The following is a 1,153,433-nucleotide window of genomic DNA, read 5'->3' as shown; positions in this document are numbered from 1 at the left end:
CACCAAACTTATCCAGGGAGAAGAAATCACATTTCATCAGAGAACAGGTTTTCCATCTGATTTGTGCTCAGAACATGTAAAAAACATAGCAGATTGCATGCTGCATTGACTTAGGAACATACATATGCATTTAAATCACTTATGTTTTACTTTTTTTATGATGCATTGGTGAATTGTATTTCTTTTGCATTTGCAATTAGGAGGTGGAACAGATGTGATGGCTTCATCTAAAGTGATATGTCCATTAAAATACCCAATACTACCAAGTAAATATTTCCTCTAACAAGGGAGGCTGTCCATGGCAGTGCTGTTTTTGAGCCAGTTAAACAGACAATGAGGAAAAACATGTGTGTCTTCAGGAAATGCAGATTAATTATGGAAGTCAGAAATTTGTGGCATGGGGTTCAACTGTTTATATCGATGTGTCAGTTACTGCTTGTTTTTGTTTCTTCTTTTTGTTTCGAGATGTGCCGTGATGCTCAGTTGCTCGGTTGTGTTTGACTCTTTGTGACCCCTATATGAACCCTATAGGTTCTCCAGGCAAGAATACTACAGTAGATAGCCATTCCCTTCTCCAGGGGATCTTCCTGACCAAGAGATCAAATCCACGTCTCCTGTCTTCTGCATCTTCTGCACTGGTAGGCAGATTCTTTACCACAGAGCCACTTGGGAAGCTGTCTTATTTGGAAATGGAACATTATCAAAGGAACATTCATTCCTTCAACATCACTTTTTGTTCTCAAACTGAGTCAAATAATCAAACCTATCTGTATTTCCAAAGAGACCAAGACCTTTTTATTTTAGCAAGCTGCAGTCCAGTAAAACCAAATACTCAGCTATCATGCGCTTGGTGATGAAATATAGTTGACAGTAGCACCAGCTCTTTTAACCTAAATAAAATGTAAATTTTTATTTTGATCAATAGCAGCTTTCTGGAAATTTGCAGTTATGCTTGATTGAGACAGACTGTAACAGCCAACGCAGTAGCTGGCAGATAATTCTTTAATATATGAACTCAACTGACCCAATTACCCACCTACAGCCTCAATGCAAATAGCATCTGCAGCAACATTTTCACCATTTTATTCTTGCAACGTCAATCCACTTATAATAAAAGTTTAAATAAAATTAATCTTTGTAGAACAGGTGCATATTAATACCTTGTACTGCTATAATTAAACAACTGTTTTTGAGTCACCAGTGTTTGTAGACACATCCTCAAGTTCAAAGTTGGCATTTTCTTTAAAGGGAAATTTAATAACAGGAACACTACATGGTCTGTGTGTAGCTTAAAAAGACAGTATAGTTTCATACAGATTTCATTTAAGATACATTATTGCCAAAATAGAATATTTTCTTGACATAAAGCATGCAGAAAGGGTTTATATGGGAAGAAATGTTGCAATGAAATATGTTAGATGATTGTGACATCCAATCTAATAAGTTAATAAGTTAGGTTTTTGTAGAGAAGAAGGCTATTGTAAGCCCCAAGGACGCTAGTATCATGCCCTATAAACCAGGTGGAAAGAATATCCTTTCAAACTCCTCCAACCACATCCCTGAGATGGTCAGCTAAGTTGTACACTGTAGCTGAACACTAACAAATGTATCTTGACACTTACTTCTCTTGGCTTACTGGTTTTGTAGGGAACAAAAAAGTTTCCCTCGACCTTCTTAGGGTCCCTGACTGGGTCTGAATGTTAAAATAACAAAGAGAGATTAACAGGAGAAAAGTACACAACTTTACTATATATGTTTTAAGTAACATGGAAACTTTCGTAAGGAGATGAAGGCCCGAAGAAACAGTTAGACCTGAGAATTCTTATACTGGGTTTGATGCAGGGTGGGCAGCTGGGCAGAGCTGGGATGGGTTAGGGAGTATGAGGTAAGCACAGTCACCTGGGGAAACTGAGCAGGTCTATGTGTTTGGGCAGTGTCCCCGTGTCTTCAAGATAAAGATGCTCTCCTTTCTTCCAGTGTAGGGAAGGCATGTCTCACATAGGGTTTATGATCTGTGTCAGGGGAGTAGGTTGGGAGGAAAGTTAAAGTGAGTTTCCTGCTTCTGCTGTTTTCTCAAACTTCTTTGGCTTAAAATACTCAATATGCCAAAGTGCCATATTTTGGGGTAGTGTGTTCGCATTGACTGAAATATTAAAAATGTCTAGTTTTCTGTTTTTGCTGTGGAAGTTATCACTATTTCATGTTTTCCTTGTTTCACTAGTCATGACTTCACTTTCCTATTTCTAAATATCATAAACTTATTGAATGTACACTCTCCGTTGACAGTAACTCTCAAATTCTATTTGGACACTCTATTTGGGCACTCTATTTTAGACACTCTCAGGTCAATAATGGTGAACTGATTTGACCAAGAAAACAAAGCCTTTGATTTTTTTCCTACCTGCTAATTTTCCATTTGCAAAAGAGAAATAATGATATATTTTCTTCAACTGCATTATACGGTTTGTGTGTCCCTATAAATTCATATTCTATAAATGCCTTAAAGATTTATTCGAGATGCCAATTAAGTTGTTGGCAAATGATGGACAGATATTAATAGTAAGCATGTTGCAATAAGAATAATAAACTCAATTTATTAAATTGATATTCTACTGGTTAGTTAATTATTTCTAGATATCATGTAAACAGACACCATGTTAGGGAGTTTCTAGTCCACAATAGCCGAAAATGCATAGATGGTTCAGTACTCTATAAAGCTTACAACTGCTCATAAATCCAATTATATAAAATATCATTATCTCTTTGAAGCTCAGAGGATTGGGAAATGAAAAGGAAGAGTTTAAAGACATTTCTGCAGTCAAGGAGGAAGTTGTCTTTCGGGGGCCCTTTCAGTGAGCGCCACTTCCCGTGGGGTCACAACTGTGAGCCTGGCAATCAGGTGTGCAGATTCTGCCCTCAGCAGACAAGGTCAGCCCTGGGTGGTCCCTGCATGTGGTCCTAACCAGGGATATCTAAACACAAGTGCCGTAGGTCAGCCTTTCGCAGAGAGAAACAGAAAGAACAGACTGTGCAATGTACCAGTGAGAGTAGTTTTATAGTATGTTTGTATCAATGTTCTATCATGCATGGGATGAACCTAAGAAAAAACAATGTTTAGTAATGTAACCCCTACTGTTCTTTGATTTAAAGTCTGCCGCTTCCTGGGAGAAAGAGGCTAGGTTGAATCACTTCTAGGGCCAATACTCAATGTAGCTGCATTTGAATTTTTTTCTTCAAATTTTATGAAAACACATTTGTTTTCCTTAAAGAAAATTTGAGGCTAACAATAGCTAGTAGCAACTAAGTTCTTTGCTTTTTGATATTTTTATTTAGATTTACTATAGCTAAGAAGAAATTAAGATTCCTTTTTCCTCTTCTGATAATGCAAGTAAAAATGGATCTACTTTATTGTCTAGAACAGGGGGAATCCTTTCATCTGTTCCATTGAAAATATGATTATTTAAATGGATACACTTGGATTTTTTTCAAGGTTCTGGAACAAATATGGTGGCTGGGTAGAGATTTTTCAACAAGTAAAAGCTTTTCTCTTACCTCTCCAAAGAATGCACCATCTACTTCTCTTTTGACCCTAGATCCTTAAATGCTCTCTGCATCCTTTGCCCAAACCTCTCTTCTGTTTTTCTATTATTTCTCTTGGCAATTCAACCTCTCTTGTGGTTCCAGTGATGATCCAAAATCTATATCTTCAGCCTTACATCTAAGCAAACTTTTCCAGAAGCCAGTATGTTATACACTTCCAAAGACTGTGTGCATATATACACATATATATGTGTATTAATACATATATAATATATATCAGTTCAGTTCATTCAGTTGCTCAGTTGCCGACTTTTGCAACCCCATGAACCGCAGCATGCCAGGCCTCCCTATCCATCACCAACTACTGGAGTCCATCCAAACTCATGTCCTTCAAGTCAATGATGCCATTCAACCATCTCATCCTCTGTCGTTGCCTTCTCCTCCTGCCCTCAATCTTTCCTAGCATCAGGGTCTTTTCCAATGAGTCAGCTCTTCACAGCAGGTGGCCAAAGTGTTGGAGCTTCAGCTTAAATATCAGTCCTTCCAATGAACACCCAGGACTGATCTCCTTTAGGATGGACTGGTTGTATCTCCTTGCAGTCCAAGGGACTCTCAAGAGTCTTCTCCAGCACCACAGTTCAAAAGCATCCATTCTTCGGCACTCAGCTTTCTTTATAGTCCAACTCTCACATCCATACATGACTACTGGAAAAACCATAACCTTGACTAGACAGACCTTTGTTGGTAAAGTAATGTCTCTGCTTTTTAATATGCTGTCTAGGTTGGTCATAACTTTCCTTCCAAGGAGTAAGCGTCTTTTAATTTCATTGTTGCAATCGCCATCTGCAGTGATTTTGGAGCCCAGAAAACTAAAGTCAGCTACTGTTTCCACTGTTTCCCTATCTATTTGCCATGAAGTGATGGGACCAGATGCCATGATCTTAGTTTTCTGAATGTTGAGTTTTAAGCCAACTTTTACACTTTCCTCTTTCACTTTCATCAAGTGGCTCTTTAGTTCTCCTTCACTTTCTCTCATAAGGGTGGTGTTATATGCATATCTGAGGTTATTGATATTTCTGCCGGCAATCTTGATTCCAGCTTGTGCTTCATCCAGCCCAGTGTTTCTCATGATGTACTCTACATATAAGTTAAATAAGCAGGATAACAATATACAGGCTTGACATACTCCTTTTCCTATTTGGAACCAGTCTGTTGTTTCATGTCCAGTTCTAACTGTTGCTTCCTGACCTGCATATAGGTTTCTCAAGAGGCAGGTCAGGTGGTCTGGTATTCCCATCTCTTTCAGAATTTTCCACAGTTTATTGTGATCCACATAGTCATGTATATATATATATATTCCAATTTACTTGTCTACAGTTCTGTATCTCCAATCAAATTGTGGTTGCTCTAAAACCATACTGGTCCTCATCCTTCCTAGATCTGTTTTTCTACTCTCTTCCTATTTCTGCAATTAATTCCATCATCCCATCTTCCTAGATCCCAATCAAAATCTCCTGGTGGTCTCTCGGCTCTTCAGTTCTTTTTTCTTCCCCCGCTTCCCACAGCAAAGCTCTCTGCTGAGTCCCAGTGGCTTTACCTTTTCAGTGTCTCTCTTTTCTGACTCTTCTTCTTCACTCTCCTAGTCTATAGCACTGGGCTGTCAGCCATTCAGGTCTGATTCAAAAATCTTTCCTCTTCCAATTGATTATTACCTGACTTCCAGATTAACATTTTTCAAGCCCAACTATGATATTGTTACAGTGTTGTCAAGATATTTCAATGGCTTTCCTTTGCATCCAGCCTAAAACCCAAGCTTGTTTTTTGGCCTCAGCCTATACTTTCAGTCTTTACTCCCACTCTGCCGAACCTGGCTCAATTGCCTTCCTGCAACTGTGTGCTTGACATACTCTACCCACTGTGAAAAACACTCAGCTCCTCCAGCTACATGTGGCCATTTTCCACTCCAAAGGCCATTACAGAAGCTACCTAGATGCCATTGCAAAAGTCACCTAGATAAAGCTTTCTTCAAGGCTCCCAGCTGGAAAGAAGCTTCCAGTTCTCTGAATTCAAGTAGTTTTTTTTTTAGTCCATTTTATTAGTTTACCAGAGCTGCCATTGGAGAATTTAAACAACAGAAATGAATCTTCTCGCATAGCTGGAGGCTTAGAAGTCTGAGGGTAAGCTGTTTCCAGGGCTAGTTTCCTCTAAGGCCCCTCTCCTTGACTTAGAGATGGTGGTCTTCTCCTGTGTCCCCACACGGTCTTCTCTCAGTATGGATCATGTCCTAATCTCCTTCTCTTAAAAGGACAGCAGTCATATTGGATTAAGGTCCATCTGAATTACCTCATTTTAACTTAATTATCTTTTTAAAGAACCTCTCTCCAAATACAGTTAAATTCTGAGGTTCTGGGGTTTAGGGCTTCAACATATAGATTTTAGGAGGCACCATCCAGCCCTAACACCCATCTCTGCAGCATGTTTCACTTTTTTGTGTAAATATCATAAATTCTTGAACTTATTCTTAACATTAAAGGGCAGGGTCCACATTTGCTCCATGAGCCGTCTACACAAACCCTATAAACATTCAACACAGTACCTTGCACATAAGAGATATGTAATACTTTTTAAAAAAATAATAGGAGATTAAACCAGTCAATATTAAAAGAAATCAACTTGAATATTCGTTGGAAGGACTGATGATAAAACTAAAGCTCCAATATTCCAGGCACCTGATGCAAAGAACTGACTCATTGGAAAATGCTGGGAAAGACTGAAGACAGAAAGAGAACGGGACAATAGAGAATGAAATGGTTGGATGGCATCCCTGACTCAATGGACCTGAGTTTGACAAACTTCAGGAGATAGTGAAGGACAGGGAAGCCTGGCGTGCTTCAGTTCACGGGGTCACAAAGAGTCAGACGCGACTTAGTGAGTTAGTCAGACGCGATTTAGTGACTGAATGACAACAACAAAGAAAACAAACTGACTTTTTCTTCAAGGAACATCTGATATGTAAATAATAAAGACTACATTCAGCAAACTGATTTGGGTAGGTGTCAATTGTTTGGATAATTATTGCAAATACAGCTACTGAGAAATATGAAGACTTTTAGCTAGAATTGTGCATATTGTTAGCATTAGTTACACTAAACAACTCACTAACTAGCTGATGCTTATTCTGCCACAAAATGTATTCTTTGGTCTGAATTATCTGACCAGAATTCCACAATGAGTATTGCCAAATGTCAGATCAGGCATGGACTATAGAAAAGCTTAATTTTGTCTAATGGCCGATCTCTCTGGTATAGAAACTCAATTCTTGCATATAAATACAAATTGGTATGTTGCTGTGGTGAATGAAAGATTCCTCAGGATTATTAAATATTTGGTAGATAAAATCAATGACAAAAAATGACAGATAATTAAAGATGGGCTCATGGAATACCTTCCCTTTAAAATCAACACACATAAATCTTTTGAGATATTATCCATAATTACCTTTGGAAAATTTGAACAAAAAACCCTGCAGAATTAAGGAATATAAATTGGTGCAACTGGTGTACAATAATGTTTCTGATTTTTGCAGATGCCTATATTAGGATAATTAGCCAAGTCAAAGTAGCCAGAGAGAGAGAGAGAAAGAGAGAGACTAAGAGAGAGAGAACTTTTAGGCTCCTGTCACTAAGTTTCAGAGAAGCTGAGCCAACATCAATTTTCCGACTCTCGCCACCCCCCTCTCTCCTATCTCTTTCTCCCTTACTTCTCAGTATGTTTGTTTTCATCAGCACAGAAACAAGATCTCCCCGGTGGCTCTCCAGACCCTTATTAATCATCATTTTAGAAGGAGAAAGAAACTTTCTCCTCTGACATACGTTATCAGTCCCCATCTTCAGGACACTGAAAAAGGGCAGTGTATGGAGGTGGGTCTCCTGACGACAGGTCCATGGCAGGTGGGGAGGAAGTACGAAGCCAAAGAAAGAGAAGTGCAGGTGAGGCAAAAAAGTAACAGATGCCTCCTGCAACTGCCGAACTATTTACAAACAAAATCTATTTAACCTCTCTCTTGGGAAAATTCCCATTTTTTTAAACTCAAAATACATCAGAGTGGCAGATAATCCTTTTAAAGATAGGAAGGTCATAAGAGAGTAAAAATTAATACAATACAGTAAAATGAATAAAGATAGGAAGTCCAGATAGTATTGATATTTTATAATTAAAGTAAATGCTGTCACATAATAAAAATATTAGGTATTGGATGTATTCCGGCCCTCCAAGCTGAGCTTTTAAAAATGGTGGTAATAGCCAGGTACATTAGAAACCTTAAAAGCTTCGGGGCAAAATAAACAATCTGGGTATGTTTTCTGGCTCCAAAGTTTACTCCTGTGCTTGTTACTGAAGTCTTTCATTTCTTTCTTTTTTATTACTTGAGCAAGTAATACACTGAGTGGATTTCTTTGGATTTTCCTATGTTCACTTGTCAAATGGGGCTAATTACTCTTTTCTTGGATGGTTGATGCAAGGATTAAAGAGACGATGCACATAAAGCAGGCATCATATGGTAGATCCTCAATAAAGGGTAGTTTTCCAGCACGATGTGCACACTTACAGTTAAATTGATTCCCCTTTCTCTTTATTAGCCACTTTTTCCCCAGTTGACATTATACAGTACAAATGGAAGCAAAAGTAGTTTGTTCAGGTAGTATGGATTAGGAGCTGAATTAATGATAAACTATACTCAACATATTTCTGGTAATGAAAAAGACAAGCATATTAATTACACCTTGTCACATGTCAGAAATCCAGTTGAAAGGAAAGACAGAGCTGGACACCCACTGAGTCACGATCATGGTAAAGCGAGCGTTTTGATGGGACAGAATATCGTACGTCATGTTGTCGCCGTCACTCTGTCAGTCATTGGCGACTGTGGCCATATGAGGCCCCCAACCACATACAGCTGTGCAGCCCAGCGTTCAAACCCGAGGAAACAGCAAGGCCTTAGATACTGAGCCATCATTTCAAAAATTCAAAATCACGTTTTCCTTTCACAGTGGAGAAATGGGTTGAGTTCTTTACTCTGTAGCTTTGGATTTTGTGTTCAGTGTTTAAAGATGGCATAACTTCCCTATATTTTTATTTCTCAAAAATAGATGACTGGCAGGCTGAATATTCTCTTAATATCTCTGAGAAAAATTCCCTTCCACTTGTAAAATGGTAAACCTCTCTTATAAGCCTATGGAAAGAGTATTTAAGGGAGAGTGTTCAATAGTGTTAGTTTTTTCTAGCTATATCTCCTTGGGGCCCACAGTTGAGATGAAATGACAGGTATGGGATTTTCATCAGAAGAAATCATTCTAGAAATTTGATGAAAAGCAGGAAAAAAAAAACCTGAATTAATTTACACAGCCTAACATATGATCATAATTTTCTTTGCACATGTTTATTGTTGTTAAAGTTTAGAAAAATTCATATTTTAATCCGAAGTACAGTCTCATGAAATGTACATGGTTGTGTGGGTAAATGTTTATGGGAACTTTTCAGTTTTTGCTGTTCTGCCTCCTTTCAAAATATTCAAATATATTTGGCTTTTGTAACTTCACTAATTAAACCTTCTAAAACAGATGGAATTATAGAAATTAGAGGGTTAGAAGTATCATTTTAATTGGTTTACGATCTATGTGACACACAGTGACATTCATACTGTATAAAATATATACGAATGGCTTAAAAAAGATAGCTCACCAATTAATTTTTCTTTAGCTCATTCAATTAAATCTTGTTGTCTTTGTTATTTAATCCCCTTTCCGTTAGCCTGGCTCCGTTAGCCTAGCTCTGACCAACTCTAACTGTGAAGATACAGGTTGTAACCCGAACCATATTGGAGAGTTTTTTCCAGGATGACTGAAGGTCGAGGAGAATCTGAATGTACCTTCTTTCTAAATAAAATATATCAATTTAAGAAAAGCCTATAAGCCTGTGTGTGGCAGCTTCCTGGCATGTTGCATAGATTAATCTTTCTTTTTGAAATATGATTGCTTAATGTATGTGAGCAACCACAGTCCTCTGATTTTCTGGAATAGACTTGATTTCAAATATTTTATTTTACCATCCCACTAAGGACTCCTGCATCTATCAGACCTCAGGTTCAGATGTTTGAGTTGAGCTGGGGAGCTATAATCTCTGTACATAGATTTTTGGGGAGATCTGTATAGGCTGCTTCCTGTGTGTCTATGTGCCTGACATAGACACATGTGTCTTCAGCCAGATTCTTCCCCGGCTGAAGGTCTTTCCTGGTGGTTCAGTGGTTAAGGCTTTGCCTTTCAATGCAGAGGATGCAGGTTTGATCCCTGGTCAAGGATCTAAGATTCCACATCCCTTGAGGCCAAAAAATCAAAACAGAGAATATATCTCAATAAATTCAATAAAGATTTTTAAAAATATTTCACATCAGAAAATCTTGAAAAAAAAAAAAAAAAAAAAAAAGAATCTGGTTGAAAAAAGCTCATCCCAACCTTCAAAGAGATTAATTTTAAGGCCCACAGTGAAGGTCTTAATTAAATGAACCTGCTCTATCCAGTAAAATAACATGCTGTTTTAAAAAACAAAACGGTATGCTACCTTCTTTGGGCTACTGTTGGCTAATAAAATTAAACTGAAGTACTTCTTTCAAATATCTCAGTTTGCCATTTAGATGTGATTTTAAACATACTCTTCCCTTTTGTTGCCATGGTAACACGTTTGGGCCCTTAGGAGTAACAGGAAAGTATCACAGGACTGGTTCCTGTTTGAACACACTGCTCCCTGGGTCTTGCCTTGCAGTGGGAGGACGGGGGAGGCTAGAATCACTGCTCTTCCCACAGTCAGGTAAACCCATGCATCAAGTCACACTCAGAGCTGGGGAAATCACCCACAGCAGGGACAGATTACCTCTTACAGTCACGATGGAGAATGATTCAAATTCTAGCTTTAATGATCCCAGATAGAGCCCTTCTCCACCCCACCAATGTGACATTTTGCAGACATTTTATATATCAAGGAAATATCTAATTGAAACGTGCTTCCAAGAATGCCTACAGAGCTGGCTCTAGGAATCTTCCAACTTTGCTGGGGTCAATTAAAAGAACCGATCAATTGTTTTTAAAACTTTAAAATATTAAAAAAAAAAAAAGGTGGTTGGTAAAGAAAGTGGACAAAAACTAATGTTAAATAGCATGGAGCATGACTAATGGCGCTAGCATGTTAAAATCATTGGGAAAATGTCCTTGGAAGACAAATGAATTTTCAGCAGAATAATTAACTTAATTAACAAATTTGCATGCATATTCATCAGGCTATTGAAGTCTTTCCAGCCCAGCTTGATGAGCGTTGGTGTAATAATTGTCTCATTTACATTCTGCAATCTACTACAATTTAGGGCATGCAAAAAAAGCCGACCTCTTCCCTTTGACTTTCTTTAGAATACACGCACTCCTAATAACAGGGCCATCACCCACTCAGTGACCTTAAGTTCTGGCCTTTTGAGAGAACCACCCCACATGCCCCACTCACTGCCTGCCCCCAGGAGAGTTGACTATGGTCTCCCCAGCCCCCCAGCCTTCCTCTTCCTTTTTCTTCTTCTCTTTTATTATTTTTTTTTTTCCTTTTGGCCCAGGTTCTCTGTTTTTGCCTCTGCTTGCTCTCCTGGGTAAATCTTGGCACCAGTTCTGACTTCAAATCTCCTGGGTCGCCAGACTGCATCATGTAAAAATTGCCATTTCCCTCTATCTCTGCAGGGCAATCTTTAAAGCCAGTAAGGTGTGACGCTCCAGACTGGCAGCTTGGCAAGATGCAGCCCATGGATACCAGCACACGGGAATCTGGACCGTTCACTCTGACAGCAGTCAGCACCGGGAACAAAAGGAACGGCGCAAGAGAAAAAGCGCAAATGTATTTTTACATATTGTAGGCATATGGCCACAAGACCAGCAGAAGTATATTTAATTACCAATTGCGTACATTCACGAGAAAAACAGCGGGAAGGAAAAAAAACTGTGTACACAGGATATTATTCTACTTTAACTTTTCACCTCATTTTTGTTGTTTGTTTGATTTTTTTACACAAAGATAAAAGGGATGTGTATTAGAATTGCTAAGGGTTATCTGCTGTAATCCTACCAAAGGTGATACAGATTTTGTTTGATGTGCTTTTCTGAATAGCATAACTTTACATATGGAAATATAAAAGTTTTTAAAAATTACTTTAATTAGAAAATAACTTTATGAAGTATTTTGAGGGGTCTATGGAGGCCTATGTGAAATACAATTAGACAATCTTACTGTCCTGTTAAAATTATACTTCTGATGTTAAACATTCCTTTAGATCTTAACAAGGAAGAGGCCACCTTTGAAAATTTATAGTTTTGTTTTTTCTTATAAAATCACAACAGTTCCTAATTGCCTGCTTCTTGGCCATCAGGCACTGTGCTAGGCAGTGGAGGGGCAAGGATGAACCAGATCTATTTCCTACACTCAAGAGGCTCATAGTCTGATGGGAGACAAACATACATATGTATGATCATACTACTAAGTTATTAAGTATATTAAAAGTATAACCAAAATTAAAAATATATTTATAGTATATATAATAAAATATGTGTAATGTAATGATGTAGATATACTGATCCAGGGACCAGAGAGAATTGACTCTTACTTTAGCCTGGGAGTTACTCACCCAGGAAGGCCAGGGATGAGTTCATTAACTCCTGGAAGTTAATGAAAAGGAGCTTTTGGTCTGAGCAAGAGTGTAGATAAATGGTATCATGGTATCTGCTGACCCTGTTGATTCTGTTTCATCAGTCATCAACCTGTTGGAAAATTATCTGAATCAATGTGTTAGAACTTCCCACTACCCCAATCTCTAGCAGCTGCCGAGAACGGGGTTGGACACTTACTGGTACCACACATACCCCTTTGAGTCATCTGGTTGCTGCGGGACTGGGGCTGATGGCTAGAGTTCAGAGCCAAATCCAGTGAGAGTCTGTGTCAGTGAATCACAGGCCTCCCCCTCCGAGTGCTGGGGAGGGAGACTTCAGCAGCAGTAGATGTAGCAGTCCCAGCATCAAGGAAGGGTTGGGAGACTTTGCTATATGACCAAGCTGGTAGCCAAGGACAGTAGTCAGGAAGAGGAATCCCAAAGATCAAGGCAGACAGACCTGATCCACTGAATTAGTGGCCAGTTCTTGAGTTTCCCAGCCCTGATTGATGATACCTGGCAGGTACGCCTCTCAGGTTGACAATTCTGAGAATCCTGTGGACAGTTCTCTTCTTGTTCTTGCTGGCCTCTGCAGGGTTTATTGGAAGGACAGATTTAGAAAGGATTCCAAACCCTAGGCATGTTATAGTTGTGATAAACACCAGAAGCTAGTTCCACCTTCTATGGAGCAAGTTTGGTTTATTTAGAGCTTGGCCCTGGAGAGGTCAACAGCTAAGAAAGAGGTGAAGCTCATTGAAAAGCTTCAAGTGGATCCCATCTGAGCACATGAGTTGTCCTAAGTAATTGGTGAATTCAAATGTGCTTGGGTAGAAGTTGTTTTTCTGTCTCTAAGTCATGTCTGACTCTTCGCAACTCCAAGGACTGCGGCATGGCAGACTTCCCTGTCCTTCACTATCTCCCAGAGTTTGCTCATATTCATGTTCATTGTGTCAAAGATGCCATCCAACCATCTTGTCCTCTGCCAGCCTCTTCTCCATCTGCCCTCAATCTTTCCCAGCATTAGGGTCTTTTCCGATGAGTTGATTCTTTGAATCAAGTGGCCGAATTACTGGAGCTTCAGCTTCAGCATCAGCCCTTCCATTTAAATATTCAGGACTGATTTCCTTTAGGATCAACTAATTTGATCTCCTTGCAATCCAAGTCAAGAATATTCTCCAAAAAAAAAAAAAAAAAAAGAAAGAATATTCTCCAGTACCACAATTCAAAAGCATCAGTTCTTTGGTGCTCAACCTTCTTTATGGTCCAACTGTCACATATACATGACCACTGGAAAAAACATAGGTTTAACTAGATGGACCTTTGTTGGCAAAGTAATGTCTCTTTTTAATATGCTGTCTAGGTTTGTCATAGCTTTTCATCCAAGAAGAAAGTATCTTATGCAGTCACTGTCTGCAGTGATTTTGGAGACCAAGAAAATAAAATCTGTCACTGTTTCTATTGTTTCCCCATCTATCTGCCATGAAGTGATGTGACTGGATGCTATGATCTAGTTTTTTGAATATTGAGTTTTAAGTCAGCTTTTTCACTCTCTTTCACCCATCAAGAGGCTCTCTAGTTCTTCTTCACTTTCTGCCATTAGAATGGTATCATCTGCATATCTGAGGTTGTTGATATTTCTCCTGGCAATCTTGATTCCAGCTTGTGTTTCATCTAGTCTGGCTTTTCACATGATGTACTCTACAAATTCAAGGCTATGTGCCGGGAGCCAGCACACGAGATCCCACCCATGACAAGGTCATGAGGGAGAAAACCTGACGGGCAAGGCGGATCAGGTTTTCAGGGATTCCAAAAAGCTGCCCCCGGTGCTCACCTTAAAGGTGATATCTGTCTTTCTGATGCTTGCTTCAATAGACTACTTTCTAATTTCTGTGACACAGGCAGACGGCCTTCCCCGATCTCTTTCCAATAAGAATCAATTTAGAACTTAATCAATAAGTTTCCTGGGTGGTGGTATTTTATGAGATTATCCAGGGTGAAAGGAGTGCTTTAATTTAAACTCCTTTGCTGGTATTTTAGTTTGTTTGGCAAATGCGTTTATGCCCTTGGTACTAATATGCATGATTGTTTTATAATACCCTAATCATAAAACAGCATAAAGATCCTGATCACATAAAGGCCCTAATAGGCACAGAGCCCTTCGGGGGTGAGGAAGCCCTATTAGAGAACATAAAAATATTATTCTAAAAGTGGTTATAGTTAAAGATTTAGAAAAATAAGAGTTTAAAATTGTTAATTTTAACCAGGAATGCTAAACAGGGGCTGCCTCACTGGAGCTGCAGAGTCTTTGTGTGGTAAACCTTTTAGATAAATTTAACTGATAACTTCTACAAAAGGAATGACATTTGTGTTCATTAAAGAATAGATTACAGAAAACAGCTTTGCATTCACCTAGGTCATAAAATGTCAATAGGCCCCAAGGCCAGAAGATAATGTACAAGACTCTCATAAACCATAAACAAAGAAGTATGCAGAAAACACCCTGGTTTCATGAAGAACAAGCTGATGTAATGTTAAACTATCTTCCCCTTAGAAATGTACTAATTTAGGGTATAAAAGCCACGGTAAAAAAATAAAGCGTTGCCAGACTCTGCCAGACCCTGCAAATACCCCCGTCTGGTCATTCTCTCTCTCTCTCTCTCTCTCTCTCTCTCTCTCCCTCGCAGACTTGGCCCTATCAAGGCTGGTCTCACGTGTCTTCTCTCTCTCTCTCACTGACGCCGTTCATCCCGAGGGTATCCCCTGGATCCTGCCGAGGTTGGACCCCAGCAGCTATGGTTTTTCCAGTGGTCATGTATGGATGTGAGAGTTGGACTATAAAGAAAGCTGAGCGCTGAAGAATTGTTTTTGAATTGTGGTGTTGGAGAAGATTCTTGAGAGTCCCTTGGACTGCAAGGAGATCCAACCAGTCCATCCTAAAGGAGATCAGTCCTGGGTGTTCATTGGAAGGACTGATGTTGAAGCTGAAACTCCAATACTTTGGCCACCTGATGCGAAAAGTTGGCTCATTTGAAAAGACCCTGATGCTAGGAAAGATTGAGGGCAGGAGGAGAAGGGGACGACAGAGGATAAGATGGTTGGATGGCATCACTGACTTGATGGACATGGATTTGGGTGGACTCTGAGAGTTGGTGATGGACAAGGAGGCCTGGCATGCTGCGGTTCATGGGGTTGCGAAGAATCAGACACAACTGAGCAACTGAACTGAACTGAACTCTACAAAGAAGTTAAATAAACAGAGTGACATTATCCAACCTTGACATACTCCTTTCCCAGTCTGTTGTTCCATGTCTGGTTCTAACTGTTGATTCTTGACCTGCATACACATTTCTCAGGTGACAGGTAAGGTGGTCTGGTATTCTATCTCTTTAAGAAGTTTCCACAGTTTGTTGTGATCCACACAGTCAAAGGCTTAAGCATCGTCAATGAAGCAGAAGTAGATGTTTTTCTGGAATTCCCTTGCTTTTCATATGATCCAATGGATGTTGGCAATTTGATCTCTGGTTCCTCTGCCTGTTCTAAATCCAGCAGGAAGTTCTCAGTTTACATACTGTTGAAGCCTACCTTGAAGGATTTTGAGCATTACCTTGCTAGCATGTGATATGAGTGCAATCGTGGGATAGTTTGAACACTTTTTGGTTTTGCTCTTCTTTGAAATTGGAATGAAAATGTTAGGGTAGAAGTTAAAAATGTTGATATCACCATGGAAATTATCTTCCTATAGCCCAAATTTAAGGTACTTCGGGAAAATAAAGAGACTGCATCAAAAGATTTCTAAAGTCTTTCACTCATTCACTCATTTATTCATCCATCCATTCATTTATTTATCAGATTTATCCAATATATACTATGTGCCTCCTACTGTGCCACCTGTTGGAGATACAATGGTGAATGAAATAGACACAGTCTCTGTCTTTCCAAGGCTTCTAGTCTAGTAATGGAGAGAGGTGATCAAGCAAGCAGAGATGACTAACTCTCTATGAGTATAAAAGATCAAGGGAGTGCTGAATGGGAAGATCTAACCCAGAATAGAGGGACCAGGAAAGTTTTCTGAAGAAAGTGAGCCTAACATTAGATGTTTTAGTCCAGAAAAGACAGTTAGGAGACCAACAACAACCATCCATTTTGGGTTTATGCCATGATCCACACTCAAATGACTTGCCCAGGGACACTCTGTAAGAGGCGGAATCTAGATCTTACAAAACCAAATTCTTTGTTCTTATTTACTTTTCTCTGTTGTCAATATTGAAATTATTATTTAAAAGGCCCAAATGCTGGTCCTGAACACACTGGGGACCAGACCATAGATTTGGCTGCTCAACTGACAGCATGGACTTTGGAGATCCAACTTTTTAACCAGTAGAAAAAGCCGAATTCAAATTGTTGGCTAGTTGGGGGGCTCAGTTTCTTACCTGCATAATACAAATGTTGTTTATACTCCAAATAACATATTCAAAACAACTTTCCTATTGTTTAAGTAAGTTACTCCACTGATTTACAATTTGGCTAAAACATGCACATTTAGTTGATTTTGTAAACCCTAAGTGAAGTTTTTAGGTTTTACAGATACCATGTGATACTTATTAAAGCTTGTAAAAATAAAGATGATACTTACTACTACAGGTCTAGAACAATGCCTTGATAAATAAGACACCTGCTTTTAAATTAATAAAATTTGTGGCACCAAATACATGTATATTTACATTTCTGTTTCCCAGAAGCATATGTAATATCTTAAAGAAATGTATTTTAAAAGTTAAGATTCACAGGACTATAAAGAGGAATTTCAATTTAAACAGGAATATGTATATTTTTTCTGAGCTTCCTAGAAACCAAAGCAGAACAGGTAACATGAAAAATTGCATATTTTTCATTATCAAAAAAGAAGCACATTCTCAGGGAGAAAAGATATTCCCTAAAACACAAATTCTGAAAGTAATTTAATATAGACTTCACTTCTGAAAGAAGGAAGGAACAGTTTAATGTGTTTGTAATGGATTGGATTATAGTACAGTTTAAGAACTGTAATAAAATGTACCCTTTCCTTCAAACCTAGAATGGGGGAAGCGTTCCTACCAAGGCACCATTAGTGGAAAATCTGAGAACCACTACACCGTGATGCACCCAGATCTGGGTTCAGAATGCAGCACTGATTAGTCTATTTGGTTATGTATTCATGAGGCAAACATTTGTTGATTACCTGATTTGTGCTGTTCATGTTTTTAGGGCTGGAATTGAGTGATAAAAAGAAAAAAGAATCCCTGCCCACGGTTCAAATTAAAATGATTCCAGCACATTAATATAAAATTTTATAGTTTTAATTGTTCCAATAATGTATGATAGATGACTTATGGGTTAATCAACTTACATGATGCTTTATGAAAAAATATTTTCATACATTATTATAACCTACGCATCCTTATTGGAATTTTCCAGGTATAACTTTAAATTCAGATTTAGACTGATATTCCTGGTTACAGAGTCTTAATATATCATGAAAGTATTGTTTGTGTGTACATTTTTCCATTAGAAAGTATATGCTTGACAGCCTATTTCAGAACTTGGTAAGAAAATCTGCTAGTTAATGCCACAATTGACCATAACATACCATCATGTGTTTAAGACTTGAATGTTATACTGAGTTACACTTGGTTTAATGAACATCTTACTTTTCTTCATACCCCATGAAATATGGCAGGACTTTTGGCAAATAGTAAGATCCTTGTGCAAGGCACTGCTAGGAAATATTAATAATTGTTCAGTGATAACCACTTGTTGGTATCTCGAGATGAAGATTGCTAGTCATATGGTCCACTCAGGCTCTCAGGCCCTTTATTCTCCTTCCTCAGCATGCTTATTGTGCACAATGGGTGAAGAATCCTGCTTCTTTTCCAGTTAATTAACCCACAACTAATGATGCTGTTCCATCTTTGGGTAATTCAGAGCAACTTCCACCTGCCTGCCTCCTGTCCATAAGACGGAAGTAGCTGTACACGCCCAGCAGTGCTGGCAGGCAGTGTGCTAGGTGGGGTGACCATCTCAACCCAGCTTGCCCATGACTTTCTTGGCTTTAGTGCTGAAAGTCCCAAGTTCCGGTAACCACCTCATGCCTAGGCAAACAGGACCAGGATTGGCTACCTCAAGTGCAGGGAACCATCTGGACAAACAGAACAACAAATGAGCATCTCTATCACTGGGTAGCATAGGTAACACTGGTTGCCTTGGTTTGGATTCCCCTGAGAGTCCGTTAGTAGTGGAGAAGAATGAGGATATAGAGCACTGTGAGGAGCCTCAGGGTCATAAGGGTGGATCATTGGAATGAGATGTAGTGTTGGCCTGCCATGGAGAGGAAAATGAAGCAGGTGGCTCAGCTTGGCTTGTGTCTTTAAAGTCAATCCTGTGTCTTTAAAGTCAATCCAATGTCTTTGAGTATGGTTATGAGGCTGCTGGGACAGTTCTCCGTATTCTTCAGTTCCCATATGTAGCCTAATAAGCAAACCAGTAAGTGGAAAAAATCTGAGTGTCCCTGTCTACCTGACTAGCACATATTTTATATATTTGAAATTGCTTCTTACCTTTCTAATTTAAGCTAAAATATTTAAATTTCATTGATACTTTTTATTCTCACAAATTCTTTGAATAGGTCTCGTTTGCCATGTTCTTTCTCATTCTGTTGTTTTGCCTTTTAGAATTGGTTTGTTTATTTAATTTTTTCACCTTTGTTGTATAATTGTCAAATAAAATTGTAAGGTATTTAAAGTGTAAGATATGATTATTTTATATAAGTATAAATTGTGTATTTTTACAACTTTAATAATAGTTTTATTCAAAATATAAAGACTCATAGACTTAATTTATCCTTTTCAAGTCCTCCGGCCTAATAGGCCTTGGGTAAAGGGAGCAGAAGAGTGTTGGATTTAGCGAAAGATACAGATTTAAATCTTGGCCCTGAAATTTACTGTAGATGTGCTCAGGGGCAAGTTACTTAATATTTCTGAATCCTAAATAGGGATAATAATTATTATTAACAATAATTTTATCATCATTATTGTTATTACCCCACAAGAAATAAGACTGTGAAATCCTTTCTTTGCACCCATCCCTGCCTCCACATACAGTCTATAAAAGATTGAGGTTTGTCATATTAAAAAAATTAGATCTAATAGCAAAAAGAAAAGAATAAGAGCCAAAAACATGCTAAAGGGAGAAGAGATAAGTTAAGAATGCTTATTATAATTAAGCTTAAACCTTACTGGCGAGCTTCTTGGAAACAAAGCTGAAACACCATAGTTATATCCTACTCCAAGAAAATAAAATATAAAATCTTGTAAAGTAATAAATATTGTTTTAATTATAATATGAATTATTACAGGATTCAGTCTATCAGAGGCTGTGAAATGCAGAGTAGAAATTTTATCATAAATAGAGAAGAGTCTCTGTGTCCTACTACTTCTACTGACGGCAAATTAAAAGCAATGAATGTAGGATTGTGTTGAAGTTTCCTTGAAGGCATTCTGTAGAGAGCGGAGAGAAGATGGCCCAGACATCTGTTTGCAAATAAAATGAAGAAATGCATCAGTATAACCTCAAGTAACTAGAGAAATTTGCTTGCTTTATGTCCTTTCTCTAATCATTTTCCAGTGTGAGTTGTCATGGTTTACCTTGATATTACATCAGCTTTTTTTTTTTTTGAATACATCAGCTTTTTAACTGGTCTCCTTGGCTCCAGTCTTGCCCGTCTTGACTCCTTTCTGCCCGTCTTGACTCTATATTGCAGCCCCAGCAGTATTTCTGAAACTATCATTGTGTTATCCCCTGGCTTTAAGTTATTTCCATAATCTATTCCTAAATTATTTCAATTTCTCAAATATACCATATATGTGCCCTCTGTACATTATTCTTTGCCTGGAATAGCCACCTCTGTTAACAAACTCCATTCCTCCCCACCCCTCACCAAATTGCCAATACTCACCCACTAGAAGTTGGATCAGACGTGGCTACTTCTACCCTGACATCCTCAACCTCCTTTTCCTGAATTAGTTTCCCCTTCTCTGTGCTCCTCAGCACACCACTACATACTGTTGTTACTCTGTGTTTACTTACCTAGACCTCCCAATAGACTGAAGATGTGTAAGGCTGGAATGTCATTGTCAGAACTTCAGTGAGCTTTCAGTGTTAGCAGGGGCCCTGGCACATCGTAGAGGCCTCATACTTACATGATAAAGAAATGAATGTGTGACCTGATAGAGGTCTTCAAACCAACAGTCATCATCAAGGTCGTAGCCAATGGACATTTTCCCTAACTGGGTCTCATGAAACACTGCTTCTGAGAAATATCAATAGGAGTCCTGGACTAAAGACTTCTATGATTAAGAATGTAGAAAATGTTGTATATTTTCTCTCTCAAAAATTCACCATTTTTATTAGAACATTAAAGTTTCTGTTATTTTTTCAATTAATACATTTTACTATTTATGTTTCTTCTACTTTTAGGGGTATTTTGTGTGTGCACACAGTACCTGCTGGAACTAACCCCAGGCAACAACATTAGTTGCACTATAGGATTTTACTTTAAGTTAACTAATAAAAATAAATGGAAAAAAAAATTTCACAGGAAATTAAGAATGAGAAATTTAAAAAAAAAAGAAAGAAATGAAGCAGGGATGCATTTGTCTCCATGATTACTTATGTCATTCTGTAGAGGTTGAACCAATGCAGTAAGACCTAAAAGGAAAAAGAAAGGAAAGAAAAAAGAATCAGCAACAGTACAGCGAGACAAAAATGACTATTTTGCAGATAATATGAATCAACTTCAAAAAGATAAGAAAATTAACTGGGAAAGTCTATTCAATAACAAGAAGTGTAAGTGAGGTTAAGAAAGAAATATATTAAAAACTGACTATATGTACTACATAAATGGAGAAGGAAATGGCAACCCAGTCCAGTATTCTTGCCTGGAGAATCCCATGGACTAGAGGAACCTGGCAGAATACAGTCCATGGGGTCGCAAAGAGTTGGACATGGCTAAGCGACTGATGCTTGCAACTTGCAACTACATAAATAGTGGTGATAAGCTTAGGAAATATTATGCACAAAGAAAAGAGTTCTCACTAACAAAATACGTGAACAAATTTATAACAAAATATAATGAACTAGGAATAAAGCTCACATAAATATATATGACTTACATAGTGCAAATTAAAAAATTAATATAAAGACAGTCCATAAGTCAAGAGATCTACTACATTTCTGAATGAAATCATTCAGTGTTGTATACTAAGATATTGATTAAACATAATGTTATTTAAAAATCTCAATTTGGAACTTGATAAAGTGTTTCTAAAGTTCAGCTGGAAGATAAATAGGTAAAAATAGCCCAAAGTGTAATTAAGAGCAATTAGGGGAAACCAGCAATGTTAGTTATTTAAATATATTAAAAGTTTTAAGTCTCAAAACCTTACTGTACCATGAAAGAATAATTCAAAGGACACCAGAATAATTCAAAAGTATAATTCAAAAGATGCTATAAAACTAAAAGTGATTTTATACCTAAAGACAATGTAAAATAAAGGTAGAATCATACATAAATGTAGGATTGGGTGATGTTGCAGAAATTGGAAAACAATTTTAAAATTAAATTTAGTTCCTCATTTCATACTATATACAATTTCCAGATGGAGCAAGGATTTAAATGGAAAGAAACAAAACAGAGGAGAACCAAGAGAAAATAAAGAAATTTTGTTTGTTTTTTAATTAATAGTTGCTATATTTTAGAGTTTTTTAGGTTTACAGAAAAATCGCACAGAAAGTACAGGATTTCCGTATGCTCCTCCCCACTCTTCCTCTCATCGTTGCTCCTATTCATAGCATCTTGCATTGGTACATTTGTCATCATTGATGAACCCATATTGGTACATTATTATTAACTAAGTCCATATGGAGTTTACATTAGGGCTCACTCTTTGTGTTGTATAGTTATTAGGATTTTGACAAATGCTTTAAGTCATGTATCCACCATTGTAGTAGAGTACAGGTAGTCTCACAAAAATTCTCCTAAGCTGCACCTGTTCATCCCTCTTGATCCCCTGGAAACCACCGAATTTTTTTTTTCCTACCTATATAGTATTGCCTTTTCCCAGAGTGTCAATTAGTTGAAATTACATGATATGTAGCCTTTTCAGACTGACTTCTTTCATTTAACAATATAAATTTAAGATTTTTCCAAGTCTTTTCATGATTTAATAGCCCATTTCTTCTTACTAAAGAATATTGCATTGCATGGTTGTACCATAGTTTATTTCTCCACTTACCTATTGATGGACTAGATATTTTTAAAGAAATATTTGTCTTATTCATTAAAAATAAAACACAACATTTATTGAGAGGCTACCATGGGCCAAGCCTTTTTCTTGAGTCTTGGGATTTATCAATGAGCAAAATGTGCAATGGTCTTTGTTCTTGGGAAGATTCTATGAACATGGGAGGAGACAAACACACAGAAAATAAAGAAGAGGAACAATAAACAGATAAATTTTAACATATAGAAGAATGTGGTAATTGCTATGATGAAATATAAAAAGAGTAAAAGGAATTGGGAGTTGGAGTGCTGATGAGGGCAGGCGGCTGGTGACAATTGTGAATAGGGTGTCAGAGCCCCACAAGAAGATGATGATAACCCCCAGAGTTGGGGGAGGTCAGTATAAACAGATAGTCTGTAAATGTAAAAATGTTAAACTCACTACTAATAAAAATGGCAGATTTAAGCAATGTTATAATATTTCACTTATTAAATTGGCACAAGCTTTAAAAAGTACAGGGTCAATCATGCTGAGATTTCACACAGTAGGAAAAAGTATTAACTTCTATAATCTTACTGATTATAGGAAATGGTACAATATGGAATTTGGAGTCTTAACAATGTTTAAACATAGTCATCCTACATCTACAAATGCATGGTAAAAAAATAATCGGGATGCTAACAAAATTGGTGTAAAAGTTATTTAATTCTAATTTTAAATTTGGAAATAACTACAATTTCTATAATGGAGACACAATTAGAAATTATTATGGTACATTCAATTAACGTAATGCTATGCCATCTTTAAACATAATGAAATCATTTTTGAAGAATGTTTAATGATTTGGGAAAGTGCTTATGCATAGAAAATGTTCCAAAAGAAATATACCAAATGTTAGCAGTAGTTATAAACCTCGGGTGGTGGGATTATGGATGCTTAAAAATAACTCCTTTTTGATATTTATGTATAATGCATTATAAAATCATGCATAATACATATATGTTATAAAATACATTATTAAAAATGAAAATTACAGAAAAGTGAAAAAATTAAAAATGGTTTTGGCTGATTTCTCCTAATTCTATTTGTTGTTTTACTTTCTTCTTGTTGTTGTTTTACTTTCTTCTTCTTTCTTATCACTTGTCCTTTTACTTTGTTCCTTCCTCTGTCCCTCTCTTCTTGCTTTTATCTCCTCCTCCAACTTCTGCTGGTACTTCTGATGTTCATGGGTCAACCTGCTGCTGCTGCTAAGTCGCCTAAGTCATGTCTGACTCTATGCGACTGCATAGACGGCAGCCCACCAGGCTCCCCCGTCCATGGGATTCTCCAGGCAAGAACACTGGAGTGAATTGCCATTGCCTTCTCCAGTGCATGAAAGTGAAAAGTGAAAGTGAAGTCTCTCAGTCATGTCTGACTCTTCGTGACCCCATGGACTGTAGCCCACCAGGTTCCTTCGTCCATGGGATTCTCCAGGCAAGAGTACTGGAGTGGGTTGCCATTGCCTTCTCCGCATGGGTCAAGAGGTATTCACATATTTTATTCCCTGCCAGCTTACACTCCTGAAAGGCAACTATAATTTTACCCACTCTCTTCACCCTCACCAGCACTTTACATATAATTTAACTTTCCTGTTTTGCTATTTGGATCAATGAAGAGTTATGTCTTGTTTTGAATTGCATTTCTCTAATTTCTACTGAGAATGAACTTCTTTTTGTGGTCTTAGTAATTTGGACTTCCCTTTCTGTGAATACAGTTTCCAGATCCCTTGCCCATTTTCTGGGTGAGTTGTTCATTCACTTACTTCTCCCTCCCTCCCTCCCATCCTTCCTTCCTTGCTGATTTGGAGGCGTTCCTTACGGTTCTGGATGGCAATCTCTCATACATTTAAGCAATTCAAATGTTTTCTCTCAGTTTATGCCTTTTTTGTGAACTTTGCTGTGCTATCCTCTTTAGAAGAAACTCTTGAATATTGATCCAACAATCTTTACCTGACTCACCAATATTTTCATGTAGACCTACCACTTGTAACATCAGTTGATCTTTGCGTTTTTGCACCCATCATTTTTTCTCTCCATTTCCATTTTTGTCGTTTCCCTCTTTGTTCTATAATGAATTCTCAAGTTTGTCCTCTATATTACTTATTCAGTATGTCAATGCCAATTCTGCTATTTCTGCTTTAAGCAAGGGCTTCATTCTGCCTTTTGAAAATTTCCTTTCCATATAGTCATGTCTTACTTTAGTAAACCCTACTTTCTTCTCATCTTATTCCTTATAGTTCTATTTTATTACTAACCTTCTTTTTCCATTTCATCGCATCATCTATTGAAATAAAACAATTCTTTTTTTTTTGCTTATATAAGCAAAAATGTCTAGAGTTATCATTTTTCTGAGTCTTTCAGGAAGTGTTACCTTTCTCTTAATTTCCCCCTTACTTTTCAGTTTGCTCCATCCTTACCAGGGAAGCCAGTGGGAGGGTAACCCAGCCCCTGTGATCTGACCGCTTTTGTAGTGGCTAAATCTCTTTCCTGGAGTCACAGATGGAAGGTAGGTTGGTGAGCCCAGCACCTCACACGTTTCCTGTCTGGTTCTGCTCCCTCAGACAGAAATGGGATCCCCTCCTACGTCCATCGTCGGCTCTTAAGCACATGAAACAGATGGACTGCATGGAAAACTATAGCCCTGGTTTTACTGCTTCTATTTCTATCTTCTCCCAGGCCTATTTTGTTTTATTTATGGAGACTACTATGCTGGTAGCCCACAACCTAAGTCTTGTCCAGGTGTTTTCTGAAGAGTTGAAGTCTCTGGATGTAGATAGGGGCGAGGCGGGGGTGAGTGAAATGAGAAATCACCATCTGGCTGTCCTAAAAAATAACATGAGCTCCGTGAAGGGCTAGATGACTAGTTTTCTGGTGAGTACAGTTCATGTGTTTCTCAACTAAGAATCATACAGTGGAGGACATAAAAAAGATTTTTCTTCCTTCTTTCAGGTGTACTTTTAAAATTTTATTTTCTTAAGAAACAAAACTCACAGTGTCCCTTGTTGTGGAGTGATGCTTATGAGTCTGGTTATAGGGACGTTAAAGCTAGATTCTCCTGGTATTTGGAAACAAGCTCATTGTTCTAACTTTCACAGATGCAATGAATTTTTATTGTTGTGTGCCTTTAGAGATATTTTAATGAGGCATTGAGAAAGGTATCACTTAAAGTTGATTCATTTATTTAAGAAACCACAGTTTTATTTTTGTCCTGGAGCAGCAGTGATTCTGCACAGAAAATTCTTCAAGACAACCTACGACAGGTCAGGCTACTTCTCAGAGGATAACAGGCTGGAAACTACACCAAGTATTTGAGCAAACGATTCTTGATGAAAGAGAAAAATTCGCTTGAGAGTTTCTGAAGTTTGATGTTAATAATGTCCACCTTCACCATATAAAAAGTTTTAATATGACTTCTCATAAAGACACAAACTTTAGAGACATTGCATATTGAGGAATCCATTCTAGTAGATAAAAATACAGAAATGAATAAAATCTAGTTGTAAAGATACAGAGTGACAGAAGAGAGCAAAGAATAATATAAATGTGATCCATAACACCTGGGCAGTGCTATATGGGTTAGCATGGTGTCCTGTGGATGTACTTATTTGGCAGTTTTTTGTTTGTGGGCTGAAGGTCAAAGAAAATCAATAGATCTTAACAGTCCTTATTTCAACATGATAAATACACCTGCTCTGTATAAGGTTGCCAAATAAAATAAAATTTGCTCAGTTAAATTTGAATTTCAGATAAACAATGAATAATTTTTTTAGTATGCCCCAAATTTACAGGATTTGCAAAAGGTGGTGTCTGAACATTTTTAGTGATTTCTTGAATATATCAAAGTGTTGAGGCTGAGGAGACCAGGTAATAGAGTTTGGTGTCTTCTCCATTGTCCCTACCCTCATGGGGGAAAGGAGGGTGTGTTTTCTTCTATAAACCTCTCCTGAGAAAGGCCTGAAGAACTTGCAGCCTAGAGGTTGGAGCTGGTGAGGTTATGTGTCCGGTAGACTCAAGTTAAAGGCTTGTGGGGCCATTGCGTTGTGATGGGCAGGCAGGAGAGGGTGTGCTGAGAGCAAGCTGAGCCTCCCTGGAGGGCGGGACAGAGGGGCCTGTTTCTCATGGATTGGACATGAGTCTCCTGGCAGGGGCTGGATCTGCAGGTTATTTGAAAATGAGCTCCACTCAGGAGGGCTCCCTTGCAGATGAGGAGACTTCAGCAGGAAGAAACCTCCCAATTGGAGGCACCAAGGAAGGGCGCCAAGGTGCCGTCTGGAGGAGAATTGAGGGAAGTCAAGGCTGATTCTCCCGGGAAGAACTTTCTGTGAGATTTATGGAAGCGTCCCAGAGAAGTAATCCTCTAAAGGCCAGGGAGCAGCACTGGAGGGCCTTCATTCAATCATGCATTCGTTCACTGTTTATCTGAGATTTGTACTACATGCTGGGTAGGCCCTATTTTCTGTGCTTTGAAAACAGCGGAGAACATACTAGAAACAGATATTTGCTCTTAGGGGCCAAAGAGTTGCAGACAAGAACTGAACATGATGAATACAGAAACAATAGAGTCTGTTAGAAAGTAACGACTATTCTACTCTTTTCTTAGAGGAGAGTCTGGGTCTTGGGAGTGCCAGGGGTACTGAGGGGCAGGCATTCATTTGTGAGGTAAGTACTGATTGGAGTGCTCAGGGCTCCTAGTGGAAGTCTATCATATCTTATGTGATATGTCAAGTGAACATACATTTAGTTCATTTAAAATCACCAGGAATAAATAACGCATATGACCAGCAGTCACACATCATTCTTAAACATCTTTTCAACTGGCCTCAAGACAGTACAGTCATAGTAAAGCATAGTTCCCCAGTCAGAACTGTCATTTCTTATAGAGAAAGCCAACAGAGACTCAGAAGAAAAAGTTGGGGAAAAAGTAAATGTCAAGTTTCCTTTATGGCTCCTCCAGCTACCCGGCTCCTGGCTAAGATAAGGAGGGATGTGAGTGGACAGAGAATGAAGATGAAATCAAAGAACGTATTCTATCGGAAATGGAAGAGAAATAATAGAAAGAATGACATAGAAAGGGGGGAGGGTGTCAGTAAAAAAAAGATAAAAAATTCTAAAGGCAGATTTGAATGAGAGTTAAACAGGAAAAAGAATATATGTGAAGTATTTAAACAGCTTTTCAGTTATTTTAATTTATCAAAATAGTGCTTCCCTGAATATTATTCCATGCCAAGACTGACTTCAAAGTTAGAGAACAATCTCAGTTCATGCATGTTACCAAAGGTCATAGCAAGATGGCTTGAACGAGTTGGAGATCAACAGGAGAATGTATAAATGAAATGTGGATATACCATTAGCAATAATGGACTAAGTGTAGATGGAGCACAAGGATAGATTTTATAATATGGGGTGGCATAAAAAAAGGGAAATGATTAATAGTGTAACACCATGACAATAATTAAATACACACACAAAATAACTTCTCTATTTTATGCAACATGACGTCTACACAGATATATCGAATGTAGATTCAAAGGTTAAATAATGAATATACTAGAGTGGTAAGGAAAGGAAGGGAATTAGGAGTGGAAACGGGAGAGGAACCGCATTGAACAGCCAGTGATATTGTCCCATGTCGGAGTCTGTGGGCAGTATTACAGACCATGTCTCCTCAGGCAGGGCCACTGCCCATGCTGCTCCAAGGCCCAGGTACTTTGTAAGTGTAGGCTGCCTCTATTGATTCAAATGAATCTGTAGCCTAGTGTGCTCCTCTGTAATCCCATGTATCGGTGAAAAGCAGTGAGGAATCTGGGTTGCCAATGCAATTCTCTGAAAGCAGCAGGGTGAGCTTAGAACATGGTTTTATAATATCAAAATGTATGCTAAATTCTAATTTTTAGTGGTACCTCTCTAGTGGGCATCCCTTTTTCTGGTGATCAAGGAGAGGCTGCAAGAAAGATCAGACAGGCTCTGGAAAGCCCCACCAGACCCCTTCCATTTAGCACTTTGCAAATGCCCTACACTGCAGGGACCTCTGTAGAGGATGATGGTGAGAAAATGCACTGGGTTTCAGCTCCAAAATTCCTCAGGGAACCATAAGGCCAAGATTATGTAGCTGAAGCAAAGAGCAAGATTCAACAATTACACAGGTTTTTTTTTTTTTCCCCCCCTGGTAGTTTAGGAAGTCTAGGTGAATATTTTAAACAAAATATATGCATTAACCTTTTTCTATGATTGAAAGAATCCTATATCAACCAAGCCTTTATCTAACCCTTTTTAAAGATGAGAATTGATCCCTGTGTTGATCATTTCTCAGCCTCCTACTTTTCCTTCAGTGTGGAAAACAATAGCATATAGCAGTTAAATATGCAGGCTCTGAAGCCACGCTGCTTGGGTGAGACCCCCAACAAAGACTATTAGCCGAATACCATGGTAGCAGAGAAGTGACTGCTTGAAAGAAAAATAATAAAAGGAGAGGTGTCTTAGTCCATTTGGGAAGGCTGCTATTACAGAACACAATAGAAAGAGTGGTGTAAAAACAACAGAAATTTGTATCTTATAGTTCTGAAGCCTGGGAGGTCCAAGATCAAGATGCTGGCAGATTTATGGTCTGGTGAGAGTCTATGTTCTGGTTCACAGACAGTGCCTTTTCACTGTTTCCTCACGTGGTAGAGGGGTCAATTAAGCTCTCTGGAATCTCCCTTAGAAGCAAACTCTAATTGAACAATATGGGTTTGAATTTTGTGGGTTCAAATCACTTATGCACAATTTTTTTTCAATAAATACATACTACAGTGCTATACAACCTATGGTTGGTTGAATCCTTAGTTGCGGAACTGTTGACACAGAGAGATAACTATAAATTTATATGCATATTTTTGGTTTCTAATCAGTTCTCTGGACTCATTCTTTCATCTTTATTCCACTTTAAGCTGCGAGGAAGCCCATATAACTGCCATGTAAAACAATTCAAATCCAAGGGCTGATTTTTCTTGATTGCAGATTTGGGTGGCAAATTACAGTTGTGAATGTGATATTTTATTTTCCATACTAAATCCTTCCTCTTGACCTCATGTAGCTGAGTATTTCTCTAGCATCTCTCTTGATATTTGTTTCCTCTGATTTTTTTGTGGTCTTTTACAGTAGAGTATCTAGGAGAATGATCTTTTAGAGTTATAATTTAAATATTAAATTTAAAACAAGGTGATAAGCTTGTGTGGTTCATATTCAAAAAGCGTAAAATAATAGGCAGTGAAAATTGTCTCTCTATCCCTATTCCATCCCCTAGTTACCCATTTCCCTCTTGAAGGAAGCATGAAGCAGCATTATTGAATTTCTTATGTATATTTAAAGATATAAAGGATGCATATACAAGTAAAGAAGTCACACACACATATGCACACATAAGCAGATGCACATATTTTTTGTTCTTTTTTTTACATAAATAGTAGATACCATATGCCCTCTTCTGATCTCTTATTTTCTTCCTTAACTATATATCTAGGAAATTATACCATAACAGTACATAAAGATTTTATTTTATTTCTACTTTTTAAACTGAAGTAAAATATACATGCTATGTATGTATGTATATATGCACAAATATCATAATTATACAGTTCAGTGAATCTTAGTGTGAATGTATATGTGTTATCAAAATTTGGATCAGGAAATAGGATATTATTGATGTAAACACCTTAGAAGGCCCTATTAGCAGGTATCCCAATTACTGCTATCTCTTCTACCACTGTATCTGTTAGATACACTCCAAAACTAAGTGGCTTCAGACAACAGTCACTTACAATTCTGTGGATTGGCAATTTGGGTTCAGCTCAGCTGGAAAGTTCTCTTGATCTGGATATGGCTCAGATAATCTTAAAGGGGCCCCGGAGATTTGTTCCTGCATCAGAAGGTGGTTGCTAGATTGCCTGGGGGCAGGTTGGCTAGAGTGTCAAGGTTCTCCTCCATATAATCCCTTCAACAAGCCAACTGAGGCTTGTTCTCCTAGTGGCAGAATTGCAACAGTAGCAGGAATAGAAGTTGCAAGATTTCTTCAGGCCTCAACTCAGTACTATGGGCTTCCCCAGTGGCTCAGCAGGTAAAGAATCTGCCTGCACACAGGAGACTTGGAGATGCCAGCTTGATCAGTGGCTTGGGCAGATCCCCTGGAGGAGGAAATGACAACTCACTCCACTGTTCTTGCTTGGAGAATCCCATGGACAGAGGAGCCTGGTGGGCTACAGTCCAAAGGGTCAAAAGCGTCAGATACAACTGAGCAACTAACACACACAGGCTCAATATTGATACCACTTTGTAACATTTTATTCATCAAAGCAAGTCACAAAGCCAGTCTAGTTTCAAGGGGTGAGATTCTACCTCTTGATGCAAGGGTCTTCAAAGTGTTGAAGCCTTTATTTTACTATTTTTTCATTGGAGGATAATTGCTTTACAATAGTGTTGGTTTCTGCCAAACATCAACATGAATCAGCCATAAGTATACTTGCGATCTTCCTCTTGAACCTTCTTTTCCCACCTCCTACCCCATCCCACCCATCTAGGTTATCACAGAGCACCAGTTTGAACTCCTTGCATCATACAGAAAATTTCCACTGTAAAGCTATTTCTATAATCAACCAAAATCACCTTTAATAGGTTTTGCCCATTTTTGATTTTTACGTAAATGAAATCATATATTATGTACTATTAAAAAATTTTTTTCATTCAACATTTTCAGTTGCTGTGTATAGCATTAATTTGTTATTTTTAAAGAATATACTATAGTTTATCCAATCTACTATTGCTGGACATTTGATATATTTACCTACTTTAGCTTATTACGAATAGTACCAATATAATATTTTTGTCCATGTCTTTTCGGAAACACATATACACGTACTAAGAAGCCGTTTTCTCTGTGTAATCAACTCCTCTGTATACTTTAGATCGATTCACAAAACAAAACAATGCAGTTTTCTCAAGCAACAAAGCAGGATTTAGCTACTAATTAAAATGCACAGAGTAAGTTTTGTCTGGCACTGTTAATAGAGGAAGGACCCTCACACACATGGCTTCATGCTCTATAGTATTGTAACATTGGTGGTTGAGAGAATTCAGCAGAAACAATTACCTGCTCAAAGTTTTATAATTTGCCTTTTAGGGAGAAAGGTGCCAGGTCGAAATGAAGACACTGAGTATTTTCTCCTCTTGCCAAAAATTTCTTGATTGGCTCTTCTTCACTCCCATCACTACTCATTACTTTTCACCAAGCTCCCCTCTCTTAATGCATGCTTTCTCTCAAAAAAAAAAAAACCCCAGGCAAGACTTTGCCAAACTTCCCTTATCTGAATGCATTATGCCTCTTATATTTTACAGGTAGCTTTGACAAAGGCCAGGGAGTGAGATGACGAATAAACAAATTGGCTGAAAAATCAGAGTTGTTGTAAAATTGGCAGCAGTAAGATAAGCAAGCAGCAAAAACTGGCAGTGGTTAAGTAAGCAAACAGTAGTGTCGAAATGGCTGGGCTCAAACTGGCCTCTTTAGAACTTTCTGGCTTTATGGACAAAACCAAACGAAGGGCACTTCTTGTGGGATTTAGTCATAAGACTAATTTCAGGGAAAGTTTCCTGTCTTTCATGGTTGGCTGGGTTTTGTCATGTCTTTGTGGGTCCTACCCACAGTTTTTAATAGCACTCACTGGTTTTGCATATGCTAAATTAAAATAAATGGTGGGTCAGAGAGTCCATGAAAGAAAGATTGTCATTCCTCATGTCAGTCACTCCATACTGGCCTCCTTGTTCTTCTTCAAGTGTACAAAGCACTTTCCCATCTTAGTTTGAACACTTTTTTCTCTCTGCCTAAAACCTTCCCCAAATACTTAGAGTGTTTTTACCCCTCATTTATTTGGGTTTCTGTTCAGAGAGGTCTTCCCTACTGCCCTTTTCTAAACTATCTCACAAAATTTACTATCCCATTACCCCACTTATTCTTCTTCATGGTTCTTGATTCTTGGCACTATGTTAAATGTTTACTGATATATTTATCTGTTCACCAAACTTTCAAGTTGGGAGTCTTGTCTTTATGCTTTGTTAGCACCTCTACGGTGCTACTTGAAACAATCAGGACATAGAATGTTAAGCCTCTAAGTTTCAAATGCCAAACACTGGCTTGTGAGGAAGGCACTGAACTCTTGACTGCTGCGTCTCAGATACACGTGGAGCCCCTTCTGTGGGCCAATAACAACTCAGGATTCTGGAAACAAGCTGCATCCCACTTCTCTGCTTTGGTTTTCTTCATAGCACTTCTTTTCTTTCTAGCATGTTATGATTTGTTTACTGTCTGTCTCTTTCCCCATCTTCCAGAATGTAAATTCCACTAGGGCAGATATTTTTCTCTCTTTTGTCTGCTGTCATATCCCAGAACCTAGAATTGTGCCTGGTATGGAGAAAATGCTTCAGTTCAGTTTGTTTCAGTCACTCAGTCGCATCCGACTCTTTGTGACCTCATGGACTGCAGCACGCCAGGCTTCCCTGTCCATCACCAACTCCCGGAGCTTGCTCAAACTCATGTCCATTGATTTGGTGGTGCCATCCAACCATCTCATCCTCTGTTGTTCCTGTCTCCTCCTGCCTTCAATTTTTCCCAGCATCAGAGTCTTTTCCAATGAGTCAGCTCTTAGTATCAGGTGACCAAAGTATTGGAGTTTCAGCTTCAGCATCAGTCCTTCCAATGAATATTCAGGACTGATTTCCTTTAGGATTGACTGGTTTGATTTCCTTGCAGTCCAAGGGACTCTCAAGAGTCTTCTCCAACACCACAGTTCAAAAGCATCAATTCTTCGGCACTCAGCTTTCTTTATAGTCCAACTGTCACATCCATACATGACTACTGGGAAAACCATAGCTCTGATTAGATAGATGGACCATTGTCAGCTAAGTAATGTCTCTGCTTTTTAATATGCTGTCTAGGTTGGTCATAGCTTTTCTTCCAAGGAGCAAGCATCTTTTAATTTCATGGCTGCAGTCACCATCTGAAATGATTTTGGAGCCCAAGAAAGTAAAGTCTCTCACTGTTTCCACTGTTTCCCCATCTATTTGCCATGAAGTGATGGGACCCGATGTTATGATCTTAGTGTTCTGAATGTTGAGTTTTAAGCCAACTTTTTAACTCTCCTCTTTCACTTTCATCAAGAGGCTCTTTAGTTCTTCTTCACTTTCTGTCATAAAGGTGGTGTCATCTGTGTATCTGAGGTTATTGATATTTCTCCCGGCAACCTCAAGAAAACACTTGGTAAATATTTATTGAAGAAATGAATGGGGATGAGTTGAACCTCTGTGCTTTTTAAAAAAGATACTTCTCTAATATTATTCCATATGGTATATTTTGCTCATTTCTTCACAAGATTTTAATTTTTTTTGCTTTTATACTCATTTCTTATAGTTTTTAGCTTCTCTTCTGTTCAAAAGAAAAGAGCTGTTACCTAAAAATGTGTTTAAATTATCTTCTGATATTGTTTGTAGCTAAACCAGCTTCATTAAAACACACATGAGTATGCACACACACACAAACACACACACACACTCCACCACCACCAAGCAATGCATTGCAGTTTTATAGCAATTTTCGTAGTTTGTGCCAGGAAAATAACAATCCCCTGTGATCAGAGCTTTATTTTATTTTTTAATGCTCAGCTGTTATTAACATAAGTGTTTCCTGATTAGCTTTGTCAGTTTAGTATTAGATAAGGAAAAAGAAGAATGGGATCCAATTTTAACTTATATAAAAATTAGACATTTAAATCAAATTGAATTTTGTGTGTGTGTATATAATCAGTGGCTAGCTGTGGTTTTACCAGAGAGCCCAGTATTTGGGCTGGATAGCCTAGGAGATCTGTCCGTCTTGCATATTGTTCCCTTTACAGGTCCCAAATGCGAAGTGGAGCTCCCTTTATCTTACCCTTATTTCCTTTTCTAATTTATGACATGCTTTCTTATTCCTCCATGCACTTTCCTCCAGAAACCTGGAATGCTGCCTACTTTTCAGTAAGAAAAGTTATGTAGCAATGTCCTATTTCTCTTTTTGTCATGGCTGCCAAATTAGAATTCCCAAGTTGAGTTTAAAGTTTGTGAGTTTATGCATATCAATGTTTTTGCAGTTTCCTTTTTTCTATAGTCTTAGTTTCATAGTCCTTTTTATTTATTCTTTTTTCAGTGATTTTCGTTACAAACTAATGTAAAGTCAAAGGAAAAGACACAAGTTATAAATAAGCCACGTGGGCTCCAAAACTACTGTGGACCATGACTGCAACCATGAAATTAAAAGACGCTTGCTCCTTGGAAGAAAAGTTATGACCAACCTAGACAGCATATTAAAAAGCAGAGACATTACTTTGCCAACAAAGGTCCGTATAGTCAAAGCTATGGTTTTTCCAGTAGTCCTTTATAGATGTGAGAGTTGGACCATAAAGTAGGTTGAGTGCCAAAGAATTGATGCTTTCAAACTGTGGTGTTGGAGAAGACTCTTGAGAATCCCTTGGACTGCAAGGAAATCAAACCTGTCAATCTTAAAGGAAATCAGTCCTGAATATTTATTGGAAGGACTGATGCTGAAGCTGAAACTCCAATACTTTGGCCACCTTATGCAAAGAGCAGTCTCATTGGAAAAGACCCTGATGCTGGGAAAGATTGAAGGTATGAGAAGGGGGTGACAGAGGATGAGATGGTTGGATGGCATCACTGATTTAACGGACATGAGTTTAAGCAAACTCTGGGAGATGGTGAAGGACAGGGAAACCTGGCGTGCTGCAGTTCATGGGGTCGCAAAGAGTGGGACACAACTAAATGAACGACAACAACAGGAAATTATAAAATTTGACAGTACATGTATGGGCTTGTCACTGTAATATTCACAAGGGATGAGGAGGAGGATCCAAGCAAAATATAAGACCTTTGGTGCTCTTGAAGTGTTTACATTAATATTTGTTGAGTGGCACCAGTGTGAACCCAAGGAGCATGAATATGCTCTGGATCATTCATTCCCTGTCTTAGGATTTCAGAAGCTATGATGGCTGTCAGCTACTCTGAAAATGAGAAGCTTACAGCCTCTTCAAATATGAGAAGTTACTTTTCATGTCATACTTTCATACTGTTCATGGCAAGAATACTGAAGTGGTCTGCCATTCCCTTCTCCAGTGGACCACATTTTGTCAGAACTCTCCCCCATGATCCGTCCATCTTGGGTGGCCTTATATGGCATGGTTCATAGTTTCATTGAGTTAGACAAGGCTGTGGTCCATGTGATTAGATTGGTTAATTTTCTGTGATTGTGGTTTTCAGTCTGTCTGCCCTCTGATGGAAAAGGATAAGAGGCTTATGGAAGCTTCCTGATGCGAGAGACTGACTGAGGGGGAAACTGGGTCTTGTTCTTATGGGTGGGGCCACACTCAGCAAATCTTTAATCATATTTTCTGTTGATGGGTGGAGCTGTGTTCCCTCCCTGCTATCTACCTGGGACCAAACTATGGTGGAGGTAATGAAGATAATGGTGACCTCCTTCAAAATATCCCATGTATGTACTGCTACACTCAATGCCCCTAACCCTACAGCAGGCCACCACTGACCCACACCTCAGCTGGAAACTCCTGGACACTCACAGGCAAGTCTGGGACAGTCTCTTGTGGGGTCACTCTCCTTTCTCCTGGGTCCTGGTGCACTAGGTTCTGTCTGTGCCCTCCAAGAGTCTATTTCCCAGCCCTGTGTAAGTTCTGGCAGTTCTGTGGTGAGGTTAATGACAACCTCCTCCAAGAGGGCTTATGCCATACCCAAGTCTGCTGCACCCAGAGCCCCTGTTCCTGTGGCAGTCCACTGCTGACCCGTACCCTGACAGGAGATACTCAAACACAGTTCTGTCTCAGTCTCTGTGGGGTCCCTGGGTCCTGGTGCATACAAGGTTTGTCTGAGCCCTCTGAGCATCTCTGGCAGGAATGGTGTTTGATTCTAAATGCTGATTTGCCCCTCTTACCATCTTGCTGGGGCTTCTCCTTTGCCCTTGGGTGTGGGGTTTTTCTTCACAGCTGCTCCAGAGTCTACCATCCTACTGGGGTTTCTCTGACCTTGGACATGGGGTATCTCTTCACAACCGATCCACTGAAGCACAACCGCCACTCCTGATCTTGGATGTGGGGTATCTACTCTCAGTCACTGGCTGCTCTAGTGCCATGATTACAATTGCTGGGAGAAATAGCAATAACCTCTGATATGCAGATGACATCATCTTTATGGCAGAAACTAAAGAAGAACTAAAGAGCCTCTTGGTGAAAGTGGAACAAGAGAGTGAAAAAGTTGGCTTAAAGCTCAACATTCAGAAAACTAAGATCATGGCATCTGGTCCCATCACTTCATGGCAAATAGATAGGGGAACAGTGGAAACAGTGACCAACTTTACTTTCTTGGGCTCCAAAATCACTGTAGATGGTGACTGCAGCTATGAAATTAAAAGATGTTTACTCCTTTGAAGGAAAGTTATGACCAACCTAGATAGCATATTAAAAAGCAGAGACATTACTTGCCAAGAAAGGTCCGTCTAGTCAAGGCTATGGTTTTTCCAGTGGTCATCTATGAATGCAAGAGTTGAACCATAAGGAAAGCTGAATGCTGAAGAATTGATGCTTTTGAACTGTGGCATTGACGAAGACTCTTGAGAGTCCCTTGGACTGCAAGGAGATTCAATCAGTCCATCCTAAAGGAGATCAGTCCTGAATATTCATTGGAAGGACTGATGTTGAAGCTGAAACTCCAATACTTTGGTCACCTGATGCTAAGAGCTGACTCATTGGAAGACCCTGATGCTGGGAAAGATTGAAGGTGGGAGGAGAAGAGCACAACAGAGGATGAGATGGTTGGATGGCATCACCAGCTCAATGGACATGAGTTTGAGTAAACTCTGGGAGTTGGTGACAGACAGGGAGGCCTGGCGTGCTGCAGTCCATGGGGTCATAAAGTGTCGGACATGACTGAGCAACTGAACTGAACTGACTCGTCATGTCAAAAGATGCTGGAGACTCTGTACTAGTCATCATAGGCTAGGGTAAGTGATAATAATAAACAACTTTAGAATGTTAACAGCTTAAAGCCACCAATTTTATTTCTGGATCAGATCATCCAGAAAGATCATCCTGAATCCATGAAGGCCTCTGATCATCATGGTTGCGCTGGCTGACAGGCTGATAGAGCAGCCATCATCTCTGATTACAGAAACAGAGGGAAGAGTGGAGCTCTGGAGGGTGTCCCACTGGCCATTAAAGCCTGGTTCAGAAGTGACAATCATTTCCTTTCATTCGCTAGAACTAGTCATATGCCACCACAAGATTTGCAAACCTAGTGTGGGCTGAGAAGGAGAGAACTGGAAATATTGGTAAATGGCACTAATGATTGCCACAGATGTGCCTGTACAACAAGGTTGTCAATTTTTAATATTTGTTATTTGTGAAAATACATAATGATAAGAAATTGCTATGCATTTGAGTAACACTTTTAAAATTAATTTATATTACATTAATCTTATTAATATCTAAGGAAATGTAGCAAGACCGAGACACTTTTATCTAAGAGTTAGGCTAGGAACAAATAGCATTAATACCAAGATTATTTCTAGGGAGAGAATTCTCTTTGGGAAAAGAGCCTGATATGTATGTGGGGGCAATGGTGGGAATGTGGAGAACAGGAGAATAGGTTGGTCTGAGAAGTTTGGAGTTCTGGGAGGTAATACAAGAGGATGAAAAGAAGGAGGAATGTAGGAAAGAAGGCAGAGGTGGAGGGGTAGGCTAGCAAATGGGGAAATGGATTTGTTCCCTGGAACGACTCTCTCCCTTGGACATTCACCCATTCATTGTGGACACTCATCCACAAATTTCAATAGTTTAATAAACTCAAAAATGCATGATGTGAGGGAATTTTGGTTGTGAACATTGAAGAAAGAAGTTTCATGCTGGACTGAAGCCTTAAACATCTTAGACAGTTAGGATGCAGAAGAGGACTAGAGAACACAACCTTCTCAGAAGTTTGCAGAGGTCTTAGAGAAAGTTCTAGGTGGCCCGACCAATTTTATGTACTTCTTGAAGGTTCCTGGCTGATATTTTTGTTAGCTAATACTATTATAGTTAATTGATATTATTTTTAAATGCACTAATCCACTTGTACCTTGATTTATTCATTTAATAATATGTGTTGAGTATAAAAAAGATAATGAATAACATCATAAACAAGGTTCCCTGTTACCCATAGAGATTACTATCATTCAGGAGTGGCAGAAATTAAACAAATACATATGGAAATAAACCTATTTATTCAGTCTAAGACAATGGTTATAGATACATAGAATCCCTATGGATTATAGGGTCTGTGAGTTGAGAGCAATAGTACTAGGAGTTGAGGCTATTCTTTAACATGGAAAGAACTAATTAGAACTACAACAAATTTAAATACTTCTCTTTTCTGAAAGTGTGCAGAGATTTATTAATTTTTAATGCCATAAGTGATCCATGATAGAATGTTGGCAGATATATTAGAGAGAATTTACATTTGAGGAGCTAAAGAAAATATCTCAATTAGAATCAGAAAGAAGAGGAGACTCAAACAATCATAAAATTGGTTAGAGAGTTAATTAGATGAATATCTGCCATTAAAAGTATCATAATCCAGATAGCATAGACTTTGAAGAAAATTCTGCTTCACAATCATTTATCTATTCTAGGTCAAATGAAAGAACAAAAACTTCCTAAGTCATTTTCAGAAACTAACACAATATTGATGTTGAAACCTGATAAGATAGACTGAATAGGAAAACTAAAGAATGAGTGCACTTAAATGTCAATGAAGTCAATCATAAGAGACTTCCCAAATGGCTCAGTGATAAAGAATTCACTTGCCAATGCAGGGATACAGTTAGATCTCTGGGTCGGGAAGATCCCCTGGAAGAGGAAATGGCAACCCACTCCAGTATTGCTGCTGCTGCTGCTGCTGCTAAGTCGCTTCACTAGTGTCCGACTCTATGCGACCCCATAGATGGCAGCCCACCAGGCTCCCCCGTCCCTGGGATTCTCCAGGCTAGAACACGAGTGGATTGCCATTTCCTTCTCCAAAGCATGAAAGTGAAAAATGAAAGTGAAGTCGCTCAGTCATGTCCGGCTCTTCGCGACCCTATGGATTGCAGCCTACCAGGCTCCTCCATCCGTGGGATTTTCCAGGCAAGAGTACTGGAGTGGGTTGCCATTGCCTTCTCTGTATTCTTGCCTGGGAAATCCCATGAACAGAAGAGCCTGGCAGGTAACTGTCCATGGGGTCTCAAAGAGTCGGAGTACGCATGCACACAAGCAACTATATACTTGTTCTTAACCAAAAGGCCAAGAAGTGATCACACAAGCAATTATAAATAAAATATTTCCAAATTAAGTAGAGCAATCCACCAGAGTAATAATACAGCATAGTTAGGCTTTATTCCGGAAAGAATAGCTTAGGTTAGAATATTTATGAATTCCCTTAATCAACAGATCAGAACAGAAAAAAAAAATCATCACCATAGGTGTTTCCTGTAAGCATTTAAAAATATTCAACAGCACTGATAAAAAATTCTTAGAAAAATTAGAAATAGTGGCAAACTTCTTTTGCCTCATTAAGAATATTTATAAACAACAATAAGACAAAAATTCTTATTTCTAGGTTGGTGCAAGTGTAATTGCAGTTTTTGCATTGTGAAATTTGCCATTTGATATTGGAATACATTCTTAATAAATATAACTGTTATACATAATTTTAATGTGCATTTCTTGTTTTATATATATATTTGCTAATGATTTATTACTTGCTCTTTAACTGATATTTATTTTAGACTCTAGAAATGATGTTGGACAAAAAGCAAATTCAAGCAATCTTTTTATTTGAGTTCAAAATGGGTTGTAAAGCAGCAGAGACAACTTGCAACATCAGCAACATTTTTGGCCCAGGAACTGCTAACAAACATACAGTACAGTGGTGGTTCAAGAAGTTTTACAAAGGCAATGAGAGCCTTGAAGATGAGAAGTGCAGTGGTTGGGCGTAGGAAGTCAACAAGGACTAATTGAGAGCAATCATCGAAGCTGATCTTTTTACAACTACATGAGAAGTTGCCAAAGAACTCAATGCTGACCAGTCTATGGTCATTCAGCATTTGAAGCAAATTGGAAAGGTAAAAAAGCTCCATAAGTGGCTTCCTCATGAGCTGGCCCAAAATCAAAAAAATTGTTGTTTTGAAGGGCCATCTTCTCATTCCATGCAACAAGAATGAGCCATTTCTTCATTGGATTATGATGTGCAATGAAAAGTAGATTTTATATGACAACTGGCAATGACCAGCTCAGTGGCTAGACTGAGAAGCTCCAAAGCCAAACTTGCCCCCCCAAAAGGTCATGGTCACTGTTTAGGGGTCCACTACAGCTTTCTGAATCTCGGAGAAACCATTACATCTGAGAAGTATGCTCAGCAAATCAGTAAGATGCACCAAAAGCTGCAATGTCTGCACCCAGCACTGGTCAACAGAAAGGGCCTAGTTCTCCAGAACAGTGCCCGACCACACTTTGCACAACCAAAGCTTCGAAAGTTGAAGGAGCTGGACTACAAAGTTTTGCCTCATCCACCACATTCACCTGACCTATTGCCAACCCACTACAACTTCCTCAAGCATCTCAACAACTTTTTGCAGGGAAAATGCTTCCACAACCAGCAGGATTCAGAAAATGTTTTCCAAGAGTCCACTGAATCCCGAAGCACAGATCGTTATGCTACAGGAATAAATCAACTTATTTCTCATTGACAAAATGTGTTGATTGTAATAGTTCCTATTTTTACTAATAGAGATGTGTTTGAGCCTAGTTATAGCAACTTAAAATTCACAGTCTGAAACCACAGTTATTTTTGCATCAACCTAACTATCATCTAGCACTTTGGGGGAAGTCTAATCAATCAGCAGGTGTGAAATAGAAATAAGATTATTATAAGGGAGGATATAGAATACTCCTTATTTGTAGATAATGTGAACTTCTACCATGAGAATTAATAAGATCATTCTAAACCAATATATTTAAATAATACAACAAGTGAGGAAAATAATTGTAATAACTTTTCTCTGAACTGAATTTCTCTGAACTGAATTGTCAGTAGAATAAATATGGGGAAAATGGCCATGTTTAAAATAGTGGAAATGCAAATTACCTAGGGAAAACACTAAGAAAATATTTAGGACTTCTGTGGGGAAAGTCAGCTGAATTGAGTCTACTTCTCTGAGGTATAAGAAGGACTTCTTGAAACAATTCAGGGAAATCTGAATGTTAAAGAGAGAAAAATCTCTCAAAGCAAGGTGTAAGTACTGCAACATAAAATGAAACTTACTATGAGATTTAGGGGAGTGGTATCTGGGTAGGACCAATAAAATTATTTTTAAGATAGCATAGAGTAATTAGTAAGTGCTAGCTGTCAATAGCATTTCTGGGTTAAGCATTTTTATATATTACTTGATCATCACAAAATTTTAAGTCTAGACTTAGGCTCATAAAGGTTAAATAATTTTCGAAGTGTTACACAGCTGAGTGGAACTGGGACTCCAACACAGTTCTGATGGCCTTATTCCAGAAGCTGAGATCTTTAATACCCATGTTATATATTGTAAGAGCAACAGCCATTTAAGTTTTTTGTGTTATGAATCATGTCTAGCCTATTTGAGGAAGAAGCAGTTTCCACTAAATAGTGTTACTCACATTCCATTTACAGATTATTCAAAAAGGGATATTCAAAGTCTTTCTTTACCTACACTTAAAATAGTAGTCTTATGGAAAGCTGTTCATGATATATGTTTAAATGAAAAAAAAAATCTCAAACCCCAAAACACATTGCAGTGAAGAATGATCCAGTTTAGCACAAAATATCCTTACATATATATATATATATATATATATATATATATATATATAGAGAGAGAGAGAGAGAGAGAGAGAGAGAGAGAGAGAGAGAGAGAGAGATTGAGAGAGATCAAATCAGTCAACATTAAGGGAAATGAACCCTGAATACTCACTGGAAGGACTGATGCTTGAAACTCCAGTATTTTGGTCATCTGATACAAATAGCAGGTTCATTGGAAAAGTCTCTGAAGCTGCAAAAGGTTGAGGGCAGAAGGAGAAGAGGGCATCAGAGGATGAGATGGCTGGATGGCATCACTGAAGTAAGGGACATGACTTGGGCAAACTGGGAAGCGGTGAGTGACAGGGAGGCCTGGCATGCTGCAGTCTGTGGGGCTGCAAAGAGTCGGACACGACTGGGCCACTGAACAACCACCACCACCAAATGTACATATTCCTTTTATATCAATGACATGATATTATTATCCTAAAACATTAACAAAGACTAACTCAGAATAATTTTTCTTTGTTTTGTCTGTATTTTTTACAGTCAGTTCTTTAAAAAGTTGTAACATTTCCCAAAACAAAAGAAATAAACACTCCCTACCCCCAAATCCCCGCTTTTTTAAGTGGAAGAATGCAGGGAACTAAATTCATTCCCTAATCTAGGTTCACAATGATCAATAGTCAGTATTTTTTACTTTCAGTCTAAAAATAGTATTAATAAAGTTATTCTGGGGGTTTTATTTGTGAAAACGGTCAAGTCCAATTAGCTTGATCTTTTCCCATTACCTAAGTGTAAGGTGAAAATAAATAACAATTTCAGTATGGTAATCAGGTGAAATTATACTGTGTGTTTATTTTAGAAATGGGTCCCGTCAACTTCCGAAGCAGTTACCACAAATCCTGGATTTTGAGCTCACATCAGAATGTGGTCCTGTGATCGCGGGGCTTCCGAGCCCCTCGCTTTCCCCTCAGCACTGCCTGCTGACTGGTGCACCCGGGGACACTGGATCGCTCCACTAATAAGCGGTATCCCTCTCACTGTCGTGTTCTGCTCGGTTGTCTGCGGATGTCCGGCGACTCTTGTTCTCACCATGCAATTCTACATTTAACATGCATCTTAGCAAGACCTTAAATACTGACTTTCTAGCAGCCGCATTTCAGCTTGCACTCTCAGTGTTTCCTTTTTGTTTGTTAGATATAAAACCGAGCAAATGGGACTGAGGGACTCTGGCACAGCTCCAAATCAGAGTGAAATGCATCCCGAATTGGCCCTTTGCCCAAAGGTATAATTTTCAGCTGTGAGTTGTCGTTAATTTTGAAAATCATTTTTGTAGCTTCAGATTTTTCAGAGGAGTACAAGCATTGTGTCGGCTCTCCAGGCAACCAACATTTAAAAACCTAACCAAAATCGCAGTATTTTGCCTTCTCTGCATCAGATAAGACTTCTCTAGCTAACGGATTCAACAGCATTCAAGTATAAATTATATAAGTATCTTGTGCTTGCCAGCCATACACACCTCAATAATGTGCAGATTTCTTTAGGTTATTTCATCTTGGAACAGATCATTCTTTTAAGTTTGATACCTGAGGTATTTTAAAACTATATTTCTTGCATTTATACACACGTAAAATTACTTAGCATCAGTTTCAATTATGTTAGTGTAAATAACAAATTATTCTGTGATTAAGGATAACAAGTGACAATACATGTATTTTATAAACATGAGTGCCAGTGTGTATAAAATATCTACGATATGCTAATACTATAGAGCATAGGGACTTGCCAAACAGCAAGTTGATATTTATTTCTTTTGTTCTATGGATAATGTCTTCTAACATGTCTTAAACTCCATCAGGCATGAATATGTTGTCCTACTCAATAGAGATCTTTCCTTCTTTGTAAAGATAATGCCTGTAAGAACTTGAAGAAATTTTGTAGCTGCCATTTTGCTTTTTGCATCTATCAGAAGTAAGATGTGTTATTTTTCTATTTTAACAAGTGCAGCTTACAAAATGTAGGTTCTAAAAAAATCTATTGAATTACATCACCTAATCTTCTATATCTTTTACCTCCCAAATTGAAAACTAAATGCACAAAAAATTAAAAAGAATTGTATGCTATTTCTTATCATTAGTTCTGTGACAAATACAAACCACAGTCTTTGGAATCAGACCTGCCTGATTTTCTAATACTCCAGTAAAAGGATTAAACCTGTGCAGAAGATATGAGTCACGCCAATGATCTCTTATTCTCTTTTTGAATCAAGGCTTCAATTTCCTTAACTAAAAACATAAGGAATTATGCCTTTTTTTGTAAGACTGTTGTTAGAAGTCAGGAGATAATATGTGAATAGATTTAGTACAGGACCTGACAAAATTTAAGAGTATGATTACTCTGTATGTGTGTGTGTGTGTATGTGTAGATGTGTTGCTTTAGATTATGAAAGGACTTTAAGTGTATTATATAAAATAAAAAATAAAAGTAGGTAAAAAGATCAACATTACAACACCATCCAGTTTTTTGCTGGCCTTTTTCCTACCATCGTTTTTGTAGTTGAAGTAATACTCACTATAAAATTTTAGATTCTGCCTTAATTCAATGTACTTTATAACACCAACATTTTCTCATGTTATTACAACCTCCTCATAAACATCAGTTTTAGTGTCTGCATAGTATTCCATCATGTTGTTTATTAACATTTTCCTATCACCAGATAGGTTATTTCCAAAGCCTTGTATTGAGAATTGTGTCATAATAAACACCTTTGCTTCTAACTTTTGTATTTCAGATTATTCCTTCAGTATGGATTATATTTATCTGTATTTTGTTCCATGTTTCTACCTTTTCCGTCTTCATGTGATTAGTTTTTCTGTGATTCCATTTTATCTCTTTTATTAGCTCAGTAAGGCTTCCCTGGTGTCTCAGTGATAATGAATCTGTCTGTCAATGCAGGGGACACCAGAGTTGTAGGTTGGATTCCTGGATTGAGAAGATCCCCTGGAGAAGAAAATGGCAACCCACTCCAGTATTCTTGCCTGGGAAATCCCATGGACAGCAGAGCCTGGTGGGCTACAGTCTATGGGGTCGTGAAGGAGTCAGACAGACTTAGCAACTAAACAGCAAAAAATAATACTCTGAATTGGCTTGTGGTAAAATTTTGCAAAGTATTGGATGGTATAAACCCAACCCACCACTGTTACTCCTACTGCTACTTCTCCTACTCCCCCTTCTTCTTTGTAAATATCCATTTTTCATTGAAAAGTGTTACATGTGTGTTTAATGAAAAGCATTTAATCAACATGAAAAGTTCAAAGATCTGCCTCAAAACCCACTACCCAGAAATCATGTGTTAATATTTGAACATCACTCAGAATTTCTCAAAGGACACACAGAATAATGAGTAGAAATAATTTTATAGAGTTTTTGTTATCTAGCTATGTAAGTATTATATATTATATATCATTACATGACAATATAAATGTTGATCAGACCTTTTAAAAAATGTAAACAATATCAGCAATTTGAAATTAAACTAATGCGTGCTCTGAAAAACTCTGACATATGTTTCTAGGTCCTTCTCATATGTGCTTTCCGTCTCAGCCTAGGGAGTATGGGCATAATTGTAGATGCCCTGTTTCATGCTGTTCTGTATTCTTGGATATACCTAAATAGTTCCTTATTATTATAGATAATCTGAGTCTATTTTCCACAACCTAAGAGCATGGAAAATGAACCTAACTTACTATACCTATTTGCCTCTTTTTAAACCCTATCTAGCCACCTTTGTGTAGTAGTTTTCTTAAACAAGAAGTAGTCATTCATGATTTATCACATATACTAAATTTATATTTATAACAAGGTGTTTAAGAAAACTTCTTAAAAATTGTGAAGATAGTTTTATCTGGACTAAAAGTGATAGTTATAGTAAAGGGCAAATGATAAAAGTATTCCCCATTAGATTAGAAACAATAATATTATCTATTGTCATCATTATGTTTTAAACATTCTGAAGGTTCAAGCAAATGTCACAATACAAAAAATAAAGTAAGCAGTAAAAATATTGGAATATAAAAGAAATTATTAAAAATATTAGTAGTTGATATGATTATATGGTTATATAGCTACAAATATAAGAATATCAGTTATAAAATTATTAATTTAGCTAAAAGATTTATTACATTAGTAGAGTACACAAAAACACACAAAATCAAAACTTTCCCATTTCCTAGCTATAACCAGCAAAGATTGAAATGAAGGAATTAAGATTTTATTCATAATGAGTATAGAAACTATAAACTACTTGGGAATATATTTAATAAGAAAAATCTACATAAATAGAAATATAGTAGAGTCATATCATATGCCTGTTAATCATACATGAATTTTCAATTAAACTTACTCCATGATGCACATACTTCATTTTTTTTAAGTTATGTCTATTTCATGCAAGTCCTATACTGGGTGTTCAACTTAAGAAACAGCAATCTGTTTCAGTACTGGAGGAAAAGCTGACTGTGTTGAATTTATTGTAAGATGTTACATCTATATACAGGTTTTCAGGGAGCAATTTAAAGACTTTTCAAGGATAATTTTTGACTATAAGCAATTGTCACCTTGAGTGCTGGTTTTGGAAACCAACCCTTGTGTACGAGGAGCCGCCACTGTGGTATGCAAGTTTTCTGAAGGAGGTAAAGTAAGACCAGAATAAATGGAGTTTGAGGTTATAATAGTATTAAACATTTGGTTATCTAATATCAAAATAAAATGTGCAGAAAAATCAAAAGAATCAGGAAACTGTCAAACTATGCTCCCTCCCCCAACTCATTCTTGGAGGCCAAATGCTTAGAACTGCTACACATCTGCCTATGTTTGATGCTTTTCTTCCTGGCTGAGTTAGAGAATGTCCATTACTAAGGAGACATGGCTGCCTGCAAACTTTCAAACCATTACACACCTCCATAAATAAAACTTCAGGTAGTAAACGTGAAGCATGGTCGATTTCCTTGAACCAGCTGTGTCTGTTGAGAATAGTAGAAGCTAGGTCTGGGTTCCATATTGGCTGCTAATGTGTGCATGCATTGATGTATGAATTATGAGATCATGAAGGTGTAAGGGCTCACAAAACTGGAGAACTCCTGGGATGAAGTGTCGAGGAAAGTCAAAGTTCTCCTGAGACACGGCTCCACTGTTCTGCCCCCTTTTGTGGGATATTCGTGTATTATACTGGGAGAGGCATGCTACCTGATTCCCTCTGTCCTACTGACTCATTGGAAAAGATCCTGATGCTGGGAAAGATTGAAGGCAGGAGAAGCAACAAGAGAGGATGAGATGGTTGAATGGCATCACCAACTTGATGGACATGAGTTTGAACAAGCTCCAGGAGTTGGTGATGGACAGGAAAGCCTGGCGTGCTGCAGTCCATGGGGTCACAAAGAGTCGGACATGGCTGAATGACTGAACTGAACTGAACCTCTCCCATGAGTATAACCAAAGCCCCTAAAATTTATCAATCAGCTGAATTAGCCTGGGGAGGGTACCATAGCAGGCAAAAATGCAGTGACTATCACCTGAAACAATGTAATTCAAATGCTGATCTTTCCCAGATGAATACTGACGTATAATACAATTACAATCAGAGTCCCAACTGCATTTTTTATTTCTTTGTCTCTGGACCTGGACAAGCTGGTTCAAAATATATGACAATTGTCAAGAGAATTTTAAAGAAGAACTAGTGGGAAGCATTTACTCTATCAGCCATAAATAGACACTAAAAATACTGCAATAAAAATCCTGTGGTATTAAAATAGAAATAGTTAATAAGTTGTGAAAACATTAACAGTAAAGACCTAATTGCAATCATTCAACAACAAATAATTTATTGGACGTGTGCTAAGTGCCAGAGGCTATGGCTGTGAACAATATACAGCCACTTGCCCCCATTATAAAAGGAATATTCCCAAAGTCTGAGAAATGTCAGGGAGAATAAAAGGTGCTATGAAACATAGACCTGAGTGATGGATCCTAGTTGGGATCCAAGGGAAACCTCCCTGAGACTGAAATTCTGCTGAGTCTTGAAGGATCATCAAAGTTAGCTAGGTTAAGAGGGCTGTGGCAGGAGGATATGGCTTGGAGGAAAGTACCCCATGTGGGAGCAGTCTGGCATGTCTCAACAAAGGGAAAGCTTGTCACTGGCATGGAAGAGGGCATCAAAAATGAGTTTAAGAGCAGATCATGCACAAGACTTCCCTGGCTGTCCAGGGGTTAAGATTTCACCTTCCAATTCAGGGAGTACAGGTTCTACCCCTGGTTAGGGAACTAGATCTTACAAGCCTTGTGGCCAAAAAACCAAACCATAAAACAGAAGCAATATTGCAATAAAAACTTTAAAAATGGTCCACACTAACAAACAAACAAAGAATCTAAAAACAGATCATACAGAGACAAGGATAGGTTGAAAAAATTTCTAATTTTACCTTAAGAACTATGGAAAACCCTTAAAGTTTTTATATAAATTTCTTTGTCTTTCAACTCAAGCTGCTATATATAATTCAATGCAACACTGATTGGTAAATAATATCTCTGTATCTCTGATACAGAATAACACTTAAATATAAATATCAATAAATATTGCTTATCAAGTAGAAATGAACTAGTATATTATCAATGAAAAACATCTGTTTCCTTTGATTTTTCTTTTCTTTGTTTGAGCTAGCTCTTGGGCTAGTTTGCTGATTTGATTTTAGTTTTGTAGCAAATGTATAGGAATTTAGCTTCGTCTTTGAGCAATCAGAATTTAATAGTGTTTATAACATGCCTTCAAAAATAAAAGACTATGACTATGCTTTTATTTACCTTCTAATTGCATTCTCTCAATTATTTTAATAACCTAGAGTTCTAGTTTCAGTTTATTTTGACACGCTATCTTTGACATTAAGTTTCTTTCGTATATTTTTAAATAATTTTTTTGTTGTGGACCAGTTTTTAAAACTCTTTATTGAGTTTATTACAATAACAATATTGCTTCTGTTTATGTTTTGGCTTTTTTGGCCATGAGGCATATGGAATTTTAGCTCCCTGACCAAGGTCTTAACCACTGAACCAGCAGGGAAATCCCTAAGGTTCTTTTTTAAATAACAGCAGTAAACTTTACAATTTCATTAATTGCAATTGTTTAAGCTTAGTGTTAAATAGTTTAGTAGGTTCATTGCCCATCTCCGTATTTTCTTTTTCCTTCTCTTGAGCTCTGCAGAGTCATTTTTGTTGTTGCTGTTGTCGGAGTGATTGAATATATTATTTTCCTTAAGACTTGATGTTTTTTCCAAAAAATGAACATAGGTGGTACATAGTCAATCTTTAATGTCCACAAATGTCATACTTTCCCTCTTGTTTGAACAAAAGCCTGTCTGAGTACAGAATTCTAACAGGAAACTCCTGTTTCCCTATAACTCTGTGAACGTTTCTTCATCATCTAGTATTTAGTTCACTGCTCTTCTGGTTCACTTGTCATTTACCTTTGGTATTTGGAAATGTCGTTATGATATGACTAATGTGTGGTTTCAATATTCCTGTCCAGGACCTTTTAGATCTGGTGACTCAAGTCTTTTTCCATCTTTCTATTTTTGAACTTTGTTTCCCCTCTGTGCCATCAAATTCAGCTTTCTAGAACTCCACTTTCAGGGACTGTATAGAATCCAGTGTGTAGTAAAAGGCTTTGGAGATGCCACTCGTTTTGTGGGTCTTACACGGCCATGTCTGTGTTTTCTGGCCTGGATCTGTTCTGGTTATCCAAGGTTGGTCACTTGGCCCCAGCTGGACCAAGCAACATCTTTCTCTAGGACTTTTCTTTTCAACTGGAATGAAGGGGAGTATGTTAGTTCTCCTGAGTAGTAAGAGAAGCAAACTGTAAAGTTTTTGGCTTGTAACTGAACTACTTTCTGCCATGAGGAACATCCCTATTTGCAGTGAGAAAGAGTGAAGCTCCAAGAAAAAAAGGAAAACAGATGGTGGTATTTGGAAACCTGGTTCCTGACGTTTCACTTTTAAGAAGAGTGTCATTGATTTTAAATGACCAAACTGGCACCAAGAGGGACTAAGAGAAAGGAGGGAAGGAAACCAATTGAGAGAATACATTAATAGTTCCCATGAGAGGTGATTATAACCTTTTTTAAAGTCTTTATTTATAGAGATGAATTGAGAAATATAACTGGGAGTTATAGTTCATAGACCTGTTCATAGGTTAGATGTGAGAGTGAAAAGAAAGGTGGGGAACTAGAATGAGCTAAGCTTTCTTGCATGCTCGACAGATGCAAGTATGAAGTAGACACACAGGCAACAACCACGTATAAAAAATTACATACTGTATGATTCAGGTTATAGAAGCACAGTGCTAGGCAATACCAATCTATGGTGTCTGAAACCAATTTGGTAGATGGAGGGCAGCAAGATGGGCCATTAAGTGGCTTTGGAGGCCACTGGTGATGTTCTGTTTCTTAATCTAGATGCTGGTTAAACACGAGTGTTTATTTTATGAAAAACAATATTGAATGGTATGATAAGGACATGTTTCTGTATGAACTTATTACTGCAGCAAAAATGTTAAAAGCGAGGGTAAGGGAGATTGGGGGTGAAGAGGATGACTACTATTTGAAATATTCTGAATGTGAGGTATCTGTGGCAGAGTGGTTCTCAAAGTGTGGTTCCCAGGGCAATGTCTGCATCGCTTAGGAACTTGCTAGGAAAGCAAATCCTTGCGCTAATATCAGTTGTATTAGGAGTCAAACTTGCTGGTGGCAGTGTGAGAAATCTGTGTTTGAACAAGTTTCTGGGTGATTCTAACATACACTAACACTTGAGAAAGGATACTTAGGATATCCAGATGGATCTGTTGGGCGTATAGTTAAGTATGAGTCTGAAGTTAAGTAGAAAATGGTTTGGGCTAGTGGTATAGTTTTGCCATTGCATCATTTTAAAATTTTACATTGGAGTATAATTGATTAAGAATGTGTTAGTTTCAAGTGTACATCAGAGTGATTCAGTTATACGTATATATGTATCTTTTAAGCGATCCTTAAAGTCATGAGAATAGATGAATTTCCTCAAGGACAATACATACAGTAAAAAAAAGAGAGAGAAAAAGAACCATAGGGAACTGGAGAATTTTAGGGGTAAATAGGAAAATAAGATACTGCTTGAAATGACAGCATATACATGCAAATAGTATTCAGCTTTAAAAGACAACGGAAATAAACATTCACATGGAAAGATTTTTGTGATGTATTTTAAGTGAAAGAAAATAGACAATAAAAGGGCTCAAAACTTACATCCCATTGGCATACATTGATTATCTTTGAAATGTGCAATTAAAACTCTATTTTTATTTTCTTCATTTTGCTTATCCTTTCTAATTTTTCCTAATGTGATGATGTCTTGCCTTTTGTAAATAAGGAAAAACAGACAAAATTGTTTTCAAAAGAGAAAAGATATCTTGTATACGTGAAACTAGATAAAACAGACACAAAGAAAATGCAATTTTAAGACTTGAGAAGTCTATATGAAGATGAAAATCGCAATTGCAAAACTGTAATACAGGCAGAGAATTGGGTGCTTCAGAAAATTGAATTACATCAGATGAGTTCAGTAAATTCTTTTGGAATGCAGAAGAAAAGGATATGGAGGAGAATGTAATGGGAATTGAGTTAAGAAATATAAAGTATGGGCCCAAGAGAGAGCTATGCCCCTGCTTCCATTGCTGTTTCTCCCAACAGTAGCTTAGAATGATCTGTTGATAGTATAAATCAGACTTAAATCTTTCCATTGCATTTCAAATGAAATACAACATTTTCCACTGGCTACAGAACTGTCCACTCTCCTCTTTAGCCATCTTCTATCTTCATGCTATCAACACTCTGGCTACACTGACAATCTTTCTCTTCTATTGAGACCAAGTTCTTTCTCATCTCAGGGCCTTTGAGAATGCTGCTGCCCTCACTAGAAATATTCTCATTCTCATTTCATTCATTCTTCAGGTCACAGCTTAAATTAAACTTCCTAAGTGGTCCTCCTATGCTATACTTTCCCATGAAAGTTTTAGTCACTCTGTCATGTCTAACACTTTGCAACCTCATTGACTGCAGCCTGCTAGTCAACTCCGTTCTTTAAATTCTCCAGGTAAGAATACTGGAGTGCGTAGCCATTCCATTCTCCAGGGCATCTTCCCAACCCAGGGATCGAACCCAGGTCTCCTACATTGCAGGCAGATTCTTTACCATCTGAGCCACCAGGGAAGCCCCATCTGTCATAATACATAGTTATATTATTTCTACATCTTCCAGTATAGGATAAACTTAGTGAGAGCAGGATCCATGTCTAATTTATTCACCTTTGTTAGGCTGAGCATAACAGGGTCTCTAACACACAGTAGGTGCTCAATAAATATTTGTTAATAAAGGTCCATATAGCATTGAGCTATGGTTTTTCTGGTAGTCATGTATGGATGTGAGAGTTAGGTATGAGTCTGAAGTTAAGTAGAAAATGAGCACCAAAGAATCGATACTTTTGAACTGTGGTGCTGGAGGAGACTCTTGAGAGGCCCTTGGACAGCAAGATCAAACCAATCAATCCTAAAGTAAATCAACCCCAAATATTCATTGGAAGGACTGATGCTGAAGCTGAAGCTTGAATACTTTGGCCACATGATGTGAAGAGGTGACTCATTGGAAAAGACTCTGATGCTGGGAAAGATTGAGAGCAAGAGAGGAGGGTACAGAGAATGAGATGGTTGGATAGTATCACAGACTTAATGGATATGAGTTTGAGAAAACTCAGGAAGATAGTGAAGGACAGGGAAGCCTGGAAGGCTGCAGTCCATGGGAGTCGCAAAGAGTTAAACATGACGGACTGAGCAAAGCAACAACAAACTGATGGTTACATATGTTCTCCTATTGGTGCACTCTCAGGCTGTTTAAAAGAGAAGTTTGAAAACGCATCCCCTCACATCCATGTTTATGCTGTCATCTTACACAGACATTGCAAGTTGTGAGTATTTAACTGCAGTTCCGTCTATAATATAAACTGATTTCTAGAAGTAAGCTAACTAAATCTTAGAAGCTATGTTGTCCATTTGGAGTTTCCATGTGAGGTGTCCAGATGGCCTGGAAGAATGAAAATGGCTTCAAAATCTGCCTAGCATAATCTCAGTGAGTAGTTTATGCATCAATAGTCTCTAGTTCAATAAATGGTAGGGGCAATCTTTTAATTATGTTGTTTTCATTCTGTCACCTAAAGTAGTATTGCACAAATTGTAGGTGCCTTATACATGCTTACTGATTTAACCCTAAATCAATAACTGTGTTTTCTTGCACAATGATAGCTTAGTATTTCTTAATTTAGTGATCATTTCCTATTGCCAAATGGAACTCCCTTTCCTACCAAACTGATTATCTCCCCAAATAGGAAGATCTAACTCCTTGTTGAAAACAGTAATTGAAATCATGATGCTTCCAAATATTTCTAGCAATGTTATGTGTTTAACTTCTTTTCTTCTCATAAAATTTGTGTTGATTATCTATTGCTGTATACCAAATTATCCCCAAGTTTAACAGCTTAAAATGACAAATCGGTACCATATCATAGTTTCTATAGGTCAGGAAGTCAGAGCAACTCAGCTAATCCTCTGGATCAGAGTCTCTCACAAGGCTGTGGTCATCTCGAAACCTGATTTAGGGAAGATTCCTATTCTGGGTTTACTCATGGCTATTGGCAGATCTCAGATCCTCCCAGGCTGCTGGCTGAAGACATCATTCCTTGCCACTGGGCCTCTCCATAGGGCAGCTGACAACTGGCAGCTGGCTATTCCCAGAGGGAGAGCAACGAGAGAAAAGAGAAACAAGTGATAGTGTGGCAAAAGTCCCTATGTTCTCTAACCTCAGAAGTGATCTGCCATCACTTTTGCCCTATTCTGTTCATTAGAAATAAGTCACTAGGTCCAGCCTACACTCAAGGGGAAGGGAACACAAAGGTGCAGGTACCAGGAGGCAGGACATTTGGAGATTTCTCAGGAGTTGCCTAGAACAGCATTTTCTCTTATTACTTAATACCTGAAATTGTGTCTTATTTTCTTATGGAAATTTGTAAGAGTATAAAATAAGGTATCTTATTTTCTTATGGGAAATTGTAAGAGTATAGAATAAGGTGTCTTATTTTCTTATGGAAAATTTTAAGAGCATAATAAGCAATCATACATCCATACCTAACTTCAACAATTGTTAACATTTTGTCATACTTGCTTCATTAATTTTCTTGTTCTAATTAAGTGCTTTTTGTTAGTTATGGACATCATGACATTTCACCTAGAAAAACTTCAATAGTCATCAATGAAAAAGGGGTCCATGTTCCTATGTAATTTTTGACAAAATCATCAATAATTCTCTACTATAATACTCAGCCCATTTTCAAATTTCCCAAAATATCTTTTGCAGCTGTTTTGTCTAAATCAAGTTTCTCTGACCCTCACTTCTCTTTGAACTGAGATCTTTGGCCTGCTGCTGCTGCTAAGTCACTTCAGTCGTGTCCGACTCTGTGTGACCCCATAGACGGCAGCCCACCAGGCTCTTCTGTCCCTGGGATTCTCCAGGCAAGAACATGGAGTGGGTTGCCATTTCCTTCTCCAATCTTTGGCCTATAGTTCTGTATTATCTTGTTTTCCTATGCAAAATTATTGTTATACATCTGTGTCTCAACAAGAAACACAATCTGAAAGAATTCAAATAGAACATAATTCAAGGATTCCTAAGTATGCCATTTATAGATTTTGATCCTAAATTACACACATACTATGAGATTTAAATATTTCTAACCCCAATCGCTTTCGGGGTAGCAGGAGAATGCTTTTTTTTATTTCCCAAATTACATGCTGTTACTTTAGTCATTTCTATGTTTTAGTCAAATGAATTATTATTACTTTAAAAGTGTTAAACATATGAAATTATTACCAAATTCACATTAATATATTAAAGTTGAAAAATATATGATCATCTCAATAAAAAGAGGAAGAATAAGTGAAAAATGAAAGTTTCTCAGTTGTGTCTGACTCTTTGCGATGCCATGGATTGTAGACCACCAGGCTCCTCTGTCTATGGAATTTCCCAGGTAATAATACTGGAGTGTGTTGCCATTTCCCTTCTCCAGGGGATCTTTCTGATCCAGGGACTGAACCTGGATCTTCTGCATTGCAGGCAGATTCTTCACCACCTGAGCCACCAGGGAAGCCCCCAAAACAATGGCATTAATAAATTCAATACCATTTTATTATTAAAAACCCAGGTAGTCAGGAAAATCTTTAGAAACCTGTGGAGAATATCTACCCCAAATTTGAGCCAACATTGTTCTTTATAGGAAAACTTTACAAGAATTCCCTCAACAACAGGAAAAGACAAGACTGCTCATTCTCATGGTTTTTATTTTAGCTTGTTTTGGAAACTAGTTGGTGGATTAAGACAGGGGATAAAAATTAAGTCGTAAAAATTAGAAAAGAAGAAACAAAATTATCACCATTTGTGGATAGTAGGACTGTTTCTAGAAAACACAAAATAATCTACAAATTATTAGAAATTATAAGAAAATCTATTAAAGTGTTTGTATTTAAGATCAATACACAAAAATAATAAATGCCAGCCACAGTTTAAAAGTGCAAATAAAGATAAGTAAACATTATCTTTTTACCTCAGTTTAGGCAAAACATCTTTTTTACTTTTTTAGATGAAGCATAAAAACAGTGTCAATATTAAAATGTAAAATTTATTAATTCATAAACACTATTAAGAAAGTGAAAGACAAGTCACAAATTCAAAGATGCTACTGCTGCTGCTAAGTCACGTTAGTCGTGTCCAACTCTGTGTGACCCCAAAGACGGCAGCCCACCAGGCTCCTCTGTCTCTGGGATTCTCCAGGCAAGAACACTGGAGTGGGTTGCCATTTCCTTCTCCAATGCATGCATGCATGTTAAGTTGCTTCAGTCATGTCCAACTCTGTGAGACGCTATGGACACCAGCCCACTAGCTCCTCCGTCTACAAGATTCTCCGGGCAAGAGTATGGGGGTGGGTTGCCATTTCCTTCTCCAATTCAAACATATATAACATTTAATTAGTAATGTTATATATGTGCATCAGTTCAGTTCAGTCTTTCAACTCTTTGCAACCCCATGAACTGCAGCATGCCAGGCCTCCCTGTCCATCACCAACTCCTGGAGTCCACCCAAACCCATGTCCATTGAGTTGGTGATGCCTTCCAACCATCTTATCCTCTGTCGTCCCCTTCTCCTCCTGCCCTCAATCTTTCCCAGCATCAGGATCTTTTCCAATGAGTTAGCTCTTCGCATCAGGTGGCCAAAGTACTGGAGTTTCAGCTTCAACATCAGTCCTTCCAGTGAACATCCAGGACTGATCTGCTTTTATTTCTATAAATCATTGAGAGAAATGAAACAAAAGACATAAAAACATGTATTTTAATTTTATCTTTGACAAAGATTTTAGAAATTAATAGACAATATTCCTGTTGCTTCAAACCTTACTTTGACCCATCTTATTTCTTAATTTATTAGAAATCACATGAAATTTTGTAACACATCTTGAATCTCTAGATGGTTTGGAAGTAAATTTTTTTAATTGTGGTAAAATATATATGCCAGATGGAGAGGGAAATGGCAATCCACTCCAGTGTTCTTGCCTGGAGAATCCCAGGGATGGCAGAGCCTGGTGGGCTGCCATCTATGGGGTCTCACAGAGTCGGACACAACTGAAGTGACTTAGCAACAGCAGTAGCAGCATACATGCCAGAACATTTGTCATTTTAAAATGCATTAATTCAGTGCTACTGAGAACTATAGCCATTATCTCTATTTCTAAAACTTTTTCATCATACCAAACAGAAGCTCTGTGTCCATTAAGCAATAATTTCCCATTTTCCCTCTCTTCCAGTCCTTGAAAACCCCTACTCCACTTTCTATCTTTATGAATTTGTCTATTCCAGATAACTCATATTAGTGGAATCATATATTTGTCCTTTTGTGCCACGTTGTAGCATGTACCAGAATTTCATTCCTTTTTATGGCTGAGTAATATTCCATTGTAGGTATACACCACATTGCATTTATTCATTCTTCTGTTGATGGACATTCAGGTTGTTTCCACTATTTGGCTATTTCAAATAATGCTGCTATGCGATCTGGGGTACAAGTATCTAAGCCCCTGCTTGCAATTCTTTTGGGAATATACCTCGGAGTGGAATTGGTGGGTCATAAGGTAATTTTATGTTTAATTACTTGAGGATTCACCAAACTGTTTTCCACAGAGCCTACACGTTCCCACCAGCAATGAATTACAGTCCTAGTTGGGAGTATCTTTATGTGTTATCCTATCTTATTTTTAAACACACAAACAAAAAAAACATGCAAAGATTAATTTTCACCTAGAGGTGAAAAGCAATAGTTAAATAGCAAAGCTATGAGACATTAAAACCTGAAATTTGTGAATTTCCTCTTGTTTGGCGGACTTTTCAGGAATCCGCAAGTGTTGTTGGCACAAGCTTCTTTGTCAGTAGGTAATGTGAAAATTGAATTTGTTGTTGGTGATAAAGTTCACGTCTGCTTTCTTTGGGGGGACATTGATTTGGGAATATAGTTTACTGTAACCTGGTAATTTCAGTAATGCAAATGCAACAAAATGTTACTTAAAAACAAAACATAAATTCAATCGGGGGTGGCAAGGCAATTAAGGGGAGCTCTCTCCATTCGGTTGTCCTTCTGGGGCATTATGGCAGCTGCAGCCAATATTGAACAGGGAGGTGCAGCTGTTTACAGATGCATTAGGAAGGAGAGATTTTGGAACTCGGTTGCAGAATTTCTCCTGTGCAAAAGAAAGGCCAAAATTGTAGGAGAGGGAGGATATCTAGGGATATAAGTAAATTTAATTTTCAGCAAGAGCTTGGGGTGCTAACACTGAGCCCTACAGTTGTAATGAATCAAAATTTCAGTTTTGAGTGGCCACAAGAAAGTTTACTAGGTTCAAAACAGTCCAATCGTGCCTTCATCCCCCAATGTATCCATTACTCTTACACAGGCCCACAAAAGCATACCAAAGTATCTTTCATTTGGAATATTAATATAGCTCCTTTATACTAAACAACTGTTAGCCTTCCAGTCATCCATAAGTTGCAAGGCTATCCAATTATACCACAATAAATTCAGTGATTATAGACAGATACTAAAGCATCGTCTTCTAATATTTGATTATCGTTAACATAATAATCTTTTGATAATAAAAAGAAATTCTTGTTGAAAACAGTGTAACTTCAGAATGGAATCATGGGAGCATTTATAAACCCATGGCTCCTGATTTTGACTTGTGACTGGATGCTTAACAGGTGGACTGCCACTTGGCCTTGTGACTGTGGTGACATCATCTCTTTGCCGAGATGCTGAAGCTGCCTGAACACATACCCAGAGCAGGAGCTACTTCTGTAATTTAACAAATTATATTTATCATCTCATTTGGCTATATCCAGTTACCCAGGAGTATGACTTTTAGTCATTATTCTTCACCATATATGTGGTTGTCATGTAAAAAAGACAAACAAAACAGTCACAAAATCAATTTGTTTCCAGGGAAGAAAGGGGGCTTAAAGGCATGGAGAAGGACCCTAATCCCTTTGGGAAAAAAGCAGAAAGGTCAATTTGGTTTATTAAAGAGCTGATCTTTTTAGGTTCAGGATATAATACACTTCCTTTAATGCCATCTAATAGGAAATCAGAAACAGTCCAAAAGCATACTATTCCCTGAGGAAGAGTCAACACAAAATTAGTATCATCAGGCCAACTCCAGCGCCTTCTGCAGCCTTAAGCACAGAATCCTGCAATGCAAATGTCATTTTAACTCCTTGAAATCAAATTTAAGGCCTGGTGTATAGAGGTGTTCTGGTAGGCGCATATATATAAATAAAGTAAGGGCATGTAAAGTGTAATTTAGAATGGCCTGGAAGATTTTTGATAAAGCTTAAAAAGCACAGATAAATGTATTTTTCCTATAAACAACACACTAATGAACATACCCTAATTGGTACTATTGCCCAACACTCGTAAAGGTAGGTTACCTGAGAAGATTCCTCAAAGGATAAAGAGCTGGGGCTCCAAATTAGGGTCCCAGGACCAACGAGAGCGAAAAAAGGGCTTACCTAAGGTAGGACACCTGGTCAGAAGTGTGGTTCATGAGGGCAGGCATTCATCAGTCTGTGGTTAGAATCAAACCTCAAGGGCACAGAAAGAAGGGGCAATGATTCGAACTGGATGATAAAGTGTTGGTGAAGAGTAAGAGTGCTTGTGGCCTCTGTGGCTGGTGCCTGCTGTTCAGCAAAAAAGCAGGTACAATGGTTTCAAGCAGGTACAACTGGCACACACACCATTGGGGATGGGTACAGATACGTGCAACATGAAGTTCTTCTATTCCAAGAACTCCAGTGTAGCTGGGCTGACTTGATCCCATGATGAAGCAACCAGAGAATGATTCAAAATAGCAAATGATGAAGGATTAAATATCAGGTTGCTGATTGGCTTTGTGATATTCAGAGAGGATAGTCAGGGAAATCTTCATAGAGAAGGGAGCTCAAGCAGGTGTCAATAAGCTTAGGGGAAGGGAGATGGATTAGGGGCATCCCATGCAAAGTGATGGCATGTGCAAAGGCCCTGAGGCTGAAGGAGCATGGCAGATGCATGGATCATGGGCAATTAGCCCATAACAAACATAGCACTGCACAGACACAGGAATCTGGCCTCAGGGGAGCAAATGGTACCCTGTAAGAACCAGTGGGAACTCCGTCTGAGCGCAGAAGCTTGAGGACCAGCAAGGGTTAGGATGAAGTAGGAAACAGAGAGCCCTGAGAGCAACATGAAAAGAACAGAAATAGGGAAAGAGCGAGAAGGAAGAGACAGCCTGATGAAACCACATGGCAGCCTGCTGATGAAGTGGCTGAGCCACAATGTCCAGTTTAGAACCTAGAAATGGGACAAGGGAGGAAAACGGTACATCGGGACATTTAGAAGGAAAATCAACAGGCTTTGTATTTTGTACATAAAGTTTGTACAAAAACTTTGTATATAAAGTTTAAAGAAAAGAATTGGGGGAAAGCCCAGAATTTCAAGTCTGAGTGAAAGGAAGGTTGGAGAAAGGAAACTTTCCAGGTGAATTTGGTTCTTGGAAAACTGACAGTGTATGTAATATTGGGCATGCTGATGTTAAAATAACATCTAAACATCTGAGTGGAAGTCCAGTAAACAGCTAGAGAGATGGGAATAAAGCTAAGATTAAAACATAGGACAGGAAATACAATTTGATCATATGCAAAGTAATTCTCAGTGAGTTGTATGTTCATATATTATGATCCTAAGAGGAACTATTTTCTGTATTTCACATGGAGTATGAATTTATGTCCTGGAATTAACTGAGTACAGTTTTCCCTTTATTAGCAGAAGCAGTAAAATAAAGCAATCTTCTTGGTACGAGAAGGGAGAGGAGACAAGTCTGCATACAATCTAGAAATCTAATAATTCAAACTACGTCAGCATTTTAAGTGTTAAGATGCTTTAACCATTATTTGAAGGTACAATGAAACCCATCAGAATGCCCATCAACATTTTAAAGCTTCTACTGGAAAATTCAACGTAACAAGCCAGAAGTAATTTTTTCCCACTGAAGCCCAGCATCTTGGTCTGAGTATCACTTCGGAATAGAACTCCTTTCATGGAAACAGGTTGCTTTCTTTCCTTAGTGTGATGTTCTCTTCAGAGAAATCTGCTGTTTAGTGTATACAGGTTGATTTGGTAGAATGATATTTGTGTGTGGTGTTATGTAAATAGAGTTATAGCCCGTCTTTCTGATAGTAAAATAGGCTATAATTAGGGTGCATGTGTATGTAATGATGGTGTGGGTGTGCATGTGTGTGTGTGTATGGGCACATGTGCTTACTGAGAGCAGGGGGTATAGTGATGTGTAAGCAAGCCCGTGTTAAAGTTCTTGATGTAAAGAAAGTCGCCAATTCACAAAGGACTTTGATTACCTCTATCCATTATACACACACAGTGAGTGAGCGTGCTACTCACCATCTGTCATCTATTTCATTTGCATCACCAGCACCTGGCCTGTTTATCTGCTACATTCGTTTCTTTGCTGAATTCTTACACTGCTTTAATAAAATACAGAAATGTTATTGTTAAAAACCAATTAATTTACAATCCTCTACAGAGATAGTATTACTTATAATTCAATTTGGCTTTTAATGATCTGCTTTCTTGCAAAATGACTTAATTCTTGTGTCAAAGATTAGTTATTAGATATTACCCTGCCGTACGAGTCATGTACTGCTGAGGTAGGCAAAGCAGCTTGGAATGTCCCTGGCCATTAATCAGAAATCTGAAACATGTTCTTGTTTAACTCCTTCAAGAACCTGGCTGTAGGCATCATGCCTTTAACTATTCCCCTGACCAAATGCTCAGACAATGTGCTTCTTACATGAGGTTAGGTCTGGTACCTGGAGATCTGGAATTTCCAGGGAAAGGGTTTGGTCATTAAGAACTTGAATAAACACAGATAACTTAAAATTCTCTCCAGTTCCACGTATCCATATACATTTTTTATTTGCCCATTTCTTACAGTTTCCTTTCCTCTCCAGCCATGGTATGAGTGAGATATGATAAGACTGCCTCCTCTCCTAAACCCAGACTTTGAAGTGACTGTGGTTAGATCTCTCATACAATGACGACGCTGGGTGTCATTTTCCTTATTATTACAGTGTTATCCACACTCATCATGCAGGCCAACCTGCTCACACAGTGGCAGTCTGGCAGCTCTCAGCCACCTTGTCCACACATTTCAAGAATGGAATCACTAAGCATATGGCTATCGCCAGCACATTCTAGAAACATCAGCTTGGCCCAGGAGTATCTGAGACAAAATTTATTCTTGCAGATTAAAAATCTTTACATGCCTTCAAAATTTTTTTTTTTCAGTATAACATTCTCAAGCTGCCCATGTCTTTACTTTTTTAATCTTCTGATATAACCTAGAACTTGGTGTAGAAACTATTTCCTCTCTTGATTTAATTTTGGTTGTATTAATAACACATGGCAAGTGATATATCCTAACAGTGGAAAATATATATACCTGTATATTTTTGTATTTTATTTTCCATAGGTACAGAATTTTACATTTAAAATTAAGGCTATATAGGACTTCACTGGCGGTCCATTGGTCAAAATTTCACATTCCAGTGCAGGGGGTGCAGGTTCAATCCCTGGTCAGGGAACTCGGATCCCACATGCCTTGCAGCCAAAAAAAAGAAGCGAAACATAAAACAGAAGCAATATTGTAACAAATTCAATAGAGACTTTAAAAATGGTCCACATCACAAAAAATATTTAAAGAAACTATTAAAAAACTAAAAAAATAAAAAAAAATAAAATTATGGCTATAAAAACTAGAGTCCGTTCTGAGAAAAATAATGAATTGCTATGCAAAAATGAAACCACAGAAATAGTCATTGGAGATTAGTAATAACTGAGTAAGGATACTTCTAAAATCTTGAAATAACTCGATTTGCCGAAGCTGAAGATAATTCAATAGCACAGACTGAAAGGAGAATATCATTTTGATGTGAAAAGGGGAAAAATCTTTTTTTGTGATGTCAATTAGCTAAAAAGCCAGCATTCTACATTTACAAAAATCTATTTTTTCAGTGATGCATTTGTTCTGCTGATACATTTTTAGCTCTGTGAGACACACTTGCCTCTAGCTCTGGAACACGTGCACACATGAAAACTACAGGGGGCTACGAGGGCAGTAACAGTTTAGTGTGACTTCTCCGGATGGAACCACAGTCAAAGCATGAGGTGCTCTTTATTTCACAAAAGCAGAGAAACCAGCTTTGCGATCCACACAGACAAAACTTGAACAGCTGTCTTACAAGAAGCATCTTCTTTTTTGTACATTTATAATATCAAGGGAACTTTGCCTAGCTCCACACATTTTGCCTTATATAACAGGCTTTCTATAAAATGATCAGACTCATTGGTAAACTCCAGATCATCTGATTTCAGTTGTATGGCTCATCGTGAACACTACTCTCTGGATACTCAGTCCATTTAGGTGTTATTTTAACTAGCTAGTCCTGTCTATTTATATACATTTTTTACACTCTTCTGCTATTAAAACTAAACATGAAAGGTGGTATTTAATATGAGTTTGTCCTCAAACCTGGAAGATGTAAAAATTGGATTTGAAGGGGGCAAAGGGAGAAAACTACAGGAATAAAGATGGACAAATGGTCCTCAAATCTGTTCCCTGGAGTCATCGGCTCAGCCTGATATGATTTAAAAACTTCTTTTGGAACAATATACACTTCAAGTCCCTGAACCATTGCTCTATGTGCAAAGTAGGGATGGGAACCAAATGCCAAGATATGTCCCCCCGAAGAAAAATTCCCAAATAACCATATTCTTCAAAGTTTATTCTTCAGATTCAGACAATACATCATCAACCTCAGAAACAGGAGCTGAGCCAAGCAAGCTGCAATCAAATATGGAAATATGTCCTGGCCACGGGACTGTGTCATTCTTCTGAATGGGATCACCTGCACCCATCTCTCGTAGGAGAAAATTTCAAACAGAGTTAGCTCCTTAAACCTTCTAATTAAAATGAGAAATCCCCAGGCTTCCATGACTCAGCCTCAGAAAAAGATTATTAGGAATTTAATAGGGAAAATATAGCAGCTCAGACCATCTGTGACCCAGTGCTCTGTGAGAATTTAAAGAAAACTGGAGGGAGGCAGCGCACACTCCAATGCACGCTCGAGGAGTACTTTGTAGGAGCTGCAATAAATCAACATAGTTAGAGTACAGCCTTTTTCAGATTTAATTACTGTTACATAATTATTAGCAAAGCATTCTCCTCTGAAACTGTAAAACTCATTACATCAAAAATCCCCAAGCTCCTGATGGAATTTATGAACTAGTTACTTTCTTCCTAGCTCTGGGAAAATAGTGGAAGAGAGTCCAGATTTGTCTCCAGCTTTTTAGAGGCAGAGGAAGATTTTTTTTCTCTGTTTTGTGTCATTTTAATAGGTTTCTGAATTAATTTTCTATGAATCGTTTTCTCAGACATCTATCATATATTCTTACTTAAATACCTGTTTAAATGAGCTTCATTCAATGGGAAAGGGTACTGAGGAAGAAAATTTCATAGTATATGGACAAGGAGCTGACTGAGTTTCAAAACAGTGAAGGATAAATAATTTTTAAATATCTGAATTTTTTTTTTTTTTTGATGAATCATGAAGAGTCAAAAAAATCACAGCAAGTCATGAGACTTGTGTTGGAAAGTCCAATGTCAACACGGAAATGATCTGTAGGCAATGGTTCACTGGCTTTGGCTGGGCTTCTCCTTCCAATACCACATACAGGGGCATTGCACAGAGAGATTGAAATCAGTAGTGGTGGGGTATTCACAATACAAAATCGGCAAATGATACCATCTAGGCATATTCCCTGCAGAGTCTGCTGTTAAACTCTTACTAGTACAGTACTGTTACTGTGTTCACCAATGACACAAGTGTAAATGCCATCTCTATTGTCTACACTACTCTATCCTAGGATAAATTTCTCACTGAAACACTGTTTTGATCAAACGTCAACAAAAATAGGTTTATTTAAAGTCTGACTTGGGTAGGATGTTTGTTCCCAGAAGCAGGAATACTGTAAGTGAGATTCCTTTGAAAGACAGGTAAATGCCCTCACCTGTGGCTAATTAGCTTCTTATTCTAAAGCATTACTGAGCTTAAGATGGGGACATTCCTTCCAATGTGGGTCAGGCAGCCTCCCTGGATTCTTAGCTCCTTACCTGCAGAGAACTGCAGCTGCTAGAAAACAGTTTGCTCTTACTCCTACACTCAGAATATCCAGCCAGATGTTTTCTGTTGTATTTGTAGGCTCTCCTGGGATTAGCTCTCATCAGAGTGAGAGGAAGATAAAGGCAGCTGAGGCTTAACCAGTCAGCTGCCTTGGACCTGCTCCCTCTGTTGCCACATTTCCGTTTCTGACTCTTTGCCAGCCCTGGGACAACCTTCGTTTCTCCCTGGCGACCTCCTAATCCCTACTTCCAGCAGGATCTCCCTCCATTCCTGCTACTCATAACTGACTTGCGGCCAGTATCAAATGACCACCCCCCCCCCCCCACTGCCGCCCCGGCCCTGAACATGTCCTATGCTCTTCCATGCTATTTCTTTCCTAATGGAAGAGATGGTGACTAACACCGCTTGAACATTGTTTTGTTTTAGAGTTCTGTTTTGATGTTCAGTGCATACATTGTACACTTCAGATCATCTATTGATTTTTTTCCTAGCAATCTGCTTTAACTGATAAGAGTTCTCATTGATTATTTTCCTTATAGTAGCCTGCTATTTCTTTTTAAATGTATAAAAATGATAGCTTTACAAATCTTTTGGAGAGGAACATATTACCAATTTTCTTTTGTTTTCAGCGTTTCTTCTGTGATCTCTGGATATAGTTCTTCTGTTTGCTAAATATTGTGTCTCTTTCATGCTGGAGATTTTCTTGGATGTTTGGTGATTCTTTGTGGTCTGTTCATATTATAGATGAGGATCTAATTTAAACAATGTTATTAGGAAGAGTTATTTCCTCCACTCAATGGAAACTTCCTATCTCTCCCAGAATTTGTGTTCTGATTTGGAAAGCTTTGCTTCTGCTGGCTGGATGGAGGAAGAGGATGTGGTAGGGCTGGTCAAGCTTTCTTTTCAGGTCTATAGGTGGTTTTTCTTGCAGGTTATGAAGACAATTTTCTCAGTGACCATATGTTTATTAAAATGTTCCATGCTTCTAGAGCCCCATACCAATCGCTGCGTGTCTCTAGTCAGAATTCTGAAACCAGAGAAGACTCCAGAATTGAATCCATAGCCAAATGCCACATCCAGAAGCACTAAATGATAGAACTGCCCTAACATTTTTATTGCCACTTAATTCACTAACTAGCCAGTCTCTTTTGCCTTCCTTTTAGCCTCTGCTACTTCTGGGTTTGGAATTATTAGAGTTTCTGTTGGAAAACTCACCTGGACACAGAAAATTGTCTTTTATTTGAAATGGTTGTAGGTTTTTCAATTCTATTTTCCCCTTTTCTGTTACATATTAGAGAAAATTTCTCTGCTCTGATCTGTTGGTTCTATACTGCCTAGCTTTTGAGCACCTGTGTACTTCATTCTTAAACTTCTTCCAGCAGTTCAGTGAAATTTGGGGAGAGAGTGGTCAAGTGAACCTGAAATCAGCCTTGGTGAACAGAAGTCTCCCTCAGTTCTTTTTTAAAGTATTTCTTTCTGGCTCAGTTTTAACTCTACCTATAACTTCACAAAACAGAATTTAACTGTAGCACTGTCCACACTTGTGACTGGTGGCTTGTACACACATGTTTAATGAAATAACATTAATCACATAAAATACTAGGGGTCTGTATTTTAATTAGGATACACAACTATGGACCTGCCCATCTGTTCCACATTTCCTGACTCATCATTTAGGAAAATGTGACTTTTCAATCTAAGCCTATCATGAGGTACAAGGCATACTGAGAACTACCCCATTCTTATCTCTTCTTTGTGTCTGAATATGGTTTAAATTACATCTATTAATTTCTTTTGTATTTTAGTAGGAAAATGTTATTAAAAAACCCACGAAAGCTTATGGTGCTAATAGTCTTTTTAAGAAATTTTTGTGCAATGAACATCACATGTTATTCTCTAGACAGTCATCGAGTCTATAGTTGAAAAATACTGAGCCTTTTGCTTAATGCCAGCATTTATCGTTTATTTTTCTAAAACATCATTATTGTTGTGGGCCCAAAGCTAATTTTTCAAGGAAAGGAATGTGTTTTAAAGATAAAGAGGAGAAATGTTAATATTTTCCTACTATAAGTTGCTAATTTGCAGTAGAGTTGCATTAGAGCAGAAAATTCTTAAATGTATATTTGTGAATATCAGTTACAGTACCTGGAATTTTATATTATCATCACATGGTGAATCTGTTTTATTGCTATGACAATTAACCACTTAAGATTTATTCTGTCTTTGTAATTCTTTTCTATGTTTTTTTCAGATGGATGAAAGTTGCTTGGTGTAAATCTAGAATTCAAACATCTGACGGAGAGAATAAATGCTGTGCTTTAAATTGGTCAGCATAGCAATGCAGAGAAATCCTAGAGGGTTACAGATGATATCAATCACTTGCTACACTCATGACTAATTTAATCTCCTTCTTACCATGTTCTCGCATCAGCCGAACACCACATGACCTGTCAAAGTCTCTGCCACAGTGTGACTGGGCCAGAGATGAAACAATTTGTTCAGCCAAACCTATTTGGCTAATATCTGATTTGGTTTTTACAATAACTCATCCTGGCTTGTTTGAAATGAATTTTATCATGGACTATAAGAAAGTGTTTGATTAATAAGATACAGGTGACATGAATTCAGCACTTACTCTGGGTCAGAATACAGCATTTTACAAGTATCACCTTATTTAATACATCAATACCATGAGGCAGGTGCTATTGTTGGGTTAAATGTCCAAGCGAGAAAACTGAGGGTCAGAGAGAGTAAGTCAACTGCCCAAGTCACACTTATGATATGCAAGGGATACAGGATTTGCATCTACATGGGGTTAATCTACAGGCCATGTTCTTATAACCTCTTGCTTTTAAAAAAAAAAGTTTTTGTTTATAATTGAAGGACTGTATATTAACTATCTATATGTAAATATAATAAATGGCCCTAAAAAGTAAATGGATTGTATCTGATTAACTGAAGGATTTGTATACTTAAGGGCTTCCCTGGTGGCTCAGTAATAAAGAACCTGCCTGCCAATACAGGAGATGCAGTTTTGATCCCTGGGTTGGAAAGGTCCTCTGGAGAAGGAAATGGTAACCCACTCCAGTACTCTTGCCTGAGAAATCCCGTGGACAGAGGAGCCTGGTGGGCTGCACTTCTTGGGGTCGCAAAAAGTCAGACACGACTGTGACTGAGCATGCGCACAGGCAAGTATTGTTGTTGCTCAGTCGCTCAGCGGTGTTCGACTCTTTGCAACCCCGTGGACTGCAGCACGCCAGGCTTCCCTGTCCATCACTAACTCCCAGAGCTTGCTCAAACTCATGTCCATCGAGTCAGTGATGCCATCCAACCATCTCATTCTTTGTTATCCCCTTCTCCTCCTGCCTTCTATCTTTCCCAGCATCAGGATCTTTGCCAATGAGTCGGCTGTTTGCATAAGGTAGCCAAAGTATTGGAGCTTCAGCTTCAGCATCAGTCCTTCCAATGAATATTAGGACTGATTTCCTTTAGGATGGACTGGTTGGATCTCCTTGCAGTCCAAGGGACTCTCAAGACTCTTCTCCAACACTACAGTTCAAAAGCATCAATTCTTCAGTGCTCAGCCTTTTTTATGGTACAACTCTCACATCCATACATGACTACTGGAAAAACCATAGCCCTGACTAGATGGACCTTTGTTGGCAAAATAATGTCTCTGCTTTTTAACATGCTGTCTAGGTTTGTCATAGCTTTTCTTCCAAGGAGCAAGCATCTTTTAATTTCAAGGCTGCCGTCACCATCTGCAGTGATTTTGGAGCCCAAGAAAATAGTCTTTCACTGTTTCCATTGTTTCCCCATCAATTTGCCAGGAAGTGATGAGACTGGATGCCATGATCTTAGTTTTTTGAATGTTGAGTTTTAAGCCAGTTTTTTCACTCTCCTCTGTCACCTTCATCAAGAGGCTCTTTAGTTCTTTGCTTTTTGCCATAAGGGTGGTGTCATCTGCATATCTGAGATTATTGATACCTCTCTTGACAATCTTCATTCTGGCTTATGCTTCATCCAGTCTGGCATTTCGCATGATGTACTTTGCATATAAGTTAAATAAGCAGGGTGACAATATATAGTCTTAACATAATCCTTTCCCAATTTAAAACCAGTCCATTGTTCCATATCCGGTTCTAACTGTTGCTTCTTGACCTGCATACAGGTTTTTCAGGAGGCAGGTAAAGGTGGTCTGGTAGTCCCATCTCTTGGAGAATTTTCCATGGCTTGTTGTGATCCACAGAATCAAAGGCTTTAGCGTAGTCAATGAAGCAGAAGTAAATGTTTTTCTGTAATTCTTTTGCTTTTTCTATGATCCAGTGGATGTTGGCAGTTTGATCTCTGGCTCCTCTGCCTTTTTAAAACCCAGCTTGAACATAAGGAAGTTCTTGGTTCATGTACTGTTGAAGCCTGACTTGGAGAATTCTGAGCATTACTTTGCTAGTGCATCAAATGAGTGCAATTGTATGGTAGTTTGAACCCTCTTTGGCATTGCCTTTCTTTGGGATTGGAATGAAAACTGACCTTTTCCAGTCCTGTGGCCACTGATGAGTTTTCTAAATTTGCTGGTGTATTGAGTGGCAGCACTTTAATGGCATCATCTTTTAGGATTTGAAATAGCTCAACTGGAATTCCATCTCCTCCACTACCTTTGTTCATAGTGATGCTTCCTAAGGCCCGCTTGACTTCACATTCCAGGATGTCTGGCTCTGGGTGAGTGATCATACCATTGTGGTTATCTGGTTCATTAAGATCTCTTTTGTAGAGTTCTTCTGTGTATTCTTGCCACCTCTTTTTATATCTGCTGCTTCTGTTAGGTCCATACCATTTCTGTCCTTTATTTTGCCCATCTTTGCAGGGAATGTTCCCTTGGTATCTCTGATTTTCTTAAAGAAATCTCTAGTCTTTCCCATTCTATTTTTTTTTTCTGTATTTCTTTGCACTAATCACTTAAGAAGGCTTTCTTGTCTCTCCTTGCTATTCTTTGAAACACACAAATATACCTAGATATTTTATTGAACTGATTCAGCTCATGTATGGACTTGAAAGAAAACAAAGCATATTTCTATTAAATTATCTGTTAGCCAAATATTTTCTTAGTTTATATTGACTCTTGTTTTAGTCTTCCATTTAGACTCTTCTATTAGTCTGAATTATTTTGACTTTTACTCAATGTTCATACCTTCTAATCTGATTTAAAGAACACCTTCCCTATCCCTTTAAATTCTCTGCTTGTCACTGACTTTCTGGATTTAATCCTACCTGCAAGGCTGAAGACTGCCCACCTTTGCAGATTTGTTCCATCCCTGAACCCAGAGGCAGACCTAAGTTTGTAGAACCTGGAGTTTATATGATGGGGGTGAGAGTGGGGAAGAGGATTTTTAACATAAAGAATGCAAAATAAAAATTACAAAATTAGGGCCAAAATAAGTGTTTACTTATGGTGGAGAAAAGAAATCACAGCACATTACAGATTTTTTTAAAAGCTGGAAAATACTACAAACATTAAGAAATCCAAAAATACACACTCATACAATATTTTTAATAGTTAACTGGAGTACATGCTAAGTTGCTTCATTATGTCTGACTCTGTGACCCTATGAACTGTAACTTGCCAGACTCCTCTGTCCATGGGTTCTCCAGACAAGAATACTGGAATGGGTTGCCATGCCCTCTTCCATGGGATCTTCCCAACCCAGGGATCGAACCTGCATCTTTTATGTCTCCTCCATTGGCAAGTGGGTTCCTTATCACTAACATCACCTGGGAAGTTTGACAACGTAAAAATACCTTTCCCCCAACAATTTTTTTGCTCCATATTCACTGACCAATCCTTCATATAACAACAATTTAGTAATACAATTTTTAATAGAGTAGAAAGCTAAGCCAGTTTTTCCTCCACTATAATTGATCACAATATCACTTTTTTTAAATGGTCCATTGTTTTTATCCAAATTGTATGTGTGTGTGCTTACAAATAAATTTAATTATTAGCAAGAAGGATACATTTCACATATATTTAAATCAGGATTTTGTTATTTCACACTTGTTTTATTCAACATTTCAAAATAACTTTACAAACGGCAGTAAAAATGATATTCCTTTTAGCTCTATCTATATTATTGCATCAAAAAAGGTGGTTCATTTATACTTGAATATGCTGCTTTATCAGAAGCCTTCTTGATAGAAGAGAACTCCATTTGGCCAGATCTGGATGAGGCTGAAAGATCCACTTACGATTATACGGATCTGATAATTGGAAGGATTTCCCACTACCAGCTTCCAGCTTCTTATTTTCCCCCATTAGCACAATGCCAGGTGCTATAGGATGCACTCTATTGTGACACAGGCTTCCCTGGTGGCTCAGTGGTCAAGAATCTGCCTGCAATGCAGGACATGGGCTTGACTTCTGGGTCCGGAAGATCCCCTGGAAGAGGGCATGACAACCCACTTCAGTAGTCTTGCTCAAAAATCCTGGTAAAATCTAAGCTTCATGGTTTTAGTAAAGTAATGGTAAAAATCTTGCTTTAAGGATGAGACAAGTACTACTTGTATATTTCTAACCCTGCACCATATTATTTGTGCTTTATGATTTTAAAAATATTTTATGACTTTTAAGAATATATTTCCTTGAAAGTTTCACTATGAACCTAACTATTTAAAATCTTTTCAAATATTATTCACTACAATTTTGTAAAGTAATTAGCCTTCAACTAATAAAAATAAATAAAAAAAAGATTAATCTATAAAAAAAAAAGTAAACAAAAAGAATGAAGGGTTCATGTGATTGCATCAAGCCCACATGGCTAATTACCCCATCTTAAATTCAAATAAAATAAAATAAAATATTTTCAAATATTTTAAACCTGTTTATCAATTTGAATACAGATTCCAGACCATGGAAAATGCTATACCTTTATAGAAGATTTGAGGAGTCACTGAGAAGTTTGAGAGAATTACTGTTGGATCTGGGAAAACCTTAGGAGAAAGAAAATATGAGAAAGAAAATCTGAATCATGGATTCCCTCTGCTCTCCCCAGTCTCCTCCCTCTTGAATTTCTGGGATGTTTACTCCATCACCTGGCCATATTGTATTTATTCACTTTATGAACTTTAAGAATTCTATGTACAAGTAGACCTCCATACCTGAGGGTTTGGAATCTGTGGGTTCAACCAACCATGTATCACAAATATTTGGGGAAAAAATTCCAGAAAATTCCAAAAAGCAAAACTTGAATTTGTAGTGCACAGGCACCCATTTACATAGCATTTACATTGTACCAGGCATTAGACATGATCTAGAAATGATTTAAAATATATGAGTATGTGCATAAGCTGTATGCAAGTACTACACCATTTTATCTAAGTATGTTGAGCATCCATGGATTTTAGTATCTGCAGGGGTCCTAGAACCAATCACTTAGATACTGAGAGATGACTGTATATCTATGTAAAGGCATATGCTCTATAAAATTATAAATCCTGGTTATATTGTTGACCCCCACAGCACTCATTATAGCACTTGTTACAGTATCTGGCATACAGCAGGTACTCAATAAATGTTTAACTGGATTCATTTACGTTGTATGCAGGAAGTACCCATGTGTTTACCAAGTGCTAATTCTGCCCTAGAAGATTAGAATGATTAAGCTGTGTTTAGTATCAGTTGGAAATGCTAATTTCCTGGTTTCTGAATATCAAGCATCCAGGTCACAATGTGGACCCAGACATAGAGACAGTGAAAAAAGGCACCCCACCAGGTGAGTAAAAGACAATACTTTGTGTGTATTATTTTCTGCAGGAGACCTCAGAAGGGAAGAAAAAAACCAATCTTTTTAAGACCTTCTTATATGTTTGGAAAAAGCAGGCAGTGCCCCTTTAAGAAATCACTTCTGTCTGAAGGTTGGTCAGAGGTCAGGCTGTAAAACGACAGGATTAGTGCAAAGTACTGAGAGTTCGCTTTCCTGGTTGGTTGTTAACGGAAGGAAAGTCTCAGCCTCAAAGGGTGGAAAGCTAGGCAGGAAAATAATGAGGTGGAGGAAAATTACTCCCTTCTGATTGGAAAAGCATCATTAGCAGGGAGTCACACTGAGGAGCCTAGTGGAGCTCTGATCGCTCCCTTCCAGTTTCTCCTGAGCAATGTGGGGCAGAACACCACGTGGACCTGAGAGCTGAACCAAATGTCAAGCCCACTGCCTCTTTTCACAGAGAGATAGGGGCCCTGTGTTTGGACAGAGAGCACTGAAGAGCAAATACTAGGAAGAGACGATCAAAGGTACAGGTTCCATCATCTACAGGGAATGCTGACCTGATCATCCTAAAGCCTGGATGTTCAGGACAGCCTATTAGAATTTAAAACTGTGGAACCTCAACTCCTTCTGTCCAAGTCTGGACACAGAAGGAGACAGAATCAGGGTTTAGGTTAAGAGGGGACCAACGGCAGGTTCTTGATAACAGTTGACAAGTAGGGAGAAGCTATCCGATGGTTTACGTGATTATATTCCTAATATAATTATCCTAATTCTATCATTCTCTAAGTGTTATATAACAAATAATAGTGCTTAGAATTTTAAATAACTGTATGATAGAAATTCACCATCCCACTTAATGTTACTGCTTCTCTTTTCCCAAAGACAATAATCTTTTTCATCTAAGAAAGCATTCTTTTTGCTGATATTGCAGATTCTAGCTGTGTAATCATAAGTGTACTGATTACCTGACCCCACCAGCCCCGGGTGGCCTTACTCTGTGAGGTATATGGTTTGCTCCATCTCTCAGCAGTGGCAGGAGGACCGTATTGTTTATTAGTCTCAACCATGGTGACCAGGTGCCTATCAGATGAGCAGCAAGCTGTGCTTCCTACTTGCCCAAGCCCCAAAGTCTGTGTTCTACTTTGTCAGGTCATTTTTGCCAAGAGCTGGGGCAGCATTTGCTGCATTTTTTCTGTCCCACAGTCCGTGTGAGACAGGTTGGGACCTGGGACCCTTGGCTGAAGTGCTCACACCTAGACAAATGTCTCCTCAAGCAACAAAATACAAAGAAATTATGCATGCATACATGCTAAGTCACCTCAGTCGTGTTCAGCTCTTTGAGACCCTATGTACTATAGCCTACCAGGCTTGCTGTCATTGGGATTCTCCAGGCAAGAATACTGGACTGGGTTGCCACGTCTTCCTCCGGGGAATCTTCCCAACCCATGGATTGAACCCCTATCTCCTATGTCTCCTGCATTCAAATCCCATCTCCTATGTCTCCTGCATTGCAAGCAGGTTCTTTACTACTGTGGAAGGACCATGGAACTGGTTTTTACTTTTTTGTGTATTTTATTTATTTATTTTTTAATTGGAGGATAATTACAAGGCTGTGATAGTTTTCAGCCATAGATCAACATGAATCAGTCATAGGTATACATGTGTCCCCTCTCTCCTGAAGCCCCCTCCCCTCCCCGCCCCACCCCATCCCTCTAGGTTGTTATTGAGCATCAAGTTTTGGTTCCCTGTGTCATACATCAAACTCCCTCTGACTATCTATTTTGCATATGGTAATGTCTCAATGCTGCTTCCCCTACTGTGTCCAAAATTCTGTTCTTTATGTCTGTGTCTCCTTTGCTGCCCTGCATGTAGGATACCATCAGTACCATCTTTCTAGAGTTCATATATATGCGTTAATATACAATATTTGTCTTTCTCTTTCTGATTTACTTCACTTTGTATAATAGGCTCTAGATTCATCCACCTCATTAGAACTGACTCAAATGCATTCCTTTTTATAGCTAAGAAGGAAATGGCAATCCACTCTGGTATTCTTGCTGGCAGAATTCCTTGGATAGAGGAGCCTGATGGGCTACAGTTCATGGGATCGTAGAGTCGGACATGATTAAGGGACTAACACACATTCCATTGTGTATATGTACCACAACTTCCTTATACATTCATCTGTCGATGGACATCTAGGTTGCTTCCATGTCCTAGCTATTGTAAACGTTGCTGCAATGAACATTGGGGTACATGTGTCTTTGGAACTGGTTTTTTAAAGAGTTGAGTCCAAGTTAAACTCTGTTACTGCTAACTGAGTTTTGGTGCATCACCTAACTTCTCTGCTTTTCCATATCCAAGACTAGCAATTACATCTATTTCCTGCAATGTCAAAAAGTTTGTTGTGATAATCCACATAAAATAACACTTAAAGATATTGTTCAGATGAAAGACATCACTGTTAGAACAAGCTTTGAAATAAGCTCTTGGGTAGAGTTTGGTTCCTGTTTCCTTAGCTGTTAACAGTTATCAATGTTGTGTTTGTAATTTTCTGTACTGATCTTTATAGAATATTTCTTCTCTAGTTTCTCTACTTATTCCTAGCTTAGGATCAAACCCCAAAAGTCTTCTACAGAGATGTGCACCTTTACATTGGTTGGAGAGAACAGAAACCCTTTAGAAACCTTTTGGGTTCATTACCTCACATAACCTTGGTCCCCTTTCTGGTGAGACAATACGAATGAGAGCCAAAGTGTATTGCCTTTTTGCATTCTCAGCTCCCGTCTTCCTCCACCTCCATCACCCACCCCTCCTGTAAATAACAGAAGCAAAAAGGTGCAATTGCCAAATATAAAGTTGAGAAATCTTTGTCACTATTTTTTTTTTTTTCTGAATCATAGGTTTCCCTCATTTTAACTTTTAAAAGTGGCAGTAGAACAAATTTGGCAAGACTTAGAGAGTGAAATGGAGTGACTAAAGCAGAGACTTCACCGTGATGGATGAAGAGAGCCATTCCAGGATAAATTCTGGGAGAAAAGTGATTGATTTGTCTGATCTGTTCAACCAGCCTTCATGCTGGGAATGATGAAGGAAGAAAAACAGTTACCCACACAAAGTACTCTGAGGGGGTCTGTGGAGACCCAAGTTCCCAAAATAACAAAACACTAAAGGAAAATACAGGTGAGAGACATAGTCCCTACTCTTTAGGGGGATTGTTCTCTTTTAGGCTTGAGACATGAAGTACAATTATGATGTTTATTTCTCATTGAGAATGATGCAAGTTGTGTATCTCATTCATTAGTGAACTTGAACTCCTTTTAATAGAGGCATGAACTCTAGTTATGAAACCCAGATGACATATCATCCTGGTAGGATCATGAAGAAGGTTTAAACTCTGAACAATTATTTTATGTCAACTTTCTTTTGTGTGTGTGTGTTTCTCCTCCTTGTCTTCATCCTCTAAGGAAAAACAGCAAAAAGAAGAAGAAAGCTGAGAAACAAGAAAAGCAGATGAGCCTTGTTTAGCATTGGAGATTATGTGCTTTGGGTTTTCTCCATCACTAAATCTCTTAGTAATAATAAGCCTATATATTTTAAAAAATATTTGTTTAATATGATAAAGATAAGAAATAAATCAAACCTTTAATTCCATAGTTTGAAAGTCAAAGCTTCATTGCTTAGTTCAAGTGCCCCCTGATTAGACATGCTGGGCTCTTCTGTAAATGATTCAATGGAGTGACCAGAAACCTAAAATTGAAGCCATATGGAAACTTACTGTGCATATTAAATTGCGTGTAGCAGTGTTAACAGCATCTTGATTTGTGACTGCAAGTAATAAATGAATTATATTAATTTTGTAGCTGCAAGCTAATTTCTCCAGAATTACTTTTTAATAACCAAGCATCATGTTCACTGGTAAGATTTAAATACATTTAGGAACAAATTTGTAGACTTTTAAGTAATGCTAGATTATCATTTTGAAAGCTTAAGAGTTCATTTACTATTTCCCTTAATACCAAATTTTTAGAAAGAAAACAATTTTGCTCAAGTTGGATAACTGGGTTGATAAAGAATCGCTGTGTCACTTGTCAGTAACAGCCAGTCTCCTGGTACGGCCAGGTGGGAACTAAGCTGTTGCAAATGTTTTGTCCCCTGTTTTATAGGTGACGTCTTTATCATATTGCTTATCATTTTACTCTCCTCTGCTGGATAGAATCTAATCATACTTTCATGTCAGTGCACAACTTTGACAGTTCTGGTTAGTTGTCTTATCTGAGGCTGTTTAGTTTGGTGTGGAAAGTGTGGGGTCTGGAGGCAGACTCCCTTGGATCCAGTTCTCCCCATCACTTCTCAACTGTGGAAACCTGGTTAGTTTTCATGTTTCAGTTTCCTGAGGGATCTAATAACAGTATATGCCACCACCCCCCCCCGCCCCCCCCCAGTTTGTTGGGAGGATTAAATGAGAAAACACAAGAGAAGTGCATAGATGAGACCTTCCTCAAAGAAACATCATTAGTTGAGCTACTGTAATTCTCTGGGGGAGAATGGGGTTCATGAGGAGACTGTGAGGCTGCTGTCAGAGAGACCTGGGTTGAATTCCGAGTTCATCATTCATCGCTTGGACAAGTTGCTTCACTGCTCTGAACCTTAATTTTTGGCTGAAAAATGAGATTCTCATAATAAACTAATCTCCTTGCATTGTTGGGAGGAATATATAAAATGAACTATAAAGAAGTATAACATAGTGTTGGTCCTACAGTAGTTTCAATAAACATTCATTAATATTCATTTTCCTTCTCTTCTGTGGGAAGTAGCTTCATCTCTATTATTTGGGGTGGATGGTGGGTTCACAGCTAAGTCAGATGGCCTAGTTCCCTGCTGTGTTCCTAGGCTCCATATCAAAGGGAACTTCTGACAATAGGGAATAGTGATATGAAAAATCTATATTCACAAATAATACAAAAAATGTTTATATATGACTTTAAATATGTATTGTTTTGGCTACATATTTTTCTTCCTAATTATATTTGGTATCAGATAATATTACAGTTATCTGGCTTTCCCGGCATAACACAAGCTGGCAATGAAAGGAGGAGATAGAAAAGAGAAATACTAACTTGTACTTAAAAAAAAGTATTACGGGTAATCTGCAAGTGAGTAATTGGAATTGTATCATCTAAATGTTCAGCTGCTTCACACATAATAATACTATTATTTATTGAGCACTCACTATGTGTCAGTCATGCTGAGTAATTTACATACAATATCTAATTAAATCTTCCCCTAAGTGCTACCAAGCAATTGTGATGGTTCTCACAATTGCAAATAAAAATACTGAGGATTAGAGAGGTTTTAAAAAATATTCCTGTCACTTCCTAAACTGATTTTTCAGCTTAAGAATAGAATAAAGTGTAAGTGGCCAGTTTCAGCCTCTCCTTGTTACCATCAGATTTCATGACACAGAACTTTACAACAAAGAACTTAAAAAAAATTAGGAACCATGTTTTAATTTCTCCGCATGTTCCTTATTAATCCTATCCAGAAATCAGAGGCCTGTTTTGGTACAGTTACGCTACGTGTCCTACAGCAGTTTTGAGAGGAATCTGGGATGACAACTCCAAAGGCAAACAGAGAATTGTCCTGTGGCATATTTAGCACTGGAGGGGACTGTGCTTCAGTTCAGTTCAGTTCAGTCGCTCAGTCGTGTCCAACTCCCTGCGACTCCATGAATCGCAACACGCCAGGCCTCCCTGCCCATCAGCAACTCCCGGAGTTTACTCAAACCTGTGTCCGTCGAGTCGGTGATGCCATCCAACCATCTCATCCTCTGTTGTCCCCTTCTCCTGCCCCCAATCTGTCCCAGCATCAGGACTGTGCTTAGAGAAACATCATTAGTGCTCTAGTCTTACTCCTGTTTTCTTTTCAGAACCCACAGTCTGGTTTAGGTCTATTCATACCCCTAAGTTTAGAGCTGCAGCTCAGACTTCTGAGCTCCAGGCTTTTTTTTTTTTTCCTACCACGCTGTGTGGCATGTGGGATCTTGGTTCTCTGACCAGGGATCGAACCCACATCCCCTGCACTGTAAGGGTGGAGTCTTAGCTACTGAACCACCAGGAAAGTTTCCTGAACTCCAGACTTACAGAGCTGTCATTGAACCATCTATACATAACTGAACCATGACTGTCCACAAGGCATTTAGTTTCAACCAGTTAAAAACTGAGAGCTTTCTTATCCCAACTTGCCTGATCCAAGTCACAGATGTGTCACCGTTTTTCTTCAGTTTCCGGGTCCAGCAAATATGTACTGTGGTTTCTCTCTATTCATCTCCCTTTAGGTCTCTCCCTTCCTTTCTATCCCATCGTTGCCTTTTATTAGAACTACCTTCTGATTGGTTTCTGAGTTCTGGTTGCGCTTCTCACTTTGTAACCACAGCAATAAAATGTAAATTTGCTGATGTCCTCCTCCGTGTAAGATCCTTCAGCAGACTTCCCCTGCAGACCTGCAAGGCTTTCCATGGTGTGGCCTTAGCTAATCTAGGCTCACCTCAGACCGATCCTTCCTTATTCCAGACATCCTCTTCAAATAGACTTGCAACCTGAAAGAGATTTGCACTTCCCCTCTCCAGGTGAACATTTCTGCCTGATTCTCCCTTCTATTAGAGTTTTGGGGGAGGGGGTTCCCAATAAGTAACATCCACTTCCCCTTCAAAACCAACTGGTTAATAAGATAAGAAATAAGGCAGATGGAAGCCAAAGATCAAGTCTATAATTGAGAAAGTTAAGGTCAGAAAATGTTGCTCAGAGTGTGAGCTAAATGAGCTTGCTACACTCAACCCTAGAAAGGGACAGGCTGTTCCTAATAATCACAGAAGACCCTGGACCATGGCAGACCCCCCGACAGTTCCTCAACTGGGAACTCTTGGGAACACACAAGAGCAGGCTGCCTGGAAAGAAGGAGGAGCTGAGCCAAGAACTCCCAGTGTTCTTTTCCAATATCTTCCAATCAGATTAAGACAGTTCTTTTCCAGAGAGAGGGTTTAGGAGGTTAACGAGAAGCCAAGGATATCATACCTCCATCTGAATGGCAATGTAACAAGAGAAGAAGCATCACTACCTGACACCTTCTCACATCAGTCCACCTACAAAATAAATGTCTCTAACTCACCACAGCCCAGCTCAGGTGTCTCCTCTGGAAAACTCATCCTGCACCCTGCATAGTTCTATCACGGAGGCAGAGTGGATTATGCCTCCATTTGTGTCCACTCTACTAAAGTTTTTCATTTACTAAATTACACTCACAGCTACGACGGTGCACAGGCGCGGCGGCTGCACCAGATGCTGCCGAGAGGAGATACTCCAGGCCCGAGGCCAGGGGCGGCAGCCGAGAGGAGCTACCCCATGTCTGAGGTAAGGAGCAGTGGCTGCACTTTGCTGGAGCAGCCGTGAAGAGATACCCCACGTCCAAGGTTAGAGAAACCCAAGTAAGATGGTAGGCACTGAGAGAGGGCATCAGAGGGCAGACAGACTGAAACCACAATCACAGACAACAGGCCAATCTGATCACAGGACCACGGCTGTGTCTAACTCAATGAAACTAAGCCATGCCGTATGGGGCCACCCAAGATGGACGGGTCATGGTGGAGAGGTCTGACAGAGTGTGATCCACTGGAGAAGGGAATGGCAAACCACTTCAGTATTCTTACCTTGAGAACTCCATGAACAGTTTGAAAAGGCAAAAAGATAGGACACTGAAAGAGGAACTCCCCAGGTTGGTAGGTGCCCAAAATGCTATTGGAGATCAGTGGAGAAATAACTCCAGAAAGAATGAAGGGATAGAGCCAAACCAAAAACAACACCCAGTTTTGGATGTGACTGGTGATAGAAGCAAGGTTTGATGCTGTAGAGAGCAATATTGCATAGGAACCTGGAATGTTAGGTCCATGAATCAAGGCAAATTGGAACTGGTCAAACAGGAGATGATAAGAGTGAACATCAACATTCTAAGAATCAGTGAACTAAGATGGACTGGAATGGGTGAATTTAACTCAGATGACCATTATATCTAGTACTGTAGGCAGGAATCCCTTAGAAGAAATGGAATAGCCATTATAGTCAACAAAAGAGTCTGAAATGCAGTACTTGGATGAAATCTCAAAAACAACAGAATGGACTCTGTTCATTTCCAAGGCAAACCATTCAATATCATGGTAATCCAAGTCTATGCCTCAACCAGTAATGCTGAAGAAACTGAACAGTTCTATGAAGACCTACAAGACCTTCTAGAACTAGCAGCCAAAAAAGATATCCTTTACATTATAGGGGACTGGAATGCAAAAGTAGGAAGTCAAGAAACACCTGGAGTAACAGGCAAATTTGGCCTTGGAGTACAGAATGAAGCAGGACAAAGGCTAATAGAGTTCTGCCAAGAGAATGCACTGGTCATAGCAAACACCCTCTTCCAACAACACAAGAGAAAACTCTACACATGGACATCACCAGATGGTCAACACTGAAATCAGATTGATTATATTCTTTGCAGCCAAAGATGGAGAAGCTCTATACAGTCAGCAAAAACAAGACTAGGAGCTGACTGTAGCTCAGATGACGAACTCCTTATTGCCAAATTCAGACTTAAATTGAAGAAAGTAGGAAAAACCACGAGACCATTCAGGTGTGACCTAAATCAAATCCCTTATGATTATACAGAGGAAGTGAGAAATAGATTTAAGGGACTAGATATGATAGACAGAGTGCCTGATGAACTATGGATGGAGGCTCGTGACATTGTACAGGAGACAGGGATCAAGACCATCCCCATGCAAAAGAAATGCAAAAAAGCAAAATGGCTGTCTGGAGAGCTTTACAAATAGCTGTGAAAAGAAGAGAAGTGAAAAGCAATGGAGAAAAGGAAAGATATTCCCATTTGAATGCAGAGTTTCAAAGAATAGCAAGGAGAGATAAGAAAGCCTTCCTCAGCGATCATTGCAAAGAAATAGAGGAAAACAACAGAATAGGAAAGACTAGAGATCTCTTCAAGTAAATTAGAGATACCAAGGGAACATTTCATGCAAAGATGGGCTCAGTCAAGGACAGAAATGGTATGGACCTAACAGAAGCAGAAGATATTAAGTAGAGGTGGCAAGAATACACAGAAAAACTATGCAAAAAAGATCTACATGACCCAGATAATCATGATCGTGTGATCACTCACCTAGAGCCAGACATCCTATAATGTGAAATCAAGTGGGCCTTAGAAAGCATCACTATGAACAAAGGTAGTGGAGGTGATGGAATTCCAGTTGAGCTATTTGAAATCCTGAAAGATGATGCTGTGAAAGTGCTGCACTCAATATGTCAGAAAATTTGGAAAACTCAGCAGTGGCCACAGGACTAGAAAAGGTCTGTTTTCATTCCAATCCCAAAGAAAGGCAATTCCAAAGAATGCTCAAACTACCGCACAATTGCACTCATCTCACATGCTAGTAAAGTAATGCTCAAAATTGTCCAAGCCAGGCTTCAGCAATACGTGAACCATGAACTTCCAGATGTTCAAGCTGGTTTTAGAAAAGGCAGAGGAACCAGAGATCAAATTGCCAACACCTGCTGGATCATCGAAAAAGTGAAAGAGTTCCAGAAAAACATCTACCTCTGGTTTATTGACTATGCCAAAGCCTTTGACTGTGTAGATCACAATAAACTGTGGAAAATTCTGAAAGAGATGGGAATACCAGACCACCTGACCTGCCTCTTGAGAAACCTGTATGCAGGTCAGGAAGCAACAGTTAGAACTGGACATGGAACAACAGAGTGGTTCCAAATAGGAAAAGGAGTATGTCAAGGCTATATATTGTCACCCTGCTTATTTAACTTATATGCAGAGTACATCATGAGAAGCCCTGGGCTGGAGGAAGTACAAGCTGGAATCAAGATTGCCGGGAGAAATATCAATAACCTGAGATATGCAGATGACACCACCCTTATGGCAGAAAGTGAAGAAGAACTAAAGAGCCACTTGATGAGAGTGAAAGAGGAGAGTGAAAAAGTTGACTTAAAGGTCAACATTCAGGAAACTAAGATAACGGCATCTGGTCCCATCACTTCATGGCAAGTAGATGGGGAAACAGTGGAAACAGTGGCTGACTTTATTTTTTGGGTTTCAAAATCACTGCAGATGGTGATTGCAGCCATGAAATTAAAAGATGCTTACTCCTTGGAAGGAAAGTTATGACCAACCTAGACAGCATATTAAAAAGCAGAGACATTACTTTGCCAACAAAGGTCCGTCTAGTCAAGGCTGTTGTTTTTCCAATGGGCATGTGAGAGTTGGACTATAAAGAAGGCTGAGCGCTGAAAAATTGTTGCTTTTGAACTGTGGTGTTGGAGAAGACTCTTGAGAGTCCCTTGGACTGATCCTAGAGGAGATCAGTCCTGGGTGTTCATTGGAAGGACTGATGTTGAAGCTGAAACTCCAATACTTTGCCCACCTGATGCAAAGAGCTGACTCATTTGAAAAAACCCTGATGCTGGGAAAGATTGAGGGCAGGAGGAGAAGGGGCGACAGAGGATGAGATGGTTGGATGGCATCACTGACTCAATGGACATGGGTTTGGGTGGACTCTGGGAGTTGGTGATGGACAGGGAGGCCTGGTGTGCTGCGATTCAAGGGGTTGCAAAGAGTTGGACACGACTGAGTGACTGAACTGAACTGAATTTACACTCATCTAAGTGTCTATCTTCTGACTTGCACTCCTTGATCTGTTCTTGGAGAGTGGTGGAGTCTTTTTCACTTCTGTGTTTTCCACATCTAATGCAGTTCCTGGAAAATAGCATTTGAGTAACAATTTGTTGAGTGAACAGGTGCCCTTTTGGCCTCGATTTGTCAGGATCCAAGAGAGCAAGGACCACACCTAGCCTGCTCACCACTGTGCTCACCCTTTTCATGGCACCCTCTTAGTAGCACATGGTGCAAGGTGGCACTGCTGAACAGCCTCTTACCTGGGTGAGGACACACGGGCGTCTTCACCACACCAGAAACTCCATGAGATCAGGGAGCTTGTCTCATCTTGTGTCACTGTATCCTCACTGCCCAGAGCAACAAAGAACTCATCAGAGCAGAGACACAGTCAGTGATTGTTGAAAAAGCAACTCTCATTGAATCCTTCATTTTTCTCCTCTTGTTGGTACAGTAAAAGGTGAAGGCCAACACCTACTTTATTGGTTTTTGTTTTTTTTTTTTTTAAGTAGCTAGCCATCAGTTCAGTTCAGTTCAGTTCAGTCACTCAGTCGTGTCCGACTCTGCGACCCCATGAATCGCAGCACGCCAGGCCTCCCTGTCCATCACCAACTCTCAGAGTTTGCTCAAACTCATGTCCATCGAGTTGGTGATGCCATCCAACCATCTCATCCTCTGTCATCCCCTTCTCCTCCTGCCCCCAATCCTCCCAGCATCAGGGTCTTTTCTAATGAGTCAACTCTTCACATGAGGCGGCCAAAGTATTGGAGTTTCAGCTTGAACATTAGTCCTTCCAATGAACACCCAGGACTGATGTCCTTTAGGATGGACTGGTTGGATCTCCTTGCAGTCCAAGGGACTCTCAAGAGTCTTCTCCAACAACACAGTTCAAAAGCATCAATTTTTCGGCACTCAGCTTTCTTCACTGTCCAACTCTCACATCCATACATGCCTACTGGAAAAACCATAGCCTTGACTAGACGGACCTTTGTTGGCAAAGTAATGTCTCTGTTTTTTAATATGCTATCCAGGTTGCTCATAACTTTCCTTCCAACGAGTAAGCATCTTTTAATTTAGTAAATTACATGATCCTCATGGAATTACTATATCAAGCACTATATCCTAGTGCTGATATGAAAATCCTCTATTAAGTAAATCCCACCTATATTTTTGAAATATTGTACTTTTCTAAGGATTCACTGAATGCTTATGAGTCTTTCAGCTATCAAACTGCAACTGTGATTCAGGTTCCTTTTATTTTCAGCATGTTTCCAACCATGCAAAGTAGTTTAGTTGGCAAAATGGGGGACTGTGTTATGATGGTGTTATAATTACTAAATCATCTAATGCTGGAAGCATCATCAGTTAGAGTAGAATCTTTAAAATGTAAATGACACACCCTTGAAAGTTTCAAATATTAGAAGCAATTTTTCACAGATATTCCTTTAAGGAGCCAACAGCATTGATTTGTTGAATTAAAGAAAACCACTACAATATTGTAAAGTAATTAGCCTCCAATTAAAATAAATTCATTAATTAAAGAAAGAAAATGAAACCTCTAGGAATTCATAAATATGCCTTTTTTAAAGGCATACAGCTATTACAGAAGTGTTGCCCTAGTGTTTTGTAAGGAAGCTCAATGCCACCTTTCTCCATTGGCATTGAGTCACATACTAATTGAAATCCATGTCTACAGAGTCCTGAATATATAACAGGGAAGGTGAGATTCTGGTACAGTTTCCTTTTTTTGACTACAATTCTAGTTTTCTGCTGGTGCTGGTCAGTCTACATTCCTGTCTAGATCCTCTTTGATGTCACATGGGACCCCCTTGCATGGTTACTCAATGGGAATTTGCAGGTCTCCAGATGCAGTAAATAATAAAATTTTAAAAATTGGTTGGGGAGATAACTCTTTTATTTTCCAAGTCCATAAGACATTCTTGGAGAACATGCACAAAGGCCAATTTATCCATTATGTGCATGTGTGCTAAGCTTCTCAGTCATATCCAACTATTTGCATCCCTATGGATTGTAGACTGCCAGGCTCCTGTCTCCATGGGGTTTTCTTGGCAAAAATACTGGAGTGGGTTGTCATTTCCTCCTGCAGGGGATCTTCCCAGCCTGGGGATCGAACCCCTGTTTCCTGCATTGCACATGGATTTTATTACCCCCTGAACCACCAGGAAAGCCCTATGCATTGGGATAATCCCACAATCTTTTAAGATACTGCCATGAGGAAATCTGTATTTAATGCTCCTGTATTCAATGCAAGTCTGTTTGTTATCACAAAAGAGGAGGGACAGTCTCAGGTCAGGATCCATGTGGATGTCCTCTGTTATCCTGGGTTATGTCTTAAACACACAAAAAAATCCTTCATGACTAATTTTACTTCCATTATATTTTGAGAAGAAATAAATACAGAATGTTCAGCAAGGGGGATTTAAGAGTGCATGTATTTCAAAAGTGTACCAGGAAGAATGCCAAAATAGTTGGGTACCATTGCTCTCTCATGGCTTATCTCAGGGTCTTCTACGTGTTTATCCAGCTTTTTGCCTAGGGTGCTGACTGCTCAAAAGTTGGAAAGAAAAACAACTTCTGTGTCTCAGCAGATCACACACCTGTGATATTCCTGACCAATGCTGCTGTACAAAGGCTGAGACTCATGTTGGAACTGCACTTCCTTTCTTCTTTGACACAAACACTAATGTTGTTCAGTTGTTCTTTGTGACCCCATGGACTAGAGCACTCCAGGCTTTCCTGTCCTCCACTCTCTCCCAGAGTTTGCTCAAGTTCATGTCCATTGCATTGGTGCTACTATTTAACAATTTCATCCTCAGCCACTTTCTTCTCCTTTTGTCCTCAATCTTTCTCAGCATCACAGTCTTTCCCAATGAGTTGGCACTTCGCATCAGGTGGCCAAAATATTGGAGCTTCAGCATCAGTCCTGCCAATCAATATTCAGAGTTGATATCCTTTAGGATTGACTGGTTTGATCTCCTTGCTGTCCAGGGGACTCTCAAGAGTCTTCTCCAGCACCACAGTTCAAAAGCATCAATTCTTTCAATTCATCAATCAATCACCAAACACTAATGGGCACCCAGAATTCTTCCTCTTCTTAGTTCTTTTCCATAGTCTGTATCCAACTATCTTTCTGAGAGTTGAAAAGACATTTCAGCTTTTCTTTCATTCATCTTTACCCGACATTTGATGTCATAAAATACATTGTACTCTATGTGTGAGAGAGTGTGTATATGAAACAAAGTTTCAGATGAACCAGTACTTACTTTTACTATATGCGAGGAACTCCATTTTTTATTTTATTAACAATATATTGATTAAGTTCACTATACTAAATTTGTATCACAATGCGCAACCTCAGTCAAACTTGTACTTAGAAAAATATTCATACTGTTCAGATTTAGCAGGAGTTAATATGTTTCGGGGGGCTTCCGTGGTGGTTTACATGGTAAAGAATATGCCTGCAATGCTTGAGACCCGGGTTTGATCCCTGGGTCAGGAAGATCCCCTGGAGAAGGAAATGGGAAACCACTCCAGTATTCTTGCCTGGAGAAACCCATGGACAGAGGAGCCTGGTGGGCTATAGTCTGTGGGGTCACAAAGAGTCACAAACATACCATACCAATGTCTCTGGTATTGGCATTCCATGGATGTATGTGGACCAGGTGATGAAGTAGCAAAGGATTTAGTAAGAGAGATGGAACCTGAGAACTGATGTTCCAAAAAATGACCTCTGGGTGATTTTGATGCAAAACTTGAGAATCCTGACCTCCAAATCTAGGACTTGATCGGATTCTTGTAGGCAATTCTGATGAATCCTTTAAACTTTTTCTTTTTTGGTTCCTACTTTTTATTCCAATGTAAATTCTCTGCACTTATTTGGGCCTTCCTCCCCTTCCTGATATTAAAAAGATTCTTCAACATCTCTTCCTCAGAGTTCTCATTGCAGTACTGCCTTTTTCAAACTTTGGAGAGAAACAAGGTATAAAAATATGCTTATACCATATTTGTAAGGGAAATAATAGCAGTTTCATCAGCTGCTTGCTTAATTTGAATCAGGAAGTGGGCTAAGCACTTTTCATAAAGATTGTATTTTATCTTCACAACCCTATGACATACGTGTTATTCTCACTTTAAAGGTGAAAAATCTGAATCTTACACGGTTGCTCAGTGTTGTTGGATATGAAAGGTTTGTGCTGTTTTACCTTTGAACTGAGGTTACTCTGTAATAAAACAAGAGCTTATAGCACTAATTACAATCAATGAATCAAGAACTTAATGAGTGCATGCCCCATAGAGACACAAAGAGGATTAAAACATTACCCCTGCCACATAGAGTGTACAATCTAGTCAAATCTCTAACTTAAATAGCAAGGCATGTTTACATGTATATGTATGGCTGAATCCCTTTGCTGTTCACCTAAGACTATCACAACATCGTTAACCAGTTATATCCCAATAAAAAATAAAAAGTTTAAAAAAATAGCTGTGTATGACCTAAATGAGATTTTGTCTATAACATGATGTCTAGACAGTGAGCATTTAGTTGACAACTATGTGATCCAAACAATAGAGCTGTGACTTCAGAGCAGCATGACGTCACTACACACGAGAGGGAACTGGGAGGCTTCATGTAGGTGGCCTTGAAGGACACATGAGTTTGAAATGGTAAAGAAGAGAAATGAGGACGTCTCAACAGCTGGAGGATCAACATACAGTAAACATGTTCAACCAGGATGTATACCTGTAGGGACTTCCCATGTTGTGCTAGTGGTAAAGAACCTGCCTGCCAATGCAGGAAATGTAAAAGATGTGGGTTCAATCCCTGGGTCAGGAAGATCCCCTGGAGGAGGATGGCATCCCACCCCACTATTCTTGCCTGAGAATCCCATTGACAGAGGAGCCTGGCAGCTACAGTCCATGATGTCACAAAGAGTCAGATACAACTGAAGCAGCTTAGCTTGCAAGCATGTATGTCTGTAGAGTAGAGGTTGTTTAATCTTGCTCCTCAGAGATATCTCAGGAGCTAGGGCAGGGATGGGGAGTGTCTTGGTTCTTGGTAGGTAAAGACCTATCCTTACCAAGGTCAGAAACATTTTCATGTGTATACTAGCTCCTAAGAAATCATCTGAAAATAAAGGGTACTGATGCTTTAAAAAAAAAAAAAAAGTGGGTGAAAACCATTTATATAATGAAACAGGATATCATGTTGGAAAAGAGGACATGAGACCTTAGGTGCTCAACTAAGAGGCAAAAATCAGAACTGACTTTGTCCACTTACGTCTGTGGGCTCTGTGCCCATGGACGAGTGATATGACTTGGCTGATTCTGTTTCCAATAAAATAAGAATCATAGGGATTATTATCACATGATAAAGTTCCCAGGATTAAATAAGCTGACTACGTGAAATGTGCTTTATAAATTCTAAACTCCTATATGAGGTCGGCAGTTGATTTAACTTTCAATATGGAGAATTTAGATACATGAAAAATTTTTATCATTCATCAGATAGAAAATGAGAACTGTGAAAGATGTTACTCCAAGGGATTTGAGTGTTAGAGTAGTTTGGGAGGATTAAGCCGACCTTGGGAAATTGGCTGGAAGGAGAAAGGGTGGAGTAGGGGTGATTAGCTTGGTGGTGGTTATTCAGTCGCTAAGTCATGTTCGACTTGTGACCCCATGGACTGTAGCCTGCCAAGCTCCTCTATCCGTGGGAATTTCCCAGCAGGAAAACTGGAGTGAGTTGCCATTTCCTTCTCCAGGGGATCTTTTCAGACCCAGGAATCAAATCCAGGTCTCTTGAATTGCATGCGTATTCTTTACGACTGAGCCACCAGGAAGTAAATAGTTTGGAGGTTGGTAAATTAGTCTAGATGTGAAGGGGTGAGGGGAGTCAACAGAACCTGAAGACTAACCTCAAAGGGCAATGGCCAGAAAAAGAAGGAAACATAAGAAACATTTTTTCTTTTAAATGAAATGTTTTTCACATTCGTGCTCATTTAAACAAAGAAGGCTCAGAGACTTTATTCATAGGAAACTTCAGTAATGTTCTGGATTAAGGCTGGCAGGAGTGGGTAGGGTAGTGTTTTGGAGGGGGAGTGTTTGGGGGTAGTGTTTCATTATAGACAGTTTGTTTCAGAAGACAATGGGATACTCAAGTGAAGACATTTGGTGGAAGTAAGTGCAGATCTTGTAGTTTTCATATAGAGGGGACAGGAGGAGAAGTGGGGTCTGCAAGACAAGGAAGAGGTACAAAAGGGTGAGAAAAGGTGAGAGGAGGACAGGCTTGTAAAGCAGACAGAAGGATAGTTAACAAAGTGAGAGGAAACCCACAATAGCTTGGGAGGGCAGGAGCAGCCAGAGAGACAGCAAAGAGAATAAGGATTGAATGAAAATCATCGAATATCAGCAAACCGTTTCTTCGTATCGACCTTATTTTATCAGAAACTAAGAATCTGCAATATCATGCGTGTTGCTTGCCCAGGGGCGCAAAGCTAATGGAAGTAACTGAAAAAGCTGGGCTCTCAGCCTTAACACCCTTGGGTGATCTTTGATATTCTCTGCCTGGCCCCCAGGGCCTTGTATGATGAGAGCTGTAGTCATCTTTTCCAATTTAATATCTCAATTCTTTTTGTCAATGGTTTTTACACACGCTTCACCACCACCCCCTTCCTTTTTCTTATTTATTTATTTACCTATCTGTCTAAACCCTCTCTGGTCCAGGATGTCCACCTCCTTCCTTGGCCCGCACTGCCCAACTAGCATGTGGAGCCACATCATTTTCTCCCAGCCCTTCGCCTCCCAGAGGCACCACAGGGGCATTGCGCTTGCCCCAGGGCTGGTTCACTGGCTGCTAAGCCCATGGCAGCTTCTTGTTGGCTGGGGCACAGTTCTTTCTTTGAAACATTAATATGTTTTGTTAAAAGGATATTTTAGGGGTAAAATGTTCAAATACATGGAGCCTCGGGTGGTAGAGTTGAAAGAATTGCTACAGCAGATTAAAGAGAGAAGGTGCTAGAGAAGGTGAGACATTCTGGAGACAAGTACTTATTGCAGGACTTTAGCTAGGAAGGAAAGAGGGGAAAAGTCTAGGTAGGGGCTTTACAAAGACAAAGGGTCTTTTGTTGCTGCTTTGGTTTGATTCTCCAGTTTGGAAAGAAAGCCTTATATACACAGTGCTTCCCAGGTGGCTCAATGGTAAAGAATCGGTCTGCCAATGTAGGAGAAGCAAGAGAGGCAGGTTCAATCCTTGGGTCAGGAAGATCCCCTGGAGGAGGGCATGGCAACCCATTCCTCTATTCTTGCCTAGAAAATCACACGGATAGAGGAGCCTGGTGGGCCATAGTCTGTGAGGTCACAAAGTCAAACATGATTGAGCACACCTCATACACATAGCTGGGTTTCCACCTAGGTTAGAGCATCATGTTAATATACTTTAGTATAAGAGTATAGAGTATAGACCTCCCCTTCCTATGTTCCTGGTATACAACTGCTCACAGGAAGAACTTGAACCTTGTCCTATTTGGGGTTTCCACTGGAAACCTGATCAGTAAATAGGGTCCCTGTTGGAAAGGAAGGATACCCCACACATACGGAATGGCTCAGATGCATTGAAGACAACTCAATATCGGGTCCAAGGAGAGACAAGCTGCAGTAGCTTTGAAAAAACAGGAGGCCATGTGTGAACCCACCCAGACCCATCTCCCTGTGCCTGAGTGCCTTGGGACCAAGAGAGCTGGGTGATTAAAGCAAGAGACCCTTATCAGGAACTCAAGAACTCTGCCCTCTCTTCAAAATATGAACATATTTTTCCTTATAAGCCAGAGACCCACACAGAGGTGAGAGAGAAGGAAAGCAGTTTCAACAGAGATCACAAATACTCAGAAGACACTTGATGGGGGTCAAAGGTGGGTCAGTGACACCGGGTGGGCTACACAGTATAACTTCAGCCACATAATGCTTCATTGGAGGTGGCACCGGCATAGGCAACCTGTGCATGGGGGCATGACTGAGAAGAAATGCTCTCCTTAAATGTTTTCAAAATCCAGAGAGCAAGAGACTGGAGGTCTTGCATTTCGCAAGGAGAGAGGAGGAGGACTGGACTTAAGAACAAATATGCTTAGAATCTATAAGCTGGGAAAGCCAAAGAAACCATTTGGTAGCATGAACGTATGTAGTCAAAGAGGAAAGAGATAGTAGAAACAGAAAAAAAAAAAAAAAAAGAATACTTAGGAAAAGTATAAGATCTCAGAGAAGAGAAGAAGGAACTGGTGAACAGCAGAGTTAAAGGCATTGGTCCTGGAAAGAGGTAAGCAAACCATACAGCTGGGAAGGGATGGAGCTTACTGTACTAAACCTCTTATCTGGCAGGCTAAACTCATGTGAGTTAGGCAGGTGATGCCATGGGTGGCACGAAACTGTTATGTTGGAGGCCAGGAGCAGTGCAGTGTGGGGATATAAAGGTCAGTGTGATTCAAGACAGTCCCTCAAGGGGTACTGATGAAGGATGGATGTACTGCATCAGTGGTCCGGTGGAGATCTGACATGCAGTGTATCTCATTAGCACACAGATTGAAGACATGTCCTGAAATGTTACCCACCCGAACCATCATGAGGATTTTTGAAACAATTGAAAATTATAATGAATACCTATGATGTGCAAGGCAAACTACAGAGGAGGTCCTTACAGTGTATAAGGTGAGGTTCAAACCTTGAGGCTTCAGAATTTAGAGGAGATGCACAGCAGAGATTGCTAGATACTAGATGCTTAACCATCATCCAGTTTCTCCTTTTTGTTTTTCTTATTCACAGGGCCTGAATTCATTCCAGGTGGCACTATGTTCTGATAAAAAGAATGTATTTTGCAGCTTTTCTTAAATCTAGAAGTGGTCAGTAAAATGTAAGTAGAGTCATTGGGGGTGGGCTTTCATAAATATTCTCTAAAGGGATCTGATCAAGTAGGAGGCATATCCTTTTGCCACCCTCTTTTCTGCTTCTTAATTGGAATGAGGATGCAATGACTAGAACTCCAGCAGCCATCTTGGGCCATGAGGTGAACTTGAGAATGAAAGGCCCATACTAAGTTTAGTGGAGTAGAAAGGGAGATGGAGCCTAAGCTTCTGGTGCCTTTGGACAGTCATACAGGTCCTACATTACCTACTTGCTTCTGTTATATGAAAGAGAAATGCATCTTTACTTTGTTAAGACCACTTATATAGATGTGTGTGTGTGTATATATATGTATATATATATATATATATATGATGTGTATGTGTATATATATATATATAATATATACTAATCCTGTTGAAGGAGAAAAGACAAACTTTTGAGAAGTTAAATATGGGAGTCACATAACAGCTCAAGAGAAGAGATGCTTAGTCAATTTGAAAGACAGTAAAGACCTCTTATCCTGGGAGGTAAGGAAAGTATGAGGTCAGGAAGTGAGCAAGGAGCTAAGTTATCCTGACCTTAAGCCTCCTGGGTGCTGTGTACCATCTCACTGTGGCTGCAATAACAGGTTAGCAGTGAGGCAGCATTTTGACCAAATCTGTCTGTTTCCAGGCCTTCCTGATCCTAAACTGCAGTCTCTGTTCTATACTATTTCCTCTTCCATTGGAGTGATACGATAAAAGTATTACTTAAAAGGATTCTGCAGGGCATTGCATCTGTGATGTTGGTGTATGAATGAACAAATCATATGATTTCTGGGGGTTGCAGTCAACAGGGAACAGAGTCGGCCGTACTAAGGAAGAGAACTGATACTCTGCCCTTGGTGAGTGTAAAGGGGGCAACTGGGTGATTCCAGGAGTCATCTGATATCTGAAGGATGATTAAGTCACAGGAGTCAGTCCCACACACCTTGCTCACACACAGCACAGTATCCTGGATTCCATCAGTCCACTGCAGGAGAGAGCACACATCAGATTTGTGCATCCAAATTACGGAAGAAATTTCATTATCTCTGGGGTCTTTGCCTATAGTCCCACTCTTGCTTGAATTTCATGTGAAGAAAGCTCTCAGATGAGACGCTTTTTCTGAATGTTTGCTTCTTCCCCAGACATTCAGCCAGCTGCTTTGCTTTGTAGCTCTCCCATATCACCAGAAGGGAGACAAGAGAACACATCTCCTGTTGCAGTCTCTACTTCCAACATGAGTTTCTGACCGTGGAAACTAACAGTTTTCAAAGGTTTTCTGGACCAACAAGACACTGAGAAGGCTCATTGCGGGTCACCTTGGAGAGAACAAGGGTAGGGAGGAGACCGCACCTATTCCACTAAAGGCTAAACAGAACTGCCTGTTTTAAAAATCAAACACAACAGATTCTTCTAGTTCCAGATGCTTCCTCACTTTCGTGCTCTTTGCTCAGACAGGGTGAGCAATGATCAGACTCAACGTCTGGGGGGCCTTAACGAGGCCAGGCAGTCCAGGACACAGTCTCAGGGAACGGCAGGTGTGCCAGGATGCCAGCAAGCAACGGCGGCCAGTCACTCCTGCGTCCGCGACATACAGGGGACAGGCGGCTGGCTGCCTCTCTACCTAAGGCAAACTTCTCTCTGTCCCTAAGGGGCACTCGGCTTCCCCCTTCCCGACTCCTCTGCCCCTGCCTTCGAGGGGGTTGAAGGAGCGAGTGCTTTCATCACCCGTCCAGTCCCGCGCCAGCGGCTCCTGGCACCCTTGCCCCTGGGAGCGCAGCAGCCGTGCGCGCCGCGGGACGCGGTGCTTAAGGCAGGGGGAGCTTGGGGGCCGGGGAAGCTGCGTCTCTCGAACTTGGCTCAAGAAACCCCGCCAGCCGTGGAGCGGCAGGATGAAGCAGGTCTTTAGCCGAACTTGGGCAAACTGGAGCGGTCGCCGCCGCGCGTGCCTCGTCGCGCAAGCGAAGTGGGGAACCCTTTTCCCACCTTTCGGGACCTGGTCGCCAAGAGGTCACCTCCTCCCGGTTCGGGGCAGGGTCTGGCGGGCCCGCCCCCGAAGGTGGTGAAGTCTCTTTCCCGGCCACACCGGTGCGAGAGCCGCGGCCCCAGGCCCCAGGGCGCCCACTGCGGGCCGCACCCGGGCAGTGCAGCCCGTGTCCCTGAGCTCCGGTGACCGCAGGTGAAGGAAAGCCGCCTTCACCCCTCGCCGCGCCTCCGGCGAGGCGCCGTCGGGCCTGCAGGGCACGCAAGCGGGCAGCGTGGGCGCAGCCCTGGGCCCCGGACCAACCAGCCCCGCGCGGTCCTGCCACCTCTGGACCCATTTCTAGTGGCCTCACCAGCCTTCGCAGCTGTCCCCATCTTCCTCTCGGGAGGCAACCTGAGCACAAGGGCATCTGGAGTGAGGTCACTGCCACCTTGATTTTTATTTTGGAAGGGGCTTAGTTGTGCTTAAGAGGGTGAGCTGCTTTGCGTTTTTCAAGTAGGGTTTAAACTTACACTCACACAGAATTTAGCCTCTAATCGGCCAGACTTATTTAAAAGGCACCGAGTAAAACCTTCCAGTTTTAACATCCACTCTGGTGTTTGCTGGAAATTTGCCACCAAATTTCGGCTCGAGCTGAAGGTTACCAGGATTTATCATTGTTTCCCCAGGATGTTTAACCCTCATGGGCACTTCTTCTTTCATTTAAGATACTTAAAAAAAAAAAAAAAAAAAAAATCATGTAAGCACTTTGGCCATTTTGTTTAAGAAATTTGTTTTATCTCTTCTGATTTTGAAATCCAGAAATATTTCTGAAATGGGGAGGAGGGAAGGTTGGAGACAGAAAGCAGCTGTGTACCAGGAAATAATAAGTATCATGCAAAAATATCACAGCTAATAGATGTCCTTTAGGAGTGGAAATATCTATTTAATTGCTTTAAAAATGTGGGTGGAAAAACACAATTAAACATTGTGATAACAAACCTGTACAGATAATTTCTGAACAATACAAAACAAGTGCTGAAAATTTTTTGTTTAGGATTGAAATAATTGTTCCAAATTATGACACCACCTACCCAAATATCACGTTGCCCCATCTGCAAATCCTTGAAGAGGAATAGTTACCAATCCAAAGCATTTAGACTCGTTCTTAATAAAAAGAAAATTGCATAGCTTTTTATACTGTTGTACATCCTCAAATGCATCTTCCAATATCATTGTCAGCTTAGTGCTATTCTCGATTTTTTAAATGTTCGATTTTCCAGAGATACATAATATATAAATTCCTAATAATTATAAACACATTTTATTCATTTGATTTTAATAACATGCATTTTCATAATTACTGTACAACTGAAGTAGACATTGAATTATTCTGTGTGCATGTTTTTATTCAACAGTATATTCTTAGACACCTTGCTCAAACAAATTAAATGAATTTAAAAGAAAATAAAACATGAAAAATAAATCCTTCCAGTAGAAACAGAATCACAGTGCTTTACAGAACAAAAGGAAAGGAAAAGAAGTTCTCATAGGAAAAGAGATTTATTATTACATAGAAAATTCTCACAATAGTTGAAACACACTCCAGAAACTAGTAAACACCTTAGATAGAGTTGTGCCAATTATTCAGCCCACAAGCATCTGCTTTGTCTTAATTAGACGGGGGAGGTGAATGACCACTGTTTATTTTCATTTTCCTCATTAATTATGAAAAACTGCATTTAATTCATCTTGCATGGTGAGAGATTGGCTGCGCAGATGTAAGTCGTAAGGGAAGTGGCTGTCGGTGGGCAACCTGAACATGGCACCCTGCCCAAGGGGACCCCTGGGTGGCACTGCACAGTAATGCATGCCATAATTGTAATTTTTGCCATAGTCCAAGGTTTCTTCTTGCTTCAGGGAAAATATCCCATTATAGTTAATTGGGGGAGGACTTAAGGGACCTTCAAACTGAGGGCTGGCACACTCAGGGGAAGTGCTTTCATAGAAGGATTCATACGCACTGCAATAATTGTAGGGTTTCATGGACTTGGAATTATCAAGAGTTCCATGCCCTGGGGGAGTGGTGAGCTCAGGGCTGTGGTAGGGTGGGTAGAAGGTGGAGTAGGGTGACCTTGTGTGGTGTGCAGCCTCCCCGCCCTGACCCACCAGGAAACTCCTGGCATTGAGCTGCAAGCAGCCTGCCACCAAGTTTGTAGTTGGCTGGGAAAGACCTTTGCATAAGTTTTGGACGAACGTGAGCAGATCAGGTCTCTTGCCGATTCTCAGAATTTCAGAAAGTGCCCAGATGTAGTTTTTGGCCAGCCGTAAAGTTTCTATTTTGGACAGTTTTTGGGTTTTCGAGTAGCAGGGGACCACTTTTCTCAAATTGTCCAGGGCGTCATTGAGGCCGTGCATCCTGTTCCTCTCCCGCGCGTTAGCTTCCTGTCTCCTGAACTTGACCCTCTCCAGTCGGAGCTTGGGTGTCTTTTTTTTCCTAAGACCCCTCCTTCTGGGCAAACCGTTTTCATCTTCCTCCTCCCTGTCTTCCTCCTCTTCTTCTTTCTCAGTCTCTTCTCCAGGGGCCCTTTTGATGCTCTTTCCTCGAAGGACAATCTGTTTGGAAAAGCTTTCTGGTTTCTTAATTTGCTTCTGGTCCTCGCATTCTCTAGAAAACTTTCTGCACATCTGGGATTCTGGCATTACAACAGACTCATCAAACGGTAGTGTTAACATGGTTCTCTAACCTTAAATTACCTGAAAAAATGCCAGCACAATATTTAAAGTGTTTTCATTTTTGAAGTTTATACACGTAAAACATATTCAATGACTTAATCATAAGAATACGAAAACATAAGAAAAAACTGATTCCAGGACTAATTTTTTTATATTAAATAAAAATTTTGAGTTTGTGCAGCCTAGTAATTATAAAAAAATTGACACATGCAATAGAATTAATGTATACAGGCAAACTATCAAAAGAAAATAAAACATAAAGTATTTATTGTAATACCACCACTATCTCCATTTCTCTTTGATTTTAAACTGATTTTTAATACACAAAAAGGACCGTGGAATTCAATCAAATGCAAAACATGATATAGCAATGCAGAATTTCATTAATTCCAATTCCCCTGAGTGCAAAATGAGAAGAGACACCAGTTTTTAAAAGAAAAAGTGCTGTTTCTCCATTAGCTGAAAAATTTGTGGAGATTTTGTTTAGGAAGAAAATAAGCCTTAACTTTATTTACTGTATTTTATAGCAGTGAATTTAGGTAGTAGCTGTAGAAATACACAAATTTAAGGAGAAGATTAATCAGAGTCAATTTAGAAAACTGCTTTCTTTCTGATCAGTAAAGAAATATGTAAAAGAGCACTATTTTCCCAACCTTTACAAAAAAAAAAAGTGGGGAGAGGATTAGGCTATTTTGGGATAAACTCTATAAATAAATTTTCAAAATCACTGGCATTATTTTAAGTTAAAGAAAATAGTGAGACTCCTTTTCTATTTAAAAATTTTCTCAATGTAGCTGTTTACTGCTATTCAAATCATCCTGACAAAAACCAGTCTCGTAGTGTTTTTGTTCTACGAACCACAGAAGTCTCCCTCTAGCTAATATCTGACAGGAACGGTCCAAGGATTCTGACTGCAACTGTGCACGTGTATTCAGAATCCTGAATGAAACGGAAAAATAATTTGTGTTTCAAATGCAATTTTGGCTTTTGTTTGGTGAAGCAGCAAGTATTTTCATCTAAAGTCTTCAAACAAATAGGCATGATAAAACAGAGACTTTTTAATTTAACAATTTCTAGCTCCCTCAACACACACACACACACACACACACACACACACACACACACACACACACACAAACTCTTAGTAATGTCCACATACTTGCAGTTACATAATAGCAGTGAAAGTATGTGATAATTACATCATAAGAATGAAATATGATAAGAAGTTATAAATGACAAAGAGCATATAAATACTATAAGACAGTGACACTGTATCTTTAAATACTTGCATGCAAAGCCAGCATCAATTGAAGTATATCTTTATTTATATTACCTTAGGTTTTAATTTCATTCAATAATCAGTTTTCATTTTGGATCTTCCAAATCTTTTCAGGCTGAGTGTCGCATCGTCTCCTGGAGTCTCTAGATCTGTGTGTATCTGCACTATCTCATTGATCTCTAAAAAGTGACATTGATGCCAACTGCCAGAGCTGGTACCCATGCCATCTGCTAGTGACGTCACAGGGCAGAGAGAACCATGTGATCCTCTCTCTTGGGACCTTCATTCTGCACTGATCATCTGGCATCCCTGTAAGTGGGTACCAGCATTCATGCATCAACACAGAAGGTTAGACTGATAGGAAAAAAATCTGCACCAGCCTTGCACATACAGTAGGTGCGTTTCTCCTCGAGCTGCTTCGGCTTCACTGGCAATCTGTAGAAATAGCTGTGTTAGTGTTCAGCTTCTCCCTGCCAACGGTACAACTATTAGGCAGTCGTTAATATTCCATTCATTTACAAGATGGGCTTTTGTGTGAGCGAGAGAGGTTTTTTGTTGTTGTTGTTGTTATTGTTGATGTTTTGTAAAGATCACCATCCCGTTTGTGCACCTGGGTACCCAGGGAAAAAAAAGGCAGTGAAAAGGAGCTGAAATCAGGAAAATGGTCTTGAGATGCTTAACCAAACTAAGATTTGTGTAAGCGAACGGGGATCAACAAAGGTCTTCTGATTTCCTTGTTTTGTTTCATGGCATGAAACTTATGGGTGTGTGTCTGTGTGTTCTCTTATTAACATGTAAGACTTCTGTGCTCCTTAAGAATTTGGAATAAAAGAACAGTTTCTCCATCTGGGGTCTGTGAAAGACATGCTCAGATGCTCCCCTTTCTACACTTGCTGGTATCTTTCAACAACTTTTCAGAGAGATTCTTTGTGTATCTGTATAAAATGCAGAGACAACTGCAAGCCCACTGTGAAAGACTTCAAACTGTATTCTCATGCCCTCTTCCCAAAGTCACAACTTTACTCTTATTGTCTGTCTTTACAGCCTTCACTGACCTGTTCCTCATTTCATTTCATAAACAATAAACATAAAAATGATCACTTAGGTTTTTATCTTTCTCTCTCTGACATTCTGCTGAGTATTTTAATCAAAGTTTAGCTTTCCTATTTTTTAGAGCTTTCAGATTTTTTTTTTCTGTTCTCCTAAAAATCATCCCTTCACATTTTTCCCCTTGTAGATCAAAATCAATTTAAATATCTTCTCATCTTTATACCAATATCCAGTTATTTTTCTCTGTCAGATTTTTTTCATATTTATCTTTTTTCTCCCACTTTTCCCTTTTGGTTTCTTAACAAAAGCAGGGTAGAAACAGTTAAGTAAGGCTGGCAAAGCCTTATGGATAAAACGAACTGTGAAGCCAGAGGCAAACCTCGCCTTCTTTTCTCTACTCCCCTGCCACCGTCACCCTCAACCCCTGAAATAAGAGGACATTTTATTTCAGGATTGCCTGTCAACTAAAGTTAAAAATGCACTTAAAAAAAAAAATAAAAGTTTAAAAATAGACAAACACAACCTTTGCTGTTTGACAACTGAGTAATCTCTTTCTATAAAGTGAGACAGTATGCTTTTGGTATTAAAGTAATCCCTGGCAGAGTTGTAACTGTTGAATCTGTGTTAGCATTCCCCTTATAAATCCCAGTTTTGAAAGGTTTAAAATTCTGCTGCTTTAATGCATTTTAGTTCCAAATTGGCATCGGGGGCCTCAAGCTAAACGCAGCTTTTCTCCTGTCATACCCCACTCATTTCCGTCTCCTCTCAAAGTTACCTGACTTTTCTTGGACTGTTTTAGAAAATTTGGAAGAAGTTGACAAAAAGAAGAATCATGCTAAGTAAAGGAGGGTTATTTTTTTCTCTCAATGGTTTGGTTTAAAAATGCAAATTTAAAATAAAAATAAAGCTATACACGCGTAACTTAAAATAGGTGGGTAGGTTGGCCTAGCTCATGTGTTTTTTTGTTTTTTGTTTTTTTAAATAAACCGACATGCCAAAGGCATTTCAAAACGTGTTGTTTAAGGGGATAGTCCTGGTAATGGGTGCCTTGAGTCTATTTCCTATAGCTTGTGGTTCAGAAACTACATATACTTTTTATATGATCGCAGAGAATTTCTATAGGAAGACCAGGTGCAGATTTTGTTTGTTCTCAAATATAGTTTACTTTTCAAAGGTGAAGGAGCGTAAGTATCAGAATCACAAACCGCAGAGCAGCCAGCCTTGTCGTGAATTTGCATATTGCACTGTATCCTAAAGTTACAAAGTCTCCAGAAGCCACATTGTATTACAGGCATCACAGACATGAAAATCAAAATTCAAGGAACAGATAATATGGCGTGTTGATAGAAAATTATCACCGATGTAGCTCATCCCAGGGATAGATTTTATATTTTATCTTTGCTATGTACAGACAAATGAGAAACAGCTTTCCATGAAAACATTTGGGGCTGTTCTATTTCTGCCTTTGAACATGAAATAAAATTCTTTGGTGATGGTAGTGATGTGCTGGGGTGGGGGGAATAGAATCTGTGTTGAGGTTTTCTGAATATTAATCTATTGTTTGATAGTCTTAGGTTTTTTTTTTTCCCCCCCAAAAAAAGAGGAAACAAAAAGTTATGTTAAGATTTAGCAAGGATTCAGTATGTTTGTACAATAATCTTTCAAATAAAATTTCATTATGCATTTTCTACTATAGTTCAGATATGCAAATGTCTGTGCTGTTAATATGCATTCATAACATACACCATAACGGCTGTTCTACTCTCTGCTAAGAAAGCATGTTAACACCAATACTCTAAACAGAAATACATTCTGAGTTATAGACACATACTCAGAGTGTGGGGCATGTATCATCCCCATTTCTAGAACCTATTTTCTCATTTTACAGCAATCACTGCATACCAAAGTTTACATCTATAACTCAATTCGTTATTAATTGAACTGATATGGTCTTTGCTTCTGGGGCCATGACATTTTATAATAGATTTTTTTTTTAAGTACCCAATGTCTGTCTGTCTGCCTCTGTCTTGCTTTCAGTGGGTGAATGTTCATATTTCACTTATAAAAATGACCCAGAGGAAATTTAGATATAATTTGACTCAGTTGCAAGGCAACAGAGACTGAAAGTCTAAATTAAGGCTCAAGTGTTATTATTTTTAGGTCATTCAGTTGGTACCTGTGTTTTAGCAAATGGGAATTCTGTTGACTTTCCTTTTCACAATCCCGTCATTATTTAAGAGATCAGTTTGGAACAAGACAAGCATTTTCCTTAGCTCTCCAAGGGTATAAGGCAGCAGAATGGAGACCTGCCCAGGATTAGGCAGCAAAACCTCAGGACTGGAGTTTTTTTCCTCACAAGTAGGGTACTTCCTGAGAGAGATATTGGACAATTTTCTCTATTGCCTTTCTTTCTTTCTTTCTTTTTTTTTTTAAAGCTCTTAGACAAATGCTTCAGGGCAGCCTGGAAGCCTGTGAGCCTGCCAGTGTTAATCCCTAGAGTTTAACTCTGTGATCCCCATTGCCTTGAAAGAGTTTTATGGCTGTGGCAGAGCATCCCACTTTGGAAAACAGCCCTTGGGATTTAAATAAAGGTATTTAAATTATAAGACAAAAACACAAAACAGTCTTATTTCCCTTGAAGCTTTAGAGGATTTAAAATATAACTTAAATGAAGATGTCTTAATAGTTTGTCTACATGTATATACGTGAGGATGACCTAGACTAAACAGATAATCTGGAAATAAAGCAACATTTGGATTGTTTTTTAGATTTCTTTCAGAGCAAAGGCTAGATTAAATGGTACTGTTATTATGCAATAAAATGCATTGTTGTTTATGCCACTCACAAAACACTGCAATATACAGTCTTTGATTTTAGCCTTTACACAGAATAACACTGCAGTCCTTTCTAGAAATACATTTCTTATTTTTCTTCCATGAAGCTTACTTTTTATTTTAATCACAAAATTGCATTTATTAAATTCTTTTATTAATTTGTTATCAAATAAGGTCACCTAAATCTGCCAGTGAAAACTTCTACCAGTATGAGAAAACCAGTGTCACTAGACTGAGTTATTAAATTTCCAGCCATTAGTAAACAAATGATGTTTTATTAACTTTTGTGATCTTATTGTAAGAAAATGTAATTTTCTTTAGTCTTTTATAATATTGAGTTATTGTCCCCATTACTATTTTTTATGTTACTGAATTCAAAATTTTTGCCATATCCCACTAATATGTATTGTAATCATTACTTACAAACATAGAAAACAGAAGTGCAATTTGTCTTCTTCCTGTTGTATGAATCTATTTTGTAAGATTGCAGTGGGTACTTCATAAGGAGATTTTTATTTTTTGCAAAAGTACATTCAAACCGCATCTTGAAAATCAAGTTTTATGTTAGTTGCTTGTATGATATGTAGGCTCTCTTCACACAGGGGATTCCTGGATGGGTTTCAAGAGGTTCTCAAGCCTCCTAAGATTGTGTAGAAATTTGGCATGTACATACATATGTACATTTTTCTAAAGAAAGGCTCTCTCTCAGATTCTAAAAAGTTGAGAATCACAGCTAGAATTTTGTTGGCCTACTAACCTTGCTTTAAGCCTGATCCTGCTGTTTAACAGCTATGTGTCACTCACTCATTCATTTATTCATCTATTCAACAAAGGTTAACTGAATATTTATTTCAGAGTAATTCTTAACTCCTCTTTTTCACACTTTAGAAGCCAAAGGTCTGCAAATTTTCTCAGTACTGTCTTAAAATTATATCCAGAATCTAACCACTTCCTGGCAATTCCACTACTCCTACTGTGGTCCAAACTGCCTTCGTCTCTCACCTGGCCTAAATGACACCTGTGCTTTCACTCTCGACACCTTATATTCCATACACAGTCGTCAGTTCAGCATCCTGAGGCATCTGGTTAAAATACGAATTAGATTGTACTTGTCTGTGCTCAGAAATTTTCAGTGGCTTCCCCTCTCCCTCACTTGAAGCCAAGTCTTTGGAGAGGCCCAGAGACTTTCTCTGGCCTTTCCAGTCTCACCTTCTACTGCTCTCATCTTCATTCATTCAGCTCTGGCTGCACTGAACCTCAGTTCTTCCTCAGACTCTCAGGCATGTTCCTACCTCAGGATCATTGCCCTTACTCCTGCCTGAATCTCCTTCCATGGTTTATTCTCACATTCTTCCAGTCTCTGCCCAAACGCTCCTGTCAGAGAGGCCCACAGTACCACCCTAGTGTATACTGTACGCTTACCCCCATCCATCCTTCTCGATTCACCTCCCACAGTTTTGCTTTTCTCAATAGGGATTATCACTTGCTAACATAATACATTGACTTATTTATTGTGTGTATTAATCTACAGTTCTAGCACCTGCTCATGAAAGACCATAAGTACATACTTGAATTAAGATAGTTGTTCCAGACACTGAGTTAGTGGTGGCTATTCAGTGGAGTGTAGAATAGCCATGGTAAAGTTGTTGAGGTGGTTATAGTCTAAATAGTGTATAGTCTATAGACAGACAATGGCTTTATTGATTATGCCAAAGGCTTTGACTGTGTAGATCACAACAAACTGTGGAAAATTCTTCAAGACATGGGAATACCAGTCCACCTTACCTGCCTCCTAAGAAATGTGTATGCAGGTAAAGAAGCAACACTTAGAACAGGACATGGAACAACAGACTGGTTCCAAATTGGGAAAGGAGTACGTAAAGGCTGTATATTGTCACCCTGCTTGTTTAACTTACATGCGGAGTATATCATGCAAAATGCTGGGCTGGATGAAGCACCAGCTGGAATCAAGATTGCCAGGAGAAATATTAATAACCTCAGATACACAGATGACACCACCCTTATGGCAGAAAGTGAAGAGGAACTGAAGAGCCTCTTGATGAAAGTGAAAGAGGAGAGTAAAACAACCAGCTTAAAACTCAGCATTCAGAAAACTAAGATCATGGCATCCAGTCCCATCACTTCATGGCAAATAGATGGGGAAACAATGGAAACAGAGAGAGACTTTATTTTTGGAGCTCAAAATCATTGCAGATGGTGACTGTAGCCATAAAATTAAAAGACACTTACTCCTTGGAAGAAAAGCTATGACCAACCTAGACAGCATATTAAAAAGCAAAGACATTACTTTACCAACAAAGGTCTGTCTACTCACAGCTATGGTTTTTCCAGTAGTCATGTATGGATGTGAGAGTTGGACTATAAAGAAAGATGTGAACCAAAGATTGATGCTTTTAAACTGTGGTGTTGGAGAAGACTCTTGAGAGTCCCTTGAACTGCAAGGAGATCAAGCAAGTCCATCCTAAAGGAAATCAGTCCTGAATATTCATTGGAAGGACTGATACTGAAGCTGAAACTCCAATACTTTGGCTACCTGATGTGAAGAGCTGACTCATTGGAAAAGACCCTGATGCTGGGAAAGATTCAAGGCATAAGGAGACAGGGATGACAGAGAATGAGATGGTTGAATGGCATCACTGACTCAAAAGACATGAGTTTGAGCAAGCTCCAGGAGTTGGTGATGGACAGGGAAGCCTAGCCTGCTGCAGTCCATGGGGTTGCAAAGAGTAGGACATGACTGAGTGACTGAACTGAACTGATTGGTGAAGAATTTGGAATTTCTTTCAAAGGAGGACATTGGAGTGTTTAAGGCAATTTAAGATTTGAAAAGATCATTCTAGCTGCTATGAAGAGAGGAGTTGAAGAGAAAAAAAGAAGTAAAAGGGAGAGGATTTACAAAGCCTATGGAAGTGGACAGAACAAAAGGGTGGCCTAGATTAGAGAGGTGATAACGGAAATGGAGGTGGCTTAGACAGTAAAAAAATCTGCCTATAATGCAGAAGACCCAGGTTCAGTCTCTAAGTTGAGAAGATCCCCTGGAGAAGGCAATGGGTACCTACTCTAGTATTCTTGCCTGGAGAATTCCATGAACAGTGCCTGGGGGGCTACAGTCCACGGGGTCACAAAGAGCCGTACACGACTGAGTCACACACACACACACAATGAAAATGGAGAGAGAAAGTTTGGAACTATATTTTGGAGATACAATCAACAGAACTTACTGATGGATGGGCATAGATAGATGTGGGGAAGTTTCTCAACCTCTGGTCCTGGTGATAATGAACAGAAATCTTTCATACACAATCTGGCAAGAACCAGCCTAAATGCTTCATTTACAGTTGACATTTGAACAATTTAGGAGTGGGAGGTAGAGGTGCTAATCTTCCTCACAGTCAAAAATACATGTATAACTTATATTTGGCCCTCCACACACACAGTTCCTTCATGTCCGTGGTTCTGCATCCTTGGATTCAATCAACAGTGGATTGTGTAATACTACAGTCTTTGCTATTGAAAAAATTTATAAGTGTACCCATACAATTCCAACTGTGTTGTTCAAGAGTCAACTGTCTCATGGAATCCGTGCAATAAGGTAGATGTGACTATCTCCATCATAGACTCTTTGAAACTGTGGTTCAGAGAACTCATGTACCCACAGCTGCTCAGTTTTTAGGTGAGAGAATCTTGATTAGGACCTAAGTTGGTCTGAATCCAAATCTTGATTTCTTAACAACTCACACTTTACTGCTTAGAGAATTAAATGATCAAATAACAAATTGTCTAGCACTGTTTCTAGTACAAAATAAATCCTGACTAAATAATGAATATTGGATGAAGTAGAAAAACTTAACAATGAATTTATTCATGAAATGAAGAATTATTCAATTAATATATCAGGTGACTTAAGCTTTTTCATGCTAGATATTTGTTTTTTGGATCCATGTATATAGACAGGTAGGTCAGTAGACTACCATGTATGACATAATCCTCTAACAACGATTATCCTCATCATGACAGTGAGCTTCTGTTTGTCCAGAAGAATTGGAGATTAAATTGTTTACTCTTTTATTATTTTTCATTCCTTCAAAAAAACACTTGCTTTCCTGTTTTACCACTCTAGATATTATGACGAAAAGTAAAGATAAATAACAGAGAGCCCCACCTTTCAAGGAAGTTAAAGTTGAATTAGCGCATAAAACATGTCCATGATATTCTAACGAAAAATCATGTGAACTTACTAGGAGAAGAGAGTTCGTTCGTTGGTCGGGAGTGAAGAAAGATTCTGAGTAGAGTTTGCAAGTATGTGGAGAGTTATCGTTTTCATTGGAAGTGTAATAGAGACGGAAAAGCATGCATGACAATAAGTACACAGCTCAATTAATTTTGACAAATTGAACACCTCTGTGTAATAAGATCTTGATAAGGAAATAGAACATTACCAGAAGCCTCCTTCCTACCCTTTCCAGCTACCCACAACTTTTCCCCAAGAGAGAGAACTCTCCTGAATCCTAACATCATTGCTTGGTTTTGCTCAGTTTTGTACATTATATAAATGGTATCATTCAGAATATACTTTTGAGGGGTCTGATTTCTTTATCTTAGCATTTTTGTTTGTGCAGTTTATCCATGTTGTTGCACATAACTGTAGAATATTCACTCTCATTGCTGTAGAGTACTCAGTTATATGACTGTAGTATAATTTGTTTCTCCACTCTGTTGTTGACAGGAGTTGGGATAATTTCCAGTTTGGGGCTATTATAAGTAGTGTTATTCTAGTACAAATAACTTATTACACACACATATATATATAGTAGGTGTAGCCCATTCCTAGGTATATGACCAACAGAAATGCATACTCATGCATATATTCTGCATGTGTAATTTTAAGAGAAATCTGGACTAGGACATTTAGAAAGAGTTCGTCTTTACTATCTGCCTACATGATAGTCACATACTTTCTAAGATCATTAGGGCTTTCCTGGCAGCTGAAAGTTTTTCAGTCTGCTACCAGTCTACAAGTATCTATTGAATGATACCTTCGAAACAAGCCTTGGTGATGTTGGAGAAAGACAGTTGAAGACACAATCCTTTCCCTCAATGACTCAAGTCAAGAGTCCTGTTGAGGAATAGAAACTAACAAACTTAAAGCAGTGAGATACATGAGGGGCAGACTATGGTATAGCTGCTGTTGCTGCTGCTAAGTCGCTTCAGTCGTGTCCGACTCTGTGCGACCCCATAGACGGCAGCCCACCAGGCTCCCCCGTCCCTGGGATTCTCCAGGCAAGAGCACACGGTATAGAGTATCAAACAAATGAATCTGCTTTGTTTATGTAATATCCTTTAGGAACATAGTGCAAATTTATGATTTTGTAAAATGTTTACTAAGAATATTTCAGAATACCTGCACTTAAAGAGTACTCTAGTTGATTTTAAGTTTTAAAGCATGATGGCTAAATTATTGACTAACATTTGATTATGTTTATATTAATACTTATAGTTAGTCACCCAGTCGTGTCTGACTCTTTGTAAACCCTTGCACTATATCGCACCTGGCTCCTCTGTCCATGGAATTCTCCAGTAAGAATACTCAGGTGGGTAGCCATTCCCTTCTCCAGGGGATCTTCCTGACCCAGGGATTGAACCCGTGGCAGTAAAGAATCTGCCTGCAATGCATGAGACCTGAGTTCAAACCCTGGGTTGGGAAGGGAATTGCTACCCACTCTAGTATTCTTGCCTGGAGAATTCCATGAACAGAGGAGCCTGGCGGGTTACAGCTGTTCATGGCAAAGAGTCAGACATAACTGAGCAACTAACACTTTATGCATAAGCAGATCAGCCTGGCATACTACAGCCCATGGCATGGCAAAGAGTCGGACACGACTAAGCAGCTAACACTTTATACATAAACAGATCAGTATGTGGTATCTGGAACCAGAACCCCTGGTTCTGCCACTTTCTTGCTAGTTGACTCTGAGTAAGATCCTATGCTTTAGCTTGTTCCATCAAATAGGGATAAATGTATTTTTGTCTCATAGGTTGTCAGATGTACATGGCTATTATATTAGCTAAGCCTTGCATTATTATTTGATGAATTATTTTAAAATAAAAATGGGGGAAGGCTAAAAATAAGGCATTCTTTGTGAAGGAAAGGCTCATGTCTCTGGCACTGTCCTCTGGTTAGCCTAGTATTTGGGGTATAGAAAGAGAGTACATAATATGTTGTCAATGAAATCAATTATTTTGAAAATATTATATCCTCTTATTTACAAATTTTGCTGCTTGGGCCAGGGAATATAGCGGAATTTTAAAATAACATCTGAGGGAAGCTTGAGCCAGGCTTCAGATATTTAAGGAACTTGCGCTTCTCTCCTATGAACACTCCATTTCTTCCTTGCAGAAACAGGGCTTTGCCCTTTGTCTCCACCTACTTTTGAATTTCTTAGTGGCTTTGATGGAAGGAATACATTGCACACCAGAAGATAAACAGACAGAAAGCATTTTTAGCCCTAGTATTTACATGCTTGCAGACATAAGCCCATGAGATGACTGAAACTAAAGCATTAGGTTGAAAGGCTAACTTTGTTCATGATGTGGATTCAAACTCACACAGGGACCACTCTCATGTGTCCTGAGATCCGCCATGTGCAGGTAGATCTTATAACTCCTAGATCACACTAAAAAAAATTAACATTTACTACCTATAGCAATAAAATAAGCAGCAAACTAATTCTGCACAAAATGAAAAAGCCCAAATCATTATTTGTCGTTTTGTATTTTAGACTTCTGGTTGGTTTGCTCTGTTTGGCGGGCAGATCTCATCTAATTACAATATATTTTTCATTTGTGTTTTAAAATAGCAATCCAAACCCACTGTTATTATAACATATGTGGTAAGTTGTTGTTCCTGGGGTGGTAATAAATTCGTGGCGATCCATTCACATCCTCATGGGTTGGAATTAATCTTTCTCCTCTGATTTCCCACTACACTTTGTGCTTCTATTATTGTGGTTAGCATAATTTACTTTGTAGTGGAGCTATTTGGGAATGCATCTGTCTCCCCAGCTAGATCATGAGGACAAAAATTATCTTGAATTTTTGTCTGTTTCACTATTTTTTGCAGTACCTACATCACACAGCCCACTGATTTGTACTTAGTATGGACACAATCAATATTGATAGCGGAATCAAGTCGATCACTTGCACATTTGACTGCAGAACACCTTAGAGCAAAGAGGCCCATCTGTCAATAAAGCTATGGTCTTTGCTTCATTAACACCAGGGCTAAACAATGAGGTAATATGTTAGTGACAAAGAGCTTCATGCTCCACATACCACACGTTAGATGGTAGATTATATAATTCCTTAAGCAGCAGAAATCTTTTGCTAAGCAAGAGGCTCTGAGGTGGCAATACAGATCCATAATTTTATTTAGTCTATGTAAAGACTTGAACCCAAATATCTTCCTCCTGGCTTTTTTTTTTTAATCCCCAAAGTCTGCTCCAGTACTAATTATTTTTTTCAAAAGCTAGAGTGTTTCACTAAGCTGTTTGCTGTTCATTTTGGCCATCAGTACTGGTACAAGATCCAGTCTAAGACTGTGGCACATGGCTTTGATTTCTTTAATTGGCCAGTGTTATTTTCTGCAGAAACTATATCATTAGTCTTTTGACTCAAAGATTAAGCATTCATTCTCCAGGCTGGATTTTTCTACCATTCACAGGAGATAAGTTTGGCTTGTTAGTGGCAATGATAACTTTCTGTATGCTAGCTCTACTTTTCCTCTGTTACATTTTTGGGAGATGTTGACATAAAAAAGAATGGAAGGGACTGTCCTCCGTCATGCTCCATCTGGCCCTGCTGGTTACTTGGCTGCTGAGGCAGCGCATACATTTGGTGGACTGATAAGGAATGGGAAATCCACGATATTAATAACGATCCTCTTCTCTGAGGCAGAAATCCTTCCAGTTTAGCATGTCTCTTACAAACAATCCATGTCGGGAGGGGGCTGAGAGAGACTCAGTGGAGAAAATAAAATAGAAGTGACTACATTATGCATCTGGAATTAAAGACCAAACAGAACACTTGAAGATGGCATGTTCTTAACAGCTGCAATTATTGAATGTCTAGTATGATAAACCAATAGAACACGGTGCCCATTCTTAAGAGGCTCTTGGTATTTACGGACTCAGCTCCAGTACTTTGGCCACCTCATGCGAAGAGGTGACTCATTGGAAAAGACCCTGATGCTGGGAGGGGTTGGGGGCAGGAGGAGAAGGGGATGACAGAGGATGAGATGGCTGGATGGCATCACCAACTCGATGGACATGGATTTGAGTAAACTCTGGGAGTTGGTGATGGACAGGGAGGCCTGGCATGCTGCGATTCATGGGGTCGTGAAGAGTCAGACACGACTGAGAGATTAAACTGACTGACTGACTGAGACTCATGTAGAAATATTCCTATAAAGTAGCTGGGTAAGAGTCATTTCTAAAACTCCATAGAAGAAGTCTGTCTCTTTTAGGTTGGAAGAGACCCAAGACATTTTGGTAGTGATAGCAGTAAAAACAGAATAGCCCATTGGAAATTTGGATGAAATTAATAAGCTTGCCTGGAAGAATTATGATTTTTCTACAATAGGAAAGAGCAAATTGAAAAAGAAATTCTGAAATGTAGCTCGGAAGGCCTTTGAATACTTGATTTTTAACTATTCCTCAAGAGAGTGAAAAACTCATTTTTATTTTCCATGGGAATTCTAGTCATAACTAAATAAAAAGTGAGAATTATATGGATGAAGTGGTGTGGTTTTTAATTCAGAAATTCTTGGCAGCATGGAATTATGACTTTTGTGGGCCCTAGGCACCTTCCTTCTTTAGGGCCTGTCCACCAATAAAAAATAATGCAAATTATCAAAATTATACTTGGTGACTGTGTTCCTATATAAGAAGTATAATCCAAGGTAGTTTATATTATTATTATATCAGTTCAGTTCAGTCGCTCAGTCATGTCTGACTCTTTACAACTGCGGGACGCCAGGCCTCCCTGTCCATCACCAACTCCCAGAGTCCACCCAAACCCATGTCCATTGAGTCAGTGATGCCATCCAACCATCTTATCCTCTGTCGCCCCTTCTCCTCCTGCCCTCAATCTTTCCCAGCATCAGGGTCTTTTCAAATGAGTCAGCTCTTTGCATCAGGTGGCCAAAGTATTGGCGTTTCACCTTTAAAATCAGTCTTACCAAAGAACACCCAGGACTGATCTCTTTTAGGATTGACTGGTTGGATCTCCTTGCAGTCTAAGGGACTCTCAATAGTCTTCTCCAACTATATTATTTATATGCTTATATATAGAATAGGCTTCCCTGGTAGCTCAGCTGGTAAAGTATCCCCCTGCAATATAAAAGACCCAGGTTCTATTCTCAGGTCGGGAAGTTCCCCTGGAGAAGGGATAGGTTACTCATGCCAGTATTTTTGAGCTTCCTTGGTGGCTCAGATGATAAAGAATCTACCTGCAGTGTGGGAGGTCTGGGTTTGATCCCTGGGTTGGGAAGATCCCCTGGAGGAGGGCATGGCAACCCATTCCAAAATTCTTGCCTGGAGAATCCCATGGACAGAGGAGCCTGACAGGCTACAGTCTGTGGGGTCTCAAAGAGTCGAACATGACTGAGTGACTAAGCATAGCACAGCACAACGCATACAGAAAAAAAAAAAAATATATATATATATATATATGTATATAAGAGTATATATGTTTATAATTTTTATTCTTGTGTACTGTGCCTAATGGATGAATCTACCTACCTACCTGTCATTGGAGGTAGGGCCTGGCCAATAGCACTTTTAGACCTCCAGGTGGTTGAGAATCTCTGCTTTGGGAGTTACCCCTAACCCCCAAGGACCTTGGAATAACTTTTAGAAGTGTCTGCCTCTTTCGTTTCCTTCATCTTCCAGTTTTCATAAGCCACCCACTCTCCATATGAAATACACCTGGTTGGGGGACATGGCAGAATGGGTATACTACTAAGATTGCCAGATTTAGCAAAAAAGAATGCAGGATGCCTAGATGAATTCGAATTTCAGACAAATTTATGTGTGGGAAAAACTTGTACTAAAAAGTATTTATTGTCTCTCTGAAATTCAAATTTAACTAGGTATCCTGTGTTTTACCTGGCAACTCTATGCTTCATTTATTCTTGGAAATCAAGTTACTTTTTCCTCATAAGCTACACTTTCTGATTAATATACTATGCACTTTTACAGTGTTTCCCAATGAATACTCTGTAGACTGTTAATGGGACTCACAAAGAAAAGAATTGCCTGGTCTAAGGTATTTTTTTTTTTCAAGGGGACTCTCTTGAATTCTTCCATATGACAAAGCTCATTATGACTTTCCAAGAGCAGGAGGTAGAAACATGTCCCAAATTTGTTAAACTACCATGAGTGACTTCCTTTCTCCTGGAGTATCTTGCAAGACTGAGGCTTCTGATGGAATACATACAGTATCCTGCCAAGGGTGCTTTTATTTATGAAGAGTCTGATGGATATTTTGAACCTGCCTCACTGATCTACTTTTCTTTCCCTTTTTGCTCTTATTGACTTCTGTGATGACTAGTACATTGCAGGGTGAAATTCAGCTTTCTCTTTTATCTCAAGTGTTTTGTAGTCTCTTTTTGTGACTGGGGTAAGATTTAGGTAGAGCTGGATTTCACAGTGTAGGGTCTGTGGAATCAAGGATTTTACCTTTTAAAAAAAATTTAAAATTTTTTATTTTATTGAATATAGTTGATTTACAATGTTGTGTTATTTTCTGCTATACAGTGGAGTGATTCAATTATACATATATACATTCTTTTTCATATTCTTTTCCATTATGGTCTATTATGGAATACTGAATATAGTTCCCTGTGCTATACAGTAGGACCTTGCTGTTTGTCCATTATATAATAGTTTTATTCTGCTAATCTCAAACTCCTAATCAATTTTCCCCCCTCCCCTCCTCCTCCTTGGCAACCACAAGTCTGTTCCCTCTGTCTGTGAGTCTGTTTCTGTTTTTTCTGTTTTGTAGACATGTTCATTTGTGTCATATTTTAGATTCCGCATATAAGTGATGTCATATGGTATTTGTCTTTCTGACAACTTAGTATGATAATATTTAGGTTCATCCATGTTGCTACTAATGGAATAATTTTCATTCTTTTTCATGGCTGAGTAGTATGCCATTATATGTATGTAGCATGTCTTCTTTATCGTGGATTGTATCTTATTTTTGAATAAAGGGCACCTGAGGCAGGTGTACAGGGCCAGCTACATAATTAGTGGGGCCAAGAATAAACTGAGGATGTAGGGACCCTAGTTCAGAAATTATTAAGAATTTCAAGATGGCAACAGGTAGATCATTAACCAACTATGAAATCCTTCTATGTACAGAGTCCTTCTGAGCGAGTGCCCACACAAGTGGCACACTCATGAAGTCAGCCTTGCAGGAGCACCATCCTCAGTGCCAAGACACGAAGAGTCTTCACCCAGGGAACTCCAGGAAGAGTTTTCAAAGCTTAATAATCAAAACTATTTTCATAGTTACCAAGAGGTCATAAACAGATGCAATATAACTAGATTAGGCCCCAGAAGATATAGAATTTTGATATTTTATTCATTGTGGATTTTTGCATTAATTGTGAATTTTATAAGCATTGTATTAAAATGTTATTTATATTGATTTTGATGCTGTCTTAGTCTGCTCAGGCTGCTATCACAAAGAAACCTAGACTGGGTAGCTTAAACAACAGAAATTCACTTCTCCCAGTTCTGGAAGCTGTAAGCCCAAGATCAATGTGCCAATTTGGTTTCTGGTGAAGGAGGACTCTCTTCCCAGCCTGCAGATGGCTACCTCTCACTGCGTCCTCACAAGACCTTTCTTCGGAGCACAAACTGGAGGAGCGAAGGAGACACACACAGAGAGATCTCTTCCGCATCTCATAATGCCACTAATACTGTCATGAGGGACACAACCTCATGACCTAATCTCACTCTATTTACATCCCAAAGGTTCTATCTCCAAAAACCATCGCACTGAGTCAGGACTTCAGTTACAAACTTTTTGGAGTGCAGACATTTATTTAGTTTATAATAGAAACGTGTGAATGTGTTAGTTGCTCAGTTGTGTCCACCTCTTTGCAACCCCACGGACTGCAGCCCACCAGGCTCCTCTGTCCATGAAATTCTCCAGGCAAGAATTTTGGAGTGTGTAGCCATTCCCTTCTCCAGGGGATCTTCCTGACCCAATGATTGAACCTGGGTGTCCTGCATTGCAGGTGGAATCTACCATCTGAGCCACCAAGGAAGCCCCCGCTTTATAATAGGCACCCCCCTAAAGTTCGTTCTAGGGTGAATGCTTATTCACATGCCCCTAACCCTAGCCTAGCAAATGGTGATGAAAAATTATGATCTATTTTATTTACTTTAAAACATAGTTTAGAAAGGGAAACATTTCCTTCCTTTATTTCTGTTTTACAAGTCAAACACAGAGCTACATATATATTACATAGATACACACACACACCCCCAATGAATAAATATGATTCATGGAAATAGTTGGCACAAAAATCTAGAATCATCCTTATACGAATGCTTCAAATAGAAGTGAAAAATATTAGGCCAAACTATTTGTGATTAGAATTATACTTATTTCCTATGAGTGGTTTTTTTTTTCCTAAGAAAGGCAAATCCTAAAAAATACTTGTGGCCAAACATGTTTTATCTGCTAATTTATCTGCTATATTTTTTTTATTTTCTCCATATGAAAGCAGTTACTTGGTTAATCATAACATCTGAAAAATGCAAAAGAGGCTGTTCTTATTTAACAAATTACAGCTTTAGTTATTTTCTTAAGTTTCTGGACCACTGTTGATTTATTTATTTTTTCTTTTTTTTTGGAATTTTTGCTTACTTGTAGTGGCCATCTGTTTCCGAGTGCCAAGAGTCATCTCTGTATATTTTGGCAAAATGCTCTTCTTTTCTTTGGCAGACGAGCCCTGTTCAGCCCACATGCTTTCAGTGGTCCTAAATTCACCTCCGGAGATAGGTTAGACCCAGGGCCCAATTCAGGCCAGTCAACAAATTCAGTTCCCTGAATGGAGTGCATGCTTGGGGATTAGTATGTGACCCAAGTGAGGCCACTGATAGTCAGTTCCAGGTTTCTGATGAAACTATTGGAAAAAAACACTTTTTTTTTTTTTTTTAACCACTGAAGCTGCAGAGCTGGGTGAATGTCAGTCTGGAGCTGCTCGTGCCATCCTGACCACTCCTGAGGGGAAGCTGATAGAAGAAGCACACACCAAGGGAGAGAGGCCAAGACATGGTGAGGATCCCTAACGGCATTTTTTGAACCCCTGGATCAAACCATATCTGAAGCCAGATACCTCAGACTTTTAGTTGTGGTAACAATAAATTTAAAAATTCTGGGATGGACTGGGAGTTTGGGGTTGGTAGATGCAAACTCTTACACTTAAAATGGATAAATAACAAGCTTCTAATGTGTAGCACAGGGAACTATACTCAATATTCTATGATAAACCATAAAGGAAAAGAATATAAGAAAGAATGTATATATGTATATACATATGCATGTGTGTGTACGTATCACTGAGTCACTTTTGCTTTACAGCAGAGACTGACACATTGAAAATCAACTCTACTTTAATAAAAAATGTAAAAAAAAATCTGGTTTAAGTTTCTGTCACTTAACACCAAAAGTACTGACAAAATTTAATGCACAAAAATTTCAGAATTGGAGATGTGATGATTATATTGCAAAAGTGGCCTTTTAGAAATACCAGAGTCAGTCTGAAAGCTCATTAACTGATATCTTCCTTAGACTAAGTTAGATGCATCCATATAAATACCTGGACTGCTATTCTTTCACAAAGAATTGTAAGTACCTGCTCACCTGTCTGTCTCTTCTCTTGGACTGTGTGAGTTCCTTTGTGGTATTTGTTTGTTAGTTTGCTTTTTGGCTGCATGGCATGTGGGATCTTAGTTTCCTGATCAGAACTGAACCATGTCCCCTGCAGTGGAAGTGGGAAATCTTAACCATTGGACCACCAAGAAAGTCTGTGATAGCCCCTCCGGAGACTGCTTTGGGGCCAAAGGGCATTCATTTGAGGTTTACTGCTAGGCTCTATTGGGTGCTTTATTCCATTATTCAATTGTCACTACAATCCTATGCTAAATCCTATACTAAACTATCTCTGCCTTTTTTTTTTTATTATTGTATCCTTGTGCCTGGCTTGTATTGCTGTGTGTCAGGGGTCAACTATGCAACTTGCAGTTTTCTGAACTTAATTCTCTTTAGAATGCATATTAAAACTGAAAACAACTGAATCATTTCTTTAGAATGGAGTTGAATAATCTTTTCTCTCAAAGGGAGGATGGTAAAAATTTATAAAAGCTTTGCAGGTTATATAGGATCTCTTGTACTGTTGTAATATGAAAGCAGCCTTATACAATATATAAACAAAAGAGCATGACTATTTTCCAACAAAATTCTATTTATAAAATTCTAATTTCATACAGTTTTCACATTATAAAATAGTAATTTTTCTCTTCATATTTTTCAACTATTTAAAAAGGCAAAACCATTCTTAACTCTTGGCCTGTACAAACAGGTGGTGGACTGAATTTTGCCTATAGGCAGAAATTTGCGTGGTTTAAACTTAGACCAACACTTTCTAATAGGAACATAATGTGAGCCACATATGTCACTTAAAATTTTCTGGTACCCATAGTTTAAAAAAGGCAATAAGAAACAAGTGAAAGTGATTTCAACAAGATATTTGAATTCTTCCAATATAACCAAACTATTACCATTTCAATTTGTATTCAATATATAAATTCATTAATGAAGGGTTTTGCATTCTTTGTTTTTGTGTTGTTCGATACTTGGTGTATATTTTACATTATAGCACTCTCCCATTTGTATGTTAAGTTTTCACCAGGAATACTTGATCTGTATTTAGATTTCATAAAATTTACAGTTAAAAAGTATTTTTACATACACAAGTTGTTAGAAAACATTTTAAAAAGTTTTCTGGTAGTTGAAATTTTAAAATTTAAGTTAATTAACTTTAAATTAGAACTTAAACATGCACAATTTAATTTCCCAATTACTCCAGTCAGTTTCAAGGATTCCGGAGATGTTATATTGAACAGCACAGACTAAGTACAAGAGGTTTTTTTTTTTTTTTTTTTTAATGAGAGTATTTTCACTGGCATGGTTTAGAATTGCTAGTAAAATGGAGATTATAGAAAGCAGATTGAATATGTCAGTGTTTTAAACATTTTAAAAATCTCTACCAGGACTTCCCTGGTGGTCCAGTGGTTGAGACTTTGCCTACCAACGCAGGTGGCATGGGTTCGATCCCTTGTCAGGGAGCTAAGATCCCACATACCTCTCAGCCAAAAAAACAAAACATAAAACAGATGCAACATTGTAAAAAATTCAATAAAGACTTTAAAAATTGTCCACATCAAAAAATTGTCAAAAACAAATACATTTAAAAAAAAAATTCTCTACAGACAATGTATCCCCTCTTGCCTGTACTCGGGCTTGGAACGTAGCGACCAAGTAAGAGAAAAATACGAGAGATTGCCAAAGAGGCATCTAGCTGTGGATCATGTATGGCCTGGCAAGCCTTGGTGAGGATTTCAGACTTTCTCTTAAGTGTGACAGGCAGTCACTGGAGGGCCTGGAGCTGCTGTTGGAGAAGAAAATTTATAAGAGGGCAGAGGTATGGTGGTGAAAGTGTTAATCACTCCATCATGTCCAACTCTTTGTGATTCCATATACTGTAGCTCACCAGGCTCCTCTATTCACAGAATTCTCCAGGAAAGAATATTGAAGTAGGTTGCCATTCCCTTCTCCAGGGCATCTTCCGAGCCCAGGGATCGAACCTGGGTCTCCCACATTGTAACAGCAGATTCTTTACCTTTTGAGCCACCAGGGAAGCCCTTGGCAACCCACTCCAGTATTCTTGCCTGGAGAATACCATGGACAGAGGAGCTTGGCAGGCTATAGTCCACAAGGTCATAAAAAGTAACACATACTGAAGCGACTTAGCATGCATGCATGTATGGTGGAGGAAGTCTTGAGGCAAAAGTGGTGTCGGGTGAGAGACATGGTGGGTGCAGAGCTGTGATGGTGGGAAAGTGAGTGGGGTACCTGAGATTCTAAGTTGAAGGAGGCACTCACCCTTAGGGTCATGTGTCCAATCTCAGGGGTGGTCATCTCCTTATATTTTGGCCCTATGATGGCTTGGATATAGGAAGTGAGGGAGGTCACCAGAATTTGAATCTATTTCAAAGGAAGGGCTCACAGAATCTACTGCCAAATTGGATATGAAATATGAGAAAAATAGGGGACTGAAGCTGACACTACATTTTTTATTTTCAGTGTAAATCTGGCCAGCCCCCAGGGTAGCCTGCACTGCTCTTCCTGCTTCATTGCCAAGTTTACCAGAGCACAGAGTACTTTTGAAAATAGGAATTTCAACTAAACACATTTTGCAATTGCACAGCCTCAATCTCCTTCATTGTAACAAAGATCACACTGTATATAAAGCTGGACAGTTTATGGTTCCACTTCATTATGAACCAACACAGAGCTGGCTTGTCCTTAATACCACTTATAAAAAGTCCCAGGGTACCATGGCTGCATGAACCTGTTTTCACCCCATTGAATACAAGGCTGCTCTGACCCATCACCCCGTCAAATGGGGCATCAGCCCATCCCCCCTGCTCTAGGTCTGTAATGGAAATGCACACTTGTTCTTATCCCCCTCCCCCCCACCATCTCCACCCCTCTTAGATTCCATTTTACAACACACAAAGCAGATAGCCTTTGTTAAAAAGTTTAATGTGCTTAATTAGTTAAATTGGTTGGGCTAATTAGAATACCAATTAGAACTGGCAGGGCTATCGTTAATTTGAAAGTGCTGTGGTCTAGTGTTAATCGCTATTAAACCTTATAGTTTGTGAAAGATAGAGAGAGGATGAATTCACAAAATACTATTTGAAATGTTAGAGGTCGGTGGTCAGAAGGAGCCTGCCAGTCAGTGAGGATTCCAAGGAGGCAAAACCCACAGAGAAGTGCAGTTGCTGAAGACTTGGGCCCTGCATGGGGCATAAGTGCTTCCCTTTTCAGAAAAAATGTTAAAAGCCTGCAGTGTGTTTTACTAAAATAGCCAAAGTGTTTAATTCACCTAATGGACTAGTGATCTGGAATGATTCTTTTAAAAATTCAGTTTAAGTTAGCAAGGCACACAAAAAAGTTTCTGCTGTTAGCAGAGCTGTGTGTCCCTTCTGGGTTGTAACTTTCTAAATATAAAGATCAGCCCTCACCAAGAAACCTCTTTTGTTTCTGATCACTGTCTGAATAGGAAATTAAATCACAAAAACAAAAAATCGAAGCCTTAGTACAAAAGAAAAGCCATGTTTGGACTGTAGTCTTGCATGAGTCTGTATTTTCATGTCTCATTTGGAGATGGTTAAATGGATAAGCAAATCTTAATTTATGTCTTCCGACAAGTTTAAAAATCACTCCTCGTTTTCTCAACAAGCAAATATGGAATGGACAATTATAGCTATTCCTGCCGTACATTTTCTGAGATACAACTTGATTTTCCCTCTATTCCAGTGATAAAGACAGAAGGTATTGCCATCCATTATCGTTGCTGGTCTCCTCTCAATATATCTGTGATACATTTCCAAAAAATAAACCATGCAGTTTATAGAAACAAATAGAAAGATATATTTCATCATATGTATTATGGCACTGTTAGGAAACAAGGAATCTTTTTAAACGGTGAATTGCTCTACAAAGGATATAAAAACATTTAACTCAATAGCTACCTCAAATCTTGGAGGTATATGGAGAATAAATTTAAAGCACACAGACCAACAAATACATGAGTGACTGAGTACCTACCAGTTTAGTATTTGTGTATAAAAATTTGTAGGTGAAGAAAAAGTTTATAACCAAGAATTTGCTCTCAGTGTGTCTTAGGATCTCTGGTGACATCTGTTTAGGTATTATAAAGTTCCATCTAGTTAAGTTCCAGGGGAGCTTATGAAGACCCGTTTCACCTTGATCAAATGCCCTTATATTACAGCCATTGTGCTAGATGCTTGCCCTAGGAACAGGAGAGCACATTGTTGAAAAAGACCTGGATAAGGTATACCAGGAAAGCCTGTAACGGACAGCAAAACACACAAACAACAACAAAAATTGCTAATGGATCAAAATGGACTTGTTGCCTTTCATCATGGATTCATACCACATTAAGGCTTTGCCTCACCACTAATATCTCTTACATTTTTTTTAACTTCTTTATTGAATTTGCTATATTATTGCCTCTGTTCCATGTTTTGGCTTTGGGGCCACAAGGCACTTGGGATCCTAACTCCCCAAAACAGGGATCCAGCTTGCACCCCCTGCATTGGAAGGTGAGGTCTTAACCACTGGATAGCCAGGGAAGTGTCTGCATTTGTTTTTAATCGAACTCACCAGCTCCAGTTCTTTAGGACTACTGGTCATATGTTAGCTTTAGGTTATGGTTGAAAATAACATTCAAGCTACTTGTTTAGTCTTATTTTGAATGTCTATGTGAAAAATAAGTAATTCTAAGGAGGTAAAGTCCTGGGTGTTCTTTGGAAGGTCTGATGCTGAAGTTGAAACCCCAATACCTTGGCCACATCATGCGAAGAGTTGACTCGTTGGAAAAGACCCTAATGCTGGGAAGGATTGGGGGCAGGAGGAGAAGGGGACGACAGAGGATGAGATGGCTAGATGGCATCACCGACTCGATGGGCATGAGTTTGAGTAAACTCCTGGAGTTTGTGATGGACAGGGTGGTCTGGCGTGCTGCCATTCATGGGGTCGCGAAGAGTCGGACATAACTGAGCGACTGAACTGAACTGAACTGAAAATGCCAAAGAGTTAAGTACCAGAGGGTTTTGTTTAAGCACTGAGAAAGGGAGAAACCAAGACAAGGGAAGTGCAGATCCCAAGTAAAAGTTTGAACTGGGGACTGTACCGATCCTCTGGTCATTTTTGTTTTCTTTTGTCTTATTTGACTGCATTTCAAGTTACTTATTTCTTTGCATATGTTTTGGAGCAGCTTTTTTACCTTGTAGGCACATTTCTTGATGAATGTTTTCTATAAAGTAAAAGCAAAAGTCACTTAGTAATGTCTGATGCTCTGAGACCCCATGGACTGTAGCCTGCCAGGCTCCTCTGTCTTGGAATTTTCCAGACCAGAATACTGGAGTGGGTAGACATTCCCTTCTCCAGAGGATCTTCCCAACCCAGGGATCGAACCTAGGTCTCCTGCATTTCAACTGGATTCTTTATCATCTGAGCCACCAGGGAAACCCATCAAATCATAAATGTCTTCATTAATTCATCCATGCAGTGATTTAACACGCATTTATTTTTTATTGTATATCAGGTAGTGTGCCAGGCTCTAAAATACAAAGATGCAAATATAAGATAGCTATGTCTAAAAAAGTGATTGGTCTAAGAAGTGAGGTGAAGATATAAGAGATAGTTAGAATACTGCCTGTCAAGCAGTATGCTGGGGCAAGGGCCAAGTGCATTGGAGGACAAAAGATGAGTTCGCCTGTGGGCAGAGTTTGGGAAGTGAAGCCTGAGGGAGTTTTGAAGGGCAAGTAGGGCCACTGTAGGATGGCTGTCCCCTGGAATGTGCCAGGCAGAGGCCCTGTCTTAGGGTGTGTGGTCAGGGAGGCATCCGATGTTATTTGAACATGGAAAATATAGTGCAAAAAAAAGATGAGATGAATAAAAGTACAACTCTAATGTAATATGCATGTGTATTTCCTTTCTAGAATCTCTCTAGTTTACAAGGACAGGAGTTGACCCTCAACATTACTAATTGTGTGGTTTAGAAAGTTATCTAATAAATTAACAAAGCTCAGTGGTAATTTTCATCTACAAAAAAATGGGTAGAATTGAGCTAAAGTGACGTATTTTCAGAAATTTCTCTTGAAAGTAAAAGTCGCTCAGTCGTGTCCAAATTTTTGTGACCCCATGGACTATATGGTCCATGGAATTCTCCAGGCCAGAATACTGGAGTGGGTAGCCTTTCCCTTCTCCAGGGGATCTTCCCAACCCAGGAATCGAACCCAGGTCTCTCCCACATTGTAGGCGGATTCTTTACCAGCTGAGCCACAAGGGAAGCCCAAGAATACTGGAGTGGGTAGCCTTTCCCTTCTCCAAGGGATCTTCCCAACCTAGGGATCAAACCAGGGTCTTCTGCATTACAGGCGGATTCTTTACCAACTGAGCTATCAGGGAAATTTCTTTTACCTTCTGTAAAAGGTAGATGACACCAAGGAAAATATAAACAATTCATTTCAGTGTTAGAAAGTATGTTAACAAAACAAATGAAATAATTTTTATTCCCCTTTTGGTTTGACTTGAGGCTAAATGTATCTGTTATTACTAAAGAAATTTCCCAGCTGGCTCAATGATAAAGAACCCGCCTGTCAATGAAGGTGACACTTGTTCGATCCCTGGGTCGGGAAGATCCCCTGGAGAAGAAAATGGCAACCCACTCCAGTGTTCTTGCCAAGAAAATCCCATGGACAGAGGAGCCTGGCCGACTTCCCTCCATGGGGTCACAAGAGAGTCAAACATGACTTAGCGACTGAAAACAGCAACAGAATCCTAAAGAAGGCATTCTCACCGAGTCAAGCTCTCTCCAATTGCAATGTGCATCCTTACCCTGAAAATAGCTTTAGTGAAGTCAAATCAATCAAGATGCTGTTTATCATTCGTCCTGATTCCCCAACCTTCCTGGAAAATTTTTGAGCAGATCCCTCATTTTACTATGGGTTCTTAATGTCTATTATTTGAAGTGTGTGTGTCTGCATGTCTGTGAGTATGTTTCTAGTTTATTTGTCTCATGTCATCTTGCAGAAATGGATTCACTCAGTCAACTAGCTAGGAGAGCTTTGAGCTCAGCTATCAGCTGGAGAAACAAAGAAACTGCAATCAGAGCCCCCTGAAGGGAAGGTAGTGTAGCCTGCAGTCCCCTGAGGGGCTTCATCAGCACTAAAGAACTGTTTTGACAGAACCACTGAATTGGGTGCAGGAGTCAGATTCCTGGGACATCAAACCAGGACAGATTTCTCGTTCACCCACAAACAACACAGACCCCTCTGCCTTTGGGGAATAGGAGGAGACCCGTCTGAGGGGCGTGCTGAATTCCAGGGTTGGTTGGAATAACTTGCTGTAGGCAAAAGGGCAAGGAACATTGAGTAGCAGAAATGGAAGCAAATAATTTACAATTTTTTTTTTTTTAAATTGTGAACCCTGATGTCTGGCCCCAGATATTTGAGCATATTCTCCATTCTTCTAACAAAAGAAACACACATGCTTATTCCACCCTTTTCCGCCTCATCTGGCAGCTGCTTTCTGGTCCAGCAGACACTAACATCTAATGAGTCAAACTTCTCATTTTCAGACTAATCAGTCGGCTGCACTAATTGCAAATGCAAATATGCAAATTTATATTAATTAATTACTCTGCTAATTAGTTCTGCGGTCTTTTTTGGGTAATAAATCATTGTGCAGTGGAAGGGAAACAAGTCCTGTCCCATTTCGCTCCACATAAAAATTTAATGTACTCATGGAAAAATATATATATATAAAAGACACCCCAAGTTGATCACTGTGCTTCCACTGACGAGTCCCCTCCAGAAAAGGTGCAATTGTGAGAGGGCTTTCACATCTTCAGCAAATGCCATCACTAAGGTGCCTGTTAGCAATTTAATTATCACATTATGAGCTTCAGAAAAAGCCAGTTTGCTGTGCTGCAGGCTGTGACATGGAGCTCGGCAGTTCACCCACTTTGCAGCAAAACACTTATAAATAAAATGAGAATATAGAGATGGAATCACATTTCTTTGCTGAGAAACTATAGCTTGGAATCCAACATTTTCAACGTTTTTGTTGTTATTGTCATTGGTTTAAGCCAAAGTTACCACCTTGTTTTTCATGCCCTTGAATGAAAAGTTTCCTTTCAGGTGTAGAGACCCAGTGGACTGTGTGGTGGGGAAGGGGGTTCAGGACAAGCTCCTGGAAAGGAAACCATCTTTCACAATTTCTAGGAGGTATATTGTGCCCACTCAGACTTATTTATTTAGTAAATCTTGCTGGTGACGTACTATGTTTCCAATTACTTATCTTGGGGGATAGTGTGATATGTAAGTGAATATGGGAAACACTCTCTCCCAAATAGCCTGTGAATTCTTTGAGGATAAGAAGCTGTGTTGGATTTATCTCCCTGTTCTTTGCCCAGATGGAGCATTCAATAAGTATTTGCTGAATGATTGAATGAATGAATGGCTGCAGCCTTCAAGAACCTCAAGTCTATTGCAGGTGACCATAACTGTTATTCATGTACAGTCTTGCCTTTGTTATTAGGTAAGTGCCAAATGAAACTCACTGATTAGGAAATGAGAGGAGGAGCCATGGAGGTTGAGAGTTAAATCCTCATGTATTAAAGGTCCCTTCATTTCCTTCTTCTCAACCAGAAATTTCTATTTTAATTCCCCATGCTGTTTCTTCTCTATTGTTCCTTCTCCACATGGGATTGCCCTATTTTATTTGAACAATAACAAGGGAACTGCTGTCATTATAGCTGGGCAATTGGCATTGGAACTCTGGCTCACCCATTACTGGTTTTGTAATCTTGGGCAAGACATTTAACCTCATGGAGTCAAGTTTCTCTACCTGTGAAAACGGAAGTGGTGGGTTCCTCATCAGGTTTATAGTCAGGAGGCTCAGCACCCAGTCCTCACCCCCCTCAGCTGTTCTCTATGTGACTTTACTTTTTATTATTTATAAAATTTATTTACTTTTGATATTTCTCAAAAAATTTGAGATGTAGGATACACATATGTGATATAGAACTCAAAAAGTATAGTCTTTTTCCTTGACCCCTAGCCTCTCTGTCCCCCTGGGGGCAACAACTAATTCCTGTGTGTCCTTACAGATGTCATCCCTTGTGTGTATTTCCCCACACACAAATGAATGAATGATAGCATACCATGATCCTCGTCTGCATCTGACTCATAACCTATAAGTTGGATGCTTTCCATTGTATAAGAGTACGGGAATTTACTTGTATTAGCCACCGGTTGATGCACATTTCAGTTTCCAATTTTCAACTCCTATAGATAAGGCTGCAGTTAATATTCTCGTACATACAACACATCACCCGTATGGAGGTAGATCTGGAGGGTGATACCTCAAAATAGAACTGTTGGATGAAAGAATACATGCTTCTCAAAATCTCAGTTCCTCAGTTTTCTTATTGACAAAATGAAGATAACAGTGCTCCTTTTCTCAGACCTGGTTGTTGGGAAGAACTGAGATATTTAACGGAAAGTCCTTAGTATTGTTATTTGTTATTTTTGTTCTCAACATCAACATTAGTAGTTTTGCTTTCACTACCTCATGGCTTTATTTTGAGGGCAAAAGGAGATCACAGTTCTGAAAGTATTGTGTATATATATAGAGCTATGCCAGTGTTAGTCCTATGTTAGTCAGCAATAGGAGCCTGGTTTGCTTTTCCTACCTTGTTTTCTCAGGGTTTTGTGCCATGGTGGCCTCTTGTACTAAGGCTTCACATTGTTTCAGTTCATAGAAATATTTTGTGAGTGCTTTTGAAGGTTTTTCTAAAGCTCCAGATATTTCCGTACATGTAACACGCTTAATAAAAATAAGACTAATACTAACTTCATTCCCCTAAATTAGTCACATGCCTAAGGTGTAGAACAAGAAAAAGTTAAAAACATGAGTGATGGGAAATGAGAATGCAAACCAAGGAACTAAATGAGGGAGACAGGAAGTGAAGAAAAGAACCAGGGATGGAGAAAAGGGAATAGGAAGGAACCTGGGTAGATGATCAGTTGGATTGCAGGGCACCAAAGGGGAAGGTGTAACCAAAGTCCAGGACCCAGAGAGCTGCCAGCAGAGGAGATGGCTGAATGGATGATCTGAGCATTTGATTAGCCTAGAGCGTGCACAAATCCTCACTGCCCTTCTGGATCATATTGCCATTGTTCGCCAAGCAGTGGGCCTCCTTCCTGTTTCTTCTTTCCACTCCATGCACGAGTTGATTCCAGGACTTCTACTTTATCCCCTCCTCTACTCTCTTTGAACTTTCCCCACTGTGTTCAATATCTTCCCAAAGTTTCAGTGTCCACTAGTAGGTGACTGTCTAGCTGAGCACCTTAGTGCTATGTTTTAAGTCACCAACAGAGCACTGAAAAGTCATCCTTAAATGATGTGTTCATTTCCAGTACAACTTACCTGCAATCAATCTCATCCTCTCTCTGAAATGCCTTTTCCTTATTATATTTCCATGGATGTTAATAAACTGTGAATAACTTATGCCTTTGCATATGCCCCATCAGCAAGTACAGCATTGTGCAGTAGTCTGTACATAACAACTGCTTGTCCATTGACAATGGGTGAATCCCAAGTGTTTCCCATGCTTGTGACAGCCCCCACCTTCTGCAGCACAGCTCACTTCTCTTATTTTCTATTTTGATATGAACACAATTTGGAGATTACTTTCTCAAAAATGAGACAGTCTTTTGAATGTTTCAAGGCATGTGCTGGATGATTAACAATTCTTCAGCAGAATCCTTCAATCTGCTGGTCTCAGAACAACCTTGGGAAAGGTCAGTTGAGCCACTTACCAAGTGTGTTTACATGAATGGGAGGATTCAAACCCTTCCATTCTGCAGGGCATATAGCTCTGCTATACAGGGCCCATAGCTCTGCTATACAGGGCCCAAAGGGGAGAGCTGGGCTAATTGTTTATTTTATGTGAGAGCCTGAGTGCACTATCTTAGAACATAATTAGACTGATAAAAATGAACTGTGATGCAGATTTTAAGAATATGAAAGGATATGGCTCAAATCTGGAGAACTGAACCTTCAAAATCCCCTCTGGAAAAAAAATATTATTAATAAATTCTTTATGAAGGTGAATTGGAGAAAAGCATAAATATATTTCTTCAGATAATTAAATTAAAAACCCTATGCCACACACTAGATGTATTTTGTATTTGTCGGGCTTTTTAGAAAAAAAGAAAACTTTTTCAATAGATTGTTTTTCTCTAACCCCTGTTTTAGAAAGGAAATTATTCAGTTTTGTTTTTTGTTTTCAGTCTCACATTATTTTTTAACAATCAGCTGTAGTTAAACAATGATACTAGTGAAGTGGGATTGAATATTTCATGTCCCCAAATGACCAATTGACTTATTGTTAGAAACTATGTCCTCTGTATGCCTGCATTGTAGCCATCTCCTCTGAAACTATATGCCACTGGATGTGAGAAGAAATACATTAGGTTTCCAGGAAAAGTAATTTAAAATCCTTACCCCTTTAAAACTATTATTTTATATTCATGGTTTATAGTTGTTGTTCAGTCGCTTGTCCAGTCTGACTCTCTGCGACCCCATGGCCTGCAGCACACCAGGCTTCCCTGTCCTTCACCATCTCCCAGAGCTTACTCAAACTCATGTTCATTGAGTCACTGATGCCATCCAACCATCCCCTCCTCTGTTATCCCATTCTCTTCCTGTATTCAATCTTTCCCAGCATCAGGGTCTTTTCTAGCGAATTTAGCATAAGGAAAAATAAAGATCACCCTTAATCTTACAATCCAAAGATTACCACTGTAAATATTTAGGGTATAACCCTTCCCGACTTTTATGTATAGCTACATCTAGAACTGCTAGTGTCTATATACATTCATGCTTCTCCACAGATATATCTCTGACATTTCTGGGGTTTGCACTGATGCTGCAACTGGACCATTTGTTAAGGCTCGTTCTGATTGGTTAGAATCAGTACTATATAGATTGATAAATACTTTGAGTGTCACCTGGTATCTGTGTAACAAAAGTGGAGTCAACCTCTCCATACAAGGGTGTGTATGTATATTTGCACTTGTTAGTGTCAATTTTTCAAAACATACAGTATTATTTTTATGACTTCAGAATACTTAGTTGTGGGTATAGTTATGCCGTGATTTATTGCAACTAGTTTCATGTTATGGGATATTTCGAATTGCTTTCAGTTCAATCTTTTTTATATTTATATGTCATACTATTTTGTGTCAATCTTCCCTTTCCCTTTGTTGTCTTTGTTGCTTACACTTCTTTCCAGTAGTGGTTTGAGATTTCTACACTTCTTATTCTCAAATAGTCATTATCTTTTTTAATGAAAGTATTTGAATCAATCTCTGGTGGCTCAGACGGTAAAGCGTCTGCCTGCAATGCAGGAGACCTGGGTTCAATCCCTGGGTTGGGAAGATCCCCTGGAGGAAGACATGGCAGCCCACTCCAGTATTCTTGCCTGGAAAATCCCATGGACGGCGGAGTCTGGTAGGCTACCGTCCATGGGGTCTCAAAGAGTCGGACACGATTGAGCGACTTCACTTATTGGCATTAGGGTTTCAGTTTCTGCTAATTTCCCCAACTCCACTTTCCTGTGAGAGTGTATGTCAAGATTTCTGCTTTTATTGTCTCCTCCCATCTTCCCATTCTCAGTTGACTTTAAATAATTTGGGGCTTTTAAATTCACTTTTCAAAATACAATTTATATCTCTTCTTTCAAGAATTATGTTTGACATTTGCATTGTTTATAATCATATTAGCAATTGTTTAGCTGTTAACTTTACTGTCTTAATTGCTCACTGCCATTTCTTTTAAACAACATTTTACACGTACTTAAATTCATCATTTTGTTACCTCTCTCAGTGAACTGAAATACTTTTTTGAGGACATTTTCCAGAAAAAGCATTGGGTGATAAACATATTTTGCCCTTGCTAATCAGGAGAATAATCTTTTTCTTGTCTTCAAATATAAATGACATGCAATTTATTTCTGTTATTCTTAAATTTTCTTTACACATTCCCCTCAATTATTTTCTGGCTTTGAATTCTAATCTGATTTTTTTTCTTACTACATTACCTTTTAAATATATATATTATACACACACACATATATAAATGTATATAAAATGCAGATATATAGTTTTCTTTGTCTTTCAAATGGAAAACCATCACTAGAGTTTGTGTTTGTGTATGTGTATTTACCTTCCTTCATTACCTTGTGTACTGGACCCATGAACTCCAGTTTCAGCTAGCTTTTTTTTTTTTTCATCACAGGAATCTTTCTGTTGTTATTTCCGTCTTAAATAATTAAGTCTCCTGCATGTTTCTATTTTCTGTATTCTCCCATCGTACTCATACTACATCTTGTGGATCAATCATCTATGTTACTTACCTTTCCACTTATTACTTGTTCTATTTATCATCTTGCACTGCGTTCTATGGATTAAGCTCTAGTGTTGTAATTCACAGATTCTGTTTTCTGCACTCTCTATTCTGCTATTCACCACTTCACTTGTACTTTTATGTTTGAAAATCCTGTTTTTCATCTGAAAGAATACTCTTTTGGAAGCAAATTTTTACTTATTGCAAAGATGCACCTCTGAAAGATACTGAATTTGTGACACTATATATATTGTCATGTATGCTTAATGCACAGCTTCAAATATACAGATTTTTAAAGTTTCTCGTCAGGAATGTACAGCATTTGGGGGATTTGACTCTGCTGCTTCTATTGGTCCGGTAAATCTTTGCATATGTTTGGTGAATCTTCACCTTTGGGAGCAGGAGCAGAGATAGATGTTTATTTAAGTATTATGATGGTTTCTTTGGTGATTTTATAGATCCCTGTTTACATATATTTTAGTTTCAGACAAAAAAAAAAAAGATAAAAACAGCTTATATTTTCTGCAGTTTTACTTTGACAGATAAAGTTTCCAGATGCTTAAGAAAAAAGAGTAGGAAATATAGCCAGAGGCAATTCTGCATTCTGGAACCCATGACTTTCTTCCCTTGTCCGTTAGTATCTGGTCTGCCACGTGTGGTCCAGGCTGCAGAATGACGTCCACGTTGGTCCCATTTGGACTTTCTGAAGCCACTGAGAGGGACCATCGTTTCACCCTTTGGGGGCTGCTGTGTCATTCACTCTTTCCTAGTGATCCTGGTTACCCCATATTGGAGGCAGGAGACAGATTCCTAAGCCATCCTGGTTTCATATGTGTCATTTACAGCTGCTCCAGACAGGCTTAGCCGTCCAACTAGTCAAGCATAAGCTAAGACAAGCTGTGCTGCTTAGTGATATCATTCATAAAATTTGAGATTTGTTCCCACCGCCTACCCTTTACCCCAGCCCTGCTCCTGTCAGTCTGGGGGTGTTTGTGAGGATCTGCTTATAATTCACCTTCTTCATAGGAAAGTGCATCCTTTTACAGCCAGAAATTGCAGCCTGGTATCCCATTTCTCAGTCTGGACCTCATTGGCATTATGTCTGGCATGTAGTTTGTGACGTTCTTGGCCTGTAGCTGACAGACCCTCACCCATTTTTATTTTCAGAGTATTTGCATAGTTGGAGTAGTATTTCAAAATTATCAAACCACTGTAAGGACATTGAGAACCATGACAGATTCCACCCAACAACCCTGTTGGTCTACGGGACACAGTAGTATCTGAATGAGCAATTCATTAATCACTATGATCTACCATCTCTAAGATGTGACCCCCAAATTCAGGTTTTGAATTTTTCTTTTTTATATTTGGCTTCATAAAACTATAGCTGCCACCTATGGATCCTGAAGATCAAAAGACATTTTCCCCAAAGTCTAAAGATCTTTCAGGCAAAGGTACATTTTAATGTAGTTGGATTGATCCCGACTCTTGGGACTCTCTCTTGAGTGCTTGTAGAAGACCTGAAATAACAGTTTGTTTACAATTTCCTTTCAAGTTGCTTTGATCTCACTCTCACCTCCCTTCTTAAGGCACAAGCTGAGCTTCACAGTTCATAATATTTAGAATATTTATTTAAAGTTTAGAATATTTATTTAAAGGCAGTTGTGCTTCCTGCTTTTTCTGGAGCGATGGGATCAATATGTTACTAAATTCCCAAATTTTATTCACATTATGGTCGTGGCCCAGTCTGCAGGGAGCCAGCCTAATAAGGGGCATTGTCCCCCTGTTGTTTAAAAACGGTTTCCTCCACGAACCTTTTAACTCCGCAAGTTTGCAACCATTAATTCTTAAGGGTTTTGACAAATCTCCCCAGTTAAATATTAAATAATAAATATGGTCCTGTTGGTAACAGGGCTTTGTGAAGTCTGTTTGAAGTGTCCTTTAAAATATTAAATTCAAATAAATGATTGAATCAGAACAAAGGATATATCTTAAGACAAATTCAGCCAAGTCTCTTTAACCTTTGAGTGTTCAACATAGATTAGAAAGCTAGGGCAGCACATGCTTTCATAGCAAATTGAAATGGGATTTTTGAAGCAGGTCTTGCAAATACAGGTAACCCATACCTAGGTTTGATCTGCCTTTGCCATTTTGGGGGAGAGATTTTGCTGCTATTGTTTGATAAGACTGTGAGTTTTTTTCTTTTTCTTTAAACACTTACATTCAAAGAAGCAAATCCTTGAAAACACTAGCTTTGGGTGCTATGTTTATTCCTTGTCAATGTCTTCCATATGAAATCTGTTCTGCTTATAATATCTACCACAGTTGGAGCCCTGAAAAAAAATCTGTTTCGTATCTGCCCTTTGCACTTAGCTTATTTTGTTTTACACTTCCCCCCGTGTTATCTGCCTGTAATCAGTCTTGCTTACACGCATGCAGTCCTCAGGGAAAAAGACTTGGGGAGATCACCCTGCATTTAGGGGGATCCTGGATGCCTGACACTTCCGCCGTGCCTTGTGTATGTAAGGAGTAGGTAAAGGAGAAGGGCGTGGCTTCACCAACTGGGATAAAGAGATAAATAAGCCAAATTCCATCTCCTTCTTACTCCCCTGTCCTGTCCCAGGCTGATTTGGCACCCAGCATCTCTATTCTCAGGTTTGGGCTCTGCCTCAGGGACTCTGTCTGCTCTGTCTGCTTCCTCATCGCTGAGCAACCTCCCATAGCTCTTGATTGAAGCTGCCCAGAACAGTGACTGCATATACCCAAGTTTCCAAGTGACACGGTTGGCACACGGCACACCCAATAAAGAAACCTTGTTAAAATAGGATGTAGAACAGTCTGCTTGGCTTCATGGGGGCTGAGGGCGTGTGCTTGTCAGACAGACACCCACCAAACATCTCTGGAATGAACACTTGTAGGCTGCAAGGGCTTTGGAAAGAAGCAGGAATAAAACTCCTGCTTCTCAAATTGCTACAGTGTAGGAGGCCTGTGGGCATCTGTGCCCAGCCTGGTGAGAAGGTGCTCCAGCACAAGGAAGTCTGATGATCTGCCCCCGTTTTGATGTAGACTTTGTCCCTTGCTCTCCCACCCTTATTGATGCTTCATCTAAGGGACAGGGGTTTCCCTTACTTCAGAAATTGATGAATAAAGTAATTAGCCAATACAGGAAAGATTGGAAATTATCCACACCAGTAAAGGGAGGTTTAAGATCCAGAGGGAAACCTCCTTTGGAAACCTGGGAATAAGATGCTCATCTTTCCTCTACAGGAAAGAGAAGTGTCATCTTTGGGGCAGCTCCAGGGTGTGGAACCACCCTTGATGGTTTGAAGCCAGCGTGTAACCTGCTAAGCTGAACTTCTCCCAAGAATCCCCATGCAGACTCAGACCTCACACCTCTTTTCGGAATGGTGTCAGGTTGTTTAAAGACTTTGGTGGCAGTATGTCCATCTTGTTCACACCACTAGGGGTCCTCCTTGGTTTGCTCTGGACAGAGCCAAAGCCAGTTTTTAATATAGAAACCACCAGAAGGAAACTTCGATTTGGATTGTCCGCTGGTTTGGGGCTGTGTGGTTTCAGGCAAGATACTCAGTGCCTCTGAACCTCTGATTTCTCATTTTTAAAATGGGATGGTCGAGAGATTCCATTTTTTTTGAGGACCTACTGTGTGCCAAATACTGCTTTTGTTTTAGTTGAAATTACTCCAAAAACAAAGTCCAAGATAAGCACTTGGATATAGCCACTTATCTGGGAAGCATGGATCACAGAAAGCAGGAGTGAGGGTCAGAGGGAGTGTGACAAGGGAAAACCAATACACAGGTATGTTATGGAAGGGTTGTTGAGGACCTCAAAGTCCTGATTCCAATGAGACCTCGTCAGAAGGGTCCAGAGTGTGCTCCCAGATGTATCTAGAAATGTCTGGAAAGGTTGCCTCATTTCCCCACTGGCTCCCATCCCATGTGGGTTGTGGATTATCTCCGAGGGTGATATGCTCTCCCACAGAGCAGAGAAGGCTCTGAGACAGAAGGTGGAGACACATGGTGTCTGAAATCAGGCGAGCTGTCTCTAAATCAGACAGAAGCCACAAGATGTCATACAGGAACCTGGCCTATGGTGTTCAATGATATACAAATGTGTGGCCTGCCAATTCATTTGGCACTTGCAAGGATCTAATGGTGCTCATATATATATGTATATATATATACACACACACACATATATTATAATATATGTACATCATTATTATGGTACATATTATCATTATTATTACTGCACCTGATGCAGGGGAGGATTTAACCAACAGAGCTCGGCTGCCTGTCGGAACAAGGAGAGTATATCCTGTAACAAAGCACAGCCCCCTCCCCTGGGGACCAGTGTGCTTTGGGAGAGGAGGGAGTGTTAGAAAGAAAGGGACCGCCTACCAGTGAATCATTTGGGAGCCATTAAGCTATTCCTAGAGTTGCTAAAACCATCCTCAGTGGGCACTTGTTAAATGAATGAATGTAACCATGGGATTTCTCTTTGCTGACCTGAGTAGTTGCAGGATCCTGGATATTTTTGAGATAATCAATTGAAACACCAATTGGCTGAAAACCTTCACCATCATGTAAAATACCCACGGAAAGTGCCTGGCACTGAATTTGTGTGCACGTGGATATTAGAGGTTTTTAATGTAATTATTACTACATTCCACAAAATGATACATTTTCTAATCTACATAAGTAAACCCGTGTTAAACAAATATTCATTGAACGGACTCAGGCTGAAGCTGAAACTCTGATACTTTGGTCACCTGACTCTTTGGAAAAGACTCTGATGCTAGGAAAGGTTGAAGGTAGGAGGAGAATGGGGTGACAGAAGATTAGATGGTTGGATGGCCTCACCGACTCGATAGACATGAGTTGGAGCAAGCTCCTGTAGTTGGTGTTGGATAGGGAAGCCTGGTGTGCTGTAGTCCTTGGGGTCGCAGAGAGTTGGACACGACCAAGTGACTGAACTGAGCTCAAATAAGTAGTAATTTGATAACATGCCTTCATTAAAAACTTTTTAAGTTTTTATCTAGTGGAATATGTTATGGGTCCATCAGCAGAGCAAAGTTTTAAGTTGGTGGCTGGCATAGCTTCATTGTAGTCAATAATGACCAATGTGTTTATTCATTAAGGCATGACTATACCTAGACTGCACACATTTATACTTCTACTTGTTTTATTTAGTCACTAAGTCATCTCTGTCTCTTTTTTGACCCTATGGACTGTAGCTTGCCAAGCTCCTCTGTCCGTGGGATTTCCCAGGCAAGAACACTGTAATGGGTTGCCATTTCCTTCTCTAGGGAATCTTCCCAACCCAGAGATCAAAGCTGTGTCTCCTGCATGGGCAGGTGAATTTTTTACCACTGAGCCACCAGGGAAGCTTAGGATTAACTGTACTCCAATTTATCTGCAATGAACTGCCTCAAATTTTTAGTGTAATTTCCCAGAAAGTTTACGGAAGTCTGATCATTTGCCATCTCTTGTTTAGCTTACTTCTTTTGGAGCTTGCAAACAGCAAAAGATATTTTTAGTGAAAGTCTTGACAGCCTGTATGCCAAAATGTCCTCAGAGCCTCTACCTCAGTTCCAGCCATTCTCAGCTGTCAAATTACCATAACCTTGCTGTACCGGTATCTGCCTCTCAGCTTCTGGTCTTGTCTCTGTTTCAATCCAAACCCCTCCTGCCCCCAAAGGGATCCTTACAAATGGCAGATCTTGTCATATATGTATTTCCTTTGTTTGAAATCTTTCAGTAGCTCATTTTTCAGAAGAAGGTGAAAACTTTGACCTTACATGGTAGCGCTTCCCCTCCTTTTCAGTCCGCTCCAGTCCCCACATGTTTCTGTAGTTCCAGACTACAACGGCTGAGACACTGCACCCCAGGTCTGCGTCTTAGTTGGAAATGTTCCCTCTGCCCTAGCCTGCCTCAGCACCTCTGCCTGGTCCTCCCTCCATGTTCATCTCTGCTCAGTGATTTTGTGTGTGTTCGCCTGAACCACAAATGAAATAAAAGAAGCCTGCTTCTTTCTGAAAAGGTGATTTGGTCAAGCTCTACGAGGGCACAGAGAAGTGGCAGAAAGTTCTAGGCACAGGAAAATAAAGAAGTGATATAATTCCCAACTCTTCCTGAAGTGTATTCACCATGTGTTTAAATTTTTTTTTTAAAAACTGACTTCTAGGAGCACCAGACCTGTGCAAACATTTAAATATATAAAAATTTGAAAGTTTAAGCAAATGCTATGTATGTGATTCTTGGGTTTTCACCATTTTAAATTATCTGATACCCTTTGTTATAGAGAATGAGATTTGATTGGCTATCTATAACAGATGTGTTTGTGTTCTAATAAGCTAATTGACACAGGCATTGAATCTTTGCTATTCAATACAGTAAGACTTGACATATTTTTCTCAAGGTACAGTGGAAAATGGACCTGATCTTGGTTGAATGAGGTGTCCTAAAGCTAAGCTCTTAAAATTTCATAGGTTTAAAAAATATGACTATGGTTATTAAAATAACTTGCTTACTGTATTTGCCTTATATGAGAAATTGAAGACTTTTTAAGACCCCTTTCTTTAAAAAATGTATAATTTATGCTTCCAGTTGCAAATTTAATCTACATTGTGGTGGCTTAAAACAGAAAATCTTGTATTAAGGTTTATTGTTAGTAAGTTGCTTTCCAGAGAGGTAGCCAACCCATGTGAAAGTAACCTTTATTTAGCGAGCATGTTTAAACAGTCTCCTCTTCATCAGTATACTAATAATACCAAATATGTATTGATGCATTCACTCACAAATCCATTTAATCATATTTCAAAATGTTTACTGAACAGTTATTATTTTTTATGCCAGGCATGCTGTGATAATGAACTTCTTAGGGTCCAAATGACGAGTTGATTTTCTACCCTCCATGAGAAGTGCTTTGTTCAGACTATCCCTGATGCTCAGGATAGGCAAAAGTAGTTTCTATAGATGATATTTGGAATAGAAGGGCCAGTTCTAAAGTGAAGCATTCACCTCAGTTTTAAGAGGTGCATCATCATCAGGGATGAACAAAATGTGGCCCCCCTCCAATTTTTTTTAAATTTATTTTTGGCTGTGCTTTGTCTCCATTGATGAGCACAGGCTACCCTCTAGTTGCGGCTTTCAGGCTCTAGAACATGGGCTCCATAGCTGTCGCACACAAGCTTCGTTGCCCTGTGGCATGAATCTTTCCTTGACCAGGTGGAACCCCTGTCCCCTGCATCAGCAGATGGATTCTTAACCACTGGTGGTGGGGTGGGGATGTCTACTCATTCAATCATGTCTGACTCTTTGTGACCCACATGGACTGTAGCCCCCAGGCTCCTCCATCCATGGAATTCTTCAGGCAAGAATACTGGAGTGGGTCACCATTTCCTTCTCCATTTAACTGCTGGACCACCAGTGAGTCCTCAAATTTTTATTTCTTAAGTTTTGCACCAAAATATTTATCTTAATTGTTGTTTTTTGGTTACTGAGTCGTGTCTGACTCTTTGTGACCTCATGGACTGTAGCTTGCCAGGCTCCTCTGTCCATGGGATTTCCCAGGCAAGAATACTGGAGTGGGTTGCCATTTCCTTTTCCAGGGGATCTTCCTGACCCAGGGGTCGAACCGGCATCTCCCACATTGGCAGGCGGATTCTTTACCAGCGGCCCAGCAGGGAAACCCTTATCTTGGTTACGTAAGGGTTTAGTTGGTGTTGCTGTTGGTTTGTGTGTTTGGTTTTACACCCACGTCTGAACGACTGATGTGACTTAGCAGCAGCAGCAGCAGCAGCTAATGCCTTCTGGGACTTCCCAGGCGGCTTTCCAGGTGGAAAAAAGATAAAGACACGATAAGTAACACAGAGGTCTCTGTCTTATTTGTTCCCAGACTTTCCTGCCTATATATTTTACACCCACATTTATTGCCTCATGAGGCTTCCCAGGCAACTCAGGGTTTATCTGGAGTCTTTGTTCTTCCTCTTTATCCTAAATCTGATCCTTGGAAAGAATCAATATTGGGCAACTCCTTAGGAGTGTAAATGAAAATCACCCTTCTATCTTGTCACTGACATGTTAAGTCTAGGATCTGAGTCCAGGTCGATCCCAAGTGGTAGAAATGGTAGAAGCAGAACTTTTGGGGTAGTAGCATTCATATTTTCCACATGAAGTATAAAGGATTTTTTCTTCCATGAGGAGCCATGGACATAGCTTTGTATTTGTAAAATACAGCTAACTTTAATGGACAAGAACAAGAAATTTAGAGCTAATGGTAAACATCTGTCCATGATTAAGCTCACTTGTACTTAGAGATTAGACAATTGCATCATTTTCAAATTATAATGTTATCTTCAAGTGAAACTGGTCATTCTGGGATCTTGGTCTCAAAAAAAAGAAAAAAAATGCTAGTAGTCAGTTTTAAATTGCCAGAGTTTTGCAAGATATTTCTTTATAACTATACTGTTTATATTTTTAAATATTTGAGTTTGTGATTCCTTTGTCCCCCTAAAGGAATTAAATAAAATAATTCATTTTGTTTTCCCCATTTTCTAATCAAGGGAATATTTAAGACAATCCAAGTTACATGATTTAACCAGTCTAAATACATAGTATTTTATAGACAATAAAATGACCTGTTTTTCAATAACAGAAACTCTATATCCTGCAGCTCTTAACATACAACATTGGTAAACTCAGAAAACTTTAACACAGAAATCCAAGCTCAGCCTTTACCTCAAGATTGAAACCCATTTAAATTCCAAGAATAAGTAGCTGACAGAGATAATTTTCATAGATTAACATTTTTCACCTGGGTTTTATATTTCTGGAAGAAATATACACTGCATTGGTTATGCATTGATCAAACTTTTATTGTGCCAGCTGTACTTCATAGACCTGAAAAAGTGATTCAAGCAAAACAAAAGAGAACATAAAAGCACAACTATAATGGTTTTAAATCCCAAAGAGGCAATTACAAGTTTGATTCCAGTGATGCAGCTGGACTCCATTGGAAAATGAAACACCTTATCCATATTAAGTAGTTATGAAGGCTAGGGCTCGGGATGTAAATAATAAATTTGCACTGCAGTCATATTTGTAAAGTACATCCCTTTTAATAAGTGGAAAGAATATGGTAATAAATTTCACACTAATTCATGTGCAAAAGAGAATTTTACAGAGTTCAAATGTGTTAAGGCAGGTAAAAAAATTGAGGTACGAAATAACTAATTATTGGGATAAAACAAATGAGAAAAGATTATAATCATGGGCACACGATTGGATTGTAACTCTTCAACCACTTGGAGCTGGGTTCAGCCTAATGCAGCTTTTTGTATGCATGATGTTTCTCTGCCTCTTTTTAAAAGAAAAATGAAAGTAAATGGGGCATTGTGCGGCTTCCCAAATTAATTCATAAAAGCCTAGGACAAGACGCTTCTAGAACTAATTATTGCATAGCTTGGAATATCTTTCTCTTCCTCAATTTTTAGATATCAGGATGAGAAGAGTAAAGTATTTATACAGGATTCCATTCAGCATTAAGCAAGCCGGCTGGGGTTCATCCAAGCTCCCCTCCGAGTGCTCCAAAAATGTTCATTAATTCTTTAATCTGCCAAACATTAATGTCTATTACATATCAGGTGCTAGGGATATAAAGATCAGAAGGCTGCACCAAATCTCAATGTCCCACAGGTTAGTGGAGGAAATAGATGGGTACATGGATATTCCCAGAATAAAATATTGCTAAAGTAGGAAAATTCATTGTTGGGTTGCAGAGTGAAAGACTACTTACCTCTTTGTCTTGGGGAAAGAATTTCAGGCAAAGGTTCAATAGAAGAGTGAAATTTGAGTCGTTTAAAACCAAGTTTTAAAAAGTTTTTGCTCCAAATCTTTCAAATTACTGAGGGTTACCCAGCCTTACCCCATTTTTCCTCAATGGGCCATTCATAAAATTCGATCCCCATTCTTACCAAGGAGAGTCTGATGATTAACCACAGAGTAAAAGATAAAATTGGATTCTTTCCTCATATTAAGCATAAAGATGGATTTAAAGATTAAATGCAAGAAGCCAAATGTTAAACATTTAGAAGAAAATATAGGATGATGTTTTAGGAAGTTGGAGTAGGGAAAAAAATTCTTAATCAATCCTCCCAAAAAAATGCAAGACCAGATGGAAAAGAGAGATAATTTTAACAACATTAAAATTGAAATTTTCTTTTCATCAAAAGGCAAAAAAAAAAAAGAAAAAAAAATCTAGGAAGACAACCCACAGACTAGAGAGAGATTTCTAACTTGTATAACCAAGATAGCATTAGCATTCTGAATGTATTGCATTTATAAAACAATAAGAACAAAATTAAAAAGTAGAAAAATGAGTAAAGAAATGAAACAATAGAGAAACACAGGAAAAGACGTTCAACTTCTTCTGTAATCAGGACAAATGTAAATAAAAACTTACATTTCATACATATCAAATTGACAAAAGTTAAAAAAAAAACCTGATGGTACAAACTCTTGGCAAGGAAATGGGGTTAGAGATACTCTCATATGCTGCTGGTGGGAATGTCAACTGGTATAACTACTTTTTGAAAAATAAAACAGCAAAATCTTGTAAGGATGAAGATGTACATATTTTAGGGCCCAGCAATTTTACTTCCCAATGAACATTATAGAGAAAGTTCATAGACACACACACACACACACACAGCATATGTCTGGGAAGGACATATTTTGTCTGCAAAGGAGCCAAAATATCCATTAAAAGGAGACTTGATAAATAAAATGTGGCATGCTCATATAATGAAATACTACATGGCAGTGAAAACTAATTAACATGCAAGATATGGAAAGAAAAAGGGACATAGTAAAAATGAAAAGAGAAATGAACCATGAATATAACAGAGAAGCTGAACTGGGACAGTGCTTGTATTTTTTTCATAATAGAAGATCTTAAGGTGGGGAATGGAATTTGAATGTCTACCCAGGACAGAAGATGGGCTACTTACAGCACATGCAGGACAGGAAAGAAAGACCAGAGCTCCACATATGAAGTTTCTAGCTTCAAAATCTTCATCATCTGGAAAATTTCCATACACTAGTCTGGTGAAGGGGCAGAAAAGTTTGCTTTGGGAGAGAAGGAAGATATCCACAAAGACTTGAGATCCTATGCCTGCACCACAGCAGTGAAGGGTCCCAAGTGTACCAAAAGCATGGTGAGGAAACTCCACATGGAGTAATCAACATAAGAACTATCCTCAAGAACTATGAGTTAACAGAATTCAACCAGCCTTTACAATAATGATACTCAGCTTCAAATCAGCTAAATACTGATATTTAGAAGCAAAATAAATTATCTCTGGAAGAAAATAACATCACTCTGAGCCTTGATTTTTTTTTTCTATGCACAATGCCAAGCATTTAATAAAAATTATCAGGCATATCAGAAAACAAGAATAAAGAATGAGAAACTAAGAGAAAAAAAGAAACAAGCTTCTAGGTAATCCTGATATTGAAGTAATCGTGTGCAGACTTTTAAGTAAGTAATAAATTCAAGAAAATATATAGATGAAGAATTTCAGCAAGCAATTGTGTGCACACAGGCACACACATGCACACACATAATCATACGGGAATTCTATAATTTAACAACAATAACTTAAATTATGAAATAGATAGGCTCCATAGATTAGATACAGCCAAAGAAAAGATTAATGAACTGAAAATTAGGTCAATACAAATATCCACACTAAAATGCAGGGAGAAAAACAGATGAAAATCACCGGGAAAAAAGCCCCAACAACATTAAAAAAAAATAGGAGACAAAATGGGTGCTTGAGGTGACACATTGTCAGACTGTTTGGGAATTGCTTATCCAAGCTGCCCATTAAGTCAGAGATGGGCCTGGAGCATGTGGCACAAGATACACAAAGCCTATACTATAAAATACAATGGTACTTATACTCCAATTAAAATATTATGAGAATTATCCAAGTAGATTGAAAAGCAACAACCATATGCTACTTACAAGAGAAACAACTTTAAAATAGTGATGCTGAAAGTAGAAATAAAGGGATGAAAAAAGATATATTCTAGTGCAAACTTTCATAAAAAAATAAAAGGAGCAACCCATTTAGAAAGATGAGGTAATTCTATATTTTTATAGAATCAAAGCAAAAGTGATAGAAATAAAGTTAATCAGGGAAGAATGAAGTTAAGCTAGTCATTGAATAATCTCAACATATTCATGTAGAGAGTATGCACTGTGATGCAATTAGAGGCAAATGTCTCTGAGGTGTGAATATGGCAGTGCCAAGTGGCCCCCACCTTGCCTGTAACAGTACCTAGAATTCTGCATATTGAGATACGTTCCTTAAAGACTTTTTAGTCTTGGGACTGTGTGGATAGCTAGAAACAGAACCTCCTGAATGAGAATATCATGGGAGTGGGGCTGGGAAGGAAAGAGAACCCAGGGAAGGGGTCACAGTAGATTGATTTTATTATTTCCTTATGTCCACCCTGCTGTTTATACCTAGAATCTGCATAGCCAGCTATTTTTCCCTATACCTTTATGACAAACATTTGTACCTGCTTTGCTTGTCGTTTTTAGTTTCTTACAAACTCAGATACAGTCCTACACTTATACCTATTTGCTTCTGAACATCAAGTGGAATGACTGTTCACTGCTCTCTTACTTAGAATCATTTGGGTCTTAGAATTAAAATTTACAATGTTTCCACTTCATAAGGCAGCAACAAACAATGACACCTAATTTCCTATGGCTGTGTTCTTTGTTGTCTTGTAAAGCTGAAATAAACGTTTCTGATAGGATTGTACACCATTACTGTGTTAAAGTACATATAGCAAGTGTGCATGCATTGTGTTAATGCACATCTTGGGGATTTTTTCAAACTTGAAAAATGCCAGTTATCTTTAAAAAGTTTTTGTTAGCCTGAAGCCTTTTCACCTGTCCCATCTAATATGATGGAGACTGATCTATAAAAATCAAAAGTTATTAATGGATGCCATAAGCTCGAGGCAGAATAAATTATGTTATCATGTCCTTTGACTTGGATATTCAGTTGAAAGGAACATCGTGGCTTTAAACATAGGCAAGAGGCAGTCCTGCATCTTGAATCCAGTGCATGAGGACCCTGTCAGAGTGGCATTACCCATGGGAAGAATTTTATCTACCTGTGAAGGGTTTTGTTCTTGGAGTGCAGAACAGTAGAGCATAAGTCTTGACTGTAATATACCAGCTAACAGTTGTTAGGCAAGGCATCTAATTTTCTGAGCCTGTTTTATTCATGCATAATATGGGGGATGATTTCCATCCCAAAGGATTGTTGACTGACTAAGAAAACTCATGTAAAACCCAGTACAAGCAGAGAAGTTGAAATCTAGAAGTCATTACCATTCAGAGACTAACCAGGAGGGTCTGTGCAGAGGCCTCCCAGGAGGAATTTACACCAAGACAGGAGAGATGTTAAGGGTAGTTTCGAGATTATTGTCCAAGGGATGATTCTGGCTAAGTGTAGTGTCCATCACATGGGCCGTACTGTGGTGGATGAGCCCAAGCCTCATTACTTCTGCCTAAATCTCAAGAGGAGCAATGCAATAAGAACAAGTCAAAAGTGGAACTGAGGGCATTAAGATAACTGCAAGAAGAAGTCAGCATTGTGTTGCAGCCCATGTGTCATATGTGGTACAAGTAGTTGCAGGTTCACCCATGCGCTGAGTGATGGCACAAATCATGGGCATGGTAATGAGCTGGGGGAGGCTTGGGGATACGTCACTTAAGGAACTTTGAACCCTGTCACAGCAGACATCCCACTGCTGCTTGAGGATGGAAACAAGTTTGACTCATGCATGCACTCACCAGAAGGACCCATCCTCAGAACCACTATGGAGGTATATGAGGCAGTGCTCAAGTTTCCACTAAGAACTAGGGAAGGGTGGAGTCAAAGAAAAATGTGCTCTTTCCAGGCTGATCTGGCTGTGCCACCCAGGTTATCTTCCCATCCTGGTGAAACCCCATGGAACTCTGCAGTCCAGATATCAAATTCTAATTCCTCTCTGGTTGCTTGCCATCAATTTTTTACCTTTTCTGTGTTTGTCTATGTATCATTTACATCATTCTTAGGATATGACTAACCATGCATCATTCCTTTGGACATATTATTAGTTGGATTTTGCCCAACCTTTATAGTATTAATATATATGGTTTTCATACTTTCACGCCTTTTTCTCTCCTATTCCTCAGACTTGTTCCTTTAACCCCTCTCTCTGGGTATTTTTGGTTCTCCCTTAATACTTTCATTTTCCTCCAGCTTTTATCACCCACTCTTTGTGGATGCATGTTTTATCATCCATTATTTGCTCTTATAAAGATGCTTTTGCAGATCTAGCAGCGTCCATGCAAGCAGACTTATGTATCAATTGTTCACTTTTGTCCCCTGCTGAGGAAGATTTGAAAATTATTCTCTTACATATTTTTACATTGTGTTTCCCAAAGTGCTTTTTAAAGATTTTTGCTTTTAATGAGATTTTTGTTAGTTAAAATGTTGAACATATTTTTAAAATTTATTTCATTTTAACTAAAGGATAATTGCTTTCAAGAACATATTTTTAAAAAAATCCTTGGTATTTTTAATATTAAATGATTTTGTTGGAGAACCAAAGGAATGAAAAGCACCCATCAAACTGAGATGGCATTTTAAGGCCAAAAATAAGGCAGGCAGCTCCATATAATCAGTAGATCAGTTTATTATACAGTAACTTACTCCCCGGGAGAGAGCTAAATCTGGTGGACAACAATCCATAAGCTGAATTCTGCAATACCAAGGGGCCATTAGGACAAATTTATATTTAACCTAGGGCATGGAAGTAGGAACTTGGAAATGAGACATTCATTCTAAGTCAGGATTTATGAAGTGGGTAACTAGTTTTGTGGCTAGTACGAATATGTCAGGGAAGGTTTTCATCATTGCTTTGGGACCAACAGAGTGTAGAGGCTGCCTGATCCTAATGATCATTAAACAGTATCTATTAACTACAAAGCCCTTGACTATACAGTGTATAGAATAGTGACCCTGGGTAGGGTCCACAGAAGGACTGGAGAAAGTTTAAGGGCCCGATACAGTGTTAGTTGGGCTTCCCTGGTGCCTCAGCAGTAAAGAATCTGCCTGAAATGCAGAAGAAACAGGAGATGTAGGTTTGATCGCTGGGTTGGGAAGATCCCCTGGAGAAGGGCATGGCTTCCTACTCTAGTATTCTTGCCTGGAGAAGCCCATGGACAGAGGAGCCTGGTGGGCTTCAGTTCATAGGTTTGCAAAGAGTCGGACATGACAGAAGCGACTGAACACACATGGCCCGACTCTCTGCAATCCCTTGAACTACAACCAAGCTCCGGCCAATTTCCTCCATCCATGGGATTTTCCAGGCAAGAATTGGAATGGTTTGCCATTTGCTTCTCCAGAGGATCTTCCCAACCCAGGGAACAAACCTGGTTGTCCCACACTGCAGGCAGATCCTTTACTTTTTGAACCATCAGGGAAGCCCAACAGACATATAGACGGCTTCAACAGTGTCTTTACCAGGAAAGTGAAATTTGGTGTATCTATAATAACAATCAAAAGGAACATTTTTAGAAAACTGGAAACTCTTGTTTTCAAATCCAGAATGAGATTGGGCACACATTATATTTCAAAATTAGTAGCTTTTTATTTATTAAAAATTTATAAAATAACATGAATAAAGAATGAGAGAAAGGTCAAGAAGAAGGAAGAAAGGGAGGGAAGGAGGTTGGGAGGGACTTTTTTATTTGAAATCAGATTAATTTCATAGTCTTTCTCAAAGGAATTTATAAGCACAAGTTGCAACATGGAAACATTCTAAAAGTCATGTAAACAGCTCCATGACTATGCCTTATGAATTCAGTAACCATTCTTTTTGAATAGTTACTATGTGCCATGTGGGGATGCTTAGTCGCTCAGTCATAAACTATAGCCTGCCGCACTCCTCTGTCCATGGGATTCTCCAGGCAGAAATACTGGAGTGGTAGCCATTCCCTTCTCTAGGAGTTATTATGTACCAGGGCACTGTATTTGGCTCTAGAAAGTGAAACACTTGACTTCCATTTCTGTATTTTCAAATGTAACTTTAAAACAATGTTTACACTCGGCAGTCCTATAAGAAAGAAATGTCTTTTCAAACAAGATAGCAGATGCTTCTGCCTCAAGGATTTGTGCTGAGTTATTTTTCTAAATGAGGGAAGGTTTTGTGATGATTTACTCTTATCTTGTGGCATTGTGGCCAAAGGAAATGGTTTGGGCAAGAGAGTTTTGTTGCAGAGTAGACATGTGGTTGTTGGCTGTGAAACATAGTGAAAACAAGAAAACAGGGTAGAACAGTACAAAGCAATAGTCTGAGCTCATAACTTCATTCATTGTCTTATGTCTAGATGAGTAGCTACACCATTGTGGTTATCTGGGTCATTAGGATCTTTTTGTACAGCTTTTCTGTGTATTCTTGCCACCTCTTCTTAATCTCTTCTGTTTCTTTTAGGTTCTTACTGTTTCTGTGTTTTATCATACACATCCTTGCATGAAATGTTCTCTTGATATCTCCGATTTTCTTGAAGAGATCTAGTTTTTCCAATTCTATCGTTTTCCTCTATTTCTTTGTATTGTTCATTTAAGAAGGCCTTCTTATCTCTCCTTGCTATCTTGTGGAACTCTGCATTCAGTTGGGTATGGGTATATCTTCCTCCTTCTCCCTTGCCTTTCACTTCTCCTCTTTCCTCAGCTATTTGTAAAGCCTCCTCAGATAGTCACTTTGCCTGCTTGCATTTATTTTTCTTGAGGATGGTTTTGTTCACTGCCTCCTGAGCAATGTTATGAACCTCTGTCCATAGTTCTTCAGGCACTGTGCCTATCAGATCAAATCCCTTGAATTAACTCATCATCTCCACTGTATAATCATAGGGATTTGATTTAGATCATACCTGAATTGCCTAGTCATTTTCCCTACTTTCTTCAATTTAAGCCTGAATCTGGCAATAAGCAGCTCATGATCTGAGACCTAGTCAGCTTCAGGTCTTGTTTTTACTGACTGTATAAATTTTTCCATCTTTGGCTCCAAGGAACTTAATCAATCTGATTTTGTTACTGACCATCTGGTGATGTCCCTGTGTAAAGTTATCTCTTGGGTTGTTGGAAAAGGGTGTTTGCTATGACCAATGTATTCTCTTGACAAAACTCTCTCAGCCTTAGCCCTGCTTCATTTTGTACTGCAAGGCCAAATTTGCCTGTTTTTCCAGATATCTTTTGATTTCCTACTTTTGCATTCCAATCTCCTCTGGTGAAAATAACATCTTTTGGGGGTGTTAACTCTAGAAGCTGTTGTAGCTCTTCATAGAACTGATCCACTTCAGCTTCTTTGGCATCAGTGGCTGGGCATAGACTTGGATTACTGTGGTGTTGAATAGTTTGCCTTGGAAATGAACCGAGATCATTCTGTTGTTTTTGAGATTGCACCCAGAGGGCTACTCCATTTCTTCTAAGGGGTTCTTGCCCATAGTAGTAGATATAATGGTCATCTGAACTAAATTTGCCATTCCCATCTATTTTACTTCACTAATTCCTAAGATGTCACTGTTCAGTCTTGCCATCTCCTGCTTGACCATGACCAATTTACCTTGATTCTTGGACCTAACATTGCAGGTTCCTATGCAATATTCTTTATAGCATCAGACTTTACTTTCATCACCAGACACGTCCACAACCAAGCATCATCTCTGCTTTGCCCCAGCCACTTCATTCTTTCTGGAGCTATTCATAATTGCCCTCTGCTCTTCCTCGGGGCAGGGGGTGCTGGCTCATCTTCAAGTGTCATATCTTTTTGCCTTTTCATACTGTCCATGGGGTTCTCCAGGTAAGAATACTAGAATGGGTTTGCTATTTCCTACTCCAGTGGACCACATTTTGTCAGAACGCTTCACTATGACCTGTCTGTCTTAGGTGGTCCTGCATGGCATAGCTCATAGCTTCACTGACTTATGCAACCCCTTCTCCATGACAAGGAGTGATACATGAAGGGGTGAAATGAGATAGTACATGCAAAAATAACAGCCCACATTTGTGGACTAGACACTACTCTAAGCACTTTACATATTATCTTATTAATAACAATCACAGGAGTAAAGTGCTACTTTTGTCCCTTAGCAGATGAGGAAATGGAGGCATAGGTAGGCTAGTAAGTATTAGAGCTGAATTTTGTTTCCCAAGTCTGCATTCTTAAACACTCTTTTTATTTGGAGCATCAACTTGAACACAATAAACTCCTACTTAAGGTGAATTAGAAATATTATTATTATTCCTTAGCTTTCTTTCATTCCAAAGTTTTTTGTCTTCTCAAGGTGTCTTTTGAAATTCTTACAAAACCAGAATGAGTGATGTCAAAAGTCAATTTGTGCTTGCAGTGCATTTAGGAGTACATCTAAACATAGGTCAGGACTTCCCTGATGGTCCAGTGGGTAAGAATCCATGTCCCCAATGCAGGGGCCCAGGTTTGATCCCTGGTCAGGGAACTAGATTCCACATGCAAGAGTTCATATGCCACAACTAAAAGCTCCCACATGCTGCAAATAAGACCTGGCACAGCCAAAATAAATAAACATTAAAAAATAAAAGTAGGTCATATACATAAGTATAAAGGTCACCTATAATAAAATGATTGTGAAATTACTACCTCCTGATTATGATATAGAGATTGAAATGGTGCTGATGAGGGAAACATTTTTTTTACCTTCCTCCTGAAAGTTAAGGATATTTATTTACTTATTTGTTTGTTCATTTATAGGCAGAATGGGAATTTTTGTTCAGATTTCTGATATTTAATTGAGGAGTCAGAAGAGTATTGCCATTAATGTAGTAATCACAATCTTTAAAAACAAATTTCCCATTGTCAGACAACCAAATTAACTGGCATAAACGTTTGACAAATTGTAAAACAGTTGATTAAATCAGTTGCCAAATAGAACTCCATTCAGATAACTTAATGTTCAACACATTTTAGCACAGATTACATGAAAAATCTTTATTTAGCAAAAGCTGAGATCAAGATTGTTGTCCTACTTTTATTTTCTCAAAGACAATGTGATAATAATAATTTGACTATCTTTGGTATGAACAATTTCTGAGTTCAGTTCCCTAGAAACTGTGTTTATTTCTGCCAGTAAAGGATATAATTCTATACTGGAAAAGGCTGATAGGTTAGAGAGTTTTTTTTAAAGATGCCTTATGTTGCAGGTGATGACCACAAAAGTCAACTGATATTTGCAAGGCTATACAGCAAATACAGGGTCAGAATCCAGGACTCCTGCCTTGCTGGCTCTTGTTCTTCCTATAACAATAAATTGCCTCATTATCTTTTTTGAAGATGTCTCATGTTTTCTAAATCCATAATTCCTTGGACATACGCTCCAGTAGAGACACTCTATGGCCAGATTAGTGCTAGAGGTGCTTCATTCCCAAAGCAAGGGCAAGCCTGGAAAAAGCACAGGGTTGGACTCCTCCGTCTGCCTGTTACCAGTGATCTGGTCCCGGTGCCATGTGGGTGCCTCACCTCTCAGGCTCAGGTCAGCGCTGCCATTGCTACCATCTTCCCCTGCTTTATGAACTGCCATAATGGCAATCTTCTCTTAAAGTGATCCTGATTCAATTCACGCTAAGTAGCAGCATTGAAAATGAAGGCACCATTTTCCCCCCTCCTTTCCAAGAGTTGTTATTTTTTGCTTGCTAGAGCTTTTAGAAAATGCTGAATATTAATATGAAGATGAACATTTTGATCTTTTTGATTTCAAGGCACTAATGAAGTATGTGCTATCTCCCCCCAGCCCTTCACTAATCCAAAATGGGACTCAATCGCAGAAATTTTTCTGCAGAATTTGGACTCTGTTGATACACTACACTTGTATACCTCATGGCTAGTCCCATGAGCTATGGTAAACTGGTAGGAATGAGCAGAGAGAAGATCATTTGCCATTCACACTATCGAATTTTTCTGTGTGTGGCAAGTGTTCTCTGCTATCCCATATCTACTTATGAATGTATCTGATTTTTTTTAAAACCAAGATTGAATATTTTCAGCATTTCCAAGATGATTATATGCTTTTCCTTGTTTGTCTATCATTACAATGAATTACATTAATTTTGAAATGTTAAATTGTTCCTAAGTTTCTGGCTGAACTATTTCTTGGCTGTGGTATATATACTTATATATATATTTTTAAAATTTTATTTATTTTTTTTGGTATCTACATTAGCAAGTGATATTTACCTTCAATTTTGTGGCACTCTATTTTAAAACCATGTTTTAAGTATCAGCGTTTTTCTAACTTACATCCTTTGAGAAATTTTCATCTCTTGCTATGCTCTGGAGTTGTATAAAATTTATCTGATTTTTTTTTTTACAGGGCCTACATTTCTGCCTATAAAACCATCTGGGCTAAGTAAGTTTTGAAATATATTTTCAATTTTGTTCATAGTTATTAATATATTGAAATTTTCTTCCTCTTCAGTTGGATTTTGGTAATTCACACTTTCTTAGAAAATAATTCATTTTATCTGTATTTTCAAATTAAGTTTCAGAGTTACAGCCAGTATTCACTTATGATTGTCACATTCTCATCTATATTCTATAATTCTAAATGTCGCATTTTTTTTCTTTCTTATCATTTTTACCCACTTTAGAATTGCCTATTTCACTGGTCTTTTCAAAGTATTAATTGTTGTGTTCATTTATTAATTCTACGAACCTTATTTTTTATGTTATTCAGGTAGAGATTTTTAAAAGCTACTATACTTCTATAAAATATTTCTCTATTGATTTCAATTTGTCCCATGTTTCAATATACTTTTATTTCTTACTTTTATTTATTGTATCACTACTGTAACATTTATCCTTTATCAGTATAATAAGACCCTCTTTATTCAGACTTTTCCTTTTACCTGTGTTGTCTTATATTAACATAGGAATATGTTCTTTTGTGTTAATACTATTGTTCTCACACAATGTATTACTTTAAGACATTTTCTGTCTAGAGCTGTAACCATGAGTAACATGAGTAGCCTGAGTAACATGCTAACAATGGATAGCGTTATGAAAGCCAACTGGATGAACAAACTGCCAACTCTAACACAGTTGGGATTCTGTTAGTGAGCTAGAGAGGGAAAATTGATGTTGGATAGGTAGTTAAAGTCTTTCCACATTCTTCTTTTAGGGTCTCTTCCTAGGTTAGTTGAAATATATCACCAAATAAGATTTTTTAAATAATACATTTTAAAATTTGAAAGTATATTTCCACGTTTTTATTTGTGAAAACCCAGATTTGCCTTGGATCATAAACTTTCCCACTCAAAATCCTGTATTTATTTATTAAAGCTTTATTAAGATACATTTTACATACCATAAATCCACCCATTTAAAGTGAATAGTACAGGAATTTTTAGCATATTGATGGATTTATGCACCCATCACTACAATCTATTTTGGAACATGTTCATGAACCTAAGAAAACTCCATTCACACTAACAGTCACACCTCATTCCCCTCTCTTCCCAGCCCCTGGCAAGCACACATCTACTATCTACCTCAATGGATTTTTTCTATTCTAGACATTTCCTGTAAATGGAATCATAATACATGGCCTTGTGTCACTGGTTTTTTTCACCTAGTGAAATGCTTTCAAGGTTTGTTCATGTTGCAGCTTGTATAAGTACTTCATTCCATTTGTTGCTGAATAATGTTCCCTTATTTGGATATACCACATTTTGTTTATCCTATACAATTACCATACTGTTGATGGATATTTGAATTGTGTCCACTTTAGGGCTATTATGAGTTATGCTGCTATGAACCTTAATGTCTAAGTTTTGTTTGAATGTGTGTTTTCATTTCTGCTGAGCATATAACCATGAGTAGAATTATTGGCTATTAGGGTAACTCTATGTGTAACTTTTTGAGAAACTGTCAAATTTTAGACAGAGTGGCTGCGCCATTTCACATGCCCACCAGCAGAATATGAGAGTTTCAATTTCTTCACATCCTTGTCAATACTTTATATTGCCTGTTTTTTTTTTTAATCATAGCCATTTAAACAGGTATGAGGTATATCATTGCAAGTTTATGTTGTATTTCCTTAATGACTGATAATGTTGAGTATCTTTTAAAGTGTTTATTTGGCATTTGTATCTCTCCTTTGGAGAAATGTCTGTTCAGAGACTTTGCCCACATTTGATTGGTTGTTGAGTTATATGAGAGGTATATATGTATATTGGATACAAGTCTCTTGTTAGATACATAATTTGTGGGTATTTTATCCTATTCTATTGTCTTTTCAATTTCTTGATGGTGTCATTTGATGCACAAAATTTTATAATTTTGTTGAAGTTTATATTGTCTTTTTTGTTCTGTCACTTAAACATTTGGTATTGTAACAAGAAAACCGTTGTCTAGCCCAAGGTGACGAAGATTTGATTCTGTTTTACTTTTGTAGTTTTAGCTCTTACATTGAGGTCTATAATCCATTTTGAGTTAACCTTTGTGGATGGTATTAGGGAGGGGTCCAAATTCATTCTTTTGCATGGGGATAGTTCATTGTCTTAGAACCATTTGTTGATAAAACTATTTTTTCCCAATTGCACTATCTTGGCACATTTATTGAAGATCAGTTGACCATAAGAGGGTTCATTTCTGAATTCTGTATTTCATAATTATTCATCATCATAGACAAATATGCCTATTTGTCTATTGTTACCATTATATTATCTCAATTTCTAGAGTTTTATAATAGATTTTGAAATCAGTAAATATGAGTCCTTCAACTTTCTCTTTTTCAAAATTGCTATTCTTAGATTTCTTCTTGCCTCTGTATCTAACTTAAGTGCTTTATTTTGAGGGACGTTTTGTAGAAGGCAATGTACCACTCAGCTCTTTTCTCTGCCTTGCAGTTTTCTGGAAGTTTCAGTACCCATGGATATGAGGAGATTGATTCAGGGAAGAGATCAGGGAGCCATCTTTCAGCCATCTTCTGGAGTACTTCAAGAAGTGTAGTAGATGAATGGATGTCTCATCCTTCCACAGATGTAGGTCCCACATCTCCAAGTCAGGGAACAGATTGGTGGGGAGAGATTTTTTTTTCTTCTTTTTTTTAAATCATGGTATCATAAAATCTCATTTACTGAAGTTGGGTAGGTTCCTCTCAACCTCATTCCATCTGTATCACTGAGGTTGATGATTAGCCAACACTCTCCACTATGACCATTAAAGTTGTTTGTGGCTAGCATCTGTGATGCCTGGATGAGAAATATTTTTTAATAAGACCCTGCTTATCATCTATGTCAATTCCACTAGATAGCAAGATGTGATTCCTTTTTAGGTTAAACTTTGCTGGTGTCATGACTTTTCACTTAAGTTGGACTTGAAGCTGTAAGCCAGGTGCCACTTTGCTTTCCAAGTCTCCACGGGATGAGATATGAAATTCATGGCATAGCTGCAGTTTTTCACTGCAACTGAATAACTTCATTTAATAATCATTTTGATTTTCCCTCTGTGTAACTTTTTCCTGAGAGGAGGTTAGACTCTTTGGGAGTTGAATTCACTGTTTCAAATCATTAAGGTTCCGGTTAGTGCTCTGCAACTATAATTAATTAAACTATCCTCAACTTTCCTAAAAATTAAATTTCCTGTATCCCTAGTGAACATTAAGCTCACACTAAATAGAACAAGACATAAATACACCAAAACTTTGGTCTTTCTAAAGTCTCACTTTACTTTTATTTTTTTTGCCTCTCAATCTGTCTTGATGGACGTAGCTTGTGAGTGGGGATATGATGAAGCTGACATTTCATTTCTGCTTTTGTATTTTACAGATTTCTTCCTTTTTTTTTTTTTTTTTTGCTAATCTAAATATCTTATCTGGTAATAATATCTGAGAAGAGGGTGATAGACAGTAAAAGGAATAAGTATTCTTTATTTTAATTAAAATGCTAACATAAGGCATGATCGTTGAGTGATTGTATTACAAAGCAGCTACTTGCTCTGCCATAGTTAAGTGTGATTTGATGCATCCATTATGAGCCTCTATTCTCAGGGGTTTATATCTTGGCCAAAATAGTCCCTCCAGGCTGCAACTTGGCAGACATCTTAGCCTAATTATAGTCATTTTCCTTTTTGGATTAAGAAAATGGAATTATTACAGTGCCTTAAGCCTACCCACACCCCTGTTTTCAAAGGTCTGTATTTATATTCATGTAAATTGTGGGTTCTTGATCATTTCAAATAAAATGGTAACTTATGAAGAACCAAAGTAACTGTGAGCAACTTGATTCAGGCATTTCATGGAGAGGGACTCATCCTTGCTCAAGCAGTTGCAGCAAAGAGTCAGGATATCACTGTATTAACAGTGAGGTATGTGGGGATGTCAAGGAGGCCAGGGCTGTGGGTTTTGCTGCCTTCAGCAAATAGGTGGGGTGCATCTCTTGTTCTCAAGTCATGGGGCTACACCCACCATCACATTCCTCCCTTAACTTTCAGCTGTTCCCCTAGAATTGTCCTACTACACATCTGAGCTCTGTTTTCCTCACCCATCTTTACGCATCAACAGGGGTGGATAAATTCCAAGGGGTTTAGAGGCAGTTAGAGCATCTCTAGTGTAATAGAAGAAATCCTCAGTCAGTGATCTCCGAAGTGTCTCTTGCATTGTTCTCTTGGGGACCTTGTGGTAACATTAGTGGCTTTACCAGGCTGTAAAGAACCAGGGAACTGACTTGTTTGCTTCTCTAAAATACAAGTGTATTACTTTTGCAGGAGTCATTTGAAACATAGACTACTGTGGATAGTACTAAAATTTTCATCACATCTTAGGTGCAATAAGTGAGGTTTGACTTAAAATTCTCCATCTTACCTTTTACATCCCCTGTTTGACATTCTCAAGTTATACTTGAGGCATGTCATATCCTCTTTCCAGTGTAAATATTGTAGTAGATAGAACGGTTTTGCAACACTTAGATAGCTTCCCTGACAAAAAGCATGATCTGTAATTTGCAAACTTTTGTGAAAAAACCAATGAGGTGTCTGCAGTTTACAGCTTGGAATTCCCTGGGTTCTTGCTTGTAAATCTATCTAGATATATGCCATGAATATGTAATATGCAAACCCATGCTGAATGTAGCGCTGCACAATATAAATAGGCTACACAGGCTTTTCGAAAAAGCAACAGGAGCTGGTAAAAAAAATTCTACACTGTGCAGACCATTAAAGAGACTGCAGAATCAAAATGTTGAAGATTCTGGGAAGAAAATTTTGCTGAGTCAGTTCCTTCTAAGAGACTGGCGCGAATGAGTCACGTTGTGTGGAGGGATGAGACACTGAGGCATACCCAGAGCTGTCAAGGATTTCATTTACTTAGAAGGTCTGGTATTTGTGTGAGTGTCATGAGCAAATAAAACATGTCAATGGTACATAAAAATGAAGCCTACAGCAATTAAAAACTAAAAACGTTTTGAGTAGTAGAACTGAATACATTTTAATTGAACATAATTCTATGGAAGACTATTAAATTACCACCTTGGAACAGAAGCACAAACAATGTGATAATGAGCTATGGAACCAAAATTTAGAACAGATAAACTGAAAAAATTACAGGTACCCTAGTGTAGGAAACACACAGTGCTGATGATATGAAAATATGAATTATTTATATCCTCTTTAAATGTAGAATGTAAATTTGCTTGGAATTAATTTCTGTTGGGAAATCACTGCAGAGTAAACATAGCTGTCTTTTAGGTTAATATTTTTTTCCTCTAAAATATTATTATTGTATTATTATTGTTATAATAATAATTGTTGTTATATGAGGAAGAAATAAGATGAAAAAATACTCAAGATTGAAAACTGCCAGATTATACTTACATTGGAAAACCACATCGTTTATTTGCAGGCAACATGTAATGTTACGAAGTAATTTTTTCATATTTTTCAACAAAGGATAGCCAAACTGGTGTTATGGGCTTAATTGTGCAATCAAAATTCTGTGCCAAAGCCCTAACCTGAGCATGATTGTATATAGAGGATGGGTCCTCGGCAAGTAAGTAAAGTTAAATGAGGACATGAGATAGGGCCTTCATCGAATAGGACTTGTGTCCTTACAAGAAGAAGAGGCATATTGCTTCCTCTGTCTCTGTGAGTATAGAGGAAAGGCCATGTAAAGACACAGCAAGAAGGTGGCCAATTGCAAACCAGGAAGAGTGCCTTTGCCAGCACTTGAACTGGCCCACACCTGGATCTTGCACTTCTGGCCTTCAGAAATCTGAGAAATAAATTCTATTGTTTAAGCTGCCCAGTCTATGGTGCTATGTTAGGCAACCTGGACAGACTATGACACTGAATAGAGCTTACTTTTGAATTTAAATTGAAAGACATTTTTATATTTACTCATGTTCTGGCTCAGTGGTAAAGAATCTGACTGCCAATGCAGGAGACATAGGAGACAAGGGTTAGATCCCTGGGTCAGGAAGATCCCTTGGAGGAGGAAATGGCAACCAACTCCAGTATTCTTGCCTGGAAAATCCCATGGACAGAGAAGCCTGGTAGGCTACAGTCCATGGCATCACAAAGGGTGGGACACATCTGACCACGTGCATGCGTGCACGCACAAGTGCACACACACACACTCACACACACCCCTGCTAAAGACCATAAAGACTTTTGTTCTTTCAACCCTCTGAACTGTGTGCGTGTGAATATCTGTGTGTATTTTTCCTTGATTACTTCTGTTTATTGATTTATTGAATGCATATTTTTGTCTCTTCAGAACTGGAAAAAAAATCTATTGGAGGCTTGAGGGTTTGAGAAGGTCCAGATTTAGCCAGCACCTGCCAATAAAAATATATCTTTTAAAATTTTTCTAGTAGCCATTTTAAAAAAAGGAAAAGACAGAATTGATTTTGATAATATATTCTTTTTTAATGCAAGGTAGCCAATATAATTTCAATGTGAAGTCAATATAAACATTATTGAGATATTTTACATTCTTTTATCCTGTTAAACTTTCAAACTCTGGTTTGAAAAATTTTACATTTTCAGCACATCTTAATTCAGGTTAATCACATTTTGGGTACTAATAATCACATGCTAGCTAGCGGCTAGCATATTGGACAGTGCAAGTTTAGACTGGTTTAAATTATTTTCTTATGCAAAAGTAACATGGAATAAGTCTACCATATCTGTAAGAGAATATTTGAGAGATCAGACAATAAATTCTTGAATCTTCTTATATAGATACTCTCATACTATCTAATGTAGTCTATGACTAAAAGGGAAAAGAAAATAATAGCATTTATCGCACAGAGTTACTGTGAGGATTTCATAAGTTAATACATATGCAGCATTTAGAATAAAGTTTTTCATCTCGTAAGCACTCCATAAGTGTTTGCTCTTTTTATTATAGATAGTTCTTGGGAATCATGTACCACATTTCATACTTCTATTACTCTCTTGGCATTCAGCCCTGTACCAAATGCATCATAATAGTTTTAATAAATTGTTAATTAACTAATTCCCGGCTTCTTAATAGACTCTGATACCTGATGGTTATGGTAGTTCTGAGTGATGTGGGCGAATCTTGCAGCGTTGTGTGGAGTTAAGCACACCGGTGCACCAGGCACCCCGGGTCCAACTGCTGAGTCTATCAGTTTTTAGCTATAATACCCTGGGCAAGTTATCAGTACAACTCCTCGAGTGAAGTTTTCTCACTTGTGTAATGGGCATGTTTTAGCACAATGTCTGGCACCTGGTAAGAACTTCATAAATGTTAGCTATTATTATTCTCCTCTCATGTCTGCCTGAGGTCATGGGGTTCGTGTCTGTGGGTATGGAATTAGGACAGAAGGTTGGTTCACAGAAATTCTGGCTTCTGGCCTGGGGAAGGGAAAACATAGACATGAGACCCCTCCCCGTTTGTGGCTTTGGGTCCCAGACTTCTGTCTTGACTAACATCTGCCTCCTTGCCTACCCTTCCCAGAGAACCTTCAAGTAGCACTGTAGAGTTCAGAGCTGTTTTTGTATGTAAGCAGCCAAGGATGGTCATAGAATCCCTCAGTGTCCAAGCTAGACAGCATCTCAGCTGCCGCACACCCCACCTCATTTCACAGGTGAGGAGACTGAATCCAGAAAAGGACGGCAATCAGTTTGGTCAAATCACACAGGTAATTCCTAGTAGAACTAGGACCAAGACCCAGATCTTCCAGCTGTCTATACACTGATCTTTACTAAACCTTGGCTTTTCTGAATTGGAGTCAGAAAGCCTTTGTAACCTTTACCAAAGTAGCCATACCACACAACATGGGTAAATCACCCATGGGGAGAAGTAGAAAACAGGAGCGGAGGGATCTGAATGAATGAATTTCATTAATTAATATAAATATGTGTAATGCTTTTTCTTATACTCCCACTCAAGACACTGAGAGCCAAACACTCCCTCAATATATAGGAGAATATGCGAGGGTCTTTGTCAATAGTGAGGGGTTCACTGTCCCTAAGAGCCAGTCAGACCTGTATGGTGTCTGACCAGCCAGCCTCTCTGAACCTCCCTGATGTCAACTCCTCCCATCTCCTCTCAGCTTTACCTGGACTTTCTTCCACGAGGACCTCTTATTTCCTCCATGCCCAATTCTCAACATTCTTCCAACTCAGCCACCTTTTATCTATGCCATGTCTTTGCACCTAACTTTCCCTCTGCTTGGAACATTCTTACCACTCCCCTCTCCTCCCACCCAACAACTCTCTTCACCTTCTCTTGGTAGTATATGAACTTGGATGCCAGCTCCTCCCTGAATTCTGAATGCTCTGAGCTCCTCCAGCATCTCGTTTGGACTTGTCATGTTACCATAAGATGTGTGTTATGTCTCTCTTCCCTGCCAACAGTGGGCTCCTTCTGGCCAGGGACTTGCCTTACTCACTTGCATATCCCCATCTCCTAACACATGGCCTGGCACATAATAAGTGCTTGTGCAGACTGGTTTGATAGATGAGTTAACAACCCTGCCCACATCTGACCGCCATTCGTACCATTATAGCTCCAGAGCACTTTCCCTTCTGTGTTTAGAGTTTGGAGCTCAATTAGGTTTTCAAATGTAAATTCCATCTTTTAATTATGAACTGTAGAAAAATATATGTGTGAATGTGGGTGTATTTTTAACCTTGGACGCCTGCATTCTTTCTACCTTTGCCTGTTTTGGAAATCATTGCCTTCCCTGTGATCACACCTCTCTCCCAGTAAATGGACATGACAGTGAAGACGTGAATATTTTTATCTGACATTATTTTGGAGCATTGCTTTCCTGTTTGCTGCTGTTTCCTTTTCATGGACCATTAGCAGCTTCCAAAGGCAATATCCTTTCACTGTCACACTATGCCATGGGGGGCCATTTCAACAACTTCAGACTAGGGCATTAAGTGCAATTCTGGATGAGAGTCAGCACATAACCAAATAAAAATAATAAAGGGAAAGCTTGTAGGAGCCATTTGGAACGCTGTCCCGTGCTGAATTCATTTGCAGCCTTGCAGAAACCTACCCATCACCAGTGATCAGCCCCGAGCCCGACCGTACCTTATTTAATTGTAAAGTATTTCATATCCTCAGAAACAGCCCTGCTAATTTGCTTTTCCTTTTTTGGAGATTGTCTTAGTGGAATGCTGAGATTCTAATCAGTGGGAGAAGAAGAAAACACAGGTTTTGATTTCAGCAAGCAAGAAAAAAAATGCACTTCTTGTAGCTTTTCTTTCCCCCTTAAAATGAGCATTTAGGAAGCTTCTTTGGAAATTTGTCTGAAATAGGTGCTTAACACAGGGGACAAGGAGGCAGAAAAGTGAAGTGAATTAACCTCAAGTACCTAATCCAGCATAAGCCACTGCCACCCCCAGTCTCCACGTTTCAGGAAGGAATTGGGGAAAACCAAGCATAGGAAGTCATCTCCAAGTCAGTAACACTGATGTTCAACCAACTGAGAGTCCAATGAGTCAAGGGAAAATCTTAAGTCTTGTATGGTCAGGGAAGACTGGCCTCACTTTCCTGACATCACCGCCACTGGGGAAGGTAGGTTGATATTGACTCCCAGACATTTACCACTAAAAATTCTGATGTAGTCAACCTGGGGTGAGCAGTGTGAACCCATATGAACAGGCAAGTTAGAAAACTCTGCCTTTATTAATTAATTTATCTATCCATTCTCTAAATTTTAAATTCCAATTGATAACCAATTTTGCACAAGGTAACTATGGGGATAGAGCAGAAATAAGCATGAAATCTGCCCTCCAGGAGTTTATAGTCTATAAGAGCTTGTGGTACTTCCAGAAAGCTGCGAGTTCCTGCTTTTGTCTTCTGCTTTTCTACAATTTGGTGCCTCAGGTGAATCAGCACTGGTTGATTCAATTATCATCTAGTCAAGAAACGCTCATGCAGTGTTTGTGCAAGATACTACACCATTCCTGGGGCCTGAAATGGTCACATCTCAGAGCCAGTCCTTCAGTTCAGCCTTCCTGAGGACAGAGATGTCCCATGAGTCTGCAGAAAAAGATAACACAATTATGAAAATTATAGCTGGACTTCCCTGGTAGTCTAGTGGTTAAGAATCCGCCTGCTAATGCAGAGGACACCGGTTGGATCCCTGGTCCAGGAAGATCCCACATGCCGTGGGGGATCTAAGCCCATGTGCCCGAACTACCGAGCCTGTGTACACTAGAGCTGGTGCTGAGCAATAAGAGAAGCCACATCAATGAGAGGCCTGTGAATTGCAACTAGAGTAGTCCCCACTCACTGCAACTAGAGAAAGGCAGTGTGCAGAATGAAGACTCAGTGCAGCCAAAAATTAATTAAATCATAGCTGACATTTATCATGTACTTATTATTAGCTGAGCTTGGTAACCCATGGTTTTCCTCTAGGGTCCTTTTGTTAAGCACTTTGTTTACTTTGTTCATTGTTATATCCCAGGCTTTCAGGACAGGATCTGGCACATGATAACTGTTCAATAAATAGCTTCCCTAGTGACTTAGATGGTAAAGAATCTGCCTGCAATGCAGAAGACCTGGGTTCAATTCCTGGGTCAGGAAGATTCCCTGGAGAAGGGAATGGCAACTCACTCCAGTATTCTTTACTGGAGAATTCCATGGACAGAGGAGCCTAGAGGGCTATAGTCTATGGGGTTCCAAAGAGTTAGACATGACTGAGTGACTAACACACATTGTTAGTTTATTTAACTTTTAAGACAGATATCTGAGCTACATATCAAATACTCTTAGATACTATAAAAATCTGGGAGGGAGTCCACAGAATCAGTATTTTTATCAAGCTCTTTGAGAGATTCTCAGACTGGGAAAGTAGAAACTCAGGACCAATGGATATTTCAATCCCCCAGGCAGCATGGTAGTTCAATGTTTTCTCACCTTTATTTGAAGACAAGGATTCATCTCTTACGGTGCCCCTTATCATAACCTATACCAAAGTCTAATTATTTTAATTATTGAAAAGTTTTTCCTCATGGTTAACTGAATATTATCTTTGTATCTCTTTTACCCACTGTCCATATTTCCTCTCTAGGAAAAGGACTATGCCTACAACATTCAGCTGTTGATCATGGGGCATAATAAAGATTTGAGGTCATACTATGATCGAGAGACAAAGGCAGTGTTGAATCCATGGCCTGATCCCGTATGAGAGGCTTAGGAAATGACACTGTGCTCTGTGTTCAGGTAGAACATGGACACAAGTCCCATAAACTTAGATTTGAAACTTGACTGTTTAACATCCTAGTCCAATGACCTTACTTTAGATTCTCTGAACTTCAGTTATACCATGGGTGACATGGGAATAACAAAATATCATATCATTGTGAGTATAAATTACGATAGCTAACAATGACAAAAATAATTCCCACATATAACAAAACAATACAAATATAAAAATTGTGCCTCATGTGTGTGCCTCTTGGATATGCCTATTGGCACATGTGCCTCTTGGATGTGCCTATTATGTGCTAGACAGTTTCCCTCTAAGCTCCTATGAACTGTTTTGTTTCGTTCATACCTAGGATAGTGTTGGACACACAGTAACTACTTGATAAATATTTGTTAAATAAAGGAACCCAATCTTGGGTTCAATCTATGGGTTCAATCTTACCTAACCTTCAAAGTAGCTCTCTAAGCTAAATGTTACCAGTAACCCTATTTTGTGCTTTCCTGGCTCAGTAGTAAAGAATCCACCTCCAATACAGAAGACATAAGAGACGTGGGTTTGATCCCGGGGTCAGGAAGATCCCCTGGAGAAGGAAATGGCCACCCACTCCAGTATTCTTGCCTGGAGAATCTTATGGACAGAAGAGCCTAGCAAGTTACAGTCCATGGGGTTGGAAACGACTTAGCGGCTGAGCACACATGCAACCACCATACTTTACACATGAGAAAACTTGAGACTTAATAAGATTAAGTTACTTGCTCAACCAGGAGATGAAGGAACAGCAGTCCAACCCCAGACTTGTTCCTTGTGCCACCTACCAACTAGCGGTTTCAAGTCTTTGCCACTTATTGATTGTTAATAAAACCTAGCTCTAGATCTGTGTCATTATGTGTCACAGTATCTGTTGCTGGAGAGAGACTGCATTTACCTGGCTGTGATATGTGATCTCAGTCCTGTCATGACTCCATCCTGTGGATGAATGTGCATGGGAGGCTAGGAGCTGTGGGTCATGGTAGCATTCCTTTTGTCTAGCATCCAGTGGCCTCGTTGCCTGCTTTGTGGAAGACCATGCTTTACTCAGAGTCTTTGGTTGTATTTTCCTCCCACTGAATTGTCACTGGGAAAAGCAAGAACTCTAAAACTGCTGGACTGAAAATGAAATATGCAATGGCTTCAGGCTACATTTTCCCTTTGCTGGGAAGCACCGCCATGATAATTGTTTCTACAAAAGGAAACTACAACTCTGGCAAAAAAAAAAAAAAAAAATTCAAACCCTCTGTTTGCTTGAACCTATCATAAACCATTGCTGGTAATTATAGAAGCTGATTGTGAGACAGTTTAGTTTAACTTAATTGGCATTTTTTTTAAAGCTGCAACACAATAAAAATAGTGAAGAACAAGTCAGGTTCTAGAGACGGAACATTTAGCTTTGGTGAAATGTCAAAGATCTGCACAGGCTGCCAAAGGTGTGGGAATATAACTCTCTGCTGTCAGCTCTGTTATTTAAATCTTTGTTCCTCGGGTTTTACATTCCATTTGCTGAGTGCAGAGTCTAATGTGGGCTTTTATCCTGTTGTGGCTAATCAGGTCTTTAAATGGCTATGGGGAGAAGTGTGCCCTGTAAACCAATTTAGAAACTTGAGACTCCTGTGTCTGGAAGAGATGGCTTATGCAAGACCAACTAGAAATGCCCCATTAAAATTTAAGTATAATGGCTTTTTTTGAGGGTTCATTTTGCTTGATTAAAAGAATGGTTAAATCTTTACCTCTTTTTCCATCACTAGGGATAGTCTCATCTTTGTCTCCCTTCCCTTGGTCTTCTCCTCCAGCATCATGTTCATCATATCATCTCATTTTGTTGTCATCACCATCATCATCATCATCGGGTTGTCTTAATATAATAGTGATAACAGCTAGCCCACTAGCTATGATCACTTCCATAGGCCAAATGCAAGGCCAAGTCCTTTCTGTAGATCATCTTCTTTTAGTCTTCACAACAACAATTTTAAAAGCCATCCATTAGAAAGTGATAGAGTTTATACTCACACTCATGCCTGTCTGGCACTAGGGTATGTGATTTTTACCCATAATGTTATTCTGCTGATTTTAGAATTTTGTTTAAAACCAGGCTCCCACCTCTGGAAGCTCAGCCTAGTTCTATAGGAAAGGCAGAAAATAGAGCAAAACCTCAGGGCCACCATCCAGGGAGGTTTGAAATTGGTTTTGTCACCAATAGAGCTGCTGCACTTAATATGTCATCAAATTTGGAAAACTCAGCAGTGACCACAGAACTGGAAAAAGTCAGTTTTCTTTCCAATCCCAAAGAAGGGACGTGCCAAAGAGTGTACAAACTACCATGCAATTGTGTTCATTTCACATGCAGGTAAGATTCTGCTCAAAATCCTTCAAGAGAGGCTTCAGCAGGACCTGAACCAAGAACTTGCAGATATACAAGCTGGATTTGGAAAAGGCAGAGGAACCAAAGATCACATTGTCAACATTCACTGGATCATTGAGAAAGCAAGGGAATTCCAATAAAACATCTACTTCTGCTTCATTGAAAGGCTATGTGAAAGCCTTTGACTGTGTGGATCACATGGAAAATTCTTAAAGAGATGGGAATAATAAACTGCCTTTCCTGTCTCCTGAGAAATCTGTATGTGGGTTAAGAAGTAACAGTTTGAGTCTTACATGGAACAACTGACTGGTTCAAAATTGGGAAAGGAATACAAAAAGGCTGTATGTTGTCACCCTGTTTATTTAACTTCCGTGCAGAGTACATCTTGTGAAATGCCAGTCTGGATGAATCACAAACTGGACTCAAGATTGCCAGGAGAAATAACAACTTCAGATATACAAATGATACCATGCTAATGGCAGAGAGTGAAGCGGAGCTAAAGAGCCTTTTGATGAAGGTGAAAGAAGAGAATGAAAAAGTTGTCTTAAAGCCCAGCATTCAAAAAATTAAGATCATGGCATCTGGTTTCCATCACTTTCTGGCAAATAGAAGGGGAAAAAGTGGAAACAGTGACAGATTTTATTTTCTTGGGTTCAAATATCACTGTGAACAGTGACTGCAGCCATGAAATTAAGAGACACTTGCTCCTTAGAAGGAAAGCTATGACAAACCCAGACAATGTATTAAAAAGCAGAGACATCACTTTGCTGACTAAAATCCATATAATCAGTGTTAGATTTTTTCCAGTAGTCATGTACAGATGTGAGAACTGGACCATAAAGAAGGCTGAGCACTGAAGAATTTATGCTTTTGAATGGTGGTGCTAGAGAAGACTCTTGAGAGTCCCTTGGACTGCAAGGAGATCAATGCAATCAATCCTAAAGGAAATCAATCCTGAATATTCACTGTAAGGACTGATGCTGAAGCTGAAGCTCCAATACTTTGGCCACTTGATGCAAAGAGCTGGCTCATTAGAAAAGACCCTGATTCTGGGAAATATTGAGGGCAGGAGAAGAAGGGGGCAACAGATGAGATGGTTGGATGGTATCATCAACTCAGTGAACTTGAATCTGAGCAAACTCTGGGAGACAGTAAAGGACAGGTCCTCACAGTACCCTAGAAGGTAAGTTTATTGTTTTCCCCATTTTCCAGATGAAGATAGGAGGTAGAGAACAGTTTATGGCTTACCTAAGCCAGAAGGACACCAAAAGTCTATAATCTTAGTCGCACTGCTATGCTGTGATGTCAAAATAGTGCTATAAATGATTTAAGGAACCAAACTTCTGAATTGCTTCAGAGAAACACAACAGCTTCCAGGTAAATTGATTTATGAAAAAATGCCTTGGCTTCTAACTTTGTAACCTGTAGATTAAAAACAAAAAAATTATTTATACAGCTAAAGTCTAGTTTGATTCCATTTTTATTACCTTCCCGTCTTCTCTCTTTTCTCCTTCTTACTCTTCGTAGATTCGTTGGTAGTGTGTATCTTCTCATTCCTGTTTACATGTTTACCACACGGTGTGTGAGCCCATGGGCTTCCCAGGTGAAGTGAAAGTTGCAACCCCATGGACTATATACAGTCCATGGAGTTCTCCAGGCCAGAATACTGGAGTGGGTAGCCTTTCCTTTCTCCAGGGGATCTTCCCAACCCAGGGATCGAAGCCAGGTCTCCGGCATTACAGGCGGATTCTTTACCAGCTGAACCACAAGGGATGCCCAAGAATACTGGAGTGGATTGCCTATCCCTTCTCCAGCAGTTCTTCCCGACCTAGGAATCGAACTGGGGTCTCCTGCATTGCAGGTGAATTCTTTACCAACTGAGATATCAGGGAAGCCCTGATATGTTTAACACATTTAAAAGAATTCAGTGTTTTTTTGACTTAGAAAATGGGACTTTAAATGCAGATACAGGTTTAGATTCATTATTTTAAAAATAAATCTATTTCCATTCCATTAGACTATTATGTAAGAGTAAAATTTCTTTTCTGTGTCAGAGTAAGTAGAGTCACATTTCTTATATCCTCAGAATTGAAATTGCAAGCAAATTTGGATGTGCAGTTGTAGAATGATGAAAGATTACCTGTTCTAGAAAGCCTGGGTTCTGAGCTATAACAGGGATAATCCTGAGTAATACTCTTTGATTTCATGACTCCCTAACCTTGTTTTTACCCATCCTTTGAAAAATGTGTTGAATAGTATATTTACTATTTAAGTTAACGAAATGTTTTCTGTTGAGGGAAGTTATGTTTTCCTTTGTAATAATCAGAGACAGTGCTGAAAGTCAGTGTCTTACATACAGGGGTTTCAAATTCAAATGGACACTGAGGTAATTACAAAGTGAAGTGAGTTGCATTTTCTTTAAAACACATTAGAATAGCTTTTATTTTTACAAAGAAAGATAATTTTTCATTAAATATGTGGCCCATTGCTTGCCATTGTTGATGGAGACCCTCTTCTTTTAGCAGAGAAATAGTATAATGATGAATGGCATATATTGTGTGGCCTTAGGTCATGGAGACAGTAGGGAATGATGAGGACTCTGGTGGGGTCCAATTTTCACCAGGTGGGAATCGAACCCAAGGTTCCTAGGTCTTGTGAATTTGCATGAGAAACCATTAGCCTGTTTTTTTTTTTTAATGTTGAAATAGCCTACATTTTATTTATTTAAACAATTTTTAAAGTTAATTTTTATTGGAGTGTAGTTAGTTTACAATATTGTGTTAGTTTCTGCTGCACAACAAAGTGAATATATATGTATATGAATATGTGAATATGTATGTATAAAGTTATACATACATGACCCCTCCCTTTGGATTTCCTCCCTATTTAGGTCACCACAGAGCACCAGGTAGAGTCCCGTGCTGTCCCATGGGCCAGTAGTTATCTGTTTTATACACAGTATCAACAGCATATGTATGTCCATTCCAACCTCCTAATTCATCCCACCCGCTTTTCCCCTTAGTGTTCTTACATTTGTTCTCTACATCTGTGTCTCCATTTCTGCCTTGCAAATAAGGTCATCTATATCATTTTTCCAGATTCTACTATATGCATTAATATGTGATATTTGTTTTTCTGACTTACTTCACTCTGTATGACAGTCTCCAAGTCCATCCACATCTCTGCTAGTGACCCGGTGTTGTTTCTTTTTGGGGCTGAGTAATATTCCATTGTAAATATGTACCACATCTTGTTTACCCATTCCTATTGACGGTTGGAAAGTCCTACCTTTTAAAGTAGATCTTTTAAGAAATAATCTACAGAAGAAATGAGACATGAATGCCAACCAAATCCAGGAGGATCACAAGTAGTTTGTAATTGCTACTTAGAAAAAGACCACACAGATAGTTAAGGGAAAGCAGTTTCAGTGAGACATCTGATATGAAGACTAGCTCTTTCCTCGAGTGAACTGTTATCCCTAAAAGGTAATGTGAGTTGCTCAGTGAGTGTGTAGACAGTAGGGTATCAGAAATCTATTTGGTTGAATGAGACATGATAAAAAAAGTACATAACATTTTTGTGATGGAATATTGAGAGTTGAAGTCCTGTGCTTGGAACAAGTGGGGAAGAAAGCAGCCTGGAAGCCACCATGAAAGAAAGTGAAAGTGAAGTCGCTCAGTCATGTCTCACTCTTTGCGACCCCATGGACTGTAGCCTACGAGGCTTCTCCACCCTTGGGATTTTCAAGGCAAGAATACTGGAGTAGGTTGCTATTTTCTTCTCCAGGGGATCTTCCTAACCCAGGGATCGAACCCTGGTCTTCCGCATTGTAGGCAGATGCTTTTACCATCTGAGCCACCAGGGAAGTCCCGGAAGCCACCATACCAGGTGGCAAAGGGCACCTTGGTTCCATCACTAAGGAGTGAATGGGGCTCCCAGATAAAACATCAGGGCACAAGATGGGATGATACAGTCTAGCTGAAGTGTACCAAGTCTCTGTGAGGCAGAGACCAGTCAAGATGAACTCCTTTTAAAGGTGATTTTTCTAATATCAGCAGGTGTTAAACAGGGCATTTCTGTTTAGGATAGTTCATATAAAGGTTGGCTTTAAAAGTCAGTGTTTCCGAAGGCTTTTTTGTCTTGCGCCATCTCCCTAGCAATTGCCATTCTCACCTTCCCTGTTGGTGATGCATCCCACTTTTCCATTCTCCTGAAAGAAGTATATGAGAAGACTCCTTAAACTCTTGATGGTCTCACCATTCTGGTTCCTGACCCACAAAGCTCATTGTGGCCAATCACCTTTCTGTACTTCTAGGCTGAAAAAGAGCAAACACCCTGCACTCATAGTTAGGAGGTTCATACTACTACATGTATTTCTTCGAGTTTTTCTTTTAGCAAGGACTTTCCCCATGTGAGAAAAAGAAATTTGTATTCACACTGCTTTGTCGAGTTTTAAAATGTGTTTTAGGGGGATACAATTCAAACACTAAAATAATCCATTTCATGCATATTAATTGATTTTTACATGAAAACAATTCCCATTTGCATGAGAGCTTTGGCAAGTTTTGAGTCTGGGGAAGATATTATAAACAATAGTGGGGAAAAATAAAACTAAACGTTGCACTATTTGGCAAGAGCTTAGGGAAACAAGTGCACTTATACTAGTCTTCCTTGGTGTCAGTGGCAATAAGTCCATGGATCCTCCTGGCTCCTGCCTGGCTCCATTCACTCTCTATCCAGAGTCTCAAGTTTGTAGTTCTTCGGATTTGAATCCTGAGCATTTTCTGCTCTCCAGTGACTGTCTTTCTTTAAATAAATTCATTCTATCCTGTGGATTTAAAACCTTTGTGTTTCTGTCTCTCAAATTTACTTCTTCAGGCCAGATCATTCCCTTGGTTTCCACCTCATTGACATTCCCCTTTGATATCCCAGTGACATAGAACACTCATCTCCAAATGATTTAGATTAAAAAAACATCTATTGGCTCACATATCACATTGAAACAAAAGTGGGTGGCCACAGTCAGATTAATCCAGAAGCTGTGGATTTTGTCTGCACTTCTCGTCTCTCCTCTCCCCCACCATGCTAGTTTTGTCTTTCAGCTGGCAGTGAGCTAGCTCCTGCAGTTTCAGACCTTGGGTCCTCACTTTGCAATGTCCAAAAGAAGAGTGAAGAATGCTTCCTGGATCCACTCATAAGAATGAGAAAGTTTCTCTCTCCAAAATCCCCAGAAAGGCCTTTTTTGAGTTTTCTTGTTTCAAACTGGGATATGCTCATTCCTACACCTGTCCTTCTAGGACAGTTCCTATGGAGAGATTGGTTTAGCCAACAGGGTTCACAAAGGGCCTGATTTGTGAATCCCTGAAGTTTTCAGGGATTTCATACAGAGGACAAGCCTGAGAGTGAATCTATGGGTACCCGTTTGCAGGTATAATTGGGTAGAACATTCAGATGCTGTCTGTTAGTTATATTACTTGTTAAGCAGACTGTGTGCAGATATGTCTGCTCTATTGATAATTACTGTGAGCCTGGAGATCTTGCCATTTTTGTTCACTACTATATCCCCATTTTTTAGCCCAGTGGTTCTCCAATTTAGCGGACATCAGAATGACCAGGATGATTTATTGAAACAAAGATTGCTGAGCCACTTCCAGAGTCTTTGATTCAGTAGGCCCGGCATGGATCTGAGAATTTGTAGTTCTAACAAGTTACCAGATGATCCTTCTTACATTAACCAAGGTCCAAAGATCACAATAAAAAAATCACTGACCCAGTATATGTGAAGAAAGGAATTATTCAATTAGTCGACAAATACTTAGAGGGTGTGTTGGTGTCAAGTGCAGTACCCAAGTCAGATACCATCCTGGCCCTCAGGAAGGAACATTTAAGTGAGGGAGAAAAAAGTGAAAACAGTCAGCATACTCAAAGTGGGGAACTAAAGAAAGAGGAAGAGAGACTGCACAGGCATGAACAGGGATCTTAAAACCGCAAGGATGTGAGGCACCCAGGACATAGCAAAAGCTGGAAGCCCTTCTACCTCTGGCTGATGGGGCAGGGCAGGGAGCTGTCGCAGAAACAGCGGCCGCTCTAGACCTGGGAGAAGGGCAGCCTGGCAGGAACTGTAGTCTCAGGTAGAGGATCCCAGAAATGGCTCCACTGGAGGCCCTGCAGGAGTGGGCGATGGGGCAGAGAGTCTCCCCCTTTTTCCTCCCTATCCTTCAGTCTCCTCAGTAACCCCCATGTAAGATTTCAGATAAAGTACAGGACACCCAGCTAAATTTGAATTACAGGTAAAAAATGAATTTCTTTTTAGTATAAGTGCAGTAGTAGGAGGTATTTCTATTATTATTCTTTGTTATCTGAAATTCTAATTGGGCGTGTTGTGTTGTTATTGTTGTTATTAAATCCAGTTACCCTATCTCCACGGGAAAACTTAACTAGAAGCCAGAAAGCAGGGGTAGTGAGAGTTTCAGTCCATAAAACTTTCAGGGCATGGAGTCAGGTATAGACAGGGGATCTGGAGTTAAAGAGGGGTTCTGAAAAATCGGAAAATGATCATATGTTTACATGATTTTGCAGGAGAGATGGAACACATCTGTGAGAAGGCTTAGAGAGGATCATGGACTTGTTGTCCATAGTAACAAGACTAAAGGCAGCATATGTGGGCACAGAATCTTAACAATGGCTAACAAGCTCTACAGGATCTCCCCCATCCCTCCTATCATTTTCTCCTCATCTTATATTACTTTCCCCCTACCATTCCTGCTCCAAAACCATTGGCCTCCTTGCCATTTTTTTATATAATTTGATAAGCAGAAATTAAAAAAAAAAAATTACTCTGGATGCTCACATGGATTTATCTGGACAACAAATTAATTGGAGCTCTCATGGACTTCCCTCATGGCTCAGCAGTTAAAGAATCGGCCTGCAATAGAGGAGATGCAAGAGACATGGGTTCAATCCCTGGCTGGAGGAGATCCCCTGGAGAAGGAAATGGCAACCCACACCACTATTCTTGCCTGAAAAATCCCGTGGACAGAGGAGCCTGGGGGGCTACAGTCCAACAGGTCACAAAGAGTCAGACACAACTGAATACACAAGTTCCTGGGCAGGAGAATCTGTCCCAAAACTTGCTTCACATGGACTAATGGCTTCCTTCCCCTGGCAGGAGCGGGTAAAATTTCTCCTGGAATCCAGGATGCCCAGATGTTTTCAATAAACACCAGGAACTTCAAATTCCAACTGTCTCACTCCAAGCACTATTTCTTATCCCACTAGGAAGGTCACTCTCAAAAGTTGGAGAAATGGGATCAGAGGGAATCATAGGAAGATAGGTTTTGGAGAATGGATTGATAGGACTCACTGATGGATTAGATTTGGTAGTTAAAGGAGAGAGGAGCCCAGGGTAACACTCACTGTGAATGGTGGAATAGATGGAATTTCCAGTTACTGGGCTGGGAAAGGCTTGTGGAGAAGCAGGTTGGTATGGGTTAGGAGGAAAATCAAGAGTTTGGGCTTGTGTTTGAATATCTGTTATACATCTAAGTGCAATTGTCATGTGAGCACTTAAATATACTAGGTTCAGTTTTCAGGGAAAGGTCATGGTGGAGATAGAAATTTGGGTGTTTTATATTGTTTTTAAAACCAAGGGGCTGTTTTAATTCTTATAGGGAAATACATATTAGTAGTGAAAAGAAGAGAGAGTTAGAGAGAGGTCCTATGACACTCCAGCATTTGGAGGTCAATCAGAAGAGAAAAAGAAACAAATGGATTGAGAAGAAATAGTCAGTGAAGGAGGAAAATACGAACAGAAACATGTTAAATCTTGAATATATAGAGAAAAAAGTGAGAATGTAGAGTTAGTTGTTATTAATTTCAGAGGGAACATAGCAATATGTGCATCTTAAAGATAATTATACTTTTTATTAAGTAATTCAACTTCTAAAAATAGTCTATAAAATTCTAAAAACTATGAAACAAGATTTATGCACTAGAGATTTTCATTGAAACATTATTTTATAATAGCCAAAAATTATGTAGAACATAAATGTCCAAAAATAAGACATTAGTGAAATATATTGTGATACAGCCATACAATTGAAACTTATGCATCCATTAAATTATGTTTACGGAGAGATTTTAATGAGCTGAAAAAATGCTTATAAGATGATATAATGTTGAGTGAAAAAACAGCATACAAAATTTTATGTATAATATCATCTCTATTATTTAATTATCCATGGTGTTGTTCATTCAGTAAGTCGTGTCCAACTCTTGTGACCCCATGGACTGCAGCATGCCCGGCTTCCCTGTCCTTCACTATCTCCTGGAATTTGCTCACACTCATGTCCATTGAGTCAATGATGCCATCCAACCATCTCATCTGTTGCCCTCTTCTCCTCCTGCCCTTAATCTTTCCTGGCATAAGGGTCTTTTCCAATGACTCAGCTTTTTGCATCAGGTGGCCAAAGTACTGGAGTTTCACCTTCAACATCAGTCCTTCCAATGATTATTCAGGATTGATTTCCTTTAGGATTCACTGATTTGATCTCCTTGCTGTTCAAGGGATGCTCAAGAGTCTCCTCCAGTACCACAGTTCAAAAGTATCAGTTCTTCAGCACTCAGCCTTCTTTATGGTCCAACTCTCAAATCCATACAGGACTACTGGAAAAACCATAACTTTGACTATGCGCACCTTTGTTAGCAAACTGATGTCTCTGCTTTTTAATAGCTATCTAGGTTTGTCATAGCTTTTCTTCCAAGGGGCAAACATCTTTTAACTTCATGGCTGCAGTCACCATCTGCAGTGATTTTGGAGCCCGAGAAAGTAAAATCTGTCACTGTTTCCACTTTCCCCCATCTATTTGCCATGAAGTAACCATTTATACTCTTTGAAAAGTGCTAAAAATAAATATGTTAACATGTTAATCTAACCCATAGATTATAGTTTATGACTTGTTATTTTATTTTTCTTGGTTTTTAAAATTTCCCCCTTATCATTATGTACTTCCTCAATAAGCAGAAAACACTGGAAAAAAATCTTTTTTCAGTTGAGTTGAAATCTGTCTCACTCTTATGAAATCAACTAGTTCTTACTGTTCCAGATGAGCAAATCTAACTTCTTTTATCTGTGACAGCCTTCAAGTATTTGAAGAGAGCTGCCAGCTAAGAGTATTAGCTTTACCTGTGATTCCACATCCCTCTGCCTTTCAGAATCTCAAGGAAAGAAATCATCTGTATCTCTTTCATAGTTCTTAATAGAGAGTCTTTTGCACTATGCATCATTTGTTCTGTGATTAACCTTTCTAAACTTCAGTTTTCTCACATGCAAAATGGGAATAAATTGTTGGGAGGGCTACATTTAGTACAATACTGTATGCAAGTGACTTTTATAATCTAAATACCTTACAAATTTGAAAGAGTAGATGCTCATGAGAGGATTACCAGTGAGAATGGAAAAAAGAGGGAGAAGAGGTGACCTGAACATTCCCAACTCTGCCTCTAATTACACCAACAGTACTGGTCAGCCACAAAGACTCTCCTTCATCAAAAGAATTATGACAGCTTTCTGTACTGTCTACCAGAGTAGTTAGGAAGAAGTGAGGTGAAAAGTATAAGCACCACTGACACGTGAAAAAGCACAGTGTATATTCAGAAATATATTATTTCTACACTGGGATATTCTTCCTCAGCCCACATCCTCCATGCCCTCACGTGATAGCGCCCACTGGGGACTTGTGATGCTGTCTTGGGTTGACGTCATATCAAAGCAGACTTGAGTCCTAACTCCCTGACCCAGTCTCCAAATCAACATATTACCAACATCAAGATCTTAGTGTGTGCTAGTCACTCAGTCATGTTTGACTCTTTGCAACCCCATGGACTGTAGACCACCAGGCTCCTCTGTCTCTGGAATTCTCCAGGCAAGAATACTGGAGTGGGTAGCCATTTCTTTCTTCAGGGGATCTTCCTGACCCAGGGATCAAACCCAGGTCTCCAGCATTGCAGGCAGATTCTTTACTGTCTGAGCCAGCAGAGAAGGCCCAAGATCTTAGTCATGAGGCTAATTCTTGTCCTCTCCCAACCCATTCAATTCCTACATGCTCTTTATGATTCTGGTTAGCTTCCAACTCTTCCTTGAAGCTAGGCATACATTAGTTCAAATAATTACTTTCACATTGACTTGCCAAATGACTCTAAACATATTATTAAATTTCCTGAAACTTAATTTCTTCATATACAAACTAAGCCTAAAAATTGACACTTGCTATGGTTCTGTGGATTAAGTGATTAACACATTTAAAGTTCCTAACATAGAATCTGTTACATAGGAGGAAATTAATAAATCTTAGTTTTCTTCTTTCTTCTTCTTCCCTTTTCTTTCTTCTCCTTCCTATTTTCCACAGGAATCTATTTTTGAGAATTACTCTTGCTATTATCTTCTGCCTGAAATGCTTTCTCCTAATTCTCTGAAAGCTCAAGTTCTATTCATTGTAAATGACACTCAGCCCTTGAAATTTCACTTGAAACACCTCCCTGAAGTGTTTCTTCTTCTATCGCACACTCATAGAGTTTATTTATTCCTCCCTTTTGGAACTCATTAATTTCTAATTTACCATTTGTGTTTGTATTTATTATTTCTTTTTACTGCCTAAAATTAAATTTCTTGAGAGCAGAAGTGACCTATAGTACAGTGAATCTGTAAGGGCTTGTAATCTACTGCTGCATCTTCACTTTAAGTATGAAGAAACTGAGGCTCAGTGATGTGAACTAGTACTCCAGTGTCTTATGTTGTAGATGGAGGCAGAGCCAGGACTGGGGTTGGATTTTCTGATTACTTTTACTGTTGGCTCATACTGCTGGAAGTGAATGAATTGCTGCAGAGCTCCAAGAGTGTTGAATACATACTGGTGCTGAGCTGTGAAGTCTTCCTTAGGTCATTTCATGACTGTAGATCACTAAACTATTGGTCATATCCCCACCCCAACCCTCTCCTGTATCAGTTTCTTACTTTCATCTTAAGTGATGGTTCAGCCACTTGGGCAAGAAGGTATCATAGAGATAAAAATTGTCCCCCACTCCCACTTCAAGATTTAAGGACAAAACAGTTATCCAATTTGGTCAAGCGAATGGTAAACTGACTACTTTTGGTAGGAAGCTAGGTTTTTGATCAAATGTCTTTTCCTGAGTTTTCTATTAAATATTTTCCTCTTGGTTCTACTTTCCTCTTGAGCTGGTGTGTTCCATTTTCCTCAACTGATGACTTGCAGTGTTTTTTCCATTTCCATAAAAGGGTTTTTCCCCAAATCTGATGCCAAAAATCTCTTCTGCGTAATGTTGGTCTATCAGACATCTTATCGATTATTTGCAGGTTAGGGCCCAAGTACCATTGCAATTTTATTTTCAATCTGAGTTTTCTGTCTTCTTTAGAAGGGTTCTCTAATTAATTGGCATGCAAATGAGGCATCAGAGCTATGGGTTCATCAAGGACTTCACATAGTTCTCAAAGACTTTCTCATCTCATTTTTGAGGCAATTTGCATACTTTCACTCATAGTTCTCCCTACATTTTTCTTTGAAGAAAGCTCTTATGCCCGTGGGTGCTCTGTGTATACAACTCCCTTGACCTAACACTTGTGCTTTGCTTTCCCCTGAGCAATGACATTGCCTTAGGCAAAAATGACACATTTCCATCACTGATGAGCCTCCTAAAAGACTCAGAGTGTCTTGGGTACTGGCTTAAATTTATCTAGATCTGGGCTTGTACATCCTGTTATCTTTAGAGAGTCCATGCACAAATTAAAGGAAAAATGCATTCCTCCATGTGAAAAGAAATAATAACCCTTCATAAATAAAGTTTCTTTCTTTTTGTTTTGCTAATTAAATTTAAATGAGTTTGGTGAATGATGGGTATTCTTTTCTTCTTCACCCTTACTACTCAAATGGCCTGAAATAATGTTGTCTTCATGAAAGGTAAGTTGCTCTGCCTCTTGATCTGCATTCTGAAATCATTCCATTGCTTCAGAAGAAGGGAAATACTAGCCTGTTTCTGAAACTGAGTTTGGTACTTACTGGTCATCACATCTCATAAAGCAAAAAGCAGATCTCTTTGAATGTTGAAATGTCCATCATGTCCTTCATTCATTTTTTATTAAAAAAGAAAATACACATTGAATGACATTACATGTCAGACATTCTGCTGGATTCTAATAAAAGACAGTCTGTCTCTAAAAGCCTGGTGGCTTAGCATCAGCACTCTGGTATCTAGAAGAGGATGAAGTAAGCCAAGAATTAGGAAAGGTGGATTATGGTTCTGGGTTAGTCATTTGTGACCTTGGACATGTCACAAGTGAGGAAATGGGGTTCAAATTGTAATTCCCTGTTTCATCCATTTAAGATGCCATTGGACGTAAGATGAACTTTGTATTATGTATGACTAAGGTAAAATAAAAACTGCTTAATAAACTATGATAAAATACTCTTATCCAACTGGAATTTTCATTTGCTATACTAAAGTAGCTCATACATTTTTCTCTTTGGTATACTGTGCAGAAAAATTCAAGCAAAATAAAACTTCAGAGTTGGAGTCTTCTGAGTCAGTTTTCCACTTTGTTGTTCATGCTTTTCCATTAGCATCATTTTCTGTATCATCAAGAACCCTGGTGATGTGCATTTCTTTGAAACAGCACGCCACTTTTGGTTCTGGTCTTTTTCTTCCTAATTTACTGATATCCATCCTGCAAATTTTGACACTGAAAGTTTTTTGGCCTTACCAGAATGTGTCAGCTAGTGGTTTTCAGGCAACTACTAGAACTTGCAGTCTTCCATCAAATGTTTTTGTTCTCTACCCTTTTAAGTCAGGCCTCCCTGTGCCTCTCACCCCAGGATCTTCCTGTCTGGTGTCATTCAGGCCAGTAGAACAAGAACAAATTCAGTTCTAAAGCAAAGGAAAGCTTGTTCTTTTATTTTTTTTAATTTAATTATTTTTGACTGTGCTGGGTCTTCATTGCTGCGTGGACTTCTCTCTAGTTTCAGGGAGCAGGGGCTACTCTTTAGTTGTGGTTTGCAGGCTTCTCGTTGCTGTGGCTTCTCTTGTTGCAGAGCACAGGCTGTTACAGCCATCAGGCTTCAATAGTTGCAGCTCCCAGGCTCTAGAGCACAGGCTCATTCATTATGGCCACAGGCTTAGTTCCCCTGCACGGCAAGTGGGGTCCTCCCAGACCAGGGATCGAATCCATGTTTCTTGCATTGGCAGATGTGTTCTTTACCACTGAGCCACCAGGGAAGCCTGGAAAGCTATTCTGTGATCAGAGAATGGAGCAGTATGTGAGGTATGTGCTCAGGCTCTAGAGCACAAGCTCTCCCACTCTTCCAACAGGCTATGGGAGGGGTGCTTTAAGGGTCTTTGTCAGCAGAGGAGGGGGTGGAGGCCTCACAGTGGGGAGGCGGGGCGGGGCAAGGTGCAGCTGTGTTGCTCAGGCTCAGATTGCAGTGCCAGGAGTATCTTTGCACATGGCCCGCCACCAACATCTTGAGTTGAGTGTCCTGCTCAGCGCTTCTGCACAAGGTCCCAGAGCTGAAGTGTCGGTGCAGTGGTTCTATGCTGGGAACTCTAATCTGACATTGCAAGGCCTCTTCATGTGGCACCCTATGAGCAAGTGGAACTATGCCAAGCACAAAGAAAAGGAGAAAAAGCGTCAGACTTTATTACCCGGATTCTAGTTTTATTTCTTGGGAATTATTATGAGCTTTGCCGGTCACACCAGGCTTCCCTGATGGCTCAGACAGTAAAGAATCTGCCTGCAGTGTTGGAGACCCAGGTTAGATCCCTGGGTCAGGAAGATCCCCTGGATAAAGGAATGACTACCCATTCCAGTATTTTTGCCTGGAGAATCCCATGGACAGAGGGGTCTGGTGGGCTACAGTCCATGGGGTCAAAAAGAGTCAGACACAACTAAGCAACTAACATTTGCCAGTCATAAATCCTTCTCTCATGTGTTGCTCCTCGTTCAAAAGAGGTGCTGAGGGGTGATGGTCCATGTGTAATTACTTCTTGCTGAGTTTTGGGCATCATCATAACCTCAGCTGGCAAGGAACAGAGCTTCTCCTCAGCTGCCTTTAAATGTATGTGGTTCAGGCCTCAGCCCTAATTGTTCGCATCCCTGAGTAACCACGATCAGCCTAACCTTTAGGAGACAAAGGATGCCAGACAGTTTAGGGTATATGGCCCAAATATTAGCAAGAGGACAATGATCACATGTCAAATTTTCCTAACAATGAAGGTATCTAGGTCTTTTGACTATAGGTAAAATTTGTGCCCTTATGTCAAGGCTCAGCACTGTGGCCTGAATATCCCTGGTCATACACTGGCTTTTCAGGAGAGAAGCTTCAGGTCAGATAGATGTTCATGTGAGTGGTCAAGGGGGGTGTTGCCCTAGACTCTCTCTCCAGAGTTTGAGGCTCGGGGCCCTTATCACTAGAGTGTGTTGAGTCCACAGAGTGATTCCCTGCAACTTCAGGACAGGATGGATGGTTACGATCACCAAGTGGGGTCCATTTCACTTCAAAAGGAGCGATCTTTCAGACTGCTGGTTTTCCAGGTTTATAGGTTCACCCATTCTCTTGACTGGAAGTGGCAAAGGGCCAGGTAGGTGAGTGTGAGCAGCACCTGGTTACCATATTCCATGAGAGCATTCACGGTTTCTCTTGTCTGAAGGGCATACTCAAGTTGCTCTATTCCAAGGGAGATAAGGTGTGTCTTCTCTCAGGCTTGGAGAATGGGTCTAGCATACCTGGGTTCAAATGCACATAACTTTACCTTATCCCTTGGGGCTGATCATATGGGGAGCAGGGCAATCAGAAGCAACTTAATCCAATGTTCTTCAGTTTCCTGACACAGCTTGACTAAGGCCCGTTTCAAGGTCTGATGGGATCCCTCTACTTTTCCCCAAAAGCTTTAAGAGCAGTATCATGGCTAATTCCCTTCCCCAGTCTACTCTGCAGAGTTGGTACCAATCTTTGAACTCTCAAATAAGACATTACTAAAGTAGTGGCTTTCAAACTTCCAGACATTTTCACTTATTCACTTTAAGAACTATGCCTTGCATTAGTTCTAACTGAATATTTCATAGAACTCTACTCACCCTTCCTGTCGATCTCATTATATTTTATTCTTTTCTACCATATTTCATTAGAAAAAAAGCAGTGTGACCTACTAACATGATTTCATTACCTACAATGAATCATGACTCACAGTGGGAAATTCATGAGTACAGTCTGCTTTCACTCAAAGGAAAGGGAGTGGGTGATATTAGGAACAAAGTTGAAAAAGGGTATCTCTGGTCTTCAGTGAGGTCAGGATTACCTATCCTCAGTGTAGACACTTGACTGACCTGTAGACAAGAGCCCATAGATAGTAGAGTGATTCTACTCTCCTCCCTCTTAAGGACATGGAAGATTCATCCTGTGGGGAAAAAGAAATGAGAAGGAGCAGCGGCAACAGTCACATCAGTGATTTGGTATAAAAACAAACTATTGTTTGCACAACAATCATGGCAAAGTATTTTTACAACAGAACAAAAAATTAAAGTAAAAATATTTACCACATTTTCTTTCACATGGGCTTCATATGAAGAAGATTTTGAGAGGATTTAAGAAAGGACCAGATTGCTTTCCTTAACAAAAAAGATGGTCACTGTCTAAGTCCATTTGGGCTGCTATAACAAAATACCACAGCCTGAGTGGCTTATAAACAATGGAAATTTGTTTCTGACAGTTTTGGAAGCTAGAAGTCCAAGATCAAGGTACCAGTGTGGTTGGGTGAGGGTCTCTACACAGTTGCAGACTTCCTGTTGTGTACTGACCACTGAAAGGAATGAGGGAGTTCTGTGGGGTCTCTTTCATAAGGTTACTAATCCCATTCACGAAGACTCCACGCTCATGACCTAATATCCTCCCAAAGGCCCCAGCTCTAACACCATTATATTAGGCAGTAGGATTCCAACGTGTGTATTATGGGGGATGCAAGCATTCAGACCACAGAAGACAGAGAAGAAAATAAACAGAAAGGAGACCACAGGACCAATGAGAGAAAGGAGAGGAGAAAGAGTTGACAGTGGAAGTTTAAGAAAGAAAGTGGGCTGGGAAACCTGCTACGCAATTAAGAAGGTTTTTTCATAAAATTTGGATATATCAAATATAAGCCCTCCTTTCACATACTACCCAATTCTAAGAAAACCTTTAGAAGGATTGGTTTAGTCACTAAGTCATGTCTGACTTTTTGACCCCATGGACTGTAGCCTGCCAGGCTCCTCTGTCCATGGGATTTTCCAGGCAAGAATACTGGAGTGGATTGCCATTTCTTTCTCCAGGGGATCTTCCCGACCCAGGAATTGAACCCAGGTCTCTCGCATTTGCAGGAAGATTCTTTACCAACTGAGCTATGAGGGAAGCCCTTAGAAAAGTGTTATATTACCCTTTAAAGCTTTTGTAGACATCGTGTATTTGTGTGTGTGTGTGTGTTTGTGTGTGTGTGTGTGTGTCGGAGTATGTATATTTTGTGTATGACGAGATGAGCCTGAAGGCCATAGGGGGCCAGTTTAATTCGGATTACAGCTGTAAACTGAAACAACAGTGAAAACTGATAAGTTGAATCTTTACTAACTGAGCAGTTGAGGAAGAATGAGTGTTATTTGCACTCAAAAGTATTTGCATGCAAGACAGTAGATGTTTCCCTATGAATATTTTCCCAGCAAGATCCTAGTGGGCCCAGTGAATGAGGTGGTCCTTGTATGTTTAAAATTTTTATATGGCTTTGGAACTTTCTGAAGTCAGTTGGCTTCTGAGATCCATCAGTGGTCTACAGGGTCTGATCTCACCTAGTTCAAAGTCTTAAAGAGAAACATGATTTTTTTCATTTTCATGAAATTGAAAGAAACCTGTAGAATATTTCCACATAGCAGGATACTCCCTACTCTATAAAATTAAGTTCTCACAGGACCTCAATTGACTAAGAAAACTTAGCATTAGAAGGGAGGCTGAAGCAGCGTTTCAGTGACTTGTGGGGGAAAATTCTACAACACACCATGAAGTTGAACCAACCTATGTTTCCTAACATAGAAAAACTGGGTATATTCAAATGTTAAGATTGTTGAGAACTGTCGCATCATTGAACTTCAAGTTATCAAAAGAAAAATATTTAGTGAACTTCCCTTGAACTTGAGGGTTTGATAAAACCTGTAACCCCAGCATTCTAAGGAGTCCCTTAACTTTCCTTGGCAGAAAAACTATACCAAATGAAGTGGCATAATAACAGTGTAATTATAGTGTTCCTATAACAGTGTAATAACAGTGTTCCTAGAGCAGTCTCCTTACAAGTAAGGTTTTATGAGTCATGATGAAGAACTAAGAAGATGACCCACCTCCACCTCCCCAGAGACAATAGATGAATTCCCACCATGCTCTTGAACATTCTAGTGCTCTCAATGGAATCTGAGTAGTGGGTTCATAGCCTTCTCTTTAGAATGCCCCGGTAAACACCCACAAAAATCATTTTCTTCTTTTGCTGTACTATATGAATTAGTGAAATTGAATGTGCATGCAAAATTAGAGTCTTAGCACCTGAAGTAATATATGCTGGTAGCTAAAGAAAATGAACAATAGGCAAATCAGAACTTAGAGCAGAAAATAGAGCATTATTCTTTTCCTGTCCACTGGTAATCATTGGAAATTATATTTCTTTTATTATAGATGTCATAATTTTCTTAATCTTTCAATGGGATGTTTCTACAACCTTATTCTCTATGTAAAGACTACACCCATTATACTTTGCTCTTCTCTCTCTAAACCACTCTGCCACTACTTTCAAGAGTTCAGATCTCCTCTGTGTCCTATTCTAGTCTCACTTTCAGCTTTGTAAAATGAAGGACTCAGCCAGCTCTGGTTTTTTTCCCTTGATTTTCAAATCCCCACCCCTGCCATCCTCCTGTGGCATGCTGGGATCAGCTCCCACTTGTCCCCACTGGCAGCTCTTTCCAGCTCTGCATTTGGTAACATTAGATTGGTAGCTTGGAATCAGTCATGGCAGGAACATTATCATAGAAATTGGCAAATACAAAGTCAGAGTGCTTTTATTCCTGGAAAGCCAATTGTTAAACATGTATCTGTACACACTACATGTCTCTCAAACTCAGTTCTAACGTTCAGCCTGATGGATATAGTTATTTGAATTTATCATGGTCATCTCAAACTCTGTTGGCCAAAACTAAAACATGAGTCTCAGATGTGTTTCTCCTCCCCTTCTCTATCCTTTGTCTCTTTTGAGAAAGGAACTACATATTTTTCAGTCAGCTATGTATAAAATCTTGATATTATCTTTGTTTTATCTCTTTACACAAACTGAGGGTATGCAGTCTTAATGGTTGTTCTTTTGAAGTTGTTCATAAAGCCACCATTTTTCCTCATTTCCTTTGCCAAACTTCGTCATGTCATACCTGAATATATACAAGAAACTCTCAGCTTTCTTTTTTTTACTTCTGTCTCTCCCAAGCTTGTAAATAGCAAAAAAAAAAAAAAAAAAAAAAAAAAAATCTTAAATCCTATCTTCACCCCCAACAAAAATTTCATGGCTCTGAATTTCTGATCATATTTCACGTCTAACACCCTCTGCCTGGTTTATAAAACTCCTGTCAGTCTGGCACTATGTCAGCCTCTCACTTTTTTTTTCCTGCTCTATCCCATCCCTCTGTTACAATGACGCTTCCTGTCATGTCACATAAGCCTCATCTCCCAAGCTGTTCTCTCAAGGACTCGGGACACCCTTGCCTGCAGCTGTAGGAGAGAAGTCAAGGCTGTAACAGCTGCTGGTGCAGCAGCAGATGAACCTTCCTGACTTCACCTTACATTGGACTGCTCTGAGTCTGCTCATGCTCCACTCCCTTGGGCTTCTCTCTTTATCCATCCAGCTTAACTCCACAGGCTGTAATTGCCTTGTTGTTCTGACTTCTTTGGGAATGTTAAGGTGATTCTGAACTGTTTTCAGTGATTCTATTGGCCCTGCTGAGAAGAGAACCCTAGAAGATGATGGCTAGGCTCTGCATATGATCTGTCCATATTCTAATATTCCCACAGCTGAAAGTCCTGGGCCCTAAACCATATGCATGGAGAGAATAGGCAAGATTATTTACTCCTATTGCTCTCTCTCTTCATTCATTTATTTGATAAAAGTTTATGAGCATATACGAATCAGGCACCATGATGGCTAAGAGAGATGCAAAGCTGAAAAGGTATAATCACAGTTGTCCAGGATAGGAGTTGGCAAATTATTACCTGTGGAGCAAACCCAGTTCACTGTCTGCTTTTTTACAACCTGTGAGCTAAGGATTGTTTTCATGTATTTAAAGAGTTGGGAAAAAATCAAAAGAAGAATATATAAAATTTAGATTTCAATGTTGATAAGTAAAGTTTTATTGGAACACAGCCATTCCCATTTTTAAGGTACTGTCTATAGCTGCTTTTCCACTAAACACCAGAGCTGAGTGGTTATGGCAGAGACTTAATGGCCCACAAAGGTTAAAATATTTACTATCTTGCCCTTTAAAGAAAAAGTTTGTTGACTTCTGTTCCAAGATTTCAACATTTAGTGAGTGAGATACATATGCAGACAGTTAATTATAATATACTTAGGTGACTAATTTGGTGGCAGTAAAGACAAGAGGCAATAGTTGGAGGGGATAAAGCTCTTACTAGAAAATGTGTCTAAAAGGTATGAAATAGTATGGTAGGTAAAGAGGTGTTCAACATCCAGTAAATAAGGGGAATGAAATGATTAAATGTGTTTTAAAAACTAACTTCAGAGTAAGAGATGGATAATGGAGGTGTGAGAGTGAAATCTTTAGAAGGAAGATGAATGATGAGTTACAGGGATGCCTTATGGGAATAAAACAATTCTTCTCAATTAATGTAGAAATTGATTTAACCTTTCCAACATCCTAAACCACAGGTCATGTCAGAAAATAAGAACATTCTTCTTAGTTCACTTTAGCCTTTCATTTCCAAAAGTTTATCAGATTAAAATAAAAGGGCATTAATTCATTTTAGAGCAGTTATCAAAACCAGTAGATGTGCTCATTTCTCAGAATTCTAACCTATCACCCTTCTTCACGCCCTTAATTTCTAACCTTACTTCCTATTTCAGAGAAAATAGAAACAATCAAAAGAGAATCTTCTCTTCTCTCACTCCTACTCACCTATCTCCATCAGTGCCTGTATTATCTTCCTCTCCTGCTGCTTCTGCTAATGCTTTCAACTCAAACTAACCACTCTGTTTGTAACCTGGATTCCATCCCTCTATCCCTGCTCCAGGAGTCATCCCACTACCCTCTGTAATATCTTTATCATCACCTCCCACTCGCTCCTGGATCATCTTAACTGGCATATAAATGTGCTCCAAATTCTACCACATCCAAAAGGATTCTCTCTTGAACTCATATCCTTTTTGAGCTAGCCTTTGGGCATTGATCTGCTAACTTTTTCAACAAAACATCTTAAAAGAGTTGTCTCTAGTAAGTCTCTCCAATTTCTCACCTCTTGTTTTTTTTTTTCCCTTAAATTTATTTAAATCAGACTTCTGCCAACACCACTCCACCAAACTGCTCATGTCAACCTCACCAGTAACTTCCTCATCGCCAAATCCAATGGTCTGTTCTCCATTCTTATTGTACTTGTTCTAGTAACAGCTTTGGACACAACTACTCTCTCTTCCTGGTGATACTTTCTTCCCTTTATCTCTAGGACACACTACTCTCTTGCCTTTCCTCCCACTTCATTGGCCAATTCTAATTTCCTTCCTTGTTCTTCCACATCTCCTCATTCTTTTAAAAATGTAGCACTTAATCCTGGAACTTCTTTCTTCTCTGTCTACACTCTGGCTCTAACTGATGTATTCTGGCAAGGTGACTATAAATACCAATCATATGTTTATGAATCTCAAATTTACCAGATCTTTTTTAGATATTTTCTCTTTTAGACTTTATAAAACCAATTTTCTATTTAATTTCTCTACTTAGATGTCTAAGACACAACTCAAACAATGTGTCCAAAACCAAACCCCTAAAGCCCAAACCCATAAACTGCAATTGGCTCTCCTGGGAGCTTTACACATCCTTGTGAGTTATGACTCCCTCCTTCCATTTACTCAAGACATAAATCTTGGCATCTGTCACTGTCTCCTTTAATAGTCTATATTCCTCATCCAACAAGCCTGTAACCCAACACTGGAAAAATACTTCTGGAGGACATGAACTATATTTAACAAAATAGATTTATACCATGTTCATGAATGGTAGGACTCAATATCCACTTTTAAACAATTATCCTAGGGAAATTTTCAGTATGTCTATGAGAAGATATGTGTTAGAATGTCCATTGAAGCATTGACTATAACAGTAAAAAATCTAGGAAATATCCAAATGATCAACAGAACAGACAAATTATGATTTAACCATGCAATGAAATCATTGTATGGATATATGGATAACTTTCAAAACCATATTGAAATAGCAGAATTACATCTTTTTTGTAAATTTAAGCATGTTTATATACATACATATAAATAATGTGATACTTATATATGTATATATATATTTATGTATATATGTATGTGTACATGCTAAGTCACTTCAGTCATGTCCAACTCTTTGTTATCCTGTGGACTGTATCCCGCCAAGCTCCTCTGTCCATGGGATTTTCCAGACAAGAATACTGGAGTGGGTTGCCATTTCCTTCTCCAGCATATATGTATACATGTATATATATGCATATATGTATACATATATATATATATATGTGAATGATAAATACCAAATTCAAGATAGTCACTATTTTTGAGAAGGATAGAAAATAAATTTGAGGATGAATATCCCAGAAATGTCACCTGTACTGAAATATTTTCTCTCTTTTAAAAACTTATGAGGCAAGCATGGCAATTATTCCAACGATTATTAAAACGAATTCTATGTTCACAGATTCACATTGATTATTTCTAATTTTTAATATATTTGAAATATTTTTAAGTAAAAAAGTGATTTAGCTCTTTACTTAGAGTTGTTCATAGTCAACAGTTTAGAGGTGGAGAGTGACATGCCTGCAACTAATTTGTATTTGGAAATTTTTCGATGACCAGAACAGAGAATCTGTCAATGTAGCTTTCAGATGCAGACATTTATCATAAAGTCACACAAAGGAAACATTTAGTGGAATCAAAGTGCAGAAAATCAAAGTAAAGTCAGAACTCCTGGAAACTGAAACTGAGAACTGGAAACTGAACAGGAGCCTGGGCTACTTTCTATAGAGGCAGTAGGTTTGCACTTGTGTGCACGTTCTGATTTTCTCTGAGAGTGTGCTTTAGTCTCTGCTCTCTACTTCCTCTTGATTCCTGTGATTTATCTGTAAGACGCAACATGAAATTGCCCTTCTATCACTGCTGGTCTCATTTGTAACTCTGTTCAGATTTTAAAAGAGCATAAAAATTCATAGAGATCATCATTTCAAAACAGGCAACACAGGTCTTCCATCCTTGGCTGACGTCATCAACTCAACGGACATGAGTCTGAGCAAACTCTGGGAGATAGTGAAGGACTGGGAAGCCTGGTGTGCTGCAGTCCATGGCGTCGCAAAGAGTCGGATGCGGCTGAGCAATTGAACAACAGCAAGTCCATGTAGAGGTCACTTCCCATGCTTAATCTCTTGTTCAATCTTAGTGTCCATTCCAATGCAAACAGCAGCCCAGGGCTGTTTTCTTGAGTCAAGGCTTTGGGAAGTATCATTCAGTACTCTTAACACTGCTACTACCACCACCACTAACCCCATGTGCTTCATAGAGCAGCCCTATGAGATGATACTGTCATCCCCATTTTACAGATGAGGAAGAAGCTAAGTAATTTACTCAAGGTCATATTGTAAATGGTAAACCTAGGATTCAAAGGCAGTCTGAGCATAGCTGGCAAAGTGAGTGACATTTCTTGTTCTTTATTTCAGCCAGAGCAAAGCCCTGAGTTTCTCAACCATGTATTCCAACTCCCAGGGTGGGAATGGGGGCTCTTGATCAGTCCAGAGCTGTTGGAGTGGGAAGTTGTGTGGGGGAGTTGTTCAGTGGGAGTTGGAGGGAGTTGTCAATACCAATAGTTAAAATATTGAATATACATACATGATATTTAATCCCTTCACTTTATTTGATCTTTTTAACTTGATGTCATGTACATCTTCTGCAATTACATCTCTAATAATAAAACTTTCGAAATATTTTTTCTAATTTTTCTTTAAATAGTACTGCCTACACAGAGCAGGAAAAAGATTCAAGTGAATAAAAAAGACATAGATTTCTCCTGACTTTTATCCTTAGTCCCCTGGTTTTCTTCCTATTAGGCAACCACTTTGCCATTTGCTTATATATCCTTCTAGAGAACAAAGAAACTATTGTAAATTGGTTGTGCACGCCCCAGCCATTGTGTCTTCTATCTTCGTCCCACGGGGGTGGGGTGCTCAAGGCATTAGAATCTGCCAGGGTATAGAATAAAGATGCTTCCTGAACTCACACCTTACTCTTGCTCCCGCTGTTCGGCCCTCTCTCTGTTTTTCCACAATCGCGAGTTCCTTCGTGAACGACCAGATCAAATGTGCCCTGCCCTGAGACCACCTCCCTTCCCACCTGCCTGCTGCTCTGCCTCTCCGGGAGGAGCCCATTGTCTCCTTAGAGAGCAGTCTGAGCACGCCGCACAGACCAGTACTCTAGCCTGCTTCCAACAGAGCCATTGTTTGAACGCTCGCCCTCCTCCATCCCTGCTCCCTATAAATTCCTTGATAGCAGAAACCCTTCCTTACAACTCTCTGTGACTTTACATAAAAGAGTGCTTATCACATAGTAGGGGCTCGGAACACTTTTGATAAATAAAAGAAGACACACGCAGGACCTTCTGACTGGTGAGTTGAATCTAATTGAGACGTGATTGAATCCCAGGAGGAAATCCTGGTTGGGCTCCTTCTCAAGAAACTGAATTCCTCACTGCAGCTCTCCAGAGGGGTCTGCTCATCGGGGCTCAGTGTGTGGTCTCGAGTCATGTGCACTGACATATTGCAACGCTGTATTTTAATGATGCCTTAGGTAGGAGGCAGCGCTGTCACATATGAAATGGCTAGAGAAAGACACGGCTCTTCCTATTCCCATTTTGAAAGTTATCAGATATGTTGGAGGAAGATGCAAATATCAAATTCCTTTCAGACACACAGACATGGGCAGAGACACATACGCACACGGAAACGCTCTGTCTTAGCTAAATATAACCCTTTGTAGCGACAGTATCTCAATAATTTTCAAGTGAAAAGATAAGGAAGGGGAGCCAAGTCTTTCATAATGAATGCAAGCCTATAGCTTTTAAGCAGGGCTAACATATGGGCCACTGATGTGAATGTGAATGCAAATTAGATATTTTTGATTGCTTGAAATAAAGTCAGCAGAATCAAAGCCTCACACAGCAAATGGTGCAGCTTTAACTGCGTCGGTGCCAGGTTGAACACAAGAGCTCTTAACACATCCTCAGGAAAAAAGGTTTTCAGACTGACATTTTGGATTGAGGCCTATCTAGGTAGGACAAAGATAGGGCCTGCCCCTTCCCTTTATTGCCATTCTGGTTCTTTTATAACAGAATCTTTCATTTTTATTGCACAGAAATAAAGATCTACTTTGACCTCTGACCTTTACAATTTATTATTAGTCATCCAAAATCTTGAGATAGTAAGAAGCCATTAGAGTGTTTTGTTTTGTTTTGTTTTGTTTTGTTTTGCCGCACTATGTGGCATGTAGGATCTTAAGTCACCCAGCCAGGCGTTGAATCCACGCCCCCCTGAAGTGGAAGCACGGAGTCTCAACCACTGAACCGCCAGGGAGGTCCCAGAGGTCATTTTCACTTTGGACAGATAAAGTCACAGTCACTATGGAAGGCCCTGTCCTAGGTACTGGAGATCCAGAAGAAGAATATAGTCACTCAGCTTAAGGAGACTGCTGAATTTTGGAGACGTGAGATCCAAAACCTCCCTCTGGAGTAGGGATGTGATGCTTGCTTTGTGGAGGTGAGCCTAGAATGCTATAGGAGCACAGGCGTGGGGCATCTCCTCTGGGTGTGTGTGTGTGTGTCTGTGTGTGTGTGTGTGTGTGAGAGAGAGAGAGTGGTTCATGGAAGGCGTGCTGGAGGAGTGATCTGTGATCTAAGCCTTAAAAGGTAGAGTAGCCAGGCAGTCGGAGGAAAAGGGACAAGCCTACACAGAGGCACAGGGGTGAGAGTGAGGCTACCGCAGTGAGGTGCAGAGCTCTTTTGAGGCAGAACGGGAAAGGACAGTGGGTGAGCACACAGTGTAAGCAGAGACATCCCTGTTCCCAGCATACCCGGACCCCTGATGTGATTCTGAGAGCTGCAAGTGCAGCAACAAAGCCAGGAGAAAGCCTTTAGTAATGAGAGGCTTTACCCCATCAAAAGAATGATGTCTGTCAACTAGGCTGGACCATTCAGAGGATTCTTGCCCAGACTCAGGCAAGTAAAACATGAGAATCAGGGCTTGTCAAGTGGCCCCTGGACCCCTGTCCTTTATTCTCAGGCTGAATCCCAGCCTCCATTGCTTACCGTTTGTAGGGACTTCCACTGTCAAATGAACTCAATATTTCTGTCCCTTCTAATCATACAGAATTTCCCCCACCATTCCCCTACTCTTTAGCACAGAGTTCCTCAATCTCACTGCTATTGACATTTTGGACTGATACTTCCTTGCCGTGGAGGCCTCTTGCTGTAGAATGCTTATTATCAGCATCGCTGACCTTGACCGACGAGTTTCCAGTGGCACCCTCCACACATACCAGGTGTCAAAAGTCCATTCAGATATTGTCAGATGTTCCCTGGAGGTTAGGGTGGGGGCAAAACCATCCCTATTGGAGAACCCTTCTGGGAGAAAATAATATAAAATATGTGCTATATATAAAATGTGTCAGTTCCTGACACAGAGCTTCTAAAACCTTATAATTTCCCAAGTGATAAGAACACTAGGCGTCTTCTAATATCTCTTGTTCTAATGTTTGCCTTTGACCTCAGCCCTGACATGAACTCTTAAAAACATTTGTAAATTCCTAAATGATAAGAGTGCTAGGGGTGTCTTTTGTTCTACTGAGGCTCTAGATGGGCTCCTGGATGGGGACTGGCCACCAGGAAGATCAAGCCATGGTTAGGTTAGAATTCTCATGCCCACTCTTCAACCTCCAAAGAGGTATGAGGGACTGGAAATGGAATTAGTCATTTATCATGCCTGATAAGGCATAAAAATCCTCAAATAAAGGAATTCTGAGAATTTCCAGGTGGGTTGAACACATCCACATCAGTGGGTGATACACCCAAGCTCGACAGGACAGAGCTCCTGTGTTTGGGACCCTCTCAGACCTCACATCATGTCTTTAATAAACTCATAAAAGTAAATTAGTGCTTTCCTGAATTCCATGAGCCACTCTAGTTAATTGAACTTGAGGAGGCAGTTGATAGAAGCTCTGATGTATAGCCAGCCAATCAAAGGTTTAGATGATAACCTGAGCTACGACTGGCATCTGAAGTGAGGTGGGGTAAGGCAGTCTTGTGGGACTGAGCCCTTACCTGTGAGATCTGATACTAGTTCCCTGTATATAGTGTACACGTGTGCTAAGTCACTTTAGTCCTGTCCAATACTCTGCGACCCTATGGACTGTGGCCCACCAGGCTCCTCTGTCCATGGGGATTCTCCAGGCAAGAATATTGGAGTGGGTTGCCATGTCCTCCTCCAGGGCATCTTCCCGACCCAGGGAAGCTCCTGAATCTCAAGTTCTGAGAGATTCAGGACTTGAATCTCCTGAATCTCAAGTTGTGAACTATTGGATCTCCTAAGCTCCTAAATCTCAAGTCCTCTGCATCTTTTTCCTTCCAATGTCTAGGAAAGCCTAGTCTTCAGATGAACCTAGTCTCCAGATAACCATGGATTATACGAACAAGGCTTTGTCTTGATGCCATTTCCTTCTCCAGGGGATCTCCCCAACCTAAGGATCGAACCCAGGTCTCTTGCATTGCAGGTGCATTTTTTACCAGCTGAGCCACCAGTCAAGGTCAGGGTAATTATGATGATCTGCTCCAGACCTTCTCTATTAGGCCTATCTTAGTTCACGACCTGAGAATAAACACAACAAAGTATTGATAAATCAGTCTTTCACTATCATTGATGTCATCATCATCATTACCATTAATATGGTTAATTTTATTATAATGATTAGTTTTTTCATAATATCCCTTTCTTGCTTCAAGGCAATTATTATTAGTGTAAGTTTAGTGAGGTCTTTGCCTTGAGATGGTAGAAGTTGTAGCTTTCTATCTCGTTAACCTGAGTATTCTAAGTCCATGTTCCCTCAGGTGACAGTGGCAATGACATGACATTGTTGCTGCTCTTTCTCTGTCGACTTATTGTATCACATGTCTGTAGGTATGCTGAAAGCCCAGGCTTCTCACTCATGGATCACTCCATGACCTTTCAGTTCAGTTCAGTCACTCAGTTGTGTCCAACTCTTTGCAGCCCCATGGACTACAGCACGCCACGCCTCCCTGTCCATCACCAACTCCCAGAGTTTACCCAAACTCATGTCCATTGAGCTGGTGATGCCATCCAACCATCTCACCCTCTGTCGTCTCCTTCTCCTCCCGCCTTCAATCTTTCACAGCATCTGGGTCTTTTTCAGTGAGTCAGTTCTTCGCATCAGATGGCCAAAGTATTGGAGTTTCATCTTCAACATCAGTCCTTCCAATGAATATTCAGGACTGATTTCCTTTAGGGTGGACTGGTTGGCTCTCTTGCAGTCCAACGGACTCTCAAAAGTCTCTCCAACACCACAGCTGGAGAGAAAAAACATCAATTCTTCACCACTCATCTTTCTTTATAGTCCAACTCTCACATCCATACATGACTACTGGAAAAACCATAGACTTGACTAGACATACTTTTGCTGGCAAAGTAATGTCTCTGCTTTTTAATATGCTGTCTAGTTTGGTCATAACTTTCCAAGGAATAAGCGTCTTTTAATTTCATGGCTGCAGTCACCATTTGCAGTTATTTTGGAGCCCCAAAATATAAAGTCTGCCACTGTTTCCACTGTTTCCCCAACTGTTTGCCATGAAGTGATGGGACCAGATGCCATGATCTTAGTTTCCTGAATGTTGAGCTTTAAGTCAACTTTTTTACTCTCCTTTTTCGCTGTCATCAAGAGGCTCTTTAGTTCTTCTTTGCATTCTGCCATAAGGGTGGTGTTGTCTGCATATCTGAGTTTATTGATATTACTCCCGGCAATCTTGATTCCAGCTTGTGCACAATCCAGCCCAGTGTTTCTCATGAGGTACTCTGCATATGAGTTATGACCTTTGGTGAACATCATTTCATCCTGTTCCTTGTGCTCATTGAGGACTATTTGTTGTCCTTTGATTGTACTTGTGTGCCCTGTTCCTTCCCCAATTTTATTTTCCTTGTGGGAAAAGAATCCATTTGGAAGGAAGAGTGACCTTCTATTTGGAATCTGAGTTAGAAAATGATTCCCTGTTGTTTTGCACTATGGAAATTTCAAGTAACATCTCCTTGGAAACAGTGGCAACTGACAACCCAGTTAATCACTTATTGCTAAGTATCAAGTAATGGAATTATTTTGGTTTATTTATTCTTGGTTTAGAACTCAGTACTGTGTTCTAGAGAGTTAAAGAAACTTGGCTAGAAGTCTGACATCTGAAAAAGCAGAATGATATCCTACTTTTCTACAAGGTTGCTCTTTGAATTATAGAACATTCTGAGCAATAGGATGAAAAGTGCCTAAGTTAAGGGTTTATTATATGTACTAAGTGGCAGTTAGTATCATGTTAGCTCCAGTGGAAACTGATATGGGAGGTTCAAAATGATGTGTTAGAAGAGTGCTCAGCTAAGACTTAGAAAACATATTTTGTGATACAAGTGTTTCTATTTATTCATTGCGTCACTTTAACTTCTCTTCTCCTCTCATTCATGTTGACTTGAACCTTGACTATTCAAGTGAGATTATTTATATAAAGATTCCTGAAATTTATAGGGTATGATCCATATACAGTATAGAATATTATTGCATGTAGTTATCTAAAAGGAAGGCAGCACACTTGCAGTTCTCAACTTACTTTCTTGGCTTCCTAGATAATATAGAAAATTAGAAGTTAACTTTAACTCATGTGGACAGGTAGGTGAAGTAGAAAACAAGCTCACGGGGAGATGGAAAGGAATCATCCTTGAGAAGATGAATAATGATAGAGGAAGGCAGTTGGCAGTGGGCTGTATTATGTTCCCAGGCCTTACTGATTCTGGCATAGTCACCTTGAAGAGTTCCAAAAATTTTAGAGCAAACACTTAAATATATGACAAAAAAGCAAAGGTATTTGAGGAATGTGATAGTATAACTTCAAAGTTAACTTAGCAAATTTTTAAAAAGTGGAGCCTATTCACTTGTAATTAACATGCTAAAGTTTTAAAATACCCTCAGAAATATAAAACTGATAGATGAGGAAACCAACCCAGAATTTGTTCAAGGGTTTGAAGTGAAGTTGCTGAGATGCTCTTTAATGCTGGGATTTTGGGTCATTTTGAATTGCTAAGTGATAGAACCAACGCCAAGTGACATATGGAATAAACTAGTACAATCAGTTCATGACCAACATGGTAAATCTGAGTTTCAAGATGATAACCCACTTCTTCAAGGTCACACTCTTAAATCTGTACTGTCCTATCTGGTCAACGTTAGCCATACATCAATATTGGAAACTGAAATGTGACTAGAGAAACTTAAAAAAAATGAGTATTAAATTTTATTTTATTTGAGTTTCCCCTCACTTCATGGCAAATAGATGGGGAAACAGTAGAACCGGTGACAGACTTGATTTTCCTGGGCTCCAAAATTACTGCGAATGGTGACTGCAGCCATGAAGTTAAAAGACACTTGCTCCCTCGAAGAAAAGCTATGACCAAACTAGACAACATATTAAAAAGCAGAGACATTACTTTGCCGACAAAGGTCCATCTCATCAAAGCTACGGTTTTCCCAGTAGTGCTGTGTGGATGTGAGAGTTGGACCATAAAGAAAGCTGAGTGCTGAAGAATTGATGCTTTTGAACTGTGGTATTGGAGAAGACTCTTGAGAGTCCCTTGGACTGCAAGGAGATCAAACTGTTCGTCCTAAAGGAGATCAGTCAATCCTAAAAGAGATCAACCCTGAATAATCATTGGAAGGACTGATGCTGAAGCTCCAATACTTTGGTCACCTGATGTGAAGAGCCTACTCATTTAGAAAAGACCCTGATGCTGGGAAAGATTGAAGGCAGGAGGAGAAGGGGACAACAGAGGATGAGATGGTTGGATGGCATCACCATCTCAATGTACATAAGTTTGAGCAAATGCCAGTAGATGGCAAAGGACAGGGAAGTCTGGCGTGCTGCAGTCCATGGAACTGCAAAGAGTCAGATAAAACTGAGCAACTGAACAACAACAATATTTGGTTCAGTTATTGGAAATTTTTGATTTAATTTAATTAGCATACTGAAAGAATGCTCAAAAAGTCCTGCAGGGTGAAATGAACTTTCCTTACTTACTTTGAATGAGTAACTTTAGACAATATCTCAAAGCTGTATGAAGAAACGGGTTAGCAATAAAAGTAAAACATGGGCAAATTATAGAATCTAGTATTATTTTAACAATGGTTTGTAACTCCACTTTTTGTTTCTTATGTGATATAAGAGATCAGTTTAAAATAATTTAAAATAATTATTTTAATAATTCAATAATAATTTAAAATAATTATTAGTTTATGTTTTAGGACACACCATCTATAAAGTTGTAATTTTGGATCAAAAAAGACTGAGATGGGTCTGTAAAGAAGCAGTGTTTTATATGTTATCGAAGTTAAGTTGACATAAATTCAATTGGCATAAATTCATAAATGTAGTACTCATGGTAACAACAAAGAAAATAGATATAAAATATACAAAAAAGGAAATTAAAAAAATGTTTATTTTACTCCAGAAAGTCAACCATACACAAAAAAGATGATATGCAGGAACTGAGGGACAGAAAAGCTATGAGGCATATAGAAAACAAACAGCAAAATGACAGAAATCTCTTATCAGTAATTATTTCAAAAGTAAATGGATTAAACTGTCCAATCAAAAGATAATGAACCAACTAAATTCTATCTAGAAGAGTACAAGAAACAAACATAGATTGAATGTGAGCACATGGAAAAAATTTTCTAAGCAAATAGTAATCAAGAGAGCAATGTGGTTACACTGACATCAGACAAAGTAGACACTAAATAAAAAAAGTTAAAAGAGACAAAGAAGACATTGTATATTAATAAAAGGGTCAATACAGTTAAAAGATATACCAGTTCTAAACATTTGTGTACCTAATAAAAGACCATCAAAATACATGAAGCAAAAATTTATAAAATTAAAGGGAAAAATACAGACCTACAGTAAAAGTTGTAGATTTGATATTCATTCTCAATAATGCTAAAATAACCAGATAGAAGATAAATAAGGAAATAATGAATATATACAACATAATAAACCAACTAAATCTAACAGATACATATGGAACATTCTGCCCAATGCCATAATACACTTAATTCTTAAGTGTATTATTCTTAATATACTTAAAGAATTAATTCTTCTTAAGTGACGGGTATACTCCATGCTTAGAAGGGCCCCAAACTTAATTTAATGCATGACTGTCATCATCTTGAAATTCTTATGTTTTTAACAAAGATCTCTGCTTTTGCATTTTGCACTGGGCTTCACAAAATATGTAGCTGGTTCTGGGTATAGGTAGTGGAAGTAGATGGGAATTAATATTTTTTAAATGTTTGGAAAGATGAAGTCACAGTTGAGGCTTATATCTGGTTGAATATGAGAAGTGGGACCTTTGGAGACAGTTTATCACACACTTCTACCTAGACTGAAATAAACCAGTATATATAGTACATATATTTAATTAGCTTTCCTTTTAATCATGACACAAATCTATTCATACGGTATGAATATATGAAGTATACAACAGTATGGTGTCTCCCTCCCCACAACCAGTCCTATCTCATCCTTGGCATACCGGTAAAGTGCCTGCCAGGCTTCTTGCTGTTAGGGCAAATCTCTGACTCTCTCTGTGGTCGTCCTGCAGCCAGATAATTAATAATGACCACAGCATTGTGCACTTGGAAGAACTGGTTTATCTGCCAGTGTTCTCTGCCCTTGGGCCTTTGGGCAGAGAGCTGTGAGTTTGTGTGCATGGAGGCTGTGTGTCATCCATCCAAGCGCCATGACCATGTAGGTGGTAAAAGCAAACTCAAAGCAACAAAACACCCTAGACTGTGCCCAGTCCCTCCAACCACCTGTCCTTGCTCCTGGCCTGGTGGCTTTAGGTTCTGGACTCTGAATCCAACTCGGATTGTTGTATCCTTTGACAACTTTTCTGCCTCTGTTTACTTCTTGGTCTTCATCTGGTTCATGCCTGTGGCTTTTGATGTTAAATGTTATCATGTGGGGTTCTTGCAACCTAACTTCATGGCCACATAGAGTTCTAACCCTGACCATGGTAAGCCTATTCTCCCTCTCACTCCTGCTGGGATGGGGGCAGATTCCAGTATTTTGTTTATGGATGTTGTTGGGTCACCTGCCTTGGGGAAAAGTATGAAGTTGCAATCATTTTGCCACTCCCTTTGCTTGAGAAATTCAGTGTGATAGGGAGAAAATACAGCCAGTATCATCATCCAAATGAGAGATGAGTTTAGCCGAACTGACGCTGAATTTACATTGGCCACTGCATGCAGTGTCACCACCACCGTTCCCAGATTCCTACTCTTGCACTAATTCTGAAGTAGTTTTGGTAAATTTTAGGCTCCCAAGCCAAAGAGGTAAGGGTGGAAAGGATGAGCAGTTTTGCCATCATTCTGCTTTGTTAGAACAAGACAAATTCAACAGCCCCTCTGTGATGGATTCTATCTATAGCCTGATTCTCTGCCTCCCAGAGATGTAGGCTGGTAAGCTAATTCATTACTGAATTCTGCCAGACTAGTAGCAGGACAAATTATCAAAGCTTTCAGAGTATCCCTTTAGAGGTCTTGTTGGTCCATCTTATTCACTGGTGGTGTGAGTAAAGGGCTGTGTGCATGCTCAGTTGCTTCAGCTGTGCTTGATTCTTTGCGACCCTATGGACTGTAGCCCACCATGCTCTCCAGGCAAGAATACTGGAGTGGTTTGTCATGCCCTCCTTCCACGGGATCTTCCCGACTCTGGTGTCAAATGCACGTTTCTTGCATTGCAGGCAGATTCTTTACCCACTGAGCTACCTGGGAAGCCCCAAAGTGTTTTGTCCCAGATATTCCTGTTTCAGAATTTGTACTTTAGGAAATTACTGGACAAGTGTATGAAAGGGCAACTAGGTAATTATAAGGATGCTGATGGCAGAATTGGTCATAAAAGTAAAAAGCGAAGGAGGAAGGGAAGGACGGAAGAAAGAAAGAGAGAGAGAAAAAACTTTAATGTCTCATAGTACAGAACTGGTCCATGATCCATCTATAAATAAAATACTCTAATACTGGGCAGCTTTTAAAAAACATTAAATGTAGTTACTAGCCTGGAAAATGTTCTCCCTATATTATTAAGTTAGAAAAATCAGGTTACCAAACAGTCTCCTTTTAAGGATATGCACTAAATGTTAACAGTGGTTATTTGTGGGTAGTGTAATTTCAGGTGACTTTTAAAATTTATTTTTGTTGATATGCTTTTTTTGAAGTCATCTACAAAAACATGCATTACTTCTGTAATTAAAAATCACAGTGAAGGATAAAAGTAACTAGTCGAGTAACTGAAGCCCCCAGCCTTTCTGAGCTCATTGCCTTTTGTGAGAAGTAACAAGCACCACTGGGACCTAGACACATCTTCCTATCTTTGAAACAGTGGTCTCTCCTGGAGTCAGTATGAGCAGAGAAATATGGATGAGAACCTCATACTTGCTAGGTATCGCCTCATGTAAATTCTTGGCTTTGGCAATCCTAAAACCACAGTAGAAGCCCCATTTGGGGGCCAGCTCCGCGGAATGAGCTTTCAGGAGCTCAGAGGTGGGCCACCATCCATTTCACTGAAGCTTCTGCACAGCGCCACCCAGAGGACAATTAAGGAAATTCAATGGTTCCTCAGCCCTTCAGACCTGTTTCTGATCCCAGGACGAGAGGCTGCAAATCTCTCTCAGTCCACTAAAGTCCAGTGCCCAGCCACCCTGACAAACGATGCCTCGCAGGAGCAGCTGGGTGTGCCTTCGGGAGCCTTGTCCCAAATGGGATCAGGATCTTTGTGGGTGGTGCCTAGGAATCTGTATTTTAAACAAGCCACTTAAATGCCACTTAGCACACAGAGAGCTGGAAGACTGTTACGTTGTTGCCTGCGCGCCCACCCTTTTTGTTCCCTTAGAAACTCATGCCAATAGAGCTCAGACGGGGGAGCCTGGTGGGCTGCCATCTATGGGGTCGCACAGAGTCGGACACGACTGAAGTGACTTAGCAGCAGCAGCAGCTCCTTTCTCTCTATGCAAGGTGGTGGAGTGTGTGGGGATTCAGAGAAGCTGAATCTCATAACTTTCTGAATTTCTTCCTTCATTGTCTGACACTGGTGGTAAACAGAAAAGTCAGGGCTACCACTCTCAGGATCATGCAAACAGAGGGGATGCTGGCACGTAAGTAATTAGTTATTGGACAGTGTGATGGGAGAGTGATTAGAGGTCAGAAGCACAGAAACCAAGATGTGACAAGGTGTAGAATAATCAGAACTGGTAGAAAATCTGTGCTTAGAGCAGCAGAGGCAGGGAAACAAAAGGCTGTAGAATTAGTCAATGAGAGATACATTGAGCCCATTGAACAGCTGAGAAAACAGAGGAATTTGGGGCAAAAGTTATTTGCTTTTTGATAATGTAGGGAATTTGGGTTAGAAATAACTCTTTTCTCCCCAGGTTAAAATGCTGGCTGGGGTTCCTACCACCTTTTTAGATTGCTAAAAAGAGAAAAGAGAAATCGTACTCATTAGATCCTAATTATTTTGATGTTATGGATCCCTTTGAGGATCTGATGGTATATACATATATGTACACACACACACACACACACACACACACTTGAAAAATTGCAAGTGGTTTATTGACCCCTTTCTGAAGCACTTCTGTAATTTATAAAATAAAAACTCCTAACCTCCAGTAAAAGACAGAAAGAGGCAGGAAGGGTTAGAGTGCACAGAGCTGAAATCTAAGAAAACATTGTCAAGAACGTTTTCCTCATCACTGGGAGAAAATGCCTTGCTGAAGGGCAGGAGGAAAACAGCGAGATGAGTAGGCCGTGTGACGCGCTGCCAGCAAAACATCCCAAGTGATGACAGCTGACGTGCTCACAGTATTTTAGGATCTCTCCACCACTCGCACAGTTTTCCTTAGATACACTGACAAAGGCCCACAGTACAGATTACTGACTCTTTTCCCATTGAGGCTTTGCTACTGAGGCATAACAGTATCAAAGTCATGGTCCTGGGAAGCACAAGCTACTGGTGCAATGAACACTACACAGTGTATATTAATGAAATTATTCAGTGCTTTTCCCACAGGATTCTGGAACTTTCTTACCTGCCTCTTGGTAGCACAGCTTCCTCTGCAGTGTTTCTCTCCTAGACATTGCCTTGATGCTACCAACAGTGTTTGCCTAGCCAGGCCTCTGCTATTAGGGCTTTGTTCTGTTAAATATGATAAACTCACTCTCAATAAAATGGCTGTTCATAGTGTGGTGAGTGGCCCTGTTGAAATGACTGCTGAATTGAAACTTCACTTTCAAGACCTCAACTAGGAATGCAAGAATACAAAGGATGAAGACAATTTGGTTCCATGGCCCTAAGATCACTGAGCTTATCTCTGATACTGCCATTCTTGACATCTAATCTGAAGTCAAGTTAAAAAGTGCTTCACAGTTCAGTTGCTCAGTTGTGTCCGACTCTGCAACCCCATGGACTGCAACATGCCAGGCCTCCTTATCTATCACCAACTCCCGGAACCTACTCAAACTCATGTCTATTGAGTCGGTGATGCCATCCGACCATCTCATCCTCTTTTGTCACTTTCTCCTCCTGCCTTCTGTCTTTCCCAGCACCAGGGTCTTTTCCAATGAGTCGGCTGCTTGCATCAGGTAGCCAAAGTATTGGAGCTTCAGCTTCAGCATCAGTCATTCCAATGAACACCCAGGACTGATTTCCTTTAGGATGGACTGGTTGGATCTCCTTGCAGTCCAAGGGACTCTCAAGAGTCTTTTCCAAAACCACAGTTCAAAAGCATCAATTCTTCGGTGCTCAGCTTTCCTTATAGTCCAACTCTCACATCCATACATGACTACAGGAAAAACCATAGCTTTGACTAGACGGATCTTTGTTGGCAAAGTAATGTCTCTGCCTTTTAATATGCTGTCTAGGTTTGTCATAGTTTTTCTTCCAAGGAGCAAGCATTATCATGGCTGCAGTCACCATCTGCAGTGATTTTGGTGCCCCAAAAATAAAGTCTGTCACTGTCTCCACTGTTTCCCCATCTATTTGCCATAAAATGATGGCACTAGCTGCCATGATCTTAATTTTCTGAATGTTGAGTTTTAAGCCAACTTTTTCACTCCCCTCTTTCACTTTCATTAAGAGGCTCTTTAGTTCTTCTTTGCATTCTGCCATAAGTGTGGTATCATCTGCATATCTGAATTTATTGATATTTCTTCCCACAATCTTGATTCCAGCTTGTGCTTCATCTAGTCTGGCATTTTGCATGATGTACTCTGCATATAAGTTAAATAAGCAGGGTGACAATATACAGCCTTGACATACTCATTCCCAATTTGGAACCAGTCTGTTGTTTCATGTCCAGTTCTAACTATTGCTTCTTGACCTGCATACTGATTTCTCAGGAGACAGGTCATGTGGTCTGGTATTCCCATCTCTTTCAGAATATTCCACAGTTTGTTGTGATCCACACAATCAAAGGATTTGGCATAGTCAATAAACCAGAGGTAGATGTTTTTCTGGAACTCTTTCTCTTTTTCAATGATCCAATGGATGTTGGCAATTTGATCTCGTTTCTCTGCCTTTTCTAAAACCAGCTTGAACATCTGGAAGTTCACAGTTCATGTATTGTTGAAGCCTGACTTGGAGAATTTTCAGCATTACTTTGCTAGTGTGTGAGATTGTGAGTGTGAGTGCTAGTGAGTGCAATTGTGCAGTAGTTTGAGCATTCTTTGTCATTGCCTTTCTTAGGGATTGGAATGAAAACTGACCTTTTCCAGTCCTGTGGCCACCGCTGAGCTTTCCAAATTTGCTGACATATTGAGTACAGCATTTCACAGCATCATCTTTTAGGATTTGAAATAGCTCAACTGGAATTTCATCACTTCCACTAGCTTTGTTCGTAGTCATGCTTCCTAAGGACCACTTGACTTCACATTCCAGGATGTCTGGCTCTAGATGAGTGATCACACCATTGTGATTTTCTGGGCCATGAAGATCTTTTCTATATTTTATTCTGTGTATTCTTGCCACCTCTTCTTATTATCTTCTGCTTCTGTTAGTTCCAGACCATTTCTGTCCTTTATTGTGTCCATCTTTGCATGAAATGTTCCCTTGGTATCTCTAATTTTCTTGAAGAGATCTCTAGTCTTTCCCATTCTATTGTTTTCCTCTATTTCTTTGCACTGATTACTGAGGAAGGCTTTCTTGTCTCTCCTTGCTATTCTTTGAAACTCTGCATTCAAATGGGTATGTCCTTCCTTTTCTCCTTTGCCTTTTACTTGTCTTCTTTTCTCAGCTGTTTGTAAGGCCTCGTCAGACAACCATTTTGTCTTTTTGCATTTCTTTTTCTTGGGGATGGTCTTGATCACTGCCTCCTGTAAAATGTCATGAACCTCCGTCCATAGTTCTTCAGGCACTCTGTCTATCAGATCTAATCCCTTGAATCTATTTGTCACTTCCACTGTATAATTGTAAGGGATTTGATTTAGGTCATACCTGAATGGTCTAGTGGTTTTCCCTACTTTCTTCCATTTAAGTCTGCATTTGGCAATAAGGAGTTCATGATATGAGCCACAGTTAGCTCCCAGTCTTGTTTTTGCTGACTGTATAGAGCTTCTCCATCTTTGGCAGCAAAGAATATAATCAGTCTCATTTCAGTATTGACCATCTGGTGATGTCCATGTGTAGAGTCTTCTCTTGTGTTGTTAGAAGAGGTTGTTTGCTGTGACCAGTGACAAAGTGCTTAGACCAGCTCTAAGAATATTTGTTCTGTGGAGTTTGTCCTTTTAAAATGTTCCACAGATGGGACCTCAGTTGGCAAGTTTCCTCATCTCGGTGATAGGAGTCCTGGAAGAGACCTTTAGAGAATCTATTTATAACTTTCCATTTCATATCTTACAAGGTATAGATTATTATTATTTCTGCTTAACAGATGAAGAAAGAGAGTCATCTGTAGTGGAAAGAGTAGGATTTGGTACATAGAGTTCTGGATTCAGTGGATCTGAATTTCAACATCCTTAACTATAAAATGGGGATAAAACCTATGCTATTCTACATTATTACAAAAATTAATCAACTACTTTATTGAGAGTGCCTAACATCAAGTGAGGTAGAGAGTAGGTGCTCAAAAAACTGTTTTGTCTTTTAACCGACTGGACCAAAGTCACTCTTGTGGAAAATGGCAAAGCCAGGTGTTCTGACGGCAAATCCAGTTATCAGTCCATGCGTGCTTTCTTGCCCTGCCTACTCTGTCTCTCAAACCCAGTGTGGAAAGAGCTTCACATTCCCATCTGGAGACTTGGAGATTCACCTTCATGACAAAGATTTCTGCAGAATTAATTCATAGCATTGCTAAGGTGGGGTGGCGGAGGATGTGAGTGATTTTTTTTTATAGTGTTACAATAATTTATCATCTTCTCTCCAGCAGCCGTACTCTGGCTGGCAGCTCTAAAAACCCTACAGTCCACGAGAGAGCAGTGAACAGAAATATTTTCAAGAGCAGATGGGACGTACCTTCAAAACGCAGGATTGTCCCACTGAAACTGGGACATCTGGCAACCCTAAAAAAGCCTAAACTAGATGAAATAAAAATTATGAGATGGAGAAGCAGAAAAATATGTCTTTGCATTGATTAGCAGGGAATGTAATTAATCTCCTTCAACTCCCTTTTCAGTCCTGTGGTGTAAAACAAGAAGAAATCGCAGTCTTACTGTGTTCCCCTGTGACAATTCTTACGTGATAATTTCAAAGTAGTGTGAGTTTTAAAACTTCATAGTAATGCCTCCCCTTCTATTGTTCAGAACTGTTCAGGGGGTGATAAAATTCTTGCCCGAACTTCCTCAATACAATACTTTTCTTATTAGCCTGGCCAACGTGGGGTGAGGGGGAGTGTGGAGAATGTTTGGCTGACTAGCATCAGGCCAACTTTTAGTTTATTAGGAAATTACACAAACAAATCTTTCTCTGTTAGGAGACTTTATTCTGGGTTTTTCTCTTTATGGGATACAGAGGCCAGAAGGGGAGAGCTGACCAGCCCCATGGAAAGCAGGAAGATTTTCAGCTGTCCTTCTCAACTGTACTTCCTTCCTCCTTTTTCATTTTGGGTTTTAGCGTCTACGTTATTTTGGCCACATATTTCTTACCAAACCTGTTTCCCATTTAGACGCAACACCATTGGACTGGACACCAGGGTTACTGAGTGACTCCGCTCCTTTATCTTTTTCCTGCCCTGCTTTGCTGTTGTTCAGTCCTGTCTGACTTTGCAATCCCATAAACTGCAGCATGCAAGGCTTCCCTGTCCTTCACCATCTCCCAGAGCTTGCTGAAACTCTTGTCCACTGATTCGGTGATGCTAGCCAGCTGTCTCATCCTCTGTCGACCCCTTCTCCTCCTGCCCTCAATCTTTCCCAGCATCAGGCTTGGGTCCGGCCCAATGCCTGAAACACTATAGGTAATGAAAAGTAAAATCATAGCCCTTGGTCTCTTACTTTTAAACCTTCTTATCATCTTCACCACCTTTTGCCTTGTGATTTAATTTATGCAGTCAGTTATCCAGTCATATCTAAATTTTGCAGAATGCCCTGTGAAAGTCAGTAAAGCTTAGTGGTAAAGACCAAGGACTCTGGTCCCGAGTTCAAAATTTAGTTTTGCCACATGCTTACTGTATGATATTTGCCTAGTCAGTTAATACATTTGCCTCAGTCTCTTCATCAACAAATGGAACTAATGATAGCATTTATCTCACAGGTTATTTGAAGGTTATCTGAATATACATACATGTGTGTGCACACATTCACATGCACAAATTTACTGCTGGTAACACAGTAAGCACTGTGTAATGACAGGCATTATCAGTATTTATTGCTATTTTATTAATACAATTTCTGGAGAAGGAAATGGCAATCCACTTCAGTATTCTTGCCTGGAGAATCCCATGGACAGAGAAGCCTGGCAGGCTACAGTTCGTGGGGTCACAAAGAGTGGACCCAACTGAGCAGCTAACATTTATTAATATAATTATTATAATATTATTATGTATCAACTTCTAGGCACTAGGGATACAAAGAGCTCTTTAAAGAGTTCACAGTCTAGTGGGGAAATAGGCGTGTAAAGATAATATGTAAAGATAAGTCTTTCTAAGTGTTTTGAGAGCCCAGCTTTCTCTAGTCAGGAGAAGTTGGAAAGGCATTTTACATGTATGATTCATGCTGCTCGGTCTTGATAGAGGGTTGGAGTTTTGCAGGTTGGTGAGAGGGAAGGGCATTTGAGGAAGGGTTTGCAGATTTAAATAGTCTCAAAATGGCAAGTTATGTTTGGAAACTGGGGAGGTGTAGTGTAACCAGAGCATAGGCCACTTCCAGGGAAGGAGTGTTGGGGGAGGGTGGGAAAGGGGGAAAGAAAGAGCTGAGTCATACTTGGAAGTTCAGTCCTTTTCTTACAAGCTTTTGGAAATTGGAGAGTAATCCGCTTAAATGTCTACTCTAGGAAGATCACAGTGGTGCAAGGTGCAGAGAGTTCTAGAGCGAGGGTAATTGCAGGGGAGAATCAGTCAACAGTCTATGTAAGTGTGAACTCAGATCTTTGTGAGGAATCTAAGACAGAGCGGGTTTGGGGAGAGAGATTAAGAGGCCAGAAATGCAAGACTTGACAGGGCATGGGGACAGATTTGTTGTAGGAAGAAAGGGTGAGGGAAAGATTGAGGATGATTGATTCTTGGTTCTTAGCCTGAGCGTCAGGATCAATAGTGACTATAGGAGTGAAGACTGAAGGTAGAGGAGGAGGAATTTGCAGTGCCTCTGGCCTAAGTGTAGCGACAACAGGAAAGGGATGGAAGGGACAGTCTGGGCTCAGAGGAGAGACCTAAACTGGGGTAAAGGTCTAGGGGATTCCTCAAGCCTGTCGATAATGCTTGAATCTGTAAGAGTAGCTGCGAATACCCAGGGGAGGGTGTCTGCCATAGTTGGATGAGAGTCAGAGATCTACTGCAGGGATTCAAACCTGAGCAATTATGGTAAAGTTGGGAGGTATCAGTGACAAAGTGTATTTTACTTGTTTGCTGTCTGCCTTGTCCACAAGATTGTCAGTTTCTTGAGAATAATGTCTTTGTGTTCTGCAAGGAAGGCATTGGCATGCATGCCACTAGTATTGTGTGGTGTAAATATAAACTAGGGTGCTTGGGGAAAATATTACCAGCAAAAAGGGGATAAGTGTACATGATCCTCCATGGTTTTATTATTCCAGAGAAGGTACCCAGGTAAGGAACACATTAAAATAGCTCTGGTAGAGAGAAATCTTCCTCTGCCCTGACGTATATATTTATAACGGTGGAGAGAGGGCGACCAGATGACAGCAGAAAACTCCTGGTAAAGTGTCCTCATTAGAAAAGCGGAAACTCAGAGCCCCACGTCCCTGTCCCAGTGAATTAACTCTCCTTGTTGGACCACTGGAGCAGGAGAGGTGAGCCTCGAGGGCCAAGCTATCTTCTCTCCTCTCTCGGGTATCCCAACACCTACAGCAGTGCTGAGCACATAGCAAGTGGTCAGAAACAGTCACTAAATAAATGATGCATTCCACGAGCTTGAGCAAACTCCTGTAGATAGTGAAGGCAGGGAAGCCTGGTATGCTGCAGTCCGTGGGGTTGCAAAGAGTCAGACATGACTTATAGCAACTGAACAACAACAAAAATGTCTAACAGTGCTAGGTACACAGCAGGTGCTCAAGGAATGAGCTTTCTTCTATCTTCCAGATGTTTACAGATGCATGTTTGCACGCTTAGTCACTCAGTCGAGTCTGACTCTTTGCAACCCCATGGACTGTAGCCTGCCAGGCTCTTCTGTCCATGGAAATTTCCAGACAAGAATACCAGAATGGGTTGCCATTTCTTCTTCCAGAAGATGTTCCCTACCCAGAGATTGAGCCTGTGTCTTCTTCATCTCCTGCATTGCAGGCAGATGCTTACAAGACTGTACTAATTTCTAACTTATTTCTGGAAGCCCTCTTCTCTGTTCATACATTCCTTGTGGGGCTTGCTTCTCCTCAGAAACCCCAAATATCTTGGGGCTTAGAAGCCTTCTTTTTCTCTTCTGTCTCATTTACTGGACCTGTACCCCCATTCTTTTATCACTTTCCTTTTTACTGGATGTAACACTTTACAACAATCTATTAATAATAAGATAGGAACTGTGGCTGTTATTTTTCAGTAAGGAAACTGAGGTTCTCAGGTTAATGGCTTGCCCAAGGTTACAGAGATGGGAAGTTGTAATGTGGAAACATCTAAAGTTTTTGCCCAAAGCTCTGCAGTTGCCTTGTAAAAGAAGTATGTGATATTCCTCACAGTTGTCCTTCAGCAGATCTTTGGGAGAAGATGATGAAATGATCATCACATTGCTCTTCCAGAAAAGCCAACCAATGTAAGCTCCTTAGAGTGGATGATGGAAATGAGTGGAAAGAGTTCTCTTAGTCAGAAGAGCTGGGTCTCAGGGTCAGCTCTAATGCTTAGCATATGTGTGAGCTTAGGCAAATCTCTGCACCCCTCTGGGCCTCAGTTTTCACTTCTGCAAAATGGGAATATTAATTCCTGCCATTTATACTTTATAGAATTGTTGAAAGAATCAATAATTGCATCATGATTATGCAAATAAAATGCAAATGCAAACATAAAGCATAATGTGAGTGAAAATGCATAGAGGATTTTAAAGTCATCCATAGTATCAGGGATTCTCTCTTTTTCATTATAAAAATGGTCAGTAATGAAAAGAGTGCTCTTTAGGGTCTCTAAAGATTGAATCACAGTATCAATTATATATTAATTCAGATGCTAATTTATTTTCTCCTAAAAAGCACTATGCATGTTTGAACTGTGCTTTATAAACTTTCTTTTAATCAGCCAGACTAAATTTCTTATAGTTCATTCTGGCAGAAATAATTCATTGTCACTGCCATCACTTCAATAAACAGTGTTCTAAAGGCTTAAAACACCTCCAAGGAGAGAATTGATATTTGCCAAGGGATCTTTTGGTCCATGAATCTCACCGCTTTGCTCCTCATGTAGTTATGTGAATGAGGAGAAGGCCCTGGCTCTTGGATCTGGGACATCTGAACCGACTCCTGCCAAGTGGCAGGGACAATTTTAGTGCTGCTAAGAATCTGACTGCTGTTTCCGCCTACTCCCGCCTTCCTCCTTCCTCCTGTCCTTGAGACGCAGATGCTGCCTGCCTTCTGCTCTCTCCTTTACCAGTTTCTTGTATTTCCATTTCTCCTTGCACCCGTTTTCCTCTCTCCAGATTCTCACTTATCACTGTGTTTTCCTCCTTATCCCTCCCCATCCCCCATGTGTGTGCGTGCTAAGTTGCTTCAGTCATATTCAACTTGTTATGACCCCAGGGACTGTAGCCCCCCAGGCTCCTCTGTCCATGGGATTCTCCAGGCAAGAATACTGGAGTGAGTTCCCATGCCCTCCTCCAGGGGATCTTCCCAACCCAGGGATCGAACCCACGTCTCTTATGTCTCCTGCAATAGTAGGCTGGTTCTTTACCACTAGTGCCACCTGTGAAGCCCCGCTCCCCACCATTGCCCATGCACAGTTCTATATTGCTTGGTTTTTCCAACAAATCTTTATTATGTCTTTCCTTATTCCAGTGAGCATGATCAGACACAGCCTGGAGGTGACAGGGGTGATCTTCTTCTTCCCCTGAAGCCTCAAAATGCCAATGATGACATCCTCTCCAAATGTGGCCAGCATCTTTACTTTCTTTTTCTTCTTTTCCCTGGATTGCTGTGCGCTTCCATTAACTGCACATCTGTCCACAGCTCTGTCCACCCCTATCTACCAAATCACCCTACTGCATTCAGAGTGAACCTTCCAAATGTTAAATCTGACCGTGTCACTTCTAGAATCCCTTATAACTCCAGATAAAATCTGCATGCCAAGGTTATGTGTCATTTATCAACTTCATTCCAGGTCATGTATCCCCTGTCCTGTCCTTACTGCTGGGAACTTTCTCATTTCCAGCTACACATGTGGCACATACTTGATGTTAATCTCTGTTGGCATTGTCAGTGAATGAATGAACGAGTGAATGAATGAATGGTAGATGCTCAGCATAGGATGTAGTATAGTGCAGTAGAAAGGCTAGACCTGTGTTCAGGTCTCAGTCATCAGTTCACATAGATTAATCGCTATGAATTAAACTATGATGGCAAATAATAGCAAACATGTCTTCCTCAGGGACTAGGCTAGGAAGAGGTGAATAAGGAATTCCCTTTGGATGCAAAATTTAAGGGGACATCAAAAAATTCAAGAATCAAGAAAATATTATTTTAATATAATATTTTTAAAAATCAAAATTAATGCAAGAAATCCATGATGAATGCAATTTCAGAGTTTAATAAAAACGGCATCTACTCTGCACTTAACGCTAATCACTCACTCTCTTCATCTTGCCCTTCTTACAGGATTACCGTGAGGACTCAGTGCAGGGTGTTAACAACCACCTTGTCTAGTGGCTGGTCTTTCGTCTGACTTCAGTTTTCTCTACAACAGTGATGCCCTGAGTGTGGTTCTCAGACTAGTGTTGATCAATAAACTGTTGTTAGTCTATAAGGAGATAAGTGCAGAAATGAAAGTGTTTATTTAATGTATAGCAATGGGACAAAGTGATTTTATGTTCAATCTACTTACAAATTTGGGCATTTATTTCACATATCTTCTAGGTTTTTAATTTTCTCTTTTAGCAATTCATTTTTATTGTAGTTTACAAAAGTTCTGGTGAACAATGGCTTGGAAATAATTTTACAAAACTGGTCCTTCACCACAGTTAATTTAAGAAACACTGACCTTAAGTCTGAGGCAGCTCAAAAAGTCTGTGTTTTTCCAGAATTGGCTTATTTGTTCCTAACAAGATATACCACACTGGATGGATGCGGTCTAGGAAATGCTAACTCCAGGGGCCCCAGTATCATTGTAGTCTGTGCAAATGGCGCCCCCTGGTGTTCTGAGTATTGCAGCTCTGTGTGGGTCCTACTCCTCCTACCAGGATCACTCCTCTCCTACCTTTCAAATTGTATTTCATTTTCCCTTCTTATTCCTTGCTTACTGTTGCATTCATCTGGACAGTGTATCCACTCATCTATTCATTCATTCAAGAAATACTTATGAGCCCTTATTATGAAAGTGAAAAAGTGAAAATGTTAGTCACTCAGTTGTGTCCAACTCTTTGTGACCTTATGGATTGTAGCCTGCCGGGCTCCTCTGTACATGGGAATCTCCAGGCAAGAATGCTGGAGTGGGGTGGGTCACATTTACAGATACTGAGAATATAGTGATGAAAGAATCATGTTACCTACTTTACTAGCTTACTGTCTATAACACAGACCAGATGAATAATTACACAAATAACTATATCAGTTAAAGCTGGTGATGTGCCATAGAAACTAAACAAAGTGCTTTGATGATTTAAAGAGCAAGGCTTACTTAAACAGGGTGTTGAGTGAAGCCCTTTCTGAGGATGGGACCCTGGATTAGGACAAGGTCTTAACCACGCAAATGGCAAGGAAGAAGCATTTATGGGAAGAAGGAATGCAATGCATGAAATACAGCGGGGGGAAAAGCCCACTGTGCTCTAGGCCATGAAAGAAGAGCAGTGTGATTAGAGAAAGGGACACGAGATGAGATTGGGAGGTGGCACGCCACGTCACGTAGCGTCTGTTGGCCGTGTGAGCTGTTCACACTCCACTCTAAGTGCAATGGAAGTCTGTCCCCAGGTTTACAACTTGTGCCCCATGTTTGAATTGTGTATTACTTGGAATATGAAGTGTGATTAACACAAATTGATTCAACCTGGTTTGTTTTTTGTCATTTAGTCACTCAGTCATGTCTGACTGTTTGTGACCCCATGGACTATAGCCTGCCAGGCTCCTCTGTCAGTGGGATTTCCCAGGCAGAAATACTGGAGTGGGTTGCCATTTCCTGCTCCAGGAGATCTTCCTGACGCAGGAATTGAACCCACGTCTCCTGCGCTGCAGGCAGATTCTTTTACTGTTGAGCCGCTGAGGAGCCCTTGATAAGTCTCCGTTAGCTGCTGTAGGGAACATTGTTCTTCATCGGGGCAGAGCACTTCCCCCACCACCTCCATGACTGCTCCTCCCTGCACTGTCACTTTATGCTCGTACAGATTCTGATCTTAGGGAAGTAGGCTAGGCAAGCATAATCTGCTTGGACTCAGGGACTGGTCAAGGTAAGAATGTGTGTCAAAAGCCAAACTCATCAGGTTACCTTTCTGAGGTTTATTCTATATAGAACCAACAGGAAATGGTGTGTGTCTCTTTTGTTGGACTCCAACTGCCTGTGACTACATTCTCCACCTCAAGGTGAACACTTGTGTGCATTGAAGTGAATGGGGTCAGAAAAAGGAAGAGTGATGAACTTCCCTGGTGGTCCAGTGGTTAAAACTCCACACTTCCAATGCAGTGGGTGCGGGTTCCACCCCTGATTGGGGATCTGGAATCCCATGATGCAGTCAAAAACAAAAACAAAGAGGCAGACTGATATAAAGGGTAGATGAACAGAAAATTGAAACAGTATCTGCCACATGTCCCAGTCTCTGACCCTTTACACTGCTCTGGTTCCTTCAACACCCTGCTGCTAGAAACCTTCTAACAAGTTCTTTTTACTTATTGTTTTGCCTAAGCTTGTTTGAGTACAGTTTCTGTGACCTTTAACGAAAAAGATTTTACAACTGCAGCCTCTCTAACTCTTTACAACCTCCAGGGTGCATCTGTTGCCACACATCCACCTTGCCTTGGACTTAATCTCCCTTCATGTAGTTTAAATACAGTGAGGGAAAGTCCATGTTTCCCAAGGTGGATTTGTCAGAAACTTTCTACCATTGGAAAACTGAATTTGACCATTTCTCAGTTTTTAAAGATGTCATTTATCATAGCATCAGTTAGAGAATAGCAAGATCACAAGTGAATATTCTCCATAGCTTCTCTGAGTCTCTAGTTTGGACATATACATACCATATCCTCTTGGATATGCAAGCGTGCACACACAGATGCACACACACAGACACACAAAGGAATACATGCTGGAGTGCATTCTTATGGATGTTCAGGGTATTTTCAGTTGTTGCTTTTATGATCAAATAAAAGGAATATCATTTCTCTCAACATTCTATAAATGAAAGGCCTTTTCTTGGGCTCTGGGTCAGTTTTGAGTTCTTCAGAACCATCTGGAGCACGATTTTCTCTCTTCTTAACAATTTCTTTGTGCTGTTTTTCTTTAAGCTCAACTGTAGTAAGGGGAAAAAAAAAACTTCTAAAACCAAGCCAAAAATCGGTGTGAATCCTGACAGCAGGCTCCAAAATGCCAAGTGGGAGAGAAAGAAATGGAAACACTGACTTTTTCCAAAGCCATATAACAATTCATCCTTCAGCAGATATCCATGTGGTCCTAATGTGTCTAAGCCTTCAGAGGCTGGCCTGGGCCAGCAGGCGCAGTTTGTCTTGGTGGCTGCTTATTGTCACATGCCCATCGATCCATCTCCTTGTCCCGCACTGAATCTGGTGACCTTTAGGATATGCTGCAAATCCAGATGTTCAATCTGGCTTAGAAACCCCCAGAGGACTAACTACTGGTATGTCACAGAGGTGCAGGTAGATATTTTAAACTGCAGAGGATAAGTTAATGAGGAAGGTGGGCATGTAGAAGTCTTGCAATGAATGATCTACTGCTGGAAATTGGATTTTTCTGTGGCTTTCTCCACTTTTAAGAATAAATTCTACTGTTAATCTTAGATTCATACTATATCGCTCACACAGGTGGTGTCATGACTATGAATACACCCATTTTGAGAAAATTCTCAACTCCAAGACACATTAAGTTTACACTTGTTCTTTGAATTTCAAAATAATTATATTAATATATTTTTCTGTTGAATGATTCTGATAAACATCTACCTCTCTCACTTCCTTTAAGATAGATTATTTGTGACTACTTATACACATTTAGGGAAAAGTCATATTTTGAGTAACATGGAAGATGCTTGCTCTCTGAAACAAAAGTATTAACTTGTAAGGTTTAATCACATGGTGTTCCCATTAATAAGATTTGATGATTATCTTCATCATTTTATGTCTTGGGAGGATTTTGCACTTCATGGAACTCCATGTCTGAATTAAAGATTCCAGTTGGCTATTTGTTGAATGTGATGGATTTTGTGAGAGGTTATTGAAGCTGGTCCCTGGAAAATATCCTTGAATTCTCTTTTCCATCTGCCTGCTAGGTGACAATGATGGGATTGGAGAACTCTAGACTTGGAGCCAGAAACTTCATTTGAGATTAGCCTCTGGTGATGACCATTCACATTGCCCTTTGGCAAGTCATTTACTTCTTGGAGCTTCTGGTTCCTGATTTGTACAATGGAAGTAATACCTGCCCAGAGTCTCTATGTTGTCATGGGATTTAAATGAAATTATACATGTGAGAACACTTCCTAATCTATAAAAACATCACACAAACATTAATTATTGTATCGATTTTGCCCATAAAATAATGATGTTCCCTCTGTCTGGAAAGGTCTGCCTCTGCATCTTCACAAGATGTTACTGTATCATATTTCAGCCAGAAGCAGAATTCATCCCAAATGTTTTGGCAGAGAGACTATTCTGTGGGTTGGATTGAGGGGACAGATAGAAAAGGTGTGAAACTTAGTATCCTTAGACTGTAAACAGTAAATAGTTTACAGTAAACAGACAGTAAACAGTATCCTTAGAGAGTAAACTTAAGACTAAGGATTCAGAGGAACTGGGACTGGAGTGGAAGGACCCGTGTTACTGGACCCCACCTGGAGCTTGGACCAGGGAGGAGCTCCTCTGTAAGTGCTGCCTTGGAGAGGACCAGTCTCCACTTGTCTGATAAGGCTCAGGTTCTAGGCAAGGCAAGACTCACTCACTCGCCCTCCTCCTGCCCTCCAGTGTCTCACTGGCTAAGTCCCACTGGAAATGAGCTGGGAAGGGACTCAGAATGGAGAAAAGCAGAAAATGGATGGGGGCAAGTGGAGAACCCCCAATTCACGTGGCTTCTTCTTATACCATTTCCACCCCCTCAGAATGACTTTCCTTACTATCCAGTCTAAAGGAACTTTCACCAGTCCATCTCAACTCCATAACCTTGCATTTTCTCCATAACACTTATCACCACCTAGAATCATCTCACCATTTATTTGCTTGCTTATTTATTGCTTATTTATTTATTTATTATTGTTTCTCTCCCCTTGTTGGAAGGTCCATCCCATGAAGTGAGAGTCCTTGTTGGTTTTGTTTCTACCTCTAGAGCCTGGAGCATAATAAAACTTTGTTTAACCTGTTGAATGAATAATGATGGTAGAGTAATTGAGGAAAAGGTAATATGATTAAAGACACCATCAAAAGAATACCCGGGCTGTAACTCTACTGGCAGAAATATCTTTACTCCTGACCTCTGGCTGAATTTCTAGTCAAACATTCTCCTTATAAAGAATTCAGGATGCCCACTCCTGCCAGAGGCTGGGGAATGACTTTACCTCAAAGACACTTTGTTCCCTCATTGCTCTTTACACATTGCAACAGAAACAGCTTTTACAGGACAAAGTGGCAGAAGAACCAAGGCCACTCATTTTCTACTCACATCTGGAAGTGGTGACTGTACATTCCTTATCATTTCAGCAAAAGGGGAGTTCATGTTGATGCACAGAAACCCCTGACCCCAGAGTCCTGGATGCATCATGGCAATGAGGACAATGCTAGAAATTCCTTACACTTGTATAAACTTCTTTGGAGATTAAAAGGTACTTTCATAGTCATCATCTTTTAATCCTGACACTAATGCCTAAGAGAAGTGCTACTTTCTTGTTTCTTAAATAAGAAAGCTGAAGCTCAAAGAGTTTAGCTGAGTTGAGGCCAAATGGACCTTGGACGCAAACTCAGTCCCTTTGGGAGCTGTTTTCCCTGTCAATATCACTGAAAAAAAAAAAAAAAAAAGAAGAACTCTACATGCAAAACCTTTCATTGACAAGGGAAATCCATGAGTGGTAAATCTGCAATAATCCTTAGCAATTGGTATGGATTCATTCATCATCTTCTAGTTGGTTAGGGAGCTCGAGCAAGTAACAGAGTAAGTAACGTGGATTTTGGACTCAGACTTAAGTGTAAGACCTTGCCTTGGAACACATTTGTCTTTTGATTTTAGGTTAAGTCACTTCGCTCTGAGTCAGAGTTTTCTATTCTCCTAAATGATGGCTTATTTGACATGTCTTCTAGAGTCATTTGAGAATTAACTTGCCCCGAATCACACTGTTAGCAAAGGGTGAAACCAGAATTTGAGCCCAGTGTCACTAATGCTCAAGTTTGCCCTGTGAGATAGTAACAGTGAAAATGAGACTGGAAATTCTTCAGTCCTCCTAAGTCTCATTTGCCCACTGAGCCAACCCCCACTCATTGCTAGAAAAAATGACTGAGGGAGGCAAAAGGCCTTGATGTAGTGCATCTTTGACCTCCAGTAGGTGCTGAGTCTGAGTAGAGAAAGCAGAAGATAGATGCTGAAACAGAGCATCGACCCACATTTGTCTTGATACAAAATTTATCTTGAGTAATCCAGGACTCAAGTCTGTCCCTTCCAAATATAAAAGAAAAAATAATCCAAGATCTTTAGCACAGGATCCTCTCCCTTACTTTCACTTTCCAGTGTGCTCACTAAGGGGGACATAGAAATCCTGTGGCTCCTTTTGATACAGGCCATGGGGATCCAGAAGAAGCCAAGGACAAACAGCTGTCTTTCTGCTCAGCAGCAATAAACAGCCACCCACTTCCCAAGGGAAGTGACCCTCACTGCTGATGTGAGCATAAACTGCCCAGCCTACCAGGGCTGCCTCCCATATGCCAACAGGGAGTCCTTGCTGCTCAGGAGGGCAAGTGGACTTCGCAGTTAATCAAGCAGCCGAGGAGACACTGTAGTTAATCATGTCAGATATGGTGGCATCGGCTCTATTTGAAACAAAAGCAGGGCAGGGGTCACTAGCAGTACCAGGCAAGGGGAATGGCAAGTAGTGGAATGTTTCAGCTGTGAGCTATTGTTTCCAAAACAAGGGGGGAAATGCTGGCTGTGATATTAATGTGGGTCAAGGTTAACGGGGATATTTGTGGAAGTTATTCCTGCGAAGCAAAATCAGCAGAATTGGAGACCTGGATTCACTCTGAGAGAGGGGATCTACTGCCAGAGAAACTGAAATAGAAATCAGCTGCCTTGGAAAATAGAGAGCTCCCCACTTCCGTTCACATGTCCAACAGAACCCCGGTGACCATTAGGTGAAGATTTGGAGTGGTTTTAATCACTGAATGGAAAGGAGTGGATTAAAGTGGCTTGGATGATTTAATGTTATTTAAACTGTGCGTGGGCTTCCCAGGTCATGCTAATGGGAAAGAGCCCACTTGCCAATGCTGCTAGACATAAAAGACATGGGTTTGACCCCCGAGTCAGGAAGATCCCCTGGAGGAGGGCATGGCAACCCACTCCAGTACTCTTGCCTAGAGAATCTCATGGACAGAGGAGCCTGGCGGGCTATACTCCATAGGGTTGCACAGAGACAGACATGACTGAAGCAACTTAGCATGCACGCACACAAACTGTGCATGGGCTTCTCAGTGAACATACCCATATAATGATAGCAAGAATTGTATCCCCAGTGCCTGGCGCAGAGAAACTGCTCAAGTAATGAGTGCATAATAATAATAATAATTATATATATTCATACTTTTTTCAATCAAGTGCCTGCAATATACTAGGTGTTATGCTAAGAGATTCACACATCTTTCAGTTCTGTCCCCAACCAGTGAGTTGTGATCAAAAGATTTAAAACCTGTTCCCTTAATGTTGATGCTTTCACACAGTATCTCTCAGTAACTGTTCTCTGTAGGGGCCTAGTTGGTTAGTAAATGTTAATCCAACAAGCTGACTCACACAGTATTACTAAGTGCTATTATTGTCTTCCTAAGGGCCTCTCTGGGCTTCCCAAGTGGTGCTAGTGGTAAAGAACCTGCCTGCCAAAGCAGGAGACACAGAAGACACTGGTTCAATCCCTAGGTTAGGGGATTGCCCTGGAGGAGGGCATGGCAACCCACTGCAGTATTCTTGCCTGGAGAATCCAATGGACAGAGGAGCCTGGTGGGCTACAGTCCATAAGGCTGCAAAGAGTCGGACATGACTGAGCAACTTAGCATGCATGCACAAACAAGAGCAGTGTCTTCAATGCTTTAACACAAATGTTCATATACGAAGTGTTTGAGCACCTTGGAAACCTCATAGAGGTTTGAGGGAGCATGAGAGAGTGGCTAGCTACTCAAATGGCTAGGTGCTTGTTGGAGATCTGTCCATTCTGAGTAGGGTCTAACCAGGTTCATTGCATGTGTGTTAGTCACTCAGTCGTGTCTGACTTTTTGCAATCCCACGGACTGTGGCCCACCAGGCTCCTCTGTCCATGGAATTCTCCAGGCAAGAATCCTTGAGTGGGTAGCCATTCCCTTCTCCAGGAGATCTTCCTGACCCAGGGATTGAACCTGGGTCAATGTGAGCCAGCATGTTCATTATCATACTTGAAAATGCTTTATGAGCAGTGGATCTTCAGGAAAAAGGAGACAGGCACTCTGCTAGGCATTTGAGTAGAATTATTATTTAATATCTAATACCATGAAACACATATTGTTATGTAAATTCCTGTGGAAAATGAAACCAAAGCTCAGAATGATTAGCCAACTTAACGGAGGCCACATAACAAGTAGTAGAATCTGGTTTTAAATACAGATCTTTATATTTCCAGAGCCCCCAAAACCAAAAGATTTGGGACTAAGTAATTTAGTCCATTATTTTAAAAATTTCTTTAGGTAAAAAATCTGATTCCCATGAGATATTCATGAGGGTATTGTGAGATATTCAATAAGATGGGAAATACTGCTTATTTCACCCTGAATTTGGAGATTCTTGGTCCACACTAGCTCAGTAGAGATCCTGAGAACTGTTGCTATAAGAACTCTGTGCTTTTTTCCCCCCATTTATTTTTATTAGTTGGAGGCTAATTACTTTACAATATTGTAGTAATTTTTGCCATACATTGACATGAATCAGCCATGGATTTACATGTGTTCCCCAACCCAATCCCCCCTCCCACCTCCCTCTCCATCCCATCCCTCTGGATCTTCCCAGTGCACCAGCCCTGAGCACTTGTCTCATGCATACAACCTGGGCTGGTGATCTGTTTCACCCTTGATAGTATACTTGTTTCACTGCTATTCTCTCAGAACATCCCACCCTCACCTTCTCCCACAGAGTCCAAAAGTCTGTTCTGTACATCTCTGTCTCTTTTTCTGTCTTGCATATAGGGTTGTCGTTACCATCTTTTAAAATTCCATATATATGCGTTAGTATACTGCATTGGTCTTTATCTTTCTGGCTTACTTCACTCTGTATAATGGGCTCCAGTTTCATCCATCTCATTAGAACTGATTCAGATGAATTCTTTTTAATGGCTAAGTAATATTCCATAGTGTATATGTACCACAGCTTCCTTATCCATTCGTCTGCTGATGGGCATCTAGGTTGCTTCCATGTCCTGGCTATTATAAACAGTGCTGCGATGAACACTGGGGTACACGTGTCTCTTTCAGATCTGGTTTCCTCAGTGTGTATGCCCAGAAGTGGGATTGCTGGATCATATGGCAGTTCTATTTCCAGTTTTTTAAGGAATCTCCACACTGTTCTCCATAGTGGCTGTACTACTTTGCATTCCTACCAACAGTGTAAGAGGGTTCCCTTTTCTCCACACCCTCTCCAGCATGTATTGCTTGTAGACTTTTGGATAGCAGCCATTCTGACTGGCATATAATGGTGCCTCATTGTGGTTTTGATTTGCATTTCTCTGATAATGAGTGATGTTGAGCATCTTTTCATGTGTTTGTTAGCCATCTGCATGTCTTCTTTGGAGAAATGTCTGTGTAGATCTTTGGTCTATTTTTTGATTGGGTCATTTATTTTTCTGGAATTGAGCTGCAAGAGTTGCTTGTATATTTTTGAGATTAATCTGTTGATTAATTTATCTGTTAATTAATTTGAGGTTAATCTGTCTGTTTCTTCATTTGCTATTATTTTCTCCCATTCTGAAGGCTGTCTTTTCACCTTGCTTATAGTTTCCTTTGTTGTGCAAAAGCTTTTAAGTTTCATTAGGTCCCATTTGTTTATTTTTGCTTTTATTTCCAATATTCTGGGAGGTGGGTCATAGAGGATCTTGCTGTGATTTATGTCGGAGAGCATTTTGCCTATGTTCTCCTCTAGGAGTTTTATAGTTTCTGGTCTTACATTTAGATCTTTAATCCATTTTGTGTTTATTTTTGTGTATGGTGTTAGAAAGTGTTGTAGTTTCATTCTTTTACAAATGGTTGACCAGTTTTCCCAGCACCACTTGTTAAAGAGATTGTCTTTTTTCCATTGTATATTCTTGCTTCCTTTGTCGAAGATAAGGTGTCCATAGGTACGTGGATTTATCTCTGGGCTTTCTATTCTGTTCCATTGATCGATATTTCTATCCTCGTGCCAGTACCATAGTGTCTTAATGACTGTGGCTTTGTAGTAGAGCCTGAAGTCAGGCAAGTTGATTTCTTTAGTTTCATTCTTTCACAAGATTGCTTTGGCTATTCGAGGTTTTTTGTATTTGCATACAAATTGTGAAATTATTTGTTCTAGTTCTGTGAAGAATACCGTTGGTAGCTTGATAGGGATTGCATTAAATCTATAGATTGCTTTGGGTAGTATACTCATTTTCACAATATTGATTCTTCCAATCCATGAACATGGTATATTTCTCCATCTATTTGTGTCCTCTTTGATTTCTTTCATCAGTGTGTTATAGTTTTCTATGTATAGGTCTTTTGTTTCTTTAGGTAGATATACTCCTAAGTATTTTATTCTTTTTGTTGCAGTGGTGAATGGTATTGTTTCCTTAATTTCTCTTTCTGTTTTCTCATTGTTAGTGTATAGGAATGCAAGGGATTTCTGTGTGTTAATTTTATATCCTGAAACTTTGCTATATTCGTTGATTAGCTCTAGTAATTTTCTGGTAGAGTCTTTAGGGTTTTCTCTGTAGAGGATCATGTCATCTGCAAACAGTGAGAGCTTCACTTCTTCTTTTCCTATCTGGATTCCTTTTGTTTCTTTTTCTGCTCTGATTGCTGTGGCCAAAACTTCCAAAACTATGTTGAATAAAGTGGTGAGAGTGGGCACCCTTGTCTTGTTCCTGATTTTAGGGGAAATGCTTTCAATTTTTCACCATTGAGGGTAATGCTTGCTGTGTGTTTGTCATATATAGCTTTTATTATGTTGAGGTATGTTCCTTCTATTCCTGCTTTCTGGAGAGTTTTTATCATAAATGGATGTTGAATTTTGTCAAAGACTTTTTCTGCATCTATTGAGATAATCATATGGTTTTTATCTTTCAATTTGTTAATGTGGTGTATTACATTGATTGATTTGTGGATATTAAAGAGTCCTTGCATTCCTTGGATAAAGCCCACTTGGACATGATGTATGATCTTTTTAATATGTTGTTGGTTTATGTTTGCTAGAATTTTGTTAAGGATTTTTGCATCTATGTTCATCAGTGTTATTGGCCTGTAGTTTTGTTTTTTTTTGTGTGTGGCATCTTTGTCTGGTTTTGGAATTAGGGTGATGGTGGCCTTATAGAATGAGTTTGGAAGTTTACCTTCTCTTGCAATTTTCTGGAAGAGTTTGAGTAAGATAGGTGTTAGCTCTTCTCTAAATTTTTGGTAGAATTCAGCTACCAAATTCAGCTACCAATGGCTACCAGTGAAGCCATCTGGTCCTGGGCTTTTGTTTGCTAGAAGATTTCTGATTAGTTTTGATTTCCATGCTTGTGATGGGCCTGTTAAAATCTTCTATTTCTTCTTGGTTCAGTTTTGGAAAGTTATACTTTTCTAAGAATTTGTCCATTTCTTCCAAGTGTCCATCTTATTGGCATAGAGCTGCTGGTAGCAATCTCTTATGATCCTTTGTATTTCAGTGTTGTCTGTTGTGATCTCTCCATTTTCATTTCTAGTTTTGTTGATTTGGTTCTTCTACCTTTGTTTCTTAATGAGTCTTGCTAACGGCTTGTCCATTTTGTTTATTTTTTCAAAAAAACAGCTTTTAGCTTTGTTGATTTTTGCTATGGTCTCTTTTGTTTCTTTTGCATTTATTTCTGCCCTAATTTTTAGGATTTCTTTCCTTTTACTAATCCTGGGGTTCTTCATTGCTTCCTTCTCTAGTTGCTTTAGGTGTAGAACTAGGTTATTTATTTGACTTTTTTCTTGTTTCTTGAGGTAAGCCTGTAATGCTATGAATCTTCCCCTTAGCACTGCTCTTACAGTGTCCCATAGGTTTTGGGTTGTTGTGTTTTCATTTTCATTCATTTCTATGCATGTTTTGATTTCTTTTTTGATTTCTTCTATGATTTGTTGGTTATTCAGAAGCGTGTTATTTAGCCAGCCTCCATATGTTTGAAATTTTAATAGTTTTCTTCCTGTAATTGAGATTTAGTCTTACTGCATTGTGGTCAGAACAGATGACTGGAATTACTTCAGTTTTTTTGAATTTACCAAGACTAGATTTATGACCCAGGATGTGATCTATTCTGGAGAAGGTTCCGTGTGCACTTGAGAAAAAGGTGAAATTGATTGTTTTGGGGTAAAATGTCCTATAAATGTCAATTAGATCTAGCTGGTCCATTGTGTCATTTAAAGTTTGTGTTTCCCTGTTAATTTTCTGTTTAGTTGATCTATCTGTAGGTGTGAGTAGGGTATTAAATTCTCCCACTATTATTGTGTTATTATTAATTTCCCCTTTCATACTCATTAGCATTTGCCTTACATATTGCGGTTCTCCTATGTTGAGTGCATATATGTTTATAATTGTTATATCTTCTTCTTGGATTGATCCTTTGATCATTATGTAGTGTCCTTCTTTGTCTCAAGACTCTGTGCTTAATTTATGTTTCCCGAAGGTATTTGACCACCAAGTCTCTTCCCACCACCATTCGTCATTGTTGTTGCTATTCAGGAGATTGTTCTTTGTTTCCATGTAATATATGTTAATATACCATGGACCTTGGATTGTAACTCATGAAGCCATGGTTTATTCTGCTCTGATAGGAAATCAAAGTCATAGCAATTATTGATACTCAGTGTGTGTGTGTGTGTGCATCCATGCATATAAGAACCTGAGAGAGAGACAGCAAGTGTGCGAGCCTGAGTCCTATCAACATGTTTAATTGGGAAGAAGGGAGCAGGTAAATATAGATAAATTCTGACACTTCACTTGCTTTTCATTACAAGTAGGCTCAATCATTGCCCCAACTTTCCTTCTTATGCATTATCATGTGCATATTGCAGATGGGAATTTAATGGAAAATAATTTTGGGATTAGCATGTTTTCCTGAGAGTGGTAGGAATTGGAAGGGGTTGTGGAGTGGAGTAGCTTCCCAGGTGGCACTAGTGGTAAAAAAAAAAAAAAAAAAAAAAAAAACCTGCTCCCAATGCAGGAGACATAAGAGACACGGATTTGATCCCTGGGTCGGGAAGATCCTCTGGAGGAAGGCATGGCAACCCACTCCAATATTCTTGCCTGCAAAATCCCATGGATAGAGGAGCCTGGCAGGCTACAGTCCATGGGGATGCAAAGAGTAGGACAAGAGTGAAGCAACTTAGCATGCATGCACACATGTTGGGTGGAGTAGGAAAGCAAGTAAAGGTAAATTCACTTCTTGGTGTGGACAGATGATGCTATAGTCTTGGATATGATGGAATGTACCAGCTTCTCTTAGGAAAGCTGGCAAGTAGAATGCTTATATAAGTAGCTGGAATTACCAAGGCCAGGAAAGAAGAACCATAATTCCCCTTCTAGTGGGCCATGACCATCTGTGCCATCTAGAATGGCCTCACATTTTAGATTGAGAAGTGAAGTCAACAAATGGAGTCTGAACAAAAAAGGGGGGAGCTATCCCTTCACCCTGTCTGAAAATAAATATGAGAATTACTAGACCTCACCTTTCCTTAAGGATGGACAATAATAGTAAGAAAACAGAATGGTGACTATGAGAGAAAATAACCTCCAAATAGGGCACTTGGAACATCACTGGAGAAAATAAGAAAAGGATTGCTACAAATCATCCACTCATGATCCCAAATATGTTTGGCACAGAACAAAAAGTCATGGTCTCTTGTGAAACATGAACAGACACAGTCATAAAGAGAGAGTAGATTGAGATTAAAAGGTAGATGTGTGGAATTAAAATGGACTTAAGTGAGATAATAAGGGATTTCAAAGAATCTTAAAATATAATAGCAGCATTAAAGTTTGCATTGAAAGAAAATAGAACTGATATGTGAAAAAATTATCAGTGATGTGAATGACAAATTTGTAATTTTTTTCACAGATGCAGAGGCAATATGCAAAAAAGAGAATAATGTTGAGAGAAATGTTTATAAACCCTAAGGACAAACATTGATGGCCAATTTGCAAATAAGCATTATTTCTCAATGAAAGTTTATAAAAAGTAGGAAAGACATAAAATTATAATAATAGAACATTTTCTGCAAACTCTATGTGAATTCAAAGAAATAATACATATATCTAGACATTTTGATAAAGACAAACAACCAGGATAAAGATAAAAATCAATTATGGATTCATATAAGAAAAACAGATTTCCTGCAAAGAAACAAACAGTAGTTTAGCTCAGTTTCTCATTTATAACCTAAAGTGTCAGTACACAATAAAGCATTGTTTTTCTCTCTCTCAATGAACAGTTTTTAGACTCAAGAATTTCAGACTCGGACAGCTGTGAGAAGGCAAATAGCAGCAAATTTTCTGATAAACGGAATCTCATACAATATACCAACGATATACCTACTTTACCTGATAAAATGATTTACAGATCCATTCCAATTAGCCAGGAAGTAAAGTAAAATTCAAAGCTCAAGAATGAAAAAGTCACAATATAAAAGGAGTGACTGAATACTAGGTGGCCTATTTACACTGTTCTTTACCAGAACAAATGCATAAATGCTATACATAGTATATACATTTAAATGAGATACTATAGAAACTCCAATCAATCTTAAAAGACTAAAGTACCACTAAAGTTTACATTGGAAAAAAGTAGAACTGACATGTAAAAAAAATTATCTACTGTAGATATACAATTTAATATTTTATATGTACATAAAATAGGCAAGGTTATAGATGATGTGAATAATATCATTAATAAGATGACTTTATATGTATATATATAATCTCACATTTACATTCTTACAAAACTGAGAATCTAAAATTTCAATGCCCATAAAACATGTATGCAAATCAATATATATGAGCTAATTCCTATGAACAGTATCAAAAATTCCAAACAAGCAATAGTACAGACCTCAAAGTCTTGATCTCTGGCACAATGCAATAATAACTAGAATTTAATAACACAAGATGGATTTATGAAAGCATCAGCAAATTAACAACAACATTTCCAAATAAACCAGGTTGAATTTTTGGATTTTGGCTTCCATCTAAAGTGCTAAATTTGGAAAACTCAACAGTGGCCACAGAACTGGAAAAAGTCAGTTTTCATTCCAATCCCAAAGAAGGGCAATGCCAAAGAATGCTCACACTACTTCTCAGTTGCACTATCTCACACACGAGCAAAGGAATGCTGAAAATTCTCCAAGCCAGGCTTCAACAGTACATGAACCATGAACTTTCAGATGTTCAAGCTGGATTTAGAAAAGGCAGAGGAACCAGAGATTAAATTACCAACATCTGTTGGATCACTGAAAAAGTGAGAGAGTTCCAGAGAAACATCTACTTCTGCTTAATTGACTATGCCAAAGCCTTTGACTGTGTGGATCACAACAAACTGGAAAATTCTTCAAGAGATGGGAATACCAGACCACCTTACATGCTTCCTGAAAAATCTGTATGCAGGTCAAAAAGCAACAGTCAGAACTGGACATGGAACAACAGACTGATTCCAAATAGGAAAAGAATTATGTCAAGGCTGTATATTATCACCCTGCTTATTTAACTTATATGCAGAGTACATCATGTGAAATGCCGGGCTGGATGAAGCACAAGCTGGAATCAAAATTGCTGGGAGAAATATCAATAACCTTGGATATGCAGATGACACCACACTTATGGCAGAAAGCGAATAAGAACTAAAGAGCCTCTTGATGGAAGTGAAAGAGGAGAGTGAAAAAGATAGCTTAAAACTCAACATTCAGAAAACTAAGGTCATGGGAGGTAGTCCCATCACTTCATGGCAAATCGATGGGGAACCTGTGAGAAACTTTGTTTTGGGGGGCTCCAAAATCACCGCAGATGGTGACTGCAGCCATGAAATTAAAAGACGCTTGCTCCTTGGAAGAAAAGCTATGACCAACTGAGACAGCATATTAAAAAACAGACACATTACTTTGCCAACAAAGGTCTGTCTAGTCAAAGCTATGGTTTTTCCAGTAGTCATGTATGGATGTGAGATTTGGACCATAAAGAAAGCTGAGCGCTGAAGAACTGATGCTTGTGAATTGTGGTTTTGGAGAAGACTCTTGATTTTTCCTTGGACTGCAAGTTCAAACCAGTCCATCCTAAAGGAAATCAGTCCTGAATATTCATTGGAAAGACCGATGTTGAAGCTGAAACTCCAATACCTTGGCCGCCCAATGTGAAGAACTGACTCATTGGAAAAGACCCTGATATTGGGAAAGATTGAAGTCAGCACAAGGGGCCAGCAGAGGATGAGATGGTTGGATGGCATCACTAACTCAATGGATATGAGTTTGAGCAAGCTCCGGGAGTTGGTGATGAACAGGGAAGTGTGGTGTGCTACAGTCCATGGGGTCACAAAGAGTCGGACATGACTAAGTGACTGAACTGAACTGAACTAAAAGTGCTAAATGTTGGAAGTCTTTGGAAGATGAATGTTGTTACTTGATTCAGTCTCAGATTTGGATAGGTGTTAAATAAGATGTCACATTACCGGCTTAAGGAAAGGTCAGTTATTTAAAGCAGATTGGACTTTTTTTCTTAATAGCTTTTATTACCAAGTAGTACTTCACCCTTCAGATCAAATTGCTTTTGTAGGAAATGTAAACTATTTTACAAACCTGAGAGGAAATTTGACTCCAAACAAGCCTAAATTGTCCTATAAAGCCTGAGATAAGCATAAAATATTTGCTAAGTTGGGTATGTGCTCAGTCACTTGCCCCCACCTCTTAAGAACATTCCTTTCCTGCCCTTTGAGGGTGAGCCTTCAATAATAAGAGAAATACATACCACCAAGCTCTTTTGTTCCCCTTCTTTGGCCTGCCTTTAACAAGCTTATCTGAATTATTTATTCTTTGCTTAAGTTGAAAAACCAGTCCCGTGAAGACTGTAAAATCTTCCCAGAAGTTCAGGCCTTGATTCCTGGCTCTTCTCCAAGCCCTGCACAGTGGAGATGCCTGCCATGTGGGCCACTGACAGTACCACCGAGGACCCTTTGTCTGTGCTCAGACCCAGTGGATGGGGTTGATTTTGCTTTCTTTTATAGCTCAGATGTTCATCAGCTTTGTGCTGTGGTCTTGGTGTGTTGTTCCATAGCTCAGAAGCCTAAAGGGAAAAATTCCACAGAGTTTTTCAAAACAGAAAGATGTATTTGACTCTTAAGCTGCTCTTGAGCACGATGCTGATACATCCCTACTCTAGAAAGTTATAGAGATTTGGCTTTGTTGAACCATACTGCTCAGTGATTCATATAGTGAAAAAGAATATCTTAAACTGGGTTTGAATTATAGTGCAGGTCCTATTTCTGGGTCCTATGCTGGAACTTGGTTAGGTAGGTGCTGGGCCTCCAAAAACAGGAAGTGGAAATGACAATTTTTGCCCATGACTGGCTCTAGTTGCTCATATTTTGAACTTATCTTCTAACAGAGACTAAGGAAGATAGCAAACATCTAGTAAATATTTACTGAAAATGTTGGATCCCAAGAACAAGGTATATCGTGACAATGCTTACTAGATTTTTCTAGAACCTTTTTTGTTTTAAATATTCTGTATCATGCATAGAGATATAATTTTGTTTTGATTATTGATTGAAGAAATTTGGCTCCTTTGGTCTGGATTTCGGATAGTTAAAGAAAGATAATCTGTTGACCTGTGTGAAGCAACACACTTTAAACACTTAGCATATCAAGGAAAGTCTTTCAGCTCTGGAGTGATAAAGATATAGGTTTGCACTCCATTTTCACCATGTACAACTTGTTTGGTCATGGGAAACATTGATATAAAACTAGGTTATGTATTGTGGTAGGGAGAGTTGATGTTTCCATGGCCACAGTCATAGAAAAAATATGGAGGGTGGAGAGGGAAAGTACTATGAGGTCATATTTCCTGGGACAGAAGGTCAGAAACCTTCATTTCCCTAATACTGCACACATTCATAGCACCTCCAACTCTGCCTCCAGCTCTATTTCCATGAAAAGGGTCAGGTTGCCCACAGTTGTGTTCCCTTCTGGTAGGGAGAAGAAAATCCAGAAATCCCTCTCTACCTTTTAGCTACGAGGTTTACTGCCACTCCTGCTCTGTCAACAGACCCAGGAGGATATTTGCAGAGTAGTTTGCATTTCTTAAGTTGTAAAGAAATATTTTACTCAGCAGCATTGTTCTGTGCAAAGGTTGTGAATTCATTCCAGTTTGGTAGGGGCAGGAAAGGAGAGAAAGCAAGCCTGTTGCTTATGGGAAAACCTTTCACAAGTAAAATTCTATGATAACGAAAGCCTTAGAACAGCCTCCTTATTTAATTGGGTTAACATTTTTCCTTTCTCTGGTAGAAGCACAATACATTCTCTCACAGGCAGAACTTCTCCGTATCTCACTATGATAGAATAACAGCTTCATAGCTGAATTCCACCTGTACCATTCTCTCAGCACAACGTTTGGCCAGTGGCCTAAAATACTTGGCTGCAGAAGTGGGAAATTAGACTGTGAGAAACTGGTGTGATTAACTCACCTCTAAACTCAGGGTAAATGAAAATCCCTTTGGTGAGAGGAAGGGGTAGAGGTTGTAATAGTTACAGCATTTGTTTTCAGCCCTGAAGAAGAAATTAGCAAATTGACTTGAGTCCAGTGATTAGGAATTCATCAGTAATTGAAAAATAAAGGACCAGATCCACATATGCAGTCTGATCATGTTCAGAATTTAGAGATACCCTTAGCTGGTCAGATGGCAAAGAACCTGCCTGCAATGCAGGAGACCTGGGCTCAATCCCTGAGTTGGTAAGTTCCCCTGGATAAAGGAATGGCTACCCACTCTAGTATTCTTGCATGGTGAATCCCATGGACAGAGGAGCCTGATCAGTTACAGTCCATGCAGTGGCAAAGAGTCGGACACTACTGAGAGATTAACACATACCAGGAGCTACAGGAGTCTGATATGGCTGGAGAGTGAAGTGGCATCTCTGAATGACTGACTAACTTTCTTATATCTATATGCTTTATAAGCTGGTCTGTAGAACACCATAGGTCTTTTTTCCACAGTCAACTCCTTTTTAGACAAGTGCTAAGCTATCAATACAATGCATTTGGACTATTGTAAAGCCAATGAATATTTATTAACTATTTTGTACCTCAAAGCCATTCTAGAGTCAAGTAGGTATAATATTAATATCCACAAGTGTGAATATAGCTTCAGAGGCCTTTCTGTCTGATGGGGATTCCCTTATCCTCTCCTACTATTTAAGCTCCTATGGACATATGGAAGGATATAGGCTTCAGCTCTTTCCTCAGTTTCATATCACCAACTGAGATGTCCACTACATCCAAGGGAATGTGAACTCAGAGGGAAAAATCAGAAAGATATCTAAGGAGCAAACCACACTGAAAGGGAGAGAGCAACTTGAAGAGCCTATACTGGATAAAGGAATATTAATCAGCCAGAGAAAAACTTTAAATGACTCCATATATGGCAAGGCATTACCTTCATCAAATTATTAAAGTTAGCATTACCAGTGGTGGGACTAACTGACTTCATATAACTTGATTTAATTCACTGAGAATAACTCAGAATCACTTTAGTGTTATTTCTGCAAAAATGCATAGCCTGAATCTAATCATGGGGAAACATTAGACAAACCCAAATTGAGGAATATTCTGCAAGATAATGCTTCAAAATGTTGCTGACATTATACTCAAAATATTTAGGAGTGTTCCAGACTAAGAGAGAATAAAAAAAAAAAAACAACATAACTGAATGCAGCTCATGATCCATCTTTTGTTACCTCTGTCTTTTGTTATAGAAGACACTATGGGGAACAAAATGGGTGAGTTCTGAATAAGGCCTATAAATTCGATAATAATATTTTATCAATGTTAATTTCCTGATTTTGAACACTGCATATTAGTATCTAGGGGCTTCCTAGACACTAGTGGCACAGTGATAAAGAGCCCGCCTGCCAGTGCAGGAGATGCAAGAGATGCAGGTTCAATCCCTGGGTAGGGAAGATCCCCTGGAGTAGGAAATGGCAACATGCTCCAGTATTCTTGTCTGGAAAACCCCATGGACAGAGGAGCCTGGCAAGCTATAACCCATGGGTTTGCAAGGAATTGACTGAGTTACTGAGTGCACACACACACACACATAGTAGTATTTAGGAGACTACTCTTGCTTTTAGACATTAAACACTGAAATCTTTAGGGATAAAGAGGTATCATTTCTATAATTTACTCTTAGAAGATTCAGACCTATATATCTGTATCTGTAGATAGATCATCTATACCCATAGACAGATAGAAATACACACACACACACACACATACATACAGGGGTTTCCCAAGTAGCTCATCTGGTAAAGAATCCACCTGCAGTGCAGGAGACCCCTGTTCGATTCGTGGGTTGGGAAGATCCCCTGGAGAAGGTATAAGCTACCCACTCGAGTATTCTTGCCTGGAGAATCCCAATGGACAGAGAAGCCTGGCGGGCTACAGTCCATGAAGTCCCCAAGAGTTGGCCACGACTGAGTGATGAACCATAGCACGGCATATGTATATATACACACACACATAGAGAGAGGGACAAAGGCAGAACACAGCAAGTATGGTAAAATATTAAGAATAAGAAATTGGAGAGTGAATGACATGTATACATCATTTGTACTATTTTTGTAAGCTTTCTCTAAGAATGAAATTTATCAAAATTAAAAGTTTAAAAATATGACTCCACACAAATTTTTGGTCCCTTTCCTTGCATATATTTCTCTTCTAAACTTATTATCATCTGACATTTGTTTGATCATTTGCTTGTCTGTCTCCCTCCACTGTAATATAAATTCAATGAGACATGTTTTATCTGAGCTGTATTACCAGCATGGAGAATAATACCTGACATATAATAAGTGTCAATGCAACAAATAAATGGATAATAACTACTCAATAAATATTCTCAAGAGAGGATATTTACTTTCAGCCTTTTTGTGTAATAGCTACAACCTGGAACAAGAATTCATAAAGAACTTTTGAAGATACAAATGTAAAATATATTGTAGTTACACTATAGTGATATCTAAGAACATGAAAGAAAAAAAGAAAGTCCTGAAAGCTTCTGAGCAGAAAAGATCACATACAGAAGAATGATAATCAGAGAGACATCAGATTTCTCAATAACAATTCTGGAGGCAAGTATATAATGGGATGCAATTTCAGACGATTGAAGGGAAAAATCATTGAATCTGAAATTTTATATCCAGCTAAATTCTCATTTAAATTTGAACATTAAAAAAGATATTCTCAGAAATATAAGGAATATCAGAACTAATAGCTATACAAAGAACCCATAAAAGAGAAATTTACATAATTTTAATAGTATAAAGAGAAATCATAAAAATTGAAGTACTAGGCATCAGTCAATTTCAAATCATCAACCAACATCACACAAACTAAAAAGAAATCTGCAATGACTTAAGAGAAATCTTATGATTTTAAATATATAATCAATAAATATTGATTAGATAATTAGATAGATAATTAGGCAAATAGATAATGATCTAGATAACTATCTAGATAATTAGATAAAACAAATTATCTAATATAGAAGGTGGATATAAAGCAAAGAAGTTAACCCTTAAAAATGAGGAAGGAGGAAATAATTAATTAAGATTTGAGCAGAAATAAATGGAATAGAGAACAAAAGAGCAATACAGAAGATAATAAAACCAAAACTCATATCTTTGCAAAGATTTATAAACTTTAGCCATGACTAATCAAGAAATTTTAAAACATTTATCTATAAAATATTTTGGAAAGTTAAGACATAACTATGGACAAAATAGAAAGCTTGTAAAGTTTAAAATAATATGAACAACTACAGGAAAGAATTTGGAAAACTTGAGCCAAATATATGAATTTCTATAAATATACTAAATATCAAAATTGGCACAAGACAAAATAGAAAACATGGATAAATCATATAATCAAAATAACAATCTAAGGTCTTTTGCCTGCTTTCACCAACAGAAAGCCCCAGGCCCAGATGGCTCTAAATGAGAGTTCTATTCATTTTCCAAAAAAAAAATTAAAAGAAAGTTGATTAACTTTTTTCTTGAGGCTAGAATATTTGTAATTTTAAATCTAGGTAGAATAAGAAATGGAAATTGTACAGACATTTCACTTAAAAACATAGATTAAATAAGTCAAATTAGATATTAGCTGAGGCTTCTCAGGTGGCTTAGTGGTAAAGAATCCTCCTACCAATGGAGGAGGCATGGGTTTGACCCCTAGGTGGGGAGGATCCCTGGGAGAAGGAAATAGCAACCCACTGTAGTATTCTTGCCTGGAAAATTCTATGGACAAAGGAGTTTGGTGGGCTATGTTCCATAGGATTGCAAAAATGTCTGAAACTACTTAGTGACTAAAAACAACAATGGAATACTTAGTGTCTTTAAAAGATGATACATTACTCCAATGAGGATTTATCTCAGGAAAGTGGTACATAAAAGGAACACTTAAAAATGAGTAGAAAACTAAGACTAAAAGATAGACTCCTTGCCTTGATAAAGTGTGCATATTAAAGATATCCAAAAGCATCACTTGCATCAGAAACATATAAACTTGAACCTTTTAATGAAAGGAATAAGACAAGGATATGCCCTCTATCACTACTTCTGTATTATTTAAAACACTGTTAGATATTTTAGCCAATATAATAATAAAAAATAAGTGCAAGAGGGAGAATAAAGAAAAGGTATGAAGATAGACATTAAAGGGGCAACATAGGTATTGCTGTGAATTATATTATCATCTGCATTGAAGGCTTAACAGAATTTTCAATATATGGTAACAGGTGAGTTCAGCAAATTGTCAGACACAAACTTTTCATTCTTCTATACTTGTATTAGTCAGAGTTTTTCAGAGAAATAGAACCTATAGGGTGTGTACATGTGTATATGTGACTGTATCTGTGGATATCTCTCAACAGAGAGATATATACAAAGACATATACATGATATGGAAACAGATATAGACATACACACATAAAGAGATAAAAGACAGAGACAAAGAAGGATTTGATATACTTATATCAATTTATAAATAAATGCCACCACAAACAGGAGTAAGGAGAAGTGAGTTGACTGAGGATTGTTTAGTGGATAGTATTCAAAAAACTGTTTCATAATATACATAAGATAAGTTTAGGTCTGAAATGTATAGCATATCTAAAGTGAACTCCGAAGATATAAATGACCTAAATATAAAAGGTAAAGCTATAGAATGAATGGGAGAAAACATGCTAATTTTAAAAATCATTAGGTTGGAAGTACTTCTTAAATAAGAACCCCAAATCACAAACCATAAGGCAGACGTTGAATTTGACAACATCAAAATTAAAGACCTCTGTTTAGTGAACTGCTCTATAGATTATGTTAACATATGGGTGGCAGATTAGGGGAACATACTTGCAACTTCAAAAACCAACAAGGGATTAATCTAGAAAATACAAGGGACTCTAATGAATCAACCAGAAAAAAAAAAGTGAATGCGATAGAAAATAGACAAAGGTTATGACTATATAATTCAAGGAAAGAGCATTAAAGGATAATAATTATATAAAGAGACTCTCAATGCTGTTAGTGAAAGTGTGGTAAGAGAAGCAAAAATTAAAAAATTCAGACACACTGCTTTATACTCATCTTGGTGAAAATCAGGTAACATCCAGAGTTAGCAAGTACTTGGATGATGAGACCTCTCCTGAACCACTGGTGGAAATACAAACAATAACACACTTCTCAAGAGTAATGTGTCAGAACGAGGTAAAGTTAGGAATGCATAAACTCACTGTGGTAGGCAATGGCCTGACTGATCTGTGGAAATGAATATGCATTGCAATGCCATAAGGAAAAAGCAAACAAAGAAGCAACTAGATTATTCAGTTCTGTTGTGGCGTAAAATTCCCTTTGTCACTCTAAGGTGGGCCATTAATGTTACTGTTTCCCACCAACCCTACATTCCCACCCAAAACATTGAAGAAGGTAGCCCAAGATTCTGCTCTGGTATGACCTTCACTCTTTGAAGCTAACTAAGATCTCCAAAGCCTTTGACTGTGTGGATCACAATAAACTGTGGGAAATTCTGAAAGAGATGGGAATACCAGATCACCCGAGCCACCTCTTGAGAAACCTATATGCAGGTCAGGAAGCAACAGTTAGAACTGGACATGGACCAACAGACTGGTTCCAAATAGGAAAAGGAGTACATCAAGGCTGTATATTGTCACCCTGCTTATTTAACTTATATGCAGAGTACATCATGAGAAACGCTGGGTTGGAAGGAGCACAAGCTGGAATCAAGATTGCCAGGAGAAATATCAATAACCTCAGAAATGCAGATGACACTACCCTTATGGCAGAAAGTGAAGAGGAACCAAAAAGCCTCTTGATGAAAGTGAAAGAGGAGAGTGAAAAAGTTGGCTTAAAGCTCAACATTCAGAAAACTAAGGTCATGGCATCTGGTCCCGTCACTTCAAGGGAAATAGATGGGAAAACAGTGGAAACAGTGTCAGACTTTATTTTTTGGGGCTCCAAAATCACTGGAGATGGTGCTTGCAGCCATGAAATTAAAAGATGCTTACTCCTTGGAAGGAAAGTTATGACCAACCTAGACAGCATATTAAAAAGCAGAGACATTACTTTGCCAACAAAGGTCCGTCTGTTCAAGGCTATGGTTTTTCCAGTAGTCATGTATGGATGTGAGAGGTGTACTATAAAGAAAGTTGAGCGCCGAAGAATTGATGCTTTTGAACTGTGGTGTTGGAGAAGACTCTTGAGAGTCCCTTGGACTCCAAGGAGATTCAACCAGTCCATCCTAAAGGAGATCAGTCCGGGGTGTTCATTGGAAGGACTGATGCTGAAGCTGAAGCTCCAATACTTTGGCCACCTCATGCGAAGAGTTGACTCACTGGAAAAGACCCTGATGTTGGGAGGGGTTGGGGGCAGGAAAGAGAAGGGGACGACAGAGGATGAGATGGTTGGTTGGCATCACCGATTCGATGGACATGAGTTTGAGTAAACTCTGGGAGTTGATGATGGACACGAGGCCTGGCACCCTGCGATTCATGTGGTCACAAAGAGTCTGACACGATTGAGAGACTGAACTGAACTGAACTGAACTGAAGATCCCTAAACTTTGGAAGTGTCCCCTTGAGTTAAAAAGAGACCCCTGGGAGCTATGATCATTGAAAACACCCTAAATCCTTGATCTTAAATATATCATTTACACAAAAGCAAAGTAAAATATAAGCTTAGCCATGTCAGAGTCATCATTCTCACCAATCCTGACTCTGGACAAACCTTGGTGACTTTGACTAGATGACCTTGATCTTAAAATCTTACTACTAGGTATGTTGCCCTGATAAACTCATATACAGCATTATGCAATATTAGTCATGAAAGTGGAGAAGGAAACGGCAACCCACCCCAGTATTCTTACCAGGAGAGTCCTGTGGACAGAGGAGCTTGGTGGGCTGCTGTCCATAGGGTCAGCACAGAGTCAGACATAACTGAAGTGACTTAGCATGCATGCATGCATTAGAGAAGGAAATGGCAATCCACTCCAATATTCTTGCCTGGAGAATCCCAGGGACAGAGGAGCCTGGTGGGCTGCCGTCTATAGGGTCACACAGAGCTGGACACGACTGAAGCGACTTAGCAGCAGCAGCAGCAACCATGAAAGACATGAACAAGAATGAACATTATTTAATTGCAGGTGATTGGGTAGCACTAGAGCTCAGTTGAGGTTTTATCAATGGTAGAATGAGTAAGCAAAGCAAATTGAGTTGAGCTTTATATGATGAATAAGAACTACATAGGCAAAGAAGTAGGGGAAGTTTATGACAAAAGAGGAAGCAGGATCTGCACAGGCATGATGTATGGAAAAAAACTTTTGAGCACTTCAAACAAGGTGGCTGAGAAAACTCAGAAAAGAAATGTTCAATCATAAACAGGTAGTGTTGGTGGAGACAGAGAAGAAAGGAAAAATCTGAGAGCAAATTAGGAAGAATTGACAAGGCTTGATTGTGCTGAGAATAAGGAAGACGATATATGCCTATACGCCGTAAATAACTCCTGTGTTTCTGACTTGGACTCTGAGTAAATGGTTACATCATTTATTGAGATCAGAAATACAGAGGATTATTTTCTGGGATTAACAAGTGCAAGGCTATGAACAAAGATAAGTTATTGGCTCAACTGTATAGCATCTTCAAGTTCACTGGATAAGAAAGTCACATAGACAAGTGATATTATAATCATGTACACAAGATGCATTAAAGGCATTCAAAAGAGATATGAAACTCTAAGATGCTAGAAGGAGAGGGAGTCCAAGTAGAGGCAGGAGACAGAACCTAGGAAAGCCAGGTGAGTACAAGAGAGGTCAAAGCCAAGGTGGAAGGAAACAAGTCAGTTTTATGAGGTGATGTCCTGGTCAGGACATTGGAGGTGGCCAAGGGCACATGGACATTGTGCCATCCAAAATCACTTGAGAGCTCTGGAAAATGGTCAGGAGTTCCTGGAGACCATCCAAACAATACACATTATTGACTGTGGACAGCTCCCTTCTAAGGAAATGTCCTCAAGCAATGGTATTGCAAAAGGGTACTCAGACTTGGAGATAGAAGCTGGCATTGTGGTTCAGATTGTGTGACGTTGGACAAAGCAAGTCACCTTTCTGAGTGTTAGCTTCTTATATATTAAACGTCAGTCAGTCAGTTCAGTTCAGTCGCTCAGTCATGTCCGACTCTTTGAGACCCCATGGACTGCAGCATGCCAGGCCTCCCTATCCATCACCAGCTCCCAGAGTTTACTCAAACTTGTGTCCATTGAGTTGGTGATGCCATCCAACCATCTCATCCTCTGTCATCCCCTTCTCCTCCTGCCTTCAATCTTTCCCAGCATCAAGGTCTTTTTCAATGAGTCAGTTCTTTGCATCAGGTTGCCAAAGTATTGGCGTTTCAGCTTCAGCATCAGTCCTTCCAATGAATATTCAGGACTGATTTCCTTTAGGATGAACTTGTTGGATCTCCTTTAGTCTCCAAGGGACTAAATGTAGAAGAAAAAAAAAAAAAAACTTTCCTGCCCTGGGTAAGGGCAAGTCTACAGAAACAAAGTAACAATAATGTATGTGAAAGCACTTAATGAATCTGTAAGGCTAATACTAATGGAGCATATTATAATCATTAATGTGAATTCACCAAGGAAGAAATGTTGACAATACAACATGCTTGCTAGTTCAAGCGTTTGCCAGTCTGTGGGAACAGGGAAATGTCAAGGACTGAGGTCTGTCTTAGGGATAAAATTACCAATTCATTCCACCTTCCTTTCAGGGTTCTTATGACAATTAACTTGCCAAGTTTCAACCACAAGACCATATGTTTGTTCAATCACGTGGGGAAATGTGGTTTATCCTGATGTTTGTTTGTATTAACATTATTAGTGCAATGCTTCATTTATTATGCTGACCCACATTCAATCTGTCAGGAGGTTTCTCAGAACACAAAAGTATAAAAATATGTTAAGTGCAAGTGCTTTTTAGGCCAGGAGAACTAAACACCTCCTCCCCAGCAGATCTTGTGGGCTATCACCTTGGACCTTCCACAGAGTTGTATTCATGCTGATCATAGTCCCAACCCTTTCTAAAGCCTTGAAGATCATTCCAAAATGTCAAAGGAATATCCCCATGTGCTAATGACAGCTTTAATATTTAACAAACTTTAATTATTCTAATTATTTGGGAGTTGGTATTTCAGTGCTCTAATTCAAACTAAATCATTTGCCCAACCAAACCACTCATTTTCTGAGAATACAGAGTAACTAAATATATGTTGAACTCTTCCCTTCAAAGTTTCCCTCTCACAATTACAAATGATAAGCTGAGTTCAGACACTAAAGTATAGAATCGTTATAAGTAGCCAGATTCACAATTATTGTTTTCTAAGTCGTAAGTCAGCCCACCAGGTGAGAATTCCTTTTTCTTCAGCCTTATCTTTCCCCTTTGCTACCCCACACTCTGCATTTCAGCCATACAGACAACTTGCAGTTCCCCAAATGTATCACCCAGTTCAATAACTTTGTGCCTTTGTTTATGCATTCTCCCCACAGCTCCAAGCCTAGCTCAATCTTTATTCATCAGGAAAGCTCCTAATCATGCTTCAAAACTCAGGACAGGCATTACGTCCTCAGTGAAGTGAAGCCTTCTCAAGTTCCCATTAGATGGTACATCCCTTCTACCTCTCAGTATTGCTCTCAGTATTGTTCCATGGGAGCCACTGGCTGTGGCCCTCCAAAAGCATCAAGCTCCACTGGAGAGGGAAGAGTGATTTATCTTCTCATTTCCTTTTCCCAGCCCATGGTCTGGCACAAAGTAGATCTCCAAAAATCTTGTAGGGCCAAGGAATGCAGGAAGTCTCCTCTAGTTTGGTTCATTTGTCTGAAGGAGTTTCACTGTCTAAGTTCCCTGTTTCAAATTCTTCCTGATATAAAAGATCAGGAAAACAAGTTCCTCCCCCCCACCTTAGGACAAATGGGCATGGATTATGAAAATGTTATGCAAGATTAGGCAAATGCTACTGACTTTCCTGCAGGAACTGTCCACCTATACAACTTTCAGACTGTTCAGCAGTCGAGCTTTTGTTACCGGTGGATGGGGCTGGTGGACAGGACTGTGACAATCGATTTCTTTAGGGGATAAACTTTTCTTGCTCCCTCAGCTCTACTCCAACTGAAGGAGGTAAGACTGTTTATCAGAATCTTTTCTTTGTGCCATAGCAACCTGAATGCTCTCCCTGGTCTGTGAGAGGAGAGACACAGGAAATCAGCTTTCTTTCTCTCTTCCTATTTGTAAGAATCTTTTGACTGAAACTATGCTAACAGGCTTGAGTTGAATGAAGGTGAAATTGAGGGGACTGCAGTTGTTAGAAAGAAACAGAATGATGTTAAATGTCATTGGTGATGAGGAGGTTGAGGAGTTCACTGAGGAACAGACAGAAAAAGGAGAATTAATTCTCTATGAAAAAAGTGAAAAGTGAAAGTTGCTCAGTCATGTCTGGCTATTTGTTTGTATAGTCCATGGAATTCTCCAGACCAGAACACTGGAGTGGGTAGCCTTTCCCTTCCCCGGGAAATCTTCCCAACCCAGGGATCGAACCCAGGACTCCTGCATTGCAGGCAGATTCTTTACCAGCTGAGCCACCAGGTAAGCCCAAGAATACCGGAGTGGATAGCCTATCCCTTCTCCAGTGGATCATCCTGACCCAGGAGTAGAACCGGGGTCTCCTGCATTGCAGGCAGATTCTTCACCAATTCATGGATGGAAACAAATCGAAATGAGATCTGGAGTTGCAGCTGAGATTTGACAGAAAAAAAAAAATGTGGTCATGAGCAGTAGCTAATTCCAGGAAAGGAGAGAGGTGGGAGAGGTGGGTGGGTTTGGGGAGAGAAAGTGAGAGAGATAAAGAGAGAAACTCCAGGAGGTAAGAACTGCTTATAAGTACGATGCTCCATTTCTGATTTCCAGATGGTGATATTTTTCTGTAAGGTTGTCATTCAGAAGAATATTCAGAATGCTATAATCAGAATGATATTTTAGTACCTCAACTCTATTTTAAGCTGCTAATTAATGAGACATACTAAATACTAATGAAATTATTTTAAGAAGACAATAGAACATATTTACATATATATATTTATATATCAGCATATAATTACTTTATATATATATATGTGTGTGTATACACACACACACACACACACAAATAGGTGTGCCTTCTGTTTGCCGCCCCCGCCCCCTGATTTTTGGATAGAGGTGTCCACTCTGTTGGATAATGAGAGAAAAGCATATACATGGTAGACAGAAAAATGGTCCTCATCCCAAAGTTGTCAATGTGTTACCTTACAGGTCAAAAGAGACTTTGTAGATGTGAACAAATTAAGGATCTTGAGGTGGGGAGACTATCTGGGATTATCTGTGTGGGCCCAACGTGACTCTAAGCTCCCTTATTGGAAAGAGGGTGGAATGTCAGAGTCAGGATGGGAAAGGTGGTGTCAGAACAGAATGTCAGTATCAGGGAGAGATTGGAAGATGCTGTGCTGAAGCTGGAGGAAGGAGCCAGGACTGGAAGAATGTGGGTAACCTCTACAAACTGGAAAAGGCAGGAAACGGATTCTTATCAAGAGCCCTCAGAAAGGAACGCAGACTTGCTAACCCTTTAGTTTAGCCCAGTGAGGCCCGTTTTGGATTTCTGACCTCTAGAATTTTGAGATACTATAATTTGCGCTGTCTTAAGCTACTAAGCCAGAGAAGGCAATGGCAACCCACTCCGGTGTTCTTGCCTGGAAAATCCCATGGACGGAGGAGCCTGGTGGGCTGCTGTCTACGGGGTCGCACAGAGTCAGACACGACTGAAGCGACTTAGCAGCAGCAGCAGCCTACTAAACTTGTAGTAATTTGTTGCAGCTCAATAGAAAACCAAAACAAAAGGTAACAGGTTCTTCTAGATGAACTTGATGTTTCAAGGGATCTGTGTCAGTGGGAAATAGGAGTAGGAAAACTGGAGAATGATGCTGATTAAGAGATGGCAGAACCACTGATGTGGGAAGGGTCTCAGGGTTTGACTTCAAGATGTGCAAGTGACTTGTCCTTTTTCATCATTCTTCCTTACTCTCAGGTCCAAGGAAACAGCAATGTAATCATAATGACACACATATAGCAATATCCTTGCTTCATCACATAGAGTATTTTCTGCATATTACAGAAATTTTTTAAAGAATAATTTCAGTATGGCCTTAATGAAATAATTATCCTCATATTTAATCCTTCCATAGTTTAACCACTCTAATTTGTTGAAACCTTTGTAAATTCTCAAGGACAAATTTAACTACAAAAAATAAATTATTTAAAACCCACAGTGAAAAGGCTTTCTGAACCAATTCCCACTGAGCAGACATTTCCTGAATCTCAATCTTCCATCATCTTCCAGAAGACGCAAACGAAGAAGTTGGGCAAGTAACGTAATTTCCCTGGAGTTCTTATTTTGTGAAATTATGCCTAATTCATTCAAATGGGTAGAGAATGTTGAATCTTAGACCTGGAAGGAACCCCAGAGATGGAAGTAGCCCAGATTCCTCATTTTGCATATGAGAAAACTGAATCAGTTACTTGCCCAAGATTTCCCATTGCATTGCCCTCTGCCTATGCCCCTAAATGAACAACATACCAGCCTTTGTTCTCGACAGTAGCAATACAGAAGTGACAGATTTTTTTTTTTTTTGTCCTTAAGAATTGTGTAATCTAGGAAGGAAGACAGACAAATAAAATAAATATATAATATTTTGTAAATACAATGATACAATAAGCATCAAGAATTGGTTAGGTTGAAGGAAGGGCACATAGACCAGATAGGCATCACTCATCATGGATATTCATTGATTTTTAAAATAAAAGCTATTATTGGCTTGTTTTTATTTTACAAAAGCAATTGGTCCTTGGTCGGTTGTTTTTAAAATACTATCAGTAAAATGAAAGTAAAAATTGTCCATAATCATATTATCCAGTGAGAACTACTTTTTTTTTTTAATTGGAGAATAATTGCTTTAAAATGCTATAGAGGTCTCTGCTGTACCTCAACACGAATCAGTCATAATTGTATATATGAACCCTCCCTCTTGAGCCTCCCTTTCCCTGCCATTCCACCATTCCTGTGTCACAGAGTACCAAGCTGGGCATCCTGTGTTATATAGCAGCTTCCCGCTAGCAGAGATAACTACTCTCAGCATTGTCTTATACATCCTAAAATGTATAGTAATGTTCGATCTACATAGATATATCCACACAGCCATGCAATATGTTCATATTTCTAGTGTGTCTCTCTCAATATATGTACAATTTTAATGGATATATATGCATCTTTCTGCAATTTGTCACTTATTTCTAAATCACTGAATATGAGGGTTAGAATAAATATACTGAGTACCATCTTGTCCAGCTGCCAAATAAATAATTTTTATAAATTTTTAAATAATTTAAGATATACAGAAAAATGTAAAGATAGTACTGAGAATTCCCCATATCTACCTTCCTCTATTATTAACATCTTACATTATTAAGGTAATTTATTACAATTAATAAATCAATATAGATTCATCATTATTAATTACAGTCCATACCTTTGTTTCCTTAGTTTTACCTAATGTTCTTTCTCTGTTCCACAGTCCCATCCAAGGTACCACATTATGTCTAGTTTTCATATCTTCTGTGTCTCCTCTTAACTGTTAGGATTTCTGACTTTCTTGTTTTTGATGGCCTTGACGTTTTTGAAGAATATTTATCAAATATTTTGTAGAATGTCAACTCTGTTGAAATTTATCTGGTGTTTTTCTTATAATCAGGCTGGAGTTATGAGTGTGAGAGAGGACGGTCACAGAGTTAAAGGAGCATTCTCATCACATCACATCAAAGATACAGACGGTTAAAATCAACATGACATGACTGCTAATGTCCTTTTGATGACATGACTTGATCACCTGGTTCACATATTGTTTTCAGATTTCTTTTCTGTAAAGTTACTCCCTCTCACCTTACTATACTTTATTATTTGGAAGAAAGTCACTATATTAATCCCATATCCAAGGAATAAAAGTTAGATGGTGTAGTAGCTAAATAAATTATTTGCAGTTCTGCACAGGAGATTTGTCTATTCTCCCAGAATTATTTATTTAAGTAATCACTCTTTTGTATCAGTATGGATTCATGAACATTTATTTTAGATTTGGGATTGTTATTCAATACGGTTTTATTTCTTGTGTGCTCCTATTGATTAATAAGAGCTTTTCCAGCTGGCTCTTGTATCTCTTTGACATACCACATCATTGTATGTGTGTGTGTGTGTGTGTGTGTATGTGTGTGTGTGAGTGTGTATTTAGCACTCCCTTACTTTAAGATGTTACGAGTTTATCACATATAGTCCAGCCATCTCTCAAGCTGCATTGGTTCCTTTCACAGAAGAATATTAGAAACCAAGTTCTAGGTACTATGCATATGCAAGTTTATTACTATTGGGTGTTTTGTTTCTAGACCCTCTCACCTGACAGAGAGAGGAAATATATATGTGTATGCTAACTCATCCATATAAACATAGCTATAAATATTTCCATATGTAACCATCTGTATGTATGTTAAGCTAATCGTGAGTTAATACTGATGTCCTCAACTCTAATCCATTACCACCTGGATTGTTCTAGCCTCTTCCCCTTGTTTATGTGTAAATTTCCACTCCAACTGTGAGAAACCTGGCTCCCACTTTGTTTGTTTCTTTTCCCTTTTGCTTTCACTTAGCCAAGCAAAGGAGTCATCCCTTTTATGATCTTTTCAAATAACCAGTTTTTTGGTTTCATGGATTTTTTTCTATTGTTTTCTTATTTTTAAGTTTCATTGATTTTTTTGCTCTTATTTTTATTATTGTATTTTCTTTGGCTCGCTTTAAGCTTATATTGCATAGGCTATAGATTTTAGATCTTTATTATTTTCTAAAATATGCATTTAATACTATAAATTTCCTTTTAAGCACTGCTTTTGATACATCTTACAAATTTTGAAAATTGTGATAGGTTGTATTTTCATTTAGTTCAAAATATTTTTAAACATCTTAAGATTTCTCATTTAACTCAAGTGTTATTTAATCTCCAAATATTTTGAGATTTAATAGTTGCTTTTTCTGTTACTGATGTCTAGTTTGATTCTACTGCAACATGAAAACATAGCTTTGTGATTTCTAATTTTATAAATTTATTAAGGTACATTTTTGGAGAAGGAAATGGCAGCCCACTCCAGTATTCTTGCCTGGAGAATCCCATGGACGGAGGAACCTGGTGGGCTACTGTCCACGAGGTGGCAAAGAGTCAGATAGGACTGAGTGACTTCACTTTCACTTTCAACTCTCAGCGGAGAAGACTTTCAGCTCTTGTGTTTGCTATTGATTGTTTTCCTGAGTTCTCAAAGACCTGTGACCATATTTTTTTTTAAGTTGCCTGTTTTCTAATCACATCACTTTACACACTGTTGTCTAATAATATGTGGTATTTAGAATGCCTTCTTAATTATTTTGAGCAGCCATTACCTGTATTTTCTTAGCACCTCCTTGGTTTTCTTACGTGAACTCATCTGACAGGGAAATGAAGCTTTTTTGTTTGCCCTCTCTGCATACTGGACCATCTGAGTCAGTGTTCTAACTAATCCCTGATGGTCTCTGAGCTACTGTTTTACCAGACTCAGTAGTTATGTGCTTCAGGAATTTTTCAGTAGAATTGGTCCTATTAGGAGACTCTTGGTGTCACCTTTGTTATCTTAAAAGCTGGTCCCTTTGATGAGGCTCTTAATTTTTTGAAAACTTGATGCTATTTCAGCTGAAAAAAATTGGCAAGACTATTTTAAAAATTGAAGCCATTTAAGAAATTGAAAAGTAATCACAAACAACATTGGATAGTTGTGACTTTCAGTTCTGTATAAGTTGAATTTTCATGCTCTTTTCCCTGTGTACATGGTGGTTCTACTTTTCTCCAATAAAACTTTTTATTTAAAAAAAAATTTATTAAGGTACATTTTATGGCCCAGAATGTGATCAACTTTGTTGAATATTCTTTGTGAGCTTGAGAAGAATGTTTATTCTCCTCTAGTTGAATGAAATTTTTTATGCATTTCAACAGGATCAAGGTGGCTAATAGTTGGTTAATAGTATAAGTATCTTCACTGATTTTCTACCTGTTTTGTGTATCAGTTACTGAAAGAGGGGTGGTGAAGTCTCCAGTTACAATAGTGGGTATGCCTGTTTCTACTTTCAGTTATATTAGGGTTCACCTCAAGTGTGTCTATACTCTTGTGTTAAGTGTATACATTGCCCAGTCCAAGAACATACTCCTCACTGCTTAACAGGCAAATAAATTAAGAGATAAGTTGTTGGGGCAAAGGAATAATGATTTTATTTGAGAAGGCAGCAGGCAGAGAAGGTCGTAGACTTTTGAACCGTCCCACCTGGGTTAGAAGTCGGGCTTCTTTTATGCTAAAAGTGTGGCTGGTTATCTCAGACCTCTTGGTGCCTGCCAGACTCTGGAGGAGATGTGATAATTGTTCTTGCAGTTGTCGACACACATCTGAACACAACATTCAAAAAGATGAACGAATGTTAAACCTTCAAAATGTAAACCTTCAAAAAGATGAATGTTATTTTCCGTTCTGCAGCTTATCATCTTTATATATATATATGTGAAAAGAGTTATGCAACGTGGTAGACCTGGGTTCGACCCCTGGGTTGGGAAGATCCCCTTGAGGAGGGCACGGCAACCCACTCCAGTATTCTTGTCTGGAGAATCCCCATGGACAGAGGAGCCTGGCAGGCTACAGTCCACAGGGTCGCAAAGAGTCAGACACAACTGAGGGACTAAGCACATACATGCCTTAAAGTCAAGCCTGGAAGGCAGAGCTTTGCCAAAGGGTTGCTATAGGCAACATCAGTTTACTGTTTGATGAAAGAAAGGTGCAGAGCCAGTATGACTAAGCACAGGCAAGAGAGCACAAAGGTTAGAACTAAAGGAATGGATCAAATATGGAGTCAGATTTGTTTTCTGTTACACATACACATTTAGAATTGTTGTGTCTTCTGGAGAATTTGGCTTCCCCAGTGACTCAGTGGTAAAGCATCCACCTGCAGTGCAGGAGATGCAGGTTCAATCCCTGGGTCGGGAAGATCCCTTGGAGGAAGAAATGGCAACCCACTCCAGTATTATTGCCTGGAAAATCCCATGGACAGAGGAGTCCAGTTGGCCACAGTCTATGGGGGTCACAAAGAGTCGGACACAACTGAGAACACACGTTACCAACAACAACCAACTGGAGAATTTATACCTTTATCATCACATAATGCCAAATTTTATCCCTGCTAATCTTCCTTTTCTAAAGTCAGCTTTGTTTGAAATGAATGTAACTAATCCAGTTTTCTTTTGATTATTGTGGTGTATCTTTCTCCACCCCTTTTAATCTATTTGAGTGTTTATATTTAAAATGGATTTTTTATAAACATCAAATTTGGAGTTTTTTTTTTTTTTTTTTTTTGCAATGCTCATGAACTTTTATTTAACGAGTCAGTCAAAATTTTGTTTGTTTGTTTGTTTGGTTGGTTTTTTTTTGGAGTTTTTTTTAACCTTTTTTTTTAACCCACTCTGACAATCTCTGTCTTTTAATTACTGTATTTCAAGCAATCACATTTAAAGTGATTATTGATATAATTGGAATAATGTCTCCATGTTATGCCTACTGTGTTTGCAATTGTTTTCTATTGTATTTGTGATTTGTTTCTTTTATCCCCGTGTGTGTTTTTTTTTGTTCTGGTTTTACTGTCAACTTATATGGCTCTATTCTCTATTCTCTCTTAGCATGCCCTGTACACTTATTTTAAAACATACTCTGTGGTTTCCATAGAGTTTCTACTACTCATTTTTAACTAATCTAAGTTAAATGTATTCTTCATTTTTGTTATAGAATTTTTTATTTCTAGACTTCTCTTTATATTTTTCTTAGCTTCCCTTTCTCTGCTTTTATTACCCATCTTTTCTTGCATGATGTATACTTTTTCCATTAAACCTTTAACATATTAATCTTAGCTATGTTACATTTCTCACCTGATAATGCCAACATCTGTGTCATAGTTGAGTTTGGATCTAATAATTGTCTCACCTCTTTATACAGTGTTTTTTCTTGCCTTGTAATTTTTGGTTGTTCAAAGTCACACATGTTGTATCAGGTAATAAGAACTGAAGCAAATGGCCTTTATTATAAGAATTTATGCTAATCTGACCAGAGATTGGTCTATATTAAATGTCAGTCATGGCTAATGGATGCCAGAGGCTTTCAAATTCCTCTAGTGTCCTGGTTTTTATCTCCCATCTTATTTTTGGTTTTCCCTAATTACTCCCCAGAAAGAGAGAGAAAGAGAAGAGAGGGGAAAAGAGAGATTATAGATCTTTCAGCTGTAATCCACTACTATTATATCAGGACTCTGCTGGTGTGTGAGTAGAATGTGGGAAAGAGACTGCATTCTGGAATCTTTTAATTAGATCTTGGTGTTTTAGTGGGCCTCTAGAACACTGAGGCTGAGACTCAGTGCTTGGGGTTGGACTTTCACAAATGTTTCTCCAGTCACATAGCTTCTTCCCTCTTGCCCTATTGCCATACTTGGAAGAGGCATTCCCGATCCATTTCCTTAAAGTACTGACCCCAATTGACCATGCTTTTTCTTAAATGAGACAAGAAATCTAAAGTGGTCTGTAACAGGAGGAATGTTCTTCCACAACTGGGGTAAGGTTCTGGCAAAGCATTTTCTCTTGGAGACCAGACCTTTGTTATGGAGAAGGATCTGGTCATATTAATATTTCACAATGATTACTCTTACCCTATGTCTCCCAGAGCCATGAGAGTCTTTTTCTACATCTTCATTGTGAGGACCTATTGGGTTTCCTGAAATTAAAGCTCACAAAACTGGGAAAGATTCTCTTGGACTTCATTCTTGAAAGATCTTAGATGCTGCCCAAGTGTGCCATATTCACTCTGTTCATGGTGTGGAATAGTAGAGCTTTTTGCTTACTAACTCTATGAGGTTTTCTGATGTAAATGGTAGCTGTAATTGTGTTGATTCTTCTTGAACCATTGATGAGCCTTTTGGATTAAAAACGGCTTGGAGCCATTAGTGTAGACAATACTGAGTAGTTTCTAGGTTAGCAGATCCATGAAAGGGAAATGACAATGGACAGTCTAGGAAGTACATGTTAGTAATATAGTTAACTATTCAGTAATGCCAAAATTGTTGAGTACCCAAGACAGTGTATAGACAAGATGAGCACACTCACTGTTTTCAGTGAGATGTCACTGGATATTAGGTACTCTGTCTCCTAATCAAGGGGCTTCCCATGTGTTGCTAGTAGTAAAGAGCCCGCCTGCCAATGCAGGAGACATAAGAGATGCAGGTTTGATCCCTGGGTCAGGAAGATCCCCCTGGAGGAGGGGAAGGCAGCCCACTCCAGTCTTCCTGCCTGGATAATCCCACAGACAGAGAAGCCTGGCAGGCCCCAATACACAGGGTCGCCTAGAGTTGAACACAACTGAAGCAACTTCACATGAACACACTTCCAATCAAAAGTGTGGTGAAAAAGGGGAAAAGTCAGTGCCCACTGCCTCTACTACTGTCAAGGAATCCTGTTCAGTTTATCAGACATTTACTGAGCAGTTATTTCCTGTGAACAAAGTAACTGGGAATACTGTCCAGCTGCTTGGACTGTCCTAGATAACTTACCATGAATATCATTCATTTGCATTCTGAGAACATTTTATACCTCAGTTACAGCAATGAGCAGTTCACAATATATGCTATTGTTTTGAGTCATGGCTGGTGGTCCCATTTCAGGATTAAAGATTAGAGAACTGCCTCCTTTTTGTTACTTTTCTATATGGTCAGATTTAACATAATCATTGTTAAAAAGCAATTTCAGCTCCTTATTGACTTTTAGCTACTCTGTAGAGTGTGTAATCTGAGTCATAAGAATGTATATTTTCCCCCATGGGGATCAGTAAAGAGAGGTAGTAAAGAAAGTTTCTTTGTTGCCAGCAATAATGCAGCCCATAAACTTTTAAAATATATCTTGAATTGCTCTGCTTCTAAAAAACTTTATTCACCTATCTTCTGTTATCTTAGGTTATTTTACATGGTATTATAATTTTTGTTTATGACTCTATTTCCATCCTAAAAAAGAGTCCCTTAATTCAGGGAGAATATCTCATTTTTATATCTATAGTACCTAGAAGAATGCCAGCCCAGAGATCCTGTGCAATAAATACTCATTGAGATGAAATTAAAATGAGTAATATTCTAGTTCAATTTGAAATTCAGCCTAGATTTCATGATTGAGCTCTAGACCTATGTATCCAAATTGCCTCCACAGTTATTACTATTACAATCATCATTATAAATACAAGCTCAATGCATCTAATGACAATTGTATTCAGTTTATAGGCCATTTTTAAGGCATTATTGCTGTGAACCCTACAACATTCTGTAAGGGGAGCATCTGTAAAATAAGTATCTACATTTTACTGATGAGAATATTCAGATTCTGAAATTAAGACCTACCCAATGTCTCATAGGTAGTAAATACTGGAGCCAGAGCTGAACTAAGCACCTGTGACTCTAAGTCCTAAGCAATTTATGTCTTTCCTTTGTCCTACAGAGTTTTTTCAGTCTCAGTGCTCTTGAAATTTGGAACTGAACAGTTATTTGTATTGGAGGGAGTGCTCTGAGTTTTACAACATGCACAACACTGTCCTTGGCCTCTGCCCATGAAACAATAGTAGTATCCTTCATCCCACTGCAACAACCACAGATGTCTTCAGACATTGTCAAAGGTCCCCTTGGGGGCAAAATCAGTTCCATTTGAGAATCAGAAGTCTAATAGCAGGCACATGATGTTAGGTGCTCCGTGACAAGCATAAACAAAATGAAAATAATATAGGGGAGTCCCATTCCTGGTGGAGGCAGCATTTGATTTGGATCTTTACTGTAGAAAGACTGAATTAACCAGGCTTTGTTGTGATAAGAATGAATACCAATATCTGTGCACAAGCATGATGTGACAAATCTAACTCAAAGGGTTAAATTACAGTATAAGCATAATTAGATATCTCAATAAGTAAAATGCCATCTTAATGTCCATCTACTGGAAATTAAGAGTTATTTGGAACATGGAGCTATTTGGGGTCAGTTAATCTCATGATATGCATTTAACATCTCAATTTATCATATTATCTACTAAAGATTATAGGAAAGAATTACCTCTCATTTATTTTTGTAGCTTATTAACCTATAAATCACCCTAATCATCATTTAATTGAAGGGTACATGGAGCTTATATATTCTAGTATGTTTCTGGCTCATTGGGAATATTCAAAAAATATTGAGCCTGAGTGTCTTTGCATCAATGTAAAAAGAAGGAAAGCTTACCTTTAGCTCTCATCTGTGTTTAGCTAGGGCTTTTGGAACTGCTGAGAAACTCTCACAACACACATGATAACCAGTTCTTTGACTTAGCTTGCTAGACACAGAATAACTAGGCTAAATCTACTTCCTTTTTATTTAAAATAATTGGAAAACCAAGAAAGATTCTGACAACTCTGAAAAAAAAAAATGCTCTCTTTTTCTGAACTAACCATTTGGAAAGTATATAAGAGCAATTTTTTTTGAGTGCTAAGAAGAAAACATATATATATTTGCATATATATATAATTATTAATCATATGGATTTGGAAGTCAGATAGATCTAACTTTGCCTGACTCCTGGGTCTATCCATTATGACTTGTGTGACTGGAGACAAGTTGTTTAATATCTGTGAACGTCAGTTTACTCATCTATGAAATAGGAATAATAATAACTTACACCAAGTAAGAAAATGTACAACTTTTAGTGTGGGATTTAGCACAAGTCAATAATAAAGGAGAGCTATCATTATCATCATCTTATTTTTGTCACCACAGTTATGTGCAGAATTCCTATATGAGAAGGACTCAGCTGAAATGAGAGTGGGTATACCTTTGAATTTGTGCTGACATAATCCTATTTAGAGGATCAGAAACATTCAATTAGTCTTAGTAAAGAATGTGGGTCTGATGAGATTCTAGGGAGGCTGAAACTCTATCTCCCTATCCCAGGCTGTGTCTCTGATCATTAAAAACCATCACCACCATCATCACTAACATGTTCTCTGTAAGAGACATTTTCAGAGGATATAAGTGGGAAAAGTAAAAGTGGGAACAGTCCCAACGAGCTGGAAACATACAGGCAAGCACAAGCTCCACGCACAGTTCAACAATCAATATATCTTTTACTGTTTAGTAATAGAGGGTGAGTACTTGTGAGTAGAAGAACAATGTCAAGAAGCACCAATTAGGAGGACAGATGCACTAACTAGAAACAATGATTCTGAAATGCCGCCCTTTGGAACTCGCTACATCAGAGTTGTTTTGGAGAACTTAAAAAGGCAGATTTTCTCATCCTATCCCAGACCTACTTACTAAAATCTCTGGCACTAGAGACTTCCATGCACATTCAGGTTTGAGAACCCTTGAATCAAAAGTCTCAAATCTCTGTCATGTCTCGATTTAATATTCAACAGTTCAAACCCACTAGACATTTCAGCAATACAACTGACTGTAATCTAGACTTATCAAGCAACCTGATGATTATAATTTGGCTTCTCATGTAGATCAAAGGTTTCAGTTCTCCAGAGCTTACAAGCCCACTTCTGATTTTGACACTCTTATTTCTTCCCTTCACCTTGTCTGCTACTTGGTTTGGACCTCCTCTCACTGCACTCCTTCCTGTAGTGAACTCACTTGTCACCTTGGCTTCAGTTAGAAGCTATTTTGTGACTGAAGACGCACGTGAACCTAGACTTCATTACTGAACATTAGACTCATGTATTCATACTGCATACTGATATTTTTCTTTGGTGTTTCCACAGGAACCCCTAACTCTACATTTGCAAAACAAAACACACTAGATCCATTTATAAATGTATACCTCCTTCTGTAACACCTGCTCACTACATGAAATGATACTGACCAGTTGACCAAGTTGGAAATCTGAGAAAAATCTTTGACCACTGTCTTTCCTCACTTTGTAGATCAGTTAATAAGATCTGCTGATTTTCTTTCTCCCACGTGGTTCTAAAGTAACTCATGTCTTTAACTCTGGGCCATGGCTGTGGTCATTAATATTTCTCACCTGGTCTTCAGTCTCCTGTCTTCAGTCATGTTCCTTCCACTCATTCCATTCTCCATTTTAAAGCAAGAGGAACTTTTTATAATATAAATCTGATCATGTCACTTCTCCACTGCTCTCAGAATTAAGTGCAAACCTCTTAATAGACTGCAAAATCCTTTATGATTTGGTTACTCCTTTTCACATTTGAATCACTTGACATTGACTCTATATATTATTCAGTGTTGTTGTTTTTCAGTCGCTAAGTTGTGTCCAATTCTTTATGACCCCATGGACTGCAGTAGCCATACTTAGACTCTTGCAATTCTTCAATTATACTATTTCTCTCTTGCCCCCAGACCGTTGCATATGCTGTTCCCTCTCCCTGGATCACCCTCCATCTCCCCACCCCATGCAGAGTATAGGGGCCTGCATTTATTTACTGACACCCTTAAGAGGACTACTCCAGACAAATGGGACTATAAATGATCTCATTTAATTGGAAAGACATTAAAACTGTGTCTCTTCTTTTAGCCTATTTTCCCAGGATGACATATCAATGGTAGAAGAGTTTTAGGTAAGGAATTCCTGACACCTTCATTCTAGTGTCTAATATATCAAAAATTCATTTTGTGATATTGTCAAATGACATAGTTTTCTGGGTCTCACTTCCCCTATCCCTGCCATTGTGTTACAGGATTTCCAAAGAGATCAAAATTATTAGAATGATATATTTCTTGAAAATATAGAAAATTCATAACATTAACTTTGTCAATCTCATTTTATCCCCTACCCTCATCTCCCTACTAATTGGAACTTCCCTTTAGCTTATTTCCTTTCTGCTTCACCTCTGTTACATTTGTATTCTCCCCTAGAATCAAGCTTAGACTCTGTATTTTCCAGGATGGTTTTTTCCAAACCCTCAATGATGAGCTGAGGGTTCTAACTATGAAATCCCATAGAACCCTATCCTTTTACCCCTCTAAACTTAGTAACTCACTTGTCATTTTGATTTACTTTATTGCCTTCTTCCTTAGACAGTGAGCTAATTCAGCTTTAACTATTTCTTTATTACTAAGTAAGATATTATTCTGCATGCTGGGAAACAGAACTGGAAGGAAAGTGTTTATTTGGAAAGCTGTTCTTAGAGTAGCAGTGTACTGGCTATCTCCCACTGTTTCACATATTTTGATATAGTCTATGATATCTTATTTAAATATCAATAACCTCAGATATGCAGATGACACCACCCTTATGGCAGAAAGAGAAAAGGAACTAAAGAGCCTCTTGATGAAAGTGAAAGAGGAGAGTGAAAAAGATGGCTTAAAACTCAACATTCAAAAAACTAAGATCATGGCATCCGGTTCCATCACTTCATGACAAATAGATGGGGAAATAGTGGAAACAGTGACAGACTTCATTTTCTTGGGCTCTGAAATTCATGCAGAAGACGCTTTAAAAAATTCAGTGATGCACACATAATTTTTCTGAATTAACTGTGCCTCTGAAGAGGAATTGATTTTCCCAGGACCATTTTAGTAGCAGCTTGGTTAAGATCCAGTCCTAGCCTCCTAATTTCTAATGCAGATTTCAATACACTGTACTGCAACCTCCCAATAAGTTATCTACATAAACAATACATATATAACTAATGGCTAACTAAAATACGAGTAATTGACGGTTTCTTTGTGGATGCAACTACATGCTTACTTTTATTTAAAAATCACTTATTTTAAAATGAGAACTTAAAATATGGACTTCATTTTCCAAGTGTAGTTCTGGATATGATAGTTTCGTTACAGCATGCCTTGTGAGTTAGCCTTTGTCAAAGACCAAGTTTCTGGTCTTCTTAGGGTTAAATGGGCTGTGGATGCCCACGGGAGGAAAAGGAGGCTGTGGTGTTACCTCAGGTCTCGAGAGACTCCTGGGCTTCTGAGAGTAAGGATCTCAGATGCTGGTGGTGGAGAGGTGAGAGAACCCTAAGTGACGAGGGTTTCTCCTAGGATAGGTTCCAGACCAGTTTATAGGGCTGTTCAGATTCTACTCATTGATACTAGGAGCTCTGCAGAGGAGCTGTCATAGAGGTAGAGGGAAGACTCGATGAGGCCCTGTCACTTTATTCCCTTTGAAAGTAACCTCAGCACTTTCCTTTAACATATTGGGGCTCCTGTTTGTTTGAAATTAAATGTAATTAGAAATGCACACACTCTTCTCCATCACTGAAAGCTTTGCTAATGCAGCTTTTCAAAATGAAGAATATTTGCTGGCAGGCATAACTCAAGGATAGAATCATTTTTAGGGAATGCTTTTAGCATTATGTCCTTCACAAGAATGCATGCTGAACGTGACTGTGAAATTTAATTTTTTAAAATGAGACTGATAATGTGCTTATTTACCTTTCAATAATGAAATTGTCTGATCTTTCAACTAAAGTACTTCATAGATACTGAAATACCATGGAGGATAAGACTGACTGTTAGCCCTTAGAATTTGGTCCTCTTCTTTATGGGTTTGGAAGTATTTGTGTATATTTATGTTCTGTTTGCTCTGAAAATTTCCAATAGAAGTTCTTGAGAATTGAACCTCTCCACCCAGAATATCAAGTTCCACTGTCCTCATTTCCAATGATGGTTTGCAATGCAAATCATCAGGTTGTTAACACTCAGTACCCTAACCATGGTAACCATGGTAACCAAATGAAGACAAGTTTGCTTTACTTCCTCAGTGAAGTGCTTTCCAGTCCTGTATTCAGACTTGATGTCACTGCCAGCAGGTCAGAGGGCATTAAAGGGACAGCAAGAGGATTCATAGAAACAAAAACACAGCTGGAACCATTGTATCTATTCCCCACACACTCTTTTGAGTCCAGGACATCTTACTAATAACATCTTCTTTTACTCACTAGTACTTTCTTGCTGCTTTCTTTCCTTAGAGGGGAGAGTAAAGAGAATCACTATATATCTTTATCCCCACCTTGATCATGGATCTTGGCAAGCAGACTGTCCTGACTTTCTATGACTACTTTTAAATAGGCACAAATAGAAACCTAGCTCACAGATCTGTGGTCACAAAGACTATTCATTGTTAGAAGCTGTGATGCTCAAGGAGTCAGGAAAGCATACAAGACCTCTCCAAACACTTTTTGAGAACGACTACAGCAAGTTAACTCCACAGGCCACTTCTCTGCTGAGAGTCCTTTCTTCTGGTATAGTAACTTTCATAATTTTTTTGTTTCCAGCCTGTAGGGGAGGGGGTATTAGTTCTCTGTTCTCATTTTCTCTCAGTAGGAGTGAAAGGGCAGCTGTGGCATGTTCTGAAACTTTTTTTTTTTTAACCTGCAGCTGTGTGACTGGGTAATTCCTAGGAAGAAAGACTATTAGCAATAAGGTAAGCAATCTAATTGTCATGGTTTCTGGCCTGGATGATTTCTGCGTCCCTATGACTTCCTGTGTGGCTGCCATTAACACACAAAGGTCTAAAACACAGGGGATGGGAATGCTCTAGGCTCAAAACGGTTAGCTTATTCTCCTGTATCATGAATATTGTTTCAAGCAATGTTCATAAGTTGAGATACAGAAATTATATCTCCTTCTTTTTGTATCTGTTGTCTGCATCTTGGATCTTTTGTCATTTTTACTGATTCTTTTTTCCCTTACTATCTGAAGGAAATTTAATACATTAAGATAAAGCCAGAACTCTTTGGCCTTTATCTAATCAGTGAATTCAGTGAATATGAAAACTGAGCCTAATGGGCTTGGGCCATGCGACCTTTTTTGGTATGGGTGGAAACTGCTGTAGAAGTGAAAACTTCTTTTGCAAGAGTAGAGAGGGAGAGGGAGGCAGGAGGGGGGATTGGGATGGGGAACACATGTAAATCCATGGCTGATTCATGTCAATGTATGGCAAAAACCACTACAATATTGTAAAGTAATTAGCCTCCAACTAATAAAGATAAATGAAAAAAATAAATAAATAAAGCTTCAATAACCAAAAAGAAAAAAAAAAAGGAGTAGAGAAAGTTGATCCAGGGATAGGCTTGCCAGACACCCTGGTAAGCTTGAATTTTAAATAAATAGTAATTTGTTTTAGTATGACTATGTCCTAAATAATTCAGGATCCATTCTTATACTAAACATTATTTATTTTTAATCCAAAATTTAAATGTAACAAAACACCTTGTATATTTAGTTGCTAAGCCAGACTGTTTGATTTAGGGATGAAAACTGAAGACTTATAAGGACAAGAAAAAAAGAGTATTCATTTTTCTCACTACAAACCTTTTGCTCTAAAGTTTTGTTGAAAGATCACCTAATTATCATTTTCTTACTGTATATACCAAAATAGGAAATGATTTACTATTGGGATTCAAACCTTAATAGGAAGAAGGAATAGTCAAAAATAATCATAATGAGGCAGGTATTCTCACTATAATGAATTCTATCTGAGAATCTAATATGGTAACTTATTCTCCTTTTAGTTTTCATTTTTCTTGAATATTAGTAAGATTTATTACGTTTATATTTTTAGTCATTCATACATTTTCTGTTTCCGAATTGCCTGATTATTATACTGCTTCTACTTCCATGTATATATCTTTTGATTTCTAATTGCATGCCATACGTTAATGTTATGAAAACTTTTAATGTCACATATACTGCAAGTATTTTTACATTTTGTAAACATTTTGACATGTTTGCTATGTTTGCTAGAGTAAACTTTAAATTTTTATCTGGCCAAATCCATCATGATTTCCCTTCATTGCCTTTGGTGTCATTTCTCTCTAGACTTATACCACCTCAAGATTAGGAGAATGTTCACCAATAGTTTATTCTAGAACTGTTTCAGTTTTCACATTAAATCCTTAATGCTATTGAAATTTATTTTGATGACTTCTTTAGGACTGTATTTTTCTTTTGTTCATTGATTTTTAATTAATATTTAATTTAGAAACAATTATATCCTGACATACAATTGTATAAAATAATACAAAGGCTTCCTGCCTTAATGCAGAATCTTTTTAAAAATGCATATATAACCTATTTCTGCATGTGCACGTTTTACACAGGAAGATTTTGTCTTCCAAACATAGTCAATGGGTACAAAGTTGTAATATCATGATCATTTCTTAAATCCATTTATAATGACTAGGATCTACTCCCTTTGCTACATTCCCTGAGATTCTATGGTTATGATCACAGTGGGAAAGGAAGAATGATGATGATCTCTCTGATATCAGAAGAGTAAAGAATACTGCTAGAATTTGCCTCAGTAAATAGTCTGGAAGGAAAGGGAATTTAGACACAGGAGCTGGCTTAAATCTTGATGCCTTCACTACCAGCTCACTTATGTAATTAAAATCTTTACCATCATGATAGTTTTCTATTGAAATATAATATGATGCAAATTTTATTGTATGACAACGTAGTTTTAATTTGAGATGTGTGCACCTGAGGATCTTAAAGCAAGCTGTGGGACCTGTCATTTTGCAAAGGTATTAAGAATGGCAGGGCTTCCCTGGTGGGTCAGTGGTTAAGTATCCGCCCGCCAATGCAGGAGACATGGGTTTAATCCCTGGTCCAGGCAGATCCCACATACCTTGGAGCAACTAAGCCCAGGTACCACAACTATTGAGCCTATGTCAACAGCCCACAACTACAGAGCTCATGCGCCACAACTGGTGAAGTCCACAAGTTCAAGAGCCCATACTCCACAACAAGAAAACCACCGCAATAAGTCTGTGCACAGCAATAGAGAATAGCCTCCACTCACCACAACTAGAGAAAAGCCCATGCAGCAATGAAGACACATCACAGCCAGAAATAGACAAAATTATATATATATATATATATATATATATATATAAAGAAAGGTAGATGGAAGGAAAGTGTGATAGAGCCCAACTAAAACTACTCTTCAGAGAAATAAACATCTGCATTGGTCAGAGAGCTCCAGAGAAATGAAATAGAAGGTAGAGAGACAGAGAGATAGACAGACAGACAGATACAGACATAGATATATGTAGAGACAGAAACATCTATATTTGCATCTATCTATCTGTCTACGAAGACATTTGTTATAAGCAATTGGCTCACACAGTAATGGAACCTAAGAAATTCCATGATCTGTTGTCTGCCAGTTGGAGAACCAGGAAAACTGGTGGTGAGGTTCCAACCAGAGTCAGAAGCTCGTAATGCAAGAGTGCCAATGGTGTAGATCCCAGCTTCAGAGCAGGAGTAGACTCAAGTCCCAGCTCAATAAATCAGGAAGAGAGAAAGAATTTTTCCTTTACCTTTTCTAAACTCATCCACAGTGGGGAGAACAATCTGCATTTCTCAGTCTACTGAGTCCAATGCTAATAGTCTCTTCTGGAAACACTCTCGCAGACACACCTAGAAATAATAATTAGCCAGATATTTGGGCATCTTGTGGCCCAGTGAAGACAACACATAAAATTAATCATCACAGCATCAGATAAGACAACACAAGATTTCAGTAAGTTAACATTGAAGAATATCTGCTTAATTGTTGCAAAGGCACAAGGTAATTGCCCTTTGGTAAAATGTATGCTATTATTATTCACGTGTATTTTAAACCACTTGACTGGAATGCTTGCCTACCATTATCCCATCTTCAAGAGCCAGAGTTAATACTTTTGCTTCAAAGAAGCCTTTTCTTATGCCCCTAAAAGAACATTTTCCTCTTTTAATTTTTGTGAACAGCTGTATTGTACTTCTTTTAAAATGAATATTCTGCTTAATGATATTTAGTTAATAAAGACTATGTCTTATACTATAAGCTCCTCAAAGTTTCTTTGTACACAGTAGATAGTAAAACATTAAATTGAATTAACAGATGTCATTATTGAATTTAACTTACAGTTCATTTATATCATGTGCTTTTATGAGCAACTACTAGTGTATATTACCTTGCCTGAAATGATGGAGACTACAAAGATGATTAAGTCACAATTCCCACAATTTTGAACAAAGACAGAGTCCAGGGTCAAGTATTAATTCATTCATTAAGTGCTTATTGCTCATCACCTCTTATCCATGCTCTAGACTAAGTATCAGGGATACAAAAATGGGTAAGTCATGGTCTTTGTTTCCCAGAAGTCCATTTATCTGAGTGGGAAAGGCAGAAATGTAGATAAACTGCTTAAGTATGAAGAGTGCTACAATAAGGAGTTACACACGTCGGTGCGAGTTTCAGAAGCAGGCTGGGTTGGGAGTGGAGAGCGATATGAGAAAAAGTTCTACACAATGAGTTCTGTTTGAACTCAATGAGATGGTATCCATTAAAGAGAAGGGGCAGAACTGTAGAAGGATCTGCACCCAGTGGGAACAGAGACAAGGACACATTTGAGAATAGCAAGTAATTCTGTGCAACCAGAATATAATGAACATGAAGGAACCTAGATTGCAATGGTGTTGGAATGGAAGACCCGAGGTAGAGCATCGATGCCCTACATCCTTTCATTCTCCCTCCCTAGGATGAGGCAAAGCAAATGTTGAGAAGACAAGAATAGAAACGATGACAAAAGAGGGAATCACTGAGAAATAAAGACCTCTTTGAAGTTGAAAAGGGATTGGCATGGACAGAGCTAGCTGTAGGTGAATGACTTGACCCAACCCTACCAGCCTCAAAGTCATTTCAGGTTTCTGGGAAGTTGTGTATATGGTTCTTGAAATAATAATCTTTTAATTATTTTCCCCAACAAAAGAGGAAAACTCCAAGTCCAAGAGAACTGACTTTGGGTTCCAACTTGGGCACAATTGCCTTGTCTTTAAATCCAGCTTGCTCCTAAATGGCAGGAGTGAACACCCTTCACATATTTCATGGTGGGAGGAAACCACCCACAGAACAAGTCATCCACAGACTGCTTGTTCCTCCCAACAGAGTGTTGACGGAACACTCTATTCCCCAGGCTCTGCCTCTACTTCACTGAATCATTTGAAATCTTTACAAGTGTTTGCGGGACTTTAATACTTGGATAGGGATGAAGAGCAGAAGGGCATTCCTGGCTTGGGTTTGTTGTTTGAGTTTTTGAGTGGTCTTTCAAACTTATGAGTAACAGGAACAATGTTTTATTCTTCTCACTTTTATAGTTGTGATCAATATAACTTTAAAATATTTTAAAAATGTGAGCTCCATTGGTCAAATATCAGTCTATGCAGAGGCTAGAAGCTGAATAATCAACTTAGGAAATTATCTCATCTCATCCAATTCTCTCATATTATTCAAGACAAAATTACATTCCAAGAAAACTTGAAACTACATGTCCAATATTATATACAAATTAACTATCTGTTGATTAATTATAATTTTTATGTTCCTGGTGATGAATCAATATCTTTCATCTGCTTGTTAGCTGTTGGAAGGCTCATAAGAGAATGTTAAAAAAAGGTATCTACTCAGATAGTTTTGGTCAAAATGGCAGAAAGGGGCATCAAGTGATGACAGAAAATTCTGCTTCAAAATGGTGATGTTATATGTATGTATGTGTGTATATGTGCATATGCTGAAGTAGGAAATGGCAACTCACTCTAGTATTCTTGCCTGGAAAACCCATGGACAGAGGAGCCTGGTGGGCTACACTCCATGGGGTCACAAAAGAGTCAGACATGACTGATCATGCATGCACATGCACATATGTATGTGCATGAATACACATACAAAACTTTATCACTTTTAAAATTCAGATCCATAATGCACTATTCCCTGATTATGTATCCCTATTTCTGATAAGTTGTTTAACTGCTAAACCATTCTTAATGATTTCATAACCAGATTTTCTTTGATATTGTCAGTGCCTTGTTGGCAGTCATTCAATCATTCATTCAACAAACATACATTGAGTATCTTTTTCATTTCATCTGGAGAGAGGGCAAGTCTTCCTGGAGCCCATGGCTCTATGTAGACTTCTCTTAAATCCTGCTACTAGCGAAGGCATTACATATGGAGAATGGAGGAGAGCAAGGCAAGCTTGAGAGCCTATGAATGCTTGAACAGAGGCTGTAGTAACAAGGATCCATAGAGAGGCAGAGATCATGAGATCTCTTGTGAACCCAGAGTACCTTGTGGCTGTTCTTTCATTATGAAGTTTTCTTCTTGACCACAAGGCTTATTCAGAAGTGGTGGCCAAGGCTAGAGCAACAGCCTATAATTATAACCTTGAAATTAAATTCATAGTTAAAGGAATTTCCAAACTCTGATATGAGCCTCTAACTAATCTCAGGGAAGTTTTCATACTCATGGTCACATAATTATGTTATCCTCATACTCGTCAAATACATCTTCTTCTCAACTATCCAAACTAAATAATTTCAAGATGACATGCGTTATCTACAAACTAAGGGTGTCAAATTTATATCCTATGAGAAAAACTACTGCATTGATTGGTGATTCATCTTCTTGACAGTTCTTGCCAGAACAATGAGAGGCAATATAGAAAAGAGAAGGAAAAAAAAACCTGACCAATATGGAAAATTATTATTCTGTATACATTTTTCATTAAATTTTCCCAACAACCCTATGAAGTTATTATTTCACACTCATTACAAAGATGAGGAAATAGATTATCAGAAGAATTTGAGAATTTCCCCTAGGAAATGTCAGAAAAACAGCAGAGCTGATTAAAATTTGGAGTTATCTGACCTGAAGGCATTTGTTCTTTTAACCACATAGAATGTGAACTGAGAATGCTGGCTACACCAAAAATGCTGGCTACACCAACTGCATGTTCCTTTCCCAAATAACCAAGCAACAGGTAATAGTTAAAAGATTATTTACTCTGGGTAAAGTGCTGTGCTGGGATCTCTGAGGAATACAGAGATTTAAAAAAAGAAAAAGAAAACACAGTCCTTATTCCCCAGTATGAACAACCAGTTTGATCAGGCAAGATATTTGCATAGAGGTGCACAAGTTAAGTAACTTCAGAGGACAAGAATGTAATCATTATTGCTGCTCTGAGTATCAAATTATCTTATTTCACTGTGTGCTGAAGGCTTCACAGTGAAAACAGCCTGTATGTTTACATTTGCTCAAGTGAAAGAAAATGTGATGTAAAACAACTGTATTAATAACAAAGCCACATTTTTCTCATTTTAACCAGTTAAAAAATTTTGAAATCTTGATAACATTTCAGCACATTTCTTTTTGTCTCTTCAATTTCATTTTTTGTTTGTTTGTTTTATTTTGCTTTGTTCTTGCAAAATAGACTTCTTGATGCATATATAGCATCCTCTTGTTTGTGTGTTGTTAAATTTGATAATATTAGGAATTTCCTGTGTTATACACATACAGATTAATGATATAGTAATCAGAATACAAAGCTTCCCTGTGGCTCAGCAGTAAAGAATCTGCCTGCCAATGCAGGAGATGTAGGCTTGATCACTGGATCAGGAAGACGACCTGGAGAAGGAAATAACAACCCACTCCAGTATTATTGAGGCTTCCCTTGTAGCTCAGTTTATAAAGAATCTGCCTGCAATGCAGGAGATCCGGGTTCAATCCCTGGGTCAAGAAGAACCCCTGGAGAAGGAAATGGCAACCCATGCCAGTATTCTTGCCTGAAGAATTCCATGGACAGAGGAGCCTGACGGGCTACTGTCCATGGGGTCACAAGAGTTGGACATGTCTTAACTACTAAACCAATACTCTTAGTTGGGAAATCCCATGGACAGAGGAGCCTAGCAAGTTACCCCCCCCCCCATGGGGTCACAAAAGAGTGAGAGGACCTGGTGACTAAACAACAACAACAAGAACAACAGTGATCAGAAGATAAGGAGTCTGAAGAGAGAGAAGTATCTCTCAAACACAAAAGACAAAGCAATCCAGAATGAGAATTCACTTTGGGTAAGTCAGAATTGGCAAGACCTAGGTTCCAAGTGGTCCTGGGGACACAGGGTTTACTAGGGGAGTCAGCAGAGGCCACATGCCATAACTCTGCCCTGTCAGTCCACTGGACTATTTGAGCGGGCCACTTGATCTGTGGGGCTTCCTGGGTGGCTCAGCAGTAAAGAATCTGCCTGCAACGCAGAAGGCACAGATTCCATCCCTGGGTAGGGAAGACCCACCGGAGGAGGAAATGGCAAGCTACTCCAGCATTCTTGCCTGGGAAATCCCATGGACAGAGGAGCCTGGTAGGTTACAGTCCATGGGGTCACAAAGGTTTGGACACGGCTGAAGCAAATAAGCACCATGGTGCCTGATCTGTGTCCTTTTCCAAGAGACTGCCCGGGGGGTCAAGCCAGAGAAAGATGCCATAGCAAGGTCATTCAAGCATCAGAGAATACATTTCCAGAAGCAGATTTGTTTACTAACTGGGAAGGCATCCACTAAAACAGAGGGAACAAAAGAATTTTTCTTTACAAATCAGTCCCTGACCCTTGTTTTTAGCAAGGGTTCCCACTTTTCTTGGCAAGCTTTTTCCTACTCTAAGGCCAAGTACAACTGAGCTGGCAGGGAGCATATCCTCACTGGCTGTGCAAGGCTGGTGGCTGAGGTCATACATGTCATTGTAGAAAGGAAATTAGGGGGTGTATGTATAAAGCAACACCTTGATCTAAAGTTTTGATGATTTTTACAGTATTAGATTTGAAAAAGTAGTCAATAGGTGAAAATTCCACTGTATAGGACAGAAGCAGCAACTTGAGATCAGAGCTGCTTAACACCTCCTGTTGCCACTACAAAGCAAAATCTTTTTGCTACACAGAAACTGACTTTCAGCTAGGTCAATGAAGGAGCAAGATTACTTGGGGAATCTTACTGTTTTGTCATACATTATTCTTTTCTTCAAACCCTGATCCTTTACTGAGTCTGATATTCCATGAATGTTGTTGAACATGATTTGGGGGGTTTCCTCCTTGTGAGATTTTGCAGTGTCAAAGTTGATGCTTTTATTATTTTTCACACATACAAAATGCAAGGCATTGCCAGAGAGAACTTTTTTACTCAAAAGTCAAATAACTAAAATTAAATGTAGTTTCTAAATTTTATTTTGCCATATTATGGGTTCTAGCATATGAAATAATTCTATAGAGTTTAGAAATATAATCACCTCTGTAAAATTTCTCTTATGTTATCATTGAAATTTTTGTAAATGTTTATTTACTCCCAGAGGACATTCCTAAAGTTAACTTTCTAAAATTAGCTGGCTAAAAGGCCCACCATTAATATAGATATTAACTGTCCACCCTCTGCCTTTATTTTTAATTAATTGAGATTTCTTAATCATTGCTTTTTAAACATAAAGTTAGCAGTCATCCCAAATTATTTTTGCAGTTATTTATTATTGCAACAATAATTGTATATTTTTACAAGTGAACAATAGAATCTTAGTATATAAAGCATGTAAGAAGACTCTTATTGCCAGTTACTCATAGAATGCTCATCTATAATTAAATAAAAATATTCAAATGTTCATAATAATCTGAACAACTTGACTTATTAACACACTGATTAGGAATGATTGTCTCCATGTAATATTATCAGTGATTGTGCAGAAGTTTAGGGATTTAAGACATGATGCTGAAGTAGGTATTTGACTATTCAGTCATTTCTTTAAACTTGAAGAATAAACTAACACAATTTCAGGTAGATGCCTGGAAAGAATTTAGTCAAGTTTAATGGTTTTGTACTCTGGCCTTGTTACTTTAATTTTTTAACATTTTGTTTTGCATTAGGATATAGCCAATTAATAATGTTGTGATAATTTAAGGTGAACAGCTCAGGGGTTCAGCCATACATATACATGTCTCCATTGTCCCCTAAACTCCCCTCCCTTCAGGCTGCCACATAACATTGAACAGAGGTCCATATGCTATACAGTAGATCTCTGTTGGTTATCCATTTTAGATATAGCAGTGTGTACATGTCCACCCCAAACTCCCTAACTATCCCTTTACCCCATCCTTCCTCATCCCCAGCAACTATAAGTTCATCCTCTAAGTCAATGAATCTTTTTCTGTTTTGTAAGGAATTTCATTTGTATCATTTTTTGTTTCCACATATAAGGGATGTCTGTTATGTTTCTCCTTCTCTCTCTGACTTTCTTCAATCAGTATGACATGGAGTGAAGGTCCATTCATGCTGCTGCTAATGACATTGTTTCATTCTTTTTAATGACTGAGTAATATTCCATTGTATACACTTACCATGTCTTCTTTATCCACTCCGCTGTCAATGGACATTTTGGCTGCTTTTATGCCTTGGCTATTGCAAACAGTGCTGTAATGAACACTAGGGTGTAGGTATACTTTTGGATCATGTTCTTTTGCAGACATATGCCCAGGAGTGGGATTACAGCTATCATATGATAGCTCTATTTTTAGTTTTTAAAGGATCTTCCATACTGTTCTCCATAGTGGCTGTACCAATTTGCATTCTCATCAAAAAGTGTAAAAGGATTCCCTTCTCTTCACATCCTCTCTAGCATTTATTGTTTGTGGAATTCTTTTATGATAGCCATTCTGGCTGGTGTGAGGCTATCTCTCATTGTAGTTTTGATTTGCTTTTCTCTAATAATTGACAATGCCTAACGTCTTCCCATGTGCCCATTCACCATCTGTATATCTTATTTGGAGAAATGTCTATTTAGATTTTCTGCCCACTTTTTTGAGTGGGTTGTTTGTTTTGATGCTGTTATAAACAGCGTCATGAGCTGTTTGTAAATTTTGGAGACTAATCCCTTATCAGTCAGGGCTTCCCAGGCAGTGCTAGTGGCAAAGAACCTGCGTGCAAATGCAGGAGACATAAGTGACACAGGTCCTATCCCTGGGTGGAAGATCCCCTGTAGAAGGAAATGGCAACCCACTCCAGGATTCTTGCCTGGAGAATCCCACGGACAAGAGCCTGGCGGGCTGCAGTCCATAGAGTCACAGAGAGTCGGACACTACTGAAGTGACTTAGCACAGCACAGCCCAGCACCCTTATTGGTCACATCATTTGCAAATATTTTCTCCAAACCTGCGGGTTGTCTTTTTGTTTTGTTTATTGTTTCCTTTCCTGTGCAAAAGCTTTTGAGTTTAAGTAGGTCCCATGTGTTTATTTTTGTTTTTATTTCCATATTCTGGGATACAGATTGAAAAAGATACTGCTGTGATTTATGCCAGAAAGTGTTCTACCTATGTTTTTATCCAAGAGTTCTATAGTCTCCAGTCTCACATTTAGGGCTTTACTCCATTTGAACTTATTTTTGTGTATGGAGTTAAAGAATGATCTAATTTCATGTTTTTTTACATATAACTGTCCAGTTTTCCCAGCACCATTTGTAGAAGAGACTGTCTTTCCAACAATGTGTAGTCTTGCCTGCTTTGTCATATATTAATTGACCAGAGGTTCATGGGCTTATTTCTGGGTGTTCTATCTTGCTCCCTTAATCTATGTTTCTATTTTTGTGCCAGAACTATACTGTTTTGATGATAGTAGGTTTGTAGAGAAGTCTGAAGTCAAGGAGCCTGATTCCTCCAGTTCTGTTTTTCTTTCTTGAGATTGTGTTGGCTATTCGGGGTCTTTTGTGTCTCTCTACAAATCTTGAGATTTTTTGGTTCTAGTCCTGTGAAAAATGCCATTGGTAATTTGATAGGAGTTGCATTGAATCTGTACATTGCCTTGGGTAGGATAGTCATTTTGATAATATTGATTCTTCTAATGCACAAACATGGTATATCTTTCCATCTGTTTATGTCTTCTTTGATTTCTTTCATCAGCATCTTATAGTTTTCAGAGTACAGGTCTTTTGCCACCTTAGGTAGGTTTATTCTTAGGTACTTTATTCTTTTTGAGGTAATGGTAAATGGAATTATTCTTGAATTTCACTTTCTGATCTTTTGTTGTTAGTATATAGAAATACAAAAGGTTTCTGTGTATTAATTTTATAACCTGCAACTTTACCAAATTCATTGATGAGTTCTAGCAGTTTTCTGGTAGCATTTTTAGGATCTTCCATATGTGGTATCTTATAATCTACAAACAGTGACAGTTTAACTTCTTCTTTTCCAATTTGGATTCCTCTTACTTCTTTTTCTTCTCTGATTGCTGCACTTGCTGTTTTAATTTTGTACATATTTATTTAGCACCTACTATCTGCTGATAATTCAAATATTGACAACCAGCTAGTAAAGAAGGAGGCCCTTGTTCTCAATGGTCTGATGGTATGAAGATTTTAAACAATTTACACAACTGTCCTAGGCTTCTGTCTCTTTTCTTACTCTGTCTCCTTTCTTATGATAGGAGATATTAATAAAGGTCATGATGATATTAATAAAGGCCAAATGAGGTGATGGGGACAGGCTATATTTCTTGTATCATGTGCAAATACATTTATTAATATCCCAATTGTCTCAACCATCCTTTAGGGCAGATGAGCATGAATCTGCATGCTCAGTTGTGTCTGACTTTTTGCAGCTCTATGGACTGTATCCCACCAGGCTCCTCTGTCCATAGGATTCTTCAGGCAAGAATAATGGAGTGGGTTGCCATGCCCTCCTCCAGAGGATCTTCATGACCTAGGGGTTGAACCTGTGTCTCCTGTATTGCAGGCAGATTCTTAACCACTTGAGCCATTGGGGAAGCCACACATACAGTTTAATAGTCATGGGAACATGTTTGGAGTCCAAAACCTGGGTTTGAATCCTGTTTGTTGTGTGACTTTGGGTATGCAACTTAACCCCACTGCTCTTAAATTTACTACAAAATTGTGACAATTAGATTATTTCTTTCAGGGAACTTGCTTGGATAAATGAGCCAGGCTCCCAGAAATTGTGGAGCTGGATCCATTCACTGGACTGTGAGCCCTCTGGTCCTCTCCCTCTTACTGAAAGAAGACTGGAAGCTGAACTTATTGCGTCTAATTTGTTTGTGTGTGTGTGTTTTTTTTTTTTTTTAATTAGCATACTGAATTACTCTCTTATAATGGAGGAGAAGTCACAAGGAGGCCAGGAAAAGAGCAGGAGAGACATATTGAAATCTACCAAGCAGGCATGGGCTCCCCTGGATGAGCAACTGCCCCCTGGCTCTGAGGAGGAGGACCACAGTCTCAACACTCCCATGCTGGGTGAGAACAGGCCATCAGGGCTATTTGAAACCAACCTACTGTGAGTGGTGAATGATGTGGAGCTTTGGGCTGGGGACAAATGATTTTGGAACAAGGGCTTGCTGTGAAGATGCCACGTATTGCTGGTATGACAACCAAAAACTTTTATGAAATGGGCACATCTGACTTCACCTACAGACACTTAAAATAAAAACCTTCTTAATGGAAACAAACCAACTAAAGAATGAATCCTGCTTCCTTTCCACTCCAATGTCCCCTCATTCTAAGTCTCCTAGGACCCCAAAACTGTGGAGTTCATGTCAGTGATATGAGGCTTCTTGCAGGACATCAATCATCTTATTGAAAGGCTCTTATTTGCAGGTCTTTGCACAAGATGTTGCTACTAATTTTAATTGTTTAAAGAGTAATAAGTAAGGAAACATTTGTCTTTTCACTATGATTTCTTATTTGCTTGTTTGTGATGTTACTATTTCATGGCTTTTCTTCCTTGCCACCACCAATTTATTCTATCCCTTCACAGTAACCCAGTTGAAGACTAAGCACCTCCCATGTCCTTTTGGCCTTTTTGGTTCACCAGACACCTTGTGAGGGAGTAATTCGGGTATCTTACTGCTTCTTAGGATAAAGTCAGAGAAAATAAACCCAGAGTAACTTGTAACCAACCGGAAAGGAAGCAAATATTTACAGGAAAAACTGCTTTTATAGCCTTTCCTTTTTGCCTCTTGACTAGTTTGTTGAGCCAGTGACAAAGATCCACCTTAAAAGACTGGTGCTTTTATAACACAGGGTGCCTTTGGCAATTCTGGGACTGTAGTGCAATTTGCCCTAGAATGAATGCAAATTTACTTTCTAACCTGGCAGAGAACTCCTTGCAAATAAACATCACTGGCTAGCTGCCTTAGGTAAATGTGATTCAGTAAGGAGAGTCTCCACGTGATTTATACTCAACAAGGAAAGGCAAAAATCTCCCATGCTTTTTCAGCCTTTGTATCATACCAGGTAATTTAAAAATTATTCTAACATCTCTTGCTCTTTTTTTCCTTTTAACATTTTCTTTCTCTTTAAGTTATAGTCTTTTGGCAAGTTTATACTTTATTCTCAGGAAAAGCCAATTATGGAAAACAGGAAGTTTTGCCTTGGGGGAAAAATGACTCTGCTTATAGAAACATGTGATTAAATACTAGGAAATGGACCTATTGTGTAGTGGCTAAATAATGGGGTGATATCTCTTCACCTGGTTATACTTTGACTGCTTTGTTTCTCATTTGCAGAAGATTCCAAACAAGAAATTATTCAGCAGTGGCTGGACTCTGGATTCTTGTAAGTGTTTCTTTATGTCCTTGCACATCTTTCTTGCAAAGATCCATGAAAACATGTGGGTAACCCTTCTGGGACAAGGTGTGACATGTAGGAATTTCCATTTTAACTGGGTGTTTGAAGGACTAATCTTTTATTGCAAAGGTTATATATCACTTAAAAGTACAAAATAGAATAATACTATTTCAGTCCCCTAGCTGTTCATTGATTTCTTCAAGTCCTCTTGTCATAAAGCTTAGCTCTTCATTTACTCTGGTCTGTTTAATTAAAAAGTAATTTAGCATAATTTCGTTGTTTGACTCACAATACTTTTGTTTCTTTATAGTGTCTCTGTAAATGAAAATTTTCAGCCAGTCGTCGACCACATTGGTAAGACAAGAGAACCCAGAAGCAGTTATGCTTTGTGTACCTGAGTAGATGTATTAAAATGTTTGTTTGACTAAATCTTTTAAAAATGAGAACTACCAGAGGTTCCTAGAAATGAAACAGATCTTGGAAACCATTCAGCTCAATCACTTTGTGTAATAGGTAAGACAAGTTCAGAAAGGATAGGTGTTATCAAGCAGCAGATCGGGGGCTGGAAACCAGAACCCTTGCCCATATTGTTAGCTCAGACTCTTAACAGAAAACTTGCTGGGTCTGTAAAGACATTTTGCAAGGATGTGATTATGGAAATGAAACTGCTAAATATTTCCTTACACTGTATTGCATTTTTATTTCTAAATCTAGTTTCTACCCTTCAGTCTTAAAATTATATCTTCTCTTTCTAATGATGCATTTGTTCTCAAAAACAACAAATGACTGAATTCTAGAGCAAACAGTGCACATATCAAGTATGTATTTCCGAGGCAGAAAATGTGGCACACTTGTTACATTGAGATTTGATAAGAACATTATAAGAAGAAAAAGAAATTTATCTACAAGTCTCACAGTTTCCATCTTCACTAAATCAAATATGGTATTTCCTAGAATGTAAGACTCCTCAATTGTAAAATGCACCCACATTTTAAGTACTACTCAGATAAGAAAACAAAACAACCGTCCATGTCGATTATAATTAGGCATTATAATAGGCCACACTGACTACCAGACACATCCTGATTTCATAGTTGTTAAAATGTGAAAAAAAAGTGTGCTTTAAAATTGATGAAATGCCCTAAATAACGTATGTAAAAATGACATAAAACAAAAATTTAATGATTAGAGGGAAAATTATTAGTCTAATTGTTACTTACTTGGCTGGTTTTAATTATTTCACTTTCTTCACTGCCATTTAAATTAATATTGACCATTTGCTACAAGCCAGTTTAAATTTCAGAATTTTTACTTTAAAATTTAGGTATATCATTAAAATTTCTTCCTTCTCCAAGCTTATTTTTTTTTAATATGAAAGTTTCATGATGCCAAAATCTCTAAAGATGCTTGCCAATAAGTTGAATTTAAGTACCTTTGTTATTGATAGTTCATTCTCAAGAAAAGACAAGAAGTTAAGAAATATAGCCAGCATTTCAGATCCCTCTGATATTTCATCTTTCCCAGTTTTTAGTGGGAGGTCTGGCAACCAGTTCTGGGGTTGTCAGTAACTGTATTAGAAGCTTCACTTCCCAGGAATTAAGACAAAACATGGCCCTTCCTCCTCTGAATCAAGTCAATGAAATAAAGGCATGAAGTGAAGACCTGGAGGAAAGAAGGGGTAACAAAATGACTCTCAGATCAGACACACACAGTTTCTATTTCCCGGGGTCTTTATCTTTAGTGAGGTTTTTAATAATAATGGAACAGCTTCTTACAAGTTTAACTGAGCCATCACTTTTACAAGGCCCTTCCTCATCTATCATATTTTAAGCTCAGTAACCTAGCAAGGCTGGTGTTCATCTACGTTTCACAGGTGAAGAATCTGAGTGGTCAAGTGCCACAGTTTTTAGTCACAGCTGGTTAGAGGTGGGCAGAGGAGCCTGCAGGCAGGCAACCCCTCAGCCCCTCTGTGTGCTGGTTCTGCCACAAAGAGCTCAAGGCATCCCAAGTCTAGGGAAGCCAAACACAGCACCAGGAAGTGGAAACTACAACAGTAGTAGTAGAAACTGGAGACCTGAAGGTCATGAAGAGTGTTTCAGAGAGAAAACTATGGTGAAACCAAAAGGAACTGAAGTAGAGAAAAGAAAGGAGTCTCTGCTGGAGCAGAAATCCTGAAAAAACTCCCATAATCCCACTATGATGTAGAGTGGTGCGTTCATTCTTAGGGCAGCCCTGAACAATTACCACAGAATTGGTGGCTTAAAAACAGAAATTCATTCTCTCACAGTTATGAAGGCTGAAGGTCTGAAATAAAGTGTCAGCAAGGTTATTCTCTCTCTGAAGGCTCTAGGGAAGAGGCCTATCCAGTCTCTTTCTCGTGGGTCCCATCAACCTAGGCATCCCTTTCATCCTTGCATCCTCCGCCTCTGTCTTCACACGGCTGACTTTCCCCACTGAGTCGTCTCCTCTTCTCTTAAGGACACCAGTCATTGGATTTAGGGTTTAAGCCTCATCTTTACCCAGTATGACCTTACCTTTACTAATTATATCTGCAGAGACCCTGTTTCTAGATAAAGGATATCTTCTGAAGTGAAATTTCAAATACTGAAGTGAAATTTGGGTGGATACTATTCAACCAACTACGAGTAGAAATCATTCTGCTGTTTGCTTCTCTCAGTGATAATTCTAAGGCTTTCTTCATTAAAGTAGCAACAACATCCAAGCACCTTCTTATCTTTTAGGTGACCCCGTACCTCCCATGGAAAGCATTCCATGGGCCTCAGATAAAATGAAGAAGTGGAATAAGGTTTCAGTGGCCCTGTTGCTGATTTCCTCCTCTGTCTTGAGATGGCCAAGGTCAGGTCTTGGCTTCTTATGTTGATTCTTTGGTTTTCATGATGTTCTGTGGCTCCCTAAATTCTAATTTTTATTCAGCTGGAATCTGGTTGGCCCATCTTGTTCACCACCATTATGCTAGGTAAAGCCCCCTTACCCTTGGCAGTTCAGTGTCTTCAGTAAAACTCGGAGAGGAAAGAAATTAGTACATGTCAAGAGCACACAGGCTAGGTACTCTATATGCATATTATTTCATTTACCAGAACCATCTTCTGAGGTGGATATCACCATTATTAACTTTTGCAAAGAGATAAATGAAGCTTAGGAAGGTTAAGTAACTTGCTCAAAGTAACCAGTCAGGAGGAAAGTGAGTTGAGATTTGAACATGGGTCTGTCTGACTGTGTAGCCACATTGGCTCTCTAGACTACAGTATGAATTACACTCCATGTTATGCATGGATGCCCCTGGGAGTATCCTGGGAGGAGAGCTCTGCCTCAACATCCCTGCTGCAAAAGTCAAAGCATGAGCAGAGGGGGTCAGCTCCCTGGCAACCACTTCCCCTTCCAGCTCTTCTGACTCTTGTACCAGCTTTCAGAGCCACAACTCAGTTCTCTTGAATTTAATTTTTTTTAAAGTGGGACAATGCTAATTTTTAAGTGTCAATCAAGTATCTGCAGAAATACAAAATGGTCACATCTGGATCTTAAAATTAAAATAAAAAAGATGCATCAAAGAATTTTCTGGCAAGTCATAAGTCATTCTTCCTTAACTCTAGAAATTTTAAATCATAAGAAACTAAGCTCTTAGAAAATTGACATGACTAAGGAACTAATGCTTAATAGTTGGGAAATTCTTTTTTTTCCTGAGGCTCACTAGGTTTCTGATCTCTATACATTTCAGTCTCAAAAGTGATAATAATGCTGATTATTATGAGTAATAATTATCATATATCGAGTGCTTATTGCATATTTGAAAACTATTGTGACATACTCCTCAAACAAGGTGATTGATTAATTTCATTAAATACTGAAGAAACAGACACTCAGTAAAGTTGAGAGATTTTCCCAAAACCACTTAAAGCCAAAGAGGTGGAAACGTGATTTGAACTCAAGTCTGTTTGATTTCGAAGTTTATGCTCTTCTTACCAGAAACCAGTATACTGCATACTGGTATAAATCTATGGCCATTAATTTTCTCCCTAGACTTTCCTTATTTCTGTGAACCAAGCTTGGATAGCAAAAAGGGACACTTCCTAAATTTAGGATTTTTTTATACTGATAAAGCCTTATTTCATTTACACTTGAGGTACATACAGATTTTTTAATTATTAATTTAAAAAAAATATAGAGGAAGATGTAAAAAGGTACTCTGAATTAATCTATAAATAACTCCTATAACTTAAATTTGCCTCAGGTTTCTTCAGCCTGTGGGTAAACATCACATTACAATGAAATTAGTACACCAATTCTGAGAGATCATTGCCTTTATCTTGGTGTCACAGGGTCCCTTGTAAAGTATCCCCTGTAAATATTAGTATTTCTGGAAGTCAACAGAAGATGCCTCACATATTTTTATGAAAGAGTTGACTTCCACTGTCACTGCTGCTACTCTAACAGAATTTCCTGGGTGTCAACATATGGACAATTCATGTCTCATCACTTCCTGAGTGTCTTTCTTCTTGTGTTCCTCTGGTGTTCCAATTCTTACAGAATTTATGGAGACAGTCTTTTCTATTACACTGCATGTGCTGACCTAGGTAGCATTACTAATGTTCTGGGTCACACAAAACTCATGATGGGAATCAACTTTCAGCTTCTTCCTACAACCCGTATCTTTCTTTGAGTCTTAGACTTAGTCTGGAGACTAGAGAACAAATATGCTATCAACTCCATTTCCATGGCCTTAAGCACACAAAACTTCTGATAGATTCCCTTTTATTCCATTCTCCAGTTATTTAACAAATATGCATAGACTGCCTCCTACAAACTGGATACTTCATTAATATTGGAGATGCTGAAGAAAGAAGATGCAGTGGAGATAGATACAATAAACAAATAAATATATAATATGCCGGGAGTATAGACAGTGAGGTTAAATGTCTGATAAAGTACCTTTGAGCAGTTACCTGAACAAAGTGAAGGGGTGTGACATTTGCTTATTTGTAGGATGAACTGTTCAAGGCACATGAGACAGAATGTGCAAAGGCCCTGGGATGAGAATGTGCTCTCTGTATTCTAAGAATAGCAAGGAGGCCTAAAAGGTTGCAGCTAAGTAAGCAAGGAATACAACAAAGTGCTATGAGTTAAGAAGTATGCAGAGGTCACATAATTTAGGGCTATATCCCTGTAAAAATCTTCCTTTTTCTCAGAGGGAAAATGTTTTATACAAAAACATTTGTATAATTAATGTTTTATACAAAGTAGTGACATAACCTTGGTTCTTTTTAACAGGACAACTGTAGTGGCTACTTGGAAAATAAATTCTGTTGGAGAAAAGGTGAAACCAGGGAGTCCCGTTAGAAGGCTAAGGAAATAACTTATGGAAAAGAGGATGAGGGCATAGACCAGGGCAATAGCAAATGTTGCAGAGAGTAGTGTTAGATTCTGGATATATTTGGAATATAGGTAGGATAGGATATGCTTGTGGATGTAGAATATAAAAGAGAGGAAGAAAAGCCAAGGATGACCGCAGTGAATTTTGCCCAAGCATTTGGACAGGGTGCATCGTCATTTATTGGAATGGGAAGAACATAGAAGAATCAGGCTTGAGGTAAGAGATGCAATTTTAGGCATGCTATGATTCAAATACCTAATAGAAACCCAAAGAGATACTAACAAATAGGGATACATTAGTACAAATTGGAAATACAAATCTCGAGTTCAGGGGGAAAGTCCAGGAATTAATAGATAACTGTTTGGGTCTAGATGGCATATAGATGATGATAACCCAAAAGTTCAAATAAGGTCACCAAGCAAGTGCATAGAGACAGAGAAGAAGCCTGAGAGATACGGAAAAACCAGCAAGGGAGGAAGATGAGGAGAAGGTCATGAAGTAAAACAAAGAGAAAGAGAAAAGTGTCTGGAAGATGAGTAAAGTTAAGGTGTCAAGGAGGGAATGACCAGCACTGTCAACTGTAATTAACTGGTTATATATGATGAGGAATGAGAAATGGCCATTAGGTTTGGCAATTAGGTCACTGGTGACCTTGAAAAGAGCTATTTCAGAGGAATAGTTGGGGAGAAAGGCTGGTTATACTACCTTCAAGTGAAAAATTGGAAGTGGAAACAGAAAAGTATTTGGAGGAGTGATGAGGTAAAAGGGAACGGTGACTAAAATGATAGCTGGAGGAGAGGTAGAGACAGAAGAAGATATTCTTTTTCTGGGGATGAGAGCTGTTGCAGACAGGTGTGTTGGCTGATGGGAATGATCCAGTGACCAAGATGTACTGAGGTGATTGTGACACTTTCCCTGGCTTCCCAGAGCCATCAGCAGAGCCTGGATCTCCCCTCTAGGACCTTGTCTCTTGAGGCTTTGAAGTCTCTTTCATTGAAACACTGCTTACTCAGGATCACTGACTGATAGAAATCATTTAGGCTTCTCCTTTTATGAAAATTACCTTAAGGACCTTGCCCCTTCTTTCCATATGAATATCAAGAATTACAAAAAATTGGACATCTACCCATATTACTTACATCCCGAGTCTTCTCAAAGGGTGGTTTTCTACTTTCTGCCCTGTCTTCTGACAAACATTAGGGCATATTAGCGGAGTGGTCCCGCAGTCTCCTTTTTATGTATCTTCAGGGAACCATCTGATCAGGGCACATGGATAACTTACAGGAAAGAGCCTCATGGGCATCCTTCAGTTTCTTTCTCTTTTTCCTTTCTAAGAACCACCATCAGTGGACGCAGACTAACTCCTCTTGGTCACCAGCTTCACAAGCAAACAAGTCAGATTCTTGGCTTGAGCTCCATAAGGATCCACAGACCTTCCTTTAACCACAGACACAGTACAACATTCAGATCCTCTTTGGGGTCACTGGTGGTGCTACAGGAATCATGGTCATGGATGTTAAGGGTCCTCTTCTTAGGCTGCTGACTCACCCTTACTTCCAGATTCCACTGTAAAACTGTGTATAAGAAAGCTTGGAGAGAGGAGCTGATGTGTGGCAAACCCAGGGCCATACAGAGAACAAATCCGACATCAGCTCTGTCTGCCTGTGGAGCACACCATCCTGATGCTACAAGGGCAGACGCGTACACCAAAAGCATGAGCTGACATGTAGTTTTATATATCATGTTCTTGTTTAATAACACATTCACACATATCTGCGAGTGAAAAAACTAGAGCCAACTTCAACAGCACGAGACAGGTTCTGTCAAAGTTTGGCTCAGTGCCATAGATTACACGGTGGGTACTTAGTTCATTTGTCATTTTTACTATTTAGACATTTCTTCCCTGTTTCTCAGAGAGGCCCCTGAAGAGTAAACCTATCCCTTTCCAGAGGAATTTTTTAAATAATAAGAACTTGCTAACTCAAGTTCTGACTTTGTGATCTATATTATAGGAATAGGTTACAGTAAATCCAGTGAAATATAATAGATGTTCCCTTTGAAAACATTACTAGAAAATGTGTTAGGGATGAACATATTGAAAAATAATGCTTTTCAAATGAAAGCATTCAAAGCAGAGAATTGTGCAAGGTGAAGGATGCAAAGATGTAAAATATGTGACTCCTGCTCTCAAGTATGTTACTCTGACTTTTCAGGGCCATTACAGTATGAATATAACCTATACCAACTTTCTACAAGACTGTCTAGTCTTATCTCCTCTCATTACATCCCTAGTCCATTCTCTTTGTTCATCCAGTTCTTCCTGTCTTAAAGTCTTCCTTTTCTGTTTACCTCTTGTTCTTCTTTTGAGATCTTACCCAAGTCCCATGTCCTCTGTAAGGCCCTTCCTGACATCTGCCCCAAGAGACTCAAATTGTCTTCTGAATACCAGTCATACCCATCATGGATTCTATGCTTATGACACTTGGTCTGTACACCTCAAATTAGTAAGATATGATTGGTCTTATTAACAAAATTGTAAAGATCACTGAAGTAAGAATCATCTCTAACACAGCTGATTTCCCTAAACCTAGTCAACAAAAAGATATCTTAGTAAAAACTGGTCCATAATAAAGATGATTTATTCAGATTGGGAAATCTCCAAAGAAAAGGTGAGACCTGAGCTAGTCAATCCAAGAGAGGTATAGTTTTGCAAAAATAGAGAGACAAAACACGATAACGTCATTTCCTGGAACCAAAAGGAGCTTGAACAAAGGCACAGAATGAGAAGCAAACTGAATGTGTGCAGGAAAGCATGCAGAAGATGGTACAACTAGAGAAATGGTCTCATGCTAGAGAGCAAAGGGAGACATTTTTCTGTCAAATAGGGTGTGATCAGTTTATAAATACCTTCAAATCCAGAAAGAGAGTATCACCCTTTCTTAGCACAGACATGGCAAAGACATATCATCTCAGGTTCCAGAGAAAGGATGGGTAGTGCAGCTGGGGTCTGTGTAGAGTAGAATTGTGAAGCCATATCTTTGTTCACCTGAATAGAGAGTCATGAATAATAACTAATAACTCCACTGGTGTTGCATTGGGGAACTGAAGCAGGTGTCTCATATTTGCCATCTCTATTGTAATGAGTTATAAACGGTTTCTGAGAAGAGAAATGACAGATTCCAGTGTTCATCCTGGCAATGGGAAGAGGTTGCATGCTTTGGGAAGAAGTTAACCTCAGGCTTGAGGTGACAAGGGCTTGATCTGGGTGTCAGCAGAGGAATAGAGAAGAGTCCACAGCATCTGTAAAATAGATAACTATCTAGTTGAACAGAAACATAGTATCACAACTAGCTTTAAAGTTCTGAGCATGAGGGTCAGGGAGAATGTCAGAGTCTCTTCTTTGTAAAAAAAAATAGTTTAATAAATTGCCAGCTGAGGCAAACAAACCCTTTAAAGTGCCTCTACTATCTTGGTCACGCAGGAGTTAAATATACAGAAAGCTGCAGAATGTTATTATTTTAGAGCCCTGTGAAAATGTAATTTGATTAGTCTATTGGACGATATTCCAAAGAACCAAATGTCTTCCATGAATCAGTCAGAAATGCTTAGGAAAACCAAAATAAAAAATGCTTTCCAAGCCAATAAAGGTGCTAATTAGTGCCTTCTGCATATCTCACTACATCTTCTCCAGTAATACATTTTGCAGGGTTAAGTGCAGTGTCTGCTGCTTCAGATGGCAGAAGTCCACCTAACAGTAGGGAGGATGGCTGGAGACTCAAGTATCTGAAAGGGAATCAGAACTGGCATTTTAACCCATGCAATGGGATGTATTCAGTAGAGCAGGGAAATTTTTTTCTCACTTTAATTTTCCTTCAGCTCAACCCTTAGGGATCTTGAAAATAGGAGGGCCTCAATTTTTTCTTTGTTGCCTCCATGCCTTTAGAGAGTAAAATCTGGTTTTAAAAACCTGACAAGAGTACTATCTTGGAAGGACAAAGAAATGGAGAAAATATAGAACCAAACAGACAGAGAAGCAGCCAGAACTGAGGAGGCCCAGCAGTAAAAAGTCTTCCCAGGTGGCACTAATTGTGAAGGACCCGCCTACCGACGCAGGAGACGTAAGAGACGGGAGTTCAATCCCTGGGTTGGGAAGATCCTCTGGAGGAGGAAATGGCAACCCACTCCAGTATTCTTGCCTGGAGAATCCCTTGGACAGAGGGGCCTGGCGGAATTCAGTCCATGCAGTCACAAGAATCAAACAGAACTCAGCAACTAAACCACCGCCAGCAGCAGGCTTATGTGGTGAACACGGGCCCATCTGTAATAGCCCCACTTCTTCTACCTGCAGAAGCTTTGAGGAACACTTTGTAACAGGAGCAGTTTGTTTGTCCCATGATGGCATTCCCTGGGTGTCAAATTCATGCTCTGATTAGAGGTCGCAGACTCCAGTGCTTCCAGAAGCCAGGCAGGTGGGTGCTAATGAACCAGGCAGACTGGGAGAGACTGCAGAGAACTGCAGAGCACGTCGTCTAACAGAGAGGCTGCCCTGAAGAGAACTGCACTGGGGCTGCTGGACCTTCTGGGTCTTAATGAAAGTCTAACAATCCCAGTGCTGCTGAGAACTAGACTACCAGCTTCTGGCTCATTATTGAAAACAGGCAAAAATGCAAGGGGCCGACCCTAACAAGCCTGTCTTCAGGTTCCAGGAAATTTACTTTGTAAACCAAAGAAGTGGAAAATAAAAACAAAACTAAAACCAAAAAGCCCTCAAACAAGCATAGAATAATAGTCTCACACTGTCCTGTGCAAGTTTCAACTGTCTGGGTCCAAACACTGGGAAGGCCAGTTGCTGCTTCCACAGTCACAACAGGAGGTAAACACATAATAACACTGAAAATGCCCCTTGGTCTCCTAGGACACAGGGAGCCCCGAGGATGCAACATGGAGTTGAAACAGGTGAAGTTAATTAATTTCTGATCATTGTATTATAATTTTAAAAGTCAGGCTTATCTAGTGAGTTTAAATCTGAGCTTGGCTGCAGAGAAGTCTACACATCTGAATATATTGGATACAGATTGACGTTTGTGTCATTTTAAACAAGATCAAGACGAAAGAAGATGATGAGTCTAACAAAAGATATAAAAACTATATCTGAACATTAGTGAGAGTGGGGTTCGGGTAAGGAGAATCAAACATCTCGCCCAGCCCCTAGTCATCAGCAATATCTGGGCCTTAAAAGGAACCATAAAGCAGAAGGAAAGAAAGCCTTTCCCCTGCTGATGCTCTAACTGTGTAAGGATTTCATGTGTATGTCATCAGACCATAAAACTCCCCCACTGTGAACGAGCAGGTCCACTTTGCACATTTCCTAGAAAATATGTTATCTTTAGGGGCTCCTGTTCCCCTGTGGGGCTTCCCTGGGTTTCCTGGCAACCAGATCAGTCCTGAAGCTAGACAGCAGAACTGCGAGGTGTGATCTGTGGAACATTGCCAGTAAATCTGTGTGGACACTAGAATCCCATGAAGAAGCCCTGGGTGAAGGGACATGGAAGTTTCTGGATGACTTAGATTTTCTATGGGGCTACAGTTTTTGAAACAGTGGAAACAGTGTCAGACTTTGTGTTTTGGGGCTCCCAAATCACTGCAGATGGTGATTGCAGCCATGAAATTAAAAGATGCTTACTCCTTGGAAGGGAAGTTATGACCAACCTAGATAGCATATTAAAAAGCAGAGACATTACTTTGCCAACAAAGGTCCATCTAGTCAAGGCTATGGTTTTTCCAGTGGTCGTGTATGGATGTGAGAGTTGGACAGTGAAGAAAGCTGAGCACCAAAGAATTGATGCTTTTGAACTGTGGTGTTGGAGAAGACTCTTGAGAGTCCCTTGGGCCGTAAGAAGATCCAACCAGTCCATTCTAAAGGAGATCAGTCCTGGGTGTTCATTGGAAGGACTGATGTTGAATCTGAAATTCCAATATTTTGGCCACCTCATGCAAAGAGTTGACTCATTGGAAAAGACCCTGATGCTGGGAGGGGTTGGGGGCAGGAGGAGAAGGGGATGACAGAGGATGAGATGGCTGGATGGCATCACCGACTCAATGGACATGAGTCTGGGTAAACTCCGGGGGTTGGTGATGGACAGGGAGGCCTGGCATGCTGCGATTCATGGGGTGACAAAGAGTCAGAACCAACTGAGCGATTTAATTGAACCGAACTGAACAGCTTTTGTTCAGTTTGTTAGCACGCAACAAGGCTGTGCTAACTCTTTTCATCGATACCTGAAAACGGGTCATTTCCTCTCTGACAGTTTGAGCAATTTACCGTGACAACAATGTCAGACCCCTAGTCTGGACATATGCATTCATTCACAAGCTCCAGGAAATCCAGCGCAATAGCCAACAACCAGAGAAGACTAATGTAATGGCAAGAGAGGTGGCACTGGCAGAATATGAAGCCAGATATTCTAGGACTCTACAATATTTTCTGTGAGAAATGCTGCTCAGAAACTCCAGAATTTTCTGGATAAACTAATTAGGCACAAATGGAGCCTGACTTTGTGAGATACATGCCAAGCAATAGATGAAAAGAGGGGAGAGAAATAGAAAAAAATAATTGCTTAAAATGATAAATATTTATTTTAACCTTTCATTTTGGACAACGTATTATTTAATTCATCAAGTCATTATAACATGACTGCCAAAAATTATACCATGCTTGCGTCTATAATATGATTAATAAAGCGGCAAATAGGCTTTCTCTCCATGTGACAACTTCAATCAATTGGCGTTGGCTTTGTGATTTGAAAAGCGTTGAGGCTGATTTCAGTGAGCACGAGTCCTGCAGTGGGTTAGCATTGCCTTCCAGGTGGCTGTATTAGGACTTCCCTGATATCTCAGTTGGTAAAGAATCCGTCTGCAGTGCAGGAGACCCCGGTTTGATTCCTGGGTCAGGAAGATCCACTGGAGAAGGGATAGGCTACTCACTCCAGTATTCTTGGGCTTCCCTTGTGGCTCAGCTGGTAAAGAATCAGCCTGCAATGCGGGAGACCTGGGTTCGATCCCTGGGTTGGGAAGATCCCTTGGAGAAGGGAAAGGCTACCCACTCCAATATTCTGGCCTGGAGAATTCCATGGAGTGTGTAGTCCATGGGGTCACAAAGAGTCGAACAGGACTTTTATGTCACTTCACTTCCAGGTGGCACTAGTGGTAAAGAACCCGCCTGCCAATGCAGGAGACACAAGAGACAAGGATTCAATCCCTGCGTCTGGAAGATCCCCTGGAGAAGGGCACGGCAACCCACTCCAGTATTCTTGCCTGCAGAATCTCATGGACAAAGGAGCCTGGGGGGCTACGGTCCATGGGGTCACATAGAGTTGGACACGACTGAAGCGACTTAGCATGCACACACACCGAAGTGAGAGGTTTGAACAGATGATGTTTTCAAACTGTGGATCTTGGAGGTGACTCACAGGGTGAAAGAAGAGCTAAATGGGAATCCACTCTGTCCAGAACAACTCTCCTTTTATACAATTAAATTACTGGAAATTTGTAAAAGAATTCCTCTGCTAAAACCCATATTTTTAAAACTATAGATATAACAGGCAAAAAAGACAGGAATTTGGAGTCTATGTTCATTTCTAATTTGGTTCATAAGTTTGAGTCAGATAAGAAATGTCACATATTTACTATAATGGTCATTTATCCTTGAAAGTGCACACGCCTGCTACAAGATTACCTCATGAAACAGGTTCTGAGTACTGCATCGGCCCCTGAATAGGCCTCTTTGGCATCCGATATGTAGCTCTTCTATCCTGTCCTCAGCACCACTAACCAGGCAAATGGACTTTTGGCATCATCTTTCTCACATGTACTTGTTTGCTGAAAAACTTTTTGTGGTTTTCTATGTCCTGACACATACCTATAAACTCTTTTTCTGACTTTCAGGTAAGTTACAAGACAGTCTGTTGACAGTGTAGTGTCTTGAAACAATAGCAACAAACAAAAATAAATTGTTGCATCCTACTGACCACTGGAAATTCACTTACTCTGAGCCTCAGTTTGTGTCTGTGTTAAGTAAGGATGAATGATACTTGTTTCATGGATAAATTTTGTGCATGTAACATGCTTAACACATTGCTTCACACAAAGGTAATGTTAAATAAACAGTAACTGATTATTGTTATAATGAGCTTCCCAGGTGGCTCAGTGGTAAAGAATCCACCTGCCAATGCAAGAGATGCAGGAGACAAGGGTTCTATCCTTTGGAGTAGGAAATGACAACCCACTCCAGTGTTCTTACCTGCAAAATTCCATGAACAGAGAAGCCTGGTAGGCTGCATCCTTGGGTCACAAAAAGAGTCAGACACGACTAAGCATGCACCCACTTATTATCACTGTAATACATAATAAAGGTAATGATAAATTTCTGGATCTGCTATATTTGACTGTGTGACCATGGGCTCATTACTCAACATTCTGTGAGTCTTAATTTCCTTATCTGAAAGATAATAATAAGTGCTAAATCATAAGACTGTTGTAAGGATTAGGTGGTACAGGTTAATGGAAGATACTCCAGGTATGCTGCATCCTTCATGTATTGTCTGTCCTTGTTCCTCAATCTTATGTACCAGGAGAGAATATCCCCAAATGTCCTGTGATCTAATCAGCTTAGCCCTATCACTATGTTTAGCCTTGCTATAGACCCTCTTCTTTCATGACAACACCTCTTCCATTTATCAAATTATTCCCATTCTGAAAAATCCAAGACAGGTACTTCTTCCTCCATGAAACCTTTGCTGACTACTCCCTTCGCCACTGTCTTCCCTCTTCACTGAGCAAGTACCCCATTTCCTCAAGGGCTTGTCACACAATTTAGCCACTAGTTGCATTCTGTCTTGTTTGCTACAGAGACACCTTGTATCTCATGTTGATAACAATCTTGGATATGGAAACCAATCCCATGTTGGTTCAGTTGAGGGTGAGAAAAGTATTCCATGAGAAAACAAGGAAATTAAGCTCATCTCCTCTTTTTTGTTGCAGTTCCTTTTCCTGAAAAAGGAATGGTTCAAATGACTGTGAAAGACTTCATGAGGTAGGTGGCAGGATTGCTGTTTCACTCTGGGGTTTTACTGACACGTCTTTCATAAGTGAAATGGAAGTGGGGAGGTCTCTTAGTAACGCCATGGGTCTTGGCATCTTGTCACTGGTTCAGCTAGAGCGCATAGACTATTTTCACCAGCCTTGATAAAAATAGAGGTTCTTTAATTGTCCTAAAGGAGTGAGCAGATTAAATCAGTAAGTGCTGACTTAGAGGGAAATTTAATGAAAATATATTCCTAAATGGTATTCTACTAAAATTCAGCTATTCATGAGAACCTGTTCATAGAACAGTTACATTCATATTTTCATATTGCCAGTGTCATTGATCATCATGCTATTAACTAGATAATATTACATATAATTTCCAGTGTTAGGTAGAAAGCAGTCTGAGTTTCCTAATATGAGGATAGACTGTCTCAAAGTGGTCCCAATAGCAGCAGCAATAGCACCTGTGAACTTAATAGAATTCCAAGTCACCTCAGAACATGCATCAGAAAATCTGGACCTAAGGGTCAGAAATCCATGTTTTTGTAAACCTTTCAAATATTCTGAAGCACACTCTGGTTTAAGAACCACAGGAGCAGAACGTGCACATTGGAAAACTGGGAGCTCTGCCTCCTCTGCTGTAGTCATTCTTGCATTCTCCAGATCATTCAAACTAGTTGCAAACCAAGTATTCAATACTGTATTCTTCCAACTCGTATCAATTCACACCTCAAGTGTTACTTGGGCTTAATTTTTCCCTCTTAGAAGATTATATGTTTTTGCTACTCACAGAACCATATAGAAATAGGGACCACAGAAATTCTTCAGGCAACTCCTTTTGTGGAGGAGGAAAATAAGAGTCAAGGCCAAGGACTCACCCATGCTCTTCTAGCTTCCTTAAAACTGTGGCTATACGTGGCTTCCCCTGGATCCAGGTCCAGGTCAGTGACTACTGAACATTACAAAATAAAGTATGAATCTCAAACACAGAGTGAAACAAAAATTGTAGCAGGCCTAGAACACACTGAGAGGACGTAGTAAGTGAAAGGTATCTTCTGCCTGTCTTCCAAGAAAAGTGAAAGTGTTAGTCATGTCCATCTCTTTATACCCCATGGACTACAGCTCACCAGGCTCCTCAGTCCATGGGATTCTCCAGGCAAGAATACTGGAGTAAGAAGCCATTTCCTTCTCCAGGGGATCTTCCCCATCCAAGGATCAAACCCACATCTCCTGCATTTCAGGTGGATTATATACTGTCTGAGCCTATGCATTGGAGAAGGAAATGGCAGCCCACTCCAATGTTCTTGCCTGGAGAATCCCAGGGACAGAGGAGCTTGGTGGGCTGCCGTCTATGGGGTCTTACAGAGTCGGACATGACTGAAGCGACTCAGCAGCAGCAACAGAGCCATCAGGGAAGCCCCTCCAAGACCCCCAGAAAGCTCAATCATCTATTAAAACAGAGTCTTTATTTTTCAGAAATGTGCACTTTCTCAGCCTTAGGGCAGAGAAGCAACTGAACAAAGAAAAGGTAGTACCCAGCTCTTCTTACCAAACATGGACAGGACTAAGGCAAATTCAGGAACCCATGTATGATAATTTGGTCTCCTTGGGAGAATTGATATCAACATTATATTCTTCAATAAATCACAATTTTTTGCCAACTTTTATTATATTTGATGAAACTAGATGAGTTATAGTATATCTAAGCTATATAAAAGTGAACTATAACAATCCTATTCTGTATGGAAACACTTTCAAGTGACTTGTACTGCCTATTAGGATAGAGAGACACACCCTTTTGCTTTTGCCATAATAAAAGGAAGCCCAGGTGGCTCAATAGTAAAGAATCCACTTGCCAATGCAGGAGACACAGGTTCAATCCCTGGGTCAGGAAGATCCCTTGGAAGAGGAAATGGCAACCCACTCCAGTATTTTTGCCTAGAGAATCCCACGGACAGGGGAGTCTTGCGGGCTACAGTCTATGGGGTCTCAAAAGAGTCGGGAACAACTAAGAAAACTGAGCACACATGCAGAATAAAGGAGTTTGCTAGTGTTGCATATGGATGATAGCACCTAGAGAGTGTTAACTATGCAATATGGAATCCTCCACCTTTACGGAAATTATTCCAGAGATGCTTCGGTGACCTCTGAAAGAGATGCTTACCATGCCTCTTTCGTCCCATAATCTTAACTTCTTCCTGAAAGTTGGTACCTCGCAAAGCTGTATTCCTGAAAGGTTCCCCAATGATTTGCCATCTGTCAAAAGTGAGACATTCTGTCACCTTAGTAATGAGCACTAGTGAGCACCTAACACCTAAATTCTCACACCTTCTGTAACACAATGCTCTTGAAGAGAAGAGCAATTCCTCCGCTGCATGCAGTCTCTTCTTTGAAGGTGTGGCCATTATGAGATGATGAGAAATGAAGAGGAAATGCAAGTGTTTGCTCTGGAAGGGAAAGAGTCACAGTGACCTCCCAGGAGACTCTAAATCAACACATTTCATCAGTGGTATTTCCCCCAACTGCAGATCTCTGCATCCGTTTTCAGAAACTCCCACTCTCTCCAGAGGGACCAGTTTCAACTCTTGCCATTCTGCTGCCAGTATACCCCAAAGGTATGTGATTTCCAGGCACTTTTCATCCAGAGAAATCATTCTGTGCAACAGTGGGTTTCATGAAATTACAAACAGGCACTTGAGAAATACTTGTTGAATGAATCGGTGAGAGAATGAATAAAGGATTTCCAAACTCCAACCTGCAAGAACAATGTGAGTCAGTGAAGTTGGACTAAATATCTGTCATTGGGGAAATGGCCAGATAAACTATTGGCTCACCCATTTTATGGAATTCTATATAGTGATAAACAGAACAGACAGAGACAACTTTACCAACTTAGAATGATCTTTAGGTTACATTTTAAGAGGAAAAAAATCAAGATGAAGAAAGATAGATAGAATATGTTACTGTTTATAAAACTGACAAGTGAAAACTATAAAGCATATATGTAACTACATTAAAAAAATGCCTAGGAAGATACACATAAATTCAGTAGGAAGGGAGTCAGGACTGGTAGGGGTAATAACCAAGGGGAGAGAGACCCTTATCTAAGATATTACAATTTGTAACAAGGTGAGTGTATTTTATGTTTTTCTTACATGGGTAAATATAGATAAAAAGAGTTAATGATATAGAAAATATTTTTAATGACAAATCAATCAATACCTATATTCTTCGCCATGAGAATGTGAGCCATTAGAAAACAAGATTATGTTATTTTTGTTCTTTTTTGTGACTTGGGTGCCTAGCAGAGAGCCTAGAACATGACAGACATTCAATAAATATTTGGGCAAATGAGTAAGATAAAAATTTGTAGATGAAGTCAATAAATAAAAAATTAAATCTTTCATTCAAAATTTAGATTTTTTGCAGGAATTTTTTCTCCCTCAAATTTTTTTCTATATTATGATATGAAGTGATTGGCACCCCCAGTTCACCAGTTTTTTCCAATGATTAAAAGATCCAGCCTGAGCCATTTAAGCCCCACAGTAGTAGTTCTTGGCTTATCTTTTCTTCCTTGGTAGAATCAGAAGGCAAAGCACAAGATCTCTATGTCACATAAGAAAGTGTGAACTTGATGTTGGAACATGATGCTGGGTGGCCTGCCAACTGAGACTATAGGTGGCTATTGTTGAATGTGTGGATGGCTAAATAAATGAATTGTAGTTAATCCAATTTAAATGCTGGCATCATGAAAGTAAAATTATCCAAGCTATCTCAAATAAGCTCCCTAGACTTGCATGTAAAGGTAAACAGAAACTTTTAAAGATGAACCTAGGAAAACCTGATAAAAAGTTCTGGTTCCCATGGAGTCCATGAGTTTTAACAAGTTATTAGCTGAGTCACTAAAAAGTTCAGTGATTAGGAAGTGAGGTGGTATATATAAATATAATTTCCAGATAACTGAAGGGTATCATTTTAAGTGCCAACACTGAATAGAAGAACTTGAAAAATATTTCTTTTCAGTCAAGTCCAAAAAAATACAGAACTTATTTTAACCCCACCTAGGGACTTAAACTCATCATTTGTGATCAGTCTTGCAGTGTCCATTTAGTGATATCTTCAACAAATTTGTGTGACTAGGGATGCCCCAGACTGATACTCTTTTTCATTATTTTAATATTTAATAATTTAAATATTCTTTTAAAATATTTTTCTTTTAAAATATTCTACTGTTTTCAGGATTTTTTTCCTTCTGTCTCATACTGACATCATCTACCATTTTTTGTGGGTATCACTCCCATAATCTCCCTGGCTTTTGTCCCACAATCTCCCTGCTCCATCTAATTTAACATTTCCACATTGCAAAATGGAAAACCTGTTAAGTAAATTCATTGTAAAGTACAGACAAGCAGTCCCTGAGTGGGGGTAATGGACTGTCCTTTGAGGAAGTATATATGAACTCTAGTAAATACACCATCTGTTTTTGTCTATTCAAACTCCTCCTTTACTTAATATCTGGAAGATTGAGTGGGTAAAGTGACTGGGGAAAAAATGACTTTTGGTTAAATGAACTGTTACTGGATAAAGATATTCATATTTTCACTGCAGCATTCCGGAATGGCTGGAATTTTGGGAAAAAGATCCAGTGGAGATTCTCTTGGATCTGGGGTTTGGTGCTGATGAGCCAGACATCTGCACTCGAATCCCAGCCAGATTCCTGGGTTATGGCTCAGCAGCCAGAGGAATCAACATCCCTGTTTTTCTTGAAGCTCAAAAGCAGCGAATGGACACTGAGAACCCTAACTTGTACAGTAAGTGAGGGCCACTTGGCATCAGAATCTCAGCAGTGGCTGGAGAAGTCAGAAGAACCACAGTACTGGGAGGGATGGGCCAGGAGATCTGTGCAGGAGCAATCAACCCTCAGAGCTCAGCAACTTCTGAGACAGAAACAGGCTTATGTCTTGATCACTCTCCATGTTCACTGTGGATGGGTATATACATGAGGGGGAGGATGGGCTTCCCTGATGGCTCAGATGGTAAAGAATCTGCCTGCAATGTGGGAGCCTCAGTTTCAGCCCCTAGGTCAGGAAGATCCCCTGGAGAAGGAAATGGCTACCCACTCCAGAATTCTTGCCTGGAGAATCCCATGGACAGACGTGCCTGGCTGGCTACAGTCCATGAGGAGGAAGAGGGATCTGTTCCATGATGTTTTCCTTATCCATGGACTTGACTCCACTGTCTGCAACATACTGGCTGGCAATAACAGGGGAAAGGTGGAAATAGAGAACCATTTGTTGTTGTTCAGTTGGTAGGTTGCATCCAACACTTTGCAACCCTATGGACTGCAGCACACCAGACACTAGGTCGCAAAGCCTCCCGCTCAGAACTTACACATATCAAGTGTGTTCAGATTTCATTGTCCAAAGTAAATCATGTGGCCACACTTAACTCCAAAAGGGTGACAATGTGCAGTCCTACTACATGCACTGAAGATAATACTATACTGGTAAATAGCACTAATACACACTGTAGCTGCATACCCAGAGGTCAGAAAAACCAGAATTTGGCCACTAAGTGAAACCTTAATTTTCTCTTCTATGAGGCTTAGACCACTCTTATTCCACCATGAGCTGTGATTGGTAGTTATAAATCTGTCATATCTTCAGATTTGTGAACTAACTAGACTTCCCTGGTGACTCAGACGGTAAAGAATCTGCCTGCAATTCAGGAGACCCAGGTTCAATCCCGTTGCTGAGAAGATCCCCTGGGGGGTTGGCTACCCACTCCAGTATTCTTGCCTGGAGAATTCCATGGACAGAGGAGCCTGGAGGGCTACAGTCCATAGAATCTCAAAGAGTAGGACATGACTGAGTGACTAATGCACACTTAAATCTTATAGTTATCATGCATGCTACAATTTTTTTTCCAACTGGTGGTCAGTTGGAAAAAAAACTGTCTAGGACATGACTGAGGTTATTCTTGGGGTATGTATACTGTGCTCAAACAATTTGGGAGAAAGATGGCTTGCAGTTAAACAAGTTTAATTACTGCAGTATTTGTTTAACATGCTGAGGGGCACTCTCAGTTTCCTGGAGGGAGTGCAGTGCAGTGTTTTCAAAATCATTTCAGTACAGAACCTCTCTTAGAGGAGCCTTGAAGAACATCTCCTCCATGGAATAGTTTGAAGAATTCTGGACTGGGAGCATGCCAAAATTCTATTAATGAAATAAACTCTTCTAAATAAATTCACTGAAAGAGAAGTCAAGGGAAATTAAGTGTTTCTCTCAAATAGATATCTGGAACAGAGGTTTTGCTTAGATCTTTCATCTCAGTTTCTGTTTCCTCTGTTTTCATATGGGTAAAATGGGTGTCAGAAATCTCAGTAATAATATTTTTTAAAGAGTATGCAAAACTGCAGGTGTTGCAGTAAAATGGTTCTTTACCTTTAGAAGAAATTAATATCATTCTTTGTTGTCTCCTCCTCCAAGCTGCACAGAGATGCAAAATTCTTGATCTATTCTTTATTTGGGGAGAATAGCAACACTTACTGATATTTGAGGACTGTTTGAGCTGATTTGTGAAGTAAACATTTCACAGATGAAATTGACACTTAGACTATAGGGAAACGAGAAGTCGGCCCCTGATCCTGTAACTGCTGGCCCCCTCTTATTTCCACCACTTAGCCCTGTGCTAACAGTGCATGGTAACTATTCTCACTCAACACTTGCAAGTACACTTTCAACTCAAGAAAGCTGAGAAGGTCAAATGCAAAATAAGCAATAATAAAATTAGTTGGTTGTCCCAAAGACAGAATGGAAAAGTATGTCTCATTCAAGGTCAGTACAAAAAGTTCAAACTTGAAGGGATGAGAACAGGTTCATTGTTCAGTGTGCCCCAAAGCAAAACAAACAAAAATCCTCATCCGACACTTCACGCTGTTATGTTCTCTGAATTACCTGAACCAATTAAAATTGATAGGCTTTGTCTAAGTATTAAAATCTTCTATCGAATGGATGCTAACACAATCATAAAAGTGGAATGATGATTAAATCATGTTCTTACGCTTACAACTAAATTTAAGTTGAAAGTGTAATCAGAATGTTTCTGAAAACATCTGGAACTCAAGAGTTTCTCTAGGTCTCAACAGAATATCATCATCCTCCATAAGAAGCCCATCACATTGGACTAGAAGGATGAATAGTCAGTATCTTCCATTTTCAGGTGAAGGACACAAATAGGCACAATGATTTGCTGGTAGAGAAGTCTGTACCATTGCTATGATGGTGCAAACAGAACAGAGAACAGTTTCTACACCAGTAGAAACTGCTGAGCTATGCAACCCTGCATGTACCACTTGGGTTGAGAGAAGGTTCTGTAATAAAAACAAAGTGCTCCATTTCCATTACTGTGGTTTTATTATCTGGAGATACAAAAATATATTTTACAATTTTTTCTAAATAGCCCCAAAATAGCCCTTGTTGCATTAGATCTCTCTCACACTAATTAAGCCAGTTCTTGTATATTGCCTGGATGAGTGAGGACAGATCATCCAGAAAGACTTATAAGTCGAGGAGCTGGCTTGCTTGGAAAGGTAAATGGATTTTCACATTAACGATTATCTTCTGTTAGAAGACTAAAGACAATATATTCCCTTTCTAAGCTGGGCACATTTGTAATTTTAGCTGATATCTATTTAGCATTGTGCTTTTCACAACAGATGTGAGAGATACATAAGACTGGTACTATTACTTCATTCTCCAGATAAGAAACTGGTCATTTACTATGTGCCAGGCACAGGGCTAAGCACCATGAATCTATTAATTTATTCACTTTGTGGTCATACTTCCAGTGATTGGTTGATCTGGAATTTGGATCCAGGCCTTCTGACTCCATATGTCATGATACTTCCACACTCTCAGGTGAAGGGTGTAGAATTCAGTGGTCCCCAATCTTTTTGACACCAGGAACCAGTTTTGTGGAAGACAGTTTTTCCACATACCAAGGCAGGGGAGGGAGATGGTTTCAGGATGATTGAAGCACATTATATTTATTGTGCACTTTATTTCTATTATTAATACATTAGCTCCACCTCAGATCATCAGACATTAGATCTCAGAAGTTGGGGACCCCTAACGTAACTGGAGATGATGGAGGTAATGATGATGATAGTGACTGTCTCAAGCTGTGGAAGAATCTTCAAGCTTACTTCATATGAAAGAACTGAGTTCACTCTTTGCCATTTACTTAAACACATGAGTTTAATCTCAAGATTCATCCTTGTCTGTAGTTTTTATAGTTTAACACATAGGAATTATTTGAATCTATATAGTTATGTATATTCAACTAAATATAAAAGGTATTCACTTTCCCTATAACACAGTAATACTTTGTTATATAGGGGAATCTTGTCCACAGTAACCAGTGATAAATATTAAGGGAAAACTTGAGTTTCAGGAATGTAAACTCCTTCCCATCTTGAAAATCATGTGTGTTCAATCTCTTCAGTTTTTACTACATTAATGCAGCTTCATTGAAACTAAAAATTGTGTATTCTTTGAATTATTCAGGTCGTTTCCGACAGCTAGAAATACTGGATCATGTGGCTAGCGCTTTCTCGTCTTTGCTGAACGATGTTAACATCTTGCAGAACAAAGCTGAAGAGAAAGATGAAGGAAAAGGTGTGCAAAGAACCTCAGTGAGTGAAGCCAAAGAACATCGAAGAAGAATAGGTGAACTTTTTAGGAAAGGTTCAAAGCAGAACATTGGAAAGGATTATAACCTGGGAGCATCAGAGTCACTGAAGACACCAGACAAACTTTCTATCGCCTCTACAGACACAATGGAGTGTGGAGCACAGGTACCAGCTGTGACAAAGAAATATGCCCAAAGTCATTTGTCTCCTTCGGCAGAGCATTGGTCTCCTCAAGCCTGTGACAGTTTGACACCTCATCATCCTCCCCAGGCTCTTCTGAGCAAACAGTGGCCTCAGTCATCCATGCTGACCAAGCAGGCTCCTCCTTCCTGTGTGGCTGAGGGGTCAGTCAAGGACAGAACTCGAAAGGAGAATTCAATTCAGACTAATAAACTCAAGAACTTGTCCTGTTTTTCAGGCAAAGCACCAGACTCCTTCGAAATGGAAGAGGTCAGTCTGTTCAACGTCTAAGTGAGATAACTCTCACCATGGCATCTTTCACCTTCCAGCCCGCGTGTAACCCTTTCATCTTTCAGCCCCTCAGCAGTACATGCTATCATTCCAAGCTTCTATTTGGTCTGAGACGTTTAAGGTCATTCTTGTTGCTTCAGTCAGAACTCAACTAGCATGAAAACAGCCTTTGGTTTCTCCCATTTCTTTTCCTTTTCTTGCTCACAACTGAATTCACAGGTTATTTTTGACTTTATTTTTCCTCAGTGTCTTATGTGTCTCAGTATGCTTTTATCTGCTCTCTAGCTTTCCATGTCTTACCTTCTTTGAAGGTCAATTCAACTACTTCCCACTCGGCGAAGCTTGCCCACCAATCCTCTTCTGTATTCTTATAGCCTTGGCAGGGAGAGCTTGTTACAGTAAATATTGTGTGTGTGTGTGTGTGTGTGTGTGTGCGCGCGCATGTGTGTGGGTGTTGATGACACCTCCCCTGTTGGACTAAAAGCTCCTTCAGGATCAGGTTTTATTCTCAAGGGAATATGTCTTAAAAATACTCCCTCTGCAATGCCTACTGCAGAGCCTTGGACGAAACAAGTAGGGACTTGGGTTTAATAGTATTTTGTTTGCTTGCTTTGGGATTTAATGATACTGACATAGCTTGACCCCCATTTCACACATATTCTTTGCCTCTTCATCCCATATTCATTCACACATGCTAATTTTCGTCATTTAGATGGCCTATCCAAATGTACTTCTAAGTCTTTTTACAAATAGATACATATTTTCACTCACTTCTCTGATCTTTAATAATTACAAAGAAAGTAGAGAAGAGCAAGTCCTCCCCTCCCCCTTTCCATGTAAATTGTTTGGAAGTGGGGTAGAATATTTATATGCCAGTCCTAAGGTCAGGCCAGTTTTCTTCAAGCCCTCCGAGTGTGAGACACTCTACATGTGAGCCCATGACACTGATGCTCTGGGGCACAGACTCTGCCTCAGGGAAGCCACGGTGCCAGGCAGGGACGCAGAAACCAACAACATGGTAGGGGTGGAGATAGCTCTGTCACCAAAGCAACAAGTTTGAACCAGCCATGGGGCAGACACGATCAAGGAAACTAGGATGTTGAAACTTGACGATAACTTTAAAGGAAGACTGAGCTAGGTGAATGAATAAGCCTATTGGTAGGTCTCCCCATGCCACAAAGAGATAAATACTGCCTCGGTTTATAACTGTTAATGATCCGAGCATCTATCTATATTTTTGCATGCATACATCTTGTGTCAAAAATTATTTTAAGAGCCTTAAAATATTAATCTCATTTAAAAACAGTAGCAGAGAGACTTCCCTGGTGGTTGAGTGGTTAAGAAATCACCTTCCAGTGTAGGAAATATGGGTTTGATCACGGGTTGGGGAGCTAAGATCCCATATGCTTCATGGCCACAAAACCAAAACATAATATGGTAATATGGTAAAAAATTCAATAAAGACTTTAAAAATAGCCCGCATCAAATAAACTTTAAAAAAAAAAATGTAGCATAAAAATGAACACAAATTATAAATGGAAAAAAAAAAAAAACAGAGCTTTGGTCAAATGCCCTAATTTGAGTATAAACGGAGATGGCTCAAAAAAGAGTACATTGTTTTATTCCATCTTGCAAAACTTATTTAAGTACCAAGCTAATAGTTAAATTACTATAAAGAAAATCAAGACAGTCAGCCTGCTGCCTATTTTGTAGGATCTAAACAGGAAATTTCACCAAACTCCAGCCTCTTGACAAGTCCCATTAGAGTCTACTGTCTCCTTTCTAAGTTTCTTCTGCTTCAGACAAGGTTGACTTTGAAAAAACCAAAATTCATTGTATGTCATCTAATGTGAGAGTCCAGGCAGAAATGAATACCATCATAGTGAACATAAAGAACTAAGGAAAGAATGTTGGTCCCTGCATGACATACTTTCAAATATTCATTTATGACAAGTATGACAATTATTCAAGGAAAAGAGATATATATATAGATAGATACAGATATAAGTATATATAGGTATAGGAAGGAAGAACACACTAAGACACTAAAAAAAGCCTAAATTTTAAAAAAAAGCTCACATATTTTTTGGTACATAGTGGGAACTTGGTAAACACTTGTAGATGAGTAAGATTAATATTAGAAGTATTTGATAATATTAATTTAGTCTATGACTGGCTTCTGTATAAAGACAGAATATCCTGTTGAACTTTGAAGCCAACTTTGTTTTTGATGTTTCTTTAATATTTACCCAGATTTGTGTAAAAGGGTGTATGTATATGTAAAGCAAAGAGAGCCTTCAAAATGACATTAAAAAACTACTATTTGAAGTTTGTTTTCTTAAAAAATGTATTTAAAATACTACATCTTCATCACACAGGCTGGGAAAAAAAATATTTGTTTCATTCAATACCAATATATGATTAAATGAAGCTTGGGTAGATTGTAGCTTAAACAGGAGCTAACGCCAGATTTAATAGTCATTTTTAATGGCAAATTTAAAAATCTAATTATGAAAATTGTGTGCAAAATTGGCAGATTTTCATGGCATTTAAAACATGAGCCAATGTACTTAAATATCTACCTATCAGAATTTCAACTCTGATTAGCCAAATTGCCTCCAGATCAACCTTTGATGTTTTCATTAAAGTACTACTAGAGACTGGATATGGCAATATTTGGCTCACTTCTCAAAATTATGATTCCAACAAAGGTGTACGTAGATGATTTTAATGCAAAAATCAACATATTTTTGTGTTTAGTTTTACCTCAACTAAGTCTGTTCCTTTCTTTTTTGATTCTCAAATATATGAAAAGAATTTAATACTTATGAAATTTCTGTAATTGTAGACTCTCTTAGGGTGCTTCTTTGTGTCTGCAATGTAACATCTTTAACCTTCCCTCTTGCTTATATACAAGGATCCTTCTCTCTGGAACTCATGTATGAGAATGTTACCCATATTATTAAATAATGCCAGTCAGCATCTTATTTAGATGGGAAATGTTTCCAAAGCAATCATCATTTCTTTGCCTGACTTTTTAAAATTTATTAGTAAGTTTGGCCCAGGTGGAATGACCCAGGAATATACCTGGTTTCCACTTTAAATTATTGGGACTTTTTTTTTGTTCTTTTATTTAATAGATGAATAGATACTTTACATTGCACTAAGTGGATTTTTCTCCAGTGTAATGCTCACAGCAAAAACATTTTCTTATACTGAAAAATGTACCTGGTACACACTGATTTGAGTTACAAAACCAATAAAAATAGTGTTAAGAAATATGTCTACTCAATTATAAGTGTGAAGTAACTTCTCTGAAAAAAAGATATGAAAGATTAAAACAGAGGGAATAAATATTTCTTCTTACATTGCTGAGCCATTTCCTCATGTCCTCTGTTATTCGTGGGTTAAAGGTAATTTTTGGCCAGGTATACCACAATGTTTAAAATGTTCATATTATTTGATTTAGCCCTCAATATTCATAAATCAATCACATATAAATAATACAAAATGTAGAAATAGATTTTAGTTGCTAAGTCATGTCGAACTTTTTGAGACCCCCAAGGACTATCCCCTGCCAGTTTCCTCTGTCCGTGGAATTTTCCAGGCAAGAATATTGGAGTGGGTTGCTACTTCCTTCTCCAAGGGATCTTCCAGACCTAGGGATTGAACCCGTGAATTTTGTGTCTCTGCATTAGCAGGTGGATTAGATTTAGGTACAAGGAAACTCATCTCAGCAGCATTTCTGTTTGCAAAATTCAGAAAATATTCCATCATTAAGAGAAACATTAAGTAAATCAATGTACATTCAAAATATAGCCTATTGTGTACTCATTAAAGATGGTATTTTCAAAGAAATTTTACAATATGAGGGGAAAAGATCTTTCCAAGTTTTGATTGAAAAAATTTGAGTACATTACTCTATCCAGAATAAATGTAGTAAAAGAAAGTCTGCAAAGATACACTCCAAATTATTAACACCAAACATTTTTTTACCTTCTTTGACTTTTTATATTTATCAAGTTCCAGTAGTGAGCTGTTATTATTTTTAAAGAAATTATTATTATTTAGTTTTACCAATGATTTATTCTCATTAAAGAGTAGTATTCATTAATTTCTAAAAAGAATTTTTAAAATAAATTCAACCCTGTTAATTTGGAAATCATATTTTCTTTTAGCTTTCTAAGATTTATATAGCAACTGAGTTATGAATTTCCTAAATTGCTCTCCACAAATTTACCAAGTTGTAAATAAATCCCTTAGAAAGCTAAAATTAAATATGGGAAATAACTTGCTTTCTCCAAATACAGTTAATGCTCTTTAGGAGCCAAAAAAAAAAAAAAAAGCTTCCTAGGTTAATACTAATAATATTATATAAGTTTAGCTCAAATGTCACATCTCCAGGCAGGGTCTCTATTCCTCCCACCCAGACATAATCTTTCCCTTTCCCTTTTTTTTTTTCTTTTGAATAAAGCTTTAGAATTTTATTGACATAAGAGGCTTGATTGAATGGAGTAATGTATTCTGTAGCTATCAATGCAAAAACATTGTAAACATGCAAGTGCTTCCCAAACTGATTTGAACATTTATCCTAATTCCAATTATTTACTTCTCTTTTAACATTTGGCCAAGCATGAGGGATCTTATTTTCCTGGCCAGGGATGGAACCCACACCTCCTGCAGTGAAAGTGCAGTCTTAACCTCTGGACCACCTAGGAGGCCCTCCTTTCCCTCATCTTATCTCCTTTAGTTCTTCAAATTTTTGACATGAGTGCCTTATACATGCCACTTGCCTGCAGCAGACTGTTAGCTTTTTGAAGTCAGAGATCATGTTTAAACCTCTTAGTAGGAGCCAGTCGATATTCATTATATGTTGATTAAATAAATTAAGTGAATTTATTATGAAAGCATTTCTAATAAGGTTGATACATTTTGGTGTCTCAGGTCCAGAGCTTTGAAGAAGAGACCAGCAATCCTCTCGACATGACTTCAGGAACTGCAGGTAAGACTTCATCAAGATGTACAATTTCATCTTTCAGAAAGAAAATATAATGAACTAGTACTCAACTTTCTTAATATGTAGAGCTTAAATTATGTTTAGGAGATGTGATACCTACTATTACTACTATTTGTACCTAGTACTATTAAACACCTACTAGCAATGCATATGGAGACGGCAATGGCAACCCACTCCAGTACTCTTGCCTGGAAAATTCCATGGACAGAGGAGCCTGGTAGGCTGCAGTCCATGGGGTCACTAGGAGTCGGACACGACTGAACAACTTCACTTTCGCTTTCCACTTTCATGCATTGGAGAAGGAAATGGCAACCCACTCCAGTGTTCTTGCCTGGAGAATCCCAGGGATGGGGGAGCCTGGTGGGCTGCCGTCTATGGGGTCGCACAGAGTCGGACACGACTGAAGAGACTTAGCAGCAGCAGCAGCAGCAGCAGCAATGCATATGTACATGAAAATTTCAAAATAATTACTACGGAAATGTTCGATATTTCTGGTGCAGATATAGTTTGTGTTCTGTCGAACAAAAACACTATATGACCTGAATAGGCTAATGGAATGGATTTCACACAGAACTGGGACTGAGTGACTATGTTCTTATTCCTACTGACAGCTGCTTGCTGTTGCACAAGTCATACCAATTTAGTGGACCTTAGTTTTTCCATCTGTGGTAAAGATAGAAGTGCAGATGATTTCTAAGTTCTCTGCTGGCACTTATAATCTAAATTAAGTGATTCTATAGCCATCATATTAAACTCAATGCAAACAAGTTGCCTAGATATAACTTTCCAAGTCATCTCTTGGATTGATGTTATATCATCCCAAACAATAGAGTAGGAAGTCTCTCTACTGCTAGGTCTTATGCTGCCATTCAGCCATCACTATGATTCAGCATTTCCATGATCCTATAACAGAGCTAAAAGTAGACAGGGTTTAGTGAAGCAAAATAAAGCAGATGAAGCTCGTGCGTTTCCTGGAAGAAAATATGCAAATTTTAAATTTAATTCAGTGTGGTGTCATCTTTTTCATTACAAAGTGTATGTATGGGCCTCATTTTGCTAAATGCTGTTTAGAAATTATGCATTAGTAATTACAGGGTCCTGCTGATTACATAAATTGTTATCCTGCTCTTCGAAGTAATTACCACCTAACCTACACTGAGGTTTATAAGACAGAAATAAGCATCTGTTTTCCATCTAATTGAATGATTCTCAGTGAAGCTGGAGGTCCTCTTGCTGATAAGAACTGCCTTCCTTGACATTCAATTAAGAGGTCCACTGATATCATGTAAGTCACCTCAGTCATTCCGAAAAATGATTTGGAAAGTTAGGCAAAAGTGCTAATCTACATTTAATCTCAGATTCAGAGAGCAAATTAAGATGGTTGAAGTTTAACCTAATGGAGAAAATATGAATTCTAGTAAAGCAAATGTGATTTTATTACTTTCAAAATCAGTGTTGTTAACCCAAGAAAAATAGGACTGAGACGAAATAAGTAAAACTAAGTTGATTAATGGGGAAAGGGGAAACTATTACTTTGATATATATATATATATATATGAATGGATTATATGTACATAAATTGTATATGCACATATTATATATATATATATTTGCACATATGAAATAATGAATATTGACACAAAGTTCAAAAGATGACTTTACACAAAAGATGAAGGCACATGGATTGTTTGACCAATAGGATGTGGAAGAAGTGATGCTGTGCCTCTTCCAAGCATATCCTTTAACCCATCTGACTGCCTCCTGGCTCTTGAGATACCTGCTCTTGGAACAGTTCTTCTGAGAACCTGGGCCTCATATTGTGTGAAAAGTGCAACACTGGGTATGCCACGTGTGTGACCACTTTGAATGAGTATCCCTCTGAATACACCATCCTTGTTGCCCAATCCAATCAGACTTTCAAATGACCCAGATGCTATCTGACTGCACCTGCCTGAGACAATCCAAACAACAAATGCATAGCTGAGCTGAATCAGTCCATGGAACTGTGAAAGTAATAATAAATTGTAGTTTTAAGCCACAGGTGTGAAAGTGAAAATGTTTATCCCTCAGTTGTGACCGGCTCTTTGTGACCCCTTGGATGGTAGCTCATCAGGCTCCTCTGTCCATGGAATTCTCCAGGCAAGAATACTGGAATGGGTTGCCATTTCCTTCTCCAGGGGATCTTCCTGACCCAGGGACTGAACCTGGGGCTCCCGCATTGCAGGCAGATTCTTTACTGTCTGGGCCAACAGGGAAGCAACAATAAATTGTAATTTTAAGCCACACAGATACACACAAATAGATGAAGGCATGTAATGAACTCTTCAAATATCTTTAGCACTTAGTTTAAAGACATTTTATACTTTATCTATTCATGTACAATGCTCTGAACATTAGCAGAAAAAGTGTATTTAGGCATTTCCCTAAATAAGTGAGCAAAATTTCTTCTTATGAAAGGTTAGGACCCAAGGCCACAAACGCACCATCCTCCCTTTATCACTGAAAAATTATCACTGGAATGACAAAGAATATAAATATAAGAAGGAAACAAATAACAATGTGATTATAAAATTGAGAACGAAATCAATCATTCATATTCTAGAATCCTTGAAGTTTGTTTGAGATATATTGTGAGTGAAGTTGCAGACGAATCTATATTAAGAGTTCACCTAGGTTTTAAAGAGTTAAGTGTACTTGTTATGGTTATAATTTTCAAAAGAATCTGAGTTAACTTTCAAATTAGGCAAAGTATACCTTTCCTGTCACTTTTTAATATCAGCAAACACAGAAAAATTACCACGATATCTAGTAGTTCACAATTACAGGCTATTTCAAGAAATGCCCACAAATGAAAGAATGACTACAAAGAATCATTAAGAATCCTCAGAAATGACTATCCTCAGTGAGATGTATAAAGACACTGCTTCTATGTAAGAGAACAGCCTCTTGTAAGTAACCATTCCTTTTAGGTAAAATACACAGTGTCTAATTCTGTTTTTGATCATGACTAAGTAACCCCCAGTGGCCAACCCTCCCACAGATAACTCTGAATTTCTCATCACAACAACCTAAAGTCACTAAAGAGTGACCAAAAGCAGGCAGACTGTGCAGAAGGCTTCAACACTTGGGATAAAAGAATGCCACTGAGTGAATTTCCTGTTTTGGTTTTTTGTTTTTATTTTCGTTTTTCTTTTTAACTCATTTAGCCTAAAGCAAGAGCTAATTTACACCACTCTAAAAATTTTTATATAAATCATCAGTCATACTAGCTAGAAAAATCAGAAGACAGAGTTTAGGGCAATAACAAAAGCTGGAAAGTGAGGGGAGAAATCCCAGAAAAGAGAGAGGCTAGAGGACAATCTTCAGAGTCCGAGTAAGAAGTCTACTCACATTGCTGCTGCTGCTGCTGCTAAGTCGCTTCAGTCGTGTCCGACTCTGTGCGACCCCATAGACGGCAGCCCACCAGGCTTGCTCTTAGATTCTCCAGGCAAGAACACTGGAGTGGGTTGCCATTTCCCTCTCCAATGCATGAAAGTGGAAAGCGAAAGTGAAGTTGCTCAGTCGTGTCCGACTCCTAGTGACCCCATGGACTGCAGCCTACCGGGCTCCTCGGTCCAGTCAAACTAAAGATGCGTGAGGAAGACTTTAAGAATCTCAGCTAAAGCTAAAAGAGTGAAATGACATTTCCAATTGAACTTTGATTCTAGCCAGTTTTCCTGACTGCTAAAACATCATATCATTTACAATGTCTGGGTACAATAAAAAATTACTGGAAAATATAAGAAAAAAATAAGAAAATATAACTTATGCTGAAGAAATAGGCAATTAATGGAGACAAACTGTGAGAAAACCAAGATGTTGGAATCAGCAGAAAAAGTATCTTAAAGAGCTTATTCTAATCATGCTGAAGGATGCAAAGAAAAAATATGCTCACAATTAATAAACCAAGAGAAAATCTAAAAAGCAAAATAGAAATTATATTAAAAGTGAAATGGAAATCCTATAAGTGAAATCTATAATTTCTGAAATACAAAGCTTACTGGATGGGTTTAACAGCCAATGAGCTTTATTTTAAATGAGAAAATAAAGACTTGAGAACTTCATACCAATAGAAAGTATCCAATAAACTGAAGAACAAGAGAAAAAAAGACATTAAAAATTCCATGAAAAAAAATTATCTGAGTCTTAGGAGCCTGTGGGACAACATCAAAAGTTCAAACATACATGAAATTACAGTCAGAGAAGGAGAGAATGGAGAGAACTGGGCTGGAATAAAATCTGAAGAAGTAATTATGGAAAATTTCCCAAATTCACTCAAAGATTCACATTTACAGATTCAAGAAGCTCAGCAATTCCCAAGTATGAAAGTACCCAGAAAACTATACTTAGTGTCAAAATTATAATGAGAAAATATTCAAACAGGGACATAAAAATTATATGGTGTATATAAGGGAATAAAATTTGAGTGACTGAAAACTTTTCATTAGAAATGATGGAAACCAACAGGCAGTAACTGTCAACCAGATTCTGTACATAGCAAAATGTCCTTCAGGAAGGAAAATAAAGATAAAAGAAATTTTAGAAAAAGAAAACTAACATTATCAGCATACTTGTACAGTAAAAAATGCTAAAGGAAGCTCTTCAGACTAATGATAGACAGTGAACTGTGATGTTTATACCAAACACCAACATAATACCTATGACAATTTTAGCTTGGAGGATGGAGAGGCTGGTAAATGGATCAATACAACTCAGGGTTTTTACATCTTATGTGAAATGGTACAATATTAAATTTAAGTACACTGTAAATTTGAGGTTATAAAGCAACCATTAAAAAATATAGTTAAAGCAAAATGCTAATAGAAAAATTAAAATATAATTCAAAAAATACAACGAAGACAGTAGGTGACAGATTGAATACTAGAGAAAAATAGCTGAATAAAAAGTAGGAGACATGTGTGAGAAATTATTTAAGAATCAAGTAGAAAAATGGAATGGATATAATAAACAAAATGTCAAGGAAGACAGATCCAAGGAGTATATTATATAGACGTAACAGGTGGTTAGAACTGGACTCCTCCCGTCTTAGTTTTGACTGAGGTTCTAAAAAAGATAGATATCAGATACAAAGTCAGTATGTGACAAATTTGTATATGCAACTTTTCTAAGGAAATTGTAGGACCCAGTTACACAGCTCATGAACCCATCGTGTATTTTAAGAGGGGCCAAGTCACAGAGAGAGAGAAAAGACTGCTGAAGATATTTCACTGGGGAACAGTAAGGCCCAGCTGTGTGGCCTTCCATCATTTGGAGGAGAACTAGAGATGCTACTTTGAGTATCAAGCAGCAAGAGACCCCTGAAGGAGACCACTCACAGAGCAATTTCATTAAATTTAAGGAAAACAGTCACAGTGTGACCGGTACTGTCCTGGGTATTTCACATGCATTACATCTTTTAATTCTCAAAATAACCACTGAGTTGGGCATTATTACTACTTCTAAATATTAGATGAAAAAACTGTAAGACAGAGACGTTAAGTATCTTTCCATAGCCCCACAGTAAAAAGGAGTTCCAGGTTTCAAATTTAGGTCAGCTAGTCCCAGAGTCTGTACTCTCAAATACTGTACCATACAACTTTGAAATGACTCCTCTGCGGTTGGAAGACATACGGTTGATACATGAGAATAATAACACAGGCTGTAAAATGGATTGTGACTTGAGGCTGAAAGCTGCTCGGGAACCAGTCAAGAAGGCAAGAGGAGAGTTGACAAGAATATTTTCTCAATTTTAAGATGAACAATTTTTCATTGAAATCAAGATATATTTTACAATTGATGGCAGGTCATAATTTAATTGGCAGATGGCTCTTTTTCTTTTTGAGTCATACATAAATAATAGAAGTCTTAAAGTGAGTGGTATCTAATACCATTTGGTGGCATTGGGCGTAGAGAAAAGTAAATGCCACCTGGCCAAACTACAGACTCTGCAGTGACTCATGTTTACACAGCCACAACAGTATAAATGCTGTGGATCGGTTTTCGGCTTTGAGAATCAACAAATAGGCAAACACGAGGCTTAATTCTGGCACATAACAAGTTGGAAATATCAAACTGAACATTTTGAAGGTAGGATTATATCTGTTGGTAGTGATCAATGAAAAGTCTGAAGACAACATGAACGAAAGAAAACGGACTTTCCTCCAAAAAGAAAACAGATGGTACCTAACCTAGGTGACCGAGAAGTGGTTTCTATAAACACACGAGCAAGCTTAAAACCAACAATGAATGGTGTCAAATTCTAGGTTTAGAAATTTTAGGGAGAAATTGCCACTCTCAGGACTGCAAGGGCAGGGGAAGGAGTAGTGACTAAAACCTGGGACAAAGAATTACGTAGAAAGCTGTGGCTTTTTGTAGCGGGAGGCAACCCAACTATGGGTGACCCAGGAGGGAGGCAGGAGGAAAAAGAAACACTCCAGACTCCTTCCCTTGCCGTTCTCCCATCTCCGGGGCCAACTCAAGATGATACCAGGTATCAAGGAAGCTCATTGATTTCAGTCCATGTGGGACACACAGAGTAGGGTGGAAAAGAAAAGATACTAGCTCTGGGGAAGCAAATAGAAAACATTAAGTGCACTAATGTCTTTACCTTAAGTAGAAATCTGGCAAGATACTGAATAAAGCTGATTGAGCAAGGAAATTTTAGACAGGTGATAGGCAGATAGATAGTTACATACATACGTATGTAAGGACAAAGGGCATGGAGTAGCAATGTAAATTAGCTAAACTGTATTGTTTACAGTGGAATCAGAAGGACTTGGATTCAAATTCTACCTATTTCCCTGCTTAAAATGGCTAACCTAAAGCAAGTCAGTCAAACTCCATGCTTCAATTTCCTCAAAAGCAAACTAACAACAATATAATTTACAGAGGTGTCGTGAAGATCAAATGAGTTAATTCATGTGAGGGAATTGGAATATGTTAAGCACTCAATAATATGTTATTGAAAATTAGTCAAAAATAGAGATGAATTATATTATTTAGAAATAAACTGTGTAACAAGAAGAATCACACATAGAAAGTGTTAAAAGCAATTAACCTTTGGGGAGTTTCATTATATGGTCTTTGGTACTATCTGATGTTTTTAATGTGTAAGTCATGTCTGCATGCTTAGTTGCTCAGTCGTGTCTGACTCTGTGACCCCATGGATTGCAGCCCGCTGGTTTCCTCTGGCTCGTGGGGATTCTCCAGGCAAGAATACTGGAGTGAGTTGCCACGCCTTCCTCCAGGGGATCTTCCCAACACAGGGATCAAATGCAGGTCTCCCACACTGCAGGCGAACTCTGAGACACCAGGGAAGCCCAAGAATACTGGAATGGGTAGCCTATCCCTTCTCCAGGGGATCTTCCCAACCCAGGAATCGAACTGGGGTTTCCTGCATTGCAGGTGCATTCTTCATCAGTTGAGCTAACAGGAAAGCCAATGTGTAAGTCATACTTTAAATAAATCGAGTACATAAATGAAATGAGAACACCTAAATATCACAGTGAAATGTGTGAAGTACAAAATAAGCTAGAGAAAGGGGTTATCCACAAATTCTCAGACAGAAAAATACACATTACTTACAAAGTAAAAAATTTCTGTGACATTACCACGCTAAAAGATAGATGATAATAAACTAATATAAATTTAATTTAGAAGCTGAAAAATGTGAACCTATTTTTTATACCCGTTCATATGTTTTTCTATATGCAAGGGCAACATAAAGTCATTTTCAAAGGAGGGCTTCCCTTCTAGGACAATGTTCTAACTGATTAAGATGTTACTCAGAATAATATACTCATTCACATAGAGTATGGAAAAAATGAACTCAAGTTAAAACCAACTAAGCATACCAAGTTAATTATTGTTAAATTTTTGAAAGAAAAAATTACAAAGTAACTTGGGATAAAAATAAAATCAACAATAATGATTAGCTTAAATTCTATTTTGATTACAAAAAACTACTCGGAAAGGTTGAAAATAGGATAAAATAGAAATAAAGACAAATACTATCAAGGTTTATAATGTTAAAATCTAATAAAGTATACATCAAGGTAAGAAAGAATTAAAAAGAGGATTTAAAAATTAACCAAAATTATAAACCTTACTTAAGATTTAACAGTAATGAATCATTACATATCAAATAATTAACATACAATATATAAAGACTGATTTTATGAATTTGTGAAGAACCCCTATAAATCAATTAGAACAACAATAAAATCATAAATTAATAAGGGAAGGAAATAAATAGGACATTCAAGGCAGAAATATACATGGTAAAACATGATCAATGTCTCCTATAAGTAAAGAAATACAAATTTAATCAATAATGATAACATGTGTTTCACCTATCATATTAGCATATGTTAATACTTAAAAGATTTGCTGGGTTTCCCAGGTAGCTCATTTGTAAAGAATCTGCCTGCCAATGCAGGAGATGTGAGTATGACCCCTGCTCCAGGAAGATCCCCTGGAGAAGGAAATGGCAATCTACGCCAGTATTCTTGCCTGGAGAATCCCATAGACAGAGGAACCTGACATGCTACAGTGCATGGAGTTGCAAGAGTTGGATATGACTTAGCAACTAAACAACAGCAAAGATTTATCAATGCCTAATGATAGTAAAAATTTAAAACAAACACTCAATGATGGTTGAAAGTTAAATTGTCATTATTTAGAGTATTATCTGTTCATGTTGCACAGTTTTAAATATATGTAACTTTCAGGTGACTATTATAGTTCTGAAGCTTGACCTACCAATAGACTCAAATGTACACACAAGGATTTTTACTATAAAACTGTTCATAAGAACAAACAACTAGAGGCAGCCTAAGTGCTGAAAATATGTTTGTGTTAAATAACTATTATACATCCTTATGTTAAAATCTATTCAGATAGTGTTTTATTTAATGAGGCATGTGTTTATGTGTGGATACAGAGAGGTCTCTGAGATATACAGCTGCTAAAGGAGGGGGGAAGATATGTGCAGAAGAGTTTATATAAATACTTCTTTGTATTAGGACAATGTCTGTTTCTATTGAGGGAGCAGAGCTTGTGCGGGATGCTTCTGGAAGAATGTGTGAGGGACTGCTAATGGCAGTACCTTACCAGAAGGAAAACTAACATGTTTTAAATTAATTGGCATCTTTTATTATGTTACCATGTGCATATGTTATTTTCATAACACTACTTAGCAAAAGAACTGTGCAACACTATAGGAAATTGACACAATAAAAATAGGAGATTTTGTTTTAACGAAAATTATATATATTAAGGTGTACAGCATGATAATTTGATGCACTTGTACGTGTGAAATAATTCCTATAGTCAAGGTAATTAATATATCATCTCTTCACATAATTAACTTTGTGTGTATGTGGGTACTGAATGAACCTGAAATCTCTCTTAGCAAATTTCTAATAGTCAGTATAGTATTATTGATGATAGTCATCAGGCTGTACCTTAGATCTCTAGACTTACTCCTCCAGTGTAACTGCAGTTTTGGACACTTTGACCAACATTTCCACTCAAATTGAGAGATTTTAATATTCTCATCTTTTAAGGTCAAGCATGAAATAAAATATGATGAAAAATATATTAACATTATAATTTATAATAAGCACTTAATAGAAAAATATTTAATTAAATATTCTTTGCCAATGTTCTTGGAATATTTATTAAGCTATCTAAAAAATAGTTATATATTTGTTAGATATCTATAGGGGCTTCTCTTGTAGCTCAGTTGGTAAAGAATCTGCCTGAAATGCAGGAGACCTGGGTTTGATTCCTGGGTTGGGAAGGTCCCCTGGAGAAGAAAATGACAACCCACTCCAGCATTCCTGCCTGGAGAATCCCATGAACAGAGGAGCCTGGCGGGCTACAGTCCGTGGGGTCTCAGGAGTCGGACACGACCTAGGAACCAAACCACCGCCAGCATCTAACAAACCGTATGCCAAGATTATTTCATTGATATCATATATACACACATACTCACAAATGACGTATAGACCACTGCCATAGATGGAAATGTAGTAATGTTTGATTCAATAGAAAAAGTATAAGTGACACTTTTCTCCTCCAAACAAACAAAATTCCAGATCTAAGACTTGGGGACTGAGCCCTCCATCTTAAAGAAAAGTACAGAAAATGAAAAGTTAAAACTATAAATTCAGATCATTTGAATAATAATGGAGAACATTTCATATAAAATTGGAGAATTGGAACAGAAGCACTGATCTGAGGCTAATTCATAGTACTAATTGCTTTCACAATCAAACAAGAAAAAACTAAAAGTAAGCATTTGTCTCAAGATATAATCATACAAACAATAAGGTAAACATAATTAGAGATTAATGGACAGGTAGAAATAAATAATGTGAGAAGCAAAAAGCAAATGATTTGATAAGTGAAATCCAAGCACTAGTTTTAGTTTTTGTGGGGGAAAAGAAAAAAGCAACACGGTCAAAAAAATAAAAGAGAATAATGCATACAAACAAAATTAAACAAAGTAAAATTAGAGGAAAGACACATGGTCACTGATATAAAAAACAAACTGTGTAATATGTAAATCCATTTCTAAGTTATGAAGGTACACAAGTACTACTAGTGAGACTAAAACCAGAGATAATTAACAAGGATGATATTTTAGAAAAAATATATTTATATCATTAAATTTTATACTAGTATTATTTACCAATATATATGAATACATATATATATATATATATACACACACAATTGGGTTTCCCTGGTGGCTCAGACAGTAAAGAATCTGCCTGCAATGCAGGAGACCTGGGTTCAATCCCTGGGTCAGGAAGATCCCCTGGAGAAGGGAATGGCAACCCACTCTAGTATTCTTGCCTGGAGAATTCCATGGACAGGGGAGCCTGGTGGGCTATATTTCATGGGGACGCAAAGAGCTGGACATGACAGAGCAGTTAACACTTTCACTTTTCATATATAAAATTAACAAAATAACCTAGCTACATAAACAGTATATAAAGAGAAACAAAAATAATAAGTTTATCAAAAAGTACCTGAGAATGGCCATTAACAGCAATGCTAAAAAAAAAAATATCATGTAACCAGACTCAATTTTCTGAGAAGCAATTGCTCTTTATATACAAAGAGCAGTTTGGATAATGTAAACATTTATAAATCTTTCTAGTTCTTTACAGATGTTTTAAAAACATGATATCAAAATATGACTGAAATAATTCACAATATTGACAAATTTCACCTGTGAATATAGATGCAAAATACTTTAATAACATAATGATGACTTAAGTTCAATAAAATATAAAAGAATACCAATCCTTGAACAACTCCCTTTTATTCCGAGATTTCTGTAGTGTTTCAGCAACTGAAAAACTAATATAGCTTATCATTGACTACTATAATAAATTATGAAAATCAATGTTGCAACTTGATGAAAAATGTGTATGTTTATAAAATATTTCATTCTATCAACAGAAATTTCAGATAGATGACAATTAAACGCAAAAAAAGAAAAGCAAATTGTGAAAGAGCTAGAGGAACTTCCGTGGTTGTCCAGTGGTTAGGGCTCTGAGCTTCCTTTACAAGAGGCACAGCTCTGACCCCTGGTTGGAGAACTGAGATCCCACATGCCCCATAGCACAGTCAATAAATAAACAAATACATTTTGAAAGAATAAAAGGGTTACACATAAATATAGATGAATATTTATATAACTTGAAATAGAGGATGATTTTAAAAGCTTTGCTTAATGGAATATTGGGATTAACATATGTACACTGTGTTCAGTTGCTTGTCATGTCCAACTTCTTGCGACCCCATGCACTGCAGCCTGTCAGGCCCCTCTGTCCACGGGATTTTCCAGGCAAGAATATTGGAGTAGGTTGCCATGCCCTCCTCCAGGGGATTTTCCCCACCCAGGAATCAAACTTGCATCTCCTGCATCTCCTGCATTGCAGAAGGGTTCTTTACCACTGAGTCACAGGCTGCCGCTACTGCCAAGTCACTTCAGTCGTGTCTGACTCTGTGCGACCCCATAGACGGTAGCCCACCAGGCTCCTCTGTCCCTGGGATTCTCCAGGCAAGAATACTGGAGTGGGTTGCCATATCCTTCTCCAATGCATGCATGCATGCAAAGTCGCTTCAGTCGTGTCTGACTCCGTGCAACCCTATGGACAACACCCCACCAAGCTCCTCCGTCCACAGGATTCTCTGGGCAAGAATACTGGAGTGGGTTGCAATTTCCTTCTGCACAGGGGAAGCGCATATATACACCACTCTGTATAAAACAGGTAACTAGTGAGAACCTATTGTTTAACACAGGAAGCTCTGCTTGATGTGTGGTGGCCTAAGTGGAAAGGAAATCTAAAAAAGGGTGGATATATGTATACATATAACTAATTCATTTTTCTGTACAGCAGAAACTAACATAACAGTGTAAAGCAACTATATGCCAATAAAAATTTTAAATAAATTAATTAGAAAAATTTTTGTTGTACTTAAAATATAAGAACAATTAAATTAATAATTTTTTCTGCCCAAAATGAAAACCTATATGTGAAAAACAACCTTAAAAAATGAAAAGGTAAGTGACAAGCTGGGAGTATATTTTCATCATAAAGAAAAAAGATTGTGATTTTTTACTATGTAAATATTATTACATATCAAACATCCAACAAGAATAATAATATATTTCCATAAATTTAAAGATGGACCATCATCAGTAAAGTCACTTAGAGCATATTCCATTAACAGTTACAAAAAAATTAATAATCTCAAAATATGCAGGGAAGAAAATAATAAAATATAAATAATTAATTATTAAGTATCAGAGCAAAGAAATAAAAACTCTTTGCAAGGGAAGGGAAATTTCTTAACCTAAGGTTACCTGTGAAATCTTGATAGAAAATATCAATCCTAACAAAGAAACCTTAGAAGAAATTTCACTAAAGCAGGAACAAAATCTGTTAACATTGCTTTTATTCAACATTGAACTAAAAGTCAAAGCAGAATGACAACACTATGAAGTAAGTAGTGTATAAACTTAAAAACTCTTCACATTTGCAGGCAAGATGACTGCCTATATAGAAATCTCAAGGGAATAGATAGATGTAATAGTAGAATAATAAGATTTATCAAGCTTATCGAATTCTAGAGCAAAATGCGAAAATCAGTATTATTTCCATGCATCAGCAATAACCAAAGGAAACCATTTAAAAAAAAAAAAAGAATTTCTTTCATAATTTTGACAAAAGCAATAAACCTATAAAAATGCCTTGGAATATATCTAAATGAAGACTCAGAATATTTATTGAAAATTATACTTTATTACCATATTTCATAAGGAAGACATAAATAAAAACAGAGTTATGTTCATGAATGGGAAAATTCAATGTCATAAATGAACTCTTTATCAATTAATCTAGAAATGCAACACAGCTTCAATAAAATTTCTGACAGGGCTTTTGTAGGTAGGACTTGCAAAATTGTTCTAAAGTTCATTTGTACCAGTAAAGGGCCAAGAAAAGCTAAGATAATTATGAGGATCATGGAGGATGAATTTGCCCTACTAGAAATCAAGAGATTTATTACATAGGGCTTCCCTAATAGTCAGTTGGTAAAGAATCTGCCTGCAATGCAGGAGACCCCAGTTCAGTTCCTGGGTCAAGAAGTCCACTGGAGAAGGCATAGGCTACCCATTCCAGTATTTTTAGGCTTCCCTTGTGGCTCAGCTGGTAAAGAATCCACCCATGATGCAGGAGATCTGGGTTCGATCCCTGGGTTGGGAAGATCCCTTGGAGAAGGGAAAGGCTACCCAGTCCAGTATTCTGGCCTGGAAAATTCCATGGACTGCATAGTCCATGGGGGTCGCAAAGAGTCAGACACGACTGAACGACTTTCACTTTCACAATTGTAATTGTCTATGTGCCATTGCTAAAATAAAATGAATGACCAACAAAACAGATCAGAAACAGATCCGACCCCTATATACATGGAAATAATAAGTCAGAGACAGCATTTCAATATCAGTGGAGAAAGGATGAACATAAATTGGCCATTCATATGGAAAAGATAGAAAATTAAACCCTTGGCTTGCTTGGCTTACCTCATACACAAAGATAAATCCCAAGTAGAACAAAGGTCTAAACGTGAAAGACAAAACTTTGGTACTTACAGAAGAACTTACAGAAGAAAATACAGGGGGTTAATTGATGACCTCACAATAAGAAACAATTTCTTACACAGAACACTCAAAAAGTGTACACAGTATCACCCTATAAATAGAAATATTGACACCACTTCCTTATAATTACTAATATTGATTCACCACAGATAGCAAAACCAAAGTTCAAAGACCAGTCATGAAGTAGAAGTTATTTGCAATTTATATACAATAAAATATTCATTCCCAGATTTAACAATGTCTAAAAGTCAATAAGAAAAAGGCAAATGACTAAACAAAAATGGACAAAGCATAGAAAGATATATTCACAGAAAAGTTGGCCAATGAAGAAAAAATGCTTATCCCATTATAATCAGGAATAGATAAATTTAAGTAAGATATGTTTTTAGATCTAAAATATTGGCAAAATTTTTAGATTTTGATACTACCAAATGTTGGTAAGCCTGTAGAGAAAGGGGAAGACATACTACCAGTGAGATTATAAATTGGTACAACCATTTTGCAAAGCAGTTTTCCAAACAGTTTAGCAAAATCTACTAAAGTTTAAGATACAGAATCTCTGATTCATCCATTCCATTTTTAGTAGATGCCTAAGAGTGATCTTCACATATATGCAGAAGAATGAAGATATAAGAATATTTTTTTTGCAACACGAATAATGAGAAACTGAAAACATAAGGGCAATCAAATCTATAACAAGAATGTTAAAAGTAATATAGTCATATAGTACAATAATACACAGCAGTGATAATAAACAAGCTAAGTTATCCACATGGGAAAATATCACAAATATAAGGTGGAGGCAAACAAGTCACAATTGGCTGTATAGATACATAAAAAAATATAGTGACCTTAGTGACATTTGTTATGTATTAGTGTATTTAAAGTTAAAGCATAAAAAATATGCAAGGAAAAATATAAACACCAAATTCAGGATCCTGGTTAACTGGGAAGCAAAGTAGGACTGAGGAAATGGAATCAGAACAAGATAAACCCAGGGCTTCCACTTTATCAGTGGTGTTTCCTTTAAGAGAAAAATCTTTATGAAAATGAAAGAGGAGAGTGAAAAAGTTGGCTTAAAGCTCAACATTCAGAAAACTAAGATCATGGCATCCGGTCTCATCACTTCATGGCAGATAGATGGGGAAACAGCGGAACAGTGTCTGACTTTATTTTTCTGGGCTCCAAAATCACTGAAGATGGTGATTGCAGCAATGAAATTAAAAGGCAACTTACTCCTTGAAAGGAAAGTTATGACCAACCTAGACAGCATATTAAAAAGCAGAGATATTACTTTGCCAACAAAGTTCTGTCTAGTCAAGGCTATGGTTTTTCCAGTAGTCATGTATGGATGTGAAATGTGAACTATAAAAAAAGCTGAGTGCCGAAGAATTGATGCTTTTGAACTGTGGTGTTGGAGAAGACTCTTGAGAGTCCCTTGGACTGCAAGGAGCTCCAACCAGTCCATTCTAGAGGAGATCAGTCCTGGGTGTTCATTGGAAGGACTGATGTTGAAGCTGAAACTCCAGTACTTTGGCCACCTGATGCGAAGAGCTGATTCATTGGAAAAGACCCTGATGCTGGGAAAGATTGAGGGCAGGAGGAAAAGGGGACGACAGAGGATGAGATGGTTGGACAGCATCATCATCAACTCGATGGACATTTGGGTGGACTCTGGGAGTCGTGACGGACAGGGAGGCCTGGCGTGCTGCGGTTCATGGGGTCGCAAAGGGTCAGACACGACTGAGCGACTGAACTAACTGACTGACTGGAGTATGAATAACTATGGCGAAATGTTACACTTTAATAGAGCTGATGGATGGTTACAAGGAATAGATATTTGGTGTGTTATTTTTTTAACCCCTCATGTTTGAAATAGTTCCCAATGTGAGAAAATTTAACAAAAACCAAAGATGGGATTTCCTTGGTGGCACAGTGGACAAGAATCTGCCTGCCAATCAGGGGACACAGGATCAGGCCCTGGGCTGGGAAAATTCCACATACCACGGAGCAACTAAGCCCATGCCCTACAAGTACTGAGCCCAAGTGCTGCAACTACTAAAGCCCCAGAGCCTAGAGCCTGTGCTTTGCAACAAGAGAAGCCACCACCGTGAGAAGCCCACACAGCCTAATGAAGAGTAGCCCCTGCTTGCCGAAACAAGAGAAAGCCCAAGCAAAGCAGCAAAGACCCAGCACAGCCACAAAAAGTAATTAATTAATTAATTTTTTAAAAACCTAAAGGTGTCAGTAGGAATTTTATCAGACAAAATAATGTAAATGAAGCCATTTTCAACTTCAGTAGTAATTTAAGAAATATAAATTTAAATTACACTAAAATAGACATGTATGGGTGTGAGAGTTGGACTATAAAGAAAGCTGAGCACAGAAGAATTGATGTTTTTGAACTGTGGTGTTGGAGAAGACTCTTGAGAGTCCCTTGGACTGCAAGGAGATCCAACCAGTCCATCCTAAAGATCAGTCCTGGGTGTTCATTGGAAGGACTGATGTTGAAGCTGAAACTCCAGTACTCTGGCCACCTGATGCGAAGAGCTGACTCACTGGAAAAGACCCCGATGCTGGGAAAGATTGAGGGCAGGAGGAGAAGAGGACGACAGAGGATGAGATGGTTGGATGGCATCACCAACTCAATGGACATGAGTTTGGGTAAACTGTGGGAATTGGTGATAGACAGGGAGGCCTGGTGTGTTGCAGTTCATGGGATCACAAGGAGTTGGACATGACTGAGCGACTGAATTGAACTTAACTGAACAAGAAAGTATCTCAATTTACTTATATAAAATTATGCGTTTAATCCATAAAATATACATAAAAATTACTTATGAGATAAACTACAGGTGATAGTTCAGTGACTATCTCATGGCGATGAGTTTCAGGTAATATTTTTTTTCTGTACCTTTTTTACGTTTTATATCATACAAATTTAAATGCCTTAAGCAAGTTTCTAACCCTTAGCCCTCCGACAACAACAGCAATAAAAAATCAATCTATTGCTCCATCAAGAGACAGAGAGGGGGAGAAATCACTGTATCAACAGTGGCAATCTCTAGATGATAGAATTATATGTGGTTTTTCCTTCTTTTGCTTATCCATATTTTCTAATTTGACTATGCAGAATGATTATTCAACAAAGATAACCCTAAATGTTAATGTTTACAACTTAAATATATTTGGGAACTTAGTGAAAACTAAATTATTAATGTTTTGCTAATAGAATTTTTGCTCTAAAGCATATTTGGAAAAGATAACTTTCATTTCCTATATCCTGATTGGTCTTCTTTCTCATCAGTTACCCCCCAACTAGAATCTGTCTATTCTTACTCAGGTTTTTCCTTCCCTCCGGTCGCCTCCTTTCATTTTCTCTTTCTCTCCCTCTTCCCTTCCCCTTTTTCTCTCTCTTCCTCTTCCTGTGTTATTTCTAAGAGGCTAGTATTCTAATTTAGAAAAGAGCAAAAAGGGCTCATTTCCTTCATTAGGCAGACGAATTCCACAGTCCCTGCTATCTTCCTCTTTTTTTTCTCCTCCTCCTATAACCACTTCTTTTTGTTGTTATTGCCCTTGATGAATGACACCTCCACACTGAAGAATGTGGAAGAAACTGTAACCTCTTGTGCTAAACTGTGTTCTTCAGAATAGGAATTTTGTCCTATTTACCCAGTATTCCCAAGTCTAGCCCAGTGCCTGACCTATTGGGTAATCCCATTATACATATTGCCTCCCCACAATGGTCTTTACCATTCAGGCTTCTCTTGTTTGAGCCAAAAGAGTTCCCAATTCTAATTCACAAAGATTTACTGTTGTAGCAATGCATTATGGGCAGAGTATAATGACTTATAATGTAATACATCATAATGTAGTACATCTAAAAATGTTAATACATCATATTTTTAATGATTTCACTTGCATGGATTTCAATATTTTATATGAATATATCCAATGTGTACATTCTTTTTAAATTTATAAATTGCTCTTTCAATCTTTTCATGTTGCATTTAGTACTAAGTAATATAGACAATTTACTTTGTTTTTGTACACTTTGCAACAACATGTCTCAGAAAACTGCTTTACCTGAATATATGTGGAATCAGTTGCTGAACTTTATATTCCAGTCAATTGCAATTACTATTAAGAAGCAGTTCTTTGTTAATTAATAATTATATCAACACACAGATTTGCAGTGTCCCAATCAGTTTTAATTACATTACTTAATGTAATTATCACACTATTCTTTCCTTTTAAAAAAAAATCATTTTATTTATTTATTTTGGGCTGTACTGGGTCTTTGTTGCTGTGTGGACTTTTCTCTAGTTGCAGTGTGTATTGCAGTGGCTTCTCTTGTTGCAAAGTACAGGCTCTAGGGCACATGGGCTTCAGTAGTTGCGGCTCCCAACTCTAGAGGACATGCTCAATAGTTGTGTCACATGAACTTCATTGCCCTGAGGCATGTGGGATCTTCCTGGACCAGAGATCAACCCCGCATCTCCTGCATTGGCAAGTGGATTCTTTACCACTGAGCCACCAGGGAAGCCCCTCTTCTTTCCTCTTTAGAGATAAGATGTCAAGAAATTAAGTAACTTGACTAAACTTACACAGTTGGGAAGGACCAAAAGTCAAGGCAGGATCTTTTTTTTTAATCCAAATCTATCCTTCTGTCCATACTAAAGTCATTCAACAAATATTCAGTGAGTACTTATACATATAAGAACCTGTTCTAGGTGCTGGGGATACAAATGGAACCCAAAGAGAACTTAGTCTTACAGAGCTTTCAAGATTTAGGAGAAACCAATTAATTATTAAAATACAATTGTGACAAGTGTCAAGAGCAAAAAGCAAAAAATGAATCAAGAGCTACTCACGTCCCAGCAAGAGCCAAGCACAGATCTGAGTGCTTTGATAAAGCATCATTTTAACTCCTTGGCAACATTTCAGTGCTGACTCTGTGTCAGGCACACTTCCAGGGACTTTCCATCAATTAATTCATTGACTCCTGCCTTGGAGGTGGATTTTATCATTATCATTCCCATTACACAGATAAGTTAACTGATACAGAGAGATTGTATGGCTGCCTACGGCCACACATCTCAGAGCCCCTGACTGTCTTTTGCTTCTTGTTGCCTTCTAAATTGCCTTTGACAGAATCCCTATGATGATAAGCTCTTAGTTCTTGCCTTATATCCTAGTTCAGAAAGTCTACTGAAACAGCGTTGCTCAAGCTAAAACTTAGATCATGACACTTAGAAGGTACTGATTTCTATGATAACCTCCTATATGAGAACCAACTTTGGCATCCATGGTTTCATACCTGGATTGTTATCATTGGCTTCCCCAATGCTGTGATTTGCTAACTTGAAGGTAAAAATGGCCCCTGCTGGCCCTGAGAAGAGGGGCCGGAGTGCACACATCTTTTGTTGTTTGCTTGGCTAGGTGGTGTTATTGGGGGGGGGGGGGGGGGCGGTGGATGGGGGGTGGGAATCGGTGCACAGGGAAGGGGATGGCCAGAATGAAGGGAACGGATTGCTGGCGACTGCCTGTTCACAAGACAGATTAGGATCAGGACACTGGTGGAGCACAAGTCTCAGCGGCTCTGTCCCTTGGCTCAGTCGCCTGGCCTCAATTTGAGTCCAATTGCTTAATTTTCTGCACACCCATGAAAGCCAATTCCCATGCCGCTCTGTGTCTTCTTTATATTTCTCCATAATGCCGTCTCTGGCTGTTTAACTGCAGCAGGCTTTATGATAAGGGTTACTGTTTGGTTTTTTCTTCATTGGCAGTAGGCAAAGACTTAATTTTAAGAGGCACACTCAAACTCAAACAGCCCTGAACGACTTACACAGAAAGCAGGGTGTTTTCTAGGCTTGTTTTTGAAATATTACAATTTTTTTATTAGGCAATTTTATCATTGTTATAAATAAGTAATTGTACTGGGGAGAAGGGATAATCCTTATTTAATTAAATTCATCTATACTCCCAGGTTGGCAGCAACAAGACATATGTGAGACTAATACCCACAGCCTGCCTCTTTGCATGTGCAATTAAAAATTCACTCTACAGTAGCACTGCCAGTTTCGTGTTGCTTTTGGCATTTACAAATTCTTTTATTTTGTGACTTTTTTTTTTGCCATACACATATGCTGGAGCAGATGTTGCTTATTTGTTGTTTATTCAAATCTGTAGGCTCTGGCAGCTAACTCCATTGTTCTGTAATGAAGCTTTATTCACTGTCCTGTATTAGGACCCAGCGCCTGCACGAGAGGCTGCGTTAGCTCCCAGTAGGACACCACAGTTATTGCCCTTGTAGTTGGCTGTTTATAGTCGGAAGCTTGCAATGGGGAGAAAAATCAACAACAACAAAGGGCTGGGTGGTTCCGGTCGGGGTGAGTGGAAAGGAGCGGAGCAGGCGGGAAGGTCACCCTGCATTAGTCTCCTCCGTAGATCTGCCTGGTGGCCTCAGCCTGGCACACAGGCTCATCTGTTGTGGGGATTTGGGGTCTGAGCCTGGGAAGCATTCCCTCCCTGCTCTTTCTCTTCTTTTTCTTTCCTTTCTTCTCTCTAGCTGTTTAATTCATTCCCAAGCAGGGTGTCTAGTACATCTTCCCACCCTCTCCTCCACCCCCCATCTTCCCAGTGCATACACAGATTCATTAACAGCCACGCTTCGTCCAGCACAAAACTCTTTCTTCCATATATCACACCCTCATCACATCTTTCCTCATCCACATACTGTTTCTGGCTGCCTGTGTCTTGGGGTAGCCACACTTCATAAAGTCGAGAATGTCAGGTCCACGTTGACCAAAATAAAGACCTGCTGATCCCTAGAGCTCCAATGCCAATTTGGAGACGTTCGCCTTCTGGAAAACCCCTGTCTTGGCCAGGAGGCAATCAATCAGAGATGTAACCACCTCCATCTGGCACATTATGACATGGAACCTCACTATTAACACATTTGTGATTCATCTTGTCCCAACGAGTGGTGCCAGGGATCAAACCACATCCTCCCTCCCCGTGGCAGCTGGGAGCACTCTAGCTTCCCAGCATGCAGAGTTAACACATTGGCTCCTGTGATATCCCAAGTAACAATTCTTTTAATTATCACACCTTCCCTCCCCCTCCCCACCTACTCCACAGACATTTTGGCACCATGGGGATATTTTGCAGCCGGCAATCAGTACTTTTCTTAATTGACTGAGTATGTTCCAATAGCATGGAAGCTGTTATTATCCGCTATCATAAGAAAGGGGCAGTTGCTTGATGCTAAGTTCTGTAGCTATAATCCAACATTTGTTTGGGAGCTTTTACTTCTGTAAGGATGCTCCAGTGTTCGTTCATGATTTTTTTTTAAAAATTTCATTTCTCCTAATTATCCATACATTCATATGTCCTTAGGATTGAATTCAAGGTCTTTCCCATTCTGGCCTTGGTCCATCTTGACAGTCTCAACTCCTTCCCCACTGCCCAGATTGCATACATCGGGGTTTCTCTGCGTCCTCTAGCATTCCCCATTTTTACATCTTTGTAGCTGCATTGCTTGCTTTTCATGGAATCCACTTCCAATTTTCTTTTCCACCTGCAAAAGTCATCCACCCTTCAAGGTTCTGTTATTGCCAAGGTTGTTATTGTCAAGTTTCTGTTATTCTGTTAGTTCTGTTATTGCCTCTTCAATCATCTCTTTCAAAAACCATATTCCCTGGAGTACTCCTTCTTTAGTGCTCCCATAAATTTTGATATGCCTTTACCGTAGGCCTGAACATAGTTTGCCTTGAATTGTAATTAGTTGCTGCATAACATATGTCCCTAACTAAACTTACATTTATTTTAAGCATTCTTTGCCTACATCTCGATAGCCATGTCTTGACTAGGCTTGACACACATCTGTGGAGTGGTTAGCATGGGAAATAAGTTTAAGGAATGGGGATAAACCTGTATTGAGTATTCTATGTGCTGGACATCACACACAGCACTTCGCATTCTTACCTCACCCTTAAAACTACTATTGGAATAAGAGGATTTTACTCCCATTTTACAGATGAGGGAACTGAGGCTCAGAGAGGATAAGTAATTGGATCAAGTTAACCTAACTATTGAATGGCTAAACTAGGATTCACAGATCTATTTGATTCAAAACTTTTATTCCTGCCAAAACATTCCTCTATTTCCCTAGCAAAATCTTTAATGTTATGTTAAAATAAAGATACAACCCTAATATTAAAATGCAGATAGAATTAGATTTATAATTCATGAAACCACCACTCTCTTTCTAAGGAAATATTAAAATCAAGGTATATTAATATGATTGACATGATCCACACCAAAAAGGGGGGGCAAACCAAAGTTTATGATTTAACCAGGGGTTATTTAAATTTATTTTAATAATTTATTTAAATTTTAATTTAAATTTAAGAAATTTTTAAAAGCCTGAGCTTATTTAAATTCAGGCTTAATAATAATAATAATTAGTAGTAGTATCATTATATAAAACCTCACAGAACTATGCTAGATGAAAACGAACAAGAGTATGATCTTTGATGCCCCTTTTAAAACTTAATTTTTTGTTTAGCAAAACAAATGATATATTTGGGGGTGTTTTCAGAGGATAGCTTGTGTCATATGTGAAACCAGCAATCATTTATTTTAGCCTATGAGGTTGTTTTGGAAGAGAATTAGAAAATCAGTCTTTCACAGGCCTATTTTTTTAGCCTGGAAAGGTGATTATGGGAGGAATGGAAGGTGTAGCTAAGAGGAAGAAAGGGAAGGAAAGAGGATACATTTCAGATTTTTTTTTTTAATCACATGATTTATGCCCGATTCTTAGGCTTTCTAGGTGACTCAGTGGGTAAAGAATCCACCTACAATGCAAGAGACATAAAGAGACGTAGGTTTGATCTCTGGGACGGGAAGATCTCCTGGAGGAGGAAATGGCAATCCACTCTAGTATTCTTTCCTGAAGAATCCCATGGACACAGGCCTGGCAGGCTACAGTCTACAGGGTGGCAAAGAGACGGATTCGACTGAGGCAACTGGGCGCACACGTATCCATGCCCTATTTGCCCCGGCTCAACCTCACCACTTCCCCCCACTCCTTTCTAGGTCCCTTTAATTACTGACCAAGTGCCAGTATAAATCCATTCAAGGTGAATACCACACTAGGAAACTAGGCCATTAATGAGGGGGGTTGTGTTTTGCCAGAAGTCCAAGGTGGTATGAAGTCAATGTCAAGGTCAATGGGTTGGGGGAGTTCAATGGGAAAAGCATAGCTTCCCACTTTCTTTTCAGGAATCTGTTGGGAGCAAGATCCCATCTCCTGTCTTGTGTAGCAAACATTTGCCTGTATTATAAGTATAAGGCTCCAGAAAAATTTGAGGAAATGAAAAGGAAACTGGTACTAGAAGAGGCTTTGGATATTAGGGTTTTTCCTTTCATATCTGATCTTTTTTTTAATTAATTTATTTTTTATTGAAGGATAATTGCTTTACAGAATTTTGCTGTTTTCTGTCAAACTTCAACATGTATCAGCCATAGGTATATATACATATCCCTCCCTTTTGAAACTCCCTCCCATCTCCCTCCCCATCCCACCCCTCTAGGTTAATACAGAGCCCGTGTTTGAGTTTCCTGAGCCATACAGCAAATTCTCATTGGCTATCTATTTATTTTGAGTGTTCACCCCATTTTGGAAAGAGAGTTGGCATTTTCCCCTCCTCGTCTTCCCTGGGAAAGTTGAAGCCAGAGGTGAGACTGGTTCTTCTCCCTGGGAAGAGAGGTTAGTGCATGGCTCCAAGCCAGAGCAGCTGAGAATTTGATTGGTTTCTTCTGCTGCCAACTCTAGTCTGCTCTGATGCCCACACAGACTTCAGCGATGGTATCTGACATGGTCTATTTCCTTCAGCATGTGCAATTTGCCCACCTGCATGGCAATCATACAAGTTTAACCTTGGTTATGATCTGATGCATTAACCGATAAGATTTAGTTAAAGTTTATTTTAAAAAAGATAACATGTTACGAATTTATAAATATTCTACTTTTATTAAATGACTCTCTTTTAAAATGTACAGAGTCTACAGAGAAATTCAAAGCTCTGTTTCTATAATTACTCTTCCTACTGTATTAATAGATAATATTATTAGTGTAAATTCTTGCCTCCTGAACAATATGACTATTTCAAAAACCAATGTTTGCTCTTTGCTAACCGTGAAGTGAAAAAATTATGATTTCTTAGCTGTCCAAAAGCCCTGACATGCATACCCTGGTAATCTAGTGGGGGACCTGACACTTATTTGAAACTCAAAAAGTATATATTTAATGGGTGAGTGAGACAACAAAGATTTCTCGGGAGGGCTGTATGTCTGCTTATGATAAAAAGACAAAATCAAGCCCCTTTGTAAATGTCTTCATAGTGCAATGACATAACAAATAGAGCACTATGAAGTGAGAGACAGAAAAACTCATGATGGCCAAGCTCTAAAGGCTTAAATAAAACCAAGGCCACTTAAATAACATTTTGCAAAGATAAGGCAGTGCAGTACCATGGATTTCTGTTGACCTGACTTGATAATGATAAAGCGCTTTGAATTTAGAAGAATAAAAAAATGTTATGCCCATCAGACTACTATTTTCAAATATTAATATCAAATAATGTATCAACTGGGGATTTCATCTGAGAAATTATAAATTTACATGGGGATACTGAATGAAAGAATGAACCCAAATATTTTTGGCAAAGTATATCTCTTTCTGTTTCTTTTCCTTCATATATATTACAGCTTTTCCTACACTTTCCAATAGTTTAATGTATTTTTTCACAAAATAAAATTTTACATCAGATAAACTAACAAATCTAATAAGTTCAGTTTACTCTTGGCAGCGACCCTGACGGTAATTTCCATGCTTGGTTTCCTCTGGATAGAATGATTTCTAAGCTTGCTATGAAACTTCCATCCTCAGGGATATTCCTTTATCTTTTTTTTTCCTACATCTTTTTTGGGTTAGATTATCCTTTTCCTAGAGCTCATTTCTTCCTTTAGGTACCCCCCTTTTCTCAGAGAACCTCCTCTATTGATTTCATTAGACAAAAAAAAAATTTTAATCAGAAAGCAAAGCTCTGTTGTGTGTCTTTTTAATCAACTATAGATGGTGCCCCTGAATGTCTGATGCACAGTGGTCACTTTAGGATGTCTTAGTGGCACCAACTCTTTATGTTTTTTCATTTCAGCTTGAAGGACTAGTTTTTCTCATAGGGCAGGTATACTAGTGATGTTGTTCAGTCGCTCAGTTGTGTCTGACTCTTTGCAACTCCATGGACTGCAGCTCGCCAGGCTTCCCTGTCCTTCACCATCTCCCAAGTTTGCTCAAACTCATGTCCCTTGAGTCAGTGATGCCATCCAACCATCTCATCCTCTGTCATCCCCTTCACTTCCTGCCTTCAATCTTTCCCAGCATCAGGGTCTTTTCCAATAAGTCAACTCTTCACATCAGGGGGCCAAAGTATTGGTTTCAGCTTCAGCATCAATGGCTATTCAGGGTTGATTTCCTTTAGGGTTGACTGATTTGATCTTCTTGCAGTCTAAGGGACTCTCAGGAGTGTTCTCTAGCACCACAATTCAAAAGCATCAATTCTTCAGCACTCAGCCTTCTTTATGGTGCAGCTCTCAAATCCATACATGACTGCTGGAAAAACCATAGCTTTGACTATGCAGACCTTTGTTGACAAAGCAATGTCTCTGCTTTTTAATATGCTGTTTAGGTTTGTCATAGCTTTCCTTCCACGGAGCAACCGTCTTTTAATTTCATTGTTGCAGTCACTGTCCACAGTGATTTTGGAGCCCAAGAAAAATAAAATCTGTCACTGCTTCTACTTTTTCCTCTTCTATTTGCCATGAAGTGATGGGATCAGATACCATAATCTTAGTTTTTTAATATTGAGTTTTAAGCCATGTATACAGCCTTCCAGATCCATAGAAATATATTGGAGGTTTTCAACATTTTCTATGGGTATTAGTCAGCTTCATGTTTGCCCCAAGTGGAAGCACCATCTCAGGTAACTACAATGTTAAACAATTACCGTTGGTTGTTTTTGACAAATACTCTGATAACGTGACTTCCCTCACTTAAGGACCCGATCTGTGAGTAAGAGCAAATAAAAACAACTTTACTGAATGGGGCTCTACCAGAGAGCTGCCAGTCAGGCCAACTAGTGACAATTCTCTAGAAATGGGGCTTTTCTGGGAATTTCACACTTTTTATGCTTCCTCTAGCAACTACTAAGGCTTCTGGTTTTCACAGCTATTGTTGATCTGTGGTTGCTGGTTTTCAAGGCCAATGCAGACCTGGGGAAAAAATGATGGGATTAGGGTAAATTAAAATGTCACAAAGTTCGCTGTTCTTATTTATATCCAGGTTTTTTCCCCTTGAATAAATGCTTCTTAGGCTGTTACCTAATTTCTAGAGTTCTGAAAAAGTTAATTTTGAAAATTTTTGCCAGTGTTCTTGTGCTTTTATATAGAAATTGGGTTTGAGAGGCTATTTTTCCATCATTCCAGAACTACTTCTCTTTATGTCTTTGTAATAAAACAAGTCTCTTTTCTATAGTTTTAGCAAGATATTTGTAAAGAAAAAAACTGTATGTATTCGTTCTACTGTTTTAGTCCGGAGTCTACATTTGTTAAACTATTCTGTGACAGTGGATTGAAACATTTCTACTAGTAGAATACCAGGTAATAAGATACACCAGAAGGAGAGATATTCTTGGTTAAGGCCATCCTTCTTTTAAATCCCCATATGATCAGCAGTCTGTTTTGTTTCAGTTTAAAGCCAGATTCAGTGGTTATGTTTATATTTATGTTGTATATGCAACAGCATTCTGGACCTTCCTGAATTTGAGATGCTTCTCAATAATGAAGGTATCATTTTGAACTCTTCATTGCTTTTAGTGCAGTATAATGACATTAAGTTACATTTGGGTTATTCTTGCCATTGATAAGAGCTTCAAATTTGTCTAGTTCATAAGTTTTTCCTTACTGTTACCAGTACAATAGCTTAAGCAGCCAGGCTTATACACATTTTTCAGATGCTAAATTATTTTGACTCAGAGGAGTTAAGTGACTTGCTACAAACCAACCAACTAGTATGCACCAAGGTTAGAAGTTGAATTCAGGTCATCTATATTAAAATTTAGAGACCCCTTCACTATACCATCCAACGTCCTTGACTCCAGGTATCATGGACTTTCAGATTGTTATTTAGTCCAAACCATCCAATGCTTAAAATACCTATGTAACCTCCAATATTTTCTTAAGCACCTAAAGTAAGGAGGATGGAGAAGTCATTTCATCAATATTTCCAATAAAATTATGCTTTATAAAGGAAGATTAAAGCTAGCGATCTTTCTTTTTTATGGAGAGCAGGGTGTGGAAGAAAAGAGAGATTCAACTTTAGATCATTAGCTTATTTAAAAAAGAAAACCTGCATGCAGGTTTGCAGATTTATACTTTTTCTACTAATTTAACAAATATTTATTCAACACCTATTATGTGTCCAGAGCTATAAGTAATACAGAGTCTCCACAAAAGGAAGAGATGACATACAATTAATAGGTGTATACATCTCATCTCATAAATAGAACAATTTTATGTTTTGTCCAATACTGTATGCCCAGATCCTTAGGCTATACCCAGTTCCTGATACATAATGAGTGTTCAATAAACATTTATATAATTAATTAACTAATAAGGTAATCTTAAATATTTTTAAAGGTTATAAAAAGATAAAATGAAGTAATGGAGTATAGGGTGTTCTGGCACATTACATTAGATGATTAGGAAAGAGTCTCTGAAGACAGGGGATTGGACATGCTTGTCATATGATTTTAGAACAATCATTGTTCATTTTTAAAAAAACCTATTTCAGAAACAAACACTGAGAAAACTCTTGACTCAGAAATCCCATTTATCCCTTCTCATGCACTGCAGGTAGATTCTTTATCATTGAAGCACCAGGAAAGCCCCCTTCAGATCACAAGGAATCCTGGAATGTCATTTCTTATTCCCTAGAGTAGAATGCCAGAACCTCACTTCAGGTCCACTGCTAATGTTTTGTATCACCATCAACCAAGGGACTAAATAGATATTTCTTTTTAAATATAAGCTGTAGGCTTGAGAGTGCTCCTTAGTTTAGGTTAATTTTTATTAATTTAAGAAGCATTAGAGTGACTTCTAGAAAGTATATATTGTTCAGCAAAACTCTAGAAATTACCATAATCCAGAATTTAGCTCTGAGAAAATAAAGTCATTCAGATTCATATGTTACCAATATGTTCTCCTTTCTTCTTTGGACATGGATACAAGACTGCTTGGTGAAATATCAAAGATTTAATATGTGTGCTTTCATGGGAAAATCATGAACATGAGGTCAGATCACATTGTTTGTGTGATCTATGGAAAGCTATTTGAGGTCCACAAACCCCAGTGGTGCCATTTTAACATGGGCTGATGAGACCTAACCAAGTTGGGCATTTGTAAGGGTCAGAAACCATGTGTACAGAACATCACGAACAGTAGTGTCTCACAATAAATAGCGGCTATCAGTACTGCTATTACTATGGATTCATCTTGAAAGTCATTTGTAAATCCTCCCCTGTCATTTCTATGGACAAAGATATGAAGACAGGCTAAGTGACTATCAAGAGACAGTCCTCAGTACTCTCTTAAGCAAAATGAGACATTAACTAATTTAAAAAAATGGAAGTCTTCTCTTTGATTTTTATAAGCAAAGTATGTGTAATTACATAGACTTTCATTTTCAGATATGATCCAGATTATTACTAGTAATATACTAAGTTACTAATTAAGGAATAATGCAAGTGGTGCATTAGAGTTGACTGAGAATTCTAATTCAGTTTTCTATAAAGAGGCCTAGCTGCCACACAGTGCTTTGACAAAATTACAAGATACCTACTGTATATACAAACATGGAAATTATTATAATTCTTATAATTTTTAAAAGTTATGGTTTGTGGGGGACTTCCCTCGTGGTCCAGTGGCTGGGACTCGCTTCCAATGCGAGGGGCCTGGGTTCGGTCCCTGGTCAGGGAACTGGACCCCACATGCCACAACTAACAGTTCATATGCTGCAACTAAGACCCAGTTCAGTCAAATAAATAAAAGACATTTAAAAAAAAAAAAAAATTATCGTTTGTTATCAATGTATGTTGGTTGAGATGGTAAAGAATCTGCTTTCAAAGCAATAGACCCAGGTTCAGTCCCTGGGTCAGAAATATCCCCTGGAGAAGGGCATAGCAACCCACTTCAGCATTATTGCCTGGAGAATTCGAGGATAGAGGAGCCTGGTGGGCTACAGTCCATGTGGTTGCAAAGAGTAGGACACAACTAAGCGACTAACACTATTGATATTTTATTAATAGTAACAGTATCTTGAACTGATCAGGATTTTCAGTTGTGACTCTTTCTTGATTTTTTTAATGTAAATTATTGTCAATTTACTTTTTTCATTTATATTATTTATGATTAGCCCTTCATATCCTAGTGATGTTTATAAATTTGGCCTATTTTTTCTATAATTAGATTTTTAACATTAGGTGCTCGCATTTTGTCATGAATCATTCCTACCATTTACCTTAGATTAGGTTCCCCAGGAACAGTCTTTGTAAAAGGTTTGTGTTAGACTGATTTATTAGGAAGTATTCCCTGAAAAAAACAGTAGAGGGATGTGAAGTAGGACTGGGAACAGGAGAAGGTAATTCACTTTTTAACACACTCTTCTACATACTGATAAAGATCTAACTTTTTTTCATCATCTCTGATTCCACAGGCACTATCTGTTATTTTAGCTTTGAAAAGAGCTATAACCTTAAATCACAAAGTAGATTCCCTACATAGCTGGGAGAGTAGTTTTCATGTTTTTTTGTTTTTGTTTTTTTTTCTGATTTCCTCTGTGCCCAAAGCAAGAAACAGCATGAGAATTAGTACAAGTGAATGATACAAAAACCACAAGTCCAAAAAGGTTTCTCAAATACATATGTTGGCAGTGTAAAACACTAGCTTGTCTTCTAAACAACTGTCAGACTCCCAAACCTTTCCTGCCTACTTTTTGCCTTTCCAAATCTGAGTACTTCATTAATAAAAAAAGAATGATTTTAATCTTCGTAGTTTGCATATATGGTATGCCTGTCCTGGTCACATTCCAATCTAGATAATTATATCTTCTCTTCCTCAAACCCCCTGCTGCTTATATTCCAAGTGTCATTCTTCTTTCCTTTTTAACCAAGGGCTTCCAGGCATCACCCTGAGATGGTAAACAGCTGGAGGGAGCTACCCCAGAGATAGCTGCACATCAGTGGTAGTTGTGCTCATCCCAGTATAATTTATCTATCAACTTGTTCAATTTTTAAATTCCTTGGCATGCTTCAGAGAGAAAAGCCTAGAGAAGGGAAAGTCCTATTGTTACTCCTGTAACCTCAGTAGATTTGAAGCACTGCTCTAATTAAAATGGAGACAACACCAGCAATTAAAAAGTGATAGGCCTGTGCAGAGAGGATGATTAATATGGATTTTTTCAATATCAAGTATTTCTTTGATAACCTATAATAAAATCAACCTTAAGTTTTAGATGTCAAGGTATCATACCTAGATGCAGCATTAAGTGTTTCTAAGTTACATAAGAGGGGTGTTGAGATATAACCAAATATCTTTAGTAATTTACTTAAAATCTGTATCAGCATAAAAACAAAACTATCTTGACTTTTGAGAATAAATCTGCACTGTATGCAGAAAGAACAGAGTTCAGACAAATTATTTCAGAGGAAACATATTCTGATTGGTCTCCTCCATTAACAGTCACTCTTTACACAAGTCCCTTACCTTTCAAATCATTCAATGTGCCATTTCTAAAGAAAACACATCACCATAGTCTCTTGTAATTTTCTGGTTTATGTTTTTGCCCCATTCCTTCTCTCACAGTACTTTAGGGACAGTGCTTTACCTAAAATATATTCAGTAAAATTGACTGACAAAGTGAACATTAAATATTTGAATTTCAGATGAGAATATTTGACTTCAGAAGAAAGGTGTTTAAACATACTTCTAACACAAGTCAGGAGAAGAAAATAAATTCCCTCTTTTATTTGTGTGATAACAAGAGAAGGGCTTCCCAGGTGTCTCAGTGGTAAAGAATCCACCTGCTGATACAGGAGACCCTAGAAACTTGGGTTCAATCTCGGATCAGGAAGATGCCCTGGAGGAGGAAATGGCAACCCACTCCAGTATTCTTGCCTGGAGAATCCCATGGGCAGAGGAGCCTGGCAGCCCATGGGGTCACAAAGAGTTAGATACAGCTTAGCAACTGAGCACATACGTGTGCGAGGGAAATGGTGGGGGGAACCATTTTCAGAAGCACTATTATTCATTGATATTAGAGAAATTGTGCATGCTCTTCAGACATTCCCTGGGATACTAAGGAAGGTTAGAGAAGACAGAAGCCAACTGGTTCACAAATGCTTAGGATTCACATGCCTTTTTGGTACCCATTAGTGTTATGGGAGCAAAGACTCAGATGTCTGAATCCAGATCAAAGCTATAACCATGTCTCCAAACTTAAGAACTTTTCAGTTTTGTGTGTATCTCTCCAGTGCCCCTCTTCCCAACATAACCACTATTCCATAACAAATAATTAGGGTTGTCTATAGGAAAATGGAAAGAGGGCAAATTTACATTATTCTTTGGGAGATCCTGCTCATGTCCTTTGCTTTTAATAAATAACACTGCTAAAGGCATGTGGGTTTTGCTAACTCTTGGTACCCAGGTTTCACAAATATTTGTTTCTTTGTTGATCCATAGCCTAATTCCAAGACAAAATGCCTCTGCAGAGTCCTTCCTTTTCCTTGGAGAAGATAGAGATGATGTCAGAAAAGGCTTTGAGCCAAGAAAGTAAAAGGCAGTCAAGAAAGGCCAAAAAAAACCAACCAAACAAACAAACAAAAAGAAAGGCCAAGGCAGATTTCAGGAACTCCCCTTCCTTAATTTGGTTACAATTTAGAACCCCATAATTAAAGTTGAGTATAAAGACTTGCCAACAATTATTTCTAATCTGTGAATGAGAAGATCAAGACTCATAAAAGTCAAGTAACTTGGTCAAGTTCACCCAGCTGGCAAGTGTTGGCATCAGGACAAAACCCAGATCTCTGTGACTCCAAATGGAGTGCCCTGCCCAAATTCTGTGTGGCAAATAACTTACTGGATGTAGCTTTATTACATGATGAGTTTTGCTGATGCAGATTGAATTTTATTAGAAGCCAAAGCAGATAAAATGTTTTATCACATGTGTTGTGATGGAGTGTTTGATGCAAAGCATTTCAATATTCATGCTGTTAGAACCGATTGCTCACTGCCTTGTAGTATATCTGAGAGAGGAAATCCTCTCTGCTCTTCTCCCTGTTCACTTTCATCTTCTTATAATTTCTAAATATATACCCTCATTATCTTTAATCTGGATATATTATTAACCATAAATATCTTTAAAAATAGGCTTAGTCCTTCCTCCTCTTCTTTTTCTATAAATACATGCAGGTTATCTTCTTCATGTCTTGGTAGGCTTCAGTGGAACTTATTGAGCCAGTATGCATACTCAGATATTTAGGGGTGGACATAGGGTTATAGTTATTTCAGGCAATCAAATTGTTGTCACTATAAAATGGAAGGCTTACTGACTACATTTCTAGTCCACCCCTCATACTTTACATATGAGGAGAGAAACGCCCACAAGGTCAGTGACTAGTTTCGAAGCCAGTGATGATTAGTGACAAATCCAGACCCAAGACTCTTCTAAATCAATTCTGAGTATTTTATGATTAACCATGTGCAACATGTTCCCCAATTATTCTTTTTTAAAATGATATCTGTAAAGGTAAGTTTAAGCAGGTAATAGAATTTGATGGCAGGAAAAATCTCTGATTTCTTTTCAATCCCCAGAATTTACCTTTTGTGCCTAGTACAGAGCAAACATTCATATTGCTGGGAAAACCAATGATCAAGTAGTCTTTTAAACAAGGCAAGCTCTTCAAACAGCTAAAACTTTGAGTAAGCTTTTCTTAGAATTATTTTTTTAATATTTTCTTTATAAAGTTATTTTTATAAATGCTTAATTGAAAATAAAATGGTTTCACCTTAAATTCAAACATTATATATATTTCAGATTAAGCTACACTGGATGTACTAAGAAGGTTCTTTAATTACATATACTTGGTGATGATAAAAAATCTTGAGTAAACTTTGTTAAGACTTCTTTATGGCAAAATCTGTAATTTTTCCAATGTTAAAAGGAACCCAAGTTTATTCTAAAATCAAAGAACAAACAGAAGTTCAAGTGGGTTGCAAACTTGGCAAAAACATGTACTACCAAGAAAAAAGAATTCAGCCTCAAAATCTGTTACTGCTGTATGCATCTTCTGGTTTTTCTTTTGTAAAAACAAAGGCCAGGAAAAAAAGAATCATAACACCACACAAAGCAATGGAAGTTACTTTGTGTGACAAAAGACATTAAAATTGCTTGCTTGAAATTAAGCCAGTTGTTCATAATTCATTTTGAAAAGTCAATTTGAAATAGCCCTTCTTATGACCAGGCTTCCCAGATGGTGCAGTGGTAAAGAATCTGCCAGCCAATACGGAGTTCGATCCCTAGGTGGGGAAGATCCCACGGAGGAGGAAATGGTAACCCACTCCAGTAATCTTGCCTAGAAAATCCAGGGGAGCCTGGCATGGGGTTGCAAAGAGTTGGACACTGAGTGTGCACACACGCAGCTTACGACCACAATCATGCTTTAGGTTTGGGTGTTGTAACCTTATTCTGAGCAATATAATTAACGACATTCCAATTACAGTCACTAATCTGGTGCTATTAGGTAGAAATAAGATTTTCTAATACACTTGTGTTTGCATTTTACTATTTATAGATCCATGATTATCTCTCTCCTTTGTTATCATGCCTTCCTTTGCTATCATGAATATCACAAAGATACCTACAATAGCTTCATTTGATTTTTTTCCCCCTGTTATAGGTATTCAGAATTTCTCTTCTGAATAGTTTTTAGATTTGAATCCAAATAGTTTACACTTGTCAGTGAAATCATGCTTTAAAGGAGAAGACAGTGCTGCTGAAACTCCAGATAAAGGGATTTAGTTTCAGAAGTGTCCAAAGACTCTTGTGAGAAGGACATTTTTACTCTTTGTAAGGGCTACTGACATCGTCAGGGTTCATTCTCAGAACATTAGACTGTGAACTTCTGCAGAGGAGAGACATTATGTTATTTACATGATATCCCTTAAATCTAGAACATTGCCCACCTCATAGTAAGCACTCAATAGAGTAGTATTTCTGGAATGAATGAATAAATACAGCAAGCTATTTTTTTTTCCCTAGACAGTGGCTAGACATCAGCTTTAAGATTACTTTATTTCTTTGCTTAGGAGGCATGCCTTGTGAATTATGTGTTCCTAAAACATATGTTGAAAAAGATGTTCTAGTGTATTTTTATTGTTATTAAATTAAAAGGCACTTTAGTAATTTTTCTTTACCATCTATTTTGCCCATAATCTGTGCCTTGTCCACTAAACAAGTTCCTCACAGGCTGGACTATGTCTTTCGACTCTCTTCATCATTCCACCAATGCCTGGCACAGAGTAGCAAATTAGTAATATAGTTATTAAATAAATGAATGGGAATATATAATTTTATCAGACTTTAAAATGACTTAGAAGGAATAAAAAATAATATTGATAGTGCAAAAATTAGAAAGTGATATGAAATACATTCTTTAAACAAACATCAAAATGAACAGGACAGAGAGGTGAAAGAGATTAAATATGACAGATATGGATGTTAGTGTCCTGTCCTCTGTTGACCTTTTCTCCAAGCTTGGGTGGGTTCAGGTCCCTAAAAGCCTAAACCCCCTTTCTATTAAAAGGAAACTAATTAGGATTAAAATAAAAAGATACAATACTACATATTTTATACTAGATTTGCAAGATATTTTTAGTTGTCTGGTTGATTGTACAGGATGTTACACTCGAGCTAAAAGGCAATAGCATATTCAAAAGAGTTTAACTGAAGAGATCTTTGAAAACACACTATTTACTGAGGTGAACTGAATTCAGGGCACCTGTAAGATATGGGGAAGCACCCCTAGGCTAGCAGGAGCAGAAAGCATGACCACTCTTAGGTCTGAAAACACAGTGGGAAAGAATCATGTTGCTGGAGCCTGGTATAAGTGGAAGCCTTGAAAGGAAAACATCTTGCCTGCAGATGTCATCATAAAGGAGTGCAGCTATTTTCAAATGGGTCCCTGAAGGAGGTGGTGGTAGATAAGTACTCAATTTTTTTTCTCCTGCTCTTCAGTCTCTACCGGTGCCTCCCAGTCAATGAGCACAAGTAAAAACCTGGAGTGCATGCATGCGTGCTCAGTTACTTCAGTCGTGTCCAACTCTTTGCAACCCCATGAACTGTAGCCCACCAGGCTCCTCTGTCCATGGGATTCTCCAGGCAAGAATACTGGGGTGGGTTACCATGCCCTCCTCCAGGGAATCTTCCCCACCCAGGGATCAAACCAGCAACTCCTGCATTGCAGTAGGATACTTTACCCACTGAATTACCTGGGCAGCCCCAACCTGGAGTTTAGACAGGGTAAAATAACCGGATTAGTGACAATAAAAACCAGGGAGAGCAAATGGAGGATGGATGGCCAACACACAACTGGCTTCCCTGAGAGTTTCCCTTTTTCCCCAGAACAGCCACAAGTCCTCCATCTGTCCCCTAGAATGCAGTTAGACAAAAATCATAACCCTGATTCTTGATGAAAATCTTAGTTCTCCAGCTTGGTAAACCCAAACTTTTCTTCCTTTCTCATTCTGGATTATTACTTTTTCAAAAATTATATTTTTAACAAAGAGTTTTTCCTTATAAGTATAAGAAAATTAGATCTAATTTGGATTGTTGTTCAGTTGCTAAATTGTGTCCAACTCTTTGCAACCCCATGGACTATAGCCCGCTAGTCTCCTCTGTCCATGGAATTCTCCAGGTAAGGATACTGGAGTGGGTAGCCATTCTCTTCTTCAGCAGATCTTCCCAGTTTAGGGTCAAACCCGGGTCTACTGCATTTACCATCTGAGCTACCAGTGAAGCCCAAACACACTATATGCCTTTGAATTATGGGAGTGGATTGTCATTTCTTTTTCCAGGGGATCTTCCCTACCCAGGAATCGAACCCAGGTCCCCCCACATTGCAGGCAGATTCTTTACCATCTGAGCCACCAGGGAAACCCTTATGAATTACAAGAAGGCAAAAAGCAATCTAAGAAATTATAGTCTAACTGGCAAAAGAATAATCACTGAAAATTAATCATATTAATGATACTAACAAATATTGAGTGCCAGGCACTAGGCTAAGTATTTTACATTATCTCCTTAAATCCCCATGTACGTTTCTGTGAAAGCTATTTATGATGCAGGTCAAAAGCAGGTCAGCTTAACTGTGAAATCATGTTCTTTATTAATACAACAATAGAATAGCAAATAGATTGTAACTTATGTCCCAATTCTCACTGATTAGTATTAGTTTTTAATAATGTTGAACTGATAAAATATTCTGAGTCACTCTTTGTGACCCCATGGACTGAATGCTCCAGACCAGAATACTGGAGTGGGTAGCCTTTCCCTTCTCTAGGGGATCATACCAACACAGGGATCGAACCCAGGTCTCCTGCATTCAGGCAGATTCTTTACTAGCTGAACCACCTTAAAGGCTCCTTTCTCTCCCATCCCTTAGTTATGTTTCAATCCCATGGGCTTCTTTCTTCCTGAGCCTCTAGGACTCAGAGTTTTTATCACTAGCTCGGCTCAGAAAAGCCGCCCCTTCTTGTTGCCTGGAACTTCTCACGTGGCACTAGTGGTAAAGAACTCCCCTACAATGCAGCAGATGTAAGAGACACAGGTTTCATCTTTGGATCGGGACGATCTCCTGCATGAAGGCATGGCATCCCACTCCAGTGTTCTTGCCTGGAGAATCCTTGGACAGAGGAGCCTGGCGGGCTACAGCTCATAGGGTTACAAAGAGCTGGATGCGACTTAGCAAGCACCCTTGTTGACTTATCTGCTTAAGCCATTCAGACACTCTTGTCAAACCCTGGCTCTTCCGTGCTGTGGTTGGTGTAATGCTGCCACCTGGTGAGTATTTGGACAAAGTGCCCGAGGCATCGGTCTCTCAGGCAGAAATGTTTCACGCTCCTGAGTTGGTGAAGCAATCTTGCCCGGGCAGATTCTACCTAAATGGAAGGGTAAAACATCTTAACTCTGTGAGGACAGCTCTGTGCTGAAAAAGGTAATTTCTAATAAATATTAATAATGGAACTCATTAATGATATTAGTAATGATTTAGCCAACTCATTGGACAAGATCCTGATGCTGGGAAAGATTGAAGGCAAAAGGAGAAGGGGGCAACAGAGAATGAAATCATTAGATAGCATCACCAACTCACTGGACATGAATTTGAGCAAACTCCAGGAGATGGTGGAGGACAGGGAAGCCTGGTGTGCTGCAGTCCATGGGGTCAAAGAGTCAGACGCAACTGAATGACTGAACAACAGCAATGATTGAGCTGTGATAGAGACTATAATATCAAGATATGTCCTGCAGTAAAACTGTGTATATAATTACATCATCTTTTCTATGTCCATAAATTCTTCACGTATATATTACTGGAGAGTATCCTCTTTGTAACCCCAGAAGCAACATTATCAACAAACTTACTTTTTTCCCCATGAGGAAACAGAGAGAGTAAGTGGCATACCCAAGACCACACTGCTAGTAAGTAGGAGAGTCAGAATCTTAACCCAGTAGATCTAGATCTGAGTTTTCTAAAAACTGAGTTTTCTATAGGACTCAGTTATGGGGGCAAATTAGATCTTTGCACATTGGAAGGACTTCAAGCCCCTCCCCACCCCCACCCCCAGCCCTATGGGACTGGCAGAGTGGGAGAATCAGCAGTCTAAGGGCATGAGAAACCCACTATGGGGTTGGTGGTGGTTTGAAAAAGGATCCACCCAGTAGAAGAGGATTTGAATAACAATAAGGGGGAAAGGACTGGTAGGGGTAAGAGATAAGGAATAAGTAAGTCAAGGCCCCAGTCTTGTGGAGTAAGGAAGAGCTATGACTCCCTGGGCTTATTAAGTGCATAGGGAAAATCCTATTGGAGATGATGAGGCTTCTAAAGTTCCACCTGTCTTGGCCTCAGTAGTTTCAGGAACTGGGTTGAGTCAGCCTGCTGGTGCAGGCACTAATTTCATTACTCTTGCCAGAGAGTAATGGACTATATTGTCTTCTAAGTCATGCCCTCCCTCATATTACGTACTAGGTGTAAGGGTTGGGGGGAGTGCTAAATGATATACATTTGTCTTTGTCTGTTTGCTTAATCATCCATTATAGCCATCTTGGACTAGGCAATTTCTCATTCTTTGTATCATGTAATTCCTACCACTCTAAGAGAATATTCAGAATTCACAAACCTAGTTCTGAGATGTTTATCATCAAGTTGCCAAAAAAGGGTGGGTTATAGTCTTCGAAAGAAAGATTTTTAGTCTTCCAAAGAAACTGAACTGTCAGTAAATTGAACCACATTTTCTTGTTGACTTGCTCGAAATGATTCAGATGCATGTATTTGATCTCTAAAGCACAAGATAAATAAGGCTCTATACTAGAAAAAGGGGGCTTTCCTGGTGGCTCAGAGAGTAAACAATCTGTCTGCAATACAAGAGACACAGGTTTGATCCCTGAGTCAGGAAGATCCCCTGGAGAAGGGAATGTCAGCCCACTCCAGTATTCTTACCTGGAGAACCCCATGGGCAGGGGAGCCTGCTGGGCTACAATCCAAGGGGTCACAAAGAGTTGGATGCGACTGAGCAAATAATACACACATTGGAGAGAACTATGCCCAATCCCACCATCAAAGAGAAGTTCTAATTCACTTAAATCAGTTTCAGGGGTTATTTTTGCTTATTATGAGTGTTTGTGTTTTGCACACATACAGTTAACTAAACATAACAGTTATATAAATATATCCCTTTTAGAGGAAATTACTCTGCTTTTTAGGGACCCTTCATGTTTGCAGGCTTTTATTTTCATTTGGACCAGATTGCCTTGAACCTACCAGTATGTAGATGGATGGGCTCTAACCTATAATTCTGTTCTAGTGCTCTAATATATCATTTCATCCCAGAGTTATGAGAAAGGGAAAGAATGGCAACCATTTTATATGGAGTTTATATTCTAGAATAACAGTTGCTTAGGCATTATCTGGAAAGCTTAAAGAATAATGATGTACGGGGAGTCCTTCACAGGTTGTGGCACAAATCTTGCACCAAAACAAATATAGCAAAAGTGAAAAGTTGCAGAGTCTGTTTTGGCCATTCTTCAGCAAGTTTCAACTATCCTGTTGAATATCTTTGGGTCTCCTAATGTTTAAATAGCATGGTGGAAGGGAGATGTAACATTCAGTCCTTTGCAATATACATACACAAATATATATATTTGGGTGTTTTTGTCTTGTCAGTGTGGCATTTAAGGCATATGCATTTCCTTCTGGGTTTTCTTCTCCTTAGTAAAGATGTATCTCACAATCAGATTGCTATTTAGTTTTAAGAGATGTTAGTTCCTCTTCCTTTGTTTCATGCTTTACTCCTTGTAACAGGAAACCAGTGACACAGTTTTACATGGACCCGCTGAAGACTGAGGGAAAAATTCTTGAAAAATTCCCTCATTCCTTTATACTTCACACAGTGGGCATCTCTTGAGGATCTATGGTGGGTCAGGCACAGAGAGGATTTGACCTCCGTCTGGGTGCCTGTCTGTTTTCACTTTACTCACTGGAGGTCTCTTTACTCCTTTCTGCAGGAGCCGTGGTGAACAGGGCAAACAGCTTCCAATCTGACAGCAGCGGGTTCCTGGAGGAGCCACCCGAGCCACCACCCCTGCAGGTAGAGCGCCCCTTGAGGGTTGAAATAGGAATAGAAGGACTGATAAGGTTAAAGTGTGTTACCACAGTTGAACAGAGCAACCAGTGCTAAGAAGACATGCGACAGGCACCCAAGGGACAGGGGAGAGTGGAGTCACTGTGGGCAAGTGCAGAGAGCTCAGTGCTCCTTTCCTTTTTATTTTCTTTTGATTTTTCTGAAGAAAGTAACTGAGCCTCATTGAAAGAAGGTCCCAGGTAAAGGGCTTCCCAGGTGGCCCAGCAGTCAACCTGCCAATGCTGGAGAACCAGGTTTGATCCCTGGGTTGGGAAGATTCCCTGGAGAAAGGAATGGCAACCCTTCCCTTCAGTACTCCAGTGTTCTTGCCTGGAAAATCCCATGGACAGAGGGGCCTGGTGGGCCACAGTCCTTGGGATCACAAAGAGTCAGACACGACTGAGCAATTAAACAACAACAAAGTAGTAAACTCACATAAACCTGATTTTGTAATCCTTGTCTAATGATGCCTAAGTCAATGATAATGGGGAAGAAATGTAAAATGAAGCATTTCTTAAACCTAGTACCTCTCCCTCATTTCTGACTCATTTGCCTTTATTCCCATTTTTCCCACAGATAATCCCCTTGTCAAGCAGCCCGAGTCTTACTGAGAATGGTTATGGAACGCCAAGGGCTCAGAGCCACAGCTTAGAGTTCTGTCAGCAAGAGTCAGATGAGTCTGATTCCAAGAGTATAGTAAGCACATCTTTTTCAAGTCAAGACTGGAGTGTCTTGGAAGAGAAAGCCTCAGCCTCTACGGTGGAGAAAGAGTCTCAGTCAGAGGGCACGGGGTGGACCCCAGAGCTGTGGAACCAAGATCTGGCCCTTGATAAGAGCATCCGTAGGGGAGAACGCCCAAGGAAAGGTGGCCATCTGCAGCAACACCCGCCCGTGCCCCAGACTGAACACGAGGCCACTGCAGGCACAGCTCCCCTCAAAGATGGCAGCTCTGTGGGTGTTACGATGACACACACCACAGATGCCAAGGACGGGCTTCTGCGGCCTGAGCGAGCTGGGGAAGTACATGTGCACTGCCCCTGTGAGTCTGTGGGATCACCTGGAACTGATCCTGCTCCAGCCAAGTCCCCTCGGGATGACTCGGAGGCCCCAAGAGGAACAGAATGCAGTAAACTCTGCCCTTCCATCAACAGTGGCTTACTGACGCAAAACAATGTCTCACAGCACGTCCCCAAGCCCGGGGAAGGCAGGTCTTGTGCAGGGGACCTTGTTCAAGCTTCTGGAATGGCCATTCTCCATCTAGATAAGGTGGCTGGAGATAGTCCCCGAGGGAGACCAGTGTGTAGATCTCTGGATCAAATACCACCTAGGGAAGAATCTGAGATGGGAGACCTTCCTCCAGATACTAACTTACATGCTGCTAGCTCCATGTCTGTGACAATCCAGCTGTCCTCCAAACTGGCATCTCCTGCTCAGAATGCTGTGGTCTTGGGAACAGATTCTAGAGGAGCGATTTTAGAATGCACTGTGTGTGACCCTGTTACTGCAGCAGAACCAGGACTGGGGTCGGAAGCAAGACAGTTCAATGACGTTTCTGTTCAGACTGACACATGGGAGCCTCCGCCCTGGCACTGCTGTTCGGCTCCAGGTAAAAAGGCCCCGCCCCTCACCAAATCTGTCTCTTTAGACACAGGCTTCCCTAGGAACTACCCAGGGGCCATCTGCCAAGCTGTGCCCGCCCACTGCTGTATCTGCTGTCATCACCACCTCCACTGCCCCGCGGAGAGGCAAAGCCCCGGCTCTATGTCTTCAACTTGTTGGCATTGCTTATGCTTACATAATCATCTGGAAGCCCAGTTCACGAAGACTTTGAAAGTCCTTCAGGACACCACAGTGAGAGAGCTGTATTCTGTAAGTATTTGCCTCCGCAAAGTGGGGAAGCAGACGCAGCAACAATACGTACCTCAGGGAGGATGCTCAGCCTTCCTTTCTGAATGTGAGCTCTCAGGATATACCTTTCCATTGCAAATCATGAGTAATAGCTGTAGAGTGCTTTATCGTTTATAATATACTCTCACAAATGTCTTTTTTTTTAAAGGTAGCCATTGCCTTAGTTCTAAACTTCTCTGATTTAACACCTGTAGAAATTTACTTGATATTGTCTTAAGCAGCAGGCACTTTGTCAATAATTTTTATTTATTTACTTTTTTTTATTTATTATTTATTTTTGGCCATGTGGCTTGTGGGATTTTAGTTCTCGACCAGGGATAGAACCTGAGTCCCGTGCAGTGGAAGCATGGAGCTCTAACCATTGGACAAACAAGGAATTCCCACAAATTTCTTCTTATTTGATATTTCCAATCACCTTATGAAGGAAGGAAAACAAATTTTATTGTTAACCCCCATTTTACACTGGGATATAAAAACGGTACATTCATAGGTAAGGTTCTAAAGCATCCATGTGTCTGTATCTCCTCTTCAGTTAAGTCTAACAGAAAGTTCTCTTATATTCACTTACCTGTATAATCGTGAGGAAGATGTGTCATCTCTCTGAGCTTAGTTCCATCTTGTAAAATAGGGAGATTATTTCTGTCACTGACACAGGATTGATTTAGGATTAAATGAGAGAAAACTTGTAAGGCACCCAGCACAGTCAGACGCTCAGTGCCTGGCACATAGAAAGCCCTAAAAAAAATGCTAATTGTGTGTGGTTGTCAATTTTTGTTACTATTTTCTTATTGCTCAGGTCTTGAATATAGAGCTTCTCATGTCAAATAGAGGAACTTTTGGTCTACTTTTGCTAAGCTTGTTTAGAAGTGGACATTGAGGTTACTGAGAACTGAAGGACCCTCAGCCCTGTCCAGTCCCTGATAAATCAACAAGCATTTAGCAAGTCCTTCCAACTACCCCTCTTCAGCAGTTCTCAAGGTCAGAAATAATCTGGGCTGTCAAGGTTAGCCAATGATTTAAAAAATTATGAGTACAACACATGAAACTTTTTTCCCACAAGGTGGTAAAAAAGATAGCACATATAATGTAGGACTACAGCTGTTCAGAGGAGAATGGAAGGCAACTATAGTTTACTGGGTTCCTGCTGTTTGGTGCCTTCCATATTACCTTCCCATTCTTTTAATTCCACAAATATCTACTGAGCGCTATGCTAAGCATTTTATTTATGCCATGTCAAATAACCCTCATTTTCATCCATACCATAAATTTGTATTGATTCCCTAGTATGTGTCAAGTCTTCCCTCTATTACAGATGAGAAAGGAAGAACTGAGAGAGTTTAAGTAATTTTCCATCTTCCCCCAACTACTGAGTACCAAGTCAAGATTCAAATTAAGACTTAGCTGACACCAGATTCTTGGACAATACATTCCAAAGATGTGTCCAACTTTAAGATATGTCCATCTGTATAAGTGAAATAGTAACATAAGAAACTGATTGCTTGAAAGATACAGCAAATTATTACATGGTCCTTCAACATATAAAAATCTGTATAAATGTAATATAAACATAGAAAGTGATTATATAAAAGATAAAATAATTTACTACATTTTTTTCAGATTTCAAAACTCTCAGGTATTTGTAATATTTTAAGATGAGTCATTAGTGAGGGCTGAACTAGTAAAAGAAGGTGTCGAGTTCAGTTCTAGGTATAATATTCTGAAGCTCAGTGGGAGCAAAGAACTAAGGGTAGTGTACAACTGGGGTCCTTTGGAGTAAAAAGACAAAGTTTCAAATTCTGAAGAATAGTAGGAGTCATTGTCATCATCAATATTAATGAGAGACTGTAAATGCTGTACAACAGTGATTTCCAATTGGAATAAATTTGCCTCCAGCCCTGGTGCCATTTGGCAATGATAGGAGACATATTTGGTTGTCATAACTGGGATAGGTGCTACTTGAATTTCATGGGTGGAGGTCAGGGATGATACTAAACATCCTGCAATACGTAATTCAACCCCTTAAAACAGAGAACCATCTGACCTAAAATGTCAATAATGTCAAAGTTTAAAAACTTAACTCTAAAGGAATAAACTGGACCATATAGTTCATGTAGGAAAATGTTAGAAATGAAAGATGGCTGGAGACGGTGATATATTAAGAGGCTATAAGGGAGAAATATTAAGTCCTACAGTTAGATACTCCAGTTTCCATGGTAAAAACCAGATTGTTGATCTAACATATACTGAAATAATATTTTTTCTAATTTGCATTTTTAAGATGTTTTACAGGAATATATCAATTAAATCATATTTAGCTTTCTATTTTGTTTCCAATAATAAAGTATGAAAATCAAAACTGTGTTTAAGATTTCAGAACAAAGTCATAGATAGAGTGTGCTCTTGTAGGTTACCTAAGATAATGGTTTGTTGATATGATTAAATCTTATAAATAAGTGAATTATTCACAATAATCTGTTAATTCAATAAATTTTTTTCAGACAAGAAAATGAGACATATACAGAATAAGAATTTTTGATATTAGAAGATTCATCTATAATGTTTATGATTTAGATTTAAAGAAAAAAAGTCATATGAATGTTTTAAAGTAATATGAGCCAATTTTTAAAAGTAATATGAGCCACTGGAAGGACTGATGCTGAACCTGAAGCTCCAATACTTTGGCCACCTAATGCAAAGAGCCGATTCATTGGCAAAGACCCTGTTGCTGGGAAAAACTGAGGGCAAGAGGCGAAGGGAGCAACATAGGATGAGATGGTTGGATGGTCTCACCAACTCAATGGACGTGAGTTTGAGCAAATTTCAGGAGATGGTGAAGGACAGGAATGCCTGGCATGCTGCAGTCCATGGGGTCCAAAAGAGTTGGACATGACTGAGCAATTGAACAACAATGAGCCAATCAAACGTGAAGGGTCAATATTGTTGCTCTTACTGTTGAAATTAAAGTTTGTTTTAAGGCCCAGCTTGGGTCAGAGATTGGGGCTTCCCTGGTGGCTCAGATGGTAAAGAATCTGCCTGTAATTCAGGAAACTCAGGTTTGATCCCTGGGTCAGGAAGATTTCCTGGAGAAGGGAATGGCAACCCACTCTAGTATTCTTGCCTCTCTAATATTCTTGCCTGAAGAATTCCATGGCCATGGGGTTGCAAAGAGTCAGACGTAACTGACACTTTCACTTTGGGGGGGAATCAGAGAGTAGATACTGCATTGTATTTGAATTAAAACCTAGTCTTTATGTTGGAAAAAAAGAGTTCAAAACAGTCTCCTTTTTTTTCCCTCTTCTTGCCTAAAGAAAAGTGAAAAGTGTTAGTTGTTCTGTTCTGTCTGGCTCTCTGTCTTTCGACTTCCCCAGGCAAGAGTACTGGAGTGGGTAGCCATTCTCTTCTCCAGGGGATCTTTCCTACCCAGGGATCAAACCCAGGGCTCCCATATGACTGGCAAATTCTTTACCATCTGAGCCACTTAAGGGTTCCTTTTTGTCTGAAACCAATTTTTGTCTGTTCTAGAGTGGAAATGCAGTTTCAGTGTTCCCAAATGACCAGGAGATGGCAGCATTTCAGAATCTCCTACATCACTGCCTTCACAGCGAGCACTCACACCATCAATTATTCCTAAATCCCACCCCCCACTCCCATGCCTTCCAATCACAAAGGTGATTGGATATCTAGGTGAAGCACAAAATTCTTTTATAATGTTCAGCCTACTTGAGTACCGTAGTTCCATTGCCCTGGCCTCACTGTTTCTAGAACTCAGTCACCTTGTAAGAATTCGCTGCCTGATCAGCTCACTCCTAAGGGACAAATAACTTCATGTGACCACCTACACTATAGCTGACGAATTGACTGGGTTTGGTGGCTGCAAGAGGATATTCAAATAGGGAAACCAAGGCAACAGCCTAGCCATATAGAGCATAAGGTTTAAACAGTGATTCACATCAGGAACGATAGGAAGCAGAATTGGAAGGGCAGACAGTTCAATTCTAGATTCCAGTCCATGGAGGATGGGATGCCTAGTCTATGCCTGCCTCACTGTGAATGAGCTTGTGAACTGGTGGGGCTGATTCTGCAGATTTCAACCACCAACACTGTGATTGAGCAGTTGTCGTTTAGTCGCTAATTGTGTCCAGATTTTTTGCAACCCCACGGACTGTAGCCCTCCAGGCTCCTCTGTCTATGGGATTTCCCAGGCAAGAATACTAGAGTGGGTTCCCATTTCCTTCTTCAGGAGATATTCCCAACCCAGAAATCAAACCCTCATATCCTGCATTGACAAGAGGATTCTTTACCAATGAGCCACCAGGAAAGCCTGTGGTTAAGTAAAGCTAAGACTAGTAAAAAATATTCTAAGCAGACTCTCTAATCAAGCACATATCACCTAACAGATGTGTTCAATATAACTGAGATTCAGAGTGAGGCAGAATTCAGCACCAAAGTAAAATAAGATTATACAAGACTCAACTTTTCTAAGCTCAAGCCTGCATTATGCTGGCCCTACCCCTCTGATCTTGTCTACATCCTTGCACCCCTATATTACCTAGGTTTCCAGACTGACTTCTTGTCTCTGGAACATAATGTCTCCAAGGGTCATCCAATAGTCACCGCTTTCTTGTCCCAGATACACATGTCTCTAGTTGCCTGAAAAAGCCGAAGTCTAGGCTTTTCCTGTTCTCTCTCCAGCACCTTAGCAGCAGGGCTGCAGGGCACACAAGTAAGCCCAGGTGGGAAGGCAGCTGCCACTGCGGTGAACTCTTGCAGTGACTCAGAAAGCCCTCGCTTCCCAGCTCTTTCCAATTGTTCGCAGTGCACAGTCCATGAGATGGAAACAATGAAGACGGTGTGCCAGAGTTTCCGGGAGTATTTAGAAGAAATTGAGCAGCACCTCAGAGGACAACAGGCACTCCTTTCCAGGGACATGACAGAGGAGGAAAGGTAATCATCTAAGAGAGCCATAAAAGCAAGTACCAGCCCGCATACCAGGAGCAAGGAAAGGTAATCAGGGCAGGACAGATGTGCAGCAGGGAGCAGGGCTAATGAGAAACTGGCCAGTTTTTCCTTGCTTTCCTGTTCCAGGTCTCACTTTCTCAGTGGGAGTCTGTGAGAGCCATTTACTGGATAGCAACACTTACTTTTCAAGGCCAGGGCTCCTTGAGGTCAAAAACTGGGCAGCTGCTGAGAAGAGGGGGCTAGCCAGCAGGGTATCTTTAATCATCGTGAATGGGGCTCTCACAACAGCATTATTGGTGGTTGTTAGAGTTTTGAAAATCTGCACTGCTTTCATATAGATGAAAAGTATATGTCCCAAAAGTAGATTAGGTATTGCCTGGGGCTAGGGATAGGAATAGGGATTAACTTATAGTGGGGCATGAGGCTTCTTACTGGTGAAATGGAAGTGTTCCAAAACTGAATGATGGTGATAGTTACACACTTGGCAGATTTACTAGAAATCATTGAATTATATTCTTAAAATAGGTAAACTTTTTGGTCCATAGACCAGGTGTCACTAGCGGTAAAGCACCCACCTGCCAGTACAAGAAACATAAGAGATGCAGGTTCGGACCCTGGTCTGGAAGATCCCCTGGAGGAGGGCATGGCAACCCACTCCAGTATTTTTGCCTGGAAAATCCCATGGACAAAGGAGCTTGGAGGGCTACAGTCCATACGGTCACAAAAAGTCAGACACGACTGAAGCAACTTAGCACACACATATATGGTACATTAATTATTCTGCAACAGAGTTGTTTAAAAAAGAAAGAAAACTTACCCTAATAATAAACCCATGCATGCAACTGAGACAAGTAAAGACGGTGACTCTCTCTTTTAAGATGTGTCAAAGGTATGACCTACACTTTGAGAGGGACCGTGGAAGACTGTACCTGGAGGTGATTGTGAAATCTGGTTATTTTCTATTATTTACCCACAGGGAGGAGGCTGAGCAATTGCAGACTTTACGGGAAGCCCTGCGGCAGGAGGTGGAGGAGCTGGAGTTTCAACTGGGAGACCGGGCTCAGCAAATCCGAGAAGGGATGCTATTGGTACAGGCCATGGGGTGTGGAGTTTACTAGGCCCCACCCACTGTAGCAGGGGTGCATTAAATGATAAACCTGATTGTACAGTCATTCCAGATTCTAAGATTAGATGCCAACACCTTGATTTTAAGTATAAAGAAATTGAACCCCAGAGAGGCACGTTGCCTTGCTCAGGGCCACACAGCTGGCTGGCTGTGATTCAGGACCAGAACCCAGGTCAGCTAGCCTCCATGCCAAACTTTTCCTCTGCCCTGTAAGCAATAGATAAGTGTTAGTGGCCCATTTCCCAAATGAGAATAAGAAAGCGTTTTTTACCTCATGTGGGCTAAGTCATTGCTGAAATCTGTTGCCATCACTCTGAACCCACCCTAGAGAATTCACCAAACGTCAATGCCTTTCCCACCAATCTGAGTTAGCCACTTCATGTAAATATAAGAAGTGGTCCACACATTTTGTTCTTGTTTTCTTTTTAGGAGCTCGAGCTTCTCACAGGGGAATCACCTGAAAATGACACAAATCTACACCGATATAACTGGACAGGAGAAAAGAGTAGCTGGACTCCATGTGCTAAGATCCACTCTGCCGTGCATCCTGGGGCTGCCCTTCCTCCTGGTGATGGCCAGCAGCCTCCCTGCTCAGGGTCCCATTTAGCTACCTTGACTCCACACACCTTGGGGAGCAGTACCAGGATGTCTCCGCCATCGTGGGCAGAATTAGATCCAGGCCCTCCATCAAATTGTCCTGTTGGAGAAGAGGATACAGATGTCTTCCTCTAGGTCGGAGCAGGTTTGATGACCTTCCTACAAAATGTAAAAGCACATGCTAGCCAGAGCAAGCATATCTAAATTTTCCCTAGGGAGAAATATCTATCAATCCTTCATCAGCTGTTTTTTTAGTATTCTACTCTATGGTTAAACCTGGGAGGAATATGTTAATATTCATTTGATATAGGATAAGTGAGCATCTACTCTGTGCCTAGCTAGAGTGCAGTAGCCAAGATAGATACATACCTCAAGGTGTTTGTGGTGTCCAGTCTTTGCCCTGCTGAAACTTAGAGTATGCTGGGGGAGACAGAACGTAAACATATACACAGGTATGAATTTGAAAACTGTGGACGTGCTTTGAAGGAAATATATTAACAGGGTTTCATGAAAAAGAGTGTACCAGGGAGTCTGAGTTAACATCAACATGTCAGGAGGGTCTGCTTGAACGAGTGACAACAGCAAGAGGAAAGAAGATTCAGGTCTCAGAGGTACCAGACTGTCCTAAAGCCTTGAGTCAGTCCGCGAGCGAGACTTCTTGAGGAGACACCCCCCAGGTGTCAGGACCTCCTCTTGTGCTAGAGACAGAGCTATAAACAAGACACAATTGCCACTCACAAAGAATTGGAGGAGGAGGCAGAGGCAGCAACCACCCCAACAAACCAGTAAATAAGATAGTGTCAGGTCTGCGCCATGGTGCAGACTCTGTGATGACATTGTAGAAGATGATGTGAGATGAATAACGTGCCTCGTACACCAGAGCAGTCGGCCTGGCTAGGGGGAAGCTATATGGACGAGACCTGAATGGTGAGGATGAGGAAGCCATGTGACATCCTGGGGAAAGAAAGTTTAAAGCAGAAGGAATGGAAAGTTTAAAGCCTCCAAGACAGAAACCGCCTTCACTGTTGAGTGGAGTGACAGGGAAGTGGAGGGAGGAGAAGTCTAGAGGTGGCCTTCAGGATGATGGTAGGCTGGCGTCTGAGAGCCCGAGTTTTTTCCAAGTGTGTGGAAGGCCATGGTGGGTTTTAAGAAGGGTTGTCATATGATCTGACTGACATTTACCATTCACCCTAACAGCCTTGTGAAGAAGGCATCGTTGGAGGCTCACCACTGGGCAGAGTTCCCAGTTAGAATAGAGCTCCCAGTTAGAAGGCAGCTGGTGTCACCCCCCAAGGGGAGAAGCAAAGCTGTCAAGCTGCTTCCATCCAGCTGGGGAGGCATGTGAGCCCCCTGCCCCCCACCACCCCAGGGAAAGGCAGGGAGTTGTGCACGGGGACTGCATATGCTGGCTGTCTCGGTGCAGCCAGACAATCTAAGGAGGGGAAATGCATGAAGAATGGAACCGCCAGAAAAAAGTTCACGGAAAAGAAACACCTTGAGGGAAGTTCATCATTTATATAAGATGGGCAAGTGCAAGGACATGAAGAAGTAATTTCATTGGAAACTATCTATTACTACTCCCTAACTCATAGCCCATTTCCATTCTTCATCCCCCTTGTGTTTTGAAAACCCTCTGGGTTTAGTGAAGCCTTTCTACCCTTCCGGCCACTCTGCAGTTTCCTCTGTTGACTATACTTCCTCAGAGCATGGACATCCCCCTTCCATCCTCAATTGTCTTCTTTATCTGTCATCATACTTCATTTTTCTCAATATACACACTCACTCTAGCAACCCAGTCCCCAACTCTCTCCAGAATTCCTCTCCAGCGCTGTTTACACTCCACAGATGATTTCATCTGGAAGAACCATCTCCATGTCTCACTCAGTATCAATCTTTTTGCATCTGTGTGATACACAGCACCCCAAGCCAAGAGCTTACGTCACAATGTCTTATTCTCAAAAGCAGCCCACAGCAAAACTGCTCATTAGACATGGAAAAATATTTTTTCTGAGAATCTATATTAAAGCTAAAAAAAACTCTATTTTGCAGTATTGACAAAGCTCAGACGTGATTTTGACCTGAGTTGCTTCCACATGAAACAGGTGGAAATGATACTCGGTGGTTGTGAGTTTATACAATCAAACTGCATAAAAGGGACTGCCCCTGTAAGTTGCCATATAAAAACAGAAGTCTTTTACCTGTGACAAGACAGACTTTCCCTCTTTGGAACCTCTCAGGGCTAAGGGAAGCATTCCCCATGTGAATGAGGAGGAGGCTAAGATATGGAGAGAATGATCTATACAGGTACACGCCGAGTCCTGCCCTGTATTACTAACGAAAGTCACCTGCACACTGGGATTAAGGGTTCAAGCTCTACCTTTTTTTTTTTCAAGCTCTAACTTTAAATCGAGATGCTTAAATCCAGCTCCACTATCAGTGTTGAATAAACTGCTTACCCTGAGTGCCTTCATCTGTACACTATTAGAGTTAATGCACGTTGAGTCCTTTAGAGCAAGCCTGCAACATTATTCTCATATGATTCCATACAGAGTATGGCTCAGTGTGATTACAATGATGATGATGATGAGAATAAGAGTAGAGGCAATTTTTGAATATCTATTTACGTGCAAGGTACTGGGCTAAGCACTTTATATGCATTGTCACCTATCTTCACCACAATCCTGAGAGGCAAGAATTAATAAACACACACACGCATACATGTGCACACACATACTCAAAAAAGCTATGAATTGTCTAAGTTCTGACAACTAGGAAGGAATTGAGTTGACTCTCTGATTCCCTGTTTTGCCAGTGGTTTACCATTATGGCTCTACCAAGCCATAGGGCTTGTGTGGAGCCTACAGGTGTATCCACATCAACCAGGTAGCCCTGCTTCTGTCTGTGATATTTATTTGCTTTAGCAGAGATTTTCCTTTAAAAAAAAATCTCATTATGTATAAAAGTTTGAAAACACAGCACTATGTTAATGGCATATGACTCTTGTAGTCAAACACAGGTTCTGAGTTGCTTTCTTGCAATGTGATGACCTCCTCCACAAAGACTCCTTGGGAACCTCCCATCCTAGCAACTCTTGGCTTACTATGGCTTGTCCCATTGCCAAGAATAATGGCAAGAGTTCCTTTACAGTCCCTGAATGATTTTCTGGGAAATCATATTGTTCTGTCTTCAAGTTCCAAGATCCTTCATTCTCTTTTTTATAAAGTTAAACCTATCCAAGTTGACTTTATTCAGGGAAATCCAGGCCACATATTTGAAATCAGAAATCATTGCAGTAAATATTTGTACAAAGTGAAAACATAGAAAATCTTTTAATGATAAAACCCAACTCAGGGTTGGAATGATTCCATTTCAGTGAAAAAGAAAAAAAAATTTTAAAAACCACACTGCCTGATCATTTGCAAATTTAGAAATTGGCAGGGGAACAATTTAACTTCTTATACATGGAAGGACAGGGGTCCTTTCCTGTATTAATTTTCTTCCACGTAAATTCCATTTCAATATTCAAAGCCAAAGATTTGAATAGAGAAACCTGAGTTAGAAACAATAATTGGAAAACCAGGTCACATATTTCCCTTTGTTTTGTTATGCATGAGTGAAGACCCAGGTTGCAAAATGAAGACAAAAGATAAAACCTTGAAGGTTGCTCTGAACCTCAGCACATGCATAGGCTATGTAGATTTGTATAAGGAAATCTTCCTTTCAGTCCACAGAAAAGCATGCTCACAAAATCCCATTAGATTTTGTTTAACAGATATTCTTTTATATGTGCATTTTTGTCTGCAGGGCCAAGAGTTACCTTATCTTCAAAAATAATTTTGCTAAAATGGAAAAAATAAAATCAGAAGACTTTCTAATGACTTGAAAACCTAGTCTACCTATTTCTTTGTTGAGAAATAATTTCTGATGTATAATACAGGTCATAAAATAGGATATTTGTACATAGATTAAAGGATAAAAGTTTTCTGTGTGGGAGGACAGAAATTTAAAAATGTTTTGTTATGAAGTGATGCGTCGCATATCTAATTTCAGATTTTAATGCAAACAGCAAAGAACAGTCACAATTTGCAAAGATTATAGGTTATTTGAAACGATGTCAAACCGTCTTTCTTGCAAATGAGAGAAGGTGAACAGAAGCCAAAATATTGGTGGCATCTTTCTCTAACCCAAGACTCGGGCTCTAGTAGTTTAATTTTCCAATGTTAATAGACAGGTAGTTTAGTATGAGATGCTCCTTTTCTAAGTCAACCGAATTTTGTAAAGAAAGAACCTTCCACGTCAAGAACGATTTCTAATCATTAGAATCAATTTGAAGACTTTTCCCTTTTGAGTGCTTTAAGAGCTCAGTGCTATCCTATGCTGGTAACCCTCTAACCCTCAGGCCAGCCCTCTATTCATTCACCAGGAGAATGAAAGTAAAAGAAATGCATCCACTTCCTAAATGCACCCACAATTTCTCCATTATCATTCAATTACCATTCCCATTATCATTCAATAATTGCTTATTTGCTAATGACAATGTACCAGAGCCACAGGACATCTCTATTTTTCTTTTTTAAAGCAAATATTTCAGGATATTTAAAAGTATATGATTTCTAACGCTTAATAAATATAATAGGAATAATAAGTCTTTACCCATAGGAAAAAAAGTTAAATGTTTCTACTTTGGACCATCTATATTCTATGGAGATGTGTGGGCATTTGTCAAATATATTACTCTGTTGCATTTTTTACTTTTTTGTATTATCTATTTACTTTTTTGTATTATAAAATAAAATTTACTTTTTTGTATTATCTATTGACACAGTTTTCTTGAGCTGTTGAAAACTGTAAATCTCATGAACTTCCCATTGCTTTAATGAGTGCATAACCCTGATGCATTACAGAGGAAGGTTCTCTGCCCTGTTCAACTCTCATTCTTGCCCAGTTTTCCACTTATCTATTCTTTACGGTGTCAACCTCCAGCAACCACTTTACTGCTTCTTCCATCCATAGTGGAGGCTCCAAGTAGTAAAGTAGGCTATTTGTCTGACACGGTCACTTTATGTGTACACTCTTATATTTTCTTAACTCTCTATTATCTGTTTAATCTGAATAACTGTAGAGCGATGGATCATACATTTGCCTTCTGAAAACTCTTAATTAAAATAAGCATGCTCTTTGAAATTTAGAAAGGTAATGGTTATCCTTTCTTGTGGGTGAGTGGTCTGCTTTCTGAAAAACTGTAACTTTCAAGAATATTTCATGCATCCTTTTGTAAAACATTCAAGTCATTTAAAATTACAGTAAGAACTTCTAACCCAGTCTTACTCACTCTTGTATCTTTCACATCTGATAACAGTATCTTGCTCATAGTCACACCTTTATGAATTCTTATTGAAATAAATGAAGGAGAATGGCTTTGCTTTGTATTAAACAAAGTTTAGGGATTTCTCTTCATTTATGCTCAAGGTGAGACTTATTTATACAGGTATTTATGTAAAGTCAAAGGCCACTACATCATATAACACTCTCTTTATAAGGACACACATTGTAGACTAAATTGTGTCCCCCAGAATTCATTATCTTAGAGCCCTAACCCCCAAATTGACTGTATTTGGAGATGGGGTGTTAAAGAGTTAATTAAGGTTAAATGTAGTGGTCCCATCAGGGTGGGACCCAATCCAACAAGACTATAAGAGTCACCAAAGAATTCTCACTCTTTCCCATGTGCTCATGGAAAAGGCCTTGTGAAAACGCAGAGAAAAAGGAAGCCATTTACAAGTCAGGAAGAGAGTCCTCACCAGAAACCAACCCTGACAACACTGGGAGCTTGGACTTCTAGCCTCCAGAACTCAGAAAAAATAAATAAAATGTATGTTGTTTAAGCCATTCAGTATTTTGTTACAGCAGCCCAAGCAGATTAGCACAGATTTTGGTGCCAGGAAGTGGGGTGCTGCTATAACAAATAAAATGTGGGAGTGACGTTGGAACTGGGTGGTGAGTAGAGGTTGGAAGAGTTTTAAGGTACACATTTTCTTCAAAGCAAGCTTTCTCATTTTTGCTATATGGATACTGCTGCTACTGCTGCTGCTAAGTTGCTTCAGTCGTGTCTGACTCTGTGCGACCCCATAGACGGAAACCCACCAGGCTCCCCTGTCCCTGGGATTCTCCAGGCAAGAACACTGGAGTGGGTTTCCAACTCCTTCTCCAATGCATGAAAGTGAAAAGTGAAAGTGAAGTCGCTCAGTCGTGTCCGACTCTCAGTGACCCCATGGACTGCAGCCTACCAGGCTCCTCCATCCATGGGATTTTCCAGGCAAGAGTACTGGAGTGGGGTGCCATTGCCTTCTCCAATATGGATACTGAGACTTTCCCAAATCTTTACATCTGATTCCTTTTTGCTTAACTGTCCTGTTGATTTATCTCCTTCCTCTTGTGTTTTACTATAAGCAGTAAGGAGAAAGCAGGATGTACCTTCAGCACTTGGCTTAGAAACCTCAGCTAAATATCCGATTTCATTGCTCATATGTTCTGCTTTGCACAAAACACAAGAACTAAACTGAGCCAAGTTCTTTGCCATTTTATAATGAGGGTCAGATTTTCTCCAGTTTCCAATAGCATACTCCTCATTTCTGTCTGAGGCCTGATACCCCACCAGAATTATTTTAATGTTCATACTTCTACCAGCAGTTTGCTCATGATGATGAGATATATATATATATATATATATATATATATATGTATATATATATATATGTATATGCGTGCTCAGTCACTTCAGTCGTGTCCGACTCTCTGAGACCCCATGGACCACAGCCCACCAGGCTCCTCTGTCCATGGGATTTTTCAGCAAGAATACTGAAGTGGTTTGCCATTTCCTTCTCCAGTGATGAAGTATGAAGTGAGTGAAGTGAGCGAAGTGAGGTCGCTCAGTCGTGTCTGACTCTCTGTGACCCCATGGACCATGGCCCACCAGGCTCCTCTGTCCATGGGATTTCCCAGGCAAGAATACTGGAGTGGGTTGCCATTGCCTTCTGCAGATATATATGTATGTACATATATTATATATATATGTATATATATAATTGCAGTTGGATATATATACATACATATTCTCTAAGACAATAGAAGCTTTCTCTCCAGCTCTCCTTTTTTCTTCCCAAGCCCTCACCAGAATTGCCTTTAACGTGTTTCTACCAATGGTCCCTTCAAGGAAATATAAGCTTCATCTACCATGCTCCTAAAAAGAACTATGCTGCTCAAAGTCATGTTCCCTTTCTCAGGGCAACCTGCATCTAATGACTGGTTGATAATGAAGGAATGTAAGCCAAGACTCCTCACCTCAACTTAAGACAACTCTCAAGAATCACTCTGGCTTTCGAGCTCACCTTGGAGTTGCTTGAGACTTTTGTTGTAACTACAGCCAAAATCTTTCCTTTGTCCAATCCTGCTTTCTTATCACACAGATGTTAATTACAAGAGTGTGCTAAGTCCCTTCAGTTGTGTCTGACTCTGCAACTCTATGGACCGTAGCCTGCTGGCTTCTTTGTCCATGGGATTCTCTAGGTAAGAATATTGGAGTGGGTTTCCATTGCCTCCTCCAGGAGATCTTCCCAACCCAGGGATCGAACCTGCATCTCTTACATCTCCTGAATTGGCAGGCAAGTTGTTTACCACTAGTGCCACCAGGAAACCCAATTACAAGAATACTCAATAAATTCTAAATCTACATTTCAGAGTCTGCTTCCTTGGAAACCTAGTCTGTGAAGCCATTTTAGTTTGAGTTTTCTCAGAATTAGGTCCTGAAACAAGGATACAAATTCAAATAGTTTGTTTGAGAAGTCATCCCTGAAAACATTACTAAGGCAAGTGCGGAAGTAGGAGAGGCAGTGAATGAAAATCAATAATGTATGCATTGTCAAGCAAGTTCACCAAGAGTGGGCAAACAGAACTTAATTCCACTGGTGAAATCTGAGACCTCAGTGCTTCAGAGTTATCCTGTTCAAGGGATATGGGAGCTGGGGCATTTATTCCTCAACTCTCATCAGCTATTGGTTGAAATCTGCCCCTGGAGCATTGCTTCCCCAGTATTATCAGATAGCTCTGTATAGAGGAAGAATTAGATCAATCAATGTTCTGTATGAACTGGAAGTTGGAAATTTTGTCAGAGTGAAAAATAAGTGTTCAGATGTATATATACTATGTAACTAAAATATTAAAAGTTACCCAAATATACCAACAAACCATTGCATGCTGTATTCATGTTTCTCCCTGTTGTAGTCTACTGCACTGATTTCTCTATGTTTTGGGATATACCTTTGAATATTCAAGTCAAACATAACCTCCTCTCAACAGTATGCCTGGTTCTTTCTTTTCACCTGAATAGAGAATGACTACCTCCTCCTCTGTGTCACCAGAGTCCCTTCTATGGACTTCATCCTTAATTCCAATGTTTACGTGACATTTAATTGCTCGCATTTCTACTTTACCTTGGACTTCAAAGTAAGTTTCTTGATGGGAGAGCTGAGTCTTGATCTTCCTGAAATCACTTGTACTGAGCACTATATCTAAAACATAGTAGGAATGTCTGGTGAAAAAAAATTTAAATACCAGACTAGTCTCAGAACTAAATTCCTGAGTGCCATTTCCACTGGTCGTGAAAATATACTTTGACAGTATTTTTCTTTCGACATTTAAAAAATGTTATTCCACTGGTGTTCTGTTGTTGTTTTTGTTTTTGTTTTTTGCCTGCATGGTTTCTGATGAGAAAATCTGCCGTCATTTTGAGTCACTGATTCTTTTTTTAATGTATTGTTTTTTTATGGCCTTTTCAAGATTTCTTGCTTTGTTTTTGTTTTTACCCTTTGATTATGATGAGTAAGAGCACGTTTTCTTTGAGTTTATTCTATGTGAAGTTTGCTGAATTTCGTGCATCTGCAAATACATGTCCTTTACCAAATTTGGAAATTTTTCAGCCATTATTTCTTCAAATATGTTTCTGCACCAATTTCTTTCTCCTCTTCTCCCAGGACTATAACCATAATGTACAAGAACTTATGATATTGTTCCACAGGTCTTTGAGAGTCTGTTCATTTTTTATCAAACTTTTTTTTTTCTGTGTTTTTCAGATTGGATAATTTTTATTGATTGACCTTCAAGCTCATTGGCCCTCTCTTTTTCCTCACCTCCATTCTGTTTTTGAGGTCTCCTGGTGGACATTCTAGTTCTGTTATTGTGTCTATCAGTTCAAAAGTTTCCACTTGGTTCTTTGGCATACCTTCTATTTCTCTGCTGAAAAAGTCTATCTTTTCATTCATTTTGAGAATGTTCACCCTTAATGAATGAATAATCATTATAAGATGTGTTTTTAAATATTTGACAATTCCTACATCTAGATCATTTTAGAGTTTGCATTTGTTGACTACTTTTTCACTTGAAGGTTATTAATGTCTTCCTGGTTCTTTGTATGTTGAGTAACTTCAGACTGTATCCTGGACAATTTATTATGCTTTGAGACTGACTGTGCGATCTGTTAAAATTTTCTGAGGAGTGTTAATTTTTTTGTTTTGTGTTTCCTTTAGTAGGCGGTTAACCTAGTTAGGTTCAGACCACAATCCTGACCTACCTGCAGGTTGTGGCTCTATTGTCAGTTTAGTTTTCATAGTTGTTCTGTACTCTCTGGCCTACCTGTGCATGCATCACCCAGGGCTCAGTCCAGGGCTGGATGGTGGGCTACACTGTAGCTCAATCTCGAAGACTTTTCTTGCTTATGATCAAGTTCTACACATGCACGACTCATGATGAGCCCAATACTTTATACTCAGATTTAAAGGATTCCTTTCTCCTGCTACCTCCTCTTTGCAAATCCCCCCCACATTCTCTGACTCCTATTGACTCTTTTGCGTGGCTCTGCCTAGAAAACCATGGTTTTAGCATTCATGTACTGTAATGAACTTACTGAAACTGGATTTGTGTGTGTGCTCAGTTGCTAAGTCGTATCCAACTCTGTGACCCCCATGGACTGTATCCTGCCAGGCTCCTCTGTCCATGGGATTTCCCAGGCAAGCATACTGAGTGGGTTACCATTTCCTCCTTCAGGGGATCTTCCCAACCCAGGGCTAGAACGAAGCGTCTCCTACATTACCTCTGAGCCACCTGGAAAGCCTAGAACTGAAACTACCTCAGGGCAAAGTAACAAGAGAAAGGAGCTTGCAGAACCCCTGCTGCTATAGCTGCTACCCATGATGCCACTTCCACTGCTGCTGCAATTTCCACTGTCATAGGAATGCCACTTTATTACTGAAGCGGGGCTAAGAGAAGTAAAAGATCTTTCTTCCCAGGGTCCTCATTCCCAGCCCTCTGGCCCGCGAGAGAGGACTTTTCGTGCAGCCTTTTCTGTTAACACTCGTAGAGTCTCAAGATTCAGGGGGTCCAAGAATCTATGCCTGGAAATATGGGAGGAGAGAAGAAGCAAGAAGTCATCTTTCATAAGTGTTGCTCTTTGAGGCTTTTTTCTCCTCCTTAGTTAACTTGCCATTATATTTTTCAGAGTCCTCAGATAGTTGATTTGTGTATTCTGTCCCGGACTTTTAGTTGTAATCAGTGGGAGAGGATACATGCATTTACCCCATGTTATCCAGAACTGAAATTTTTCAACCTAATTGTTTTTAATATTATCTTATTATAGCAAAAAAAAAAAAAATACTAACAGTTGCTTACCATGTTTAAAATACTGTGCTAAGCCTTTTAGGTACATGATTTACATATGGAAAAACAACAAACATTTATGATAAACATCACTATCCCCATTTTGAAGATGAGGAAATAGAGACTTAACAGGGGTTAGTTAGGTGAATCCCTCAGTGTCACACAACTGGAAAACCCAGTATGATCCTTGACTGGTCTGACTTCAGAACCACTCTGAATCATTCGGAAACATGGTCATGAGTGGGGACAGAGCCACAGATGCTCTGATTACATGTGAGGGCCAGGAAGCAGTCTTCTTGGAGACCTATGTTTTCCTAGCTTTCAGCATTGATTAGGTCAAGTTGAAAGATGTACTTATGCACAAGGCAGGCTGAGATTTAATATTGCTTTGTGTTGGTTACTGGGCAGGTGTTTGTTTAAAGGAAGTGGAAACAGGTGTGTGGGCCCTGATTCAATTACATGATGGAGAGGAACACGCTGATCCATGGCCCTTTTCAAGGAGAGATGCTGATTGTGCTAATTAATCATTTGTCTGTCAGAACAAAATAGAACATAATAGAAAATGATGTTCCAGCTACCATGGGTGTGGAATACAGACTCGTGTGTCTGTCTCTCCAGCAACCAGATGCAACTGTTTATGATGACAGCAATTAAGATGCAGTACCTGAGTCCTCCTGTCTTCTTACCACGTCTGAGATGATTTGAAGGAAAGGTGTTTAATAAACTCTTGCCGATAACATGGAACATCATCCAACAGGAATTGTCTCTCAAAGGAAATTTTCTCTTTAAAGAGATTAATTGAGTCCTTTTAGATCATGATGACATCCAAAAGATATGGTTGAATGGGATATTTTTCCATTCTGTGTCTTGAAACACTCAGTTTACCTTACCTAACCAAGACTTGTATGCTCATAATGGAACATAATATTTAATTCTCTTGAAATTATCCACTTACCACCCAATAACCAGAGTGGTCTTTTTAAAACATAAATCAGATGGACTGCTTCACTGTGCAATAATTTCCAGTGGCTTTTCATATATTTTTAGTTATATCCCTAACATCTTACCAGTATCTACAAAACTCTACACAACCCAGCCCTACATACCTCTATGACCTCATTTCATACTACTCTCTGCCTGTGATCCAATTTCATGAATCTTTTTGCTAATTCCTGAACACACCAAGGTCATTCTCATTTCAAGGGTATTTCCCTTGCTGTTCCCTCTTTACATTTGATAGTCCTCTTTCCCCAGATATTCATATAGCTGGCACCTTCTCCTTTAAATCTCTGTTCAAATGCAAACTCTTCAGAAAGTCTTCCCATGACAACTCTATCCAAAACAGAGCTTCTTCCTATACTCAGCTCTATATATTTTCTATCCACTTAACTTTGCTTTTTTCTTGGCATTTTGTTATCTGGATTTTTATTACTTTATTTGTTTATTTATTTAGTGGCTATTTCTCTTATTAGAATGTAGCTTTTTGAGGAAGAGACTTGTCTAGCATCTTTCCATGTCCTATCTCCAGGCCTAAAACACTTCCTGGCAAGTTATCAGTTCATAGAATAATTTTATGAGTGAATAGACAAGAGAATTAATTAGATAACTAGCTAAATCAATATACCAACACTAATAAACATTACATAAACAAAGATGAGACATAGTCTAATCCATCAAGAAATTTTTGATTTGGGAAGGAAAACACATACAGCTAATAACCTGTTTATGTTATTTATTTATATACTCTTCAAAAATTCCCAATGAACATCAGTGTTTCTGGGCCTGGGATCATCATTTGTACCAGACAGTAGGGAAACAGAAAAAAATGTGAGGACAACAAAGCAAGTCTTTAATAAAGGTAATGCAACCCCGTTAGTGTAACAGTGTTCCTCTTTTTTCAGGGCTGTATCTCCTTTTAAGTTAGAGGAATTGCCTCTTGGTATGGAGAATCACAAACCTAACTCCAAATCATATAATCCACCTCAAAGATTCTCCTCCACTCCAGGCCCCTGCTTGCTTCACCAGCACATGGAATTCATTACCTTATTGTAAAGCTACTTTCTCCCAAGCGCCTACTTTGAATCAGAATTTAGGATGGACAGTTTTCCTTTCCTTTGAACCCCATGCCTGTATGAGATTTTCAGATTATAGTAAATCCTCTAGGTCAGTGATTCTCATATCTGAAGTCCTATTAAAATAATCTAGAACTTTCAAAAATTTGACAATGCCTACAGAAAGGGCTAAGTTGGGACTATTGGGGTGAGGGAAATATTCTACATCTCATAGTGATGGACTATGACCAAATGTATTTGTGAAAACTCATAGAATTGCACACCATACAAGGGTGAATTTACTGTATATAAATTATGTCTTGACAAGCTTCCACTAAAAGCAATCAGTGTCCTTCAAAAGGGCTTCCCAGAAGGCGCTAGTGGTAAAGAATCCACCTGCAGCGCAGGAGACATAATGAGACGTGGGTTCAATCCCTGAGTCTGAAGGATCCCCTGGAGGACGGCTTGGCAACCCACTCCAATAGTCTTGCCTGGAGAATCCCATGGACAGAGGAGACTGGCAGGCTATAGTCCATGGGGTCACAAAGAGTTGGACATGACTGAAGCAACTTAGCACATATGCTTGCAGTGTCTTTCCAAAGAACCGAATCAGGTCTGTTTACCAAACTTGATTTTCTCTTAGGGCAATCCAATATATCCATGCAAACTATTCTTACGTTAGTGTGTGAACTATGTAACTTTCCAAATGATTATAGAGAAAAGACATAATCCATTCAAATATATAATAAAAATTTGTTGAATTCATTAAAGAGGGAACTAGTAAGATGAGAGAGTTTATTTAAACAATAACATGAGAAATGTTTTATTTATGTAATGAGTGTATGACAAATGCTTGATAAAATTTCTACTGTAAATAAATGTCTTACAGAGCAATAAATCTTGTTTTGGGGGGTGATTTTCTATATTGGATAAATATTATTTGCAAAATATATATATATATATTATTTGCAATTGTTATTGAAGATAAAATCATTTATATTTTATCATATTTTGACAAACACATCTAACTGTAGGGAGTTGTTAAATCCCAGTGGCCCTAATTAATTTAAGTCCAACAAGTGTTCTTCTACCCAAGATTCAGGTGATCTTCTCATGGGTTGAGTGAGCAGCACCCTAGCATGACAAAGAAAATCCTGAAAACTGCAAACAAGACTCACCCTATCCAACTGTTTTGAGCTTCCCAGGTGGCACAGTGGTGCAGAATCCACTGCCAATAGAGGAGACTCAGGAGGTAAGGGTTTGATCCCTGGGTCAGGAAGATCCTCTGGAGTAGGAAACGGCAACCCAGCCCAGTATTCTTGCCTGGAAAATGCCAGGGACAGAGAAGTCAGGCAGGCTACAGTCTACGGGGTCGCAAAAGAGTCAGACATGACTGATCCCACATGCACTTATCCAAGGGTTTATTTTTTCCCCTAACCTTCAGGTTTTTGTCCCTAGATACAGTAGTAGAGGAGGTGGGCAAGGATTCTCATCTGAGCCTGCTCTTATTTGCCTGAATCCTCCACAGAGGTAAGTTATTTGTCAGATTTTACACTTCACCTACTCACCCACTGTGGGACAGCTGATTTGTTTACATCAAATGAAAGAGCTTCTTGAGTAGGAGTATGTGCCATTTAGAATAGGCAGTGAACAAGTAAACAAATAAGCAGAAACAATGAAATTTCAAATAAGTATCGCTATGTAATCAATAAATCAAACAATATGAAAATGAAGTACTGATGCATGATGTAAAAAGGATAAACCTCAAAAACATCACACTGTTAGTCACTCAGTCGTGTTCAATTCTTCATGACCCATGGACTATAGCCCACCACGCTCCTCTGTCCATGGAATTCTCCAGGCAAGAATACTGGAGTGGGTTGCTATTTCCTTCTCCAGGGAATCTTTTTGACCCAGGGATCGAACCCAGGTCTCCCTCACTGCAGGCAGACTCTTTACCAACTGAGCTGCCAGGGAAGACCCTAAGTGAAAGAAGCCAGACACAAAAGACTGTATATTTTATTCTGTATTTTATTCTCATGCATATAAATTGTCCAGAATTATCAAATCTATAGACACAGAATGTAGGTTAGTGGTTGTCTAGAGCTGGAGAATGAGGTGTGGAAATGAAAGTGGCTGCTAATGGGTACAAAATTTCTTTTGGGGGTGATGAAAATATTCTGAAATTAGATTATGTATGCATGCATGCTCAGTCACTCAGTTGTGTCCGACGCTTTATGTCCCCATGGACTGTAGCCCGCCAGGCTCCTCTGTCCACTTTCCAGGCAAGAATACTGGAGTGGGTTGCCATTTCCTACTCCAGGGATCTTCCCCACCCAGGGACTGAACCCGAATCTCCTGCATTGCAGGGGCATTCTTTACCCCTGTGCTATGCCACCTGGAAAACCCCCAGATTGGGGTGCACAATTCTATAAATATATTAAATACCATTAAAATTTTCACTTTAAATGTACATAAATTATATCTCAATGAAGTGTTTAAAAATAGCAAAGCAAAATCAATAAAAACAAAGCAATCATAAAACACTTGAGGCAGTGTTTCCAAGGAGGCAATGGCAAGCACACCACCTGAGCTGGGGATGAATTTGCCCTATATAAGGAACAGAGAGTAAGGCTGGAGCAGTCAAAGAGGGAGAAGCAAGTAGGGAACAGGTCAGAAGGGTCTCAAGCCATGGTAGGATCTTTTTGAGTTTAATTTTGAGTGAATGAGAAACCACTGAAGGATTTGAAATAGGATAGTGACCAAATTAATACATACTAAGATTAGTCTGACTATCTTGTGGGTTGTGGGGAGTGAAAGGAAGCAGACAGAGATGCCAGGACCTATGATAGTAGTTTGGGCAATACTCAGAAAAGTCATAGATTCCTTCTCTTTCCTTCCTTTCAGGTCCCTTCCCTTCCTTTCTTTTCTCTGCTCTTTATCATAAACAAACAGCAAGGTGACTTTATATTTAGCAGAACAATTCTCATGACTTGTCCCAGAAAAGGACTACTTAGCCAGAATATTTGACCCACTGTTAACCTTTAGTACTTCAAAAAATTATACATCACTCATCACAAGAGAACAATCTATTAATAATGAAAAGTGTAAACTCTTATATAATTAATCCTCATAAAGGAGGTATTATCCCAATTTAGTATCAAAACCTACCTTTCACTCCAAATAGCACTGTCAAAGTAAAACATAGGTCACTTAATTTGTCCATGACAACTCTTTCCACACCAGAGCTCACAGCAGCTAAATGATTTTCCCGCATCACAAACAAACTGCAGTCTTCAGTGCTATATTTGGCAACGGAACAATAAGGCATCTGCAGAAAAACAGTGTTTGCGTTTGACTCCTCTTCTTGCCTAAGGGGTTATTTCCATGGTGCAAGCTCAAGTGGGTGGCAAAGAATAGGCAGGCTTTGTGAGACCATTACTCACATAATGAGATCTGAGGTCTGCTATTCAACACAATTTTCAATGGGCACTTTCCCCAGGGCTAAATTGCAGCCTACAGATGTTTTGATTAGCAAATATAATTTAAAAATAAAAGCGTACAAAACGCCTCCAGCCCCCATTCTTTCAAATTCGTTAGTTTTTCTCCTAGAAGAGGTTTGCTCAGCAGAGTCCTGGGCTCAATCTTGGAATGTGTCACTCTCCTCTGGGACTCCTCCAGCCCTCCTCCCATCTCGTGACAGGTCCCAAGGTATCTCTTCACTTGACCCAGTTATTTCTATGTCAGGAGCCAATCCACCTTGAAAGTATGAGTGATCTGATACCTCGTCTCTCAGCCAGCTCCAAGCATTCATATACCACATGCCCACTTCTCCATAAAAGTGAGCTACACCCGTGCACTGGTGATCTTATCAGTCATTTCAGAGCCTGTTTATCAATTCTCAACCTGCCCCTGCTTCAGTGCAGTTTTCTTCCAGCTTCTCTTCTTTGGGATACTGTGCATCCTCCTGTGAAATTTGTTTTGCTCCTAATCTCTCTAACTGGTAACTCTTGTCTCATAATAGCATAGATTCTAGGAAAGTCAAACTATGCTTTAAGGTAGACTGGCAGGTAACTAGAACTTCAGGTTCAAGCCCTGTCTATAGGATTATAGCCCTGCTGTGGGATTATCCAACCACCTGTGTTCCAAAGTCTCATTGTCCCTCACTGGTCACTCCTTGCCCTGGTCTGTGGTGATAGCCTCACATGTCTTCTGGGTCTCTAATGGTCAGCTAACTGCTGTGCATTCCCCACGTCACACCTCTACCCTCATCTCCAGACTGGGGCACACTCTCCTCAACATCATACCCAGGCTGTGGGGAACCCTGGGACCCTGTCTCAGACCCTCTCTCCACCAAGATCCACCATGCCAGCACTTCTGTTGTGCCCACACCACAAAGCCACGTGGCAGACACAGAGATGCTCAACCAGAAGATCACACAGGGAGCATGGTATAAATCCCTCAGCTCTGGGATTCCCATACATCTGTCAGGGAATCCAAGAGAACTCACAGGACTCTAGCAGAACAGCAGAAACAGGACACAAAACCCACACTGAATCTGAAATTATTTTTCCCCTTTTGTCTCTTCCTAGCTTCTCCTACTCCTGACTCTGCAAGGGCTTTTGTGCTTGTGAGGTGAGAATGTTCTTTTTATCATACATTCTTTCATGGTCCAAAGATTGATTCTTGATTTGTGGAGGGGGGAAAAAAACAGTTTTGGAATTTTCTAGAAAATTATCTTTTCTCTTTCCTAAAGTCCTGTTTCTATGATTTTTTTCTTGATAGGGATGTTACCATGCTCAAAGCTGAGCTATGATTTCTACATTCTAAACACTATCAGTTCTCCCCTCTCCTGGGGCAAGAATCCTCAAAGTCAGGACCAAGAGTTTATGTTTAAAAAAAAAAAAAATGTGTGGCAAGGGGGCAGGAGGTAAACTTTACCAAGAAGGGAAATACATTAAATGAACTTTCAAAAAATTACACAATTGCAGACATGAACATCATTTCATGACTACATCAGTCATTATAATTGTTTTCCAATACTGGTAATTTCCCATGTTGACACATAGATAGCTTCTCATGTTTCCTTCTTATTAACAATGAAAAGATATCTTTGAACACAGGCCAGACAGTTTTGGTAGATCAAATTAATAAAAGTGGGATATCCGGACCAAAATGTGAACATTTTTAAAGCTTTAGATACATATTACCAAACTATCCCCATTTCAAAATAAACTCACCAGCAATGACCTTCATTATATACTCTTCATAAATCATTATCATTCAACTCCACCAACCTGATAAATGAGTTTGGTTTGCATTATCTGAATATTAGTGAGATAAAACATATTTACATACATTTCTGACTCATTTTTTCCTTTATTCTCTTTTTTCGTTTTTCATTTCAATTGCTTATTCATATTCTTAGCACATGTTTCGGAATGTGGAAATAAGTGAAGATCACTCAAATGAGAACAAGCAGAGACTATTCATTTCAGAGCTTCCTGTAATGATGGAGTCGGCCAGCAGCGCTGTGTTTGGCAGTGGCCCTAGGGCAAGCAGGGGAGTGGGAAAGCTTTGTAGTGAAATGAGTGGAGGCCTTCGAGAACACTGTGATTGAAAGTTGTTGGCATGGGGAAGCTGGAAGTGAGCTAACTGGAAAGGAACTAGTTTGTATGATTGGTTTGGGGAGCGTAGTTAATTTTTCTGGTTGGTTCTAAGTTGGAACTGAGGTAAAAATTAAGGAAGATGGCAGTAATTATCAACTTAGGGCCATTTGGGGCTGATCATTGCAGCAATTGTGAGTCAGATTTCCTTTTCTTTTTTTTTACATATGTTGTTGGTTTGTATATTCAGTCTTTGGGGAGGGGGAAAATATCTCTTTGATATGTAAGAGCTTTATAGAATAATGAGATTCAATCTTTGACATAAATGTTGCACATCAATCATCAGTTTTGAATTTGTTTAAATGTGATTATATTTTATCAATTTTTAAATTTTATATAAACTATTACTTTTCATAACCTCTGCTTTCGTTAGCTTAGAAGATTTTTCACATTCACATATTATACAATATTCACCAGCATGTTCTTTTAATATCTGTACTATCTTTTTAAACTTTTAATGTATTTGGAATTTATATTGTTATAAGGTGCGTGGTAGAAAACTAGTTTTTCTCCAAATTGATATGTAGTTGCCTTGATGTCACTTATTAATAAATTCATTTGGTGCCCATCAATAGATTCCCACCAATACTTTTGTGTTTGATTAAATTATAGTATCAGCTTGTGAATTTTTGATTAAATCCTAAGCTTATGAAGTGCCTCACAGAGATTTAAATGGTAAGAGTCTAATATAGGGGAAGGGCCGGGAATAAACACCACTGTGGGCAATTTAAAAGATAATCCAGAACCAATTGTTGTAGGAGTAACTAATTGTTGTAGGAGTGTGCATCTCATTCACAAGAGTTGTGTTCACAGTTCAGTTTTTTTTTTCCTTTAAATATAAAATGAAATGTACCAATCTTAAATATATCATTCAACAGCTTTCGACAAATGGATACACCTGTACAACTCAGGATACTATCAAAATAATGAACATCACATCACTTCAGAAGTTCCCTCATGTTCTTCCCCATTCAGCCCTGCCCCACCCTACAGAGGCCAGCACTGCTCTGATTTTTTCCCATCATCTGTTTTTCCTGTTATCCTCTACAACATACTTTGAAATACATCAAAAATTAAAAGAAAGAGGAATGAGTATATGGATAGCTATACAATAAGCAAATATAGTAAAGTGTTAATGATTAAAACTGGGCTGTAGTTATACCTTTATTCCCTGTAAAATGCTTGCAACATTTTATGGTTGGGCATTTACATAATAAAATGTTAGGGGAAAAAAAAGCAAAAACTTAAGATCTGAAACACTTCTGCAGAAGATCAAGATCAAGGAATATTGCTAAATATCCAGAAAAATATAAAGAAATATCAATAAATACAATGTGTTACAGAGACATAAAAACTGACCAACAACAGAATAGAGAACCCCAAACAAGCTCATAAGTAGGCAGAAACTTTACTCATGGAAACTGCATCTTAGATTGGTGGAAGAAGAGCAACTTTTTCAAGAAATAGTACTTGGACAATCAGTTATCCATGTGGAAAAATAAAACAAGATTCTTTCTGGACAGCATAATACCAAATGGATGAAGGACTTAAATGGGAATGCAAAGCTGTAATAGTTTTAGGTGAGGTGTGAGATGCAGTTGACCGATGTTCAGAAACTATTCCTACTTTCTTCTGCTGTATATCCCTGCACTGCAGAAATCTTTAAAAAAGAAAGAAAAAAAAGACATTTCTCAAACTCCCAGTAGCTAAGGCCCAGGATACAAATTAGGTCTCATCAAATAGGTGTGCCCACTTGAGACTTAGAAGGTGGCAATGAGGCCAAGGCCACTCACCTGCTGCTGTAGGCTGTTTTCTCTCAAGCAAGACCATGGCAAAGGGAACTCGCCTCCTGCCCACCTAGTGGAGGGCCGGTTGCAACTGCAGTGGTAGCTGGGCTCTGTCCCAGCCTTCAGTCACCAGTTTCAGAGCTGTTGAGATGTGGTTGATTTGGTGGCCGTGACAGTTATGTGATTATGACTTCTTCCTCCTACATCATGGATTTCATTTTGATCCTGGATCCAGATTTTATTATAACTCCCTCTTTTGAACGCCTCTCTGTTAAAACACTTATATTATTGTTGCCTGTATTCAACCCTAGCTGACACATAATACAATACTAGAAAATGCCCTATTGCCTTTATTTGGGGGGTGGGGGGGTGTAATATTTCTTAAAGATGTACTACACAAGCCATAAATCAAAGTATTGGGTTGGCCAAAAAGTTCCTTTGGATTTTTCCATAAGATACTATGGGAAGACCTGAACAAAATTTTGACCAATCCAATAATTCATATTTAATTTCTGTTCAACAAAAGACACCATAAGCAGAGGAAAATATTCACAGCAGAATTGATAGTATTCGCTACATATATTCTTGGTACAGATTATAATCCAAATTAGATTTTTTAAACTAATATGAATCAGTAATAGAAAGGAGGAAGGTTAAAAATACAGAAATAAGAGCAAAGTTTAATTAATATCACAGATAGATTTGAGAGTTGGACCATAAAGAAGGCTGAGCACCCAAGAATTGATGCTTTCAAATTGTGGTGCTGGAGAAGACTCTTGAGAGTCCATTGGACAGCAAGGAGATCCAACCAGTCCATCCTAGAGGAGATCAACTCTGAATATTCACTGGAAGGACTGATGCTGAAGCTGAAGCTCCAATACTTGATCATTTGATGCGAAGAGTCAGCTCATTGGAAAAGATGCTGGGAAAGATTGAGGGTAGGAGAAAAAGGGGGCAACAGCAGATGAGATGGCTGGATGCCATCACCAACTCAATGAAGGTGAGTTTGAGCAAACTCTGGGAGATAGTGAAGGACAGGGAAGCCTGGCAGGCTGCAGCTCATGGGGTTGCAAATAGTCAGATACAACTTAGTGACTGAACAACAACAACAAAAAATCACATAAACCATATTTAACCTCACTGGAAATCAACAAAATCCAAATTAAAACCACAAGATAAAATCTCATCAGACTGGTAAACATTTAAAAAATGAATAATACAAAATTAAATTGTTCAGTCAGTAACTCATGACCAACTCTTTGCAACTCCCTAGACTGCAGCACGCCATGCTCCCAGTCCTCCACTATCTCCTCTAGTTTGCGCAGATTCATGTCCACTGAGTCAGATTCTATCTAACCATCTCATCCTCTACTGCCCCCTTCTCCTTTTGCCTTCAATCTTTCCTAGCAAGGGTCTTTTCCAATGAGTCGGTTCTTCAAGTCAAGTAGCCAAAGTACTGAAGCTTTAGCTTCAGAATGATATTAGGATATGGAAAAAACAGAATTCTAAAACATCCCTAATAAGAATATATTTTGCTGCATCCACTTTGGAAAAGAGTCTGGATTACCTACAATAATTCAACATGGGCACACTGTTCTCCCAGCATCGCATCCAGTTATCACATGTGTTAGTTCTCAATTGCAAAATGATTTTTTGTGTCACCCTAGTTTTGCATGGCTTCCCAGGTGGTGCAGTGATAAAGAACCTGCCTGCCAATGCAGGAGATGCAAGAGACACAGGTTTGATCTTTGGGTCAGGAAGATCTCCTGGAGTAGGAAATGGCAACTCCAGGCAATTCTTGCCTGGAGAATTCCGTGGACAGAGGAGCCTGATGGGCTACAGTCCATGAGGTTACAAAGAGTCAGACACAACTTAGTGACTAAACAACAACAGCAAATTTTGCACAACTCTCTATATAAATTTGGAAACAAATTAAAATGAATAATCTTGCAGAAAAATGTATAAACAAAATTAATCATAGCAGAGACAGAAAATCTAAACAGGACAACTACTGTAGAAGATAAAGAGAAAATAGTTTTATGAATTCCCAACAAAATAAGCACCAGGACCAGGAAGTTTCAGGGAAATTCTACCAAATTTTTACAGATAAAATAATACTAGTATAACTTAAACTCCAGAGCACAGCCAAAAGAAAGAAAAAACCTTCCAAATTCAGTTTGTAAAAAGAGTAGGGTGTGTGCATGCTGAGTCATGTCTGATTCTTTACAATCCCATGAACTGCAGCCTGCCAGGCTCCTCTGTCCATGGGATTTTCCCAGCAAGCATACTGGAGTGGGTTGCCATTTCTTCCTTCAGGGGGTCTTTCTGACCCAGGGATCAAACCCAAGTTTCCTGAGTTTCCTGCATTGGTAGACAGATTATTTATCACTGAGTCATCTGGGAAGTGTACACTGACACCAAAATTTGAAAAAGGTTAACACCAAAAAGAAAACTAGAAAACTATACAACCATTCTCACTTATGAACATCAATGCAAAAATCTTAACCTATCAGCAAATAGAATTTGATGGCACAATGAAAAATCAAATATACTGAGTGCCCCCAGGAATATAACACTTGTTAATTATTAGAAAGGTTTTAAAATTAATCCAGTATACTAATAAAAATAAGGAGAAAGAGTATATTTTTACCTCCATAGATGCAGAAGAGATATTTGATAAAATTCAGAACCCATCATATTAAAAATACTCAAAAATAAAAGAATTAATGATACTTTCTTAATAACGCACCCCAAGTCAGTATAGTACCGTGTGTGTGTGTGTGTGTGTGTGTGTGTGTGTGCGCACTCAGTTGTGTCTGACTCTTTGCAACCCCATGGACTGTAGCCCATCAGTCTCCTCTGACCATGGAATTCTCCAGGCAAGAATACTGGAATGGGTTGCCATTTCGTACTCCAGGGGATCTTCCTGACCCAGGAATAGAGCTCCATGTCCCTTTCATCTCTTGCATTGACAGGCAGATTCGTTACCACTGTGCCACCTGGAAAGCCACATTACATATTTGGAAAACTTTCAGACTTTTCTTCTAGTCAGGAACAAGAATGCCCACTATCTCCTCAACTATATTTAGCATTATTATCATTCTGTATCAGCCAATGCTATTCAAAAAGAGAAAACAGAGACATATCAACTGAAAGGAAAGAGGTAGAACTATCTCTACTTACAGATGAAATAATCATATATCTGAGAAATCTAAAGAATCATGGGAAAACTGCTGAAAACCACAAGAATTTAATAAAATAGAATATTTTAAAATCAATATGTAAAAATTGTAGCTCTCATATCTATGAACAAAAAACTAGCTAGAAACATAATGAGAACAAATTCTCCATTTACAATAGCAAAAATAAGAAAGTCACAAACCTAGGTACAAACTTAATAAGCAATATTCAAAAGCTATATGAGAAAAACTATAAAACAGTCCTGAAGGACAAAAATAAGTAAATTTGAGACAAAGATAGCCAGAAGATCCCCGAAAAATAAAAGCAATGAGAGAAGGGAATCTTATTATATATTATAAATCCTCTATAGTTAAATCAGTGTGATACTAGCACTTGAATAGCTGGAATAGACCAATGGAACAGAACAGGAGTTGCAGAAATAGACCCAAATGCAAATAAAAATTTAGAATATGATAAAAGTGACATCTTAAGGGTGAAGAGAGGGAGTGAACTTTTAAATAGGTGAGATAACTAGGTAGTCACATGGAAAAGATGAAATTGAATCCATTTCTTTCATGATATACCAGTTTCATACAGTGAACTGTATGTTTAATGTTAGAAAATGAAACCATAAAAATGCCAGAAAACATGGACAAATTTCTCTGTAATGTAGAAGTAGAAAAATCTTTTCTATGATATAAATTCCAGATGCATTTGGGGAAAACAATATATTTAATTATATATTTTTTTTTAATTTCTGCACATCAAAATAAGAATGAACTGTCTAAATAAATAGCAAGCTTCAGGAAAGTGTGTGCAACTTCTATCACAGACAAAGACATAACTCTAACATAGAAGACCTACTGAGAAAAGAGTCAGAAGTATGAATGGATTGTTCACAGAAAAGAAAAGCAGTTGCTCTTTCTGTATGAAAGAATGTTCAACCTCTTTCTGTATGAAAGAATGTTCAACCTCACCTAAATGAAAGAAATCAGAAGTATATTGAGATATCATTTTGGCAAAACCTGTATGTTCGACAACTATTCTGTTATTGGCTATGAGAAAACAGTCTCTCAACATTAACAGTGTGAAAAGTGCACAATGGCATATATTTTCTCCCTTTAGTGTAACTACGCCACTTTTAGGAATCTATTCCCAAATAAGACGTAGAATATTTACATCAATTTCAGAAAGTTCCCTTGTGCCTATTTTAGTTAACTATCTATGCAAGCAGCTACTCTTTTGATTTCTTTCACCATAAATTGCATTTTTCTATTCTTAATTTTCACATAATTGTGCAATAAGCATCTGGATTTTTTCATTCAACAAAATGCTTTGAGATTCATTTACACTGTTGTTGTAGTAGTTGTTTGCTCCTTTTCATTGTAGTATAGCATTCCACTGTGTAGGATGCTACAATTTTTTTCATCCATTTACCTATTGATGGACATTAGGGTTGTTTTTAGTTTGAAATTTTTTTCTGTTAGAAAATTCTTATTTCAGTTTTGTTTTTTAGGTAAATATTTAGAAATGGGATTGTACAAAGGACAGATAGTCATGGAGCTCTACCTCTTACTGGTTGTTCTCATATATGATTTTCAAAGTTCTACTGACCCTCCAAATACACATTTTTGTCTAAGTTGATCTATGAGGTTTTTATTTGACAAAATTAAACTTGATTTTACCATTTATGGGGATGGGAGAATAAAAAATAAAGCAAAGGACAAGGGAAGAGGATGAGTATTTATTAGGGAACTGCTATGAGCCTAGGCACTGTATCAGATACTTTTATGCTGTTATCTCTCTTAATACTTAACCCAACTGCATAATATGGATATTACTATCCCTATTTATAGGTAGGAAAATGAGGTCTTGAGACTAAACTGCCTATGATCACCCAAAGTATCACTAGACATGATAAAGATTAAGCCTCAGTTCTCTATGATTTGAAACCATGAGCTTTCCTTCCAGTATATTATATGCTTGGGACAAGAATGTGTGGGGAATGTGGAGGAAATCATTTAGACAGCAGTGTTAACCTAGTGGGAGAGGTGAGATAGGATCAGATCAAGTCAGTCTTGATCCGAGATGAAGATGCTCAGAATTGACCTTAAAGGCAATTGGTATCATTTCGACTTCCTGGATAGTGATGAGAATGCGAGAAAAACTCCTTTGGAAGCACTGGCAGAGACAAGGGCTGGTTGACTTAACCTCCCCAAACTGTGTATAACTAATGCAAACCCAAACGAACATGCAACCTAGTAATAACCATGCCTTGCTTTGCAAGTGCAACTTTGAGGCAGAGCCTCTAACCTCCCCTTCCAACCACAGTGCACCCTGGGGCTGCTTCTCCATCAGCATTCTAGAGCTGCCAGGCCAGGGTGTCCTGGACAGACAGGAAGCAGGGCCAGAGTTCTGCATAGACAGAGGCCCTTGCCAGAAACTGAGGCGCTGACCTTCTCACTGGCAAAAGGCAAGAGAGTTTCCCACTGGGCTTTATGTGTGTGGTAATATGAGGCGTGTAATTTCCTTGAAATCAAGTGCAGAAGTTATAGCCGCTATTTTCAATACATGCTGGGTTTAAAGTTTGCTTTCACATTTCCTAAATGGTGTGTCATTTTTCATGATGCTGAAACTAAAGAGGCCAAGTCCTAAAACTTTAAAAGATTTTTTTCCATATCCTGAAAACCTTAGTCAACACTTTCGTGTGCTCACAGAAAGTTAATGAACTTACTTATTAATATTTTTGTAGCACAATTCAAATGTGATAACCCCTCATTTAACCACTTCTTTCTGAGCAACAAAAACTTTAAACCACATTGCACATACCTTAAAATCCCATGTGCCCTTTGGGAAAATATACGCGTTTGCTCCCTCTGTGTTTAGAAGCCCCCATAAACAATGCGCCGTGTTGCACTGCTGTTACCATCTGGAAGCTGACATGAATTCCCTTGATGGTTTCCTCCAACCAGGCAGCCTCATATGAATGCTTGCAGTAACGTTTGAAAGGTTTTGGTGACGCAGTGGGAATTAGGCTCAGTTCCCTCTTTGTGTTGCCTCTAGTGGAAATTTCTCAGAATCTGAACAAGTCTCAGATTTGGAAAACTCTAATAGCTTAGCTAGAAGGAAACAAGCGTGGAAAAGGACTATGAGTTCATTCTCCCCAAGCATGTTCATACTCAAACATGCTGGAGAGGTAACCAGTGACCAGAGAGCATTTGGGTGCCCTTAATGACTTAGAGTTGCCTTAGCCATCATGTGTCTCATCTTTAGTACAGTGACTTAATCGAGCATCAGCAATGCCGTGATAGAATTAATATTCGAACAGAGCTTTGGATTAGTAACCAAAGAAAAGCCGCATGGCTCTCTTGCTGTTCTACTGAGTGGTGATCACCGTTTTATACAGTAACCAGATGTCCAGCTTTGAGAGCATGTTACTCAAAAAGAAAAAAAGCACTTGGTTTTCATGAGGAAGCAAAGTATGGGTCGTATCTGTCTGCTTCATTGAATCAAGAGAATGAAGCGTGGGAAGACCACCAATGCAGAGACAACTGGAGACAGTGTCACATGCATTACAGGCAAGATAGAGAAAAGAACATTGACCGGGGAGAGAGATGTGGGTTCAAGCCACTCCCTTGCTCCTTAGCAGCTATTCAGCATTGACAAGTGACCTAGATCTCTGATAATCGAGTTTTAAATCTGTAACATAAAATAACACAAACCTAGTGGGTTGTGATGAGAATTCATTGGAATGTAGTTAGATTGAAATGAGAACTTAAAGAAAGGTGGTAGGGCAGGGTAACGATGTCTGTTTGGATCAGAAGAGTGCTCAAGAACAATTAGTGTAATTGTGATTCTCTGGGTCAAAATGGCACTTAAGGTCACTGGGACTGTGCCCTGTTTGGTCAAAATGATGCTCAGAACCTCATGGTTCTAGATCTCAACTGGATAAGACAAACCAGTATAGGCCAGGGCCTGGAGACTAGAGAGAAATGCACATAAGTGGGGCAAAACTTGGAACAGAATCAACTGCAGGAAATGAGAGAAAATCAATGTAGAGATGACAGTGAGATAAAAGATGGGGTGTGCATGGAAAACATGGGTGTATCACAGATCAAATACCCAGTCAGGCCTTGGAAAGCTGCAACGTCAGGTCCTGACAGATGAGTGGCCCATCCTAAGAGATATTCAAGCAGGTCAGCTGACATCAGAAAGTAGAGACACCACTGTCATCTAAAGGCAAGTCACCCACATTCCTGGGGAGATGTCATCACTGAGGCCAAAACATCACACATAATCCAGTTTCATTTAAAATTTGACAGTTCTTAAAATGATGTAACACTGCCCCTCCTGAAAGAATGTCATTTTCTGTTCTTTTTCAAAAGAGTAGGTAAATAATTGCTGTAGTCTTACAACCTCCAAAATTTGACTGTTCTTGTCTATCTGCCCAAACCATATTTCATGCAAAGGATTCTGAAATTGTGGTGACACTGTATTTTATTCACCATTGTATCTGTTGTACCTAACATTGTGTCAAAAGGTTCAAAAGAAATTTGAAAACACCTAGAATTAAATGAAAATGAAAATACAACACATCAAACTATCATTAATACATTTAAAATGAAGAAAGAAAATATAAATAAATAAAATGAAGAAAGCAATGAAGAAAATCAATAACTTAATTTCCTATTCCAAGAAACCAATAAAAGAAGCACAAAATAAATCCAAATCAGGTAGAAATAAGAAAATAATATAGATAAAAATAGAAATCAATGAAATTGAAATAAGAAAACAACAGAAAAAAAAAGTCAATGAAACAAATAGTTTATTCTTTGGGGAAAAAAATCAGTAAAATTGATATACCATTAGCAAGACTGATAAAATAGAGAGAAGATCACCAAATCACCAATAACAAGCATGAAATAAGGAATATTACTATGTATCCTACACCCACTTAAAAGATAACAAGGTAACAACTTTATGCTCAGAATTCAGTAACTTAGAAGAAATGAACTAATCCTTGAAAACCAACTACCAAAATCTAACCCATAGGAAACAGGTCATCTGTATAGACCTAGAACCTGTAAATAAATTGCAACTGTAATTTGAAAGCTCTCAAAAGAAATGCTTAGTCCTAGATGGTTTCAATGAAAAATCTTTAAATAAGACTCATGAAATTTAAAATTTTGCTCTGTGAAACTCACGTGAAGAAGATAAAAAGACTACATACTATGAGACAATCTTTTCAAACCACATCCAACATATCCAACAAAAATTGATATCTGGAATATACAAATAATTCTCTAAACAGTAAACACTGGACAATTAGACAATAAGCAAAAGGCATGTGTAGACACTTCGCTGAAGAGGATAAACAACAAACTAAATACATGAAAAAATGTTCAACATCATTCAGTTCAGTTCAGCTCAGTCGCTCAGTCATGTCCAACTCTTTGCAACCCCATGAATCACAGCACGCCAGGCCTCCCTGTCCATCACCAACTCCCAGAATTTACTCAAACTCATGTCCATCGAGTCAGTGATGCCATCCAGCCATCTCATCCTCTGTCATCCCCTTCTCCCCCTGCCCCCAATCCCTCCCAGCATCAGAGTCTTTACCTATGAGTCAACTCTTCACATCAGGTGGCCAAAGTATCATTGTTTCAGCTTCAGCATCAGTGCTTCCAATGAATATTCAGGGTTGATTTCCTTTAGGATGGACTGGTTGGATCTCCTTGCAGTCCAAGGGAGTCTCAACAGTCTTCTCCAACACCACAGTTCAAAAGCATCAATTTGTCAGCACTCAGCTTTCTTCACAGTCCAACTCTCACATCCATACATGACCACTGGAAAAACCATAGCCTTGACTAGACGGACCTTTGTTGGCAATGTAATGTCTCTGCTTTTTAATATGCTATCTAGGTTGGTCATAACTTTCCTTCCAAGGAGTAAGCATCTTTTAATTTCATGGCTGCAATCACCATCTGCAGTGATTTTGAAGCCCCAAAAAACAAAGTCTGACACTGTTTCCTCTGTTTCCCCATCGATTTCCCATGAAGTGATGGGACCAGATGCCATGATCTTTGTTTTCTGAATGTTGAGCTTTAAGTCAACTTTTTCACTCTCCTCTTTCACTTTCATCAAGAGGCTTTTTAGTTCCTCTTCACTTTCTGCCATAAGGGTGGTGTCATCTGCATATCTAAGGTTATTGATATTTCTCCTGGCAATCTTGATTCCAGCCTGTGCTTCTTCCAGCCCAGCGTTTATCATGATGTACTCTGCATACAAGTTAAACAAGCAGAGTGTCAACATCATTAGCCATAAGCAAAATGCAAATTAAGACTTCAGTGAAATATCACTGCACACCTATTAAAATAGCTAAAATAAAAACTAGTGACAATGTCAAATGCTGGTGAAGGTGCAGAGAAACCAGATCAGTCAGACGTTGCTAGTGGGAATGTAAACAGATATAACCACTCTAGAAAATGGCTTGGTGACTTTTTAGAAAATTAAACAATGCATTACCTTGTTCCCGTGTGTTCTCATCATACTGAAATCTGTTTTGAGAGGTGATTGGAATAAAAGGTGTTGCACATTTTTAAAAAATCAGATATTCAATTGCTATACAGAACAACAATTGCACCCCTTTACCTTAACCCCAGAGAAATGAAAATGGAGGCTCACACAAAAGCCTGTTCATAAATGTACATAGCAGTTTTATTTCTAATAAATGGTAACTGAATTCAGCCCAAATAGCCTTCCAACTGGGGTATATGCATACCATAGAATACTTCTCAGCAATAAAAAATAACATGTACTATTGATAACATGAATAATCTCCAGAGAATTATGCCGAGAGGAAAAACCCAGTACCAAAGGTTATATACTATATGATTCCATTTATATAACATTCTGGAAATGACAAAATTATAGAAATGGAGAACAGATTAGTGGCTACCAGAGGGCCAGAGATAATATAATGATGGAACAAAGACAACAGGAGAGGGAAGTAGGGAGAAGGGTGTGGTTATAAAAGAACAAGAGGGATCTTCCTGACAGTGGATATATTCAGTACCTCAACTGTGGTTGTGTATACACAAACCTACACAGGTGATAAAATTGTGTAAAACTTAATACATACACACAGCTGGAGAAATAGGTGTAAGGTAGGTGAATTATATGAATATCAATATCTGATTGTGATATTGTGATATAGTCTTACAATATGTCACCTCTGGGGGAAACTGAGAACAATATAGAAAGAATCTATCTTTCTGTATTATTTCTCAAGTGCATTAATAATATTACCTCTAATTTCAATAAGTACTTACTAAGTATTTGACAATTTCTAGAAATTTAAATATATTCTATATTTTTATTTCAATCAGATGAGAATAAATGATATCAGTATTTTCTTATAGATTATCTCAAATCATCCTCTGTTATTAAGAGTTAAAGTTGTATTCAAAGCTTCCCATAGACACTTATTTACCAGAAGATATTGATCTAAAACCGTAATTCTCCTCTCTGAGGGGTAAAAAGATAACCAAAGTGATCCAGCCAGATCTCTGGGATTAAACACCAGCCTACAAATATTCAGTGCTCTCTCTCTTTCCCTCTCTTTCTCTTAATTGAAAAGCTGGAGCCCCAACACCCGTCAACACAGAACTACCTTAGATTGATTTTGGAAGGCAAACATTTCAAGTGCACTTTTTATTGGTTATTGACTGAAATAAATTGTCTGAAAATGTCCATCACTGTGACCATTCTTATTCATAAAGATTGAATATTTGTGACTAAAATAAAAATACATTCATTTAAAGCTATTTACCATTAGACGTTCATCAGGAATGAAGCCAGAAGCCAATTCAGCCACACATCAGAGGGCTCCTGGATCTACAAATCATGTCAGAGATACAATGGCTCCTTGCATTTACACTGGGAACACTGTAGGCCAAGGGTCCATGACTTCAACACTGCACATATGTGGCTGTTATTTCGAACTCTCCGAGGTATAGGTTTACATTACCATCTGCCATCTCAGTTGCTGTTTACATCTGCCTTAAAGCGGGGAGGTGGGCATAATCAATTAAAGTATGCATAGAAAGCCCTGGGGGGAAAAAACCATCACCACCAACAACCTGAACTTAGGAGAAATACATGTCTATCCAAAGGGGAAATAAAGAATTCATACTCTCTTCTCTCTTTGAAAATATTCCCTTTGAACTTGGGAAATTAAGGGACAACAGACTGTTTTAAAATTCCTAACATTGTTCAGCTTTGCTGAAGGCCCCCAGAAATCATCTCAACTTATGCTTTATAGCTAATCTAATGATATATGTGATGGTAAAAATTAAAACTTTTGCTCTGAAATAGACTCTGCTAAAAATTGAAAAGACAAGCTATAGATGGAGAAAACATTTGCAAAAATATATTTCTGATACAGAAGGATTAGTATCTAAAACGTATAAAGAATTTTCAAAGCTCAACAGTAAAAAAAAAAAAAAAAATCAAACAACCTAATTAGAAACTGGGTGAAAGACATGAAGACAAATTTCACCAAAGAAACATTAAGATAGCAAACAAGCATATGAAAAGAGGTTCAACATCATTACTCAGTAGGGGGATGCAAATAAAACGATGATTACATAATGTTACACACCTGTAAGAATTATTTTAAAAAATCAAACACCAAATGCCAACAAGCCTGTGGAGGTACTGGATCACTCATAAATGACTGGTGGAAACATGAAATGCTGCAGCAACTCTGGAAAACAGTTTGTCCATTTCTCATAAAATGAAACATGCAATTGCCATATGAGCTAGGAATTGTACTCTTGGGCTTTGTTTCAAATAAATGAACACTTACCAAAGTCTGTACATCTATGTTCATAATAGATTTATTTTTAATAGCCAAGCATTCCCCTGGAGAAGGGAATGGCAACCCACTCCAGTATTCTTGCCTGGAGAATTCCTGAGACAGAGGAGCCTGGTGAGCTACAGTCTGTGGGGTTACCAAGAGTCAGACACAACTAAGCAACTAACACACACACAAACACCAGGTAGACTCCTGATATTCTACAGCAGGTGAATACCATGGAATACTACTCAATGATAAAAAGGAATAAATTACTGATGCATGAAATAACTTGGATGAATCCCTAGGAACAATGCTAAATTAAAAATAAATAAATAAAAAACTTAAAAATTTGCATACAGTACGGTTCTAGCTGCATAACATTTTTGAAATGACAAAATAATAGAAAGTAGGCTAATGGTTGCCACAGATAAGGAGTAGGTTAAGGGCAGGAAGAGTGAGGAAGAGAAAGGGAGGGATGACTAACATGAAGCAGCCTTGTGATGATGAAATTGTTCTGTATCTCAGCTGTACCCATAATAGTACACTGGTTGGGACATTGTACTATAGTTTTGTTAAGATAGTAACACTGAAGGAAATTGATAAAAGGTTACAGATATCTCTGTATTATTTCTTATGACTGCATATGAACCTACAATTAACTCCAAAAGAGTTTAATTTTAAATAAGAATTGAAAAGATATAATTTTCAATTATATGGAAGAAATTTCAATTATATGGAAGAAAGTATAATTTTTCCACTTAGGTTTGGAGATGAAGATACTGCTAACTCATTGGCCAACAATGCGGTTGGAAAGAGGAAAAAGATACTGCTATTGGCCAACAAGGCTGCTGGTAAGAGGATAAAGCAGGCAGTTCGGAACCAAGAGCTACTTTTAGGGACTTTCCCCAGCATCCAGGGGGTTCTCCTTTCCTAGCCAGGAGCATAACTCTTTGGCAGCCTTCTTCTCTCTCCTAGAGCTTCCAGTAAGGGCCAAGACAAGCTGGATCAAACAGGGAAGCCTACTGTCTACTGATTCATTACCATGGCATGTGAAGAAATTCTCACTCTAGGGGCCAACCTCAGAATGAATTTATTATGGTTCTTGCTTTATGACTGGGTTGCTGGCAAATATCAAAGATGCATTGACTAACTCAATACTGGCAGCTAACAGGTAGATGAGACCAACAAGGGGCTTCTCAGGAGCGCGTGCCACATGCATCCTCAGGAAGGAAAGAAAACAACATGCATGAAAAGCAACCAGACCTCTTCTGTGAGAACCCATTTTTCGGGCAACATTGGTGGATAGCCTCCTGAGTGCCCTCAGGGATCTCAAGTCCTTCCAGGCTGTGCTGACCCCTATCTGACCTCCCAGCCTGAACCCCTGGTCCTTCTGTTCCTCCAACCAGCAGAGGACCTTCCTCCAGTGAGCGAATGGAAAATGTGGACTCTTCCTTTCCATCTGACTGTGTGTCACCCCTCAACACACACTGGCTTAAATGCCCTTTGACCCTAAGCCTCCCTGGAGTGAGTGTGGATTCCTAACACTAGAACATATGGTTTAGTTCCTTTGAAGGAGCAAATTTGCCCTGCCCTCCACACCCCACCTGTACAGTGAGGTCTGCATTCTTTGTTATGTTCTGTTTCTTTCTAAAACACTCTCATTGGTGAACAGGACTGCAAAGTGGTTTAGAGCATGGACTCTAGCATTCGATGCCTAGTTCAAACCCTAGCCTCACCATTTACTAGCAGTGAGAACATGGGCCCTGGGTTTCACATCAGTAGGATGGGCATGACGACAGCAACTTACCTTGCAAGGTTGATGTGAGGGTTAAAGAGTTGATATACTTAGAGTGCCTGGCAGTGGGAAGCCTTCTGTGAAGCAATTGCTATTGTTCTTCTTCTCATCATGACACTATCCTAAGAGGCAACAGCAGGTAGGTAGTGAGAGTACTCTGAATTTAAATTCAAATGGATTCAAGGGTCCATGGATTTAGGGGCAAGTCACTTAAACTCTCTGTGCCTAAACTTCCATATTTGCAAAGTCAGGTCAAAAGATCCTTATGCATAGGGTTGTTATTGTTGTTGTTGCCTCAGTGGTAAAGAACCTGCCTGCCAATGTAAAAGACATGGGTTCGATCCCTGAGCCAGGAAGATCCCCTGGAGGAGGAAATGGCAACCCACTCTAGTATTCTTGCCTGGATAATCCCACAGACAGAGGAACCTTGCAGGCTACAGTCCATGGGGTCGCAAAGAGTTGGACATGACTGAGCATGCCCATGCAGAGTTGTTATGGGGATTAAAGGACCTAGCTGATTTGTCTGGACTTCTTGCACACCAGGTCCTCAAAGCACTAGTCTGTGCATTGTTTTCGCAATGGACAATTATTACAATTGGGAGCAGTGGCTGTGAGATGAGTCCTCTTTCCCTCTCCATCCCCCTTGCCCTGGCGCCTGAGAAACAGAGCATCCCCATGGCAACAGCGGCAGCTGGTCCCTTGATAAGAGGAGCTGGAGAGAGCAGCAGCCGCCACTGCCACTGAGGAGCCGGCCCAGCTTCAGAGAGGAAGCGCTTCCTTCCCATCCCTTGCCTTCTCATCTCAGCTCCTGCACTGCCTGGTAAGTGCTTCAGGTCTTTACTCTGAGAACATTTACAGTGAGAAAAGCAAGTTTCCAATAAGCTACTGTTTTGTGGTTGCTAAGACAAAGAAGGCTGCGGCTGGTGGTACAGGGGGTGTGAGGGATAAGGGTACTTTCTGGAGCAAGACTAAGCCAGGGCTAGATGGGGACCTGCGAAAGTTACCACTTACAAGTCACTTTCCAAGAGAAGTGGAGTCCTGAGTTCTCTAAGAACCAGAGCCCTCAGAAATTAAATTGCGAAGTTTCACAATGAACACAGGTATATTTGTGTATTCATACAACAGTGTGGAGGGGCTCATCTTCCAAAGCTGAGAGGTATTAATCAAAAATCCTTTCTATGTCCTACTTTGAGTAATAGTCATTCCTCGAGGAATACTGCAAATTTAGGTCTTCTAAAGGAACAAATTTGATTTTTAAATGTGGTATTTTTGACCTGAATTCAGTCCTCAGGTTAAAAATAGGTTTGACAAAAGATATGAACTTTTACACAACCAGAGGGTACGTTAATCAGATATCACATTGGCTATGGACATAACCTTCTAACTTTTTATTCCGTCAAGTAAACCCAAGCCTGACTAATATAGGGAAATTCTTTAGAATATCACATGACTCAGCTAAGTGTCAGCTTGTTCCTGACAATCAGTGTTAGCATGTTCCCAAGGCCTGGAAATGGGTGTTCTTCAGTTGGTTTTTATCTTTCTCTCTCTCTCTCTCTTTTTTTTTTGCTTTGAAAAATAAAAGTGTATTTTTTTAAATTAATTTTTGTTGGAGTATCGTTGGTTTACAATGTTGTATTAGTTTCTATTGTATAGAGAAATGAGTCAGCAATATGTATACATGTATTCCTTCCTTTTTTGGACTTCCTCCCCATCCAGGTCACCACAGTGCATTAAGTAGAGTTTCCTGTGCTATACAGTATGGTCTCCTTTGGATTGTTCTTATCCCATCATAGCTTCAGAAAAGGCCAGAAATGACAAGGAAATGGTTCCAGTGGTTCGATTTCGAGGTGCATGTTGTAATTGCAAGAAGCAGACTAAAAGAGCAAAGAAAGCAACTCACATTCTTGAAATGGTAGCATATACTGGGAGCTTGACACACATTGTATTAATAACACTTTCAACAGCCCTGGAGAAGAGCCACTACCCTGCCCATCTCACAGATGTGGAAACTAAGTTTCCAAGAGGACATATAACTTTCCCAAGTTCACCAGCTAGAGAGCAGGACCAAGCAATCGTTTCTACCTCATATTACCTGAGGGCACAAAATGCTTATAGTCAGTGAGGGATTTTCTGTCTATGAATTCAGCCACATATTCTAACACCCGCCTGAGAATCCAGTCATTGTTAAGGACAAAATGCCCAGAGCCTTTTCTGACCTCATACTCAATCCATCTGTTTTAGCTACAGAAATAGCATGACTGTTCTCCTGAAAGAGGAATCAGCTCTGAGCTAGTGGGCTCCCCAGCTGGCTCAGAGGTAATGAATTCACCTGCCAATGCAGGAGATGCAGGAGATGTGGGCTTGATCCCTGGGTGGGGAAGATCCCCTGGAGGAGGAAATGGCAACCCACTCCAGTATTCTTGCCTGGAGAATCCCATGGACAGAAGAACCTGGCAGACTACAGCCCATGAGGTCACAAGAGTCAGACACAACCGAGCGACAGTTCACCGAGCTAGTGGAGTTAGGGTCCCTCCAGGCAGGCTGCTCTGGCATGCCTGTCCTGCAACCATGCACTTCCTTCCCTGCAACCAGTTCCCTAGACCTTTCTGTTTCTGTTCTCAAAAGAGAAAGACACTGAGACACTGTTGTCATTAATAACCCCTAGGTATTGACATCAGTTAATGTAGCTCCTCTGTCGCATTTGTATTTACACATGTGTCTCTGAGAAGAACAACATGAGAATTAGCAATAGGAATTACAACAGTTCAGTGTCAGGGTCCTGAGAACCTCCTTAAGCCCCTGAAATACCATCACCTGGTCTCTTGCACATGCCACACCAATCCAACCACATTCTCTCAAACAACAAGGAGAAAAGTCAGACAGGCACATGCTTTCTTCTCTAATGGGAAAATCCAAAAACCAAAAATTTTTTTGTTGTTAAAGTCAACATAAATTCACTCTGTAGCAAAATCTGACATAAAAGATAAATGATTTTGTAGTTTAGCCTGAATGCCCACATTTTTGCTGCAGAAGTAATAATGCCTGTGGTTGTGGCACTTCCTGTGACCCCTCTGGACAGGCTACATAATCATAGTTTCCTGATTGCCACCACACAGGTAGGTAGCCCCAGGCTTTGCAGAAGGAGGTGGGAGGGCCGATACTGACAGTCACGGTGGCGTTAGAGTTGTCACTGTGTGAGTATTAAAATTCAGAGACCACACTGAACCAATAAGTGGAAAAGAATGCTAAAGAATTGCAAATCTTTGACTAGAAAACAGTTTATAAAATACCCTTAAGGCATCTCTTCAGTCCCTAGCCCACCAGGTGCTTAGGTATGAAAGAAAGAGCTGATGCTTCAGAAAGTTCCCAAATAACAGGGAGCTGCTGAGGGAGATGATGAAAGCTTCCCTGGACAGCATGACAAAGGCAACATCCATTTTTTGTGCTTGGTTTGGGGACTGAACTCAAGAGAGGAATGCATGGGCACAGTCAGGAATAGGAAGTAGAAATATTCTGTTTCCTAGTTTGAGAATGAGGCCAGCTCCTGATTTATAGCAGCTCAATTATCTGAAGCATCCCTTCTCACTGAGGGTAGAAAAGCAGAGGGAATAAAGAGATGGAGAACATCTTCTATTATGTGCTAAACAGGCACATAAAATGACAACCCTCAGTAAGAGATGCTTAACTCCAAATCTCTCTCTCTTGTATATTTGTTCCTTTCTTTGTGTGAAGGTTTTCTGCCAAGAAGATTGTAGTGACATCATCCATAATAAAAGTAGCTTCTAATTCCATGAGCATAACACATCCCTGCCCAGCATGGGGTAGTTTTGTGATGTAAAATCCCAAATGGGAAAAATCATCTCTCAGACCCCTGCAAACAGAGGTTTGCCATCATTCTTTCACTCACACTGATTTAAAATAGTGATGTTTTCCCCCATAGATACTAGGTGCTGTCTTGAGGAGCAATCATGCGTCAGTTTTGTGACTAATCACCAGGGAGCCTTGCCTTGTCTAGGGACTTCTGAACTTCACGCAGTTCACCCCCCAAGGGCAGCCTCCTCTTTCTCAAGTCCTATGCTGTGAGAGCCAGTTTTCTCAGATGAAGGCTGGCCATCCCACGGTTCAGCATCCAGATGAAAATGAGTCAATGATTTTTCAAATTTTTTCAGTTCCTCGGCAGGTCTTCCTTACGCAGATATCTAGGAAGGTATAGACAATATTATGTAACAGTGACTGCCATCAACTCAATGCCTACAATGTTCAAAGCACAGAGCTACTGTTTAATCATCACAGTAACTCTACAGAATAGTTACTATTAAGTCTATTCTACAGATAAGAAAACTGAGGCTAAGAATGGGAGACAGAGAGGAACATACGTCCCCAGGTACCAGTCTGTGGGTACCCCAGGAAGACGCTGACTTTGGCAAATTCTACCACAGAAGCTGCAGCCATGGGGAGAAAGGGCAGGAATGACAGTATTGCACTTGGGCTTCATCTATCCTCGTGATATCGTGATGATCTAGTCACTTCATCAAAGTCATGTAGCTTTTAGTTAAAAGACTGAGATTTAACCTAGATCTATTTGGCTTGAAAGCTCAGATTCAAATTAAATAACCAGTTATTGAGCACATAGGAGCAGCCATATGATCCAAGTGAAAAGACCAGCTTATCATAGTTTGGAGAAGAGAGGGTACTCCCGCCAGAGAGGACCTAGAGTAGAAGGTAAGAGGTCTGGGTTCAAGTGATGATTCTGACTCTTAAGTATATAATTAATTGTAAGTCATTTTAAGCTCTTTGAGTCTCCATTTCTTTTTCTAGAGAATGAATATTTTAACTAGATCCTGCATGGGGTGACCTTCAGCCCAAAGTCTATGAAAGGGCCCATGAATTTCTGCCCAAAGAGATGAAAAATTGATCTGACTAGGTGCACAGTCCATATCTGATGCCTTTGCCTCCAGACCTCAGCCCTAAGTCCCCTCATCCCGAATGATGGTCCCATAGCTTTCTTCTTCATGCAAGCAGGTAGGAACCGGCCTCCCAAGTTAGCAGTGTACTTCCTTATGGTTCCAGGGAATTGGCAGTCTCCACACAAACACTAAAAACAATGGTCTGAATTGATTTCTGCTGTAGTCACTCAGAGCAGTCAGTCTTCTCAGAATGACACTAAAAGCTGGCTCAAGTAATCTGTTAATGGCTCCATCTGCTCCACAATGATCTCAGCTTGTAGGGGGAGAAGCCCTCTAGCCTTCCCAGAGAACACTGGCTTATTCCTCAGCAGACAACTGAGTTGAACTAATTCTATGAGCTTGAAAAATTAACGCAATTGGTGGGTGTATTCTTCTGCATACTGGTGATCCAAGCATCTCAAGAAAAGAGGACAAACTGGGTCATTTGAATAGTATTCCTCTCCAACCATTATTGCTATGGTAGAACATGAGTAATAAATTATCCAAAAGAAATAGAAGATAGGCAGACTCTAATGAAGATTTCCTATAAATCTCATCTAATGCATTCCTCATTCAGACCTGACATATGTCCATTCTGAATTTCTACTCCTCCTAGACAATGGCTACAACTAATAGCTCTGAAAAGTTCAATGGATTTGCGGTTTAGGAAAGATGGGCAATGGCAGGGGGGAGGGGGAAGAGGAAACAGATTTGCTCTAATGTCAGAAATCTCTAGGGAGAACATAATAAAGATCTATTTCGAGACCTGGATATTTTCCTACCAGAATTGTAATATGAATAGGGAAGAAGTCTCAATACTTCATAGTTACAAACATGTAATGGTAGAAAATCAGAAACCTTGTTCAATGTGGATTCAAAGGAACCACTATTTTAAGAGTCTTGAGTTGCTAGCGGAAGTTTGCAGAAATAGAGATAGATCCAAGCGTGGCTATTTAATAAATGCGTGACTGAACACATTAGTTAAATTTTCTGATCCTGTTTTCTTACCCGTGAAGTAGGCATAATCCTACTTTGCAGAACTCAACCAAAAAAAAGGAAAATTCAGGCAAGATTTAATCAAGATTTCCTGTAACTCGAAGCTAACTCATTTCTAATTCAGACTTTAAAAGGGTTCATTCTAAAACTCCCACAATACTTCTAAAAGATGGCAAATACTGAACATTTGATACCTGACAATTACTGATAAATCTGTATGTGTGTGTGTGTATTTGTGTGTGTGTGAGATTCATTTATTTTGGCTTAAATATTAAGTTTAGAACTTCCAGTAGCTAAGTAGAAAAAGCAGACTTAAAAATAGGATTGAGTTGAGAGCACAGCAGTAAATGTTCACTACATATACTTATTTAATAAGTGAGAGAATAAGCAGAAGACATACTAATGGTCTTGTTTCTATACTTCGTGGCGCTGGAGAAGAAATCCACACGCTTGCTCTCCTTTGATGATGTCTACTGAGCAAATGCAGCCTCTGGAGCTCTCAGAAGACAGACTGGACAAGCTAGACCCTCGCTGTGGCCACTTAGGTAAATGCTACAGTGTGAATGTCAGTGGTGAAAGTCGGAAAGGGGGCGTCTCTGCCATTCAGTTTGCAAGCAAGTCAGAGGGAGGTTCCCTGAAACCTGATAGTTTGAGATTTCTGGTGACAGCCAACACCAGATGGACAAGCAAATAGCCCATGGGTCTGTGGGGTCTGTCATGTAAATATTAGCTGAAGCACTGGAGAGAAGTTCATTAGAATTTAAAAAAGAGAGAAGAGACATTGTCCTCTTTTTTGGGTCTGACAGTGTCCCAGGAAGAGCATTTTTGAGGCCATAAATGGAGAGTGGCAGTCTAGCTTGTTTCCAGTATTTCCCGACACACATACACCCCATGTGCAGTGCCAATAAAATATTTCAAATATCTCTCTTTGCCTATCAAGACAGAATTTTAAATAGCCTTTTTCTGCTTTATTGTCAATCTGTTTCCCTTCCAGAACTGACTTTCTGCATAACCTTTGTAATGAAAATACCAGAAACATTTCTGCCTCTACCCATTTCTAAAAATGAGACACTCAGACTTTTGATGGATGGGTCTTTTGCATATTCATAGCCTTTGTTTATGCCTCGCCTGGTTATGACTCCGCACCCCCCACCACCTCTCCCTTCTCCCCATTTACTATCAAGATATGTTGTACTCAGGATTTCTCCAGAAATCGGGGAAATGCATTTGAAGTAAAAGTTAAAACTGAAGGAAATGTCTTGCTCTCTGTACGAGCGCTGAGTGGCACCTTGGGGTTGAGTGGTGACCTGTGACTGGTCCATTGCCAGCCTGTACCTCCAGAGACTCCACAGCTGGGCAGTACCCATTCTGAGCCACTTTCATTCATTTAGCAAAGGTCTACAGTATGTATAATGTGGGGGGTGATTAACTGTGCTGTGTGGTGATAAAGTTTTGAAATTACATTTTCAGCCAGGCATTGAAATACGTAGTCCCTGGAGCCTGGTTTTAACCCTGTTGCCATTACCTCCCAACAGTGGAATCTTTAGCCTGTTAGCTGGCCTTCTAAACCTGTTTCCTCATTACAAATTATGGCTAAAAATACCTTTCCTTGTAGGCATGATACGAGAACTAAATGAGATAACGTATTCAGAATGGTGAGAGTATTTAACAGCTAGTAAAACACAGGCATTGACGAATAGGAGAAGGTATTGGTCTATCCCACACATGAAAATGAGGTGAAATCACCAGGTTGATAAGTAACACTCAGTAAAGTCCCCCTTTCATCTCCTTTCTTGTGTGCATAGAAACTTAAAATCATATAGGCCAATGCCTTACACATAGTACAATTTAAATAAGTGTTTATTAAATTGAAATGATTGGATGAAATTATTAAAATCTCCTAGATAGAAGGAAATATTTATTACTATTGACTGGAGAATGAAACTATTTGATTTTTGGTTATGTATTATGATCTTTTGATGATGCAGGCATAATGATGTATGGTTACTAAATATGTCTGGTTATACGTTCCTCACACATATTTGTGTGTGATCAGTCACTCTGTCCTGTCCGACTCTTTGCGACCCTATGGATGGACTGCAGCCTGCCAGGCTCCTCTGTCCACAGGATTTCCCAGGCAAGAATAATGGAGTGGGTTGCCATTTCCTCCTCCAGGGGATCTTCCCAACCCAGGGATCAAACCCGCATTGCCTGTGGTGTCTGCATTGCATATAGATTCTTTACCACGGAGCCACCTTGGGTCTTCTAAAACAAAGGATCATCCAGATATAATGTCCAATAGACCATAAGCAACTTGGAAACAAAGTATATGTATTACTTCTAGTTTTAGTCCTAGCTCAATGTCTGGCATATGTAGTAGGAGTTTAATCAACATTTGTTGAATAAATAAGTGAATGAATGTCACAGGCTATGTGTAGACCCATAAAACTAAAGTGAAAATGTTTGGCACATTTAATCCTCCATGTTTTAAAGAAGCTCACCTGAATGTTTTCACTAAAAAAAGAAAGAGAAAGCAAGAAAGGACAGATGAGAGGAAGGGAGAGAGGAGAGAAGGATTGAAAAGATCCAGTTACTTCCTAAATTTCCCCAACTTCATTCCTAATTATAGATCTAGCCAGGCAATATCCAGGTGATAGCTTCCGGAGAAAACAGATAGTTTCATTGCTTTGCAGTTTCTTAGAATCCTAACAAAAGAGGTCTTTATACAAAATATATTTGAGTTCATTCATTCAAGCATACATTCAACAAATATCTACTCATTGTTACAAAGGAGATAAAACACAAGACACCTGTCATCAAAGAGGGCAGGGAAAACATGCATAAATAATAACTAGATTATCCTTTAAAGGCGTTACATGAGTAAAAAGGCTATGGATATTTATAAAATGAGAAAGGACACGCAGGCCTAGAATTAGTGAGGTAAGATAAAGATGGGGTGGAGTGAGAGGGTTGGGCTTTCCTCTGAGCCTTTGGGAAAGTATTGGGGGTTAGCAATGGCCAGAGTGAACATTTTTTAAGTATCTGAAATATATCAAATGTATCAAACAATTTACCATCATCAACAAATTTAATTCTCTCTTTGTCTCTCTCTCTCTCTCTCACACACACACACATGCATTGATTTAATATTATCCCCATCTTATAAGTTGAGAGAATATTAAAGTTCCTAAGTATTAAGACTCCCCCCCCACAAAAAAAAGAAATTCTGGCCAAGTTCTCAGAACTAACAAGAAACAGAGTCAAAATTTTAACTCAGATCTGTCTAACTCACCTAATCATTGTTTCAACATGCATTTATTGGTGGGAAAAACAATTAAGAATAAAAGTATCAAAAGGATATATAACCTTTAATCTCCAAGAAGTCTCCATCCAGCTCGGGAGATAGCTCACTAGGGAATGAAGTGCTAAAACAACGACAGAGGAGCTTAAAGCGTAGCCACAGAAACCAAAGCACAGAGGAGTAAGACAAAGCAGAGAAAACATCTTACTGGGCAAGGGAGGGCATCAGATGCAAATAATTGTGTACAATGACATCTGATGGACCTGATGCAGAATCCAGACTTCAAAGACTCTGGTGAGGTAATGCAGGGGAGTGGGGAGTGTAAGGAGATGAATAAGAAGATAAGAGAACCTGGGTTGGGATAAGTAAATAGGAGAATTGTAAAGCCAGGGGGCAGTGTAAAGACCAGTGCTGAAGTGTAAGCGTTCATCATTGGTGTGACTTGATCAGCCATAGAAATGAAAGCTGTGAGGAATAGACAGAACCTTGCTGCAAGACCAAAGAGAGATAAGGCTCCCTACCGGCCCTTGGGCTCTCCGAAGAGAGCAAGGCTTGAGTAAAGAAAATCCAGGAGGAGCGTTCTGACACAGAGAACCTGTTCCCCAGTCTGAAATGTAACTTAAACCCACTCTGTGGCTTGCTTAAGTGTATTTTAAAGTTCCTCTTTGCCTTGATTATCCATCCCATTTGAGTTCCCTTCATTTGGAGTTTTACAAAATTCTAGTTTTCCTTTTATTGCATACATCCACGCATGAAAAGTCCTCTCATAGAAGAGGCCACAATCAATAAATGCTTTTCTTTCTCAGACCAAAAGATTCCTCCCTCCCATCAGATTTAACTATAAACCAACCAATCTGTGACTGAACCCTTGCTCATGTCATATCCTTTTTTTTTCTTTGTATCTTGTCAAAATCAGATGATCTTTCAGACCAGTTTATTAAGGATTGTGATCTCAAAAAGAAGACTATAAAGGGGAAAAATGTACAAGTCACCCTGAATGTTGAGTCAGACCAGAAAAAACCAAGGAGAAAAGACACACCGGCCCTGCACGTCCCGCCTTTCATACCAGGTAATGGACAGTGAGGTGGGTGTGCACGTCTGTGAAAGGGAGCCCCTGCCTTCTAGACCGCATGGATCTTACTTTTTTTCCCTTAAATAGTTCGATATTTCTCAATCATGGGTACAGTCTCTGCATTTGCCTTAGTTACTCTAAGGAGGGTCACTATAACATATACATTCTAAAATATGAGTGGATAACACCAAACAAGTTTACTTCTCTCTCATCAGTGGAAGTTGGGGGAATGGAGAGGCAGGCTTTGCTCCAGTCATTCAGGGACTCGGGACAATGGCACCATCAGCACCTGGCTTCTAAAGTCACCGAGGCACGGGCATCCGGCAGACCCAGGGCAGACAGAGGTGGGGGTTGGCAGGCACTCACACTTCCTTCAGTCACTTCCTCATCCGACTGCAAGGGGGGCTGAGAAACGCAGCCCAGGTCGAGCCAGGAGAAGAACAAAACAGTCTTGGGAACAGCTAACGAGTCTCTGTGAAAACCGTGCATGTGACTTGTGACGCTCTCTTGTTTCCAAAAGTTTTGTCTTATTTCCCTTACCCCTTCTTTGCAGGCCATTTATTTAATGTCCTCTCTATTCACAACCTACTCTTGGGGAGACAAAAGAAATCGAACTTTTCCTTTCTGGAAAGAAACTTTCTGTTTTATAAAACAGAGATAAGAGAAACACATAACCTGCTGAAATATGCAGTAAGAGATAACATCATAAAGGAGGGCCTCAGATAAGGACCCTGGGAGCTCAGTTGGTACTATGAACTGTAGACTGTTTTCTAGAGGAGGCTGTTTTTAGAGAGTTTGTGCATAATGGAGAAAATGTTCATGTGTAGAAGAGGGGAGAGGAGAGGAGAACTAGTGAAGCCAGTGAAGAACATAGTAGCACATAGCTTATGGAACAGCAAATGCCCCATAGTTCTAACAAGGGTAGGCTTCGGCAGCAGACAAAACTTGGCTCAATTCCTCCAACACATCTTTGCCTCACTTTCCTCAGCAAAGTAACAGTGGTAGTATTAAAAAATCTCATGGTTTTGTGAGGCTAAAATGAAATCAGTCATGTAAAACCCTTTGTATAAAGCATGTTATCTGGTATAGCCTCCATGGATATGAATTCTTGTGATAAAGAAATGGCTTTTATTAAGATATTTGAAAAGTTGATTATTAAGATGATGCTTGCACATCACCAGGTGCATGTGTAAATACGGACAGACTATCCTTGTGTTCCAAGACATATGTGTTTGACCCTATTTCTCCCTCTGTTCTCCTAACTATGCAGACGTCCTTTCAGAACACTTAATTACAAGATATGATGTCCAGGACATCCATCCAAAGGGCAAAAAGAGTCCAGTTCTTCATAACACTGACCTGGAACAGAAAAAGCCAAAGAGAAAAGACACGCCTGCCCTGCACGTGTCCCCCTTTGCAGCAGGTAAAAGAGCTGGTGCAGGGCGTTTGCGAGGGGTGCTGGGAACGGGTCAAGAGGCTTACCATCGGGAGTGACACAGGCACAGCCTTTGCCCTGGCCCAGCAGTCTGTGTCTCGCAGGAATGCTCACGGGAGGAGTACTTACTGCTGCCTCTCAGGTTTGCCTTCCTTGGCAGTTTCCCCGGGGCTGACTTGGAGCTGGGTGAGGATCAGAGCACAACTCATGCTTCAGCAGAACTGGTCAGAACCACTGAGTCAATAAAATAGAAATGTCAGTGAGTCCTTGAAAAGAATGTAAATACCCTCCTCCCCAGTCACCCAGGGATCTTACATCCTATGACTGATCGTTGATTCTCCCAAAACACCTGTATATATTGACCAAACCCTCAACAGAAGAGAGAGAGGGGGAGAGGGAGGGAGAGAGGGGGAGAGGGAGGGAGAGAGAGAGAGCAAGCTGCAAAAATAGTGATAGCTCTCTCTGAGTCAAATCAAACCAAAAAATCTTGCTGAACTATGGGCACAATCCCACACTACAGGGCAGCCAGTGTATGAGGTAGTCTTGTTCCTGAGAATTTTAGGTACAAGTTGGGAAATTGGGGAATGAGACGAGTACAGTCAGGGTCAGAGTATAAGATGGGAGTGTGTGTGTTTGTTTTATATAGATAGTCTGGGGTGGGAGAATGGCAGAGGAGAAAATGCATTAATGTTTATTGAAAGCCTACTAAATGTTAGGTACTGGATTTGGCATGTCTCATGGATTTTCAAAAAATCAACTGAATAACACAGTAAAGTAGATATCATCTCACTTTACAGATATGGAAATTGAGAGAGGATTTAAGTAACATAGCTACTCTAAAATCTTTTGTTGATGAAATTGATGGATGGATAGCTGATTAGCTAATTGATGATGCGATGATTAGAAGGACTGATGAATGGATCAAATCATGCTCATGATCACACACTGTTATGTGACAGAACTGGAGCTCCAATCCAGGTTTGTCTCATCTGTGAGCAGTTTTTCATTTTATCATGCTATGGTTTGGACCTATAGCATTATAGCAATCCAGAAGAGACACTTTTGGGAGACGATGAGATTTAGTCATTATTATAAGACTGTATTTTCCCATGATTTCATCTAATAACAAAATTGAAAGATGGCTCAGAAGACATCAAGAAAAGGCAAGCAGGGAAGCAGACAGGGTCACTGATTTCTGAGAAGAGCCAGGCAAAGAGGCATTAAGCATGAGGAAGCACTTGTCTGGAGAAATGGACTGAGGACCCATCCGTAGGCTGTGAATCTACCTTAGCCATGCTTCTTATAGGTTCCATGCATCCCTACATGCCCCCTTGATGCTCAAATCCTTCACATGTTTCCTCCAAGCTCTGCCTTTGTCCACGTCTAGTCACCTTGTACAACAGCCAGCTTTAAGTCTCTACCAACAGACACCTCCAAGTCCAGAATGAATCTTTTTAATTCTAAACCTTTTTTTTCTTTTTAAATTAGAGCTGGATGTGCAAATACCAAGACTTTGCCCTCCCTTTTAGTATTGTCCTTATCTTTCTTGTTGCTGTTACTGTAGCTGTTATTTAATTGACTTACATCGAAGACTTTTTTGATGAAGTCATTAAAAATGGCCTGGGATTGTGTTATGTTGCTGGTATTGACCTTGATAACTGGTCCAGTCCCTCCTATGTAGCCCCCACTCCTTAAGTGTCTGTTGATTTGGTATTATATTCGGCAGTCATGATTCAGCATTTCAAGCGTTTTTCATCATTTCTCCATTAGGATACTGATTATTTTCTGCTCATTCTTGTATTTACTTTTATTGAAGCCCTTCTAAGGGAAGACTTGGAAGAGGAGCAAAACTGATTATGGGCCAAGAGTTACTTTAGTACACAGCATTGAATATGGACTTTGGAGTCAGAAAGGTGTAGGTTTGATCTCTGGTGCTGCTTCATTCTAGGTTAATGACTTTGGGCAACTAACATAAACTAGAAGAACTTCCTTTATTTTATCCATTTCTTAAAGAAGAACCATAAAACCCATCTCCCAACATTGTTAACAAACTTAAATAAAGTTTATAAAGCACCTAGCACACTTCCTGGCTTATTGAAAGTCTTCAGTAAACGTTAGTTCGCCTCCATCCTGTTTTCAACATTATATTCTTTGAGATGCTAAACCATTTCTAAAGGTGAGAATTTTTCTAGTCACAGTGTTTTACCTCTCCATGGAAAGCTGCTGATTCAAGGAACTTCCTAAAATGTTGAGCTCTCTTTCTCTGGCAGTGGAGGCTCCCTGCATCCCAAAATCGATATTCTAAGAGAACAAGCTTCCTGGACAAATAAAAAATGTTTATCAAACTGTGCAGAGTACACAGGAGTGTTGGAGGAGGGGTTGCTGTGTATTCATAGACTACACACATTATCGAATTCCTTGAATCAGCAAATCTCTGTCTTGCAAGTATTTGCAATTATCATGTTCTATGATTCCAGCTTTTATTAGCATATTAGCTGAAGTACTTTATTTTTGAAGAGCCTTTTAGTATCTAAAGATTTGGCAGTAATCGAAATGTTAGTTAAGCTGATAAGGATAGAGCCTTCAGCAGATGTTTAGAGAGACTCACATTGGTTTTAATAAGGATGATGAGAGGAATTCGCAAAAAATGCTCTCCAGAGACTTCTCCTCTCATTAGCCCTTGGCAAAGGGAGGCTGGACAAGGATTCACTCTCTCCTTTAAATTTCCAGCTAACTACCTTCTTTCCCAGAGTTTAATGAGCTTTTGTGACAGGTTCCAACTGCCAGACAACTCCTCTGAGCAGTAAGCAGTCATCATGGGCTTCCTCTCCAGCCCAAGCTTTGCTCTCGGTGTGACCCGAGGTTGCCAGGGCCAAAGAGCTGTGGGGCAGGGAGCACTGGGTTGGGATTGGTCAGATCTGAGTAGCCAAGATCCGCTTAAAAATCTTTAGTTGAGATCTGTGGCAAAAGAAACAGGGGAAAGGAATGAACGATTTGGCTGAAAGTCTTGAAGAGAAGCCTCCTAGGTAATTGACCCATGAACTGTGAACACTTGGAGATCAAAGCTCAGTATTGTACTTGTAGAAAGGAGACTGACATGTCCTTTGAAAGTGATGTCTCTTCTGTCCTGCCGAGAATAGAGCACTCTCTCTGGTGTAGTTGACCAGGAACGGTGATGTCTTAGGTCTGATACCTTAGATCCACACACATCTCTGATGCAGGTGACCACCTTTGGATGGTGCTCTGGCTGGGATCATGACTGAAGACAGCTTGCTGCAGAGCTAATTGACACTTTAGAGGTCTTGGACTGACAGCTTCAGCCTTAAAAGCACATCAGGTTCTGAGAAGTAGCCAAGTTCCCTAACTTTGCCTACAGAAAGAGTGGAAGGTAAAGAGTCAACATTTTCTAAATCCCTACTATATTCCAAGTCTTGTGCTAGATATCAGAATATCCTCTGAGACTCACATAGTTTGGTAGGCCAGACAGATGTCTTGTCCAACAATTCCTATAAAGTGAAAAACATTTTAGCAGAGGTTCATGTAAGGTGTGAAAGTGAAAGTGTTAGTCACTCAGTCATGTCCGACTCTTTGTGACCCCATGGACTGTGGCCCACCAGCCTCCTCTGTCCATGGGATTCTCCAGGCAAGGATACTGGAGTGGGTTGCCATATCCTACTCTAGGGGATATTCCTGACCCAGGAAACAAGCCCAGGTTTCCTGCACTGCAGGCAGATTCTTTACCATCTGATCCACCAAGGAAGTCCCCATATAAGGTGTGGTTGAAGCCAAGAAGAATGTTGGACTAGATCTTTCTTGATGGGATTACCTCCTATGGGAGATACAAAGTATGTTTTCTCCAGTTTTACAGATAAATAAACTGAGATTCACACAGGTTGAGTGACCTACTCCAAACTGAATGAATGGCCACTGAAAGCAAAGTTTTCCAGCTCTGAAGCACATTGCTTTGATAACACACCTTTGCTTCTACAGGAAAATGTGAGGATCATGATTGAGTTAAGCCAGTTAAATAAGACTATCAAAAGTAATTCATCTTTAAATGACCAAAGGCAATGAAATGAAGCATCAAGAGTAAGAACATAGAGATGACATATAGATGCTACTGGTTTAAGCCTCATCCTAGGCAATGAGATCCATGAAATCAAGACTGTGACAAGTTACCATATTTTTTTCATTATAAGACATTAAAGTGAATGGTTAACTACATTAAAATAAATGTTAATTCATTTTCCATTTGAAATTATCTTCTGTGTCCCTGTGGAAAGCCTAGCCTACTTTGGGAAGGGCTGACCTCTTCCCTTCCCTGAAATCTCAGTACTTAATTTTTTCCCTGTCCAGATGCTTGTATAACTTGGTGTCAAGGATACTAAAAATAACCACAATGTTGAATTTAGAAAATGTAGAGGAACCAGAGGTCAAAATGCAACATCCATTGGATCATCAAAAAAGCAAGAGAGTTCCAGAAAAACATATATTTCTGCTTTATTAACTACACCAAATGCTTTGACTGTGTGGATCACAACAATCTGTGGAAAATTCTTAAAGAGATGGGAATATAAGACCCCCTTACCTGCCTCCTGAGAAATCTGTATGCAGGTCAAGAAGCAACAGTTAGAATTGGACATGAAACAACAGACTGGTTCCAAATAGGGAAAGGAATATGTCAAGGCTTATATTGTCACCCTGCTTATTTAACTTATATGCAGAGTACATCATGAGAAATGCTGAGCTGGATGAAGCACAAGCTGGAATCAAGATTGTTGGGAGAAATATCAATAACCTCAGCTATGCAGATGACACCACCCTTATGGCAGAAAGTGAAGAAGGTCTAAAGAGCCTCTTGATGAAAATGAAAGAGGAGAATGAAAAAGTTGGCTTAAAACTCAACATTCAGAAAACTAAGATTCATGGCATCTGGTCCTATCGCCTCATGGTAAAAAGATGGGGAAACAAAGGAAATAGTAAGAGACTTTTATTTTGGGGGGCTCCAAAGTCACTGCAGATGGTGACTGCAGCCATGAAATTAAAAGATGCTTGCTCCTTGGAGGAAAAGCTATGACCAACCTAGACAGCATACTAAAAAGCAGAGACATTACTTTGCCCACAAAGGTCCATCTAGTCAAGGCTGTGGTTTTTCTAGTAGTGATGTGTGGATGTGACAGTTGGACCATAAAGAAAGCTGAGCTCCAAAGAATTGATGCTTTTGAACTGTGGTGTTGGAGAAGACTCTTGAGAGTCCCTTGAACTACAAGGAGATCCAACCTGTCCATCCTCAAGGAAATCAATCTTGAATATTCATTGAAAGGACTAATACTGAAGCTGAAACTCCAATACTTTAGCCACCTGATGCGAAGAGCTGACTCATTTGAAAAGACCCTGATGCTGGGAAAGATTGAAGGCGGGAGGAGAAGGGGATGACAGAGGATGAGAAGAACTCAATGGACATGAGTTTGAGCACACTCTGGGAGTTGGTGATGGACAGGGAAGCCTGGCATGCTTCATGAGGTTTCTGAGGTTGCAAAGAGTCGGCATGACTGAGTGACTGAACTGACTGTCCACTTTGAATCCACCCAAAATTGGATTAATGTGAAGAAATCTCAAGGAAGGAAGGATGCGATACTTGGGAACTCAGCATGGCTCAGTATGCTCTCCTGCCAAGAAAGCCTACATTCCAAATAAAAATTCAAACTTCTGTGTGGCTGGTGTAAGAGAAAATATCTCCCACTGTGTTTCATAAGTGATTTATGCAAAAGCCTTAGTTTCAACCAGACTCCTAAAATTGTTTTTCTCCTCCAATAAATATCAGCTAATTGGTAAAGAACCCACATGAACAAACTAGTGACTGAATCAAATGAATAGTCATTAAGATCAAAGCATAGTTTTCATTAATTTGCCACTGTTGAATGGAGTCCAGTGTTGTAAAAAGGCCTCTTGTGGTGCACAGCTTTCCTCCCTCAAGTTTAGATGTTTATGAAATGCTTCATGAACAGAAAGGTCTCTAGTTACAGAAAGCGTGGGGGATTGTGCAGGGCAGTGGTGGGAAAACAAAGCTGAAAGATGGAGTGAGATGATAGAAAGCATGGAAGACTGGCCTTGGATCACAGCTCCCTTTCCTCTTATTAAAATGACCCCATTTCATAACTCACAGGATGAGCAGAACCACCCAGATCTTGAATGGCCTTTTCTGGGTTGAGCAGTCCAGAAAATGGTGCTCAGGCTTCTGATTTCCACAGATCAGTAAACTTTTAAAGCAAGACATTATGGATTTTAAAAGAGGGATCACAACTTTGAGTTTGCCTAGTGAGGATGCTGACAAAACAGCCATCAAATATCTCTAAAATTTCATAAAAGAAAGAATATTTTAATCCCTTAAACAAGAGAAAGAATTTTTTTTAAAATAAGGACAAATTTTTAAACTAGAGCCATAGAGCCGTATGAAAAAATTCACTGCATTTTTCTTGTTTTCTCATTTTGCTCTAAACCACATGAACTTTATCAATCTACTAGCACTGACATTCAGAAATGGCATGTTCAGAGTCTCAGTTCAGTATTTCCCCCAGATGTTAGTAAAATATGCGTAGTTTGACTTCATGAGGTTTGCCAGTTCTTTTCTAAGGGAAAATAAACTAGCAAATTGTGCAGGCAAAGGAAACACCCAGTGGCTCACAGGTGTAGCACTGCGCTAAGCATTATTTCATACTTCTTATTTAATTGTCACCATAACCCTTAATATAAGTATTAATGCCCTCATTTTACATACAAGAAAATTTCAGTCTGAAAGTGTAATCTGGCCCAGTACAGGCTGAGTGGTAGAATGAGAAATCCAAAGTGGTTAGACTCCCAAATTTGTACGTTTTCCATCCTAATTGCTGCAAGCATAGTTGCAGAATGTAGAGGACGGGGTGAAGGTTGCCTGTGGCTCCCAGGCTGAGCATCTCTTCTAACCAGAGCAGTATTCTCACTGAGCCACAGCTCCTCTGGGAAAGCCAAATAAGGCCACTCAGCGCCCTCTCTCTCTCTCAGCATCTTTAGCAGTTAGCTTTGCAGCCACTAAAACTTTCCTGGGTTGCCATGCTCCTGTGAACCGTCTATGCTGTAAAGTCATCTAATATTTTAATTAGAGGCACTTAATTGCAGATCTGTGCTTTGTTTTTCAGGTGTGACCCTGCTCCCGGACGAGAGACCCAAAGTGATCACGGAAGATGATGAAAAAGATGGTGACAAGATAGCTATTTAAAGACATTTCCCCTGAGACCACTTGCAAATAGGTTAGATTGGTTCCCTATGGCGACCTAGCAAAAAATAGACTTGTTTCTGCTCTCATTTAGTCATAGTCCACCTTTAACATCCAGGCACCTTTTCCCCAGAAGGCACACTATACCAGATCGCCAGTCACCTCTCTGTCTCTTCTTCCTTAAATCTAGTGTCAATCCCACTGTTTCAACTTTCATTTTTCTGATGAAAAGTGGAAAGAAAGCAGACCATTTTAAACTTGGTAAATAACAGGGAAAGCTTTAGTGCTCAGCCTCTGCATCAATTCATGGAGCAAAGAACATGGATAACATGGGAGGGAACTCTATATTTTTTGGTTTGTGCTGCCACGTGGACTTGCTTCACATCATTCAACACCAGTTCAAGCGGGGGCTCCCTCGTGCCAACTGGGAAGAGAATGTGTGGGTTCTAACCCAGTGATTGCTTTGGAGAACACAGTCTTTTATCTCTTTTGTCCTCTCTCGAGAATCCAAGTGTCTCTGGTAACATACCTAAGAGCCTTGTAACTGATACCCTTTAGGATGTATGTGAGCTGGGGGAGTCAACCTAGGCAACCATGCCTTGGCTGCAAACACCACACATAGGGAGTGTTTGTCTATCTGGAGAGCTTAGCAATATACCCTATTTTTAAAAAACTTAATCATGTTGACCTGAAATTTTGTGTGTTGTGTCACAAGTGAACCTTTACTAATGATAAGTAGAATACCAGTATTCACGATGAATTTACTTTTTAAAAACTTAAATAAGATCAATGGGAGGCCATTCTTATACTTCTGGCAGTCTCACTTGTTTAGACCCCAGTAAGCTTTCATGGGTGAGAGGGGAAGGTGTGGTGTTGGCTAGTAAGCAGGAGTCTATGCATAACCCTGGTGGCAGCCCACAGTCTGCGGATGAGGTGGAAAGGCTTTCTGCCCAAGGGCCTCATCCTCTAGATGATGGAAAGTGGGGAAAGAGGAAAGCTATCGTTCAAAGGTATTAGGGTGGATATTCAAAGAGATGCTAGCTGAAAGCAATCATTTGGAAGCTTTGTTTACACTCTGACTCTATCAGTTTGTTAATCCTTTCTGCCTTTTTGTCCTTCTCACAAATGTGGAAAAGATGCAGGACCCTGCTAGTAATAAAGATGCTTCTGGTAACAGGATGCATCTCTGTGCACATTTCTCCTAAAATATCCTATTTTTTTCCACAGGAAGAAGAGGTTGCAAGAGAGACTTGAGAATTGTCATGTTTGTTTTTAACTCACAGAGATTTTAAAACATTTCAACCAATCATTAATATTTAATAATCCAATCAGGAGAATTTACATAAAATCCTAGATTTCCAGATTATCTTGAAAAAACACCTAAAGATCTGGCCACCTGAGCCTGATTTAGAAGCAAAGTGACTGTCAGTGGGTGCTAAGCACCAGTCCTTTTAGGAGAAAATACATTCTCCAGCTCACTCTCTGCTCCACCGGGTGTATTTCTCCCTCTGACTTCACCCTCCAGCCTTCACATTTGAGTCTGGAACCCCTAGTGATGATCCATACTTTGTGTCCCTAATGATCTCTCCCTCTTTGATCCCAGTACTCACAGCTTTGAGAGGAGGTGGCCAGGATACCAGTTGAAGCATAAGTGGTGAAACAAGCCACCGTAACATCTTTCAAAAGCCACATGCAATTACAGGTATTAGATAAATAGGATTATGTCAGCACCAAGGGATTCTTAGTAAGAAAACACAGATGAACTCTCATCCATCAGCTTCTCTGTACATGCCTGGCATATCTGAAGCCATGCCCACAGGGTGTGCTCAATAAACTTGCAGGTGCTCAGAAAAGCCCTCCTCGTTTCTGACTTCCTGGAATGGGGTGGAAAGTAGACTGGCAATTGTAGAGACAAAGGTCTTGAGTTCTTGCCCTGAATGTGCAACACTGAGCAAGACCTTAGAATTCTCTGTTTCTTTATCTTGAAAATGAAGGCAATAATCCCCACTTTACCTTCACAGTATGAGAATTACATAAGGTATTAATAACATATGGCAAAGGGTATAGTAAGCTCTATTCATTTTTAACAGGATACTTTTAAGATGTGTTCAGAATATGAACTGTGCCTTTTCTATTACCAAATCCCCATTGCCTGGTTATTAAGTCAGTAGCAATTATGTGGAATTTAATCACAGCCTCTGGAGAAGTACTTGAAGAGGGAGATCCTGTCCTCTTAACTGAAAGACTAGTCTTCCTCTTTCCAGGAAGATGGTCTTTGTAATACTCCCAGCCTCAAAGGAGCACTCACAGAAATGATGAGGGACAATGCTAGTCAGAACATCTCAGCAACCCTGGATATCACTGGGTAATTTGGGTTGAAGCCAAGTCTCCCTCACTTCGCTTGATGCATGTGGCCCTTTTTTGAGCAGGTAAACAAGAAGTTTAATGGTTACAGTTACATTTGGATTAAAGTAGTTTTCAATACATTTTGAATAACTTCCCTCCAGCTAAATAATCATCATATTAAGAAAATAGGGGAGGGGGGATCGGGATGGGGAATACATGTAAATCCATGGCTGATTCATGTCAATGTATGGCAAAAACCACTACAATATTGTAAGGTAATTAGCCTCCAACTAATAAAAATAAATGGGAAAAAATAAAAAGATAAAAATAAGAAAATAGGAACATTACATGGTAACCCATTCAGAAAGAAAGCCCCAATTAAAGGCAATCCCAATAGAACTGGTAAATCAGTTGGCCTTTTATTCACTCTGAAGGCATCTATCCCAAGCCCAGGCTTCCTGGGAGGAGGAGGGACTAGACAGGAAACTCAGCTATCTTTCACAAAACCCACACAGCACTGGTGTCTTCATTTAAATCCAGATCCTCTTTAAAAGCTGCTGCCTGAGTTCACACAGTTCAGTTCTGTTGCTCAGTCGTGTCCGACTCTTTGCAACCCCATGGATTGCAGCACACCAGGCTTCCTTGTCCATCACCAACTCCTGGAGTTTACTCAAACTCATGTTCATTGAGTCTGTGATGAGTTCACACAGCCAGCTTCTAATGCTTAATTATCACCTGGAGAGGCAGAGGCAGATGCTGACAAGATGTGGATAGGACCACAAAGAACTCAAGCAGAGTTTCCTTTTCAATGTCATTAAATGAATTTCCCCTCCCTATCCTGGGTTGTCCACACTGTTTTCTTAAAACAAGGATAGACTGGGATGGCATGTGGCCCTGAGAGTAGGTTGATGGAGCAATTACTTTCTCTAGCTATGGGATGGAAGTGTAGATTCTCTGATATCTAGTGTGAATGAAGCTCCCTCGAAACTTGTAATTTCTAAGTGTGAAAGAGTTACTCAGAAAACTCCCCAAGGCAGTGAACGAATGCACAGGAAACAGATGGACTAAAAATTTCCTCCTCCTGGTCTCCTGAACTTAGGATTGCCTTTGAATTGGCTTGAAAGTATCATCTCTATACCAGTTCAGAACACGGTAAGGACCATAACCCCTGACCCAAAAACTCAGGGCAGGAGACTCTCCATAGATATCTGTATTCATAGGGAAAATAATGTAGTATTTGAAATGAGTTCTGTGATTGAAAAATCCAAGATATCAACTTGCCTTTCTCAATAAGAGAAGGATAGGTATTTCCTAACTTACAGTAACAGGTCCTTCCCCCAAGATAAGATTCCTCATCTTTCAGGAGACTTGTTGAGAAGAAGCAGAAAATGGAAGATAATTGGGCTCAACCAAACCAACATCGCTCTACCAATCTGGTGCCAAATGTGAGCTTTGAGAGTTGAGTAAAAAACAGTGAACCACAAATCTTCATGTCCTTGCAATTAAGTGTTAGAACTTCAGAAAAACAGTATTTATCCATCAAATCATATATAAACTATATGTAAAATGTATTATTTAGTCACTGTTGGTCCTTTAATGGGCCGGAACCTGGTGGTCCGGAGTTGACGATAAGAAAGTAAGAGAGAAAAAGAGGCTGGTATCCCCTGGTTTACGTGGAAGTCCAATAAAGCCCTGTTCTTAGAGCTTACACTGCTGCACATAGGCACCAGGCGCCCTCTTGAGTGGGTGAAGACACAGTGTGCCTTCTCAAGAGGGTCTTAGAAGCCCAGGCAAGAAAGTGAGTTCAGCAGGCCTCTGTGCTCCAAGGAATTAGCCTGAAAGAGAGAGAGGAGGAGAGAAAGAAAGAAAGAAACACAGGGACCTAAGGTCTGATGGAGCAAAGGTGTTTTAATCAACATGGTGTGGGCATATATACTGTCTTATAAGGTAGTTATTCTCAGCAAAGATAAAGATTAAAATTTCAGACTTACAAGACAGAAGACGATCCCTATCAAAAAGAGAGTTGCAAACAATCACCTTTTACCTTATGGTTCATAAAAAGGAAGAGGGTACTTATCACCATAATGAGAAATGCCTGGATTCCTCAGCCCTGGGAAAGGCATGCCTCTCCTCTTAATTCCTGAATACTCAAGAATTAATAAGGGCCAGAGGGTTCCTGACAGATCCAAAACAGCACACAGGAAGCCTCTTGTTAATGCTTCCTGACAAGTCACTACTTAAATAATGTCCTTCATGAAAAGAATGTGCTCTCTGCCCTTGTATGTGTCCAATCATTTTCCTCTATCATCCCATTTGATCCTCAAAAGCAATTATAAGAAAACTAAACAACCAAGGAAATTGACACAGAGGAGGAGCCAGGATGGGAATTCGGGCCTCTGTCCTCAAGTGTGCTGTGGTCCTGGCAGTTGGAAATGGAAGAATGACTACTGTGTACAATCTTCTGCAGCTCCTGGCTGCCAGGCACCCAGGGTAGCTCCTACGGGCTTGTCGTGGGTCCTGGGATCACCTTAGAGGGAAAGCGTCTGAAATGCTCTCTGGTGTAAGTAGACGCAAGGTTGTGCCCCTCCTGGGGTTCTATAGCCAGAGTTTTTATACCACTCTGACCCTCAATTATCAGCCTGGGGCTGCTGAAGAGCAGCAATGGTGTACACAAAGGCAGATTAAGAGACAGTAGTGGGAAAGGTGTGTGAAACCTGGAGACGAGGAGGGGAGGATGTGGAGTGGGGGAGAGGCTGAGCCCACTGGTAGATCTAGGTTCTGGAATTGTAAATATCTGAGTCCTCTCTTCTGTGATTTCTCTAACATCTTACCAGAAAGGCTTCCTTATGGCAGCCTGGCATTCCCTTCTCCCTGAACATCTTGCGGCTCCCAGCTACCACCAGCAGTCAAGAGGATACATGCTAGTGAGAGTCCTGAAAGTTAAAACCGATTGCTGGAATCAAAAGGTGAACATTAATAACACAACAATACCTGTTTCAGGAAGTTCAGAAAGGAAGACTTCCACAGTTCTCAAGCTGACGAGGTTGTCCTTCAATGTTGAGGGACTGACACATCTCTTTCTCCCCTGGTCAGCACTATTATAATTTCTTGATGCCAGAGTCTTATATGTGCCAGGAAACACAGCTGTTTCCTTGATCCTTTTCCTCCATCCTCTCCCCAGTCACACGTTGCTCTCCCTCCCTATCCCATTGCATGACCATGCGGCTCCGTGCTCCATCTGACAGACAGTAGTTGGAACAAGAATGAATCTCACATTCATTGAAATAAACCATCACACATAGGAAGGGCATGAGGCATACCAGCCAACATCCATTGCTCTAAGGCATCTGCTCAGAAAGAAAACAAGTACCATGGCCTACCCTGCTCTCCCTAAGCCCCTTAATCCCATAGAAAAGTACCATGCTCCCCAAATGACAAAAAAATAATCTCAAAAATATACAAGGAACTCCTGCAGCTCAATTCCAGAAAAATAAATGACCCAATCAAAAAACTAAACAGACATTTCTCCAAAGAAGACATACAGATGGCTAACAAACACAAGAAAAGATGCTCAACATCACTCATTATCAGAGAAATGCAAATCAAAACCACAGTGGGGTACCATCTCATGCTGGTCAGAAAGGCTGCTATCAAAAAGTCTACAAACAATAAATTCTGGAGAGAGTGCAGAGGAAAAGGAACCCTGTTACGCTGTTGGTGGGAATACAAACTAGTACAGCCACTATGGAGAACAGTGTGGAGAGTCCTTAAAAAACTGGAAATAGAATTGCCATATGACTCAGCAATCCCACTGCTGGGCATACACACCGAGGAAACCAGAATTGAAAGAGACACATGTACCCCAATGTTCATTGCAGCACTGTTTACAATAGCCAGGACATGGAAGCAACTTAGATGTCCATCAGCAGACGAATGGATAAGAAAGCTGTGGTACATATACACCATGGAATATTACTCAGCCATCAAAAAGAATGCATTTGAATCAGTTCTAATGGGGTGGATGAAACTGGAGCCTATTATACAGAGTGAAGTAAGTCAGAAAGAAAAACACCAATACAGTATACTAATGCATATATATGGAATTTAGAAAGATGGTAACGATGGCCTTATATGTGAGACAGCAAAAGAGACACACATGTAAAGAATAGACTTTTGGAATCTGTGGGAGAAGGTGAAGGTGGGATGATTTGAGAGAATAGCATCAAAACATGTATATCATCATATGTGAACTAGATCGCCAGTCCAGGTTCAATGCATGAGACAGGGTGCTCAGGGCTGGTGCACTGGGATGACCCTGAGGGATGGGATGGGAGGGAGGTGGGAGTGGGGGTTCAGGATGAGGAACACATGTACACCCATGGCTGATTCATGTCAATGTATGGCAAAAACCACCACAATATTGTAAAATAATTAGCTTCCAATTAAAATAAATAAAAATAAATAAAATTTAAAAAGAAAAGTGTCATGCTTCCATTATCCAGTGTTTGGGGGATGCTTTTTTTTTCTTTTTTAAATTTTATTTATTTAGTTTCTTGGTTGTGCTGGATCTTTGTTGCTTTTCGTGGGCTTTCTCCAGTTGCAGCAAGTGGGGGCTACTCTTCACTGTGGGGTACGGGTTTCTCATTGCTGTGGCTTCTCTGGTTGCAGGAGCAAGGCTTTAGATTGTGCAGGCTTCAGTAGTTGCAGCACATGGGCTCAGTAGTTGTGGCCACGGACTTAGTTGCTGACACCATGTGGCATCTTCCCAGACCAGGGATCGAACCTGTGTAACCTGCATTGCAAGGCAGATTTTTATCCACTGTACCTAGTGGGAGAATGTTTTGTTGAAGGGAAATCATATTGAGAAGGCCAGTATACAGAACACATAGAATGTGAGGCACTAAGTGGGACTAGGGTATTAGAGGGAAGCCCCGCATCTCTCTCCTCCCTCCTTCCTCTTCCCCATCACTTCCCTCGGTGGTCTTTAAGGAACTCATAGGACTTTGCCAAGCAAGGTCAGAAGCCCAGTAACTACATAATTAGGGAGGCCAAGCATTCCTTCATCTGCCTCCAATGTGAAAGCCCTCCATTCACACTCAGCCCCAGGCCTCCCATGTGGAGTGGGATGAGGGTTTTCATTGTGCTGGTAATGTATGGGTTTTAATATACAAGTTTGCAAGCTCCGTCTTTGATATACCCCGTGCATTTCTGAATAGGAACAACGTCCCTGGCGACTCCTCAGTCTGAGCAGCGGCCAAATCTGCAGTCGCTCTCCTATAGAGCAAAGCAAAAAGCCAGCAATAAAAAAACTAAATAGCAAATCAACAGGGTGTAGTTCTTGAACAAATGCACATTCATAATTTGTAACTGTGTAGTTATAAATCCCCTCCTAGAGCTTTGCTCTAACGACCCAAAGCAGAGAGGAAGTTTTTATTTTTTTCCCTCCATTTGGGTATTTGGTGACAGAGCAATGTTCATTTGCCAACAGTACAAATATTTATCCTTTTTACTACTTTAAAGCATTGTTTCAGATGTAGTGGAATTATAGAGAATCAATGCTTAACTTTACCAAACCCTGCCTCTCCAGGGGGCGGAAAAAATTCTATCAACCACAGGTAGTAATTTTAGAGAGAAAAGAGTATTCTTGTTCTATCCCAAGAGGTTTAAAGAATCCTACAAGAATGCTTGTAGTGTATGCATACAAATCTCAAAATATTTAACCAAAAAGTCAAGCACACAATAGCTTGTCAAGAGGCAGGCCATTCTGGGGTCCTTTTCATTATAATCTCAACCCTGACTGAAAGAAACAGGAGAAGCCAACAGAAAGAGAATTCTAGAGCAAAGATTCTGTTTCTCATCTAGAGATGATAGGATGTCAACAGGGGTCATTTACCATGATACTCAAATTAGGAAATAGCACTCAACTATTTGAAATGGGACTGAACAATAGAACTCCCTGCGATGATGGAATGTTCTTGGTCTGTGCTGTCCAATATGGTAGGCATGTGTGTGTGTTAAGTCACTTCAGTCCTGTCTCTTTGTCATGACTCTCTGTGACTCCATGAACTACAGCCCTCCAGGCTCCTCTGTCCATAGGGATTTTCCAGGCAAGAATACTGGAGTGGGTTGCCATGCCCTCCTCCAGAGGGTCTTCCCAACACTGGGATTGAACCTAGGTCTCATGTCTCCTGCACTGGCAGGCGGGTTCTTTACCACTAGTACCACCTGGGAAGACCCTTGTGCCAACGGAGCACTTGAAATGTGTCTAGTCAAACTGTGGAACACAATGATTAATTTTACTTAATTTTGATGTATTTAAATAGTCACATATGGGTAGTGGCTACAGTATTGGTCAGTGCAGGTTTGGAATGTTAATATATTCATGTTAGGAGGCTGTGGTTGGAAGTAGAATCAACCATTCAAGCAGAAAGATGGAGGACATGGGGTAAAGAATTTTAAGTTGGAAGATATCTTAGCATGCACATGTTGCAAAGAGTTTAGGATCTTCAGGTTAAATTCCAGGGGTTAAATAACCACAGAATGAAATTTCATATATTTCCAGCAAAGTTGGGGCAAGCTCTAGTTAGGAAACATCATCCCTTATGTGAACACCTGCTGAGATGCTTGACCACACACTATGATAACTGCTTGCTCCTGCTTCATACTAATATCCTCTCCTTCCTTTCTGAGCATGTTTATTATGCTTATTTTAAAATCGCCTTCTGACTAGTCCATTAGATATGCTTCACCTCTGTAAGTTTACCAGCCTGAAGTCTATTTGCTTACCTTCCTCTGGTATCTTCTTCTTTTACTGTGTACGGACTCATATTTCCTGGGATATAACTGCTTCCTTAGCTACAAACTTGTACCTGAGGAACAAGTTAAACCTAAGCCTAATTTGGTCCCCTCCTGATGACTTAGGGAATTGGAAGGACCTGCCTGGGGAGGCAGGGGTCCTCTGTCCTTGATTATTGTGAGTTAGCCCACCCCAAGTGACTCTGGGCCTCAAGGAAATCCCCTTATCCCAGGAGCTGTGTGCCCCACCCACGTGTGATGAGCCACTCTGGGGACCAGTGGACACATCTGGAGAAGGAAGACTGGTGGGGGCAGGCAGGTCAGTCTGTACCTGCTGTTACCTGCACCTCATCTTGGCCAGGCTTGAGCACGAAGCTCTGTTTTCCTTCCATGTCAGATTTTTGGCTGCCACAAAATGGTCATGGAGTAAGAATTTATACAGGATAATGGGGTGGGAGGGCAGGAGAAAAAAAGATGCAACATAGAGACTTTTCTTTAGCTTATTTTCATCCACAGCATCCTGGTCACTCTAGCTGCTCCTATCCATTCCCAACCTCCAAATACATAGACACAGATCTACACACTCACCTGGTACCTATCACTGGTCTCTCGCAGGGGTTCTCACCATGTTTGCATTGCTTTCTCAGATTCTTCTACCTTTTTCTTCATTCTGTGGCCTCTTCAGCATCAGGTTTAGAGGAAGAGGTCAGTGTCCCTGCTGAATCACCATTTTACTGCTTTTTAGTTTTCCAAGTGTAAATGATTTAGTGAACCACCTGAACCCAAGGGCCACAGAGAGAAACGACTTATAATTTCTCCTGCCTTTGCTGTCCAATGTGCCCTACCTTATCTATGTCCCACTTCTCAGTGTCAAAAGGGACTGGATTGCTTCAATTTCCTTTTCACTATAGTTACGCAAAATGTTACCGGCTGGGGGAAACTGGGTAAAGGGTATGTGAAATCTCTCCCATATCACTTTTTACAACTTCACGTGAATTCACAGTGATCTCAAAATAAAAGTTTAATATAAAGGACTGAAGATCATCAAGGCCAATATTTTCCCTTTATCTGTTTTTACTGAGTGTATAATATATCTAACTTCCTATTGTAGGTCAAAATTTTTCTTATAGAAGCAACCTCTGATTTATGTGAGAGAAATTCTGAAAAGTGAGGGGGATAAAAAACTAGAACAAATTATGTTTATTCCCACTTTATTAATTTGATGATAGAACCCACATGGTGAGTATTTCACATGGCTTTCACAAAGTTAAAAATAAGACTCCTTGTATTATATTTTATATATTATGCTTTTAGAATTAACAATTGAGAAACAAATAGAAAGCAACCCCTGATATTGGTGCTGAGATGCCCGGCAGTTAACTGTGGGTGTGCGCCTTCACCAAGATGAGTGATGAGCCTAACTTGTCCAGCTACAAGTGTGTTTCTGGTGGTCTTTTGCTGGAAGGCATTGATAAGCTATATTATGAGCATTCAGTTATTCTATCACACATCTCACTTCTTTTAAATTGCTGCACATATTCCATTCAATGCATGAATCATGATTCATTTGACCCTAATAATGGACCTTAGCTATTTTTCAGTTTCTCCATAATATACATAATATTGTGATGTTCACTTTGTTACAAAAGTATTTCTGGTCATTTCCTCAGGTAAGAGGGATAGAAGTAGAATTTCTGAGACAAATAGTGTGCATGTCTTTAAGATCTGATGCATTTTTTCTGTCTCTTCATTTTACGGAGAAGGAAACTGAGGGACAGAGACAGAAAGTGACTTGTCCAAAAGCAAACAGATTCAAGACCTATGTTTCTTGTAAGTGAAGGCTGTAAAAAAATTTTTTTGAGATGACAACTAGAGATGTGTATATAACCAATTGCTTCCCACGTGGTGAAGTGGTAAAGAAGGCACTGGCCAATGCAAGGGGCTAAAGAGACATGGGTTCAATCCCTGTGTTGGGAAGATCCCCTAGAGAAGGGAATGACAACCCACTCCAGTATTCTTGCCTGGAAAATCCCATGGACAGAAGAGCCTGGTAGGCTGTAGTCCATGGGGTCACAAAGAGTCAGACACGACTGAGCACGACTCGGCACACACACTGAGCACACACAATCAATCAGTTTAACATCTCAGGTCCTGTCCATTTTGCCTAGTTCATAACCACTGAAATTGTAGAGACCATCCCGGGGGTAAAGTCCTCAGTCAGGCTGATGTTCTCTGGGATGGTCTTGCACTCAGGCTCTCAGGCCATGGTGGACAAGAATTTTTGGCACTAATCCTACGGCTAGTGGCCCAGGAGGGCCTGGAGCTGCCACCTGTCCTCTGGGAAAAGAAATAAGCCAGCACTTCTCTGTTGGGTGAAGATCTCCTAAGGCACATGGGGCCACCAACCTGTTTCTCTCATTTGCTAATAAGGGTCATCCTAGGCCAACCAAATAGAGAGATGCGGCATTGCTTTTATCTGGTTCTGGATTTTTACAGTGTTATTTTTGCAGTTATTTCAAAATCATTGTCAATTTTCTGTTCTGGTGCTTGGTAATTTATATTAATTCAGGTGTATGTGGACCATCCATTGTTTTCTGAGCTCTGGAGTTTCAGAGATAGAATCAGACACAGTCTCAGGCTTCCCTGAGCTTACACCATCCAGGAGGAAGCCACCAGCAAGTACCAAAGACCTACCAAGTTCAGTGCTAAATAAATGTCAGTCCCAGAGCCCAGAAGAATTGGGGGCAGGGGATGCTAAGTGTTGCCAGGGGCATCTTAGATTTCACAGAGAAGGTGTAATTTGGACTTGCTTTGAAAAAGAATGGAAAATAGAGAGTATTTCAATTAAACATTTGAAATACTAGATGTCAGTATTGATTTATTTAATTTATTTATTTGGCTGTGCCAGGTCTTAGCTGCAATGTTGTGAAATCTTTGATCTTCATTGTAACACATGAACTCTCAGTTGCAGCATGGGATATCTAGCTCCCTGGCCAGGGATCAAAACCGGGCCCCCTGCGTTGGGAGTGCGGAGTTACCTTGACTTCAACTGATTTTGTTTGTTCATTTAATACTTAGGTGTCCAGATCTAAGGACACCTAAATGAAAACAAAGAGGGATGGAAGTAAAAGACTCTATTCCATCTCCTATGGGGATACATCTTTCCCATCTAGAGCCTGTGGTTTGTGCCTGTGATCAGATGGACTTAGCTCAGTGTCAGACACCACATCACTGCATTGGCATTTGACGTTAGACCTGCGTCTTTACTTCCTTGGGAGTCTTACTTCTTCACTGGAAAAAAAAGAAGATAAATGCAGACTTTGTTAGGCTTTGGTGAGGATTAAATGTAAAACACATATGTGGGGACTTCCCTGGTGGTCCAATGGCTGACTGTGATGGCTAAAACTCCATACTCCCAATACAGAGGGCCCAGGTTTGATCCCTGATCAGGGAACTAGACATCCCACGCAGTAACTAAGTCCGTGTGCTGCAACGATGATTGAAGTTTCCACAATGCTGCAACTAAGACCTAGCACAGCTAAATAAATAAATAAAAACATATGTGAAGGAAAGACAAAAGTGAGTTTTCTGTCTTCATTCCACTGTATAAGTAAGTTTCCAGGGGGCCTTTCTTAGAAATACGACACAGTGACAGGTCTTGTCTGGGGTTACCTGGGGTTCAGTGGATTCTGTTTGTTCAGTCTCAAAAGATTTGCTCTGGCAGGAATGATAAATTTCCTAAAAACTCAACCCCTGACACAGCACAAAGCTGTCCAGAGTAGGCACCTGGTGAGGACCCAACCAGTGAGAGAAAGGAGCATGATAAGTTTTGCACTTTTGAAGATTTTCCCTGTTGCAGGATACTTTTTAAACTGAACAAGAGTAGTAAATTTAATCTCATAGATGCTGGCAGATTGTGAATATAAAGCACTCAGCAGGTGACATCCCTGTTTCCATTGGAGGAGAACCACTCACAGCAAGTGTGTTGAAGAAGACAGGGCTACCACCCCGATGACTCCCACCCAGGTTGTTGACAGAAGGCCAGGTCCATGTTTTGCTCAGTCCAGTAAGGAAAAAAGGATCTGGCAAGTGAAGGTTGCTTGGGCTTGGAACTCAGGAGATCATCTCCATGTAATCCAGGATCCGCCAGTTGCTGAGTCGTATCCCACTCTTTAAGATCCCATGGACTGTAGCCTGCCAGGCTCCTCTGTCCATGGGATTCTCCAGGCAAGAATACTGGAGTGAGTTGCCATTACCTGATCCAAGGGATCTTCCCAACCCAGGGATCAAACCTGTGTCTCCCAAGTCTCCTGCATTGCAGGCGGATTACCACTGAGCCATGGGGCTTCCCTGATGATAGCTACATGAGACCTGTTTCTCTGATTGAGTCACCTTTGAGAAACAACATATTTTAAACTGTTCTCGGGACTTTCTGCATAGACAGCATGCAAACATAATTTGAAAGCCCAAATGCACATCTGGGGAGGCTGTGTGATACAATGAGGAGCTTTGGAACCAGACCCGTGGGGTACCACCAACCGCTCAGTCATTTACTAGCTTTTCCTATGTGGCAAGTTTCTCTAACTCTTTTAGCTTCAGTGTCTTTATCTATAAAAACAGTTGGGTTATACCACCTTTCCAGGCTGATGTGACAAGTTGTTCAGATCATGCATTTCAAGCCTCTGGTTTCCCTAGACATTTACTCAGTCTTAGTTCATATCTCTTTCCCATCACTTTCCTCTTGCTGTCCAAGACCATGTTTATATCAGTTAGGTGGTTCACCAACAGATACTGTGCTGCACAAACTCACGTGTGTGTGCATGCACAAGTGCACATTCAACACACACACACAGATGTCATTCTTTCAGCTCAATCAAAACAATTCAGGGTCACTGCTCTCCAATTCCAGCTCTCTTCCCTTCACTCTACTTCCTTCCCAGCCCCTTCACCAGGCGAAAAAACCCCCAAAGGATGGACAGAAAAAGAAAATGACACTGCAGAGGGAGGGAGGAAGCAACATTAATAAAGGAGACCCCAAATCTCCTGGCAGGTCAGGAAATCTAGTAACTCGACCAGAAAATGGAAGATTAGGATGAATAAGATGAGAAAACAATATGGAGGCAGACCATGGAGGGCCTTGCAGACCATGCACAGGACATGGCCCTTCATCATCCCCTCGACCGTCAGCCGTGGGATGGCATTACAGAACAAGATGACACCGTGGGGTTTGTGTTTCACTGCATGCTGGAGGCGGACAGGGAGCCGGTGCCTAAGGAAGGCAGTTAAGGGTGTCAGGAACCACAGCTCGCAAGCTGAGCTCACTGGAACCTGTAGGACCCTAAGGAGGGAAAGGGAGCCTGAGGACCAGTGGGTGGGTTCCTTTAGCTCTTCTCAGAAGCACCATCCAATCACTGGCTAGAAATCACCTCCCAGGGGCTTCCCTGGTGGCTCAGTGGTAGGAAATCTGCCTGCCAATGCAGGAGACAAGGGTTTGATTCCTGGGCTAGGAGGATCCCACATGCTGTGGAGCAAACAATTCCATGTGCACACCTACTGAGCTCATGCTCTAGAGCCTGGGAACCACAACTATGGAGCCATGTGCCACAACTACTGAAGCCCGTGCAGCCTAGAGCCTGAGTTCCTCAAGTAGAGTAGCCCCTGCTCACCACAGAGAAAAGTCCTTGCAGCCACAAAGACCCGCAGCCAAAATTAAGTGAATAAACATGTTTTAACAAAGAAATCACCTCCTAGTACAACCAAGCACAACATTTTGGGGGATATGGGGAGAAGGAATTACATTTTTTCAATAAGCAGGCAAAATATTTCCAGGGGTACCTTTTTCACAATACTCCAGGCATCAGTCAACCTACCAACAAGTTAACCTCCTGCTGCTAGGCTGATCTAACCCGTGTTCTGGCTGAGGGAGAGGGGAGGTGGGGTGGGGGTGGGGGGGTAGGAGGACATTACTTTCCCTGAGTGATCATTTTGCATTGTTTATTTCACCAGGGCTCCAACCCTCCTCTGGATCGGATAAAGCAGAGTGTTGTCCAAAAGGGACTCGCCCCAGTGGAGGAGGAAATGTTGATGAAAAGGGTGCATCAACCCAAAGATTGATTGCCTTACAGTGAACACACCCGTGCAGATGTTTCCACACCCAACCAGATGTTCCCGTTCAGTGTGTGGGGCAGGAAACACAGACAGGGGTTCTGGAGGAGGAACACTTGTATTTCGTTTTCCTAGGACAGCTGCCTGGGAAAGCTCCTCCATCCTGAGTCTTTTCTCCCACTTAGTTTTATTCATCTCCTGGTGGTACCAGTTGAATTACAATAAACAGCCACTTTTAGTCTGTTTTGGATGGCCTTAGTCGTTTTTGGACACCAGTTCTGATGCTTGGCTTATGTGTCAACTTGGATAGGCTAAAATGTTCAGTTTTTTTGTCAAACACCAGTCTAGATGCACTAGGAGGTAATCTTTAGATGCCACTCACATTTAAATGTGCAGACTTTGAGTAAAGCATTTGGGTGGGCCTCATCTAATCAGTGGATGACACTGAAAACAAAGACAGAGGCTTCCCAAAGAAGAAATTTGGCTTCAAGACTGCAAACAGAAGCCCTGTCTGAATTCACAGGCTTCCAGCCTGCCCTGCAGATTTCAAATTTGCAAAATCCCACAGTTGCATGAGCTAATTCCTCGAAACTTCTCTCTCTGTGTCTCTGGGTTTTTGGTTCCATTTCTCTGAATAATGCTGATGAATGCGCCCATACACACAGAGTTCTTCATTTCCACAGAATGTGTCTGGTCTGCTCTAGATTTAATAATCAATACAGCTAAAATCAGAGCCACCCTGGTGGCTAAAACGGTCAAGAGTCTGCTTGCAATGCAGGAGACCTGAGTTTGAGCCCTGAGTACAGAAGACGCCCTGGAGAAGGGAATGGCAATCCACTCCAGTATTCCTGCCCAGAGAACTACATGGACAGAGGGCGGGCTACAACCCACAGGGTCACAAACAGTCAGGTGCAACTGCATGCCTAGCACAACAACAACAGCTAAAATCAGTAATGAAGAGCTGTAAACCTAAGGGGCATCTTGAGGATTCACTGACAGATGTTCTTGGATCTGATTCCCAAAAGTGAGAGTTAGTAGAGCCCTGAGGTCTCACCAGTTAGGAAACAGGAGGACAACTGACTTATGTGGGTGGACAAAGGGATTCATTTTGATACTGAGGTGAGATTGGAAGATGGTTCAATTGTTTTAAGGAAGAGTATCAGGTTCTGAGCTTGGAATTTCCATTTTTAAGGGAAAGCCATTGCACAGCTTGATTTGTCCCAAGGAAAGATAAGAATGTTTGACGTTCTGCCGATGTCCATTTTCTTCTGTTCCTTAAAGTGAAAGATTCTGTCTCAAAGGACACGTAAATATGAAATAAATTGACTTATGATGCCTAATTTGTTACCTCTCCCATGGATATAGACCGAGGGTCCCCTTGACTTCTCCTAATGACTGCTCTCCGATTACCTGGATCACATCTGAACCCCGTAATTAAAGTAGTGATGCTGGGCAGGGAGCTCTACTCCTGGTTATGGTTTTGGGAAGCTGCTGGCATTTATCAGACAGAATGGACAGCGGTAGTCACTCTTCTGTGGAGGGGACAGTGAGAGGACTATGACGAGGATGCCTAACTCACGAAACACACTCACACATGGCACCTGTTAAAATATTCATAATTACTCCATAGGCAGAGAGTAGCTGTTGTGATTCCCATTGAACAGATAAAGAGACTGAGACACAGGAATCAAGTGACTTGCCCAAATCCACACAGGTAGTAAGCACTTGTCCTAGAATTGGAATCTAGTCCTTCTCCATTGCTATTTCCCTTCCCACCCTTCTGGAATCCCATGGTACATACATCTCTCCTTTTATAATTACTGGTGGGGACTTCCCTGGTGGTCCAGTGGTTAAGAATTCTCCTTCCAATGCAGCGGATGTGGGTTCAATTCTTGGTTGGAAAACTAAGATCTCACATGCTTGCATCACAACTAGAAGCCCACACACCACAACTACTGAGCCCATGAGCTCTAGGTCTCGTGTTCCGCAAAGAGAGAAAGACCGAGTGCTACAATGAAGATAAATAAAATAACTGCTAAAATGCTGGCCACTAAAATGCTTTTATCAAACTTGAAAATGTTTTGGATGTAAAAGAATGAATAAAATCTCCATCCACCCCACCCCACCCCCAACCCCCTGGAAATTGATCGAGATTTTCAGAAAGCATTTATGATACAAGTCTTTATTGAACAACTACTGTGAGGAAGGTGATATGGGGTTTGATGCTGAATAAGACTCAGCCTCTACCTTCTAAGAGCTTAACTTACAGGAGAACTGAGACACATGTACAGGTTACAAGAATCTCAGATATTCTATCTGAAATGTTTGAGGTCAATTCATGTGGTCCCCCCTCTAGCCAGAAAAAGGCCTCAAGACCTTGGTGACCTTTCACAGTGATTTAGTGAAAGAGTCTCTGAGCTCCTGTCACAGACTAGCAGTGTTAGATCGCTGCTGTTCTCTAACACAGCAGGGTGCCCTAAAGCCACCGTTGCAAACTGTGGCGTGCCTTGGGATAGTTTTATGTTCCAAAGGGAAATCCAGCAATACTTGATATCTGTCAGTCTCTGTGTGAAATATGAGTTCCAGTAGTGCACAATTTCAACAGGGCTCTGAATTTCTTTTGATGAGGTCATATCTTTTGAAAGATGGGTGTTGCTGTCCTAAGGAACCAGTATCATAAAAGATCAATATGGAACAGGAAATGAGGGCGGTGGCATCCACACTGATCCCAAGGTTTGAGAGGTTGTGTAGGGCAGGGGTAGGCATAAATCCCACTTGTAGGTAATGGTGTTTATTTAAGAATAAAATAAAAATATTATAGTTTTCTTCAATTATTATATACATAATTGCTTAATGGCCACTAAGCTGTTAGAACATAATATTTAGTGAGGTACTTTGATCTAACAAAAATGGAATAAGAATTTCTTTTGACCTAAGTTTCTGAGAAAAAACTGCTGAGACAGTGAGAAAGTTTGGGAAATTGTGCAGATTAAAGTCTTGCTACTCAAAGTGATTACCAGCACCTTCCATATCCCCTGGGAGCTTATTAGAAATGCATACCTGATTCACTTTTGAAAAGCACTGTATTTAAGCATCATAAAGGCAGTATGGTATAAGCAAACAGCCTAGGTTTGCTCTCCTCTCATCAGGCCACACAGTATCCATCGATGCAGTCAGAATTCAGATCCTGACGCTTTCTAGTTATGGATCTTCGGTAACATTGTGAACTCTGAGCCACAGTTTCCTTACTCGCCAAGTGAGAATGATGTCTGATCCTGACTCTCTGAGGTGATTAAATAAAGGTTAAATGAGACAAAAAATGCCTGGCCCAGAGGAGAACAATAAACTGTTGTTTCTTTCTGCTTCCTGGGTCTGTGGCTCTAGGGCAGACCATTGCCTTCTTTTTCTGCACCTTTGAAAGGTCACAACTGCAGAAGGGAGAACTGGAATTTCATAGTAGGTCATTGGATTGATAACCACACCTGCCACAATCGCCAAGCAAGTGTAAATACACACTCTCTTTCCAGGTCTCCAACCGAGAAGGCTGCCTGAAAATATGGGTTGTTTTGCCTTAGGGATTTCACTGTGTCCTACAGTGAGGGTATACACTGCAGACAGGCCCATGGGCAGAGTGGGGTTTTTGTGCGTGTGGTAAATTACACGTAACAGAGCAATTACCATCTTAACCACGTTTAACTGTACAGTTCATGGTATTAAATATGCTCATATTGTGCAAACATCTATCCCTGGATCTCTTTTCATCTTATAAAATTGAAACTTTGTGACTAAACACTAACTTCCCCTTCCCCTACTCTCTGGCAACTGCTGCCTTCTATTTTCTGTCTCGGTAAATTCCACGACTCCAGTATTTCATAAAAGTGGAATCACACAGCAGTTGTACTTTTGTGAGTGGCTTATTCCACTCAGCATCGTGCCTTCAAGTTTCATCCATGCTGTAGCGTATATCAGAATGCTCATCCTTTATTTAAGGCTGAATAATGGTTCATTATATACATATACTACATTTTGCTTATCCATTGACCCATCTATGGGCACTTGGGTTGTTTCTACATTTTAGCTATTTGATTAGTGGTACTATGAGCATGGTGTACAAATATTTCTTCAAGACCCTACTTTTAATTCTTTTAGGTATATACCCAGAAGTGGAATTGCTGGATAGTCTGGCAATTCTATTCTTAATATTTTGAAGAACAACCTTGCTGTTGGCCACCACGTTACATTCCTGTCAACAGTACAAAATGTGTGAGGTTTATTTTTTAAATTCTTTAAGTTCTTTTCCAAGAGCAGCACAAATGAATGACCCAGTCTGATAGATGAGGACGACCCCTAAGACTGGGAGTTCCCTAAGCTGGGACAGCCTGCCTCGCTCCTACTGGCTGGCTCCACTGCACGCCCAGGACAGGACCTGGGAAGGCTACTTTGTCAACTTAAATGAATTGTCTCTAGCCCCCATCCAACCACCTCTAGCCAGAGGGTAGCTTGTCTTCCTACACAGCACCGCCACCTGCTGGAAGAACTCTCACATTGCAGTTTCCGGGCTAACGTCGGTGCCTTTGATACTCCACAAATCTTGATTTTGCAATACAGTATTCGGATTTTTGTGATCCTTTAGACAAGACTGAGGTTTATTTTCTGCTTTGTCAAGCATTTTTCTCGGAGGTCAAAATGTAATAGAATTAAGATTTTGATTGCACAAAAAATGTGTACAAGAGAATAAGAACCAGGATAACAATGTAAATGGCAGAATGTGACAATGGTGTAAAAGGACACAGGAGGCCAAGACCAAACCAGATCAGCCTCCAAGCATTTTAAAGGTGGTCACTTAATGCAGTTGACATTCTAAGCATAAAGTATTTGTTCATTATAACAACCCCTCTAACTGTAGACATTGCTGGAGGAAAAAATTAAATGAACCCCACCCCCATTAACCTAGTTTGATCTCTTTGTCTTCATGTACAATAAAAACCATTCCTGTTGAAACTTAGAATCAAGAATTTAGCTTTCCAGTGGCTCAAACTGATCTCCCCTAAATAGCCTAAATTCATTTTCTCACAAATAAAATGTCACCCCCTCTCCAAAGATATGAGAATGTACCACAAGAAGTCTAAAGTCTAAACCTGTATCTCTTTCTTCTGACACAGCTATTCTGAAATACTGATTTTGGTCATTATTAATAAGGGGAGGAATGAACAGATGACTTAGGCCTTGCCTGAATCAAACAACTGTAATGTTGGTTAAATAAGACAATTCAAAGCCTGAAAAACAGAGTAGATGCTCCACAGAAATTTGCTTACTTCCTCAATGGGCTGGGATTTTCTCTCTCCATCCCCATCTCTGCTCCCCATGGAAGCCAAGGCCATACTAGATGACCCAGGTGATGAGATGGGTCCTAGGGAGTTATCAGTTCACAATTTCTTCTAGCAGCTCAGCCAAGCAGGTCAGGAGGAGGAATTGTGTGAGCTGAGAAGGAGTAAGGAAAAGCAAGGATAGATGTAATCTCATTTCAAATAGATATTGCCTGAAAAGAAACGGGGCTAGGAGAGGAGGTGTTTCTGGAAGGCCACTCTAAGGAGGCTTCCCTGGTAGCTCAGACAGTAAAGAATCTGCCTGCAATGCCAGAGACCCAGGTTCAACCTCTGGACCAGGAAAACCCCCTGGAGAAGGGAGTGGCTACCCACTCCAGTATTCTTGCCTGGAGGATTCCATGGGCAGAGGAGCCTGGCGGGCTACAGCCCATGGGTCACAAAGAATCAGACACGACTGAGCGACTGACACACGCGCTCTAAGGGGAGTGATTTCCACGGCACCAAGCTCTTCAGAAGAGGCCCCTAGAGGGCCAGGAAGACGTCACATCCGCCAGCCCCTGGGGAGGGGGTGAAGCCAGGGCTTTGGGCTCAGACAGGCCGGGGTTCAGCTGTCGTCAATCCTGCGGCCTCATCCAGGGCACTGGATCCTCTGAGCCTCTGTTTTCTCCTGTGTAGAACAAGGATGGTCATTCCTACTCATGACATGGTGAGGATATAATGAACCAACATGTGAAAGCCTGTCCCATAGAGACTTTCTTACAGGAAGTGTTCAAAATGTGTTTGTCCCCTTTGGAAAACACCAGGTGTCCCCCCAAACCCTGGTCTCACTCCCGAGCCCTAAAAACATAAATGCATATTCCACCTCATGGTTAACCTCTATGGATGCCCCCACCTGCCAGCCCCCAATCCTCAAATCCTTGGCCTCCAAGCTCATTGGCAACTTTCTGCTCATGTTGTACAATAATCTATTGACATCTCTTGGGATTCTTTTTCAAAGATTTCCTGTTCATTGATACCATTGACTAGTACACATACTCACACACACACACTCACACACACACACAGCAGTTTTTCCAGAGGAAACAGTTTCTTGAAGAATTAAATCACTAGTTCAAGGTTATACAGCTGACAAACTGAGGCGGGTGAAGACCTTCTGGTACTGGCGGTGTGCTAGGGAGCCCAGGGCACTTGCAGGAGTCCTCCCGGGGAGCACCTAGGAGCACACCCACAGCACAGGGTGGTTCTTGAGCCCTCTGACCACCTGTCTCATGTCCTTCTTCTCAAAGAACAGCATTGCTGGTGCGCTCAGACTGTGACCCTGACTTACTGTGACTGCAAGTCTTCACCTGGGTGAGAGTTCAACCAGCTCAGCCTGCCCAGAGGCTGCCCCTAGCTGCTGATCCGTGTCCCACCTCACCCCCAGCCTTGGCTCCCCGGCCAACCCAGACCAAGCGCAGGGACCAGGGCATGCAAACCTGTGAACCCCCGGAGTCACGGTGTTTTCAGCAGCGGGGGTTTAGGGAGCGTGTATGGGAAGCAAGTAGGCAGAGACCGCAGAGGGCACCTGAGTTAACCTCAGCACTCACGCTGTGTTCTGAAAGCAGCAGGGCCTCCCTAGAGTCCTAAGCAGGGGAAGTGACTGGTTTGATTTTGTAATGAAAGATATCACTCTGGTAGTTCTAACAGCTGTGACTGAATTCACCTGTCAGTCTGCCCTTTTATTCCCTAATCCAGTAGACTGTTGCTAGGTGCTTGACACGTTTGTGATGAACTACAAATGGTATTCATCTTAGAAAATAGAACTCAATTTCTGATTTGATTTAAAAATAAAAAATTTTCTTCTTTGTTAAGTGTTGTGGGTTCTCCACCTGGATTGACAGTGATAAGCTTACCTATAAGCAAAACAAAAGAGTTAGCTGAAATTATGGAATTTTTGAAAAGGGAGCAAATGTTAGAGATTTTCTAAGCCAATGTTTCTCTGTATTAGTATTAAAAATTACCGAGGTCCAGCCTCGGCAGGATCCAGGGGGTAACCTCAGGATGAACGTCGTCGGCAAGAGAAGACATGTGAGACCAGGCTTGATAGGGTCAAGTCTGCGAGGGAGAGAGAGAGAAAGAGAGAGAGAGAGAGAGCGTGTGTGTGACCACACGGGGGGTGCAGCAGAGTCTGGCAGAGTCTGGCAATGCTTTATTTTTCACCGTAGCTTTTATACCCTAAGTTAGTACATCTCTAAGGGGAAGATAGTTTAACCTTACATCAGCCTGTTCTTCACGAAACCAGGGTATTTTCTGCATACTTCTTTGTTTATAAGGGTCTTGTACATTATCTTCTGGCTTGGGGCCTATTAACATTGTATGCAGGTCAGGTGAATATAAACCTATTTTCTGTTTCTGTGGTGACCTTTACTGAAAGGTAGCAGTCTCATAGGGCAACAGTACAGAGTAGAAGTATAACCTTGTTAACACAAAAATTAATCCTTCTGCAGAAATTGTCAGTTGAGTTTATCTAAGAAGTTTACCCCACACTGACTCTGCGACTTTGGTGAGGCAGCCTCTGCCTAGCACTTCTGGCTGACAATTAGCAACCGTCTCATTGTTACCACACTAGGGCTAAGTTCTTATTTTTCTAGATCTTTAACTATATTAACAATGGTTTCTATAACACAACCTTAGCACATTAAGAGCAAAAACACATCAAGCAAATGTTAACCCAATAGCTACTTTTAGAATAATTTTTCTTGTGTTTTCTAATAAGGCTTCCTCACCCCCTGAAGGGCTCTATGTCTATTAGGGCCTTTATATGATCAGGTTCTTTATGTTATTTTATGATTAGGGTATTATAAGCAATCATGCATATTAGTACCAAGGGCATAAACGCATTTGCCAAACAAACTAAAATATCAGCAAAGGAGTTAAAATTAAAACACTCCTTTCACTCTGGATAAGCTCATAAAATACCACCACCTCGGAAACTTATTGATTAAAGTTCTAAATTGATTCTTATTTGGAAAGAGATCGGGGAAGGCCTTCTGCCTGTGTCACAGAAATTAGGGAGTAGTCTATTGAAGCAAGCATCAGAAAGACAGATATCATCTTTAAGGTGAGCGCCGGGGGCAGCTTTTCGGAATCCCTGAAAACCTGATCCTCCTTGCCTGTCAGGTTTTCTCCTCATGACCTTGTCATGGGTGGGATCTCGTGTGCCGGCTCCCGGCAAAAAATGTCTCACCTAATTTAAATGAGGTATCTCTATGTAAGTGTTAAAGGCAAGTATTCTGTGGTGCTCTCAATTATTACTTAGCTTAAGTTATGATCATATGAATGGAATTTTGTCTTAAGAAACTTGGAGAGATCAGAGATTAGTAGCAGTGTACTGGTTTATGAGGTATGAATTGTCTCTGTTATTTAGTGATCAATGCTATGAAAGTTGTCTGTTTTGAGTTTGAAGATGAATGGGATCCTTTCGCCAAATCACGTGAAATGTCAGCTCCCATTCTATGATGATTTGGAGTTTAGAGTCTAGATGTTGGAGCAATAGAGAGAATCATGACATAAAACAAGCAGACAAATTCTCAATGAGGCTTGCTGCTGTTGCTGCTAAGTCACTTCAGTCGTGTCCAACTCTGTGAGACCCTATAGACGACAGCCCACCAGGCTCCCCCATCCCTGGGTTTCTCCAGGCAAGAACACTGGAGTGGGTTGCCATTCCCTTCTCCAACGCATGAAAGTGAAAAGTGAAAGTGAAGTCGCTCAGACATGTCCGACTCAGCGACCCCATGGACTGCAGCCCACCAGGCTCCTCCGTCCAAGGGATTTCCCAGGCAAGAATACTGGAGTGGGATGCCAGTGCCTTCTCCGCAATGTGGCTTGACCAGGCAATAATTCACTGTGCAGGCAACTCTCTTGTTGAAAAGACTATTTCATTCACAGTGATTAGGTGAAGACTAATCATACAATAAGATTTTAACACTTTGTCTTGAGTGTGTTTAGGACATCTTAGTTTTAGGGAAATATATGTATATGTGTGGGCTTCCCTGATGGCTCAGGGGGTAAAGAATCCACCCTCACACAGGAAATGTGGGTTTTGATCCCTGGGTCGGGAAGATCTCCTGGAGGAGGGCATGGAAATCCGCTCCAGTATTCTTGCTTGGAGAATCTCATGGACAGAGGAGCCTGGTGGGCTATGGTCCATAGAGTCACAAAGAGTCAGACATGACTGAAGTGACTTTTTTAGCACACATGCATTCATGCACTTAGACGTGTGTTTTTTTCCTCCACATGTGATGATCTTGACTACTGGTCTGTTGTATTATAAGATGCTGTAATATAATAAAGTATTTTTGTACACTAGTAAGAAAGTCCCACCTTCATATGAGTAAGTTAGATTTTTGGAAAACATTGAAAAAATTAACAGGAAAAATTCATTGTAATTTCAACCATATAAAAGGTATTTTTATTATTTACACCAGCATCCACAAAGATTCAGGAGGAATATAAATATCTGTATCTATATGTAAATATAGGTATGTGTATAATAGGCTTTCTTTTGGTAAAGTCTTTCTTTGTAAGTAAAACATTATCCAGTCAATGATGGGAAATAAAATAAAATATTACAAAAATAATAATTACAAAATACAAAATATTACAAAAATAATTACAAAAATAATTCTTGAAATATTTTTAAAATAAGCAGATTCAGCCATCTAAAGACCAACTGGCTTGTCCTTCTCTTCTACCCCAACATATGAATACAAAACCTGAAGTACAAAGACAGTGATAACACATATAAGTCATTTTATCAACAACCAGAGTCTGTAATGGTTTCCCTGGGGGTTCAGACGGCAAAGAATCCGCCTGCAATGAGGGAGAACTGGGTTCGATCCCTGGGTTGGGAAGATCCCCTGGAGAAGGAAATGGCTACTCACTCCAGTATCCTGGCCTGGAGAATTCCATGTACTAGCCCATGGGCTAGCCAAGAGTCGGACACAACTGAGCAACTTTAACTTTCAGAGTCTGTAAAATATAAGTAAAGCTTGTATTGTTTGGATTACACAGTTTGCAGAAGCTGGGAAGAAAAAGTTGTTCTTTGGGGTGTGTTAACTTCTGAAATAAGCAGCCCCGAATCTCAGTAGATTATTACACTTAAGGATTGATTCCCATGTTGCCACTGCAGGTGGGTTGGTAGCCCTGTTGGTGGGGAGAGGGGATGCTTTCCTACACAACTTTCATCTCATGGTTCCACCAACTTCTAGGGCTTGTATTTAGGGGATGACACTGTATTTAGGGGATGACAAAAATTGTTCAGAATTGACGAGAAGATTTGACCACTAGAGCTGGAGGCCCCATACATCGCCTTCCCCCCATTCCTTTGGTCAGAAATCAGTCACCTAATTACAGAGGGCTCTGAGAAAGGAAGTCTAAGCATGTGGCCAGCAGGGAAGGAAACCAATTGGTAAAGAGTCAATATCAGCATCCCCCACCAAAATAGGTAAAACCCTAGGATTAAAACATGGTCATTTAAAAAGAACCAAGCAGGCGCCAGCCGTGGAGTCTCAAAGAGCAGTCCTCAAATGTGAAGCGCCAACCGAGTATCACAAGGACTTTCCAAGGGCATGTGGACACAGAGCACTTTAAGCGACTCGATTTCCAGACTTTTAACTTGATTGTCTCTCCTAAAAGTGAGCTGTCTGAGATCAGATCTGCTTGTTTACGTAGGTTTCATTTCCACATACCCTGCAAAAGGAAGCACATCACAGGCACACCACAAAACGACAGTCAGCCAACCAAAGCATTCTGTCTTTTGCTGTGTCACCTGGCTGCCCTGCATGTAAAAAAGCTAGGTAATTGAATGTTAAATTTCACAGCTTCTCTAAAAGAGGTGAAAAGGAAAGGGTTTAGAAGTGGAGGTTGCGTGAGCATATGAGCATACTAGGGATAATAAATAGAAACTAATGGTACTGTAATTCAATGGTAACTGATGTAATCAAACAGTACTGTAAATAAATTATTTCCATATTTTAAATGTCATAGGAATTGTCTTTTTTTATGCTTTAAGCTTAACAATCATTTAATATATTAACATTTTTACTTACAAACATACAATTTGCTTATATAGGAAGAAATAGGTACTGAGAACATGACAAAATACTAGAGACAGGCAAGCAGTTAGAAAAAAAAGATCAACTTTAGAGGAAAAAATAGGAACTGTCTTCATACTAGTGTCTACATAAACTTGGGAAGGAGAAAGAAAGATCACATGGGATCACAACTAATGTAGAAAATAAACATGGGTCACTCTGTCTCAAAGGCAGGAACTTCTCCTGCGACCATCCTGGCCTGGCTGGTTTCAGGAGTGATGATCTCTCAGACTCTGAAGTTAACTCAAGGAGTTAAGAGAACAGAGCTAAGAAACAAGCAGACTGGCATGTGTACTATGTGAATAGTTTAAAAATACACGTGAAAGTGAAGTGCTAACTAAACCTGAACAAGTTCCTTCCAACTCACCTTACTTTTGATTTAGGATTACCTAAGCAAAGTGACCAAAATGTTGGCACCTACGAGAATTGGAGCCAGGAAAATATCTTTTGGGTATTGTCTTTTATTTAGAGTTCTTTTTTACGTTTACCAGGATTTCTGCAGTTTGACTCCCAATATGTCCCCCAATTCTATTTCAGTTTCTCCACAGGTATTTTTTAGTTTGTTTGTGGGTTATTATTATTTTTTAAACAATAGGACTCCTCAAGAACCTAAGTCCTATGTTCTGGCAGAGTAAACCTATTCAGAAATGAAACTGAAAGTGAAAGTTGCCCAGCAGTTTCCGACTCTTTACCACCCCATGGAATCCTCTAGACCAGAATAAAGGAAAACTGGAATTCTCCAGGCCAGAATACAGGAGTGGGTAGCCTTTCCCTTCTCCCAGGGATCTTCCCAACCCAGGGATCAAACCCAGGTCTCCCACGTTGCAGGGGGATTCTTTACCGACTGAGCCACCAGGGAAGCCAAGAATACTGGAATGGGTAACCTATCCTTTCTCCAGCGGATCTTCCCGAGCCAGGAATTGAATCAGGGTCTCCTGCCTTGCAGGTGGATTCTTTACCATCTGAGCCAGCAGGGACAGTCCATTCAGAATGAGGCAGCACTATTAGGAGAAAGAGTGGTTTTCTCCACAAACACCTTCCCTTTTATTTCAGGTTTTCTTTTATTGTGGCAAAAGTCACATAATACACGCCAACTTAAAAATATTCACAACCTGAAAGTTGAGAATTGTGTTTTATTTGGTGGAAATTTTAAGGACTTCAAGCCCGGGAGACAACATCTCAAGTAACCGTGAGAGAACTGCTCTGAGGAGGTAAGGAGAGTGGCCAGGTTATATAGCAGTTCTGCAAGAAGGCCAGGTAATCTGAACATCAAAAAATTATTGTTAATTAAAGAAAACCAGATATCCCAAGTAAAGGAAGTTAGCACTTCTCTATGTGTGGGAAGGTGCAAGGGTCTGGGCTCACTGAAATCATTCCTTTGATATACAGATCAGCTTTCTGGGCCAGCATCCTGTGTTTTCACATCCTGAGCTTCCTTTCCTCAGGACTCACCATAGGCGGTGACCGTAGTCTGATGGCTGCTAGATAACAGGTATTCTTCTCCTTCCTGAGTCCCCTTAGGGCTCAGCAGAGGACTGCAGTTCCTGTTGACTGTGACATCCTTACTTACTGATATGGCAGGAAACATTCCATCTCTTTTACAGAATATCCTATTTTAAGCATATGTAACTGTACAGTTCAGTGGCATTAAGTACACTCACACTGTTGGGCAACTCTCAGCATCATCTGTCTCTTGAATTTTTAACCTTCCTGAACTGAACTCTGTCCCCGTTAAACACCAACTCCCATTCTGCTTGTTGAATTCTCTTGCATCTTTAATGGTGATAGTCTTTAGCTGGATGAATCTTAGAATTTAAGAATTGTTATTGCTTGGGGACCCCATGGATGGTAGCCCTCCAGGCTCCTTTATCCATGGAATTTCTCAGATAAGAATACTGGAGTGGGTTGCCAGTCCCTTCTCCAGGAGATCTTCCAGAGCCAGGGATTAAACTGCATCTCCTTCTTGGCGGGTGGATTCTTTCCCACTGAGCTGCCAGGGAAGCCCTGGTTTTAAGAGAACTCAGCAAATAGCTTATGCCTCTAAGAGACACCAGGGGTCAGTGCAGCACAGGAAGTGAGTGGGTCTAGTTAGATTGGCTCCACAAACTGATTCCATCAAATTGAATAAAGTGTGCCTAAATCCTTGTGCTACAAATTCATCATGATTTCAACCTTATTTCCGGAAATGAGCCACTCGTGGTGCCCTTTGGGTGGCACACACTTCATTTGATGTCTTAATATTCAAGTTCTTTTCAGATAGGAGATTGTTTACTAAAAACACAGCTGTGTTGTCTAATGCAACCTCACCCAAGGCATTTTTAGCCTATTTTAGGAAACGATGGCATCACCAACTTGATGATGGATATAAGTTTGAGCAAGCTCCGGGAGTTGGAGAAGGACAAGGAAGCCTGGTGTGCTGCTGTCCATGGAGTCGCAAAGAGTTGGACACAACTGTGTGACTGAACTGAATTGAACTGAGGAAATGATGAGATCACACTCTGATATTTGTTTTCCCAATCTGGATCAAATGGGACCTCCACGTTTGGGGGGCAGGATGGCTTAGGCAAACTACTGACAACTTAAAAATTATTCACAACCTAAAAGTTCAGAGTTATATATTATTTGGCAGGAATTTTTAGGACTTCAAGCCCTCAGCAGTGTCTCAAAAAACCCTGAGAGATCTGCTCCAAAGAGGTGAAATAGGGGAGCCAGGATATACAGAAGGTTTGCAAATAAGGGCAGGTAATCTGAACATCAAAATACTATTGTTAATTAAAGGAAAAACACATACTCAAGGAATTTAGGGCTTTTCTATGTATGGAAAGATGCCAGAGTCTGGGCTCACTGAAATCATTCCTTTGATATACACCTCTGGAGGAGAGCGTGGCAACCCACTCCAGTACTCTTACCTGGAAAATCCCCATGGACAGGGGAGCCTGGCGGGCGACAGTCCATGGGGTCACAAAGGGTCGGGAGCAACACAGCACAATATGCACCTCAGCTCTCTGGGAACGATTTCCTATGTTTTCATGTCCGGAGTTCCTCAGGACTCAATGTAGGGAGTGACTGCAGTCTGATGGCTGCTAGATACCAGGTATTCTTTCCTTCCTGAGTTCCCTCAGAGATCACTAACTCACCATCTGTGGTGGCTGCAATCCTTGATGTCTGTGATATCCTTTGTTTACTAATATGGTAGGAAATATTTGGGATCTCAAAGAGGTGGACTTGACTGAGCTTCTGAGCACAATGGTAAACAATATTCCATTTCTCACTACCTACTTTTAAGGGCGAGGTTATAAGGACTAGAGCTATATTCTTTTCTTCTCTAGGAATTTTAAATCCAAAGAGAAAATAGAGACCATATGAATAGTAAAGTAGATTTTTTTTTTTTAAAGGAAAAGTCTTGTTGTTTAGTCACTAAGTCCTGTCTGACTCTGCGACCCCATGGGCTGTAGCCCGCCAGGCTCCTCCATCCATGGGATTTTCCAGGCAAGAATAGTGGAATGAGTTGCTATTCCCTTCTCCAGGAGATCTTCCCAACCCAGGGTTCGAACCCAAGTCTCTTGCATTGCAGACATATTCTTTACCACTAAGCCCCCTTAGTTCAGTTCAGTTTAGTCACTCAGTCGTATCCAACTCTGCGACCCCATGGATTGCAGCACTCCAGGCCTCCCTGTCCATCACCAATTTCTGGAGCCTACTCAAACACATGTCTATCACATTGGTGATGCTATCCAACCATCTCATCCTCTGTCATCCCCTTCTCCACCCACCTTCAATCTTTCTGAGCATCAGGATCTTTTCAAATGAGTCGCTTCACTTCAGGCAGCCAAAATACTGGAGTTTTAGCTTCACATCAGTCCTTCCAATGAACACTCAGGACTGATTTCCTTTAGGATGGACTGGTTGTATCTCCTTGCAGTCCAAGGGACTCTCAACAGTCTTCTCCAACACCACACTTCAAAAGCATCAATTCTTCGGTGCTCAGCTTCCTTTATAGTCCAAGTCTCACATCCATACATGACTATTGGAAAAACCATAGCCATGACCAGATGGACCTTTGTTGGCAAAGTAATGTCTCTGCTTTTTAATATGCTGTCTAGATTGGTCATAACTTTTCTTCCAAAGAGTAAGCATCTTTTAATTTCATGGCTGTAGTCACCATCTGCAATGATTTTGGAGCCCCCCAAAATAAAGTCTGTCACTGTTTCCACTGTTTCCCCATCTACTTGCCATGAAGTGATGGGACCACATGCCATGATCTTAGTTTTCTGAATGTTGAGCTTTAAGCCAGCTTTTTCACTCTCCTCTTTCACTTTCATCGAGAGTTAATGAAACTCTTAGTTCTTCTTCGCTTTTTACCATAAGGGTGGTGTTATCTACATATCTGAGGTTATTGATATATCTCCCAGCAATCTTGATTCCAGCTTGTGCTTCATCCAGCCCAGCATTTCTCATAATGTACTCTGCATATAAGTTAAATAAATAGGGTGACAATACACAGCCTTGACATACTCCTTTCCCAATTTGGAACCAGCCTATTGTTCCATGCCCAGTTCTAACTGTTGCTTCCTGACCTACATACAGATTTCTCAAGAGGCAGGTCAGGTGGTCTGGTATTCCCATATCTTTAAGAATTTTCCACAGCTTGTTGTGATCCACACAGTCAAAGGCTTTGGCATAGTCAATAAAGCAGAAGTAGAGATTTTTCTGGAACTCTCTTGCTTTTTCAATGATCCAGTAGATGTTGGCAATTTGATCTCTGGTTCCCCTGCTTTTTCTAAAAGTTTAGTTCAGTTCAGTCACTCAGTCGTGTCTGACTCTTTGTGACCCCATGTACAGCAGCACCCCAGGCCTCCCTCTAAAATTTTGGCCCCAGGTAAATAGCAGGAAGGGAACACAGCCCCACCTATCAACAGAAAATTGGATTAAAGATTTACTGTGCATGGCCTTGCCCATCAGAACAAGACCCAGTCTCCCCTTCAGTCAGTCTCTCCCATCAGGAAGCTTCCATAAGCCTCTTATCCTTCTCCATCAGAGGGCAGACAGACTGAAAACCACAACCACAGAAAACTAACCAATCTAATCACATGGACCACAGCCTTGTCTAACTCAGTGACATTATGAGCCATGCCCTATAGGGCTACCCAAGACAGATGGGTCATGGTGGAGACTTCTGACAAATGTAGTTCACTGGAGAAGGGAATGGCAAACCACTTCAGTATTCTTGCCTTGAGAACCCCATGAACAGTATGGAAAGGCAAAAAGATAGTACACTGAAAGATGAACTCCCCAGGTCGGTAGGTGCCCAATATGCTACTGGAGATCAGTGGAGAAATAACTCCAGAAAGAATGAAGAGACGGAGCCAAAGCAAAAACAACACCCGGTTGTGGATGTGACTGGTGACAGACGTAAAATCCAATGCTGTAAAGAACAATATTGCATAAGAACCTAGAATGTTAGGTCCATGAATTAAGGCAAATTGGACGTGGTCAAACAGGAGATGGCAAGAGTGAACGTCGACATTTTAGGAATCAGTGAACTTAAAATGGACTGGAATAGTTGAATTTAACTCCGATGACTATTATATCTACTACTGTGGGCAAGAATCCCTTAGAAGAAATGGAGTAGCCATCATAATCAACAAAAGAGTCTGAAATGCAGTGCTTGGCTGCAATCTCAAAACCAACAGAATAATCTCTGTTCATTTCCAAGGCAAACCATTCAATATCACAGTAATCCAAGTCTGTGTCTTGACCAGTAACACTGAAGAAGCTGAAGTTGAACAGTTCAGTGAAGACCTACAAGACCGTCCAGAACTAACACCCCCAAAAGATGTCCTTTTCATTATACGGGACTGGAATGCAAAAGTAGGAAGTCAAGAAACACCTGGAGTAACAGGCAAATTTGGCCTTGGAAGCCCCCTAATGACACATTAATCTTCAAATATACATATTCGTTTTTCTGAATCAACTGAGATTTTGACACATAAAGAGATGTCTCAGCAGAGCCTAAGGGTGAAGGATAAACTTGACTTGATCTTCATGCGGGGATGATGCATTGATTTTAACAGTTGAAAACTCCAATGGAATAGAACCAATTACGTGGAACTTTGAGCTGGGAAGGATTTTGAGACCATGTCTGAACTTGATAAGAAAAGTTACACTAATTGCTTAGTGATGTTTGCCATAAGTGAAGAGACAAGGCCTGGCAATATATGTGTTACCTGTTTATACATTTTTTTATCTCCATCTTGCTCTTGTTTGATACCATCTCCAGTCATTACATTTTTGAACATCTGTTTTATAAACATTGTGTTGGTTGCTTTAAGTACACAAATATGAAAAAAAAAATGAGATTGTTCGTGCTCTCCCAGAGATGACAATACAGGAAGGAAGAATTAAAATCTATGTAACTTGAAGCAGAATCACTCAAGTTTCACAAAGAAGTAAAAATAGGGCATTCTGAGGGTTAACCAGGGTAAAGATAGCTTTAGTCAAAGAGATCAGAGCATATGTCCCAGAGGTGAAATTTTCTTCTGGGTCATGAAGAATAACTAAGATTTCCACAGGGAGGCTAGATGTAAAAGGAATTCCACAAAAACAGAGTGAGGTGAATACAAATGAGAATGGGCCTTATTCAGTCAGGAAACTGCTCAGGGGGAAGATGGGAGGAAGAAAATAGTGCTGAAGGCAACAGCTGTCACTTCCGGAGGAACTTGCTTGTCTGGAAAAGGCACCTTTAATATATTCCCCACAAATTTATTCATTAAACAGAATCACCCGATGTTATCTGCAAGACCCTATGGCTTAGAATCCTTGAATTCAAACACTTTTGGCATTTATTTGACCTGTTTGGGCTGAGTCTGGTTGAAGCGCAGGCAAGGAACTCTGTAAGCTTTGTGCAAAAATGTAACCTACATCTCAACATATTGATCAGCAATAAGGACAATCAGTCTTCCCACACAGGTTTCTCAGAAGAGTTAAACATATGGTGGTTATTACAGTGCTTGGGACCAAGTGGGTTCTGAAAATGCATTAACTGATGAGTGAGAGCTATGGTCCTGGAGGAGGATATGGCAACCTATTCCAGTATTCTTGCCTGGAGAATCCATGAACAGAGGAGCCTGGTGGGCTACAGTCCATGGCGTCAGAGTTGGACACGACTGAGCGTGAGCACGAGAGTTACAGAACCAGAGCAGGACTCTACAGCTTCGGTTTTCAGCAGTGCTTATCGGCCTCTGTTGTTCCATTTACTTAGCAAACTTTTGCCCTTGTGTCTTAAAGTTTAGAATCCTCTTCTACCAGGTGAACCATAAGAGATGCTGCTAAAAGAGCAACAGTCATAGATGGATTGTTTCCATGATGGCTGCTTGCCAGGCAAGGTGCTTCTATAAGCACAGGTCTGCTGACCCTCTCACCCAGGTGTTCAAAACAAAGCACTCCATGGAACGTCCACAGAGAGTCCAAGTTGAATACTGAAATTACACAAGTGAATATACTATGCCACAGTTGTTGTCACTTGTTATTTACAAAAAGCAGTGTTTCATGTTTTTTTGAATAAAACAAAAGTATAATGATTGCTCACAAATCTCCTAAATTAGTCTTAAAACAGATCTTACCATCAGCAAAGGCATACTTTGCAGTATCTATGATACCGCAGGTTCTTCTCTTGCCTCACCTGGCTTTGCTGAGGGCACCCTGGGGCTATGTCTGAGACCAAGCCTGGAGCCAAGTCATTCATCCCCAACTCCCATCCCAAAGGCATTTTTGCTTTTAACCTAATTTAACAGATTCTCAATAAATCAAGATGTTGGCCCAATAGGATTTTTTTTTTAATTGAAAGTGGATACAGAAAATATAATTGACCAAATGAAGTTGGCTGCCAGTGGGAAAACAAATTCAAATCTTGCCAACAAATAAGTGAACTTCCATCTGTTTTAGGAATGAATTTGGAGAGAAATCCTAGACTTATGAAGTGGTGGTCATCAACCATCTCCACCCTTTTCCTCTGTCCTGTGGGGGCTTGGGGGCTTGGGGGATTAGGAGGTTAATAACTGTAACAATGAGAATGCTAGATGCTGGCCCTATTTCAAAAGCTCTGTGGATGTGCAGGGGCAAGGTTTAACCAGCTTGTGGTAGGAAGAAGTACTGGAAGGTAGGAAGAGAAGAGAATTAGTATTCTTTGAGCACATAAGTGGCAGTCACTCCCCTAGCCATATGAGGTTGATATTATAGCCAGATTGGGGGGGGGGGGGGAAACCATATTGTGGCCCCAGGGGGCAGGGCTTAGAAAATTGAGACACATATTTATTGTTCTTTTCTTACACGGACTGGTCCTGCCTAAGAATTGGATTGTTGTTGTTGTTGTTTTACCATTATTTGTATTTAATCTGAACATATTTCAAAATTTAAATGGGGGTGTGTATGAGATCTCACACCTATAGCCACAGTAATTGGTCTAAAGGAAAGGACTTGGGTCTGAAATTAACCGATCCTAATTCTTTCCTAGGATTTTATTTTCTCTTTTACATAGTATTTCTTTCTTTTCTTAAATTTATTTTTAATTGGAGGATAGAATTGGGTTTTATTAAAGAGAAAAGAATGTCATTTCAAAGTTTTGGTCAGTTAATTTGTGTTTTCAGGAGCACATGTCATTTATTTGGCAGAGTGGGTTCATAAGCTTTAAAAATGTCTAGAACTTGTGTGGTGTAGGAAATAAGAGGGATAGCTCTTCAAATTCACAGGAATTTGAAGTTCAAGAGGGGATTACAGTCTTGGTGGCTTCCCAGGTGGTGCTAGTGGTAAAGAACCCATCTGCCAATGTAGGAGAGACAGGGTTCCATCCCTGGGTCCATGGAAGATCCCCTGGAGTAGGAAAAGGCAACCCATTCCAGTATTCTTGCTTGGAGAATTCCATGGACAGAGGAGCCTGGTGGGCTACAGTCCGTGGGGTCACAAAGAGTTGGACACGACTAAAGTGACTTAGCACAAAGGTCTTAGTAGAAGGAGAAAACTGGGAAGACAGAGGTGAGTCCCTGTCTAAGGAACACGTGGCCAGTGAGAAACCCTCCACAAAGGGAGACTCGCTGATGCTGGTGTTACATTTTTAATTAGTTGCTTCTTCTGTGTCATCATCTTCAACCTCCCAGTAAAGTCTGCTCTATACAGTAGACTTTTGTGGGTAGAACTTGGGAAGAATAAAGGCACTGAGCGGGGGAAGTGAAGTGGGGTGAGTAGGAAGGAATGAAGAGCAGTGAGAGTAGGAAGCAAAATGCAGGGAGATTGGTCAGGGCTTCAGAGGAGGTGGGACACGGGAGTAGACGTGACTGTAATAGATAAAAGATGGAGGCCCTCACACTCCAAGGAGCAGGAACCCACAGAGGAGGACAGTCCTGAGGGCAGGGATGTCGGGTTTCCAACTGGATGTGGAAACATGTGACAGAGTATCAAGTGCAGTGTGAGGCAGAAGCTGATGCCTATGGGAATAACTTGGTGGGTAACACATAGTTAAATGATTAACTTCACTGAAATGGAAGCATGTGAACAACCTATTTGGTTATAGAACTGAAAGGGACATTAATCTTAAACTTGAAAACCTTACTTCTTTTACTGCATTCCATTCTTTCTCTTAGAAATAATAGCTGATATTTATTGAGTCCTTACTATACCCTCAGCCTTATGTTATGCTGAGGCAGATACTATCATTCTCGTTTTATAGCTAAGGAAACTTAAGTTCAGCAAGAATATAAAACATGGCTAAGATTACAGAGCAAACAAAAGACAGGACCGAGATTTAATTACCCCAAAGTCTCAGTTCTCAATGACATTTTTTTTTTTAACCCCAGAAGAAATTTTTTAACCCCAAAGTCTCAGTTCTTAATGACAAGCCATAGAGTTTAGTCTGATGATATAAATTGAGTTGCTAGATAACACAGATGGTTACCTATGGACTAGCTGCTATTATTACTCATATTCTCAGTGATTTATTGGCTTTCCAGTGTAGGGAAAAGGAGGGTTTTTTTTTTTTTTTCCAGCTATCACCTATACCATCAGGAAGCAAAATGAAAGGGTAAGTTAGACTATTCATTTTGACAAGATATTCAGGACTGAATAGTGCCAAGCATAAGGGAAATCTAGCTCTTTTCAAATGAATCCCAAAATCTGCAGAAGAAAAAGATGACTCACAAGAAAGTTCTTTAAAAGTATCTCTTTATTTACTAAAAGAATATAATCTGGCACATCTATACAATCCATCATGCAAAAAATATTGTAGGCATTTCATAAGCAATGCAGAATTTCAATATCTGTACATTTGCTCAAATAAAAGATAAACAAAGGCTGAAAAGTGACAGCTTGGGATTAAAGAATACGGAAGGAGCCAGCTTTCTTCCCCAGGATCATGACTTCCAATGCCAAGAAGCACAGCCAAGAAAGCACAGCCACAGTTTCAGTACTAACATTGAAGTAGACAGACTGTATTGACAGACAGGTGAGGACCATCATTTGTGGGTTGATCCACTGGAGGCCACTACTTCATGCTCAGTTTCACTGTGTGTCCGAATGGCTCTGGACAGCAAACATGAATGTATCTGTATACAAACAAGTGGGCTTCCCAGGTGGCTCAGCGGTAAAGAATCTGCCTGCCAATGCAGGAGATGCTGGTTCCATCCCTGGGTTGGGAAGATCCCCTGGACAAGGAAATGGCAACCCACTCCAGTATTCTTGTCTGGAAAATCCCACAGACAGAGGAGCCTGATAGGCTACAGTCCATGGGGTCACAAAAGAGTCAGACACGACTTAGCGACTAAACAACAATACAGGTAGGAATTACCTATCCAGTTAACCTAATTCAGGTGGATGAGACTCTACCAGCCTAAGGGAGTATCCTTTTGCTCAGGCACCAAGCAGGGAGCTAAAAATTACAATTGCTTCCTTAAGGAAGTTACAGTGATTTTTCTTCTACATACTAATTAAATTTCCCCAAAATACCATCATAAAGCACATTGTAAATAAATTGCTCAATAGCATGATGGGCACTAAACTCTGGTGCTAACTCAACTTGCAAAGCTGTGGTTTATCGGAAATAAGCGTGGAGAAAGAGAGGAGAAGACGACAAGCCCTTTACAATCAGATCCCAAAGGCTGTGGCTCAGGGCACAGACCTCCCTTTGACAGGCATCCCAGAGAGTTTTTCTGGCTCTGAGATGCTCAAGGCAACCTCCGCTGTGCACTGATGACTCTCCAGGCTCAGCAATAGCAATCCGAACCCAGTAATCCCTGATCTTCATCACAAAAGGAAAGAGTGGGGGTTGTGAAGCCCACTTTCTAAGTAAGCAAACAGAGGCTTTTCAAGGTTATGCCATATAGACTGAGGACCTGCAGCTAGCTATATTCAGGACAGGCTTGGAGATCAGACCCGCCCGACAACAAACCTGAAGTTTTCCACTGCACCAGACTATTTCCGAAGGGATCAAAAGCTATTTCTGACCTTGAAACTCTCCTTACCATTTCTGTGAATTTAGTCCCAAAGTAAAAACTCTAGGGAAACTTGTGGAAGGGCTAAAAAATGCCACCATGAAGAAAGGTAAGTTACAGACATCTATGCTGCCCACAGCTGTGAGATCAATTGGGCTCCCAAAGAGACTTAGATATGTGGTCTATTGGGAAGATGACCAGAAATTTTACTTAAAGATACCTCTAACCTTATGGAGAAAAACCAGCAAATAAGGAATTCAAATTAGGTTCAGCATTTTATATTCTCCTGAAGGAGGCCCACGAGACTAAACAGACATCTCCTGGGTGAATGTTAAAGCAGGAGACTCTGAGGCACGGGCATCCCATTGACTCCTGGCATTGTCTACTGTGAGTGAAGATGAAGGACTGGAGGAAAGCAGAGCCAAAATGCATCTCCTCCCAACTCACCAGGCCCGACAGTGAGGCAATCAGGCATAAGGTTTACAACGAGAAACAAAACAAATACTTGGGAATCCCCTGGCAGGCCAGTGGTTGGGACTCCACACTTCCACTACCAAGGATCTGAGTTCAATCCCCAGTCAGGGAACTAAGACCCTACAACTTGTGCAGCAAAAAAAGAAAAAATGAAGACAAGGGTCTTTATTTTTTACTTGGACCTGCTTTGTGAAGCCTAAGTTCAGGAGTACCTATGAATACAACTCATCAGTCCTCCTTTCTCTTTAAGATTGCTTCATTCAGAAGTACAACTTTTGTTTGGAATGCATTTACTTTAAAAATTCTGGTTTTTGATGAATTTTAAATAATTGTATTGAAAATCAGAATTGATGTTTTAAACAGTGCATTTCTTAAAAATAATAATTAATATTAAACCAATATTTTCATTGAGGCAAGTTAATTTCCAGGGATGAATAAGGTATCAGTGGGAGGAATTTCACTTTTTCTGAACAGGTTGCATCATTTTAACTTTGATCCAATTTAGACTTTGAAAGATCTATACAGATAAAAGTCACAGGAGACAACTCTTACTTGTTTGCCGCTAGAGGCTCCCCAAAGCCTGTGATTGATGGATCTATAATAGAATAGCAAAGGGGAAACTCACATACAGTCTTCACCATGCCTTGGTGGAGTCAACAAGGATAGTTCCAGCCTCAAAGGCCTCCAGAGTTCCTGGAGGTGTAACCGGCTGTGGCTGGTGAGTGTGCAGAGGCAGCTGAGTAGGCCTCTCCTTCACTCACTCTTCCCCTTGACCTATTTTCTGTTCCAGTTATGTGAGATGTTCTGAATCTTTTTCATTTTGATCCTCTGATCCAGCATCTTGTACCTTGCAGGATGCTCATCAGTTTTCTTTGGGACTGAAGGTGCATAGGAGCTAGATGCATAAGCAGGGCGTTTAAAGTGACGCAGAGGAGGCTTGATGACTGGAGCCATGCAAAGGAAGACAGACAACGGTTAGCCTCACCAATGACACAGCGTGCATAAATCCTGTGGGCAACTTCCTGGCCCCTAAACGCATTTGTTCTCTTTAAAAGCAGGAAACAAACAGGGTTGAACTCTCACTAGAAACCTTAATGCAAACAGATGAATAAGCACATTCTTACCGTGGCCATTCAATTGAAATAAATAAAGACAAATGCCTAGAGAGAGACTGTGATGACCCTAGAATACAAAGATTCGGTGACAATGAATGGATGAATTTAAGGAAGTAAGAGCGAGCAGTGGTGTCACGTTGGGAAAGAGTAAACAGGTGAGCGCAGCCGTGTCGTTAACCAGCGCTTAGCACTGTACGTAAACGTCTATGTTGCAAAGCAGCATGCAATCCTGCAGTGCTAATAAGAAGCACATCACCACTGAGAAAATAGTCACAAAGTCCATGTATACAGGTCTTGTAACCAAAATATAAGAAAGAACTTCTTAAACTTAACAAAAGAAACAAAAAACCCAGTTTAAAAATAAGGGCTTCCCTGGTGGCTCAGTGGTAAAGAATATGCCTGCTTAGGCAGGAGACATGGGTTCTATCACTGGTCCAGGAAGATGCCACATGTCACAGAGCAACAAAGCCCATACTCCACAACTATCGAGCCCGTGCTCTACAACCTGGGAGCCGCAACTACTGAGCCCATGTGCTGCAACTACTGAAGTCCAAGCGCCCTAGAGTCCATGCTCTGTAACAAAAGAAGCTACCGCAATGCGAAGCTCACACACTACAATAAGAGAGTAGCCCCCGCTTCCCACAGCTAGAGAAAAGCCCACAGAGTGACGAAAACTGGCACAGCCAAAAATAATACATATTTTTAACAGTAAGTAAATATAAGCAAAAATCTGAACAGACTCCTTGCCAAAGAAGATATACATATAGCCAAAAAGCATGGGCAAAGATGCTCAACAATTTGTCATTCAGGAATTGCAAATTAAAATAACAATGATATATATACACTACATATCTATTAGGATGTAGTACTGCTGAATGAATAAAAGCATATATACATCTAATCTTACATTATAAAAACATATAAATGTGTGCATAGGAAAATCTAGGAGAACGTACATCTAAACCATAGCAGTGATTATCTCTGAGTAGTATAAACATGGCAATTTTATTTCTTTTTGGTTGTATACATTTTCTATTTTTTCCATGATGATGAAATTTCAGTGATCACATTACTAAAATTTTTTTTAAAGAAACATACTACTTTTATTTTGTTACAGTACTACTTTTAAAAGAAAACATACTATTAGAAATCTCTTCAATAGAATCAAGTATCAGAGCTGTTGAATAAAATCATACATAACAAAAAGTCAGGAAAACTGAGCTTTAGTCCTAGACCTTTCAGAGCACTCATCGCTGAGTATATTTTTCATAGCCTAGAGATTAATATTCATTCATCAACTTCTTAAAGAACTTTCTGTGTTTCCTAAACAAAAGAGGCAGAAACCTCTGCCCTCGTGGGGCTTTCATTCCAATGACCCCCTCTTAAACCTGTGAGTCTTTACAGAAGGAAGTGTTCAGTCATAATAAGTGGTGATATTAGTACAAGCTGCATACTACCCACACCAACTTTGCTTTTAGAATTTAGACTAACACATAGTTAAGATCTTCGGCAAACAGTCCCATAGTGACATAACAATGTATATACAGAATGGATGACTTTAAAAAGATCTCTGAAAGTTTCATTCTGTTTCTTGGGGTAAACAAGAGATAACAGCATAAAATACTCTATGAACAAACATAAAAAGAGTCCTGCTACTGTGGAGAATGGAAGAGAAACAGGTGAGGGCTTCGAATTAAAAGCTGATTGTCCCACACGTCTGGGCTAGCTGATTTACTGCTCTTCAAGTCACAATCCCTCTCCATATTCGTTCTATTTTCGCTACTCAGCATGAACCCAGCCAAAGTATTATTGAATTTCCCACTTCTCAGCATGAAGAAACATTTACCGTTTGCTAGAATTCTGATTGTCAGAACAGAAATTCTCCTTGCCACTGGAGCTGCTGCAAATAGTCGAACCCGCTGATAGAGATCAGCTCCCCACAGAGACTGTGGAAATACTTATGTCTGCTGTCACCCTCACTCAAAATGTGGGAAAAAAGAAGAATTCATAAGTGCTGTTTGTACACAATGATTGCCTTCCCCCTCTACAGGGGAATGTGATTTGATGACAGGGCAAAACAGCAGCACCTGGGATGAGGGCACCATTTTGATTTTAATGAGGAGCTTTCTTTTGGGGTGATGCTGTGGCCACTTATGGACTCTTCGTCTTTTGGCTATTCCTGAGCTATTTCTAGAGGGGGGGTCGGTCCTTTCCCTTTCAATAACTGGATGCCTCCCACAGTTGAGCCCAAGCAGTAGTGTTACAAGCTTCCTCCACTCCCCCACCCCAAAACCCTCCCCGCTCAGGCAGAGAAGAACCAAAGTGGGAACAGAACCCCCTTCCCTTCATATGCTTGATTACCAGCAAGTTGGACCTTTTCCCTCTTGGGGACACAAAGTCTGCTGTTGTCTCCTAGAGCAATTTACTTGGAGAAAATTACCTCATTAGCTAATGCAGATTTGACAAAGGCACATATCTGCAGTGAACTTGGGAAAGTCATTCTCTATATTACTGAATACTTTCAAGTGTGCTTTGGCAAAGAAAAGTTCCAGACAAAAACTGACACATCATCCTTTATTTGACAATTGTACACAATGTTTGTTTTTCATAGAAGTGATGCTCTTTTAGGAGTTTTAGTCCCCATTTGTTTAAATCTTATTTTTTCATAAACGCAAAGGTGTTTTCATTCTCATTCATTCTTCCCAAAGTGCCCATGAGTTCCACCCTTTCCCCTGCCAGCATCAACCTTTTATTCTGTCTCTAAGACCACTTTGCTCAGTAGCTACCTTTTTTTCCCTGTAGGAAACTAATGCAGAGAATTCTTCAGAAAATAGAGATTTATTCATATATTGAATTAATATAGCTGTTGGTTGGATTCAGATGTTGAAATATGAATGAAGTTTTTTGAGTTGCTTGTTTGTGTATTTACTGATTCTCCAAGTACCCTTCAATCAAGCTGTAAATGTGGTCAGCGTTGCTGGTGGAGCAAGGGGTTCCTCAGTCAGATGTAACTGGGTTAAACTAGTATGTTCATGGCAGGACTTCTCCGAGACGTAAATGAAGGTGACGGGGGTTGTGAATTCCTAAGAACACCCAGTGGCATGTGGTTTTCTCAATTTCTTTAGGCTAAGGAGCCCCCTTTAGATCAGGAGCATGTCACACTTTCACAAAGACTGGGTTGTTAATTCATCATTCTTGTTGCTATCATATCATGTCACGTATTTTATTAATTCAGTATGCCCTGTTGTCTGCACAGATAGCAGGCAGAAAGAATAGTGGCTAGTACTCGCCTAATCTAGGTGCAGCCTAATTTCTGTGGTTAAATCAAAATCTGCATTAGAACTCAACTCTGTGTTTTTGGTCCCCCACAAACGCAGTGCCATCTTTTGGAACCACTGCACTGGTGGCAGCAGCAGCTTGGAGAACTTCTGAAACTTTGCTGCAGAACACTGCCTCCAAAGACAGCAACTTGGTTCACTTTTAGCTTCTGAAAAATTCTAATATTGGCATCTTTTTAAAAAAAGGAGACAGAAGTGTTGAGCATGTATTTTCTTCTCTTTCAAAGATAATGCCATTACATGATCTTGAAAAAACCTGGACACATTTTCTAACTTCATTTACACACACCACATACACTAAAACTAACAAGGTAAAAAATAATCTTCTTTTGCCTCTTAAATGCTGTTTTACATGGAGAACAAAATCCCATTGCCACACATTACTTTTCTGAAATTCATGTCTATTGGTATCTATCTGAAATTTGATGCAAAGTCATTATAAAAATTCACAAAAATCATCCATGAGTTTTGAATTGCAAGGGATTGACACACTAAAATTCATTCCATGGAGGATGGAATGATGTAAGAACTGAGTCTGTGATTTTTATTTCAGGATCTCTGATGAGAAAATTACATATCTGACATACATCATATACTAGGCATGATGCAAAGAATTTAATATGAACCAGCCTTTAATCTTCACTACAATCCAACAGGGAGGCACTATTATCACCTCCTTTTTGAGTGAGGAAACTGAGGTGTAAAAAGCTTAAGAAAAAGTTTACACACACATGTTAGAAGTCTTTACTTTGGGTTCACAGCCAAGTGGTCTGAACTCAGACCTCCAATATTTAAAATTACCTGAGACTTAAGTTCAGGGTGAGTTTTAATGAGTACTATAACAAGTTAAAATATATCCTAGTATGTATCAGTGATACATAGGATTCTTGAGCACCCTTATTAGTAACCATAATCATATTTCCCCCCAAAGCAAAAGCAAATCACACCCCATTAATACAATTTGTGTGGTAATGGCTCAGGAAGTAATTGCATAAAGGTCATGGCTAACGATCTCTTAAATAATAGTTGCTTTTGTCTCTTCCCTTAGCTATGCAAGGTTGGAAGGCTAACAGCTATTCCAGAAGTCTGAGCATGGGAGATAAGCTTTCAAGTTAGGGGAGCCCCACGGTCTTGAATGAAACTTTAAAGTTAAAACTTGGTGGTTCTCACCCCTCACTGCATATGACAACCACCTGGGGAGCTTTTAAAAATCTTAAGTATATATGGAAGCAACCTAAATGTACATCAACAGAGGAATGGATAAAGAAGATGTGGTACATATATACAATGGAATATTACTCCGCCATAAAAAGAAATAAAATTGGGTCATTTGTGGAGAAGTGGATGGACCTAGAGAGTGACATGCAGAGTGGAGTAAGAAAGAGAAAAACAAACATCACATATTAACACATATATGTGGAATCTAGAAGAATGGTATAGATGATCTTATTTGTAAAACAGAAACAGAGATACAGATGCAGAGATAAATGTATGTATAGCAAATGGAAAGAAGGGAAGGGAGGAATTGGGAGATTGGGATTGACATATATATGATTGATTTCTTGTTGTTTAGTCACTCAGTTGTGTCTCTTTTGCAACCCCCATGGACTATAGGTCACCAGGTCCCTCTTTCCATGGCAAGAATACTGGAGTGGGTTGCCATTTCCTTCTCCAAGGGAGCATCCCGACCCAAGGATTGAATCCATGTCTCCTGCATAGACTGGCAGATTCTTTATTGCTGAGCCAGCAGGCAGACCAAGGTCCATCTAGTCAAAGCTATGGTTTTTCCAGTAGTCACGTATGGATGTGAGCGTTGGACTATAAAGAAAGCTGAGCACCAAAGAACTGATGCTTTTGAACTGTGGTGCTGGAGAAGACTCTTGAGAGTCCCTTAGACCACAAGGAGATCCAACCAGTCCATCCTAAAGGAAATCAGTCCTGAATATTCATTGGAAGGACTGATGTGGAAGCTGAAACTGCAATACTTTGGCCACCTGATGCAAAGAGCTGACTCATTGGAAAAGACCCCTATGCTGGGAAAGACCGAAGGCAGGAGGAGAAGGGGCTGACAGAGGATGAGATGGTTGGATGGCATCACCGACCTGATGGACATGAGTTTGAGCAAGTCCCAGGAGTTGGTGACGGACAGGGAAGCGTGGCGTGCTGCAGTCCATGGGGTCGTAAAGAGTCAGACATGACTGAGCGACTAAACTGAATTGAATGAGAACATACAGCACAGGGAACCGTACTTAATACACTGTGGCCTGAAAGGGAAGGAAACCCAGAGGGAGGGGCCACACGTACAGGTACGGCTGATTCACTGCTGTGTAGTAGAAACTAAAGCAACATGGTAAGGAAACTATACTCCAATAAAAACTAATTTGAAAAAGTCCTGGCTACCCCAGGCCCACAAAAGCAGAATCTACTGGGGCTGGGTGTTAGGCCGAGGCCTCAGGAATTTCTAAAGCTCTTCAGAAAATTCCACAGTGCAGGAGTTTGCAAACTACTGTTTTAGTCTCACCAACCTTCCCCTTCCTCATCTTCACAAAGCAAACACCACCAATAATATTTTGGACATTGCAAGTGTTCTGTAAACTGTAAACAGCTGGCTGGGGCTTTGCAATAGTCTGATCACAACAAACTGCCTGGTTGGGAAGGAATCCTTTACGCAGCATTTAAAGTTACTTGTGGTCTTCAAAATTATGCTTTTTTTTTTGGTTTTTTTTTTCTCCTCTCCTACTGGCATAGGTTTTTCTTTCTGTTGGGTCTACCATGAAGACAAAGCTCTGAGAAATGGAAAAATAAAAAGGTTCTTTTTGTTGGGAAAAACAGCTTTGATGCTATCACTTGAGGACTGTGAGGAAGTTCACATTAAGAAGAGTCAACATTCAGAGTCAGCGATCTTTTCTAAATACACTGAAAACTTGGAAAAGCAAAGAGTAAGACCAAAGAGCATGTTCCTGGGGTCTGACTAAGGGATGAGAGTAACAGTGGGAGCTCTGACGTTAGAGAGACCTGATTTTAAAGCCTCCTTTATCTCCCCATGCCATTTGATTAGGGGCAAACACTTCCCCTCTGGAAGCCTCCCTTTTCCCCTATGAAATAACAACATTATACACCCAATACGGCTCCTTGGCAGGACTCAGCAAGATGTGGCATGTGAAGGATTATCACGGTGTCTGGCACAGAAGAAGGCCTTCAGTGAAGGGCAACTTTTATTATTATTATTATTATCATCATCATCATCATTATTATAGTGACAGTGACTGAATCTGAGGGAACTGCTGGTGGTTAAGGGGAGACTAAACCCATCATCATCATCATTATTATAGTGACAGTGACTGAATCTGAGGGAACTGCTGGTGGGTAAGGGGAGACTAAACCCAGAGTGAATGGAGCTCCTAAAGGACTCTGGGCCGGGCACCGCCATCTGTGATCTCAGACTGGTGGAAAGGGGGCTGCTCACTCGTCCCATCCTTCCCAGAGAATCAGCCTGATATCAGTCTTGGCTCTGGATTTGTCTTCCCTCTGGACTCTTTCTAGCTTCCTTTCAGGACATCTTGTCAGACCATCTGCATTCCAAACCTGGTTCACGCCAGATTCTGACTGAGGCAACCACACTGGCTTGCCTGGTATGAATTAACTGCGTTCTGAAGAAGAGCTCATGGGAACACATACAATCAGCCAAAAGCCTCCTCTCACTGTTAACATCAGCTCCACAGAGCGCAGAATCAAGACGGGTTCATCCCAATTCCAGAGGCAGAAGCACACCTTTTAAAACTAGGGGTATGGCTGAAATGATTTTCACAGGGAGTCTTTTCCTTAAGGGGCAGGTGGAAGATGTTCATTTGTTTTACCAGAGCAGGACATTTGGTCCTCGTTCAATCTTAGGCTTGCCAGCAGACAGTTTTGAAAATGAAAGTGAAATAGAACAACTTTTTGTAAACCCGAGGCTTCGCTGTTTAAGGAGCCCGGTAGCATGGCCTGTCTTCTGCACTTTTCAGTGTCCTTACATCCATTCTCTCATTTGCGGTCACCCTCCTCTATCCTTGGAAGGAGGGTCAGAGTCAGTTCTGTCTCTGCTCGCACGTGACTGGGATGTATAATTTCAGTTTTCCATTATAAAAACACAGAGACAGTAACACTCACTGCAGAGGCCAGAGTGAGAATGACAAGAAACCAACACGGGAGAGACAGCCAGCACAGCACAGACATGAAGCAGGTGCTCCCCCAGTATCAGCTTCCATCCTTTTCCTCAGAGGAAGAGCCTACTTTTCAGGAATGATCTGGAAGGTCTGCACTTGTCAGGAAAACTCAGTAACAGCACCCTCCTCCGGTTAGAGTAATTCCTTTGTCTCCTCAAGACATGAAAGCAGTATATGAAGCCAAGGCTCATAGATGTCCTTTCCTTTTGTAGACACAACACTCTTACAACATGAACCCAACTGGAAAATTACTCTTAAACCATGCACATTAGATGTGATGTTGTCTAAGGTGAGGGGCAATTCCTAAACTCTTCAAAGTGCGGTTTATTTAAAAAGAATAATTAAACCCTACATCTATGTCAGAAAAGACTCTGGCTCTCCAAGGACTTTTCCTCAAGAAAATGAGACTACTAACTACTATTTCCATATCTGAAACTCACAGAGCCAGGAGCACAGGAGATAGGAGGCTTGCTGTCAGAGAAGCTATTCAGAAAAAGCCCAGTTGACACTGCCTGAACCAAACCACTCTCTAGTGTGGAAAGATAACCGAACCTGTGTTTTTAGATCCTCTGAGAAACACATGAAATACACAGAGGAAAGATAAACCATCTAGTTGTGTTGTCCTTCATCCAACCTGAAGCTGTTTGCTTCCTCCCACAGTTCTCGACCCTGGATGCCCATCAGATCACCTGGAGAGTTTCAGATTTACTGATTCCTAAGCCCAACCTCCAAGAGTCTCAGAAGTAATCTGCTGTTCTAAGGTGGAGCCCATGCATCAGTGTTTGTGACATCCAGTGATTCTAACTCATAGCCAGATTGAGAAACACTTGTCTCAGAGATGGAGTTTGTTTTGAGAATTAGTCAGCTTGTACTTAAGTTTTGAGAGCTGCTTGGGGTGGCTAACGGGGATTCCCTGATAGCTCAGTTGGTAAAGAATCTTCCTGCTGAGGCAGGAGACCCCAGTTCGATTCCTGGGTGGGGAAGATCCGCTGGAGAAGGGATAGGCTACCCAATCCAGTATTCTTGGGCTTCCCTGGTGACTCAGCTGGTAAAGAATCTACCTGCAATGCGGGAGACCTGGGTTCAATCCCTGGGTTTGGAAGATCCCGTGGAGAAGGGAAAGGCTACCCACTCCAGGAATTCTGGCTTGGAAAATTCCATGGACTGTACAGTTCATGGGGTTGCAAAGAGTCAGACACAACTGAGTGACTTTCACTTTGGCAGTTAACGGGATCTGGTCATCACATATAAGAGTGGCCAACCCTTGCCCACGTGCTAAAATCTGTCACAAGAATCGAACCCACGAAGATCTATTTTGGGGAGAGGTAATAACAGTATTTGTAAGAGAGGTGTGGATTTGGGGTGTCACAGAACTGTGCTAAGCTATTACCAGCTGTGAGATCCTAAGGAGATAATCTGTTTTGGGATTCAGGATTTTTGTTTTATATAAAATGGGGAAAATGGTAACTTGTTGCAGGGAGATTTTAAAGTGGCTATAACTGAGATAATGTATGTAGGGTACCTGGCAACCTCACAGAGTGCCAGTATGTCCTAGGTGCTTGGTATGTGGCTACCATTATTACATAGCACAAAGATGAAAGGTCACCATTGGGAGCCTTTAAGTGGTGGCTTCCCTGGTGGATTTCTTATTACAGTATAGAAAAGTCATGCAATTCCCTGCACAAATGGATTTTACCAATTGAAAAACCTCAGCACACAATGAAGAGATTAACTTAATAAATTTATTTGTGAACATTTGGCAGAGAATACACCACTGTGATTCACAAAAGGCTAATTATCCAAAATGGGCATTTGTGGAAAAAATATATATATATATATTTTTTTTTTTCCCCCCATTCAGTTACCTGAGGGAAACACTTTGCTGAAACCTAGTGCCATTTTAAGCAAAGCAGAAACATCCAGCTCATGTTCTAAACTATTTATACTGTGTACAAATAAGAAGGTTCATTCAATTGTTTTGGACAATGCTCAACCGTAAGTGTAGAATACTGGAGCTCCCAGATTGGAAGTGTGGCCTAGATACCCAACCAGGATGGAAGAAGCTTCAGTCCCTGAACATTAATCTTGATGGAATTAGGAAAATGACAGCAAATGACTCTTGAGTCTTAAGACTCTGCATTTATTTTGCTGAGCCATGATAATTCTGAGGCATGTTCACTGGAAGCCATTCTTGGACCACTGACTCCCTGGTCTTTGGGATTCCTCTTCCTCTGCTTCATTCCATAGATCACGGATCCTCGCTTACATTTCATGAAGATGAGATAGGGTGTCATACACATTTGCATCTCCAGAACACAACCCCAGTACGGCTAACAGTTGGTGCTGAAAAATGTTTACTGATTGAGGAAGCTACTTGGCAGCATACTCACTAACCTTCATAAAGCTCCCATTTACTAAAGAAGAGGTGAAAAACTTAGAACACACACCTGCAGGCAAAGCTGACTAAAATCTACACACCCTAATATTTATCCTTTGCATCAGCAATGCCTTGATACCTAGATTTGCTGCCCACGTTTGCTCAAAGAAGAATGTCAGCAAGTTCCTTTCCTTAGAAAGTTCAAGTTTGGGGTCTGAGCTCTTTCGTTTTACACCAATGCTACAATCTCAGCTCATTTCTACAGGCCTTCCCATAGACTGGAGAGCCCGAGGCACAATTTTCAAGCCCCTCTGACAAATAGGTGAAAAGAGGGGAAGCAATTAGGAAAGGCTGGAAAAATAAAGTCTTTCCTTATTCCAACAACTGCTAGCTATTAAATACCCTGCAATCTCATGATTTAATGGTTAATGGTTTAATAAAAATAATATTTAAATTAATAAAAAGAATAAGAAAGTCTTCCTTCAAGGAGATGATCATCTTTAATTGAGTTCTTTGTTTTCATTTTGTTTGCCCTGGACAGTATGAAGCACATGAGGTATGCTCTTTTGAAGGAAAGAAATATTTAGGAGATCATGCAAGTTTTTTTGCTTGATTTTTTTTTTTCATTAGCTTGTGTATTTCAATACATGTACATCTGAAGATGGGGAGTGTAAGGCTAAATCTCTGTCCTTTGCTCACACCACCAATGACCTCTGTCAGAAGAAGCCTGTGAAGATACATTTATGTAGGGTTCTAGAGCTCTGAAATGCTAAATCACTGCACAACAAATGCGCTTTGCTCTACTCCACAGTAAGAATGGCAACTGGTTTCCCTTAAATGGAGCTCAAGGTAAAAGGCAATTGCAAAGAGACCATGTAGGGGAATCTTCACTTAAAATTCAGACGATGCAGGGGAATTCCATTGACAGAGGCCTCAGCGGGCTACCGTCCATGGGGTTGCAAAGATTCAGACAAGACTGAGCGACTAACACTTTCACTTTTCAGGGCCCCTGCACACCCCAAAATTGTGCTTAAAATGGGTACATGCATAACTGATCTAATCCCAGGCAGAGTAGCAGTATGAAAGAAAGGCCATTCCAATGTGGACTGACATCAGCTTTTACCCCTGAAAGTGAAACTCTGCTAACTGTGGGCAAGCTGTTTATCTGAGTATGCCTCAGTTTACTAATTTGTGAAATGGACATAATAGTACCTTCGTTAGAGCTTGTTGTGAGGATTAAATGGGATAATATGTGTGAGGAACCTACCACTGTCCCTGATATTTGATAGATGTGCAATATGTATCAAAGTATTTATTGTTAAAAACCTGTATTAAGATAAGAAATTACCATTTTTGAAGTTAATCATTCAATAACTTACAATACACATAAGAGTTTGTTTTTGTAAAAACCACATAAGCTTCCTAAAATGTCTTCAGACCTCAGGGTTGATCAGTTCTCTTCTGAGGAATCCTCTGGCTGGACATTTTATCCGTAGTCCCCTAGAACAGGACACACAACAATGTCATTGCAAGCCAGCTGGCATCTCAACACACAAACTCTTTCTACATCAGGCAACAGAGGTTAGAAGCAGAGCTACATCTATTGCCAACACTACCGTGCAAGCCAGCAGCTGCATACACAGGAGCAATCAGCTATCTGCATCCATGGATGATTATGGTACTGTACCTTTCCATCTAAGGATCACTTCAGGAAGTGATGTGACCGAGGCTCCCGGGGGGCATCTGCTTAGAAGCCACTGACTAGACTCCATCCTTAGCAGTCATGACTGGAAGTGAAGCTCTGGGCCACTCCTCCAGTGAGAGCCAAGATGTGCTCAGCTCTCCATCACTTATGGCCCACCCATGGAGCTTGACGGGGTTCACAAACCTCATGGGGTACAGCTGAAGCTGGCACTAGAAAAAATTGGCTGCAGGTGCTATTACTTTATCAAAGAAGAGTCATTTTGCTATAGATGTATAAGGAATCCAGGTGATGTCCCCAGAGCAGTTTCCTGGTGCTGGCGTTTTAGGAGGAAGCTTTCTTAATTTCAGCAACCACACAAGCAGTTCTTTAATGAAGTGGCATCTGGTGGCTTCAGGATTGAAGCACGTGACCAACAAAACTGTCTTGGAAGACAGTCACAGATTTTTCACTTAAGAAATTCTTTAATATACATTATTTGAGCATCTAGAAAAGTAGGATTAATAAAATGAACACCTATGTACTCTCTCAATACAGCGTAATAAAATCTTAACATCTTTCATATTTGTTCAAATATTTGTCTAAAGAGATTAAATAGAAAGGTAGAGTTAAATAACTAATATACCCTTCCATGGGGGCTTCCTTGGTGACTCAGATGGTAGATGGTAAAGAGTCCACCTACAATACAGGAGACCCGGGTTCGATCCATCGGCCAGGAAGATTCCCTGGAAAAGGGAATGGTAACCCACTCCTGTATTCTTGCCTGGATAATTCCATGGATAGAGGAGCCTGGCAGGCTACAGTCCTTTAGGATAGGACTGAGCAGCTAACACTTTCACATAACCGTCTATGATGTTTCTCTCCCCTTTCTCAAGAAACTTATCCAGAATTTGATGTTTATTATTCTAGTGCCTGTAGTCATTTAATGATTGCATTCATATGCATCCACAAAATATTTAATGTTTTTTGCTAGTTTTAAAAGATACTGTAGATTGTATTAGATGGTATAAATCTTATTGGAACTTGTTTTTCTTGCCCATCATTATGTTGAACGTTGCTTGTTATAGCAAAAAATGGAAAACTACCATCAAAAGAAAAAAGATTAAATATTCTGTGGCATATTTGTATAATAGAATGTTGCACAGATGTTAAAATGGACGTTTTTCAAAGAACTAGCCTTATATTTTGCATGGAATTTCTTTTGCCACCCATTAGCAAGCTTTCTTGGAGTTTTCCTTTAAAATACGCCTCTTAAAGCAGGACAGGACTTGATTTTGTTTCCTGTATTTTAGTACCAGCGTTTAAGCCATTTGCAATTATTGTTATTAGCGATACTTTAAATTAATTTTTACTGGAGTATAGCTGTTTTAGAATGTTGTGTTGATTTCTGCTGCACAGGAAGATGAATCAGTGATGCACACACACATATCCACTCCTTTTTGGATCTCCTGTCCATTCAGGTCACCACGGAGAATTGAGCAGAGTTCCCTGTGCTATACAGCAGGTTCTCATCAGTGATCTATTTTATACATGGTAGTGTAGATACGTCAGTCCCAATCTCCCAATTCATCCCACCCCTTCTTCCCCCTCGGTATCCATACATTTTTTCTCTACGTTTTTATCTCTATTTCTGCTTTGCAAATAACTTCATTCATATTGTTTTTCTAGATTTCACATATAAGCGATATTATACGGTATCTGTTTTTCTTTCTGACTTACTTCACTCTGTATTGCAATCTCTTCTTTCAGTATGCCAAGTAATAATTTATTGTATGGATACACCACATTTTGTTAACATATTCATCAGTTGGTGGACATTTAGGTTGTCTCCACTCTTTGACTATTATGAGTAACATTACTATGAATATTTGTGGACAAGTTTCTGTATGAACATATGTTTTCAGTTCTCTTAGGAACATACTTAGGAGAGAAACTGTTGGGTCTTACGGTTACCCTAAGATTAACATTTTAAGGAACTGTCACCCTAGTTTCCCAAGTAGTTTAGTCTCACCATTTTACATTCCTGGCAGCAATTTCTGCTGGTACTAATTTCTCCACATCATTGTCAACATGTGCTATTATCCATCTTTTTAACTCTTGCCCTTCTAGTGCAGGTGAAGTGGTACCTCACTGTGGTTTTTATTTGCATTTCTGTAGTGACTGATGATGGTGAGTATCTTTTCACATTCCATTTGTATATCTTGTTTGGAGAAATGTTTCTTCAAATCTTTTGCCCACTTTTTAATTATCCTGTTTATCTTTTTACTGTTGCATTGTAAGAATTCTTTACATATTCTGGATACTAAATCTTTATACGATATATGGTTTACAAATATTTTCTTCATTCAGTATATTTTCTTGATAATGGAGTGTTTTTAATTTTAATGAAGTTGTATTATCAATTAGTCTTTGGTTGCTTCCACTTTAAGAATCATATCTAAGAAACCATTGCCTAACTCAAGCTTATCAAGATGTCTTCTTCTAAGAGTTTTATGGTTCAAGATCTTTTTTAAAACTATGATTCCATCTCTACAAAGTTTTTGGTATAAAGTCCTCAGGACTATGTTCCAACATTAATTCTCTTTTCACCTGCATTTTACCTTGAGTTTATTCTATTAACTGTGTTTCTCTTTGTTTTTAAAAATGTGAATGCCTTCACGTTTATTTGCTTTTTTAAATTTCATATTTTAGATTGCTTCTTTTGCACATCTCTGTTCTTATTTGGCTTCAACACAATTTTACTTTATTGTTTTTAATACATTTTTATTCCTCCACTTGGCTCTTTGAGTATCCTAAAACATATTTTAAGTTGCTTGATGGCCTGTACCAAGAACTTGTGGTAAAAGTATATTTGCATTGTGGGAGGTAACACATGATGTTGATGAGATTGGAAGGAGAAATAGTGGGCTGATCATTGTTATGAGTGAGGTAGAGGGTATCTGCTAAACAAAGCATGAATTCTGAGCCCAACACCCAAATTGGGACCACTTTAGACTGCCAAACTAAAGCCAAAGACAAGGTGGCTGAAGCTCTGACTCAGAGGTCTTAGAAACCCAGCAGGCCGGCAACAGGTCCCCATTCAGCACATGGGAACCAGGTCAGCTCTGCGTGTTCTCACAGGTGTCCAGGATGACATCAGAGATCCCACCTGACCCAGGAATGTTACGATTTCACAAAGAAGAACAAACACCATCACCACACACTGAAGTTGTTGGGTTTAGAGCTGGTTTCCTCCTGATTACTGTAATCCTAACAGCACAATAACCACAAATAGGGACATGATGAAATGGACTTCCAGAGATTACAGAGCAGGTCTACTCAATACTAACACTCAGTATTAAAAAGCAGTCAGTATAGTTGTATAACTGTACGTTAGTTCAGTTGATATCAATCCAGACACTTAAGATGAGCCTTCTTTTGAGGACGGTTGCTTTCTATCTATTCATAAATTAAACTGGATATGCTCACTCCTACAACAATGCACCCAGCCTCCTAAGCATTAATGAGCACACAATATACGCTTGTCGTCTGAGTGGGCACTGGGACATAAAGGAATGAGACAGTCCTTATCCTTGAAAAAGCCATTGATCAATGGTTAAAGGACTAATAAGCAAATCATTATAAATCAGCACTAAGCCTACCTAGATGATTTGGAGAGACTGCAAAAAGAAATTAACCGGGGAGGAAAGGCATAAAGAGTATTACAGGCAGAGTGACAAAGGAAAGAAAGTTCAAGGGCTGCTCAGTGGACACTGTGTTTCAGTTGTTAGACTGGGTTGTGGACGTGGCAGAGGGTGAAAAAGCAAACAGATATAGATTATATTTAATCTAAGCTGCCACTGATTGTAAAGTGAACTATTATTTCACGTACAACCAAGAAAAAGTGCTGCTAATTCAATTGTAACATGCCAAAGATTGCAAAAGATTCCTATTTCCGAGGAGCTAAAATGCAAGGTACTTTCCCTCTTCGAATGGATGAAATACAGCAATTCCCCAAAGAAGCAACATAAAAGATACATTAATATTAGAAAACAGATTTTTTAAAAGATGAAATAATGCAAACAAAACATGGATATAATTTTTCTTATCAAATTAATGAAGTACTAATATTATCATTAGCAAGAGCACAGTGAAAGGTCAAATATTGCTAAAAGTACAAAATAATACTACCTTTCTGGAAGTCATATTGACAATAACAGGTCAAGAACCTAAATACATACATACTCTTTGAGTCAGTAATTCTACATACAGGAATCTGCCCTAAATCCATACTTGCAGATTCAGAAGAAGATTTATGTATCAGAATGTAAAGTTATTAATGATAACAAGGCATGTTATATAAATGCCAGATTATGGATGAATACAGTTGTCCCTTGTATCTACAGATGTGGAATCTGCAGATACAGAGGGTTAACTGTAGGTGACTTGATCATCCAAGGATCCTGGCATCTGAGTGGAGTCCTGGACCCAATTCCCCATGGATATGGTATATAAATAAATTGTAGTATCATCATGTGAAATGTTAGTCAACTACTTAAATATTTTAAAAATATTTAATAACCTGGGAGAAAGCTCATGGTATAATTGTAAACTTTAAAAGGGAGGAAATAAAGCTGAGATTTGAACCCAGGTCTGTCTCTCTCACCAAAGGTTCATACTCCTCCCCCAGCACCATCTTCCTCTCAAAGAAACACTTGCAAAGCACGTCCAGATGAACATTAAGGAAGATCACAATTCTGCTCTTTCCATCTGTGAGCAGGAGATTGTAGACCAACTATGAATAGGATGTCCATTTTTAGAAGAGCGTTACAAATGGGGATGACAGAGACAAAGCCCTCTGCTAACATAGGGTCGGTTGGATACACAAGGGGCCAGATCGCCGACTTATCAACTGCTAAACTCAACTCATGAAAAACCAGTTCTTTCTGCTGTCTGTGATCACCTAAAATTATGACACAATGCTGTTTACCCACCTGGCAAGGTAAGGTGACTCGTGGAGCTAGTGCTTGGGGCAGGTGAGCCCTGAGAACGCTTCTTTGTGCCTATAAAGAGGAAAAAGAGGATAAGAAAGAATAGGATTGTGGACAGACTTCAGACCAGTAAATGTTCATCTGCAACTTTATCAAATGATCTAAAAGTTTGGGTCTGAAAACAACATTTAGAAGAAGGTTGAGTGAGGTGATGGGAACAGGCCATAATCCATGATCCAAAAAAGCCAAGAGCACAGCCTTCATCTTTGTGCTTTCGAAGGATCTCATTCTCCAGATTGATCTGTTAGGAAACAACACACCTCTGAGCAGGCATGCACTTTAGGATTATCAAGAGAGCGTTCTAAATGTGCAGCTGCCTGAGCGCCACCCCCCAGAGATTTGGTGTTCACTGTACTGAGCTGGAGCTCCAGCATCCGGATTTTTAAAGCCTAGCCCAGGTGCATATGTGCATCCAGAGTGGAGAACTGTTGCTGTGAAAAGGAAAGATTTGGATTTATAAGTAAGGAGTCAGGGGTTTGTCTCTGCTTTGTCCCTCTAGCCTTTACTCCCTATTGGATCTCCAGCAACAGACTTGACTTCTCTGGAGCCTCTGAAGAGCTGTGAAGGTGAAGGCTTCATTTGCAAAAGGAAGGAAATAACAACTACATCAAAGTGTCCTGGTGAGAAACAAATGACTAGAGGTGTGTGAGAGTGCTCAGGAATTGTGGGAGACCACGCAGATTGAGGTTAGTGGGACCTGTGGGTCCCTGCAGCAGGTGACAATGTCCCTATTGGGAAAGGGATTAACAGAGGTTCATCTTAACAGCTCAGTGGGCCATGAGGGAATCAAAAGACAGAGCCCTGGGTGGGGAGCAGGAAGGAGAGAGCAAAACAGATAGAAGGATGAATTATTCTTCAAAAGAATATTTGCATGTGTGTGTGTGCATGTTTGTGTGTATATATATAACTGTATATACACATACACACACACATATATATTATTTTATACATAAAGATACACACACAAAACTCACATACACACTTATACCTAAATACATACATATATTTAATCCATAAATGCAAATATTATTTGATTATTCATTCCTTTACTTGGCCATCCAGAATGGGGTAAAGATGCCTGGAGGCCAGAATCCAGCATCATAGCAGATGCCTGGAGTCTGACCTGGCAGAAATGCAGATAGAATTCTTAGGCAGAGGACAGACATGATTCAATGTCAAGATATTTCTTTAACAAGTTTCCTGTACCTATGCAAACTTTCCATAAAGTCTACTTTCCATGCAGAGGCCTGGTGTGAGTGGAGGTTGTGTTAGTTTGAGTGGATACAGTCATGGGTAAAGATAACTAGAGGACATACTGACTAATCTTGAAATCAGGGGAAGCAGGAACTTGGGGACAGGGTGAGGAGTAAGCTTTCACTACCCTAGAATGCCTGGTAAGATGTGAAGACATACACGAAGGATGGTGTTTGAGATTGTTTCATTTTAGTCTTAAAGAACAGGGTACTACCCTTGACAGTCTGTGTTATAGTTAATTATTATGATTATGATTAGCAGCAGTAGTAGTGTTAACAGTGTTAGTAGTGATAATAGTAAAAATAGAAAACACAACACTAATCCAAACACTTCAGACCCACAAAAGCTGTTAATTTGCATGAGGTGAGAGACGTGACATCTGGCAGAACTTTAGGTCTTCGTTTTTCAGGTTTCATAGACGCCCTGATGTCAGAGTTGGGTGATTTTTTATAAATACGGCTGCCAGGGTCTTTCCTTTTGAACCCATTGAAAGGAAACCTCCAGGGAATGGAGCCCCTTGTTTGCAGGCCAACAGGTTCTCCAGGTGAGTCTAATGATCATCCATCAAATGAGGTGCTCAAACATGTGAGGTAAACAGATTTACCCAAAGTGATAGGTGGGGCCCAGGTCAGGGCGGCCTCACTGCCCAACTCCAGGTGGCTCCGCTCACACTGTGGCCTATGTGATGAATAGCGGAACAGCCCTGATCAAGGGTGCTACCGGGATGCAGATCCACAGCCATTCCTGACCCACCAGGAACAACCCGTGTCCCACTGGACCCGCCTCCACTCTGGGGAAGCCAGTGACTCAAAGTGTTTATCCCTCTACTCACGGGATGCTTTACTTCTCTCACTATCCCTGTCAGACAGGGTTTCTCAACAGATGCACAGGGATATTAGTTATGTCATTCTTCATCGCGAAGGCTGTCCTGTGCATAGCAGTATGTTTAGGAGAACCCCTAGCTTCTATCGCTGAGTGTGAGCAGCACCTCCACGTGTCAATAATCAAAAACGTCCTCCAGACACTGACAAATGTCCTCTAGGAACAAAACTGCCCTCAGTGAAGAACCACTGCTTTAGGAGGGGAGGCAGGGTTTAGGGTTTTTTACTCAGAGCTGCGATTCACAATTTGGCCACTTGGTCATTAATAGTGGTCACTGACACATATCAGGCAGCCACCATGTTCCAGGCACCGTATTAGTTATGGACAAGTAAATGTACATTAGTTGTAGTTGTCTTTCCTGACACTAATTCTCTGATGATAAAATGATTCCTCATTTATGGAGTTTTGGAAACAAAGCCTGTGCAAGTAATTTGCACAAAGTTATTGAATGTTGAGGGACAAAATTTAAGCCAAGATCCTTCAGAGTTGAAACGGAGAGAAACTTTTCTCCATGCCTCTCGTTATTTCTTAAACAATCCATTACCCAGGTTTCCTTCAAGTCCTGAATTCCTAAATTTGCCTACATGTAAGAACAACCCCGGATCATTATTTTAACAAAAAGGAGAAACAAAACCAGACTCCCTCGCCTGGCCGAACACTATTAGGTCAGCATTTCTGGGGGAGCCTGAATGTGTCACAAGTATTTCAGTGACTGCCCTCTAATAGATGAGGATAAGAGGCTTGCAGAAGCTTCCTGATGGGAGGGACTGGCTGTGGGGAAAACTGGGTCTTGTTCTGGTGGGCATGGCCTGCTCAGTAAATCTTTAATCCAATTTTCTGCTGATGGGTGGGGCTGTGTTTCCTCCCTATAGTCTGGCTTATGGTAGGGGTAATGGTGGTAATGGTGACCTCCTTTAAAAGGACTTATGCAAACACACCAGGCCTCCCAGTCCTCCCAGGACTGTTGCAGTCAATGCCCCTGACCCCAGAGCAGGCTACTATTGATCCAACATCGATCCACGCCTCCGCCAGAGACTCCCAAGCGTACACAGGCAAGTCTGGCTCGGTCGCTTGTGGGGTCACTGCTCCTTTCTCCTGGGTCCTGGTGCACACAAGGGTTTCTTTGTGTCCTTCAAGAGTCACTGTTTTCCAAGTCCTGTGGGAGTTCTGTAATCAAATCCTGATGACCTTCACAGTCAGATTCCCCAGGGATATCCAGTCCCTTGCTGGATCCCCAGGTTGGGAAGTCTGTTTGAGCCTAGACTTTTCACAGCAGTGTGAGAACTTCTTTGGTATAATTGTTCTCCAGTTTGTCAGCCGCCTGCCGGGTGACTCTATAGCGGGGTTAATGGCGACCTCCTTCCAGAGGACTTAAGCCACACCCTGCGCCTCCCAGGGCTGTTGTCACTGGAGCCTCTGTGCGCGCAGGAGGCCACTGCTGACTCACGCCTCTGCAGCAGACCCTCAGACACGCAAAGGCAGGTCTGGCTCAGTCTCTCATGGGGGCCACTGCTCTCTTCCCTCAGTCCTGGTGCACACAAGGGTTTCTTTGTGCCCTCCAAGTGTCACAATACAAAAAGGCAAAAGAACAACCCGGGATCATTATTTTAACAAAAAGGAGAAACAAAACCAGATTCCCTGGCCTGGCCGAACACTACTGAGTCAGCATTTCCGGGGGAGCCTGAATGTGTCACAAGTGTTCCAGCTGATTCTGACCTTCAGGGAGGCTTGGGAAATCCTGTGTGACAGAAGTCCCCTTCTTTTCCTCTAACTGCTGGAATATGTGGCACTCTGATTTCCACAGATATGCTCATGAGGCTGTCAGGTCAACTGTGCTGCGATCTAAATGAGCACTTAAGAGCCAGCAAAGCAGCGGATGATGACAAGCTTTCAATGGTGTTAATTACAGACATATAGACATATTTGCTATTGCCAGGTTATTTCATACAAAGGCTTGGCACAATTAAAAAATCACCTATTAGGATACTCCCCAAGTCTTAAGCTTGATGGCTTTTTCTTGGGGTACTGTTTCATTCTCTTGTTGTCTCCTTTGCAGACAGTGAATGAGACAGGAAACTCTGGGGGCCATGGTCAGTGGAAAAGCAGAGCTGCGAGCCCTCTAGCAATGTTGCTATTTTCTATGCATGCCTGATGAAATGCCCAATATATCAGGAAGGGGGAGAAATCATGCACACCTCTCCTAATCATGAATTGTAAACAGGTGGCAGGCAGAGACGTGTAAAATAAACCTGTTGGCGATTTCTCTGGACCATCAGGCGGCCCCATGGAGCACTGGGGGTGGTTAGGCTCTGAGTCAGTCTCCCAGAGGCTCCCTGTTAATTTAGATTGTGTCCCTGAAATTATTTTCCACCCAGAAGCCCCCAAATTACCTCTCACTTTACTCCAAGTTCCATTTGTGGGAATAATATTCACTTACTAAATAATTACTCACTTATGTTTCACTTACTAAAACCCTCCACCCCTCCCCTGCTCCCATTCCCAGGGAAAACATCAGAAACTGAGCTAGGAGACCCACCCACCTCCGGATCAGCTTCCGAACTGTCCACCAACCTTCCAAGCTGGCAGATGCATAGACATCGCCTTGGGATTTATTGTAGACATCTACCTCAGATGCTGCTCGGCAAATGACTCAGAATTCACTCCGTGGGTGCTTTTCAAACCTGGCTCCAGATTAGGATGGTCTGTGAGTTTTACAGAGACTATGCTGATCCCTGGGCCCTTCCGCTAGGAATGATATTTCAATGATCTCTGGTGGGGCTCTCGGGAATCTGTTCCGCAGCCTTGAATGAGAAGCAGCCCCCCCCCACCCCCCCCGCAGTGAACACCTATGAAGACATTTCTTTCAGCCGTCGGGGGAGGCACTTTCTACCGAGCAATGGATGTGCTTTGTCTTAATGGATGATATGAATCTTCTAAATGGTTTCTTTTCATTTTCATTTCGGTTTCCAGGAAACTCAGATCCAATTTACAACCTAATGCTGGGAACTGGGGAGGCCCGTTCAGCCTGCATAACTGTCTACTAATGTTCTTTCCCTGGTTAGCTCTCTCTACACAAGCTCGACTTCCTGCCTCTGGTTTTATTCTGCATTCTTCATTTAAAAAAAAAAAGTGGTTAAATTTATGTGATTTTAGAATTCTGAAATATTTTATAAATGAGGTAAGGAACATAAAAACACAAATAACTATATCAGTCCTGACAATGTGCTAAGTTCCATTTTCCTCATCTATAAAAATTTAAAAACACTGATTTTGGGACATAGCTGTGAGGACCAAGTGAAAGTACTTAGCAAACTGTGACATGCGATGGAGTGTTTGTCATTATATTCAAAAGAAAATGTGTGCGTGTGGGTGTGTGCAGGAAAGTAATGCAGCTAATGTGCCCTCTGAGCAAGAGAAGCACTTTAAGGTCACACATTACACTGTCCTTTACCAACAGCATGTGAATGTTCAAGAAGTAAATAGCCCAATCAGTCAGCTCGGGGCAGAAATGTCATCACTGCAGCCTGTATGACTGGAAGTATCTTTTGACAAACAAATAGCTTTCAGATATTTCAAATTAATGTCCTTGGTTGGTTTAGCTAAAGGGCAATGAATCCAATTCATCAGGAGTCTGGAGAAGAGGACAGTGATGGAAGTGACAACCGAGGCTGCCTGCCTGGGGGCAAAGATACACACCTAAAACTCAGGATGTGAGGTTAGCATTTAATCCAATGATTGGCAGCCTGACCTCAAACAAATAATTTCCCCTCTGCAAAGTAGGATTAGCACAACCAGGTCCAAGCCTGCTGGGAAAGGGTGATTTAAGAGCCCCTGAGACCCAGTATCATCATTTGTCATATAACAATGCCGCTACAACACAAGGGGTCCCAGGATGAGGTGGGTGTTGGGGGATTAAAGTAGGAAAAGTGTCTGTCAGACCACTTTCTTTCTTTTAGCATATTGCAATGTCTGCCTTTAGGATACACTCATCTTCTGATAACCATTGCTGAGAACATCCACCAACACTCTCTCTATGTTCCATTTGGGGACGGAGGGTGCCAGAGATCAACAAGACAGAATGAACGATCATCTTTACTCCTCTGCAGCCTTGACAAAATGGCCTCAAGATAAGTCCACGTTCTGCTTAGGCCTGTGGAATCTGAAAGTTTGGAGGACTCCAAACTCACCTCCTGTGCTTTCCTAAGAGTTGTTTTCCAATAGTGGATAAATCAGAGCAGCATAGTCAGAATGTCTGATAACATTTCTCCTCCACAATACAACCACCATGAATACCATGTTTGCTTTTGGGGGACTTGATCTCTGTTGATCACAAAGAACAATGATCAAAAACACAAGAGCTATTCAGCTATCAAATATTATATGCTATTTTGATATAGCTGTTTTAATATTTAACTATGACTTGGGATTGGACATATGAATAAGCAGTCTGAAATAAAGGTCCATGACCTTTGACCCAGTATTCTAAGAATTTTTCCAATGGAGGTATTCAGAAGTATGACAAAGCCCTAGGTACAAAGAGCCCTGTTGCTGTTATTTACAACTGCAGAAAATAAAAGCATGTAACTTAACTGTCCAACAGCAGAGAGGTCGTTAAGTACACTGTGCCACAGCCACAAAATGAAAACTTACAAAATGGGATAATGCTTACAATCCAATGTTAGGTGAATAAATCAATATAAAATTAAATAAAATACACTGTATGGCCTCAACTGTGTAAACACACATAGCAAAAGACCATAAGGAAATAGAGTAAAGAACTGACAATAATTGTTGCATGGGGTATTACAGTGATTTTTATTATACTTCTCTATATTTGTCAACATAAATTGTTTTTTTCTTTTTGCTTTCAGAAAAAAAGAAATAAAAAAGAAACACGTTTTAATGCATGACAAACACATCTGCTTGGGAGGAACACCACAGCCTTTAATCAGAGTAATAACCCAGTGGAGTTACTGCACAGGAACAATATACAGAGGTGGCCTAGACAAGGGTGTAGTAATTGTGTAATATGACCATCACCACTGAGGGGTGCCTTTTAGGGGCTGGTTTGAAGGAGATAGGCTGGACACCATTCATGTATATATGCTCACAAACAGGAGTACTGACTATTCACTAGTCAGACTCCTTATAATTGTCGCTGGAGAGCAAAAAAACAATGTCAGGTAGACTTTTAAAGAGAAGGAGAGGGGAAAAAAAATGTTTGGAGTTAGAAAACTAGCATTGTAGGAGTGTAAAACCATATCATGGTACCCAGAAGAAAATCAAACATATGAAAGCCAGTCTAATTCCTGGAACACTGACATTTCTTATGCCTCCAAGGAGTTTCTGAGAGTCCATCCACTCTTTTCTCAAAAAAGATTATATGAGATGTGATATACTGTGTATGTCTTCAGCGTGCAGGCAAAAGAACTTGGTACCTGGGTACCACGTGGCATTTGGAGGAATACAAAAGAGAGAGATGGTTGAGTGAGTCTGGACAGTCTCATATCTGGGTCAGAACATGGACAGCAATGAAAAATATTAAAATGAAGAGAAACAGCCTTTGCATTTTTCAAATTCCAATAGAGAGGTTAACTCATTGTTTTTATTTGGTAATCAGAACATACAAGTACTTATTCATCACTAGATGCTGGGGGAAAATTATACATTGAGGGACTGTCAGCCTTCATCTGTGCAATAAAGATTTACAATAAACACATAATTTATTGAGAGCAGTTTAGCATATTCTGTTTTACATGAATCCCTGTGATTTATTTTTGCATTTAGAGATGTAATGCTATGGCATTTCAATAGTTTCTTTTAGTACAAACGAGCATCATGAGGAACAAAACACTCTTCTTTAGAATGGATGGTCATTCTCTCGCAAATTTCAACCTGCATTTTATCTACTAGAAACATATTTCACATCACAGAAGTACATTCTATTGCTGCCATAAAACACGAAGTCCATTTCATCATCCTCACTTTTGGAAGAACTTTCTCAGAACATATCCAGAAATGCCTTCCTTATTCCTACAAAGAACTATTTATTCAGCATGATCTGGATTGAGGTTCAAGATTTTGATTCTGCTTGCCTCCTTCTTTTGAGTCTTATTAAATATTCCTGATTTTAATCCAGACATCTCCCCCAATATCCAACCAAACAGTAGCAAAATCTAAGACTGAGGAGATGAGCTGAGTTATCCATTCATACATGGTCAGTGCCCTAATGAAAAAAAGGTCTACAGACCCATGGTGAGGACATAACATCCTAAGGAGCAAAACTCTGCACAAAAATTGTGCCCTAGACTAAGGGGAGATAGTAAAGTTGTCTTGTTTAGTCACTCAGTCGTGTCTGACTCTTAACCCTATGGACTGTAGCCTGCCAGGCTCCTCTGTCCATGGGATTTTCCAGGCAAGATTACTAGAGCGGGTTGCTATTCCCTTCTCCAGGAGAATCTTCCTGACCCAGAGGTGGAACTTGCACTTCCTGCATTGCAGGATTTTTTATCCCTGAGCCACTTTATATTAGCTCAAAGTGAGTCACCTTGCTTTGGGTAATTGATCTCCGATGAGGATTTCCTTCTTCCTGCTTCCTTTCCCTAAACTATTCCCTCTTCCCCACCTGCCCCAACCTTATCCCTGGCCCACAACATGTCCTCATGTGGATTACAATGGAACAAGATAATCTTGTTTTTTCCTTATTTTGTGTTTCCATGTGCTAAAAAGATGCTGCAAGCAGAATGACTTGCCTGGGCAGAGGCAAAAGAAGGAATTTGCAAAAGGTAGAAAAATGAGAGAAGAAAATAAGGGAAAGGTGAAAAAAAGGGTATGAAAAAGATATAGGGAGGAATCTGGCTGTACAGTGGGCACCAGAGTTGATAAAAACCTAACCGAGCTCTACAAATGAAAACAGCAATTATTTTTAAAAATTTTTTACAGCATATAAAATTGTATAAAAATATCATCAAAGCAAGGAAAAAAGGAAAATGTGTACAGTTCTATCTCTAGAATCAGTTACTGAACAATACCTATGACTGTAGATTTTTTTTACCCTAAATCTATGTATATTGGTATATGACTATATTCTGTACCATCACACATATACCCATCCAAAGACAAGGACAGTAGCACACAAATACCTACTCCAAGATAGATCAGCACAGAGAAGCAAAAACTATACAAGAATACGCCTCCAGGGCAATCTATTTAAAAGATATTCCATAGCCATTGGGTTTCTGTTAGTTCAGAAGCCAGCTCCCATGAAGATACACAGCTGTGGTTCAGGAAACATGACTGAAGCTGACCAAAGTTGACTGCCTCCAAGATGGCACTGACCGGCCTACCGCAGCCAGCATTTTATTCTGAGATGGTGAGATCTCCGCAACAGAGACCCTGAGTGCAGCGAAGGGCCCACACTCCACCCCCTGCTTCTCCTGGTTCAGTGGATATCCACCTAGGCTGGGTTCAAGTTAAGTCAGCCACTGTCAGTGACAATCCATTTCTGCTAGAGAACAGAAGCCAGAATAAATGTCAATTCATTTCAAATATGTCTGCCAATATTTTAAAGAAAAAATGGATGAGGTGGAGGAGCATTAATTAAAAATCAGGAATTAATAATGTTTAAATTGACATTCACGAATCTTTCAGTCTGGGTTTCCCTACTGCACCCAGACTGAAACTGTTCAATGTGAAAACAAGCTTTTTTTTTTTTTTTTGATGAAACAATTCTTATTTGTTGTAGATTTCCTAGAGGAGCATCCAGGCTTTTGCAGATGTCCAATAAAAACATGCAGAGGAATTCTTCTCATTTTTCTAAACTTCCCTAAACCCAAATTCACTTATTAGATAAACCCTGTCTAAGGTTCTATAGGCTTGGTTACCAGTTCTAGTTCTACTGTCATCTCTGTGCCCACCAGCACTCTCGATGAGAGGAAAACCTTAATAACTGAAATCTGGTCTTGGCGGGTAGTGTGTCTTTTGGTTCTCGGAGCGATATTTTATACAAATATAGTGCTGCTCATTACAATTTTTTCATTGAGTTCATATTCTTAAATGATAATGAGGCCTTTAATCGTGGATCACTGTCAATGAATTACAAATATTGCTTTCCACTTATTCATACAGAGGATCCAATATAATATCATTATTGCAACATTATTTCTGTAACATCCAATTTTGCTGTGGCTCAGTACTATGGTGACCATAATATTGGCAGAGCACTGATTTCCCACACTGCACATATACAACCTTTTACTCACTTCAAGAAAGCCTATTTCGTATTTCAAATGTTACAACTTGGATTATAAATAAATCCACTGCTAACGGTGTCATCATCCCTTTGGAAGAGCATTTTCATATAATCCTGTTTTGGCTTGCTTTTCGATTTTTCATTTGTTTGCTTTTCTTAAACCCAAAGACCATAAAGAAGTTTTAGTTTTTTTTCTCATAAACTTGGCTCTGATAATTTTCCCTGGACTACTTTCAATTTCCAGTCCCTTATAAGAAGTTATTTGTGTCACTAGGGTATGTCAGCACACACTTAGAAGATAAGCCTTTAGCAATGCGCCTGATATCTTGAAAACACTGAATGAATTTTCAGGCAAATGTGAACTTTGTTTGCACTCACAGGTGGCTAGTGGAATTCAGCTGGACAGTTCTGCATGTGTTTCCTGAAGGCTGCCTGTATGCCAGCACTGCGCTGGGCCAGTGCTGCAACTCCTGTCGGGGTGTGTGGAGATCATGGAATCAGAATGAAGTTTACTCCCTGAAACCCCCTTTATTGGGAAAATAATACTACATACATAGGTTTTAATCTCAGAATCTTCTCTCCTTGTGAGAGAAGATTTGGGGCCTTTCTTTTCTTTTCCTCTTTACTCCATACAGAATGCTATGAAATCATTTCTATCATGAAAGTCTCTGTTCAGAAGTTAAGAATAGAAGAAAATATAGTACATATTCTTCCTATTTATCTATCTAAAGAAAAGTGATCCATGACAGAAGTGATATTAAAAAACCAGTATGCTTATTTCTAAAATATGGATTGGTCTCCATAGTTTTACCTGCTCTCTGTCTCACACTCTGTGATAATATTGCTCTCTTTTTATTTTTCATACTTACTAGAAGCATCATTTCAGGTGGAAAATATAATGTGATAGTTTTAACTCTGAAAATGGAATGAACAGGGGCACTGCATTGTTTTTCAGCTCTGAGATGTTTAGATATCATTTTATTGTCTAAACATATCAGGTCCTTAATGTGATCCTGTCTGAAGTCTTCAAGGGTTTTTCAAAGCTCCAGGAATGAAAAGGATAAAGAAAGAAAATCCACCTGAATTTAATGGGTTAGAAATGAATCTCTTGCCTACTGCCATAAGCAACTAGGGCTTTAGAAAGGTTGGTGTGAATAAAAGTTAGAACAAAGTCCTGCCTCTGGATGGGTCATTATGAGACCAAAACGTACCACATCAACAAAATGCGGCTATAAAGCATTTGGTGACATGGGGACCCAAACTCCAGGGGCTAAATCAGGGGCTACATGTCACTTTCCACCCAGGAACACATAGAACTGGTGGTTTGTCACTGGTGGGAATGTCCCTCGTACTCTCCCCACATACCAATTAATTCTGAACTCAGGTGTGTAAGTCTTTGCTTGATATGTGACAACAGAGTAAGATGTCATAATCCATGCAATGGAAAAATGTGCATCCCACATTGCTATTCAAATTGGAGGAAGCTGTCTTTGTCAAAAGAAGGGAAAAGACAACAGAGAGTGAGCTAGAACTCTGGAAATACTGGTGTTACAGGCAATACTGATGGCTTACCAGCTCCAGTATCAATTTATAGCACTGTAAGACATTTTTAAATGATAAAAACAGATAATTTTGCTTTTTTATTCAATGTCCCTTCAAAACACTTTTTTTTTCTCTATCAAGAGTTTCTTTCTTAACAATCAGGAACTGACATCTCTGGAATGGATTTTGACTCAAAAGGGAACATTTGTCTAAAGATACCAATGTCTTGGTACTTTACTTTCTTTTTTTTAAATTTTTTTTATTGAAGGATAATTGCTTTATACAATTTTGTTATTTTCTGTCAAACCTCAGCATGAATCAGCCATTGGTATACATGTATCCCCTCCCATTTGAACCTCCCTCCCATCTCCCTCCCCATCCCACTCCTCTAGGTTAATACAGAGCCCCTGTTTGAGTTTCCTGAGCCATACAGCCAATTCCCATTGGCTCTCTATTTTACATATGGTAATGTAAGTTTCCATGTTACTCTTTCCATACATCTCACCCTCTCCTCCCCTCTCCTCATGTCCATAAGTCAATTCTCTATGTCTGTTTCTCCATTGCTGCCCTATAAATAAATTCTTCAGTAGCATTTTTTTCTAGATTCTGTATATATGCATTAGAATGATATTTATCTTTCTCTTTCTGACTCACTTCACTCTGTATAATAGGTTCTAGGTTCATCCACCTCATTAAAACTGACTCAAATGTGTTCCTTTTTATGGCTGAGTAATATTCCATTATGTATATGTACCACAACTTCTCTATCCATTCATCTGTCGATGGACATCTAGGTTGCTTCCATGTTCTAGCTTCCAATAGCCACATTGTTTTTAAAAGTGAATTTTAATAGTATAGTTTAAATCGTCCGTGAAGCATATATGACTGTTTACTATTGCTATACTTTCAGCTCCTCTGTGAGTGAATGAGTGAAGTCACTCAGTCGTGTTCGACTCTCTGACAACCCATGGACTGTAGCCTACCAGGCTACTCCATCCATGGGATTTTCCAGGCAAGAATACTGGAGTTGGTTGCCATTTTCTTCTCCATCAAAATAAAAGTTACATGGAGCTAATCTTTTATCACACCGAGAGGTCCAAGCAGAGTGATATCCTGAATAAAATTCTCTTCCCACTTTTTTCCAGCTAAATTAATGACTTAAAGCAAATGAAAAACATTTCTGTCTTTGTTGGTGCTAGAAAAAAATGGCTATATTCCTATTTTGTTTTCAAATATTGTTTAGTCTTGTGTGTTAGAGTATAAAAGGGAAGCTGTAGGCATTGTATTTCGACTGACTGCAAAGCTGTATGTAGAAAAATACAGAATTGAAATGAGGTCAGAGGTTCAAGTTCCAAGGTCAAGAACTGACACGCACTGGTTGTATTTCATGCCTATCTAAAACCATCTCAAACAGCACAGTTTGCAAATCAATGTCCCATGCACTGAATGGGGTTCAGAGGCATGTTTTCTTTGGCTAGCACTGTGTTTATACATTTCTGAATTAGTTGCCAATATTAAAAAATTTTGGAGAGGGTTTATAGAAAATCTTAGATATCTTGGCCCCTTTTTCCTACCTAATCTCGCAGCTGCCAGCCACTGCCCCCATGGGGCAGCACACACCCTCCCCCTTCCTCACAGCCCCCACTGCCTCTCTGATACCCAGGCCCCTGACTGACTGCCATTTATCACAATCACTCTGATATTATGGCTTGTTTCACTCATTTACCTGACCTGCCAGGCTTCTGATTTGAATGTGTAATCACTTGATTTACTGTGGTCACTGTTAGGAAACGAGGAGGAGCAACAGAAAAACCTGTGTTCTTACCAAGCAAAACGTAAATCTGACCTAAGAACCCTGCTGGAGTATCAGTACACGACTGTACTCTGTACCACAGAGTTCTCCAAAGCTTTCTGTTGGGGAATATTTCAGTGAGACAAAAGGCCTTGTAGACTATATATGCAGTCTCCTTCTTTCTCTCTGAATACCAGCATTTTGCCTTCACATTGAGAGGATTTTTTTGAGTGTCTGTCTTTGTGCTTTTTGAATGTGGAAATTAAATTTGCAAAGAGTAATATACTTAAGACTATCGTCTAGTTCTCTCTGTTCCTCTCTCTGATCCTCCTCCATCACCAGCATATTCATGTGATTTATCCTTAGGAAGGCCTCAAAGATTCCCTTGTGAACTACAACCACACTGTAAGGATCAGTTTCATCCAAATCACACCATTTAAATCTACAAAATTGTTTGATTTGCACTCCACTGAATCTCATGTGTGACTTGGTTTCAGGGGGCTGTATTTTTATTCTCTTTCAGGGCTACATCTACTATTCTTATTTTTGATTTGTGCTATTAATTGTCTCCTATCTTGTATTTCTAAAGGCTCATTAAAATGAAAAAAAAATTATTGAACATATCTCCCTGATACTAATTCCCTTAGTGCTTCCCTGAATAGAAAGAAGTAATGAAGTCAACCATAGATATTCAAAAGAAGAGAACCAGCCAGTGGTAAAAATTTCAGTAACCACATAGTTATGATACCCAGTGAAAACACTGGGTTTACTACCTGAACAATATGGCCATGAGCTGAAACGTTCTGGTTTATAATAATGAATACACATGTAAATTAAACATCAAATAAAGAAAATCTCCTTTTTTATAAAACAAAAAGAATTTCAAATTACACAAATGGAAAAAAAAGCATGAGAACAATTTCTAAGTCTGAAAGGAAACTGGAGAAAAAAGGATGCTTCTGACTCAGAAAATGAACAACCAGAGACTGAAATTATAGTCTTATCTGTGATGAAGGCCAGCTTGGCTGCATCCACCATCAGTAACCAGTGCAAAAATAACAATATATAAAGAAATACAGTGGCAATTCCTGTGTGCGTGGCTTTCTTAGGCCTCTCTCAGCATTTCCAGGATGTCCACTCCCATCAGGCCAGACAGGTGCCTTGAAAGCCAGGGCATTAGCAAAGAATTTTGAGGAAGTCCCTTCATGTTTCTGTTTGTACAAAAATCAGAATTGTGTTGTTTGCTTGGGCTGTGAAGGGGAAGGGGTGCTCCCCCAGAGTTCTAAGACCTCAAACCGGCTCCCAGGACGTCATCTCCTAGAAGGAGATGGCATGAGAGAAGGCCAAGTGCAGGGGGACTTGTTTTTGAAAGTTGTACAACTTCCCCACATATGGGTCTTTGTGGAAGGAGAAGAGAATGAAGAAGCTCAGCTAAAATGATGCAAGACATTGGCAGCCTCTCTTATTGTCTATGAGGTGTGTTTTACTCTTCTGAATCTGAAAAAAAGAAAAAGAAAAAGAAAAGTGTCAATGCTGCCTTTCCCCCCCTTCTCCACCCTTCAGGTCTGAGAAGAAAATCTGAGGGACAAAAAAAGGGGGGATCAATTACACATTTCAATACTCATCATTGACATCTCCTTTGCAACACAATTGTTCTATTCATAAAGGAGAAATCACAGTGGAGAATTTTAAACACTGGTTACTTTGAAAGCCTTTAATAATACTTGTCTTAAACTAACATATCAAATATTTGGCTCATGCAATATGGATATTAAGACACTTTATTTTGCAATCAGAATGACAATGACTACCAGATTTGGTCAATTTGCCTCCAGGGTCAGCAGGATTGAAATAAATCAGGTTCACCTAATCCCAATCGTTTCCATAAAGCTATGTTCCTCTATCAGGATCCATAGCTATCTGCAGGAAGATATTTCACACCTGACTAGAGACTCCCTGAAGGCAGGGAAAATATCTTTTTTATCTTTATAACTCTTCTTGCATGTAGTGCAATGCCTGACACATAGCATGTGCTTAACAAATACTTCCCTAAAAGATTCAAAGCAAGATGAGTTCCAATTGAAATTACTGAGCAAATGGATAAATCACCTGAATTCTCTTCTGGGCCTAGAGTGAGGTGGTGCAAGTTTTAACAGGACTCATTAATGGAAATAAACAATATTGGATTTTTTTTCACCTGGTCTACTCTGTAACATGCAACCCTCAGTAGACTTGGACAAGATTTCTATAAAGCAAGCAAACAAATATTATTATGGTTGCTTCCCCTAAGTGTTCTGTGCTCTGTAAATCAGCATGCCTCACAGTGAGAGAGGGCTCCCTCCTGTGCAAGGTTCCAGAGGGATAGGAGACTTTAAGAGGATAACATCATCATCTCCAGAAATGTTAGGAGTCATTAAAGGACAAGAAAATTTCCCTTTCAACTTTAAAGGCAAAGATACTCTCCTAAATAAGACTGAGTTGAAATTAGGTACAAACTAGTCTGGAGATAGGAGAGCTCTTTCTGATCTATTGTAATTATGGTCAATTCTCAAATTTTTCAGGGACCATTGATGCAGGCCTCCTGTGGTTCCTCTCTCTTCATTCTGGTCCTATGTGTGTGTACTCTCCATTGGCACCTTCACCCACTTGGGAGAAATAATAGAGAAGAGAAAAACTTCTGGCCAACCACTTCACTCTGATTCTAGCAGGATCAGTGAGAGAAGCTGCCAATTGCCTTACTGGAACTTGCCAGTGACAGAAAGAGGTGAAACAAAAGCGGAAATCAAGGATTAGAAACTTTCCAATGTTTCTGATCATTTCTATGAAGTTTGGCCCAAGGGGGAATTGCAAGACAGGAGTGACTCCTTAATGCTTTGGCCCTGTCATTATCACTCTGGGGTCATACGTAATAAGACTCCTTTTATTTTTAGATGGTTATTATAGTTCCAATCACCTCAAGAGATGTGCCCAGGCCCTCACATGTAAAACTCAATTTTGTTATGACAATACAAGGTTAGGTTTAACTTCTTACTAAATGACTGATTGGCCGGAAAGAAGCTAGAGATAGCTGATATGGATCACTGTTACACCCAGTAACCTCCAGTTAGCCAAAAGCAAAAGTGATACACTTTCTGTGTCACGCAGTCTGGGTATGTAGAGGCCCACTGTCCTGACTGCTGCATCTCAGAGAGGGAAGAGGTCCATCCAGGTGTCAGTAGAACCCAAAAGCCCTTGAGAGGAGGTCTTCCTCCCTTGGCAGTCACTGCTTCCAAATGATATGCGGAGTGGGAGGCTATGAATCTCTACCCTCCCCTCTTCAGCCTTCTGGCCAAGGGATTAGGAAAGGAGTTGGTCAAGGAGTAGCAAAAAGGAGTAAATAAAGGTGGCTTGTATGTTTAAGCTGTGCCTTGTTCACTGTCACTAAATACAACCAACAGGAAAAGAGGAAAACGCAGATACTCTGTGGCTGGGTCGGTGACCTGAGTGACTGTCCCCAGACTTCCCAAATGCATGCTCTCTTTAAATACGAATTTCTTAGGGCACTCACCCTACATTGTCTATTTATAGGAAGATGTTCCATCCCAGACTGTAGACTCCTTGAGGGCAAAGAAAATACCTTATTTATCTTTATAACTACTCTTTAAAAAAAAAAAGTTTTATTGGAGTATAGTTGATTTATAATTTTGTATTACTTTCTGTTGCACAGAACAGTGAGTTATACATATACCTATATTCACTATTTTTTCTTAGATTCTTTCCCCCTATAGGTCATTACAGAGTTTTCAGTAGAGTTCCCTGTGCTATGGAGTATAACTCCTCTTGAATGTAGTACAATGCCTGACACACAGCAGATACTCAGCAAATTATTGTTGTTTCATCGAAAGGCAGAGAATTAAGTATGTGGTGGATGGGACAGACAAAGGTGTAATGATGAACAGGAAATCTCTCTCCAACCCTTTTCTAATCCTGACTTTCAAAGTGTGAAATAAAAATGAAATCATAAGTACACTGATTTTTATAATATATTCAATAGCAAATTATGATATGTCAAAAATGTGTACTCCCTATGAAGAAATAGCCCACTGTGCATGACACTCTGTGGGACTAAGCTCCCAGAGAAACAGCACCTGCCTTCCAAGCGGCTTTGACATGGCTTGTAAATCTCCTCACTCGACTCTTTCTCTCCTGAGCTTCAAATGTCACAGACTTGCTTTGCTGTGTTTTAGTTTTGTGTATTTGTTTTCAATGTAAACTAAAACTGCATAAGCATTTAAAACTAAAACTGGGTAAAACTACAAAGTATATAAAAATGAGAACCTAAAACCAGAGTGTGAGAAATCACTCTGTATTGATCTGATTTACATGACTATTTTTGTTATCGCTGCTTTGAATTCCATTGATTGTAAATTGATGTTGGTTTTTTGGAGGCCACAGAAAGTAGTTAAACTCACTCATCTTTTTAAGAGTGATTGATGAACTGAAATGGAAAATATCTTCACTTGATTTGGGAAAATTTAAGAAAATATCTAAGTAAGTGCCACCTCCTCACCTGCCCCTAGGCGAAACTTCTCACATTTCATAGCGAGGCAGCCATGCAGACTCTGAAGCCTGAAGTGTGTGGTTGTATGAATTCACAGAAAGGTATTTACTCCAAGGGAATGAACAATAAAGAATGTTTCAGCAACTTCATTTAAAGAAATAGAAGATGGAGATTTTTACAACAATGTGGCCCTATTTCTCCCTTCCCAGGCTGCTCCTAGAGGAAAGTAGAGATGCTACAGAAAATCATTTGGTTTAAAGACAGCTGTTTTAAGAGGCTTAAAGTTCAGATTGATTTGACTCCAGATATGTGTTTAGCAGTCATAGTGCTTATTCCTAGATCACAAGCTGAATATCTACAAAGCAGGCCTCATAGAATCTGGCACTGGCTTTGAAAAACATCTGTAAATACTTTCATTTTTCATTTTTTGGGGGCTTGATTTTTTTTTATTGCCTGATTCAACTATCACCCAAGCTCAAAAGCAAGCTGACTTGGCTAAGCAGAGAGCTGGAATTAAATCAGATTTTCAAGTCCCTGGAATCCTTCTAGAGCTGCTTCTCCATGGAGTCAACTTTCTACAAAAATAATAAAGTGATACTGTAAGCAATAGAAAGATCTGTAAAAGGCTAAATAGAAAAAAAAAAAACCTGTAGAAGAATAAATGTGGTAAAACTAAACTCAATTTAAAATATCTAGCAGAATTTCTGTGGGGCTTATAAGCAGGTCCTGGTTTTGTTTCTTAATAATGAGGAAATACTAAAAACAAATGAACATTGCTTAGAGATAGGCATTGTTTTCAATCTTCTAGGTTGTAAGTGCAAGACAGCTATTTTATTGTTGTTTTTTTTTTTTTTTGGCTGCAGCATGTGGGATCCTAGTTCCCTGGCCAGGAATCAAACCCAAGCCCCCTGCATTGGACACGCAAAGTCTCAACCACTGGACTTCTAGGAAAGTCCCAAGACAGCTATTTTAGATGGTTACCACCAAAACCCCAAAGTATACATGCATGCTTTCTCCTTGCCCCAAATGATAGAGGATATGATTATTCTAAGTAATTCTAACGAATTATTCTAAATTAATTTTACTACATATAATACCAAGGCTATAGCTCTCCTAAGACGGGTAGATGAATGGATGGATGATGGATGGAGAGAATAAACAGATGATAAAGTAAATTTGTAGGAATATAATTTCCTGAAACCTTACCTATGCCATCATTTCCTCCTTTCCTAAGATTTACCCATTTAACCCAAATATACAGAGTAAGTACAAAGGATAGTTCTTAGGTTCAACCCTTGGGACTTTACTTTTCCTTTCTTTTGATCCTTGGCATCTGTGCAATCACTGAGAATAATGATCATGTTAACTTTTATCCTTTTACTTTGCTGTTTTCTTTCTTCCTTTATATAGCATTCTTTCCAAACTTAAACTATGTGAATAACTGCCTCTTGTTCTTCTGTCTCATATTGTCCAAGGTATTTTACTGCCATTCTTCTCTGTATTAAGAACCTAGTACTTCAACACTAAAGGAAACCAAGTACTCAGCTCACCAAGTGCCCCTGGACCTGACCCCCATTAAGAGGTAAGTAAAAGTCAGCCATCAACAGCTCATATCACTCCTCTAGGTCAGGGAAGGGCAGAGTTGTCTGCACCCAAGTTTTGTTTCTGATCAGCTTTTGAATCTTCTATTTTTGAAGCCAACAAGAAACCAGAGAATAAGGAAGTCCTTTAGACAAAGTTAAATGAAGCTGGGATTTTAGGCCTGAAATATTCTGACTGCTTTTTATGTTTTCTCCTATTTTATTAGTTCAGGAAAAAGAAAGATTCAAAACGAATGAAAGGAAAAAAACCAAACATTTATTCTCATGTTTTCACTGTGGCTCCAGGCTATAGAATAAAAATAGCATACATTGTAGATAACTAATAGGTATGAAATACAGTTATCATCACTTGGAGATCAGGCTGCCCTTTGGTTTAAAACACTAAGAATAAACACAAAGAGAAAGCTTCGATACTTGCTTGACGTTGCATTTTTTTAACAGCTCTTCTAGCTTGTGGGTGTCTAGAAAAAAAAAAATGGCATAACAAGGGAGACATAGCTTGCTCCTGGCTTTGGCACATATTTCAAAAGCAGCTGTTTATTTTTTTTTTTTTAATTTATAATGTTAATAGAGTTTCTTTTGACAAATGTATTGCTGCTTGTGTTTCTCCAATCACTTGCAAAGAATCTGACAGAATATAATTTTTCTAGGGGGAAAACAGATAAATATTTATTTCATGAATACTAAAAAGTTATTTTTAATCCTGAACATCAATAAAAGAAAAAAGAAAAAGACAAATCACATTTCCCCAGTAGTTCCAAAATTGTAATCTTCTCTGTCAAACCAGGTTCCTTGAAAAATTCAATGGTACATTAAGAGTGTAACGAAATGTCTAGAAGATAGAGTGAAACAATGAAAGCTTATATACCAATAATTGCTAGGGAAAAGTTGTTTAAAAAGATTAATTTCATCATTAACAGAGAGTACATAATACACTTTTATGTGACATTTCTACTATGTAGTTATTTGCTAAGAGACTGGAATCTAAATGGCTATCTGAAAACCATGAATTGACCTGAGAAGTTTTCTTTACTATAACACAATTTAACTATTGTAATTGTGCCAATTAACACTGTATTATACATATATACATACACACATATATTCACCTACTGTATACATATACACAATCCACATATATGTATATTGTACATATGTATATATATACACACAAATTCAGTTGCTGTTTGATACTACAAATGTGAACTTCAATAACACAAAACTTACAGGAGTAAATAATAGTTTAATGTCACTTGTTCCTTTATAATCCATCATGAGGACATCTATTACATACCCTCCTTACAAAGCACATTCACTGAACCTAAAACTATATTGAAAACACATTGGTTTGAAATGGATGCTTGTAACCAAAAGAGCTAACTGTTTTGATTCACTGTGACCATCTATGCTAGAGCCATGTGGATGTCACAGGTTTTATACTCCCATGCTTTCAAGTTTATCATCCTCAGTAAAAAGGAACAAAGAAATTTTTTTCTTTTAAATTTCACCCCATTTTACCACTTCCAACCCACATACAATGGATTGGTTAATAGTTTTCCCCAAAATCCGTCCAAAAAATTATACTGGGTTTTGGCATCACTGCACTCACAAAACTCTTATTCTTGGGACAACCTATAGCAAGGTTTCTAAAATTAATTAGAAACTGGCACTGAAGCTTATCAGTGAAAAACTGTAAGTAACAAAACCTTTCAGGATACAATTAGTGTATCCTATCTAAATGCATAAAAATAATAAGCATCTAAAAATAATAATGAAATTCTCTTTCATTTATCAACTTTTTCTTGCTTTCCTTTGACAGGGACATCGCAGTAGAGGGTTAAGACATTTGGGTTATCACACAACTTGAGAAAATAATGCATAAAATGTTTCAAAAAAGCACATATTTCATGCCTCTTTCTTGCTAAACCATAGCATTTACTTACCGTTGATGCTCCATATCTTGATACATACCAATATATTAAGTAAATGGGTCACAAGAGTTTTCATGGACAAATGGCTAAGGGAAATAGGATATGAATCAGAACATGTGTTGTTATGATGATTTATCTTAGTTGGGCCCAAGGGTACTCCAGATGTTTGGTCCTGTAAACTGATGGAAAATAAGGATCCTAGATTCTCATGTGGAAGGAAATTCCTTCATTAAAGAAACAGAGGACAGGACAAGATGGCAGTGGAGTAGGTGGACATGGAGTACATCTCTCTCCATGGATACATCAGGAATACACCTTCAGACACAGAAGTGCATGCAGAACACCAGCTGAGAGTGGACAGGAGTACCTGACCAGTGGAAAAGAATACATAGACCCACGCAAAACTCGAGATCAAGCCCTGAGTCTTTGGAGTGGGAGCACTGACTCAAAGACTCTAGACTACCAGAGAACTAACCCTAGGGAGTATCAAATAGTGAGAACTCACACAAAGGAAGCCACTTTTACAACACCTAGCATCACCCAACCACCCTGTGCAGGATGCCTCATCTAAACAACAAACAAAACAAAATACAAACCCAATCATCAGCAGACAGGATTACCACCTCACTCAGCCTTGCCCATCAGAGGAAAAACAAACAAAAACTCAGCAAAAATCTCACCCTGTACAAAGCTTACACAAATCACTTACACCAACCTTAGGAGGGAAGAAACCAAAAGGAAGCAAGAATTCAGCCTTGAAGCCTGGGAAAAGGAGACCTCAAACACAATAAGTTAGGAAAAAATAATGAAAAGGCAGAGAAATCCTATACAAATGAAGGAACAAATTATAAACACAGAAGTCCAAATAAACAAATAGGAAATAGACAAACTACCTGAAAAAGAATTCAGAATAATGATAGTAAAGCTGATCAAAAACCTTGAAAACAAAATGGAGGAAATGCAAGAATCAATTAACAAAGACCTAGAAGAACTAAGAATAAACACACAGAGACATACAACATGATTACTGAAATTAAAAATACTCTAGAAGGAATCAATAGTAGAATATTTGAAGCAGAAGAACAAGTCAGTGAGCTGGAAGATAAAATGATGGAAACAACTTCTGAAGGACAGAATAAAGTAAAAAGAATGAAAAGAACTGAGAATACTCTCAGAGACCTCTGGGACAATATCAAACACACCAACATTCAAATTATAGGGGTCCCAGAAGAAAAAGAGAAAAAGAAAGGGTATGAGAAAATTTTTGACAAGATTATAGTTAAAAATTTCCCCAGCATGGAAAAGGAAATAATCAAGTCCAAGAGGCACAATGAGTCCCATACAGGATAAACCCAAGGAGAAACACGCCAAGACATATACTAATCAAGCTAACAAAGACTAAACACAAAGAAAGAATATTAAAAGCAGCAAGGGAGAAGAAACAAGTAACCTACAAGGGAAACCCTGTAAACTTAACAACTGATCTTTCAGCAGAAAGTCTGCAGGCCAGAAGGGAATGGCAGGTTATATTTAAAGTACTGAAAGGGAAAAATCTACAACCAAGATTACTGTACCCAGCGAGGATCTCATTCAAAATTGATGGAGAAATAAAAGGCTTTTCAGACAAATAAAAGTTAAGAGAATTCAGTACCATCAAACCAGCTTTACAACAAATGTTAAAGAGACTTATATAGTCAAGAAATACAAGAGAAGGAAAAAGATCTACAAAATCAACCACAAATAATTAAGAAAATGGCAATAGGAACATACACATCAATAACTACTTTCAATGTAAATGGATTAAATGCTCCAACCAAAAGACATAGACTGGCTGAATGGATACAAAAACAACACCCATATAGATGCTGTCTATAAGAAACCCACTTCAGACCTAAAGACACACAGAGACTGAAAGTGAGAGGAAGGAAAAATATATTCTATGCAAATGCGAAGCAAAAGAAAGCTGGAGTAGCAATCCTCATATCAGACAAAATAGACCTTAAAATAAAGATTATAAGAGATAAGGAAGGACACTACATAATGCTCAAGGGATCAATCCAAGAGGAAGATACAACAACTGTAAATATCTATGCACCCAACATAAGAGCACCTCAGTACATGGCAAACGCTGCTGCTGCTGTTGCTAAGTCGCTTCAGTCGTGTCCGACTCTGTGCGACCCCACAGACGGCAGCCCACCAGGCTCCTCTGTCCCTGGGATTTTCCAGGCAAGAATACTGGAGTGGGTTGCCATTTCCTTCTCCAATGCATGAAAGTGAAAAGTGAAAGTGAAGTCGCTCAGTTGTGCCCGACTCTTAGCGACCCCATGGACTGCAGCCTACCAGGCTCCTCCATCCATGGGATTTTCCAGGCAAGAGTACTGGAGTGGGGTGCCACTGCCTTTTCCAATGGCAAACACTAACAGACGTAAAAGGAGAAACTGACAGTAATACAATAATAATAGGAAACTTTAACACCTCACTCACACCAATGGACAAATCATCAAAACACAAAATTAATAAGGAAACACAAGCCTTAAATGATACATTAGATGAGATGGATCTCATTGATATCTTCAAGACATTCCATCCAAATGCAGAAGAATACACCTTATTCTCAAGTGAACATGGAACATTCTCCAGGATAGACCACATCTTGGGTCACAAATCAAACATCAGGAAATTTAAGAAAACTGAAATCATATCAAGCATCTTCTCCAACCACAGCACTATGAGACTAGGTATCAATTACATGAAAAACACTGTAAGAAACACAAACACATGGAGACTAAACAACACATTTCTAAATAACCAACAGGTTACTGAAGAAATTAAAATGGAAATCAAAAATTTTCTAGAAACAAATGACAATGAAAACCTGACAACTCAAAACCTGTGGGATGCAGCAAAAGCAGTACTAAGAAGGAAGTTTATAGCAATACGATCCTACCTCAAGAAACAAGAAAAACACTGAATAGACAACCCAACTTTACAGCTAAAACAACCTGGACAAAGAAGAACAACAACAAAAAATTAGTAGAAGGAAAGAAATCATAAAGATCTGAGCAGAAATAATTGAAAAAGAAACAATAGCAAAGATTAATAAAAGTAAAAGCTGGTTCTTTGAGAAGATAAACAACATTGACAAATCTTTAGTCAGCCTCATCAAGGAAAAAAGAGAGAAGAATCAAATCAACAAAATTAGAAATGAAAAAGGAGAGGTTACAACAGACAAGGCAGAAATCAAAGGATTATAAAAGACTATTATGAACAACTCTATGGCAATAAAATGGATAACCTGGAAGAAATGGACAGATTCTTAGAAAAGTTCAATCTTCGAAGACTGAACCAGATAGAAATAGAAATCATGACCAATCCAATTACAAGCACTGAAATTGAAGCTGTGATCAAAAATCTCCCAAAAACTAAAAGCCCAGGACCAGATGGCTTCACAGGAGAATTCTATCAAAATTTAGAGAACAGCTAATGCCTATCCTTCTAAAATTCTTCCAAAAAATTTCAGAGGAAGGAACACTTCCAAACTCATTCTATGAGGCCACCATCATTCTGATACCAAAACCAGACAAAAACAACACAAAAAAAGAAAACTACAGGCCAATATCACTGATGAACATAGATGCAAAAATCTTAAACAAAATTTTGGCAAACAGAATTCAGCAACACATCAAAAAGCTCATACACCAAGATCAAGTTGAGTTTATTCCAGGAATGCAAGGATTCTTCAATGTATGCAAATCAATCAATATGATACACCATATTAACAAATTGAGACATAAAAACCACATGATAATCTCATGGATGCAGAAAAAGCCTTTGACAAAATTCAGCCCCATTTATGATTAAAACTCTTCAAAAAAATGGGCACAGAAGAAACCTACCTCAACATAGTAAAGGCCATGTATGATAAGTCTACAGCAACCTTTATTCTCAGTGGTGAAAAACTGAAAGCATTCCCCCTAAGACCAGGAACAAGACAAGGGTGTCCACTGTCACCACTATTATTCATAATAGTTCTGGAAGTCCAAGCTACAGTAATCAGAGAAGAAAAAGAAATAAAAGGAATCCAGATTGGAAAAGAAGAAATAAAGCTCTCAATGTTTGCAGATGACATGATACTGCACACAGAAAACCTTAAACATAGTTTCAGAAAATTACTAAAACTAATCTGTGAATTTAGCAAAGTAGCAGGATATAAAATCAATATACAGAAATCACTCGCCTTTCTATATACTAACAGAAAAATCAGAAAGAGAAATTAAAGAATCAATTCTATTCACCACTGCAAGAAAAAGAATTAAATATCTAGGAATAAACTTACCTAAAGAGACAAAAGAACTATATGCAGAAAATATAAGACACTAATGAAAGAAATCAAAGATGACATAAACAGATGGAGAGATATTCCATGTTCTTGGGTAGGAAGAATCAATATTGTGAAAATGACTGTACTACCAAATGCAATCTACAGATTCAATGTGAACCCTATCAAATCACAAATGGCATTTTTCACAGAACTAGAATAAAAAATTTCACAATTCATATGGAAACACAAAAGACCCCAAATAGCCAAAGCAGTCTTGAGAAAGAAGAACAGAGCTGGAGGAATTAACCTTCCTGACTTCGGTATACTACAATACTGTAATCATCAAGACAGTATGGTATTGGCACAAAAACAGAAATATAGAAAAACAGAACAAGATAGAAAGCCCAGAAATAAACCCATGCACCTATGGGTACCTTATTTTTGACAAAGGAAACAAGAATATACAATGGGGCAAAGACAGCCTCTTCAATAAATGGTGCTGGGGAAACTAGATAGTTACATATAAAAGAATGAAATTAGAACACTTCCTAATACCATACACAAAGATAAACTCAAAATGGATTAAAGACCTAAATGTAAGACCAGAAACTATAAGACTCTTTGAGGAAAACATAGGCAAGAACACTTGATAACATAAATCAAAGCAAGATCCTCTATGACCCACCTCCTAGAGTAATGGAAATAAAAACAAAAGTAAATAAGGGGGACCTGATTAAACTTAAAAGCTTTTACACAGGAAAGGAAACTATAAGCAAGGTGAAAAGACAACCCTCAGAATGGGATAAAATAATAGCAAATGAAACAAATGACAAAGGATTAATTTCCAAAATATACAAGCAGCTCATACAACTCCATGAATGACATAAAAACAAACAACCCAATCAAAAAGTGGGAAAGAGACCTAAACAGACATTTCTCCAAAGAAGACATACAGATGGCTAACAAACACATGAAAAGATGCTCAACATTGTTCATTATTAGAAAAACGTAAATCAAAACTATAATGAGATATCACCTCACACTGGTCAGAATGGCCATCATCAAAGTCTACAAACAGTAAATGCTTGAGAGGGTGTGGAGAAAAGGGAACACTCTTGCACTGTTGGTGGGAATGTAAATTGATACAGCCACTATGGAAGACGGTATGGAGATTCTTTAAAAAACAAGAATAAAACCACCATATGACCCCGAAATCTCACTACTAGACATATACCCTGAGGAAACCAAATTGAAAAAGATACATGTATCCCATTGTTCATGGTAGCACTAGTTACAATAGCTAGAACATGGAAGCAACCTAGCTGTCCATTGACAGATGAATGGATAAAGAAGTTGTGGTACATATACACAATGGAATATTATTCAGCTATAAAAATGAATGCATATGAGTCAGTTCTGATGAGGTGGATGAACCTAGAACTTATTATAGAGAGTAAAGTGAGTCAGAAAGAGAAAGATAAATATTGTATTCTAATGCACATATGTGGAATCTAGAAAAATGGTACTGAAGAATGTATTTACAGTGCAGCAATGGAGAAACAGACATAGAGAATAGACTTATGGACAAGGGGAGAAGGGCTATGGAAAGAGTAACATGGAAACTTACATTACCATATGTAAAATAGATAGCCAATGGGAATTTGCTATGTGGCTCAGGAAACTCAAACAGGGGCTCTGTATCAATCTAGAGGGATGGGATAGGTAGGGAGGTGGAAGGTAGGTCCAAATGGGAGGGGATATATGTATATCTATTGCTGATTCATGTTGAGATTTGACAGTAAACAACAAAATTCTGTAAAGCAATTATCCTTCAATAAAAAAAATAAAAAGAAAAAAAAAAAAGGAAGCTAGAAAAAAGAAATAGACCTTTTGTCAATCCATAGAAGGCTACAATGAAACTAACAAATGTTATCCCCTGAGAAGAAAGAAGTAAAAAAACCCAAAGGATTGGATTAACTATTTGTAGAAACTGCCTCCCAGCACTAGTGTTGGCTTTAGCAGCATGATCAATGGTGAAGTGTATTGTAAATCATTCATTGTTAAAACCAGTTTAGCACTACAGTCTCACAGGTTTAATTTTTAAAGTAAATTAGAAAGGATTCAAAGTTATTGTTATAGCTAGCACCATCTTGCCTATAAGAGAAAAGGACAGGGTACCAGCTGGTGTTCCCAAAACTGTTCATCATCTTTGGCCTATTTTACCCACCAAGGTTCATGATCTGGGCATACTTTGGGGAGTATGCAGAGTTTATGATAATATGTTAGGCTTATATGATAGGAAAAGAAAATAAGAAAAACAAGTTTGAGGATCTCTGCCTTGAAATCAAAGAAGTTTCATCAAGACCAAGGTCCAGGCAAGCAAAGACTGAAAATTAACAGTGTGAATCTATCCCAAATATCAACATATCTGATACTGAATGTGAGATCCAAAAGGAGACTAGATGTAAAATGGATGCCATGGAGGGCTGCTTCTTGCACTGTCAGGATCTAAGGTACACAAGATCGTTCCTATTCACTTTTCTTGGCACACCCATCCCAAAGGTAGAAACAGAAGTTTCAAGACATTTTACTTTCAAGTTACAATGCATCAACTAACTTCCCCTATACCCCTACATTCTCAGCTTACCAGGCAACTTTCTGGTCTGAACTGACCTCCTAAGTAGCTTTTCCTTCAGAAGAAAGAAACCACTGACTGGCCAGTAAATGTGAGCATTCCAGTGTACATGAAGGATACATTTTATAGTAAAATGACAATCAAAACAACACATTGGTCAAAAGTATTCATTTCAGCATCAACAAGTCTTCTATAGCAGAATCTACCTTTCATTTACTGTCAATATGAAATTTATTTGTCCGACAATGTCAAAAGTCATATATCCATATACATGTGGATCTGGAACTTCTAGTTTCTTCCATAGACCCACTTCTCTATCTGGATGCCAACACTATACGGCCTTGATTATTACAGATTTATAAGTCTTGAAAGCAGGCTTACCTGTTTAGTCTTCCAACTTTTTCCTTCTTTTCCCAAGCTGCTTTGTCTATTCTGAGTACTTAGCATTTACACATAAATTTTAAAACGAGCTTGTCAATTTCTACCCCAAAAGCCTGCTAGGATTTTAATGGATGACATGGAATCTATAGTTCAATTTAGAAAGAACTTAAATTTCAATCGTCTCTGGAAAATACTTAGAAACTAAATAATATACTACCTAAGGAGCCCTTAGATTAATGTAGAAGTAAAAAAAAAAAATTAGAAAATATTTTGAATGAAATGGGAATAAAAATGCTACATATCAGTTTGTGGCATTTCACTAAATAAAACAATATTTAGAAGGAAGATACAGCATAATGCTTAGTGTTTATAGTTTTGCTATTTGTTTCCTGTTTGTCTCATCTATTCTTTGTTCTCATTTTTTTCTACCTTCTTTTGGATTAGTTATTCTTATGATTTCATTTTATCTCTTTTGGTTTATTAGTTATATGTCATTATTTTGTTATTTTAGCAATTGTTTTAGAGTTTACGGTAAATGCTCTTAATTTATCTCAATCTACTTTCCAATGATATTGTATCACTTCATGTAAAATATCAGAATTTTACAATAGCATATATTTCTCCTCTCCAGATTTTTATGCTATTTTTGTCATATATTTGTTATATATATACTATAACCCAAAATATATTTTGTTCAAACAGTCAATTATTTAGTCAAAACATTTAAATGATAAGAAAAAATATTGCATATTTATCCATTTAGTTACCATTTTTAGTGCTCCCCAATACTTTGATCCATCTGGCATTAGCCATCCTTCTGTCATTCTTTAATATTTCTTGTAGTGTAGGTCTACCAGAAACGAATTCTTTCAGTTTTTGTATCTGAAAGATATTTTTGCTGGGTATAAAACTTTTGATCAAATTTTTTCTCTTAGCCCTTTAAGGATGTTGTTCTACTGTCTTCTCATTTGCATTGTTTCTGATGAGATACCTACTGTTATCCTTATCTTTGTTCATTTCTATATATGTATCCTCTTTTCTCCAGCTGTTTTAAAATTTTTTCTGTTCATTACTGGTTTGGAGTAATTTGATTATGATAAGCTTTTGGTATAATTTTCTTCATAATCCTTGTGCTTGTGTCTTATTGTGATTCTTAAGCTAATGAACTTATCATCCAGCAAAATTTTAGCCATGACTTCATCAAATATTCTTTCCTCCCTTCTTTCTTCTTTACTTTAGGACTCTAATTACACATACATTAGGCTGCTTGAAGGTGCCTTACAACTCACTGAGGCTCTTTACAATTTCTATGCTTACTTTCTGTGTTTCATTTCAGATAATTTCTATTGCTAGTTCTCACTACTCTTTTACAATGTCTAATCATACCTGGTGTATTTGTTATTAATCTCATCCAATGTTATTTAGTTAATACCGTCCAGTATATTTTTCATATCAGACCTTGTAGTTCTCACCTCTAGACATTTGATTTAATCTTTTTTTATATATTTCATGTCTCCACTCATCTTTCAAACATACGGGTAACAGTTGTAAGAACTACTTTAAAATTCTCGTTTGCTAATTCTAACATCTGTTTCAGTTCTGGGATGGTTTCAATTGGTTGTTATTTTCTTCTTTTTATGGATAGTATTTTCTTGCCTCTTTGCATGTCCAGTAACTTTTGATTGGATGTTAGACATTGTGAATTTTAGCTTGCTTAATACTATATATTTTTACACACACACACACACACACACACACACACACACACTCACAAAACCCTCATTTTGGGATGCAGCTATTTAGAAACACTTTGATCCTCTTATATCTCAATTTTAAGAGATGTATGGCAGAAAAACCAACACAATATTGCAAAGCAATTATCGTTCAATTAAAAATAAATTTTTTAAAATATTTAAAAAAATTTTTTAAAGATTTGTTAGGTGAGACTAAAGCTACATTTAGCCTACAAGTAATTATTCCCCTGAGAAATGTTGGGCTGGAGGAAGCACAAGCTGGAATCAAGATTGCCGGGAGAAATATCAATAACCTCAGATATGCAGATGACACCACCTTTATGGCAGAAAGTGAAGATGAACTAAAGAGCCTCTTGATGAATGTGAAAGAGGAGAGTGAAAAAGCTGGCTTAAAACTCAACTTTCAGAAAACTAAGATCATGGCATCTGGTCTCATCACTTCATGGCAAATAGATGGGTAAATAGTGGAAACAGTGGCTGACTATTTTTCTGGGCTCCAAAATCACTGCAGATGGTGATTGCAGCCTTGAAATTAAAAGACACTTACTCCTTGGAAGGAAAGTTATGACCAACCTAGACAAGATATTAAAAAGCAGAGACATTACTTTGCCAACAAAGGTCCACCTAGTGAAGGCTATGGTTTTTCCAGTAGTCAAGGATGTGAGAGTTGGTCTATAAACAAAGCTGAGTGCCGAAGAATTGATGCTTTTGAACTGTGGTGTTGGAGAAGACTCTTGAGAGTCCCTCAGACTGCAAGGAGATCCAACCAGTCCATCCTAAAGGAGATCAGTCCTGGGTGTTAATTGGAAGGACTGATGTTGAAGCTGAAACTACAATACTCTGGCCACCTGATGCAAAGAGCTGACTCATTTGAAAAGACCCTGATGCTGGGAAAGATTGAGGGCAGGAGGAGAAGGGGACGACAGAGGATGAGACGGTTAGATGGCATCACCAACTCAATGGACATGGTTTGGGTGGACTCCGGGAGTTGGTGATGGACAGGGAGGCCTGGCGTGCTGTGGTTCATGGGGCTGCAAAGAGTCAGACACGACTGAGCTATTAAACTGAACTGAATTATTCCCCAGCTAAGGCAAGACAATTATGAGTATTATGACCAATTCTCTTTGAATTATGAAGGATTCTAATCTGGCTAGAGGGAATGGGCACTTTTACTGCTCTTTGTCAAATGTAAAGATCAGGACTGTTCCCTCTAGACCTCTTGAGTGGTTCGTTCCTGGTCTCAGGTAGTTTCCTTATTAAATGGGCCCATCAGTACTCTGATGAATGCTCTTCAGATTTCTAGAGTTCTATCTCTCTGCAGCTCTATTCTCTCTGATACTTCATCCTGCTAATCATAGCCACTTTAGCCTCCCTGGATCCTCAGTCAACTCCTCAGCTCAAGGAGTCCCTCAGGTCTGCCTGGAAACCCACTAATCGCAGCAAGCTGAGGCAATTGTAGGGCTCACTTCACTTGCTTCTTGTCTCTTAGACAGACTGTTTTCATTTCATGATGTCCAATATTTCTTAATGTCTTCATCTCTTGAAAACCACTCTTCCACATACATTGTGTTTATTAAAAAATGTTTCAAGTGGAAGGCTAAATCTAATTCTTGGTCATCCTCTTTGGAGAAGTAGATGTCAACTCTTCACAACTGACCAAAATTTCATGAACCAACATCTTTAAGCATTCTACTTCTCAGAACATTCAATAAAGGAAAAATTCTTGCTGGGACTTGATAAATAACCTTGCAGGGCCTAATTACAATCAATCATTTGAGAGACACAAACAGTGGCTATCTCTTATATCTCTGTTAATGCAGTGAAGTAAAGTTAAAGGCAACTTCATATTTCTGGGCAACTATAAAAATTATAGCTATGCTGTTTAAAACATGACTAAAAACACATTGAAAATAATTTATTCACATAGTACCTTACAAGCCTTCCAATGATCATGAAAACTTTAGGCCCTGAGAGAATCTTGGCTCAGAAGCCTAGATCTTTCTATGTTAGTACATTTCTCCCTAAGAATAAACAAGGTATTTGTCAAAGAGCATTCATTCTTTGAAGTCAGTTAGAAAAATTAGTGCTGCAGGGTATTAAACAGTACTTCAGCAGCCTGACAGAGATAATTTACAACTGCAAAGTGTTCATTATGCCAGTAGGTAATTTACCCCTTTCAGCACATGCTCCTTCCCTCTCTGTCTGTCACTGCTCATTGGAGTTTGGGAATAACCAACTGTGGTCTAGTTTCCACTGGGTTTCTTTCTGAACGTATACAATATTGAAACTTCTAAACAGAGTGGGTTTGATCACACTGGACACTGAATTGTGCTCGGACACTCCCTTTCAAAAATTAGAGCTGGTTCCCAGGGGTTGTACTAAGGGTAGGGGCATTAAAAATAGTTAAATTGACTCTCCTTGGTCATCAGATGTAGTAAGAGCCATTAAAAAGAAATGTTCAAAGTGTATCTGTTTGTCATTAGATAGTTTCTAAAAATGAATATATATAACTGATATACATATCATTTTTAGGAAAACTAACATATATTGAGCATTAGCATATAGACAGCAGTGTTTCAGTTGCTTTCCAACCCCTATGAAGAATCTTTATCACCGCTCTTATAGATGATAATGACAGAAGCGCAGTAAGATTATAATTCATCCAAGGCCATAGGACTACCACTGTTGTTGGCACAGGAACTTAGTTCTTTCTGATCTAAATCCATGCTCTAAGCTCAATGCAATGCTACATTTACTAACACGTCTTTCAAACTAAATTTCCAATATATTAAATGAGATGTCTAAACTTTGAGATATCACTCTAAATTAAATTTTTATGTGATTATTCCTATGGTTCAAAACTATAATAAATTCTGAAGTCTATTATAACTCTGTATTAGTCGTTCAGTCATGTCCGACTCTTTTCAACCCCATGGACTGTAGCAAGCCAGGCTCCTCTGTCCATAGAATTCTCCAGGCAAGAATACTGGAGTGGACTGCCATTTCCTTCTCCAGGTGATCTCATAAGAGACTTGTCTCATGCAGACTTTAAGACAAGTAGCTCTGTGCATCTGCCAGCGAGGATCTCAAAAGCTCATGTAGAAGCTTTAACTGTGTTTTAATCATGTATTCAGTGTAGATGATCGCAACATTGCCTCACTCTCTCAAGGCTGCATCCTTGGAAAAGCTCCTTGCTCAGAAAGAGTAGGCAGGTCATGCATTCCAGGGACAAAGAGAGAGGGAGAGGCACCTCAAATTTCTCCATCCAGCTGGCAGTTCATTTTTAAAATAATATTAACTGTCCAAAGTTAAGAAAACTGGTAAGTGGTAGAGGTGAGATTTAAACAAAAATATCCGGCTTCAGAACCTAGGAGCTTAACCAATATGCTGTTAGATCTTCCGATAAGAACTGAAAACACCCTAGTAGAGATGCAAAGTGTTTTAATTTTCTATGTGTGCTTAGTCGCTCAGTTGTATCTGACTCTTTGCGACCCTAAGGACTGTAGCCCACCAGGCTCCTCTGTTCATGGGGATTCTCCAGGCAAGAATACTAGAGTGGGTTGCCATACCCTCCTTCAGAGGATCTTCCTAACTCAGGGGTCAAACCCAGGTCTCCCGCATTGCAGGTGGATTCTTTACTGTCTGAGCCACCATGGAAGCCCTTAATTTTCTATACTGTTTATTTGATCCCATTATATTGTGCTTATTACATAAAAATTTTTTTCTAAAGAAGAGAGTTTTAATGACCAAAGGAGAATGGGTACAGGAAGCTGAACAAATTCTTTTCTACTTCATGCCACCAAGAAATAACTTTACTCCTGATGAGATATTGGGTTAAGATAAGATAGCACAAGTAACTAAAGCACAATGGTCTACTTCCTGATGATACCAAAGCAATGGTAATTACTGATGTCATGTTGGACCATCAATGAAATTAAAATACACAGTTGTTCATGTCCAAACTTAAAAGTATAGGGACACACCAGACCCTATTTGAATCAGTGAAGGTTAAAGTTATGGAAGGAAAAAGTATAGACATCAGAAAATGTCCCTTCTTTATTTACTGCCTCCTGCTCACTGCCCTATGGGATCAAGAATCCTGTTCATTAAATAATCAAGCTTTATACTTTTTTGTACAATAAAACAAAGTATCTATTTCATAACTTCTCCCCACCAAAAAGAAGTTTTAATTATTTAAAACATCTGGTGATAATTCAATTAAAAAGGACACAGGTAAAGGGGCCTAATGAAGGTAATAAAATTTAAACTATAATGCTCACATGAATACATTATAACAGTTATTTATAGTATAATACAAAAATGCAACAAGATTCAAGAATCCACATTAAAGATCTGGGAATTGATTTATTCTGGGCTTTTTATGCTGTAGGAATTCAGATGGGTCAGTCACTGGATACAGGCTGGGTTAGGTGTCTAGGTGCTGGGTTTATAACTAACACCATTCTCGTCTACTATACATATTCTGGCTTGTGTTACCTTAACTTGGTGTAATGATGTCTGGTACTTGAATAAACCTTACCCATAACAGAATCTGGCTAAGAGGCCATCATTAGGAATTCTGTTTTCTCTCCCTATAATTCACACCTTAGTCACAATCAATCAAGGAGGGTATGTATTAAGCAAATAACTTCCATTTGCATAAACAATATGGAAAAAAAATTGGACATGTGTGTTCCCCAGGTATAAGTGACAAGACACCTAGAGTGAACTATTTGAATGATCTTCAAGGAAAGAACTGATTTCATGCATATGGGTAAAGAGAGCACATCACAATGGCTTAGAGATAAAAACTTAAGGAGATTCTTTTCAACAGATGTATGAGGAGGAGCATTTAAAATTCTCACTCCTCAACCTGATTACCCTGCATTTGTTCTTCTTTGAATAACTAAACTCTTCAAAGAACAGTTTAGCATCCAATACAATGTTTGCAGGGAGGTATGGTTCAAAGAGTCTGTGTGCTGTGTGTGCTAAACCACTTCAGTCATGTCTGACTCTGTGCGACCCCACGGACTGCAATCCACCAGGCTCCTCTGTCCATGGGATTCTCCAGGCAAGAATACCGGAGGGGGTTGCCATGCCCTACTCCAGGGGATCTTCCCAACCCAGGGACTGAATCCACGTCTCTTATGTCTAATCTGCATTGGCAGGTAGATTCTTTACCACTAGCGCCTGGGTCCCTAACAAAGACTACTCCCTAAAATTTTCATTTTTAGCTTAATATCATGTATATGTATAACTAGGAATGAGTGCATGTTATAACTGAAACAGGAGGATTACATAAAAGGTGAGAAAAGTTTTTTCAATCAAATGGTCCAATGTTTGGAGGGTAATAGAAGTTGAACTTTCAGATTTTAGAAAGACTAGAATGTTATTTATGCAAAGCAAAAGCAGTGCTCATGAAGCCCATTACAATGTAGGTTCATTCTAGCTGGTTTTGGATTCTCATTCAAAACTTGCCTTTAAAACATACTCTTGCTGACCAAACCCTTATTCTACAGCTACCCACATTCAAGTACTTGGTTCTCCTGACATACTGATAACACTGAACAGATTTCTGTTTTTGTTTTTCACAAAAGCAGTAACTCATTAAAGGTTAAAAAAAACTGAAAATGTGGCACATTTCCCATTTATATTGAATAATTCATTAAGATTTATATTCCATTCCATTCCATTCAACAATCCCAGAATCAACTTTTCAAAAAGTTTAAAATGAAAAATGGCAAGTGGGAAAAGAAAGAGTATAGAATGCATTTGTAATGGAGAAAGTATCGTGGAAGGGAACCGATACAATAATAATTTATAAATTATTGAAAAAGGGATAACAGTACTCTTTAAATGTAGTGAATGTTTTTAGGGGGTATAAGGCTATATTAAGAGTCACAATTTCAACTTTATGTGTAACTCTAACAAGCTTGCATTAAATTGCACATTTTATGGAAAAATATAATGGGAATTATGCTCTTACCATCTGTTTTCTTTGAATCATTTCCGACATCAGATTGATCCTTCTTGCCTGTCTTATTTTTACCATCTTTCAAGTCACCTGAAAGTAATAAACATGACAAACAGTATATGTATAAAGCCAAGGGGAAGTTATAAATATCTTTAAACCTGTCAAGATAAAAAAAGAAAACAAAGTACTGCATAAATTTAGTCTTGAGGGGTTATACGTCTATGTGTAAATATCAGGAAATTGGATTAGGTCCTGGAAGTTGGATTATGATCTGGAAATCAAGACTAAAAGTTCACGTTAAACAGGATTGTACTTAAGTCAATGATGTTTATTTTTCAAGGCAGGCAGTTAAGCTTTACTGTTAAGCTGTGGAGTGAGGAAAAACCTGGGTTACTCTAAGTTATATCAATTAATAGCTACTGTTTAACTTCTATGTGCTTTTCCTTAGCTGCAAAATGGGAATAATAATGCCTACTTTATAGACATAATATAAGGACAAATGCATTTAAAGTATTGAATGTACTATCTCGCACTTCACTTAATGACGGCTGTTATTCTAAAACAGACCTGTAAAGTGGTACTTTAATTAATGAGTTTGTTGAAGTGTAATATGTAAAAAGTTAAAAAACACTATGCACACAAATGTAGAGTGAATGCATGTCAAAAATTTATTTAATTCATTTATGAGGGAACCAGGAAGATAATAAAGAAATGGCTATTTCTGGGTGTTTTAGAAATACATTAAAATAAGATTACTAGGTTACAGACAAAACTGGTTATGTCCTACAGAGCAAATAAAAGTGTTAATTGTTGGGGTTATCATCCTTAATAGTCAACAATCTATAAGTTCTCATGGAATGTCACAGTACCTAGGCTTGAGTCAAATAGTAAATGATGAAGCTAAACATAGTCATGTTCTCCTAAAGCAAGGAGTCAGCAAGTCATGAGCCAGTCCATGAGCCAGTCTGGCCTGTTATCATTTCTGGATGTAAAGTTTTATTGGAACCTAGCCACACCCATTCATTTACATATAGTCTGTAGCTGCAGTGGTAGAGTTGAATAGTTACAACAGAGACACAAAGCCAGTAATATTTACTATTTGGGCCTACACAGAAAATGTTCGCTGCCCAAGATAGTTAAATAATCCTTGGGCAGATCTGTTTGAAAATATGCCTTTTTAGCATTGAAAGGACATGGCAACATTTTTCTCAAATTTGCTCTCAAGTTTCAGATATTTTTCTTACAAATCATACTGATGGCAGTTTTCTTTCTAGCCTACATGAAACCAAGAATAGGTTACTACTGAATTACTGGCATTATTTAAGCAAAAAGACCCTAATAATTATTGCATCCAGGAAGAGGGGGGAATAGGGCCCATGGTGGGAGGGCTACATTTACCCTTTCTACTTTCTTTGTGCCAGGCAGTATGCTAAATGCTTTGCGTGCATCACTTCACTAAATTTGTACAGCAATCCCATTATGAAGATACTATTATTGAAAGTAAACAAATTCATCTAAGATTCATTCACTAAGTGATCAATATGCTGAATTATAAGTCACGAAATGATTGAGGATGTCTTCCAAATTTGAATTTTGCCTTGAGTTCACTGCAAGTTCACACACTGGTCAGGCCAACTGTGTTGAGTTGCAATTGACTGCCAGCCTTTCTGTGTTTCACACACTCTCAGGCCCCATCTCTCCCAAACTTTGCAGAAGTATCTCCTTCTGCAGCAAAATTGCTCCTGTTGTCTACTTTAGATGTGGTTTAAACCGTTGATCTGACAAATGACCAACTGACTGTTTTTGCTTAAATATTAAATAGACTAACAGAGAATGGATGTGAGACTCGTATCAACATCTCAATTTTATAGCTATGGAACCTGAAGCACAAGTAAAGTAATTGACCATAACATACACATATGGGTCTGATTTTAGAGGCCAAGTTCTCAAGCACTGTATTTTGCAACTTCCCTAAGAAGTTTAAGTTCTAGATTTCAGACTTCCATTTACTGTTGGCATTTCTAAATGACTTTAGTCTACTGATTTATAAAGAAATGGTTATGTAAGGCTAATTCAAGATAATTCAAGGATAATTCAAGATGAATTCAAGGATAATTTAAGATAATTATCTGAGGATAATACAAGATAATTAGGTTGCAATACATTCTAAGTAGTTTTGCAATACAAAATAAATAGTTTTAATGGAATTTGACAAATTCTAAGCTTGGGGGAATGGGAGCCAACTCTGGCCAGAGTGTGAGCAGGAGTCTCAGTGCAGCACACGGTTACTACCACCACCAACGGCCAAAGTAGATGGATTCCTCTGGCGACCCATGGAACAGTCCAAGCACTGGCTTTTCCCTGTGTTAAGGATGACAGAAAATGAACTCAAGAATGATCTTTAGCCTTGCAGTCAAACCAATTCCCTGCAGAAAAATGCTCTTTCTTTCCTCAATGAGCCTTCATACCCCTAAAGCACAATACTTTAAGCTTTCAAGATTGCCCTGCATTGGAGCTTTACCCACAGTTGCAGCAAAGCCAGGAAGTCAGCAGGAGAGGTTGGGTGTGCTGGATGCTGGCCAGCAGCCTGTGGCAGCCTGCCTTCTCCTCAGTCAGGGTTGGGGAGGCTGAGAGGGAAAGTGCCTTGATGGAGACCAAAGCTTAGGGGTTCCCATGATTGTGGATAGGGGCTCAAACCTCTCGAATCCCAATGAGTCAAGGTCCTTCAGCTCTATCCTAAAAGTACCTTGGGCGGCCACAAAGAAGGGTGCCAGGAAAGTGATGTATGTTTGTCTGATGATGTTCCTTGAATGGAGTCTATTAGGAACTTCCCATGGGTTGAAAATGGACTAACAGCTGATATGAGCTGTTATTCAATAAACAGGGGGAACAAAAGAGCCTTTCTGTGTAGTTACAAATCATTTTAATTAGGCTGCTGCAACCCGGTCCCGAACCACCACCAGCCTTTCTTATTATTGCTCAAAATTGATTTATTTTCCCACCTCTCATTTAATACTTAATTTTTAAGGGAAATGGCAAGCCAGTGCTTACTTTGGGAAGTAAACACAGTCGTGAATCAACCCAGCCTAGTTGAAAATTTGGATTCCTGTTTGTGCCTTTCAGGCTCTCCCCCTAATTATCTTCAAAATATTGATAGATTATTGTCACCTCTGCTCTCTCTGGGTATTCATTTATACCCGTCTCATAGAATGTATAACCTCCTTTGTGACCAGCATATTTGTATTCATTGGTTTCATTTCCTGACCTTATAACTATGGCCCAGGGGCCAAACCTGACCCCATTGCCTGGTTGTATATGGCCCACGACCTAAGAACAGTTTTTGTATTATTAAATGGTTGATAAAAAAGAGAAGGTTATTAAATGTTATGTGAGAATCTAAATTTTCATAAATAAAGTTTTATTGCAACACAGCCATTTTCATTTGTTTACATGTTATCTGTGGTTGCTTTTGTGCTAAAACAGGCCTCTGTAGTTACCAAATGGCAGCAATGCATGACATTTATTATCTGATCCTTTATAGATAGAGTATGCCAACCCCTGGAAGAAGTAGATTATAAACATTTTGTGGACAGGAGTTGAGTCTCAATGTTCTTCTGATTTCCTGCTCTTCCCAATAGTGCTTAACCTCTCAAGTAGGGTCATGCTGGCAAAAGAAGATAGAATTTTGATCCACATTATTCTGGAATTTGGCCTAAAATCTCTACTGAATGCTTGCTTGGCCTTAAGCAACTGATTTAACCTCTCTAAGTCTTAGTTTCCTCATCTACAAAATGGAAATGAGTATATCTACCTCATACAGTTGTTAGCATTTTTAAATGATTTAATGTGTATAAAATCCCACCTATAATGTCTGGTGCATTATTATACCCACATATTATGCATTCCATATGTGTTACTGACATAATAATGACTTTTTCTTTTTTTTTAGTTAAGGAAAAGGCATTTTAAACCCACATTCCTAAAAGGAAATAAGTAGAGAAGAAACAAGTCTTGCCTTTCTCACAGCCCTTACATACTCCTCCCTTGGGAAGGAGATGCTTATCTAAAAGGAAGAGTTGAGTATGCATGATTCAGCCCAGCCACACCCTGTCCAGCCCTCAACCCCCTTTGAGATGTGTTTTCCACAAGACACACCCCTTTTCTGTTACCGCAGAAACAGCCTGCTCTGGTGGAGTGATGGAGCGAGACCTGAGCCCATCTGCTCTGCTGGTGTCTGGTGGGCTAAGCCTAGTTTAGGCCATATGTGAGAAGCCCACGTGCTCAGCAGACCAACTCTATGCTTTTCACGTCACAGCTCCACTGGCAGTGGAGCTAATATTCTGACCATTTTTTGATTCTTGTATCTCTCTCTCAGTTGGTTCATTCCTTAGGAGGGGAAGAAAGGAGTGTTTTACATTGCTCTCTAGGGCTTCCCAGGTGGCCCAGATGGTAAAGAATCTGCCGGCAATGAAGGAGACCTAGGTTCAGTCCCTGGGTCAGGAAGATGCCCTGGAGAAGAAACTGCAACCCACTCCAGTGTTCTTGCCTGAAGAATCCCATGGACAGAGGAGACTGGCAAGCTGTAGTCCACGAGATGACAAAGAGTTGACCACAACTGAGCATACATGCACTAAAACTTCAACAGTTCTATTATAAATTCTTATTAAATTGACTATATTTGCCAGACTATGATGCTTGAATACAGAGTCAACTAGCTATGAGCAGGCTCCAGAAACTGGCTGCTAATAGGCTGGGCGAGTCAGACGATGGCCTCCCTTGCTTCCTGGGGTGCTCTTGGGGCTTACCTGAAGGAATTTATGCAAAGCTCTTAAGGCATGATATGAGCTATTAGCATTATTTTACGTATTAAAACCTTGTTTTCTGATTCCACATGTTAATATGTCAGTTGCAAAAATACTTGGGGAGTGTTAACGCTAAGTACTTTCGACATACCTCTGATTTACCTGAGTGGCATAGTGTCATAGCTAGATCATTCAGAAGAGATCACCTGGATCTACCAGGCAGACAAGACAGTGAATATGTAAAGAGCGAATTTATTTACTAAAAAATTTTTTTTAAGTATGGTCTTTTATATTTATTTTTGGGCAAAGCTGTGCGACTTGAAGGCTTCCCAGGGGGTTCAGTGGTAAAGAATCCACCTGCCAATGCAGAAGACGCAGGAGACACAGGTTCAATACCTGGGTTGGGAAAATCTCCTGGAGGAGGAAATGGCAACCCAGTCCAGTAATCTTGCCTGAAAAATTCCCATGGACAGAGTGGCACTGTGGGCTACAGTGTATAGGGTCACAAAGAGTGGGACAGGACTAAATACAAGCACAGCTAACTCACAGTGTGGCTTGCAGGATCTTAGTTCCCCAACCAGGGACCAAACCTGGACTCCCTGCAATAGAAGCACTGAGTCCTAACACTCCTAAACTGCCACAGAATTCCCAAGAGAGAACTGAAAACAGCATCTGGTATATAATCAATAAATGCTAGTTGTTCTGTTGTTGTTTTTGCTATCCTTATTATTGTTGGAAGTTCACAAGTGGTCCAGGCTGTGAGCAACTATTATTATGCACAATTTTACAGAGACAGTGGAGGATTAAGTAACCTGGCCAAGACCATAAAAAGTGAGAGGCATAGCTGTGACTTGAATCCAGGTCTGTTAGACTGCCAAACAACCTCGCCACAAGCTGGCACTTGAAAGCTCCAGTGACTCCGAACTTCCTGCTCTTCCCTTAAACAAGGTAACCAATTCCATGCCCCTGTGCCTTAGGTCATCTTATTCTCTATGGCTGAGAAGTCCCTGTGTTCCCCCAAATTTCTGCATTTAAAAATCCAGGTTAGACACCACCTCTTCTCAAAGTTTTCTTTGACATTTACTACATCTTGCAGTCCCCAGACCGAACAAACCTTACACAGACTTGAGTCCCAGCCTTCCCGGGGGAAGGTACATACAGAAAGCTGCCTTTCCATTCATCCATTCTGATGCTAAGCACTCAGAAATTGTACTGGTGCACTGGGAGGACCCTGAGGAGTCGGGTGGGGAGGGAGGTGGGAGGGGGATCGGGATGGGGAATACGTGTAACTATATGGCTGATTCATGTCAATGTATGACAAAACCCACTGAAATGTTGTAAAGTGATTGGCCTCCAACTAATAAAATAATATTTAAAAAAAAAAAAAAAAAAAAAGAAATTGTACTGGGATTGCTAAATACGAATTTCTCCTTTAGAAAGCAGGCATTTGCCAGTCTCCAGTACAGCTAGGCAGGGCCCAAAGGTACAAATCTCCCCAGAGACAAAGGCCCAAGCAAACGTCTGGCTGCCTTTGATGGGATCCTGATGGGATCCACAGCTCAGGGAGATGCGATCAACAGCAGCTGGGAGGGCTAGGCAGTCCTGCTCTGTGAGCTGTCCTTGCAGGGGCAGTTCTTTGCCAGGGTCCATTCATCATATCATTAACACCCTGAAAAGAGCCTTTCACCAGCACGACTCTACTCACCATTCTGCTGCTTTTCTCCTGATGACTTCTCAGGTTTGGAATTTTTCCCATGAGGGTTGTTGCTTTTATTTGTTCGTGTTCCGTTGACTTGATTCTTAGTTTCCCCAGATGTCTTTTTCTCAGCTTTGCCAGACGCACTTTCTTCAGCTTGGCTTTTGGCTTCCATTTCCTTTTGCTTCTCCTCTGCAGCCAGGCGAGCCTTTTCTTCCGCCTCCTTCTTGGCTTTCTCCTCTGCATCCGGGGCAAGTCAGGAAAGGTGGAGAGAAGGTAAGAAGTCATGCCATTAGGAGAATTGTCTCTTTGAACAAAAGCAAGAGTTTGCATCGCGAATTAATGCACTAAAATGACCTAAGGTGTTTACCAAGTATTTGGAATATAACTTTGATGAATTCAAGTCAGATTGGTATGTATATTCAGGAAACCTATAAAATCGGTTCAGTGGTGATGTCACTTCCCAAAATAGTACGTTAGAAGAAGGGGCAGGAAGAAAGTAATAATAAGGATAATAACAATTAATAAACCAACATTGTAACTGGCATTATTAATATTACTATTATCATCAATAAGTTCTCCTGAGTATCCTCAGTGTCAGGTATTATACTAAGTGCTTTTTAAGGATTACTTCCTCTCATTCTCAACCTTATATCGCATATACTATTATCATAACCCTATTTTTCAAAAGTGAAATCAAGGCTCAGAGACATTACAAAACTCTCCTACAGCCTCACTGAATGTAAAAATTGAAGCTTCATGTACATTTGCTTAGGATCTGGAGTTTAAACATAAAAAAATTGATTACAAAACAAAAAGACTTGGAAAAAACCACCACTGGAATCATATAGTTTCAGGCTACTGACTATGAATTTAAAAGTGGGAAGAGGGTAATGAAGCCTCATAAAAAACATGGTCTCCAAACAAGATGAGAGGTGGCCTTGAGTATGGCCAGGGATCCTGATCTGTGTCTTCCTCTTTAATGAGAGGATATCAGTCTTATTTACAATTTGGTTGACTGAAAGGGTCTGGCTCTATGTTTAACCAAACACATAGGGTAACTGCCTATCATCAAGGATTCATAAAAAACTTGATACATTCATTCAATTAATATTTATTGAGCAACTACAGTGTCAAACACCATTTTGGGCACTGGGAATACAGTAGTGAGCAAGAAGACTTAAGGAGTAGAAAAGACAATAATTAAACTAATGAATCACTAAGATAAATTTCAGGTGCTTTACAAAAAAAGGAAAGCAGAGTAATATGGTAGAAACGATCAGCATAGTGAAGGACGTAGAGTTACATAAGGAGGGGAAGAAGGAGATTTAACTAAATTTTGAATGATGAACTGTTGACCATGCAAAAATAAAGGGAAAAAACATTCCAAGCAGAGGAAATAAAAAATGTAAGGTCATAAGATTGGACCAAGGTTGGTATGTTCCAGGGACAGTGAGTTGGCCAGTATGGTTAAATCAACTTTAGTAAGAGGTTAGTGACAGGTGATGTGGTCGAGTGACCAAGGACATGTAAGGCTGGAGGCAATGAAATGAAGCTTGGTTGTAGGAAGTAACCTAGAGAGACCAATGGAAGATACCTAACAAAGACTAATACTCCTTTAGGGTCTAGAGACTTCACTGTCTAGCATTCAAATCACTCAAAAGGTCTTTCACCTCCACTCTGAAAGACCAATTGCTTTTTTTTTCCTCTAAATGTGTTACAAATATCCCACACCTCATAACCAGGGGTCCTCTTTATTTCTCTAGGTTAGTCTCAGTCCTGCAAATATCTGACTTTCATAGATGACAACAGCATTTTTAATCTAATGAGCACCAGAGTCATTATCCATGTGATTGTGTTTCCCTTTGCTTCAGCTGCTAAAGAGCACAAATCTCAGATTTGGTTTCAGGTTCACATGTTCACAGGGCTTTATGGCATTATACTTCATGCATGTCTATGATCTCTGGCTTCATTTTACGCTTCTTGCCCTTAAATTTGCCTGGCTCAGATGTCCTCCTTAATACATTATGAAGTTTCCATTCATCCTTTCACTGATTCATCCATCTACCCGTTCACTCAACCAAACCAATACATTGGCCTCATCTCAGACAAATTAAATCTGACTCTGAAGGGAGAGTGGCATGAACAGGATATTTTTAATGCTCTCCAGATGATCTAACACACAATTGGGATTGACAAGCATTGGTTTAAATTTTAAATGTTTGCAATTCACTGTTTAATGACATTCTACTTCCCAACAGGATGTATTTATAATTTACAATGTAAAGATAAGGAGGGCTTCCCTGGTGGCTCAGTGGTAAAGTATGCACCTGCCAATGCAGGAGACATGAATTCAATTCCTGGTCTAGGAAAATTCCAAATGCCATGGGGCAGCTAAGCCCATGTACCACAACTATTGAGGCTGTGCTCCCGAGTCTGGGCACCTCAACTACTGAGCCCATGTGCCACAACCAGTGAAGCCCACGTGCCCTAGAGCCTGTGCTCTGTAGCAGGAAAAGCGACCGCAGTAAGTAGCCCATGCACCACAACTAGAGAGTAGCCTACGCGACAACGAAGACCCAGCACAACCAAAAATAAATAAATAAATAAAATTGTCTTTAAAAAGGTAAGGAAAAATTTCTTTACAAAATCACATAATTATGTGCATATATGGTAGGTCTTCTGATTTCTATAGAAAGGTGCAACTAAAGAGTAAAAGAATACCCTTGCAGAATACACGAAGATGGCATCCTCAGTAGGCTCAGGCCCAAAATGGCTCCTTTCATGTTCATCCAGACTTCCTCTCATGCTTCTGTAGTATCCCAAGAACACAGGTCAAATGTCACCTCCATCACTGAACCCCCAGCGCTTAGTATAATGTCTGTCACCTAGCAGATGCTCATGAAGTACTTGATTTCTACATGAAATGTACACAATAGGTATGATTCACCCTATCTGCCTATGAACCTGACTTGATTCCATCATCAGCAATCCAGGTCAGTATAAAATACAGAAATTATACACACTCTGAAATCTTGTCCTGAAAGAATTAGCCATTTGACTGTACCTGACTGTAGGTAAGAAAAAGAGGACTGTACTTACTATACAGAGAGGGAAAGTGGGGCAAGGGGGAAGATAATTCGTTTATACTCAGGTATCAGGTAAAATCACAGAATCCCCTCTGAATTTGTGGCAAACTTTGAACACTCAGAATATCCCCAAGTTAAAAGTAATTTTGATAAAAGCTGAAGGCATTAAATTCTGGTCTGCTACAAGAGCACAACATATTATCTGAGCAATAAAAATTCATTTGACAACTGAGTCAGACCAATTTTCTATGGAAAATCTAGCAAAAAAAAAAAAAAAAAAACCCACAAAACTGGGGGTGGTACATTTCAGAAACAAGTCTGTTTGGGCTTAACTACAGCTGACAACTGTAGTTGTCAGCTACAGAAGGCAATGGCACCCCACTCCAGTACTCTTGCCTGGAAAATCCCATGGGCAGAGGAACCTGGCGGGCTGCAGTCCATGGGGTTGCTGAGAGTCGGACACAACTGAGCGAATTCACATTCGCTTTTCACTTTCATGCATTGGAGAAGGAAATGGCAACCCACTCCAGTGTTCTTGCCTGGAGAACCCCAGGGACGGGGGAGCCTGGTGGGCTGCCGTCTGTGGGGTTGCACAGAGTCGGACAAGACTGAAGTGACTTAGCAGCAGCAGCAGCAGCAGCACAGTTGACAACAGGCAAATAATGTTTAAATTCATGAATGGTAGCTTTTATGACATCATAATCAGATTTGATATGGTTCCTCTCCCTGCAGCAACTGTGTTCCAGTGGATGGTTCTAAAATGGTCCTCAGCCTTACTCTACTCCCATCTCCCCCTCACACCTCTGAAATATCTGACGCTGATGTGATCAGCCATCAGCATTCAGTGCTACTACTCCAAATAAGTAACAAAAACAAGTAAACACATATATAAGAAAAGAAAAAATAAACTTACAGAAGATACATCTGTTACACTGTAATCTGATCCCCTTATATTTTCAGGGTGAAATATTAATATACATTAAATCTTTTCTACTATGAGACAAAGCAGGTGATAGAACAATTAATTTGTATATGATAACAGGTTCCAGAGATGACATATATGCAAAGAACTTTGGGATATATGTCAAATGAACTTTTGGGGGTTTAGATTTAACATCCTAGGCTTCTAGACTAGTAGAAAGCAAATGCTGTAGTTCAGTCTCATTTCCTTCTGCCTTTCAGTTCATACTATGTATGGTGATGTGATCATTATGAAAATGGCCAAAAACAAGGAGCTTAAGAGTTAAGGTAGCACAGAACCCTCATGATCCATAAATTATTAGTTTGTTCCTCCTGAGAGCTAATTCTATCCCACATTGAATGTCTGTGGAGTCTTGGAGAAATACATTGATTTCTTCATTTTACTTGCTTTTCTAAATTATGATACTATAGGCTTTAGCTTAAAAGTGGTATTGGGCTAATTATCTCTTAATATAATTCTCTGAAATGCCTACCTAAAATACCTGCAGAGAAAGAAAGAAAGAAAAGGAGAGAGACTAACTTCAAAAGGACAACCAACATACTAGATTAGTTCTGAATAGTCAACTTTTGATAATATGTAAGTACAACATAAAGGTACTCCTAGCCACTTCAGGACTCAGAAGATGTTTCCATGGTACCTTTCTAAAATTTTTAACCAAAGTGCTTCAGCTGACAAAAAAATTCAGTCAACATTAAAAATTCAGAATGAGGAAAATATGGTAATGATGTGCAAAAATACTAGTAAATCATAGTGTTAAATAAAAATAACTTGTTAAGTTGGATATAAAACTTGATGCAATTATTTAAAATAATATTAAAGGATAAGTTAATTATTACTCCTTACGACAAATCAGTTCTGTCTGACTCTTTGTGACCCCATGGGCTGTAGCCTGCCAGGCTCCTCTGTCCATGGGATTCTCCAGGCAAGAATACTTGAGTGGGTTGCCATTCCCTTCTCCAGGGGATCTTCCCGACCCAGGATTGAACTCGGGTCTCCTGTACTACAGGCAGATCCTTTACCATCTGAACCACCAAGGAATTATAAAATAGCAATTTACTTACAATTTATTTATAATCACTCAGGGTGAAAATCTTATATTATTTCAATAAAAACTGAGTGACAATGGAGGAAATTTTTAAAAATTCAATAAACTTCTCAGCATTTGCAAAGGAGTATCATTATATACTATTTCACATTTACATTGACAGAGACATAATTCAATAAAAATACAAAGCTAATCTCTGGCAAAATACAAATAAGATGTATTTTGAAAGACCATAAGCAAAGTTAAAAGACACAGGACAAACTGACTGACTAACTGGATGGAGGTAGGATAGAAATTGCAAGACAGTTTGTCAACTGAAAAATTGCTATCCTTAATATATAAAGAGCTATTATGAATCAATAATAAAAATGTACACATCCCCAAGAGTAAAATAATGGGAAAAAATATAAAGAAATGGCACTCCCACTACACTTCTACTGAAGGAGAACGTCTAGTTAAAAAAAAAAAAAAACTTTCCAGAAAGAAATTTGATAACATATATCAAGAGCTTTAGAATTTTTCACCTACTTTGACAGAGAAATTTAATATTTGGAAATTTATTCTACATAAATGATCAGATGGAGGCTCAAGATATCTGAATTTGGATGTTCATAACAATGTTATATACAATAATGAAGAATTGGAAACTAACGTGCTCAGTAACAAAGGAATGGTTCAACTATGGTATTACATACAGTAGCCACATAAATCACACTTTCTAAGAATATTCAGTATAAGAATAAAATCTTCAAAACAGAAACAGAGAAGGAAAATACAATATTATACTATGATCTCAATTTAAGGGAAAATGTTTACTTATATATATGTATAAAAGGGGGCTTCCCAGGTTACTCAGTGGTAAAGAATCTGCCTGGCAACGCAGGAGATGTGGGTTCAATCTCCGGGTCAGGAAGATCCTCTGGAGGAGAAAATTGCAACTCACTCCACTATTCTTGCCTGGAAAATCCCATGGACAGAGGAGCCTGGCAGGCTACAGCCTGGCAGGGGTCACAAAGGATCGGCTAAGACTGAGCAACAGAGCATGAGCACAGTGTATAGGAAATCAAACTTTAAAAAACTACATCAGAATTTCAACAATAGTTACATTTTGCTGGAATGAGTGATTTTTATTTTCTTCTTTGTATATTTTGTTTATATTTCAGCATTGTAACCTAGACACCTATTATTCTTACACCAGAAAAACATGTTTAAAAAGTATTAAATTCTGAATGGAAACTGATCAATACTGATAAGACTTGCAAATTGTTATGCCTACATATCTTTGCATGGGAATAATGAGCTTCAGTCTTAAGAACTGTAAAAATATATATATATATTGATTCAATCTTTCCTAACAACTAGGTGTTCTGGCCTAGCTGGATAGGTTGATTAAAAAACTAAAGCCTTATATTTAATTCCATTTCTGATCAATTTAATAACAACATATATTCAAGTGCCCCAATGCAGAGCAGCCTTTGCTGAAATCAGGATTTTCTGGTAAAAAAGAATCAAGAACAAAACATTCTGGGATAGTGCAGCACAAACCAATCACCAACAGGAAAACAGATGCAAACTGAATTCTTACACCAGCCAACCAGTCAACAGCATTATTGGGAGGCAGAAAATGTTATAAAATATTAATTATACACTGGCATTTTGACCACCACCTTCTTAACTTTGCATTTAAACTTTCTTTTCCAATTTTTCAAAATAAGAGCAGCCACTTATCAGGCACTAACCAGGTGCAGGCTCAGTTCTCATTCTTTACTTATATAATTTCTGTTCTTTGCACCACCTCTGTGGTGTCTATTATTATCCCCCAAAGGGAATTTTCTCAAAGAATCTGCCTGGATTTACCAAAGAGCACAGGGCAAGTAGGGATTCAATTCCCCCTTTCCCCAACGAACTTTTGCTTTGATACCCAAAATGTCCTCCTACAAAAACATATATAAACCCTGGGGGCTGTGCTTTTGTCAACCTCTTTTGCATTGTTCCCCACTTCATTCAACCCCAGATATCTTTCAAATCCTAATTAGACACAAGAAGCCTTCCCAAGCACCTCAACCAGGCTAGGGACAAGCTTATCTCTATTAGCATGCCTCACATATTTTAAAACTATTAGTGTTAATTTTGGGCTTCCCTGGTGGTTTAGATGTTAAAAGAATCTGCCTGTACACAAGAGACCTGGGTTCGATCCCTGGGTCAGGAAGATCCCCTGGAGTAGGAATGGCTACACACTCCAGTATTCTTGCCTGGAGAATCCCAAGGACAGAGGAGCCTGGCAGGATCAATGGGGTCATGGGGTCACAAAGAGTCAGACACGACTGAGCAACAAACATTTTCACTTCTTTTCCAGTGTTACTTACCTGTTCTTTTTAAAGGATCAATTTTCTTCTAGAAAAGAAACTGTCTAATGCTCCCCCAGGTGATTAGTTTCAGAAGGTAATTTTAGTAAGCCAGATAATTGCAAACGAATTATTTTGAAATACCACTTTCAATTCCATGTTGTCAGGAGTTGAATTTTCAAGTGTAATGAGTGTAATTGATTATAAGAGATTGCTTTCTCAAAATGATGCAGTAGCTGCCATTGCTGGTTGCAAAGCCTGCCGACTGGGAGGATTTCAATGTTTAAAGTATCCTAATAGACTCTGAGAGGCCACACTTAAAATATCAAAGAAGAGCTGGCTTCTTCTCCATAGCTCAGGACATCTCCAAATGATAAGGGCCCAACTATGCCTTAAAAGAATTGTAAATATAAACACTTTGCCCCACCCGAACTGAGAAGCCACTTGAACTGGATACAGTGTTGGCCTTTGAATAACTCCAGCAGTGTGATCTTGTCTCTTCCCTCTCAACACTGGAAGCAGCGCCCCCGATATTTGAGGAACAAGACCTACTCCTACCCTTCTCCCTTGGGTAGACACTGGGTATATAAAAGTGTGGAATGCTATGACAGGGGATAAAACTTTGCTTGCCTGTTATAAAAGTCTGGGGCTCAAGGTCAGTGGGTGCTGGTAAGGAGTACAAAGCTTCCACTGAACTCCCATTCCTACTTTGAAAGAAATTCTGTGCTAATGCCCCCCTGTCCCCACCCAGGAGACTTTGAGCTTTGAGGACAAGGATGCCTGATACTCACCTCAGTGAATAACACACGGTACAGAGCTTGGCATACAGTAGGCATGCAACGGATGTTGGCAAAAACTGACTGCTGTTGAAGGTGTACCTCCACAAAACCCACTGAGATTAGCCTGCTGACTCCAGAACTTTAGAATCATCCACTCTAGAACTGTCTCTAGAATCAGGCACCATAGCTTCATGAGACTTACTACAGCTATGTGTTCCTACTTAGACTACAGTATAAACATGTCATATGTACGAATCATGGAGCACATGCTCGGTAAACACAAACATGCAAATGAATTCTGACTTTCAAAAAACAAAGAGATTTCAGTCTTTTTTGTTCACAGTACCAAGAGTGATGACTTTTCTGTCTTTGAATTTCTGTCTACCTCTGAGTTACCTTCATCTCAGAAGGTCAGCCTGAGTAATGACTGAAGGGAAATTGAGAACATGAAGATAAAAATGCATGTAAGGAGATTAAAGCTTTTCTATCCCAATATAATGGCCGAGGTAGATAAAAGAAGGAGTGAAGGCCTGATAAATGTGCCACATATCATAAAACAAGAATGACAAGATGGCCTAGCAGAAACCAAGAAATAGGAGGAACATCTGTCTTCTGTACAATCTTCATTTTGAGAAGTGTCTGGACATATAGCACAAAGGTCACTCCATCAGGTGACTTGGAAGTCAGCCTCATTCTCTCATGAGGTGGTCTCTCAAAGGTGGTCTCTCCTAACATTCAGCAATTTGAATATATACCTTGAGTCTGTGCTTCATTTTCAGCACTTCTAAATCAGGGGTGGCAGTGTCTTGCTTTGTGAGTGGGTCTGAGTGGTATGAACAAGACCCCCCATCACCACCTTACCTTTGGGCACCTTGGCCCTCCATCTCTCCCGGTTAATGTGTACCACCTCAGTCCAAGTGGCTTTAAAGTTCTTATAGTCAACAGGGATGACAGAGTTGTTGATTGGGGCACTTCCTTCTGAGCCAGAGCTCTTGACACCTGATCGCTTTACATCTGTTGAACTGATGTTGTTCAAACTGGAGGATGAAAAAAAAAAATACCAAACAGAGGGTTAGAGTTTGAAAATGTATGCTGATAAGCAAGCCTAAGAGAAGTGTAGTGAACACGTATCAAGTTACTGTTGTGAAATTCCTGGGACCTGAGGTTTGTCATTTCTATTTTTGATATGCAACAGCTGGGAAATTCTCCATTTTCAGCAGGAAAAAATAGTCAAGGTTTCAATCTCACGAGTATTGATAGTCCCAAAGGTCCCCATATTTCAAATGTTCTTTTTCCATATGACTAGGTTCCCCACACAGAAGTTCTCTCTTTGACTTCCCGAAATTAACCCCCTTAAACTTGACTTCCATTTGGTTCCAGTTTGCCTACCTTCCTTCACACTAACCACATCTCCAAGTTACTTAGTCACTTGTCCTCTTTCTCTCTAGCTCCACCTCCTCCTGGATTCAAGAAACTCTGACTCCAGGATACCCAAGGCTAGAATAAGTGGACTTCCTCATGTACCTGAGGGAAGGCAGAGAGGCATGGAGATTGTGAGAGATCAGTCATGCATAAGACTTGTCTTTTAATGTAATACCACTGGAGGGGTGTCCTTGGTGGCTCAGTGGTAAAGAATTCGCCTGCCAATGCAGGAACCATGGGTTTGACCTCTGGTCCCGGAAGATCCCACCTGCCTCGGGGCAACTAAGCCTGTGTGCCACAACTTATTGTGACTGTGCTCTGCAGTCTGGGAATGGCAACTACTGAGTCCTGAGGCGCAACTACTAAAGTCCAAGTGCCCTAGAGCCCGCGCTCTGCAGCAAGAGAAGCCACTGCAATAAGAAGCCCGTGCATTGCAAGGAAGAGCAGCCCCTGCTCACTGCAACTAGAGAAGGTCCATTCAGGAACAAAGACCCAAACAGCCAAAAATAAACAAATAAATACAATTACAAAAATATATAATACCACTTGAAGCCTTAAACAGAGCCAACTTTAGGAAATACAGATATATATATATATATATATAATATTGAAAGTGCCATCCTTCTGGGAAACTTTACTTTTCTGAAGGTGTACTTAGTTTAAATTAATTTTTATTGGCATACAGCTTCTTTACAATGTTGGGTTTCTACTGTACAGCAAAGTGAATCAGCTATATATACACATATATCCCCTCTTTTTGGGGTTCCCTTCCCATTTGGGTGACCACAGTGCCTAAAGTATCACACATTTCCAGGGAACTCCAGTCGTGACTGGCACAAATACAAATCCACTGAATGATAATCAAGACTAACTAGATAAGTAGAGCAGATCTCAGCCCAGTGCTGGCAGAGTTGTGGGGGTGTGGGACTCAGGCAGGGGGCTTCTGTCCTCCTTGTCAGCAGCCTTGACTAGGTCCCTTCACCTTAAGCATTCCTGGGTTCCCTCTGTCCTAATCTCCTTGTTCTTCTTCCTCTCATTGCTCTTCTATTCTTTTTCTTCTTCATTCTATTTCTCTCCTTTATGACAGGGCCCAAGGTTTTGATGGATGAGGAGGAGGGGACAGCAGTACTAGTGGTAATACCAACCATTTAATACTAGTGAACACTGAGCGTTAGCATTATTGTAGCTGCCACTTCCTCTGTGCCGGACCCTGTTATAAAGGCTTTGAAAGTGAAAGTGAAGGCTAAAGTGAAAGTTGCTCAGTCTTGTCGGAATCTTTTCAACCCCATGGCCTATGCAGTCCATGGAATTCTCTAGGCCAGAATACTGGAGTGGGTAGCCCTTCCCTTCTCTAGGGTATCATCCCAACCAAGGGATCGAACCATGGTCTCCTGCATTGCAGGCGGCTTCTTTATCAACTGAGCTATCATATATATATATATATATATATATATATATGCATATATATATATGCATATATATATATATATATATATGCTTTATGTAGATTAAATAATTCATTTAATCCTCCCTGCAACCTATGAGTTTTATAATCCACATTTTCACAAATGGGGAAACTGAGGCAACTTGCCTGAGATGGTACAGTTAATTAGGAATGGAGTCAGGATGTTTAACTGGCCATATGACTCCAGAGGCTGTTCACTTTGACTCTGTTTAATGATGTTGATGGAGAAGGAAATGGCAACCCACTCCAGTATTCTTGCCTGGGGAATCCTATGGACAGAGGAGCCTGAAGGGCTACAGTCCATGGGTTCACAAAGAGTCAGACATGACTGAGCGACACGCACAACACACAGAATGAGGTGCAAAGTGCCAGACTTCTTTGGCACCAGCACTTCATAATGTCGCCACCAAGATTGTCTGTGGGACAGTGTCGGACTCAACTACGTTCAGATGGATGGATGGAATGATGTTGTGGCAGAAGGTGGTTTAAAAGTTCAGCTCTATTGGGGGGAATGCAAACTAGTACAGCCGCTATGGAAAACAGTGTGGAGATTTCTTAAAAAACTGGAAATAGAATTGCCATATGACCCAACAATCCCACTTCTGGGCATACACACCGAGGAAACCAGATCTCAAAGAGACACGTGCACCCCAATGTTCATCGCAGCACTGTTTATAATAGCCAGGACATGGAAGCAACCTAGATGCCCATCAGCAGACGAATGGATAAGGAAGCTGTGGTACATATACACCATGGAATATTACTCTGCCATTGAAAAGAATACATTTGAATCAGTTCTAATGAGATGGATGAAACTGGAGCCCATTATACAGAGTGAAGTAAGCCAGAAAGATAAAGACCATTACAGTATATTAACACATATAATTTAGAAAGATGGTAACAATAACCCTATATGCAAAACAGAAAAAGAGACACAGATGTACAGAAAGGACTTTTGAACTCTGTGGGAGAAGGCGAGGGTGGGATGTTTCGAGAGAACAGCATCGAAACATGTATATTATCTAGGTGAAACAGATCACCAGCCCAGGCTGGATGCATGAGACAAATGCTCGGGCCTGGTGCACTGGGAAGACCCAGAGGGATTGGGTAGAGAGGGAGGTGGGAGGGGGGATCGGGATGGGGAATACACGTAACTCCATGGTTGATTCATGTTAATGTATGACAAAAACCACTACAATATTGTAAAGTAATTAGCCTCCAACTAATAAAAATAAATGGGAAAAAAAAAAGAAGTTCAGCTCTTTTTCCCCACTACTTAATTTTCTTCCTGAACCTAGAAATGAAAGTTTCACTTAATATGATAACTCTGATCCATGGTTCTTTCCTTTTGGAGTATGGGGAGCCAGGACTCTCTGGGTATAGCAGGTAAAGTGCAGTGACTGATGATGTTGTGGGCAAAGCCACCAAAAGAGAGAATGGATGGGGTCAGGCTGGGGGCAGTACTGGGAACCTGTACGTCGTGACCTGGACCTTGATCACCCACTTACCGGCCAGCCTAGAGAATACAGAGTGCACAACTTTAACTCATCTGAGACAAACGGAGAAGCAGACACGTGTCATGAGGAGGAGGTAGGGTGAACACGATTAAGAAGTACCATCCCCATCCCTTCCAGAAGAAGTCTGTCCCCATGCACAGACCACCATAACCCCCAGCTTTCAGGCTTCAATACTGACCTTGAACGCCTCTGCCCGGTGACCCCACTTTGAGCGGGTTCATCAATGAATGGACTCACGATCTTTTCTGTCATGTCTGTGAGCACAGTGAAGGTGGGTTCCACAATGAAATCAATGAAACCTGGAGAGAAACAGCAAAGTTTCAGAGGAACTACATAGTAACCGGGGCCTTTCCAGTGTTCCCATGCAAACTGATGAGTTGCAGCTTTCTTTTAAAATTCATCTACACAGGAGCACCAAATCAGATTAGGAGAGCTTAGGTTGGTCGTAATCATTTAATACACTGCTTGCTTTGACTATCATATGAGTCAGATCCATATCTCCTACATAGCTTTCCTTCAACGTTTTAGTAGATAGTTCAATAAAATGCTTAAAAATGCAAATTCAATATCTACTATGTAAAAAACACTGTGATGAAAGTTGTAACTCAACCTGCCTGCCCTTGAAAGTTTACAGGAGAATTCAGGGAGCATAAAAATGGAAAGGGCCAAAGGAGAAGCCCAAGGTTAAGGGAGGGAGGGTATTTTCCTTCCCACTGTGAGAGTTGCAAACAGCATTAAGGAGGTTGTGATATTTGAGCTGAGCCCTAAGGCTATTCATTCTAGGTGGAGGGGGTGAAATAAGCAAGGAGACAGGACACGGAAAAGTGCAGGATGTGTCTGGGGAATGACTCGAACTTAGGAATTCTTTTAGAGTCAGAAAGGGAAAGCCTGGGAAGGGTCATGATCTGTTCAGGGAGGGAGGTTCCAAAGTACCAAGCTAGAGCTTAGGACTTAGACAGGCACTAGAAGCCCCTTAAGATGTTTGGGCAGCATTGTACTAAGATGTTTTCTGCTGTTATTTGGGAAAGTTAATCTGGCAAGATGGATGGGATGGGAGAAAGCAATGGAGGCTGACACTGGGAAAATCATTTTAGAAGCTTCACTTCACAAAGCTCAAAGACAAAGTAAGGGAGGTAAGATCCAGTGCCATTTAAGATGGATGTGTGATGGAGGCATGGATACGTGCACAGCAGTAGGTGGTCCTACCTAAGATGGAATCTGTCAGAGACTTCCACCAGGAAGGCAGAGAGAACAGAGATAACAGGGAGAGTGTGACCAGGGAGAAAGATGGTGGACTTCATCTTAGACCTGCTGACTCAAAGTATCAGGGCCATATTTGGATGGAAGAGGGCCAACAGGGCTGGAAGCTAGGAGAGGGGTCAGATCTGGAAATGTTACCTTTGAGAGATCACCATGCTGGAGAGATAGCTGATGTTGTGCTGGAGTGATCATCTCAACAACTCAAAAATACCAAAGTGTCTGGTGACTCGTCAGGAGAAAATATATGATCTGGGACTAAGGGTGGTAACTCATTATTACACAGTGACATGAAAGTTGGAAGGAAACTAAATGCCAATCAAAGGAGATACTGTGTGTGAAAATATACAAATGCTTACTTGGCTTTTACAATGACCAAGATAGAAGTGATGCTGGCATTTAAATCACAGAAGTGAAGGATGATAAAAAATTCTGTAATGAAATTGGCAAGACAAAAGTTGTCCTATAAAAGTAGAAACAGTATTCTGGTAATGAAATAATAATAATTCACATATATTACAGTTATTAGCAGTGCAAAAGTATTCTTTACCCAGAAAAAGATGCTAATTTTTTTTTGAAAGAAAGGAAGGAAGGAAAGAAGGCAAGCAGAAAGGAAAGAGATATTTTAAAAGAGCCATTCCTGGCAGTAAGGTCATCCAGGAAATGGTGCTGTCTTGGAAAGTGGGCTAGAGGAAGCATCACAGAAAACTCTTGGTACTGCATGCAGAATGGTGAGACTGAAACAGAATGGGCTTCCCACCACTAGTTCCTGTCATTGCCTTAGGACTGAAGCCCCTTTTTCTCTTGGCAGGGAATGATGGAGATAGCAGTCTCACTGTACAATCTTCCCAGGAACCAGTCACACTCCAGGAAGGAGGATGGGGACAGCGGCTTCATCACCCCAACCAGCCAAAGCCACAAGTACAGCAGCAGAAGGGAGCCAGGTTCTAGCCGAAGAATCATGAGGAGCATCTGAGCTTACTTCCAGACACCCTTCTCCAGTTTTTCTCTCCATCAATGGATTGGCAAACACGTACCTACTTGTGACTGGGCAACCATGGTGGACTTCCGATCACACAAAGGAGAAAAAGGCAGACCCAGCTCTGCTTCTCTATCGCCCTAGAAAAACAGGAGGTCAAAGTAAATTAAGAACAGAAGGCTGAGCCACCCAGATTTTACTTCACAACTTCAGCTGCCACGAAGGCCACTGGTCTTTCTTTTCATTATTACAATGACATTATGTAGTAAGTCCTGCACCCTGTTCTTCTGCATAAAAGACACCAAGAGGCTGAAGCCCTCCAGCATCCAATCATTCCATCCAACTGCAAAAGCGCATGCTGTTGTATAGAAAGCCTCATCAGGCAGCAATAGGTCTCCTGAGGAAATAAGCAAAGCAACGAATCCTGTGGCCATGAGCCAGCAGAGCAGTCAGAATTCTTCTGTGTTCTCCAGTCATCCTGTGCCTATCTGTAGCCTTTCTTGAGCCTGCAGACCCCTCCAGCTGTGGACAGTGTCTGAGACACCAATTCTAACTTGACTGATTCAGAATCATTCTTCAAATGCTACCTAAAGGCATACACAATTGGAATTAAGTGCTTCTGGGGCCTTTCCTGCAGGGCTCAGTGATGATGAAAAGTGGAACAAAAAAGTAGTAGAGTAAATAATTGCTTCTGTTTATCAAGTTAGACAATAATAAAACATGATTCTCAGGCCAATATGTTCTCAATGTCACCAAAAGGCAAGACTATAACAAGCAAGTGCTATGGAAAGTCTAATTAATGATGGAGATGATTTTAAAGAACGGCTCTGAACCAGAGCTCAATACTTCAGTCACACATCCAGAGGAAAGGGAAAGTGGGTCACGCCTCTGAGAGCCACAAAGTTGTGTTTATTCAATTCACAAGAAAAGAATCTGCTGAGGTTAATGGTTACTGACTTTAGCTTGAACCTGACCTTGCTCCCACCACTTGATCATAGCAAGTGTATTTTTCCCCCTCTATATTTCAGTTTTGTCACCTATAAAATGTGGGATAATAATCCCTATGTCATCAACAACAATGACAACTACATGAGAAAATGTATACAAGTATACAAAGAACAAGTATTATTTCTCAATAGATATTTCCACTAAGTGAAGATCTGAGAAACATTTATTGAACTTATTACATCTAACTGTTACACTCTGACTATAATAAATATCATCAATGAACTAATGATAAATAAAGAGTAATAACAAGCTAGTTCAACAACCAGGTCTAATTAAAAAACTGAGAGTTTTTTCTTTCTAAGACATATTACCAAAGAGAGAAGAGCTAACTAACATGCACATTTAAGATTTATTGAAGAAAAAGGAATGGGCATCTGAGGAAGCTGAATAGTGGGGCTCACAGTGGGTGCTGGGACATCCAAGGGTCTCAGGAACAGTCCTGAAGTGGCTTAGTTCTGTACCCTTTCTTGTATTAACAAACCATAGAACACAATGGTCCTTCTGTTTCCAAGTATGCCTTGCTGAGGGCTGCTCTATCGCTCAAGCAGCATGATAAAAAGAACTTATTCCAAAGCTATTTCTATTTGGGCAATATGATGAGAAGGAAGAGTATTTATAACATAAATGCAGTTGTGCAGATGGTTCACTGGGCTAACTCAGCCAACACAAATAAAACTCACTCTTATCCCCTACGAAGCATTTTAGTGGGGGTAGCTCAAAAGAACACTAACTGCTTGACTACTAAGACATAAGCATTCATTTGAATTTTATTTCTGAAAAGTCTAAACATCATTAAGCAACTTATCCTATGGACTTGCCCATACCCATATCACTTTCATCCTTTGAATTTGAATAACTACTAATTTCTATAAGCCTATTTTAAGATAGTGACCTCTGAATTCCCTCTGGAGGACACAGACATTTATAAACTGGAAAAAATACACAGAAATTAATACAGAAGAATGTACTTCTACAGGCGAATCTAGCTTGACTAATACAATATTGTATGACTCCACGACTACTGGCCCTTGCGGAATTATTCATTCACTTTCCTCTTTATTAAAGAGGTCAATGTTTTCCCAAAAAAAGGGCAATAGTCTCAGTTGGCACAAAGGATTTTTTTTAGTGAACTCGTTTTTTTTTTTTCAGGACAGTGCACAAAAATAAATAACTTTCATTCTTGTGGGAGGGGTTAAGACAGCTGACTTAAGCAATCTACATAAGCTATCTACAAAAGGAACACAATGAATGCCTGATTCATGAATAAAAAGTGAATTTGGTTAGAAATACTCAAGTCCCTTTGGCCACTTGGACATCTGTGATAAGCAAGCTGAGGGAGCAATTAGGCAGTTAACTGTTCACAACCTCCCCTTATTTCCTGTCCACATAGCTAGACTACACTTCCCAGAATCTCTGCCAGTTTATGTTAGATAATAAAACAAGAGGAGAGAGGGTATATTTGTACCACAGTTCTGGCCTACAAAATCTCCTACGCCTATGTCTTTATGTCCTTCCTTCTTTTGCTGCCTTGATGTAGATAAGCACCATGGAAGCCATGGTAGAGTCTGGATCTAAAAGCACTGCTTATTGTAAACCATCTGCCAATCAAGAAACACTTGCTGGTACTTTACATGAGTTGGTGATAAAGTTTCATTTTCTGTGTGTGGTTTTACATTTGGGGGTTTGTTTGTTACAGCAGTTATCTGTAAGCAGCAAACCAAGCAAGAGAAACAAAGATTCTTTCTGTATTGGAACTTTACAGGGCAGATTGCATCTGTCAACACAAGAGCTTCAAAAGATTATTGAATTTGATGAATGCCTAGCTACATGAATGGATTATAAAAACCTATTGTGCAGGAAAAAAGTGAATGGAATGAGATCTATAATGCCACACTGTTTATGTCAATTAAAATATATGCCTACAAATTAAAAAAAAAAAGATCATTGGGTGATATCACAAGAGAGTGTTTCCCAGTAGAGAGGAGAAAAGGTAATTAATTTGAGGACAACAAAAGCATCAAGTTGAACAAAACGCAGCAGTATATACTCTTCTTTCACAGGGAAGAAGTTACAAATATGAGGTATGAGCAAATTACTGTAATTCTGGATTTAAGGTAAGTATAGTAAAGACATCTTTGCCTTCCCCTCTCAGAAATTATCCTCTCAAAACAGAACAAGAAACAACAGAAACACAAACAAATAGCAGGAGAAATCTGTAAACTCGATCAAAACTATGTGAGGAACAACTGTCAAATGCTGTGAATATCTGGGAGGGGTGATGTAAGATGCCCAGAGAAGGCCTATGGCTGCAGATGTCAGATAAAGCTTGAAGAATAGAGGTTTTCAAAATTCACTCAGATAGGAAAAATACCTGACATCCATCATGTGGGAAAACCAGAGAGACAGCAGACACTGATGTGAAGAGCTACTCTGAACCCTATTTAGCTTCAAGAAATAGTAAAGAAGAAAATATACAAGCATGACAAGAGTGTATGGATAACAGAGACTGTACCACGAGCAGTCCTACAGCTGTTGCCTACTGCTGACCAGGAAGAAAGAAAGGCTAACACACACGCACACACACCATGTCATAGAAACCTCATAATAAATCATGCCGCTTAGAATACTGCTATTCCAGTTTCTCCCTGGCACTTATCTCCTGAAAACAGTTGGTCAAAAAATAATGCATTTTACTCAAAGATGGTAAATAATAATCAAAGGAAGGAAAGGGGGAAGGAAGGGCAGAGGAAGAGGAGATGGAGGTGGAGGAGGAAGAGAAGGAGGAGGAAGAGGTAGCACTATACCAATACCAGGAGGAAAAAAAAAAAAAAAACCTATAGAAAGATACTTTAAATGAAAAGAAAAAATTGAAAAAGAAACAGAAAAATAAAAATAACAGATAGGGAACATTCATCAGAAAAAAAACAGTGCCACCAAGTGATGACCAAACATACATACTCCCATGATGGAAAAAAAATTCCTGAAATTATTAAGAACCAGGGCTCAGGGAAACAGGAACTAGCAGAGCTCAGGGAAGATATGGAAAAGAAAAACAGAACCACCACATAAATGAAGATTGTAGTGGAGGCAGCATGAAGGAGAGCTATATTTGATAAAAACACATTAAGAGACATGGAATTCAGGAAAGAAAAAAATACCACTCATCAGAGAGTTATAAGACAATTTAAAGGAAAATAACAGAGAAGAAAAAAAGAGGGGCAACATACAAATAACTGTTTTTCCTAAAGAAGGAAGCAAATGGAAAAGGAAATCGTTAAAGATTTCATCAATGGAACTTGAATCGATACAGAAAAGGAATACACCAGGCCCAAGAAAAACTATTATAGAACAATCATTATTGAAAGATAGCCTAGTAGTGTTACTGGGCTTCAAAGGTAAAGAAAAAATTCTTAGGGCACATAAGCAAAAATACGTACCACCTAGACATGAAAATAATTCTAGCATGGCCTCCAACCTCTGCATAGCAACATTCTTAGGTAGAAGTCATCTGAACAAAACCTAAAAAAGACCTCAGCTCAGTTCAGTTCAGTCACTCAGTCATGTCCGACTCTTTGCAACCCCATGGACTGCGGCACACCAGGCCTCCCTCTCCATCGCCAGCTCCCAGAGTTTACTCAAAGTCATGTTCATTGAGTTGGTGATGCCATCCAACCATCTCATCCTCTGTTGTCCCCTTCTTCTCCTGCCCTCAATCTTTCCCAGCATCAGGGTCTTTTCAAATGAGTCAGCTCTTCACATCAGGTGGCCAAAGTATTGGAGTTTCAGCTTCAGCATCAGTCCTTCCAATGAATATTCAGGACTGATTTCCTTTAGGATGGACTGATTGGATCTCCCTGCAGTCCAAGGGACTCTCAAGAGTCTGGCACAACATCATAGTTCAAAAGCATCAATCAAAAAAGACCTCAGGGAAAGGAAATTTGATTCAAAAAATGTCTTACCCAAGCAAACTGTGACCCAAGTATAAAAGCAGTAGAAAAACTTGCAAACACACAGAAATGTGGCTTAAAGCACTCCTAGAAGACACCACTCAAGGAACAACTTTGACCAGCCAATAGATGAATGAACCAACCATGGCCAAAGTGCCAGCACTGAGTAGAGCCAAGACAGGAACAACTGGAAAATTATGCTTTTGCCCAACTTGTTTATTTTCCATCTTTCTGGGTCACATTGTTTTTGGTGTATATTTTGGAAACAGCATATAGTACATGAGATAGAATGCTCACTTAGAAAATAGAATTTAGAAATAATACAGCCAACAAACAGTAACAAGGAATTAGTCATGTTATGAAAGGAAAAGGGAGAAAGTATTGGGAGGTACTGAATAAGCAGTAGCTTTCTTATGTGTATAGATGGGGGTGAAAATATACCATTTAAACCTGATATATATATAAAGGAATAGTGAAAGTGAAGTCGCTCAGTCGTGTCCGACTCTTTGAGACCCCGTAGACGGTAGCCTACCAGGCTCCATGGGATTCTCCAGGCAAGAATACTGAAGTGGGTTGCCATTTCCTTCTCCAGGGGATCTTCCCGACCCAGGGATTGAACCCAGGTCTCCCTCATTGCAGGCAGACACTTTAACCTCTGAGCTACCAGGAAAGCCCATAAAGGAATAGGGCTATATCTAAATGACAAAGGTACAGACCACAAGAATTAAGCAAGTTGATCCAACTAGCTGTTGGGGAAGAGGCAAGAGGAAGTAGAAGCCTGCTAATTTTTATTGATACTATCTAAATAAATAGAGGATATAAAATTTGCATTACCAAGTTAGCCAATATTAAAACTAAAAACATAATATAAAACTTCCAAGTCATCAGAAGAAATAAATACATAATAAGCAGATGGTACAGCCAATATAGTGCACAATTTAAAAATAAGCCACAAAACAGAAATCATAATATAATAAAATATCATAGAACCTAAGAGCAAAGATTCCTGTCATATCAACAGATGTTAATATGGTTAATTTCAAATACTAAAAGAATCTTAGATTGGCTCATAAAAAAACCCTCAATTATAAGCAATGTTTAAAAGACACATCCAAGTCAAAGTGTCTCTGAAAGGTTAGGGTAAAAAGTTAAAAGTAAAAGGTTAAAGTAAAAAGACAAGAGTCTGTTCTTAAAATGAGCTGAATTTGAATTCTAGGTAAAAGCATTAGATAAGACAAAGAAGGAGGCTTTATCATGATAGAGGATTCAACAAACTATAAAAATCTAGCAATTATGAATATCTAAGAACCAAATAACACAGAATCAACATTCAGGAAGCAAAAACTATACTACATAGAAACAGAAAATAATAATAAAAACACCTGTCAGCCCACGAAACATCACATTTTAAAAAATAACATAAAATACCTAAAATGACATAATTGATAAGGAGGCTATGCCTGGTGTTTTATACTTTGCAAGTAGAAGATAAACTGATTTCAAGAGCCATGACCATTCACAAAAACTGATTTTTTTAGTAGGTGAAAAGCAAATTTCACAGTAAGGCCCAAACAATGAAAAATTCTGTGATCAAATTTTTTTTTCCCTCCACCACCCCGCCCCGTGATCAAATTTTGAAAAGTCACAAACCAATTACAAAAGTAGAAAGCAACAAACCACTGGAAAAATCACATAAACAAACACATCCATTTGAAGCAACTCTTAGTAAAGAAAAATCAAAACCCAGACTACAAAATATTTAATAAAGAAAGATTGTGAACACACTGCATATCACAACCTACAAGATTCATGAGTGACAAAAAGATGAACCCCTAGCCTTATATTTACTAATACTGAACAGGCAGAATGAAAATAAATGAATTGGACATCCAACTTGGGGAGTTAGCAAAAGAAATGAATTAATAATAATTAAGCAGAAGAAATAAATTAATAAAAATGAAAGCAGTAATTTATATCATAAAATAAAAAAGAAAAATCAAATATTCAAATGATCAGCTAACTTTATACAGAAGAGAAAAGACACTGGTATATGAAATAAACAAAAAATGGGAAAATAACCACAAACACAGAGGAAATTAAAAGAATTGTAGGTGATGTTTGTAAAATATAAAAATATACAGCAATACTTAGGAAATGAATCTCCAGAGTTTCTCAAGATGTATTTACCAAAAAGGCAAACTCACAGTTTCTTAAAGTCAGTATTTCATTGAAAAAGACCTGAGGCAGAGGCTTGGATTTTGTAAAATATGGTTATAAACTGAAGATGTAACTTACTCTTTCAGCAATGCATAGAAGGTCTGGTCTATCAGCACTGAGGCTATGGCCTTCTTTTGAAATATAACCCAACATCTAAATGTAATTTTTTCAAAGACTCTACAGTCCCATTGAGATTTCCCATTTGAACTGTCCAATTTTAAATCTATAGTTAAGAGCTAAGGCAACATTTCTCCTACAAGGGTTACTTACCACGGCTTATGGCATCTGGGTTAAAATATTAAGTCAATAAAAATAATTTACTGAATCATAATTGCTAAAAAACATAGTTCCAGTCCAGTGAGCTAACATTCCATTCCCAACTGGCAAGAAATTCAATATGGTTATTTTCATATTGCCTCTGGTACATTTTCTTTCAATTCAAGCTTATGTTTGTGCAAATAAGGTTTCCTTTAGTGGGAAAAATGTTCATGTTTAAGTAATTTCTCATATTCACTCTCTCACAATTAAAGAAGGAATCACTGCAATACCTCAAATTTATGAGTTAACTATGATTTACCTCTAGCTTCAGATTAAAATTCCTAGTTTATAGTGGGTGTATTACAAAAGCAAAGATCAAAAAAAGTATATGATAATGGAAGTAGAAATTACAATTAGAAAAGTAATTTCTGGAAAAAATGGCTCAAAATTAACCCTCAGTTAAGACTGAATTTGGACTCATTCTTGCATATACAACATGGCCACACCTGTGCAATGCTAGTTCCTCTCACCCCTTGGGTTCCCCTTGAGAACCACTCTGTGAGGCCAAATGTTGACCATGTAAGGAGACAGCCATGTGCTGAACAAGGAACCTGCCTGCATACTCACAGAACAGCTTAGCGGGGGCACACAAGTGTACACGTGTTGGACAGAATGTGCACTCTTGGACAGAATGAAGAAAACACTTAATGTGGGGAGGATTGTAAGGAAAAAGGCTGGCCCAACCTTCCTTTAAATCCCATGATATCCCCCGAAACAAGTCACAGATAAGGCCATTGGGAACCAGAGCAGTGATTTCACTAGTCCCAGGCCACAGAGCAACTGGAATAAGAATTCCAATAAAGGGGCTTCTGAACTTTGCTTAATGTACAGTTAACTCTAGTCCCACCTCAATACCAAATATTGTGTGCAGCTTCAGAAGGAAAAAAACAAGCACAGAAATGCCTTCTATCATTTCTACAGTCAAATGAGAATCCTGAGAGTAATCCTAAGAATAATTTGCTTCCAAAAATCTGAGTAACCGGTGAAAGGGTATATCTCTTGTCAGTTTAGGGGACAAAGTTGAGACTGGCTAATATGTAATGTTTTATGGCACTTCAGAGGTCTCTGAATCTGTACTGTAACCTCTCTCAGTAAATTAACAAGAACTAATGAATTAATCATATGAACTTGAATTAACTGTAGTTCCGGTCCCACAATCTAGATGCCATTTTGCCTTGAACCTCAGAACCTCACTTCTCAAAGCAGATATTTTAAATGGCAACTCTTCTTGAGACGAGTTTTGCACATGCCTGGGTTTGAGAAGACAGCAGTCTTGGCGCTATGTATTTATTTACCATTTTATTTCTCTACTCCTATGCAGCTTAAAAAAAAAAAAAATAAAGCAGTGTATCCTCATTAAAGACTCTGATTTTTCTTGTAGAAAACACTACCCTGTGTCTTAGGATATAGTAAGTTTAAATATAATTGGAACAGTAGCTTCAAATAATTTTCTGAACTCAAATTGTTCCAACTGGCTTTGCATTGGACAACATGGGTTTGTCTGCTAAAAAGGAACAACCCAGTCAATTACAACAGAGAAGCAGGTTACAGTGACTGCCATTTGATCACCCGATTAGAAAAAAAAGTAAAAGCATACTTCAGATGATATTTTGACAAAAGATTGCAAAAAGGAAATGTTTCCCCCACACCAAACAGAAAGGCATAGGATAGAGAACCATAACATTCTGAGAATCAGAACGTAGGTGAGAGTCAAACATCACACGACCAGAAGGCCAAAAAATAAAAGCTGTGAACCATCCCTTCAAAAAGAAGATAATTGTAATCACAAAAGTCCTGATTACTGTGTTGCTGAAATATAAAAGTCAGGCTACGCCCACAGATGACACCAGTGGGGGGAACGAAGCAACAAGGTACCTGTCTAAAGAACTCCTCCAGGAGTGACATGGTCCAGCGATGGTGGAGCTCCCATGCTTTTGCTGGATGGCTGATGTCTGCCGTGTGCAACATCAAGGATAATGCTTTTGGCTTTTCAATTCTGTAAACCCAAAGGCCCCAAACACATAATGACCAAACTCACAAAATCTTAGTAAGAGTTTTTAAAATGCCACTATTTTTAAAAAATCCCTTCCATTCTCCCATCTCAAAGCCCACTGCTGCTGAACTGGGGGGAAGTCATCATTCCATCCTCCAACTGGGACATTTATCAGCATGGTCTCCATGTTTATTGAACTGGACACCTCAAAAACTGACTCAAAACCATTTCTGGAATATCTGCCATCATGAAAAAGACAACAAGAATCCAAGACTCACTCACTGACCTTTATTTGTTGCCTCTGCATTGAAGGGATCTTTTAAATTCTCATTAGCGCAAATTGTTACTAGCCTTATTATTTTTTTTAACCCTGATGAGAAATATCCATGATAGGTAATATTCCCATGTCTCTCCTCCAAGCATCACTACTTTATGAGACTATTTAATAAAGTTATATTAAAGGAGATAAACTTTAAAGGTACAGTGACATGGACAAGTAGGAGGTCAAACACCTATAAAAACACATGAGGTTATAGGCTCACTCACGCTTCTGGCTGTTGAAGAGCAGTCTTCATTGCTTTGATTTGCTGAAAATGACAGGACATATCTGTGGCCATCACCATCTCAATTACCAAGGTCCGAAACTCCCTTTCAGAGATACATCACAGAGGAAAAAGGGTGGAAGTAAATAATGGAAAGATTAGTTTATTCTTTTCCATTCTAATAAAATCAGTTAATTAGTTGTGATATTTCAAATCTAAGAAGTCTTTTAGGTAGACTTTTATGAGAAATAAAAGTTTAAAGATGAAGGAAATCACTAAGAACACATGTGGAATGCACATCATTGGAAAATTAATTCACAGGAAAAATTTCAATGAAACAAAGTATAGGAAAGCATTCCTTTTTGCACTGAGCTCAAGATTTGAGAAAAAATTAATTTGAAATTAGTCCTAGGAGAGTGACTGATAATCCACGGTGCACACGGGATATAGGGATCCTACTTTTTAAAAGTAGACATTTTTAGAGCAGTTTTAGGTTTACAGAAAAGTTAAGAAGATAGTACAGAGAGCTCTCATATACCCCTTCTCCCCTACAGTTTCCTTCATTACTAACCTCTTACATTAATGCTGTACATGTGTTATAACTGATGACCAACATCTACACTTTGCACTCATTCTAGCCCATGATTTGCCTGAGGGACCATTCTCATGTTGCACAGTTCTATGGGGTTAGACAAATGCATCCACTCACGTTCCTACCATTAATAGTATAAGAATCGTTTCCACACCCTAAAATCCCATGTGCTTTGCCTATGCTTACCTTCTTGGCCTTGAACCCATGTCAAACACTGATCTTTTCACTGTCTCTAAGAACTTTATTGAGGTAGAATTTGCATAGAATAAACTACTTCCATATAGACTGCACAATTCAATACATTTCAATGTGTTGTGAATAACTTCTCCTACTCTTGTCACTTTTTTTTTAACCAGTATCATTCAAAGAGCAAAAGTTGTACATTTTAAAATAATTATTTAAGGTTTTATGCTTTGGGTGGTCCTGAGAAATCTCTCACTACTGAAAGGACTTTTCCTCTGGAAGTCTTACCATTTTAATCTTTTATTACGTTTAGGTCTATGATCAATTTCAAGATAATTTTTGAGTATGATGTGAGGTAAAGGTAAAAGTTTTTTTAATATTGATATCCATTTGCTCCAACACCATTTGTTGAAAATCTTTTCCTTCCCCCATTGACTGCCGCTAGCCAGAAACATACTGGAAGGTTTTGTATAAATCTAGTTTTAACCATCCAGTACTGCCTTGAATGAGACTGCCTTCAGAGACAAAAACATCACAGTCACCTCTTCCTATTAGAGTCTCCAAATTTTAGCACATCTTCAAAATTTGTCCAATTTTGTTTACTCTCTAGAGCCCTCAAGTCATTGGGGGTTGTGTTTGTGTCTCTGTAGTTTGTTCACTGTTGTTGATGTTCAGTCACTAAGTCATGTCCAACTCTTTCTGACCCCATGTATTTGTAGCAAGCCAGGCTCCCCTGTCCTTCACTATCTTTCATTTTGCTCAGATTTACGCCCATTGAATCAGTGATGCTATCTAACCCATCCTCTGACATCCCCTTCTTCTTTTGCTTTCAATCTTTCCCAGCATCAGGGTCTTTTCCTATGAGTTGGCTCTTCCATCAGGTGGCCAAGGTATTGGAGCTTCAGCATCAGTCCTTCCAAAGAATATTCAGGGTTGATTACTTTTAGGATTGACTGATCTGATCTCTTTGCTGTACAAGGGACCCTCAACAGTCTTCTCCAGCACCACAATTCAAAATCATCAATTCTTCTGCACTCAGCTTTCTTTATGGTCCAACTCTTACATCTGTACATGACTAGTGGGAAGACCATAGCTTTGACCATACAGACCTTTGTCAGCAAAGTGATGTCTCTGCTTTTTAATACGCTGTCTAGGTTTGTCATAGCTTTCCTTCCAAGAAGCAAGCATCTTTTAATTTCCTAGCTGCAGTCACTGTCTGCAGTGATTTTGGAGCCCAATAAAACAAAATAAAGTAAAATCCACAGCTTACACTTTTCCCCCTTCTATTTGCGATGAAGTGATAGGCCCAGATGTCATGATCTTCATTTTATGGATGCTGAGTTTTAAGCCAGCTTTTTCAGTCTCCTCTTTTACCTTCATCAAGAGGTTCTTTAGTTTTTCTTTCCTTTCTATTATTAGAGTGGCATCATTTGCATGTTTGAAGCTGTTGATAGTTCTCTCAGTAATCTTGATTCCAGCTTGTGATTCATCCAGTCCAGAATTTCACATGATGTACTCTCTGCATATAAATTAAATAAGCAGGGTGACAATATACAGCTTTGTCATACTCCTTTCCCAGTTTGGAACCAGTCAGTTGTTCCATGTCCATTTCTAAGTTGCTTTTTGATCCACATACAGGTTTCTCAGGAGATAGGTAAGGTGATCTGGCATTACCATCTCTTGAAGAATTTTCCACAGTTTGCTGTGATCCAGACAGTTAAAGGCTTTAGCATAGTCAATAAAACAGAAGTAGATGTTTTTCTGGAATTCCCTTGTTTCCACTATGATTCAACAATGTTGGCAATTTGATCTTGTTTCTGTCTAGAGTTAATAGTTGCTATTTGCAGAATTGCTTTATGAGCAGATGAACAAGCATTCCCAGTGTGGGATTTCATGTTTTTCCACTTTGCAATGCAGTAAATACATGGTAATATATTCACTTATAAAGTCCTTAAAAAGTCCACTGCACTTATGCATCCAAATAGAATCTACCAAATATTAAACTGCTTTCCTAGAAAGATGTAAAATACTAAATAAATGTCATCTTTGGGTTAATGGGCTTTACTGAGAGCCCTAAAAAAGAAGTTAATATTTTATTTATGGGATAATACCATTGTCTTGAAGCAATGTATCTCAATATTAATAAAATATGATAAAATAATATTTTCAAACATGTCCTTAAATGAACACTAAATCTATGTAACTTAAGAAGTTATCAACTACAATCTTAACTTACAGAATCCCCAAAAACAGGAGTAGCAAAAAAGTATGAAACTATGGGTTATAATTATAAAGACATTTCCACTGAACCAGAAATTCCTATATCTGAGATGCTCCATGATCTAATTCAACTATATTTCACTCTTTTTGAGAAATAAAGATTGTCCTGACTTAAAAAAGGACAAAAATATATAAGGCTACCACATAAACAGATTTCATTAAACTATATTTTTCAAGTGACTAATTTAACTTTTTATATACTAAATTTACTTATGTCGTGCCACACCATTCATTTTTATAACTTACTTTGATCAGAGGTAGGATTCAAAGTATTCTCAACTAGTACTTCACAAATAACAGCCAATAAGAATGCAATTCAGTTCAGTTCAGTTGCTCAGTTGTGTCCAACTCTTTGTGACCCCATGGACTGCAGTACACCAGGCCTCCCTGTCCATCACCAACTCCCAGAGTTTACCCAAACTCATCTCCATTGAGTCAGTGATGCCACCTAACCATCTCATCTTCTGTCATCCCCTTCTCCTCCCACCTTCGATCTTTCCCAGCATCAGGGTCTTTTCCAATGAGTCAGCTCTTCACATCAGGCGGCCAAAGTATTGGAGTTTCAGCTTCAACATCAGTCCTTCCAATGAACACCCATGACTGATCTCCTTTAGGATGGACTGGTTGGATTTTCCTGAGTCCAAGGGACTCTCAAGAGTCTTCTCCAACACCACACTTCAAAAGCATCAATTCTTTGGTGCTCAGCTTTCTTTATAGTCCAACTCTCACATCCATACATGATCACTGGGAAAAACCATAGCCTTCACTAGATGGACCTTTGTTGACAAAGTAATGTCTCTGCTTTTTAATATACTGTCTAGGCTGGTCACAACTTTTCTTCCAAGGAGCAAGCATCTTTTAATTTCATGGCTGCAGTCACCATCTGCAGTGACTTTGGAGCCCAAAAAAATAGTCTGCCACTGTTTTCACAGTTTCCCCCATCTATTTGCCATGAAGTGATAGGACCGGATAGGATAAGATCTTAGTTTTCTGAATGTTGAGCTGTTTTTTTTTTTCCAATGTTGAGCTTTAAGCCAACTTTTTCACTCTCCTCTTTCACTTTCATCAAGAGGCTCTTTAGTTCTTCACTTTCTTCCATAAGGGTGGTGTCATCTGCATATCTGAGGTTATTGATATTTCTCCTGGTTTTCTTGATTCCAGCTTGTGCTTCTTCCAGCCCAGCGTTTCTCATGATGTACTCTGCATAGAAGTTAAATAAGCAGGGTGACAATATACAGCCTTGACATACTCCTTTTCCTATTTAGAACCAGTCTGTTGTTCCATGTCCAGTTCTAACTGTTGCTTCCTGACCTACATACAGGTTTCTAAAGAGGCAGGTCAGGTGGTCTGGTATTCCCATGTCTTTCAGAATTTTCCACAGTTTGTTGTGATCCACACAGTCAAAGGCTTAGACATAGTCAATAAAGCAGAAGTAGATATTTTGCTGGAACTCTTGCTTTTTCGATGATCCAGTGGATGTTGGCAATTTGATCTCCTGCTCCTCTGCCTTTTCTAAAACCAGCTTGAACATCTGGAAGTTCATGGTTCACATATTGTTGAAGCCTGGCTTGGGGAATTTTTAGTATTACTTTGTAGAGCTAATGATAAATAATTATGATGTTTGCATTGGTTCATATTTATGTATTCCAGTGTGAACTGACATGTTCTGGTGTGTTGCAATGATTCTGGGTTTAGATATTGCCAAAACCAGCCTAATAAAAATCAGGGCTAGTGTTAGGGTTAGCGTTAGTGTACTAACATAGCAGTACACTGAACAATGAATGAGGCTCATGACCATAGCAAAGTGGAAGCACAAATAACATAACTAAATTCTGAAAAACATATAGTTAAGTAGAAATAGAAAATCCTTAACAAAACTATAGCTAATAGAAGTGGCATATCTGTACTTTGAAAATAGGTTAAGAGGCAATTATGCCCATCCAGTCATAATTCCCATATGTTCACAAATCCCACAGGCCAGCAGTCTCAGCTCATTACCTGCAAGCAATTTGACAAAGTTCAACAAGAACCTTAAAACATCAAACATTCTGTGATCCATTAATTCTACATATAAAAATACATTAAAGAAATATTCATTGTAAGATTCTTCATAATAACCCAAACACACAAATGCACCCATACTCACACATTCAAAACTAATTATGGCACTTCCACAGATGGAATATTATGCAGCCATTTAGTATAATATTTTAATCTCTATGGGATAGTGGCCATGAGAATATATCACACAGACTTCCAACTTAGGACTTTAAGTGGCCATGGGCCTCAGCTACTACATTGTGACAACTATTGTCATTTTTGCCCAAGGTCATGTTTCCCTGGGCTGCATCAGGTGACTGAGGATATCTCTTCCTGGGAGACATGGAACTCCTCTGATGGCTGACTGTGGCTCAAGAACTTCCTGACAACCTTGATGAACTTTCTTTAGAATTCACGGAGTTCTAGAGTGCACCTACCCAACTTTACCTCCCTATATCCCTCCCCTGGGATAAGAAAAGTAAGGAAGAAAAAGTCTACAAGCAATAAATGCTGGAGAGGGTGTGGAGAAACGGGAACCCTCTTACACTGTTGGTGGGAATGCAAACTAGTACAGCCACTATGGAAAACAGTGTCGAGATTTCTTTAAAAACTGGAAATAGAACTGCCATATGACCCAGCAATACCACTCCTGGGCATACACACTGAGGAAACCAGATCTGAAAGAGACACATGCACCCCAATGTTCATTGCAGCACTGTTTATAATACCAGGACATGGAAGCAACCTAGATGCCCATCAGCAGATGAATGGATAAGGAAGCTGTGGTACATATACACCATGGAATATTACTCAGCCGTTAAAAAGAATTCATTTGAATCAGTTCTAATGAGATGGATGAAATTGGAGCCCATTATACAGAGTGAAGTAAGCCAGAAAGATAAAGAACATTACAGCATACTAACACATATATACGGAATTTAGAAAGATGGTAATGATAACCCTATATGCAAAACAGAAAAAGAGACACAGAAGTACAGAACAGACTTTTGAACTCTGTGGGAGAAGGTGAGGGTGGGATGTTTCGAAAGAATAACATGTATATTATCTAGCGTGAAACAGATCACTAGCCCAGGTGGGATGCATGAGACAAGTGCTTGGGCCTGGTGCACTGGGAAGACCCAGAGGAATTGGGTGGAGAGGGAGGTGGGAGAGGGGATCGGGATGGGGAATACGTGTAAATCTATGGCTGATTCATATCAATGTATGACAAAACCTACTGAAATGTTGTGAAGTAATTAGCCTCCAACTAATAAAAAAAAATAAATAAAAATAAAATCTATTAGAAACTTAAAAAAAAAAAAAAGAAAAGTAAGGAAGAAAGGAAGGGAGGGTGGGAAGAAAGAAAGAAAGAAAAAAAGAGGTAATCATGCAAGCTCTGGAGGGCTTCATTAGACTGTCCTGGGACCAGGAACATATATCTACACAAGCATACATACTTCAATACCAGGACATATCTGAATATTTGTAAAGCTGTTCTCTACCATATTCAAATCTTTCATTATACTTTTACAAACATTTAAATTGGACAGAGGGCTCCTTTTTCTGAAAGATTTGCATTGATTCACTGAAATGCTCTGCATTTTTAGATGCTTCTTAAATCTACCATTTCCCAATAAAATCCAAGACAAATACTCCTCTATGATTTAATGAACTAGAGCTGCATGGAAACTAATAGCCAGCTCTTCCTGAAAATCAAGTTTCCGATTTGTTGTTCAGAATAGCTTATTTCTCTGAATCCTTGTATAATGGCACAGAGATATTCAATAAACAACAAAGCATTTAATTAAAATACAAGTATTATTTGCACCACAGTAGATTCAGAGGTTTTTAAGCATTTAAATGACTTTTCCAACAAGTTTTGAAACACCTTGACCCTATGTTAACAGCTACAATGATCCGCAGGCTTGCTATATGTATCACAAAGTGAATTAAGTATTTTAGATGGATTTTGGCATTTATTATTACCCTAACCAAATTATAAGGTAAATGTTATTATAAGTTTTCTAGAAATTAAATTTTTAAAAGGTGTTATGGGGCTGAGTAGCTTCCCAACCGACATACAGCTAATAAATGACTGTGTTCACATTCAAACTTAGGTCTACCCAAGTTCAAAGACACACACAGTATCATTTAGGTGACAGAATTAAGTACCCATGATTATTTTAACCTGTCAATTTCCTTAGCAAATTTTGCGAGATTTTTTTAAGAAGTCCAATCAAAAATAAAATGACAAAAATATGTTAAATGATAAAATTCATTTAAGATCAAAACAACACTAGTTTCCTAAGGTAACCAATAGCAAATATGTCCAAAGTGCCTATAATATATTTGAATATTTGTGTCAAGAATAAAAAAAGAGACATAAACAGCAAGAAAAGCTTCAGAGTATTATTTCTTCAAAATAAGTGCACGTCATCTCTCTCACCATTCCTTACCTGGCTTCCATAACTCTCCTGTAGCTCATCCTTACCTCCAGTCATCCTTCGAGAGATTGATCAAAATATTCATTTCCTCATCCTCCTGCAGAAGGCGATAGGCTGCACTTAAATGGTGATTTTCTAAAACAGACCTATCGTTGTACAGAATCGCTGGGTCAGACCTGAACAGAAAGCCAAGAAAAATAATTTAGGTTGTTGAACAGCTGAGATTTTTCAGGTAACTCTCCTAAAGGTAGAAATACACCATCTCTTTATCCTATTTTAGCAATTAACTTTGCCCCCATGTCATTTATATCAATCAAAAAGTTAGCACCAACATTACAAATTATCAATTGATATTTGCAGGGTATTGAAATGTCAATATATGGCTATTATTTCACATGTGATATCCAACTTGAGAACTCTCTAAAAATTATTCTATAACAAGACCTCAATTAACTGTAGTGGTGGCAAATGCAATTTTTTTTTAAACGCAAGTCATGTCAAACTTACTTATATTTTCTGAAATGATTATTTTCATTTTATTCAATGATAGAATGTGTTTGTTTGTTTTAGCTGTAATTCTCTGAACACATACCACCTGGCAGGTATAGTTAGCAAGTTCTTTTGTTAGTAGCTTGATCTTAAAATTTTGCCAAATGAAAGTCATACATGGGAAGTTGAGAATAAAAAATATAAGGGTTATATGACAATTGTTATTCACTTCCTCAAACAGCTGAATGACACCAACATAGGGAGGTATACTATTTTAATACATTTAATTTAATGAAACTTTAGATTATTAGAGCTTGTTCATTTCTCATGAAGAAAGCTGAGCGCCAGATATATAAACTGAGAGTTTGCAGAGCTCCACAGTGACTTTCAGGGTTTGAATAAAGGCAACGTATTCTGACAGTTCAGCCATTTCTCCTCAATATAACTTCCAACTATCATCTGCATTCCAAACTTTGGAATGTATGTAAAATACTTTGAAAGTGTTAGGCTTAACAGTCTGCCCATCGAAGAGCAAAGAACCTAGTCACATATTTAGTTTCCTAAACAAGGATCCCACAGGCAGAGATGCTTTGGATAAAATTCAGTTAAAGAAGATGAAAGTTTAAATTTCATTCCAAACCAAGCTCAACTGAACCCTCTGGAATTTTCCCACTCCAGTGGAGATAATACAAAACAAGCAAATGCCAAGGAGGTGGAAGATCTAGTCTTGTATCCATTGAGTAAGCAAGCACCAATTGATGTGTATTTTGTGACATTAAGCTATTTTTTAACTACTGTAATTAAGCCATTTTCCTCTGAATTGTGACTAGTTTTGACATCGCTCTCCAGCCAAGATCCAGGTACAAATGTCCCACCCAACTCTCTTCCTTCAGCAGGTGCCATTCACCGCCATCTCTGTCAAGGCTCCACTGGCAGATACCTATTAAACAGAGATGCTCTGTGGAATCCCTGTATTCAAAGATCTTACAACAAAGCTACAGAAAGCTGCTCCACAGCAGCCCAGAGAGACACTCTATGAGGAGGCAGAAAGCAGAAAATGAAGCATGTGGCTGAAGACCTTTTGTCCGCTTCCGTTCTATTGAAATGCCCTTCAGAACAGAGATCAGATGATACTGTCTTCTTTTGTGTACCCCATAATTAAGTGCTGGCTTCATTAAACACACGTAGAATGACTTAACGAACACAAATATATCTGGAGTGTGCACCTGCTTTTTTCAAGTGAAATCAGCAAGTATTTTAGTCTTAAACTCAACCCTCTCTACAATATTCTTTCTCTATGTCTCACCGCCTTTTTCCAGCTCTACTTCTTTTGATTTCTATGTCAAGATCCAATTAATCCTACTGTCAAGAGTCTCTCCAGTTCTACATCATTGTCTTGAGAGGTTAAGTTCTTAGACCAGGAGAAGGCAGATAAGGTTTTACCCTAAATGGAAATGACAATTGACTGTACTGCTTGCCTGGAATTCTGTGCTGAGAAGAATACTAAGGATAAATCTGCAGTTTGGTAAGAAAAAATTACCAAAATCAATTTGTGATGTCTGTTACAGCGAAGAGGTTCTGAGGGAGGCACCTGGATCTGTATTTAATATGCCCCACAGAGGTTTGTGTCTACCTGTGAAGCTCCTTACAGAGGGTGCAAAGTGGCCTACATGAGACCACCTAGCTCCTAAAACCTTGTGTTGGGGAGTAACATACCCACTGAACAGGGCAGAGATGAAATCAGGAAGGATGAGAAAAGCATCAGCAGAATCCCTGAGGTCAGAGGGTAAGATGTCTCTGCTATTGCTAATGTCAAGAAAATTACTTCAATCCTTGCCTGTCCTCCCTGGTTTAGTCTACATGATATCTGCACCTTTATGTAAACTGTTTCACCTCCTATTAGAAATGGGTACAGTATGCATGGTTAGATGGCACCACCAACTCAATGGACATGAAACTTGAGCAAACTCTAGGAGATAGTGGAAGACAGGGAAGCCTGATGTGCTGCAGTCCATGGGGTCACAAAGAGTTGGACATGACTTAGGGACTGAACAACAACAAAGAGTATGCATAGCCCGTACATACAAAAATAACTAGCATTAGACTAGAGAATAGATCTTCCCTGGTGACTCAGGTGGTAAAGAATCTGCTTGCAATGCAGAAGACGCAAGAGATGTGGGTTCGATCCTTGGGTTGGGAAGATCCCCTGAAGAAGGGAATGGCAACCCACTCCGGTATTCTTGCCTGGAGAATTCCATGGACAAAGGAGCCTGGTGAGCTACAGTTTATGGGGTCAAAAAGAGTTGGACATGATTGAAGTGACTAAGAGAAGTATATCCATATTTAATGTGAATAACATAGGAGAATCAGGAGCAAATGGTTTCTTTAATTCTTAGGTTTTGATTGAAGCTGACCCAGCTGATCTCTTGTTATATAAGTTCATTTCTTTTTCCTTCAGAAACTCAAAATAGAGCCACCATGCAAAAGAAAGGTGGCTGCCCCTCTCAGACTTCCACACTCTATCCCTGACCCCTCTTGCCTCTTTTCCAAACATTTCAACATCCTCACCGGGTCTGAATGTGGAAATTGTTGGTGGTTCCAGTGTGCTCGTAGTCATGGATGGCAGCTGAGAAGATTATAGCAAAGATCTCCAGCTCCGTCAGCCAGTTCTGAAAAGGAGATTACAGAGCAATCACATAATCTGCCTGCTTCTCAGACAAAGTCTTCAGCTTGCTGACAACACACCCACATTGCTGCCTATCCACCCTGCAGCTGGCAAGCTATTGCCAAAGACACATTTCTGACAGGCAGAAATGGTTTTTTTTTTCTTCTTCTGTAAGGAGACTGGGGAATGTGTGATTTGAAAACAGCATGCCTAGCACAGTTGAGAGAGCTAACTAGTAGGTTTCTTTTTTTCAAAGAAGCAAAAAATAATGAATGTGAGACTTTAACAGTTCTCATTCCCTCCTTTACCAAATTTCAAATAAAGTTCCTGAGTAGAAAAAAAAAGTTAAGTTTCAACACAATACCAAAACTAAGAGTAACAGATAACCTAGTGCTTATCCACTAGAAGATGGGTAGTAGATAGAGTGGAAAGACAACATTTGGTCTTCTGCCAAATAATGTTTGGTCTCTGGGTTGCAGTCAACCGATCTATGTTTGAAGAAACCTGTCCCCATCTATGTTACCAAAGTTGGCTGCAGTTCAGTGGTCTTCAAAGTGTGTTCCCTGTAACAGTAGAGCTAGTATCACCTGGAAGGTTGTTAGAAATGCAAACCCTTCACCCCAGTCCCACTGGGATCAGAAACTCTGGGTTGCAGCCCACCGATCTGTGTTACACTAAGCCATACAGATAATTATGATGCATGCTGAAGTTTGAGAATCACTGCTCTGTTTGAAGTTCCCTCAACTGACTTCTATTTCAGAGACTCTGGATTCACTGGTATCTCCCCTCCCTTCTGTAAACCACGCTGCCTGATGCCCAGAGGATGGAACATTTGTACTGTCAGCTCACCCTTGGTATCGCTGCTTACCTTTGTGCTAGTTGAGTTAATGATTACAAGCTTCAGTGTGATTCATTTCAAAAGCAATTTTGACAAACTGTACTTATTATTACAATTATATAATAAAATATAACCTAAACCAATAAAATATGAACACAAAAGGTTATGTCCATAGAAGTTCAATGCTTTGCACAGTCACTAAAAGAACTGGTGTCTCAATAGATGTGATCACTAGGAAACAGTAGAAAAAAATTATAAAAATTTTAGGGAGATTCTGCACTCAGTTTTCTTCATGAAATCTTTAAGTTCCCATTCCTTCGAAGAAATAAAACTAGAAGTCTTAGACAGAGGCAGGGTTAAGGTAATGCAAATATGAGTACCTAAATTGGAAGAATTCAGAAAGCAGCCAGGGACTTCCCCGGTGGTCCAGTGGTTAAGACTCCATACTTCCATTGCAGGGGGCATATGTTTGACCCCTGATTGGGGAACTAGGACCCCCTAGGCCCCACAGTGAGGTCAAACATTTTAAAAATAAGTAAATAATGTAAATGAAATTTAGTTTAAAAAAGAAAGCAGCCTGGGTTTTCTATTAGAGATCAGTGAATAAAATATATTTATTTGATTTGCTAACAAAAATGATTTAAAAGTGAACAGGTAATTTCTAATAATTCTCACTCTAACTTTTTTTCAATTAATTACTAATTTTGGTCTTCACCTAACTACTGAAATCATTGCCTTCTTTGAAGATAATGACTACACTGAACTACAGCCAATTTTGGTGATGTGGATGGGGACACGTTTCTTCAAACATCAGCATGTACAAGGGAAAAATAAACAAACTACATATAACCTATGAAGAAAAGACTTCAAAGTTAGGGAAAGAATGAGCATAGAAAAAAACTCAGGAAAAAAACTATATTTTAAAAAATGACTTGTAGCAGAATCCAGCATGAAATGTCAGGAAACATTTTGGCATTCTTGATAATACATCTCAAAAAGTCAAACTAACATACCATGAACAAAAAGACACACGGAGAAAAGAGAATAAGATGAAAAATCAACAAAATTAAGTGAAAAAAAGATTGGCAAATAAAATCTTGACAAGTGCAAGAAAACAGTAAAACTATCCTGAAAGCAGCAAAAGACATCCTCCTCGGGGTTAACACTTATGGGAGCTTCCCATTGCGTTTGCCTGTTTACACAAAGAAATTCATGCAATACACACAACTCCATACAGGTAGGTACTCTTTTCATCCCCACTTCATAGATGAGAAAACAGATTAGGAGAGGTTCAGTAACTTACCCGAGGTCTCATGGCTAGTCCTGAGACAAGCCACACACTCCAGAGTTCTTACTTTATAATCTTTAAGTCACTATTCCTTTGGGTCACTGTTTATATGCTTACTCAGTTTTTCATAAAATTGCATAGTTATGATTTTATATTACAAATATTCTTGATATTTTTCATTCACATAAATTTTTCTTCTTTCTTCCCTAATACCTTGTCTCCACTCATTTATCCCAACTTCCTCTACCTATTTCCCCCCCACTGACGTATCTCTTTCTCCAAGCTCATGTCAAGTTAATAATTTAACATTTTAAGATAAGATTATGAATGGGAGACAGTGTACCATCTAAACAATCTGAATCACAGAGCCTCAGTTCAACCAGCAGAAGGTGTCTAAATAACTGCACAACCACAGTTCTCACAAATATCAGTGTAACTCCCCTCCTTATCCAAATATATGGACAAAATTATATCTTAAGTATAACTTATTTCTAATAAATCAAAACCAATGAACTATTAAATGAACATACAACAAACAATAAAAACATAATGAAGCCTGGACTGAGCAAGGATGGAATCAGGCATTTTCAGAATGAACAACGGAACAAGTACCAGTGGCAAAAGCCGATTCATCGTAAGGAAATGATTCCCTTTAGTGGAGCAGGAAAGTGAAAATGAAAGTGAAGGTCGCTCAGTCGTGTCTGACTCTTTGCAATCCCATGGACAATACAGTCCATGGAATTCTCCAGGCCAGAATACTGGAGTGGATAACCTTTCCCCTTTCCAGGGATCAAACCAGGGTCTCCCGCATTGCAGGCGGATTCTTTACCAACTGAGCCACAAGGGAAGTCCAAGAATACTGGAGTGGGTAGCCTATCCCTTCCCCAGCAGATCTTTCTGACCCAGGAATCGAACCGGGGTCTCCTGCATTTCAGGCAGCTTCCTTACTAACTGAGCTATGAGGGAAGCCCAGTAGAGCAGGAGTGAGGGTTGATTAGGGCCCTATGATGACAGGCATTAAAAGCCAGGATGAAGAATACAAATCAGGTTTATTAGGCAGTGAAGTTTATACGCCAAAAATAATATGTTCAGCATGCTATTGAGAGAGAGATAGAAAAGCAGAGAGCACAAAGTGCTGGGAGCCGGCACACGAGATCCCACCCATGACAAGGTCATAAGGGAGAAAACCTGACGGACAAGGCGGATCAGGTTTTCAGGGGTTTCGAAAAGGCCAGCTCACGAGATCCCACCCATGACAAGGTCACGAGGAGAAAGCCTGACAGGCAAGGCAGATCAGGTTTTCAGGGATTTCGAAAAGCTGCCCCCGGCGCTCACCTTAAAGATGATATTTGTCTTTTTGATGCCTGCCTCAATAGACTACTCCCTAATTTCTGTGACACAGGCAGAAGGCCTTCCCCAATTTCTTCTCAAATAAGAATCAATTTAGAACTTTAATCAATAAGTTTCCCAGATGGTGGTATTTTATGAGCTTATCCAGGGTGAAAGGAGTGTTTTAATTTTAACTCCTTTGCTGGTAGTTTGTTAGCCAAATGCATTTATGCCCTTGGTACTAATATGCATGATTGCTTATAATATCCTAATCATAAAATAGCATAAAGAACCTGATTATATAAAAGCCCTAATAGACATAGAGCATTTTTGAGGGGTGAAGGAGTCCTATTAGAAAACATAAGAAAAATTATTCTAAAGGTGGTTATTGGGTTGACGTTTGCTTGCTGTGTTTTTGCTTTTAATGTGTTAAGGTTGTGTTATAGAAACTATTGTTAATATAGTTAAAGATCTAGAGAAATAAGAACTTAGCCCTAGTGTGGTAACAATGAAATGGTTGTTAATTGTCAGCCAGGAGTGCTAGGCAGAAGCTGCCTCACCAAAGTCACAGAGTCAGTGTGGGATAAACTTCTTAGATAAACACAACTGACAACTTCTGCAGAAGGATTAATTTTTGTGTTAACAAGGTTATACTTCTACTCTGTACTGTTGCCCTATGAGACTGCTACCTTTCAGTTAAGGTCACCATAGAAACAGAAAATAGGTTTACATTCACCTGACTTGCATAAAATGTTAATAGGCCCCAAGGCCAGAAGATAATGTACAAGACCCTCATAAACAAAGAAGTATGCAGAAAACACCCTGGTTTCGTGAAGAACAAGCTGATGTAATGTTAAACTATCTTCCCTTTAGAAATGTACTAATTTAGGGTATAAAATCTATGGTAAAAAATAAAGGATTGCCAGACTCTGCCGCACCCCCCATCTGGTCACTCTCTCTCTCTCTCTCTCTCTCTCTCTCTCTTTCTCTCTCTCTCCCTCGCAGACTTGGCCCTATCAAGGCTGGTCTCATGTGTCTTCTCTCTCTCTCGCCAACGCCGTTCTTCCTGAGGGTATCCCCTGGATTCTGCCGAGGCTGAACCCCGGCAACAAAAGAACGATATAAGACCTCTACTTTTGGATTGAAAAGTCCTTATAGGATGCATAGATGGTATGGAACTAGAACCCTTACAGCTGATCAGCTCACTGAATGCAGGCGGCCATGAAGAGGTTGCAGTCCAAAGGAGGTTGCATTAAAGATGATCCTGGAGGGACAGGGTTGGGAGGGAAGTGGGCGGGGGGATTCAGGACGGAGGGGACACATGTTTACCTATGCAAATTCATACTGATGTATGGCAAAAACCATCACAATATTGTGAAGCAATTATTTGCCAATTAAAATAAATAAATAAATTTAAATTAAAAAAAAAAAGATCCCGACATTCCTAGCCTGAGTGGTTAAAAAGATGGTGGGTGGTATTAGAGGGTAGCATTATTAGAAACAGAGAGTGGGAAAGGCTGTTTTGTGGGAAATATTCATATTTCAATATAGCTCAGATTTCCTTGCTTCTTCCAAATTCAACACTGTCAATCCCAAAGGTTTATGACAAATCATAAGAAGTCAGAAATTTAATTCCCACAAGAATTTTATTCCAGATTTATCAAACTGTGACAAGGTACAAGTAATAGACCTTTCCAGAATTTCCCTGTCTACAAAATATGAGTGTCCTAACTAATTCAGTGACAGGGATGCCTTGCCAACTGGTAAAGGTGGACTTTGAATTATGCTGCGTATGACTCAGGAGAGCAAGCCATGCTTGTATGTGGGCTGGGAGAGGGGAACAAGCAGCGGGCAGGGAAAACCTGGAGGAAAAGACATGGATAATTTGCCATTGCCAGAGGAGACATTATTAGCAAGTTGTAAGTTCAACAGGTAAAGGACAGTTTCTTTACTAGTCTGTTTCCATCTCCTATTGGTTTTCTATTGTTCCCTTAACTGATTACCACCCATGTAAGGCACACACTCCTATGGGTTCTGTAGGTCAGAAACCATCATCGTGAGGCTAGATTTTCTGGTGAAGATCTCACAGGGCTGAAACCAAGGTGTTGGCAGACTGTGTTCCTTTCTGGAAGCTCTGTGGAAAACACATTTCCAGGTCCCTTCAGGGCATTGGCAGAATTCTTTTCCATGCTTTCCGCTCGGCACCTCCATCTTCAAGTCAGCAATAGCTGATGGAGTCCTGCTCACCTTCCTCTGCCACATTTCTTTTTTTTAAGATTTTTTTTTAATGTGGACTATTTTTAAAGTCTTTATTGAATTTGCTACAATACTGCTTCTGTTTGCTTTTTTTTCAGCCACGAGGCATGTGAAATCTTAGCTCCCTGACCAGGGATCAAACCCACATCCCCTGAACTGGAAAGGGAAATCTTAACCAGTGGTCCATCAGAGAAGTCCCCTGACACACTTCTTGAGTTTTAAGGACTCATGTGATTACACTGGGCCCACCTGGAGACTCCAGGATCACCTCCCTATTTTAAGGTCCTCTGATTAGCACCCTTCTGTATCTTCAGAACCCCTTTTGCTATTTAATATAATGTATTATAAAGTGTGCCATCAGAGGGCAGAGGTCATGGGGGACAAAATTCTACTGACCATACACCCTAATAAAATTACTTAGCACTCTTTAACCAGGATGCTGTTTACATGCCCTTAGTGGGTCCCTTGTAAATATGATAATGCCAGGTAGAGTCAAAAGAACAAGATACACATTTCTCTTTTTTTTAAAAAAAAAGCAAAAGAAAAATTAATGGCACCTTGCCTAATAAAAGCAATGAATGGGACAAAGGATAGGACTGGAGTTTGAAATCTTGTGATCTAACTCAAAAGTAGACTGGAGCTTGGAGTCTGATTCATATCTATTCAATCAACAACTCTTCAGTCTAATTCTGTTCAAGGATTTTCTCTTAGATGTGAGCAAAATCATGATGAAAAGATTCAAGCCTCACTAGGCATCTAGGCTAAGCAATAATGAGTAATATAAACAGATTACAATGAGTAACACGATGGATGCTGAAGCCCAGACATCACTTTATCAATGGGATATTTTCACTCCCTATGTGTCTTACAGTTTATAAAACTGAAATGATTTCAAGCATTTTCTCCCACTTGGTTTGTAATGAAAGGTTAGAGTCACAATATGCTCTCCATTCATCAGAATGCTTCCTACTGTTTTTGTAAGCTTGCAATGAAAAAAGTTTGTTTTGAGCTGTGTTTCTAAGAGAGAGTGGGCGGGAAGTAGTTTCTATATTTAAGAATTATTCTGAATATGGCCTGAATCGATAATGAAAATGCAATGACAAATGAGCTCATTCAAGAATAGTATGCAGTACGTCATGATCATTGGCTGCTACGATATAACATCTATGTTAATCTATGTTAATGATAACTTACATTAGCATAAGTGTTTGGGAGCTTTTCCAGATGGCTAAAAAGACTGCCTATGATTCACCTTTATGTCTCCACAGTACACTGAATGCAGTAGGTGCTAACTACGTATATGTCGAACAGATGATTTCAAAGTATATTTTCATATCCATTTTAATCCTCACCACATGAGCATACTGAGGTATAAGAACGTCACGCTCTTTTTCACCACCAGCATTGCAGAAGCATGGCTAAATATTAGCATTTAAATACATGAATTATTTAAATGTTAGAAGTCAGACTAAGACCAAATCCTGGCTCTGCCACTGTATTAGTTTGCTACAGCTGATATATAAAAGCATCACCAACTAGGCAGTTTAAATAACAGAAATATATTTTCTCAGAATTATGGAGGCTAGTAGTCCAAGATGAAGGTTTTAGGAGGGTTGGTTTGTGGTGACAGCTCTTTTCCACCTTGCAGAGGGCCACCTCCCCATGTCCTCACATGCTCTTTCCTCAGGGCATCTGCATGTCTGTGTCTTAATCTTTTCTTATAAGGACATCAGTCACACTGGTTTAGAGCCAACCCATATGCCCTTCATCTATCTAAATTAGCTCTTAAGTGCCCTATCTCCAGAGTCACATTCCGAGGCACTGGAGATTAGGGAAAGAGGACAAAATTCAGCTCATGACAGAGACTTGGCGATAGGACAATATTAACTCAGTGTGTTTCCTCCTATTTGCCCACAGGATTTGTACCACTTTCTTGATTTATATAATCTGGATCTTAATCCTTGATCTCTACATATTTTCCTCAAGTACTGGCTTAATTATGGTGATTTTTTTTAATCCTACAGAAGGTTTTCATTTTCATGTACTCAAAATAATCAATATTTCGTTATATAATTCATGTTTTGAGGCTTATTTAAGAAAGGATTTCCCTTTTCAAGGCTATAAACATAACTTCATATTTTCTTCTAATATAATCAAAATTTTATGCTCACATCTTTAATTCATTTGTCTGATGTTTGGTGAATGATTTCAAGTAGGACAAAAACTATTGTTTTTTTTTTCCAAATGAACTGTCCCCCAAACATTTCCGGAACCAAGTAATTTTCCCTCTACTAGTGTTTTCCATAGATGTGTCCTCACTGTCTCATCTGCAGGTCTGTCCTTGTCATACTTCAGTCCATGTTCCATCCCCAGCAAACCACGGGGACCAATCATGACAAGGGCACCAATGACTACCAATGTTGCCAAAGGCAGTGGTCACTTCTCTGTCCTCATCCCACTCAACCTTTCGGCATGTTACATGCAAGTCACAGCTCTCCTTTGGAGCGCTTTCTTTCCTTGGCTTCCATAACCTCACGCTGTCTTGGGTTTTGTCCCAATGACACTGGCTGCTCTTTTTTAGTTACTATTGTTGGCTCTAATTCTTTGTCCTCATTTTATTGTATCTGCACACACCATTTTTGAAATATATATTATAGCTGTAAATGATCTAGAGGAACAAGGGCCGTACAAAATCTCCAAGGCTGAGTTTCTCAAAAAAATCTCAAGCTACTTTGAATGCTAATTGAGTGGTTAATCAAATGATATCCTATAAAGGAAACTATCCAGACTAAAATGGTGAAGTAATGAGCTCCATTTTAAACTTTAGACCGCTCTGGGACTCACTTCACAGTGCCTCTGTTTCTCTATTCACATCCTTTCTTTAGACCATGTCATCTGGTTTCATGTCCTTAAATAATACTGATAAGCCCCTGAGAGCCCAATCTCTTTGTCCATCCCTGACTTCTCCCCAGAACTCTAGACCCCTTTAGTTTTCTTCCTGCTTAACATCGCCACAATGATATCTCATAAAGATCTTAAACTCAACATGTCCGAATCAAAACTCTCGACTCCCCTTCCCTGAAAGCTTCTCTCATCAACCTTGTTTATCCAACCAAAAATCTAATCTGTCCTCTTGATTCTCTTCCTTAGTGTCTGAAATCCTATTATACCATCCAATTCTTTCAACTCTACCTCACCAATAGGACATCTGGTCTCTATACCCCAGGAAGGTCCTTCCTAGTCCAAACTACCATCATCTCTCCAGGAGACTTCTGCGCTACTCTTCCAACATGATGCCTCAAGACCCATTCTTCACAGTAATTCTTGTCTAGTCTTTACCAGATCATCGCACTCCCATGGCGAAATGCTTTAGCTGGCTCACACTGCACTTAGAATAACACTGAGACCCATTAGCCAAGTCTACAAAGCCAACTTGGTCTGTACTTTACATTCTCGTGATTTTTTATTTTATAACTGGAAGTGTGTACAATTGACTCCCTCCAGTCATGAGGAAGTTGTACTAATCCTGCACTAATTCCACTGGCATACCTTTCTTCAGCTCTTAGCATGACTCAAGCCTAAAATCACAACTGTCTCAGATTAAATATTACTTCTGGAAAGATGCCTCTCCTATCTAATAAAACTTAATTTACCCTGTGTGAGTCCCTTGCTCTAATCCTCTGCAGAATACTAGCGATATTATTTACTTTTTCATTGGTCTTTTACCTGTAATTTCTTACTAGAATGCAAGTTCTCTAAGAGCTACAATGCACCCTCATCCTCTTATAAAGTACATGACATATAATAATTGCTCAATCAATATTTGGGTTCAGCTTTTAAAACTTCAATCAATTCCATGGATATATTTGTCTACTTTTGCACACTGTTTTTATACATTGCTTTACTATAGCTTTAGCAGATACTTTAACATCTCTGGTAGAGTAAGAACTAACCCATCACACACACTGTCTTTTTCAAAACTGTTTTTTCTACAGTTCTTAAATATTGATTTTACATAAATTTTAGACTCAGTTTATTATGTGACATGCTAAATTCTTTTGGAATTTTTACTGGTATTGCTCTGAATTTATAAAGATGGGTTTGAGAAAAATTAACATCTATTTCTTACTGAGGCTTTCAATTAAAAACATGGTATATTTCTCCATTTATTTTAAACATTATTTTCGTGCCCTTTAATTTCAGTTTCCTTTTCATTAATTTTGAAGTTCTTCATGGGTAATTTGTAGGTTTTTTAAAAAACTGTTGGGAATGTATGTTGGGAAACAGTGTATAAGACAGTTATTTTATCCATATCTTACTGAGGCCTTTTATTTGATCAAATAATTTATAGGGTTTGGAGGGGTTTTTTTGGACAGATGGTCAAATTATTTTCATAGGAAGCTTCTTCAACTTTTGTAGATACCATATTGCACTGGTTGAGAATCTCCAGAAAAGTGCTCACTAGCAATACTAATGTTGGATTCCTGTTTTGCTCCATGCTTTCACGGAACCACCATAAACATATCTGCTCTAAATTTTGGGCAAAAACTCTTTATCATATATACAGATTCCTATGTAGAGTTTCTAAAATTTAAAAAACACCTTTTTAAACACTGTTTTTAAGAAATTGACTCTATAATAAGGAAAACATGAAAATTGCTGAGAGGTTAAGGGCAATCTTACAGAGTTTAAATAAGAACAATTCCTGACTGTTCAGCTTTTTTTATGAGACAGAGAGAGCATTCATACTTTTGATACTTTATTCCTAACCATCACAGTACTTCCACAAGATAGAAAATTTTTCACAATTTTAGAAATGAGGAAATCTTGACTCAGAGATTCAAGCAATTTATCATAGGTCACAAATCTAATAAGCAATTATGCAAGGATTTATACCCAACTATATCTAGCTCCAGAGCCCACACTCCTCCCACTGTATTCCATATTTAATATGAGATATTAGACCAAGCCTCTCAACATGCCCTAGCAGAAAAGATAATAAATGTGTACTGGGTTTATGGGTTAATTAATAACCACATCCCCTAAATGTCTATCTCAATGTCAATTGTGAAGAAGATTTCAAAGTAAAAAATCATAAAGATTTACTACAGAGACCTAACTGTCACTAACAGCAGTATTTTTTAAATGAATAGTTTATATCAAGGTAAAAAGGGCAAAAAGTATATGACCAAATTGAGTAGGTTTGTTAAAACAATGAGTTATAGATCAGAGATTCAAAAGTATCTAAAGAGCTAAAATGTTGGATCAAAGCAAGAAATTTCCAAATGGTTAGAGGTAAGGTTTGACCTTTAGGTTCAAAAAAATCAAATGCACATAATAAGTAAGATGAGAATAACCACAACCCTTATGAAAAAGATCTATTGGTTTAAACCAAAAGCAAATTGTGTACAATATGATTACCAAGTATATTCAATTCAATTTTAATATGCATGGATAGCAATGTGATTGAACACAGCAAGAGATTAATAGTACCACTCTCTATATCTGGAAATGCATATTTAGTTATAGAAATTATATTTAATTTGGTCAAAGCCTAGTAAGGATACAAGTTACTACCAGATTTTTTTTTCATCAAGTTCAGGATGAAGAAAAAGTCACATGCAAAAAGGAATTCCAACACTCTCCATGATTGGGTTAGATAATTATTCGGGAATAGGAAGTCCATAAAACAATACATTTCTTGTGGGCTCAACCTCATCAGAACAGAAACAGCCTCCAATTTAAAAAAAATCACCATCACATCTTTGTGTAATCTGTGTTCCTATGTACTTACTGCTACTCCTGTCTTATAGAGAAGGTAATGCACAGTCTGTGTGACGTCAGCAGCGTGCATCAAATTGTGGTAAGGATTTTTGTGCTTGCTGTATCCCACTTCCAGGGCCTCCACAAATGAGACAAGTGCAGAAATGGGGATCTGAAAGAGAGTGGCAAGGTTAATTGGCTAGTGATTTAGTAGCTTTGAAAGACCAAAAAAGTCCAAGGTATTCTAGCTATCTCTTTCTGAAAGCATTAAGAGAGCACACAAGGACACAAGAACTTTTCAAAGTTAATAAAAATCACTGAACAAAGTATTGGATAATTTGAAAATTGAACAGGAAGTCCCTGGTCTGCCCTGCAAATTGTTCTTTGTTCTCCAGTTCAGAGGCCCAGGGTAATGACAGGATCATCTCAAGGACATGGAGGGCAAAAAGGCAGGTGTTCACTTAAATCTCAGGCAAAGGTTCAAGTCTTTGTTTGTTAAGAAATAAATGAACAAATACTATGCAGCATCTCATTTACTTGTGGGAAAACATAAAGTACACAAACATTTAAGTTATAAAATGATTGCAAAACAAACTCAAGCCTTCTGAAAACTGCACCCTTTAGAAGGAATGATGGGTACACTAGACAGTTGAAAAAAAAACAAACAAACTACAAATGAGAGTCTGTTCTATAATAGAAACGAGTTGTGTTCTTGTGTTTATTACTTGGCAACTTATTATTATGCTCAGTCGCTCAGTTGCATCCAACTATTTGCAACCCCATGGACTGTAGTTCATCAGGTTCCTCTGTCCATGGAATTCTCCAAGCAAGAATACTGGAGTGGCTTGCCATTTCCTACTCCAGGGGATCTTTCCAACCCAGGGATTGAACCCATGTCTCCAGCATCTCCTGCACTGGGAGGCAGATTCTTTACCAGTTGTGCCACCTGGGAAGCCCAACTTATTGGTGCCTTACAATCTGGAAAAATATTTCCAGTTATCCTAGCTGCTTTCTGTCTCAAATATGGGTAATATACATATCTTCTTTTTCTATTTGGCAGAAAGTGAACAACTGCAAAATGCCTGTACAAAATAAGGGGTCTTGGAAAACATTCATTACATTCGTTTTCTGGATCAATTCCTTGGTTTAGTGTAGATTATCAATTATAAGACTGGGGGAAAAGGAGAAAGTATGTGTTCCAGGAGACTAGAAATTACATTCATAAGAAAAAATAAGTGCTTCATGAGAATCCATACTATGTTCTTCCTTGGGAACATTGCTCCATATTTACTATCTGTGGATTTAAAAAAATTAAATATAGCCTTTCAGATGTGAGAAATTAATTCATTATCATTTTAAAAGTGAAGATCCAATGAACTTAGATTCTTTGGGCTGTTCATTGGAGAGCTATGAGCCACTGAAATGCTAGATAAAGGTGTGTGCATGTGTACTGCAGCTTCTTTTAAGGTCTTGAGAATCCACTAGATCTTCAAACAGGCTTCTTTTGAATTTATTTTAACAAATAACAGAAATAAACAAAATGCCCCAAAATAGATAAAACAAAATTTTTGAAAAATAATATCTTTGTCAAGTCTCCAAGACTCTGAAATTACTATTCTATTCATTCTATCTATAGATAGATAGATTCTATCTATCAATACTAATATATTCATTCAGATTTGTTTTTATTCTTTTCCAATCTATAATCTTTCATTTTAAAAAACATAAGCCTTAAAGGCCTGCAATTATGCATCAGTTTGATGATGGGCGTGTCCAATGAGACCAGTTCATGTCCCATTCTCCAGTGGCTCAGTCAGTGAAAGATCTGCCTCTTGATCATATTAAATGAACCACAGTAATAGATCAAGGGAAATGTGACTCTCCCCCACCATCCTCTTCCTCAAGCTATCTGAATACTGTTTGTTTTTTTTCATCTTCCAGCATGTATGCCTGACAAAATAAAATGAAAGACATTAAGTTGACAGGATGAAAACCTCATTCCAGGACAGGGGTCAATAAAATGGGACTGGTCCTGACTCCTAACCCATCATTGCCCTCCTCCTTTTTGATCATGACCAATAGCTCCTAAACAAGAAGAGAATGAAATGAGTTTCGGGTGGAAAGAGAGGAAACTTGAAAAAGTGGCCATTTACTCTTTCTCCCTAATATAAGGGACTTTAAAAGCAAATCCAGGATTACTGATGGGCATGAGTGTAGCATGAGAGCTCTATACTCCCCTCTAGCAGGTTGTCAGTCCAGTCCTTGCCAAGCTGCCTGGTGACCATCTGGGGATTGTGACATGGCCAGTCCTCCTGCTCACCACCTCTGCTGGGGCCCTAGAATTCTTCTGAAACCCTGAAACCTGTCCATGATGTAACTAAGTCTTGCTTCAAAATGTTCCTTACACAGAGGTAAGTGTGACTGATGCCAGTTCTTGGGAACTGGAGTTAGGTGGGGACCATATAATGTTGGGGAGACCTGATTTTAACCAGGTATTTTGTAATACACCACTGAAGATTTTCTGGTAAGAAAGCATAAGATTCATAGTTATCGCTCTTATTGAAATCATGGGACTGGCATAGTGAGTTCTATCCCTTCTCGGAAAGCAATGTCTTTTCCCAGATGGGATCCTCACAGAAAGGTAAAGGTCATTACTCAAGGTCACATAGCTACTGGGTCAGAACTGACATCAGGATCCAGGTGATCTCCTGAATCTCATTCTAGTGTTTGGTCTACCAGACATGGTATTAGCCTTTGAGCGTCAAACAGGCTTCTGATGCAAAAGAAATTAAAGACCATTGTCATAAAGTGCTTATGACTATTAAGAAATACACTCCTAAATGCCCAGTCCTTAGGAAAGTGATAAAGAATCAAGCTGCCCAGACAAATTGATACAGAAAAAGACCTGCATTTTCTGGATACTCATTCATTGATGAGAGAAATGTGAGGGGCATGATACGGCAGATGCCAGCAGATAATGCTCAGGTTCCCTAGAGAATGGGACCCCGCCTCCAGAGTCTGCGGAATTAGAAGGCTGAGGAGGTAGAACACTGGAATTGACTCATGCTCTTAAAATTGAAGAATTAATTTAAAACATAAATAGTTGGGAAATATCAATGATCTATCATAGATGATAAGTGAGAGTATTTGTGTGAATTTGAGTCAAGTGACCGAAAGAGAAGTTCATGGAGACAATAAATGCACATTCTTATCTCCATTCCTATCTCCTTGCCAGTGGTGGTCATTAGTACACGGAGTCCGGCTGAAAGGAGAACTGCAGGCAGAGCAGGCAGGTAGGTCTGGTTCAGACTTCCAGCTGTACTTCTAGGAAGACTGGGATCTAAATAGGCGGCTCCAGCCTCTCCCTTGATGGGCTCACCAGGCAAGGGAATAATGAAAGTTCCCCTCAGTGTGGAGTTTGTGGCAGTGGCTTTCTGGACAAGTAACCCCAGAGCAGCTTTCAGTCTACATTAGAAGGATTCTCTTGGTCTTAGCCCAAAAGTCCTGCAAGGCTGGACAAACATGCGCAGTTGTTTGTTTGTTTTTTAATTAGATACTGACCTTGAAACGACTGATCAAATCATAGCGAGTGAGTAACTCATAGAAAATGAATTTCAGTGCATGGTCCCCACTGGCTTCATTGAGGGAAAAGACATCAAAGGACCACTTGTCCACATCCTACAGGTCAGGGCAGAAAGAAAAGAATTCATTAGTTGGTAGCCACTTACATTTATCTTCCTACTTTGGGGTTAGCCTGTAGCCCTAACTTGGTAATTCACAGTCTAAGACTCGAATACTGTTTCCCCTCTCAAACTTTTTCCAATATAGCAATCCTACTGATAAAATATGAAATAGCCTTATTAGTAATAACAAGAGCTATAATTTACTGGGTACATACCTAGGCATTATGATCAATGATAAATATATAATTCATCCTGAAAACAAGTCTAGTGGTAGGTATTATCAGTTATATCTCACAAATGAGAAAACTGAGAAGTTAGCTAATTTCCCTAAGATTCATAAAAGGCAAGTGTTAGGAACACATGTGGGGCAAAAACACAAACACACGTTCAACTGAAGTTTAAACTCAAGCTCTTTCCATTAACCTTCCACTACTTCTGCTGAATTCCAAAGTTTTAATTGACTTCACAATAACCTAGGGTGTTCCCTATCCCTAACCAGGCCTGTAATACCATCTACTGACTTCCTCTTGGTCCATTGTGGAGAATGTTAACCCACTTAAAAGTGTTCAGAAACATGCATGATACAGAACACAAAACAATGTGTCACTTTAAGAATCTAATCTGCTAAGCTGAAGCCAAGGGGAAAGCCTTCATTCCACAGGATGGAAAAATGTTATCACTTCTGGAGACACTGATCTGAGGACCGAGTCCTCATATCTGTAAGTCATTTTACTGGAAAATATGAAACTAAGAGCTAAGCTGAACACACTCCTCACACACTATTCTTAAAGTTCAGAGTTTTATTTGTCCATAAAATAGTGACTTCAAAATATATGTAAACACTGTCAAATACATCTTTGACTTATAGATAGCTACTTGTGGGTGTTATAAACAAAGGCATGTTTAAGAAATAATTAAAGCAATAGTCATTTGGTTTCTCAGCATATCAAGAGTTTCATTTCAGTGGTTAAGGAAAGTGTATTGCCATGAGCATGACAATAAGGATGCATGTGAGATCACACTGAACCTAAGCTAGGTGTCAGATGGTCTCCTGGAAGAGACCTTGGCTTAGGAACTGCTGGACCCAGTGACTCCCACAACAGCTTCCACTGCATTCCAACATCACCTATCCATCCCAATCCTGTTCCTCTCCAAAGATCCAAATCATGAAGATCACCCTGAGATCACAAAGGGTCTCTCTCATGGATACCAGGGCACAGGGAAAACAAACAGTATATAGGGAAAACCAAACATTTCCAAAAAGGTTTCAAATAGGTTGTGTCAATTCACATTTAGTAGTAAACCTCACTTTAGCCTTCAATAATTTCTCCTCCATTATAATAAATAAAGAAATAGTCACAAGTGCTAAACATTTTCTGTGCCAGGCACAGTAGGAACAATTGATACACACTTGCAAACCCTTATAACCCTAAAAATGGGTATCACTTTCTCCAGTTTCATAGATGGCCACCCCATCTCTCATAGAGAGATGAAATGAAGTGTCTAATGCCAATACCAGGCAACAACTCCACTGATGCCCCAGTGATAGCATCACTGACAGATGACATTGTAAGCTCAATGAATATGTGCTGTGACCCAAACCATAGGCCCTAACTACCCCAAGAGTGCCTAGGCCACAGACAGTGGAGCCATTTAAGATTAATCCAAGAACCCAAGGTTGACCTTGAAAGTGAAAGCTGCTCAGCTGTGTCCGGCTCTTTGTGACCCCATGGACTATACAGTCCAGGGACTTCTCCAGGCCAGTATACTGGAGTGGGTAGCCTTTTCCTTCCCCAGGGGATCTTCCCAACCAGGAATAAAGCCCAGGTCTCCTGCAATGCAGGCAGATTCTTTACCAGTTGAGCCACAGGGAAAGTTCAAGAATACTGGAGTGGGTAGCCTATCCCTTCCCCAGCAAATCTTCACAACCCAGTGATTGAACCGGGGTCTCCTGCAATGCAGGCAGATTCTTTACCAACTTAACTATCAAAGAAGCCCTAAGGTTCACCTTGGCTACCAAAATTGGCACTGTCATGACAGCCATTGTCTAGCTATTAGTCCTAAAGAAAACTCCACTGACAACTCAGTAGGTAGGAAAACATTTGGTCGCATTTTTTAATCCTCTTCATATAAATGAATAAAAGAAGAAAAAAGCTATCACTGGAAATGAAGAGATAATCATAGTAAAAAGTCAAGATTTATTCTGGATATTAGGTCTTAGAGAAACAGAAGGATGTGTAAATACAGACCGTGAGATGGATAGTCTCTTTAGCCCCTCATTTTGGGGACATTTTAGCTGCGATTCTCAAATTTCAGTGCTCTTTAGAACCACCTGGGGTGCTCAGAAAAAAATGTTGATTCTTTGGTGGAGGATTCTGAAGAATCCTGGCTTGTGGCCTGGAATCTGCATTTTAACAAGCACCTAATTTAACTGCCTGAAACCAATCTTCTCTTCTTAGCAAATTTGGCCCAAGCACCAGTCCTGTGAATTTCCTATTAGTCTAGTGTGAAGGAAGCCTGAACCTCCTCATTTCCTCCCCCTTTAAACCTGGAGTCTGTCCAGGCTGTCTCTTCCTGAGTCACATGGCATATGCCCTTCTAAAGAACAGCACAATTCTCCATTCCTGATAACCCCGCCTTAGAAGATTAGAGATAAAACAACCCAAATTAGAAGCTAGTATTCACTGCATGGAAACAAATAAAAAGAACAAAAGTGCAACATATTTCAAATTTAGAGATTGGTGGTGACTAATTATTCTCTTCCTTAAACGTTATTTTATGCTATGTTCTTACATTAATCACAAAGGTTAACATGACAGTAGCAGGATGATTATTTTATTAATTGTATTCTCTCAGGCTTTTGGGAAATTTTCTGTAGTAGAAGAAAATAATAGTGATTCCATATAAATTGCTGGCAGTGGAGTGAAAATAACCTTTTCCTAATAAGGTTTCTATGTAAAAAAAAAAAGAATCTATGTCATCTGTCCAGTTCAACTCCAATCCACTGAAAATAAAACCAGAGTCTAGGGACACAGAAAAACATTACATAGTAAAAAGGTCTTGAACTTCCACAGTAAACAGAGCATACAACGAAGAGAAATAATAGCTTTAGCCTTCTGCACTGCATTAGCAATGGTGTGGAGAAGGGCAGCAATTCAGAGTTAGCATTTATTCTGAATCATCAAGGTAACTTTCCCCTCCAAAAGACAACATGTCTGCTTCTGAGAATTACTTTTCCCTCCAGATGTTCAAGCTGGTTTTAGAAAAGGCAGAGGAACCAGAGATCAAATGGTCAACATCTGCTGGATCATCGAAAAAGCAAGAGAGTTCCAGAAAAACATCTATCTCTGCTTTATTGAGTATGCCAAAGCCTTTGACTGTGTGGATCACAGTAAACTGTGGAAAATTCTGAAAGAGATGGAAATACCAGACCACCTGATCTGCCTCTTGAGAAACCTGTATGCAGGTCAGGAAGCAACAGTTAGAACTTGACATGGAAAAACAGACTGGTTCCAAATAGGAAAAGGAGTACGTCAAGGCTGTATATTGTCACCCTGCTTATTTAACTTCTATGCAGAGTACATCATGAGAAACGCTGGGCTGGAAGAAGCACAAGCTGGAATCAAGATTGCTGAGAGAAATATCAATAACCTCAGATATGCTGATGACACCACCCTTATGGCAGAAAGTGAAGAAGAGCTAGACTCTTGATGAAAGTGAAACAGGAGAGTGAAAAAGTTGGTTTAAAGCTCAACATTCAGAAAACTAAGATCATGGCATCTGGTCCCATCACTTCATGGGAAAAAGATGGGGAAACAGTGGAAACAGTGTCAGACTTTATTTTTCTGGGCTCCAAAATCACTGCAGATGGTGATTGCAGCCATGAAATTAAAAGATGCTTACTCCTTGGAAGGAAAGTTATGACCAACCTAGATAGCATATTAAAAAGCAGAGACATTACTTTGCCAACAAAGGTCTGTCTAGTCAAGGTTATGGTTTTTCCAGTGGTCATATATGGATGTAAGAGTTGGACTGTGAAGAAAGCTGAGCACTGAAGAATTGATGCTTTTGAAGTGTGCTGTTGGAGAAGACTCTTGAGAGTCCCTTGGACTGCAAGGAGTTCCAACCAGTCCATCCTAAAGGAGATCAGTCCTAGGTGTGTTCATTGGAAGGACTGATGCTAAAGCTGAAACTCCAATACTTTGGCCACCTCATGTGAAGAGCTGACTCATTGGAAAAGACCCGGATGCTGGGAAAGATTGAGGGCGGGAGGAGAAGGGGACGACAGAGGATAAGATGGCTGAACGGCATCACCGACTCGATGGACATGAGTTTGAGTAAACTCCGGGAGTTGGTGATGGACAGGCAGGCCTGGCGTGCTACAATTTATGTGGTCGCAGAGTCAGACATGACTGAGTGACTGAACTGAACTGAAGCATAAAATAACAATTCATGCACATCACAGGTTGTTTCACATTTCTTCAGTCATTCTGTATAGAAAAGAAGCTCCATTTTGTAAGAAATATTTTCATAAATTTCTTAGTACTGGTAAAACCACCTGTATATATTTTCACAATAAAGGAAGAAATTAAGAATAAAGATGCTTTTAACATTCCTAAGACTTTTACTGAAGGTTTCAGATTCAATTATGAAAATCAGTGCAACTTCACAGTGGGTGTTATGAAACATCAGATCTTATAAAGTGGTTTCACAGATTAAATAAATGTTGCTGTGAATTACACAATTGAGCATTAGAGTTGAGGTTGTAGAGGAGGGAGAGAAAAAAATGTATCTTCTTGCTGTATCTTTCCTGAGCACCCTTCCTGTCCTAGATGACTTGACAAGAGACGAAATGGTGAACTGAGAATCTGAATACAGAATCTCCCGAAGTCAGGTAGTGAATGTCCCTGAGACAAGAGAAAGGGACTATAGAATATAAAATCAAACTAGCCCTAAAGGGCTCTTTCTTGACATTAAATTGATCTGATTCTGTGAATAGGGAATTTAAATTATCTTCTGAAAATTCCATCAGGGATACACTTTTCAGGTTTCAGAGAAAGCTTTGTAGTTGTTGTTCAGTCATTAAGTCATGTCTGACTCTCTGCAGTCCCATGGACTATAGTCCGTCAGGCTCCTCTATTCATGAAATTCCCCAGGCAAGAATACTGGAGTGAGTTGCCATTTCCTTCTCCAGGGGATCTTCCTGGACCAGGGATCAAACCCATGTCTCTTGCATTGGCAGGTGAATTCTTTACCATTGAGTCACCAGGGAAGCCCATTTAACAAGAGTCAGAATGCTGGGACCGCTTTGACTAAGCTGACATGATTCAATGTGTAGGCACCAGGCAATGTCAACCAGTCCTGTGATCCTGGGCCTTAGCACAGCCCCTAAATTTAAAAGACCAGCGAGTCTGAATCTACACACACATACAAAAATACATCTACACAAGGGCTTTCCTTGTGGCTCAGTTGGTAAAAAATCAGCCTGCAATGCGGGAGACAAGGGTTAGATACCTGGGTTGGGAAGATCCTCTGGAGAAGGGAAAGGCTACCCACTCCAGTATTCTGGCCTGGAGAATTCCATGGACTATACAGTCCATGGTGTCGCAAAGAGTCGGACACAACTGAGTGACGTACACTTTCACTTTCAAGGGCTCTTAGAGATATTCTATACAATTCCAAGAGCTTGTCTGATTGGGAGTCATTCTGTAGGATTTAAACTCTTTAAACTCAAGCATCTGTGTGACTTTCCATGGAACTTTCAGGTTTTTTGAGAGTTTTGGGAAAACAACAGGATACATGAAGAGGATGAGGGCTGTGGAGAACATACTTTCATGCATAAAATGTTATCGAGAGCTTACTATCTGCCTATAACTCTGGTATCAAACCTTAGTTCTGTCTCTGTCTTCTTTTTTTTTCATCTCACTGAGTCTTAGTCTCTTCATCTACAAAATATACATAGAGTAGGTAAGAAGATAATGGTAGAATTATGGTCACCAAAGTTCCTCTTCATGTTGGACATTGATAATCAGAACAAATTTGATCTCCTATGGCCAAAGTCAGACTGAGTCTCATAATGCTAGATCACTGTACTGATTACCAAACTACTCCAAGAGAGCAGAAAGAAATGAAACAATACAAAATTCCATATTTTTTTTAAAAAAATGGCAGTACAAAGGCTTAAAAATTAGCAATATTGTTACTGAACAGATAAGAAAAAAATAATGAAAGAAAAAAGTCAGGAATGACTGGGAAAACTATAAATGAACTGTAAATGAAAACCTATTTTCTAACAACAAATTTAACTTTTTATAGGGCAGTATATACATTGTAAGATCTTTTTATTGGTATTACCTTTAATGCTTCAATAACAGCTGGTGGATAGCTCAGTCCAACCATGTTTGATGTCCGTCTATACATTCTGGCAAAGTCAGAAGGAAAAAAAATGCAATATTATATCTTACAAAGAAAAATTAGCAGGCCACAGAGTTATACCAGTATTGACAATTAATAAGAGGTCATATCATCTGATAAACCCAAGGAATCTAAAATTTATTTTACAACCTTTCTCATAGTCATTCAAGGGGCTTAAATGTTCAATCAAATGAAACTAAAGCAATCCAAACATGTAAACCATTGGAAACAACAAACAAAAAATAAGTCTATGTGACCCAAATGAAGTTATTAAAATGGGTCTCCTCTTCTTCTGGAAGTGAATTATAGTATAGCACAGACAGTATATAATGTATTACTTTATCCTGAAAAAAGAACTCCTATGGGGGACCCATTTAGAAGAGATTTTTCTTTAGAACTAAAAGATTAAGGAGAACTCAAAATGTTCTCAAAAGAACTCAAAAACTAAAGAGAAAAATGTCCCAGGTAAACTTTGAGCCAACCACAGCATTTCTAAAACATGTAATTGTGTAGTAAGGATTGTAGGATGAATAAATCAATTTCTGGAATCCATTTCTGGGGATGGGGGCAATTTAATTTCAAAGAGCAAAGTGACTTACAAAATTGGAAAGTGTCATGGGGAACTCAAACCTCTTGACTGAACTTCTCCCTGGATCAATACCCTCACAGAGCATCTTTGACCTGTTTCAAATGTAGACATCATCCACGTATGTCAAATAATGATGATAAGATATGCCTTTTTTTAAAAATCAGAGGCTGAACTCAAACTAAATCTTAACGTGAACAAAAAGAACTCCAAGCAAAGGCAAAAAGCTTGTGCTAATGATGCTGCAGAGATATGTTTTTCCATCTCTTCTTATTCAAGACTGTTTCCACCCAGAATTTTTAGTATTTATAAAGATACCAAACCTACATCAACACAAGTTTCTTCAGTGATTAGAAACCAGTGTCCCTTTCGCTGTTTTGGTTACTGAATGACAGACATCTTTACCTCTCCACAAATATCCCAGCCTGCACTGCGTGGACGATGCTCTTGAACCGCGGCTTCTCCTCACTTCTTCTGAGCATCATCCCCATCTGCCGTGTGAAGGTGGAAGCCAGCCAATCTCGGACCTCAGAAGGCACTGCATCTGACTGAATGTCACTGAGCTCATCCTCCGTATCCAGGAGTCGCCTGGGCCCAAGAAACAGCACCACAACACAGATTAAATCTGAAGTTAGAGCTCCCTGTTCAAAGCAGCTGTTCTTCTCTCCCACCCACCTGAATACACAGGTGCAAAAAAACCATAATAAATGGGCCACAAAAAATCCAGTACTTTTTTGGACAAGGCTTGTGAAAGCCCACCATTTTTGTTTCAGGGTGGTTTTCTCTACCAGACTGCATAAAGGAACCAAGGAGTCAGAGAAGGTCAAATAATCTTCATCTCAGGCTCTGTGGGCCTGATCCACTGCACTCAGGTGTAACCAGTATCTTTATTGCTTGATGATTTGTGGAATTGGAATGGAATCTAAACGTCTCATTTAAAATGCATTCACAAGATTTATTTCATAGATGGCCAAGTGACATTATTTTGTTTGAAAATAATGGCACTTAAAAACTATAGACAACACTGTGGCTGATTTATGTTGATGTATGGCAAAAACCTTCACAATATTGTAAAGTAATTATCCTCCAATTAAAACAAATAAATTAAATTTTAAAAAGTGATAAACAACAATACTGTATTACAAACTTCAAAGCTGTGAAGATCTTAGATCTTATATGTTTTCACCACAAAAAAAAATAATAAATTATGTGATGTGATACAGATGTTTTTAACCCTATAGTGGTAATCTTATGGTAGTAAATAAATAGAACAACATATTGTACACCTTAACTTTTACAATGTTACATGTCAATTACATCTCAATAAAACTAAATTTTAAAAAAGAAAAAAAAAGACTTTGCAAAGTATTACCCAAATCACATCAACTCAAGTCTTCTGAAGTAATAAACCCAAATGGCAAATACTGATACCCTCTCTCTAGCTTAAAAGGACATTACAAAAACTTAAATGTCTAAATTTAAGCAAAATTTCCTAAATAATTCAGCTCTTTATTTAAGAACAGTGATTTGTCATGTGTGCTTAGCAGACTTTTAAGACCTAATCATGGATTAGGCTAGAATAGAACATAAATAGCAATAAATTACAATACTGTAAAACTTTGAAAGTTGTATTTTATACTTATATTAAGGGCTACTAAAAATAAGCAGTAAAAACAGGTGTCAATGAGCTTTTTGTTTTTTTTATTTTTTAGATCCTCCAATTGGAAGGTAAGGGAGAAATATACAACATTTAGTAAAAAAAAAAAAAAAAAAAAAAAGAACAAAACTATGGTATCAAATTTCCTTAAATTAGGGAACAAGCATAGCACTGAAACCTACGCCACATGATTCTTAAATTACTGGGAAGTCTTATCAGATTGAAATTTGGCATAGAAAAGTTAGACATCAAAATGCTAACAGAGGAGCTTCTCTGAACTAGGTAAAACAAGAAAAGCCTTTCATATTTACCAATTCAATGTTTTTCAAAGAAAAGCAATTGTTTTTTTTACTCTCAAATGCACTTAGTAACTGGAAATGCTTTGGTACTTACGGATAACTCAAGTGAAAAGAGTCTTCTAAGAAAATCAATAACATATCAAAGGATTGAGGGAGGAATACTGGGGGTTTAAGAGATTAAATGCTTCTTCAACCCTTCAAAACCTTCCATTTATAGATGGACATCATGAATTAAAACTTGAATGCAATTTTTAGGCTGAGATGAATAATATGTAATAATTCCAGAAGAACTCTACATTTGATTAGAAATCTAGTAATCCTATTATAAATGAGGATGTACAGAGGATATCCAAATCTTGGATATCAATCAAATTTGTGATATCCAAATCTACCCCATTTGTGAAAACTAAAGCTCAAATCAAACCAATCATTTGAATGTTACCACCTACATGCCATGAGGGACATTTCAGAAAGTCATATAATAGAAAATTTATCATCGACTTCTTGCCATTTTAGCTCACCTGGTTTCATCAATGTACACAGATTCAAGCACAGAGGCTGCATATTCCAAATTCTTCTTGAGATCTACCACTGAAGCCTCCCCTCTCTCTAATTGTTTGACCAAAGATCGTAACCTGGAGGTGGGGGAAGAGACATGATTCAATTAGAATAGAAGAAACAAAAAATAACCCTACAATTGCAGTGAACAGTTTATAGCCATTAAATGTTTGTATTTATCCCAATACATACGAAAGGAAAATACAAATCTAATGATGAAACCATTATTTCTCAAAGAAGCAAGTTATAAAATAAATTCACACATTTTTCCCCCACTATGAATCAGAAAGAAAAATGTTCTCATCTACCAGGACTGACCTTGTCCCACACTTTCTAACTACCTTTCATCTTTCTAACAATTTCCTAAATTATCAATAATTTTGCTTCTTTTCTGATTTTAATTCTTTTTGGTCCTAATTGGATGGAGTAAAGCATGACCAGCAACATCACCAAACACTGCTTTAGTTGAAGGTACTTTGTTCAGCTGTGACCATACAGAATATCAGTCTCATGGCCCACAGGTGTTCCAAGACAGGCTATGAGACTTAGAGCGCCAAAGTCACCACAGAGGGCTGCAGAAGGAATACAAGAAGGCAAGCTCTTTTACTGGATAGGAAGAATTACTCTGGTGGTGCTTGTGGTAGTGATTTAGTTGCTAAGTCATGTCCGACTCTTGCAATCCCATGGATAGAGGAATCTGGCAGGCTATAGTCCATGGGATTCTCCAGGCAAGAATACTGGAGTGGGCTGCCATTTCCGTCTCCAAGAATTACTCTAGGAGCAGATAAATAATACCCTAGTTTTGTTTTTTAAAGGAGGATGGATGATAAAACGAGGTACTGAGGACAAGACCTTTCCCACTGCTCTTCAAGAATTCCCTGGAGTAGGAAATGACAACCCATTCCACTATTTTTGCCTAGAGAATTCTATGGACTATAGCCTGGTGGGCTATAGTCATGGGATCCCAAAGAGTTAGACACAACTGAGCATGCACACATGTCAAGAGTTCCAGACAGTGTGAGAAATGATAAAACTCTCCTCTTACTTATGTGAACATTATCCCCACAGAGAAGGATTTCCTACCTATGAGAACAATAAAATGCCAACAGATTATCAAAGACCAGAAACTGGGAACACTGTAAATACCACAGAGATCTGGAGATTGCACAACTCTTCAGGTTGTTTGACAGCCAGCAAACAATGACACTTTGAGGACAAGATGTTTGAACATATTTGGGTTTCCCAGATGGCACTAGTACTAAAGAATCAGCCTGCCAATATAGGAGACCCAAGAGATGCAGGTGTGATCCCTGGGTCATGAAGATCCCCTGGAGTAGGAAATGGCAGCCTATGGTTTTTCCAGTAGTTGTGTACAGATGTGAGAGCTGGACCATAAAGAAGGTTGAGCGCCGAAGAATTGATGCTTTTGAACTGTGGTACTGGAGAAGACTCTTGAGAGTCCCTTGGACAGCAAAGAGATCAGACCAGACGATCCTAAAGGAAATCAACCCTTATATATTCATAGGAAGGACTGATGCTAAAGCTGAAGCTCCAATACTTTGGCCACCTGATGTGAAGAGCCAGCTCATTATAAAAGACCTTGATGCTAGGAAAAACTGAAGGAAGGAGAAGGAAACAACAGAGGATGAGATGGTTGGATGGTATCACCAACTCAATGGACATGAGTTTGAGCAAACTCCGGGAGATAGCGAAGGACAAGGAAGTCTGGCATGCTGTAATTCATGAGGTCAAAAAGAGTCAGACATAACTTGGAGACTAAAGAACAACAATGCTTGCTAATTATAATCATCATGTTGTATATAGATCCCCAGAATTTATTTATCTTATAACTGGAAGTCTGTACTCTTTGACTAACACCCCCCATTTACCACTATTAATTTTAAAAGGCATTTGTTATTATTATTGCCATTGTTGTTATTCAGTGGCCTTGGTCATCACAGGTAACCACATGAGAGCCATCCTATCAGGATGCTTAAGATCCATTTCCCAAAACCATTTCCACTTTTTTGACTTCAAAATATTCTCGGGCTTGCATTCATAAGGGAGGATAGGTCAACTTCTCCAAAAGGCATAAACTACTCCCCTCCAGACCTACATGAAAATGATATAAAAAACAACAAAGGAGGAAAAGCTCAGGATCAACCTTAAACAGTAGACAAGAGGGTCAGCCATACAAAAGAAATTTCCAGGAATTTCAGTGATGTAAAATACAAAGGAAATTAGATGGAGGGTAGTGGTGAGCTGACTTGTGAATCTCCATCACGCAAAAGGGAAATATGCAAAAGAAATAAGCAGAGGCCTCTGCACACTTGGAGGTGAGAGTCAGCCTGCGGATCCCATTAGCAGCGTTAGGAAGTGTTCTGGTTTCCCAGGCAGCCCAAGACAGGGAGCTGGCATGGAAGGGTGTACCAGTCACTCACACACAGTGGACAGCCAGCCTGCCAAAGAATGGGGAGACTGCAGACGCAAGCCCTGAGAACTGTTCCAAATAAGGAATGGAAGCTCTTCAGCAAACTATGTTCCTGGCTAAGTCTGCCTCTGCCTCTAATTCTGACTCTCACCTCCGGAAGCCAAACTACCCACTAGGCTGTTTGGACTCTCCACTGGCAAAGTAAAATGAGGGTAAATGTAAACTTTCTAAAAACTTTCTCCCTTAACTTAAGGCTTAAAGATTCTACCAGGGTTTGACATGACTCTCAAATAGGACACATGGCAGTTCTCAAAACCTAAGAGAAGACAAAACACAAAAAATTATGAGGGAGCATATAAAACTAATAGAAGTAAAAATCAGATGATTCTCTCTTCCTACAAAAGGACATCCCTAGGAAACAAACAGAAGCAGCTTTAATCAAATAAGTTTTCCTAGACTGAGGAAAAACCTTTATAAGCAGATCAAAAGGGATCAAATAAAACTAGAAGAAAAAATTCAACATATTCTGTTGTAATTTTTTATCTCTGAAAATAAAAGGAAAGCATTAAGAAAAATATATTACTTATAAAGTAACAAAAATTCAAGCTAGCCATAGACTTCCACCATGCCAAATATCAGAAACCAAGTTAATAACAATACCAGTTTTTGAGAATAATATAGTGTGTGATTCAAGATATCTAGATCTCCCTATGGGTTTCCCTGGTGGCTCAGTGGTAAAGAACTGCCTGCCAAATCAGGAGACACAGGAGACATAGGTTCAATCCCTGGTCTGGGAAGATTCCCTGGAGAAAGAAATGGCAACCTACTCCAGTATTCTTGCCTAGAGAACTCCATGGACAGCAGAGCCTAGGGGGCTACAGTCCATGAGGTCACAAAGAGTTGTCACAACTAAGCGACTAAACAACAACAACAAATATTCACCTATATTTAGTATAATTGTCATGTATATTTAAAGCCAACAAATATATTCTCAGGTATGGACAAGCTCAAAATTTCATCATTCATATGCTTTCACAGAAAACAAAAATGAAATACTTTAAGGCAAACGCTGGGGCAGTGACCTTTCAAGGAGGATAGATTTGTGGGTCTCCAATTAAATGAATTCTGGATTTATGACTTAAATGTAACAAAGCCAATCTTAACAAAATGGACAAGTAGTTTAAAAACATTAAAAAGGAGTGGCAGGTGAAATATAATGCCCATTACCCTTCTTTTCTAGGTAAATACCTATTCCTAGTATAAATGTTTCCTATGTCACGTTTATGAACTAAAAATTAATTATAACCAGTCAAAAATGATTAAAATTACTAAGAACACTATATGGAATATCACTTTATATCCATTCTTATTAATAATTCCCAATCCGGGGAAAGTACAGTATTGGGAGAATTAAGTCATGAAAGTACAGTATTGTGTGTGGATCAAGTCATGAAGAGCTGCACATCAATCTGCAATAAGTAGTCCAGGACCCCAGGCCAGACCAGGGGTGGTGCTCCCACTCAGCAGTTCAGATCAGCAGCACCGAAAATCATCTCCCCAGAAAGCCCCCGGCATTACGTCACAACGAGCAGAAAATCAGCAGTGTAGGGCTTCAACCAGACATAGTCACCGGTGGAGCTGGCCAGACACTGAACACAGCCACACTTACATATCCAGTGTAAGCCAACCAGTGTGACCCACTGGATCACAACCCATTAATCCAGCCTGACTCAACAGAGCTGTAAACAGAAGCAAACCCCTAGCCCAGTGGCTTCTACAAACCCAGAGAAGAAATGACACAAAATAAAGTATCTTCAAAGGGTTGGGAGGGAGGTTGGCGGGAGCTTCAAGAGGGAGGGGACATGCGTAAACCTATGGCTGATTCATGCCGATGTACGGCAGAAACCAATACTACCTTGTAAAGCAATTATCTTTCACTTAAAAAATAAAGTATCTTCAAGATGCCTAAGACTTACTAGAAATTCATATCAACTCCCATCTCTCTAGATGATGAGATAAGTGAAAGATCCACCAACACCCTGGGAGACATGAAGGCAACCCATGATAACACACCCATGGTGTTTATGGAAAACACCCATGGTGTTTATGGAAAACACCCAAAGACATTCACTTCGTTTTATTCAAGGACAACTAACCAGGAGAAAAAAATTCCCAAAAGATTCAGCAATTAAAAAAAAGTAGAGAATCATCTTCAAATTGCAGAGAAAGGACTCACTTTTGAAAAGATTCACTACTGAAAACACAAGTAAGTTTTAGAGAGCATCTGCTTTGTGTTCAATAAAATTCAAGAAAATAGATCTGAGAAACAAAGGTGAAAGCTGAAATCATAGGTAATAAAAGTGGACATACTGAGAGAAGAAGTTAAAAAGAAACGAAATATGACAACAACAACAACAAAAAGACTATAAGAACTTACAAAAAATAGTGACCAACTTCCTATATACCTAGCTCCTATTCAGACTGGCACCTGTCACAGGTGTCACTAGCTCAGCCAGTAAAGAATCGGCCTGCAGTGTGGGAGACCCGGCTTTGATCCCTGAGCTGGGAAGATCCCCTGGAGAAGGAAACAGCAAACACTCCAGTATTCTTGCCTGGAAAATCCCATGGACAGAGGATCCTGGCGGGTGACAGTCCATTGTGTTGCAAGAATTAGAAACGAATTAGTGACTAAACCACCCACACAAACCCTAGGAAATTCCAGATCCCTACTTTCAAACATTGTTGGGCTCTAGGGAAGCACTCAGGTGGGTGATGTTTCACTGGCTCCACAGTCCGCCCTCTCCTCTAATCCTTTATACTTCTTAGAACATTCTGCCTTGACCCCCACCCCACTCTACCACCTACAGTCTACCTGTTGGAGAAATTGCTGCTTTGTGAGCAGAAGACTTTCAATTAGTTCTTTTACCAAGGTCACGAACTAGTCTCAAAAACTGAAAAATGTCTTAAGGTTTTTGGGAATATGGAGGTACCCTTACCTATTTTTCATCATAGTACAGGCTTACTCTAAAGCTCAATCCATCTTAAGAGTTGTCTGAAAACAGCCAAAATCATTCATACCCATACTACAAAAACTAATTTTGTGAGACTTGGAGAGACTAGTTAAGCAGAAAGGCTCAGATGCCTTCCTTTCTTTTCCCAGTAAAGTTTGTCTGGATGCTTTTCCATTTAATTCATTTTACCTAAAAGTCCAATGTTCCCAAGGACAGGTCCCATGGTAAGCTGTAGTACATCTAGTTTTCTAATACTATTCAAAAGGACTTTTGGTCCAGGCACCTAAAGAAAGGGAGGGAGGGAGGGAGAAGGGAAACGTACAGCAATAAGAATAATAAAGCTTCTCTTCTGAGTGAATGTTCATAGTTTCCAGCACCCCATCCATTTCTGTCACTGTGGCTGCCAGATAATAGTTCCAGTATAGAAGTGCAACACCATTTTAGGAATCGCTCACACTTTCAAACTTTGGCAAGATGCCTTTCTCTTTAAGTGCACGCGTGTGTGCTCACTCATGTCCTACTCTGGACCGTGGCCTGCTGGGCTCCTCTGGCCATGGGATTATCCAGGCAAGAATACCAGAGTGGGCTGCCATTTCCTCCTCCAGGGGTCTGAACCTCCCAACCGAGGGTCTGAACACGCATCTCCTGCATTGGTGGGCAGATTCTTTACTGCTGAGCCATCAAGGAAGCAGCCTTTCTTTTAAGATAGTGTACAATTTCATTGTGGATGAGCCTCTGCCATCTTTACATGAGTCTTCCATTTCTCCACATAAACCCTTTGCTTTCTCTAAGCATCTCTGCTGCAAGGCATATGATGAAACATTACATCCCTTTGGCTCCCAGTGTCCTCAGGTCCAGGGCAAGTCCTGGATGAATACCTGGAGACCAGGTCATTATCTGGATTACAGAAAACTTTTGGAGGAAAGAAACTCAATGAGGCAAGACCAGCCCACTGTATTTTAGAACTTGGAAAGCAGGTGGAAAAGACAAAGTCTCTTTTCTTTTCCCACAAAGATAATTTCTAGGACCAACAAAGTTGACTTTATTAGGAAGCAACTCTTTGACTTAACTCTATAACTTAGACAAGCACCCTAAAATGGACTTGGCACAACTCCCCATCCAAGTGAGGTCCCCAAAACCCTTCAACACTTGGCTTTGAGAGCACATACATTTATTGAGCTTTAAATGCTGCTGGAATGAAATCAGAAAAATACAATAAAAAATAGACTGAAATAAGAAGCCATGAAACATGCTTTCTTCTTTTTTTTTTTTTTTTTTTTTTTTATTTTATTTTATTTTATTTTATTTTTTTAAATATTATTTTATTAGTTGGAGGCCAATCACTTTACAACATTTCAGTGGGTTTTGTCATACATTGGCATGAATCAGCCATATAGTTACACGTATTCCCCATCCCGATCCCCCCTCCCACCTCCCTCCCCACCCGACTCCTCAGGGTCCTCCCAGTGCACCAGGCCCGAGCACCTGACTCATGTATCCCACCTGGGCTGGTGGTCCGTTTCACCATAGATAGTATACATGCTGTTCTTTCAAAACATCCCACCCTCACGTTCTCCCCCAGAGTTCAAAAGTCTGTTCTGTACTTCTGTGTCTCTTTTTCTGTTTTGCATATAGGGTTATCGCCATCATCTATCTAAATTCCGTATATATGTGTTAGTATACTGTAATGTTCTTTATCTTTCTGGCTTACTTCACTCTGTATAATGGGCTCCAGTTTCATCCATCTCATTAGAACTGATTCAAATGAATTCTTTTTAACGGCTGAGTAATATTCCATGGTGTATATGTACCACAGCTTCCTTATCCATTCATCTGTTGATGGGCATCTGGGTTGCTTCCATGTCCTGGCTATTATAAACAGTGCTGCGATGAACATTGGGGTGCACGTGTCTCTTTCAGATCTGGATTCCTCAGTGTGTATGCCTAGAAGTGGTATTGCTGGGTCATATGGCAGTTCTATTTCCAGTTTTTTAAGAAATCTCCACACTGTTTTCCATAGTGGCTGTACTAGTTTGCATTCCCACCAACAGTGTAAGAGGGTTCCCTTTTCTCCACACCCTCTCCAGCATTTATTGCTTGTAGACTTTTGGATAGCAGCCATCCTGACTGGCGTGTAATGGTACCTCATTGTGGTTTTGATTTGCATTTCTCTGATGATGAGTGATGTTGAGCATCTTTTCATGTGTTTGTTAGCCATCTGTATGTCTTCTTTGGAGAAATGTCTGTTTAGTTCTTTGGCCCATTTTTTGATTGGGTCATTTATTTTTTTGGAATTGAGCTTCAGGAGTTGCTTGTATATTTTTGAGATTAATCCTTTGTCTGTTTCCTCATTTGTTATTATTTTCTCCCAATCTGAGGGCTGTCTTTTCACCTTACTTATAGTTTCCTTTGTTGTGCAAAAGCTTTTAATTTTCATTAGGTCCCATTTGTTTATTTTTGCTTTTATTTCCAATATTCTGGGAGGTGGGTCATAGAAGATCTTGCTGTGATTTATGTCGGAGAGTGTTTTGCCTATGTTCTCCTCTAGGAGTTTTATAGTTTCTGGTCTTACATTTAGATCTTTAATCCATTTTGAGTTTATTTTTGTGTATGGTGTTAGAAAGTGTTCTAGTTTCATTCTTTTACAAGTGGTTGACCAGTTTTCCCAGCACCACTTGTTAAAGAGATTGTCTTTTTTCCATTGGATATCCTTGCCTCCTTTGTCAAAGATGAGGTGACCATAGGTTCGTGGATTTATCTCTGGGCTTTCTATTCTGTTCCATTGATCTATATTTCTGTCTTTGTGCCAGTACCATACTGTCTTGATGACTGTGGCTTTGTAGTAGAGTCTGAAGTCAGGCAGGTTGATTCCTCCAGTTCCATTCTTCTTTCTCAAGATTACTTTGGCTATTCGAGGTTTTTTGTATTTCCATACAAATTGTGAAATTATTTGTTCTAGTTCTGTGAAAAATACCGTTGGTAGCTTGATAGGGATTGCATTGAATCTATAGATTGCTTTGGGTAGAATAGCCATTTTGACAATATTGATTCTTCCAATCCATGAACACGGTATGTTTCTCCATCTGTTTGTGTCCTCTTTGATTTCTTTCATCAGTGTTTTATAGTTTTCTATGTATAGGTCTTTTGTTTCTTTAGGTAGATATACTCCTAAGTATTTTATTCTTTTTGTTGCAATGGTGAATGGTATTGTTTCCTTAATTTCTCTTTCTGTTTTTTCATTGTTAGTGTATAGGAATGCAAGGGATTTCTGTGTGTTAATTTTATATCCTGCAACTTTACTATATTCATTGATTAGCTCTAGTAATTTTCTGGAAGAGTCTTTAGGGTTTTCTATGTAGAGGATCATGTCATCTGCAAACAGTGAGAGTTTCACTTCTTCTTTTCCTATCTGGATTCCTTTTATGTCTTTTTCTGCTCTGATTGCTGTGGCCAAAACTTCCAACACTATGTTGAATAGTAGTGGTGAGAGTGGGCATCCTTGTCTTGTTCCTGATTTCAGAGGAAATGCTTTCAATTTATCACCATTGAGGGTGATGCTTGCTGTGGGTTTGTCATATATAGCTTTTATTATATTGAGGTATGTTCCTTCTATTCCTGCTTTCTGGAGAGTTTTAATCATAAATGAGTGTTGAATTTTGTCAAAGGCTTTCTCTGCATCTATTGAGATAATCATATGGTTTTTATCTTTCAATTTGTTAATGTGGTGTATTACGTTGATTGATTTGCGGATATTAAAGAATCCTTGCATTCCTGGGATAAAGCCCACTTGGTCATGGTGTATGATTTTTTTAATATGTTGTTGGATTCTGTTTGCTAGAATTTTGTTAAGGATTTTTGCATCTATGTTCATCAGTGATATTGGCCTGTAGTTTTCTTTTTTTGTGGCATCTTTGTCTGGTTTTGGAATTAGGGTGATGGTGGCCTCATAGAATGAGTTTGGAAGTTTACCTTCTTCTGCAATTTTCTGGAAGAGTTTGAGTAAGATAGGTGTTAGGTCTTCTCTAAATTTTTGGTAGAATTCAGCTGTGAAGCCATCTGGTCCTGGGCTTTTGTTTGCTGGAAGATTTCTGATTACAGTTTCGATTTCCTTGCTTGTGATGACTCTGTTAAGATCTTCTATTTCTTCCTGGTTCAGTTTTGGAAAGTTATACTTTTCTAAGAATTTGTCCATTTCATCCAAGTTGTCCATTTTATTGGCATAGAGCTGCTGGTAGTAGTCTCTTATGATCCTTTGTATTTCAGTGTTGTCTGTTGTGATCTCACCCTTTTCATTTCTTATTTTGTTAATTTGGTTCTTCTCCCTTTGTTTCTTAATGAGTCTTGCTAATGGTTTGTCAATTTTGTTTATTTTTTCAAAAAACCAGCTTTTAGCTTTGTTGATTTTTGCTATGGTCTCTTTAGTTTCTTTCGCATTTATTTCTGCCCTAATTTTTAAGATTTCTTTCCTTCTGCTAACCCTGGGGTTCTTCATTTCTTCCTTCTCTAATTGCTTTAGGTGTAGAGTTAGGTTATTTATTTGGCTTTTTTCTTGTTTCTTGATGTGTGCCTGTAATGCTATGAACCTTCCCCTTAGCACTGCTTTTACAGTGTCCCATAGGTTTTGGGTTGTTGTGTTTTCATTTTCATTTATTTCTATACATACTTTGATTTCTTTTTTGATTTCTTCTATGATTTGTTGGTTATTCAGAAGCGTGTTATTTAGCCTCCATATGTTAGAATTTTTAACAATTTTTTTCCTGTAATTGAGATCTAATCTTACTGCACTGTGGTCAGAAAAGATGACTGGAATGATTTCAATTTTTTTGAATTTTCCAAGACCAGATTTATGGCCCAGGATGTGATCTATTCTGGAGAAGGTTCCGTGTGCACTTGAGAAAAAGGTGAAGTTGATTGTTTTGGGGTGAAATGTCCTATAGATATCAATTAGGTCCAGCTGGTCCATTGTATCATTTAAGGTTTGTGTTTCCTTGTTGATTTTCTGTTTAGTTGATCTATCCATGGTTGTGAGTGGGGTATTAAAGTCTCCCACTATTATTGTGTTACTATTAATTTCCTCTTTCATACTCGTTAGTGTTTGCCGTACATATTGCGGTGCTCCTATGTTGGGTGCATATATATTTATAATTGTTATATCTTCTTCTTGGATTGATCCTTTGATCATTATGTAGTGTCCTTCTTTGTCTCTTTTCACATCCTTTATTTGGAAGTCTATTTTATCTGATATGAGTATTGCGACTCCTGCTTTCTTTTGGTCTCCGTTTGCGTGAAATATTTTTTTCCAGCCCTTCACTTTCAGTCTGTATGTGTCCCTTGTTTTGAGGTGGGTCTCTTGTAGACAGCATATATAGGGGTCTTGTTTTTGTATCCATTCAGCCAATCTTTGTCTTTTGGTTGGGGCATTCAACCCATTTACATTTAAGGTAATTATTGATAGGTGTGGTCCCGTTGTCATTTACTTTGTTGTTTTGTGTTCACGTTTATACAACCTTTCTGCATTTCCTGTCTAGAGAAGATCCTTTAGCATTTGTTGAAGAGCTGGTTTGGTGGTGCTGAATTCTCTCAGCTTTTGCTTGTCTGTAAAGCTTTTGAATTCTCCTTCATATCTGAATGAGATCCTTGCTGGGTACAGTAATCTAGGTTGTAGGTTATTCTCTTTCATTACTTTCAGTATGTCCTGCCATTCCCTTCTGGCCTGGAGGGTTTCTATTGATAGATCAGCTGTTATCCTTATAGGAATCCCTTTGTGTGTTATTTGTTGTTTCTCCCTTGCTGCTTTTAGTATTTGTTCTTTGTGTTTGATCTTTGTTAATTTGATTAATATGTGTCTTGGGGTGTTTCGCCTTGGGTTTATCCTGTTTGGGACTCTCTGGGTTTCTTGGACTTGGGTGGCTATTTCCTTCCCCATTTTAGGGAAGTTCTCAGCTATTATCTCCTCGAGTATTTTCTCATGGCCTTTCTTTTTGTCTTCTTCTTCTGGGACTCCTATGATTCGAATGTTGGGGCGTTTCACATTGTCCCAGAGGTCCCTGAGGTTGTCCTCATTTCTTTTGATCCTTTTTTCTTTTTTCCTCTCTGCTTCATTTATTTCCACCATTTTATCTTCTACCTCACTTATCCTATCTTCTGTCTCCGTTATTCTACTCTTGGTTCCCTCCAGAGTGTTTTTGATCTCATTCATTTCATTATTCATTTTTAATTGACTCTTTTTTATTTCTTCTAGATCTTTATTAAACATTTCTTGCATCTTTTCAATCTTTGTCTCCAGGCTATTTATCTGTACCTCCATTTTGCTTTCAAAATTTTGGATCATTTTTATTATCATTATTCTAAATTCTTTTTCAGGTAGATTCCCTATCTCCTCCTCTTTTGTTTGACTTGGTGGGCTTTTTTCATGTTCCTTTACCTGTTGGGTATTTCTCTGCCTTTTCATCTTGTTTAGATTGCTGTGTCTGGAGTGGGCTTTCTGTCTTCTGCAGGTCTGTGGTTCCTTTTATTGTGGAGGTTTTACCCAGTGGGTGGGGTTAGACGATTGGCTTGTCAAGGTTTCCTGATTAGCGAAGCTTGCGTCAGTGTTCTGGTGTGCGGATCTTGATTTCTTCTCTTTGGATAGCAATGGAGTGCCCAGTACTGAGTTTTGAGATGGGTCTATGTGTTAGGTGTGACCTTGGGCTGTCTGTATGTTGACGTTCAGGGCAATGTTCCTGCGTTGCTGGAGAATTTGTGTGGTATGTCGTGCTCTAAAACTTATTGGCTCTTGGGTGGTGGTTGGTTTCGGTGCAGGTATGGAGGCTTTTGTACGGTCACTTATTACTTAAAGATCCATGTAGTCAGGAGTTTTCTGGTGTTCTCAGGTTTTGGGCTTAAGTCTCCTGCTTCTGGATTTCAGTTTTATTCTTCCTGTAGTCTCAGGACTTCTCCAACTATACAGCACTCCTTTCGAAGACAATGGGCTGCTTTTCTGGGCGCCTGATGACCTCAGCTAGCGATCAGAAGTTGTTTTGTGAAGTTTGCTCTGCGCTCAGTTATTTTTTTGATGAATTTCTAGGAGAGAAAGTGGTCTCTCCGTCCTACTCCTCCGCCATCTTGGCTCCTCCTCGAAACATGCTTTCTTCTATCTGTCCATTCTGTCCAAGGTTATTCTCCCTGAGAATGGATAAGCAGCCCTAAAACGCCAGTGTAGCCTACAAAGGCTGTTGTCTCAGACAGGCTTTGTTTAGTTTGAAAAAGTGTCAAAAGGAACTGGATCCTTTACAGCACTTCCAGTCCATGTCCCAATGAATCATGAGCCCTAAAACTTCATTTGAATAATAAAAAAACCCACCATCTCAGTTCATCACATCCATGTATTTGCAAAGCAAAGGCGTCTCTGTGTACTTTCCACACACCTGTTTCCTCTGTCACTCCCATCCCTGCCACTTACCTAAATGCCATAGAAAGCAAGCTGAAACAACTCCTCCAAATGGGATTTCAGGCTCACGCTTTAATGTCATCCAATGATACCATCTGAATATTTTTCTGGAGATCTGTTTATTTCCATAATTAACATTGTGGTACTTGAAACATCCCTTCAGCCTTGTCTGGGTGCTCTCTGAAAGCAGGTACTGTGATAGGCTCCAGGAGTACAAAGTGGGACGATGCAGTGCCTTCTCTCAACCAGGGGAGACAGACAACTAATCAGAACTCACCCCACAACTACAGCAAGAGTGACGGCAGCATGAGACAGGGGTGCTAAGAAAGCACACAGGAGAGAAACTGCCAAGTCACAAGGGCCTCTCTAGAGGAGGGGATATCAGAGCTGAATCGAGGCCAGAGAGACATCAGCCAGGCCAGCAAGATGGAATGGAGTAATTGGTGGGCCGGGAAGATGGTGATACATTCAAGGAATCCCAATGTGATTGGAATTCGGGGGACAAGATGAGATAAAACTTCAGAAGACAGTGGAAGTCAGACCCTGGTGGACTTAGCAGACCAAGCTAAAGAAATTTCATTTTCTCCTGGAGAACAATGGGGAGCCCTTGGAGAAATTTTAAGTGGGATGGGAGTGGCATGATAAGATTGGCATTTTAGAAAGATCAATCTAGCAACAGAGTAGAAGACTGTAGGGACTCAGTGAGTAGGAAAATTATATACGTTTTTGCTGTAATTAGGCTTGTCTGGTACCCTGAACAGTGCAGTACGAATATTATCTCTCATGTGATACCACTCAGTTTAGGGTGTTGCATGAGCAAGGTGGCAGTACAGATCATTGCTTCTAATAATTTCTGGGAAATGGCTTGTTTTAGGCATACGGTGTCCTGATGTAGCTGACCTCCAAACCAAGACAAAGAATCAGTTCAATTCAGTCACTCAGTCATGTCTAATTCCTTGCGATCCCGTGGACTACAGCACACCAAGCTTCCCTGTCCATCACCAACTCCTGAAGATTGCTCAAACTCATGTCCATCGAGTTGCCAACAAAAATAAAACTGGCAAAAATAGTCCAGTTATGTAAATTTTACCTACTGTCAATGCCATAAATTTAAAAACTGCTTCTATGGTTCTCAATTACACATACTTGAGGCAGATATACAAAGAGATTTAAGTCAATTATCAGGGTCTAATTACCTTTTCACTGAAGAAAAAAAATTTGGTGCCTAGGTTCATATCTATATTTTTTCACGCCTCTCTTATAATCTGCTAACTAATAAAAATAATTGTAAGGTTATAGAAGATTTTACATCAAATCATTAATAAAACTGACATAACTGAACACATACTGAACACTATATCCACCTGCAGAATAAAACATTCTCTTCAAGCACGCATGTAACAGTCATCAAAACTGACATTATGCTGGGTAACAGCAAAAGCCTCAACAAGTTTCAACTAACTGAAATCATACAGATAATGTTCTATGACAACAGTGGAACTCAGCTTGAAATCAGTAGCAAAAAAAATGCCTAGATATACTCCAAATGCTTGGAAATTTATGTAGAAACTTCTAAATAACCACGGGTCAAAGATTAAATCAGAATATAATTTTAAATGCTAATAAAAATATGATTCATCAAAACCTGTATTACTCAAGTAAAGCACTACTTAGAGGGAAATGTATAGACCTTATGTGGACATGAGAAAAGGAGAAAACCTGAAAATAAGTGACTTCACTATCCACCTCAAAAAATTTTAAAAAGACAAAATAAATCCAAGTAAAGTAAAAGACAGCAAAAAATGAACATAAAAGCAAAACTTCAGTAGAAACAAACTTAAAAACAGAAATAACAGAAATATCTTTTTTTTTTGCTAAAAGATAGCAAAAAATGAACACAAAAGCAAAACTTTAGTAGAAAAAAATCTTAATAACAGGAATAATCAATAAAAGCTATATTTTTGAAATCTTAATTAAAGGCCACACAAGACTGATCAACAGGAAAGAGAAAAGGCACAAACAGACAACATCAAAAACAACATCCTACAAATCTGTAATAAAAGAATATCGTAAGTACTTTTCTGCAGATACACTTAAAATTTTAGATAAAAACGGCAAACTTTTTTTTATAAAAAGTTTCATATGAAAACTTAATTTATCAAAACTGACAGAAGAAAGGATAAAATATGAATACTTCTATACTTATTGAAGAAACTGAATCCATAGTTTACTGTTTTCCCACAAACAAAACTACAATGCTAAATCACTTTATCAATGAATTCATCTAAACATTCGAAGAGGAACTACCACAGTCTTTTAGAGAAAAGCAAAAGTGGAAACATATTCCAACTCATTTTATGGGGCCAACATACTCTTGATTCCAAAACCAAACAGGGACATCATAAGAAAAGAATTACAAGACAGTTTATTTTATGAACATAGATGCAAACATCTTAAATGAAATTTTAACAAATTAAATCCAGTGGTAGAAAAGAAAGCAAACAGTAAGAATCCAAGCAAACTTACAAGAATCCAAGGTTGATTTAACACTTTAAATCAATGAATAAATGTTATTCACTATTTGAACAGGAGTAAGAGAGAAAAATTATATGATCATCATAAAAGACTTAGAGAAAGCATCTAAGTGATAAGTATCTTAGCAAAGGAATGAAAGTGAATTTCCAATACTGGATCTCTAAAACAGAAATGCTATAGCAAAGATCATACATTATCCTGAAACATGGAAAACTTTCCTGTTGAATTAGCTCTAATACTACTACTTCTCTTCAAGACTGTATGAGAATTTTTCACCAGTTTAATAAGAAAGAAGAATGGATAAAAGATATGAGGACTTGAAAGAAAAAATAAAACTGTCACTACAGATGAAATAATACTTAAGATAGGATACCTAAAAGACTTTGCAAATAAATTATTAAAATCAAAGGTGAATTAAGCAAGATAACTAGAAAAACAGCAATAAACAATTAGAACATGGTACTATCTACAAAAGCATCAACATAAAAAGTATCTAAAAATAAATCCTACAACATATAAAAGAGTACCCTACATAGACAAAAACTGTAAGATATTACTGTGTGTCTGTATGTGCTCAGTCATTCTTTATGACTCCATGGATTGTAGCCCGCCAGGCTCCTTCATCCATGGGATTTTCCAGGCAAGAACATTGGAGTGAGTTGCATTTCCTTCTCCAGGGGAAGATATTATTGAGAGAAATTTAAATGGCTTAAATAAAACATAAGGATAGTATATCTTCATAAATTATAAACTCAATATTTTAGAAATATGACTTCTGCCTAAATTTATCTATAGATTCAATGTTATCCCAACAAATTCATCACAGGTCATTTGGTGTAAATTGACAGACTGATTTTAAAATTTATTTGGAAATGCAAACAACCAAATATGCCAAATATGGTTTTAATTATAAAGAACAAACCTGAAGGACTTATATTACCAAATATCAAGATTAATTATAAAGCATTTAATCTGGGCCTGTATCCTTGACCACTTCACTATTCTAGCCCTCTCCTCTCAATATCCACCTGGCATATATAAGGATCGACACACATGCTTTGATAGTAACCTAAACACAACATAAGTAGGCAAAGAAATTTGCTGCAAAAAAAACCTGAAAACCAAATATAAATAGTTTCTGATTATCCTACTCTATGTATGATTTTTCCATTCCATTAGCATAGACCCATTCTTCAGATGTCCACTCAAGAAAACACTACAAATTCTCCTGGTTACTGTGGGTTTTCTGATGAATATTTGCATTCCTTTTGCTTTCATGAGGCTATGCCGTGGAGTAGTCCTGCATATTCTGCCTTCTCCTAGCTACTTTCGACCAAGTAAATCTCCCTTCAGGATGCATGTGTGTGAGACTGAGTGAGTGAGTATGTGTGCATACGATGGAATCTGTGAACACCGGGCAGAAGGCACTGCTGGTTGAAGAGAAGCCTCATATTTTTACTTCCAGAAATATTATGACCCAGGGTTAAAGTTTCAATCCCTTTAGATTTGATAGCAACTTTATTCCTTTGCAGTTCTTGCAGTAACACAATACAGTAATTGAGAAAAGAGTTCTCCCCACCGTCATTCTTGGTTTTCTAAAGAACTAGTTCCAGTTTATCCCTTACTTGTTTTTACTGTCACCCAGCTCACATATTTTGTTAAAAGGAAACAGTGTAAAAAAAACTGGAGTCTGACTCTAGGTTGGCACAGATTATTGGAAAAGTATGTTAATATATGAACCCACTCTTTTGGTCATTGTTCTTCAGGAAAAAGAAATAAATGAAAAAGGAAAGCCGTGAGTGAGCATCATTCAGAATTGACCACAGGCCATGCTGCAGACTGTGGAGGCAAAAGTAGATGAAATACTGCCAGGCTGCCAAAAGGTAAGTTCCAGAAGCCATTTTTCATTTGCAGCTATTCATGTGGAAAGAATTACCATCCCTTTCCTCTGCTGATAAACATGCCACTTCAAAAACATCTGTTTCAATAGACTAAAGAAATGAGAAGAACTAAAAACATCTTTGAATGGTGGTAATGAGAGAAAGAAGATGAGCAGAAATGAGAAGGAAGTTTGCAGGAACATTCAGGAAGGTTGGAACAACACAGAGACATGTTCCTCTGCATCTTAAGAGTCAACCCAACTCCATGGCTCCCTCACTTTCCTTTCCTGAATTCAGTTCCTTACGCAGTTTGAATTGCATTGTGTTGGTATGATTATCCAGAAAAGCTAAAGCTCACTCACCCAGCAAAATCACAGGAATTTGACCATGCCTGAAACACAGTTTCAGTCAAATGCATCCAAGACTACCTTTTCCCTCACTTTTTTCTTGTAATAACAGGAATGTGTGTGTCTGTTACTTGCTCAGTTATGTCTGACTCTTTGTGATGCCATGGATTGAAGCCTACCAGGCTCTTCTGGCCATGGGATCTTCCAGGCAAGAATACTGGAGTGGGTAGCCATTTCCTTCTCCAGAGGATCTTCCTGACCCAGGGATCAAAACTGAGGCTCCTGCATTGCAGGTGGATTCTTTACTGTCTGAGCCACCAGGGAAGCTCAATAACAGAAATAGCTAATATCAATTCAAACATAAAAACCTACAAAGAATGGTTGAAGAGATGCTGAATTAGCACAGTTCTCTTCCTTAAAATTAATTTCCAGAAGAATTATAGAAATAAAACAACAAAACTCAAAGAAAACTGTGAGAAACTCCTCAGGTCACTTAAGGACACTGCTTTGAACGTGTGAGGGCCGTGCAGTGTGTGTCCATGCCCTGGGACAGAAGGCAGCCCCGCCAGACCTGGGAGGAAATGACAAGCGAGGAAGTGTTAGTCTGCTATTGTCTCCCTCCCCTCCGCTGCCTCCAGACCCACAGTGGCCATCCCCACACCCCTGGTGACTCAGAACTCTAAAGGTCAAGGGATCCCAGAGAGTTAAATCAGGATTGTGGGCCCATCAGTGGCTCCACTGAGTTCCACCTAAGTTTCCAAGATTGCCATAGAAGGAATAAGAAGATGGAAGGACATGTGTGAGAGGCTAGATTGGAACTCATCACCTAAAGATGATAGGACACATTTACAGAGATATATGTATTTATATATCAGCATATATAAATACAATTGCTTTATATATGTGCTTATACAATTGCTTTTGTACTGTACAATTATACAATTGCTTTGTGTGTGTGTATACATATGTGTGTGTGTGTGTATACACACATAAGCTTGCCATGGCCCAGAATCCAGTCACGTGGCCACATCTTTCCAAAAGAGAAGGTGGGAGATGTAGTCCAGGTGAATGCCCTGGAGGATGAGGAAGCAGGTTTGGTGGAAAGCCAGCCAATCTCTGCCACAGCTGGAAAATGGGATCCTGTCACCCACGCTTGTCATTCCTTCTAAGCCTTTTGTTTCTACTCTGCTGAGATGATTACATGAAGTACTGTATATTAAAATGACTTGTTAACTTTATAATCCATTGAACTGAGAGACATAATTAACCTGATTATGAGGTAACCTCCCAATTATTGTAATAAAACTGAGACCGTTTTCTCAAGGGAATGATCCTGAATGTAAAAAGTCAATTCCCAAAGGCTAAATACTATATGATTTCATTAATATAAAAATTCTTGAAATGACAGAATTATGACATGAAGGACAGGTTAGTGGTTGCCAGGGTTTAGAGAGCATAGCATGAAAATGGTTGTAAAAAAGAGTCTTGTCATGATGGCATAATTCTGTACCTTGACTGTAATAATGAACGCACAAATCTACATGCAGAATAAAACTGCATAAAACTAAACACACACACAGAGGAGTACAATAAAACCAGGGGACTCTGAAGAAGGCCGGTGTTGTGCTAATGTTAATATCCTGGTTGTACCATGGTTTTGCAACATGTTTCCACTAGGGAAAACTGCACAAAAGGTACATGGAAATCTCTCTGTTACTATTTCTTGTGTGAATCTACAATTATCTCAAAATAAAAAGCTTAATTTAAAAAAAGAGACAGAGTCCTCCAGCTCATGCAATACTGAGATGGATATCAATATCAAGTCCAAGGCTGCACCTGAGTTGCCCTTATCCTGCAGGTTTCATAAGGGCCTCCCTGCTCATGTGACCTATTTAAGATCTGTCTCCCAGATCCTCCCCTTTGGCCTCTCCTGTATCGTGGGAGGAGGGATGCTCACAGGTGAGCTGTTTGCCATCTCTGATGGCTTTGGAGAGGACCCAAGGAGGGCTTACCTCTAGGGGTGTCTGAAGTTTGGTGAGAAAGAGTGACAGACTCAAGATTTCATGCTAGAAGTGTTCAGGAACAACTGAAACTGAGATGCCAGCAAATGGTCAGCACACATATAAGAGGAGGGAGGCAGAGCCCCAGTGACTCAACTAAGGCGTCAGTGATTCCACCTTTGCTGGCCACGATCCCTCGGGCCCTCCGAAGTGTGGGGCCCACTCCTTTCTTGCATTTTCTTTCCCCCTTTCAGTTCATCCTCAGAAGATTGTTTTATTCTGAGGTTAATTTTACTACCCTGAGTGGCCATGAAAGAAAGAAAGAAAGTGAAGTCGCTCAGTCGTGTCTGACTCTTTGTGACCCCATGGACTGTAGCACACCAGGCTTCTCCATCCATGGAATTTTCTAGGCAAGAGTACTGGAGTGGGTTGTCATTTCCTTCCCCAGGGGATCTTCCCGACCTAGGAATCGAACCCTGGTCTCCCACATTGCAGGTAGATGCTTTACCGTCTGAGCCACCAGGGAGTGACCATAAAAGGCTTGTAAAGGAGGAAGTTCAGAGCCAGGCATGAGGCTTGATGGAGCAGGGTAAGTTGGCGTGTGGAAGAACCTGTGACTGCAGTGACTGCGTGTGATTATATTGCATTGTACAGTCATTTCCAATCAAATAGGAAAACAATTTGCACATTCCTAACTTTTGACATTTGTTTTCAACCAAATTGCCACTCAATTTCCTGCCAACCATAAATCCATTTGCAATATTTTTGGGATGGGGGCAGGTATGGGCAGGTATGGATCTGTAGTGTTTGTTATTATCATCATTATTATCATACACTGTCAGTCTGCTCTAGCAAATTCTAATAACTGAATGTGTCCAAAGCAGAAACTTCATTATTTTGATACACATTAAAAGAAAAAAAAGAGTTGAGGAGACTTTTTTTTCAGACAGTATTATCTCACTCACCAGCACTGCCTCCATCTCTTTGCATATTAAGGCTGGAACTTGTTTTACTATCCTTTTATTAAAATAGCACCCATCTTCTTACCTGCCCCCTCCACCTAACACCCCCCTACACCTAACATCCCTCCCAACCCCTGTGGTTAGAAAAAACACAAGTCTGACTAGCTCAGGTAACTGAATGAGGTAAATGCTAATAATACAGGACCCAACTCCCATAACTATTTAGGAACCAAACTCATCCCCTGTTATCTATTTTCTGTCAGAAGTTTCAAGAAGAGTTGATTTACAAAGGAATTAGCAGTAATCATAGCAAATGCTGATTGATCAATATGGATAAAGCACTCTGCTTGCCCCAAGTAAACTATTCCTCACTGTTCATGATGGTAATTTTTACGATTTAAAAAATTTTCTAATGCTTTGGAGTTTTCCCCTCAGGAGAAGTGTGAGCCTCTACTGAACTAGAACTTCCTCATTTAGCATTTTTAAAGCCTCCTAAATCTCAGCATATACTCTGTAAGATTTTTTTTAACAACACTTGAACCTATGTGGTATCGTAATATGTGCTATGTATTGAATGTAAAAAAATAAGGACTTTTTTTTCAGAAGAGCTTTAGACTTTGTCTCAGGGACGAGAAAGAAGAAGGAACAGTTCCACTGAATGATTCTCTATTAAAGGAAAAAAAGACACCAAGAAACTCACCTAACGTTCAACACTTGATATCGACTCTTTAAAAGCATCCGGGAGATTTGCAAGATGTCGAGGAAGGAGGGGTGCGTTCAAGCCTATGCTGTCAAATATTTCTAGAGAAGGAGTTTTCCTTTCTCTCTACCAGGCTACCAACACAAACAACTGGGGCTCAGTGAGGCCTCTGACCTGGCATCACAGCAGAGAGGGTACCTGCTCTGTCCACAACCCAGCAAAGCCTGAGGCCACGCAGAGGAAGTGTGACACCTGATTACGAGTCTCCCAGAGGAGTCCAAGAAACAGATGAGCTCAGTCCCGCACTGGTGTGAAACAACAACGTGAGCATCTTTATCAGAGTTGGGACCGGTCTTCAAAATTTACAGTCAAACATGATTCAATGAACAGCCCTGGCTACTTCTGTGTGTGCCTTTGGTTCTGGGCTATTTACTACTGCTCTCCATGGGCCAGGGGTGGACTTCCCTCTTCCCTTGTTCTTTTAGCCCCCACACCCTCCCATTTCCCTGAACGTTATTCCAAAGACACCACTGGAATAGGAAGTGACAAGCTAAAACTCGTGACCTACTCGACTTCCCTTGCCTAAACTCTAGTTCCTCTTAGTGTGGGGATTTCTACCACCTGAACTCACTGCATGGAACAGAAAAGAATATTTTGTGTTGTCATTTCCTGCTTTGTGTCCCCACCCCTGCAGTCACAACAGCCATTCCCACCATGATGAGACCCCAGAGAGCAGTGAAAAGAGGAGTCTGGGTAAGGAAAATTCTATGAAGTGAGTAGGACCTGGACCAGGGCTCTGAGAAGGGAGTGTCAGTGGGGACAGGGAAAGCTGAGAGCTGCGGCATTCAACCCGACTTTCTGTTTTAGACTCAGCAAGGAGACGACCTCTGAGGTCACTCCCAGGACACCCTCACACCAACCCAGTAAGGCACCATCAGAGTAAAACAGCTCCTGGATGACTGTTTAGACAGAGGGACGCCAGAGTTCAGACCCCTCAAGTCTCTCTAAGCTCCTGAGCAGGGAGGAGGAGGGTGCCAGGGTCCCCTGTGCCTTGACGTAGGACGAGGGCAGCAGCTGCCAGTGCTGAGAGCTACCAGTGGTGCCACCATGACTGAGCGCCCCAAGGGCATCCCCCCAAGCCAGGGACTGTGTGGGCGTTACAGCCAGGCCTCAGGAGGACCACCGTGTCACAGGAGCTCAGCGGAGCCAAAAGGGTGGAGAAGAACACAATCAAAGACCTTGGCCAGAGACGTCACCAAGACCTGCAGTGACCAAGTGGACAAGAGGCATCATCTTGGAGACAAGAGATACCAGAGGACAACAGAAGAACACATGGGCCTGTGCTGCCTGGGACGGCAGTAGGGAGAGGAATAAGGAAATCTGAAAGTCTTAAGTATTTAAATTTTTCAAAAAGTGAGTTACCCAGAAAGATTGCTTCAATTATTAAATTGGTTGCAATTTCATAGGTTAGATTATAATTAGTTTCTCTCTTCCACCTTTACCCTGCTTTCTCAATCTCACCCCGTCCAGTTACAGACCCCAGACCCAGCAAGTGGTGCTTAGGAAGATTAGAAGAAGCCTCAGTTTTACACTGCACGTCTCCACTGCACTGTGAATGAATGGCTGGCCCTGTTACATTCACAGCATTGAGCAATCCCTCAGTGGCATACAGGATTACTAACGCCCTCACACCTGGTACTGGAGTCAAACGCAAAACAGCCAGAACCCTCTATGGCAAATCCAGTGGCAGAAATATAATCAAGTATTATTTCAACACAGAGAATAGGGAAACTACTGATCATGGTAGGACAAGGCTGCAGCAGGCAAGTGAGATTCAATGATTTAACAAATATTTCATGGGTTCCCATAGTATTTCTGCTACTAGGCTGAGTCCATGCATCTTGAGAATACAGTGTGGTAGGGAAGGCAAACACAGATACATTCCACCCAAGATAGTATATCTTAAATAGACTGCATTGGGCATCATGGAAGAACCCACAAAGTTTGAACTTGTTGGCTTTAACTTTGAAAGAACACCAAGGAATTCAAAGTAGAACACAATCAGTGCCAAAGCTCATTGGACCTTCTACTTCCTACCAAGGAGTAAAGAGTTTGTTAAAGGAGATATTACAAGGAGGGGTGGATGTGAAGGGGAAGATACATGATTATCTTCCAAGGATTTCCTGAAATTCTTCCCTTCAGATTTGGGAATATAATAGCTTTTTCCCACTGAAGGAGGAGGGAAATATTAGTCAAGTACATTGCTCATGTCTCCCTAGAATATAAACAGTGTATCTGCCAGCCAACAGTCCTGCTCACCTTCCAGAGGGGGTGGAAGAACAATAAACATAAATTTACAGGGAACAGGGAGGCAAGCAAGTAGGGTACCACCCACTCAAGACAGCATCTTACAGGCAGTGGTAGTCATTGCCTCAGAGAAGAATGTAAAGGGAGGAAAGAAAAAATATGATTTAAAAAATATTAATTTCCTTCACCCCAAAATGCAGCCTGAAGGAACTGAGGGATTTAAAAAAGGACTGAAACATGAGTAAATATGGCAGTTCCTGTAGTGATTTCTGGCTTTTTAACCCTACATGAATCTCAATCCATGCATGCCAAGTTGCTTCGGTTAAGTTCGACTCTTGTGACCCTGTGGACTGTAGCCCACCAGGTTCCTCTGTCCATGGGATTCTCCAGGCAAGAATGCTGGAGTGGGTTGCTATGCCCTTACCCAGGGAATCTTCCCATGAATCTCAATACTAAAGAGCAAATGTGGCATACAACTCAGTATCAAAAAACAAACCAACCTCAATTTTAAAAATGGGCAGAAAACGTAATAGATGTTTTTCCAAAGAGGAAAAGCAGATGGGCAACAGGCACATAAAAAGATGCTCAATGTCATTAATCACCAGGGCAATGTAAATCAAAAGCACAATGAGATATCGCCTCACACCTGCAAGAATGGCTATCACTAAAGTGTCTACAAATAACAAATGCTAGTAAGGATGTGGAGAAAAGGGAACCCTCATGTATGGCTGATGGGAATGTAAGTTGGTGCAGCCACTGTGGAAGACAGAATGGAGGTTTTAAAAAAATCAAAAATAGAACTACATATGACTACAATTGCACTCTTGGGTATATACACCCCCCAAAAACGAAAACACTAATTCGAAAAGATATAGGTACTACAATGTTCATAGCAGCATTATTTACAATTGCCAAGACATGGAAGTAACTGAAGTGTCCATCAACAGATGAACGGAAAAGAAGAGGGATTTTCATACATATAATGGAATTCCACTCAGCCATAAAAAAGAACAAAATTTTGCCATTTCCAGCAACATGGATGTTCTTAGACAGCATTATGCTTGCCACTTAGACAAATGCTGTATGACATCACTTATATGTACACCTAAATTTATAACAAACTGTGAATATAAGATAGTACAAGTAGTCTCACAGATTTAGAGAACAAAACGGTGGTCACAAATGGCGGTGGGGGGAGACAATACAGGGGTAGGAGAGAGGGAGGTACAAACTACTCATCGTAAAACAGGCTCAAGGATGTTTTCTACAACAGGGGGAATATTGCCGATATTTTGTAATAACTGTAAACGGAGATTAATCTTTAAAATTCTATTTAAAAATTTTTTTTTAAAAAAATCAAATGTCGGACAGAACTAAGCTGCTTTGGAGAGTGATTCTCTCTATCAGTCCTTTCAAACCGTTTACATATCACTGGGGCAAAACCATAGGATCATTTCATAGAGATAAGTACAAAATGTGGTCCACTGGAGAAGGGAATGGCAAACCACTTCAGTATTCCTGCCTTGAGAACCCCATGAACAGTATGAAAAGGCAAAAAATAGGACACTGAAAGATGAACTCCCCAGGTCGGTAGGTGCCCAATATGCTACTGGAGATCAGTGGAGAAATAACTCCAGAAAGAATGAAAAGATGAAGTCAAAGCAAAAACAACCCCCAGTTGTGGATGTGACTGGTGACAGAAGCAAAATCCGATGCCGTAAAGAGCAATATTGCATAGGAACCTGGAATGTTTGGTCCATGAATCAAGGCAAATTGGAAGTGATCAAACAGAAGATGGCAAGTGTGAACGTCGACATTTTAGGGATCAGCGAACTAAACTGGACTGGAAAGGGTGAATTTAACTCAGATGACCATTATATCTACTTCTGTGGGCAAGAACCCATTAGAAGAAATGGAGTAGCCATCATGGTCAACAAAAAAGTCCAAAATGCAATACTTAGATGCAGTCTCAAAAGTGGCAGAATGATCTCTATTTCCAAGGCAAACCATTCAATATCAGAGTAATCCAAGTCTATGCCTCCCAGTAACACTGAAGAAGATGAAGTCGAACGGTTCTATGAAGACCTATGAGATCTTTTAGAACTAACACTCAAAAAAGATGTCCTTTTCATTATAGGGGACTGGAATGCAAAAGTAGGAAGTCAAGAAACACTTGGAGTAACAGGCAAATTTGCCCTTGGGGTACAGAATGAAGCAGGGCAACAGCTAATAGAGTTCTTCCAAGAAGTTGCACTGGTTATAGCAAACACCTTCTTCCAACAACACAAGAGAAAACTCTACACATGGACATTACCAGATGGCCAACACCAAAATCAGATTGATTCTACTCTTCACAGCCAAAGATGGAGAAGCTCTATATAGTCAGCAAAAACAAGACTGGGAGCTGACGGTGGCTCAGATTGTGAACTCCTTATTGCCAAATTCAGACTTAAGTTGAAGAAAGTAGGGAAAACCACTAGACAATTCAGGTATGACCTAAATCAAATCCCTAACGATTATACAGTGAAGTGAGAAATAGATTTAAAGGATTAGATCTGATAGACAGAGTACCTGATGAACTATGGATGGAGGTTTATGACATTGTACAGGAGACATGGAGCAAAACCATCCCCAAGAAAAAGAAATTCAAAAAAGCAAAATGCCTGTCTGAGGATGCTTACAAATAGCTGTGAAAAGAAGAGAAGTAAAAAGCAAAGGAGAAAAGGAAAGATGTACTCATTTGAATGCAGAGTTCCAAAGAATAGCAAGAAGAGATAAGAAAGCCTTCTTCAGTGATCAGTACAAAAAAATAGAGGAAAACAATAGAATTGGAAAGACTAGAGATCTCTTCAAGAAAATCAGATATACCAAGGGAACATTTCATGCAAAGATGGGCTCAATAAACGACAGAAATGGTATGGACCTAACAAGCAGAAGATACTAAGAAGAGGTGGCAAGAATACACAGAAAAACTGTACAAAAAAGATCTTCACGACCCAGATAACGACGATGGTGTGATCACTACCAAGAGCGAGACATCCTGGAATGCGAAGTCAACTGGGCCTTAAGAAGCATCATTATGAACAAACCTAGTGGAGGTGATGGAATTCCAGTTGAGCTACTTCAAATCCTAAAAGATGATGCTGTGAAAGAGCTGCACTCAGTATACCACCAAATTTGGAAAACTCAGCAGTGGTCACAGGACTGGAAAAGGACACTTTCCATTCCAATCCCAAAGAAAGGCAATGCCAAAGAATGCTCAAACTATCACACAATTGCATTCATCTCACACGTGAGTAAAGTAATGCTCAAAACTCTCCAAGTGAGATTTCAATAATATGTGAACCGTGAACTTCCAGATGTTCAAGATGGATTTAGAAAAGTCAGAGGAACCAGAGATCAAATTGCCAAAACACGCTGGATCATCAAAAAAGCAAGAGAATTCCAGAAAAACATCTATTTGTGCTTTATTGACCATGCCAAAGCCTTTGACTGTGTGGATAATAATAAACTCTGGAAAATTCGTAAAGAGATGGGAATACCAGACCACCTGACCTGCCTCTTGAAAAATCTGTATGTAGGTCAGGAAGCAACAGTTAGAACTGGACATGGAACAACAGACTGGTTCCAAATAGGAAAAGGAGTATATCAAGGCTGCATATTGTCACCCTGCTTATTTAACTTATATGCAGAGTACATCATGAGAAATGCTGGACTGGAAGAAGCACAAGTTGGAATCAAGATTTCTGGGAGAAATATCAATAACCTCAGATATGCAGATGACACCGCCCTTACGGCAGAAAGTGAAGAACTAAAGAGCCTCTTGATGAAAGTAAAAGAGGAGACTGAAAAAGTTGATTTAAAACTCAACATTCAGAAAACTAATATCACGACACCCAGTCCCATCACTTCATGGCAAATAGATGGGGAAACAGTGGAAACAGTGGCTGACTCTATTTTGGGGGGCTCCAAAATCACTGCAGATGGTGATTGCAGCCATGAAATTAAAAGTCGCTTACTCCTTGGAAGGAAAGTTATGACCATCCTAGACAGCAGTTTAAAAAGCAGAGACATTACTTTGCCAACAAAGGTCCGTCATGTCAAGGCTATGGTTTTTCCAGTAGCCATGCATGGATGTGAGAGTTGGACTACAAGGAAAGCTGAGTGCAGAAGAATTAATGCTTTTGAACTGTGGTGTTGAAGAAGACTCTTGAGAGTCCCTCGGACTGCAAGGAGATCCAACCAGTCCATCCTAAAGGAAATCAGTCCTGACTATTCATCAGAAGGACCAATGTTGAAGCCGAAACTCCAATACTTTGGCCACCTGACGTGAAGAGCTGACTCATTTGAAAAGACCATGATGCTGGGAAAGATTGAAGGTGGGAGGAAAAGGGGACAACAGAGGACGAGATGGTTGAATGGCATCACCAACTCAATGGACATGAGTTTGAGCAAGCTCCGGGAGTTGGTGATGGACAGGGAGGCCTGGTGTGCTGCAGTCCAAGGGGTCACAAAGAGTCAGATACGACTGAGCAACTGAAAAACAACAACAACATTTTAGAGCCAGGAAACAATTTTCCACTTCAACTGGACAGTGACAACTATATAGCTTAATGTGTATGAATTTCTGTCTTATTTTAAAGCCTTTGTGGTTGATCATAGTGGATTATTAAGTACATTATGTTGGAGGAATAATAAATGTGAAACCAAACATTTTACTTTAAGTACATTTTCCTCTTGGGTATAAACTGAATACAAAGTGGGTCACTATCAGTTTCTTTCAAACTCTTCATATCTTTGAAGTCATTATCCCTCCATAAGCTTCTCTTCTTCATGTTAAATATTCTCAAGTCATTTCCTCACAAATACCACATTTAACACCTTTAATCATCTCACTCAATCTTACATGAATCTTCCAGTTTCTTCAGGCTCTTTCCAAAGTGCTAGTATCATGAGGTTCTAATTAGTTATTATCTCTCAAATGTCAACTTCTCTTAATAATTCCTAAGAGCATATTAACTTTTTATAAGCTTGGATAATGCTCAATATGTGAATCCTGTCTTTGCTTTCGCTTTAAACATATTAGCTATACAATTCCATGGAGAAGGGAAAGGCTACCCACTCCAGTATTCTTGCCTGGAGCATTCCATGGACTGTATAGTCCATGGGGTGGCAAAGAGCTGGACATGACCGAGTGAATTTCACTTCACTTCACTTTACACAGTGAAACACACTGCCTTTCGGTTGGTACTGATAGAGGAAGGTGTGTAGATCGGAATCCCTATGCCCTTGGCCAAGTATGCAATTGAGTCAATGGTATTTGTTTCTGCCACGTCCATGGCTGGTATCATACAGGCTTCGAGAGAAAAGATGCAAGAAGCTTCCAGTTTGGTGATGGAGACAAGCCTTCATTCATGCACCAACAAGTGAACAAGAGACGGAATAATCCAGCAGTCCAGCATGTGGTCACTGGAGTTTAAAGCCTTCTGTTCCAAAGACTGGCTTTTCCATTTACTAGTTGCATAACCTTGAACAAAGTTGTTCAAACTCCCAATACTTCCATTTCTTCTTTGGTAAAATAGGAATAATAAGAATATTTACATCATAGGTTAGGTGATAGTTACATAAAATAACATACGTAGAGAGTTTAGCACAGTGCTTTTAAATCCTCAGTATATGTACATAAGTGTGTGTGCATGTGTGTGTATACTTTGTGGTAGGCATTCTGCTAGGTATATAAATAACTATGTTTCAAGGCAGAATTTTAAGAGAGAGAGAGAGTTCAACTGAGAGCAAGAACAGATTTTGAGAGTAAGCCAACTACCTCCTGGTATGTCAAGAGTGTGTGTATGTGTGTGTTCAAAGATAACCGCAGAGGGTGAGAAGTTCTCAACCTACAGGTAAAAACAAGATAAATATTCTTGTCCAAGGAAGTAAAGAGCAAGCAAAGTGGTATCCAAGGCATATTATATGGGAATCCAACCTCACCTGCATTCCTGTGCATAACTTTTCCCTTTCCAAACCATACAGGCCTCTATAGATAGAATTCACAGTGACTCATAACTCATTCTTTACAGAGACTAGCACCAAGAAAAGTCGGCAAACATAAAAGGTATTTAATAAATTAGAACCTGTAAAACTTTATGGGAAGCAGGTGTTTGAGTCCCATTTTATGGAACACAAGCCTAACCAAAAGGGTTATATGAACTATTGCGAGGTTGTTCTGCCCGTGAACAATGATGGGAATGTGATCACATGCCCCACAAACTAGACTGTGATAAGTCTCCTGTTGTTAGGATAATGCCATTCATACATCTATTTATAATTTTATATCCTCCCTTTCATTTTATTCTTCATTGAAAGTTAATGTATTGCAACTCATTGGCAGGCAATTTATTCTAGGGTAAAAAAGTAATCTAATAAAAAAACAATAAAATCTGTGAATGTGAAAAAATATCCCAAAGATATAAGCAGATTTATTATACATAGCTGGAAAATTCATCTCACATATGAAGGCATTCATAAAGTGAGTTAATGTCTCTGTGCAGAAGTTCTTTAAAAATATACTTGACAGAGTCATTTACTTTCAATATCAGAAATCACCAGAGAACAGGTGAAAATTACTCCTACAAGTAAGAAGTATTTATATACAGCCAAATAACTAGAGCAAAATAAAACCATATGGAAAAAAACAGATGAGGGCATGGAATAAAGGAGGGTAGAGAAGATAGAAAGATGTAAAACAATAATTTAAAGACAAGGTTAAAAAGAACTCAGTAACCACACGATAATTTAACTCTAGGACACATAATCTTGAGGTTATTTGACAACTCCCAGTAGGTAAATCCCTAAGAAAGTGATATTCAGTCATTTCATAATACTGCTCTTTAACCTAGGAATTTCTTTAGGATCTTTAAATTTACTTTTTGAGATCATGGGCCAAACGTCCCATGCAAAGATTCAATACCATTGCTTTCATTGTTGCTTCTTGATGAAACAGTTCCTCTTTTATCACAACATTAATTTCGATGCCAAGTTTTGAAGGTGATGCTGAGGTTCACTCTCTGAGCGGGCAGGAGGGTCACAACGCCCCTGTGCAAAGAGTACACGGGGGTTCTCACTCCAGTATCCTCCCACCACACTCTGGACACCCACCACCAAGAGGGCACGTCACAGCGTACTGTAAGGGTCAGCTCGTATGCCTCTGTCAGGCTCTGTGCTGTGCCAAGACACACTCAGACTGAAAGTCAGGTCCGTGACCTGAAGAACAGTCTGACTTTGCAGGATAACCTCATTTAGTCCTCAAAACCAATCTATGAAGTAGCTAATATTATTCCTATTTCACAACAGATTTTAAAAAAGGCTTAGTTTGTTTAACTCTACCAAGGTTATACCCCTAGAAAGTGATAACATCTGACTCTAGAGCCTGTGTCTTTAATCACATCACTCAACAAATAATATAGATTGAATGATTTAACAAATGACTAAACAAATAAAGAAGAGATACCAAAACAAACTAAACACCATGACCATATTCTTATTTAGCTTCTTGAGTTTGAGAAAGGATATTCTTAAATTTTGGTTTATAGATTTCCCAAGTTACAATCAATAACTCCCAAAGACCATGCCCAGTGTTATGAACACTGCCGTCCAAGGTAGGAACTGAACTGAAGAAGAGAAATATTAGCAGGTAGAGACTGTGTCCTCAAAATGCTGACACAATTAATTATACATTTTAAATCTTAATCTATAAACTGACAAAATTGATGCAAAATGGCATCTTTTATTCATTTCATTGACTCTGTCAATTAATTGGATGTTTTATAAGCACATCCAAAATAATGTAATAACAAAAAAGTACCATTAGAAACCCCTTCACGGATCACAGCCTTGTCAAGATGAAGGGACCTGCGTAACAATGAAGCTAGAGTCACAAACTGGAATCAAGACTTCCAGGAGGAATATTAACAACCTCAGATATGCAGATGATACCATTTTAATAGCAGAAAGTTAAGAGGAACTGAAGAGCCTCTTGACAAAGGTGAGAGAGGAAAATGAAAAAGCTGCCTTGAAATTCAACATTAAAAAAACTAAGACTGTGGTATCTAGTTCCATCACTTCATGGCAAGTAGATGGGAAAAAATGGAGGCAGTGACAGATTTTATTTTCTTGGGCTCCAAAATCACTGTGGAGGTGACTACAGCCATGAAATTCAAAGACGCTTGCTCACTGGGAAAAAAGCTATGACCAACCTAGACAGCATATTAAAAAGCAAAGACATCACTTTGCTGACAAAGGTCCATATAATCAAAGCTATGGTTTTTTTCAGTAGTCATGCATGGAAGTGACTGTTGGACCATAAAGAAGGCTGTGGTGGTTTAGTCGCTAAGTCTCTAAGTCGTGTCCAACTCTTATGACTTCATGGACTATAGCCCACCAGGCTCCTCTGTCCATGGGATTTTCCAGACAGGAATACTGGAGTGGGTTGCCATTTTCTTCTCCAGGGTATTTTCCTGACTCAGGGATCAAACCCAGGTCTCCTACACTTCAGGCAGATTCTTTACCAACTGAGCTACCAGGACTTCCCGAAGAAGGCTGAGTGCTAAAGAACTGATGCCTTCAAATTGTGGGGCTGAAGAAGACTCTTGAGAGTCCCTTGGGCTGAAAGGAGATCAGATCAGTCAATCCTAAAGGAAATCAACCCTGAATGTCCATTGGAAGGACTGATGCTGAAGCTGAAGCTCCAATACTTTGGCCACCTGATGCAAAGAGCCAACTCATTGGAAAAGACCCTGAAGCTGGGAAAGACTGAAGGCAAAAGGAGAAGATGGTGACAGAGAATGAGATGGTTAGAGAGCATCACCAATTCAATGACATGAATTTGAACAATCTCTGGGAGATAGTGGAGGACAGGGAAGCCTGGCATGCTGCAGTCCATTGGGTCACAAAGAGTTGGATACAACATAGTGACTAAACAATAACAAATCACTTTCACCTATGAGCCAGATGCTGGAAAACTTTCACAAATATCTGTGTGTTTGCAACCATCTACACTTTTATTATGTACCTTTTACACATGGAAAAACTGAAGCTAAGAAAAGGTAAGTAACTTTCCCTCAAGTCAACTAAGACATCCACGTGAAAACTCTAGTGCCCATATCTCAATCTGACCACCAAAATTCCTTGTTTACTTCTTTTAAAGGCCTGCTATCTATGCCGCCTGAGGAAGCAAATTGGTCTCATTCCTTTGTGTTTTTCCTCAAGACCATCATTCCCTGTCCCTCTATCCAAGATGTCACAGAAGCTTTTCTTTCCTTAGCTGTCTCTGTGCAGGTAGGTGGCATTGAATTCACTGGGTTAGTTTTCTTTTAATCAAATGTTAAATCCATTAATTTCCCCAGAGCAAATGGGTACTCTACAGAAGTAGGAGTGATGTCAACAGACCAAAAGTTACCTATATAAAGTCATCATAATCAGAAGGAGGATAAAATTCAATAAAATCTATTAATTCTGAAATAAGAGATAAGGACAAAGAACTCTAGCTCAAATCTAGTTAATTGTGTGGTCTTGGAGCCACAGTTACTACCAGAAATATTCAGAATATTTTGATTTGGCATACAGATATCCTTCCATTTGGGTAAACCAGTATTTCTAAAATGAAATCTATTGGGGCAAATGAAGTACTCTTTTCATATCATGGTATACTAAAACATAGATAATAAAAACATAGACAATAAAAAATATTTTGACCCTTGAAACAGCAGGATGCATCCAATAGGGCCCTTTTTAAGAAAGACAACAGTTAGCTGGCTAGAAATGATATGGAAAATATATTTTATTTTTTGCACAAAGAAACATATTTAACAGGTAACCACTAAGGATGATTACATAGATCAGCACTCAAATGTTTGCCAACATAGTTAAACTTGATTTTTATCTTCATGACCTCAAGTAGTTGGCTAGAACAAGTGTTTCAAATTTCAACCTGTAGTTCCGGTGATCAAAAAACTAGAGGTGCTTCCCTGGTGGTTCCGTGGTAAAGAATCCACCTGCCAATGCAGGAGACACGGGTTCAATCCCTGGTCCGAGAAGATCCCACATGCTGCAGAGCAGCTAAGCTCACGTGCCACAACTATTGAGCCTGTGCTCTAGAGCCGGGGAGCTGCAACTACTGAGGTCCATGTGCCCTAGAACCCGTGTTCCACAAGAGAAGCCCCTGCGATGAAAAGCCTTCGAACCGCAACTGGAGACTAGCCCCAACTCACCACAACTACAGAAAAGCCCACTAAGCAGCGAAGATCCGACACAGCCAAAAATAAATAAATAAAATTAATTTAAAAAAGAAAAAACACTAAAGCTCAGAGCTCCAAATGTCCTGATTTACCACATAAATTTGAGGACACAAACATCCCAGATCTCAGATTTCCTTTTTGGAAAGGAGTGATGGTAAGGGTTCACTGTCATCATCATGATTGAAGAATACATATATTTGGGGTTATACCTTATCCCACACTATTTATAACTCATAAACCTTATTGTCACTTTCACTTTAGCTCTTTGTGTGGTACATAGTCAAGGAAAATTTTTCAATGAAATTTCGATGCTGATTAAAAGAAAAGCAATCCCCAGGGTACAAGCCAATGCTTTGCAGCAGCTGTGTCCAGTTCCATTTTATAAAGGAATGGGCTGGGGAAAAAAGCACTTGGAATAAATAAGCAGTGGCCAGTTGGGGTCATATAGAAGGAGGGAGGCAAATAGCAGCAATTAACATTGTGCCAGAAAGACAAAGACAAAGCCTGGAGTCAGAAGGCCAGGAGTGATGCAACAAGTGCCTTTGACTATGAATGAACAGAAGACTAGCACACAAAATACATTGGAATGAGTAGGACAAGCAGTGGGCTGACTTGAGGTTGAAAGGCAACCCAAGTGATCATATCAAGTCTGGAATTTGTGATCTGGGGTCAAAACAAGAATAGTCTGGAGTAATTTCAAGAGCTGGCATCGGCACCCATTTTGAAGGACCAAGTGCAAACCAGTATTCATCCTAACACAGAATTCTGCAATCCCAGCCTCCTAAAACCAGTTCAGCTATAGCTATTGAACAGGATTTACATGCTAGTTTGCCATCTTCCCTGGTGGCTCAGCTGGTAAAGAATCTGCCCACAATGCAGGAGACCTGGGCTCAATCCCTGGCTTTGGGAAGATCCCCTGGAGAATGGAAAGGCTACCCGACTCCAGTATTCTGGCCTGGAGAAGTCCAGGACTTTATAGTCCATGGGGTTGCAAAGAGCAGGACACAACTGAGTGACTTTCTTTGACTTTCACTTTGCCATCTTTGTTTATGAGCACAAAGACAAGAGTTTTTCAAAAAGAACCTCCACAGTCCACTTCATTAATCTCTCAACTTGCCACTTTCTGCCTACATCTCAGGGTTGTATGCCAGTTAAATCTACAACAGCTATATTTTTAAACCAGCAATTATCCTCATTCCTTCTCATTGATACTCCATACAGTTAGTCTGAATTCAGTCCAAGGCAAAAAAAAAAAAAAAAGCATATGGTAGCTTAAATAAAATCACATAAACATAACTCAGATTGTATCAAAATCACTCAGATGATTTTTAAGCAGCTCCAATCTGATTTACAGGTCAAATTCAAAGTTGGATCTATACCAAGTACAAATCAATTACACAAATATCTCCAAAACAATGATAAAGGAAGTCAAAGGCCAAGACCTCAATTAAAGTATAGTCTACCCTAGAGCATGTAGAGATTATCACTGGAAAAGCCTATTATATCAAGATAAATATAATAATTGAGATTACATGTGTAAAAATAAGCATAGGCTGAAATGGAAAGCTTTATTACAAGGAGTTCAGGGAAGAATTTAGCAATTCTACATCCATCTTGACCAGTCTATATCTAAATGTCAATACACACCTTACTTTTTTTTATTTGTATATTAAATAGAAATACTTGCACTTGCTTGATAGTAAGAGAAATCTAGTGAAAGGAAATAGTAGACCAAACATAATACCTCTCACTTTACCTATAGTCAACCCACTCTAAATGCAATTTTTTCAAGGCAAGGATACATGGGTAAAGCAAACTGATTCCTTTTTTCCCCCATTACCAGATGTCTTCTTCAATCATCACAAAGGTTGAATACTAAGCTATCAAATACATAAAAAGACATTATCTCAATAAACAACTTTGGTAAAAAAATGTTCATGATACATAGACAAATATAATTTCACAGTTACTTCAAGTTTCTTCTTCTGTTATAAATGCTGCCTTTTAGTATCTGTAATCCCAAAGATTCCTGTCCATTTGAAAACAGTTTGGAAGACAAGACTCAAGCTGACTTACAAAATACAGTCACTATTTCTCTGAAGCTATGAGAGGGTTTGCTCAAGAATAAACCCATTATCACTGAAAAACCACTTATGTGACAATGATATATGTCTGTCTGTCTGTTCCTAAATATTTCCATTAATTTAGCTCTATTTACTTAGCCTCACCAAGATAGTGTCCATTCATTCATTCATTCAAATGTTCACTCATTCCATTACCCCTCTAGAACTAATCCATTTGCTAGCCAAGATGGGACTTAAAGGTCCCCAAGAGTCTAATCAAAAGTCAGCCACATTCCTGTGTATACACAGACCTTTAGGCTCTGAGCCTTTGTCCTTCAATAAGACCCAACCTTACCCAATGAGGGGCTTCTCTGGTGGCTCAGCTGTTAAAGAATCTGCCTGCAATGTGGAAGACCTGGGTTCAATCCCTGGGTTGGTATGATCCGCTGGAGAAAGGAATAGCTACCCACTCCAGTATTCTGGCCTGGAGAATTCCATGGACTTACATAGCCCATGGGGTTGCAAAGAGTTGAACATAACTAAGCAACTTTCACTTCATTTTCACTTTATCCAATGAGAGTTGAGCTTTCCATGACCCAATCTCTGCCACAAGAGCTCAACCCAGAAGCTCCCCAGAAGCCCGAGATCCGGGCTTAGCTTTGCTCTCCAGTGTTTCCAATATCCAAGGTTCTGCTGCTGAGTCACAGTTCTTCCAACCAGGTCTTGGCTGGATATTGCTGTATCTTCCTAAAAATCCCTGCCTGCCTGCTATACCTGCTGCTAAGTTACCTCACCATGAAAACCTACCCCACCTCCAGTTATGATATTGACAAAACTGTCCTAGACTGATGCCACTTATGCATTTGGAGGGATAATGGTACCCACATATTCTTCACATTTCATTGAATCCATGAATTATTCTCTGGGCATGCTTAGCCTTTAAAGTCTATACTAACTTCTCTATGTCTTGGTTTCCTTATCTGTAAAAGGGAAATAATGTTAGTATACACCACAGAGGATATGATGAAGATTTAATTATTTATAATACATTAAATAAATATACTTTATAAGTTTTATAAGTTTATAAAACTTAGACACTTACAACAGAGCCTGAAGATAATACATACTTTATAAGTATTAGTATTATGATTACTGTTATTATTGACTTCCTCCAGTAAACTGTAGGATCTCTGAAGATAAAGACTGTCTCTTTCATTCTGAAAACCCTTCAGATCTAAAGGGTAATTTGCATATCTCAGGCAATAAGTGGTTGTCAAGTAAATTTGAATTCCTAAGTACTTTTAAAAGACATCTAGAAATACTATATCTATCATATAGCTGTTGAAAGTATGACCACAGAAATCCAATTGCCTAAACTTCCCTGGTGACCCAGTGGTTAAGGATTCGTCTGCAAATTCAGTGGACACAGGTTTAATCCCTGGTCTCAGAAGATTCTACATGCTTCAGGACAACTAAGCCCATGCACCACAACTACTGAAGCCCGTGAGTCTAGAGCCTCTGCTCTGCAACAAAAGAAACCACCGCAATGAGAAGCCCATGGACCACAGCTAGAGAGCGGCCCCTACTCACCACTGCTAGAGAAAAGCCAGCGCGCAGCAACAAAGATCCAGCACGGCCAAAAATAATTTTTAAAAAATACACCCAATTGCCTACTTGAGGACATGAACTCACCAAAATAGCCAAGAATGCAAGACAGTCTTAAGCCCACACTGCTAGTTGCATACACTATCTTTACACCATACTCTTCTTGTGATAAGAGAACAAATACATTTACTTTGGCCTTACATTTACTTCTCCTTAGGCAAGGACAGGGCATAGGGTGGCTTAGACATTGTTCATTCATTCATATATTTATTGTGCAGTCCTGTGTCAGACTTTAAATTAGGTATAAGGAGACTACAGTAAACCAAACAGACTAAAAGCATTGCCTCATTAAACTAACATTTTGGGGGAGAGGGGGAGAGAGAGTTTACACAAAAAAAAACATTACTTTATATCGAATTGTGATAAGTGTGAAGTGTAATAGGGGCTTCCCAGGTGGTACAGTGCAAAGAATTTGCCTGCCAATGCAGGAGACGCCAGAGACACAGAATCCATCCCTGGATTGGGAAGATCCTCTGGAGTAGAAAATGGAAACCCACTCCAGTGTTCTTGCCTGGAAGATTCCATGAACAGAGGAGCCCGGCCAGCTACAGTCCATTGGGTCAAAATAGAGTCGGACACAACTAAGCAACTGAACACTGCACTGTGAAGCACAACATTGAGGGACTGTTCCTTTCTATCACCTGGAATGAAAATATCAGCTTATTTCCCATTTATTCACACTCCTTTCTAGAAGCCACTGGACCAGCTTTCTCCAGCACTCAGTCGGTGAAGGGAAATGATTTGATGCTGAGATGGGTGCAATGCTGCTATTTTGCTGCCAATCCCTATGCTGAAAGTATATGCTTTATAACCTACCTAGAAAAAAATCCTAACTACCAGTTATGAACAGAAATGTAAGTGGCCCTAGCAAGGTCTAGCAGGTCCAAGCAAGGCAGTTCTCCCGCATGGGAAAGGCTTCACTTCTATCCAGCCCCAGGTGAAGTAACTGGCCCCAGTCTTGACCCAGGTTCCATCTCAAATACAACCACAAGATAAACAGAGAGTCTGTCTGGGTGGAGATAATTCATTTTTACAAATAAAAGATATACTAGGTTAGATTATTATCTGCTCTAAGACTCCAGGAATGTTTTAAAGAAAAAGATTTTTACAGTCATCAATTTCATCGTAAGATTTTTGAGGTTTACGACCTTTTACCAATGCAACAATCACAGATGGGTACTGCTCTTTAAAGCAAATTGTGAGTCAGACCAATGTGTCTCTGACCATTATGGTTCATTACACTGCCAAAATCAAGCCTTTGTCAAGTAGTTTAAATTCTCCAGCTCCATGAATAAGTCTGCTGAAGAAATATTTTGCTTAATAACGTTAATTGCTTTGATACTGGGTCTGGGTACAAGGCTTTGATACAAGGTTTTTTCATATAGTAACTGAGTGTAAAAACCAAACCTAGCAAGAAACACATGAAAAACCATAGAGATCAATCAATAATATTATTTTTCCCTGAAATACTATATTAAACCTACACAGGACCTGGCAAGCTATTGATCTACTCGTCATAACTCTCTGCATTTCTTCCAAATAACCATATTCTTCAGTACGATTCTAATTTTGAATCATGATGTTTGATAATCAACTTGCCTTGCCAAATGACCTGTTAAAAATATCTATACCTCTGCTCTAGGAAAGCCTCTGTTAGAAATGCTATATTGAATAGTTTAGATTTAAATCATTGCCCCGATTTAAACCCTCTGGAAATAATAATATGAGAGTAAATAATATTGAGTGCTACTCACACTCCATACATCAAAGACTGTCAAAGGTATTTAGTATGGAAGGCCTTTCCAATACTAAACCCCAGAAGATTTACAAGAGGTCAAGGTGATTAGACCTCCTTAATTAAAATGCAAATTCATCTACTGATTTATCGTATCAAACAGGCCCATGAATAACTACTGATTTTTTTAACATGTTCATTTTCAATTTCAATGACAGATATTAATAAAATATGAATCAAGAAAATAAATAAATAAAATATGAATCAGACTCCCCCACCACACCGGCAGTTCCAGCGTCCTGGTCTCAAGTTAAGCACAACAGGGACCTTTTGTGTCACACTTTTCTCCCCTTCTGGGTGCAGTTTCAGAAACAGAACACCTCATGACAAACAAAATTTGCACCAAACTGCCAACTCTGAGGCAAAGCATTACTTATTTTGGTATATGTCCACACCATGCATGTATGCCCAGGTCAGCTCTGTAGACCCATGAAAACCCACAGTAAAGACAAGAGAGTTGTTCAGCAGGGTATGTCGCAGAGGGGACCTGGGAGTGCAGTTGTCCCTCCGAAGACTGTGAGCCAGTCACTGGTGCCTCTTCACGTCCCCAGGTCTGGAGTCTCTCTTGTTCTGCAGCACAAAGGGGCTTGCTTCTCGCTACCGTCTCTTGCTGAAGGCTTTTCTGCTGTGTCCAGTCTGCTAAGACAGTGACCACTAGCTTTCAGCTTTTCGGGTGATTTCCAGCTCTCCATTTTTTTCTTGATATCTCTTTTTTCCTGTCATCTCCTCTCCTCTTCTGTTCTTGTACATTTATGTCTTCTTCATTGCTATACTGTCACATGGAAGGGTTTTATAAAGGAGCAGGTGTGAACCTAAGTATTTAATCTGTTGTATTTTGCCAGAAGATTCCATTGCACTATACATACTGCTGCTGCTGCTTAGTCACTTTAGTCTGATTCTGTGCAACCCTCTGGACTGTAGCCCACCAGGCTCCTCTGTCCATGGAATTCTCCAGGTAAGAATACTGGAGCGGGTTGCCATTCCCTTCTCCAAGGGACCTTCCCAACCCAGGGCTTGAACCTGGGTCTCCTGCATTGCAGGCAGATTCTTTACCACTGAGCCACCAGCAAAGTCCAACTATCTAGCATTCCAATTTAAATCTATTTGGCTCAAAATGGTTAACTTTTAAGGTGAAACAGACTAAGAAAAAGTAAAGTGAATATGATTCCTTTTCTTCCTTCCTGACCTTCTGTTTTCATGAATCAAGTTATATGCAAATAATAATCAGCGGCACTGCTGCTATGAATAAATTATATTAGGGTGGGACTTACAGATAAATCCCAAAGTCAAAATTTTAATATCTGGATAGTTACTAGTATCTTATTAAGATATTTAAAATAGGAATTAATGCTCAGACAACAAAAATCATTGAGCCATGGTGTCAGGGCATAACTCATACAACCCTAAATACAATGTGGTCAGTACGGTGACCAATATGTGCAGTAAAAAGACTGAGGTTGATGGAGTAAAGATGACATGGTAAGAGAACATCTCTTTCTTTCACTTGATCTTTTCCATTGCTGAACTTTTCTATTCAGTTTTTCAGTTCAAGTATTTTCATTGAACCTTCGTTGCTTCAATTTCTGCTTGGTATTTTTCTATATATATTTTCTGTCTTTGTTGCATTTCTTTGTTCATGCACTGCTTTCCTGACCTCGCTGAGAAACTTCATTACCATTATTTTGAATGCTCTATTCCATAAATCATGTTGCTCTGTCTCATTATGCTAGGTTTCTGGAGATTTAGCTCATTGTTTTATTTGGAACTCATTCCCATTTCTCCATTTTCCTTGACCCTCTGTGTTGGTTTCTGTGCACTAGATAAAACAGCCATCTTTTCTAGTCTTGACTGATTGTGTAGTCTTGTGCAGGAGATAAACCTCGTCAATCCACACAGCCTGAGCCTCTATTCACCTCTCAAACCCCTGTGATCATCCAAGTGGCTTGCAGTCGTTGAGGGTGTGCCAAGACTCACCACTATCCCAACGTGGGGATTACAGCCAGCACCTAGATGCAGGCTGAGCAGAAGCCCAACCCTCAGGTTGCAGCTAGGACAAGACACAGTCAAACCCCTTTCATGAAGAAACCCAGAGATGGATGTTTTCGGCCTCTGCACTGAGCCCAGATGTAGAGCCACAGTGCTATCTGCCCATTTAACCACTGCTTATTTGCTAATAGTCCTGTAGGACTCAGGAACCCAAGTCCCAGTGACTTTAAGAGTTATGTGATTTGGGGGTCTGTCCTTCTGGTAGAAGACTTAAAAGTTGCGGTCCAAATGCTTTGGGAGTTGGGGATTCCCTCTCAACTTCACGTGCAGTGCTAATAGTGGGGTTTATGGTGAGAGCATGTATCAGTCTTTACCACCCGATTTGATGTGGCTATTTTCTCAGTTTCTTGATATGTAGGAATCACACAACTAGTTTCTGAATTCCTCTTAGAGGGACTTATCCATGTGTATCTATATGTTTGGTGTATGCATGGGAGAAAGGAACTCCAGAAGCTTTCTCTGTCACCATCCTACTCTGGAATCTGATTTTTGTGAAAATTTATTCTATATTCCTCAATGGAATCAACAGAATCAATATTGCTTCTATTATTGGTAAATATTTAACAACTTAATTAACTTTTTTGAATATTTACTTTGTATCAGCCATTATGCAATGTGTTTGATGTACATTAACTCACTTAATCCTTATGAGATACCTATTATTAACCATCTGTTGCATAGGTGAGAAAATTGGAACTAAGAAAGGTTAATAAATAATTTGCCAAAGTTGGACAGATGATAAGTGGTAGAACTACAGTCTGAATCCTGTCAGTCTAAAAAGTTCCCTTCATTATTATACTACCTTACTATCCTATGAAATTCCATAACATGGAAAATGAAAAAGACAGTCTACATTGATAATACTTAAGTTTTCTTTAAATACTTTCTCGTAAAATATCCTTGGCCCCTCTAAATACCTCAGCCTCTTACAAATACCCCAGATTATTTTGAGTAGATTCTATTTAACAATCTTAGGAGAATGTTCTGGAAACACCAATGGAATTGAGCTTTTAAAATAAAAACTCTCATTGCCCCAAGCAAGAATGCTTTCTGAAATTAGAGCCAGATTTTGCTTATAATTTAATAGCCATTTTTCTCCATCATTTGCATAGTGATACAGATTTTATAGAGCTTTAATTCTGAATTTATATTCCAAAAGTGTCAATCTGGAGGCTGTAATCCTACTAACTTTTCTGTATGACTATTTTTCTGAATGCGTATAAATGTTTATTTTCTTTAAGCAGCATATTTCAGAGGTAAAATGCATTCCAAAGGCTTTAATCTAAGCACAGGCTGTCGTAAAACTTCCCTGGCATATCCTTCTCTTACAGTTAACCAAATTACATTTGGGTATTTGAAGCAAATGAGGATATAACAAAGTGATTTGGGTGGACAATATGTATGAACTGCATCCTGTTTATGGAGCATTTTTACAATTGTATAGGCTGACAGCTATGCTTAGAGAAATAGTTGAAGAAGCAAATAAAATTATTTATTCAGTGGTTTATAAGCAAAAGGGGGAAAGGGATGTTAATCTTCAAGATTAAAGTGTGGAGCCAAAAATGAGTTTTATTTTAAAAAATTCATTACAAATGTCCTTGAAAGGATATAGTAAAAGGCAATGTAATTGGGAAAGTGGGTCCACTATTCCAGAATTGAAAGCCTCTGTCTCTCTTTTTTTTTTTTTTCCTTATCTCTATATAAAGACATTTCTGTCAGCTTGGGTGCATTTTCATCAAATCTGGAGTATACATCTGGGAAGCTATTGTCTAAACATAGACCCAAATGACATATGCTTTACTGACTTGGGGCTCTGAGCAGCTGATGCTCAAACACAGTAAGGAGATCCAAGCAATGTGCATCAATGAGATCCTCTAAACAGAGAAAATCTAGAGGGATTTTAAACCTGAGCCCCCAAATCAATAATTCCAGTGGCAGATGCCCTGAAATGTCCTTCTGGCTTGCGTTGAGCTACTTCTCACTTGAACCACACAGCAGGATTCACGCACAGTGACTGCATTTTAGCATCATTTGGAAACTTTAAAGCCAGAGGTGCCTAGGCCCTAGCCAGACTAGTTAAACTGGAATCTACTGGTGGATGGGAAGAGATGGATGAGGGGGGCCCAAGGTGAGTCTAAAGAGCAGCTAGAGTTGAGAACCACTGGTTCAGGGTGAATGGCAGTCAAAATTTAATGATGGTTAATGATTATCTACTGAGTAACATGGAAGAGGCTGGCTAGTACTCTATAAAAGCATTTTTAGTTAAAAAATTTTTACTGAGATATAGTTGATGGCAATACTATATGTTTTAAGTATACAACATAGTGACTCACAGTTTTTAGGGTCATACTCCATTTATAGCTATTAAATCCCTGTGTTATACAATATATCCTTGTAGCTTATTTTATACACAGTAATTTGTACCTCTTAATCCCCACTGCTAATCACTAGTTTGTTCTCTGTGAGCCTGTTTTTGGGTGAATTCACTAATTTGTTGAAAAATTTTATATTCCACATATAAGTGATTTCATACAGTATATGTCATTCTGTCTGACTTATTTCAGCAGTACCATTGTAGTCTGAAATCAGGGAGTGGGAGTCTTCCAGCTCTGTTCTTCTTTCTTGAGAGTGTTTTGGCTATTTGGGATATTCTGTGTTTCCATACAAATTTTAAAATTATTTGTTCTAGTTTTATTAAAAATGCCCTTGGTATTTTGATAGGAATTGCATTCCATCTGTCAATTGCCTTGAGTAGTATGGTCATTTTAACAATGTTAATTCTTCTAATCCATGAACACGGTATATCTTTCTACCTGTTTGTGTCATCTTCAATTTAGTATTCTATAAATTTTAAATGGCACACTGCACATGAATAATTGAAATTATTCTATGTCAACTATATTTATCTGTGTCTCACTGTATACTTGCAAGAAGCTTAAACACTGAAAAGTTAGAAACTTGCATGAGATTAGAAGTGGGATTTAGTCACAGCAAAGTCAGGGTGAGGTCCACCCAAGTCCAGGGCTTATACCAAAGTACTCTCCAGGAGTAAGTCTAATAGTCTCAACTTTCTAAGGTGAATTTTTAGAGTACCATTATTAATATTATGTAGCTCTGGTTTTAAGTCAATAGAAACCTGAAATTTAAAATCCAAGTGTGAGGGTTCTATCTTCTTGGCTAGCAGTATTTATTTCAGGGGTTTCAATAGAAGAGGCTAATACAGGGTCTCCCCCAAGTAATAAAGGCCTCCATTTAATTTGCCACAAAGATGAATAGAAGGTTCCTCTGAAATTTCCCATTCCTCCTGTGCCATCAGCTTTGGAATCTAACCTAAGCAACCAAAAACAACTCACTTGTAGCCTGCAGGCATATGACTGGCACAGACAGATCCCTGCCTCGCAGCATTTCCTACAGCTTTGATCAACAAATCAATGACAGCCACAGGCACTGTTCATGTAAAAAGCCTTTTCATTTCCTCCACTGATCCAGCAGCTGCTCCTTCCTTCTGGGGACCCCACGTTCATATACAGGCAGAGTTCAGAAGGAGAACATTCCAGCAGTGTCTATCGGGATGCTTTCCTCATTCAAGGAAATGGGCAGTGCTCCATGCTCTATCTGCTGCTGAAACCAACTGGAAAGAACAAGCATTGCACCTTCCCCAGGGGGAAAGGTTGGTGCTTATGGAGACAATATGTTCCTGCTATTAAAATAATTTTAGGATCCAGAAGAGTGAAGTTTAAACACAGGACCACCAACAAAGAATGAGACTAGTCAGACTTTGTTACAGGGCTTCCCTGGTGGCTCAGTTAGTAAAGAACCCACCTCTTTATGTGGATTCCTTTTTCCGAATGTGGGAAACCCGAGTTTGATCCCTGGCTTGGGAAGATTCCCTCAGAAGGGAACGGCAATGCACTCCAGTATTCTGGCCTGGAGAATTCCAAGGACTAAATAGTTCATGGGGTGGCAAAGAGTCAGGCACACACGACTGAGCGACTTTCACTCAAAGAGACAGCTTTTCATTCAAAAAAAAGAGGAATCTTTTGCCTTCTAACAGAAATTATCATACTAGAAGAAACAGTTTGAGGATGACACAAACGAATAGCACCCGAAGAATGGATTTTACTTTTTTAAGGCACTTAAACATGTGCTGTACCATTTTATGTTTGTTCATGATATGGGAAGAAAGAAGAGAGTTGTCTGAAGAAGGCTAAGTGCTACCTCTCAGGTCTCTAACAGTAATCCCCATATACTTATATCCTCTGGTAGCCACAGTGCTGAGATATCATCAAACATAGAACTCGCCGATTCAAAAACTGCTTTTCAGAGGATAAAAAGGGATGTTATATTTGATGTACAACTCTGCCATAAGAGTTATATGAATTTCAAAAATGATTTAATTTTTTAAAACACACTTACTATAATAAAATATTTTGGGTATAGAGCTCTAAGCTACATAGCCTTAGTTCACTAACAATGTTTTTATTGATAGGTATAATTCAGGTAACAACATAATAATTAATGTCATCTCTATCATTTATTCCAGTGGCACCTTTCTCTGGGTAACATGTGCTGTGTAAAGAGTCTAAGTTCACAGCACAACCTCTTTGAAGTAGAAGATTTGTGATATAAAAATCTCCAGCAAATTCAATTAGCACAATCAAGAAAAAGTTCACACTAGCTTATGAGTTAATGCCAGCTGGGTATATGGTAAAAGTGACTCACACTCAAAAGTGATCTAATTTGCAGTACAAATGAGGAAGAGCATTTTCTTCTTATGCCACCATTCTCTTAAGGGCCATGTGTGACCAGATTTTTTCTAAGAAAAAGTCATTTTTGTTGTTCTCAGATGACTGATAGGCAGGCTTGACTTCCATTCTTTGTAGGATCATTGTGGGTCAGAAGACCATGAAGGCCTGATTCTACAAAAAAACAAGGTCCTACAAACATTTGATTTCAGGGGGGGTAAAAATAGAAGAAAGTGAGGAATAATGTCTAATTTCATTATCAAAATGCAATGATAATACTGAATTTTTAAACTAAAAATCTTATTTCTTGAACACACATGTAAGAGTTAAAAGGTCAAGTTAATGGATTTGTCTTATGACAAAAGCAACAAAAACTCAAGTGCTTTCTTTAATAAGAGCCAATGAAGAAAGGTATCATTGATACATGGGTCTGTAAATTCTAAAATGTTGAGATATTGAAATAATGAAGAGAAAATATCCTTGGTAGATGGAAAGAAACAAAAAGTTGCACATATTGTCACAAACTCCTTCATTTAGTTGAAATCAATACTTAAACAAAATTTTTGACTGGCAACTCTGGGCCCTGGGCATTCTCTAATTCCTTAACAAACCAAGACATTACTCGAAATCTGTCCCAGAACCCAAGTCCACGCTTCACTCCATGACAGAACTTCCCTCTTACTGATTTCAGGGCACCAGTTCACTCTCCTCTGACTCTTGCTTTTCACACTGAAGTTCATAAACCGACTCTCAGGACAAATAAAAATACAGTAATACCAAGGTCAGAGAAATTCCACTGATAGGAGAGCACATTCATTGATTCATTTAGTTATTCACAACCACCTACACTGTGGCAGGCCCAGTGCTAGGCCTTGGACACAAATATAATGACAAATATGACTTAGTCTCTTGTCCCAAGATGTTTAAAATTTGGTCAGAGACAAATAAAATGAATTAAATAAAGTTAAGTCACATGTGCTAACAGCAGTGTAGACAAAATGCTATGGTAGCCCCAAGGACAGGGACTGGGATCCTTGGTACTACAGCCTAATTGGCTCTGGTATCTCCTATTTATCAGGGCAGAACACCTCCATTGGACAACTAGTAGGGAAGAAGGACAATTTTACCTGTATCAGTACCTCTGCAATACCCACAACATTTGCATAGGTTGGGGAGTAGTACGGCCAATAAGGCCTATTTCCACTTCTCGCACTTTGATAGAGGGATAAGGGTTCACCCCACTTTCTATAGGGGGACATAGGAGAGAATACCTCCCATTTGATATTGGCAACAACCTCTGTTCAGGTTTCAATTACTTCCAATAACCTACTTCTACAGAACTAATGCTTTCCAATTGTGGTGCTGGAGAAGACTCTTGAGAGTTCCTTAGACTTCAAGGAGATCACACCAGTCAACCCTAAAAAAATCAACCCTGAATATTCATTGGAAGGACAGATGCCGAAGCTCCAATAGGTTGGCCACCTGATGCAAAGAACCAGCTCGTTGGAAAAGACTCTGATGCTTGGAAAGATTGAAAAAAATTGGAGAAGGGGGTGGTAGAGGATGAGATGGCTAGATAGTGTCACTGACTTAACAGCCGGACCTGAATTTGAACAAACTGCAGGAAATAGTGGAGGACAGAGAAGCCTAGCATGCTTCAGTCTATGGGGTTGCAAAGGGTCAGACATGACTCAGCGACTAAACACAACTTCCACAGTGACCATGTTCTACAGACCAGAAACAGATGTGTGGTCTGAAAAGGATCCACTTTTTTCAAATAAAAAACTATGTACATTTGCATAAACAGTTTTAAAGGCCTAAAGACTAAATCACATATAGCTATATACTTGCAAATAACTTCTATTAATTAGAAATGGTTCATAAAGTTCATTGCATGTGTCAGGAAAAGTCAATACCTTCAAATTACATTAATGCTAATGCTTCAAACAACTAATTAGAAGGATTGTTTCTCCTAATTCTGACAAAAGTTTAAGATTTCTTTCCTAGAAATTTTAAATAAAAAGCAATCAGAAAGGAAACTCAACAATATGCTCTAACAAATCACATATTCATGGCACTCTAATTTCACTCCATCCAAGACAGAACCACTTTACACAGAACTAGCTTTACAAGTAATGTTGAAGGGACTTTTCTAACTCTAAAAGTAAAGACTGTAGCTAGAAACATGAAAAGTATGAAAGGAAAAGATCCACTGGTAAAGGCAAGTATATACAGGTTAAAAGACAAAAATAATAAAACTCATCTATAGCTACAAAAAGTCGTTAAGGGATATACAAGAAAAAAAGATGTAAAATATGATGTCAAAATCAGTAAACACTGGGAAGGGGAGAGGATTAAAAATGCAGGGTTTTAAAATTCATTTGAACTTAACAGATCAGCAACTTAAAATAATCACCTATATAGCGTGAAGAGCCATGCAGTTATACAAGCTCCTCTGCAGTATAGAGAGGCTATTTTCTTGCTCAAGTAACTTCCTCCAAAGTAGCTTCTCCTCTTCTTCACTGCTGTTATTGTGATCTTCTGAGTTATCAGCATACTCACATCACTGCCATTTTGGGGAAAGCCAAACTCAAGGTCAACTAAGGTAGGATATAGGAGAAGTCCTGGGGTATTCATGGTGATCTAATAGGGAGCTAGATTTGGAGTTTCTTACCACTTAACCCTTCACCACTGTCTCTCCTGTGCTAAGCAACAGACAGCAGGGACACTGATCACTGGCTACAGCAGTGCACGTGGAGCTAGGATCATAGATGCAGGAATTACTGAAAGCTAGGAAAGACAGCAATTAGCTGATACCCAGAAGACAAGTTAAAGGCAAACAACTCCTAGAGAATGTCCCCTCCACATTAACTGTAGCTACAGTATGATAGGGAAAATGGGGATTTTTAAGTAAAAAGACAAAGATAAATAAGAACCACCAAATGTTTTAGGAAACCCATGCCAAACTCAATAGAACTAACACCTCAGGAAATGCATCAAAGAGAAGATAAATTTAGGATTAATATAGTTACTATTTTCAAGAGATGGAATTTGATATTATATCCATAAATAGATTAACTAAAGATCATTTAAATTAAAATGTTAAACACTGGAAGAAAACTGAATGAGGGACTAAAAAGTAAATAGTATTCAACTGAATAGAAACTTTGGGAACTGAAAGGAACTCTCCCAGAAGGCAAAGCCAAGCAAAACAATACAGAGTTCCTAAATAATAAAGAAATGTTAAAAGACATGAAGGATAAAGCAAGATATTTCAATATATGTATAACAGGTGCTCAGAAAGAGAAAAAAAACAGAGGAAGACATGAAAGAATTTTAAAGGAAAAAAAATTCCAGCGCTAAATACACAAGTCTCAACTTGAAAGGGCTCAGAAGTGCCAAGCAGGATGAATGAAACCACACATAGTATACTGCGGTGAAATTTTAGAACATTAAAGTTATCAAAGAAGAGAATAATATACAATTCAAAAGAGAAGAAACAAATTGCCTGCAAAGGTAGAGACTGACATCAAATTTCTTACTGTCAAGAAAGAAAGAACCACTCTCTTTGAATACAAACAGGACATTAGTTTGAACTGGTATCCTACCAAAATAAAATTCAAAGAGAAAGGCAAAAATATTTTTCAGACATTCTAGAATTCACAGGATGTATCTCCACGGACCATCTCTTAAAGAATTAATTAAAGACTAGCAAAAGGAATGAACCTAAGAGAGAGGAAGATGTGGACCCCAACAAGCAGAGCAGGAGAAGAGGAAATACCTTGCACGGGCGGCACCAGCTCTTTCAGGACGGAAGGGCAGAGCCCTCAGGCGTGACCGTGTTCCTGTAGGTGGGAGGCCCAGCTTGTCAAAGCAATATCTTCACTCTGGGGAAAGTGCTCATCCAAGAACGCACCAGGCAGACCCTGGGCACGATACAGCTGCTCCCATGGGTAAGCATGTTTGTCTGGGAGACTGGACACTGCCCTCTAGGAAGAGAGCTTAGAAATAAGTCTGCAAACCACTGTCCTTCTCCCAGGTCTGCATCTATGCTCTCACGTCCTTCAGATTTTCATCTGTCAAGTAGTGAAAAGTATGCTGACCCTTTTTCAAAGAACTCATCATTAGCCTCTCCAAATGGTGTGCTTTTTGAAACAGCATACTCTCTCATGAAATGGCTGTTTAAGATGACTACAGTGGTCCCCCCTCCCCTTAGTCACGGTTTCACCCTCCACAGTTTCAGTTTCCTGAAGCAAATGTGATCTGAAAATATTAAATGGAAAATTCAAGAAATAAACAATTCATAAGTTCTAAATTACGTGCCATCCTGAGCAGTGTGATGAAATCTCACTACCTCTCGCTTCATCCAGCCCAGAACATGAATCATCACTTTGTGATGATTATACCACACAAAAGTGACTAGTAGCCATCTGGGTTATCTGATCAACAATCATGGTATCAAAGTGCTTGTGTTCAAGTAACCTTTATTTTCTTTAATAACGGTCTCACTCCTTGCTCCCAGAATTGAATCAAAGGGTATATCCGCTCTTAAGATCTTGACAGATCCAGGGAGAAGGTAACAAATAATGTCTACGTTATACACTTTAATATGTAAATATCAAGGATTTTGTTGCCCTCCCAACATCCTTCTGTCGGTCATCCCTGATCAAAGTCTTTCAGACATTCTGAAAAAAGAGCACTGGACTAAAGTTGTCAGGGGACCTGGCTTCTGATTTTATCTCTGGTGGTGGTGTTTTAGTCACTAAGTCATATTCAACTCTTGCGACCCCTTGAACTGGAGCCCACCAGGCTCCTCCGTCCATGGGATTTCCTAGGCAAGAATACTGGAGTGAGTTGCCATTTCCTTCTCTAGGGGATCTTCCCAACCCAGGGTCTGAACTCACATCTCTGGTTTCCTGCATTCGCAGGCAGGTTCTTCATGCTGAGCCATCAGGGAAGTCTCTAATTTTATCTCTACTGCTCTTTAACCCAGTGACCTGGGCTCATCCCCCACCATTCTACACAGACTCTGTCATTTGTAATCTTACTATGATGTGTGTCTCTCAGGGTTCCTAAGGTGGACAAATATGATGTACGAAAGTGCTTGAAAATTGCTCAGTTCAGTTCAGCTCATTCACTCAGTCATGTCTGACTCTTTGTGGCTCCATGGACTGCAGCACGCCAGGCCTCCCTGTCCATCACCAACTCCCAAGTTTACTGAAACTCACGTCCATCGCATGAGGGATGCCATCCAACCACCTCATCCTCTATCGTCCCCTTCTCCTCCTGCCTTCAATCTTTCCCAGCATCAGGGTCTTTTCAAATGAGTCAATTCTACACACCAGGTGGCCAAAGTACTGGAGTTTCAGCTTGAACATCAATCCTTCCAATGAATATTCAGGACTGATTTCATTTAGGATGGATTAATTGGATCTCCTTGCAGTCCAAGGGACTCTCAAGAGTCTTCTCCAGCACCATAGTTCAAAAGTATCAATTCTTCAGTGCTCAGCTTTCTTTATAGTCCAACTCTCACATCCATACATGACTACTGCAAAAACCATAGCTTTGACTAACGGACCTTTGTTGACAAAGTAATGTCTCTGCTTTTTAATATGCTGTCTAGGTTGGGCATTGCTTTTCTTCCAAGGAGCAAGCATCTTTTTAATTTCATGGCTGCAGTCACCATCTGCAGTGATTTTGGAGCCCAAAAAAATAAAGTCTATCACTGCTTCCATTGCTTCCCCATCTATTTGCCATGAAGTGATGGGATCATCCAGACACCATGATCTTAGTTTTCTGAATGTTGAGTTTTAAGTCAACTTTTTCACTCTCCTCTTTCACTTTCATCAAGAGGCTCTCTAGTTCTTCTTCCTTTTCTGCCATGAAGGTGGTGTCATCTGCATATCTGAGGTTATTGATATTTCTCCCAGCAATCTTGATTCCAGCCCAGCGTTTCTCATAATGTACTCTGAATGTAAATTAAATAAAGCAGGTTGACAATATACAGCCTTGACGTACTCCTTTCCCGATTTGGAACCAGTCTGTTGTTCCATTTCCAGTTCTAACTGTTGCTTCCTGACCTGCATACAGGTTTCTCAAGAGGCAGGTCAGGTGGTATGGTAACTGACCACCTGATAACTCTTCTGATAACTCTTTCAGAATTATCACTATTAAACATATATTTGATAAAAATGATGCTGGTACTTAAAAAAGCAAAGATGTACAAAACAAGAAATAATTTTTCCAGCTGAGAATCAGGGATCTATTAGTGAAACAGATATCTACTCATGTGAATATATAGAAGGGAGGTAGATAACCTTTCTGGGTTTTCTTTGCACATTCGCCTCTAAAGACAGTAACTAAATACCTTCCTAAGAATAGAGAAAAAAGAAGCCCATTTTTTTCCTTCAAGAGAAGCCAGAGGAAACCACGCTAATAGGAGCTCAGTGTGCTGCAGATTCAAGTGGAAGAGTCATTCCACAGCTCAAGAGGGAAATAATAAGCTGTATCAAGCACTGTGTTTTCTGTCAGTCTGAATCATGAACTCCTCCAAACTTCTCCAGTAACAGTATCAGCTTCAGGGTTGCTAGCCCCCAACTTATGCCCTTAAACTAGCCTTTCATCATAACCTAATCCATTTATGTTACCAGGGTTACTCCAGAAAAAGGTACATTTTTTTAAGCTATGACCCTCAATAATTTATGAACCTGGCAGAATGATGTCAAACCCATTTGAATTCCCAGAAGAAATACACCTTAGAAATGACATGGATTGAAATTGACCCAAGGGGTATTAAAATGGATGTGTGCTGCCCTTTGTCTCATAGGTAATAAATGATGCTGTGCAAGTAAGCAGCAATGCAAAATATTAGAAGGATCTGAGATAGTAACTTGAGATCATTCTTCTTGGAAGCCACTTATTTCAAGACACAAGTGATAGTTACTGTCTAGAGGCAGTAATAAGAAAGCATAATCTTGCCTGGATTAGATCTATCATGATAGTTGATTGCTATCCTTAGGATATGTTCAAATGTGAAAAGCAAACACAATCTATATTGTCCTCATTGAATTTTCATCCAGTAGAGCTGATCCTCACATGTAATAACAAAATATTTCTTCATTCACTGAAGAAATTTTTCTGCTAAGTCTAACAATCTTGTTCCTACCACTAAGGTGCTTTTAAAAATAGCTATTTTTGTTGATAATCAAAAACTACACATTTTAATGTATACAATTTGATGAATTTATGCATATGCATAAACCCATGAAACCATATCTCAATAAAACTGTCACAAAAAAGAAAACATAAAGATGCATGTATACAAGAAATAATTAGTACCATGTAGGCTATTTTATTATAAAAGTAAGGTGTCCACAAAGCTCAAAAACACAAATGGCCATGATTGGTGCAGAATGAATAGCTGTAGTAGGTGAGGTGTCCAGGACCAGGTCCATAGTATAAAGGAAACCCCTGACTCCTGAAAGCATGCAAACTCCCTGTACTAGAAGTGCTGCCTGGTGAGGGAGCCCCTAAAAGAGACCCTGTCCTGTGGCAGTTCTGAAACCTTTGAGCTCCAGGGTAGGATGCACATGGAAGAGCTATAAATGCAAACCAGGCGCTGCTGGACTAGCTCCATGTGAGGTCACAATTAACAGCCATATGCCCACAATCTATCTCATGATGTCAAAAGTATATAAGCATGATGTTTAGCTTAGTGAGGCTCAGAAACTTGAAGTTTGACCTCTGCCCATCAGTCACTGCTCACCCATCATCTTGTGGTCAGAAGCCACTTCAGGGAATTTGTTCCAACGGAAGTCTTATTCAACAAAGAGCTATACTGATTGCTAATTCATTCATGTTTTTTATGCAGTAGATAAATAAACTGATTTGCCATACCCAGAGCAATACACCTGGGGATGTCAGAGTCGTCATTTTCTGCCAATTTAAAACTAGCACTCGAATCTTCAGGTGAAAGCAAGTCCACCAACAGTAGCCTCTTAAACATCAATTACCATTAGCATAAATGCCTAAATAATAACTAATTCTTCCAAGGTATTTATTTCTCCCCAGAATTCCTGTACACACAGGGGTCTTCTTTCCAGAGGGCTGTGATGAGGATTTCCTCTCAAGGAGAGGGAAATTTACACATTTCCTTTGAGGGTGATCAGAATTTCAGATACTGGGATCAAAACTGTTAGAGGATTTTGTTGAATCCCTACCAGTGAAAGAACAGTAAGTACAGAAAAACTAGAGTGGAATCTAAGATACCATTTCTCAAAGATACAGATAGTAGGTAAAAAACAAAGAATCTCAGAATCTCATCAAATGAATATCAAGTAGGACAAGATTCATATTTAAGTCCCCCCTCATCTTCACTAGGGACCTCAACCACAATCATCCTGTGGTCAAGCAGAGCTCTCCAATGGAAGCTGCCCCTCTCAGCACAGTTCTCCAACCCTCCCAGCCCCAGACCAATGGCCTTGCCTCAACTAAAATGATTTCCTTGATACCCTGTATTTGAACTTCACTTAGGCCAAACCCTTAGAGAAGGAAATGGCAACCCACTCCAGTATTCTTGCCTGGGAAATCCCATGAACAGAGGAGACTGGTGGGCTATGTCCAAGGGGTCGCAAAGAGTGAGATGGTGAGATACAACTGAGCGACTAAACAACAAGGCCAAACCCTGCTTTTCAAATCACCAAGGCAAGACCCATCAAAGACACCCTTTAACACTTCCAAATTCTTCTGAAACTTCCTCATCTTACTTGACTCTTACTGATTTTCTCTTCCTATCACTGTCATGTTCAAGCATTCACCTACATCAAGGTCAACAAGTACATGCACATGATTTACAACATGGCTAGGAGCTGGTAAAATAACGGCCCCCCCAAAAATGTCCACATGCTAACTCCCAGAACCTGTGAATACACAGCAAAAGAAAGAATCTGCAGACAATGATTAAGATTATGAACCTTCGAATAGAGAGCATGGCCTGAGTTATCCAGGTGGATCAAATCTAATCAAATGAGACTTTGAAAACTGAGAAACTTTCCTGGCCACAGTCAGAAAGATGAGGTGGAAGAAGAGAAATTTGAAGCTTGAGAGACACTCAGCCTACTGCTTCTGGCTTTAAAGGTAAGAAATGAGCCACTAGCCAAGAAATGTGGGCAACCTCCAGAAGCTGAGAATCACCCCTGGCCAATGACCAGGAAGAAAATGGTTATGGAGTTTCAAGCCACTAAATTTGTGGTAATTTGTTTCAGTAACAGTAGAAAATTAATATAGTGGTCATTATATATATTAACAGCTATAATAAATTACTCTTTAATATTTAGTACAGGTTTTTTTCTGGTTCTCTGTGAATTATTTTCACAAGAATTTGACCAGCTTATTATTTTATCATTTTATTGCCTTTAGTTTAAATTAAGATTTGCCATTTATGTATAAATGGATATAGAAATCCACCATCTTATCAAATGGCTAGGGAAAATTTTTAACGGAAAATCATAATCCTTCATCCAAAACTATCTACATAGGTACATTCTTTAGCTCCATAAGTATTGTACTAAGTTCTAGTAATGCCAAATACAGTTGGTTGCCCAAATATGGAATAATCAAATTTCAGGCTGCGAACACTTTAAATTTCTTCAAGTAAGACAGCCCCAGGGGCCATATCAACACTGTTTGAAAAGATATGGTGCTAAAGAAATTTAATAAACAGTTTTATTCAGTTACTAAATCTGTTTCAACAACATACATTCACACTCACTCTCACAAATGGAATTTGCTTAAAAATAAGATCTCTCAAAATACTGAATGATGTTAACATTTTCCAAGGCCCAGATTATCCAAAAATAATCATGTATTTATTCTTAAAACATTCTTTGTTTATCAAAGTGTTGGTACTTCGAATTCTCCTTTGAACCAGTTGTAATATCTTACTAGTTCCCTCATTAATAAGTGAGTTAAATAAAATATTTGGCATGTATATTAGTCACAGTTCTCCAGAGGAACAGAACCAATAGTAGATACACACACACACACACGCACACACACACACACAAATATAGTATGTTTGGGGTTTTAAAAGTTATGGTTAGATATTACTATATAAAGACTATATATATAAACTATACATAGTCCCCCCCATATCCATGGTTTCTGCAGTTTTTGTTGTTGTTCTGGTTGTTGTTTAGTCACTAAATCATGTCCGAATCTTTGCAACCCAATAGACTGTAGCCCACTAGGCTCCTCTAGCCATGGAATTTCCCAGGCAAGAATATTGGAGTTGGTGTCATTCCTTTCACTAGGGGATCTTCCCTACCCAGGGACTGAACCCATGATTCCTGCATTGGCAGGTGGACTTTTACTGCTGAGCCACCAGAGAAGCCTAGTTATCCATAGTCAAACACGGTCCAGAAGTATTAAATGGAAAACTCCAGAAATAACCCATAAGTTTTAAATTGTGTGCCATTCTGAGTGGCATGATGAAATCTTGAGCCATCCTGCTCCATTCCACCCAGGACATGAATCATACTTTTGTCCACTACCTGCCCACTGTTTTCAGTCGCCCAGTCATGTCCTACTCTTTGCAACCCCACGGACTGCAGCATGCCCAGGCCTCTCTGTCCCTCGCCATCTCCTGAAGTTTGCCCAAGTTCATGCCCATTGCATCGGTAATGCCAAACAGCCATCTCATCCTCTGGCGCCCTCTTCTTCTTAATATAGGAAAAAACATAGTGTATATAGGATCGGGCACTATTCACAGTTTCAGGCATCCACTGGGGGTACTGGAACATATCCTCCACAGTAAGGAGTGACGGATTATTGCATATACTATGTGCATGTGTGCTAAGTTGCTTCATGTCCAATTCTTTGCGACCCTATGGACTATACCCTGCCAGGCTCCTCTGTCCATGGGGTTCTCCAGGTAAGGATACTGGAGTGGGCTGCCACTGCCTACTCCAGGGGGTCTTCCTGACTCAGGGATTGAATCTGTGTCTCTTATGTTTCTTGTACTGAAAAAACAGTACTTTACCACTAGCAACACCTGGGAAGTCTGCATATACTATATATATATATATAGAGAGAGAGAGAGAATATATATATAATACATAAAATCTGTCTGTAGATAGGAGAAAGACTGAGAGACTGATTTTAAGGAATTGGCTCAAGTAGACTGTTAAGTCTCAAATCTGCAGGGTAGACCAGCAGGCTGGAGACCGAGAGAAGAGTTAATGTATCAGGTTGAGGCCAAGTAGTCTATTGGCAGGATTCCCTCTTCTTCTAGGAAGTCAGCATTTTTTCCTTTAAGGCCTTTCAACTGATTGGATGTACTGACTGGATGAGGCTTACCCACAAAATGAAGGGTAATCTGCTTCATGAAAAGTCTACTGATTTAAATGTTAATCTCATTTAAGAAAAGTACCTTCACAGAAACATCTATATAATGTATCTGGGTCCTATGGTTTGGCCAAATTGACACATAAAATTAACCATTACAGCATGTGTCCGTGTTATATTTGAATGAGAGCCATGATTTACCTCTATTAAAAATTTACCTTTAAGAACTGGCAGGTCTTTGAGACTAAGTTAGATGGTGTCTTTATCACTTCCAAAGGCATCACTGCACACCTCCAAAGTCTGCCAGGCCTTCATGGGTCTCCACTGACCACAGGGGAAGTTCCCAATTATTCCACACTGCTAAGTGAGGGACTCCAAATATCATTTGACTGATCTGTGTCAATTATCTTCATATATTTAGGGTCACCAATGATAAATGTTCTCATAGTCCCTGTCCTGAAGGAGCTCATTCACTCAAAGTATTGATTGAATATCTATTGTAATCAAGCCATTTTAGGAGATACACAGGTCTGGAAGATCCTCTGGGTAGGAAATGCCAACCCACTCCAGCATTCCTGCCTGGAAAACTCCATGGACAGAGAAGCCCGGTGGGCTACAGTCCCTGGGGTCACAGAGTCAGATACGACTGAGCACACACACACATAAATACTTCAAGGAGCTTAAAATATAGTTGCAAAGATAAGACTACAACACATCAGTTCAACACACACTTAAGAAGAGGTCAAGGCCAGATACTAGGTTTATTTACCTGGGGAGATCAGTCTAGCTATATTACTAGTCAAAAGAAAATGCAGTCAGGAATAGCTGGCAGTGGCAAAATGCAACAGAAAACATTGAGATTTACTTATATTTTCAGGATCGTGTCAAAGACTAAGAGACTAAACGCTATACTACCCAGATCAGGCGTGAGGTCCTGCCCACTGGTACAGATCCTGAAACACTACTGGTCCTCAACCATGACTTCTCTCTGGGGCTTTTTAGCAACCCAGCTAACCAGGCAATTAGCTAGCTGACATCTTTTCAAACACTCACATAAAAATACATTCCAATTTCCCTAGAGATGTCAGTTTCAGCGACTCATGCGAGAGTTCCTCCCTTGTCTATACAGTTATGTGTACTTTAAACCTGACTAATAGGAACTCTCCTATTCGGTAAACATAGATATCTTAGCTGATTGGCAACCAGGAAAAGCTGTAAATGAGAAACTCTGCCCAAGTCTAGTCCTGTTTACCTTTAATACAACAAGTTCAGATATTGGCTGGAAAAAAAATCATCTGAAGCTTAAAGTCAGTTAATTACTTAAAGTGAGAGCTGAATTTTATTAATATCATTTGGAAATGACTCCTTCCTTTATATTTACTTAGCTCCATGAAGGTTGTGAATCAACTCTTGTGATTTTAAGGATAAAATAAATAAAGATACTCTGATAACTGATAAACTGATAAAATAACAACTTCTCCACATTTTTTTCCTTCTCCTAACTTTCTTTCCTTATTTTTCCCCAACCTCGATGTTTCAGTATTACTTATACTTTTGAAGGGAAGGAATATAGCTATGGCAGGGCAGGGGCGGGTGGTGCAGAATTTTTATATTTTGGATTTTTTTTTTTTAATTATCATCCTAACACCTAGGTACTCTTTCCTGATCATCTAGGACAGGGACATTTTGTAAAAGTTACAGATCATAGTTTAATAGCAATCATAAATCTGGCAAGTACAATAAGATTCATGACAAGCCACAAATTATAGCACAGCAAAAAGAGAACCGTCAAAGTCAATACACTCAAATTAGTGCAGTTTTCTGGTAAACACCTAATCTTACAGATGTCTTAACTGTGTAACAAACTGGTTCACCACTCCCAAGCATATTAGAAATTGCAAGTTTTAAGGGGTGGGCAAAGGCGATAGGTAGACCAGTGGGTGGTTTTACTGGGCACAAGAAAATCTACAAAGGGCAAACAAAATTGCTCAAACAATAAAATCTAGGGTCTTTTAGAATAAAGAACCATTTCAATAACCCTATCTAGTTTGGCCTTTAAAAATTACTATCATTTTCCTCTATATTTTCATTTTCCAATATTTCTGAAATTAAAATCAGTCTTCAAATTGATATGTTCCTTTAAAATAATAGTGTTTCTTTCCTTTAATGAAATTTAGTAATGATATAGCTCACAATCTAGAGTAAAAGAAATGAAGTTATTAATATTTATTAAAAAGTTGAACTGGGTTCACAGTCCTCTTGATTGAGAACTTTTAACATTTTATAGAAAATTTCACTCCAAATAAACCATTTTTGTCTCTCAATTTGACTTACAGTGGTAACCTAGTAACTTAAGTTACTTGGAGTACTTCATTTCCCAAAGATGCCTGATAGATGAACTATATTCTTAGGCATGTGGTGAGCCCAAAAAAGCAGCCAACTGGTATCACAAACGGTTACTAGTTTACTTTTTACTGATTAGCTGGTGTTTAACTGGTGTTTGACTTTCCTGTGTCTTCAAAACCCGCTCCAGTCAAGTATGGAAGCTTCATAAGCATGAAAGTGTAATTATCCAGCTTTCACATTAAAAAAGGTACATACCTTTTTATTCTCATTTAATAAAGAAAAGATATACTTGTGCAGATAGTATTTCTTGACCATTTCTCCTTCTTCATTTTGGTAACAGTTAACTAACCTAGTCCTTAAGGTATCCTTATACAGGTTAAAAAACTGAAATTCCCATTTAAATATTTTTAAATCTCTCTGGCACTATGATCAATCAGCACTGCATGCAAAGACCTCCCAAGGGGTCCAAGAGAGTGTTGACATAAAAACAGAGGTCTTTTTAAGGGCTGGTCATTAATTAATATGAAACATGTGAAACACATTTTCACAGCCCATCCCAATTTTGATAAACTGAAACACATCTGAAGTCTACCTCAATGTCAATAACTGAAGCACACTCTCATAGCTCACCCCAATTTCCCTGACATCCAAATTAAGCATAGAAGGAGAGAACTAACTAACCACGTTGAGAGAGTCAATTCCTAGGCAGGTTGATAAGACGTCTAGGGGTTCCCAAGGAGAGAAGGGTCTGGAATTCTCAAGGAGGAAGAAAGGACAAACTGTTGTGGTCCCTCTACATTCCTTAGGATTATATAACATTATAATGTATCCTGCTTGAGGACAGTCTCCGGAAAAAACCTTCTGGCTAATCCTGTTATCTTAAGGTGTAAATTATGGGACTAGGTCTAGTGAGTTCTTTGCAACCTCCAGACATTCTTTTGATTCACTGTAATAACTAATTAGAGAGTATATAATTCCATTGCTAACACTAGCAAGGGGGTACTCTTTCTGCCCCCTTCTGATGCCTATGTCAGAAGCTTTCTCTCCTTTATACTTTAATAAAACTTTATTACACAAAAGCTCTGAGCGATCAAGCCTTGTCTCTGGCCCCAGATTGAATTCTTCTCCTCCGGAAGCCAAGAATCTCGACGTCTTTGCATGTTCAACAACAACCTTTCAACGTTAGACAAGGGATCTCTTTAGCAGAGAATTTCAGTACATGTGCTGTTGTTTAGTCACGAAGTCATGTCCGACTCTTGTGACTCCATGGATCATAGCCGGCCAGGCTCCTCTGTCTATGGGATTTCCCAGGCAAGAATACTGGAGTGAGTTGCCAGTTCCTTCTCCAGGGGATCTTCCCAAACCAGGGATTGAACCCAAGTCTCCTGCATTAGCAGGTAAATTCTTTACCACTGAGTCACCAGGGAAGATTTCAGTACATGAGTGAGTTTATATGCACTCATATGTTCCTGTATGTTCTATGTAACTTCTTGTTATCACTCCATTTCCTTTCTCTCTCATTCATGAAAAGTATATCTGAAGAAAAGTAAGAGTTATAGGAATAGCCTAAGTCCACTTATTAATTTAAGTGAATCATTCACAAACTTTACTATTAACAACAACTTACTTGTGACATGCCACAAGATCAATCCACAGTGGGCATTACCGAGATACTAATCTCATGTGAATATTACCTATTAAAAAAGAATAAGACTTGAATTTGAAATAGAATTAAAGAAGGTTAGAAATTTCATTATCTTCACCAAAGCACAAAGAATCCTGACTGCATGGTAACCTCCCAGGAGTTTAGCTATTATTCCTGTTAATATAAGAATCATCTGACCCAGAAATTATCCATCAGTAGACTCAAAGAAAAGTAAATTCCAAATCTGTCAAATGATTCGGAACCTACCAACTATAGGTGATATTTCAGCCACTAGCTTCTCTTTTCAGCCTTCAGTTAAACTGTCGTTCGCTCCCCAAGTTCACTCTTTCTCACTGCAGGTTACTATCAATAGTTATTGGTAGCCAGTAAGCCTGAGCAATGAAGCAAAGAAGAAATGGCGAAACTAACAGCTATTTCACTTTCTACTGCACAATTCTCAGGTTTTCTTACTTACCTCTTCTAGCTAACCACAGGCTGACAGGGCCTTCCTTTATCCAGCATTCCCTGTATGCTTTCCATGTGATAATCAAAAAACATCATTTGGTTGGATTGATAGTAAATATGTATGTTTACTGGTATTAACTGGCAGCTATTTAAAACAACAGATTAACGTTATTTCAAAATTAACTGATTACCTAATTGTATCTTTGACCAATATGCCTGAAGCTATTCAAGTCTACAAGAACACAGATTTGCAACTGTGCTGATTCAATTAGTAACCACAGTAGATTCCACCCATAACACAGCTTAATGGACTCCACCATTTACATCCTATTTTCACAGCTAAGGAAACCCACATCCCATTCTGAAGGCAGAGGGGGAAACCTGGGAGGGAAGGGAGAAGCTTTGACTCTTTAGTCTCCAAATAAATACAAAAAAAACAATTTTGCCCCACTGTGTAAGTTTGACACAGACAGATACTCAGCAAAATTACTGAAAGTACAGAAACCAAAACTGGAAATTGGTAACAATCAGAGCAATTGACCACCTCCACTAGGAAGACTCTTAGCTAAATTTCCTCAGTAAGTTCAGATTTTGTTTTCATTTCAAACCACTCTCTGGAGAAAATACCTCTTCATCCTGCCAGGTCCTCTGACGCAGGAGTTCCATGTTAACAGAAATGCATTTTGACAGATCAGAATAGCTGTAGAAACTTCAGAAAATTCCATTTAAACGGCTCTTGGCAAGCCTCTGTTTAGAGAGTCACAACTCAGAAACTGTTTCATGATCTCTCATGAAAGAAAATAGAAAAAAGAAAAGAAAAAAAGGCAGTAAGTCCTGTTCTTTTGAGTTTGTAAAATGTTAAGAAAAATACAACAAAATATGAGTAGAACTACAGAAATAGAGAATCTTAAAACCATGGTGCATAATATATTGATGGGAATATTTTAAACTGTGAGTGACTGAAAAGTCTGCATTATAAATTAAACACCACCCTGCTCCTTTCCCAAATACATCCTCCCATTTGATCGTCTTCTATGATAAGTAAGTGAAGCTCATTAACGTGAGGTCTAGAAGGCCCATTTTTATAGCCAAGTGGCTGATGATCTCCGAGAGACTCTCACTCCCTCTTCCAGAGCATGGAGTTGTTTCTCGGAAGTGGTTTCACAGCCAGAGACTACGTTTCCCAAGCCCCTGGCACGTAGATGAGGAAGTCACAGGACTAGTTCTTGAGTGGAAGTCATTTGTGTCACTTTAGGACCAGGAATCCTAAGCAGCAATTGCCCTAACTTCACTCTTCTTCCATCCTCTTTGGCTGAATGCAGAGGTTTCACAGACTGTGTGAAGCACAGAAGAACCTGCATACCCAAATCACTGACTGGACAGGTGGTCGCCCACTTGACCAGGAACATGAGAGCAAGAAGGAAGTCCAGTAACACTGAGGCATCGACAATCTAGCTTTACCCTAACTGATCCAATTTGCTATTTTTGTTTTCTATTATAAACTTTTCATTTTGACGTGTCTTTTAATGGGTCCATTGCTCTATAACCAACAATTTGATTCTCTGATCTATTCCTGGCTTTTCTGTAGTGTGGATTGCCAAAAATTTGTCCCTCCAGCTTACTGAAATAGTTATCTGTTATTTTCTCCATTCATCTGTAGCAGCTTGGCTCACCACACCACACTACTACTATTCACTGGAAAGTGTTTAAAATAGAGTTGTACTGAAGTGGATAGATGTAAGTTTAAACGTTGATTCCGGGTAACCATGGGCAAATTTCCAAGCCTCAGTTTCTTCCTTTGTAAAAGGACAATATAACACATTTTCTCTCTTTTGACATTTCACTTTCTCGTCTCAAAATGTAAAGAGATAACCTTTCACTTAGTTCCAAACAGTCTCATACATAACTCTCTGCAACTCTGAATCATCACCCCCAACAGACCCAGCAACAGTTCTGGTACTAAGGAATCTTGTTTTATGTAACAGATAAGAGGCATACCTGTGGAAGCAGCTGTGTATGATCAGATGCAGGTTTATCCTGACAATCTTCCCTGCCCCCAATTTATTTTGTTTTTTTACTTTATTAATATAATTTTATTTTTATTGGAATATAATTGCTTTACAATGTTTTGTTAATTTCTGCTGTACAACAACTTGAATCAACTATATGTACACATATCCCCCCTCCCTCTTCAACCTCCCACCCACCTGGTCATCACAGAGCCCTGAGTTCAGCTCCCTATCTATACAACTAGTGGCTTCCCCCTAGCTCTCTATGTTATGCACAATCTGATCTGGCTGCTCATTTATTTGTCAAGCTGGTATCTACTCTGCCCATTTCATTAAATTCTTCTTGCTAGGGCAGAACACACCCATGGATATCCGTTTCAGGTGTTTTCCTCCTCTTTACTCTGGCAGTTAAGGAAGCAGGACTAAAGTTTTACCCTCACTGGTAAAACTACTCACTCTCAAATCAAAACCAAATGCACAAACCATCAGGTAAACATGAGCTAGTCCAACAAAGAAGTCAAAAAATGTGGACTTCAGAAGGCAATTTCCAGAGAGTAGGTTCAAAAACAAATTTCCTTGTACTCAAAATGGAGTCGGACAGTATGAAGTTTACATGGATTATCTTAAAATGGAAAAATCCCTACTGTCAATAAGTAACTGCAGTACTCCAGACTGGACATTTAACCTATGTAAGTACATACCTGGACACTTAAAGAATATTGCCAAGTCTAGACGGCATCCTGTCCAACTGTTTCACCTTAAAAGTAAGGCAACTGAGGCCCCAGGAGACTAAGCGACTTGCCTGTGGTAACTGAAGAAACACACCGATCTGCCATGTAACAGTCAAGTGACCCCTAGTCGCCTGGCTCCACGTCACTCTGGTGTCAGAAGCTCATTGTAGAGCTCCTCCTCTGACTGTACAATCTTCCTTTAGAGGAATACAGACAATCCTGAGGGCTTTGCAGACATAATGATCTGATTCGAGCTGAGTAACCTTGACCCAATCACTTCTCTTCACTGAGGGTCAGTTTCCCCAGCAGTAAAATGGAATTAATAAGAGGGCTCAAATTGGGGGATGTGATGGGGACCCATGGAGCCTTCTGTCCTGGAACTGAAATGTGGCTTCAGCAAGTGTCTTTCTTTTGGACTGAACATCCAATCAGACAGTCCACAACAGTAGACTAAGCCCCTTCTAATGGATTGATTTCTTTTGATCATTACTGAGAGATTCCAGTTTTGTGTTTGTTTGTTTCTTTCTTTAAAAAAGGCTGCAACTCAGACATACATGGAAGTGCCCATACACAAACAAGCAGAAGCGCCCTGCCCAAGGAAAGAGAAGATCCTGATTTCTAATTTAGATGTCAATTTCAAGGCTTAAGGAACTGTCCTCATATGAATTAGTTAAAAAAAAAAAGTAAAGTGATTCGCTCAGTTGTGTCAAACTCTTTGCAACCCCATGGACTGTTTACAGTCCATGGAATTCTCCAGGTCAGAATATTGGAGTGGGTAGCCTTTTCCTTCTTCAGGGCATCTTCCCAACTCAGGAATTAAACCCAGGTCTCCCTCATTGCAAGTGGATTCTTTAGCAGCTGAGCCACAAGGGAAGCCCTTGTTTGTACTTTTCCAAGTCAAAGGTAAAGATGATCAATTTGACTTGGAGGGCAAGTCATGAAAGTTGAAAGATTTTTAAACATTTAATATTTATACTTTTAATGTTTTAACATTTAAAACATGGAGTTTAACATATGTTCATAGTGTGATCAATAATAGATTTACAAATAAAATGAACTTCCACATGTGTGCATGAACCAGCTTCTCAGGGAGAATGTGCTATTTAAACCTCTCAGTAGGCAGAGACAAGTTAAGCAAAGTGAAAATTTGGTAAATGGGGTTTGAATGGAAGTGGCTTGGAATTAACAAGTTTTTCTCCCTCTCACTACAGGGTCAAAGTGTAAATCACCTCAAACTTGCCCTTTTAGCAATCTTGTCTTAAAAGCTGTTTCTGTGTAACCTACTGATCCACATCGCCTGCAGCCACCAAGGTAAAGGACTCAGAATGAGTTAATCAAGCAAAATGTCAAACCAAAATCAAACTTACTTGTTCTCTAAGAATCAAGTACTCAACAACCAAACCAAAAGTCCTAACCTTTATCAAAACTGTAAGAGTTTTTCAAAATATCCGCTAACAGAAAATCGACAATCAATCAGTCAATATCATGGGCAGATAAACAATGAAATCAATTTATATTTGTACAGGTTTCTGCTATTCTCATATCAACTGCAATGTCCAACTATGCAGAAGAGATTTTTCTCCTGGAGTACAAATATTCTTCCTAATAAGTCTATAAAGAGTTCACAATCTAAAGTTGCAAATTTTGCCAGAGGCACAATGGCCCAATATGTGAACTATAAGAAAGAAACTATAAGAACTGAAGAACTATAAGAAATAAAAATTGGAAAACTCATTAAAAATCATAAGTAGGTAAAAAATTGCTCTTTATTAAAACCACAGTGCCATTAAAAATAGAAGTTTTAAAATGTATATGATTTTCCACAGTCTTACATTTCATTTCATTAACAGTCAAGTCAGTTAACTCCTATAATGTTGACATAAAAAAGTTTTATGCAACCAAATATTTGGCATTTCAAGCATAAGGATAACATTTTAGTTTTCCATTTGTTCTTCTACTGTGGACATTAGATAACTTGTAACTCAGGCACAAATACAACCTCTTCCTGTAACCCCAGCATCACCCAACTCTGTCATTCAAAAGTATCTATGTGGTCCTTGAAAACAGCTGCAGACAAAAGTACCCGGGTAACCCATCTCTTGTATGGACAGAACAAACTCACTGACATACTAGGTACAGAGCAAGAGGATGTTAGGAACTGACTCGGCCTCTGGAAGCTGTGCTGTCACGGGCATGTTTAGATTGGTCCTCTGTAAGGTGTATGTGCTAGAACAAGAGAATTCTTCCCTCTGCTATTAAAGCACTGTTACTTTTTCTTTTTTAAAAAAACGGGAAACATTGTCCACATTAGTTTTCATGCAGCATTACCTGCACTGGTGTCCCCTTCCTGAGTAGCGAAGCAAACATGTTTTCCCAGCAGTTGGCATCCCAGGTATGGCTCTGGTTACCAGTGGCAGTGGTGGGGGTTGAAGACAGGGCAAGTAGGAAACATCATCTCTTATCAAATCACTGCCCAGAAACAAGGACCTGAAGTACTTTATATTTTTTTAACAAGTCTCCATTCCTAAGATAAATGACTGAAAATCAACTGAGTTTTATGAAAAACATTGTTTCTAGCCACTGCTCTCCAGTTTGCCCTACATGAAAGAAAGAAAGAAAGTGGAGTCACTCGGTCCTGTCCGACTCTTTGTGACCCCATGGACTGCAGCCTACCAAGCTTCTCTGTCCATGGGATTGCCCAGGCAAGAATACTGGAGTGGGTTGCCATTTCCTTCTCCAGGGGATCTTCCTGACCCAGGGATTAAACCCGGGTTTCCCGCATTGGAGGCAGACGCTTTAAACCTCTGAGCCACCAGGGAAGCCCCTGCCCTACATGAGATGCTGGATAAACCAGTGAGTTTGTTTTCTACTCCCAGAGAAATTCTAAACCTTGGATATACTGCAGTGATGAAATAAGAAGCCTCTTCTGGTTTACAAACTGTTTTAAATCTAATGTTGCACAATGTTATCTTATGCAAACATCTGCAGAGTAAATTACCTCGCATCCATGCTACCTCCAAGCCAAGTGACACAGAAAAGAAGGGTTTGACCTCAGTTTCCCCATTCAGACTCATGCATTTTTTCAGGTCTCATCAATTTATCCTAATACGCCTCCAAAGGACATCAATAATTGCTTCCTTTAAAAATTACAATCATACTTAGACATGCTTTAGCTTTTGTAAACACTCGCTCAGGCATGCTGCTGCCACTGCTAAGTCGCTTCAGTCGTGTCCGACTCTGTGTGATCCTAGACGGCAGCCCACCAGGCTCTGCTGTTCCTGGGATTCTCCAGGCAAGAACACTGGAGGGTGTTGCCATTTCCCTCTCCAATGCATGAAAGTGAAAAGTGAAAGTGAAGTTGCTCAGCCGTGTCTAACTCTTCGCGACCCCATGGACTGCAGCCTACCAGGCTTCTCTGTCCATGGGATTTTCCAGGCAAGAGTACTGGAGTGGAGTGCCATTGCCTTCTCCATGCCCAGGCATAGAGGTGTATTTAACATGAATGGTCAAATATTCCTAAGGAATAGTCTGTAAACTGATTTTTTAATAAATTAGGCACTATAAACATGCAACAGAGAGTATGAATTATTTACAGAAAGCCTTTGACTAATTTTTCTGCAAACTTCCTTTTGCAATCTGAACATCCAGACCTGACGTATCAGTTTTGTAACTTCCAGACATCATACGTCAAGCATAAGATTGCCTACCACAGCACCTGGCACACAGTGGCATTCAATAAATGTTATGTTTTAAGGCAGTTTAAGGAGATCCATAAACTAATCTAGTATATATCATAGTGCATCCAGACACAGTTCATAAAACCCAAGTACAAGTTTATGATTCTGGAAAAATTTAGGCATATTAGTTCCCTTTGAGAGAGTAGATGAATTCATGGGATTTTTGAATTCCAAAGAAATCTTTGGATTTGGTTAATTAGCAGAGAGGTATTCATCTGGAAAATCAATTTCCAGATCCTCAACTTCTATGTGTAGTTTTCCCAGAACTAATCTTCCTCTAGTTGAGGCTTCCTGCCAAATCTCCTTCCTATTGCCCCCCTCCCCTTGTAGAAACCTCAAGAGTAACAAACAAAAAAACAAGACAGGAGTCCTCAATCCCTAGTTTAATCAAGGCACCACCACCACCTCCATCTATTTTATTTAAGTAATACATTGTTAGCTTTACTATTTATATGTAACGTGCTAAGTTGCTTTAGTCGTGTCCGACTCCGTGCAACCCTATGAACTGTAGCCTTCCAGGCTCCTCTGTCCATGAGATTCTCCAGACAAGAACACTGGAGTGGGTTGCCACGCCTTCCTACAGGGGATCTTCCCAACCAGGGATTGAATTCGCATCTCCTGCATTGGCAGGCAGGTTCCTTACCACTAGTGCCACCTGGGAAAACTTTATATGTAACAGTTACTTATAAAAAATTATAATCCACATAGTTCTGATCAATTTTATATTAACAATAATTGTACAGATAACCCAATCTAGAGGGAAAAATTAAGACTTAGTCTTAATTTTAAGAAATTGTAAATAAACAGCTTGATTAATATTCATATTTTTTAGGAAATCATGATAGGATGATCAATAAGAGATATTCAAATGCAGTATAATATTCTCTAGGAAGATGGAATGAAAACTAGTTTCCATCCAGTAAAGAAGAAATCATTCCTTTTATTTTTTTAAAAGATGATATTGGGGGATTGGGATGGGGAATACATGTAAATCCATGGCTGATTCATGTCAACATATGACAAAAACCACTACAATACTGTAAAGTAATTAGCCTCCAACTAATAAAAATAAATGAAAAAAAATAAAAAACAAAAAAAATGATATTAGGTATCAAATCATATCAAATATTCTGCTGCATACACTTTCAGGAGTAATAGAAAAGCTCTATTATTAATTATCAATATTGACAATACACCAGAAATAACATCATTTTCCACTGGCTAATAGTAACAATACAGTGGGAAAATCTGAAGAATACTACATAAACCAAGTGGTCAAAGCTCAGTTCAGTTCAGTCACTCAGTCATGTCCAACTCTTTTGCCAGGGACTGCAGCACGCCAGGCCTCCCTGTCCATCAACAACTGCTGGAGCCTACTCAAACTTATGTCCATTGAGTCGGTGATGCCATCCAACCATCTCATCCTCTGTCATCCCCTTTTCCTCCCACCCTCAATCTTTCCCAGCATCAGGGTCTTTTCCACTGAGGCAGCTCTTCGCATCAGGTAGCCAAAGTATTGGAGTTTCAGCTTCAGCATCAGTCCTTCCAATGAATATTCAGGACTGATTTCTTTTAGGATGGACTGGTTGGATCTCCTTGCAGTCCAAGGGACTCTCAAGAGTCTTCTCCAACACCACACTTCAAAAGCATCAATTCTTCAGCGCTCACCTTTCTTTATAGTCCAACTCTCACATCCACACATGACTACTGGAAAAACCATAGCTTTGACTAAATGGAGCTTTGTTGGCAAAGTAATGTCTCTGCTTTTTAATATGCTGTCTAGGTTGGTCATAACTTTTCTTCCAAGGAGCAAGCGTCTTTTAATTTCATGACTGCAGTCACCATCTGCAGTGATTTTGTGGTCAAAGCTAACAGACCAGAAATGGGACAATGAGCATCCTATGCCTCCTGCTGCGTCCAAGTGATAAGGATATGACACCACTTCTGGGATATGCTCGTTAAAGACACATGACCCAATTCTAACCACAAGGAAATTTCTGACAAACCCAGATGGAGGGATATTCTACAAAACAATGAGTCCTGACTTTGACTCTTCAGAATGCCAAGGTCACGGAAGCAACTGAAAATAAAGGGACCGTTTTGGAGTCATACAATAGGTGACTGTATCTGGAGGGAAAATTCTAGGCATCAATACAAATTTGAATACAATTAGACAATAGTATTTCATTAAACTTCTCAATCTTGCCAATTATACTCTGATTGTGTTAGAAAATGTCACTGTCCTTCAGGAATGCACACTGAAGTATATAAGGGTAAGAGAGTGCATATTCTCCAATGGTCCAGGGAAGTAAACTGGATAGATAGGAAGGAAGATAGATAGGTAGACTAGATAGGTAGACAGATAGACAGACATAATGAAGGATGAAGTAAAACTGGCAAAATATTAACAATTAATGAACTGGGGTGACAGATATATGAGAGTTCTTTGTACTAGTCTTGCAATTCTCCATGATTTGCAATTATTTCAAAATTAAGTAAATAAAATCTACATGTTAAATGAGCACATGGGAGGTAGTACATAATTTTCCAAAATCTTATCAGGTGCATTGGTCAAAATGTTGCAAAATGCTGCAAATTCTGGATTTATTCTGTTAGGATCCTTGTCAGTCATATAATTCCTACTCTCCTGAGTTCTTCCTGTTCACACATTCTCCAGCAACAAGATGTGTATGTTGAATTCTATCATCTCCTTTCTTAATTTTGTCTAACAAACTGACACTCTCTGTCTGCCACCCTCTTAGGAGTAAAGGAAGTGTCATTTTCTATTCCATAAGCATGAACTGCTTTGCCTAGAGAAGCAACGAATTAATTAAGTTTAAAGTTGAATGATCTACAATTAGTCTAGCTGGGTATAAACTGTCAGCATATGGAGGAAAAAAACAAGCCTTCCACTAGAAAACAAAATGTATCCAAAACTCTTCATTACCACTACATCTCTTTGACCTATAGCCTATACATGAGATATTTCATATATAATATGCATTATATACAATATATGCATACATATATACACAACACATATATATTAAGTTAAAATTCAAAGTGTATAATTAAATTCAAAATAGATAAAGTTACTCTGTATATAACTGGTAAAACACATGAAGCATAATATTGAAATTTTTCTTTAAAAGGGATGTTATTTTTGTTCAGTCACAAAGTCGTATCCAACTCTTTGTGACTCCATGAACTGCAACATACCAGGCTTCCCTGTCCTTCACTATCTCCTGGAATTTGCTCAAATGCATGTGCATTGAGTTGGTGATGCTATCTAACCATCTCATCCTCTGCCATCCCCTTCTCCTTTTGCCTTCAATCTTTCCCAGCATCAGTATCTTTTCCAGTGCATCAGCTTTTCGCATCCAGTGGCCAAAGTAATGAAGCTTCAGCTTCAGCATCAGTCCTTCCAGTGAAGTGGCTCTAAATTTATATTTCATAATTTTTTCTGTATGGTCTCAGAATGTATATGATTCACACTCTCCTGTATCCCCCACTCTATTCTTCTGAGTAAAATAGCAAACAATCTCATCTAACAGATAAGAACTCTGGCCTAAAATGAGGTAAGAGACTTGTACTATATAAAATCATTTTTAGTGAGACTGGTCAATTAAACTGCAAAATTAGCCCTCCTGGTTGCCCATCTATATAGTTCCATACTGGATCATGCTGGGCTTTGCTGAATTTTCCCATTCCCCACGCATAGTCATTTCTACATATACATATATGTTGCATAATAAGCACATATACATGAACATATAAGCATGAATATATTAAACATGTACACCATTTCACCAAGGCAAGAATGAACATAAATAAAAATATTTCCAGAAACTATTTTCCTTCTTTTTAACCTTATCAATAAAAGAGTTAATGAATAAATGAATTGAAGAAACCAGATATTTGAAAAAAAAATCCTGCCTCAGGTTACTGAGATAACTCTTGAAATTAGATGGTTCAAACTTCAAGTCTTAGAAACAAAACTTGTAGCAAGTAATCTCCATAAAACTAGAATAAATATCAAAGGAAAATTCCTGATATACTGTCTCTAATACCTAGAGTTTTATAATCAGAACTCAAAGTCTTGATCCTAAATATTTAAAAATCTTCCAGCACTTTATCATCAAAACAACACAAAATACAGGGCACTTTGTTCCCACAGATTTCTCAGGTCTTTTTCTGAAAGCAAACCAATTCTAACTAGAGGAGCCTAAATATTAATAGTATTTTTAAGCTGTGTTCCTACTCTTAAATACTCTTTACTTCAGAAGTACCTAAGTACAAACATCTTTCAAAGCAAGTTTACCTAGGCTGGTAAATGCCAACAACCTCCAGGAGTCTGCACAGAAAAGTAAGTCCCTTGGTGCTATTTGCAACAGTTGAAAATCAAAGATTTCCAGTTTGAGACAGTTTTTTGGAGAGAAAAAATAAATCCTGCAATGGATAGGTCCCAGGCCACATTTTCCCCTCAGAAGTAACTCACTTTTGCTTCAACTGTTATCCCTAAAGGGCTGGAGAGTGAGTCAGACTGGACAGGAGAAGAAGTCATAAGGATAGTGGAGGAATAGAATTAGAACTAAAACAGTGTGATCATACTGATACAACTCTCTCACCAGAGAACCACAGAAGGTTCCAGCAGGAGACAGAAGAAGGTGAAGATGATGGGATTATTTTCAAGAGGCCTGAAAAGGGAAGATGCTGGCAGTAAAAGAAATGGACCTGGGAAGTCAGCAAACCCACAGGAGGGTCCCAGACCTGGGGACCCTCTGACCTGGGACTGGTCTTAGCTGAGTGAGTCAGCATACCGACATCTGAGTTTGACACCTAAGGCCCCTCCATCTTCACTCCACTCAAGACTCACACAGATGGCAGGAAATTGGCTAGACAAGAGGTCAGCAGGAATAATTTGAGAACCAAGACTGGCCACAAGCTGAACATGAACACAGCGAGGGACTTTTGCAAAGACAGGTCCATCAGACCTGTGGCCAGGGTGGATCACCTGTCAATTCCCTCATGAAGTTCAGGCCCTTTAAAGCAGGGGTCCCAACATCTGAGATCTAATGCCTGATGATCTGAGGTGGAGTGATGTAATAAAAAAAGAAATAAGGTGCATAATAAATGCAATGTACTTGAATCATCCCACAACCATCTCCCCAACTCCAGTCCATGCAAACAATGTTTTCCACAAAACTGGTACCTGGTGTCAAAAAGGTCAGGGACTACTGCAAGAACATCTTACTTATGGTGCCTTTGGAGTCTTCATTTCCCTTCTGATTTAGAGCAACTTTTGTTAACTTCTTGCTACAAAAGCAATGCTTGAGAAAAGTTAGAAAATATAACTAAAAAAAAAACAAGACAAATGTTCACCATAGTGATAAACATTATTAACCTGAAGATGGACAGAGAGGGCAATAATGAAAACATAAGAATAACTGCCTAAATTTATTGATCAATTCAGTTCAGTTCAGTTCAGTCGCTCACTCGTGTCCGACTCTTTGCGACCCCATGAACCACAGTACGCCAGGTCTCCCTGTCCATCACCAACTGCCGGAGTTCACCCAAACTCATGTCTATTGAGTCGGTGATACCATCGAACCATCTCATCCTCTGTCATCCCCTTCTCCTCCTGCCCCCAATCCCTCCCAGCATCAGGGTCTTTTCCAATGAGGCAGCTCTTCACATCAGGTGGCCATAGTATCGGAGTTTCAGCTTCAACATCAGTCCTTCCAATGAACACCCAGGACTGATCTCCTTTAGGATGGACTGGTTGGATCTCCTTGCAGTCCAAGGGACTCTCAAGAGTCTTCTCCAACACCACAGTTCAAAAGCATCAATTCTTCGGCACTCAGCTTTCTTTATGGTCCAAGTCACATATCCATGCATGACTACTGGAAAAACCACAGCCTTGACTAGATGGACATTTCATGGCAAAATAATGTCTCTGCTTTTTAATTGCTGTCTAGGTTGGTCATAACTTTCCCTCCAAGGAGTAAACATCTTTTAATTTCATGGCTGCAGTCACCATCTGCAGTGATTTTGGAGCCCCCAAAAATAAAGGCAGCCACTGTTTCCACTATTTCCTCATCTATATGCCATGAAGTGATGGGACCGGATGCCATGACCTTAGTTTTCTGAATATTGAGTTTTAAGCCAACTTTTTCACTCTCCTTTCATCACTCACTTTCACTCACTTTCATCACTCACATCACTTCACTCTTCTACTCACTTTCATCAATAGGATTTTTAGTTCTTCTTCACTTTCTGCCATAAGGGTGGTGTCATCTGCATATCTGAGGTTATTGATATTTCTCCAAGAAATCTTGATTCCAGCTTGTGCTTCCTCCAGCCCAGCATTTCTCATGATGTACTCTGCATAGAAGTTAAATAAGCAGGGTGACAATATACAGCCTTGATGTACTCCTTTTCCTATTTGGAACCAGTCTGTTGTTCCATGCCCAGTTCTAACTGTTGCTTCCTGACCTGCATACAGGTTTCTCAAGAGGCAGGTCGGGTGGTCTGGTATTCCCATCTCTTTTGGAATTTTCCACAGTTTACTGTGATCCACACAGTCAAAGGCTTTGGCATACTCAATAAAGCAGAAATAGATGTTTTTCTGGAACTCTCTTGCTTTTTTGATGCTCCAGCAGATGTTGGCAATTTGATCTCTGGTTCCTCTGCCTTTTCTAAAACCAGCTTGAACATCTTGAAGTTCACAGTTCATGTATTGCTGAAGCCTGGCTTGGAGAATTTTAAGCATTACTTTACTAGCATGTGAGATGAGTGCAATTGTGCGGTAGTTTGAGCATTCTTTGGCAATGCCTTTCTTAGGGATTGGAATGAAAACCGACCTTTTCCAGTCCTGTGGCCACTGCTGAGTTTTCCAAATTTGCTGGCATATTGAGTGTAGCACTTTCACAGCGTCATCTTTCAGGATTTGAAATAGCTCAACTGGAATTCCATCACCTCCACTAGCTTTGTTCATAGTGATGCTTCCTAAGGCCCACTTGACTTCACATTCCAGGATGTCTGGCTCTAGGTGAGTGATCACACCATCATGATATCTGGGTCGTGAAGATCTTGTGTACAGTTCTTCTGTGTATTCTTGCCATCTCTTCTTAATATCTTCTGCTTCTTTTACGTCCCTACCATTTCTGTCCTTTATTGAGCCCATCTTTGCATGAAATGTTCCCTTGCTATCTCTAATTTTCTTGAAGGGGTCTCTAGTTTTTCCCATTCTATTGTTTTCCTCTATTTCTTTGCACTGATCACTGAGAAAGGTTTTCTTATCTCTCCTTGCTATTCCTTGAAACTCTGCATTCAAATGGGTATACCTTTCCTTTTCTCCTTTGCTTTTCACTTCCCTTCTTTTTACAGCTATTTGTAAGGCTTCCTCAGACAGCCGTTTTGCTTTTTTGCATTTCTTTTTCTTGGGTGTGGTCTTGCTCCCTGTCTCCTTTACATGAACCTCCATCCATAGTTCATCAGGCACTCTGTCGATCAGATGTAGTCCCTTAAATATATTTCTCACTTCCACTGTATAGTCATAAGAGATTTGATTTAGGTCATACCTGAATGGTCTAGTGGTTTTCTCCACTTTCTTCAATTTCAGTCTGAATTTGGCAATAAGGAGTTCATGATCTGAGCCACGGTCAGCTCCCAGACTTGTTTTTGCTGACTGTATAGAGCTTTGCCATCTTTGGCTGCAAAGAATATAATCATCTGATTTTGGTGTCGACCATCTGGTGATATCCATATGTAGAGTTTTCTCTTGTGTTGTTGGAAGAGGGTGTTTGCTATGACCAGTGCGTTCTCTTGGCAAAACTCTATTAGCCTTTGCCCTGCTTTATTCTGTACTCCAAGGCCAAATTTGTCTGTTACTCCAGGTGTTTCTTGACTTCCTACTTTTGCATTCCAGCCCCCTATAATGAAGAGGACATCTTTTTGGGGTGTTAATTCTAGAAGGTCTTGTAGGTATTCATAGACCTGTTCAACTTCAGCTTCTTCAGTGTTACTGGTCAGGGTATAGACTTGGATTACCATGATAATGAATGGTTGGAAACGATCAGAGATCATTCTGTCGTTTTTGAGATTGCATCCAAGTACTAGGAGCTTCTCTTAGTATAGAACTATGGTGTTTTATTCTTCATATATGTTCTGCTCATACTTTGTCAAGTTCATTTTTGCGTCTTGATGCAGTTATCACTAGGATTCTTAATATAATATATTGTATTATTTATTTTGGATTCCCTGCAATTTTGGGAGTAATCTTCACTGCTGAGAAGAACAAAAGGGATTTTCTAATAAGGATTAAAAGCTGGTGGCAGATGGAGGGAGGAGTAACTACAAGTTAAATTGGATTGATTTCCCTACAAGAGATAGAAACAAGTGCAGAATATAGTAAACATCAAACAGCATTGACTCATTTTGGCACTGAATCAGACACTAGAGGGTTATAAAAGAATTCTATATCCACTGACCTTGATAGGCAAGAGTTTACAAATTTGTTGGGAGTTTGAAAGTTCACATATGAAAATCTCTTAGCATACTGACAGACAGTAAATACTAAATTGTGTAACATGACTTCATTTGTGCTGAGTGTTAAAGTGTCTAGAGGGCTAAGGTAGTGGGAAAAGATCCCACCAAAATAAATAAGCCTATATTATTTTGGCAAATAAGAAGCCAATACAAACACAGAAGTCTTTTTTTTTTCATATAAAATCAGGATGGTATCTTCATGGTGAGCTCTAATAGTCCACTAAACTCTAACTCTATTACTCCTTCAACAGTGAAAACAATCAACAATACTCTTAAGGGAAAATCTCAGGGGGCAGTAGGAAAACTGGCCACAGATAACTATGGAATTGTTTCTCAAAGTTGAAACATGTTGCTAAGACATGGGAAAGTCAAAAGGCATCGGCTGCTGTCTTCCTTGAGTCTTAATTTATTCAAATGTTGTAGACACAAATCTCTTTTCTTTGGCTATGAATTTATTGCAGTTTCACCTTTCCTCAGAAGTGAAAATTGCAATGTTGAATAAACAGCTTGTAAAGCTATCAATTTTCACTGACACTTATTAAGTACCTTTGCTCCCGCACAGAATTTCTATTGAGTCACTTTCCTCAACACATCACCATAAACTGATGTCTTGATTAAAATCCTTGAAGGAAAGAGAGGGAAAGATGTTTTAAGGCACTCCACTTCCACCAGGGAGGAAAGCATCCCAAGCATGTAGGGCTGCAGACCACACTTTTTTCCCTCATTTTGATCTGGAAAGATGACTGAGGCAGACACAGGAAGGGAATGAATCACTATGGAGCCTGGTACTTCGCTCAAATTTTACAGGGTCTTTCTGGCAATGACCTTCTGAGGCAGCTTGAAAACTGAGCCTGGAATGTTACAGCAGATGGAAGGGGTATACACACAGGCTTGGGATCATAAGTCTACCATTCAGGTACCTTCTGCTGCTTACTCCCTGTGTGATCTTGAGTTACTAAATCACATTGACGCTTAGTTTCTTCATCAATAAAATGTCAAGAAAACTTTTCTTTTTTCGCTAGTAGACAGCAGAGCTGATATTCAAATCCTAGTTTTACGTTACCAAGCCTGTGTGTATATGCCTCACATATCCTATAAGAAGTCTAAGCCTCGCTATGAGAATTGTGCACATAGAGCACTCTCAGGGGGTCTGCAGTCGCTGAGATCTGTGGGCAGAGAACACCATGAGGGTCGAGGGCCACGAGGGGGATTGCGGGTGTGGAGCGCTTCACACAGCGCTTGGCACACAGCAGGAACACAACAGATGGCAGCCAGGATCCTTAGGATCTCCATGGAGTCTTCTGTTCGCCTCCGGCTCCACTCGGGATTACTCTCCTGCCTTCTCTGCCCTGTACTATGAGCTGAGACTTCCTCCTCGAGGCGCATTACCCAGAGCCCCCTCACTGGCACGCTTCTGGTTGGGTAAGACCAAGGGGAGCCACTAACGAGAGGTCAGGGATCAGGAGACGGGAAGTTGAGGAATCTCCGCCCACTCTCTTCTTCCACTGAGTTACATTTTCTGGCAATGCCCGTGCCTGTCCTCCCCAGCCCGCCACCCCCGTGACTCTGGCTCCTGTATCTCACTGGCTTTCCATGATACCAATTCTTCTTGTGCTGTCAGAACCAAGGGTAATAACAGCCTCCTATTGTTACTAGTCTCTGAGAACACCACCTCCCTTACCCTATGCCCACTCTGGCAAGTAAAACCTCTTGAACAATCTGAGTTGGAGACCACTCCCTGCTAAACCCTTTGTGACAGTGAAACTCAAAATTAGTATGCTAGTAAGTGAGGGACCCAGGTACCACTCGGATTCATTGTCAGTGGTAATTTACAGGACAGCAAAAGTTTATAAACGACCAAATATTAAATAACCATTCTTAGAAGGGAGAGAAGCATTGTCAGAGTATAACTAACAATTACTGAAAAAGTCATTTGGTGACTTGATACTGAAAATGTTCTCTGCCTCATTCTGAAAGCCCTACCCCAATTACACAAGTTAATTCAAACTCAGTCCCACACATAACACCAACTACCATCCAGCTTTCTTTCTGTGAAATGTTGCTATGACTCTACTCTGAGAAAAAGGAAGACCAAGACTCATAATAGAATCCTGAGGAAACGTCCCCGGCTATAGCCAGCACAGTTTGTCTCGGGTCCTTCTGAAAGCTGTTTATCACAAGATTCAAGTCCTGGAAACTATCATTATTGAAGTACCACCAGAATCATTTTGCAAACCATCATTTTCAACCATGTTCACTTAGCACTTGACAGAAGTCACTTCAGCAGGTCTTATTTTTTCCTGACCAATTCCATGTGTAATTGCTAATCAATCCAGGGGGCATGAATAAGCATGTAATTACTCAGTTAAAGAGTAATTACAGGGGCATTTGTTGGTACCCTCCAAGCTCAAGGGATAATGGATGCAATATCCAAAAGAGGCGTACTGTATATTTTCAAAGACTTAAATTTGTGTTTGCTTCAGTGTTTCCATTCTGCTGTTTCTGCAAATCTTTTTATAGCTTTTGTTTTGGTGTGTTGCTTTGCTGTGTGCAGCTTCGGCACATTAGATGAAACATTTGAAGTAATGCGCCATAGTGTTTCACAAGACTGTAATCAGTTTTGATGATTTGAAGCAATTTTATAAGTGACCTCACATTATTAGTGAATCATTGCAAATTTCCCATTTTGGAATGTAGCAATGAAACAGTGGTCTTGACAATTGCTGGTCATCAACAAGCTTCAAGCTGGCAAGGCAGGCACAGAGTGTGAGTTCTGAGAGCCTGGCACCTTGCCACTTTCAATAATTATATTCTGCCAATCTTAATTCCCAGCTGCAGTGTCAGCTGGATACAAAATTTTTACCAATTTCCTGCCCTGCACACTGTACCACACGGCCACACAGCTGCTGAGTTTTGTCCCAGATGCTAGGGCATTCCACTGTGGGCTAAGTGATGCTTATAAAATTTCTTCTTATTAGAGAGATGTGCCATCAAAATATTTCAGAGTCCATGAAAAATAAGGTGGCCTAACTCACACTTCCTCCTCATCTGGGCCTCCTTGCATGTACACACTAGTCATCCAGACCTGCTCACCCTTTTTGTCAGGATGTTTCTATATTTACATTCATCTTTCCAGTTGCCAACCCCTAATTAGCTCTTGGATTATTTCCTAGCACATAGAAGGCAAAAAGAAATACTTGATAAATGGGTAAATTGAATAAAAGAATGGATGAATGAATGAATGAGTCCACCGATGTCTCAAAATATAGCTCACTTTGCCATCTAATTAATCAAAGCATCACTCATTGTTCCACACCAAATGTCACAGGTATCCTATACCCACCAGACCCTGTCTGGTTTGCACACACTCAGAGAAGCCAGCCTATGGCTCCCCTTGACACCCCTGCCATCAGAATTCCCCTTCCTACTGCCTCTGCACTTCCCATGCCAGACCCATTGCAATCACCCACCACAGGAATCACACCTGGCACAAAGTAACTACTCAACAAGTGTTCACTATTGTCAGTATGAGCATTTTGACAAACGCAATACCCTCATCTGAGTGCTGTACGAGTGGCTTAAGATGCACCCATCAAACTTTCCCACATCTTTTTCACAGAAGTCATTTACACACTGGAAATAATAGCAGATAAAGTTAAACAATGTACCAAGCTAAAATGTGCGGAGACAACAGCAAAGTTGGCATGGAGATGTCAACAAAATTATGGAATTTTTTTTTTTTTGGAAGGAAAGTATAGGGCATGAAGTTCATTCAGTCCCTTCCTTTCAAAAGCTAGTGAAGCCCAGGTCCATAAAGGTGATGATCCCAAGTCAATGTCAGAAAGCTAACTAAAAGCAGAGTTTGGGCCATAGGTTGAGCTTCCAGCTCCCTAAAATGGAAAAGAGAGAAGGGAAGAAGAATTGATGACAAGCAAGACCAAAGTGAAGTTAGGCTGAATCACCTCATGGCAAAACCAGGAAATGAGAAAGTTACACTTTTAAAGCCAAAGTTCCCTTCCTACCAGATCTTATGCAGAGCATCCCCTCACTAATGAGGATGCAGTGAACGTAGTTCAGGGTTTGTCAAAGTATGCATAATACACATGGTACACTCTGTCATGAGCTGAGTCACGTCCCCTCAAAATTCACAGTTGTAGTTACAACCTCCAGTGCCTCAGAATGTGACTGTATGTGGAGAAAAGGTTTTTAAAGAAGGGCAGGCAGGCCCTTATCCAATCTGACTTGTGTCCTCAGAAGAAGAGGACATTGAGACATACAGAGAGATACCAGAGGCACCTTGCACAGAAGGAAAATGCTAAGAAGAAACAGTAAGAGGATGGCCATCTGTAATCCAAGGAAAGGGCTCCAGAGGAAATCAAACTTACAGGCATTTTGATTTTGGGCTTCCAGGCTCCACACTGAGAGAAAACTACTTTCCATTGTGTAAGCCACCCAATCTGTGTGGTATTCTGTTGCAGCAGTCTGAGATGACTAACATACACTTGAACCCTCCACGTCAAAAAAACTCCAACATTACAGAACTATGGAGATGAAGAAGAGGGCTGGTTGGATGAACCTACTGGGTCAGGACAAGATTAAGACTGAAATCCCAGCCCCAGCTCCAGCCCCAGCTGTGCCCTCCTGCAGGCTGTGTGACTGTACAAATGCCCCTTCCCCTCCCTAGGTCTTGGTGTCATCCTCCGGGTATGTGGGGGTGCTATAGACAGTGCTAGCCTTTCCTACCTCACACACCTGCTTTAGGGACCAAAGGACAACGACAATGGCAAGAAAGTGCTATAAACATGTGAGGTGTTAGAGTAATTCTTATTGTTATTGTCATGTGCAGGAGAAATTCAACTGCAAGCCCAAGGTCTTAATTTTAGAATATTTTGAAAAAAGTGATGGGATTGCCTAGTTTCAGATGAGATGGCATAAACTCTACTTTCTGCTCCTTCCCACTAAGTACAAATAAAAAACCCTATAAATAACACAGCAGGCAATCATAGGAAGACTCCAAATGGAAGAAAGAAGGCAGCTGGCTAGAATCCTCAAGACCTAAGGAATAGCCATGGTTCAATATCTCCTGATCCCCAGCCCAGGGAGGAAGACAGCCCCTGTGGGTGCTAGTATCAGCAAGATATGCAGATATCAGCAAGGACTGAGCTGCAGCCTACCAGCACTGAGCAGCCAAAGGAAGCACTCAGCCTCTGCAGGTCTAGCATCTGCTACTCACCACTGTGACAGAGCCAGAAAGACTCAAGGAAGCACCTTCCACCTTCATGGGCAGCACAAGCTCAAGAAAGAGGCTTCCAATCCTGCAGGCTTGGCATCACCCAGGCCCATGTTAACCCTAGAGTCTCTCAACATAACATCCAAATGTCCAAGACACGATATTTAAAATTATAGATCATACCAACAATCAGGGCTTCCCTGGTGGCTCAGATGGTAAAGAATCTGCCTGTATTGCAGGAGACGTGGGTTCAAGCTCTGGGTTGGGAAGATTCCCTGGAGAAGGGAGCAACTACCCACTCCAGTATTCTGGCCTGGAGAATTCCATAGACAGAGGAGCCTGGCAGACTACAGTCCATGGTGTTGAAGAGTCGGACACAACTGAGTGACTTTCACACACAACAATCAGGAAAGTCATAACCTGTATGAGAAAAGACAACCATGCATGTGTGCTCAGTCGCTCAGTCATGTCAGACTCTGCAACCCTATGGACTGTAGCCTGCCAGGCTCCTCTGTCCATGGGATTCTCCAAGCAAGAATACTGGAGTGGTCACCATTTCCTACTCCAGGGAATCTTCCTGACCCAGCGACCAAACCGCATCAGGTCAAACAGTGAGATGGATCCAATGTTAGAATTATCTAACAAGGATTTTAAAATAGTTATCTTAGAAATGTCTCATTTTTATTTAATAAAGGAATTATAAATGCCTTTAAAACAAGTGAAAAATAGGAAATACCACAAAATATAAAAGATGTAAAAAATAACCAAATGGAAATTATAGAACTTAAAAGTAAATTGCATGTGTGCATCCAATGTCTGACAATGCATGAAAAGTCATGTCTGACTTTTCGTGACCCCATGGACTGTAGCCTGCCAGGCTCCTCTGTCCATGGAATTCTCCAGGCAAGAATACTGGAGTGGGTTGCCATTTCCTGTTCCAGGAGATGTTACCAACCCAGAGATCAAACCCGTGTGCCTTGTGTTTCCTGCATTGCAGGTGGATTCTTTACCAGGGTACTACCTGGGAAGCCCCTAAAAATGAATAACTAAAATTAAAAACTCACTGGAAGGGCTCAATAGCAGAGAGATAGATGGATAAGATAGAGGAAGAAAATAAGTGAGCCTGAAGATAGAACAATAAAAATAGACATCTGTGAAATGAAAACAAAAGATCGATCTAAGAGTCATAGCATCAGAGTTCCAAAAGGAGAATAGAAAGAAAGAGGGGAAATAGTCAATGAAGAGAAGAGAAAGAAAGAAAGAAATATTCAATGAAATAATTGCTGAAAACTTCCCAAATTTGGTGAGACAAATCTACAGATTCAAGAAGCAGAGAGAATCCCAAACAGGAAAAACTCAAAGAAATCCACACTAAAACACATCATAATTAAACTTCTAAAAACTAATGGCAAAAAAAAGTAACAGGGTTAATATTAAAAAAGTAACAGGGTTAATATAAAAAAAAGTTAAAGTCTGAGGATATTATGCACTGAGAAGCCTTTGCATACTGAGAATACTAACAGATTTCTGCTATATGTATATATATATATATATATATATATATATATAGACATATATAATACAATATAAGACAATATAATACAATAATACAATGTGTCAGGTATTTATGAGCACTATGACAAATACTGGGCTTCCCCGGTGGCTCAGCTGGTAAAGAATCCACCTACAATGCAGGAGACCCCAGTTTGATTCCTGGGTCAGGAAGATCTCCTGGAGAACAGAAAGGCTACCCACTCCAGGATTCTTGGGCTTCCCTAGTGGCTCAGATGGTAAAGAATCCGCCTGCAATGTGGGAGACTTGGGTTCAATCCCTGGGGTGGGAAAGTCCCTTGGAGGAGGGCATGGCAACCCATTCCAGTATTCTCGCCTAGAGGATCCCCATGGACAGAGGAGCCTGGTGGACTAAGGCCCATGGGGTCGCAAAGAGACAGACACAACTGAGCAACTAAGCATAGCATGTGACAAATACTAACTCATTGAATTTGCAATCCTACTAAGTACATAGTATCATCCTCATCAACTTGCCCAGGATCACACAGTTAGTAAGGGCAGAGCCCAGAATTCAAACTTAGGCAATCTTGCTCTAGAATCTATACTGTTAACAATATGTATGGAAGTAGTATTATAAGGTTTATATAAACTAGACAAGGAAACAAAGAATAATGCAGGACTTGGTTCTAGCTGTTTTTCGGTTATTTGCTTTTGTTTGATTTCCTTTAAACATATGTTAGGACTGGACATTACAAGTTATGTGGACCTGGATATTAATAACTATCATTGTTCAGAACTGATTCTAAACAGAAATTGTACTTAATAAGAACAATATTTTCTTCCAGAATCATATAGTAAAAGATATCTATGATTTTTTTTTTACAGCTGCAATAAGCAGGAGGTCTCCTTGGGTTAATGCTTTCGTTAAACATCAATGTTAATATCATTTTCCACATACCAACATCATAAATGGTTTTTATTAAGACAGATACACTGTTAAATACAGCAAATCTCTTCAGTATCCTATTAATAAAAAGGAAGATACAAAGAAAAGAAGAAAGAAAGAAATTAGACAGTTAAACAACACAGACATGTTGAATAATGAAAAATCTTTTGTCACATTTAGAAATGGCACAGATTTCAAGATTAAATTGTCCTTTTCAGGATTTCCAGGCCAACATTATCTTTTCATTCTACTACATAACCATTTCAAGAAATGTGATTTCGTATAGACCAAGAAGGAAAGCGCAGTGCTTTTTTACACTAAACTACATTCATGTTCGCTGTAGATGACAGCACTGTTTTTGAATGACATTTATTCTGGGGCTGGAGAGGTCACTTGGACATCCTGGGATATACTAAATGTTCATTAAATAAAGTGTGATGGATAGAACAGATGAAGGAAGGAAGAGAGAGAGACCCAGACTCTGTACTTATCTCCCTCAGATCTCTTCTCCACCTCACTCCTAGAGTTCTTAAATGAAATGCAGAATACTTAAAAAAAAAAAAAAATCTGCAGAGTGGGAACTGACTGCAGATGCATATGAAAAATCTTTTGGAGTTGATGGAAATTTTCTAAAACGTTGTAGTCACAATTGCACAACTCCAGAAATTTATAAGAAGTATTGAATGTTACACTTAGGTGGATTTTATGATATGGAAATTACACCTCAATAAACCTCTTTTCAAAAAATCTCCCCATCACCTTCAGAATAAAGCCCAAATTCATAAAAGCATGTAAGAGTCTTAAATGATAAGGCTCCTGATTATCTCACACCATATCTTTTTTACTCCACATTCCCCCAACCCTCTGATCTACCACTCTACTCATCTTCTGTCTACTGAACAACACAGAGTCTTCATAAATCCAAGGTTTACAGCCTTATGTATCTGCCCATCTTACTCCTTGGCCATTTGCCTTTGAGCCTTCCTCACTGCAGCTGCCTGACAAACACTGAATGGGGTAAAATACACAGCTCAATCTAATTCTTATTCTGGGAAGCTTTTCTGACCCTCTGGGTAGAATTGGCCACTTCTTGTGTTCCTCCAAAGTATCCAGTAATTCACAGCCTATGAATACTTCTTCCTTGAAGATGACAAAGACATTTACAGTTCTATCAAAATACCCAAGGAGCACCACTTCTTCTCTCCTAAGACCTACAGAGATAAGGAGCAAGCTGTACTGAGGCTACAAAGAAGGTGATCCACTGGAAGGGAGCCAAAAGAACAAAGTCTGTATTCTGCTTTCAGAATACAAGTAAAAGAACTATGTTAGCATCAGTGAAAAGAATGTGTTAAAAAAAATATTTTTTAAGATCTCTCATATATAGTAGTAAAAACAAACTTGGAAGTCAGAGACCTGAGTTCAAACTCTGCTCCAACACTCACTACTTATATCACAGCACAAATCATTGATACTTAATCTCCCCAAGGAGGACAGTTATGGAGTGTGTTGAAATCCAATCCCCAGTGTAACAGTATTAGGAGTTAGTTCTTAGTTGCTCAGTCATGTCCAGCTCTTTGCAACATCATAAACTGTACCCACCAGGATCCTCTGTCCATGGGGTTTTTCAGGTGAGAATACTAGTGTGGATTGCCATTTCCTCCTCCAGGGGATCTTTCAAACCAAGGGGTTGAACTGACATCTCCTGTGTTTCCTGCATTGCAGGCAGATTCTTTACCCACTGAGCCAGTGGTTCAGTTCAGTCACTCAGTCGTGTCTGACTCTTTGCAACCCCATGGACTGCAGCATGCCAGGTTTCCCTGTCCATTACCAACTCCCAGAGTTTACTCAAACTCATGTCCATTGAGTTGATATGCCAGCCAACCATCTCATCCTCTGTCGTCCCCTTCTCCTGCCTTCAATCTTTCCCAGCATCAGGGTCTTTTCAAATGAGTCAGTTCTTCGCATTAGGTGGCCAAAGTATTGGAGCTTCAGCTTTAACATAGTCCTTCCAATGAATTTTCAGGACTGATTTCCTTTAGGATTGACTGATTTGATCTCCTTGCAGTCTAAGGGACACTCAAGAGTCTTCTCTAACACCACAGTACTGAGCCATCAGGGAAGCATAATTAGGAGGTAGGGCCACTGAAGGTAAGCAGGTCATGAGGGTGCTCTTACAAAAAGAGACCAGAGAATGAGTTCACTTTCTCTGCTCTCCACCACATAAGGCCATAATGAGAAGCTGGTAACCTGCACCCAGGAAGAGGATTCTCATAAGAACCCAGCAATGTGAGTACCCTTAGACTTCCAGCCTCTAGAACTGTGAGAAATGTTCTATGGTTATAGCAGCCTAAATTAAAGCAACCACATAGCTTTCTCATCTGTAAAATGGAGCCGTACCTACACCTCACAGTTATGCTACTTACAGATGTCATTCCACTTCTACATCCTTATTTAGACTGCTGGATCAATAACTGACATTATCAAAAACAAGATGCATTAAGAACTGCATCACTGACTTACACTCTCCTCTATGTTTGGCCCAGATGTGACTGACCAAAACAGCATCACAACTGAAAGTGACAGCCAGTCTCATGTCCTACAGCATCTCCTTCTGCTTGTAAAATGACACGTCTGTAGAGTTTTTTCCAAGAGATGATGTTCACTGTAAGGCCATGAGCCACCAAGAGCATACGCCAAAGGAACATAACATTTTAGCATATAAAAGAAATTACACAAAACTTGAGAAATAAAAATAATATGTAACTGCGCGCTCCCACATAGATGAAAAATTATGGGATCTCTGTTTGCAATCCAGTGTAGGCAAGAAGAAATTTATTCTTTCAACCCCAAGTCAAACATTTGTTGACTAAATGATAAGTGAAAAGACAAAAGCACCAGTTCAGGAGGTGGTAATCTATGATCTGTGAGTGGAATGTGTATTACAAAGGAGCATAAGAAGAATGCAGAAGTCGCTCAGTCATGTCTGACTCTTTGCAATCCCATGGACTGTAGCCTACCAGGCTCCTCTGTCCATGGGATTTTCCAGGCAAGAATACTGGAGTGGGTTGCCAGTTCCTTCTCCAGGAGATCTTCCCGACCCAGGAATTGAACCGGAGTCTCCTGCATTGTAGGCAGACGCTTTACCATCTGAGCCACCAGGGAAGTCAAGAAGAATGCTATTGGGCCCTTAATCCCAGAGTTAACAAAAAAAAGCCAACGTCAGTGACAATTAAATTCATAATAGGTATGTAAAAGGATAAAAGATGAACATATCTTAGCAGACATGGGATTTTCATTAAATATTCAATATAATGAAGTCATCCTTAATTATTTTTTTTATCTTTTCCTCTGAAAAAGTGAAAGTGTTAGTCACTCAGTCATGTTTGACTCTGTGACATCAGGCTCCTCCGTCCATGGAATTTTCCAGGCAACAACACTGGAGTGGGAGCTGTTCCCTTCTACAGGGGATCTTCCCAACCAGTGATCGAACCCCGGTCTCCTGCATTGCAGGCAAATTCTTTACCATCTGAGCCAGCAGCGTAGATCTTTTCCTCTAGGCACATCCAAACTATCAGCAAGGACTGGAGGGTCTACCTCCACAGTGCCTGTTGAACCAGTGTATCCCCTGCCACCATTTGGTTCATGCCACTACAGTCCCTCACAGGGGCAAGTCTGGTAGCTTCCTAACCAATCTGCCTCACAGCAGAGTGAAGTTGTGAAAATACATACCAAACTATATGCCCCAGAGTAACACTTATCAGAGGTTTTGTACTTAAAACAACAAGCAAATCCTTTCTTATGGACCCGTGACCCTCATGTCCTGGCTCCTACCTTCCTCTTTAGCATCGTCTACCACCAGCATCATTGACCACATAACAGCCGAGGTGTGCTCCCACAGTCAGCAGCATCACCTGAGACCGTTTTAGAAAATCAGATTCTCAGACTCCATTTCAGACCTGATGAACGCAAGACTCCGGGTCTGAGGCCCAGAAAGCTGTGTTTCAACAAGTGCTCCAATGATTCAGAAAAACAGAATTTGAGAACCACTGCTCTAGACCCATTAGCTGTCTTTCTATTGTTAGAAAATTCCCAAGTTCTTTTCCATCTCAGGGTCTTTGCATTTCCTGTAGCTCTGCCTAGAATGTGCCTGCCCCACACACCACTACCTGATTATCCTTTTCCCATGGGATTAGTAAAAACAGCACCTGTCCCTAGTTGTTCTCTATCATACCACTCTATTTATTTCTATCATAACACTTAGCCCAACTGATTGTGTCTCATTTGCTTCGTGTGCTGACTTTCTGCACACTAAAACACAACCTCTTTGAGAGCAAGGCATTTGTCTGTCTAATCAACCACTGGAGCCCCAATGGGTTAAACACAACAGTTCTCAACAGCCACTAAATACAGTAACAAATAAAGCCAACATAAACTCAGTTAACCTAAAGTTCGAATAGTAACAGTGATAAAGACTCAATCTTGACTTAAAACAATTACCCAAATTGCCTTCATATTATGGGGTCAGTCCCTGGGTTAAATCTTTTATGGTACTTTATCCTTTAATTCTCCCTCAAGTTCAATGAGGTAGAATCATGATCATCCCCACTTTAGAGATGAACACACTAAGATGCAGCAAAGTTAACTGAATTGCCTGAGACTACAGAGCCAGTTCCTGGGTGATGTTAATGGTAAAGAATCTGCCTGCCAGTGCAGGAGACATAAGAGACACGGATTTGATCCCTGGTTTGGGAAGATCCCTGGAGTAGAAAATGGCAACTCACTCCAGTATTCTTGCTGGGAAAAACTCCAAGGACAGAGGAGCCTGCTGGGCTACAGTCCACAGGGTTGCAAAGAGTCGGACACAACTGAAGCGACTGAGTATGCACAGAGACAGTATTTACAGAACCAGGGTTCAAACTCAGTCAGTCCAACTCCAAAGTTCATACACATAAACACCATCCTATCCTGCCCAGATATCTTCACCATGGGTTTCAGTTGTCTCTCTGCAGGGATGCCCCAGGAAAGAAGCAGTCTTCACAAGTCAGATCTCCTACAGATGGAAGCTGGGCAGAGGAGTAGCCAGTTCTCCCATCCAAGCCTCACGAAATTATAATGTTAACTGATGGGTACTTAGAGAATGTTCATTTCAGAAGACTCTTAAATTGAGTACAGATGTTTGGAAGATTAGTGTCAAATTAGGAAGCATTAAACAGACATTAAGGCAGACCCGATTGGTCTTTTTGGGAAGCTGGGTCAGGATGAAAGAAGTGTGTGCTTGCTAAGTAGGCCACGCTATTCAGAGTGGTCCTCTAACTCTGAAATCAGTGAGGGGAGCTTAGATTTGCCAGAGGATGAGCCACAGTAAGAAGTCTAAAACCCTGGGGCTGAAGGATTGAGCTAAACACTCTCAGATGAGGTGGAAGGAGGGTGGACTGTCCATATTTGCAAGTTTTGCTTTGAGATCTCCATGTGAAAATTACTAGAAAAATACAAATAATTACTTCATTACTCCAAGCACAGAACAAGGAGAAACAGAAGCAGCAGGACGGTCTAGACACAGGTACGGTTATTTTGCTGCAGGTCAACAGCTACAGCAGATGCTGATCTCTGTCCTCCTGACAGGCGACAGATAGGACCAACCTTCTCAAATCACAAGGTGTCAAAACACTCATCTTATCCTGACAGTAGGGGAGAGATAATACATAAATCACCATGGAGAAACAGAGAATGTTCTAGCAGAGAGCTCCTTTAGCAAAAAGTAGCCTTCTCTACACTCGCTTAGACTTCAGGACGGTTACTCCATGACTGTCAGCTCTCCCCTGCTCTTCAAATGATGAGCTTTCCAGCCAGATGGTGGTTTCTTCTAACAATTTCATCTACCCCAGCACCAAGATGGGCAGAATCACTTCATCACAAGGTTTCAGGTGAGTCACAAATAAAAAGTGAGTCACTAAGGACTCAGGATTAAGATTTCAGGAAGACATTATGTTTTAGAAATAACATTTAATTTGAAGAAATACAGAAATGAAAGCTTTATCCTAGGCAGAATGATTTAAATTCTGGCTTCCACCTACTAACAGCTGACTCATCTTGATAAAAGTACTTTGAATTTTCCTAACACCTCCTAAATGATGAATTCCAAAGGCTTTGGCAAATCCTGGGTAGCAGGATTACCAATGTTTTTCTATATTTTATAAGATCTTTGGTTTACTACTCTAGGAAATGAACCATAATCTGGTTTCACCTACTCAATGAACAGCATGTTTATACCTATGAGCAACCTGCTTCCTGACTAAACTCAGTGGCTTAAAGTAACACAAATCTTATACTGCAGTTATGGAAGTCAGAAATCTAAAGTGGGTTTTACTTTTATCTAGTTTGTTTCACCTTTTCTTTTTCATATTCAGTGTTCCCGTTTCATTTAGTTTTTGTTTTCCAATTTCTCCATCTCTTTTTTTGATGCTCTGTCTCAAGCATAGTAGAAAAGATTTTGTATGCATATATATAAACAACGTGTATAATACATATATTTTAGAAAACTTATGCATTTTTACCCAATAAAAAATGTATGACATTTTGATTCCACTTGTTTGACTTAGTATGAATAGAATGTTAGATTTATAATTAAAAAACAGTTACACAACAAGCAACAAAGGTTTACTGTACAGCACAGGGAACTATACTCAATATCTTGTTGACCTATTGCTGTTGTTTAGTCGCTCAGTCGTGTCCAACTCTGCTACCCTGTGGACTGCAGCACTCCAGGCTTCCCTGTCATTCACTATCGCCCAGAGTTTGCTCAAACTTATGCCCATTGAGTCAATGATGCCATATAGGTAATAACCTATCATGGAAAATAATTTCAAAAATAATATATGTGTATAGGTATAACTGAATCATGTTGCTATGCACTTGAAACACCGTAAGTCAACTATACGTCAAAAGAAAATATATATTAAGAGCAAAAACTAAAGTGGGTTTTATTTGGCTAAAAACAAGACATCAACAGTGTTGAGTTTCTTCTATTTCCTGGCCTTTTTTATCTTCTAGAGATGACCTGTACTGCATGGGTTATGGCCCCTTTCTTCATCTTAAAGCCAGCCAGAGTGGCATTTTCAACCCCTCTTGATTTCTGTCACTCCTGCCTCCCTCGTATGTGTAGCCCTAAAACAACACTGGGCTCACCCTGATAAGCCAGAATAGTCTTCCCAGCTCAAGATGCTTAACTTAAACATAACTACAAAGTCCTTTTTGCCACCAAAGGTGATATATTCACAGATTTCAAGGATTAGGATGTGGCCAACTTTGGCAGGGGGGTGAGGGTGGGGGGCTTATTCTACCTGCCCCTTGATCCTTAAGGCTTTAATCTTTAAAGTCTTTTCTCCTATTCTATAAAGCCATTAAATGTCAAAAATACTGTTTTCAGATATTTTTGTAACTATACACCACCTTGTCCATATCTAGCAACTCAACCTTATAATAATAAATTATGTTAGACTACAGCCAAGACTATTGCATTATAATATCATCTGTATAAAAATATAGCAAAAAATTTAAATCTTGAGTTCTGTTTTTGTACATTTATATACCTATGGATTTATAGATAGGTGAGATTTGTTAGACAAATATAGCATACCATTTGTCTTCAGTTTATTTCATATATTTTAATTATAAAATCTTTGCTAACAGAAAAATCTTTGCTCAAATGTTCCAACAGATCCATCACTCTGAAGCAAGTTTTCTCTCTGGATTTTGATCAATGACATTTTTACTCAAGCACAAAGACCTCACAAACCATGATCCACAGTTTACCCAACTACCTCAAATGACAACAATTTTTATCATTGATTTAATTTTAAAAGTTATGTCTGCCTTCAAGCACTTTTTCTAGACAGCTATGCCTACTTTCTTAAGGAGATGATACTTATTCAGCACTACATATAGTTGTATGTGTCAAAACACATAAAAGAAAAGAGAAGATAACAGAGAAAGTGTTAACTGCATATATTTTATCTTTTCATGATATCAAAGCAATTTAGCAAGTGTTATATATAAAAGTTAAATATGAGATAGAAAAAGGGAAGTTTCATATCTTACAGATGAAACTGATGCCTGGGAACTGGGAATAGAACATTTTCTGAGCACATTTTATGTGTGAGACGTTGTTCCAAGAGCTCTACTCAAACCACCAACCTCCCATCTATCATATCACTTGTCAGTGCCTTAAAAATAGTCTACTGTGTTACCTTAGATAACACTCTTCTAAGCTACGCAACACAATTCATTCACTATCTTGTCTGCTGTTCTAACTGAAGTGCAAAATAAAGCATTGTTCTTTCCATGTGAAAACACCCAGAGTTATGTACAGGTTAAGTGTCTCGTCCATTCAAGGAACCAAAGGTAATGCAGGGAATGGCTCTCAACTTGCCCCTAGGCAGCTGCCAGTAGAGGCCAATGAGGTTCCTGCTTTTCAGACATTTTTTCAACATGCACATCAATATGAATTCAAAAGAATGAAAAAGTTCCATATGATATTCATCTAATTGTCAGATATAAACCAAGAATTTAATGTCAAATTCTGCCAACCTAGGAATCGGGCAAAGGGACTGAGAACTCCCAGGGAATTTGACTCTGTAGGCCAGTGGGATTTGATTACAGAACTTCCACAGAACTGGGGAAACAGACTCTTGGAGGGCACAAACAAACCCTTGTGCACACCTGGAGCCAGGAGAAAGGAACGGTGTCCCCACAAAAAGACTGAGCCAGACTTGCCTTTGCGTGTCCAGGAGTCTCCCACAGTGGCCTGCTGCAGGGTCTGGGACACTGAATACAACAGTGCGTGCACAAGTACTTTTGAAGGAGGTCACCATTACCTTCATTATCCCTCCCATAGTTTGGCCTCAGGTTAAACAATAGGGAGGAAACACAGCCCTACCCATCAACAGAAAATTGGACTAAAGATTTACTGAGCATGGCCCTGTCCATCAGAACAAGACCAAGTATCCCCCACAGTCTCTCCCATCAGGAAGCTTCCATAAGCCTCTTATACTTATCCATCAGAGGGCAGACAGAATGAAAACCATAATCACAGAAAACTAACCAAAATGATCACAGGGACCACAGTCTTGTCTAACTCATTGAAACTATGACCCATGCTATCTAGGGTCACCCAAGATGGACGAATCATAGTGGAGGGTTCTGACAAAACGTGATCCACTGGAGAAGGGAATGGCAAACAACTTCAGTATTCTTGAATTGAGAACCTCATGAACAGTATGAAAAGGCAAAAAGATAGGACACTGAAAGATGAACTCCCCAGGTTGGAAGGTGACCAATATGCTACCAGAGAGGAATGCAGAAATAACTCCAAAAAGAATGAAGAGACAGAGCCAAAGCAAAAACAACGCCAAGTTGTGGATGTGACTGGTGATGGAACTAAAGTCCGATGCTGTAATTGACAATATAGCATAGGAACCTGGAATGTTAGATCCATGAATCATGGCACATTGGAAGTGGTCAAACAGGAGATAGCAAGAGTGAACATCTACATTTTAGGAATCAGCGAACTAAACTGAACTGGAATGGGTATATTTAACTCCGATGACCATTAGATCTATTACTGTGGACAAGAATCCCTTAGAAGAAATGGAGTAGCCCTCATAGTCAACAAGAGGCCAAAATGCAGTACTTTGGTACAATCTCAAAAATGACAGAATGATCTATTCATTTCCAAGGAAAACCATTCAATATCACAGTAATCCAAGTCTATGCCCTAATCACTAATGCCAAAGAAGCTTAAGTTGAACAGTTCTATGAAGACCCACAAGACCTACTTGAACTAACACCAAAAAAGATGTCCTTTTCATTACAGAGGACTAGAATGCAAAAGTAGGAAGTCAAGAGATACCTGGAGTAATATTCCAATATAATGGAATATAAAATGAAGCAGGGCACAACCTTACAGAGTTTTGCAAGGGAACACATTGGTCACAGCAAACACCCTCTTCCAACAACACAAGAGAAGACTCTACACATGGAAATCACCAGATGGTCAATACTGAAATCAGATTGATTATATTCTTTGCAATCAAAGATGGAGAAGCACTAATAAGCAAAATAAGACCAGGAGCTGATCGTGGCTCATATCATGAACTCCTTATTGCAAAATTCAGACTTAAAGAAAGTAGGGAAAACCACTAGACCATTCAGGTACAACTTAAATCAAAGCCCTTACAATGATACAGTGGAAAGTGAAAAACAGATTCAAGGGATTAGATTTAACAGAGTGCCTGAGGAACTATGAACAGAGGTTCATGACACTGTACAGGAGACAGGGATCAAGACCATCCCCAATAGAAAGAAATGCAAAAAGGCAAAATGGTTGTCTGAGGAGGCCTTATAAATTGCTAAGAAAAGAAGAGAAGCAAAAGGCAAAGGAGAAAAGGAAAGATATACCTATCTGAATGCACAGTTCCAAAGAACAGCAAGGAGAGATAAGAAAGCTTTCCTAAATGATCAATGCAAAGAAATAAAGGAAAATAATAGAATGGGAAAGACTAGAGATATCTTCAAGAAAATTAGAGATACCAAGGGAACATTTTATTCAAAATGGGCACAATAAAGGACAGAAATGGTATGGACCTAACAGAAGCATAAGATACTAAGAAGAGGTGGCAAGAATACACAGAAGAACTACACAAAAAAGATCTTCATGACCCAGATAACCATGACAGTGAGATCACTCATCTAGAGGCAGACTCATCCTAGAGAGCGAAGTCAAGTGAGCCTTAGGAAGCATCACTACAAACAAAGCTAGTGGAGGTGATGGAATTCCAGTTGAGCTATTTCAAATCCCAAAATATGATACTGTGAAAGTGCTGTACTCAATATGCCAGCAAACTTGGAAAACTCAGCAGGGGCCACGGGACTGGAAAAGGACACTTTTCATTCCAATCCCAAAGAAAGGCAATGCCAAAGAATGCTCAAACTACCACACAATTGCACTCATCTCACACGCGAGTAAAGTAATGCTCAAAAATCTCCAAGCTAGGCTTCAACAATACATAAACCGAGAACTTCCAGATGTTCAAGCTGGATTTAGAAAAGACAGAGTAACCAGAGATCAAATTGCTAACATCCATTGGATCACTGAAAAAGCAAGAGAGTTCCCAAAAAGCATCTACTTCTGCTTTATTGACTACGCCAAAGTCTTTAACTGTGTGGATCACAACAAGATGTGGAAAATTCTTAAAGAGATGGAATACCAGACCACCCCACCTGTCTCATGAGAAATCTATGCAGGTAAAGAAGCAGCAGTTAGAACTAGATATGGAACAACAGACTGGTTCCAAATTGAGAAAAGAGTGCATCAAGGCTGTATAATGTCACCTTGCTTATTTAACTTATATGCAGAGTACATCATGCAAAATGTCAGGCTGTATGAAGCACAAATTCTAATCAAGATTGCCAGGAAAGAAATATCATTAACCTCAGATATGCACATGACACCATCCTTATGGCAGAAAGCGAAAAGGAACTAAAGAGCCTCTTGATGAAAGTGAAAAAGGAGAGGGGAAAAGCTGGCTTAAAACTTAACATTCAAAAAAAGAAGATCATGGCATCCAGTCACATCACTTCATGGCAAATAGATGGGGAAACAATGGAAACAGTGACAGACTTTATTTTGGGGGGCTCCAAAATCACTGCAGATGGTGACTGCAGCCATGAAATAAAAAGCTTGCTCCTTGGAAGGAAAGTTATGACCAACCTAGACAGCATATTAAAAAGCTGAGACATTACTTTGCCAACAAAGGTCCGACTAGTCAAAGCTATGGTTTTTCCAGTAGTCATGCATGTATGGATGTGAGAGTTGGACCATAAAGAAAGCTGAGCACTGAAAGAATTGATGCTTTTGAACTGTAGTGTTGGAGACGACTCTTGAGAGTCCCTTGGACTGCAAGGAGATCAAACCAGTCAATTCTAATGGAAATCAGTCCTGAAATTTCATTGGAAGGATGGATGCTGAAGCTGAAGCTCCAATACTTTGGCCACCTGATGCGAAGAACTGACTCATTTGAAAAGACTCTGATGCTGGGAAAGATTGAAGGCAGGAGGAGAAGGGGATGACAGAGGATGAGATGATTAGATAGCATCACCAACTCAATGGACATGCGTTTGAGTAATCTTTGGGAGTTGGTGATGGACAGGGAGGCCTGGCATGCTGCAGTCCATGGGGTCACAAAGAGTCGGACACGACTGAGTAACTGAACTTAACTGAACTGCTTTCAGCTAGGCATAATAGTCCACTCTCCAGAGCCTATACAAAAGAAGGTGAAAGGATAACAATAAATAAAATTCAGAAAAATAAGAATATTTAATTAAAACCAACAACTGTAACAACCTCCTGTCATTAAAGAAACTATTACAGAAGTTTCTGTGTTTTTTTTCTTTTTCCTTGCATAAAAGCAAAAACAATGGGCTCCTCTCAGTTTGGAAAATTCTCAGTGACAAGCCAAAACCAGTAGGTTTTGAAAGGGGCGTACGAATAACACATACACACAAAATTGCTAATTGGCATCAAGATCCAACTCACTGTAATAATGGTTGAATCTAAGTGGTGGATGTAACAGTGCTCATGACATTATTCTTTTAACTTTCCTTAACATTTGGAAAAAATTCAAAACCAAAAGTTGGAAATAAAAAGGTAAAATAGAAAAAGAAATAATTCTTAAGAAAAATTTTGAAACATTTAAACTTGAGAAATTTGCCTAAACTCGAGGCATATTCAGACAAACCAGTTACTTCATCTCTCCATATATAGTCCCATCCCCCTCAAAAATTTTATATAAAATCTACCACATGAGAAAACAGAAATCCACATTGCTTCATACCTCTCTTGAATGAACAAAATGTGACTGGCATAGAGTTAAATTCCTTAGAGAAACTGTGTTTTCCAGATCATGTCATAGTGACATATACTAGAACAACAATTAAAATATTCTAAGCCATTCACTCTTCATGTAACTGTCCTTGTCACACCCTTTAAGTCAGACTACAAACTGCCCCAAGGCTAAGCAATGACAGAACCATTTTCCAATTGCTCCTAGTTATACAGACTCAGAGATAGAGACAATGAATATTTTAATGCCTGCACACTCCTTGGTAAACTCAAATTTCTCAAAATGATGAATGTCAAAAAGAGTTTCATGAGAAACTTCCCAGGCAGTCCAGTGGCTAAGGCTCCGCACTCCCAGTGCAGCGGGCCCAGGTTCAATCCCTGGTCAGGGAATTAGATCCCACATTCTGCAACTAAGAGTTCACAAGCCATAACTAAAGATCCTGCAGGCCTCAATTAAAATTCAGCACAGCCAAATAAATAAATAAAGTCTCATGAAAGCTTCTATGGAAGAGGAAGGAAATAAGACAGGGGTGGGGTTGGGGATGAACAATTCAGGTGGACTTAAGATCAACTGATAGATAAAGATGCTTTCACAACAGAAAATCTGCTACAAAAGTAAATACAATGAAACATGAATTCTCTTTACTATCACGGCTGACATGAATTCTCTTTACTATCACGGCTGATAACCCAAAACATTTTGTCATTATCAGAAAGTTAAACAAGCGCCCCTTGAAAAAGTGAGATGAGAATCAAAGAGTGTCCTCGTTTACAGGGAAGGACACAGCTACCACAGCATAGAATGTCCGTATTCCGAAGTGTGATGCAAATGCCTTTTTATTCCTTTCACTAAACATAAGAGTTACTGTAAACATTAGGAAACCCTGGGATTTATCATTCAACAACTTATATATTTTGCTTGTAAAACCAACTAATCAGGAATAAAAAAGAAACTCTTGGCAAAGTTGCCAGGAACCTCTCTGAGTTACTCCGCATGGGAGACTTCATCCTCCACACACCTTGCACCCTGTCTTTCTCTCTCCCATGGCATCTCTCAGGCATACTACTATCCTTCTACTCCAGCATTTCTTTCCCATTTCTGTGTTTCTATTTTGCCTGCTCCTTTCAGGCAACCTTCAGCCCCAAGAACATGATTATTCCAGCTGACTGTAGTAAGTTTTAAGGAAACTAACACTGGCAGGAATTAGTGACCGAACCATACAGAAAATCATTCTAGAAATTAGTGACCAAACTACATAGAACACATCACCAAACTCTACAGGACCTTGCAAAGAAAGAATAAGAAGAGTCATGGTTATCTTTGGTAAACAAACCTTCAACAAGCAGATGAATCTCCAGTAAGTGGCCAAACCAACCAAGTGAAGTTGGAGAAGATATTCAGGGCACATGCACGTGAGCATGCTGTTGCTTCAGTCATATCCTACTCTTTGCAGCCCCATGAACTATAACCTGCCAGGTTCCTCTGTCCATGGGATTTCCCAGGCAAGAATACTTAAGTGGGTTGCCATGCCTTTCTCCAGGGGATCTTCCTGATCCAGGGATCAAACCCACACCTCCTGCGTCTCCTGCATTGCAGGCAATCCAGATTCTTTACTGCTGAGACACCAGGGAAGTCCCCTTCAGGGCATATACAAGGCACTAAAAACTAAGTTACCTGAAACTCTCTGTAAAAATCTTCTTAACTGAAGATTACTAACTTTTGAAAGGAAGTATTTATCTCAGAAAGACCAGTGGCTCTGGAATAGACACATGTGGGCCACCACTCAGCTGAGAAAGCTTGGGCAAACCTTTCTGAGCTCTGTTTTTTAATCTGTAATGAGAAGATGATAACACCTAGACCAAAGCAAGAGGAAATAGGAAGGCATCTATAAAGGAACCCATAATATACATTCAGAAAAAAAAAAAAAAAAAAAACAGGTGGGTTAATGAACAACAGAATTTGTGAAACTGCTTTGCATATGTTGTCACCCAACTTTCCAACAATGTGATCAGATGAAGTCTTAGTCCCATCTTTAGAAGGAGAGATCAGAGTCCTTGTCAACACCAGTGGGTCCCAAATTTTACCTCATGTGTTTGAATTACCTTAAACAATCCTGATGCCTGAGGTTCTTATTTAAAGGGGTATGACCAGAGAGCTGAGGGTCCTAAATCTCCTCGTGCTTAGTTGCTCAGTCATGTCCACTCTTTCTGACCCCATGGGCCATAGCCCGCCAGGCTCCTCTGTCCATGGGATTCTCCAGGCAAGAATACTGGAGTGGGTTGCCATGCCCTCCTCCAGGGGATATTCCCAAGCCAGGGACTGAACCCAGGTCTCCCACATTGCAGGAGGATTCTTTACCATCTGAGCCACCAAGGAAGCCCTAAAAGTTCCCTAGGTGATCCCAATGTAAAGCCAAGGTTGAGAATCATTGCTCTAGAAGCACTTCCCCAGCCCCACCTCCTGCCTTGCTATACCTCAATACTTTCACTGACATGAGGAAACTGTACTTCTTCCACACCATGGGACAGTTTCCCTCTCACACTACAGTGGCCTTTATTAATGAATTAATCACTCCTTCATTCATTCACAGGGGCTTCCCTGGTGGCTCAGCTGGTAAAGAATCTGCCTGCAGTGAGAGACACCCAGGTTTGATCCCTGGGTTGGGAAGATCCCCTGGAGAAGGGAATGGCAGCCCACTCCAGTATCCTTGCCTGGAGAACTCCAAGGACAGAGGAACCTGGCGGGCTACAGTCCATGAGGTTGCAAAGAGTCAGACACGACTGAGCAACTAACACTTTCATTCATTCACTGGGAATTCAGAGAGAAATAAGATACACAGGCATACCTCTGAGATATTGCGAGTTTAGTTCTAGATTACTGCAATAAAGCAAATGCTGATCACAGATCACCATTAACAAATGTAAAAACAATGAAAAAGTATGAAACCTTATTAAAATCACCAAAATGTGACAGAGACACAAAGTGAGCAAATGTTGTTGAAAAAATGGTGCTGATAGACTTGCTCAGCACAGGATTGCCACGAAACTTCAATGTGTGAAAAAAAGAAAATGAAACAAAGACAATATGGGACGTACAATAAAACGAGGTATGCTTACAGTCATCGCTATGGAAATAACTCTAAGTCTAGAGGGTAAACATATGAGTAAGCCAACAGTAATAATCTGGAGTGTTTACTCATGCAGTAAACAGATATGTAATTGAAAGCCTACTAAGTACGTGGCCCGATGCTAGGCCCTGGAGACAGAGCAATGAAAAACGCCAACACACAGCCTGACCTGACAGAGTTTCCAGTCAGTTGATAAGAACAATAACCAAGGTACATTGGTTGCTATGGAAAAAGAAAAAGCAAAAAAAAAGAATGACCTCTCACCAGACTTTGTTTCCCAGAATCATCCTTCCAGGCGGGAGAAACACTAAGCCTCTTAGCCGAGAGGTACTCAGGATGCAACACATCATGAGGGTGGGAGAGTGGGAAAGAAGAGGAGGTCTGGCAAAACTTAAAGTTAAACTGCAAATGCTGTTACCTGGAAAGCCTTGAAAGCCTCTCACTTTCCCACACTGGGCAGGCCAGGGAATTCAGGAAGGTCTGCATAAGGAGTGGAACTCTGCATAGACTCTTTTTTTTTTTTTTTTTAATTTTTATTGGGTTATAGTTGATTTACAATGTTGTTGGCTTCAGATGTATAGCAAATTGAATCTGTTATATACATATATATATATATATATATATATGAGTGGACACATGTATCCAGTCTTTCCTATATTCTTTTCCTATGTAGGCCATTACAAAGTCTTGGGTAGAGTTCTTTGTGTTACACAGTAGGTCCTTATTAGTTACCTATTTTATATAGTCCTGTGTATGTGTCAATCCCAGTCTTGCAATTTGTCCTTCCTCCCCTTTCCCCCTGATGACCATAAATTTATTTTCTATATCTGAGACTCTTTTGGCTAAGATCAAGTGTAAGGCACTGACTCTCAAAGAAAAGAAAGTGATGTTCAGGTTAGAAAATGGTGTGAAGATTCTTAGGGAAAGAGAAAACAAGGGCAACAACTTTGAGGCAATATCAGCAGCAAACTGTATCCATACCATCCAGCCCTTTCCCTCTCCTTTTTCCTGGTACCATCTCTCAGTTACTCTTCCTTCCCTCTCTTTTGACTGTTTTTCCCCAGCCTTTTATTTTCCTGGTTATGGGTTGTTTTTTGGTTTTGTTTTTGTGTTTTTGCCTTATTCCTTGCTTGTTCCTTCTAGCCAGACGTCTGTACCTTTAAGCAACCTACCCACCCTGTACCCTCCACTCTATGCTCTCATTCTGGGTCATCACCCTAGAAGCTCGCCAGGATTCAACAGCCCTCGCACTTGATTTACTGCTCTGCTGTTATCATCTTGAAATTCTTAATCAATTTTGAACAAGGGACCTCCATGTTTTCCTTTTGCACTGAGTTCCACAAATGATGTGGCTGGTCCTGACTGGAACATTCAGGGATTCACCAGTCTAGATGCAGAGTTCCGGGGGGAAATTCCCGAGGAAGGTCATCTCTGGTGCAATGATCTTTAAAAACTGACTCTGAACTTTTTTTTTGAAAAATCATTCTTAAATCTACTTGTGGATTCTCTATGACCTTAGTTTATAAAAACACTGAGTGCTGAATTAAATGTTTACATAAACGGATGTTGTCATGAAGAATATAAACTCTTTTTCTCTCTTTCAGAAATTCCAGTAAATCAGCAAGTTGAAATATGGAAGCCTCAGACAGGAAATCCAGGAAGTTAACAAGACATCATCTTTCAGACCATCTGGACATTAAATTTCTCAGTCCAAGTTCCTTCTTCAGCTTCTCTGAAAGATGATCCTTACTTCAAAATACTAGAGAAGAAATGTAGGAAAATGATGATCAAAAAGCAACCCTTAAGGAAAAGCACTGAGAGACTGCTGTTGAGAACCATCAGCCCATATGTGTGTAATTTCTCTTCTGAGGAAGAGACAAGGGCTGAAAGTAGGCTACTTGGTCAGTAACAGTCATAAAATAAAACACCACGTCCTCACAGGGAAGGGAAGGGATGAGGTTCCCATGATTCTCCTTTGTGCCACCAAAGCACTAAATGGTCTTACATCACATCTTTAATATCAGGGCTGTTTATATAACCAGATAAATCAAATGTATAACTGAACCCCAAAAATGGTTTCTTGGAAACCTTAAAAATTCTTCTTATCTCCAAGAGAAAACAGCTTTGAACTTCAATTTACAAAACAAAGCAAAATAATTAAATAAACTGAATTCAAGGTGCCTTCCTTTACTGCGTTATTTGTGAAACAAGTAGAACTGGCCAACTCCCCTCACAGTGAGGAGTGCTAAGGACCAAATAAGAAGTTCATTTATATAAAAGTGTTTGTTAAGCTGGGTGAATTAATCACTAATGTAAGTGTTGCTATGGAGCAGCTCCCTTTCTTCACTGTAACTCAAGATGTCCTAGGACATGGTCTTCCTTCCTCAGCTAAATCTGTCAGCCCCTGCCCTGCCCCTACCGCACAGGGGTCTCTCCCTTCACCAGCAGGCCAGCTTTGGAATTAGAACACCTACACAAGACCCTCAACCTAGCATAAGTAGAGTGTGACCCCAGCCAAGCCCAGACGCAAAATCCTCTACCAGTGGCTCTCTCTGACCCTTATCATGAACACACTGCCCTGGCTTCCTGAAATGAGGGTTCATTCTTCTGATTTCAACTTGGATGTTGTTACAGTGTCACGTCTTCCAATAAGTCTTCCATAATGCACATGTGCAGCAGGCATGCACACACACACACACACACACAGTCCTGATGTAACGACATTCCTGCATTCTACCATTCTGCATTCTATGCTCTGCCTCTAACCGGATCATAGCACTTGGTGCAGCCACATCATAGTAGCTTCCTTCAGATGTCTTTCTCCCCCTCACTAGATTGGGAGCTCCTTGAAGGCAGGGCCTGTGTTTCCTTTGTTTGGGGGATAGGGGATTTAACTTGGCACAGTGCCTGGCAACAGTAGGTCTTTCAGTAAATGTTTTAAAAGTGGACATGAAGAGGAGAAGGGGAAGGAGGCACAATGGATTGAATAGTGTCCCGCAAATTCATGTGGCTGTCAGTTACCTAGGGACACATAACAAGTAACCATAAACTCGGTTAAAAACAACAGAAATTTATTCTCTCACAATTCTGAATGCCAGAATTCCAAACTCAAGGTGTTTCAGGGCCACACTCTCTCTGCTCTCTTGAGAAGAATCCTTCTTTTTCTCTTCCTAGCTTCCAGTGGTCCCCAACAATCCTTCATGTTCCTTGGCTTGTGGCTATGTTATTCCAATCTTTTCCTCCTATTTCACATGCCCTCTTCTTTCTGGGTGCTCTCTGCCCTTCCTATAAAGATACCAGATATTGGATTTATGCCATGTCCTTCTCCAGGGGATCTTCCCAATCCAGGGATCAAACCTGCATCTCTTACATCTACCTGTATTGGCAGGCAGGTTCTTCACCACTAGCACCATCTTAGAAGCCCTCAGATTTATGACTTCATGCTAATTTAATTAAACATCTGCAAAGACTCTATTTCCAAATAAAGGCACATCCTGAGGTTCCAGGTGGATTTGAATTTTGGGAGGACATTACCCAACCCATTCAGTGATCTTATCTAGAAACAGTTACGAACTTCCCTGATGGCTCAGTGCGTAAAGAATCTGCCTGCGATGCAGGAGACATGAGTTTGATCCATAGATCGGTAAGATCCCCTGGAGGAGAAAATGGCAACCCACTCTAGTATTCTTACCTCAAAAAATCCCAAGGACGATGGCTGGCATCCTTATAAGATGATGACAGGACACAGAGTGAGGACAGAGACAGACATTGGGGCCATGCAGCCCCCAAACTAAGGAATGTGCGGAGCCACCAGAAACTAGAAGAGTTAAGGAAAGACTCTTCCCTAGAGTCATCAGCGGGAACATGGCCCACCAACACCTGATTCTGGACCTCCATCCAACAAAACTGCGAGAGGACAACTTCCTATTGCTCGAAACCATCACGTTTCTGGCAACTTGTTGCAGCAGATAACTGAGGGGAACTAACTGAGGGGATAAAAGGTTGATAAAGATTAACTATTGCAAAATCTATTGAGCTTCAATTTTCCAAAAGAAAAAGGAAAGGAAAGAAGGAAGAGAGGAGGGAGGGAGGAAGGAAGGAGGGAAGAAGGAAGGAAGAAAGGAAGGAAAAGAGAAAGGGGAAACGCATGTTTCAAGACAAAATCCAAACTTATGTAATTTAATCTCAACACTAATTAAATCAAAGGAATGTTAAGAGTCAGAATGATTTAAATTTCATTGAATCTGTTCCTTAAACAGCTAAGTAGAAACATTCTTGGATGGACTATTAAGTTACTGAATATTTCCTTTATTTATTTATTCATTCATGTATTTATTTGGAGAAGGAAATGGCAACCCACTCTAGTACTCTTGCCTAGAAAATCCCATGGGAGGAGCCTGGTAGGCTACAGTCCATGGGATTGCAAAGAGTCGGACACGACTGAGCGACTTTACTTTACTTTACATGTATTTATTTAGTGGAGTTTTTTGTTTTGTTTTGTTTTTTAAGGATCTTTAAACTCTTCATCAGGAAATCCCTGTTACAGGAACAAACAGCTCTGAATACCCTAAGGATTCTCCAGGAGATTAAGAAAAGTGAACAAGGATGCAAATGGGATATGTGACTCAAAGCATTTATGTCCAGAGGCACTGAGAAACCAGGAAGGACAAGGTGGGCCCCCACCCAGCTGAGCTCACCAAGTATCCACCTCACTCCTCCAGAATGTCTCTAAATTAAATTCTTCTTCAATCCTTTCTCAGGAACTGGAAGATACTACAAGATCTGGAACTTCTTACATTGACTAAAGAGAAAACCACACTCCAACCTAAAGGAACAAAAGAATGTCCTCTGAAATCAAGAAAAGTCTCCTGCCACAATCTCCTTCCTAAAGAAAATCAATTCTGAATATTCATTAGAAGAACTAATGCTGAAGTTGAAGCTCTAACACCTGATGTGTTGGCCACCTGATGTGAAGAACCAACTCATTAGAAAAGACCCTGATGCTGGCAAAGATTGAAGGCAGGAGAAGAAGGGGATGAAAGAGGATTAGATGGTTGGATGACATCACTGACTCAATGGACACGAGTTTGAGCAAGTTCCGGGAGATGGCGATGGACAGGGAAGCCTGGTGTGCTGCAGTCCGCTGGGGTCGCAAAGAGTTGGACATGACTGAGTGACTGAATAACAATGACAATCTCCTTGGAGGGCTTTGTTCCCTCAGTACCATCTCTGCAAAGTCCCAGGATGAAACGAGGGGCAAGGTCTTAGATAATAAAATATGCCCTACCCTAATAAAACTAATTTATTGAGGCATCGTTACAATTTCTCTTCCCTGGAGAACCATGCTATAACTTCATTAGCATATAAAGTGGACTTAAAAGAGGTTATTTTACTAGTAGCTTCAGTTGTAAAATCTCTCTTGAGTGATATCCAAAATGGAACTATTTTTCTGAGTATTCCAATGTGAACAGTTCTAAAATGAACTCTCAGTATAAAGCTAGAGTAGAAAATATATGTATCTGTGCTAGTCAATCCTCTGCTAAGTAAGAAGAGAGAGATGGACCTTCTCTACGTGCCTCCAACGAGGGTGAGTTCCATTGTCTGTGCATCACTCTGGCCCTCCAATCCCTGCTGAGTTTCTATTGGAGGCATCAGCAAAAGATCAGAGAGTGGAAAAAGAAGGAAGTTTTGACCTGTTCTGACATCACCACTGTTTCAGCACCGACAGGCGGGTTCCTTTCATACAGCTCTGAGATGTCTCCAGCCCTAGTTATTCCACCCTCCCCTCCCCATCAGGCCCAGGCAGTGACAGCTTCCAGTTACTGCCAGTCCCTGGGTGCCTCACTATTCTCTGGTTCCGTTGACTCTGCTCCTTTCTGTAAAGAGAACCTTCATTAAATTGCCCTGAATTAAACCCTTAGATCTGCCACAGGTTTCTAGCCAGAACCAGGACTGATAAGCAACAATGCCAACATCTGTAAGTCTCTTCTAAATATGTCCAGGTGATTCACATAAATAATCATAACCACATGACTTCACCTTACCGCCCTTCTCTCCATTCCACCTTCACCTGTTGAAATTTTGCCCATGCATCAAGAATCACCTTTTAACAAATTTTCAAACTGCATACAGTTTCTTCCACATTTGGGCCTCTGTGTTTTTTAAAATGGTATTATTCTGGACTTGACTTATGGCATTTTTCCTCATTCTGCTTTATTTTCATTTGTATTCAGGTCACATCCTCTTTCTCTGACTAATATTTACTCCTTAAGATCAATGACAAAATAGCCCTAATCTATTTATCTTCCTCCAACGTAGCAACTAGTTGCATAATAGTATGCTAGACACATACTCAATAAATGTGTGCTGCTGCTGTTATAAGTCTAGCCAGGTAAGTATTTTCAATTATAAGCCACCATAAAACCAGTAACATTTCCATAAACACGCATAGCAGGTTTTTAAATGTTAAATATATACATTATATCTTCTATATCTACATATAGATATCTTCTATATCCTACACTAAAAGTTTCCTGATAAACCAATTTTCCTCTTCCATTCTGATATATATACATACAGATAGATGATATAGATATAAATACAAATATATGGATAGAGATATAAAATAAATTTTCACCTTTGGTCAAATCGTTTTCTACACACACACACACACACACACATACATTTTTTTAAAATCTATTTGACTGCACCAGGTCTTTGTTTTGGCATGCAAACTCTTAGTTGCAGCATGTGGGATCTAGTTCCCTGACCAGGGATCAACCCAAGTCTCCTGCATTGGGAGTATGGAGTCTTAGCCACTGGACCTCCAAAGAAGTCCTCAAACACTTTTAATACATCCTTATACTTCAGTGTCTCTACTAATCTTCAGAAAATTTACTTTCTCCCTTGTTACCTTTTCCCTTTAAGGAGACACCATCATATCTTTGGTCTCTCTGACTATGATAGCTCCAGAGGTCAGCTGTGTCTTTGTCTTTAGCCTTCTGGGCAGGCACTTTCCCCTTGTCCACTCCATCACTTACTTATACAGGCCCATTCAGTTATTTATCCTGTCTGAGCTTTGCTTTCCTCAGCTAAAGAAAATGGAAATCACTTTGCTATTCATTGACTAGATTATTTAGTAACCACTTATTGAAGGTTAGACATTGTGCAGGGCATAGGAAAGGGGTGGGTCTGAAGCTGCTCCTCCCACACAGAGCCTGCAGTCTGGCGGGGACACAGAGGAACAGAAAGAGTTCTACCACATGTGTGGTCTGGGAAGACGATGGGTGTCAGTGTAAGGTCCTGAGGGAACACACAGGAAGGTGTCTTCCAGTCAGCTTGTGGGAAGAGGCCCAGAAGAAGCCACTAAACCAAGTCCCTAATTCTAAGCCAGAGTTAGACAGAAAAACACTGTCAATATCCGGCTCATTTGGGGAATCATGGAAACAATGTCAGTCACAGGTAGCAGAAAGATGCTTTCATTAAACTAAATCAGCACAACTTTACTTGAATTCTATATGTGAAAAGAGAAATTTTCTGCTTTGCTGAGTCTGACTACTGAATTTAAACCAACTTCAAAATTAAGTTATTTCTGTGCTGAAGATCCACTTAGAGCAGCAAGATGTAGGAGAAAAATTAATTCAAAGGAAAATTATACTTAAAAGTTCAATACATCATTGTGATCTTACTATGATATTTATTTCATGCTTAAACCACAAGAATTTTCTTCTCATATTAGGGAGCCTCCTACATGATTTTCACCAGCAACACCAAGCTGCCTCCAAGTAGTAAGTAAGGTTACCAGTTCCTAGAATTTTTACACACCACCAAGAAAGATGGTGATGTATACTGAGGAAGATAGGTCTATTTTTTAATAAATTTAACTCTATGGATGCTATGTATATCCAACTTAAAATTTTTCAACTTATTATTTATATATATTTAAACATGTATTACCTACTTAAAGTTTGTTTGTAAGTCATTTAATTGGAATGTGACATGCATTTTCTTATAGAGATGATATTTAACAGTATTTAGGTTCCTCAAAAGTTTATTATATTAATCTGCAAAAACACGGGATTACTATGCTGTACACCAGAAAATAATATAATATTATAAATCAACTATACTTTAATTTTGTGTGTCTGTGCTTAGAAGCATTCTTTATTCATACAGATTTTGGGAGAAGTGAGAGAAATTCTTAAATTTATGGTAACTTTTATAACATGAAATGATAGTTACAGCTTTGAAGAATATGAGCTTTGGCCTGTTAAAGTAGAGAAAAAGGATAAATGGTGAATGGTGGGAAAGGAGAAGAGAGAGACCATTCAAACCACAGAACTGCAGGACTCACAGAACAATTAGGAATGGGAATGGCAGCAGGTGATAAGCGGGGAAATGTTACTAGAAGTGCACTGATGCGAAAACATTTTTACAGATATACTTCAATTTTTGTTTTCTGAAAAAAAATCTATTACACTATAGCATCTGGTCACCAAACAAAACATCTTCAATGAAAAAATACTGTAGGGCAATGGTCAAAATTAGAGGCCTTGAGCCCTGAATCTGATGAAGTAAGTAAGGTTACGGTCTTGGAGGCAAAACTGGAAATGGGTAGCAGGTACAGAGATAAAAAAAGAAAAAAAGGTCTCCAGGGTTCTTGTCTTGATTCTGACCAGGGTCAGAATCTCAGATTCATCACTTACTAACTTTGCGGCCATTGACAAACTATGTTCTCCGTGTCTTTATATCTGTACCTGCAAGATGGGAATGGCTGTAAGGGCTGAGTAAGGTAACACATGGAACACACCTCCTCAACGCCTGGCACAGAGCAGGCTCTCAGTACACACTGGCTGCCTTCCTCCTCTCCCTCTGCCTCTGAACCTGTCACCTGCCCCAGCCTATGGAGAAAATGACCTCCATTGTAGTATTGTTAAAAAAAAAAAAAAAAGTGAAATGCATGTATATGTGTTTGTGTGCATGTATTACGTGCACCTGTGTAAAATGAGCAAATAGTAAGTATATAGTCCAGTGAACAGTAAGAACTCAGTAACTACTGGGTTGTTTTGTTGTTTCCACCCCCCCACCAACTATAAACAATCTACTGAACAGCTTAGTTCCTTTTCCACTGAAACAACTTATAAACTCCTGCTCACAATTCTGCACCTGGGCCTCTGCGGTATGAATCAGTATTTCTTTTAACAGTCACAAAGTCTTTATGACTGATAATATGTATAGCCAACAAAGGTCCGTCTAGTCAAGGCTATGGTTTTTCCAGTGGTCATGTATGGATGTGAGAGTTTGACTACAAAGAAAGCCGAGTGCCAAAGAATTGATGCTTTTGAACTGTGGTGTTGGAGAAGACTCTTGAGAGTTCCTTGGACTGCAAGGAGATCCAACCAGTCCATCCTAGAGGAGATCAGTCCTGGGTATTCATTAGAAGGACTGATGCTGAAGCGGAAACTCCAATACTTGGCCATCTGATGCGAAGAGCTGACTCATTGGAAAAGACCCTGATGCTGGGAGGGATTGGGGGCAGGAGGAGAAGGGGGCGACAGAGGATGAGATGGTTGGATGGCATCACCGACTCAATGGACATGGGTTTGGGAGGACTCTGGGAGTTGGTGATGGACAGGGAGGCCTGGAGTGCTGCAGTTCATGGGGTTGCAAAGAGTCAGACATGACTGAGCGACTGACTGAACTGAACTGAATATATATAGGGTTACTATTAGTTTCCAGATCTCTGGGTTAGTCTGGAAAGGGGGCAGGGAGGCAGCCTGGCAATATCTATTTCCCTAAGTGTACCTGTATGGCCTGAACAAGGCTCTGAAGTCAGGGGTGAGTACAAAGAGAACAAACCATAAAGAGTATCTGTCTCCCAGTGGGGTCCTTAACCATAAACCTGAATCCAGTTGAGAGGAGGAACATGGAGAGAGGTTGGAGGAGTATCTTCACAAGGATATCAAGAGAGTGACAAAATGGAGAAGAGAAACCCTTCTTATTGTGAATGGAACACATGTGACTTCAGTTCAGTGACACCCAAACCACACAGCATTAGGACTATCACAAAGTTCTCACCTTTAGGAGAAGCAGAAATCTCCATTGGTCCAGGCAAAGCCATTTTCCTACAGGGGACACCAGCCACAGAGACAAGGATGAATGATGCACTAGGACCTGCTGTTTCCAAGCAAGTTGGACATCAGGGAAGAGATGGTTCACGGAGGAAAACCATGAAATAACTGTGTCATGATCACACCTGAAACACCCCTGGGAACTCCCAAGCAACTGGGGAAGACTTCGCTGAAGAGCAGGGAGGTGGTAACACCTCCTCACTGGCAATACCAGCCAGGAAAATTTGAATTCCCTTGATGTGATTCATTTTACATCACAGGCTGGGGAGGTCTGAGGAGGGATGCAAAGAGAAGCAATCATCCAAGGAGGAAGGCCAGCACCTGAAGTCAGGGATGTCTGCAGCCAGCCTCACAGTCATTGGAGAAGTTCAGTCTCAATGGCTTGAGTAGCAGCAGAATAAAGGGTTACATTATAGCTGTGTAAACAACACAGTTTCTAAATATTATGGCACCAATATTAATAAACTTGACTTTTTTAAGCAAACATATTCTGAACCCTTATGGTTCACTGCCACACAAAGATAACAGATAATGATAGCTTGCTAGCTCCTGTCAGGATCCTGAGAAAAAGGCACTGTATAAATATCAATTACAAGCAGCTAAAGTTTTATTGTTTTCCATTCTACAGTGGCTTTATATCCACAATGCAAATAAATTTTTCTCTCTAATCCTCACACCATCCAACCAGTACCTAGGTAGTATATTGTCTATAATTCAACTCTGATTAGTTTACACCCGTGGCTTTGGGGACATTTCTTATAGTGACTTTTCTTTTCATCACTCTTCTCCAGTGATGATGCTTTCGGTGTCTTCTAATACTTGCCAATACATACTGGTTAATATTTAAGTGGTAGGTAAAGCGTCTGCCTACAATGCAGGAGACCCGGGTTCGATCCCTGGGTCTGGAAGATCCTCTGGAGAAGGAAATGGCAACCCACTCCAGTACTCTTGCTTGGAAAATCTCATGGACAGAGAAGCCCGGTAGGCTATAGTCCATGGGGTTGCAAAGAGTTGGACATGACTGAGGGACTTCACTTCACTTCACTTCACTTTACACTGAGATACTATGAAACAATGTTGTGGATATGCCTCAGCTATATCTGAGACAACAGCTATGACCTTACCTTCTGTCTGTAGTATAACATGATCATTTCTTATCACTCAATATGAATATTTAACCCAGTAAATAATTGCTGTTTTCCAGACTAATATTTGGGCTTCCCAGGTGGTGCTACTGATAAAGAACCCACCTGCCAATGTATGAGACATAAGAGACACAGGTCCAATCCCTGGGTTAGGCAGATCCCCTAGAGGAGGGCATGGCAACCCATTCCAGTATTCTTGCCTGGAGAATCCCATGGACAGAGGAGCCTGGTGGGCTAGCAGTCAATACGGTTGCAAAGAGTCAGACACAACTGAAGTGATTTAGCACACACAAAAGACAGAATAAATCATGAACCTCCAAGAATGAGAAAGGAGAAAGTAGAAATTCCATGATGTTGCTGAAACTACTGTTTGGTGTCAGACACCCAAGTCCCCCTTTCCTGTATTTCTTCAGTACCTCAAGTAGCAGCAAGTGCTTCAAGTCGGGAGGAGTCACACACAAAGACAAACAATAGTTGCAAAGTGGTAGAAAAAGCCAAATTCTCTGATGCTCCACCTCTAATTTCATTATACAGCCTTGAGTAAGCCCCCAAATTTCTTCATGATTTAGTTTTCTCATCTAGATATGTAATTAATATTATCTAAACTTCCTTTGTCATGAAAAAAATATTTTAATATATTCAAAATCAGAGCATTTCAGAATAGAAAGCCCTACTAGATTTGAGAGTTAATGTGCTTAATGGAAATAACACTGAACTTGGAATAAAAAACTGATTTACAGCAGGTTTGATATCTATGAGCTAGACAACCTCCTGACCTCTCACTCGGTTTTCTCATCTAATAAGGGCAAATTGGAAAATGCTCCCTGTCCACCCCAAGGCAGCCATATTCAAATGAGATTACAAAATGGATGTCATTCTTTGAACTATAGCAGACTACTTAAAAAAAAAAAAGAAAGAAAAAGGTTAGTTCTTGATAGCCTCATTACAATCAGAGGGAACATAATGAACATTTCCCCTTCCCTCTCTTTTAGCCATTTAGTTTCACAGGTCCAACAACTGGGCATTAGGGAACTTCAGGATTCTCAGAAGGGCAAAGAATATCTACAAAGGAAGTCAATTCAACCCTAGGCTCATAGCTTTATGCAAATCTGGGAAGAGTAACCGATCCTTGTCAGAATCCATTTAGCCATCATTCTTAACTGTTTGTAACACAACAGCAGCAGAAAGTGAAAGTGAAAGTGAAGTCCTGTCCGACTCTTTGCCACCCGGTGGACTGTAGCCTACCAGGTTCCTCTGTCCATGAGATTCTCCAGGCAAGAATACTGGAGTGGGTTACCATTTCCTTCTCCAGGGGATCTTCCCAACCCATCTCCCGCACTGGAGGCAGACTCTTTAACCTCTGAGCCAACGTGTTAGCAAATGCTTGTTTACCAATGATTACAGCAAAATTCCTGATCCTACTGGAGATGTAGCAAGAGCTAGCATGTAATGACATGGTCTTCACCAATGGAAAAAGCCACATTGTCAGGACTGACTGGACCATGATAATGCTTTCTAGAAATGTTTTCCATCCTGTATCCTAAATAGGACTGTCTTGGAGAGAAGCCCAAATAATCCCAGGTGATCTTTGCTTGTTTCACGATGCTATTTTGGATATTTTTCCTTATTCCAAAAAAGAAGCTTTTTCTTTTCCTTGAGTGCCCCCTGTAACGCCTGTAATTACTGCAAAAGGTTCCCCTAACATTATAGTGAGAAGATAAGGGGAAGGAAGAGAGCCAGCAAGGCCACTCTTGGTTGAAGGTCTATCTTGTAAAATATTTAATGGACGAGATGGTGAGAGAGTTAATTCTTAGGTAGATTGATTGATCAGGAGTCCAGGGCCCTTGAGGAGGAGAAAGGGACCTGGGGTTCTTGAGGAGGAGAAAAGGACAAAGGTTTTTTCCTACATTGCTTTGTCTTAGTCAATAATAACAATGTACCTTGCTTGAGGACATGTTTCTCCTTAACTAGAACCTTCTGACTAATCTTGTTATCTTAATATGCACATTGGGGAAGTGGGTCTAGTACTAGACCTTTCTATTTTTAGTTTTAATCTTGTTAATTTAAGATGTATGTTGTGGGAGTGGGTATGGTAAAAGTATATAAGGCCTTATAAGACTAGCTAGGGGGGCACTCTCTGTTCTCCTCCTGATGCCTATGTCAGAAACTTTCTGTCCCTTTTTACACTTTAATAAAGCTCTGCTACACAAGAGCTCTTGAGTGATCAAGCCTGGACCCTGGCCCCAAAGCTAAATCTTCTTCAGAGATCATGAATTTGATATCGTTCACCTTAAGCTATCAACAGTCCATTCTGCAATTTTTGAAGACCCAAAATACAAACTTACACACCCATCTGCAGCAGCTCCTTCTCCACCACACCCCCAATGCCCAGAGGCCCAGTTCTATTACTATACAGTAGAGAACATTTCTCCAGCATTTTCCCATTTTTCCAACACTGTACATAAGTCTGTTTAATAGTAAACCATTTTAAAAATTATAACAGAATTATCATCTTACATGCCAAATTTTGCACCAAAGGATTTTTCCCCCATCACTCCCTTAGATCCTGGCATTGGAAAAATTGATTGGCTCACAGGCTTTCTGTGAGCAAGAATAGATTGTTCACTCAACTCTTAAATTCCCCAAAGAACCTCAGAGAGTTTTATCTATAGAGAGGAAGTGCTGCTTATAGCTGATAGACCAACTGGTTTCCTATCAAAAGGCACGAAATTCGAGGACCAAACAAACAAAAAGCATCAATTCTGAACTGTCACCAGCTTCCAGGCCACACAAGCACCTTGTGCTTGCTCATGACTTCTGGTTGGCCCAGGTTCCCTGTCTGCTTGAGATGCAGGTTGCCTGTTCAGAGGAAAGACCCTCGGCAGTGGGTATAAGTGCCAGAAAACATAGGTTTATTGGGCAGGCGGCATTACCCCCAGAGAGAGATCTGTTCAGCAGGAAGCTCCCACTCTGTGCCAGCCTTCAGAACCATCTGCCTCTTTATGCTTCAGGCCACACACACACACACACACACACACACACACACACACACACACTCTTCTGTGCACCGACTGGGTATGAAATGCAAGTCGGAGAGAGAAGCTAGTAACTAAAATGTCTGCCTCACGGCAGAGGTTCAAGGAACACACAATGAAGAACCACCATGATTACTACATGGGCTTGTCCCTGCCTTTGTCCCTGCCGGGGAGGAAAAGAGTTTCCCACCTGCCTGAGCCCCACTGCAGCCCCTGTCCCCAGGATGGCATAGTAATTTATAGCCCAAAAGACTTAATAAAGATCATCTAAGATAAGTCCAAAACTAAATTTCAAGGTCACAGATCTACTGTGAAGTCTTGAAATACTCAGAAACTGCCTCTTTTAAAACAGCATTAATAAGGAGGAGTGAGAGGAGTATCCTCAGGGTGGATGACCTTTAGTTTCTTTGTGTGGTTGGTCAGATCAGGTGATCAAAGAATAGAGTCAGTGAGACTAAGGTTACACAAGACAGACGGATGCAAGTCATGGTCAGGAGACTCAAAGGGCATGACCTACCAATATTGTGTGAGTGCACATGGATACACTTATGCACACATGTGTGCATGAAAGGACAAAATATATATATAGCTACTGCATAAATGGATCCCATATCTCCCTATTTGTTGCATGCTTTTAAGCTAATGTCCCATATGGGTAAAGCTATTTAAACATTTGAAAAATACTATCATGATTTTAGGGCTTCCCTGGTGGTTCAGACGGTAAAGAATCCGCCTACCAATGTGGAAGACCTGGGTTCAACCCCTGGGTTGGGAAGATCCCCTGGAGGAGGGCATGGCAACCCACTCCAGTATTCTTGCTTGGAGAATCCCATGGACAGAGGAGCCTGGCGGGCTACAGTTCATGGGATCACAGAGTCGGACACGACTGAATGACTAAGCACAGCACAGCACACATAGCATGATGATTTTCTAGTCTATTTTAAGAAATAATTTGGAAGCTTAAGAGGCAGTTAAAATAAGAGAAAAAGATCAATAGAAAATTCTAGATGGAAAGGGAGAGATAGTGGTACCAGAAATCAGAGATAAGAATTGTTACAACTGAGCCCACAATTTGGCTTTCCAATCAAACAAAAAGTAACTATGAGAAGTGAAACAACCCTCACGATCTAATAGAAAGGAGCATTATCAGTTTATAGGAAGACTGGTCTCTCTACCACTGAATTTAGGAGAGATTTACTACATGAAAATGTAGAGAATGAATTGATAGATTGACAAATATTAATGAAACATTAAAGAACAACAAGCAGTGCTGCATGAAGAAAGACAGCACAGAAGTTTCAAGTATGGGTTTTGCAGGAGACAAACCCTGGGTTCAAATCAGTAAGTAGATCACTGGTCAAGCTACATAAGCACGTGAAATTTCTGATTCCCCATCTCTAAAATGGAGGTGATGTTACCCACCTCTTAAGGTTGTCATGAGTATTAAGTGAGATAACACAGGCAGAGGGTCTCACATAGTACCTGTCTAGCAAGTGTACAAAATACTGGTTCCCTCCCCCATCCCTTGGCCCCACTCACAATGGTTACACTCAGGTCTCTCTGTGGATGAAAAAAAAAAAGTCAGAGACCTAATGCCCTTGAAGGCATTCCTCTAAAAATGTAGATATTACAATGGTCTAAATAAACTGCTAGTCAGATGCGACAACAGAGAACCTGAAGAAATGGTGGCTGGTCTGTCCCTTAGAGTAACAGTGGTCTCGACCATAATCAGGGACTTGTTGCAGAATTCATTTCCAAATGGTGCGATTAACCATTTTTTTAACTGTCTCACCCAGATAGTGGGCTATTCCACTTTCACAGAGGGCTGACTATAGGTGTGATAACAGACAAAGCTAATCCTTTATCCCCAAGAAACTATATATCATGAACCTGTCAAAAGTTTAGATAGGAATGAATTGGGATTCTAGAACTCTGCATCATAGATCTCTGGAGCAATAATTTGAACTTGGAATATTTAAGAATAAATGTCACCTACTTTTTAAAAAAAACAACAACAAAAAATAAAATGCTTGATATGGCTGCTAAAAATATTTTAACAGTACTACCACCAGATGGGAAAATGGATGTATGCATATTAGATAGATGACTAAAAACTTAGCAATCCTTTACCATATGTCTGCTCTGTGCTTGATTGTTACATGTATACTATTTCAATTAATTCCAGCAACATGAAAACATAATACACTGTATTATCATCATTAATTGCACTTGTATACATCTAGGTACAACTATAAGTTGCTATCATTGGTTCAGAAAAGAACTGTTACACTAAATTCAAGAATGCTACATGATCATCATGTATATGGTCCATAATACAACTGAAGGATTGAAGCAGAAAATGACCATTAGTAGCAAAATTATGGTAATTTACTCATCATACACACTGCTTTGAGTATAATTAACAATTTGATCAACACACAGCTAGAAGTTCTTTAGCTAAAGGAAGGATTAAGTGAAACCCATAGGCAAATTCTGGCCCCTGGCAAGTTTTCTAATATCTGTACATTTTCTCAAATAATGAAAGCAGGTCAACAGCACTAAGCCAAAGCAACAGTTTAATTTTAGCAACTTTCTGTCCAAAAGCCAATGTGCCAAGGTTACAGCCACGGTTACTGTGCCACCTCCTAATGGCTGTGGTCAGAAACACCTCGAATCATTTGCAAGTCAAATGTCAGGGTTCAATAACAGAGGAACTGATATACTTGGAGCATTTTCAGAAACTCTTTCCCACCCAGAACCATTCTCATCTTGCTAAAGACACAAACATTCATTCACTCATTATTTATGTTATGATAGCTCACTGCACGCCAGGGGACAGAATTACATCAGACACAGGCTTGGCCTTGCTGGAACTTACAGATATCCTCAGCTAACCACAAAATTCAGTGGCACAGTCCTAAGGAAGTAAAGGGCTTAGATTCAAAATGCAGACATACTAATATGCAAATATGGTCTTCATAAGGGCACATCATTTGTTCTATGTCCTCAAGTTGCACCTGGGAACGGAGTCGATGTAACTGATATACACTCTATTACAACTACATCCTGGGCTTTCCCAATGGCTCAGTGGGTAAAGAATTTGCCTGCAATGCAGAAGACACAGGAGATGTAGGTTCCATCCCTGGGTCAGGAAGATCCCCTGGAGGAGGAAATGGCAACCCACCCCAATATTCTTGGTGGAGAATCTCACGGACAGAGGAGCCTGGCAGGCTACAGTCCAAAGGGCTGTAAAGAGTCGGACACAACTGAGCACAGTCCATCCAAATGCCCATCTCAGGTTCTGCACGGCCAGGTGCGGGTTTGGCCGGGGGTCTGTGTCAAACACCCTCAGGAGTGCACAGCAGAACCTGAAAGAAGCCCCAGGAATTCCTGTGCTTTTCCAGCTCTGAGATCCTGCAGCCACTTCACCCTCAGTTCAGGACGAGCCCCACGTGACAATGGTAAATTATTAAACCTACTGATTTCAGGCAATGTCAGGAATGTGGAGGAAAAGGCAATCCCACATTGGATGCCCAGGTGACATGACAACATTAAATCATCACAGGATTTTATACTTTCCCATATATAATTTCAAAATGATTGCAGTGAGACACACCTGTCAGTTTAGGTACAAACACTCACAAAAGCCAAGAGAGAGACTGATCATGAAACAATTACTTACTGAACACCAGCTATATGTCAAGAGCAGTGCTAAGTGTGGCTGTGGTTGGGGGAGAAAAAAAAAGACCCCGGGAGCAGTGAGGAGACTGGGCACAGGGCCTCTAGCGTCAAAGGTGTAGGTGCAGATACAACACGTTAGAGGGGAGAGAACATGAGAATCAGATGGAGAAGCCAGCTCTGCCTCTTACTGCTGCATGCCTTTGCCAAGGTGCTTCCCTCCCATTTCCTCATCTGTAAAAATGGAGATCGCCACACCTACTTCAAGGTCACTGTGAGGACTAAATGGTAGCAATTATGGGTGTTACATCAGTTGATCAGACTGCCATCATTTGAAACTGGTCTTCACCACTCATTCAAGGCGTGACCTTTCTGTGCCTCAGGCTTCCTCATCTGTAAAATGAGGATGATAAGAGTCTCTCATAGGGTGGAGGTGAGGATTCAATTAGTCAATTCTTGTAAAAAAAAACTTAGCGTCCAGAATGCATTGAGAGCCTGAAACAATTTGGTTCTTAGCACTGCTATACTCCCAGTGCTTTAAGAAGGAGTTGTGAGGGTACAGGGGAAGGTTTTGAAGGAAGAATAGGATTTCTCCAGGGAAGAGAGCCCAGGTGGGGTGGGAAGAGTGGAAATGCAGAAAAGGAAAAAAAGGGAAGGGGGGCAGGAAATGGTCTGGGAGGCCTGGGGCCAAAGACGGCAGCCCTTGTTCAGTTCCCTGTCATCAGCTGTACTGCCCCAGTCGGTTCACGAGCCAGTCGTGACCAGTGCCACAGCCTCTCACCAGCTTCGCCACCAGCCAGAGGGCTGGGAATCAGGGCTTTCACTGCAGAGCCAGTGCCCGAGACAAGCCCTGGACATACACAGCCTGCTGACACTGCCTCGACACCCAGCCACTTGTCCCCAGAGCCACGTTCCAGCCCCTTAGGTAAGCTGCCCTAAGCTTAGCTTAGCTTGAGCTCCAGGACTCAGCCTGTTCTTAGGGCTTATGTTTATTTTTTTGTATTTTCACATTTACAGAATACTTCACATGATATGATTTTTTTTACCTACTGAGTCCCCAAGAAAGAAGACTGCTGTTGCTAAGTCACATCAGTCGTGTCCAACTCTGTGCAACCCCACAGATGGCTGTCCACCAGGCTCTGCCGTCCCTAGGACTCTCCAGGCAAGAACACTGGAGTGGGTAGAAAGAGTACTAATCACTACCAAAAGTAATGAGGTGGAGCTTGATCTCTCCACTTCCCCCCAACCCCGTGTGTGTGTATACGTGTGTGTGTGTGTGTGTGTGCAGTGAGGCAGACAGAGAGGAAGACAGAGACAATGGCAGAGACAGAAAGTGAATGAAGTATAGAAAGTATAAAAAGAAAATGTAGAATTGTACAAGACACATCACATCTGTGTGAACGAATGGATATGACTATACTGCCAGTACCTGGATAAGAAATCTTGAAGGGTACAAAAAAAGTTTACAATGAGTTTTCTTTGGAGAGTAGGACTGAGAAATCTACAGTGAAAAAGAGACTAACTTTTCACTTAACGCACTTCTGTACATATTAATTTTATACCGTGCATGTGTACTGTTTCAAATTTTTAAGTGATTTTAACAAGCAAGAAACCTCACATCAGAAGTTGATGCTAATGCCTAAATAAAAGTACGTTTTCCTGATACATAGCTAAGTGTTGTCAGTAAATGACAGCTACCTGTTGCACTATTATTACATGTATACAACTTTTGCATAATTAATAAAGTATAATTATTTGCATGATAACTATGTGTCTAGTAATAACTGTGCTCAAGCTCAATTATGTGCAACACATGTCCCCAGCGAGGCTGTGAGCTCCATGCCGATGGCTCCTGTCTGGATTGGCCTTTACTCACATAGCAAACGTGGTGTCCCCCACACATGAGATCATCAGCACAGACTAGCTGACTGAAGCAACACTCAGCAGTAAATGCCCTACCCACAGTCCCTAGGTGAAAGAGAAGGAAAAAAATAAAAACAAAAGTGTCTTTATGCCCATTTTGCAGATGTGGAAACTGAGGTCCAGTGGAGTTATGACAATAGCCAAAAGTCAAACAGTTGGGTGGTGGTAATTTGGTCACTCAGTCGCATCCGACTCTTTGTGACCCCATGAACTGTAGCCCACCAGGCTCCTCTATCCATGGGATTCTCCAGGCAAGAATACCGGAGTGGGTTGCCATTTCCTTTGCCAAAACAGTTGAGGGAGGAGCTCAAACAAAATCCAGATCCCCAAGACTTCCAGGCAGAACTTTCTATCAGCAGCAGTCAGTCAGTCAGTCAGTCAGTTCAGTCGCTCAGTCGTGCCCGACTCTTTGCGACCCCATGAATCGCAGCACACCAGGCCTCCCTGTCCATCACCAACTCCCAGACTTTACTCAAACTCATGCCCATCGAGTTGGTGATGCCATCCAGTCATCTCATCCTCTGTCATCCCCTTCTCCTCCTGCCCCCGAACCCTCCCAGCATCAGGGTCTTTTCCAATGAGTCAGCTCTTCGCATGAGGTGGCCAAAGTACTGGAGCTTCAGCTTCAGCATCAGCAATAGTAGGCACATTCAAACACAACAGATTAGACTCAATGCTGGAGACATACTGAGAACCCAGTGAGAACCACAGCTGGGACTACAAAGAAGTGAGCCTTCTAAAAGAAACCAGCAAATTTCATTTCATTGTATACATATATGTAGTAAGATTTTCCTGTGACAGAAGCTACATTAGTCAGGATTCAATAGATAAAAAGAACCAATGAGATGTATATACATATATACACACACATATATGAAAGGAGATTTATCATGAGGAACTGGTTCATGCAATTATGGATGATCTGCTTTTCTCAAGCTGGCAACCCTGGAAGGCCAGTGGTATAATTCAGTCAAAGTGTGAAGGCCTGAGAATCAGGGAAGCTGATGGTGTAAACTTCAGTCCAAGGGCAGGAGAAGATAAGGCCAAGATGTTCCAACTCAAGGAGTGGTCAAGAAAAAAGAGGCAAATTTCTTCATTCTCCACCCTTGGTTCTATTCAGGTGCTCGACGGATCGGACGATGCCCACACACACTGGGGACAGCAAGCTATTACTTCTAGTTTACTGTGTCAAAGGCTCACCTCATTTAGAAGCATCCTCACAGGAACACTCAGAAACAATGTTTAATGAGGCTACTGGGTGTGCCACAGCCTGTCAAGCTGACATGTAAAATGAACCTAAGGGAATATTTCCTTCCCATACAGGTTACTCTCTTGCTATTTGGAATCCATCATGTGTGTGTGCCTCTAAGGTGACTTTACTATTGTCATGGTTCATTTTGAATCATTTAGACTCACATAGTGATGACTGCAAGCAATATTCTGAATGTTGAAATTCGGTTTCTTTTCATTTTGCTGATATCTTTTTAGTTAGTTCACCATAAAAGTAATATCTATAAATAAAGCTAACCTGTACACTAAGGTCCATAATGTGCTAGACTATCAGCCCTGTAGCCTTTTCTTGATGTTCATACAACTTCATTTCTTCAAAGTTTAAGCAAACACATTTGACCAAATGAATCTAATTTGTCAAGGAGCCCAGCCTGCCACAGACAGACAGAGAGATCCAATATCCAGATTCTCTCTAGAATGGGGTGGTGCAGACCCCACTTTAGGGCTTCCCAGGTGACACAGTGGTAAAGAATCCACCTGCAATGCAGGAGACATGGGTTCAATCCGTGTCAAGAAGATAACTCTGGAGAAGGAAATAGCAACCCACCCTAGTATTCTTGCCTGGGAAATGCCATGGACAAAGGAGCCTGGCAAGCTACAGTTCATGGAATCACAAAAGAGTCAAACACAGCTCAGCAACTAAACAGCAACAAGAACAAAGCTCGCTTTAACAAGCACAGTCACCGGAATCGGTTCTCTTTCTCAGGGCTTGGTGGGAGGACGGAAGTGATAGAGGAATTAACATTGGTAACTCTAACTCCCTTCCAGGCACAAAGGTTAAAGTCTATGAACGGGGTGACTGCTGAGATACCTCTTCCAAGTAGACTATGAGACTGTGAACTCCAAGAGTGCATTAATAACAAATCTGATTCCATTTCTACATAGTGCAATCAAGCTTGTCCTCAGATGTAACTGTGTGATTCAATATAAAACACTCTCTCTAAGACAATGCTTACTGTCTTGAAGTGTAAGTACTATCTATCATGGAAGCCAGACTCATTCCTTGCCTAAAGCCAGTAATACATCTTTTGGATAAAGTACACGCTTTGGGAGTTAATTAACTTCATTATATTACATTGCCCATCCATTATAACAACATAACTATGACTGGATTCAGTTACTGTAGTCATTCTAACCAATTTCATTTACAGAGGACACTTTATGCCTAGTGAGGAGTAAAAGAATGGTTGTAGGAGTCATCCATACATGCCCTCATGGTTGTTGAGGCTTGCTATGTGCTATACACAGATCTAGGTGCTGTGGCTACTGAAGAAGACAAAATAGAAAAAATAAATTTGCTCTTATGGAGTTTACCATTAGTGAGGAAAAACAGATAAAAGCTAATTTCAGATAATGACTTATTAAGAATCAGGAAGGTTTTTCTGATGCAGTTAAAATTATGGATGACAAGAAAGCAGCATCCATGCAAAGAATTCCCTTTGCACTGAATTTAACATGACTTCTATCCATATTTCCACGGAGCTTTGTGGAAGAAGCATGCTGCTCAGTTTGCCAGAAAGTCACAGCTAAGATGGATTGTGAAAATTTAAATTCGATTCCATGCACCAAAATCTCTAGATCCAGGAAGAGATCATGTCAGACCCTTACGTGTTGTTTAGACATTTGGGGAAAGCCCCTGTTGTTTAAATAACTCCCAAGACACATGAAAACAGACAGGAATCATGTATCAAAGTAAACTGCTTTGAATTGTTAAGAATAATATTCTTACCTTGTTAAGAATAATGTCCCTTCCCTAAAATTTACCTGAGCAGGAATGGATTACAAAGTCCTGAAGAAAACAACCAATGGGTCCACAGATGGAGTGAACACTGGCTGTATACTGTCCACTGGCATCTCCACCCTCTGTCTTCTGACAGTAGGTCACTCTTTCATCCCCCTTCTCAGATCACCTGCTGTCAGAAGACCCCACTCCCGCTCCAGGTGGGAAGGCCTCACCCAGACCCACCAGTGGGCACACTAAAGCCCCAGTTCCACTGGAGGTGGCAGGGAATGGGCATGTAACCCAAGCTTCTCTAGTCCATGTAGGTCCTGGGATTTGTATAAGAGTTCCTGCATTTCTTTTCCTGCTGGACAAACTTGGAGGTAATTGAGGCTTTGCTGCAACAGGTATGCCTGGCAAAGAATAGAGCCTCTGAGGAGCAGTGTGTGGGGAGATGGAGTGAGACACTGGGCCTAGTTGTCTTCATTATCTGAGCACCTGGATCAAGCCACACCTGAATCCAGTCTGTTCACAGATTCTCAAAATCATTGGTTAATAAACTTTTTTTCCTTATTCCAATTTAAGACGGATTTTTTAAAAATCAGATGCCACTGGATGAATCTGAAAACATACGACAGGTAAACTCTCCTTGCTGCTGCTGCAGATAAGTCTCTTCAGTCGTGTCCAACTCTGTGCGACCCCATAGACAGCAGCCCACCAGGCTCCGCTGTCCCTGAGATTCTCCAGGCAAGAACACTGGAGTGGGTTGCCATTTCCTTCTCCAATGCAAGAAAGTGAAAAGTGAAAACTGAAGTCGCTCAGTAGTGTCCAACTCTTCAGGACCCCATAGACTGCAGCCTACCAGGCTCCTCCATCCATGTGAGATTCAAGGCAAGAGTACTGAAGTGGGTTGCCATTGCCTTCTCCGAAACTCTCCTTAATACCAAATTATTGGGAACTGAACACACTTCTAAATACATCCAAAGAGCCACTAGTTCTAAGAGGAAACTTAAGTCTCTTCTGATTTCCATTAATCAACAGTTCTTTGAATGTGGTCATTTTTAAAGAGATCTTGCACAAATTTGGTTGGTATCTGCAGACACGCTGTGATAGTCAAGCCAGACTTAATCAGATTTTTCCAGTGCAACAATAGGAGACAACTTAAAGTATTCATGAAAAAAAAATTATTTCAAAAGTCACTTCTTTAAAATGTCAATACTGCCTTTCTTTGGTGGAATTTTCTTTCTGCAGATAATAACAGGTCTATTGGTGGCTTCCCAAGTGGTGCAGTGGTAACAAATCTACCTGTCAATGTAGGAAACCCAAGGGAGGTGGGTTCGATCCTTAGGTTGGGAAGATCCCCTGGAGAAGGAAATGCCAACCCACCCCAGTATTCTTGCCTGGGAGATCCTATGGGCAGAAGAGCCTATTGGGTTACAGTCCAGGGGGTTGCAAAGAGTTGGATACAACTGAGCACGCACGCGCACACACACACACACACACACACACACAATAGGATTATCACTGTCTTGGTTCCACTCATTCTGACTGAAACCAATCTAGTAGGAAAAGGTATGGAGTTTCACTTATATAATCCACAAATAAATTCACCTTAAAAAGGAATCCTTAAATTTTTATAGTTAATTCATTTCTACTTCTTTGCCTGAAATGACTCTCCTCTTGTTCTCATGGCTTGCTACATTGGTGAAGCAGTTTCACTTTACAGAAATGATGGTCTCAGAAGAATTAACATTTTCTGCATGGGCTGATCAATTTAGAAAAATTGCTTTCTTTACCTTAAAATACAAAATCCTCTCCCACACTATGTAAGTCAAAGGGGTGAAGGATATGAGTAAAAGAAAAGAAATATGTCTACAGTATGTGCTTGGTCGCTCAGTCATGTCTGACTCTTTGCGACCCCATGGACTGTAGCCCGCCAGGCTCTTCTGTCCATGGGAACTCTCCAGGCAGGAATACTAAAGTGGGTTGCCATGCCCTCCTCCAGGGGATCTTCCTAACCCAGGGATCAAACCCAGGTCTCCTGCATTGCAGGCAGATTCTTTAGTATCTGAGCCATCAGGGAAGCCTGTGTCTATACTAATGGATGTTTACAGTGGGAATGAACCATGACCTGGGTCCCAGTTCCTTCAGACACCGCCAGTAGATGCGTGTCCTGGATCAGAAACCCTGTGCTCCACCACCAGGCCCATCACTTACAATCCATGCTGACAGTCCTGGAGTTTGGGGCCATTTTCCATGGAGGATAAGTGCTCAACACTGGAATATTTCCTTCTACCCAGAGGCACAGAAGGAAACAAAAACATGATGAAATTTCATATGTGAGTAAATTGGGTATGGAAGAGATACATGATTGACACTGGCAATGAGGTACACTTAGGACCAATAGACATGAGGAAGAAGATAATGCTGTGGACCCTAGAGCCTCCCACTATAATCAGAAAAAAGGGGGGCTTCTCTGGTGGTCCAACGGCTAAGACTCCGCAGTGCCAATGCAGGGGGTCCAGGTTCCATCCCTGGTCAGGAACTAGATCCCAAACGCTGCAACTAAAGATCCTGCATGCCGCAAGAAGACTGCAGATCCCACATGCCACAACTAAGAGCACTGCCAAATAAATAAATATATTTTTAAAGATCAAGCAAAAGAGTGGAGTAAATGTTCTACCAAAGAAGACAGTCAGGTGGCAGATAAGCATAAGGAAAAAGGTTTCAAAGCATAAGAAAAAAAGTTTCACATCATAAGATATTAATAGAAAAACAAATTAAAACCACAATGAGAGATACCACTGCTCACCCATTAGGACAGCTAAAATATCAAAGTCTGACCACACCAAATGACTCGAGGATACGGAGCAAGTGGAGCTCTCATACTCTGCAGGCGGGAATGTAAACTGGCACAGATTTGGAAAACAGTCGCCGTTTCTTAAAACTTGTGACAACTATATGATCTAGTCATTCTACTTTTATGTTTCTACTCTAGACAAGTAGAGAGCCTATGTCCATGTAAAAATTTGCCTATATATATTCTTAACGCCTTTATTTGTAACAGCCCCAAGCTTCAAATAACTCAAATGCCCATTAACTGTGAATGAATTAACTGTGGCACAAAACTCAAACAATGGAATAATATTCCACAACACAAGGATTGAACCTCTGATACATGCAATGACATAGATGACTCTCAAAACTTCTCTTAAACTAAGAGAAATAAGCCAGTTTTTAAAACACAGGGTACTTTTGCAAAAGTCTAGAAAATGCAAAATAATCTACAGAGCTAGAAAGTAGATAACTGGCTGCATGGGAAGGGGCTTATGGGTGGAGAAGGGCAGGGTTGAGCTGGAAGGAGGCATTAAAAAGGGTTGTGAAGAACTACCCTGGTGGCCAAATGGTCAAGAATCTGCCTGCCATTGCAGGGGGCATGGGTTTGATCCCTGGTCTGGAAAGATCCAACATGCCACAGGGCAATTAAGCCCATGTGTTCCAATTACTAAGCCCACATAACCCAACAAAGATCCTGTGTGCCTTGGCTAAGACCCGATGCTACCAGAAATCAATTTTTCTTTAAAAGTAGGCATCATGAGCAAAGTTCTGGAGGTGATGGGCACATTCTTTATTGAATGTGGTAATGGTTTCACTGGTGTATGCATATGTCAAAATTTATTGGGTACATTTTAACTACACTGCATTACATGTTAATTACACTCAATAAAGTTGATTTTTAAATATGCATTTCACATTCAGATGGCCTTCTGTTTAAAGTTCTGGCTCTATCTCTTTTTAGCTTTGCTACCTTGGACAAGTTATCTCTGAACCTCACACTGTCCAACTATAAAAATGGCAAATTGTAACACTTATTTTCCACAGGTATTGCAGATGTCAGCTGATAACCAACCCAGTGAAACATAAGAAATACTCAATAAACTGCAGCTATTATTAATAATAATAGTAGCATCACCCATTCTTACTTTTTAACTTCCTGTAAAAGCTAACTTGAAAAACAAGACATATACCTTACAATTCTTAGAACCTAGAAAGCTGAGTCTTTACTTTCTTATTCAGTGTTTCAGATAGTGCTAATGTGAGCTTTGCTAAATCGAAAGGTACCCTGGCAGAAAGTCAATTTTCAAGTATGAGTTGTGACCCATCCTGCCTGGTATAAATGGTTATACAGTGTCAGCAAGATTACACTTTATCATGCATATGTAATCCTACTTCAACTGCAGGTGGCAAAACCACATTTCAAGTTTTAAACACACACATGTACACACACATATTTCAAAATGTTCAACCTAAAGGTCTTTTTACACATGTGCAGTTAGACTGTCAAGAAAGAAACCATGCATGATTGCTGTCTTCTCCCACAGACTAGGGAGTAGGATTGTGGGATTGTACGAAGGGAAGAAATGAGTCCCGGTGACATCTTCGTAATATGTGAGTGGAAGACCAAGCCTAGCAAGATGTCCCTAAGCACTGTAATAAATTAGTAACAAGGCAAGCTACACAAGCAGTTTGCTGACAGTTTGGAAAATAAAATAAGGAAAATTTACATGCAAAAGGCATTAAATGTCAAGCCACTAAGAAGATAGTTTGAAAGCATTTAAAACCTACACAGTCAACAAAACAAAACAAAAAACCTCTGGTGTAATCTGATTGAAAAGATCACATCTTGCACAGCAATGGATTGTGAAAAAGCAATGACATTTTAATGCCTACAGATATGGTTTGTTTAGAAGCAAACACCTTCAAGAACTTTTATTTAAGAAACTTAAAGTTGAATCTTTAAGAAATGCATTCATGTCTTTAACTGTAAGATTATAAAGTATTCATTTCGACCTAGCTGTATTTTCCAGGTTCATGGAAAAATATTGGGTCTACAGTCCTGCACAGAAACCTCAATCATATCTGAAAGCCTGGCTTTCTTGGTGTGTATACTTATAACATTTAGAGGCAAAACAGACATTTCTGAACAGATGACCAAAAACTAAGGAATTAAATGCTTAGTTGACAGTATAAATGGTGGTCCTTTTATACCCGTAACATATAATATTGTACATCAACTAAATGTGTCAATTAAAAAACTGAAAAAAAGTTTATAAATCGTAGCCCTTCAGTTTGTAGGTTTTTACAGATATAATAACACCTGTAATAAAAAAAGACTAATAAGCACACACAAAAAAATCCTCAATATTACTATCCATTGAGGAAATGTAAATCAAGACCATAGTGAGATAACACTTCACCTCCACTAGGATGACAATAATCCAAAAAAGATAACAAGTGTTGTTGATGATGTGGAGAATTAAAACCTACATTTCTTGTTGATGGGAATATAATATTTTACAGCTGCTTTGGAAAACTATTTGGCAGTTTCTTAAAATGTTAAACATAGAGGTACCACGCGCTTGTGTAAGTTGCTTCAGCTGTGTCCAACTCTGTGCAAACCTATGGACTGCAGTCTACTAGGCTCCTCCACCCATGAGATTCTCCAGGGAAGAAAACTGGAGTGGCCTCCTCCAGGGGATCTTCCCAACCTAGGAATCGAACTCGAGTCTCTTACATCTACCTGCACTGGCAGGTGGGTTCTTTACCACTAGCACCACCTTGGAAGCCCAAAGGTACCAAGTGACCCAGCAAATCCACATGTAGGTATATATTCAACAGCAATGGAAACATAAGAACAGTCCACACAAAAATTTACAAAGCAATGTTCACAGTAGTATTATTCACAATAGCCAATATGTGGAAACAACCCAAATGTCTATTAACTGATGAGTGGATAAAATCTGATATATCCATTAGATGAAATATTATTTGACAATAACAAGGAATAAAATACTGATACATGCTACCACAGGGATGAATCTTGAAAATATTATGCTAACTCAAAGAAGCCAAACCCAAAAGACCACAGTGGTGAGTTTGGTCAGCCTGAGCCCTGAGGATTTATTTGCTTTTCCTTTTTCGGCCCCCAGACATCCTAGCCCTTCATGCCCCTTCAGTGAGCATCCATCCCAAGAATACTAAAGGAGGCTATGTGCCAAGCACTGTCCTGGGTGTGGAGGTATAAAGAAGCCAAGAGAACCACTGCCCCCTAAAAAGCCTAATTAAGAAGAGAGATGAAAAAAATGTAAGTGACATCAGGCCCAGAAATTTGGAGATCCTTTAAAATTAAGACCAAAAAAAAAATACCCACAGATTCGTGGTTTTACAGAGTAAAAACACGTAGAGTAAAATTGCAGTTATATTTTCTGAAAAGCACACCACAGTCCCAACTCCAGGCAATTTGTATAAGGATAAACTGTATTCCAACAAGACCCAAAAGAGTTCAGCCTGTGTCAGACAAACTTTACACAAATCTAAAATTTTACTTTGGAGAGCAAAGCAAAATCTTCCTGACAAAGTACATATCCTACAGTGTTTGTTTTCATCGAGACTGCCAGGAACATACAGTTCAAAGCTATGTCTTGCATTGCAGTAATTTCTATACCATCCATCTGGTAAAACTCTTACGACCAGCGTCAGGTGGGGCAGCTATATTTCTCTGCTGCCAAATGCTTTGCTCCAGACAGAAACCAATTACCCACAGAAGAAAAACTCCATAGAACTAACATCTGAGGAGGATATAGAAGTGAACTTTAGAATGAGTCCTAATCCAACCCTCTATATTCTTTCCTAACTTACACTGTGATCCAGTTATGCTGGCAGCGTCACTGACCATTTGATCCCCCATGAAGCCAGTCATTAAAGGCTGCCCTATATCTGCCCATCTCCTTGAAAGTTGCATATTCATCCTCCCAATAGGCCTTCCTAAAGTTTCACCGAAAGGAACATTTCCCTGAGACATTGCTGTTTGGACGTGGACCTATTCAGACTCTATAACTCTCTTCTTGAAGCCAAACTTCTGACTGCTTTGCAGATGTTTCCTTATAAACCCCTACTCTGCTGACTTCTTAAACAAATTATGCTCAGTGAAAGTTCTCAGTTTGGGGCACGTTTTTTCCACAGTAACTTTTTCAGAGAAGAGTTAGAGGACAAAATGAGGAAAACACATCTACTTGTTATAGACACAACTCCTGTTTACCATTTATCAAGGACCTCAGTCATGGGCCAAGATATACAACAGCAGATACCATACAGGTAAATGATAAGCAATACAATATAATACTTATTCTCTACATCCCCCATATCTTTTTTACATTTTCAGAGCTTCCAAAATACTTGGCTGAAGCATTTTGTGTACCAGTAAAATTTATTTTAACATAGAATTTGAATTTCAATCATGTCTTACCTGACATTTTCAGTTTACATCATCAACTGACACTTGGCTGATGTCTGTCAACAACACTTAGGAACATAACAGTTTTTCTTAAATTCACAGAATCCTGAATCTAGGAGTGAAGTTGGTCCTATTTAAGGAAGACTACATTTATACGTCCCTCTCTCAGAAAAAGAAAGCACAGTTTACTGTTGTTTAAATATCTTAAGAGGAATATTCCATACTCGCTCTTTCAGTATGTCCCTAATCTCTCAATATAGCAAGCAGATTTTTTTATTCCTAATGTGTAACTTAAATATATAATCAAGTTAACCCAGGGACCTAGTATTTGTTTTTATTCACTCTGCCCAAAGGCCCTATTATAGTCGCTGGCACACAGCAGGTGGTAAGCAAATATTTAATGAATACCCACAAGAAGGGCTTCCCTGGTGGCTCAGATGATAAAGAATCCACCTGCAATGTAGGAGACCTGGGTCTAATCCCTGGGTCGGGAAGATCCCTAGAGAAGGGAATGGTTATCCATTCCAGTATTCTTGCCTGGTAAATCCCATGAACATAGGAGCCTGGGGGCTATAGTCCATGGAGTTTCAAAGAGTTAGACACAACTGAGTAAATACACATGCATGCACCCGTGAAAGAGAAAAAAATAAACAGAAGGAGACAGAAAAGAGAAGGTAGAACAAAAAACATGAAGAAAAAGAAGAGAAAAAATAAATACTAAAAAGTATCAAACATTGATTCAGCATTTAAGCAATTAACAGCAGGGTAGCAAAGATGTAAAACATGCATAAATAACCATAATACAAAGCAGAAAATCTTAAAGGGTCGCAAATAAAATATTGGGGGAAATCAGAAGAAAGTTATCTAATTCTAGATAAGAGAAATCAGGAACAAGTCAATGTAGGAAATAATTGAGGGGCCTCAAAGAACAGGCTGAATTCAGACAAGTCATCATAAGGGGAAAAGAAAATCCAAGCAGAAGTCATGAGAATGAGAAATCATGGAGTGAAGAGAAATAAAGGGCTTTAAGAGAGTATAGAATATAGAAAGGAGTGCCTTTAGTATCCAGGCTTTTAATTATATAGCAGAAATATTACTAACGAGTAGGAGATCACTTGAATGAGTAAGCAAATGAGTGAATGAACAAATGAATGAATAAATTAATTAAGTTAGGCCTGGCACTTTAAAAATTAGAGTAGGAAATGGCAACCCACTCCACTATTCTTGCCTGAAAAATTCCATGGACAGAGAAGTCTGGTGGGCTACCATCCATGAGTCACAAAGAGTCAGACACAACTGTGCAATGGAGCATGACAGTATTTTAAAGGTAAAAGACAAATGTGAACATGGCTTCTACTATCCAGCCACTGGATAGCAGCAGATTACACCTCTATCTCTCTGCAAAGGATAAGCCTTCTTTCATCAAACTGAGTCTACTTGAATTTAAAAAATGAATGTCAAAGCAATCTTGAGAAAAAAGAACAAAGCTGGAAGTATCACACTCCATGACTTGAGACTACACTACAAAGCTACAATCAAAACAGCATAAACAGCATGGTACTGGCACAAAAACAGACACACAGATCAACAAAACAGAACACAGAGCCTCAAAATAAACCCATACACTTACAGTCAACTGGTCTACAACACAGGCGGCAAGAATACATAACAGAGAAAAGACAGTCTCTTCCACAAGCAGTGCTGGGAAAAATGGACAACTTCATGTAAAGAACACAAAAATAAATTCAAAAGTATAAAAGACCTGAATGTAAGACTAGAAAATATAAAACTCCTAAAAGAGAACTTAGGCAGAACACTCTTTGACATGAATCATAGCAATATATTTCTGATTCTGTCTCCTAAGGCAAAAACAACAAAAGCAAAAATGAATAAATGGGACCTAATTAAACTTAAAAGCTTTTGCACAGCAAAGGAAACCATCAACAAAATGAAAAGACAAACTACTGAATGGGAGAAAATATTTGCAAATTATATAACTGATAAGGGGTTTGTATCCAAAATATACAAACAGCTCATACATCTCAATACCATAAAAATCCCCAAACAACCCAATTTAAAAATGGGTAGAAGACTTGAATAGACATTTTTCAAAAAAAGACATATAGGTGATCAATAGGCACATGAAAAAACGTTCAATATTGTTAATCATCAGAGAAATGCAAGTAAAAACCACAATGAGTTATTATTTTGTACTTGTCAGAATGGCTATCATCAAAAAGTCTACAAATAACAAATGCTGGCAAGGATTTGGATAAAAGGGAACTCTAGTATACTATCAGTGGGAATGTAAGTTGGTGCAGCTACCATGGAAAACAGGATAGTTTTCTCAAAAGATTAAAAACAGAGCTACAGTATGATCCTGTAAGCCTACTCAGTTCAGTTCAGTTCAGTTCAGCCACTCAGTCGTGTCTGACTTTGCAACCTCATGAACCGCAGTACACCAGGCCTCCCTGTCCATCACCAACTCCCGGAGTCCACCCAAACCCATGTCCATTGTGTCGGTGATGCCATCCAACGATCTCATCCTCTGTCGTCCCCTTCTCCTCCGCCCTCAATCTTTCCTAGCATCAGGGTCTTTTCAAATGAGTCAGCTCCCCATATCAGAAGGCCAAAGTACTGGAGTTTCAGCTTCAACATCAGTCCCTCCAATGAACACCCACCCAGGACTGATCTCCTTTAGGATGGACTCGTTGGATCTCCTTGTAGTCCAAGGGACTCTCAAGAGTCTTCTCCAATGCCACAGTTCAAAAGCATCAATTCTTCTGCACTCAGCTATATTTATAGTCCAACTCTCACATCCATACATGACTACTGTAAAAACCATAACCTTCTAGGTATATATCCAAAATAAATAAATAAATAAATAACATCAATTCATAAAGATGTACACACCCTAGTCTTTATAGCGACATTATTTACAGTAGAAAAGATATGTAAGTAACCTAAGTGTCCATCAACTGATGAAAAGATGAAAAAGATCTTATCTACATATACAGTGGAATGTTACTCAACCACAAAACAGAATCGCTTATATGTGTAATCTAAAATATAAAACAAATGTATGTAACAAAACAGGCTCACAGATATAGAGAACAAACTAGTGGTTATCAGTGAGGAGAGGAAAGGAGGGAAGGGCCAGATAATGATATGGAATTAGGAGATACAAACTACTATGTATAAAATAAGTAAGCAGTAAGAATACATTGAACAGAATAAGGAAATGTAGTCATTATTTTATAATCACTTTAAATGCAGTACAATCTATAAAAATATTGAATCATTATGTTCACCTGAAACTAACATAACATTGTAAATCAACTACACTATAATAAAAAAAGAGTGACATAACTTTAACTATTTTACAATGTTTGCATGTTATTTTATTTGAATCCCAAAGATATAGGAAATCAATATGAAATAGATTGTTTGTTATTTTCCTGTTACCAGTATAACAATCCAGTGTGAAGTAGCTTTTCATGTCTTTCTTTTTATTTCTGATATTTTCTAACATTTAAAAGTCAACAAAAAAGTCTCTGTTCCTATTTTTCCTCTTGCCTGTTTGTTCGCCACCATTAATTGCACACACACATTAAAGACTGGCCAACCAATGTGTCAACGAGGTACTTCTCCTGCTGGTTTTTATGGCTGAGTTATTTCTATTAAAGAACTAAGAAATAGGACACACTGCTGCACAATTGGTCTGGGCAGAAATGTTAATTCTACAGTAAGATGGATAAAACAAAATCAATATAAAAGCCGATGAGATTAGTGAAAGCTTTAACATAAGGCTTACAATGGTGGAAATCTCTTCTGACTAGTGATGTTTGTTTAAGATTATATTTGCTAAAAAAAAAAAATCTCGGTCATTATCATTAAGTTCTAATTGAGTTTTCGCTCTACAGCTGTCAAGCTTTCTATACAATGTGATTTTTTTTTCATGCCTCAGCTCAAATGAAATTTTAAACATACACCAGAAGAACTTAATCTCTTTTTTACATAGGAACTTGTACATAAATGTTCATAGCCACTTATTTGTCATAGTTCCAAACCGGAAGATACTCAAACACCTTTAGTGAGTGAATGATTAAATAAACTGGTCCATTCATACCATTAACTACTACTCAGCAACAGAAAGGAAGCATTGTCATGTACAAGAACTTGGGTGAACCTCAAGGAAATTGTGCTGAGTGAAGAAAAAGCCAGTCATAAAAGGGTACATACTTGGGAAAACTGGTCAACCACTTGTAAAAGAATGAAACTCGAACACTTTCTAACACCATACACAAAAATAAACTCAAAATGGATTAAAGATTTAAATGTAAGACCGGAAACTATAAAACTCCTAGAGGAGAACATAGGCAAAACACTCTCCGACATAAATCACAGCAGGATCCTCTATGACCCACATCCCAGAATATTAGAAACAAAAGCAAAAATAAACAAATGGGACCTCATGAAACTTAAAAGCTTTTGCACAACAAAGGAAACTATAAGCAAGGTGAAAAGACAGCCCTCAGATTGGGAGAAAATAATAGCAAATGAGGAAACAGACAAAGGACTAATCTCAAAAATATACAAGCAACTCCTGCAGCTCAATTCCGGAAAAATAAATGACCCAATCAAAAAATGGGCCAAAGAACTAAACAGACATTTCTCCAAGAAGACATACAGATGGCTAAAAAACACATGAAAAGATGCTCAACATCACTCATCATCAGAGAAATGCAAATCAAAACCACAATGAGGTACCATTACACGCCAGTCAGGATAGCTGCTATCCAAAAGTCTACAAGCAATAAATGCTGGAGAGGGTGTGGAGAAAAGGGAACCCTCTTACACTGTTGGCGGGAATGCAAACTAGTACAGCCGCTATGGAAAACAGTGTGGAGATTTCTTAAAAAACTGGAAATAGAACTGCCATATGACCCAGCAATCCCACTTCTGGGCATACACACCGAGGAAACCAGATCTGAGACACGTGCACCCCAATGTTCATCGCAGCACTGTTTATAATAGCCAGGACATGGAAGCAACCTAGATGCCCATCAGCAGACGAATGGATAAAGAAGCTGTGGTACATATACACCATGGAATATTACTCAGCCGTTAAAAAGAATTCATTTGAATCAGTTCTAATGAAATGGATGAAACTGGAGCCCATTATACAGAGTGAAATAAGCCAGAAAGATAAAGACCATTACAGTATACTAACACATGTATAAGGAATTTAGAAAAATGGTAATGATAACCCTATATGCAAAACAGAAAAAGAGACACAGATGTACAGAACAGACTTTTGGACTCTGTGGGAGAAGGTGAGGGTGGGATGTTTCAAGAGAACAGCGTTGAAACATGTATATTATCTGTAGTGAAACAGATTACCAGCCCAGGTTGGATGCATGAGACAAGTGCTCAGATCTGTGCACTGGGAAGACCCAGAGGGATTGGGTAGAGAGGGAGGTGGGAGGGGGGATCGGGATGGGGAATACATGTAAAACCATGGCTGATTCATGTCAATGTATGACAAAAACCACTACAATATTGTAAAGTAATTAGCCTCCAACTAATAAAAAATAAATGAAAAAAAAAAAAGGGTATATACTGTATGATTCCATTTGTATAACTCTCAGGAAATAAAATTATAAAGATGAAGAACAGGTACATAGTTTCCAGGGGTTCAGGAAGGGGGAGAGGAGATGCATATAAATACAAAGGAGTGAGGCCTGGCATGCTGTGGTTCATGGGGTCGCAAAGAGTCGGACATGACTGAGTGAGTGAATTGAACTGAACTGAACATGAATCTTATGATTGCAGGGGTCATTACACAAGGCTATACATGTGCAAAACTGCATACAGCTACACACACATGTGAATGAGTGCATGCATAACTCATGAAATCTGAAGAAGCTCTATGGATTGCACCTAACAATGTTAATGTTTTAGTTTTGATATGCTGCAGTCATGTAAGATGCTAACACTGAAGGAGGCTGGAGATGGAGCCACCGGACTTCCCTGTACATTCCTTCACAACCTCCTATTAATCTATTATTATTTAAAAACAAAAAGTTTTAAAATGGTCAGTTCATATGAGAATGTGTCATGAGGTTCACTTCCATTGAATTTCAACAATACTAAACACAGCACTGTCTGCCGATTAAGGTACAAAATACAGCATCCCTCTGTACCCACGGCAGATTGGCTACAGAAGCCCCTACAAGATAGCAGACCTGCAGATGTTCAAGTCCTTTATCTGACATGATATAGTACAGTCGGCCCTCCGCACCCTTGGATTCCGCATCTGTAGCATGAATCCATGGTTATTTGAGTCCATGGGATTCAGAATCCACAGATATATAGCGCTGACTGTGCAAATGCTTTTCTAAAGAAAGGAAGGGAGAGAGGGAACATACAAGAAGATGTACAACATCCCTAGTAAATCTAAAATTGATGAAAAAGTTACAAAGTTGTCTTAAGTTTTCAATATACAACAAGGATACCATCACCACTTCCTAAGGTAGTTGTGCAAACTAAAGAAATATACATGGCATTTACTAAGCACTTGGGACCTGAGAAGTATTCATTCTCTTCCAATGAACCAAAACAAGAAAAGAGTAAATTCCCTATCATTTTATTCTACCCTTACTCCCTTTTTGCATGACCTAATTTCTTGATAGAATTATTTCTTCTTCCTTCAACAACCATCAGAGACAGCAAAGATTAAATATAAAATCGGAGCTCATTTCATCCAGGCACATCTGTTGCAAGTAGGTCTAAGTTTAATCACTGAACCACAGAGTCACTGTTCTATGAGCTCTCAGAAGCACAGAATTCCATACACACTTTCAGCCCCATGGCTGAACAGTTGTAGCTCTGTAACAAGAGCCATGCTTTTGAGCTGACTCATTGTAAAAGACCCTGATGCTGGGAAAGATTGAGGGCAGGAGGAGAAGGGGGTGACAGAGGATCAAATGGTTGGATGGCATCATTGACTCAATGGACACGAGTTTGAGCAAACTCCGGGAGATCGTGAAGGACAGGGAAGCCTGGTGTGCTGCAGTCTATGAGGTCACAAAGAGTCAGACACAATTCAGCAACTGAACAACAACAAAAACATGTTTTGAACACTTAACACCCAAGCTCTCTACCTCTGTCTTCTTTCCAAGGTAACTGCAACACCACTTTTCTCAGTAAATATAATCTCCCCCTACCCATTTTCCCCCCTATTCAGTGGATTATTGTAACACAAGCAGATGGCAAACATAACACTGGAAAAGTGAAGTCCTCAAGTACTGGCCCAACAAGGGAATCTAGCCAGGGGGCTTAACGTGGGCCGGTTAAGCAGGCCAGGGACCAGCAAAGCAGGAAATGGCCCCAGAATCAGCTGATGGAGAAGCGAATATCCCAGAGTCACTGGATCATTTCTGACCTCAAGGGTCAAAGCAGACAAGACAGAACACGGGCAGCATGCTGAGGATCATCTTCGTAGTGGGTTGCCATCTTTTTAGAAAAGACTTTCCAATCTCTGAAAGTGCCTACTTCTTTATATAAATTTATATAAATTTGTATGCCAGACACCTAAAAGATAGTATTAGAGAGAGGTCAAACACAAGGACAGGCTGAAACCCAAGGTCAGGGTCCCGGTGGGAGTGGAGAGGAGGTGGAGGTGGGACCAACAGTAGAGAGGTGGGGGGAGGGGACTCAGCAGAAACCAATGGGCATGAAGACAGGAAGCAGGCGCCTGTGTGCATTCAGGGCTTGACATCACTGAGATGACTGGCTGGCTGCTACCACTCAGAACATGAAGGGGTGATCCCAGGAGGGCTGGCTGAAGCTTCCAAGAAGGGACAATCAGAGGAGCCTGGCAGAAGGGGGTGGTGCCGGGGAGTGGGAACAGCAGCTCCGGGTGAACAATTCTAACAGCATCAGAACTGGGGCACAGCCATGGGTGAGATCTCCCCAGAGCGGGAAGAGGATGGTTAAGGTCGATTATTGGCTGACTCAGACTGGCTTGCCTGTAATTACTCATTCAGCACCCATGTCACAGTGGCAGTTCCCAATCCATACTTACAGCCAAAGGTCACACAGTCAGGGTGTAGGTACCGCTCCACTGCTCTGTTCACAGGGAGCACGTTTCTCTTTCAGTCTTCATTTGATCAGAACACCTACATAGCCATGACTGCTACCAACCAAGCCCTGGCAGTCCATTTCCTTGTAATAACTTCCCAGGAATTTGTACCGCTAATTAGACCCCTCCAACTGACAGCTGGTTATACAAGCTGCTCTCAGAAAACAAAAGCTGCATGTTGAGGTAATCAATACCCCCCATATGTGCACACATGCAAGCACACGACAATACGAAGCGGAAACTGTGGTCAGAATGAATCCAGCATGATACGGAACAAAGGCCACCTCCAGCTTAGACTCAGCATTCCCACTTTTTCCTTTGCCAAATCCACAGCCTGTGCTATACTTATATTCACCCACAGAGTAAAGCTGGCTATGGCTTACAGTTCTGGGTGAAATGTTAGCACCCCGTCTTCTCTTACCCTTCAATAGCCACCAGAGAAGGGATTCACAGTCCATCTCAGAATATCAAGAACATAACTCAGTCCTCTAAGAACAGTATTCTGCTGGGACAAAAGAATGGGACTTGAATCACTTACTGATCTGGTCATATTAAAGCAATTGTCACCATGACCCACCTATAAGAATGCCCAAATCCAGAACTCTGATAACACCAAATGCTAGAGAGGATGTGGAAAAATGGGAATTCTCATTCACTGGGAATGCAAAATGGTCCAACCACTTTTGGAAGACAGTTTGGTAAATCCTTACAAAAGTAAACATACTTATCTTACAAACTTGCTCCTCAATATTTACCCAAATGAACTAAAAACTCATCCATACAAAAACCTACATGCAAATGTTTACAGCAGGTTTATTCATAATTGCCAAAACTTGGAAGCGACAAAATGTCCTTCAGTAGGTGCATGGATAAAGAAACTATGCTACATCCAGATGATGGAATATCATTCACTGCTAAAGAGAAGTGAGCCATCAAGCCAAGCCAAGGACTTGGAGGAAACTTAAATACATATGAGTAAATGAAAGAAGTCAATCTGAAAAGGCTAAATACTGTAAGATTCCAACTATATGACATTATTGGAGAAGGAAATGGAGACACACTCCAGAATTCTTGCCTAGGAAATCCCATTGACAGAGTGGCCTGGCAGGCTACCGTCCATGGGGTCACAAAGAGTCAGAAACGACTGAGCAACAACTAAACAACAAAAAATAATATGACATTATGGAAGACATAAAACTATGAAGACAATAAAAAGATCAGTGGTTGCCAGAGGTTGGGGAAAGAGGCGGTGAATAGATGGAGCACAGGGGATTTGAGGGTCAGTGAAATTACACTATATGATACCATAATGAACGGATACCTGTCATTATGCATTTGTCCATGCCTATAGAAAATACAACTCTAAGAGAAACTGCAGGCGTTGGATGACGATGATGTCAGTGCAGGTTCCTTGATTGACAGTGGGGGCAGCTGTCCGTGGGGAGGAGCAGGGGTATATGGAACTCCCTGTCCTTCTTCCCATCCAGTTTTGCTGTGAACCTAAAACTCACTTAAAATGGTAAATCTTATTGATTAAAAAAAATCTCAGGGACTGACAAGGCCAAACCAAACCAAAAAACACTGGCATGCAAAATGAGTGGTATATTGTGTGTCTGTACTTTTGTGTGTGTTTCTGTGTCTGCTCATATGAGTGTTTGACTAGATACCAAGTTATAGCACGCTAAAGGAATGCTGTCAGTGTAAAAAACTAGAAGACTTCAAATATATAGGTCACAAATGAACGCAACTGCTTCAATATTCTTTGCAAAGGCAAAGAAGCCCATCAAAAATGGTAAAGAAGCTAAAGGAAGTAATTTTCATCCATCAAAAATCACAACTCTGATCCTCTATCAAAATGAGTCTCACTGCTAGAAGCTGCATTACCAACTACTGCAGAAAAACTAGAAAAAGAAACCATTTTTATCTGTTAGGCTAATGTAGTGATGACCATTTTCTCAAATTCTTGTTTTCAAAGCAGCAACAATCTAATATAGAACGTCTTACACTGAAACCATACTAAATCTTCAAAAACCAATCAGAAAAAAAGCATAAGCAAGTCTTCTTGGGATTTTAACTTAATCACCTTTAGGGACTAAAGGTGGGATCAGAACTTAAGCATGTCCTTAACAAAGACGGTGACGCAAAAGCAGTCGTGGCCAGAGACAGCCTTTTCCCCAGTTAACAGCGATAACAGTGTTGTCCGATGGAAAGATACTGCCAATCACATGTGGCATTTTAAATTTCCTAGTCACTACATTTTAAAAAATAAACAGATGACATTAACACTAACGGTATATTTTATTTAACTCAATGTACCCAAATGTTTATAACTTTAATATATGGCAGCAGCAGCCACATTTCAAGGGATCAATAGCCACATGTGGCTAGTGATTACCATATTGAACAGCACAGATTTTGACTTTCAATGTAAATCTAAAAGACCCCAAGCTTCCCTCTCTCAAATATTCATTTATTCATTCAAATACACTTATTAAATCTCTTCATACATGACACTATTCTTGCTACTAGGATGAAGCAGTAATAGACTTCAGTCACCGTTTCAATCTATGAAAACATTAAAAAAGGTTAAGATCTATATCAATGAGAAAATAAGTTCAACTTCAATTTTTATTATTAATATTAATTTATTTCCAATTCATATTTTCCCATTTTTTTTGAAAAGCAAAGGATTTCTCATCTCAAGTTTATCTTTGTGATTCAAACTAATGTCACACATAGTTCTGTCTTAATAATCTACAGATTTTAAAGATGCACAATAAATCAAGAAATATTATGTGTAATACTATTTGGGGCCTGCAAAAAAAAAAAAGTGAATGTGAGTGTAGTGAGAGGTGAGAGGAAAGGAAAAGAGGAGAGGAGAGAAAGAGAGGCAAATTTCATAGAAATAAACTCAAGGTATGAAGCATTTGAGAGCAGCATTTTCATATTTAATGACTTTCACCCAAACAGGTAATGTGACCTGGGTTCTAAAAGACTGTGTAAATATTATAAAAGGGATTTCAGAGCAATGAACATTAATTACATGCACTAATACATCTGCAAGGATGAGAAAGCAGAGTTTAGCCACTGCATTTGTGCATTTTAAAGACTGTCCTTTAATAAACACATAATTGGCCTTCTTAATTCACTGCAGCATAACTTATCCCAGGAAAGAACTGGAAGCAACCTAAATGCCTGTCATTAGGAAAACATCCAATTTATTATGATTTTGCCATATTATGGATTTTTTTAAAGAGGTAAATTTTATGAGCTGACATATGAAACTTTCCAAGATATGACTGAGTAAAAAAGCCAGTTGTAGAAAAATACCTATTATATAAACTATGTACACATCCTATCCTGAGAACAGTTATACTACCTCAGGAAAAGCCTGGGAGAAGGATGGTTGAAGGGACAGAGGGAGAGTTAGCAGAGACTGGACACTTTACGTTCTAATCAATCTTTTCATTTTTTATAGAGAATATATTCATATTTTATACAGAATATATTTTTATATAGAATATATTCATATTTTTTGCAGGAAAAAAAAAGAATTCAAAAACAACAATGTACACCCTCAAATGTGCTTGTCCAAAATTTAATGTATTGGAACCTACCAGACTCAGTTAAGTGTTTGTGCTCACCTAAGACACAACTGAGCGACTGAACTAAACTGAACTGAACTGAACTGATCCTGGAGAAAAGCTATGTGCTACAGGCCTTCTAGTTAAAGCTATGGTTTTTCCAGTAGTCATGTTGGACTATAAAGAAAGCTGAGCAATTAAGAATTGATGCTTTTGAACTGTGGTGTTGGAGAAGACTCTTGAGAGTCCCTTGGACTGCAAGGAGATCCAACCAGTCCATCTTAAAGGAAATCAGTCCTGAATATTTATTGGAAGGACTGATGCTGAAGCTGAAACTCCAATACTTTGGCCATCTGATGCAAAGAACTGACTCATTGGGAAAGACCCTGATGCTGGGAAAGACTGAAGGTGGGAGAAGAAGGGGATGACAGAGGATGAGATGGTTGGATGGGATCAGCGACTCAATGGACATGAGTTTGAGTAAACTCCGGGAGTTGGCAATGGACAGGGAGGCCTGGCGTGCTGCAGTTCATGGTGTCGCAAACAGTCAGACACGACTGAGTGATTGAACAAGTCCAGGAGAGAATAGGTTGTATCAAGGGGATTATGAAAGAGGAATGGAAACTCCAGGGCTTAAAGAGGAAAGCAGATAATTTGCAGTCACTCAATTGTTAGGCTCTGTCTCAGACCAGCAGGAACTTCACAAGTCTAGACTGCTCTTTTATGGTTTAATGTGTCACTATCAAGAATTTCTCACACACTGAGAGTTTCCCCATCTCTCTGCCACCTGGGCATACAACACTCCTCACAACTCCAAAGCAAGAATTGAAGTCATAGTAAACCCATCCACTGCCGAGGGGATGTGGAGACAGCCAGGGACGGGACCTTTATTCCCAAAAGGCACATGTGAAATATAAGATGAATGCAGAAAGAGAAGTGATCAGACTAGAGGGTAAAGAGCAGCTCTACCTAGAAGGAATGATTAGTCCCAATTCTCTTATCATAGATGAAAATCTACCACCCCACAGTCACAAACAGGGTATTATGAAAATCACAGACACACACACACACACACATACACACACAATGCCCTCTCAGCCACCTACACACCAACCTATTGAGTCTCACTATTCAAAGAACAGCCAGAAACCCAGGGCACCAGCATCATCCATCAGAAATGCAGAGTCTCAGGCCCCACCCCAGACCTACTCGATCCGAGTTTGCATTTTAGCAACACTGCCAGATGATCGCATTAACCTTTAAGAGGTGCTGCTTGTACTGTACCCAGGAGGGATGCAGCAGCAAAGCTCAGGTATCCAAACAAGGACTAACCAGCAGAGAGACGGCAATGGAAAAGACCAGGCCATGAACCAGAAAACAGGAGTTCTATTACCAGCGGAACCCATCCAGAAGGTGACTTCTCAAAACTCATCCTCAACTGAGGTCAGCTGACAATTCTAAGACCTTCCCACGGTGAACAGAGGACGGAACCCACAGGCAGGGACAGGCAGAAGGGGAGGGACTGTGTCTCTCCTGATTGCATCCCAGCAGAATCAAATGTCAGTTCCCAAAGCTGTCTTGGGATGCAGGATGCAGAGGTGAATTTGCTTCCTCTTTGTGACTCACCCACAGCTGAATGAGCTTAAGGAAAAGGGAGTAGTGAGCCATGAAATGTAGTAAATTACAGCTTAATCTTCCCTTCCCTGGAATTCATTCAGTAGCTTTAATGAATGTATAGTCTGGAAGGCAGGGTGAAGGATGCACATATGTCAGCAGCCAGCATGTCATGCTGCCCTGTGCATCAGAGAAGCCCTACTCCCTTTGTCATTAAAGGGATGATCGTCCTTCCCTCTGCCCTCTGTCAGTACACTGGCAAAGAAAGAAAACAAAAACCTGCTTTCCATTATTGCTGTTATCCACCCGGAAAACTCCCAAAGGGCCTATTAGTGTAAGAAGTGGTTCCAAAGACACAGTCATCTCCCATAACTTATGCCTTCATTTCCTAACTTGTAGGCAGGTGAAGGTCAAAAGTCCTGGGCCTTCACTGCGAAACTCCATCAAGTTTCTTCTCTGTGGGTTACTTCCTTTGACTTCACCCATAGACCTGAGAGGGGCATTCAAATGACTTGCTTCTAATTCAGGTTAGAGAGGAAACTCCAATACTCCTAAAAGAATATTGAGTTAGTTAGAAAAGAAATATGGCACCTGGATTTATTAATGCATTCAGGTTAGATCTGGGCATTCAAATATATCCACAAAAAGACTTTGTTTCACACAGATGTACAGAACAGAATTTTGGACTCTGTGGGAGAAGGCGAGGGTGGGATGTTTCGAGAGAACAGCATCGAAACATGTATATTATCTAGGGTGAAACAGATCACCAGCCCAGGCTGGATGCATGAGACAAGTGCTCGGGCCTGGTGCACTGGGAGGACCCAGAGGAATTGGGTAGAGAGGGAGGTGGGAGGGGGGATCAGGATGGGGAATACATGTAAATCCATGGCTGATTCATGTCAATGTATGACAAAAACCACTACAATATTGTAAAGTAATTAGCCTCCAACTAATAAAAATAAATGGGAAAAAAAATGCAAGAGCAAATGAAAAAAAAAAAAAGAAAGACTTCGTTACTGTTCTTATACTCAGCTCCCACCAATCACCATCAGTAATTTTCAAATAATGGGATGCCACCCATCAGTGAATTTATGTTTACTGGGTCACAGTCAACATTTTGTATGTTAGTAGAATATAATAGGAAATATCTGATGTCGTCACTGGTAGAATGATAAAGCATATTTCAGTGTGAGTGTGTGCGTGTGTGTGTCTGTGAGTTGTGTGTATGAGTATGAACACATATGAAGCCACAGTGTAAAATGTGTGTCTCACTGTGGGTCACAGTAAGCAGGAAAACTACTTGCTGCCTCAGAGCATCTGCAAATGGGGCTCTTTCTGGAAAGAGAAGGGAGGAATCCTGGGAAGGAAACTGGAAAAACCGGTCTCCTCCATAAGCTTCTATAAACAGAGGAAGACATCCAGTCCTCCTTGACCAGATGGATGGGACTGGGACTTCTAGATACTTGCCCTCTCTCCCCCATCCCCTCCCCCAATCACAGCTCAATCAGGAGCCACAGCTCATCCTAAGTCTCAAAAAAAGGAAGAAAAGTTGACTTGTGTTAGCACAGATTTGTGCCTCGCACAGAGGTGCCAATCAGGAGCGTGGACTTCCCTTAGCAGTAAAAGATAATCCTCAAGATCATGGAGATACTGTTGTCAGCAGAGTTTTCATTAAGGTCCTCATTCTATACAAAGATTTTTTTCCCTTTTCTGCCCCAGTTATGTTCATGGTAGCCCCCAGCCATGCTCCGCTGCAAATGCACGGGAAACCTAAACAGAGAAATTAAGAGGTCAAAGTCATCCACATAAGAATGACTGTAATCAGCACTGCTGATGAATTTTAACACAAACACCAAGTCATAACCCCACTTTTGTCACCACATCCCAATGTCACCAGAATCATTCAGATAGGACAGCACAGGATTTAAAGCTTGAGGTCAGGAGACAGAGCTCATTTGAAACCCAGCCTTTCTATTCTCTACGTTGGAAAAGTTCTATTCTCTATGACTCCATTTTCTCACTCATAAAATAGGGACAATAATAGCACCTACATTGGAGGTTATGGTAAAAACTAAATGGGATAAACATGGAAAGCACTTAAAATGGTGCCAGGAATATAATAACTATCATGTATTATTTTTTAAGCAACGATGCCTTTATTTTATTATTTTTGACTCTGGAGGGTCTTCATTGAGGGGCTGTAGGCATAGTTGGCCAAGGCATGGAAGATCCAGTTCTCCAACCAGGGATCAAACTCTGTCCCCTGCATTAGAAGGTGGATTATTAATCACTGGACCACCAGTGAAGTCCCACTGTCAAGTATTATGACTACCATTATTGCCATCACACTCATTACCATTTTGAATCAAAGTTTGATTCCTCTTCAGCCTACTTTGTCTGTTTTATTCTGAGACCTATATCATTGGTATAGATTTAGAAGTGTAAGAATAAAAATGTGATATTTTATTATAATTGTTCATGGTAAATGATATACAAAATGATGGGGTCCAAAAATCAATCCCCCAGGGAAGTTCCCATTCCCCTGGGAAATGAACACCCTAACTCTTCTCCCTTTAAACGAGTTACCAAAGGTCAGAAAATTCACACACTCGGGAGTTTTTATCTCTGCAGACCCAGGAGTTAGAAATTCCAACTGGATGACTCCATATGTGTCCTAGGACAGAAGTACATTAGCAGAGGGTTACTTCTGCCTCTGACAGCCACAGACACCAGCTGCTGCCAAGGAAAAGGGAAAAGCAGCCCACAGTGCAGCTATCATACACCTGGTCAATTGGGAAATTCGACTTGAATGGAGAGAAATCTCATTTTGACTCCAGTTGATATTGAGCACGAAAGGCAGCCTGGCCTCCAAAGGAAACGGCAGAGAGAGGACAACTCAGAGAAAAGTCAACCAACAACCAATTCGGGCAACAGAATGGTGTTCTCTGAGTGCCAAGTCAGCTTTACTGACACCTACTACAACAGTTTTTCAAAACAAGGACATCTCCACTCCCACAAAGCTTGCTTCAGAAATGACTTTTCCTCCTATAAGTTTTGTCTGAGAACCATGCATGCAGGAAATAAGGACAAAGAGGAGGCATCCAAGCCACCAACAAACACATCTACTCCTTTACTGCTCAACATGCTCATCATTATGAGTTTATTAGGGAAACAAAATGTGTAAGAGGGTCTTTCTATGAAGGAGTTTATGGGATGGTTTATGGAGAAAAACAAGAATCCAGTTGAGAGCTGTAATATTATGAGTATGGATGAGGCACCTGGGAGGCACAGGGCAGAAACAAGATTCAGAGGGAACTGTAGAACTTAGATGGTTGCATTAGAAAAAATAAAATATTTAAAATCAATGCTCTAAGTTTCATATTAAGAAGTTAGTAATATCAAAATAAGAGCAGAAGGTAATGAAATGTAAAACAATCAATAGAAAAAGTTAGGTTTTTAAAACATTAATGAAAGTAATACACAAGTAGTGAGGCTGATCAAGAAATAACAAGAAAAAGCACAAATTACCAATACCAGAGATGAAAGAAGGAACATGACTGCAGATTTTACAGACATTAAAAATATGATAAGCAACATTATACCAATGAATATCACAGCACAGAGATGAATGAATTTCTTGGCAAATATAACTTATCAAGAATGAGGAAGAAATAGAAATTATGAACAGCCATATTCCTATAAAGGCACTGTTTATCCAAGTGTGGTTCTCCACAATGGCAGTATCAGGTATGCCTGGGACTTTCTGAAATATAAATCCTCCAGGCCCCACTCCAGACCTATGGAATCAAGAGTTTTGAGGGTACAGTTTCAGCAAGTTGTTTTAACAGGTAAACTGGTGATTCTGATATCATTTGAGAACTGCTTGAATACCATCATCCCAGAAGAAACTGAGGCTCAGGACTTCCCTGGTGGTCCAGTGGTTAAGACTCTGTGCTTCCACCACAGGGGCTATGGGTTTGATTCCTGGTCAGGAAAGTTTCACATGCTGCACAATGCAGCAAAAAAAGAAAAAGAAAGAAAAAGAAATGCAGGCCCACATGGTTTAGCTAATACATTTTACCAGACACAGAATAAAGAAAAATGCCAGCCTCTCAAAAACTCTGAGTGAATAGAGAACACTTGACATTATTACTTTCAATTATTACTCCCTTATGGAAAGTGCAGGAGATTCTTTTTATCTGCCTTTTGATTCTTGTTTTGAAGTGACTCCTGGTTTCTTTGGAGTGAGCCATCCTGACAGACCAGAGATCCACAGCGTCCAGGTGGCCACACTGTGTGCCTTTAAGTAGAGAAGACTTATGAACTGTCTTCTCCCCTTTGCCTGAAGCCCTTAGAGAAGTGGCTATCCACTTCTCTCTGCAGCAGCCAAGGCTTGAAGATCACCCACAAGGATACCAACAGCACTGTGACCCTGTCTGACATGGTTGAATCTAACCTCACTCAAGCCAGAGCAGACACTGGGGCTTGTATAACATAACTGATTAAAATAAATCATTTTATGATCAACCATACTCATGTTATTCCCTCTAAATAAATACCCATATGACCTTTCCACATCAGCATATATTCACTTATTCATTCTTAAGTCTCAGCTCAGGCATCACTTTTAGCAAGGCTTTAGTGAACCCCAAACATAGCAGAGAACTCCTCCTCTATACCTCTGCACCTCAATCAAAACACTTAGATTGACATAACCAGCCTGGGTCCCTTTCTCTCTCCCATTATACTATCGGCTGCTAGAGGACAGAAACTACATCTTGCTTTTTATATTTATTTTGGAGTGTCTCACAGAGCCTGACCATCACATAATCGGTACTCAGTAAACATGTAATGAAATGAGTCTTCAAGTGGAGTCGAACAAGTCAAAATTTACATCCATAAATAAAATATGCTTAACTTGACTTTACTCAATACTTTTGGTAGGACTCTTTTAAAACCAGACACCTTTAACTCTTCGTTCAATCTCTCAATAATATTGTTAATGCGAACAATGTGGCTGGCTTTCCACCTGCATAACTGATCTCCCTTTTTAAAAACTCTGGTGGGCGTGTTAGTTTCTGGTAGGTGTCTGCCCACAACCTGTGCTTTGCAGGATCTCTTTGAGAATGAATACAGGGACCAAGAGGGTAGCAGTAAACAGATGACACCTAGAATCTTTGGCTAAAATGGCTGGATTCCTTCTTTTAGACTCTTTCTATAGACCGGTACTTCATCTTCACAGCTTTGTGGATCAGCCTGAAGCAAAAGGCGGCAGCTTCTCCTACCCACTCTACCCATAATTTGCTGGTACCACTCCAACTATACTCCTCTGTCACATGAGACCATGAAGAATTCATCTCCCGTACAAGTAGAACAAGCCCTTGAGGAAGGTCAAGTTTTACAGAATCTGCAAGGTCTCATTCTTAATCGTGATGAAGAAAGGCATTCTATGGCCATTAATTTTTACTGGAAAGGAATGCATTGTATTATCAGCTAATATTTATTAAGCACCTACTGTATACCTAGAACTGGGTCACAAACCATACATACATTGTCTCATTTAATTCTTATCAGCCACCTTATGGGTTAGGTACTATCAGTAGCCCATACCCTGAGAATATTTACATTTAACTAGCTGAAAAATCACAGAGTCAAGGAGGGGTGGAAATGATATTGAAATGGAGGCCTCTCATAACCCAAAATCTATGCTCTGAGTGCCGAAACTATATTGCCTTGTTTATAGACTACTGGTATAATTATGCCCCTACCAGGTCCCATACAAACCAACAGCAGAAGTAAGTCACTGACATCAATGAGGGGGGAACCAGTCACCTCACCAATCTTAATATCAAAAGTACCCTTTAAGCATGATTCATTTTCCACACAAGAGGCTAATTTAAGGAAATTTTCCTTCTATTCAAAATAATGGTGCTAAATGGAAAGCAATTTCGCTTTACAATGGCTTCATCAGAACCTCACCTGTCAAATCCCCCAATCACGCTCCCGGAACACATCTCTCCATGCAGAGAAACCAGCGGGAAAAAAAGCGATATAAAGCAAACAGGTGAAAGCATGAAGTTAGTGTGATCTCCTAAGCATAAACTACAGTCTTCTAATGAAGAGCTGTGCTCTCAGGCCACCACCAACACCATCACTACCACCACCAGCAGCATCATTATCATCCCAATTGTAATTAAAAAATAACCTCCTTCCCAAAAAGGAGCACTATGACCCCTAACAACCTGGAATGCGAAGTCAAGTGGGCCTTAGGAAGCATCTCTATGAACAAAGCTAGTGGAGGTGATGGAATTCCAATTGAGCTATTTCACATCCTAAAAGATGATGCTCTGAAAATACTGCAAAACTGGAAGACTCAGCAGTGGCCACAGGACTGGAAAAGATCAGTTTTCATTCTAACCCCAAAGAAAGGCAATGCCAAAGAATGCTCAATCCACTGCACAATTGCACTCATCTCACACTCTAGTAAAGTAATGCTCAAAATTCTCCAAGACAGGCTTCAAGAGTACATGAACTGTGAACTTCCAGATTTTCAAGCTGGATTTAGAAAAGGCAGAGGAACCAGAGATCAAATTGCCAACATCTGCTAGATCATCAAAAAAGCAAGAGAGTTCCAGAAAAATATCTATTTCTGCTTTATTGACTACGCCAAAGCCTTTGTGTGGACCACAACAAACTCTGGAAAATTCTTCAAGAGATGGGAATACCAGACCATCTGATCTGCCTCTTGAGAAACCTGTATGCAGGTCAGGAAGCAACAGTTAGAACTGGACATGGAACAACAGACTGGTTCCAAATAGGGAAAGAAGTACGTCAAGGCTATATATTGTCACCATGCTTATTTAACTTATATTCAGAGTACATCATGAGAGACAACAGGCTGGATGAAGCACAAGCTGGAATCAACACTACTGGGAGAAATATCAATAACCTCAGATATGCAGATGACACCACCATTGTGGCAGAAAGCTAAGAAGAACTAAAGAACCTCTTGATAAAAGTGAAAGAGGAAAGTGAAAAAGTTGACTTAAAGCTCAACATTCAGAAAACTAAAATCATGGCCTCTGGTCCCATCACCTCATGGGAAATAGATGGGGAGACAGGGGAAACAGTGTCAGACTTTATTTTTTGGGGTTTCAAAATTACTGCAGATGGTGACTGCAGCCATGAAATTAAAAGATGCTTACTCCTTGGAGGGAAAGTTATGACCAACCTAGACAGCATATTAAAAAGCAGAGACATTACTGTGCCAACAAAGGTTCATCTAGTCAAAGTTATGGTTTTTCCAGTAGTCATGTACGGATGTGAGAGTTGAACTATAAAGAAAGCTGAGCACCAAAATAATTGATGTTTTTGAACTGTGGTGTTGGGAGAAGACTCTTGAGAGTCCCTTGGACTGCAAGGAGATCCAACCAGTCCATCCTAAAGGAAATCAGTCCTGAATATTCATTAGAAGGACTGATGCTGAAGCTGAAACTCCAATATTTTGGCCATGTGAAGAACTGACTCATTTGAAAAGACGCTGATACTGGGAAAGATTGAAGGTAGGAGGAGAAGGGGATGACAGAGGATGAGATGGTTGGATGGCATCACCAACTCAATGGACAAGAGTTTGAGTAAACTTGGGAGCTGGTGATGGACAGGGAGGCCTGGTGTGTTGCGGTCCATGGCGTCACAAAGAGTCAGACACGACTGAGCAATTGAACTGAACTAAACTGATGACCCCTAAATAAGGCTTCTGTTTATCTACCAAACAAGCACTGTTAACACTACCAAAAGGGTTAATTTTCTATCTTTCTTAATGATGGGTCATAAGTGAGCCATGATAACAAGCAAATATATTACTCTTACTAACAATATCACTGTTGTTTGGTCACTAAGTCATGTTCAACTCTTTTCGACCCCATGGACTGTAGCCCACCAGGCTCCTCTATCCATCGGATTTCCCAGGCAAAAATGCTGGAGTGTGTTGCCATTTCCTCTTCCAGGGGATCTTCCTGACTCAGGGATCAAACCCATGTCTCCTATATCTCCTGCATTAGCAGGCATATTCTTCACCACTGAGACTAACAATTAGTGTACTAACAATATGGTATACTACAATTCGTAAAACTGTCACAAAATCATGACAACACTATTTGGGGTTATGGACTGGGTGTACCAGAAGAGGCAATCACACACTTCACAGTCCACATTGCACACATCAGGTTCTTCTCTTAAGCTATTTAATTGCTTTGCTAACTCTAAGAAACCCTTGATTAAGATCTAAATGATAAAACATAACATAGATTAAGAAACTGATTATTAAAAAGTCAACCCACAAGACCTCCATTTATATTTGTATCAGAGGGCAACAAGACAACATGTGCAACCCTATCCCATAGGGGCTGAGCACTGAAACTCACAGGCTCACAGCAGAGAGCAGGCGCTTGCCCTGTGACTCCAGATAGAGGCATGCTTCTAGAGGTGGTGCATTAGCTCTGGGCTCGTACCAGTTTCAAGGGACATTTTTGCTGTCTGCTGTACTAAGTAGGAATCTATCTCAATTTATACTGAGGTTCACTTTGTAGTTACCAGCTTTCACTGAAATTACTATGATAACTTTACCCCCACTTATAAGAGATGGGACTGGGTTTCTCTGTAAATTTGTATTGTTTCATTGCTTCCAATGTAACAATATGCAATAATATCAAAGTATTTCTTTTAAGATCTGTGATTTTACACTTTTTAGGTCTAACAGAATATAACAGCATGTAGACTTATGATTTCTGATTTGTTTCAGCATAGAGTTTATACTCTGTTTACATAATCCAAAGAATATTATCCCTTCAGGACAATTTCAAAATCTCCTTTAATGCAAGATTTAAAGTACTTCTCATTCCTTATAAAATTTAAATGCATCAAAACACCTGTCAAACTGTATATGTCAGCTACATACCATAAACAATGAAATAGAATTCATAAATCTGCTATGCAGACAATGAATCATAGGTCATAATGTTGATAATAATGGCAAAAAGACCCTCTATATTTACTAAAACCCAGGAAGTGCACTTACTGTGCTCAATCTTTATCTCATTTAACCCACAACAACCCTATCAGGTAAGTCTTATTGTTATTCCCTCCATACAGATGAAAAAAGTGAGGCTTAGAGTAAGGTTTCTCAACCCTGGCACTGGGAACATTTTGGACCAGATAGTTCTTTGTTATGGTGGGGATGTTCTGTGCATTGTAAGATGTTTAGCAACATCCTTGGTCTCTGTCTGCTAGATGCCAGTGGTATATCCCATTCCCAGATGTGACAACCAAAAATGTCTCCACGCACTGCCAAATGTTCTCTGGGAGCCAAAGCACCCCGACTTCGGCACCACTGGCTTAGAGAAATCAAGGACTTTACTAAAGGTCATACACTTAGAAAATAGTAGAGCAGGGATTAGAAGCCTGGCATGCTGACTCTAGTGTGCATGCCATCAGCCAGTAAAGCAAAGCCCTGTTCACTTTGGGATAGTTTTTTTTTAATATTTATTTATTTGGCTGCATGGGGTTTTAGTGGTGGCACACGGGATCATCAATCTTTCGCTGCAGCATGCAGGACCTTTAGTTGCAGCATGTGAACTCTTAGTTGCGGCATGTGGGCTCTTGTTCCCCAATCAGGGATAGAACCCAGGTCCCCTGCACTGGGAGCAAAGGGTCTTAGCCATTGGACCATCAGGGAAGTCCTTCTGTGATAGTTTAAATGACATAAAATTTCCCTCAAAATAGAAAACTAAATGTGAAGATGAACTATGAGTGTCTTCCTGTGGAAAGATCTTTTCAGTTCAGTTCAGTCGCTCAGTCGTGTCTGACTCTTTGCGACACCATTAACCGCAGCACACCAGGCCTCCCTGTTCATCACAAACTCCCAGAGTTCACCCAAACCCATGTGCATTGAGTCGGTGATGCCATCCAACCATCTCATCCTCTGTCGTCCCCTTCTTCTCCTGCCCTCAATCTTTCCCAGCATCAGGGTCTTTTCTTCGCATCAGGTGGCCAAAGTATTGGAGTTTCAGCTTCAACATCAGTCCTTCCAGTGAACACCCAAGGACTGATCTCCTTTAGGATGGACTGGTTGGATCTCCTTGCAGTCCAAGGGAGAGTCTTCTCCAACACCACAGTTCAAAGCATCAATTCTTCGGTGCTCAGCTTTCTTTGTAGTCCAACTCTCACATCCATATATGACCACTTGAAAAACCATAGCCGATCTTTTATGACCACATTAAACTGGGCCCTTCCAAGTTTGTCTTCCTAAATAAGGCCCATGTCCCAGAGGCTGTCGACCTTGTACAGGGCACTCCCACTCCACCTACTCCAACGTTCTTTCCAAAAAATGGTCACCAATCACTTGGTTAAGGCTGATTCCACTCTTCAATAAATAAGACACAGTCCCTGTCCCTAAAGAGCAGGGCCATCTGCTTCCTACCCACTCCCTTTACATGACCCTGTTCTGTCTCAAAGCATAAGCCCTTTGCACTGCTGCTGCTAAGTCACTTCAGTCGTGTCCGACTCTGTGCGACCCCATAGACGGCAGGCCACCAGGCTCCCCCGTCCTTGGGATTCTCCAGGCAAGAACACTGGAGTGGGTTGCCATTTCCCTCTCTAATGCATGAAAGAGCCCTTTGCACAGTGACCATCAAATGCTGGTTTCTCTCTGAGGGATCTCCCAAGCCTTCAGTGACTAAGCACTTTCCATGTGCCAAAAACTTCCTATGTGCTTCACATATATGATTTCATTCTGGGCTCCCAAGAACCCCAGGAAATATTAACATTTCCACTGGACCTACAGGAAACGAAAGCTATGGTAGGAAGGGAACCTACCCAAGCCTGACCCAAGATTTGTGCCACAATTCATATTTTAGTCTAGAAATGAGTGACTCTAAACCCCCATTCTTGACCCAACCCTCTGCCCTTCTTCCTTCACGGATGAGCAAAGATTACAGACATGTCTCTTCCAAAGCACATTCTCAGTTTAGTCTACTCCCTCCAGCTTGCTTAGAACTTTTCATACAGGTTCCCTTTCCCCAAAGTTATGGGAATAAACAATACAGAGCATAGCATGATTCTACTTCTGCAAAGACACAGGGAAAAATTCAGGCAGTGAACTTTTTTCATGAACTTTGAAAAGGCATTATCATATTAAATCAGAGGACAGAAAAATACAAGTTTTCCTTTATCTGATTTTATTTTTGTTATTTACTTTATATGCATAAAGGATTATGTATTCATGTGTGACTGATTACACTGCTTCAAAGCATTTTAAGTGGTTAAATACTAAAATAAATAATTTTGAAAAAAAAATTACTTGGTGGTAGAGGTGAAGAACTTTTTCCCCTTTTCTCTTTTAATCACATTATGTAAATATAGCCTGTTGGGGTTTTTTTAAGCCTTCATTGAACTTTCCTGAGAACTTCAACTTTTGGGTTAAAGCCAAATATGAAAATTTTCAAATGTAAAATGTCTTGATGAGAAAATAAAAATTTGCAGAGTAGGGAAATGAATTCCAAAAGGCATATTTTTCTGACCCTTTGACTTTATTCAGTTTTGAACTGCTTCATTTGGGAGTGGGAAGGGGTTCCACAGCTGTAAAAAATTATAAAACTACCAGAATAGAAAAAAAAAAAAAAAAAAACAGACATTTTTGGTATCTCAAAGACCTGCCTTTAAACTCTAGCCCAACCATTTCTCTGCTTTGTGACATCAGTCAAGTTACTTGTTTTTCCTGAGTTCTTCATCTGTGAACCAGAATCACTGTGAAGATTAAATAAGATAATGTGCATGAAGCTCTGCCACGTGGTAGATATACAATAAACTTGATCAACAGAGTACCTTTCAGATATACTTTTTTTTTTTTTTTAAATTTTATTTTATTAGTTGGAGGCCAATTACTTCACAACATTTCAGTGGGTTTTGTCATACATTGACACGAATCAGCCATTGAGTTACACGTATTCCCCATCCCGATCCCCCCTCCCACCTCCCTCTCCACCCGACTTCTCTGGGTCCTCCCAGTGCACCAGGCCCGAGCACTCGTCTCATGCATCCCACCTGGGCTAGTGATCTGATTCACCATAGATAATATACATGCTGTTCTTTTGAAACATCCCACCCTCACCTTCTCCCACGGAGTTCAAAAGTCTGTTCTGTACTTCTGTGTTTCTTTTTCTGTCTTGCATATAGGGTTATCGTTACCATCTTTCTAAATTCCATATATATGTGTTAGTATGCTGTAATGTTCTTTATCTTTCTGGCTTACTTCACTCTGTATAATGGGCTCCAGTTTCGTCCATCTCATTAGAACTGATTCAAATGAATTCTTTTTAACGGCTGAGTAATATTCCATGGTGTATATGTACCACAGCTTCCTTATCCATTCATCTGCGGATGGGCATCTAGGCTGCTTCCATGTCCTGGCTATTATAAACAGTGCTGCGATATACTTATGTTTTTGCCAAAGTTTATGTTTTACCAATTGTCCTTTTAATATCCTTCTCATGATTAGTTCACACTATTTAGGTGAAGTTGCTGCTGTTGCTGCTACTGCCAAGTCGCTTCAGTCGTGTCCGACTCTGTGTGACCCCATAGACAGCAGCCCACCAGGCTCCCCCGTCCCTGGGATTCTCCAGGCAAGAACACTGGAGTGGATTTCCATTTCCTTCTCCATTAGGTGAAGTTAGAAATATCTAAATCATGGGTGATCTGGCTTGTGGTCAAAGGACCATCACTACAGGGCCAGACTATGTTATCTGCCTAGTGACCTCCATGATAATCAGCAATGTTGTTCCTCCCCAGTGATTCAGATATAGGTCACAGAGTGTTTGTCATCACTGTAAATGTTGGTTGGTGGTCTGAGCTTTCTTGTAGAAAACCTCAGCAATTAGAATCATAGAATAACATTTTTGAGCCACAAGGAATCATATCAATTCTCATGTTCAAGCTTATCTCTTTTACTGTTGAGGACTCTGAGATAAGAGAGGAGTTAATTGCAAAGCTAAGCTAGTGACAGAATATAAATCTGATTCTTAATCTTTCATCCATACCAGTGGTTCTCAATCACAGGTGATTTTGCCCCCCAGTGAACCTTTAAGAGGGTTTGCTATTGACATCTAGTGAGTAGAGTCCAGGGATGTTACTAAACACCCTACAATGCAAAGGACAGCTGCTACAAAAACACAAACAGTACCAAGATTAAGAAACTCTGATCTACACTACTGGACCCAGAGTCTCCCAACACTCCAAAAGTTGCCTTATAAGCTGACACTGTTGGACACTGGACTTGGCCCCCATTTGGAAGTCCTCACCTATGACTGAATTAATCAAGTCAATTCTTCCTCTTCAGTATTGACGGCTAGTGGGATTAGGAAGGATATAGAGATGTGCCTACTCAGGCAACTGAAAGTCTGAGCTTAACTTCTGAAGCACAGTGACATGCCAGCATGAGTGCTGCTGAAATCTTCCAGAAGCACTTAGGTCTTATTAGGCAATCTAAGAAAATGATTCTCAAAACCATTTCGGCAAAACATCACAGAACCGTCAAATGATGTGTACCACATAGTTATCAAATATTCAGAATAATGCACCACAAACAAATACATTGATGCTGCACTAAACATCTCCCAGACTAACAGCCTTAATGGAGGAGAGAGAGAAACTGAAGCACTGAGGTAGAACAAAAACACTCTCAAGAGTTTCCACCCAACGCCAGAGTTCCATAGTAAAAGAGCTTAATCAGAAAAGCAGATCCAAGGATCTGCAAGCAATTGTGTATTTTCTGGTTCTTGCCCTTGCATGCCATCTGGCTTGCTGACCTCATAGGTCTTCACCCTGGCCAGTGTGAAGGCCAAATAGAGCCTGAATGTGGGAGCATGTGGTGATCTGCAAGTATGAGTCATTCATCAATCTAAGCTTATTTACTCCCAGTTCCACCTGGTAATTCTGGCTTTAATTCTGACCCATGGTAGAAATATGTGAAGGACCCAATCTGATTCACTCATAAAGTCAACCCACATTTAATAAATACCAACCATGTCCAAAGCACCATGCTTGAGTAGGGATCATAGTCCCTACTCAAAAAAAATCACAATGATGTCAAGAAAAATGACAAGCATCCAACTAATTCTTGTACCCAGCACTAAAGTAGTGACTGGGGGAACAAACTCTCTTTTAGGTAGAACGATGGAAAGAAGGCCCCATGGAAAGAAATGGCATTTGAATTAGACCTAGAAGAAAGAGTGGGAATTCAACAGGTAAAAATGAGAACATTCAAAATACTAGGAAAGACTATGAATGAAGAAGGGATGACACAAAACACAAGGCAAATAGGACATCAGCAAAGAGTTGAGCTTGATGGGAACTCAAAGTGAATGGGAGGGAATAACAGAGACAAAGTAGGAAAACTGAGATGGAGACAGATGTAGAAATCCTTCACGTTCTAGATAAGAAAGTAGTCTTTATTAGCTGAAAGGAAGCCAGTGGAGGTTTGTTGCTTTTGGAGTTACTGTTGTTATTTCTAAACAAATGTGACATCATCAGAGACTCTGTGGAAAAAGGAATCATACATGTGTGAGCAGAATGGAGATGAAGTAACCAGAGTAACAGGAGCAGTCAGGAAGCTATTCAAGACTCAGAGAGACAGATAATGAGACTGGACCAAGATCATGAGAGTGAAAAGAGTGAGGAGGAAGAGCCCACAGCTTATTAGAGACCCATTTATCACATTTGGAGGCGGAGAACACAAAGCTAAAGTTGGAGAAACACACACAACAGCAGTTCATACAAAGCAACTCAAGAGATCCTGGATGAGTGGGAGAATGGTAGTGACTATCACAAGTGAAGATGGAAGAGAAAAGAATGATGAACTGTGTCCAGGTGGTCCTCTTAACTCAAAAAAATGACAAATCAGTGCCAAGGTAATTCCTGCTACTGGTATCTAAATGAACCACCCACGGAACTCTGGAGGTCCACTGGTTAAGAATCCGCCTTGCAAGGCCATGTTCAATCCCTGGTCAGGAAACTAGATCCCACATGCCGCAGGGCAACTACTGAGCCCTATTACTCCAGAGCCCACGAAGTCCCTGTGCACTGCAATGAAGACCCAGGACAGCCTAGGGAGACGGACAGATAGACAGACTACCCAGACTTAGTGCCTGAGCTACTTACTTCACCTCAGCACCCTCTCCTCCCAGGCCAAGTCCCCAGCTCCTGCTAAATAGACCCTTAAATCCAGATCCTGTGCCTATGCTCCCCAGACTCCTGCTGAGATATCTGGAGTATGACCAAGTGAGTAAGGGATGAATGAGCAGCAGTTGCCTTACATGCTACAATCTGAGCAAACTACCTGTGTGGACCCTCTGTCATTCTCCATTCTCCCCGGCTGTTTCCTCTGAAGTCACACTACTTACAGACCACTTTCCCTGTTAACTGTCTTTGGATTATCCTTTGTGGCTAAGTCTCAGTGTCCATCTATGATCTGTGCTCTAACCACACCACTTTGTTCCTTTCTCCGGTCCACTCTGCCTGCCACCATTCACTGTCAAGTCACCCTGACTCAGCTGGCAATCTCAGAACTTAAACTGGACATATTCTCACAGCTGATCACATGGTTCCTACTACTTTGAGAATTGGTTAGTCATCACAAACACATATAGGAAAATATTTTTAAAGGGTTTTATCTCTTAGAAGAGTCCCTTGCCCCTTGTATTAGATGTCACCACTAATACTTGGGCTCTAAATGTCAATACAACTGAATAAGTAGTAGTATGCAAGACTGGTTATCCATAAGCATGCAAAAATATGTGTATTGATGTAACCTATCACCCCTTTAACTTTCCCAACAAGTTTATTTGGCTGTCCTTCTTTTACCATGAAGGTAAAAGACTACATCCACTGAGTCTGTGTCAACAATGCCAAAAAGAGTTTCAGGATTCACCAGTGAATCTTAACATGTCTGGGATGAAATGGGCGCATCTCAGCAAAAGATGCACCTGTTAACACAAGAATACAAGTACTTGGAAGGCAGTCTTCCCAAAGTGTGATATCCACTCACCTTCCTGCCCATCCCCACCCACACACACCAATCTATTATTAACAGCAAAGGTGGAGGTTCTGTTGATGACTCATTAAGTATGCTGTTCCGTGAAGGCTGACACAGGCAGACCTGACTAGAGGAATCATTTGCTGGATTTAATCAATTATTGGGTTCATCAAATGTGATTACTGAGTCACATAAAAATCCAAGTGAAAGAAGCATTAGACACTTGAGGGAAAAAAATAACTCCTTGTTTTGCCTTGCAACAGATGGAGGTCATTCTGTTTTCTGTGTGTGTAAGATGCGCTTTATCCATTACTTGCACGTACTTGTATCCTGAGTTGTCTTCTTAACATCCAGAATATCTTAAAGCCATTTGCCCTTCTGAGAAAAACCTAAAGACTCAGCAAAACATACATTTTTAAAATAACTGAAGACATTGAAGAAAACCAAAAATCCTCAACTATTTCATTAGATTTTAATATACTTCTAAGCACCATGAATGTTAAAAAACACTGTAGGGTCTCTTTGTGATCTAGTGACAGAAGAGTATATGATAATTTAAGTACCTTCTCCAAAGATCTAATTGCTCCCAATAACATTCAATATTTACATCTATTATAGCATTTACCATATTTTATTGTAATTTTTTTCACAGTCACACCTAACAATCCCAAGACTTCCCAGGTGGCATTAGTGGTAAAGAATCCATACAATGTAGGAGATGTGGGTTCAATCCCTAGATCAGAAAGGTCCCCTGGAGTAGAAAATGGCAACCAACTCCAGTATTCTTGCCTGGACAGAGCATTCCATGAACAGAACAACCTGGACGGCTACAGTCCATAAGGCAACAGAATCGGACACAACTGAGTGACTGAGCAAGCAGCCACGTCTACAAGCCTGTGTACCTCTTCACAGAGGTTATTTCACATATGTTTTTATTTCCAGTGTTTTTTAAGTATATATCAATAGCAAATATTAAGTAAACTTTTGTTAAAATTGGAGATTATTGCAAAGTACTATGCATGTAACTATCAACCTAATGTCAACTAACAAGAAGAGAGACAAGTCTGGCTGAAGTTAATTGCTCACAGAAATGTCTAGAAATATGAAACACGTACATCAATCAGACAGAGTCAGAATCAGAACTTCCACTAAAAGAGCTAAACAGAGCTAGAATTAATAACTGTGGTGTTGGAGAAGACTCCTGAGAGTCCCTTGGACTGCAAGGAGATCCAACCAGTCCATCCTAAAGGAGATCAGTCCTGGGTGTTCACTGGAAGGACTGATGCTGAAGCTGAAACTCCAGTACTTTGGCCACCTGATGCGAAGAGCTGACTCATTGGAAAAGACCCTGATGCTGGGAGGGATTGGGGGCAGGAGGAGAAGGGGACGACAGAGGATGAGATGGTTGGATGGCATCACCGACTCGATGGACATGGGTTTGAGTAAACTCCAGGAGTTGGTGATGGACAGGGAGGCATGGCATGCTGTGATTCATGGGGTCACAAAGAGTCAGACACGACTAAGCGACTGAACTGAACAAAACCCTTCATGCTAATGAGGATTTTGCTATCTGGTGAACTTAAAACTCCAACTCCTGGCCATCTTGGCCAAAGTATTTCCACTGTTCAGTCATATGAAAACAGAACAATAGTCCATGGAGGTCCCTCAGGTGTGTGGATATGCCTTTCCTTGTACCTCTGCCTGGAATTGTGATGAACAGTCACAGTTCCCCTCACACACTGAAATACGGTGAGTATGTGTTCTTGTGTGTGTGTGTTGGAAGCTCTTCTGACATAGATTTAACATTACATCATCCCTTGTAACAGTTGTTTTTCTTTAGGAGTAGCCCAGAAATATTAGATTATTTCTAAGTATCTGTGATTATTTTACATATGGTCTGGCATGCTTTCTCAAAGATATAAACTTCTCATAGCCAGACCTGACACCCTGAAGCTGTAGCTGTATTGAAAACAACCTGAGGAGAATTTCATGGGGAAGCAGGCTTCCAGTGTAATCCTCTCTAGCTGTCAAATAGCCATTTCACCACTTCAACAAATCTCTTGAAATGATTGGCCTTCATGGACAAGACCCATTCATAAAGCCAAAGGATGGTTCCCCTTAATTGTGTTGATTTAAAGCTCAATTCAATAAGGCTTTCCGTGCAGGGAGAAGCTTACCCCCTACCTACAGGTGCCCTTGCTAACCCAGTAAAGAGTACTCGTAATATCACTCTTTTGATTGAAATTCTGCTCTTGAAAGAGGTGAGTACGTTTTCCTTAACACTAAACGTGAGACTCAGTAGAATCACTATCATCAAAATATCGTTCTTGTGGGCTACTAAGATCTGCCTAACATTTTGTGAAAAATTCAAAGAAAGATGTCTACCTCAGTTGGGTTGTAGTTGGATAATGATGACTTTACAAGCTAGTGGATTTTTTTCTTATCATTGCTTTTGAAGGTGAATAAATACATGGGTGAAATGAAATTAAACTTAGCAAGAAGACTTTAAACAAAGATAGATGATTTGTGTATCTTAGGCTGTCTTTTCCCTAATGTTCAAAGCAAACCTATAAGATTTAAAGATTTTTAATGTAACATTTGAGTCATTTGATTTTCCTACATGAAGTCACCAACTTTACTTGACTCATTATTAACTGAAGCCAAATAACTACACTTAGAATTCAACTGACCAGCTGAATTCACACTAGTATACCTGTCCCTAACATGAAAAATCCACTCCATCCTAAAGGAAATCAGTCCTGAATATTCATTGGAAGGACTGATGTTGAAGCTGAAACTCCAATACTTTGGCCACCTGATGTGAAGAATTGACTCATTTGAAAAGACCTTGATGCTGGGAAAGATTGAAGGTGGGAGGAGAAGGGGACAACAGAGGATGAGGTAGTTGGAAAGCATCACCGACTCAATGGACATGAATTTGAGTAAAGTCCGGGGGTTGGTGATAGGGAGGTCTGGCGTGCTATAGTCCATGGGGTAGCAAAGAGTCAGACATGACTGAGCGACTGAACTGAACTGAACATGAAAAAGGAATCACAGCTATTCCCAGTCCAAATGAATCATCCAAGAGACAAGCATATATTCAAACATACCAGTATCAGAGAGGGGTATCAAGATATGTTTAAAAGTGTGTACCATTCATCAAATGAGGTATTCACAGACTCCCAATTTACAGATCTCTGGAAAAGGTCTCAAGCAAGATCATTCTGCAAAAGGTTGAAGGTTTGATACATGAAAATGGCCTCAAATTCATTAACACCTTTTCATCAAGAGATATAATCTATGTCCCCTTCTCTCAATCTGGATGGGTTGTGCAACACCTTAACCAATAAGATACAGCAGAAGTGACACTGAGCCAGTTTCAGGGAGATAGCATCTTCCACTCTTTATCTCTTGGAACACATGGCCTAAGAAGCCAGTTAAGAGTTCAACTCCCCTGAGATCACCTTCCAATAGAAGCTCAAGCTCATGGAGACATTTTGGAGGATGAAAACCATGTGGAGAGAGAGAAGAAACAAGGAGCACCAAAGCTCCCCCATGCAAATGAAGACTCAATCTTGGAAGTGCATCCTATATCCCCAGCAGCCCTGGATGACACCAGGTGTGTCAGACCCAAGACACCCAGACAAGTCCTTCCTGAGTTCCTGACCTAAAAAATCATGAGCAAAGTAAAACCTTTGTTCTAATCCATAAGAGTGGTGATAGATTAGCAGACACAGATCTATTTCATATGAGGATAGGTATGTGATTAAACAGAGAAGAGCTCAAACCACGCCTCTATCAATTTGCACTTCACTTCAACAAAGCTAATAAGCTAAAATCAGTCTTTTTTTACATTGACATCAAAATGCAACAGTGTTCATGTGAGATATGCAAAAATATGCTTTCCTCCAAAGTTGATATAGTAATTTGAAACCTGACAGGTTTGAGAAGGTCTCCTGTAAAACTCCCTCTTATCTGTCTATTTATCTCCCCTTAAAATAAAATTGAGGCAACACTGAAATATCTTATACCCCTAGTTAACTACATGTAAAAATGATAAATTACCTTTTACAACTGAAGACAATTATGCCCTTTAATCTGAGTGATTAATTTACACCATTCTTAGTGGTTTAAATGCAATCACTACCATGAGCCTGATGAACCCGAACAAGACAGAATTATTTGGCCATCTGTATAAGCTTACTATATTTAGAGAAGTACAGCAACCCTCTAGGAAGCTTTAAAGTTTTAGTTCATTTTCTCTCAATGATTGTGTACCTCCTCACTGCATATCAAATGATGACACCACTACTTTGGATTACTGAATTTATTTAGAAACCATAGGACATATGAGGCTCTACTATGAGATGAGACTTCTAGAAAAGGTCATATTAAAGTCATCATCTGATGGTAATACTATTTTTAAAACTTTTTTATTTTTATGTATTTATTTTTGGCTGCACGGGTCTTCATTGCTATATGCAGGCTTTCTCTAATTGCAGCAAGTGGGAGCTACTCTCCGGTTATGGTGCATGGGCTTAGCTGCTCTGCAACATGTGAGATCTTCCTGGACCAGGAATCGAACCTATGTCCCCTGCACTGGCAACTGGATTCTTAACCACTGAACCACCAAAGAAGCCCTGAAAGTACCATTGTTGAAACCTACTGGAAGATTTTAATTGCAACAGTAATTTTTTATCTCATGTAACCTGTTTAAAATCACAATACCAAAGTCAATTAATGAAAAGCAAACACTAGCCTTTTAGACAGAGCCATAGGTTTCTATTGCCCAGCAAACAAAAGACCTAAGCGGCTTTATTTCTATGGAATGTGCTTTCCAAACTCTTTGCAATAAAACAGAGTAATGGAGGGTAATGAGAGATGATATTCTACTTTAAATTACCCTTTTTATGGTTAAATCAAAAGACTGCCCTTGAAGGAATCTGTATCTATGTTTTGAGCTCAGTAGCATTTCGTCAGAAAATCAGCCTAGGAGAATCCAAACCAAAACATGCATTTGAAGACCTTTCTGTGCTCCCATCCATAAACCCTGACACGCTCGCCCTCAGCCCAGCCCCAGTCTGGTCAAGGTTTAGTAAAATCACTGGATAGTTTGGCAGTAGTGAGTTTTTAAGCAACTGGACCCACTCTTATGTGAGAGTATACACTTACTATGCCACACCAAGTACCTGCAACCAATTTTTAACTACAGCAACAGTAACAACTCAAAGATAAAGCAGGCAACTCACTGAGAAGGAACCAAGACTCTTTATTACAATCAATGTCCATCATGAGCTTGACTTGTGAAGAACTGTGACACAGAGGAGTCAACCAACCAGCTCCCCTTTCTCAGAGAGATGCTCTTACCTCTGGGACGTTTTCTTATATTTCCTCCTGTGGGAAAAGAAGCATAAACACAGATCAGAAAAGAGTTTGCTGCAGGTGGTAGGTGAGAAAAAGCTTCAATGGGGATGGACACAGAGGTGAACACTGTAGAAAGTTCTCTCTGTGAGGCTGGTGGATGTCAAAGCCCACTTAAAAGTTCTGTGTTACAGAATGTTGTGCTTGAAGGCACAGAACCACAGTCTCAGCTGTTACACATAGCATGTCCAGAGGATGTTCCGCCCTTTCCCCTCTGAGGGCACTGTAGCATCTTGGTTGAGATCAGATTTTAAAGACAGCAAGAACCAGGTTCAAATCTCAGCCCTTCAGCAGGTTCATGGGGTGGTTGAGGAATAAATGGGCAGACGTTTGCAAAGCATGTCTTATACCTGGCATATTAAATGGTCAATAACTATTAGCTATTTGTACTGTCATTATTGTTACTATTATTCTCATCAGCTTGCAATGAAGTCTCTTTAAAGATTTGCCTTTTAAAATATAAATGTGTAATCATGCAACTAGACCATAATATCAGACATAAGGTCTTCAGAGAAGGAAGGAGTGAGGAAAGGGGCAATGAGAAGGTCTAAAAGCAAAAGTGGTGAGAGCAGCATCAGGAGCTTGCTACTTATTGGCTCAGCTCAGTACCCCAGAAAAGTCCCAGGAAGCACAGTGGCTGGAGGTCTACTCCACCTCTCCTATTTATGTTTCTCATTTAGCCAGGGGCAAATCTGTTGGGGATGGAGCTTCTCAATCTATCAGAGGGAGGTTATGTCTGCCCTGTCTCTCTTACCTGGGTCATTGTGGCATTCAAGGAGGAAATGGCCATAAAAGTTTATTTTCCAATGTATCCCGATGTTTTTCATGTTTGTGTCAACTTTTGTAGATTTCAAAGACCCTCAAAAGAGTTTTAGAAGACTCTTTACTGGAGGGGATTAGAGGAAAAGAAGTGGTGAGAGAGGAAAATGAACCTCCCAGGAGCATCTCCAGGAAGGACAATGCTTCCCAGTTGTCCCTGGTTCCACATCAACATTCCCATTACAGTCACTGCACCAGGAAGCCAAGCCACTGATTTGCTAATAGAGTTGTAAGTTGCACATGCTTAAAAAAAAAAAAAAGAAAGAAAAAAAGGCACAGATGTGTCAAATTCAGAATCCCTACAACCTATGACACTTTGTTCAAGTGAAAGCATACATGACGATGTGACATGTTAAATGAAGTAAGTCATGTATGGCACCAAATCCAGTGTGATCTTGACCTGGTATGTACAAAGAAAATGCACCAGAGTGATAACCATGAGCCCATGGTAGTAGGTTAGTGAATCACTACTTTTATTTTTACTTGCATTAATTTTCTATATTTTCTATTTAAATGAGCATTTCTATTTTAAATGAGCATTAAACGAAGTTACAATTAGAAAAAATGTATAAAATATTCACATACCTATTCACATACACATAGTCACATACACAGATATACATATTTATAGGATGAACACACAGAAATATTTACATGTTTGAATTATAGCATATAGGTAGGAAAGAAGGTCCACTAACAGTTGACCTAATGAGTTAGGGCTTGGGGCTTAGAGTAAACTACCTGTGTTCCAATCTTGGCTGCGACACTCAGCTCTACAGTGTTTATATTTGACACCTCTGAGCTTCAGTTTCTTCATCTGTAAAGTGGGAATAATCAGAGCACCTCTCTCAAGACCTTACAGTGAGAAATAAAGGAGATCACCCACCTGAATCTCAGCTCCCCAAAGGCAGATTTTTTATATGCCTCTCCACTGTATCCCTGGCGAAGGAAATGGCACCCCACTCCAGTACTCCTGTCTGGAATATCCCATGGACAGAGGAGCCTGGTAGGCTACAGTCCATGGGGTCGCTAGGAGTCAGACAAAACTGAGTGACTTCACTTTCACTTTTCACTTTCATGCATTGGAGAGGGAAATGGCAACCCACTCCAGTGGAGAATCCCAAGGACGAGGGAGCCTGGTGGGCTGCCGTCTATGGGGTCGCACAGAGTTGGACATGACTGAAGTGACTTAGCAGCAGCAGCAGCAGCCACTGTATCCCACTGCTTAAAACAGTGTTTTGCACTCCCTCCAAAAACTGATGGATGTGCACTGACCGTCCTCGACACCCCCTCCAGCAGTGACAGCTCACGCTCACTAGGCAGTAACAGGGGCAGAGGTTTCATCTACCGGCAGAGAGCACAGTGACCTGTGGGTGTGACCCAGGCCCTTGAACCTTGCTAGAACTGCTGTCTAACAAACCGAGCTAAGACGTGTTTGGTAAGACTGGAAAATAACCCACAGAAAGTGTGCAAGGACCAAAGGTAAGGGGGCAATCAGACCAAATGGATGCCCCTGGTTCCCACCCAGAAACTCAACTAGTTCTATCAACAAAGGGCATCGTCAGAGGCCAGAAGAAGACAATCTTTGGTACTGGCTTCCACAGAACTCTTACCAGCACCACTGAGAACGCTAAAAGCATCAAAATGAACAAAAATAAGAAAAGCTTCCATTTTCAGCAACTACTAGTAACACACACTTAACATATATCACTGCTGCTGCTGCTGCCAGGCAGCAGGCAAGAACACTGGAGTGGGTTGCCATTTCCTTCTCCAACGCATGAAAGTGAAAAGTGAAAGTGAAGTCGCTCAGTTGTGTCCGACTCTTAGCGAGCCCATGGACTGCAGCCCACCAGGCTCCTCCGACCGTGGGATTTTCCAGGCAGGAGTACTGGAGTGGGGTGCCATTGCCCTCTCTGACTTATATCACTAATCCTCATAAAAACCCTGCTAAGATCCACTCTCTGAAAGAATCTGAATTCTAAAAAAGGAAATTAAGACATGTTACCAAAAGTGTTACTTTGTTATAACAACCAAGACTGAGAAATGGCTCAGGAAGTTTTGTCAAAGAGGTAGTTTTGATGGACTGGGGTAGGGGTCGGGGGGGTGGGGAACAGAGTTCCACAAGGAGAAATATGTAAGAACGTGGGGCAAGCAGGTGAGGAGGGTATGCCTGGTGACCTCAAACCAGCTCGGCTCAGCCAGATTCAAAAGCAGATAGCAGGTTCTAAGTCTAAAAAGTGCTCAAAACAAAGCTAATCAAGAAAAGTAATAAAATATATACATTTAAAAAAAAGAAAAGAAAAGAGGACACCAGAGAGAAGGGGGGGCCACCTCTTACATCACCCTGTGGAAAGGTGATAGGGCTCTGGAATGTGATAATCCTGGTTCAAACCCCAACTTCTCCCTCTCTAACTGAGACTCAGACAAGCTCAACACTAAAGCAAGCTTTAGCTTCCACATCTCTAAAATGGGAGGGATAAGCTCAGAGAATATAATATATTGAATTACCGGGCACCGTGCATGCCATGTAAGGGTCATTCTAAAAGGTTTAGGACTCTCTGTCCCTCATTTTCAGTTTCTTGAGCCTAGGGGTCCTGTCATAGGGCTCACTGCATCCATCCCAAGGGTGTGCACATCAACCAGCACATGCTGGCACATGACAAGTGTCTGCTGGCAAAATAAATAAATAATGTGTAGCTGTCATCCACAACTACCAAAATACGGGTTGTGCTTTTGGTAGAACCAAAAAACAGAGACCAAAAATCTGATTTTCAGTCCAACTCATCTCCCTGACACTCACTCGCCACCTTCATCAATGCATTCCTGAACTTACACATTCTGAAGTTCTCCCTTCCCATCTTGTCCCATTTAGACAAACAGCTCCCTCATCAAAAGAGACCCAACCCAACCAGTATCCTCTTACACTGGAGCTGAAAGGTCAGTGTTTAAAACACAAGAGAAAATACAGATATACGGAAATTGCTCTACTCAAGATCCTACTCACCGATCATCTTGACTCAGCAAGATGGTGAGGCCCGAGACCTCTGCTTTCAGTTGAGACATCACTTCCTCCTGAAAGCCGTCTGGGGCCTCCCACACTGGATCATCCCTTTTGTGTGTTCCATGGTGACTTAGCTCATCTGTTATGCTGATGGCAAGATCGAAGGCTTGTCCAGTATCTGCTAGTGGTTCTCTCTTGCCTAACATGGTGCTTAACAAATGACAAGTGCTCAATACATTGTTGTGTGAATGAGTGGATTTATCAAGACACTAACCAAAATGCTTTCTTTCTACTCATTTTTCTTCTGTTCGGTGATAATTCACTATAAGCAGTGAGGACATCTACCACAGACATGGTTTTCTACACACAGGAGGAATGCAATGAGAGAAGGCCTGGGAGGTGGACAGTGGTGGGATGCTCAATCGTTGAGCACCTCCTCTGTTCCACGTCTGTTACCTAAATTAACTCACTTTGACCTCCAACAGACCTCAGGAGGTTAACCTCACTTTATATTTGATGGAAGGGATGCCCAATGGCTCAGCAGGTAAAGAATCTGCCTGCAATGAAGGAGATACAGGAGATGCAGGTTCAATCCCTGGGTCAGGAAGATCCCCTAGAGAAGGAAATGGTAACCGACTCCAGTGTTCATGCCTGGGAAATCCCAGTGACAGAGGAGCCTGGAGGGCTACAGTCCGGATTCGCAAGGAGTCGGACATGACAGAGTGGCTAAGCATACACACACATTTGGTGGAAATGAGGCTCAGAGAGTTTAAGTAACTTGACTAAGGATACAGAACCCTGAACCGACTGAGACGGAATGCAAACTCTGAAGCCCTCCAAGAAAATTGAGGAAATTAGTCAAAGAAGTCAAAAGATGCCTGGAGGAAACTTAGACACTAGACAAAAACAAACAAAGCCAACAATAGAAATGTACTGGGCTCTTTCCATCCAAATGCAAGAAATGAGCTGGAAAATAAAACTAGTTTATTCTTGGCCTTTTGTTTTTAAGAACTTCAACAGAATTTGCCCCTGAAAGACAAAGGAAATGTTTTTAAATGTCTTGTTTTAGTTTCTCAAACTTACTTTAAATTTATAATGTTTTGAAAATTAATACATCAGAAGTCCCAAGATTCATGTAGCTAGACTAAGCTGATTCAGACCACAGAGAATGACCAAGATGCTGTGCTCTGGAATCTGGGCAGGGTAGGGGATGGAGACAGCACAGCCTCACACGGAGGCAGGACATCTTCATGAGGCCAGAAGGCAGGAAGGCAGAAGGCAGGACATCTTCATGAGGCCAAACTGAGGAAACTGCATCCATGAAAGTCTGGACCACTTTGCAAGCTCTGTTCCCCAGAATACACTTTACCTTACTCACATACACGCATACATGGCATTGGTTGGTTGTTTATTCATTTGTTTAAGGAGAGGCATTATGGCATAGTGCTTGAGATCACTTACCTAAGCTAAATCCCTTCTGTGACTTACTGTGTCCAATAAGCTATGTGACCTTGGCAACTGACATCACTTTCGCAACCACCAGTCTCCTTATCTGTTAGATTTGGGTAACAGTAACATGTGCTTCACAGGCTGATGTGAGAGATGAATGTAGCAGTGGATGTAAAGCATTTAGCACAGTGCCAGGCATCCAGTAAAAGTTCAAGTGCAACTCAGCTGCTGTATTTATAATAACAGTGTCACATAAACAATAATGATATAATTTCATAGGTTTCCAAATTTTGTTTGGAAAAAGAAAAGCCTTTCATTGATTAGAAAACTAAAAATAAAAAAAAGTTTAAGACTGCTTTCTAAAGTAGAAAAGCTGAATGAATACTCCCAATTCTCCACATCTTAGAACACCTGAGCCACAAAGACAGCAAGTGCTAATCTCAGTCCTACTAAGGGGAGAAGGAACTAAACCCCTGCCCAGTTCTCTCTGTTCGCCCATGCCTAAGGGAGCCTGCAGGCTATTCATTCTGACACCCATTCAGCAGTGGTCCCTGTTAGCCTAGTAGATCCACACGCTTTCCTCTAATGTCAAAGCTGGATCATTGCTCAGAAAGAAAGGGAAGGGGGGGGGAGGAAAGAAAAGCTGGGTATTTAGAAACTAGATGCTATGATAATCCTTAGAAATATCTAAAATTATCTTTTAAGAAAAAACCCTTTTTATTGATAATTCCCTAAAGACTAAAGCCCAGTGAGTTGCTTACACAGATTCCCTAAGCATCCTCTAGAAGTTACAACTAAGCACAGAGATATCATGCTATAACTAGAATCAATGATGGACCATATCCATTCACCTGCTAGGCAAATTAAAAGACTCCTGGTCTTCACTGAAAAATCAATATTTGTTTAAGTCTGGAATGTTGCTATTGAACTGTGGATTGCCTAAGTGTCAAATAGTGTGAACATGTTATGTGTACAGACCAGGGGAAGTGATGAGCTCCCCTGGAAGCCTTCAGTCCCTTTTGCATCCTGATGAGCACATTCTGACAAGTGGCTACCGAGGCAGGAGCAATACTGAAAATCAAAGACCACTGACCCCCAATATTTAAAAAGGTTCCTTAAAGCTGTCCGTGACTGTGTCATCTAGACCCGTAACTTCTAGACCTTGAACTTCATTTTACCTCTCTTGGCCCCAGTCAGAGAGAGAAGGGATGAAGCTAGGCCAATTTAAGGAGTGGTTCCAGCTACAGTAAACACAGTGAAGCCAAGCCAAGAGCCGAGTAGACTCAGCAAGGAAATAACAAGAAACAACGGAGTGGGGAGAGCAAGGATGCTTTTAAAGAGCTTTGTTTGCTTTTTGGTAGCTAGGAGTTTCCAAAGTACTGGGCACACCCACAACCACATGTAAGTTTCACACACTTCAAAGTCAAAGGGAGGACCTGGGAATCCTTCCTGATAGCCTGGGTGAGTGAGAGCCAATTAAGCACTGAGGTTAAATCATGAAGTGCCTGGCAGTCTCACTTTTTTAAAGTGAGTATCTCTGAGTAAGAGCCATATGGTTACTGCAATAATGAGGTTTATAAATAGGCTTAATATTCAAACAATCTGGCTTAGAAAAACCAAAACTTGTGCTTAGGCTCCAGGTTGACAGCAAGATACCTCCCAGTTGAACACAAGAAGGTTTTCTGGTCCAGGAAATTGAATATGCAACAACTCCACATGCATGGTGAGAATTCCAGTTCTCCCTGAAATCTTCTCTGGGGTTTCTGGGCAATAATGACTCACACTGCTCCAGATCCCATCAGACTCCATCTCCAACCTTCCTTACTGAGATCACTACTGCTACTGATGCACAGACAGCTTTGGAAATTTTGGTTCTCAGGCCTCAGTTCCTTCAAGGGAGAGGATATTGGGGGACAGACTCAGAAAAAAAAAAAAGTGCACAGCAAGACTTAGGGAATTAAATACACATTCTCACAAGTTCAGGTCACATGTGGCTCATTCGTGGGAAAGTGGACTGAGATAAAATGCTACAAATACCCGTGAAATAAGCAAGGACCTGAAGGATCATCTGATCCTCTGGTTTTGTATTTTAATGGCATATGGGGTACAGACTGAACAGAACTGGATATCCCCAGAAAATTCCACTGAATCTGTCTTAAATCATTTGTACAGACTACTTTAGATGTTGCTAAAAATGGAAGGCCCTTGTACATTTCTTCTCATTTCTACCACTGATTTTATATTCCATGATACCCATGTTAAAACCTAGATTTGCAAAGCTATATATACTAATTGCTTAATGGATTTTCTCATTTTTTATTTTTTAATGTAATTTTATTTTGATCTTCCTTGTCGTTTTATTACTTTGTAAAATTTTATTTATTTATTTATTTATTTATTTATGGCCACACCACTCAGCACATGGGAACTTAGTTCCCCAACCAGGAATCGAACTCCCACCCCCTGCAGTGGAAGCACAGAATCCTAACCACTGAACCACCAGGGAAGTCCTCTCATATTTTTAACAAGTAAATACCAATGAGGGAGGAAAAAAAAAAAAATATATATATATATATATAGTAATCTCCTGGCACATTCAAGCAGACTATTTGAGGGGAGAAGGAGAAAAAGATATAAGAGAAAGTGAGTCTTTCTTCTCTTACTCGTTCAAATACTTCTTAACTGATAAGCTAAGGAATGAAAAACCATGTGGGCAATGATTCTATTTTCCTGCTCTGCCAAAGATCCAAGGCAGAACAAAAAATAATGAAATGACATAAACTCCCTTTCACCTGGAATAACCCAACAATTAGGAAAGAGTTGTTTCTGCTTCAGTTTTCTAAAGAATTTTTCTGCCAGATTGTCGATTGGGGAAAATTGTCCTACAGATTCATACTCTTTCATTTAGGGCTCTTAGAAAATGAAGATTATGTTTGGGGACAGCAACTTCCAAAGTATAGAATTCCAGTATGTTTAAACTAGTGATGAGATCAAAGTCAAATGAAGGAAACCTTCGAGAGAGTGGTTTGGGGTTGAGGACGGTGAATCAGAAAACTGAGAGCATGCTAATCTGAAACAGAGCTGTGCATAAGACATTCAATGTTTAACTCATTTCTGGGAATAAATGTGTTTCTATCTAGTGTTGGCTTGGTTGTGGCAAAAAGAGAAATCTCTGAAAAGAAGATTTAGTTCAAACTACCCGACCCGCAGTGACTTAGTAGTCAAGAATTCACCTGCAATACAGGAAACAAAGGAAACATGGGTTTGATCTCTGGGAAGATCCCCTGGAGGACGGCATGGCAACCCACTCCAATATTCTTGCCAGGAAAATCCCATGGACAGAGGAGCCTGGCGGACCGCAGTCCATGGGGTCGTAAAGAGTCAGACACAACTGAAGCACTGAGCATGCACACGCACGCGCGCGCGCACTCACACACACACACACTCACACACACACACACGACCCCACAGGAAGTCCCATCTGTACCAGCAACAACTCACAATCACTCCACCCAGTCCCCAAGGCGCCCACATTCTACAGGCCTGTGTCTTCATTGCTCCCCAGCCCCAGTCCCAGCCCCATCATTTGCCTGCAGACAGCTGCTCAGACACAAACATCCAAATCTCCTGGTCATGCCTGCTTCTCTCCTGGGCCTGGGTTAAAAATTCCAGCACTCAGATTACTGTCTAACAGGCCCCAAAATATGACCCCTCCCAAAGAAAGCTGAAACCTTCCTGTGAAAAGCATTATTTGTGAGCAGATCAAGCACTGTTTCCCTCCAGCTTAACAGCCACTGCTTACAGCTGGGCAGCGAGCCCATCAGTGGCACAAATGAAAAAAATATAGAAGGGCTGTTAGAGAAAGAAAACAGAAAGTAAATGCCACACTTGTAGAAGTCCAAACAGTGCTTTTTTGCATAAGTGATTTATCCCTCCATTCACATATTTACTTACACTTACAGTGTTCTAAGTACAGTAAAACTGTGTGGGTGGGAATGGGAGAGATTTTTGCAACCTCCTTCCTGGAAGCCTGGCTCCTGCTTAGATAAACATCAATGAGAAAAGCCGAAAACAAAAATATTTCTTAATATCTGTGACAACACTGCCAGGAGATAAATCCAAAGGATAAAATCTCACTCTGCACAGATATATTCCTGAAACCAGAGGAGGGGTGGGTTTTTAATTGAATTATTCAGAGAGGTGCTTGAATTTTCTACTCTATTTTCCCCATGTAGATTTAGCCAGAACAAAAAATGTATCTTCTGCCAAGTTTAACTTCAGAGGCCAGTCTAATATTTTTTAAGCCTTTCCTATCTACTCCCGTAGCACTCCTTCCATCTTCCTCCCAACTTGTTATCATAACCTGCTCCTGGCAGAAAGCAGCTGTTGGTCATCTATAATTTCAGGTGACTGTTAAGTCAATACAACAGTTCCTTGAAAGCAGAAATCCTTCTTGTTTCCTCTAAAATCTTCTCTCACAACAGAATCATCTCGAGAAGTCTGGACATACACTCTGTAAATTTCAGCAATTTAAATATGGAAAAAGTAAGGTCAATGCTCAAATTACAGGAGGAAAAAAAACCCACTCACCTACCAGATGCAATCCTAGAGGCCATTCAGAGCTCCACAGTCAACTGAATGAATAGGTTGAGCATTCAAACTAAATTCCCCTCAGCTACAGTTACCTTCACTGAAACTATCCAAACTCCCAGAAACAAGTGCTTTGAACAATTCTTTCATTTTTTAACCATGACTAGTTTCAGTCAGTGGTTTCATAGGCAGAATGGCAGTTCTAAACATTTATGAGGTGTGACTTACAATGTGCTGTGTGTGCTTAGTCTGTTGTGTCTAACAATGTGCAACCCCATGGTGTATGGCCCGCCAGGCTCCTCAGTTCATGGAATTTTCCAGGCAAGAATACTGGAGCAGGTTGCCATTTCCTACTCCAGGGTATCTTCCTGACCCAGGAATCGAACCTGTGTCTCCTGCATTAGCAGGCAGATTCTTTACCACTACATCCCCTGGGAAGCCCTGATTTACAATAATTCACCCTTATAGTTCTCAAATCAGCTACAAAGGATGCTGTTCATGAACATGTTTACAATTCCTCACAGTATCAGACCAGGCTCCAAGTAACAACCTAGAATAGTACAGTAAATATAAAATGTTGGTGGGGGGGTGGTAATTTAAAGATTTGTAAAACCTCTTAGAGCCATCCTTAGACAAGACTCAGAGAAGTAGAGAAAAAAAGGGGGGGGGTGGGATATTAATCTGAATTTGAACTACTAAAACACACTGGGGAGTAGTTATAAAAGACTAATAGTCCACTGCTGGATTTATTCAGTGTCTCTAAAATATAGGAAAAGTCTTGGTTATTTAAGAATTTCGAGTGCTTGGAATCTGGATAAATAGCATTTAATGTTCTTTGGATGTCCAATAGTGACTTTCAGCCAATATGCATCCTCAAGTTGATTTTCACTCTTTTAGTGGCCTCAAGGGAAAGGAAAGCTATATTTTAATCAAATATTGAATACTGGGTCCCTGCAATAGGCCTTTGGGAGGGAGTGGAAAAGAATGGTGGGAGGACCACTTTTGGATGGCTTCCCAGGTGGCGCTAATGGTAAAGAACCCACCTGCCAACGCAGGAGACATGAGACACAGGTTTGATCCCTAGATCAGGAAGATCTAGAGTAGGAAATGGCAACCCATTCCAGTATTCTTGCCTGGAAAATTCCATGGGTAGAGGAGCCTGATAGGCTACAGACCACGGGGTCACAAAGAGTCGGACACGACTGAAACAACTTAGCAGGCAAAGAGCTGTCAGGAAAAAGGCCATGAATGAGGCAGAGGTGATGTGAAGGGTGGGCAGCATCGCAGAACTACAGGTGCTCCAAGAGTCAGAGGCCCAGTGTGTGCACCACAGGACCCCTTGGGAGCAGCAGCACAAGGCTGCCCCCTGGACAAGCCTATGCAACAGGCTGGCCTCCTGCAGGGAGTAGGGAGCTCATCCACCCAGCCAAGCTCCACCAGACCCTCCTGCAGGGGGCAGGCTCCAAGCTCCCAGTCTCACTGCCGGGCTCACGCCCAGCAGTCCTCCCAAGGTCCAAGACAAGAGGCTCATTCCATTTGGTTTCTTGGGTCGTGGTCTCTTTCTGCCTTTAAAATAGCAGAAACGACCCCACCTAGCCTCCAGGTTTCTGTCTTTGCTGCAGACCCATGTTGTGATGGACATGACACTACCAGTCAATACAAGGGATCTTAAGCAAAGCTATATAAATGTGCCTCACATTTAATCATTATTTTTCTTAGTCGTCCCTCAAAAAGCTATGAGGTGGGTCATGTGAGCACTTTCCCGCCATAAGAGGAAACTGGAACCAAGGAAAATGAACCAAAGAAAATGGAAGACAGAAAATGGAGCTAGAAATAAAGAAATCTCTCTGCTTAGGGCTACTTCTCAAAAGACAGAGGCTGTAGAACAGTCAAAATAATAAACACTTGGTTGCAAAATACTGAGTTGTAATAAGCTAGTGCTAGTACTGTAGCCACCTCAAGCGAAGAGTTGACTCATTGGAAAAGACCCTGATGCTGGGAGGGACTGGGGGCAGAAGGAGAAGGGGACGACAGAGGATGAGACGGCTGGATGGCATCACCGACTCGACAGACATGAGTTTGAGTAAACTCCGGGAGTTGGTGATGGACAGAGAGGCCTGGCGTGCTGCGATTCATAGGGTCGCAAAGAGTCGGACACGACTGAGCGACTGAACTGAACTGAACTGATGCTTAGTTGCTTACTTGTGTCCGACTCTTTGCAATCCCACGGACTGTAGCCCACCAGACTCCTCTATCCTTGAGGATTCTCCAGGCAGGAATACTGGCGGGGGTTGCCATGCCCTTCTCCAGAGGATCTTCCCAACCCAGGGATTGAACCTAGGTCTTCTGCATTGAAGGTGGATTCTTTACAGTCTGAGCCACCAGGGAAGCCCAGTTAGCTAGTAAGTTAGCACAACCAAATTATGACAAGCAAGTGATGATGTACTGATATACTGTATTAGTATTCAAGTATAGAAATTTTCATTCTAAATTTAAGAATCTACTTAACCCTTTTTGATATTCACCTCTTTCTCCCCTTCCATATACATTAAGAATATAATTCAGGGAGACAATCCATCTTTATTAGGAGAAAAAAGATTCAAAAACACCCCCTCAAACACAAATGTCTTCCTTCTCTAAATCCTAGGACATTGTGTCAATGTCCTTTACCTAGCAATTAATTTTTTTGTCCATACTTTGTCCTTTTTTAACTTTTCACCTCTGTAAAGAATTGTCTTGTCTTCTTAACTAGACTATAAGTTTCCCAAAAGCAGGGCTTTTTTCCTAATATTTTCATATCTCTTCTGAAGCTCCTAATATCCAATGTATAATAGCAATCCAATAAAAATATGCTGAACTTTCTGACATTTGCAATTAAATGGGAGAGTGGAAGGCCCAATAAATACCTAAAATATGTACTCTGCAGGAAATAACAATTTTTTACATTATTCTTTTGGATTTGCTTTATTAGTGAGATTCAGATGAAGCCCCTCTTCCCCGTTCATCTCTTTGCAAGGCTTTAACCCACAACTATGACCTCAGAACCTAGGCTCCAGGCCAAAGATCTCTCCATGTTTTTTCGGCTGTTATTACTAACAGCTGTTGGACCTTCCAAAGGTGGTCCAAGATATGTTCCAGCTCACCACATCTAAACCCAAATTTATCATTCTGCTGCATCCAAGCCCATGCTTCTCTCTGTGGTCTCTAACAAGGCAAAGATGCCAAACTCACTAAGACATCTAAGACAAAACAAACTTGGAAGACAACTTCTCTCTCTCTTTCTACTCCTTTCTAATGTCAAACATGCCTCCTATTCTCTCCTCCTTGGTGGTACTACCATCACTGAAGAATCTTCTCCAACTAATCTCCAGGCCTCAAGTCTCTTCTCCAATCTGTCCTCCAGCCTTCTTCCAGAATAGCCATCTTAAAATTCAAATCTTGTTTTGTTACTCGCTAGCTTAAAGTCTTTTAACACTTCCTTAGAACTTAGAATACTTCCTTAGAACACTTCCTTAGAGGGAATAAAATGTAAACTCCTTGAAATTACAAGCATCCCAAAAAAAGATTCCCTGAAAGATGAATGGAGAATGCCCGGAACACATTTGTATGTGTGTATAATGTGCTCAAATGGCAAACCATTCAAGTATCCTGGCCTGGAGAATCCCATAGACAAAGTAGCCCAGAGAGCTACGGTCTATAAGGTCACAAAGAGTCAGACATGACTGAAACAACTTGGCACACACGTGCACACACACACACACAACGTATTCAAATACATGCCCCCTTAAACCATGAGCATGTATAGTTTTGAATAAACCAAAAATAATTTTTTTTTAAATTCCATGTGTCACTGCCTGGCCCTGCCTTCCTTTCCAAATTTCTCTCTCCATCCCCCCATCCCTCGGTACCTTGGCACACTGTTACCTCCACTTACTAGCTGTATCTACCCCTCAATATTGTACTCGATGAGCTGCCAGAGGATACCTCACAGTTACCTTTCCAAGAAAACTATCCAAGGTCTCACACAGGGAAGGTAACCCTGTTTCTTGGACAGCTGATGGACCAGGGGCCAATGTGGGGGCCCATTGCTTCCAAGGTGAGCTGGGAGGTTTCCGTCCAACAGCTCCATGTGGAATGACCGCAACTAGACCCAAACGCACTCTCTCCCTTGGGATTATCACTAAAAACTGAGCGCAAGGGAAGGCACTGAACTCAGGCTGCGTTCCTCGTAAGCAGGCGCAGCTTCTCCAGCGGTCCATAAAAACAGCTCTGAACTCTGAGCTCATTTATTCTGGACTGACTAGATGACTCCCTGTTTCCCTTATGTTGCTGCAAAAGGCTAACATGAATGAAAGAAATCTGTGCATGTTTCTTCCTCGTGACCCCAAGGACTCTGCTCACATTGTCTGCAGCTCACTGCTCACGCCTTCCCTGGCCCTCCCAGGAGGAAGGAGCTCCCCGCACATCCCTCTGTAACGACAGTCAACACTTCTAGGTGTTCATCTCTTTAGCTATAGCCTTATAGCTTATCTACTTTGGCACACCCAGAGTTTATCAAAGTAACTGGCACCTAATAGACACTCAGTAAGTGTTAAGTGACTAAACTTCTGAACAGCTGCCTGACCATTGATGACCCTATTTAAAAAAAAATGTCAGATGAGTAGAAAGACAATATAGAATGAGAAGTCTTTATTAAATGAGAAATAGGAAACCAAAGATCTAGGCATCTTTGCCTACGGATCCCCCTCTACCCCCTGGCCTACTTTTGATGTACAGTTTGGAAAAGTCACTTAAGTTCTCTGTACCTGAGTAGGGTTTTAGTGAAGACTTTCAGAGACCCCAAACTCAAAGGAGCCTAAGCAGGAACAGAGCCTGATGGATTCATGTAGCTGGGACAGCAGATTGAACCAGATAAACAACTGTAGGAATGGGGAAATGTGGGAGCAGACCCAGGGATTTTCACTCCTTCTTCTCCCCTCTGCTTCTCTGTAAGTGTTAGCCTGTCTCTGGTCATTGAAACGTCCTCTCCACGCAGTAAGAAGTGAACCCAGCAGCAACCACCAGGAGAACCCAGAAAAAGGCAAAGCAGCACTCTCCCTTGGCCAACAGGGAATCTCCGTGGAGAACTCTACTGCTTGGGTTCTGTGCCACACTTGAGAATGACCACTGTTGGCAGAAAGGCAAAAATTTTATGATTGGCCAATCTGGCATCTTGAGCCCATGGGGAACCTGGAGCAGGGAATAGGCAAAGGAATGACAGGACAGGGTCTACTGCCATAATAAGGAGGGGGGCGGTGGGAAAGCATGCTGAATAGACAGAAACAATAATTCCAGTCTGTGACCCTAATAACTGTACATTTGGGGATACGTCAGTAACCAAGACAGACCCCCAAAATACTATGCCTTCATGAAACTTGTATTTTAGTTGGAAGAAAGAGACAATAAACATAAGAAATCATACCTCCATTTATATTCATTATACTACTTTAGATAATGTGCAAAAAGCAGCAATCATCTTCAGAGTGTTATATAAGCATAAAGTTTACTGTATTGACTGCCTCATAGTTGGGCAAAACAAACACATGGTGGCTTAATTACCATTGTGACAATAAATGCCAAGAAATAAGTGAACCTGTTCTCTTGCCCTCAATTAAAAAAAACAGAGAGAGAGTACCCTTTTGTCATCATATAATAAGAAAAACTCTTGGTTGGGACCCAAGGTACAAGTTATGACTCAAACCCAGAGCACCGTGAGGCTCCCCCTCATCACCAGAGGAAGCAAGTGCAGTCATCATATTTTCCCTGACTGGAAGATTCCCTAACAAAACAGCCATTGGGAGGGGCCCTTAACAATTCCACCCACTCCTACAGAGGAAAGAGCAAGGACAACAGCACTTGGGGGACAACTGGGGAAACAGAAACACTCACAAAAAAGGCTCTTCTCAGAAATACAAGAGGACAGCACCCCCCTGACAGATATAATTAAGAAGGCTCAGGTGTACAGTGTTTGTTCCCTTCCGGCTTAGAGAGATGTGAGCATGTGTAGGAGAGGACTGTGGTGGGAGGCTGAGGAACATCACCCCCTCCTTGAACCACAGATGGCCTCCGCACACTGGTGGGCAGTACCTCCCTCAAGGGAAGAGGGAGTTGTCATAATAAACACCTGGGCTTGCAGGGTTTTGTCATCTCAGCGGTGGTAGGTAGTGCTTAAAATTCACATTTCCAATATTTGATGTACGATTAGTATGCTGAGGATGTTACAAGGTTAGATTAAGAGTTTTCCCTAATTCTTTCCTAGAGAAATACGTCAAACAGTCCTAGTTTTCAAATATGTATTGGTAATTTACTGTAGACCACATAGTATCTGTAGGTACTGGAGGTACTTTCGTAACTAAAACAGGCCAAAAAATAAAAAAGAACTATGTCCTCAGGGAATATATATTTTAGTTGGAGGAAGTAAACATAACGAATAAATTAAACATATAGTATCAAGATAATGAAACATGCTAAAGAAAAAAGTAAAGCGTAAACAGGGGGATGTGTGGGGCTTATAATATATAGAGGATCAGCCCCTATATTCTCTGCACTGTAGATTCTTGGCAATAATCCTCTTGCTGCTGGTAAAGACCACTCCAGACCAGTGCAGAAAAGAAGAGAGATAAGGGGAGGAAAAGAGAGAACCTAGCTAAATATAAGCCTTGGCCTTCCCAACTTTCCACTTCAGTTTAGATTCCTGTGCCCATGGGCACATGATGTTAATTAAACCCACCACCCATCTAGTTCATGAACTATTGTGTTGATAGTATCATGTGACCTATAAGCCTATAATCTTCATTTTGAATACTGAAAAGTTTACCTCTGTGCTTGCTTCGGCAGCACATATACTAAAGTTGGAAAAGTTTACCTCTGAGTCTTCATACTTCTTTCATCACATATTGATTAAGTGCCTACTATGTACCTTATTCTAGGCACTGGAGGTTATAGCAGTGAGCAAGACACACACAGACACGACCCTAAAGAACTTACATTTTAATTGAGGAGATGAAAAATTCAAAAATTGATTAAATAGGCAAGATACTTACAAGAAGGAGACAGATACCAGTGAACAGTCCAGGCAGGAGATGATCAAGTCCTGAGCTTAGATGGCTCTCAAACGAGCTGAACTGAATTCCTATCTCTGGTCACGTATAAAGCCCCTATTATATAGATGTCGTGATAATAAATTGGTGTAAAAATCCAACTGTGGCTATTGAGTCTTTCTAAAATGTGGAAAAGCAGCTTCTTTTCTCTTATTGTTAATGCACTGTGCACACAAATAGATACACATCCTTCCATCTCCTAATGTTTCTATTTTGTTAACTGCAGAAGTGTTATTCTAAGTTGTATAAAAAAGCATGTGCTTTGGTCTCCAGAATCTTTAGCAACTTATTATAGCACTACTGTTTTGTTTTGTTTTAAAGTGGTAGTAAGAACCATGACAGTAGTAAAAAAAAAAATAATGTCATAACAATAGTAACATGTCCTTTTTCAAATTAGAATGTGAAGTTACAGATCTCCTGGGACTGCTGCTGAGCAGGATGTTTCAGAGAGGGACTCAAAAACACACGCTTGGAAAAGAATCAACCCACACCTTTTATGTTCAAAACTACAGGGTGCTGGGTAAACACGAGAGACATGAAAATAAAAACGCAGATACATCATACCCCAACAATCTGGGGAGAGAAGCCTAACGGATGAAACAGAGGAAGTTAAGAGACTGTGTGTTCGTTGTAAGCTCCAAATACTTCTTCATATAAGTTTTCCACCTCAGCCCGACTGATTTGCCCAAACCCTCTACTCCAACCTGAGTAGCTCTGTTGAGTTGGTTAAAATTGTAAAGAAGCCTAAGAGAAGCAGTTTCTGAGTATATGCATATGAGTCCCTCCTGCGGGGGGGTGGCAAGGAGACCAGCTTGACAACACCTTGACACTGTATACCAGGGACCCAGACTTTGTGGATGCAACAAACTTTCTGTGTGCACCTCAATATGATGAGATGGAATGTTCATTACGTAGGACATGAACTTGTAAACACCTCTGTGAAAGAGGTGCTGCATTGCATGCATCTCAACTGCTGGAAGAGCCTGCCAGTCAAAAAGACCAGATTTTCTCATAAGTTTAGAGCCTCTGCTTGCAGCAGCCAAACAATCCAAAAATCATGCTACTTGGCATGGTTTCCCATTTAGATCAATGGCAATAAAACTCACTTTGATTACTGACGGAAGGGCTCTTACAAAGTGCACTTTAAATAGGGATGCCTTAAAGAAACACCTATCTTACTGCTTTCCTTTAGAAGCTCTGAATATCCTGGTTGGAATATAGTCTCCCCCAAGATGAAGATAACTCAGATCAGTGCCTTTCTGATTTGTTTTGGGGTATATGTGTGTGTGTGTATATGAGCTCAGGCATGCATGTGTGCTTTCAAAAACATAACTGCAACAAAACAAACTATACAGGAGCTGGTTTTTCTATCACCGCCCTTGGTAGGAACAGAGTATCTGGAAAATATACTTGGAGAAAATCTGGTTTTTTTTAAAATCTGCATTAGATATTTGATGGCAAATATCTGGTGGTTATGGAAGGTATCTTTGGAACCTACCTGGTCAATTGAGAAGCAAGCCGTAACCATACAGCTGTCACTACAGCTTCCTGACTGGGATAACCAGCAGTTCATTGTTTAAGAATTCTTTTCACAGAAAAAAAACATGTACTTTCAGGTCACTTCTCCTCAGCACCCAAGAACAGGAAGAACCCAAAGAAGTGAATGAAATTCAGAGATCTCTGTCCCTCAGTCCAGCTAGAATTCTGGCCACCATATTGAAAACAAATGACCTATTTCAGTGTTCAGATCTTGCTAGGAAACTCCAATATTGTTTCTGAACCCTACTGTCTCCAAAAACAGCCCTTCCTTCCAGTAACTCTTTTCCTGCTAGAAAGAATCCTAAGAAAATATCTGAAGTTGCAGTAGGCTAGGGAGAGAAAGAGGAAGATTTAACAGCCAGAAAGTATATTGAATTTGAACTGTTGGTAAGTTCTTGGACCACCTGCCAAGGTGTCTGCAAGCATTTTCCAGAGAATAACTCTTCCTTTGATTAAAAATCTGTGATCTGAGTCCCCAAACTTTTCTCCCCTGATCAATTAAAAAAAAAAAATCTCCATGAATATTGAGCTATACTGTAAGTGAAATCTAAGGACATCTCCCCTTCCTCAAAGAAAGCATGACTTGGAAACAGCAAGGCATTCTACAGCACTCAGAAAGACACGTCTCATTGTTGAAAGCAAGGCAGCAGTGACTGTAATTAACTAGGAAGCGGTTGTGGAACTTCTCCCGCTGTATTTAAAGGGCCATGCAGGAGTGACAGTGAGCAGTCGTGACCGGGGCTGTGTAGTTAAAATACTGATGAGATAGGGGAATGAGGCAAGAGAAGTAAACAGGTTTACTTACAGCCCTCGGAGCCGAAGCCAGATTTTCTCGATCTGTTCGGGTTGCAGGTATTTCAGAGAGTTGCTCTCAAATTCTTCAATCTCCTTGGTGGGCGACTCCATAGCTGCAGGTTATCACTGGGAGTGAGGCCCGAGTGAGTTTGGGCTGTCCCCGCCCGCCTCCTGGCCCAGTCCAGCCCTCCAGCTCCAGCCCGGCGCCGCGCGTCTGCCTCACTTTCTGCGTGCGCTCCCCTTTCTGCGCCCCCCAAATCCTGGCTTAAAGCGGGCCCGGAGAGCCGGCGACCCTGGGCCCAGATGCCCCCCGGAGGCAGCTGCGGGAACCAGCCACGCTCCCGGGCTAGTGCCAAGGGTAGGAATTGTGCTTTTGCTCTAGGAGAAAGCACCTCGGACCTACTAGTATTCTTTTTTTTTTTTTTTTTGTCCTCAAACAAAGCCGCGGGAGCGAACCGTGTGGCTGCTGAAGGATTGTAGGGGAAAGGGGGGACCGAGAAGGGAAGAGAGGCGGCGAGGAGCGAGAAAGTGAGAAGGGGAGAGCGGGGAGAGGGATGAGCCCAGAAGGAGCCAGCGCGGGGCCGGTCGGTCTGACCCTGAGGACGCGCACCCTGGCTGCGCCAGCGCCCCCTGCCCTGGGGCGCCCCGAGGCTCCCCCTCCCGGGCCCTCTCTCCCTGCCTCGCTGCCTTCGCGCCCCTTCTCTGTTTTCTGTCACTTACCAGCAGCTCTGCTGACAAGAGAGAAAACTGACAACTGCGAAGAGCCGTCCGCGAGCGCGGAGGGGCCGGCGTCAGGTCTGGCACCCGCGGGCGCGGAGGGAGGGGCGCGCGGAGCACTGCCGTCCGCGGGGCCCGAGCTCGCGGGGCCCCAGCCCCGCACCCGGAGACCCGCGCGCGCCAGGGCGGCCCGCCGCGGCGCAGGGCCCCCAGCCCCGCGTGCCGATGGCTCCCGAAGCCCGCACAAAATGAACAGCACGGCACCACACTCGGAAATCCCAGGGAACCGAGGTCTGTGTCCTCCCCGGCGGCTGGTGGGGCAAACAGCCAAGGTGAGGTTCCGCGGAGTTCGTGCTTGGAGATTTCATTCACAGCGCTCACTTCCACGCCCGCCAGAGAGCCGGTTCCATTTTGAAATATTAAAGCGATTGACAGGAACTAAAGTAACCACACATCACACTTAGAAACTCTCGATACAGTCTTCCTAATGGGAGTCTTCATCTCTCTCTCCCCTCCCCGCCGCCAAAAAAAAAAAAAGGTGTGAAAAAAGGAAAATATAAACAAAAGTAAGGCGGTAGGAATTTCCACTGACAGACTCTCCAAGGGTCCCTGCAGGACCCTGTGCTGGGCAGATGTTGACGGTGTAGAGGAGTTTCAGCTCCAGGAGGCGACAACTCAGTATCTGAGTCCTCTGAGGTCATTCACAATGTCAATAAAGTGAGTTGCTCAAACAGAATGGGATCAGGTATACAGTTAAGGGAGGAGGGAAAGAAGTGAAAGTCGCTTAATCGTGTCCGACTCTTTTCGACCCTATGGACTATACAATCCATGGAATTCTCCAGGTCAGAATACTGGAGAGGGTATCCTCTCCCTTCTCCAGGGGATCTTCTCAACCCAGTGGTCGAACCCAGGTGTCCTGCATTGCAGAGGGATTCTTTACCAGCTGAGCCACAAGGGGAGGCGGGAGGTGGGATTCAAAGAGACCAGAGACAGAAAAAGAAAAACTTCTGACAATTTGATTTCAGCCCCGATGTCACAGACTGGTGGTCAAACTCCCTTCTAAATACAGCCATCACCACTTCCCAGGGGCCATGTCAAACTTGGGACTCAGGGCTCCTGAGATTCAAGACACAGCTTGCCCCCATAATGGTGTTTTCCTCCACTGGAAGTTAATGATTCTTCCAGTTACATTCCCAGTATTCTTTTTTTGTCCATCAGATATTTGCCTGCTTCTCAAAATTAAGATAAATGTAAAGGTGAGAACTAGCTTTTCTCCATTGCTCAAGTAAAATTCCATTCAAGTGGCCCTGATAAAGAAAATTTTAAGAGTGTTTAAATCCTAAATGCTCATCCATTAGGAAGTGGGCATTTATTTTCCAGAAATTAGAGTTAAAAGTGATGAGGATGGCATGGCTGACCCCATTCATTCCAGTGGAAAAGGTATCTGCTTCAAGGTGAGATGACAGAACTTTTTGACTGAAAAGGACTCACACACTCACCTACAACAATCTTAAGTCACCTCATTAAACTTGGTCTTTAAGGAGTTTCTGGAAGCACTTACAGTTCACTGAATTGAAGGCAAAGGCAGGGTTAAGCAGTCAACATATTAATATAAAATTCATTTACCTAAATGAAACCAATTTATTCACCCAATGTCACCAAGCTCAGAACAGTGACCTGGTGGAATCGGACATTAAGAGGTTATTTTAATGACTTGTTTGGGGGATGCAAGACAGTGTATGATACCCAAATGGAGTTCCCATCAGACTGTATACCTTGGGCAACCTGGTATCATAATATGGAAGCACAGTAATGATAATAATAGTGAGTACATATTGAAACTTTTTACAATCCCAACCCTGTTCTAAGGGCTCTACACTCACATAATACCAACAACAATATTATAAAGAAAATGCTATTATTATCTCCATTTTATAGTAGAAAACCGAAGCACAAGGAGGTTATCTAAACCTACCAGGAAGAGAACTGAACTGGAAAAGGCCAGAATTTGAGTTGTGACTCATTATTTTATCCAATACAAAACTGTCCCCTTCACAGGATCCCATTTTCCACATCTTTAAAGAATTTATGCAAAAAGTTTTTTATGTCTGTTTCACCTTTACGATTCTATGAGGTCATCTGGAGAGAACTGGGGAGAAGAAATGCTGAAAAGAAAGATGCATATTGCTGAATACATACTTTAACTACATCATGGTTTCTCTAAGGACTGGCCTAGAATGAAAGGATAGAAGGGAATTTAAAAGGATGATCCTCAACTTCCTGCCCTCCACCATACCTATGGCTTTTTCTTTGTGTTACTGGGATGTTAATCAAGTCAGAGAAAAGTGAATTTTGGAAGAAAAAGGAAAGAAATCACCTTCACTTTTAAGTAAGCTAATTAGAGAAGGAGGACCAAAAATAGTCTTTATAAGTTTGTAAAGCATGATTTTGTTTCATTTTAGAAAAGCTTTCAAAAAGTAAACATGTATGAGAAAGTTAACTTTTCTTTATTTTAGAGCCAGAGTAGTTTTTGGAGCTGGAGGAACCTTAAAGATAATCTAATTTAGACATCTTCAAATTCTTTAAGCCATAAAATATTTTATTTCAAATTAATATCTTATAAGGGATTTTAATACATACCTCAGATTTAAAAAGTAAAGAAAGAGCTGCTCTCGTTTAATGGGGAAGTAGAGTCATTAGTTCTCAGGGTCAAAGCCCACCTCTGCCTTTTTCATATTCCATCTCTGAGTTAACCAATGCTCCCACTTCACAGATGAGAAAACTGAGGTCAAAGTACCATAAAACACCTCAGGATTCCTTGCTTCTCATTGAAGGTTCTTTCTAAACCACATAAGAAAGAGTTTGTCCTCTCTCTGCCAGCAAAATATTACTACTTTTGGATACACTATGTTATTATGTCACTCAGATTCTGTTGTCTCTTTATCTATCACAAACAGGGTATGCTTGCATGCTGTACCAACACAACATTACAAGCTACAATTTCCACTGGCAACCTTGCTTTGGAGGTCAGTTTCCATGGCAACTTCCTATCCCAGCTTTTTGAGTAAGACCTTTTAGGAAATCTATGGTAAAACATAATTAATTAAATATAGATGTGCATATATACATAGATATACATAACATATACATACATACATATAATAGCCAAATTAATAATCCACCAAATCAACCTACCTGAGGTAAAAGACTTGTACTCAAAAAGACACTGATGAAAGAAACTAAATATGACACAAACAGATGGAAATATATACTGTGTTCTTGTTTTGGAAGAATCAGTATTATTAAAATGACTATACTAACCAAGGTAATCTACAGACTCAATTCCATCCCTATAAACACATCAATGGTATTTTTCACAGAACTCGAACAAATAAACTTACAATCTGTATGGAAACACAAAAGTCCCAGAATAGCCACAACAGTCCTGAGAAAGAGCAGGGCTGGAGGAGTCACGCTCCCTGACTTCACACGATCAACAGTCATCAAAAGCCATGGTAATCAAAACAGTATGGCACTGGCACAGAAACAGACACAGAGATCAAGGAACAGGATAAAAAGTCAAGAGACAAATCCATGTGCCTATGGCAACTAATACAAAAGAGGCAAGAATATACAATGGAGAAAAGACAGCCTCTCCAATAAGTAGTGCTGAGAAAACTGGATGGTTACATGTAAAAGAATGAAATTAGAACATTCTCTAATATTATATACAAAAATAAACTCAAAATGGATTAAAGACCTAAATTTAAGACAGGATACTATAAAACTCCTAGAGGAAAACATAGGCAGAACACCCTTTGACATAAATCACAGAACTTTTTTTTTGATCTGTCTCCTAAAATAAAGGAAACAAAACCAAAAATAAGCAAATAGGACCTAAGCAAACTTAAAGCTTTTGCACAGCAAAAGGAAATCATTGACAAAATGAAAATACAACCAACCTAATGGGAGAAAATACTTGCAAATGATATGACTGATAAGAGATTAATGTCTAACACATATAAACTTAAGATCAAAAAACAAACAACTAGAATTAAAAATGGGCAGAAAGAAAAACTGATATGACACTTTTCCAAAGAGGAAAGGAAATGTCTAACAGAACATGAAAAGATGTTCAACATCTCTACTCATCAGGTAAACACAATTCAAAACCATGAGGTATCACCTCACACCTATCAAAATGGCTATCATCAAAAAGAATAAAAATAACAAACAGTGGGGAGGACGTGAAGAAAACAGAATCTTTGTGCACTGTTTGTGGGGATGTAAATTGATGCAGGCTCTGTGGAAAACAGTATGAAGATTTCTCAGAAAACTAAAAATAGAACTACCATCAGTTCAGTTCAGTTGCTCAGTCATGTCCGACTCTTTGTGACCCCATGAATCATAGCACGCCAGGCTTCCCTGTCTATCACCAATTCCTGGAGTTTACTCAAACCCATGTCCATCGAGTTGGTGATGCCATCCAGCCATCTCATCCTCAATCGTCCCCTTCTCCTCCTGCCACCAATCCCTCCCAGCATCAGGGTCTTTTCCAATGAGGCAGCTCTTCACATGACGTGACCAAAGTACTGGAGTTTCAACTTCAGTATCAGTCCTCCCAATGAACACCCAGGACTGATCTCCTTTAGGATGGACTGGTTGAATCTCCTTGCAGTCCAAGGGACTCTCAAGAGTCTTCTCCAACATCACGGTTCAAAAGCATCAATTTTTCGGCACTCACCTTTCTTCATAGTCCAGCTGTCATATCCATCCAGCAATTCCATGCATGCGTATCCAAAAAAACCCAAAAACACTAATTTAAAAGATATGTGCACCCCAATGTTCATAACAGCATTGCTTACCATTATCAAGGTATGAAGCAAACTAAGTGTACATCAACAAGTGAATATCTAAATAAGATGTGATATACATACACAATGGAATACTACTCAGCCATTAAAAGGAATGAAACTTTGTCATTTGCAGTGATATGGATGGACTTGGAGGACACTATGCTAAGTGAAGTAAGTCACACAGAGAAAGGCAACACTGTGTGATATCTCTTATACGTGGAATCTTAAAAAAAAAAAAATACAACACACTAGTGAATAAAACAAAAAGAAAGTATACTCACAAACTAATGGTTTGTTGCAAACCACCAGAATAAACTAGTGGTTACCAGTGTAGAGAGGTGGGACAATAGAGGGATGGGGCACGGGGATGCAAACTACTGGGTGGAAGATAGGTTACAGGGATGTTTTGTACAATGTGGGGAACGTAGCCAATATTTTGTAACAACTGTAAGTGGAGTATAACCATTAAAACAAACTGTATAAAAATAAAAACAAAAAATAAGATCTTTGGTTCAGGAATTAAAACAGTTCCTCAAATAGACAAAGAATAACTTAACCTCCCAAGTACCAAAAAACCTCTGCATCATCAGCATTAAGGATCATAAGATCAGAGAGAAAGTGAGCTCCCTGTACATGGCAGAGTTCAAGCAGAAGCTGCATGACCATCAGGCAAGGGAATAGAAGTCAGGCTTTGCAAACATAAGAATGACCCCTCAGGTCCCTTTCACTGTGACAATGTCACAAGTCAGTAATAACCACCACTAACCACACCACTACCCTTACTGCTTATTGAGAACAACCATGTGCCAAGCTCCATGCTAAGCGCATCACAGGTTGGCTCATTTTCACCCTCAATGAAACACTTCAGGAGAATTCATTATGCCCATTTACAAGCTCCAATACTTCGGCCACCTAATGCAAAGAGCAGACTTTTTGGAAACAACACCACTGCTGGGAAAGATAGAAGGCAGGAGGGGACGATGGAGGACAAGATGTTTGGATGGCATCACCGACTCAAAGGACTTGAGTTTGGGTAAACTCTGGGAGTTGATGATGGACAGGGAGGCCTGGCATGCTGCAGTCCATGGGGTTGCAAAGAGTCAGACACGACTGAGCAACTGAACAACAACATTTACAAGTAAAGACAGACAGGCTCCCAAAAAGTCTGATCATTTTTGCAAAGATGCACTGCTATAGGGATAAAGCCAGGTTTTAAATCCAGGCCAGAGTGCAAAGTTCTTTTCCCTTAGTTATATCTCCTCCCTGAAGACACATAAAAAGACAAAAGATATATAACAGAGAAGGTGGAGCTGCAGGATCACAGTTGAGGGGTGGGGGGAATCAAGGAGGTTATATAGTAGAGATAACATCTGAACTGGATCCTGAAGGTGGAAGGTGGATGGAGGCAGGTCATTCTAGAAAGAGGGAACTGTTTGGAAAGAGACACAGAAGCGTGAGAAAGGGTGGAGTGTCCAGCAATCCACAAACAATTTTATGTGGCTTGCCTATAAGTGCATGACTAAGAGGAGCAGAAGAAAGTGCTAGAGGGGTCAGCCAGACCTGGACGGTCATGGAAGAAGTCTGGGCTCTCTTCTGTGGATGACAGGGAGCCATGAACACTCATCTTCTAGCTTTGAGATTATGACCACTTGCTTTGACCTCCATGAAAAAAGCAGTGCCCTTGATAGATTTTTCATGACTTGCCAATGGCATCATCTAGAGTCTGTTGATGGGGAAATTCTGGAGAAGCCTTTAGGACATCACAAGTAGCACCGCTGGGCTCAGCAGCCCTTCCTTCCCGCCTACACAGATGTGAGCCACTGTCAGCACAGGCTCTTCTCTCCCACAGGCTTTTCTTTCTGGCAAGGGGCCTCTTTGGTGATGATCACACTGCTTTCCCCCTTGATTTCTTCTCTTTTTGGTTTCATAATATGGGGCAGACTCTATACCAGGAACCATCTCCACCATGAAAAAAAAAAGGGGGGGGTGCAAAAAGAGAAAGTGGACTGATGAAGCCCAGAGGATCTAGTCTCAGCCCCAGATGAAACACGGCTCATCTATCCAGAGTGTGGCAGAGAGTCAGGGGGAGGAGATGGGAGGAGAGACAGGATGGAGTCCCAGGGGTCGTCTGATGTAACCTGCATGTGACCCAGTTTTTGTCCCTCTCTCTGGAAGGATCCTTCAGTTTCTCTGACAGGAGAAACTGTAACCCTTCCAGTGGAGGTGACACAGGAAAAGGAAAGGACCAGGAGAAGCTTTGAATCACATGGGACCAGGAACAAGGCCCTTCTTTTTTCTGGCCAGGGCTGGGCTGGGCTCAGTGACCTCTGCATCTTTCCCCAGCTCTCACATCCCTGACTCGAAACCTGCAGCCTGGTCTGAGCTAACTAAGCTTTTCACGGACCCAAAAAAGCTATAAGAAAACCTGGAGTCTGGCTCCTGGCTAGATTTGACTATAATAAACACGGTGGCTAGGTTAGCCAATCAAGTCATCCACCTCCTATCTCTGAACAAAGTGGTCTGATGGTGACATGTGACTAATGCAGATCCAGCACTGGTCCTTTATGGGAGATTTGATGTGGCCTTTGGAAAAAAGAAAGTCTACTTGTCTTTTCGCTGAGATAACAAACCAAAAAGCTTGAGGTTATCTTGGCCCTGGAGTTATCTTTTTTTACCATGTAGACAGGGTATACCAGAAAAAAACGACACCAACACAGAGAAAAGCAGAGAGCAGAACTTAAAAAAAAAAAAAAAAAAGAAGTTAAAGGATATTCTGAGCTCCTTGATCCTGCTATGCTTACCCATGAACTTTTAAGTTATATTAACAAAATAAATACCTTCTATCCCACCCCATGTTGTGTTTTTTTTTTCCACTTAAACTAGCATGAATAAGGTTTCTGTCACTGATGACGGAAAGAATTCTAGCAAATACAACTCCTCTCTTAGAGGACTGCTATAAGTTTTATAAAAAACCTGTATGACCAGTATCTTAGACTCTGAAGGCTCTCATGAGACAACAGTCTCTCCCCTATCTCGTATGTCCAACAGTACATGAAAGAAGGGAAGCTGGAAGGAGATTTTATTTTGATAAAATCTCTGATGTTATATATATAAATATATATATTTATTATAAATATATATAAAATATATAAAATCTCTGGTTTCTTATAAATAAATCAAAAATTGTTTCAATAACTTTCTGATAATGGCCTGTCAAAGCACTGCCATATTATACACGTTAGCCCCTCCAAACAACCCTAGAATGAGTGAAACACATATGATTGTTATCCCCAGTTTAGAAATGAAGTGGATGAGATCTGAGAGGTCGCTCAGCTGCCCTCCAGCTGGTCTACCCTCCAGCCAGTGGCTGGGAAATGTGACAGCACAAGGCTTTCCTGACTCCTGGCCCCAGTGGCCACCCTGCCTCTCAGAACACACTGCCAACCCAGCAGAATTAACTTGGCTGTACTAATGAAATTGAAAATTTTGTTCATGTAAAACTGCTGATGCTATAGTCAGCCAAATTCTGACCCAAATGCACATAAATTGGCTGGTTGTTCTATATCGCCAAAAAGGAAATTTGAATATGAAAGCCTCAGCGTTGAAAGGGACCTTAGCCATCCCTTTACCTAAGGTCTGCTGAGAGAAAAGTGCAGCCCAGGCAGGTTCCATAACCACACAAGGCCCAGAGCTGGATGTTGGTAAAGCCGGGAATAGGAGCCATGTCCCCAGAACCTGGCCCAGGGCTCTTTTATCCACAGCTCCTGTGGCCACCCAAGGATTTGGCTCAAGGGTTGGTTCACAGATAAAAAAGGGACGTCCGCTCAACCCATGGGTCATTGGCAAAGGCTTTCCAAAAGAAGAATTTAGAGGAAGAGAAACTCCAGGAAAGTGGAAACAGGTCACAACAAGGAACGGGGAGTGATGGGGGTCAGGGGGACAGGAAAGGGACATTGGAAAAAGACTGGATCTGCAGACAAAGGTGGGCCTGAACCACCACAGGAAAGCTCAGTTTTTCTATGTTCCTGCCGATAAGGAATCGTTAAAATCTGCTGAGCAGGTATGTAGCAGAAGCAAAGTAAAATTATGATCTAACAAGTATGATTTATAAAGAAAGACAAAAATAAATCTCAAAAATTGTTTTTGAACAGCCACCAGAGAAGATTTGAAGATTCTTGTCTCTGTACTAAGGAAGGCTGGTGGTGGTGGGCAGGGGGGGCAGCAGTGGCAATCTCACAAATAAATGCTGGAAACTTTTAAATTTCACTCACTCACTCATTCAACAAACATTTTCTTAGTGCTTACTCTTTGCCAGGCACTCTGTGATGGTAGATATGCAGAGGTCAATAAAACATCCAGTGCCTACACTATGAAGCAACCGTCTAATTAGGGTACCAGAGGCTGAACAGATTATAAAACAATAAATACATCATTATAAATTGTGAAAAGTGCTAAAAAGAAAATAATCAGAAACTGTTTTCTCCAGTGTAGAAAACAACGGGAGTGGGACCTATGTATAAATAGGTCAAGAATTTCAACCAGCTAGTGCTCTATAACAAACCACCCTCTAAAATGTAGTGGCTCAAAATAACAGCAAACAAAGCTTTTATCTCTCATGATTCTGTGGGCTGACCAGGCAGTTCCTCTGCGGGTCTTGTTTAGGGGCCTCTCATGAGGCTACAGTTAGATGGCTATCAGGCTAGAATATCCAGTCCAATATGGTTTTACTCACATGTCTGAGGCCTTCGCAAGGATCTCCCTCTCTCTCTTTCTCTGTCTCTCCCTCTCCCCTCCCCCCTCCTCTTTCTATACAGTCTCTCCATGTGGCTTGCTGAGACTTCTTTAGATGGCAACTACATTGCAAGAGCAAGTGTTCTAAGAAGCAGGAAGTAGAAGCTGCCAGTCATCTTAAAGGCCAGGCCCAGAACTGGCACAGCATCACTTCCCCTGCATTTGGCTGATTAAAGCAACCATGAGGCCCATCTCTGATTCAAGGGCCATAGAAATAAACTCCACCTTCCAAGGCAGAGGGGTGGGGTGGAAGTAACACAGATTTTACAGCCATCTTTAGTCCACCCAAGTGGTCAGGGATGGCCTCTGTGAACACGTGATATCTGAGCCAAGACCTGAAGGAGGAAAAGCGGTCACCCAGGTAATAAGCCTGAGAAAAGCATTTCTGATAAAGGGGGACAGCATAGGCATAGATTCTGAGGCAGAAAGAAGCATTTGATGGGTCAAGGAATTGGAAGAAGGCAACTTGTGACTGGAGGAGGGACATGACAAAGGGATGTCTAGCCTGGAATTGGGTGGTGGAAGCAGCAATCTTGAGGGCAGATTTATGGGCCAGCTCTCCCTTGAAGGGAAATGGGAAATCATTAGGGATTATAAGAGATGTGTGTTTATGAAGGATCACTGGTTGCTATGTGAAGACTGGCTGGAAAGGAGCAATAATATCCTCTGGCTTAATCAAAGATGCTAAATGATCTCAAAAAGTGACCTGAACTGAGGAGGGACCCCAGACACATGAGCTCCAGTATCCAAAATCCACAGTGACAAACCTGAACTAATTCGTCAGTGATGATGAATTCATTTCCTTATTGGTAGGGTTACTGCCTGAACAACAACAACCAAGAGTATGCATAGCCCATACATACAAAAATAGCTAGCATTAGAATAGAGTAGATCTTCCCCGGTGGCTCAGATGGTAAGGAATCTGTTTCAATTCAGAAAACCTGAGTTCAATCCCTGGTTTGGGAAGATCCTCTGGAGAAGGGCATGGCAACCCACTCCAGTATTCCTGCCTGGAGAATCCCCCTGGACAGAGGAGCCTGGCGGGCTACAGTCCATGGGGTCACAAGAGTCGGACGCGACTGAGCGACCAAGCACAGGGTTACTACAGGATTCACTAGACTACTCTCCTGTGCTTGGTCGCTCAGTAGTAGATCATGAGTGTCTTGCCCATCACTGTCCCTCAAGTGCATAACAAACCACTGACCAATGACAAAATGGGCTTCTCAGAGAAGGACTGTAAAATTTACTTCATTTATGGTCCAAGATGATTCCTGCCATATAAACTATATTCAAAGAGCAAATCTGAGACATGGAAACAAACGAACCTTCAACTACACCAGAAGCCACTGTGGGATTATCCAGGGAAAGGCAGTAAAGCCCAGGTTACATTTTGGTGCATAAAATGTTAACTTCTGGTTATTTGGCAGCTTCACCTCCAGAGAAGTTAAATGTTACTTTCTGTGTGATTCAGCACACAAAGGGAATGAGAGATATTAAGTACTCCTGAGGGTATTTTTGAAACTGTCCTTGGGGACATTTAAGTGGTCATTCAAGCCCCCGTGATTCTCAGAAGTGCAAGGGTTTTTAAGTTCCAGGAGAATAAAAGAACAATGTCTCCATGAATGCCTTTCACCCACACATTTTTGACAGATTCATGCTCATAAAAAAGACCCTGAAGGCACCTTGATTTGGCCCATAATCTTTCACACATACAGGCTGTCAGACCCATCACAGGTTGATATATGCTTACATTTCTACTTCCAAAACAGAAAGACTCCTATAAGCAAGGAGTGGGACTTGATTTATGGAGAAGAACGGAAACTTATGGACACAACTGAAAAGTCATTAGCATGCAAAGCAAATTAGGAAAAAACTCTAAAAGCACTGGGTGTCTCTCTTACCACCATGGAAGCAGGTGGACCCTCCAGTGAGGGTTATGTGACTTCCCCACAGCCTGGCTAATATAAATGAAGAAATGAACATTACTGTCTTCAGTGGGATTTAGGTGAGAATTTTAACTAAGGCGCTGAAAGGGAAGAGTGCTAAGTCCTTGAAAATACCTCCAATCAAGTCAATTAAGATCTTGTTAGATGCCACTCTGCTTTCACTATGGGTAAACCAAACAGAGCCTTCCGAATCAATTAGTCTCTAAATAAGAAAGATTTCATTTACTACTTCCCTTTCCCAACCCAAGCACAAAAGCATTCGTGAAAACCAGTCTCCATCTCACCCATCCACACAGTCCAGCATAAGTGCCTTCTGCATTCGGTACAGAAGTCCATCTCATCTGTCCTGGAAGTCGAAATTTTAATGATCATAATTTTAGTGTTCATAATAATTTTCCATATGTACTCCAATTCTGTAGTATGATTCAATCCACCAGAAACCAACCGTTTCTGCCAGCTCAATGCTAAGCAATCCCTAAACACGTTCCGATTGCCTGAGACTGGGACCACTTCCTATTAATTCATTGCAGGATTTTTCTGTGCCTGTGTTCCAGAGCCAGCTAATCAGAGAGGAAATTTTAACGCATGACCTTTTCAAAAACCTCTCCACCTCCCACAGCAAAGCCAAACTTGGTTAAGGATTTATTGATAGAGGACTGGTCATTTACTACTGGTGATCTCCATAACTTTATTTGGTAACTGTGGCTTTTAGAAACGTTCTCACCAGAATGAAACTGTGTTTATGTCACAATATTGGCAAGGGAGGCGTGATTATAGATTTTGATTAGAATTTCAGTGACAGCCTACCTCCCACTGTCACTATCTAGCCTTGGAAGTCACGACTAATAAATGCATCATTATAAACCATTTAAAACACAAAAGAAAGGGGGGGAGGGGAGGAAGGAACAAAAACCACTCCTGAGAAAGCTTGAATATGCCAAGGCAAAAGAACTTGGGGAAATGCTGTGACTGAATTTTTTTTTTAAACCAATTAAGCAGGTGCTTACATTTGCGAGCTTATCTGAGTTTGCTCTGCGCAAGTACACGTGAACACATTATTCTGGGCGCCTGGCAGCAGCCGGGCCCACGTCATTTCGTGCCGCGGGCCGAGGCCATCCCGCCTGGCACTGGCAAACGCTCCGCCACGCGTTTCTTGTTCGTTGGGTCGCCAAGGCGGCCGGAGCCCCGGGCACGAGGCCCGATTTGTCTCAGCTGCCGAGCACCCCCGCGCCGAATGAATCTATATCCCGTCAGCCGCGCTTTCACCGCCGCAACGGATAGCGCCCCCGAGGCTCCGTGACGTCGCCGGGTGTTTGCAAAGCAGAGGAAAATCCCTCCTCGCACCGCGGGCTCTGACCTCACTCTCCCGCGGAGGAGAGCGTGATGCCCTGCCTTTAATCACCCGTGAAGCGGTGCAGGGAGAAGCCCGCGGAGGACAGGCTGCGCGGAAATCGCCCCACCGGGACTACCAGATGTGACACGCTTTTCACCTTTGGAGGGAAGTAACATTTTGCAGCAGGATTCTACCCTGGCCTGCCTCCAAGGGACACAACAGAGAGAGAATACCCTTCCTGTTCTCGGCAGACAAGGAGCGTGCAATGCCGCTGGAAGCAAAGGGCCAACATCAATAATGCATGGGGATCCACGGCTGACATTTTTCAGCTATCTGGGTAATTGAGCAGTTGTCAAAATACAGCTCTGAAAGGCCACGTGTGCACAGAGCCGTCACTGTTCCTGAAAGGGCAGGTTTAATCCTGGATGGTGTCCAGAGGACATAGCCAATCCTCCTTTCCCCATAGACATAAATACTGCTACCAATAGGCAACCATAACATAGTGTACAGTTAATACCAGTGATGATAATAATGGCTATTCTCTGTCATAGGTGTGTATGTATGCACTTCCCTGTTTGCAAGCATGATACCCCATGATACCTTCACACTGACACGTGCCCAAGGCCACACTGTAAGGGGCAGAACTGGATTTGAACTGAAGCCTGTCACTGACCTGCCCCACTATGGGGTCTCTCAGACAGACCAATGTTTTGTAAAGTTGGGAGGTTAGCTCTCTGTGCCTGAACAATTAACAGCCCTCTGTCCCAAAGCCTTCAGATGATGGTACTGGGACTCTGCGATTACTGACCACTTGAACCGTGTTTAATTAAGCAGCTGTCCAAATAAGAATGAGGAGAGTAGAGAAGAGCCCGCTGCCCAAGGCCACACTTGCAGAGAGTGGCCGTGTAGGACTAGAAAGGAGCCCCCACGGAGGACACGGGAAGGCACATCTCAGGTCCACAACACGGTGTCAATAACTGCAGTCACCATGCTGTGCACTAGATCTCCAGAGCTTATTCATACTGCAGAGCTGAAACTCTGTACCCTTTGACCAGCATCTCCCCATTTTCCCTGTCCCCCCACCCCTGGCAAGCACTATGCTACTCTCTGCTTTTATGAGTTGGACTGCTCAGAGTAAACCTCTTTTTTTTGACAACTTTTTTTCAATTTTTATTGAAATATAGTTGACTTACAATGTTGTATTAGTTTTAGGTGTACAGGTGAGTGATTCAGATAGATACAGATAAACATACATTCTTTTTTCAGGTTATTTCCATTACCAGTCAATACAAGATATTGCATATAGTTGCCTGTGCTATCTAGTAGGTCCTTGTTGGTTATCTATTTTATATACAGTAGTGTCTATATTTTAATCCCAAATTCCTAATTTATCCATCCCCATCTTTTCCCTTTGATAACCATAAGTTTGTTTTCTATGTCTGTGAGTCTATTTCCATTTTGCAAATAAGTTCATTTGCATCATCCTTTTTAGAATTCACAGATAAGTGATATCATACGACATTTGTCTTTCTTGGTCTGACTTACTCCATCCATGTTGCTGCAAATGGCATTATTTCATTCTTTTTATGGCTGAGTAGTATTTCACTGTGTATATATTCCACATCCTCTTTATCCATTCATCTGTCGATGGACACTAAGGTTGAGTCCATGTCTTGGCTATTATAAATAGTGCTGCTATGAATACTGGGGTGCATATATCTTTTCAAATAATTGTTTTCTCCAGATATATGCCCAGGGGTGGGATCACTGGATCATATGGTAGTTCTATTTTTAGTTTTTTAAGGAATCCTCATACTGTTCTCTACAGTGGCTGCACTAATTTGCATTTCCACCAGCAGTATAGTAGAGAGACCCTTTTTCTCCACACCCTAAAAGAGTAAATCTTAAGTGTTCTCACCACATACACAAAAAAGGGAACTGTGTGAGGTGACAGACATGTTAATTAGCATGATGGTAATCATTTAACAACATATACATGTATCAAAACATCACTCTGTACACCTTAAATATATACATTTTTTATTGATTATAAATAAATATAAATAGAGCCTCAATAGGGGCTTGCCTGGTGGCTCAGAGGGTTAAGAGTCTGCCTGCAATGAGGGAAACCCAGGTTTGATCCCTGGGTTGCGAAGATCCCCTGGAGAAGGAAATGGCAGCCCATTCCAGTATTCTTGCCTGGAGAATCCCCGAGGACAGAGGAGCCTGGCGGGCTATAGTCCATGCGGTCGCAAAGAGTGGGACATAACAGATCAACTTCACTTTCACCTTCACGTCAACAAGGCTGAGGATGGTGGAAAGGAGCTTTCAATTCTCATTATGATAACTACTTTAATCATTCATTTGAGGGTCTAGGGATCAGACCCACAGTCTCAGAAAGACACAGCCAGCCAGGCTGACGTCCAGACCTCAGGGGAATGTACTGCATAGGTTTCACAGGGAGGCATGCTCTCTTCCCAAGAGTTTCAAATGACAAAAAAGGAAAACACAAGCATACTCAGAAACAGAAGTACAATTAAGGACTTCTGAAAAAAACACTGCATATCACAGAAACAGGAAACTCTTCCATCATCCACTCCCTTTTCTTGCTTTTGCTTGGCAGCATTTTTCCTTCTCTCCAAGCAGAGAGGGGATCACAGGAAAAATTTCACTTGCTCGATTCATTAAGGCAGGGCAAAGGAGATACCATTTTCTTGCCTTTGAAACTCCTCTCATTCCTTTCATCTAATTTTTCTCTTACAAGAAGCAAGAAATCAAAACAATATGTTTTCCTGGAATGATATATGTAAATGAAGACAAAATGATGGGAACTGGGATTAGATGCTACAGAGCTGAAAATAACGCATGGGGCTAAGTGAGCCAGCAGCCTTATTTATGCTATTTGTGACATAAATAGCAGTCATAATAAAGTAATAATACTTCTGCATTTAACTCTTTGGGATAGTCCTTTTCTCAAGCTTTCCAAATCAGAGTGCAGAATTATCGTGAGGGCTGGAGGGGCTCTGTCCTCTGTGATCTGTACTCAACCTAGATTAATGAAGCATTCATAACACCTGTGCTTACACTTCTTGCACTGTCATCCCAGTCTTCTCAGGGGTGGTTTGATCTGCATGGGAACAAGCCTCGAAATTCCAGTGATACCAGGGATTCAAAAGGCAATGACCTTGACATACCACAGGCTTTTCTCTCACCACCCAGGAAGCTCAGCACCAAGACTGGACAAAAAAACTATCTTCCACCCCGGAATTAATCATCATTTCAGAGTTTCCATTACAAATCTTTGTTTAGAGAAGCCTAGAAAAGTAGACCAATCATGGGGTGCTGGAAAGATTTTAAACTTTTACGGATCAAGGCGCCCTTTGAAAACTTGATTTAAAAAATTACAGATTCTGTTTCTACCTATTTTAATCAAATGTGAATACCATGATTTGCATATATTCTTAGGAGGCTCTTTGACCCTCCCAGAGCTCATCCATCCCCTTTTCCCAAAAATCCTGCTTTGGCTTAACAACAACGTGTGTTGCGTATATGTGTGTGTTCGCTTTTCACAGCACCAAAAGAAAATGTTGCTGCCCTTAGTCACTCGGTCATGCCTGATTCTTTGCGACTCCATGGACTGTAGCCCACCAGGCTCCACTGTCCATGGGATTTTCTAGACAACAGTACTGGAGTGGGCTGCCATTTCGTCCTCTAGGGGATCTTCCCAACCCAGGGTTCAAACCTGAATCTACTTTGTCTCCTGCATTGCAGGCAGTTTCTTTACCTGCTAAGTCATCAGGGAAGCCCCAAAAGAAAATGGTATGAACTAAATAGGGAAAAAAATTTTAAAATATATTCAAGTACTTCAAAAAGAAGGAATTGCATTTAATGAACAATAAATATATGCCAAGTTCTCTACCAGGCATATGACATGAGCTTTTGCAACTATTCTTCTTCACAGTTGTATAACAACAAAGGAAGGTGTCTTTCATATTCACCTCTCTGTTCCCAGTGCCTTTCACAGTGCTGGTGCTTATCGAATACTTGCTGAGTGAATTCATTATTACTAATTCGTACACGAGAAAACTGAGCGTCCAAGAGATTAACTTACACAAATCAGACAGAGAATGAATGGTCGAGGTAGAATTTGAACTCAGATCTGCCTGCTCCCTTCCCCCACACCTTGATGAACATTTGATGCGATCTTCTCCGAGACCAAAGCAAAGACACACACAAGAAATTATATACAAGGTTGGGGTCCAGTGCTGTGGAAACAGGAAAAGGGAAGGGGGGAACTGAGAGTACGAGGGAAGGACAGGTTATAGCCCTGACTAGGGTGGTCAGTGTCGGCCTCTCCAGAAGGTGAGATTTGAGCAAAACCTTGAAGGAGGTGAGGGGGCAAGCTGTGCAGAGGAGCAGGCCAAGGAAAGAAGAGCTAGAGTCGAGCCCTAATACAGTAGCAAGCCTGGTGGGCTCATGGAACAAGGAGCTGGTATGGCTAGGATCAGGTCATAGGAGGGAGGGTCCCATAACAAGGGACTGTGGAAAGGACATGTGTCAGTTACTGCAAGGACTTTGGCTTCTACTCAGAATGAGATGGGAATCTGATGCAAGATTCAGAGCAAAAGATGTGTCTGGCTGCTGGCATGAGGCCAGCGCATGGCAGGGGCCAGGGCAGGAATGGGCAGACCAGGTGGAAGGCCACATCAAGTGATTCAGGCAAAAGATGCTAGTGGCTTGGCCAGGTGGTAGCAGTGGAGATAAAGAGAAGCATATTCCCCATATGCAAGAGAAGAATTAAGAATGACTCCAAGGTTTTTGGCCCAAGCAACAAAACTGACATCTGTTTAGGCTCATTCTTCCATTCTAAGAAGGCAAGTCTTAAAAGCCTGCTGTCTTATTCTCAAAGCCTCAAAATCAACCTAGGGAGAAATAATATGATGTTTACAGCTTCCAAAGATGTTTCCTTTTTTCTTTTCATAAGAGAGCTGTTTCTCCATGTAGCCCTGTGACAAGAGGCAGGAAGAACTTCCTTTAAAAGTGTATGTTTTTCACTTAAGTTTTGGAAAGCAAGCTTTGGAGACTATTTCCTTTGTCTGACTCCCTACCTTCATGTCTAGGGCTGCATGATCCTCTCCAGGTGGAAGGCTGCAAAATCTTCTCTCCTGCTCTGCTAGACCCCAGGTCAGTACCTGGACTCATGCCTGCTGGCCACAAAATGCTGATGCTTTCAACCAGCTTTCTGAAACTGGGAATTTTAGACAGATGCTGACTTCCAGGTGACCTGAATCTAACACCAAGAGTGAGACGCTAGGGCTGTCTCCCCTCACCAGGAATTCCTGGTTAGCCTAGGCTGCCAGGCAAATGTCACGCCATCGGCTCTGGACACAATCAAAAGTGAATCTGGAGCTCACTTCCGGCTCACACTGCTCAGCCAAGGAGATAATCCACAGAAAGTGCTGAAGGCTTGGCAGAGGGTAAATCTCCCACTGGCTTCCTTTGAGGGTTTGCTTTTTTAAAATGCTAAAATGGAAAAGCCGAGATGGTAGATAAACTATATTTTTGGAAGGAAAAATTACTGCACATCTACAAGGTGCCTGGCATTGTGCTGAGTGTTTTCTAGAAGCACCATCTTGCTGAATCTACACAGCATCTGGTAAGTCAGCATTACTTTCCCCATTTTTCTGAGAAGAGAAGTTTAGAGAGGTTAAGCAACTTACCCAAAGTGCTCAGCTAGTCAGTACAGATGTCCAACTTCAAAGCACAGCTTTCACAGCAACTGCCTCCAGGATAATAGACAGTCTTCATGTGCCTGGGACTGAGTGGGGTCCTGGGATGCTGGGCTTTCAGTTTTAAATGTGGGAAAAGCGAAAGTGTTCATTGCTCAGTGGTGCCCTACTCTTTTGCCAACCCAGAGACTATATCCCTCCAGGGTCCTCTGTCTATGGAACTCTCCAGGCAAGAATACCGGAGTGAGTAGCCATTCCATTCTCCAGGGGATCTTCCCAACCCAGGAATAGAACTTGGATCTCCTGCTTTGCAGGCATATTTGCAGGCAGGAAAGTCTAGGACAAACCACAGCCAGAGAGTCACCCTAGCTGCCCCTTTAAATGAGAATATCCACATGTAAAATGCAATAATTTCACAAATACCTAGACAATTCAGTAGACAAAGTCTTTTAAAACATCACTGAGAAAGTTACAAATACACATCTTTATTCAAGGTAATATGGGCTCCTATGGGGTTTATCTTTAAGAAAACCAGGTTTCTTTCCCACCCAGTTACAAAACATCTCCTGCAATTATAAGAGTGGAGCCCTTGGTGAGAATATGCTACAGAACATTAACCCCCAGTTTCCTACACATTTTACCAAGATCCATTTCACCAGCTGATTCCCAAAGCAAGCTTAGTAGTTGTGAGTGTTCCGCAAACCCAGTCCCCTTTTGCATCTGTTTGCTGCAAAATTTCAGCTAGATTTCTTGCTCTGGTCACTATATATCCCTGACTAATTTACCCAAGGACTCTGGCCCACTGTCTTGCTAAGGGGACATCAATGAATTCGGCTGTTAGGGACAAGTTTCAGCTGCTGAGATCCTAAAACTTGGAGCATTCTCCAGAACCTGGCTTGCACTACTAGTGCAAGTACTGCTCACTCATCATTCTACATCTCTCTACTCATTTCTTATTCCTAGTTCTTTAAAAGACAGTCTAGCCCTCTATACTAAATAAATTCTTTGAAGGCAAGGACTAGGTTAATTTGTCCTCCAGAACATATAAGAAATGTTTAATAAATGCATGCTGAATCATCTTGTTATTTCATTAAGAACAATTTTCATACTAAGATAGCCTGAAGACTGAAAACCTCCTTAGGAAAGAGCCCAAACAGCCATGATATTTCTGATGAGGCTAAAGTCAGACAACCACCAAAGACTGTTCCCAGGATGAAAAGAGCTGGAGCCCCTCGTGGGTGCACAAGCAATCCCACCTCCTTATGTCAGTTTCTTCCGTCCAGACAATGGCATCTAAATGTGTCGCTCCCAGCAGCCATCCTCAGCTGGATTGGCCTGCCCTTGGCTGCTGTGTGTGCAGCTTGGCCAGAATCACACTGGCCTTGACCTGGGTCTGGGAAGCCCAGGCATGACAGAAGTGTCTGTTCTCATACAGCCCACTCTGGCTCTCCAACACGAGGGTAGCCTTGCTGCATCCTTCTAATATCCCCAGTATGCTGCTTCCGGCAGGGATGGTCCTCATCAACTGAGTCTGCAGAATTAGAATGCTGCTTCTGGGGAAGCTTTTCTTTCTGCTTTTTGAACTTTAGAAACTAGATGTATCAGACTGTCCTTGTGCAAACGTGGATATGTCCTCCAGGCCCTCATCCCAAATAAGACCTAAACAAACCAGGCTGTAAGCAAAGTGCCTTCAGAAGAGCACAGTCCAAGGCCCCTCGCACTCAATCCCACTCCAGTTTCAACAGGTGCCAATCCATATGCCTATCCCATGCTTAGGCCAATATTCCCCACCATAATATGTTGCACAGAATTACAAATTAGCATCATAAAAATGGCCTTTGAGCCTGGATGGGAGCGTGGTTTGGGAGAAAATGAATACATGTGTGTGTATGACTGAGTCCCTTCGCTGTTCACCTGAAACTACTACAATATTGTCAGTCAGTTGTACCCCAATACAAAATGATTTTGGTGTTAAAAAAATTAAAATTAAAATGGCCTGTTGTCAAATAAGTTATAGAAATGCTGGATTACAGAGTATGAAGAGGGTATCTTTACTGGAGGGCCTTTGAGAGTCTTAACATGGTATGGGGTATTATGAACCTCCAAAATGGGTGTAGTATGCAATGTTTCCCAGACTTAATAGATCATGGGAGCCCTCATTACCTTCGTCTTTGGTGGTTCATCTTAAGGCATTGCTGCTCTTCCAGCATAACCTTGGGAATTCAGTTCTAGCCTCATTTAGTCACAGAGCAGGTGAGGGACTTCACCCAAAGCTAGAGGGGAGAAAGCATTAATGGTTTTGGAAGATGTTCTTTAAAGCCCTCATCAAAGAGATATAGTGGGCGAGTTTAGACAACCGAATGTTAAACAGAAAACGTATTTTAAAATCTCAAAAACAGAAATCTTTTAATCCTCAGTTATAGCCACAGCAAGCATCAAATACTGTCAAAAGAATAAACCATTCATTCCCCCTGACATCTTATCACATCTCATCATAGTGGAATGAGCACAGGCTTGGGAATTAGATAAACCTATTTTCAAATCTCGACTTTGCTCCTGTTTACTTCTTGAAATCTGACTTGCAGGATTGTTATGAGAATTCAATATGATAATGAACAGCATCACATAATAAAAATAATTAATATGACTTAAAATTATTATTTTTATGATATGGAAAACATCCCACAATGTCTTAATGCAAATAACATATGTTCTATCTATACAGAAGATGGTTCTATACCAAGTTCTGGTATATGTCCTGGTACAGGAAAATCTGTGTTAGTTAAGGTTCCCCAGAGAAACAGAACAAATTGGAGATATGTATGTAGGTAGATGAGCTTCCTGGATGCCTTGCCAATGCAGGAGATGCATGTTTGGTCCCTGGGTTGGGAAGATCCCTTGGAGAAGGAACTAGCATCCCACTCCAGTATTCTTGCCTAGAAAACACATGGACAGAGAAGTCTGGTGGGCTACAGTCCCTGCGGTCACAAAAGAGTCAGATATGACTGAAAGACTAAATAACAACGAATATAGGTAGATAGAGACAGATTTATTATAAGATATTGGCTCATGCAAATTGGAATCTGAGAAACCCCAAGATCTAAAGTTGCTAAACTGGAGACCCAGGAGTACTAATGGTATAAAATCCAATCTAAAAGCCAGCAGTCTTGAGAACCAAAAAAAGCAGATGTTCCTATCTCAGTTGAAAGGCCAAAGAGCCCAATGTCTCAGATCATGCCATCAGACAAGAGGAGTTCCCTCTTATTCAGCCTTTTTATTCTATTCAGGTCTTCCATTGATTGGATGAGCCCCCCCCCCCCCACACACACACACACATTACAGAGAACAATCTGCTTTACTCACTCTATCCACTTAAATGCTAATCTCATCTACAAAGTCTCACAAGCACACTCTGAATAATATTTTGTCAAAAGTCTGGGCTCCTCAGAGCTCAATAAAGATGACACATAAACTTAACCATCACAATCTAAATAAAGCTATAAAATTAACCAGGTTGAGTAAATCTGGGATTTGGGGCAGTCAGAACACCACAGTGCCAAGCAGCAAGTCGGAATGCCAAATGACAACCCAACTCCAGTGCCAAGAAGCCTGAATAACAGAAGAAATCCCTTAATAAATCTAGCTAGAATGAACAGTTTAATAATTCTGTCTGCTGCCCTGACTGACCCCAAAGATCAGACAATTGTGGCTCCAACTTCAATGCCAACCCTTGGAGAATTGTAAATGAAACAGAAAATGCTCCAAGCTAACAAACAAGCATCCCCTAGTGAGAGCAATTTTTTTTTTAATCATATAGCAAAAAAATAAAAACAAAAAACAATCATATAGCCCTATCCTGTTGGTGCATATTGAAAGTAAAAAGCAGTGAAGCACCCCAGCAAACTTTGGCCAGCCCTGAAAAAGTGAACAGCAAAGAAAGCAACTCAGACTGCCGCTGGGAAATGGGTGGGTACAGAAGAAGAACAGTTGCCACGAGCACTAAAGCCTCAGTTACTTAGACTCCAACTAAGCCCACATTCTGCTGGGATCTTTACACTTCACTTTTGTAGTAGGAATGCAAGTCACAAGGTAACCTGACATAAAAGGAAAGAGTAACTAACAATTGCTGAGCACTGATGTTCTAGGCACCATGCCAAGCCCTTTAAAGACACTGACCCACATCATTCTTACCACCACTCTGAGGCTTAGAAATGAAGAGAACTGACTTCTGAAGTTAAATGACTTGCTCAAGGTTATATGACCTTGGATAGCCTTTCTCCTTATGGACAATAGGAATCATATAAAAGTACTTGCCCCTTCGTTAAAGATGCCATGAAACTCAAATTCAAATCATCTGAATATAATCCCTGCATATGGATTTAATTTCAATGTTCCTTACATTCTTATAAGCCACATCAAATTCTCTATGAATCAAAGTAGAAGGAGGATGGGTAGAAAACTGAATATATAGGACATCTGGGACAATGATCCAGATTTATCTGATTCTCAAGATTTTACTCCTTTTACTGCATTAAGTTGGAGAGAATTGTTTAATTAGATTTCTGTTTTGTTGTCCTGTCCCACTTATGCACCCATCAGGACTTTCTAGGGTGATTCTAGATCTGTATATCTTAAGCTTGCAATAGACCTTTGAGTAATTTTCTCTAAAATCATTCCCATTTTACCTCTTCCATTGAATAAGCTCAGAGCTTTTCTTTTTTTTTTTTTTTTTGTCTTTGGCTGTGCCCAGTCTTAGTTGTAGCATGCAGGATCTAGTTCCCTAACCAGGGATGAAACCTGGACTCCCTGCATTGGGAGCAGTCTTGACCACTGGACCACCAGGGAAGTCTCTTGGAGCACTTTTTCTGAACAAGTCAGTCCCCTGTTCTTAAAATTAAAAACATCGGTTTACTTTCATAAACAAATGTGGAACTCAAAAGATGTTCACTGCCATGGTGCTAGCGGAAAGGATAGTGATATCTGCAACTCGTACTGATGGACCTACGTGCAGGGCAGGAATAGAGGTGCAGACACAGAGAACGGACTGGGAGACACAGCGGGGGACGGAGAGGGCAGGATGGACGGAGGGAGTAGCACTGTCACATATACGTACCATGTGTAAAGCAGATAGCTAGTGGGAAGCTGGAGCTCAGCTTGGTGCTCTGTGATGACCTAGATGGGTGGGATGGGGTGGGAAGGCTCAAGAGGGAGGGAATATATGCATACATATGGCTAATTCAGGTTGCTCTACAGCAGAAACTACTGTAAAGCAATTATATTCCAATTAAAAAAATAATTGTGTGTGGTAGGAATAACGTGGATTGATGAATGATAGAGACATGGATGAATGCACAGATCTGTGGAAATTAAATATAGCTATTGTTAATTGTACAGTCAAGGTGATAGATATATGATGTTCTCTATACAATTCTATCACCTAAACTACATATTTGAAATTTTTCACTAAAACTATGGGGGATTCACAGAGAAAAAAGGCATGATGGAGGGTACCAGGGGTTGGGGGAGAGTTTCAGTTTGACATGATAAAAAATCAGATCCAGGTGAAAATCAATCTGGAGATAAACAGCAGTGATGGTTGCCTAACGATATGAATACACTTAATGCCACTGAATTGTACACTCTTAAAGAGTTTAAATGGTAAACTCTATGTACTGCTACTGCTAGTAAGTCACTTCAGTCGTGTCCGACTCTGTGCGACCCCATAGACGGCAGCCCACCAGGCTCCCCCATCCCTGGGATTCTCCAGGCAAGAACACTGGAGTGGGCTGCCATTTCCTTCTCCAACGCATGAAAGTGAAAAGTGAAAGTGAAGTCGCTCAGTCGTATCTGACTCCCAACTCTGTGTTCACCTTACCACAATATAATTAAGTAAGTAAATGTTGTAGGGGTGAATTATTCTGAAAAATTGGTGGAGCAACAACAATGGTTCTTAACAATACACAGAAAGAATAGAACAATAAAAGCAATTTGTAAGTATTTTTATGTAAACATGAAAAACAAAGTAAAATGTATTAAATATCTCCCCTTCATGAAAAAATAGGTTTAACCTATGAACCTATTTGCAAGGCAGGAATAAGTCTTTATTTAAGACTTAAGTCTTTTTACAAAAGAAAGTTATTCACAGATTCTTTGGTTCAATAAAAGAAAGTAACTAAAGGAAGAAAATGTCATCTTCAGCCTTATAAAGGACTCTAGACTGAATCAGAAATCTGGTTTTGCTTCTAAAAACTTACACTCAATATCTATGTGCTATTTTGCAAAACACCATTTTCATGTGTGCTTCACCTCCACTGTGTTACTGTTGTCATCTGGAAGAAAAACGGTGGATTGAGTCATGCCTCAAGTCCTCCTCGATTTTAACAGTTTGTAAGTTTGCATATTTCGTACACGTCTTTATACATTACATAATTAAATAAATACTAAATTAGTTGACTAACAAAGACCAAAAAATGTCTGCTGGATCCCTCTGGTTTACAAAGTCCATCCTGAGCTCCTAAGCATGGCAAATAAGGTCCTGTGAGCCTGCTGCTTCAGCTCCTCATCGCCCATCACTCTGACATTTTATAAGCTACAGTCATGGTCTCTTCTCGAGTGTACCACCCACTGTGCCTTTGAGTATGTTATTTCCACTGGCTAGAGGTACTCACTCTGCCTCCCCTTCCCCTACATCCAGCCACAACTGGGGTGTGTGTCCCCTACTTTACCCTGACTCTTCCTTTAACCCAATTCAACTATCACCTCTTCAGTGAGGTCTCCTGGGATCTTCACCTTCTCATGCCCACACCCTTCATCATCCTCACCACTGACATAAAAGCAGTAGATGTTCTCAGGACTTCCAACAGTTAAGACTCTGTGCTTCTACTGCAGGGGAAGTGGGTTCAATCCCTGATCAGGGAACTAAGATCCCACATGCCGCGCAGCATGGCAAAAAAAAAGGAAATGAAAACAGTTCTACTTTCTGCATCTTTATTTTCATTCTTGTTTCTTTTTTGTTTGTATTTGTTGTCTGTCTGGTTTGGTTTTTAATTGAGATATAATTGACATACAACACTGTACTGGTTTTAGGTGTACAACATAATAATTTCATATTTACATGTATATATTGTGAGATGATGAAAGACGGAAGGGAGGAAGGCAGGCAACATTTCTGGATGTCCCATCAAACTTCAGGCTGTTCTCCTATGACATTCCTAAAGAAGAATTTCTTATTTGAGGAAATAGGTGGTATAAACTCTGCTATGTTTGATAGGAAAGTACATAGTTCTGATCCCTCACATTAGTCATCCAATGTCATAAATTAAATTCTTGCCTGGTGGCATATTAATTTACTTTCTCTTAAATTACACATTCTTACCGTATGCTTTGAGCTGCCAATCTCTACTAAATTAAGGAGAACGCAAAGACGATGTTTACTTGAACTTTTCAGAAAGCCACATGAATACTTCAGTTTTGCCAAAAGCAGTCTACAATCCCTTTTAGAATTAGACTTTGATATTCTCCTTTCATCTAGACTGATCCATTCCTGACTTACCTGCTTCCCAAAATAAGAAAAGTGAGCTCCAAATACCAAACATTATCTGAAGCAACGCCTGAGATGACCACCCCTCACCCCCCACACACACATGCAGAAGCATGTACAAAGACACACATACATTTGTTTTCTTGCTCCTTTCTTTCTCTTTGCTGAGCAGTATAGTCCCAATATCTGGTCTGGGACCAGGCCTGATGTTCTTATGTTCTCCCCAGCACTTGAATAAACAAGCTAAAGAAAAAGAAAGAAGGAGACAAATATGCACTTAAGATCTGACTGCTCTGCTCACCTTGTTCTAACTAACGGAATTTCCACATAGCACAATAGACAGGATCAACTAAATGTTTTGTTCACGTTCAATGGCACTTCTCACACTGGGATCCCTGGCTAAATACAGGATCATGGTGCTGGAAATTAAGAAACATGACCTAGATCCAAATCCTTTTGCTCCCTGAATATGTTTTTTTCCCTGTTACTTTTTCAAACTTATAAAAAACCATCACAAAAAGGAGGTCAACGTGCCTCTCAAACATCTGGGTGTGACATCAATCTTCAAAGTTATTCTTATAATGAATTCCCCACACAGGGAATTACTTGAAAATTATGCTAAAAATGTGATGTGAGTATTCTCAGATACCCAAGATACATTTCTTGCTCAAGGACAATTGAAAATTGGTTAGGCACTTCAATTTCTGGATTCTTCTAAACAATAATCTATCATTTCAGGAATTCTTAAAGCACTAAAAGTAATTAGAAAAGGAAAGCCCTTCCATCACATTTCTTCACTCAGACCACATTTATTGAGCACTTCTTGGGGACACACCTAACAGATCATGGGTCCTCGGAGGTCTCCTGGGAACAGAGGCCCCCTTTCACCATCATCCACAGTGGCCTACTGGAGGCTCCACTAGTTTTTGAGCTTGACAAACTGGGGTTCAAATCTTTATTCTGCGACTTAGTGACCATGTCCTTGGGCAGGCTATTTAACCTCCCTGATCTCAGTTTCATCCTCCATAACATAAGTGTAATAATGCTATTCTCAAAGGATTGTTACAAGAATGAAGTATAAAGCCCACATATAGCACCTGGCATGGTGCCAACCTCAGTCGATGTCAATTCCCTTCCTCCCTTCCTTTCCTATCTGGCAGGAGGCAACTGTTCAGGAAAAAATTGCACTCATTCTTGAAGGGTCTGGAGTGACAACTGCTTGTGCAGCAGGGCATGCTGCCAAAAGGAAGACTGGGGGCAAAGGGTGACATTGGAGGTGACTATTTAGCTGTCAGGTTTTTGGTGTGACCTCCTGGAGACTGCTGCCAGAGGCACTGGCCAGATACCTGCTACCAAAGGCAGGCCATGGAGAAGCTGGTTCATTACGGGCATTTTGCTTCCTGCACATATTCCTGAAGACCTCGCAGCCTTCCCTTGGCCTCAGTGGGATTGCTTCACACAGAGAAGTCAGGAATGAGGGGTTTCTCCAGGTGACTGAGGAGCACATGACAAGCCGCATAAAACCATACCCTATTTAATAAAGAAAAAGGTTTCTGGGACTTCCCTGGTGGCCCAGTGGCTAAGACTTCAAGCTCCCAATGCAGGGGGCCTGGGTTCGATCTCTGGTCATGGAACTAGATCGCACACACCACAACTACAGAACATGCACGCAACAACTAAGACAGGACATAGCCAAATAAATAAATATTTTTTTAAAAAAGAAGGAAGTTTCTGCCTAGACCAGCTATACTCAGCAGCCATTTCCAAGTAACAGAGTTGATCAGGCTAATGGCACAGGTCCAGGGGATGCTGGTTAAATAAAGTCAACTAAGTTCAGGCTTTTATAATCTCCCCTCTTCCCTCTTGATGCCCCACAAGAGTACAAACTGGACAAAAAGAATGTGGAGGAGGGACCAGAGAGTGAAAGAGAGTTGGAAGATCATTGGAAGCCAAAAGGGAAGGGCCAAAAGATAAAGTTTGGCTATGCTACCAGTGCAGAGAACACCATAGTCAAAGTGCTTATATACCTCTAAAAGCAAAGTGAGTTGATTCACCCTGAAGAACCCTGAGAATATCTGAGACTAGTGAGGTCAAGTTCAGGGATGAGGTTGAAGCTGAGGATACAGGCCTTAGCCTGCTTCTTATCACAGGATGCTGGCAGCCAGACAGACATCTCCCATATACTCCTGCCCAGTTAGGAGACTAGAAAATTCTTGAGAATAGAAGAGCTTCAGAGAAAATACCCCTAGGTACTAAGATGTGATTCCCCAAAAAAAAGACAATGAGCTAGAAACCTGCCCAGTTACCCTACAGTAAAGCCTAATAGTTGACAAGCATAATCCCATAGAGAGGGCTTGCTATCGGCTTTTACTGCTCTTAAATATGAACGGATAGACAAGGATTGTCATATATTTAAGAAAATTCTTCAACATGATAAGAATCAAAACAAAAGAAAGCTACAGTAAAGTAGTTTCAATACAATGCAGGAAAGAGAAGAAACTTCTGAAGATAAATAATAACTAATATTTGCAGAGTTATGAAAAAATATTGCAGACAAGATACAAGAAGAGGATGCTACTCAAATAACAAGAAAGGGAACAAGAAAGCTATAAAATATTCAAAATACACTAGAAAAATCAGATTCAACACAAAAGATAGAAGATAAGGTTGGCAAAATCTAATACAAAGTAAAATAAAGAAAATGGAAAATCCTAGAAAAGCTTTTTAAATGAGAAGACAATGCAGAATATCAAATATTTGACTGAGCAGAGTCCTGGATAAAGAGCAAACAGAAGGGAAAAAATTGTCCAAGGAATAATACCACACATTTCCCCAAACTGGACACAATTAAAACTCAATCAAAGCTCATATATGGTGAAGAATTCTTCCACAGTGTAGAGCAAAAAAGAGGAAAAAATGCATAAGTAGAAATATGCATTGAGAAAATTAGAGGATCAATCCAGAAGAATGTGAAAGCTCAAAGGGTTTGCACAGCCCATGATACAGAAGAAAATTATAGAGATACAAAACATACAACTCCAATCCTTTCCGAAGTGTTTACTGAGTACTTACTATGTTCCCAGTACCATGACAAACATCAACATTTGGCTCCAAACCCATATCAACTTGCTGCTTTCTTGTTCTAATAAGCATTTGGATGCACAGCATAAATGATGACAGTTTATAAAATCTGGCCACTTTTTTTTTTCCCTGTATCCCACATTGTCAAATACCAACCCAGATCCTCTCTTGACCTGGTCCAGGCCCACAGAGCCAGGCCTACGGGCTGTGCCAGAGCTTGGAGATTTTAAATGGAATCTGAGTCACCCAGTGCAGTATTCAGACGACCACATGTTTCTGTTCCAATGTTCGTGCCTTCTCTCCAATTCAGTCTTCCCCTTGGCACACACATATTCTAATTCATCTGGTCCTCACTCCAGGACTTTACATAAAATAAGGTCCTTGGGCCAAAGGAACACACAGGGAACTGGCCACAAATACTGTAGAAGCAGAGGATTGAGGGAGATGGAAGTTCAGCCTTGGGACACATTTATAAAGTTCCCACCCTTCTCTGAGCACAGTGTGAGTCAGTGGGGTGCAGAATTTAATAAAATGCATTAATATTTATGTATAAGAATTCTCCTCATACTGTTGTTTATGATTGCAAAAATCAAAAACAAAAAGTTGGGACAACCCAAATAGCTGAAAATTCAGAAGAGGTTATCCAGACTCTAATAATAACAGAGGGATGGGTTTATATACAAGGATAGATGTTTATTGCCATGCAAGGGGAAAGATCACAAAATAGTCTATACCCTTGATTCCACTTTTGCCTTTTAATAAAAGTGCAGAGAGCACATCTAATATGTCTCAATGAGGGTTTCTTGACCTTGCATCTATTGACATTTTGAACCAGATATTGTTGTGGGGCTGTCCTGTGAGTTGTATGACTTTTAACAGTATCCCTGGATTTTACCCACTAGATGCCAATAGCTACTCCCAAGTTGTGACAACCTAAAACGTGTCCAGACATGTGCCAACTGCACCTGAGTAGCAAAACTGTCCCCAGCTGAGAACCACTGCCCTGAATAAAGAAGCCTAGGAGGGCACACAGTGTCAATCTTGGTATTTACCAGTCGGCAAGTCTTCCCCGTGGCTGTCTCTGCTTGGTGAGGTAACAGGTGATTTGTCTTTTCTTCACTACCCAGTGAGGCTGTCCTCTGAGGCGTCTTCAGATGTCTAAGGCTTAAACATGTATTTCTTGAGGAGTTATTAATATTTTTTAAAATACCATGTATTCAAATTGAAATAAAAAAAAACTCGACTTGATTAGTAAAGTTTGTTGATAAATCCAAAATGAAATATACCGATTGTGTGCTTGGATCTTGAATGTCCATACTTAGATATACCTGGAATGGAGATGAGTTTTAACACAGGAACAAAACAGAATTTTAGAGATGGAAGGGATCTCTGTGACCCTCTAGTCCCCCACTGCCCGCTCACCTCCCCCACCTCGACCCTGCCCACTCTGCTCCAGCCCGCACACCATCCTCTCCGCAGTTCCTCCACCAACTCCCTCCTCCAGCCCTCTGCCCTGGTCCTTCCCATGGCCTGAAGGTCCTTCTTACAGGCCTGCCTGGCTCACCCCCTCCCCTCTCTCAGGACTCTGCTCAAAGTCACCTTCTCAGAGAGGCCAGGACTGATGCTGTATCCTCTTCCATGACTCCAGCACTCTCCAGCCACTCCTTTCCCTGTTTGCTTTCGATTTTTTGACATTTTTTCCCCCATAGCCCTTCTCCACATGACATACTCTACGTTTTATTTATTTATTACTAGCTAAAGAATGTGAGCTAAAAACGACCAGGGACTTGTGTCTGTTATGTTCACTGCTATATGCCCAGTGCCTAGAACAGTGCCTGGCACATGCCAACAAACCTGAATATCAGGCATGCAAATTCACCAGTAAGGGTACACATGTTCCTCCCAATACAGTCACCTATGACATGAATTAGCTTTCTTGAGGCCACGGAGAGTGAGTTCTGGCTGGGGAAAGTGTGTGTGCATTCTTACCCATGAGCTCCATGAAGTACTGAGTCATAGCACTTGCATGATCTGCTTAGTTCTCCTGGCCCTGCAGGGAGGGAGCAGCAGAGAGCTGACCACTGCCTTCTGCAGGGCTTCACTTTCAAGACAGATGTGAGTGTGCACAGGACAGAGGGACAGATGGCCAAACAGAATCACTAGACCATCACATGGGAGGACAGTAACAGGTTCGGGTCATGCATAAAGCGAGGGAAGTATATTTTACAAGCGCAAGATAAGGACATCTTTGGGTCTGAGATGAGGTGTGCCACACCCAGGTCAAGAGGAATCAATGAAGGATCATGAAACAAAACTGACATGACAGCCTGCCACCAGCCAGTGTTACAGTAGGTTCTCTTACTACCCTTCAGGATAAGGCTATAGATAAGTAAGTGAAAATGTTAGTCACTCAATCGTGTCCAACTCTTTGCAACCCTATGGACTGTTACCCACCAAGCTCCTCTGGCTGTGGGATTCTCCAGGCAAGAATCCTGGAGTGAATAGCCATTCCCTTCTCCAGGGGATCTTCCTGACCCAGGGATTGAACCCAGATCTCCAACACTACAGGAAGATTCTTTACCGTCTGAGTCACCAGGGAAGCCCCAAAGATGAGGAAACTGACTCTTTAAAAAGTCACTCACCCACATTACAACAAATAAGTGATAGATCCAGGTGTGTATGTCTTCAAAGCTCGTGACCTTTCTTCAAAATAATATCTATTATCAAAAGTTTAGAACAGTGCCTACATGCTCAGTTGCGTCAGACTCTTTGCAACCCCATAAACTGTAGCCTAACAGGCTTCTCTTTCCATGGAATTATCCAGACAAGAATATTGGGGTGGGTTGCCATTTCCTTCCCCAGGGAATCTGCCTGATCCAGGGATTAAACCCGCATCTCATGTCTCCACGTCAGCAGGCAGTTTCTTTATCACTAGCACCACCTGGGAAACCCTAGAACAGTGCCTAACACATAGTAAGATACATCAGTTCAGTTCAGTCGCTCAGTCGTGTCCAACTCTTTGCGACCCCATGAACCGCAGCATGCCAGGCCTTCCTGTACATCATCAACTTCCGGAGTTTACCCAAACTCATCTCCATTGAGTCAGTGATGCCATTCAACCATCTCATCCTCTGTCGTCCCCTTCTCCTCCTGCCTTCAATCTTTCCCAGCATCAGGGTCTTTTCAACTAAGTCAGCTCTTCACATCAGGTGGAGTTTCAGCTTCAACATCAGTCCTTCCAATGAATATTCAGGACTGATCTCCTTTAGGATGGACTGGTTGGATTTCCTTGCAGTCTAAGGGACTCTCAAGACTCTTCTCTAACACCACAGTTCAAAAGCATCAATTCTTTGGTGCTCAGTTTTCTTTATAGTCCAACTGTCACATCCATAAATGACTATTGGAAAAACCATAGCCTTGACTAGATGGACCTTTGTTGACAAAGTAATGTCTGCTTTTTAATATGCTGTCTAGGTTGGTCATAAATTTCCTTCCAAGGAGTAAGCATCTTTTAATTTCATGACTGAAATCACCATCTTCAGTGATTCTGGAGCCCCCAAAAATAAAGTCAGACACTGTTTCCACTGTTTCCCCATCTATTTGCCATGAAGTGATGGGATCGGATGCCATGATCTTAGTTTTCTGAATGTTGAGCTTTAAGCCAACTTTTTCACTTTCCTCTTTCACTTTCATCAAGAGGCTCTTTAGTTCCTTTTTGCTTTCTGCCTTAAGGGTGGTGTCATCTGCATATCTGAGGTTATTGATATTTCTCACGGCAATCTTGATTCCAGCATGTTCTTCACCCAGCCCAGCTTTTCTCATGATGTACTCTGCATATAAGTTAAATAAGCAGGGTGACAATATACAGCCTTGATGTACTCCTTTTCCTATTTGGAACCAGTCTGTTGTTCCATGTCCAGTTCTAACTGTTGCTTCCTGACCTGCATACAGGTTTCTCAAGAGGCAGGTTAGTAAGATACATAATTCAGCATTATTTTCATTATAAAGTTCTTATGCTGCTCATGAAAAAAGAAACATGATAATTAAGGAAGAATGGATCTTTCCCTTGAATGACCAAAAGAAGGCTACAGCTACACATGTGTCTCACCAGGTCCCACTTCCCTGATCCTTTCTGTCATAACCCCTTCCCTCCCCACCCCTTCCCTCTCTCTCTGCCTAACTTAAAGTGAAATACCAACCTCACTCCATACATAGGGTAATGATGATGCTGGTGAATTACTGGCCCTCAAGACAGTGCCGCTGACACCTGGCAGCCTTTCAGGGCCTGTCATCTGATTAAGCCCCATAGATAGGTGGTATTTTCCAAACGATTGCATTTAAAACCTCAGAAACAGGTGGGGAAAGTAACAACTTAGCATATTAGAAGACAACTTTAACTGCCTAAGAGGAAACTTAAAAAAAAAAAACCAAACTCCTTAAGCTCCCCAGAGAAATATCAAAAACTCCAGAACACCTCCAAGCATAGCTGCACATTTGCCAGTAATAAAACATCTCACGTTGAACATCCTCTCATTAAGTGAACAAAGCTGGAGGGTGCTATTGGGAGATGCGGAGGGAAGCAGTGAGCTGACACAAATTAAACTCAGAGCGGGGCCTTTCACATACACTACAGCAAGAAAAAGGGTTTGTAACCAGATGGCAAAACCAGGCTTCTGAGAAGAAGCAGTTTGATCCTTCTCTGTCCCATAGTAAGCTCAAGAGCACTCTCCAGATCAGGCTCAAAAGGACAAAATCTCTTAGAAGTCTGGGAAAACATAAGCCAATATAATCAGAAAGTTCAAAAATCACATACGACCAGTTCGGAGTCGGGATGGAGAAAGATTGAGGGCAGGAGGAGAAGGGGACAACAGAGGATGAGATGGTTGGATGGCATCACTGACTCGATGGACATGGGTTTGGGTAGACTCCGGGAGTTGGTGATGAACAGGGAGACCTGGCGTGCTGCGGTTCATGGGGTTGCAAAGAGTTGGACACGACTGAGCAACTGAACTGAACTGAGTTCCAAGTCTGTTTTCAAGCTTGGAGCAGAGAGGCAGGTGTGACATGACAATAGGATGTTTCTGAGACCCCAAAGATGCTACATGTGATTATAGATCCTGAATTCTTCTAACGATTACCCCATTCACAGCATTTTAAAGACACAAAATGAGTGCAGGGTGTAGGTTATCTTTAACTCGTTGGAAGCGCTCTCTCATCACGGGAAGTAGTACAGGGATTAGAGGTGGAGTGAGGCAGCAGGCAAGGCGAGCTGAGTCACAACCTGAGGTTGTAGAACCACAGTTGGGAGATGGGTTCTGATGCAGCCCCAGAAGTAGTAGGAGCCACAGCTCACCAAATCAAAGTCAGTTTGGGAAACCGAGGTTCAGGCCAGGAGACCTTTAGACTACAATCAGGCAGCAATCAGAATTGCAGGGGAAAAGGTCAGAGCTAAGGAGACAGGATGAGAACAAGAACAGCTCAAAATGAGAGAAGTGTACTACCACTCTTTAAAGGCTGGGATCTCACCATTATGGGTCAGCATATGAGTGGCACAGGGGCAGAAAGGTAGACAGAACAATTTTCAGGAATAAACCCCTATGAATTATCTGCCGGACTGTTACAAGAAAATACTGATGGAAAATGAATAAAGCTGGTTTACCTGGATGTTCTTCCAACCTCATCTTGGTAACTTCTTCCAATACTGCTTGAACTCGTTCATGGCTAAAATATTATCCTTCAATCATGAAACCATGGTCTGTGTTCCCAAAAGATGAGTTATCAAAAAAAGAAACTTTCTAAACATCCTGGGGATAATAAGTGAATCTCTGTTTTAAAAAGAATGTGTGTCCCTTAAGGTGGCTATGAGGCTTCTCATGGATTCTCCCACAATTTCAGGTGCTCACCCTGGGCTGCTGGAGAGCCCCCACTCAGCCTTCCTCACCTTCGAAATGGTGTTCTCTATGCTTTCTTCCACTTCCTTAGCTTATTTTAATTGTCCTCCTGTTTCCTCCTCCTCCTCATGCTTCTTCCTCCTTTTCCTCCTCTTTCTCTTTTCACTTTTTTTCCTTCTAAAGCTTATGTATAAATGACATACACTTATCCCTTGTGGCTCAACTGGTAAAGAACCCACCTGCAATGCAGGAGACCTGGGTTCGATCCCTGGGTTGGGAAGATCCCTTGGAGAATGGAAAGGCTACTCACTTCAGTACTCTGGCCTGGAGAATTCCATGGACTATACAGTCCACGGGATTGCAAAGAGTTGGACACAACTGAGCGACTTTCACTTTCACTTTATAAATGTTTTACAATAATCCCAACATATTTCATTGACTCAGTCATCCTTTACCAACCAACTGAAAAACCTTCTTCATTACAGATAAAATTCATATATACTTGGATCCATTTCTGGACTTTGTTTTCTTCATCTTTGTCTACACTTGAATCTCTACACAGCATTTTAATCATTATAGCTTTATATACATATTTCTAATAGTGAAAATCTTTCTCCATTACTACTGTGTTCTAACAATAATTATCTTCTCTTCTACTTATTTAAAAGCTTGAACTTAGAAATGCATTTAGCCAATGTTACAATTAAAAATATGTTAAGAGGGTAAGCCTCATGTGTTCTTGTCACAATTTTAAAAAATAATAAGAAAAGGGAAAAAATGGATATTACCTTCTAAAGTCAATTTATTTAATAATGTAATGAATTTCTAGTACTGAACTATCCTTGCATTTCTGGCCTACACTTTACTTGGTCACGATACTACTAGAATTTGATAATGTTCCTAGAATTTGGGGGATCTATATTCAGCAGTGTGATTGGCCAGTAGTTGCCTCTGCAATGTAATTTCAAAGAAAAATCATAACCACAATTTACAAAGTTGGTTCACTGTAAGTCTCACAACTTCTAAACTCTGTGAAGTTAAATAGTCCTATTGAGGAAAACTATGCCAATGAGTCTAGGCAATCCGCCAAACATTAGGTCAACTAGTGCAATAACTTAATCTTTGTAAGATACAATAATAAACACAAGTATTCAACCAAATTTCCCCAGTTTCTTTGCCTTCTTATCTTCTTCCTTGTCCCCAGCTCTCTGAGGAGAAAAAGGATGAAAGCTGCACAGACACATTCAGAAGACAACAACCATCAGAAGAAAGAACTACACCCCAGAATGCTTTGCACAATGGAAAAAATGTGACTTAGAAGTCCATCATCCAAAGCTGCACGTGACTAAGGGACCAAGATGGCAGGGACAAACTAGCATGGGTAAAATAGGCTGCTCAAGTAAAAGTGCAAGAAAAGTTCAGGAGCTTGGGGTTATAAAAAGACAGAATGAAATAGAGAATAATCTAAAAAATATTGAATCACTCTTACTGCACACCTGAAACTAATATTGTAAATTAAATATATACTTCAATTAAAAGTAAATAAAAAGAGAGAGAATGAGGGTTTTTTCCCATAGACCAAGTCTTTAAAATCCCTAAAACATTACAGAAGTGTAAGTCAAGAGAGTTTTGTCCTTAAATGTGACATTTTCCTGGGACAGAACTACGGGGTGCTTTGAAACTTCAGGGGATGTTTGAGAAGCATCAACTCAATCAATGCATTCCCCTTTTTACTCCAGCATCTATGTCTGCTATGGGGTGCTACTCAGTCTGTAGGAGATTTTGGCACACTTCTTTTCTTCCCAAAACAGAGCTGTACCCATCTCATTGCCAAAGGACACTCCTACTGTGCTCAGCAAACCCCAGAAGATAATACACCTGCTATTCTCAGGGGATGGGAGGATCGTGTCCTTGCTGCTTCTGATTAAAGCCGATGTGTCATAATAACGAAGAAGCAGGCAGGAGTTTGTCAGATTTATTCCAAATAAACACCTTAATGACTTCCCCAAATGGCAGGGGGGATGCTCATAATGGGCACATACATATGTAAAACAGCAAAAGAGAAGGTGCCAGAATTTTCCTGCCACCTGTACTTCTTTCTCCTGATTCCACCACCTGGGGTGCGAGGGATGATGAGCTGTTGGAAACATACAAGGTACAGTAACCTTGGAAAGCTGGGAGTTGAAGAAGCAGTGAGCTGGAGAGTGAGAGGAAGCCAGAACAACAGAGGTGGATCTGACAGCCCTTTCAGCCCACAGTCCCTCTTGGGTGATGTGGGTCCTCTTTGGCTATTGTTTTGGACTATAAAACTACAGAATTACAAAACCTGTGCCCCTTGTAGCTACAGAGCTGTTTCTTCCCAGAGCTTCAGTCACATCTCTGGACAAGTTTATCAACAGCACCCTACAGCCCATCTCACAGCAATAAGCTAAACATTAAAATGGAGTGCTAGCACTCCTCATCTCACTTGACTTCCTGGACCATATGGGAAAGAGGATTCTTATTTGCAAGTTATTACTCAGCAATGCAAGTGAAAACCTCTACTTCTCTGCTCCTGGGAGAAGGCAGATGTAAAATGTAGAAATCAAAATCCTTACTTGGTATGCATCTGGACGCCCATCAGAGGGAAAACAGCCTTGAAATTTCTCATTCCCTCGACATGCTCAACTTTTCTTTCTATCCGACCCTTCAGAGAGATTTTGTTTTAAAGGTTAAGAGGAAAATACTGATCTCAAGCTGTTCATCTGGCTAGGCTTTCCAAACTATTTGACCAAGAGTTATTTGACCAAACTCTGCTAATAATAATAACTATAAGAAAGCCATCTCCCAATGTACATGGAACTTCATAGTTTGTACAATGATTTCAGATACATGATTCCTCTTGGGTCTCAGAGTCTAAAGGTATGGGTATATTATGTTCTTTTATACATAGTAATAAAACTGAGGCCCATAACAGTTGTGTGTGCTAAGTCACTTCAGTTGTGTCCAACTCTTTGCGACCCTGTGGACTGTGAGGCCCACCAGGCTCCTCTGTCCAAGGGGTTCTCCAGGCAAGACGAGTGGAGTGGGTTGCCGGGCCCTCCTCCAGGGGATCGTCCAGATCCAGGGATCAAACCCCGGTCTCCTGCATCTCCTGCCAATTCTTTACTACTTGCGCCACTTGACAGACTTGCTAAAAATTATTACCAGAGTTATAACAGCAACATAAAACTTCTAACTCCAGCATAGTACTTCTTCATCTCTTTGTATCCTAAGTATTTGACTTAAGTACTTGAAATTTATTATAACAGTTGGTCAGTTCACCACACAAGTGAGCATACACATGGCACAAATACATCTATCTGTACCAGGATCTTTAGTGATGCCCCCTTCTTCATTCCTGATATTGGTCATCTGTCTTCTCTGTTATTTTCTTGATCAGACTGGCTAGGTCTATTTCTTGTCATAGGCTGTGACCAGGAAAGTTCAAAATGTACTGCTCCCCTTTTCTCTCCTAAATGAGCAAAGAGATTCTGGAATAGTCTGAGTTATTGCAAAGTTAAATTGGTACCATGCTTTGAATTTGGGGGGCAGGAAGTTGTGAACTCATTAGCTGAAAGAACAAAAGCTATTCTTCCACTCTCCACTCAAGAGGAAGCTGGGTCCTGTGGCTTGAAAGTCTGGGTTCTGTTACCCTCGGGGAAAAGTTAACAAGAGAGTAATTTAGGAAAGACAGACCAAAGGAGGACAGGATGGAGACTGGGGCAATGAGAAAAACAGACTTGCCCTTTCCCTAAGGGTTGGATTCCCAGAGCCTAGGAAGTCATGTGAGTGTGTTTGGGAAAGTGAGGGATACCGAGGAGGAAGTGGGGAATTGCACAGCATCACATGGTCAGTGGGAAGGGATCCTGGGAGAATCCTCACGTGCAAGCCTAGAAGCAGAGTCTGACATACATGAAGGACAGGCGTCAACTGGAGCATGCAGGAGCAGATAGGAGGATACTGATACTGGTGACCACTGTGGACTGAAGGACAGGCCTTTCCTCCGTTTCAGAAGGCATATATAACTGCTGAGGTCCTCGCATGATTCAGGAGAGAAGAAAGAGAGCCCCAATAAAAAGAGACATTAGATTCTTCCCCAACCATAGCTAGCAGGGCTTAAAGCCAGGTTTGATTTCATTTAAAAAAATAAAAATAAAATATGACAGTACTCTTACCTTGCGGTCATAAAGCATTGTGCAGTTGCCCTATATTCTTTGTGATCCTATGGTGATATGGCTGATTTCTTATCCGACCCAGAATTTCTTCTATTTACTCCCCAGAATGGGGAGTAGCACCAATGCTAAGTAAACTAATGTGTGAGAGGGTCCATGGGGACAGAGGAGCTGAAAAACACCAGCCTCAATGGCAAACTAAAAGTCAGATTTTATTTTCTCCTTCTCCCTCCATCACTGAATCCTTGCCTTTCACAATAACCATGGATATACTTGGACATCCTTTGTTTATACTAAAAATTCTATGTCTCCAAAAAGCTCAAGAAGATTCTCAGGAAACTGGAAGAAATGAAGGGAGACTGCAAACACTCAAGCTCCTAAGCCAAAACTGTCAGCTGGAAACATACGAAGTGACATTGAAAAGCCCCAGGTTAAGCCCAAGTCTTAAATGCAAGTCTAAGCTTGCCTCACTTAAGGCTCCTACTGGAAGCTGACAGAGGAATCTCAGAAAAGCAACAGCCTCATAGGAAAGGCTCCAGTTTTCTTAACAGCCTGAAACTGACTCTTGGGTGAATAAGAGTAAGTCTGTCTGACTTTCTTCAGCTTAGGACATTGGTTCTTTTCTTCCTTGGAACTCAAATTGCCCTTCTTGGGTCTCAAGGCTGTCAGCATTTGTGCTAGAACCATAACTCTGACACTCCAGGGTCACTGGCATGGCAACTGCAGGTCTTGGGGCTTGTCAGCCTCCAAAGTCACCTGAGCCAACTTCTTCTAATCAACCTGTTTCTATCGATGCATACATCCTATTAGTTCTGTATCTGCAGTGAACCCTAACTAATTAATAAAGAGATTAATGCTGAAGACCAACTCAAGAGCTCTAGAGACTGCAGTGAAAGTACAGTCAACCCTCCATATCCTTGGGTTTCACATCCTTTAGTTGAATCTCTATGGAGGACTCTGTATTCATTATACTATGCCGTTTTATATCAGGGCCTTGAGCATCTGTGGATTTTGGTATCCACAGGGACTCTGGAAACCAATCCCCTCTGGATACTGAGGGATCACTATACTTTAACATAATAGTAACTCCTAATGAAAGAGCAGATCTAATGAAACAAGAAGAATCAGACATAATAAAAGAAAACTTTCCTGGGTCAATCTGCAAATGCTATGATTGTCTACCAGGAAAACTCAAAAGAAGACCAACAAGAACTCTGAAAAAATATATATATAGTATTTTAAATGTCCTATATAAAACAATAATCAAGACAATATAATATGGAAGGTGTGTTAGTTGCTCAGTCGTGTCCAACTCTTTATGATCCCATGGACTATAATCCGCCGGCCTCCTTTGTCCACCGAGTTCTCCAGGCAAGAATACTGGAGTGGGTTGCCATTTCCCACTCCAATGGAAGGTGGGGGTCTCCTAATAGCAATATTAAATACAAAATATCTAGAAATAAGCATAATAAGAACTATATCCAAAAAATGATAAAACCATCTTGAAGAACATAAAAAATAAAGAAAAGCACTAAGAAATTTGGCTTTGTAAGAATTATTACATGTCAGTACCCAACATAAAATTAAAAGTAAACAGTATATGAGTCAGAAATTGTAAGATGTTAATGACACGAAATCGGAGTACAATCATAATTTTTACAATTCACTGAGATAAATATGTATTATAAGAAACACATATAAAAAAGAAATTTAAATAGTCTATAAAATTATAATAATGTTTGTCATCATTACTGTTTTAAAATAGAAATGAAACAGTAATAATGTTCTTCTGCCTCAAATTGGTGTCGATTTTCTTTAAATAATCTTAGCCTAAATGGTAGAATATGGACAATCTCATAAACTATAGCTATAGTATCAGCTGGTATGATACTTGTGGGAACAATTTGGCAATGACCTAAAATCAATGTACTAGTAGTACAGGAAAGGCTTTTTGATAGAATAATTCTACATCTAGAAATTCATTGTAAGGAAGTAATTAGAAGGAGGTGGGAAGGAGTGTTTATCACAATATTACACATTATGATTAAAACTTAGAAACAACTTAAATGGCCAACAACTGGGAACTTGTTTCTAAAACTTTATAATTTATATAATCATTAAAAGTGATGTTGCAGATAGGTATTTGCCACATAGATCTTTTTGACATAAAACCATTTTTCTTCCCTCCTCTCTGCCCCATCTCCTCACCCTTTAAAAAAAGAGTTGACATAGAATACCACTATTAAAACTGTGTTTAATCCCTCAGTTGCACTGGAGTTTAAAAAAAAAATGGTTGAGACCACTGTACTGAAGATGCACATCTACTGATATGGAAAGACACCCCTGATATATGATTCAGCAAAGAAAAAATTATAATTTGCTTCATAATTATAATTTATAATAAAACTGAATTACAAACTATAAAATTGTTTTTGAGAAACACATATGCACACAATAAAAATATATAAAAGATATTTCAATGGTTATTTGTGACTATTAAAATTATTTTCAATTTTTCTTAATATTTTTATACTAATTTTAATATACTAATACACACATATTTGCTTACTAATTTCAGTATATTAAAGAACATGTGACATAATACTTTTGCAACAAGAAAACAAATTATTTTTAATTTGTTAAAATATAATAATAGCTCTCAAGTTCCTTTTTTATCAGTGTTACAATAGTAGTGATTTGTCAAAAGAAAAAAACAACACTTAAACTCACTCTTGCTTTTCCAATTGCCTTGCTGTTAAATAGCTTTCCTCTGATTCAAAGTGTTTTGCACTTACTCTCTCAAGTCACTCCACATTAACTTGAAATAGCACAAAAATCATCTTGTAATAGTATAACTTCTTTATTGCTTTCATTCAAATACCCTAAATTGTTTTAATGCGCTTATATTTTTTTCTTCTTCTCCTGAGTTAAGACAGAAATAATCTTCCCAATGACTCTGTTATCTCAGTTCAGGATTAAAATAGAGCACACATTGTTCCAACATAATTAAGCTTAAAGTTCTTTTATATGGAACTTTATGAAGTTACAGAATTATAAAACTATGATTCTGACCTTACAAACTTTTTCTTCACTGTTACCTGTAGACAACGTACCTCAGACAATAATAATGAAAAGGTATTTCCAATACACAAGTCCAATAACCAAGCTGACCACTCACTTGGATTAAATAGTTTTAACAACAATTTCTCTTTCTGGTTGCTATTTGTTCTTATTTTCAGAAAATAGTGTTAACATGTGCAATTAGGAAAGGCAGAGCCTACAGGAACAGTTTCTCACTCACATTCACGATGTAAATTTCTTTCTCTCTCAACACAGAAGCTACCTACCTATCTACCTTCCAAAGCAAAATATCACAGTGTTTTTCCTGAAAGAAATGCAAACTAGCAATTCTCTATTACAAAGTATAGAAGCTAAGTACCCAAGACAAGGTAAATACGTCGCAAATTTGGTCAAGATATGAATATTCATGAAGGATTTCCTGCTCTCCTCTCCTCTCCTCTCTTCCCTTCGTTCTCTCTCTCTCCCTTCCCCACTGTATTCTGGGGAAGAGTTCCTAAGTAGGAATTTGTATACTCGAGTACTACAATCCTATTAAAGCTATTATTCGTATCTGTAATTTCAGCATAGTGAATTTCCCTCATTAGACCCCCTTTCCCTCAAGTGCAAAATGATCACAGTCCCTTACTTCCATAACTACTTATGGTCAAGTTCCGTTGGCCCTGCGCATTCACCGTCAACCTAACCAACAGAAGGCAGACTCCCTATGCCCCTCTCGCCTCCGTGGCCACCTCAGGTGCAGGAGATAAAGAAGTCCTTAAATGGTATCATTGTGAATATTATACTGAAGAAAAGGAGAGAAACAAGACTCTGAAAAATGAAAGGCTCTTTCCCTTACACCCTCCCAGCTGGGCAAGTGATGTAAGAAGTACAAGAGAGCCTCCTGAGCTCATCTCTGTCCAGCCCCCACTATACTGACAGTGGTAGAAAGTGCCATTATTATTGCAAACTTTTGTCTGGCATCTTGTATTCTCACTCCTGTTTCATGTTCTTGGTTTCTTCAAGTTGAGAGGACCAGGATAAATCTGTGTGACTCAAGACTGCCACATTCCACCACCAGATGCTGAAATTTTCCCACAGATTATAGACCTCTTTGTATGGACAGGTTATGGTTTCTCTGCATGGATCTGCACACAAGCCTTCCCCTTGGTGTCTGAGGAGTTTCACTTGTCCTTGAAATGTCACAAATGAAGTATTTCCTTTCAAATGCTCCCTGAACCCTTTATACTCATTCTGAAAGTGAGAGCCCCTGGTACACACCCTGTTTAGAGCATTTCATCACGCTGGGTGGCACCGATCGCTTTGACTCTCTGACTCCACCTGTCTTATAACATAAGGTATGTTCGTAATCGCTGCTGTATCACCCTGATCTGGCCCCGGTTCAGATTCATGGTAGATTCTCAGCAGGGGGAATAATTTGTTGGCTAGATGATTGGTTTATTGGATGGGTGAACTAAAAATATGAAATCCTCCAATGCTTAGATAGAAGCAAATGCTGTCATTTGCACCTCAGAGCTGAGCAGTGGACCCTCACTAATGGATTACTTCCTTAGGGGCCCTAAACACGCCACCACATGAGGGCCAATGAGTCTATTTAAAGCTAACTCATGAAAGATAAAGAACATTACAGCATACTAACACATATATATGGAATTTAGAAGGATGGTAATGATAACCTTATATGCAAAACAGAAAAAGAGACACAGAAGTACAGAACAGACTTTTTTGAACTCTGTGGGAGAAGGTGAGGGTGGGATGTTTCAAAAGAACAGCATGTATATTATCTATGGTGAAACAGATCACTAGCCCAGGTGGGATGCATGAGACGAGTGCTCGGGCCTGGTGCACTGGGAGGACCCAGAGGAGTTGCGTGGAGAGGGAGGTGGGAGGGGGGATCGGGATGGGGAATACGTGTAACTCTATGGCTGATTCATGTCAATGTATGACAAAACCCACTGAAATGTTGTGAAGTAATTGGCCTCCAACTAATAAAATAAAATTAAAAAAAAAAAGAAACCTCAATTCCAGTTAAAGGAAGAAACTGACAAAAAAAAAAAAAAAAAAAAAGCTAACTCATTCCCTCTCTGCCTTAGAATAGTTCACTTTAACCAGATTTCAAACTGATCTGATAATACTGTTGGTGATAAGATACCTTTCTGGCTTCAGCTCCTCTTTCTTCTGGTTTCCAGGGCCCTCGTTCAGCTTCTCCCTGTCTCACTCCAGACCACAGACGTTACCTTCTTGTCTTCACGCACTCAACAGTGCTTCGTTTAGCACTGCTAGACACTGTTCCAGACAGTGGGAACACTGCCGTGAACACGACAGATACGGACTCGAACTTCGTGAAGTTTATAGGAGGGACAAAGAAGATCCAGTGAATTTGAAGATAAATGTCATTATCTATCTTCTAGATTAGGACTATCTAAATGTCATAATCTGGAGAACAAGGAAAAAATTTTTGAAATAAGTTAAAACAGCTCAGGGGCTTGTGGGAAACTTCAAAAGGTCTATCACAGTTTGATGTGACTGTGTGTTCAGTTGCTCAGTCATGTCCGACTCTTGGCGACCCTATGGGACTGTGGTCTGCCAGGTTCCTCTGTCCGTGGAGTTCTCCAGGCAAAAACGCTGGTGTGGATTGCTATTTCCTCCTCCAGGGCATCTTTCTGACCCAGGGATCAAAAATTAATTAATTAATTAAAAGGTGTATCATAAAGGTAACGATAGAGTTCCAGAAGGAGCGCTATGCTCGGTTGCTTCAGTTGTGTCTGACTCTTTAAGACCTATAGACTGTAGCCCACCAGGCTCCTCTGTCCATGGGAGTCTCCAGCAAGAATTCTGGAGTGGGTTGGCATGCCCTCCTCCAGGGGATCTTTCCAACCAGGAATCGAACACTTATCTCCAGTGTCTCCTGCATTGCAGGCAGATTCCTCACTCACTGAGCCACCTGGGAAGCCCAGAAAGAGAAGAGAAAAAAATTGGGCCAGAAAAAATAATAGACAAAAATGGCCAAAACCTCCCAAAGTTAGTAAATAATATATATACAAACACATATATATATACAGATTCATAAAGAGTGTATTCAAGTAAACCACATTATCTAGCACATTATACTAAGTGTTAAAACAAATGATAAAGACTTAGGACAGATAATACCAGCAAAGGTAAGCCAGAGAGGAAACTGAACGTTGAACCCTAGGATACCCCTGAAATGGAGAGGTCAAGAAAAGGATGAAGAGCTGGTAAAGAAGACTAAGGAAAAAAAAATGGCCAATGAGTTATTTTTTAAAAAACCAAGAGAACATAGTGGTCACATTAGTGAAGATAAAAAGTGTTTTAAGAAAAAGGAATTGGTATATGCACTGTGAATACTACATATAAAGTCGATAACTAATGAGAACCTACTATACAGCTCAGAGAACTCTACTCAGGGCTCTCTGATGACCTAAATGGGAAGGAAATCCAAAAAAAGAGGAGACACACATGTACATATAGCTGATTCACTCTGCTGTACGGGAGAAACTAACACACCACTGCAAAGCAACTAGATCTCAATAAAAAATAATTTTTTAAAAAAACTTTTTTAAAAAAGAAGAAGGAATTGATTAATTATGTAGCATGTAGGGGCATGGACCAAATGAGATGAAGGCAAAGAAGCTGCAATCAGCTTTGGCAACATGGGAATCAGCAGGAACCTAGACGAGAGCAGTCCCGCAGACAGGTTAGAGAAAAAAGTACACCAGGAAGAGGGGAAAGAAAGAAAAGATGGCAAAGAAGAGGGTCAAGGACTTCCCCCCTTCACTCTGATAACAGAGAATTTCTAAACTGCAAAACTCATTATGCCTTGCTCCTAGGTTAAAACCATTCAGTGACCTGAATACAGGAATCTAAAATCTTCCCCCAAAAGAGTTTACAGACTCTTAGACCCTTCGTTTACAGACTAAGGGTCTTAAGGGTTACTTCCCAACATGCCAACCTAGAAGGAAGACTAAAGCATCAAGGGAAATGTGATACAATAGAGAAAAGTACAGTGCCAGAACTCCTCTCATAGCAAGTCCTCTGAGAGGTTGTTTAAAAAACTCTTTTGGGGTAGTGATGGTGAAAAGTGAGACTTCTCAAGGTAAATTCTGAAGGAAGCACAGAGAGCACTCTATGGTCAACCCTGGTAACTTAACTCTAATTTATCTATCCGTTTTTGCTTCCTCTGACTCCAGAAGTGTCGAGCACATAGCAAATGTCCAATAAATATTTGTTGAAAGAATGAATTGATTCAAAATGCTCTGTGTTACTTCTCTCTTGATATTCTCTCTCATTAAGGGACTCTTTATAATAAAAAAAAATGAGTATTTGCTTACAAAGAAAGAGAGGCCAAACCAAACGTGTATCAGTATCAGTTGGCCAAAGTTGCTGAATTGCTGATCCATGTTGAGGAGGCATCAGATCAGTTCTTTACTCCCAGGATAAATCTATACTGCATCACTCACAATATATACAAATATCAAGTCATTATGTTGTACACCTGAAATGTAACATTATATGTCACTTATATTTGAATTCTAAAAATCTCTAACGCATCGTAGTTAAACAGAGGAAGTGTCTAAACCAAACAGAATCTAAAATGTCTGTCTCCTTTTCCAAAAAGTTGTCTTCACATGAAAAGACACACAGAGTTCACTTGTTTAATTGAAAATAGTTTGGTGTTGTTTATTTAGCACTCGTTAATAGAAAAAGGACCGGTAATGCTGAAGAAGCTGAAGTTGAATGGTTGTATGAAGACCTACAGGACCTTCTAGAACTAACACCCAAAAGAGATGTCCTTTTCATTATAGGGGACTGGAATGCAAAAGTAGGAAGTCAAGAAACACCTGGAGTAACAGGCAAATTTGGCCCTGGAGTACGGAATGAAGCAGGCAAAGGTTAACAGAGTTTTGCCAAGAGGACACACTGGTCATAGTAAACACCCTCTTCCAACAACACAAGAGAAGACGCTACACATGGCCATCACCAGATGGTCAACATTGAAATCAGATTAATTCTATTCTTTGCAGCCAAAAATGGAGAAGCTCTATACAGTCAGCAAAAACAAGACCAGGAGCCGACTGTGGCTCCGATCATGAACTCATTATTGCCAAATTCAGACTTAAATTGAAGAATGTAGGGAAAACCACTAGACCATTCAGGTATGACCTAAATCAAATCCCTAACGATTATACAGTGGAGGTGAGAAATAGATTTAAGGGACTAGATCTGATAGACAGAGTGCCTGATGAACTATGGACCAAGGTTCGTGACATTGTACAGGAGACAGGAAACAAGACTATCCCCAAGAAAAAGAAATGCAAAAAAGCAAAATGGCTGTCTGAGGAAGCCTTACAAATAGCTGTGAAAAGAAGAGAAGCCAAAGCAAAGGAGAAAAGGAAAGATATGCCCATTTGAATGCAGAGTTCCAAAGAATAGCAAGGAGAGATAAGAAAGCCTTCCCCTCATGTAAATCTATGGCTGATTCATGTCAATGTATGGCAAAAACCACTGCAATATTGCAAAGTAATTAGCCTCCAACTAATAAAAATAAATGAAAAAAAAAAAAAAAAAGAAAGCCTTCCTCAGTGATCAATGCAAAGAAATAGAGGGAAACAATAGAATGGGAAAGACTAGAGCTCTCTTCAAGAAAATTAGAGATACCAAGGGAACATTTCATGCAAAAATGGGTTCGATAAAGGACAGAAATTCTATGGACCTAACAGAAGCAGAAGATATTAAGAGGTGGCAAGAATACATATAAGAACTATACAAAAAAGATCTTCATGACCCAGACAACCACGATGGTGTGATCACTGACCTAGAGCCAGACATTCTGGAATGTGAAGTCAAGTGGGCCTTAGGAAGCATCACTATGAACAAAGCTAGTGGAGGTGATGGAATTCCAGTTGAACTATTTCAAATCCTAAAAGATGATGCTATGAAAGTGCTGCACTCAATATGCCAGCAAACTTGGAAAACTCAGCAGTGGCCACAGGACTGGAAAAGGACATTTTCATTCCAATCCCAAAGAAAGTCAATGCCAAAGAATGCTCAAACTACCACACAATTGCACTCATCTCACATGCGAGTAAAGTAATGCTCAAAATTCTCCAAGCCAGGCTTCAACAACACGTGAACCATGAACTTCCAGATGCTCAAGCTGTTTTAGAAAAGGCAGAGGAACCAGAGATCAAATTGCCAACATCCACTGGATCATCAAAAAAGCAAGAGAGTTCCAGAAAAACATCTATTTCTGCTTTATTGACTATGCCAACGCCTTTAACTGTGTGGATCACAATAAATTGTGGAAAATTCTGAAAGAGAAGGAATACCAGACCACCTGATCTGCCTCTTGAGAAATCTGTATGCGGGTCAGGAAGCAACAGTTAGAACTGCACATGGAATAACAGACTGGTTCCAAATAGGGAAAGGAGTATGTCAAGGCTGTATATTGTCACCGTGCTTATTTAACTTACATGCAGAGTACATCCTGAGAAACGCTGGGCTGGATGAAGCACACGCTGGAATCAAGATTGCCGGGAGAAATATCAATAACCTCAGATATGCAGATGACACCACCCTTAGGGCAGAAAATGAAGAAGAACTAAAGAACCTCTTGATGAAAGTGAAAGAGGAGAGTGAAAAAGTTGGCTTAAATAAAGCTCAACATTCAGAAAACTAAGATCATGGCATCCAGTTCCCTCACTTCATGGCAAATAGATGGGGAAATAGTGGAAACAGTGGCAGAATTTATTTAGGGGGCTCCAAAATCACTGCAGATGGTGACTGCAGCCATGAAATTAAAAGACACTTACTCATTGAAAGAAAAGTTATGACCAACCTAGACAGCATATTAAAAAGCAGAGATATTACTTTGCCACCAAAGGTCCATCTAGTCAAGGCTATGGTTTTCCAGTAATCATACATGGATGAGTGAGTTGGACTATAAAGAAAGCTGAGTGCCAAAGAATTGATGCTTTTGAACTGTGGTGTTGGAGAAGACTCTTGAGAGTCCCTTGGACTGCAAGGAGATCCAACCAGTCCATCCTAAAGGAAATCAGTCCTGAATATTCATTGGAAGGACTGATGTTGAAGTTGAAACTCCAATACTTGGGCCACCTGATGTGAAGAGCTGACTCTTTTGAAAAGACCCTGGTGCTGGGAAAGTTTGAAGGTGGGTGGAGAAGGAGACGACAGAGGATGAGATGGCTGGATGGCGTCACCGACGTGATGGGCATGAGTTTGAGTAAACTCCAGGAGATGGTGATGGATAGGAAGGCCTGCTCTGCTGCAGTTCATGGGGTCGCAAAGAGTCGGACAAGACTGAGCAACCGAACTGAATTGAACTGAATAGAAAAAGGAGGAAGCAATTACACCTTGGAGGCTTTTTGAAACTCAGTAGTTATAAAGGCTTGCATTTTCTTTATGGTGTTCACCCCCACTTAGAGAGTCATGTATTCATTCATTTATCCATTCATTCATCCATTTTATTCCTGATTATAGTAATCCAGGATGGGGTTTGAGAATATCAGTGTTTTTAGAGTAAGTGTCTGGTTCAATAAAGATCCTGCAAGATACCGAACACAATATGTATTGTGAAGGGAAGTTTGCTTCCCGAAACCAGCTTTCATGCTGCAAGCAAAGATGCATAGCAAGCAATCCATAGCAATCTAAAAATAGACCAAGATTTGCCTCCAGCCCCAGCACTTTCCATCTTCAACTCTCCATTAGGAAAAATGTTCGCATCACCTGGTCCTTCAAGGGCTGTACAAGTGTAGCACCCTTAGAACCCATGCTCCATTTTCTGCACAACACAGTCAAATTAATCCCTGTCATATGCTTTGCTTGGGCGTCACCGTTATTAAAAAGCAATGTGGAGAGTGCCTGGAAAAAAGTTGATTAGCAACCACAGTTAAAGAAAGGTGCTAAAACTAAGTATCAACTAAGTGAGGGCTGGCTTCATCGCCAGCTGTTGTATCTCTTTTGTCCACTGGATAAGAAACAGAAGGGGAGGTGACAAAGGCTGCTCAGCATCAGATTAACTAAAGAAAAGATCCAATCATCACTTTCCACTTCAATATTTGTTATCCAGTTCACTCGACCAATCTCGACCAATTATTCAAGTTTTGTCCACATCAGTTGAAAGGCTGTTTCCTCTTTGGAAACAATATTAATAGAGAACACATTAGAGAAGAAAAACATCTCAGTCCGTTCAATTCACCATTTTCTACTCCTCTCCTCCACTTTCTTTGACATCATCCCAGCATGTACATAGAAATAGCTACTTACGGTAAATAAGAGGCTTGCATTAATCCGTTAAGTGTTTACATCTCTGACTGAAGAAGGAAATTCTATTATAGTCTATGTACCTTTATATAAGGTACCTTTCATGTCAAGATCCTCCAGCTCTTTCATGATTATTTCTGAAGTGAGTCCCTTTATTTTGTATTTTGCAACTTCCTATGAGAGTTTAGCATGGCCACGTGTCAATTATCTCTGCAAAGGGGAAAGGTTATGAGGTATAGAAAAGAACAAAGGTAGCCGAAGATATGATTAGCATCAAATTTTGAATCAGAAGTTCAGTGTTCAAATTCTAGTCTTATGACCTTCTGAAACACTTGTTATGTGTGTGTATGTATTCAGTATGAGTTTTATTAAGCTAAATTCAAATAAGAATTAAATAAAATTTTAAAAAAATTAGCTGCAACTAATGTATGTTACACAGTGGTAATTTAGTCTCTTGTATAATAGTAACATATTATTATTATAATACAGGATAATTTAACAATAGAACATTATCCTATTGTACAGGATAATACAATAATTTATAGGAATATTAAATGAAATAAAAAATACGGATGGGACATGCCTATATAATGTACTGTGAGACCAACAGATAATTAAATCAACAGAAGGTCCAAACTTCTTATTTGAGCTAATGTTTTCCCACCAAACCTCCACCTAAGACACTGACAAGCTGTTATTTTTAACTATTTGAACTTAATATACTCTCTTTTTCCCATCTTCTGGCTGATGCAGATGTTAGCAGCTGGGGAATGCAGAGTACTAAGCAGACCAAGACAGAGAGAAAATAGTAAGATCAGAGACTATTACTCCCAAAATACCCAATAATTGAGGTTTGTAAAAATGACTGAGTATGAAAAAAATTAAATACTAATTAATTAAAACTCATATTATAAATTTAGGCACACTGAAAATCATTAATTCTACTTCACATGTATCAACTAACAAAAAGTTTATGGTAAGACCTTTTAAATGTCGACCCATAAGTCATGTTTGTTTTTCCCCCAACCAATCAATATACTCATCAAAATATTAAGTCTGTACATAAACATTGGTAATCCCGAGTCTCTCCTTCAGAATTTTAAAACTGGAAAGGTCTGGAAGACAACCTAGTGCAGAGGTGTCCAGAAGAACTCTCCGCAATGGTGGAAATGTTATATAATTGGCACTGTTTAATGTGGCTATTGAGCACTTGAAACGTGCCTAGCACAACTGAGGAACTGAATTTCTAACTTCATTTAACTGCAGTTAATTTTGATGTAGATAATCACCTCAAGAAATAATCAGGGTTGGTTCACCAGAAACCATTTGGCTATGCTTCGGGGACAGACTCCTGTATACTGGTTGGAATTCAAGCACAGGAAGTAGTAATTTTTTAGATAAGCTTTAAAGAGATTCCTTCAAACTCTAAGATTCTGTATTAAAGAGTGAACCAAATGACTAATTTAGAGGGGAGCAAGAGATATTTACATTTTAATCAACCTGGTAATGACTATCCTCATATCCACAATACCCTTGTTTGTTGAACCTGCAAAAGTTTGACATATTCAGATGCTCTTCCTTCTTAACAGTATTCATATTTTTTTCAGGTAAGGGAGGCTAGACCAGCATTTGCCTCCAGATGGATCCTGATTGGTCTAAACCAGTTTATGGTGAACCATGATTTAGATACAAATCTGTGATGTAATTCTAACCAATGAGATGTTAAGAGTAGTCAACTAGGATAGGAAGAACAGAGATGTGCTGCTTTTGAAAATGGTTTCCTCATCTTAAGAAAGACTGGAAGAGAAAATTCATCTTCTGTTGGGACTGTCATCTATGAATATGATCCCTGGAATTCAGCAGCCATATGACTGTGGGGGGAGCTTCTCTGAGGACTTACCCATCCTGTGAGGACAACAGAGTAGAAAAACAGAAAGAACCTGGACTTCTGATGACCACGTTGAGCCTCTGAAACAACCAGTCCTGGAGTAATCCTACTACTATTCTTCTATTTATGTGAAACAACAAAAATATTCTTTTGATTCTTTCAATCACCTTGGGATGGATTTTCTGTTATTTTCACCAAAAGCAATCTGATGCAGCTGCCATCTATTAAATATCAGGTAGGCACATAACAGGAATCTCATCATTTAATCCTTACAACAACTATCCAAAAAAATTTCAGTAACTCCACTTTGCACCTGAGAAATCTGAGGCTCAAGAGACATATAGTTGCAAAAGTCATTTTATTATAAATGGCAGTGTCAAGATTGAAACTCAAGTGCCATATGATCCTACAATCCCCCTCCTGGACATATATCAGGACAAAACTCTCATTCAAAAATATACATGTACCCTAATGTTTATTGCAACACTATATACCGTAGCCAAGACATGGAAACAACCTATATATCCACAACAGATGAATGAATAAAGAAGAAAGAAGATGTGGTGTATAGATAGATAGATAGACAGGCAGATAGATAGATAGATAGATAGATTTATGCAATGGAATACTATTCAGCCATAAAAAAGAATGAAATAATGCCATTTGCAGGAACATGGATGGGCCTAGAGAATACCATACTAAGTGAAGTAAGTCTGAAAGAGAAAGACAAATACCATATGATAACACTTACAGATGGAATCTAAAATATGACACAAGTGAATTTATCTATGAAACAGCAACAGCCTCACAGATATAGAGAACAGACTTGTGGTTGCCAAAGGGGGAGATGGGCAGGGGAGGGCTGGATTGGGAATTTGGGATTAGCAGATGCAAACCATTTTATATAGGATAGATAAAAAAACAAGGTCTTACTGTACAACACAAGGAATTATATTCAATATATGTGATAAATCATAATGGAAAAGAATAAGAAATAGAAAGCATATATATGTATAGCTGAATCACTTCATTATACGGCATAAATTAACATAATACTATAAATCAACTATACTTCAATAAAGTAATTTTTTTTTTTTAAAGATTGAAATTCAGGTGTGCCTGATGCCAAAGCTCATGCCCCTCTCTTCCGGTTCCCGCCTCTCAGAACTATATGTCCCACTAAGCAGGTGACTGAGCAGGTAAGTCTTAAAGTGGTCTGGTTCCTGCACTCAGCTACATTACTTTTCACATCATCTGTAGATTCTCACATGTAGAATAAGTGATCCATCTAGATGATCTCACCCAACTATGATTATAAATGGAAAACAATTAGAGCTGTGACTCATTTCAATTTTTATTTCAAAAGCATTCCCTTTACACTTTTCCTGACAGCTGAGAAAGTGGGCTTTGAAACGAGAAATGCCACCTCCCATCAGACATTCTGAGGTTCCTCTCTGATATCCCTGATGCTCTTAGCTAGCTGGGGCAGGGTCAAGGGAGGTCATTGTAGCTGTTACTGTGGCCAAATACACCCTCCTGCCCACTTCCCTCACCAACAAACAGAACACCTCAGCACCTTGGCCTACCACAAAGAACGGGAGCAATTCTGGAAAGCTTAGGCACCTCGCCACTGCACCCAAGAGTGAGGATGTGCATTCATGAATAATGGAGGCAGTAATGAGTCAAGCACCGTTTTTGCAGTCATTAGCCAACTCCAAGGTGTGCCACTTCACAGAATGATTATATGCTAATAGGTTCAGTTGCTTGCTTTGTTTTGATTTCTCAGGATGGACTCTCTCTTACCTGTGGGATAAAAATTTGCAAGTCTCTTCATTTAGCTGTCAGAGAGATGGCTTTTGAGGCCATGATTTATGTCTATCATTGAGGCACCAATTTATTTAGGGCTTTGAAAGCATTTAAGTGGGGAAGCATAAAGAATAAGATGCTACAGATAAAATTAAGGAGATATTCTCCCTTTCAGGGAGCTTAATTCCATCCGCCTTGAGCTGGCCTTAGTGAGTGGTGATGAAAAAGAGTATGGAAAGGAGAAAATATGGGATTCCCTGGTGGCTCAGATGCCAAAGAGTCTGCAATGCAGGAGACCTGACTTCAATCCCTCAGTCGGAAAGATCCCCTGGAGAAGGAAATGGCAACCCACTCCAGTATTCTTGCCTGGAGAATTCCATGGACAGAGGAGCCTGGTGGGCTACAGTCCATGGGGTTGCAAAGAGTTGGACATGACTGACTGACTTCACCTTTCAAGGAGAAAATCATAACATTACAGTAGAAAAATTTAGCAAACCCTACCTTAAACAAGTTTACTATAATGAATTATATCATGCGACTATCAATTTACCTTCTGATATGATGTCATGAAGACAGAACTTTACCTCTGTGGTCTTCCTCCCAAGAACCCAGACTAATCATAAGAAAAATATCAAATAAACTCACACTGAGGGACATTCTACACAATATCTGACCAGTACTCCTCAAAACTGTCAAGGTTCATCCAAAACATAGAAAGACTGAGAAACTATTACTGATGAGATGAGATATGAAGGAGACATAAAATACGAATGCAATGTGGTACCCTGGCTGGGACCCTCAATAGAAAAAGGTCGTTGGTGGAAAAACTGGCCCAATCTGAATAAAGCTTGGAATTCAGCTAACAACATATTACTGTTAGTTTCTTAGTTCTGACAAAAGCTATCCAGAAATATAAGATGTCAGCATTAGGGGAAACTGGGGGAGGGTTACATGGAGACACTCTATCATATTTGCAATTTTTCTGTAAATCTAAAACTATTCCCAAATAAAAGGTTTATTTAACTCCCCACACCAAAAAAAAAAAAAAGAAAGGAAAAAGAAAGAAAGAAACTGGAGTGGCTACCCTCTTTTCTATTAATACCAATCCAAGAACACACATATATCCATTCCTAATTCTGTGTGCACCTATACCTCTAGCAATTGGCTTCTGGCTGAGAATGAAACTAGGTTAAAAGGATGTAAAGGGAATTGGGAAAATTTAGATGATAAGGAGGAAAAATCTACAGAGAAGATAGGGGGGAGGAGAAGTGGGGAGAAGAAGGTATAAAGATGATGGCACTAAAGGTTTTCAGTTGGTCGGGAGCAAGAAAGCAAAATAAAGTATCAGTGCTACCCATGTACAACTACATGGTCCTCAGAGGTGTCAATTCACTGCCATCTTATATGTTTAGGGCATTTTGGTCAGAAATGTCAAAGGGCACAGAAATGATGAGATACACCTCTCTAGCAGGAAGGTGCAAGTGACTAGTCAGAGGCTCACTAATTCCAGCTCCTTTTCCAGGGCTTACCCAGAAACTGCATTTCCCGGCCATCCTTTCTTTTAGACTGGTACGTTAAGACTCAGTTCTGGCCAGGGGCATGTAGATGGGGATAACATGTGCTTATCTGGGGATAACTTCCCAGTCTAGCATCTATAACATCTCACACCATTTACCATTCTCTCTCCTTCTCTCCTGCTCTCTGGAAGCCAAGGCCTCTGAGATGACAAAGCCACATTATGGAAGATGCCCAGATTCCTGAGTTTCTTCTTGGAGGTGGGCAGACAGAAGAGATGTTCAAGTTGCATAGGATGGTGGCCAAATGAGAAATAAGGCCTCGTTGTGTTAACCCACTGAGATTTGAAGCTTGTCTTGTTTGCTAGAGCAGCTCGTCAATCCTAATACAGAACATATATATGAATTACCCTGATGACTAAAACATTCTAGGGCAGTGCCAAGTGTGGAAATTGGAGAGGGTAGCACTCGTCTGTGGCATCAAAGGATGACAGTTGATAGTCTTGCAGAGTTGGGAACTGAATATCCCAGGTGGATAAATCTAAGAGAACTACCAAAAGAGAACACAGCAGGGCACAGTCAACTGGAATATGGTTCACTTTAGCTGGAACACCATAGGGAAGAATGGGAGTCCTGGGAAATGAGCCAGTGGAAGAGAGTTCATAGCAAGTCCTAAGTGATGCTTAAAGAGAGATCTTAGGGGCTTAAGGCTTGCAAGCAAGGGTGTGATGGGAGCAGATATACAGGATCATTCTGATCCAACATGCAGGATGAGCTGTGTGTGAAAGAAGGCAGGCAGGAAACCCCGTGAGAAGACTCCTTCAGTAGTCCAATGGTGATGGCCTGAACCAGGGAATATGAAAAGGGAAGAGTCCTGAGAGAGATTCCAGAGTTGACATCCCATCAGCTGGTAGGAGTTATTCAGCTGTGCCAGACACAGGATCATTGATGGTGATTTATATAACTTAGAATCATCTCTTTAGCCTCTCTTTTTACCATCCCCATGTGCTAGGCTAAATTCCTCCCATCTAGGGGCTAACATATATTTTGCAGCTGTCAAGGACAAACAGTCCTCAGAAAAAGAGATTAAATAGGTTTAACTTGTTACTCAACAAGTTGTTCCTGTCTTCCTTTTATCCACAGTCCAAGACTCACAATTTAAATGGTAAAAGGCACTTTTTCTCTTTCTTTCTTTCTGTCTTACTTTTATCATTTCTCTTTCTCTAGTAAATTCAGATCAACAAATATTTATTGTCTATTCACAGCAACTGTGCAAAGTGTTAGGAATATACATTTAAATAAGAAAGTGCCTGAAATTAAGTATCTCATAAGTAAGGGGTCAGAAATTCCGATGCATGTGTAGCAACTGTAAGACAAAGTGCAATGTCATGTGTGACCCTGGACCACAGGACCTCAAATAGGACACTCATTCTGCCCAGGCAGGATGGAAAGGCAGTGGGGATATTTGACCTGGAAGGAGACAGATACACAGAATACTGCTGAGCTGAGAGATGGGGAGGAGCATTCTAGGCCATGACCAAAAATATGTCATGGTAAAGGGCTTGCCAAGATCGGGGACAGTAGAGTCTAGAATATTGGTCAGGACTTTTGGCAGAAACTGAATTCAAACTGACTTAAGAGAAACAGACAGAGACATTAGAGTGGCTCATGAAGCCAAGCTTCATCCAGCTTCCTGTGGATCCAGGGTCTTAAGTCATGACTCTGTGTCCACCTCTCCGTGTTCCTCCCTTCTGTGTCAGCTTCGTACCCAGGTAGCCTTATCACCATGGCACCAACATAGCCCCTGGAAGGACCAGATACATCCTACCAGCTCCCAGTGGTTCCTACACAACCACAGGTTGGTTCTGACTGGCCCAACCTGAGATGCCTGCCCATCTCCAGTCAGTCCCCATATTTGGAGGAATCCAGTACTTCCGCCAGTCAGGCATGGGAGACAGCCAACCCAGGAGACTGAAGGTGGCGTCAGCCCCACCCAAGCCAGGTGGGCAGAAGGTAGAGGAACAGAGCTTCCCTAAAGGGAATGAGGCTGTTGTTCTCACAGAAGAGATAGCACATTCTGGGTAGGAAACAAATGTCACTGCAGTTGGTATGGCTGAAGAAAAATACAGGGAGTAGCGTTGGCAGGAGTGGTGATGTGCCAGGGTTGGGGAAGAAAAAGGATGAAACAAGGACTTTATCACGGATCGTTTTTATGCCAAGGAACATGGATTTTATTCTCCAGGCTACTATGTCTCAACTATTTTCTCCCACAACATAAATGATAGATAACACCGTCTTGCAGCCATATCTGGGGTTTATTCACGATTTTTCCATGCATTAGCTCTCATTCCACTCTTATTGTCTCATGCTAGACACAATGATACAGTAAACCTTGCTCTAATTGGTTTTTAAAGAGTAAAACAAAAAGAGAATAAATTATTCACAGACTTCTGCTCTCTAATTATTAGTAGTAACAAATTACTTTGATTCAACAATGTTTCCCAGTGCCTCAGATGAGCACAGATGTTGTAGGCAGTGGGGAGCCACTGAAGATTTTTAAATGTGGGATGGGTCAGATGAGGGGATTCTAAAAGCAGAGAGGCCAGTTGGGAGGCTATTATGGTAGAAAGGTGAGGGGTGCCAAGGACTTGAGCCAAACTAATAGCTGGAGAGGCTGGAAAAGGAGAAACTAATTATAGAGGTATTGTATAGGATGTAACTACTTATTGAATGGAGAGCAGCAACAGAGGACGCTTCAGGTTTCACTGACAGCTTCCAACTCATCCATTCTCTCCCCTCTGCCCCTTCAATCTTCACTTGCCTCCCAACTATAACATACACACAGAAAAAAGCAAATGATGGGGAGCAGACACGGCGATTCCTATCGATAACAAGCTCTTCCTCTCAAGCTCAAAAGAGTGCTTCTTTATAATTGCTTAATAACTGTACTTTAAAATATAGTAAAATTGTAATTTGCAATAATAATTGTTGGTGATTTCATGTGATTATTAACGATTGTGTGGGCATTGATAATAATACCTATAATTACCAGTTGCTAATGATTACAAAATTAGTATTACTAACAACTCAAAACAGTGTTTCATGTTTTATAGCACTTAACCACCTATACACTTTCATTTATCGCCATTCATTTCATTCATAATTCAGAAACAAGTATTACTTTTTAAATTAATTTATTTATTTTAATTGGAGGCTAATTACTTTATAGTATTAGAGTGGTTTTGCCATACATTCACATGAATCCGCCATGGGTGTACATGTGTCCCCCATCCTGAACTCCCCTCCCGCCTCCCTCCCCATCCCATCCCTCGGGGTCTTCCCAGTGCACCAGCCCTGAGCACTTGTCTCATGCATCCAACCTGAACTGGCAATCTGTTTCACGTATGATAATATACATGTTTCAATGCTATTCTCTCAAATCATCCCACCCTAGCCTTCTCCCACAGAGTCCAAAAGACTGTTCTTTACATCTGTGTCTCTTTTGCTGTCTCGCATATAGGGTCATCATTACCATCTTTCTAAATTCCATATATATGTGTTAATATACTGTATTGGTGTTTTTCTTTCTGCCTTACTTCACTCTGTATAATAGGCTCCAGAGAAACAAGTATCATTTATCTAATTTTCACCAACTTAGCAGAATGACAATAGATAAGAGGCACAGGCAGAGTTTAAACTCCAGATTTATGACTCCTAGGACCGTGATTTTTCCACTTGGTTCTGGTCCTCATTACTAGCAGTAACAATTAATAATAATAAAGAAAAAAGTTATCAGTCTCAGAACTGCATCAACATTTAACTTTAGATTTTAAGCTACTTATGTTTTCCCAAAAATAAAATTTAAATCAGGAGGAATGCGGTATAGGTCGTTTGGGGAAAGTAGAAGCTAATACTCAGCCCGAAGGGCAGATGGCATATGGCTGCCAGGTGGTTTGGTCTTAAGGATCCAACAACAATCCTGTCTCAAAGTTACTCCATCACTAGAGCACCACAAGACTATCCCCAAAGTCTCTATGGCACCAGGAACTATCTGCCTATATTTCTGTTACAGCCCTAATCCAGAATGTCCCAGAAAATGTGCTTTAAAGAGTATGTGTTTTCTATTGCCCCCTAGGGGATCAGGATGATATTGCAAGATACCTGAACAGCACTCAGGCTAAGTTTTAAAACCCTGAGGCTTCCAGATAAGGCAGAGTGAAGTTAATAACATTTTTTTAATTCATTATACTTCCTAATAACATGCCCCAAACCCTCTGACCACTACACTTCTGTGAAAGTTGATGCCTCTTACTGAAATTTGCTCTTTCTTAATAAAACCTAACCTTAAAAATAGCCACATAGCTTGCCTTAAAGGCTCAGTCAAAGGACAGTGCTCCAAAAAGCTTTGCTGAACCCCCTGCTGGTGGAATGATTCTCTTCTCCAATTCCAGAATTTCCAGAGCATTTTGCACCTTCGTGCAGCCTACTCTAGAGCACGAACTATGACTCACACATCTCTACTTACACTGATGCTGCCAATAGAAACATAAAGCAACCCACACGTCTAATTTTCCAATAGCCACACTTTAGTAACTAAAAAGGAAGTAGGTGAATTAGCAATATATTTTATTTAATGAATATATCCAAAATATTATTTTAATGTAATCAATATTAAAATTATCAATTAACTATTTTACTTTTTTATATATATATCAAGTCTTAGAAATTAGTGAATAGTTTACTCTTGGGGTTTTCCTGGTGGCTCAGATGGTAAAGAATCTGCCTGCAATGCAGGAGACCCCAGTTCAATCCCTGGGTCAGGAAGATCCCCTGGAGAAGGGAATGGCAACCCACTTCAGTATTCTTGCCTGGAGAATTCCATTGACAGAGAAGTCTGGCAAGCTAGAGTCCATGGGGTCACAAAGAGTCGGATATGACTGAGTGACCAACATTTTCACTTTTCACGTTACTTCTACAGCATATCTCAATTAGGAAGCTAACTTTTCATTGGAAAACTTGCTTGTATTTAGATTTTATACAATGTATAGTTTAAAATGCATATTAACACACTCAAATTTTTCCAGACATAATTCTCAATGGAAAACATTAAGAGTTTCCCAGTAACTCAGTTATTATACAATCTCTTTTGTCAAGCTTACATTTAAATTCATCAAAATTAAATAAAATTAAAAATGTAGTTCCTCAGTGGCACTAGCCACATGTAGGAAATGGCCATCACATTGGATAGCACAGCCATCTGTTGTTGTTTAGCTGCTAAGTCATGCCCGATTCTTTTGTGACCCCATGAACTCCAGCCTGCCAGGCTCCTCTGTCCATGAGATTTCCTAGGCAAGAATACTGGAATGGGTTGCCATTTCCTTCTCCAAGGGATCTTCTTGACCCAGAGATGGAACCTGCATCTCCTGTATTACAGGCAGTTGTTATGAATTAAATAATAACTGCCCAGGATCAAATAAAAATAAATTTTTAAAGGTGGAAAGGTCTCATCCATAAAATCCTTTCTACTACTAGATTACAACCTCATCAATAGCTTACAGGGTTTTATTCATCACTGTATGCCCGGCATTCAGGTCACTGCCCTGCACATAGTAGTTACTTCATAAATGTCTGCTGAGTAAACGAATGAATGAATGGTTCCTCTTAGTGTCACCCACAGTATCAAGCAGAACACTTTGCATGTATGACAATAATTGTACCTCTTATTTACATAATACTACTCAGTTTACTATGCTCATCAGCTATTCATCTTCACAAATACACACTGAGAAAGATACTATTTTCACTTCTCAGACAGAAAACAAAATTAAAACAAAATTCAGAGATCTCAGTCTATGTGTATAAGGTCACTTAGTAAAGGGCAGAGCCAGACTTTGAACCTAGATTTTCTGACACTCAATTAAAGCTCCTTCAAACTGACAGCTGCTCTTTAATGATCAGCAAATGTTATATAGATGAATTCACTGCAGAGAGCAGAAAGAACGCTCAGTACAGGTGGAAAAGTTTTCTCCCCAATGTCCTGTATCAATAGATAATATGAATATCAAAATTACATAGATCCTGTGTGTCAATTAGGGGAAGATATGGTTGCTTCATAAGAGTCAAGGCAGAGCATTTTAAGACCAAAGAGACTACAGTTAATACCTCTTTGATAAGAAAATGCCAAGTGAAAGAGAGTTAGAGTAGTGTTGAGAGAAGAATATCAAAGTCATTGACAGCCAGAATAGCTCTTAGGACACACTGTTCATCTGAGTTGTCCCACAAATCTGCCTAGGGTATGAAAATCTAACCCAAGTAAATGATCCTAAATCCACAGCAATTTAACACAAAGATGTCCCTCACAACACTGCGCACATTAAATTTGCAAAACACTGGAAAAACTTCAAATATCAACAAATGGTTTACTAAATTATGGTACCTCCACCTAAGTGACAACATTTTCAAAGTTTTTGATGCTCATGAAAGTTTAAACATGGAGAAATGTTGGGTGGGTTATAATGTTAAATCTTATAACATGATATTGTGTGATTAAAGAAAAGTTAAACGTATTCACAGAAGAAATCAAATTTTAACAATTTGAAAAGAAAGAAAAATGAATAGCATTTTCCTCTTATCCCTTTTCTATGAGCATAGATCACATTCATAATAGAAACATTAAAAAAAAAAAAACTTCCTTTAAACAAACAGGCAAGCACAGCTCAATTCCCCCTTGCCCACTCACCTACCATGGATAATGAAGCCTAAGTAAAGGAACTTTACTACTTTTTGTTTGGAACATGGGCTTCCATTTGTAATCAAGGAGATAATCCTTTTCCCTGAGGTGTTGGTCTAAGCTATTGGGTGGGTCAAGAACTACTGTCACCCTTTGAAAGGATGTGACAACTGCTGGGCCACAGTCTAACTTGATGCCCAAGGTCAAGTAGCTCTGCAGAACTTAGTCCAAGCCACAGATACACTCTTTTGTCAAAGCAGAGCTGCTCACATTCCCAAAGTATGCTGGCTGGGTGCCAGCAGACCCACCTCCCACTGGGCCACATCATTGTGGGGCAGCCTTGTACACGTGAATGATCACCTCCCAACTCTGGGAGGTGTTGTTCACACTATGTTAAGAGAATCAGCCACACTGTATCCTCAATGATTAAGAGACTGGAACAGGAAATGCCCTTGCTGCAAGCCAGAAGCTGGGGAAGACCACGCCCAAACCCTACAAGGCTTCCCTCTGGCCTTGTCTATGAAATAGACCATCCATCTTCTAAATCTGATAGGGTTTCCCCAGGAGGAGCAATGGCTAAAATGCAGAAGGATCCTTGCCAAGGTTATTAAATCTCACATCCTGCTGATGGGTATCCAGAGGGACAGGCAGAACCCTTCAGATTCAACTGAAAGGTTAAATTTAATTCAGTGATTAATCACTTGGATTCTGGAGACAGAACTGAGGTTCAAAATCCAACTCTACCACTTGAGAGCTAAGCGATCTTGGACAAGTTATTTAACTACATTTCAGTATTCCCATCTGTAAAATGAGCATACTAGTAGTAGTACCTATCTCAAAAGATTATCATAAGGATTAAAAGAACATTTAGCATAGAGCCAAGTCCTTAGTGAGAACCATAAAAGGTCACAGTTTCCTCCATTTGCAGTATTGGTTAATCATCTCCTAGTATCAGGGGACAAACATTTGCACTTCACCAAGCACTGTGCTGAGCTTTACACACTGTACTGTTTTTAATCCTCACAAGAGCCACGAAGTATAACTATGATTGTTTCCATTCTACACATGAGGAAACTAATGCTGAGGCAAGGGGCTGAGAGTTAGGGTTAGGATTAAGTAGTTTGCCTGGCTGACATATGCCAGAGGTCCCAGTGAACCCAGGTCTCTTGGGATCCAAAAACAAAGGGCCTTCCCAGGTGAGGCTCAGATTTAGAGTAAATGTATTTTGGAGAAATCGGTATGTGTCTGTATCTTACTTACTTGTTACGGTTTACTTACTCGGTTAACTGTTCTCTCTGTGGTGCGGGTTCTGCTCTACTCTATGTACATCATTCAAACCAGGATTTTCTCTTCCCTCTCTCTTTTGCCTCCAACTCCTCCCCCCAGTAACAATTTCTGACTCTAGTCTCTGTGCTCCTGTTTCCAGACAGGGGTTAGGGAGTGGGGTGGAAAGCACACAGGCTTTGGGGCCAAAAGAATGCAGGTTTAACTTTGGCCCTGCTCCTTCTCAGTTGCATGCCCTTGGGCAAGCCATTTGATTCCTCTGAATCTCACTTTGCTTGTGTGGGCTTCCCTGGTGGTTCAGATGGTAAAGAGTCTGCCTGCAATGCAGGAGACTCGGGTTCGATCCCTGGGTTGGGAAGATGCCCTGGAGGAGAGAATGGCAACCCACTCTAGTATTCTTGCCTGGAGAATCCCATGGACAGAGGAGCCTGGCCGGCTACAGCCCGTGGGGTCACATAGAGTCGGACATGACTGAACAACTAACACACACTTTGCTTGTATGTAAAAGAGAGATGATATTGACATCTACCAGGAGCCGATCAAAAAGTGACTGTACTGCTCCTGTGAGTACTATGTCATCGAAAGACACAAAAGTCATCAGCAGTGGCACTGTATGGCTTCAATGAAAGGACAAGGTATCTTGAAAAAAAATTATTAATAATAGTCAATTCAGAGGAGCCAAGATGGCGGAGAAGTAGGACGGGGAGACCACTTTCTCTCCTACAAATTCATCAAAAGAATAACTGAACACAGAGCAAACTTCACAAAACAACTTCTAATCGCTAGCTGAGGTCATCAGGCGCCCAGAAAAGCAGCCCGTTGTGCTGTATAGTTGGAGAAGTCCTGAGACTACAGGAAGAATAAAACTGAAATCCAGAGGCAGGAGACTTAAGCCCAAAACCTGAGAACACCAGAAAACTCCTGACTACACGGAACTTTAAGTAATAAGTGACTGTCCAAAAGCCTCCATACCTACACTGAAACCAACCACCACCCAAGAGCCAATAAGTTTTAGAGCAAGACATACCACGCAAATTCTCCAGCAACGCAGGAACATAGCCCTGAACGTCAACATACAGGCTACCCAAGGTCACACCTAACACATAGACCCATCTCAAAACTCATTACTGGGCACTCCATTGCTCTCCAAAGAGAAGAAATCAAGTTCCACGCACCAGAACACTGATGCAAGCTTCCCTAACCAGGAAACCTTGACAAGCCAATCGTCTAACCCCAACCACTGGGTAAAACCTCCACAATAAAAAGGAACCACAGACCTCCAGAATATAGAAAGCCCACTCCAGACACAGCAATCTAAACAAGATGAAAAGGCAGAGAAATACCCAACAGGTAAAGGAACTTATGAAAAATGCCCACCAACTCAAACAAAAGAGGAGGAGATAGGGAATCTACCTGAAAAAGAATTTAGAATAATGATAATAAAAATGACCCAAAATCTTGAAAACAAAATGGAGTTACAGATAAATAGCCTGGAGACAAAGATTGAAAAGATGCAAGAAATGTTTAATAAAGACCTAGAAGAAATAAAAAAGAGTCAATTAAAAATGAATAATGCAATGAATGAGATCTAAAACACTCTGGAGGGAACCAAGAGTAGAATAACGGAGACAGAAGATAGGATAAGTGAGGTAGAAGATAAAATGGTGGAAATAAATGAAGCAGAGAGGGAAAAAGAAAAAAGGATCAAAAGAAATGAGGACAACATCAGGGACCTCTGGGACAATGTGAAACGCCCCAACATTCGAATCATAGGAGTCCCAGAAGAAGAAGACAAAAAGAAAGGCCATGAGAAAATACTCGAGGAGATAATAGCTGAAAACTTCCCTAAAATGGGGAAGGAAATAGTCACCCAAGTCCAAGAAACCCAGAGAGTCCCAAACAGCATAAACCCGAGGCGAAACATCCCAAGACACATATTAATCAAATTAACAAGATCAAACACAAAGAACAAATACTAAAAGCAGCAAGGGAGAAACAACAAATAACACACAAAGGGATTCCCATAAGGATAACATCTGATCTATCAATAGAAACCCTCCAGGCCAGAAGGGAATGGCAGGACATACTGAAAGTAATGAAAGAGAATAACCTTTAACCTAGATTACGGTACCCAGCAAGGATCTCATTTAGATATGAAGGAGAATTCAAAAGCTTTACAGACAAGCAAAAGCTGAGAGAATTCAGCACCACCAAACCAGCTCTTCAACAAATGCTAAAGGATCTTCTCTAGACAGGAAATGCAGAAAGGTTGTATAAACGTGAACCCAAAACAACAAAGTAAATGGCAACGGGACCATACCTATCAATAATTACCTTAAATGTAAATGGGTTGAATGCCCCAACCAAAAGACAAAGATTGGCTGAATGGATACAAAAACAAGACCCCTATATATGCTGTCTACAAGAGACCCACCTCAAAACAAGAGACACATACAGACTAAAAGTGAAGGGCTGGAAAAAAATATTTCACCCAAATGGAGACCAAAAGAAAGCAGGAGTCGCAATACTCATATCAGATAAAATAGACTTTCAAATAAAGGATGTGAAAAGAGACAAAGAAGTACACTACATAATGATCAAAGGATCAATCCAAGAAGAAGATATAACAGTTATAAATATATATGCACCCAACATAGGAGCACCGCAATATGTACGGCAAACGCTAACGAGTATGAAAGAGGAAATTAATAGTAACACAATAATAGTGGGAGACTTTAATACCCCACTCACAACTATGGATAGATCAACTAAACAGAAAATTAACAAGGAAACACAAACCTTAAATGACACAATGGACCAGCCAGACCTAATTGATATCTATAGGACATTTCACCCCAAAACAATCAACTTCACCTTTTTCTCAAGTGCACACGGAACCTTCTCCAGAATAGATCACATCCTGGGCCATAAATCTGGTCTTGGAAAATTCAAAAAAACTGAAATCATTCCTGTCATCTTTTCTGACCACAGTGCAGTAAGATTAGATCTCAATTACAGGAAAAAAATTTGTTAAAAATTCAAACATACGGAGGCTAAATAACACGCTTCTGAATAACCAACAAATCATAGAAGAAATAAAAAAAGAAATCAAAATATGTATAGAAATGAATGAAAATGAAAACACAACAACCCAAAACCTATGGGACACTGTAAAAGCAGTGCTAAGGGGAAGGTTCATAGCATTACAGGCTTACATCAAGAAACAAGAAAAAAGTCAAATAAATAACCTAACTCTACACCTAAAGCAATTAGAGAAGGAAGAAATGAAGAACCCCAGGGTTAGCAGAAGGAAAGAAATCTTAAAAATTAGGGCAGAAATAAATGCAAAAGAAACTAAAGAGACCATAGCAAAAATCAACAAAGCTAAAAGCTGGTTTTTTGAAAAAATAAACAAAATTGACAAACCATTAGCAAGACTCGTTAAGAAACAAAGAGAGAAGAACCAAATTAACAAAATTAGAAATGAAAATGGAGAGATCACAACAGACAACACTGAAATCCAAAGGATCATAAGAGACTACTACCAGCAGCTCTATGCCAATAAAATGGACAACATGGATGAAATGGACAAATTCTTAGAAAACTATAACTTTCCAAAACTGAACCAGGAAGAAATAGAAGATCTTAACAGACCCATCACAAGCAAGGAAATCGAAACTGTAATCAAAAATCTTTCAGCAAACAAAAGCCTGAACCAGATGGCTTCACAGCTGAATTCTACCAAAAATTTAGAGAAGAGCTAACACCTATCTTACTCAAACTCTTCCAGAAAATTGCAGATGAAGGTAAACTTCCAAACTCATTCTATGAGGCCACCATCACCCTAATTCCAAAACCAGACAAAGATGACACAAAAAAAGAAAACTACAGGCCAATATCACTGATGAACATAGATGCAAAAATCCTTAACAAAATTCTAGCAAACAGAATCCAACAACATATTAAAAAAGTCATACACCATGACCAAGTGGGCTTTATCCCAGGAATGCAAGGATTCTTTAATATCCACAAATCAATCAATGTAATACACCACATTAACAAACTGAGAGATAAAAACCATATGATTATCTCAATAGATGCAGAGAAAGCCTTTGACAAAATTCAACACTCATTTATGATAAAAACTCTCCAGAAAGCAGGAACAGAAGGAACATACCTCAACATAATAAAAGCTATATATGACAAACCCACAGCAAGCATCACCCTCAATGGTGAAAAATTGAAAGCATTTCCCCTGAAAGCAGGAACAAGACAAGGGTGTCCACTCTCACCACTACTATTCAACATAGTGTTGGAAGTTTTGGCCACAGCAATCAGAGCAGAAAAAGAAGTAAAAGGAATCCAGATAGGAAAAGAAGAAGTGAAACTCTCACTGTTTGCAGATGACATGATCCTCTACATAGAAAACCCTAAAGACTCTTCCAGAAAATTACTAGAGCTAATCAATGAATATAGTAAAGTTGCAGGATATAAAATTAACACACAGAAATCCCTTGCATTCCTATATACTAACAATGAAAAAACAGAAAGAGAAATTAAGGAAACAATACCATTCACCATTGCAACAAAAAGAATAAAATACTTAGGAGTATATCTACCTAAAGAAACAAAAGACCTATACACAGAAAACTATAAAACACTGATGAAAGAAATCAAAGAGGACACAAACAGATGGAGAAACATACCGTGTTCATGGATTGGAAGAATCAATATTGTCAAAATGGCTATTCTACCCAAAGCAATCTATAGATTCAATGCAATCCCTATCAAGCTACCAACGGTATTTTTCACAGAACTAGAACAAATAATTTCACAATTTGTATGGAAATATAAAAAACCTCAAATAGCCAAAGTAATCTTGAGAAAAAAGAATGGAACTGGAGGAATCAACCTGCCTGACTTCAGACTCTACTACAAAGCCACAGTCATCAAGACAGTATGGTACTGGCACAAAGAGAGAAATATAGATCAATGGAACAGAATAGAAAGCCCAGAGATAAATCCACGAACTTATGGACACCTTATCTTTGACAAAGGAGGCAAGGATATGCAATGGAAAAAAGACAACCTCTTTAACAAGTGGTGCTGGGAAAACTGGTCAACCACTTGTAAAAGAATGAAACTAGAACACTTTCTAACACCATACACAAACATAAACTCAAAATGGATTAAAGATCTAAATGTAAGACCAGAAACTATAAAACTCCTAGAGGAGAACATAGGCAAAACCCTCTCCGACATAAATCTCAGCAAGATCCTCTATGACCCACCTCCCAGAATATTGGAAATAAAAGCAAAACTAAACAAATGGGACCTAATGAAACTTAAAAGCTTTTGCACTACATAGGAAACTATAAGTAAGGTGAAAAGACAGTCCTCAGATTGGGAGAAAATAAAAGCAAGTGAAGAAACAGACAAAGGATTAATCTCAAAAATATACAAGCAACCCCTGAAGCTCAATTCCAGAAAAATAAATGACCCAATCAAAAAATGGGCCAAAGAACTAAACAGACATTTCTCCAAAGAAGACATACAGATGGCTAACAAACACATGAAAAGATGCTCAACATCACTCATTATTAGAGAAATGCAAATCAAAACCACAATGAAGTACCATTACACGCCAGTCAGGATAGCTGCTATCCAAAAGTCTACAAGCAATAAATGCTGGAGAGGGTGTGGAGAAAAGGGAACCCTCTTACACTGTTGGTGGGAATGCAAACTAGTACAGCCACTATGGAAAACAGTGTGGGGATTTCTTAAAAAACTGGAAATAGAACTGCCATATGACCCAGCAATCCTACTTCTGGGCATACCCACTGAGGAAACCAGATCTGAAAGAGACACGTGCACCCCAATCTTCATCGCAGCACTGTTTATAATAGCCAGGACATGGAAGCAACCTAGATGCCCATCAGCAGATGAATGGATAAGGAAGCTGTGGTACATATACACCATGGAATATTACTCAGCCGTTAAAAAGAATTCATTTGAATCAGTTCTAATGAGATGGATGAAACTGGAGCCCATTATACAGAGTGAAGTAAGCCAGAAAGATAAAGAACATTACAGCATACTAACACATATATATGGAATTTAGAAAGATGGTAATGATAACTCTATATGCAAAACAGAAAAAGAGACACAGAAGTACAGAACAGACTTTTGAACTCTGTGGGAGAAGGTGAGGGTGGGATGTTTCGAAAGAACAGCATGTATATTATCTATGGTGAAACAGATCACCAGCCCAGGTGGGATGCATGAGTCAAGTGCTCGGGCCTGGTGCACTGGGAAGACCCAGAGGAATCGGGTAGAGAGGGAGGTGGGAGGGGGGATTGGCATGGGGAATACATGTAACTCTAAGGCTGATTCATATCAATGTATGACAAAACCCACTGAAATGTTGTGAAGTAATTAGCCTCCAACTAATAAAAAAAAAAAAAGAAAAAGAAAAAAAAGAAATAAATAAAGTTTTTGTCATCTTCTTTCATGCAAAAAAAATAATAATAATAGTCAATTCAAAGTTGTTAGATAAGAGCACCATCCCACTCAATCTAAGGGCTGGAATTGCTGGAAGAAGTCCCAGTGAAAGGGGGACCCAGGGCTCCTCTTCTGGGACAGTTCATTAAGAGTCAAGGAGTCTGAACCTTACTTTGCTTGTATGGGCTTGCCTGCTGGTTCAGACAGTAGAGTCAGCCTGCAATGCAAGAGAGCCAGTGTTTCCATTTCTAGTTGCCTGCCCTTGGGGATACAGCTTAAAATATGGGAATTTCTAGCTGCATGAGAATTTTTACCAAAGCATTCCTGTAAAGAATGAAAAACTTGGAGATAACCTAAACATCCAACATATATTCACACAGACATACACGCGCATGCACATTATGTGGCAACTTAGGAAAATGCTTAAAATATTCAGTGAAAAAAATTAGGATATGAAACTGTATCCACACTATAATTATGACGATAAGAAGAAAGCTTAGTTATAAAGACTTCAGGAAGAATGCCAAAATGACAGCAGGGATTGTATTCAGGTTTTTTTGTTTTTTTTTTCTTTTACCCTTCATCAAATGTTCAACAAGGTAAGTATATTATTTTTATGACAAAACTTCATCCTACAACAGACGAATAAAGGACTGGTGACTAAGACACTGAGGCAAGGTCCCACAGTGAGTTTACTCAGAACGTGGTGAAAACATGTCAGCCACTGAAACCACAGCAAAAGTAGTCAGTGCCCAGCAGCCTTCTGAAAACTTCCACCCATCACATTCCCCAGAGAAAACACACACATCGCCTGCATTCTGTTAAATTGGATTTTGGAGAAACACAACATAAGGGACATTTGGTGACACTTCAGCTATCTAAAATGGCACAGACATATGGCATCTCAAGGGGTGGGAGAGCTCATTCAGTGATGATTCCAGAACTCCAGACATCCGCTCCAGATACTATAATACTAAATACTATAAGGATAAGGGGGCAAAGTCTACCTGGCAACCATGGTCAGGAAAGGCCCTGATGCTCATTAGAAAAATGGTGCCCTGTGGAAGCAGCATACACCAAGGCAATGTGGACGTAGGAGAAGGCAGGAAGGGAGAGGAGGCTGAAGGGGAGCCCGCAGGCAGAACAGTGGTCCCCAGGCCTGCAGCACTCCACAAAACCAAAGAAGCTTTCAAACCACACAGCTCTCTGGGCCCCGCCCCAGGGATGCTGGTTTAAGCAGTCATGAGTATACTGTGCAGCTTGGATAAAGAACCACTGAAATAGAAAATAGATAATAAATCTGAAGAGAATAGAGATTACTAAGTGCAGTAAAAGACAAGGTTTTCAACTGAGAGAAAATGAAACTACAGTACACAGGGAATTCATCTGTGGTTGCTCCTGATGCCACTGATGTCGTTCATTAGAAAGGGGAAATCATTTTGGAATTTGTTTGGTTTACTTTATCTTAGATCACTCTCTCACACATACATACACCCACCCCTCAAAAAGTTGAGCTTGAGTCAAATAACTGAATTCTCAGTACTAAAGGACACATCTAGTGATTAATAATTTATCATTTAAGCTACAATTAATTGAGATTTGGGACTACATTAGATTTTTTTTAATCTTTTTTTAAATGACTGTAAACACACAATAAGTTGCAAAAACAGTACAAAGTGTTCCCTATACCCATCACCCAGCTTCCACTAATGATAACATCTTACACAACCATAGTGTGTGATCAAAGTCAGGAAGTTGATATGGACACAATACAGTTACCTAAACTACAACCTCACTCAGATTTCGCAAGTTGTTTTGCTAAGTGTTTTTACATACACTTTTCTTATTTCATCTTCCCATCACTACTGTTTCCATTTTGCAGAAAGAAAACTGAGGCCAAGAGAAGTCGAGTAACTTTCCCAAGGTGGTGAGTGACAGAATTGGGATGGAAACTCAGTTTTGCCTGATGCTAAGTCCCAGTTCTAAAACACCTTCGTCTACCAGGTCCCCATACCAGGTTCATGGCCACCATGGTTCACTTGCCAGAGACAGCGCTCTGGAAAGACTGCAGGGGGATGCTAGTGACAAGCTCACTGAAGAGGCCTATGGATAGCAAGTATATGAACCTGCATCCAGGAGAGCAGTGAGTCTTAAGCTTTCCAGTTCTCCAGCCCAGCAGATAAAGCTGCATTTTCAGGCTGAGCTATGTACTACAGGAGGCAGGGACAGGCAGGGAATGAAGCCCAAGCAGGCCAGTTGGTAATGCAGTAAGAGTCAACCCCAGGCATGAGGAAACTGCAGGAAATGAAGGGAGTAGGCTGATGCTGGCACTTCACTGGGAAGCAGGCAAGAAGCAGGAGCCTAGCTGAAAGCAAATCCACACCAGAGAACCCAGAGAATCAGAGAACCCAGACCCACTCCACACTAGACCAGGGAGGCAGTGTGGTCTAGTGGTTATATGTGGGTTCTGGAGCCAGAATGTATGGCTCTGAATCCCACCCAGGCCTACCAACTGGCGGTATGACCTTCAGCAAGTTAACTTCTTTACATCTCAATTTCTTTGCCTGTAAAATGAAAGCAATAAAAACTATAAAATTTCCCAGGGTTGTTGGGAAAATTGAATAGACAGCATGTAAAGCATGTAGAAAGTGCTTGACACAAAAATCTTCAGTCAGGTTAGCTATTGTTATTACATACAATGGGACTAGACAAGAATTAAGAGGAAAATGATAAAAAAAAGAGAGGGCGAGGGTGCCTCAAAGGTCCCCGGTGTCAGAGTGGCTTTTCAGCACTCAAGGACACACATGAGGGACAGTCAGATAAAGTGAACCTCTTCACACAACACAGGGCCTACAGCTAACTGCACATTACCCACTGCTATAAAGCACTTGCTGATACCAGACAGAGTAACACTGCTTGACAAGCACGGCCCCCTTGACTTCTCACATGTACCCCTTGAAGAAACAATTTAATTCTTTTAAACAGGCGAGGAAATTGAGGTTCAGCTTAAATTGCCTGCTCAAGGTCACAGAGCAGATTAGGAATGGAGCTGGGATTAAAATCGGAGCTCAGGCATTCCCACTATACCCATCAGTGATAAGATGCAGTAATTCTTCAGACCATGGGGTTTGGAATAGACATCAGATGCTAGGCTATAAAAGCTGAAAGCAAGGAGCAGCACAACATGGCAGAAAGAGAGGGAAAGAAAAGACCTGGAGACTAGTTAGAAGTCCAGACAATACATTCAAACTCCTTTCTGTGGCTAAGTAACGCCTCCCCCAACACACTACATGTCACTGTCAGCTCAGTTCAGACAATCAGTCATGTCTGATTCTTTGCGACCCCGTGGACTGCAGCACACCAGCCTTCCCTGTCCACCACCAACTCCCAGAGCTTGCTCAAACTCATGTCCATCGAGTCAGTGATGCCATCCAACCATCTCATCCTCTGTCATCCCCTTCTCCTCCTGCCTTCCATCTTTCTCAGGATCAAGGTCTTTTCCAATGAGACAGTTCTTCACATCAGGTGGCCCAAGTATTGGAGCTTCAGCTTCAGCATCAGACCTTCCAATGAACACCCAGGATTGATCTCCTTTAGGATGGACTAGTTGGATCTCCTTGCAGTCCAAGGACTCTCAAGAGTCTTCTCCAACACCACAGATTAAAAGCATCAATTCTTTGGCGCTCAGCTTTCTTTATGGTCCAACTGTCATATCCATACATGACTACTGGAAAAACCACAGATTTGACTAGACAGATCTTTGTTGGCAAAGTAATGTCTCTGCTTTTTAATATGCTGTCTAGGTTCATCACAGCTTTCCTTCCAAGGAGCACGCATCTTTTAATTTCATGGCTGCAGTCACATCTGCAGTGATTTTGGAGCCCAAGAAAGTAAAGTCTCTCAGTGTTTCCATTGTTTCCCCATCTATGTGCCATGAAGTGAAAAACCTGGCTTAAACCTCAACATTCAAAAAACGAAGATCATGGCATCTGGTCCTCTCATTTCATGGCAAATAGATGGGTAAACAATGTCACTCTCACCATGTTGCAATTTCTTATAATTCCAGTGGCACCAACAGATTCAGGTCAAAATACAGCCTTCCATCAAATGAAAGGACCCCATGGAGTCCCTACTGGTAGGACAGGGGATTAGAGCTTGGATTTGCTGATACACTTTACATTCCAAGTCAAACTTATTTCTGCCTCTTAGGGTTGATGCGTTTTACACTAAAGGACTGTCCATACCAACCCCTTTGTATCCTTCCTCTCACAAACGGCCCCCCTGGGCTCCAGGTAGGATGAAGATATAATGGCTCATACAACATTGGATGGAAGAAAAATCCAGAGTCCGTATTGATACTACAATACAGAAAAGGAGCAAGACAAGGAGGAAGGGGAAAACTTATTTATCATCAAGTGCCATTTAATAAATAGAGAGAGAATAATAAAGCCAGAAATTATCATTGATTCAGGCAAGAAACATCAAGTGATGCTAAAACCATTGCATAAAGGTTTTTTAAGAAAGAGATCATCACGCTTCCCTGGTAGCGCACAGGATAAAAATCCACCTGCCAATGCAGGGCACACGGGTTCCATCCCTGGTCGATCCCTGACCCAGGAAGATTCCACATGCCACAGAGCAATTAAGCTCATGCACCACAACTACTAAGCTGCACCTACTGAAGCCCACAAGCCTGTGCTCTACAACAAGAGAAGCCATGCAATGAGAAGCCCATGCACCATAATAGAGTCGCCCCTTCTTGCTGCAACTAGAGAAAGCCCTCACACAGCAACGAAGACCCAGAGCAACCAAAAGTTAATTAATTAATTAATAAAATAAAGAGATTGTCTACATCATCTCAAAGTTATCTCCTCACAGATAACTTATTACCTACAAAGGGCAGACTGTGGACATGTTGGGGCAAACAACCTTAATGAAGTAATCCAAGTTAACATCACCAGTAATGGGACAATCGACAATGCTCTTCCTGTTGCTGCACCAAGGACACGACATCCACATCACTTATATAGTAGTCCTGTCACCACGAATAACCTGAATATATCACAAGGCAACGATCAGACAACTCCAAATGAAGGAACGTTCTGCAGTGCAAAAAACATGAGCCATTTGCTTCAAGATGTTAATGCCATGAAAGACAACTAAAAAACGGCTTCAAATTAAATGAAACTAAAGAGTCATGAAAATCAACCTAACATGTGCTTCAGGAAAGTGTTCTAGATGAGAAAAATGATTGCCATAAAAGACATTATTGGAACATTTGATGAAATCTGAATGTGAGCTATATATCAGAAAATAGTAATATATCAAAGTTAAGCTTCCTGAATTTGGTAAGGACACTGTGTGAGTAAATGGTCTCATTCTTAAGTAATACAAGCTGAAGCTAAAAGGCCACAATGTCTACATGTTAGGGTTAAAAGATTCAGAAAAAACAAAGGTAAATAGATGCTAGACTGATTAGATAGCAAGCAAGCAAGTGACTCTAGGTGGAAAATAGACAGTTGTTCATTTTCCCATGAAGGTTTAAAAATTGTCAAAAATCATTTTTGAAAAACAATATATTTAATAGGTACCTACCTGTTGGCTTAGAGCTAGACACAAAAGCCCAGTTCAGTGCTACCCATGGAAACTAATGACAAAGGAAACTCAACCCTGATGTGGCCAGACATGGTCAAAGATAATAATTAGCAGAACAGTGAAGAAACACAAAATTTAATAAATGTAATTCAGACCCCTCCATATATCCCTTTTCTAATTCTCAATCTGGATCATTTTCAAACAATGAAACTGATGGACAGATCAAGGTTTTGGATCCGTAATCCAAGTTTGCTACTTGATTCATATCTTCCTGTTTCTGACTTGGCAGAATGTGCACAAGTTACACTCTTGGACAGTTTTCACTGTGCCTGCCTCCAAACACTTGACCCCATCACCTGAGCTTTCATGTCTGCAGCTCTTGTTCAAATAACCATCCTTCCCCAACCAAGCTGGCCTCTGGAGTCTAGAGGTAATTCATCTTAGCAAATTCACCTCTAGCCGTACTTAACAGTAATCAATAAATGGGAACAGCTAGACTACAGTTTTGGGGGTGTCTAATCAATAACCATTAGCCACTACTGCATTTAGAAGTAACAGAAAAAAGTAGTCCCTGTTCACATCCATGAGGGAAAACATATTTTCAGAAGTTTCTTCCCCAGGTTTTCCATGCCCTTCCTTCATAGGTGTTTAAACCCCTACTGTTTTCCAGCTCCATTATTCCACCTCTGCTGGAGGCCAGAAAATGTTAGTTTTGATGTGCTGTGTAAAGAGGACCAAGGCATGAAAATATAAATCCTAACACTGTAATTTAATCAGAAAAAAATATGCTGTTTTTTTTCTGCTTCCCCAAAGATCTCTAAAGCCTCCAAAGATCTCTGCCTGGGATAAAACTGAACCTTCTTCTGACGGTAAAAAATGCCCTGCCATATTTGGCCTCAGTTTTACCTTTCCAATACCTCACCCTTTCACATGCCTTAGACACAAATCCACAAATCCAACAGTTTCATCAACACATGTCGTGTTTTCCTGTCTCCTGACCCTGGCTCACACCATTCCTTTTGCTTCCAATTTATGTCCATCATGATTCAGGCTGGTCTGTTTCATGGTTACACCAAGTGCCATTCAACACGGCCACTGATCGCTGTGAGGTCCAGGGGGTGGGGCTATGTACTGGTTCAGTTCACCTCGTGTGGTTCTAGCATCAGGCATGGGATATGACAGCAGAACATGCACTAAACACTTGAATGGGAAGACAGCATCAGTTATGAGAAAGATTCAACGAGAAGGAAACCTTCCTTTCCTGCTAGCAGGGGCAGAAATCCTGCCCTAAGGCTGAAAACGGGAACAAAAATTTCTACGAAATAAAACACAAGGTCACATTATTGTGAAGTTTATAATGTAAGTCAAGGTCCCCCACTGCCGAAGACAGGGACCAATCACCAATCAAGGGATATTCAGACGTGCATTACTTCAGGGCACAGTTTCAAAGAGTTTTGCTTTGTTTCCATTTAGGGAACTTTAATTTTACCACAGAAAATTAGGTAAAGTCATTCATCACTGAAAGTTTGTAAGGCATAACATATGGGGCTTTTCAGGTAGTTCCCAGGGTAGGGGCCCCTATCAGTTAGGTCAATCTGTCTCTTTACCTCATCCGCCATCAAGACCTAGCCCAAGGCCTGCTCCCAGGGAGGAGGGTGTTATAACATAAGAGATGCAGGGAGCCAGAGGCCCAGTTTTTCACACTTGGGGGATTATAGGGCGAAAGAAAACCAAGGCAGACAAGGCAGGGGTGAGACTTCATCTTCTCTTTCTAGAGGGACATCCACCCATTAAGTAGAAGGTCCACATTTGTGGCCAGTAGAGTCAGGTAGAGGAAGACTGGGTTTTAGTTTCCCAAATTGTCTCTTGGGTTCTGTGTGGTTTGGACAGGCCCCAGAGGTCCCCACAAGCTCCTGAGGCCGAACCTCAGAAGTTACCTGAAATCATGACTGGGAAGTTAGCTCATGAGGTTGACATGGGGCCCAAGTAGCCAAGGACTAAACACCAGACCATCTGACCCAGAAGCACCTGAGAATCATGACCAGACTTCAGTTGGCTACAAAGCGCTGCCAGAGAGAGAAGGAAGGCCTTCCTTCATTTAGAGAGAACTTCAGGGATTCCTTGTACACTTCTGGTCTCTGTGTGACCATGACAGATGTTCCTGTTGCTCATGAGGAAGCATGGGAGGCTGACCCAGACTGCACACTGGCAGAGCGATGGAGACGCAGGCTACAGGAGGATCCCAGCCCCTCCCCCGCCAAACAGTTCTGAAGACACCTCTCCCCACCACGCCTCTCAGTGGGATTATCCTCAGATGACTGACTTACACTTCGCTAAATGTGCTGCCAAAGGTTATTCTGCTTTAGGCATATACTGAGGGGTTGAGAACACCCACATGAGCACCATTTGTGTTGATGAAAACCTGGCTTCCCCAATAGCCTGATGAGAAAGTGTCTGGCTTGAAAAAGGATGTGCTCTCAAGTGGCAGTTAGCCCTGGAGACTGGTCCACTGGCTGGCAAACCATCTATACAATGTCCAGCATTCTTCCACATCTCCCTGTACAAATGAAACAATTATATTTGGGGTATAATTTTAAATGCTCCCTTCTTGGGCTGTAGTTTCTTTAGTTAATCTCAGTGTTTTAACAAAGTCCCTAATGAGCAATAAAAGTACAAAACACTAGAAAAAAAATTGCCGCCTGCCCCACGTTCATCTCACTACTAAAGCCCATGGGGAAGATGCAGCATCAAATATAAAATATAAAATCAAGTAGAGAAACTGGCTCAGGATTTCTAGGCCAGTAACCTGGAAGCTGTGCCCACTGCACAGAGCGAGCAGTGGTGGGCTAGTTGAGGATCACAGCATAGTGGGAGACTGCCTCAGCCGGGGCCCTCGAAGAAGCAAGTGCCAAGGATTAAATATGCAAAGAATTTATCAGGGGGAAACACCTGAAAGAGGAAATGGGCAAGGAGTCAGGGAGGTAGGGAAAGGTGAGATGCAGATCTGACTCCCAGTGAAGTAGAGAAGGAGGAAGGCTGGGTGGCAGCCTCTTAGATCACAGTGCAATTCTAAAGAAAGTTCACGGAGGTCATTGAGGAGCTCTCAAGCAGATGTCCTTGTCAGAGGAGACCCATGTCTCCCAGGAATGGTCACCCTTAGGACCCCTGGCACTCTCAGTCATTGGCTGAAAGTGCCCTTAAGAAATACAGACGGAGCCATCACAGGGACAAATATCCTCATGCAGAAGCCAGGGCCATTGGTGAAGCACATTCCCTGTGGTCAGAGATAGGAAAGGTGCATTCATAAGGCCACCACAGAGACAAACTCCCTCTTTCCCAAAATACCAATGGAAGGACTAGGGAGAATGCAGGTGGAAGTGTCTACTTAATATATGCTTTGTCAATTTCCAACACTGAAAAAATTGTGTATAAAAACTTGCTTATAAAGAAAAGCTTAAATATCAATATCTCCCTTGTGGGAAGGCAAAGTTGCAACAGAAACTCTACTGAGTTTTTAAAAAAAAATCAGAATTCATTATTTCATTTTTCCCCTTTACAGACTGAGCAAGAGTCTACTGCTTAGGATTAGTGAAGACTAGAGAAGAAAAATGTCAACTCCCAGGAGGGAGCATAAGTCACAGAAGTTGGGGTCCCCGAAGTTCCCAGTGGGTTACCAATATATGGTGATAGAGAAAGACATGTGAGCAGACTTCCTATGAGCTAATTGGGAATTTTAACCCATGACTCATCCCAGGATGGGGTCCAAAGCTACAGGGGATGCTACCCCATGCCACACTGTATCACCAACCAGATTGCACATTTCCTGAAAGTAATCAAGTCAGAAACTGGCTTCTTGGCCACAGGCCCTGGTGGAAAAATGACTGCCAAAAGCCGGAATGAGGATGAGTTCAAAAATGTAATTCTGCAATGAAAGCGTAATCCATTAAATGGGATCTGACAAGGCCTTAATCTCATCTGTGGCCAAGGGTGTTGGCTCAATGTAATTCTGCTCTCTGGAACATATTCTCAATAAGCTATGTATAGAATCAGCAACACTGTTGCCAGAACCCAAATAAGTCCATTCAATGTGGGAAGAGAAGCTCATCAAGCCCCCAGTGATTCTCCAGGGAGTGAACATGCTCTTCTTCCAAATGCAAAATTCCCCAAACCCGGCAACTCTGCCTATGTTGAGTCACATAATTCAAGGTAAGCACTAATAACTGAGATGGCCAATGCACTGGTTGGCTTCAGAATCTCCACGACTGCCCACAAAGGCAACACCAGTGGCTAGTCTTGCTCACAAAGTACCTATTAGGCCCATATTCCCAGCCTGGGGCTCACTGCACAGTCCAGTCACCGAAGAAGGGGTCAAGGTGTGGAGGATCAATCCACTCCTAAAGAGGGTTTTGAAAAGTGGGAGAGAGAAGGAATTAAGGTCTGTCTTATTCATCATTCACTTAATCCTAGCTATAGGGCCCAAGGTCATTATGTTGCTATTTCACTATTTCCATTTGTAAAATAAGGCAACTGAGAATCAAAACCATAACTCAAACCACATAGTTTAGAAGACAGTGTGCAAATTCATGCCTGTGGTATTCCAAAGCCCATGCCTCACTCCTCAGAGGGTGATCCTTAGACCATCACGTTACTTGGGAGCTTGATAGATTCACAGGCTACAACCCATATCTAATGAATGTGGATCTGCATTTAATAAGATTCCTCAAGGAATTTGTTGGACACAAAGTTTGTCTTAAAGGGCTCCTACCCAAGAAGAATAAGTGGATTAAAAATATAAATTTGGACTAGAAAAAGGATTTAATGCAATAGAACAGGGTCAGTCTCATAGGATAAGCCTCACTACATATCCAAATTGCATATCCAAATTAGTAGAGCCAATCATGCCATCTTTATTTCACCAACAGCAAACCCAGAAGCAGGAAAGTCAACGTGACGTGGTGATAGTAGAACACATTGGAGAGGGTAAGGCTTTGGAAGCAGGCAGACTGGATTGAAATTTCCAGCTCTGCCTCCTGCTGGATGACTCTAGGTAAGTTAATTGATCTCTCTAAGACTCAGTTTCATGACCTGTACAACTGGAATAGCAAAACTCACCTTGTCTGTATTTGAGAAAATTAAATGAGCAGACAAATGTACGGTTCCTAGACACAGTCGATGCTCAATAAACATTGGTTTCCTTGACTTTCACTACAATCTGGGCCGGGTCCCACCTTTGCAAATATGCACACTAGAAGCTGGGGAGAAAAAGGATGCTCAGCAGCCAGCTCTTTCCTGTTCCCTTGGGTCCTCTGGTGGTAATTCCTGAGGTTCCTGTCACTAAACAGACTGGCTGGACCAGTCTGTCTTCCTTAAGCTCCAGTTTCAGCATATTCTCTCATCTCTTTTAAGAAAACCCTGAGGAGAACAAGGTTCAAAGGAACAAGGGTGAGGACAGGCATCTGGGGTACAGTTCCCAGCAGTGTGTACTTCCCAAACAATGCAGTCTTTTTATTTAGTTATGGTTCCTGCTTTCTTCTTCTCATAAGTCTCGGTCTTAAGACTTTTTCATGCCAGAGGCTTCATGAGCTTTCAGAGCCCACAGTGTCTGCACCTGGAGCCACAAAACCCAAGTCTGATATAATTCACACTGTTTGTATCACTCAAAGGCGGGGAGGAGCAGGAGACAGCTGCCAACCACTGCCTGCAGGTGTGGCCCCAGCCGCTGCCTGGGGAGGATGCCCCCACCTACCACGTACACTCGTTACAGAGGCTGATGGAAGAGGTGCCCTTGGGACAGAGCATCTCCTGTAGAAGGAAGCAGCTGAGCGTCAGGGGCCCAATGAGGGTCCCTTGGTCTGATTCCCTCAGGAACAACTCCAGCACTGATAAATAGGCATTTCCTTGCCCAGGCAGAAAAAAAATGACCATATTTTGTGGCCCCAAATTTCTAAATGCCCTCCATGTGTGAAGAAGGAGAAAGAGAAGAGAGTAAGCAAAGTTACCCCTTACCCCGTGTTGCTCAGTGGTAACACTCCTGCAGGGAAGCTATGAGGGCAGATGATGCCAACTCATGAGAACCACGTGCTCCTCCACAGTAAACACACCTCTGCAGAACTGGGCAGGACGTTCACAGTCACATGCCTGGATCCCTTAACTGGGTGTGGGGTTGTGTCTAAGTGTGTCCAAAGCACACACGCACACATACACACAAGGTATGGTGATTGAGAGGCTCTGAATTTCAGAGTCAGAATAAAGAACCCAACACCTCAATCTCAGCAAAGGAATGACTATACTTAAGTTATCTTAGGGTTGAGAGCACTGATCATGGACGCACCCCTGAAGTTTAGGAGTATAACACACCAGTCTTCCTAGATTTCCCAGATTCACTAACATTGGAGTCAGCAATTCTCACATTTTTTCACTCTGGGAGTAAATGGTGAGGTGGGGGAACACACAGGGATATATTCCTATCAGCATTATTTACAATCCAGCTATAACTCACTCCTTCTCTGAAATCCAAAGGCATACAGAAAGCAAGCAGCATTATTACAAGGGCAACCTTGATCCTGCTCAAATTTATTTCTCAATAAGCAAGCTATTCCCACCTTTGGCTTATAATAATTTACTGCAACAAATCTCACAACTGACGTGACTACCACAGTTAAGGACCACTACATTAGAGAATATTTACCCTCTAACATGACTGTTGGAATCAACGATCTTCCTTGAAAGAAAGGATGGTTTCAGGATAGCACAGAGTTGTATTAAGGAGACCAATAAATGAATAACAAATGCCAGTACCTTTCTGGCTCCCACTGCTGAACAACGGACATATTTACACCTGCTGTGTAAATACGCCTACCACGCCAAAAGCACTACAGAGCGCTACACCAACCACACCAAAGCACTGCAAGGAACCAGAAGTAAATCTTGATCTTAACAAACTTATAACTTAATCTCTTTCTGGAACTGAGACCTTGGCACATAATATAACTAGTGGATCAAAAGATGTTCATGGCCATCAGTACAGTTTCTCTACTAAAGAGACCGGAGGGGATGCAAAGAGAAGGGATGATGGTAATGGAGTTGGGTTAGCAAACAAGATGTTCTCTTCATGAGAGCAACTCTTCAGCTATTCACTGAAGAAGACCATGAACCTGGCTTGGGGTGGAAGGCATAGCTACCAGAAGACAGTATGCAAAGGGGCTGACCCCACCAGAGATGCTTGGCGATGGGAACACACAGACCACAAGAGCCATTCACCCTCCCTCTTCCCCCACAGTCACTTGCAGAGAATTGCAGGTTCATTCTCTCTACTTGAGTGGGTTTTATTTTATTTAAAACTCACAATGCAGTAACCAAACCTTTATGAGGAATAAGAAAAGCGTTTGCCTTGCAATTCTAGTCCCGCCACTGCATCAGTCACGTTATATAAAGAAGTCCAACCCCCTATTCATCACTCCTTTTCAGAACTCATCCATAATTCAATCCACACTAAGAACCTTCGCACAATGAAATGGCTTTTACTGGGTGATTACATACATCACCTGCATGCAAAGGAGAGCACAGTTTTCAAATATATTTCCTGGAGTCCAAATCTTGTCTGATTTGTCGATGAGGGAAGAAAAGGGAAGTTCATGCATTCTACTAGCCATGTGGAGGGTATGAAAGTCTTATACAATGCAAAGAAAAATGAAAGCAGTAAAATTAGGATGACAAGGGAAGGGGGGAAGGAAGGCAGGCTGGCAAAATCATTAAATCTTCATTTCTGATAGCAGTATGACTATGTATTTCAAAAGCGAGTTGAAAAGACCCACTGAGGAAAAAAAATCACTTCTATACCACATCCATGCTCAGACTGATTTTTATTTAATACAGGTGAGACAGTAAAGAGCGCCATTGTGACAAAAGTGGAATACAATATGACAAGAAAATACACGAGGCTTGAGAGAAGAGGATGAATATGAACAGAGTCAGCGGCCACCTGGGAAACCACACAAGAAGATCCCCACTTCACTTCAGGAGCCCACAGCCCTCACATCGCTCACAATCAGAAACCTTCCCCCAGCAAGGGATGCTAAAGGCACCCGCCTGAATTCATTCCCACCACACACTTTTTCTCTGCGTGCTTATCTCCATGCTTCAACCTCCTTTGAAGCAAAAGACTCATTAATTCCATTCAAACTGCCAATATCAGTAAATTCTTTGCCTCAGCATTTAAATGCCAATACCAATTAAGTACCAACAGCAACTTAACTACTGATACAGTCCTCACTACATTCAGGAAATCCAGCCCCAAGTCCAGCGAGCACTAATTCCAACACTACCTCATCAGTTCTAAGTAAGTGCAAAGAAAGGAGGTAATTTTCTGGCCATGCTGACGATGCAGCCAACTGGACTGAAATCACTCCACAAGCAAACAAGAAGGAACAAACTGAGTTGCAATCCACCAAACCTGAAGGACGTTTTCACCAAGGCTTCCGGGCTATCGAGCGGAGGCAGTTCATCAGCAAGGATTTCCTCAGGTGGCCGGGGGTCATGGACAATCGTCGGCCGTGGCTTCTCCTTGACATTCCCTGTGAGCCCGTCAATGAGGGAGTTCCAGAGACAGTTCTGTGACTTAGACCCTGAAGCACGAGGGGAAAAAAAAGGGTGCAGGTGAGTTACCAACCAACTCCCTGTCTTGCCTTGCCCAACTCAGGATCTTCAAAAGCAGAGCAGGAACACTGACATATTTTTGATGATCTCCACCAACATCAGAGGGCTTCAGAAGATTTTAGTCAGGCAACTGATGGAGTAACCAGGATTTTTTAAATTTATATACAAGAATAGGTTCATACTCTTGAGTATCTTAACACACAGCTAAGTATTACGAATACATATTCTATTACATTTCAGTGGTAATCAACTCTAACTCCTGACAGTTATCAGTACTCACTGATATGTTTATTCAGCAATTGGAAGTATACAAAGGACTACCATTTTAGAGAACAGTAGGATGATCAGACATCTTCTCAGGTGGCAATACTGGTAAAGAACCCGCCTGCCAATGCAGGAGACATAACAGACGCGGGTTCAGTCCCTGGGTCGGGAAGATCCTCTGGAGAAAAGCATGGCAGCCCACTCCAGTATTCTTGCCTGGAGAATCCTATGGACAGAGGAGCCTATAGTCCATGGGGTAACAAAGAGTTGAACACAACTGAAGCAACTTAGCATGCATGCCCTCAGGATGTTCAGACATAAGTCTCCCCACGAATTTATCCTGCCTAAGACCCAAGTTTCAAGACTCTATTCTATGGAGGCACCCACTCCAAAGAGAACCAGAACCCACTATAGGCAGGTTCATTCTTCTGGGAGCTCAAGACTCAAGGAAAACTACACTTAATGTTAACCAATATCCTACCCTAGAAACACTCCAAACATATGAGATGAACATTAAAGGCAGACATGAAGTAGGTACAGTGCCACAAATTAGGGTCTGATCAGCCAGGTAGTCAAGGTCAATATCAACAATGATAAGTTATACTGATATCAGGTACCCTTGATATGATGGGATGAAAATGGCACTTTACCCCCATAGTCTTTCTCCCCACAATATAGAACCCCATGTATTAAGCATGCTTCTAGCTTCTGTAGACTGTTCTGTAAAACACCTGTGTTACACGGATACCCCAGACATGCTCTGTTCTGGAAAACCAGATCACATCCCTGAGTCACCCTGTCTTGGCCTCCTCCCTCCCTCATCTCCCCTAGCCCCAATTCTCCAAGAAGAGTCCCTTCCCAGGGGCATGCTTTTCAGATACAAACCAACCAAACCAGAGCCCGCAGCCCGACACTTCCCTTATCAAGCTTCCATGTCCTGAGCTACTAGCCACCTGCCCCGATGACGCTAGACAGGTACCAGACAGTTCGGGACAGTCCCCATGCCCCAGAGCCCACTGAAATTATTCAGACTAGCCAATCCTAAGCCTGCTTACCCGGCAGAACCATTCCTTACTGCAGAAACCACATAAAGACCCTTGCCGAGAGTTCCTTCCTCCCTCTGTCTCAAGCCAACCCCAGTGCTTCCAGCGTGGCCTCTGCGGTAGAACGTGTACTCCCTCTCGGGGGATCTGTGAAGACTAACAAATTATCTTTTCATGGCAGTCATCCTCTGGCCTGGCCATACCTAAATAATCATAAAAGCTATTAAAACAACCTAGTTATAGGGAAAACATCAAACAAATCTCAACTGAGAGACATTCAGCAAAACATCTGACCAGTATTCCTCAAAACTAGCAAGGTAATCAAAAAACAAGGAAAATCTGAAAAACTGTAAAAACCTAGAAGAACCTAAGAAGATTTGATAACTAAATTTGGTTCCCTGACCAGCTCCTAGAACTCAGAAAGGATATTAGGAAAAACTAAGGAAATTTCAATCAAGCATGTACATTAGTTAATAATAATGTATTATCAATTTTGGCTCATTAACTGTGACAAACATACCATACTCATATAAGAGCTTAATAATAGGGGAAACTGAAAGGGGGTATATGGGAACTCTTTGTACCATCTTTGCAAATTTTATATAGATCTAAAAATATTCTAAAATTAAAATTTATTAAAATACAAATAAATATTTAAAATAAATAATAAAAATGGTTATTAGTTTAAAAGTCTATGAGCAAGTAATTTTTTTAGAGACTGAGGGCATGACTATTACCATTACCCAATTACCATTGGTCAGTGGTTACGCTTCTCTCAGAGGGAAGAAAACCTTTATCTTTGCTCAGATATAATGTCAGGTCTCCAAGTCATGCACCCATGGAACTGTGTCCATGGAGGGGGTTGGCTTTTCCTATCCCATCCATGCAGAAGAAGGATATTTTTGTAATTCATGCAAAGATTCATTATGGGATATGAGGAGGTGTGCGTGGAGGAACAAGGAGCAGTTTCAGCTAAAGTAAAATGCATGTGATGGGTGGGGTAGAGAATAGGCCCATATGCTCACAGGAATGTCTCCCTGACCAGCCATCCACAGCCCACAACATAAGAAATCACCACAGTTTACTGGGCCTGAAGGCTGCAGTTAAGATCAAAAGAACCTCACAAACAGAAGGGAGCATCTCACAAGGATTCCTGAACCTTCACCAAGGGCACGCATGAATCCAAAAACAATCTTTTTTTAAACTTTTTTAAAAAATTTATTAATTTTTGGCTGTGCTGGGTCTTCATTGCTGGGCTTTTTTCTAGTTTCGGTGAGTGCAGGGCTACTCTCTGCTTGTGATGTGCGGGCTTCTTACTGAAATGACTTCTCTTGTTGCAGAGCCCAGGCTCTAGGGCACATGGGCTCAGTAGTTGCAGCTCCCGGGCTCTAGAACACAGGCTAACTAGTTGTGGCCCATGGGCTTAGCTGCTCCATGGTATCTGGGATCTTCCTGGACCTGGGATCGAACCCATGAATCCTGAATTGGTAGGCAGACTCTTAATCACTGAGCCACCACAGAAGTCCTGAAAACAACTCTTTTAATGACCATGGTCACAGCTGGCCTCTTGGGGGGTGTCCCACAACCAAACTGCTTCTGCGTCAATCAGGAGAAAAGTAAAGCACATGAAGGGCAGAAAACAGAGCCCTCAAACTCCTGAAATGCATGACAGCCTTTCCTGAAAGCTGCTTAGAAGTCCTTAACACATATCTTGAGAAGATCTGGACCTATTAATGAAGGTCTGGTCCTGTGTTAACGAAGCTCTGCTTCTAGGAGGGAGATAAAAGCAGAAGCCTGCTTTCTTAAATTTGACCTAAGCGAAGCCTTACAATAAACTCCCTCCCCATGTCCCTTCCTTCTTTCCTTTACTCATTCAGTATGTGTGTGCATGCTCAGTGGCTTAGTTGTGGTCTGACTCTTGGTGACCCTACGGACTGTAGCCCACCAGGCTCCTATGTCCTGGAATTTTCCAGGCAAGAATACTGGAGTGGGTTGCCACTTCCTCCTCCAAGGGATCTTCTCAGCCCAGAAAGCAAATCCATATCTCCTGCGTCTCCTGCATTGGCAGGCAGATTCTTTACCACTGCACCACATGGGAAGCCCATTCATTCAACAGACACATTTTGATTTTCCTCAACATGCCAGGTTCCATTCTGGGCTCTAGAAATATAAAAATGAATAAGACTGGTTCCCTTAGGATGAATCAGCCCATATGCAATTACAATAAATAGGCAGATTCCTAGATGTGAGATGTATAAAAACCTACTTATTACACTCTTATGTCTTTGGTTGTTTGCAGACAAATGCTTTTCTAAATTATGTTATAGGTATGCTCATCACATTAACATAAAGGTGTTTCCCATATCCAAAAAATACCACCTATAAAGTACAAGTAATTGGTATTTTAATAAATCTTCCAGTCATCTTGTGAAAGACATAACTACATGGCATAGTTTCCTCATGCTAAAATTATTAATTCTTAAGTGCATAGTTATAACACACTAAAATTTTATAGCTTATTTTGGCATTTCCTCATTTTTTAATATGCTGGGAAACTTAAATGGAAGTGGCCTGTTTCTCTTGACCTTTGAGAATCCAGAGAACAATTACTCTCTTGGGATAGTCTTTGATTTCTTTTTTGTTTTGTTTTGGTTTTTAACTTAAAAAGGCAGAAAAGATAGTTTTTGCTCAAAAAAAAAAAAAGAAAAAAATGTTGGGATCCAGCAATTCAGAGGTCGTTCCAGTCGGGAAGTGTGCAAGAGTCTAGAATTGGATGATCAGCCAAAACACAAATTGGCCATAAGAAAATGAGGCATCTGGAAAAGCTTAGTGATAATGAAGGAGAACTGGGTGAATTTAAGATGTATAATCAGTAGGATTTGGTAACTAATTAGGTGTAGAGGATGAAGAAGAGGGAAGTAGCAAGATGAACTGAGGTTTCTGTTTAAGCAGCAAGGTAGACTATGATGCCATTAGAAAATGCTGAAGGTGGAGCAGTTCATGGGCCTAGAGTTGAATCATGTTCTGCAAAGTTGCATTTCAAGATAGAAAATATAAGCAAAGATCTCCTCCATATTCATGAAGAGGAAGCACACGGATGATGACTATGTGATTCAAATGAGAATACTCTTATTTCAGCAAATACTTCTATCGTGACTGAGATAAGAAAATTTTTCACAGCACGATAACATAGGGGGAAAAATTACCCTTCTCACTGAACCCAAACAATAATTTAAAAAACTAAAATAATAATAAATATTTTAGAGAAGGGCAATATCAAAGCCCCAGCCCTGTCCTGGAGTGTTCCAGCCATTATCTGACTTGATAGAAGCTGTAACTTAAGTAGAACTTGGGCTCCATCCACAAGGATCTAATTATAACAGCTCATTAGTGTCTTATCATCTATAACCTGGCCCTACGGCACAAACCCAAGGGAGATCCAGAAAGTTGGCATAATGTAAAGCATTATGAGGAGAATTTTGCTGTTATCTGTTTTAATCTCTTTCTGAAGGTAAATTTTTGACAACAGTCTGCTTTAGGTGAACAACGCAGCACAAAATTGGAAGACTTCAAAACAGTGGCTATGCCTGGGGCATGACCCCACTGATAACATGCCAACCATCCACAGAGGGGGATATATTAATATTTTTGTGACTCCAATACTCCAGGAAAGTGTGGAGCACTCAGAGCTCTGTTGGATGCTTCAAGACATATGGAAACGTTTATTACACCACCCCTGCCCTCAAAAAACTCTGGAGAGGCAGAAAAATGCAAGGCAGCCTCTGACTGCTTCAGACTAGAGCCAGGCTTTGGGAAAATGAATTGGTTTTCCCCTACCCCTCCCCAATAAACATGGTCGAGAGAAATGGTTCAAGACTTTGAAATGGACAAAAAAGTTCAGTGGGCATCCCGTCAAGTTCCTTTTTGAACTCCATGAGAAGGGGAGAGAACTTCTCCTCTGATTCTCCACAAATGTGGGCAGAGCCATCTCCAGGGACACTGGAATGGTCTGCTCTGGCAAAATGAAAAATAAAAACTCCCCTGCTCTAATTTATTTTCAGTTGACTTTGAAAGCATGAAAAATCCTTCTGACTAAGTAGAAGCAAAAACATGGAAACAGAGTCACACAGGTCTCTCTCAATAATATCAAAAACCCCATGAGGGAAATCAAAGATAAACTAAGCCTTCAGGGAACCAAAAAGACTGTGGCTCAGGTGCAGGAGACGAGCGACTCCATTCAGCCCACTCCATCTCATCTGCTTCCGCTCACTCCACTCTCCTCCCCTCCCCTCCCCGTTCCAGCTTTCGTCTCTCCTTTGACTTGTTCCTGCCTCTTATCCAATGCCCATAACCTCCTCCTTTCCTGTTATACCCTCCCAACCCCTGCCATAAATCTTCTTTCTTCACAAAGTCAACTTTTTGTGTACCCTATGAATACTTCAGATCGATTATAAACCTTCCAGAATCACAAAGTCAGCATCCACACCATTGAGCTTATCAGAAGAACAAGTGCTCAGATCCAGACATAACCAGCATTTGTTCAGTAATTGCTGTGTGCTGGGCATTGTCATGATGCCTTCACCAGCATTACTTCATTTAATCATCAAATCAACCCAAAGGAGGTAATACTGAAACATTACTGAACACTAAGACATTAAGACTCCAAGAGAGCAAATCACCTAGATCACAGAGAAGACACAAATTGCTTTGATCCAAAATTCTCATTCTCCTAATCCAGGGCTCAGAGTGATACACCACACTGTAATTTACTTGTGAGTCAATAAATACACACAAAATGTAGATCAAGCAAAACACTCTGCATTTTTTACTATGAAAAAGATATCCCCTTACATAAGAAGAAAGATATTCGCATCTGACACTACAGAGAACCTTCTGCATGTCTGCTTCCCTGGTGGCTCAGAGAGTAAAGGATCTGCCTGCAATGCAGGAGACCCAGTTTTGATCCTTCGGTTGGGAAGATCCTCAAGTTGGAAAGATTCCCCTGGAGGAGGGCATGGCAACCCACTCCAGTATTCTTGCCTGGAGAATCCTCATGGACAGAGGAGCCTGGCGGGCTACAGTCCATGTGGTCACAAAGAGATGGATACGACTGAGTGATTTTCACTACTTCACTTTAAAGAAGGAGGTTCAGGCTGCAGGGAGACATGAATAATGCAAGATGAGTTTAACAGGTTAAGAAAAGACAAGAAGGCAAGAAAGTGAGAAGACTCTAAATCCAAAATAACTACAGATTCATTTCAAAGTGTGTCTAATGATGGCAGCTTGATAAACTGCTGGCAGGAGGAGCCCAAGGTGATGTGGTAATCCCATTTAAATTTGACAAGTGACTTATCAACCTGGTTCCTAATAAAAAAAAAATACTCAAGCAGTATGCTGGCAGAAGGCTGAGAAGTTAGAGTCCTATAAAAAGAGAGAGAGAGAGAGATTTAATTCTCCAGAAAGGTGGGGGGAAAAAAAAAACCTTGAAAACCTTCAACAGTTCTCAAAGTATCTGTGACATGGCATTCATAGACATTCTTTCCTTTTGGGAGTATAAAGCTCCTAAAATTCCCAGGGAGTAGAAAAAGTGGGGCTTAGGTACAGAGGTCTGGAATGAACCTAATAAAGCCCAGATGAAGAGTTTTATGCTCACTAAAATAAAATGCTACTGATGGTATGGAAGGCAAAGGATTAATAATGTTTTGAATATCTTTAAATCAGTTACACAGGTACTGCTCTATTATTTTCAAAATACTAAGTCTTGGTTTTAGAAACATTTCACAAATTCTATCTTCTGTAATTTCAAAGAGATCGGAAAATTTAATTCCATTTCAGATATCATACACCCTGAGATTGGGAGGGCAGCAGCAAAATAAAATAATACAACTTGATCTGTGATGACATATTCTAAATTCTCAAATATGTGAGGATTTATTTCTGAGTTATCACATTAAATTAACCTTTTTTAACAACCAAATCACATTATTTTACTTAATTTAACTTTATATGTATCTGATAGTGCAAGCCCTCCTCCTTTATTTCGGCTTCTCAAGTTCAAAAGGAGACATGTCCATAGAACTTTCTGTTTTAGTTTTATTATATATTTCCTTTCATAAGCTAGTTGTCTGAAATAAAATATTTAATGGTAGTGACTTTACCATCTATTGAGATGATCATGTGTTTTTTTGTCTCTCTCTTTCTCTCTACCTCTCTGTCTCCCTGTCATCTATTAATGTGTTAAATTAGTAGCAAAATGAGAGAAGAAAAAAAAAAAAAGCTATTTTCCAGATGGAATCAAGTTTCCTCTAGGGAACTTTGTGGTGAAAATATCTTGATATGACAGAAGTTGGTTGGAGGAGGGAGAAACAACAAAAAGAGAGTTAAATTATTCTTCATTCAAAATGAACAGAATTTAGAGAAGGGCAAGAACAAAGGAGAAGGGGGAAAGGAGAGGAGAAAGAGAAGGCAGAGCAATACAGCCGCAAGCTGGAACCACATTTTGCAAAAATAAGTGAAGAACTTTCAAAGAACATAGAAGTTTGACATCCATGCTTATGTTAAATACTATATGGAACTGCAATGTAATGACCACTCTATAAGAGTAAATATCTCACACACAGGTTGCTTTGCAAAAGTGATATTGGGGAGAGAATTAAAAAACTGTGTCTTTTGTTGTCTAGAAAAGAATAAATCGACATCTGCAAGACAGAAAGTGTAGGAAAAAATTCAACAAACTCAGGAAAAGATAGTCAGAGATAAGAAGAAGAAACATAGAGAAACCCCTGAAAAATACACTGATTGAATTTTAGAGATTGAAACAGATGTGGGGTGAGGATTTGAGATAAACATGCATTGGTCTTAAAAGTCATGTCTATATGACATCTGAAATACACTCTAAAATGTTTCTTAATACTGAAGCCACCTTACATTACTCAAATAATGCATTCAACTTGGTCATATTGCATTGTTATTGTAGTATACTTAAGAGATTTGCATTACTAGAATTCTATTTAAGACTTTTTGCATATTATATACATAAAGGAAATTAGCCACTAATTCTCTTTTATAGTCATTATCATGGGAATAACCTATTCCCTGATATCTGAATAAAATTGCCTCTAAAACTCTTGGGATCCAAAGTATCTCTAGCAAAGTCATCACTTTACAAACTTTTGAATGTCTTCTTTTGTTATAGCTGCACTGAGAATATCTATTTCTTCAGAAGTCAATATATCCCTTTAGAAACTGCCATTTTGTAGAAATATTCAATTCAATTAGCATAGATTCCTATGACATTTTGTATTTTAATCTTCACCTATACAATAATAATAAGAGGATAAGATGGTTGAATGGCATCATTGACTCAATGGACATGAGTTTGAGCAAGCTCTAGAAGTTGGTGATGGACAGGTACGCCTGGCATGCTGCAGTGCATGGGGTCGCAAAGAGTCAGACACAACTGAGCAACTGAACTAACTGATATACTAATAGTTTTGAATATTTCTTCACTTATTTATTTTCTTTTCTGTTCACCTTCCAGAAATGTTTTGTCCAATATGGTAGTCATTATTCATATGTGGTGACTAAATTTAGATCAATTAAAATTGAATAAAATTATATTCAGTTTAGTTCAGTCACTCAGTCGTGTCCTACTCTTTGCGACCCCATGGACCACAGCATGCCAGGCTTCCCTGTCCATCACCAATTCCTGGAGCTTGCTCAAACTCACGTCCATTGAGTCGGTGATGCCATCCAACCATCTTATCCTCTGTCATCCCCTTCTCCTCCTGCCTTCAAACTTTCCCAGCATCAGGGTCTTTTCAAAAGAGTCAGCTCTTCGCATCAGGTGGCCAAAGTATTGGAGTTTCAGCTTCAGTATCAGTCCTTCCAATGAATATTGAGGACTGATTTCCTTTAGGATGGACTACTTTGGCCTCCTTGCAGTCCAAGGAACTTTCAAGAGTCTTCTCCAACACCACAGTTCAAAAGCATCAATTCTTTGGCGCTCAGCTTTCTTTATAGTCCAACTCTCACATCCATACATGACTATTGGAAAAACCATAACTTTGACTAGATGGATGTTTGTTGCTTTTTAATATCCTGTCTAGGTCGGTCATAGCTTTTCTTCCAAGGAACAAGCATCTTTCATGGCTGCAGTCACCATCTGCAGTGATTCTGGAGCCCCCAAAAATAAAGTCAGACACTGTTTCCACTGTTTCCCCATCTATTTGCCATGAAGTGATGGGACCAGATGCCATGATCTTAGTTTTCTGAACGTTGAGCTTTAAGCCAGATTTTTCACTCTCCTCTTTCACTTTCATCAAGAGACTCTTTAGTTCTGCTTCGCTTTCTGCCATAAGTGTGGTGTCATCTGTATGTCTGAGATTATTGATATTTCTCCCAGCAATCTTGATTCCAGCTTGTGCTTCATCCAGTTCAGCATTTCTCATGATGTACTCTGTATATAAGTTAAATAAGCAGGGTGACAATATATAGTCTTGATGTACTCCTTTCTCAATTTGGAACCAGTCTGTTGTTCCATGTCCAGTTCTAACTGTTGCTTCTTGACCTGCATACAGATTTCTAGGGATTAGATCTGATAGACAGAGTGCCTGAAGAACTATAGACAGAGTTTAATGACATTGTACAGGAGGCAGTGATCAAGACCACCCCCAAGAAAACAAATGCAGAAAGGCAAAATGGTTGTAGACGAGGCCTTATAAATATCTGTGAAAAGAAGAGAAGTGAAAAGGAAAGGAGAAAAGGAAAGATATTCCCATTTGAATGCAGAGTTCCAAAGAACAGCAAGGAGAGAAAAGAAAGCTGTCCTCAGTGATCAATGCAAAGAAATAGAGGGAAACAACAGAATGGGAAAGACTAGAGACCTCTTCAAGAAAATTAGAGATACTAAGGGAACATTTCATGCAAAGATGGGCACAATGAAGGACAGAAATGGTATGGACCTAACAGAAGCAGAAGACATTAAGAAGAGGTCGCAAGAATACACAGAAGAACTAAACAAATAAGATCTTTATGATCCAGATAATCACGGTCGTGATTATCACTCACCTAGAGCCAGACATCCCAGAATGCAAAGTCAAGTGGGTCTTAGGAAGCACCACTATGAACAAACCTAGCGGAGGTGATGGAATCCAGTTGAACTATTTCAAATCCTAAAAGATGATGCTGTGAAAGTGCTGCACTCAGTATGCCAGCAAATTTGGAACACTTAGCAGTAGCCACAGAACTGGAAAAGGTCAGTTTTCATTCCAATCCCAAAGAAAGGCAATGCCAAGGAATGCTTAAAATTACATTCAATATCTTATAATAACCTACAGTAGAAAAGAATCAGAGAAAAGTATATATATATATATATATATATATATATATAAGTGTAGATGATTTACAATGTTGTGTTAATTTCAGGTGTCCAGCAAAGTGATTCAAATATACCTGAATCACTGAAACTAACACAACACTATAAATTAACTATACTTCAATTAAAAGTTAAAATTTAATAAAATTAAAAATTTACTTCCTCAGTTGCATCAGTCACACCTCAGATGCATAACAGACACATGTGACTAGTAGGTACTGCATTGGACGGTGCCAATATAAAACATTCTATCATCACAGGCTTTCTGGAAAGTGCCGTTCTCAAGGTTACTTTTGTTGCCTTAAGGAGCTGGCTCATGAATCTATACATTCTGCTGCTTTTCTCACTTCTAATTCATTTGTTTTTGCTTTTAGGTTTATATTTTCATTCCCTCTACTTCGAATAAGTTTATATTCCTCTTTTTTCCTTAATTTTTTTCCAGCGGAGTATTTGTGTCTATAGCTTTGGTACAGGTCACCAGTTTTGGCATGCCAACTTCCCATTGACTATCCTTTCTAAGAAACCTGCAATGAAAACTTTTATTTTCTTTTTTGACCCAGAAGTTGACTGTTTCTGAAAACGTATTTCAAATGGTTAAAGTATTTTTGGTTGTTATCATGTAAGCTTCTCGGCTTTTCTTCTTTCTTCCAATTTCTTTTTTTCTTTGTTCCTTTTTTCCTTCCTTAACTAATTTTTTCTGTTTACTTTCTAGATTTTATAACAATATAGTCAGAGATTATGCTCTATGTAATCAAATCTTGCTTTAGGTTATTTACTGATGTTCAACAGTCATCCAACACAGGGTAATTTTTGTAACTATTTCATGGGCACTGTATTTAAAGAAAAGATTCACTCTATGTGTAGAAAACAAGGTATACAGCTATCACATCTGCATTGTCGACTACAACCTTTATCAATAGAAAAAGCTCTTTATTTCCTGAGTTCTGCTTTTCATAAAGTTCAACACTGCCATAGCTATCTCCTTTTTCCTTGTGCTTGCCTGAAACATTCTTGCTTATCATTTTTTTGTTTTAGTTTTGCCTTTTGAAATAATGCTGCTATTCAGTTACCCAGTCACGTCCAACTCTTCATGACTCCGTGGACTGCAGCATTTCAGACCTCCCTGTCCCTCACCATCTCTCAGAGTTTGCCCAAGTTCATGTCCATTCCATTGGTGATGCCATCTAGCCATCTCATCTTCTGAGGCCCTCTTCTCCTTCTGCCCTCAATCTTTCCCACCATCAGGGTCTTTTCCAATGAGTCGGCTGTTTGCAGCAGGTGGGCAAAACATTGGAGCTTCAGCTTCAGCATCAGTCCTTCCAATGAGTATTCAGAGTTGATTTCCTTTAAAATTGACTGGTTTGATCTCCCTGTTGTCCAAGGGATTCCCAAGAGTCTTCTACAGCACCACAGTTCAAAGGCATCAAATCTTCAGCACTCTGCCTTCTTTAAGGTCCAGGGCTCACAACTGTACATGACCACTGAAACGACCATAGCCTTGACTCTATGGACCTTTGTCAGCAAAGTGATGTCTTTATTTACTGAAATAATACATAGTTGTAATAATTGGAAAACTATGATAGTTATTTTTAAATTTAAAAATATACATTCTTATATTCTTTTTCTCTTATTATCTTATTGTCAACATCAATAACAACCCAGTTTCTATTACTCCTGCCTGTATGAAATGATTAAATTAGCCTTCCTGGCCATTGAACTCATTCTCTGTGATGGCCCACACACTGTCTGTGGAGTATGTTTCTCTCTGAATAAATCTACTTCTTCCCTATCACTTTGTCTCTCACGGAATTCTTTCTGTAATGAGACATCAAGAACCTGAGCTTTATTAGGTCCTGAAACCCAGGTCTGTGATCTTAGTAATAATCCTCCCACTTGTTAGCCTATGAAATTACCCAGCCCATAAAAGCTACTGCTACTGCTACTGCTAAGTCACTTCAGTCGTGTCTGGTTCTGTGCAACCCCATAGATGGCAACCCACCAGGCTCCCCCATCCCTGGGATTCTCCAGGCAAGAATACTGGAGTGGGTTGCCATTTCCTTCTCCAGTGCATGAAAGTGAAAAGTGAAAGTGAAGTCGCTCAGTCGTGTCCAACTCTTAGCGACCCCATGGACTGCAGCCTACCAGGCTCCTCCACCCATGGGATTTTCCAGGCAAGAGTACTGGAGTGGGGTGCCGTTGCCTTCTCCCACAAAAGCTAACTATGCCACATTTCGAGGCCGCTGCACTCGCCCTCTGCAATGGCCCACACTCTGTCTGTGAAGTGTACTTCTCTCTGACTAAATCCACTTCTTACCTATCAACAACAACAACAGAAAAGTAGCCTTCCAATTCTTCTCTTTCACTGATGTTATATGAATTTTTATATTTTGTTTCTAAATTGTTATTTTAATATTAAGAAGTTCCACTGTTAAGAACTCTGCTTAACATTACATTTTGCCTTCCAACTTTGTTTATCCTTAACTTTGGACTTAAGGATACAATTACCTGGTTTTGGTGCTCAACAGTTCAACATAATAATTTATCATCTAGAGCAGCACTGACCAACACAGAGAAGCCACGTGTATAATTTTAAATTTTCTGGTAGCTATATTTATTAAAGTCAAACAGGTAAAATTAATTCAATAAATTATGTTCTTAAAGTCAATAAATCCAAAATATTATATTTAAACAAGTAACCTATATAAAGTGATTAATGAGATTCTTACATTATTCCTTTTTTCTTTAAAACCCAATGTGTATTTTATACTTACAGATCTCAGGATTAGCCACATTTCAAGTGCTCAACAGCTACATTTTATGAAACAGGACAGCTCTACAGAATTTATTTTGATTCATGTTTCAGTTCGCTTAAGTACATCCTCAAATAATTCTTTTCAGGAATGACATGTTGGTTAATGAGATACACATGAACAACAGCTTAGGTACAGATTTATTGAATTTACATTAAACTCGGAACAATTTCTCAATTATCTTCTGCTGTTTATATGCTATAAAATGGAATTAGGAACCAAGCTGACAGTGGTTGCTTTTCCTTTATAGGCAGATATTTTTCTTTATCTTTGTATCTCAAAAATTTTGCTAGTATATATGTAATTGTGGTTTACTTTCATTGATTTTTTAAATTTTTTTCTGGAACACAAGCCCTTTCAATATGCAGACTCAAACCTTACTTTTTTCTGTTCAGGCAAGCTGCCTTCAACTTTATCTTTGATTACTGCTTCTGTTCCAGTTGCATGGCTTCAGTCTCAAAATATCTGTGATTCATTAATTTGTGTAGGTTTTTTCCTTCTCTGACCTCCTACTACTATCTTTTCTCGTTTTCAGTTCTTCATCCCTTTCATCTGTAGTCTAACACACCGTTTCTCGTTTGTCTTCCAATCACTGATTAAAATCTTTTCAGGGTCATTTCTATACTTCAGCATAGATTTTAATTCCTATGTTTCATATTTACTTTCTTTGCATTGTTACTTTTTGCATCTCAATTAAAAATCAGCCTGCTTTTCTTCTTAACAGCTTTCTGCTCCTATCACAGGGACTGTGTCTTTTTGCCTCTTATGAAGAATGCAAAATAGCGGTTACATTTTTTCTTTCAGTTTCTATATTAAATCATTTTTCAGGAGTCTACTTTTTCCCTAAGTCTTTAGGATGGTGTTTAATTTCCCTAGTTCTTCATAATTTGGTGGGGGGGGGGGGGTTGACCCTAGTTTAACCATTCTGGAATGCAAAAAGATTGACACAGAACTTGTTTCCTAAAAGGCAAGGCATGTAGGTCACTCTAGGTTTCATTCACTATATACCTGGGCTGCTTGGTTGCTCAGCAGGTAAAGAATCCGCCCGCAGTGTGGGAGACCTGGGTTTAATCCCTGAATTGGGAAGATCCCCCGAGAAGGGAACAGCTGTCCACTCCAGTATTCTGGCCTGGAGAATTCCATGGACTGTGTAGTCCATGGGGTCGCAAAGAGTCGGACATGACTGAGTGACTTTCATTCATCTGGACTGCCAGATATACTCAGCAGAAAGAACCAAGAGTTAAGACTGACATTCATATGCAAACAGCTAGTTTTCACAATAAGTAATACAAAACCCAAGCCTAAAGAGAACAGTAAGAACAGGGCCCAACCTGCTTCAAAGCAAAGCCTTGCATTTGTCTTTACCCAATTAATGGACACAGCTCCTACATAATTTTCAAAGTCTATTTAGAAATTCATCTGGTGCAGTGGATCACTATAGAGTGAGACCATCAATTCCAAGAGGAAATGTCTCGATTATTCTTTGCCACACATCAAAAGAACGAGTCTGTTCAGCAGAGTAATGATGTAGACAAGATTAAAAGGAGACTGTTTTCAAGAACTTTGACAGCATTCATTTAGTATGCTAATTAAAGGAGAAACTTTATCTATTAAGAGTGAAGTCTACTTGACAAACACTTTGTTAATGGTTAGGGAAACTTGGAAGTTTGAGAATTAGAAGAGAGTATTTTAAGTTTTCTATAACTTAGACTATCACTAATTCAGACACCAGCACCACCTCCCATAATTGAGTAAAATTTTTTCAATGCATAACTACCTTGAAGTATGCTAATGTCTGCAAAGCATGCAAAAATCCAAGTCTTACCATCTGCTGAATGATTCATTTGTAAATCTGCCTAGTATTCCTTTGGGAAGTTCCAGGATTGATTTTTTAATCTCATTATAAAAACTTGGTGGGAATGAATTCAGTCACTTTCAACATGTATGAAAGTGTTCTGAGCACCTGGAACAATGTGCCACATTCATCCTTGTTGTTTGTTTTGTCACTAAGTCACGTCTGACTTTTTGTGACATGTTTAACTAGTATGTATACTGTGATCAAAAATATGAACATTTGAAGTAATTGCTTGGAGACCTGGAGTTTTAATTGAGAGTTCCAGAAAAACAGAAGCATATTTATTAGTCACAGAGAAGAACGCTTTCTAATTTTGGCCCAAACTAGCCATTGCTGGTAATAAAGTAAGAACAATGGATCATCTGGCTCCTTTAGGGAAAGAACTATGATCCACTCACGTTTACATTCCTGCACTCAAAATGTCCTTCAAGGTTAACTTTTTTTATCTGTTTCTTAGATATCTGCTTCTGAGGCTGTAAAACTGTATTTAAAATATGAATGAATCTCTCATCAATCTTTTCTTCCACGTGTTTTAATTGTATCATGTAAGAGTTTTCTTCAGCTTCTCACCCAATTGGCACCACACCTCTCTTCTTATCCTGCTCTGTACTAGGGAACCTAGCTTCATAAAATTTACTGACTTGGAACCTAAGCAATTCTTTCACAAGTTCCAAGAACTGCAGCTGCGAACAAGAGAATTTCAACAGACTCTCCAGGACTGTACAGATGCAGGAGGAGTTGTTCATAGCTGAGTTTGCAGGATGATGTCCTTGGAATTGCACATTTCACAGTCCTATAGGCTATAGGTGTCCACCCTGGGCTTCAACCCAAGACTTAGCCAGGGCCTAATGACACTATGGCAGGAACCACTGCACTGTCAAAGGAGGGGGAGCTGACACAGTACTTGGCACACAATAGGTGCTCCATAAATATTTGTTGAAAAAGAAGGCATCACAGGAAGCTGTGACTGGAAAATCATGGGAGTCCTGTACGTTAAAATGCATCTGACTTCTTTCAAGTGAGGTAACTGACTTTGCATCCCTAAGAGCTTTCCAGGCGATGAGGGGGATTTCTCCCCTTGTTTGGAGTTGTTACAGTGTCAGGAAGCATTTAACAGAAGGCTTCCTGTGTGCTGTTTTGGATCTGTCAGGAATCCTTTGGTCCTTATTAATTCCTGAATATTCAGGAATTAAGAGGAGAGGCACGCCTTTCCCTGGGCTGAGGAACCCAGGTATTTCCTTTGTTAGTTTCTCATTATGGTGATAAGTACCCTCTTTTCTCTTTAATAGGGATCGCCTTGTGTTTTATAAGTCTGGAATTTTAATCTTTATCTATGTTGAGAATAACTACCTTGTAAGACAGTATATATGCCCACACCATGTTGATTAAAACACCTTTGCTCCATCAGAGTTTTGGTCCCCATATCTTTCTTTCTTTCTCTTCCCCTCTTTCTTATTCTCTCTCTATTTCTGGCTGATTCCCTGGAACGAGAAAGCCGGCTGCGTAACCCAGGAATATTAGCCTCTGTCCTTCTTTCACTTTCTCATCGTCGATTCCGGACCACCAGGTTCCGGTCCAATAAAGGACCAACAGTTACAGATCCAGAACATTCCCATTCACTCTGCTTTCAGTCAAACTGAACAAATATTTACTGAACATTTATTATACACTGTCTGGCAAGGCATAGTTTCTGCCTTCAAGTAACTCAAATCTAGTAGAGAGGCAGTCAATAAAAAGCTATTTATAGGGACTTCCCAAGTGGTCCAGGGATTAAGATTCCATGCTTCCAATGCAGGGGCCCTGGGTTCTATCCCTGATCAGCAAACTAAATCCCATATGCTACAACTAAGACCTGGCACAGACAAATAAATAAATAGATAAAACAGTTATTTATAATATAGATAATATATTATACTAATATAATAGCAAGTAATAACTGTGTAGAAGTATATAGATAACAAACAAATGAGGGAGTGACAATTTTGTCCTGAGGTTCAGACCAGGGTTTATAATAAAGGTGCCTCTGACCAGCTTTTGTTGTTTTTTTCATCTTTTTTTTTAGTTGGAGTATAATTGTTTTAAAATGTTGTGTTAGAGTCTGCTGTACAACAACAAAAAAAATGAATCAGCTATATGTATACATGTATCCCCTCCCTCTTGAGCCTCTCTCCCATCCCTCATCCCACTCCTCTAGGTCATCACAGAGTTGCTTTTTAAATTTCATTTATTTTTTAATTGAAGGATAATTGTTTTATAGAATTTTGTTGTTTTCTGTCAAACCTCAATCTGAATCAGCCATAGGTATACATATATCCCTCCCTTTTGAACCTCCCTCCCATCTCCCTTCCCACCCCACTCCTCTAGGTTGATACAGAGACCCTGTTTGAGTTTCCTGAGCCATACAGCAAATTCCCGTTGGCTATCTATTTTACATATGGTAATATAAGTTTCCATGTTACTCTTTCCACCCTCTCCTCCCCTCTCCCCATGTCCATAAGTCTATTCTCTATGTCTATTTCTCCACTGCTGCCCTATAAATAAATCCTTTAGTACCATTTTTCTAGATTCCATACATGTGTGTTAGAATACGATATTCATTTTTCTCTTTCTCACTTCACTCTCTATAACAGGTTCTAGGCTCATTCACTTCATCAGAACTGACTCAAATATGTTCTTTTTTATAGTTGAGTAATATTCCATTGTGTATATGTACCACAACTTCTTTATCCATTCATCTGTTGATGGACAGCTAGGTTGCTTCCATGTTCTAGCTATTGTAAATAGTGCTCCAGTGAACAATGGGATACATATGTCTTTTCCAATTTTGGTTTCCTCAGGGTATATGCCTAGGAGTGGGACTGCTGGGTCATATGGTGGTTTTATTCCTAGTTTTTTAAGGAGTCTCCATACTGTCTTTCATAGTGGCTGTATCAATTTACATTCCCACCAACAGCTCAAGAGTGTTCCCTTTTCTCCACACCCTCTCCAACATTTATTGTTTGTAGACTTTTTGATGAGGACCATCCTGACCAATGTGAGGTGATATCTCACTGTAGTTTCAATTTGCATTTCTCTAATAACAAGTGATGTTGAACATCTTTTCATGTGTTTGTTAGCCATCTGTATGTCTTCTTTGGAGCAATGTCTGTTTAGGTCTTTTTCCCACTTTTTGATTGGGTTGTTTGCTCTTCTGGTATTGAGTTATATAAGCTGCTTGTATATTCTGGAAATTAATCCTTTGTCAGTTGTTTCATTTGCTATTATTTTCTCCCATTCTGAGGACTGTCTTTTCACCTTGCTTATAGTTTCCACTGCCGTGCAATAGCTTTTAAGTTTAATCAGGTCCCACTTGTTTACTTTTGTTTTTATTTCCATTACTCTAGGAGGTAGGTCATGGAGGATCTTGCTTTGACTTATGTCATCGAGTGTTCTGCCTATGTTTTCCTCTAAGAGTTTTGTAGTTTCTGGTCTTACATTTAGGTCTTTAATCCATTTTGAGTTTATCTTTGTGTATGGTGTTAGGAAGTGTTCTAATTTCATTCTTTTATATGTAGCTGTCCAGTTTTCCCAGCACCATTTATTGAAGAGGCTGTCTTTGCCCCATTGTATATTCTTGCCTCCTCTGTCAAAAATAAGGTACCCACAGGTGCATGGGTTTATTTCTGAGCTTCCTATCTTGTTCCACTGGTCTATATTTCTGTTTTTGTGCCAGTACCACACTGTCTTGATGAATGTAGCTTTGTAGTATAATCTGAAGTCAGGAAGTTTGATTCCTCCAGCTCCATTCTTCTTTCCCAAGACAGTTTTGGCTATCCGGGGTCTTTTGTGTTTTTATATGAATTGTGAAATTTTTTGTTCCAGTTCTATGAAAAATGCCATTGGTAATTTGATAGGGATCACATTGAATCTGTAGATTGCTTTTGGTAGTACAGTCATTTTCACAATATCAATTCTTCCTACCCAGGAACATGGAAGATCTCTCCATCTGTTTATGTCATCTTTGATTTCTTTCATTAGTGTCTTATAATTTCCTGTGTACAGTTCTTTTGTCTCCTTAGGTAAGTTTATTCCTAGATATACAATTCTTTTTGTTGCAATGGTGGACGTTGACACAGATGCAGAACACTGTCATCACCACCAGTATCCTTCATGCTGCCCATTTATAGCCATACCCACTTCCACCCCACCTCACTCTCTCTTTAACTCTCAGCAACCACTAATCTGTTCTCCGTTTATAATTTTGTCATTTCAAGAAAGCTATACACATGGAATTCATAACTTTGGGGTTTGGCTATTTTGCTCAGCATCTCCTCTGGAGATTCACCCAGGTTGTTACATGTAGCAATAGTTTGTTCTTTTTCTTGTTGAATAGTATTCCAAGATATGAACACACCACATTCTGTTCAATCAACCACTGGATAAATACATCTGAGTTGTTTCCAACTTGAGGTTAATATGGATAGAATTTTTATAAATATTCATGTACAGGGTTTTTAAATTGTAGTAAATGCACATAACATAAAATTTACCACCTTAATCACGTTTAAGTATACAGTTCAGTGGTGCTAAGTACATCCACATTGTTGTAAACCATCACCAGAAACCATCTCCAGAATTCTTTACATCTTGCAGAACTGAAGCTGTGTACCCATTAAACAGTATTCTCCCCTCCTCTGAGTCCTTGGCATCCATGACTCCACTTTGTATCTCTATGACTTTGACTACTCTAGATACTTCATATAACTAGAATCACACAGCATTTATCTTTTTGTGACTGGCTCATTTCATTTAACATAAAGTCCTCAAGGTTCATTCATGTCACAGCATAAGTCAGAATCTCCTTCCCTTTCATGAATGAATAATAATTCCACTGGATGTACTTACCATATTTTGTTTATCTATTCATCCATTCAAAAAACTAAGATCATAGCATCCAGTCACATCACTCCATGGCAAACAGATGGAGAAACAATGGAAACAGTGAGAGACTTTATTTTCTTGGGTTCATAAATCACTGCAGATGGTGACTGCAGCCATGAAATTAAAAGATGCTTGCTCCTTGGAAGAAAAGCTATGACCAACCTACACAGCATATTAAAAAACAGAGACATTATTTTGCCAACAAAACTCCATCTAGTCAAAGCTATGTCATGTATGGATGTGAGAGCTGGCCTATAAAGAAAGCTGAGCACCAAAGAACTGATGGTGTTGGAGCTCTTGAGAGCTCAAGCAGCTCTTGAACTGTGGTGTTGGAGAAGACTCTTGAGAGTCCCTTGGACTGCAAGGAGATCAAAGCAGTCAATCCTAAAGGAAAGCAGTCCTGAATATTCATTGGAAGGACTGATGCTAAAGCTGAAGCTCCAAAACTTTGGCCACCTGACGAGAAGAACTGACTCACTGGAAAAGACCCTGATGCTGGGAAAGATTGAAGGTAGGAGGAGAAGGGGACGACAGAGGATGAGATGGATAGATGGCATCACCGACTCTATGGACATGAGTTTGAGCAAGCTCTGGGAGTTGGTGATGGACAGGGAAGCCTGGTGTGCTGCAGTCCATGAGGCTGCAAAGAGTCGGACATGACTGAATGACTGAACTGATTGACTGATTCATCCATTAACAGACATTTGGGTTGCTTCTACTTCTTGGTTACTGTGCATAATGCTGCTATAAACAAGAGAGTCCAAATATCTGTTCAAGTCCTTGTTTTCAATTCTCCTGGGTATATATCCAGAAGTAGAATTGCTGGATCATATGGTAATTCTATTTTTAATATTTTGAGAGTCCACCAAAGTGCTTTCCACAGTGACTACACCATCTTACATTCCCACTAAGAGTGCACAAGTGTTTTAATGTCTACACATTCTTGCCAACTCTTGTATCTTTTTTTTTCTTTTCCCTTTATACTTGCCATTCTAATAGAAGTGAAATCACATATACAGATATTTATGTGAATATTAACCTTCATTGCTCTGGGATAAATTCCAAGGAGTGTAATTGCTGGGTCACATGGTAGTTGTATATTAGTTTTTTTAAGTAACAGTCAAACTCTTGCAGAATAGTTGTACCACCAGCAATATATGAATGATGTGGTTTCTCTGTCAAATTTCTCATCAGAAATTTCGCATCCTCACCAGGATTTGATGTGGTCACTATTTTTACTTTAGCCATTCTGCTAGGTGTATAATGGCATTCTCACTGTGGTTTTAATTGGCATTTCCCTAATGGCTAATGGGGCTTCCCTGGTGACTCAGATGGTAAAGAATCCACCTGCAGTGCAGGAGACTAGGATTTGATCCCTGGGTCAAGAAGACCCCCTGGAGAAGGAAATGCCAATCCACTCCAGTATCATTGTCTGAAGAATCCCATGGACAGAGGAGCCTGGTGAGCTACAGTCCATTCAGTCGCAAAGAGTAGGACATGAGTGAACAATTATGCATGCACACATGCATGCAATGGTTAATGATGTTGAACATTATTTCAAGTGCTTATTTGCCATCTGTATACCTTCTTTGGTGAAAGTCATACTCTAAAGGGATTGTTTACTTTTTTACTTTTGAGTTTTGAGAACTGTAGATATCAGAACTCTCTTGGATAGTAGCATTATTTGCAAATCTTTTCTGACTGTAGCTTATCCTTTCAATTTCTTAGCAGAGAATTTGGCATAAGAAAGATTTTATGTTGATGAAGTCCAACACATTCATTTTTTCCTGTTATAGGCAATGTTTTTAATAACAAGTCTTTCTTTCCTAGCCCTACATTCCAAATATTTTCTCTTATTTTTTTCTGTCTAGAGTACTACCTTTTACATTGAAGCCTACTTTTGTTTTTAAGTTTTGAAACATAGGTTGAAATTTGAATTTTTGCCTATGAATAACCAAATAGTCCAGCCCCGCAAACTCCAGCACCATTTGACTATATTATCTCCACTAAATTACTTTTTAACTTTTGTCAAAAATCAGTTGGGCATATTTGTATGGATCTACTTCTGGCTTCTCTACTGTGTTCCACTGATCTATAACTCTCTCCTTTCACCAGTACCACCAAGTCCTTATTTCTACAGCTATGTGCATGCTCAGTCACTTCAGTCATGTCTGACTCTTTGTGACCCTCTGGACTATAGACCACCAGGCTCCTCTGTCCATGGGATGCTCCAGGCAAGAATACTGGAATGGTTGCTGTGCCCTCCTGGGTCTTCCTGACCCAGGGATCAAATCTGCATCTGTTGCGTCTCCTGCATTGACAGGCAGGTTCTTTACCACTAGCACCACCTGGGAAGCCCTCCTATAGCTACACATTCTTTTAAAATCAAATACATTGATTCTTTGCACCTTGTTCTTTTTTTTTTTTTAAGTTATGTTAACTGCTGTAGTTCCCTTGAGCTCTGAGGAAGAGAGGCAGATGTGTTACTGCTGGGAGAGGGTGAGCACTCCAGAGTCTCGTGTGATTTCCAGTAGCATCTGATGAGGATGGCATCTGTACCATTTGTCATCTATGATGCGCTGATTCTCCACTAGGCCTCCTGTGACATCAGTCACCTCAACAGGGAAGAAGATGGATGATTCATTACCAACTGGAAGTGGAACTCCATGTTCCCCATTTGTTCTCCACTGATACCATGGTGGGGAAGAGGCCTCATTATTGGCCAGATCCCTACTTGGTCTTTTCTGAAACCACCATAGTGGGGGCGTTAGGGCACTGATAGTCATGTGAGGCGAGACATTAGTTCAACACCCCCAGCCACTGTTGGCAGCAGTAAGGATGGGGCCCAGTTTTTTCTGTACTGTTTGGCTGCAGTAGAGCATCTAGTTAGCATCTAAAAGTTTTCTGCCTTACTAGACTGACTCTTCCCTGGTCCTTTGGATAGAGACAGCAGGGTTTTGGGGGGGCTTTTACTGTCTGGGCCTTTGGCATTTCCAGGTTTATGGGTTCTCCAACTCCAAGTATGAGATGTATAAGGCAAAAAGAAAACCCAGAAAACTCACCACTGTGTCATTTCCCAAGTCCCAATATCTCTAGCTGGTTTGGCTTCTTCTGTTTATCTTTCAGAGTCTTTGGTTTTTGTTTGTTTCATATAAAATGACTAGAGTTTTCCATTACACTTAGCTTCAGCTGTACTTCTTCTTATAGTAACAAGAAAAATTATGTCTACTCCACCTTCCTAGAAGCACATCTGAAGGCTTTTAAGGAGCAGAATGACATAGTCAGCTATGTCATTCCAAAAGCTGTGCTTTGGGAAGAGTCTTCTGGCAGGGAAGAGAATGGACTTCACAGAGGAAAATGGAGGCTCAGTGGAATCTATTAGGTAGGAGAAAATAAGGGGCTAAAATAAAGCTGTGGCAAAGAGAATGGAGTGAAAGGATCTGAAGGAAACAGAATTCAGGAGATGGATTCAGTAAATGTAATGACTGGTGAGGAAGAAGAGAGATACACATGTGATTTCTAGGTTTTTGGTTGATGTTACTAATGAACAAAATGGCACCAATTCAGTTAGGAAACATGGGAGTAGGAACTTGTATAAAGATGATGAGTCCAGTTTGGGAACTGCTGCATTTGAGGTCTCTGTTTTCCTCTAACTTTGGTTCATAAGTAAGTTTGGCACCTTCTTTTCATCTTATTGTATTTCCTTCAACTAGAAAATCAGAGAATGGGATGCTGTCCTTTTTCTTAAAAATGAACTAGCTCTCCAAAGAAGATATACAAACAGCCCAAGAGCATATGAAAAGGTGCTTAACACTATTAGTAATTCTTGGAATGCTAGATCAAACCAGTCAATCCTCAAGGAAATGAGCCCTGAGTATTCATCAGAAAGACTGATGCTGAAGCTGAAGCTCCAATACTTTGACCACCTGATATGAAGAACTGACTCATTGGAAAAGACCCTGACGCTGGGAAAGATTGAAGACAAGAGGAGAGGGGGATGACAGAGGATGAGATGGTTTGATGGCATCACCAACTTGATGGACATGAGTTTGAGAAAGCCCTGGGAGTTGGTGATGGACAGAGAAGGCTGGCATGCTGCAGTCCATGGGGTCGCAAAGAGTCTGACACTACTGAGCGACTGAACCGAACTGAAATGGAAATCAAAATACAATATGATACAACTTCATATAATATGAAGTTGTTCATATTATAAACATAATAGGTTTAAAATTTTAAAGAATAACCATGACAAGTGTAGGGGAAGATTCAGAAAAACTAGAATGCTCATATTTTGTTGATAGGAATAAAATTATCTAGCCACTTTGAAAAAGATCTGGGAAGTTTCTCAAAATGTTGAAATTATTGTTACCATAGGATCCAACAACTCCACTCCTGGGTATATATCCAAGCTGAATAAAAACATACAACCCACACAAAAATTTAAACACAAATATTCATAGCAACATTATTCACAGTGGAATCAACTCAAATGAAAAGAAATAGAAAATATTCATACTGTGGAATATCTTTCAGCAATTTAAAGAAATGATAGTCTGATACATGCTACAAGATGGATGAATCTTGAAAACATTAAGTCAAAAACGCCAATCACAGAAGACCATATATTCTATGAATCCATTTATATAAAATGACTAGAAAAGGCAAATATATGGAGACACAAAGTAGATTCATGATATGCTAGAACTGGGAGTGTGGGTTTCAATTAAAAGTGACTGCTGTCAGGCAGAAGATTTCTTTTACACTGTTCTCCATAGTGGCTGTACTGGTTTGCATTCCCACCAACAGTGTAAGAGGGTTCCCGTTTCTCCACACCCTCTCCAGCATTTATTGCTTGTAGACTTTTGGATAGCAGCCATTCTGACTGGCGTGTAATGGTACCTCATTGTGGTTTTGATTTGCATTTCTCTGATAATGAGTGATGTTGAGCATCTTTTCATGTGTTTGTTAGCCATCTGTATGTCTTCTTTGGAGAAATATCTGTTTACATCTTTGGCCCATTTTTTGATTGGGTCATTTATTTTTCTGGAATTGAGCTGCAGGAGTTGCTTGTATATTTTTGAGATTAATCCTTTGTCTGTTTCTTCATTTGCTATCATTTTCTCCCATTCTGAAGGCTGTCTTTTCACTTTGCTTATAGTTTCCTTTGTTGTGCAAAAGCTTTTACGTTTCATTTGTTTATTTTTGCTTTTATTTCAAACAGACTTTTGGACTCTATGGGAGAAGGCGAGGGTGGGATGATCTGAGAGAACAGCATCGAAACATGTACATAATCAAGTGTGAAACAGATCTCCAGTCCAGGTTGGATGCATGAGACAAGTGCTCGGGGCTGGTGCACTGGGATGACCCAGAGGGACGGGACGGGGAGGGAGGTGGGAGGGGGGGTTCAGGATGGGGAATACATGTGAATCCATGGCTGATTCATGTCAATGTATGGCAAAAACCACTACAATGTTGTAAAGTAATTCGCCTCCAACTAATAAAAATAACTGGGAGAAAAAAATAAAAATAAAAAATGCAACATTCAAAAAAAAAAGATTTCTTTTAGGTGTGACAAAAGTTTTCTAAAATTAGATTATGATGATAATTGCAAAACTCCACAAATATACTAAAAGCCACTAAATTGTACACTTTTAGCAGGTGCACCTTATGCTATATGAACTATATCTCAATAAAGCTGCTTTTTTTAAAAATCCCAATATTCTTTTTAATTTTTAGCTATTAAACATATAGAATCATGAGTCATCACTTTTTTCTATTTTCAGTCTTGTTTCTGGGTTCAATTGTCTTCTTCCTGAGATGCACCTTTTAACAGTTCTCTAAGTAAGAATATGTGTGTGCTCTGCTTAGTCGCTCAGTCATTGACTCTGCAACGCCATGGGCTGTAGCCCACCAGGTGCTTCTTTCCATGGGGATTCTCCAAGTAAAAATACTGGAATGGGTTGCCATGCCCTCCTCCAGGGAATCTTCCCAACCCAGGGATCGAACCCAGGTTTCCTGCATTGCAGGTGGATTTCTTTACCATCTGAGCCACCAGGGAAGCCCAAGAAAGGATATATGTATAACAAATTCTCTTGGAATTTCTTTGCCTGAAAAATGTCTTTATTTTGCTTCACTCTTGAATAATGTTTCTTTTAGTATAGAATTCCAGATTGACAAAGTTCTTTTCCTTCATCATTTCACAAATATTCAATTTGTCTTCTGACTTCTAATTATGCTATTGAGAAGTATGCAGTCTATTGGAAGATGCATTACTAGGATAATATATATCTGAGTAACAGAGACTCAAAATTCCAAAATATCAACCAACACAGAAGTTTATGTTCAGCTGTATAAAATCTGGAGGTAAGCGTTTCAGGGCTGATACATCATCTCTGTTCCATAAAATCTTCTTCTGGGTGTGATCATGAATCCTATGGCCCATGGTGGCAGCTAGAGCTCTAGATAACCTATTTGTGTTCCAGGCAGGATGGTGGAGAAAGGATAAATAAGAAAATGAATAAAGGGAGCACAAGAGCCTCAAGAAAGTTTCCAGAAATCTACCCCAACAGTTCTGCTTACACTTCACTGACCAGAACTAGTTACATCATCATACTAAGCTTCAAGAGAACCTGAAGAAAGCACTCTATTTGGAGGCATGAAGACATAGGCCCCACTAATAATCAAGGTTTTTTAATACAAAATAACTAAACCTATAGTCTCAGACACAGTAGCTTCTAAGAACAAGCATCCCACCAGGCCCCAGGTGGACTTTGTAAGTCACACAGCGACATATCCACCACAGCTACAGGCCACCCATATTCAAGGGGAGGGGGCATGGGTTTCACAACTCAGTGGAAGGCTTGTCAACATCACACTATAAGAAGAGCATGTGGGATGGGAGATAGAGCTGCAAATATTTTTGGAAAACATGATCTGCCATATGTTTTAAGAATCCAAGTTCAGGCGGAAGTCTCACCCCAACTTCCCAGCCTGCACAGACCAAGGCCTTAACTCCCTTCCCCAGGTAGATGTTAAAACACATGTTACCAGATTCCATGGAATTGACAGCACCACCCCCACGGAGCATAGCTGCAGACTCAGCACGCATGTTTACAGCCTGCTGTACTGATATTAAATTCCTCTTTCATTTCTACCACCTGCAGGGTTCCCTCCTCTACTGCAAGTTTAACTACGGGTTTAAAGACATTTTTTAAAAAAATATTTTACTCAGCACTTCTGCTGTTGCTGCTGCTGCTAAGTCACTTCAGTCATGTCCGACTCTGTGCGACCCCTAGACAGCCGCCCACCAGGCTCTGCCGTCCCTGGGATTCTCCAGGCAAGAACACTGGAGTGGGTTGCCATTTCCTTCTCCAATGCATGAAAGTGAAAAGTGAAAGTGAAGTTACTCAGTCGTGTCGGACTCTTCATGACCCCATGGACTGCAGCCTACCAGGCTCCTCCATCCATGGGATTTTCCAGGCGAGAGTACTGGAGTGGGGTGCCATTGCCTTCTCTGACTCAGCACTTCTACATGCTTATAAAAATTAGAGGATTTTCAGGTTTTCTTAGTCCACCTCTTACTGGAATCAGAAACTTTATCCTAATTTTATTCAAAGGACTATACATTGAAAGGGAAGAGGAGGAGATGCTTGGCATACAAAAGCCAACCCATGTCTTCCCTGTCCTCCTCAGGATCACATTACATACACACACACACTAAGTTCTAATCAGATTTTTCAAGTGGCAGGGCTTAAATATCTGTTAGTATCTCAACAGGATGAACCACTATTCCCACTAAAGAAGAAGCAACTGACCTACATGTAGAAAAGGAAATAAACTCTAAGTAGAGGAGAGATGATGAAGGCAAGGGTGTCAGCAGATGCCAAAGCAACTAATATAATGGTCATGCTGCTCCACACAAGAGACCAGGAGGAGCATCTTTTTATTCCTAAGAGAGAAGTGGAAATAAATGGTAAAGAATGGAGGAAGGTGGATAGAGGAGGATCAAGAGACAGTCAGCTAGGAGCTGCACCGGCAACATGGTCTTTTAAAAAAAATTACTGGCTGTGGGACGGATGGAAGAATTGTTGAGAACAGAACTATGACATTAAATTGTCTGCATGCAATTGCATATTGTGATCTCTCTTTCCCTCACCTTCAGTTAAGTTCTGCTTTGACCAGTAGCCTCTGGTTACTCGGAAAGAAGAGAGGAAGAAGGGGCTTTGGCCTGCTTCTGGGTCTATGTCAGTGCAGATATGAAAAAAAGTCAGAAGCATATTGAGGAACACAATCAAGAGAAGTAGGAAATCAGGGTCAGAAGAACACTGTCATCCCAGGTACTCACGGGATACTGGGGTCTGCTCTGAACCTCCAAAGGGCACATAACAGTGATCTGAACCTATTTACCTAGATCTCAATGGGCTTCCCTGGTAGCTCAGACAGTAAAGAATCTGCCCACAATGCAGGAGACCTGGGTTTGATCCCTAAGAAGGGAAGATCCCATGGAGAAGGGAATGGCTACCCACTCCAGTATTTTTGCCTGGAGAATTCCATGGGCAGAGGAGCCTGGCAGGCAACAGTCAATGGGGCTGCAAAGAGGCAGACATGACTTAGCAACTAACACTTCACCTAGACCTCTGAAGGTCAAGAACCTCCAGCTAACACCTGGGTTACATATCGTCCACAAGCTCCTAGACAGCTGCTTGCAGTACCATCAACCATCCACTGGTGGACCAGTGGCTAACGTACTGGAGATCAAGTGATATAGTAGACATATTCAAAGACGTGATCAAACACATTCGAAACAAGAAAAGCAGAGTGAATTTCACTTCCCCCAAACACATAACAGTCCAGTCCATCATTTTGACCATAAAATCAACCTTTTCTAAGACAAGGTAAGTTATCCTTTTTAACCTTTACTTTGTATTGGGGTGCAGCCAATTAACAATGTTGTGATGGTTTCAGGTGAACAACAAAGGGACCCTGCCAAGACAAGGGGAGTTTTCCATCATAGGTTGGGTTCCCTCGGAGAGTTCATGATCCCTTTAACAGGGATGTCATAAAGAGGATGCGTTTTATGGGAGATGGTGAGCTTTGGACTGGATCATTTGCAAGTTCTAGTCTAACTTGAAATTTTTCATATCTAAGATAATGGGTTGATGTATCTGTTTACTGAATCAAGCAGATTTGCTTGGCCGATAACGACTATATTTGATGAAAGGGGTGGGGAATGAGGGCAAGTCAGAGCAGTGAGACCCTTGTGGTCAGACAGAGAAATCTTGGATGAACACTAGTTAGGGAATAACTCCATGTGTTTTTTTTTCTTTTTCATTTTTGGTTGTGCGGGGTCATCACTGCTGGGAGCAGGCTTTCTCTAGTTGCAGTGAACAGGAACCACTCTTCGCTGGGATTCACGGGCTTATGGCAGTGACTTCTCTTGTTGCAGAGCACAGGCTCAGTAGTTGCAGCATGTGGGCTGGGCAGTTGTGTGCACAGGGCCTAACTGTCCCTCAGCATGTGGGATCTTCCCAGAGCAAGGATTGAACCCTTGTCCCCAACATTGGCAGGCAGATTCTCAACCACAGACCAACAAGGAAGCACCTGTCCCCCACTGCAGTTCTGAAGCACAAATTATGTCATGACAAAAACTAGACCATGATGGTACAGGTTACTGTGTGGAGGGTGACTTGAAGCTACAAGAAAGAAGCTAGAGGCCAGCCTAGCAGTTCTTCTAACGACCTTGTTGTGGAAGAGGAGAGGCCAGAGCCGGGTGGGAGATGACCTTAGAAAAGAGAAGATTAGATTCAAGAGGTGATGCAGAGCAGTGCCAGTGGCAGGGGTGGACTAGGGGGACTTTTACATCATCTTTCCATAATCTCCATCAGTCCCCACCAACTCCACCAATAAAAATTCAATAATAATCTAGTATCCTTTGACAAGAACAATTAACATCTGTTCTGTCTTAGGTCTGTATGTAATTACCTATTGTTGTTGCTGTTCAGTCACTAAGTCGTGTCCGACTCTGCGATCCCAAGGACTGCAGCATGCCAGGCTTCCTGGTCCTTCACTATCTCTTGGTTTACTCAAATTCATGCCCATGGAGTCAGTGATGCTATTTAACCATCTCATCCTCTGCTGCCCCCCTCTCCTTCTGGGGCTATTGAAAACTGTAAATTGTATTGTTCTATAATATATAAACTAAATAGAACCACTGTACTGCTCTGCATGCTGGCTTCTGCCTCTGCCTCCTCCACCACAACGCAGTCCTTCCAACTACAGCAGTGGTTCTCAAATTTTGGTGTGCATCAGAACCACGACTAGAGTTTGTTAAAACACAGACTGCTGAGACCCACTCCAAAGAGTTTCTGATTCAGCAGATCTGTGGGGTCAAATACTCATATTTTTAACAAGTTCCCTGAGACCTCACTTTGAAGACCACTGAGCTGGATTGCTGCCCCCTTTGCCCCCAAAGCTGTCATTGCTGAAGATAACTTTCTCTGGGAGCAAGTGGGAAATGAAGATGCTCGGTCTGTGAACACTGTTGAGGTGAGATCTAGTGCTCTACATGAGATCTGAACATTTTAGAAACAGTTACAGTTGTTTAAGACAAGCCAGGAAATCACATCCTCTTCCTACACTGAATGCCCAGCCAACAGTCACAGCTCACCACCACTTGTGACAGTTCTCAGCCCTTTCTCCTACCCATTTTATTCTATCCTCGCTCTCATCATCCTGGTTGTGTAACCCATCCACTGTCAACTTAAGCTCCCAATGTTTGCAACAAACCCTCCTCGCCATGACCCTCAATTTAGAAAGGATCTCTAAGTAGACTCAAGTACTTTGTGGGACATTATCTGAACTTGCCCTGTGCTCCACCATGGACATCACGTAATAAGTACTAGGCTCACCCAGCACCCAGCCTAGCTGTCCACCCCTGCCTGCCCATGCCCATCCCTGCCCAGGAAAGGGGACCATTCACCCAATCAAACACCCAGGACAAAAATACCAGGCAACCTCTCTTTGCTCTATCATCCATCCACAGAAACTACTCCAGTTCCTTTATAGAATAATCTATTTTCAACACCATCCAGATCATTACCTCCCAAAGCAAGAGAGGCTACATTTGTAGGCATTACTAATTAGGTTCCATTTTCTTATTGCTTTGGACACCACTATTTTCTTTTCAACCATCGCTAATCTCAGGGGAGAAATGATTTGCCCCTCAGCTAGGGAAGCAATCAAACTCCAGAATGGAGCTGCCCAGATACACAAGCTCTGGGGCCAACCCCTCCCTCCACACAGTCTCTTCCAATGCCACCTGCTCCCTTCACAAAAAGTGCTCTGTCCACTGCACTGGCCTACTCTGTTCCTGGCGTAGAGATGGACACCAAAATCTGTACTTTTCCTGCCACACTGTGGCCATGTCTGAACACTACACATGGCCTTTACTCCTTGAAAAGTGGTGTTGCTTTTTTGTTTTGTTTTTTTTTGAAGGAACGTAAGTTACCTTCCTTGCCTGTTAACCCCAAGCCTCCCCAAACCTCGAGGATTGCCTGTCTCCTCCAGGAGGGCTCCCCTGAATCCACCTACACCCCCAGCCAGATGAGGTCTCCAGCATCAGGCTCCCATAGTTTCTGTACCAACCTCCAGCATTTCCCTCCACACACTGCACTGTACTTCTCCAATTCCCTGATTAGACTGTGAGCTCTTTAATAACAGGGATCTTGCTTTAATCAGAATTTGTGTCCTTAGCATATAGCACAGGGCCAGACCCACGATTATGTTCAGTAACTATTTGAATGAGTAACTAAATGAATGACCAAGTGAATAAATGAAGCAATCCCTTTGTCCCCTCCCTTTCTTTACACACTGAGAAAACACTTTCAGGTATCTGGGGAAAACAATGGCTAAATCTGCTATCAACCAACCATTTCCGTCATAGTAAGAATGAACCCCCTGTGTTTGCACTCCCAAGGGGATTTGCATATCAAGTTTTTCCTTTATTTTAGGTGATTCCTGATACAAGTAAGCTGGTGGAAGGGGATGGTGGAGGAAAAGTCTCTGCACCCCAGAGGAAACCAACTGTAGTCGAGGTCACAGCCACATGCATCTCTGGAGCCTGCCCTGTTGTAAAGTTTTAGCACCTCCACCATTAAGCTAGAAGACCCCCAATTCCCAAGTCCCAGAATCAGCAAACTCTAACCCCTGAGACCAAGGAGGAAATAATGTGCACTGGGGATGGCCAAGATTCAGAGTTGAAAGACCTAGAATTCCAGCAGTGAGTAATTCTCTATCTTTCCTCCCAGCCTCCTTGTTCTCATTTATAAAACTGGAGACTGTGTAGCTAATGTTAGCCCTGCCTGTCAGAGAGCTTCACGTGCAGTTCACCCCAACCATTGCAGAGACGGGGTGGTCCCCACACACAGGGGTTCCAGCCCCAGGATAGCTAGCCTCGTGGTGAGAGCCATTCTAAACCATCTGTTGACCCAAAGCCAATGTACTTTGGGTTCAAGCAGTGCCTGAAAGTCAGGATCACTCTCAACTCCTCATTTTCCTGGACACCCTCATCTTTCTGCAGGTTTCTGAGGGGAAGATAATATTCCCTACTTCCTTTGACTCCCACTCCCCACTCCCTCCTGCTCCTTTCCCACCCTACTCCCAGAGGGATGACTTCCTTGTTACTCACTGTACCCATTGTTGTTAGACAGATGCTCTGATTAAGGTCAGGTTAATCAAAAGCCACTGCTAAGCCTAAAATGATGAGGACAGGGCTAGCAAAGGGACTGACAGTGTCCAGAGTTTCAGAGGACTCACTTCCTGGCACCCCACCACCTCAGGGCACACAAGTGTCTCCAGTCTAAATGTCCCAGGAAGTAAGCTTGACCCACGGGTTTGGGAATCAACTTCTTTGAGGAAAGCATGGTGTTCTGGGTGGTGGTTTCAGTCACACAGAGAAGAAACTCAAGCACTGGGCTATACTGTGCAAGTGATTCTGTTCATAAGTGGACTAGAGGAGCCTGCAAGACTGGTAAATCAGATGGCCAAGGTAGATGGGAAGCCAGCCCTTGGAAAAGCCAGATGTTTTCATGGTTCTACACTCTGTTTACCTCCAGTTCTCCTTTAGGATTCCTTACTATAATCATCAGAGTTCATCTCCACTGCAATAAGGGGAAGCCAAGAAAAGTATATGGATTCAAGCAGGGGCAAAATCTACAGAGAAATGAACATGTTGCAGAGGCATCAGGGATGAGAATGGAAGAACCCCAAAGGGAAGGAAAACCTCAGGACTACTACGGAAGCCAGTGGCCCAGCCTCTTCCTCCCCACCCCAGGCATTTTCGGCAGAACAGGGTCCAGTTTTCACAACCCTACCTGCCTGTTTCTTGTCTCTCCTAATTCTGTGCTGGGCATGGGCACTCTTAGGGCTTTCACACGTCTTGTGAGGTGTGAACGTTAGAGAATGCTACAGTGCTTCAGCTTCCGGTCTCAAAAGGAAAGGCTATCATTCAAATCCTTCCAGGCTTCCCAAACTGAACACTTCAAAAGAGGTCTTTCTCAATGTGGTGAAGTGAAGTGAGTGACAATCAGACAATGCTACATTGAGGATTTTTTTTTTCCTTCCTAAAAGTCACCTATTTTTTTTTCCCCTCTAGGACTTGCTACAGAAAGATTTAGTAGATAATGTGCTATCTGACTTTTTCCCAGGACATAGGACTAAGTCAGAAGATTTTTTTTTTTTTTTTTTTTTTTTTTTTTTCAGAATTAGCCCAGCTTAACTGGTTTGCCACTATCTACCTTTTTCCTGTATGGAAATTATTTTTCCTCATCTCTTCACTCAGCTCCTACAAATAAGCTTTCAAGTGACACACCATCCCTCCAACCCAGTCTCACAATTTAGAAAATGTGGAAGCCATTTACAAGAGGAGGTACCCTCTTCTCTCTGTGAAGGGCCTAACTGGTTTCATTCCAGCCTCATGGTTAAAGGGCTCCATCCCTTCCTAACCTCGTGAGGAGCATCAGAACAGCAGGAGCTCCCGAGGGGGTGCAGCCTGCACTGCGTGGTCACATTACTGCTCCAGCTTCTTAATTTGCCTGACTACTGCTCAGGAGATGAAGAAATAAAGGGACTAAAAGCATATTCATCACCCTCACTGAGCTGTGGGATGACATACTTACTTTGGAAATAATGATTCCAAGTAGGAGAGCAGTGAAAAACAGGCCCTGTGAGAAGCAACTGTTTTATTACACAGTTTCGAAAATGTGAGCACTTAATGCTCTTTCATTATCATATATTATTACAGTTCTATAAAAATCATTTTTAGGAATCAATCCCAAATTTTTGAAGCTCCCAACCCCCTGCCACAAAAGAGTAGAAGGTAGAGTTTAGAGGAAGCTAAAGAGAAATGATACTTTTGCGCCTCTAGGTATTAAGGCTTACTATGGCAGAATTCCCACTCAAGACTTGGTCAACCTTTGTGAACAACACAGTAACTCAGAATCTGTGTAACCCCTCTCAAAGCGTCATTTCAAAAGATGGCAACTTTTTTATAAAGGAGAGAAGGTGGGTATGAATGTCTTATTTTTCAGATGGGAAAGCTAAGGCCCAGGAAGTATCAGTTAAATTACTTTAAGTGAAAGCCATCAAGTAGCGATGGTGCTGGAACAAAAATCCATCTATTCTGATTCACGGTTCCGCTATTTCTCCACCGGATGCTCCACGCACTTAGGGAGCTTCTCCCCTCAACCCTACTCAATCTCCCTTTGTATTTCCACTCCAAGGAACTGGGTTTTCATCCAGGGATGCATTAACTTGCTGTGTAATTTGCTGATCACTCTGGCACAGGAAACACCAAGAGGCTTTTGACTCTTGCTCATCCATTGGGATCAAGACCTAGAGACAGGAGTCAAGTGAAATTCATGGGGAGCTCCCAGACCCTTACAAATATTCCAGTGCCAAAGGAGAAGCACTCATGGATTGCATCTGAGCTTCAAAATGTCAGTGAACTGAGGCACAGCCAGTAGAGCTAGGCCTTAAGTCCACATTGGGAGGTGATGATGCTTCCACACTCCTATGGACCTTGACAACTACAAGCACTTCACAGACTCTTCTGCACTCATTCTTCAGAAATGAGGCTCACCCCACAGCAGGACACTCAGGGGACCTTCCAGTGCAGTGCTTCTCAAATTCAAACGTGCACAGGAATTTGGGGATTTGCTGAAATGTAGGTTCTAATTCAGGAGGTCTAGGGGAGCTTGGGACCCTGCATTCCTGAAAAAGTCATCAGGTGATATCAGTTCTGCTGCTCCCAGGATCACACTTAGCATAGCAAAGCCCTATGGCTAATTCATGTCAATGTACGACAAAAACCACTACAATATTGTAAAGTAATTAGCTTCCAACTAATAAAAGTAAATTTTAAAAATTTTTTAAAAAAAGAGCACAATTTGATAAACCACAATTCCAAAGACTGAAAAGGCAATAGCAAAGAATAACTCACTGGTGATGGGGCTCAAGTGGAGTATTAGCCCCCTGAATATACCTCCTATATTACTCTTTCATGGGCAGTGTTTTCCTGACACCAGGCAGGGTGAACCACACAGGCAAAAAGCCGCTGAAGGAGCCCAGGAGAGGAATGAAACAAAATTTACTCACGGGAGAAGCGGGCAAGTGGCCTGGCAGTCTTATCTCCGGCTTCATTTGCAACTGGGAAAAAAAAATACAGAAGATGCAGTTAAGTACAAGGCATGTGTGTCTACAGAAAATGCCAACCTACAGCTAATCCTCAAGATGATTCACTATTAAGCTGTGTTTGAGACCCACTGTAAGAGGATAAAAGCAACTTCCCTCCCTCTCTATATTTCTAATGCTGCTCTCACTGCCTAAATGAAGCCAATGTCTTCATCATTTTGATTAAAACAGTGAATTAAGCTGGAGACAACCTAAACAGCACCTAGTTTACTGGACTTAGGGGAGTTAACTGGCCTGCAGGCAGACTGAGAGGTGTGCACGCCTGGCTTCCAAGCCAGTGTACATCCTTCTGCTTCAAGCTGCCTCTCAGTGGGACGTCCTTCAACACACAAATGCACCTCAACCACCTTCCATCAGTCTGATTTTCCTGATCCATGGGGCAAATCAAGGCAGGGATTTCAGAAAAAACAGTAAGGTTGGTTTTTGTTAAGAAGGATATTTAAATTTAGAAGCCAACAAATAAGAGGATTGAGAAAATTGTTCAGAAAGCTTCTCTAGAAAACCTTACCCCTAAGGTTTCTCAGCAAGGTCATTCACTCTCCTCTGAAAAGCCTCTCTATAATCTATCATCTTGATAGGTTCATAATTACTATCCCCTATACTGATGAACAAGCTTCCCAGGTAGTACTAGTGGTAAAGAATTCGCCTGCCAATGCAGGAAATGCAGGAGACACAGGTTCAATCCCTGGGCCGGGAAGATCCCTTGGAGGAAGGCATGGCAACCTTTATCCCATGGACAGAGGAGCCTGGCAGGACACAGTCCATAGGATCACAAAGAGTTGGACATGACTGAAGCAACTTAGCATGGACGAATACTGATGAAAACCATCATCATGGATAAAAAAAGGTTAAACTGAAATACAAATTTCATTCACTTTATTATTTTTTTTCATTCACTTTAAATATCACTTTCAATGCCCATAAAGACTATAATCTTGGGTGTTTTATAAGTATGTATGATCAACTTGAACGAACACCCAAAGCAATCAAATGGAAAAAACTTGTTCAATATCTTAGTTTAGGAAAGAACAGCCAATACATAGACAGAATAAAGAAAATTGCTAATGTAATCATTAAAACCATTCTCATCTATGAGAATTTATAGTGCAGGATACAAGAAATAGCTACTTCAGAAATGTATTACATCATTTTGCAAAGAATGGAAGGAGTCAAAAAATTTATTTCACCCTTTCAAAAGGGTGGAATTTTTTTTAATTTACCATAATTTTTTAAATTAATGAGTTCAATCTCAGCTATTTTATATTTCTGTCATTTCCATGGACCATTGTCTCCATTCTATATATATTATAAACAAGACATTGTACAAAATGACCAGCAGGGGGAGGTGACAGTGCATCTTGCTTTCCAGCATTTTGAAAAAGAGAGAGAGAGAGAGAAATGGAGAGAGGAAGAGAGAAAGGGAGGGTAGGAGAAAGTAGTAAGACTTAGTTAGCTATAGACATGAGTTTCCCCAGCTTGAGTTCAAATCGCTTCCTCTTTGGACACTATAAATCTCTAAAGAAAGAGAGCAAGGTTATACTCCAACATATTTGCTGCAGAAAGTGATGGGCCACTTTTAAAGTAGGATCATGAAGACCACTGCCATCACTGAGAACACCAGCGACCATTACAACATTCAGCTTAGAGAGCACACGTCTTCCCTGAGGGACAGAGAAGGAGCAGGCACAACACCATCACAATTTCATAGGCGTCGCTGGCTGCCTCCTCACCCCTCCCTGGCTTTTCCTCCCCTCCCTGCCACTCTATCCGAGGATGGGAATTGCTGACCCAGATCCAAGTCACACCAGGAGAGGCAGGAAACAAGATCTAGGCCAGTGACATGCCAGGTGAGTTGTCTTTACTCAGAAGGAATCTGAACCCTGCTCCCAGGGTTACTTTCTTAAATGCAGACCCAACACCACAAGGTCTCCATGATGCCCCAACACCTGCAAGATACAATCCAGTCTACCTGGCCAAATACTGAACAGCTGGCCCCTCCTATTCTCAGCTCACTGTATCTCCCAGCACTGCCTTCAGAACCCAGCCACAGGCTATACGTGGACAAATCTCAAACACTCTCTGTCCTCTTTGCTACAGCTCCTTTGCCCCCTCCTCCCAGACAGCCCTCCCCATTGCTTCACTCCTGATTATCTGTTAAGATTCAACTGGAGCCATTCATTTCTTTTCGTTAAAGTCTTTATTTAATTTGTTACAATATTGTTTTGTGTTTTGGCTTTCCAGAGGCATATGGAATCATAGCTGCTGACCAGGGATTGAACCTGCATCCGACTCCCTGCATTAGAAGGCAAAGTCTTAACCACTGGACTGCCAGGGAAGTCCCAGAACCATTCATTTCTGAAAAGTTACCCTGATTCTCAGCATAGCTTCTGCCTTCCACAGACCTGTGTCCCTCACTACTCTCCCAGGCCAGTGGTTCTCACACTTCAGCAGGCACTAGAACCACCAGGAAGGTCTGTTGAAACAGATCTCAGGGTTGGTTAAAATGCAGATTCTGATTCAGTTGACCTGGAACAGGGCCCAAGAATTTGCATTTCTAACAAGCTTCCAGGTGACATGGAGAACACTCTTCTGGGGATCATATTTTGAGAAGAACTGCTCCAAACTATAAACTACTGTAGCGAAGACAAGGATGATCACTTTTCATCTTTGTGTTTCCAATCTTTCAGTGACTGGCATGCAGAAAACTGCGTTCGGTCAATGTTTTTAGAACTGAATGAAGTAGTTCACTGATAACTGAAATTGATACCAACTGCTACAGATGGCTCAGTAGATGGAGCCCTCAGTGCCAGAGGGCTATAAAAAGCCCCAGGTGTGTTTTGCTTGGCCCCTACAACGTATTTAATTTTTAAACAGTTCATTGTCTTCACTTAAAAATCAAGAGGTTTCAAACATAAATGCAGGTTATCGGCTTCTCTCAGAAACTGAAAACTGTGCAGACTTACTGGCCAGCCATGGATCGCCGCTAAGATGCCTCCTATGGGCAGGTGCAGCTCCTGCATGTTTGGGAGGCACCTTTTCGCTGACTGGCATTTGGGCTTTCTATACGTGACGTGAGTCCAGAAAGCAAGTGAAAACAGGACCTCTTAAAGGGCTTAAAAATCTATAGGACAGCAATGGATATGCAGCCATAGAGAATAGACTTTAGGACACAGTGGGGGAAGACAAAAGTGGGATGATTTGAGTAGTAACATTGAAATACACACATTACCATATGTAACACAGATGGCCAGTGGAAATTTGCTTTGACACAGGGAAACCAAAGCTGATGCTCTGTGACAACCTAGAGGAGTGGGATGGTGAGGGAGGTGGAAGGGAGGTTTAAGAGGGAGGGGATATATGTATATCCATGACTGATTCATGTTGAGGTATGGCAGAAACTATCAGAATATTTTAAAGTAATTATCCTCCAATTAAAAACAAAATTTTTTTAAAAATGAAACTAAGACTCAACCAAGACCAGCACTAGAATGAGTGGTTGTGGCCAAGCTTGCTAAGCCCCTCTGTTTCCAGCCCACAAACCAATCCAAGATGTTTAACAGTCCTCCAGCACAATGCTGGCAAGTTCAGACACACAAGGGCTTCTTGACCAGCAGAGGGGCCTTCCTACACTGTTGTTTGCTTTCTATTTTTCAAAATCCAGCAAGCTTCAACAATGAAGTAGATGTTCCATTTACCAGGTGCAATTAAAGTTTGAATTTGGCAAGAGCTCATAAAAACGATTATGAGATTTAAGGGAAGTTATTATGTAGATTTACCAAAAGTCATGCTGGATATAACACACAGACCAGTATGTATCATCAACTCCACTGATGTTGAATTGTATGTCTAGACTGCGTGTGTATTCAGCCGCAGAGAAACAGAGAGGAGGTGTACCAGATATGTTAACAGTTATTTCTTCCATGTGCTGGTGGCATTTGGGGAGATTATCAGCCGTTTCTATACTTTGCTACTTAAACCCAACAGTTGGATAAGCACATGCCATACTTATAATCAGAAAAAAAAAATGTTTTTATTAAAGGGGTAGAAAACAATTAACTACTATATATAATTTGGGTCATTATATATGTATGTATATTTATATGAAATGTATTTCAGATACATTTTCGCGCAGTCTTGGATCACAAATCAGAGGACTTTCCATCTTTGGAGTCCCATGGGACTCCCTATAAGACTCAAGAAATGAATCACCCTCCCATCCCCTCCAGGGGGCTCCACACGTTCTAAGTCAGTGGTTTGCAGCCCTGGTCACATGTCAGAATCACTAGAGAACTTTTTAGAAATCCTGATGCCCAGATTCAGGGGGTGGGATCAGAGGGTGGGCCTCAGTGGATGGGACCCAAGCATCCATACTTTCCAAGTTCCCAGATGTTTCCAACGAGTAGCGAAGGCTGAGAAGCAATAATAAATGGTGTAATTTCAGACACCTTTATCAAAACAACATTCAGGGAGGGAGGTGTGGCTCAGCTTCCTTCAAAAATAATTACCCCTATTCAGTTCTTCTTCTCAAGATGCTATTGTTTTGTCATTATAATTCTGAAAGAGACATGCCTCTGCTTTAAAAAAAAAATTCAACAGTTAAGACTGCAAACAAAGCTAAGGAGATCAGTTAGTAGGCAACTCTTCACACTGTGAAGGGTTCTTTATAATATAAAGGATACACCGCACATTGCCTCTAACCTCCAATAGATGTGAAGAGTGCCCCCTGGGAGCTCAGCACTAGGCTGGACCCTGGGAGGATGACCACAGTTGACTTCACTCTGCTTTGACATATAAGTAAGTTACGGAGGTAAACCATGCCCCTCAATCGGGGTTTATCCAAGTGTGTTCATCTAGGGAACTGACTTGATGATGATGATGGTGGAGGTGGTGATATGATACAGATTCCGTGGTCCCATCCCAGACCCACTCAACCGCAATCCTGCGAGGGAAGACAAGATTCTAGAATTTAAACAACTGCCTCAAAAGCTATTTAATGTTTGAGAAGCAGCATTCTAAGTGAAGTGTGTCCCTGGTATGCTTGCTGTATGTTTCTCCACCCCCACCCCTAACTAGAAAACTGGCCAGAAACAAATCTTAAAGTAAAGATTCTCCAAGGAGACCAGCTTCGGGGGTGAGGGGGGCAGATGAGACAGCACAGTGAGAAAGAAAGATATCTCAGAGCAATGAGCATCCCAATCCCAGCTGAACCACTAACATTTCAGGCCATCATAATGGGGGTGGGGGAGGGTGGTCCAAACAGGCACAGTGGTGGCATAGGCAGGTGTGCACTGCTTTGTAAGCAAAACACGGCCATTCTTGTTTTGAAAACCTGGCACCTGGCACCCAGAGCATAAATGCAGCTGGGGTGCTGGGTGCCAGGGCAAATACACAATGAGAAAGCAGCTCCACAGAAGCGCCTTGCTTCCTGCAAGGAAATCCACCCAACATGCTGACTGGCTGCTGCTCAGCCATGAGCTCTGGGGCTCATCAGGAACCCTCTCCAGGTGAGGTCCTTTGGGAAATCTTGAGGCTGGAAAACCATGCATAAGAGACTTCAGAGAAGAGAGTGTTAGAATGAGGTTCCAGGTACCCTCCTAGTTTTTGCAGAAGGCAAAGCTTGGAATTGCTCACAGATGCTTGGCTTCATCTTACATTGCCTTCTACTTGTAAAGACCTAAGCAAGGAAAACTGGATCAAACACTGGGGAGAAAGAGACTTGGTCCAAGATCACTAACTCTCTTATTTAGCTGTCACCTTCTAATTAAGGTGTTCCACGACCACCTTATTAAGATCACAGTTCCCAACTTCCCTTCCTCCTCTGCTTCATTCTCTTTCCCCATACAACCCCTCCTGGAAGCACTTCTCACCTTCTCACATGCTCTGTTCTTTATTCACTGCATTTACTGCATTTTCCTCCCACCACATTGTAATTCCCCACACAAGCACAGATTCTCTGCCAATGAAAAAAAAACTACCATATCTCTAGCACGTGAATGCCTGACACAATATTTATTGAGTCAATGATCAACCTCCTACCATGCAGAGTGCACTGGAGGCCAAGAATTGGAAGCAGACTAGAAGGACATGAACACCTACCAAGCATTTAAGTGTTCTATAAGTATCTGTCCTTCAGGAATACTTATCAAGCACTGAATAAATCACAGATAAAGCCCTGAACAGGCTGTCATGGTCCCTGCTTTCACACTGAGTAAGACTGTCATTCCCATTTGATAGATAGGACACGGGAACTCAGAAAGGTCAGATAACTTTTCCAAGACCATAGATTTGTGTGTCTGAATTCCAAACCATGGTATGCCTGGCTCCAAAGACCAGGGCCTTTCCCTTTAGCCTCTCTGCCTTCCAAGAAATGTAAGTAGATAAGAGCTGTGCTCCAGAGAGGGCCACCCCTAGAGAAAAGTCATGCGGAAGTCTGACCCTCTATCTCATGCCCCAGGGAGAGCCATGCACCAGCCTACAAAGAAGGGGGATGTCACCTGCCTAGGATCTCACACCTGGCACAAGGCCAGGAGACTGTCAGTAGAGAGGGGCCCTTTTGTGAGATGGGCACCAGGGTCAGGACTCACAATAGCAGGATCAAGAAGAGGAAGAACCTAGTTACAAAAAGAAGAGTTTCATTGCCACGTTCATGCAAGAACACCAGCTAGCCAGTGTCTACGTAACCTGATCAAACCTTTCCTACTTAGAAAACAGTAACAAGGGACTAGAAACAAGAATCAAGTTCATTTTAGCATGGAAACAGTACAGCTTATAAAAACAGCTCCTAGGAGGCAAGACTTGATTCTCTTCAAGAAAAGAAACTGACATTCCAAGAGATCAAGTGGTTTCTCCAAGATCAGACTTAAGTCCAGATATCAGAGCTGGAAATGTCATCCATTTCTTCCACCTCCAATTTCAACATTCTTGGAGAAGGGAATGTACTCCACCTTTTTAGCTCGCTCGGAGTCATATCAAGGGTAAAAGTAAAGGCTTTTGTTTCCTTTGCCCTCGTTGGGTTTGATAAATATTGATGCTTGCCAACCCCAGGATACATTTCAAATAAAAACATATACAACCCTAATTGGCAATGGCTGAGCAGAGTACTGTGTTAGGAAGACTTCTGATGCTGAGTCTGAGGGTAGCCAGATATGTCTGTAACACATTACCAAAGCCTGTCGCGGGTGAGACAGGAGGAGGCTGAAGGGGGCAGGCAGGACGAGTGTGTAGGGAGATATTTGCCAGGTTGTGCGTGCTCAGTCATTCAGTTGTGTCTGATTCTTGTCCTCTCTATAGACTGCAGCCCACCTGTCCCTCTGTCCACGGAGTTTTCCCAGCAAGAATACTGGAGCGGTATGCCATTTCCTTCTCCTGGGGATCTTTGCCGAGTTGAATAGGCCATAAAAGAATTAGCCAAAAAGTGGATAATTCAAAAAGATCACTGAATTAAATACTTCTATAAAGTATATTGTTCAACTTGCTTAAAATGAGAGCTCGTGTAACTCAGGAACACAGTAAGCACTACTCTTTCATCACCTAATTTTATCCTCATGGCAACTCTGTGAGGCCATCACTTGATTTCCCTATTTTCCCGATGCAGAAACTGAGTCTTTGAGAACTTGGGAAAATTCCTTGTGATGAAACAACTATGGCAGATCTGGAAATTGAATCCAACACATTATTCCAGAGCCAGTGCTCCTAACTCGTGTGCTGCCCATCACACTTTTAACATCCGAGTATCAGTACTGTTTGGTGAGCCTTTTGCCAAGAAACCCAGACCTGGCAGGAGAACTCCTCGCCTTGCCTCCACTCAGCCTCAGGTCAGGAGCACCTCGGAGGAAGGCTCTCTGTTCTCCAGTTCTGTAAACAGAACCAAGCTCTGCAATCCAGCTGGACCATGTACCCTAGTGACAAAAAAGGTATCACCGCCGCCCTCAGCCTGCTCCCTTCTCCACTTCTTTATTCAGAAATGCTTGGCACTGCCTCTTTATACCTTTTGGGCCAATTTGGCTGCCAAATGCACTCTGAATCAACCTCTAACACAAAAGAAAATAATACCAATTTGTAGTGATGACTCATCAGGGTTGATGATTTGAGAGTGGCAGAGAGGGTGCAACTTACAGACCCTTCTCTCCTGGAGTAATGGGCAAATCCTTGCAGAAGTCAAGGCTTGTGGGCCAGAGGGCAGAATGGCTCACCAGCTCACTCAGCCCAGAGCGCGAGGAAACACACACACAGAGAAAATCAAGGAAGCTCTTGCCATCCTGAGAAGACACCTTGGGAAACAGACTTTCGTTACTTTTTCAAAAATTAATTTGAAGCAATTTGGGTCATATGAAAAGGCTCATGTAATATATTTCTTTCTTCCCTAGTCCTGATTTTATACACTTATGTATCTATACTCAATATCATTCTACAAATTATACTTTATTTCTATTTTGCACTGTACACCCATCCTTTGGGTGTTTACAAACTAGGATATTAATAAAGGTGAAATTTTTTTTCAATTATGTCCTGGCTCCCTTTCCTGACCTTTCTTTCCTCATTGCCAGGGTTCAGACTGACTTTTCACGGCTTCCAGTTACTCAGTCTACTAACCTCCACTGAGCACTCCCAGAGCGCCTGCCTCCACATGTCTTGCTGGACTCAGTGATGAATACCACTGGTCCTTGAGTACTCCCCTGAGACCAGAAGCCTGGCACTGAGCTTCCTGACACAGATTACTAGAGTCATTGCAATATGAATGTATCACAGGACTGGTATTTCTGCAGAAATCACCTGGACAAGCTACCAGGTCCTGACCTCAGGAAACCTAGGTTAAGCTGGGGAAACATAATATTAATGCATGACATGATCTAAATTCTGTGCTCAGTCACTCAGTTGTGTCCAACTCTTTGCAACCCTATGGACTGTAACCCTCCAGGCTCCTCTGTTCAATATTCTCCAGGCAAGAATATTAGAGCGGGTTGCCATTTCCTCCTCCAGGGGATCTTCAAATGCAGGGATCCAACCCGAGTCTCCTGAGTCTCCTGCATTGGCAGGCAGATTCTTTACCACTAGCACCACCGAGGAAGCCTGATCTAACTTCTGCTGAATGTCAAATGAAGAGTCCTTGTTTACAGAAGGGAGAGGCTGGGGTGGCCTGGAATAAGGAGTACAGAAGGCTTCTAGGAGGCCTGGGACAGGTGACAACCAGGAAGGTGGAGAGGATGATAGGAGAGGAAAGAAATGTTGTGCATTCTAGGAGCTGGGAGCAGACTGATACTGACCAACTATACCCCAAATCTCTCCCTTTCTCAAGCAAGAAATGCTTTTTATTGAGGGAGGAGATAGTAAAAAGTAGAGAAAGATGCTCTCTCCTATCTTGATAAATTATAAAAATGCCTCTCGCTGCAACTCTGCCTTCTTTCCCATTCTCCTCTGTAAACATGTTGCATCTGCAGATAGACATGTGAATTTATCCAAGAGCAGATGTGTCTGCACATTCAGGTGCCGGATATACAGGTCCAGAGTCAGCAGTCACTCCTAAGCCCTCCACCCAGAGTGGACCAGATTGCTTCCTGACAGTGACAGCCTGTAGGCTCTGCCCGGCCCTCATGGCTGATGGCCTGGTGACCACCACAGACCTCAGGCCACAGGCCTCAGGCACATAACCGGGGTGACACCTAAGTGACCAAAGCAGTACCCACACAGGGCCCCCCTACTAGTCTGGCCTCATTAAAATACCCTAGTTGAGCAAACCAGGCCCAGAACAACCACAAGCAGTTAACGAGATCAAAAGTGAACAAGATTAAAATCTAACATCAAGCCAACTGCTCAAACTCTTAACTAATTAAGCTCAATTCAAATAAGGAAAAGGAGATGAATACAGAGAAGAAGAAGAACACTACAGGGTATTAAGCCCTATTTCATGTCAGGCTGGCAAGAACTTTACCCAATAACCTTTTTTGGACTCATAATTTTTATTAAACTTTCATACTATCTCATGAGGTGTGTAGTATGATTCCTATTTTCAGATAAGGAAACTGAGGCTTAGGAAAGTTAGTAACTTGCCCCAATCAGGTCTGGTAAGCTGGAATTGAACCTCGTTTGGTGAGCTCTTCTCTTTTTTCAACAGTTCACAGGACTGGAACTGGTCCCACTCCACACGTCCTGCTGAGACTCCCTGTCATGTCCCAAACAGGGCCTGTCCAGCTCATGCCTGGACTGTGCCTATGGATGGGAGCTCACCCCCTGGAGAGAGGCCCCTTCACCTCTAATTAGTTCTGCAACCCTAGCAAGCTCTTTTACATGATGACAGATTCATTCTGAAGGTCTTCCTTCTGCCCTCACAAGAATAGGCCTGATTTCTATTCCTTCTCAGGGTCTTCCAACATTTGATGACAATGATCATGGCCTCAGCCCCGTGAGCCCTCTCTTCTCCTGATGAAAAAGCCCCATTCCCCCCTCATTTGAGAAAAACATCCCAAGGCCTTGAACCCCCAAAAGTAAAGTCACTTAAATCACTGCCAAAAGAAAAGAGAGCCTCGACAACCCACTGGTGAACATGCATTCCACAGTGATCTCCAGGCGAAGTCCGATCTCCACCTTCTCAGACAAGGTTCTCCTTTTGCTCGGCTCTCAGAAGACACACAGGGCACCCGGGAAACTTCTTCTCATTGTACATTCAGGAGCCATCCAAAAAGGATGAATTTTCCAGAAGGCTGCAGTCTGAAGCACTGTTTCTCAAACTTCCCTGTGCACAAAAACCGTTGGTGGATCTTGTTAAACTGCAGATTCTGTATCAGTCAGTTTGGGGTGGGGCCTGCGATGCTGCATTGCAAACAAGCTCCCAGGCGGTGCCGATGGGGCTGGTCTAGAAACCACACTCTGAGTACCGAGGTGTTAAAGAACATAACCCTCCTAAAAAGGAACAGCTAAGCACACTTTCTGAGAGCTCCCTGGAAAGACCCTGTGTGGTTTTAAAAGTGCACACTGTTGAACTCAATGTCCAATTCCCTTGGTTTCTTTCAGTCACGCTGTAAAAAAGAAGAGCTATCAGCATGACTCTGAAACCCACTTGAGGACAGATACTGAGAGGGTGTGCATGTGAGAAGGAGGGTCCAAGCAGAGAGGGTGGGAGAAACTCATCCTCCTCCACAGGCATTAAAAAGAACAGATGACCTAGAAGATCACTGCCTGCCCTAGCCAAGCCACCAGCAGGGCGCAAAGGCTCAGACAAACAAGGAGGTCCTCAGATTTGGGGCACGGGTCAACCACACAGCCACGACTACCAGAGCTACGCTGTTTCTCCCTAAGCACTTCAGAGTGCGCAGGTGCATGCACGCACACAGACACACACACACACACAGACACACACACACACACACACACACATCCGATACACACATGCGCTGCCAGCACTGACTATAAATCACTGCATCGTTACCAGCTGCCTGCAGGCTGAACAGATCAAATGCCTCCAGTAAATAAAACTAGCACACAAGTACTTGCTATAGAGCACAGGAAACCACACTCAACAATCTGTAATAACCTATAAGGGAAAAGAATCTGAAATATATATTTTATATACACATATATGTAACTGAATCACTTTGCAGTACATCTGACACTAACACAAGGCTGTAAGTCAACTACACTTAATAATAAGTAAATAGATGCATAATCTTAAATGTAAAAAAAAAAAAAGATAACCAGAAAAAAAAAAAAAAGATAACCAGAAGAAAAATGCCAGCACAGGACATCATTCCTTTGGGCAAGGAACTTGGATGCCCGCTAGAATGAGCTTCTCACAGCAGAGCCCACATCTCATACAATTTCCCTCCAGCCCAGAACAGGGCCAGCACGCAGGCTGCTAAGTGAAGGGCTGGTAAACGAGTGGAGGAAGCCAGGACTGTCAGTGAAGTCGCAGAGGCCCCTGGACGGACACAGGCCAAGTAGCCAGGGACCCTCTTCCTCCGTGACACCTGAAAGCTTTGCTAGAAACCAGTCTAAAGGTTTACTCGTAATCTAGCAATTTATATTTACTTTCTAAAATGAATGCAAGTTTGGGACCCACTGGAGGCCACAGATTAGAGGCAAACGTATTCTGTTTGGCAAGCAGTGTTTAAAAGTAAATGATCTGAATTCCCATGGGAGCAGTTCACCACAGTGACATGAATTGCTACTGCTCACCCCAGGTCCACTTCCTTCCAGCTGCCCACCTGAGACACAGGTGTGTGCTAGGACTTGCAAACCCAGCATGGCAAAGCAAAATGTTCCTTCCCAAAATATGCTCTTGCCCCAGGCTCTCCCATTCTCAGTCAATGGCACCACTCCCCACTACCTTCCTCCCTTCAGGGCAGTCTCTTAGGACAGAAATGGTCTCCTTCCTTCCTATTGCCCTTTCATCAACAAATCCTTACCTCCAAAATATACCCTAACTCATAACTCCTCTCCTAAAACTCTGGCCTGAGCATCCAGAGACCCTCACCTGGATGACCCTGACACATTCCCAGGGTCTCCTGCTCCACCTGCCAACCAACCCATAGACCATACTGCCTCCCCGCTTAGAACCCTCAGTGCTTCTCACTGTGTGCAAATCGCCAACTACAAACCCCTCCCTGACCTGACCTCATCTCCTCCCGTCTGCTGGCTGACAGCTCTTGCTACCCTGGCCACCTTTCTCTCTCTCAAACCCACTGAACACATTTCCAAGTCAGCGCCTTTTCATTTCCTTTTCCTGTTTGGAATGCTTTGCTATAGGTAATAAGGTTTCTTATTAACAGTAGCAGCAACCCCTGCAGACCCCTTCATGGGCCTTCCAGGTGCCAGTATAAGCATTCATGAGTGCTAACTCAATCAATCCTCTGAACCACCTTGGGAGGTTGGGCTATGGTTACCCCACTTTACAGATAGGGTAACAGAGGCACAGAGAGGTCAAGTGACCTGCCCACGCCATAGAGCTGGTAAATAGTACAGCTGGATTCATAACAAGGCAGTCTAGTTCCAAGGTCTTTCTCTTAATCATTATACTACCCTGCTTCTTCTAAATCTCATCTCCTTCACAGCAGCCTCCTCATTTTCCAGGTCTCAACCCAAACGGCGTGTCCTAAAGGTCTTCACCAATCATCACCCTCTCATCTCAAGTACCTCTCAGTACTATCTGGAATGAACACACCTCTCCATCACAAAACCTAAAACAAGAGGATACAAACTTTCTGAAGGCAGCTCCCAGCAATCTTATTCTCTGTACCCCAGAACGCAGAAGAATCCTTCAACAATCCCTGCACAAGATCCCCCTCAACAAATATGAAGCAACCTACTGGCCTATAGAGAGGACTGCTGACCTCAAAATTACTCAAACAACGCTCAGAGGAAAAACGACACCCACGGGAGGATAAAAAAGATGACATTCAAAGTAGACAACTCCCCTAAGATCCTCCACCTGATTCGTATGATCCTTTATAATGTTTTCTTGACTTCTTGGACCCTTGCATATGAATCAAATGTATTTCTATCACAGAAATGATCCTATGCTAGTTTTTAAAAATCAATACAATTGTTGAGCTTGTGGCCAATTGCCTCTGTCTAGTACTTCTGGGTTACCTTGGTGGATTTCTCCATTCCAAGGCTCTAATTGGTTCAGCTGGTAAAGAATCCGTGTGCAATGCAGGAGACCCCAGTTCAATTCCTGGGTCAGGAAGATCCCCTAGAGAAGGAAACGGCTACCTGCTCCAGTATTCTTTCCTGGAGAATTCCATGGACTGTATGGCCCATGGGGTCGCAAAGAGTCAGACACAACTGAACAATTTTCACTTAGGAAATGTATCTGAAAAGAAAAATTATAGTCATGTTCAGGCCACTATTAATATTACTAGATGAGATTCCCCTCACCCAACCAGTTAATAATTCCTGCTCTGACCCTGGCCATAAATAAACATTTTCCTCTATTATTCAAGTTCAATCAGAGCAACAAAATTTCAACTAAGGGATGAAATCTTCCACAATTATGGGATGGACTTATGTAGTTAACATCAGGATATGGTCATTTAAATCTAAAGGCTCCTCTATACTGGAAACCATCTCATCCTCTGTCATCTGAGATGGTTTCCAGTATAGAGGAGGCTTCAGATTTAAATGACCATATGACAGAGGATGCGATGGTTGGATGGCATCACCAACTCGATGGAACATGAATTTGATCAAGCTCTGGAGCTGGTAAGGACAGGGAAGCCTAGCGTGCTGCAGTCCATGGGGTCGCAAAGAGTTGGACACGACTGAGCAACTGAACTGAACTGATACTGGAAACAAATCATATCAAGGATAATCAGGGTTTTCCTGGGTGGCTCAGATGGTAGAAAAAAAATCTGCCTGCAATGCGAGAGGCCCAGGTTTGATCCCTGGGTCAGGAAGATCCCTGGAGAAGGGAATGGCAACCCACTCCAGTATTCTTGCCTGGAGAATTCCATGGACAGTCTTGCAGGCTACCATCCATGGAGTCGCAGAGTCAGCCACGACTAAGTGACTTTTGCTTTTCACTACCTCATTTATGTAACAGCCTGTACTACGAAGGCATCTGAGTTTTCAATCCTCTGTCTTGTCCCATTTTGTAAACACAATCTGTGGTCTCCCCACAGCCTGATCTCCAGGAGAGAGTCCATGCCTGACTGTCAAGGTCCCAGCTATCCTTCCACATCCCTTCCTACCAGCCATCCTGAGCTCTCTACCCACGGGGTCCACTCTGGGCACTTGCCTACTGATGCCTTTATTCACACTCTTCACTTGACTTTCATGTCCTTCCCCACTTTCTCCAGCTAACAAATGCCCACTCGCACACCAAGACCCAAATGCAACCACCCTCGGAGAATCAGACCCTCTGGGATCCTGCTCTGTCCTCTGGACACCAGTGTTCTATCACAGGTGGGAAGACTGGAGGCTTTTGAGTCAGACAGACCTGACTTGGGATCCTGGCTCCTCTGCTGTGTTACCAAATTCCCCTGAATCCCTTTCTCGTGTGCATAGCTCAGTCACAATACGTCTCAGGGTTATTGGGATGGGAGATAAAATGGGTGAGATGTGCTAAGTTGCTTCAGTCATGGCCAACTCTTTGTGACCCCATGGACTGCAGCCTGCCAGGTTCCTCTGTCCACGGGCTTCTCCAAGTGAGAATACTGGAGTGGGTTACCATGCCCTCCTCCAGGGGATCTTCCCAACCCAAGGATCCAGCCGTGTCTATTATATCTAACCTGCACTGGCAAGCAGGTTCTTTACCACTAGCGCCACCTGGGAAGCCCATTCTAAAATACCCAGCACCATCTCATCATACAGTCACGATGAGATCCCCAATAAAAGCCAGACAATGGTATTAGCATTATTTCCTTTGGGTCTATTTTTCCAGTAACATGTGTGTTCTATTAAAGTAGGGACACTATCTTAATTCCCTCTGTATTCTCGCTGCTAAGCATGTACATGTCACACAGATCTCAACAATTGTCTGCTACAGAAATGGGTGAACAGTGTCTTTGGATTCTGGAGTCAGATGCTCTGGGATCTTAGGAAGTCAAAACTTCACTGTGGTCTTTCATTTTACCATTAACAAGGGGAGAAACAGAGATGGACACAACTATGTGCTCAGCACCTTTAATCTTATATTAGAAAAACTGACTTACAAAAAAGTGTGGGGGAGGACCCAGCTCTGGTCCCTGGAGGAGGCAGAGGAGAACAACTGTAGATGGGGGAAACTCCCAGGGACCTGGGCACCAGTAGCCAACTGTATTATTTAAGAAAAAAACTATTAAAATATACCACAATCTATGGGTGAACCAAAAAGACAGAAAGCATTATCCATTTTTCAAAGAGTGCCAATCCTCATCCAGCAGTTCCTGGTTGGATTTGTTCAATTTGTACAGCCTCCCCACTAAGAGGACATATTCCAACTAAATCATGTTAAGGGGAGGTGAGGCGGCCTTGGTGCTTCTGGAATGCACATTGCAAATCTTCAGGGGATGCTCCTGATGCTTTCTTCTCTTTGTTTCCCTTTGTAGTTTTCACACAAGCCTATCTATTTCTTCCAAGCACAACCATGCTCACATCCCCTGGGGCATCTCCTGACTACCTGGAGGACCGCAGCATCTTTCATTTTCCCTCTCACAGCTTCTTCTGCTAATGAGCTTGAAGTCTGATTGCTAAGGACTGTGATGAGCGCTGTGACAGAGAAGTCCAGGGTACTCCCATAGCGAGTAAGGCTGCAGTGGTAGGGGTGTGTATCCGTGACAGGGGAGAACAGCGCTGTCTGAGGAAACGGAATTGAAGCTCAGAATGAGATTTGAAAAACACTGCCTTGGTGCTTCCAACATTCCCCCAGCTGGCCCTTGCACAGAGCCTGACAGAAATGAACCATGGCTAAAACGCCAGCGACATGCACAGTCAGTGGAGATAGTTTTCTCCTCACTTTGGGCAACTGGGTGTTAGCAAAGCTGTATGAGGACAGTGACTTTCACGTGCCTGCAGACTCTGATGTCCTCGGTAGCTTATCACTTGCAACAAAGGGCAGCAACAGAGCTCTGCATTTAGACTTCCAGGGCCTGGTCTGAACTCCAGTCTCTCTACCTGGCCCTGACTCCCTTATTCAGCCTCTCTGAGTCCGAGCTGGTTCTCCAAGAAAATGGCTTTTAAATAACAGGAAACCTGCCCTTCCTTCTTCACACTGTTGTTTGAAAAAAGGGCTCAATGAACAACCTTATAAGTAAACACTGTAACCTATGAAGTGATGAAGACATCAGCATGATTTGTGGTCACACTGAAATTTTATATCTCAACTAACACGAATCTTTTACAACCCTAGACAGACACTGTGATCTCTTTATTTATCCCCAGGCGCTACATACGGACTGAATGTGTCTAACCCAAAATTGATATGCCGAAGCCCTAATGTGATGGTATTTGGAGGTGAGGGCTTTGGGAGGAAATTGGGTCCTGAGGGTAGAGCCCCCATAATGGGATTAGTCCATATAAAAAGGTAGCTGTCTACTAGCAAGGAAGTGGGCCCTCACTAAGAACTTGACCTGATGGTGTTTTGATCTTGGACTTTCCAGCCTCCAGAACTGTGAGAAACAAGTGCTTATGGTTTAAGCCACTCAGTTTATGATATTTTGATTACAGAAGCCCAAGTGGACTAAGATACCAGAGTTTGCATTTAAGATAACCTAGTAGCAGACAGGATTTGTACAATAAAGAGAAATGCACTCAGGTAGGAAGATGAAGTGGACTGGGATGCAATTTCAGATGAGATGATCAAGTGGGGCTCTGACGAGGACCTCTGAGCAGCCACCCACTTGAAGTGGCGATATCCAGGGAAAAGCACTGCAGGCTGAGCAGGCAGCTAGCGCAAAGGTGGGACGTGACGGAGTGACGAGAAGGCACACTGCAGGGCCCAGCACAAAATAAGCCCACACATGGGCAGAGGCCATGAAGAAGCAGTACTTACACAGGAGGGTGGAAAATTCACTCTATTTCATCCTTTGTTTTTTGTCGTCGTTGTTGTTTTTATTTTTTGATGTGGACCATTTTTAAAGTCTTCATCGAATCTGTTACAATATTGCCTCTGTTTATGTTCTGGTTTTTTGCTTGAGAGACATGCAGGATCTTAGCTCCCCAACCAGAGATCAAACTCATACCTGTCCCCCCACCCCCCACATTAGAAGGCAAAGTCTTAATCACAGGATTGCCAGGGAAGTCCCTATTTCATCCTTAATTGGATCCTACTGCCTCCATATTTGCCCTATACCTCTCCCCAAACACACACACCTCCTGAGGAAAGGAGGTCTCTCCTGACAAGGGATCATGCAGTCACTCAGCTCACATTTGCTGAGCCCTGAGTGGGCGCTCAGCTCTGGGCCGGGCTTGGATAGAGGGAACTGCAATAAGGCGAGATCTTTGCTCTTAAGGAGCTCAGTATTTGGTGGGGGGTTGGATTGGAGGGAGAAAATGGTGAAAATAAGGATAGTTCAGTTGAAGAAGCACCAAGGAGGTCCTCAGTACAAAGTGCTGGGAGCACAGTGATGGGAATATCCTCAGGGAAGCCCACCCTTTGCACCCCACTCAGACTACATGAGGTCCCCTCATTACATGTTCTTACTGTACCCACTTCCTTTACTTTCTTTCTTTCACGGCATTTATGAAATCTGTAATGGATTCAGGATTTGCAGAACTAATATCCGTCTCCCCTGATAAGACTGTGGGTTCCATGAGGCAGGAGACCTTGTCTATCTTGTTCACATTTATATTCCCACAGCCGGCATGTGGCATGGACACAGAAAGACCCTGTCAATAAATGAATGTGACTGAACACCAGGACACATAATTTTGTTGGGGAAATATGGTGCTAGCCTCTAAGACGGCTCCCAGTGAGCCTCGCCTCCTGATGCTCACACCCTTATGTGCTCTGTTCTTGCAGAGTCAGTACTGACCCACTGACCAAAGTGACCAACAAAATACTGGGAGAGGGATGGTGTGAGGCTCCCAAGTCCTCATCATAGAAAAACTGCTACTGACACCTTGGATGGCCTCTCCAGGGAAACCAAGCAGCCCTGTGGTGAGGTTCCCATGATGATGAACTGAGGCTTCCCACCAAAAACCAGCATCAACTCGGCAGTCATACGAGTGGCCACACTGAAGCAGGTCCTCCAGTCCTCGTCAAGACTTCAGATGAATCCAGCCCCTGCTGATATCCTGAATGCGACTTCATGAAAGACCCTGAGCTAAATCAGCTAATCTGATTCCTGACCCACAGAACTATGTGAGATGATATGTGTTCATTGCTGCTTTCGGCTACTAAGCTGCAGGATAATTTGTTACTCGGCAACAGATAACTGATACAGGAAAGGACTAAAGAGCCTTCAGAGAATAGGCTTTTGAAGAACAAGGAGGATTTCACCATGCCCAGAAGAGACAGACACTACGTTTCCTGCAGAGACAAAAAAAAAAAAAAGTAAGGAAAGGCATGGAGATTATGTGTTTGGGAAATGGGAGAGCATCTCAGATGATGGAAGTGAAAGGTACCAGCAATGATAGTGAAAAGGGAGGTTGAGGTTGGGTCCTGACAACCCTTGAATATTATTCTAAAAGGTCTGAACTCTTTAGAGGTGGAAATAGTAATTACTTTGCTGTTCTTGTTCAGTCGCTAAGTTATGTCTGACTCTTTGCGATCCCATTGACTGCAGCATGCCAGGCTTCCCTGTCCTTCACTATCTCTCAGAATTTGCTGACTCATATCTATTGGGTCAGTGATGCCATCCAACCATCTCCTCCTCTGTTGCCTCCTTCTCCTCATGTACTTAATCTTTCCCAGCTTCAGGGTCTTTTCCAGTGAGTCAGCTCTTCACATCAGGTAGCCAAAGTAATGGAGCTTTAGCTTCAGCATCAGTCCTTCCAATGAACATTCAGGCTTGATTTCCTTTAGGACTGACTAGTGTGATCTCCTTGCTGTCCAATGGGCTCTCAAGAGTCTTCTCCAGTACCATAGTTCAAAAGCATCAGCTCTTCTGTACTCAGCCTTTGGCAAGTAATTACTTACATCTTATAAATGAAGCACCTGAAGTTCAGAAAGATTAAGGAATTTTTCCAAAGGTACCTGCCTTCCTTTTGTATACCAGCATGGATGACAATGGGGCTAGCTCTCTTCCTCTTCTTAAAAAGACACTAAGTCTATCATGGGAGCTACACTCTCATGACCTCTCAAAGGGCCCACCTCCAAATACTATCACATCCACTGATGCATATGAATTTGTGGGGAGCAGGGACAAAAGTGGCAATCCTGAAACTCCAATGCAGGAGAATTTAACCCCAGAGGCGGTGCTCTTTCCAACACTGCTGTGTTAGGAGAGCTCCCTGACTCCAGCCATAGCAGCCTCCGCCCCAGGTCCCCTGACTCAGGGGGTGACCACCCCTGCCCTGCCTGCCAGGAGGAAGAGGACTAGGTATGAACAGCCTGTGTGTCTCTGCTCACCCCATCCACAGGGAGGGCTCTCCAGGGTCCTGTGTGTCTCTGCTCACCCCATCCACAGGGAGGGCTCTCCAAGGTATCCCCAGGCCAGGCAAGAATTCCTCACAGCCCATTTCACTCTTCCTTTCTAGCCCTGGGTCTCCTGAGCCTCCCCACTGCCTCGCAACCATGACACCACTCTATACCCTAGATAATCGCCCTGCCACTGGGGGCTCTCCCTCCCTCCTGCAGGGCAAACCTTGGAATGAACTCCCAAGACAACACCACAAACTGAGGCAAACTGAGAGAATGTGATTCCAAGTCCCAAGCCCACCTTGGAAACACTAAGTTACCACCTGCTGCTCTTTTTTTGGAGAGTGCGTCCTTTGGGCTCTAAAAACCACCTCCCAGGAAGATTATTCCTGGAAAACCAGAAGAGAAAATTTGTATTTCCAGAGCAGTATACGAGCCCAGGACTTTGTACACAATTCTATCCTCACCACTACCCTATGAGGCAGACAACATATCCCCTTTTCCCAGATAAGCAAAATACCAAAGAGACTGAGGAACTTACCCAAAGACAGCTGAGGTGTACAGCTGGTCAGGTTGTGTACTGCACAACTTTAGGGAGCACAAGTCACATCGCAGTCTGTAGATTTATACATCTGTCATGAAAATTTTTCAGCAGAAAGTGACTTCAGATGCGGTATCTTCCTCCAGTTTGTACAAGGGTACAGAGGAGCCAGAAATGGCGCTACAAAATAACCACCACCCTGCCGGTATGTGGGGATTTGACCTTATGTATGTCTGACTCCATGGCCCTTGCTCTTTCCCCTGGATGTCTATACCTTCCTTGGGATAACTCCCAGCATTGTCAAAGGTTCTTCATAGTTCAACAGGCAGAAATGGGGTAACAGACTTCTAGACAATCTCAGCTGAAAAAGATGTCGGCAATCAATAATTTACCTCAAAACTTTCCCTCTGCATTGAAAGAATGTAAGGCCCAGAAAGGGGACCGTCCCTGGTGGTCCAGTGGATAAGAAGCCGCCTGCCGATGCAGGGGACATGGGTTCCATCCCTGGTCCAGGAAGATTCCACACGCCACAGGGCAACTAAGCCTCCTCGGCACAACTATTGCACCCGTGGGCTCTAGAGCCCATGCTCTGCGATAAGAGAAACCACCACAGTGAGAAGGCTGAGCACCACAACTAGAGAACAGCCCCCGCTTGCCCCCACTAAGGAAAAGCCTGCATGCAGCCCAAAACAACTAAATAAATAGGCCCAGAGAGGGGAAGCGAGCTGCCCAAGATTACACAGCTGGGTGTGGCACAGCTGGGACTTGCATCTTTTATAACTAAAGGCAGGTCCAGTCCGGCTATCTCAGCTATAACACACAACCACAGATGATCAGAACTAGATTACCTAGGAGAGAGTATCCATTTTTCACATCAGAATCACTTTTTCAGTTGTAGGTGGAGGCAGCAAGTGAGGGGTTTTAGAGGGAATCTCCTAGCAGACAACTCTCTGAAATCCAAGCTTAAGAACAGAGGTTGGAGGGAAGGGGGAGGTTGGAGGGAAGGAGGATCTGGAAGGGCCACAGCTCCAAAGCCTCTCCAGGAGAGGCAAGAAGTATGTCCCTCTGTAGGCCTGTCAGGTCCTGGGAGGGAAACGGTTGCTAAGTGGAAGCTTCTAGGCCCTCCCCAGTGGCTCTCAGGGCAGTTGGCGTCCACCTTGAAGGGAGGACTCAGACTCAGCACAGGCCTCCCTGGGAGCCCCTGAAAACCATCCCCAAGCAGCAACTCAATTCTGTCTGGACTCCATCCAAGGTGACAGGAGCCAAGGGAGAAAGAACACAGGGAGGAAATCCGAGCATTTAATTTGCTACTCTGTGGAAGATGCCAATTAAAACGCTTCACCCTCCTGAAGCTGCTTTCACCCCTGCTCCTGTTGGCGCCTCATTAACAGCCCCTTCCAGACACCTTAGGACTCACCCAGCTTCCTTCCCAGACAACGGAGCCCAGACATCCCCACAGTAGGCTAAAAGGCACGATGGCCTTAAAGACCTCTAGAAACACCAAGACTCCCCGGACATTGAAGCTTAGAGGAGCAGGCTGACCTGCTCAAAATCACTCAACTGGTCCTTCCTGGCTCAAGAGCAGTCAGGAGATGACATTTTAGACATCATTGAACATGCTCACACCCACCCACTTTCCGTGAGCCTGGCCCATCCATTTTCTGCTTGAGTCCCTGACTCTGACTCTGTACACAGCTGGTTAGGAACCAGGCAGGAGGAAGATCCAGGACTGCAGATTCCCAGGATCCACGCCCTGCACCAGCCTGGGAGAGAAGAGACTAGAGAGTCACCTTCAAATTAGTGCTGGAAGAAGCTTTTACATATAACCACTAGAAGAAGGGTCTAGTGACCACTAACAGTTCTCTCTGTACAGCTGACTTCCAGTTTAGCCCTCTTCCATTACACTTAACAATCCAATTCTTATAAATGAGGAAAACCAGCTTCTCTCTTCACAGGAGCAAAGTAAATCTTAAAGCCAGCAGGTGGAGATAACTATTTAAAAGAGAAGCACATGGAAAAAGTATGGGAAATTTTAATATTTTCATGTTACTAACATGAATATTCACACAGGTGAAATAATACTAAAAAAACACCAGAGACAATAGCAGTTAGTAAACTGGAAAGCAAAAATGTACTTTTTATGATACAGCTTAAACGAATTATGCTTATCACAGAAGTGTAAGCATAATATTAGAGGATCTACTAATCTTATAATTTTGCATACATTGAAATTATAGAAGAAAACAAAAACATCATATCCATAGATGTAAGAAGAGTCTTTGGAAAAAATCAAAGAACACTCATTCATGAGTGAGAAAACACAATAAACAAGGTTCTACTGTATAACACAGGAAACTATATTCAATATCCTGAGATAAACCAAAATGAAAAAGAATGTAAAATAACAATGCATATATGTATAATGGAGTCACTTTGTTGTACAACAGAAATTAACACAACACTATAAATCAACCATAATTTATTTTTTTCAATGAATAAAAGAACACAAACAAAAAACAAGACAAAAAGGATGATCCAGCAATTCCACTCTGAGGTATATACCCCAAAGAACTGAAAGCCAGGATTCAAAGGGATATTTGTATACCAATGTTCACAGCAGCATTATCTACAATAGCAAAAAAATGGAAATAACTCAAATGTTCATCAACAGAAGAATGAATAAACATAATGCAGTACATCCATATAGCATTATGCTAAGTGACATAAGCCAGGCAGAGAAAGACAAATTTTGTATGACTCTACTTATGCCAGATACCTAGAATGGGCAAATCCACAGAGACAGAAAGCAGAACAGATGTCACCAGGGAGTGGGGGGAGTGCGAATTGGGGAGTTATTATATAATAGGTACAATTTCTGCATGGGATGATGAAAGAGCTCTGGAAATAAATGGTGGTGATGCTTGTACAACATTGGGAATGTACTTAATGCCACTAAGTATAAACTTAAAAATGGTTAAAATGGTAAATTTTATGTTATGTAAATTTTACATAAATTTTTTAAAACCCTATAGTGAGAAAAGAAACAACACAATTAAAAACTGGGCAAAAACACAGTCTCTTCACCAAAAAAAACATACAGTAGGCTTAAAAAGCACATAAAAAAATGATCAACATGCTTAACCATTAGAAGAGTACAAATTAAAACCACAATGAGATATCACTACACACTTCTGAGGACAAATAAGATGGCTAAAGTAAAAAGAAATTGACAATATGAAGTGCTAGTAAAGATTCAGAATGACTGAAACTCTCAAACATGGTGCAAATGCAAAATGGTAGAGTCACTCTGGAAAATACCCTGGCACTTTTTTACAAAGCTACACATATGCTGAGGTATCTACCTAAATGAAAATTTAGGTCACACAAAAACCTGTATACAAATGTTTATGGAAGCTCTATTCATAATCATCAAAAACCAAAAACAACGCAAATGTCCTTCAGAGAGTAAATGGACAAACAGACTGTGGTACATTCATACAATGAAATACTACTCAGCCACACAAAAGGAGCAAGCTTCTGATATTTGCAACTTGGATGAATCTCATAGGCCCCCATGAAAAAAGCCAGTCTCAAAGGTTATAACTGTAAGATTCCAATCATGTATCATTCTTGAAAAAAATAAAATTATAGTGGCAGAGATTAGTGGTTGCCAGAGGTTAAAGGTAGAGAGAGGGTCTAAGTACAAAAGAATAGCATGAGGGAGTTTTGGGGGTTTATAAACCTGTTCTATAAACTCACTGGTGGTGATTATACAAATCTAAGCATGGATTAAAACACCAGAAAAAAATGCTATGTTAATTTAAAAAATAAAATTCAAAACAAAATGAAAATCAGCAAACTAAAAATAGAAGGATACTTCCTTAAACTCATAAAGAAAATCTATCAGAAAACTACAGCAAACATTCTTCTTAGTGGTGAAAAATGAGAAAAATTTCTTTGAAAATCAGAAATGAAATAAGGATACCCACTATCACCACTTCTGCTCAACTAGGAGTTCTAACCAGCAGAGGTTACAATTTTTTTACCTAGGAAACACAAGAGAATTCAGAGACAAATAATCGAATTAACAAAAGAGTTAAACAAAGTTGCTGGACTTAAGGTTAATAATAAGAATCTATACATATTTGCTTTCCTTATGCCAGCAATGTATAATTAGGAAGTATAATTTTTCAAATGATATTCATTACAACAGCAATAAAATTTACAAAGTGCCAAGAAATAAATCTAGCTGAACCATCAAGATCATTACAGAGAAAATTACAAATTTTTATTAAAAGATATTAAAGAAAGCTAGACCTTTGCCATGTTCATGAATGGGAAGACTCAACAGCAGAAAGATGTCAATTCTCTCCAAATAAAAGGATACATTTTAACTGAGTAAGTATTTGCAAAGCATTCAGAACAGTGCCTGGCACATAATAAGTGACAAATAACTGTTGTTGAAGAAATAAATCAAAATTCCAACAAAGTTTTTCATGGAACTTGACAAGCTTGTTCTAAAAAATCTTAAGGCAGTAAAATGGTCTAAAAATAGCCAAAGCAATCTTGAAGAACAGAGGTGGGAAGAAGGATAATTCTCATTCTACTAGACATTAGCATTTAATTATGAAGCCATTGAGAATGTTTTCATTAGCCTCGGAGTAGACACACAGACTAATGGAACATGATTTTAAAGAGTCCTGGAATATTTGCTATATATGAAAACTTGATATATAACAGAAAAGGCATTATAAATTAGTGGATGCTGGAACTGTTCATTATCCTTAATTGGAGAAAAAATAAAGTGCTAATTCACACCATGTACAACTCTCAACTCAAGGCAGAATAAAGACCTATATGCAAAAAGCAAAACTTTCAAAATAAAGTATAATTAACGTTTCCTCGGGATAGGAAAGGATTTCTTAAGCAACAGACTATTATTCAGCCACTAAAAAATAAAATCTTGCCATCTGTGACAATATGGATGGATCTAAAGTGTCTTTTGCTGAGTTAAATGAGTCAGACAAAGAAAGACAAATACCATATGATTTTTGTATTTGTAGAATCTAAAACACAAAACAAATGTAAAGCTGCCAGAAGAGAAGGAGGTCAGGAATGGTAGAAATTATGTGAAGGGGATTAAGAGTTACAAACCTCCAGTTACAAAAAAATACGCCATGGGGATATAATATACAGCATAAGAAATAAGGTTTATAATATTGTAGTAACTTTGTTCAGGGACAGATGGATACCAGACTTATTGTGGTGATCATTTCATAATGAATGTAAATGTCAAATCCCTATGTAGTACACCTGAAGAGAACATAATACTATATGTCAACTATATTTCAATTGAAAAATAAAAAGAAAACTGAGTCAGCATGTATAAAAATTATGTTGAAATTTTCCTACCAAGAAGATCCAAGAAATGGGGCAATCACTGGAGGAGAATCCTGTGCACATAGGATTTGTTTCTTTCTTTTTAAGATAGACGCTATTAGAGCATGCTTGTGTACTGGTGAGAATGACTCAGTAGAAAAAGAAAAACTGATGAAGAAACAATGGAGAAAAAAAGATGGAGGACAATAATCATGAGCTAAGATTCTGTGAAGGTGAGCAGACAAAAGCTCCACCTACACAGGTGGGATACTGGCCTTGGACCCAGTCCTGCTGCACCAGGAGACAGTACCCGGGGAGACACAGGAGGTGTGGGGTATAAGTGCTGACTATATGAGTACAGATGCAGGAAGGATTCAAGACATGGCAACGGGAGCATGTGGAAGTTCTCTTCAGATGCTTCTATTTCCTCAGGGAAATAAGAAGCAATGTCATCAGCAGAGAAAGAAGAGGAAACAGTGAAAATTTTGAGGAGAGAAGAGAGCATATAAAACATAGTCTCCCAAGAGACTTTGCTGGTGGTCCAGTGGTTAAGAATCTGCCTTTCAATGAAGGGGATGTGGGTTCAGTCCCTGATCAGGGAACTGATATCCCACAGACCAAAAGGCAACTGAGCCCATGCATGGCAACTAAAGATCCACAACAAAGACCCAGCGCAGCCAAAATAAAAAATAAAACAGTTATCTCTCAAAGTAGGAGAGGGAATTAAGATTTACCAGGAAGAACAGGGTCCGATACGAGATTCATGGTCATGAATTTTTTATTGAGGTATAATTGTATAATATTATATAAGTTTCAGATATACAACTGAGTGATGTACAATTTTTTTATTTATTTTTATTAGTTGGAGGCTAATTACTCTACGATTTGTGATTTTTAAAGGTCATATTCCACTTGAAGTGATTATCAAATATTGGCTACATTTCCTGTGCTATCCTTGTGGTTTATTATGCACATAGTAGTTTGTATTATATTTCCTAATCTCCTACTCCTATCCCCTGCCTCTTCCCTCTCCTCACTGGTAAACAACGAGCTTATTCCCTACATCCATAAGTCTATTTCATTTTCTTAATGCTCACTAGTTTATTTTCTAGATTCCATATGTAAGTGACATAATACAGTATTTATCATTCTCTGACATTTTACTGAGCATAATATAGCCTCCAAGTCCATCTCAAGGTCATCAATTTTTAAATGAGACAGTAAGCCTGGTTATGTTTTTCTCAGCCACATTTCAGCTGTCAGACAGCCGGTGGCTTACCTGGCTATCAGGCTGTGCCAGGCAAGTAAGATAGAGAGTGAGCAGAAACGATATGCATAGGAGCAATTGTGATGGTGGCACATGGAAACGAGATGGGTAAGAAGGAAACTGATGACCTGACAGTGAAAACAAATAGGTTCAATAGTTTGGAGTTGCCATGAGGTTGAATAATTGTTGTAGGTGGGCTTCTAGAAAGAATGACCTGGAAGGAAGGAAAGGGTCCATCAACAAGTGGGATATTGTTAACGAGATTATGGGGGGAGTGGTAACTACAAAGTCTGGGGTATGCTCAAGGGAATGAGTGGCTAAGAAAAGACAAGATTGTTCCAGGTGAGGCAGTAAATTAGTAGAAAGCAAGGATCACCTGCTTGGTACTGGTATACTGAAACCACCAAATACTATGAGAAGAGTGATGAATCAGGTATAAGTCTTCAAGGAATGACTGGACAGGGCTTACAGACAATTATAACGAGGAAGACTGGTAGATGGTACCAACTGAGGCAGGAACTTCAAAAGACCTGGGGCTTCTCAGGAGGCAAGAACAACAGCCTGATGTGGCCGTGAAGAGTAAGAGGTTCACACGCTTGCCTCTGAGCCTGGTGGGCATGGGAGAATAAAACTGCCAGAGGAAGCAATGTCCTCAGAAGACAGCCCAGTTTAAGCTGGAGAAAAAAAATGTAAAGTGGCCATTCAGAGAAACTACTGAGGACGCAGGATTTTACTGATAAGACGATGAGAGTTCCATAGGGCCCTGTGGAAGGGTTAAGAGAACAGGGAAAAGAGAGTCCAAGTAAAAGATACAAGAGTGATGTGGAGATGAGTGTCTGGGAGATGGTGATGGATGATCCAGGGTCTTGACTTCCCTGATACAAATGAGTTACTCCCAACAGACAACTTGGAGAGATGGTGTCTTGGGCAGATTGGGGAGGGAAAGGGGGAGAATTAGGAGGAGGGAGAGTGAGGCTTGTGTGGACCACATGGGCGTGACACACTCTTGCACAATTAACACACATATGATGTACTTTTTTAGGGAGATGGTTTCAAGACAGTTTTTCACAAATTAACACTGTAAGAGGCAGCTTCACACACAGGCAGTACCAGTCTTCCTGGGTTGACAAGCACAGACTATCCACAAGCCAGAGAGAACAGGAAACACTCGGATTAGTCTTTTGAGCCTTAAAGATCAGCAGCTTGGCATGATGTTTCTGAGTGGGAGGAAGTTGATGACATTAGTTTAAAACAGAATGTGGAAACCGTCCGTGGTTTTCAATGAGTCACACTTTCCTTGACCCACCTGTCATGGGAACTGGCTCTGGGTGGACTTAACATGATTCAAACTGCACATTACAAGTAGCAAAATAAAGTCTTCCACCATCACACAGATCAGCAGAAAAGTCAGGTCTTCAAGAACATTGTGGTTGGGGCAAGAGTTGGTGACAGGGGGCCTGGAGAAGTCCTTCTAACAATTGACAGCTGAAGGTAAGAGGCAGCAGCCTAGGTTCAAACTTGCCTGGAAGTCATTCCTCCAAGCTTCAGTTCCCCTGTGTGATGTCTACATTTGACAGCAGCTGTGAAGAGAAAACTCTATTGGGCTTTAAGGACTCAATCAGTGCTAATTTCCTTTATCACCTTCTTTCCCAGAAAGAAACACTAAAATCTGGGACATACAGACATGAGTAAAAGGAGAAAAAAATACGAGTATTTCTCATAGGGAAGCACACTTAACCACTAGAGTTTCTGAACTGGCAATAGAATGAAGCACGTCTCAAAATTCTTCAAGATGAGGATTTATGTGTCAGTGGGTTTCCAAGGAGATACATTTCACAAAAGCTACTATGAGACTCACTTCCTCTACAAAACCAAGATAATATCATGCTCTTGCTCTCCAGGAGCTTTTTCTACAATCTGACAAACGATGGAAATGTAGGAGGAAGAGGCCGAGCATCAGGATATGAAGGCTGCACCCCCACACATGATTTGTGGAATGAATGAATGAATGCTGTGCTTTTTCTTCATGCAGAGATGGGGAAAGAGAAAGGAGGACATGTAAAAGTGGCCACATGTAGCCCCAGGCAGGAGCAAGAGGCAACGGGGACAAGCAGTAGGGTTTGATGATGAAAAAGAAGGCAAGAGCACTGGAACGCCATGCAGCCATGCAGCCCGAATTACACGTGGAAGCTGGCCTCCCAAGCACGCTCAATATTCCAAAACCTATGGCCCTGACCTGGCCAGCCCCGTATTGAAGCAGCATTCTGACAGCAGGTGTCTGTGAGTCCTAACACTGAACACTGAAAATGGAATTGACTTTAGCTCTTTTTCCTTAGTGGGTGTTCACTATTTCCATCTAATCACGACTCCCTCAGTCTGGGGCACTGTTTCCCAATGCAGTTCTATGGAATACCAACACCATAAGACAGGCCATGTGGGAAGGGTGCCTTCCCACCAAACATACCTAAACTAAAGACGTACACTCTGCAAAAGCAAGGAGACTCTGCCTTCTTTCATCCCACAAATAAACAGTAAGAATGCAACGATTCTTTGAAAGATGCTGGCTTCATGAAAGAGGAACAGACAAGGTGTGGTAGGACCTCAGAAGAGGGGAAATTTGACAATATTGCTGAACCGAGAATATTGTTAGAAAGAGGCACCGTGAAGAACAGCTCCACCTTAAGGTTCCTCTTTGATTGTCACATGAGTATCTAGGGCCATTAACCAACCTTACGGTGACAATAGGTACTTTATATCTGTCCCTTAAAATTACTGCTTTTTTCCATAAATCCATGGATTGAGAAATACCACATGAATTATAAGACTGTGCGGGTTAAAGTGTTGTTAGTGGGAGTAAAACAAATATTTCTCAGTGTGACAGCATCCCACCTCTTGGAATCACCCAAGAAAATAAAATGCACATTCTCAGGTCCACCCAGACTTTCTGGATCAGAATTAAAGGGATAGTGTCCTAGGAATCTGCATTTTAAACAATCTTCCCCACATGATTCTGATTCATGATTATTTATGTCTGAAAACTATTGAACCTGGGATGTCCAAAACTATTATGAGTTCACAATACAACATTGTAAATCAACTATACTTCATTTAAAAAAAAAAAATCATAAAGCGTTCACAAAGGATTTGAGGCAAGACAAGACTTTAAGAAACCAAGAACAGAAGCTGATAGCACCGAATTCATGGTGACAAACAAGAAAGGAAGCCTAAGAAAAGCAATGTGTCAGTTACACACTAGAACATTAACACCGTACAGAAAACTGCCTCGACAATAGTCAGGAATTTTATAGTCCCACCAGCAGGGACGTGTCCAAGTGGAAGCAAGGACGCTCAGCTGGTCACAACTTGACAAGAGGAGCATTAAAAGCATATATTTTCAATGGAAACTCTAATCTCTCCAAGCACACTTCCAAAGGTCACTCAGCTTTTTACATAAACTGTCAAACTAAGGGCTTCCCTGGTGGCTCAGAAGGTTAAGAATCTGCCTGCAATGCGGAAGATTCAAGTTCGATCCCTGGGTCAGGAATCCCCTGGAGAAGGAAATGGCTACCCACTCTAGTATGCTTACCTGGAAAATCCCATAGCCAGCTACAGTCCATGGGGTCGCAAAGAGTCAGACATGACTAAGCAACTAACACCTTCAACCTCTTTGAGCACAGACCCCTGTTGGAGCAGTGCTGAGTGTTCTGTACGTGTCAGCTCACCGGACCCTGGGAAAGCCCTGCAAGGCAGGCCCTCTCCCCTCATGCTGCGGGACTGAGCCAAGCTTGCACAACCAGTGGGTGGCAAGGCCCGAGCCAGCCAAGGCTGGAGGGAACCCAAAGGCCACGCGCTCTCCCTTGCCAAGTGTGCTGCCCAGGAGAAAAAGCACTGGCCACAACACAAGAGTTCTCACGCCCTTGGAAGTTAAATTTCTCCTTGTAAATAAAGAAACCGGTGGGAGTCGTGGTAACTGTCCTGGCATTGCCACCCAGTCAGACCCAAGCAGAAAGATAGACAGACCCTCTCCTGGCTTATCTTTAGCTAAAACAACAAAACCTCTAAGATCCCTTCCAATCCTGAAATACTTTGCATTTATAAAATAATTATGTGATATAATAAGCTCCTTAGCTGTGCAAAGCTAATCCTAAGTCCATTTATGAAGAAAGCAGAATTCATTTCCGTGAGCTCTGTTGCCTAAAGCCATTTTCTGTCCTTCATCCAGCCAGGCCCATTCCACTCCCTCCGTACCCCCACCTCCTCCCACCCTGCCCTGCTCTCTGCTCACAGCCAATGAGAGTCCACTGCGCACTGTGTGCTCCTGGGTTCTCTTCCAGGTGTATCAGACACGGACTCAGATTCATGATGAAAGAAGGGCTTTGCCCCCTCAGAGGTGGGTCAGAGGTGAGAGCAGGGGATGGGGTATATACCCCAAGGTCAACTGTCACTAGATAACGCCAAGGACATCTGGGTGTTCAGAACTCCTGTGGGAAATGCAACCCTAATTTGCTGTCGGCCATACTATTCAATCCCTGAGTCAGGAAGATCCCGTGAGTAGGAAATGGCAACCCACCCCAGTATAATTGCCTGGAAAATTCCACGGACAGAGCAGTATGACAGGCTGCAGTCTATGGGGTGGCAAAGAGTCAGACCCGACTGAGTACACACATTCCATGTTTATGTATTTGGAATCATCTTAGAGAAGCAGCACTTGGCAAAAGTGAGTCAGTGGCACAGGAACATGGAAATATATAACTTCTAGGAAGCCCTCTCATTGACAAATTCAAGAAATATCTATTACAAGAGGCAGGGAGGTACATTTGTGCAGAACAAGGGCTCTGGAGTCCAAGAGATGAGCAGTCAAAGCCTGGCTGTCCTAATTACCAGCTGTGTGACCTTAGGCAGGTTAATGTCTCAAAGCTTCAGCTTCCTCAGGTGTAAATGAGTTTCCTGACCGTGTCTCCCTCTAAAGACCATTATGAAAACAAAATGAGATAACTCACATTAGCAATGTATTGTCACAACGCACAGCACTTAAGAGGTCAAGAAATGATGGCTCTAACTTTTATTCAATGCATTGGGTGTCTTCTCTGTGCCAAGCACAAGACTGTGCTGAGGTTGGGGAGATAAAACACAGTGCCCCACCTTCAAGAAGCACTCCGTGGGAGAGACAGGTAAACAAATAATGATAACCTTAGAGGCTCAATAATAGAAGTACAGAAGCTAGTGTTGTGTGGAGATCTAGAAGGAGGGGACTAACCTCCCTGAGAAAGTCAAGGAAGACTCCACAGAAGAGGTAACACTTGAACCTATAAAGGAGAAGTAGGAGTTAATAGATGAAAAAAGAATTCGGCAGGTGCAAAGGCCAAGAAGGGTTTATGAGTGTGGCATGGTTGGGAATGATTAGTAGGGATTCTGTATAAGATGGAGCAGCGGACAAAACTGAGGGCTTGGGAGCCAAGGGCCTTGTTGGTCAAGCTCAGGATTTTTTATTTATTTCCTGTCTCTCCAAACAATGTCAGCTCTATGGTAGTAGAGAAGGTCACCAGGGAGATGCAACAGTGAAAATGGAAAGGAGAGAATGGATTTCACAGACATTTCCAAAGATGAATTGCCTCAACTCAATAAATAACTGAATATGCTATATGGGTATGTTCAAGGGCTGGCTGTTAGTTGAAGTAAGACATGTTGCCATGTAGAACAGGTTTGGGTGGCCCAGGTGAGGGTTTAAAAGATACTCAGTTGGACTTCCGTGGTGATCCAGAGGATGGGAATCTGCTTGCCAATGCAGGGGACCCGTGTTCAATCCCTGGCCCAGGAAGACTCCACATACCAAGGGACAACTAATCCCACATGCCGCAACTACCGAGTCCACATACCTACAGCCCATGCTCTGCAAACGAGAGAAGCCTCCGCAATGAGATGCCCATGAAGGAGTACTAAATCACTTCAGTCGTGTCCAACTCTTTGAGACCCCATGGACTATAGCCTGCCAGGCTCCTCTATCTATGGGATTCTCCAGGCAACAAGACTGGTGTGGGTTGCCATGCCCTCCTCCAGGGGATCTTTCTGACCTAGGGATTGAACCCCATGCACTGCAATTAGAGAGTAGCCCCCCACCCGGCAACTAGAGAAAGCCCACCCACAGCAACAAAGAACCAGCACAGCCAAAAACAGATAAATAAAAGTTTTCAAAAGATACTTAGTTAACATAGTATATGTTGCTTTTGAGGTCCCTAGAGGATGTATAAACAGAATCAAATAACAATGGGACATATGGGTCTGTGGTTTGATATCGACAATGAGGGACTCCTTACAGAAACTATTGCAATGGGTAAGGTTCCCAAGAAAAAGAATTTAGTGCTGAAGGGAAGACCAAATCCTCTTCAAATCAATATCATAGTCATTGAATACCCAGAATGTGAAAATCAATGGACTAGAAACTCATTTGTACAAACCAGAATCTGGCCTTAAACAAGCTTAAAATCTAGCAGGGGAGTCAAGAGATAAACATATGGAGGATGAAAACAGCATGTAAAATTGAAACAACAGCTTGACTCAGCCCCAGAAGGGATTTCCCAGGACCTGGAAGAAAGTCTGCCCAGTGAACTACATAGATACACTGCCAGCTGACATAACAGAATGACAGGAGACCTCCAGAGAAGGTAAGCTCAGCAGAGACCTAGAAGGACAGCTGAGATTTACTACAGAAAAAAAAAACCTCTGCAAATAACCACCACTACCTCTCATCAAACAGACGTGCCAGGACGACCCGCTGCTGTAGCGAATACTCTCTGACCCAGATGCTGCAGTATCATTAACTTCTAATCACACTGATGGGCAGAACTGTACCAGTACTTGGAGAACAAAACACCTGGAGAGAAAGGCATTGTGAAAAGCTTCCTTTTGTTTTCGTGCGTTGCACATATGCAACAAACAGGCAGGTGTGCTGGGTGGGAGCAGCAGCAAAGTTCTCTATGGTAAAGAAGAGAAGTATCCTCAGTCTTCAAATGTAGGAAAGGCTGTCATGCAGAAGAGAGACTGCACACAAGCCCTAAGGTGGACGGAAACACTTGGGAGTTAAACATTCCTCGAAACATTATAAAGAACGTATCCAATATTCAAAGACATCCTGGGGGATAACAAGTCCCCTTTCACCACTGGTTGTCCCAGCAGGGTCTGGACAACCTCTTATCAGGGATGTTATGGAGCAGATGCCAATATGGCGCAGAAAATTCCTTCTAAGATACTAAGGCTCTATAGTTCTTAGGCAAAGAATCTAGACCATTTCACTGAAGGTGGTGCTTCTAAATGCTTCAAAATATGGCTGCAAGAATCACTGATGGGTCTTTCCTTACAGTGGGTAAATGCAGGGCCTTCAGAAGCAGGCATTTAACTGCACATTAGAGGATCTGATCAATAATAAAATCCTAGCCTTATTTGGACCATGGGAAATGGTACTCGTGCCGTAAGCAAGGGTGTCCCCTCAGTGGTTCTATGGGATGTTGGGAGAAAGGGGAGAGGCCCCTTAAACACCCACCTAGTGCAAAGGCTGTTCACAGGTGTGAGAAGAGGACAAAAGATGCCCCAGACCAGTTTCTGGAAGCTGATCTTAAAGGGCCATCCCACCACACTGGTGACTATTTTTGTCAATTCTACTTTGGACTAATCTAAAACCTTTTACGAAATAAGTGCCTTTCACAACCTCTATCTCATGTATCCACTCAACAGCTCATGAGACAATTTCAATTTTGCAGATTAAAAAAAAATCAAGGCACAAAAATAAGTCAATCATTGTCTCTTAAGTATAGTGTAGTCATACCTGCTGTGGGGGTGAGGTTCTAAAGTTAGTTCAGAAGACAAAAATCAAATGTGCTCAAGGATTGCTTTTGAAAATCCCTTAAATCAACTGAAAAGTAAAGTCTCGTTTGTCGACTTATACAATTCTAAACAGTGCCTGAGATAAATGCATGCAGTAATAGTCAAGTCAAATATAAAGAATATGCATGCAAACTATAAATCTGGAGAATTTCAAATTGCATAAGAGAAGAAATGAGTGAACATAGTTTTTATAAATCAAGTGCACATATGACACTACTCCACCATCCGCCCTGGGTATCAAATTCCATCGCTTTGTATCACGACAGATGAGCCACCCTAGGTCATCTGTCCTGGCACAAGCTGAATAATGACTCAACAGGTCCCATGCACTGGGTATCTCCTCACTGCTAAGCTCTGCTTTGAGCACTTTACTAAATCCTCTCTACCACCTAACTATGGGGCAGACACTGCTACTATCCTCATTTTACAGATGACACATTTGAGGCTGAAAAGAAGCAATGGCCCTGGGTCACACACATAGCCAGTAAGTAGCAGAGGTGGAGCCAAAGGTCTGTCTGACTCAAAAACACAGGCTCATAGGAGTGATTCCCAAACCAGATGTGTACCGGTATTACCTGGGGAGCAAGACATCAAAGCTGGGGTTTCCTAGGTCCATCTCAGACCAGTGGACTCAGAATCCTGGCTCCCTTCCCAGGGGATTCTGATGTGGACAAACCACTGACCGCATTGTGAGACACTCTGCTGTAGGCTCTAACTTCCTGCTTAATACGCTTTCTACTAAACCACACATCCATGCTATCTGTCCGGTGCTGTGAGGGCTATTAATAAAATGCTGGATGATGCTGACTGATAATACTATACCCACATCCTCTTACCATGCATCTCAGAGGCAACGTGCCCCGAGTCCTTCCACAAGCACATCCAGCCGCCTGGGGTCTGTTTTAATGACTCAGGGCAGAATAAAGCCCCTGAAGCTGTGAGAACTTTTCCTGCATGAAATCTGTTTCATGGTTAATCCAAATAAGCTTTTTACTTTAAAAAAAATACCTCAAAGGCTGATTACAAGTTTGAGTTTGGCTGCAACACACTGCAAAGGCATTCAATCGTGGACTCACATTTCTGAATGGAAGCCTTCCACTCCTTTTGATTGAAAAGCCACATGATCCAGTGCCAGATGGTGACATTTGTACAAGTCAAGCTGGATTAAGTCAAGAGCTTTAGTGAAGCATGATGCAGATCAAGAAAATGATGGGGATTATATGCACACACACACACATGGCTCATGCTAAATTCTTCCAGCTGTGACAGCAGAGTTCCCATCAGCCTATTTTTCTCCCTGCCTCTGTAGTCCCCAGCCTCTCACAGCTGCATGTTCTTCTGCATCCACCCTCCTGCAGCCTGCATGTCCACAGATGGGCAGACAACCCAGTCTAAGGCCCCAAAGGCCCTCCTCCAACCCACCTCTGCCTGCACATTTGAAGCTGGGTTGGCCCACTCTAAGACAGCATAAGCAGCCTGAAGCTTCAGCTCAGGGAAAGGCACCATGATTCACCTAGTTTCCCAGACCGGGCACCTAGTCATCCAACATCCTTCACTCCTTTTCCCTCAAATTCCACATGGAATCCATCACCAACTCCCATCAACTCTACCTGTAGTCTGTCTGCCTCTTTGCATCACCACCCCCTGCCAGGCTGACCCTAGTTTCTTGTTCTGGCCACCATGCTCCCCCACAGGACTGCTATAACAGTCTCCTAACTGCTCTCTGGCCTCAAGATCCTTCCCAGTCTTAAGGACTGCTCTCTTTCCAGCACCTAAGGATTGCTCTTCCTGCACCTAAGGATTACTCTTTCCAGCCCCGGCACAGAGGAGGTACCTGGCTCAGAGGAGGGTAATATGCACACCAAGCCATCAATTCTCTTGTAGCTCAGATGGTAAAAATCTGCCTGCAATGCCTGAGACCTATGTTCAATCCCTGGGACAGGAAGATCCCCTGGAGAAGGAAATGGCAACCCACTCCAGTATTCTTGTCTGGAGAATCCCACGGACACAGGAGCCTGATAGGCTACAGTCCATGGGGTCGCAAGAGTCGGACACGACTTAGAGACTAAACCATCACCACCAATTAAAGTATCCGTAGCCTCTCGCCCGTCCCCAATCTCCATTCTCTCCTCCACTTCCCTTAAGCTTTCACAGCTTCCTCGCACTGTTAAAACTAAGTACAAGCTCTTCTGATTGCTTACAAAGGCTGGTCACAGTCATCTCTCCAAGTATGTCATTTGTCACCTCCCTCATCCCACTCTACAGTCCAGCCAAAGTGAAATTCTTTTGGCTGAGGTCTCGTCTGATTGACTGTATCAATCAGATTTCAGCCCTGGGTTGTAAAGAAACCCAGTCCGAAGGCTAATGTGTCCAGGGAGGACTCCATTTTGTATTTACTATACTCAAGGATTATGAGTACTTTAGGTAAATTCCAATTATTCAGGGGTGATGATCTAGTCGTGTGATATACAGACCACCTGCATCCCCTCCTTTCTCCTACTCTTAGCAAACTGCTCTCTTGTTTCAAAATTATAGCTAATATAAACAGATAGTAAGCAATGTGTACCGAGCACATTTGCCAACTGGTTCTTCATTCACTCATCAGTAACTTTACTGAGCATCTACTAGGTGCCTGCCACTGCGCACTATCCCAATAGTAAAGGGCAATCTGCAAAGCAGGAACTGTCCCTTCCCTCGTGGAACAAATAACCTAGTTGGAAAATAGGCTTTAAACAAGTTATACAATTAATTATAATCGATGATGATTTTGTCAAGTACTATCTAGAAGAACCAGGTGCAAGGAGAGCATACAATGAGCCAGTCGGGAGGGGAAAAGAAACAAGAGGACTTCTTTGCAAAACTGATGTGTGAGCTGAGCCCTGAAAAAGAAGCGGGAAGTAAATCCATGGTGAGGACCAGCAGGGAAGAAGCATTCCAGGCAGAGGGAAGAGCATTTGTAAAGCTCCACGTGGAAGGAAGATGAATGTGAGGACGCCAGTGAGGCTGCGGCACAGAGGATGTGAGAGGACTCAAATGCAGCAGGCAGGGTGAGAGTCCTCAGGCCCTGCAGGCCAGTGCTACTCAAACTATTTCCAATGTGTCCCAGACTGATACTTTTATAAAATATAATGAAAATGGATTTCTAGACAATTTAAAGACATAGAAAACATAAAATATTTTTACTCATCAGATTTAACAGACATAAAAAAGATTCTGCCAGTTACTATAAAAGCTTCTAAATACTTGTTCTCAATGTGTGTTCCTTCTCAGGGCTTACTGATAACAAGCAGGCAATTGCCCACAGGTCACACTTTAAGAAGCATGATAGATGGGAAGCCATGAAGAGCTTTAAGCATAGGTAAAGTAAATCCAGAATTGTGTTTCAGAGATCACTCTGGCTGGAGTGTGGAGAAAGTCTTTGGGGCAGGAGGCGCAACTGGGGCTCTTGCAGGCGTCTTGGTGAGAGATGATATTCCTTAGAGGCAATGATATTTAACATTTATAACAACCTATGAGGCAGTCATCAACATTCATTATTAAGTGAGGTTTAAGGTCATCTCCAGAAGTAGAATTCACATTTCCCCAAACCTGGTAAATCCAGGCTCTCTGAAGCCTTATTTAAATGCAGTCCTTAGGGCCACCATATTGGTGACCTTATAACAAAATCTTTATTGCTGCTTCTGTAAATAGCCTTTCTGTGCCATCTACAGCCTACTGGCCTTTACTGAAACCCCTCAGTGATCCATCAGCATTACCCAGTGTTCCAGAGAACACAGCCTCCATTCTTCATGCAAATGCCTTGCAATGAAGGAAACCCCAGAGGGAGAAACAGAATCTGAGTATAATGGGCTGTGCTTTTCACTATTTTCTCATCTCTCTTAAGCTTATGGATTTCCAAAAGGTCCTGATGACTTTTAAAAGGAGATGATTGAGTTTATGCAACTGGGGAAGGAAAAGGTTGGGGTGGGGGGGCAAGAGGCAGCCCAGCTCAGAAGCAAAGGACTCTGCCTTTTTAGATGGAGGCACCTGAGACCCGCCTGCATCAAACAACTGCTGCTAGACCCAGTGCTCATCACTCAGCCTCTCAAAGCCTTGGTTTCCTTTGGTTCAACGTGGAACCAAAGATCTCTGCTCTGGCTCATTCAAGGGTCTCATGTAAAGATGGTTACATTCAAACAAACCTTTCTGTGGCAGAAGCAATGTGACAGGCATTGAGTTGAACACTGAGTTTACAGACACAGGGTGACAATGTGCAAATGATAAAGCATGATGCTGTAGGGTGAATGCCCTACACAGACACACACACACTCTGCTGTCCACTCCGAGGTCAGGAGGACAGTGGGTCGGGGAGCGCCTCCTAAATGAGGCAGTGGTTGATCTTTGAAAGCAGGGAAAGGAATTTCCCAAGCAGACAAGCCTAAGAACACTATCCTGGTGAGAGAGATCAGAATGATGCATCTGGAAACCACGGAAGCTCACCACTGATAAAAATATATGAGAAAGGGGAAAGGGAAATAAGACAGGACAAGCACAGGGGAATCACCAAGGGCCTTGTGCACCAGTGAAGCAATGAGATGAAACCATACAGAGCACGTCTGAGGATCTGGGCTGGGCCAAACTCCACATCTGAATGCAGGTCATTTTTGTCATTACTGTTATAGTGGAAACAGAACCAGAAAGTGATTGCGTACACATGACACTCCTTCATGGATCCTTCCAGAAACAACAGTGAGACTCTGAGGGGGCTGGAAGTCCTGTGCCATACGGGTGAGGGCAAAAGCAAGTGACATGTGACTGGCTAATGTGATTTCACTTGCGCTGCAAGATCCAGGAAACTTGGGTTCTCTGTTCATTCATGAGAAGGTAAAAAAAAAAAAAAAAAGAAAAAACAAACTTGGGTAGTCCTGGGTGGGAAAGAACAACTTTTCTCTATTCAGCCCTGAGAGAGCAAGGAAAAAATGCTCACCCTTCCTCCCAACTTTATAAGTAGCCAGTGGCTTCCCTGGTGCTTCAGCGGTAAAGAATCTGCTTGCCAATACAAGAGACACAGGTTCGATCCCTGGTCCAGGAAGACACCACATTCTGCAAAGCAACTAAGCTCAGGTGCCACAAGTATTAAGCCGGAGCTCTAGAGCCTGGGAGCCACAACAAAAGAAGCCGCTGCCGTGAGAAGCCCACACACCGTAACTAGAGAGCAGCCTCTGCTCACAGCAGCTAAAGAAGAGGCCGTGCAGCACTGAAGACCCAGGACAGCCCAAAATAGAGAGAATTAAATTTGTAAAACGTAGCCATAAAGCCCAAAAGCTTCCTTCAGAGAGATCACCAAATTCCCAAAGAAATCAATAAATGTTATTTTTTTAGGCCAGTAAGGAGAGAAAGATTCTGACTTTTTTCCTCTACTATTCCTCAGGAACAGTACCTACTTAGGGAAATCCACTCAGAGTAGGTGAATGTGTGTGTGTGTGTGTGCGCACACACACATGTGAACATTTGTGCATGTCTAAGTGCCGTACATGCATATGTGTGCACGTTCATGTAGGTGAGCCAGGGAAGGCAGGGGACATCTCAGAACCCCCTATAGATGTCCACTTCTAGAAAGGACTGCCCTGGAAAGGGGTCCGTGTGTGTGTGTGTGTGTGTAAGAGCGTGCTCTTACATCACTCAGTGGTGTCCAACTCTTTGAGACCCCATGGAAGCCCGCCAGACTCCTCTGTCCATGGGATTTCCCAAGAAAGAATACTGGAGTGGGTTGCCATTGCCTTCTCCAGGGGGTTCTCCAGGGGATCTTCCTGACCCAGGGATTGAACCCACATCTCCTACATTGGCAGGCAGATTCTTTACTTCAGAACCACCAGGGAAGTCCTCATCATGGGGTAGCAGGGCTGAAATTAATCAGTCCATCCATCCATCCCTCCATCACTCTGTTCTACAAACATGTACCAAGCAGTTTACGCATCAAGATTTGTGTAGCTATTGAGGTCAGCAGGCACACACTTCCTGACCTCCAGGAGCCTCTCAGCCAGAGTGTGATGACCAGGGAGGCTAAATGAAGACTTGTTTATACTTTAATGATGCATCAGAAACCAACTCCCTAAATTCAAATCCCAGTTCCTTCATTTACCAGGTGATCATGGGCAAATTCTGTGACTTCTCTGTGCCTTGGTGTCCTCATCTATGAAAGAGGTAGATAATGGTGGCACCTACCTTAAAGTGTTGGTATGAAGATTAAAATGAGTCAATATTTATAAAATGCTCAGTATGGTACTTAGCAACATAATCATTCTATGAGAGTTATTATTATTATTATTGTCATCACTATTATTACTATTATCAATTCTCAAGTAATCATGAAATGGATGAGGCGTTGGCTGTCTCTCGGGCAATAGGACCCACGATGATCTCAAGTTCACTTTCAGCTCAATTGCCCAAGCCCAGTATAGGCTACTGGTGAGGCTAGCGCCCTAGCAGGGAGGCTGGCCCTAGCCCACCAGACACCAGAAAAGCCCTGCCTGGCACTCTCTAACTCTGGCCACATTCTGTTTCTGGGAGCAGAACCAAATGCCCTCGTTGCATCCTGACAATGCAGCTGCGAGAAACAGAGACCAGCCCTGAACAGGGCTGTTCTGTAGCCAAGGAGATGTGTTCAGCAGGTTATATGCTATATCCATCCCATCTACACACTCCGCCTCCTGGGTAACCTCCAAGGAGCTGGAAGAACAGACTCAAAGGCCCCTCTGCGAAGTTTCCAGGGGCAGCAGAAGAAAGAACAAGTGTCCCAAAGGTACAGGACAAATGCCTCTGAATTTAATTTTGCTTTTTGCCTTCCACCAGCTGGAGATCTTGGGCAAGTTCCCTAACCTCTTACAATCAGTGTGCCCTCATCTATATAATGAGGATGAAAAAAAAAACTTCTCAAAATTAAATCATCCTAACACAAGGTCCAGCAGAGCAGAGACCCTCCAAATGTCTGTACTGGATGAAGTCTGTATTGCATCCGGTATTGAATCAGCCCCTGCCTGTGAACCTGCCGATGAAAACACAAGCCAGACGATGACTCTCACCAACACCTCCTTACTTCTTGCCCGTGAGAGCTGGGCCCCTGGCACGCGACATGACGAGGATGACTCGGGTGCAGAGGGACAAGGGCAAGGGTACGCCCCTGGCGAATTCTCAGTTAACAAGCTTTGCGTGCCCAGCACACTCTGTGCCAGCCAAGGGAATTCACGATTTCGGGATCCCTGAGGAATCATCATGTTTTAAAAAAAAAAAAAAAAATAGCCAGGCCACTAAATGCAAGCGACTCAACTGAGGGACTGGCTCATATGTGGACACTCCAGGAAACCCAGTGGGCAAGGCAGCCAACTCCCTGAAACTTTACTCTAGCCAAGCATGAAGCCTTCTGTGATTATTTTACTCAAGCCAAAGATATCCTTCCTCATAGCCTCAAAAAAGAATTCTTCAAAAGACTTAGCTCCTTCCTAGGGCAGCTCTTGCTCTCAAAAGGCCTGCTAGACGCAAGTCACCAACCCTCCCAGAGCCTGAGTCTATTCACCTGTGAGCTGAAACCAACTGGATCTACCTCTCAGAGAAACTATGGGACTGAAGGAGGTGGCACAGTCACCAGCATGAGGGTCCTCAGCTGGTCCCCATCTCACGCCATAGGCTGGGTCTCAATGGATCATCACACAAGGTAGGCAATCAGCAACACTTTAGCAAAAAGCACATTTTTACAGTCCTGATTTTTAAACATTTCATACGGTGTGTGTTTCCCAACTCCCCAGACTCAGAAATGTCGCCAGCATTTTTATCCTGCCAAAAAGATTTGACAAACTGCTGTCCCATATTCTAAACAAGAAGGAAGACAAGGCAGGTAAAGGGGCAGCACTAAGACCCCAGTTGGAGAACTCCCCTCTCCAGGCTTCTTGTTCATTTTCTCCCCCTTCATCAGCGCATCCCTGAATTCCCCCATGCCCTGGCACAAGCAGGCATGACGGAACAAGTACCCCAAAGGTACAGTACAAATGTGGATGCGTCTCTGCTCCAGACAGGATACTGCCGTGGAGTCAGGACCAGTGCATCCAACTTTGGCTCCACCTCCTAGCAGCTGGGGGACCTTGGGCAAGTTTCCAAACCTCTGGGTGTCCTCTTAGGGAAGATGAGGCATTCCTGGGACTTGAATTTTTTTTTAATGTGGATTTTTTTAATGATCTTTACTGGATTTTTTTAATCTTTATTGAATCTATCACAATATTGCTTCAGTTTTATGTTCTGGTCTTTTGGCCGCAAAGTATGTGGGATCTTAGCTCCCCAACCACAGATTGAACCTATGTGCCCTAGGAAGATGAAGTTTTATCCACTGGACTGCCAGAAAACTTCCAGAACTTGAGTGTTTATACGATTTAAAATCTCACGGTTTCTCATTACACTGGGCTGAAGTTTTAAAATGCAAAACAAACACACAAGCAGAAACACTATGCTCCAGGAAGGATTTTACACATCCTCTCACCCATTCACAGAGAAACACCGTCCACAAACATCGTCACATTTCCACCCTGGGATATCACTAGGGTAGCCAAAGTGGACCCAATTAATCTAGAAAAAGAGAACACCGTCAACAGAGGCCACCTGTGCCCTCAACAAGCTCCTCCCGCCTCCAAGCAAAAGATGAGTTCATGTATTCGTCAGGCTGACTTCCGCTCCATACATCTGTCTGAGTCACTGCATAAACAAACCCTCAGCGTGTCCTTTCTTTCACCCAGTCATGGACGAGTGCCCAGAAAGTCTGTGGTCCCACCTAAACATTGGGCTGTTCCCCAAGAACTGTGATCAGACCCTGAGGACTGGGCCTAACCAGTCTCCTGAGAGCTGCTACGTGGATCTTTCTGTGTCCGAGCTCACTGGTGACGGTCAACTCTCCAGAGGAGACTTCAGTGGTTAGGACTTTGGCTTCAAGCTTCTGACCCCAAGCAGGAAGTCTGTGAATACCACAGTCAAGGTTACGGAGGGAGGCAATGATGGGAAGGGCAGTAACTGAGTTTAATATGTGCTCAATTGCTCAGTCGTGTCTGACTCTTTGCAAATCCATGGACTGGAGCCCACCAGGCTCTTCCATCCATGGAATTTTCCAGGCAAGAATACTGGAGTGGGCTGCCATTTCCTACTCCAGAGTTTAACATAGTCCAATCGAAAGTAAATGAACTATCCAGTCAGCAGCGGAGAGCTGGGGAAGACTGGCTCCACCCCTCATTAGCTACCTGGCCTTGGGAAAGTCTTGCAATCTTTCTAGGCCTCAATGCTCCCGAGTGCAAAATGGGGATATGTAATTATCTCTACTTTTCAGGCCTGCTGTAAGCATCATGGGATGACATACAAGAAAAATACCTGGCACAGAGAAGGTCCCAATGAAACACGAGTCACTTTCCCCTCTAACCTTACACACCCCAGTCCTCTATTTCATGGGCTGAGTGGCCAGTCTGTGGAGGGCATGGATTATGGACTGTTTTTTCTGTGGACAGAGCTCATCTTCCTCACCTGTGAGGGGCTGAGAGAGCTCAAAATTCCCACAACTGCATTGTGAGTTCACTGTTGGGCCTTAGGATCAGAAGTCAGTAATTAAGTCAACTTTGATTTTTACACTGAACCTGCCAATAAGTGTCCAATCATGTGACCTAAAAAAAAAAAGATGGAAATAAGAAAAGCTACACAGATGTTTTGGTGTTTCATGTTTTGAAATCATTTCAATGCTCTGAAATCATTCATTCCTTTGGCATCAGTTCAATATCACTGCTTTGGAGATTTTCCTTTCAACATGCCACTAGTCTTAAAGGATTGTCCTCAAGTGGGAAAAAGAAAAGCCCTGATGGACTAAAATTATCCTGAGCTTTCCATTCGGAACACCAAAATACTTATCAAAACTATGTTTTTAATGTGTTGGAGGTACAGACCTCCAACATAGGAGTTTCACACCTGGGGCTACTTTGAGATTTTCAGATGTGCTACCTAATGGCTGGTGAGAAAACAGTTGCCAAAGACCAAGTCAAATTGCCCAATTTGCACATATAGATGGGAATACGTTTTTGGTTTTGTTTTTGTTTTTTGGGAGGAATACATTTTAAATCTAAACTGGACTACATATACTACCTATACATCACTACATATAAGTTATGTGTCAAGATATTTTTTGACATTCATTTGTTTTCTGTAACCCCACCTCCACCTCACAGCCAGTTCCAAGCAAGTAACTAGGTGGCTAAGTCTGTGGTCCCATCTTGTCTTTTGTAAAATTCTAAACTCAATGAAAAAAATGATGCTGATGGGTGAGTAGCTAGTCCAAGAGGATGGCACAGAGAGTGCTATGTAACTTTGAAGGTTTTGAAGCAGTGAAGGGAGACAATTCCCCAGATAGTAAGAGGCTCAGTGGGGATGGGGTCCCATGGGGAGTAGTGGTCCACACCCTGCCACGTGGTCGTGGGAGGACCTCACAGAGGTGACTGCAAGAGGCCCCCTGCCCAGCAGCACCCCTGGGCCAAAGATTCCTGGTGTGTTGAATATGGTGAAGAATTAGCCAGTCAAGCCACCTATCAGGGTGGGACCTGCAGGGAACCAGGCATCTCCATGGTCTGCAGCGGGAACCAGTGATGCTCTCACTTCTAGGACCAGGGAAGGGGGGGTCCCAGTAATGACTCTTTGAACTTCTTGCCAACCAACTGGGATAGGAGCTTTGGATAAAGCTCAAATTAACTTTTAGGGTGATAACATGCCTTGCACACCTACATGTGTGTGTGAAAATGTCTAGTCAAAGGCTCTCCTTGTCCCTTACAGCCTCAATCCCCTCTTCTTCTCCTGGATTCTTTAGTCCTCAGTCATAAACATCATTTCATTCAAGCCTCTGTAAAATTAGGTTTCTTGATTTCACCACCTCTGAGTTATGATTAAAGAATTAAGATGTCAAGTGGAATTCCTACTGCAGAGTCCAGCTGCCACTTTTCAGTCAGGCATGGTTGGAAGGATATCAGCATCATCTTAAAAGTTTTTTAAATGCACACCTATTCATCCCTACCACCCCAACATTCTTAGTACCCCAGGTCTCAGGGGACAGGGAAGGTGGGAAAAGCATAATGTATTACTTTTAACTATTGAGAAGTTTTGCAAAAAGTTGCAAACAATGATACAAGGAACAGCCACAAACACTTTACCCAGATTCACCTACTGCTAACATTTTACCTCATTTGCTTTCCTCTATTTCCGCCCCCATCTCTCCATATGCACAGTTCATACATATTTAATTTACATATGGGTGTGGTTGTAGCTATGAATATGTGTATAAATTTATTTTTATTACATACGCTATGGCCTTTTCCTCCTAAATACTTAAAGGAGTATTTCCTTAGAATAGGAGTAACCACAGCACAGTTTTCACTGACAGTGCTTTTATCTAAGTAACCATCCATATTCCAACTTTTTCAGCTGACCTAATAACATCCTTAATTCCCAGGCTTTCCATGTGGCACTAGTGGTAAAGAATCCATCTGCAGTACAGGAGACCTGAATTCTATTCCTGGGTCGGGAAGATCCCCTGGAGGAGGGCATGGTAACCCACTCTAGTATTCTTGCCTGGAGAATCAGGGGAGCCTGGTGGGCTACGGCCCATAGGGTCGCAAACAGCTGAACACATCTGAGACCAATTAGCACGCATGTCATTTCCCATCCATAACAGAACTGAGTCTAGGGTCAGGCATTGCATTCAGCTGTCATACCTCCTTAGACTTCTTGAATCTGGAACATTTCCAATAGCCTTTGCATATCTTTTACAACAATGTCATTTTTGAAGACTACAGCCCCGCCCATGCACACTTGTTCTTGATTATAAGAGAATGTTCCTCCTTTTGCGTGTCTGACGTTTTCCTCATGACTCAACTGAGGTCTGCATTCTCAGCCAGAACATCACATAGGCACTTCCCTCACAGACTCTCATAGCTGGAGGCAAATGATATCCATCTGTCTTTCAGACGTCATTTTAATTTTGGTCACTTGATCAAAGGGTGTATCAGATATTTATCTCAATATCTCTATTCTTTTATTTCCTCCCCTGCAAGATGCTTTAGAATGATACAAGTATTCTGCCCTTCATCAAAATCCCATCCAACCCCTAGATACACATCCACTGATAATTCTTGCCTGATCCAATCTTTGCTGTGACGTTTGTGAAATGATGATTAAATGCTCCCACTTCCCAAAAAGAGTCTCTGAGTTACCACTATACTCCAGGAGTTGGAACCATTAGGTAGAGAACCCCCAAAACACTAGGTTTTGAAGATTTAATGTGAAAATTACAGAGATCATAAGAGATAATGTTTGAAAGATCAGAAGCCCAACATGGATCAAGCACCCACTATTTTCAAGTCATTTATATACATGGTTTCAATGACTCTAGAGGGAGGTGTTTTTATTCTTTCATAGATTAACACACTGAGACTCAGAAGGACTGGTTAATATGCCTAGAGTCAACCAGCTCACGAGTGACTATAGTGATACTTCAGTGGAGGTCCACCTGACTCAAAAGTCCATGCCTTTCACACACTACTACTTTCATGATTCCCTCCAATATGGACCCAAGCTGTTAGATATTATCACACTGTGTCCACTGGGGTGGGAAACCTCAGGCAGGAACTTTCCATGCCACCCGGGACTTTGGCTGGGTGCAGCCTGCACCCACTGCTCAAGAAATGGATAATAAATGGCACCAGGAATTATTCAAATGGATCCACTGGATTCAGTGCCCACACTGATCTTGTCCTTTTTCCTAACTGTCCTAACACTGATGAACCAGTGTTCCAGGCCTCACATTCTCTGATCCTGCCTAGAAGTATTTTGAACTTCTCCTTCTCTTTTCAAGCAGGCTTTTCCAAAATGCCCAGATGCCATTTTGTTCCTCCAGCCTCATACTACAATGCCCCCTATTGTTCTTTAATCCAAATTACATTTCTCTTTGGAATCCAGGCTGACACTGCTAAGAAACAAGGGCAACAATCCAGTTTGTAATGAAACTCATTCAGATATATAAAATTAAGAATAGTAACAAGCGGTGGACATCTGAAGCTAATATAATGTTATGCTGATTATACCTCAATAAAAATCCTTTGAGAAGAAACATTTTTTGAAAAGAGTATTAATGGGTTTAACCTGTTAACAAAACAGAAAAGGTACACCACTCAGAGAAGGCAAAGTTAGCAAGAGAGAAGTAAAAGAGAACGGAATTCATTTCACCAGCACTTTGAGCTGTTTCACTATACTTCAGCCCAGATACCTGCTCTGTGTGTGTGTGTGTGTGTGTCTCTGTGTGTGTGTGTGACCCGCCAGCCTCCTCTGTCTATGGAATTTTCCAGGCAACAATACTGGAGTGGGTAGCCATTCTCTTCTGCAGGGAATCTTTCCAATCCAGGGATCGAATCTGGGTCTCCTGCATTGCAGGCAGATTCTTTACTGTCTCAGCCACCAAGGAAGCCCCCACTTACATTCTTACCAATGGACTACTGAGTCAATCTAGGCAGGGCACACAGTCAAGCCCTCTCAACTGATGAGGTCTGATGAAGCCAGCCCCATCCTTCAGCTCCAGGAGTGGTCACCTGATTTAAGCCTGGCCCATCAGCGAATCCAACAGTCCCCCATACAGGAATGAGCACATGATCCAATCCAGGCTAACAAACTATATAAAGAGACTTCATGTGGCAATAACAGGGAAGAAGATGGATGTTCTTTCTCTTTTGTCTTAAGGATAAGGTAACTAGCAAAGTTTTCCTCAAAGTGAACTCAACACATAGAAGTGTAGAGTCAAGAGATGGAAAGTGAGACACAGAGACAAAAATCTGAGGACAAAATTTGAGTCACTGAATTCAGCTATGCCTAAAGCCAGTTTACTCTTTTGTATTTTTGACTCAATGTGTAAGGTTTCCCACTGAAGTCAGTTGATTTGAGTCACTTACAACCAAAGGGGGGCTTCCCGGGTGGTGCTAGTGGTAAAGAAATCGCCAGCCAATGCAGGAGATGTAAGAGATGCAAATTCAATCCCTGGATCAGGAAGATTCTCTGGAGGAAGGCACAGCAACCCGTTCTGGTATTCTTGCCTGGAGAATCCATGGACAGAGGAGCCTGGCAGGCTACAGTCCATAGGGTCGCAGAGAGTTGGACACAACTGACTTAGCACACACGCACACACAACCAAAGAAATCCTCACTAACATAGATGGATACACATCCAGATAACTGGGGTTAAAGGACTTCATCTAAGGGCAGAGCAAGAGCTTGGGTGTGTTCCGTTTGGGACATGCTGAGCGGGATGTGTCTAGGGGACATGAGGGTGGAGATGTCCAGTGGGCAACAGGGAGTGGGACGCAGGAGGGTGAAGGACATCTTGGGGCTGGGCAGAGAGCTCTGGGAGTCTCTGGCACACAGTCTGGCATGGATGGGAACTCTCAGCATGTGCGGTGAAAAGAAGATGGGCTGAGACCCAAACTGGGGGCACCATCATGTACGGAGCAAGTGAAAAAAGAGGAGCCAGGTAGAAGGGGACATCCATCAGGCACTGCAGCCAGGGAAGGCTTCTGGGAGAAGAGGGAGCCAAAGGGACTTTTCCCCTCAAACTGCAGAAAAATCTCCCCCATCTCTGCTTCTGTATCTCTCTGTCTCTCTCCCCCTAACACCCCAGCAAATGACACTCCTGACCACCTGGTCTCCTCTCACAACCCTGGGAGGAAACAGACACAATGTCACAGTGGAGGAATCCCTGCTTTTTCTCCTGGTCACCGCCTGCTTTCTCTACCCAGCAGGGGCCACCCACAGACGGCCTTCTCTTTAAGGAGAGAAGGTGCTTTACTCGCATTATTACTTTTCATCATCACAGCACTCCCGGGAAGTCGGGGTTATTCCTTACTTCACAGAAGTGGAAAGAGAGGCTCAAGAGGCGCAGTGAGGATGACTGATGATGATGACCAGCCTGTGTGCCCGTCAGTAGAGAAAGAAGCAATGCTCTGGGGATGTGGCAGGCACAGCAGCGGGGGTCACAAGGAGCTGGGGAAGCAGCAGGGTCCCACAGCGCTGCCAACCCAGCCACACCAGAGCCCCAGCTGTGGACATTCTTTCCCAGATCCAGCCCCGAGCTACTGAAGTTCAGTTCAGCACTGACGTTTCTGAAGGATTCATTCCTACATTCCCCCAAAAGGCTTAGGAGACTGCCTTGCTGAGCATGGACTGGGTCAGGGGCTGGGGCAGTGGAGACAGACCTGGGTGTAAACCCTGCCCCTTTCACATACTGACCCCATGGCTATGGGCAAATCACCAAGCTCTCCAGTCTCCCTCCCTTGACTCGAAAATGAGATGAATGATACCTCTCCACTTGGAATGAGAGAAGGACTGACTAACAATATCTAAAGCACAGCATCAAAGAATACAAGGAATGCTACAGTTAAAAATAAAAAGAAGATGCTCTCCATTGACTAATTTCTACCTTGCCTTGTTCTAAAGAGAGTTAAGACAGCGGGCACATGATAAATATTTGTTGACTGGGTAAATGTGAAAGACAGACTAATGAGCCTGCTCCCCACAGAGGCTCAGTGAACAAATGAGGAAAAATTGCCTACAGTGAAATTCATTAGGTTGTTTTTAATATCAATGATTTGAATGCCAGCCTTTGTCTAGGAAGGGCAGAAATGAGTCTAGTGCTTAAATGCAGTCAGGATACTAGGTAACATTTCAAGTAATGTGAAGCTTTTCACTACATCATTGAACTAGACCTCTCGTTGCCCATCCTCAAACTCCTGAGTGTGAAAGGATTCCTGGATGTTGGTCGGGGAGGGGGCAAGAGAGGACACAGAAGCAGCTAGCGGCCCTGATAATGAATGCTGACTTGGCTAGAAACTCTCAAAGCTTGTGAATCCCTTCCCCACAAGGCCTGAAAAAGGCAGGGGTTATAAAACACAAGTCACCTAAAAGTGTTGAATGCTCGCTGTCATGACAGCCATGACAAGTGCGATATACACAGACCTCCAGAAAAATGACTGTTAAACATGTGTTCAACAGTGTTGTTTATAGTTAAAACACTGGAATGTTTTACGAGGATGACTGCATTCAACCGGGGCTCATCACACATTACTATGACACAATCACCTGGAAGTCACGTTAAACTGCAAATTCCAAGCCAGCAGGCCTGGCTCTGGGCAAGATTCCACATTTCTAACAAGCTTCCTAATGAGACAACACTGCTGACCCACAAACCACACTTTGAGTAGCAAGGCCCTACTGACAGGATAATAAATGTATACAGGAATAATTCACACCTGTCGAAAATGATGATACAAATCTTCACGTATTCGTATAGAAAAGCATTTAGGATGTATTATAAGGCAACAGAAGGAGGTCATCCAATTAAAAAGATTTCAAAGCAAAGCACAAACAGTATATACAGGAAAATTCTATTCTATATTCAAATTTTACATGTAAAAAATCTAAAATAATACACGGCAAAATCTAACAGTATTTATCTCCAGGTGGGGGGCTTTAGAGTGATTTGAATTAATTTGTCTTTGTGTGCAACTGTATTTTCTAATTTTTTTTTTTACAATAATCAAGTAGTGGAGGGGACATATGTGTACCTGTGGCTGATTTGTGTCGATGTATGACAGGGGTCAACACAATGTTGTAGAGCAGTTGTCATCCAATAATTGTATTTTCTTCTATTACTTCTCAAAAAAACATGAGTCTAAAAAATAAACTCACTGAAGAAATACCTAAAAAAAAAGATAATAAGTAGCATTTGAGTTGAGAGAGGGAGGAAAGGGAGAGAAGGGAAGGCGGGAGGGAGGAAGGGAGAAAGAAGGAAAGAAAGAAAGGAAGAGATAAAGGAAGCACAGAAAGAAGGAAGAAAAGAGGGAGAGAGACAGAGGAAGAAGAAATCTTGCAAGAGGTTCTGAGGCCCAGGAGAAGGCTTTCTCACTGATTTTCAGGCGAGAAAATATATACTGGCACAATCAAGAAAGGAAAGAGATGAAAGACTTCTCGGGAACTCGAGCTAATTTCAAATGCGCCCACGCCACCCATCACGATTCTCCAAAAAGCCTTTAGAATATAAGATTGGTTTCCCGGGGCCTGACTTGAGGAAAGAACTTTACACATGAAAACTTGAAACTCCACAAATAAGGAGCTGGTTAGGAACAGTGGCCAGTGTACCACCTAGCCTCAAGGCATGAGGCACCCCTAGCCTGGATGCCATGACCCTTGAGATCCTATTCAACAATCTTTTGACATGTCGGGGTGCACAGGGCAGGGGTACCAGCTTTAGAGCATGTGAGATCCAGATCAAATACACCTTTGCATTTGGCAGAAGCCCCTTAACGTCTCTCTGTCTCCATTTCCTCATGTGTAAAACAGAGGTGCAAACAGGCTCAGGTGAACTATTCAATGAGATGACCTTGAAAAAGTCCCTTATACAATGCCGACCCTCTGGGCAATCTAAACAACTTAGGGCAGTGCCTATGGAAGGAATTTTTTTTTAACCTAAGTACATACCATTGTGCTAAAATGGGCAAACATTCCTTCCTCTGAAGAGTGTGTAGAAGGATAAAATGCTATGAAATTCTAGAGCAGATAAAGAAGAGGCACCATTTTAAAAGAAATATGTATGAGAAAAAAGTTTAAAAATAAGAATTTTATACTCAGGAACATGATCGTTTCTGAAATAGGAATCATGCTATGAAATGAGCAATTTTCATCAGAAAGAAATTCACGACCTTGGAGGAAGTTATGGTATCAGATTAGTTGCATATATGCATGCATGCTCAGTTGCTTCAGTCGTGTCCAACCCTTTGGGACTCCGGCCTGTAGCCTACCAGACTCCCCTGTCCATGGGATTCTCCAGGCAAGAATATTGGAATGGGTTGCCATGCCCTCCTCCAGGGAATCTTCCCAACTCAGGGATCAAATCTGCATCTCTTGCAGCTCCTGCATTGGCAGGCATATTCTTTACTGCTGCACCTCCAGGGGAGCCCATCATATTAGTTGAACTTAAATAAATTACTTGTGAAAATTTGGAAAATTAACAGTCCCACAAGAACTTATGGACAAATAGGCAAAACAAGAAGAAACTGGCACACTTGTCTCAGGTTTTGCACCATCCTTTTCTGACTTGACAACAGGGCCTCTAGCTTAGCATGATGATAAATGGGAAAATGCTTGCAAAGGAAGTGAATGCCAGTCAGAGGAGCAGCCTCCTGTGGTCTTTCTAGGTCCACCTTAGAGAACACCTGGGGAGGCATCTGGGAGGGCTCTTTGTTGCAAACAAAGGATGAAGTGATGAAGGGAAGAATCTGAGGACATAAAATGAGCCTCCTTGCTGGTGAACTTTCGGGATACTGAAGACCTGCTATTTCTTTCACTGGTTTAGTTGCAACAAGTACCTATAAATCACCTCCACTTTGTCTCACCTGTTCACCCCAGTAGCAGCTCAGCCTGGGAGGGACCTTGCCTGAGAAGTGAAGATGCTCATTAGCTTGGATGAGTAGATTGGAGAGTGTATCCATGGAGCATCCTGAGACTTAGTCAGGTCTCCCTGCCCTTTGTGATCAGCCAGGAGGATGGAGACGAGACAGATGTGTTCAAAAGAGCAGTGGACTGGGAGTGATAAGTGGCATGTGATAAGTGATAAGTGGCATGTGAGGCAAGGTGAGATCCAATGAGACTCATAACCCAGCTTGACTGGCCTATGCTGGGAAATGCAGCCAGACTAAGAAGTGACTAAATTCTCACACATCCAGCACAAAGATTCCAAACACCCCATCAGACCAGACAGAGAAGGAAATGGCAACCCACTCCAGTATTCTTGCCTGGAGAATCCCAGGGATTCTCCCACCAGAGGAACCTGGTGGGTTGCTGTCTATGGGGTCGCACAGAGTCAGACATGACTGAAGCGACTTAGCAGCAGCACTATCAGACCAGATCATACCAATAGATGCCCACCTGTTTCACAAGGAAATTTCAGAAAATAAGTTACTTCACATTGAATCAACAAGGATGTGATTCTATTTTTAAGAAAATTCTGAAAATTCTAAACACTTATTTGGACAAATCAATAGAGTCCCAAGATCATAGTGTATTGCCTGCAGTGAGATTTATTGCATAGCAAAAACCTTGACATTTCAACCAGCAAACTACTCAGAGTTAGGTTGCCTGTGTCAGATACTCTTGGTTGTCTAAGAGTATCTCCCTTTAAAGACTAGTCAACAGAATCCTGACTATATTTGGGTGCAATGGATCCAGTTCATGGAATGACTCATGACTGGTCTCATGATTGGTCTAAATGAACAAAGACAACCTCCTCCTACTAAGCCAATGATGGGTCTAAGAATGTGCATGACCCAGTTCTAGCAAAAGAGATAAAAGGGGATAACTGCTGAGGCAGCCTTTATATTAAGTGATGAGCTGGAAAACAAAAGCTGCGAATTGAAAAGCTATTCTAGGGACTTCCTTGGTGGTTCAGTAGCTAAGACTCCAAGCTCCCAATGCAGGGGCCCAGGATTTTATCCCTGGTCAGGGAACAAGATACCACATACCCCAACAAAAAGATCCTGCATGCCCCTACTAAAGATCCCACATGCTGCACCTAACACCCGGTTCAGCCAAATAAATAAATACCTAAAAAAACCAAAATCTATTCTAATTGGGTATATATGTCAAATGTAACAATGTAAAAGAAAACAGTTGGTAAAAGAAGTTAGGTCCATGCTATAACTTTAAGTGCTTATTAAGCATTTATCATACATATGCTAAGTTAACCCTTTAACATTAGATATAGAATAATTGATCAGCAACTTCTGCAGCATCAGCCTCAAGATGGAGATGGAGGATGTCAGGTTATTAAACAGGAAATGCCTTCACACCCGGCAATGGAGACATCTACTTCAGCTTGGAACTACCCAGGGAGTGACTCTTCCAGCACAGCATTCAAATAGTTAAAAAAAGAACAGTAGTTACAGTAGCACCAATGACAGACACAGGGCAAAGAGTGGCCAATCAGAGGCTGATAATATAGAACCTGCCATATTTCCTACCAGAGAAGTAGGCAGCCAGTACCTTGCAAAATAAGCCATCCATAAAAATATTAATTGATAAAGTCATGTGCTTTGTGTGTATGTGTGCATGCTCAGTCATTCAGTTATGCCCAACTCTTTGTGACCCTATGGAGCCTCTGTCTATGGGATTTTGCTGACAAGGATACTGGAGTGGGTTGCATTTTCCTCCTCCATGGGATCTTCCCAACCCAGGGATTGAACTCACATTTCCTATGTCTCCCGGACTGGCAGGCAGATTCTTTGCCACTGAGCCACCTGGGGATTCCCCCTGTGCTTTGGGTTAAAGTATAAACATAAACCATGAACTTCCTGTAATTACAATATTTGTGAAAGTATGCTGCAGCTACAGCAAAGGACAGACATCATCCCACAGCTATTTCCTTACCACAGTAGACACAGATTGAGAACTAGAACTCAAGTTTCAAAACCCACTGGGTCCTCACATTTGTTTGACAGTAAGACAGAATTCACTTTAGGGTTCAGTTGACTGAACTGAGAGCATAGTGATGATCAAAGCAGGACATCCTTGAGAATCAGAGGATGAAGTTTGAATTTTGCCTTCAAAGGCTAGTACAACCAATCTGTGGAGGCACTGCAGCCAAAGTAGTGTCTGTAGTCAGCAGGAAGCCGAATGATTTATCAACAAAATCAGTTGTGTAGATACCATCACTGTGGTGGCACAGGAATCAAATATGAAAGACGCCACAAATCTAAAAACACTGATTCCTAGTATCACCATTTTATTGGATTCCTGAGAATAATGTATTCAGAAAATCAATTCCTGCTTTCCTCATTTCCAGAGATCTCAAAACATGACCTGAGCACTATTCTCACTAGAGAAGAGGGGAATGGAGGGTTGCATAGCGATGAACGTACATCAAAGAACAACAGGAAGGCTTAAGCTTAAATCTTAAGAGGGTTTTAGAGTAGAAGATCCTTAAAAACATCTAGCACAATGTCTCAAATATTTTTAGCAGTAAGTCTTTCATTCAAATCAAATTTTACACAGAACCCCAATATGGATATAATGGTATATACTTATAATAATTTTATCCAGAAGTGGAAACTTTTATATTTACTGTAAAGTAGGCAAACAAGATCAACCAGAAGCTATTTCATTTTGATGTGAAACTTTCAAACTGGGAATTAAGAATGATGGTTGTGTGTTATGTCCGGTTTAGCATCCAATGTATTTCTCTGTCATGTATTGGTTATACAGGTTCCAAAAAAAAAATGATTAGTATTTATAAGTAGAAACAAACTGGAGGAGCTCTGCTATTCATTCTGTAATCTCAAATAAGTTGAAATAATAGAAAAAGCTTCATTCCAAGTTCCACTAGAAAAACAACTAATCTTGCAACATAAATTAACATGTTTACAATTGCTAATGTGTTCAAGAAAATTGGTATATTTGGGTAAAAACACCCAGCAAATTCACTGACATAATGACATGATACATAATCATGTTCACTTAGCGAGACCCTATAATTGTTGACAAACAACCAACAAGCTGGGAAACCTTAATTATGAACTGCAAGATAGCCAATTTGTGAAGATGAAACATATATTCACTTACTTGGGGCATAAAAGGCTATTATGAAAGTAGAAAACTGAATTATAATAATACTCATAATATCAACAATAGCTAGATTTATTGATCATGTTGTTTTTGCACCATGCAGTTCTAACTCTTTATATTTATTACCTCTTTAATTTTCACTGTAACCCTAAGAAATAGATACTATTACTAGCTCCTTTTTACAGCAACAAACATTAAGCCAAAAATAAGAAATTGAATATTATAACTGACAAAAACAAGTATAAACCAGACTTAAATGAACATGTGTCTTTTCCTATCTAGACATTCATTGGTATCTACCCACTACTCAGAAAACAAGGTGGAGAAAAAGCTTAAACATCTCAAACAGATCATCTTCAGCTCTTCTGTTAACACAGACGAGAAAAGACAAAACAAGAGCAAAAAGACATTAAATGATAGAGTTGGGGTTGAATGGGACCTCAGGATGTAATGTGCCTTCCTGGTAGTTCAGATGGCAAAGAATCTGCCTGCAAAGCACGAGACCCAGATTTGATCCCCGGGTCAGGAAGATCCCCTGGAGAAGGGAATGGCTACCCCCTCCAGTATTCTTTGGAGAACGAGATGGCAAAACACTCCAGTATCCTTGCCTTGAGAATTCCACGGACAGAGGCACCTGGTGGGCTGCAATCCAGGGGGTTGCTAAGAGTTAGACATGACTGAGTGACTAACACCAGTATTCTTGCCTGGAGAATTCCATGGACAGAGTAGCCTGGAGGCTACAGTCCATAGTCATAAAGAGTCGGACACAACTGAATGGCTAACACAGGATCTAGGAGGAAGGTCAAGTAGCTACAGGAAAGGCAGCTATTTTGAGAGACTTGTGATGGTTAGGAGTTGGGGGCCCAGGGCCAGAACGCCTGGATTTCTGCCTGGGCTTTCCAACTTGTAAGTTCTGAGATTTTAAGCAAATTGTTTGACATTTCTGCAGGAATAATACTAATAAATAACAAATACCTCACAAGGTCGTTGTGTGGATTAAATGAGCTACTACATATGAAGCCTTAACATGGTTCCTGGTCCACAAGAACCACTCAACAACACCAGTTACCATTATCACCTCCACTGGAGAAAGAAAGAGCTGGAAAATAAGGCTTTGATTAGCACAGAAAGTTAAGAAGATAGAAGCCAAAATCCTGGTTTCTATAAAGCAACTGTTAACTATTCTGCTTCTAGATACATATTTAAAGAAAAATATCACTACACTCCACATCACTTAAAAACTGTATCTATGCCAGGTTTTCTCACAATGAGCAGCATATGACACTACTCAGATTTAAATAGCTATCTTTTTTAGGTGGTAGGGAGGTTCAGGATGGGGAACACATGTACATCCATGGCTGATTCATGTATAGCAAAAACCACCAAAATATTGTAAAGTAATTAGCCTCCAATTAAATAAATTTTAAAATAAATAGCGATCTTTCTTAATTTTCTAGAAACCTCACTTTTGCAAAGTCTTAAAAAATTGCCAAGAGGCATTTTAAAAGTTTTGTACTAATCTTAGAAAATCAACTATGATGCTTCTGGCCCCAAACAGTAGAAAGTCATATTTTCTTTTTATTTTTGAAAGTTATATTTTCATAATCTCTTCAGGGTAGTAGGTTTTTTTAAATATGAACCAAAAATAGAAAAAAAAGTTGTTATTTTTTTTTTTTGAGGCTGACTTTTTTTTTCAGCTGTGTTGGGACAGAGTTGTGGCATGCAGGTTTAGTTGCCCCATGGCCCGTGAGATCTTAGTTCCCCAACTAGGGATCAAACTCACATCCCCAGCATTGGAATCCAGATTCTCAACCACTAGACCACCAGGGAAGTCCCACTGATTGGTTTATTTTTAAATTTAAACTCTGAGCACAAGCAAGGTTAAAAGGCATATTTACAAACAGCGAAATTTATAGCAAATATTATCAAAGTTTAATAGCCTTAATAAATAAAAAGTTTACATAAATTAGAGAACTCTCCAACAGAAAAACATGTATACTATCTATAAAAGGAATACAGATGTGATTTATAAAAGAAATAAGATGAGAAATAAAGATCAAATTCACTAATAAACAAACAGTAGAGTTATATGCCATTTTTGACCTACCAAATTACAACTTTTTTAAAGGTTGAGAGTCAATATAAAGGTCAACAGGGAAAGTCATACTTATGTGTGGAATTGTGGCTCAGCTGGTAAAGAATCCACCTGCAATGCAGGAGAGCTGGATTCAATTCCTGGATTAGGAAGATCCCCTGGAGAAGGGAAAGGCTGCCCTCTCCAGTATTCTGGCCTGGAGAATTCCATGGACTGTATAGCCCATGGGGTCAAAAAGAGTCGGACACAACTGAGTGACTTTCACTTTCAACACTAGAGAAGGAGAATGTATATTTCAAATGCTTCAAAAATATTAAACACTTTCAAGTCAACAACTTTACTTCTTAGAATCTATCCTAAGGCAAAAAAGCTTTATAAAGATGTAAAAATGAGTGGTAATCACTGAGTGAGCAAGAAAGCAGAAAGAACTTAAATGTCAAACAGTAGAGGTCAGCTAAATAAATCACGGGATCTTAAAAAACTCAACTGACGAAGACTATTGATAAGAAATAACATTAATTATACATTGTCAGGTAAGAGGGGAAAAGTAAACAACAATACTATAATGGACCCATATTTGAAAAAACAATAATGAATTGTTCATATGGGTTAAAACTCAAGCAGAAAAAAACAAAAATTTCTCAAAATGTTAACAGTAATTCTCATGCATGTTGCTATTACAGGTAGGATTTTGTGTTTTCTTTGCCAATCTTTATTTTATAAATTTTTCTGCAATCAACATGTACAACTTACATAAAAATTGTAGTAATAGCATGCTGAAAATCACTAAGCATTTCTCTCCTTTCCAAGAACATTAATATACTAGTTCTTTTTCTCCTTATCATGGAAGAAAGCACCATGGATTCCCATTAATAGAAAAAGATGTGGTTTGCCATCACCCTGAGGGACGCTTTCAGTGGGATGATTACAGCTGCTATGACAACAAGGGGAGGATGTGATGTCACATAATGATCCAGTGACTGCAACATCCCTGTCCCAATGCAGCGCTCTCACTGCCAGCTGGAAATCCAACAGAGACCTCATTAAGAGCATCTGTTCGGTAATTACTACAAGTTTCCCCTCATCATGCATCCAACTCTGAAGACAGCCCTACCACAGAACTCCCAACTCCTGAATCACAGACAGCCTAATCTCCCCCTTCTGTAGAGCTCAGACTGTCAGCCACCAGAGATCCTGGGTCGAGTGTTGGCATAGTCAGTAAAGGCGACTTCAATCAACAGGGACCAGAAGGGAAAAACCAGTCAGAGAGCTTTTCACTGAAGCAGACATAAAGTCTCAAGGTGTCTAACTAAGGGACTTTATACTGCATCTCCCTAGAATATTTAAATATTGTCATTACCATTAGAAAAACCTACACCTCTAACCCACAGAAAGGAAGAGCAAATAGCAGTGATTACACAACAAGCCAGATAATCAAGTGTAATATGAAAATGCATAATGAATTCTTCCACAATAAATATGAAATCCCAAGACCCTGTTCATACAGCACCTCGCACAGAGAGTAGCAGCAAACTGCTAAATGGAAAGAGCTAGACAAACCAGGTTTCAAGTCCCAGCCCTATTACTTAATCTCCCAAGCCTCAGTTTCTTCATCTGTAAACTGAGAATGCGTGCTCAATCACTACAGTCGTTTCCAACTCTGTGACCCTATGTGACCCTATAGCCCACCAGGCTCCTCTGTCCATGGGATTCTCCAGGCAAGAATACTGGAGTGGCTTGCCCTGCCCTCCTCCAGGGCATCTTCCCAACCCAGAGATCAAACTCACGTCTCCTACGACTCCTGCATTGTTGACAAATTCTTTACCATTGAACCACCAGGGAAGCCCAAACTGAGAATAATAATTAGTAAAAGGAGCTGTTGAAAATTAAATATAAATGGGAAGGAAATCCAAAAAAGGCAGGGTACACATATACATATGCAAATGGCTGATTCACTTTGCTGTACAGTAGAAACTAACATAATGTAAAGCAACCACATTCCAATAAAAATTAATTTAAAAAATAAAAACAAATCTTTTCTTAGATTTGGGGGGAAAAAAGAAGATTAAATATAAAGCTCTGAGCCTAGTATGTGGTACTGAAAAAAAGTTAGTTCCCCTAAAAAAAAAATGTTCACGGAAAACTAAATGGATAGGTCAATGAAGTAATTGGTCTTGACTGAACCAATGTCAAAGTTTCCTCAAGAGCCTCTCTCTCTGGCCAGTCCTACTGCTAAACCATTCACTGTGTGCACGCATGCTCAGCTGCTAATTACAAGCACATATTATGTTGTTCTTACACATACATTTTCTCTGCCTACAGTTTTCCCAAGATTTCCCCCCTGCTCATCCCATCCTGAACCTCATCCAGTTCAGTGACTCCCAAACAAAGTCACACATCAGAGTTACTGAGACAGCTTTCTGAAAATGCACATTCCCAGGCCCCACTCCATTACTATAGAATCAGAATCTCCAAAGCCTGGGGCCCAGACATCTTTGACAAGCTCCTCATTTGGTTTACATGCAGCCAGCCCTGCCCCTGTAACATCTGAAAACCAGGTAGCTAATTCCTACTTCTATAAAGCTTGGTTTAAGGACTCTGCTACATTGCTGGTGGGATTGTAAAATGGTGCAGTTGGAAAACAGTTTGGCAGTTCCTCAAAAGTTAAATATTAACTTATCACACAACCCAGAAATTCCACTCGTAGAAATCTACCCAAGAAAATGATGACAGGGGCTTCCCTGGGGGCTCAGTGGTGAAGAATCCACCTGCTAATGCGGGAGACATGGGTTTGAGCCCTAATCCAGGAAGATCCCTCATACCACGGAGCAACCAGGCCGGCACACCCCGACTACTGAGCCTGTGCTCCAGAGCCTGGGAGCTGCAGCTACTGAAGCCGGCATGCTCGGGAGCCTGGGCTTCGCAAGGCAAGCCGCCACAATGAGAAGCCCATGCACCACATCTAGAGAGGAGCCCCCTGCTCTCTGCAACTAGAGAGCCTGCGCAGCAACAAAGACCCCGAGCAGCCAAACATAAATTAATTTTTTAAATAATAATATTTATCAAAAATAAAATGTCCCAAATGGACTGGCACAATTGAAAAAAGACGACGACTCTACACTTCCAACACAGGGAATGTAGGTCTGATCCCTTGTCAGGGAGCGAAGATCCCACTACAGCCAAAAGATCTTTAATTTTTTAGTTTTTAAAAAATAAAACTGAATGAATCAAAGGAAAGGGGAGGGAAAAGGAGGACAAGATAAGACAGGCACTTAGCCAATGTTTGTAAGAGAGTGAAGAAGGAAGAGAAGGAAGGAAGGAGTGGCTTTCTTTTGAAATAAACTCTAAGGAACATTCTAATCCTAAGGCCTTCAGATCCAGTTGCCTCCCCCATTCAAGGTCATAAACCCTCTTATTTGGGAGGCTAAGAAGAGATGCTGGATGTCCCAAAAGTGCTTTGAATTTTTACCTAAGGCCTGTGCTGCAGCTATAAGAAGGCCCTTCCTCTGACATCTCCCATGTCTGGCTGCCTCACACACAACCAGGTTAGCTTCAGATTCCCAGGGCAAGTGTCTGTTTCCTCAGACTTTTGGACTCAGTGGGAGAGGCGAGGGTGGGATGATTTGAGAGAACAGCATTGAAACAAGTACATTACGATATGTAAAATAGATGGCCAGTTTGAAGCCAGTGCTCTGGGACAACCCAGAGGGATGGGTTGGGGAGTGAGGAGGGAGAGGGGTTCAGGATGTTGGGGGACACATGTATACCTGTGGCCTGCATTCATACTGATGTATGGCCAAAACCATCACAATATTATAAAGTAATTATCTTCCAATTAAAATAAATTAATTACTTTTTTTTAAAAAGTGTCTGTTTCATCATCAGAAAATGGGAAATTAAATGAGCTAGTGCCTTCAAAGCCCTTAGAACAGTGCCTGGAAAATAGCAAATGTTCAATTGCACACAGAGAGTAAATGTATGTAGGTGTATATGTTTATATATAAAATATGTTTGTGTATAACTGGTGAGGCAGCGTTGCCCAAACAGGCCATGTTGTGAGGGGCTCCAATAAGATTCACCTGGCTTGTGTCCAGATTGTATCCAGATTGGAGAAGCCAAGAACAGTCAAAGAGGGCCTAGGCACTAAGAGAGGGAAAGAGCTGAGTAATTTTAAATGTCCATGCACACCAATAAGTTTTAAAATGCAGGTAAGTCAACATGGATGATCCCATTTAGATAGAAAACTGCTAAAGAATACCATGCAAATTTAAGATAAAGAAAATATGGAAGCAGATTCACCTAAATATTAACAGAGGTCATCTCTGAATAATGAGTTTTTCTTTCCTGAGTTCCCAAATGAATATGGATCATTTTTATGGACAAATGAAATTAATTATCCTATCTTCATTTTATTAAAAAAAAAAAATGAATTAAGTAACTAGGAAAATGAAGAAAACCTTCAGCCCCTAAGGACAATCTGCCTCTCTGACAGCCTGGAAGTTTGTCTGGTTTGTTCCAAAGACAGCAGGGTTTCAGAAGGCCCCCATACAGAGGAGGAAGGCCATGTACACGGTAGTGGCCCCCCTATGACACAACAGCAGGCCCAGTCAGCAAACACTCACACGCTGATTTGCCTCAGGATAAACAGCTTGTGCTTTTGTGAACACAAATCTGGTCATGTCACTTCTGCTTAAAACTATTAGTTGCCTTCCACTGCTCTTGGGAAAAAGACCAAACCCATCAGGTGGCCCACAAGAGCCTCTGCCCACCTCTCGGGCCTCTTCCTAACCCCTATTCCTCCTCTACTCCATCTGCACGCTTCCCCACCTCCTTCTTCCACCCGCCTCATCAGGGGAGTCCATCCCCAGACTAGGCTCTACCCCAGTGCCCCAGACTAGGCTCCATGCCATTTTCAGACCAGCACATGACCAGCACCCAGGCCATGCCACCAAAGCACAGCTATACCACTAACATCTGCGGGCTCCGTTGGGCCCACAGTTTGACTCACATTATATCCCTAATGCCTAACACAATAGCTGGCATGTGGAGGGCACCTAATAAAGGCCAAGCTTTGAACGATTACCATTCACGGGCAGGCACGGTGAAGTCTAAGCCCAGAGAAAAGCCAAGACCAACCACAAAAGGCCTGTGAGCCTTACTAGGGAATGTAGGTTTCATCCTGCAAGTGATGGGAGCTACCAGTTTTAAACTAGAGGGCAGCAGGATTAGCTGCATGTTCCAACTGCTAGAATCTAGCTACCATGTTGAGAGGGGTTTAGAATGGAGACAAACTGGGGAGATAGGGTGACCACCTGGAAACACTGCACTAAACTGAGAGAAGAGAGGGATCTGATCTAAGTAGAGGAGATGAAGGGAAAAATATGAATTGGAATCTACAGGACCTGATGACTAATTAGCTGTGGGGACACAGGAAAAGGAATCTAAGATGGTTCCCAGATTTCTGCTTTAGATGCCAGAACTTTCCAAAATGCAGAAATTGGATTTGGGCCATTGCTCTAACTTTGACTTCTTGAAGCCCCAGCTTGTCCACCTGTAAAAAGAAGCTGTTCATAGTTTCCCTGCAGGGTTACTGGTAGACTCAAATGAGCTGATGTTCAGGAAAGTGCTTCACAAAATGTAAAACATTGTCATTATTATCATTATTATTGTTATCATCATCATCATCATCATCAGGGCAACAGATTACAAAACAACTGCATAATCACCCCCAGAAAACAGCTTTTTGGAATAATCACCAAGACCAGGCTTATGGTCTTACACAACTGGCCTGATTTCTGTTTCTTTTAAACTGTATTCCCTGTCTTAAACTGTTAGCCTCATGAATGATCCGATGAGGAAAAAAGAAAAGGCATCTTGTTGAAAAGCTGAGTTCCCCGGGGCCCAGAAGACAGTTGGGATCTGGTCCCAGTCAGAGTCCTGCTGGTTCCCTCTTTAAGAGATGCTGGATTCCCCTTCAATACTTACCGACTTGACAAATTTCAAAAATCTAAAGGAACTTCCAATGGTTAAAGAAAGATGTGTCACTAGACACAATGAGCCTTTCTTGGAAACTGGAAGCTAACGACTTTAAAATAGAAATCCATCTACTTTCCCACTCGCTGCCTAAATCCCATGTGTTCATTTGGGATCCTTGGGCCCAGGAGTCAAGAGTAAATCAAAGCCAGTTCCCTCTGGGGACCTTTCAGAGAGATAAAGATTCCAAAAGGCTGGAGGGTTCTCATACCTTGTATCACAGTGAACATCTAACCCAGTCAAAATGCCTTCAGGTATGGCATAAGCCAAGGAAGGAGAACAGAGAAGGGAAAGGAATTAAGATTTAGAAGAACCTGGGACAGTCTCATTACTGAGCCAGCAATTTACAAACGACATAATCAAATATAGATACTATTATTCCTACTTTACAAGTCTCAGAAAGGTGAACAGTGTGGCCAAATATCTCTTCCCTGGTGAACATCAGAGTTCAGCAATTCAACTTCTGGTTTGTGCAAAAATAAAGAAGGAATATTCTTTCTACCTTATACAACACAATAATTCTTTGAGATGACTTCCAATAGTCAAGATGTCTGATGAATAAAATATGTAATTCAGCAAATCCAGTATAGCACTTCAACACTCTCCCCAAAATTCTAATTAAAAAAAGAAACAAAACACAGAAAAGACACTGAACCTGAGCTCTAAAGGCCTGCACTGAAATCCTCACCAGTAACTGCTCTACCTATAACCTTATTTATAAAAGTTGAATCAGACCACCTTAAAAGCCCCTTCTTAAAGGCTAAACAAATGCCTGTGGTTAGTAGTAATCCAAGTCCAGCAGAACTGATCCTTCTCTTTCTTCTCCAAGCCCCAGGAATCACACCTGACCCACTCTATCTACACCGTTATCAAGAAGAGAAAAAGAACCGCTGTCTGGAGGAGAATCAGAGAAAAGTCAGGAACCAGCCAATCAATTAAATTATTTCTTTTCCAAGAAGCAAACATTGGCAGCAGTGTCTGTGGACTAACATTCATGAATGGAGTCTTGAGTGGTTTGAACCTTTGTCCACAAGACAAGTAAAAACCAACTTCCAGCGGCTCTGCTTTCAAGTCCCCCACAAGGACCCTGGGGGAAGGCCTGGGTCTCAGACCAAGCCCCCGCCACACTCCGGAGCCTGCCCGCCAACAGCACAGGAAGTGCCAGCCACTCTCCCCAGAGCAGCTGGCACCAATTACCCAAACCCAGCTGGAAATACTCAGCTGGGGTGAGGCAGGCTCTCCAGATGCCCGGCCTGATCGGAAATCCTACACTCAAACAAAGGCAGCCTTGCAGCCGCGCCAGCACACAACACAGTGGCTGGTCAGGGGCTGGGGGAGGCAGCCAGAGGGCAGGCTGGGGACCTCCAGCCAGGGAAGCAGCTGTGGGTCTGGGAGGCTTGCCCGTTCCCTGATTTCAGAGCCTCTCCATTATCACAACCAACAGCTACCAATTACTGGGCATCCAGAGCGTGCTGAGTTCTTCTGGTCCTCATGCTGCTGAACTCCCCCAGCAACACAACAAAGAAGGAACTGTTATCCCCATTTACACATGAGGGACCCGAGGCTCACAAAGACAAATGACCTTTTCCACCATCAGGGAGACAGGAAGTGCCAGGACTGGGTCAAGAGCCCAGGTGTTCTGCATTACTTTCCTTTCTGCAAAACATCCTGGCCTAGGAAAGTAGCTACATAAAAAGGGCCTGGCAACGAGGGGTTCACTGTGCAAAGCCATCACCGGTAACACCCTGAGTCCTAAAAGATGATCAGCTGGTTAGGAAGATGGGAACATCTGTAGGTCCACCATGGATTTGAGAACACCCGTCTAGTACTGGGACTCCAAGACCCAAGAACACACAAAAGTCAATGCCTCTTGGCAGGAAATGCCAACGTTGAACTACAGAAAGCAGAAGATCAAGACCATCCTTATGGCTCTTCAAGGAACAGCATAAACAGGTGCTGATCAAGAAGGTCTCAGAGATAGTTATTATTATCTTCATGTTAATTATATATTATGGAAATGTATTATTATTTCTATATGTAGTAGTACAAGCTTCCCCAGTAGCTCAGCGGTAAAGAATCCAACTGCAATGCAGGACACACAGGAGACGTGGGCTCAATCCCTGGGTTGGGAAGATTCCCTGCAAGAAGGCACGGCAACCCACTCCAATATGCTTGTCAGGAAGATCCCACGGAGAGAGGAGTCTGGTGGGTTACAGTCCATAGGGTCAAAAAGAGTCAGACATGACTGAAGCGGCTGAGCAGCAGCAGAGCAGCAAGGAGTAATGAATATTATAATAATAATATGGAAATAACATCATAACAAACATTTATATAGAATTTACTATGTGCCCGGTGTTCTTCAGAGTGCTTGATGTACATTAACTCATTTAATCTTCCAACACCCTAGGAGATGAGTAACATAACTATCTCCATTTACAGAATGGTTAAGTAACTTGTCCAAGATCACAACAACCACATGGCTAATAAACTGTGAAGCCAAAATTCAAACCAAGGTAGTCAAGCTCCATAATCCATATTCTTAACCTCTACACACACTGCCTCTCAACTGCAACAAACATTTATTAAGCAGGATCCATGCTAGGTCCTTCCACTACTATTATCTATGATCACATTTGTTGTTCATTACAAACAAATGTAGTAACATGAATTGAAGCCATGAAGGTTTCATATCACAAAAGAATGGAGCTAACCTTGCAGGCAAGCAGCAACACTTGAAAATCTCCATGCACACCCCCATTTCTCACTGGGATTTGACATCACAGAGGTGGAATGTCTGGAGGGCCCAAGTAGCTACACATTGACTTACCCTTGGTGAGAGCTCAGTAGTTATCAGACTTCACTGTGAGCACAGTGAGTTATCATACAAAGTTGGATACACAAAATCTAGTCTAGTTACTTCAATAATAATTTCAACTCTTTGCTAGTCTTACATTCTACTTGCCTCTGTGAGGCTCTGAACTCTACAAATTTCTTTCACTAGAAATCTGAAAGTGCCTCACTGAGCCATCCCCCTGCACCTTCCAGCTCTGGGAAAGCTACAGTGGCCTTCAGGACTCAAAGCTCACCACCTTTCTGGAGCAGTAGGAACCACGGAGAATTTTGTACCCAACCAGTTCACTTACAGATGGAGAAACTACCTCCCACGTTAAGTGACTTGCGCAGGATTAAACAGCAAGTTAGGAAGAACCTAACCATAACTTTCAGTTCTGAGTCTGGTATGTGTTTTTCAGTAACACTGTGCATGTTTTCCCCTGTGGTTCCCCTGGCCCTTCTGCAGTGCTTAACTCAGTGCTATATTCAGCAAATGTTTATTATCTCTCAATAAAAATAGTGCTATAGACTCTGTCCCCTCAAAATTCATATGTTATAACCTAACCCCCACTGTAATGGTATCAGGTGGTGGGGCCTTTGCCAGGTAATTTGGTCATGAGGGTGGAGCCTCATAAATTGGATTAGTGCCCTTATTAAAGAGACCCCAGAGAGCTCCCTCACCCCTTGTGCCATTGAGGACACAGTAAGAAGACAGCCCCCTATGAACTAGGAAGCAAGTCCTTACTAGACACCAAATATGCTGGTATCTTCTCAGCCTCCAGAGCTGCAAGAAATACATTTCTGTTAAGCCACTCAACGTATGGTATTCTGTTCTGGAAGCCAGAATAAGATAATGCCTAGGAGCTCTGCTTGCATTATCACGTTTAATTGCCCAATCCAGCAAGGTAGATACTATTTATTATGTCCATTTCACAGTTTAGGACACTAAACTTTAGCCATTTGATGCCACCACTCCAAGATCATGATAAAAACATGAGGTTCAGAATCTGAACCCCCAGTGTCTAACTCCAGAGGTTGTTATATTCTGAACTCTATTAGGTGCAATTTTACCATCCTGGTCCCCTTTTCCTTTTCCAGTTCCCAAGGCAAGTTCAGAAGCTCATTCCTGCAGTGATGTTCCCCCCACTACCCCCAACGTCCCCATGGCCCCAGGTGGACTGTGCCCGTTGCTCTGCTAAGTCCATGGAGGCTTGGTAGCCATGACTCGGGCACTGGGTGGCCCCGGGAGGTGACCAGTCCATGGGAGGGCAGGAGGTGTCCAGCACCCACTCTGTTCCGGTTCCTTTCTGGCGTCAGGGGCCAAGATGTGGGCTTCCTGGTGGCCATTCCCACGCCAGCACACAGCAGTAGTAACTCGCCCCTAAGTCTGCCCCAGACATACTTATGAACCCTCAGGATCACACCACTAACCCTCACCCACTCGCAGCCAGAGCCAGTACTGGTCACAATATAACCTCTAGCGGAGGGAAGGGCTGCTGAGCAAGCACGCAATGTGACAGCAGGCACTATGAGTGGAACTTCACTCCCCTGGCTGGGTTCACCCAGGAGGAAGGTTCACCCCAGCCCCGTTTACTCTGAGAAGGAAACTGAGGCTCAGCGAAGCTAACTGACCTGCTTGGCCGGCACAGTAAGTCTTCGTGTGACTCCAACGCCCAGGGCTTCCTGCTACAAACACCCCTTCTCAGACAACACACATCCCTATCGCCATGCGCTCCAGTTGCTGGCTGCCAGTAAGACCCCATGGTGAGAGCCTCACTTCTCACACTTCCTTTGCTGACGTGCAAACACCATGCAGAGGGACACACGAGCTCTAATCGGTATTGTCTTCCCTCAAAACAAGAAGCTGTCTAATGACATCTCAGGGTTAACAAACAACTTTTTCACATGTAACTTCACTTGATCCTCACCACAGCCCGGTAACTAAGGATAACACTCTGCATCTTACACATGAAGGACTGTGGCTCAGATGCAGAAGGGGAATCACGGGGGAGATGAGAGTCTGAGCAGAAACTGCAGTCCCAGTTTGCATGAGCCCTCAGTCCAAATGCCCCCTTCACCTGGCTCTGTTTGAATCTTTCCCAGGGATGTGAGGAGGAGGAGAAGCAGAGAATTAGGGCAACGGGTGCTGGGAGGCGGTAGCAGGACACTTTGCCTTGGATACTAATTCAGTTCTTGCAACCCACCAGCACTCCCAACAATGCCCAGAGGTTGCTGCCAGCCAGCCAAACTAATGGGCAGACGAGACACAGAACACTGAGACCAATCTGCGGCCCTGTGCACCAAGGCCAGGAGCCTCTATGCCCGGGCTGGAAAGGGGCCAAGCCCCCAGTGCATGCAGCCCAGTATCCCAGCCTCGGCCACCCACAGAGCCCTGCCCACCCAGGACCCTTGTGAAACATGCACCCGCCAACAGACCTCCCCGCTTAGTGGGGGTTCCCAGCACCCAGAAGTCCCAGGTGGGACAGGGAAGCCTCCCACCCTGCCCCTTGGGCCTCTGACTGCTGTCTAGGGGCCCCTTGTTTTTCCTCCTCTGGGACAACCCCGCAGAGAGAAACACACGGGCAAGGGAGCCCGTGGCAGTTGCTATAGGCAACGCATCCCTCTGTTAGCAACACCTTACAGGCCTAGAATTTTCCACACCACCACCAGGTTCATTTGTGGAGGAAGCAGCTTCTTGTCCACACACCCCATCAACTTCATATCCTCCTGGCCCATAGCTTCACCCACTTCCTTCTGACACCCTAGAGGTAATCACCTTGAGGAGAAGAGAAAACAAGGGCCCCCCCAAGACCCATTTTATCATCTGTAAACTGAGAGGTGAGGCGCACCAACAGGGATCAAGAGAGTCCCCCTCAGGTGGTTGAAAGAAAAAAGTGCTTTTGCTTTCTGCAGACATACTTCACTTTGGAAGGAAAAGTGTGTGTTTCAGGCAGCCTCATGGAGAAAGTAAGAATCTGCAAATCCACTTAATACAAACCCAAACAGATACCCAAACCCCAGGAGACAAAGAAAGTTCTTCTGGAAAACAGTAATACAGCAACTCTCCCCATAACCGTTTATTTCATATTCAAATGCTAGTTCATGAACACAGTCAAATTACACTTGAACTTCTACACATGGCCTTCAATTAATGTTAATTGTTATAATTATTGGCTACAATCATAACTGGGGCTTCTCAGGTGGCTCAGTGATAAAGAATCCGTCTGCCGATGCAGGAGATACAGTTAGATTCCTGGGTCAGGAAGATGCCCTGAAGAAAGAAATGGCAACCCACTGCAGTATTCGTACCTGGGAAATCCCATGAACAGAAGAGCCTGGCAGGCTACAGTCCACAGGGTCACAAAGAGTCGGACACAACTTGGTAACTAAACAACAACAATCCTAACTACAACGGTTTCCTAGGAATGCGACCCTCAAATCACGAAGGCTCTACGACAGTCAGTGCTTTCTGGATGTGGCACGTGTTCAAGCTCCTGGTCTTATTTTCAAGACCTCTTGACCACAGGGATCGAACCCAAGCCTCCTGCATCTCCAGCACTGCAGGCAGAATCTTTACCATCTGAGCCACCGTGGAAGCCCCTCTTAACCCAGAAACTTCCACTTAACAGAGAGAAGTTCCATCAGGAGCCCTCCAAGGAAACTTGACTCTTGACGTTGCCATTTTGGGACTCACACACCCCTCTTCTGCAGAATCCCAAGACCCCTGTTGGCCTCATAAGCCAGGGCTAGCAATCTCTTGAATCTGAGAGAAAATCTCTTGAATCACCAGGACCGTAACATAAATTCCTTTAGTAAAGTTCTTTGACCTGGAAATTCTGCATAATTAACAGACTGGAAGAGAAGGTGATTCCTGATGACAGAATGTCAGATACCTGAGAAAAAAAGCAATCTGGGCTCTGGAATTTCTTCAGGATTCTTCCTTCACATAGTTAGAGGGGGACTGTCCACCTACGCCACCCTGCTGGAACGATGGGACAAGCTGGAGACCATGGGTGCGGGCTACAAGATATCTGTACATCCACAAGCCAAGTCCTAACTGCCACATGCTGATGCTGCAGGAATATGAAGCCCCCTGATTAGAAGAAAATGTCACATAACATACAGGACAGACAGCACTTGCAAATCACACACAGAGACACATATATATGGTGTGTATATAATGCATATTATTGGTACATATTATCATGTGATTAATATATAGTAATTATATAATATATTGTACAATATATAGTAGCTATAATTATATATTATGTACATTTGATACATTGATTATATATATAATTAACATGTATTACATTAAGAGTACAGTTGACTCTTGAACAACTAGGGTTAGTTGAAAATTTGTGTCATAACTAATCCTATATGTGATTCTTCCATAGCCCCAATTCCACATCCTCAGATTCAACCAGCTGCAGATTGTGTATACTGTAGTATTTACTATAAAAAAGAAATTCTTGTATAAGTGGACCTGCGCAATTCAAACCCACATTGTTCAAGAGTCAACTGTGCTTGAAAATCAAAAATAAATGATGAAACTGCCCTAGAGGAAAAATATACAAGCAAAGGACATAAAATGTAAAAAAGTGAAATAACATGTGGAAGTAAGATACTATCTTCCACCTCCCAAACGACAAACTCTTTAAAAATCATCAGTACTCAGGAGAGTGTGTGAACACCTGATACATGGCTGGTGGGAGTGTGAGTTGGTATTTCCAGAGGGTATTTAATAATATGCTTTAAAATCCCTAAAAATACACATGGTCTTAGACTACGCAATTTTACTTCTAGAAATTTATTCTCAAAAGTGTTAATGGATGTACTCAAAGATTTAGTCTTTTTTCATTGTCTATTATGGTAAAAAGTAAAAGCAACCTAAATAGCCAACAGTAAGTTTTTAAAATAAAAACAAATATAGAGTATGAAACAAAGCTACTATGATATTAAATACCATTACCAAACATTATGATTGCTGTTAAAAAATTGTGTATATAAAAAAGTACTGGAAATATTTACAACAAATATTAAAAATGTTTAGCAGTAGGTGGTAAAATTACAAGCGATTTTTTCTTTCTTTTTAATTATCTGTATTTGCTACAATTTCTTTTTGATTATCTGTATTTGTTACAATCAGTATTTGCTACATTGGCCTAAAACTTCTAATACATATCTGGCAGCATTTAATAACTTTTATTTTGTAAAATGTTATATATGAAGACATATCACCCCAAGAGTACGAATTCCTTGAATCCCAGGTTCTAGGTCTGATTTATCTTCATAAACTCCCCATGATATTAGCTTAGGGTCTTGAACAATTACAATTAACATTTATTGAATGTTTGTCATATGGCAAGCATTCTATTAAATTGTGCTTTTTAATACAGTAAAATTCAATAAAAATTTGTTGAAGGAGGGAGGGAATGAGGCTGGCAGATGGAAAGGAGTAAATGAATAAATGCCCAAAGATCTGAAACAAGCTGGCAGCTCTCTCACCATGAAGTGACCTGCTCACTTGTAAGGTCCCATCTGACCAGCAGACCACACCAATGTGCTAGACCATTTCCTCTAGTGAGAATGGGAGCAGAAAGGGAGTAGGTGCTAGGCAAGTGACAGCCACACTACAAACTTGAGTTTTCGAAGCCACCGTTTTTGAAAGATTTCACAGGGAACTGCCAGGTAAAACTTAAAAATCATTTCTGGGAGCTTTCTAACTAGATTCACAAAAACTAGTATTAACACAGCCTTTTGATGAATCACTTTGGACCTTGGCAACCTTTAATTCATTCCTACAAAAACTCCCAAGGACTCACTATTAAAGGGTAAAAAATAAGCTTAGGCACAATCTCATTCTTAAGGAACCTGCAGTGTAAAAGGACAAGGAATAGTGGCTGAAATACTGGCTCAAGGCTAGGTGTGAGCCCTCACACAGTACTAGGAGGCCAAGACGAGTGCAGAAGGAGTTCTTTCTCATGGGGAAGAAAAGCAGAGGAGGAGGTAAGTGAGAGTTGGGATAGACAAGATTTCTCAATGCAGAGTTGGGAAAATGGCATTCCTGACTGAGGGGACAGGCTCGGAGGGGTGGGATGGGGGCCAGGGCAAGCCATCATGAGTGTGTGGAAGAAACAGATCTGCCATGTCAACTGAGGCAAGAAAGGCAAGTTCAAGCCAGAATGGAGAGACTCTGGAAGCAGGTAAAGGCGTTCAGACTGAATTCTGGTAGTAATGTGTCCAGCCCAAGCCCCCTAAATCTTGGGCCACTCCATCAGAAGAAGCAAAGTGGCCCAGATCCTCTCCAATAGCCTCTTCTTGCCCCTGACAAATTCCTACTACACTTCCAAAAAGCACCTTAATATACCCCTCACTTTCACAGGCTTCGAGAAGCTCAGATTTACCGCCACACTGCCCTGAGCACACACAGAAGTAGAAAAGCTGAAGCAGCTCCTTGACACCTAGCTGGTCCTTGACCCTGCTGATCTCCAATCTCTGACATCCTGGAGAGGAAGCCTCCCTGGCTTAGCACATCTGGGAAAATGAGGAGATAATCCTTGGACCAGTTGATTCAAAACAGTACAGCATGGAACCGGTAGTAAAAGCACCAAGAACTGATCTCAAATTCGGCTTCTGGAGAGTCAGTCCTGTGGTCCTGCTTCCTCTAAGGACCATGGAGACACCTCCAGGCCCCTCTTAGTAAAGGGTTTGGGAAGGGAGCCACTGGAAATCCAGAGGACATGAGACAGATGTTTTCAAATGTTTTAGTAGCATGATAAATCCCTCCCGCCCTGCCTTCTTCCGACTCTAAATGTATCTTTTTTTCTGCCTTGTCTTCCCTATCTTCCTTCCTACCTCCTCTCTCTCTCTCTCTTTCTCTCTCTCTCTCTCTCCACTTGTGTTCCTTTCTCTCCTTATTTCAACTTTTGTGAAACCTACTCTTCAAATCTCTTTCTCTGAATCTATCTCTATGTGTCTGTTTCTCAGAGCCAGCTCATCTGTCTCTATCATCTCTCTCTCCGCGTCTCGACATTCTGTCCGCTTCTCCGACTTTATATTCCTGATTTGGTGTGTAGGTGCGTCTACTAATGTATCTGCCCGGACGTCATTGTCATTCGGTCTCTCCTATCTGTGTGTCTTTCTGTGTCTGTCTTACTGTCTGTCGTGCACGTCTTTCTGTCGCTCTCTCTCCCCGTACCTCTCCATCTCTCTGCCTCCCTCCGTGCCTCTATCCCTCCTCTCCCGGCTCGCGTTACTAAAATCGCAGCGAGGAATGGAGCAGCTCAGAAAGGTGTGACCCTAAAAACCAGCTTAAGCGGGATGCCGGGTTAGAGCGGCGGGAGGGGTACCGCGGCGACATCCCCGGTGACGGCCGAGCCACACATGCGACTTCCCGGCACTATCGCCGCTCCCCGGGTCTCCCGCTTGGCGAGCGCCCCGCGACCCAGCCCCACCCCAACCACCCACGTCGCTGGCTCAGAAGGACCCTCGCCACCCCCCGGAAGGCCGGAAGTAGGGCAGAGAGCGGAAAGTTCTCACCGATGGTGAAGCTGTAGCCATCGATGCTGAAAGTGGCGCTCCGGCATTTTTTGAAGCCCTCTTTCCTGTTGCTGGCGTCCGTCATGGCTCGGCCGGCGGCGTCCCGAGGTCCCCAGCGGAGGGGCGCGCACCCCGGCGCCGGCGCCCCGCTTTCAGCCGCGTCCCCCACCCGGGCGCGCGGCGCGCTGTCCCCGCCGGTCCGCCGCTCGCTGAGAGCGGAGCGCGCCGGCTGCTGGCACCGCGAGCGCGAAGTCGACTAACGCACTAGGCGCACGGCGGAGCCAGCGAGCCTCGCAAAAGCCCCATCTCCAGTGCCAGGCTCCAGCTACCACGAGAGGAGTGCGAACAAAGGGAGTCGACGCGCACCCGCGCTCGTGGATGGGGGTTGGGTGGGGGTGGGGGGTGGGGGGTGGGGCGGGTACCGAAATCCCTGTCTTTGCCACCTTCTCCCTGGAAGCCAGCGCGCTCAAGGCACGTCTGTTTTCTTTCTCAGCTTCGCCTTCCCCTCTCTGGAGGCTGGTGGGGTTTGGGGACTCAAGGGAATGGCTAAGATTTGGCGTCGTGCTTCTTTTGGATGTTTTCTCTGGCAGGCAAGAGAGCTCCCAAAAAACACATCAACAGATGGAAAAGCAAACATCCAAGCCGGTCAGATGCTGCCAAAGTTTGCTCCAAACAAGGAAGTCGGGAAAATCGCCACGCCCACTTCCTCCCAGCAGCTGTCCCCTGAACTAGCCTGGAACCCCGATAAGACTACTTCTCGGCAGTCCCGGGCAAGGAAATAATCAAAGTAACCCATATTCGCTGCTAAGTGCTTTCACGCAGAGGTTCTAAGATGCACAAGTAGAACTTGTCCATTCCAAACGAACTGTCCGAGCTCTTTCCAATTGGTTTTGTCAAATAGAGTTGGCAAAGTGTATTGTCAAATAGAGATTCCTGGAATTTGTGGAGGTGGTAGAGATTTTACCAACCCTACAGCTAACCCCTCTTGTCACAGAAGAGGAAACTGAGGTGGACAGGGGCTGAACTAAGATCCTACAGCTAAAAAGCGGCCATGTCTGGATAGAGGAGTTTTATGATATCAAATCAATTACTGATCCTTCCAGTACCTGAAATGACTGAGTCAGGCAAGGCTTGTATGAGGGAAATCATTCCCTCCAACCAGCAAGCAATTGCTAAGGGTTTACAGTTGCGGTGTTCTGTGCCACCGGCTGGGGAGCTCACGTTAATGAGACCAGAGTTGAGTCCCTTTGGCGGAGTCCGTCCAGTGTAACACATGGAATGACAGTGTTATGCTCAGGTTATTAAAGAACTAGTTAATTCAACCTCATTTGTTGTGATGGAATTTAACACAATTACCAAGCACTTGTCAATATTAACGAGTCAATCAGGTATATCCCTAGTTGTTTCTGAGTTTAGAGAACAGTGGTCACAAGTCTTCAGAATCTAACTAAAATGAGAACTCTTCTCTCAAAAAAAAAGTCACATACACACACAGGCGCGATATTCCACATGCAATTTTAGGGGAACCATAAACCTCTTAAGCTCCCTGGAAATCAGATTAATATCTCGACCTGAATCTTCCTCAATTTACCATATATTTTGAGAGAAATGAGGGTTTTTTAAATGTCAAATATAGTTGGAACTTCAATTATAAATTCTCTATGGTAAGACCTAGAACCACATTGATAGCTTGCTGAGATCAATGGCAAGATTGACTGATCCAAAAAGGCAATGGGTGTCACAGAACTCAGGTCACACAGAATGGCACAACCTCGCTTGGTAGTAGAGCGTGCTTCAAACCCTGAGGCACTCCTTGAGACTGGGACTGGTTACAATGTGAAAGCATGAAGAAAGCTCTAGGGGTGAACTGAGTCTGAAATCTGGCTCCACCACTTACCAAATATATGACCTTGAGCAAGATACTAGACCTCCCTGAGTCTTGCTTTCCTGATCTTACAATGAGGATTAAGTGAGAGGAAATGGGTGAAACTTAGGCATACCGTGGACATTCAGTTTTTGCAATTACCAGGTGACTCCCAAGTTTCATTAGGTAAACATTGCAGAAAATTCTTCTTCATAGCAATAATATATTTTTGCTATTGTTATCATTAACTTTATAAAGAAAGAAAATTTATCTGTAAAATGTTTATATATGACTACATACCATATATATTATAGTATATTATATATACTATATATAATAGTACATATAATGGCATATACTATATATAATGCATTTTAATATAGTAACCCCCAAAAGTTTCTTATCATTCTCATTTCCCTGTATTTCTCCCACCTTCCCAAACCTTTAGCAAAATCACATGTCTTCTTCTGTGTCACTGGAAGTTAAGGAATGAGATTTCCTGAAAGCCCTGAGGTATAGTCTCCTATGGTAAGTTATCAAGAAAAAAAAAATCCTAAAGGAATGGAAAATTTTCCCTGAGTGAGTGAAATTAAAACTTGGTATTTAATCACTCTCAGCAGAAAAGCTTTTTGAAATATAATCTATAAAAATAATAACAATGTGACCATTTATCTGTCCCCTAAGACTGGTAAAAATAACTTGCGTGAACAATTAGAACTGGTTTTAAATTGCTTCTCCCCAGAATTGTTCTCTCTCTCCCTGGTTTTAGAAACTGCACACCTACAGAACCACTGACTGCAGCACTTCAAGTGCAAAGACTTAAAAGCAACCTTCTCAGTGTGGGGCTCTTACTCCACACCAAGTGAAGTCGAATACTAACATTCCATAAGCCAAGAAAGAATGAGTTCAACACCAAGATCAACAGAAGCATTGCTTTTGCTTGTTCTTTCAGGAATGCTCCTTTAAGAATGCCTGTGAAATAAGAAAACTAAACCAAGATACCCAAGTAGATGGGTGAATCCTATGCCCTTGTTAGAGCAGGGGTCAGCAAACAGACCTGCAGGTCAGATCCAGTCTGTTCACCTGTTTTTGTAGAATCTTCAAGCTAAAAAAGTGATTGAGTGATTGAAAATTTCAAAAATTTTCCATTCAAAAGAAGAACATGTAACACATTAAAACTACATGAAATTCAAAGTTCGGTGTCCACAAATACAGCTGGTAGCTCATCTGGTAAAGAATCCACCTGCAATGCAGGAGACCCTGGTTCGATTCCTGGGCCAGGAAGATCCCCTGGAGAAGGGATAGGCTGCCCACTCCAGTATTCTTGGGCTTCTGTGGTGGCTCAACTGGCAAAGAATCCACCTGCAACGAGGGAGACCTGGGTTCAATCACTGGGTTGGGAAGATTCCCTGGAGAAGGGAACGGCTACTCATTCCAGTATTCTGGTCTGGAGAATTCCATGGACTGTATAGTCCAAGGGGTCGCAAAGAGTCGGACACAACCAAGCAAGGCCAGCAAACAGACCTGCAGGTCAGATCCACTCTGTCACCTGTTTTTGTAGAGTCTTCCAGCTAAAAAGTGATTAAGTGATAGAAAAAGTCAAAAAATTTCCATTCAAAAGAAGACCATGTAACACATTAAAACTACATGAAATTCAAATTTCAGTGTCCACAAATAAAGTTTTATTGGAACATAGCTATACTCATCTGTTTACACATTGCATGTGGCTGCTTTTAAACCAACAGGCAGAGCTGAGTAGTTGTGCCCAAGACTGGATGACCTGCAAAGCCAAAAATACTTGCTCTCCGTCCCTTTAGAGAAAATGTTTGCTGACTCCTAGATGATCATAAATATCTTACACCTGTCTAGGCTTAGATAACTTCTGGTTCTATTATATTTATTATAAAATAAGTAAATACTATTATATTTGCTATAAAATGACTTATTTACTAAAAAATAAGTTTGGTTTATAAAATAAATCACCGATCTGTTTTTAATTACTGGAATGGATTCTAATAAGGAAGGCAGAGCAACAAATGTTTGATGAATGAAAGAAGGAAGGAAAGAAACAACATACATAAGAGTTTGATCCAGTTATTAGCAAGATTAATTAGGTTAAAATTAATTTCTCCCAAGATAATGCATGAACCTGGTTTCATCCCAAGAAGGTAGAAGAGGGTGAATTCAGTACTTAAATCAGTTCATAACTCATGGATTGGATAATGTCCTTCAAAATATAACAACTATATATGGAAAAATAAAAATCTGGAAGGAAAGTCATCTGACTCAGGTGCTAATACCCCTGATACTCCCTGTATAGGGGCTGGTAACTGTTTCTATGTAAGAGAAATAATGTTAACAGCTAACACTGTTAAACTAGTGTTCACTGGTTTTTAAACATCTAGAAAAAGATGAGACTATATGTAGCATGTGTTATCAAAAGTCAGTTTTCTAAGAAAATAACTTTTTATTTGCCATACCAAAGAGAAGACAACTCCCCAGCACTTCATTTGGAATTCTCCAGTCACCCAAGAATTATAAATCCAAATTGCCTCAATAAAAGCATTGTTTATACCCCTCATGGACATCCTCAGCTGTATGACAACTACTCTAAATTGGGGGGAGGACCCCGTTGCAGTCACATCAATACAGAAATGCTATAGGCAATGAAGTTTTTGAACTGTAGCCCTGCTCTTCTGACTGAAATTGGTGCAATCCAGATAAGACTAATGAGTATCTTTGCTGGGAGTAGGAATTGTGAGAGGTGAAGAGAAAGTTACAGGAAATTCCAGGACCAGTTCCAGCCTGAATCTAAAAATCAGTTCCTCGCAAATTCTATGAGGTGTCCTAGTACCTTACACTACATTCCCTCTTTGTGAGTGAGCTAGCAGATGGGAGTTTCTGTTGCTTGCCATCTTGAATCCTAGCTAATCCATCAAACACAGTCCCCTCAAGGAGAGATGTCAAGAAGAAAAAATAAATAAATAAACAGAGAAAGTGTGGAATGACACTATCATTACCGAGTGCCAACTACGTGACAGGCATTGCTGCTAACCAGGAAATGGTCCCTGCCTTTGAGGACTTTATAAGAAGAGAATGTCCCGAACAGTCTCTGGAACCAGGGCTCTGAACAAAACAGCAGTCTCAGGAAGTCTATGTTTATGGAGGCAACTCCTCTCCAGCTGTCCTAACACCCTTCTCTGCTTCAGTTTGCTTCCACCTGATTGCTTCCCTAGAGCCTATTCTTGTTTCTTGTATTAATTAGGCCCAGGGAAGGCAACAACTATCTAAATAAACAGAATAAAAAGCAAAGTGCCTACACACCTGAGGGTCAGAAAAATTTCCCTGAAAGATTCCTCGAAGGCCTAATGCAGATTGGTAGTGGTGATGTTTGAGTTGTTAATCGTGACTCTTTGCGACCCATGGACTGTAACCTGCCAGGCTTCTCTGACCATGGGACTTCCCAGGCAAGAATACTGGAGTAGGTTGCCATTTTCTCCTCCAGGGGACCTTCCCAACCCAGGAATTGAACCCCGAGTCTCCTGCATTACAGATGGATTCTTTACCACTGAGCCACCAGGGAAACCCCTAATGGAGATTACAGAATTTTGAGACAATTTTCCTTTGTGATAGAGATGGCCTCCATCTATTTGTCAATGTGTTTTCTAAGTTTACATATCACTAGTGCATTTGTGAAAATGACTTTTCCTACACCTGCCTTCAGTGTCTCAAAAAAATCCTTCCATGTTCCAAAAAATACTAGCTGAGCAACTCCCAGACCAATGCTTTCCCCATAATATCAGAAGCAAATTAGAGTAAATTCATTCTTTTTGGCTCTAAGAATTTAGGGAGAATTTTCTGATAGCCTTTGCAGTTAGGAGATTTGGGGAACTGGCGACACTCTGCAGTGGAGGAGCAGAGACCAAAATGAGAGCCTTGAATTTCTTTTTTGTAATCTGGATTATCAAACCTGGATGTTCTTCCCCCCTCAGTCCACTTGGTTTGCCTAGAGACCTTCTCCTCATCCTTGAGGTCTCCACTGATGTCCCAGGTCCTCTAGAAAGCATTTCCTGCCTGTCTCTTCTGGAGGGAGGAGAACACTCCACTTTAAGCCTCCCCTGGACCCCACTCCATGTCTCTATCCTGGAACCACTGCACTGCACCCACACTGCTTCTGTGCATGCTGGTCACCCCACGAGGACATGAGCTGCCGGTAGCATCTTCCGTCTCAGCCCCAGCACAGTGCCTGGCACAGAGTAGGCTGAAACATGTGATCAGTTAAGCAGTGAACACAGATGTAACACACAACGCTACACAGCTAGGAGGTGATGGGGGCAGAAGGGTTATTCTTAGTCATTCCCTCTTTTCATTCCCTCTGGCTTCCTCTGTGATGAGCTTTAGAGCCAACTCGTGATAAACATGTTAACAACATTTATAACAAAACAAAAAGCTTCTCTGTTTGCTAGCTGTGTGACCTTGAGCAAGCTGCTTAGCCTCTATGAGTCTCAACTTTTATCTTCTGTAAAATGGAGACGTAGTAACTATCTTACAGGGGATACGTGAGTTATACTGAGGTAACTTCTATTAAAGACTTGCCCTCAACCTGGCTCATAGTAAACTGTCAATATATGGTTGTGTTTTCTTTTTTCAATGTGGCCGAGCCATGAGGCTTGCAGGATCTTAATTCCCCAGCCAGGACTGAATTGACGTCTTTGGCAGTGAAGACATGGAGTCCTAACCACTGGACCACTGGGGAATTCCCATCAATACATGTCATGTTATTTTTAACATCATCATCATCACTAGGACTCTAGGTCCCTGTTGTGTGAATTTCCTGCATAGAGTTCTTGAGATAAGCCATACCCAGAGGCAAGAGGAACAGGCCCAGGGCTCATTCACCATGGGCCCAAGGCTCTGGAGTATCAATCATCCCATAAGCAATGAAGCAAGCAATGGTTCTAAGCCTCCATCTCTCAACTGAGCAGCAGATACCCACAGGCTTCCTGAGAGCTGGAATCTGGAGCTTGGACGGGGCCTGGCTCAGCAAGAACCCTCAGGAAATGCTCTGGCACTCTCCCACCCACCACCACCCCCGCTTCCCCTCCCTGTTCCACTGCACTTCTATCACTTAGGCATCACTGCATTTAGTGGACATGTTGTGGCCTTCATCTTCTCAGCCTCCTGGCATGTTTAACTCTGTGAACCATAGTGGCCATATTTAGGATGTCTTTTTTTCACTGGGCATCCAGAGTAAAACCTGCTGCTGGTTTTCCCTGCAGCTTTCTTGGCCAGTTCCTTCACTGCTGTCATTAACCAGGGAAGCTCTTACGCAAGAACCTCTTCTCACTCTCTTCCTTCTCCACAGAGCAATTCTCTTCACTTTGATAGCTCTGTTAATGACTCTCAAGTATCTAGTTCCAGCCTAGATTGCTTCCCCAAGCAGCAGTGCCGTGTGTGTGTGTGTGTGTGTGTGTGTGTGTGTGTGTGTGTGTGTGTGTGTGCGCGCGCGCCAAGTCGCTTCAGTCATGTCCAACTCTTTGTGACCCTATGGACTGTAGCCCACCAGGCTCCTCTGTCCATGGGATTTTCCAGGCAAGAATACTGGAGTAGGTGGCTGCACTCTCCTCCAGGGGATTTTCCCGACCCAGGTCTTACATCTACCTACATTGGCATGTGGGTTATTTTTTACCACTAGTAACACCTGGGAAGCCTGTGAACAGACTGCAAGGATTGTTATAATAATCAAATAAGCTTATATGATGACATCACAATAATACTTGACATTGAGACATTTCTTAATGTTAGATATTGTCCTAATTTTCATTTAATATGTTTTCTGCCAACTTCAAGTAGTAGGAAAAAGCCCTGACTTGGATGGTTTAAATTATAAGAATATTTATTATTAAGTAATTCAGCTATTCAATGAGGATGTCAGGAAGCCAGGTACTTTGGAACATTGTACGTGCATGTGCTAAGTTGCTTCAGTCAAGTCCAACTCTTCGTGACCCCATGGACTGTAACTCGCTAGGCTCCTCTGTCCATGGATTCTCCAGGCAAGAATACTGGAGTGGGTTGCCATGCCCTTCTTCAGGAGATCTTCCCAACCCAGGGATTGAACCTGCATTTTGTAAGATGCTGTTATAGGAGATGAGGACTCTCAGGTAGGGAGTGGGAAAGTTTGGCAGAGAAGGGAAAGTAGCAGTAAAGACAAGCTAGTCCTGTGGGCAACAACAGCTTCATCTTTTACAGGACACCAGGAGCCAGGGTGAGGCATGTGCCTCAACTGTCAACCAGAAGAAAGAAAGTTTAGGGTTGCTCTCAAAGGCACAAATTCCCAGGTGTAATCGTTCCCTGGTGTCTGCAGGAGATTGGTTTCAGGACCCCGCCTTCAGATGCTTCAGCATCCTTAGATGCTCAAGAATCACATACAATGTATAGTGTTTGATTATAACTTGCATACATCCTCCCATAGACTTTAAATCATCTCTAGATCACTTATAATACTAATAATAATAGGGAATTCTCCAGGCAAGAATAGTGGAGTGGGTAGTCATTCCCTTCTCCAGAGGATCTTCCCAACCCAGGGATTGAACCCTGGGTCTCCAGCATTATGGGTAATTCTTTACCATCTAAGCCACCAGGGAAGCCCCATTACTTATGATAATACAATATAAATGCTATATAAATAGTTGCTTGAGCATGGAAAATTCAAGTTCTGATTTTTAGGAACTTTCTGGAATTTTTTTTCAAATATTTTTGATATGCTGTTGTCCAAATCCACAGATGCAGAACCCATGGAAACAGAAGTCAGACTGTGTTCTTGACTTGTAGAAAAGACAGCAGAGCAAGATCAGGTGGCCAGATGAAGCTCGCAGGCAAAGAAATGCCAGTGTAGCAGTTGAGAGTGGTGAGAGCGTGGGACAGAGACAGGACCTTGACGGAATCTGCTACATTGCTCAAATCAGATATGCTTTTTATAAAGAAGATTCTAACTCCAGTAAGTCCCCTACATATTAACCTTCAAGTTGCAAACTTTCAAAGATGTCAACACATGTTCCATCAAAATCAGGAGTGAGTGAAATTGCATCTTGCCCTCTGTCTCCTAGTCTGACAAAATTTCAGCTCTACCATCTCCTACCTCCTCTCCCTCTCCAGCCAATAAGTCTTCGTGCCTGTTCAATCGATGCCAGCCCCTATATGCCAACTGTTGTACTGTACTACTGTGAGATTTAAAACATTTTCTTTATTTTTGTGTTTTTTTTTATGTATTATTTGTATGAAAAGTATTATAAACCTATTACAGTACAGTACTACATAGCCGATTGTGTTCGTTGGGTACCTAGGCTAACTTTGTTGAACTTACAAACAAACTGGACTTACTAACAAATTGGACTTACAAACGTGCTCTCAGAACGGAACCCATTCATATTTAAGGGACTTCCTGTCAGTTGCAGAGAACAGAGTGGGCATTTGGATGTTTCATTTTCCATGCACACTTTGACAAGTAGAGTGTGCATGTGTGGGGCAAGAGGACTGTAATGGCTAATTTTATGTCAGTTTGGCCAGACCATGGTACCCAACTCAGTGGTCAGACATTCTGAATGTTTCACAGAATGTTTGTGAATATTTGGGGGTGGAAGGGGGGAGATTAATATATTAAGTCAGTCAACTTTGTGGAAAGCTGATTACCTTCTATAATGTAGATGAGCCTTGTCCAATCAGTTGAAGATCTTACTACAGAAAAGACTGACCTCCCCCTAGAAAGAAGGAATTCTACCAACAGACAGTCTTTGCATTCAAACTGCAACTCTTCCATAGGTCTCCAGTCTGTCACCCTACCTTGCAAATTTTGGACTTGCCAAGTTTCTACAATCACATGAGCCAACTCCATAAGATAAACCACTCTCTCTGTGGAGATAGATCGATAGGTAGAGAGATAGAAAGACAGATAAATCCTGTTGGTTGTGTTTCTTTGTCTAATACAAAGGCAATAAGAAAGAATTTGGAGAAGATGGGGAATGGATACTAGTGACCATCAAGTAGTTCTCCCAGGAATCCGAGAACCTACAGGGATCACATTCTACACCTTAAGAAAGGTCTGAATGCCAAAGGCAATTTGAGAAAGGTGGCCTGAACTCAAGAAGTCCTCGACACAATGAGTCTGTGAAGAGATCTCTTTCTCTCCAGGGATCTGACTGTGCTTCTTGGCCCAAGCAACCTCAGGGCACTTGATGACTCCTGAAGACCCCTCTAGGCCACCTCTGTTTCTTCATCTGCCTTTAGAGTTACACACTTTTCCCCATGGTGAAACAATTAGAATAGTCTTGAATTCACATTCATGCTTTGTTTCAGAACCCCCTCTCTGCTAGGTTTGGAAGGGAACATTAGCCTTGGCCAGCACCTTTCTCTTCCCGGACTTCCTGCAGTCATTGGCTCTTCTCCCTGGGAAGACCTTGAACCTGTGTCAGAAGCCTTAGGTGACAATTCAGAGGCTGTCACATATGTGACCTCAGGCAAGTGGTTTAATTGCCCTCTTACTTTCTTCTCCTATAAAATAGGTACCAACCTGCCTCCCTTGCAGGGCTCTATAAATCCACAAGTTACAAGTGAAAGTGCTTTCAAAAAGATCTTTGAAAGTAGTGTGTGCAAACCTATGGGACACTGTAAAAGCAGTGCTAAGGGGAAGGTTCATAGCATTACAGGCTTACATCAAGAAACAAGAAAAAAGCCAAATAAATAACCTAACTCTACACCTAAAGCAATTAGAGAAGGAAGAAATTAAGAACCCCAGGGTTAGCAGAAGGAAAGAAATCTTAAAAATTAGGGCAGAAATAAATGCAAAAGAAACTAAAGAGACCATAGCAAAAATCAACAAAGCTAAAAGCTGGTTTTTTGAAAAAATAAACAAAATTGACAAACCATTAGCAAGACTCATTAAGAAACAAAGAGAGAAGAACCAAATTAACAAAATAAGAAATGAAAAGGGTGAGATCACAACAGACAACACTGAAATACAAAGGATCATAAGAGACTACTACCAGCAGCTCTATGCCAATAAAATGGACAACTTGGATGAAATGGACAAATTCTTAGAAAAGTATAACTTTCCAAAACTGAACCAGGAAGAAATAGAAGATCTTAACAGAGACATCACAAGCAAGGAAATCGAAACTATAATCAAAAATCTTCCAGCAAACAAAAGCCCAGGACCAGATGGCTTCACAGCTGAATTCTACCAAAAATTCAGAGAAGAGCTAACACCTATCTTACTCAAACTCTTCCAGAAAATTGCAGAAGAAGGTAAACTTCCAAACTCATTCTATGAGGCCACCATCAGCCTAATTCCAAAATCAGACAAAGATGCCACAAAAAAAGAAAACTACAGGCCAATATCACTGATGAACACAGATGCAAAAATCCTTAACAAAATTCTAGCAAACAGAATCCAACAACATATTAAAAAAATCATACACCATGACCAAGTGGGCTTTATCCCAGGAATGCAAGGATTCTTTAATATCCACAAATCAATCAACGTAATGCACCACATTAACAAATTGAAAGATAAAAACCATATGATTATCTCAATAGATGCAGAGAAAGCCTTTGACAAAATTCAACACTCATTTATGATTAAAACTCTCCAGAAAGCAGGAATAGAAGGAACATACCTCAACATAATAAAAGCTATATATGACAAACCCACAGCAAGCATCACCCTCAATGGTGAAAAATTGAAAGCATTTCCTCTGAAATCAGGAGCAAGACAAGGATGCCCACTCTCACCACTACTATTCAACATAGTGTTGGAAGTTTTGGCCACAGCAATCAGAGCAGAAAAAGACATAAAAGGAATCCAGATAGGAAAAGAAGAAGTGAAACTCTCGCTGTTTGCAGATGACATGATCCTCTACATAGAAAATCCTAAAGACTCTTCCAGAAAATTACTAGAGCTAATCAATGAATATAGTAAAGTTGCAGGATATAAAATTAACACACAGAAATCCCTTGCATTCCTATATACTAACAATGAAAAAACAGAAAGAGAAATTAAGGAAACAATACCATTCACCATTGCAACAAAAAGAATAAAATACTTAGGAGTATATCTACCTAAAGAAACAAAAGACCTATACATAGAAAACTATAAAACACTGATGAAAGAAATCAAAGAGGACACAAACAGTTGGAGAAACATACCGTCTTCATGGATTGGAAGAATCAATATTGTCAAAATGGCTATTCTACCCAAAGCAATCTATAGATTCAATGCAATCCCCATCAAGCTACCAACAGTATTTTTCACAGAACTAGAACAAATAATTTCACAATTTGTATGGAAATACAAAAAACCTCGAATAGCCAAAGTAATCTTGAGAAAAAAGAATGGAACTGGAGGAATCAACCTGCCTGACTTCAGACTCTACTACAAAGCCACAGTCATCAAGACAGTATGGTACTGGCACAAAGAGAGAAATATAGATCAATGGAACAGAATAGAAAGCCCAGAGATAAATCCATGAACCTATGGACAGCTTATCTTTGACAAAGGAGGCAAGGATATACAATGGAAAAAAGACAATCTCTTTAACAAGTGGTGCTGGGAACACTGGTCAACCACTTGTAAAAGAATGAAACTAGAACACTTCCTAACACCATACACAAAAATAAACTCAAAATGGATTAAAGATCTAAATGTAAGACCAGAAACTATAAAACTCCTAGAGGAGAACATAGGAAAAACACTCTCCGACATAAATCACAGCAAGATCTTCTATGACCCACCTCCCAGAATATTGGAAATAAAAGCAAAAATAAACAAATGGAACCTAATGAAACTTAAAAGCTTTTGCACAACAAAGGAAACTATAAGTAAGGTGAAAAGACAGCCCTCAGATTGGGAGAAAATAATAGCAAATGAGGAAACAGACAAAGGATTAATCTCAAAAATATACAAGCAACTCCTGAAGCTCAATTCCAGAAAAATAAATGACCCAATCAAAAAATGGGCCAAAGAACTAAACAGACATTTCTCCAAAGAAGACATACACATGGCTAACAAACACATGAAAAGATGCTCAACATCACTCATTGTCAGAGAAATGCAAATCAAAACCACAATGAGGTACCATTACACGCCAGTCAGGATGGCTGCTATCCAAAAGTCTACAAGCAATAAATGCTGGAGAGGGTGTGGAGAAAAGGGAACCCTCTTACACTGTTGGTGGGAATGCAAACTAGTACAGCCACTATGGAAAACAGTGTGGAGATTTCTTAAAAAACTGGAAATAGAACTGCCATATGACCCAGCAATACCACTTCTGGGCATACACACTGAGGAATCCAGATCTGAAAGAGACACGTGCACCCCAATGTTCATCGCAGCACTGTTTATAATAGCCAGGACATGGAAGCAACCCAGATGCCCATCAGCAGATGAATGGATAAGGAAGCTGTGGTACATATACACCACGGAATATTACTCAGCCGTTAAAAAGAATTCATTTGAATCAGTTCTAATGAGATGGATGAAACTGGAGCCCATTATACAGAGTGAAGTAAGCCAGAAAGATAAAGAACATTACAGTATACTAACACATATATATGGAATTTAGATAGATGGTAGCGATAACCCTATATGCAAAACAGAAAAAGAGACACAGAAGTACAGAACAGACTTTTGAACTCTGGGGGAGAACGTGAGGGTGGGAGGTTTCGAAAGAACAGCATGTATATTATCTATCCCACCAGCCCAGGTGGGATGCATGAGTCAAGTGCTCGGGCCTGGTGCACTGGGAGTACCCTGAGGAGTCGGGTGGAGAGGGAGGTGGGAGGGGGGATCGGGATGGGGAATACGTGTAACTCTATGGCTGATTCACGTCAATGTATGACAAAACCCACTGGAATGTTGTGAAGTGATTGGCAATAAAATAATATTAAAAAAAAAAAAAAGAAAGTAGTGTGTGCTAAGTCACTTCAGTCGTGTCCAACTCCGTAGCCCTCCAGGCTCCTCTGTCCATGGGATTCTTCAGGCAAGAATATTGGAGTGGGTTGCCATGTCTTCCTCCAGGGGATCTTCCTGACCCAGGGATCGAACCTGCATCTCCTGTGTCTCCTGCATTGACAGGTGAGTTCCTTACCACTGAGCCACCTGGGAAGCCCCTTTGAAAGTAGGGATCATGTTTATTCACTGGTTTGGCACCTTGCACGATGTCAGACATGAAAATTACCATTAGTAGTTATTGAATGAATGAACAAATGAATAGTGCACAGTGGTCACAGAACTAAGTAAACCTCCAAAAGTACAGTGTTTCCCAAAGGAAAAAAGTCGGATTAGAGCTATTGATTCCTCTGCCTACAGCATAGCCTTTCAGTATTCCTCTTTAGACTAAAACTTTGGTCTACATTAATAAGCTGGCACTGAACTGGATAAGGTTTCCAGAAATCATAGCAGGTATTTAAGCTCAGTTTAAATCTGACTTCCATTCAACTTTCCCACACCCTCAAAGGCATAATACTTTACTAGCAGTCACTATCATTATGCCTTGTTATCCACACTGGCTACTATTAACAACTCCCTGCTGTTTCACATGCCAGCCTCATAAACATGAAGCTCTGATGTTCCCCAAGATGGCATGAACATGACTCAGGACAACATGGAAGGGGCCTTTGGGCTCCAAAACTCTGAGATATTCTCCTGATCAGAGCACCAAGGGCATAGGGAATGGAATTCAAAGGCACCATGGCAGTCCCTCAGGCTGACCTTCCATATCTCTGCAGGAAAAAAAGTCACAGATGTCTTGGGGAATGGTGTGTATGAGCCATGGTTTCTTCTGGCTGCAACTATCTCTGACCTTTATCTAGCACGCCATGATATTACTCAGTCCCTTCGGGTCATCAAGCATGCCTCACACTAGTACCCAGTGCTCAGTAAAGGTGAGGCACAGATGACTCAATCCTGTTCACAGCAGTGAGTCTCAACAACAACAGCATGCTGAAATCACCAGTGTGATCACAAGCTGATCACATAGACATCATGGCTCACCAAAATAGATTCTGATTCACTGGTCTTGAATGGGGATGGAAGGCTAAGAACTGGTATTTTTTAAAGCTCTCCAGATGATTCCAGGGAGAAGCCAAGAATGAGAACCACTACCAGTTTGCAGCATTTATCCCAAACGCTCCTAGTCTGTTTCCAATCTGCTGCCATCACAACATTCCTACCTGGCTCCTGACCAGAGGCCGAGTCTTCCTTGCAAACCCTACCGTGTGCCATTGGCAATGTATCTGGCTTTGCTGCTTGACTCCTGACTTTCTCTCAAGGGCTTTTCTTAGACATACCCTATCAACTCTTCTCAGTTCAGACTTCCTTGAGAGGACTCGACATTCTGTGCTTCATGGGGACCAACAGGAAAAAAAAAAAAAAAACGCTAATATTTTTAAGCTAATATTTATAAGCCAAATCCTGTATTAGTTTGTGTAGCTAATTTCTGTAACAAATATCCAAATTCTCAGTGGCCAGACACCACAATAAAGGTATATTCCTTGCCCACTACAGAGCCCAAAATGCAGAAGGCAGGGAGAGGCTGAGGAAAGAGGCAGACCACTGCAGATTACTGGGTAGTAGGCTTAATAAACAAGAGAACTTTCTCACCAGGCTTGTCTTGGGCAGCCACAAGATAAGTAAGTCTTCACACACACACACACACACACCAAATCTTAAAAGTTTATATAGAGGACTTAACTGGGTTCAGTCACACTGCCATCCAGACAGTCTTAATACTACATTCTATCTTAAAGCTGTATCCTTGGAGAAGCTTCTGAAAATAGGGGAGGCAAGTGGCCAAGGGCAGAGGAGGGGGTGGGGAGCCTCCAATTGCCTGGATCCAGCTCACAGGTCAAGCAGCAGTCACACCTCCTCAATGATCTCCCCCAAGAGCCTGAAAGAAACACTTATTCCTTCTTCCTACATTCCATTAGCTGAAATTAGCCATATGGCCCCATCAAACTGCAAGAGGGGCTCTGGGAAATGAAATTAGGAAAGAAAAGAGGGTTTGAGGGACCTCCCTGGTGGTCCAGTGGCTAAGAAAGACTTCATGCCCCCAATGCAGGGGGCCCTGGGTTCGATCCCTGGTCAGGGAATTAGATCCTGCATGCCACAGCTAAATATTCTGCATGCTGCAATGAAGATCGAAGATCCTACGTGCCTCAACTAAGACCCAGCACAGCCAAATAAAGAAATAAATATTGCTTAAAAAGAAAAAAAAAAAAAAAAAGAGGGTTTGGTGAATGGAGATCCATTTTTAACCCTCCCCTCTTCACTATTTTGACCAAATTTTCAATTTACCAGAAGCAGACATAGTCTACACCTCTGCTAAGGGCTAAGGGGAAAATCTGCCTCCAAATCAGAGTTGTAACCTTTTGGTCTGAAGTCAAAAAAAGCACCTAAGCTCACAGGCATGAAACAAATTAAAGTTTTGCCCCCAAAAGAACCCCTCTTTTTCATGTGGCCTGATACTGGTATTATCACTTACAGAAGTTTTGAGGGTATAAACAATTTTAATAGTAAGTTGTTACATGGGTGAGAATGGATACAGGTATATGTGTGGCTGAGTCCCTTCACTGTTGACCTGAGACCATCACAACATTGTTAATTGGCTACATCCCATTACAAAAGAAAAAGTTAAGAAAAAAAAATAGCACGTTATAGCTCTGGCATTAGAAAATAGCCCAAAGAATAATTCATTTAGTAGTTGAAAATTGCACCATCTTATGACATATGACTTTTTCCTTTCTTTAACTAGAAAACGTAAGTATCTAGAAGTACAATAACATCGGTTGATTATGAGGCGGGGGCGTAACAAAGAAATTTGGTGAATAATCTTCAGTAGGCCAGTAAAATTTGCACATCAAAGATGCTCGAGGAGGCTCTGAGGAATAGGAGTTATTATAAATACAGAGCAGCCAAGGTTACAACTTGCACGGCAGTAGGTCCCAGATGGATAGCTGTTGAGGGCAGTGTCGGCAGCACCTGCATCTGCATGTGGGGAAGGGAGCGTGGTTTCTTGGGGGTCTAAAACAGTGGCCTTTGGGATCTAACGGTCACCATGTGCCAGTCTCCAGACTAAGTATTTTACCCAGGCATCTACTTTCAGGCCCTCCAATGACACAGAATGGAATGATGGCATTAGATTCAGTTAGAAGATCTTTCCTACTGTGGTTCTGAAATCCCCAGAGAAGGCAGCTCCTCTCAGGGGCAACCCTGGCAACAGAATCATCAAGAGCACCAAGAGCCCTGGAACCAAAGAGAACAGACAGGCAGCTCCAGTGGAGATGTCTGACACCAGACTGGATCCAACTATTTGCTGGAATGACTTTTAATAGAGAGATTCTCCCCCATCTGTTGTTCACTGCTAGCTAAATTCATCCAGGACTTTGTTCCAGCTTAGTGATTCACTTTCAACAGGACAGCAAATACATCCCTTATCACCAGCAAACATACACCCACACAGATATACACAGCTAGCCCCCCACACACACCCCACACCCACTTTGTGTCCTGGATGTGGCCTCTGCTAATGATGATAATGATAAGGATGCCGATGTTTTGGAGAAAATGTCACAGAAAAACAGTTAGTGAGAGTAAAGATAAACTATATTTAGGGGAAAAGAGCAAACTATCTAAGATACAATGTGGTCACAACCATGTAAAAAATGCACTTCAGAAAGACAGAGAGGAAACACACCAAAGTGGTAATAATGTCTATAGTCTAGTGCAGGAGTTACAGGTTACTTGGTTTTCCAGAAGCAGCAAGTTCAGGCTTATCCTCCCACCCAGGAACCTTGGTGGAATATAGTTTCTTCTTTAATGTGTCCCCCAAACTTTTTGCTCTGCCCATAATTAGAGGGGAAAAAAAGAAAAGCATTTTAAAAGTCAGTTATTAATTAAGAATTCCCTGGAGGTTGAATGGTTAGGACTTGACACTTTCACTGAGATGGCCTGCATTCAATCCCTGGTCAGGAAGCTAGGATCCTACAAGCTGCGTGGTGCAGCCAAAAAAATTATTAACTAAAAAAATGAAAAGGAATAAAACAAATAAAAAGTCAGTTGTTAATACAAACATGGGTCTCAAAATTATTCCTGTATATTTCAGGTTTAGTTATTTTTATGATTTTAAAAATATATTAAATTATCATGAGCCATATCCATGACCCATCTGTAGACTGTAAGCTTCATGAGGGCTATTCCTGTTTTATTCATTGATGCATTCCAAATACCTAGAGCAATCCTGGTGCTGAGTAGGCAGTTAATAAATATTTGTTGAACGAGCACTTGAATATTCTAGTTCTGACAGAAGAAATATGGAAATTAACACATCAGGCTTCTAAATCAAGGATGTACTCGAACCAGCCTCCATGAATCAGGATAAATGGTGCATCTTTAACCACCAATTGGTAAAGAAAACTTCATACTTATAGTCTAAAAATTCTTGGACTCCTCAAAGGAGACTCCATTCTTCCAACATAACAGGATCTAATAGAAAAGTCCTGCTACCACATCATCAGTAATGTGACACCTTATTTACTGATACTTTGAAAAACTATTATGCACATTTGCCATACAAGGCAAGATGGCACCAAAAGAAATAGACTGCAGACTTGGGTGGTGGCAATTCTAAATTATGATCTTGAATTATGAAAACCTCCATGGGTGGGGAAAGCACAAAGTCTCTACACTGACAAGACTGAAATCTCAAAGTTACAAGCAGATTTTGCCAGATGTTGATTTCACTGCTGCCCAAAAACTCTACCAGAGAATCAGACAGCCTGTATTATCATGATAAAAGAAACCAGTTATAGTTGGCAGCAGGTGGGAGTACTAACGATTTAATACTGAGATGCTTTTGTCAGGTATTTAAGTTACCAAAAGGTATTTTTTTCATTGTGATAAATTCCCTTTCACATTTGGCAACTGAATTTTTAACAAAATGCCTCTCACACCAACAAAGGGCATTTGAGAGAATGGAAGCGATTGGGTTTCCACTTTCCAAATGAGTTGCCTCTTGACTTAATTATCCTCCCTGTGATTTTGAAGATATCCCTACAAACTACAAAGCATTGTCACTGACACGCAGCGAACGGTTATGGGATTGACTCAAAAATGTGTGACAACTGAAGCAAATCACAAAGAAAATTGAACTGCTGAAGTATGCTGGAAATCAGGACCACATTTTGGAAACAATAAGAACTGGAAAAGGGTAAAAACAAGGTGTTAATTCAGTAATTAAATTCAAAGAAGAGTCAATAGATTCTCATTTTCAACTCCTGTTCCTGTCCTCCAACAACTGGGACAGACTTTTCCACCTACAGAAAGAATCTCGGCCCTCACAACTGTGCCCGTTTCACACACTAAGAAACTGAGGCCAGCTGCAGCAAGGTGGACACATCTAAATGGGGACCAATCTGAAGTCTCCCCAAGTCTCCATCTCCCTCACTAGGCTGCCTGTCTTCATTATCTCACAGGGTGGAAATTTCCAAACACTCCAACCCTTTGGCCCTTCTACTTACTCTTACTTTTTCAACCTCTCCCTTTTTAATCAAGTTCAAAGAAATAAATAAGCAGAGAGGAGACGAATGCTAGCTAGATACCACAGGCAGGCTTCCTTTCCCATCTCCCACCTACAATACAGAACTGTGCCCTTGAACTGTCCTGAGGTTTCTGTCCCTGCAAGAGGAGCCTTAGCCACCTCCCCAGCCTGTTCCCAAGCACATCCCCCAAGTGTCTTATATGGTCCTGGTTCCCATCCACAAAACAGTCAGCCTCCTCACCCCCGTGTCCCCTACCCCCTCACTGACCACCTTCAGCTTCTTGCCACACAAGGGGAAGTGGGAAAGCCCCAAGTGTCATGAAGATGACTCACCTAAAGTCAGTAGCCCCTTACAGGACTGCAGACCTGCCTCCCTGAAACCCAGATAGACCTGGGAACCACTAAACAGAGGCTCTGTTGGGAAGACGGGCGGGAGATTCAGCTGGCTCGAAGGAGTGACCTGGAAAAAGGAAGGGGGGAGAAAATGCCAACAATACCCAGAGGCCAAACATTCAAGCTCCACGATCTACTTGCCAGACTCTGGCTCATCGTCCCACCTTCCGGCAGCTCACTGTCTAGGTGCACCAACCCACAAGTGAACAAATGATCACTGAACAGGATTCATAGACAGAGGGAAGTTTAGGAGATGGGGGGAGGCCAGCATGGGGCTGTTAGTCCAGTTCACAATTTCCTAGAGGAGATAACATCAACACTAGTCTCTTTTTTGAGATGAGTGATAGAAACATGTGAGCAAAAATGATAAGGTTTTGGCTTTTTTAAAAAAACAACATTGATGTAATTTTCACTGTAAACATACTCATTTTCATCCTACTTCGCTTGTGTAAATGCAATAAAACATCACAGTGAACAGCACAAGTTCTAAACCTGACCCACAAGATCAAATCCTGGTGCTTCTCTTACTAGCTGTCTGCCCTTGGGCTGTGCCTCAGTTTCCTTCCATGACAGCTGTGAGGACTAAATGACTTAACACTTGAAAGGTGCTTAGAGCTGTGTTTAGCACATAGTAACCATGCAACAAATATCAGCTTCTGCTATGGTGTCATTACTTTGTTTTCACACCTTATGCACTTCAGTGCACTTTTTGCCCAGTAACCTGTGAAGGGTAGGAAGTCATAGGTAAAGCGATAGAGAGGAAAACAGGTTGTCCTCACAACTAATCAGCACAGTTCCAGCACCAGAACTTCTGATGGTTCATGTTATTTCCAGCACTTCACAACACTTTATAAAATTGTTTTAAAACCCTGAATTCTGATGCATGAAATAGGGCACTCAAAACTGGTGCACTGGGACAACCCAGAGGGATGGGATGGGGAGGGAGGAGGGAAGGGGGTCTAGGATGGGGGGACACCTGTGACTGATTCATGGTAATGTATGGCAAAAACCACCACAATATTGTAAAGTAATTAGGCACCAATTAAAACAAATAAAGAATTTTTTAATAAATAAAAAGAATCCCCTCCAAAAAAAAACACAAAAAATAAATAAATAAAACCCTGAATTCTCAATGCAACATTGTAAATCAATGATACTTCAATAAATTTTTTTTAAAGACTAAACTCTTGGATGAAAGTTCCTTTAAAAGTCTTAATTTTAATCCCACTACTAGGCATATACCCTGAGGAAATCAAAATTGAAAAGGACACATGTACCCCAACGTTCACTGCAGCACTATTTATATAGCTAGAACATGGAAGCAAGCTAGATGTCATTGACAGATGAATGGATAAAGAAGCTGTGGTACATATATACAGTGGAGTATTACTCAGCCATAAAAAGGAACGCATTTGAGTCCGCTCTAATGAGGTGGATGAACCTAGAGCCTATTATACAGAGTGAAGTCAGAAAGAAAAAAACAAATACCGTATATTAACGCATATATATGGCATCTAGAAACATGGTACTGATGAACCTATTTGCAGGGCAGCAGTGGAGGCACAGACAGAGAACAGACCTGTGGACAAGGTGGGGGGTGGGTGTATACTGGAAGGGGAGGGTGGGGTGCATTTAGAAAGTAACATGGAAACATATACATTACCAGACATAAAATACATAACCAATAGGATTTTCTGTGTGACTCAGGGAACTCAAACCAGGGCTCTGTAACAACCTAGAGGGGTGGGATGGGGAGGGAGCTTCAAGAGGGAAGGGACATAGGTACCTATAGCTGATTCACGTTGATGTTCGGCAGAAACCAATACAATACTGTACAGCAATTATCCGTCAACTAAAAATAAACAAAAAAAAAAAATTTAAAGCCTTGATTTTCACATAAACGAGGGGAATGGCCCTAGAAGACAATGGAACTGTCAACATTCAACAGATTGGAGAACTTTACCTCTAGGGTTAATTTGGGAATACTTAAAATCCAAAAGAATGTCTTTGAGTGTGATAAAAATCCCTCCAAAGTCTCATGGGGTTTCTATGTCCAACATACTCCAAACTGCCACAACCCACAGTACAAGAAACCTCACTTCAGAAAACACGGGCCCTCCCTACCGGGCGCTGCCAACACAACTGTGCTTACCGCCAGCAGAGCTGGAGGGCGCCTGTGTGCTGGTGGGACCCCTAGCACCTGCTGGGGTGACACTGCCCCCCACACCCCGCTGGTCTCTTCTCACCAGGAGGAAAGCACACCCCACGTGTCTGGCAGAAGTGACCGGGGCGAAGGGCATCGAGCACAGAAACAGGAGTGAAGGCGAGAAATCACGAAGGGACTAGCCATGAGGACATTAAAAGGGACCACATTTGCTTGGATACTGGAAACTCCCACTGAGAGAGACAGCATGGCATCCTACATCGTGGCCTTCTGGTGGCCAAGATATCTGCAGGAAACGCTGCACTGCTTTGCTAAACAATCAGGAAACTCCCGAGAGACTGGTGGCTGGTTCAATGCAAACGACTCGGGTCTAAGGTTCAGAAGAGCTGGATTGAAACCCTAGCTTCTCCGTGGCTGAAAAAAGCATGAGTGCTCTGAGTCCCGATTTTTTTCCTCATTTCACTGAAACTGATAGCACTGGTCACTTCTGTGTTCCCTTAAGCTGTTGCAAGAGCAGAGGAAAGGAGAGCCATTTGGAGGATTTTGCACCCAGTCAGTTGCACACAGCGAATGGGGCTTACCTTGCTCTCCTGCATCTTCAAGTTTCTCCACGGTTTCCCCGGGGCTGTGCTGCTCTTCTTCCACCGCTCCTGTCTCTATCAGCAGAGAAAAGAAACATTCCCAGTCAGGCACCTGAAGGTAAGCAGAGGAACCCATCCTTGGGGATGTCTCTGGGGTGTCCAAGGCAAATGACTAGTTCCTCTGCCTCCGCTTTTGATTTGGGCTCTTCCAGCACTTCCACGGCCAGCTCCCTCCTGGCTGACCTGGGACCCTCCTCTGCACCCTAAACAACTGGTGCTTTGTTACAGACCCTTTTTATCTTCTCACTTTCCAGGTGACATCGTCTGCCCCCTTGGGTGATGTTGACTCCTGTCTCTCCAGCCAGCGCACGAAGGGACTGAGCCATCTGAGCAATGGGCAAACCAACCCGGGAAAGCAAGAGGAGCTTCCTCCAGACCCTTGCAATGATCCCCACAAATCACTCTGCAGAAGGCAAATACTCCTGCATCTGGAGAGCGTTGGTCCAGAGGAGGCAGGAACGGAAACACAGGACAAACTTCACTATAGACTGTTACTTATATGTGCCACAATTCGGTGAATAGTTATGACGACCCCCATTTTTCAAATGGAAAAATGAACTCCAAGAGGTTGAATAATATGCTCATGGAGCTCATAAGAGGCAAAGTCAGGATTTGAACACGGGTCTTCAATGGGGGTCTAGCATACTTTGCTCCTTCCCACAGCCACCCCACTGGGTATGACAGCCACAAAGTTAAGTCCCTTATAAAGTGAAAATGGTCCTACAGAAACTTTTCTTAAGATGGTGTTTAATTGCATGTATTTTATGATTACAAAGTATCTTCTCTGTTTTGTATAGTTTTTATACCTCCTGAGCATAGATAAATAAATTATACACCTTATTATTCCAAAATCCAAATGAACAGAGTGGGTAAAATATCACCCAGAACACCATGGCCTTGGACACAGAGCAAAGTTTCCTTGTCCACAATTCATACAACTTGTTATTTTAAGTCAATTCAATAACTGATAATTTTCCAAACAGTTAATCTTCAACCTGTTAATTGGCAGATTATTGACAGACCCTCATCTGTAGTGGCACTCTGTAAAATTCACAAATTTGGGATTTCATTGAGACTACCCAAAGTATTGTAGATTTTGAGAAGGACAGTTGCTGGTGTATTGTGAATTTCAAGTATCATGTATGTCACAAATATCAAAGATTTTGTAAGAATAGAATGGGGTTTTGTTGTCCAATGCATTTTCAGACCTGTCTGCTACTTTTTTCTAATCCTCTTTGTTAATGGGTTTGCTTTCTTCATGGAAGAGAAGAAAAAGGTGGAGTTGAAAGCGGTATGCAAGTACTGTTCTAGAAATATTGTCACACTTGTACATGCCTGCCTTCCAAGGTCATACACACACAAATACATACATCCAGAGTCAGTAGACAATATACATTCACACAGTAGATGTTTCATCCAAATATTAATTTTCACATATTTTTGTCAATTTTAATATGTTTAAGGAGAATCCTACCATACCTATAACAGTTTCTGGGAGAAAGAAACTTTGAGTACAGAAGCATTTCCTAAGCCCCAACTAGGCCACCAGTGCTCTGCCTCATACCGTCACCCCAGAGCTCCATCACTGACACCCACATCGCCATCCAGGTGGGTGCTATAATCCCCGTTTACAGAAGAGAAAAGTGAGGCTCAAAATAAAAGGTGTGCCACAGGTCCTAGATCACTCACTGCAAAGTGAGATTCCTCATTCAAACCAGATCTGTCTTGCCTTAGAGGTTATAAATTTTGGAATGGGGGGAAGACAAGAAATAAATTTCAAACGGTCCTGATTCTTTGTCTACAGCAGTCCTCATCTTCCTGCTCTGATCTACTCCTATCAGCTGAAGAGCAATTGTTCAGTAACAAAAGAACAAAAACCTCAAAGAGAATTATGTCAACCTTCATCACTGTGCAGGCCCTAAAAAAGGCAAATTAATACCCTTCCCTTCTTTGGGGAAGCTGCTTTTCTTTTAGCAAAATCACGGGGCAGAACTGTGCTTTATTAGCTTGGCTTTCATTTGCCAGAACACAACACAGGTAAGTTCCAAAAGGAAAAATAATTCACAAAAGACAAAGTGACAATGGATGTGAGAACAGGAAGAATCAAAGGGTCGCCATCTCTCAGTCATTGTATCAATAATACTACTTTTGGATGCTATGGAAATGTCACCATATCATGTTAATTTCTCCAGAGCACATAAAATGAATGTCCTAGAGCTACAGACCATTCCTGACTTCCTGCTTTCTCTTCAAGTACATCATTCAATAATTAAAATCTATTATATTCCTAAAGCAAACCACTTAATAACACCTCAGCAGACATCAGGGAAGAGAGAAATGGAATTTTGATAGTAGGTCTCCTACTAAATTGAAATGAAATCAGCTTAATGCTAATTATTTTTCACATTCAGTTTCTATATTTACCAAATGGCCTAACTTTTGAAGTGGCAGCTGATTTAACCATTAACTTTCCCGAGCTATCAACACTCAGCTAACCCTTCAAGCCCTATTTCACCCCCCATCAGTTGTTCAAATCCCCTTACTCCAGCCCAATCACTCCCTTCTCTACTTCTATGTGTACTTTTGCTCATATAATTAGCATTTAATATATATATTTAATGCATTAAGTGTGTATCATACATGTGCCAGGCAATAGATAGGAACTGAAAACAAAATGATTACTAATAATAGCTGAATTCACTGAGTGCATACTAAGAGCAGATATTGTTCTAAGTGCTTTTGTGTATATGAAATTATTTAGACCTTGCAAATACGACCATTTCTACAGATGAAGCAAACTGACTCACTTAATAACTTACTCAGGATGACTCAGATTGTAAGTGATGGAACCAGAATTTAGACCCAGACAGCCTGGCTCTACAGCCCTGGAAATCACTACAACTGCCTCTCCAAGTTCACATTCCAGGGCCTCAGAATCGAATGAAAGACCCACGTGGAATCAGAAGATGACACAGAAGTGTCATATGATTGAAAATATCAAGGAAGGGGGACCAATAAGACTGGGAGAGTCTAGGAGGAATGTGTCAGGAAGGGCCAGAGGGCGGTGATATTCCAGGCATTTTTAACAGTTTAGTAACTGACACTACACCTAGATCTAAATTCCCCCCAGGGCTGAGAACGGTTGTGTGCCATGCTAAAGTTGCTTCAGTCGTGTCCGACTTTCTGTGATTCCTGGACTGTAGCCCGCCAGGCTCCTCTGTCATGGCATTCTCCAAGCAAGAATACTAGAGTGGGTAGCCATGTCTTCCTCCAAGAGATCTTCCCAACCTGGGATTGAACCCACGTCTCTTACGTCTCCTGCACTGACAGGCAGGTTCTTTACCACTAACACCACCTGGAAAGCCCACAGTTGTGTGATATCCTAAAAAATAATTTTGCCTGGGCGCATAAGGAGTGGTAAACCAGTCCACCAGGGCGGAAATGGCCACAGTGGAAAGGGCAGTGGGGAGCACTGATTTGTATTTGCAGATTTCCTTTGCCAGTTTCTATGGGGTGAATACTCCCACCATAGCAGATTTCAAGCTACCAACCAGACATCACTGAACTCCTTTGGGATGAGATGGGTTCTTTGGATGTCACGTGCCGATTTGCGCTGGCACCAGCACACCACTCTGTGAAGATCCTCTAGTGAGTACCAGAAGCTGAGGGAGCCAAGAGTTCAGTGGGTACAGAAATACCACCCCCGACGGAGAGAGGCTGAGGGCACTCAGGAGGGCGGGAACACCTGCTCGATCTCTAGCAGGCTGCAGCTGCCAGGATGGTTCATGAGTGTTAAGGCCCCCACAGTAAACCGAGGGGAACGGGGATATAAGCCACAGAAACAAGGCAAGCAGCCCAGAGGAAAACAGTAGAACCAGAAGAGAGACTCAAGGTGAACACCAAGCCCAGTCAGAAGAGGAAACACCTGAGTTCAGGTAGGCACGGCCTTCAGGCAACACCCAACCAGGTCTTGAAGTCAAAGTACAAAATCCAGAGTGCCTTCTCTGCCAGCTCCCCTTCTAACACATCTAAGTTCCTCCCAGGGCCTCCTTGAGGCTCTCAGAGGAGGACCCTGCATTAACCTCCACTGCAAGGCTTTCCACAGCACACTGTAATTATCCATGTAGATGTCTCCCACTAGGCTGGGAGCCCCTGCAGGCAAATAGCATATGATGTTGGCAAATCAATAGGCCAAATCTGGCCCACCACCTGCTTTTATAGGGTAGAGAAGCCAAAAATGGTCTTCGCATCTTTAAATGGTTGGGAGAAAAAAAATCAATAGAAAAATAATATTTTATAATACATGTAAATTATGTGAAATGCCAATTTCAGTATCCATAAACAAAGTTTTATTGTAATACAGCCATGTCCTTCATTAACGTATTTCACACTACCATATGGCCCATAAAACCTAAAATGCTTACTCTCTGGTCCTTCACAGAAAAGTTTGCCAACTCTCAGCACGTAGCATACCCTGAGAAAGGAAACATTGAATCAATGCTTGATTAATGATTATCTGACCCTAGATGCATCCCCAGCCATTTTTTAATCTATAACTATCCAGATTTTCCTGGATGGAGGACCCTCTCAACCAGCAACCAGCATTGTTTTCCAGCTCCCCCAAGCACTCTGCTACTAGTGAGAACCCAAATGAATCTTCCCAGATTGGTTGCTTCCAATCTGTCTGTATAAGGATTTCCAAATCTGTATTTCTGTGGAATTTGACTAGGAGTTCTATTTTCAATATATATACATATATATATATATATATATATATATGTATATATATTCCACAACTAAATTAGCTTAATAAATGTTGAGCTACAAACTGGTGCTGTGACAACCTAGAAGGGTGGGATGGGCTGGGAGGTGGGAGGGAGGTTCAAGCGGGAGGAGACATGTGTATACACCTGTGGCTGATTCATATTGATGTAGGGCAGAAACCAGTGTAACACAGTAAAGCAGTTATCCTCCCAAGTGGCGTTAGTGGTCAAGAATCCGCCTGCCAATACAGGAGACACGAGGCATGGGTTTGATCCCTGGGTTGGGACGATATCCTGGAGAAGGAAACGGCAACCCACTCCAGGATTCTTGGATGAAAAATACCATGGACAGAGAAGCCTGGCGAGCTACACACAGTTCACAAGGTCGCAAAGAGTCGGACACAATTAAGCACACATACTCCCAAAAATAAATATAAAAATAAATAAATGTTGAGCTAAACATGCTTCTTCAGCACAGAATTCCACACAGCCTTTAAGATACTCATGTTCCCTGTGAAACTCCAAGTAACATTTTCCAAATATTTGCCCTTTGAAATCTTTTTGTTGGCAACTGTTACTCAGAGTCCACTCTGGGAATCTGATTCTAAAGGAAGTAGAGATCTGACAAATATATTGTCATCAAGGCCACATGGAGAGCTCATTGTTTTTTATGGTATATCCCTAGAAATGGACACACTTCTGTTTTTAATATTTATCTATTTATTTACTGCTGCACTGGATCTTAGTCACAGCACACAGGATCTCTGATATTCAATCAGTTGCAGCATGTGGGATCTTTAGTTGCAGCGTGCAAACTCTTAGTTGTGGCATGTGGGATCTGGTTCCCTGACCAGGGATCCAACCTGAGCCCCCTGCATTGGCAGCATAGAGTCTTAGCCACTCCATCACCAGGAAAGTCCTGCGAACTCACTGTCACAACCCAAGTTATTTGGCTTAGCCATGACCACCACTCCCTGTCCTTGGCTGTGGGTAGCATAAACCACCTGGCAGCCACAGCCCACATCACCCTGGAGAGAGCAGTCACCGCTCCGCTGCCCAAAGATCCTGCCACCGCTGTCACCTTCAGTGTTAACTCCCTCCACTCCTGCAGGATTTTGCTGAAATGTCACCTTCTCGGCAAGTCAGTTCATTTGTCGGTCAGTCGTGTCCAACTCTTTGCAACCCTATGGACTGCAGCACACCAGGTTTCCCTGTCCATCACCAACTCCCAGAGCTTACTCAAATTCATGTCCATTGAGTCAGTGATGCCATCCAACCATCTCATCCTCTGTCGTCCCCTTCTCCCGCCCTCAATCTTTCCCAGCATCAGGGTCTGTTCAGATGAATCGGTTCTTCACATTAGATGGCTAAAGTACTGGAGTTTCAGCTTCAGCATCAGTCTTTCCAATGAATATTCAGGACTGATTTCCTTTAGTATGGACTAGTTGGATCTCTTTGCTGTCCAACGGACTCTCAAGTCTTCTCCAACACCACAGTTCAAAGGCATCAATTCTTCAGTGCTCAGCTTTCTTTTTAGTCCTACTCTCACATCCATACATGATTACTGGAAAAACCATAGCTTTGACTAGACAGACCTTTGTTGGCAAAGTAATGTCTCTGCTTTTTAATATGCTATCTAGGTTGGTCATAACTTTTCTTTCAAGGAGTAAGCATCTTTTAATTTCACGGCTGCAGTCACCATCTGCAGTGATTTTGGAGTCCAAAAAAATAAAGTCTGTCACTATTTCCATTCTCGGCAAGGCCACCTATTTAAAATTACAATCTCTCCCCTCCCAAGATTCTGGGTTTTTCCTTAACCTAACTACTTTTTCCCCTATCACTTATTACCTTCTAACAAGTTATGTAATTTACTTCTTTACTGTGTAAGTTCCAAGAAGCAGAGACTTTTTATCTATCCCCAGTATGTCCCAAGCACCTAGAGGAGTGCCTGACACGTAGCAGACTCTCAATAACTATTTGTTGAAGGATTAACTGAGTGAATAAATGATTATAGCCTCTGATTCCCCCTCCAGTATTGTACCCACTGGCTTTGCATCCAGGATCTAAGAGATAACAAAGGAGGGGCCAAATTGTGCAAAGGTAAGAAGATTTGCCTTCAGTCTGAGACGGGGAGACATTAGAAGGTTTTGACCACAGGAGGGAGGTAATCTGACAGCATCCTTAGCCCAAGATGCTGGGAAGTGAATCCAGTAATTCAGATAAGAGATGATGGTGGCTTAGATCAGGAAGGAGTGGAAGTGCTGAGAAGTGGTGAGAGTCTATTATAACCTAAAGGAACAGGCAGCTGAATTTGTTGGTAGGGAAGATGTAGTGGAAGGAGAGGGGGAAAAAAGAGTTAAGGATGACTCCAAAATTTTTGGCCTAAGCAACTGGAAAGATAGAATTGCCAAAAACAGAGATTAAAAAAAAAAAAAAAACTTCAGGAGAAGTAAGTTTGGAGGAAGCAAGGGCAGGCTCCTACTGCACTCAGAATAAACCCAAATGCATAACCACAGCCTCCAGGTCCCTGCATGATCTGGCTTCTACCCACCTGTTCAACTTCATCTCACGCCAGCCACACTCCCCGTCTTTCACAGGGCTCCAGGCACACCAGCCTCCTTCACTGCCTTGAACAAGCCAAACTGTCTGCCACTTGAGGATCTCTTTGTATGCTGTTCTCTCCGCCTGAAACACAACCCCACTCTCCACCACTCCACCTTCCTGCTTTAATCTTTCAGGTCTCAACTTACAAGTCACCTCCTCTGGTGGGAAAGCTTGCCTGACTTCCCAATCAAGAGTTTATTTCCTCTGCAGCACCTACACATCTGTCCATCTTTTTTTTTTTTTTAACCTTTCAAATACACTTTTATTTTCCTTTTTCCTCCTCACATACAGAACTTTCCCACACACTGAATTTCTTGCAGCTATAAAGTCATTCGATATCAGTCAGGTACCATTTTATCCCCTAAAACCTTGTTGGCATCAAAATATGACAGCTAACCAGTGTTAAATCTATAAAATATTTACATAGCACGCACATTTAAGCTTTAGACACTTGGCAATTAAACCACATAAAAACTGGACAAGACCCCCAGCCTACATGTTTAGAATCAAATGCTCACACTCCCTATCTGGTGTCTGTACACAGTTCAAAAGGCAGCAGAGGCAACAGGCAGTTACTCAGAAGGACATGGACCACTGTTATCGGGAAGCACATTATGTTATCCCAGTGTCATGCACCACTCCACCTTTCTCCAAGGCGGTCTCATAATTCTGGAATGGCAGGTCCCGCTGATACAAAATGAAGACAGACAATACAACATTTACTCTGTGGAGACATCCTAACTCCTACTATGCATGCATGGTGATCTTGAATGCAACTCGTCCTAAAAACTTGTCACGGTCATTCTGGGTTTTTAGGTTGGGTGATCCATCAATCTTGCACTCAACCATTACTTCTTTTACGTCACCATCACTACCAAAGGTGAGCTGGATGGCAACTAGTGGCTGCAGGCAGTTCCCATACAGTTTTTTTTCCATAAAATATGGAAACTATTTTAAATCTATCGTTCCATTGGGAGAATAAGTTGATAGAACTTCAGTGCTTTCACTCTTTCCAATACAGTCTATCCTTGGTTCTCCTTGAGGCTTTAATCCAATTATTCTGTTCATTTTCACAAGAATACAAGGGTTTCTTGCTTGGTAGCCAAACGTGGGATCATCCACACCACTGCATGCTTCAAGAACGGCAAGAGGAAACTGACATGCTGTGTATTCTAGACCCTTCTGCTCAAAAAGTTTCCACTGGTACAATCTGTGAGAGGCTTCTGTTCTTCTAAGCCACATGGCTTTAGAAATTTCTTAAGGTCATCATTGTACCCTTGATAGGATTCTGAATCAGACAGGCGGAATGAAAAACCAACACCAACACTGGTTTTGGAAAAACCTAAAGTCCTGGACTACGAACCCTGGTCACAATATTTTGGAAACTCATCGTTCAGAGTCTGAAGCATGGTCCACACCGTGAATGAAGAGTGCAGCCAGGAACCCACAAAAGACGAGGTAGAAGAGCAAGATCAAACCCCAGCTCTTGGTGCACCCCAGGAACTCTCCGGAGGTCCGGTTGTAGAGGAAGAGCTTCGGCTCGGCCAGGCTCTGGTTGAAGTCCTCACGGTGCGCGTGCTGACTGCTAGGGGAGCGGCTGCCGCGGGGCTGGAAGCTGCGAGGAGCGCGGAGGCGCGAGCGGCGCCGGCTGGAGCGGCGCCGCCCGGCGACGGCGACGGAGAGCGGGTGCAGCGAGCGCTGAAGCCGTCTGCGCCGCACCGCGCTGCCGCTCAGGCCTGACGTCTCCCATCTTCTTTCTTTATTTAACTTGACTATATCTTGTCTTCTGCACCAGTTTATGAGGTCCATGGGAGCAAGGACATGACTGTCTTTGTCACAACTGCATACCAAGTGCCTGGCATATAATAAGAGCTCAGTAAATGTTTATCAATTGGTTGGTTTGAAAAATAGTGTCCATATCTGGAGGGATCTAAGCTAAGCAGGCATTTGTCACTGAGGAAAATAGAAAAAGCAAAATGTTGTTAGATGATTGGAAGAGAAGCATCGTTCATTCATCACCTTAGCCACTGTTTACTGAGCATCTCGCATTGATGGAATAAGCCCTTTGTACTCTGCAGAGAAAGCACAGTCGCGTTCCCTGTCAGTACTGATGAGCTTTTAGTCCGGTACGGCTCACCCCGCGTTGTCCTGAGCCTCCTGCTCTCTGCTTTGACCACTTTCTATAGGGTAACTGGTACTTCACAGGTACAGCTGCATTTAAATTAACTTGCCCGCTGTTTTAATTTAGAAAGTATGGTGGGGAGCAGATTCTGATAATAATGCTAATACATTATGGCTTACGAAATGTGGGACACTGGTGAGAAAAATAATTACCATCCACACTTCTATTACCCAGGGAAAATTAGTGGATCCCCTCCAAGTCTTCACTGTTTCTTTTTTCCTTTATTGTCAGTGTTGCTCAAAAGGCTCACAAGAGCACATGTCCAGAATTACTGGATAAAGTAGGGCATTTGGGTGGGAAATTTTTGGATTGGTGAGAAAAATTATATTAGAGAAAAAATAATGAGAAAGCTGTGGGGGACACAAATTGCTTATTTATTAGAGATACACACTGACACTCTATGAGTCCAGAAAAAGAAATGAAGGAGAAGAATGGCAAAATGTTTACAATTGGTGCAGTTTTATGTCAGGTACATGAGCGTTCAATATAATATTCTCTTTATTTTTTAGTATGTTTGAAGTTTGAATTTTTCCATAATAAAAATGTTTTTTTTTTTAAGTCTATTGTAGGATTCTGGGAAAACCTAGACATGGGTGGTGACAGAGAAAATAGAAAAGAAAAAAAAAAGTTTGACTAATTCAATACATTTGACCTTGATAATAGATTTGATGCAACAACTTCAGCTGAGGAAAGAAGCAAAACTGACTCATTTCTATAGCCTTGGAAATAGAATAATGTCATTAGAGAGAATCTGTCTATAGATTCCTGAACTTTAAACAATGTACCTCATTGGCCTATATGTATGGAAATTAATAAACTATGTAAGTTTAAAAAAAAAAGTAGGGTATTTGGGGGATTCTAATGATTCAGATATGTGCTAGGAAAAGAGGGAACTAAAGTCCTCTATACTCGTAACTGATGGGAATTAGTTGAGAATGAATTGAAGATAGATTATTAAAAGCTTCAGAGTTTGGACTTGCTTCCAGCTCACTTGCTCAAATCAGTTTCTACACCTTGCCTCTGTCTCCCCATCAGAAATGCCAATGAGCCTGGCAGTACCTCACACTGTAACAATTCAGCAAATACTGCCTGGGATCAAGAGTAAATGTAGTACCTCCCAGAAAAATGAAACAGATTCACAAGCCATATTTGGTCATCTTTCCCATAAGATGGGAAACGTTTGAAATACGAATCATCCCATACAGGACACCTACTCTGAACTAGCTACGGTGCCAGACACTTTCCATAACTTCCTGAATCTTCACAATGGCCCCAGAGCCAAGAAGTGGCTTCACATGGCAGAGGAAGACACTGAAGCTCAGCCAGGTAAGTGAATGCCCAGGGTCCCACTTGACGAGTGCCTGGATACAGCTAGAATTCATCTCTCTGGCTCCAAGGCCTTGTTGAGCTATACTGATAGACTTCGCCTTGACTGTGAACCACGGGGATACAGGACGACCTTTCCTGTGTCGGATTTAAAAACTGCTCATGAACCCACAGTGCTGAGTATAGACTATCTAAAGGGAACTAGGGAAAATGTCAAATTAATTGGGATCATCACAGGGTGAGATTCCTACTTAATAGACTAACTACACACTGGGGACCCGGCCTCAATACAGCCAGAATTGCAAACCATGGTCTTGTCTCATTCAGGGAATGCATTTGAACGTCTGGCTCCCTTCTACCACCTTTGATGAGAGTGTGTTCAGTAATCCACACTTGGGTAAGGGACTGGGCCACTGAGAGATGGATGAGGCCCTTTTGGGAGCCCCAGGTCATGTCATATTCCACTCTGACCTCAGTTCCAGAGGGAGAGGTCAGAGGCTGGATATGGGAACAGGATAGACCCCACACACATACAGGCTTGTTTTGACCCCAGAACAGAAGGATACTATGTTCCCTAGAAATGCTATGGGTGGGAGGGAAGTGAGGGCCAAAGAGTCAGGAACTGCATCTGCTGACTAAGGGGAGTTTCCCAACTAAAACAATCAAGCAAGGACACTGGTGCCCTGGGAAGATTTTCCTATTTCCCGTCTTGCTGGGACCTCAGCCTTCCTTCAGCTTACACACTTTGCCTCCTCTTTGAACTCTGAGTTAGGCGTGTTGCTCTCCTTTCCAATGCAGGACAGGTCACTGCAGGTTTAGTGAGAGCCTCATCCCGTGAAATACCCAGAAGGGGCTGGATGAACGCCTGACGGGGACAGCAGGGACGGGATTCAGATTTGACACGGGGTATTCATTCAGTCTCTCATGTTCAAATGCACCAACTGTGGGGCTGCACTAGCGCACAAAGGCGGCCTGATCCCTTCATGGTCAGGGGAGAAGACAGGCATGGGAACAAAGGCGGGAAGAAACATGTAATCACCAACAGTCATAGTGCTGTGAGTCAAAGAAGAGGGGGTATGAAGAATAATGACATGAGAATAAAGCGCTTCAAGGAGGGTTCAACTTGTGTTTTAAACAGTTCACTGAGGCAGCTGGAGGCCCATTTGGAAGCCATTTCATTGACCTTGGGCAAGGGTGATATGCCTTGAACCAGGTGCTGGTGGTAGAAGTGGGGTAAAGAGATCCTATTGGATGCATTTTTTTTTTTCTGGCCACATATTCAGATAAGAGAATGCTGTATAGAAACGAAAGTGGATAAACAAACACTCACATGGATGAATCTCACAAAAAAAACGATGAAAAGTGAAACAAAATGCAACTTGCAGTGGGATCTTAGTTCCCAGACCGGGATTAAATCCGTGGCCCCTGCGGTGGCAGTGTAGACTCCTGATCACTGGACCAGCAGGAAGTCCCTGGAGGCATATTTTGGACACAGAATTGCCAGGACTTGGTGGGACTGGAGAGGTGAGGGCTGGGAGGAGAGGCGAAGAAACGGAGATGACACCCAAGTTTGGGACTGGACAAGAGCATCTGAAACTGTATGTTTACAATACCATATAGATTCTCAGGTGATGGGGCTTCAAAGTGCACATTAATAGGCAAGAAGTGGGGCCAGCTATCTCTTGGAGAAACACAGAGCCACCAGGGCCTAAGGCATTGCTACCTAAAATACCTTTCTAGTGTTGGGGCTGAAAGGAGAAGCAAGTGAGGTTTTACCCAGGTGCCCCAACCTCCTTTCTGTTCTTCCCCTTCCAGGATCCCAGGATTTCTACACTACCTCCAGCCAGTACATTATTTGGGAGATAAACATAAGACATTCCTACAATCAGTAAGAAAAACATACAAGACCCAATAGAAAATGGGCAAGAGATGTGAACAGGTCTTTCACAATAAAAGGATATCCAAGTTGCCAGTAAACACATAAAACAGTGCTCAACTGCATTAGTTATTAGAGAAACACAGAATAAAACCATAATGAACCTACCCGCCAAACAGCTAAGATGAAAAAAGCTAATGATACCAGTTGTTGGCAAAGATCCAGAGCAGCAAACTCTCTTCTATATTATGAATGGGAATTTAAATTGACACGACCACTTTGGAAAAAAAGTGTTTGACAGCATCTGCTAAAGCTGAATATATATATATACCTCATAACCCAGCAATCCATTCCTATGCACTTATCCAATGATATGTATATGTATTTGTATCAGAAGATACATATGAGAATGTTTTGAGGGGCACTATTCATAACAGTCAAAAACTAGGGAAAACTCAAGTGTCCATCCACAAGAGAATGGATTAATTGTAACATATTCAGATAAAAGAATGCTGTGTAGAAATTAAAGTGGATAACCAACACTGCATGTAAGAGCATGGATGAATCTCACAAAATAACGTTGAAAAGTGGGAAAAAATGCAAAATTTTCTGTGGTTCAACGTATATGAAGTTCAAAACTGGCAAAACTGGTGATAAAAGTCAGGAGAGTAGAAGCCTTTGGAGAGGGTGTGATGGTGATTAAGACCAGATATAAGGAGGTTTCTCTGATGCTGATAATGTTGTTTTTCTTAATCTGGGTGTCTGCTACATGGGCGAGTCCATTTCATTAAAAATCATTAACCTGTACCTTGTGATTTGTCTACATTGAAACTTATTTATGCTATACATCAATAAAATGTACTCTAAAAACATCTTTGGGGAGAGTGTTTGCCTATGGCAGGCAGGGGCAATACAGCTACAATAAATAACCAAAAGCATAGTCAAGGATAACCAAGGTCATAGCCGATCAGTGCCAAACACCAACTTAAAAGAATGAGGATGAAAACATAGTATTAATAGATTGTAAAACCTCTTTAAAATGTTTATTTTCTGAGCCTTGAGGTACTGTTATCACAGCATTTGGCTGCCAACTTAGGTTTTGTCTATATGATTTGGTTGTATTTTGGAAATTTACAAAGGCATTGTTGCATCCTTTCCAAGGCAGGCTTTTGTACACATATACAGGTACACACCCATACTACCCACAAGGATATACACTGTACATAATGTAGTTTGTGACTATAAAACAATGAGAATGATTCCCATAACCACCCACAAAATGAGTCTGATTATTTTATCATCACACCTGCTCTATGTGTGCATGCTCCTTGCCACTGAATGCCCATTACAGAAATCCAAAAATGATTTGAGAAGCTGGCCTGGTCATCAAAAAACTGTGCTGTGAAGTGAAAAAAAAACACATTCTCTGGATAAAAACACATTTATCTATGTGCCCCTGGCCAAATGATTCAATCTCTAAGACTCAGTTTTGGCTCATATAAAATGGAGAAAATTCTACATAAATTGTGAGACTGGAGCAAGAATTAAATAAAATAATTTACAGGAAAGTGCCTGCCATGTATTAAGCCCTTAACAAATGCTAGACAGCTGCAGTAATGTAGCAGATAGTTAATCTTGCAATTCTACTCATTTTAAAGAAAATACATTAATAGTCTCTAGTTTTTTCCACAGTTGAGTGAGAACAAAAGTTCAGGTCTTTTGAACTTGCTTTATAGACATTTTCAGAAAATGTTTAAAAATATGCCAACCCTGTCATTTCAGACGGAAAAGCAGACACATACAGAGAAGAGCATTGGAACCTTAAATTTGAAGTCATGGAACAGACACCATTTCAGGTATGCACACTAACACTAAAAATAAACTGAATCACCAACTAATGATTCAATAAAAGAAGGTCCAAAATAAAAGTCATAAAAGTAAATTTATTCTAATTTCATAATTTAATCAAATTTATTTCAGTAAAACTAAACTACTTCCAGTGACAATAAATAATTACTAAGCAGAAAATAACTTCAACTGCAACTGTCTAAATAAAAATCCTTAGTTTGGGGCTAACTAAATATATAATATGTCTTTAAAACTTTTTTCCTGACCTATATTTTTTTCAACATAATTCCACTAACATTTTGACCACATTTGTGATTATAAAATGAACTTACTTTACCTGAATACCAGGATATTAACTAAAGTGTGGGACATTTGCATAATGGACATTAAAAATATAAACATAAAACCTGCATTTCTAAATATCGAATGGACCACCTACAAGGATGCTGAAGTCACCCTGAACAACAAGATTGGAAGACAACAGTGAGCTAGAGTAGGGGGAGGATGTGAAGCAAGTGCAAAGGCCCTGGGGTAAGTGAGATGTCACTTTGAGGAACAGAAAAAAGTTCATTAAGAATGGAGAGCCAAGTACCATGGGGAAGGTAATGGAGTAGAGTGCAAGGCTATTTTTATGAAGACTTTGGATCACATGCTAATGAGTTTATTTTTTATCCACAGGGAAGCTATTAGAGGATTTTAAGTAGAGAGAACTGCAGTCAGATGTGTGTTTTTGAAAGATCACTCTGATAAATAAACTATGATACATCAGATAATGTAGTATTGGTGGTGGTGGTTTAATTGCTAAGTTGTGTCCGACTCTTGGCAACCCCGGGGACTATAGCCCACCAGGCTCCTCGGTCCGTGGAATTCTCCAGGCAAGAATACTGGACTGGGCTACTATTCCCTTCTTCAGGAGACCTTCCCAACCCTGGGACTGGACTTGGGTCTCCTGCATTGCAGGGGGATTCTTTACGAACTGAGCCACCAGGGAAGTCCAATGAAGTATTATTCTGTGCTAAAAAGAAATGAGCAGTCAGACCATGAAAAGACATAGGGGAAACTTAAAAGCATATTTCTAAGTGAAAGAAACCAATTTGAAAAAGCTACCTACTGTATGATTCCAACTATACTAACATTCTGGAAAAGGCAAAACTATGGAGACAGTAAGAAGGAAAGATCAGCAGTTACCATGGGCTAGAGGAGAAAAAGGAATGAACGGGCCGAGCACTGGAGCTATTTCAGAAAGTGAAACTACTTTGTTTGCTGCTGTGGTGGTGAACACATGTCATCACAGATTTGTCCAAACCCATAGAGTATACAGCAAGAGTGAACCCTATGGGTAAACTATGGACTTCGGCAATAATGTGCCAACATAGGTTTATCAGTTGCAACAAATGCACTCCTATGGGGCTGAATGTTGAGAGTGTAGGAGGCTGGCTGTGTGGGAGAGCAAGGGGAACTCTCTGTATTTTAGGTTCAATTTTGCTGTGAACCTAAGACTACTAAAAAGAAAATTAAGTCCATTTTTTAAAATCACTCTAGATTACTATGTGGAGGATGGATGGGACAGGGACGACCCTGGAGAAAGGAAGCCCAGACAAGAGACTGTTGTTGCCCCTTGCTAAGACAGGGAGCAGACAACAGGAGTGAGTTTAGGAATTGGGGGAAGGGCACAGTGAGTTTAGCTGTGGAGTAGGGGGAAGCGTGTGAAGTCTGAGTTTCCCAGAGCTGAAAGGCATCCATGCCTAATACCTTTTCCATTATAAGCATTAAGCCCCAAATAAAGGCCCCAAGTGTGCACCCCTGCAGATCTGTAAACACACACATCACAGCCAAGGCCAGCTCAAGCCATGCAGATGGTGGCTGGGCTCAGGGACTCCAGAGCCAAACTCCCTGGTTTGAATCTCAGCTCTGCTACCTACCAGCTTGGACACTTTATTTAACCTTTGTGCTTCAGTTTCCTTACCTATGGAATGATGAGCAATAGTAGTACCTACCTCCTACGGTTGCTGTAGATTGAGTTAGTACATACAAAACAGCAAGGAAAGTGATGAATTCATCAACAGCCTATGAGTCTTTGCTATCAATACAATGACGATGCCATACTTTGAGTAAAGTTTAGCTCATGTACCCACTCATTCATTCCATTGCTCATCATAACAGTAAGTATTGATGGAGTCTCCACCACTGGTACTCAAAGAGAAATAATATCCTAATTCTACTCTCAAGAAGCTTAGACTAACAGAGATTAAGACTTGCAAACTATATTTCAATCCCAATTTGAAGAACAACTTGAATTCATAAATGACAGCAAGTGTTATAAGAATATATACATCACCACAAAAAAAAATTTCAAATACTTTTAAAGTTCAAAGCCATGTATTTATCTTCCTTCATATTTATAGCTCTTCCTTTTTATATGGCTGTCTTTAAATGATATCTGTAACTTAATGTATGTGTATTGGGCTTGTGACTCAGTTAGTAGAGAACCCACCTGCAATGTGGGAGATCTGGGTTCTGTCCCCGGGTTGGGAAGATCCCCTGGAGAAGGGAAAGGCTACCCACTCTAGTATTCTGGCCTGGAGAATTCCATGGACTGTATAGTCCATGGGGTTACAAAGAGTCGAACATGACTGAGTGACTTTCACTTCACTTCACTTCAGTATATATATTATGTGTGTGCACATACAAATATATCTAAGTACATCCCCTTGATTTGCTTTTAAAAAGCAAAGTATTTGAAAAACGAAAGACGGTGCTAGAGAACCAGGCATTATACAAAACCAGCTGTGTCCCCTGCCACATGAGCCAAGGTAGGGTGCAAAGGTTAAGAGCAAGCACAGAATCTGTAACAAGACTTTCTGAGTTTAAATCTCAGTTCTCCCACTTACTAGTTACGTGACACTCTACGGATGAGACCTCTTTATGCCTCAGTTTCCCCTTCTGTAAAATAGGGATATAATAGTACCTCATGCAATTGTTATATGACTGAAATGAATTAATAAACATGAAGCACTTAGAATAGTAAGAACTCTGAAAGTATGTTATTATCATGCAGAAATGTTACACGTGCTTATTTATTTGTAAGCCCAACTTAGCATTCAAGTAATTCTATTCAACTCTAGAATATGCATCACTAACAAAGGGAAACACTAGATTTTACGGTCAATGAGTTGGTACAGGCACTTCTCATCAAGTAAGCCCTGTTAGGCCACCTTAACAGCAAGCTGTCGGGTCTTTAGTTAACAGCTTGAACCTGCCACCAGAGGGCGCCAACAATGGGTTTCTGACAAAACTGCGCAAAAAGGAACCCAAGGAAAGGCAGAAACAGGTAGATTAACATCAGACTGACTTCCGGACCTACTCCAGTCCCTCTGAGGCAGGATTTTTTTTTTTTTTTTTTACATTTAAAAGTCCAGTTTCACACATCTATTATATCACAGGTGAGACGAAGGACCAGGTAGCCAACTCGGCCTTTGTGGAGCGTCTCCGGAAGCACGGCTTGAAAGTGATCTACATGATCGAGCCTATTGATGAGTACTGTGTGCAGCAGCTGAAGGAGTTTGAGAGGAAGACCTTAGTGTCAGTCACCAAAGAGGGCCTGGAACTTCCAGAAGATGAGGAAGAGAAAAAGAAACAAGAAGAGAAAAAGACAAAATTTGAAAACCTTTGCAAAATCATGAAGGACATTTTGGAGAAGAAAGTTGAAAAGGTGGTTGTGTCTAACCGGTTGGTGACATCCCCATGCTGCATTGTTACAAGCACATACGGCTGGACAGCAAACATGGAACGGATCATGAAGGCTCAAGCCCTGAGAGACAACTCGACGATGGGTTACATGGCAGCCAAGAAGCACCTGGAGATCAACCCTGACCATTCCATCATCGAGACCTTGAGGCAAAAGGCAGAGGCTGACAAGAATGACAAGTCTGTGAAGGATCTGGTCATCCTGCTGTATGAAACAGCTCTCCTGTCTTCTGGCTTCAGTCTGGAGGATCCCCAGACGCACGCCAACAGGATCTACAGGATCTACAGGATGATCAAACTCGGTCTCGGTATTGATGAGGATGACCCCACTGCTGATGACAGCAGTGCTGCGGTCACTGAGGAAATTCCTCCCCTGGAAGGAGACGATGACACGTCCCGCATGGAAGAAGTAGACTAAGCGCTGCCTGAGGATCGCTTGGCTGTGTGTTCAGCACTCTGTCTCCATTCCCTCTAATATGTTTTCAAGTATTTCTTTATTTTAACGTTTGAAAATCGTGTGGCATGGTAACTACATAAGGGGAGGATAAGATTTCTTTATACTAAGTGTGATACTGTGATACTTTTAGCACTAAAGCAGAGCTAGTTTTTTCCTAGTTTCATGTTGGCTTATTTTAACATATGGAAGTAGTTACATTTGTTGTAAGGTGTGTATGTAACCTGTGTTAACTTTGTGGTCTGAAGTGTTTAGCTATCAAGCGGATTCTTTAGTAGACCAAACTTTTCTGTCACTGAAGTGTTCTGAAGTATATACCGTGATGTTTAAAAGAAACACTAGTTAAAGCAGGTTTTCATCTTCTGGGATATACTTTTTAAAACTTCCATCCCCTGTAGTTATGACTGCATGTGCCAGGCCTCTAGAAGTTAGTGTGTTAAGCTGAACCAACTTGATTGGATTCGCTGTCCATACATAGGGCTTGTTTTCCAAAGAAAAATATTGTTTAGAGTAGCAACCTTATAAGCCTGCTCAGGCATGTTGTAAAGCCGCTGGAACAGTAACTTGGAGCAAGTTTTGTGAATGGAAATGTAGTGCTCAAGTCACATTCTGCTTTAAAAAGTTGTAACAAATACAGGTGAATTAAAAAAAAAAAAAGTCCAGTTTCAGCCTCAAGAACCTTTTGGTTTAAATGATGGATGTCGGTTTGAGTTTTAAGCTACATAGCCCACACCTTTTTCTGAGTCACATTGCCATTCAACTTGTAGAGACGGCTGCAAGACTTTCTTCCTATAGATGGTGAGCTGGGCTCACAAACCACCAGCGAAGGCTCAGCCCGTTCCTGATGGAGCTCGTGTGTTCACCTTGTGCCTCCAGTGCACACGGAGATACTCTGATTGAATCACTGTCCATATTATTCCATATGACTCAGGTATCTGTAAGTGTGCATGCTAAGTCACGTTAGTTGTGTCTGACCCTTTGCGACCTCATGGACTATAACCCACCAGGCTCCTCTGTCCATGGGATTCTCCAGGCAAGAATGCTGGAGTGGGTTGCCGTGCCCTCCCCTCCAGGGAAGTGTGCATCTTACTTGTACCTAATAGTTGCATATTCTGGTGAGTCACTTTTCAAATCTACACCTTCACTGCATCATTGTAGTTCTCCATTTATAGCCTGCTTCATAAAAAATTATCTTTGTCATTTCCCAGTCTCTATTTTTAATGAATCCGTTTAAAACCTATTTCAAAAAAAAAGATGCATTTTTATATTTAAGTTGTATTCAATTGTACATAGACCAGCATTTTCATCTTTTTGGCAGCTGTAGTAACATTTTAGATCCATTTGTTATCTTTTATTATCCACACAGCATCATTTGCCATTTTTAAAAGTTAACTACTATTCAATCACACACTGAATTACTTGCATTGTTCAGGAAATCATTGGAGGAAAATATAACTCTTAAACACCTGAATAGAACAGAAACTTGGATGTTATAGTTGCACAAAATGTGTTCTAGCTCACTCTCTGTGAGAGTTCGTCTTTATGGGTTTTGAGGCCGATAGTATCCGGCCCCGTTTCCTCTCCGGCTTGTCTCCTGTTTCCCTCTTCCCTGTTTCTCCTACCCTGACCTCCGCACCAGTCCTTGAATATCCTGGGCCAACCATCCTCTTGAAACTTGAGCACTAGCTGGAGGCTCTTCCTTTTTTGCTCTTTCCCCAGATATTACTTCCTTATCTCAAATAGCCCCCCTTCACTGAGTTCTCCCCTGACCACCCTCTATGATATGAAACATCTTCAGTATCCTTCACCCCCAATCTCTGCTATTTTTTCCCATAACATCTGTCACGTCTATCTTACAGTGTTATTTTCTTCACTTTTTATGTATTGTCTGTCTCCCGTCCCGGAATGTAAGCTCCACAAGAGCAAGGATTTTTGTTTGTTTTGCCCTTTTTAAGTATCCATGGTGCCTAGAACAGAGACTGGCATATAATGGATGTTAAATAAATATCTTTTAACTAACTGAAAGATATTAATAATATAAAATTTTCCTGAGTAATAAGATGTCTCTTTACCATTTATACTATGAACATAGCACCTATTATCGTGTCTGCAGTTTTAGCCAAAACTGAGATGGCCACTAATCATTAATTTCAAGTGGTGCTTAGATTTGGGGGGAAAAAAAAACAAAACTCGAGATTCAGCCTCAAACCATTCCCCTTCTAGCATAATCACAAGGTCAGATCTTCTAGGAAAAAAACTGCACACAGGGTCAGAGGATTCCACGATCGCTAAAATTTTCTTGTGATGTTTTCTCTCGCCATGTGGAAGTGACACTCTCAGGCTATGACTCTCCTGCATCATCTCTAAGCCTCTCCCCGTGCCTCTCCCCAAAGCACATCACACTGCTTGTCTGCAACGAGGAGGAGGCCAGGGAAAGGCTGAAAGCTCTGTTCATCTAAAAACCACATTCATTTTCTCTGGATATTTCTATAATACAATCAAGATTAATCGGTCCCTCAATTCCCCAAAAACAAGTAAAAAATTGGTGATTGCCTTTCACCACGACCCCAATTTCTCCCCTAAAGAGAGTAATAAAAAAAATCAGATGTCACAAAAAAGTATGGACCACAAAACCAATGAGTTTTTGATTCAATGGGCTTCATTAAAATTAAAAATGTTTGCTATTTAAAAGACGGCATTAAAAAGTGAAAAGATAAGTCACCATCCAGGAGAAAATATTTACAAATCATATAACTAGATCAACTTGTATCCAGAACATTTTTTTATGTCTTAAAATTCAATAATATGAACAAACAACTCAATTTTAAAACAAATGGGCAAAAGATTTAAACAGATACTTCACCAAAGAAAATATATGGATAGCAAGTACACACATGAAAAGATGTTCAGTATTATTGGTCATTGTGAAAATGCAAATCAAAACCATGAGGAGAAACCATCACAAATCCTCCAGCAGAAAGCCTATAATCAAAAAGACAGATAATAAGTGTTGGGGAGGATATGAAGAACCCCTCAGACATTGCTAGTAGAAATGTAAAAAGGAAAAGCTTTAATACTGCTGATGGCCCTTTTCCCTGCTTTTTGAACAAAGGGCCAGGCATTTGCATTTTGCACTAGTGGTACAAATAAAGAAGCTGTAATAAAGAGGAATGAAGGAATGACCTATGCAACACAGGCATGAATCTCACAACCATTCTGCTTGATAAAACAGGCAGACACCAAAGACCACAGATTACATGATTCTATTTATATTATAGTTCTAGGGGATAAAACGGTAAAACTATAGATTCAGACAGCAGATCTGTGTTTATCTGGGGCTGGAGGATGGGAGCAGAGATTGAGTGTGAAAGGCCCAAGGGAACGTTCAGGGTAATGGAAGAACTCTAACGTGGGATTGTGGAGCTGGTTTAAATGTATTTAAAGACTAAGACTCACTGGACTGTACACTTATGGTGAGTAAATTTTAAGGTATTCAAATTGTATCTCAATAACGTTGCTTAAAAAAGAATCTGAAGTCCTCACTCCTATTTCCCACAATTGACCCACACAGCTCATAAGGCAGCCTAGCCAGGCCAGCAGATGCAGCTGCACAGTGTAGGGACCCCTCAGTCCAAAGCCAAGGAAACGCGATTAGTCCCAAGGCTGAGAACACCTGGGCAACTGAAGATCCACACCCCACCACCACCTCCATCTGCAAAGAGATGGGACAGTACTGCCAATACCTGGGTAGTACATGGTACTGAATTTTCTTAAGGAATCAAGAAAGAGTAGAACTCAATTGGCCAGTCTGTCTTTATGGAACCTGCATTTTCTGTGATTCTGGAATAAGAAAGAATCAAGAACAATCTTATTGTGCTAGACAGAATCCTAAGATGGCCCCCATGAATCCCTACCCACCATGGTCACTCCCTGCATAATCGCTTTCCCATCAGAGTGGACGGGTTCTGTGATTTGCTTCTAGCTAATAGAATATGCAGCCTTGAAATTAAGAGATGCTTGCTCCTTAGAAGGAAGGCCATGACAAACCTAGACAGCATATTCGAAAGCAGAGACATCACTTTGCTCACAAAGGTCTGTATAGTCAAAGCTATGGTTTTTCCAATAGTCATGTATGGATGTGAGATTTGGACCATAAAGAAGGCTGAACACCAAAGAATTCATGCTTTCAAATTGTGATGCTGGAGAAGACTCTTGAGAGTCCCTTTAGACCACAGGAAATCAAACCAGTCAATCCTAAAGAAAATCAACCCTGAATGTTCACTGGAAGGACTGATGCTGAAGTTCCAAAAATTTGGCCACTTGATGCAAAGAACTGATTCATTAGAAAAGACCCTGATGCTGGGAAAGATTGAGGGCAAGAGAAGAAGGGGATGACAGAGGATGAGACGATGATTGGATGGCATCACTAACTCAATGGACATGAATTTGAGCAAACTCTGGGAGATAGTAGAGGACAGAGGAGCCTGGCATGCTGCTGTCCATGGGGTCACAGAGTCAGACGTGACTTAGCAACTGAACAACAGAATATGGCAAAGAAAAAGAAATTTTGCAGATATAATTAAGGTTTCAAATCAGTTGATTTTTAGTTCATCAAAAGGGAGATCATCGAGGGTGGGACTGACTTAATCAGGTGAGAGCCTTCCCTGAGGTCAGAAATTCCCCTTGCTGGCTTAATGAAGTAAGCCCCCATGTTGAGGAAACTCACATGGCACAGATTTGTGTGTGGCTTCTAAGATCTGAAGGCAGGTTGCAGCTGAAAGTCAGTAAAAAGTTGAAGCCCTCAGCTACAGGGCCGTAAAGAAGTGAGTGAAAGTCACTTAGTCATGTCCGACTCTTTGTGACCAGTCCATGGAATTCTCCAGGCCAGAATACTGGAATGGGTAGCCTTTTCCTTCTCCAGAGAATCTTTCCAACCCAAGGATCAAACCGCGATCTCCCACATTGCAGGCGAATTCTTTACCAGCTAAGCCACAAGGGAAGCCCAACAATACTGGAGTGGGTAGCCTATCCCTTCTCCAGCAGATCTTCCCTACCCAGGAATCAAACCGGGGAAGGAAATGAATTCAGCTGATAACCTGGAGGAGCTTAGAGGCAGATTCTTCTCCAAATGAGAATGCAGTCCAGCCAACACCCTAACTGCAGCCCATCAAGAGCCTCAGCAGAGGACACAGCTAAACTATACTAGCCTCCCGACCCTCTGAAACTGGGAGATAATAAATGTATCTTGTGTTCAATAGCTATGTTTATGATAATACATTAAACAACAAGAGAAAAATATACACTTGCCCACACAGAAGAGGCATCCTTAACTTTGTCCGACTCTAAGATAGTCATACATCTCATCAGGGCATCTGAGCCGCTTTGCTCATGAGAGCAGACCATTAAGTGTGGCAGCCGAGTTTGCATGAGTGCATGCTTAGTCGCTTAGTCCTGTCTGACTCTTTGTGACCCCATGGACTGTATGTAGCCCGCCAGGCTCCTCTGTCCATGGGATTTCCCAGGCAAGAACATTCGAGTGGGTAGCCATTTCCTTCTCCAGAGGATCCTCCCAACCCAGGGATCAAACCCTTGTCTCCTGTCTCCTGAATTGCTGGCGGATTCTTTACTGACTGAGCCATTGGGATGCTGTGGAAAACCAGAGAACTAAATGTGGTAGCTCAGCTGGTAAAGAATCTGCCTGCAATGCAGGAGACCCGGATTCGACTCCTGGTTCGGGAAGATCCCCTGGAGGAGGGCTGGACTACCCACTCCAGTATTCTTGGGTTTCCCTGGTGGCCCAGATACTAAAGAATCTGCCTGAAATGCGGAAGACCTGGGTTCAGTCCCTGGGTTGGGAAGATCCCCTGAGGGAGGGCATGGCAGCCCACTCCAGTATTCTTGCCTGGAGAATCCCCATGGTCAGAGGAGCCTGGCGGGCTACAGTCCACGGGGCCACAAAGAGTCAGACACGACTGAGCAACTATGCACAGCACAGCACACATGACTTTATGGAAGAAATGGGGCTGAGTCTGAAATCAATTTTATTCCATAAACATCAGAATGGGTGACTGCTATAGCTTAAAATGAGAAGGCATGTGAAAGGGCCTACAGTAATACCTGGCACATGACAGATGTGTTACTTTTGGGGCTTCTCAGTGGCTCAGTGATAAAGAATCTGCCTGCTAATGCAGGAGATGTGGGTTGGATCCATGGGTCAGGAAGATCCCTTGGAATAGAAAATGGCAACACACTCCAGTATTCTTGCCTGGGAAATCCCCGGACAGAGGAGCCTGGAAAGCTACATACAATCGATGGGGTTGCAATAGAGTCAGACATAATTTATCGACTAAACAACAAGCGCTACCTTACTCTTAGCCCATGTGAAGTCTCCTCTTTTCTGCTTAACCCACAATGTCAGAGTGCATTTTAACAGTGATCTTCTAGAGACAATAGGTCCAGCTTCATTTTCTTGTCTTGGGTATCAGGAATTCTTAGCAGGCCAGCAAAGGATGTATCTTAAACCAGTGACCCTGAAGCTATTACAGAGCCACAATATTTGCATCACCCAATGGCTCTGGCATATGCAGGTGGGTTCACTCATACTGGCCACTCCTACATTAAAGAACAATAAATGACAAGAGCTGCCAGTTACAGCTTAAATGTATGACAAAGAAGGATCCTACATTCTTTTCTCCCACACAACCCAAGCTGTGAATGACAGCTCCTGGAAGAAGCTGTTCTCACAAAGGACCACCAGGGGGCGTCATACCATCAAAAAAACAATGAACCGGCTCATCAGCGGGATCACTTTAAATTCATCATCAAATGTCAAGGACCCTTTCTGAGTCCCTCCACTGAGGTAGCCCTCGGGGTGACCTGTGGTTTTGGGAGTTCTCTAGAACTCCAGGAAACCGGAGGTATTGTCAGCCAAGACACTGGTCAACTGGCAAAGACCCCATAATGCCTCCTTGGAAAATTTAGGGTTTCTGAAGCAATGGGACGGCAAAGAAAGGAAAATGTCTGGGTTTTGTTAATTACAATGACCTTGCCTTGATGACATTAGGAGATGAATGCTTGTTGAGTGAAATAAAACCTTGAGGACTGGGAGCTGTTAAAAGCAGACATAAGGGGCCCCTGAGAGAAGGAGGGTGACCGAGAGCTCTGAGTGGGGACTCAATCAGCATTTGCTGGAGCCTCCTAAGCCCATGTCCCTTTGTATAAACACAAAAACAGGATTTTTTTTTTTTTTTTTTTTAGGCTTCCCAGGTGGCTCAGTGGGAAAAGAATCCATCTGCAATGCAGGAGACACAGGAGATGCAGGTTCAATCCCTGGGTCAGGAAGATCCCCTGGAGTAGGAAACGGCAACCCACTCTAGTATTCTTGCCTGGAAAATTCCATGGACAGAGGATCCTGGAGGGCTACAGTCCACAGGGCTGCAAAGAGTTGGGACATGTCTGAAGTGACTGAGCACACACCTAAGCACATGGCCCTTTGTGCAAACATAAAAACAGATGACTTCCCCTTTTCAAAAATCCTCCTGCAGCCATTCCCCTGGTGTAGGACCCCCCTCACGGGCTCAGGTAAGAATCACTGTTGTTCCTACTGCAGCCATCTTCTCCCCTACCTTTCTGCCCGCCTATCAATCTAGGAATGAAATTAAAAGAATGAGACAGTGACTCCAGGATATTCAACAGCTGAGCAAAGTGGAAACTGCCCCGGGGTGGTCCAAAGAGTCACAGTGTGCAAGGCTGAGTCTCTGGGAAGGAGATCAGGAGCCTGGTTACCTCCTTCCCTGCTCCCACCCACCCCCCCAATCAAATGCAGTGCTGACGCCTCCCTGTTCTCCAAGCATTATGTCCATGTCCCTATTGTAACCACAGTGCATTGAAGTTTAGTTTGCCTATGATACTTGCCTTAGATTAACACATGCTTTCTATCAGCTATTTTTAAATAGTCTCTGGGCCCCATCACTGCCTCTTTGGTATCCCAGTTGGGAAGGACTATTTTGATGAATCTTTTTGTAGTTGCGTTGCCACTGAGAAGCATTTCATCCTTGCTCTTGGTCTTCAAATGTTCCAACTCACCAATGGTCCGTCACAGCGGCGTCCCCACCCCCAAGGAGCGGCTGCTGCGGGGCGCAGGAGGGCTGAGAGGAGCTGCTCCACGTTCAAGGTCAGGAGGGGTGACCGTGAGAAGATACCCCTCGTCCAAGGTAAGGAGCAGCGGCCACACTTTGCTGGAGCAGCCATGAAGAGATACCCCACGTCCGAGGTAAGAGAAACCCAAGTAAGACAGTAGGTGTTGCGAGAGGGCATCAGAGGGCAGACACACTAAAACCATAACCACAAAAAACTAGACATTCTGATCACAGGACCACAGCCTTGTCTAACTCAATGAAACTAAGCCATGCCTTGTGGGGCCACCCAAGACGGTTAGGTCATGGTGGAGAGGTCTGACAGAATGTGGTCCACTGGAGAACGGAATGGCAAACCACTTCAGTATTCTTGCCTTGAGAACCCCATGAACAGTATGAGAAGGTAAAATGATAGGACACTGAAAGAGGAACTCCCCAGGTCGGTAGGTGCCAAATATGCTGCTGGAGATCAGTGAAGAAATAACTCCAGACAGAATGAAGGGATGGAGCCAAAGCAGAAACAATATCCAGTTGTGGATGGGACTGGTGATAGAAGCAAGGTCCGATGCTATAAAGAGCAATATTGCATAGGAACCTGGAATGTTAGGTCCATGAATCAAGGCAAATTGGAAGTGGTCAAACAGGAGATGGCAAGAGTGAATGTCGACATTCTAGGAATCAGTGAACTAAGATGGACTGGAATGGGTGAATTTGACTCAGATGACCATTATATCTACTACTGTGGGCAGGAATCCCTTAGAAGAAATGGAGTAGCCATCATGGTCAACAAAAGAGTCTGAAATGCAGTACTTGGATGCAATCTCAAAAATGACAGAATGATCTCTGTTCGTTTCCAAGGCAAACCATTCAATATCACAGTAATCCAAGCCTATGCCCCAACCAGTAACACCGAAGAATCTGAAGTTGAACGGTTCTATGAAGACCTACAAGACCTTTTAGAACTAACACCCAAAAAAGATGTCCTTTTCATTATAGGGGACTGGAATGCAAAAGTAGGAAGTCAAGAAACACCTGGATTAACAGGCAAATTTGACCTTAGAGTACAGATGAAGCAGGGCAAAGGCTAATGGAGTTTTGCCAAGAGAACGCACTGGTCATAGCAAACACCCTCTTCCAACAACACAAGAGAAAGCTCTACACATGGACATCACCAGATGGTCGACACCGAAATCAGATAATTGTATTCTTTGCAGTCAAAGATGGCGAAGCTCTATACAGTCAGCAAAAGCAAGACCAGGAGCCGACTGTGGCTTGGATCATGAACTGCTTATTGCCAAATTCAGACTGAAATTGAAGAAAGTAGGGAAAACCACTAGACCATTCAGGTATGACCTAAATCAAATCCCTTATGAATATACAGTGGAAGTGAGAAATAGATTTAAGGGACTAGATCTGATAGACAGAGAGCCTGATGAACTATGGACAGAGGTTTATGACATTGTACAGGAGACAGGGATCAAGACCATCCCCGTGGAAAAGAAATGCAAAAAGGCAAAATGGTTGTCTGAAGAGGCCTTACAAATAGCTGTGAAAAGAAGAGAAGTGAAAAGCAAATGAGAAAAGGAAAGATATTCCCATTTGAATGCAGAGTTCCAAAGAATAGCCAGGAGAGATAAGAAAGCCTTCCTCAGCAATCAATGCAAAGAAATAGAGGAAAACAACAGAATGGGAAAGACTAGAGATCTCTTTAAGAAAATTAGAGATATCAAGGGAAAATTTCAGGCAATCAATGCAAAGAAATAGAGGAAAACAACAGAATGGGAAAGACTAGAGATCTCTTCAAGAAAATTAGAGATATCAAGGGAAAATTTCAGGCAAAGATAGGTTCGATAAAGGACACAAATGGTATACACCTAACAGAAGCAGAAGATATTAAGAAGAGGTGGCAAGAATACACAGAAGAACTGTACAAAAAAGATCTTCATGACCTAGATAATCACAATGGTGTGATCACTCCCCTAGAGCCAGACATCCTGGAATGTGAAGTCAAGTAGGCCTTAGAAAGCATCACTATGAACAAAGCTAGTGGATGTAATGGAATTCCAGTTGAGCTATTTCAAATCCTGAAAGATGATGCTGTGAAAGTGCTGCACTCAATATGCCAGCAAATTTGGAAAACTCAGCAGTGGCCACAGGACTGGAAAAGGTCAGTTTTCATTCCAGTCCCTAAGAAAGGCAATGCCAAAGAATGCTCAAACTACCGCACAATTGCACTCATCTCACACACTAGTAAAGTAATGCTCAAAATTCTCCAAGCCAGGCTTCAGCAGTATGTGAACCGAGAACTTCCAGATGTTCAAGCTGGTTTTAGAAAAGGCAGAGGAACCAGAGATCAAATTGCCAACATCCTCTGGATCATCAAAAAAGCAAGAGAGTTCCAGAAAAACATCTATTTCTGCTTTATTGACTATGCCAAAGCCTTCAACTGTGTGGATCACAATAAACTGTGGGAAATTCTGAAAGACATGGGAATACCAAACCACCTGACCTGCCTCTTGAGAAACCTGTATGCAGGTCAGGAAGCAACAGTTAGAACTGGGCATGGAACAACAGACTGGTTCCAAATAGGAAAAGGAGTACGTCAAGGCTGTATATTGTCACCCTGCTTATTTAACTTCTATGCAGAGTACATCATGAGAAACGCTGGGCTGGAAGAAGCACAAGCTGGAATCAAGATTGCCGGGAGAAATATCACTAATCTCAGATATGCAGATGACACCACCCTTATGGCAGAGAGTGAAGAGGAACTAAAAAGCCTCTTGATGAAAGTGAAAGAGGAGAGTGAAAAAGTTGGCTCAAAGCTTAACATTCAGAAAACTAAGATCATGGCATCTGGTCCCATCACCTCATGGGAAATAGATGGGGAAACAGTGGAAACAGTGTCAGACTTTATTTTTGGGGGGCCCCAAAATCACTGCAGATGGTGACTGCAGCCATGAAATTAAAAGATGCTTACTCCTTGGAAGGAAAGTTATGACCAACCTAGATAACATATTAAAAAGCAGCGACATTGCTTTGCCAACAAAGGTCCGTCTAGTCAAGGCTATGGTTTTTCCAGTGGTCATGTATGAATGTGAGAGTTGGACTGTGAAGAAAGCTGAGCACCGAAGAATTGATGCTTTTGAACTGTGGTGTTGGAGAAGACTCTTGAGAGTCCCTTGGGCTGCAAGGAGATCCAGCCTGTCCATCCTAAAGGAGATCAGTACTGGGTGCTCATTGGAAGGACTGATGCTGAAGCTGAAACTCCAGTACTTTGGCCACCTCATGCGAAGAGTTGACTCATTGGAAAAGACCCTGATGCTGGGAGGGATTGGGGGCAGGAGGAGAAGGGGATGACAGAGGATGAGATGGCTGGATGGCATCACTGACTCGATGGGCATGAGTTTGAGTAACTCCGGGAGCTGGTGATGGACAGGGAGGCCTGGCATGCTGCAATTCATGGGGTCACAAAGAGTCAGACACAACTGAGTGACTGAACTGAACTGAAGTCAAGCCTTAACCCAGGTACCTGACAGGTATTATTTCACTTAATTTTCACGGCAAAAATGATGTAGGTTACTATTATTATCCTTATTTTAGAGATGAGGAAATTGAGGCACGGGGAGGTTCAGTAACTTTTCCAGAGTCACTAGTAATTGGAGGAGCTGGGATTCAGATCCAGGCAATCCAGTTTCAAAATGTGTGTTTCCCAGCACTATACTCTGCTACCTCTCATCAAGCAAACCAAACAATAGAGGAAGAAAAGCTGAAAACAGAACATGAGTTTCCTCTTCAGCTTTGTCTTCATGGCCCACAGGCTGCAACTATAATTTCTGATGTGAAGGAGTCCACAGAGAAAGAGAATCCCCTCCTCTGGTCTCTACAAAGAAAGACTATTTCTGGGAGGGAAAGCAGTATTTAAAGTCACGCCACTGATAAACACCTACATCTGGAGAGTAAGGGGTTTGCACGAGGACTGAAAGAAATCAAGTTTGTGCAAGTTACTTCAGCAGCATTGTGTTCTAAAGCCGAGCTGGGAGTCTTGCCAACTGAGCACATTTATTCTCTTTGACATCTGCCCCCTCATCCCCTCTGCCACCTCCCTGCTCAGGCAGGGGCAGAGATGATCAAGCCTCCTCACCAGTTTTCCTGTCCCCTCCAATTCATGCTCCTCGCAGCAGAAGCCAGGGAGACATGCCAATCTCAAATGCAAATATGACATGTCACTGGCCTTCTTAAAATGTCAGTGGCTCCCATGGCCCGCAGTGTGAAGTTCCCGCTCTGGTTTGCCTACCCCATCAGGTCCAGCTCCAGTCCTTGGAGGACTTGCAGTTCCACAAGAAGGGGATGGTGATTCCCCACTGTGGTTGGTCTCCCCACTGTACCGTCAGCCCTGATTGTCTCCGAGTCCCCACTGTCAATCACAGGCCTGCGCTAGCACAGAGTATCAGTACAGTTATGAGACTGGTCCAAGCAGCCAGCCTCAGGGGGTCTCCTTTGTGCTCAGCACATTCCTCTGCCAATCAGACCTTGGGGCTGCAGCCAGAAACTCAGCAGCCATCCAGGGCAAGACCTGCAGGCAGGTAGGACAGAGAGCCCAAGTCCAGGCAAGAGGACACAGCTCAGGACAGCCCAGGTGGAGACCCCTTGAGCCAAAGATGGAAAGATCAGGGGCACCAACCAAGACAATCATTTGGGCTAGAGGCCAAAGGAACAAAGAGGGCAGCTAGGCTTTCAGTAATGGAGAAAAACAGGAACAACCTCAGAGACGAGAGACTGGCTCTCAGCCACAGTGTGCACGCTAAAGTCACCTCAGTCACGTCCAACTCTTTGGCAGATTCTGTGGACTGTGGCCCGCCAGGTCCTCTGTCCATGAGATTCTCCAGGCAAGGATACTGGAGTGGGTTGCCATGCCCTCCTCCAGGGGATCTTCCCAACCCAGGGATTGAACCCACGTCTCTTACACCTCCTGCATTGGAGGTGGGTTCTTTACCACTAGCGCCACCTGGGAACCCCTCTCAGCCACAGCAAAGTCCCTAAACCCCTGTTTGAAGACAGTTCCTCAAGCCAGCCCAGCCAGTCAGCAAGGTTATCAGCCATAATTAGGGCTGGCAAATAGGCAGCCTACCACTCAGGACTCCTGAAACAAAAGAAGTTATGCCTTGGGATAAAAATAAATAAGACACTTGCCCGTGAGCTGCAGGAAGTTGTCTGCTATTTGAATGGCCAACCTCGCGGATTGTCAGTTCCCGGCGACGCTGACATAAAGCAGCCCGAGACTCCACCCGCACAAGAGTTGCTGAGAATATCTAAAAATAAGCCCGATGGTGGACTTGTATCTCATTGATTTTCCTGAGGGTTTCTCTCTGACCCTGTTCAGTGCAAACACAGCTGACAAACTGCTGCTGCCTGAGAGCTTTAATTGAGCTGTTGACGGACGGTTGCATAATTTGGAAGCCAAGAAATTCCTGCAGCTGTTATTAGCGAATGCCCTGTCTGGTTTCCGGTAATAAGTTCATCAAATTCAGTGTACATTTAGGACCAGAAATCTGAGGCTATAAAAGGAATTTAGCGCTGGGCCTTGAGCAGGACTTCCCATGCCACCGCTGCCCCCAGGAAGCGCCCAGCCAGCACCTAGGGCTCCACTGGGGGTGTGAGCAGTGGTGAGGGGCCAGGCCCTCCTCAGGGCACACAGGTCCACCTGCTGTTGTCTGCTCAAGATCAAGGCTCCTGCCGTGGCCCTCTCTCTCTCCTGCGCCATCAATGTCCTTCTCTTTACTGGATCATTCTCATCAGCACACAAATCTGCTATGTCTACCATCATAAAAGAAAATGCTCTCTCGCTTGACTGCATGCTCTTCCAGATTCTGTTCCCATTCTCTGTCCCTTCTGTATGTAATAAACCCCCTCAAAGGACGTGTCTGTAATTACTGCCTCCTCTCCTCTGCTCCCAGCCTCTCCTGAGCCTGCCCTAATTGGGCTTTCATCCGCACCACGCCACTGGTGTGGCTCCTGTCAAGCTCGACAATGACTCTATGTTCCCAAGCCAATGGTTAACTTCAAGTGCCACCTTATTGGGCTCCCACAGCCTGTGACATGTTTGATCACATGCACCTCACTGACTTCCAGACACCACGCTCCTGGTTTTTCTCCCACCTCACTGGCCATTCCTTCCGAGCCTCCTTTGAGGGTTGTCCCTATCCCTTCTGATCTTCAACTTTGGGGAGCTCCAGGGTTCCGTTCTTCTCTATTTATTCTCACTACCCAGGGGACTTGTCCACATACATGCCACCCATGCCCGGTTTCACACCTCCAGTTCCAGTCTCCCCCCGAAACAGCTTCCTGGCCACCTCCGTTGGATGTCTCCTAGTCTTCTCAAGTGTAACATGTCCAGAGCAGGACTGTTTTCCCCTCTAACACTTCCTCTTCCCCGTCTTCATCACATCTGGTGAATAGGATCCAGCAACTCCGTTTTTCCAGTCGCTCACACCAAAAGTGTAAGAGTCACCCTCGACTCTACTCTTTCCTAATCCACATCCATTCTGTCTTCAAAGAACACGCAGCATGTGACTACTCCTTAGCACGCCACCAACTCTTCTCTAGTTTAAGACACTACTCTCTCTGGCCTGTATTATTGCAATAGCTTCAAAGAGCTCCCTACCACCCACCCCTGGGACTGCAAGGAGATCAAGCCAATCAATCCTAAAGGAAATCAACCCTGAATATTCATTGGAAGGACTGATGCTGAAGCTGAAGCTCCAATATTTTGGCCACCTGATTCGAAGAATTGATTCATTGGAAAAGACCCTGATGATGGGAAAGATTGAGGGCAGGAGAAGTGGGCAACAGCGGATGAGATGGTTGGATGGCCTCACTAACTCAATGGACATGAACTTAAGCAAACTCCAGGAGATAGTGGAGGATAAGGAAGCCTAGCATGCAGTAATCTGTGGTGTCACAAAGAGTCAGACTCAACTGAGCAACTGAGCAATACCAACCCCACCCCACCAGGCCTATTCTCCAGCCAGAGATCGTTTATCAGTGCACCCTGGTGAAACTGACAGCTCAACTGCCTGCCCTCCGCGGGCTTCCATCTCAGACCAAGTGTCCTCACCGGGGCTCAGCCTAGGTCTGCGTGCACTTGCCCCAACTACTCCTCCAACCTCACATCCCACCATCCTCCTGGCCTCCTTTACCCCAGCCACCTAGCCTCCTGACGGTATTCTGAACACCCAAACGTGCTTACACCTCCAGCCTCCCCAAGTATTCTTTCTTCAGTTTGGAAAGTACTCTCCTCTAATATCCACATGACTCTCTCAATCACTGATGCCTCTTTTCAAGTCTCCTAGTCAGAGAGGCTTTCCCTGACCACTTTATCTAAAATAGTCCCTACCCTTCAGTCTTTCTGCCCTGCTCAGCCTGCCTTACTTATTATCCCTTAAGCGTGTCTATGTATTTATGTACTTGTTCGTCATTTGTCTGCCCCCTGCTACATACATTCACTATATCAGCTCCTTGAGAAGAGAAACCTTATTTGGTCTCCTGCCATATCCCTGGAGCCTGGAACAGTGCTGGCATGTATGCATGCCTGTTAAGTCACTCAGTCGTGTCTGACTCTTGCGACCCCAAGGACTGTAGCCCGCCAGGCTCCTCTGTCCATGGAATTCTCCAGGCAAGAATACTGGAGTGGGTTGTCATTTCCTTTTCCAGGGGATCTTCCCAACCTGGGGGCTGAACCTGCATCTCTTATGTCTCCTGCATTGGCAGGTGGGTTATTTACTACTTCTGTTAACCTGGGAAGCCTGTTGGCAAGGAGACGACCCTTTAATCTTCACTGAGTGCCACTACAGGTCAAACACTGACCTGGCTGCTTTACATAAATGAATTCATTTAATCCTCCAAAGGGATGACAGGGTAAGCAATATAATTATCATTCCCATTTCATGAAGAAAGTGAAGCACAGAGAAGTGATCAAAATCACACAGTTAGCAGGTGGCAGAAGCAGGATTCAAATCCAGACAGTCCGGCCCCAGCACCTGCTCTCTAACCACCACACTGAACCTCCCTCAAGAAGCCCAGTGTGTACGCTGGAGGAATTTTGTGGCTCCATCCTGCCCAGACTTACAATCCAGCACCCTGGTTCTGACCCTGGCCCCAGCCCTGCTCACAGCTGAGCCCCATTCTGGAAGCTTCCCCTCTGCCTTATGTGCCTGTGCTCAGTCGTGTCCAACTCTCTGCGGCCCCGTGGACTGTAACCCACCGAGCTCCTCTGTCCACGGGATTTTCCAGGCAAGAATACTATAATGGGTTGCCATTTCCTGCTTCAGGGTCTTCCTGACCCAGGGATCAAACCCAGATCTCCTGCATCTCTTGCATCGGCAAGCAGATTCTTTATCACTAGTGCCACCTGGGAAGGTTAACTTTCCACTTTCACCTCTGTCTTACTCTTTGCCAAAAGGAGCCCTAAGCCTCTGTCCTGGTCCACCTGCCCAGAATCCCTGTCCCCAGAACTGGGTCCTATGACAGCCCTCCACAGAGACAAGAAGTCTTCTAGTTCTGCACAGGCCAAGAGGCCTTCAGGAGCTGACCATCTAGCTATCTGAACAGAGCCCACCCCGGGGGCACCGTGCCACCCTGCAGCCGGCTCACCCCTTGGAACATGACTGGAGCCCAGAAGTAACTGCATCCAAAACTGGCCCACAGGGAGAAGCCTGCCCGCAAACCCCTTCCAGCTGACCTTACCCGTCACTAGTCTACGGTTCACTAACCATTCCTAAGTCACAGGCACTGTGGACAGCACTTCCCACATGTTGCCTTACGTAATTCTGTGAGATGGCTGGGTAGTATCAAACCCACTTTCCAAATCTATAAAGTTTAAAAACTTGCCAAAGGTCAGGGTGGGAAAACAAGCCTAATCAGTCTGACTCCAGGGCCTGTGCTGACCTTACTCCTCCTCACCATCATCAGGGAGACCCCTCCCAGCCTGGGGACGCGGCTGCTGACGCCTCATGCATCTCAAAGACAACAGCAGGTAGGAAATTCTGAAACATATTGTCCTGACTGTCTGATTGTTACATTCAAACACACACATGCACACACAACTCACACACTCTCCCTTTCATAGAGTCCTGAGGCAAGGCCTCAGCCAGTGGATGTCATTGTTCAAAATTAACAGACAGCTGCATTGGGCCATCTCAGGACTATCCCCATTTACATTTAATAATAACAATCAAGTTATTATCTTTGACACTAATTGCAGGAATTTGAACAGATAATCATAGCTCCAGACATGAGCTTCTCTTTGCTTACTAAAAATCACAGGGGCCTTGCTGCTGACGGAGGCCTGAGTCATTCCATATCCTGCCAGGGCTCCCAGCAGTGAGCAACAATCACAAGACCCTCAGCAGGCATTTCTTGAATACCCACTGCATACGAGGTAGCAAAGTCCAGTGGAGAGAGCTCTGAGCTGACTACTCAAAGGCCCAGGACCCCAGCTCTGCCACTTGGTTGCTTGCTGAGTTACCTTGGATAAGTCAGTCTGTGTCTCTGGGCCTTGATGAAAAGATAGATGGAACCAACTGGCTTCTAATGACATCTCTTCTACACCTGGCATTCTATGGAGAAGCAAAGAGGCTTCAGATCATACACAGTAGAGGCCAAAGGAAAATTTCTTTGGGGAAGTCTGCTGTCCATGGAAAAGACTAGGAAGGACTGCTCTGTGTTAGAGATGGTTGGCCTTTTGAGTGTGAAATGCTGATATACTAAAATAACTTATCAGAATGATGGACAGATGCCTGTATGCACTTGTTCACTCATTCATTCATTCAGGACAGGAGTGATCAACCTAACCTTCACTCTGGTCCTGACTCTGAAAATGATTCTCAGTTTGGAGTCAGCCACTCTTGGGTTGGAATCCCAGTTCCAACACTCACAATTGGTATAACCTTTGGCAGATTCACTAACCTCTCTGAACCTCAGTTTCTGCATCTTTAAAATGAAATAATCATTTCCACTGCCTCCATAATCCAATCTCCAGAAGACTGAGAGTAGATCTGTGTGAGCACACTTAGATCAAAGGGTAAAGTTTGCTACCTCCCCACTTAATTCACTAAATAGGTCTTTAATATCCCACACTCATCATCAGTATACTTGGGACTCCACATCTATTTTACAGGTTTTTATTGAGTGTCACTTTGCTCCAGGTGTTATGCTAACTCTCAGGAACACAAGTGAATAAATCCACATGGTTTCCAGCCACATTAAGCTTCAAATCTTAGGGATGGGTAGGGGAGAGATGCATATGACAACAGCATCTAAAATCAAGAGTATTTTCAGAAGCTTCATCCTAGCACAGAGCAAACAGGTACTATATGAATATTATTTGATAAAGTTTAATATTATTTGAATATTATTTTATAAAGAATTAATTAGCAAGATAAGGGAAATCCAGAGTGCCATAGCAACACATAGAGAGGAAACCAAAATCAGATATGGGAGGTCACAAAGGCTTCCCTGGGGAAAGAAATGTTTCTGAGAAAGAAAATTCCAGGCAGAGGGAAGAGCAATGCAAATCCTGGAGTAAAGACACAGAGCTCAACCTGTCAGAGAACTGAGAGCAGGGTGGTGACCACTGCTCAGAGGTCACCAGCACCAAGGAAAGAGACAAATCTACCTAAGTCCACAGGGACTGGATCTTAAAAGACATTATGGACTCAATTAAAGAAGGTAGATTTTCCTAAGGGCAGTAGAAAGCCTTTAAGCGCTTTTAAAAAGCAGAGATGTCATTAGATATTTATTTTAGAGCTATGCTTCTCAAGTCCCGATGTACTTGTGTATTATCTGGGGGAGGGGGAGAGTTATAAATGCAAATTCTGATTCAGCAGATATGTGGTGGGCCCGAGGATTTTACATTTCTAGAGAGCTCTTAGGTGATGCTAATGATGGTGCTGGTCCGTGGACCATACTCTGAGTACCAAGGGTTTAGAGTGGTCACTGTAGCTAATTTTGATAAATGGATTAGAAGAGAGCAGGACCAAGGAGACAGGTACACCAGCTGGATAAGTGATAGGAAATGAGCTGAGGAACTGTCAGATGGGACAGAAATAGATGAGTAGAGATGGAATATTACAAGATTTGTTGAGGAGAAGGAAAGAATGGTGTTCCGGCTCCTGGCTTAGGCACCTGAGTGAATCAGGGTAGCATTCACCAAGATAGGGGCCCAGAGGAGAAGCCAAGTCTGGAAGGGAAGATGAATTTATCTTTGTACACACTGTTCTTTTGAGTTTCCTCTAGAAATTCTAAGTAGAGATATCAAAGTAAGCAGTTGAATATATAGATACATAGTTCAGAAAAGAGTTCTAGATCAAGACTTCCTTGGGAGTCCAGTGGTTAAGACTCTGCCTTCCAGTGCAGGGGTGAGGGTTTGATCCCTGGTCAGGGAACTAAGACCCCACATGCTGCAGGGTATGGTCAAAAACCAAAAACAAATAAATAAACTTTGTTTTTAAAAAGTTGTAAAAATAAAAAATTCTAGATCACACACATATAACTGGGATCCATCAGCATGTATATTTTTTTTCTCTTCTCTGAAATACCAAAGAGACTAGAGCTATAATTTCCTTCCTTCTGGCAGCTTCTGAAATACTTCCAATGTGATGGGGCAGGGAGCTTACAGCTCCACGGTACTCCCCTTCTTAAGCTTGCCTATTGCTCCTTCAAGGTTCCCCACAAGCAAACATGGTTGGGATCTGCTGGTGGGAATGGGCTTCCCATGTGGTGCTAGTGGTAAAAAAGACAAAAACAAAAAAAAACCCACCTGCCAATGCAGGAGACCTAAGAGGCCAATGAAGGAGCTGTAAGAGACTTGGGTTTGATCCCTCGGTCAGGAAGATTGCCTGAAGTAGGAAATGGAAACCCACTCCAGAATTCATGGACAGAGGAGACTGGCAGGCTACAGTCAATGGTGTGGCAAAGACTGAGCCATGACTGAGCGCATGTTATCAGGAAGAACAGTGCTCCCTCTCACATACTCGTGGGAAGGTCATCCTGGGACTTTATTTCTGCCCACTGAAATCCACACTCAAGCTCCTTCATAGAATATTTGAGAAAAGAAAATGAGAGAAGATTACAAAGGGTGTCTGGCATAACACCTACCAGAGAGTGGAGAGAGAGAGCTAGGTTGTAGTCACATGCAATACCTTGCCAAGGAGGACCAGCAAGAACTCAGCAGGGCCTAAATCCCAGAAGGTCAAAGAAGCCCCAGATAGGAGCAGGCACGAGAAACAAGAAATACAGGAGGAAAGCCCACATATACAGTCACCTAATATTTGACAAGGAATCTAAGAACACTCAATGAGGAAAAAAAAAATTAGTCTCTTCAACAAATGGTGTTAGGGAAACTGGGTAACCACATGCAGACACATTAAATTGGACCCTTATCTCACACCACTTACAAAAATTAACTTGAAATGTATTAAAGACTTAAACCTAAGATGGGATACCATAAAATTCCTGAAGGAAAGCATAAGGAAAAAGCTTATTGACATTGGTCTTGGTGACGATTTTTGCATGTGGGACTGGACTGACAAAAACTGGGACCCATTTCAGAGACTGAGGGGACCATGTAGCTCTGACTGTGGGGGCTCGGAAAGATACGATTTCACATTTCCCTGCCTTTACTGACTCTGCTCACTCCACCCTTTCCTTCACCTCTCCACCCTTTCCTTTCAAAGCCCAGCTCAGGGACGCCCCTGGCGGTAGAGTGGATAAGAATCTGCCTGCCAGTGCAGGGGACATGAACCAGCAATGAAGACCCAGCACAACCAAAAACAAAATAAACATATAAACAATAAATAAATAAAGTATAAGGAAAAGCATACTAACAGTCCTAAAAAAACAAAGCAAAAAAACAGCTCAAGTCAGCATTTGCCAGAAGACTTCCCGTGCCTTTGTGCCCCCATTTACCCTGTATAGATGACCCACATATCCTGCACATCGATTTATTGTGTATAAGTGCCTCCTTCAATAGACTGAGTTTCATATGGCTGTTGCACTAGAGTGACATCAAGATAACAGTCAAATGTAATAGCCAAACTCTCCTGCTGAGTGAATAGACTGACTTCCATTTTCAGCAATATGACAGACTTGGAAGTCGACTCCTGGCACAAGACACCTAAAATGCTACTAAAACTTTTTTTTTTAACATCTCTTCATTTACATGTCTAGGCTGGTGTGAGAATGAAAGAAGTGCTCAGAGGTTAGGAACAATGAGAAACCATAAATCCAGAAAGATAAGCAAGTACTGAAATCAGCATGCTCCCTAGAGAAATCTGTCAGTCCCTATTGGCTTAGAGACTGATTTTTAATGGCCCTCATGAGCATGACAGGACAGGAAATAAAGTCTGGAGCCAAAAACAGGTGGAATACTGAATTAAAGTTCTCACCAAAAACCTGGACCTTCAAAAAAGCACCATCCTTATTGGTATGAGCTAGATTTTAAAAAAGAAAAACCTTTCCCACACTATGGGTAGACAGTGGAGATCTTGAGTATTTTGACCCTTGACTCAGGCTAAAGGATGAATAAAAAAGCGGGATGGGAATCTCCCTAAAGATTTCTTCATCACAAGGCTTTACTTATGTGGATTCAGAGCTGGAATCTACACTACCTGTGGGGCAAAAATTCCCAAGTCAAACATCAGTTTAACATGACCCCAGGTTGACCAGAAAACTCAAAGTAGAATGAAAACAACAACAAAAAACCATGCCAAACACACTATATTCAAACTACAAATCATTAAATATAAAGAGAAAAATCTAAAAAAGCAAACAAAATAAAAAAACTGATTATCTGTTGTCAAACAACCATTAGACTAACAGGTGACTTCTCTCCTAATAATGGAAGTTAAAAATGATGGGATTGCATGGCCTGTGTGAATTTCAGGCTGATCTAGGCCCACTAGGTGATCTACATACTCACCTCTCTTTCATGTGGCATAAACCTCCTCCTAGAGAAGAGCAGGGAAGCACACTTTTAGAGCCATCTCTTCTCTCTTGCTCTGTGAGTTCTGTCTTCCTTTTTCTCCCAATATTATTTCATTCAGCACAAAAGGAAACCTAAGAAATGTCAGTAATAATTCCTAACATGGATGTCATAGCTTCAGAGTAAAGGCTCAATTAATCCAATCACATTTTACTCTAAGTTAGGGTGGAAAAAGCAAGATATTGAAAGTAAAGAAACATTGTTCTGGCACCACCATTTACTAGCTTTATGACTTTGTATAAGTAACTTCTCCTCTCTGAGCCCTCATTATTAAAAAATAGATTTGAATTTGAAAAAAGGTCTGCAGTCCCTTAAAGGACTGAAAGATCCATTTATACTTCGATCTATGCCCTTAGCTTGCATTTGGTTCTTAATATAGATATATATGTATGCTTATAATTCGATTTATTATTTTTGACTGTGCTGGGTCTTCATTGCTGCCTGGGCTTTTCTCCAGTTGCAGAGAGTAGTTGTGGTGCACAGGCTTCTCACTGCAGGGGTCTCGCCTGTTGCAGAGCACAGGTGTGCGGGCCTCAGTAGTTGCCGCACATGGGCTCAGTAGTTGCAGCTTCCAGGCTCTAGAGCAGAGGCTCAGTGGTGGTGAGCACCAGTACTGAGCATGAGCCTCTAAGTCAGATAGCCTACATTCAAGTCCTAGCTCTACCATATGTCTGCCATCCTTAAACCAGGCTGAATAACCTTTAACAGTCCGTTCTCTCTGGGCATCAGGTTTCTAATCTGTTAAATGGAGTAGATCACACCTTTCTTAAAGCATGCTTACGAGGATTAAACAAGATCGCATTTGTAAAACACTAGCATAGTTCCTGATGTTTAGTAGGTAGCCAATAACTGTTCCTTCTTTCTCCCATCTCCATTTTTCCCCTCAGTGGGACTCTTTGCGACTCCATGAATCGCAGCACACCAGGCCTCCCTGTGCATCACAAACTCCCGAAGTTTACTCAAACTCATGTCCATCAAGTCGGTGATGCCATCCAACCATCTCATCCTCTGTCATCCCCTTCTCCTCCTGCCCCCAATCCCTCCCAACATCAGGGTCTTTTCCAATGAGTCAACTCTTCGCATGAGGTGGCCAAAGTATTGGAGTTTCAGCTTCAGCATCAGTCCTTCCAATGAGCACCCAGTACTGATCTCCTTTAGGATGGACTGGTTGGATCTCCTTGCAGTCCAAGGGACTCTCAAGAGTCTTCTCCAACACAACAATTCAAGAGCATTAATTCTTCGGTGCTCAGCTTTCCTCACAGTCCAACTCTCACATCCATACATGACCACTGGAAAAACCATAGCCTTGACTAGACAGACCTTTGTTGGCAAAGTAATGTCTCTGCTTTTTAATATGCTATCTAGGTTGGTCATAACTTTCCTTCCAAGGAGTAAGCGTCTTTTAATTTCATGGCTGCAATCACCATCTGCAGTGAATCCTTACAATAATAGCTTTGTTGCTGTTGGTCAGTTGCTCAGAATAATAGTATCATATACCAAATACCAAATAGTACCAGATCATTCCTTAATCTTAAAACACATAAGAGATTGCCACTCTTCCCTTCAGTAATCCCTGTGCCTTTCCTAATACCTAGGCACCCCTTTCAAAGACTTTCACCACTGGGTCTTAGGGCAATTTTCAAATCTCACTACCCAAATATTCCTCAATGTGTCCTTACACAAGTAAAAAGAATTATAAAGACTACTATAAATAACTTTATGGCAACAAATTAGGCAAGTTAGTTGAAGTGAACAAATTCCCCAAAAGATTCAATTTACTGAAATTGACTCAAGCAGAAAGAGCAAATCTGAACAAACATATAGAAGAAGTATCTAAAATATTTTACAGATTTCTTGTCCTTCTAACATATCTACTATGTTTGAGGCTCTATAAATCTAAAGAAAGTTCTGTGATCTATCATTTAATTGTTTTCATTGTTTAAGTTAATTTACAAGTCTATGACATAAAATGAAAATATTGGCTATTATTTCAATTGTAAATTATTGCCAATTTCCTAGGATGGATCAGCCATCCTATTCAGTAATTATTTCCTCAATAATTCCAGGAAACATGCTTGCTTCAGCCACTAGAAGCCTGAAACAGCATTTTTAAAAATCACAGACCTGGTGTTCAAATAATTTAAAAACATAACCTTATACCATATGAATTTGGAGATCTCTTCAGAATTCCAGCCAAGTATTAGGGCTGAATTTGTGCAAACACTCATATGATATACTTTCTCTTCTTGTTGCCAAGAAATCTTAACACCCTTTTTTATGTCTTCCCCTAACCACATTTTATGAGATTTTTCCCTACATCACAAACAGTTCAATATTTATAAGAAATATATACCTGTTACCTTTTGCTTAAGAATGATAGGAAAAAATGCAGGTCACTAATGACACAGAAATGACATCATATAGAGCTGTCATTGTACAAAGCTGTTTGTGGAAAATTTCGTTGTTGAGAAATAAGTATAGAAAAGGGGCTTCCCCTATGACTCAGCAGAAAAGAATCTGCCTGCAATGCAAAAGCCACAGGAGACACAACTTCGATCCCTGAGGTTGTGAAGATCCCCTGGAGAAGGCATGGCAACTCACTCGGGTATTCTTGCTTAGAGAATCCCATGGACAGAGGAGCCTAGCAGGCTACAGTCTATAGGGTCACAAAAAGTCAGACACAACTGAGGCGACTTGGCACTCACACACACACAAGTATACAAAAGGTTTCTGAGTTGTCTAACCCTCCACTGGGAACCCTAGGGGTTAGCAATTAAGGTGCATGGTCTGCTAGTGATGGAAAGGTTGTAGAAAGCTATGAAATGACCCTCTGATTAAACATGTCTTCAAATAGTAAGGGATTATCTGGAAAGAACCTCACAGAGGGAATTGTTAAAAGAGCTAAAAAAAGAAGACTGAAGAACAGGCATGATAGGGATCTCCAACTATTCGAAGGGCTGCTGTAAGGCAAAGGCAATCAACGGATCTATAACTATTCATTTATTCAACAAATATCTGAATGTATACTATGTGCCAGGAACTATACTGTTGTTGTTCAGTCGCTAAGTCATGTCTGATTCTTTGCGACCCCATGGGCTGCAGCACGCTGGGCTCCCTGATCCTCCACTATCCCCTGGAGTTTGCTCAAATTCACGTCCATTTAACCATGGGCATGAATCATCTAACCATCTCATCCTCTGCCACCCGCTTCTCCTTTTGCCTTCAGTCTTCCCCAGCATCAGGGTCTTCTCCAATGAGTCGGCTTTTCACATCAGGTGGCCAAAGTATTGGAGCTTCAGCTTCAGCATCAGTCTTTTCAATGAATATTGGACTGATTTCCTTTAGGATTGACTGATTTTATATCCTTGCAGTCCAAGGGACTCTCAAGAGTCTTCTCTAGCACCACAATTCAAAGGCATGAATTTCTATTCTAAACTATACTAGATGCTAGTAATACAAGAATGGGGAGAAACAGGCACCAAGGAGGAAATGACATGTAAAACACATCACCTCACCACGTCATAAGAACAGCAATTGAACAACCTAGGGAAGAGCACACTATGAGAGTGCTCGTTGCTCAGTCGTGTCCGACTCTTTGCAAGGCCATGGACTGTAGCCCACCAGGCTCCTCTGCCCCTGGAATTCTGGATTCAGAATACTGGAATGGGTAACCATTCCCTTCTCCAGGGGATCTTCTGAAAACAGGGATTGAACTCAGGCCTCCCACACTGCAGGCAGATTCTTTACTGTCTGAGCCAGCTGGGAAGCCCCACTGTGAGAGTAGATGTGCCCTGAAAAATCAGGGACAACTTCTTAGAAAAGGTGACTCTTCAGTTGAGTTTACAGAGAGAATCAAAGTTGCCTAGAAAGATGAAGCAGCAAGGAACCACAGCCAAAGACAGGAGCAGAGGCACAGAGAATGAAAAGGGTGGGACGTATGGGGATATTTGTGATTCCATATGCTCAGATGCCAAGTGAGTGTGGAAGATGGTTGTAGAGCAGGTGAACAGGGCACAAAGGTCAATTAGGATGGACTTAAATCCCTACTGGCAAATCAGGAAGGGAAATTATATATATGTATATAAGGAGACTGTATATGTTTAAAATAAATTCATTGAGGAAATTCCCTGGTGGGTTAATGGTGAAGATCCTGTGCTTCAACTGCCAAGGGCCCAGGTTCAATGCCTGGTCAGGTGACTAAAATGCCACAACCTGTGCAGTGCAGTCAAATAATAAAAATGAAAAATAAATCCATTGATGTAGAATGTTCCCTTCTCTGAGTACACAGCATCCTGTGTATATCTCTAAATTCACAGCATATTATAATTGTCTCCCCAACAAGAGTGTGAGCTCTCCATAGAAAAAGACTCGCTCTTGTTCAGGTTTATAACACGGTACCTAGCACAGAAATGTCTGTCACGGAGAATGATTTTTTAATTGCATGAATGGAGAATGAAGCAACGTCTGAGTTCTAATCCCAAATCTGCCTCTTACTCAAGACATGATTTTAACAAATCAGTCTCCTTCTCTAGATCTGAATTTCCTCATCCATTTTTCCTAATTGTATCTCAGGGAGAGATGTTCTATGCAAAATAAAAAAAAGAGAGAGAGTGGAGAATACTGAGAAATCTTCAGGCTAGATTCTGCTCTTAGAAGCAAAATGCATGTTTCCAGATCAAACCAATAGGGACCTCCCTGATAGTCCAGTGGTTAAGATTTTGCCTTCCAATCTACAGCATGCCAGTTCAATCCCTGGTTAGGGAGCTGAGATCCCACATGCCTCTCAGTCAAAAGATGTAAAACAGGACAAATATTGCAACAAATTGAATAAAAACTTTAAAAATAGTCCACATTAAAAAAAAAAAAATCTCAGAAAAAAAGAAGTCCAGCAGTGAGGAAACCAGTTTGACTTTGTCTTCCCAGTAGTTCTCACATGCATTTGGCCATAGAAACTCTTCTCTTCTCATGGAGTTAGTGGTGCTGGGAAATGTTAAACAAGAAAGACATTCAAGGCTCTTCCCTGCTCTGATGTTTTATGGGTTTGTCCAAGAATAGCTCCAGGTGAATTTTATTTATTTATTTATTTATTTTTAATTTTTTTTTTTTTCCCCAGGTGAATTTTAAAAATACTCAAGCTAGACAGTAGAAATGAAATCACAAATGTTAAGACTGAGCTCATGAACATATTTTAAATAGTGTTTGTATAATATAGAAAAGTCCCCTTCCACATACCTTCTATGGGCACTGCTGAGCAAGCTCCCACTGTCACACAAACCTTCCAAGCCAAAGTCATCCAGATGACCTGTGCTCTTCACCATGACTCTGAGAATCCACCTTCACTTTGCCTAAGCAGTTCTTGAGTAAAATGCACCCATTTTCCATCCAAGCTCCCAGCTGGCATCAGCTTCCATTTTGCTTACTCTTGGCAAATTGCCATGGACTAGACCTAATTGAGAAGAGTTGACTCATTGGAAAAGTCCCTGATGCTGGGAGGGATTGGGGGCAGGAGGAAAAGGGGATGACAGAGGATGAGATGGCTGGATGGCATCACTGACTCAATGGACATGAGTTTGAGTAAGCTCCGGGAGTTGGTGGTGGACAGGGAGGCCTGGCATGCTGAGATTCATGGGGGTCGCAAAGAGTTGGACACGACTGAGCGACTGAACTGAACTGAGACCTAATTGATGCACCATTATCTACACTAGTGACCTCCAAAGTGGTTTCTTTTAAGATTTATTTACTTACTTATTGGCTGTGGTGGGTCTCCACTGCAGCCGGTGGTCTTTCTCTAGTTGCAGCAAGCAAGGGCTACTGTCTAGCTGCCTTGCACAGGCTTCTCACTGCAGTGGTTTCTCTTGTTGTGGAGCATGGCCTCTAGGCGCTCAGGCTTCAGTAGCTGGAGCGAGCGGGCTCAGTAGTTGCAGCTCGTGGGCTCTAGAGTGCTGGCTCAGCACTTGTGGAGCACAGGCTTAGGTGCTCAGTGGCATGTGGGATCTTCCCAGACCAGGGATCAAACCCATGTCCCCACCTTGCAAGGCAGACTCTCAATCATTGCACCACGAGGGAAGCCCCAAAGTGTCTTGATTGTATATGCAAACCAATTAAAACATTTTTATATATACTCCCAGTACGTTTATTTCTAAAATATGGGTATGTTCTGCTGTTGTAATATAACTATAAAACTCACAGAAATGTAAATCAGAAGAGGAGACAGACAGAAGTAAAAGTTCTAGTGTTTTCACATGGCCCCCTGCAGGTTGCCTTGGGTTCCTCTGGTGCGCATGCAGCCCACTTTCTGTGCTCCCCCCAACCCCCGCCCAGGTGACCAGCCTAAAGGAGGAAGACGTAGAGCCTGCCTCAGGCTCCTGAGCTGAGCAGACAAGGGGTGCTTTTCACTTTTGAGAGAGGTGTGGGGCCTTTGTGGGGAGATCCTGTAGCATCTCAACAGGGTGTGGCACAATATGGGCTTTCGCTTAAATTGGCCCTGCTTTCAAATTCTGACTGTATCTCTTTGCTGGCATGTGAGTTTGAGCACATACTATTAAATAATAATAATAGTAATAGTACCTCTCACTTATCAAGGATTTACTAGGTATCTGGCAGTCCACTAAGCACTTTGATGCACATTATCTATTTATCCTTATGTCTGTCATGCAGTAAAGATATCATCTCCGTTTAATAACTCAGGAAGCCAAGGCACTAAGCGGCTACGTCATTTGCCTTAAACGAGACCCACATCTGCCTGACTCCACATTTCTAACTCCTGACACCACTCTCTACTGCCTCCCACACTCACCCTCTCCGAGCCTCTGTTGTTGTAAATTCAAAATGGAGAGAATCAGGATTTATACAGTGTGAACATGGCACTCGGGTTCAAAAATGTTAGCAGTTATTGCTGAACTCTCCAGATGAGTCCCCCAAAAGGTGCCAAGGTGAGTCATCAGGATAAGAGTATAAAGACAGTTAATCATGTCAGGCTTGTCTGACAAAAGAAGGAGCTAGAGAGGCAGTTGCAGTGAGCCCAAGACGGCAAGGATGTGTGGGTATGTGCTGTGCCCTGCCCTTTCCCTGTGGCCAGGCAGACCCTCCTGAATCGGAGGTGGAAACCTAGGACCTTCCCAGCATAATGACACCTGGCTTTAAGATCATCAGTTACTTTCTATTCTGACTCCACGGTCATCACACAGATTTCTGAAAGCCTTTCAGTTTACCATGGAAAGAATTCACTGAGCGTGAATACTCTATAATAAGGCAACAAAATTAATAAACTGACATCTTTTAAACTCCAAGGCCTGGGGAGACAGCTGGATTCCATGTTTTCTGGACAGTTGCATGATTTCTCAGCATCATTTAGTCTCATCTCTCTCCGCTATAGACTTTAATTTCCCAAAATTTCTGTTGTCCCTTTGCTCTTTTCTCAGTTCTAAACTATGGCACTTAAATCTCTTGCCTCACCACTTTCTGTCTTTTTAAGTAATCAATATTGGTTCCCAGAGGTGTATTGACCCTCCAAAAGAAGAAGCTGTATCACAAATGTAAACTAGTCCTAAAATCACTCATAACTAATCATTAAAGGTGACGAGGCGTGGAACGGAGAAGGAAATGGCAACCCGCTCCAGTGCTCTTGCCTGGAAAATCCCATGGATGGAGGAGCCTGCTGGGCTACAGTCCATGGGGTCGTGAAGAGTCAGACACGACTGAGCGACTTCACTTTCACTTTTCACTTTCATGCATTGGAGAAGGAAATGGCAACCCACTCCAGTATTCTTGCCTGGAGAATCCCAGGGACAGAGTAGCCTGGTGGGCTGCCGATATGGGGTCGCACAGAGTCGGACACGACTGAAGCGACTTAGCAGCAGCAGCAGCAGCAGCAGAGGCGTGGAAACACAAAGGTTTCACCAATTACACTCCCGTCCTCTCTAAATATGCAGAAATACTGACTCAGTTTGCCTCTCTCGGTTGGCTGCTGATTCAATTTGCAATCAGCATGAAAGCCCTCCATGATTCAATCTGACTCCATTCAATAAACACTTTTTACACCTCTACACTGTGACAGAGAGCTCCCTAAATCGCATTTTATGCTGACAGATTCATCAATGCACGCAATAACATTCTTATTTAGTACCACAGTGTTAGGTACTGGCATGAGGGATAGGGCTATAAAAGGACATATGCCCTTTTTTATTTTTTATTTTAAGGGTAACAAGTTTAAGGAAAAATGAAGTTACAGTAATAATAATCCAAAACTTACTCATACTACTGCCCCCAACACAAAAATCATCTCCATTCCATCAAATCTTCCATATACACACATTCGTATTAGCCCAATGACTAAGCACTGGGCTGGGGAGTGAATGGCTGGGTCTGGATCCTGTTTCCTCCAGCTGGGAAAATGGACCTGAGACCTTGAACAAGTTCTCTTGCATCTCTGTGCTTCCATTTTCTCGTGAATAAGATGGGAATCACAGTGGTGATCCATACCTCATAGAATTGTTATACAGGTAAAGCATTTGGAAAGTGCCTGCCACATAGCCATGAATAAATGGAGGCTGCTCATTACGGCATCTAACTAGAGTTTAAATTTTCAATAGCTGTTATTTATTTGTCCACTGGCATTGATGACTCCACATATTCTTTGTGCCAATGTGCTCCATATACAGGGCTTCCCAGGTGGCTCAGTGGTAAAGGATCCGCCTGCCAATACAGGAGACACAGGAGACGTGGGTTCAATCCTTGGGTCAGAAAGATCCCTGCAAGAGGAAATGGCAGCCCACTCCAGTATTCTTGCCTGAAGAATGCCATGGACAGAGGAGCATGGTGGGCTCTAGTCCATGGTCACAAAGAGCTGGACACAACTGAGCACAAGCACTCCAATTACAAGGGGAAGAAGCAGGGAGACACCCGCTCCCGTATAAACCCTGCGCAGGGTGATATAGAGGGACTGGCAGAAGGCAGGAGCCAGAATGGTATAAACGTCTTCATTTCTGCTTGTCGGTTTGCCCCTCTTACTGATACAGGCCCCCTCCATATCACCTGTGTTAACAACTGATGCCCAACTTGTACTATATCTATGCTCATCCAATCATATGCAAACTTTTACAGAGAGGGGTATATGTGAGTATGTGTCTATGAGAGAAAAAAGGGTTTGTTCTCTTAAAAATGAGATCATGCTATGTAAGCATCTTGGCTTCTCTAATTTAAAATACTTCAGCTGGGACTTCCCTGGTGGTTCAGTGGTTAAGAATATACCTGCCAATACACAGGACACAGGTCCAATCCCTGCTCTGGGAAGATCCCACCTTCCAGGGAGCAACTAAACCCGTGCACCACAATAAGAGAAGCCACCACAATAAGAAGCCTGTGTACTGCAGCAAAGAGTAGCCCCCACCTGCCCTAACTGGAGAAAGCCCATGTGCAGCGATTAAGACCCAGTGCAGCCATAAATAAATAAATAATGATTTTAAAAGAAAAAATAAAATTAACCTCTGCTGAAGGTGGCTTCTTTCTTTGTAAGTTTGTGCTTACAACTTTTAACGGAGTATTTATTTCAGCAAGACTCTGGGAGCCCTGTGTGCCTTGGGTTGAGGATACATCTCTCTGGCAAGTATCAGATTTTCTTTGCATAGAACCCAGGAACTACCCACCCAAGTCTACTTTATTTTGTAAGTTATTGTACATTATACAAATGTATATATTTGTATGTTACACATATTGGGTGTACTTTACAATGCCCCAGAGGATACAGGGAACATGAATCAAGAACTCAAACACAAGTAACAGCAAAACTGCAGAGATAAAGGCTAAAAGGGGGCTTTTCCTTTTCTCCACTCTAACCTAAAATTAAATAAATAGCATACTATTATTTTTTTTCTTATTGTTGGTCTTTTAGCACTTTCCTACAAGGACCTTAGCTTTATGCAAGGGTTTCAGTTCCAATCCCCTAGTTAACTCAGGTCTGAGCCCTTGTCTCCTGTCCCCCAGAGAGGTTAAACCCTGGTTACTGAGATCTGCAGCCCCATCTCACTTCTTTGGCCTCCAAGAGGTTCCCTGAATTTTCTGCAAGCTCAGCTCTGCATTTAAAAAGATGTGTTTATTAATTATTCTGGGAATTTATATGAAGATGTTTTCAGGATACCTAGTTCACTATAAAGATGGGATGGAACTCAGAAGCATATTGGTACAGCTATATACCCATGAGATGCACACTCGTTCCCCACGAATTAGATCAATGAGTCATCATGCTTATGGAGTGCAGAGTACTTTTTAAAGTGCCTTTCATGCCCCTTATATTCTTTGGTAAACTCAACAATCCTATAAGCTAGACGTTACAGGTATGATTATCTTCATTTTACAGAAAAGAAATAGATTCCCAAAGAAGCTACGTGTCTTACCCCACAGAGGCCAAAAAGCAACTGGAAGTGAAATCATCACCCACTGTCTTTCGTCTGCACCATCAGGCTGCTGTCATAGCAATGCACTGAAATTTAGTCCCTGGTCTCACCTATGGATTTTTCCTCCACACTTCCTGAGCTCTAACCATGAACCAGACCCAGGGTCAGGAAAAGACTGAAAAACCAAAGAGAAGAAAAGAAAGTCCTTCCCAGGAGCTCCTAGGTTGGGAAGAGAAAATAAATAAAATCTTCAAGTATTCTACACTCAGATATAACCTGTAGAGAGAACAGCAAGGAAAAGAAAATCAAATTCTCCCAGATGCCAATGAGGACCTCTATTTTTGGTGGAGGTCCAGAAATATGATGGTGAAAACACTGCTATTCTAAGTTGACTGCAGATTTCCTCCTGTTCAGCAAAACATATTGATGTTTATAATAAAACCTCTCCATATGCAAAAAAAAAAAAAAAAAGAAAGGAATCCAGATAATCCAATTGCATGAAATGCTGAAGGTGCATTATTCCAAGGTTAATGAAAAGCAATATTTTTCAGAAGGGTTTCCAGTTACTGTATAACGCGCATGCGTGTGAGATTGTGGGGATGGCTCCTTGAAGCTGCATGGTTTTCCTGGCTGATGTGCGGAGGCAGGGAAATACAGCTCCAGTTAAAACCCTGCACAGGTGGGGACAAGAAGGGAAAAGCCAGGATCACACAGGGCTGAAGCTCTGCCCCTGACCAGCCTGGTAAGGCAGGGCAGTGCCCGCCTTCCCCTGGAAGACACAGTGTCCTAAGACAGAGGACATTCCTTGGCTCAGACAGGGAGTCAGGAGCACTTTACATTAAACTGAGGAAGTTCCACGTGATCAGAGAGGAGTCACTTCCATACTTCACCACACGCTCTCACCCCCACAAGTGACTGGAATTTAAAATCCAGCTGGGCAGAGGCAAGGGAAAACTGTCCATTGTGTTATATCTGAATTTCATCATCCCCAGGCACTATTATTGCTAAATTTTATTACACTTACTTGTGAAAAATGAGCTCCAGCATATCAACATGAGAAGAAGTAAGACTAAGAGAACTAGAAAACCTCTATAATAGGTGAGATGAATTCTGAGGAGTAGGAAGATGATAGATATTAGGCAGGAAAGAGAAAAGAGCAAAGCAAAAGAGGTATACCAAGAGATGATGCAAAGAAGAGTCTAATATATGGTACTAAGCAGTTTGCTGTGCCGAGCTCAATGTTAGCCATCTCCTCTGTTCCTAAGACTTCTGTAAACAGCTACACCCACAGTCCTGGGTGGATGGTACTTTGGGGAATGATAGAATCAAAGGAATACCCCATGAGGCTGTGGGGTGGTGATGCGCAAGCGAAAACATACAGAGGAAAGAAATGGACAACTTCACAGAATCTAGAATCTGGAAACCTGGAGTGACTACAAAGATTGTGCCCAGTGCATTAATTGGTAGAGAGTTCTGAGTCCACCCTGCTTATAAATAAAATTCAAAGAGGAATAAAAAACTACTCAGCCCTAAACAAATACATCTTGAAAATCTGAATGGAATAGAAATTTGTTAGGAAAATATAATTTGCCTGAAGATTTCTCAGAAGAAACCAAAAATCCAACTGGTCCAGTTGTTGGAGAGAAAGAAAAGAAGCTATCCAAAAAACTGCCCCTCAAAAAAGCATCAAGTCCATAGTGTCCAGTGGAACTATACAAACTTTCAAACAGTGGGAAATTTCAGTTTTACTTGAACATGTCTGGGAGTTGGGGGTGTGGGGAGCTTTCCAGATGGCACTAGTGGTAAAGAACCCGCCTGTCAATGCAGGAGACATAGGAGATGTGGGTTCAATCCCAGAGTTGAGAAGATTCCCCTGGAAGAGGGCATGGCAACCCATTCTAGTATTCTTGCTTGGAGAATTCCATGGACAGAGGAGCCTGGTGAGCTATAGCTCACAGCTGCAAAGAGCCAGACACCACTGTAGTGATCTAGCACACACACAGAGTTTAGAAAGAAAGAGAAACCTAAGTTATTTTTATAAAGAGTATTACATTGATATCAAAATCTAATATTTCAAATATATTAAAAACTAAAGACAAATGTCACTTAAGAATACCAACACAAAAATCCTAAATACAATATTAACCAACAGAACACAGTAGCACATTAAAACAATATGTTATTTCCAAGTAAAGTTGATTCTATAAAGGGCAGAAATTGTCCAATATTAGGAAATCTATGGAGAAGGCAATGGCACCCCCACTCCAGTACTCTTGCCTGGAAAATCCCATAGATGGAGGAGCCTGGTAGGCTGCGGTCCATGGGGTCGCTAAGAGTCGGACAGGACTGAGCAAATTCACTTTCACTTTTCACTTTCATGCATTGGAGAAGGAAATGGCAACCCACTCCAGTGTTCTTGCCTGGAGAATCCCAAGGACGGGGGAAGCCTGGTGGGCTGCCGTCTATGGGGTCGCACAGAGTCGGACACGACTGAAGTGACTTAGCAGCACCAACAGCAGGAGGAAATCTATTGATTATTCATATCTGTTGATTTAAAGAGAAAAGTCATGCTGATTCCTTGAATAAATGTAAAGACATGTTCATAAAAAGGACAATTCAGCAACATTGAGATGTTAGTTTTCTCCTAGGTTAACACATAAATCTCTTAATCCAACAAAAATATCAACAAATTGAGTTCTATCTCTAATTCATTCTTAACTAGGCAAATTGATTCTAATATTCATATGGAAAGTAAAACAGCCAGAAAATCTCTGAGGAAGGAAAGCAATGAGCAGACCCTACTCTTACTAAAACAAAAGGCACTCAGTCGTGTCTGACTCTTTGTGACCCCATGGACCATACAGTCCATTGAATTCTCCAGGCCAGAATACTGGAGTAGGTAGCTGTTACCTTCTCCAAGGGATCTTCCCAAAGCCTCAATAATTAGAACATTGTGGTTTTGGCACAGAACAGCAGGTGGACTATGCTGCTTTTCCTCCAGTGGCCATTACCCACACTTCATCTCCCACCTTCTCTGCCCCACTGCTGTTTTCTCCATGCATCCATTGATGTTTGCTCTCTAGCTTCCTGTGGGTTCAGTCAAGTGGAGGTCCTGGCTGGAGATTAGAAGGTGAGAGGAGAAGGTCAGATGGTTCCCTCCAGATCCCTCACTGCTTTTTAGGCAGTGGCTCTGCTCCCTCCTACAGAGAAATCTGGTAAGATTCTCTGCTCTCCTTTCTCCCTCAGGCCTAGGAGTGCAATGGCTTTCCACCATTGCTAGTCTGGATGCTTTATCATCCCTAGCAGGTTCCTTGAACCTTGACCACACTTCCGTGAAAGTCCCTTTATTTCAACCATCAGAGTAGAATTTTACTTCCTTCCAGGAACTTGACCGATATGTAGATAATGAAATGGAATAGACAATCCAGAAAGATTCAAATGTATATAGGAAGTCAGTGTATAATAAAGTTAGCATTTCAAATCAATGGAATAATGATAGACATTTTAATAAATACTGTTGAGATAAACAGAAAGCCACCTGGAAAATATTAGCATAAACCTTTATCTGACATCGTGAGAAACGCTGGGCTGGATGAACCACAAGCTGGAATCAAGATTGCTGGGAGAAATGTCAATAACCTCAGATATGCAGATGACACCACCCTTATGACAGAAAGCGAAGAAGAACTAAAGAGCCTCTTAATGAAAGTGAAAGAGGAGAGTGAAAAAGTTGGCTTAAAACTCAACATTCAGAAAACTAAGATCATGGCATCTGGTCCCATGGCAAATAGATGGGAAACAGTGGAAACAGTGGCTGATTTATTTTGGGGGACTCCAAAATCATTGCAGATGGTGATTGCAGTCATGTAATTAAAAGACGCTTACTCCTTGGAAAGAAAGTTTTGACCGACCTAGACAGCATATTAAAAAGCAGAGACATTACTTTGCCAACAAAGGTCCACTTAGTCAAAGCTATGGTTTTCCTAGTAGTCATGTATGGATGTGAGAGTTGGACTATAAAGAAAGCTGCGTGCCGAAGAATTGATGCTTTTGAACTGTGGTGTTGGAGAAGACTCTTGAGAGTCCCTTGGACCACAACGAGATCCAACCAGTTCATCCTAAAGGAGATCAGTCCTGGATGTTCATTGGAAGGATTGATGTTGAAGCTAAAACTCCAATACTTTGGCCACCTGATGCAAAGTGCTGACTCATGTGAAAAACCCCTGATTCTGGGGAAAATAGAGGGCAGGAGGAGAAGGGGACAACAGAGGATGAGATGGTTGGATGGCATCACCGACTCAATGGACATGAGTTTGGGTAGACTCCAGGAGTTGGTGATGGACAGGGAGGCCTGGAGTGCTGCAGTTCATGGGGTCACAAAGAGTCAGACACGACTGAGCAACTGAACTGAACTTACCTGACATGGTACACCAGAATAAACTTCAAATGTAATTAAATGGAAACAAAATAAAATCACCAAACCATAACTGTAGTATAGTCATACAACAGAATATTACTCAGCTAAAGAAATGAATTTTGGGGACTTCCCTGGTGATCCAGTGGTTAAGAATCCACCTGCCAATGCAGGGATGCAGGTTTAATCCCTGGTCTGGGAAGACTTCTCAGATCATGGAGCAACTAAGCCCGTGCACCACAGTTAGTGAACCCGCACTCCAGGTCTACTGCTCCGCAACAAGAGAAGCCACCACGGTGAGGAGCCTGTGCGCCACAGTGAAGAGCAGCCCTGGCTCCCCACAACTAGAGAAAGCCCGTGAGCAGCTCTGAAGACCCAGAGCAGTTAAAAAATAGATTAGTTAATTAAATCAAATTTTAAAAAAGAATTTTTGATACAACCAACAGAGATGACTCTCAAAAACGTATGGAATGATATATAAGGTTTACAGAAAATAATTTGTGTCATATGATATTCCACTTACAGGACATTCTAGAAGACACAAAAATGAATGCAGAATGGTAAAAAATCAGAACACTGAGTCAGGAGAGTGAATCTGTGGGTGGAATGGGTGGAGATTGTGAAGGGGCGTGAGGGGACTTTCTGGGATGATGCTAATGTTTTCTATCTTGCTAGAGGTTTAGGTTACATCCTTAATATTTTCATATTTTGCCATATGTAAATTTTACATCAAAACAAAAAAGGGTCAACAAATATCAAACTCTAGTTTGTGGTATGCATGTGGATTTACTTAAGAAAGACTGTACTTATACCTGCAAAATAATTTTAAATGCAAAAATAAGATAAATGAAGGGATGAATAGAGGGATAGATAAATAAATACATGATAAAACAAGTACAGTAAAATGTAAACAGTAGTATCTAGGTGGTGGATATAAGAATGTTTGTTATAAAATTCTTTCAATTTTGCTGTTTTAAATTTTTAATTTTTTAAAATACTAGAAGAAAAAATTCTGACACTGCTACAACATGGATGAACCTTAAAAATACTATACAAAGAGAACTTAGCCAGTCACAAATGAACAAATACCACGTGATTCTACTTATACACGGTACCTAAAGTAGTCACTTTATAAAGTGAATTCTCAAGCCTCTCCTTTCCAGCAGATTAAAACTCAGCCTTCACAAAAAGGGAAAGAGAGATGAATCTGAATGTAGAAAGTAAAATAGTGGTTGCCAGGGGATGACTGGGGTAGTAATGGTGAGATATTAAATGTTCCTCAATGGGAACGGAGTTTTAGTTTGACAAAATGAAAAAAGTTCTGTGGATGGACAGTGATAATGGCAAAACAAAAATGTGAACATAATACCACTGACTAAATTACTCTTAAAAATTCTTAAAATGGTGAATTTTATGTTATGCATATTTTACCAAAATAACAAAAATAATTTTTTAAAATAAAAATAAAACTACTAGGAAAAAATGGGAGAATCCCTTGATAGACTTGGATAAGATTAGAGAAGGCCTTTATCTTTATAACTGTGATTCAGAATCCAGAGATGTTTATCACAGAATTGTTGATAATAAATAAAACTGGAAACAACTCCAAAATCCATTAATTTGAGAGTGAGAGATAAACTATACTATACACAGAAGAGCATCCATTAAAAACAATGATGTATAACTATGCTAAAAAAAATGCTCATAAAACATTACTGAGTAGAAAGCATTATATCATAAAATAGCAAGTATAAAATGATATCATTTATATAAAATAACATGTGTGTGTACACTTAAAGAGATACTTGGAAGGATATTCAACAAAATGTTAACAGTGGTTATCTTGGGCTGTTTGTTAATGCTTTATTCTTTGCATTGTTCTACAGTGACATTTTTTCAACAAGTTTGTATTATGTTTATAAAAATAATAAAGCCATTTTCAACTCATACTAAAATACTAAAAAAAAGTAGGTATCTACTACCATATATTTTCCTTAATCCCTCCTAGCTATAAAGATTCATTAATGCCAAGTATGCCCAAATGACCAGCAAGGACTCTGTGTGTGTGTGTGTGTGTGTGTGTGTGTGTTCACACCAAGTCAACCCTCAGGAAAGATGGACTCACTGACACTTGAGCTCCCAAGTCTCTCCTTCATAAAGGCTACAAGTCAGACTTCATGAAAGGAGGAGGAGAGGTGAATCAGAACAACTAAAAGCTAAACCTCCATCAATCTGCGCCTTATAAAAAGTTCCAGTGACAACACTACTCACAGATTCCAAAAGCGCTGTCATACAAACAGTGTAGTATGTTTAGCATGTCGTACAAACAGGTGAAGATGCCGTGCTCTGGAAAACTGTCAGATGACCCCAAAATGCCTTTAGTGAAGACAAAAATACTAGTGATAAAAAAAGCTTGTAAGAAGAGTAAATAAATGTGTTTGGGCACATAATGAACATGCAGGTATTTGTTAAGTTATTGAATAAATCAGATCTCAAGAAAACCAAAAGAAAAGTGTTTTATGAAATGTAAGAGTGAGGATAAGGAAGCTATGGTACATATACACCATGGAATATTACTCAGCCATTAAAAAGAATTCATTTGAATCAGTTCTAATGAGATGGATGAAACTGGAGCCCATTATACAGAGTGAAGTAAGCCAGAAAGATAAAGACCAATACAGTATACTAACACATATATATGGAATTTTAAAAGATGGTAACGATAACCCTGTATGCAAAACAGAAAAAGAGACACAGATGTACAGAACAGAATTTTGGACTCTGTGGGAGAAGGTGAGGGTGGGATGCTCTGAGAGAATAGCATTGAAACAAGTATATTATCAAGTGTGAAACAGATCACCAGGCCAGGTTGGATGCATGAGACAAGTGCTCGGGGCTGGTGCACTGGGAAGACCCAGAGGGATGGGATGGGGAGGGAGGCGGGAGGGGGAATCAGGACGGGGAACACATGTAACTCCATGGCTGATTCATGTCAATGTATGGCAAAAACCACTACAATATTGTAAAGTAATTAGCCTCCAGCTAATAAAAATAAATGAAAAAAATTTAAAAAAAATTTAAAGTAAAAAGAAGAAATGTAAGAGTAGGAAAAATGATATTCTAAACTAATGTATTTACTGCAACTTGAGATTTTGAGATAAGTGTAACAAAGTAACAAAATAAATATTAAATAATTTTTTCTAGTCCTTTCAAAGTTTGTATGTTCAAGTAAGCCATTAAAAAAATTTTTTTTTTGAGTAACCTTCTCAAAGGGGAAAAATAGGACTCATCTTGTACTGGGGATCATTTCGTTTTGAGACAGCTTGAAAAGCAATGTGGGGTGCAGGCAGTGATCTGGGTTCCTAATAATCTGACACTCTCATCCTCTCCCCACTTCCTGATCCAGGAGAGACCAAATCTCAGGACATAATAAAGTGAAAGGCTAGATGCTGGAGAGGGCTGGGCATAGAACACAAGCCTCCTTTCCTCCTCCCCAGGGAGCCCACAATTAGTATGGCTATGGAAAAAGTGACAAGGCAGAAAAAGCAGAAACTCTTACCGACTGGCTTACTGATTAGTCATTGCCAAGATCACAGAGTGAATGAAAATCCCTTCAGCTGCTTTTCCCCCAAAGTGGGCAGGGTCTGGTTCTCAGGGAAACGACCTGAAAATTCTGAAAAGCCTGGGCAGCTGGCCGTGGGCAGAGCCTCCCTCTGCCCGCCCCCCAGCGCACAGAGGGCCCGGATGGTGTGTGAGATGCCCTCTCATCCCTGCAGCCTTCAGACATCACAAGACCTGATGTCCCTGCCACTGGAGTCTTGGAGACGGTCAGGGCACTCAGGGCTGATGGGCGCTGATAAGTAGAGAGGAATCTGGGCTGAGAGGACAGGACATATTGAGTATCTTTGATCTGAGATCACAGGACCCTCCAAGAACCCTTTTCCTGTCCTCCCTTCCTCCCTCTGGGATAGAGAGGCTCAGAGTGTGCTTGGGAATGACCTAGATATTTATTCAGGGGCACGGGTGAGAAGGGCCTCTGGGAAACGCCTGCCCTTAATGTGGGGTCTGGAAGGGAAAGAGACCTAGAGACATTCCCTGCCCTGCTCTACTATGAAACTCAAAATGTAACCTTGGAGGGATCTGGCCGAGTGGTTACTCTCTACAAAGAAAGAGACCACGGGCTTCCCTGGTGGCTCAGACAGTAAAGAATCTGCCTGCAATGCAGGAGATCCAGGTTCAATCCCTGGGTCAGAAAGATATGCTGGATACGGGAATGGTTACCCACTCTCGTATTCTTGCCTGGAGAATTCCATGGACAGAGGCACCTGGTGGGCTACAGCCCATTGTGTAGCAAAGCGTTGGATGCAACTGACACTCACTCACACTCAAGAAAGAGATCACACCATGCATTAGAACAAAGTGGCATTTTGATGCCCATTTTGACATAGCTGTTCTTGGCTGACGTGGCTGTTTCAATGTGGCCAGCTGGTTTTTGTTGTTTTTGGTTTTTTTTTTTAACATTTATTGTGAAGCAATATGCACAACTTAATCAGCTTACCTCATAATTTGTCTCCCACCCAAATCAGAGACCTAGGAGTAGGGTGTCCCTCGGGCAGGTATACAGGACTGGATTCACCATATTCTTACTCCTTGTTCATGCAAGGGCAGAAATTCCTTGGCATATCTTAAATATTACTGCAATCAATGAAAAATTACTCCCAATTACTTTTATGCTGATTTTAAGAGCCTTTAATATAATTAGACATGACATAATTGGAGCAGTTGGAAGAACAAGACAGGTGAAGAATGTAGAAATACAGGACTTCCTTGGTGGTCTAGTGGTTAAAAATCCACTTGCCAATGCAAGGGACAAGAGTTTGATTCCTGGTCCGGGAAGATTCCACATACTGCAGGGCAACTAGGCCTGTTCGCCACAACTGCTGTGCCTGAACTGTAGAGCTCTCAAGCCACAATTACTGAAGTCTGCACACCTAGAGCCCATCCTCCCCAACAAGAGAAGCCATTGCAATAAGAAGCCCAAGCACCAAACCAGAGAGTAGCCCCTGCTCAATGCAACTAGGGAAAGTCCACACACAGCAATGAAGACCCAGAGCAGCCAAAAATATATAAATAAATTAATTAAAACTATGGGGGGAAAAAAGAACAGAGGAATAAACGTTCTCAATAGGGTGTTAACTAGGCACTCAGAAAGCAGATTAAGAACATACAGACACACACACACAAACTACTGTCTAGATTGAACAATTTGAGTAAGTTACAGACAATATAACACCAAAGATGACATGTGTGTGGGATCTTTGTCCTTAACCCCAGAAGTGGCAGTCTAAGACCTCTAACATATGAGAGGACGGAGTTAAAGGCAAACAGTGGTAAAGGGATTATTAGCCCACCACAGTGGTATGACACTTACTTTAAACTGAAAACATCTGATCAACAGCAACAGCAAGGAACACTTTCAAAACTTAAGCAGAGTGTCCAGAAAATACAGCTGCCATTGACAATCCCCTTCCCCCCAAGGGAGTTTCCAAACTGAGACAAGACTGACCCTTAGCACTAGGAAATACAGTTTCAGCTGTCCATTAGCATGGAAAAGTTCAACAAAACCTTTCAGATTTTCTTTCCCACTGAAGCCCTAAACAGCCTCTCTTTTTGTCAAGTTGGTATATAAATCTTTACCTCTAGCTATTCATCAGGTTACTCATTATTAAGTACTCCCTCGGGTGAATATAAATAAACCTTGTCTTTTCTCCTCTTAAGCTACTGTCAGTTAATTTGCAGGCTCCTGACTATAAATCTAAGTGGGTAGAAGAAATCTTTTCCTCCCAAAGGCGGTAACCTTATCAGGAGTCACAGAAGACGTAGATGGAAACCAGTTAGCAGACAATAAAGTTCACCAAGACAGGGAATTCCCTGACGGTCCAGTGTTAGGAGTCAGCGCTTTCCCTTCCAGGGCCAGGGTTTGGTCCCTGATCAGGAACTGCTGCTGCTGCTAAGTCGCTTCAGTCGTGTCCCGACTCTGTGTGGCCCCGTAAACAGCAGCCCACCAGGCTCCTCTGTCCCTGGGATTCTCCAGGCAAGATTACTGGGGTGGGTTGCCATTTGCTTCTCCAATGCATGCATGCACACTAAGTCACTTCAGTCATGTCCGACTCTGTGCGACCCTATGGACAGCAGCCCACCAGGCTCCTCTGTCCACGGGATTCTCTAGGTAAGAATACTGGAGTGGGTTGCCATTTCCTTCTCCAGCTAAGATCCCACAAGACACCAGGCATAGCCAAAAACAAACAAACAAACAAATTCAGCAAGACAGTGTTTCAAGACCATCATCTGACAAATACTGGTTGCAGTCTGAAACCAATTCTTGCAGGATACACCTTTTCCAAATGTTAAAACAGCAGTACAAAAAAAGGGTGACGAGATAATAACTGAAAATTGAAAAAGCCCTAACAATTTTAATACACAAATCATTAACCAAAAATTACCTTAGTCAACAATGTCAAAGTCTTTCCCCACCCAAAGAAATTTCTGACAAAAGCTAGGAGCCTCAGACAACCTACTTCTGATGATTATACAATAGACGGGTAGTTGTGGAAGGTTTTTTTGCTTATCTGGTTATTGGTTTATTCTGAGATAACTTTTATTAAAAATGAATCAACCTGATTCTTACTTTCTACCAGTGAGTGGGGCCACGAAGTTCTAACAAACAAGCCTACAAAACACCATGCTTAATATAAGCCAGATCCTGCCTCAGGTTTTGATACCATATCTTCACAACATTATCATAAGAGAAGAGTTAGGAAACTAACATCATCCTCAGTTAGACAAATCTCAGAACCTCAGAGCCTTTAATGTAGATACAGGGAAACATCTAGCCTTACTGGCCTGACTCTGCACCCCAAGTCTAACTTTCCCCTTAAAATTTTTGGCTTTAAGTATCACCACAGTAATATCCGAGGTGACTGTTTCTTCCTTAATCTGATAGCTCCCTCCCAGAACTAATGTACTTTCCTTGGTTTCCCTGAGCATAACTCAGAGAATACAAAGCTTTCAAGGAATGTTACTAAATACTAGTAGACTGAAGGACTGGAAAATGGAAAATAAACCCACAGCACTTAAGTAATATAGAGAAACAGGTAAGAATTCCAGAACTCGACTGTTTAGATTTAAATTCTGTCATTTTCTAGCTGTGTGACTTGACCTCTCTGAGCCTTGATATCTTCATCTGTAAAATGATAACTAAATGACCCATCCCACCATCTCATAAAATAACATCTGGTACTTAGCACACAAGTATATATTCAGTTTAGTTTGTAAAGTAAAGGTTTTAGTTTGCAGCACAGTTACTTTTCTCCCAGATTCACAAGTTCTGTGCTGTTCTACCCAATACCTGGAGAAACCCAATCTATTCCAAGCAAGAGCTACCCAGCTAAATGCAACTCATTTCATTTTTAAAGATGATAAAACCAAGCCTTATCTACAATTTCAACTATCTAAACTCACCACACTTCAAAGATTCAAGTTCTTTTTTTTTAAGAGCAAAGGATAGAAATTGAATAACTTTGTGTAAGTATTCTTAGGTGATATAAAATTCAGAATGTCATCTTTAATTTGAAATTTTCTTTATGAAAGAAAGTGGAAGGAATGGAAAAAAAGAATCTCATTCAATCAAAAAGTTAAAGCTAATAGTATTCCCAGGATGTATTCATCAAATCCAGAACAGAAATTAATTCAATGCAAACTCCTAGAAATTAGTTTTCAGGAATTATGCAATACACGAATCTACTGTCCATATCACCAAAAGTATGATGAAAAATATGTTAATATTCTTCCATAGGCATATATAGTTGTAATTTAACTGATATCACACACATATGATCTAACATTGAATCATTTCATAAACAATCCATGTTTCATCCAATGTAACTATGATAGACTATAAGATCATCTAAAAAAAATTTTGTATCCTACATGTTAGAAAATTTTAAGCCTCCAGATACTTCAATAATACCTTACACTTGTATAGTACTTGCAGTTTACAAACCAATTTTTATCTCCATAGTTTCCTTTGAGCCTCATGGCATAGGAGATGGCACTACAACTCAATTAGCACTCATTTTAAAAGAGCAGATAGCATAGGTTTAGAAAATAAAGGTCTCCTGCCCTAGGAGGCAAAGCTTAGCAAGACCTACGTATCCTGACTCCAAATCTGGTACTCTTTCCACTAACACCACAAAAATTTCCTATAAATGGGAAAAACTAATATATTTTATAATGATAAATTCATGCAAGGGCAATGTGCACGTGTCTTCTTTTAATTTTTGTTTTAAAAAGCTGTTCGAGTGAAACAATAACAAATAAAAGCCATAAACTCAAAATTTTTTAAAAGAAAATTCTCAAGGGAATAAGGATACATATATCCTAACCTCTCATGAATCAAAGTGTGAGTCACTCCCTCGCTCCACTTTTTCTCTTTAGAGGAACTAATATTGCCCACTAAATCTAATGAGTTCTTCTTGAAAACCCAGTGGATAATAGCAATGAGCATCACAACCTTGCTTGGGATAAAAGTGAGGATTTACGTATGAGACCAAAAGACCAGCTGATGTATTTAGTAATCTTTCTAGTGTGGTTTTTTAAATTACATGTATCAACAAAGGACTTTTCCTCCCACTTACACAAAAACAGGACCTACCCTATGAAATGGACCTTTGAATATTTCAAACCCAAAACTGAAAAGTTTTACAACTCCCTTCAGTTTCAGCTGAAAAGTTTTAGAGATCTGGTTCAGGTATAGCACTCAGTACTTCTACATGCACTGTGTCGGGTTAGGTTTTCTAGCTATCTAGTGAGAAATGTATTATTATCATCTCTATGTCACAGGTGATAAGACTGAGGCACAAGGAGAGTATCCTGCCCAAGATCACAACGAAAGCAGGAGATGGAGATTCAGACCCACCACCAACCCCAAATCTCATGTTCTCTCTTCACTTCTCTCTTTACCCTTAAAATATCCTTACCCAACCACACACCCAACGTCCCTTCAGCAGAGACAGGTTTCCTTTTTCACACATGGATAAGTCTTGGACAAGCAGGAATCTCCTGTCCTTTTCCCAGTTCCCCTGGGAGAAAGGTACACCTCCTTTATCCTTGTCTTTCCAAAACAACAAGGACGATGTCTCCCGGCGGTGCGGACACCAGTGCAAAGATGGGGAAAGGGATCCTTAGTGGGTAAACTGCCCTGCCAGCTACTGTTTAAACGCCTGTGAAAGATGATCCTTCTGAAATAACTCCTTATTGAAATGAGTTAGAAATGAGTCTTAACTTGTGAAAGTTAATGGGCAATTTTTATGGGCAAGAGATTCTGGGCAAGTTATGGGCAAGAGAACAAGAAAGCCGAATTCCTATTGAGGGACGGAGCTTTCACTTCTCCCTTTGAAGTTAAAGAGGGCCCCCTTAGGTCTCCACGGAGCGGCTCCCCGCGATCCTTACAGAAAGGACACTTACCCGCAGCGCTGGGGCTTCGAGACTGCTGGGACTGAGGCATACTCTCTTCACTGTTCAGCACCGGGGACAGCTCCGGACTCGCCAACTTCGCGCGCCCCTCCGGGCTCGGCGCTGCCCGCTGAGCCTCCCAGGCTGCGGGCTGGGTGACCGCCTCTCCACGCCCTGGGCCAAGCCTCCGGGTCTGCTGGAGCGCGAAAGGGTCTCCGCGAGCAGCGGGGGCAGCCGGAGGCGCCTCGGGCTGGGGCGGCGGCGACGAGCCCAACTGCACCACGGCGTTGCGGGACCGGGACCGCGCCAGCGCTGAGGAGACGGAGCCCATCTCAGGGGGCCGGGCTGGGCCCAGGTGAGCGGCCAAGGCTCCCGATGGGACCCACACCCCTTGCCTGCCAAAGGTTTAGTCTTCTCGCGCCGGGGCACCTCCAGCCTCTGCTCCGCCTCTGACTCCGCGGGTGGCAGCCCCTCCTCGGCGCCGGGGAGAAGGAGGAGGCTGGTGGGAGGGCTGCGTGCCCACCCCGGGTGGATTGAGGAGGACCCAGGCGGTGTCTGCGCCTGTCTGATGATCCAGGGTGGATGACGACACTTGGAGGGGTCCGTGTGCAGAGGCTGTCCCGAGACTTTACTGGGGATTGGAGGGGAGGAAGGGGAGTGGCATTAAAGGAGAGAGACTTTCTTCCTCTACTTTCTGTACTTTGTTCACCTGGGGCCAAAGGACTGGCACCTTCTTCCCGCTCCTGCGGACACTCCTGGGCCGCCACTGTCCCTGGGGAGGATGAAAGGTTTAGCCAAGGCAGAGGAGGAGCCCACATTTGTTTTCTTCTCTTCTCTTCTTAGGGCTAATACCACTACTCTTCCAGGCTGTGATTTCCTGCAAAGCCAGGCTTGGCAATCCCCTTCCCAGCATGACTCCTCCCCAGGCCCTCATCCTGGAGGGGGGCTGAGGCCAGAGACTGGCAGCCATGGTGTAGGGGAAGCAACTCTGCTGGTTCTCCTCAGGAAAGCAGGGAGGCAGGCACCAGGGTTTCCTTGAAGGGAACCCAGAGCAATCAGAGACCCTATTAATGGGCCTGCCCTGCTGCCCCCTCCCTTTCCTGACTGCAGTGCAAAGGCGGTGACAACTAACTTGGATCCAGAAGCAGGAAGAACAACCTGGGGTTGCTTCAACTAAAATCCTGTTAATCCAGGAGACACAGGAGGCATGGATTCGATCCCTGGGTCAAGAAGATACCCTGCAGGAGGAAATAGCAACCCACTCCAGTATTCTTTCGGGAAAACCGCATGGACAGAGGAGCCTGGCAGATGACACTCCTTGGGGTTGCAAAGAGTCAGACACAGCTGAGCATGCATACCCCTTACTTATTCTACTTAAAACTCTGTTGCTCAGAGAAATTTTAGGTCTTGCCCAAGGTCACAAATGGTTAGTTAGTAATGGAGCTGAATCTTGTGCCTGGGACTACCTTTCTAAACCTAGCCTCCTATCCTCACTGCTTCCCACCTGGAAGTCCTCAGGCATTGAATTGTGAAGCAAGAAAATTGTGAAATATACCAGGGGTCCCTAACCTCACAATCTAATGCTTGATGATCTGAGGTAGACCTCATGGAATAAAAATAGAAATAAAGTGCACAATAAATGTAAGGCACTTGAATCATCCAGAAACCATCCCTCCTTCTGCAGTCCTTGGAAAAACCGGCTTCCAGGAAACCAGTCCCTGGTGCCAAAAATGTTGGGGGCCACTGAAATACACGGCATCTGTGCGAAGGGAGACTGACTTTATCAGGGATGCCTGGGAGCCCTCCTCCCCCAGTGCCCAGCACTGAGAAGACTCTGGACACTGTCATCTGTGAAATGGCATACAAATAAGTATGTGAACAGTGGTATTATCATGAAGTTAGCCTCCAAATCAACAAGCTTCAAGATGGGAGGAGGTAAGAAAAAGGGTTTTAGGATGCTCAACTGGCATTTAAGTCAGAGGATTAACTGAAATGGAACAGCTATGGTAGACAGGTTCCTTACTACTAGTGCCACCTGGGAAGCTTATTTACACTATTTATGGGTCCAAAACAGCAATCTGTCCTTGGCACTGTTTCCTGTGAAGCGGGCAGAAGCTGAAGTCCGAGGTCCTGAGCTAACATCACATGTGGCATCCTCCACCTTTTAGACAAATATACACCATGATCCCCACACCATGCAAGGACCATGAGGAGTGTCTCTTACCTCTGCCAATATCAGGAATCCATCTTCTCAGAGCACACAAAAGGATGCAACTGTGTCTGTCAACCCATTTGGGTGTATGGCTATATTAAACTCGATTATTTTTAAGCACTTTTTATTCTTGCTCACTTGATGGACAAATGGAAATCCTCTCTCTGGGCAAAGGACCTTTTAGAGAGGGAGCTCTCTGGGCAGATATTTCCTATTCTTGGACCTTGACTTGATTTTTTTTCCTGCAAATATGACATAGGCATCATTAGCAATAATGTAACTGTGAGCATGGAAGAAGGTGAGATGTCCTGGGCTTACTTAAGAGTACATACTCCACTTTGGCTCTATCTATTGGGAAAATATATAAACATAAAGCCAGGCTGGATGAGTTACAAGCTGGAACCAAGATTGCCAGGAGAAGTATCAACAACCTCAGATATGCAGATGATACCACACTAAAATGGCAGAAAGCAAAGAGGAACTAAAGAGCCTCTTGATGAGGGTGGAAGATGAGAAAGAAAAAGCCAGCTTAAAATTCAACATTAAAGAAAAACTAATTAAAATAAATTAATCAATTTTTAAAAAACTAAGATCATGGCATCTGGTCCCATCACTTCATGGAAAATACATGGGGAAAAGGTGGAAGCAGGGACAAATTTCCTCTTCGTGGGCTCTAAAATCACTGTGGATGATGACTACAGCTGTGAAATTAGAAGATGATTGCTTCTTGGCAGGAAAGCAAATCTGGACAGTGTGTTAAAAAGTAAAGACATCACTTTGCTGACAATAGTCTGTATAGTCAAGGCTATGGTCTTTCCAGTAGTCATGTACAGATGTGACAGCTGGGCCATAAAAAAGGCAGAATGCCAAAGAATTGATATTTTCAAATTGTGGTACTAGAGAAGACTCTTGAGAGTCCCCTGGACAATAAGCTGATCAATCCAGTCAATCCTAAAAGAGATGAACCCTGAATATTCACTGGAAGGACTGAGGCTGAAACTGAAGTTCCAACACTCTGGCCACCTGATACAAATAGCTGACTCACTGGAAAAGCCCCTGATGCTGGGAAAGACTGAAGGCAGAAGGAGAAGAGGGTGACAGAGGATGTGACAGTTGGATGGCATCACCGATTCAATGGACATGAACTTGGGCAAAATCCGGGAGAGGATGAACAGGGAAGCCTGGCGTGCTGCACTCCATGGGGTCACAAAGAGTTAAACATGACTTGGCAATTGAACAACAACAATACTTCTGAATGGAATGGTAAAGAGCTACCCTAAGTTCTCAGCCCCCTCCCAACCCCACCACCACCTGCCATACTGGCTGATCCAAGCCTTTCCCCAGAACACACACACACCCTCTCCAAAAGGGAGACATAGCTCAACTAAGAGTTTGACTGTTGATGCTGCTGTTGATAATCACATTCCCCCCAGTTCTCCTCTAAGTGGGAAGTGGTAAGCCTGGAAAACTTACAATCTTGTCTTTTTTCTTCTTTCATTTAAAAAAAAAAAAAAGGACCACATATGGTGAGCTAGAGCTTGGTTAAAGAGGGAGTTGTTAGAGAATATGCCAGCTGTAGGTGATCTCATTCTCAAACCCTTGCCTCTCCTTTTTCAGGCCACTGACCTCTTCAATCAAGGTCAGGAGTACTCCCATCCAACCAGACTTCCACCAGTGGATGCTCAGGAGAGTGTGCATTAAGGGCCTTGGAAAAATCTGACTCACCCCTCAGCATCCTTCGAGGATGTCACAAATTGATTGACTTTGGATCCTGGGAGTTTTACCACTGACAGTGTTGAATATTACCTGAAACAGTGATGGTGGAGAAATCCCCCATCCTTTCAAGTCCTGGAAAACAGCTTACAACCAAAAAAATCACCCTTTCCCAGATGACTTAACTAACACTCAAGAATGTCCCTTTGCTTACTTATGACAAGGGTAAACAGTGAACCTACAAATTCCCATTCTTTGCTTCATAAATGATTAGCTGAACTGTTTCATCTCCACTGATCAATCAAACCAAATGCTTGTTAACCAAACTGTAGTTAAGCTTCTCTCCTTCTTCCAGGGCTCTGCACTTCGGCCCACTCTCAGCTGGGGCTGAAACAGCATACAGCCCCGCCTGAGAACTGAATTGGACACTCGAATTTGAATGTAATACAATTTTCACTTGTCACAAAATATTATTCTTGTATGAGAATATAAAAAAATATTCTTGATTTTTCCCCAACCATCAAAAAAATGTAAAAATCATCCTTAGTTCTAGGAATAAACAAAAACAGTAGCAGACTACATCTGATCAGTGAACTATCATTTGCCAACCCCTGCTCTGGAAATTCTGATGAAAAACTTTATTGCAGGGAGGAAGAAAATCTCCCTGGTGAAACTTTAGGATCTGTTTGATTGGGAAAGCAAAGTAAATTTACCATTGCTGAGATTTGTTTGGGGATAAGATATTAAATTTATTTTGAAGTTTCAAACACCATTTTTAAAAGGCTTGAGACTTTTTTTTCCTTCAAAAGGAGCATGGGTTCCCATAGGTTACAAAATGCTCCTCACCACAATCACCAGGGTGGCCACTATCAAAAAAATACTCCAGTATCCTTGCCTGGAAAATCTCATGGACAGAGGAGCCTGGTGGGTTGCAGTCCATGGGGTCGCAAAGAGTCGGACACAACTGAGCGACAAATACAACAATATTGTATTTTATACTATATCTTTGTATTGGCATGGATATGAAAAAAATTGGAACTCTGTGCACTGTTGATAACAATATAAAGTGGCCCAGCTGCTATGGAAAATACTGTAGTAGTTTCTCAAAAAGTTAAACATAAAATTATCATATGATGTCCAGCAATACCAATTCTGGATTTGTACCCAAAAGAATTGAAAGCAGAATCTCAAGAAGATTTCCCTGTGCCTGGCAGCATTATTCACAATAGCCAAAAGTTCAACCTAAATGTCCATCAAGAGATGAATGGATAAAGAAAATGTGCTAAACACATTCAGTGAGATATTATTCGGTCTTGAAAAAGAAGGAAATTCTGTCACATGCTATCATATAAATGAACCTTTAGGACATATGCTGAATGAAACAAGTCAGTCACAAAAGACAAATACTGTATAATTTCACTTTTATGAAGTACCTAGAGTTGTCAAGCTACCAGAAAGAGAAAGTAGAATGGTAATTACCACGAGTTGGGGGAGAAAGAGATGGCGAGTTCTTTAATGGGTATACAGTTTCAGTTTTGCAAGAAGAAAAAGTTCTAGAGATTGGTTGTACAACAATGTGAATTTATGTAACACCACTGACTTGTATACTTATAAATGATTATGATGGTAAATTTCATGCTATTTGTATTCAACCACAATTTTTAAATCAATTATTTAAAAGATTCCGTAAAGCAACACAGAATGAACCTGTACCTTCTTCTAGGTGATAAAATTATACCTGAAGATACCTATTGTGCTCCCACCAATCTTCTCTTTTCCAAGCCAACTGTTGGCTTCATCAGCTCATCCCCATATGACAGGCTGCTCCGGCCCTTTGTTCTCCTCCATTGTGCTGCTTTTAATACTCTCTAGTTGTTGTTTAAAGTTGAATTCCAAGACAGAAGACCATGATCAAGGGGTGGTCTAATCAGGAAAAAATGAGTATCTTGGAACTGTCCCTCCCTATAATCCAGCACCCCCTGGCTTCCATCCATTTGCTTGGAGAATGTCATCTACCAAAATCCCAGGGCTGATCTGTGGATGCTACTTTCCCCATATGTTTCTATGCTACTCAATTTCATGTTTTGCCTCAGCTGTGTTAAATTAAACTGAATCACTTCAAAGAAGCAAAGAATGAAAAAAAAAATTAGACTTCTTGGTCTAGTTAAAAAAAACAAAAAAAACAAATTTGAAAGTCACATGAATCTCCCTTCCCAGTTTTTTCAACTGTTCTTCTCATGATAAATTTCAACAACTAAGCATTCTTAGATGAAGACTGAGACAAAAATATCACACACGTGACAAATCAGTTTGGTTTAGTGTGCCTGCATTTGACTGGTAGTGGCTGCCTGCAGCACTGTTCTTAGCAGGAACCTGAAGCCATGTGAAGGCAGAGCAGGGAAGATGCAGGGACCTGTCCAAGACGAAATAGGAAGAGAGAAGCAAGTATGCCACTGATTTCCCAGCAAGGCCCCATGGGTTTTATTGTGGGTGAATTTCTGCCAAAGGTCCTGTGATTGAAATCTAAAGGCTATTAGCGAGAGTACTTCAATTGCTCTTAACTGTCATTACCCTACAGTAGGAAATAAAGCTAGGAAAGGAAATCTAATATCTGTAATTCCCTCAGACTTTAAAGGACATCTGCACGTATTGAGCTGATTATTCTGTTTTGTCCCCTCCCACCCAGTTTTGAGCAAGTGTCTGAAACAAAAACAACAAACATAATTCTATGATGTTGTTTTTAATTATAGATAATATAAAAAATATGTATGTAAAAATATTCTTTCAATTTTACATGAAATTTGTACACGGGTTGTGTGTATGTGTGTATCAATCTATGATCACTAAGGTAGAAAGACATATACATTATCAGTTCAGTTGCTTAGTTGTGTCCGACTCTGCGACCCCATGGACTGTAGTACACCAGGTTTCCCTGTCCATCACTAACTCCTGGAGCTTGCTCAAACTCATGTCCATCTAGTCAGTGATGCTATCCAACCATCTCATCCTCTGTTGTCCCCTTCTCCTCCCACCTTCAATCTTTTCCAGCATCAGGGTCTTTTCAAATGAGACACCTCTTCGCATCAAGTGGCCAAAGTATTGGAGTTTCAGCTTCAGCATCAGTCCTTCCAATGAATATTCAGGACTGATTTCCTTTAGGATGGACTGGTTAGATCTCCTTGCAGTCCAAGGCACTCTCAAGAGTCTTCTCCAACACCACAGTTCAAAAGCATCAATTCTTTTGGGCTCAGCTTTCTTTATAGTCCACCTGTCACATCACACATGACTACTGGAAAAACCATAGCCTTGACTAGACAGACCTTTGTTGGCAAAGTAGTGTCTCTGCTTTTTAACATGCTGTCTAGGTTGGTCATAGCTTTTCTCCCAAGGAGCAAACGTCTTTTAATTTCATGGCTGCAGTCACCATCCATAGTGATTTTGGAGCCCCCCAAAATAGTCTCTCACTGTTTCCCCATCTATTCACCATGAAGTGATGGGGCCAGATGCCATGACCTTAGTTTTCTGAATGTTGAGTTTTGTTTTTTTTTTAATGTTGAGTTTTAAGCCAACTTTTTCACTCTAGGTTTTCGCTTTCATCAAGAGGCTCTTTAGTTCTTCTTCACTTTCTGGCATAAGGGTGGTGTCACCTGTGTATCTGAGGTTATTGATATTCCTCCGGGCAATCTTGATTCCAGCTTGTGCTTCATCCAACCTGGTATTTCACATGATGTACTCTGCATGTAAGTTAAATAAGCAGGGTGACAATATAGAGCCTTGAAGTACTCCTTTTCTGATTTGCATGTTCAGTTCTCACTGCTGCTTCTTGACCTGCATACAGATTTCTCAGGAGGAAGGTCAGGTGGTCTGGTATTCCCATCTCTTTCAGAATTTTCCTCACTTTGTCGTGATCTACATAGTTAAAGGCTTTGGTGTAATCTATAAAACAGAAGTAGATGTTTTTCTGGAACTCTCTTGCTTTTTCAATGATCCAAGGGAGGCTGGCAATTTGATCTCTGGTTTCTCTGCCTTTTCTAAATCCAGCTTGAACATCTGGTTCATGTACTGCTGCAGTTTGGCTTGGAGAATTTTAAGCATTACTTTACTAGCATGTGAGATGACTGCAATTGTGCGGTAGTTTGAGCATTCTTTGGCATTGCCTTTCTTTGGGATTGGAATGAAAACTGACCTTTTCCAGTCCTGTGGCCACTGCTGAGTTTTCCAAACTTGCTAGCATATTGAGTGCAGCACTTTCATACTATCATCTTTTAGGATTTGAAATAGCTTAGCTGGAATTCCATCACCTCCACTAGCTTTGTTTGTAGTGATACTTCGTAAGGCCCACTTGACTTCACATCCAGGATGTCTGGCTCTAGGTGACTGATCACACCATCATATACATTATACCATATACAAGGACATATAAAATCACAGCAGAAATACATAGGAAAAGGAACAACTAATCGCAATATCTTCTGTGTTGCCAGCTGTTATATTTAAACATACTCAGCGTGTTTTATGTTAAGAAGCAAACAATGGCCCCCTGAGCCAAATCTGGTCTGTTGCCTGTTTTTATACAGTCTTGAGCTAAGAATATTTTTCACAAAGACCCTTAGAGTTAGGAAATGGTTTTTACATTTGTCCTCCTGTCAAGACAATATTCTCAAAGCTTACCCAGCAAAATGATAAAATCATGAGATTTCTTTACTTACTCTTTTTTAAAATTTAAATTCTGCCATTTTTTAAAAAATTAAATCTTTGGGTCACTGTTGCTTCCACTCTCACAAACCAGAAAATTGGAAGAAAAAAAAAAAACTCTATAAAAATTAGACTAAGCTAAGATGTACCAGCTTCCTAAAACCAGTCTGTTGATTTTTCGTTGTTGTTATTGTTGATTTTTTTAGAAACATATTCTTGAATACTGAATGGCATCAGCCAATCAGAAATTGTCCTGCCCCCCTGTCCCAACCCCGCTTTTCTACCTGGAGCCCTGCTTCTCCCTCCTCATTGTTCTCAGGGCTGCTCCCCTCCTCCATCCTTCTGGGTCTCACAGATTCCACTGGGCTCATTGAGGTTTATCTATGGCATCCACCACTTTTACATCATTCTATAGGCCAGAGCAACTCGCATAGCCAAACCCAAGTCAAGAAGGCAGGGAATGGTCTTTAAATACAGTATTCATATAAAGCAACAAATACTGGCATTATGTGGGGGAAAAAAAGGCAGGGAAGTAGGCCCAACCCAAAGGGAAGACTAAAGAACTGGGACCAAAGACAGTCTACCTCACAGCATCTGTCTCTGCCTCTAAACGCTGGTGTAAAAGCATAAGCAAGCTCATGTCACCTGTCCTGCAGCTCCAGCCTCAAGGCTCCTCAAGCTCATTAATAAAGTAGGGCATAGTAGCAAACTGAGTTTGAGAATAGACAGATTTGGGTTTGTTATCTAGTTCTTGTCATGTATACCACTGAAACCTTGGGCAAGTTACTTAACCTTTCTCTGACCCTCATTGGTTTCATCTATAAAAGAGAGATAACAATTGTCTTCTTTACATGTAAAACATGACATGTTTTATCAATTAGGGTATAACAGGAAGGAGGCAGCACCACCAAACTGGACAATATAAGTGATAAACAAAGGGTCTCCTATGGCTGATTCATGTTGATGTTTGACAGAAAACAACAAAACTCTGTAAAGAAATTATCCTTCAATAAAAAAATAATTAAAAAAAAAAATGGTCTCACCTACGAAGGTGTGGGCAGAGTATAGAAAAACCAAGAAGAGGGAATGGTTAGGCAGACCAGTGGTTACGACTCTGCACTTCCACCACAGGAGGCACAGGTTCAATCCCCGGGAGGGGAACTAAGACCCCACATGCTGTGTGGTGAGGCCAAATAAAGAAAAACCAAAAAGGGAGAGCATAGTATCCCAGGATCAGCAAAGGCAGGAGAGACAGATCACTCAGGGGCCTGAGAGTCAGGCAAGGGAGCAGCTACCCAACCCCAGAGCTGTGGTCAATCTGGACTGAGTCTGAGGAGAATACCCCCACCTCCTCCTCTTCCTTCACCTTCCCTCCTACCAATGTCTCCCACTGATCAAACCCAATGGGAAGCCAGAAGCCAAAAGCCTGTTGATGCAATGAAGACAGGACAGCCTCCTAAACTAGGCTTGGCCAGTTTAATAAAAATACAGGAGCCCAGATATATTTAAATTTCAAATAAACAAGAAATACCTTTCTAATATAAGTATGTCCCAAATATTACATAGGACATACTTATACTAAAAAGCTGTTTACTAAACTTCAGATTCAAATTTAACTAGGCCTCCTGTATTTCATTTACATCCCAGGGTACAGTACAGGATAAAGAAGAGTGATAGTACCAAGTCCAGCTGCTTTGGCCGCTGAGTGGGTCATTGCAGCCTTATCACTCACCTCGCCTGGTCCAAGGATGGGAATTTCATCATGTCCAGCTCTGGTGACTATGAGATCCTTCACTAGGGGCTGGAAGCTAAGCTGACAAGGGATCACTATGAGAGCTGAGACCTGGAGAGGGCCACTTACACCTGCGTGCTGGGCTTCCATGGCTATGGCATGTGGCCAGATAGCTGGGATAGAACGGATGTCAACACCCTGAGAGACTTCCACAACCAGCGTGGAGGCTGTGGACAACTGCTTCTGCAAAGTGCACCACTTCCAGTACTTTTGCGCATGCGCCAAGACACCGAGCCTTGTGGTCCATAGTCATGGCAGCCACGTGACTAGCGTGCAGTTCACGCATGATGACTTGCACCTGGTCGCGCTGGGCGCACCTGGGAGGCAAGGACATCAGTAGCTTCCAGTGGGGGATGCTGAGCGCTAGGGGCCGGCGTCTGCCACACCCTCTCGAACCCTCTCGATGTCCCCAGCTTCCTCTCTGGAAGTCAGACCACTGCAGGGTGGCCCCGCCCCACCCAAATCCCTTAAGACCTGGCCGACCACATGCTTGCATTTCCCTGGAGAGTGCAAACACACACATAGTGTGTGTGTTCCCTGTACACACATAGTACAGACCAATGGTTGGGCCAGGCAGCCCCAGCCTGGGCCCTGACTCTAGGTGCCTGCTGAGTGAGGATAAACCAAAATCAAAGTAAAAAAAAAAGGTGGAGGTGGTTGGGTGGGGTGGGTGTGGGCAGGGGCTCTAGAGTGCAAAATAAACAGTGCTCCTATGCCTTTTGTTACTGATCCTATTCTACCAGTTTCCTTTTCTCCTTGTTGGTTCTGAGTTTCTCAGGGCAGCGTTTGTTTTTATCAGTAGTAACTAGTGAAAAACACCAGGCATGGCCATGAAAAAGAAATGCCCTCCCACCTGCTGATGAAAGAAACCTCCCCAAGACAGGCCTCTCTTCCAGCTGCAGAAAGGCAAGCAGGACTCTCACAAAGTTGCCCTTGAGGATGGCTTTTCTAACAAGTCTTCTAAGACACTCAGACTTTGAAAATGGACTTTCACCTCTTAAAATCTGTAATTCTACTTTCACTTCTTGAAATATGATCTTTCTTAATAATATACTGCTTGTGTAATTATATTTAAGTTGATATCTTTGTTTTCTAGAAGGTACAAATATTTGAAAATTTTCCTTAAGCCAGGAAAAGATTGATGACACTTTCCTTTTCTCCCACATGCACAAGTTAAAATCAAACTGATGCCTCTGGCTAGATTTTTCTACTTAAAGAGTTTTAACGTCTGTATTAAGATTAATAGTAATTATAGTCTCATTGTGAAAATTAAATGGGCTAATCTCTGAGAAGTAGTTAACAATTAATCATGATGAACTCACTCCAGACTAGCTATCGAAATCTCAAACTAAGATTTGTGTACCTGTCCATTAGAATAGAAACTCATAAAGTGGAACAAACAAACGTAGGAGGGAAGTTACACGTAGCCCAGCCTTGGGGTAGAGAAAAGCCAGACTGAGGAGCCTGGTCCCCAGTGCCTGTCTGGGAGGCTCCATCAAGGGCATGAAAAGCCCAGCAGGAAGGCAAAAATGGTGACCAAGAAGCTATAAGAAGCTGATATACACAAGGACAAGCCAGCAGACCACATCTGACAACAGGAAGTTGGGGATCTTCTCTTCTAAAATAATTTATACGATCATAAGTTATATTATAAACTAAAACCAATTTTTTAACATTCTTCAGTGTTTTTGCATCTGTTAGCTTGTATTATTATTTTACCTTCTTTGGAACATTTTAAGGAATTTTAAACAAAGTCATCTAATGATTCTTCAGTCAATGTGCTTAATAACGATAATAATCATAGAGAGTCCCCCTTAAGCACTTCATATGAGCTGGGGGATTTGGTAAATGCAGCACTTAGCTGATTGTTCAGGGCAGGGCTTCTGATAATGTCCTAGATTTGAAGCCCAGCTCCACAATTAACAGCTGGGTGATGCTGGGAGATGATCTCACATCTCCATTTTTTTAGGTTCTTCTTCTGTGAAATGGGTGAAGATAGTAAGAAATTTGCCATTGAACTCTATAAAATGCTGGCCATAGTAAAATATCAACACCTGTTAGCATGTCACTTTATCGTCATCATCATTGTAACACAGCAAGGGTCAAGCTTGGATTAATCCCATTTTATGGACAAGGAAACGGTTCAGGGGGATTAAGCTACCTGTCCAAGTTTATGAAGGTTCAAATCTAGGTCTCTCTGACTCAGACCCACGCATGTTCTTAACCACTGTGCTATGTCAGACTCCCACCATTTATCAAATCTGCAGCATTTTGAAAATGACAGAGGTGGTTTAGATCTGTGTGCGTTTGCTTTGTCTATTTTTTAACATTTGAAGAACTCTTTTGCCAGTTTGCCTAACAGGCTATTTATTCAGAATAGAAGTAGGGTCGCAGCAGACAATGAAGCCATGGCCTGACGACCAAAGGACAAGTCACCAGCTCCGTTGTCTAAGGAGGGGGCTGGGTCCCGACCCCCAGGGAGACACCCAGGGGCAGCCTAACCAGATCAGGCGGTCAAAGCAGGAGAAACAGCAATGCCCACCTGAGACCAGGGCATTTCCACTTCCTCTGGTCCCCGCAGTAACAATTAAATGCAGATGTAATTACCCAGCAACATGGAAACTGTGAGATAGAAATGTTAAATGACTTACTCTTTAAGTAAACACGGTAGCAGGACTTGAACTAGAGCTTAAGATGTGGGGCATGGAGGAGAAGAAAGAAGGGGCAGAGAGCACAACAGAGAACACCTCAGAGGGGACTGGGATGGTTGCAGGTGGAGCACTGTGTCTACACTAGTGAGCTGTGGGGAGCTCCAGGAGTCTTGTCTGGGCTGAAGGGACCCCAGCCAGGCAGAACACCCCCAAGTCCAACTGAGCTTGAGCTGCCTCTGGGCTCTCCCTCCAAGTGAGGGGCTGCTGCTCCAGTCAGCAAATGCCATTCTCCACAGGAGGCAGGAGCGTAGATGGAGGTAAAGGATGGAGAGAGAGCTCTGTGGGGACCAGACCCCAGCATGCTACCTGGCAACCAGAGCAAAGCCTACACAACCCCAGATCACTACCTCAATTCTGTAGCTGCCTCGGGCTGCAACTTGGAAACTACATTCCAACTCTGCACTCCAGGCGAGGACAGTGAAGCATCTGACTTCATCTAGCCTGTAAACAAAGTGGGGAAAAAACTTGGGTTCTGTGTCAGCTGCATGTATCAGGAAAACTGACTAACAACAGCGGCTTGCTTAACCACAACCGTGTGGAACCAGGAGACTGGACACAAAAGCTTATCAGCGGGGGAGCTTTGCTTTCCAGACCCATGCCTAGCTCTCAGGCACGTGTGCATCTGTCCTCCGGCCCTGTGTTTCCATGTGGCCCGAGTGAGTGAGCTTAGTGGGAGAGCGCTACACTGTCAGGACCCAACTAACCCTTCCAGTCCCTGCCTTGTCCATCCTCGGCCGGCCGCCTCAAGGCTTGATTGACTTCCCGGGAGTGGCCAGCATTGTGCTAGGTCCTGGCTACTGTGGACAAAGCAAGTTTCCTCCCCTCCTGAGAAAAAAAAAAAAATCCCTTTCCAGCCGGTGCTTCCTTGTATTTGCAGCTCTGGGTTCCTGCTTCATTCTATAGCAAGGTTTCATCCAAGAGCAGGCTGTGTCAGTGGCTGCAACTGCCTCATCTCCCATCACCTTTTAAGATTATTTTTTAAAATTTACAAATAATGGAGAAAAGTAAAACAAAAGAAAACCACACATGTATTTATTTATCTCACCTAAGAACATTTCTGGAGATAGGTAGTTCCAAGGTTGTTCTGCTTTTCTGCGCTTGTGTTGGCCGTCTTCTCAGGGTCACAAGATGGCTGCCAAAGCTCCAAGCCTTGCATCCTCACATAGTAACGGTCCAAGCAGGAAGAAGGGGCTAGTGGGAAAGGGCTTTCTCTTAGTGCAGACCTCTCTTTTATTAGAGAAAAAACTTGTCCCTAGAAATCACATTTTGCAAATGTCCCCTCCTATATCCCACTGGCCAGAACCAGGTCATATGCCCAGCTCCTTAAACCACTAGTGTAGAGAAGTGAGATCCCATGATTAACTTAAGTCAATCCTGATTCCTCACCTGGGGCTGGGAATTCGTGTCCCAAACAACACTGGGCTTTTCTGTATGGCACAGGGAGCTCAGCTCGGCGCTCCGTGATGAGTAGTGGGGCGGGAGGGAGAGATGACAGGGAGGAGTATGTACACACAGCTGATTCCATTTGTTGCACAGCAGAAACTAACGCAACATTATAAAGCAACGATACCCCAATTGGCAAGAAGAAAAGAAAAAAAACAGGTTTCTTTTAACAAGATTAGGCAAGCAGCAGGGGCTCTATCTCCTACTCCCAATCTACCCGTTACCCTTCCCAAGAACTCGGTCCTTGATTAACCAAACCCAAGTTCTTCTTAATGAGTAGGGAGGCACTTTGTGTGAAAACCTGTGTCTGCTAATTATACCACAGAAGTTCTTCCCACGAACATTACTCATAGCACCCAGGCTCTGCTCTCCTCACATCCAAAGGCTTGGCAATTTTGATACATCCTGCTGCTGCTGCTGCTGCTGCTGCTAAGTCGCTTCAGTCGTGTCCAACTCTGTGTGACCCCATAGATGGCAGCCCACCAGGTTCCCCCATCCCTGGGATTCCCCAGGCAAGAACACTGGAGTGGGTTTCCATTTCCTTCTCCAATGCATGAAAGTGAAAAGTGAAAGTGAAGTCACTCAGTTGTGTCCGACTCTTCGTGACCCCATGGACTGCAGCCCACCAGGCTCCTCCGTCCATGGGATTTTCCAGGCAAGAGTACTGGAGTGGGGTGCCATTGCCTTCTCCGTTGATACATCCTAAAACAGTCCAATTCCTCAGCAAATGGGCTGGTCATAGATAGATCTTTCACTGAAGAGTCCTCAGAAGCAGACACACAGGAGTGGAGAACCTCAGTGGAGAACCACAGACCTTCACGCCAACAATTCTCCCTGGACACACCCCTCCAGACCTACTTCTGGTATCTCACCACCTCCCATCTTTGCCCTTCCTTCACACATCCTCTGTAGAAATTGCCCTGAGCAATCTCTTACCTCCAGCCTACTTTATCCACTCAGTCAAAGGCTCAATAGCAGTTCCTGGGTTTGTAACCAAATAGTATTCCTCAAGTAAAGCATTTAAAATTATTCAGTATTATAGATGTTGATAAGCAGGATGAAAGGAGAGCAAGGGATAATGGGTGGAGAGTAAGCTGAGTAATTTCTGATAGGTAATATGGTAAGGAGAGTGTTGATTCTTATATCTTCAGGCAAGTGTTTCTTTTTTAGGTCACCTAAGAGTAGCTATCTTCTGTGATTAAAATTCCTGTCTTTGTAAGATAAAAAATATATACACCCCAAATAGCAAGTCAAAGTCAGTTCCAGTTGTCATACCTTATTTTTGTTAACCCTAATTTCATGTTCAAACTTTTTCTATACAAGTGTGTGTGTGTTAAATATAAAGATTAGCCAAATGGACCCAGTTCCCCAAATCTCTCAAGACCTTGCTATGATGAAACCAGTGTTACAGGCGTCTGTCTCACACAGACAGCCAATTATTGGAATCCCTGAAGAATCTCAATGGTACCTGAGGGTTTGCCATGCTTCCTTTCCATCTGGTGAGATTCAGGCAGAACAGGCAGGGGATAAAGTAAATGAGGTGTTCAAAGATCCATTGACTCTAGTCAGCTGAGAGCTGAGGCTGACAGCTCATGGAGGGGTGCACTTGCTGCCTTACTGAAGATAGAAACCAAAGTTGAACCGAATCGCTGGGACCATTCACTGAGAAGTTTTCTTCTTCTTTGTTTCGGCTGCACCACATGACATGTGGGATCTTCCCCATAGGCATCCAGCCCCTGCCCCTAATTTGGCAGCTTATAGTCTTAACCACTGGACTGTCCTTTTTTAATTAAAAAAAAAAAAAACCCCTTTTTATTTCTAAGATGCCTTCCTCCTTGTCCATATGGCAATTCAGAAAAAAAAAAAAAAAAAAAAGGCCAGAAGTCAATCAGGCTGAAATTAGAATCACTGATCTTTGTTTGGAGAGTTTTTTGGTGAGTATGCATCTCAGCATGCTCCTTCACCTGAGATGTAGGATAAGGTCTATAAGATGGATAAAGTTCCAATTTCATATTTAGAAAGTATAATAGGAACTGCAAAGAATTGATTTATTTCACTTCATTATCAACTGTCTAGTTCTATATCTTCAAGTGTTTTAAGGCAATAACTTTTTAATGCAGTGGTTTAGAACTTGAGAGTGTTTGTGGAAGTTCCATTTACTAGTAATTTTCCTTCTGCTCTTATTTTTGACTGTCAATTTCTAGAATTTATGTTGCCCTTAAAAATTTCAAGGCAGTGCCATTTGGAGGTGTAGTGTGGGTTTAAGGTATTTCATGAACAGTTCCATTTAAAACATTGTAAGAAAGTCGTATTGGTTTTTTGTGTTTTCTATTGGAGTACAGTTGCTTTACAATACTATGTCAGTTTCTGCTGTACAGCCAGGGAATCAGCTATAGGTAAACATATTTGGATTTCTTTTCCATTTATGTCACCACAGAGCACCAAGTGGTTCCCCATGCCATATAGTAGGTCCTCATTAGTTATCTATTTTATACATAGTCGTGTACATATGTCAATCCCAACCTCCCAGTTCATCCCATCCCCCACCCCCTGAGAATTTCTCAAACAGTGAATCTGGTTGCCCTCCAGGCAAGTTGCTCTCATCCAACAATTGTGTAACTGTGAGTGGTGATGGGGCTTCCCTTGCAATACAATGGACGTTTCCACTGTTGACCATTCTGAGTAGAGGAGCCCTCAAAGGAGACAGAAGAATATTCAGAGAAGGAGCAGGATCAGGAGAGACCAGGACAGGCAACCAGAAGAAGGCAGATGTTGGTCCACAGTGCAACCACTGGGGAGAGGTCCAGCAAGAATATGATTCAGTACACCCATATGTTCTAGAAGCTGCCCTTTGTGGCGTGTGTCAGTGGAAAGATGGGAGCAGAAATCATATTATCTGGCTATAAAATGAAATGGGGATGTAGAATTTTAAAGATTGGTTGTGGTTTTATCTTTTGAAGGAATAAAGTTCTATTATGGAATTAGAAAGGGGAGAAGTGTGAGAAGACACTGTTTAGTACAGGCTAAGTCATCTCCCTGAGAAAATCAGCTGTGTTGTCATGTAGGAAGAGCCCTGGATTTGGAGGGCTCTAAAAACTTAGATTCAAATCTTGGTTACCAGATTGGGGGCTTGTTTTCCAATCTCTTTAGACCTTAGTAAAATGGGGATAGTAATACCTCAAAATAACACTCAATGACATAATCTTTATTTAAAAAAAAAAACAGTACAAAGCCTCCCATATACTATCTGCCCAATGTGTGTTATTTTAAGCCTCAGAGAGAGAGCAGCTACTACCCTAGGTAATCAGGTCAATGATCTTGACAAATTCCCATTGCATTCCTTGGGGTTTCTATTTTGTTTCATTTTTATTAATGTATGCTGGCTGAGTGGGATTTTAGAAGCAAAAAGTAAGAGCACACCGTCCAAATGCTTCAAACTCTTTGTTAGTAAGAATCTGTTTCAGGATCCGCTTCTAAATAAGGACCTGGGAGATGATCCTGCTTTGCTTTGTTTTGATTTACCTTACTGAACCCCAAGGCCCAAAAAGGAGATCGCAGAGCAGACTCTAGAAACCAGGACCCCTGAAATTGGTCCACTGCTGTTTCCACCTCATAAAATAGACCCTGTGTGAACAGCTTCTTTGTATCGCTAAGGAAACAAAGCAACAAAGAACCAAAGCAGTTGGCAGTAGAATTGATACAAATCCAGAGCCTCCTGTGCCTCCTAAACTAACCTGCCTCCTACCACCCTCCCCCAAACCCCCGACTCCCACCTAGCACCCAAAGGAAGAATTAACTGCTTGGAATAGACCACTTTAGGTTTCTTTTCTGTACTGAAGAGGGGAAAACGACTGCACTTTCTCTTCTCTAGACAGCATCCTAATTTGCCTCCACTTAGCCACAGAGCTCAGGACAAGAACCTTTGAAATTAATGATGCTTTTCTGAGAGTAATTGCTTCTGCTGTAATCACATGCTAGTTCTTGCTGCCCACGGGGCTCAGCATTAAGATTGCCTAAAGGAATCAGCAAATTGCCCGAAATGCACTGCTCTCAAGCTTCCAGATTGCTTAATACATGAGGATGAGTCACCCTAAGCCAGGCAGTCACCTCACTCACATCCCTTATAATGTGGGCTTGCAGGTCAATATGTTCCCTGGGGCGGGGACATATGTATACCTATGGCTGATTCATGTTGATGTTTGGCAGAAACCAACAAAATTCTCTAAAGTCATTATCCTTCACTTAAAAAATAAATAAATTTTTAAAAATAGGCTCCCTGGGAGGCAAATTAAAATATGTGGCTGAGAAAACTAGGGACTTGGATTTTAAAAAGACAAAACAAACCTGTCCTGTATTTCTTTTACTGGTAGTAGAATTCACAAAACTTACAATTAGCCATTTTAAAGTATACAGTTCAGTGGCATCTTATTTACAAAATTGTGCAAACACCAATTCTCTCTAGTTTCAAAACATTTCATCACCCCATAAAAAAACACCCTGTACCCATAAAGCAGTCACTCCCCATTCTCCCCTACCTCCATCTCTGGTAATCCATAATCTGCTTTCTGTCTCTATAGGTTTTCCCAGATCTATGGATCTGTCTATTCTGGATATATCATATAAAAGAAATCATGCCTTACATGCCTGGTATCATTTCATGTTTTGAAAACATGTAATGTTTTCAAGGTTCATCCATGCTATAGCAAGTATCAGTACTTCATTCCTTTTCATGACTGAATAATATTCCATTGTACAGATAATTTTCTGTTCATCCATTGATGGACATGTGGGTTGTTTCCACCTTTTGGTTATCATGGCTAATGTTGTTGCTCTGAACATTTTTGTTTAATTTCTGTGGATCCCAACAGTTTTTGATACGCCTCTTAGCTTAGCCTCTTAACCTCTGATCTCTTCACCTCATTGAGATCACTTGACTAGAACAACTTTACCAGAAACCCCCAGTAAGAAGAAATAAAATATTCTTAAGAAGAAAGGGATGCTCTTTTTGTCATTTTATTTTCACTTGCTACATGATTTTATTGAAAATGCCCATCACGGTATTAGAAGAACATCATATCCCAAACAGACTCAATAGTACCACTATTCCTGGATATTGTTGGCATGTAATATCATATGAACACCTGTAAATTGATTAACATAATGTAACTTTGGGTTCAATTATTTTTGCATGTTCGTATTTTCCTAACTCCCTTGTTTAACTAGATAAAGGTAGAGTCTGTGCATTCAACAGAGTCAGATGTGACCAGAAAATGTGATTAGTGTCACAGATTCTGGATCAATGAGGAGCAAGAGATGGGGAAACAATGCTGTTCACAGACAATCTTTATCAACAGGGTTGGATTATAACCTCCAATCTCCTTAAAAATTCGGCCCCTGAATATGGCCAAATCCAGCCTAATTAATTCACAAATGTGTATAAAATATCTTAAAATACAAAAGTAATGTTAAGTAATGAAGGAGCAATAAATTTAAGCCAGGGAAAGACAATACAGATTGTTAAGTCATATATTCTGTCTGAGAATCATTTTTTTCCCAAGTTCATAATTTATAGTACAAATTGAGTATCACATGATGAGTTAACATTAGCTTCTCTAGGCATTGGAACTTAGATGAGGTACAATTTAAACCTGTTTATGTTGCTTTCATAGCTGGAGGTTTTTTAAAACTCAACTTGAAAGAAGATAAGACCATCAAAGCAAGGAAATATTTTTTTAATATCCGTGTAATGGAACTGGGCATCAGTTTTTGGACCTGCCATGATTTCAACCTTGCAAAAGGTTGAAATTCCACAGGCTGTATCCTTCAACCTAGGCAGGTCTCCTTCTCAAGGATCATTATTTTAAAACTAGTTCAGTGTATTCTTAAACTCTAAATATCTCAAAGCAAAATATTTACCTCTAAATGAACTGGTTTTAGCCATACCATCATGTCTGTATCTGAATGTCAAGATGTCTTCATAACAGGTCAAAAACTACATTTCCATTTGTGCAAGGAAAGAAATCCAAATGCAGAACTCATATAATTCTCAAAAATAGTAACTATTACCCAGTTTTAACACATGATCCTTTTATCATGCTAAGTTAATTCTTTCTAGATATAAGTTGTACTGTAAAGCTTATCAGACTAAAATAAAGTCATTTGAAAACTTTTTTAAGGTACTGTATAGTATACCAGTTCTGCACACACACACACACACACACACACACACACACACACAAACTTAAAGAAATCTGGTAGCTTCACTTTTAAACTCTTATTATACGAGTCTAAAACTCTTCCCCGATGGCCGGAGCAGTAAAGAATTCACCTGTAATGCAGGAGATACAGGAGATGCAGATTCGATCCCTGGGTTGGGAAGATCCCCTGGAGAAGGAAGTGGCAACCCACTCTGGTATTCTTGCCTGGAAAATACCATGGACAGAGGATCCTGGTGGGCTATAATCCAGGGGTTTGCAAAAGAGTCAGACATGACTTAAAGACTAAACCAAAACTCTAAATGTGATTCAAATCTGTTTGATCCATATTTTTTATTTTCAACTCACAGAATTGAGATCAGGATGTATTTTCTTCCTTTTTAAAGATTTGGCAGAATGAAGGTTCCTAGGCTTTCTCCACTTAAGCAAATCCCCTCCTCTCTCTCTGACCTGAATTATTATTCAAGTTGAATGTACACTCAATCTGTATAAAACGTTCAATCCTCTCTTCAGCTGTGTAGGCAGTATGGGGTCTCACTTAGGAAAATGTGGTAAACTGCCAGTTTATGAATAACAAAATCCTCAGTGAGTTTTTCCTCACCATTATTTTTACTTTGGGTTATTCTTGAACAATATCCTAATGAAACAATTAAGGTTTATTTATTAGTACTTTTTTCTTGACATTCTCCAATTGTATTTTTTCAGATAAAATCTGATAGCTAAAACAATCATTTTCCTAAGAGACTTGATACTTCAGAATACCAAGAGCAATGCATATTTAATATGAATGAACTAATCAGACACAGAAAGAAACAAAGCAAAGGAGTAGTGTTTGTGCATTTGGAGATATTCGTAACAAAGTCATCTATTTCTTATATGAAAAGGTAAAATAAAGTATCAGACTGGATATATTCTAATGGATTCTGATAGTCTTTATTTTAGGGGAAATTCACAAAATAAAATTAAAGAGGGGAAAAAATGAAGGGTAGAAGCTAAAAAATATAATGTAAAAGAATAATATGGAAGGATATATTAAAATGCATCTCAAAGAGCTAGGCAATTCTGTACATCTTCCAGTTTCAATTTGCAGCTCACTAAGACAGTCAGAATTTGCTCATCAATTTGATGAGAAGTTTAAAGCAAGTAGCTCTATTGCTGTACATAACTTTGGAATTTTAAGATTTAGAACTTCAAGTAAGTGTGAGTAGTTATCATATGCTTTAAGAAGTGGTGGTTTAAAAGTTATGATGTTTTCACAGTAGAATTAAAGGCAATTCAGAAAACTGCATTTACTTATAACCACGTCACCACTGATTATTCTAATTCATGTGAGAAAAGAAATGAGTCATTGGCCATTTTTAGCTAAATAAAGTTTGGTTCAAATTTAGCAAAACAGTTAAACTGGTTTATTTGACCCTGAAAGTCAACATTCCAGGTATTTCATGATACCCTAGTGTTCATTCAAAATAAAGTCCTAATTATTCAAATGTTCATAATATTATTATTACATGTAAACTAGTATATGTACATGCCTCTTGAGAAAGTTGTATGCAGGTCAGGAAGCAACAGTTAGAACTGGACATGGAACAATAGACTGGTTCCAAGTAGGGAAAGGAGTATATCAAGGCTGTATATTGTCACCCTGCTTATTTAACTTATATGCAGAGTACATCATGAGAAACGCTGGACTGGAGAAAGTACAAGCTGGAATCAAGACTGCCTGGAGAAATATCAATAACCTCAGATATGCAGACGACACCCCCTAACAGCAGAAAGCAAAGAGGAATTAAAGAGCCTCTTGAGCTGGAGAAGTAAGTGGCAAACCTCTCCAGTACTCTTGCCTGGAGAATCCCTTGGACAGAGGAGTCTTGTGGGCTACAGTCCATGGGGTCTCAGAGTTGGACACGATGGAGCAACTGACACACACACAAAATTGAGATACTTAACGGTGCAAGGGCACACTTTATCTACTCTCTGATCTCCTGAAGGAAGCAGAATGGGGCAGGCAGCACCTGGGAGGCAGGTGCTTCCATCCCTTCTGGAAGTCTTGGGGCCTCAGTGCCTGCAACAGCTGTCCTTGGGCAAATAAAATACTAAATTGTTTACTGGCAGTAAATAAATAAATAAAGAGCCTCTTGATGAAGGTGAAAGAGGAGAGTGAAGAAGTTGGCTTAAAACTCAACATTCAAAAAACTAAGATCATGGCATCTGGTCCCATCACTTCATGGCAAATAGATGGGGAAACAGTGGAAACAGTGGATGACTTTATTTTTCTGGGCTCCAAAATCACTGCAGATGGTGATTGCAGCCATGAAATTAAAAGACACTTGCTCCTTGGAAGAAAAGCTATGACCAACCTAGACAGCATATTAAAAAGCAGAGACATTACCTTGCCAACAAAGGTCCGTCTAGTCAAGGCTATGGTTTTTCCAGTAGTCATGTATAGATGTGAGAGTTGGACCATAAAGAAAGCTGAGCACCGAAGAATTGATGCTTTTGAACTGTGGTGTTGGAGAAGACTCTTGAGAGTCCCTTGGATCGCAAGGAGATCCAACCAGTCCATCCTAAAGGAAATCAGTCCTGAATATTCATTGGAAGGACTGATGCTGAAACTGAATCTCCAATACTTTGGCCACCTGATGTGAAGAACTGACTCATTGGAAAAGACCCTGATGCTGGGAAAGATTGAAGGCAGGAGGAGAAGGGGACGACAGAGGATGAGATGGCTGGATGGTATCACCGACTCAATGGACATGAGTTTGAGTAAACTCCAGGAGTTGGTGATGGACAGGGAGACCTGGTGTGCTGCAGTCCATGGGGTCACAAAGAGTCAGACATGACTGAGTGACTGAACTGAACTGAAACTAGTACATAATGTGTTTTAATAGGAAGTTATCTTTAATAATCTCAGAAATATAGGTAAAGTCTGAGTTATCACAAGGGGATTATGTTACATAAGGAAATTATTTAATTATGTACAATTGTATTATATGACTGTGGTCTCCATAAGAACAAAGGTAAAGTTTACTTGTCACAACAAGGCAAAATAATGCAGACATTTCTCATTCAAGACAATTCAATTAAAAATAAAACAAACATTCCTCTATCCCTATCCATTGTCGCCTAAAACCATAAAGAAGTGTTCCAAGGTTTATTTTTTTCTTTTTTGGCCATGCCACGTGCTTTGCAGGATCTTAGTTCCCCAGCCAGGGATTGAGTCACAGCAGTGAAAGTGCCGAGCCTTAAGCACTAGACTACCAGGGAATTCCCTGTTCCAAGGTTTAAAACAGAGATCTGATGCTTTAATATTCATCCTTTTTTTTTTAAACTGAATTCCAAATCCAAAAAAAAATTTTTAATTCAAAGTATAACTAATAGTAACAACAACAACAAAAAGAACTACAACAGAAAAAGAAAATGATCTGCCAGCATATCAGTAAAGACCATAAAACCACTACTATGGGAACTTTTTGAGATGCCTTGAGCCCCTGTAATTTCCCCATATGTGTTACTTTGGCCGCTGATTAGCAGGAAAACTTTTACAACTAAAAAGACCTGTGGGGGGGTTGTTCTGTGCCCAGTAAAGACCCTCATCAGAAAACACCTCTTCTTGGAACTTCCCTGGTGGTGCAGTGGCTAAGACTCCAGACTTCCAGAGGCTGTCGGTTTGATCCTGATCAGAGAACTGGATCCCACATGCCACAGCTAAGAGTTCATGTTTCAACTAAAGGTCCTGCATGCTGCAACAAAGACCTGGTCTGGCCAAATAAATTAAATTTAAGTATTAAAAAAAAAGTGGCTTAGATTGTTTAAAAAAGAAGGGAAGTGTCTCTTCTTTCCACAGAGAGTACAGCAGTAAAGCAGAGAAAGATTATTGAGGCTGAGAACAGGCACCAAATCATCAGAAGAGGAGCCACTCCCAGAAAAGCAAAATCAGAATGACCTCAGCATTTTGTAAAACATATCAGAGAAAACAGCCCACAGTAGAAGTCCACTGATGAAAATCGTAGGAAACGTGAACTTCTTGCAAACAACTGCAAAAGTAGAGTCAGAGGCCTTGATATAAAGATAACATATACTGGGATTAATCCCAGTAGAATGAGAAAAACATGGGACAAATGGAAGACTGGTGACAGACTCAGGATTCAAAAAACTTGACCTGAGCAAGATTATTCCTGTGGTTCATTGGACCAGCATTCTGAATTGATTAGCATCCTGCCAGCGGCAAAACAATAAACTAGTCAGGCCTCCCTTCTCTTGCTCTCGAATACTCCACACTGTCCCTCAGCTTTCAGATTTGACATACATATATATATATATGTGTGTATATATATACATACACAAATACATATATGTGAGTGTGTGTTTTGACTGGGAGTGTTCGCAAGGACTAGTTGAAGTCCTTGATCCGGGGGCACCCCAGCCTGCTTACTGCCATGCACAGCCCCTCCCTCCCACAAACACATCACCCATCTGTGGCCTCTGCAGCCTCAGATGACCAGCAAGATGGGGCAGGTATTAATGATGGGAGGGCGCTCAGGTCTGGCACCTCTGCCCCTCATGAGGACCCGGGGAGATGTGGGGATCTATCAACCTCAAGCTTCCAGCAGGAACCTGAATCTTTGCTTATTCTGGAAAGGACAAGGCTCAACACCTACTGAGCACCTATTACAGGCCAAGTTCTATATATACATTGTCTCATGGTGATGCTCCAAACAGCTCTATGCTTTTCACAGTATCTCCAATGTTACGTATTGAATATATATACATATACACATATATATGAAAACAGACCTGGAAAGTAACTTGCTCCATCTCAAATGAATAGGAATTGACACAGCCAAGACTCAAACCAAGCATTTGTTGTTATCGTTGTTGTTTAGTTGCTAAATTGTGACCAACTCTCTGTGCGACCCCATGGTCTGCAGCCCACCAGGTCCTCTGTCCATGGGATTTCCAAGGCCAGAATATGGGAGTGGGTTGCCATATTCTCTAGGGGATCTTCTCAACCCAGGGACCAAATCCTCATCTCCTGCATTGGCAGACAAGTTCTGCCACCAGGGAAGCCCTTTCAAACCAAGCATGGTTAATTCCAAAACCTCACACCCTTTCCTCCTAACACATGATGGGAGGCCAGTGCCTCTTCACCTCAGCACATTTCCCTTAGATCAAGACTCAAGTTCACATTCTTGGGAACTTCAGAAAGCCCCAGTCTTCCCAGAGACAAGGGTGAATAAGCCAGATCATTTGCCAGGATATCTTCTACTAATACAAACATAGTACCCAAACCGTGCCTATAGGTAAACCACTCCTTCACACATATCCACTTAACACAAAGCCTTCTGCTTGCTGGGCCAGCTATTTTGCTGCTTTGGGTTTATATGAGGAGGGATTGACGTAGGATAAGCCAGAGCAGAAGCCTACTCCTGTTACTTCCCTGCAGGGGAACACTTTCCAGGGCTTGGAATCAAAGGTATTCAGTACCCGTTAAGAGGAGTGACTTTGCCTACAGGAGGAGCAAGCTTTAGAGTCCAGGTGACGTATGCGGCAGTGTTTTCCAGCCTGGGGAGTGTGTTGCAATAAATGAGTGGATAATTTTAGCAAGCACACCTGCAGGTGATTTCCCCAAAGAGTCTCTGGAGAAGACGCCTCCTTCCCTCTCTGGGCAACATGAGCTGGAATTCTTCTTTCATCTCCTGGAAAACTGGATCCCACATAAAACACTTCAGTCTACTCAAGAAGCCCTTAGCAACAATCACCTTGTTCTCATGTTTCACCCCTGGGCAATAATCCCATTGATTCTTAGGCATTTAATGAGTGTCTCCATTGCTCCTAGCCCTGAGAAAAACATCAAGGAAATGGGCAAGGTCTAGTTGCCTTCAAAGAACCTTCAGGGATGGAGTTGCATTTTTGTGACTATTAAATGAGACAACAAAGAGGGAGATGCTAGCATTGTTTCTGAAACATGGAGGCACATGGTCAATGCTGTCAATTTTTGTTTTCCTGTCATAGTCTTCAAATACCTTTATGAGAATTGAGTTGATTTCTCAGAGCTTCCTTGAATCCAATTTGGAACGAGACAGAATAAAAGCACATAAATAAGTACAGGAATCTTCTGAGAAGAAAGAGGCAGGCAGGGACTTCCCTGGTGGTCCAGGGGTTAAGATTCCATGCTTCCATCATGGGAGTGAGGGTTAGATCCCTGGTCAGGAAACTAAGATCCCACATGCCACACTGTCAACATGTTAAAAAAAATATATAGAAAAGAAAGAAAGAACGGGGCAGGCAGTATCAGTCTCATCTTTACTTGAGGAAATCACAACCAGCAAGGCCATGGAGCAGCACAACGGGGAAGGGTACAGTTGAGGAGCCCAGGCTGCAATTCCAACCCTGTCATATCGAAGCCCAGGCTTGGGTTATGAACTCTCTGCCTCAGTTTGCCCATGTGTAAAAGCGGATGTGACGGTTAGTTGCGAGTGTCAACTTGACCAGACTGTAATGCCTGACTATTTTGTTAATATTTGTTTTTATTTATTTGGATGCATCAGATCTCAGTTGCAGCATGCAGGATCTTTAGTTGCAGAATGCAAACTCTATATATATATATATATTTTTTTTAGTTCTACCACTTTATTGCTACCAACCCTTCTCCCTCCACTGAGCACACATGCTCAGTCATGTAACCCCATGGACTGCAGCCCTTCAGGCTCCTCTGTCCATGGACTCTTCCAGGCAAGAATACTGGAATGGGTTGCCATTTCCTTCTCCACAGCATGCAAACTCTTAACTTGTACATGTGGGAATCCAGCTCCATGGCCAGGGTTAGAACCCAGGCCCCCTATATTGGAAGTAAGGCAGAGCCTCAGCCACTGCACCACTAGGGAAATCGCTCGGCTATTTAATCAAACTCTAATCTAGGTGTTGCTGTGAAAATATTGTGTAGATATGTTTAACAGCTACAACCCATTAACTTTAAATGAGGGCAATTACTCTCAATATTGTGAGTGGTGTTGTTCAGTTGCTCAGTCGTGTCCATATCTTTGCAACCCCATGGACTGCCACACGCCAGGCTTCCCTGTCCTTCACCATCTCCCAAAGCTTGGTCAACCTTATGTCCATTGAGTTGGTGATGTCATCCAACCAGCTCATGCTCTGTCATCCCCTTCTCCTCCTGTCCTCAATCTTTCCCAGCATTGGGATCTTTTCTAATGAGTCGGCTCTTCAATCAGGTGGCCAAAGTAATGGAGCTTCCGCTTCAGCATCAGTCCTTCCAATGAATATTCAGGATTGATTTCTTTTAGGATTGACTGGTTTGATCTCCTTGCAGTCCAAGGGACTCTCAAGAGTCTTCTCCAACACCACACTTCAAAAGCATCGATTCTTCAGCACCCAGCCTTCTTTATGGTCCATCCCATCCAATAAGGTGAACAACTTTATGAACCAAAACTGAGGTTTCTCAGAGGAAGAAATTCTGCCTCTAGCAACATAGGCTCCTGCCCAAGCCTGTTGATCTGCCCTACAGACTTCAGATTGCCCGGTGCTCACAGCTGTGTAAGCCAGTTACTTGAGATAGATACATGATAGATAGATAATAGATCTGTAGAGATAGAGACAGAGAGGCAGAGATCTCATCTGGCTTAGTTTCTCTGGATAACCCTGACTGATTCAGGGGACAATAATACATCCCCTTTCATTGTATCACTGCAAGGATTAGCATGCTTAAAACAGTGCCTGATGCAAAGGAAAAAACCACACCAAATTTACCTACTCAGATCACTTGACTGTGGCTGTGAGCTAGGGGCAGGAGGTGTTTATACTACACCCTCTATATGCTCTGCTAGTGCATAGATTTGTGCCCATCTGTCCTGCCCCAAAGAACCACTTGAATGAGAACGTGAGCGTGTATTTCCCAAGTTCCTAGCCACCCACTCTCTCAGTCAATTCACAGAATGGCTGGGTCCCCCTGCTTGAGTGATGGAGACCCAACTAGAATCTGCATCTCATTCTTCCCTGAGAGCTTCAGGATTACTAATGGTGACTTAAAAAAACAGTCACAACCTAAAAGTTGAAAGGGTTATGTTTTACTCGGTTGGAATTTTTAGGGCTTCAAGCCCTGGAGACAGCACCTCAACTAACTCTGAGAGAACTGCTCCAAGGAGGAGGGGGTAATCTCCAAGCACCAGCCACTAGCCTAGGCCACTAGGCTCCAAGGAGGAGGGGGTAATCTCCAAGCACCAGCCTCCTGGCCAGCAGGAGGCCAGACTTCACTGGGTGAGGATCTCACCTCCCGATGGGCCATCATTTGCTTCCCCAGATAAAGCAAGGGTAGAATAGAAGAAACAAGGTGTCCGTGGGGGACTCATTTATGGTTCCCATCATGATGGAAAATCCCTGAAGCTTCTGCAATCTCCACCTGCAGTGATGTGTACACCCAATCTGGATCTGGGAGGAAACCTAGACAAAATTGCCCCCCCTGAGCATTTCACTTCTTCCCCAGCCTCTTCTCACCCTCTGGAAGGCACAGCCAGCCTCTCCCCTGACTCAGTGTTCTCCACTAATTAAATGTCACACGTCCAGCTACAGTCACTAAGAGATGCTCTCCAGGTACTTGAACAGAGGGACAAATAAGGTCCCTCCTATTTCTTACTACCCCTGTGAGACAGTGATGGTGAGACTGGCTAAAACCAATGACAAATAACAGAGTTGCTATGAAGAAGTGTTAATGGGGCCCATGGCCCAAGAAGTTGCAATTAGGAGACAAAAGGAAATGCTCAAAAGGAAATAGACTCCTTCCCAGGGATCAGGGGAAGCGAATGAGCCCATGACCCATGTATCTATGATTTACCACACCCCATGGTCATGATCTTATACTCTAGTATATTTCTCTATTTTATAGAAAATATAATGATCAATTATTTTGTAGGCATTCTGGGAGATGCCACAGTTTTTTCTGGAAAGTGGTAGGGTATAGACTCAAAAATCAACCAGGATCCTGTTTTAGCTCTTCCCTGAATTATTTGACTCAAATCTCCCAAATTGTTTTGCAGATGTGAAAACTCCCCACCAAATGGAAGATGTTAACTACTTTTTGAGCATATGGCCCCAGGCCCCGGAGCCTAAGGACTAATAAAGTTAACTCCTGTGACACCACCCTATTCCCTCATCTTCAGCTAATCAGAGAATTTCGTGTGATCTGATCACTACTCTGCAACACTCGCCCCATCACCAAACTTTTAAAAATGCTTTGCTGAAAGTTCAGGACTTTTTAGGATATGAGCCACCCGTCTCCTTGCAGGGCCTTGCAATAAAACTTTCTCTGCTTAAAAAAAAAAAAAAAAAAGTCAACCAGGATGTTATCAGCTGGTATCTAATGACAATGAATAAGCATCCAGAATCGACCCTCATATCAATACAGAAAGTTGGCCAAGTTAAAGCATTTCCCATCTGAGAGGCCCCTGCATCCAGAATATCTGTGTAGGATGGGAAAGGCAAGAGGTCTTGCCCCAGTCTAAATGACTGAGAAACCAAGACCCAAAGTGGATAAATGGCTTGCCTGAGCTCACTCAGTCAAGTTAATGATAGAGCTCCTACACCTGACTGTGATTCTTCTCCATGTGGTTTCCACTCTGACAGTTTTCAAGTATATCCTCATTGAAAAAGAATAGACAAGGAAGAGGCAGTGAGGAGAACAGGAAGCACAATAGCTTTAAAAGATTAGCCACAGTATCCAAAGCCACTAGATTCTCAAGTCATGGAAGGGTGGAATGGGGTGGGAAAGGGAACGGAGGTTCAAGAGGGAGGGGCTATATGTATACCTGTGGCTGATTCATGTTGATTTATGGCAGAAACTGTTATCCACGCTTTCCAGGAAACAAACTCACTCAGAAGGACAATACAGATAGTGGAGTGCAGTTTATTACACCGGCGGGCCCAAGGCAGAGTCTCCTCTTAGCCAAGGACCCCGGCCAGCATTTGTGAAAATCTTTTATACCCCATGTGTACATGTCCAAACCCACCACCCCAATTCCCTTGAGACTTACATAAACAAAGGTAGGGTAAATACAATACAATAACCCCATCATTCACGTGTTATGTGTTCAAACAGTCAATAATCAATAAGCCCGCAGTTACATTTCAAACAGTTAATAATCAATAAGCTTGTGGTCACGTTCCAACCAGTTAATAATCGATAAGCCTGTGATTACATCCTGATAGATACGGAAAAAGTTTATGACCTGTCCAGAGACAGGGGTGATTATGGTATGTTTCCTCTTAGGCAATGAGTAACCTGGATGTGATCTTCAAGATTCCCGTGTCTTATCCTTCCATTGTCGTTCCCACAGGCATTAAGCAGAGAGTTCAGAGTCCACTGGAGAGGCAGCCGAGCATGATGAGCACAGACAGGCCTGAGATGGAGTCCTGGCCCTATGAATTCCTTCTTCAAAACCAACACAATATGGTAAAGCAATTATCCTCCAAAAAAAATTTTTTTTTAAAGAAGTAATGGGAAAATTCGAAGATGTGGGAACAGGCCTCCAACTTCCAATGGCTACCAACACACAACAGATTCCAAACACACCACAGTTGGCAGTGATGGGGTGGCAGTTGCTAGGGGGGAAGAAGGAGCATGCTTGGGCTTTGCTGATGTTGTCACGGTATGCATGTGGGTTGGAAAAGAATTTCCAGACATGAGGCAGAATAAAGCTTATTAGAGTTGGAGAGGCTGCTAAAACAGCAGACCAGCTCAAAAGAGAGTGGAACCCTTTCCCAGGCTAGTAGCCAGTTTGTATAGCCTCAAGAGAGAAAAATCCTATTCAAATGGTGGTGATTTCAGCAAGGCAGCGGTGAATGGTGGCATGAAATGAGATCTTAATTCCCTGCCCAGGAACTGAACCTGGGTAGCCTGGATGAAAACCAGGAATCCTAACTACCAAACCAGCAAAGGTTAGAGGTTAGAAGCTTAGTTTCCCTGGATCCTTGTCCCCAGTGAAAAAATGCATTTATCACGGAGGCAGAAAACTGTAAATGCAGATACAAAGTTTATTATTACAGACATAGCACAACAAGTGGGAGAGCACATAGAGAAATGGTTTGTTTAGCTGAGATAGAAGCAAGGCAGAGATGCACACCCAGAGAGAAAGGGTGTGGGCGTCCCCTCTGGTAAGGAGGAACACGTAAAGAGGCAGTTAAGTCATTTATATACATCAGTTCTTCTGGGTCTTCGTCTTCCTTCCAAGCCATTTATCTGGTTTCTTTTTCCACATCTGACTTACCCTGGGACCCTCCCCTGGGGTACACACACCGCTTGGCCAAGATGGATCTCAAAGTGATGGCTTCTGGGAGGAGCTAGACTCATTGTAGCCAGGAGTTTACCCCAAGGCTTTTGACTCTAAGAAGTCTTTCTGAGACCTCTGAAATCCCTCCCTTCAAATTGGCTTTGTATGTAGCACATCTCTTCCAAATCCATCAGATAAGCCTGAATGGGTCTAACCTACAACCTCCAACAGATCCCCCATCCTCCTTGTAAACGAGAGAACACAAATAGATCCTTCAGAGAGGAGAATGCCTTAACTCTACCTTCAGATATTGCTAGGACTCCTTTCAGAACCAGATTTGATTTTCAGCAGTACATGTATTCCAGCTTCCCACCCCCACCACAAGCAGAATCCATTCTTCCCTCTCCATGTGCTCCAAAGCTAACCTATTCATCACACTGGATCATGGCTAGGGAGATCTGGCTCTCAGGCAGGCACAAAGTAGGTGTGAATAAATGATTGTATTATTCAAGATACACAGGAACATTTTGAAATCTCTTTGTCTCTTTATTTTACTTCCTCTGCTAACCTTAAAAGTAATTGCTCTGTAAGTTCAGCCATTTTCCAAGTAGTAAAGCCCATTTTCTCAAACTTGTCTTAAAAGATAGTTTCTTACTCTATTGACATCACTTAATTCAACAAATTACAGGAACACTTGTGCCTAGGCACTGAGCTTTGTGGTAGAAGAATACCAAGATGAAAAGGGCTCAATTCTTGAGGGCAATGTTGTGGAGTAAGTGACAGCTTGAATTGTTGAAATGGAATTGCTGTGTCAGAAAACATAAAAATAAGTTGATCCAGAGTCTCTTTAAATAGTAGTAATAACTACTGCCATTTATTGAGCATTTACTATCTGAATGAAAACTATACTGGATGCATTGTATACATTATTTTAGGGTTTTTTTATTATTTTTTTTTCTTTTTATTTATTTATTTATTTATTTTTTATTTTTCAGTGGGTTTTGTCATACATTGATATGAATCAGCCATAGAGTTACACGAATTCCCCATCCCGGTCTCCCATCCCACCTCCCTCTCCACCCTATTTTAGTTTTTACAACTCTAAGAGGTGGTTATTTTTTCCCAGTGAAGAAATGAGAGGATTGAAATTGGAGACATTAAGTAGCCACCAAAACTCACACAACTAATAAATGATTGATTGGAACTAGAGCTCAGGGTGAGTCTGATTCTAGAGCCTGTGTTTTCATCCATGTTACATACTTATTTTTTTTTTTTTTTACACCATCTCATGGAGAAAAGATGAAGGAAAAGATTCCTCCTTTTCAAAAATAAGTGTACTAGTTTGCATTCCCACCAACAGTGTAAGAGGGTTCCCTTTTCTCCACACCCTCTCCAGCATTTATTGCTTGTAGACTTTTGGATAGCAGCCATCCTGACTGGCGTGTAATGGTACCTCATTGTGGTTTTGATTTGCATTTCTCTGATAATGAGTGATGTTGAGCATCTTTTCATGTGTTTGTTAGCCATCTGTATGTCTTCTTTGGAGAAATGTCTGTTTAGTTCTTTGGCCCATTTTTTGATTGGGTCATTTATTTTTCTGGAATTGAGCTTCAGGAGTTGCTTGTATATTTTTGAGATTAATCCTTTGTCTGTTTCTTCATTTGCTATTATTTTCTCCCAATCTGAGGGCTGTCTTTTCACCTTACTTATAGTTTCCTTTGTTGTGCAAAAGCTTTTAAGTTTCATTAGGTCCCATTTGTTTATTTTTGCTTTTATTTCCAATATTCTGGGAGGTGGGTCATAGAAGATCTTGCTGTGATTTATGTCAGAGAGTGTTTTGCCTATGTTCTCCTCTAGGAGTTTTATAGTTTCTGGTCTTACATTTAGATCTTTAATCCATTTTGAGTTTATTTTTGTGTATGGTGTTAGAAAGTGTTCTAGTTTCATTCTTTTACAAGTGGTTGACCAGTTTTCCCAGCACCACTTGTTAAAGAGATTGTCTTTTTTCCATTGTATATCCTTGCCTCCTTTGTCAAAGATAAGGTGTCCATAGGTTCGTGGATTTATCTCTGGGCTTTCTATTCTGTTCCATTGATCTATATTTCTGTCTTTGTGCCAGTACCATACTGTCTTGATGACTGTGGCTTTGTAGTAGAGTCTGAAGTCAGGCAGGTTGATTCCTCCAGTTCCATTCTTCTTTCTCAAGATTACTTTGGCTATTCGAGGTTTTTTGTATTTCCATACAAATTGTGAAATTATTTGTTCTAGTTCTGTGAAAAATACCGTTGGTAGCTTGATAGGGATTGCATTGAATCTATAGATTGCTTTGGGTAGAATAGGAACTGCCATATGACCCAGCAATACCACTTCTGGGCATACACACTGAGGAATCCAGATCTGAAAGAGACACGTGCACCCCAATGTTCATCGCAGCACTGTTTATAATAGCCAGGACATGGAAGCAACCTAGATGCCCATCAGCAGATGAATGGATAAGGAAGCTGTGGTACATATACACCATGGAATATTACTCAGCCGTTAAAAAGAATTCATTTGAATCAGTTCTAATGAGATGGATGAAACTGGAGCCCATTATACAGAGTGAGGTGAGCCAGAAAGATAAAGAACATTACAGTATACTAACAGATATATACGGAATTTAGAAAAATGGTAACGATGGCCCTATATGCAGGGCAGAAGAAGAGACGCAGAAGTACAGAACAGACTTTTGAACTCTGTGGGAGAAGGGGAGGGTGGGATGTTTCGAAAGAACAGCATGTATATTATCTGTGGTGAAACAGACCACCAGCCCAGGTGGGAGGCATGAGTCAAGTGCTCGGGCCTGTTGGGCTGGGAAGATCCAGAGGAATCGGGTGGAGAGGGAGGTGGGATGGGAGACCGGGATGGGGAATTCGTGTAACTCTATGGCTGATTCATATCAATGTATGACAAAACCCACTGAAAAATAAAAATTAAAAAAAAAAAAAAATAAGTGTAAAATACCATTGATTCAACCCTTTACCTGCCTTTGTGGTGTGATCCCAAAGTAAGTATAGCAGAATGGGAGACCAGGCCTGATTTGAAATGCAGAATCCGGAGGAAACGAAAAAGTTGCCTTGGCTTCAGCAACTAGTAGCCTGGTCCACAGTGCACTCTGGTGGCCAGATTTTTCTTCTAAGGTTCAGGAATGAAATGTTCAACAACCTAAGATACAGACAGGTTCAACTTTGGATAAAGCAGACGCAACATTTTCCCGTCATTCTTTGTTCCAGTCTCCTGCCAAATGACCTCACACTCCTGTGACTGGAGTAGGCACAGCATGGATTTGAGCACCAGGCTGACCAGAGATCAAGTGCCAGCTTCATCACTTAAGAGTTAGCAGTGAATGGTACTCAAGGGCACTGGGACCATTCTGGGGCTCCCCAAGCTTCTTTCTGTTACCAGCCAAAGCCCAAATTCATCACTGCTCCAAGGGTCAGTAGACAATCCAGCCAAACTCTCTTTTTTTTTTTTTTAATATGGAATGCCTCACAAATTTGCATGTCACCCTTGTGCAGGGGCCATGCTAATCTTCTCTGTATCGTTTCAATTTTAGTATATGTGCTGCTGAAGCGAGCACCAGCCAAACTCTTAAGATAATCAATCACCTAATCACCATTAATCCTTGCTTTCTACATCTCACTGACTCACTCTTTAGGTATGGATTATTTTTTTGTAATATGTATAATTTTCATCTTCACAAAAGGAAAAACTCAATCTTGACAACACAACATCTCTGTAGAAATAATTTCAACTAGGGAAACAGATTATTCTGAGTCCCATGCCCTGGATGCTGTCCAGGACTACCAACGTGACGGGTTTTGTGCCCATGATTGTGGTTGTTGTTTAGTCTCTAAGTGATATCTGACTCTTTTTGTGACCCCATGGACTGTAGCCAACCAGGTTCCTCTGTCCATAGAATTTCCCAGGAAAGAATACTGGAGTGGGTTGCAATTTCTTCCTCCAGGGGATCTTCTTGACCCAGGGATCAAACCCAGATCTCCCATATTGCAAGCAGATTCTTTACCATCTGAGCCACCAGGGAAGCCCCCCGTGCCCATGATTAGGTTATGCTAAATGGCACAGCTGACCTTAAGACTGGGAGGTTATGTCTGTGGCCTGACTTAATCACACAAGCTTTTTAAACTCAGAAAGTTTAAAGTCTCGTTGGTTGCAAATTTGAAACACAAGGATTTGTCATGTTTTTCTGGCTTGAAGATGGAGAAGTCACCTGGCAAGGAAAAGTAGGAAGCCTCCCAGAGCTCAGAGCCCTCAGCTGACAGCCAGCAAGGGTAGGGACCTCAAAAATGAATTTTGCCAACAAGCAGGGAGCTTGGAAGACCACCCCAGACTCCATCCAGATGAGGATGGTAGCCCTGAAGACACCTTGATCTCAATCCAGTGAGACCCTAAGCAGAAAACCAAACAGATGGGGAAACAATGGAAAGAGTAAGAGACCTTATATTTGGGGGCTCCAAAACCACTATGGATGGTGACAACAGCCATGAAATTAAAAGACACTTGCTCCTTGGAAGAAAAGCTATGACCAACCTAGACAGCATATTAAAAAGCAGAGACGTTACTTTGCCAACAAAGGTCCGTCTAGTCAGAGCTATGGTTTTTCCAGTAGTCATGTATGGATGTAAGAGTTGGACTATAAAAAAAGCTGAGTGCTGAAGAATTGATGCTTTTGAACTCTGGTGCTGGAGAAGACTCTTGTGAGTCCCTTGGACTGCAAGATCAAACCAGTCAATCCCAAAGAAAATCAGTCCTGAATATTCATTGGAAGGACTGATGCTGAAGCTGAAGCTACAATATTGTGGCCACCTGATGTGAAGAATTGACTCATTGGAAAAGACCCTGATGCTGGGAAAGATTGACACAGGAGGAGAAGGGGACAACAGAGGATGAGCTGGTTGGAGGGCATCACCGACTCAATGGACATGAGTTTGGGTAAACTCCGGGAGTTGGTGATGGACAGGGAAGCCTGGTGTGCTTCAGTCCATGGGGTTGCAAAGAGTTGGACATGACTGAGCAACTGAACTGAAGCAGAAAACCAGCCACTCTATGCCAAGACTTCCAACCTGCAGAAACAATGATGTAATATATAACATAGATGAATTAATAAATATATCATGTATATCAGTGGTCCCCAACTGTTTTGGCATCAGGGACAAGTTTTGTGGAAGACAATTTTTTTGCAACAGAGGTGATGGGGGTTGGGAGGATGGGATGGTTTCAGGATGATTCAAATACATTATATTTATCACGCACTTTATTTCTACTATTATTACATTGTGATATATAATGAAATAATTATACAACTCACCACAGTGTAAAATCAGTGGAAGCTCTGAGCTTGTTTTCTTTCAACTAGGCGGTTCCATCTCGATGTGATGGGAGACAGTGACACCCGAAGTGCATTGCTTCTGTCCTGACTACTCCATAATGTCTTTCTGGTTGCTGTTATGCTCCAACTTGGAGGCATGTACTTCCTCATCCATGACTGCTACACCATCAGTCTTCACCATTGGCTTGTATTCGGGTTCCTTTCATTCATTCATTTCTACTTTTGTATCAAATAATTAATTCATTGATAATAAATAGATCGTTTGCGGAAACTCAAGAACAATATTCTTGAATACCCCTAATGTAACTGAAAGTGGGGTCTGGCTGCTCCTTGCTCAAAAGCCAATAAAGAGGCCAGGTTGATAGAAAAGTTTGCTTTATTTTGTATGCCAGCAAGCAGGGGTGGTGTTGGGAGGGCAGACGCCTGTCCAAACGCTGACTCTCCTCTCAACCCGGTGACAATCAGGAGGCAAGGGCTTTTACAGACAGAGGGAGGGAGCTACATGCAGAAATAGCAGAGTCAGCTCTGACAGTCCTCTTGAAATTGGTCATAGGTGGCCTGACCAGCATGATCTTGATTGTTTTAAGCTCAGTTACTGTTCAGTTCCAGGGTTGGTTTGTTTTCATTTCTTGAGGCCAGTTCTTGGAATCGTGGCAGCTTTGACAGCTTGTGTCATGGCCACAGTCTGTTCATCATGCAGTTAACTTCTCCCCCCCCGAGGGGTTTCAGTATCTCTAAGACAGTTTAGAGGATATGGCTCACAGTATTATCTATAGCCCTTGAGAAAAACTGCACAGCAAAGAGGATCTTAATTCCCTGACCAGGGACCAAACCTGTGCACCCTGCAGTAGAAGCATGGTGTCTTAACCACTGAACCACCAGGAAAGTCCCTAGATCTCACTGTTTTTAATTAATTACTCTAAAAAATCTTTACTTAAGACTTAGAATCTTAAGGGGCCCCAGTGCATTTCCAAGGCAGAGACAGAGGGGGGTCTGGTTTTGCTAAATTTGACTTAAATTGGGGGGGGGGGAATATTGCTATATGGTCTCAGCAATCCCTTTGCAAATGATACACTGAACTATTCAGCTCCCTAGAACAAGGTTTTTTTTAGAATTTTACATTAATATAGAATATTTTTTTAAAATCCTAATAGGTTAAAACAAGTCAAACAACCATTCTACACAGATAAAACCTTCACAAAGGTCAACTGAGGTAATCCAGAGATAAAACTAAATTATGTAGATCTTCAATGAAGTCACTAGTCATGTAACATAAATTATTTACACATTTGCAAGCACTTTAAGAAATGTGCTCCAAGGAGCATTAACCTTTGCTTTTGTGTGTGTATGCCCTTTTGAAGACTTGCACATTTTATTTTTCAGGAAACTTAACTTTTCAAATAGTGTGTTCTCTACCAAATGGTTATGCTTTGGTACTATTCACATAGGATTGGTTATCCTAAGAGTTGACATTTCCCAGGAGGAACTTTGATTCTGCTTTAGAAGTTTCATATAAATTAAAATCTTCATCAAATATCAATAAGGAGGGAGGTGACACAGGATGAAACATATATAGTCAAGTTATCTCTGTATATTTAGAAACTGCTTCTTCAAGAGGTTCACACCAGAAGCTTAATCTGTGCTTAATATTCAGGAGTATGAGTTTGGATCATCAGAGTCTTGGCAAGACCTTACTATTTCAAAGTTATTAACAACTACCTCTAGGGCAAGTCCATATTTACTGAGTTATGACAAATTTATTATAATGAAGGAAAACAAGTATAGCCAGCTATCTTTAAAAATGCCCCAATCACTGTTTCTCAATATAGAAAGACTAGAACTACTCATATATACATTTATCATACAACAAATCCCATCTCTGCCCCCTGAAATTCCTATAATTTTATTTACTAGAAGATTAAAAAAAAAAGACTTAAAAGCACTTTACAGCAGCATTCATCTTTCCTATGAAATACTCAGGATCTTAAATATTATGTACACTTCTGTTTTTTTTCTTTTAGTAAGCTAGACACTAGCTTCAGAGTTTGTGGACCTGGAGGAAAAATAACCCACTCAAAACTGTTCTAGAAATTGTCTTTTGCAGAATAGCAGGTAGCTGAGTTAAAAACAGGAGGGTCATTTCCCTTTGTTTGCCAAAATTTAAGTCTTTTTTTTTGTTCCCCTTCTACATAAGCCTCAGTCACCACTTCTGAGTGAAGATGGGCAGAGGCTCTGGCTTCTGCTCCTCGGGCTTCTCAACAGCTGCTTTCTCATTGCTGCAGCCAGGCCTGAATACATGGGTGTCGATGAGGACCTCCCCAAAACGGCCTTTAGAGGCAACGCCTCCGCGTATTTTCCGTCTTTTCCAGCTCATGTGTGCTAAGTCACTTCAGTCATGTCTGACTCCAATGCAAACCTATGACTGTAGTCTACCAGGCTCCTCTGTCTATGGGATTCTTCAAGCAAGAATACCGGAGGGGGTTGCCATACCCTCCTCCAGGGGATCTTCCCCACCCAGGGATCAAACCTGCGCCTCTTATGTCTCTTGGATTGGCAGGAAATAGGAAATCCTGAACCTCCTGTGTCTCCCTGAAAACCAGGAAATCATCCTCCCCTGTGAAAGGTGTCCTCCCCACATCCAGAGGCAGGAGGACTCCCCTTTATCCTCAGATATGGGGATTCACAGCCAAGATGCCTCTGGAAACACCTTATTCCTTCTTTAAATTTACCACTTTAGGCCTAATCTCTCCTTAGATTCTTCACTAATTAAGCACGTAAAATCTAAGCTTTGTTCTGTGTACACCTCACAGATTTACTGTATCTGTCTCTAAAAAGTATAACAGCTGACTGCTTTGGACACCTCTTGGGTCCTATTCTTGCAGGACCTCCACATGCATGAATTAAATTTTGTTTCTACTTCTCCCATTAATCTGTGTCAATATTATTAGTTCAGCCCTCCAGAGGTGGAGAAGGGGGACCTTCCCCTCCACAACAATGCCTAAGTCAAGTTGGGGAGTATAGGAAAGGTACAGCGCTCGCATGCCCTCACATCCTCTTCCCATCCCATCAGTATACAGACAAGTAGCCCATTTTCCCCTCACACGATTTCTCTCACCTATTATGAAAACAGTCAAAAATCTGGGGGGAAATGCATTAACCAGCTTGAAAGCTCTCCTAATCTCCTTGTTCAAGGTTTTGTTTAACTCAATCTCCAGCAAACCCTCTAATCTTGTTTAATCTTTCTGGTGATTGCCTCCACCCTGTAGTTAGCTAGATACCTCCCCTGGAGTCCCTCATTAGCATAAACTAGGGACTTCTCCAAAAGGGCTTGTTAGGAAAACAAAAGATTCTTTTCCATCACTCAGGAAAGCCCAAGTGTTTTAGGTTATCTGTGCCAGGAACAAGAGACAAAACCAAATGTATGTGTTTATTATGCTGCAGTATTTAATAAGCTCTTTTGGAATAAATGGGTATATGATGTTTCTACCATAATTAAAACACACACACACACACACACACACACAAACCAAGGGGTTCTCATATCCTCCACATCCACAACCTAGTAGGTAGATTATCTTTCTTCTAAGTGAGGAATCAAAGCAGAGGAGACATGCCTGAGGACACAAAGGCAGGAAGTGGCATAAGTGAACCTAAACCCAGTTCTCCGATTCTTTTTTGGTTGGACTTGTCCTCTCCTATTTTGCCTTTCTTCACTTTGAAATGGGAGAGAGAACGGACACTTTCTGAGTTCTCCTGACGTATCTGCCATCTCAACAGTAGCTATTTGACACAGTCTTTCCAAAGACAAAATTGAAGGGATTTAGGTAGTTTCCTAAGGACACAGGTGCTAAACAGTGCTCGCAGAATATGAACCATGGTGAGTTTCAAATACTATGGGGCTTGAGTTAACTGTATAAATGTCATCCAAATAAATGTTCCAGCAAAGAGAACGTAGCCCAACCTAAACCTCAGAATTTCTCAATCTGACTTACCAATGTCAGTGAAAATCATGTTTCCAATCATTTGGACCAACAGTTTCACGTAAGATCATAAAACATAACAAAGTTAATACAGAATGTTTCTTCTCAAAAGTGTCCTCACTTAATTTGTTATGCCTTAAGAGATAATTCATAGTGTGGCTGTTCATTTTAAAGATATGCTTCCTCTAAAAAGGAAAGAAAATGTCTTTATTAAAAGTCTGTGTGTGCTGTTTATAATAGCCAGGACATGGAAGCAACCTAGATGCCCATCAGCAGATGAATGGATAAGGAAGCTGTGGTACATATACACCATGGAATATTACTCAGCCGTTAAAAAGAATTCATTTGAATCAGTTCTAATGAGATGGATGAAACTGGAGCCCATTATACAGAGTGAGGTGAGCCAGAAAGATAAAGAACATTACAGTATACTAACACATATATACGGAATTTAGATAGATGGTGGCGATAACCCTATATGCAAAACAGAAAAAGAGACGCAGAAGTACAGAACAGACTTTTGAACTCTGGGGGAGAAGGTGAGGGTGGGATGTTTTGAAAGAACAGCATGTATATTATCTATGGTGAAACGGACCAACAGCCCAGGTGGGATGCATGAGTCAGGTGCTCGGGCCTGGTGCACTGGGAGGACCCTGAGGAGTCGGGTGGAGAGGGAGGTGGGAGGGGGGATCGGGATGGGGAATACGTGTAACTATATGGCTGATTCATGTCAATGTATGACAAAACCCACTGAAATGTTGTAAAGTGATTGGCCTCCAACTAATAAAATAATATTAAAAAAAAAAAAAAAGTCTGTGTGTGGTGGTCTATTGTTGATTGAGAAGAAATGACACTCTTTGTCTGAGGTTAACAATAAAGGAAATAGATAATATAAGTAATCTGTGACCATGCATCTTGAAGCTTTCAGAGCTAAAACAAACAAGACTTCCTTATTTTTATTTTTTAAGGCTTTATTTTTTAAAAGTTTGTACTATAATGACTGCCATAATTATGCCCTAACTTTTAAGGTCATTTTGCTTACCAAAAAATATTTAGGAAACAAGCTACTATATAGTTCTCAGTTCTCTAGAGAAAGCATGTTTTGATGTTTCTGATACAGCAAGTCACTAGAATTCATAGAAAAATATTTTGAGATATAGTTTCGTGTATTGAAAAACATAGGTTTAGTGAACTGTAGCACCTAAGTATACTTTGATTATGAAGACATTTTATATTTTGAAATAATGTAAGAGCAATCATATTCTTTTTTTATTAGAAAAGAAAGCCAGTCATACCAGAATGCAGAAATTATGCTGACTTGATTTGGTTGTTAGAAAAGTTGTTTCCTTTTTCGTGTTGTGGCACTTTAAACAACACACCATCCTATCTATTAATTACCTTTATTAGTCTGCTTTTGTTTAGTTGCTAAGTCGTTTCTGACTCTTTGCCATCCCATGGACTGTAGCCCACCAGGTTCCTCTGTCTAACCGATTCTCCAGGCAAGAATAATAGTAGGTTTACATTTCCTTCTCCAGGGGATCTTCCAGGGATGGAACCTGAGTATCCTGTGTTGGCAGGAGGATTCTTTACCACTGAGCCACCAGGGAAGTCCCTATTAGTTTGCTAAGGCTGCCGTATGTATAAAACAGATGGGGTGGGTTAAACAACAGTAATTTATTTCTCATAGTTCTGGTGTGTACAAGTCCAAGTTCAAGGAGTCAAGAAGTTTGGTTTCTTCTTGTGACCACCTTTCTTTATGTACTTGCATATATCTGGTCCTTAATCTCATTTTCTTAGAAAGCCACCAGTTAAACTGGATTAGGCCAACCATGTGATCTCATTTTACCTTAATTCCCTCATTAAAAGCCCTAACTCCGGAGAAGGCAATGGCAACCCACTCCAGCACTCTTGCCTGGAAAATCCCATGGGCAGAAGGGCCTGGTGGGCTGCAGTCTATGGGGTCGCAAAGAGTCAGACACGAATGAGCGACTTCACTTTCACTTTTCACTTTCATGCATTGGAGAAGGAAATGGCAACCCACTCCAGTGTTCTTGCCAGGAGAATCCCAGGGACGGGGGAGCCTGGTGGGCTGCCGTCTAGGATCACACAGAGTCGGACACGACTGAAGCGACTTAGCAGCAGCAGCAGTCTTCACGCTGAGAGAGCACTACTTGAGAGAGCAATTGAAGTTTCCAAAATTTTGATTCGGTCTGAAGAAAGGAAGCTGGAACTGTCTGTTCTTGGTGCCTTGCAGAGAGACTCGCAGCAGCTCTCCGTTACAGCGTTCGTGGCTTGATGTACAACACATCCAAGGTGGCCACGCCTGTGGTAGAGCGTGGTAAAAGGCTGAGGATACACTGGTACTTTGATGAAAAGGCCAGTTGGCTGCTCCTCCCTGGAAAAGCTTATTTAGCCCCCAAAGCCAACTTTGTAACATATTTAAAACTGCTATTTTCGCTTATTTCTGGAATGTAAAAAAAAAAATGTATAAAATGAATTAGCGTATGCTTCCTGAATATAAAGGAGCCAAAGGTGAAAAACAAAAAAAGCCCTAACTCCAAATACAGTCACAGTCTGAAGTTCTGGAGGTTTGAATTTAACAGGATTTTCTTTTTTAATCCTTTTTTTTTTTCAGCCTGCTGCATGACATGCAGGATCTTAGTTCCCCAAGCATGGACTGAATCCATGCCCTCTGAAGTGGAAACATGGAATCTTAACCATTGGACCACCAGGGAAGTCTCTGAGGAAGGATTTTAAAAGGACACACTTCAACCATAACACTCTCTTTGCAGCTTTGTACTTTTCAATTGATCTTTAAAATAGTGTAGCTCTATAACATTGCTACTTAAAGGTTTTGTTTAATAATTTACAGGCATATGCTTTTTTTTTCTTTTTTGCAAAGTGCTCAAAATAGTTAGAATGAGTCCAGATAGTTCTTTGACCTCTAAAAAAGCAAACATTATAGCAACTCTATGTTTCAGTGCATACATATAGTCCATTTTCCTTCATCCATTTCTCTTGCCCATAATGAAAACAGTAGAATCTAGAGGGAAAAATTAAAGAGGAAAATTATATAGGGAAAGATAAAGTGTAAGAAATATTAAACTGCACAGGACCACTAACACATTATTTCTAAGGAGACTGGACCCTGACCTCCCAAGGGGAACTAGAAAGGCCTTCTATTCAGAGGGGTTTCTGAAGGATTGTATGCCCTGCCCTCAGACCAAATAAGTCTTACATATAGTTCGCCATCTATTTACCAACATAAAGTTGTTATACTCAAACACAGTGCCGGAGAGAACAATTTCAAACCTACAAACCTACTTGGCTGGGTGAAAAACCACACGCTGTCTAAATAGCATACTGTCCACTCATGCATGTCGAACAGAACTGCTCAACAGGTATACCACTTGTGGAGGTATGGTGTCATGTTGCCTCCCCCACAAGGATGTATACAAAAATCATCATTCACGCCTCTCCTAACAACAACAAAAGACTTCTGCGGAGATATAAATATCTGGTAGAGAGATTGGAGCAGTATGCTGGTTGCATATTGGAAGTCCTGAAAAAGGGTGAAAATGCAGAGAGAGAAGGTGCAATAAGAGAGAGAAGGAGAAAACCTTAAGGCCATAACCTGGAGAATATGACCATGAAAAAGAGAAATTTGGGGAAAGAGTCAGTAAAAGACTTTAAGAAGGGACAGCAGAGACAACCAGTTGGCTGGTACCTGGGAGGTGAAGTTTAGTGATATGAACTGAAAAGTTTCCATGCCATTGAGCAGCAAGTGGCCCATTAGTGTCCCTGGTGAGGGTGGATGAGTGGGCACAAAGGTAATAAAATCTCGATTTTCAGTGAGGGAAGGAATAGGAGGTGGAGAAGGCTGAGTGCTTACAATCCGCTATAGAGAAACTCAGCTGTGAAGGGAGAATGAGGACTGGGGACAACATAGAGCAGAGGGAAGTGAGAGAATACTGCTTCCTTCATGCCCTGAATCCTTACAACAGACAGCTAGTTACATGCTCAATTGAAATCTATCTCCACGTTTTGGTTTGTTTGTTTTTACAAAAAAAGGTACACTTTCTTTTCATTAATTTGTTCTCACAACAGCGCTGGTGAAGTCAGGGCATGATCTCTACTCCATAGATGAAGAAGCCACTTGCATAGGTTAATAAGTGGTAAAAGGCAGAGCAGGGCTTTGCCTCAGGGCTTCTGGCCCAAGGCCATGATCTTCCACAGAACAGTAGCTGCCTGAGGAGTATATGCAGTAATATTCATGCCAGTGATTTGTGAGAGGCTCCCCATGGACTCCCACCTCTCCGGTTTGACAATGGTGTTTGCTTTGCAGTATGACACCAGCGCTTTCACAGCCATCCTGTCCTTTCAACTGGTAAACCACAGGGAGGCACTCACATTCACCACAAGCTTGTAATGACTTGTGCTTACTTCTGGTGGGCCATCACTTTCTTAATCACAGCATCCCACTGTATTCCAAGTAGCAATATGTCCAACTCAAAGACAAAAGCTGCCAGACACCTTTTCAGCTGAGGGTAACCAAAGAGATATAATCTGAAGTTGGTTGTATATTCCAGTTGTTCCTTGAAAACCACATGAACACCTGAACGGAAGCTGCTGTGCACCCTTTGGGCTTCCCCCACTCCCCATCCCTCTACCACTTCTCTTGTTTTCCACATGCCTTCTGTTTGGAACAGGTATTTGGATAACTGGGCAAGCTGAAGAAGGAAGCCAGTGCTAAGGATGTTGGGGAAATGAGTGAACTAGATCAGGTCAGTTGTGAAACCAAGAAGCCACCAGACCAGCCCTCTGGCAGGTCACCTCTAGAGTTTTTGTTTTTGATTTTCCACAAAGAATACTGTTTCACCAACTGCAATTTCTGGCCAAACACAATTTCTATGCAGTAAGGCGGTCATTCCAAACTTTCAAAGCTCCCTAGAAGTACTATTTCTGCCCCCTTCACTACTCTATGTCTTTCCTTTCTCTCATGTACAAAGAATACTGTAGGTGCCAGCTTCCACTTCTCACTGCCCACCCATCACCCCAGAGTCGACTGCCCACACCTCCCTGTCCCATCACTTCCCCCAACCACTGGGGTCCTCATAGTTGGAGCCCCTTCCCCCGAGATGTTGGTTTCAGCAGCATGAAGCACCCTTGCTCACCCCACCTGTGGGAATCTTCCTCCTCTCAGGTCTGTCCTCGGTCCAGGTTGGCCTCCTTCGTCTCTGCTTCTCGTCGGTAGGCTCCTCCTCCTTAAGTGTCAGCGGCTTTGGGCCCCAGGAAGGACGGAGACCAGGAGCTCAAACCAGCAGCCATGATCCAACTAACAACACACTCAGAGAGGGGACAGTCGGGGAGGTCGTGGGGGGCAAAAGGGCTCTGTCCTCTAGAAGAGCCAAGGTCAGGACGCCCACACGCACAGGGAGGTGCAGAAGGGAAGATTGGGGTTCACCGGGAAGCAGGGTGCAGGGGACCGCTTTCCTGCACCAAGTCTCAGCACCCGCTTCTTCCAGTGTCATGGTGGAAGCTGCCCCACACGAGGGCTTGCGCAGGACGCAGGCGTGGACCGGCCGGGGGCGGGGCCGAGCCAGGCGGGGCAGGGGCGGGACCTGCGTCAGACTCAGCACGTACCGCCCACTGGTATATAAAGGTGGGAGCCCTCAGAGCCCGCAGCATAGGCGGCCTTGTAGGCAAGTTCGCAGCAGTTCCGGCCGTGTGTGCCACCGCAGAGGCTCATAGAGGCAGACGTCGAGCTAGAGAAGGTAGGTGTCCTCAATGGGAAGGCAGCGTGTGGGAGGTCGCGGGGACCGAATGGCCCACAGGGAGCTGGGTGTTAGGAGACGCGGAGCCCGGGGCCTGGACTCCAGGACTGGGGAGGAGTTCAGGGCAGAGGCTGGCGGGAAGGCCGAGAGGCTGCAGACAAGGGCGGCGCAGCCTGGGCCTAAGCCCCTTCTTACACTGCAGTTGCTGGGCGCGGCCCCTGGCGTCTGGCACTGAGTCTCCCCACGCCTTCAAGGCTTCATCTCCCCAAGTTCCTGGGGAGCCACACTCGCTCAGCACAACGTGAGCCCAGGCCTCTGGGCACTGATTCCCTGGTCATAATACAGGGTAGCGCCTCGTGTCCCCATCCCAGGTGAAGGGAAAGAGAAGGTAAGAGACCTGCTATCCAGGCTCCCAGTTCTGATGGGAGACAAGGATAGCTTTCTTCTTCACAGCACTTTACAGGGCGGAGTGCAGCTGTCCTTTCCTAACTACAAATACCTGTTTTTCAGCCTGGAAAATGAACCCTTCTGGAAACAACGAAAATTTTGAGGGCAGTACCTCTAGACCTTTCTTCTATGTGCCGCCCATGGCCCAGCAGCCTCGCCTGGGTCCCTGGTACCAGAATCCTGTCTATAATCCACTCTCCATTCCTGGGGCAGGTGAGGAATCGGAATCCCCAAGGAGGTTCAGTGAGATTAAGGACCCTCCCTGTAAACCAAAGCCTGAAGGTTTTCTAACACCTTTGTCCAGGACTTCCCTTCACCCTGTGTTCACACTAGATTATGGCAGCCCATGGGGCAGTGTTTGTTCAGGTTAAAAGAAAATATGCAAATTCTAGCTTTGTGCCAGTTATTCTGCTTAATAGTAGAAATGGGTTCTCTCACTTGACATCAACCCATGAGCTTGGTATTGTTGCTGCCCTTGCTCCCCAAATGAGGGAACCGAGGGCCCCCGTCAGAGATTGGTTCAGGCTCACAGAGTAATCCAACCACAGTCTCCTTGGGTTGTGAGACCAGTCTGGCTGGAAGAGGTACCTTACAGCTCCTAGTCTCTATACTTCTTTTGATGAGGCCCAAACATTCTAAGGGGGCTCAGAGGTAAAGAATCTGCCAATGCAGGATACTTGGATTCCATCCCTGGGGGGGGAAGATCCCTTGGAGAAGGAAATGGCAACCCACTCCAGTATTCTTGCCTGGGAAATCCTGGACAGAGGAGCATGAGAGGCAGGGGAGATGGGTTAGGAAAGTCGTTAGGAGTTACTCATGTAAAAACTGGGGGAGGACTTTATGTCCTTTGCTTTGATAACAGAAGAGGTAACAGAAGACGAGGTAGGGGTCCTCTGGTGGGTTTGAGCAGTGGCTCTGCAGTGTGTACTGGCTGAATGTTGTGACTGGCGGCAGGAGACAGAATGGCTAACCATCCCCTTCTCTTTCTAGGTTTCCCAAGTGGACGTCTGTATTTTCCATGTCCTGTGGCGCTCAGTGAGCATCCTACCTTCCTCATCCCTCAGTCCCTGTTACCCACTACTCTTGACCAAAGATCCATGGTTGCAATGTTTTATAACATGGCACAGTTCCAACAATATGGTGGCTGCTGGAAAGAAATGAAAACAAAAGACACACAAACAGAAGCTGAACCTCAGCAGGCTGAAAATTTGGACAAAAAGCAAGATGTGAACTCAGAAGGTAACAGCCATGACATTGGAGTGGTGACCAGTATCCCTGAGAACGTGGCTGAAGAGGAAGAGGTGGAGAGCAATGGCCGCCCTGAGGGAGGTATTCCCTCACCTACCTGGTTGGCTCAGGTCAACAAAGTAGATGAGGGCATCCAGGGTGACGTGGGTCAGTGCCATGATGCACAGCCTGAGTCATCATCAGAAAGCAGTGAAGGACCGTGGTGGGATTATTGGGACCTCTTTGAATCTGATGATGATGATGATTTTGACTCTGAGAGTTATGAGGAGTTCATTCCCCACCTCTCAATGTCCCCTGTCCCCCTGCCAAATGAAGTAGGTGAGGGCATACAGCTCAGGAAATATCCCCAGCAAGCATCCTCCAGAGGTGACACTCACATCCTCCATGAAGAGTGTCATTATACCACCCCTCATGCCACCCTGTACAGAGTGGATAAGGGTATCCAGGGGGAAATGAGAGAAGGAGCAAAGCAGATGGCAAATGGGTACCAGCATGAAGATGAATATGTAGGTGAGTTACACAATGACTGTGAGCGACACATTTCCTCCCCTACCTGGCTGCCCCTGGTCAACAGAGTAGATGAGGCCATCCAGGGTGACACTGTTCAGTGCTGCAATAAACAGAACAAGCCATCATCAGAAAGCAGCGAAGGGCTACGGTGGGAGTATGGGGATCTCATTGAATTTGATGATGATAATGATTCTGGTGGTTATGAGGAGTGTTTTTATTCCCCTATACTGTTCCCTGCCTCCCTGCAAAATGAAGGAAGTGAGGACATACAATTGGAGAGAGACCCCCAGCAAATGCCATCCAGAGGTGATGATCATATCCTCCATGAGGGGTGTCGGTATTCCGCCCCTCCTCCTACTCTGCATAGAGTGGATGTGGGCATCCAGTGGGAAATGAGAGAGGCAGCAGAGCCAATGGAGAGTGGGTACCAGGATGAAGATGAGTATGAATATGAAAGTGAGGTAGAGAATAACTATGAGAGGTACGGTTCCTCCCCTTCGTGGTTGACCCAGTTCAACAAAGTGGATGAAGGCATCCACTACTATATGAGATATGGATCAAAGCAGATTGAGTGTAGGAGCCAGGATAAACATGATTATGAAGGTGAGAAAGAGAACAGTAACTATGAGGGGCAGGGTTCCTCCCCTACCTGGTTGGCCCAGGTCAACAAAGTGGATGAGGGCATCCAGTGCAACATGAGTTGCTATGAAGCCCAGGTAGAGAAACCTCCCCAGCAAATGCCCTCCATGGGTGAAGAGACAGCATCAGACAGCAAAACCAAGGGATCATGGAAAAAAACAGTTACAAACAGGAAACTGAATGTGGATAAGGATGAAGTGAACTTAAATGATGAAACTGAGGAGGTATATAATGAGAACTTGAAAAGATGTGCAAAAGTTAAAAAGACCATGAAAGGCAGGAAGCTGAAAGACATGAGCAACTTCTCAAATGCTAAGACAGCCTATCTGTTGAAGAAAACTACTGTCTTGACTGTTGTGCTTCCTGAGGATTCAGAAGACTCTGAGTTGGAAGAGGAAGGTGACATGGATGAGGTAGAATGCCTCCTTGAAGAAGTGAATCTACAGGGCCCTCTGACATCTTCCAAAGGAAGGTCTTATCATGAGGCTGGAAGGATAATCAGGATGCCACTAACAGCTCTGTCCCTTCTCGACTTGTGGTCTGGCCCACCAGAAATAAGTGCAAGTTATTCCAAGGTTGTGGTGAGTGTGTCCCCGCGGTTTACCAGTGGAAACGACAGGATGGCTGTGAAAGCACTGGTGTCAGGCTCCACAGTAGACCCACCATGGCCAAGCCGGAGGGACTGCAGTCCAGGAAAGCCTCTCACAAATCACTGGAGTGTAAGTGACTAATGGGTTCATATACTATTTAGTTGTCTGTGCTGGTTCCCTACCAGGTGAATCAATAGCATTTCTTCATTTTGAAAGTGTGCTGTCACTTAAAGTATACTGTGCTGTGTGCTAAGTCACTTCAGTCGTGTCTAACTTTTTGCCACCATATGTACTATAGCCCACCAGGCTCCTCTGTCCACAGGATTCTCCAAGGCAAGCATACTGGAGTGGGTTGCCATTCCGTTCTGCAGGGGATCCTCCCAACCCAGGGATCGACCCTGTGTCTCTTATGTCTCCTCCATTAACAGGCAGATTCTTTAACACTAGTGCCACCTGGAAAGCCCTATTAACTATACTGCCCATATTCAAAGGATCTGCAAAAAGAATCTTAAGTTAGAATTCCTGCATTCAGGGAAAATGCAGTATAATCTGAGACAGAGTGCTCTAGTAGATGATAGAGATCTGGGTGGTGGTGGTAAGGAGAGTTTGGCATAGTCAAGAGAACATCGATCTAGCAGGACTGCTGAGAATGGGCGGTCCATGTGGAGGCAAAGAACTGGAACAGATAGGATCTGTGGTTTGGAGGTGAGAGGAGAAAGTTTGGAGTGGGAATGGAAACAACAGCCTGAGCTCAAATGGACAGCCAGGGCAGAATTCTGTTTGAGAATCATCCTGCCAGAGGGGAGAATTGTGAGGAATTGGGAAAGAAGCTAAGAATAGGGTAAAGGAGTGTTTCTTTTCACTTAGAGTTTTATCCTGTAGGCAATAAGCGACTAATTCAGATTGAGTAGAGAAATGAAATGAATGTGCTGTAGGAATTTCAACCAGCATATAAAGTATTTTATAGGAGAAATTAGAATGGAAAGTGCTTGTATGGCTGAAAACCAGTTTTATTCAACAGAACAAAGTGGTGAGGGTTCTGATTCACACAGGAGTAAAAAATATGTGCAAGGACTAAAAACCTTTTTAAAAAGACTGGAGTTTGAAGTTGGGAAGAGTTGATTTGCTTTGCTGTGTGGGTTGTGGGTAGCAGGAGTGTAAAATGGTGAGATTGAGGGACTGGACTAGCAGACCACCCACACCTGGTTGAACCTTGAGTTTGGAGCACCCTAGGACTGGCAGGGGCACAACTGACAGGAGTGGGGAGGGAGCACCCTAAGGAGAACTTTGGGAGATGATTACATCGGGTGCAAAGAATGAAGCAAAGCAGGTAAGTGAAGAATAGGATACATAATGGTCCCAGGAAAGTTTAAGTTCCTCGATTAGTCCTAAAACCTTGAGACTGAAGAAATATGTAAGGCTACCCCTTCAACCGAAGGCTGGGATATTGTCATAACTAAACTCCTGATCATTAACATGACTTTTTATTCATGCTTAGTGATTTGGAAGAGATTTTTAAAAACAGGATGAGTTTATGAGCCAATTTTTTGCTTTTGGTATGTTTGGTCCTTTTTTAGTCCAGAGATAAGCTTCAAAATAACTATCTTAAAAGAGGTTGAGGGTGGTCCCTTTGAGGTGAGGCTCAATGAAGCAAAGAGGCTGGGAACCACTACATTAATTGTGTGCATGAAGGATCTTTATACAATGTCTTTAAGGCAGAAGTACCCCTTCTTAACAAACACCATCTTATGCTGGTACAGTGGATAGTGTGCACACAGCTCCACCTGGTCTAGACCCACCCTGTTGGCCCACAGCTCCTCTCAGGTCACCTGGATAAAACCTTAACACCAATGAATATGAGGACCACCTGAGGTGAAACCCAAGGGACCACCCCCCAATGCATCCTTTGTCCCCCATGGCGTTTCTACATGGAATATCCTTTCTGTTACAGGATTATTGAAGCATAGACTCTGCAAGCAGCTACAGTCCTGTGGAAGACCAATGCCCTTGCAGCCAGAAGCCCTGGAGTCAAGGCACTGCTCTGCCTCTTACCCCAGATACTAACAATTGCAAGGCAGCTTCCTCATCTATTGCCTAGAGATCATGCCCTGACTTTACCAGCATGGTGTGAGAATGAATTAAAAGTGAACTCATTTGTAAACAGTGGTCTATAACTTGTGTGCATTGAGTCTGTTACTTGAAACCCTTCCACGCTCACACTGCATGACTTTGACTTCTTTCCACAGTGGCATCCAAAGTCCTTGGTTGATGCGTAGACCAGAAGTTCCCTGGCATGTTCATTGTCTGGGACATCTGGTATACAGTCTTCTGGCTTAGTCTCATCTTCCTGAGATGAGTGTGTAAGCTCTTTGGCAAAAACAAACAAACAAACAAAAAAAACAAAAAACCCCACTGCAATTCACCTGTTTGAGAACACAGCATTGCCTGGCTTTCTCATGGGCTGGAGATCATAATGTCATCATAAGTGACCTTCTGAAGAGCTAGACAGACAACACAAAGGAGTGGAAATAACTATCCTAGAAGAGCTAGCTGCACATGAAAACAAAGTAGCTGTTCTTAGAGCAGTTACTAGTGTTTACACAGAGATGATCTGTGAGCTCCAAGTTCTGATTCTAGATCACAAAATCAGATTCTAAGATCACAGTTTTCTGCTAACTTAGACAAAGCATAAAATCAAAAGTTTCCTGACATAATAAAAATAACATGCTAAAATAGCCACTATCATGTTTATAATCTCATACATGCCATTTCAATCAGCAAAAAACTACAATGAACTAAAATAAAAAGGGTCTTTTTTAGTAAAAGCTAAAAAATTTGTTTTTAGGTGACTCAGGGCTTCCCTTGTGGCTTAACTGGTAAAGAATCTGCCTGCAGTGTGGGAGACCTGGGTTTGATCCCTGGGTCGGAAGATCCCCTGGAGAAGGGAAAGGCTACCCACTCCAGTGTTCTGGCCTGGAGAATTGCATGGACAGAGGAGCCTGGTAGGCTACAGTATAGGATCGCAAAGAGTTGGATGTGACAGGAACAACATTTTGTAACTAAAGGTTAATAAAATATGACCAGTAGTCAGATTCCATATAAATATATTGATACTGTATTTCTATACCACATCATGCTGGGATGTAGAACTTAAATTCACCAAAATGACAACTTGATTTTTTATTTTTGGAAGAAGAGAAAGCAAAAGGTTGCAGGGAAAATTGGAGGGAAGAAGTTTTAACCTAATCATAGTTCCAACCTGTCATTACAGTTGTGTGTGATTTACCTACCATAACTTCCAAGTTCCACAACACTGAGAGGCTCATGGGGATAGGGTGTGAGTGATCTATTCTAACGAGGAAGAGGGTGATGCAGGGGGGAGGAAGCAAAACCAGAGGGAAGGGCCTGTTGTAGGGGAAGGAGTTGGGGGTGATCTGTCCCAGAGCCCCCCACCCCCACACCACAATCCACAGCTCTGGATTCAAGATCTCCCTACAGGCCACGCCTGCCCTCCGTGGGGGCTGTGGAGCTGCCATCTGCTGCTCAGCCCCCTGATCACCCACTGTGCCCTTTACTGACCTCTCAGGACTTGGGACGCGGGACTCCTGCTAGACAGGCAGCACCCAGTAAAGAACTACCGCTAGGACATCTCGTGGTTGAGTGGTTAAGAACCCGTGTGCCAATGCAGGGGACGTGGGTTGGCTCCCTGACCTGGGAGGACCCCACATGCTGCAGGGCGGATATGCCCACTCACGGCAACAGAGAACCTGAGCGTTGCAGCTAACACCCGGCACATTCAAATACATTGTTTTTAAAAGCTGCCAGAGAAACAGAAGACTGACCGTGAGCAAACTTTCCTTCTGCCAACAGAGCTCTCAGACCCCAGGGTTTTAAGGATACAAATCACACCTGTACTCCCATTTCTACTTCAGATTGCTCTGTTGGGACATCCAGAAATGGCTTCTGGATGCCAAATCTAGAAAAGCAGCACCAACAACTGCTCGTGGGTTTTTTGGTTGTTCCCTAAATTTAAAAAATTGAGATGTAATTGACATATAATATTGTATTACTTTTAGGTGTGACAATGTTTAGTTTCAAGTACTGACACATTCCAGGCTATGCAACACATAGCGTGGGTGTCTCCTTTTAAATGTGAGACATAATGGATGCAACCCCCTTCTTAAAGTAGTTGGAAAAGGAGGCAGGACCACTGAGTATCTCAGGTCTTCAGTGTCTCTACAAAGAAATTTTACTGAGAGAGGGCATGGGCACTGTGATCAGTTTAAAATTCTGTCTTGACTTCAACAACTTGGAAATGGGCAAGTCCTCAAACTGCTATACACAGTGATTTCAGAGATGATTAATTTTCTGACCTTTTTTTCTCATTCCAGCTTAATTTTCTGAATTCTGTACAGTAGAAATGTCTTTCCTGGCATTAGGAAGCCATTAGTAAACACAAAAATGTTAAATCATTTAGCAGTCAAATACGTTGATTATCCCAAAATGAATATAGGAAGATCTCCAAAAGTTTAAAAAAACAAAAAGCAGTAGTGTACAGGACAATGTGTTCCATATGCTTGTATTTGTGTGTACAGGAAAAAAGGGATTGTGTGTTTACACATTTATATAAACACAGACATGCATATACAGGAACTGAGTATCTCTGGAAGAATACCTGAGGGAGGGAGTTTTATTTTCACTTACATTTATTTATATGCAAATACATTACCTCAAACAATGTTCAATGTTTTTTAATTACAGAAAAAAAAAAAACAACGAAGTTAATGCCACTTTCCTGACATCTATGTCCCAGGCCAATATAACTCTAAGTCAAAGGTAACCTAGTACTTAGTATTTTGCACTCCTCACACACACTTTTTTCCTATTACAAGCTCATTTCTGCTAGAGTTATATAGATAGGCTGTATTTTTGTTTTAAAATTTCAATGTTACTTCTCTAATTGTTTCAGGAGTTGTTAAATTTTCACTCTACCTCTAACCAACTTGATATTTCCTCCTACCAAACAGGTACATTAAACTTTCAGGTGATATGGAATGTTCAATGTTCAACTTAAACTTACTCCCTGCAGAAGTAACCAGTCAACAATTATCACACCAGGCACAGTGTTAAGTAAGTACCAGAAGGGAGAACTGAGGGGATAAGGGTACTCTTAATGAAATCTAGAAAAGCATACAGTTAAAACTGCTCTTAGAAACCCCCATGTAACTCTTGATAAAGGTAACTTCATCTTGGGATCCACAAAATGGAGGCCTACTCAGTGACCCAGCTCACGTCACAAATCAAATCAAAACCTAAGTCGGCGTGCACTAACCGGAAATGCCTCGCTGTCGAGGAAACCTAGAATACCCCTGGCACGATCCTCCAACTTAGCCTAGTTTACCTTACCCTAGATAAGAGGACCTGCTAGCCTTAACTCCCTGACCTCCTCAGTCAGTGCAGTCACTCAGGCCTGTCTGACTCTTTGCGACCCCATGGTCCGCAGCAGCACGCGAGGCTCCCCTGTTCATCACCAACAAAGCATGGCCCCACCCACCAGAACAAGACCCAGTTTCCCACTCAATCAGTCTCTCCCATCAGGAAGCATCCCTAAGCTTCTTTTTTTTTTTTTTTTTTTTGATTTATATGTTTTTATTTGGAAATGTTTATACCAGTACAGTGAAACTAAATTTTAAACACTGGATGTCATTAGCTTGGATATCCTTAGTTTATTATAAAAGAGAAACATGGAAATTATTTACATGATGAAAGATTTCAGAACTTCAGTGGAATGGGCAGCTTCACGTGATGCCATTTCAATAGTGACTTATTTCAGTCAACGTATTTCCCAAGAATGTCACCATCTCTAAATAAGAAATAATCCTTGTCGTCTAGAACTACTTTGGTGCCTCCATATTCTGGGAGAAGAACTTTATCTCCAACTTTCACACTAACTGGCTGAATCTCTCCACCCTTTCCTTTAGAGCCTGATCCAACAGCTACCACCGTTGCTTGCAATACTTTTCCTTGTGATTTTTCTGGAAGCATAATGCCTCCTTTGGTTACAGTTTCGGCTGCACTTCTTTCAACTAATACTCGGTCAAAGAGAGGAAGAAACTTTCTGAATGCCTGTCCTGCCATGACTCCGGCTGCCGCAGTTCGCACTCCGCACTCACGCCGCAGGCGAAAGGAGAGACCTACTAGGAAGCATCCCTAAGCTTCTTATCCTTATCCATCAGAGGGCCAAGAGAATGAAAACCACAATCACAGAAAACTAATCAAACTGATCACCTGGACCACAGCCTTGTCTAACTCAGTGAAACTAGAAGCCATACCATGTAGGGCCACCCAAGACAGATGGGTCATGGTGGAGAGTTCTGACAAAACATGGTCCATTGGAGAAGGAAATGGCAGTTAAGTATTCCTGCCTTGAGAACCCCATGAACAGTATGAACCTGACCTCCTAGCCAATCACATTGTTTCTGAGTTGCTGAAACCAAGTCACTATAAAACCAAGTTCCCCTTCTGAGTTTATGATTTATCTCTATATCTAAAACTTTATTCCCTTTCTTGTCCTGCCCCTGTTACCCTCAGGATTGAGGAGTATCAAAAGTGAGGATTCACTTCAGTTCAGTTCAGTCACTCAGTTGTGTCCAACTCTTTGCGACCCCATGAACTGCAGCACGCCAGGCCTCCCTGTCCATCACCAACTCCCGGAGTTTACCCAAACTCATGTCCATTGAGTCGGTGATGCCATCCAACCATCTCATCCTCTGTTGTCCCTTCTCCTCCTGCCTTCAATCTTTCCCAGCATCAGGGTCTTTTCCAGTGAGTCAGCTCTTCACATCAGAACTGTGCAAGACAGAGAACTTAGCTGCCTTGAGCAGTTTTTTAAAAACAGGATGGGCATGCAGGCTTCAGCAGTTGTGGCGCATGGGCATAGTTGCTCTGCCGCATCTGGGATCTTCCTGGACCAAGCATTGAATCCATGTATATCCCTTGCATTGGCAGAAGGATTCTTAACCACTGGACCACCAGGGAAGTCCCTGTCTTACAGTTTAAATGCAGCAAATACTATTCTCTTCACTAACGTGTAAAAGATCTATATACCGAGTCTCATCTCTATAATCAAGTCTTTGCTTCGGTTGCATCTGCCTTAAAAAGCTACATCTAAGGCAGTGAGTCAGGCTTTGGTGAGGAACAGAACTACCTAGAGATCTTATGAACTTGGTAAAATGCAAAGGTCAAAGGCCCTGTCCTATTTCAGTAAGCCTGGGCCTGTGTTCTGTAGTAGCTCTCCAAATCATTCTGACTTGTCTTACCAGTTTTGAAACCAAAGTCTGAGGCAAACTGACCTAACTCACCAACGCCAGCATAGCTTCAGCCTTTTCTGCTAAGGCCCCGCCTTCACTACAGAGCCCAGCACACATAGCCCGGCCGCCACAGAAACAAACACACCTGTATAAAAACAGCCATTCGCCAGCAGACTCCCGAAGTGAAAATCCTTTCACATCACTTCAGCTTAAAATCACCTCTTGTACTCTGCCAGAATCTTCAATCACATTTTCTCCCCAATTTTTACTCCTCTAGATCCAATATTACTTGCCCATGCACTAAATTTTGAGGGATTTTAGAGCCCAATAAATAGAGCTCTTATTATGTATAACAGCTCTTATTATGTATAACAGTGGTTCTCAACCATCACCGACTTGATGGGCATGGGTTTGGGTAAACTCCGGGAGTTGGTAATGGACAGGGAGGCCTGGCGTGCTGCGATTTATGGGGTTGCAAAGAGTCGGACGCGACTGAACTGAACTGAACTGAATGAACTTCAGTTAAAAAAAAAAAAAAGCATCAGAATCTGAAATGAGTTTTGTAAACAATCATTTCTAGTCTTTTAAATGTACCTGTTCAAAATCAAGGCTCATCATTTTGTTTGGAACAATTTTTGTTTGAGAATCAAATGTCATGTAGATGAGGAAGCAAATAAGCATAAAATGACAGGAAAGTGAGTGAAAGTAATTACAAGCTTTGTTTCACTGGCTATTGCAGTATAATAAATAAAATGACAGTTAACAAAAACACGTTTATTTTTGTCTTCAAAGAACAAACTGTTCTTTTCCCAATATAATCATGATTAACTTACAAAAATGGGCATTTACAATGCATCTTCAAAGCATTTCCCTTTAACGGGAAACTTGGCTTCACAGAATACAAACATTAAAAGGTTAAAAAAAAAAAAAAAACTTCTATTCTGTTGTCATTAAATCCTTTCATACTTCAGGTCCTTCTCCTCCAGGAACCAGCTGCAAAGGAGGAAAAAGTTTAATACTTAGTTTAGTACTACATGATCTCAAAACCCCTACTGAGAGCTCATTGACTGGTCACTGACCAGTCTTTGCCTCTCCCTCATATTCCCATTTTCCCCGTCACTTCTGTTTACAATCCCAACAGTATCAATTAATACTTAGTGATTTAGTGTCTCAACAATAATAAATGATTAAAATAAATGAGCAAAATAAATGATTAAAAAGGACAAGCAGGGACTTCACTGCTGGTGCAGTGACTAAGACTCCATGCTCCCAATGCAGCGGGCCCGGGTTTGATCCTTGGTCAGAGAACTGGATCCCACACATTGCAACTAAGTAAAGATCTTTCGTGATGCAACTAAGACCTAATGCAGCCAAATAAATTAAAAAAAATTTTTTTTAAATACATAAAATAAAATGCATAAGCAAACTAATCTTAGGCCTAATGCCATTGTCAACAGTTTGGCCACAGAACCCTGATCAACAGAGCATTCCCTTCACATCCTAAGCACCGCTGGGTAGAGAGCATGTAGTTCTGTAATCCCTGCTCCACAAAGATGGCTTAACATCTAAATAAAAGACCTTCACTGTCTTACCATTGTTATATTATTTCCATTTAGCAAAATTTGATCTAGTTTAGTAATTCTTCTTCCTTCTGGTGTGATTTCACTAAACAAAAAGATTTTCAAAAAGTCAGGATAAAGAGTAATAGTCAAAGCCAACATTTTGATCTGCCAAAAGGTTAGTTATTATATATACATGAACTGTACAAACACCTTCTAGAGAGAAGGTTATCCCCCCGGTGATGTCAATTCTCCAAAGGCAACAGAGTGGACTTACTGGCCAAAGACCCATATCCCCTAGTGCACATCTTCATCTAAAAAACTGAAACTTGCCAACGAGATCAAATAGGAAATAAAACGTTTACATATATATACACATAAGTTGTAATTAATTGAAAACATTAAATGCTTTTATTATCAGTTCCTTTATTTGAATGGAGCCCTAAGATCCCTGGCTGCTTTTACCTTAAACCTTTGTCTCCACTAACTTCCCAGCAATTAGTGACAATTACATTAAGGTAATAATCCTCCAATCCAATTTTACTAACATCAGTAGGTAAACTCTCCATCTTTAGAGTAATTCAAACAGGCAGTGTTCTCTCCTACATCCTTTTACTGACTCAACAGCACTAAAATTGCCTTAAATCAAACACAGAGATTCCCCCTACCCATTCTTTAATTTTAACACTACTCACAATTCAGTGACATCTTCCAATACCATATCTGAAATTTGGTGTTAAGAAACTAAACATACCAAATTAAAATTTACTCTGGCTTATGTCTTTGTTCAGTTTTAATTATAACACTGAATATAATGGCTCAAATGCAAGCTGCTTGCAATTGGTAGGAACTTCACCGTTCAGTACCACACCCCTTAAAACACTATCACAATTTCCATGAAGATAAGTTAATTTTTATTGTAATAATTGGTAAGTACTGATAGTCTATAGTTCTTTTTAAAAAATACTGAAGAAAAACCCATACAACCACCTTTAAAAAGGATACTGACAAAGTCATCAAATCCCAGAAGTGTGCCAACAATCTCCTTATCACTCTTCATCACAATGTGAATTCTTGATCCTATACACTTGTCCACAAGCTCTACGGATATATTTTTTAAGGGAAAAAAAAAGGGGGGGGGGGGGTGGTGGGAGAGAGAAAAGATTAGTTTGCGCATCCATAACTTTAACAAATATTTGAGTGCCTACTGACACTTATTACGTGCATATGGTCAAAAGATAAGCCAGGAAAAGTATTCACTTAAAAACTTTAGACCTTATATTACATATTTCAGTCATTCTATTAACAGGAAAGTTTTCCCTGTTCTCCACTTATGCCTCTTTTGTAGCAATTTATCATGGTTGCGGTTTAATGTTATTTTAATTATCTGATTAACATATGAACGCCCCTCTTGACTCTAAGCTCCAAGAGAACTGAGAGGTGGTTGTTTTTACTCATCAATGTATCCCCAACGGACAGTGCCCGAAATGTACTGGTCATCCAGAAGAGTTTGTTCGAGGAAGGAAAAAAGCTTTACAATCACTGCCGCATCCACTAACTCGATAACCCTTCAAGTATAAAACATTAAGAAGAAAAAGGCATAACTGTCTTTACCAGGGATTCCTTCTTGTCATAAGTCTACGTCTGCCCCGTATCCTGTCTCCTACACTGGTTTGTATGCTATCTGAAGGTAATGGTCGTGATTTAAATTTGTTGAATAATGCCCAATCACAATGTCTAGTGCACAGATGCGCGGTAATTGTTTGCTAAATAAATGAATAACAAGAGCTCGTTTCCAGAGGCCTCTTTAAAGGCTCATTCCAGACCCGAGTGCCTCTCTCAAAAACCAGCCAGACAGGATCTAATCTGGGCACTTTAAATGCACGGTTGCGGAATGGGCATGCTACCCACTACTATAAAGGCGAGCGCACAACAAAGAAGGCCGACGACACATTCACCAAGAGTGAACCTTTCCGGTGAAGGTTTGGGGAGTCAAAAATCCCTGCCTCAAGAAAACCCCAACACGCCAAAGAGAAGTGGGCGGCCTGAAGCCGCAGGGACTAGGAGCCTAGAGGAGAGCGGCGGAGAAAGCTACATTTTTCTAACACTCGGCCATGGGCTGCCTTGCTCTTCGGCCCCAACCCTAACTTTCAGCTACCCACCCCGGCTCCCCAAGACAAAAATTACCTAGAGGAAGCAGCTGTGACGGGTTAGTGGTAGCGTTAGCCGCCATGCCTACGCCGGAAGTGGCCTGCCTCTATCGACGTCGGAACGGCGAGTTTGAAAGAGCGCGCTTCCGCTTTTTTCCTGCCCGGGCAGGCTCGACCAATCTGAGGCCGAGAGTGCGATCGAGGGGATCCAGCCACTTCCTTATCCTGCAGTGAGATTCTCAGTGTTTCTGTTGACTGAGCGTTCCACGTTCTCCACAGGTACCCTCCTCTCCAAACTTCCAAGAGACTTTAGAGATCTCCAGTCTTATAAATAAGGTATTCCTCTAATCAGGAAGACTTTGCGAAACGAAAACGTTTGTGCTGTCTTATTTCCCCCATCAAGCTGTGTCTCATATCAACCCAGGATCTTTCTTCGACCAGTATCAATAAATTTTATTTTCCCGCCACCGATTCATTGTGTTGCAATTTTCGTTAAAAAAAAAAAAAAAAATCTACCGCTTCTTTTAAAAGTTTGATGATTTGAAAACCCACAACTAACATTAAAAAAAAAACTTTTCTGGGCGAGGGGGAAATTTTAAGTATGTTTTCTATTTTCTACTATCGTTTTATTTTCCTTTTTTCTATTCTACTTTTTATATTTTTTCCATTTCTACTGTTTTCTATCTTCTACTATCAGGAGTTGGTGATGGACAGGGAAGCCTGGTGTGCTGCAGTCCATGGGGCCGCAAAGAGTCGGACAAGACTGAGCGACTGAACTGAATTGTCCTTTTTAATCTTATAATTTCTAGGAGTCTAGTATACACTTTCTGTATACACTATTTCTTCCAGAGTCTAACAGGCAACCACCAGATGTCACTCTATGTTAATAACATCACATTTAGGAAACCTTGGTGCTTTTACACATCTGTTTTGAAAAGAAAAAGCGAACAAATTTTCTGCGTTAGTCTATTTGTTTATATCTGAGGAGCTTAAAGCTGAAGAGTTTAAGCAGGAGAGGCCAGGAAGAACATCATTCATTCACACAACAATGGCTGTAAAGCACCAATCATTCATTCATCGAACAAATACTTTAGTTGAACATTGGCATTTTGCTTAATATAAAATAGTGTAAAAAATAAAATACTGTAAAGAACAGAACTACAATGTCTTCTGCCCTTATAGGAGCTAAAGGACAAATGGGGGAGAAAGACAACTAGCAAGCATTATGTACAACGCACGTGAAATTTAATATGTAAAGCAGAGTCCTCTTTTAACTTCAGGGATCTTTAGTCAATCGTCACATCATTCTCTGGCAAGACAAAGTAATGCCAAAATTTTTCTTTTTCCTATATCTATTTTTGTTTCTTTTTCACCACACCATAATGCGAATAGGAACCAAGTTCAAGGCATTGTTGCTACCTGATAGAGTTCAAAGTTTAAGAAAATAAGCTTTAAGTCAGTATTTTGCTTTCCATTACAGAAATCAAATTAACATTAGCAATATTCAGCACTACTGATGAAGAATAAAGGAGGTCTTGTACTCTGAAAAAGGTGATACAATTTGTTTACACAGTAGTTAATGGGGATTGCAGGAAGAGGTGTTTTTATTCTATTGAGTTCTTTCCTGAGGCAAGACACTAAAAGAAACAAGGCCAATTCCAAATGAATTTGAAAACGTATCATGGCTCTGTCTCCAGGGTTTTTCTCCTGGTTCTTACTTACAGAGCAGATATAAAATAGAACTTATAATTTATCATAACACATATTATAACTAAAAGAAGCTCTTCTACTGTATGTTCAGAAAGACATTTCTACTTTTTTCCCTGGAGATAAATTTCATCATAAAATATAAGCAAATTTTTCCTTTCAAAATAATGTTCAGGAAGTATTTCATTATCTCAAATTGCTATTTCCAATCTTGATCTTTCAAACACTTTTTTAAAATAAAGGAGAAATTCCTATTTTCCCTTAATGTGTCCTTGTAGACAATATGTTGCTAATTAGTGTATTTTATATTAATAGAACTCATTAAAAACTAATGTAAAGTTGTTAAATTGTTAAATGGACCAGTCTGTATAATTAGAGATGGAAAAAATTTTAGAAATTCCCTTGCTTACTTTCTCTCCCAGTTTTCCCTCTGACATATCTTCTTTGTTTACAGTATTATTTTAAATGACATATTTTTTAAGCATTTAAGCAAATAATGGTTATGAAGAAATGATTTCATCTTAGTTGGAGACCCTAGCATGCAAAATATAACAGATTTGGGGGGTATGGCTATGCTGGGCCTTATCTGTGGCACTTGAGATCTTTAGACGTGCCATACTGTGGCATGTGGGATCTAGTTCCCTGTGAAGTGAAGTCGCTCAGTTGTGTCCGACTCTTTCCACCCCATGAACTGTAGCCTACCAGGATCCTCAGTCCATGGGATTTTCCAGGCAAAAATACTGGAGTGGGCCCTGACCAGGATCAAACCCGGGCCCTCTGCATTGAGTCACTGGGCCACCAGGAAAGTTCTGATACAGATTTTATATTGCTATCACTGGGGTCTCCTACACAACAAAGTAAAGAGTTGGCATTCACTACACAGAGTTCTAAGATGCCCTGACCTTTCATCCTTTTAAAAAAAATGTTCAATTTCACTTCAATTTTAGCTAGGCTAATTGTGGAAAATGTCAAAGCAGATGGGAGAAAACAGTAACATATATATTCTGTATACAGGGAATGTTATAGTTTCACACACAGTTCTGAGTCAGTGCCAAAAATTTTGTAATACAGAAAAGAAATAGTAGCAACAACTTGAAGTTTTTCCACAGTATTATTAGCATTAAAACAATTCTACTGAATCACAGAAAGTATGTTCTATTAATAAGAAGAAAATGGAAATGAAAGTCACTCAGTCCTGTCCAACTCTTTGGAGACCTCACCAACTTTAATTATCTTCAAGGCTTCTCTATCCATGGAATTCTCCAGACAAGAATACCGGAGTGGGTAGCCATTCCCTTCTTCAGTGTGTGGTCCCTACCCAGGGATTGAACCCAGGTCTTCTGCATTGCAGGCAGATTCTTTACCATCTGAGCCACCATTATAGTTTTTCCCAGCCATGCTTAGATTAGAATGCAGGTCCTTAAATTTTAAGGCCAGAGTGGAAAACATCAACTATTAAGGTTGTCTAAACTAAGAGATGGGCAACTTGTAATGATAAACTTCACAACTAGTTATTGCAATAATTATGAATGCTATTTGAAGCAGGCACCTACCCTCAAACTGCCCTGGACAAGACTTGTTAAATCTGCTATTATTTCCACTATTCACTTTAAATTGATGTGAAATGAGATTCAGTTTCTTTTTTAATTCAACTAGTACAATCAGTAAGGAAATAAAAACCTCTGATGATAACTCCATGTATTTTGTGCTGATCAGAGCACTAAACCCAGATGATAGAATGAAAAAAAAATTTTTTTTTAAATAGCAGGACTAAATTGGCCTTTCCTGGTGGCTCAGACAGTTAAGAATCTGCCTGCAATGCCGGAGACCTGGGTTCAATCCCTGGGTCGGGAAGATCACCCAGAGAAGGGAATGTCTACCCACTCCAGTATTCTTGCCTGGATAATTTCATGAACAGAGGAGCCTGGCAGGCTACAGTCTGTGGGGTCGCAAAGAGTCTGACACGACTGAGCAACCAACACTTTCACAACAAAGCAAAAAATAAAATATCAGGACTAGAATAATCATTTTTACAGGTCTCCCTGTAAATTTAATTTACTTTCAAGGATATTCTGCATGAGGCCTTAAAACGCTTCCAAACTCCTATACATAATATTTCAATAAGGAAAAAACACAGAACGAAGCAAAAGAGAAACTCTGGGTAAGCAAGTAACTTAAAGGTTGAATACACAGATGTAGAGCCGCACCAATATGTCTCCATGTTATCAAAATTTAAGAATAAAAGGCAGAGACTCCAGGTCAGAGAGGCGAAGGGAAGGAGGTGGAAGAATTGGATACACGGAAAATGAAGGGGAAAAAAGGCAGGAAAAAACTGACGGAAGAGATGGGTAGGGGAGAAGATTTTAAGGAGGAAGAGGCAAGGACAGAGGAGGAAGGGGGAGAAGGTCGCACAGAGAGTGGGTGAACTGGGGACAGGTGTGCCCAGCGGCCCCACCAGGCCCCGCCCTCGGCCACGCCCACCCGGCGCCCCCGCCCCGCTCCCCAGGCCCCGCCCCACCACCAGGCCCAGCCCCCTCAGGTCCCTCCCGATCCTGCCCGTCCCGCCTCGCCCGCGGCGGCCCCTGCATCAGGTGACAGCCCGGAAACAGCGGAAGCGGATGAGGGAAGCGCGGCCGCGGCCCGGGAGGGCGGTGCAGAGCTGCAGGATCCTCGGCCTCCTCCCGGCCCCCGCGCGGCTCTCATGCGGCTCCCTCGCTGACACCTGAAATCCACCTCTCGCTGTCCTCCTGGGGATCGCGGGGTCGCCGAGCTTGCCGCCCTTGGCGGTTGAAGTCATCGTTGTGCGGGCCCGCGGAGGTCGTCCATGGAGAAGATCAGGCGGGGCGGCGATGGCCCCCCACGGGGGCCGGTCCTGCACATCGTGGTGGTCGGCTTTCATCACAAGAAGGGCTGCCAGGTGAGAAAGGGGCCCGTGCCCGCCCCCTGCCGTTCTGGCTTTCGCGCGCCGCCGACACCCACGCGGTTTCGCTCGGCTCGGACCACCCTCCAGGCCCTCTCCGCCCCTGAACTTGACTCCTCTCTCCTGATCCTCGCACTCACCCTCACCCTACCTGAAGCCCACCCCGCACACTCCCTGTTTTCTCCTCCCCCTGAAAATTGTATCTTGAACAGCGGAGGAGCTATGTGTCGGTATGTTGGGGTTAGCAGATATTTAGGTTCTTCCGTGGAGTCAGAGGAAGGAATCGATGGTCGGCCCACTCTCTTCCTCATCCATCTCTGTCTCCGTTGACTTTCTGGTTGTCTGCTTTTAGTGGGATTCCCTTAGAAAAAAAAAAATCAGCACTTGGGCTGCGTTTTCAAGGTAATGAGCTCTGGGCTTCCGCACGAGTACCTTAGGATGGTCGAAGCACATGCGGCACCGTGGGAAAATCAACTTCCTTTGTTTATCTGTGAAAGCCCTGGAACCCCTGTTAGGCTGATGTACTGACTCCGCCCCCCTTCCCATTCGGCCTTCGAGTTCCTATTTAGTCTTGCCCAGATCTTGCCTTTTGGTGAGAGATAGACTCTCCAGCTCAATTGCAGTGAGGGGAAGTGTTATTTACCGAGCAAAGAAACGTGCAAATATTAAGTCATTTTTGAGCTTCTTCACTGAAATGGTGAACGGGAACAATAGGACATCTGCAATCTATGTATCGAAGGCAGAGGAACAAAGGTAGAGGATTATTTAATGAGTGCAGACACTGGAAGGCAATGATGTCATAATGTGCTAGTGAACAGTAAATTGAAATGCTTAAAGTATTAAAAATGCTGATTGCTACCGCTAGGTAATGTAGCATTTCAAAGAAAATGTAATATTTTAGAAGACTGATTGGCAAAATTTCAGTTCATTAGAGGATAATGACAGAAAAGTGATGGAGTGAAGGTAGTTGTATATGTATGTGTTTTAAAGACAGCTTCACTTAAAAATATATTCCTTGTCCCTCAAGTAAAAATGACATAGAAAGTTACCAAGGAGGAAGTGACATTGTTCAGGGTGGTATTAGAAAATTCCAAGTAACAGCAGTGGAATGTATACGTTTTTTAAATGTGGCCTTATATTTGGAGGTAAGAAAATAAGTATTTGAGATAATTGTACTATGGCATGTAAGTAGTGCCTTTGTGCTCAGTTGTGTCTGACTCTTTTCGACCCGTGGACTGTAGCCCCGCCAGGCTTCTCTGTCCATGGGATGCTCTAGGCAAAAATAACTGGAGTGGGTTGCCATTTCCTCCCCAAGGGATCTTCCCGACCCAGGGGTAGAATCCACGTCTCCTGCATGGCAGGCGAGTTCTTTACCACTGGGCCACCTAGGAAGCCTGTAAGCAGTGTTCATCATCCTTAGACTTTTAATACTTTAAAACTTCATCTAGTTGTATGACAATAGCAAAGAGATGAAGTTTTAAAGTATTAAAAATCTAAGCATGATGAACACTGCTTACCTCAGAGATGGGTGAAACAACTGAAGCTTGGAGGAAGTAACTGATCTTGCCAAGGTTATGCTGGAATCAGAATTGCCTTGGCACCATGCGTGTTCATTCCGCTGAGCCACGTGGTGTGAAGGAGTCATCTATGAAAAAGTAAGGAGTGGGTCCTGTTCACAACCAAACGAAATTTTTAATGACAAAAAAGAAGGAAAGGTAGGGAATAGAATAGAATAGAATAAAATCTTTTAATCATTGCTGTCATCTAAAGTCAAGATTAATTATTATGTGTTCTTCCTGTTTTGTTGGTAGGAGTAATATAATTTATGTTTCCAGTAAGGAAAAATGATTTATCGTATGAAAAATATATGCTGCTTAGGGATTAAAGAACACTAAACAACAGCTTGTAAGATGAAGCAGAACTCTGCAGCAACCTGGATGCCATGATCTTTCTCTGACTTTTGTGTTCAGTCCTGCGATTGATTGTTTTGTGTGTTTTGGTTTTTTTGGCCGCGCTGCTTGGCTTGCAGGATCTTAGTTCTCCAACCAGGATTGGAACCTAGGCCCCAGCAGTGAAAGCACCAAGTCCTAACCACTAGGCCACCAGGGAATTCCCTAAAGTGAGAATTTATAGCCAAGCAGCAAAGTGGGGGCCAGTGGCTGGAAACTTACTACATCAGGGTTAAGAGGGGGTTTCTAGCTAAAACCACCTAACAGGATACTTGATAAAAGTAGGCAAGGCAGAGATGCACCTGGAAGCCCAAAGTCAGAGCCTCATTGGGAAGAGAGTTCAGAGGAGCCTGACCTAGTTTGGTTAAGGAGAGCCTCATTGTCAGCATTGACATTGAAGCCCAGATGTCCCTAGTCTTTATAACTGCATCTGTTTTAGTAGTACTTTTAGGTTGTAGGCTTTTCGTAGAATGGAAAAATACATGCCTTGTATATTACAAAAATATTTTGTTAATCTGCATGATGCCTCATGGAGACAAAAGCAATTATTTTTTAATACACACACTTGCTGAGTGTTTGCTTACCTGGGGTCCTGATAGAATTGAAGAGAATGCAAAGGGTTCTGCCACAATGCAGTGAAAGATGCATTGTTATTTTCTTATTGCTTACTGAAAACAGCTTTTTAAAAAGTATACTTAAATATAATGGTGGAAATCGAAGAGCTAAGAACCTGGTTTTGCAAATGAAACAATTTTTTACAATTTGTCAAAGTCAAAATGCAGTGAGTAGAAAGAACTAGTGCATATTCTATAGTTTTTACTTGTAATAGAACTATTACTATTTCTCACAAAAGTTTTAACTCACTAGTAATCTGTTTCTTTTTTTTTTTCCTATTGCTCCTCTAATGGAAGTTGGGTGGAGAAATGACACTATGATTTCTAGGCTCTAAAGAGAGTTAAAACTGTGTGAGTTAATGATCTGAAAAACTTCTAAAACCGTCTGTGGTGGTAGTCAGGTGGTGCCTGCTGCTGCTGCTAAGTCGCTTCAGTCGTGTCCGACCCTGTGCGACCCCATAGACAGCAGCCCACCAGGCTCCTCCGTCCCTGGGATACTCTGGGCAAGAACACTGGAGTGGGTTGCCATTTCCTTCTCCAATGCATGAAAGTGAAAAGTGAAAGGGAAGTCGCTCAGTCGTGTCCGACTCTTAGCGACCCCATGGACTGCAGCCTACCAGGCTCCTCCATCCATGGGATTTTCCAGGCAAGAGTACTGGAGTGGGGTGCCATTCCAGGGGCTGCTAAATAGCCACTCTGCTCAGACAGCAGAGCAAATGAATGAAAAGGCTCTCACACTGAGTTGGTTGATAAAACTGACAGATCAATGCAGTTAAAAATAATTAAACTTTTGCTGGAGACATAACTTAGTTAAATTTATGGAAGTTCATCCAGCTGGAATAGGATGTTCAGTTGATGTATAATAGTATAGGAAAAGATGGGAAAATAGTTTGTTCAACTATATTTCTAATTTTTGATTGCCCTACTTTCCTCCCTTTTTTGTCTTAGTTTTTTATAAAATATCAAGAAAGTGTACTAGAAATCCCAATATAAGTCATACTGGGTTTTCCAGGTGGCGAAGTGATAAAGAATCTACCTGCCAATGCAGAAGACAAGAGAGATGAGGGTTCAATCCCTGGTTGGTAGGAAATAACAGCCCACACCAGTATTCTTGCCCGGGAAATTCCATAGACAAAGAAGCCTGATGGGCTACCGCCATGGGATCACAGAGTCAGACATGACTGAACACAAGGCAAAGCATATGTCATATTAGTTCTTAAACGATGTTCTTCACTTTTGCAAATGATTCTAGAAGAGCTACAACTCTGCTTTCTTAAAAAAAAAATTGTATTGCAGTGTAGTTGATTTACAACCTTGTGTTAGTTTTTGATGTACAGCAAGTGAATCAGTTACATATAAATGCCACTATTTTTTTAGATTCTTTCCCATATAGATCATTACAGAGTGCTGAGGAGAGTTCCCTGTGCTATAAATAGGTCTGTATTATCTTTTTATATAGCAGTGTGTATATGTCAGTCCTGATCTCCCAATTTAGCCTTCCTCCCTTTCCCCCTACTAACCCTGTTTGTTTTCTATATCCGTAACTCTATTTCTGTTTTGTAAATACATTTATTTGTACCTTTTTTTTTAGATTCCATGTACAAGTGATATCATATGATATCTGTCCTTCTCAGTCTGAGTTACTTCACTCAGTATGACAATCTCTAGTTATATCTGTCCTTCTCGGTCTGAGTTACTTCACTCAGTATGACAATCTCTAGTTCCATCCATATTGCTGCAAATGGCATTATTTAGTTCTTTATTGTGGGTGAATAATATTCCATTATATATGCAGCACATCTTTATCTTTTCGTTTGTCAACAGACATTCAGGTTGCTGCCATCTCCTGGCTATTGTAAATAGTGCTGCAGTGAACATTGGGGTGCAGGTATCCAACTCTGCCTTCTTAATCTCTCAAAAATCCAAATATGTTTGATGTTCTGTGAAGTTACATGCATCAAGTCCTAGGCAGAAGGACTGTTTTAGAGACTACTTTTCTTTGTTAATTGGTATATCAGGTGTTTCAGACTTTTTCATTACGTAAGGTTTCCCTCAGGATGGATTAATCAGCTACCTTCTTTTAAGATTTTACTTCCTTGTGTAAAGGATGAAAAGTACATGGCTCATTGAACTGTGGCTGGCTTCGGATTGTTTTAGGTGGTTTGAGGGTGCCTTGTTAGACCGCTCTTCCTGAAAATGCTGCAGGTCACGGTGAGCAGCAGTTCATTCAATGCACTGAGGTTATTCATAGAGAAAATTCCCATACTGGGTTGTGGTTTGTAATATTTAGATTCAGGTGAGCCGACGTTAAACCTTCATTTAAAAAAGTACCTCCTTGTGGCATTGCGCTGGGTTGAACGTGGTGACTTTATCTGGAGGAATGTACTGCATCTTTGTGGACTCTTCTGCTATATTCTGCTGTAAAGGGGCTCTGTAGTGCTGTGATGAAGAAGTCAGGTCCGTTCACATGGGCCAGAGGAAAAGCCATTTGTGTTGAAGGTCCTCAAACTAGGCATGTGGATGTTCGTTCCTTCATTTTGTTTCTGACATTTTTCCACCTTTGAGGCCTTCAGATGTATTTTAAATGAAAAACGCCTCTTAAAGTAGAATGAACATCTGTTAACATTATCATTTGATTATTTTCTCACTTTTATTTGGTTAATTCATGGGGATGGATTCTTCTATAGATACATGTTCGTTTCTCGTGGTCATTCTTATTTATTGATATACTTAAACTTTAGGTCTACGGCCATACCACCCTGAACGCGCCCGATCTCGTCTGATATACTTAACCTTTAGAACATTTTAAGTGAGCTAAGGTACTACCATGACATTCCAAATGGTTTTGAAATATTTATTCATTCTGCCTCTTCCCCTGAAATTGTTTAAAATTTAGCATTTAGTAAAGAACTCTTCTTCCTTAAAAATTCACCTGCAGTTAGACTCATTAACATGAGGTGATTTATAGATTTCTTTGTAGTGATTTGCTTATTATAGATTGTGTGTCCCAGAGCTTTGCTTGTTCTTTATTTGCTTTGTGGAAGTAAATATATAAACTGAATTTGTCAGATTCACCATAACTTTGGCAAAATAACATAATCAATGTATAGCAAATAAATCTTTTGGTTATTTCTTAGAGTGGAACTTTTTTAAACACTCAAATTAGTAGGGAATAGTTATTTTCCAAGAATGATATCATAGAAAATTGGAATTAGGGACTTCCCTAACAGCCCAGTGTTCAGACTCTGTGTGCCTAATGCAGAGGGCACAGGTTCAATCCCTGGACCTGGAACTAAGATCCCGCGTGGCACAGCCAAAAAAGGAAAAAAAAAAAAACCAAACCAAGAAAAGTTGGAATTATTGCTTTAATTTTGGCCACTATTCTGGTAGAGTTCATGGTTTTATATACATAGCTAGCAGTTTTAATTCTTGAATAAACTGGTTTTACCAGACTGTACTTCTCTCAAAGGTAGAATTGTGAAAGAACTAGACTCATGTTTGCACTAGTTACAGCAGTGAATAAAGCAACTAGATACAGTGAGGAGAAGAGTGTATTTTGCTGTTGGATTGAGTGGGCTGATCACAGGAAAGTATCTGTGAGTGGCAGGATGTAGCATTGTAAATTCAAGTGTGGGTTGAGGAGATTGGGAGGGACATTTGGTTTATGTTAGGGTTATAGTGTCAAGCCCTGACCCATCAGGTTTTGGGGACAGAAGACTGGCTGACAAATACACAGTTTAGGCACCTGCTGTTGATGGAATCCTGCGGAAACAATGATGAAATATTGGGGAGATCTTGTTTATAATTCTTGTTGTAATTAAATAGGTCTTTGGGACAGTAAAAACAAATTTTGTGAGAATTAGAGGTTAGGGAAGAATAAAATCTAAAGGTTTTTTTTTTTGTTGTTGTTGTTCATCTTTTAGCTATGCAGAAAAACTCCTGAAACAATATTGCGTTTTCTGGCCCTCCATAGCACTTTTATATATGGGTGGAGGTTTCTCCCTGATTTTAGCCATGCTTTTTCTTTGCTGAAATGATGAAACTTTCTCAGTTTGCAGGGCTGCAACATTAACACTCAGTACCCACTCCAGTGCTCTTGCCTGGAGAATCCCAGGGATGGGGCAGCCTGGTGGGCTGCCATCCATGGGGTCGCACAGAGTCGGACACGACTGAAGCAGCTTAGCCGCAGCAGCAGCAGTGGAATAGATTTTTTTTAGGCCTTGGCATCACAGCTAAGCAGGATGGGGGGCAGGGGGTCAACCTTCAAGAAATCAGGAAGATTCTTTTGTCTTAAGATTCTCCGCAGGTGGCTAGACAGTGCCTGAGAGCTAAGAGTATATATAAATTTCTTTCTTTACCTTAAGTCTTTGATCCCGAGTAACCCACAAGTTACCTAAGTAACCAAAGTACCTAAGTAGTCTTCTCCTTGTTACTAGTGTGATTGCAGATCCTTTGCCGAGCACAGCTTTTGCTAGATATGGGGAAACTGCAGGGATGGGCACTATAAGAGGAAGATGAAGACCTATCTACCTAATAATTTTTAAAAAGACTGGTCCTATTATATTCTTTGGTTAAGATGCCGTCAGATTAAAAACTCAGTTTTCGTCCTAGGGTATTTTTAGAGGCTGTTATTTAAGTTGATTTTTGGGACACTTTTTAAAGTAGTGTTTCAGCTGTTTTAAGAAATGACATTTCTTTTCAGAAGTAATATGTGTTCATTGTGGTAGAAAAGTGAGAATATAGAGATAAAGGAAAACTGGCACTTAAAATCCTTTATCCTAGACAAGTCTGCCTTGATAAATATTCCTCCATTTCTCCATTTTTTAATGAATATACATAGCTTTTTCCAGAAATGTATTAAACTATAAACAAGCTTTTTTGACCTGCCTTTTAATGTAACTTTATACCATTAATATCTTCCATTTTGAGAAGTATTGAATTTTAGCATCTTAAAATAGCTAAGTGGTATTTTATTGAAATCTTTATTTAACTGGTCTCCTTTTTAGACACTTAGGTGGCATTCCAGTGTTTTGCTATTTTAAATAGTGCAGCAAAGAACATCATTGTGACATTGCACCATTTTTCTAAGTGTGGAGACTATTTTAAGCATTTTTTTTTTTTTTTAATGGAGAGCTTGTTAAAATAGACTTTGAAGCAGAATATCCTGAACACAATTTAAATTTCTCTGGGTGATTCTGTCTTCATCACAAATGTCACCCATTGTACTATGGCATTCTGGGTTTATTTTAACATAGAGTGATTCGCACATGCCTCTGACTCAGCGGGGCTTTTGATAACCAGTCAGAGAGAGGGAGATGATGGAGCAGTTAGCAGTTACTTCTCAGTGTCGACCAGAAATGTGACCAGAAACATAACACTGTCGTTTTCAGCTTACCTCCCTTCTTTCTCATATGTTGCTGCTTTTCTTGTGTGGACTGGAAGGGCATATCTATTAAATGTGTATGAAATACAGTGACTTAGTCTTGAATTTTGAAAGAAGACCTAAAGAATTCTCTTTATCCAGGGGTTCATGATAGCTAGTTAAGCTGCTAGATGCTTTTCTCACTTGTTCCTGGTCGGCAGTCTTCTAGGTAATTAAATCGTCAGAAGTCCAACTTCAGGGTAAGCTGTTTGGGTGTTCAGTTAGATTTGAAAACAGCCCTCTGCTTGTATTTTCTTTATCCAACTTGTTGTCACAAGGTTTGCTAGCTATGTGTTAAGGGAGTCACTGCAGAGCTGTTAATGAAGCCTGTTCCTGCTCCCGTAGCCTTCACAGATGATATTAGTCTTTTGTTAGATTCTCTTTGGTGGGTATGATGCACACCCAGAAATTGAAATCTTTTTTTGCCATGTAGAAGTTCAGTATTGAAATGTTAAATAAATGTATAACAGATTGCTAGGATAGAGCTTATTAAAATAAATTGATCTAATCATTTCTTAAGAAATTTTCTAATTTTTTCCCTGTAAGAAAATATTTTTTGTCATCTTAGTATATATTCACAATAGCCTAGAGATTAATGGTCCATTTATATCATCTTATCCAGAAGATCTGTCTTTGACATTGCACCAGATATTTTTTTAAATAATTTCTCTTCCTATCTTCCATTGTTGTTGTTTAGTTACTAAGTCGTGTCTGACTCTTTGCGACCCCGTGGACTGTAGCCTGCCAGGTTCCTCTGTCCAGGAGATTTCCCAGGCAACAGTACGGGAGTGACTTGCCATTTCCTTCTCCAGGGGCTTTGTATATGGAATTCTTTATATCCCTTTGTAATTTCAGCTCTGCCAACTTTGTTAGAGAATAATGAGGAAGAGTGCCAGTTCTTTTCTAGCATCGAATCTTCCAGAAATTTGCAAGGGAAAGTATAACTTAGAGAAGACCTGTTTTCTATGTCCCGCATTTCATTTAAAGTGAAAATCATTCTGACAGAGCCTTGGTGCCTACAGTGTTTTGACTGTTAGGAAAACAAATCCCTGAGATGCTTAGAAAGGAAGCAGAGAAATGGAGCTGCTGGTCCAGAATCTCATGAAGTCCTCTCCCTCCCTCAGTAAGCCTGTATCCTTATCGGTGGAGTCCAAGGATGTGTTTAGTTGGTGTGCTGTTTGGCATCGTGGCTTCAATGGGTCTTGGACAGTGGAGTGGATGTTGCATTGTTAGATAGCGAACAAGGGTATTTTTGAAGTACTCAAAGTTCACATCAGGACACTATGTTATTGTTCTGGTTTTGTAGTTTTTTGTTGGTGTTTTTTCAGCCTTTTGCTTCTGAAGACAAAGTAAATGGATTCTGACTAGAGGACCCCAATTTGACTTGAAAACTATTGGAAAGGGTGGTAATTTTTATTATTCCTGGAGCGTAAACATATGTCACTGTTTTTTATGTAGTTCATGAAAAATTGTCTTTTTATTCCTTGTGGTTAGAAAACTGTTAGTCAGCTTTTGGACTTCCCTGGTGGTTCAGTAGTAAAAGAATCTACCTGCCAATGCAGGAGATGTGGGTTTGACCCCTGGGTCAGGAAGATCCCCTGGAGAAAGAAATGGCAACCCACTCCAGTATTCTTGCCAGAGAAACCCCATGGACAGAGGAACCTGGATATAGTCCATGGGCTTGCAAAAGAGTTGGATATAACTTAGTAACTTGTTCAGTCAATCAGTCGTGTCCGACTCTGTGGCTCCATGGACTGCAGCACGCCAGGCTTCCCTATCCTTCACCATCTCCCAGAGCTTGTCAAATTCATGTCTATCCAGTCAGTGATGCCATCCAACCATCTTATCCTCTGTCATCCCCTTCTCCTCTTGCCTTCAGTCTTTCCCAGCATCAGGGTCTTTTCTAATGAGTCAGCTCCTCACATCAGGTGGCCAGAATATTGAAGCTTCAGCATTAGTCCTGCTGACGAATATTCAGGGTTGATTTCTTTTAGGATTGATTGGTTTGATCTCCTTGCAGTCCAAGGGACTCTCAAGAGTCTTCTCCAACACCACAGTTCGAAGATACCAGTTCTTCAGCGCTCAGCCTTTCTTATTGTCCATCTCTGTCATCCGTGCTTAAGTACTTGAAAAACCACAGCTTTGACTATACAGACCTATGTCAGCAAAGTAATTTCTCTGCTTTTTAATATGCTGTCTAGGTTTGTCATAGCTTTTCTTCCAAGGAGAAACCGTCTTTTAATTTCATGAATGCAGTCACCATCTGCAGTGATTTTGGAGCCCAAGAAAATAAAGTCTGTCACTGTTACCATTGTTTCCTTGTGTATTTGCCAGGACTGAATGCATGATCTTAGTTTTTTTAATGTTGAGTTTTAAGCCAGCTTTTTCAGTCTCGTCTTTCACCTTCACCAGGAGGCTCTTTAATTCCTCTTTGCTTTCTGCTGTTAGGGTAGTGTCATCTACATATCTGAGGTTATTGATATTTTTCTTGGCAATCTTGATTCCAGCGTGTGCTTCATCCAGCCTGACATTTCGCATGATGTAGTCTGCATCTAAGTTAAATAAGCAGGGTAATAATATAGCCTTGATGTACTCCTTTCCCAGTTTTGAACCAGTGCGTTATTCCGTGTCCGGTTCTGACTTTAGGGACTAAACAACAATTCAGTTTTCACTTGTTAGTAATCATCCTTTGTCTTCTTTTTCCCTCCTCTTATCTTTTGTAGTTATTTAAGTGTGAAAATTTTATTGCTAATTGAGACCAAAATAGATTTTGCCATATGAGTATTTGTTGACATAAAAAGATACTTGAAATGTGTGTGATTTAATATTTAATGTTATCCTTTGGGGTATATATTAATATTATATATTTATATATTGATTTAATATTTAATATTATCTTTTTAGAGGAGCAATTGATACATTTGTTACACATTGTCTGTGCTAATACCTTACCAGGTACCATGTTTGATCCCCAAATTTAACTTAGATTTTGGGCTGTGAACTTTCAGTGTATAGTAGTACTCTTACTGGATGACAGTCATTCTGAATATTTCTTAGTCTCTGAAGATGTATTTGTTTTTTGTCAGTGATTTTCACATATACTCAGGACTGCCATTACCGTGTTCAAACCCTCTACAGCACAGCTGCAGGGGAGAGCCCTGCAAGTAGACTGCCATTGCTGTGGGTCCCCGTAGACTATACAGTGAGACTGCCTATATACCTGCCTTTACTTTCTGCTTAGCTTTATTGGCTTTATTGTTTAAATTGTGTTTTGATTTAACAGAGTATTATGTAAGAGTCTCAGGTAATCACCAAGAGAATTCCTCTTAAGCCTTTGTGCCATGAATTGTATGTCTGTGTGGATTATTTTGGATATATCAAATGGGAGCATACAGCATATTGAGTCAGCACTCAAAATATGTAGAATTTACACCTTAGGATTTATAAATCCCATTAAGTGCAAATAACAGATTCACTGTTGTTTTGTTTTTCCCCACATACCAACTGGGTATCTAACAACTGAGTCCTATTCTATACTAGCTACCCAGGGTTACCCTCCTACTCCACAGGTTTAGGGGCTCAGCCCCACAAGATGCCCTTTCTTTAGACACCAGTCCCAGGTCCCCAGGCTACCTGCATTTCTGTCCAACTTTGCTACAAATTCAGGGGTTCCCATATTCCCCATTTAGATTCTGAGATTTCCTAGAGCAACTCACAAAACTCAGGAAAACACTGCTTACTTTTACTGATTTATTTAAGGATACCTCTCTGGCATAGCCCAATGGGAGAGATGCATAGGATAAAGTATGTGAGCTGAGACATGGAGCTTGCAAGCCCTCTCTGGGAACAGCATCCTCCCAGCACCTCAGTGTCTTCATCAGCTGAGAAGCTTCCTGAACCCGATTGTTTGGGGATTTTATGGAGGTTTCATTACATAGGCATGATGGATTAAATCATTAGACATTGGTGATTGAACTCAGTCTCCACTCCCTGTCCCCTCCCCGAGGTTGAGAGGTGGAGCTGAAAGTTCCTAGCTTCAAATCAAGGCTTCCTCATTCTGGTGACCAGGCCCCATTCCAGAGTCATTTTAGCCCCACCTAGAGTCACCTCATACTGTTCATGGGCCTTAGAAAGCATCACTACGAACAAAGCTAGTGGAGGTGATGGAATTCAGTTGAGCTGTTTCAAATCCTGAAAGATGGTGCTGTGAAAGTGCTGCACTCAGTATACCAGCAAACTTGGAAAACTCAGCAGTGGCCATAGGACTGGAAAAGGTCAGTTTTCATTCCAATCCCTAAGAAAGGCAATGCCAAAGAATGCTCAAACCACCACACAATTGCACTCATCTCACACACTAGTAAAGTAATGCTCAAAATTCTCCAAGCCAGGCTTCAGCAATATGTGAACCGTGAACTTCCAGATGTTCAAGCTGGTTTTAGAAACAGCAGAGGAACCAGAGATCAAATGGCCAACATCCGCTGGATCATCAAAAAAGCAACAGAGTTCCAGAAAAACATCAATTTCTGCTTTATTGACTATGCCAAAGTCTTTGACTGTGTGGATCACAACAAACTGTGGAAAATTCTGAAAGAGATGGGAATACCAGACTGCCTGACCTGCCTCTTGAGAAACCTGTATGTAGATCAGGAAGCAACAGTTAGAACTGGGCATGGAACAACAGACTGGTTCCAAATAGGAAAAGGAGTTCGTCAAGGCTGTATATTGTCACCCTGCTTATTTAACTTATATGCAGAGTACATCATGAGAAACGCTGGGCTGGAAGAAGCACAAGCTGGAATCAAGATTGCCGGGAGAAATATCAATAACCTCAGAAATGCAGATGACACCACCCATATGGCAGAAAGTGAGGAGGAACTAAAAAACCTCTTGATGAAAGTGAAAGAGGAGAGTGAATAAGTGGGCTTAAAGCTCAACATTCAGAAAACTAAGATCATGGCATCTGGTCCCATCACTTCATGGGAAATAGATGGGGAAACTGTGGAAACAGTGTCAGACTTTATTTTTGGGAGCTCCAAAAAACTGCAGATGGTGACTGCAGCCATGAAATTAAAAGATGCTTACTCCTTGGAAGGAAAGTTATGACCAACCTAGATAGCATATTAAAAAGCAGAGGTATTACTTTGCCAACAAAGGTCCGTCTAGTCAAGGCTATGGTTTTTCCAGTGGTCATGTATGGTTGTGAGAGTTGGACTGTGAAGAAAGCTGAGCGCCGAAAAATTGATGTTTTTGAACTGTGGTGTTGGAGAAGACTCTTGAGCGTCCCTTGGACTGCAACGAGATCCAACCAGTCCATCCTAAAGGAGATCAGTCCTGGGTGTTCATTGGAAGGACTGATGCTGAAGCTGAAACTCCAATACTTTGGCGAAGTATGGAATAACTCATGCGACAAGTTGACTCATTGGAAAAGACCCTGATGCTGGGAGGGATTGGGGGCAGGAGGAGAAGGGGATGACAGAGGATGAGATGGCTGGATGGCATCACTGACTCAATGGACATGAGTTTGAGTAAACTCCGGGAGTTGGTGATGGACAAGAAGGCCTGGCATGCTGTGATTCCTGGGGTCACAAAGAGTCGGACACGACTGAGCGACTGAACTGAACTGGGAGTCACCTCATTAGCTTGTTGTTGTTCAGTTGCTCAGCCATATCTGACTCTTTGCAACCCCATGAACTGCAGCACGCCAGGCCACTCTGTCCCTCATCATCTCCCAGAACTTGTTCAAACTCATGTCCATTGGGTCAGTGATACCATCCAACCATCTTGTTCTCTTTGCTCCCCTTTTCCTCCTGCCTTCAGACATTGGTGTGGTTGCAAGCATCATCTTATGAATAACAAAAGATGTTTCTGTCACTTGGGACATTCCAAAGGGTTGTAGGAGCTTAGGGTCAGGACCAGGGATATAGGTCAAATATATTTTTTTATTACATCACATTTAAGTGTCCTGTATAGCTAATAATAATGTTTAAAAAAAGCTATAAAACATATTCAACAGTAGAGAGTTGACTAAATAATGAAGCAAAACTATATTGAAATTGTTGTATATGTGTAGACACAAAGAAATTTGTATGGAAGTGTTATAAACTTGATTTGCAAGTTTAGTAGTCTCCAAATGCAAGGATTTGTTGATGGCAGGTAAACCAGTAGAATTCTAGAAAGTTGCCAACACAATATAGACAATGTTCAATTTGTAAAAAGTTGTATCACAAAAGTTGGCTGTTTGAAATTCTGAATACATGTTTCCAAAGAAGCATTGTTATAAATATTTTGGGTGCAAGTCATTCTAAAGCTGCCTTATTCTACTCATGGAATTCTTCAAGCACATTTACACTTAAATCAATTTTATGAGTTGACTATATTTTATATTCCAACTAGAGTCACTCAAAGCACATCTTCCTTCAGTAGAATCAGGAGAATATAATGAACATAACATAACATCAGATATTAATTAGACTCTGGCCATTGGTAACTTGTTAACTAAATCATCAGAAAAATAGATCTTTTCACCTCCCTTTGCTTCCAAAAAGATAGGATAGAGATAAGATTTCCTTCAGAAATTAGGAACTGCTTATGGTTATCTTTTGCTTTTTTTTCATTCTAAAAGCAATCATTTAAAAATAAAAAAGTAAATGATAATATTTTCAACTTACTGTCAAGTGGTTTAGAAAATGTATCTGTATACACATGCAGCACAAATAAAGCACATGTGGACAAAAATAAGCAGTTTGTGAATACAAATGAAAGTTATAAGATTGTTCAAATTTTCTATAACTTGGAAATTTTAAAAAACGATGAGAGAAAAAAAAAACAGGATATTCCTTTATCTCCAACCTTCCTCACCTCTCCAGAGATAAAACCTCTTTATATTAAAGATTTTTTTCAGGGATGTTTTTTAATTCATTTACAAAGATGTGCTATGTAACTGTTTGCATAAATGGAATTACAATAGAAGTAGGATTATACTATATTTACTGATACTCTGCTTCCTCATTAAATTTAATAGTATGTATTAATTTTCTATTACTGTTACCACAAGCCACGCACTTAAAACAGCACAAATTTATTAAGAGTTCTGGAGGTCAGAAATCTGAAATGGGTTTCACTAAGGCTAAAATCAAGGTGTTGGCAGCTCTGCGTTGCTTCAGGATAATCTGGGGGAGAATTCGTTTCCTTGCATTTTCCAGCTTCTAGAGGTCACCTGCTTTCCTTCGTTCAAGTGACTTCTGAAGGCTCAAGTGCCTTCCTCCATCTTCAAAGCATCTTGAAGCATATCATCTTCACTGTGTCTGACTCTGTCTCTTCTGCCTCTCATAAGGACCCTTGTGATTACATTGGGACCGCCTGGATAATCCCCATCTGGAGATAATCTTATCTGGAACATCCCTTTTGCATTGTAAAGAAAGGACAGATTCTGAGAATTAGGAGATGGACATGTCTGGAGGGCTTTTATTTTATGTTCTTTACAGTATATCATACCTGTCTTGCTTTATCTATATATATAAATCTACCATTCTTTTTAACATCATGAGAGAACTGATGAATATTTAGGTTTCCAATTTTTATGCTACAGTAAGTCATACCACTGTGAACATTTTTGTACTTCTCCATGTGAATATCTGTGTGTATTCCTGGAATAAATTTCTAAAATAGAACTTAAGTCAGAGTAAATGTATTATTGATTTGATAATTCTGCCAAATAGCCACCCAAACTGCTGTACCAATTTATAGTTGCACAGCCAAACCCCATACTCTTGTCAACACAAAGTGTGAGTAATTTTTTTCATGTTTTTCAATAATGAGTAAAAATTTTGAAATTCCTTTCCTATGTTTAAATAAGAGATTGAGCACTGTTGTACTCCTTTCTTTTGGAATTGTCACGATTAAACTTGTCGAATGAAAAAAAAAAAGGCACAACATAAGAGTTGTGAGTTAAATTTTATTTGGGGGCAAAATGAGGACTGTAGCCCTGGAGACAGCCTCTCAGAAACCTCTGAGGAGCTACTCTGAAGAGGTAGCAGGGGAGGTCAGTATATATATCAATACTGTGTGATTTTGGTGAAGGGGGGATACATGGAGTTAGGCACACATTTGGCAAAGGGTTACTGCTAGTCACAAGGAGCAGATATCCTTGTCAATGATTTTAGTGCTTTTCTAGATATAAGAAGATGTAAGAATTTAGGCTTATAAATATTCTGAAAATATTTGACATCCTGCTCTGCCAGTTTTTCTGAGAGCACAGAGTGCCTCATTCCTGATCTCTGCCCTAAATTCCGTTCAGAGTATGTTGAAGGTCCGTGACTGCGGTGGTTAGTGGTCTAATCCTTGTAGAGACAGGTTTCAAGTAATAATTTTTAGTTGGCAAAAACTTTTTGGATCATAAAGAGCAACATACTTCTTGATTTACTTGTGATAATTTGAATCCATAATGTTTATATTTATATAAAAGCATGTCTATTCCATACTAAATGTTTTTTAAGTAAATACTATACATTAAAATTAGTGGTTTTTCAAATGAAATTATTTTGTAATAATTACCAAGTCTTCTTATGTTAAGTGTTATATATTGGACTTTAGTGTTTACATAAAATACAATAATTTATTTCCTTGGTGTTTTGTGGGGGGGGTTGTTGTTTTTCCTGTTAAACCAAGGATTCCGAGTTGTTAATTTTTTTTCTTTTTTAACTTTGTAAGCAACTACCAGATTCATAGCTTCAGCTTTGAACTTACATCCTTCTCTTTATGGCACATTTTGCCTTCCCTTACACTTTGAAGAATTGCCAGTATAAAACTGATATGATAGAGAAGACACAGAGATGTGAATGTAGCTTGAGATTATTTTGCCTCCAGTTAACTGATATTAAATAACTGATCTTGGAGAGAAAGTTTGATTCCACAATCCAAACCTTTGAGAAATCCTTTGAAACTGAAATGTTGATTGCTTCTGGAGGTGGGGGGCAGGGAAATTTAAACATTTCAGTATGGCACTAGATTACCTGTTAAAAATAATCATTTTTAAAGCCCTTTTATAATCAGCTCTCATGACTAGTGGCACCTTGATTACCTTAAATGTAGGAAAATCAGCCATCGTGTCCTTCCACATTAAAGATGAGATCTAAAAGTGATTCTCATTCCTATGTTGCTCCAACTTTAGTGTATTTATTACTGATGCAATGCAAATCCCTTTTAAGTATACTTTGAAAGAAAATTAAATGTAAGTCAGTGTGATACAGTCCAGGTCTTCAGCACTGAATTTTGTCAGCTCTCATTGAGATAAACAAAAGACAAAGAAGCAGAGGGAAAATTGCTGGTAAACCTGGAGAATGCCAGAAACTGGCGGCTTATGCTAAAAACTTTGTTATTTCTCTAAGACACAGTATTAGAGAGACTTCATTGATCAGTTCTCAATCTTGGGGCAAAAAATAACCTACAGTGGTAGTTCATGCCCACTTACCCACTAAAACCATAAGCCCACTGAAACCATAAGCTCCAGTGTTGGGAGCAAGGGAGTCAACTGATGGGAAGCTAAGCTATATCTTGGCTCGGCTTCTCAGGCTCCTTTGTTGGATCTCTCCTCCTCAGTCAGGAGGGTATTGGTTTTTCTCAGCACTCCCTGTTGTCATTTACCATCTATATGCTAACAACTCCCAAACGTACATCTCCAATTCAGTCACCACCACCACTGCACCCTACCCTTACACACGTCAAAATTAAATTCCTTTAAATCAAAAAAGGGGAAAGGCTTACTTTTTTTTTTTCTTCCTCTTTTCCTCCTTTTTCCTTTTTCTTCTTCTATACCCGTAGTTTTGTTGATATTGTCAGATGGCATCAACAAGCGTGGCTTATCCTTACTTCTGTCATTGAGAGTTTGAAAGCATTTTTGCCTGTCGAGGTATAACTTTCCCTTTGATCTTCACCCTGTTAGCTAACATTCCTTACCATTTTAGGTCGAGTTCTCTTACCCGCCCCTGATTCCAGGAGATGGACATGATAGTCACACCTTACCTGAAGAATGGAAATATTTGCCCTTCCTTGCCTTACCAGATGGCGCACACAACTACCAAGAAGGTAGGTAAACTCACAGTGGAGCAATCAATAGGTGCCTTTTGTTTTTTTTTCAAATTTGCTCAGACATCTTAGAGTCTGAGTACTTTGGTAATGAAAGACATTTGGCCTAATGGTTGTTGATAAAATATTTAAATGCTTATTTGAAGATGACTAGTTAGTTATTTATACTAGAGGATCTGCAGAGGAGTACCAGGCTTATATTGGTAATGGTTGGTGAATTTGGCCACTCTTTGGCCAAGAGCTCTGGCCAAGGTAAGTGATTAGCCATATTAGGACATCTGCTGTTGGTAGCACTTTCTATATTTAAACCTCAGACTCCTCTCAGAGACAAACTCAGGAAGGTTACCTGCACCAGCTGCAGGCTGACTGAAGCTCTAGCTACAAGTTGACTAGCTTCATCTTCCAGTGCCCACCTGAAAACAGCCGGAATTGTTTCTCCTTTCCTGAAGCATTGCCGTCACAGTCTGCTTAAAAGTTTTCATGTGTGGGGAGCGTGTTAACACCTTCAAAGAAAGCAATGCTGTGAAGTTAGTATGGAATCTCCTATCACCCTATACATGAGTGCTTTGAATGGCTTAATGAAGAAATATGCTTTATCATGGTTTTATAGGCTCTTCCAAGACACCAGATTAAATTTGGATTGGTTGCTTGTTTTTCTAAAATTTATTAATTTTTGTATGAAATAAGGCAAATCCTACTGTGCAGTTTAACATAAAATTTAAATGCTATATTTTTAACCTCACAAACCTTTTTAACTTTCTATTTTGTATTGGAGTGTAGCCAATTCACAAATCTTTTTGTAAAAATATTTTTAGTATGAGAGGTTTTAAACATACAGAAAAGTTGGAAGAATAGTAAATATTCGACAGATTTTCTTTATATATGTCTACGGTTTTGCCTCTATTATACTTCCCTGGTGGCTCAGACGGTAAAGAATCGGCTGGCAATGCTGCAGACCCAGGTTCAATCCCTGGGTCAGGAAGATCCCCTGGAGAGGGGAATGGCTACCCACTCCAGTATTCTTGCCTGGAGAATCCCATGGACAGAGAAGCCTAGCAGGCTACAGTCCATGGGGTTGCGAAGAGTCAGACACGACTGAGCAACTAACACTTTAACGGTTTTGCTTATACTATTTGAAAGTCAGTTGTAAACATCATGATGCTTTATCTGTAAATACTTCAGCCTGCATTTTCTAAAAATAAGATCATTCCTGGGATGACTTTGGATTTTGACCTTTACCACAGCTAAGAGATTTAACAGTAATTCCATAATACCACCTTATATCCAGCCTACATTCAGATTTCCTCAATTGTCCTAAGAATTTCCTGGATCTGTTCAAAATTTCTGTGTTGCCTTTGGTTTGTGTGATTCTTTACTTTCTTTTAATCTGGGATAATCCTGTATAATAAAGTATTTTCTGAGAAAGGCAACTGTAGTCTCAACTCATCCTGTTACAATTCAGCCTCTAGAGCTTTTTGAGTGATGAGTATACACTGAAAGGCAGTGAGAGGAATTCTAAGAAACCAGTGGTTTGATGCTAGAAATAAATCTGACATGGGTTCCTGTTACTTCATCATTTTTGTTTCAATGACTGCACTATACTAATGTCAGAGTTGATTATTAAATACAAGTAATCTACTTTGGTATTTACATTTTTCTGTATATCTCTTAGATACTGTGTTTTTTCACTTGCCACCCAGAAATGGAAATGGAGCCACTATATATGGTATCTCTTGCTATCGACAAATTGAAGCCAAGGTAAGACAGTTAAAATGAAAACCAAAAAAACACTTGAAAACTCTTTGTACTGGCCACTTAAGATGTAGAATTTGGGGAAATACATAAGTCTTTATTTTTCATGTGGTACCTGTAATATTGTTTTAAATTTTTATAAACTGTTGTAGCCGTTTTCTCTACTGTACCAGTTAATTCACATGAATGTTTCTCTAAGTTGAGATTAGTGACTATATTTGTATCATAATGTTTGGTACATTGTTTTTAGATAGTGATACCTAAATTATCTATTTATCTTCAGAATACTGTATTTCAATTTCATGGTATCCTTGAGTTTTCTGTTTCTAATGTTTGGTATGAAAACTAAAAAAAATACAGAACAGACTTTTAGAGTCTGTGGGAAAAGGCGAGGGTGGGATGTTCTGAGAAAATAGCATTGAAACAAGTATACTATCAAGGGTGAAACAAATCACCAGTCCAGGTTGGATGCATAGACAAGTACTCAGGGCTGGTGCACTGGGAAGACCCAGAGGGATGGGATGGAGAGGGAGGCGGGAGGGGGGATCAGGATGGGGAACACATGTAAATCCATGGCTGATTCATGTCAATGTATGGCAAAAACCACTACAATATTGTGAAGTAATTAGCCTCCAACTAATAAAAATAAATGAAAAAAAAAGAAAACTAAAAAAAAGGAATGGTAATGAGTGTTTTTTTTTTTTTTAGAAGCTTTCTAGAAGTAGTGGAAAGTACTGACAGTAGCTGCAAACTACTCACAAGTTATCTTAATTACCTATAATTAAGATTTTGATCATTCTTAAACTTACCTGCCCTCCTAATGCCTAACTTAGTATTATAGCTCTGATTAACAAATTCAAATAAACCAAGATGGTAGCTTCCCCTTTCCTGCTTTGTTTCTGAGCACCACATTCTTTTTGCAATGGGGATACGCTTTCTGAGTAGATGGCTTTCCTTTGATGCAATCATTAATACTCTGAAGTAGTGGTACTGGTATGTGTCAGTCGTGTCTGACTCTTGGTGACTGCACAGACTGTAGCCCCCCAGGCTCCTCTGTCCACGGAATTCTCCAGGCAAGAACACTGGAGTGGGACAATATCGTAAAGTCATTAGCCTCCAATTAAATAAATTAATTAAAAAAAAAGAATACTGGAGTGGGTTGCCATTTCCTTCTCCAAGGCATCTTCCTAACCCAGGGGTCAAACCCAGGTCTCCTGCATTGGCAGGCAGATTCTTTACTTCTCATACCACTTGGGAAGCTTGAAGTAGTTCTCAGCTGCACATTGTAATCACCTGGAGAGTTTTAGATAAGTAGGGATGACTGATTCCCCACTCCAGAGATTCTGAGTTAATGTTCTGGCATCAGGAGTATTAAAAGCTCCCCAGGTGATTCTCATATGTAGGCCAGACGATGAACCACTGCTCGGAAACAATGGTTTTTAACCAAAACTACCTGGAGACTTCTTAATTATAAGCATAATTGCTGGGCCTTTCCTTCTACAGACTGAATTAGAATCTCTGATAATTGATCCTAGGCAATCACAAAGTTTTAAAAGCTTCCTCAGGTGGGTAATTAACTTAGTCATAAAAATTTTTCTTTTAATTTTTATAATGAATGTTTCAAACACAGATAAATTAAAAGAATGGTACAATAAATTCCTGTATACCCAACCATCTACATTCGGCTGTCATTAATATTCTACCACATTTGCTTTGTGTGTGTGTGTTTCCCTGAACCATTTGAAAGTAATAAGTAAATTCCAGCATAAACAAGCTAGTTAACTACATGAAATAACCCTTCACCACAGGGCCTAGAACAGAGGACACACATTGTAAATATTTGTGGTTCAGGTGAATGCCGTGCTGTGCTTAATTGCTCAGTCGTGTCTGACTCTTTGCAACCCCATGGACGTAGGCAGCCAGGCTCCTCTGTCCATGAGGATTCTCCAGGCAAGAATACTGGAGTGGGTTGCCATACCTTCCTCCAGGGGATCTTCCCAACCCAGGGATCGAACCCTGGTCTCCCACATTGCAGGTGAATTCTTTACGATCTGAGCTACCAGGAAAGCCCAAGACTCTTGGAGTGGGTAGCCTATCCCTTCTCCAGGGGAACTTCCTGACCTGGGAATCGAACCAGGGTCTCCTGCATTGCAGACAGATTCTTTACCAGCTGAGCTACCTGGGAAGCCCTTCAATGTATAACTGAATTTAGAGATAAAGAAATCTGAGAGTTTGTATTTGACTTCTTCACATACTGTTACCCTTGCACATTGATATTACTAGATGAAATGAATTGAGCTGCTGCCTTTTCTTGGAAATCTGTTCCTTTCACCACCTTTTACCCCTGTACATTGTGTCTGTTAGTCAATCAGTTGTATCCGACTCTTTACAACCCCACGGACTGTAGCTGCCAGGCTCCTCTGTCCATGGAATTCTCCCAGCAAGAATACTAGGATGGGTAGCCATTCCCTTCTCCAGCAAGTTGTATAATCACTAGTAAAATTTTTTCTCCAGTGCTGTTGTTATTAACAGCAGTTCTCATGATCTGCCTAGATATCCTTAAAGTGGTACTCCACACTGCCTGTCTCCCTTATCTCCTGAGTCTGACCTACTTTAGTCTATCAGAGTTGCCCACTTCTCCAAGTTGTTCTCTCCTTATCTGATTACTAGACAGATAAACCAGATATCAGAGGTCCTAGAGCCTAGGAGAAAGCCTTTCATTCCCTTTAAACAAAGGTGAGACCTAATGGATGAATCCAATAAAGGTAAAGAGGTAGAAGCAGATTGAAGAAAGACTCTACTCTCATTGTAATTTAACAGATCATCAGTTCTTAGGCAGTTGAAGACACAGATCCAAGGAGATGTCAGGCAGTACACGAGAAGGGGAAGAGTCGCTCTTACTGCCCTCACAGCCTTTCCTGGGGTTGATCAAGTCTTGTTTCCTAGCAGAGAACTGCAGATATCTTATGCAGTCATCCTCAAAATCACCAAGACCTGAGTTATGGCTCAGAACTGGACTACAGTACGATACAGGTGTACCAGGACAGACTGAACAGTGGAGAATAACCAGCATAAAAAAACTGCTGACGATTCTTCCATCTCTGCAGAAACAAGCTCTTAAACTGTCCCCTTCTCACCAGAAACAAAAGTCTCTGAAAGGGGTATCCATTTTAAAACTGGAACCAAGGATGACTGGTTTGCATTATGGTTGTGGCAATTTAAGCATAAAGTATTCTCCAGCAGACTGTAAATTCCTTGAGAGCAGAGATGGTCTCTCGCTGTTAAATTCCCATTGCCTGCCAGAGTCTAACACAGAGTGCTCTGGTTGACATTTATTCATTCAGTAAATATCTTCTGAGATTCTCAGTAAGTACTTTTAAATTTATTAAGTGCAAGTATTTTTTTTTCTGATTGCTATCTTATATTGAAACATAATGATTTTTTAAAATATTTCCTTGAAAAATTTCTAATAGTGACTATTTGTTTGTAATAGGCATTGAAAGTACGGCAAGCAGATATCACCAGGGAGACTGTTCAAAAAAGTGTCTGTGTTCTAAGCAAGCTGGTAAGAGACCGAATAACCTGTTAATATCAAACACTCATGGCAGCTTTTTATTTGAGAATAAAGCATTATTGGAATGAGGAGAGGGACTTCCCTGGCCGTCCAGTGGTTAAGACTCTGTGCTTCCACTGCAGGGGGTATGGGTTTGATCCCTAGTCTGCGAACTAGATTCCACAGGCCACAACTAAGACCCAGCACAGATAAATAGATAAATATTTTAAAAAATAATTTAATAATATGAGCCTTACTAATAGGATCTGAAGGATCAGGGTATTTCTTCCAAGATAGTAATTTTACACATAGGTCAAGAATAGTCTCCTAGAAAAGAAATGATTATAAAAGATTTTAATATCAGAAAATTGGTGGATTGCTAATGTCATTCCTGTACACAGTTTCTTGAAGGGTAACCCAAAAAAATATATATCAGTGAATTTTTTTTTTTTATACTGGACCAGATGACCAGTGTATAGGAGTGCTGGATATTGGACAAATACACCATTTTGAAAGGCTTCCTGAATGATCATTCTTCAAAGAACAATAATAATCATAATGGTGCCATTTATCAAATGCCTATATGTCAAATATTCTATAGCTGGCACTTTTTAGATAGAGTTGTCATTTTAAACCTCATAAGAGAGATCTAAGTACTTACTGTTCTTGTTTCACAAATAAAGGTACATCTCAGACAAAAATGTCTCTCAGAGACATGTAACTGCTAATGATAAAGTTGTGGTGAAAATCCAGTTTTATTGGACAGAAAAAAACAGGCAAGGAGATGGAGAGAGCTGGCTCATGCAGAAACATCTGATGGTTCATAGTGCCTTTTAGCCTATGTGTAAAAATATGTTTAGATAGTAATGATATATTAACCAGGATTTTTGTTGTTGCCTGCCAGAGTCTAGCATAGAGTGCTCTGATTGACATTTATTCATTCAATAAATATCTTTTGAGATTCTCAATCAGTACTTTTAATTTATTAAGTGCAAGATATTTTTTTTCTGATTGCTATCTTATATCGAAGCATAATGATTTTTAATGACTTTTGTTGTTGTTTTAACCACTAAGTTGTGCAGCCTCAGGGACTGTAGCCCACCAGGCTCCTCTGTCCGTGGGATTTTCCAGGCAAGAATACTGGAGCGGGTTTCCATGTCCTCCTCCAGGGAATCTTCCTGACAGGGATTGAACCCACATCTCCTGCATTGGCAGACGGGTTCTTTACTTCTGAGCCACCAGGAAAGCCCATTAACTGGGATACTGGGGATAAAACTATTCCAGTGTTACTTGTTTTAACTAGTTAGAGAATATATACAACATTAGTTTCTGCATCCTGAAAAGGACATAGAAACCAGAAAACATCTAGAAAAGAACATTTTATTGTTGTTCAGCCACTAGGTCATGTCTGACTCTTTGCGACCCCATGGACTGCAGCACACCAGGCCTCCCTGTCCTTCACTCTCTCCTGGAGTTTGCCCAAATTCATGTCCACTGAGTCAGTGATGCTATCCAACCATCTCATCCCCTGCAGCCCTCTTCTCCTTTTGCCTTAAATCTTTCCCAGCATAAGAAAAGAACATAAAAGGATGGAAATGGTAGGAAGAGGGTTTTAAATAGGTAAGAATTATGGAGTAACTTTGTGTTCAGATACACAAAAGAATATTATATAGAATATAATAAGGACACAGACCAGTAGTTTTTTTTAGATTCTAAGCCTCTATTGAAGGCCAGAAAAGGCAAAATGAACTTAATCATGAGTGTCCAACTAGATATAAGAACTGAGTGCTGCAAGGATGATTAAATGTAACCACAAGCTAGCAGAACAGTGTGAAGAATTATGATGCTTTAAATTTTATGATACTAATGGCTATACTAACGCATATATATGGAATTTAGAAAGATGGTAACGATAACCCTATATGCCAGACAGAAAAAGAGACACAGATGTACAGAACAGACTTTTGGACTCTATGGGAGAAGGTGAGGGTGGGATGATCTGAGAGAACAGCATCGAAACATGTATATTATCAAGTGTGAAACAGATCGCCAGCCCAGGCTGGATGCATGAGACAAGTGCTTGGGGCTGGTGCACTGGGATGACCCAGAGGGATGGGATGGGGAGGGAGGTGGGAGGGGGGATCAGGTTGGGGAACACATGTAAATCCATGGCTGATTCATGTCAATTTATGGCGAATACCACTACAGTATTGTAAAGTAATTAGCCTCCAACTAATAAAAATAATTGGGAAAAAATAAACCAATGGCTAATATTTAAGTGCTTTCTAGAGCCAGATAGTCTAGTGAGTGCTTTTGAAAGTGAAAGTGTTCGTCAGTCACTCGTGTCCAGCTCTGTGTGACCCCTTGGACTGCAGCCCGCCAGGCTCCTCTCTCCATGAGATGATCCTTCCATATGCACGTGTTTACATTAGGCAGCAGACATGGAGAGGTTAAGTGCCCAGAGTTATGTGACTGAGTGACCAGAGCAACACTCAGGAAGTCTGTGCCCACACTCCCAACCCAGTGCTCCCAGTGGTGGTTACTTTGTACCTGCACCCCAGAAACTAGAACATGTGACTTAACAACATTCAACTGTGAATAAGAAGATACTAAAGTTGTCAGTAACTTTTTCCTTTCTGGTCTTTTCAAGTTAAAAAGTTGTGGGGTGTTTGTTTTGTTTTTACTATTATCAAACTAATGGTAATTTCTCTTTTTCTTTAAGCCTCTCTATGGCTTACTTCAAGCAAAACTTCAACTCATTACACATGCATATTTTGAAGAGAAGGATTTTTCCCAAATTTCCATTCTAAAGGTAACTTTTTATCCTCCATGGATGTGTTTGAAGACAGATTCATGAATCAAGTAGATCTTTAATATTGTGAGAGATAATTTATTAACTTAAGAAAGATATTCTTCTTTGAAAATAGCATTGAAAATTGGCCAAAGATCTGCCCAAAATGTACAATTTCTACTTAGTAAATGATGACTACAGTTGATTATAACAAATATTTCTGTTAATGGATCGTAGCTCTTTTGCTATGGCATTGCTTCTCTACATTTGTTATCTCATTAATACCCTGCACAGTATGTTTATATATCAGGCTTCTGAATCCTAACTCCCATATCAAAAAGCACAGAAAAACTACATGACTATTTTACTGAAGAATAATGTTTTTCTCAAGGCTGCCATTATTGTATACAACGTGAACCTCTCCTGGATTCTAGTGAGAGAGAGACAGTTATTTAGCAAGGACGTAGAGGCGATTTATCCTAGGAATCCATACCACCATGGGAATGGATCAAGCTCTAAAAGGTAGAGGTAAAGAAAGAAGGAGTGCTGGAAACTGGCAGAGTTTCAAAGAGACAAAACTGCTTCAAAGAAGCAGTTTTCCCCTGGTCATCTTATTTCTGATTCAGTGTCTAAACTGATGGTATAGTGTTCTAAACTGAATCTTATTTTATAGGAGCTCTATGAACATATGAATAGTTCCCTGGGAGGAACTTCGTTAGAAGGATCCCAGGTATATCTTGGTAAGTCGCTTTTTCTACAAGTCAGAAGAAATGCCCTCTGTTCTTTCTGTTTGGCATGTTGGTTGCATGTAAAACTTCATGATCAGAGTTACATTTCTATATGGTATCTAAATTCTCCAACCAAAATTTAGAAGTATTATTGTATAAGGCATATTTCAGCTTTTCAGAATAATAATGGAAGTTTTTTCTTTTCCTTACGTTAATGCTGATCAGGTCAGTTCCTTGTCATAGCACAGGGAGAGCAAGGGAGAGAGAGATCTGCTTATTAGTGTCTTTCTATTCTAAGATTTTTCAAGTTGGGGGTTTATGCTATTTTCACAACCAAGAACATCCATTGGTGTGTCAGGCACTTGGTAAAAGTCCTTTTCATGATATTTTTTTAAAAAGTCTTGATCACATAGTAATTTATGCTCACTCACTTCGAATTTTAGCATAAAGTAGCCAAACTGTGCTAGGTTCACTTTTGCAGTTCTATGTGTAATGTGAGTTGGTTATAAAACTCCTTTTCAGAGGATATATTTTTCTCTGAATTAATTTATCTTGTCTTATGGCAGGCTATCAGAGAAGACTGTGATGCAGAAATAATACCTATGGGGTGTAGTGCCCAAAAACCTTGTTTAAATGATTGACTGCCACTGTGAAGTACAAGCTTCAGGATTTCTAAACTTGTGCAATTTGTAAGATGGCTTTAGAATGGGAAGAAGGTGTGAGAGTTGCACGGCCACAACATGAGCCTCTAGCCACAAGTAACTGTTTGCATTTAGATTAGAGTTAATAGAAATTAAATTTAAAAATCAGTTTGTCATTTGCCGTATTTCAAGTACTCACTGGCCACTTAACGTCTACTCTATTGGACAATGTAGATTTAGAAGATTTCCATTATTGCAGGACACTCTATCTGATAGTATTGAAGTTCTGTTTGTATGTGTACATAATCAGATATTACCTAAATATTTAAATTTTGCATAGTCCTACTTTTACCTAACTTTTTTGAGGAGATTAAAACTTCCCTTGGGAAAAAAAAATAAAACTTCCCTTGACAAAAACAGGTTGTAGTCACAGATTAGCTTTTCTTTTCGTTTTTTTTAACATTATAGGTTTATCTCCTCGGGATCTTGTGCTTCATTTTCGACACAAGGTATGATACTTTATTTAAATTTATGGTGTACTAAAATTATGTTCATTTAACTAGGCAGATTCCATGAGCTGCATGGTCTAATACAGATTATGGCATAACCATGTTTTAATTTTTCTGAGACAGCTGTCATAATGATAGAAAGTTAAAAGTGTTGGTAGTGCTTATATAATAGAAATTTCTAAAAGTACACAGTGTCTGTTTATTTCAGTGCAGGATAGGATACTTTCTTCTACAGTTGTTGATATTTTGGATATTGTGAAATTGGAGTGGAAAGAAACCTGTTTTCTTTTATTTTATTCTTCTTCACTGTGGTTGATTACAGGATGTTGAGAATAGTTCCCTATGCTATACAGCAGGACCTTGTTGTTTATCCATTCTATATGTAAGAGTTTGCATCTGTCACTCTCAAACTCCCAATTCACGCCACTCCCACAGCCCCCCACACGCACACACTTGGTAACCACAAATCTGTTCTGTAAGCCTGTGAGTCTGTTTCATGGGTAAGTTTATTTACGTTGTATTTTAGGTCCACATGTAAGTGATGTCATGTGGCTTTGTCTTTCTCCCTCTGACTTACTTCATTTAGTATGATGACCTCCAGGCCCATCCGTATTGCTCCAAATGGCATTCTTTCTTTCTTATGGCTGAGTAGTAATCCATTGTGTGTATATGTGTGTGTGTGCATGTGTCTGTGTATACCACATCTGAAAGAAATATGTTTTCATTTATCTTGTAGACTATTTTGCATGTTGCCCTGAGAGTGAAACATTTTCCAGCAAAATCTCTATACTTAATGTCTTCTGACTGGGGCATACACACATTGATTGTTCCCTTAACACGTGTAGTGAGTATCTGTCTGCTCTGTGAGTGCCCTGGACAAACAGCAGTAAATGAATAGTACCTTCCCTTTAAGGGGCTTGCAGATATTTCAAGCAAAAAATGGCACAACTTCCTCCCAAAAGTCCAATTTGATAGTGATATAAGTGGTACTCACATTTTTTAGAGAACTCAAATACTTAATTTCTCAGTATAAGTTCGTAATTTTCAATTATTCTTAAAGCACTAGAATTATTTAATATTATTGACTCAATGTTACATGGTTATGTTTGAGGAGGGACAAAGGCAAATGAATAATAGGCTTGGATTTCTTATTTTAATACAATATTTTTTTTCTTTCTTCAGGTTCTAATCCTATTTAAGCTAATTCTTCTGGAAAAAAAGGTGAGATTTGATGGATGGAATATTTTACATTTATTGGCATTTCTTAAAACTAAAGTATAAATTAAGACTTTTTTGGCTATCAAATTGCAGTGAGCTAAAGTACATATTCTTTTTTACTACTATAGAAGTGTGAATTCGTGCAGTGTTTTCTGGGGGCAGTTTGATAGTATTCAGTAAGGTGGTTTTGACTATGTCGGTAATAGAGAACTCTATGTATGTATGCGTATGTGGCTGTGCTGTGTTGACACATGGAATCTTAGTGACCTGACCAGGAATGGAACCTGCACCCTCTGCAGCAGAAGTCCAGAGTCTTCCCCTGGACCACTAGGGAAGTCCCCAAAACTCAGTCTAAATTGACTTAAAAAATGTATTGCCTTGCTTCAGACTCGAGAGTATGTTGACTGAATGGTTTGATAATGTAATTAAGTACCTAGATTTTTTTCATCTCTTTGCTCTACAGTCCACAGTGCTAGCTTTATCTTGAGCCTGATTTCCCTTGTAGTATAGGATTACTGCCAACAGTAGTTGAGCTATATGCTGCCTCAGCTATATGCTAGTGACAGAGATAATATCTTTTCCCTAATCACTTAATGAGAATTCTTCCCTTTAACATTTGGGCCTGTGAGACCATATGCCTACCCAGAACCAATAATTGTTGCTGAAGAAATGTCTGTATTGATTGGCTTAAGCCTGGGCTCCAGATGCACTCTCTGATACAAAGGGATGGGATTGCCATGATTTTAGATAAAAAATTATAAGGGATTTTAGACCAGGGTCTGCACACTTAAGCCCCAGGGCCAAATCTGGCCCACCACCTATTGTTGTAAGTAAAGTTTTATTGCAACACAGTTTCAGTCATTCTTCAGCTTATTGTTTATGGCTGCTTTTGAACTACAGTGGGAGAGTTAAGTAGTTGGAACCGAGAACAAATGGCCCACAAATGAAAAATGCTTACTATCTCACCCTCTATAGAAAGTCTGCTGACCTTTGGTTTAGACGAGTCAGGAGCCATCCCTGGATCTGTGGTCAGTATTACTGTACTCAATAGAGATGGAATGGATGTTGGAGGGTCAGCCATTCACAATGTCCAGTATAATTAATTATCATAAAAATGTTTACCATTTGGCCCAGTAATTGTCCTCTTAGGAGATTTGTTTTCCAGAATTTACCTGAGCTGACACAGAGCTCTAAGAGATTCTTTCACAGAATCATTTTTAATAATAAATTATCAATGAATAACTTAAGTTTTGATTTATCTTGTATATCCAAACAACCAAAAAGATTCTGAGTGGTTTTATTGTCGTAAAGATGTTTCATAGCATGTTAAGTGAAAAATGATGATCCAACTACATATCAAGCCCAGGATTCTGATTTTATAAATAGATTGTATTTATTCATTGAAAAGAGATTGGAAGGAAAGACAGCAACAGTTTGGTGACCATGTATATTTTTTAAAGAAGGAAATACTTTTCTGTATTCTGGTTTTCTGAATGAATATGTATTCTTTCTTTAAACAGGAAAGTAAATTTAAAAAAAAGAATGAAACATGTACTAGTGCAATATTTCAACCTTTAAAAAAAGCTTAGTTGTAAAATACACATAACGTATAATTAACCATCTTAACCATTTTTAAGTGTGCAGTTTCTTAGCATTAAGTATGTTCACGTTGTTGTGGTAATTTGTCCTCAGAACTCTCTTCATTGTGTAAAACCAAAACTCTACCCATTAAACAATAACTCCACTTTCATCCCTTCTCCCACCACTGGCGATCACCCTTCTACTTTCTGTCTCTATAAATTGGACTGTTCTAGGTTTATCACAAGTGAAATCATATGTGTTTGGCTTATTTCTTTTAGCACAGTGGCCTCAAGGTTCATCCATGTACAACAGATGTCAGAATTTCCGTCCTTTTTGAGGATGAATAATATTCCATTGTATGTACATACGACATTTTTTTATCCCTTCATTCATTGTTGGACACTTGGATTGCTTCCACCTTTTGGCTGTCATGAATAACACTGCTGTGAACATGGGCCTGTGTAAATGTCTTCAAGACCTTGGTTTCAGTTTTTTGGAGTATATACCTAGAAGTGACATCTCTGAATCACATGGTAGTTCTGTTTTTAATGTTTTGAGGAACTGATGTATTTTCCGTAGTGGCAGCACCATTTTACATTCCTACCAACAGCGCACAAGAGTTCCAATTTATCCACATTCCATCCAGCATTTGTTATTTGCTTGTTTTTTGATAGTAGCCATCCTAATAGGTATGCGGTAGTATCTCCTCGTTTTGATTCACATTTTCCTAATAATTAGTTATTGTGAGCACCTTTTCATGTTTTTGCTGGCCACTTGTATGTCTTCCTTGGAGAAATGTCTTCCCTAATCCTATATCCATTTTTAATCAGGTTTGGTTTTTTGTTGTTTAGTTGTAAGTTTCAACTTTTTATTGCAACTTATAATTTAAAAAAAAATGTTTTTCAATACAGTGCACATGGTTATATATATCTGAAAAAAATTTTTGCAAAATAATACTTAGTCTAGCCACATGCAGTGGCATTTATGATCAACTGGACTTTATTTAACATGGCAAATCATAGGTATACCCTTTTTATATTCACTTGATAAAGATATCCTTTAATGCAAGTCTTGGTGTCTCTGTATTTACACATTACTCCCTAAATCATCAATGTTTAAGGAGAGGACAGGTGATTGTGGGCACCATGCTTTATTGGATATGACTTAGTGCTACTAAATGATTTAATTGTTAAAGCAAAGAAAAAACTCATTTCAGCAACTATATGCTTGTTTTTTCATCTAATTTAATTATCACTGGTGTTCCTCATAGCTCAGTTGATGAAGAACCTGCCTGCAATTCAGGAGACTTCAGTTCGATTCCTGGGTCAGGAAGATCCCCTGGAGAAGGAAATGGCAACCCACTCCAGTATTCTTGCCTGGAGAATCCCCTGGATAGAGGAGCCTGGCAGGCTACAGTCCATGGGGTCATAAGAGTTGGACACGACTGAGTGACTTTCACTACAGTGTTAGTTTTAGTTCTGTATCTAACTGAACCCTGTCCCTCAATTTTTATTCTGAAAACTCTACAAGAAAGTTGATAGAATAATTTTCTAATGGACACTTTACATCCTTCATCTGTATTTATGAGTTGTTAGCATTTTGCCACTTTTGCATTCCATTGTTTTATATATGTTCATTCTTCCCCCTGAATCGTCATAATTTTCAACTAATTTGTAGAACCACAGTGCTTCATTCCTAAACATTTTCAGATATATTTCTTAAGAATAAAGGTATATTCCTGGGGCTTCCATGGTGGCTCAGTGGTAAAGAATCGACCTGCCAATGTAGAAGACATGGGTTCAGTCCCTGATCCAGGAATGTCCCACATGCTGTGGAACAGCTAAGCCTGTGTGCCCTAGAGCCCATGCTCCACAAGAGACGCCACCACAGTGAGAAGCTGTCACACCACAACTGGAGAGTAGCTCCAACTCTGCAACTAAAGAAAAAGCCCACACAGCAATGAAGACCCAGCACAGCCAAAAATAAATAAAATGTTTAAAAAAAGAATAGGGTATATTCCTACATAACAAGAGTATTTTCATATTCAAGAAATTTAACATTGAGATAATAAATGATATCTAATGTACAGTGCCTTTTCAGATTTCCCCAGGTATCATAATAATGTGCTATAAACTGTTTGCTTTTCTTAATCTGGGGACCATAGATCATGTATTGCATTGTTAGCTCTCTCTAATCTCCAACAGTTTTACCACCTCGATTCTTGTTTTGTTTCTCTGTTTTTATGACATGGATTTTTTTTCTAATAATCCAGATTAGTTGCATTTTAATATTAGATTCATATGATTATTTTCCTTTGGCTCATTTCAGATTAAACTTTTTTGGCAAGAATATTGTATAGGTAGTGATGTGTCTTTCTGGGGCATCATATTTGGAGGCCCATAAACTGCTTGTTCTCTTATTGGTGATACGAAGTTTGATCATTTGGCTAAGGTGGTGATTGCCAGGTTTCTTCATATTAGTACTTGTTATTTTCCTTTGCAATTAATAGGTGAACTGTGGGATGATAAATTTGAAGCTAATGTGAATATCCTGTTGCCCAAGAGCCTTGCACAATAGTTTCAGCATCCGTTGGTAATTTTTACTTGAACCATGATTTTCTGATTCTGTCATAAATTCTGTATTTATTAGCTGTTATACTTCCATAAAGAAGAGTTTTCTTCTCTCCCTTCTTTGCTTCTTTTCTTTTTTCTTTTTTTTAAAGTGTCATTGTGGACTCGTGGATTTTCTAATTTAATTTTGATTGACTCCATTTCAGGTTCTCTTTTATATTTCTCCAGTGAATAAATTGGTGGGTGCCCTGATGACTGTGTTATCCCTTTTTCCAGGTAAGAGGGTAGCAGTTTCCACTTTCTTACTCTTACTGGACCTTTGAATGATAAAACTTTTCAAGGACAAAGTGGTTAGGGTTACTGCCTGTTTTAATAGGATATTTTCACTTTGGCAATAGATTTCTCTTTTGTCTGAGATTCTCTTGTTTTCAATTAAAATTTGAGTGAGCATAGCTCATTAAAATTTTTTATAGGCGTTCCACTATTTAAAGCAGAATACACAGCTCTTCGGAGAAGGCAGTGGCAACCCACTCCAGTACTCTTGCCTAGAAAATCTCATGGATGGAGGAGCCTGGGGGGCTGCCGTCTATGGGGTCGCACAGAGTCGGACACGACTGAAGTGACTTAGCAGCGATAGCAGCAGCACACAGCTCTTATCTTCTAATATCTTATTCTAAGCCAAACTGTTCTCCAATATTGTATGTTTTAGGCATGATTGAGCATGGACTCAGTGACAGTTCTCAGTACAGACCCCGAAAGAGTATGTCTGAAGATGCTGGGCTTCAGGAAAGTAATCCCCCTGCAGATGAATTTGTTTGTATGCCTGCTTCTGACATTTCAAATACCAACTTGGGAACTGTCAAGAAAATCCTGGGAAACCATGGAGGAGATGCAGCCATCAAGACTGAAGAACCTTTGTTCCAGGTAGAAGATGATAGCAGTGAACAAGAAGCCAGTGATAGCAATCAATATCTGAAACCTCCTTCTCGCCCATCTCCAGAGTCTTCAGAAAGTGACTGGGAGACCTTAGATCCTAGTGTCTTAGAGGACTCCTCCTTGAAAGAACGAGAACAGGTGGGGTCAGAACAGACAAACTCATTTCCAAAGGACTCTTTGCCCTCAGATAGTCCTCCGATTACTGTTCAACCTCAAGCTAATACCGGCCAGGTGGTCCTGATACCAGGGCTGATTTCTGGCTTGGAGGAGGACCAGTATGGCATGCCCCTGGCCATCTTCACAAAGGTAAGAGTTAACGTCCTTTATTAGCGCCCATAAGGATAGCACAAAATCCTTTCAGAATTTAACTCTCAGTGTTGAACACATTTAAGTCTGCAAATTCTCATTGAAAACTCTAAAATAACATAGCAGATGTGTAGTACTATGACATCTGTGACCATGATGTAAGACTGCAGGGGATTTTGATTAGAGTTTGGAAACTGAGGTCAGCAATCACTGTGTTTGTTGTGTTTTTCATTAGTCAGGTTTACCTTCAGGGGAAAAAAACAAACCAGCCTTGATTACATTTAATGAGTGTATATTAAAATACCATAATTCCAAAAGCTGCAGTTTTATAAGAAAGAATAAAAAGCTTAGATGGCTAACTTAAATATTAGTACCCTTCATAGATATAATACACTGTTTTGGTTAACTAGCCTTAAAAATTAATCTTTAATCTTTTTATGGAAAAACATACAAAACATATTTCTAATTTTTAAAAATAATTTAAACACACCATAGTAAAATAAATTGCCTCTTTGATTCAGTATCTTATTTCTAGGATATCATTTCTTTATGTCAGTAATACTATGTTAGGATTCTGGAAGCTACATTTGAGGGTTTTTTTTTTAATCCTAACAGGAGAAGCTACTTTATTGTCATTCATGAATTATTATTTTTTTTTTATGAAGAAGATGAAAAGTCCCATTTCATTTTTCAGTCAAAGTATTTATTACCTTCCTACGTGCCAGGCCCTGTACTAGGTTCTAACTTCTTGTATCCATGGCTTTTCAGTTTAACCATGAAAGACAAATACATCTGTCCGGTAACTAGAACAAAGTTTATGTTTTTCTCTAAATACCTTCCTTTATGCTGGAAGTAAAATTTATATGGAAAAGAAAATGGATAGCATTGACTTGACAATCAATTCTTCTCCACTATGTGATAAATTCTTTCTGGGTTTATCCAGTTTTACAAATAAGTACTTGCCTCAAGTCAGTATTGCTGAATAGTTAGCAGAAAATGCTGTCTTTGTTCATTTTGTGGTCTGTTAGGGGACGCTGAAATTATCTTAATTGGTTTCTTGATTGAACTAATGCATATTTGCTTAAAACTGGAGTTTAGGAGCCTGGGGAGAAAACTCTGGGCCCTTAGACTACTAAGTATACTCAACAGCCACAAATTGTGGGTTTTCTGAACTCACATGTGGGTGTCATGACTGCCTATACTTTTGGAGCCCTTACTTTTGCAGCTTTACCCACTCACTCTAATTTTTATCATTGTAGAGATACCAGGAGGGAGATTAACTGGGGTGGGGGATTTTGGTTTTGTCTGCGAGGTCGCTGAATTAAACAAAGCAATGTTAATGTGTTGTATGTGCTGTTAATAAACTGTTTGGCAGAATATGCTCTTTGTGTATGTTATACCAGTACTGAATATATGATGGGCTTACCACTATCATTATGGTAAATTAAACATTTTCCTTTTAGGTTTTCTGTTTTATTATGTAATGATTCAAATCTAACTTTTTAAATCACAGTTTCAAATACAATTGCTGATTCTTTGATGTCAGCAGCTTTGGAATATGAAATATACTTAAAAATGAGTTGCCTTTAGGCTTTTCTTTTTTCCTTCTCTTGAAGATCTTAAAAATACTTGTAGAGAAGACCTCGATTAGCAAAGCATTCTGAAAAGTCATTTCAAATGTAGCCAAAGAGAAGCTTGGATGCCCTCAGTATTGCTGAAGTAAGATAGCAAGCTTTGAAGAGGATAAGAGTTGACTGGACCCCTGACTGTGTTAGCATATGAAAGTTATGCTTGGAGAGATTCCAAAACTCCATATTTCCAGTCTTCTCTCTGGGACTTGAAATTGATGGTGCATTTCTTCTCAGTCTTAGAGATGAGGCTTATTACATAAGCACTGTAGATACCAGACTCTCAAATATGCTTGAACTTTTCCTGAGAGCTGAATTAGGGAGGTAAGGAAGAAACTAGGTTGCTGAGGGAGAGGAGATGGGACTAGTGGCAACTTCCGGACAGGATTCCGTGGGATGAGGGGAGGGCAGTGAGGGAACCAAAGGAGAAAGATGAAAATTTAGAAAATGTACCCATGTATTCATAGATGTCTATGGGTGATTTTAGGTATTCACTAAAAAAATTTTTTTTTCAAAGTGACGTTTTTAACTTTTAAAAGAAGATAAACACCTACTTCTTAGTTTTTTTAATTACATGCATCTGGTACTTTTAAAAATTAATCATAATTGCCTCCACCAGAAGATCACTTAATTTAGAATTCTCTTGTTTCAGTCTGTAACTGTTTTAGCAAAACAATAAACTTATGAAAGAATTAATAGTAAATGTAGTTGGAAACCAAAATTTTTTCTGCTTCATGCATTAAACTTCTTTATATATTGCTTCTGAGTTTATATCTGATTTGCTTGCTTACAGGGTGTCATATTCAAATTTAGGGAACCTGCCAATAACTTGACGACTAGTTAAAAAGTAGTAGATGCATGTTTTTGAGTTTTATTTTAGTGGCACCACAATTTTTCTGCCTCTTCTCTCAACATTATTTTTAGTTTCATCATAATTTTGCATGAAGTTGTGTTTTATTATTCCTCTGTAGTTTTCTGGTTTTGGCTTTTCTGCAATATATACATTCTGTGGATGGATATCTACATTGTTTCTAGTTTCTGGTTACTACAAATAACACTTCTATTGAATTCTTATTCAGTAATCTTGGCTGTATACGTGCAAGCATTTCTTTAGGAGTCAGTGTATACGTGCAAGCATTTCTTTAGGAGTCAGTGCTTAAAAGTGGGAATACTGAATTATAAGGAATGGGTAGATTAGCTTTACTAGAATAATTCCAAACTGTTTTCTAAAGTGGTTGTGACAATTCCTATTCCCACAGCAGTGTATTAGAGTTCCCTTTGATTCACATTCTCACCAATGGTTGTTATTGTCAAACCTCCTAATATTTAGCCATTCTGATGGTATCTTAATTTGTCCTTTTTTCAGTAGTCACTATTGAGGCTGACCATCTTTTCATATTCTTGGTAACCTTTTGAATTTCCTTTTGTGTAGTAATTGTTCAAACCTTCTGGATTGTCTCCCTCGTTGTCATGATTTGTGAGACTTCAGGCTTTGTAGTTTTGACTTCCACATTTTGGGTTTTGTCTGCCTGGAATTCATTTCTGTGTGTGCTGAGGAAGGGCGTCTGTCTCTGTGCTTCGTTGCTGCTTCGTCCATGTATCTGTCTATCCTTGGGTCAGTCGCCACACTGTGTTAATTACCATTATGTCCTGTCAGGCAGAGAAAAGGCTTCTCCTCTTGCTATTGTTCTTCAAGAGTTTCTTAGCCCTTTGCATTTCCACATCAATTTCAGGATCAACTTAGGTTCTTACTTATACTTAAGATTTAAATAGGGGTTACCTTTAAGTGCTAGATAGAGTTTGGAGAAAATTGACATCCCTACAGCAAGGAGGCTTGCGGTTCACAAACACGCTTATCATCTCAGACCTGAGAGATAAGAAAGTGGCAGTTGGTCCTAATGACATTGTAACCCTTCCCAGGTCACAATGGAGAAGGCAGTATGCTTTTGAAGTGCTGTAACAGATCAGCTCACAGCAGGTCTTCCAGATTTACCAAGCTGAGTTGTGTTTTTTGATGCCATCCATTTCTTAGTTTTAATCGTGATCAAAAAACAAATATAAGATTTATCCACTTTACCATTTTTAAGTGCACAATTATGTGATTTTAAGTGTATTCTCATGGTTGTACTACAGATCTCTAGAACTTTCTCATCATGCAAAATTGAAAGTCTGTATTCTTTAAACCACAGCTTCCCATTCTCCCCTCACCCCAGCCCTTGGCACCCATCATTGTTTCTATGAACTTAACTACTTTTAAATACTTACATACGTGGAATCATACTGCATTTATCTTTTTGTGACTGGCCTATTTCACTTAACATAACATCCTCAAGGTTCATCCATGTTGTAGCGTATGACAGAATTTCCTTCCTTCTTCAGGCTGAATCGTATTGCATTGTATGCATATACCACATTTCCTTATCCATTTACCCATCAGTGGGCGTTTGGGTTGCTTCTGCATTCTGACTATTGTGAGTAGTGATGCTGTGAACAAAGGTGTGCAGATATCTCTCAGTTTCTTTTTTTTGGCCATTATATACCTCAGCCCAAATGCAGAAGTTAAACACCCTGGAAAAGTGGAAAGTGGTGGTGTCTTAATGTACTCAGACTCTTGCTGCCACTGTGCATTGGAGACCTTTAAAAGATTTAGGCTAGATCGACCATCAGTAAAGGTGACAATGCTAAAATTTTAAGGTTATTTTGAACTACTGTTTAAAATAATGTTATAAATCTGCAATACTTTCACATGGTTCAATATTCAGAAGGTTCCAAAGCATCTATAATAATAAAAAATCTCTCTCATTCCATTCCCTGCTACTCAGAGAATAGCAGGAAATTTGTTCCCCTCTCCATTGGCAACCAACCTTACCTAATCTATGTGGTTTTTTTTTTTAAACAAAATATTCCATGGAGATGAACTTCATCACGTACTGCAGGGTACTCCATCATATGGAAAAACATTTATTCATTGCCCTCGTCATGAATAGTTAGGATTCCTGTCTTTTGCAATGATAAGTAATACTGCAATAAGTAACTTTTTACAAATCTCACACATGAACAGGTGTATCTGTAGGATAAATTGTAAGAAGTAAAATACTGGGTCAAAGAATATGGATATGTGTAATATTTTAAGCACTGTGTTTCTTCATTTAAAAAAAAACACAAAACTTTGAACTATTGACTTTAAAAAAAAAACAAACACATTCTTAGTTTTCATGCGACTTAGCCAAGAATTCCACTGTTGACAACAGACTTTTCTCCTTTAACAGACTCACTTGTGAAATGCAATACTATGAGCAATTGAATCAATCTTTATAAATACAGGTAGTTCTGAAAGTGCCCTTATCAAGGATTCTCAGTCCTGGCTGGAAGAGTAGGAGTATTCGGGGGAGTCCATAAAAAGTTTGAAAGAGCATTCAGCATCGTGGTGTTTATGTTCAGAAACAAGTAACAAGTTTTTAATACGAAGCACACAAGGTAAAGTGTGACCCATGAGTCTACCAGCTGTTTGAGTGATTTGGCGTGAGCAGCATGGATCCTTTCCACCTTTAGTCACAAGAGGGCGTGGGTTGAGAAACACTACATACTGAATATGTGTAAGGCATAGACATGGGTTTATTTTTGCTGCTTCTACTAGTCACATTTTATAGAGGAGAGGAAAACATTGTCAAGAAGGAGAATAAAACCAGTTTACCAGATATGTATTCCAACTTCTGCACGTCTTCTCTCATGTCTTCTCCTAATAAGCTGGCTGTATGGTACATCCTAGACATAGGGAAGGACATGAAGTAGCAGAAGTGGTGTCTCCTTCCCTCAGAGAAATTCTCATGATGGAAACAAGACATTATCTGGATAACTGTGGTTCAGTGTTTTGTTTTATTTTAAGATGATTAAAATAACAAATAAATAAAACTGTCATCGAACTTGATTGAAAACAAATTCAGGAGTTCAGCAAGTCCTCCCTCCTGGCTTTATACACAAATTATGCCACTTGTTGAGATCTATCTTGATTTAGAATCTTTCAACAAAAATTCCATTTCCTTCTTCAGTGCATCATTCCAGTGTTAGCATTCCTTTTTTCTCAGGATATAGGCTTCTTTTGTACACTTAACTCCCTGCTGTGGTTTGGCAGTTAAAATATAATTTTCAGGGCAATGGTATTTTCAAATGCAATTCAACTGGAAATTTCAAATACACAACCACTGCCATGGTCATTTTTGCTTTGAACATTTAGTAGCAAATATCTTGAAATACTGTATCATTTTAAATTATAGGACAGTAAAATAATTGCTATGCAGTGCTTTGCTATTCTCACAAGAGTATTTTGGTGGTTATGTGCAAATGCCTGTGTTTTAAAATTTTACTGGAAGAAGGAACAGCTTTCTACTAAACAGCATGCTTTTTAGTGGGCTTAATATTAGTACTTCATTCCTAAACGAAAAAAAAAAAAAAAAAAAACTAGCTTGTTAGTTACAGTGGAAGCTTTTAAGTTGAACTGAAAGCCTAGTGGTCACTCAAGACAACCTTCATGTTAGACCACCTTGCCAAGATTTGACCATTCATGGAGCAGGTTAGCAATTAACTGGCCTTGATACAGTCAGGACCTGTGGTTGTTATTATTGGTATATTATTGTGTTGAGTCAAAGATCAGCTGTGTTAGGAATAGCACGGGGTTGGGTGAAGATTGGGAGTTTCCTTTCCTACTATTAGCTGTCTAGGCTTGACTAGGGGCTTCCCTGGTGGTTCAGTTTGGTAAAGACTCCACCTGCAGTACAGCAGACCCAGATTCCATCCCCGAGTGGGGGAAATCCCCCGGAAAAGGGAATGGCAAGCTGCTCTAGTGTTCCAGCCTGGAAGATCCCGTGGACAGAGGAGCCGTGGGCTACACGGCCCAGTCCATGGGGTCGCAAAGAGCTGGACACAGCTTGGTGACTAAACCGCCGAAACACCGGCCCTTACGAGAGACATGGCTGTTCCATTACTCTTCTAACATTTTCTTCTCTTGTCATTCATAGGGATATCTGTGTTTGCCTTATATGGCACTGCAGCAGCATCATCTTCTCTCTGATGTCACCATTCGAGGATTTGTTGCTGGAGCTACTAACATCCTTTTTCGACAACAGAAACACCTCAGTGATGCCATTGTGGAAGTAAGTTGACGTCTGAGTGCAGGTCCTTGACTGCTGGTCCCTGTTTTTCTTTTTTAAATGGAATTTGGGGCTTAGTAATAACACTAATAGTGGTCATAATTGCTTCCTTTGCCAGGCATCCTAAGTGTCTTAGGTATATGAACTTATCTAATTTTCATCACAACCTGTGAGATAGGCATTGTTACTGCCCGTATCACACCTGCAGAAGCTAAGGAACAGAGGGGATCAGACAGCTGCTAAGCGGATGAGCCAGGATTCCTACCGAGGCTATCTAGTCTTAATATAGTCTCACAATAAAAGTGTGTTTATCATTTAAATAGTTTAATATGCCCCAATATCAAGCAGAAGGAGCTAGAGATAAACATTTGATATCTTATTAATAGAGAAGAAATATAAATAATTTGTTAACTTTTACAATTAAAATAATTTTTACAAACGGGTGGGGGGGATTTCAGCCACCCTAAGGTTTCTGTAGTTCCTAATAGAAAGTACCAGAATGTGCTTCCTGGGGAAATGTTTATAATACAATAAATTAAAAATCTGGGATTCAAAGCTATATGGATCCCAATATTGAGGGAGAAAAATACATATATTATACCTTCCAAGACAGAAGGATATAGATGAAAGGACCACAGAGTTTTCTTAAACATTGTTACATTCTAGTTCTGAAGTTGGTTGGCAAGCTGATGGGTATTTATTATTATACTTTAAAACTAACCTGTAAATTACATATAGTTCTTTCTGTCAAGTATTACATAATAAATATATCCCAAAGTATCTGTGCAGTCAAAGCAAAAATTTTTAGTAATTGTATTTAATTAATCGTATTCATTTCTGTATGATAAAGGTGATTTTTACTGTACATTTCTATATTTTCCAAAATATTTGTCAACATGAATCACTTTTATAATTCAAAATTAAGTATTTATGCATGTCAGAACAAAACCTGAGCATTTTTTAAATAATGAAAAATAAGAAACAACTTCAGAATAAAAAATCTCTTTCTTAGGCTCATCTTTTGAGAAAGCTATTATTCATATTTTTTATTTCCAGCTCCAACTTCCCAGTAATTACTCTTTAAAGTGTGGCATGAATGTCTGCATGAATGCCCAGACTCTGACTTGTACCTGGGTACCCTCTAGGTAGAAGAAGCTCTGATCCAGATCCATGATCCAGAACTCCGGAAGCTGCTCAACCCAACCACTGCAGACCTAAGGTTCGCAGATTACCTAGTGAGGCATGTGACTGAGAACCGGGACGACGTCTTCCTGGACGGCACGGGCTGGGAGGGAGGTGACGAGTGGATTCGAGCCCAGTTTGCAGTCTATATCCACGCACTGTTGGCCGCCACACTGCAGCTTGGTAAGGAGTTCACAGTCACTTTCTCATTTTGTAATTCTGGATGCTTTGAATTGCATAAGAAATAAAGTGATCAGAAAAATTACCTGTCACTCCACACATATAGAATTAACTACTCTTCACAATTTGAGTAATTCATATCCTTCTAGACCTTTTTCTCCAAAGGTCTAGAGAAAAAGAAGGAAATGGCAGCCCACTCCAGTACTCTTGCCTGGAGAATCCTATGGACAGAGGAGCCTGGTGGGCTACAGTCTATAGGGTTGCAAAGAGTCGGACACGACTGAGCGACTAACACACAGAGACCTTTTTCTATGCATGTTTTGGATTTTAGTTTTGTAGTGTTCATGGTAGTCCTTTTGCAAACATGGATCCCATTTTTCATGTTTTTTATAGCTTAGTTTTTCTTTATAATATAAATATGTATCAGGAGAGTAAATGCAGATCTTCATCACTTTTACATGACTTAATATTCCACCATATGGAAGGATATATCAGTAGTTGAGTGCTATTTATAAACACTGCTTACATGTTTTTAAGATATATGAGGGATGGAAAAAAATATTTTAAAAAATAGAAATCATTGGAGATCACAAAACCTTCAAATTTATCCATTCTAATAGTACCCCTATTAGATGGTTAAAATGGATCAGGCAAACATAGAATCACTCCTGTGTTAAAATTCTCATTCCCCATAGAAACGAATATATTCAAAGAGAAAATGAAGCTCTGCAATGAGCTTTCACACCTGGGATACCTGCCACCCTGCACATTAGCAAATCAGTAGATTTGGTAGTGATGGTGGTAAGGTTGTTAAAAGCATATAGATTTTTCCTCCTCCTCAATGATCTCTCCAGCTGTTTCCAGGTTGCTTTTTTAAAAATTGTGATGAAATCCATATAAAATTTACCATCTTAACCATTAATTAGTGTCATTAAGTCCCTTCATGTTGTGGTGTCAGTAGATGTTTAAATCAACCCCGCTGCTGCCACCCCCTAGATTAGTTCTTCCGATAGTATATGTAGAGTTTTAAATCCAGGCTTCAGACATGTTCTTCATTCATTAAGAAATCTATGGAGTGACTCCTTATTTGTTAATGGGTTGTTTTTTTTTTTTTAATGTCTGCCTCTTCTACAATTGTAGCAACTGAGATTCCCAAATTAAATCCTCTAACCCAGAATCACTCAAGTTTATCTAGTAAGAAAACCCGAGTCTTCACCTGAGTATATATGTTCCTGAGTAATTAATTTACTTCTTAAAAATATTTTCCTGAGTACACAGTAGCTACGTACTTTCAGAGGGAACATTTAACATGTGTGGGGACCCACCCTTGTTGGTTTTTTTTGAGCACTTAACATCTACTAACTCATTTCATCGTCCCAACAATCTTAGAGGTAGATACCATGTCATCCTCATTTTACAGACTTGAGAAAGTGAGGCACAGAGAGGTTAAATAACTTGCTCTTCCCCCTGGTAGGAGACTGAGCTGAACTTCAACCCAGTTAGTCTGGTTCACACCCAAGCTTTTAAAGGAAATTTAGCCCAATGAGCTGATTGATGAATATGTTCTTAAAAGCACTTCCTTATGGTGCATATAGAACCATGAATGTTCTTCTCTTCCTCTCCCAGCAACGAAAGTCATGTGTTTCACCTTCAAAGCAAGCAACTTGGAATTAATATATGAAGCAATAGCCATTTGAATCAGTTCTCCTAACCTTTTCTGCTCTTCCAAGTAGAAGAAGCACTGTGGATTGAAGCTTCCTCTTGATAGAGATGAAGCCAGAAAGTTTTATGCATTAAATATATGAAAATCCCCTTATTAAGTATTTTGACCGTGAAATGCTTGGACACTCAAGAGTGACTTTCACCGAATAGTAAGATAAAGAAAACAGAATGAAAAGAAAAAGAAAAAAGAATGGCTCAAAAGAACCAATTGTTCTTTCTAATTTCCTTTCTTAGAAAATGGTATTTGTGAAAAGATTTTTAAAAAATACCCTAATTGCCTACTCCATATATATATGTCAGTATGTTTAACCCACTCTAGTCTGTAGTTTTAATAAATAGTGCCTCCTTACCTTGGTGAGGAGAACATGGAAATATTTTGGAGATTTTAGGAACCTTAGAAAATATTTGGCTCAAGCCCCTTATTTTCTAGTAAGAAAAATGAAATTCCAAGTGATCAAGTGACTTAACAAAGGCCACATAGCTTCTTACTAGGGTTTTGGAACTTGACCCAAGTTTCCTGACATCTGGTAGGCTTTCTCCCCAAGAAAGCAGCAGGGGACAGGGAGGCTAAAGCTATTTCTTTACTGTTATTGGTTATTAATCTTTATAACCCTGACTGGCTACAGTCCAGCCCAACTTTCAAATATTTACTTGACAGATAACGAAAAGATCTTATCGGACTATGGGACGACCTTTGTTACAGCCTGGAAGAACACTCACAACTACAGGGTTTGGAACAGCAACAAGCATCCAGCACTTGCAGAAATAAATCCGAAGTAAGCACATCCTCTACAGGGTGATAGAGGTGGTTGACTTACTAAGGGTTTCCGAATAAAGAAAATCATGTCTGAACTCTGATGATACTGTGAATATCTTCAAGAATCCCTTAAATAGATTTTTTATAAAAAAGGCTCCCAAGTACAGGGAAGCAACTGAAAACTGCTTCCCTATTCACACTTCTTAATCACAAAGCACAAGGCATTTTGGAAGCACTAACCTTTCTCCCAGCTTCCAGTATAATTCGGAGATGAAAGTCCTAGCCTGTGGGGATGCTCGTGTGTCATATCGCCTCAGCAGAATGGTCAAGTGAGATAGAAGCCTTGAGGGAAATAGCACTGGTTAAAACTGAGAGGTTATTGTAAAATATGAAGTGTGAACAACTAAAGTCAATATTTGAATTCCTAGATAATCAGTCAAATCTGGTGCCATTTCCATATCAGATTCTAAGATCCAACAAAATTTAATACCTGTCATAATATTGACTGTTGACTGGGCAAAGACTTTATTCCACGTAAAAGGCATTTAAATGTGCTAGAGAATTGGGCCATTAAGAAAAAATACCATGTGAATGGGAGAGTGGAGTCTAAGGAGATCAGTTGATATAATGTGTATATATTGGGAACTTCTAAATTAAAGGATTTTAATGTCTTTATGATATAAGTATACATTGAACTTTTGTTTTCATTTGTGGTTTTTTGTGTATGTGTTTTTTAATTAATTTTTATTGGAGTATCATTGCAGCACCATGTTTCACTTGTATTTTAAACTTCTTCATGGAAAATATGACAAAAATCAACTTAGTACTGATTACCATATTATTTAGAAACTAGGGTAAACTTGACTTGGGAATGTGCTTTAGTGGGGCTACACACACAAAATCCAGGGATTTATGTCACTGTAACTTGCAGAAGCATCTGCAAGGAAGCAGGGCTTGGGAGAACATGTCTGCTAAACTTACCATCAAGAACCGTGACTAGGTTCAGGCAGTTTTGGTGACTTTAGTCCTCATACTGGGCTATGGCAGAAACCTAGATTGCCATTTGGATGTGGCAAAAACACAGAGAATTAAAAGGCAAATACACTGTAATGGAATTAAATGAAAGGACTAAGTTCAAAGTTTTCTCCCTCTCTAACCACAAGGTCTGTGTTCTAAAGAGTAATGAAGAGAAACAGATGTGAGCTTGCTTGCCTATGGCGCTGGTTGTAGTGGTGCTGGGGGAGTGACCGTTCACAGGTCTGTCTCCTCCCCTGGGGCTCTTTTAGCCTGGACAGATCTTTACTCAGCTGCTGCATCTGCTGTAGTGCCTTTAACTTGAAGCAGCACTACAGATTTTAATGTAGGTCCTTATGAGGATTAGCTGGCATGTGTTTTAAAGGATTGTAAAAACAGTACTTTTAAAACTATGTAAATAATTGAGGTTATTTAGGTTGAGGAGAAAGAAAGCTGAAGCAAAAGACCAGAAAATTAGATAGGGAAATTATGCAGATATGATAGCCAGCAGATTTTCAGCATTTTCACCAAATTAAAAACAAGAAATGATAGGCTTCAGCTGTCATCAGGGGGTATAATTTAGAAACATTCAAAACTAAATGTAAGGTTTGAGATCTTTGAAACCCTTTCTTCCACTCCTAACGATTAGAAAATTAAGTCCTCTCAATGCTTTCAACTGATGATTCGGAAATCCAGAAAAAAGAGAGGTTGTTATGTATGCTTAATGTGACCAATAAATAAATTTGTTATCATTTGAAAAGCCATAATAGCATTTTTTAATTTTAATTAGAGGCTAACTACTTTACAATATTGTGGTGGTTTTTGCCATACATTCACATGAAAGAGCCACATAATAGCATTTTGATGTTTTAATAAGTGGCTGCAAATTTTACCAGGGTCACTTTTTTTTGGGGGGGGGGTCACTTTCTTTGTTAGACATTGACAGAAGGACCCCTGCCCTGTGTATATGAGTTAAGAATCTGAATGTTTACTGATTCCTTGTTTTATAGTGTAATGTTGATCAGGTTACCTGATTTTTATATACACTGTTTCCCTAAGATCTGCACTTTGAGTTGCTTTTCTGATAACACAGATTAAATCGGCCTTTAACCAATAGCACCCATTTATAAGATGGCCAGAACCAAGCCATGGCCAAAGTCAGGGATTCTAACCCTGACTGTCCCAGGAGCTTTTTTAAAATGTTGGTGCTTGGGCCCCACCTCAGACCAAAGAAGAACATTAGGGCGGCACTAACACAAACCAACCCCACCCAAGAAAAAAAACACGTATTTTACAAGCAGAGTACATAAGCTGAGAGAGACTCCCGTGACTGTGAGTGGAGAGCTGTGATCAGAACTGTTTCCGGTATCGTGTTTGGAGCACCGCCGCCCTCCTGAGTCACCCCAGTGCAGTTTCCTGATACTTCCTTGTGATAACTCTGTGGTGCAGCTTTATTGGTGAGAGATCCATAGTCTAAACTCAAACTTTGTTTTACAGCCATCCTTTCCAAGGACAGTACTCAGTGTCAGACATGAAGTTAAGATTCTCACAGTGAGTATTTAGGGAAAATCCTAGGAACATTCTTCTGTCTGAATTCATGCCATGTGTTTCATCGCTAATTGGGAATTGTTTTTCTCCACTTCATAGACTTGTGCTTCAAATAGTAACCAAATATGTGCATAACGTTCTCTAGCTCAGCAGTGTGTATGTTTCAAAATGAAAACACTGCTGTTTCATGGAGAATGGTGTGAACTAATAGCAGGATTTGCCATTTTTATTCTGGTGAAGTAACTTTAGCAAATTATGACCATACGAATTATGTATAACCATACATCCTTATGTCCTTACACTGCTTTCTGGCTCATCTGTATATTCTTTTAAAATTTTCTGAAAATTTCTGTACTTAAAATATTAGTAAATTAATGGATGTTTAACAATGAATTATTTATCTTCTTTTCTCAATAATTCTGATTTGGGGGATGATTATAGAGTGGTTAATGTATATGTGAGTAATTTTTTTTTTTAACTGTACTTACTTAACATTTCTCTCCTTTACTCAGTTCTGTTCAAAACAGTGAACGTGGCAAAAAACTTGGAAACGTCATGGTTACAACAAGTCGGAATGTTGTACAAACAGGAAAAGCTGTTGGTAAGGATGTCTTAGGCAGGAACAGATTGGAATCATAAAACATCTCTTCTCTATCCTCAGTATGTCACTGATAAAAGCACAAAGTTTTAGACATGTGTGTATCACATAATAGTGCAAGATGGTTGAATATACAGAGGTTTTTCTTTTTAATTTTGGTCTTATTCATTAAAACAATTCTTGTGACACTAGATAATGCCAAACCAAGTTTAGCAAATGTTGTCATATCTGTTCTGTTATCAGGAGTCAAACTTCTCTGGATTTCTCTCTGTTCCCTGAGCTGCCCACAGTTCTTTATAAATAGTAGAGTATTATTTATATAATAATAAAGTAGGCATTAGGAGCAGCTGTCTTTTAAGGTAAAAGAAGTAAAGAAGATCAGTAAAGAAGTAAAGAAGATCAGTGAAAACCAACAATTGATTTTATGAAAACATCACATTAATGATACTTCTGCAGACTAGTAAAGAGAAAAAGAAGATACAAATGACCATATGGGGCATGAAAGAGGGGATACCACTACAGATCTTACAAAAATTAAAAGGCTAATAAGGGAATACTATGAATAATCTTGTGCCAGTTTTTCAACTCCTTAAATGAAATCTACAAAATCCTTGAAAGACTCAAATTGCCAAAATCAATGCAGTAAAGATATAGAAAATATGAATAGCCCTAAATATATTAAATAAATTGAGTTAAAGTTTAAAGGCTTGCTACAAGTTTTTAAATGTAATCTAAGCCCTGGTGGCTTCACTTATGAATTTTATCAAACAGTTAAGGAATAATGCTAATTTTATACAAACTCTTTCAGAAAGTAATGGTTGAGGTAATACCTTCCAACTTGTTTTATGAAGCTGTATTACCCTGATTGATACCAAAACCAGACAAATGGTTGTTAGGTATACCCTTCTGTACCTAGCTTTTTTCACTTTGGCTGTTTTGAAGATTATTCCATCTCTTTTTCTAAAGAAATTTCTTGTTCCTTCTTTCCTATATTTTTAACTGTTTACTTTTATTCTATTTCAAACTTAAAGAAATAATGCAACAGTCTCCAGGGAACTCCCAGTTATCTCAGGTGCCCAGTTATTTACACTCAGCTGCTTTTGTCTTGTAATACCAGTATTAAAAATAGGGCCCATTTCATTCCTTAGCTTCTGAGAGCGAAGGGTTAGCTAAGGGTTAGCAGGCTAACCCTTACTGAACACAACTCTAAAGCCCAGAACTAGGTGATCTCTGTGCCAGGGCCCTCCTAGCTCTAATGTTCTATACATCTGGAGATGGGTAAGAGAACTGTTCTACAGACTTAAAGACAAACGCGAGATACACAGTCCTGTCACCCCTGTACAAGGGAATAGAATTAAATATATAAGCATTTATTTCCATACAATATTATACCTTTGACTTATTTTGAATTCTTTGTTTTTGGTAGAAAAATTCTACTTCATCAAAGGTATATGATGTCAGTTAATTTTTATTGATGCTGCTGATATTAAAATTCTATGACCTGTTCCCTTCTTCCACACTCCCCTCTCCAAGAACAGTGAGTGTGTATGATTCAACTTAAATAATTTCATTATAACATCAGCTTTTGAGATAATGCTGTTACAAACAAAACAGACCGCAGGCAGATAGAGCTCTGTATGTTTTCATTTGGTGCACCATGGTTATTTATTTTATTTATTTGAGTGCTTCGGGCCTGTTGCAGGCTTTTCTCTGGTTGTGGCGCACAGGCTTAGTTGCCCCGAGGCATGTGGGATGCCAGTTCCCCGACCAGGGATCAGACCAGGAATGAAACCCGTTTTCCCCCGCACTGTAAGGCGGATTTCCAACCACTGGACCACCAGGGAAGTCCTGTGATGCAACATGATTTTAGATGACAATAACAAATTTCCCTAAGCAGCCTAACAACTCTTTCCTGTAGGTGGTTTTCAGTTATAAACTTGGATTTGGGTTACAGAGAGCACATAGAAGTTTTGTTTTGTTGGGGGTTTTTTTTGTTTTTTGTAGCTCTCCAATTCGTTTAAGAACCACTGGCCTGGGAAGAGTTTCCCAAAGACTTTCAAAATACTTAGGAGAGCAGTGTCTTATACCCAGACATTAGTCAGTTTCCTCTTAGACATTCCCACGGTAAGGGATTATTTTGAAATTAGAAGTGTCAATTTTATTGTAGTACCTATGAACATATCAGCGTGTTGCAGTTAAGTAGCATTGGTTTTTCAGTGTCTCTTAACAGAAGTGAAGACTGTTTTCCTTCTGTTTTTCCCCTCCTTTCCACTCAGGCCAGTCGGTTGGAGGAGCTTTTTCCAGCGCGAAGACAGCTATGTCTTCATGGCTTTCCACTTTCACCAGTTCCACTCCACAGAGTCTCACTGAGCTGCCTGACGGGAAACCCTGAGCCGAGCAAGCCGCCCAGAAGCTGCTGTCGCTTTCTTAGGTTTTAAGCGTCCCCTGTCTGTCTACTGCTCCCAGACTGTTCCTCTTCATCGGCTGCAGGTCCACAGCAGGGGACCAATAGGTCGAACTGTTTACATGGACGGTTGCCCTCTGTCTAAATGAATGTCATGGGACACTGAAAAGATGAAAACCACAACCGCAGCCGGGATGGCTTCCCAGGTTGGGGTTTAAATTGACTACGTTTATTTCAGTCTGAGCCTGATTAAAACACACAGTGAACCTTCTAATGAATTTTGAGTTCTGACATTATACATTTGTTTACTTTAGAAAAGTTTCTCCTTGATGTAAGTTTTGTTCTGTTGTTGCTGTTTGAATATCCAGATGGATATTTATACGTGCTAAGATTAAGTTATATTGCTATTTTAATTTCTCTAAAGCGAGCCCTAAAATATTCTGATAGCGTGGAGGGGCCGTACAATCCAACCCTTTGCTGTTATTTTGCTGAGTTATATGAGGATTTTTTTGTTTGTTGGTTCTCTACCTACAAAACAAATTTGTCATTCACTTCCTCCTGGAAACCATAGAAGTTAGAGGTGGTAGTTCTGAGGATGGAGTGTTTTGTGATTTTAATTTATCCTTTTCCCATCCTACGCACTTGCTTTGAAGTGTCAAGGAGTGTCACTGTGCTTTTTTCCTCTTCCTAATTGTTCAAGTAGATGTGCAAAGAATTAGCATGGTGATGGTTACAGCAGAGTTGAAACAGTTTAACTGTATTTAGGGCAAGACTTTTAAAGACCTAGGTGGGTTCTGTTGACTGTAGTAAGGTTGCAGTCTTTACATGCATTTTTAACCCGAAGTTTGTGCCTTCTATTTCTTCTTTTGAACGGTTTTCCATTGGGTGTTTACAGATTTAACAGGTTTTTTCTCAGTCTTACTCTTCATGAAGCTTTTCAAGGCACTTGGCCTTCCTCCTTCCCTGATAGAAAATCCTCATGTAATCAATGTCTAACCCCTTCCAAAAGCATTTATAAAAGAAAAGCAAGATGATCTGTAAATATTAAATAGAATTCTCATCTTGGCTCACATTTAGAAAAGCAAGAGAAGAAAACTTCAGCCATGACATTAGTCATGTTTTGTGAAGGACATCTGGGTTCATGTTAGACACAGGTGTGCTCACTACTGAAGGTTTTTACACAACTAGACCTCATGTAGCTGCCAGACTCAGCTCTCATTTGCTTTTCGAGGGGACTTTGATTGGGTGTTCTCAGGGAGTACTTACAGGCAACAGACTGCTTTTTCAATAACAAAAGATACTTGGGAAACACATTGTGAATATAACCTACATTAGATGTGATGAGTATTGAGAAAATCGGGAGCCTAATTAGGGAGGACTCTTAATTATATTTGATTTATCCTATAAGAAATGTTTGTGTAAGAAGCACTACTGGGACGTGTGAAATGAAGCATAGGGACATAATCTAAATATCCCTGAATTTTCCAATTTGTGTTTTAACACAAGTCCTATAACCCTAAAAGCATACTTCCCTTTGAGTATAATGATTTAAGAATTCATTGATGATAAAGGGCTTACTGTGGGAAACATTAATTTCACTTCTACTAGGAAAGCTTTCTCAGGAAAATACTGTTTGAAGAGAAGAAGGTAGTACCAAACAAAAGTTTTAAAAGGTACTTTAAAGTTGCACTGAGATGAACATCTCGTTGTTTCATGAGGGCACTTCATTGGATAGAGTATGATAGTGTATCAGATAGCGTTCATAGTGCTGTGAGGGGTCAGCCAGCACGCTGCTGGTTCATCCTTTAGTTTGTATGATTTGTACAATTGGGGTGAATTCTCATCTCTCATCATTCAAAGCAGCCCAATCCACTTTGGAATCCCACTGAAATAAAAATAGTTACATAAAATTTAACATTGCTTTGCTCTCACTCCCCATTTTAATGCACACCTTAATGGAACTTTCTCTTCACTTTTGCAGTTAAGAGTTCCACCCTTACAGTGGTCATTTAATTGGCTTTCAACATAAAATGAGTATTTCAGAAGATAGAACTTCTATCATAGAGACGGTCAAAAGACCATAACTATATTTATTCTTTCAGGTCCTGGGAGGTATGGGGGTCTTCAGGGAGTGCAGGCTGCCACATTGTTGGGACCCCGGGGCACCCAGCACAGGTGGAGGCAGGAAGCCTGGCCCCTGGTCCTGGGGGCCTACGTGCTTCAGGTTTGGATTCTGGGCCCCGCCCAGCGGCAGCCTGGAAACAGTAGCTTCCTCCAGCCACTGGCTCTGAGCCACAGCAGCCAGCACGGGTGTGGCCACACAGTGCTTTCATCTGAGAACTAAGTGTGTTGAAGTAGGCCTGAGGGAGCTAGGGTCAGCCAGGCTTTTTCAGAGTGCGCCAGGCACACAGACTGCATCCACAGCTTGTGGACACGTCTCTGCTATCCAGGTGACTTAAAGATAGTGTTTGGAAAAAGTCCCTGGCTGGCTTTAATTCCTACTAGGCACTGAAATGACGATGACATAGGTAAGGGAAAGAGGGCTAAAGCTGGCCCAAGTGTCCCAGGCTAATGAATAGAAGTTGCCTGTCAAAGTATGTCTTGTGGTTATTTTGCATTTGCATTGGCTCATGTAACCAGGATGAGTAGTCTATGCCCAAATCCATTAGTGATTTGCCAGCCCTCAGACCCTAAAACAATTCTCTTCTACTTTTTGCTTTAAGAAACACAGCAGTAATATTCTTGGGCAGCAGACCAGAGCATATGACCTGATCTCCTCAACCTTACCTTGCTTTCTGAGTCCTATATTAAGCATTAAAGTTTTTTTTAGGATAATTTACTTAGAAAGGCAAGGAGGAAACAAACTTTGAAGGGAGAGATGAGACATTTATTGTTGCAAAGCCGAGAGACAGGTTCTTAAAGTCTGCATGAAAGTATTTTGGGAGCAGTATTTAATATGCTAAAGGATATAAGAGTTCTTTAATAAAGAAGTTAGATTTTTCATCTGCTAGTTACAAGCTGTAAAATGAAGCTTTGTCTCCCTGGCAGGCAAATTTTGGTTTGCTTTTGTGGAAGTTCAAGCCAGTGGTCCTTTTCCATGAGGCGCAGTGATGAGTTTAGGAACACCCAGCTCTGGGAGAGGCCAGTGGACTAATCCTGAACCCTTATGAACTATTATCTGCTTCAGCAGTTTTGGAAACTAGCCTGTTAGGATGGTAGCCGATGAATGTGGCCTGTTATTTATTGGGGAGTTGGTTGGGACTCTGGAGATGGTATTGACACTGGCATGCTCTAACTGTGTGGCCAGAGATGGCACGGTATTCAGTCTGTCCACCCAGTTCTGTGGTATCCTCTAAACAAGATAGAGAACGCAGCCCTGGTTTCTAGAAGAAGATTGTCATTCCACATAGTGCAGTGTGTCACTAGGAGCTTTTTCATTCCAAGGCATTGGGCTTCGTAACATTGGAATTGTTTTTTCATAATTCCCAACATTCCATAAATATTTGTCAAGGACAAAGAAAAGGAATGTGTTTCTTTATTCTTTTCACATAAATAACTTTGTACACGTGACTTCCTGCTTTCATATGAAGGAGAAGAAACTAGCTCCCTTGTGTGGCAGCTCCAAAATTAAAAGATTGTTGCACGTATAAGGGGTTGAATATATTTTATAAAACTAATGCATTTGTATTTCTGTGCTGTTCTAAAGATTACCTTTTTACTTATATTAATTAAAGATATAGAAAGTATATATTTAAATCATGTAAATGTGACTCATTAGGGAGTTTCCTCAATCTTAATATTCATCAGCTTCTCACACTCATATAGTATGCTGCTCAAATTTTTTTGTGTGCAATATGAACATTTGAACATTTCAATCAGGTACTGAGCCAGTAAAGGTAATTGAAGTTTTTAGAAAACTTAACGTTGCTTAGAAAATATTTTGTTTTCTTGAAATAGTAATAATTTATAGCTGGAAAGATAAGATCAAGACTTATTTCAGGCCACTTGGTCACTGGTTCCTAAATTTAGGAAGCACTTGATTAACAAGTTGGTGAAAGCATTTAGTAGGTACAGGAATAGTTTAAATACTTGAGAGTAAAGGCTTTCCTCCAATCCCTTTCTAAGAAGTTTTAGCTTAGAAATCTTAGAAAGTTTTCTAAGGAAGTATAGCTGTGGTACATGTTCCGATCAGAAAGGTAGTTCCTCTTTGCTCTATTAGTTTTATAATTTGTACTAGTTATTTGTTTCTGTTGTCATTTGTTTTTTTTTAATGTTAAAATTATAAATCACGTCTAATCATACTGAATTATAAAACTTCTACTGTATCTTTCTTTTAAGGAAAAATGAGAATAAATTATCCTGTTTGTCCTGCCTACAGTGTACTTGGTCTGTCTTCTTAGAAGTACCCTCCATGTTGTCAGTGTGGTTTCTGGCCTGTTTCAGCAATGGACAGAAGGGCCAGCTTTGTTTGTTAGGAAACTAGCAGAACTAGAGGACTCGTTGCTCGTTTTTTCTCTCTCATTTTGAAATTACTTATGGTGGTACTTCAGTCTGTGAGGTGGCTACCCTTACAGCAAGAATCTTCAGAACCTGGGGCTACTCAGCATACAGCCAAACAGAGCTTGGTCATGCAAGAACATCTTGTCACATGCTCACTGACAGAAATCCCCAGGGGACAGGGGCATTGTCATAAGCAGTTTATTTTTCCATCTGGACTGGTGAGCTTCAAAAATAGCCTTGACATTGCCACTGAGGACTCCGAACACATTTTCATATGTATTTCCATGTACCTTGGTTTCTTTCCTTACAGCTGTTTGCAAAACAGTTTCAAAGAAGGAGACAAGTTTCTTTGCCCTCCCAGGAATGGACACTTCCTTGAGTGCAGGATTAAGTTTAAGGTACCAGTGTTACAGCATGGACTGTTTTCTGCCTGGATCTGACAAGGTGACTCGGGCAGTGGAGCTCGACAATGCTGGCATCTCCCCTTTCCCAAGGACCTGCCTTCCCAAGGACCGACACTTCAGGCTCTGCCATGGTGAGAGGATGATCCCCCTTCGTCTCCCGGATCAGCATTGCCTGGCGTTCATTCTCATAGGATGGGAGATGCAATCAACAAATTTGGCAACATCTGGAAGGAACATGATTATAGAGTCAGTTTCTTCCAAGAAATCACCCATTGTGAAGGGCTTCCCTCCTTCTGCAGTAATCACAGGCTCGGGGAACTGCTCAGTAACAGAACTGACCTGTTCATGTTTACAATCAACAAACCCCCAACCAGCCTTCGACTTTCACGTCAAATGACTGATCCAGTCCAGTCAAGACGGCTAAAGTCTAGTCATCAGCATAGGTAACATGCTTCGTATGACTATGGAGTCAGAGGCTGGGAGCCTCTGGTGTAGAACTGAATGGTCATACTCTTTGCTCTTGATCCCGTGTATATACCTATTTTTGGAACCACTGACTTTCCCACAGAACACAAAAACTAAGATTCAAATATTTCTAAATGTAGGTTTTATCCTCCACTGGACCTAGCTTCACTCCTGGGGCTCAGAGCTGTAGACTGTGGGGAAAATGATGAAAGTCACTTGAGAAGATACTGATCATTGTTGAAGCCAGGTGATGAGTACACAGGAGTTTGTTAGACTATTCTGGTGGTGTATATGTTTGAGAATTTTCATAATGAAAAGTTTAAAACTTGCTGGTCAAACAACTCTACTGCTGCTGAAAAGGCCCCATTGCCACCACTCGCCCCTTCCCCGGCAGTACTCTCAAGTAGTTGCAGAGAATTTTGAAGCCTTCAGTCAGGCCCTCAGCATCAAGTCAGTGTCCGCTAGTCCTCTTCTGACCTTACGTGGTTCAGGCCACACATCCTTGTAAAGCAGAATCTCTCTCGTTAACTTTAGAAAGGAAGGGCTGGGAAGGACAGAAAATAAGTTTTTTAAAAAGTTGGTTCAATCACTAAGTTCTCACTGTCCCTCAGTAACTCATCTCTGTCCTTCTCATTCTAACTTCACTTCCATTGTGCATGTGTGCTCAGTCACTTCAGTCGTGTCTGACTCTGCGACCCCATGGACTGTAGCCCGGCAGGCTCCTCTGTCCACGGGATTCTCCAGGTAATAACACTGGAGCGGGTTACCATGCTCTCCTCCAAGGGATCTTCCAAATCCAGGCCTTGAATTTATGTCCTTTGTCTCCTGAATTGTGGCAGATTTTTTACCACTGAGCCACTGGAGAAGCCCTCACTTCCATCATTCCTGGTCCATTATGCCTGCACCTTATTGGTTTCCCTACTTCAGTCCACCCTACCCGTCACACCCAGATTCATCTCCCTAAGACTTTAGGGTATCTTTAATTGTCCCTTGCTACATGATAATCCTCCAAGTCTACTTAACTGTCTACAGAATTAAATCCAGATTCCTAAATCAGGCGCTCAGTGTCTGCTACACAGTAATGTCCCAAGCTTCACCAGTGACCCCCTGGCCTCCACAAGCCCCCGGCTAACTGACACCTTTGCTGTGGTGACACTTTCCTTCCCTCTAGCTGTTGGATGAGCATTATTGAGAAGCCGTGTAGACACTAACTGACGTCAGCTTCAGCCCCTCTTGTTCTTCAGTCTCCCCTGGGGCTAACCTGAGTTCTTCCTAAAATACCTGGACTCAGCTTTTATGGTTGATGTTGTTCAGTTGCTAAGTCATGTCTGGCTCTTGGCAACCTCATGGACTGCAGCATGCCAGGCTCCTCTGTCCTCCACCATCTCCTAGAGTTTGCTCAAATTCATGTCCAGCGAGTTGGTAATGCCTTCATTGAGTACCACACAAATAAGTGCTTCCCAGTTTTGGAGATTTTCGGCTAGCAAAACTTTAAGAAAGGGATGGCAAATTAAGTGTGAGATATACATCTGGAAAGAAACGTATACATTAACCAATCATACAACCGATGCCTGGGGAGAAAATAGAATATTGCCAGCACCTCAAAAAACGCCCCATCCTTTGTGTCTCTCCCAGAGCGTAATTCTTCCTCCAGAGATAC

The 1,153,433-nt window shown here is 40.4% G+C and overlaps 8 protein-coding genes, 1 non-coding gene and 1 pseudogene across 12 annotated transcripts; 4 read left to right on the top strand and 6 right to left on the bottom strand.

Moving 5' to 3' along the window:
* Window positions 1-96,596: 96,596 nt before the first annotated feature.
* NEUROD6 (neuronal differentiation 6) lies at window positions 96,597-97,610 on the bottom strand. Its single transcript, XM_065939848.1, has one exon. The coding sequence runs from the start codon at window positions 97,608-97,610 to the stop codon at window positions 96,597-96,599; it is 1,014 nt and encodes a 337-aa protein (XP_065795920.1).
* Window positions 97,611-262,317: 164,707 nt separating this feature from the next.
* On the top strand, window positions 262,318-346,541 carry ITPRID1 (ITPR interacting domain containing 1). The gene is made up of 14 exons (XM_065938480.1): window positions 262,318-262,334; window positions 267,371-267,534; window positions 268,806-268,854; window positions 269,177-269,220; window positions 283,295-283,346; window positions 285,868-285,954; window positions 287,948-288,150; window positions 291,907-292,481; window positions 297,447-297,504; window positions 337,701-337,783; window positions 338,393-339,685; window positions 344,541-344,668; window positions 345,660-345,771; window positions 346,239-346,541. Exons 1-14 carry the CDS (start codon window positions 262,318-262,320, stop codon window positions 346,539-346,541), a joined length of 3,168 nt encoding a protein of 1,055 aa, XP_065794552.1.
* A 40,316-nt stretch (window positions 346,542-386,857) lies between these two features.
* On the top strand, window positions 386,858-399,457 carry PPP1R17 (protein phosphatase 1 regulatory subunit 17). 2 transcript variants are annotated; one of them, XM_065938613.1, is made up of 4 exons: window positions 386,858-386,939; window positions 390,612-390,764; window positions 392,038-392,190; window positions 399,378-399,457. In XM_065938613.1, exons 1-4 carry the CDS (start codon window positions 386,858-386,860, stop codon window positions 399,455-399,457), a joined length of 468 nt encoding a protein of 155 aa, XP_065794685.1. The 2 variants fall into 2 exon arrangements, with proteins under 2 accessions (XP_065794685.1, XP_065794686.1); XM_065938614.1 differs by lacking the exon at window positions 390,612-390,764.
* A 39,429-nt stretch (window positions 399,458-438,886) lies between these two features.
* Window positions 438,887-941,614, bottom strand: PDE1C (phosphodiesterase 1C). Of its 2 annotated transcripts, none has more exons than XM_065939408.1 (19): window positions 941,351-941,614; window positions 866,000-866,050; window positions 829,878-830,049; window positions 559,468-559,581; window positions 557,396-557,578; window positions 556,345-556,411; window positions 549,869-549,985; window positions 546,339-546,479; window positions 534,737-534,837; window positions 531,727-531,855; window positions 524,145-524,246; window positions 523,481-523,601; window positions 514,174-514,255; window positions 512,058-512,178; window positions 508,337-508,512; window positions 499,245-499,475; window positions 492,750-492,827; window positions 455,823-455,891; window positions 438,887-439,056 (listed from the first exon to the last, which is right to left on the bottom strand). In XM_065939408.1, the coding sequence occupies exons 1-19, from the start codon at window positions 941,433-941,435 to the stop codon at window positions 438,887-438,889; spliced, it is 2,310 nt and encodes a 769-aa protein (XP_065795480.1). In that variant the 5' UTR covers window positions 941,436-941,614. The 2 variants fall into 2 exon arrangements, with proteins under 2 accessions (XP_065795480.1, XP_065795479.1); XM_065939407.1 differs by lacking the exons at window positions 438,887-439,056; window positions 829,878-830,049; window positions 866,000-866,050; window positions 941,351-941,614 and adding exons at window positions 448,535-450,647; window positions 725,263-725,289; window positions 744,659-744,761; window positions 745,369-745,559.
* Window positions 941,615-971,979: 30,365 nt separating this feature from the next.
* On the bottom strand, window positions 971,980-973,176 carry LOC136170318 (sodium/potassium-transporting ATPase subunit beta-3 pseudogene; annotated as a pseudogene).
* A 773-nt stretch (window positions 973,177-973,949) lies between these two features.
* Window positions 973,950-983,457, top strand: LOC136170317 (heat shock protein HSP 90-alpha-like). Its single transcript, XM_065938479.1, has 5 exons — window positions 973,950-974,018; window positions 974,755-974,875; window positions 976,691-976,763; window positions 982,014-982,850; window positions 982,996-983,457. Exons 1-4 carry the CDS (start codon window positions 973,950-973,952, stop codon window positions 982,762-982,764), a joined length of 1,014 nt encoding a protein of 337 aa, XP_065794551.1. The 3' UTR covers window positions 982,765-982,850; window positions 982,996-983,457.
* Window positions 983,458-1,064,860: 81,403 nt separating this feature from the next.
* LOC136171245 (U6 spliceosomal RNA) lies at window positions 1,064,861-1,064,967 on the bottom strand. Its single transcript, XR_010663796.1, has one exon. It is a non-coding gene; the product is annotated as a U6 spliceosomal RNA (small nuclear RNA).
* A 20,571-nt stretch (window positions 1,064,968-1,085,538) lies between these two features.
* Window positions 1,085,539-1,086,118, bottom strand: LOC136170974 (10 kDa heat shock protein, mitochondrial). Its single transcript, XM_065939661.1, has one exon. It carries the CDS (start codon window positions 1,086,061-1,086,063, stop codon window positions 1,085,755-1,085,757), a length of 309 nt encoding a protein of 102 aa, XP_065795733.1. The 5' UTR covers window positions 1,086,064-1,086,118; the 3' UTR covers window positions 1,085,539-1,085,754.
* Window positions 1,086,119-1,087,994: 1,876 nt separating this feature from the next.
* Window positions 1,087,995-1,091,122, bottom strand: LSM5 (LSM5 homolog, U6 small nuclear RNA and mRNA degradation associated). Of its 2 annotated transcripts, XM_065939658.1 has the most exons (5): window positions 1,090,982-1,091,117; window positions 1,089,800-1,089,895; window positions 1,089,490-1,089,517; window positions 1,088,828-1,088,900; window positions 1,087,995-1,088,228 (listed from the first exon to the last, which is right to left on the bottom strand). In XM_065939658.1, the coding sequence occupies exons 1-5, from the start codon at window positions 1,091,025-1,091,027 to the stop codon at window positions 1,088,196-1,088,198; spliced, it is 276 nt and encodes a 91-aa protein (XP_065795730.1). In that variant the 5' UTR covers window positions 1,091,028-1,091,117; the 3' UTR covers window positions 1,087,995-1,088,195. The 2 variants fall into 2 exon arrangements, with proteins under 2 accessions (XP_065795730.1, XP_065795732.1); XM_065939660.1 differs by lacking the exon at window positions 1,089,490-1,089,517 and having other exon boundaries at window positions 1,088,828-1,088,925; window positions 1,090,982-1,091,122.
* A 4,103-nt stretch (window positions 1,091,123-1,095,225) lies between these two features.
* AVL9 (AVL9 cell migration associated) lies at window positions 1,095,226-1,150,777 on the top strand. Its single transcript, XM_065938657.1, has 16 exons — window positions 1,095,226-1,095,568; window positions 1,113,519-1,113,639; window positions 1,115,312-1,115,397; window positions 1,118,885-1,118,956; window positions 1,121,667-1,121,756; window positions 1,122,409-1,122,475; window positions 1,123,573-1,123,613; window positions 1,124,796-1,124,834; window positions 1,129,189-1,129,258; window positions 1,129,692-1,130,224; window positions 1,136,868-1,137,002; window positions 1,138,145-1,138,364; window positions 1,140,742-1,140,859; window positions 1,143,352-1,143,405; window positions 1,143,915-1,144,003; window positions 1,146,277-1,150,777. The coding sequence occupies exons 1-16, from the start codon at window positions 1,095,476-1,095,478 to the stop codon at window positions 1,146,390-1,146,392; spliced, it is 1,944 nt and encodes a 647-aa protein (XP_065794729.1). The 5' UTR covers window positions 1,095,226-1,095,475; the 3' UTR covers window positions 1,146,393-1,150,777.
* The last annotated feature ends 2,656 nt before the right edge of the window (window positions 1,150,778-1,153,433 follow it).

Source organism: Muntiacus reevesi, chromosome 6, assembly GCF_963930625.1.
Source record: "Muntiacus reevesi chromosome 6, mMunRee1.1, whole genome shotgun sequence".
NCBI classification, from domain to species: domain Eukaryota; kingdom Metazoa; phylum Chordata; class Mammalia; order Artiodactyla; family Cervidae; genus Muntiacus; species Muntiacus reevesi.
This window is presented reverse-complemented; position numbering and strand designations above follow the sequence as displayed.

Bases quoted from the DNA above. Each gene is read 5' to 3' on its own strand.
- NEUROD6 (XM_065939848.1), bottom strand. From the start codon at position 97,610: ATGTTAACACTACCGTTTGATGAGTCTGTTGTAATGCCAGAATCCCAG.
- ITPRID1 (XM_065938480.1), top strand. The intron at 268,855-269,176 runs GTAAGTGTTTCT...GTTTCTTTATAG, and splicing joins TGGCTGGACTCTGGATTCTT to TGTCTCTGTAAATGAAAATT. The intron at 288,151-291,906 runs GTAAGTGAGGGC...TGAATTATTCAG, and splicing joins TGAGAACCCTAACTTGTACA to GTCGTTTCCGACAGCTAGAA.
- PPP1R17 (XM_065938613.1), top strand. From the start codon at position 386,858: ATGATGTCTACTGAGCAAATGCAGCCTCTGGAGCTCTCAGAAGACAGA. The intron at 386,940-390,611 runs GTAAATGCTACA...TGTCAAAATCAG, and splicing joins CCCTCGCTGTGGCCACTTAG to ATGATCTTTCAGACCAGTTT. The intron at 392,191-399,377 runs GTAAAAGAGCTG...TTTGTTTTTCAG, and splicing joins CGTGTCCCCCTTTGCAGCAG to GTGTGACCCTGCTCCCGGAC.
- PDE1C (XM_065939408.1), bottom strand. From the start codon at position 941,435: ATGACGGACGCCAGCAACAGGAAAGAGGGCTTCAAAAAATGCCGGAGC. The intron at 830,050-865,999 runs GTGAGTAAATTT...CTCGTGCTTCAG, and splicing joins GCCACTTGCCCGCTTCTCCC to GGTCTAAGTCACAGAACTGT. The intron at 492,828-499,244 runs GTGAGTAGAGTC...TATTACTTTCAG, and splicing joins AGGAGAAAAGCAGCAGAATG to GTGACTTGAAAGATGGTAAA.
- LOC136170317 (XM_065938479.1), top strand. From the start codon at position 973,950: ATGAGTCCAGAAAAAGAAATGAAGGAGAAGAATGGCAAAATGTTTACA. The intron at 974,876-976,690 runs GTAAGTGAATGC...TTCCCCTTCCAG, and splicing joins AGACACTGAAGCTCAGCCAG to GATCCCAGGATTTCTACACT. The intron at 976,764-982,013 runs GTAAGAAAAACA...TACATTTAAAAG, and splicing joins ATAAGACATTCCTACAATCA to TCCAGTTTCACACATCTATT.
- LOC136170974 (XM_065939661.1), bottom strand. From the start codon at position 1,086,063: ATGGCAGGACAGGCATTCAGAAAGTTTCTTCCTCTCTTTGACCGAGTA.
- LSM5 (XM_065939658.1), bottom strand. From the start codon at position 1,091,027: ATGGCGGCTAACGCTACCACTAACCCGTCACAGCTGCTTCCTCTAG. The intron at 1,089,896-1,090,981 runs GTAATTTTTGTC...ATATATCCGTAG, and splicing joins GTCACAGCTGCTTCCTCTAG to AGCTTGTGGACAAGTGTATA. The intron at 1,088,229-1,088,827 runs GTAAGACAGTGA...CCTCCTTTGCAG, and splicing joins ATGGAAATAATATAACAATG to CTGGTTCCTGGAGGAGAAGG.
- AVL9 (XM_065938657.1), top strand. From the start codon at position 1,095,476: ATGGAGAAGATCAGGCGGGGCGGCGATGGCCCCCCACGGGGGCCGGTC. The intron at 1,122,476-1,123,572 runs GTAAGTCGCTTT...TTAACATTATAG, and splicing joins AGGATCCCAGGTATATCTTG to GTTTATCTCCTCGGGATCTT. The intron at 1,144,004-1,146,276 runs GTAAGGATGTCT...CTTTCCACTCAG, and splicing joins ACAAACAGGAAAAGCTGTTG to GCCAGTCGGTTGGAGGAGCT.